At 42.1% G+C, this 1,153,433-nt stretch overlaps 1 protein-coding gene across 2 annotated transcripts; it reads right to left on the reverse strand.

Annotated features, from left to right (window-relative positions):
- Positions 1 to 127,467: 127,467 nt before the first annotated feature.
- On the reverse strand, positions 127,468 to 616,262 carry NLGN4X (neuroligin 4 X-linked). Of its 2 annotated transcripts, XM_073565961.1 has the most exons (7): positions 615,875 to 616,262; positions 410,238 to 410,993; positions 342,262 to 342,321; positions 326,847 to 326,999; positions 256,879 to 257,064; positions 187,261 to 188,050; positions 127,468 to 130,782 (listed from the first exon to the last, which is right to left on the reverse strand). In XM_073565961.1, the coding sequence occupies exons 2-7, from the start codon at positions 410,707 to 410,709 to the stop codon at positions 129,942 to 129,944; spliced, it is 2,502 nt and encodes an 833-aa protein (XP_073422062.1). In that variant the 5' UTR covers positions 410,710 to 410,993; positions 615,875 to 616,262; the 3' UTR covers positions 127,468 to 129,941. The 2 variants fall into 2 exon arrangements, with proteins under 2 accessions (XP_073422062.1, XP_073422063.1); XM_073565962.1 differs by lacking the exon at positions 342,262 to 342,321.
- Positions 616,263 to 1,153,433: the final 537,171 nt, after the last annotated feature.

Genomic DNA, 1,153,433 nt, shown 5'->3' on the forward strand with positions numbered 1-1,153,433 from the left:
GCGAACAGTACGAGTCTGAGCAAGACTCTGGGACCGACTTTTTTGCTGAGCAGCACCCACTGAGGCTGAAGCTGAATGGGAGACTGCAGAGGATGAAATTGCTTGTGATCCATCCAGCAAAGCGGAAGAATCCCGGCGCCTAACCGTGTCTGAATTCTTCCGTACCCACTGTATAAATGTGCTCCTGCTGTGTACTATGTAGTGCTTGTGATTGACTGTACAGGGACTTGGTCTGATCATACCACTGTTCCTGGGCAAGGGGAAGAAAAAAGTATAGAGGCATTACAGCACGGATTTGCAAGCAATTCTTTGTTAGAAGTAAAAGATTGTTTAAAAATAGACAGAGAAATGTTTTACTTCACAAAAAGAATGAGCTGCAGTCCCATGCTCTAATGACTGCATACTCTATAGCGTCCTCTTAACAACCAGGCAATCCATGCATGTGATGCGCCTGTCAAATATCCGATAACACCTTATCTGAGCAAGCTTGCTCATGACTAACAGCAATCCAAAAGTAACGTTGATCCTGGAAATGGAGCTTTGAGAGGTAGATTAGCAGGAGAGCTATATTTTTTCTGGATTCCTAATCCTCCCTAAATAAGGAAGCCCATAACAAGAGAAAAGTCACATTGGTTGGAGGGTATTGAAGCCAGAATTGTGAGCGAATAGATTTTTCCAAAAGCAGGCAAGATAAAATTGTTGTAAGAGATGCTACCAATAATGCCATTAATCTATCAATAATACCTAAATTATAGGATATGGTATGTATAGTGCTACAATTATACATTTACAGTGAAATGTACAAGATTATGAATCTACCATTGGGATCCACTAAGCATGAGTGGAATACTAGGAGTGGTAAAATTGTTCTAATGAATCTTAACGCATTGCTTGCATGCTATATTTTAATGAATATGTTTCAGACAAACAAATGATTGCTGGCTGATCTTGCTATAAATAAGAGAAAATTGCATTATTTTTATTAGCATTTCCAAGACCCTACCCATTCTGGCAATAATAAAGATTATATTAGTCATTTTACATACATGTATAAATGCAAGATATAATACCAATAAACCACTGCCGACTTACATAATACATCCAAATTGTTAAATGTCACGTCGTGTCTCTCAAGGGCTGTAAGTGAAAGTGCAAAGAAAAAAAAACATTAACACAAGCTTGTTCTTCAAAAGAGGAATTAAAGAGTACATATATTTGTACATTTGTGTGCCATCATCAGATTCCAGCTATTTAACTCCTTATATGTTGTGCACAGCTTTTAAAGTGTTGATAGAGGAATGGGATTGCCTTTGTCAGTCCATGGGTACTCCATGGACTAAACACAGGGTGATAATGGATCTGCATGTTAGTTGAGGCATAGCAGAGGTCTCCATGTCTGTCTGAAGTATCTGCAATTCAAAACATTATGTGAAAGGACATCAAAGGATTTCAAAGGATTTAACAATGTCTCTTTTGATTGAACAATGCAAAATGGTGTAGCAATAGTTCCTTATGACTTTCTTATAGTGAATTCATGATTAAATTTGCTAGAGGTTGCTAAAGTGAACAGTGATATTGCCGGACATCACACATATATGGCCAGCATCAGGGTTTATTTATATAGGGAGTAGGGACATTTATGTGTACAGATTTTTCAGAAGGAAAATACATAGTTCATTGGTATTTTATAACTTTGGGATCTCCTTTATATATTAGTTTTCTTTGCACCCTACGGTGAATTGTTCTTTAACCTGTTCACATATGAATAAATTTTGGCCTTTTTGTGATTTTAAAATTATGATCTTCCCATTTTTACTTCTATTGAATTGTTAATGTTCTCTTTCCCATATATATTTTTTGACCAGTTGTCAGTGCCTACTCATTACATGCATTAGGGGGATTCAAATGCTAAAATTAAATTGTCATCATTCTCAACACTTCCAGTGCGCTACTGATGGTATGGGTAATGTTAAAGGGAATGTTTTATGAGAAATGTACTTACTTTTTCTTAAAAACATGTTTGAATAAAAGTTTTAAACATGTTTAAATAGGTGATGTTACCATCACATATAGCAAATGGTGGACACTGTATTATCTTATGTGCGTCAAAGTTCTAACTATCATTATAATCTTGTCTGTGAAGATAAGGGAGCAGTTGAAAAGGATTCTCTGCAGAACAGGAAGTCTAGAATACAGCTTAATATAGTGGCTAAAGTCAAAGCTGCAAGATTTCCCTCCAGTACCTCATTCATTGGAGAGATTATGGACTGGGAGAGAGATCTTGGATCCCTGCTTGGACTGTCAATGCTGGTTGTCTGTTCAGGACCTTCCATCGCAGGTTTCCTGGGATGCCTGGGGGTCTAGTGGCTCCCCTAGAAAAGGGAGTACTCTCACGATTGCTCAGCTCAGTGAATGATTGCTATGCTGTTCTATAGAAACTGTCTTGCTGACCTGTCGGTGCCTTGATTGACAGCTCTGCTGCCCAATCTGTGACTGGGGTGTGCGGGACTTTGTTGGTGTTTAGTGTTCTGGTAATCACATAGCTACTTAACTGAGCTGTCTGCTCACATTCCCTGCCAGAAATAGTTTGTGTTTATTGGTGAGTGTTAGCCTGATTCTGTTTCTCTGAGTTCTAATCTTCTGCTGCCTGACCCTTTGGACCATGTTCTGACTACCTGTTTGTCTTGTCCTTCAGTTTTTGATCCACTATCTCTTGCTATTGACCATGGACTGATTTGACTTATGCCTTTGTCTTTCCCATTGTTATCTACATACTCTCTCGGTATTGACCCTTGAACATCTGACTCTTCTGCCTCATTGCCTGTCCGTGAGTAGTGACTAGCATCGCAGGTATAATAACAGTAACAATATCTCCCTGAACATAGTTATTAGAGTAAGAAAAAAAAATCCAAAAATATGGTGGTGTTCTCAATTAGGGTAACTGTATAGAAAATAGTTAGTAGTAACTAGAGTTGAGCGACTTTTGCTTTCTTAGGGTCGCGTTTCGTTTCATGAAACCCGACTTTTCCAAAAGTCGGGTCGAGCAAGATCGTCCGATTATAGGGAAAAGTCGGGGTCGTCCCGAAACACGAAACCCAATGTAAGTCAATGGGGAATAAAAGTCGGCAGTGAGAGGAGGACAGGAAACACACCTACAGTGCCCATTTGAATGCCAAAAGCATCAATTCTTCTTACTTAAGCTTGTCAACCTTAATTAACTTCATAATACAAGTTACGCACTGAAAAATGGGGGTTATTTGGCTAAATTTGTGGGGGGGGAGGGCTGGCTGCAGGTTTTCATGTGCCCTGGGCGAAAGAGCGCCCCTTTAACACATAACACAACTCATCATGCTCCGATACGGCAGAGAAATAGCGGTATAGTACAATGAAAAATACCTCACTTTTTACATCTCATGACGAGGCCCATCTATTTCTCCATACAAAATCATTGGTCCCATATAATGTTTGAAACAGTATATGATGAGCTCCACATAATGCTACAGTATATGTTGGTCCCCATGGATGAAGCTCCACTGTCTTATGGGCCCAAATAATGCTCCAAACATAATGGGGCCCATTTCTACTGCTCTAGTGTATAATGGGCCCTGTAAATGCTGCTCCAGTGTCTGATGTCCACCTTTGGAATGTTCCAGTGTATGGTGGGCCCCATCTATCATTCTCCAGAGTATAGTGCTCCCCAAAAATTGCTGTCCCAACATAGAAAACAATCAAATAAGTCTCCTCGCTAGGGAATCCCTGTACTTGTCTGGACAGGTGCTGTAGCTTGCTTAACAGCTCGCCAGCCGTTCTCACACCCAGTATGGATTGCACGTGATTGCAGAAAGGTTAGAAAGGGTACCGTATCCCTGGATAACATGTATGGATAGCGTACACATTCAAAATATATGTCTATACAGCATGAGGCAGGCTCAGACGATGTTAGGCCCAGTATGGATTGCACGTCATTGCACAAAGGTTAGAAGGGGTACCGTATCCCCGGATAACATGTATGGATAGCGTACACATTCAAAATATATGTCTATACAGCATGAGGCAGGCTCAGACGGTGTTAGGCCCAGTATCGATTGCACGTCATTGCACAAAGGTTAGAAGGGGTACTGTATCCCCGGATAACATGTATGGATAGCGTACACATTCAAAATATATGTCTATACAGCATGAGGCAGGCTCAGACGGTGTTAGGCCCAGTATGGATTGCACGTCATTGCACAAAGGTTAGAAGGGGTACCGTATCCCCGGATAACATGTATGGATAGCGTACACATTCAAAATATATGTCTATACAGCATGAGGCAGGCTCAGACGGTGTTAGGCCCAGTATGGATTGCACGTCATTGCACAAAGGTTAGAAGGGGTACCGTATCCCCGGATAACATGTATGGATAGTGTACACATTCAAAATATATGTCTATACAGCATGAGGCAGGCTCAGACGGTGTTAGGCCCAGTATGGATTGCACGTCATTGCACAAAGGTTAGAAGGGGTACCGTATCCCCGGATAACATGTATGGATAGCGTACACATTCAAAATATATGTCTATACAGCATGAGGCAGGCTCAGACGGTGTTAGGCCCAGTATGGATTGCACGTCATTGCACAAAGGTTAGAAGGGGTACCGTATCCCCGGATAACATGTATGGATAGCGTACACATTCAAAATATATGTCTATACAGCATGAGGCAGGCTCAGACGGTGTTAGGCCCAGTATGGATTGCACGTCATTGCACAAAGGTTAGAAGGGGTACCGTATCCCCGGATAACATGTATGGATAGCGTACACATTCAAAATATATGTCTATACAGCATGAGGCAGGCTCAGACGGTGTTAGGCCCAGTATGGATTGCACGTCATTGCACAAAGGTTAGAAGGGGTACCGTATCCCCGGATAACATGTATGGATAGCGTACACATTCAAAATATATGTCTATACAGCATGAGGCAGGCTCAGACGGTGTTAGGCTCAGTATGGATTGCATGTCATTGCACAAAGGTTAGAAGGGGTACCGTATCCCCGGGTAACATGTATGGATAGCGTACACATTCAAAATATATGTCTATACAGCATGAGGCAGGCTCAGACGGTGTTAGGCCCAGTATGGATTGCACGTCACTGCACAAAGGTTAGAAGGGGTAGCGTATCCCCGGATAACATGTATGGATAGCGTACACATTCAAAATATATGTCTATACAGCATAAGGCAGGCTCAGACGGTGTTAGGCCCAGTATGGATTGCACGTCATTGCACAAAGGTTAGAAGGGGTACCGTATCCCCGGATAACATGTATGGATAGCGTACACATTCAAAATATATGTCTATACAGCATGAGGCAGGCTCAGACGGTGTTAGGCCCAGTATGGATTGCACGTCATTGCACAAAGGTTAGAAGGGGTACCGTATCCCCGGATAACATGTATGGATAGCGTACACATTCAAAATATATGTCTATACAGCATGAGGCAGGCTCAGACGGTGTTAGGCCCAGTATGGATTGCACGTCATTGCACAAAGGTTAGAAGGGGTACCGTATCCCCGGATAACATGTATGGATAGCGTACACATTCAAAATATATGTCTATACAGCATGAGGCAGGCTCAGACGGTGTTAGGCCCAGTATGGATTGCACGTCATTGCACAAAGGTTAGAAGGGGTACCGTATCCCCGGATAACATGTATGGATAGCGTACACATTCAAAATATATGTCTATACAGCATGAGGCAGGCTCAGACGGTGTTAGGCCCAGTATGGATTGCACGTCATTGCACAAAGGTTAGAAGGGGTACCGTATCCCCGGATAACATGTATGGATAGCGTACACATTCAAAATATATGTCTATACAGCATGAGGCAGGCTCAGACGGTGTTAGACCCAGTATGGATTGCACGTCATTGCACAAAGGTTAGAAGGGGTACCGTATCCCCGGATAACATGTATGGATAGCGTACACATTCAAAATATATGTCTATACAGCATGAGGCAGGCTCAGACGGTGTTAGGCCCAGTATGGATTGCACGTCATTGCACAAAGGTTAGAAGGGGTACCGTATCCCCGGATAACATGTATGGATAGCGTACACATTCAAAATATATGTCTATACAGCATGAGGCAGGCTCAGACGGTGTTAGGCCCAGTATGGATTGCACGTCATTGCACAAAGGTTAGAAGGGGTACCGTATCCCCGGATAACATGTATGGATAGCGTACACATTCAAAATATATGTCTATACAGCATGAGGCAGGCTCAGACGGTGTTAGGCCCAGTATGGATTGCACGTCATTGCACAAAGGTTAGAAGGGGTACCGTATCCCCGGATAACATGTATGGATAGCGTACACATTCAAAATATATGTCTATACAGCATGAGGCAGGCTCAGACGGTGTTAGGCCCAGTATGGATTGCACGTCATTGCACAAAGGTTAGAAGGGGTACCGTATCCCCGGATAACATGTATGGATAGCGTACACATTCAAAATATATGTCTATACAGCATGAGGCAGGCTCAGACGGTGTTAGGCCCAGTATGGATTGCACGTCATTGCACAAAGGTTAGAAGGGGTACCGTATCCCCGGATAACATGTATGGATAGCGTACACATTCAAAATATATGTCTATACAGCATGAGGCAGGCTCAGACGGTGTTAGACCCAGTATGGATTGCACGTCATTGCACAAAGGTTAGAAGGGGTACCGTATCCCCGGATAACATGTATGGATAGCGTACACATTCAAAATATATGTCTATACAGCATGAGGCAGGCTCAGACGGTGTAAGGCCCAGTATGGATTGCACGTCATTGCACAAAGGTTAGAAGGGGTACCGTATCCCCGGATAACATGTATGGATAGCGTACACATTCAAAATATATGTCTATACAGCATGAGGCAGGCTCAGACGGTGTTAGGCCCAGTATGGATTGCACGTCATTGCACAAATGTTAGAAAGGGTACCGTATCCCCGGATAACATGTATGGATAGCGTACACATTCAAAATATATGTCTCAGGAGGCAGGCTCAGACGGTGTCAGGCACAGTATGGATTTGACGGCCCAGATTACACAGCGGAGGAGCAGGGAGAGGTAAAGATTGCAAATGCTGGGGCCCTGGCCAAGCAAGGGGGGCCCACTCGTGGGCGTCGGTACTGGCACTGGGCCCCTCATAGTACAGCGTTGTGTCTGACGGCGGGTGTGCACCACCACCGTCAGAGACACTTGATTGCACTATGAGGGACCCTGTGCCAGTGCCCGCGCCCAAGAGTCGGCCTACCCACCTGTCCAGGGCAACGGCACTCGCACGGTGTCGTGCGCTAGGTGGTGACCCCGGCCAAGGGGGGGGAGGCAGCACAGTTAGGGAGTTTTAGAAAGTGGCATATGTTGATGTTGGACATTCAACTGATGCAAAAGGCGAAATAGGTGAAGTACCAGGAAGAGGTGGACCAAAGCAAGCGATTTTTCTGTCACCCTATGTGTCATCAGGGGAAGGTGGGACAAAATCCTTGGAAACCCATGCGTGGTTCATTTTAATGAAGGTTAGATCATCCACATTTTGGGTTGACAGACGGGTCCTTTTTTCTGTCAGGATTGATCCAGCTGCACTGAAGACTCTTTCCGATACCACACTTGCAGCTGGGCAAGCGAGCTCCTGTAAGGTATATTGGGCCAATTCAGGCCAGGTGTCCAGTTTAGCGGCCCAATAGTCAAAGGGGAATGACCTGTGTGGGAGAACATCGATATGGGAGGAAAAGTAGTTTGTAACCATAGTTGACAACTGCTGTCTCCTGTCACTTTCCATCGATGCAGTATTACCAGTTGTATGAGCGGTATTTGAAAAATCAGTCCACAACATTGTCATGAAACCCCTGTCTCCAACGCCACTTCTGCTGTGTGCACCACGAACACCTCTGCCAAGCTGCCCCCGGCCCGTACGGCTCGTGTGAGAACCATCACCGCTGCTGTGTGCTGGGAATGTCTCAAGCAACCGATTTACCAGAGTTGCTTGTTTATTAGCCAATATTAGGTCAAGGTTCTCCTTTGGCATGATGTTTTGTAATTTGCCTTTATAGCGTGGATCCAGGATGCTGGCCAACCAGTAGTCGTCATCGTTCATCATTTTGGCAATGCGGCGGTCCCTTTTTAGGATCCGCAAGGCATAATCTGACATGTGGGCCAATGTTCCCGGTGTCAATGATGCACTGCGAGTGCTGGGTGGAGGAGCACTTTCTGGCAAATCCACATCCCTCCAGTCACGCACAAACCCTGTACCAGACCTTGCCACGCCAACATTTTCACTTGCCCCACAAGATGCATCCTCCTCCCCTAAGTAATCATCCCCATCATCCTCCTCCTCCTCCTCCTCTTCTTCCTCCACCTCGTCCAGGAGAGGTCCCTGAGCAGACAATGGCTGAATGTCATCAAGGATTCCCTCCTCCTCTTCCTCCTCATCAACATTGGCTGCAGACGCCTGCTCCTTAAGGTGCGTCAAAGTTTGCATGAGCAGACGCATAAGTGGGATGCTCATGCTTAGGATGGCGTCGTCTGCGCTTACCAGCCGTGTGCATTCCTCAAAACACTGAAGGACTTTACAAAGGTCTTTCAGCTTCGACCACTGCACGCCTGTCAACTCCATGTCTGCTCTCAAAGTGCCTGGCCGTGTATCCTCCCACAAATGCATTATGGCCTGCCTCTGCTCGCACAGCCGCTCCACCATGTGCAGGGTGGAGTTCCACCTTGTTGCAATGTCGATAATGAGGCGGTGGTTGGGAAGGTGGAGCAATCGCTGCAGCTTCTGCATACGAACGGAGTGTACAGGCGACCGGCGGATGTGCGCGCACAGTCTTCGCACCTTCTGGAGCAGGGCTGTTAACTCCGGATAATTTTTGAGGAAGCACTGCACCACCAGGTTCAAGGTGTGAGCCAAGCAAGGTATGTGGCTGAGTTTTGAAAGGGCTATGGCTGCCACAAAATTACGGCCGTTATCACTAACTACCTTGCCTGCCTCAAGATGTACACTGCCCAGCCATGACTCAGTTTGTCGCTTCAAGTACTCGGCCAGCACCTCGGCGGTGTGTCTGTCGCCCAAACACATCATCTGCAACACAGCCTGCTGACGCTTTCCACTAGCTGCTCGATAGGGGGACACATCGTGTGCAACAGTGGCAGCTGCAGATGGAGTGCTCGTACGACTGCGCTCTGTGGACGAGCTGTCGCTTCTGGTGGAGGAGGAGGAGGAGGAGGGTCGAACGCCTACAGCCAACTGTTTCCTATACCGTGGGCTAGGCAGCACTGTCCCACCACCGCTGTCCCCTGTGGACCCTGCATCCACCACATTAACCCAGTGCGCAGTGATGGACACGTAACGGCCCTGGCCATGCCGACTGGACCATGCATCAGTTGTGAGGTGCACCTTTCCGCTCACTGACTGCTTGAGTGCATGGACAATGCGGTCTTTCACATGATGGAGGAGGGCTGGGATGGCTTTGCGAGAGAAGAAGTGGCGACTGGGTAGGTCATAGCGTGGTACTGCATAGGCCATGAGTTCGCGGAAAGCTGTGCTTTCCACCAACCGAAAGGGCATCATCTCAAACGAGATTAGTTTGGCAATGTGGGCGTTCAAACCCAGTGTACGCGGATGAGAGACTGAGTACTTTCTTGACCTACTCATAGTGTCTGGGAGGGTGAGCTGGACTTGAGAGCTGCATATGGTGGAAGTAGCGGTGGACAGGGCGGACTGAGAGAGGGTTGATGATGGTGATGGAGTTGGTGTTCTTTCTGATGGCCTAGAATCAGTCTTTCGTTGATATAACAGTGGGATTCCCTGACTGCTGTGGCCTTGCAACGACACCTCAACATTTGCTGCTGTGCTAACCGGTGGGCTTACAGTGGGGGAAACAATGTAGCGTTGCTGACTACCTTCGTTGTGATCAGTTGCACATGTGGCACTTGAGGTTTGGTGTTGTGTCCACGCTTGCAAGTGCATGCTGGTTAAATGTCTAAGCATGCAACTGGTATTCAAATTTTTCAGATTTTTCCCTCGGCTAAAGGTCTTTGCGCACTTCTTACAGATAACCTTGGCCTGATCATGAGGATTTTGTTCAAAAAAGTGCCACACTGCACTCTTCCTACTTTGGCAGACTTTTGCGTCCTACCACGCTGTGATCTTTTGACCCTCTGGACAAGCTGTCCAGCAACTCTTTTGATGTTTGGAACCTGTCTTTGGAGTGCTCTGGGCCTGCCAGATAACAGCTGTTGCGATGTCGATGTCTGCTGTGGATGCTCCTCATCTGAGCTATTGGAAGCAGCACCCTCTTCCCCCAATGGATGCCAATCTGGGTCAACAACTGGGTCATCCATCACCTCCTCTTCTATGTCATGTGCACCTTCCTCTGTGTCACCGTGTATGGTGGTATAGTGTGCGGGAAGGGGCACCTGAGTCTCATCAGGGTCAAAATCTGGCTCTGTACACTGCAAGGACAATGTAGTGCTCTGAGTGAATGTACCAGCAGAATCATCCATCAGCGGCTGTGCATCAGTGCACTCCATGTCAGATTCATCTTGGCCTGGGTAATTCACCATTTGACTTGATAATCCAGGCATGGTATGTGAAAACAGCTCCATGGAGTAATCAGTAGTATGGCCTGCGTCATCCTTCAATCTTGGTTGGGGTGAAGGACACAAGGAAAGGTGTGGTTCATGAACATGAGCCTCCAATGACGACTCAGTGCTTTTACTTTTTACAACTGAAGAAGAGGAGGCGATAGAGCTGGAGGCTCAGTCAGCAATGTAAGACAAAACTTTTTCCTGATGCTCTGCCTTTAAAAGCAGTTTGCCAACTCCTAGAAAACTAAGCGTTCGAGTCCATATGTAGGCAGATGATGACGCAGGGTCAGCACCTCCTGCATTCGGTCCTATTTTGCTCTTGCCACTACCATCAGATCCACCACCAACACCATAATTACCAGCTGCCAACCCCCGCCCAATTCCACGGCCTCTTCCACCAGCCTTCCTCATTTTTGGTAGAAATGTAGACAAAATCCAACAAACTATATAGTAATGTAAAACAAGGTACAAGGTGTCTATAGGACAGGGGAGTTTTAGAATTTCTGCACACACTTGTGGACAGTGGACACTTGTGGATTGTGTGCGGCCCACTGATATCTGAGCGCTATGTGACACGCTCGATGGCACAGCTGCCTGTGACCAAAGTGACGAGAGGATAATGGAGATTTTGAATCTCTGCGTACACTTGTGGACAGTGGACACTTGTGGATTGTGTGCGGCCCACTGATATCTGAGCGCTATGTGACACGCTCGATGGCATAGCTGCCTGTGACCAAAGTGACGAGAGGATAATGGAGATTTTGAATCTCTGCGTACACTTTTGGACACTGGACACTTGTGGATTGTGTGCGGCCCACTGATATCTGAGCGCTATGTGACACGCTCGATGGCAAAGCTGCCTGTGACCAAAGTGACGAGAGGATAATGGAGATTTTGAATCTCTGCGTACACTTGTGGACAGTGGACACTTGTGGATTGTGTGCGGCCCACTGATATCTGAGCGCTATGTGACACGCTCGATGGCACAGCTGCCTGTGACCAAAGTGACGAGAGGATAATGGAGATTTTGAATCTCTGCGTACACTTTTGGACACTGGACACTTGTGGATTGTGTGCGGCCCACTGATATCTGAGCGCTATGTGACACGCTCGATGGCACAGCTGCCTGTGACCAAAGTGACGAGAGGATAATGGAGATTTTGAATCTCTGCGTACACTTGTGGACAGTGGACACTTGTGGATTGTGTGCGGCCCACTGATATCTGAGTGCTATGTGACACGCTCGATGGCACAGCTGCCTGTGACCAAAGTGACGAGAGGATAATGGAGATTTTGAATCTCTGCGTACACTTTTGGACAGTGGACACTTGTGGAATGTGTGCGGCCCACTGATATCTGAGCGCTATGTGACACGCTCGATGGCACAGCTGCCTGTGACCAAAGTGACGAGAGGATAATGGAGATTTTGAATCTCTGCGTACACTTGTGGACAGTGGACACTTGTGGATTGTGTGCGGCCCACTGATATCTGAGCGCTATGTGACACGCTCGATGGCACAGCTGCCTGTGACCAAAGTGACGAGAGGATAATGGAGATTTTGAATCTCTGCGTACACTTTTGGACACTGGACACTTGTGGATTGTGTGCGGCCCACTGATATCTGAGCGCTATGTGACACGCTCGATGGCACAGCTGCCTGTGACCAAAGTGACGAGAGGATAATGGAGATTTTGAATCTCTGCGTACACTTGTGGACAGTGGACACTTGTGGATTGTGTGCGGCCCACTGATATCTGAGCGCTATGTGACACGCTCGATGGCACAGCTGCCTGTGACCAAAGTGACGAGAGGATAATGGAGATTTTGAATCTCTGCGTACACTTTTGGACAGTGGACACTTGTGGATTGTGTGCGGCCCACTGATATCTGAGCGCTATGTGACACGCTTGATGGCACAGCTGCCTGTGACCAAAGTGACGAGAGGATAATGGAGATTTTGAATCTCTGCGTACACTTGTGGACACTGGACACTAGTGGATTGTGTGCGGCCCACTGATATCTGAGCGCTATGTGACACGCTCGATGGCACAGCTGCCTGTGACCAATGTGATGAGAGGATAATGGAGATTTTGAATCTCTGCGTACACTTGTGGACAGTGGACACTTGTGGATTGTGTGCAGCCCACTGATATCTGAGCGCTATGTGACACGCTCGATGGCACAGCTGCCTGTGACCAAAGTGAAGAGAGGATAATGGAGATTTTGAATCTCTGCGTACACTTGTGGACAGTGGACACTTGTGGATTGTGTGCGGCCCACTGATATCTGAGCGCTATGTGACACGCTCGATGGCACAGCTGCCTGTGACCAAAGTGACGAGAGGATAATGGAGATTTTGAATCTCTGCGTACACTTTTGGACACTGGACACTTGTGGATTGTGTGCGGTCCACTGATATCTGAGCGCTATGTGACACGCTCGATGGCACAGCTGCCTGTGACCAAAGTGACGACAGGATAATGGAGATTTTGAATCTCTGCGTACACTTTTGGACACTGGACACTTGTGGATTGTGTGCGGCCCACTGATATCTGAGCGCTATGTGACACGCTCGATGGCACAGCTGCCTGTGACCAAAGTGACGAGAGGATAATGGAGATTTTGAATCTCTGCGTACACTTGTGGACAGTGGACAATTGTGGATTGTGTGCGGCCCACTGATATCTGAGCGCTATGTGACACGCTCGATGGCACAGCTGCCTGTGACCAAAGTGACGAGAGGATAATGGAGATTTTGAATCTCTGCGTACACTTTTGGAAACTGGACACTGGTGGATTGTGTGCGGCCCACTGATATCTGAGCGCTATGTGACACGATCGATGGCACAGCTGCCTGTGACCAAAGTGACGAGAGGATAATGGAGATTTTGAATCTCTGCGTACAATTGTGGACAGTGGACACTTGTGGATTGTGTGCGGCCCACTGATATCTGAGCGCTATGTGACACGCTCGATGGCACAGCTGCCTGTGACCAAAGTGACGAGAGGATAATGGAGATTTTGAATCTCTGCTTACACTTTTGGACACTGGACACTTGTGGATTGTGTGCGGCCCACTGATATCTGAGCGCTATGTGACACGCTCGATGGCACAGCTGCCTGTGACCAAAGTGACGAGAGGATAATGGAGATTTTGAATCTCTGCGTACACTTGTGGACAGTGGACACTTGTGGATTGTGTGCGGCCCACTGATATCTGAGCGCTATGTGACACGCTCGATGGCACAGCTGCCTGTGACCAAAGTGACGAGAGGATAATGGAGATTTTGAATCTCTGCGTACACTTTTGGACACTGGACACTTGTGGATTGTGTGCTGCCCACTGATATCTGAGCGCTATGTGACACGCTCAATGGCACAGCTGCCTGTGACCAAAGTGACAAGAGGATAATGGAGATTTTGAATCTCTGCGTACACTTGTGGACAGTGGACACTTGTGGATTGTGTGCGGCCCACTGATATCTGAGTGCTATGTGACATGCTCGATGGCACAGCTGCCTGTGACCAAAGTGACGAGAGGATAATGGAGATTTTGAATCTCTGCGTACATTTTTGTACACTGGACACTTGTGGATTGTGTGCGGCACATTGATATCTGAGCGCTATGTGACACGCTCGATGGCACAGCTGCCTGTGACCAAAGTGACGAGAGGATAATGGAGATTTTGAATCTCTGCGTACACTTGTGGACACTGGACACTTGTGGATTGTGTGCGGCCCACTGATATCTGAGCGCTATGTGACACGCTCGATGGCACAGCTGCCTGTGACCAAAGTGACGAGAGGATAATGGAGATTTTGAATCTCTGCGTACACTTGTGGACAGTGGACACTTGTGGATTGTGTGCGGCCCACTGATATCTGAGCGCTATGTGACACGCTCGATGGCACAGCTGCCTGTGACCAAAGTGACGAGAGGATAATGGAGATTTTGAATCTCTGCGTACACTTTTGGACACTGGACACTTGTGGATTGTGTGCGGCCCACTGATATCTGAGCGCTATGTGACACGCTCGATGGCACAGCTGCCTGTGACCAAAGTGACGAGAGGATAATGGAGATTTTGAAACTCTGCGTACACTTGTGGACAGTGGACACTTGTGGATTGTGTGCGGCCCACTGATATCTGAGCGCTATGTGACACGCTCGATGGCACAGCTGCCTGTGACCAAAGTGACGAGAGGATAATGGAGATTTTGAATCTCTGCGTACACTTGTGGACACTGGACACTTGTGGATTGTGTGCGGCCCACTGATATCTGAGCGCTATGTGACACGCTCGATGGCACAGCTGCCTGTGACCAAAGTGACGAGAGGATAATGGAGATTTTGAATCTCTGCGTACACTTTTGGACACTGGACACTTGTGGATTGTGTGCGGCCCACTGATATCTGACCACTATGTGACACGCTCGATGGCACAGCTGCCTGTGACCAAAGTGACGAGAGGATAATGGAGATTTTGAATCTCTGCGTACACTTGTGGACAGTGGACACTTGTGGATTGTGTGCGTCCCACTGATATCTGAGCGCTATGTGACACGCTCGATGGCACAGCTGCCTGTGACCAAAGTGACGAGAGGATAATGGAGATTTTGAATCTCTGCGTACACTTGTGGACAGTGGACACTTGTGGATTGTGTGCGGCCCACTGATATCTGAGCGATATGAGACACGCTCGATGGTACAGCTGCCTGTGACCAAAGTGACGAGAGGATAATGGAGATTTTGAATCTATGCGTACACTTGTGGACAGTGGACACTTGTGGATTGTGTGCGGCCCACTGATATCTGAGCGCTATGTGACACGCTCGATGGCACAGCTGCCTGTGACCAAAGTGACGAGAGGATAATGGAGATTTTGAATCTCTGCGTACACTTGTGGACACTGGACACTTGTGGATTGTGTGCGGCCCACTGATATCTGAGCGCTATGTGACACGCTCGATGGCACAGCTGCCTGTGACCAAAGTGACGAGAGGATAGTGGAGATTTTGAATCTCTGCGTACACTTTTGGACACTGGACACTTGTGGATTGTGTGCGGCCCACTGATATCTGAGCGCTATGTGACACGCTCGATGGCACAGCTGCCTGTGACCAAAGTGACAAGAGGATAATGGAGATTTTGAATCTCTGCGTACACTTTTGGACACTGGACACTTGTGGATTGTGTGCGGTCCACCGATATCTGAGCGCTATGTGACACGCTCGATGGCACAGCTGCCTGTGACCAAAGTGACGAGAGGATAATGGAGATTTTGAATCTCTACGTACACTTTTGGACACTGGACACTTGTGGATTGTGTGCGGCCCACTGATATCTGAGCGCTATGTGACACGCTCGATGGCACAGCTGCCTGTGACCAAAGTGACGAGAGGATAATGGAGATTTTGAATCTCTGCGTACACTTGTGGACAGTGGACACTTGTGGATTGTGTGCGGCCCACTGATATCTGAGCGCTATGTGACACGCTCGATGGCACAGCTGCCTGTGACCAAAGTGACGAGAGGATAATGGAAATTTTAAATCTCTGCGTACACTTTTGGACACTGGACACTTGTGGATTGTGTGCAGCCCACTGATATCTGAGCGCTATGTGACACGCTCGATGGCACAGCTGCCTGTGACCAAAGTGACGAGAGGATAATGGAGATTTTGAATCTCTGCGTACACTTTTGGACACTGGACACTTGTGGATTGTGTGCGGCCCACTGATATCTGAGCGCTATGTGACACGCTCGATGGCACAGCTGCCTGTGACCAAAGTGACGAGAGGATAATGGAGATTTTGAATCTCGGCGTACACTTTTGGACACTGGACACTTGTGGATTGTGTGCGGCCCACTGATATCTGAGCGCTATGTGACACGCTCGATGGCACAGCTGCCTGTGACCAAAGTGACGAGAGGATAATGGAGATTTTGAATCTCTGCGTACACTTGTGGACAGTGGACACTTGTGGATTGTGTGCGGCCCACTGATATCTGAGCGCTATGTGACACGCTCGATGGCACAGCTGCCTGTGACCAAAGTGACAAAAGGATAATGGAGATTTTGAATCTCTGCGTACACTTTTGGACACTGGACACTTGTGGATTGTGTGCGGCCCACTGATATATGAGCGCTATGTGACACGCTCGATGGCATAGCTGCCTGTGACCAAAGTGACGAGAGGATAATGGAGATTTTGAATCTCTGCGTACACTTGTGGACAGTGGACACTTGTGGATTGTGTGCGGCCCACTGATATCTGAGCGCTATGTGACACGCTCGATGGCACAGCTGCCTGTGACCAAAGTGACGAGAGGATAATGGAGATTTTGAATCTCTGCGTACACTTGTGGACAGTGGACACTTGTGGATTGTGTGCGGCCCACTGATATCTGAGCGCTATGAGACACGCTCGATGGTACAGCTGCCTGTGACCAAAGTGACGAAAGGATAATGGAGAATTTGAATCTCTGCGTACACTTGTGGACAGTGGACACTTGTGGATTGTGTGCGGCCCACTGATATCTGAGCGCTATGTGACACGCTCGATGGCACAGCTGCCTGTGACCAAAGTGACGACAGGATAATGGAGATTTTGAATCTCTGCGTACACTTTTGGACACTGGACACTTGTGGATTGTGTGCGGCCCACTGATATCTGAGCGCTATGTGACACGCTCGATGGCACAGCTGCCTGTGACCAAAGTGACGAGAGGATAATGGAGATTTTGAATCTCTGCGTACACTTGTGGACAGTGGACAATTGTGGATTGTGTGCGGCCCACTGATATCTGAGCGCTATGTGACACGCTCGATGGCACAGCTGCCTGTGACCAAAGTGACGAGAGGATAATGGAGATTTTGAATCTCTGCGTACACTTTTGGAAACTGGACACTGGTGGATTGTGTGCGGCCCACTGATATCTGAGCGCTATGTGACACGATCGATGGCACAGCTGCCTGTGACCAAAGTGACGAGAGGATAATGGAGATTTTGAATCTCTGCGTACACTTGTGGACAGTGGACACTTGTGGATTGTGTGCGGCCCACTGATATCTGAGCGCTATGTGACACGCTCGATGGCACAGCTGCCTGTGACCAAAGTGACGAGAGGATAATGGAGATTTTGAATCTCTGCTTACACTTTTGGACACTGGACACTTGTGGATTGTGTGCGGCCCACTGATATCTGAGCGCTATGTGACACGCTCGATGGCACAGCTGCCTGTGACCAAAGTGACGAGAGGATAATGGAGATTTTGAATCTCTGCGTACACTTGTGGACAGTGGACACTTGTGGATTGTGTGCGGCCCACTGATATCTGAGCGCTATGTGACACGCTCGATGGCACAGCTGCCTGTGACCAAAGTGACGAGAGGATAATGGAGATTTTGAATCTCTGTGTACACTTTTGGACACTGGACACTTGTGGATTGTGTGCTGCCCACTGATATCTGAGCGCTATGTGACACGCTCAATGGAACAGCTGCCTGTGACCAAAGTGACAAGAGGATAATGGAGATTTTGAATCTCTGCGTACACTTGTGGACAGTGGACACTTGTGGATTGTGTGCGGCCCACTGATATCTGAGTGCTATGTGACATGCTCGATGGCATAGCTGCCTGTGACCAAAGTGACGAGAGGATAATGGAGATTTTGAATCTCTGCGTACATTTTTGTACACTGGACACTTGTGGATTGTGTGCGGCACACTGATATCTGAGCGCTATGTGACACGCTCGATGGCACAGCTGCCTGTGACCAAAGTGACGAGAGGATAATGGAGATTTTGAATCTCTGCGTACACTTGTGGACACTGGACACTTGTGGATTGTGTGCGGCCCACTGATATCTGAGCGCTATGTGACACGCTCGATGGCACAGCTGCCTGTGACCAAAGTGACGAGAGGATAATGGAGATTTTGAATCTCTGCGTACACTTTTGGACACTGGACACTTGTGGATTGTGTGCGGCCCACTGATATCTGACCACTATGTGACACGCTCGATGGCACAGCTGCCTGTGACCAAAGTGACGAGAGGATAATGGAGATTTTGAATCTCTGCGTACACTTGTGGACAGTGGACACTTGTGGATTGTGTGCGTCCCACTGATATCTGAGCGCTATGTGACACGCTCGATGGCACAGCTGCCTGTGACCAAAGTGACGAGAGGATAATGGAGATTTTGAATCTCTGCGTACACTTGTGGACAGTGGACACTTGTGGATTGTGTGCGGCCCACTGATATCTGAGCGCTATGAGACACGCTCGATGGTACAGCTGCCTGTGACCAAAGTGACGAGAGGATAATGGAGATTTTGAATCTATGCGTACACTTGTGGACAGTGGACACTTGTGGATTGTGTGCGGCCCACTGATATCTGAGCGCTATGTGACACGCTCGATGGCACAGCTGCCTGTGACCAAAGTGACGAGAGGATAATGGAGATTTTGAATCTCTGCGTACACTTGTGGACACTGGACACTTGTGGATTGTGTGCGGCCCACTGATATCTGAGCGCTATGTGACACGCTCGATGGCACAGCTGCCTGTGACCAAAGTGACGAGAGGATAGTGGAGATTTTGAATCTCTGCGTACACTTTTGGACACTGGACACTTGTGGATTGTGTGCGGCCCACTGATATCTGAGCGCTATGTGACACGCTCGATGGCACAGCTGCCTGTGACCAAAGTGACGAGAGGATAATGGAGATTTTGAATCTATGCGTACACTTGTGGACAGTGGACACTTGTGGATTGTGTGCGGCCCACTGATATCTGAGCGCTATGTGACACGCTCGATGGCACAGCTGCCTGTGACCAAAGTGACGAGAGGATAATGGAAATTTTAAATCTCTGCGTACACTTTTGGACACTGGACACTTGTGGATTGTGTGCGGCCCACTGATATCTGAGCGCTATGTGACACGCTCGATGGCACAGCTGCCTGTGACCAAAGTGACGAGAGGATAATGGAGATTTTGAATCTCTGCGTACACTTTTGGACACTGGACACTTGTGGATTGTGTGCGGCCCACTGATATCTGAGCGCTATGTGACACGCTCGATGGCACAGCTGCCTGTGACCAAAGTGACGAGAGGATAATGGAGATTTTGAATCTCGGCGTACACTTTTGGACACTGGACACTTGTGGATTGTGTGCGGCCCACTGATATCTGAGCGCTATGTGACACGCTCGATGGCACAGCTGCCTGTGACCAAAGTGACGAGAGGATACTGGAGATTTTGAATCTCTGCGTACACTTGTGGACAGTGGACACTTGTGGATTGTGTGCGGCCCACTGATATCTGAGCGCTATGTGACACGCTCGATGGCACAGCTGCCTGTGACCAAAGTGACGAAAGGATAATGGAGATTTTGAATCTCTGCGTACACTTTTGGACACTGGACACTTGTGGATTGTGTGCGGCCCACTGATATCTGAGCGCTATGTGACACGCTCGATGGCATAGCTGCCTGTGACCAAAGTGACGAGAGGATAATGGAGATTTTGAATCTCTGCGTACACTTGTGGACAGTGGACACTTGTGGATTGTGTGCGGCCCACTGATATCTGAGCGCTATGTGACACGCTCGATGGCACAGCTGCCTGTGACCAAAGTGACGAGAGGATAATGGAGATTTTGAATCTCTGCGTACACTTGTGGACAGTGGACACTTGTGGATTGTGTGCGGCCCACTGATATCTGAGCGCTATGAGACACGCTCGATGGTACAGCTGCCTGTGACCAAAGTGACGAAAGGATAATGGAGAATTTGAATCTCTGCGTACACTTGTGGACAGTGGACACTTGTGGATTGTGTGCGGCCCACTGATATCTGAGCGCTATGTGACACGCTCGATGGCACAGCTGCCTGTGACCAAAGTGACGAGAGGATAATGGAGATTTTGAATCTCTGCGTACACTTTTGGACACTGGACACTTGTGGATTGTGTGCGGCCCACTGATATCTGAGCGCTATGTGACACGCTCGATGGCACAGCTGCCTGTGACCAAAGTGACGAGAGGATAATGGAGATTTTGAATCTCTGCGTACACTTTTGGACAGTGGACACTTGTGGATTGTGTGCGGCCCACTGATATCTGAGCGCTATGTGACACGCTCAATGGCACAGCTGCCTGTGACCAAAGTGACAAGAGGATAATGGAGATTTTGAATCTCTGCGTACACTTGTGGACACTGGACACTTGTGGATTGTGTGCGGTCCACCGATATCTGAGCGCTATGTGACACGCTCGATGGCACAGCTGCCTGTGACCAAAGTGACGACAGGATAATGGAGATTTTGAATCTCTGCGTACACTTGTGGACAGTGGACACTTGTGGATTGTGTGCGGCCCACTGATATCTGAGCGCTATGTGACACGCTCGATGGCACAGCTGCCTGTGACCAAAGTGACGAGAGGATAATGGAGATTTTGAATCTCTGCGTACACTTGTGGACAGTGGACACTTGTGGATTGTGTGCGGCCCACTGATATCTGAGCGCTATGAGACACGCTCGATGGTACAGCTGCCTGTGACCAAAGTGACGAGATGATAATGGAGATTTTGAATCTCTGCGTACACTTGTGGACAGTGGACACTTGTGGATTGTGTGCGGCCCACTGATATCTGAGCGCTATGTGACACGCTCGATGGCACAGCTGCCTGTGACCAAAGTGACGAGAGGATAATGGAGATTTTGAATCTCTGCGTACACTTGTGGACACTGGACACTTGTGGATTGTGTGCGGCCCACTGATATCTGAGCGCTATGTGACACGCTCGATGGCACAGCTGCCTGTGACCAAAGTGACGAGAGGATAATGGAGATTTTGAATCTCTGCGTACACTTTTGGACACTGGACACTTGTGGATTGTGTGCGGCCCACTGATATCTGAGCGCTATGTGACACGCTTGATGGCACAGCTGCCTGTGACCAAAGTGACAAGAGGATAATGGAGATTTTGAATCTCTGCGTACACTTTTGGACACTGGACACTTGTGGATTGTGTGCGGTCCACCGATATCTGAGCGCTATGTGACACGCTCGATGGCACAGCTGCCTGTGATAAAAAATGACGACAGGATATGGAGATTTTGAATCTCTGCGTACACTTTTGGACACTGGACACTTGTGGATTGTGTGCGGCCCACTGATATCTGAGCGCTATGTGACACGCTCGATGGCACAGCTGCCTGTGACCAAAGTGACGAGAGGATAATGGAGATTTTGAATCTCTGCGTACACTTGTGGACAGTGGACACTTGTGGATTGTGTGCGGCCCACTGATATCTGAGCGCTATGTGACACGCTCGATGGCACAGCTGCCTGTGACCAAAGTGACGAGAGGATAATGGAAATTTTGAATCTCTGCGTACACTTTTGGACACTGGACACTTGTGGATTGTGTGCGGCCCACTGATATCTGAGCGCTATGTGACACGCTCGATGGCACAGCTGCCTGTGACCAAAGTGACGAGAGGATAATGGAGATTTTGAATCTCTGCGTACACTTATGGACAGTGGACACTTGTGGATTGTGTGCGGCCCACTGATATCTGAGCGCTATGTGACACGCTCGATGGCACAGCTGCCTGTGACCAAAGTGACGAGAGGATAATGGAGATTTTGAATCTCTGCGTACACTTTTGGACACTGGACACTTGTGGATTGTGTGCGGCCCACTGATATCTGAGCGCTATGTGACACGCTCGATGGCACAGCTGCCTGTGACCAAAGTGACGAGAGGATAATGGAGATTTTGAATCTATGCGTACACTTGTGGACACTGGACACTTGTGGATTGTGTGCGGCCCACTGATATCTGAGCGCTATGTGACACGCTCGATGGCACAGCTGCCTGTGACCAAAGTGACGAGAGGATAATGGAGATTTTGAATCTCTGCGTATACTTTTGGACACTGGACACTTGTGGATTGTGTGCGGCCCACTGATATCTGAGCGCTATGTGACACGCTCGATGGCACAGCTGCTTGTGACCAAAGTGACGAGAGGATAATGGAGATTTTGAATCTCTGCGTACACTTTTGGACACTGGACACTTGTGGATTGTGTGCGGCCCACTGATATCTGAGCGCTATGTGACACGCTCGATGGCACAGCTGCCTGTGACCAAAGTGACGAGAGGATAATGGAGATTTTGAATCTCTGCGTACACTTGTGGACAGTGGACACTTGTGGATTGTGTGCGGCCCACTGATATCTGAGCGCTGTGTGACACGCTCGATGGCACAGCTGCCTGTGACCAAAGTGACGAGAGGATAATGGAGATTTTGAATCTCTGCGTACACTTTTGGACACTGGACACTTGTGGATTGTGTTCGGCCCACTGATATCTGAGCGCTATGTGACACGCTCGATGGCACAGCTGCCTGTGACCAAAGTGACGAGAGGATAATGGAGATTTTGAATCTCTGCGTACACTTGTGGACACTTGTGGATTGTGTGCGGCCCACTGATATCTGAGCGCTATGTGACACGCTCGATGGCACAGCTGCCTGTGACCAAAGTGACGAGAGGATAATGGAGATTTTGAATCTCTGCGTACACTTGTGGACAGTGGACACTTGTGGATTGTGTGCGGCCCACTGATATCTGAGCGCTATGAGACACGCTCGATGGTACAGCTGCCTGTGACCAAAGTGACGAGAGGATAATGGAGATTTTGAATCTCTGCGTACACTTGTGGACAGTGGACACTTGTGGATTGTGTGCGGCCCACTGATATCTGAGCGCTATGTGACACGCTCGATGGCACAGCTGCCTGTGACCAAAGTGACGAGAGGATAATGGAGATTTTGAATCTCTGCGTACACTTGTGGACACTGGACACTTGTGGATTGTGTGCGGCCCACTGATATCTGAGCGCTATGTGACACGCTCGATGGCACAGCTGCCTGTGACCAAAGTGACGAGAGGATAATGGAGATTTTGAATCTCTGCGTACACTTTTGGACACTGGACACTTGTGGATTGTGTGCGGCCCACTGATATCTGAGCGCTATGTGACACGCTCGATGGCACAGCTGCCTGTGACCAAAGTGACGAGAGGATAATGGAGATTTTGAATCTCTGCGTACACTTTTGGACACTGGACACTTGTGGATTGTGTGCGGTCCACCGATATCTGAGCGCTATGTGACACGCTCGATGGCACAGCTGCCTGTGACCAAAGTGACGACAGGATAATGGAGATTTTGAATCTCTGCGTACACTTTTGGACACTGGACACTTGTGGATTGTGTGCGGCCCACTGATATCTGAGCGCTATGTGACACGCTCGATGGCACAGCTGCCTGTGACCAAAGTGACGAGAGGATAATGGAGATTTTGAATCTCTGCGTACACTTGTGGACAGTGGACACTTGTGGATTGTGTGCGGCCCACTGATATCTGAGCGCTATGTGACACGCTCGATGGCACAGCTGCCTGTGACCAAAGTGACGAGAGGATAATGGAGATTTTGAATCTCTGCGTACACTTTTGGACACTGGACACTTGTGGATTGTGTGCGGCCCACTGATATCTGAGCTCTATGTGACACGCTCGATGGCACAGCTGCCTGTGACCAAAGTGACGAGAGGATAATGGAGATTTTGAATCTCTGCGTACACTTGTGGACACTGGACACTTGTGGATTGTGTGCGGCCCACTGATATCTGAGCGCTATGTGACACGCTCGATGGCACATCTGCCTGTGACCAAAGTGACGAGAGGATAATGGAGATTTTGAATCTCTGCGTACACTTTTGGACACTGGACACTTGTGGATTGTGTGCGGCCCACTGATATCTGAGTACTATGTGACACGCTCGATGGCACAGCTGCCTGTGACCAAAGTGACGAGAGGATAATGGAGATTTTGAATCTCTGCGTACACTTGTGGACAGTGGACACTTGTGGATTGTGTGCGGCCCACTGATATTTGAGCGCTATGTGACACGCTCGATGGCACAGCTGCCTGTGACCAAAGTGACGAGAGGATAATGGAGATTTTGAATCTCTGCGTACACTTTTGGACACTGGACACTTGTGGATTGTGTGCGGCCCACTGATATCTGAGCTCTATGTGACACGCTCGATGGCACAGCTGCCTGTGACCAAAGTGACGAGAGGATAATGGAGATTTTGAATCTCTGCGTACACTTGTGGACAGTGGACACTTGTGGATTGTGTGCGGCCCACTGATATCTGAGCGCTATGTGACACGCTTGATGGCACAGCTGCCTGTGACCAAAGTGACGAGAGGATAATGGAGATTTTGAATCTCTGCGTACACTTGTGGACAGTGGACACTTGTGGATTGTGTGCGGCCCACTGATATCTGAGCGCTATGTGACACGCTCGATGGTACAGCTGCCTGTGACCAAAGTGACGAGAGGATAATGGAGATTTTGAATCTCTGCGTACACTTGTGGACAGTGGACACTTGTGGATTGTGTGCGGCCCACTGATATCTGAGCGCTATGTGACACGCTCGATGGCACAGCTGCCTGTGACCAAAGTGACGAGAGGATAATGGAGATTTTGAATCTCTGCGTACACTTTTGGACACTGGACACTTGTGGATTGTGTGCGGCCCACTGATATCTGAGCGCTATGTGACACGCTCGATGGCACAGCTGCCTGTGACCAATGTGACGAGAGGATAATGGAGATTTTGAATCTCTGCGTACACTTGTGGACAGTGGACACTTGTGGATTGTGTGCGGCCCACTGATATCTGAGCGCTATGTGACACGCTCGATGGCACAGCTGCCTGTGACCAAAGTGACGAGAGGATAATGGAGATTTTGAATCTCTGTGTACACTTGTGGACAGTGGACACTTGTGGATTGTTTGCAGCCCACTGATATCTGAGCGCTATGTGACACGCTCGATGGCACAGCTGCCTGTGACCAAAGTGACGAGAGGATAATGGAGATTTTGAATCTCTGCGTACACTTTTGGACACTGGACACGTGTGGATTGTGTGCGGTCCACTGATATCTGAGCGCTATGTGACACGCTCGATGGCACAGCTGCCTGTGACCAAAGTGACGACAGGATAATGGAGATTTTGAATCTCTGCGTACACTTTTGGACACTGGACACTTGTGGATTGTGTGCGGCCCACTGATATCTGAGCGCTATGTGACACGCTCGATGGCACAGCTGCCTGTGACCAAAGTGAAGAGAGGATAATGGAGATTTTGAATCTCTGCGTACACTTGTGGACAGTGGACAATTGTGGATTGTGTGCGGCCCACTGATATCTGAGCGCTATGTGACACGCTCGATGGCACAGCTGCCTGTGACCAAAGTGACGAGAGGATAATGGAGATTTTGAATCTCTGCGTACACTTTTGGACACTGGACACTTGTGGATTGTGTGCGGCCCACTGATATCTGAGCGCTATGTGACACGCTCGATGGCACCGCTGCCTGTTACCAAAGTGACGAGAGGATAATGGAGATTTTGAATCTCTGCGTACACTTGTGGACAGTGGACACTTGTGGATTGTGTGCGGCCCACTGATATCTGAGCGCTATGTGACACGCTCGATGGCACAGCTGCCTGTGACCAAAGTGACGAGAGGATAATGGAGATTTTGAATCTCTGCTTACACTTTTGGACACTGGACACTTGTGGATTGTGTGTGGCCCACTGATATCTGAGCGCTATGTGACACGCTCGATGGCACAGCTGCCTGTGACCAAAGTGACGAGAGGATAATGGATATATTGAATCTCTGCGTACACTTGTGGACAGTGGACACTTGTGGATTGTGTGCGGCCCACTGATATCTGAGCGCTATGTGACACGCTCGATGGCACAGCTGCCTGTGACCAAAGTGACGAGAGGATAATGGAGATTTTGAATCTCTGCGTACACTTTTGGACACTGGACACTTGTGGATTGTGTGCGGCCCACTGATATCTGAGCGCTATGTGACACGCTCGATGGCACAGCTGCCTGTGACCAAAGTGACGAGAGGATAATGGAGATTTTGAATCTCTGCGTACACTTGTGGACAGTGTACACTTGTGGATTGTGTGCGGCCCACTGATATCTGAGCGCTATGTGACACGCTCGATGGCACAGCTGCCTGTGACCAAAGTGACGAGAGGATAATGGAGATTTTGAATCTCTGCGTACACTTTTGGACACAGGACACTTGTGGATTGTGTGCGGCCCACTGATATCTGAGCGCTATGTGACACGCTCAATGGCACAGCTGCCTGTGACCAAAGTGACAAGAGGATAATGGAGATTTTGAATCTCTGCGTACACTTGTGGACAGTGGACACTTGTGGATTGTGTGCGGCCCACTGATATCTGAGTGCTATGTGACACGCTCGATGGCACAGCTGCCTGTGACCAAAGTGACGAGAGGATAATGGAGATTTTGAATCTCTGCGTACATTTTTGTACACTGGACACTTGTGGATTGTGTGCGGCACACTGATATCTGAGCGCTATGTGACACGCTCGATGGCACAGCTGCCTGTGACCAAAGTGACGAGAGGATAATGGAGATTTTGAATCTCTGCGTACACTTGTGGACACTGGACACTTGTGGATTGTGTGCGGCCCACTGATATCTGAGCGCTATGTGACACGCTCGATGGCACAGCTGCCTGTGACCAAAGTGACGAGAGGATAATGGAGATTTTGAATCTCTGCGTACACTTGTGGACAGTGGACACTTGTGGATTGTGTGCGTCCCACTGATATCTGAGCGCTATGTGACACGCTCGATGGCACAGCTGCCTGTGACCAAAATGACGAGAGGATAATGGAGATTTTGAATCTCTGCGTACACTTTTGGACACTGGACACTTGTGGATTGTGTGCGGCCCACTGATATCTGAGCACTATGTGACACGCTCGATGGCACAGCTGCCTGTGACCAAAGTGACGAGAGGATAATGGAGATTTTGAATCTCTGCGTACACTTGTGGACAGTGGACACTTGTGGATTGTGTGCGGCCCACTGATATCTGAGCGCTATGTGACACGCTCGATGGCACAGCTGCCTGTGACCAAAGTGACGAGAGGATAATGGAGATTTTGAATCTCTGCGTACACTTTTGGACACTGGACACTTGTGGATTGTGTGCGGCCCACTGATATCTGAGCGCTATGTGACACGCTCGATGGCACAGCTGCCTGTGACCAAAGTGACGAGAGGATAATGGAGATTTTGAATCTCTGCGTACACTTGTGGACAGTGGACACTTGTGGATTGTGTGCGGCCCACTGATATCTGAGCGCTATGTGACACGCTTGATGGCACAGCTGCCTGTGACCAAAGTGACGAGAGGATAATGGAGATTTTGAATCTCTGCGTACACTTGTGGACAGTGGACACTTGTGGATTGTGTGCGGCCCACTGATATCTGAGCGCTATGTGACACGCTCGATGGTACAGATGCCTGTGACCAAAGTGACGAGAGGATAATGGAGATTTTGAATCTCTGCGTACACTTGTGGACAGTGGACACTTGTGGATTGTGTGCGGCCCACTGATATCTGAGCGCTATGTGACACGCTCGATGGCACAGCTGCCTGTGACCAAAGTGACGAGAGGATAATGGAGATTTTGAATCTCTGCGTACACTTTGGACAGTGGACACTTGTGGATTGTGTGCGACCCACTGATATCTGAGCGCTATGTGACACGCTCGATGGCACAGCTGCCTGTGACCAATGTGACGAGAGGATAATGGAGATTTTGAATCTCTGCGTACACTTGTGGACAGTGGACACTTGTGGATTGTGTGCGGCCCACTGATATCTGAGCGCTATGTGACACGCTCGATGGCACAGCTGCCTGTGACCAAAGTGACGAGAGGATAATGGAGATTTTGAATCTCTGCGTACACTTGTGGACAGTGGACACTTGTGGATTGTGTGCGGCCCACTGATATCTGAGCGCTATGTGACACGCTCGATGGCACAGCTGCCTGTGACCAAAGTGACGAGAGGATAATGGAGATTTTGAATCTCTGCGTACACTTTTGGACACTGGACACTTGTGGATTGTGTGCGGTCCACTGATATCTGAGCGCTATGTGACACGCTCGATGGCACAGCTGCCTGTGACCAAAGTGACGACAGGATAATGGAGATTTTGAATCTCTGCGTACACTTTTGGACACTGGACACTTGTGGATTGTGTGCGGCCCACTGATATCTGAGCGCTATGTGACACGCTCGATGGCACAGCTGCCTGTGACCAAAGTGACGAGAGGATAATGGAGATTTTGAATCTCTGCGTACACTTGTGGACAGTGGACAATTGTGGATTGTGTGCGGCCCACTGATATCTGAGCGCTATGTGACACGCTCGATGGCACAGCTGCCTGTGACCAAAGTGACGAGAGGATAATGGAGATTTTGAATCTCTGCTTACACTTTTGGACACTGGACACTTGTGGATTGTGTGCGGCCCACTGATATCTGAGCGCTATGTGACACGCTCGATGGCACAGCTGCCTGTGACCAAAGTGACGAGAGGATAATGGAGATATTGAATCTCTGCGTACACTTGTGGACACTGGACACTTGTGGATTGTGTGCGGCCCACTGATATCTGAGCGCTATGTGACACGCTCGATGGCACAGCTGCCTGTGACCAAAGTGACGAGAGGATAATGGAGATTTTGAATCTCTGCGTACACTTTTGGACACTGGACACTTGTGGATTGTGTGCGGCCCACTGATATCTGAGCGCTATGTGACACGCTCAATGGCACAGCTGCCTGTGACCAAAGTGACAAGAGGATAATGGAGATTTTGAATCTCTGCGTACACTTGTGGACAGTGGACACTTGTGGATTGTGTGCGGCCCACTGATATCTGAGCGCTATGTGACACGCTTGATGGCACAGCTGCCTGTGACCAAAGTGACGAGAGGATAATGGAGATTTTGAATCTCTGCGTACATTTTTGTACACTGGACACTTGTGGATTGTGTGCGGCACACTGATATCTGAGCGCTATGTGACACGCTCGATGGCACAGCTGCCTGTGACCAAAGTGACGAGAGGATAATGGAGATTTTGAATCTCTGCGTACACTTGTGGACACTGGACACTTGTGGATTGTGTGCGGCCCACTGATATCTGAGCGCTATGTGACACGCTCGATGGCACATCTGCCTGTGACCAAAGTGACGAGAGGATAATGGAGATTTTGAATCTCTGCGTACACTTTTGGACACTGGACACTTGTGGATTGTGTGCGGCCCACTGATATCTGAGCGCTATGTGACACGCTCGATGGCACAGCTGCCTGTGACCAAAGTGACGAGAGGATAATGGAGATTTTGAATCTCTGCGTACACTTTTGGACACTGGACACTTGTGGATTGTGTGCGGCCCACTGATATCTGAGCGCTATGTGACACGCTCGATGGCACAGCTGCCTGAGACCAAAGTGACGAGAGGATAATGGAGATTTAGAATCTCTGCGTACACTTTTGGACACTGGACACTTGTGGATTGTGTGCGGCCCACTGATATCTGAGCGCTATGTGACACGCTCGATGGCACAGCTGCCTGTGACCAAAGTGACGAGAGGATAATGGAGATTTTGAATCTCTGCGTACACTTGTGGACAGTGGACACTTGTGGATTGTGTGCAGCACAGTGATATCTGAGCGCTATGTGACACGCTCGATGGCACAGCTGCCTGTGACCAAAGTGACGAGAGGATAATGGAGATTTTGAATCTCTGCGTACACTTTTGGACACTGGACACTTGTGGATTGTGTGCGGCCCACTGATATCTGAGCACTATGTGACACGCTCGATGGCACAGCTGCCTGTGACCAAAGTGACGAGAGGATAATGGAGATTTTGAATCTCTGCGTACACTTGTGGACAGTGGACACTTGTGGATTGTGTGCGGCCCACTGATATCTGAGCGCTATGTGACACACTCGATGGCACAGCTGCCTGTGACCAAAGTGACGAGAGGATATTGGAGATTTTGAATCTCTGCGTACACTTGTGGACAGTGGACACTTGTGGATTGTGTGCGGCCCACTGATATCTGAGCGCTATGAGACACGCTCGATGGTACAGCTGCCTGTGACCAAAGTGACGAGAGGATAATGGAGATTTTGAATCTCTGCGTACACTTGTGGACAGTGGACACTTGTGGATTGTGTGCGGCCCACTGATATCTGAGCGCTATGTGACACGCTCGATGGCACAGCTGCCTGTGACCAAAGTGACGACAGGATAATGGAGATTTTGAATCTCTGCGTACACTTGTGGACACTGGACACTTGTGGATTGTGTGCGGCCCACTGATATCTGAGCGCTATGTGACACGCTCGATGGCACAGCTGCCTGTGACCAAAGTGACGAGAGGATAATGGAGATTTTGAATCTCTGCGTACACTTTTGGACACTGGACACTTGTGGATTGTGTGCGGCCCACTGATATCTGAGCGCTATGTGACACGCTCGATGGCACAGCTGCCTGTGACCAAAGTGACGAAAGGATAATGGAGATTTTGAATCTCTGCGTACACTTTTGGACACTGGACACTTGTGGATTGTGTGCGGTCCACCGACATCTGAGCGCTATGTGACACGCTCGATGGCACAGCTGCCTGTGACCAAAGTGACGACAGGATAATGGAGATTTTGAATCTCTGCGTACACTTTTGGACACTGGACACTTGTGGATTGTGTGCGGCCCACTGATATCTGAGCGCTATGTGACACGCTCGATGGCACAGCTGCCTGTGACCAAAGTGACGAGAGGATAATGGAGATTTTGAATCTCTGCGTACACTTGTGGACAGTGGACACTTGTGGATTGTGTGCGGCCCACTGATATCTGAGCGCTATGTGACACACTCGATGGCACAGCTGCCTGTGACCAAAGTGACGAGAGGATAATGGAAATTTTGAATCTCTGCGTACACTTTTGGACACTGGACACTTGTGGATTGTGTGCGGCCAACTGATATCTGAGCGCTATGTGACACGCTCGATGGCACAGCTGCCTGTGACCAAAGTGACGAGAGGATAATGGAGATTTTGAATCTCTGCGTACACTTTTGGACACTGGACACTTGTGGATTGTGTGCGGCCCACTGATATCTGAGCGCTATGTGACACGCTCGATGGCACAGCTGCCTGTGACCAAAGTGACGAGAGGATAATGGAGATTTTGAATCTCTGCGTACACTTTTGGACACTGGACACTTGTGGATTGTGTGCGGCCCACTGATATCTGAGCGCTATGTGACACGCTCGATGGCACAGCTGCCTGTGACCAAAGTGACGAGAGGATAATGGAGATTTTGAATCTCTGCGTACACTTGTGGACAGTGGACACTTGTGGATTGTGTGCGGCCCACTGATATCTGAGCGCTATGTGACACGCTCGATGGCACAGCTGCCTGTGACCAAAGTGACGAGAGGATAATGGAGATTTTGAATCTCTGCGTACACTTTTGGACACTGGACACTTGTGGATTGTGTGCGGCCCACTGATATCTGAGCGCTATGTGACACGCTCGATGGCACAGCTGCCTGTGACCAAAGTGACGAGAGGATAATGGAGATTTTGAATCTCTGCGTACACTTGTGGACAGTGGACACTTGTGGATTGTGTGCGGCCCACTGATATCTGAGCGCTATGTGACACGCTCGATGGCACAGCTGCCTGTGACCAAAGTGACGAGAGGATAATGGAGATTTTGAATCTCTGCGTACACTTGTGGACAGTGGACACTTGTGGATTGTGTGCGGCCCACTGATATCTGAGCGCTATGAGACACGCTCGATGGTACAGCTGCCTGTGACCAAAGTGACGAGAGGATAATGGAGATTTTGAATCTCTGCGTACACTTGTGGACAGTGGACACTTGTGGATTGTGTGCGGCCCACTGATATCTGAGCGCTATGTGACACGCTCGATGGCACAGCTGCCTGTGACCAAAGTGACGAGAGGATAATGGAGATTTTGAATCTCTGCGTACACTTGTGGACACTGGACACTTGTGGATTGTGTGCGGCCCACTGATATCTGAGCGCTATGTGACACGCTCGATGGCACAGCTGCCTGTGACCAAAGTGACGAGAGGATAATGGAGATTTTGAATCTCTGCGTACACTTGTGGACAGTGGACACTTGTGGATTGTGTGCGGCCCACTGATATCTGAGCGCTATGTGACACGCTCGATGGCACAGCTGCCTGTGACCAAAGTGACGACAGGATAATGGAGATTTTGAATCTCTGCGTACACTTGTGGACACTGGACACTTGTGGATTGTGTGCGGCCCACTGATATCTGAGCGCTATGAGACACGCTCGATGGTACAGCTGCCTGTGACCAAAGTGACGAGAGGATAATGGAGATTTTGAATCTCTGCGTACACTTGTGGACAGTGGACACTTGTGGATTGTGTGCGGCCCACTGATATCTGAGCGCTATGTGACACGCTCGATGGCACAGCTGCCTGTGACCAAAGTGACGAGAGGATAATGGAGATTTTGAATCTCTGCGTACACTTGTGGACACTGGACACTTGTGGATTGTGTGCGGCCCACTGATATCTGAGCGCTATGTGACACGCTCGATGGCACAGCTGCCTGTGACCAAAGTGACGAGAGGATAATGGAGATTTTGAATCTCTGCGTACACTTGTGGACAGTGGACACTTGTGGATTGTGTGCGGCCCACTGATATCTGAGCGCTATGAGACACGCTCGATGGTACAGCTGCCTGTGACCAAAGTGACGAGAGGATAATGGAGATTTTGAATCACTGCGTACACTTGTGGACAGTGGACACTTGTGGATTGTGTGCGGCCCACTGATATCTGAGCGCTATGTGACACGCTCGATGGCACAGCTGCCTGTGACCAAAGTGACGAGAGGATAATGGAGATTTTGAATCTCTGCGTACACTTGTGGACACTGGACACTTGTGGATTGTGTGCGGCCCACTGATATCTGAGCGCTATGTGACACGCTCGATGGCACAGCTGCCTGTGACCAAAGTGACGAGAGGATAATGGAGATTTTGAATCTCAGCGTACACTTATGGACAGTGGACACTTGTGGATTGTGTGCGGCCCTCTGATATCTGAGCGCTATGTGACACGCTCGATGGCACAGCTGCCTGTGACCAAAGTGACGAGAGGATAATGGAGATTTTGAATCTCTGCGTACACTTTTGGACACTGGACACTTGTGGATTGTGTGCGGCCCACTGATATCTGAGCGCTATGTGACACGCTCGATGGCACAGCTGCCTGTGACCAAAGTGACGAGAGGATAATGGAGATTTTGAATCTCTGCGTACACTTGTGGACACTGGACACTTGTGGATTGTGTGCGGCCCACTGATATCTGAGCGCTATGTGACACGCTCGATGGCACAGCTGCCTGTGACCAAAGTGACGAGAGGATAATGGAGATTTTGAATCTCTGCGTACACTTTTGGACACTGGACACTTGTGGATTGTGTGCGGCCCACTGATATCTGAGCGCTCTGTGACACGCTCGATGGCACAGCTGCCTGTGACCAAAGTGACGAGAGGATAATGGAGATTTTGAATCTCTGCGTACACTTGTGGACAGTGGACACTTGTGGATTGTGTGCGGCCCACTGATATCTGAGCGCTATGTGACACGCTCGATGGCACAGCTGCCTGTGACCAAAGTGACGAGAGGATAATGGAGATTTTGAATCTCTGCGTACACTTGTGGACAGTGGACACTTGTGGATTGTGTGCGGCCCACTGATATCTGAGCGCTATGTGACACGCTCGATGGCACAGCTGCCTGTGACCAAAGTGACAAGAGGATAATGGAGATTTTGAATCTCTGCGTACACTTGTGGACAGTGGACACTTGTGGATTGTGTGCGGCCCACTGATATCTGAGCGCTATGTGACACGCTCGATGGCACAGCTGCCTGTGACCAAAGTGACGAGAGGATAATGGAGATTTTGAATCTCTGCGTACACTTGTGGACAGTGGACACTTGTGGATTGTGTGCGGCACAGTGATATCTGAGCGCTATGAGACACGCTCGATGGTACAGCTGCCTGTGACCAAAGTGACGAGAGGATAATGGAGATTTTGAATCTCTGCGTACACTTGTGGACAGTGGACACTTGTGGATTGTGTGCGGCCCACTGATATCTGAGCGCTATGTGACACGCTCGATGGCACAGCTGCCTGTGACCAAAGTGACGAGAGGATAATGGAGATTTTGAATCTCTGCGTACACTTGTGGACACTGGACACTTGTGGATTGTGTGCGGCCCACTGATATCTGAGCGCTATGTGACACGCTCGATGGCACAGCTGCCTGTGACCAAAGTGACGAGAGGATAATGGAGATTTTGAATCTCTGCGTACACTTTTGGACACTGGACACTTGTGGATTGTGTGCGGTCCACCGATATCTGAGCGCTATGTGACACGCTCGATGGCACAGCTGCCTGTGACCAAAGTGACGACAGGATAAAGGAGATTTTGAATCTCTGCTTACACTTTTGGACACTGGACACTTGTGGATTGTGTGCGGCCCACTGATATCTGAGCGCTATGTGACACGCTCGATGGCACAGCTGCCTGTGACCAAAGTGACGAGAGGATAATGGAGATTTTGAATCTCTGCATACACTTGTGGACAGTGGACACTTGTGGATTGTGTGCGGCCCACTAATATCTGAGCGCTATGTGACACGCTCGATGGCACAGCTGCCTGTGACCAAAGTGACGAGAGGATAATGGAAATTTTGAATCTCTGCGTACACTTTTGGACACTGGACACTTGTGGATTGTGTGCGGCCCACTGATATCTGAGCGCTATGTGACACGCTCGATGGCACAGCTGCCTGTGACCAAAGTGACGAGAGGATAAGGGAGATTGGATTGCTTTTAAAAAAGCAGTTTGCGGAACAGTGGGTAAACAGCAATGCCAGCGTGTCAGGAAGCCTTAAAAGGCAGCCCAACAACCAACACCACTGATACACCACAATATAGCCTCCCCTTGCACTGCACACACAGTGACTTGTGTGTTGTGCAGGCCAAATCGCTAGCAGCAGAAGCAGTTTTTTTGTCTTCTTCCCTGCCTAACGCTCTCCCTACAGAATCAGCAGCAACCTCTCCCTATACTAAGATCGGCAGAAGTAAGATGGCGGTTGGCGTGCACGCCCTTTTATACCCCCTGTGACGCCCACCAAAGCAAGCCAATCACTTGCATGCCCTTCTGAAAGATGGTGGTGACCCGTGCCTATGTCATCACGTTGCCCACAGTGTCCGTGGATCCTGATTGGCTGAAAAAGAGCGCAAAACAAACTTTTGAAACGCGACTTTGGCGCTGCAGAGTAAAGGGGGTTTTACACTAAGCGATATCGGTAACGTCACTGGTTTTGTGACGTTATAGCGATATCGCTAGCGATATCGCTATGTGTGATACTTACCTCCGACCGGCTCCCCGCTGTCCATTGTTGATCGCGCGAGAATGTCCGGCTCCATTTCGCTCGACATCACAGCAGGAAGCCCAGCAGGAAGCTGACGATGAGCGACGCGTGGAGGCGGGCGGGAGGATGTCAGGATCGCTGTGTGTGAAAGGTGAGTATCGTGCACTGCGTCGCTGCTGCATCGCTGTGAGATCTTTCTGTGTGAAAGCTCACTAGCGATCATTTAGCGATGCACCAGAGATCCTGACCGGGTTGGATCGCTAGTTGGATCGCTGGTGCATCGCTAAATGTAAAAGGGCCTTAACAGTGATAACCACTTAGTCACCGTGCTGCCCAAATATTAAGGGAATCATATTTCTAGCAGTAGTAAGGTAGAATCTCTGCTTCTAAACTTTGACTATCTTTCTTTATTTACCAAAGTAGTTTACCTAAACTTCAATTAGGGAGATGAGATCTGAGTAGTTGTATAGTAGTATCAGCAATTATGCCATTGGAAAGCAAATAATTATTGACTGAGAATTCTTCAGAAAGATATTCAGAATTATTCAGTGTTCAAGAGCCGTGTTGCTAAAAATGCGTATGGTCTCATTACACACCACCCCCTGTCATTGCTGTGCCATCTGAGATGCCTGTTTGTAATCTTGAATTTTTAAAGGATTATCCAACAAAAGTTTGCTAGTTTTTAAATAAGCCCTGTGAGTGAGCTGGATCCACTTCTATTTTTCCTCTTGCCTTGGACGCTGTGCAGCAGTTAGGAAGCCAAGCTCCTCGTGCCTGGAATTACATCTCAGGGATGAGATGAAATGTTACCATTTTTTACATATTCAGAATTATACATGGTCATATTAAGCATACAATTTACAAGAGAGCAAAACTGAGGTTCAATTTGATCACTGAATTTATGAAATCTTACTTCCATCTCATAGACATTGACAAAACATCAGTATTCAAATCCAGATTCAAGTACACTTGCAAGAAACAGTGTTGTGATTTTATAGGACAATGACCACACAGGCACTCAAGTAAATCAACTGAAATAAGGATTAAAAGGAAGACCTAGATTTCAAAATGCCAGAGATCTCTCCTTAAATCTATTGACATCCTGTGGTCAAAATAAATCTGTGCATGCAAGGCAAACTAAAATATTGTTAAACTGAAACATATCTACAAGGTGGGCCATTTATTTGAATACACCTGGGTGGGCCATGTATGTGGATACATCTAAATAAAATGGGAATGGTTGGTGTTATCAACTTCCTGTTTGTGTCACATTAGTATATAGGAGGGGGAAAACTTTTTAAGACGGGTGGTGACCATGATGGTCATTTTGAAGTCAACCATTTTGGATCCAACTTTATAAATGGCCCACCCAGGTGTATCCATATAAATGGCCCACCCTTTACAGGGAAAGAAGAGTGCTGGAAACATTTGATGAAGATAATTGCTGAGGGATTTACAGGTTAATAAATTAAATGGTTCGCTTTCCTCTTCTCCGACCACAATAGGAGTAAGAAATGAGCAGTAGAATTGTAAATAGTGTTTGTCCACAGCTGACAAACATAGAACAATCAGGACACTATTTATTAGCAATGTCAAATGTATCTTATGAATGAAGAAAGTTTAACCTTAACAATCAAAACTTTTTGTCACTTAAACCATTTAAATAATTGTTTGTCCTGTCTTTGACATTTTTTATTGCAGCGTAAGCAAAATAGTTTTAGACATTTTTAGGTACACATGGGCCTGACTGTACATTTCCTAATGCCAAAGGCAAAAAAGTAATGGTGCTGTGCATGAGATGGGGTTACATAGAAATTACAGGTATCACAATAAACAAACTAAAAATAACAGACTGATACAGAGCGGATAGTACCCTGCCCTTCTGGGCTTACATTCTACAGGATACAATAGGCTAGGGGGGTTGCAGCAGCTCAGGTGTTGGTGAGGTGGTAGCTTCGGTTGAGGTGAAGAGGCAGCAGGGTTATTGCAGGTCATAGGCTTTCTTGAAGAGGTGGGTTTTCAGGTTCCATCTAAAGGATGCAAATGTGGTTGATAGTCGGACGTGTTGGGGCACAGAATTCCAGAGGATGAGGGAGATTCAGGAGACGTGTTGGAGGCGATTAGGTGAGGAGCAAATAAGTGTGGAGAAGAGAAGGAGGTCTAGGGAGGACTGGAGATTATATGAGGGAAGATATCGGGAGATTAGTTCAGAGATATACGGAAGAGACAGGTTATGGATGGCTTTGTAGGTCAGTATTAATAATTTGAACTGGATACACTGCGAAGACAGAGATTAATTAGTCAGGCAGCAAAGTTAAGGATAGACTGGAAAGGTGTGAGAGTGTTAGCAGGGAGGCCATAGAAAAGAATGTTGCAGTAGTCGAGGTGGGAGATGAGGGCATGCACAAGCATTTTTGTAGATTGAGGTTTGAGGAAAGGTTGGATTCTGGTGATATTTTTGAGCTGGAGGTTTTGAATAACTGTTTGGGGTTGTAGGATAAGGGTTGTGAAGTAGGCCTGTTCAGCAAAGGTGAGGGCAGTTTTGAAAGTGAGTGTTGCCTGTTGGGATGCAGTGAAATGGTGCACCTTCCATCAATGCAATATAAACATGCAATTTAAAAACACAATTCCACCATTACTTTTTATGTTTCAATTTTACTGCCTTATATTTAGTATAAAAATAACAATGGCAAACGCTTTACACAAGAATATCCCTGCATTTCGCCCCATCATTCTTCAGTCAACTCAGACCATTTTCCCTGTCCTTGCTGCTGAAAAACATCTCCACAGTATGAGGCATGTTTCAGTGGGGGATGGTGTATTTTGTGATGAGATGTATTGGTAAGATGCCAAAAACAGCATTTAATTTGTTGGCCATAAAGTTTAATTTTGGTCTGATCTGACCACAGCACCTTTATCCATATATTTGAGGAATCTCCTATGTCTTTTGACAAACTCAGAACAAGCCTTACAAGGCGATGCCGACTTCTATGGAGTGTACAGCTTATTGTGGTTGTATGGACAGATACTACAGTTTCTGCTTGGAAACACTGCAGCTCCTTCAGAGTCACCTTTGGTCTCTGTGCTGCCTCTCTGATTAATGACGTCCTTGCCCGGTCTGAGAGTTTTGGATAGTGATGCTCTCTTGGCAGGTTTGCTCTGGTACCATAATGTTTCCATTTGATGATAATGGATTTGATGGAGCTCCGGGGGCTCATCAGAGATTGAGATATTTTTAATAACCCAACCCTGACTTCTACTTCTCAACAACTTTGTCCTTGACTTATTTGGAGGTCTCCTTGGTCTTCAGTGTGTTGTTTAGTTAATGGTGTCTCTTTCTTAATGGTGTTGCAGCCTCTGTGGCCTTTCAGAAAAGGTGTGTAAATACTGACAGACCATGTGATGCTTAGATTGCAAACAGGTAGACTTCCATTCACTAAGCATGCAACTTATGAAGGTAATTGCCTGCACCAAAATTTTTTAAGTGTGTCATAGTAAAAGGGGTGAATACATATGCACATGACAATTTTTAATTATTTTATCCCATAAATTTAATTTATATCTATATTTTTCTCACTTCACTTTATCAACATAGACTAGTGCTGATGAATCACACACAAATTGGATTACAAAAATATACCCAGGTTATAATTTAAGATAAAAGCAAAAAATCAAAGGGGAAATACTTTTGCAAGTCATTGTGGTGTTTTGAACATTTTGAACCTACATGTGCTTCACAGAACTCTATATCATATTTATATCATATGCATATGATAATGAATATTCTTTTCAAGGTAAAATTTTATTTTAGCCCCAAGTTTGTAATATTCACAATTAGAGTTGAGCGAAATTGGTTGGTCATATTCAAAAGTCGCCGACTTTCGCTGAAGTCGGGTTCCATGAAACAAAACCAGACCATAGCGTGAGGTCGGCCACGAGGTCGGCGACCAGAGCGCCAAAGTCGCGTTTCAAAAGATGCTTCCAGGGCCCTTTTTCATCCAATGATGGAGGATGCACACTGTGGGCAACGCAATGACATAGGCATCGGTCACCACTATCTTTGAGAAGGGCATGCAAGTGATTGGCTGGCTTTGTGTGGCATCACAGGGGCTATAAAAGGGCATGAACACCGATCGCCATCTTACTTATGCCGATCTTAGCATAGGGAGAGCTGCTGCTGATTCTGTAGGGACAGCGTTAGGCAGGGAAGAAGAACCAAAAAAACTGCTTCTCCTGTTAGCGATTTACACTTACAACACAACACTTTGTGTGCAGTGACAGGGGAGGCTCTATTTTTGTGCATCAGCTCTGTTGGTTATTAGGCTGCCTTATAAGTCTCCCTGATAGCTGCATTGCTGTTTGCACACTGCTGTGCAAACTGCTTTTTTAAAAGCAAAAATACTTTTCTTCCTCTTTTCTGGACAGTTACCAAGCGTTTATTTTTCCACCCTTTTGTGTGTGCACTGTGCAGCAGTCCTGCTTATTAGGCTGCCTGCGTCCATACTTGGACTGAGGGCATCATTGTCAGCGTCCTCAAATCTCTAGTGAGATTCAAAATCTCACCAATCCTATAGACACCCTCCACCTTGTCATTCACCATCCAATTTCAGCCTGTTACATTGAGGTATAATCTCTACTGGGCCAGAGACAATAGTTCAGCATCCTCAAATCTCTAGTGAGACCCAAATTCTCACCAATCCTATAGACACCCTCCACCTTGTCATTCACCATCCAATTTCAGCCTGTTACATTGAGGTGTCATCTCTACTGGGCCAGAGACAATAGTTCAGCATCCTCAAATCTCTACTGAGATCCAAATTCTCACCAATCCTATAGACTCCCTCCACCTTGTCATACACCATCCAATTTTAGTCTGTTACATTGAGGTGTAATCTCTCCTGGGCCAGAGATAATAGTTCTGCGTCCTCAAATCTATAGTGAGATTAAAAATCTCACCAATCCTATAGACACCCTCCACCTTGTCATTCACCATCCAATTTCAGTCTGTTACATTGAGGTGTAATCTCTACTGGGCAGAGACAATAGTTCAGCATCCTCAAATCTATAGCGAGATTCAAATTCTCACCAATCCTATAGACACCCTCGACCTTGTCATTCACCATCCAATTTCAGCCTGTTACATTGAGGTGTAATCTCTGCTGGGCCAGAGACAATAGTTCAGCGTACTCAAATCTCTAGTGAGATCCAAATTCTCACTAATCCAATAGACACCCTCCACTTTGTCATTCACCATCTAATTTCAGCCTGTTACATTGATGTGTAATCTCTACTGGGCCAGAGACAATAGTTCAGCGTCCTCAAATCTCTAGTGAGATCCAAATTCTCACCAATCCTATAGACACCCTACACCTTGTCATTCACCATCCTATTTCAGCCTGTTACATTGAGGTATAATCTCTACTGGGCCAGAGACAATAGTTCGGCATCCTCAAATCTATAGTGAGATCCAAATTCTCACCAATCCTATAGACACCATCCACCTTGTCATACACCATCCAATTTCAGTCTGTTACATTGAGGTGTAATCTCTCCTTGGCCAGAGACAATAGTTCTGCATCCTCAAATCTATAGTGAGATTCAAAATCTCACCAATAATATAGACACCCTACACCTTGTCATACACCATCCAATTTCAGCCTGTTACATTGAGGTGTAATCTCTACTGGGTCAGAGACAATAGTTCAGCGTACTCAAATCTCTAGTGAGATCCAAATTCTCACCAATCCTTTAGATACCCTCCACTTTGTCATTCACCATCCTATTTCAGCCTGTTACATTGAGGTGTAATCTCTACTGGGCCAAAGACAATAGTTCGGCATCCTCAAATCTATAGTGAGATCCAAATTCTCACCAATCCTATAGACACCCTCCACCTTGTCATACACCATCCAATTTCAGTCTGTTACATTGAGGTGTAATCTCTCCTTGGCCAGAGACAATAGTTCAGCGTCCTCAAATCTCTACTGAGATTCAAATTCTCACCAACAATATAGACACCCTACACCTTGTCATATACCATCCAATTTCAGCCTGTTACATTGAGGTGTAATCTCTACTGGGTCAGAGACAATAGTTCAGCATACTCAAATCTCTAGTGAGATCCAAATTCTCACCAATCCTTTAGATACCCTCCACTTTGTCATTCACCATCCTATTTCAGCCTGTTACATTGAGGTGTAATCTCTACTGGGCCAGAGACAATAGTTCAGTGTCCTCAAATCTATAGTGAGATTCAAATTATTACCAATCCTATAGACACCCTACACCTTGTCACACACCATCCAATTTCAGCCTGTTACATTGAGGTGTAATCTCTACTGGGTCAGAGACAATAGTCCAGCGTCCTCAAATCTCTAGTGAGATCCACATTCTCACCAATAATATAGACACCCTACACCTTGTCACACACCATCCAATTTCATCCTGCTACATTGAGGTGTAATCTCTACTGGGCCAGAGACAATAGTTCAGCATCCTCATATCTAAAGTGAGATTCAAAATCTCACCAATCCTTTAGATACCCTCCACTTTGTCATTCACCATCCTATTTCAGCCTGTTACATTGAGGTGTAATCTCTACTGGGCAAGAGACAATAGTTCAGTGTCCTCAAATCTATAGTGAGATTCAAATTATCACCAATCCTATAGACACCCTACACCTTGTCGTTCACCATCCAATTTCAGCCTGTTACATTGAGGTGTAATCTCTACTGGGCCAAAGACAATAGTTCGGCATCCTCAAATCTATAGTGAGATCCAAATTCTCACCAATCCTATAGACACCCTCCACCTTGTCATACACCATCCAATTTCAGTCTGTTACATTGAGGTGTAATCTCTCCTTGGCCAGAGACAATAGTTCAGCGTCCTCAAATCTCTACTGAGATTCAAATTCTCACCAACAATATAGACACCCTACACCTTGTCATACACCATCCAATTTCAGCCTGTTACATTGAGGTGTAATCTCTACTGGGTCAGAGACAATAGTTCAGCATACTCAAATCTCTAGTGAGATCCAAATTCTCACCAATCCTTCAGATACCCTCCACTTTGTCATTCACCATCCTATTTCAGCCTGTTACATTGAGGTGTAATCTCTACTGGGCCAGAGACAATAGTTCAGTGTCCTCAAATCTATAGTGTGATTCAAATTATCACCAATCCTATAGACACCCTACACCTTGTCATACACCATCCAATTTCAGCCTGTTACATTGAGGTGTAATCTCTACTGGGTCAGAGACAATAGTCCAGCGTCCTCAAATCTCTAGTGAGATCCACATTCTCACCAATAATATAGACACCCTACACCTTGTCACACACCATCCAATTTCATCCTGCTACATTGAGGTGTAATCTCTACTGGGCCAGAGACAATAGTTCAGCATCCTCATATCTAAAGTGAGATTCAAAATCTCACCAATCCTTTAGATACCCTCCACTTTGTCATTCACCATCCTATTTCAGCCTGTTACATTGAGGTGTAATCTCTACTGGGCAAGAGACAATAGTTCAGTGTCCTCAAATCTATAGTGAGATTCAAATTATCACCAATCCTATAGACACCCTACACCTTGTCGTTCACCATCCAATTTCAGCCTGTTACATTGAGGTGTAATCTCTACTGGGCCAAAGACAATAGTTCGGCATCCTCAAATCTATAGTGAGATCCAAATTCTCACAAATCCTATAGACACCCTACACCTTGTCATACACCATCCAATTTCAGCCTGTTACATTGAGGTGTAATCTCTACTGGGTCAGAGACAATAGTCCAGCGTCCTCAAATCTCTAGTGAGATCCACATTCTCACCAATAATATAGACACCCTACACCTTGTCACACACCATCCAATTTCATCCTGCTACATTGAGGTGTAATCTCTACTGGGCCAGAGACAATAGTTCAGCATCCTCATATCTAAAGTGAGATTCAAAATCTCACCAATCCTTTAGATACCCTCCATTTTGTCATTCACCATCCTATTTCAGCCTGTTACATTGAGGTGTAATCTCTACTGGGCAAGAGACAATAGTTCAGTGTCCTCAAATCTATAGTGAGATTCAAATTATCACCAATCCTATAGACACCCTACACCTTGTCGTTCACCATCCAATTTCAGCCTGTTACATTGAGGTGTAATCTCTACTGGGCCAGAGACAATAGTTCTGCATCCTCAAATCTCTAGTGAGATTCAAGTTCTCACCAATAGTAGATACACCTTCTACCTTCTTTTACAGTACCATATAGCTGGTGGTATTTTGGGTACATTTTCACAAAAATGAGCAAGTATGGTGGAAGACGCCATGGAAGTGGGCGGGGGTTGACAGCTGGTCCCGATGGTGGTGGTGGTGGTGCTGCATCTGTTGGTAGTGGCAAAAGCACAATAGCACCTAAGGCAGGAGGTGTTGAGCCTGCGTCATTCTCTGGCTCCACAAGGCCTTGAAGGCTCTCTTTTCTGGGAGTAGGTAAACCACTTTTAAAGCAGGAGCTTCAGGAACAAGTTTTGGCTTACATTGCAGACACAGCCTCCAGTTCTCTCGCCTCCTCTTCTGAAGTTTCAAAAAATAAAAGCACTGAGTCGTCATTGGAGGCTCCTGGTCAGGAACAACACCTTTCCTTGCATCCTTCACCCCTGCCAAAAGTGAAGGATGTGGCAGGCCACACTACCTATTACTCCATGGAGCTCTTTTCACATACCATGCCTGGGTTAGCAAGTCAAATCGTGAATTACCCAGGCCAAGATGAATCTGGCATGGAGTGCACTAATGCACAGCCACTGCTAGATTTTTCTGCTGGTACATTCACTCAGACCACTACATTGTCCTCGCAGTGAACTGAGGCAGAATCAGACCCTGATGAAACTCAGGTGCCCCTTCCCGCACACTATACCACCTTACACGGTGACACAGAGGAAGGTGCACATGAAATTGAAGAGGAGGTGATGGATGACCCAGTTGTTTACCCAGATTGGCATCCATTGGGGGAAGAGGGTGCCGCTGCCAATAGCTCAGAAGAGGAGGAGGAGGATCCGCAGCAGGCAACGACATTGCAACAGCTGTTATCTGGCAGGACCGTAGCAGTCCAAAAACGTGTTACAAAAACCAAAAGAGTTGCAGGACAGCTTGGCCAGACGGTCAAATTACCACAGCATGCAAGGTCTCAAAATGTCTTCCATAGTAGGAAGAGTGCAGTGTGGCACTTTTTTGAACAAAATCCTAATGATCAGGCAATAGCTATCTGTAAGAAGTGCGCAAAGACCTTTAGCAGAGGGAAAAATCTGAGAAATTTGAATACCAGTTGCATGCTTAGACATTTAACCACCATGCACTTGCAAGCGTGGATGGACTACCAAACCTCACGTACCACATGTGCACCTGCTCCGAGTGAAGGTAGTCAGCAACGCTACATCGCTTCACCCACTGTAAGCCCACCGGTTAGCACACCACCACCAGCAAATGTCGAGGTGTCATCGCAATGGCAAAGCAGTCATGGAATCACAATGTTATTGCTACGAAAGACTGAATCTAAGCCATCAGCAACACCACCATCACCATCACCATCACCAACCCTCACTCAGTCTGCCATGTCCACCGCTAGTTCCACCATATGCAGCTCTCAAGTCCAGCTCACCCTACCAGAGACTCTGAGTAGGACAAGAAAGTACTCATCCTCTCATCTGCGTACACTGGCTTTGAACGCCCACATTGCCAAACTAATCTCGTTAGAGATGATGCCCTACCAGTTGGTTGAAAGCGCAGCTATGACCTACCCAGTCGGCAATTCTTTTCGCGAAAAGCCATCCCAGCCCTCCACGTGCATGTGAAAGACCGCATTGTCCATGCACTCAAAAAATCTGTGAGTGGAAAGGTGCACCTCACAACAGATGCATGGTTCAGTAGGCATGGCCAGGGCCGTTACGTGTCCATCACTGTGCACTGGGTTAATGTGGTGGATGCAGGGTCCACAGGGGACAGCGGTGGTGGGACAGTGTTGCCTAGCCCATGGTATAGGAAACAGTTGGCTGTAGGCATTCGACCCTCCTCCTCCAGAAGCGAAAGCTCGTCCACAGAGCTCAGTTCCACGAGCACTCCATCCGCAGCTGCCAGTGTTTCACATGAGGTGTCCCACTATTGAACAGCTAGTGGTAAGCGTCAGCAGGCTGTGTTGAAGATGATGTGTTTGGGCAACAACAGACACACTGCGGAGGTACTGGCCGACTACTTGTAGCGACAAACTGAGTCATGGCTGGGCAGTCTACATCTTGAGGCAGGCAAGGTAGTTAGTGATAACGGCCAGAATTTTGTGGCAGCCATAGCCCTTTCAAAACTCAGAAACATACCTTGCCTGGCTCACACCTTGAACCTGGTGGTGCAGTGCTTCCTTAATAATTATCCGGAGTTAACACCCCTGCTCCATAAGGTGCGAAGACTGTGCTCACACATCCGCCGGTCACCCGTAGACTCCAGTCATATGCAGAGGCTGCAGCAATTGCTCCACCTTCCCAAGCACCGCCTAATTATCAACGTTGCAACAAGGTGGAACTCCACCCTGCACATGGTTCAGAGGCTGTGTGAACAGAGGCAGGCTGTAATTCATTTGTGGGAGGATACATGGGCAGGCAGTTTGCAGGCAGACATGGAGTTGTCTGGTGTGCAGTGGTCGAAGCTGAAAGACCTCTGTAAAGTCCTTCAGTGTTTTGAGGAATGCACATGGCTGGTAAGCACAGATGAAGCCATCATAAGCATGAGCATCCCACTTATGCGTCTGTTCATGCAAACTTTGACGCACATTAAGGAGCAGGCATCTGCAGCCGAGGAGGAAGAGGAGGAGGGAAGCCTTGATGACAGTCAGCCATTGTCTTCTCCGGAACCTCTCCTGGTTGAGGTGGAGGAAGAAGAGGAAGAGGAGGAGGATGATGGGGATGATTATTTTGAGGAGGAGGATGCTTCTCAGGGGGCAAAAAAAAGTGTTTGCGTGGCAAGGTCAGGTACAGGGTTTGTGCGTGACTGGAGGGATGTTGATTTGCCAGAAAGTGCTCCTCCACCCAGCACTCGCAGTGCATCATTAACACCTGGAACATTGGCCCACATATCTGATTATGCCTTGCAGATCCTAAAAAGGGGCCCCCGCATTGCCAAAATGATGAACGATGACGACTACTGGTTGGCCAGCATCCTGGATCCACGCTATAAAGGCAAATTCCAAAACATCATGCCACAGGAGAACCTACAGCTAATATTGGCTAGCAAACAAGCAACTCTGGTAAACCATTTGTTTGAGGCATTCCCAGCACACAGCGGCGGTGATGTTTTTCCAATGAGCCGTAGGGGGCAACATGGAAGAGGTGTTCGTGGTGCACACAGCTGAAGTGGCGTTGGACACAGGGGTTTCATGACCATGTTGTGGACTGATTTTTCAAGTACCGCTCACACGACTGGTAATACTGCATCGATCGAAAGTGACAGGAGACAGCAGTTGTCAACTATGGTAACAAACTACTTCTCCTCCCATATCGATGATCTCCCTCACCGGTCATTCCCCTTTGACTATTGGGCCAGTAAACTTGACACCTGGCCTGAATTGGCACAATATGCCTTAAAGGAGCACGCTTGCCCTGCTGCTAGTGTGTTATCTGAGCGAGTCTTCAGTGCTGCTGGATCAATCCTGACAGAAAAAAGGACCCGTCTGTCGACCCAAAATGTTGATGATCTAACCTTCATTAAAATGAACCATGCATGGGTTTCAAAGGATTTTGTCCCACCCTCCCCTGCTGACACGTAGGTTGCCAGAAAAATGGCTTGCTTTTGATCTCCTATTCCGCAGACTTCTCCAATTACTCTATTTGCAGCTGCTGAATGTCCAACATCAACATATGCCAATTTTTCCACCTCCCTAACTGGGCTGCCTCCCCCCACAGGGTTGGGGTCACCACCTGGTGCACGCACCCGTGCGAGTGCCATTGCCCTGGACAGGTGGATGGGCACACTCTTTGACAATGGCACTGGCGCGAGGTCCCTCATAGTAGAATCAAGTGTCTCTGATGGTGGAGGTGCACACCTGCTGTCAGACACACCGGCGTACTATGAGGGGCCCTGTGCCAATGCCGTCACCAACGAGTGGGCCCTCCCTGCTTGCTCAGGATCACAGCGCTTGCAAAGTTGAAATACTTACCTCTCCCTGCTCCACTGCCGTGACGTCTTCCGCGTTTCCTGACAGTGACATTCTGGTCAGAGAGCGCGATGACATCACGTCTGTACGCCCTCTGCCTAAACAGTCCAAGTGCAGTGAGATGGAAGATGGGGACGACGAGGAGTCCAGACTAGTACAGGGATTCCCTAGCGAGGAGAGTTATTTAATTGTTTTCAATGTTGGGACAGCTATTTTTGGGGAGCACGATACTCTGGAGAAGGATATATGAGGCCCACCATACATTGGAGCATTCCAAAGGTGGACATCAGACACTGGAGCAGCATTTACAGGGCCCATTATGCACTGGAGCATTATAAATGGGGCCCATTATATATGGAGCATTATTTGGGCCCATAACACAGTGGAGCTTCATCCATGGGGACCAACATATACTGTAGCATTATGTGGAGCTCATCATATACTGTTTCAAACATTATATGGGACAAATGATTCTGTATGGAGAAATATATGTGCCTCATTTCTCTGTATAGCGCACTATGCGGTGGCCATAATATTGTATGGAGTAATATACTGTCCGTTTTTGGAGCTATTGGAGAATTTAAAATGGATATCAGTCATGAGATGTAAGAAGTGAAGTATTTTTCATTGTACTATACTGCTATTTCTCTGCCGTATCAGAGGATCATGAATTGTGGGATGTGTTAAAGGAGCCCATTGACACTCTTTGGCCCTGGGCCCAAGAAAATCTGGAGCCAGCCCTACCCCCCCACAACTTTAGCCAAATAACCACCAGTTTTCAATGCCTAACTATTATTATAAAGTAAATTAAGGTTGACAAGCTTAAGTAATAAGAATTGATGTTTTTGGCATTAAAATGGGCACTGTAGGTGTGTTTCCTCTCCACCACTCCCTGCCAACCTTGGTTCCCCATTGACTTGCATTGGGTTTCGTGTTTCAGTCGGCCTTCGACTTTTCACGATAATCGGCCGATTTCGTTCGACCCGACTTTTGAGAATGTCGGGTTTCATGAAACCCGACTTGACCCGAAAAAAGGCAAAATCGTTCATCTCTATTCACAATGTATAAAATAAGAGAAAATAAACCCTATAATTTATTATGCAATTTCTCCTAAATTGGGTTGATACCCTATATTTGGTCAAAAAACGCTGTTTGGGCTTATGGCAGGATAGAGTGCTATTTGATTCTAGGAGCCTAAATTTGGGTGCAATAGATTGTGAAAAAACCCTCCACAAGTGACCACATTTTTGAAATTAGACTCCTTGATGAATTTATTTAGGAGCGGACTAAACATTTTTAATCCACAGGTGATTCCCGAAACTAAAATTTAGATGTAAAAAAATATATATTTTTTCCCATTAACTACTTTTTAGCACCTAATTTAACCCGTTCACCTCCTTGGACATACCCAGTACATCTTTGAGGGAATAACTTCCTGAGTTTGGATGTACTGAGTACCTCCTGGTAATTTTACATGTACAGAGCGGTGAACGAGTCGCAGCCAGCTCTCACTGCCAGGAGCAGCGACCGCAGCAGTCCCGGCAGTCTAACCCAATAAATGCTGTGATCAATATGCCATCATATTATTATCGTCAGAACCCAATGGTTGCTATGGTGACCTGACATTGTCATGACAACATCTGGGTCATCATATTAGGGCAAGCTTCTTAGGGGCTTGTGTCAGTACAAAACTGAGAGGTAAAAACCATTGCAATCCTAGTGCATTGCATTGGTTTCCAATAGTGATCAGAGGTATGAAAGTTAAAGTCCCACAGTTGGACTAAGTAAAAAAAATGTACTTATACATGTGTATTTTAATGTAAAAAAATTAAAATACAAATATCTGGTATTACTGCTTCCAGAAACAACCCTCTCATAAAAAATGTCACTCTACTGAACCCCTTTAGAGAACACAGTAAAAAAGAATAAAATGCGTGGCTAGAAACAATATATTTTCATAATACCAATGAATAAAAAGTTCAATAAAATGTAATCAAAAAGACAATTGTAACTAAATATAGAATAAATGAAAACATCATCTTGTCCCGCCAAAAGCAAGCTGCCATGAAACTCCATCAGTAGTAAAATAAAAAAGTTATATCTCTCAGAATACAGCGATGCAAAATAATTATTTTTTCAATAAAGTTTTTTGTGAAAAATTGCCAAAAACATAAAAAAAATTAAATATGTGGTATCGCTGTAATTGCACTGAACCAAAGAATAAAGTTGCCTTATCAATTTTACCACATATGGAATAACATAAAAAAACAATTACTGACTTCTAACTTCTAAAAATTGGAATAGAAAGGGATCAAAAAACTTTATGGGCTTGAAAATGGTACCAATAAAAAATATCAACTCATCCCACAAAAACAAGACCTCACATGTCTCTGTTGGCCAAAATAAGGAAAAATTATAACTCTTAAAATATGGCGATGTAAAAAATTGCTTTTGCCATAAAAAGCGTTAAATCTGTGACAGTAGTCAATCATAAAAAACTATATAAATCTAGCATCGTTGTAATCTCTCCAACCCTAATGATAAAGTAATCTAATCACTTATAGCAAATGAGGAAAGGCTTAAAAAATAAATTAAACCAATTCTTCACCTGCTGTTGATCTGTTCATTTTGCCTCCCAAGATCGCAGTTAGGCTCAACACACATTTATCCTGCATTTTGCATAGAGCTCTTACACTGGTTTTTCAGTTTAATTCTCTGAAATCAGACTGAATCCCCGGTGGAAGATTCCCTGCAATGAGTCAGATGAAGGCATTGTGGATGCCATCTGTCCTATGATCTGGTAGTGTTTGTCTTTTTAGACAAAAGTATGCATAAAAGTATGGTTCGGCACAGTTTTGTGGACTTTTGAAATGAAGGATAGTGCTGAACAGAGGCCAGATGGAGTCCAGGGTAACTCTGCTGCCTTATTAGGCCAGGGTCACACTTCCAAGTGTGATGCGAGAAACTCATGCGAGCCTCTCTCATTAGTACCCGGCACTGCCGCCGGCACTCGGGACTGGAGTGTGCGGCTGCATGTATTTCTATGCCGCCACACACTTCGATCCCAAATGCTGGCGGCAGTGCCGGGTGTTGATGCTAGAGACTCGCACGAGTTTCTTGCATCACACTCGCAAGTGTGACAACGGCCTTAAAGTGAATGGATCCATAACTCATAACTCGGAAATTTAGATGGAAACACCAAAGTAAGTGCTCGGCATAGAGCGCAGGATGTGATCACAAATCATACGTAAAATGTTCCCAATAAAATCTTCAACTCAATCCTCAGAAAAAACAAGTCCTCACTCTGGTGCTTCATCTGTTAATGGAAAAAAAGGTGTCTTCTACGTTACTAGTTGTGGAAATGCTCTGGAAAAGCACTATGGCTCCTCGCCCACCAAACGAAATCCAGCTAATTCTGTACTCCCAAATCCAAATGTCTCCCTCCTTTCTTATCTCCAGTGTGCCTAAACCACATTTTGCATCCACATATTTGGCATTTCTGTAGCGAATAGAGCTGGCCTAATTTATAGGTACATGTCTCCAGAAGCACAAGCTGGGCATAACATACTGGGCACTACAATGACTGTTTTCAATTTTTCACTCGGAAACATTCACTGCTGCATGTTTCTGCAAAACACCCCTTGAGTCAAAATCATCACTACTCCTGTATATGAATTCCCAAAGGGGTTTAATTTGCAAAATGGTGTCCCTTGAGGGAGTATTTTGCTCTTCTAGCACTTAGCAGTTCTAAATTTGGAGTCCGCAAACTATTCTAGTAAAGTCTGCGCTCCAGGAGGAAAATAGCTCTCTGTCCCTTACGAGTCTTCTCGCATGGCGAAGCTGCTCTGTATTGCCACATATGGGGTATTTCTACATTAATCTGAAATTGTGGAACATATTTTGGTGCCATTTCTACCAATTTCCCCCATGTGAAAATGTAAAATATATGGGGAAAAACTAAATTTTGATAGTAAAAAATGCAATTATTTTTTCTTCACTGGCCAATGGTAAAAAAATTCTGTGACACACCCGTGTTGTCAAAATGATCAATCAATTCATTGAGAGATATAGCTTGTAAAATGGGGTAATTTATGAGGGTTTTGCTGTTCTGGCACCTCAAGTGCTCTCCCAGTGGGTCATGTCACCTGCATACCATAACAGTAACATCTGCACTATAATATCGCACTTCTTCACTTCTGAGCATTACACTGCTCCTTAAAAGTATTTCCAGATTACTTGTAGGGCATTGGAGCACTCAAGAGAATTTTAACAGCATACTAAGGTCAATTGTTCTCACTAGCTCTTAGAAAAATAAAAAAAATTGAGGCTTAAACATTATTTTAGTGATGAAAATATAATTATTCTTTCTTCACCGCCCAACAGCATAAAATTTTGTGAGGCACATGTGATGTCAATATTATCACTGCATCCCTTTATGAATTAATTGGGGGGTGCAGTTTGTAAAATGCAGTGACATATAAGGGGTTTCTGCTGTTACGGCACGTCTGGGGCTCTGTCAATTTGTCACGACACCCACAAACCATTCCAGCAATCTGAACTCCAATATGTTGCTTCTTCTCCAGTTTTGCACTGTGTCTCAAAAGTAGTTTTTAACCACATGCTGGGTATCGGTGTACTCAGGGGAAATTGCACAACATATTTTAGGGTCCATTTTCTCCTTCTGTACTTGTGAAAATGAAAAAAAAAATGGTTTAAAGAAACATTTTTGAGGGAAAAAAATATTTTTTGATTTACACAGATCAATGTAGTAAAATTCTGTGATGCACCTGTGGTTCAAGGTGCTCACCACAAGTCCAGATAAATTCATTGAGGGCTGTAGTTTCCAAAATGATGCTACATGTTGGGGGGTTTCCTCTGTATAGCCATCAGGGGCTCTACAAATGCAACACAACACCTGCAGACCACTTAATCAAAGTCTGTGTTTTAAAACATCACTTCTTCCTTTCTGAATCCTGTCATGTGCCCAAACAACAATTTTACCACATTTGAGGTATCACAAACTCTGGAGAAATTGCACAACAAATGGTGCTTTTTCCCTTCTGAGCTTTGCACTGTGCCTCAAAAGAAGTTTTCAATGACCTATGGATATCATTGTACTCAGGATAAATTGCACAACACATTTTTTGTTTCATTTTTTTCCTGTTACAATTGAGAAAATAAAAAAGTTAAGGTTAAAAACATTTTTGTGGAAAAAATTGTGATTTTTTTATTTTCACAGCTCTATGTTATAAACTTCTGTAAAGCACCTAGGGGGTCAAGGTGCTCATCACACATCTAGTTTCCTTACTTGAAGGGACTAGTTTCCAAAATGAGGTCAATTTTTGGGGTTTCCACTTTTTAGGAATATCAGGAGCTCCTCAAATGCTACATGGCATCCGCTAATGATACCAGCAAACTTTGAGCTCCAAAAATCAAATGGCTCTCCTTGCTTTCTTAGCCCTGTCAAGTGCCCAAACAGTAGTTTTCCTCACATATGGAGTATACTCAGGAGAAATAGAACAACATACATTGGAGTCCATTTTCACCTGTTAGCCTTGTGAAATGAAAAATAGATTGCTAAAGCAATATTTTAAATATTTTTGTGGGAAAAAAGTGATTTTTTATTTTCACGGTTCTGCGTTTAAGATGCTCACCACACATCTAGATAAGTTCCTTAAGGGGTCAAAAATGGGGTCACTTGTGTTCGTTTTCACTATTTCAGCACATCAGGGGCTCTCCAAATGTGACATGGCGTCCACTCTCAATTCCAGCCAATTTTCTGCTAAAAAAGTCAAACAATGCTCCTTCCTTTCTGAGCCCTGCCACGCGCCCACACAGTAGTTTTCCCCAAAATGTGAGGTATCAACGTTCTCAGAAGAAATTGCATGATCATTTTTGTGGTCCATTTTCTCCTGTTACCATTGTGAAAAAAAAAATGGGGCTAAAAGAACATTTTGTGGAAAAAAATGTGATTTTTTTATTTTCACAACTCAACATTATACATTTTTGTGATGCACCTGTTCAAGGTGCTCACTACATATCTAGGTAAGTCACTTGAGAGATATAGTTTCAAAAATTGGGTCAAATGTATTGGGTTTCCACTGTTTATTCACATCAGGGGCTCTTCAATCACAACATGGCATCCCTTTTGATTTCAGCCAATTTTGCATTCAAAAAGTCAAACAGTGCTCCTTTCCTTACAAGTCCAGCTATGCATCCAAAGAGTACTTTTCCTTGACATATGGAGTATTGGCGTCCTCAGGAGAAATTGCACAATTTTTGATGTCCACTTTCTTTTGTAAACCCTTGTGAAAATAAAATAAATTAAAATTTTGGTGAAAAAAAATATTATTTTGTTTTCTTCCACATTGATTCAGTTCCTGTAAAGCACCTGAAGAGTTAATATACTTCTTGAATGTGGTTTTGAGCATTTTGAGGGGTGCAGTTATTAGAATCTTTTTGAGACCTGACAGCTCCTTAGCTATGAAAAAGTGTTGCTAAGTAATAAGGTTCTTTCACAGCCTCTGTGAAACGGTGTATTGGTGGTCATGAAAGGGTTAAATGCCGTTGTCAGAGATTGACTGCATAATTTAAACATTTAACAGCAGCAATCAGAGTTCAGTTATGCTCTCTGCTGTTTGTCAAAGGCTTGGTCAATTTTAAAGGTGGACCCTATTTTAAAGAAATTTCTTCCTGACCGCCCTTCCATTACATTTTGGAGGGCCAGAAACTTGCATGATATCCTTGTATTTAGCCACTATAGTGGCCATTCAGTACCCACTTTCCTTGACAATGCCCCAGTCAGATTTGGTTGTGTTCCATGCGGCAGGTGCATTGCCTACCCCAACGTTACACGGTGCACCTCTTTTACGAACTTTGATGGCTCTAAAACATTTGATATTAGACAGCGTATAACATGTACCACTAGGTACGCAATGTACCATGCCACCTGTTCATGTGGATTGGTATATATAGGATTAACAACTAGGCAGCTCAAGGTTCGTATTAGAGAACACGTGTTGGGGATACAGGCGGCATCTGCCTGCATGGATACTTCCACCCAGAAAACCTTTCCCAGGCATTTCAGGGAGTTCCATCATTCTAAAGGGTCACTGACTCACTTAATATCAATATAAGCGGTGGGAATCTATCGAAACGCCTGGCCCAATTTGAAACCAGATGGATCTGGACTCTACAGACCACTCATCCCAAAGGGTTAAATGAGATATTTCATTTGTTCCATTTCTTTGACCGCCTGCATGCATCTGTGCGACACCTCGATGCACACATCTTGATTTTAAGTAGTTTTTTATTCCTTTTTCTTCTGTTTTGAATTTTTTTTCTCTCTAGTTTTACCTCTATATTGTATTGCGGATACTGGAGAATGGTTATGGTTCGCATTTCTTTCTTGGGAGGATCTTCTATGGATTCCATATACAGAAATACGAATGCTTTATGTGCTTTACTGCATGCTTCTTCGATGTGAGGGACTATAAAATGGCGGACTTGTATTGGGGTTTCTTTAATCCCTTAATTTTTTCTATACCCCAATGTAATATATATATATATCTATATATATATGTACATTATAGTTATGATTCTGAGGGAATGATTCCTCTTTTTTATATGTATATATGAGTTCATGCCTTTGTTTTCATATATATGAATATCAACAGTGATATATGTTCACATATGATATATGATGTATGATAACTAGTGTTGAGCGATACTTCCAATATCGGGAAATATCGGATTAGATTGGATCGGACCGATACCCCAAAAATATCGGATATCACCGATTCTGATACCGGAAACCAATGCAAGTCAATGGGACACAAATATCGGAATGAAAATAAACCCTTACTTTCCTTGTAGGTTAATTCTACATGAAAGAAAACAGCTAAGAATAATGTAGAATGTATTGGGGGAGGTGGAGGAGACATTAAAGGCATAGAGGTTTAGCCCAATCAAATGGAATAGCAGGAATTATTTTTTTTTTAAGACGTTCGGAGTTACAAAGATATTGACTATGTTAAGCTTTTTTATATTTTGTCAGATATTTATGTTTCACTACTTCCATGCTCTTCACCTTCTTTTTTACTTCTCCCACACTTTCTCCTTCATCATCCTCAGCAGCAGCATATTTTTCATCAACTTCTTCTTCACCTTATTCATCTTCTTCTTCAACTTCTTCCTATTATTCTTTTTTTTACATTCTTTATATTCTTCTTATTCAACTATTATTCTTCTTCATATTCTACTTCTTCATCTTCTTCCTATTCTTCTCCTTCATCATATTCTTATTTGTGACAGTCATTCCTGTAGTTGTTATCTATAAAAGTTTGAAGATTACACCTTCCATTCTGCCTGTCACAAAAGATTTACAACAGGATTTGTCCGCGTTCAGTTTTGCCTGCAGCAGCAGGTATTTTCCAGGGGCACCACGAGGAGTAATGGACTCACCCCCATGCACTGCTTAGTCTTCTTCTGTTTATAATTTAGATAATATGTTTTGCTCTGATTTTTAGTCTTATGCTTAATGTTCTTCTGCTTTTTGTTCTGCAGCTTCTTGTTCTTCTGCTTCTTGGTCTTCTGCCTCTTGTTCTGCTGTATCTTGGTGGTTGTCTTCTTGTTCTTTGTCCTCTTGGTCATCTTCTTCAGGGTCATCTTCTTGGTCTTCTTCGGTGTGGTCTTCAGGGTTGACGTCTTCGGGGTCATCGTCTTCTTCATGGTGGTCTTCAGGGTCGTCGTCTTTAGGGTCGTTGTCAGGGAGATCCAGAGTGATTACCAAAAACCATTTCAAAAAGCTTTAACTTGGAAATGCAGCAGAAGGTACAAGAAGGCTGAAGAACTGCTGAGAACCAGCTGACTGTACTGGAACCTGGATGGGTAGCCGAAGGTACAAGAGCCAATGGAACTACCGAGGACCAGCTGATGGTACTGGAACCCGGTTACTAAGCAGGAGGTACCTGTGCCAGAAAGCACTACCAAGGACCAGCAGACGTTGGTGGAACTCAGATACCGAGAAGGAGGCACCTAAGCCAAAGGCTCTGCCTGGAACCAGCTGATGTTACTGGAACCCAGGGGGACATATTCAAGATTGACTTCCAAAGAACCAGTTAATGGTACTGGAACTCAGATAGGCAGCAGAAGGTACACATGAAAAAAAAAGTTGCAAGGCCGCGAGCCGGCCGGAGTTACCGAAACCCACAGTCCTACAGGGGGAGCTTGTCCTATTGGCATTACGGAACCAGCCCGTATTGCCAGATCCCGCAGCCCACATAGGAAGCACCTAAACTGCAGGCACCATAGTCGGCTAACCCGACCGCAACACGACAGGACAAAGTATTGGAGGCAAAGTGATGTTGACACTACCCGGAAAAAGCTGGCGTGCTGGAACCAGGCTGGGCAGGAGGGAATACCCATGCCAAAGACACTTCTGAGCAGCAACTGGCGGTGTTGGAGCCCAAGGATTACAGTAGAAACAGAATGTTGCCAGAGGCCTAATTGGAGCAAGTTTAATATCTGTAGTAGTGTGAATGTGAACAGAGCAGGCGAAATTGCCGGACACACAGCAGGGGATCAGCTGACGCTACTGAACCCCTATAACACTGGAGCATGTGTTGACTGTGCAGATGGCACTTCTGAGCAGCAACTGGCGGTGTTGGAGCCCAGGGATTACAGTTCAGGTGGTAGAAACATGAACACAACAGGAGACCTGGATACTGTTGCCAACCAATAATTTAATCTGGAAGAGGACTGGCAAATTCCTGCGAGATCCTGGCATTGATCATTTTCAGAAAAGTAAGCCGGTCAATGTTATCGGAGGATAGTCGCATGCGACGGTCTGTTAGTACACCACCTGCAGCACGAAAGATGCGCTCCGATAATATACTAGCAGCAGGGCAAGCCAGCACCTCCAATGCATACTGCAAAGCTCTGGCCATGTATCCAGCTTATAGACCCAAAACTTGAAGGGGGAAGAGCCGTGTGTGAGAACACTGAGAGGGCAAGACATGTAGTCGGTCACCATCTGACAGAAACGTTGCCTCCTGCTGACTGGAGCCGTCTGTGATGGTGTAGACATTTGTGGCAGGGACACAAAACTTTGCCACATTTGGGCCAAATTGGTCTTGCCTTGTGCTGAGGCGCTGCTTCTGCTCCCTCTTTGTGCAGTGCTTCCTCCACTGCCTCGACACACTGAGCTGCTTTGTAAAGCACTAGCAGCACTGCTCTAGGGTGGAATGGAGAACATGATGGCATGCACCAGTGTGTCTTGGTACTCCCGCATTTTACGCTCCCGGTTCAACGGTGTTATGAGGCTTTGTAAGTTGTCCGAGGATCTAGGAGGGAGTACACCCATTAATCAGCCGTGTTGAGAATGTGGGCGATGCGGCGGTTGTTTCTCAGGCACTGCAGCATGAAATCAACCATGTGCTGCAGACTGCCAACTGGCGAAGAAACGCTGTCCCCTGCTTGAGGCGTCATCTCTGCCTGCTCTGCATCACCCCACCCTCGCTCTACATACTGACTGCTAGAGCATTGTGTACCTCCCTCCTCTGGACAGATGTCTTCCTCCTCCACTGACTCCTCATCCTCCTCACAAAGTGTCCCCTGCCTAGGACTTTGTGAGGAACCACATTGCTCAGACTGTCCAGAAGCAGATGGCATTTGTGACTCCTCATCCTCCACCTCTTCCACAATCTCCTCCCTTAGTGCTTGCAGTGTTTTTTCAAGCAGGCAGATAAGGGGGATAGTCATGCTGACTAGTGCATCAGCTGCACTCGCCATCCACGTGGAATCATCGAAGGCACGCAAAATGTGGCAGATGTCCTTCATAGAGGCCCACTCAGTGGTGCTGAAGTGTGAATGGTGCTCAGTGTGACTTGTTTGCACCTGATGCAGCTGGTACTCCATTACTGCTGCCCACACAACCTCTCCAACATATGTAATGTTGAATTCCACCTGGTGGGTAGGTCACATATGATGCGATGTTCCGGAAGGCAAAATCGGCGCTGCAGAGCTGCAATGCGCAATCTTGCCATGCTGGAACGCTGCAAGTGAGTGCACTCTATGCGGACTTTGTGCAGCAGTGCATAAAAATCCGGATAGTCCCTCAAAAAACTCTGCACGAATAAGTTGAGCATGTCAGGATCCTGTTAGCGCCAGCGTGCAGCCTCCGCTGAGCAGGGACTCACCCGCACTGTAGGGGGGCCCGGAGTCAGGTACAGCCGGAAAGTGCAGATACACAGGACCTGTGGACGCTCAAGTTTAGCAAGCAGTCACAGGACCTACGGTCTTGTGACTCAAGGGGGTGGGGCTTAGCATCCTGCTTTCAGAGATGGCAGGACACTATACAGAAATTCTCAGAGTCAGGCAAAACGGAGGTCATACACAGAGATATCAGTAAAGTACCAGAGATGAGACAGAACGGATAGTCAGGGCCAAGCAGAAGCCAAAACGAAACAGACATAGAAGGTACCAAGCAGAATCCAAAGCAATATCCAGAGAACAGACCGAGTCGTACACAGAGAATCAAGCAACCAGAACACAGCACAAACACACTCAGGGGTCACCACACAATGCCAACGGCGAAAGTATGACTGATGGGGGATGGGAGCTTCCTGAGGCTATAAGGAGCTTTCCCAGAACCAATGAGAGGCCACCATAATAGGTCCCAGGTGTGCAGATAAGAGTCTACACTGAGATCAAAACATTAATCCCAGAAGGGCCGGTCACCCAGCACTGGTATCATTACAGAGCACAAGTGCCAGACATGGGATATGAGTGAGGTTGCCTAGGCCCAGAGCTGCCACCAGATTTCGGCCATTGTCACACACTACCATGCCTGGCTAGAGATTCGCTGGCACAAACCACACGTCGCTCTCCTGCTTGATGGCGTCCCAGAGCTCCTGCGCTGTGTGGCTTCGATTCCCCAAAGAAATTAATTTCAATACGGCCTGTTGACGTTTGGCCACGGCTGTGCGCATATCGGTCGTAACAGGTAAGCGTTTATGGGTCCATGTGGAGGAAGACTGTGACGGCTCCTGCAGCGCTGATTCAGAGGAACTGGAGTATGAGGAGGAATCAATGTGCACAGACTGGATTCCTGCAATCCTTGGAGTTGGCAGAACACATACAGTGCCACTCTCAAGATCTGTACCTGGCTCCACAACATTTACCCAATGGGCAGTGAGGGAAAGATATCGTCCCTGTCCGTGGTTACTGGTCCACGCATCGGTGGCCAGGTGGACCTTGCTACTGACGGTGTTTAGTAGCGCATGCTTAATTTTTCCCTCCACATGCTTTTGCAGGGCAGGGACGGCTTGCCTGCTGAAATAAAAGCGGCTGGGAACGTTGTATTGTGGGACTGCCAAAGCCATAAAGTTACGGAAGGTGTCAGTCTCCACCAGCCTGAATGAAAGCATTTCAAGGGACAGTAGTTTTGCAATGCCAGCATTGAGAGCCTGTGCTCGGGGGTGGTTTGCCAAGTATGGGCGCCTTTTCTCCCATGCCTGTGCTACCGATGGCAGTAGACTGGCCTGGGACTGTGAGGATGACAGGGAACGTAGTGCTGTGGGTGGAATGAGACTGTGTCTCTGTACAACAGTGCCAGAGGTTCTTCCATGGCAATCCTGTGAGGAAGCCGAACCAGCTGTGTGTGAGCTGGAGGAAGAGGTTACAACACGAGCTGAAGAGGTGGTAGGTGGTGCTGTAGCTTGGCCTAGGTCTTCAGCGTGTCTTTGTATCTCCACCATGTGCTTGGTCCGCACATGTTTCCACATATTTGTGGTATTGAGGTTGCTGACACTTTTCCCTCTTCTCACTTTCTGATTACACAGCTTGCATTTGGCAAAGCAAATGTCATCTGCAACTGTGTCAAAAAAGGACCAAGCACTGCAAGTCTTGGGAGCGCCCATTTTTGTTTTTGGAAGAGGCATGCTCCTAATGGGTGCCGAAGTGGAGGCTACAGGAAACCGAGTCTGCCCCCTCCCTCTTCCTCCTTTTTTGGCCTTTCGGGGAATCTCTTTCTAAGAGCTGCTCCCACCACCGTCCTGTACCTCACGCCATGATGGTTCAAGGACCTCATCATCTACACTACCCTCTTCAAACGACTGCTTCTCCTGGGTAGTCTCGAAGGCACAGTATGCACCAGAAAGTGGCACCTGAGTCATCATCAGATGCATACTGAGGTGTGCTGACCATAGGCACTGGCCCACCCGCCTCTTCAGATTCAGAGAGACAAAGCTGTTGCGCATCACTGCATACTACCTCTTCTTCAAATTCTCAAATGCTGCTTGGCTGTCCCCCTCTTTCCAAGCCAACAGATTCAGGGAACAGAAGTAGAGATGGCTCCTGTCCAGAGCACTCTGACTGCTTGGGCAATTTGGCACGTGGTGAAGAGACAGATGGGTGATCTTCAGTGCTCTTGACCTGAGAGGATCTGGAACTAATTGAAGTCGATGCGTTAGCTGCCATCCATCCGACAATGGCTTCAATTTGTTCGTCCCGAAGCAGTGGGGTACGGCGAGCTCGTACAAAGCTGCACATAAAGGTCTGTTCCCTGGGAAAACTGGGGGATGCTGAGTCACTGGTGCCCGCAGCAGGCACAGAATCCCCACGTCCTCTCCCTGCAGAAACTCCACGCCCACGACCACGTGCCTTACGCCCTGCCTTCTTCATCTTGGTAGACTGATAAAGATAGGCAGAAAAGTACTAAGGGCTTAGTGTGCTTATTCCTGAACAGCTGCTAACAGGTATAAGAAACACTAATTTTAAAAAGTGTGGACTAGACTTTAATATGAGCTAATGTGGCCTACACAACTGTAAAGTGGAGCCTTTGGTGAACTTTATTAACTTTTTTTTTTCACAAAAAGACACTGGATGTGCCCAAAGATGTAAAACCAATAGTATCACAAACTTTTTGTAGCTATTACAATGCAGGAAGGTAACCTACAATGCAATAGATGAGGCTCGAAAAAATAGGCTAATACTAATCTGGCTGGGGCTGCAGGGCACAAGCCAGCAGAAAGGCTCCTCTATCTACTCCTATATAGTGTATTCAAGCAATCTAGCTGGATATGGATGGAACCACACTTATAGGAGAAATCTGGAAAAATGAGCAGCAGTAATGCAAAAAAGGACAATGTATGAGGCAGTGACGCACGCTGAGCGGACTACAACCGGAGGTGGCTGCAGAACACACTACATTGTGAGCTGCACTCACACACAGAGACCTCGCAGACAGCTGTGAACAGCACTGCAAGGCTGCAGAAAAGCTCCTCTATCTACTCCTATATAGTGTTTTAAAGCAATCTAGCTGGACACGGATGGAACCACACTAATAGGAGAAATCTGGAAAAATGAGCAGCACTAATGCAAAAAAGGACAATGTATGAGGCAGTGATGCACGCTGAGTGGACTACAACCGGAGGTGGCTGCAGAACACACTACATTGTGAGCTGCACTCACACACAGAGACCTCGCAGACAGCCGTGAACAGCGCTGCAAGGCAAAAGAAAGCTTCTCACACAGCAGTTGCTAAAGTAGCCTGGGTAAAGCACAATAAAGCAAATCGCTAGCTCAAACTGTCCCTCAGAGTCAGAACAGCAGCGTCCTGTCCCTAAGTAAATTCACAGCAGAGTGAACCCAAAATGGCGGTGGAGGCGGCTTTTATAGTGCATCCTGATATCAGTTTAAGGCCGGAGTCACACTGGCGAGGAATACGGGTGCGTGAGAGGCGCAAAAAGCACGCATTAGACACGGACCAATGATTCTCTATGGGGTCACTCGCACCAGGCGTATATTTCTCCTCCGTATCCTCCGCTCCGTGCCACTCGCAGCATGCTGCGATTGTCAGCGTACTGCGCCCGTAGCACGCCAATGCAAGTCTATGGGTGCGCAAAAAATACGGATTACACACTGAACACACGTGTGACCTGCGAGCAATACGCAGGTCTTTTGGCTGGTGACCAGGAAATGGGCCAATCCATCATCAGGAAGCGTAGACATGCAAATGAGCTCAAAAAGCGCTCCAGACATCCAGGAAGTCAGCCTCCACGGAGTACAGCAGCAGCATGGCGTCCACTTACATAAATGTGGAGATGCTAATTGTGCTGGTGCAGGAGCGTCCAGAAATATGGGACCCACGCGACGCAAACTATGCGAACCGCACAAGAAAGGAGGTGTCATGGAGGCGCATCTGTCACCAGATGTACTATGACTTCGGTGACAGACCACGTGATGAGCAGCAGAAAATTCGTAAGTGCACCCATAAAAATGTAATAAACGTTAGCGCGCGCTATAAAATGACTCTACAATCAGCCCCCCCCCCTTCCTGGGCATGTAATTTTAGCCTCATGAGGCCGTTACATTAGGATGTGACACGTGGCTTCACACAGCCATAATTAGGGGTTTAGGCCACAAGCTCCTCATCCTCCTAGCCACAAAAATTAGTTTCAGGGGAGCTAATGAGACCCTGGGTATCGGCCCAATTACATATGCCACCATGGGTAGAACGCACACCCCATAAGGCCCAATGCCTAGACTACTGTTTGAAAATGTGACCTCTCAAATATGTGATTTTGACAATCTTTCCTGTCACATTGCAGTGGAAGATGTGATGAAACGGTGGAGAAGCATCCGGGACCAGTACCGCCGGGAACGCCAGCAGCGGTCCAGGAGTGGGGATGCTGGCCATGTCAAGCGGAAATATATATATTATGACCGGCTGAACTTCCTCGCCCCAATTCTGGCTCTGAGACCGTAAGTACATACCTCACACCACATGACACAAAAACATTACACAAATACTTTACAGGGACAAAAATATTGATGTATTTTTGCCTCTGTTCTATTTCATAACAGAACTCAATCCAACCTTACGGATCGAGGAATGGCCTCAGAGGCAGAGCCCGTTATTGATCCTGTAGGGGATGAGGTGGCTGGCCCATCTTCTCCCCCTACAAGAAGGATGTCTGAAGAGGAGGCATCACAAGAGCACACAATGGCTGCCCGACACAACACACCACCAGGACGGTCTGCAGCTGCAACCTCACCCATCCTGGAAGAGATGGGCAACTTGAGCAGCAGCCCAACTGCCCAGATCAGGCCCTCCCCACAGGCTGCTCTAGCAACACGGCGAATAAGAAGAAGGCGCCAGGTCGCCATTCAAGAGAGCAGGACCAATGTGGACACTGGGGTGCTGAATTACTTGTCCAGAGTCACTACAGATGATGGTGAGGAGGCCTATGCACGTAGCCTCACCCTTTATCTCCGTGCCCTTACCCGTGAGGTCAGGCTCCGTATTAGGGGGTGTATTCAGATCCTGCTTGATGCAAGCACCCCCCCAATACCCCATATGAGGTGTTTGAATTTCTGGAGAGGTGGCAGCTGTCACCAAGAAATTTAATGCGCATGAGACCATCCACACAGATGCTTGCTCAAGCAGGGTCTGAACAGCCCCTAATACGTGGGCCAACACCTCAACCCCTTCCTCCCCCTACCCATCCTTCTATTCTGCAGCCCCAAATGTCTTCATCAAGCCAACCCCATCAATATGGCCACTTGTACCCACCGAGTGTTGGAGGCTGGTCCCAACCTGGTTGGGGACGATCTGGCTATCTTGGTGGGTATGAGCCACGGGCCTACCATAGCCAACAAGAAGCCCCTCACCATCATCATTATTACTCTTGCCAGTATCACCAACAGGCCCAGGAGGCTGGACAACAACAACATCATGGGCAACAGTATGGCCCCACACAGGGCGATGTTGGCCACAATGTCCAGCAGCACCCACAGGCTGTTCCTCCCCGTTCCCCTTCCCCTACATATGAGGATTTATGAATCAAAACTTTGGAGATGTCCAGTGACATGTAACTGGTGCTTCTAATCTAGACAAAAAAACAGGTGTTCTCCTTCACCAACATTTAGAACATAATTTAACACTCACATTTGTAAACAATGTTTTCCAAACATATGAAACAATCCATCATGACAGGCAATGCTACCTCACGCCTTTCACACAGATATTACATGTGTGTATAAAAGAGAATATTTAAATGCGCTATACTGTTACCTGAAAGGATGAAAATACACTAATCACTTGTTAATGCATAGGAAAGGTGTGCTTGCCTTTAGTTAAGTAGTCAACTTTGTTATTAGCATTCTCTAGTAAACCAATTTGAGGCGACCAGCATTCTCTATGTCTTAACAAGTGAGTTTTGTATTTTCATCCTTTCCATTATAGCATGCTTAAATATTGTCTGTTCTACAGACAGGTAATATCTGTGTGAAAGATGTGAGGTAGCCTTGCCTGTCATGGTGGAATCTTTCTATGTTTGGCAAACATTATGAGGAAATGTGAGTGTTATCTTATTGACTTTATTTTGGTGATGGAGCTCACCCTTTGTTACCTAATCCAGGTTAATGTAGGCATGCAGCAATGTTGTTATTGCATAATGTTTGTTGCAGTTTTTTTACGTTATGTTAATGTTACATCAAGTTAACGAAGGCCCAAAGGGTCATTTTGGCCATTGCCAAAATTGTGTTATGGCAAAATTATGTTTGCCTTTAAGCAAAACCCAAAAAAAAAGGCAAAACTAAAAATTTGTCTACTCTAGTTAACGTCTCTGTGTGATTTCTCACTATCCCTCACAACATACTAACAGACACCAACCAATGCAAAGAAACACTCATAGAATCATAAAAAGGCTTGAGTAATATATATTTAGACACACTTTGACCAAAAAAAAATTAGAACATAGACACAGCATTCTCTTGCCAAGAAGTAGCCCCCTCAGGTGAGATAAAGTAATTAGTGAATATATCACGCACTTTGAGGCCAGAGAGCGGTCTACGTTGAGGGATGATAGGTGGTCTCACCCTGCGCACATTGTCCGGCCTACGCACAACACCATCAGAGGAGGAGCAATCATGTATCCTGGTGAAGTTATGCAGAACAACACAGGCTTTCACAACTTCATTCACATTTTGCTCACTCAACTGAATGGCAGACTGGAGTACCCGCCATTTGGCACAAAGAATCCCAAAGGAACACTCCACCAGTCGCCTAGCACATGATAGGCGCAAGTTAAAAATTCTGCGCCTGTGGTCAAGGTTGCGCCGGGGATATGGCCTCATGACATTACGTGATAACTGAAAGGCCTCATCTGCCACAAGGACATAAGGGACTGATTGTTCGGGGGAGCCTGGTAGCTGGGGTGGTGGTGGTAGATCCAACTGGTTGGTGCGTAGCCGCCGACCCATTATGGAAGTATTGAAGACTCTAGAGTCTCCCGTCCTTCCATAGGCCCCAATATCAACAATTATAAACTTGTATTGAGGGTCTACCAGAGCCAACAATACAACAGAAAAGTATTGCTTATAATTGAAGAATTGGGACCCTGAGTTCGGCGGCTTACGCACCCAGATATGTTTGCCATCCAGGGCCCCAATACAATTTGGAAACTGGCAGTCCTCCTCAAAGTCCCTTGAAATCCTTAACCAGTCTTCCATCCTGGGCTCGGGTAGGAACACCTGATGGAGTCTTGTCCAGATTTGTGCACATGTAGACCTCACTATGCCTGAAATGGTGGACTTTCCAATGAGAAACTCATGGTGGAGGGCGGCATAAGACAGGCCAGTGGACAGGAAGCTGAAGATGAACAGAAATAGTCCAGGTTAGAATGGCTAAAGTAAAAAAAAATCAGTTACATGCCGACCAAACTTGGTAGGAAATGAGAGAGAACAACACACACATATTTGGTGGCACAATGACTAAGTGATATGCAGTACATATTAGATGTAACATTGTGCTGTGTCAGGTGAAACATATTTTGAGTAAGATGAGGGTATTAAACATTGTCCAAGAAGGCCAAAAAACATAAATTAACACACACATTATGAACATAGAGAATGTGGTTGTGGAGTACATACCGTATTGTGAGTAGAAGTCGCTCCTCTGCAGATATGGCTTGGCGCATCCTAGTGTACTGAAATGTGATCCCAGGGCGCACTGTCTCCAAGAGGCGATCAAATGTGGAAATGCTCATTCGACAGTACTGGTAAAATTTGTCCGGATGCTCACGCAGAGACGAATAGAGGCGGTGAAAATGCCCTCTTGTGAGTCGTTGCCTCAAAAGTGGATGTACCCACATGCGTCTCCTCCTCCGAGGATCCACTATCACAGGATATGGTTGGCCAAAGCGCCGTGACAAAAGCCAGGTAAAGAGAACCTGCTCGGTTGTATTGAATGTCAGACCCTCTGACATGCTGCACAAAGAACACCAACACACCTCGTGAAAGCAAGGTGAGAAATGTACAGAATGTAGGCAGCCACCTGGTTCTGAGTGTCTAAATAGGGTGCAGGCTAATGATTTAAATTGTTTGCAGGCCTCAAAACCGTTAAATGTCCATTTTGCAAGGCTGCGAGAAAATTTAGAGGAGTAGAGGGAAATAATGACTTCACGTGATCTAGACTGTATGCTTCTGCTAATACATCCTAGGAATTGCATTTGCCTTTTTGCTGCTGCATCACACTGTTGACTCATATTCAGTCTGTGATCTATTAGTATACCCAAATCTTTTTCACATCTGCTGTCACTTAGCCCTATTCCTCCCATTCTGTATATGCTTTTTTCATTTTTATTGCCCAGATGTAATACTTTGCATTTCTCCCTGTTAAAAACCATTCTGTTAGTTGCTGCCCACTTCTCCAGTTTATTTATATCTTTTTGAATCCTCTCTCTCTCTTCTCTAGTATAAGCTATCCCTCCTAGCTTTGTGTCATCAGCAAATTTAATCAGTTTACCCTCAATTCCTTCATATAAATTGTTGATAAAGATGTTGAACAATACAGGGTCCAGGACAGAGCCCTGTGGTACCCCACTTGAGACATTCTTCCAACTGGATGTGCAGCCATTTACGACCACTCTTTGGGTCCGATCACTAAGCCAGTTATGAATCCACCTAACAGTTGCCTTATCCATTCCATACTTAGTCATTTTTTCAATAAGGATTGTATGAGAGACTTTGTCAAATGCTTTGCTGAAGTCAAGATATACTATATCTACAGCATTTCCTTGATCCACCCAATCAGTGATTCCGTCATAGAAGAAAATTAAGCTAGTCTGACATGACTTATTAGTTACAAACCCATGCTGACTCTGTTTAATCACTTCATTCTTATCCAGGTACTGACATACATGTTGTTTAATAATTTGTTCAAAGATCTTTCCTGGTATAGAAGTCAGACTCACCGGCCTATAGTTGCCTGGGTCCACCTTCTTCCCCTTTTTGAAGATAGGAACAACATTTGCTCTTCTCCAGTCTTCTGGCACTTCTCCTGTTCTCCAAGAATTTTCAAAGATTATGGAGAGGGGTTCAAAAATTTCTTCTGCTATCTCCTTCAGTACTCTGGGGTGTAATTCATCTGGACCTGGAGACTTGAATTCATTTAGGTTAGCTAAGTTTTTCCTCACTATCTTTCTGTTTTTAGATATCTTGTTTTCTTCTATTCCCTTAATAGGACAGTGAAGAACAGTTGATGTTACATTTCCTTTCTGAGAGAAAACAGATGCAAAATAGGAATTTAAAAGTTCAGCCTTCTCAACATCCTGTCTTACCATTTCATCATTTTCATCCTGTAAAAATCCTATAGCATCTTTGACTTTTCTTTAATTTTGACATATCCCCAATATCCTTTATTATTGCATTTGACATCTCTTGCAAGCCTCAATTCATTTTCAGCTTTAGCTAATCTGATTTGTGCCCTGCAGGTTCTGCAGACAGCATTATATTCTTCTTTAGATATGCCTCCCTCTTTCCATTTTATAAACACTTCTTTCTTCCTTTTTAGCATGTGCTTAAGTTCTGTGTTCATCCATCCTGGTTTCCTTAAATGCTTCCTATTCTTCCCTCTTTTTGGAATTGTTACAACTGTGCTTTGAGAATTTCATTTTTCAAGATTTCCCATCCTTTCTGGACATTTTTGTCTTTAAGGATATCCAGCCATTGGATCCCTCCAATTCTCTTTCTGAATCCCTTAAAATCTGCCTTTCTGAAATCTAACCTTGACGTCTGAGTCTTCACAGATCTTCCTCCTCTAGTTATCCAAAATTCTAAAATAGCATGGTCGCTACCTCCTAGGGTCCCAGCCACTTTTACCTCCTCAACCATTTCCTCCCTGTTTGTAAGGATTAGATCCAAGGTAGCAGTTCCCCTTGTTTTCTTCCCTACCTTTTGGAAGATAAAGTTGTCAGCAAGAGAGGATAAGAATTTCCTTGACCTGTTAGATTTGCCTGAGAGAGATTCCCAACAAATGTCTGGATAGTTGAAATCTCCCATGACAACTATGTCATATTTTTTTGGAGAACTTGGCCATTTAATGCATAAAGAGTTCATCCATATCTTCAGCTTGCACAGGCGGCCTGTAGTAAATGCCTACAATGGTGTCCTTTCCATTATTCTGTCCTTGTATTCTTACCCAAACAGTTTCCACAGATCTCCCAGTCTCTGAAGCTTCAATCTCTGTGCAGATATACACGTTTCTAACATACAATGCGACACCTCCTCCTCGTTTATCAAGTCTGTTTCTTGCAAATAAGTTGTATCCTTCTAGCCTTGTATTCCAATCATGTGTATTGTCCCACCAAGTTTCAGTGATTCCAATGACATCATATTTCTTTTCCTGTGTTAGTAGTTCCAATTCTCCTTGTTTGTTGCCCATGCTTTGTGCATTAGTATAGAAACATTTTAGTTTGTGATTGGTTTCTCTTTCTCCAATATTTTTATTAATTAGATTCTTTTGTCTTTGTTCTTCCTTTCCACTTCTAATAGCAGAGTTCTCAATAGCATTTGTCAGGTGTATGGCTTTTTCTGGTCTTTTGCTTCCCTTCCCATGTTGTTCTAGTTTAAAGCTCTCCTTACAAGTTTAGCAAGGTGACTTCCAAATACATACTTTCCAGTCTTCGTAAGGTGCACCCCATCTCTATCAAGTAGTCCATCGTATAAGTAATTCACTCCGTGATCCAGAAATCCAAATAGTTGCTGACGGCACCATCGACGTAGCCAGTTGTTCACCTGCAGAATCTTATTCCACCTCCTTGTTCCATGGCCATCCACTGGGAGGATGGAAGAGAAGACCACCTGTGCTCCCAGTTCTTTCACTTTCTTGCCTAAGTCTTCAAAGTCTCTGCAGATGGTTTCCAGGTCATTTCTTGCGGTGTCATTTGTCCCCACATGTATTAGCAGGAATGGGTAGTCATCTGTAGGTCTGAAGAGTCCTGATATCCTGTCAGACACATCTTTAATTTTTGCACCTGGAAGACAGCACATTTCTCTTGAAGCTATATCCGGTCTGCAGATAGCGGCCTCTGTTCCTCTCAACAGGGAATCCCCCATGACCACCACTCTCCGTTTCTTCTTCACAACATTTTTCTTTCTCCATCCAGGAGGACTCTGAAGGCGTAAAAGGTTGCTGTTTGTTGGCAAAGTCTTATCCTGATGTATTTCTTCATCGTTTTCCTGCGTGAGAGACTGGTACTGGTTCCTGAGCAGTATGGGTGCTGACTGCCTCCTGATCCTCCTGCTTCTCTGGGTCACATGTCTCCATTCCTCTGTTTCTTCAGGTGCACTTCGAATTTCTTCTCTTTCTGCAGCATTAAGAGATAATTCTGCTCTGTCCAAGAACTCTTCACCTTCCTTAATGATCTTCAACGTAGCTAACCTCTCTTCGAGATTTTGCAACTTTTCCTCCAACAGGGACACAAGCTTGCATTTGTGGCATGTGAAGTTTGGCTTTTCCACTGGTAAGTCTGTGAACATGTAGCAAGAAATGCAGCTCACCAAATGGCTCCTGGCCTCTTCCATATTGAGATTTCTTAAAAACGATGAAAGATGAGCCAAAATTCGCGTGCACTTATCCCAGAAGGCACTGGGAATATGCAAATGATCTCCTCAAGACTCTTCCCCTGGTTTTTGTATGTATGTATGTATGTAAGTATGTGTGTATGTTGTATATATGTAGTATGTATGTAGTCTGTATGAATGTTGCATACATGTAGTATGTACAGTATGTATGTAGTATGTATGTATGTTTTTTTTTTTTTTTACATTCAACACATTAGCCGGATGATGGGACTACTACTGTCCAATCATTGGCTAATGTGTCAATCACTGTCATTGTAGCAGGCATCGCCCGATGGGACTTGTAGTCCCATCGAACGATGCCTGCACACACACAAGACCCCCCCTGCAGGCCCGCACAGACCCCTGGCAGCCGTCACAAGCCCCCGGCAAGCCTGTACAGACCCCCGGCAGCCGGCACAAGCCCCCGACAGGCTCGTACAGACCCCCGGCAGCCGGCACAAGCCCCCGGCAGGCCCGTACAGACCCCCGGCAGCCGGCATAAGCCCCTGGCAGGCCCGTACAGACCCCCGGCAGGCCCGCACAGACCCCGCCCACACACACAGACACGCACAGTGCCGCCCACACACTGCCCACACTCTTCCCCCCTCCCGAACTGGATGTACAAGTAAAGAAAGGTTTTTTTAATTCCGATATTTCTGTCCCATTGACTTGAGTGGGACTTCCGGGATCGGAATCAGCGATACCCGATACTTTTTTGGGTATCAGGCCGATCGAATCCAATCCGATATTTCTCAATATCAGATGGTATCGCTCAACACTAATCATATGCCCTTAAATTTGCCCTACTGTAGTATGGTCGCCGATGTGCTTCGTTACTGCCCATGCGTGCTCCCTCTCCCGTCTGTGCTGGCACTTCACCCCTGTTGGTCACCGCTAGATCACGTGGGGCCCCGCGTTTTTCCGGTGACGTCACATAGGGGGAGGCGGTTCGCTTGGCGGTATGCATGGACCTTGCTTGCGTGGTGATGCGGCGCTTCTGGTATGTGCCATACATAATCAGGCACTTGTGTACTGCCTTATTGTGCCCCCTGAGAAAGGAGCGATTGCACTCTGAAATGTGCATTGGGGCGGGCCCACCTTACCATACCTCTGCAGCCTAAAGGTAATATTACCATCGCCATATATTGTTCTTCTTATGGCATACAATGAAGTCGTCCATTTATGTGAGCACTTGCTCTTTATTGTGCATTGATTCTAGCCTAAGATGTATATTCTAGACTGGCTATTTATTGCTGTGGTGTGGATGGGTGGGGATTGAGCCCGATTTTGATGTGTGATCAATGGGTGGTTGCATTTATCCCCCCTCTTTTCCAATATTTCTGGTTGTTCACTTTTTTATATTTGCAATTTAATAAAGTAAATATTTTATGGGATGCTTTGACTGCATTTTTGTTTGGTACCTAAATGCCAGCTATGTAGGACAGTAAGCATCTGCCGCATGTGGAGTGAATTCAGGTCCTAAGCAGACTCTGCACAGCCAAGAGAAGACTGGTATATTTCAGACTGGGGTGAACACATCCCATTTCAATGAGTCACATCATTACTTGTTTATATCTGCTTGTCGAATAAAGTCATCATAGGTAACTGGTCTTTATAAGTGACTAGACATACTGTAGATTATTGTAAAATAATAAGCAGAATCATGCTAGGACGTTTGAGCACAGTCTGCTATATGGGAAGACTATGTTAGCTCCAGAAGTGTTGTGTGCTCTCTTATGAATTAAATACATTTATTGTCTAATGACTAGAAGATCAAGACACTGGATATTTCCCTGATGATGTGATTTTGAATGTCACTTGATCGCTGTAGCTAATTGTAGGATGTAGAAGTCCTGTTGACTTCCGAATGGAGCAGAAATCACTTCATTCTCCTCCAGAGCAGCCAACTCTGGATCCACTGGGGTATAGGAACATGAGTATGTCACTGTTTGTTATTTTACAATCATTTCTACATATACATTGAGTGAAATAAGTATTGTATATATCACCTATTTTCTAAGTAAATATATTTATAAAGGTGCTATTGACATGAAATGCTCACAAGATGTCAGTAACAACCCAGCCAATCCTCACATGCAAAGAAATAAAACCATAGATGTCCATAAATTAAGTTATATGTAATCATGAGAAATGACACCCTGAAAAAGTAGTGAACACATGAAGAAAGATAGGTAAAAAAAAGCCATCAAGTATCAACATCACTGAGCAGCAGAGGAGACACTTGGTGACAAGGATGTTTGGAGGAGCACAGTGTGTGGCGATGCAGTGGGCAAGAGAGGCATACTTTATATGTGGCTGAAACTCATGATTTGGAGTCAGTGAAAAACAAGAGGTGACAGTGGCTCATTGTGGTCATTATAATGAGACAGTAGATGGAAGGTGCCTTTGCTGGGGATTAAAAAGAGATAATTGGTGGCAGGTGCTCTTGTAGAAATGATGGCAGTAGCTTTCAGTTTGAAAATCATAAGGTTCATATGCTCTGCAAATGACACTAGCGCACCTGCTGGCACCGCCGAGAGTCTTTTAAAGCCAAAGCTCCACCCCAAAAACTCACAATGACATCGCCTGCGTGCCAATCCAGAGCTGCAACATCACCAGAGCAGATCACGTCTGAGCACCAATGAGAAGGTGCCACCTCTCGGACACGCTCAATAAGATTATTTCTGGACTTAAACTCCAGAGCGTCTGTTCATTGCTGAATATCACTGGTTACCTTAGACTTGGTTGGAGAGCCAGCAATAGCCAGATGAACAGCACGAGCCTAGGCAAGATGCTGTGACTGACATCTCTGCTTAGAAGCTGCCGTAGCGGCCAAAGCTGAATGGGGGACTGCAGCGGTAGACAAGCCTTGTGATCTACCCATTGCAGTGGGAGAATCCTGGTGCCTAACAGCATGTTCATGATCTCTATGACCTGCCTTTAAAGATAGTAAGCAAACAACAAAACAAACCTTTGTAGTCAGCTCAGTCCTGAAGAAAAGTCTATTTATATTTTTTAGATGGGATGTAAGGAAACATGGAAAACTGCTTCACACTTCCCTTGCTTCTCTCTCCTTCCTCACCGCATAAGACTAATCATTCTGATGCCCCAGTTTCTGTGTCAGGCTGGAGTCACAATAGTGAGAATTATGGACAAGTGCCAAGCGCAAAAACAACACATTGCACGCAGACAAATGTTAGTCTATGGGGCAGCTCTAATGAGCCGATTTTTTTTCTGCCATATTATATGGGCTGAGAAAATCACAGCATGCTGCGATTGCCAGCTTATTACACTTGTAATACACCAATGCAAGTCTATGGGGGTGAGAAAACTATGGATTACACACGGACCAGATGTGTGACTTGCTAGAAATATGCACCCGTGTCCTTTAACAAAAGCCGGAAATTAATTTTGCGATACAGTAAAATCACACTGACATGTTTAATAAAGAATAGAAAGAAAAGATATAGACACATAGAGTTCTACATAGCATAATATCCGTTAAATCAATTGCCGGCTTCTGTAAAATCATTACAAAACCCGACATGAAAAGACACACAGTTACATTCAGTAAACCATTTCATTTCATTTAGTTTTTATATGTATTTGAATAACAATTAGATTCGTGTATGTGTGTAAAATTTTGGACATGCAGGTATTAAATTAATGGGTAAATTTGTTGAAAAAAATTGCATGGGCTCATGCGGTAATTTTTCCACCAGAGAGGGATAGCCAGTGAGTGAGCGCACACTGTTTTTGGCCCCTCCTGGCTAAAAAAATCTGCCCTCAGCCACCTCAGAAAAGGCGCATTTATAAGATGTGCCTTTTCTGGCACTCAGCCTCTCTATTTCCATTGTCTTTAGAGGTGGCTAATGGTTTAATAATAATGGGTTAACAATGGTCCCTCTCTAGGCTATTAATATCTGCCCTCACTCACTGGCTTTCCCTCTCTGGCAGAGAAATTACTGCAGGAGCAAACACAATTTTTTTCAATGAATATACCCATTAATTTAATACCTACATGTCCAAAATTTTACACACATACACTAATATAATTATTAGTCAAAGACATATAAAAAGCTAAATGAAATGAAATGGTTCACTGGTTGTAAACCATGCGTCATGTCATGTTGGGCTTTGTAATGATTTTACAGAAGCAGGCAATTGATTTAGCAGCTATTATGCTATGTTGAACTCTATGAACTATAATTATATATACTGCTCAAAGAAATAAAGGGAACACAAACAGCTTGTGGCAAATGGAATAGTGTTCCATTTATTTTTTTGAGCAGTATATATATATATATATACTCCCTGACATAAGCTATGTAGCTTATCCATGTTATGCAAATAAAAGCTATAACCTGACATTAAATTCATTCATTGGTTGTATAAATTAGTCTTTGGAAAGCTGAAACCCTCCGAAATGTGGTTTAGGTTAAGAAAATAAATTGGCATCAATACAGAAATATTGATCATTTAATGGACACAGAATGGTCAGATTTTGACAAGACAAAAGTTTTGTCGCCTGGTCATATAATGCACACAATCCTAGTTTACATCCTCACCTGTGCTCAGTAAATGATCGGTTAATTAGTGTGTGTGTATAAAAAAGAAACCCAGCACCCTAAAAGGGGTCAAATTCTGCAGCAGGATGGTGCTCCATCTCATACATCCATCTCTACAACAAAGTTCCTCCAGGCAAAAAAGATCAAGGTGCTCAAAGACTGGCCAACCCAGTCACCAGACATGAACATCATTGAGCATGTTTGGGTTAGGATGAAAGAGGAAGCCTTGAAGACAAAGCCAAAGAATCTAGATGAACTCTGGGAGCCAGGTATGACTGCATTCTTTGCTAATCCTGATGATGTCATTAATAAATTGTATGAATCATTGTTGAACCGCATGGATGCAGTCCTTCAAACTCATGGAAGTCACACAAAATATTAAATATGACTCTAGTAGCACCACAACTTCATTCACCAATGTTATGCAACATAGAATCATAGAATCGTAGAGTTGGAAGGGACCTCCTGGGCCATCTGGTCCAAACCCCTGCTCAAAGCAGGATTCGCTAAATCATCCCAGACAGATGTCTGTCCAGCCTCTGTTTGAAGACTTCCATTGAAGGAGAACTCACCACTTCTCATGGCAGCCTCTTCCACTCACTGATCACCCTAACTGTCAAAAAGTTTTTTCTAATATCTAATCTGTGTCTCCTCCCATTCAGTTTCATCCCATTGCTTCTAGTCTTTCCTTGTGCAAATGAGAATAAAAATGACCCTTCTACAATGTGACACCCCTTGAGATATTTGTAGACAGCTATTAAGACTCCTCTCAGTCTTCTCTTTTGCAAGCTAAGCATTCCCAAATCATGCAACCTTTCCTCATAAGACAGGGTTTGCAGACCGGTCACCATTCTGGTTGCTCTTTTCTGAACTTGCTCCAGTTTGTTGATGTCTTTTTTACAATGTGGCACCCAAAACTAGACACAGTATTCCAGATGAGGTCTGACCAAAGAGGAGTAGAGGGCAATAATGACTTCACGTTATCTAGACTGTATGCTTCTGTTAATACATCCTAGAATTTCATTTGCCTTTTTTGCTGCTGCATCACACTGTTGACTCATATTCAGTCTGTGATCTATTAGTATACCCAAGTCTTTTTCACATGTGCTGTTGCTTAGCCCTATTCCTCCCATTCTGTATATGCTTTTTATATTTTTATTGCCCAAATGTAGAACTTTGCATTTTTCCCTGTTAAAAACCATTCTGTTATTTGCTGCCCACTGCTCCAGTTTATTTATATCTTTTTGAATCCTCTCTCTCTTCTCTAGCATTAGCTGTCCCTCCTAGCTTTGTGTCATCAGCAAATTTAATCAGTTTACCCTCAATTCCTTCATCTAAATCGTTGATAAAGATGTTGAACAATATAGGGCCCAAGACAGAGCCCTGTGGTACCCCACTTGAGACATTCTTCCTACTGGATGTGCAGCCATTTACGACCACTCTTTGGGTCCAATCACTAAGCCAGTCATGAATCCACCTAACAGTTGCCTTGTCCATTCCATACCTAGTCATTTTTTCAATAAGGATTGTGTGAGATACTTTGTCAAATGCTTTGCTGAAGTCAAGATATGCTATATCTACAGCATTTTCCTGATCCACCCAATCTGTGATTCCGTCTTAGAAGGAAATTAAGTTAGTCTGACATGACTTACTAGTTACAAACCCATGCTGACTCTGTTTAATCACTTCATTCTTATCCAGATACTGACATACATGTTGTTTAATAATATGTTCAAAGATCTCTCCTGGTATAGAAGTCAGAGTCACCAGCCTATAGTTGCCTGGGTCCACCTTCTTCCCCTTTTTTAGACAGGAACAACATTTGCTCTTCTCCTGTCTTCTCGGACTTCTCCTGTTCTCCAAGAATTTTCAAAGATTATGGAGAGGGGTTCAAAAATTTCTTCTGCTATCTCCTTCAGTACTCTGGGGTGTAATTCATCTGGACCTGGAGACTTGAATTCATTTAGGTTAGCTAAGTGTTTCCTCACTATCTTTCTGTTTATAGATATCCTGGATTCTTCTATTCCCTTAATAGGACAGGGAAGAACAGTTAATGTTAAATTTCCTTTCTGAGAGAAAACAGATGCAAAATAGGAATTTAAAAGTTCGGCCTTCTCAACATCCTGTCTTACCATTTCATCATTTTCATCCTGTAAAAATCCTATAGCATCTTTGACTTTTCTTTTACTTTTGACATATCCCCAAAATCCTTTATTATTGCTTTTGACGTCTCTTGCAAGCCTCAATTCATTGTCAGCTTTAGATAATCTGATTTATTCCCTGCAGGTCCTGCAGACAGCATTATATTCTTCTTTAGATATGCCTCCCTCTTTCCATTTTATAAACATTTCTTTCTTCCTTTTTAGCATGTGCTTAAGTTCTGTGTTCATCCATCCTGGTTTCCTTAAATGCTTCCTATTCTTCCCTCTTTTTGGAATTGTTAACAATTGTGCTTTGAGAATTTCATTTTTCAAGATTTCCCATCCTTCTTGTCTTTAAGGATATCCAGCCATTGGATCCCTCCAATTCTCTTTCTGAATCCCTTAAAATCTGCCTTTCTGAAATCTAACCTTGACGTCTGAGTCTTCACAGATCTTCCTCCTCTAGTTATCCAAAATTCTAGAATAGCATGGTCGCTCCCTCCTAGGGTCCCAGCCACTTTTACCTCCTCAACCATTTCCTCCCTGTTTGTAAGGATTAGATCCAAGGTAGCAGTTCCCCTTGTTTTCTCCCCTACCTTTTGGAAGATAAAGTTGTCAGCAAGAGAGGATAAGAATTTCCTTGACCTGTTAGTTTTGCCTGAGAGAGATTCCCAACAAATGTCTGGATAGTTGAAATCTCCCATCACAACTATATCATATTTTTTTGGAGAACTTGGCCATTTAATGCATAAAGAGTTCATCCATATCTTCAGCTTGCACAGGCGGCCTGTAGTAAATGCCTACAATGGTGTCCTTTCCATTATTCTGTCCTTGTATTCTTACCCAAACAGTTTCCACAGAACTCCCAGTCTCTGAAGCTTCAATCTCTGTGCAGATATACGCGTTTCTAACATACAATGCGACACCTCCTCCTCGTTTATCAAGTCTGTTTCTTGCAAATAAGTTGTATCCTTCTAGCCTTGTATTCCAATCATGTGTATTGTCCCACCAAGTTTCAGTGATTCCAATGACATCATATTTCTTTTCCTGTGTTAGTAGTTCCAATTCTCCTTGTTTGTTGCCCATGCTTTGTGCATTAGTATAGAAACATTTTAGTTTGTGATTGGTTTCTCTTTCTCCAATATTTTTATTAATTAGATTCTTTTGTCTTTGTTCTTCCTTTCCACTTCTAATAGCAGAGTTCTCAATAGCATTTGTCAGGTGTATGGCTTTTTCTGGTCTTTTGCTTCCCTTCCCATGTTGTTCTAGTTTAAAGCTCTCCTTACAAGTTTAGCAAGGTGACTTCCAAATACATGCTTTCCAGTCTTCGTAAGGTGCACCCCATCTCTATCAAGTAGTCCATCGTATAAGTAATTCACTCCGTGATCCAGAAATCCAAATCGCTGCTGACGGCACCATCGACGTAGCCAGTTGTTCACCTGCAGAATCTTATTCCACCTCCTTGTTCCATGGCCATCCACTGGGAGGATGGAAGAGAAGACCACCTGTGCTCCCAGTTCTTTCACTTTCTTGCCTAAGTCTTCAAAGTCTCTGCAGATGGTTTCCAGGTCATTTCTTGCGGTGTCATTTGTCCCCACATGTAGTAGCAGGAATGGGTAGTCATCTGTAGGTCTGAAGAGTCCTGATATCCTGTCAGACACATCTTTAATTTTTGCACCTGGAAGACAGCACATTTCTCTTGAAGCTATATCCGGTCTACAGATAGCGGCCTCTGTTCCTCTCAACAGGGAATCCCCCATGACCACCACTCTCCGTTTCTTCTTCACAACATTTTTCTTTCTCCATCCAGGAGGACTCTGAAGGCGTAAAAGGTTGCTGTTTGTTGGCAAAGTCTTATCCTGATATATTTCTTCATCGTTTTCCTGCGTGAGAGCCTGATACTGGTTCCTGAGCAGTATGGGTGCTGACTGCCTCCTGATCCTCCTGCTTCTCTGGGTCACATGTCTCCATTCCTCTGTTTCTTCAGGTGCACTTCGAATTTCTTCTCTTTCTGCAGCATGAAGAGATAATTCTGCTCTGTCCAAGAACTCTTCACCTTCCTTAATGATCTTCAACGTAGCTAACCTCTCTTCGAGATTTTGCAACTTTTCCTCCAACAGGGACACAAGCTTGCATTTGTGGCATGTGAAGTTTGGCTTTTCCACTGGTAAGTCTGTGAACATGTAGCAAGAAATGCAGCTCACCAAATGGCTCCTGGCCTCTTCCATATTGAGATTTCTTAAAAGCGATGAAAGATGAGCCAAAATTTGCGTGCACTTATCCCAGAAGGCACTGGGAATAGGCAAATGATCTCCTCAAGACTCTTCCCCTGGTTTTTGTATGTATGTAAGTTTGTATGTAGTATGTATGTATGTTGTATGAATGTTGCATATATGTAGTATGTATGTAGTATGTATGTATGTTTTTTTTTTTTTTTTACATTCAACACATTAGCCGGATGATGGGACTACTACTGTCCAATCATTGCCTAATGTTTCAATCACTGTCATTGTAGCAGGCATCGCCCAATGGGACTTGTAGTCCCATCGAACGATGCCTGCACACACACAAGACCCCCTGCAGGCCCGCACAGACCCCCGGCAGCCGTCACAAGCCCCCCCGGCAGGCCCGTACAGACCCCCGGCAGCCGGCGCAAGCCACCGGCAGGCCCGTACAGACCCCCAGCAGCTGGCACAAGCCCCCGGCAGGCCCGTACAGACCCCCAGCAGCCGACACAAGACCCCGGCAGGCCCATACAGACCCCCGGCAGGCCCGCACAGGCCCCCAGCAGCCGGCAAAAGCCCCCAGCAGCCGGCACAAGCCCCCGGCAGGCCCATACAGACCCTCGGCAGTCCCGCACAGGCCCCCGGCAGCCGGCACAAGCCCCCGGCAGGCCCGTACAGACCCCCGGCAGCCGGCACAAGCCCCCGGCAGGCCGGTACAGACCCCCGGCAGCCGGCACAAGCCACCGGCAGGTCCGTACAGACCCCCGGCAGCTGGCACAAGCCCCCGGCAAGCCCGTACAGACCCCCGGCAGCCGGCACAAGCCCCCGGCAGGCCCGTACAGACCCCCGGTATCCGGCATAAGCCCCCGGCAGGCCCGTACAGACGCCCGGCAGGCCCGCACAGACCCCGCCCACACACACAGACGCGCACAGTGTCCGCCCATGCACTGCGCACACTCTTCCCCCCCTCCCGAACTGGATGTGCAAGTAAAGAAAGGGTTTTTTAATTCCGATATTTCTGTCCCATTGACTTGAATGGGACTTCCGGGATCGGAATCGGCGATACCCGATACTTTTTTGGGTATCGGTCCGATCCAATCCAATCCGATATTTCTCAATATCAGATGGTATCGCTCAACACTAATCATATGCCCTTAAATTTGCCCTACTGTAGTATGGCCGCCGATGTGCTTCATTACTGCCCATGCGTGCTCCCTCTCCCGTCTGTGCTGGCGCTTCACCCCTGTTGGTCACCGCTAGATCACGTGGGGCCCCGCGTGTTTCCGGTGACGTCACATAGGGGGAAGCGGTTCGCTCGGCGGTATGCATGGACCTTGCTTGCGTGGTGATGCGGCGCTTCTGGTATGTGCCATACATAATCAGGCGCTTGTGTACTGCTTTATTGTGCCCCCTGAGGAAGGAGCGATTGCACTCTGAAATGTGAATTGGGGCGGGCCCACCTTACCCTACCTCTGCAGCCTAAAGGGAATATTACCATCGCCATATATTGTTCTTCTTATGGCATACAATGAAGTCATCCATTTATGTGAGCACTTGCTCTTTACTGTGCATTGATTCTAGCCTAAGATGTATATTCTAGACTGGCTATTTATTGCTGCGGTGTGGATGGGTGGGGATTGAGCCCGATTTTGATGTTTGATCAATGGGTGGTTGCATTTATCCCCCTATTATCCAATATTTCTGGTTGTTCACTTTTTTATATTTGCAATTTAATAAAGTAAATATTTTATGGGATGTTTTGACTGCGTTTTTGTTTGGTACCTAAATGCCAGCTATGTAGGACAGTAAACATCTGCCGCATGTGGAGTGAATTCAGGTCCTAAGCAGACTCTGCACAGCCAAGAGAAGACTGGTATATTTTAGACTGGGGTGAACACATCCCATTTCAATGAGACACATCATTACTTGTTTATATCTGCTTGTCGAATAAAGTCATCATAGGTAACTGGTCTTTATAAGTGACTAGACATACTGTAGATTATTTTAAAATAATAAGCAGAATCATGCTAGGACGTTTGAGCACAGTCTGCTATATGGGAGGACTATGTTAGCTCCAGAAGTGTTGTGTGCTCTCTTATGAATTAAATACATTTATTGTCTAATTACTAGAAGATCAAGTCACTGGATATTTCCCTGATGATGTGATTTTGAATGTCACTTGATCGCTGTAGCTAATTGTAGGATGTAGAAGTCCTGTTGACTTCCGAATGGAGTAGAAATCACTTCATTCTCCTCCAGAGCAGCCAACTCTGGATCCACTGGGGTATAGGAACATGAGTATGTCACTGTTTGTTATTTTACAATCATTTCTACATATACATCGAGTGAAATAAGTATTGTATATATCACCTATTTTCTAAGTAAATATATTTCTAAAGGTGCTATTGACATGAAATGCTCACAAGATTTCAGTAACAACCCAGCCAATCCTCACATGCAAATAAATAAAACCATAGATGTCCATAAATTAAGTTATATGTAATAATGAGAAATGACACCCTGAAAAAATATTAAACACATGAAGAAAGATAGGTAAAAAAAGCCATCAAGTATCAACATCACTGAGCAGCAGAGGAGACACTTGGTGACAAGGATGCTTGGAGGAGCACAGTGTGTGGCGATGCAGTGGGCAAGAGAGGGATACTTTATATGTGGCTTAAACTCATGATTTGGAGTCAGTGAAAAACAAGAGGTGACAGTGGCTCATTGTGGACATTATAATGAGACAGTAGATGGAAGGTGCCTTTGCTGGGGATTAAAAAGAGATAATTGGTGGCAGGTGCTCTTGTAGAAATGATGGCAGTAGCTTTCAGTTTGAAAATCATAAGGTTCATATGCTCTGCAAATGACACTAGCGCACCTGCTGGCACCGCCGAGAGTCTTTTAAAGCCAAAGCTCCACCCCAAAAACTCACACTGACATCGCCTGCGTGCCAATCCGGAGCTGCAACATCACCAGAGCAGATCACGTCTGAGCACCAATGAGAAAGTGCCACCTCTCGGACACGCTCAGTAAGATTATTTCTGGACTTAAACTCCAGAGCGTCTGTTCATTGCTGAATATCACTGGTTACCTTAGACTTGGCTGGAGAGCCAGCAATAACCAGACGAACAGCACGAGCCTAGGCAAGATGCTGTGACTGACATCTCTGCTTAGAAGCTGCCGCAGCGGCCAAAGCTGAATGGGGGACTGCAGCGGCAGAGAAGGCTTGTGATCTACCCAATGCAGTGGGAGAATCCTGGTGCCTAACAGCATGTTCATGATCTCTATGACCTGCCTTTAAAGATAGTAAGCAAACAACAAAACAAACCTTTGTAGTCAGCTCAGTCCTGAAGAAAAGTCTATTTATATTTCTTAGCTGGGATGTAAGGAAACATGGAAAACTGCTTCACACTTCCCTTGTTTCTCTCTCCTCCCTCACCGCATAAGACTAATCATTCTGATGCCCCAGTTTCTGTGTTAGGCCGGAGTCACAATAGTGAGAATTATGGACAAGTGCCAAGAGCAAAAACAACACATTGCACGCAGACCAATGTTAGTCTATGGGGCAGCTCTAATGAGCCGATTTTTTTTCTGACATATTATATGGGCTGAGAAAATCACAGCATGCTGCGATTGCCAGCTCATTACACTTGTAATACCCCAATGCCAGTCTATGGGGGTGAGAAAACTATGGATTACACACGGACCAGATGTGTGACTTGCAATTAATTTTGCGATACAGTAAAATCACACTGACATGTTTAATAAAGAATAGAAAGAATAGATATAGACACATAGAGTTCTACACAGCATAATAGCCGTTAAATCAATTGCCGGCTTCTGTAAAATCATTACAAAACCCGACATGAAATGACACATAGTTACATTTAGTAAACCATTTCATTTCATTTAGTTTTTATATGTATTGAAATAACAATTAGATTAGTGTATGTGTGTACAATTTTGGACATGCAGGTATTAAATTAATGGGTAAATTTGTTGAAAAAAATTGCATGTGCTCATGCGGTAATTTTTTCACCAGAGAGGGAAAGCCTGTGAGTGAGGGCACATTGTTTTTGGCCACTCCTGGCTGAAAAAAATTTGCCCTAAGCCACCTCAGAAAAGGCGCATTTATAAGATGTGCCTTTTCTGGCACTCAGCCTCTCTATTTCCATTGTCTTTAGAGGTGGCTCATGGTTTAATAATAATGGGTTAACAATCATAGAATCATAGAATCATAGAATCGTAGAGTTGGAAGGGACCTCCTGGGCCATCTGGTCCAACCCCCTGCTCAAAGCAGGATTCGCTAAATCATCCCAGTCAGATGTCTGTCCAGCCTCTGTTTGAAGACATCCATTGAAGGAGAACTCACCACTTCTCGTGGCAGCTTGTTCCACTCATTGATCACTCTAACTGTCAAAAAGTTTTTTCTAATATCTAATCTGTGTCTCCTCCCATTCAGTTTCATCCCATTGCTTCTAGTCTTTCCTTGTGCAAATGAGAATAAAGATGATCCTTCTACAATGTGACAGCCCTTGAGATATTTGTAGACAGCTATTAAGTCTCCTCTCAGTCTTCTCTTTTGCAAACTAAACAATCCCAAATCCTGCAACCTTTCCTCATAAGACAGGGTTTGCAGACCGGTCACCATTCTGGTTGCTCTTTTCTGAACTTGCTCCAGTTTGTTGATGTCTTTTTTAAAATGTGGTGCCCAAAACTGGACACAATATTCCAGATGAGGTCTGACCAAAGAGGAGTAGAGGGAAATAATGACTTCACGTGATCTAGACTGTATGCTTCTGTTAATACATCCTAGAATTGCATTTGCTTTTTTTGCTGCTGCATCACACTGTTGACTCATATTCAGTTTGTGATCTATTAGTATACCCAAGTCTTTTTCACATGTGCTGTTGCTTAGGCCTATTCCTCCCATTCTGTATATGCTTTTTTCATTTTTATTGCCCAGATGTAATACTTTGCATTTTTCCCTGTTAAAAACCATTCTGTTAGTTGCTGCCCTCTTCTCCAGTTTATTGATATATTTTTGAATCCTCTCTCTCTCTTCTCTAGTATTAGCTATCCCTCCTAGCTTTGTGTCATCAGCAAATTTAATCAGTTTACCCTCAATTCCTTCATCTAAATCGTTGATAAAGATGTTGAACAATACAGGGCCCAGGACAGAGCCCTGTGGTACCCCACTTGAGACATTCTTCCAACTGGATGTGCAGCCAGTTGCCTTGTCCATTCCATACCTAGTCATTTTTTCAATAAGAATTGTGTGAGATACTTTGTCAAATGCTTTGCTGAAGACAAGATATACTATATCTACAGCATTTCCCTGATCCACCCAATCCGGGATTCTGTCATAGAAGGAAATTAAGTTAGTCTGACATGACTTACTAGTTACAAACCCATGCTGACTCTGTTTAATCACTTCATTCTTATCCAGGTACTGACATACATGTTGTTTAATAATTTGTTCAAAGATCTTTCCTGGTATAGAAGTCCGAGTCACCAGCCTATAGTTGCCTGGGTCCACCTTCTTCCCCTTTTTGAAGACAGGAACAACATTTGCTCTTCTCCAGTCTTCTGGGACTTCTCCTGTTCTCCAAGAATTTTCAAAGATTATGGAGAGGGGTTCAAAAATTTCTTCTGCTATCTCCTTCAGTACTCTGGGGTGTAATTCATCTGGACCTGGACACTTGAATTCATTTAGGTTAGCTAAGTTTTTCCTCACTATCTATTTATAAGATGTGCCTTTTCTGGCACTCAGCCTCTCTATTTCCATTGTCTTTAGAGGTGGCTAATGGTTTAATAATAATGGGTTAACAGTGGTCCCTCTCTAGGCTATTAATATCTGCCCTCACTCACTGGCTTTCTCTCTCTGGCAGAGAAATTACTGCAGGAGCAAACACAATTTTTTTCAATGAATATACCCATTAATTTAATACCTACATGTCCAAAATTTTACACACATACACTAATATAATTATAAGTCAAAGACATATAAAAAACTAAATGAAATGAAATGGTTTACTGGTTGTAAACCCTGCGTCATTTTATGTTGGGTTTTCTAATGATTTTACAGAAGCAGGCAATTGATTTAGCAGCTATTATGCTATGTTTCCTCACTATATTTCTGTTTATAGATATCCTGAATTCTTCTATTCCCTTAATAGGACAGTGAAGAACAGTTCATGTTACATTTCCTTTCTGAGAGAAAACAGATGCAAAATAGGAATTTAAAAGTTCGGCCTTCTCAACATCCTGTCTTACCATTTCATCATTTTCATCCTGTAAAAATCCTATATCATCTTTGACTTTTCTTTTACTTTTGACATATCCCCAAAATCCTTTATTATTGCTTTTGACGTCTCTTGCAAGCCTCAATTCATTGTCAGCTTTAGATAATCTGATTTATGCCCTGCAGGTTCTGCAGACAGCATTATATTCTTCTTTAGATATGCCTCCCTCTTTCCATTTTATAAACATTTCTTTCTTCCTTTTTAGCATGTGCTTAAGTTCTGTGTTCATCCATCCTGATTTCCTTAAATGCTTCCTATTCTTCCCTCTTTTTGGAATTGTTAACAATTGTGCTTTGAGAATTTCATTTGTCAAGATTTCCCATCCTTCCTGGACATTTTTGTCTTCCAGCCATTGGATCCCTCCAATTCTCTTTCTGAATCCCTTAAAATCTGCCCTTCTGAAATCTAACCTTGACGTCTGAGTCTTCACAGGTTTTCCTCCTCTAGTTATCCAAAATTCTAAAATAGCATGGTCGCTACCTCCTAGGGTCCCAGCCACTTTTACCTCCTCAACCATTTCCTCTCTGTTTATAAGGATTAGATCCAAGGTAGCAGATCTCCTTGATTTCTCCCCTACCTTTTGGAAGATAAAGTTGTCAGCAAGAGAGGATAAGAAATTCCTTGACCTGTTAGTTTTGCCTGAGAGAGATTCCCAACAAATGTCTGGATAGTTGAAATCTCCCATGACAACTATGTCATATTTTTTGGAGAACTTGGCCATTTGATGCATAAAGAGTTCATCCATATCTTCAGCTTGCATAGGCGGCCTGTAGTAAATGCCTACAATGGTGTCCTTTCCATTATTCTGTCCTTGTATTGTTACCCAAATAGTTTCCACAGAACTCCCAGTCTCTGAAGCTTCAATCTCTGTGCAGATATACGCGTTTCTAACATACAATGCGACACCTCCTCATTTATCAAGTCTGTTTCTTGCAAATAATTTGTATCCTTCTAGCCTTGCATTCCAGTCATGTGCATCGTCCCACCAAGTTTCAGTGATTCCAATGACATCAGATTTCTTTTCCTGTGTTAGTAGTTCCAGTTCTCGAATGTGCTTGCTTTGTGCATTAGTATAGAGACATTTTAGTTTGTGATTGGTTTCTCTTTCTCCAATATTTTTATTATTTAGATTCTTTTGTCTTTGTTCTTCCTTTTCACTTCTAATAGCAGAGTTCTCAATACCATTTGCCAGGTGTATGGCTTTTTCTGTCCTTTTGCTTCCCTTCCCACATTGTTCTAGTTTATAGCTCTCCTGATGAGTGTAGCAAGGCGACTTCCAAATACATGTTTTCCAGTCTTCATAAGGTGCACCCCATCTCTAGCAAGTAGTCCATTGTATAGGTAATTCACTCCATGATCCAGAAATCCACATCCATGCTGACGGCACCATCGACGTAACCAGTTGTTCACCTGCAGAATCTTATTCCACCTCCTTGTTCCATGGCCATCCACTGGAAGGATGGAAGAGAAAACCACCTGCGCTCCCAGTTCTTTCACTTTCATGCCTAAGTTTTCAAAGTCACTGCAGATGGTTTCCAGGTCGTTTCTCGCTGTGTCATTTGTCCCCACATGTATTAGCAGGAATGGGTAGTCATCTGTAGGTCTGAAGAGTCCTGATATCGTGTCAGACACATCTTTAATTTTTGCACCTGGAAGACCTCACATTTCTCTTGAAGTTATATTCGGTCTGCAGATAGCGGCCTCTTTTCCTCTGAACAAGGAATCCCCCATGACCACGACTCTCCATTTCTTCACAACATTTTTCTTTCTCTATCCAGGAGGATTCTGAAGGCATAAAAGGTTGCTGTTTGTGGGCAAAGTCTTATTCTGACGTATTTCTTCATCGCTCTCCTGTGTGAGAGCCTGGTACAGGTTCCTGAGCAGTATGGGTGCTGACTGCCTCCTGATCCTCCTGCTTCTCTGGGTCACATGTCTCCATTCCTCTGTTTCTTCAAGTGCACTTCGAATTTCTTCTCTTTCTGTAACATGAAAAGATAATTCTGCTCTGTCTAAGAACTCTTCACCTTTCTTAATGATCTTCAAAGTAGCTAACCTCTCTTCGAGATTTTGCAACTTTTCCTCCAAAAGGGACACAAGCTTGCATTTGTGGCATGTGAAGTTTGGCTTTTCCACTGGTAAGGCTATTTTCACACTTGCTTTTTTTTGCAGCGCGTTTTTCCCGCAAAAAAACGCATTGAAAAAACGCATACAAAAGCATACAACTGCTGCGATTTTTTCAAGCATTTTTATGAGCATGCATGAAAAAAACGCAGCATTTTTATGCGTTTGTATGCGTTTTTAGTGCGTTTTTACCGCGTTTGCGTTTTTCCAAACATTAGGTGGCCCCTCACACTAACCCAAACCATGACTTTACTAACCCTGACCCTAACCCTAACCCTAACCCTGACCCTAACCCTGACCCTAGCCCTAACGCTAACCCTAACCCTGACCCTAACCCTAACCCTAACCCTTAACCAAACCATACCCTGATCCTAACCCTAACCCTGACCCTGACCCTAACCCTTAACCAAACCATACCCTGATCCTGACCCTAACCCTAACCCTGACCCTAACCCTAACCCTAACCCTTAACCAAACCATACCCTGATCCTAACCCTAACCCTGACCCTGACCCTAACCCTAACCCTTAACCAAACCATACCCTGATCCTAACCCTAACCCTGACCCTAACCCTAACCCTTAACTAAACCATACCCTGATCCTAACCCTAACCCTGACCCTGACCCTAACCCTAACCCTAACCCTAAACCCCCTTAACTAACCCTAACTCTAACCCAAACCCCTAAATTCCATTGTCTAAACTAATGGTAAAAAAAACGCATGTGCAAAAAAACGCATACATAAGCATGCCAATGCGCACATATGCTCACCATAGACTTATAATGGGTGTCTTGCTGTAAAAAACCGCATTGCGCGCGCATGCGTTTTTTTGAGGCAAGTCGGACGCCCAAAAAATGCAACAGGTTGCATTTTGTGCGCCCGAGCGCATACCGCAAAAAAACGCATGCGCGGAAAAACGCGTACAAACGCATGTGTATGCGCACATAAGCGCATCCCATGCAAAGTATAGGAAAAAAAACGCATGCGCTATTTAGCGCTAAAATACCGCTAAAAAAAACGCAAGTGTGAAACCAGCCTAAGTCTGTGAACATGGAGCAAGAAATGTAGCTCACCATATGGCTCCTTGCCTCTTCCATATTGTTATAGTTATAGAGATTTCAAAGTGATGAAAAATGAGCCAAAATTTGGTTTACCGATTTCCTCTTTCAGCTGCAACAGCCAAAATCCAGTGATCGTTGAGCTCGCGGAGACTCTTCACTTATCCCAGAAGGCACTGGGAATATGCAAATGATCTCCTCAGGACTCTTCCCCTAGTTTACCAATTTTCTCTTTTCAGCTGCAACAGCCAAAATCATGTGATCATTGATCTCACAGAGACTCTACACTTAACCCAGAAGGCACTGGGAATATGCAAATGATCTCCTCAGGACTCTTCCTCTGGTTTACCAATTTCCTCCTTTCAGCTGCAGCGGCCAAAATCCAGTGATCGCTGAGCTCACGGAGACTCTTCACTTATCCCAGAAGGCACTGGGAATAAGCAAATGATCTACTCAGGACTCTTCCCCTGGAAAATGCAAAAGCTGTAGGTCAACCAAAAGTTGGGAGACAGTGGGCATACCTCTCAACTTTTGAAGAAGGGAAAGAGGGACAAAGGCTGTGGCACATGCAATGTGCCACAGCAAATTTTAGTCCACACCCCAACCAAACCCATTTAACAACTAGTCACACCCATGTCCACACCCCAACTGCACCAATTTAGCACTGCTGATCACACTGACTGGTACTCAGGGCACAGTGGCTGGCATTATGGGAACATTGGCTGATACTGTGGGCTCACTGACTGGTACAGAGGAAAAGAAAGAAAAGCGAGAGAGAAAAAAGAAAACAGAGAGAGAAAAAAAGAAAGAAGAGAGAGAAAGAACAGAGAGAGAAAGAAAGAAAGAAAGAACAGAGAGAGAAAAAATGAACAGAGAGAAAGAAAGAACAGAGAGAGAAAGACACAACAAAGAAAGAAGGAAAGTACAGAGAGAGAACGGAAGAACAGAGAGAAAGAAAAAAGGGAAAGAAAGAACAGAGAGCAAAAGAAAGAAGGAAACAAAGAAAGAAAGAACAGAGAGAAAGAAAAAGGGGAAAGAAAGAACAAACAGAGAAAGAAAGAACAGAAAAACAGAGAATGAAAGAATGAACAGAGAAAGAAAGAAAGAAAGAACAGAGAGAGAAAGAAAGAACAGAGAGAGAGAAAGGAAGAACAGAGAGCGAGAAAGAGGGGAAAGAAAGAACAGAGAGAAAGAAAGAAAGAAAAAAAAGAAAGAACAGAGAGAGATAGAGAAAGAAAGTGGGGAAAGAAAGAGCAGAGAGAAAGAAAGAAAGAAAGAAAAAAAAGAAAAAACAGAGAGAGAAAGAAAGAAAGAACAGAAAGAACGAACAGCAAGAGAAAGAACGAACAGAGAAAGAAAGAAAGAACAGAGAGAAAGAAAGAGAACAGAGAGAGAAAGGAAGAACAGAGAGCGAAAGAAAGGGGAAAGAAAGAGAACAGAGAGCAAAAGAAAGAACAGAGAGAGATAAAAAGAACACAGAGAGAGAAAGAAAGAAAGGAGAGAGATAAAGAACAGAGAGTGAAAGAATGGGAGAGAGAAAGAAAGGGGGGAAAGAAAGAAAGAACAGAGAGAGAAAGAAAAAGGGAAAAAAGAACATAGAGAAAGAAAGGACAGAGAGAAAGAAAGAAAGAAAGAAAGAACAGAGAGAAATAAGGAAAGAACAAATAGAGAAAGAAAGAACAGAGAGAGAAAGGAAGACCAGAGAGAGAGAAAAAGAGAAGGGAAAGAACAGAGAGGGAAAGTAAGAACAGAAAGGGAGAAAGAAAGAGGGGAAAGAAAGAAAAGAGAGAAAGAAAGAAAGAGCAGAAAGAAAGAACTTAGAGATTGAAAGAAAGAAAGAAAGAAAGAAAGAAAGAGAACAGAGAGGGTAAGAGAAAGAAAGAACATTGAAATACAAAGAAAGAACAGAAAGAAAGAAGAAAGAACAGAGAGAGAGAAAGAAAGAGGGGAAAGAGAGAAAAGAAAGAGAAAGAAACAAAGAATGTAAAAGAAAGAAAGAACAGAGAGAAAGAAAGAACAGAGAGAGAAAGAAAGAATAGAATGAGAAACAAAGAACAGAGAGAAAAAGAACAGAGAGCGAAAGAAAGAACAGAGATAGAAAGAAAGAGGGGACAGGAAAAAGAACAGAGAGAGAGTAAGAAAGAAAGAGGGAAAAGAAAGAAAGAAAGAACAGAGAGAGAAAGAAAGAAAAAACAGAGAGAAAGAATGAAATAGGGAAAATAAAGAGAGCAAAGAAAAAAAGAAAAAAGAAAGAACAGAGATAAAGAAATGGGAAAGAAAGAGAACAGAGAGAGAAACAAAGAGGGGAAAGAAAGAAAGAACACATAGAGAATGAAGAAAGAACAGAGGGAAAGAAAGGGGAAAGAATGAAAGATCAGAGAGAGAGAAAGAAAGAACAGAGAGAAAGAAATAAAGAAAGAAAGAAAGAAAGAAAGAAAGAGGGGAAAAAAGAGGGGAAAAAAGAAAGAACAGAAAGCAAGAAAGAACAGGGAGAGAGAGAAAGAGGGGGAAGAAATAAAGAAAGACCAGAGAGAAAGAAAGAACAGAGAGAGAAAAGGACATATCATGATCCGCTCACATGGCCAGCATCCCCGATTCCAAGTTAATCCTGCTGTCCGTGCTGTCGGAGGAGGACACGGTGATGGATCTCAAGCATTCCCTTTAGTGCCTCCATGGTTCTGTCACAATCTCCTTCCTATATTACCTCATTTCCGGTAAGCTCCTAGGACATCATTTCCAGTGGAGCGTCACGTGTGAGTTTTAAAGTGCTCCTCGGGGCTCCGCTGTGTACTCCTGTGTCCACGGGAAAGGTAAGCTCCCTACCGGGACAGCGGTGCAGACCCTCAAAATTAGGACTGTCCCGTTGGATCTGGGATGGTTGGGAGATATGAATGCTCCACACCATACACCTTGTACACACATGGCTCCGCACACCTCATACACACATGGTTCTGCTTTGTATGCCTTGTACACAAACGGCTCCGCTCCATACACATCGCACACATACAGCTCCACTCAGAACACATGGCTCCAATCTGTAAACCTCATACACACACAGCTCTGCTCTGCTCTGTACACACACGGCTCTGCTCCGTACACGTCCATTTCATACACCCCATACACATGCGGTTCCACTATGTACAGCCCGTACACACACATGGCTCTGTACACTTCATATACACAGGGCTCCGTTCCGTGCACCTCATACACATGCAGCTCCACTCCGTACATCAAGTAAACACATGGCTCAGCTCCATACACCTTGCACACACACGGCTCCGCTCCGCACACCCCATACACACTCTGCTTTGCTCCTTACACCTCACACACACACGGCTCCACTCTGTACACCTCGCACACACACGGCTCTGCTCCGTACACCTCGTACACACATGGCTCCGCTCCATACACCTCGTACACGCACAGCTCTGCTACATGCACCCTGTAAACCCCTCCTGACCCCACACATAAACTTCTCCTCATTCAGCACCATGACAACCAGCAGAGTCCTGCATACACTGAGGCCCTTGATCATGTGACTCCTGACTCCTCCCCTCCTGTGATCTCATCACAGATCCTGTGCGCAAAGAGCAGCCTAGCGATGTAATTGCTGGTTTTTATTAGCAGTAAGGGGCTGCAGTGGGTCTCTCTGGTAGGGCGAGGAATGGATTGGGCCGGTGCATGGGCGGGCGTGGCGGCGTATCTGTGCAGTGCGGGAAAAGTAAACTCCCGCCCGGGACAGCGGGCAGACTGTGAAAATCGGGACCGTCCCGCTGGATCCGGTATGGTTGGGAGGCTTGACAGTGGTATGGGGGCAGTGGAACGACTGGCTTCGGAATGCTATCTTGTGGCATGGGAGCATTGCATTGTGGCAATCTATCTGAAGTTGCTGCAACACCATGGTCCCAAGGAATAAAAATAGTTACACTGTTAACCTACCTGGGTGATAATTACAACCCACAACCTCACATATTCACATTGTGGCTCAGTTTTAAAGTTGAGATCTCAGAGGACCAGCATTTTGCCATTTCCTGATTGAATCCTTATCTGCCCTTGTGGTATAAGCAGTCCTGAGTACAGAGGTAGTAGCATTTGATTTTATATGGTTTTTCTTAATGGAGGAAAGCATTTATAGAGTTTGCAGTTAGAATCAATAGAAAAAAAAATAACTTGAATCACCCTTGTCAAAATAGGTGGTACAAAAATATGATTCTCTTGTATTTTTTATGAAGTAAAACTTATTTATGTTTATACATTTATTATATAGTTTTGTTGCAACATGTGTTTTAAGTTGTTTTTTAACAGCTTATTTTTGTTGCTCTGAGGAACTTTAATTATTTTTTATTAGTATATGTATTGTCATTAAATCCCAGTAAGAAAGGCACCACACCAAAAAAAATCATTGTCAGAGTTGGTGGACCATTTATTCACTTCATATTAAATTTCAGCCTACACAAGGATCTACAGTTTTTGACATTGAAGATTTTTAGTGTGTTCTTTATTTGTAATTATATTTTAATATTAGATGATATTCTTACAAGGATTTACATTCATTTTTAATTCTGTTGCTGTGCTTCAATCAAATTATGCACTTTGGTATAGTTATATCAGAGGACATTTTTACAAGTAAAAAGGAGAGGAATTTGAAAAAAGTTATTACTATACAGCTCTAGAGGTCTTTACAAGGGCTATGACTATTGGAATCTCACTGTCAACCTTTACATATTGTAAGAAGGAAGTCTTTTGCACTACATTTTTTACACTTCAAACACATTTATGTTTCCGAGGTAAAATATTTAGGATCAAATTGTCCACATCATCGTGTTATACATTTGTGCTGGTAAAGTGGGGCATTTGTATAGGTTTTGTATAGGTTAAATGGAACCTTAACCCCTTTCTGACATCAGACGTAATATTCCGTCCATGTGACCTGGGCCAATTTGACCATGGATGGAATATTACGTCATCGCAATCGGCACAGACTGCTCCCGGCACTTTAACCCCTGAAATATTGTGATCAAACAAGATTGCAGCATTCTGGAAGCTTGCACAAGACTGATAACCCCTCTGCCTTTGGATCGGAGACCCCGTGGTGTGATGCGGGGTACCGATCATTGCCATGGTGAGCGGATGTCGTCATCAGAGTCACCAGAGCTAGGAAACTTGTTGTTCGTGTGCAATGCATAATCAGCAAGTCTCCCTGTCAGTGCAGCACTGACAGTTTCTATGGCATGCAGATGCTGCTTCATCTGCATGCTATAGAAGCAATCAGCCTGTAAAAAATGATTGTGCCATAGTGGGACTAATTAAAAAACTTAGGAAAAGTAAAATAAAAATTAAATAATTGTAAAAATATTTAAAAAATTCAAAAATAATAATAAAAAATCAATATACTGTATACTCTATCTCCAAATAAATATTTTAGTGAAAAAATATAAACAATTAAAGTACACTTATTTAGTATTACCTTGTCCGCAATGACCAGACCTATAAAACTGTACCACTAGTTAACCCCATTAGTGAACACCATAAAAAAGGCAAAAAACAATGTTTTATCATCATACTGCTGAACAAAAAGTGGAATAAGAAGCGATCAAAAAGACAAATATAAATAAGCATGGTAACCCTGACAACATCATCTTGTCCCGCAAAAAACGAGCCACGATACAGCTCCATCAGCGGAAAAATAAAAAAGCTAAAGCTCTCAGAATAAAGTGATGAAAAAAACAATTATTTTTTCTATAAAACAGTTTTTATTATATAAAAGCATCAAAACATAAAAAATTAGGTATCGCTGTAATCACACTAACCCAAAGAATAAAACTACCTTATCAATTTTACCACACACGGAACGGTATAACGCCCTTCAAAAAAAGACATTCGTGAATTGCTGGTTTTCGCTCATTCTGTCTCCCAAAAATCTGAATAGAAATTGATAAAAAAAAGTCATGTGCCCAAAAAGTGTATCAATAAAAATGTCAGCTCGTCCATCACATGACTCTGTGGGCCCAGATATAGAAAAATTATAGCTATCAAAATGTGATGATGCAAAAATTATTTTTTTGCAATAAAAGGCATCTTTTAGTTTGTGACGGCCAAACATAAAAATCCGCTATAAGGCCTCTTTCACATGTCCTGATATTTCCAGCATTGGCAATGTCAGTGTCCATGTTTGCAATACATGTGGCACACGTGTGGCAACCCTGTGCCGCATCAGTACCACATGGACGGGCACCAGGGAAAAAGCGTTGCAGTAAGCGCTGTTCCCTGGTGTTGGGTGCTGAAAACGTCTCTCATCATTCTCCCCTGCTCTGCCAGTGATCTGCGTGAGCAAGAGAGAATGATGAGAGTTACAATTAAGTGATGAAAGAGACAGCAGGTGGCAGCTGATGGGACTATTACTCCCATCAGCCTACCCCTGCTGCTGTTAATAACAGTGACAGCAGGAGCTGCCACCTGTGCTATAAATAAATAAATTAAAAAAATGTGTGGGTTCCTCTGTATTTTCTATAACCAGCCAGGAAAATTCACAGCTGGTGGCTGCAATCCTCAGCTGTCAGCTTCAGCAAGGTTTTTTACAAGCAATAGAGGGGTCCCCATGCTGTTTTTTTTATAATTATTTAAAATAATTTAAATAAATGGCTTGGGGTCCCCCCTATTTTTGACAACCAGACTTGCTAAAGCAGACAGCTGGGGCTGGTATTATTACGCTGGAAAGGGGCCATTGATATATGCCCCCAGCATAAAAATAGCAGCCTGCAGATGCCCAGAAAAGGTGCATCTAGTAGATATGCCAATTCTGATGCTTTGCCTGGCTCTTCTCCATTTGCCCTGTAGCAGTGGCAAGTGGGGTAATATTTGTGGAGTTGATGTCACCTTTCTTTCGTCAGGTGACAATAAGTCCACGCCTTAGCAATGGAGAAGCATCTATAAGACACCTATCCATTGTTAATCCTGTAGTTGTATGGTAAATAAAACACAGCCAGAATAAAGTCCTTTATTTGAAAAAAATGACACAGACTCCCATGGTAAAATAAAAAGTTAGGGGGGTTGAAAGATTATTTTTGTGGAAAAAATATGTCTTTTTTATTTTCAATGCTCTACGTTCTAAACTTCTGTGAAGCACTTGGGGGCTCAAAGTGCTCACCACATATCTAGATAAGTTCCTAGGGGGGTCTAGTTTCCAAAATAGTGTCACTTGTGGGGGTTTCCAATGTTTAGGCACATCAGGGGTTCTCCAAACGCAACATGGCATCCGATCTCAATTCCTGCCAATATTGCATTGAAAAAGTCAAATGGCGCTCCTACCTTTCCAAGATCTGCCATGTGCTCAAACAGTGGTTTACCCCCTCATATGGGGTATCAGCATACTCAGAACAAATTGCACAATAATTTTTGGGGTTCAATTTCTCCTGTTACTCTTGTTAAAATAAAAAAAAATGGATCTGAAATAATTTTTCAGTGAGAAAAGTTAAATATTCATTTTTTTAAACATTCCAAAAATTTCTGTGAATCACTAGAAGGGTTAATAAACTTCTTGAATTAAAATTCTGATGCCATCTTTCCTGAGGGAAGATGGCCTCGGTATCCTGGGGTCTGTTGCCACCCTACCGGCCTCCTGATCATTGTGATTGGCTGTTCAATTCTGAACAGCAAATCACAGCCTTTCTCATTGTTTCAGGAAATTGGAGCAGCTGAGACAATGATGCCCCAGGCTAGGATCGTGTATCAATGTACTTGATCCTAAGCCATTGCCTGTCAATGGTATTACCGCACTGTGCCCTGCCAGTACTTGACTGGAAACGAGCTGTAATAGCACTGATCCTAGGCTAGAGCCTAGGAGAGGCCCAGCAGGGACTGCAGGACCTGATTGGTGTGATCAATGCCATTGTCGATCGTGACCGCTCTGTGCCCTGCTGGTGACCTTGCTGTGACTTGCCTAAGATTGGAGCGATGCTCACAGGGCCATCAGTGATTGGTGGGATCAATGTGATCATTCAATCCCACCAATGACAGGTCAAAGCAGCGGTGTGACCGCTCTGTGACCTGTCTCTATCCTGCCTGTGACCTGTCTGACTGCTCTACAGGGGTCCTTACTATAGCTGAGGATTCCTGCAGAGCAGTTACACAGCCAGAGCTTCATCTGTGCTGGGTATTGTGGTGCCACAGCAGCCTGTAACACCACAATCCCTGCTGAAGAAAGAAGACAGAAGAAAGAAAAAGGAAGAGACACTACAACAGTAAGTGTTATCCCTGATCCCTGCTGGATCTCTCTTCATCCACCTCAATCTCCCATCCCCCTTTCCCCCTACCCCTTTCCCCCTCCTTCTACCCCCCTCCACCCCCTTTGCGCCACCTCCATATGCACATTTAGCAGCCACCGAGTGTTGATTGGTGAAGCAGTTCATCACTCGCAGTTCAACACTCGTGCTCACTTTTTTTTCCTCAGCCCCTTTGCGCCATCTCCGTACACACATCCCGCAGCTGCCAAACTTTGATAAGTGACACAGTTCATTTATCAGAGCTTATGCCTGCCGTTTTCCTTTTTTTCATCCTCCTTTGTGCCATCTGACTACAAGCCTAAGTGTTAATCCCTGATCCTTGCCCGATCTCTCTTCATCCACCCCAATCCCACCTTCACCCTTTTTTACTCCCTCCACCCCCCTTTGCGCCGCCTCCATGTGCACATTTAGCAGCTGCCAAATTTTGGTAAGTAATACAATTCACTTATCAGAGCTTGAGCCGGCCGTTTTCCAATTTTCTTTTTCACTGCCCCTTACGCCACCCCCATGCATACATTCAGCAGTTGACAAATTTTGATAAGTGACACAGTTCACTTATCAGAGCTAGGGTCTGCTGTTTTAGACTTTTCTTTTCACAGGTATTTTTTTCTCCCTATTTGCTTTTTTCTTTTAGCTTTTTCTTTCCAGAATGGTTTGCACCAATCACTATCCCCCCACACATACACATAGTTTTCACCCAAGCACCAAATTCACAAAAAAAGGCACCTTCGTCACGTTCGTCCCAACAGCACTATTCATTGGAAGAGGCATATTCTTTCCTTGCCTCCAACACTGAGAGCAAGGGAGAGGATCCCACATTTCTTTACTTTTCCGATTCTTCGCCCTCATCCACTTCCTCTTCGTCCTCCTCATCTTCCTCCTCAGGTCCTGCGGAACTACCATGCAGATGCCCCAGGACAGAAGATAAGGCAGCGCCCGCCATTCCAGAACCTGAACCAGCGCACCTCATTGCGGACCCTGTGTGGACCTAAAATTATGAGCCACTGATTCCTGATTTTGTGGTAGAATCAGGAATCAAGTTTGACACCACTGGCCTCACAGAAATTGACTTCTTCAAAGTCTTTTTCTCTGAGGATTTTGTTAATCTCAAGGTGGAGCAAAGTACCTTGTACACTCGTCAATTTTTGGTGCAAAACCCCGGTTCATCATATTCTGACTTGTCTCCTGTAGACGTTGGTTGAAATGATGCAGTTTTGGGGCCTGGTCCTCCACATGGGGATCCTGAAGAAGCCAGAACTTCAGCAATATTGGAGTGTTGATATTTTATATAGCAATCCAGTGTTCAGAATGGTCATGATCCGTATGCGTTTTGAGGCTATCCACAAATTCCTGCATTATAATGATAATGCACAGTGTCCCGCACGAGGTTACCCCAACTTTGACTGTTCAAAGTTCGGCCAGTCATCAAAAACGTCAGCAAAAAGTTTGCTGAAGTGTACATGCCCCAAAAGGACATCTGCGTGGATAAGTTCTTAATTCATTTTAAGGGAAGGCTCAGATTTTGTCAGTACCTGCTCAGTAAGAGGGCCCGGTATGGAATCTAACTCCACAAACTGTGTAAGAGTACTTCAGGGTACACCCACAGGTTTAGAGTGTATGAAGGAAAGGAGACTAGGATTGAACCCCCTGAGTGTCGTCCTGGGAGTGAGTGGGAAAATTGCGTGGGATTTGGTGCACCCACTGCTGGAAAAAGGTTATCATCTCTACACTGAGAACTTTTATACCAGCGTCCCACTCAACAAATCCCTGTCTGCACGAGATACCGCAGCCTGCGATACTGTCTGCAAAAATCAGAGAGGCCTCCCAAAGACACTACTTGGGCAGATGCACAGAAAAGGTGATAGCAAAAGCCCAATGTAGCCACCACCTGCTGGTGGTGAAGTACAAGGACAAGAGGGATTTCCTTCTCTTGACCACCATACACGGTGATGCCAGCGTCCTCAGCACTGTACAGGGTACCTCTACACAGGTCAGCAAACGACCTGTGTACTGGGTTACAACAAAAACATGGGGGGGCATTGATCTCTCTGATAAACTCCTCCAACTGTACAATGCTTTGAGAAAGGCCAGTGTGTGGTACAAAAAGCTGCCCATGCATATCGTCAAATGACAATGCTCAACGTTTTCCTGCTGTCACGATGTGCACACCACACCGATACTTTGTACCTTCAGTTCCAGGAGGTAGAGGTTAAGGCCCTGATATTTGATATTTCAGGTGAGCATTTTCAGGGGGTGGTCCCACCAACTGGAAGAAAAGGTAAGCTGCAAAAGACGTGCCGAGTGTGTTACAAAAGGGGAATACGCAAGGACATCCTTTATCAATGCAACACCTGCCCCAAAAAATGGCCTGTGTATGAAGGATTGCTTCAAATTGTACCACACTTCAATGCACTACTAATTTACTTTACAGGAAATAGATTAGTTCCAAAGCTTCCTTGGGGGTCTAGTTTCTAAAATGATGTCACTTGTGTTTTTTTACTGTTAGGCACATCAAGGGCTCTGCAAATGGAGCATGATGCCCGCAGACCATTCCACCAAAGTCTGCATTCCAAAACATCACTACTTCGACATGTGCCCAAACAGTCTTTTCCCACATATTGGGTACCAGTGTACTCAGAAGAATTTGGACAACTTTTGGGGGTCTAATTTCTCCTTTTGCCCTAGGGAATTTAAAAATTGTGGACTTAAAGATAACACTGGTCAACAGCATTTTTGGTGCCAAAGATATTTCATCGAATTTAGGGTATTTTTGGGGTGCTGATTCTGAATATGTCATCAGTTTTGCCAGATTGGCTCAAGTTTTTGAGATTTTTGGTATCTTATTTATAGCACTTGTTGGTAAATGCGACGCATCATCTCATTAATTTCTTTGGATTAGTACTTGAACTGAGCAGTTCTCAATATAGTTTTGTGTTAATTAGTGTTCTAAAAGTTTGTTCATAGCTTGATTTTTGCACTAACTTTATGTTGTTGTCTGTTTTCCAGTGAAAAGCATGAACTCATCAAGAAGAAGTTGTCTTAACGATCCAGACTCATTCTGTTACATTTGTGGTGAATACACACTGCCAAAACATAGAAGAAACATAACAGACTTCGTAAAAAAAGTGTATTTTGCCTATTTTGGGGTTATGCTTGGGGACCAAGACAAGTTTTGGGCACCACACATAGTGTGCAAAGCATGTATCGAATTATTACGAAAATGGAGCAAAGGACAAAGAAAAAGCTTCAAATTTGGTGTTCCAATGGTGTGGAGAGAGCCAAAAAATCATCATGATGACTGTTATTTATGGTAAACACAGGTACAGGCACATCTTCACAATGAGGGACAGGCCTTCTTGCAGATTCCATGTTACTCCCATTTTCGTTTCTTATGCTTATTGAATCCTTGCACTTGCACTGCACAGAAATAACAGTCATCATGATGATTTTTTGGCTCTCTCCACACCATTGGAACACCAAATTTGAAGCTTTTTCTTTGTCCTTTGCTCCATTTTCGTAATAATTCGATACATGCTTTGCACACTATGTGTGGTGCCCAAAACTTGTCTTGGTCCCCAAGCATAACCCCAAAATAGGCAAAATACACTTTTTTTACGAAGTCTGTTATGTTTCTTCTATGTTTTGGCAGTGTATATTCACCACAAATGTAACAGAATGAGTCTGGATCGTTAAGACAACTTCTTCATGATGAGTTCATGCTTTTCACTGGAAAACAGACAACAACATAAAGTTAGTGCAAAAATCAAGCTATGAACAAACTTTTAGAACACTAATTAACACAAAACTATATTGAGAACTGCTCAGTTCAAGTACTAATCCAAAGAAATTAATGAGATGATGCGTCGCATTTACCAACAAGTGCTATAAATAAGATACCAAAAATCTCAAAAACTTGAGCCAATCTGGCAAAACTGATGACATATTCAGAATCAGCACCCCAAAAATACCCCAAATTCATTAAAATATTTTGGACACCAGAAAAAAAAATTTTTTTCGTTGACCTGTGTAATTTTTGTGGGCAAAAAACAGGATTTTTTATTTTCACGCCCGGGCATTATAAACTTTAGTGAAACACTTGGGGGTTAAAAGTTCTCACCACATATCTAGATAAGTTCCTTAGGAGGTCTAGTTTCCAAAATGGGGACAGTTGAGGGGGGGTTCTACTGTTTAGGCACATCAGGGGCTCTGAAAAAGGAACATTCGCCCGCAGAAAATTCCATCAATGTCTGCATTTCAAAACATCACAACTTCCCTTCCGAGCCCCGACATGTTGCCAAACAATATTTTTCTCCCATATATGGGGTACCAGTGTACTTAGGACAAATTGGACAACAACTTTTGGCATCCAATTTCTCCTGTTACCCATAGGAAAATAAAAAATTGGGGACTAGAAAATCATTTTTGTGGAAAAATTTTTTTCATGCCCGGGCATTATAAACTTTAGTCAAACACTTGGGGGTTCAAAGTGCTCACCACACATCTAGATAAGTTTCCTGGAGGGTCTAGCTTCCAAAATGTGGTCATTTGTGGGGGGTTTGCACTGTTTAGGCACATCAGGGGCTCATCAAATGTGACATGACGTCCAATCTCAATTCCAGCCAATTTTAGGTTGAAAAAGTCAAACGGCGCTCCTTCCCTTCTGAGCCCTGTTGTGTGCCCAAACAGTGGTTCTCCCCAAATATGGGGTATCAGCGTACTCAGGACAAATTGGACAACAACTTTTGAGGTCGAATATCTCATGTTACCTTTGGGAAAATAAAAAAATTGGGGACAAAAAAGACATTTTTGTAGAAAAATAATTTTTTTTTCACGCCTGGACATTATAAACTTTAGTGAAACACTTGGGGGTTGGAAGTGTTCACCATACATCTAAATAAGCTCCTAAGGGGATCTAGTTTCCAAAATGGGGATACATGTGGGGGTTTAGGCACATCAGGGGCTCGTCAAGCACGACATGGTGTCCAATCTCAATTCCAGGCAACTTTAGGTTGAAAAAGTCAAATGGCGCTCCTTCCTTTTGAGCCCTTCCGTGCGCCCAAACAGTGGTCACCCCACATATGGGGTATCATCGTACTCATGACAAATTGGACAACATTTTTTTGGGGTCCAACTTCTCCTGTTATCCTTGGGAAAAAAAATATTGGGGACTAAGAAAAAGTAAGATTTTTATTTTCATGCCCGGGCATTATTAACTTCTGTGAAGCCCATGGGGGTTCAAAGTGCTCACCACACATCTAGATTAGATCACTAAGGTGTCTAGCTTCCAAAATGGGGTCACTTGTTGGGGGTTTCCTCTGTTTAGGCACATGAGGGGCTCATCAAATGCAACATGGCGTCCGATTTCAATTCTAGTCATTTTTAGTGTGAAAAAGTCAAACGGTGCTCCTTCCCTTCCAAACTCTGCCGTGCTCCCAAACAGTGCCCCCCCATATATTGGGCATCAACGTACTCAGGACAAATTGGACTACAACTTTTGTGGTCCAATTTCTCCTGCTACCCTTGGAAAAATAAAAAAATTGTTGTTAAAAGATCATTTTTGTAACTAAAAAGGTAAATGCTCATTTTTTCCTTCCACATTGCTTCTGCTCTTATGAAACATCCGAAGGGTTAATAAACTTCTTGAATGTTGTTTTGATCAGTTTGGGGGGTTCAGTTTTTAGAATGGTGTCAATATTGGGTATTTTCTGCCATATAATCCCCTAAAAGTGACTTCAAATGTGAAGTGGGCCCTAAAAAAAATGATTTTGTAAATTTTGTTGTAAAAATGAGAAATTGCTGATCAACTTTTAACCCTTATAACTTCCTAACAAAAAAATTGTTTCCAAAATTGTGCTGATGTAAAGTAGACATGTGGGAAATGTTATTTATTAACTATTTTGTGTGACATATTTCTCTGTTTTAAGGGCATAAAAATTCAAAGTTTGAAAATTGCAAAATGTTTCAAATTTTCAATGAATTTCCATTTTTTTCACAACTAAACTCAAGTTATATCAAATAAATTTTACCACTAAAGTTAAGTACAATATGTCACTAGAAAATAATCACATGATCACCAAGATCCATTGACATTTTCCAGAGTTATTACCTCATAAAGAAACAGTGGTAAGAATTGTAAAAATTGGCCCGTTAATTAAGGTGCAAACCACCCTTGGGGGTTAAGGGGTTAAATTATAGCCCTTATAACTTCCTACAAAAATTGGTTCCAAAATTGTGCTGATTTAAAGTAGACATGTGAGAAATGTTATTTACTACCTATTTTGTGCAATATGAACCTCTGATTTAAGGGCATACAAATTAAAAGTTTGAAAATTGCAAAATTTCTCAAATTTTTGCCAAATTTCCATTTTTTTCACAAATAAATGCAAGTCATATCAAAGAATTTTTACCACTGTCATGAAATACAGTATGTCATGAGAAAACTTTGTCAGAATCACCCCGGATCCATGGAAGCGTTCCAGAGTTATTACCTCATAGTGACAGTGGTCAGAATTGAAAAAATTGGCCTGGTCATTAACATGCAAACCACCCTTGGGGTGGTTAAAGCAGGTTAAAGCGGATCTTTCACCAAATGCTTCTAGTTGAACTAGACACCCAATGAAATAGTATTCCCCTCAAAAAAGACATTCAAAATATTTATGATAAAAAATATATTTATTGGTATCACAAAAAAGACAGAGCTGACAATAAAATGAGAAATAATACCAAGACAATTCAATTTACAAAAAGAATTTAATCATGAAAATTTATTTAAAAATAACAGAGGTGTTCAGAGGACAATACATTAAAAAAATCACAAAAAATATATATCACAAAAAATATAAAAATTGCTCATATATCAATGTGTAACCATGTGATAATTAATGGTTTAAGGCATTTCAGATCAATCTAAAAATAGTTGTGCATAATTATATATATATATATATATAATAATTACTGAGTCATGATATCTAAAAGTAAAGTGCATGTGCATGAATACCCACTCAGTAAGAGTAATCAAAGGTGCCTTGTTTCATCAAAGCAGGTAGAGAAATGCGCATTGGAGTGGTGTGTGCAGGGGGCAGAAGTGAACCCCTTTGGCTGGTATGTACTGAAACCAGGCACCTTTGATTGCACATTGCACTTTTTATATACTATTGTTTACTCTTACTAACTGGGTATTCATGCACATACACTTTACTTTTAGGTATCACGACTCAGTAATTATTATATCTCGTGGGAGAGATCCATTTTTGGCGACGCGGGCGCGCCGGCCGCTTCCCATGTGCTGTGCTGGCATAGATACATAGATGATATTTTCTTTTTATGGTATGGATCTGTGCAGCAGCTCGGGAATTTCATGAGGACAATTTAATATCCATTTGACTTATTCTTATGATGCTGCCAAAATTATTTTTCTGGATGTCACCATGAGTGTGGATCACACTGGTCACATCCAGACAGATGTATATCGTAATCCGACATCTGTTAATTCATTGGTTCATACGTCCTCTGCTCACAACCCTACCACCATAGGGGCCGTTCCAGTCAGACAGTTCTTACGGATGAGGCGGATCTGTTCATCGGACGCTAAGTTTGAGGCCCAATCGGCTGACTTGAAGACACGGTTTAAAGCCGTGGGTACTCAAACAGAAGTATTAAAAAAGGTTATTTAAGAGCAAGAGCTACTCCACGCGCCAGTCTCTTGGAATCCCGGAAGAGGAGCCCTCGAAAAACTAACGAGGGACCTACTAGGTTTATTTCTACATTCAGTCATCAATGTGAAGACATGAGGCAGATCCTCACTAAACATTGGCCGATTTTGGACACTGAACCTTCCCTGGGAATGTCTTTGGGACAATACCCTTCAATGACTGCAAGAAGATCTAAAAATCTTAAGGACCTTCTTGTTAAGAGCCACTATCTCCCTGTGTCAGTTAATCCATTTGGCTCTAGGGGCCCCACACCTGGCTCCATACCGTGTGGTCACTGTCTTGCATGCACAAATGTCCTGCGCTGTACTACTTTTAGTTCCCCTGATGGATGGAGACAGTTTGACATCCGCCATCGAATATCATGTAGCAGCACAAATGTGATCTATTATGCTACATGTGGCTGCCCGAAAATCTATATTGGACTCACATCCAGGGAACTTAGGAGACGGGTACGTGAACATGTGCGGGACATTTGTGCATCCAAGATGGTGATGGACACTTACCTTCTTAAAACGTTGCCCCGCCACTTCCGGCAACATCATAGTGGTGAATCCACTTCCTCAAAATTAGAGGTATTGACCAAGTCCATCTAGGTGTGAGAGGTGGCAACTATAAACGAAGACTAGCCCAAGTCGAAGCCAAATGGATCGTTACTTTGGACACTATGACCCCTAGTGGTTTAAATGAATCACTGTCCTTCTCTTTTCTGTAGGAAGGCCCTTGTGCAATACTTATTCTTTGAATACTGATTTTTTGTTTCCTGTACTCCTTCCCTCCTCTTCCCTTTATTGCTCCCTACCCCAGGTGTTGGGGAGTGTTTTTATATTTTTATGTATTATTACTTTTATATGTATTCTATTCTATCTTTTTTCTAGTTCCTTGTTGGATCTTCTTCTCCCTGGATGTATCTTCTACATCTCCATTGGCCGCTTCATCTACTTATGTTGTACATTTCTCACGCATATATATTACTATATGGACACTGTGCTCTGTTCATGGATATGGGACTCCGCATTCTGAAGAGAGTATACCTACATATATGCCTACAATGTTTATATTGTGTGATGTTTTAAATATATGTTCAATGTGATAGCTCTCTATATTCTTATTAGATGTTTCTACCTCCATATGCAATTCTATTTAGCCAGCGTCCATTTTCCACAAACTACCTTGATGCAAACATAATAAAACTTGTTTAATAGTGGCAGTGGTTGTGCGCATGCCCGCTGTTCCTGCTCGTAGCCGGCAATTGGTGGAGTGTCTTCTTGCCTTCCTCTGGGCTCTCGGGGACTTTCCCTCCCCGTCAGCCCGTGGTAATGCGTGACGCTTTCCCCTGCATTGGCTGGCACTTGGAGTGTCCAGTGCGCATGCACCGTCTGAAACCACCACGGTTCGCTCATCGGTAACCATGTGACCAGGTACACGGGGTTTAAGAAGGTCCTGTTTCCCCTTCCCGATATACTTCCCTTGAGAAAGCGTGCTCCCAGACACGCGAAACGCGCGTCAGGTTTTCCCCTACCTGGCCCCGGGTCCACTCAGCCTTGCTTCTATTCCTGGTAAGAAACCGCTCCCATATTTGATTTGTGCACTGATTGCTATAACGTGAACATGGTGGCGTAGGAGGTCTTTACCTTGATGGATGATGAGGTAGCATGTACTGATAACTTACTTGGTTTTTGATATAACTTTTACTAAACCATATGCACTTTATCACCACTTCATGCAATGTGGCTAAGTGATGTTCCTGGGGCTTCCTGTTTTCTACCCTGTGGTGTTGCTTCTCTTATGACTTTATTTATTATGAAGCATTACTCTATTTTATACACATTTGTATTTAACTAATAAAGATGTTTTTTACTCTATCCACACATTTACTCTGCTTTCCTCCTTGCATGCATATATATTGGAGTGAGTGCTCTAGATTCTTTCCTGTTTAGGGGGGCTGTTTTCAGCCCCACCTTTCCTCTGACATTGATAATGTCACTGAGGTCTCTGCATATAATAGTCCCATCATATGCAGCTCTCAAGTCCAGCTCACCCTACCAGAGACTATGAGTAGGACAAGAAAGTACTCATCCTCTCATCCGCGTACACTGGGTTTGAACGCCCACATTGCCAAACTAATCTCATTAGAGATGATGCCCTATCGGTTGGTTGAAAGCACAGCTTTCCGCGAACTCATGGCCTACGCAGTACCACGCTATGACCTACCCAGTCGGCACTTCTTTTCTCGCAAAGCCATCCCAGCCCTCCACCTTCATGTGAAAGACCGCATTTTCCATGCACTCAAGCAATCAGTGAGGGGAAAGATGCACCTCACAACAGATGCATGGTCCAGTAGGCATGGCCAGGGCCGTTACATGTCTATCACTGCACACTGGGTTAATGTGGTGGATGCAGGGTCCACAGGGGACAGCGGCGGTGGGACAGTACTGCCTAACCCATGGTATAGGAAACAGTTGGCTGTAGGCGTTCGACCCTCCTCCTCCTCCAGAAGCGAAAGCTCGTCCACAGAGCGCAGTCGCACGAGCACTCCATCCGCAGCTGCCAGTGTTGCACACTTGGTGTCCCACTATCGAACAGCTAGTGGTAAGCATCAGCAGGCTGTGTTGAAGATGATGTGTTTGGGCGACAGACACACCACGGAGGTACTGGCCGACTACTTGCAGCGACAAACTGAGTCATGGCTGGGCAGTCTACATCTTGAGGCAGGCATGGTAGTTAGTGATAACGGCCAGAATTTTGTGGCAGCCATAGCCCTTTCAAAACTCCGACACATACCTTGCCTGGCTCACACCTTGAACCTGGGGGTGCAGTGCTTCCTCAATAATTATCCGAAGTTAACAGGCCTGCTCCAGAAGGTCCAAAGACTGTGCTTGCACATCCGCCGGTCTCCCGTACACTCCATTCGTATGCAGAAGCTGCAGTAGTTGCTCCAACTTCCCAAGCACCGGCTATTTATCGATGTTGCAACAAGGTGGAACTCCACCCTGCACATGGTTGAGAGGCTGTGCGAACAGAGGCAGGCTGTAATGCATTTGTGGGAGGATACACGGCCAGGCACTTTGAGGGCAGACATGGAGTTGTCGGGTGTGCAGTGGTCGAAGCTGAAAGACCTCTGTAATGTCCTTCATTGTTTGGAGGAATGCACACGACTGGTAAGCGCAGAGGACGCCATCATAAGCATGAGCATCCCACTTATGCGTCTGCTCATGCAAACTTTGACGCACATTAAGGAGCAGGCATCTGCAGCTGAGGAGGATGAGGAAGAGGAGGAGGGAAGCCTTGATGACAGTCAGCCATTGTCTGCTCCGGGACCTCTCCTGGACGAGGTGGAGGAAGAAGAGGAAGAGGAGGAGGAGGAGGATGATGGGAATGATTATTTAGGGGAGGAGGATGCTTCTCGTGGGGCAAGAGAAAATGGCAAGGTCTGGTACAGGGTTTGCGCGTGACTGGAGGGATGTGGATTTGACAGAAAGTGCTCCTCCACCCAGCACTCGCAGTGTATCATTGACACCTGGAACATTGGCCCATATGTCAGATTATGCCTTGCAGATCCTAAAAAGGGACCCCCGCATTGCCAAAATGATGAAAGATGACTACTACTGGTTGGCCAGCATCCTGGATCCACGCTATAAAGGCAAATTCCAAAACATCATGCCTCAGGAGAACCTTGATCTAATATTGGCTAGCAAACAAGCAACTCTGGTAAACCGCTTATTTGAGGCATTCCCAGCACACAGCAGCGGTGATGGTTCTCCAACGAGCCGTAGGGGGCAACATGGAACAGGTGTTCATGGTGCACACATCAGAAGTAGCGTTGGAGACAGGGGTTTCATGACCATATTGTGGACTGATTTTTCAAGTCCCGCTTACATGACTGGTAATACTGCATCGATTGAAAGTGACAGGAGACAGCAGTTGTCAACTATGGTTACAAACTACTTCTCGTCCCATATCAATGTTCTCCCTCACAGGTCATTCTTCTTTGACTATTGGGCCTTTAAACTGGACACCTGGCCTGAATTGAAACAATCTGCCTTACAGGAGCTCGCTTGCCCTGCTGCTAGTGTGCTATCGGAAAGAGTCTTCAGTGCTGCTGGCTCAATCCTGACAGAAAAAAGGACCCGTCTGTTGACCCAAAATGTTGATGATCTAACCTTCATTAACATGAACCATGCATGGGTTTCAAAGGATTTTGTCCCAACTTCCCCTGGTGACACATAGGTTGCCAGAAAAATGGCTTGCTTTTCTCCTCCTCTTCCTCAGACTTCTCCAATTCCTCCATTTGCAGCTGCTGAATGTTCAACATCAACATATGCCATTTTTTAAACCTCCCTATCTGGGCTGCCTCCCCCCGATGGCCGGGGTCACCACATAGTGCACACAACAGTGCGAGTGCCATTGCCCTGGACAGGTGGGTGGACCGACTCTTGAGCGCCGGCACTGGCACAGGGTCCCTCATAGTGCAATCAAGTGTCTCTGATGGTGGTGGTGCACACCCGCCGTCAGACAGACCGGCGTACTATGAGGGGCCCAGTGCCAGTACCGGCGCCCACGAGTGGGCCCCCCTTGCTTGGGCAGGGTCCCAGCATTTGCAATATTTACCTCTCACTGCTCCTCCGCTGTGTAGTCTGGGCTGTCAAATCCTTCCCTGGGACTGCCACTGCAAATTTGGTGAACTGATAGATGATGGTTAAGACGTAGCTATGCCCTGTCCTGCTGGCCAGGCTCTAGCTTCAGATGATCAATGGCTTCCATTTCTTATGGACGTCGACTCACAATGAGATGCAGTGGTGGTTTATCATCAGCTTTCACAGTTTTCCTACTCACAGACGTGTGACTTTCCTGCCCACATTTTTAAATGTGCCCTCTCATGCCAATCCAATAGAATCGCCTACAGCCTGTGGCTTCTGTCTTTTGCACTCCAAAGTTAACTGACAGATCATGATAGGCAGTGAGGACCATGTCTACATCTCTCCCTGTGATCAAAATTTGACGGAGATGAGTAACGGTGATGAGATCAACGGTACTGCGATACATCAACCCTTTGTTCACAAAGAACTGTTTTCGCTGTCTCCACACACAATGTAATTGAGGGTCAGCATCGCCTCTGAGAATTCTCCCGGGAGTTTTTCCCCTGATTAGTAATTCCTAAATTTCTGCAATCACTCGACTTTATGTCTGTACTTTTATCCATCTCATTTCCTCTTGCGGAGAGTCTGGACTGTCTTACTGAGACAGAAATATATATGAAGATTTAAGAATACCCCAACAGTGTATACTGGTGTACGCTTCAAAAACATTTCCTTTTTTTCTACTTTTTAGATTGTTGTCTAATCCATACTGAAGCTGTGAGTGTCTTTGTCGGACTCCGGAAATAAACATGGAGATTTTAAATGTGTAAACTATGCTATATATACCTGTTATCCGGTGATACTGTACCCTTTCTCAACTTTCTGCAATCTTGTCGAATCCATACTGTGTCTGAGACCGTCTGAGTCTGCCTCCTCATTACAGATCAGTGGTGTTTGAATGGATCTGTTGGCCAAGTTCAAATTCTAGCTGTTTTGGGCGGTGTTAGGTCCGTTCGTCGAACTGCAACACTTTGATTAAAATTCGGCTGTTCGAGTTTCCGTTCGAGAACGTTTCGTTAAACAAAAGCGTATCTTTTTTTCATATTAATAATGGTTTTCAATGATAACAGACAGTTTTAGGGCATAGTAGTGGTGTCTGGTAGTCAGCGGTGTAGTACACCTGTGAAGGAGCTACACCGTGTGTGTTTCTAATAATTTTTTATCGCATATTGTCCTGAAAATCCTTTTGGGCCTAGTAACTGTGTCTGCTACTCAGAAGAGGAGCCCACCCGTGAACCGAGCTATGCCGCTTGTTTATGAAAGAACCAGTTTTTGACTGCATTTACACCACTTAATACTTTGGGCCTAGTAACTGTGTATGCTACTCAACAGAGTTGGCCACCCGTGAACCAAGCTATGCTGCCTGTTTATGTAAGAACTGTGTGCTACTCAGCAGAGGAGCCCAGCTGTTAAGCAAGCTACAGCACCTGTGGTTTGAACACTTAATTTTTTCACATTCTTTCTGGAATGCCGTTTAGGACTAATTCCAGAATTGCGGTTGACCTGCACTTCCTGGGAAATGCTTGTTTGCGGGGAAGAATTGTAATCCCAGATCCCCATCATTAACGAGGTTCAGCGTGTTATCCGCACCTGTAAGCGATACACGCTGGTCCTTTCATTGTAGCATGTGTGCAGCCCCGGACATGTAAGGGCATGACAGACCTGTTATTGGCCGATCTCGCATGCCAGAACCTCGCGTGTCCCTTTAGTAAGCTGGACGCGGACTGCGGGGGCATGCCAGAGTCTCGTTCATTAACAGAATTAAGCTTGCAATCTTTGCAGCAATTTTTGTGGATGGCATGGTTGAAGTTGCCCGTGTTGAGTCCAATTAAGCCGCAGGCTCCACTCCTGGTGGTGCCCTTCTGGACATTCCTTTAAGGTTCAGCTTTGCAACCATACTGCCTCCGGAAACCAAACACTTTTCCTGACAGTGACATTCTGGTCAAAGAGCGCGATGACATCACGTCTGTATGCCCTCTGCCTAAACAGTCCAAGTGCAGAGAGATGGAAGATGGGGACGATGAGGAGTCCAGACTAGTACAGGGATTCCCTAGCGAGCAGACTTTTTTAATTGTTTAAAAGATTGGGAGCAATTTTTGGGGAGCATGATACTCTGGAGAATGATATCTGGGGCCCACCATACACTGGAGCATTCCAAAGGTGGACATCAGTCACTGGGGCAGCATTTACAGGGCCCATTATACACTGGAGCATTAGAAATGGGGCCCATTATATATGGAGCATTATTTGGGCCCATAAGACACTGGAGCTTCATCAATGGTGAACAACATATACTGTAGCATTATGTGGAGCTCATCATATACTGTATCGAACATTATATGGGATCAATGATTCTGTATGGAGAAATATATGGGCCTCATTACTCTGTATGGCGCACTATTCGGTGGCCATAATACTGTATGGAGGAATATACTGTCTGTTTTTGGAGTTATTGGAGAATTTAAAATGGATATCAGTCATGTGATGTAAGAATTGAAGCATTTTTCAATGTACTGTACAGCTATTTCTCTGCCGTATCAAAGGATCATGAATTGTGTCATGTGTTAAAGGAGCCCAGTGACACTCTTTGGCCCTGGGCCCACGAAAATCAGGAGCCAGCACTACCCCCCACAACTTTAGCCAAATAACCCCCAGTTTTCATTGCCTAACTATTATCATAAAGTAAATTAAGGTTGACAAGCTTAAGTAATAAGAATTGATGTTTTTGGCATTAAAATGGGCACTGTAGGTGTGTTTCCTGTCCTCTACTCACTGCTGACTTTTCTTCCCCATTGACTTACATTGGGTTTCGTGTTTTAGTCGGCCTTCGAGTTTTCACAATAATCGGCCAATTTCTTTTGACCCGACTTTTGCGAAAGTCGGGTTTCGTGAAACCTGACTCGACCCGAAAAAAGGCAAAGTCGCTCATCTCTAGTGGTTAGCACTGCAGCCTTGCAGTGCTGGGGTCCTGGGTTCAAATCCTACCAAGAACAACATCTGAAAGGAGTTTGTATGTTCTTCTGGTGTTTGCATGGGTTTCCTCCAGGTTCTCCAGTTTCCTCCCACATTCCAAAGACATACTGATGGGGATGCTAGATTGTGAGCCCCATCAGGGGCCCCATCAGTGCCAATAATGTCTGTAAAGCGCTATGGAATTAATGGCCCTATATTAATGAGTAAAATAAATAAATAAATAGTAAAGGAAAAAGAAATCCAAATCAACATGTACCTGTGTGAAAAATTAATTGCCTCCTACTCACAAAAAAACCCATAAATTAACTGTGGTTTATCACATCTTTGGGAAGCAGACTGAGTTTAATTTCCCCACTGACACCCAGACCTTATTACTACCACATCTGTTTTCAATAAAAAAAATCACTAAAATAGGACCTTCCTGCTGCGATCCAAAGAAATTCAGGAACAAAAGAGAAAAGACGTAATTGCGATCTTTCAGTCAGGAAAATGTTATAAAGATATTTCTATGGTTTTTGGACTCCAGCAAACCACAGTAAGAGCCATTACCCATGAAAGGTGAATCTATCGAACAGTGGGGAACAGTCCCAGGAATAGCAGGCTGACCAAAATTCCCTTAAGAGCACGGCAACTACTCAACAAGAGGTCACAAAAGACCCCACAGCAACATCCAAACAACTACAAGCCATATTTGCCTCAGGTATTACAAGTGCTATGACTCCACCATAAGTAAAAGACTTGGAAAAATGACCTGCATGGCAGAGTTCCAAGGCAAAATAACTTCTGAGCAATACGAACATAAAGGCGCCTCTCAGTTGTGCAAGAAAACATCTTGGGTTCTTGATACAGGAAAGATGTATATCTTTGTACGGTGTTATCCAGTGGATAGAAAAACATTCAGGATAGAGAGTCCTCAGTAGTTGATACCTTTTAATGGCTAACTGAAAAGATGGTAATACAATGCAAGCTTTCGAGACTACTCAGGTCTCTTCATCAGGCTAGACTAATACAAAATCTGAAGTCACATATTTATGCACAATACAGCCTAGAAAAAATGCAATAGATAAGACAAGTGACGTGAAGCAGAACTATCAATATGGGAGAGGGAGAAACATAAATGAGAAACATAAATGATTCTTGATGATTCCCAAGACTTCTAGGAGAATACTTTGTGGACTGACGAGACAAAAGTTGAACTTTTTGGAAGGTGTATGTCCCATCATACCAACAGTACAATATTGTGGTGGTAGTGGGATGGTCTTGGCCAGTTTTGCTTCTTTAGGACCTGGAAGACTTGCTGTGGTAAATGGAACCATGAATTCTGCTGTCTACCAAAATATCTTGAAGGATAATGTCCGACCAACTGTTCATGACCTCAAGCTGAAGCACCATTGGGTTATGCAGCAGGACAATGATTCAAAACACACCAGCAAGTCCACCTCTGAATAGCCTAATATAGACAAAATTAAGACTTTAGAGTGGCCCAGTTAAAGTCATCCTGACCTCAATCTGATTGAGATGCTGTGGCATAACCTGCGGCTCATGTATGGAAACCCTCCCTTGTGGCTAGATTACAACAATTCTGCAAAGATTAGTGGGCCAAATTTCCTTCAGCGCATTTTAAAAGACTCATTATCAGTTATCATAAACACTTGATTGCAGTTGTTGCAGTTAAAGGTTACTCAACCAATTATTCAGTTTAGGAGGCAATCATTTTTTCACACAAGGCCCTGTAGGTTTCGGTTTCTTTTTTCCTTAATAATAAAGACCTTCATTTAAAAATTGCATTTTGTGTTTATTTGTGTTATCTTTGTCTAAAACTTAAATTTTTTGTTGATCTGAAACATTTAAGTCTGACAAACATGCAAAATAATTAGAAATCAGGAAGGGGACAAACATTTTTTCTCATCACTGTGTTTCATTGTGCTGACAATGAATGTCAACTTGAATATCCACTTTAGTACAAACCTTTTTATGTCATTGTCAGCACAATTTAGCAAATGTATGTGTTAGGCACAAGAATTCTCCCACTGCATGGGGTAGATCCCAAGCCTTGTCTGCCTCTGCGACCTACCATTCTGCTTCGACCACAGTGGGAGATGCTCAGCATAGATGTTGGTCTCAGTGTCTTGCTCATGCTATCAGCTTGGTTATTGATGGCTCTTCAGCCAAAGCTATAGTAATTAGCAATAGGCAGCGGCGATCAAGCGTTTCAGAGGCTAAGTCCAGAAATCACCCTACTGAACTTACTCGTGAGGTTGAGACCTCTCATTGGTGGTCGGTATTCAGCTGCTCGGGTGACGTGGAGGCTCCGGATTGGTCCACCAGCGAGGTCCTGTCTGACTGGACTTTAACATAAACGTATAAAAGGTTCCCTGGAGTATGCATCGTCACTCTAAGATCATTTGTGGCTGTGTGTGTGTGGATGGAGACTCTGCTGCTCTGTATGAACATCTAGTTTTCCTTAGGCAGGTTTTTCCTTTGGCTTGGCCTAGTGCCTGTCTCAACCACGTGTGCGGTTAGCACGGGTCAGTTATGGGACACAGTCAAACACACATGCTTAAACCCTAGTGTTGTCAACTGGGTATATTCCTCGGCCAATGCATACCTCTCTGAGACGTTATTAGTTTGGTATCTTGCATTCAGTTCACACTGTGTCGAGTTGACACAGTGTGCTTCTTGTCTCCAACTAGGAATTAATCCGCACAGCAATAAAATGCATTCATTGTGCACATGCCTGTGTGAACTGCCACCTAAAAGTGCATGCAGTATAAGAAGTTCTCCATAGACCGGGGTGCCACTCCAAAGCAATAGGCACAACAACTTCACCAAAAAAGAAATACAGATGGCACTCACCGGTTAAAATCTTCTTTATTCTACTTCTTCAAAACATCGGCATAGGGAGGATGGGAGCAGGAGTGGAGATGACGACAGCTGTTTCGCGCTGCAGTGGCGCTTCTCCTGGTTTCACAGTGTGCTTCTTAGTGAGTGCTCGCTGCATGTGTCTGCCATTGTTTACTGGCAGCAGGATAACTGCATCTGGCTCCTCCTCCTACTCTAAGGCCTCCACCTGCAGAAAGCGTGGTCTCTGTGTGCTCACTTATGATGATCGCACCCTGCACATCATTGACTTACATCGCTACAGAGGTCTTTTGGCCTACTGGTTAACAGTTTGATTTGCGATGTTCCAAAGTGGTGGAATTTTACTCTGCACATGTTGCAGTGACTGTGGCAACAGCGATCAGCACTGTTGCAGTATGTCCATTTGCCTAGCCATGGCCAACTGTACACCCTTCTGCACAGTTTTGAAGTGGCTACTAAGATGGTTTGCACTGGCAATGCTGTCATCAGCATCACTATTTGGTCACCTACATGTTGGAGCACACTGAATAGTCTGCTTGAGAAGGTGGTGGTCCCAGAGGAAAGGGTGGAAGCAGAGAAGGATGCATACAGATAAACAATATCTTTAAGTTCTGAACTGTTGACTCACAGGCAGGGGGTAGATTACAGTGATCAAGGGGGCTCATGGTACTTTTCAAACTGTTAGTGAAGGTGTAACAACAGAGGAACAAATGGAGGAGGACAAGGAGTAAGAAGTGATGGATGCACAACAGTCAGCAGATAAAAAGAATACAGATCCCTCTCTGTTTTCTGTTATTGGCTGCAACCTAAAGTGTTACCCTGCCACCAACACATCATGGACATGAACTTAAAGGAAGCACCCGACACATGATCGCCTTCTTGCAGCAAAATGATGCTTGTATTGTTAAGATTACAAATATTGCTGACTAGGCATCATCGCAAAAACATTATTGGCAGCAGTATACTTAGCATAAGCAATTTCTGTGAGTCATTTCACACATTTTTAGACCAGCCTGTGAACCAGCAGAACTGAGTATAGGTCTGACACCTTGTGAATGACTACATACAATGGTGCAGGAGTATCTGCAACTTAATATCAATGACATCAGGGGTAATTTTGACCATTTTGCATTTTGTTCTTCAAAAATTGAAGAGTGACCTGAGCTCACCTTTCATGCCTCAGAGGTTTTGTTATGCCTGGCAGCCAATGTTCTCTTACGTATGTTCAGCGCTGCTGCTGGTTTCCTGATGGATAAGCACTTCTGGCTGTCCCCTGAGGTCTAGATCGCCTAACTTTCATCAAAATGAACAAGTCATGGATCTCCAATAACTTTTTCACCCCAGTCGCAGACTGAGCAGACTAGGGTATGGTCTAGTTTTTTGTGTCATGCATTTTGGAGGCGCTGGTCTGCTCCTATCACCAAAATGTACCTTTCAGGTTATCCCTCAACTACCCTCACTTGTCTTCCCTTCTTTTGAGGTCCATGCCGTCAGACTCTACACCCCCTTCTCCATGCGAGTGGCGGTGGTATATCGTCCTCCCGGCCCCTCCCATCAGTTCCTGGATCATTTTGCCACTTGGCTTCCACATTTTCTCTCCTGTGACATCCCTACCCTCCTCATGGGAGATTTCAACATCCCCATTGCTCTTCCCCTCTCCCCATCTGCTACTCACCTTTTATCTCTAACCTCCTCATTTGGCCTTTTGCAGCTTACTAATTCTCCAACGCATGAAGACGGAAACTCCCTCGACTTGGTCTTCTCTCGGCTTTGTGCAGTGGATGATTTTGCAAACTCCCCTCTCCCGCTCTCTGACCACAATCTTCTTTCATTCTCTATAAAGAACTGCCAGGCTGCTCAGGTCACCCCCACTGTCCAGACTTATAGAAACACACAGGCCATTAACACCCAGAAACTTCTGAAGAACTTGCAGTCTTCATTGGCCCCTATCTCCTCCCACTCATGTCCTGATTCTGCATTGAAGCATTACAATGAAACACTTCAAACTGCCCTGGATGAATTTGCACCCCCTATAAATAGAACACCACAACGCAGATGGCGACAACCCTGGCACACGGTGCAAACACGTTTCCTGCAGCGGTGCTCCAGGTGCGCCGAACGTCTGTGGAGAAAATCCAATCTACACGAAGATTTCATCCATTTTAAGTTTATGCTTAGAACATACAACACTGCCCTTCACCTCTCCAAACAAACCTATTTCAACACCCTCATCATCTCACTGTCTAATAACCCGAAACGTCTCTTTGACACTTTTCATTCTCTACTCAATCCAAGAGTACAGGCCCCAACCACTGAGCTCCGAGCTGACGATCTGGCCAATTACTTCAAAGAAAAAATTGACCAGATCCGACAGGAAATTATCTCCAAATCCCCTCATACCATGCACTGTCCTCCCTCCCCCACTGCATCTAACTCACTCTCTGATTTTGAACCAGTCACAGAAGAAGAAGTAAGCAGGCTCCTTGCATCTTCTCGCCCAACTACTTGCACCAGTGACCCATTTCCGTCACATCTCCTCCAGTCCCTTTCCCCTGCTGTCACCCCTCACCTAACTAAAATATTTAACCTCTCTCTCTCTTCTGGTATTTTTCCCTCCTCATTTAAGCATGCCATCATACATCCACTACTTAAAAAACCATCCCTCGACCAAAATTGTGCCGCTAACTATAGACCTGTCTCTAATCTTCCCTTCATCTCTAAACTCCTGGAACGCCTGGTCCACTCCCGTCTTATCCGCTATCTCTCAGAAAACTCTGTTCTCGACCCTCTCCAATCCGGTTTCCGCTCTTTACACTCCACTGAAACTGCCCTCACTAAAGTCTCTAATGATCTGCTAACAGCTAAATCAAATGGTCATTACTCCATGCTAATTCTCTTGGATCTCTCTGCAGCATTCGACACTGTGGATCATCAGCTCCTCCTCACTATGCTCCGTTCCATTGGCCTCAAGGACACCGTTCTCTCCTGGTTCTCCTCCTATCTCTCCGACCGCTCCTTTACTGTTTCTTTTGCCGGTTCCTCCTCCTCTCACCTTCCCCTTACTGTTGGGGTCCCTCAAGGATCGGTTATAGGCCCCCTCCTCTTCTCCTTGTACACTGCCCCTATTGGTCAAACAATCAGTAGATTTGGTTTCCAGTACCATCTCTATGCTGATGACACCCAATTATACGCTTCTTCTCCTGACATCACGCCAGCCTTTCTAGAAAACACTGGCGATTGTCTAAACGCTGTGTCTAATATCATGTCCTCACTATATCTGAAACTGAACCTATCAAAGACTGAACTCCTTGTGTTTCCTCCCGCTACTAATGTACCTACACCCGACATTGCCATTTCCGTCTGTGGTTCCACTATTACTCCCCAGCAACATGCCCGCTGTCTTGGGGTCATACTTGATTCCGAGCTTTCCTTTGCCCCCCACACTCGATCACTGGCTCGCTCTTGTCATCTGCACCTCAAAAACACTTCTAGAATTCGACCTTTTCTTACTTTTGACTCTGCAAAAACTCTTACTGTTTCTCTTATTCATTCTCGTCTCGACTATTGTAACTCTCTTCTAATCGGTCTCCCTCTTACAAAACTCTCCCCTCTCCAATCTGTCTTGAATGCTGCAGCCAGGATCATATTCCTCACCAATCGTTACACCGGTGCCTCTACCTTGTGCCAGTCATTACACGGGCTACCCATCCACTCCAGAATTCAGTATAAACTTATTACCCTCACCCACAAAGCCCTCCATGGCTCAGCACCACCCTACATCTCCTCCCTTGTTTCAGTATACCACCCTACCCGCGCCCTCCGTTCTGCTGATGACCTGAGGTTAGTATCCTCAATAGTCAGAAACTCCCACTCCCGTCTCCAAGACTTTACACGTGCCGCGCCAATTCTTTGGAATGCACTTCCCAGGTCAATACGATTAGTCCCCAGTCCCCACAATTTTAAGCGTGTCCTGAAAACGCATTTATTCAGACTGGCCTATCGCCTCAACACATTAACCTAACCTATCCCTGTGTGGCAGAGCCAAAAATTTTACCATAACCAGGTTCCCAGCATCATGTTCCCACATGCTTTATGCATCCATTAGCCCTCTGTGTCTGTACTGTTACACACTTAACATTATGGCTGGTCCATACAATCAGGGCAACTGTTACCACCCACCTTTCGTGTCTACCTCTTTCCTCATAGACTGTAAGCTTGCGAGCAGGGCCCTCACTCCTCTTGGTATTTGTTATAATCTACTGTATGTGATTATTGTTATGCTGTAATGTCTATTGTCTGTACAAATCCCCTCTGAAATGTAAAGTGCTGCGGAATATGTCGGCGCTATAAAAATAAAATTTATTATTATTATTATTTTGTCACTGCATCTAGCATTATTGCAGTCTGTGACACCTTTGTGTTGACTTCTATGCCAGCTGTTGCTACTGCTGCTGATGTTACAAACAATTTTTTCAAATGTGGAGACTCCAAGTTGGGTTGTCTGTGGTGGAAGGTGTGTCAGAGGCCTAATATACTGTTTCTACTCTACGGAAATGGATGACACTTTAGTGGTGTGTTTCAATAATTTTTTGAAATATGGAGACTCCTAGTTGGGTCTCCATCTGGTGGGTTGCCTGAAGTGAAAGGGTGTTAAAAGCCTATTATACGGTTTCAACTCTGTGCAAATTGATGCTACTTTGTGACAATAAGTTTTATAAATGTGGAGACTTCAAATTGAGTTGTGGGTTGCCTGTAATGTAAGGTAAGTCAGAGGCCTATTATACTGTTTATACTCTGTGAAAATTGATGATGTTTTAGTGGTGTGTGACAATTATTTTTTTTAAATATCGAGAATCCAAGTTGGATCTTCTTCATGTGTGTTAATTGCAGTATTAAAAGCTGTAAATACTGGCTCAGACCCTGATAGCTCATGCATGGACCATGGCTGACTTATGCTGTGCCATTAGCAAATTTCTATTGTGGGTCCATAGATGCCACTTTTTCATGATGTCTGCCTCTAATTTTAGCTGTTTTAAAGCTTTTATTCTCCCCTTAACGTGTTGTGTATATGTTTGGTTTCGCCTCCCATTGAATTTAGTAGGGTTCGAGAACGCACGTCGAGCAGTTTGGTGAACATGTTCAGCGAACATCGGGACGTTTGCTAAAATGAATTGCACTTTGAAATGTTCATTCATCTCTATTTGTCACCTGATAATACTAAAATATGACTATTAGTGATGAGCGTATACTCGCTACTTGAGATTTCCCAAGCATGCTCAGGTGATCTCCAAGCATTTGGATGTGCTCGAAGATTTATTTCTGTTGCCGTAGCTGCATGATTTGCTGCTGCTAGACAGCCTGAATACATGTGGGGATTTCCTAACAAACATGCAATTCCTGCATATGTTCAGGTTGGCTAGCAGCCACAAATCATGCAGTTACAGAGACACAAGCGAAATCTCCGAGCACATCAAAATACTTGGAGATCACCCGAGCATGCTCGGGAAGTCTCAAGTAAAGAGTATACTCGCTTATCACTAATGACTATGTTTAACAAATTTTAATGTATTGTAACTTTAGGGTCAAATCTCTTCTTCCTCTTCTTTCTTTGTATTTCACTGATTGTCCAATCCCTTTGATAAATAAGGCCCAGTTTTTGACATGTCAATTTATTATACACAGTAAAAAACCAAATGCTGCCACTCCACACTCTACACCAAGAGAACAAGTGGATAGACAAAACACAAGAACCTTAAAATTCTATTAATAAATTGCAATTTTATTAAAAGCGTACTGCTAATGATACAAAAGGGTCTCAGTGAATATAAATAAGAAAAAATCTTACCAAGCGTGTGATGTTCAAGCCATGTTCCTCCACCCCGACACGTGTTTCGCCCACACTTCCTCAGGGGTTTTCATTAGCAGTAGGCATTTGACAATAGATGCTAGCTAATTAGATTGCATGATAGGTGTGATCTACTAGTATATCTAATCTGGTTTTTATAGTGCTTTGCAGTGGTATTTCAATCAGGGCTCCTACACATAAATGAGCAGTTTGTGTTAAACTTATAGGTGTGTTTATAGATGTCCTTTAGCCATGGAGTGTTCCTTTGAATTAATTGAGGCATTCTAAAATATAGTTTTTATTCATTATTGTATATTTAATAAAATTGCAATTTATTAATAGAATTTTATGGTTCTTGTGTTTTGTCTGTCCACTCGTTCTCTTGGTGTAGAGTGTGGAGTGGCAGCATTTGGTTTTTTATAGTTTTATATAGCACAAGCTACTTTTTTGGATCTGGTTTTGGATTTAATTATTATACACAGTGCATATCTGCAAGATCAATATTATATGTAAACAAAGCAAAAACATTACTCCCTCATTTTATATCTATTTCTCCATGGGGAGGGTGATCAATGAGTAGAACAGGCTGCCAAGATAGGTGTTGATTTCTCTTTCAATGGAAGTTTTCAAACAGAGGCTGGACAGACATCTGTCTGGGATGATTTAGTGAATCCTGTTTTGAGCAGGGAGTTGGATCAGATGACCCAGGAGGTCCCATCGAACTCTACCTTTCTATGATTCTATGTCAGAAATGGCATGTTTTCATAGGCAACTTTTGCCTCCAGAGATAGTATTTCTTGAGAAAGATTTATATACAGTATATACAGTATATACAGTGGGGCAAAAAAGTATTTAGTCAGTCAGCAATAGTGCAAGTTCCACCACTTAAAAAGATGAGAGGCATCTGTAATTTACATCATAGGTAGACCTCAACTATGGGAGACAAACTGAGAAAAAAAAATCCAGAAAATCACATTGTCTGTTTTTTTTTTCATTGTATTTGCATATTATGGTGGAAAATAAGTATTTGGTCAGAAACAAGCAATCAAGATTTCTGGCTCTCACAGACCTGTAACTTCTTTAAGAGTCTCCTCTTTCCTCCACTCATTACCTGTAGTAATGGCACCTGTTTAAACTTGTTATCAGTATAAAAAGACACCTGTGCACACCCTCAAACAGTCTGACTCCAAACTCCACTATGGTGAAGACCAAAGAGCTGTCAAAGGACACCAGAAACAAAATTGTAGCCCTGCACCAGGCTGGGAAGACTGAATCTGCAATAGCCAACCAGCTTGGAGTGAAGAAATCAACTGTGGGAGCAATAATTAGAAAATGGAAGACATACAAGACCACTGATAATCTCCCTCGATCTGGTGCTCCACGCAAAATCCCACCCCGTGGGGTCAGAATGATCACAAGAACGGTGAGCAAAAATCCCAGAACCACACGGGGGACATAGTGAATGAACTGCAGAGAGCTGGGACCAATGTAACAAGGCCTACCATAAGTAACACACTACGCCACCATGGACTCAGATCCTGCAGTGCCAGACGTGTCCCACTGCTTAAGCCTGTACATGTCCGGGCCCGTCTGAAGTTTGCTAGAGAGCATTTGGATGATCCAGAGGAGTTTTGGGAGAATGTCCTATGGTCTGATGAAACCAAACTGGAACTGTTTGGTAGAAACACAACTTGTCGTGTTTGGAGGAAAAAGAATACTGAGTTGCATCCATCAAACACCATACCTACTGTAAAGCATGGTGGTGGAAACATCATGCTTTGGGGCTGTTTCTCTGCAAAGGGGCCAGGACGACTGATCCGGGTACATGAAAGAATGAATGGGGCCATGTATCGTGAGATTTTGAGTGCAAACCTCCTTCCATCAGCAAGGGCATTGAATATGAAACGTGGCTGGGTCTTTCAACATGACAATGATCCAAAGCACACCGCCAGGGCAACGAAGGAGTGGCTTCGTAAGAAGCATTTCAAGGTCCTGGAGTGGCCTAGCCAGTCTCCAGATCTCAACCCTATAGAAAACCTTTGGAGGGAGTTGAAAGTCCGTGTTGCCAAGCGAAAAGCCAAAAACATCACTGCTCTAGAGGAGATCTGCATGGAGGAATGGGCCAACATACCAACAACAGTGTGTGGCAACCTTGTGAAGACTTACAGAAAACGTTTGACCTCTGTCATTGCCAACAAAGGATATATCACAAAGTATTGAGATGAAATTTTGTTTCTGACCAAATACTTATTTTCCACCATAATATGCAAATAAAATGAAAAAAAAACAGACAATGTGATTTTCTGGATTTTTTTTTCTCAGTTTGTCTCCCATAGCTGAGGTCTACCTATGATGTAAATTACAGACGCCTCTCATCTTTTTAAGTGGTGGAACTTGCACTATTGCTGACTGACTAAATACTTTTTTGCCCCACTGTATATATATATATATATATATAAAGTCATTTAAACGTTGTTGCAATCGATATCCCACATTAATTGAAGATCCAAAAACAAAATGATGTTGGAATGTTGGAAGAAACAGAGTGAGTGAATCTTATGAAGCAAATATTTTGATTGCTAATATTGCCGAGACAAAATGGTAACTTAGTTAAAAAAATGTTTTATTCCACTCTGCAGCCACTATTTAAATGTGTGTCCTGTTTAACATCAAGAATTTGGGGAATGGTCCTCTTTTAATTAGGAAGGGTACCATAACATTTTTGCGATGCCATATCTTACCTTTTGGATGGTGCTTGTTTGGAGACAAACTCAAAACAGCACCTCATATTATGAATGATCTACTTAGAAGACAAGCATTGGTATAGTACTTTTCTATATTGTACTGGCTAACATAGACCAGATCTCAATCCTATTGACTGCATAGTATTAATCACACTTGTGAAATAAACTGAAGGAGCCATGTGGTGACATTTCTGGAGTTTACCAAAGCAAACTAACAGCTAAGATGCCAAGACTTTGAAAAACTAATTGCTTCAATGAAAGCTTCTTTAATGAAAAATGAATTGGAAGGACATATTGTGTTTCAAGCAGAAATCATTATTTCTAGCCTTGTCATTGTCATGGTATACTTTTTTTCTTCAAGAACATCTGTGTATAGTCAAGATAGTCCATGTGTTTCTAGTCTCAATATATACAGTATCTGTAAGCCTAAATTTTGTTTTGTTTTTAAGCAGGATAGAGTTTATTGCAATGTTGGAAGAGAAAGCAGTAATAGTTACGGTATGTAATATTGTTGTCCAGTTATTTAAATTACTTTTCCTTTGGTCTAATTTCTTCTCTTGTTCAGATACTAAAAATATGTCATAGTCGATATATTTTTTTGTTGTTAATATTTATCCCAGTTAAGCAGAGGCTGTCCACTATAAACTTGTCTCCAGCTTGGCAGTATGTAGTTTTTGTGTAGTCTTTATTTTTTTTCTAAAGCTTTAATTATTTTCTTCAATATCACTCTGTTTCATTCATTTGTTCATAGGATTTTTTTTCATTATAGAATTGTCTTCCATCTTTGGATCCAAAGACATTTACAGAGACCTAAAACACCTTTGGATAAAACCGAATTCTGCGCTTACTACTTCTTGCCCCTTTTGACTTCATAACTTTTAAAAATTCTGCTCTTTCTATGAGTAAGGCTATGTGCACATGTTTCGGAATTGCCACGGAAATTTACGCACAAATTCCGTAATTCCATTCTGCGGGAAATATGCGAGAAAACCACATTTTAATTCCTGCCTATTTTCCACAGAAAAACTAGTGATTTGCAAGTGCAATTAGCTTGCAGAATACTAGCGTTTTCCAAGAGATCTGTAGCATCGCTTGGAAAACTGATTGACAGGTTGGTCACACTCGTCAAACATAGTGTTTGAAGAGTGTGACCAACTTTTTACTATTGAGGCTGCCTATGCAGCATCAGTAGAAAAAGATCTAAGGTTAAAAATAATCCAAAAATAAAAAATTTTGTTTTTCTCACCTTCCGACGTCCCACGCAGTGTTCCTGATCATCGCAATGCTCGCGGCACGTCCCGTTCCCAGTGATGCATTGCGCCAATGACCTTTGATGATTTTACGGTCTCGCGAGACCGCTACGGTATCATGAGACTGCAACGTCATCAAAGGTCATAGGTGCAATGCATCACTGGGAACAGGACCTGCCGGGAGCATCGCTGAGGCCTGGTGACGCTGCGAGGGACGTCGGGAGGTGAGAATATGACAATTTTTTTATTTTAATTCTATTTTTTACAGGGACATGCTGCCCAGAGCCTGGAGGAGAATCTCCTCTCCTCCAGACCGTGGGTGCCTTCCGCAAATGTTCGCTTACTTTTCACATGGTGGGCACAGCCACATGCGGAAAGTAAGCAGAACAATGCATACCTATGTGTGCAGATTCTGCACAAAGAATGAGCATGCCGCGTATTTTTCCGTGATGCAATTCTGCCATGGAAAAATCCGCAGCATTAGCAGAGCATGTGCGGAATGCCATAGGATTGCATGGGATGCTTTTCTTCGTGTTTTTGCGGTAAAATCGCCTTGAAAACACAAAAAAATCTAGCTACGTGTGAACACAGCCTAACTGTACAAAAATCTCGTCTGTGGCTCAGAGAAAGCAGAGCTGTCTTAGGCTGGTTTCACATTAGCGTTAAAACAACGCTGCGCACTGTGTCGGTAAGCCCCGCCCCGATCGGGCTCCCTGCCCACCCCATCCGGGATCACCGCCTACTTTCGCATTTGCATGCGATCGGCGCACCCTATCTTTAGCATAGGGTGCGCAGATCATGCGCTGCCAGTGTGAAAGTAGCGTGCTGCGCACTTGTGACGGTGCGCCGTGCGCGCCGAAATGCAACATGCTGCATTTCGGAACGCACGGCGCACCGTCAAAAGTGCGCAGCACGCTACTTTCACACTGGCAGCGCATGATCTGCGCACCCTATGCTAAAGATAGGGTGCGCCGATCGCATGCAAATGCGAAAGTAGGCGGTGATCCCGGATGGGGCGAGCAGGGAGCCGGATCGGGGCGGGGCTTACTGACGCAGTGCGCAGCGTTGTTTCAACGCTAATGTGAAACCAGCCTTATCCAATCAATTATTAACATAACGGATCTATTTATCCATTTAATAATTTCATGCTCTACTGCTTCTCTTTTCTATAAGTGGTTAAAAGTCAGTAAAAGTAATCACAGCCAAACTATACACTAATGTCTCAGAATAGTTTGCAATCTACCCTAAAATACTTTCCACTAATACCATGTTGATATTTTAAAAGGTTTTACCATCCCATAAACTATCTTTTTACATGTTCCTAGTAAGGTGTAACCTCATATGGATGGGACTGTATCTTTTTATATTTCTGTTTTCATCCCCCCTTAGTCACATGTGATGTACCCTGAAAAATATTCACTTTATTAAAACATAATCATAGGAGGACACGTTTAGAATATATGTATGTAAATGATGTATGAAATCCATGTTTAAAAATGTAAAAGTTGTTTCCTGCTTTTGCAGAAATAAATGTTTATTGAACATATTTAATGAGCAAATATTTGAATTTTTTTTACACAGATGTTTTACATTTGCCCAAATTGTTCCATACATTCATTGAAAAATTGGCAATCACCTTAGAGATTTTATACACAATGTGCTAATATAGTTCTTCAACATCGGCATGAAGAAATTTACTAATACATATTGAGACCTTTGTAGTTAAAGTACTGTATATCCATAAACAAATGTAATACACATTTAAACATTTTCAGTCTTAAAATAATAAATATTACATACTGGATGACAGTATAAATATCACCATTAATCCTAGTGTATTGTAAGGCTTTGTTTACATTGCCATTTTTAGATTTAAATATTAGTTTTTGGTATTTTATGATGGCAAGAATAGCACGGTGTGCAGTTTTTTCTTCGCTTGAAAAATACTGCAATCTTGATGGAAACCTAATGGATTGTAGTACAATTTAATATGGTAAGAACAGTTTGAAAATGGATCTGACATAGCTATCACGGCATTGTTAGGAACAGAAGTAATGGTGCTAACGGGAAGCAAGGCTTAACCTAACTTTCAATTCTAAATTTTAGTCATACACTACATTACTAAAAAATAATATTTTTTTCTAATTTGATCTTTCAACACGGAAAGAAAATAATTTTAGTAGAGCAATAAAAAGAAGGGGTATAATATTGTATGTAAAAGTATTTTCCAATTCTGCATTTAATTTATTTTTTCAAAATAGACCATACTGAAATAGGCTAAAGCCTGATGAATTGTCCCTGTTACTCATTTTGCTCTACAAATCCATAGCCATTATGGTCGTTTTGTACAGCATAGTTGTACAAAGAGAGTTCATTTAAAAATACTTGTAATTTAAATACCTTTTTTTTAATATGGCATCTTATAAAATGTATAATTTTTTTTCTTTCTTCAGATTCCTACTAGCTGAAATTGGAAAGATACGAAAGTACTATTTAACCCCATAGGCTGCTGAGGGTGCATTATGGCTCGATGCAACTTGCATGGATCCTTAACACTATATATTCAAGTACATGAGCCCTTAATACAATACATTACTTGGCTTGTAGAAATAATTTAAGGAAAATGTTAGATTAAAAAAGAGAAAACATAACAGAACATTCCAATAAAATGTTTAGAATTTATTTGAAAATCATTTGGTGGTCTGTCTTTTTAACTTTCAATAGTGTGCATTACTTATGTGACAAGTACATAATCAGTATTAAAAAAAAATAAACCAAAACGAGAAATAAATGTTGACCCACATTTTATATGACAAACATTAGGCATAGTGGCAAAGGCATTGCCTCAGTTAAGACAAATCTGAAACCATGTTGCAGTAATCATTTTCTTATTATTACCAATGATAAACGCAGAGGCAAATAATATGCTCCGTCTGGATTTCTTTTTTTTGTTTGTTTTTAGTAGTTTCACTAATAATATACTCAGATATTTGGATCTTAATGGAAACAACAATTTCAAACATTCTCATATGTATTTATAATTAAATTCATTATCATTGAGCATTTACCAATTTTTCAGAAATTCATAAAACAAGAGCAAAATGTAAAATATTGCTTAAAATAAAGACGAAATAAAATTGTACAGTAAAATTGCACATGCATATCTGTTACCTCAAAGGGGAATTTTGTAGCATATCCAAAATGTCATCTTCAAGTGAGCTTGCATTATTTCCTACAAATGAGTTATATTATAAAATCACATACCTCTTGTTTGAGGACAAGTTATTAAGAAGAAAACCCTTTTTTTTCTTGTTCTGGAGGCAATAAAGATGTTTTTTGACTAATGTATATACACGTAGGTCACAACTAAAAGCACAATCTTTCTAAAAGTTCCTTTTTTAAACTTAAAACAACAATAAAAGATTTTTTTTGTAACTCACAGCTATTTACATTTATACAAATATGCTTTTTTACTTTAAATACAGTTCATGATGGCATTTACCTTCATTGCCAGAGCTATACATTTTTACTCTGCATAGACAGTCCTCTGCTTTAAATAGATTTTCCATGGAGAATAACAGCTTCATAAAAAGCTCAATATACTAACATGTCTGAACAAGAGCCCCTTGTTTCTTTATGGCACATAGAGAACTTGGAAAACAAAAACAAAGCAGTAACGATATTTGTCTGTTCCACAGCAGCTTCTTTCATCATATATGATAGAGAGGAATAAATCCATTTTCTTCTAGGAGATTGCTCAGAATATGAAGTTTCTCTACATTCTTCTAGCAGGGATAAATTCATAAACTTTACCATAAGAGCATTGTACACAATTCACACTTCGACTGATCTGTATGAATATTGGACAATTCCTCAAGAAAGGAATAAGTAAGAAAATAATTCCTTCTTTTCTAATTCTTCACAAGTTTTCTGTTTGTTTTTGTTTTCTCCGGGAGGATGAAAAACATTGCAAAGCTATACTCGGGTGGTGGAATGCCCGTGGGGTAAATTAGTACTATTTTGGCCTCCACTAAAAGTATTAAAGGTATGCAATGGCTGCATCCCTGTTAATGTGTTTGGAATCATTGTTATGGTATTTGGAGTCATGAGAGGGATATCATCAGGTGATCTCCTTAGTGTGAGGGTGTAATCTGGTGGACAGGTTAGCCGTAGAGTATCATGTGCTTGAAGAGCTTCACACTCATGATCATGCTCCAGTTGTTTCATCTGCAAGGACATAATTTCTTCATTTTGAATGTGAGCTATATCATTTGTGGTATTCCTTTGAGGGCTTGGCCGTCTGTGGGTTTCATGACGTCTTTTATCTTTTTTATAATACAAAGCTGCAAAAGCTAAGATATTTAGAAACAAAAGGGATGCTCCAACAGCAATTGTGACACTGAGTTCAGTTGAGTAATCTCTTTTATCTTCAGCAATAATAGTAGTCTCACCCAGGACAGTCTTTTGTGTTTCTTTTGGGTTATTTGCTGGTGTCATTGCAGGACGTTTTGTAGTAGCTCTTGACTTTACAGGAGATCGTCTGGTAACATATGGAAATGATGTCATATCTGGCGGGGGTACTTTTGTCGTTGTAGAAACGTACTGAAATATTTCATTCAGATTGTGTAAATGTGGCACTAGCTCTAACCAAAAAGCCACTTTTGTCGCCCGGTAGTGGTCTTTTACTTTTGGCTTGAGACCAATATGGAGATACTGTTGATCCTTTGGATCATATTTCGTCCAAGCAACTTCTTCAAATCGATTTGGCTTAGTATGAATGAACTTTGTATCTTGAGGGACTGGCTTGTTGGGATCACTAAAAATATAAGGATATAAATTAGGATCTTATAGTAAATGTAATACAACATTAGAGATAATGTGTTGATACTCTCAGCATATCCTTATTAAATCACTTGATATATGTAATTCTATTTAAGAAAAACTGAATAATATACCATAGGTGTGTGAATATACATAAATATACTGTGCTATATAAGGCTAAAAATATATCTAAAATTTGTACAATATGAAGCAAATTACAACCAAATTAATTTTAAAGGTCCCAGATGACAACTAAATAAAACAAACTTCATGTACATGTGAAAAACCATTATTTACAATAATTTCACCATATAAATTATGTTCCAATTTAACTTTTATTATTCTGTTTATTTCAAGAAATGTGTTGTGTATTTTTAAAACTTTTCTTTTTGACACATTCTGGAACTTTATGTGCTTTAGAATTTATCTGAATTCAAGGCACAACACATTCGCTATATAGTGATTGCTGTTTTATTGCCTTAACCATTGCTCTCTTTTTATCTTTTATTCACTATGCCTTCAAATTACAGACGTAAAAGATCATTAATTCTGCAGAATTTAAAAGCTTTGCACCAATTTTTCCCTAGTGGCAGAAAAATAACCTTACAAGTTACTAAATAGAAATAAATAGAAAAAGAAATTATTTACACATTAACATACTGCAAAAATTGCATTTTTACTTGCTTTAGGCTTTAGTTATTATTAGTTAACACAGAATAGGCACAGAAAGAAATAAATCCAGACAAAACACTTGTCAAAATAACATCAATGGGACACTTTGGCCATAGTATAGAGGGCATCAATGCTCTATTCATGTACTATGCTATTAAGACAATGAGTAGGTTGTCATCAGGCTTGGATAAATCTCCTGGCAGATCAGGTAGTCTCTTGGTGAGGCCATGAGTGGCATAATGGTCACAGATGATGTGACCACGACTCCTTAGTGCCAGAACTATATTAAGCTGATATTAAGCTGATTCTCAATCCTTAGATATACATTCAGTTGAGAAGTTTTGTGCAGTAAGGAACCAGTACCTACAAAGCTCTGCAATATCTATACAAGCTGCTGGCCTATCAGAGACCAGCAGCAGCAGGTTTCATAATAGGTGTTGTAATGACAGTGCTGCATTTGTCTGCCTCATGTGAGAGATGGAGAAGAAAGGAGGAGCTGCTTGTTGTGGGAGAAGAGGTGAATGAAAAGGATAGTTTTTTATTATCAGCTATGTAAAGAGCTTCACAGAGGGGGACATTGTACTGTATGGGGATATAGAAGGGAACATTATACTGTATGAGGGACCTTATACAGTACAGGGGTCACAGATGGGGATATTATGCTGTAGGAGAGTAGCAGAAGGAGATAATATACTGTGTTGAGGCCACTGAGAGGGACAATATAATGTATATGGGCAAGAATTGGGAGCATTATACAATATACGCACCACAGATGTGGATGTTATACTTTATGAGAGTCCCAGAGTGGGACATTATACTGTTTGGTGGCCACAGAGGGAGGCATTATATTGTATAGAGGTCACAATGTGAGACATTATACTGTATGGAGGCCACAGAGGGGTGACATTGTATTGGTGCCAGAATTTCAGGATATGATAATGTATAAGCTATGACAATATATTGTATAGTGGCCAGAATAGGGAATATTATACTGTATCGTACTGTACATTCTTTAAAGAAAGGACATTTTCTGTACGGATGTGACAGCAAAGATGCATTTAAAGGATTTGACAGAAGAAAATGACTTACCTATCCAGAGGTTAGGTGACAATATTGATTAGGTCTGACGGCTGGGATCTGCATCAATTGCAGAAAAGGGAACTTTTACACCCATTAGAATGGGGTGGCAGGGCACATGTTTGACTACTGCTATATTCATGGAGTGGTATTCAAGCATCTGACCTGCCATTCTATTTTGAAACAAAGATAAAAGTATTTTATTGGGAAAATAAGTTCCCTGTTTCACTGATCAGTGTTGGTCCTAGCAGTTGGAAGCCCCTCAATTAGTAAGTTATTAACTGCCCTGGGGATTGGTTATATCTTTATTTCACTGAAAACCCTTTAAGAAACCAAGATCTTTTTGTGTCTGTGCCTTTTTTTTTCCTACCATTATTTCAAGACTCTATTCATTTTTCCTTTTATCTCATTGAACTTACAAGATGATAACTGTACTGAAAAATGGGAAAAAAAATTCCAAGTATTGTGAAATTGCAAAAAAAATTACATTTTTCAATAGCTTTTGGAGTTTTGTTTTTGCGCCATTCATTGTGTAAAAAAGATGACTTGGTGACATGATTCTGCAGGTCAGCACAATTATAATGATGCCGAAAGTGTCCATATTTTTTGTTAGGTTAGTGGTGAAAAAGATTTCTGAAATATGTAAAATTAAATTTGCTTCTGTTATCACGTAACTTTTTATTTTTCTGTCCATAGTGCTGCTTGATGAGTTTGTCTTTTGCACACAGCAGATGTTATTGATAGTCTTTTGGGGTATTGAAAACAATTTGTTGGCCACCTATTGCAATTTTCTAGAAGTATGTCAAATGAAAAACCACAATTCTTGCAAATTTTTTTTATGTCAAATAAAATACAGCTTCAATATTTTTATACACTGAAATTTTTGAGAAAATGTCAGGTAAAAGATTTCTATTAACCTTCAGATATACGGTTAATCACAGATGCACTCACATATGACTGCAGCCATACTACAGTAGAATACCCGAATAATTAAAAGCTGGCGACGCTCAGGAGGAATAAAGTTAATTTTCTCCTGGGTGCTGCATTTTCAGTACAACTGCAGTGCATTTTCATAATGGTAGTAACCTGCAGATTGACCCTGTATTTGGAGATTATTAATATTATTCGAACTGACAGATTCTTTTTTTGTGGAAAAATAGGTGATTCGAATTTTTAGATTATACAATTTTTTATATTAATTACAACTATTTTTTATAGTTTAAAATATTTATTCATTTGCTTTCTGAGATAATTTGATTGCTTATACTACCCACGTAAATATTATGGCATCGCAGAATATAGGGCAGTGGCGGTTCTCCAATAGAGCTCTGTATCTACCTGAGCTTCAATGGAGGACAAATTTAGCAGTGACAGGGGCCTTTTCAGACCCCTGGATTCAAAACTGACCCATCACTGGGTAGGTAGTCGATGGTACACATCTTGCCACTTACATAATTTAAATACCACCTCCAGAGATTGACAGCAGCATTTAAGTGTTTAAATTACAGCAATCAAGATGCATTTTGACAGCTGTAGTTACAGGCAGATACCATGTAATGCAGTTGTATGAAGTAGGCTCAGTTTCTGACACTACTTCATATTTGCAACCCACCATTATTGTAAACACAATTATGGTGTGCAAATAGTCACTTTAGAGAGGAAAATCACCTGGATTCTAGTACAATCTACAGTGGTAGTAAAAAAGTACATTAAATATGAATTGAGACCAAAACATTGTAGGGTTACATTAAAAAGCCAATGGTATGTGCACCTCCATACTGATTATGAATTTAATGTTTAATCCCCACCCAGTGTCTACTTTATAGAATATATACAAAAATTGTTTAAATCATCGGTGACTATAAAGAACAGTCATAGGATATTGCCATTGCTACAAGTCAAAAAACAGAAATATTATATTCTAAATATGCAATAGTCAACTGCTAATTCTTCTATTGTTACAGTTGTGCTCAAAAGTTTACATACCCCAGCAGAATTTTTGCTTTCTTGGCCTTTTTTCAGAGAATATGAAAGATAACACCAAAACTTTTTCTCCACTCATGGTTAGTGGTTAGGTGAAGCCATTTATTGTCAAACTACTGTGTTTTCTCTTTTTAAATCTTAATGACAAACCAAAACATCTAAATTACCCTGATGAAAAGTTTACATACCTTGATGATTTTGGCCTGATAACATACACAGGAGTTGACACACATGGGATTGAATGGCTATTAAAGATAACATCCTCACCTGTGACCTGTGACAAATGCCAGGTAAATTGTTCGGGGTATAAAGAAAAACTCACAAATAACATCAGCTGAAATACTGTGAAAAAAGGCCAAAAAAGCAAAAATTCTTCTGTTTAAATTTTTCAGATCTAACAAGTGTCACTTTATGTTTCAATAACTCTGGAATGTTCAATAACTCTGGAATACCCCTGTTATTTAAATATTGTTTTTTCATAACACATTATACTTTACGTTAGTGTTAAATTTAGGTTGATACGTTTTTTGATTATTTATGAAAATTTTGAATGTTTATGCAAATAATCTACAGTAGATAGTTATATCACCCAAAGAGTTAATAAATATAATTTTCAATATGTCTACCTTGTATCAATGATTTGTAAAAATGGCTTTTTACTTTAAGATGCTTGATGGTTTGAAAATGAAGCAGCAATTTTTCATTTTTTTCCCAGGAAATTAACAAATTTATTTTTTAACCCCTTTACTATCATGGGTGTTTTGCACGTTAACTCCCGGGCCAATTTTTACAATTCTGACCACTGTCCCTTTATGAGATAATAACTCTGGAACGCTTCCATGGAGCCCGGTGATTCTGACATTGTTTTCTCGTGACATATTGTACTTCATGTTAGTGGTAAAATTTCATTCATATAACTTGCGTTTATTTGTGAAAAAAATGGAAATTTGGTGAAAATCTTGAAAATTTTGCAATTTTCCAACTTTGAATCTTTATGCTCTTAAATCACAGAGATATGGCACTCCAAAAAGTAACATTTCCCACATGTTTACTTTACATTGGCATAATTTGGGAACCAACATTTTTTTTGTTAGGAAGTTATAAGGGTTAAAAGTTGTCCGTGACCGCCCCTGACACATTGTGCCGGGTGTCAATTGTGATAATCAGCTGACACCCGGCCACGATCAGCTGCACTCACCCCGTGAACACAGCTGATTGCATTAAACGTAATATTCCATCCTTGGGACTTAGGTCCCAGGTCACATGGACGGAATATTACGTCCATTGTAAGAAAGGGGTTAAAGACCTATTCAAATTTGAAGTGACTTTGGGAGGTCTCATACTGAGAGTCCCCAAAAGTTCTATTATATTTAAAACAGCACTGCTCAACATATTCAAAACTGTTTTCAGGTACATTGCTAACTCTTTATATGCTTTGCAGCAAATAACAAAAAGAGGAATGACAAGACTGAAAAATGTCGTTGTTACCACTAAAATGGTGCTAACATCTGAACAGACCACTATAGCTGGCAGACTCTAAGGCCATTACTTAGTATTGGTTCAAATGCATACATCAGGACCACAGAATCATGATCTCAAGGTACAAATGGGACAAAAGAGGAAGCACTCAAGTTCTGTTAACCATCTACATGCTGCTGTCACTATTGACAGCAGGATCTAAGGGGTTACATTTCCATGGTAAGCACCAACATCGATTGTGGCTGATGCAGCTATGTATTAGCTGTGGTGTACAGCTGAGATTTGATGCATTTTCACCTGTCAGGAGATGCTATTTTCTTCTATATGAGGTCAGCAAAAAAATGTACTGCTAGTCGCTAAACATAAAGTACCTAACAAGGCAAATCTACAGCTTTGACCCAACCAACTATAATACAATGTGAGTACTATAATAGCTTTGTTACAAACAGTAAATAAATGACATCAATAACTTTAACCTTTTTCACCTACTTATTAATGATAAACTGTTTTTCCTTTGTTGAAACATATGACATTTCTAACAGAAAATCTTTAGAGCCCAGATGTTTCTGTACTATTCTGAGCTACCAAAGGTCAATGACATTTCAAAATGTTGGTGTGCCAAAGTACACACAAGAGACCAGCACGCAAGAAAAATATTTATAGATTTTTAAGCTTGCTTTGTGGCATAAAATTTTGTCAAGGTTACTAGAGTTAAATATATATATAAAAGAGATACGGTAAAACATTGACAATGTAGGATTAACAGCTTTATAAAAAGCAGGGAACAGGACCAACTGAAGTAGCAAGCATGATTCCAATAAATTTACATAATTGCTTAATTCAAACATTAAAAATATTGATCCATCATATCACAATGATTATTACAAAGTTTAGATTGTTTCATGTTTTCCACTGAGGTTGGGGATTATCTAATCCATGAATCTTGTCACGCTGGCTAGGCTGGGTACACAGTCTCCCTGATCTTCACCCTTAAAGAGTACTTTCACTTTCAGGTAACTTTCAGGTAAAAAGTTGTGTGTACATGAGAAATAAAACTATTTCCGACCATTATGTGACTTGTATTCTGCATTTTTCTCTGTTTCCTCCTTTTTAGGCATTGGCTCTAATTTTCAATTCTATCTTTACTAGTAGGTGAAGAGAAGAGCTGCCATGATGTCTCTCATACACGGCACACACTGAGAGGGTTTCCTGATTTTCTTTTTCTAGGATTTATTCAGCAGCATGGAAGATAAAATATTAACCAAAATGAAGATGGACACAGGAGCGTATCAAAAATTCTTAACAATTTTTTTTATTGAAATTGATAGAAAAGCAAGACAGATAAAAGATAAAACTTGATAAATGTTCGTAAGGGAGAACAGCGGCACCAAAATGCCACGTCCAAACAGGGGTGCACAGTCTATGGGATGAGCAAGAGTCTATAGAAAAAGGGGGAAATCAGGGAGGGTAAGAAGGCTTTCACGAAGAAACTCAATTATACAAAACATTTAATGATAAGAAGCTTTTTTTATTCAGTATGTGATGGTATTCATTATGCAAACTAGGGGGCAGGTCACTGAGGGATCAGTGACCTGTCAGCAGTCTGCATTATGAATATCTTATCAGAGCACCACATATCCCTGCTCCGCCTTAGGACATGAGCATATCATTAACAGAAAACGAAAATTAAGAAACAACGATAAGATGGATGTCATCAAGCCAGGTATCATTTTTTTCAGCATAATGGCACCGACCTGACACTGTGTGTAGGGTACTAGGCACAATCCTGCTGACAGGTTCCCTTTCTTAAAAAAGAAAAGATTGAGATGAATGATACATTCAATAAATATGGAGAATGTGGACAAATTGCTCAGGAACGATTAAAGAAATATAAGATAGTTTACAAAGCTTCCTAAATTTTCAAGCAATTTTTATTAATAAAAAAGTTTGTTTTAAGGACGTTAACCATTTAACCTCTTAAAGACTGGGCAATGTTTCATTTTTGTGTGTTCATTTTTTCTCCTTTTAATCCAAGAGCCATAGCTTTTACATTTTTCCATTTAAATATGCATGTGAGGGCTTGTTTTTTTGTGGGAGGAGTTGTACTTTTGAATGACATCATCCATGTTAGCATGTGATGTACTGAAAAGTAGGAAAAAAATTCTAATTGATCAGAATTCTGTAATTTTTTTTATAGCAATCATCAGTAAAAATGACCTGGCAATAGAATTCTCCAGGTCATTATAATTACAATGTTTGATCACCTCTTATTACATATTTTTGTGTTGTTGAGGTGGCACACCCCTGCAAATGTGGCAAGTCATTTCTATCCCATGCCCATGCACTGTCAATGACAATGTCATAGATTGACAGCAGCATTTGAAAGGTTAACAACTGAGGTTAACAGCTGCTATTCTTAGAGATTACATCATCAATTATCTGCTGTCAAAGCTGTCGGCTAAACGTCCAAGCCTGTATCAGAGATAGGGAGACAGAATATGATGTCATTTGCATGTCATATGTCATTAAGAGGTTAAAGAAGTTATCCTATATGTTAGGGGCCATGTATGGACACTAGGTGTTGGGTTCGGATCCTGAACTTTACTGTTCGGGTTTGCCCATCACTACTGCAGAACAATGCATCCAATTGTTTCATGGAAGATAGAGCTGCTTACCACACTAGTAAAAAGCAAATGACTCCAAGCAAAAAATGTATCTATAAGTTTCCACGGGAATGTCAGTAGTCTCAAATATTAAAATTTGAAGACTATTCTGTTGGCTATATGTATTCAAATTGGCTTTACCTCAGTGTTGTGGTGCAGCTGTGCTGGGATTATGGACAGTTTGATGGTTGGAATAGGTTATAATGTAGGATCTGGGTGTGTTTGTACAAAAAGTGGTAGATCACAGAGATCTTGGAATTCAATAGGCATTGATTTTTTGAGGGATGAGACTTTCAAGAAAAGTAGGCAACTGAATAGAAATAAATGTGGACCTAAGAAAATTAAATGCACTAATAATATTGAATGTCTTCTGGCAAATGTAAGAATTCTTATGAACAGAAAGCATGAATTTGAGACAGCCACAGATGATAATGTGGTAGGCATAACAGAGACCTGGCTGGATTAGAGCATTGACCTGGGCACTACATTTCAAGGATGACACTATGTTCAAGAAGGATTAGTAAAACAAAAATATGATGAGGGGTTTGTATTTTTATGAAATAAAATTTGAGACTTGTACTCAGCGACGACATGGGTGATAGGATGAAATGTGACAGTGTAGAGTTATCAGGAAATAAATCCATAGTGATGGCAATAAGTTTAAACTACTAAGTGTAGTTTTTTGTAAGGCTTCTGACTTGACTGAAGATAAATATTTCAACAATTGGAAAAGGCAGCAAACAATAACATGGTTTATATTATGCGGATTTTAGCAATCCTGGTAAGATAATGAATGAGACATAAAGTCTGCTGTTATGACAAATACTGTAGTTTCTATAAACAATTTAAGACATTAGTCTCTCTTAAATTAAATTAATTATTATTTCTCAAAAATTTCAGATTCTGATGAATTTTACATTTTGGTGAATTGATTCATTCAAATTTAGCAAAATGGTATGCAAAGGCCATCAATTTAATGGATTTTTTGAGGGCTATATATGGGTTAAAATAACATAAAAACGCAGCAAATACTCACTTGTACTAGGCCTTCACCTAACTTCTTAGGTTGGTTTCAGCCTACTTCCTCCTTTCTTCCTCCATGAAGCTCCAGCCATGATCCGCCTACTGCCGCATGTGTCCAGCGTTTCACTGTGTACCTATCTCTAACATTGGGTATGCAGGGACATACATTGTATGCGGATGTGTTCACATGCGGTGATTTGATGTATGCGGCGACCGCATGGAAATACAAAATTTTGCTTCACGGAGGAATAAAGGAGGAAGTTGGCTGCCATCCGCAGCCCTCCTGAACGCTAGTGTGAAACTAGCCTTATACTGAAAACCCATAAAGAGAACAAAGATCCTCCAAGAACAAAATAATGATCTAAAATTATTTATTTTTATTAATGCAAATTAAAAACATAATGATGAAAGAGATGGCAAGACATACTATAAAGAAGATGAAAAACACTGTGCGAGGCGAATAAATCATAAATATATAAAATTATTGTTAAATATAAAGTGCTTAGGAGTATGTAGCCAGTCACCTATTGGAAGCAATGTTAATGTTTTCTATAGCCCCAGCTGTTATAATAATGCGACTAATAATGAGACTGAAGGAAAATCCAGAATTCAATGATTTAGTAACTTGTACTTATAATTTGTCCTGTATTGTAAACAAGTATTTTTCTGCTGAAATGACTAACAAAGTCATTTATGTGTTATGGTATACACAAGAAGGGAAATTATTTTTTTAAATACATAAATATAAATATGCAAAAAAATAAACAAAGCAAAAAATGTCCAAACAAAAAAATCACATCCAAAGCACAGTGTTTAGCCATAACACTAAGGCAAAAAAAATCTTACAATTATTTTGGTGACACTTTATGTTACTAAAATAAATAAAAAATAAGAAAAACAAATATGAATTTCCCTTTTCTTTTTACATTTTGCCAATGATGCTATAAATATATTACATGTACAAAAATTGCATTACAATATAGTAACATAGTAACATAGTTAGTAAGGCTGAAAAAAGACATTAGTTCAATCCAGTTCAGCCTATAAAATTCTGTCAGAATAAATCCCCAGATCAACGTCCTTCTAAAGAACCTAACAATAACTGTAAGATACAATATTGTTACGCTCCAGGAAGACATCCAGGCCTCTCTTGAACCCTTCGACTGAGTTCGCCATCACCACCTCCTCAGGCAGGGAATTCCAGATTCTCACTGCCCTAACAGCAAAGAATCCTCTTCTATGTTGGTGGAAAAACCTTTTCTCCTCCAGATGCAGAGAATTCCCCCTTGTAACCGTCACCTTCCTGGATATAAACAGATCCTCAGAGAGATATTTGTGTTGTCCCCTTATATACTTATACATGGTTATTAGATCGCCCCTCAGTCGTCTTTTTTCTAGACTAAATAATCGTAATTTTGCTAATCTTTCTGGGTATTGCAGTTCCCCCATCCCCTTTATTAATTTTGTTGCCCTCCTTTGTACCCGCTCTCGTTCCATTATATCCTTCCTGAGCACCGGTGCCCAAAACTGTACACAATACTCCATGTGCGGTCTAACCAGAGATTTGTTCAGAGGCAGTATAATGCTCTCATCATGTGTATCCAGACCTCTTTTAATGCACCCCATGATCCTGTTTGCCTTGGCAGCCGCTGCCTGGCACTGGCTGCTTCAGGTAAGTTTATCATTAACTAGGATCCCCAAGTCCTTCTCCATGTCAGATTTACCCAGTGGTTTACCATTCAGTGTGTAATGGTGATATTGATTCCTTCTTCCCATGTGTATAACCTTACATTTATCATCGCTAAACTGCATCTGCCACGTTTTGGCCCAAGTTCCCAACTTATCCAGATCCATCTGTAGCAGAATACTATCTTCTCTTGCATTGACTGCTTTACATAGTTTTGTATCTTCTGCAAATATCAATATTTTACTGTGCAAACCTTCTACCAGATTGTTAAAAAATATGTTGAAGAGAATAGGTCCCAACACTGACCCCTGCGGTACTCCACTGGTCACAGCGACCCAGTTAGAGAATATACCATTTATAACCACCCTCTGCTTTATATCACTAAGCCAGTTACTTACCCATTTACACACATTTTCCCCCAGACCCAGCATTCTCATTTTGTGTACCAACCTCTTGTGTGGCATGGTATCAAACGCTTTGGAAAAATCAAGATATACCACATACAATGACTCACCTTGTTCCAGTGTATAGCTTACCTCTTCATAAAAACTGATTAGATTGGTTTGACAGTAGCGATTCCTCATAGACCCATGCTGATATGGCGTTAAACAGTTATTCTCATTGAGATAATCCAGAATAATATCCCTCAGAAACCCTTCAAATATTTTACCAACAATAGAGGTTAGACTTACTGGCCTATAATTTCCAGATTCACTTTTAGACCCCTTTTTGAATATTGGTACCACATTTGCTATGCGCCAGTCCTGTGGAACAGACCCCGTCGCTATAGAGTCTCTAAATATAAGAAATAATGGTTTGTCTATCACATTACTTAGTTCTCTTAGTACTCGTGGGTGTATGCCATCCGGACCCGGAGATTTATCTATTTTAATCTTATTTAGCCGGTATTGCACATCGTCTTGGGTTAGATTGGTGACCCTTAATATAGGGTTTTCTTTGTCTCTCGGCATTTCACCTAGCATTTCATTTCCAACCGTGAATACCGTGGAGAAGAAGGTGTTTAATATATTAGCTTTTTCCTCATCATCTACAACCATACTTTCCTCACAATTTTTTAATGGGCCTACACTTTCACTTTTGATTCTTTTACTATTGATATAGTTGAAGAACAGCTTGGGATTAGTTTTACTCTCTTTAGCAATGTGCTTCTCTGTTTCCTTTTTGGCAGCTTTAATTATTTTTTTAGATAAAGAATTTTTATCCTTATTGTTTTTTAGAGCTTCAACGGTGCCATCCTGCTTTAGTAGTTTAAATGCTTTCTTTTTACTGTTAATTTCCCCTTACTTTTTTGTTTAGCCACATTGGGTTTTTCCTATTTCTTGTCCTTTTATTCCCACAAGTTGTAAACCGCTTACAGTGCCTATTAACCTCTTCGCGACCGCCCACAGTAGATAAAGGTTGGCGCTTGCTGGGCTTTGTGCAGCGCCGACGTTTATCTACTGTCGGCGGTTTTGTGCCCCCCGGGACCCCCTCATACCTTATAACGCGGGGATCCCGGTGCACAATGCATGCTGGGACCCCCGACGTCATCGAGACCTGATTGGTTCAGGTCCTGATGACGTCGCGTCACAGCAGCCAATGAGAGAGCTCGCTGGGAAAGCTGCTTGTTTCCCGGAGATCTCCCTCATTATAACGCGACTTCTCCTCTGAGCTCATGCTGACAGATGAGCAGAGGTGAAGCAGCGTTACAGTGTGACTAGATCGCTGCCTGGCACAGCTGATCGCTGCCTGGCACAGCTGTGTCAGGCAGCGATCTTGTCATACAGTAACGCTGCTTCACCTCTGCTCATCTGTCAGTGTGAGATCAGAGGAGAAGTGGCGTTACTATGTGCCGGGCAGCGATCTTGTCACATAGTAACGCTGCTTCTCCTCTGATCATCTGCCAGTGTGAGATCAGAGGAGAAGTGGCGTTACTATGAGTCAAAAATACAAAAAATAAAAAACACAAAAATAAAAAAAAGTAAAGAAAAAAAAAGCAGGTAGGCAGGCTAGAGGCTAGGTCTAGGGTTAGGTCTAGGGTTAGGGCTAGGGTTAGGGTTAGGGTTAGGGCTAGGGTTAGGGCTAGGGTTAGGGCTAGGGTTAGGGCTAGGGTTAGGTCTAGGGTTAGGGCTAGGGTTAGGGCTAGAGTTAGGGGTGTGTTGGGGTTAGGGTTGGAATTTGAATTGGGGGTTTCCACTGTTTAGGTACATCAGGGGCTCTGTAAATGCAATATGACGCCCGCAGACCATTCCATCAAAGTCTGCATTTCAGAACGTCACTACTTCCCTTCCGAGCCCCACCGTGTGCCCAAACAGTGGTCCCCCCCACATGTGGGGTACCAGCGTACTCAGGACAAATTGGACAACAACTCTTAGGGTCCAATTTCTCCTGTTACCCTTGTGAAAATAAAAATTGGGAGCTAAAAGATCATTTTTTGTGGAAAAAAAATGATTTTTTTATTTTCACGGCTCTACATTATAAACTTTAGTGAAACACTTGGGGGTTCAAAGTGCTCACCACACATCTAGATAAGTTCCTTGGGGGGGTCTAGTTTCCAAAAAGGGGTCATTTGTGGAGGATTTCCACTGTTTAGGCACATCAGGGGCTCTGCAAACGCGACATGACACCCGCAGACCATTCCATCAAAGTCTGCATTCCAAAACGTCACTACTTCCCTTCCGATCCCCACCGTGTGCCCAAACAGTAGTTTTCTTCCACATATGGGGTACCAGTGTACTCAGGACAAATTGGACAACAACTTTTGGGGTCCAATTTCTCCTGTTACCCTTGTGAAAATAAAAAATTGGGGGCTAAAATATCATGTTTGTGGAACAAAAATGATTTTTTATTTTCATGGCTCTACGTTATAAACTTCTGTGAAGCACTTGGGGGTTCAAAGTGCTCACGACACATCTAGATAAGTTCTTTAAGGGGTCTAGTTTCCAAAATGGGGTCACTTGTGGGGGTTTCCACTGTTTAGGCACATTAGGGGCTCTCCAAATGCGACATGGCGTCCTATCTCAATTCCAGCCAATTCTGCATTGAAAAAGTCAAATGGCACTCCTTCCTTTCTGAGCTCTGCCGTGTGCTCAAACAGTGGTTTAGCCCCACATACGGGGTATCGGCGTATTTGGGAGAAATTGCACAAAAAATTTTATGGTTCATTTTCTGTTTTTACACTTGTGAAAATAAAAAAAATGGTTCTGAAGTAAAATGTTTGTGAAAAAAAGTTAAATGTTTATTTTTTCCTTCCACATTCCATTCATTCATGTGAAACACCTGAAGGGTTAATAAACTTCTTGAATGTGGTTTTGAGTACATTGAGAGGTGCAGTTTTTAGAATGGTGTCACTTTTGGGTATTTTCTGTCATATTGACCCCCCAAACTCACTTCAAATGTGAGGTGGTCCCTAAAAAAAATGGTGTTGTAAATTTTGTTGTAAAAATGAGAAATCGCTGGTCAACTTTTAACCCTTATAACTTCCTAAAAAAAAAAATTATGTTTCCAAAATTGTGCAGATGTAAAGTAGACATGTGGGAAATGTTATTTATTAACTATTTTGTGCAATATCACTCTCTGATTTAAGGGCATAAAAATTAAAAGTTTGAAAATTGCAAAATTTTCAAAATTTTTGCCAAATTTCGATTTTTTTAACATATAAGCGCAGTTCATATCTAAGAAATTTTACCACTATCCTGAAGTACAATATGTCATGAGAAAACAATGTCAGAATCAGCAGGATCCGTTGAAGCGTTCTAGAGTTATGGCCTCATAAAGTGACACTGGTCAGAATTGAAAAAATTGGCCTGGTCACGAAGGCAAAAACAGGCTCAGGCGCGAAAGGGTTAAGGATGTTCTTAAACATTTCCCATTTATTATCTGTATTCTTATTTCTGAGGACATTGTACCAGTCAATCAGATTAAGGGCATCTCTAAGCTGGTCAAACTTTGCCTTCCTAAAGTTCAGTGTTTTTGTGACTCCCTGACATGTCCCCCTAGCGAAAGACAAGTGAAACTGTACAATATTGTGGTCGCTATTTCCTAGATGCCCAACAACCTGCAGATTTGTTATTCTGTCAGGTCTATTAGATAGTATTAAGTCTATAAGTGCTGCTCCTCTGGTTGGATTCTGCACCAATTGTGAAAGATAATTATTCTTGGCTATTAGCAGAAACCTGTTGCCTTTATGGGTTTCGCTGGTCTCTGTTTCCCAGTTAATATCCGGGTAGTTAAACTCCCCCATAACAAGGACCTCATTATGGGTTGCAGCTTCATCTATCTGCCTTAGTAGTAAACTTTCCATGATTTCTGTTATATTTGGGGGTTTGTAACAGACCCTAAAGAGAATTTTGTTACTATTTTTCCCTCCATGTATTTCGACCCATATGGACTCGACATCCTCATTCCCTTCGCTAATATCTTCCCTTAAAGTGGACTTTAGACAAGACTTTACATAAAGACAAACCCCTCCTCCACTCCGATTTTTACGATTCTGCAACTTCATGGACTACCCAAACAAGAAAAAAATCATCTATTAGGGATAAAATCTAGTACTTAGCTTTTCCTAATTTAATAATGCTGCAGTCTGTACTACACTAGCAAAGCTGCATTTTTAACCTTTAAAAAATAAGATAAGTCAAAACAGAAAAATTTGGATTAACAATCGGTGTATCCTTATTTTTATTATAATTATCTTTTTAAGATTATAAAAGGTTAAAGCACTATGTGGTAATATAATTGCAGCTGATATCCAGATGCAAAATAAAATTTACCGTGCAAGCTCAGTATGTATTCATCATACTCAAATTCAACTGTAAAATAGCAACATCAATGTACCTGTTCGGTATATTGATCTTGCATACTTTAATAATAATTACAGAGTGGAAATAAGTATTTAGTCCCTTGCTGATTTGGTAAGTTTACCCACTGACATACATGAACAGTCTATAATTTTAAGCATAGGTTAATTTTAACATTGAGAGATAGAATATCAAAAGTAGAATCCAGAAAATCACATTGTATATATTATATAAATTTGTTTGCATTTTGCAGTGAGAAATAAGTATTTGATCCCTCTGGCAATCAAGACATAATACTTGGTGGCAAAATCCTTGTTGGCAAGCATGCAGTCAGACATTTTTTGTAGCTGATGATGAGGTGTTGTCTTGGCATAATTATTGATGACCTCCCTGATAAACAGATCATTGAGAACAGACTGGCGAGTGTTTGACACGCGGGACCCACACCTATCAGCTGTTTCTACATCTGGCATTGGCTACGAGGTGCAGAATAGCAGAGCTCCATTTAATTTGTTGCAGCTATTGCTGCAAACTATAGCTCAGCTCCTACAATCACAAATAAAAGTTGATCTGTTAGTACAGGGATTGCTACATATTAAATGAAGCTATATTATTGAACTCTATGTGCTGCTTACACCTGACAAATGCTGGAGCGAATAAAAGCTGAACAGTGGGTGTGCAAGGTCCAGCATTGTTCTTTAGGATATTTTATGCATGATTTATTTTATGGCTAAAATGACCTTCAAACTTTATTATTTTAGCCAGTAAGATTATACTTTTACCAAATGACAAAATAGAGATGTAAAGGAGTATATAGTATATGTATGCATGATTATCATACCATTTGTATACACAAGGCAGGTATTTATGTCCCTAAAGTTTGAATGAATGCATATACTGTAATAGGACAATACACTGTATTATACATGAAGATTAGGATAAAATAAATGTATATCCAAAAAAGGGCACTCATGCATGCATGGATTGTTATAAAATCACAATAGCATCGCGTATAGGAAGGGAAGACACAATGGGTATATCTATATATATAAAGCTGAGTGTATGTTTGTGTGTATATGTGTGTATCAAGCCCTGCCCCACATTATGATGTCATAGTGGTTGCCATGGTGATGTTGATGTCATAATGGGTTGCAATGGTGATGGTTATGTTGTAACGGTTGCCATGGTGATGATGATGTCATAATAGGTTGCCATGGCGAAGATGATGTCATAATGGGTATATGGGCACTGAACTATGGGATGGAGGAAGTGTGATGGGTATATGGGCATGGGACTATGGGATGGAGGATATGTATGATGGGTATATGGGCATGGGACTATGGGATGGAGGATGTGTGATGGTATATGGGCACTGGACTATGAGATGGCAGATATGTATGATGGGTATATGGGCACGAGACAATGAGATGGTGGATATGTATGATCGGTATATGGGCACATGTATATGTGTGTGTATCAAGCCCCACCCTGTATTATGATGTCATAATGGTTGCCATGGCGACACTGATGTCATAATGGGTTGCAATGGTGATGGTTATATCATAACGGTTGCCATGGTGACAATGATGTCATAATAGGTTGCCATGGTGAAGATGATGTCATAATGGGTATATGGACATGGAACTATGGGATGGAGGATGTGTGATGGGTATATGGTCACTGGACTATGGGATGGTGGATATGTATGATGGGTATATGGGCACTGGACTATGAGATGGTGGATATGTATGATGGGTATATGGGCACAGGACTATGGGATGGTGGATATGTATGATGAGTATATGGGCATGGGACTATGGGATGGTGGATATGTATGATGGGTATATGGGCACTGGACTGTGGGATGGAGGATATGTATGATGGGTATATGGGCATGGGACTATGGGATGGAGGATAATCATTATAAATTCTTATAACTAGCCACAGTTAGTTACTATGGCTGGGTAACGCCGGGCTCTTCAGCTAGTGCAGCAATAAAACTGTCCACTGATTGGAATTCGCCAGATCCATAAATGTACAGTACATCAAATTAGACGAAAACAGTCTCATTTACAGAATGATTGTAGGTGTACTGTTTTTTTGGCACATGGGCTAGAAAAGATGGAATATACTGTATATAGTGGATGACAACATAGTCCAATAGTGTCCATGTGCAGACATCAACAAGTTAATAGAGCAGTCTTGAATAGCACATAAAAATACACTATCATATACAAAAAGAGCGAGATATAGTGAGTGTTTGTATCAGTAATATACAACTAGCATTAGCTGACTGCGTGAACATATGGTACATCATAAAATGTCAACACTGTTGTGTGGTGTAGAGGAAGTAATAGGTGTCATATATAGGTTTGTACATGGACTATAGAAGTGGGAAATATATAGTAAGTGCCTATGTATTCCAATAGTGTCCATGTCCATGATCACTTATGCAAAACGCTGCAATACTTTAATACTGCAGTCTATTGTATGAGTAATATTATTCTGAACTCTAGACCAGACTTGATACTACTAACATGGAAAACACATTGACCTTCAGTAGACCATGAAACCTATTGGCACCACAATATTGCACATGGAAGGGTAAATGAGTATTAGAAGTGACTGGCTCCAATTTGAAACCATTTGTCAGTGGTATCTAAGACGCACAACAGCAGTGATCGGAGCTAGTGGCAGGTATCCTTACATGCCAGCACTCACGCTAAATAAAGCTGGCTCAGTTCCTATATCAGAGTCCTCTAATATAGTAAATGTGCATTTCCAACATAAATGTTCAGCATATGTCACTAAAGGCTTAACATGTTAACTTAATATAAAATCAGAAATCATATTGTCTCTAAATTAAAATATATGTAAACGACAGAAACTGTAATATCCTATACTAGTCTGCAAAAATAAATAAAAAGCACTTTTACTATTTTTAGTAAAAGAATACATTAAAATAACTTTAAATTTTGAATTTTTAAGCTTCTATAAAGTATAGATGAATATATGCAACCCTCATTTTAAAGCTAAGGAAATACAATGTGCTATAGTGCCACCTAGTGTCTCATCTTGCTATTATTCTACTGCAATAGAATACACAGTATTATCATTATTATTATTATTATTCATCCTTAAAACTTTTCTATTGTGCTGCTTCTACAAAATGCAAATCCATTTGTCTTTCAAACCTTAAACAAGAAGATAATGTTAAATACATAAAAGAATCTTAAATATAAAAATGGTGTAGATTGAAGGCATAGATTATTAAGCTATATTAAGATTAACAATTGAACAAGTGTTTTACTCACTTGTGGACAAGTGTTTTGCTCTCTTGTTCTACTATTTTTACATATACTTAAGTTTATTCTTACAATAACAATATCTGTATACTTTTATTCAATTTAGTTTTTTGGCTTCCAGCATGGATTTTTGTCACTTATGTTTGTTCATAAAGAAGAAGGAACAGCCACACTCAAGATTTTGATTTTTCATATGCAAAAAGATGAATTTATTATAGTCACCATAGCAACAAAAAAAAGTATAACGAGATAATGTTTTGACCCAATTGAGGGTCTTTCTCAAACCTCACTTTCAAGTAGGAGAAATTGAATTAGGAAGTAAGCCAGAGAAAGAGCAGAAGTCCCAATTGGGGCTATAGACTGTACAAGGGGATCAGTCAAGGAAAAGAGGGGACTGAAGTCCCAACAAGGGCTTATATGGCATACAGGGCACATGCCATCTGTGGTGATGGGCTTATATGGAATACAGACGGTGTGTGCCCTGTATTGCATATAAGCGCTTGTTGGGACTTTCCCCTCTTTTCCTTGACTGATACCCTTGTACAGTTCATAGCCCCAATTGGGACTTCTGCTCTAGCTCTGGCTTACTTCCTAATTTAATTTCTCCTACTTAAAAGTGAGGTACCAATGCCTCCAGTTTGTGCCAGTCCTTACACTGGTTACCCATTCACTCCAGAATTCAGTATAAACTTATTACCCTCACTCACAAAGCACTCATGGCTCAGCAGCACCCTACATCTCCTCCCTCATCTCAGCCAACCATCCTATCTGTGCCCTCCGTTCTGCTAATGACCTGAGGTTAAAAATCCACGCTGCGAATCACTGTAGAACCAGCAGGTCAAACACACACATGGTATATCGTATAATACATCTACCATCTATATATAATGCGGATTGTAATCACCTATCACAACGTATAAACCATACCAAAAAAAGGTGATCACAAGGCCAATAATATAGAAAAAAATGACAATGTTATTGTCATAGAAAATACATAAAACCCAATTATTATTATTATTATTTATTGAAGCGCCATTTATTCCATGGCGCTTTACATGTGAGGAGGGGTATACATATTACATACAAGTACAGTAATCTTAAACGATACAAGTCACGACTGGTACAGGATGAGAGAGGACCCTGACCGCGAGGGCTCACAATCTACAAGGGATGGGTGATGATACAGTAGGCAAGGCTAGAGCTGGTCGTGCAATGGTTTGGTGGATCGGTGGTTACTGCAGGTTGTAGGCTTTTCGGAAGAGGTACATCTTCAGGTTATTTTTGAAGGTTTCCATGGTAGGAGAGAGTCTGATATGTTGTGGTAGAGAGTTCCAGAGTAGGGGGGATGCGCGGGAGAAATCTTGTATGCGATTGTGGGAAGAGGTGAGAACAGGAGGAAATCTTGTGAGGATCGAAGGTTTCGTCCAGGTAAGTACCGGGAGACGAGGTCACAGATGTATGGAGGACTCAGGTTGTGGATGGCTTTGTATGTCATGGTTAGGGTTTTGAACTGGAGTCTTTAGGTAATGGGGATCCAGTGCAGGGATTGACAAAGGGGAGAGGCTGGGGAATAGCGGGGGGGACAGGTGGATTAGTCGGGCAGCAGAGTTTAGAATAGATTTGAGGGGTGCGGGAGTGTTAGAGGGGAGGCAACAGAGCAGGAGGTTGGAGTAGTCAAGGCGGGAGATGATGAGGGCATGGACTAGGGTTTTTGCAGATTCTTGGTTGAGGAATGTACAGATCCGTGAAATATTTTTGAGTTGAAGTCGGCAGGAAGTGGAAAGGGCTTGGATATGTGATTTGAAAGAGAGATCAGTGTCAAAGATAACCCCGAGGCAGCAAACTTGTGGGACTGGAGAGAGTGGGCAGCCATTTACTTTAATGGATAGGTCCATTGGGGGGTCACGTGAGATGGGGAAAGATGATTAATTCTGTTTTGTCCATATTAAGTTTTAGAAATCTAGCGGAGAAGGATGAAATAGCAGACAGACATTGGGGGATTCTGTTTAGTAGGGAGGTGATAGCTGGTCCAGAGATGTAGATCTGTGTGTCATCAGCATAGAGGTGATACTGAAAGCCTTGAGATTCTATGAGCTGTCCGTGGCCGAAGGTGTAAATAGAGAAGAGCAGGGGCCCTAGAACTGAACCGTGTGGGACTCCGACGGATAGGAGATGTGGTGAGGAGGTGGTGTGCAAGTGAGAGATGCTGAATGTCCGGTCTGTTAGGTAAGACGCAATCCAAGATAGGGCCAAGTCTGTGATGCCAAAAGATGACAGGGTCTGTAGTAAAAGGGTATGGTCCACTGTGTCAAAGGCAGAGGACAAGTTCAGGAGGAGGAGGACAGAGTAGTGTTGCTTGGCCTTGGTGGCTAGTAGGTCATTGGTGACCTTAGTTAGGGCAGATTCAGTGGAGTGGTGTGGCCGGAAGGCTGATTGTAATCGGTCAAGAAGGGAGCAAGAAGAGAGGAGGGAGGACAGTTCAAAATGGACGTAGTGTTCCAGTAGTTTTGAGGCATAGGGGAGAAGTGATATAGGGCGATAGCTAGATAAAGTGGATGGGTCAAGAGAGGGCTTTTTGAGGATAGGTGTGATTGACGGGATAATTAGGGGAAGAGAATAGAAAAGATACTCACTGGTGCGGTAGTACACAAGCACTTACAAAAAGGGACGTACTCATTCAGGTAAATGTGTATACCAATAGTATATCAGAACATAGTAGTTCAGTATGATGTGGATACAATTCCACTATTAACACATATGGGCACCATTATATAATCATAAATATGCAGACAGATGGGATATACACCACAATCCATCCCCACTGATATATACGCAATAATCCAGCCCCACTGACTGCTCACAGCCTCCCATATTCTCCACATATGCAGGTAATCAGGACATTATCAAATAAGTCAGCACATAATTACCATAAATGTAAGCAGCAGCAGGGGAGCGTGCCACACACCAGGATGAGTGCGTCCGCCACAACGCGTGTTTTGGACCTTCCTTCTTCAAGGGGCCTGAAGAAGGAAGGTCCGAAACACGCGTCGTGGTGGACGTGCTCATCCCGGTGTGTGGCACGCTCCCCTGCTGCTGCTTATATTTAAGCTGAGGTATCTGGGTTTGTTAGGCCCGAAGGGATTCTTGCATACATGGCTCACACCAATATGTATGACATCACCTTGCGACCAAGGCACAAAGATTTTAGCGCTGGTCCGAAGTTGTGACGAGAACCGTACATATGGTGGTGAAGAGCAGTGGAGCCTGAGAGGTGAAGATTAGATTTTTTTTAAATTTTTTAACATATTGATGGCATTTATGACATTTTGCCAATTTTGAATTGAAAGGAATTGCTAAAAAAATATGCATTTTGGAAAATTTGAATAGTTGAAATATTAAATTCCACTCAAATTATTCACTCGTCTGTCTCTAGTGTCAGCCTCTAGGTTGCAACCAACCACCCTATGGTAAGTAAAAATGCAAGCAAATAGAACACCTCTCAATAGCTTATTCCATTAAAAACTGGTGTATTTATTGATCTATGTGCAATTCTGATCCCAACATAACTGGTTTTAATAATAACATCATATTCCATGGTTCTCCATGGTTCCAGTGCTGCAGTTTTTTCCCCTTTACTATTATGTCCTCTTCAATCATTCATAATCATTTTACTTTTGTGGGTATCACTAAATTTATTCAGCATGTATTTGTCCCAATGTATTATGACCTCTTTAAACTTTTTAGCATTAATGCACATATCAGGATTGAGTGGTCTCAACAGCCCTTTTTCTATTTAAGGCCAGCAGACTGACATCTAATATTTACATATAAAACACTTATAAGATATCCCTGGCAATATTAGATGCTAATCAATACTCCAAATCAATAGTAATACCATATAAATAGCATCAAAAATAGGACTACTCTAAAGAACTGTTCTACGCAAAGAATGAGAGAACATACACAACAAAAGGCGTATTTTGAACAATAAAAACACTATATTTTATTAATACATTGAAATCATGACAGTCATACATTAAAAAAGTGCCATTAGTGCATGATGATGAGCCCAAAAGAAAATAAGTGGCACCATCTAGTGGAAAGCAGGAATACTATAAATCAGTAAAAATTGTGAATATTAACAATTATAATCAGAGACATATAATAATTATGCAGTGTCAACAAAAATGTATCATTTTATGCCACTCATTGATTAGCTATAACATACATTAGACAATAATAGTGAATCTCTTAATCTATACTTCCCCAAGTCTACATGTGGTTTGATGATTAGTCAGACTTTCTTGTGATTGGCTGTTTTAGGTAAACTACATATACCAGCTAATCTATGAGTGGCATAATATTTTTTGTTGACACTGCATAATTATTATATGTCTGTGATTATAATTCTTATTATTCACAATTTTTACTGATTTATAGTATTCCTGCCTGCCACTAGATGGTGCCACTTATTTTCTTTTGGGCTCATCAACATGCACTAATGGCACTTTTTTAATGTATGTCTGTCATGAGTTTAATGTATTAATAAAATATTGTAATTTTATTGTTCAAAATATGCCTTTTGTTGTGTATGTTCTCTAATATTTGCATATCTGTACATGTTCTTTCCTCTCTGTGTTTTTGTCTCTATTTCTCTTTGATACTATTGCATGACTACCCTACTCTCATGCACAGCTCACCGATTTTCTTTAAATCTTTCCTTGGCCTTTGTCTGTCACCCCTTTTGATATTTTACATCAGTGTTAGTGATGAGAGAGTATACTCCTTGCTCGGGTTTTCCCGAGCATGCTTGGGTGTCCTCTGAGTATTTTGGCGTGTTCGGAAATTTCGTTTTCGTCATCTAATCTGCATGATTTGTGACTTGTGGACAGGCTGAATACATGTGGGAATTCCCTAACAAACAGGCATTCCACACATGTATTCAAGTTGTCTAGCAGTCGCAAATCATGCAGATGAGATGACGAAAACTAAATCTCCGAGCACGCAAAAATACTCAGAGGACACCTGAGCATGCTCAGAAAAACCCGAGCAACGAGTATACTCACTCATCACTAATCAGTATTTAAAAGCCAAAACCAGGAGTGGGTGAAAAATACAGAAGTGGTGATGGGTTTCGATTATACTTTTCCTCTGATTGTTCCTCTCCTATTTTAGTTTTCAAATACTGATATAAAATATTGACCAATTATTGAACATGTCAGCGTGGCCTAAACCTCTGTCTTTTGCACTTTGTATTTGCATGACAAAGGTTCACTTGCTCTTGAGCTTAAACATTACCACCTGTTCACATGGGCCAAAATATACTCTTTGACATGGAATTTGCTATTGACTGCTTTCCATTTTCCTTGATTTTTTTATATGCATTGACAAAGTCGCTTTCAAAGTACTTGAGAGGTTAATAGGCCATTTCAAGGGCTAGGCTTTTAAGTAAACAGCTAAAGAGCAGGTTGGAAACTGTTCACCATATCTCCTCCCTAGGGTGGGGTTTAGAAGGTAAATAGTCAGCCTTCTGAGTCATTCCGTGTTCGGTGTGCCTGGAGCTGGTAGCTCCAGAGAAGTGTTTTGCATTAAACCGTACTGAACCCGGTTGTTGTATCTAAAGCGGGTGAATCCATATAGGCATATGGACTGTGTACTATACAGTACCTTATCATTTATTTTCCCATTATGCCACATAGGCTGTGTTTGTTTTGTTGAGCGTGCACTGGTTTATGCCTTTATACATTAATAAGAAATCTTTTTCGTATATGTAAATGATTGGACCTTTGTGCACTCTTGGCAAGGTCAAACGCTCAGAGCATTATTCCACTCCTTCAAGTACAATATTAAGTACCTCCTTTTATGTTAATTGACAGCACTTGCTTTGGATCACTGCTTGAATTGACTCCATTGTCGTCTTGTGTGCAGCAAGAAGTTGTTGCAGACAAGAAAAGGGGAAAAGAATCAACCTACACAAACTGATACCATGTATGCTTCCAGTTTCTGCAGTGTCAGTGTATTCAGGGATAAGGATTCAATTCTATCAGCTTCCAAAGCAAACACTGTCAATAAAGGAAGTTGTGTAGCATTATAATTGAGAGGGTTAAACTGTGCATAAAGTCCTTGGCCAAGGCATTTTGAGGTTTTCTAATGTACTGTACATAGCCTAGCACAGTTTCTATTTAAATTGAAATAAGTAAAATCTAGACTAGATGTATGATTTTTATAGGGGCTAGGTCCCCAGTAGGAATGTATAAATGAGCTTTAACAGAGTTACATTCAAAAAATCTTTATTGATTCTCTAAAATATGAATCACTCTGGTTTAATCCCTTTGATTCTTTCATTATTATTCGAAAACATGTTGGATTGAAATGAAATTTCAGGAGTTAATACATTAAGTCTAACAGGACCACATGTTGCTTTGCCAAAGTATTGCAGTGTATTGTAGAAGCTGTCGAATTATATGTCAAATGCAAGACTCTTAAAAAGTATAAAGAGTAAGTAACAAACATTAACCATTATAAAAGTATTTTTCACACTTATTTTGTAAAAAAAAGGATAAATGTTAAAGATTTAAAGCGGTGGTCCAGTTTTCTGATAATTGTCTGCAGTTAGGCTAGTTTCACATTTGCAGATGGAAGGCTGTGGACATCCTCCGTGAAGCCCTGCCCCTGCCACGCCTCCTCCAGTTAGCTCTGCTCATTTCTGCATGTGGCTTCATGCGGCCTGCATACCCTATCTTTAACATTGGGTACACAGGCCGTGCCGCAGCATGCGGATGCCGCCCAAATGCATCATTTTGAGGATGAGGTGCCCACATAAAATTCCAACAGGATGCATTTTACGCGGGTCGCCACACAGTCAAAACGACATATGCGGTGGCATCTGCATACTGCAGCACGGCCTGTGTACCAAAAGGTTAAAGATAGGTTATGAGGTCGCATGAAGATGCATGCAGAAATGGGCGGAGCTAACCTGAGGAGGCACGGTGGGGGGTGGGGCTTCATGGAGGAAGTCCGCAGCCCTCTGTGAAACCAGCCTAAATCTGTGTGGCTGTGGATTTTCCGATATTTAATGGTGACTATCACATTCAGCCAGAATGTGGCCAGAAGTATGCAAACTGAATACTTCAGTTCACAAGATCGATAGGTCTTAAAGAATCCTGATAATGTGTGGTATGCATGTTGTTAGGATTGAGAAGCTTTCAGTCACATAAAGTGACTGCAGACTTTTATGAGAAGACTTGACAACCCATTTCTCACAATTAACATCACTGTGTTATAATGTATAATTTATTATAATTATAGAAACAGAAACACTCTAGGAGAGAAAAGCGCAAAATAGGGTCTTATCCGATGACAGTTCCAAATAATTTATTAGTTTGCACGCACCTAGTTTTCCAAAATTTAAAAGCTCAGTCGACAGCTGCCGCAGACCCACAGGTCAAACCATTTGACCAATTCACATTAGCAGATAAAGGGAGACGTGGATATTACCTGCACTGCTGTAGAAATCCCAATCCCAAGTATGGATATAAAGATATTTTATTCACTATTCTCTCAATGTGTTTCGAAGTTCACATAACTTTTTCCTCAGGAGATGCATCACCTGTACTTGCTAATGAATAGCAAGTATATGTGATGGTAGTCCTGAAGTAATCCGCATGCATGAGAACCAAGATTACACTTTAGTTTTGTAAAAAATAAATAAGCACTAGTGTTGAGGAAAAATTCAAATTTGCTTGTTCATGGAAATGGGAAAATCGATTTGCAGAGAAGTTTTACTCCAAAATTTCAATGTCCATTATCATGCTCTGAGATCTCATAGACTCCAGAGAATAGTACAGATAAGATGTGAAGAATAAATAAGTAATTATGTTTACCTTACCCTTCATCTCCCCATCCCCTCTACTCTTCACCATAACAGTTTGATCCTTGCTGCTTCTTTTTATTGCTGACACAAGTGCTGAGAATGCAGGCCTCTTAACACTTAACTAGGACTTTAAGCTGTAATGAGGGTCATTGTGTTCAGAGCAAGCATGTATAAAGTCACAATATCATGACATTACGTTGTGCATAATGTCCTTACACATGCTTGCTCAGAATCATCCCGACCCTCATCAGAACTTTAAACCAAACTTGTCAGCAGGATTTTGCTATGTAAACTACAGAAATTGTCATGTTGCCGCTTGTGTAATCAGTGGTAGAAGTTTTCAGTTAATGAGATGCCAGTGATTCCGGGCAGAACTGTAAGCAGGGTCTTATCTTCCTGCTTTAAGCCAGATAAACCAAGAATTGGGACAGACTGGTTGTGCTTTGGAGCGGGCCTGTGGGAAGGTCTTTCCTTAGTTTCTATGGCCTAGAGCATGAAGATAAGACTCTGCCTACAGTCCCTCCCTAAAGCATGAGCATATTATTAATTGAAAGCTGATTTTTTTTACCCCAGGTATCATTTTAATCAGTATAACAGTGGTAGCATGACAATGTCCGTAGTTTACTTAGCAAAATCCTGCTGACATGTATCCTTTAATTTCCAGCCTAATGTAAAGAAGGCTAGGGAATCAGCCCTCATGGCAGTGATAAGAAGATGTGGCAAGAACCATATTCGTGACAGCGTGGAAGGCAGGAGTTAGAAAAGAAAGCTATAAGATGAGTATTATTTTCCATTGGTTTTTTAACCTTTACAGCTTAGCAAAATGGTTGGCTAGTGGCCATCAGTTTTTACTGAAAAGCGCAGAAACAAATTACCAAAAATCCATATTTTAGCAAATGTGGAATTTTGAAATATTAGAATAGAATTCAATTCCTCTTGAATATATTCGCTCATCGGCAATAGACACATATTTATAATAAAGTCATAGTTACAAAAGTCATTAGAAGGCTGATCCAGCACTCCTAACGCTTAATGGAGGTAAATACTGCTATCAAGGTCTTTCCAATCCATTCTTATCATTCCACCTGACTAAAGATAATAAGCATGTTAACTGTTGAATGACAATGAAAGTTACTGTGCCATAAGATTTACAAATTTAACAGAGTATACTTGGCAGAAGATCTAATAGGTTATTCTTAGCAGTTACAAGACTTTCCAAGAGGAAGAGAGGAATTTGTCATTCAGCTTTGTTCTATAAACAATTTAATACGTATTTGTAACTTGAATGCTCCTTAAAATCAACAACATTCTATATTAATTAGTCAACTCCAAAAATTGATGTAATGAAGAAAATTAACATCTTTGTGAATATTTCATTATCTTACCTGATAACCACATAGAGGTGTAGAATTCTTTAACACATAACGTCTTAACTATATCATGATTCAGAAAGATACTTTGTTGCTGAAACCTTTAAGTGGACACTTAGCACAAGTAATTGACCATTTCAATCTTTCTGCATCCATATATCTTGCTGCATTATGATATTTGTATCATGTTATGAAAGACTAGATCTATGCATAGCATTTGCAAGAAGGGCAGATCTACCTCGTCTGTCAAGCAATGCCTGCACTGTCACATTTTTATGACTTGTCATTTTTACATGGCAACTATTCGCTTGCTCACTTTATTTACTTGGGAATTGATCTTTCCATATTTAATCAGAGACTTCTAAAATCTATTGGGCAAACCAAGATGAGAGAAATTATATGGTCAGTCCACAAACTCAGTACACATACAATTCTGTTGGTGTACCCTAGAGCCAACAATCGAACAAGGTATATCACTGTGAAGTCGTAGAGTACATCTTCTTATCTGCAAGATTTACAGATGAAACCCCCTGTCACCATTGTGCTGCTGATCTTTTTTAAGCATATAGAAGTACACTGACTGCATTTCAGTCCATATATTAATAGGTGAGAGGCATATTAGCTATATTTAGTGTTTCCGACAATTGTAGCATACCTGTTTAAAGCACAGTCTTGTCTGGGCATTATTCATCTTCACATACATTGTCAGCAAAAAAAAAAACTATACTACTGCAATCAATGGATTGTTAAAAACTAAAATGTAAAGGTTGAGAATTTATTATATTTTTGGAAAACCAGCTTGTGTAAGCATAGTTTTACAACAGCCTAAGAGTCATGGAGCCCCCAGCTGAAAGGCATTTTTGGAAAATCTGTTCTTTATTCCCTTTTGAAAAAGCAAATGCGAAACGCGCGTCAGGGGTGACATGTGGCTTCAGAACATTCGGGGACCATACTAAATGGGTATGCATTAAAGCACTCGCTCTATTTTGCATTATTATTGCTTTTTCAGTGGTTGTTTTGGCTGTGAGTTAGGGCAAGTCCCTGTATATGCATATTGCCACTTCAATCATGTTAACTGATGGCCATAATTGTCTGCAACAATATTGAATACTTATAAGACATTAGATATTGATCTTATTTTCGCGCATGTTCTCATGCTTTTCTTACAATACCCGCCTGATATATGCCCTGGATCTATGTCATAATTACTAGGATAACATGTGAAATACCACTGTGTGGTTTTTAATTGTACTTACGCAAGCGTTCTTTGATATAATAAACAACAATTGTTTATGCATTTTTGTGTAGAGTACTCCTTATTCTTTTTTCTTGGCACTATATTTTGGAGTTTACATTACAAAATTGTTAAATTTATGGGTAAATGAAAAGGTAGAAGTCCATTTGGATTATTGATTTACATATACAGGAATTGTTGATACCCATAATTGTATTGGGAATTTGATTGCTTTATTTAAGCTACACTTAAGCTATGTTCAATAAATATCCTTTTTACCAGACCCAATAAAAACACAATCTATCCCATTAATATGTAAAAGGAATAGTTCCCACTACTGAAACATCTCTTTCCGTGTAGATGGAAATGTTTATCCATGCATCACCGGAACAATCATATAAAATCCTTAGGACCAATATAAAAAGAATGGAAGCCCAGATGCACCTGGGATTAATGTTCCTTTCATTGCTCGAAAAGACTAGCCATTGTTTTAATTATTATTTTACAAATCAACAGTACACATAAAAATAAGAAACTTTGTAATATATCTTATCAGAGAAATTTGCTTTTTCTCCTGCTGGACTGATCAAGTCATTTTCAAAATTCTCAATTCTTGGGTAAAATCTGAAATTCAGTGAAGACAGGCTTTCTCATTACTGAGACAGGAGATGGAACTTGCTACTGATCAGATTCTATACAGAGGGAAGAGAGGAAGAGGCAGGAGCAGGAGGCAGAGCTCCCCTCTCCCACTCCCACTTTTCCCTTGTGCTTAGAATCTTTGTCGGTAATGTAAATGTAAGTCTTTACTGAATACAGGTCTTAACCAGGCAGTGGGGAGGTTTGACCTGAAATGTCTATGTCCGAACCTGGTCAACCTTTATCTGCACTCGCCTTTTCTGGCTCCATGAGAGTGATTCAGAAACGCTTCAGGTACAGTTTGCATTTAATGTGGTCTTGCTTTTAATACATTTAGGAGGCCATAATGGCACAGCGAATATAAAAAACAGTGAGTAAGGACTGCCCCATATGAGAATGCCTTGGCGTGGTGGGGTGGGTCAAAAATTGATCAATTTTTTGCTAAATGTCTCATTTTGAAATACAGTTAGAAATCAATATGTGCATATGCACTTTATGTATTGCGTTCTGACCATAAGCAGTGCTGGCTTCTCCCTTTTTTATCTGAGACAGGAGATGGGACTTGCTACTGATCAGATTCTAAACTGAGGGAAGAGAGGAAGAGGGAGGAGCTGGTGGCAGAGCTCCTCTCTCCCACTCCCACTTTTCCCTTGTGCTTAGAATCTTTGTCGGTAATGTAAACATATGTCTTTACTGAATACAGGTCTTAACCAAGAATTCAGAATTAACAATTTTGAAAATAACAGATCGATCCAGCAGGAGAAAGAAGAATTATCTGATAAGAAAACATATATTGCAAAGTTTCTTATTTTCATGTGTACAATTGAGTTGTGAAATAAAAATTTAAGCGACAGTTACTCATCAACTATTTTTTTCATCATATTCAAAATCTAATCACATACAGTACTAAAAAGGTAAATTTTACCAGAAATAATGCTATTAACCTGCCAATATAGGGTTAGTCTGAAGGTTAATAGAGTTAGTAATCTGTCTTGCACCTGAACGTAGCCAGATGCTAGGGGAGAAAATTAACTTTATTCTCCCCAGCCGCATTCAGATTTCAGTCATTGGGAGTGGTGCAGATGCTGGTTCAGTCATTACTCTGAGAATGCAAAGCAGCATCTGTAACCAAGTCCCTTGCACAGACTGACCGCGAGGGTGCATTTACTGCTGCCGCTCAATACAGAGCAGTAACTGAACCAGTGCTGGTGCCGCCCCGTGACAGAAACCTAATGTTGCCAAGGAGAATAAAATTAATTTCACATTTGGCTATGTGCAGGCACCGGGCAGATTAACAATGCTATTAACCTACAGATTAGTCCAATATCTACAGGTTAATAACTTTTTTCTGGTGACAGGCTCCCTTTAATAGGAAGTTTCAGTTGAGACCTTTTCTACATTCCGATTTTAATCCTACTATATGTCTACTTGAAGATTTTTTATATCTTGCTAACCAAATAAAATCTTTAAAAGATATCAAAATATTCTATGATTATGTTAACTGTATCAATACTCAAACTTTTAGCCTCATGGAATAAAGAATGTGAAGACTTTGATAAAAGTATTCCATAAAAGAATGACTAACAGCTATAATATGGGTTTTCAACTAGGGATCATTATTTAAAAAAAATTACTATTTCTTTCCCTAGGAATTCCTTACCTCTTCACCACTGCTACTCCAGCACTATCATTCCAATTGATTATTCTAGGACTGGAAATACTCACATCTCGATTCCCAGTCTCTTGACTTTGCAGTCATTCAGTGACATGAGTAGTCAGATAACTTTGACACTAGCAGTCATCTGATCACTGACATCACTAATTGATTGCAGGGTCAGGTGACTTGTGATCTAGAAGTTATTACTGCTGATCTAGGTAGAGATCATCAGAGCAGCAGTGCTGAAGTAGCGCAAGGGATTATTTTCATATTAGCTCTTTCCATTATATTGATACTCTCTGAAAATGTTAAAAATTATCTACAGAAACAATTGGAAAGCATACTAAGGCTACGGTCAGAAGGCCATAGATTCTCTCATCCGAGAAAATTGGGCCGATTATGCAAATGATGCTCTGATCAAACTCTGATCAGAATTTGATTCGAGTGTCAAGATAGTGTGATTCGATTCTTTCGGATGTGAGAATCAGAGCACACTGTGAAGAGAACATGGAGAACAAACAGGTCTTCCGAGTGCAGTCCAATGTTTTCTCCGCACATATAGACATGGATGGGTGAGTGACTTCTGATTTCAAAGTGAAATTGCAGCACACTGTGATTTTCTTCACTGACAGATTCTGTCAGTAATAAAAATTGCTTATCAGCACTACCCGAATGAAAAACATAGGAGTGCTATCCGATAAAAAATTGGATAGCAATCGTCAGTTGTGTACGATGGTATGAATGACACCTAAGAGAAATCTTTAGCTGGCACTATGTAACCAAAGGCTTTCCAAGATGAATTGTGTCATACCACCAACATGTTGTAGAAAATGTTACTCCCTAGGTTTATGTTAACATATGTTTTGGGGCCTTAAAGCACTTAGAATCATAGAATGTTAGAGTTGAAAGTGACCTTCAGGGTCATTGTTTCCAACCACCTTCTCAATGCAAGATTTACTAAACCATGTCATGTCTGATATTACATTAAATATACTATTAGATAGCAAAATCCAACCCTTTGGTGCAACTAGCAATGATTAGCTAGGGATTAACATGCTTTCCATTAATGTTTGTGCTCACCTCTTTCATTTTACTACAGCTATTAAAATTTAAATAACTCAGTGTTGGCAATCCACTGCTGTAGCAACAATTTATAATATTACACTTAAAGTCAATACTAGTTATGCCTATTAACAGATGTTTACTCACCATCTTAATGTTAAAAATATTCTTAAGTATATGAAACATTGAATTATTTTTTCCTGTCCTATTACATCCATTTTGAATTGTGAAGCTCACAAACAATACTCCTTTCACTGTCACACGACCTTATATTATTTTAATATACTTAGCCAATGTCCAGAGGTAGTTCATGGTTATTTCTTTTAAGGGGGAGGGGGGAATTGAGTTACTTCTTTAAATTATGACTAACCGGCAAAGTCACAAAAAGAGAATTTAAACATCCTCCCAAAAATTCAAATAACAGCAGAAAAAAATGTAAATATGTTTACCTGCCCAGGCCTTCAAACAAATGCACTAACAGGATGCAATGGACTCATTTAACAAAGTTGTAAGAATGCCGATGAGACAACCAGTCTCAGACTGCCAATCCATGGAGGGGGTAATTGTTGACATATTAATGCACAAAAAAGGTCTTTATGTGGTGCTGTTCACAAACAGGTGATGCAGAGCATCTAGCTTACAGCCTATTGGTGACACCCATACTCTTAGATCAGACAGTCTGCCCAGTGCTATCCAAAATGCATCCCGTGTGAACAGACAACAAAGTTTACAGAGCCAAACTGTCTGTTCACACGGGATGCATTTTGGATAGCACTGGGCAGCCTGCCAGATCTAAGAGTATGGGCGTCAACAATAGGCTGTAAGCCAGATGATCTGCATCACCTGTATGTGAACAGCGCCACATACAGACCTTTTTTTGTGCATTAATATTCCAAGCAACCACCCCCTCCATGGATTGACAGGCTGAGAGTGGTTGTCTCATCGGTATTCTTGCACCTGTGTTAAATGGGTCCACTGCATCCTGTTAGGGCATATGTTTGGAGGCCTGGGCAGATTAGCATCTCTGCCTTTTTTCTGCTGTTATTTGAATTCTTTATATTATGCAATGACTCAGTTTTTTGGGTATACACATGCTTATGGGTCATACAAGCATAACATAATTCTGCTCCCTACTTCTGTATTGCAAAAACAATATTGCCTGAAACAGACACAGTATCTTATTTCTGCCATCTTGTTCCCATATTATATAAAATATGCCTTTTTTGCTAACCCTTTGCAAATGTAGCCATTTTCATTTTTTCCTGCTTTCTGAGAGCCAATTTTTTTTAAGAAAACATAGTATGAGAGCTTATTTTTTCAAGTCAAGTATTGTATTTTAAATATAATGTACTGAAAAACAGGAAAAAGTTCAGAGTGGGGTAAAACTGGAAAAAAATTACACCATTGTTCCTTAGGTTTTGTTTTCTCAATGTTCATATTTCAGTAATAATGACATGTTAAGTTACTTCTAGGAGTCAGTATGGTTATGGTGATACTGTGCTGTATTTTCATCAGATTTTTAAGTTTTACTGCATAAGCTTAACCTCTTAGTGACCGGGCCAAATTTTTAAAATCTGACCAGCGTCACTTGATATGGTAATAACTTTGGAATGCTTCAACAAATCCCAGTGATTTTGAGATTTTTTTGGGGACACATTATATTTTTTGATAATGGTAAATTTAGGTTGATATGTTTTGTGGTTATTTTTAAAAAATATCAGAAATTTGACAAAAGTGTAAAAAAATAGCAATTTTCAAACTTTGAAAGATTATCCCTTTAATTCAGATAGTCATACCTCACAAAAGCATTAAAAAATAACATTTCCCACATGACTGCTTTAAATCGGCTCTAGTGATGAGCAAGCATACTCAGTAATGCTCAGGAACTCGCCAGAGCAACGCTGTACTTGCGGCACTCAGCAAGTGCAGAGCATTTCCGAGATTATTCGGCGGGAATTCGGGTCCCCACCCTGCATGGTTTGTGCTCTTTAGAGCACCAATCAACATGCAAGGATTGTATGCCATGCACTGTAATGTTGCAGCCATGTTGGTTGTGGCATTACAGTGATTGGCTGGCCGCACAGCATTATCAGGTCTATATCAGAACTGGTGCCGCCCTACTCGTCATATTCAGCTCCAGAATCAGACAGTGTAGGGAGACTAGCTGCCTAGATTGGGTCAGATTTGGGTATTTCAAAGTTAGTGTGGGTATACCATAATTGAATACACAAATCCAGCTAAATCAACAGTCCTTCTAAGGACTAATTACGGGGTATATAGACTTCAGTGCTAGGTAGGCAGTGAGTGTATGTTGGTATATTCATATCAGTGCAAGATATGCAGGCACTGTATGTGGGTATATAGATATCACTGCTAGTGAGGCAGGCATTGTATGTGGCATACTTCATTGCATAAATCAAGAGGGACCATTCCATTACTGTCTGCTGCTGCCTATTACATATATTGACCATGTATACATAGCCTCAGGTATCAATGGCAAGAATACTTTTTTTGCATCTTAATCCTGATTATTTTATTCAAAAGCAATCTAGAGCACACTTTTTTTCTCCATTCACTTGTTGACACTACAGAATACAGCCAGATCCTTTTCATATTACAGCGTGAAAATCCAGCTATTTTAAATAGTTTACCCGTCCCAGTGATCACATCTGAGTGTGCAGAAAATTCTGCAATTTTTGTGATACTATAAAAATTTTTTGAAGTGTCTTGTACAACTCTTAAACAGCTACCTCCTATCCCTTCTGAGTGCCTCCTCATCACCTTTGATGTTAAAAGCCTCTATACCTCTATCCGGCATGATCTAGGTATAAAAGCAGTTGGTGACCTCCTTGAGCAGTCTGACCTCACTAGAAATTCTCAACAAATGTGTCTTGATTTTCTATCTCTGATTTTGCACGAGAATTTTTTCCTTTTCGGTGACCAATTCTTCCTACAGATTCAAGGCACCGCAATGGGTGCAAATGTAGCGCCTGCGTACGCTAACATATATATGGACGCCTTCGAACGTGCTTTCATCTATGAAGACGCCCTATTTAGACAGCATAAGATCTGTTGGCTTTGCTTCATAGACGATATTTTTTGTCTATGGACAGGTCCTCATGACACCCTGTCGCCTTCACTCAATACCTCAACTCTATTCGCAATGAACTCCAGTTCACATTGAACTGTAGCTCACCACAAATTTCATTTCTTGACACCTTTGTCATAAGAGAAGCCAGTGGTTACCTCTCCACTGACATCTTTTCAAAGCCCACTGACTCCAACAGATTACTCTGCTATGACAGTTGCCATCCTACTTCCATCAAACATAGCTTGCCCCGCTCACAGTTTAAACGTGTGACACGCATAGTATCAAACCCACAGCTTCTGCCATAACGTCTCGATGAAATGTCAAGAAAATTTTCGGCTCGCCATTACCCTCAAAATCTCCTCAATAAAGAAAAAACTTTGGCTCTCAAACCGGTACCTGAACAATCTGTTTGTCACGTCGCAGCCAGACTCAGGGCCTGCTGTTCCGGCGTCGGCCACTAGGAGGCGCCGGACGTCACTGCCAGACTCAGGGCCTGCAGTTCCGGTCTCGGCCACTCGGGGGCGCCGGACCGTCACATCGCCGTCGGACTCAGGGACGGCTATTCCTGCCTCAGCCACTGGGAGGCGCCGTGGTTCGCTCCAGGGTGAGGGTGGTGGCAGAGAGGGGGCTCCTGCGCAGGCATCTGGTGGGCGCAGGCTCCGCCCCTCTGTCAGTCATGTAGGGCTTACTGCATGTCCATCTGGCCTGGTCCGGGGGCGGTCCTGGTTACATCATCGGGCCGGGAACCTGTGAGGGAGGACCTGATCCCTCAAATACCTGGGGACTGGTCTTGCAAGCCGCCGGATATATTCTTGGTTCCCCTGCGTGTTACTGTGTGAATTGCTATAGTGTATACTCTGACCTCAGCCTGGATTCTTGACCATTCTATTGCCTGCCGTTTTTGTACCTCCGCCTCTCTTCCGACTTTTTGACGCTGACCTTTGCTTGGATTCCTGACTCTCCTTCTGCCTGCTGATTCTGTACCTCGCTGCCCTCCTGGTTTTACTGACCCTGGCCTGGACTTTTGACTCTCCTTCTGTCTGCTGATTACGTGCCTCTGCGGCGCCCTGGTCTCAGACTCCTGCATCCTGACCTTGATTACGGGTTTTAGTTTTGACCCCTTGGTGGCCGTCCTGCTCTGGTCCACTGCTAATCTAGACAGCTACCTCCTGGGCCTTGCTACAATTCCAGATCCCTGTATAGGGGTTAAGGGTCTCGGGGTTACTCGGGGTGCTGTCCCCACTGCAGCCCAGATTCGCAGACGGCCATCACATTATATCTGGCCAAAAAAGAACTTCTTTTTGTGTATATTTCCATCATATATAAAAGCAGTCTCCTGATTTTTTTTTTTCCCTGAGCTGATTACCTGGCCTACACCTGCTCCAGTGCACAGTCTGAAGGAATACTCCCATCTTCCTATACCATCATGCTGCAGCCTGGAGGCTTCAAGGGAAATGCTGAGCATCAGAAATCCACATTCCTGGGACGTCTGCCTCTGGGCAGCTCTGGTCGTGCTGTCCCAGAGGCTCAGGTATTGCCCGCAAATGCGGCTAAACTTTTGTTACCCGTTTCTCTCTTATTTTCAAAGAAATCTTTGTGTGTGAAGGCCTATGTGGATTGTGGTTCCGCAGGCAACTTCATAGATTTTTTGCTTGCAAGGAAACTTGGTGTACCTCTTAATGCCCCTATTCAAACCACGGCGATTAATGGTACATCCATTATCCAGGGTGGAGTGGAATTTGTTACTACAGAGATTGTTATGTCAGTGGGGGCATTACACACAGAACATATGTCATTTTTTTTTATTTCCAATTTATCACATGGAGTTGTGTTAGGTATGCCATGGTTGCGCCAGCATAATCCTATTATTGACTGGCACCAAGGGGATATCGTGCGCTGGAGTCCACAGTGTCAGAATCACTGTATGTCGTTGTCAGTGAACCAAATTAAAATTAAAACACCCTTTATACCATACGCATTCAGGGACTATGAGGACGTCTTTTCCATAGTGGAGTCTGAGAAATTACCACCTCATAGAGAGTATGACTGTCCTATAGACTTGGTTCCAAGTGCTCGTCTCCCTAAGGGGAGAATATTTAACCTCTCTGGTCCTGAGCGTGTAGCCATGAAGGACTACATAGCGGACAGCTTGCAAAAAGGTTTTATTAGACCCTCCACTTCACCTGTAGGGGCTGGGTTTTTCTTTGTAGAAAAAAAAGATGGTGGACTCAGACCGTGTATTGATTATCGTGAGCTGAACGCGATTACTGTGAAAAATCAGTATCCGCTTCCTCTCATCCCTGATCTGTTTAATCAGCTACTAGGAGCCCGTTGGTTCACTAAGCTTGATCTCCGGGGGGCTTACAATCTGGTTCGCATAAGAAATGGGGATGAGTGGAAAACAGCCTTTAACACACCTCTTGGTCATTTTGAGTACCTTGTGATGCCGTTTGGGTTGAGTAACGCGCCCGCCGTGTTCCAACACTTTGTGAATGATATATTCAGGGATATTTGTGGGGTATATGTAGTGGTTTATTTGGATGACATCCTGATTTACTCCGCTGATGTTCTTACACACGTGCAACATGTCCGTTCTGTACTCCAGAGACTTAGAGAACATTCTCTATACGCCAAGTTGGAGAAATGTGTTTTTATGGCTGAGGAGGTACAATTTTTGGGGTACATGATTTCTGCTAAGGGGTTTCGCATGGATCCTGCCAAGATCCGACCTATTAGAGAATGGGTACAACCTAAAACTCTAAAAGCGCTGCAGCGATTCTTGGGATTTACTAATTACTACCGTAAATTCATCAAAGGCTTCTCTGAGATCGCCAAACCGCTCACGGATCTGACCCGGAAGGGGGCTGACGTGGTTAATTGGAAGCCAGAGGCACTTCAGGCATTTTCTGTTTTAAAGGAGTGTTTTTCTGCCAACCCAATATTAATTCAGCCTGATCTAGATCGCCCCTTTGTGGTAGAGGTTGATGCCTCTGAGGTTGGGGTAGGTGCAGTGCTTTCCCAAGGCACTGCCTCTCTCACTCAACTCCGTCCATGTGCCTTCTTTTCCTGAAAATTCTCCCCTACTGAGAAAAATTATGATATAGGGAATCGGGAATTGTTGGCCATAAAGTGGGCCTTCGAAGAATGGCGCCACTTTCTCGAAGGTGCTAAACACAAGGTTACCGTGATCACAGATCACAAGAACCTGACCTACTTGGAGTCAGCTAAAAGACTGAATCCTAGGCAGGCCAGGTGGGCCTTATTTTTCTCAAGGTTTAACTTTGTGATCACGTTTCGTCCAGGGACGAAAAATGTAAGGGCTGATGCCCTCTCTCGAAGTTTCTGCCCCTCACAGGCTGAGGACTCGGAACCAGTCCCAATACTGGCCAATGGGATCGTCGTGTTGGCCGTGTCTCTGGACCTTCTGGAGGAGATCCGTAGATCCTCAGAACAAGTCCCGGACACGACGCCCCCCCAGAAATTGTTCGTTCCGGCCCCGTTGCGTCTACAAGTTATGAAAGAGTCGCATGACTCTGTCCTGGCAGGCCATCCTGGTGTTAATAATACAGCCAGACTAGTGACCAGGAATTTTTGGTGGCCGACGGTGGTTAAGGACTGCAAGGATTACGTACTGGCTTGCGAAACTTGTGCTCGTGCTAAGTCCCCCCATAATCGGCCTGCCGGCTGGCTCCAGTCCTTGCCTGCCCCAGAGAGTCCATGGACCCACATCTCCATGGACTTCATTACTGACCTGCCACCCTCAGAAGGGAAGACATGTATCTGGGTGGTGGTAGACAGGTTCAGTAAGCAGTGCCATTTTGTTCCCCTGTCTGGACTACCTAATGCAGAAACGCTGAGTAAATTGTTCGTTATTCATGTAATACGACTGCATGGCGCCCCGGTGAATATCGTGTCCAACCGAGGAACCCAGTTCGTTTCTAAATTCTGGAGGGCGTTCTGCAAACGGATTGGCGTTGAATTATCCTTCTCCTCCGCTTACCACCCTGAGACCAATGGTCAAACTGAGCGCACTAACCAGGGCCTAGAGCAGTATCTCCGCTGTTATGTTTCGGAACATCAATCTGATTGGGTGGAACATCTCCCGTTAGCCGAATTCGCCCTAAATAACCAATACCAAGAATCCATCAAAACCACCCCGTTCTTCTGTAATCTTGGTTTACACCCACGTTTTGGTTCTTTTTCGGCTAAGATGTCGGACCTCCTGGGGGTAGAGAAATCCATACATCACTTAAGGACCATCTGGTCAGAGGTGAACTCAAACTTGAAAGGCTCCCAAGTCAGACAGGCTTCGGCGGCAAATAAACGGCGGTCCAAGGGGCCGCACCTGGGAGTTGGGGACAAAGTTTGGCTGTCTACCAAGAACATTAAACTTAAGGTACCGTCTGCCAAACTGGGCCCCAGATTTATTGGTCCCTATGAGATTTTGGAGGTAATTAACCCGGTAGCCTTTCGCTTAAAGCTCCCTCAGTCCTTCAAAATACCCAACGTTTTCCACAAATCCCTCCTAAAAACGTACCGCTCCCCAATTCAACCTGTCCAGTCCCCTCCTCCTCCAGTTTTGGTCAAGGGTACTTTGGAGTACGAAGTCCAAGGTATCCTTGATTCCCGTTTAGTGAGAGGGTCCGTGCAATACTTAGTGCATTGGAAGGGCTACGGCCCAGAGGAGAGGTCCTGGGTCCCCGCTGGTGACATCCATGCCAAGGGGTTAATTAGAAGATTTCACCTCCTTCACCCTGACAAACCGGGTTTTGAGGGTCCGGAGGCCCCTCTTAGAAGGGGGGGTACTGTCACGTCGCAGCCAGACTCAGGGCCTGCTGTTCCGGCGTCGGCCACTAGGAGGCACCGGACGTCACTGCCAGACTCAGGGCCTGCAGTTCCGGTCTCGGCCACTCGGGGGCGCCGGACCGTCACGTTGCCGTCGGACTCAGGGACGGCTATTCCTGCCTCAGCCACTGGGAGGCACCGTGGTTCGCTCCAGGGTGAGGGTGGTGGCAGAGAGGGGGCTCCTGCGCAGGCATCTGGTGGGCGCAGGCTCCGCCCCTCTGTCAGTCATGTAGGGCTTACTGCATGTCCATCTGGCCCGGTCCGGGGGCGGTCCTGGTTACATCATCGGGTCGGGAACCTGTGAGGGAGGACCTGATCCCTCAAATACCTGGGGACTGGTCTTGCAAGCCGCCGGATATATTCTTGGTTCCCCTGCGTGTTACTGTGTGAATTGCTATAGTGTATACTCTGACCTCAGCCTGGATTCTTGGCCATTCTATTGCCTGCCGTTTTTGTACCTCCGCCTCTCTTCCGACTTTTTGACGCTGACCTTTGCTTGGATTACTGACTCTCCTTCTGCCTGCTGATTCTGTACCTCGCTGCCCTCCTGGTTTTACTGACCCTGGCCTGGACTTTTGACTCTCCTTCTGTCTGCTGATTACGTGCCTCTGCGGCGCCCTGGTCTCAGACTCCTGCATCCTGACCTTGATTACGGGTTTTAGTTTTGACCCCTTGGTGGCCGTCCTGCTCTGGTCCACTGCTAATCTAGACAGCTACCTCCTGGGCCTTGCTGCAATTCCAGATCCCTGTATAGGGGTTAAGGGTCTCGGGGTTACTCGGGGTGCTATCCCCACTGCAGCCCAGATTCGCAGACGGCCATCACACTGTTCAATCCAAACCTGAACGTATTCCCTTCATCCACACCCACCACCCCATCATGCCTAAAGTCTATAACATCATCCAAAAACACTGGCCAATGTTCGCACGGTCATATCCGCAGGTCGAGGCATTTAAGACTCCACCATTAATGTGCAAAAGAAGACCTCACAATATTCCAGACAGGATCGTTAAAGCCTACTTGGGCAGTTTTACCCGGGTCCCCAGACAAACTTTCCTCAACACTGAGAGAAATGGCACATTTCCCTGTTTGGGATGTGCATGCTGCTCGAATGTTATTAAATCTAGCACTATCACCCACCCACATTCTGGCAAACAGTATACCATAAAAGGTTTCTTCACCTGTGAGTCCAACAGCGTTGTATACGTGGTAAAATGCCCATGTGGTTTACTTTATGTCGGTGAAATGACACAACACATCCGTGACTGTATAGCAAGCCACAAATCGACCATTAGATGCAAAAAGACATGGCTTCCTCTTCCCCATCACTTCTTAGCCACTAACCACTCGGTTTCTCAATTACGCTTCCAAATATTGGAACAGGTCAAAAAACCACGACTGGGTGGTGACCACATTAAACGCCTAAGAGAAAGGGAATCCTTTTGCATTTATACCTTACAGACCTTATTTCCCAAGGGCCTTAACAGGGAACTAGATATGGTTCTTAAATAAGTAATAGCACTGGTTTCTTGCTTGCCTGCTTGTTGTCTGATTCTTTTGCATACGTAAAATGTGAACTTTAAATTCGCAGGTCTGTGTATAGCATGCTGACCTTCGCTTCCTCTGTACACTAACTCTCCCTAATTTTTCAGGCGCCTTGACCCTTACATTTTACACCCATCAGGGTAAGTACTGATATTTTTCTAATCCTATTTTTTTTTTTTTTCATTTGTCCTATTACCATTTCAATTTTTGGTTATTATTATTATTTATTTTATAATTTTTTCTATTTCTTTATTATTTTTATTTTTTTTTCATTTTTTTCTTTGTTTCTTTTCATTCTTTCAATTTCTTCAGCAATTTTTCATTTTTATTTCCCGTTTTTCATTTATCATTATTACTTCAGATTTATTACATTCTATTTTATTTCCTTGTCAATCCCTTTGATCCATTTCATACATTTTTTTACCTCATTCATTAATTCCTTCTTTTTATGTTCTCCTCCCACTCTTCTATTACTTTTGCTCCATCTCCCTACCTCTTCTCCCTCCTTGTGTTGTGCCCTCCTTCACTCCTCTCTCCTCATCCATCTTTCTCCATGGCTCAGCCTGACACTCCTTCCTCTTTCTCTCCCCCCTCCCTTCCCCCAGTGCTACTATGCAGATGCCAGGCACACTTTTGTTTATGTCTTGTCTTCTCCTTGTAGTTTCTACCTTCAGCACACAGTGCAGGCGCCCCCACCTACAGTGCTACAAGCCTTGCTTCAGTACACACCACTGATGTTTCCCACACAGTAGCACACCTCAGACACTCCCACTGACTTCCGGTCTCCAGGCTACTTTAACTCACTGACCACCAGTGCCTGCAAACTACACCACAGACGGCGCTAGCTGCCCCACGCTTCCAGGTATGTCCTGCAGCAGTGCTGCACTGTGAGCTACTTTAGAATGCTTTCATGCTGTTAACTCTTGCATTACCTGTCCCCTCAGCTCAGCTTAGAACCTCTGCCTGGTCCCTGCCAGAATGGATCTTTTTTCAGCCCCTCCTGCACATTCATACTGCCGTGATTGCTTCTTTTTCTCTTGTGCTTTAAGGTCAGTCTCCATGCTTGCACTGCCTGATTATGTTGTATTTATGTGATTTGCTCCATTATGCCGGCCTCGCCGTAACCCAGCTCCACAGCTGCTTCAATCAATATTTACTGGATCTAACTCCAACATCCTATGGGCTAACTGATTGATTTGTACAATTTTGTTCTATAATGATTTTGCACACAACGATCCTGTATATGATGATTTTGTATATTGTGTAAATATGTAATTGTGTAAATATGTATATCTGTTTAAACCTCTACAGAGTTTGTACATTTTTGTGATTATCACTGTATATATCCTAATGTCTATCTTTGTATGTGTCTCTTCTAGTGAGGTTTGAAAAAGACCCGACATAGGGTCAAAACATTACCTCAACGCACTATTCCCCTGTGGTGTCTTCAATAAAAAAAAATTTTTGAATTGAAAATGAAAATTTCCCAGAGTGCAGCTGTTTTCTCTTCACTTTTTGTACAATTTCTTCACACCACTTTTTTCCCAAAAAAATATTTAGCTGCCAAAAAAATATTTAGCTACAGGGCAGATATTTTCCACAGGGTTTTGTCCACTGCACGGATCTCATATCATTGCAGTCAAAATTGTGCCATTTCAGACCTACATAGAATTGTTTTTCAGAGAGATTTGCAAGATTATTCTACAAATAAAGTGTAGAAGTGACAATATCGTAGGCCACAATTCAAATAAAAAAAAAAGAAGCAAGAAGCGAAACGCGCGTAGGGGTCCCGCAGTTCACACCACAGATAGGTTGGTATTTGTTTATACACTTATCATCGACTCTGAGGCATTTATATATCTCTGGCTCTCTTCCCTCCAGTATCTTTTGCTTTTTTCATATTGGCTGACAGTCTTTCTTCCTGCGGTTATCATATTCCTACTTGAGGATTATTTACATATTATATATACTATGTATTATAAATTTTTCTGTGACCGCTTTTTATGCACTATGCACTTTATGGAAGATACTGTGTGCCGCTGCATCTAAGGGATAACTAAGAGGGAGTCTGTGTTTTCATTTGCCTTTGTTTAGATAATACTATTTGTACCATTATCCTAATCTATGTGTGGTAACTGGGTGTCGATGATTCCCTTATTTTGTATTCCCTATACCATTTTTTCTACATATTGTATTTTATTCTATTGAGTATACAGTAATAAAAAAATCTTATATTTTATCTATTGCTCTTGATTCCATTTTTTTCTTTGGTCTGCACAATTCAAATCAGCATCACGATCTTCTTCAATTACCTCGAGCATAACTGAAGAACAACAATGTGGAGAATCTTTTTTAGGAAAATGGAGTGGGGTAGGAGAGGGAAAAAGTGGCGAACAGCCTCCCCACAAATCCATTTCCCCATTCCCTCTGATACGCGCACGAAACTACCACAAGAAGCCGTATAAAAAGATACGATGAGTCTGAAGGTAATCAATCTGTCTGATGTTGTTTTGTCTCCTACACAAATTAAAGTATTAAAGAGGGGTCTTACCTTCTCCCCCTCAGTGAAATTTGATTATTTCACTATGGTTAAAGATGATGAGCTATTTGCGAGAAAATTAGCTTTTAAAAAATATTTCTCTAATCAATCTAAAAACATCTTTCCCACTAATTTAGAACAACAAGCTCTGACAGATTTGGAAGCATTACTAGTGGAACAAACAGATATGGAGGATGCACGATTTCCCACGCATTTGCACGTCAGATCGCAACATTTCCCCCTTCAGGTATTTGTGCAAATATTGATATCTTTATTAAACTGGTTAAGAAAGATTTGTTAGCAATACCAGACAATAAAGCATCATTTAATTTAACATCTGCCGAAAATAAGGCTATTTATGAGCTTAAAAAAATGAGAGATGTTGTCATAAAGCCAGCTGATAAGGGGGGCAATGTTGTGGTCTGGCCATACAGTATGTGTGAACGTGAGGCCTTTAAGCAAATAAATGACAGACAGTGCTATAAAAAATTGGATTCTAACCCACTTAGAATATACAAGGAGGAATTGGATTGTATTTTGCAGAGGGCACAACATGAGGGCATTATTACAGGTAGAATGGTAGAGGGACTTACTACTACATTACCAGTGGTCCCAACCTTCTACCTGACACCAAAAGTTCATAAAGATATGAAGAATCCACCAGGTTTCCCCATCGTCTCAGGGATAAGTGGTCTCAATGAGAGAGTTTGTAGGTTCATCGACTTCTATTTACAATGATGTGTGGAAACCCTGCCTTCGTACATTAGAGATACAACGGATATACTAACACGACTCAATAATATACAACTTGAACATGACATGTTTTTAGTAACGTGCGATGTAGAGTCTCTGTATACGTCGATATGCCACGACCATAGGATCGCGGCATCGAAGTCCTTTTTACATATTACCGATTTGGATGGTGATTTGGTTAATTTCATATTGGAACTATTGGATTACAGTTTGACACATAATTTTTTTACTTTTAATGACAGGTTTTTCCAACAGCTCCAGGGCACAGCTATGGGGGTGACTTGTGTGCCCTCGTACGCTAATCTGTTCCTTGGGCAGTGGGAGAGAGAGACTGTCTACAATATGGAGGACTTTGCTGCCGTCATCTCATGGTCTCGCTATATCGACGATATACTCTTTATATGGCAGGGCTCTGAAACATCGTTAAATTCATTCATAGAGAAACTGAATGAAAACCATCTTAATATAAAACTAACTTTTAAATACAGTAAAAAGAAGGTTGAGTATTTGGATGTAATGTTGGCGGTTGATGAATCTAATTTCATCACAACAGATGTATTTTTTAAGGCTACAGCAACAAACTCTCTCTTGCATGCCGCTACGGCACATCACCCACAGACGGTAAGGGTGATACCGATGAGTCAGTTTTTGTGTATGAAACGCATATGTTCTGATAATGACAAGTTTCAAAAACAGGACCAAACCCTTACTTCCAATTTGAAACAGCGGGGGTATAATCACAAAACGATTAGGGCCAGATATAGGAGGGCTCGACATACACCTAGGAATCAATTGCTGATGCAAAAACAAAAGGCAAAGACATCGGAACAACCAGTGCGCCTTATTACAACCTTTAATTCCAGATGGACAGATATCATGGCTGTATTAAGAAAACATTGGTCAATCCTCAGGGCAGATGAAGATCTATGCAAATTTTTACCAGTTAACACTAGTGTTACATGGAGACGATCTAAAAATTTGAAAGATCTGTTGACACGAAGTCATTATGTGGCCCCACAAAAATCATTTTTTTCAGAAAAAAACAGGTCCCATGTGGGGGAGTTTCCAATGTGGCAACTGCTCAGCAAATAGATACATAGATAGAGCATTTACATTTGACAATAGTGAAGAAACGAGAACATATACTATTACACACCATATCACGTGTACTACGGAAATGGTTGTCTATTATGCCTATTGTCCTTGTAAGCTCATCTACGTTGGAATGATAACTAGACAACTTAGGACAAGAATTCAAGAACATGTGAGGGACATTAAAAATGCAGCAACTGTGGAGGATGAGACCAGCCTGAAAACTATACCCAGGCACTTTCGGGTATGTCACAATAATAACCCAAAATGGTTAAAAGTTAAGGGTATAGACAGAGTACAGTTGGGCATCCGGGGAGGTGACTACAAAAAAGAATTACTTAAAAGAGAAACCAAGTGGATTGTGATGTTGAATACATGTGCCCCTAGAGGCCTGAATGAAACACTGAGCTTCAAGCCCTTTTTATAGTAAGCGCGAATTTTAATTTTATAGTGTTGTTATTAATATGCAGTAGTGTTTTATTTTTAGTAATATCTGCACACTTGGGTCTTTGATCCCCTTTTTCCATGCATATATGCCTACTAACTATCCATTTGTTCTTTTAGAGACATTGACCTATGGACACAAATTATGGGGAATGGTCCTTGAGGAATATCTATTAAAGTCAATTCATGTTATTCATCTTTTGGATCATCCAATATGGAAGAATCTAAGGAAGATTTTGATTTATATTTTTGATGGAATCTATATATATATTAATAGTCTATACATGTCTGTTGCAATATGCTGTAATTAATGAGAATACACATGCCAGTCCTCATGCAAGACTCATATAATAATGTACATGGCTTGTGCTGATATTGCAATGTATATCTAGTGATATGATTGACAATTTAATATATTTTTGACAATTATTTAGTCGAATTTTTGATATTATTTGTCCCTGAGTTTGAGATTCATAGGTCTGGCAATACAGGATTAGCCATATATTTTTTATAGCAATCACTTTTTTGTGGATTTGGATACAAATAACCTTTTACTGGTTAATATGTATTTTGTATGTGATATGTAAGTTATGGTGATTAATATATATATTTCTGGCAATGTTTGTTCTGCCTTCAAAATTTTTGAGTAAGGCACCAGATACTAAATATTTATGTGGGAGAAATCCCCTCTATTCCTATTATACCATTTATGTATGGATTAACAAGTCTCTCAAAGACCGTAGGCTTGAGCGCATACCGTGCATGTGCTGTGTTGTGGTGTGGTGGCCGGTGCTCTAGTGGGAATCGCGTTGCACGGCAACATGCCCGGTCATGTGACCGGATCATGTTGCTGTGTGACGCACGTCCTGAGCGCCGCCTGCCTCGCCACATCACAGCATGGCGGGGACGCGCCGGACACAGCTGCCGGTGATGGGAGACACATGCGGGGAATATTTAAGGGGTTAGACCCTATGTTTACCTACCTCCTGATGAAACTGCCAGTTAACCAGGTGGCAATATGACTGCAGGTAAATAGGTATTGCATTCACAGTGACTTTTTTTACTTTCTATCTGCTCTGATTACAATGGATAGTTACATATACAATTACTGTGTATTGAATGGCATAGATGGTGACTATCCATAAATGTTTTTGCCATTATAACTATTAGGGTGTTATATATGGGACATTGGTCCCTGTTATGTGATATATAGTGAGAACGATACCCTAAAAATCTACTATTGCCTAATGGTCTGGCTTACGTGACCTTTTACAATTGTTTGATATTCACAGCTATGATTAATGAACTATGATAAGGTATTTACAACCCTTAATGTACTCTGTATCTCATTGAGTGGTATTGTGTTGCAATGATATGCATTTTAAATTTTGTATGAATAAAATTGTAGTTTTTGGATCTATATGTTCCCTCGTTGTTTTTCTTTTGGTGCATAGAATTGTTTTTGTTGTGTCTTAGCCTATTTATTGACACAATTTTACTGGCCAAAAAAAAATACAGGCCAGATATTTTAAAGTGTGCTATCTCTGTCACATGCCTCCTCTATCTGTGGGCTACAAATTGTGGCATTTGAGGCCTCAATTCAACTGTTTTTGCTGTGAGTTACCCTAGCTCTTGACACTATTTTGCTGTTAAAAAAAAAAATACAGGCCACATATTTTATAGTGTGGTATTTCTGTCACATGACTCATCTATCTGTGGGCTAAAAATTGTGGCATTTCAGGCCTAATTTGAACTGTTTTTGCTTTGTGCTACCCTAGTTAGTGAAACTATTTTGCTGTAAAAAAAAAAAAATAAAGACACATATTTTACAGTGTAGTATCTCCATCACACGCCTCTTCTATCTGTGGGCTACAAATTGTGGCATTTGAGGCCTTCATTCAACTGTTTTTCCTGTGTCTTTGCCTAGTTACTGACACCAGTTTGCTGGAAAAAATTGTTGCCTAAAGGCCAGATATTTTAAACTGTGGTTTTCCTGCACATGGATCACATATAAGTATGCTCCAAATTCAGCCATTTATAGTGAACATGAAAAATATTGTAGTCCATTTAAACTGGGCAAGGCGCGTGGCAAGGGATGGGGAAGTGGGCGTGATGGTGATGATGCATCCAGAGGACGAGGCCGCAGTCAAGCTGAAATTGGGCCCCAACAAACAGCCATCTTCTCACTTGACCTTCCTGTTCCAATTACTAGGGGACCGCAGCAGTCCACCACTATTGAACTCAAAGCAGTGTCAAAAAGTTGTTGATTGCATAGCGGATAATGCTTCCAGTCACTTTGCCACCATCACCCTGTCTTCCACACAGTCAAGTTTGAGTAGCTGTGAGTTTGGACCGCATATTCCTCACCCTAGTCCTCCTTCCTCCCACCATGCCGAGTGCCCGGAGACAACTGATCCTACACATGGACACTCCAAAGAGCAGTTCACTTTCCCATTTAGAGATTAGGGTCTCTTGCCACGTCCACTTGAAGCGGGGCAAGATGAGATCGCATGTAGCGATGCCAAAACTTTTGAGCAGCCACGGTCACACGAAGGCAATGTTGGGAATGTGTCACAAGAGGTGGTCGATGATGAGACACAATTGCTAGAAAGTCAGGAAGAAGACCAGGGTGCGGAAGTGGAAGACGAAATGGTGGATGATATAGTAACTGACCCAACCTGGCAGGAGGACATGCAGAGCGAGGACAGCAGCACACAGAGGGAGGGAGGCTTAGCACCCCAACAGGCAGGAAGAAGCAGTGTGGTGTCCGCAGACAAAAGATGGGCAACTGTTGGTCGTAACATGAAACACCAACATGACGGAAGTTGGCAGTACAACTGTTAGGTATTCCCGAGTCTGGCTGTTTTTTAAAGACTCTACCGATAACCCCAAACAAGCCCTTTGCACCACCTGCCTTGTCTGCATCAGTAGGGGTAGCAAAACGACCAGCCTGACCACCACCAGCATGATCAGGCACATGACAGCAAAGCACCCAACTTTGTGGGCTGAATCCCAGACTCCAGGAACACTGCGGGTGACACCACTGTTTCTTCCACTTTTATGCATGCAAGCCAATCCCCTGTCCACCGTGCATGCGAAGATGCCTCCTGCCCTGCACCTGTCATTGCCCACACTCAACTAGCATCATCATCAAGCATATCCACGTCCTTGTCTCAGTTCAGCCTTCTGTTGTCCATAACCCAGTCATTGGAACGCAAGCGGAAATACGCAGCAAACACCCCACAGGCCACAGTACTAAATTCACACATTTCTCGTCTGCTTGCAATCTAAATGTTGCCTTTTAGGCTTATGGAGATGGAAGCTTTCTGCAACCTGATGGTGGCGGCCGTCCCAAGGTACAAGCCACTATTTCTGCCAGTGTGCTGTCCCGGCATTACACAAGCACGTGTCCCACAACATTACTTGTGCCCTCAACAATGCTGTTACTGGGAAAGTTCACCTAACCGTGGACACGTGGACAATTGCTCATGGATAGGGAGGGTATATCTCGCTGACGGCACACTGGGTTAACAGTGGAAGCCGGGATCTAGTCGGACCTTGGAATGGAACACGTCCTCCCGACGCCTAGTATTGTGGGCCCTACGTCAATCAGGGTTGTCCCCACAGTCTACAGCTCCTGCACCTCCTCCACCTCGTCAGCCTCCATCTCCAAAGTGAGCACATCAGTCACAACTGGAAGCACTGCAGCACTGCCTCCGCCAATCGGTAACAGGCTGTGCTGAAGCTAATATACTTAGGTGACAAACCTCACAATGCTGAAGAGCTGTGGACAGCTCTGAAAGAGCAGGCAGATCTTTGGCTAACACCACTGAACCTACTACAAGACATGGTCGTGTGTGACAATGGCTGGAACCTGGTGGCAGCTCTGAGGCGAGGCGAGCTCACACACATACCGTGCCTGGCCCATGTGCTTAACCTCATTGTTCAATGGTTTCTCAATAGCTACCTGGAGTTGCAGGATCTTCTTGTGAAAATATGCCGCCTGTGTGCCCATTTTGGAAAGTCAGCCATGTTTCAGCAGCGTTTGCAGCTTCCGGCTCACCGACTGGTGTTTGATGTCCCCATGCACTGGAACTCTACACTGCATATGTGAGACAGGATTTGTGAGCAGAAGAGGGCAGTTGTTGACTACCAACATCAACAAGGCCGGTGGTATTTTGTTCAGACTCCACACATAAGACCACAGGAGTGGACATGGATGTCAGACATATGTACCATCCTACAAAATTTTGAGGAGTCCACCAAGATGGTGAGCAGCATTGACGCCATTATTAGCTTCACCATCCCGCTTCTCTGTATTCTGAAAAGCTCTCTGCTTAAAAAGAAAGAGGATGCTTTGCAGATTGAGCACGATGAGATGGAGCAAGGAACCATACAGGGTGATTACACACAGGCCAGCCTCATGCGTCATCCCAATGTGGATTGGTCAACAATGAGGAAGAGGGGGAAGAACAGTAGCTAGTTTCATGTGCTATAGATGATACTACAAGCACAACTGTCATACTGTCTGTTCAACATGGATGAGGAAGGGGAGGAAAGTATGGTCAGTTTCCCTCTTGGTGAGGACTGGAAAGTCTTGCCTGTTAGCAGTCTGGCACGCATGGCTGACATTATGTTGCACTGGCTTTCCAATGACCCTCGCATTCTCAAAATTTTGTGTAATACTCATTACTGGTTGGTGACACTTCTAGACCCACGCTACAAGAAGAATTTTCAATCTCTTATTCCAGAGGCAGACATGTCTACTAAAATCAGGCAGTACCAGAGGGCGCTTGTTGCGGAATTATTAAAAAAAATTCCCATCTGAAAACACTGGCAGCAGAGGTCACAGTTCGTTGGACAACCAAGCAGTACAGGCGAGAGAGAAACTCCAATATCCAATCCAGAAGAGGCAGGGGAACACTGTCAAAATTCTGGGAGAGTTTACTCAGACCCTCCCATCACACTGGCCCTGAGGCGTGGGGTACTCTCACAAGGAGTGCAAAGCTTTGGAAGATGCTGAGGGAGTATCTTGCTGACCATGCCAACATCCTCCGTGATTCCTCTGTGCCTTTTTTATTATTGGCTATCCAAGCTGGACACGTGGCAGGAACTGGCTCCTTTCGCCTGAGGCACGGGGTACTCTCACAAGGAATGCAAAGTTTTGGAAGATGCTGAGGGAGTATCTTGCTGACCATACCAACATCCTCCATGATTCCTCTGTGCCTTTTAATTATTTGGTATCCAAGCCTGACACATGGCAGGAACTGGCTCCTTACGCCTTGGAGGTCCTGGCCTGCTCTGCCGCTAGCATTTTGTCAGAGCGGGTTTTTAGTGCCGCTGGTGGAATTATAACTGATAAGTGCATCCTCCTGTCAACTGAAAATGCTGACAGGCTGACTCATAAAAATGACCAAGTGCTGGATCGGGCCAGACTTCTGTACACCACTGAATGATAACAGCGAAACATAACCTCAAATCCAGTGTTATTTTTTAGGAGGTTTAATCCCATGCACCTCTTCACACTCACACAAGGGTGTATGCTTCCTGATTTTGACTATTTGCTGGTATCCTCCTCATTCTCATCATCCTCATCAGTCACCACCACTAGATCACCATGGTGACCGTGGTCCTTGATGCAGCAGCCACGTTATTTTGCTAATGGGTGTTTTTTGATTCCCATAAAAAAATTTTAACACATTATGCTGATGTGTACCCCCCAGGGAGAAATGTTTGTCAGTCCATGTATGGGCATTACAACCATAGGAGACCAGTTCCTTTAAATTGGGAAAAGATTTTTAGTAGGCCATCCTCCACGTCTCTTCTGACACCACCACTAGATCATCAGGGTGAACGTGTTCTGTGGTGCAACAGTCCGGTTTATTTTTTTCACAGTTGTTTATGATGCCCGTAAACAAAAGTTACACAGTATGTTGATGTGTACCCCCAAGGGGGAAATGTTTGTCAGCCCATACACTTAGTGTATGGGCATTGCAACCATAGGAGACCATTTCCTTTAAATTGGGAAAAGATTTTTAGCAGGCCCTCCTCCACGTCTCTTCCAAGGGGTATTGGCATGCATCCAAATTTGGAGCAGGCCTTGCATTCACTTCATGGGCAAACATTATGGGAGTAGCAAATTAAGAAAAATGGGAACTTTGGTTTCATGTGGACATCGAGTAAGTTGATTCAAAGGGTTATTGAGGTGCATGTAACTTTGAGGCAGGGCAGGCCTTGCATTCAATGCATAGGCTAATATTATGGAAGCAACAAATTAAGAAAAATGGGAACTTTCTTTTCATGTGACCTTCCAGTACGTTGGTTCAAAGAGTTATTGGGGTGCGTGTAACTTTGGGGCAGGGTAAGCCTTGCATTCAATGCATAGGCTCACATTATGGGAGTAGCTAATTAAGAAAAATGGGAACTTTGGCTTCATGTGGCCATCCAGTACATTGGTTCAAAGAGTTATTGGTGTGCATGCAACTTTTGGGCAGGGCAGGCCTTGCATTCAATACATAGGCTAACATTATGGGAGTAGCTAATTGAGAAAAATGGGAACGTTGGTTTCATGTGGCCATCCAGTACGTTGGTTCAAAGTGTTATTGGGGTGCATGTAACTTTAAGTCAGGTCAGGCCTTGCATTCAATGCATAGGCTAACATTATGGGAGTAGCTAATTAAGAAAAATGGGAACTTTGGTTTTATGTGGCCTTCCAGGACATTGGTTCAAAGGGTTAGTGATGTGCTTGTAATTTTGGGGCAGGGCAGGCCTTGCATTCAAAGCATAGGCTATCAGTATGGCAGTACCAAATAAATAAGAATGGGAACTTTGTTTTCATGTGGCCATCCAGGACATCTGTTCAATGGGTTATTGGTGTGCTTCCAAATTTGGTGCAGGCCTTGCTTTCACTTCATGGGCAAACCTTATTAGAGTACCAAATCACTAATAATGGTAACTTTGGTTTCATGTGGCCATCCAGGACATCTGTTCAATGGGTTATTGAGGTGCATCCAAATTTGGGGTAAGCCTTGCATTCAAAGCATAGGTAATAACAGTACAGACCCACTGTTTAATAATTGGAACAACAATGCGCAGCCAGCTGATGGCTCTCTAAGAATAGTGACGACAAACTGCTGTCCCTTTAAGAAGAATAAAGTCCGCCTGAGGGCCCGCCTCTTTTAACAGTCCCTCCTTCTTAAATAAAACAGGATGAGTCTGATGATGTGTCACACACCACATGGCCAGCTAAGGTTGTAAAATGTAAAAATGACATTTTCCAGTGAATGCATTTGGCTTGGTTGAAAGCAATGTTAAGTTGAAAAACGCATCAAAAACGCTTTGTGTGAACATAGCCCAAGTGGTGGAGGAACATTTTTGTTTTCGGTTATTTATTTGGCCTTACATACAAATCATTACCCTGGAAAGGATGTTCCTTAACATATTTCCCAGGAAAATCAATTTTGGTTTTGTTTTTTTATGTTTTATTGTGCGCCTGGAAAAGTGGCGTAAGACTCTAACGACATTGTTCACAGCAACGACCTGGGAGTCAGAAATGCTTCCAGGGGTGTGCCCCATGATGATCCCATGTCATTTCAGCACTGTTACCATTGATTTCAGATGTTTTCAGTACCTAAAAATACCCCATGGGGGCGTCGTGGCAAAATTGCTCGGGTTTCCCATAGACTTACATTGGGCTCGTTGCTCGGGTAGAGCACCCAAGCATTCCAATTTGCTCGACCCGATCAATGAGCACCTGAGCATTTTAGTGCTTGCCTATCACTAATTAGCACCATTTGCAAAATGTTATTTCATTTTGTTAGCATTTTAGGAGGTTTAAAAATGTAGCAGTACTTTTTCATTTTTTTCATGGAAATTTACAAAATTTATTTTTTTAAGGACCTACCCTGGTTTGACGTGACTTTAGGGGTCACATATATTGGAAAACCCCTAAAAGTGATAACGTTTTAAAAATGACACCCCCTGACAAACTGAAAACTGCTTTCAGGTAGTTTATTAAGCATTTAGGTGCTTTTCAGGAGTTAATACAAAGTGGCTTGATAGGAATGAAAAAATGTATTTTTACCACCTAAATGTCAGTAACTTCTGAACAGGCAACTGTAGCCAACAGACTCTAAGGCCACTATTTGGCCATGAACTGCCATGGCAAACATCAGGACCACACAATTATGATCTCAGGGTGATAAAGAGGGGATAAAGAGGGAACCCCCATATTCTTTTAACCATTTATATGATATAGTTATAATTGACAGCAGCATCTAAGGGAGTAAACAGGTATGGACAGTAAAATCACTGATCGTGGCTGATACAGCAAATAGTCAGCTATAGTGGACAGCCGACAGCTGCTGGATTGTCACATGTATGGGAATGCTATTCTCTTATATCTCAGGTCATTACAATGATGTATTGGCGGCCATTAAGGGATTAAAAAATTAATTTGTGATGCCATTTTCTGAGGGCCATAACTATTTTATTATTCTATCAAATTGTATGCCTACTAATTATTTGCATGGGACAAGCTGTAGTTTTTATTAGTACAGTTTTGGGGTCTATGCAATTTTCTTGTCTCTTTTAGTTTTATTCTGCAGATTTTATTTTTTAGCATCTTTCTTTAGAATTTCTGTTTTGATAAAATGAGTAAGTAGAACTTTATATCTTTACTTCTTTTTTACAATTTTCTAAGTGACATCTAGGGGACTCGAGACAATTTGAATTTCATTGTAGAAGAGACACAGCAGAAATGAGGAGCTACATTAGGCTCCTTGGTGCCGTGATAATACTTTTGGTACCATGACTGCAAAGCAAGAAGTGAGGATGATGGGTCACAAAGAGAACATAATTTGTATTTTACTGCCTAAATTTCATTATCACTATTCACAGTGGCATCGCATTTGTTAAAGTCCTGTGCATCCCATCATGTCATCAAGGGGTAAAAAAGATAAAAAAATAATTAAAATTTATAAAGGCTGACATGTCCTCTGCATCTTTTTAGTAATGTATGAGTAAAATACAATAATAGAAATATTGTACAATATATGATGTATATAGCTTTACTTGTGCTGAGAATCTACATAGACTGCATTGTTAAGTATGTTTGCAATCCAGTTAGTTCTTGAAAACCCTCTTCAGACACTAACTACTGAATTAATCCTCAACCAATAAACCTCCTCTAGTGGTAGTTGCTTTAAAATAAAAGCTTATATTGCAGCTATGGCTCTGTAAAAATTACCAACAATTAAAATCCTTTCAAGCTTGTGCTTACAAGAGTGACAGTAGTCATATGAAAGATGAACTTTGGTCACCATTCTAAATCAATAGGTAACCAGCTATCGATAATTATGAACATTGCATAAATTCTTAGACCATCAGAATAGTTGAAAAATGTTTAGTTACATATTTAAATAAATACTTGATTTTCCTGCTAAACATCTCTAAAATTTACTGAGCAATGACGCTATGACTGTCCATCTAAATTTATTACTGAACTGATATATGTTTGATTATATTTTAACCTTGCATTTTTTTTTACATTATTTAGTGTTTTGCAAACGTGTTAAAACATTATTCTTGCATATTTTTCACATGACAACAAAACAAGTAATAAATAATAAAAGATATTTAAACATACCCAGTTTTGGCGAAGTTTGTCCAGTATGTCATAACCACTGCGCTAAGCATAACATCATTCTTTGAGAAATTGCAGTTGAAAAGTTCTGTAGGACCAATCATTGGAATGCCAAATACATAAGGAACTTCATCACCATGAGCAGAATCAGCCCATGATGGTTTCATTTCACTTTGGCAATGGTGGTAGAATGCATAGAAATATGTTGGAGAGCCATATCGAGCATGTAGATCAGCAGTTGCAACAGCAGGTGCCACCCATTGATGATCTGTAAAAAGTGCAATCAATGTCTTCCTTCGTGTTTCTGGATTTTCTTTATCAGCCCAATCTGTGTACATGAATTTTATTGTTTCCCGAAGTGTATCTTTTCCTTCTGGATATCCATATAAATTGTCAACAAAGTTGGAGACTGAAAAGTCAAAGTCACTTAAAGAGACGCCATCTTCATTATCTACTATGCCATCCACAAATTTTAATCCTTCTCCTTGATTAACTCCAAGCATGATATCATAATTAAGAAATTCTCCTTGTTCCATGAGTATCTGAGGGTCATCTGGAATGACATCACCATCAATGACTGGTCCAAAGGCAATGTGGTATGTAGCTGGTGTGATGGACTGTTGAATGAGTTCTTTGTACTCCTTTTCCCGAAGACAATCAACCAAGTCAATAGTATCCAGCATGTCACAGCCCACTTTATCTGCCAATAACCTAGTATACTTGGCAGGCTGGTAGTTCACTGCCCAGCTGGAGAGAGCTGTACCACTTTGTATGATTGCTTTCTGGAACAAACCTGCAGGTGCAAAATTTGTAAATGCAAATGAAAAATGTAAAAATCATAAAACAAAGCAGCTTTTATGAAGCAGATAATATGTGCACTGTATCTGTACTTTCTAAATTCGACAATAATGCTTAGGATAAGACACAACACTTCTTATCTAACATGATTTAACAAGCTTTAAATATTTAGGATTGCTTCAGCAGATCTTTATATATATAGTGCTGCCGGCACTGACACGATGAACAGCTGATCAGCGTGATGCCGGGTGTCAGACACAGACCTATCAGACATTGATTACCTATAGTGAGGATAGGACATTAATGATAATTTTTTGAACAACCTCTTTAAAATAATAAAATTGAATATATTCAACTAATATAAAAACATGAATTCAATAAAGATCAATATAATAATAGGTCTTAATACATACTGATAGAAAAATATTCAGAATTGAGAGTCCTCAGTGGTTGATACCTTTTAATGGCTAAATGAAAAGATGTTAACACATTGCAAGCTTTCGAGACTACTCAGGTCTCTTCATTAGGCATTGACTACTACAGCATCTGAAGAATCACATATTTATGCACAACACAGCACAGAAAAAATGCAATAGATAAGACAAGTGATGTGAAGCAGAATTATCATTATGGGATAGGGAGAAACATAGATATTGGACTAATTCATAGATAAGGAGTCTGAATGTTTTATTGTCCTCTGATTGGGGTCTCCTAATACATACTGATATTAATTTTCAATCAAATGTTTTAGCTAATGCCATGGTTCTCATTAATGAAAGCTTAGTAATACTTGAGTTATATTATTTTTAACATTATTTACATGTTTTCAATTGTGGACAACTTTTTTGGTATGCCTAAATATTAAGTACACCATTTTAAAGAGTTTAGTAAAACTGCTGAATACAGAAAAGCACCAGACACAAAAGTAACAAACCAAAAACTTGGCAGGAAAATAAAGGATGCAACATTTAATACAATGCCAGAGCATGATTAATGACACAATGTGTTCAGGTTAAAAAAACAAACAAAATAAGATTATCCTGTGAATTGTTAGAAAATAGACTTACCTGTATCCACAATATCAGTGCTCACATAACTTTAATTAACCTTTGAATGCTGAGCTTGATTCTTAAAATTGCTAATTTCAATTTTATTTACTCACAAAGACAGACCAGAAATGCTATTGTCACCAAGCACAAGAAGTCCAAAAATTATCTTCAAAACCCATGATATCACATCTATAACAGTTCAAAATGTTAACAAGAAGTTTTCTACTCATGGAGTGGTCAAGAATCTTTCAAGAAAAAGTGAATTTAAAAATGAAATCTGATAAATTATTTTAAAATTCACGAAGAACTACATAAAAAAATCCAAGGAGTAATGGTTTCTACCGGTACCTGAAGCTACACACTAATTAAAACAGAGCTATATAGGTGAATGTCAAGGAGAACCCGGCTAAAGTAAGGAATAATAAAGGGAGACAAACTTATGCCAAAAGCTAAATAAACATGCCTCAATCTTTTTGATAAAATGTTCTATAAGAAGAAGAAGCCAAACTGGCATTGCATACCAGCATTACATTTATTGACAAAATTAAGTTTACAGAGAAATAGTGCATCCCACCACCAGTGAAACACGGTGGAGGATCTGTAATGTTGTGGGTTAGCTTTGCTATCTATGTGATTAGAGATCTTGAACTTGTTACAGGAATAATGGAATCAAATGTTATCAGAGCAACTTCAAGCAAAATATGCTCCTAGCAAAATTGCAATAATTGGTTCTTACAGCAAGATAATGACAAATCACATATCCAAAAGACTAGAAGAATAGTTAAAAGGAAAAAAAATAGAGTTTTTTTAACTGGACATCAATGAATCCTGTTTTCAATCCAATTAAAAATGTTTGTAAGTAAAGTAAATTTAATATTGGGAAAATATTCCCAAAAAATTGTTTAGTGACTGCCATTGCTGCCAAAGAACTTGCAACTATTACGGATAGTATCTTTAAACTTGTCTATGTCATATATAATGTTTTAATATATTTTTTTCTTTATTTCTTTTTTGAAACAATTGCATTTGTTTAGATAACTTTTTGATGAATGCTATTTGCCTTGCTGTTAAAATATTCTAATGATGCACAATAATTTCTTATGATGTCCATATTTTTCTAAAGGCTTTATTTCAATTGTGCTTCTTATTTGCCTCATTTTATGATTTTTGTCACTTGTTTTCATTTGTGCCTTATTTGTCTATTAATTGCACCTTTGTAAAGTTTATTTTATATGTGTTTTCCTAGTTTTTTTTTTAAGTTTATCTTTGTGGATGGGTTTCAAGTTTTAAGATGTTTTTCAACAAATTTATTAAATGTGGCTTTGAAAAATAGCTACATTTGTGCGCAAATGTCCTCCAAACAACCTCTGGAGTGACTTGTGGATTGCTGAACATTTGGCATAAATGTTTGCCCAATTTAGCGAAACATAAGACTTTTTAATTTAAAGTATCTCAGGAAATGTTAATAGCAAAAATAAAAACATGTTTTTTTATTTTGCAAAGCATTCATAAATGATTTTTACCATTTTAAAGAATTTGGTGAAAAAAGTCTTTCAATAAATACCATACAACAACAAAATAAAAGTGAATTCCGGAAAAATACATATTATGAATGAGCCCCTTTGGCCTTTTTTAATAAAGAAAAATCAAGGATGCTAATAAAGTTGACCACAGCTGTAGTTAATGGTAATTGAAAAGATGGTAGAAAATGCCAATACAGTATACTGTATTTCAATTAGACATAGCTGGTGAGTGAGACAAACACTGTTTTGCCACATAATCAGTTATGGCAATGGTTATATATTGCATTATGCTGTAACAAGTGTCATATAAAATAGATACTGTCCTTAAATGTGCAGAGGTACCAACACTCCTACTGGTGCAAATTGTACAGCATCCATGTGTAGTAATAATAGTAATGTTAATAATAATAACAATAATACACTTGTATACAGTAGTTTTGGTGCCAATGATATCCGAATGGTTTTATGGTGCTAAGAATATGACTGGTTTTGCCAGATTGGCTGTAGTTTCTGAGATATTTAATAGTTAATTAATTACAGTAGAATTCTGGCTTCAAAAAAATCATTTTTATAGCATTTCAAGCCTACATTGGGGGATTGCATTATTTTCATGGATTAATTATCTCAATAGCTAAAATCAATGCAGCAAAAATTAGTGTGATTTTTTTTTAATTCAGCACCCTCAAAATACCCTAAATCTATGAAAAAAACCTTGGCAAGTGAAAAAAAACGAACATTTTTTGTAGACCTGTGTTGTTGTTATTATTATTATTATTATTATTATTATTATTATTATTATTATTATGTTTATACAACATCAACATTTTTTACAGAACTTTAGATTTTAGCGGGTACATGTATAAATATGTACAAATAAAATCAGACATTAAAGAGCAACAAATTACTAAATAGCTCAATCAACAGTAATGGGAGTTTACATAGCAAGAGTTTATAATGTATGCTGTAGGTGCTGAGTTGCAGTTGTCAGCAATGTCGATGAACAGTGAAAGCAGCAGGCCAGTACTGAAGCTGAAAACAGCTAATCAGGGGAAAAGGAGGGTTAGGTGCTGGATACCCACTGATCTGATATTGATGACCTATCCTGACGACAGATCATCTATATAATAAAGTTCTTTAACAATGGCAAAACATTTCTGAGAGGTCAACCGGTAAAGGACAAATATATTCTCTGCCTTTGAAAATACTAAGTAGATAAATTCCAAAATAAATACTCCGTATGAACTTAGCTTCAGACATAAATGATGCAGTATAATTCTACTGACAATGTGATTTTCTAATACATTTTCTTCATACTACATTCTCCAGGGACCATCAGAAATCAGTGCATGACTGAATAGAGATGACAAGGTGCAGGCAAGGGGATAAGCACTGCAAAATTTACATTTTTGTGTAATGATTTTGTTTGTAAATTGCCCGAACAAGGGTCTATGCCTGTAGATGTGTTGTAAGGCTGTCATTTTGTCACCGTCCTACTCCAGAAAATCTTTTGTATAATCCCAAGCTGCCATGCATGCACACTGAGAATCAAGCAGATTGAAAATCAATCACACAGCACCTGCTACCTCTATGCTGTGTAAGTTATTCCTATCAGACATAGGCAGCTGACTCCACAAGTAAGACCGCATGATATACTTACGGACAGGATTTCTAATTTTCACAACTGACAGTACATTAAAAATTGGTAAGTTGTATTATAAAACTCAGCAGAAGAACATTAGAAAAGACAATTACTTATAATTAAGCAACCGGTCGTGAATGTATAATTTATGTAATAAGCTTAAGCAGCAGAGTTTCGTTGAGGTTGGTTGATAGAGATGAGGATCTTGGTCTGCTGAAAATTGACTTTGTGTCAAATTTCTTGAAATACTTATGCCCTGGTCAAGTCATAGAATTTGCAATTTAATTTGTGCAAATTTAGAAAACAAATTGCAGATTGCAAAAAAATAAAAATAAATGACAATTATTGCTGGAAATTGCAAAAATTAAAGAGAGCAGGCTCATGACATTAGGGTTAGCCATATAGGCTTCCCTGTAATCCCATGCATATATAATTTCACATGGTCAAGTGCAGCCAAGCAGGTGGGACTATCACAAGGACTATAAAAGATGAGGCTGGGGAAAGCAGTCACCATTTTAGGATTTTACAGGCTCTGGAAAGGAGATTAGAGCATGTAACTCATTCTTACAGAACATTAAAAATGAGAGTAGTATTTGCTGCCTGTGAATAATAATACAAAAAAAATCAACTGATAGCAATGTGCAGGCCCTACACAGTCAGTATAACTCTGTATTGATTTTCCCATGATGAAATGCAGTACAGTACCTAAACAACAATTTTATTATTATAACCAAGCAACAAGCGCATTTAGCATATAGTGGCCTGAAAAAGTATGGGCATTCCAGGTCTAAATTACTGCTATTGTGAAAAGTTGAAGGGAACCTGTCAGCAGGATTGTGATGAGTTATAGTGATGAGCGAGTATACTCTTTGCTCAGATCTCACCGAGCATGCCCGGGTGGTCTCTGAGTATTTTGGTGTGCTCGAAGATTTAGTTTTTGTCACCTCAGCTTCATGATTTGCGACTAATTCTGCCTCAGTACACTGCGAGGACAATGTAGTGCTCTGAGTGAATGTACCAGCAGAATCATCTATCAGTGGCTGTGCATCAGTGCACTCCATGTCAGATTCATCTTGGCCTGGGTAATTCACGATTTGACTTGATAACCCAGGCATGGTATGTGAAAACAGCTCCATGGAGTAATCTGTAGTGTGGCCTGCCGCATCCTTCAATTTTGGTTGGGGTGAAGGACACAAGGAAAAGTGTGGTTCATGACCATGAGCCCCCAATGACGACTCATTGCCTCTATTTTTTAAAACTTCAGAAGAGGAGGCGATAGAGCTGGAGGCTGAGTCAGCAATGTAAGCCAAAACTTGTTCTTCAAGCTCCGGCTTTAAAAGCGGTTTGCCTACTCCCAGAAAAGGGAGCCTTCGAGGCCTTGTGGAGCCAGACGATGATGCAGGCTCAACACCTCCTGCATTAGGTGCTATTTTGCTTTTGCCACTACCAGCAGATCCAACACCAATACCATCATTATCAGCTGCCAACCCCCGCCCACTTCCACGGCCTCTTCCACCACACTTCCTCATTTTTGGGGAAAATGTACCCAAAAAACACCAACTATATGGTACTGTAAAACAAGGTACAAGGTGTATATAGGAGTGGGGAGAATTGGAATCTCTCTAGACTTCAGGACACAGTTGGATTCTGTCAGGCCCTGTTTATATTACACCGCAATGTGACAGGCAGATTATGAATGGTGTAATAAAGGTGGATAGAGGACTGTGGAGAATTGGATTCTCTCTAGACTTCAGGACACAGTTGGATTCTGTCAGGCCCTTTTTATTTGTCACCGCAAGGTGACAGGCAGATTATGGATGGTGTAAGAAAGGTGGATAGAGGACTGTGGAGAATAGGAATCTCTCTAGACTTCAGGACACAGTTGGATTCTGTCAGGCCCTGTTTATTTTACACCGCAATGTGACAGGCAGATTCTGGATGGTGTAAGGAAGGTGTATAGAGGACAGTGGAGAATTTGAATCTCTCTAGACTTCAGGACACAGTTGGATTATGTCAGGCCCTGTTTATATTACACCACAATGTGACAGGCAGATTCTGGATGGTGTAAGAAAGGTGTATAGAGGACTGTGGAGAATTGGAATCTCTGTAGACTTCAGGACAAAGTTGGATTCTGTCAGGCCCTGTTTATTTTACAACGCAATGTGACAGGCAGATTATGGATGGTGTAATAAAGGTGGATAGAGGACTGTGGAGAATTGGAATCTCTGTAGACTTCAGGACACAGTTGGATTCTGTCAGGCCATGTTTATTTTACACCGCAATGTGACAGGCAGATTATGGATGGTATAATAAAGGCGGATAGAGGACTTTGGAGAATTGGAATCTCTCTACACTTCAGGACGCAGTTGGATTCTGTCAGGCCCTGTGTCTATAACACCGCAATGTGACTGGAAGAAATTGCCTAGTGTATGACAAACTACAAGGTGTATATAGAATTGGGCAGAATTGGAATCTCCCTAGAGTGTAGGTCTGTAAGAACAGACAAACTCCTCGACTTTTCCTTACAGAGTCACACACGTAGATAGCTTCAATTTGGCCGTGATAACAGCCATTACACGGTACTGATAGAGGAGCGTGCACGTACACCACTGTACGGTGTATGTAAAATTGTCAAGCTCCGTGTTTTTGTATACGGACTGACACACGCTGTCTCTCTCTAGTTTTGAATGTAATCAAACAGCAAATATACTAAACTGTTTGAAAAATGGACAAAACTATAAGGTGTAGGCCTGTAAGAACGGACAAACTCCTCGACTTTTCCTTACAGAGTCACACACGTAGATAGCTTCAATTTGACTGTGATAACAGCCGTTACACGGTACTGTGTATGCTCCACCTCTGGACGGTGTGTGAAAAAATGAACGCTCACTACCTCACCAGGACAAAACAATACAATTTGGATTGCTTTTAAAAAAGCAGTTTGAACACCAGTGTGCACACAGCAATGCAGCTAGCCTTAAAATGCAGCCTAATCACCACCAGCGCTGCTGCACAAAAGCAAAAATCTTCACCTTTCACTGCACAGTAACTACAGTGAAAAGCGCTAGCAGCAGAAGCAGTTTTTTTTTCTTTTTGACTTCCTAACGCTCTCCCTACAGAATCAGTAGCTGCAGCAGCTCTCCCTATTCTGAGATCAGCATGAGTAACATGGCAGTCGGCGTCCCTGCCCTTTTATACTCCCTATGACGCCACACAAAGCAAACCAATCACTTGCATGCCCTTCTCCAAGATGGTGGTGACTGCTGCCTATGTCATCACATTGCCCACAGTGTCTGTTCTTCCTGATTGGCAGAAAAAGGGCACTAAAGCATCTTTTGAAATGCGACTTTGGCACTAAAGTCGCCGACCTCGTGGCCGACCTCACGTTAAGGTCGGGTTTCGTTTCATTAAACCCGACTTTGGCGAAAGTCGGCGACTTTTGAATTTTTTTGACCCGTTTTGCTCAACTCTAGCAACGAGTCTACTCGCTCATCACTAGTCATATCATCATCACAATCTGACACACAAAAATATCTAGCCTGGATGTGGCTGGAAGTCCTGGCCTATAGTGAAGATACAGTTTGATGATGTAAAGAACAGAACTGGACGACAAGGTGGTTAAAAAAGTATAAACTGATATTCTCCTTTACCCCATTGCTTGCCATCCCATTCCATCCTTTTCTTTCAATCATTGTGCATCACATCTGCAATACATCCTTCTTCATCCAGACTCACTGCGAGTCATAAAATTGCAATGTTATTATCATTACCATATGACACATAGTAAACTTTGAGGCCAGGATGCAACTAGAAGACTTGGTCAATAGTGAAGAGGCAGCATGCAGTGGTGGAAAAAAGAGAACCTGATGGAGAGCAGTGTTCAGAAGGGAGGTTAGTGGTGAGTATTTTTTAATTTGTTTTTCCTGGCCCTTTTTCAACTTACATATACATCTAGGGTGTGAACAAAGCTACAGAATGTATATAGTTCAAAACCTGGGATTTTTCACATTATTAATACAATTTTAAATCTCATTTAAAAAGATATTTTTCTGAAATCAGAAAAAATGACAATGTATTTGGCAGATTTGTATATGCATATTGGAACAGTTGCTTACCAATATTCTTTCTAAATTTATATTTTAAAGTATTGCATCTATTGATTACATTTAAAAAAATTAATACATTAGTTGTTAATTTCATTTTTTCCTTACATTTATATCAAAGAGCATTAAATAATGGGGAATGAATAACACATTTATAATGTAGCAATGCCATTAACATGTATAATAGTGCTAACATAGAATACATAATATTGATAAGCATCCTTAATTATTACCATGATAATATCTTTATAATACCACCTTATTTAGTGGTATCACCTTTTACAGCAGAATAACTTAAATAAAGTGACCAAATAAAATAAATTTTGTTGGAAAATGGGTTTTGGGGATGTTTGGCAGTTAAATAACACAAATAAGAGAATTTATTCATGCTTTATTAAACATATAATACAATGTCTAGGATTGACTTAGGGCTTGTTGATGTTTCCTTTCAACACTTCCATTTCAACATTTCATAACGAATATGCAATATAAAGCAAATGAGGTCTCTGTTCTCTATCTTATGGTTGTATGTATTGATAAATCCCAGAGTAGTATTGGCTGTAAGATTCCTTGGCGACTGAATCTACACTAGTTTTCGGTACTTGGTAATGATTATGTGATGGAGATTATGGAATTCTGGTCTGTTAGAAGGGCTTTCACATTCTTAAGCGGGAGTCACACATAGCAATCTCGCTAGCGAGATCGCTGCCGAGTCACAACTTTTGTGACACAACAGCGATCTCACCAGTGAGATCGCTGTGTGTGACAGCGACCAGTGACCGGCCCCCCTGCCGGTATCGCTGATCGCTGCAAGAAACCTCTGGATATATTTTTCGTCGCTGGTCTCCCGCTGGCCAGCACGCATCGCTGTGTGTGACAGGCAGGAGACCAGTGATCAGCTGTAAAAAATAATAAAAATAAAAAATATTGTTATTCCCACCTTCCGACGTCCCGCGCAGCCATCCCGCCCCTCTCCACGCTCCCGGTCCCAGTGATCCTTTGCACGAATAATCGCAAGACGTCACGCTGCCGCGAGACCGTGACATTCTTGCGGTCATTCTCGCAAAGGATTACTGGGACCGGAGCATGGAGAGAGGCGGGACGTCGGAAAGTGAGAATAACAATATTTTTTATTTCAATTCTATTTTTTTTACAGGGATATGGCATCAGCGCTAACGAACATAGCGATGCCGGGCGCTTGGCATCGCTGTGCTGATCACTGGTGAAGCAATTTGTTTGACAGCTCACCAGCGATCACATAGCGACTTACAAGCGATCCTGACACGTTGATATCATTGTCGGGATCGCTGGTAAGTCGCTATGTGTGACTCCAGCTTTATTTGTAGTGTGGGATGCATTCAAGGCTTTCTTTAGGAGTATTATATTGAAAGAGATTGAAGTGATAAGTAAAAGATTTAGCTTGCAGGAAAAAATCATCAGGGAGAATGTTCTTACCCAGGGGAATTATTTTCAGAGAATAACTTGAAGGTAAATCAAAAACATGTCAGAGGTACAGAATTAATTAAAAAATGTTTTATTAGGTAAAGGTAAACACAAAGTTTTTTTTTCTCCAGGCAAAGATATTATTATGAGTCTGAGCATACTGGAAAAGTGTTGAAAAATACAATTGAATCCCAAACAATATATACATGATGCAATTAAAGTAATGAGATCAAAAGATTGCATAACAGTACAAGAGGGGGAAATAATTAAGATCGAACGTATTGCTTTTTATTCGAAATTATAAATCTTAGAAACAGAGAAGATAATTTTAGATACTGACATCTTTTTGGAACATATTCCCATTCCTGTCTTTGATTCCGATAGGGTTCTTTTGGAAGAGCCTACCACAGCTCAAGATTTAAGAGCTGCAGTAAAATGTATTTCAGGGAGTTCTTCCCCAGCATTGGATGGCATTCCATTTGAGACATACAGGAGATGTTATCAGTAGCCAATTGAGCCTTTGATGAAAGTTTTTGCTATGTCCTTACAGTGTGCTAGCTTCCACAATATGCGGTTTAGGTTATTAATTAATTGCATCTGAAGAAAGGGAGAGATCTATTTAGATGCCACTATAGTGTTTGATAGGGTGAAATGGATATTCCTGTGTAAAAGTGTTGGAATGGTTTAGATGTGGCCCTAAGTTTAATATATGGATTCAGCTGCTGTATAATGCCCCCCAGACCAGAGTGGGCATTAATGGAGACATTACAGAACTATTCTTATTCTTTAGAGGCAAAAGACAAAGCTACCTTTGCTACCTATTGCTATTTGGCCTTTTTATAAAACCCCTTGCAATTAAATCAGGCAAAACAGTTAGATACGTAAGATTGGCTTTAGGGGAGAGGAGGACAAGATTTTGCTATACGCTGATGATATTCTTTTGTGTTTGAAGAATGCCACTCCTCACATCCTGGAAGAAGCGATGGCAAAAAGTGCATAGGGCACCACAAGATAGTTTATATCTTCACCATAGTACTGGTCTGTGTCAAACACGTTGTAATAACTAGGGTCTGTATTATTTAGGGCTTATAATCACAATAACTTAGAAGTATCTTAACAAATATCCTAACTACTTAGTACTATGTATAATCTAAATTTGGGATACAGCTGCTATTTATTTTTTGCCAAGGTCATATGGGTCAGGTCGTATGTATGTACAGTATTAATGGTATTATTCATCAGTACCTTTGAAATGTGATAATTTGAATTTAATATTGATACCACTCTGTATTGTTCTTGGATATTTGGTGCTTTGCTATGCTTCCTTTGTTTGCAATGTTATCACTCACATTTTATTGTGCATATATATTTTATGTATTCATTAAATAAAAATAAAAAATCATTATTTTATCATATGTGTGGTCATACTTATAGATTGTGTGCCAAACAGACACATAAGTTTAGCTGTGGGGGAGAGGTAGAACAGCTTTTGCAATGCGCTGATGATATTCTTTTGTGATTGAAGAATACCCCTCCTGACTTCCAAAGATTTTTCAGGTTATTGGGGAATTTGGTGTCCATTCTGGCTTGGAAATCAATTGAGGTAAGTCTGAGTTGTTCCCATTGGAGAAGAGTATTAAATACTCTGACGGTGAATTGAGAATTTTGGAGGGCTTCCAATGTGTTGAATAAATATGAATTCAAGTAGATGGGGACGTTGGGAGGTTTCTCGACTTAAATACCTCTCCTTTGATCTTCAAATTGACACATACGATCTCAGTAAATTCACGCCCTACCATAACTTGTTCCTCACAAAGGCAGATAGGATAAGGCCTAAATTAAAGTATGGTAGCAAATGCCTAAGATGTTTGAGTCTACAAGCAGATTTTGTGCACATTTTACAGAAATGACCATAGAATCATAGAATCATAGAATCGTAGAGTTGGAAGGGACCTCCTGGGCCATCTGGTCCAACCCCCTGCTCAAAGCAGGATTCGCTAAATCATCCCAGTCAGATGTCTGTCCAGCCTCTGTTTGAAGATATCCATTGAAGGAGAACTCACCACTTCTCGTGGCAGCTTGTTCCACTCATTGATCACTCTAACTGTCAAAAAGTTTTTTCTAATATCTAATCTGTGTCTCCTCCCATTCAGTTTCATCCCATTGCTTCTAGTCTTTCCTTGTGCAAATGAGAATAAAGTTGATCCTTCTACAATGTGACAGCCCTTTAGATATTTGTAGACAGCTATTAAGTCTCCTCTCAGTCTTCTCTTTTGCAAACTAAACAATCCCAAATCCTGCAACCTTTCCTCATAAGACAGGGTTTGCAGACCGGTCACCATTCTGGTCGCTCTTTTCTGAACTTGCTCCAGTTTGTTGATGTCTTTTTTAAAATGTGGTGCCCAAAACTGGACACAATATTCCAGATGAGGTCTGACCAAAGAGGAGTAGAGGGAAATAATGACTTCACGTGATCTAGACTGTATGCTTCTGTTAATACATCCTAGAATTGCATTTGCTTTTTTTTGCTGCTGCATCACACTGTTGACTCATATTCAGTCTGTGATCTATTAGTATACCCAAGTCTTTTTCACATGTGCTGTTGCTTATGCCTATTCCTCCCATTCTGTATATGCTTTCTTCATTTTTATTGCCCAGATGTAGTACTTTGCATTTTTCCCTGTTAAAAACCATTCTGTTAGTTGCTGCCCACTTCTCCAGTTTATTTATATCTTTTTGAATCCTCTCTCTCTCTTCTCTAGTATTAGCTATCCCTCCTAGCTTTGTGTCATCAGCAAATTTAATCAGCTTACCCTCAATTCCTTCATCTAAATCATTGATACAGATGTTGAACAATACAGGGCCCAGGACAGAGCCCTGTGGTACCCCACTTGAGACATTCTTCCAACTGGATGTGCAGCCATTTACGACCACTCTTTGGGTCCGATCACTAAGCCAGTTATGAATCCACCTAACAGTTGCCTTGTCCATTCCATACTTAGTCATTTTTTCAATAAGGATTGTATGAGATACTTTGTCAAATGCTTTGCTGAAGTCAAGATATACTATATCTACAGCATTTCCTTGATCCACCCAATCAGTGATTCCGTCATAGAAGGAAATTAAGTTAGTCTGACATGACTTACTAGTTACAAACCCATGCTGACTCTGTTTAATCACTTCATTCTTATCCAGGTACTGACATACATGTTGTTTAATAATTTGTTCAAAGATCTTTCCTGGTATAGAAGTCAGACTCACCAGCCTATAGTTGCCTGGGTCCACCTTCTTCCCCTTTTTGAAGATAGGAACAACATTTGCTCTTCTCCAGTCTTCTGGGACTTCTCCTGTTCTCCAAGAATTTTCAAAGATTATGGAGAGGGGTTCAAAAATTTCTTCTGCTATCTCCTTCAGTACTCTGGGGTGTAATTCATCTGGACCTGGAGACTTGAATTCATTTAGGTTAGCTAAGTGTTTCCTCACTATCTTTCTGTTTATAGATATCCTGGATTCTTCTATTCCCTTAATAGGACAGTGAAGAACAGTTGATGTCACATTTCCTTTCTGAGAGAAAACAGATGCAAAATAGGAATTTAAAAGTTCGGCCTTCTCAACATCCTGTCTTACCATTTCATCATTTTCATCCTGTAAAAATCCTATAGCATCTTTGACTTTTCTTTTACTTTTGACATATCCCCAAAATCCTTTATTATTGCTTTTGACATCTCTTGCAAGCCTCAATTCATTGTCAGCTTTAGCTAATCTGATTTGTGCCCTGCAGGTTCTGCAGACAGCATTATATTCTTCTTTAGATATGCCTCCCTCTTTCCATTTTATAGACTTTTTTTCTTCCTTTTTAGCATGTGCTTAAGTTCTGTGTTCATCCATCCTGGCTTCCTTAAAGGCTTCCTATTCTTCCCTCTTTTCGGAATTGTTAACAATTGTGCTTTGAGAATTTCATTTTTCAAGATTTCCCATCCTTCCTGGACATTTTTGTCTTTAAGGATATCCAGCCATTGGATCCCTCCAATTCTCTTTCTGAATCCCTTAAAATCTGCCTTTCTGAAATCTAACCTTGACGTCTGAGTCTTCACAGATCTTCCTCCTCTAGTTATCCAAAATTGTAAAATAGCATGGTCTTAGTTACTACTTGGATGAGACAGTTAGGATTTTGGAGAATACTCTTAAAGAGAACCTGTCACGTGAAAACAATTCTACTAATCTGTAGATATGTGGTTTATCTGCAGGTCAATAACCTTCCGAACCTGCCCATCACCAGCACTTAGAGATTCACTGCTGGGAGAAAAATTAACTTTATTCTCTCCGGCAATGTCTGGCTTTAAGCCACAGTGGTGACGCTGACACAGGTTCTGTCATCAGATTGAATAGAGAGTGGCAGCTTTAACTGCACCCCATGCACTGACTGACAGTTGGCTCTAATGATAAGCATGCTGTCAGTCAGTGCCAGGGTAAGGTTACAGCTGCTGATTTCTATACACAAAATGATGCCTGAAACCACACCAGTGACATTTCTGTGACAGAACGCCGAACGCTGCAGGAGGAATAAAGTAAATTTCCTATTTCCCTTGCCAGGCTCTCGCACATAGAGACCTGCTGCTAGGTCTCTACGTGCGAGAGCTTGGCAAGTTTAGAACTCTACGAACCTACAGATTAGCCCCATACCTGCAGGTTAATAGTGTTTTTTCACATGACAGATTCCCTTTAACCCCTCAACGTCTATGGACATGCACAGTCCGTCATGGTTAGGTGTAATTTACTGCACCAGGAAGGACTGTGCACATCATGCCTTTGAATTGTCACTGCGTGTAAACACACAGTGACAGTTCAGTGCTGACAGCTGTCTATGACAGCTGACAGGTATGGCAAGGGGTGCAGGGACCCTTGCAGTTGGTCCCTGCACCCAGTGCACTATGATATGTCAGTCAATTTGACTGACCAAACACAGCAGCGATCAGGCAGTAGATGCTGAAATTTCAGCATCTCCTGCCAGATCAGTACAGGAGCTCAGCGCTGCAGTGGTTGAGCTTCCTGCACTGACAGCTGGGAGTGGCGTCTGCGCCGCCCCTGGCTGTTAACTCCCTGACTGCTGCAATCGAGTGCGATTGCAGCATTCAGGGGGGAGGCAGAGGGTCGGAGGCTCCCTCTACCTCAGATCCTCGTCCCCGCGATGTAATCACGGGGCCCGATCTCAGCCATGATGACTCGGGGGTTGTCATGACAACCTCCAGGTCATCCAGCTATGGAAAATTCTCCATAGCTGGAGCATTGCAATGTATTATACCATTAATCAAAAGTGAAAGTCCCATAAAAGACTAGGTAAAAAAAATTTTTTCTTTAAATTGTAAAAAATATTAAAAAAGAATAAAAATAACACCAAAATTCCCTTAAAAAACACGCATTTCTTTGTAAAAAAAAACACGTTTGGTATCGCCGCGTCCGTAAAAATCCCATCTATAAAAGTGTCACCCAAGTTAACCCCTTCAGTGAACACCGTAAAAAGCACAAAAAAGAAGCAAAAAAGATGGATATAAATAAACAAGGTACTGCTGAAAATGCCATCCCGCATAAAACAAGCCGCCATACAGCATCATCAGTGAAAAAATAAAACAGTTATAGCTCTCAGAATAAAGTGATGCAAAAATAATTATTTTTTGTATGAAAATTTTTATAGTGTAAAAAACACCAAAACTTAAAAAAGATATAAATGAGGTATCGCTGTAATCGTAGTGACCCAAAGAATAAAACTGCCTTACTAATTGTACCACACGCGGTACGGAGGAAAGAAAAACAATTCCTGAATTGCTGGTTTTTGTTCATTCTGCCTCCTCAAAAATCAGAATAGAAAGCGATCAAAAAATGTTATGTGCCCAAAAATGGTACCAATAAAAGTGTCAGCTCGTCCTGCAAAAAACAAGCCTGCACATGACTCTGTCAACCAAAATATGGAAAAATTATAGCTCTCAAAATGTTTTGTTGCAAAAATTTCTTACAAGAAATTCTTCCAAAAAAAAGCGACTTTTAGTGTGTGACAAAAGCTAAATATGAAAAAAGGATATAAATCTGGCATCGCTGTAATTGCACCGACCTGAAGAATAAAGTCACCTAATCAATAATACCGCATGAGGAGCGGCGTAAAAAATAAAACCAATTCTTCACCTTTTGTTGATTTGTTCATTTTGCCTCCCAAAGGTCGCAGTAAGGCGATCACAGTGATTTACCCCCACATATGGGGAATCAGCGTACTCAGGACAAATTGCACAACAACTTTTGGGGTCCTATTTCTCCTACTACGCTTGTGAAAATTAAAATTTGGGGGCAAAAAGATCATTTTTGTGGAAAAAAATGTGATTTTTTTATTTTCATTGCTCTACATTATAAACTTCTGTCAAGCACTTTTGGGTTCAAAGTGCTCACCACACATCTAGATAAGCTCCTTGGGGGGTCTAGTTTCCAAAATGGGGTCACTTGTGGGGGGTTTCTACTGTTTAGGCACATCAAATGCAACATGATGCACGCACACCATTCCATCAAAGTCTACATTCCAAAACGACGCTCCTTACATTCTGAGGTCTGCCATGCGCCTAAACAGTGGATCCACCCCACATATGGGGTATCACCATACTGAGGACAAATTGCTCATCAACTTTTGGGGTTCAATTTTACCTGTTACCCTTGTTAAAATAAAAATTGGAGGGCAAAAATTCATTTTTGTGGAAAAAAACATTATTTTTTTATTTTCACCGCTATACGTTATAAACTTCTGTGAAGCACCTGGGGGTTCAAAGTCCTCACCACACATCTAGATAAGCTCATTGGGGGGTCTAGTTTCCAAAATAGGGTCACTTTTGGGGGTTTCTACTGTTTAGGCACATTAGTGGCTCTGCAAATACAACATGATGCCCACACACCATTTATTGAAAGTCTACATTCCAAAACAGCGCTCCTTTCTTTCTGAGCTCTGCCATGCGCCCAAACAGTGGATCCACCCCACATATGGGGCATCAGCGTACTTAGGACAAATTGTTAACAATTTCTGGGGTCCAATTTCACCTGTTACCCTTGTGAAAATAAAAATTGGGGGGCAAAAAATTATTCTTGTGAAAAAAAATGATTTTTTTATTTTCATGGCTCTACGTTATAAACTTCAGTGAAGCACTTGGGGGTTCAAAGTGCTCACCACACATCTAGATAAGTTCCTTGGGGGGTTTAGTTTCCAAAATGTGGTCACTTGTGGGGGGTTTCCACTGTTTAGACACATCTGGGGCTTTCCAAACGTGACATGGCGTCCGATCTCAATTCCAGCCAATTTTGTGTTGAAAAGGTCAAACGGCGCTCCTTTCATTCTGACCTTTGCCATGCACCCACACAGTGGTTTACCCCCACATATGGGATATCAGCGTACTCAGGACAAATTACACAATAACTTTTGTGGTCCTGTTACCCTTGCAAAATAAAAATTGGGGATGAAAAGATCATTTTTGTGGAAAAAGTATGATTTTTTTATTTTACAGCTCTACGTTATAACCTTCTGTGAAGCCCTTGGGGGTTCACAGCTCTCACCACACATCTAGATAAGTTCCTTGGGGGGTCTAGTTCCTAAAATGGGGTCACTTGTGGGGGGTTTCCACTGTTTAGGCACATCAGGGGCTCTCCAAACGCGACATGGCGTCCAATCTCAATTCCAACCAAAAAAGTCAAATGGAGCTGCTTCCCTTCCGAGCTCTGCCATGAGCCCAAATAGTGGTTTACCCACCATATGGGGTATCAGTGTACTCAGGACAAATTGCACAATAACTTTTGGGGTCCTGTTACCCTTGGTAAAATAAAAATTGGGGGTGAAGAGATCATTTTTGTGGAATAAATATATTTTTTTAATTTTACGGCTCTACGTTATATCCTTCTATGAATCCCTGGAGGGTTCAAACTGCTCACCACACATTTAGATAATTTCCTTTGGGGGTCTAGTTTCCAAAGTGATGTCACTTGTTGGGGGTTTCCACTGTTTAGGTAGAGAAAGCTTGGGCTAGGGGAAAATGTGTGTAGATATGTAGGTAGCTGGCTTAGTGATAGAAAACAAAGAGTGGTTATTAATTGTGCATACTCAGATTGGGCCAGGGTTACTAGTGGGGTACCACAGGGTTCTGTATTGGGCCCCCTACTATTTAATATATTTATTAATGATCTAGTGGATGGCTTACCCAGTAAAATATCAGTATTTGCAGATGATACAAAACTATGTAAGGTAGTTAACACAAAGGAGGACAGTTTGCAACTACAGACAGATTTGAGTAAATTGGAGAATTGGGCTGAAAAATGGCAAATGAGGTTTAACTCAGATAATTGTAAGGTTATGCACTTGGGAAGGAGAAACAGATGCTACAATTATTTACTAAATGGGAAACTGCTGGGGAAATCAGACATGGAAAAAGACTTAGGCATCTTAGTCAATAAGAAGCTAAATTGGAGTGCCCAGTGTCAGGCAGCTGCCACCAAAGCAAATAGGGTCATGGGATGCATTAGAAGAGGTCTGGGGACACAAGATGAAAACATAATTCTCCCTCTGTACAAATCACTCGTCAGACCACACTTGGAGTTTTGTTGTTCAATTTTGGATGCCGGTGCTCAAGAAAGACATTACTGAACTTGAAAGGGTTCAAAGGCGGGCTACTAAAATGATAAATGGAGTTGGTTCACTACAATACCCAGAAAGGTTATCAAAATTAGGTCTATTTACTCTAGAGAAGAGAAGACAGGGGAGACTTAATATATATGTACAAGTATATCAGAGGGCAATACAGAGATCTCTCCAGTGAACTGTTTGTACCAAGGACTGTGACAAGAACAAGGGGGCATTCTCTTCGTTTGGAGGAAAGACAATTTCTGCACCAGCATAGTAGAGGGTTCTTCATGGTAAGAGCAGTGAGGCTCTGGAATTCTCTTCCTGAGGAAGTGGTGATGGCCAACTCACTGAATGAATTTAAGAAAGGAATGGATGCTTTTCTTGTGAGTAACAGTATAGAAGGTTACGAATAACATAATATTATAGGTAGATGGTTGACCCAGCTTAGGGGAAGGAATTTTTTTCCCTATGGAGAAAATTGGCTTCTACTCTGTGGGTTTTTTGCCTTCCCCAGGATCAACAATTCAGAACAGCTGCACTAAAAATAGGCTGAACTAGATGGACATAAGGTCTTCCTTCAGCATTCAAAACTATGTTACTATGTTACTATGTTACTATCAGTGGATCTCCAAACGCAACATGGCGTCCACTCTCGGTTCCAGCCAATTTGACATTCAAAATCTCAAATGATGCTCTTTCCCTTCTTAGCACTGCCGTGCACCTAAAGATTGGTCTTCCTCCACACATGGGGTATCGGTGTACTCAGGAGAAATTGCATAACAAATTTTGTGGTTCATTTTCTCCTGATACCCTTGGCAAAAAAAAAAAATTGTGTCCAAAGAAAAATTTTAGGGAAAAAAATTAAATGTTTATTTTTTCCTTCCACATTGCTTCAATTCTTGTGAAGTACCTAAAGGGGTAATAAACTTCTTGAATGTGGCTTTGAACACCTTGAGGGGTGCAGTTTTTAGAATGGTGTCATTTTTGGGTATTTTCTGTCATATTGACCCCTCAAAGGGAATTCAAATGTGAGGTGGTCCCTAAAAAAATGATTTTGTAAATTTTGTTGGAAAAATGAGAAATTGCTGGTCAACTTTTTACCCTTATAACTTCCTAACAAAAAAAGTTTGCTGATGTAATGTATACATGTGGGAAACTAGTTTTTGTGACATATCTCTCTTCAAGGGCATTAAAATTAAAAGTTTGAAAATTGCAAAATTTTCAAAATTTTCACCATATTTCCATTTTTTTCATAAATAAATGCAAGTCATATTGAAGAAATTTTACCGCTAACATGAAGTACAATATGTCATGAAAAGCAATCTCAGAATCAGCGGGATCTGTTGAAGCGTTCCAGAGTTATAAGTACATAAAATGACAGTGGTCCAATTTCAAAATTAAGGCCTGGTCCTTAACCTACAAAGTGGCTTGGTCCTTAAGGGGTTAATATCATGATACCTAGGGATGTTGCATCAGTAATTTCTCCCTAGGCTGGAAATGTACAGAGAGTAAAAAAAATAACAAAAATACTCATTACTAAATTACTGTTTATAGCACATTTATTAATCACTAGACATTAGTGAAGGAGCCTCCTGCAGTTAAATAATGATTAGTTGTTGAATAAGTAGCTAGGGAAAAAAAATCTGTTTTAAAAGTAAAGGATATAAAAGTAAAAGACAGCTGGAGAGAAGGAGGGAGTTGTTGAGTGGATTTTATAGAGTTGATGATGTTTACAGAAGAAGGGAATACTTTTTTTTGGGGGGGTGGAAGGCAAGGTGGATAAATGTATATAGCAGTTTTTGTCGGTAATTGTTTTGAATTTTAAACAATGGAAATAAAAAGAATCTATGATCTGATTTGCAAAAAGAAAGTGCTCTACACAATGCTTTTAGAGGACCTATCACTTCTGAGATAAAATCATGAATATTAGAGGATTAGAAAATAATTTTTCTATGCATGTTAATAAACAAAGAGCAGTTAGTGTCACATAAAAATAGGCCTGTCTGTGAAAGGTTGATCAGTTAAATCTCTCACAAGTAAACACAGAGACCCACATGTTGTGCTATAGAAAAGTAAAAAAAAAAGGATTCTGTAAACTCTGTCTAAAATATTTAATGATGCAAACCTATAAATAAATTTGAAGAAATTTGACTTTCCTACAGCCCGAGAATCACACACAGAAAAGGAATTTAAGGAGAATTGGCAATATGATCAGTAATTATGAACTAATATATTTAAATATTAAAAATTATTATATATATCTATTGCTAGAAGGATGAAAATATGGGAACAGTCGCAAATTAAGCTAAAACCAACACACAAGAGATAACACAATGACCATATGTTCCAATATAAAATATAGTATTTATTAAAATCAAATAAAAATCAGGTATTAAAATGGATATCAATAGATACAATCTAATAATTATTTATGCATATATTGATGAAATACACATAAAATCATTGTATAAAGATTATGGGCATACTACCCCTTGCAAGACATACATTCACCAAGCAGTATATGGTGAAAAAATGTGCAAAAACACACAAAAATAGAAAAATATAATAATATTATAATAATATAGTAAAAAAATATAAAATTTTAAAAAATTATTTATATTATTTCTATACCTCTATGAGTTATAAAGTGCACCATTATGATGAAAATATTAATAAAGTGCTGTGCAAAAAAACAGTGCTGGTATAAACTGTGTAAATCAACAAATATAATGTGATACCTTAGTGCCAATAAAATGAATGTCAGTATGCCTAAGCAAATAATACAAGTGAAAAAACAGCGGTGGTATTATAAAGTGATATGTTTGCCTGCTGACCAGGAGAGCAATATATCCTCAACAAAATTAAAGCAATAAATAATGTATAACTTACAAAATGTGCTGTGTGAAATAATCCTGGTCTCCTGGGATAGACGCCCTGCCCCAACGCGCGTTTCGGCGCTAAACCTTTATCAGGGGCCCTGGTCGCTGTGTTGTCTCTTTTGTGTTGGTTACAGCCAGAGAATGAAATTTAGAATTTTGTGATTTGTAACAAAATTTGAGCTTTGCTTTATGCTTTAGAATTAATAAATCTGTTTAAAAGTTGTAAACTAACATCATTTTTAATAACAATTGCTTTCTAATCTCTCATTTTTTCAGAGATTTAACCTCTACAGTATAAAACTTTTTTCAGGCTGGTCCCTGCAGCTAACCCTCGAAACATTTAGCAGCCTTTTAGATTATTTAATGTCTTGTAAAATTGATACAAACAAACTGAATATCTAGCTGGAAGGTTCTGCTGCTAAATCATTTTTTGCACTGTTGTGACATCATAGCTCTTCTGTTCTCATTTTTCCCTCCAGTTACAATGCTAAGTGGATGACTAATTTCCATTTTGTTGCTATTTTCCACCATATTTTCTCTTCCTTTTACTCTCACCCCTCCCCACATTTTCTTTCTTTATGCAGTCATAACCATGTTTCTATTGTTAGACTGTTCTTTACTGTATCTAAGTGCTGAATGAAAAAGAGCAAAATGTGGAGATCATTGTTAAAGTAGCATGGTCAAATATTGTTAAAAAGCAACAGAGGGAAGAAACATAGCTACTTATTACTGGTCTTTTATTAAGGTTTATGAACATAAAAGAAGTTCAGCTTTTCAGGGATTAGTCATACAATGTTCCCCCAAAGCCAATGTCATTAGTCAGAGGGAAAATTAGGGATCTAGCAGACCAAAAGACCTAAAACAACAAAGAATTTTGCTCTTCAGCAAAAAATAAGTAGCTATGATTGTCAGAATATGACAATATGTCTGAGAGCAGTAAAAAGGTTAATATTTTCTACACTTTGATGATATGAAGAAGTGAAGGGGTAAAATATGTATTGGAGGGGTAAAAAGCTGACAAAACAACTAATGTATTGCAAACTGCGTCGCTAGGGTATGGCGCTGAAAACAAGCAGGCAAAAAGACATATATTGAATATATCATATGTACAGGTTTGAAGTAGGGTATATGGAGTCAGCCACTTACTGTACCTGTGATGGTGGCCCCTTCAGGCGTGCAGTGTGTACCGCTTAAGGCAGAGGACTCCATACTCTGGTGTCTACTTCCGGGTATTTAACCCAGTGGGAGCGCCCACTACACCACATCATCGTGGTCACCTGATGCCGTTGCAGGTCGCAATACATTAGCACTATAACAATATATAGCTCATTGAGCAGCATTCAGGTAAAAATAAGGGGAGTCTATATCCTCAACAACTCGTTTACTTTGGATATATACCTTTTAAACAATGTACTACACACCTTATGTGATATAAATTGCACTGTATATGATATGGCCTAATCCTATTTTTCCTTTTCCGCCTAGGAGGACCAAGATATTCAATCCACATATATTATTGGCACTTCCATAGTCTTTTTCGATTTTGTCACAAAACCGCACCTAGTTCTTTGGCGCACTTATATCCTTTTCCAATTCCAGAGGAACTTCACTTCAACATTATTATGCTAATATACGTATGGTTGGTTTCTTTTCCTTAACACCGTGTTTCACATATATCTTCGCAGAAGGGCTATGAGTTACGTGTCTTTGTGAAATAGCCCCTGAATTCCGGGTGTTTTCTATAAATGCTTGTTTGACGTAATCTATTTTATCTCTCTGCCTAAATTTTTCCTTGTGCATCATGTGATACCTAATTGATTTTCTATTTCTTTCATGTTTATCTTTGAACAGTAAATCTTGTGACAATTCTCTGATGAAGGTCCTGTGCTGGACTGAAAACGTTTAGAATACATGTTATCTGGATGCCAATAAAATGGAATTTAATTTTTCACGCATTTGTTATCTGGATGCCAATAAAATGGAATTTAATTTTTCACGCATTTGTTATCTGGATGCCAATAAAATGGAATTTAAATTTTCACGCATTTGAGTGCCAAGTTCATCATTGTTACCTGCTTGTGGTTGTCAGACAGGAATTATATGAGCGATAAGAAGTAGGTTTGTATTGCTGCAGTTAATTATTGTGCAGCATTTTGATGACTCCTGTTACTTAAGAGGCTACTTGGCTACCTGGATTAGGGCCAGAAAGAGCATGTGCTCCAGTGGATGTCAAGTTCTGCATCAATTAGCCTTTCCTCCCCTTTCTCCATCTTAACATCACACACAGTACAGTCCTCAGAAGTGGCATTCCAATTACTCTTCTTTCCCTCAGCATCACAACTCTCCAATCACCCAACTGACTGTAGGGAACCACAGATGGGCAAGACTGCAGAGCTGTTTGCACATTCTATTTCACACTTTAGAGGTATGCTCCAAAGAATCACAGACTCAGGCCTGTTTCACACTTGCTTTTTTTTGCAGCGCGTTTTTCCCGCAAAAAAACGCATTGAAAAAACGCATACAAAAGCATACAACTGCTGCGTTTTTTTCAAGCATTTTTATGAGCATGCATGAAAAAAATGCAGCGTTTTTATGCATTTGTATGCGTTTTTAGTGCGTTTTTACCGCGTTTGCGTTTTTTTCCAACATTAGGTGGCCCCTCACACTAACCCAAACCATGACTTTACTAACCCTAACCCTGACCCTAACCCTAACCCTAACCCTGACCCTAACCCTTAACCAAACCATACTTAACCCTAACCCAAACCCTAAACCCTAACTAACCCTAACCCTGACCCTAACCCTAACCCTAACCCTAACCCTGACCCTAACCCTAACCCTAACCCTGACCCTAACCCTTAACCAAACCATACTTAACCCTAACCCAAACCCTAAACCCTAACTAACCCTAACCCTGACCCTAACCCTAACCCTAACCCTGACCCTAACCCTAACCCTAACCCTAACCCTGACCCTAACCCTTAACCAAACCATACTTAACCCTAACCCAAACCCTAAACCCTAACTAACCCTGACCCTGACCCTAACCCCAACCCTAACCCTGACCCTGACCCTAACCCTAACCCTAAACCCCCTTAACTAACCCTAACTCTAACCAAAACCCCTAAATTCCATGGTTAACAAAAAAAACGCATGTGCAAAAAAACGCATACATAAGCATGCCAATGCGCACATATGCGTACCCATAGACTTATATTGGGTGTCTTGCTGTAAAAAAATGCATTGCGCGCGCATGCGTTTTTTTGAGGCAAGTTGGACGCACAAAAAATGCAACAGGTTGCATTTTGTGCGCCCGAGCGCATACCGCAAAAAAACGCATGCGCGGTAAAACGCGTACAAACGCATGTGTATGTGCACATAAGCGCATCCCATGCAAAGTATAGGGAAAAAAACGCATGCGCTATTTAGCGCTAAATTACCGCGAAAAAAAACGCAAATGTGAAACCAGCCTCAGAAGGAGGAAAGCATCTGCACCCATGGTCAAATTTTTTTTCAGTTTGGATGAAGTAGGGTCCAAGAAGAATCCAGACCCCCATAACCAGATGTTAACTACCCGGAATGGAGGTGATCCTGATGAGACTCAGATGCTTGAGGCCCATGCAGACTGTACTGTGCTGTAAAGGCAGGAGGAGGAGGGTGATATTCAGGGCAAAGAGGGGGAGAATAGCTAGCATGACATTTAGGTTGCAGATCCCAGTTGGTGAGAACATAGAGGCAAACAGCTGAGTAGCTCATCAGGGGAAATGGAGGAGGAAGATGAGTAAGTTATGTTGCAGCTTCCCACATAGACACTGAATGATGAAACCATGATAAGCACTGCATCCTCAGCCACAACTCAGTCTATGGCAAGCAGTGGTTGCAGGTCAACAGTTCCCAAGGGTGGCAAGGGTTGGCTAGTCTAGCCTTTTGGGAGACCACAACTCAGGTTAGCTGCCAACTTTGTAAAAACTACTGAGTGGAGGCAAAAAAATCAATAAATTAACTATTACATGCATGAACCGACACATGCGTGATCAACATTTGTTAGTCTGGGAATTTTACCACCATAAAATGCAGACTAGCAGACCTCATCAACCACTGGCTGCCCCATCAACTACATCTGCTGCTTCTTTCTCCTCCGTCAATTTGGCAAGTTTTCTCTCACAGGTCTCTGTCCGAAAAACCTCCATATGTTTACCCTTTACATTGTAATGAGTGACAGCCATCTGCTGTTACACAAGTGGACATGCCTGCTGTTTTTGATCAATCTCAGACATCAAGCACATCATATCTTTCTCAATCCACCATAACATCCCCACCTGCACCTCACTCACATTACAGCAGTTTGTCGTGTGCACCCTACTCCACCCTTCCTCATCACAGCAACCAGCCCTCATTTGTGCAGGTGTGGTCACATAAATGATTGCTTCCTCATACACATTTCAAAGCTAAGAGCTTTAACTTCATCATCTCCAATCTAGTAATAATAATCTTTCTTTATATAGCGTAAATTTATTCCGCAGTGCTTTACAAGTCAGCAGTTCATATAAAACAGTGATAAGTTGCAAAGTAACACAAAAACGTAACATGTACGGTGAGGTAGTTGTGACACATAGTACAGATGCTTATTTGCAATAATGGTCCAGACATCTTGAGTAAATGGGGGCAGATAAAGATTGGCTAAGATTGTCACCAGCCAATATTTATAGTTTGTTAGGTGCGGTGGAGTTTGTTGGCAAATTATATTCAGAGAAGTAGAGAATGGGCTTTATATAAAAAAAGACTTTGCCTAGGAAATGTGATAGGCAGCCCTAAACCGATGTGCTTTTAGGGAGTGCCTAAAACTGTGTAAGTTGTGGTTAGTCCTAATTTCTTGAAGTAGAAAGGGGAAAAGGTGAGTTACCTAGGTTGGGAGATTGAACAGAGCTGGACAAAGACCAGATCAAGGGTGTTACCGTCTTTGTGTGTCTCAGAGGTTGAAAGTTGTGAGAGGCCAATAAAAGTGGTTAGAGATACAAGCTGGTATGCAGTTGGAGAGGTGGGGCTTTTTATGGGGATGTTGATGTCTTGCAGGGTAAGGGCTGGCAATTCTAAAGACATGAAGTGTAGCAGCCTTTTATGTGGCTTCTGTGCCTGCTGTTGCTACTGCTGCTACTAACAATTTTATGAAATGTGAAGACTACATGTTGGGTCTCCATCTGATAGGCTGCCTGTAGTGAAAAGTGTGTCAGAGCTCTATTATGTTTTTTCTATTCTGTGAAAATGTATAATGTCTGAATTTACAATGTTTCTGATAGCTTACCCCTAGGGTACTATCTTTCTACTTTCCACTGTGATTTATATTGAACTCTTGTGGCACATAAAGACATATATACATTCTCTGCACTATCATTAAGTGTTAACTGACTACCTATCTGTGCTGTCACATATTTTGTGTCTCCATCATTCTCCTGATACTGGTTACTGTCTCTTTCAAGTTATCTTTACTTGATTATTACAATTTTTAATAAAATGTATAGTTTTTATAAGAAGAAAGTTCTATACTTTTTTTGGGTACTTAGGCTCCTGTCTGTCCTTTGACATTGTCTACATTGGATTGGGATTAGTTATGGGTGAGCATTAAAATGCTTGGGTGCTCATTGCTCCGGTCAAGCAAATTGGAAAGCTTGGGTGCTTGACCCGAGCAGCGAGCCCAATGTAAGTCTCTGAGAAGCCCGAGCTTTTCTGTGGTGACTTACCCCCAGAGGTCTTTTTAGGGTATCAAAACATCAGAAATTTATGGGAACAGTGCTGAAATGACATGGGAACTTCATGGGGAAGACCCCTAGAAGCATTTCTGACTCCTAGGTCACTGCTTGTGAACAACGTTGTCAGACTGTTATGCCACTTCTACAGGCGCACACTTAGACATACAAAAATGAAACCAAAATGGATTTTCCTGGAAAATATGTTAAGGAACATCCTTTCCAGGATAATGATTTGTGTGTAAGTCAGAATAAATAACCCCCCAAAAAATGTACCTCCACCACTTGGGTTATGTTTACACGTAGCGTTTTTGATGCGTCTTTCAACTTTAGCATTGCTTTCAACCAATACAAATGCATTCACTGGGAAATGTTATTTTAATATTTAACAACCTTAGCTGACCATGTGGTGTGTGACATATCATCAGACACATCCTGTTTCATTTATGAAGGAGAGACTCTGAAAGTCACAAAGCCTATTTTATAGGGGCATCAGGCGGCATTAATATTCTTAAAGGGCCATCAGCCGGCTATGCTTTGTTGCTCCCATTATTAAACAGTGGGTCTCCTATAATGTTAATGCTTATACAGTGAGTGGCTGGGCTGCCAAAAATTAGGATGCACCCTAATAACCCTTTCACAAGACGTACAGGAGGACCTCATGAAAAATGTTCCCATGAAAAGAAAGTGGGTCTCTCATAGTGTGTACCTATGCATTAAATGCAAGGCCTGCCTTGCCCCAAAGTTAAACACTTCCCAATAACCCTTTGAACCAATGTACTGGATGGCCACATGAAACCAAAGTTCCCATTAGTATTTAATTGGCACTAACACACTCTTTGCCTATGCATTGAATGCAAGGTCCGCCTTGCCACAAAGTTGAATGTACCCCAATAACCCTTTGAACCAACGTAGTGAATGGCCACATGAAACTAAAGTTCCCATTATGCTTATTTTTTAATGCCATAGTTTGCCCTTAAAGTGACTGCAAGGCCTGCCCTGCCACAAACTAACATGAATCCCTATAACACTTGGAACAGACATCCTGGATGGCCACATGAAACCAAAGTTCCCATTATTAGAAATTTTGTTCTGCCACATTGCTTGCCTATGCATTGAATGGGAGGCCCGCCTTGCCACAAAGTTACATGCACCCCAATAACCCTTTGAAGCAATGTACTGTATGGCCACATGAAACCAAAGTTATTTATTATTATAAATTTGGTAGTCCCATACTGTTTGCCAATGCATTTAATGCAAGGCCTGGCCTGCGACAAAGTTTTGCAGTGTTCTTAGATAAAGAAATTGCAGCGGAGAATTTGCAGTGTTGCGGATGAAGAGCCAGCAGTGGAGAGTTGCAGTGTTGAAGCTGAAGAATCTGCTTTGGTGAATTGCAGTGGTGAGGCTAAAGAACACCTGGAAGTGGAGAATTGCAGTGTTGAGGCTGAGGAAACTGCAGTTGAGAATTGCATTGTTGAGGATGAAGAACCTGCAGTGGAGAGCTTCAATGCTGAAGCTGAAGAACCTGCAGTGCAGAATATCATTGTTGATGACGCAGACCCAAAAGTTGAGAGTTGCATGGTTAAAGCAGCTGACCAACTCCCTACAGTTCCCATTATTATGAACTGTGTATCTCATACTGTTTGGCTATGCAGTGAATGCAAGGCCTTCCCCAAATTTGCACACACTTTAATCCCCCTTGGAAGAAATGTGAAGGGGCTCATAAAATTTTTTACCCAAGACAAAGGAGCTGGTCTCTTATGCTTGTAATGCCCATACACTGTGTATGGTCTGACAACCATTTCCCCCTGGGGGATACACATCAACATGCTGTGTAAACTTTTTTTTTTTTTACTTTTCTTTTCCAATAATTTTTATTGAACATTTAAATACAAATAAGAAAGGAGGGGAGTGGGAGGGGGGAAGGGGGAAAAAGGGGGGGAGGAAGGGGGAAGGGTAATAGCAAGGAGAGGACCACAAGGTCTGAACAGGCTCTATATAGTGTCTACATTAAACATATAATCATATAGTCATACAATGATACAAACATGTAATCAGATGGTTTGAAATTAGTTTGGTGCACATTAATAAACTAGTTCAGTGCGTTGGATATGTTCCCAGCCACTTCACCCATTTCTTGGCATATTTGTTGAAATAGTCATGGGTAACAGCAAACCTATGCTCATATGTTTTGTGTAAATTTATTTTATTTATCACGTCAAAGATAGGAGGATCTGGACTTTTCCAGTGGTAGGCAATTTCATTTTTGATGACCAGAAATATATGGATTATAACAGCTCTCATAGAGGGATTTATATTTTCTATTCCTAGGGACAGGAGTGCTAGCTGCGGAGTGAAAATGATTTTGCTCTTGTAAATTTTGTTTATCAACTTGCCAGCTTGGGTCCAAATGTGTTTAATTTTGGGGCACTGCCAAAACATATGAAGCAAGCTCCCATGGCGGCCGCATCCTCTCCAGCAGAGAGGGGAGTTGTTCAGATCTATGTCTGACATTCGTGCAGGGGTGTAATACCATCTTGTAAGTGTTTTGAAGTATGTCTCCTACAGAGACATGGAAATACTAGCCCCATATGAATAGTATATAGCATTTTCCCATTGTTCAGTGGTGTGTGAAGTATTCATTTCTTTATCCCATTTAACCATATATGGCAGCATAGTTATTTCCATATTGTTATTGAACCATTTATATATGTTCTGGTTTCTCCAGAAGATTTTGTGTTAAATATTCCCTAGCAGGTTAATTGTTGCTTCAGTTAAAGAAAAGTCAAAGATGCTATAGGATTTTTACAGATGAATTACACCCCAGAGTACTGAAGGAGATAGCAGAAGAAATTTTTGAACCCCTCTCCATAATCTTTGAAAATTCTTGGAGAACAGGAGAAGTGCCAGAAGACTGGAGAAGAGCAAATGTTGTTCCTATCTTCAAAAAGGGGAAGAAGGTGGACCCAGGCAACTATAGGCCGGTGAGTCTGACTTCTATACCAGGAAAGATCTTTGAACAAATTATTAAACAACATGTATGTCAATACCTGGATAAGAATGAAGTGATTAAACAGAGTCAGCATGGGTTTGTAACTAATAAGTCATGTCAGACTAACTTAATTTCCTTCTATGATGGTATCACTGATTGGGTGGATCAAGGAAATGATGTAGATATAGTATATCTTGACTTCAGCAAAGCATTTGACAAAGTCTCTCATACAATCCTTATTGAAAAAATGACTAAGTATGGAATGGACAAGGCAACTGTTAGGTGGATTCATAACTGGCTTAGTGATCGGACCCAAAGAGTGGTCGTAAATGGCTGCACATCCAATTGGAAGAATGTCTCAAGTGGGGTACCACAGGGCTCTGTCCTGGGCCCTGTATTGTTCAACATCTTTATCAACGATTTAGATGAAGGAATTGAGGGTAAACTGATTAAATTTGCTGATGACACAAAGCTAGGAGGGATAGCTAATACTAGAGAAGAGAGAGAGAGGATTCAAAAAGATTTAAATAAAGTGGAGAAGTGGGCAGCAACTAACAGAATGGTTTTTAACAGGGAGAAATGCAAAGTACTACATCTGGGCAATAAAAATGAAAAAAGCATATATAGAATGGGAGGAATAGGGCTAAGTGACAGCACATGTGAAAAAGACTTGGGTATACTAATAGATCACAGACTGAATATGAGTCAACAGTGTGATGCAGCAGCAAAAAAGGCAAATGCAATTCTAGGATGTATTAACAAAAGCATACAGTCTAGATCACGTGAAGTCATTATTTCCCTCTACTCCTCTTTGGTCAGACCTCATCTGGAATATTGTGTCCAGTTTTGGGCACCACATTTTAAAAAAGACATCAACAAACTGGAGCAAGTTCAGAAAAGAGCGACCAGAATGGTGACCGGTCTGCAAACCCTGTCTTATGAGGAAAGGTTGCAGGATTTGGGAATGTTTAGTTTGCAAAAGAGAAGACTGAGAGGAGACTTAATAGCTGTCTACAAATATCTAAAGGGCTGTCACATTGTAGAAGGATCAACTTTATTCTCATTTGCACAAGGAAAGACTAGAAGCAATGGGATGAAACTGAATGGGAGGAGACACAGATTAGATATTAGAAAAAACTTTTTGACAGTTAGAGTGATCAATGAGTGGAACAGGCTGCCACGAGAATTGGTGAGTTCTCCTTCAATGGAAGTCTTCAAACAGAGGCTGGACAGACATCTGACTGGGATGATTTAGCGAATCCTGCTTTGAGCAGGGGGTTGGACCAGATGGCCCAGGAGGTCCCTTCCAACTCTACGATTCTATGATTCTATGATTCTATTAAAGGTTTACTGCTTAGGAAGTTCTGTATCTGGTCTTTCAGGAGTATAAATTGCATAAATGCGGATGCAGGGAGTTTAAAGTTCTTTTTCAAGTCACTAAAAGTGGTAAATTTAATCCCATTTTGAATGTCTCTGATCCTTTTGATATTATGATCTGGCCAGAAGGGGTAAAGAGCGAGGTTTTGTATTTTTACCGCTAGGGATATTGGGCAATTTAAAAGAAATGTAGTTCTATTCATACCTTTTTTACTTTTAGATAATTGTTTCGAAGCGTATATTGCTGCTTCAAAAATGGGATGATTTAGGGTGTTAAATTTTTTATTGAGCAGGAGTTTGAAGAGAAGTTCTTTCGGGGATCTATGATTATTTATCATGTATTCTAGTTCCAGCCAGGACGGTGTATCATCATCACATAACCAGTAAACACTTTGTTTTATGAGGTTTGTCAGGTAATATGCAGAAATGTTAGGCAACCCCATTCCTCCAAAGGCCTTGTTTTTATATAGCAATTTGGTAGAGGATCTTGCTTTTTTTCTGAACCAGATAAATGAATTGACTGCCGTCTGAATACTAGTGAGGTATGAGGTTGATATTTTAAAGAGAAGAGTCCTAAAAATATATAGTATCTTCGGAAGGATGAAGGTTTTTGTCACCAAATTCCTTCCCCACCATGACAAGTCCCGATTTTCAAAAGAATGGAGATCTCTAGCTATAGAATCAGATAAAATCCTTAAATTGGTGGGCATCAGAATGTTTATGTTCTTAGTAATAGTAATTCCTAAGTATTCAATTTCATTGTCTGTCCAGCTTAACTCTGAGTTTTGGCTTATTTCGTGATTTTGGGATTTATCCATATGGAAATGCAAGTTTTTTGATTTTTTTTCGTTAATTTTAAAAAAAGAGACTTCCGAGAAGGCCTTAAGGGTACTTTGCAATTCTTTGAGGGATTTTTGGGGATTTGTTAGAGCTAAAATCATATCATCAGCAAAAAGGCTGATCTGGAATTCACGGGATGGGGTTTCAATTCCTTTTATTGCCTTATTCTGCCTTATAATTTGTGCCAGGGGTTCAATCACTAGAATAAAGAGAAGTGGTGATAGGGGGCACCCTGTCTAGTCCCATTAGATATCTGAAACAGATTAGAGGAATGGTTATTCAGGTAAATCTTAGCTTTTGGTTTTGTATATAAGGCCATAATTGTTGTTATGAAGTTTTCTGAGAAGCCATATTTCCCAAGCGAATGCCTTAGGTAATCCCAATTTATGAGGTCGAAGGCCTTCTCGGCATCTAGGGTCACTATAACGGTGGGGTTTTTTGAGGATTGGATTAGTTTAATGGAGTTGATTATTCTTCTAGTCCCATCCGTGGCCTGTCGGCCTTTAACAAATCCAATCTGGTCTTTGTCCATTAGGCTGGGAAGAAGATTTTTAATTCTGTTAGATAGGATTTTCGAATATATCTTCAGGTCAGAATTGATGAGTGAAATGGGGTGGTAATTGGTTACTTTCGTTAAGTCAGCATTGGGTTTGGGGATTAGGATAATTATAGATTCTAGCATTTCCTCTGGAAATGTACCAGATGTGGAGGCCTTGTTGAAGATTTTTGAAAGGTGTGAGGATAGGATTTTGTTGAAGGATTTATAATAGTCGTTCCCAAAACCGTCGGGGCCCGGGGATTTAAATAGTTTTAATAGTTTTAATATTCTAATAGTGTCCTAGATCTCTTCCTGGGTAAAGGGCGATGTTAGTGTCTCTAGATTCTCTTGCGTTAATTTAGGTAGGTTAATATTTGATAGGAAATTTTCTATGTCCACGTTTTTAGGTTGAGGAAGTGAAGATTGGAGTTTCAAGTAGTATAGTTCGTGGTAAAATTCCACGAATGTGTTTGCTATATCCTGTGGGTGGGATAGAGGGGTTCCTTAGGTTGATAAAATTTTATTAATTATGTTATTCTGCCTTGCTTGTTTGATTCGGCTCATCATAAAACGTGTTGGCTTATTAAGTGATGAGTACTGTTTGAATTTTAGGTTTTTGATGACCGAATCGTAAGTGGAGAAAAGGATTGTTTTGAGTTCCTGTCTTAGTTTTAGTAATTCTATTTGGATTATTTCAGATGGGTGCGTGCAGGAGAGCTGTTCGCTTTCTTTATCTCTGATTTTAGTTTGGATGGCTTTAATTTTTGATCTATTTGTTTTTTTTTCGTTGGATGAAATTTGAATGATAACTCCCCTGATGACCGCTTTGTGGGCGCACCACAGGGTAAGTGGGTCAATGTTTTCGATATTATTTTCTTTGAAATAGTTTTCCAACGCGGACTTTTTTTTGTCTCGGTGGATGGGGTGACGTAGTATATTTGGATTACATTTCCATAGAGGGGCATTGTTTGTGGGAGGGCCTAGTAGAATGTTGGCACTAAGTGGTGAGTGGTCTGATATAGTCCTTTTTTCAATTGATAGTTTTTGAAATTTCGATAGGGTGAATACATCAGTTAATAGATCAATCCTAGAGGCCGTTTGGTGGGAGTCGGAGTAGTGAGTATATTCAATTGATGTGGAGTTAATACAATGGAATACATCGAACAGTTCATTCTTGTGAAGCCACCCATTCAAAGTGTTTGATCGTGACCTGTTAGGTGAGGATGAATCCATGATGTTATCTGGGACCATGTTGAAGTCCCCAACCATATCAAATCTCCTTTTCTGGTTGTAGCTACTTTCTTTTTTAATTTGTTTAGAAAACTAATCTGTCCATTATTTGGGGTGTAGGTGTTGACGATTGTGCAGGTTTGGTTATTAATGACACAGATCAGGATGTGAAATCTCCCTTTTTCATCTTTATGCTCCTCAATAATTTGAAATGAGAGGCTATTTTTAATAATTGTGATGACCCCCACCTTTTTCTTATTATTATCTGATTTAAAAATGTGTGGGAATTGTTTGTGGGAGAGTACCGGGTGGTTATCTTTTTTAAATTTGGACTCCTGTATGCATATGATGTCTGCTTGAGATTGAGAAATTTCTTTCCATATTGTGAACCTCTTTTGTGGACTGTTTAGTCCTCTGACATTGTAGGATATTATTTTTGTGCTCATGACTATTTGTATGGTGGCGGAAGAAATGTGCATTTGTAAAGCTCAACGGTAGCGTGAACCTGTTTATTAAACTCAATAGAACTATTAAGCTCTAGGAGCCAGTTACCTATTAATTTTAACTAAGAAACCAGTAGTACAAATAAACGATTATAGAATACAATTATCAAATGTCCTCTGAAAGAAGGGCAGCTCACAACTTGTGAGTACTTCTTCTTCCTCTAACTTGGGGGAAAGTTCATGCACATGAGGCCTGAGTGAAACCTCCTATACAGTGTCATAACAGATAATGTAGTATATATAATAAAACATTAGTCTTAACGTAAGCCCTTGGGTGAAGAAAAGTAATGTACAAGGTATTCCTCTTGTCAGCGGTTAGGATATTATGGAGGGGCTTTTTTGTTGGCCCCTAGTGATTCAATGAAGTCGTGTCCCTCCTCTGGGCTGAATATGGGTATTGTTTTCCCCCTGAAGGTGATCAAAAGCTTCAAAGGGAAGCCCCACCTGTAGGCAATGCCTTTATCCCTGAGCAATGTAGTGATCTCCTTGAATGTTTTCCTACTTTCTAAAGTTTCCTTGGAAAGATCTGCATATACCTTTAGATTATTGTAAGGCTCTGGAAACTGTTTCAAGTCTTTCAGGTATTGTAGTATCTTTTCTTTGGTATTATAGAAATGAATTTGCATGATCGTGTCCCTTTGCACCTCTGTCGGGATGCAAGTAGGTCTAGGCAGTCTGTGTATCCTATCTATAATCAGCTCTGCATCTGTGAGTGTGGGGATTGCTTTCTTAAAAAATTTTTTCACATGTTCTGACAGGTTATTTGAGGTTATCTCTTCTGGTATGCCTCTGATTTTTAGGTTATTTCTGCGGTTTCTGTCCTCTATTCCTGCCATTTTTAATATGAGTCTGGACAGTTCTGCTTCTAATTCCTGGGTTTCATTAATTGTTATATCTGTCTTCCCCTCAACGATGTTTATTCTGCTTTCATGTTCATTCAATTTTTTACTAAACATTTCGAAGGTAGACTTGAACATGTCGGCCTGTTTCTCAAAGTTCTTTTCCATGCTCTCATTTATTTTCTTTGCCAGGTCTAACATGAAGGATTCAGCATTAGGGATGTTTGGTCTTGGGATGGTTTCTTCACTAGCGGAGAAGATGTGGCTTAAGTTTTTTTTTAATTTGTTTCTCTCTGGGCTGGGGTTGGGAGATGAGTCGGTAGAGTCCTCTTCCTCTTCAGGATTGTTTTGATGACAATTCGAATATTTTTCTCCCCAATCCCCCAGGTCTTTTCTTTTAGAGGATTGTGACAGGTCCATTTCCTCTGCTGGATAGTTACAGGGGTTAGGAGTTGTTTGTACGGTTTATTGATCTTCTTTTGCTGCCGGTAGTGTCTGTGGTGCTTTAAATAGCTGATCCTCCTTTAGAGATTTATGGGGATTGTTTTGTTTTCTACAGGTTGATTGGGAGAGGTTAGTGTTAGCTGTTACTCTATTGTCATTGTCATTCCTTCTTGGTGATCTGGATCTGAAGGGGCTTTTGACATTTGTAGTTTCAGAGTGGTTAGGGCGATTCCCTTTATGGGAGCTTGGGGTCTTTAGAGTATTGGTTTTTAAATTTGAGCCTCTGTTGCTCATTTTGTATATGAGGGTTCAACTGTTAAAGAGAATGTGGATATATTAGAATGAGAATTGAGTCTTAAACGAGATTTAAAGGTGTAAAACGAGAGTTCCGGTTTGTATAGATAATTGCTCAAGGGTTAAAACCCTAAGTCTGTGTATAAAATAATCCCAAACACCCTTTGTGGCCACACTGCTGCTATTGGTTTATGTTAAATTGGCCTGGGAGTGAATCAGAGACTGTGGCAATTTGGAAGGAATGAGCCTCTTTTCAGGGAGGCCTATGAGCCCCCTAGATATTTATGAGACCAAGGTGTATGCTGCGCCAGTAATCTGGACCCAGGGACGCCTGTCTCTAGGGTTCGCCTTGTGGTACTCGCTGCGTCCAGACACACGTGACCGTGACAGGAGCAATGTGAGAATTGTTGGCAAGAGCCGTGGCACAGTGGGTATTCAGGTCACCTGTGGTGTTGTTTTATTCCTGGCAGAGATAGCTTGAAGAATCAAATTTTATACTGACTGAAAATACAATGGTGTAGTTATTACTTTTCCTTGAGTTTAATCCTATTATATGTTTAAAGAGAGAAAGAAAGGTGGAAAGGGAGTTCCAATGGTTCCTGCGGTTTCAGAGATGACCACTGCAGTGGTAAAGGGCAAGGATAGGAGACCAGTGAGGGTTAAAGGGCAGGAAGGGTTAATTGGAGCTTCCAAGTAGCCTCTCTGCAGTTCTTAGTTCTCCAAGTGGAGGAGGTCTGTTTAGTGCAATGATATCATAGAGACCACAGGCTGAAGTCACCTCTTCTTTGGGGAGGAGGAAGGGAGGGAGAGATCCCTAGTATCCTCAGTGCCCTGGAGCTATTGAGCTGAGGAGTGAAGTGAGTTCAGCAGTCAGTGTTAACTGGATTTGTGGGCGGAGGGATCTACCCTTTCCCTGCTGTGTCTCTCAGCGGCCGGAACTACTTGCTGCACAGCTGCACTATTTTTTATCAGTGCTGCCAGTGGTAAACATGAATAGAGCAGCGGTCCGGAGGGCAAGTGGTATGGCTGTGCCCAGAAGTAGATGCTAGCACTGGTCTGTCTAGGGCCAGGGGAGGAACCCTCACTTAAAAATAGTTATTTTATAGTGTACACAAGGCTGCAGTGTGGCTGAACTTGCAGGCGGAGGGATACCACTTTTCTCTGCTCTAGCTTCTGACGACTGGATCTATTTGCAGCTTGGAAAAGCTATTGCCGCAATCTTTGCAGTTATCAGCCACTTTTGTTTACACCCTGGGAGGGCCCAAAATAACACATGGGGTCACTATAAGTTATAATGTGGCTGACAGGCTATAAGTCATGCCGAGTCACCCTGAAAATGCGGCACAGTGGGGCCAGATCCACCAGGGAGGAAGGGTCCCGGACTTAATAAATGAGTTAATCCCCAGTGTACCTTATTTGTTGTTAGACTGGATGATCCCTTTTTTCAGGAGTGCTGGAGGTATCCGGTGAGGTGGTGTGAGCTGTCCTTGACTCAGGTTGTTTGGTCCAGTATTGGGAGTTCTGTTGCTGCTGGGAGGAATCCTATATATATTGTGGCAGGGCTAATGGTCGTGTAATCGATGGGAGATATGTGTCTCATAAATGGCTTGTCTCTATAATGTAAGGCAGAAGTAAAGCATAACAGATATTGTTATTGTTTTTGTTTGAAGGACCTGTGGTGAGGTCACAGTCAGGTGACCAGTCAGCTGCTGGGAACGTGGGTGTGGCTACAGCCTTATAATGTGGCCTGCTCCTGAACCAAGGAGTTGTGTGTGGGGAGGACTAAACCTCCCATGTGTGCTGAGACTCCTGCTCTGAGTCTACAACTACGGACATTGTGTTATTTTGCCTGAGCTAAAAGGCTATTTGTTTGCTGTTACGTTGCCTTGTGCGTTTATGCCGTGAATAAACTGCAAGCACTGTGGAAGAACCTGTCTCACATTTGTCTCCCGCTGCACCTAAGCGAGCCACATCCCCACAATTGGTGGAGAATGCGGGCAGCGGTCCCAGCAGAGACTTGAGACAGTTGCTGCATGTCCTGGGTGAAGTTTGCAGCGGGGCAACAAGCATTGCCTGGAATCATGGAGGACCTCATGAAACACCTGGTCCAGTCCCAGGCACTGCAGCAGGAAACCAACAAGCTGTTGTTACAGCAGATCCAGCAAAGCCAGCAGGAGCAGCGGCAGCAGTTCCAGCAAAGCCAGCAGGAACAACGGCAGCAGATGCAGCTTCTGGCAACCGCCATCCAGGAGGGCAGGACGAGCGCCCCAACCCCAGGTCGGGCTGATGCCACCGACGTCGAGAAGGCGGTAAGACGCGCATTACAAAAAATGACCCCTGAGGATGATGTGGAGGCCTTCCTGACGGTGTTTGAGAGGGTGGCTGAGAGGGAAAAACTTCAGCCAGAGCGGTGGGCGGAGGTACTGGCCCCTTACCTAACGGGGGAGCCCCAGAAGGCGTACTTTGACCTGACGGTACAAGATGCCAGAGAGTATCCCAAATTAAAAGCGGAAATTCTCGCCCGCTTGGGGGTAACAATGACTACCAGGGCACAGAGAGTGCATCGTTGGGCCTATCACCGGGACAAACCCCCGCGCTCCCAAATGTTTGACCTGTTGCACCTGGTCCAGAAATGGCTGCAGCCAGAGTCGGCTTCCCCTGCACAGATGGTAGAGCGAGTTGTGATGGATCGGTTTGTGCATTCTCTGCCGAGACCTCTACAGACTTGGGTTGCCCAGGGTGATCCCCAAAATGCTGATGAACTGGTTGGGCTGGTCGAGAGATACCAGGGGATGGAAGGTTCCTTGGGGAAGCAGCCCATTCCATATTGGGGGTCCCAGCAGGGGGCGGAGTCACAAAAAGGGGTGGTGCGTCCAAGGTCAAAAGGGGCGGGGGAGGCGGTGCCCAAGGTCCCATCGGGTGTTATTTGCTGGAAGTGTCATGGGCCAGGACATATAGCAGCCCGTTGTCCCCAGACCACCGAGCAGATGGACTGCAGCATGGGACGCCGTAGTTCATACTACGCATATCCAGCTTGCAGTGTGAACTCGCTACCTAACAAGGGGCCACAAGCGTGTCCCGTGAAGGTGAACGGTCGAGCAGTAATGGAGCTTCTGGACTCCGGGAGCTTGATGACCCTTGTGAGGGCCAGTTTTCCTCTAAACATACTCCCGGGTAAAAAGATTGGTGTTCGGTGCATACATGGCGATGCAAAGGACTACCCTATGGCTAGGGTGAAGATTGAAACGGCGCATGGCACCGAGTCGCATGAAGTTGGCGTTGTTCGAGACTTGTTGCATCCCATAATTATTGGCCGGGATTTCTGTCTGTTTTGGGATCTGTGGGGGATGGGTTCTGAGTGTGCTAGCAAGAGCAGGGAACCAATCCACCCCACTGAGGTATCGCCACCACCAGAGGCAGACGAGTTCCCTTTATGTGTCCTTGTTGGGGATGAAGAGGAAGGGTCCCCTGTACCTGACATCCCGGAGTTAGGGGTGGCCGGGGAGAATTTTGGGACTGCCCAACATAGGGACCCCACACTAAGGGAAGCCTTTAACAATGTCACCGTCATTAATGGGGTTGCACAAGAGCCGGGAGCAGACACAAGGTTTCCCCATTTTATGTTGAGTGGGGAATTGTTGTACCGGGTCACGAAAATAAGGGAGGAGGTGGCAGAGCAGTTAATAGTACCAGGCCCCTATAGACGAAAAGTGTTGGACATGGCCCATTCACACATCTTGGGGGGACACCTGGGGGTGGAAAAAACCCAGGAACGGATTGTACAGAGGTTCTATTGGCCTGGGTGTCACCGGGAAATAGTAAACTATTGCAGGTCCTGCCCGACATGTCAGTTAACTGCCCCCACATCTCATTTTCGGAACCCTCTTGTGCCACTGCCCATTATTGAGGTGCCATTTGAGAGAATTGCCATGGACTTGGTCGGTCCCTTAGTTAAATCAGCTCGGGGTCATCAGTATATATTAGTCATCCTGGACTATGCCACACGCTATCCTGAGGCCATTCCCCTGAGAAACTCCTCTGCGAAGAGTATAGTCCGTGAGCTGGTCCATGTGTTTTCCCGGACGGGTTTGCCGAAGGAGATCCTGACCGACCAGGGGACACCTTTTATGAGCAAGGTGATGAGAGAATTGTGCAGAGTCTTGCAAATTTCCCAGCTGAGGACTTCAGTGTACCATCCACAGTCAGATGGCCTTGTTGAGAGGTTTAACAAGACCCTGAAGAGCATGCTGAGAAAAGTCATAGAGGAAGATGGTAGAGACTGGGATTGTCTCTTACCGTATTTACTGTTTTCTGTCCGTGAAGTTCCCCAGGCCTCCACGGGGTTCTCCCCCTTCGAGCTTCTGTACGGCCGGCATCCGCGAGGTCTCCTAGATATAGCCAAGGAAACCTGGGAAGCCGAAGTCACACCCCACAGAAGCGTCATTGAGCATGTGGCACTGATGCAGCAGAGGGTTGCAAAGGTGATGCCCATTGTTAAAGAACATCTCCGCCAGGCACAAGAGGCTCAGGCCAGGGTCTACAACCGGTCAGCCAGAGTGAGGCAGTTCAATCCGGGAGACCGAGTTCTCGTGCTAATCCCGACGGTGGAAAGTAAGTTCTTGGCCAGGGCCATATGAGGTGGTGGAGAAACTGGGAGACGTAAACTACAAGATCCACCAACCCGGAAGACGGAAGCCATACCAGGTTTACCATGTTAACCTTATCAAGCCATGTCAAGATAGAGAGCCAGCGGTAACTCCGTGCTTGCTGGGCAACCTAGAAGGGGAGGTTGGAGCCGTTACCATAGCGGAGACTCTATCGAAGGCCCAGAAGCAGCAGTGCCGGGAGTTACTCCAGAAAAACCGGGACCTGTTCTCAGAGTTGCCGGGGTGCACGAAGGTGGTGGAGCACGAAATTCTGACCGAGCCACATGTGCGGGTGAACGTGAAACCATATCGTATTCCTGAGGCCCGGCGAGAGGTAATCTCCAAGGAGGTGCAGCGTATGTTGAAGCTCGGGGTCATTGAGGAATCCAAGAGCGGCTGGTCGAGCCCGATTGTCCTGGTCCCAAAACCTGATGGTGAATGGAGGTTCTGCAACGATTACCGGAAGCTGAATGAGGTCTCCAAGTTCGACGCTTATCCCATGCCACGCGTTGATGAGCTCATCGAGAGACTTGGACCTGCCAGGTACATAACCACTTTGGATCTGACCAAGGGATATTGGCAGATCCCCATGGCACAGGAAGCCAAGGAGAAGACGGCATTCTCCACACCAGACGGGTGCTTCCAGTATGTCCGGATGCCGTTTGGCCTACAGGGAGCTCCAGCAACCTTCCAGAGGGCGATGGATAGAATCCTTGCACCTCATAAGCTATACGCTGCTGCATACCTGGATGATATCGTCATCTTTACCCCGGACTGGGAGACTCACCTGGAAAAGGTCCAAGCAGTGTTTGACGCTCTAAGAGAGGCAGGGTTTACAATAAACCCAAAGAAGTGTGCCTTGGGGAGAGAAGAAGCCAAGTACCTCGGATATGTAGTGGGGCGTGGCGAGATCAAACTCCAAATCAATAAAGTGGAGGCAATTCAAACATGGCCGAGACCTCTCTCAAAGAAGCAAGTTAAAGCCTTCCTGGGGATTGTGGGATATTACAGGAGGTTTATCCCAAACTTCGCCACAATGGCTGCACCTCTAACTGATCTGCTTAAAGGGACAAAGTCAGTGATGGTCAGCTGGTCCGAAGAAGCAGAGTCAGCCTTCCAAGAAATGAAGGGAGCGCTTTGTAAGCAACCCGTTTTGGTGGCCCCAGACTTTAAACGTGAATTTGTCCTCCAGACAGATGCCTCAGATGTCGGGGTAGGAGCTGTCCTTTCCCAAGAGATACGTGGGGAGGAGCATCCTGTTCTCTACTTGAGTAGGAAGTTGACTTCTTGTGAGAGAAATTACTCAGTTGTAGAGAAGGAGTGTTTGGCCATAAAATGGGCAGTGGACACATTACGGTACTACCTGGTGTGACGGAAGTTTAGGTTAATATCCGACCATGCCCCACTCAGGTGGATGAGGGAAACCAAGGGCAAGAATGCTAGGGTCACCCGCTGGTTCTTAGCCCTACAAGACTTCAGCTTCCATGTAGAGCATAGGGCCGGGAAGCTACATGGGAATGCCGATGCCCTCTCCAGAATCCCTTGCCTGGTAGGTGAAAGTGCCAAGCCCCACGGCTTTAGGCAGAGGGGGAGGTATGTGGCAGGGCTAAGGGTCGTGTAATCGATGGGAGATATGTGTCTCATAAATGGCTTGTCTCTATAATGTAAGGCAGAAGTAAAGCATAACAGATATTGTTATTGTTTTTGTTTGAAGGACCTGTGGTGAGGTCACAGTCAGGTGACCAGTCAGCTGCTGGGAACGTGGGTGTGGCTACAGCCTTATAATGTGGCCTGCTCCTGAACCAAGGAGTTGTGTGTGGGGAGGACTAAACCTCCCATGTGTGCTGAGACTCCTGCTCTGAGTCTACAACTACGGACATTGTGTTATTTTGCCTGAGCTAAAAGGCTATTTGTTTGCTGTTACGTTGCCTTGTGCGTTTATGCCGTGAATAAACTGCAAGCACTGTGGAAGAACCTGTCTCACATTTGTCTCCCGCTGCACCTAAGCGAGCCACATCCCCACAATATATATGATATCTTCTTATTAGAAGGACAGATTAAGAAAAAGCAGATGAATAAATCCTGTGGGGATTCCTAGTGCCAGCAGGGTCCAGATGAGGCCTGTAGCTGTGGTGAAAGTCCTAGGCCTCAGTTTGAGTAATCCAGCATCAAGTGGGATATTTCAATGAAGGATTAGCCAATCTGGTCCATTTTTGGCTCAAAATGGTCCATATCTGTTCCTTGGTGTCATCTAGGTGTGAGGAAAGTGTTCTGGTTAATCTTTCGTTGGGATGGATGTAGCTTTTGAGATTTTCCCTCAGGAGCTCAGTCCTTTAGTGGCTCACATGTGCTGTGTCCAAGGCCACGCCCCCATAAACTTTTCTTTAAGGGCATCATAAACACCCTTTAAAACAATAGTGTGGTTTCCTGCACAGTTGCTGCTGGGAAGGTGCAGGTTTTTAGCAGAAATATGGAGGACAAGTCATTGGATGAAGTGATCAGGAAAATGAGCATGGTGATGGCTGTAAAGGGAACGTACAGGATTAATAACAGTGGGGCTATGGGAGGTATGAGATCCAGGATCTAGCCTACAATGATTAGTCATTTACCCACCACCAATTGCCAGAAAGCATTTGATGCCCGTTAGAAGGTAGGAGTAACAGATATGCATCTGAAGCTCGGCATGAATGATACCCATGAGAAATTGGTTGCCAAAGTCGCACGTGTCCATATAAAAGGTAGAGTGCAAGATGATCATGAGATGCTTAAAGAGGAGTGCACCGGCCGTAACTATCAACTCACCTGTGGCACAAGTTTCTTCAACTTATCCCATACATATTACCAAGAACATCAGAAATTTCACAGCTGAAAACTATTTGTTCAGGTGTAACGAACACTGTTAAGGGAATGCCTATAAACGTAGTTAACCACAAACCTGGGAAACAACAGGTTTCCTCTTTACAAGATATGGATGATGATGGTATTGATGATGACTTGGAACTTTCCCACATCCCCACCAAGAAGATGAAGTTCACAGCTTCCAACACTGTGCAAAAAAGGCCGGGAATGTCTGGAAATTCATTTTCTATTGGGAAAACTTTACCTCTTGCTAAAATGGTACAGAATGATGCATAGACAGCTCCCATGTCTACTTAGCACGAGACTTTGCCAACTTTATTGCACACAAAGTAGGCCAGTTCATCAGTAGGGCCCACGCCAATAGAGCCTGTATTTAGCCCTTTAGAAGGCACAAAAATGACCATTAATAATTTGCATCCAAGAGTCACAGAGGAAGATATCGTGGAGCTTTTCTGTGTATGCAGTGCCTTGAAGCACACCTGCTTGCTGAGTTCCGGAGTTGCAAAGGTTGGGTTTGCAAGAAAGGAAGATGCAGTTGGTGCCTACAAAAATACAACAACAGATACCTAGATGGACAACCAATGAAATGCAAATTTCCTTTGAATGGTAGTGTGATAACATCAGACCAGCCCATACTTCTAAGATTAAGTGACAACACATCATAGAAGGAACGTGAATCTAGAAGAAACACAACCTCCTCATCCAGTGTTGCTTAAAATCCTCCAGCTGAAGTTGATCCTGATAATATCTTAAAAGCACTCTTTAAATCCTCAGGGTCATCAGCAGTCATTCAGCCACCTGCATTTAAGATTAAGCTCAGATGACACAAACACAAATTAGAGACTGTAATAAGAGAGATACATAATTCACATATGGGCCCAGAGATGCCTTTAAAAAAAAACTTTTATTTTTCTTCTTGGTTTTTGTTTAGTGCTGATGATCACCAGCAGGTAGTTGATGTTTGAAGAAGTCTGGCATCAGACATTGGACAATTAATCCTGTTCCCAGCATTGCAGTACAGTTCACCTTCATTGAGGGGCAGTTGCATTATTGCATCAAGAATTCCCGTTGTCCTGTTGCTCTAGTATTCTGATACAGCACGATTGTGGTTCTACTGTTCTGTCAAGGGAGGCTAAATAAATGTTGAATAACGTGTTTAAATTTCTTCAATAATCTTTTTCTACTTAAAAGATAATCTTTGTTGTTTTGTAGGTTTAATTTCTGGATTCCTACAAAATGATCTCAAGACCTTCATATTCCAGTAAATGGGGGGATTACTAAGTGTCCACCGACAGTGTTCTAGACAAATACATTTTTTATGCCTAAGTAATGTTTCACATTGTAAAAATGTCATCCAGAACTGTTCAATCATAGGCAATACTTATTGCCTTGTGGCTGAAGCATGTTGTGATATCTGTAATCTGAATACAAAGAAATGTTGAAGGGAAATAGATCACGCTAATCGTTATCTAAATACTGAGATGTGTACAGAGAAATGCTAGTAGGACACAGATTGTGGTTTTCTATCAACTTCATCTGCATTTAAATTTTTTTATTTAATGCTGGTAATTAAAAAAAATAATTCTAATGTTGGCGGGGCACAGTGAAATGCCATGACTATCTATTTGCTCTTCCTGTACAACCCTATAATTTCTTTAAATTGATATTTATTTGGGCTCCTCATTGGGAGGGTGGGAGACACAAGAAACGATAGGTGAACTCTGCTGAGACCAAAAACACCCCTTTGCAAGCAATAACGTGGCTGTTGCATCACGGAAGATGTTATAGCTAAAAATCTTTGCTCAATTTAAAGGAGTGGGTCTCCTATACTTGTAATGCCCATACACTAACCATACACTAAGTGTATGGGCTGACAAAAATTTCCCCCTGGGGGGTAAATATCAACATAATGTGTTAACATTTTTTTTAATGGCATCAAAAACACCCTTTAACAAAATAACGTGGCTGTTGCATCACGGGCCACGGTCACCATGGTGATCTAGTGGTGCTGGGTGATGAGGATGAGGAGAAGGAGGAGGATGACAACAGCAAATAGGTGAAATCAGGAAGCGTATACTCATGTGTGGGTCTAAAAAGTTACATGGTAATAGTTTCCAAAAAAAAACACTGGATTACAGTTTATGTTTCACTGCTATCATTCGGTGGTGTACATAATTCTAGCCCAATCCTGCCCTTGTTCACTTTTAAAAAAGCCAGTCTGTCAGCATTTTCAGTTGACAGGTTGATGCGCTTATCAGTTAGAATTCCACCAGCGGCACTAAATGTCCACTCTGACAAAACACTAGCAGCAGGACAGGCCAGGACCTCCAAGTCATACAGAGCCAGTTCATGCCACGTGGCCAGCTTGGATACCCAATATTTAAATGCACAGTATCACCAGATACAAAGTATATATAGTATAGTGTAAACATTATGAGGCTGTGTGCACACGCTGTGGATTGTGGTGCGGATTCATCCGTGCGGATTTTGCAAAATTCGCAGGTGAAACCGTAGGTCAAGAGACCTGCGGTTTTACCTGCGGATTGCTCTGCGGTTTTGCCCTGCGGTTTTTCATCTCCTCAATGGAGGAGATGGCAAACCGCAGCAGAATCCGCAGAAAGAATTGACATGTCAATTCTTTCTGCGGATTGAAAACCGCAGATAATCCGCGTGGAAAATTCTGCACCGTCTGCACTGCGGTTTTTGATTCCCATAGGGAATCATGGTACTGTACACCGCAGCAAAAACTGCTGCGGGTCCGCAGCGGCCAAATCCGCTGCAGAACCACAGCAAAATCTGCAGCGTGTGCACACAGCCTGAATCTCCGTATATATTTCAGGAGACAGACACAAACGTTTTCAGGCTCAGTATGGATTACACAAGAATATTAAAAGCTGTAAATGGGTAATGTAACACAAGCGTACAGCTGTATACAGTGTTGGGGTAAACTTAAAGCTCCAAATATATTTCCTGAGTAACAGACAGACGTTCACAGGCTCATTATAAATTACACCAGAATCTAAATAGCAAAAAAGGTTACTGTATCAGAAGCGTAAAGCTGTATACAGTGTTGGCCAAATTTGAAATCTCGGTAAATATTTCCGTAGTCACCCTCAGACGCTCACTCAGTCTGGGTTTGACCATAATAAAAAATGTTGTAAAAAAGGTACTGGATAACAAGATAACAAGTATATATATTATAGGGTACAATTGAAATCTCCGTATACATAGTCCCGTAGTCACTTTCAGATGCTTACTCAGTATGGATTTTACCGTAATACTAAATGTCAAACAAAGGTACTGTTTAACATGATACAAGCTGTATCTAGTATAGGGTAAAAATTGGTATCTCCGATTCACCGTATATATAGAAGGCGTAAACCACACACGCTCATGCACTATGGATGATACCGTAATACAAAATTTTGAACAAAATTACTGTATCAGCACATACCTGCTGTATCCAGTCTAGGGGTAATTGTAAATTTCCATCTATACTTCCGGAGTCAGACACAGACACTCACAGTCTCACTATGTATTACACCAGAATTTAAAAAGTAGAATAAGGGAAAGGTATTTGAAGCGTGCAACAGTATACAGTGTTGTGGTACTTTTAAATCTTTGTATATATTTCAATCTCAGTAAGCCAGTCCAGACTCTCCGCTACTGGAAACTACATGGATACAAGTATAGACGGAAAGTCGAGTGTTAGCAGAAATTTGGGAATTACTCATCGCGGGAAAACCTCCTGGTAGATGTTGCAGAGGCGATGCAGACCCTCAATTACTGTGTCTGTGGAGCCAGCGAAAACGGTTCTTTGTGAAGAAAGGATTGCTTTATCGCAGTAGCATGGATCACATCACCATTACTCATCTCCATCAAATTGTGATCACAGGGAGAGATATAGACATGGGCCTCACTGTCTATCATGATGTGTCTGGTCATTTTGGAGTGCAAAAGACAGAAGCCACAGGCCGTAGGTGATTCTATTGGATTGGCATGAGAGGAGACATTGAAAAATGGTGGCAGGAATGTCACACGTCTGTGACTATCACAACTGTGAAAGGTGATCATAAAGCACCACTGCATCCGCTTGTAAGTTGACGTCCATTACAAATGATAGCCATTGATCATCTGAAAGTAGAGGCCAGCAGGACAGGCCATAGCTACATGTTAACCATCATCGATCAATACACCAAATTTTTAGTGACCATTAGTGTTGAGCATTCCGATACCGCAAGTATCGGGTATCGGCCGATACTTGCTGTATCGGAATTCCGATACCGACTTCCGATATTTTTTCAATATCGGAATTCGGCATCGGAATCGGAAGTTCAAAGTTGATTGACAGACTGACGTCATCATGATGCGCGGTGTGTGCGCATCATGATGCGCCGTCATTTCGGGCCTTCCGGGGGTCTCTGCCGGCCTGCCGGGGGGCTGTGCCGGCCTGCCGGGGGGCTGTGTGGACTGCCCGGGGTCTGTACCGGCCTGCCGGGGGGCTGTGCCGGCCTGCCGGTGGTCTGTGCACCCTGTGGGGGTCTGTACCGGCCTGCCGGGGGGCTGTGCCGGCCTGCCGGTGGTCTGTGCACCCTGTGGGGGTCTGTACCGGCCTGCTGGGGGGCTGTGCCGGCCTGCCGGGGGGCTGTGCACCCTGTGGGGGTCTGTACCGGCCTGCCGGGGGGCTGTGCAGATGTCCGGGGGTCTGTGCAAGCATCGTCCGATGGGACTACAAGTCCCATCGGGCGATGCCTGCTACCATGACAGTGATTGACACATTAGCCAATGATGGGACAGTAGTAGTCCCATCATCCGGCTAATGTGTTAAATGTTTAAAAAAAAAAAATAAAAAAATACTACATACATACTACATGCATGCTACATACATACTACATGCTACATACATACTACATATATACTACATACATACTACATACATGCTACATACATACTACATGCATGCTACATACATACTACATGCTACATACATACTACATGCATGCTACATACATACTACATGCTACATACATACTACATATATACTACATACATACTACATATATACTACATACATACTACATACATGCTACATACATACTGCATGCTACATACATACTACATACATACTACATACATACTACATGCATGCTACATACATACTACATGCATGCTAAATGCATGCTACATACATACTACATGCTACATACATACCACATACATACTACATACATACTACATACTACATATATACTACATGCATGCTACATACATACTACATGCTACATACATACCACATACATACTACATACATGCTACATACTACATACATACTACATACATACTACATGCATGCTACATACATACTACATGCATGCTACATACATACTACATGCTACATACATACCACATACATACTACATACATGCTACATACTACATACATACTACATACATACTACATGCATGCTACATACATACTACATGCATGCTACATACATACTACATGCCACATACATACTACATACATACTACATACATACTACATGCTACATACATACCACATACATACTACATACATGCTACATACTACATACATACTACATACATACTACATGCATGCTACATACATACTACATGCATGCTACATACATACTACATGCCACATACATACCACATAGATACTACATACATACTACATACATACTGCATGCTACATACATACTACATATATACTACATACATACTACATACATGCTACATACATACTACATACATACTACATGCTACATACATACCACATATATACTACATACATACAATACATTCATACAATACATACATAGACATACAGTACATATAACATAGAGTAACATACTTACCAATACTTGTCACATTGTTCCCCAAAGCCATTGTCTTTTCCGGAATAAATATTAACATAACAAACCACAAAAATACTCACCCACGATCCGAAGCAGTCCACGAGTGTGTCCCACGACGATCTTGGGTAGAGAACGGCAGCATCAGATGATGCTGCCGTTCTCTACGGGCTGCAGGAATCCAATGACGGAAGGTAGGTATCCTTCCGCACTGTATTCCTCCGCCACTTAAAAAAAAAAAAGTCCCTAGTCTCACTTTATGCCATTGCTGCGTGGGAAATTCCCACACAGCAATGGCATAAAATGAGACTAGGGACTTTTTTTTTTTTAAGTGGCGGAGGAATACAGTGCGGAAGGATACCTACCTTCCGTCATTGGATTCCTGCAGCCCGTAGAGAACGGCAGCAACAGCTGATGCTGCAGTTCTCTACCCAAGATCGTTGTGGGACACACTTGTGGACTGCTTCGGATCGTGGGTGAGTATTTTTGTGGTTTGTTATGTTAATATTTATTCCGGAAAAGACAATGGCTTCGGGGAACAATGTGACAAGTATTGGTAAGTATGTTACTCTATGTTATATGTACTGTATGTCTATGTATGTATTGTATGAATGTATTGTATGTATGTAGTATATATGTGGTATGTATGTAGCATGTAGTATGTATGTAGTATGTATGTAGCATGCATGTAGCATGCAGTATGTATGTAGCATGCATGTAGTATATATGTAGTATGTATGTAGCATGTAGTATGTAGCATGCATGTAGTATATATGTAGTATGTATGTAGCATGTAGTATGTATGTAGCATGCATGTAGTATATATGTAGTATGTAGCATGTAGTATGTATGTAGCATGCATGTAGTATGTATGTAGCATGCATGTAGTATGTATATGGTATGTATGTAGCATGTAGTATGTATGTAGCATGCATGTAGTATATATGTGTTATGTATGTGGTATGTATGTAGCATGCATGTAGCATGCATGTAGTATGTATGTAGTATGTATGTAGTATATATGTAGTATGTATGTAGCATGTAGTATGTATGTAGCATGCATGTAGTATATATGTAGTATGTATGTAGCATGTAGTATGTATGTAGCATGCATGTAGTATATATGTAGTATGTAGCATGTAGTATGTATGTAGCATGCATGTAGTATATATGTAGTATGTAGCATGTAGTATGTATGTAGCATGCATGTAGTATATATGTTATGTATGTAGCATGTAGCATGCATGTAGTATGCATGTAGTATGTATGTAGTATATATGTGGTATGTATGTAGCATGCAGTATGTATGTAGCATGCATGTAGTATATATGTAGTATGTATGTTGCATGTAGTATTTATGTAGTATGAATGTAGCATGTATGTAGTATGTAGTATGAATGTAGCATGTATGTAGTATGCATGTTGTATGTATGTAGCATGTAATTTTTTTTTTTTTTTACATTTAACACATTAGCCGGATGATGGGACTACTACTGTCCCATCATTGGCTAATGTGTCAATCACTGTCATGGTAGCAGGCATCGCCCGATGGGACTTGTAGTCCCATCGGACGATGCCTGCACAGACCCCCGGAGCCTGCACAGACCACCGGCAGGCCGGCACAGACCACCGGCAGGCCGGCACAGCCCCCCGGCAGGCCGGCACAGCCCCCCAGAGCCTGCACAGCCCCCCGGCAGGCCGGCACAGCCCCCCGGCAGGCCGGCACAGCCCCCCGGAGCCTGCACAGACCACCGGCAGGCCGGCACAGACCACCGGAGCCTGCACAGACCCCCTGGCAGGCCGGCACAGCCCCCCGAAACGCCCGTACAGACCCCAGAGAGGCTGTACAAGGGCAGGAAAGGGTTTTTCTTATTCCGATACCGGAAGTCCCATAGACTTGAATGGGACTTCCGGTATCGGAATTGGCGATACCGATACTTTTTTTAAAGATCGGCCGATACCATCCGATACGATACTTTGAAGTATCGGACGGTATCGCTCAACTCTAGTGACCATCCTTGTGAAGGATTTAACTGGCCAGACTGCACAGTGGTAGAGCAGGGAGAGGTAAGTATTGCAACTTGCAAGTGCTGTGGCCATGACCAAGCAGGGGAGGCACACTCATGGGCGACGATACTGGCACAGGGCCCCTCATAGTACGCTGGTGTGTCTGATGGCGAGTGGGCCCCCCACTGTCAGAGACACTGTATTGTACTATGAGGGCCCCTGTGCCAGTGCCATCGGCCATCAGTGGGCCCATGCACCTGTTCAGAGCAACGGCATTTGCCCGGGTGCGCAAGGTGTTGACCCCAGCCCTTGGGGGGGTGGCCAGCCCAGTTAAGGAGGTTTAAAAAAATGCATATATTGATGTGTAGGCTGGACATTCAGCTGCTGCAAATAGCGGAATTGGGCAAGTCCGAGGAAGAGAAGGATAAAAGTGAGGCAGTTTTCTGGCAACCTATGTGTCATCAGGGGAAGGTGGGACAAAATCCTTTGAAACCCATGCATGGTTCATTTTAATGAAGGTTAGATCATCAACATTTTGGGTCGACAGACGGGTCCTTTTTTCTGTCAGGATTGATCCAGCAGCACTGAAGACTCTTTCAGATAACACAGTAGCAGTAGGGCAAGCAAGCTCCTGTAAGGCATAGTGTGCAAATTCAGGCCAGGTGTCCAGTTTAGAGGTCCAATTGTCAAAGGGGAATGACCTGTGAGGGAGAACATCGATATGGGAGAAGTAGTTTGTAACCATAGTTGACAACTGCCGTCTCCTGTCACTTTTAATCGATGCAGTATTAGCAGTTGTGTGAGCAGTACTTAAGAAATCATTCCACAACATGGTCATTAAACCCCTGTCTCCAACGCCACTACGGCTGTGTGCACCACGAACACCTCTTCCATTTTGCCCACTATGGCTCGTGGGAGAACCAGCACCGCTGCTGTGTGCTGGGAAAGCCTCAAACAAAAGGTTTACCAGAGTTGTTTGTTTGTTAGCCAATATTATCTCTAAGTTCTCCCGTGGCATGATGTTGTGTAATTTGCCTTTGTAGCATGGATCCAGGAGGCTGGCTAGCCAGTAGTCGTCATCCTTCATCATTTTGGCAATGCGGGGGTCCCTTTTTAGGATCTGCAAGGCATAATCGCACATGTTGGCCAATGTTCCAGGTGTCAATAATGCACTGCCACTGCTGGGTGGATTAGCACTTTCTGGAAAATCCACATCCCTACAGTCTCGCACAAATACTGTATCTGACCTTGGAAGGCCAACATTTTCTCTTGCCCCCTGAGAAGCATCCTCCTGCCCAAAATAATCATCCCCCATCCCTCATCCTACTCCTTCTCTTCCTCTTCTTCCTCCACCTTGTCCAGGACAGTTTCCTGACCAGACAATGGCTGACTGTCAGCAAGGCTTCCCTCCTCCTCCTCCACCTGCTCCTCCTCCACTGCAGATGCGAAATCCTTAATGTGCATCAAACTTTGCATGAGCAGACGCATAAGTGGGATGCTCATGCTTATGATGGCGTCGTCTGCGCTTACCAGCCATGTGTGCATTCCTCAAAACACTGAAGGACTTTACAGAGGTCTTTCAGATTTGACCACTGCACACCCGACAATTCCATGTCTTCCCTCAAACTGTCTGGCCGTGTATCCTCCCACAAATGAATTACAGCCTGCCTCTGTTCGCACAGCCTTTCAACCATGTGCAGGGTGGAGTTCCACCTTGTTGCAACGTCTATGATTAGGCGGTGCTTGGGGAGGTGGAGCAATCACTGCAGATTCTGCATACGACTGGAGTGGACGTTTGAGCGACGGATGTGCGAGCACAGTCTTCACACCTTATGGAGCAGGGATGTTAACTCTGGATAATTAATAAGGAAGCGCTGCACCACCAGGTTCAAAGTGTGAGGCGAGGTATCTGTGTGAGCTTTGCACGGGCTATGGATGCCACAAAATTACGGCCATTATCACTAACTACCTTGCCTGACTCAAGATGTAGACTGCCCAGCCATGACTCAGTTTGTCGCTGCAAGTAGTCTGCCAGTACCTCTGCGGTGTGTCTGTTGTCGCCCAAAGAAATTATCTTTAACACAGCCTGTTGACGCTTACCACTAGCTGTTCGATAGTGGGACACCTCGTGTGCAACACTACCAGCTGCGGATGGAGTGCTGTGCGATTGCGCTCTGTGGACGAGCTTTCGCTTATGGAGGAGGAGGGTCGAAAGCCTACAGCCAACTGTTTCCTATACCGTGGGCTAGGCAGCACTGTTCCACCGCCGATGTCCCCTGGGGAGCCTGCATCCACAACATTAACCCAAAGCGCAGTGATGGACACGTAACGGCCCTGGCCATACCTACTGGACCATGCATCTGTTGAGAGGTACACCTTTCCACTCACTGATTGCTTGAGTCCATGGACAATGTGGTCTTTCACATGCAGGTGGAGGGCTGGGATGGCTTTTCGAGAAAAGAAGTGCCGACTGGGACTGCATAGGCTATGAGCTTGCGGAAAGCTTCGCTTTCAACCAAACGGTAGGGCATCATCTCTAATGAGACTTGTTTGGCAATGTAGGCATTCAAACACAGTTTACGCGGATGAGAGGATGAGTACTTTATTGTCCTACTCAGAGTATCTGGTTGGGTGAGCTGGACTGGAGAGCTGCATATGGGGGAAGTAGCGGTGGACCAGACAGAGTGAGAGGGGGTTGGTGATGGTATTGGTGGTGATGGCCTAGATTCAGTGTTGTGTTGCAAAACCATTGTGATTCCCTGAGTGCTTTGACATGGCGACACCTCAACATTTAGTGCTGGTGGTGTGCTTAATGGTGGCAGTGGTCTTACAGTGGGGGAAGCGATGGAGCGTTGCTGGCTACCTTCAGTCAGAGCAGGTGCACATGTGTTACCTGAGGTTTTGTAGTCCGTCCACACTTGCAAGTGCATGTTGATTAAATGTCTTAGCATGCAACTGGTATTCAAATTTCTGAGTCGGCTAAAAGGTCCTTCTGCACTTCTTACAGGTAACCTTTGCCTCATCAGTAGGATTTTGGACAAAGAAGTGCCACACTGCACTCTTCCTACTATGGTATACATTTTCTGTCCTTGCAAGCTGTGCTAAGTTGGCCATCTGGCCAAGCTGTCCAGCAACTCTTTTAGTTTTTGGTCCACGTTTTTGGACAGCTACGGGGCTGCCAGATAACCGCTGCTGTGATGTCAATGCCTGTATTGCCAGCGACACCCTCCTCCCCCAATCGATGCCAATCCGGGACAAGAACTGGGTCATCCATCACCTCCTCTTCAAAGTCATCTGCACCTTCCTCTTTACCTTCCTCTGTGTCACCGTGTAAGGTGGAAGGTGGTATAGTATGCAGAAAGGGGCACCTGAGTTCATCAGGGTCAGATTCTGGCTCAGTAGACTGCAAGGGCAATGTAGTGCTCTGGGTCAATGTACCAGCAGAATCATCTAGCAGTGGCTGTGCATCAGTGCACTCCATGTCAGATTCATCTTGAACTGGGAAATTCAGGATTTGACTGGATAACCCAGGCATGGTATGTGAAAAGAGCTCCATAGAGTAATCTGAAGTGTGGGCTGCTGCATACTTAACTTTTGGTGGCGGTGAAGGACACAAGGAAAGGTGTTTTTCCTGACCAGAACCCTGCACTGACGACTCCGTGCTTGCAGGTTTCAAACGTTCAGAAGAGGAGGCAATAGAGCTGGTGGCTGTTTCACCAATGTACGCCAAAATCTGTTCCTGATGCTCCGGCTTTGATAGCGGTTTTCCTACTCCAAGAAAAGGGAACCTTACAGGCCTTCTTGGGCCAGATGATGACGCAGGCTCAACACCTCCTGCTTTAGCTGCTATTGTGCTTTTGCCAGAACAAGCCGATGCACCACCACCATTATTACCAGCTGGGCCCCCCTGCCCATGTCCACGGCCTCTTCCACCATACTTCCTCATGTTTGGGAAAATGTATCAAAAATACCAGCAGAGAGATGGTCCTGTATGAGGAGCGTCCAGCTGTGTAAGATGTATTAAAAAAATTAAATATACGTATGTATTTTGTTAGTCGATGACGCTCTCCCAGTATGTATTTGATCGTAATCCAGCAAGCAGATATACGGAACTGTATCAGAAGTGTACAGCTGTAATAATTTTTTGTGTAACTAACAATCTCCGTATATGTATTTACGGAGTGTCACACACACATGCTGACTCTGTATAGATGTGACTGTTATACGAACGGCAGATATACAATACTGTTTGAGAATCGGACAGCTCTATACAGTGTCTGTATGGAAAATTGTCAATCTCCGTCTATTTTTATACGGAGTGACACACGCTGTCTCTGTATAGTTTTGACCGTAATCAAACAGCAGATATACGAAACTGTTTGAAAAGCGGACAGTTCTATAAGGTGTAGGTCTGGAAAAATGGAAAATCTCGGTTTGTTTTTCCAGAGTCACACACAGATAGCTTGTATTTGTCCGTGATACCAGCAGGTACACGGTAGTGTGTGAGAAGCGTACACCGCTATACGGTGTCTGTATGGAAAATTGTCAATCTCCGTCTATTTTTATACGGAGGGACACACGCTGTCTCTGTATAGTTTTGACCGTAATCAAACAGCAGATATACAAAACTGTTTGAAAAGTGGACAGCTCTATAAGGTGTAGGTCTGGAAAAATGGAAAATCTCCTCGGCTTGTTTTTCCAGAGTCACACACAGAGAGCTTGTATTTGTCCGTGATGCCAGCCGCTACACGGTAGTGTGTGAGGAGCGTACACCGCTATACGGTGTCTGTATGGAAAAATGTCAATCTCCATCTATTTTTATACGGAGTGACACATGCTGTCTCTGTATAGTTTTGACCGTGATCAAACAGCAGATATGCGAAACTGTTTGAAAAGCGGACAGCTCTATAAGGTGTAGGTCTGGAAAAATGGAAAATCTCCTCGGCTTGTTATTCCAGATTCACACACAGATTGCTTGTATTTGTCTGTGATACCAGCCGGTACACAGTAGTGTGTGAGGAGCGTACACCGCTATACGGTGTGTGAAAAAATGAACGCTCGGTAACTCACCAGAGCAAAATAATAAAATTTGGAGTGCTTTGAAAAAAGCAGTTTGAACAGCAGTGTGCACACGGCAATGCAGCTATCAGGTAGCCTTAAAAGGCAGCCTAATCACCACCAGCACTGCTGCACGCAACAAAAATCCTCCCCTTTCACTGCACACTAACTGTACAGTGAAAAGCGCTATCAGCAGAAGCAATTTTTTTTTCTTCTTCCCTGCTTAATGCTCTCCCTTATTCAGAATCAGCAGCAGCACCTCTCCCTATTTTAAGATCGGCAGAAGTAAGATGGCGGTCGGCGGTCACGGCCATTTATAGCCACTGTGACGCCACACAAAGCCAGCCAATCACTTCAATGCCCTTCTCTAAGGTGGTGGAGGCCGCTGGCCATGTCATCGTGTTGCCCACAGTGTGCGTCCTCCATCATTGGCTGAGAAAAGGCGCTGGAAGCATTATTTGCAACGCGACTTTGGCACTCGGCAACCTCATGGCCGACCTCACGCTATGGTCGGGTTTAGATCGACGAAACCCGACTTTAGCTAAAGTCGGTGATTTTTGAATTTGACTGACCCATTTTGCTCAACTCTAATCATTATCCATTTGTTTCATGAAGGCCATATTTATGAATGTGTCTCTGAACAGCTCAACAATGTACAGTACCACAACTCCAGAGTCTGCTAAATTTATCTGAAGGTCTTTGGCAGTCAAGCGGGTGTTCTGATTTGCCTCTCTAGTAATGTTGAGCATTCCGATACTGCAAATATCGAGTATCGGTCGATATTCGCTGTATCGGAATTCCGATACCGAGTACCGATATTTTTTCAATATCGGATACCGGAATCGGAAGTTCCTATAATGCAATGAGCCACTGTTGTGGCTGTGATTGGCTGCTGAAATGATGTCATCATGATGCGCAGTCTGTGCGCATCATGATGCGCGGTCTGTGCCGACTACGGGGGGTCTGTACGGGCCTGCCGGGGGCCTGTGCCGGCTGTCGGTGGGTATGTTCGGGCCTGCCGGGGGCCTGTGCCGGCTGCCGGGGGTCTGTATGGGCCTGCCAGGGGCTTGTGCCGGCTGTCGGGGGTCTGTACATGCCTGCCGGGGGCCTGTGCCAGCTGTCGGGGGTCTGTGTGGGCCTGCCGGGGGTCTTGTGTGTGCGCAGGCATCGTCTGATGGGATAAGTTCCATCGAGCTATGCCTGCTACAATGACAATGATGGGACAGTAGTAGTCCCATCATCCGGCTAATGTGTTGAATGTGAAAAAAACATACATACTACATACATACTACATATATACAACATTCATACAACATACATACATGCTGCATACTACATACTACATACATACTTCATATATACCACATTCATACAACATACATACATACTACATATATACTACATATATACTACATTCATACAACATGCATACATACATACATACATACATACTACATACTTAATACATACATACAACATACATACAACATGCTACAGACATACAACATACATACTACATACATACTACATACATACTACATACAACATACATACTACATACAATACATTCATACAATACATACATAATTAGAGTTGAGCGATACCATCCGATACTTCAAAGTATCGTATCGGATGGTATCGGCCGATCTTTAAAAAAAGTATCGGTATCGCCGATTCCGATACCGGAAGTCCCATTCAAGTCTATGGGACTTCCGGTATCGGAATAAGAAAAACCCTTTCCTGCCCTTGTACAGCCTCTCTGGGGTCTGTACGGGCCTTTCGGGGGGCTGTGCCGGCCTGCCAGGGGGTCTGTGCAGGCTCCGGTGGTCTGTGCCGGCCTGCCGGTGGTCTGTGCAGGCTCCGGGGGGCTGTGCCGGCCTGCCGGGGGGCTGTGCCGGCCTGCCGGGGGGCTGTGCCGGCCTGCCAGGGGGTCTGTGCAGGCTCCGGTGGTCTGTGCCGGCCTGCCGGTGGTCTGTGCAGGCTCCGGGGGGCTGTGCCGGCCTGCCGGGGGGCTGTGCCGGCCTGCCGGGGGGCTGTGCCGGCCTGCCGGGGGGCTGTGCTGGCCTGCCGGGGGGCTGTGCCGGCCTGCCGGTGGTCTGTGCAGGCTCCGGGGGTCTGTGCAGGCATCGTCCGATGGGACTACAAGTCCCATCTGGCGATGCCTGCTACCATGACAGTGATTGACACATTAGCCAATGATGGGACAGTAGTAGTCCCATCATCCGGCTAATGTGTTAAATGTAAAAAAAAAAAAAAAAAAAAATTACATGCTACATTCATACTACATACTACATACATGCTACATATATACTACATGCATGCTACATATATACTACATGCATGCTACATACATACTACATGATACATACTACATATATACTACATACATGCTACATACATACTACATATATACTACATGCATGCTACATACATACTACATGCTACATGCATGCTACATACATACTACATACATGCTACATATATACTACATACATACTACATATATACTACATGCATGCTACATATATACTACATGCATGCTACATACATACTACATATATACTACATGCATGCTACATACATACTACATGCTACATGCATGCTACATATATACTACATACATGCTACATATATACTACATACATACTACATATATACTACATGCATGCTACATACATGCTACATATATACTACATGCATGCTACATACATACTACATGCTACATGCATGCTACATACATACTACATACATGCTACATATATACTACATACATACTACATATATACTACATACATACCACATACATACTACATGCATGCTACATATATACTACATGCATGCTACATACATACTACATATATACTACATGCATGCTACATACATACTACATACATACTACATGCTACATACATACCACATATATACTACATACATACAATACATTCATACAATACATACATAGACATACAGTACATATAACATAGAGTAACATACTTACCAATACTTGTCACATTGTTCCCCGAAGCCATTGTCGTCTACGGAATAAATATTAACATAACAAACCACAAAAATACTCACCCACGATCCGAAGCAGTCCACGAGTGTGTCCCACGACGATCTTGGGTAGAGAACTGCAGCATCAGCTGATGCTGCCGTTCTCTACGGGCTGCAGGAATCCAATGACGGAAGGTAGGTATCCTTCCGCACTGTATTCCTCCGCCACTTAAAAAAAAAAAAGTCCCTAGTCTCACTTTATGCCATTGCTGTGTGGGAATTTCCCACACAGCAATGGCATAAAGTGAGACTAGGGACTTTTTTTTTTTTAAGTGGCGGAGGAATACAGTGCGGAAGGATACCTACCTTCCGTCATTGGATTCCTGCAGCCCGTAGAGAACGGCAGCATCATCTGATGCTGCAGTTCTCTACCCAAGATCGTCGTGGGACACACTCGTGGACTGCTTCGGATCGTGGGTGAGTATTTTTGTGGTTTGTTATGTTAATATTTATTCCGGAAAGACAATGGCTTCGGGGAACAATGTGACAAGTATTGGTAAGTATGTTACTCTATGTTATATGTACTGTATGTCTATGTATGTATTGTATGAATGTATTGTATGTATGTAGTATATATGTGGTATGTATGTAGCATGTAGTATGTATGTAGTATGTATGTAGCATGCATGTAGCATGTAGTATGTATGTAGCATGCATGTAGTATATATGTAGTATGTATGTAGCATGCATGTAGTATATATGTAGCATGTATGTAGTATGTATGTGGTATGTATGTAGCATGTAGTATATATGTAGCATGCATGTAGTATATATGTAGTATGTATGTAGTATGTATGTAGCATGTATGTAGTATATATGTAGTATGTATGTAGTATATATGTAGCATGTATGTAGTATATATGTAGTATGTATGTAGTATATATGTAGCATGTATGTAGTATGTATGTAGTATGTATGTAGTATATATGTAGCATGTATGTAGTATGTATGTAGTATGTATGTAGTATGTATGTAGTATATATGTAGCATGTATGTAGTATATATGTAGTATGTATGTAGTATGTATGTAGCATGTATGTAGTATATATGTAGTATGTATGTAGTATATATGTAGCATGCATGTAGTATATATGTAGTATGTATGTAGTATATATGTAGCATGTATGTAGTATGTATGTAGCATGCATGTAGCATGTAGTATGTATGTAGCATGCATGTAGTATATATGTAGTATGTATGTAGCATGCATGTAGTATATATGTAGCATGCATGTAGTATGTATGTGGTATGTATGTAGCATGTAGTATATATGTAGCATGCATGTAGTATGTATGTAGTATGTATGTAGCATGCAGTATGTATGTAGTATGTATGTAGTATATATGTAGTATGTATGTAGCATGCATGTAGTATGTATGTAGTATGTATGTAGTATGTATGTAGTATATATGTAGTATGTATGTAGCATGTAGTATGTATGTAGTATTTTTTTTTTTTTTTTTTTTTTTTAACATTTAACACATTAGCCGGATGATGGGACTACTACTGTCCCATCATTGGCTAATGTGTCAATCACTGTCATGGTAGCAGGCATCGCCCGATGGGACTTGTAGTCCCATCGGACGATGCTTGCACAGACCCCCGGACATCAGCACAGCCCCCCGGCAGGCCGGCACAGCCCCCCGGCAGGCCGGTACAGACCCCCACAGGGTGCACAGCCCCCCGGCAGGCCGGCACAGCCCCCCGGCAGGCCGGCAGAGACCCCGGGCAGTCCACACAGCCCCCCGGCAGGCCGGCACAGCCCCCCGGCAGGCCGGCAGAGACCCCCGGAAGGCCCGAAATGACGGCGCATCATGATGCGCACACACCGCGCATCATGATGACGTCAGGCCGTCAATCAACTGAACTTCCGATTCCGATGCCGAATTCCGATATTGAAAAAATATCGGAAGTCGGTATCGGAATTCCGATACAGCAAGTATCGGCCGATACCCGATACTTGCGGTATCGGAATGCTCAACACTATACATAATACATATATAAAACACAACATGAATGCATAGCACATACTACATACATACAACATGCTACAGACATACAACATACATTCAACATACATACTACATACATACTACATACAACATGCATACTACATACAATACATTCATACATTCATACAATACATACATACTACATATATACTACATTCATACAACATACATACATAGTACATACATACTACTTACATACAACATGCTACAGACATACAACATACATACTACATACATACTATATACAACATACATACTACATACAATACATTCATACATTCATACAATACATACATACTACATATAAACTACATTCATACAATATACATACATAGTACATACTACATACATATTACATACATACAACATGCTACAGACATACAACATACATACAACATACATACTACATATATACTACATACAATACATTCCTACATTCATACAATACATACATATAGACATACAGTAAATATTACATAGAGTACATACTCATTATCACTTGTCACTTTGATCCCCGAAGCCAGTGTCATCTATGAAAAAAATTAGAAAAAAACAGACAAGCAATACACTCCCTGATCCGCAGAAATCCACAAGTGTCCCACGACGATCTGCTGCACTGCATCACTGAGAGGTTACTATCGTTCACTGGTCTCACTTTATGGCAAAAGCTACGTGTGAACTTTGTATGTATGTAGTATGTATGTATGTTGCATGCTGTATGAATGTAGTATATATGTAGTATGTATGTAGTATGTGTGTATGTTGTATGAATGTAGTATATATGTAGTATGTATGTATTATGTAGTATGTATGTATGTTGTATGAATGTAGTATATATGTAGTATGTATGTATGTTGTATGAATGTAGTATATATGAAGTATGTATGTAGTATGTATGTTGTATGAATGTTGTATATATGTAGTATGTATGTAGTATGTATATGTATTTTTTTAACATTCAACACATTAGCCGGATGATGGGACTACTACTGTCCCATCATGGGCTAATGTGTCAATCACTGTCATTGTAGCAGGCATAGTCCGATGGGACTTGTAGTCCCATTGGACGATGCCTGCACACAGACACAAAGACCCCCGGCAGCCAGCACAGACCCCCGGCAGTCCGCACAGACCTCCGGCAGCTGGCACAGACCCCCGGCAGGCCCGCACAGACCCCCGACAGCCGGCACAGACCCCCGGCAGGCCCACACAGACCCCCGGCAGGCCCGCACAGACCCCCGGCAGGCCCATACAGACCCCCGGCAAGCCCGCACAGACCCTGCCCACACACACAGACACGCACAGTGTCCGCCCACGCACCGCCCACATTCTTCCCCCCTCCCAAACAGGATGTGCAAGTACAGAAAGGTTTTTTTTTAATTCAGATATTTCTGTCCTATTGACTTGAATGGGACTTCCGGTATCGGAATCGGCGATACCCGATACTTTTTGGGTATCGGCCGATCCAATCCAATCCGATATTTCTCAATATCGGACGGTATCGCTCAACACTACTCTCTAGCAATGCTACGATCAGCTCTCACTGAAATTTAGCTTGGTCTTCCAGATCTTCTCTCGCTTTGTGAGCCACCATTTTCATTTTGAGAGTGCTAGGCAGCTGATTAGAAGAATCCATTGCTACTGGGTTTTGGCACAAGGTTAGATGAGGCTGGATTTTTATGAATCTTCAAAATGTGCATCACCTGGCATTTCCAAACAATAACAATGAACTCGCCATAACCTTAACAGGCAACTGAAGGACCAAAACCTTTTTCAGAGTTATCTGAACACACAAATCTCGACGGTGTCCAAACTTGTATAGGCCTATTTTGCTCTTTACATTTTTTGAAATGAAAAAAAAAATAATTTGTAATTTTTTTGCCTAAAATATAAAATAAATGTATCATCTTCAACTTTAGACCATTTAGAGATCATTTCAACTTCAACTTGCACTGGGGCCTTTTGGACTTTATTAATGCCACTGCGTACAGCCAATGTCATTAAAATGATCTTCACTAAAGCAAAGAGCGAAGAGTCCTTGAAGATCTGGCCATTACAAAACCCTGATTTTAACGTAATCAAGTCTGTCTAGAATTAAATGTGAAGAAAGATTTTTTTGCACAATCCTACATTAACTGAAAATCTCTTGCAAATTCTCCAAAAAGTTTGGAGCAACCTACCTGTCGATTTTCTTCAAAAGCTGTGTGCTAGTGGACCTAGATGAATTTATGCTTTCATGCTATTTTGAAGAAAAATCTGCTCACACCAAGTATTGAATTGATTTATATCTCTATTTCATTCACTTTGCTTTTACAAGGGGCGCCTGAAAAGTTCAAGGCCCACCCATGAAATCTTTTTTGCATGGTCTTGTTTTGCAATGCAATATGTTATTTAGTTAGTTGAATGGTCTCATGAGCAATCTGGATTTATTTTTATTTTTTTTGTTTCCGTAACAGCATTTTAAAGTTGGGTAGCAAGGCTGAAATTTGGAAATGGAGAACTTGGCAAAGTTCACACATCGGCTGTTGCAATGGCTGCAATTCAGTCCCGTGGTTTCCAACTGCTTCAGCACCCACCATATTTCCCTGATTTTGCTCCCTCGGACTATCACCTATTCCCACAGATGAAAAAGCACCTTGGTGGAAGGTGGAATTGCAGCCATTGCAACAGCCGATGTGTGAACTTTGCCAACTTCTCCATTTCCATATTTCAGCCTTGCGACCCAACTTTAACCCCTTAGCGACAGAGCCAGTTTGCAGCTTAATGACCAGGCCAATTTTTACAATTCTCACCACTGTCCATTTATGAGGTTATAACTCTGGAACACTTTAATGGATCCCGCTGATTCTGAGACTTTTTTTTGTGACATATTGTACTTCATGTTAGTGGTAAAATTTCTTCGATAAGTCTTGTGTTTATTTATGAAAAAAACGGAAATCTGGCAAAAATTTTGAAAATTTTGAAATTTTAAAACTTTAAATTCTTATGCCCTTAAATCAGAGAGATGTGTCACAAAAATATCTTAATAAATAACATTTCCCACATGTCTACTTTACATCACCACAATTTTGTAAGCAATTTTTTTTTTGTTAGGAAGTTATAAGGGTTAAAATTTGACCAGCGATTTCTCATTTTTACAACAAAATTAACAAAACCATTTTTTTAGGGACCACATCATATTTAAAGTCATATTGAGGGGTGTATATGACAGAAAATACCCAAAAGTGGCACCATTCTAAAAACTAGACCCCTCAAGGTGCTCAAAACCACATTCAAGAAGTTTATTAACCCTTTAAGTGCTTCACAGGAATTAAAGCAATGTGGAAGGAAAAAATTAACATTTAACTTTTTTTTGCAAAAATTTATTTCAGAACCAATTTTTTTATTTTCACAAGTGTTAAAAGAGAAAATTAACCAGAAAATTTGTTGTACAATTTCTCCTGAATACGACCATACCCCATATGTGGGGGTAAACCACTTTTTCAGCACACGGCAGAGCTTGCAAGGGATGGAGCACCATTTGACTTTTTGAACGCAGAATTGGCTGGAATTGAGATCGGATGCCATGTTGCGTTCGGAGAGCCCTTAATGTGCCTAAACAGTGGAAACCTCCAACAAATGACCCCATTTTGGAAACTAGACCCATTAAGGAACCTATCTAGATGTGTGGTGAGCACTTTGAACCTTCAATTGCTTCACAGATGTTTATAACGTAGAGCTGTGAAAATAAGAAATCCATTTTTTCCGCAAAAATGATCTTTTCACCCCCAAATTTTTATTTTTACAAGGGTAACAGGAGAAATCATACCCCCACAGTTATTGTGCGATTTGTCCTGAGTATACTGATACCCCTTATGTGGGGGAACCACTGTTTGGGCTCATGGGAGAGCTTGGAAGGGAAGGAGTGCCATTTTGGAATGCAGACTTTGATGGAATGGTCTGCGGGCATCATGTTGCGTTTGCAGAGCCCCTGATGGGTCTAAACAGTGGAAACCTCCAACAAGTGACCCCATTTTAGAAACTAGACCCATTAAGGAACTTATCTAGATGTGTGGTGAGCACTTTGAACCTTCAAGTGCTTCACAGAAGTTCATAACGTAGAGCCGTGAAAATAAAAAATCCATTTTTTTCCACAAAAATGATCTTTTCACCCCCAAATTTTTATTTTTACAAGGGTAACATGTTATGATGAGTCACCGAAGGAGGAAAAAACAAAATACTAGCTAAGTCCAGAAAAAACAGAGAGGTTGGCAGCTATCGGATTGCAGACCCCTGAACCTACCCACAACAACTAGCAGTAGCCGTGGGGGGTTCCTACGGTGCCCTAGACCCCTCAATCACAGCCGGAGAACTACATAGCCTAAAGACAGAAAGGGGAAAAACTAAACTGCCCCAGAGCAGACCCCAAAGCAATAGGCAGCCCCCAACATATAATGACGGTGAAGCAAGATGAAAACACTAACACAGATAGAAAGATAGGTTGAGCAAATGATGGGGCCCAAGCTAACTAAATAGGACAGGATAGGAAAGCCGCTGTCTGCCATCCACAAAAACCCTATCCAAAATGTGCCAACCGACTGATAGGAAAAACAGGCCCTGAAGTCGCTAGGCTTCAAAAGACTATATCAGCACTCAGGTATATTCTGAAGACAGAGCAAAAGATCAACAGATCAGAGACAAAAATGGAATTCAGCTCACCCCCGGCCAGGGATGGCAGAACTCCCAAAAAACAAGGCAAAACAAAAACGAAACTGAAGTGTACAAAGCAGAGCAGAAAAACTTAGCTTTGAGACGCAGGAATCAGACTGGTCTCCAAGAATCCAGCAGGATCACCAGCAAGGCAGAAGGGCTTCGGCTGCCTTATATCCAGTCCTCAATTCCAGCCACCCAGTCATCATCTAGCTGCCCAGGTGTTTGGTAATCAGCCTCACTACCTTCCTTCACCAGAGGAGGGAGTTCATCAGACCTCAAGGTGAAGGGAAAAATGAACTCACAACAGTAACAGGAGAAATCATACCCCCACAGTTGTTGTGCGATTTATTTGTCCTGAGTACGCCGATACCCCATATTTGGGGAGGAACCATTGTTTGGGCACATGGGAGAGCTCGGAAGAGAATGAGTGCCATTTAGGAATGCAGACTTTGATGGAATGGTCTGCGGGCGTCATGTTGCGTTTGCATAGCCCCTGATGGGCCTAAACAGTGGAAACCCCCCACAAATGACCCCATTTTGGAAATTAGACCCCCTAAGGAACTTATCTAGATGTGTGGTGAGCACTTTGAACCCCCAAGCGCTTCACAGAAGTTTATAAATGTAGAGCTGTGAAAATAAAAAGTCTTTTTTATTTACACAAAAGTGATTTTTAGACCCAATTTTTAGACCCCCAAAGTTGGTAAATACTGGAAACCCCTCAATTCTTGCTCCAACCCTAACCCCAACACACCCCTAACCCTAATCCCAACCCTAACCTTAATCCCAACCCTAATCCTAATTCTAACCCTAATCCTAGTTCGCCCTAACCCTAATTCTAACCCTAGCACTAACCCGAGCCCTAACCCTAGACCTAGCCCTAACCCTAGCCCAACCCTAACCCTAACCCTAGCCCAACCCTAACCCTAAACCAACCATAACCCTAACCCTAACCCTAGCCCAACCCTAACCCTAACCCTAACCCAAGCCCAACCCTAACCCTAGCCTAACCCTAACCCTAACCCTAGCCCTAACCCTAGCCCAACCCTAACACTAACCCTAGCCCAACCCTAACCCTAGCCCTAGCCCTAAACCTAACCCTAATAGAAAACTGAAAAAAAATATTTTCTTTATTTCGTTATGTTGGCCTAACTAAGGGGGTGATAAACGGGGGGGTTATGTACTATTTTGTTTATTTTGATCACGATGATAGTTTATCATCGTGATCAAAATGAATTAATGGAATCTGCCAGCCGGAGCCGGCAGATTCCTGGCGGGCGCACTGCGCATGTGCCCACCATTTTGCCCGGATCCAAGATGGCGGTGCCCACCGGAGGACGTCGGCGGGTCACAGGACCACCGGGAGGGGACAGAGGACCACGGAGAGGTACCGGGGGGATCGGGGACCCTCTTTCTCTCTCCTCTGATGTGCGATCAAAAAAAGAGAAATTAAATGTAAAATCGCGGCTTTTTTATGTGATCGCAAAAGCGGGGTCAATTCATGTTCTCTGGGGTCTCGGCTACCCCCGGCAGCTGAGACCCTGGAGAAAATCCGACACTGGGGGGCGTTATTCACTTTCTCCACAGCGCCGGAGTTGTGGTTTAAGCACCCTTAATTATCGCCGTTAAAAGGCGTATCGGCAGTTGTAAAGGGGTTAAAATGCTGTAATGGAAACAAAAAAAATCAAAATAAATCCAGATTGCTCATGAGACCATTCAACTAACTAAATAACATATTGCATTGCAAAACAAGACCATGCAAAAAAGATTTCATGGGTGGGCCTCTAACTTTTCAGGCGCCCCTCGTAAATAAAAAAACATGAAGCAACATTTCTATTTTTTAAAGCATTCTTTACTTTGTGGCATCATTTCCACACCTGTCTAAAACTTTTGCACAACCCTGTATACCAAATACATTTTTGGGCCAGGTTTTTACTGATGCTGCCAATCAATGTATACATTACTTTGAATTCATACTTTATTCAATATAAAACATTGTGTGAAAGAAAAAAAATCTTTTGTTTTTAATTTTACAAATCATTTTGTTTTTCAACATTTTGTTTTATATCAGTAGAGGGAATTGTTATCCTCCAGAGCTTACAAAGCCATTCATTATAAACTTTTAATAATATTAAGTGGTACTGTTGAGCTTACAAATAATGTCCTTGTTCAGTAATGAATCACTCACTGAGGGGTTAAATTATAGGGAGCAATGTGTGCCATCCACATATCTTAATAGTACTGCATAGCCACGTGCATGGACTATGCTCCTAATTATGGTTTGGTTAATAATTTATAATTTTTTTCAATAGTGCAGTTTGCCTTTTTTAACTTACAATACAATTTGAATAACATTGACTTCATTTGATAAATTATTATATTTAATAGGATCATTATAATTGAGGGGCTCATATAAAGAAAAAAAAGATTGTTTTCTCTTGTGGTTTGTTTAATATTGTGACTGTTGTCCCCAATCTAAAGTGATATGTTACAAAATGTTGACCAACAATTAGTAAAATTAGAATTATGTGTTTAATAGCATTACCTTCAGAATAATGGGATAAGGTTAATAGGCTTACACAGGATGCTCCAGCCCCAGAGCCAAAAATTGTAACTCTCTTTGGGTCACCTCCAAAAGCTCCAATGTTTTCTTCAATCCATCGTAAAGCTTGTATTTGATCAAGTAAGCCATAGTTCCCTTTTGCTGCTTGGTCTCCTGTACTCAGGAATCCTGTGATAAGAAAAAAAATATACTGCATATCAATAAAGTAATAATGATCATAAAAGTACACTATAATTGTAGAAACAAAATGAAATTGATCACAAATACTTTACACATTTCATACATTGATTTATTGCAACTAAGCACATTTTATAAAAAAATAAACATATAAACAAAAGGATCTTTTTTGGCATCATCTGAATAAGCCTACTTGCTAATGCAAAGATCACTTTTAAGTAGCTCTGTAGGGCACTACAATTCTTCAGCATTTCCAGTGGAAATGACCAACAGCACGTTACTGCTGCCTACGCTCTATTAACTGGACCAAACTATCCTACAAACACAGCACAGTAGAAACATCATTTTTACAGATTACTGCTGAGTACCATTGGTTTCAGACAGTGAACTTAACTCAGTAAAGCTCCATATGTAGTCTCTTAGTAATTAAAAACATATCAGTGAAATTGGTAGAATGATGTTGCCAAGGAAAAAGAAGGCAAATTAGAAAAATAATTAACGATGAGAAGAAAATATGAAAATACACAACTATTGTAGAAAAAGAAACATGGACTATGCATCCAAATCTTAAGTTAACCCCTTCACACCCGAGCCTGTTTTTGCCTTCGTGACCGGGCCAATTTTTTCAATTCTGACCAGTGTCACTTTATGAGGTCATAACTCTAGAACGCTTCAACGGATCCTACTGATTCTGACATTGTTTTCTCATGACATATTGTACTTCATGATGGTGGTAAAATTTTTTAGATATGAGCTGCGCTTATTTGTTAAAAAAATCAAAATTTGGCAAAAATTTAGAAAATTTTGCAATTTTCAAACTTTTAATTTTTATGCCCTTAAATCAGAGAGTGATATCGCACAAAATAGTTAATAAATAACATTTCCCACATGTCTACTTTACATCTGCACAATTTTGGAAACATAATTTTTTTTTTAAGGAAGTTATAAGGGTTAAAAGTTGACCAGCGATTTCTCATTTTTACAACAAAATTTGCAACACCATTTTTTTTAGGGACCACCTCACATTTGCAGTGAGTTTGGGGGGTCAATATGACAGAAAATACCCAAAAGTGACACCATTCTAAAAACTGCACCTCTCAATGTACTCAAAACCACATTCAAGAAGTTTATTAACCCTTCAGGTGCTTCACATGAATGAATGGAATATGGAAGGAAAAAATAAACATTTAACTTTTTTTCACAAACATTTTACTTCAAAACCATTTTTTTTATTTTCACAAGTGTAAAAAGAGAAAATGAACCACAAAATTTTTTTGTGAAATTTCTCCCGAATACGCAGATACCCCGTATGTGGGGCTAAACCACTGTTTGAGCACACGGCAGAGCTCAGAACGGAAGGAGCGCCGTTTGACTTTTTCAATGCAGAATTGGCAGGAATTGAGATCGGATGCCATGTCGCATTTGGAGAGCCCCTGATGTACCTAAACAGTGGAAACCCCCACAAGTGACCCCATTTTGGAAACTACACCCCTTAAAGAACTTATCTAGATGTGTTGTGAACACTTTGAACCCCCAAGTGCTTCACAGAAGTTTATAACGTAGAGCCATGAAAATAAACAATCATTTTTTTTTTCCACAAAATGACCTTTTAGCCCCCAATTTTTATTTTCACAAGGGTAACAGGAGAAATTGGACCCCAAAAGTTGTTGTCCAATTTGTCCTGAGTACGCTGATACCCCGTATGTGGAAGAAAACTACTGTTTGGGCACATGGTGGGGCTCGGAAGGGAAGTAGTGACGTTCTGGAATGCAGACTTTGATGGAATGGTCTGCGGGTGTCATGTGCGTTTGCAGAGCCCCTGATGTACCTAAACAGTGGAAACCCCCCACAAGTGACCCCATTTTGGAAACTAGACCCCCCAATGAACTTATCTAGATGTGTGGTGAGCACTTTGAACCCCCAAGTGTTTCAGTAAAGTTTATAACGTAGAGGCGTGAAAATAAAATAATCATTTTTTTCCACAAAAATGATCTTTTAGCCCCCAATTTTTATTTTCACAAGGGTAACAGGAGAAATTGGACCCTAAGAGTTGTTGTCCAATTTGTCCTGAGTACGCTGGTACCCCATATGTGGGGGAAAACTACTGTTTGGGCTCACGGTGGGGCTCGGAAGGGAAGTAGTGACGTTCTGAAATGCAGACATTGATGGAATGGTCTGCGGGTGTCATATTGCATTTACAGTGCCCCTGATGTACCTAAACAGTGGAAACCCCCAATTCTAATTCCAACCCTAACCCCAACACACCGCTAACCCTAATCTCAGCCCTAACCATAACCCTAACCACAAACCCAACACCAACACACCCATAACCTTAATCCCAGCCCTAGCCCTAACCCTAGCCCTAACCCTAACCCTAACCCTAGCCCTAACCCTAACCCTAGACCTAACCCTAGCCCTAGCCCTAACCCTAACCCTTGCCCTAGCCCTAGCCCTAACCTGTGTACCTGCTTTTTTCTTTTTTTTTTCTTTATTTTTTTTTATTTTTGTGACAAGATCGCTGCGCTGCGATCTGACTCATAGTAACGCCACTTCTCCTCTGATCTCACACTGACAGATGATCAGAGGAGAAGCAGCATTACTATGTGACTAGATCGCTGCCTGGCACACAGTAACGTGACTTCTCCTCTGATCTCACAATGACAGATGATCAGAGGTGAAGCAGCGTTACTGTGTGACAAGATCGCTGCCTGGCACAGCTGTGCCAGGCAGCGATCAGCTGCGCCAGGCAGCGATCTAGTCACACAGTAACGATGCTTCACCTCTGATCATCTGTCAGTGTTAGATCAGAGGAGAAGCCGCGTTACAATGAGGGAGATCGCCGGGAAACAAGCAGCTTTCCCAGCAATCGCTCCCATTGGCTGCTGTGACGCTGACGTCATCAGGACCTGAACCAATCAGGTCTCGATGACGTCATGGGTCCCAGCATGCATTGTGCACCAGGATCCCCGCATTGTAAGGTATGTGGGGGTCCCGGGGGGCACGAAACCGCCGACAGTAGATAAACGTCGGCGCTGCACAAAGCCCAGCAAGCGCCAACGTTTATCTACTGTGGGCGGTCGTGAAGAGGTTAAAGCAAACTCATCAAAATTTTCATCCCCTTATTATATTGCAATCATGATATTACATAGCACTGTATACTTACAATTGCTCATTTTGCCTTTCTACCAAGCTAATTCTTATTTTTTCAATTATGTCTATCACATCACATGATTAAAAACTGACTAGCAAAATCCTTCTAAGCTCTATGTAAAAACAGGAGGTTAATTTTCCCTGCATAAGTTGCCACTGCAAATGTCCCCGGCAGGGGGAGGAGGGAGCAGCTGACTCAGTAGTGGGAAAGGATAAATGCAGGGAAAAGAGACTTCTTGTTTCTACACAGAGCAGGGAAAAGATAAGATTTTACAGGGTACAAAGAAAAAAATAGCAATTGTAAGTATACAGTGCTATGTAACATGATAACTGCAATATGTTAGGAGGATAAAAAAAACTTTGCTGCGAGTGCTTCTTTACGCAAACTTTTTAAAAAGGTTTACTGTTCATACTATATATGTATTGATTTCAAATTTTTGTGATTTCCTATGATTCTTGTGATTTATTATTGGGACCTTTGCTATAGAACACTGACTTCTACAGTTCTCATAAATTGTTATCAAGCCCATTAAAATATTGTTGCTGCTTATTTGTAACAATGTGATTAGGTAAGAATTTTGAAAATTTCTAGGAATTGTTTTCTTGGTTCTTTTTTTAACTGCATTCTATTGATTCAAACATTTATATAAATAGTTTACTGTCACAATTTCTCCAAATTAGCAAAAAGGCAAATTGTAATTAATGAACTAGAGACAAAATATATTGCCATGAAAATAAGCAAAGGTAGGCATAAAATTTTCAAGAAAACATCTATTGTTTTTGCTTTTATATCTAACAGAAAAAACTAAGCCAGAATATGTGAATCTTCCTTTTTTAATCATAACTAATATTTTCATTTATTCTGTTATTTAACCCATATTGCTGTATGTTTCCTTAACTGAACTTAACTTTTCACTTAATCAATTAAGAAAGCAATACAATAAATATTGATGTTGTGGGACTTGATTGTGTAACACATTCTTTTTGTAGTGTATTTGATATACTTTATCCTCTTATGGTATATTTTTTCTAAATTTAAACAAATATCACTTAAATTATTCTTCTTAGCAAATCATAAGTAAAATCTAAATATCAGCAAGTGAATTCCGTAGGCTTTTAAAAGGACAAATGATTAATAGTTAATAATAACAATCAAACATTAATTGTAATGATAGGATATTTACCAATTGCTATTATGATTTTCAAAATCAAATATTTTGCCCATTTTTCATTGTTCTGGCACTTTTTTTTATTAAAATCGCAACTTGATCAAAGGAAAAATCAAAATGTTAAACAAATTCACCCCTATCCCCACTGTTTTCTTGCAGCTGCAAATACTGGTGACTCTGAGAAACAAGTGCTTTCAGTAGACTGGAGAGGGACAGACAAGTAGACATCCATGATTCCTGTACAAGTTCTACCGTATTTATGATTTTCATATATAGAATGTGTACAAGGTGTTATCTATAGGCATGTTCACATATTGGAGCCTTTTCCTCTTTGCAAACCAGTCTAGGATCAAACTAGCAAATGCAAGTCCAAAAAAAATTGAACATCACGAGGAATTGAATTCTAATTCTAGTTGAACCTTAATACTGTATAATATTCCTTTTTGCTTGGTAGGAGAAGCTTAAGAAACTTTCTTGAAAGCAAAACATAAAACTGATGATAAAAATTGACCCACTGACCAAATACTGATAAAAATTTGCTCCAAAACATGTCCGAATGAGACCTTTTTACATTTACATTTTCAAATTCACAATTGGTAAACAAATGAACCCAATACATTTCTTGCTTCTTTCTTTGGTTGCATATTATCTTTTAAACATGATGTTTGAATAAAAATATGGTCCAAGCCAGGTTCATAGAGAAAGAGAAAAATAAAGCAAACAGATAGAGAAAACACAGCAAAAATATATCTATTTACCAATAATAAATTTACAGATTTAACTAGACAAGTGTAATGAGCCTCAAGAATCCAATTAAAATGTAATCATTAAGTACTTGCCATGCAGTCTGCATTGCAGTACATTTATTTAGGTGTTTATTTGTAATTAGTTATTGATTTATACTCAAGCTATCTTATTATAACTTGTAGGGGAATAATTTAATGGAAAACATAGGTCATTGATAACAGTTGCAATTAAATTTTACATTTATTTTTAAAATATATATATTTCAAAAATCCTATTTTATATGTCCATATATAATTAACACATTTTTAAAATGATCATGCATTCATCTTTTAGACCTTAACAAACCAGGCGATTTTTCAGTTTTACTTTTGGTTTTCTTTCCCTTCTCCAAAGAGCTATGACTTTTATATTTATCTGTTGACATTGCCACAGGATGACTTGATTTTTTCAGGACAAGCTGTGGTTTCAAATGACATTATTCATTTTAACATTCAACATACTGAAAAATTGTAAAAGAAATGCATTTCTGCATTTGTTTAGTTGGATTTATTTTAACTATGTGTTAATGACACAATAGAAAGATTCTCAAGGTCAGCATTATTGTCGTGATATCAAACCTGCATGGAATTTTTAATTTAAGTGAATAAAAAAAATTCTAACATGCGCAAAAAAAAAAATGTTTCTGTTGCTTTTTTCCGAGATGAGTAAACTTTTTTTCAAATATTCATATTCTTAAGATGCAATCTTTACATCACTTGTAACATATACAGTACTGCAATACCAAGTAGTGTAAACCATGGTCTCCTTTGAAGCTTAGTCGTGGATCCTGAGCGGCTATGGTATCTCATTGGTTCCTCAAAATCGCATCACAGAGAGTTGATGGAAGCTGATTCACATGAGAACTGAAAATACGCTATTTATATGCCACTGTCAGAAATTAAAAGGGCATCTAAATGGTTAATAGCAGGAGCTAACATTAATATCTATCTGTGACTTTTAAACACAGATGTCTGTTATTTAATTTAGCCAGCATTTCATGAATGTAAGTAGGTACAGATCATGAGCCTGCTACATACTTGGGGCCCATTCAATGATTGATATTTATGGTATGGGGCAGTAAGGGGTTAAAAGATATGTACTTTTCAAATTATAAGGTATACTATATTAGAATCTGTGATTTAGTTTGCTGGATATATTACCGAATTCGTTATTTAAAAAAACATTGTGACATAAAAAGAAGCATTTCTAATTTAGAAATATTCAGCACCTTAGAAAGTTATGCTTTCCTAAATTTATGACACACATATAATATGTGCATACACATTTTTGTTAAATATTTTAGGGTCATGAAATACAACTTCTTTAACGGTAGAACATCATAAACCTGCAAAAATGTTAAAAGATATTATAAAATACATGAAAATTCTGATAAATTAATCATATGTATCATTATTATTGTACATTTTTCCTGAAATATTTTACTCTTTGGCTGACATTTGACAGGTCATATTGACAAACCCTACTATAAAGTGCTAAGGTATCTTTGCTGTTTTTATTTTTTAGCTATTTCATTGTCTATTCTTGTTCCCCCCAGACTTTTTCTATTTAGTCTACAAGTCATATTACTGTATATGGTCTCATTATAATTTTTTAATGTTTTCAACAAACAAAATCACTGAAAAAGCACCCAATAGATACTTAAACTAACTAATGGAAGATACATTGTTTTGAGAATGAAAGTGTTATGTGAAAATTTGGACCCCCCCACAAATTTATAAATATGGGGCTTTTTGGCTTCAACTGCATTTAATTCTTAAAGGTATGTGCACACATGGTGTTTAAGATGCTGGCATACCCATTGAGTTTTTATAGGCAATTATGTTTCCATATAATGATAGTGGTCTTTTTCCTGAGCCATCTGTTTTGTTGTTTTTATTGACACTTGTTTAAGACTGGCATTTCATATGCCAGTCTCAATGAGGGGAGTGCAGGAATAAGAATTGTCAAATTCATTGAGCGGTTCACACCACTTAATGATTTTAACATATTTCATGAGTGGCATGTGCCCCAATTACCTCATCTGTAATGTTACTGTACTATAGTAACTTTTTGGGTGTTAGAAACATAATTTGATGGGTGAATTTAGTCAAGGCCTTGCCTGCCTCAACTCTTGATGAGCTCCATCCATTTTGGTGGAGCTGTCAGAAACAGGTGTGTTAAAGCCAAAAGTCGCTAATATTGTGTTGCACAAAAAAATTGTGATATTTCAGTTTTCTAGCTTAAACATTTTGATGAATTGGGATTAAATATCCAAGCAAAATAAATGATTAATAAGGAGCACTCTGCTCTACAAGCGACATAATTGCCCTGCCTTGTTCTTTTCCTCACACCCCTGTGTTCATTTACTGATGAATCTTCCGCAGCATGCTATTCTCTTTGCCAAAAGGATTCCATACAATTTACCCTGAACAAGATTATTTAGGATCAACAGTGTGTACATTTGAACAAGGTCAATGTAAGACTGAAATGTCACACATTGTACACGCATTTTGGATTATGTAATAAAATTCTCATCTGGTTTCACCACAACTCCTTCTCAACTGCTGATTTTTTTCTAATTCAAGCTAAATATATGTAACAAAAAAAAGTATTTTAAATCCTGGAACATTAGATTAAGTGGCAGAGGAGGTGAGAAGTGGCTACATTTAAATATTTTTTTATATATTTATTTCTAGTATGTCATATGGCTTTTGACAATCTGAAGTTAAGAAATGTTTTCAAAAATGGCATAGCCATCATTTTCTCATTTTCTTTTACAATTAGGTTATGACTGGTGGCCCACCCATAGAAAAAGTAGTATCCATATTTACTTTTAAAGCACTGGTATCCTTCTTGCACAATCATTTTTTTAAAAGGCTTGATTTCGACAGGTTAACAACTGTGGAATAGTCTTTGCATTTTTTCAATTTTGAAATGCATTTTAAGGAATCTTCAGTAACTTATCTCCTGAATTAAACTATGAAATAACTTTGTCATAGAGATGTTTTAATTGTATACAGCTCTGGAAAAAAGTAAGAGGCCATTGCAGTTTTATAAAAATCAGTTTCTCTATATGTCTGACAGCCATTCCATTTCAATGTCAGTTGAATTCCAACCAGAGTAAACCTACTTAATTTTACTTAATGTGCTTCTGATTAGGTGATCACGTGAACCAAATCTTATTTACTGAAGGAAAGTATAAAAAAACCCTGCTGTAATGTTCACAATGCTCTTGCAATAGGACAAGCTGGATGGCAAAACCAGTGCTAGTAATATCCCTAAAACAATAGGAATGAAAAAATAATTTTTAACCATGCCAAAGAAGTTGAAAAGAAATGTCTTGAGTGAGGAAAAGAAGGGCTCAATTCTGGCTTTACTAGCAGAAGGATACAGTGAGTGTCATGTTGCCTCCATCCTTAAAATTTGTAAGACGGCAGTCCATTACAAGAAGGTCAAGCAGCAGACATTGGGAACAACAAATCTACAGACTGGCAGAGGTCAAAAACGACTCTCCAGTGACCGGGATGAAAATCATCTTATTTGAATGTCACTCAGCCACCGCAGGATGAAATCAAGTGACCTACAAAATGAATGGCAAATGGCAGCTGAGGTGAAGTGCACAGCAAGAACAGTACGAAACAGGGTCCTAGAGGCAGGGCTCAAGTCATGTAAAGCTAGAAAAAAGCCTTTCGAGCCAGTCTGAAGTTTGCCAAAGACAATAAGAATTGGACCATAGAGGACTGGAGTAAGGTAATCTCTGATGTGTCTAATTTTCAGCTTTAACCAACACCTGGCCATCTATTGGTTAGACAAAGACCTGGAGAGGCGTACAAGCCACAGTGTCTTGCACCCACTGTGAAATTTGGTGGAGGATCGGTGATGATCTGGGGATGCTTCAGCAAGGCTGGAATTGGGCAGGTTATTCTTTGTGAAGGATGTATGAATCAAGCCGCATACAAAATTATCCTGGAAAAACATTTGAATCCTTCTGCTCAGGAAATGTTTCCCAACTCTGAGGACTGGTTTTTCTAGCAGGAAAATGCGCCATGCCATACAGCTAGGTCAATAAATGTGTGGATGAAGGACCACCATCTCGAATCCTTGGCATGGCCAGCCCAATCTCCAGACATGAATTCCATTGAAAACCTCTGAAATGTATTTAAGAGGAAGATGAATAGTCACAAGCCATCAAACAGAGAACTGCTTAAATTTTAGTACCAGGAGTGGCTCCTGGATACCCGCTGTCTACCTTGGAAACCAGCGTACACGCTGGTTTCCAAGGTAAACATCGGGTATCTAAGAGCCACGCGACTCCTGGATACCCACTGTTTACCTTGGAAACCAGCATGTACGCCGGTTTCCAAGGTAAACAGCGGGTATCCAGGAGCCGCGGCTCCTGGATACTCGATGTTTACATTAGAAACCAGCGTCCAGCATCGCTGATCGCTGGTCTCTCACTGCCACACGCAGCGATGCGCGCTGGCCAGCGGGATGCCAGCGATCGAAAAACAGCCCTGGCCGATGCTGCACGATCAGCGATAACCGGCAGAGGGGGCCGGTCGCTGATCCCCGTCACACACAGCGATCTCGCTGGCGAGATCACTGATGTGTCACAAAATCAGCGATCTCGCTAGCGAGATCGCTGTGTGTGACGGGGCCTTTAGAGATGTCAAAGTGACCTCAAAGTACATGACTATGGGTAAACAAATGGTAACCAGGAGCACATTGACTCTGCTATCTCTCAATTAAATCTAATCAATTAAATCTAATCAATTAAATCTCTATTACTGCTTTTTCTCACACACTGATTTACTTCAATGCTGTCTGTGACCACATACTATAAGCTACAATTTAGTCAGTGTTTTATGGCTATGTCTCCCCATATCTTTGGATAAGCTATATTTTTCTCTGTATTCAAATTCACCACAAATTTCCTGCTGCGGTCGCTGGTTTTGCTTTAATACAGGCTATTGCAGACATTCCTGATTGGCTTGTTATTTCATGTGATGTGATAATTGAAAATCATAATGGAGAGTTCTGCCAGCTGCACCTTAGATCATGTTAAGCTTTGATGCAGAAACCTGTAAAATGGTGGTAGGCTGTTACATCTGTCAAAGGCCACAGCCTCAAAAAAAACTACCTCAGACAGACTTAGCACAAGCCACTACATCTGGCAGATTCCAAAGTAACCCTGACCTTTACCCTTTAACCCCTTAACGTCCAAGGATGGACACAGTCTGTCATAGCAGGATGTCAGTTCCTGCAGTATGAAGGACTATGTCCGTCCTGCATTTAAACTGTCACTGCATGTAAACACGCAGTGACAGTTCCATGCTGACAGCTGTCACAGACAGCTGACAGGCACGGCAAAAAGTGCGGGGACGCAAGCTGTCAGTCTCAGCACCCAGAATGCTGTGATTGGTCAGTCAATCTGACTGACTAATCACAGCATGATCAGGCAGGAGATGCAGAAATTTCAGCATCTACCACCTGGTCAGTGCAGGAGCTCAGCGCTGCGTCCATGCCCGCCCCAGGCTGTTAACCCCATGATTGCTGCAATTTAGCATGATTGCAGCATTCAGGGGGAGGCAGAGGGTCAGGGGCTCCCTCTGCCTTCAGATCAAAGTCATCACAATGTAATTGCAGGACCCGATCTCTGCCATGATGACCAGGGGGTTGTTATGACAACCCCCAGGTAATCCAGCTATGGAAAGCCTCTGAGACCATGCTCACAGCATGGTCTCAGAAGCATTCAGCATAGGCACTGACGAAGCCACTGAGGGTGGCGACACATGTCGGATCTCTGCTCTGCCTAATCTCACTCCACATGGGTCCCTCTACCAGATGAACACCACTGTGCTACTATATACAGGTGGTGTTTCTTAGCTTCTACCATTCACCTCTTGTGCACCCCTATATCACATCATTGGTGCCTAGCCACATGTGCTCCATTTGATTTGTACTTTTTAAGCACTGTTCCTTGTCAAGCTGTTTATGCTATTGTGCTCAGACACACCTGCATATACTTTTTGCACTCTTTGTGGTGTGGTTGTAGGTGGCTGCCAGTATTGTGGCCCAGGTGGAAACTTATCAATTATTATTTATGCTGTTTCTATTTTGGAAATATGTCATATATATGAATAATTGTTGTGTACAGGTATTTTCTAGATGGTATGCTGTTATATGCCCATTAGGTCTCTAGTCATATTTTACTGTTGTGGAGTTTGTCTTAGGTGGTTGGCCATATTATGAGCCCAGTAATTATCGAGTTGTGTCACATGTGTGACCAGTTTTAATGTTTTTAAATGTTTTTTGCATGTTTTTTGTGTCCAATAAACTTCAATATTTAGTATGCTATTTTTCCTGTCTCTGGTGATCCCATTATGTGGCCTGTTTCTTTCTTCTTTGTTTTTCATGACTTAACCAGTACAGGCTTAGGTTTTATCCCATTTAGAGTTGAGCGAAACGGGTCGAAAAAATTCAAAAGTCGCCGACTTTCGCCAAAGTCGGGTTTCATGAAACGAAACCCGACCTTAGCGTGAGGTCGGCCATGAGGTCGGCGACTTTAACGCCAAAGTCACGTTTCAAAAGATGCTTTAGCACCCTTTTTCAGCCAATCAGGAAGAATGGACACTGTGGGCAACGTGATAACATAGGCAGCGGTCACCACCATCTTGGAGAAGGGCATGCAAGTGATTGGCTTGCTTTGTGTGGCGTAAAAGGGGATATAAAAGGGCGGGGACGCCTACCGCCATGTTACTCATGCTGATCTCAGAATAGGGAGAGCTGCTGCAGCTGCTGATTCTGTAGGGAGAGCGTTAGGAAGGCAAAAGGAAAAAAAACTTCTTCTGCTGCTAGCGCTTTTCACTGTAGTTACTGTGCAGTGAAAGGTGAAGATTTTTGCTTTTGTGCAGCAGCGCTGGTGTTGATTAGCCTGCCTTTTAAGGCTAGCTGCATTGCTGTGTGCACACTGGTGTTCAAACTGCTTTTTTAAAAGCAATCCAAACTGTATTGTTTTGTCCTGGTGAGGTAGTGAACGTTCATTTTTTCACACACCGTACAGTGGTGTATGCTCCTCACACAGTACCATGTAATGGCTGTTATCGCGGCCAAATTGAAGCTATCTAAGTGTGTGACTCTGTAAGGAAAAGCTGAGGAGTTTCTCCATTCTTACAGACCTACACCTTATAGTTTTGTCTATTTTTCAAACAGTTTAGTATATTTGCTGTTTGATTACATTCAAAACTAGAGAGAGACAGCGTGTGTCAGTCCATATACAAAAACACGGAGCTTGACAATTTTACATACACCGTACAGCGGTGTACATGCATGCTCCTCTCTCAGTACCATGTAACGGCTGTTATCATGGCCAAATTGAAGCTATCTACGTGTGTGACTCTGTAAGGAAAAGTCGAGGAGTTTGTCCGTTCTTACAGACCTACACCTGATAGTTTTGTCTGTTTTTCAAACAGTTTAGTATATTTGCTGTTTGATTACATTCAAAACTAGAGAGAGACAGCGTGTGTCAGTCTGTATACAAAAACACGGAGCTTTACAATTTTACATACACCGTACAGCGGTGTACGTGCACGCTCCACTCTCAGTACCATGTAACGGCTGTTATCACGGCCAAATTGAAGCTATCTACGTGTGTGACTCTGTAAGGAAAAGTCGAGGAGTTTGTCCGTTCTTAAAGACCTACACCTTATAGTTTTGTCCGTTTTTCAAACAGTTTAGTATATTTGCTGTTTGATTACATTCAAAACTAGAGTGAGACAGCATGTGTCAGTCCGTATACATAAACACGGAGCTTGACAATTTTACATACACCTTACAGTGGTGTACGTGCACGCTCCTCTCTCAGTACCGTGTAACGGCTGTTATCACGGCCTAATTGAAGCTATCTACGTGTGTGACTCTGTAAGGAAAAGTCGAGGAGTTTGTCCATTCTTACAGACCTACACTCTAGCGAGATTCCAATTCTGCCCAATTTTATATACACCTTGTAGTTTGTCATACACTAGGCAATTTCTGCCGGTCACATTGCGGTGTTATAGACACAGGGCCTAACAGAATCCAACTGTGTCCTGAAGTGTAGAGAGATTCCAATTCTCCACAGTCCTCTATCCACCTTTCTTACAACATCCAGAATCTGCCTGTCACATTGCGGTGTAAAATAAACAGGGCCTGACAGAATCCAACTGTGTCCTGAAGTCTACAGAGATTCCAATTCTCCCCACTACTATATACACCTTGTACCTTGTTTTACAGTACCACATAGTTGGTGGTTTTTTTGGGTACATTTTCCCCAAAAATGAGGAAGTGTGGTGGAAGAGTCCGTGGAATTGGGCGAGGGTTGGCAGCTGGTAATGATGGTGTTGGTGGTGGATCTGCTGGTAGTGGCAAAAGCAAAATAGCACCTAATGCAGGAGGTGTTGAGCCTGCATCATCATCTGGCTCCACAAGGCCTCGAAGGCTCCCTTTTCTGGGAGTAGGTAAACCGCTTTTAAAGCCGGAGCTTCAAGAACAAGTTTTAGCTTACATTGCTGACTCAGCCTCCAGCTCTATTGCCTCCTCTTCTGAAGTTTTAAAAAATAAAAGCACTGAATCATCATTGGAGGCTCATGTTCATGAACCACACCTTTCCTTGTGGCCTTCACCCCAACCAAAATTGAAGGATGCGACAGGCCACACTACAGATTACTCCTGTCAGGAACACTGAACTGTACTTGCTCACTGAGCCAGTGAGTGTGTACTGAGTGTCAAGGTCCTGTCAGCGCCGGCATGCAGCCTCCGCTGAGCAGGGACTCACCCGCACTGTAGGGGTACCGGGGTCAGGTACAGCCAGAAAGTACCGATGAACAGGACCTGTGGATGCTGAAGTTTAGCAAGCAGACATGGAACCTACGGTCATGTGACTGCAAGGGGGCGGGGATTAGCATCCTGCTTAGTGAGATGGAAAGACACTATACAGAATAACTCAGAGTCAGAAAAAACGGGGTTCATACACAGAGATAGCCGTAACGTACCAAGGATGAAACAGAGCGGATAGTCAGCCAAGCAGCAGTCAAAACCAAACAGACATAGAAGGTACCAAGCAGAATCCAAAGCAATATCCAGAGAACAGACCGAGTCATACACAGATTATCAAGCAACCAGAACACAGCAAAAACACACTCAGGGGTCACCACACTATGTCAAGGGCAAGAGTATAACTGATAGGGATTGGAGCATCCTGAGGCTATAAGAAGCCTCTCCCAAAGCCAGGGAGAGGCCACAATCATAGCCCCAGGTGTGCAGGTAAGCCTGCATCAGGATCACAACCTTTAACCCCAGAAATGCCTGTCATCTGCACTGGTTCCAGACATTAACCCTATGTGTGCGAGTCAAACTCGCACTGAGATCATGACAACTCCATGGAGCTGTTTTCACATACCATGCCTGGGTTATCAAGTCAAATCGTGAATTACCCAGGCTAAGATGAATCTGACATGGAGTGTACGGATGCACAGCCACTGATAGATGATTCTGCTGGTACATTCACTCAGAGCACTACATTGTCCTCGCAGTGTACTGAGCCAGAATCTGACCCAGATGAAACTCAGGTGCCCCTTCCGCATACTATACCACCATACACGGTGACACAGAGGAAGGTGCACATGACATTGAAGAGGAGGTGACGGATGACCCAGTTGTTGACCCAGATTGGCATCCATTGGGGGAAGAGGGTGCTGCTTCCAATAGCTCAGATGAGGAGGAGGAGCATCCACAGCAGACATCGACATCGCAACAGCTGTTATCTGGCAGGCCCGGAGCACTCCAAAGACAGGTTCCAAAAATCAAAAGAGTTGCTGGACAGCTTGTCCAGAGGGTCAAAATATCACAGCGTGCTAGGCCACAAAATGTCTGCCAAAGTAGGAAGAGTGCAGTATGGCACTTTTTTTGAACAAAATCCTAATGATCAGGCAAAGGTTATCTGTAAGAAGTGCGCAAAGACCTTTAGCCGAGGGAAAAATCTGAGAAATTTGAATACCAGTTGCATGCTAAGACATTTAACCACCATGCACTTGCAAGCATGGTCTGACTTCCAAAGCTCATGTACCACATGTGCTACTGCTCCCAAAGAAGGTAGTGCAATGCTACATTGTTTCCCCCACTGTAAGTCCACCGGTTAGCACACCACCAGCATCAAATGTTGAGTTGTCGTCTCAAGGGCAAATCAGTCAGGGAATCACACTGTTATTGCAACGAAAGACTGAATCTAGGCCATCAGAAAAAACACCAACTTCATCACCATCATCAACTCTCTCTCAGTCCGCCATGTCCACCGCTAGTTCCACCATATGCAGCTCTCAAGTCCAGCTCACCCTACCAGAGACTATGAGTAGGACAAGAAAGTACTCATCCTCTCATCCGCATACGCTGGGTTTGAACTTCCACATTGCCAAACTAATCTCGTTAGAGATGATGCCCTATCGGTTGGTTGAAAGCGCAGCTTTCCGCGAACTCATGGCCTACGCAGTACCACGCTATGACCTACCCAGTCGCCACTTCTTTTCTCGCAAAGCCATCCCAGCCCTCCACCTTCATGTGAAAGACCGCATTGTCCATGGACTCAAGCAATCAGTGAGTGGAAAGGTGCATCTCACAACAGATGCATGGTCCAGTAGGCATGGCCAGGGCCATTACGTGTCCATCAATGCGCACTGGGTTAATGTGGTGAATGCACGGTCCACAGGGGACAGCTGTGATGGCACAGTGCTGCCTAGCCCACGGTATAGGAAACAGTTGGCTGTAGGCGTTCGACCCTCCTCCTCCTCCTCCAGAAGCAAAAGCTCATCCACAGAGCGCAGTCGCACGAGCACTGCATCCGCAGCTGACAGTGGTGCACGCGATGTGTCCCACTATTGATCAGCTAGTGGAAAGCGTCAGCAGGCTGTGTTGCAGATGATGTGTTTGGGCGACAGACACACGGCAGAGGTACTGGCCGACTACTTTCAGCGACAAACTGAATCATGGCTGGGCAGTCTACATCTTGAGGCAGGCAAGGTAGTTAGTGATAACGGCCGGAATTTTGTGGCAGCCATAGCCCTTTCAAAACTCAGACACATACCTTGCTTGGCTCACACCTTGAACCTGGTGGTGCAGTGCTTCCTCACTAATTATCCGGAGTTAACAGGCCTACTCCATAAGGTTCGAAGACTGTGCTCGCACATCCACCGGTCGCCGGTACACTCCAGTCATATGCAGAAGCTGCAGCGATTGCTCCACCTTCCCAAGCACCGCCTAATTATCAATGTTTCAACAAGGTGGAACTCCACCCTGCACATGGTGGAGCGCTGTGCGAACAGAGGCAGGCCGTAATGCATTTGTGGTAGGATACATGGGCAGGCACTTTGAGGGCAGACATGGAGTTGACAAGTGTGCAGTGGTCGAAGCTGAAAGACCTCTGTAAAGTTCTTCAATGTTTTGAGGAATGCACACGGCTGGTAAGCGCAGACGACGACATCTTAAGCATGAGCATCCCACTTATGCATCTGCTCATGCAAGCTTTGACGCACATCAAGGAGCAGGCGTCTGCAGCCAAGGATGATGAGGAAGAGGAGGAGGGAAGCCTTGATGACAGTCAGCCATTATCTGTTCAGGGAACTGTCGTGGACGAGGTGGAGGAAGAAGAGGAGGAGGAGGATGATGATGGTGATGATTATTTAGGGGAGGAGGATGCTTCTTGTGTGGCAAGAGAAAATGTTGGCGTGGCAAAGTCTGGTACTGGGTTTGTGCGTGACTGGAGGGATGTGGATTTGCCTGAAAGTGCTCCTCCACCCAGCACTCGCAGTGCATCATTGACACCGGGAACATTGGCCCACATGGCAGTTTATGCCTTGCAGATCCTAAAAAGGGACCCCTGCATTGCTAAAATAATTAACGATGATGACTACTGGTTGACCAACATCCTGGATCCACACTATAAAGGCAAATTCCAAAACATCATGCCACAGGAGAACCTTGACCCAATATTGGCTAACAAACAAGCAACTCTGGTAAACCGGTTGGTTGAGGCATTCCCAGCACACAGCAGCGGTGATGGTTGTCACACGAGCCGTAGGGGCCGGGGGCAACTTGGAAGAGGTGTTGGTGGTGTACACATCAGATGTGGCGTTGGAGACAGGGGTTTCATGACCATGTTGTGGACTGATTTTTCAAGTCCCACTCACACGACTGGTAATATTGCATCAATTGAAAGTGACAGGAGACAGCACTTGTCAACTATGGTTACAAACTACTTTTCCTCCCATATCGATGTTCTCCCTCACAGGTCATTCCCATTTGACTATTGGGCAGCTAAACTGGACACCTGGCCTGAATTGGCACAATATGCTTTACAGGAGCTCACTTGCCCAGCTGCAAGTGTGCTATCGGAAAGAGTCTTCAGTGCTGCTGGATTAATCCTGACAGAAAAAAGGACCTGTCTGTTGACCCAAAATGTGGATGATCTAACCTTCATTAAAATGAACCATGCATGGGTTTCCAAGGATTTTGTCACACCTTACCCTGATGACACATAGGTTGACAGAAAAATGGCTTTCTTTGGTCCGCCTCTTCCTGGGACTTTTACCAATTTCGCCTTTAGCAGCAGGTGAATGTCCCACATCAATATATGCCATTTTGAAAAACCTCCCTAACTGGGCTGCCTCCTCCCCCCATAGCTGGGATCACCACCTAGCGCACGCAACCATGCGAGTGCCGTTGCCCTGGACAGGTGGGTGGGCCGACTCTTGGGCACGGGCACTGGCACAGGGTCCCTCATAGTGCAATCAAGTGTCTCTGACGGTGGGGATGCACACCCGCTGTCAGACACACCGTCGTACTATGAGGGGCCCAGTGCCAGTACCGACGCCCACGAGTGGGCCCCCTTGCTTGGGCAGGGCCCCAGCATTTGCAATCTTTACCTCTCCCTGCTCCTCCGCTGTGTAGTCTGAGCTGTCAAATCCTTCACTGGGACTGCCACTACAAATTTGGTGAGCTGATAGAAGATGATGGTTAAGACGTAGCTATGCCCTGTCCCGCTGGCCGGGATCTAGCTTCAGATGATAAATGGCTTCCATTTCTTATTGATGTCGACTCACAATGAGATGCAGTGGTGGTTTCTCATCAGCTTTCACAGTTTTCCTACCCACAGACGTGTGACATTCCAGCGCACATTTATAAATGTGCCCTCTCATGCCAATACAAATGAATCACCTACGGCCTGTGGCTTCTGTCTTTTGCACTCCAAAGTTACGTGACAGAACATGATAGGCAGTGAGCACCATGTTTACATCTCTCCCTGTTATCAAAATTATATGGATATGAGTAATGGCGATGGGATCAACGGTATTGCGATACAGCAACACTTTCTTCACAAAGAAAGGTTTTCGCTGTCTCCACACACTAATTAATTGAGGGTTTGCATCGCCTCTGAGAATTGTGACGGAAGTTTATCCCGTGAATAGGAATTCCTAGATTTCTGCAATCACTAGAATTTATGTCAGTAATTGTATGCATCTCATTTCCTATTGCGGAGAGTCTGGACTGTCTTACTGAGACAGAAATATATATGAAGATTTAAAAATACCACCAAAAGTGTATACTGGTGTAAGCTTCAAATACATTTCCTTTTTTCTACTTTTTAGATTGTTGTCTAATCCATACTGAGAACATGGAGATTTTAAATATTTAAACTATGCTATATATACCTGCTATCTGGTGATAATGTACCTTTTCTCAACTTTGTACAAGCTGGTCAAATCCATACTGGGCCTGAGACCGTCTGAACCTGCCTCCTGATCTATAGACATAGGTTTTTAATGTGTAAACTGTGCTATACATACCTGTAATCTGGTGATACGTTACCCTTTCTCACGTTTGTCCAATCACATCTAATCCGTACTGGGCCTGAGACCGTCTGAGCCTGCCTCCTGATATATAGACCTACGTTTTTAATGTGTAAACTATACTATACATACCTGTTATCCTGTGATACGGTACCCTTTCTCACCTTTGTCCAATCAAGTCTTATCCATACAGGGCCTGAGACCGTCTGAGCCTGCCTCCTGTTATATAGACATAGGTTTTTAATGTGTAAACTATGCTATACATACCTGTTATCCAGTGATATGGTACCCTTTCTCACCTTTGTCCAATCACGTCTAATCCATACTGGGCCTGAGACAGCCTCCTGTTATATAGACCTGCATTTTTAATGTGTAAACTATGCTACACATACCTGTTATCAAGTGATACTGTACCCTTTCTCACCTTTGTCCAATCACGTCTAATCCATACTGGGCCTGAGACCGTCTGAGCCTGCCTCCTGATATATAGACATAGGTTTTTAATGTGTAAACTATGCTACATATATATGTGTTACCCAGTGAAACTGTACCCTTTATCAACTTTCTAGAATCTTGTCGAATCCATACTGGGCCTGAGAACGGCTGCCGAATGTCACGGCCACGCGTGTCTGTACGCAGATGTTTCCGCAAGGCGAATCCATAACACACGTGACCCTGGATACAGCGCCTCCAGTGGGGCGAATTTAAATAATAAAATGTGCAGATGGATACACCATCTCCACCTGGCGAATTTAGGTATTACACGTTAATATAAATTCTGGAAACTCCGCCTCCAGTACGGCGAATTTAAATAATAAGGGGGACCTGGGAAACATTAACAATGGTGGGCCCTGCGATAGGGAATACAAAAGTGGAGACCTCCTGAGCTCCCCTGAGCCAGTGTCCCTGCACTCCTAACGTTCCCTATGCCGGTTCCGCACCGGGCGCCGCACGCGTACCTCAAAGCCCTTGCTCGCCCTGACCCTAAACCCTCACTAGTGAATTGGTCGGTGCAGAAACTAATCCCACCACTGCACTAATAACACACATGAGGGAAAGAGACAATACAGGGGGACACCACTTAGCTTTATGCTCTGTGCTTATGCTCCTGCAACAGAGCCCTCCACCTGCGTGCGTCTTCTCCTCCACCCGGATCCATCACCATAACAGGATCCTTCACCATAGTGCAGCCTTGGAGCAGAGTCCACCACCAGTTGCTGCTGCTTAGTAACAGAGTCCCAAGGATGAGTTCAGCTTCTGCCACAAAGTCAAGCATGCTTGAGTCCAGCTCAGCAGCCAAGTCCCACATGGTGAGTGCCACTCTCCATAGTAGCCACTCCACCAGTCCATGCAGACACTTCCTGCTGACACCATCACTGTGACCCCACCACGCCATGCCAGCCCTTCGTCCAGACACCATAGCTGACACACGTCCCCCCTGACTAAGCTGCACAGGACTCTTCCTCAGCTCCATCCTTCCACCAGGCTCCCACCCACTCAGAATCACTGAAAGAATGAATCAATGAAGGAATATCACCAGCAGTGATTGCACACCCTGAGACTCATTTATAGAGCCCCACCCCTGAATCATAATTACAGAGAACTTTAAACTGAAAACCTAAGGTGCGATACCACTAATCACCACCGGGGACAGTCAAGTCACCTTGGCAACTTGCCAAAAGGAAAAAAAGTTCACTCTGTGCTTTTAAAACTGTCAGATCACTTCAGATCATGACACCGAGCTGTTAAGCAAGCTACAGCAACTGTGGTTTGGACACGTAATTTTTTGCATTTTTTCAGGAATGCCGGTTAGGCCTAATTCAGGAATTGCGGTTGACCTGCACTTACTGGGAAATCATCGTTCGCGGGGAATAATTGGAATCACATATCCCCATCACTAACGGTGTTCAGCGGGTTATCTGCACCTGTAAGCGACAAAAGCTGGTCCTTTGAGTGCAGCGCGCATGCAGCCCCGGACATGTAACGCCATGATAGACCATGATAGTGCCAGAGCCTCGCGTATCCCTCTAGTAAGCTTGACGCGCACCACGGGGGCATGCCGGAGTCTCGTTCGTTAACGGAATAAAGCTGACAAATTGCTAGCACAACTACAAACGGACATACCACACCACACACACAATCGACAAAGCTTTCAATATGTGCATCTTTTCTTGAGGTGGCATGGTTGTGGTTTCCCGGGTGGAGTCCAAATAAGCCACAGGCTCCACTCCTGGTGGTGCCCTTTTGGACATTCCTTTAAGGTTCAGCTTTGCAATCATACTGCCCCCCGGAAAGCAAACACTTTGCCTGCATGGATGCTGTTTGGAGGTTCGTGGGAATAACGCCGCCCGATCGCCTGTTGGCATAATTTATTGGTGGGAAGTCTGACGGTATATGATCGTGTTAGATTTCAGAATTTTTTTTTTGGTTGGTATTCTACATTTTTATTCCAGCCTGTCTTGACTTCATAAAGGAATGACAAGCCTATATCTGTGTCTCCTCCACCTCCTCCTTTTACTCCTCCACCTCTTTTCTAAATGTAGTTGCCCTTTTCCATATGTAATTTTTGTCTTCTGAGCATTTTCTCTGCTTTGGGACACCTTTTACTGTGTTTTGTAATTGTTTTCTATGTGTTTGTGTGTGTTTGTGTTTGCCTGCCATTGTTTTCAATGGGGTTCGATGAACATTCAACGAACTTGCCTCCTGTGTGACAAACCAAAACACTAGTGTGGTGGCTCAACACTACTCCTGATATATAGACGTACATTGTTAATGTTTAAACTATGCTATATATACCTGCTATCTGATGATACTGTACACTTTGTCTACTTTTTATATTCTGGTCTAATCCATACTGAGCCTGTGAGCATCTCTGTGTGACTGATGGAATATATATGGAGATTGACAATTAACCTTTGACTGAATAGAGCTGTACATTTCTGATACAGTGCCATATATCTGATGTTATTTTGTGTCTATTTTGTGCAAAATGTTGAAGTTTGGTGGAAAAGGCCGCGGACGTGGGCGCGAGGGGGCAGCTGGTGATGATGGTGGTGGTGGTGCATCTGCTGGTAGTGGCAAAAGCACAATAGCAGCTAAGGCAGGAGGTGTTGAGCCTGCGTCATGGTCTGGCTTCGGAACACCTGGAATGATACCTTTTCTGGGAGTAGGTTAACCGCTTTTAAAGGCAGAGCATGAGGAACAGGTTTTGGCTTACATTGCCGAAACAGACTCCATCAAATATGCCTGCCTCTTCTGAAGATTCAAAAAATGCAAGCACTGAGTGGTCAAGTGCTGGCTCCTGGTCAGGAAGAACCCCTTTCCTTGTGTCCTGCACCCCCACCCAAACTGAATGAGTCAGCAGGCCACACTTCACATTAGTCCTTGTAGCTCTTTCTATCATACCATGCCTGGGTTATCAAGTCAAATTGTGAATTCCCCAGTCCAAGATGAATCTGACATGGAGTGTGGGTGGCCAGCCAGGGCAGTGGGGTTAATCGGTACCGGGCCGGTGTCTCACAGGGATGTGTCACGGTGGTGGTGACCCATTCCGTGGCCCTGGGCGTCCATGCAAAGGGGTGAATTACATTTATAGCTGAATGATACGTGATGCCTCCTCTGGTTTCTGATTAGATTGACCAGCGCTGCAGTGTCGCTTCTGTGGGACAGATGTTGTGGTGCAGCTAAGATGTAGAAGACCTGCACAGGTAGGGCCGTAGTTGCAGGGCAGATGAAAGAGTTGGGAGATGGTGTGCAGTGCAGGATGTAGCTGAGCCGTGTGCCAGGCGCAGGAGAAGGATGACAGACACAGTCGTGCAGTTCCTTTACCTGTACTTGGTAGGTGCTGTCCAGGACCCAGAGTACAGATGGAGAAGGAGTTGGTCAGCCTGGAAGCCAATTTGGTTTTCTCTCTCTGCAGATAGGGAGTGTGACCTCTGTTCTAGCGATTATCTGAGGTACTCGCAGTGCTCTGAGTTCAATAAAGTTCCCCCTGTTGACTATCTTTTGGAACTTTCTCGTATGGCTGGCAGCTGTAGCCTTTTCCTTCTGGCTCCCACACGTCGATGCTGGGGCCTCCGAGCCTCAGTTGGGTACAGAGCATTTGCAGCTGCTACTTCCTCCGGATTCCGCTGCAGGAACGTCAGTGTCCCTACAAACTCGGAGACCAGAATCCGGACCATGTGCTCCAGTTAGGAGTGAGCCTTAACTCTGCTCATCCTCCAGCTCCCCTTCTCACGTCCACACACTTCCCCTTCCCTGCACAGAATGGCCTAACTTACCTCCTCCCGACCACAGAGAGCAGCTCCTCAGCAGTCATGTTCAGAGGTCTCCCTGCTGGCGTGGAGTGGGAAATGTGTTGTGTGTTGGTTTAACTGCTAGAGAGATCCTTCGTTGCTCCCAAGCATGACATCACACTCCCTAGGAGGAAGGTAATGCCACTGTGGCGACCGTACTCCTGGGGACGCCACAAGTGCACTGATGCCCAGCCACTGCTAGATGATTCTGCTGGTACATTGAGCCAGACCACTACATTCCCCTCACACTCTACACAGCCAGAATCTGACCCAGAGGAAGCTCAGGTTCCCCTTCCCGCATACTATACCACCTTACACGGTGACAAAGAGGAAGGTGCAGATGAAAGTGCAGGTTTCTTGAGCAGGTGGGGGGCATACTCATGGGTGACGGCACTGGCACAGGGCCCCTCATAGTACGCAAAAGTGTCTCTGCCGGTGGGAGGGCAAAAGTGTTTCTGCCAGTACCCCCAACCCGCCGTCAGGCACACCGCCACTCACCGCCATACTATTAGAGGGGCCCTGTGCCACTGCCATTGCCAACGAGTGGGCCCCCCCTGCTTGCTCAGGATCACAGCACTTGCAAAGTTGAAATACTTACCTCTCCCTGCTCCACCGTCATGACGTCTTCCTCGTTTCCTGTCAGTGATAGTCTGATCAGAGAGCGCAATGACATCACGTCTGTACGCCCTCTGCCTAAACAGCCAAGTGCAGTGACATGGACGATGGGGACGATGAGGAGTCCAGACTAGTACAGGGATTCCATAGCGAGGAGACTTATTTAATTGTTTTCAATGTTGGGACAGCAATTTTTGGGGACCACTATACTCTGGAGAATGGTATATGGGGCCCACCATACACTGGAGCATTCCAAAGGTGGACATCAGACACTGGAGCAGCATTTACAGGGCACATTATACACTATAGCATTAGAAATGGGGCCCATTATGTATGGAGCATTATTTGGGCCCATAAAACAGTGGAGCTTCATCCATGGGGAACAACATATACTGTAGCATTATGTGGAGCTCATCATATACTGTTTCAAACGTTATATGGGACCAATGATTCTGTATGGAGAAATATATGGGACTCATTACTCTGTATAGCGCCCTATGCGGTGGCCATAATATTGTATGGAGTAATATACTGTCCGTTTTTGGAGCTATTAAAAATTGATATCAGTCATGAGATGTAAAAAGTGAAGTATTTTTCATTGTACTATGCCACTATTTCTCTGTGGTATCGGAGCATCATGAGTTGTGGTATGTGTTAAAGGGGCGCTCTTTGGCCCAGGGCTCATGAAAACCTGGAGCCAGCCCTACCCCCCCACAAATTTAGCCAAATAACCCCCATTTTTCAGTGCGTAACTAGTATTATGAAGTAAATTAAGGTTAAAAAGCTTCAGTAATCAGAATTGATGTTTTTGGCATTCAAAAGGGCACTGTAGGTGTGTTTCCTGTCCTCCACTCCCTGCCGACTTTGCTTCCCCATTGACTTGCATTGGGTTTCGTGTTTCAGTCGGACTTCGACTTTTCACGATAATCGGCCGATTTCGTTTGACCCGACTTTTGCGAAAGTCGGGTTTCATGATACCTGACTCGACCAGAAAAAGGCAAAGTCGCTCATCTCTAATCCCATTAGAATACTATGTGGTGCCCCCGTAACAGTATTTGTTCACATATGGGGTATTAGCATACTCAGGACAAATTGCCCAATAACTTTTGGGGTCCTGTCACCCTTGGGAAAATAAAAATTGGGCATGAAAAGATCATTTTTGTGGAAAAAATATGATTTTTTAATATTATGGCTCTACTTTATAAACTTCTGTGAAGCCCTTGGGGGTTCAAAGTGCTCACCACACATTTAGATAAGTTCCCTGGGGGGTCTAGTTTCCAAAATGGGGTCACTTATGGGGAGTTTCCACTGGTTAGGTACATCAGAGGCTCTCCAAATGCGACATGGCGTTCGCTCTTGATTCCAGCCAATTTGACATTCAAAACCTCAAATGATGCTCCTTCCCTTCTGTGCATTGCCATGGGCCTAAAGATTGATCTTCCTCCAAACATGGGGTATCGCTGAACTCAGGAGAAATTGCACAACAAATATTGTAGTTCATTTTCTCCTGAGGCCCTTGACAAAATAAAAAAATTGTGTCCAAAGAAAAGTTTTTGGGAAAAAAAGTAAAATGTTCATTTTTTCCTTCCACATTGCTTCAATTCTTGTGAAGTACCTAAAGGGTTAATAAACTTATTGAATGTGGTTTTGAACACCTTGAGGTGCGCAGTTTTTAGAATGGTGTTACTTTTTGGTATCTTCTGTTATATTGACCCCCAAAAAACTCACTTCAAATATGATGTGGTCCCTAAAAAAATGATTTTGTAAATTTTGTTGGAAAAATGAGAAATCGCTGGTCAACTTTTAACCCTTATATCTAGGGATGAACGAGTATACTCGTTAGGATTCGGTACTTGGCGAGTAATGCGGTACTCACGGTACTCGAGTCCTGGTGAGTAATTCACTACTCGCCTCACAATATTCGGCACAGCCCGCACAGTCCCCGCACTGTCCCCTCACAGTCCCTGCACAGCGCAGCACAGTCCCCGCACAGCCCAGCACAGTTCCCTCACAGTCCCCGCACAGTCCCCACACAGCCCAGAACAGTCCCCGCACAGTACCTGCAAAGCCCAGCTCAGTCCCGCACAGTACCTGCACAGCCCAGCACAGTCCTGCACAGGCCAGCACAATACCACACAGCCCAGCATAGTCCCCGCACAGTACCTGTAAAGCCCAGCACAGTCCCACACAGTACCTGCAAAGCCCAGCACAGTCCCGCACAGTACCTGCACAGCCCAGCACAGTCCCGCACAGGCCAGCACAGTCCCACACAGCCCGGCATAGTCCCTGCACAGTACCTGCAAAGCCCAGCACAGTCCCGCACAGTACCGGCAAAGCCCAGCACAGACCTGCACAGTACCTGCAAAGCCCAGCACAGTCCCACACAGGCCAGCACAGTCCCACACAGCCCGGCATAGTCCCCGCAAGTAACTGCAAAGCTCAGCACAGTCCCGCACAGGCCAGCAAAGTCCCACACAGCCCGACATAGTCCCCGCACAGTACCTGCAGTGCCCAGCACAGTCCTGCACTGCCCGGCAAAGTCCCGCACAGGCCAGCACAGTCCCACACAGCCCGGCATAGTCCCCACACAGTACCTCCAAAGCCCAGCACAGTCTCACACAGCCTGGCACAGGCCCCGCACAGTACTTGCAAAGCCCAGCACTGCCCGGCACAGTCTTCGCCCAGGCCAGTACAGTCCCGCACAGCCCGGCACAGTCTTCGCACAGGCCAGCACAGTCCCGCACAGCCGGGCACAGTCTTCACACAGGCCAGCAAAGTCCCGCACAGCCCGACACAGTCTTCTTACAGGCTAGCACAGTCCCGCACAGCCTGGCAAAGTCTTCACACAGGCCAGCACAGTCCCACACAGCCCGGCACAGTCTTTGCACAGTCCCTGCCCAGCCCAGCACACACACAGCCCATTAATCGCATTTACCATAGACACATTGGACTCGCTACTCATTACGAGAACCCGAGTATTAGGGAGTCCGAATACTACACTACTCGCTCATCCCTACTTATAACATCCTGACAAAAAAATGTGTTTCCAAAATTGTGCTGATGTAAAGTTGACATGAGGGAAATGTTATTTATTAACTATTTTGTGTGACATCACTTTGATTTAAGGGTACAAAAATTAAAAGTTTGGAAATTGCTAAATTTTCAAAATTTTTGACAAATTTCCATTATTTTCATAAATAAATGTAAGTTATATCAAATAAATTTTACCACTAACATGAAGTACAGTATGTCACGAAAAAACAGTCTCAGAATCAATGGGATCCGTTAAAGCGTTCCAGAGTTATAACCACATAAAATTACAGTGGTCAGATTTCAAAATTAAGGCCTGGTCATTAACCTACAAAGTGGCTTGGTCCTTAAGGGGTCAACCCCTAAACAGTGATATAGTCTTACAACGAGGTCCAATATTGCTCCCACACAAAGTCTGCCATCTGGAAGAGCGAACCAGAGGCAGGAAGAGTGGTCAAGCAGAGTCAAAGCAGTGAAGTCATATCAAGGACAACATTTTAAGAAAACTGGGTGGTCAAAATTGCTGTCAGAACATGGAAAATGCAAAACAAAACACAGGAGCCAACAGAAAGTCTAGATCTAGCTGATCACTAACAACTGTCAGCTAGAGACTGCCTGTTGGAGTTTATATAGAAGGGAGCCCTATGACTCCCAAAAAAGAGCTAATTACCTACCAGCTTACTGCAGCAAAACAAGCAAAAGGAAGAGCTAGTCTCAACAATTTAAAAGCTAAACACCCACATGCTGCAGGCATCCAGCACTAAAAATAGTCTTAGTGCAGTGCTGCTTAACGACCAGGCAGGGGTTCAAGCAGTATATTTAGATATGGATGTCACACAGGCCATTTCACTGTAGGCTAAGTACACCGTAGATTATCCAAATTTTGCAGGTTCAGTGAATTCCTCAAAACTTGTCATGAATTTAATTTGCATTGAGTCATTTAACTTATCTCATATTTGTATGATTTCAAGCACTTGAAAATAAAAAATACAGCTGTTGACAAAACAAATAAATATTGATGGTGTTAGATGACATTTTTTCCAGTGTTAACAGCAATTTTCACCAGTGGTTAACCAATCTACGATTACTCAACTACAGCAAAAATATAGTTAATATTTTGAAAATGCTTTTCAAAAAATGATAAACAAAGAGGTGGGCATGGTTTTTTTCCTCTTGTAAATAAGATATCCTCTTTCTTAGCATGCCCGTGATGTCGAATCTTCTCATTGGTGGTTGGACGTCAGCTGCTCTGCTTGTGTGGCAGCTCTGGATTGTTCCGTGGGCAAGGTCCCGTCTGTCTGGCCGTGAGTATAAAGGGTCCTCAGTGGCCTATCATTTATGGTAGGTGTGTGTGAGTGTATACACTACCTTTCTGTTTGCACATGTGTGTGTGTTTAGTTGTCCACTCGTATAGGTCTCCGGTATGCCGAACGGGGCTAGGAGTGAGCTCAAAGTGGATCTGGGATTCTGTTGGCTCCAATCTTTGCTAATCCCATGAACCCTCCAACTCAGGTTGATGACCCTGTAGAACTTATGGATATCTCCCAGGCGTAATCTAACACCCGCTCAGTTATTCCTCAATTGACCTGTTTTGCCTGCAGGCAAATTGGTCATTATGCTTATAAATGTCCCAAGAGTCACAGCGTCCAGTGGTTTTAACGAGAAGCTCACTGGTTTGGGTTGATGTGTCCTCGAAATTGGCCTTTGGGGCACATATTTGTACATAGAGATTTCTCTCTAGTATTTAAAGGACCTCCGTGTGGTTGAAGCGAAGGAGGGCTTCGGCCGTGGAGCAAAAGTACATCCATGCCCCCCAGCTTGTGGTGACTTTCAGGTCTGGCAATCATCGCCAGAGGGGGATGTTAGGGAGGGGATAATGTTAGGTGCCAGGATTTTCTCACTGTACGGGATGGATCCCAAGTAGTGTTGACCATTCCGATACCGCAAGTATCGGGTATCGGCCGATACTTGCTGTATCGGAATTCCGATACCGACTTCCGATATTTTTTCAATATCGGAATTCGGCATCGGAATCGGAAGTTCAAAGTTGATTGACAGCCTGACGTCATCATGATGCGCGGTGTGTGCGCATCATGATGCGCCGTCATTTCGGACCTTCCGGGGGTCTCTGCCGGCCTGCCGGGGGGCTGTGTGGACTGCCCGGGGTCTGTACCGGCCTGCCGGGGGGCTGTGCCGGCCTGCCGGTGGTCTGTGCACCCTGTGGGGGTCTGTACCGGCCTGCCGGGGGGCTGTGCCGGCCTGCCGGTGGTCTGTGCACCCTGTGGGGGTCTGTACCGGCCTGCCGGGGGGCTGTGCCGGCCTGCCGGTGGTCTGTGCACCCTGTGGGGGTCTGTACCGGCCTGCCGGGGGGCTGTGCCGGCCTGCCGGGGGGCTGTGCTGATGTCCGGGGGTCTGTGCAAGCATCGTCCGATGGGACTACAAGTCCCATCTGGCGATGCCTGCTACCATGACAGTGATTGACACATTAGCCAATGATGGGACAGTAGTAGTCCCATCATCCGGCTAATGTGTTAAATGTTAAAAAAAAAAAAAAAAAAAATACTACATACATACTACATACATACTACATGCATGCTACATACATACTACATGCTACATACATACTACATGCTACATACATACTACATATATACTACATGCATGCTACATACATACTACATGCTACATACATACTACATATATACTACATGCATGCTACATACATACTACATGCTACATACATACTACATGCTACATACATACTACATTTATACTACATGCATGCTACATACATACTACATGCTACATACATACTACATGCTACATACATACTACATACATACTACATGCATGTTACATACATACTACATGCTACATACATACTACATGCTACATACATACTACATATATACTACATGCATGCTACATACATACTACATGCTACATACATACTACATATATACTACATGCATGCTACATACATACTACATGCTACATACATACTACATGCTACATACATACTACATATATACTACATACATACTACATACATGCTACATACATACTACATACATACTACATGCATGCTACATACATACTACATACATACTACATACATGCTACATACATACTACATGCTACATACATACTACATATATACTACATGCATGCTACATATATACTACATGCATGCTACATACATACTGCATGCTACATGCATACTACATACATACTACATACATACTACATGCTACATACATACCACATATATACTACATACATGCTACATGCTACATACATACTACATACATACTACATACATGCTACATGCTACATACATACTACATATATACTACATGCATGCTACATACATACTACATATATACTACATGCATGCTACATACATACTGCATGCTACATGCATGCTACATACATACTACATACATACTACATGCTACATACATACCACATATATACTACATACATACAATACATTCATACAATACATACATAGACATACAGTACATATAACATAGAGTAACATACTTACCAATACTTGTCACATTGTTCCCCGAAGCCATTGTCTTTTCCGGAATAAATATTAACATAACAAACCACAAAAATACTCACCCACGATCCGAAGCAGTCCACGAGTGTGTCCCACGACGATCTTGGGTAGAGAACTGCAGCATCAGATGATGCTGCCGTTCTCTACGGGCTGCAGGAATCCAATGACGGAAGGTAGGTATCCTTACGCACTGTATTCCTCCGCCACTTAAAAAAAAAAAAGTCCCTAGTCTCACTTTATGCCATTGCTGCGTGGGAAATTCCCACACAGCAATGGCATAAAGTGAGACTAGGGACTTTTTTTTTTTTTTAAGTGGCGGAGGAATACAGTGCGGAAGGATACCTACCTTCCGTCATTGGATTCCTACAGCCCGTAGAGAACGGCAGCATCAGTTGATGCTGCAGTTCTCTACCCAAGATCGTCGTGGGACACACTCGTGGACTGCTTCGGATCGTGGGTGAGTATTTTTGTGGTTTGTTATGTTAATATTTATTCCGGAAAAGACAATGGCTTCGGGGAACAATGTGACAAGTATTGGTAAGTATGTTACTCTATGTTATATGTACTGTATGTCTATGTATGTATTGTATGAATGTATTGTATGTATGTAGTATATATGTGGTATGTATGTAGCATGTAGTATGCATGTAGCATGCAGTATGTATGTAGCATGCATGTAGTATATATGTAGTATGTATGTGGTATGTATGTAGCATGTAGTATGTATGTAGTATGTATGTAGCATGCATGTAGTATATATGTAGTATGTATGTAGCATGTAGTATGTATGTAGCATGCATGTAGTATATATGTAGTATGTATGTAGCATGTAGTATGTATGTAGCATGCATGTAGTATGTGTGTAGCATGCATGTAGTATGTATGTGGTATGTATGTAGCATGTAGTATGTATGTAGCATGCATGTAGTATATATGTGTTATGTATGTAGCATGTAGCATGCATGTAGCATGCATGTAGTATATATGTAGTATGTATGTAGCATGTAGTATGTATGTAGCATGCATGTAGTATATATGTAGTATGTATGTAGCATGTAGTATGTATGTAGCATGCATGTAGTATATATGTAGTATGTAGCATGTAGTATGTATGTAGCATGCATGTAGTATGTATGTAGCATGCATGTAGTATGTATGTGGTATGTATGTAGCATGTAGTATGTATGTAGCATGCATGTAGTATATATGTGTTATGTATGTAGCATGCATGTAGTATGTATGTAGTATGTATGTGGTATGTATGTAGCATGCATGTAGTATGTATGTAGTATATATGTAGTATGTATGTTGCATGTAGTATTTATGTAGTATGAATGTAGCATGTATGTAGTATGTAGTATGAATGTAGCATGTATGTAGTATGCATGTTGTATGTATGTAGCATGTATGTAGCATGTAATTTTTTATTTTTTTTTTTTTACATTCAACACATTAGCCGGATGATGGGACTACTACTGTCCCATCATTGGCTAATGTGTCAATCACTGTCATGGTAGCAGGCATCGCCCGATGGGACTTGTAGTCCCATCGGACGATGCCTGCACAGACCCCCGAAGCCTGCACAGACCACCGGCAGGCCGGCACAGCCCCCCGGCAGGCTGGCACAGCCCCCTGGAGCCTGCACAGACCACCGGCAGGCCGGCACAGCCCCCCGGCAGGCCGGCACAGCCCACCGGAGCCTGCACAGACCACCGGCAGGCCGGCACAGCCCCCCGGCAGGCCGGCACAGACCACCGGAGCCTGCACAGACCCCCTGGCAGGCCGGCACAGCCCCCCCGAAAGGCCCGTACAGACCCCAGAGAGGCTGTACAAGGCAAAAACAGGGTTTTTCTTATTCCGATACCGGAAGTCCCATAGACTTGAATGGGACTTCCGGTATCGGAATCGGCGATACCGATACTTTTTTTAAAGATCGGCCGATCCATTCCGATCAGATACTTTGAAGTATCGGACGGTATCGCTCAACTCTAATCCCAAGCCTTGTCTGGCCCTGTGATCTCCCATTCAGGTCCAGCCTCTGAGACTGGTGCTCAGCACAAGCATTGATCCAGGTGTCTTGCTCAGGTTCATGCCATACATTTGGTTACTGCTGACTCTCCAGCTAATCCTTTAGTAACCAGTGGCATACAGGTGCAGCCTTGTGCCCCCTGGAGGCTAAGTCCAGAGATCGCTTTACTGAGCATGCCCATGATGTGACATCTTCTCATTGGTGGTCGGACATCAGCTGCTCTGGTTGTGTGGCAGCTCCAGATTGATCTGTGGGCAAGGTCCTGTCTGTCTTGCCATGAGTATAAAGGGTCTTCAGTGGTGCACACCTGTGCGCTAGTATCATTTATGGTTGGTGTGTGTGAGTGGATACGCTACCACTCTGTTTGCATGTGTGTGTGTTTAGTTACCTCTTGATTTTAAGCTAGTTAGGGCCTTTTGTACCTGCTTGGCTTAGCATCTGTTTCGCACATGTGTGCAATTAGCACAGTGGACGTACATGGCAAGTTCCAACCATAGAGCTGTGTTCCCCTGTAAAGTCACCAGGGTTTCTAGTTAGCGTCAGTTTTTGTATTTTTCTTGTGACTCAGCATCTGTTTCGGCCATGTGTGCGATTGGCATGGGTCTATTACAGAGCAAGCGCTACCTTTTAGCTCAACCTCTCTTTGAAGCTAACAGAACCGAGTGTTGTGCGTTCTGTTCATACTGTGTGGAGTTTACGCAGTCCTATTTAGGAGTTTGCTCGCTGTCTTTAGTTTATCATTGTTCACATTAGCTGCAGTTTTATATCTCTGCACGGTGGATGGCCTAGTTTGGCCTTGGCCAGAATATACCCCAGGTATAATCTGGCCTAGGCCACTTTAACCCCACGCATATTCTGGGCAGGGGTTAATCTGGCCTGTTACACCAGGGTTGTGATTGCACTTTATTATTTATTTTATTTAGTGGGATCCGCCAACCCTAGCAGGGGGTGCTTCTTTGGTGTAACTTTTTCTTTTTAACTAGAGCAAAAAAATGTCCAATGGTTACAAACTTCTCCTGACTCCAATGTTGTCCTGACTGCAGTAGGTTGCTGAATAGTGACATTTTTACTTACTACTATTCTGTATTCTTAAATTAGGAGCAAGGTAATAGAGAAGACAAAGCAAACATAATTAGTTAGCCATAAGTTTCTCTATAATTGAACAGAATGTCTGCATAGGAGCAAAATTTCACTTACTTCATATATTTTTCTAAAGTTCTCCACTATATTCATGTTTGAAGATAAAATGCTGAATAATTCATTTACTGGCTTGTTAGAAATGTAATACTAGGTCAAATATTACTTTACATTCTCTTTAATAATTAATCATTGCCACAAAAAGACTTCATCAGGTCGAGCCTATATTAAACATTTTGCCCAATCACAGCATTGTGCTGCTTTATAATCCCAGCTCAGTTTTCTGCATCTATTTTTGCACTTCTCTGTTATCAGTTCAAGGTGTAAAAGAAAAGCTGAACATGATGAACAAGTTAGAGTAAAAATCACAGAGTAAAAAACATATTATTAACTCTTTCTCTACCTTTAAATTGATCTGTCATATTCCAAGTAGCCAAATGATGCTAAAAGATTGTGGCATTTGTCTAAAAGTACTGCACAAACAATACAGATACAGCAGATACAGAAAGAATACAGTAGTTTCCTAATTTTCCTAATTAAAAGTCCAGTATTTTCATGCAGTGAATACTTCCCCTTCCTTTTATTAGGTGATAGAAAAGCTGTTATGCACCTAGCCATACTAAACAGCTTGTGTGGAGCAGGGTTAAGAAGGTGTAAGCAGAGGGGGTGCACTCCTCCATATACAGCAAACTATACCCACTATCCAGCTGCCATATATTTAGTGCTGTTTTGTACGGATCTGTATTTTTAATATTCTGTTAGTACAGAGGACTATATATTAAGCTGTTAAATCTAAGGAAACAGGCATTAACCCCTGCCCTACCCTAGACAAGAAAAAATAAACTACAGTACTAAGCCCTCCATTAATTTACTCCACAGCAAAACAGTCATTATAACCTTTGATAATCTAGACCATCATGGAAGCAACCATTAAAATCTCCACTATCCTACACCATCAGGAAAATGTGTATTAACCCTTCCACTATTGCAATAATAACCCAACTATCACAATGTTTTTTGTGTCCTTTGGTCCAGCTTGCAGCCTCCATTTACTGAAATGCAGTTAGGAAATTAATTTAACCTCCTCAAGATGCTGTAAATGGAGATCATGGTGGTTAAGCAAGAACAGGAGCTTCTAAAATAACTATGAAAGCTAGCCCATCTAACACCAATCAACAGCAATAGTATTGTTGCCAGGTATATTGCAACTGTGTCATATAAGTGACTGACAGGAGGAGGGAGCTTGATTTTTCACACTACCGGCACCCTTATGAAGCGACTGTGAGGTGCTAATGTTTGCCTTGACAATCAGAGGTCAGATGACATAATCCATGTCTTTGCAAATATTATGACCTATTAGGCCCTACCATAAGACTCCAGGTCATCTAACTCTAACAGCAGATATAATAATAAGTTCTGATATGCTGCAACGATACACAATTACATTTTACCAAAATTCAGCCTATTGAAAGTTCATGTGTCATAGTGGGACTAAGTAAAAATATAAATTAAGGCTAAGTTCCATTTTTAAAAAATCAAAAGTAAATAAAAATCCCAAACAATTTTTTGCCAAAAAGAAGAATAACACAACCCGGAGAGGATCGCTGGTGCATCGCTAAATGGTCGTTAGTGAGCTGCCACACAGACAGATCTCACCAGCGATGTAGCGATGCTCGGCGGTCGTACTTACCTTACAGACGAAGCGATGACCACCGTCTACCGCCCGCATCCATAGCTCGCTCGTCGGCGCCAGCAGGAAGCCAAAGACGAGAAATGGACGTGGACGATCTCGCGCGATTAGCGATAGCCAAGGGGGGAGCCGGTTGGAGGTAAGTATCACATGTAGCGATATCGCTGGCGATATTGCTGCTGCATCACAAAATCGGTGAAACTTTAGCGATATCGCTAGCGATATCGCTATGTGTAAAGCACCCTCAAGTCCAAAGCTAGCTGTAGGTGCCTGGGACTTTTTTCCAATTCATTAAAAAGAAGATTTGTGAGGTCAGATACTGACATTGGATGAAATATTCTGGCTTTCAAGACAACTTTTAATTCTACCAAAAAGTGTTTGGTTAATGTGGAGGTGAGGGCTATTTACGAGTCAGTCTGGTTATTACACCCCAAACACACCCAACCATGTCTTTAGGATCCTGCTTTGTGAACTGGAGCAAAAATATGACCTTTCCCAAACTCTTTGCACATAATTGGAAATATAAATTGTCTGATATATTTTGGTATGCTGAAGCATTAAGATTTCCCTTTACTGGACTAAGGAACCTAGGCCAACCGCTCAAAAACACCATCGCATGATTTCTCCTCAACTAAACTCTACCACAGTTGCCACAGTGCAGTCAGGTAATGTTGTCATGGTCTTCACCAAGACCTGACTCATCCATCAGACTACCAGAAAGAAAAGCTTAATTTGCTACTCTACAGAACTGATTTCCATTGCTCCAAAGTCAAGTGGCAGTGTGCTTTATGCCATTGTATCTGATTCTTGGCTTGGTGCTTGATGACAAAACACTTGCATGCAGATTCTTGTACAGGGAAATCCATGTTCTGAAGCTCCCATCTCATAATTTTTCTCCTGATGTTAATGCTGGAAAAGGTTTGGAACTCAGTAGTTTTGGAAACTTTGATATTTGTTTGTACTAATTGCCTCAGCAAATGGCTACCCCTCTCAATACATTTGTGTGATCTGCCACCTATTGACTAAGTTGATTTAGTTGCTAACGTGTTATGGATGAGTCACCGAAGGAGGAAAAACAAAAATAATAGCTAAGTCCAGAAAACCAGAGAAGTTGGAAGCTATCGGATTGCAGACCCCTGAACCTATCCACAACAACTAGCAGTAGCCATGGGGGGTTCCTACAGTGCCCTAGACCCCTCGATCACAGCCGGAGAACTAAATTAGCCTAAAGACAGAAAGGGAAAATCTAAACTGCCCCAGAGCAGACCCCAAAGCAATAGGCAGCCCCCCAACATATAATGACTGTGAAGCAAGATGAAAAACACTAACACAGATAGAAAGATAGGTTGAGCAAATGATGGGGCCCAAGCTAACTAAATAGGACAGGATAGAAAAGCTGCTGTCTGCAATCCACAAGAAACCCTATTCAAAAATGAACCAACAGACTGATAGGAAAAACAGGCCCTGAAGTCGCTAGGCTTCAAAAAGACTATATCAGCACTCAGGTATATTCTGAAGACAGAGCCAGAGATCAACAGATCAGAGACAAAAATGGAATTCAGCTCACCCCCGGCCGGGGATGGCTGAACTCCAAAAAACAAGGCAAACAAAACCAGAACTAAAGTGTACAAAAGGCAGAGCAAAATTTAGCTTTGAGAAGCAGAAATCAGACTGGTCTCCAAGAATCCAGCAGGAAAATCACCGGCAAGGCAGCAGGGCTTCGGCTGCCTTATATCCAGTCATCAGTTCCTGTGACCCAGTCATCATCTACCTGCTCAGGTATTTGGTAATCAGCCTCACTACCTTCCTTCGCCAGAAGAGGGAGTTCATCAGACCTCATTGGTGAAGGGAAAAATGAACTCACAACATAAAGATTTCCATTTTTCATTCATAAATCAGCTGTCCTGGCTCAGCACTATTTTCTCGTTCAGCTGGACATGAAGCCTATGCTATCTTTAGGCTATGATCACACTACCGATGATTCTCTCTCTTGAGAGAGAGAATGGGATTGATTATGGTAATGAAACTCTGGTAAAACTCTGAACCAAGTTTGAGCTGAATGTCAGTTTACTGTGGTCCAATTCTCATGTATGAACGAATCGCATAACAGGTTGCCACGTGCCCCATCCTGTGTGACACGGCCCGCAGGCCTGTAACTGAAACAACAGGATGCGGCACGTTTAATTGTCCTGTGTGACATGGCCCGCAGGCCGGTAACTAATACAAGACACAGGGAAAAGGGAAACAGTTACAATGGTGGGCCCTGCGATAGGGAAAGGGGACGTGGAGACCTCCTGCACTCCCCTGAGTCAGTGTCCCTAATGCTCCTAACGTTCCCTATGCCGGTTCCGCACCGGGCGCCGACCAGGAACCTGTAGCCCTGGCACACCCTACACCTATCCCTTGCTAGGGAGCTGGGTGGCGCAGGCACTGGCCCCACCACTGCACTAACACCAACATGAGGAAAAGTGACAAACAGGGAAACACTTAGCTTTGCTCTGATGCACTTGCTCCTGGCAACAGAGTCCAACACCTGAGTGCATCTTCCTCCAACCGTATCCACACCTGGGTGCAGCTTTACAGCAACAGCGTCCAGCACTGAGTGCCGCCGTGGAGCAACAGAGTCCAGCACCTGAATGCAGCTGTCCAGCTACAGAGTCCAACACCTGAGTGCAACTTTCCAGTAACAGAGTCCAGCAAACTGAGTGCAGCTCTACACCATAGCTGCCACTCCACCAAGTTTTGCAAGAATTCTTCACTGACACCATAGCTGCCACTCCACCATGCTTTACACAAACTCCTAGATGACACCATAGCTGCCCTGAACTCTCTTCCAGCTCCCTCCTTCACCCAGGCTGGTAGGAAAAGACCAATAATAATAATAATATCATAAAACATCAGTGAGCACAACTGACACACCTTTATTGAGTAAACGCACCTGTTAGTGATTCCCGGGCAATTACACTAACCACCACTGGGGGCAAACTAGAACTAAAAACACCAGTGCAATGACCATACTGGCCAACGGGCAAAATTATCTCTAAGAAAAGAAAACATCAAGTGCAAAAACACTTGTGGCCACCGGGGCAACCAAACCAAACCTGAGCTAAAAAAGGTTACCAGTGCTTTTATCTGTCATGATCCAGCATGGATCATGACACAGGTGCAGAGAAAATGGGGAACTTAATATCTCCTTTGTCTGTGTCGGCGTAAATAAGACAGCACTTGGATGACATCCGAGTGTAGTCTGATGTTTTAAATGCACCCATAGACTTGAATGGGTGCGTATGATCTGATTTGTGGAGCCACAGCATGCTGTGATTTTTTCCACAGACCAATTCATTGATCCGACTGCTATCTGATAAAACATCACATAGCACTATTTTGAATTATACGCTCCTGTATTTAACATTCTAAACCTATATATAAGGTTTGCACAAATAATATTTCGAGAATTCTTTATTGTGTACTTGAAAGTACATTAGTGGGAGTAAATAGCTATTGTTACAGTCCCGCTCATTTAAGCAGTTTGCTTTGTTTGATGAAACAAGATTGCATTCTCTATGACAAATTGTCAGTTTTAATAGATATCACAGGGAATGAAATAAGTGGAAGGCATTTTGTCATTTCTCATTATATAACCTAAAATAAAACACTGCTTATTTAATTTTGTCATTGCTAGTCTATGTGATTACCCTGAATTCTAAAAAGAAAATGCAATTTCTGAAAAAAAAGCTTAGAAACTAAGAATATGTAAACACATAGAATTTTTACATCATTTTTTATGCAACTAAGCTGCATTTTCCAATACCAGAAAAAGCTATGAAATTCAGAAATCTCATGCATACGCTTTTCCTGTTTCTGACTGAATTTGAGAACTGTTAAGCGCCATGGAATAAATGTAGCTGTAATAACAAATAATACCGTATATACTTGTGTGTAAGCCAAGTTTTTCAGCACATTTTTTTGCTTAAAAAAACTCCCCTCGGCTTATACATGAGTCACGGTCCCATTTACTTCTTCTCCACTGAAGTGTGGGTGTTTCCCGGACTCTCCTAGCCATCTGCACGAAGCCTCTGTCCGTGTTCCCGTGACTGCTTTCAGGGCCAGCAGTCAGTGTTAGCATCGGGGCATATGCCAGGGTCCTGAGCAGGTGGGGAAACTGGCACGCAATGGGGGCCAGGTGCCTGTGCCATTTCTTGCTCAGACCCCCGGTATTTGTGATATTCACCTCTCCCCATACCACCGCTGCTATGTCTTTTGCGTCCTCTTAATAAAAGTATGAGTTTTCATGGAAAACACAAAATTGTCTGGGTGACTCCAAACTTTTGAATGGTTGCGTATACATATGAGATTAGATATTTATTTTATGGGGCTTTGCGTGTAAAATTTGCATGTGAAAGTGAGTGTGGCTATGTGGAGTAGGCGGGGCTTTGTGGAGTGGATGTGGCTTGATACACCTACACACACATACATACATACACTCAGTTTTATATATATATAGATTAAGATAAAATTCTGATAGCTGTGTTTTAAGGGGTAACATTTCTTCTTTTGGAGAGTGACAAGCCAAGTCTTGCATGTCAGAGTGAGGAGACTTATAAGCCATGCATGCTTTACACTGATTAGAGGCAACAACCTGAAACATTTCATTTGCAAATTTAGATTCTAGTTTGGCTTTTAACCTAACTCATATTGCAAGGCTCATTATTGAGTTGATATTGACACTTAGGATCACTGCTTCCAATAGGTTGTTATAGAGTTCTAGTCCTCTCCAATTCTGAAGAGATAATTTGCATATTTTATATTTTATACATGCCCTGCTTGATATAAAACAATATACAGGGTGGGCCATTTATATGGATATACCTGGGTGGGCCATTTATATAGATACACCTGGGTGGGCTGACTTCAAAATGGCTGCCATGGTCACCATCCGTCTTGAAAAGTTTTCCCCCTCCTATATACTAGTTTGTCACAAACAGGAAGTTGATATCACCAACCATTCCCATTTAATTTAGGTGGCCCACCCAGGTCTATCCTTATAAATTGCCCACCCTGTATATTGAAAAAAATTAAAAAAAATTAAAAAACCCACAAAAGTTAAAATCACTACCATTTTGCCCCATTAAAATAAAACAATTAAATACACACTTAGTATGGCTGCGTTCAGAAAAGTCCAATCTATCAAAATTAAAAAATAAATTATTCCAAATAGTAAATGGCGTAATGAGAAAAAAAAATCAAAACATCAGCATTACGCTTTTTTGGCTGCCATAACATTGCAATAAAATACAATAAGAAGTGATCAAAACATCATAGCCACCTCAAAATAGTATCAATAGAAATGTCTGCTGTCAGTGATTGACTGCAGCATTTAACATGTTAACAGCTGACGGGTGGATCACAATTCCGACCGTGGCTGTTATGCGCACATGACAGGTGATCAAATCAACAGTCATGTGCCTCAGCGCCAGAGCCTGCATCAAATACATCCAAGACTATAAAGGGGTTAAAGTAGAGATGGCAAACCCGAAGAGAAATGTTCGGCATACATAACAGTCACCTTTCGAGCATGGATGCTGAAAATTGATTTTCTGATATGTTCCAGTGCAGTGTTACGGGTAAGTCCATGGTGGTGCACAGGAGAGACAATTTCTTTTCTTTTCTTAGCACTTTCGAGACACAGCAATGGACCTGGGGCAAGTATTGAAAGCTAAGTTTCTTTTCTTAGAGCTAATCTAAATCAAATCAATACATGATGTGACCACATTTATGTTCAAAACAGCATCAAAACAGGAAGATACTTATCCATCATACAGTACCATTAGGAAAGTGTCTCATTGGGTGCAAATCTGCCCTGCTGTCCATCAACCTCATCCAATAGAAAAGCAGTTTTCTTATATGAGGTTTTGAAATGGACAAGATGGACGGACAGGTCTGTTCACATGTTCCTCCACCAGCAGCCATTTTGTATACAAGAGATCTGTGCAGTCTGTGAAGAAAGATGCATTAACAATAGCCTTTTACGAAGCAGTTATGCCTATATAATAGTAAGTGTCACAATATCATGTTCTCCACACACCTGATAAAATAAATATAATGTGGCCAACCCTATTATCTCATTCTGCAGCTAGCAATAGACAGTGTCATACCACTGTATCTTCCTCATCCAAGAGAATATAGCAAATTATGCTAATCACATTATGTTCAAACTCTGATCAGAGTTTCATTGTGTGATCTAATTTTCTCAAATGTGGATAAGATGGAAAAAATCCACATTTGAGAAAATTAGATCACACAATGAAACTCTGATCAGAGTTTGAACATAATGTGATTAGCATAATTTGCCCTATTCTCTTGGATGAGGAAGATACAGTGGTATGACATTGTCTATTGCTAGCTGCAGAATGAGATAATAGGGTTGGCCACATTATATTTATTTTATCAGGTGTGTGGAGAACATGATATTGTGACACTTACTATTATATAGGCATAACTGCTTCGTAAAAGGCTTTTGTTAATGCATCTTTCTTCACAGACTGCACAGATCTCTTGTATATAAAATGGCTGCTGGTGGAGGAACATGTGACCAGACCTGTCCGTCCATCTTGTCCATTTCAAAACCTCATATCAGAGTGTGGTGCAGTTTTCATGGACTGACACAATGGAGAAGATGTAGTCCATGAATACTGCACCACTCTCTGATGTCAAACAAGTGTGATACCAGATACAAATTGAGCATGCTGCAATTTCTTCCTGGGACAAAATATGTCCAAGGAAAAAATCAGACATGTGCACTGTCATATAGAATAACGTTGGTCCGAGTGAGATCCCATATTTTGCCAGATCACACTCGAAAATATGGTCATCTGCATGAGCATTAATACAGTGGCTATTGGAGGGAAAAGGTGCAAAATTTAAAGAAGGAGTCCTGGAAGTGATGATATGGCCTTCTCATAATTGAGATCTCAACATCTTCAAAGTCTGTCTGAGATTACATAAAGAGACAAAAGGATTTCACAAATCATCATCCACCAAAGATCTGTGGTTAATTCTACAATCTGGACTGCAGCAAGGATACATATTAGTAGGATAATTAAACCTAACTTTTATTGTATAATCAAAGAAAAATATTAAAATACTCATGTGCTTATTAAAATACTCATGTGCTTCCTCTCACCTATGTTGGGACTCATAGTAATTGAGATTCCGAAAGACAATATATTTAGGCTAATTGTACATGGTCAGGCCATCCGTAGGAGTGAAAACCCTATGTCCCAACAGAGGTGGCACTAGCTAGCCAGTTGGGCCTGGACAGGTCAGACAGTAACCCATATATCTCGTCAATGTAATCAGCACATGTGGGATGAAAGTGGCTTGGTTTATAAGGCATTTTAATAGGTTCATAATACAAAACCAGTCACAGAAATGGTGCATATGTAAGCTGTTTGTCCAACCCATTGGGTTTTGCATTTGGTCTCAGTTTTTAGTAGGTTTTTATTAAAAATATGCAACATTTCTGTGACTCATTTTGTGTTATTAACCCATTTCAATTGCCCTGCCTTATAAACAAAGCCACTTTCACCCCACATGTGCTGATTACATCGATTACCCTAAATATATTGTCTGTTGGTTTCTTTGATTATACATTAAAAATTATGTTTTATTATCCTACCAATGTTTATCCTTAATGCTATCTACCTTAGGCCGGGATCACACGTGAGAAACTTGGATGAGTCTCGCATGACAATACACAGCACTGCTGCCGGCACTTGGGAGCGGAATGTGCTGCTGCATGTATTTCTATGCAGCCACATGCTCTGCTCCCGAGTGCCGGCTGCAGTGCCGGGTATTGACGTGCGAGACTTGTCCCAGTTTCTCGCAAGTCTGTCCCCGGTCATACTGATAGAATCATCCTTGCTGTATTGTAGCTCTACAATCTCACTGCAGGGCTCCTTCAAAAAACGGTGTGGAAGTATGTAAAGAGAAGTTGATGCCATGATGCTGTGTTCAATACAAAGGGTGTGGACACCAAATGTTGATTAGTTTTAGATTTCTCTTTAATTAATTCAATTTGTATTTGATAATTGATAAAAATAAACTATCAATACTTTAACTTTTGAAAACATTCTCATGGCTAATGATTTATCCACACTAGCCTAAAACATTCCAACATTACTGTATATTACTGAAGAGCTGATGACACAGTGCAGAAGAGAGAAGCTTATGGTTATACAGGTCACACAGCGTGATCCTCCTTGAGGCTGAGAGGAGGATATCAACACTGAAAAACCTGAACACAAGTGATATGCCTCCCCGTGTTTGGATAAAAGCTATGTAGAAAGCTGTATGGCTCAGAATGCAGAGCGGACAGGGCAAATAGATAAATTAGTAAGCAGAGATTTTTTTAGGCCACTTAGTTGAAAATTTTTACAAAACTAAAACCAAATGGCAAATAAAGATATTTTTAAATTTCAACAACTTTCCATGCTGGACATAATTAGCATACAAATTATGCTCTTATCTGTGGCATTTAACCCCTTAAGGGCCAAGCCACTTTGTAAGTTAATGACCAGGCCTTAATTTTGAAATCTGACCACTGTCACTTTAGGTGTTTATAACTCTGGAACGCTTCAACGTATTCCACTGATTCTGAGAATCTTTTTTCGTGACATATTGTGCTTTATTATAGTAGTAAAATTTCTCAATATTTCTTGTGTTTATTTGTGAAAAAATGTAAATTTGGCAAAAATTTAGAAAATGTCACAATTTTCAAACTTTTAATTTTTATGTCCTTAAATCAGAGCACTATGTCACACAAAATAGTTAATAAATAACATTTTCCACATGTCTACTTTACATCAGCACAATTTTTGAAACATAATTTTTTGTCAGGAAGTCATAAGGGTTAAAATTTGAACAGCTATTTCTCATTTTTTCAACAAAATTTACAAATCCTTTTTTTAGGGACCACATCACATTTGAAGTCACTTTGAGGAGTCAATATTACAGAAAATACTCAAAAGTGAAACCATTCTAAAAATTGTACCTCTCAAGGTGCTCAAAACCGTATTCATAAGTTTATTAACCCTTCAGATGCGTCACAAGAATTGAGGCATTGTGGAATGAAAAATTAAAATTTAACTTTTTTTCACAAAATTTTTTACTTCAGACACAATTTTTAAAACTTTGTCAAGGGTATAAGAGAAAATAAACCATAATTTTTGCTGTGCAATTTCTCCTGAGTATACCGATACCCCATGTGTGGAGGAAGACCACTCTTTAGGCGCAAGGCAGGGCTTGGAGTACCATTTGAGGTTTTGAGTGTAAAATTGAATGGAATCGAGAGCGGAAGCCATGTTGCGTTTGGAGAGCCCCTGATATACCAAAGCAGTGCAAACTCCCCATAAGTGACCCTATTTTGGAAACTAGACCCCCATGGAACTTATCTGGCTGTGCAGTGAGCAATTTGATCCCCCAAGTGCTTCACAGAAGTTAATAACGTACAGCCATGAAAATAAAAATCATATTTTTTCCACAAAAATAATATTTTTGCCCCCAATTTTTTGTTTTCTCAAGGGTAACAGGAAAAATTGGACCATAAAAGTTGTTGTGCAATTTGTCCTGAGTATGCTGATACCCCATATGTGGGGGTAAACCACTGTTTGGGCACATGGCAGAGCTCGGAAGGGAAGGAGTGCTGTTTTACTTTTTTAATGCAAAATTGGCTGGAATTCAGAAAGGACACCATGTTGCATTTGGAGAGTCCCTGATGTGCCTAAACAATGGAAACGCCCCACAATTGACACCATTTTGGAAACTAGAGCGCCGTGGATCTTATCTAGATGTGTGGTGAGCACGTTGAACCCCCAAGTGCTTCACAGAAGTTTATAACGTAGAGCTGTGAAAATAAAAAATCATATTTTTTCCACAAAAATGATCTTTTTGCACACAATGTTTTATTTTCCCAAGGGTAACAGAAGAAATTGGACCCCAAAAGTTGTTGTGCAATTTGTCCTGAGTATGCCGATATCCTATATGTGGAGGTAAACCACTGTGATCACCTTACTGCGATCTTTGGGAGGCAGAATGAACAAATACACAAAAGGTGAAGAATTGTTTTTTTTACACCGTTCCTCGTGCGATATAAGTGATTAGGCGACTTTATTATTCGGGTTGATGCGATTACAGCGATACCAGATTTATATTGTTTTATATGTTTAGCTTCTGTCACACGCTGAAAGACGCTGTTTTTCTCCGTTCCGCGTGTGGTAAAATTTTTAAGGCAGCTTTATTCTTCGAGTCACTACTATTACAGCGATACCTCATTTATGTCTTTTTTATGTTTTGGCGCTTTTACACAATGAAAACTTTTATGGAAAAATATATTATTTTATCATTGCTTTATTCTGAGAGCTATAACTTTTTTATTTTTCCGCTGATGGAGCTGTATGGTGGCTTGTTTTTTGAAGGACAAGATGGCGTTTTCAGTTAGACTATATTTATTTACATTTGTCTTTTAGATCACGCTTTATTCCACTTTTTCCAAGCGGTATGATGATAACGCATAATTTGCTACTTTTTTGTACTTTTTTACGCCGTTCACTGAAGGAGTTAACTAGTGTGACATTTTTGCAGATCGGATTTTTACGGACACGGCGATACCAGACGTGTAATTTTTTTTGTTTTTTTACATAAAAATGTGTATTTATTAGTAGATTATTTATTATTGTTAATATTTTTTTATATTTTTTGACATATTTTTTTAAAAAGTTTTCTTTTTTACCTAGTCCTTTTATGAGACTTTCACTTTTTTCACTTTGGTTGTACGTATAATGCATTGTAATGCTCCAGCATTACAATGCATTATACCTATGCTGAAAGCTTCTGACACCATGCTGTGAGCATGTTATCAGATGCTTTCTGTAGCTTGATGACCCGGGGGTCTTCATGACTAACCGATCACAGCGATCTGGGTTCGGTGGACGACAGCATGGGTCCCTGCACCCGTTGCGATGCCTCTCAGCTGTCACAAACAGATGTCAGCACTGAACTACCACTGCATGTTTACATGCAGTGGTAGTTTAAATGCATGACGGACACCGTCCATCCTGGTGCAGGAACTTACACCTGGCCAGGATAGCCTGTGTCCATCCATGGACATTAAGGGGTTAGGAAGATCATGCCTGAAAAAATTAAAGTCAGAATAAAATTGGGCTAAAATTACATTATATTCTTGAGAATATACTGTTTGTTTGATATTTGAATGTTACAGATCTGTAAATGTATTAATCTGAACCATTCTAACTTTCTTAAAGAAAAGCTCTTGTCAAAACTAAAGCGTTGATAATACATATATAGCCAAAAAACTTGGTGCACTTCTTATGTTTTCTTGTTCCCCTATTCCCTAATTCCCTAATTCTGCAGTCCAGTTTTCTGCTTCACAAAATAACTATTGTCGTCTCAGACTATGCAATTGAGATTACTGTTACAATCGTGTCTCTCGCCCTGTTCTGTCGATTTTGGGCTGAGATGTCCTTTATTATTCTCTGTGTGTTCCTCTTGACCATATTGCAGTATAGTTATCATTTGGTAACCTAAGCTATATGTAATTGCAATTTTCCATTACTATTCAGAATGATGCTCTTTTTCAATTAGGTACATACTATGTAAATTATGTAGTAACTGCAATTTAAATAAAAAAGTGTTAAAATTTATGAGAGATGTTTCATTAATGATGTAAGTAAATTGTTATGCGAAAGACAGTGAAATGCATGGGAGAAACATCCCAGGTTAAAAAATGCCCAATGCAGGTGTCACGCTGACCCGTCCTGTGTGAAACGACCCGCAGGCCGGTAACTGTAAACAACAAGACGCGGCACGTGATAGTCTTGTGTGACACGGCCCGCAGGCTGGTAACTAAAACAGCAAGACAAGGGGAAGGGAAAACAGTTACAACGGTGGGCCCTGTGATAGGGAAAGGGGACGTGGAGACCTGCTCCACGCCCCTGAGTCAGTGTCCCTAACGCTCCTAACGTTCCCTATGCCGGTTCCGCAACGGGCGCCGCTCAGGATACCTGTCGCCCTAGCACACCCTACACCTATCCCTTGCTAGGGAGCTGGGTGGCGCAGGCACTGGCCCCACCGCTGTACTAATACACACAAAGGAAAAACACAAACAGGGGAACACCACTTAGCTTTACTCTGTTGCACTTGCTCCTGGCAACAGAGTCCACCACCAGAATGCAGACCTTAAACGTTGCGACCAAACTCTGTCAGAGCTGCAAGGAAATCCCCTATGACTCCTTCCACACCAGGGCTAAGACAGTGCTGCAAGGAACATTCTCCAGCTCCTTCCTCCACCAAGGATGGTTGAAATGAATACTATCACCAAAGCTAATTGCCACACCTGTGGCTCTTTTTTAGCAGAGCCAGCAATCACACCTGCATTATAAATGTGCACTTAACTAAAGAAACAGAGTGCAATGACACTCACCAACAACGGGGGCAAACTTAGAACAAACGACACCACAGTGCAATAATCCAAATGGCCACTGGGGGCAAAAACATATCTAAGCACAGCTTGAGAAAAAAAAAGGTTACCTGTGCGTTTATCTGTCCTGATCCAGCATGGATCATGACAGTACCCTCCCCTTAATGAGGGGCCTCTGGACCCTCAAAACCGCTCCCCATCAGGGAACCACCTACAGCAGAGATGCCCAGACCCAGAGTTCACCCCAGCAACTACCTACATGTCAGGTTGATTACAAACTTGCCCGCTGGTATTGGCAACGTTCCTAGAGTCACCACACATCTTCAAAGCGCTGACCTGGGGAACGAGTTGTGTATGTGTATGAGCTGGTAACACTCCACAACACACTTCCACTGGATGTTTTTTGGTGGCCACCCATACACGCTCGTTCACACACAGGTCCGGACCTGAACGTTTATTGCCACTCGTACATTTGTCACCATTTGGAGAACTCTTTCTGGGATTGACAACAGAGGCGTCCACCTGTGTCACCACACTCACTCCCCCGCACTTCACCAAGGGGTACACCACCCTCCAACCCCTTCCACTACAAGGTCTGCGCCTCCCAGGGTTGGCCAATGGCGAGGGTTGAGACTTGCCCCTACTCTCCTGCAGCACATCTGCTGCCATCACCAGAGAGGAAGGGGTCCATTGAAGAGAGACGGCAGAGACAGTAGTTCCTAGACAGCAGCCCTCACACGAGTGCCCCCAGCTGACCACTTCCCTCGCCCGACAATCTATTACCGGGTTGTGTCTTTTCAGCCAAGGGAGGCCTAAAACAATAGGTACTGGCATTCCCTCCAAGACGTAGCATGGCAAGGACTCCTCATGATGTCCTATACGCAGATAGATATTCTCCTTGGTCAAGCTCCCCTGGCTCAGTGGAACAGAGTTTATGGCCTGGATGCTTATAGGCTGGGCTAGTGTCCTACACCTCAGACCATGAGTCTGGACAAAGCGAGCATCCACCAGACTGACTCCTGCTCTGCTGTCCACAAGCACTGGTATCACCTCCGGTACCCCGCCAGCCAAGACCTCAGCTGACATGGTACCTTGGGAGGGCAAAATGGAGGAAATGTATACTCCCTGGTCACCTCCCTCCAAGCGACCAGAGTAATGCGTCTTCTCAGATGGCACAGATAATTTGGCACGCAATGGGCAAGCCTTCAGGACATAACCAGTCTGCCCACAGTACAAACATGCCGACACCACTCCCCGAACCGTAGGCAGCTCCGAATACAAACTAGCTACACTACTTGCATAGGTTCATCTGGAGACTTGGCATGAACTGGGCAGGCTTTAATAAAAGAGCCAGGCTTCCCACAGGAAAAGCATACCTCCCCACCATGGCGAGCCGCAGACACCCCCTTTTTTGTCTCAACAACACCAGGCTGTCTGGATTCCTCCATCCGCATTGGTGGATCCTCCTCCCTAGCGAGGACATCAGGGGGCACTTTTTGTATATGTCTTTCCCTGAGGCGTCTACCCACCCGGATGGCAAGGGACATGGTGGCCTCCAGCGACCTGGGAGTGGCGTACTGCACCAGAGTATCCTGCAACTTTGGAGGCAAACCCTGCACAAATTGACTCCTAAGTGTAAGGTCATTCCACTGAGTGTTAGTGGCCCATCTCCTAAACTCTGAGCAGAACTCCTCAGCAACCCGGGCTCCCTGTTTACACCTACGGATCCGAGATTCCGCCATGGCGACGCCATCAGGATCCCCATACACAAGCGCCAAAGCCGCAAAAAACTCGTCCACGGACTCTAATGATGGAGAATCATCTGGTAGGGAGAAGGCCCAGGATTGGGGATCCCCTTTAAGAAGGGACATAATGATTCCCACCCATTGCTCTTCACTCCCTGATGAACGAGGGCGCAGCCTGAAATACAATTTACAGGCTTGCTGGAATACCAAGAATTGATCTCTCCCTTCAGAAAATCTGTCAAGGAGGGATATCTTCGGTTCTGGCTGAGCCTGTCTCTGAACCAAGCCCCCAAAGCCCACCAACTGCTGCGATTGCTGCACCAACTCACCGCGAAGCCCCCTAATCTCCTTAGTAAGGGTCTGCAGTATTTGGGCAAAGGTCAGAACTGGGTCCATGGCTCAGCAGAAAAAAAAAGTTATGAGTTTGTGATAATAGCACGCTGACCCGTCCTGTGTGACGCGACCCGCAGGTCGGTAACTGTAAACAACAAGACGCGGCACGTGATACAGTCCTGTGTGACACGGCCCACAGGCCGGTAACTAAAACAACAAGGCAAGGGGAAGGGAAAACAGTTACAATGGTGGGCCCTGCGATAGGGAAAGGGGACGTGGAGACCTCCTGCACGCCCCTGAGTCAGTGTCCCTAACGCTCCTAATGTTCCCTATGCCGGTTCTGCACCGGGCGCCGCTCAGGATACCTGTCACCCTAGCACGCCCTACACCTATCCCTTGCTAGGGAGCTGGGTGGCGCAGGCACTGGCCCCACCACTGTACTAATACACACGAAGGAAAAACACAAACAGGGGAACACCACTTAGCTTTACTCTGTTGCACTTGCTCCTAGAAACAGAGTCCACCACCAGAATGCAGCTCTCCTCCTGAAACACTGCCACCAAGCTCTGTCAGAGCTGCAAGGAAATCTCCTATGACTCCTTCCACACCAGGGCTAAGACAGTGCTGCAAGGAACATTCTCCAGCTCCTTCCTCCACCAAGGATGGGTGAAATGAATACTATCACCAATGCTAATTGCCACACCTGTGACTCTTTTAAGGCAGAGCCAGCAATCACACCAGCATTATAAATGTGCACTTAGCTAAAGAAACAGTGCAATGACGCTCACCACCACTGGGGGCAAACTTAGAACAAATGACACCACAGTGCAATAATCCGAATGGCCACTGGGGGAAAAAACATCTCTAAGCACACCTTGAGAAAAAAAAGGTTACCTGTGCTTTTATCTGTCCTGATCCAGCATGGATCATGACAGCAGGATGCAGCTAAGTAGTTGCTAAGATGCTGATTAAAAGGGGCTGCATACCTTATGTCCTTTTAGAAAATGTGCACTGGCTTGGGATATGTCTGGGTCAGTGAGTAAAGTCAGATCAGCACCATAAGAACCTCCACACACTTTTGTACCTGTAAAGAAAATATAGCTAGCAAGTGTAGAAAATTAACACTCTTTGTAAATGTGTTCCATGCCAGACATGACAGAGGGACAAATGAGCAAGTACAAAGGCTTAGTCTGTACTGTAGTTAAATAGTTAACATGGTTGAAAAAAAGACAAAAGTCCATGGGAAAGAATAATATGAAGGGGTATATTGACAACAATAAAGCATTATCCAGTCTGCTCCAAAAGAGATAATCTTTCTTTCTCAATCATAATTGTACAGTAAGTCCACTTGACTAAACATTCAGAAGAGAATTTTACACATTTATTTATTTATGTATGTAAATTTCAGAGATGAGTGGATCTGGCAAAATTCAAGTTTGCCAAATTTGGAAGATGGGATTGCATTAAAGTTATTCTCTAAGAATTGAATGTTCCCTATTTATGTGATAACATACTGCCTTCAGGCCAACTGTCCTCTCATCCAGTCCTCAGGTCCTTTCTTTTTGAATACACATAACGGTGTAGAATTAGGCTTCCATCTACAATCAGGCCTCGGAGGTCAGAGTTTGTTATGACATCACAATGGTAAAATGCGCTGCGACATCCAAGGCCGATTGTCTTCAAGATAGAACTCGGCTTTTGGCTGCTACCAGGCCTTGGAGGTTATGGCACCGATATGATGCACCTATGAGGTCTGGTCACAGATGGAAGTCCTGTTCTCGAGAGAAGCCAGTATGTCACTGTGTGAAGAGGAGGTCCTGAAGATTTGACAGAATGGATGATGCAACAAGTGAATAGTGAAGTGAGTATTATGCTTTTTTGTTTTCTAAACTTTAGATAGCCTTCTAAAGTTCATCAAAATGCATTAAACTGAGTTTAGTTTTGTCATATTATAAATCCTTCTATCAGCTATCTTACATTAATAGCACTCTCACATCTGCTATACTGCTCCTCCCCAACACTGCCTGTCTGGAGATATGTCAGTTATCACATAGGACAATTTGCAAGTGCTCTGCAGTGAGATGAGAGCAGAATTTCATGACATCTCACACAGGAGTAACCCAGAACAGCCTGCTCCGGTGTGAGATGTAATCACAGCCTTCTCTCACTGCAGAGAGATTACAAGTTGCTTGAGAAAATCAGACATACTTGTGATTACATCTCACACCCTGGGAAACCAGTATGTTGCTGCCCATATATGATAGGTCAATGTCAAGAGCGGATACATCATTAGTGCAACCTGTGCAGCTATATAGGGGCCCAAGAGGTAAAAGGGCCAATTTCTACCTTAAAATAAGCAAACAACTTCACTTACAGAAACAAAAAGAGGCCCATATACTGTTCTTGCAAAAGGGCCCTCTTTTGTCTGTGCCTGCCACTGGTCAGTATCTAACATGGAGAAGTACCTGACCCTATCTGATAACACCCATTTGGACTTAAAGGTTATCTGTCATCCATTTTTTTACCTATAAGCTGCCAGCACCGCCATCAGGGGCTTATCTACAGCATTACAGAATGCTGTAGATAAGCCCCCGATGTACCCTGAAAGATAAGAAAAAGGAGTTATATTATACTCACCCACAGGTGATCTGGGTCCGGTTCGGGTCCGGAGGGAGTCGCGGTCTGGTCCGGCGCCTCCCGTCTTGTAGCGATGATGTCTTCTTCTTTCCTGACCATCGCGGCCCCGATGCAGGCACACTGCTCTGCCCTGTTGAAGGCAGAGCAGAGTACTGCAGTGCGCAGGCGCTGGACCTCATTGCTACAAGATGGGAGGCACCAGACCGGACCGCGACTCCCTCCGGACCCGGACTGCCCCTGGGGGAAAATAATATAACTCCTTTTTCTTCTCTTTCAGGGTACATAGCATTCTGTAATGCTGTAGATAAGCCCCTGATGGTGGTGCTGGCAGCTTATAGGCAAAAAATGGGTGACAGATTCCATTTAACAAGAGATAACTAATTTCACGCCAAATACTTTGATTGCTGATATCTCCTCAATGGAGATGTGGAAAAAACAAGCTTTTATTCTGCTTTGCAACCACAATTACATTGTGTGTCTAATTAAATATGAAAAGATCCTCTTAAAATCAAATGTAATAATGTAATATGTTGTCTCAAAATTAAACTTGTGTTTGTATGGAAGGAAATATATTATGAATATATGTCACAGTTCCACCCCTCAGTACGTCTTGGATGCAGTTACTGACAGCTCGGCCATACAGTCTGGTATAGGGGTGTGCTGAAGCTGTCAGTACTTTGACAACTTGGCCATCCTATCTGGTACAGGGGCGTGCTAAGCTGTCAATGTGTTGATTGACAGCTCAAATATCCAATCTGAGGCTGTGAGGCGTCGGCTATCTCCATGTGTTCATTATTCCAATTAATTGCCATGCTTCTTAACTGAGCTGTGTCTTCCAGAACTCTATCAGATGTACATTCAGCTTGTGAGGTTTGTGCTTTCCTATGCCTTGAGTTCTGTATGCTTGATCTGCTGCCTGACCTTGGTCTTCGTTCTGACCATCCACCTGTTTAACTCCTTCAGCTCTGATCCATTATCCTCCCGATACTCTGACCTCGGAACATTACCTGACTACGCTTTTGTCTATTACTTGTTTTGAAAATGAAATGTTTACTAAGCAGAGAAGTATGGTAATGGTATCATAGTTTATTAGTGCTGCTATTATTATGATTATTATTAGTAGAAGTAGTAGTAGTAGAAGTAGTAGTAGATTTTTTTAGACAGTATAGGGCTCCTAAAAGTGTATTGCTCCTTTAAAAATATCATAATAGTAAAATTTGTCAGAGCCAGGTTAGATAAGTAGGATAAGTAGATTTAAAGATAATTTCTTCACCTAACTCTTAGGGTACCGTTACACTTAGTGATGCACCAGCGATCCCGACAACGATATGGATCGCTGGTGCATCGCTAAGTGGTCACTAGTGAGCTGCCACACAGGCAGATCTCACCAGTGACATAGCAGGGGTCGGGGGTCGTTACTTACCTGTCAGACGCAGCGATCCTGATGTCCTCCCGCCCGCGTCCACACGTCGCTCGTCGGCGCCACAGGAAGCCCAGCAGGAAGCGCCCAACAAGAAATGATCCAGGACGTTCTCGCGTGACCTGTGATGAGCAGCGGGGGAGCCGGTCGTAGGTAAGTATCAGACATAGCGATATCGCTAGCAATATCACTGCTACGTCACAAAATCGGTGACGTTACAGCGATATTGCTAGCGATATCGCTATGTGTAACGGGGGCTTTACATCAGTAATTAGTGCTATTGTAATTGGATTATTCCTTAGAGCAAAAGACTTTAATGAGGTTGATGGTATTTAGGAATAGTAGTCAATAAAGAGCTTTTTTATGCTCTGATTTTTTTTCTTCTCTTTTTCTATTCTCTCCATTCATATTTAATATAATAGGACACATGCATGTTTTCAAGATTTAATGACACATAAACTCTGTAAATAATAAAATAAGAAACTATTAACCTCCCCAGTAGTGGTTGCCCAACAAAGATTATTCCAAGATAAAGGTATATAATAATCCTCATGTCCTCAAAGGAAGCCAAGGTAACCTTTAAGCAACTAAAGGTGTTTCTCACATTAGCTGAACAACTGAATATGAACATGGTGCACATGGCAGGATTGAAAAAAGGAAGTAACTAATGTGGAAAAAAGAACAATGCTAGCCTTCTGTGGTTTGCTAAAGATAACATTGACAAGCCACAAGCCTATTAGAGCTATATTTAGTGGACAGATTACGTCAAAATAAAGCATTATAATAAGAATGATAAATAAATAAGAAGACTTATGTGTGATTGACAGAAAAACACTGCATTATAGTAAAAAAAGCCCACACCATCTGTGAAACACAATGGAGGTGGTATGCTGGTTTGTGCCTATTTTTCTACATCTTGGCAAGGAATCTAGATTTGCAGCAAAATGTTAAACAAAGCACATAATTAGGTTGGAACGGAGGCTCAGTGGTTAGTATTGCAGTGCTGGGGTCCTGAGTTCAAATCCCAACAAGGACAACATCTGCAGTACGTTCTCCCCATGTTTGCGTGGGTTTCCTCCCACATTCTAAAGACATACAGTGCCAATAATGTCTGTAAAGTGCTGTGGAATTAATGGCGCTATAAAAATGAGTAAAACAAATGAATAATTTGTTCTATGGAAAAAGTGTTAAATTACCACTTCAACGTTTTTTCTTTTTTGCTTCAGCGTTGGAGTGTTGCCATTAATCTAAATTTCCTATCCCTAGTATTATACTATGCCAGTCACTGTCTTCAGTTGTTCCCCTCATCTTGTCACCACAACTTCTGACCAAACTTTATTAATTTAAAATATGTGAAAAATCCTGTAAAGCAATTATAAAGAGATGGGCTAGCCTGAACAGTGAAGTTTGGGGTCCATACTGAACACCTAGTATTTGTGTACACACCATGAACATGGACTTCTCTAGGAAGTCTGTGTTACTGTTTGAGTTCAGCACCCTGAACATGCATCTGTTTGACGGCATGAGAAACAATGGTGGCTCTGATCATCATGCTGTCCAATGATAGCGTGAGCCAGCACCTGTGATAGGTGGTAAAATGGTTACCGCTGGTCACAGGTGTCACCTGATGAGAGAGTACTACTCCCATCAGCCGACAACTGCTATCGCTATGAGCGAGAGCAGGTAAAGCTCATGTGAGTATTCAACAGCCAGCACCTTTGCTATAAAATAATTTTTAAAAAATGACTTGTGGTCTCTTCTATTTTTGATAACCAGTAGAGATGTGTGAACCCCTGGATGTTTTGGTCCAGTGGGATCGGTCAAACAATTAAAAAAGTTTGGTTTGTTTACCACAACAATACCCTAAACTTAACCAGAACTCGGATCCGATTCAGATGAATGGAGAGCCCGAACATCCATTGATTGCCACGGTAAGATTATTACGGGCAGTCAGAAAGCTTCGGTTCCCATGCTGTCAGATGACAGCATGAGCCAGCAGCTGTGACCGGAGGTAAAACGTTTACCTCCAGTCACAGAGGTATGAGCTGATGAGAGAGTACTACTCCCATGAGCCTATACCTGCTGCCATAAATAACAGCCAGAACAGGCACCGCTGATGGGTACATTCATCAGCCAATGCCTGCGTAATAAATAAATAAAAAGTGACATGTGGTCTTTCTATTTTTGATAACCAGTATGGCAAAACTAACAGCTGCGGGCTGAAACTTTCAGCTGTCAGCATTATCATGGATGGCTCTCAAGAAAAGAGGGGTCTCCACGCCATTTGTTTTAATTATTTAAATAAATTATTTAAAAAATGGTGTGGGGTATTTCCCTTTCTAGTTTACATTTGTGTTTCATGATAACAACATACCCACATATTTTTTTCTAAGCCATGGATGGAAAAGGCACATATTGATCAGTTCTCCAGCCATCCAGACATGAGGAGGCTGTTTATGTTCACCAATGTTGGTCTCTATATTATTATGGAGTGGCTTAGTGCTATAGTAGCTGGTACTGCAGTCTTAACCAATCATTGATACGATAACTGAGCATTCTCAGTAGGTTTGTTTAAAAGTACCATCCACATATTGAAGTCAACTCATAGATTTATTTTGTTATTCATATTTTTTCAGTGTTGTTTACATAAAGTTTTCACTCAAACAGACTAGGACTTCAACATATATTTATGAAATATTGGTAATTTAATTATATTGCTTTATAACATGTTTGCTATAAGAATTGTATTTATTGTTGCATAATTACAGTATAGTTGTTTTGATTGGTTGCAAGGGGTTTAAATAGGAGGGGTGTGCACTTCTGTATTAGTTGACAAAGATGCAGACCTATACTAGGAGTCAAAACGTTGCTGCTGTTTCTGTGTTTTTGATGCTATAACAAAAAAACTTGATCATTATTGGATGCTGAAGCCACCTTCTTTTACTTGAATTCAATTTATGGACAGTACAGAAAACAGTAGATGAGGTTGATGATGGGGCTGATGACAATAATATGACACAACTTGCATGTGTGGACTGATAACCAGAGAGATGATTACAAGGTGACAGGGAGAGTTTTTGCCTTGCCCGTCTTGCTGGTCAGTTGCTTCTACAACGTGACCAGATGATGCTATTTTATGTGCTTTCTAATAGAAAAGGTTCCTAGTTGATGTGTGCCAGTATGTACTGTATAAAGCCTTGTTCATGGGGTGACGACACTACTGACGCCAACACCCATGAGAAATGGCAAAATTGACCTATGCAGCATCGATAATTAAGCTCCGTTGATCATTGCTCGTCATGACTCATGGGTGATGACATTACTAAGGTCATCGATTGTGAGACATGACTGTGAGAACAATGCTGCTTAAGTTGCAGAAGAGAATCACTGGGCATCGTGGGAACCCACAATTTTTAATAAGTGGCTAAATCAGGGAATGTGTGGGGTAATCTTTATTCAAAAAAACTTTTTTCCCTGTGTGTATATATTTTTATTTTTAAATACGGAGATAGTAAAAGTGATGTGTAATATATATGCCTCTCCATTACTAACCCTTGGGCTTGATGCCAGCTGACATTAAATAGCTGACAACATCCCCCAAGCTATAACCCTGATTGCCACAACATCAGGTCAATAGGAAGAGCCATGGCTAAGTGCAAGAATTGGTGCATCTAATGGATTTTCCATTTCTGGAGTATCTGATGGCTGGTCTTATTAGGCTGGGAAGGGGCCAAAAACCATGGACCTTCCAGCCTATTAATTTCAGCCCCCAGCTGTCTGCTTTGTCTTAGCTGGATATTAAAAATAGGGGTGATTTCACATTTTTTATATTAGGGTACCCCCAGTTACAATTTATTTTAATATTTTTGGTTAAGTAGATTAATTCCTCCTGATGAAAAAGAGTGACATGACAACAAATGTAAGGAGGTTAAAATGTGGCATCAAAATTCTGAAGCAGCCAAAAGTATGGTTGTGAGACGTAAGATTGCTAAATAGAATAGAGTATTAAAAATTCTATGCAAAAATAAATGGCATGTACTGTTTTGAAATTCTAATTTTTTTAAATCCTTTTATCCCCTCTCAACATATTAACATAATACTGAATGCTATAAAATCCATTAGGATTGTTGTGGTGCTTATGGTTGTTAAGTTGCACTAAATAGTTATGCATCTATTCTATTTTTAAAGTGTATCCACAATTTGACAAAAAAATGTGCAATAACTATTCAAATTTTACAAAAATGTGCAGTCACCAAAATGTGGATATTTGTAATTTGCTTGTGTGAGGATTTGGCAAAATGGACACCATTTTTAGGAATGGCAAAAGGGTCAACCAAAAAGCTATAAGATCAAAAAAGGCTTATACTTACCTTACCACTCACCTCTCTTGCTCCTTAGCTGCTCACCATCACAGTCCGGTCCTTTTTGCACCTCATGGTCACCATCATGAGCAATGAATATCTGTTGTTACATTAATAATGCTGTGAACTTTTTTGCACCTACACAGAATTCTCTCAGGCCTCATAGGAGCTAGAAGTCCCAACCTAGCATGAGAGGGATTTCAGGTCTCATGGTGGAAAACAGAATATGCAATATGGACTGGATGAATGACAGTGAAGCGCAGAGGGACCATAGAGGTAAGTGTAAAGTGAATATAAGGATTTTTTGCATTCTATAATTAGTTCTCTCTTTTGTTTACTTTCTAGAGGAACCTGAGTGCATGATAAGGGACATTACAATTTCAGAGAATAGTTTATCTACAAATTGAATTTCTTGGGAAAATACACACAAACATATAGATTTGAATTTTGACAGATGCACTCATCATTTACCATAACCATAAAATACTATGTTGCTAAGTAGTTACATGTAAGTTTATGTCTAGGATGGGACATGTGGCAATGTAGCGTTGTTATTGGTTGTGCGATTGCTAAATTGGACTATCAAAATACCCATACTGGCAACAGGCTTTTTTATTCATTTGTTATGTATGGGTATAATATTGGACTATTTAAAGGACGACTGCAAAATATATATATGTATTTGGTTTCCACATTTTTTGTAACAAAATTAGGATAATAGTTTGCTATCCTTGTTTAGCAGTACATCAAGAATATTAAAAAAGTCTATTATAGGGCATTATAGTGCTGCTGCATTGCAGTATATCACATATCAAGCAATTCACAGTCACTATGATTCTGCAGGTCCTGCACCTCCCTGTTATTTCAACCTTTGCATTATTATTCACAGACTACCACTCCCATTTTCAATGCTCTTCAGCAGTGGGGTAGTACACTACAATCACACTTATGTCTTTCTATCACTATCAATACATAGTAACATAGTTTTGGAGACTGAAGGAAGACCTTATGTCTATCTAGTTCAGCCTATTTTTAGTGCAACTGTTCTGCATTGTTGATCCTGGGGAAGGCAAAATACCCACAGAGTAGAAGTCAATTTTCTCCATAGGGAAAAAAATTCCTTCCCCTAAGTTTGGTCAACCATCTACCTATAATATTCTGTTATTCGTAACCTTCTAAACTGTTACTCACAAGAAAATGATGATGATAATGACTAGTGCATTTCCCCCTTTTATCCCAAGGCCTTGAAATTCTAAAATGGTTTCTGCTATGCTGCCTTTATCTTTGATAGCCTTAGTGATAGTATTCTTTAATTAGCTGCTCTAGACCACGTCATGTGATAGCTGCAAGGCATTATGGGGAAGAACGCTTGGCAGTGCAATACAATACTCATTTGTGTGAAATATCACTGGTCATTCTTTTTTGTGATTCAGCTGAATCGACTGACAAATTGTTTGACATCGCCAGGATCGGCAAAGTTCAGAAAGTCTATTTGCAATGAATCGATTCTCTTATCTCTAAGCACATCATTTTTGAAAAATGCATAATAAAACCAACAAACCATATATTTTATAAGTTGACTAGTCTGATCACATTGAATGGTGGGTATTACATTTATGTTTTCGGTATATTTTTTATCTACACTACAGCTTTAAACATACATATTAAGTAGAAACCATGCTGGTGGTTTTCTGATTGTTGACTGTCTAGTCTGGAAATGTTGTTAACAGCTTAGATCGATGAACACATTGGAATTAGACCCAAGAGTATTTTGTTTAATATTTGATGCAGCTCTGTATGTTTAGCCTATCACAAAGTCAAAAGAGTGGTTTATCACTTACTCTGTGCTGTGTGTTTACATCCCTGTGGGAGTATTAAATTGCGGACCCAGCAAGTATTCCATTTCAAACACAGCATGCAATATAAAACCAAATTGGCCCTCATAAGGTTTCCCTTATTTTCTTCTTTTATAAATGTGATATGAGACTGCTCATTAAAGTGTCTTCTAATCAATGCTCTGCGTCATGCGCAGTACTATTATAGAAATAAATCTCACTGTGATAAATTACTTAACAATGAGTCTCTACTTTTCTCTAGATGAAAGTCATTAGTTTCGATTAAGATACACAATGGAGAGGATAGAAAGTGATAATTTGTCCCAGTCACTAACTTTTACCTGTAGGCATTTTCAAAGAATCCAATTACATCCATCAATTCAAGATTTAATGCTCATTCCATGCTGACACCCTCTTAAGTGACATTTTATAAATAGTGATAATGCAGAAATTCCCAATAATATTTTTCCTTTTCAAATCTTTTACACTGGGAAATTCTAAAATGTAAACAGCGCTAAATATAAAGGACTTTCTTCTGATAATAAAAGTCTAGGAAAAAACACCGTGTGCACGACTGTAGTGGTTCCAAGTTAGGTTCCCAAACCATATGTGATAAAATGAAAACCTGGCACTCAACTTAATGCTTAGTGAGTCGATTTATTGTAGTACCAGAAAACGTTTCGGTCGATATTGACCTTCATCAGTTACGTGCTAGTATGATTGAGCATAGTTTAAAGGAGGGCGCTTATTATGAGTTTCACTGGAAAGCCCGAAAAATCAGAGTGCTGCTGTAATGCAGAATAATCTTAATGAGAGGCAGTGTAAGCGCAGCCTGGTCCTCCTGGACGCAGGTAAACACCGCTAAAGATGAGTGAGAACTAAAATGCTTGGATACTCACTACTAAGGCTAGTTTCACACTAGCGTTCTCGGGCACAGCACAGGGCCACCGCTTAGCTCTGCCCCGGCAACGCCCCCTCAGGTCAGATCCTCCTAGGATTGCATGATGCTGCATGCAATCAGCGTACCGTATATTTAGCATTGGGGATGCTGACCATGCGCTGGTTGTGTGCTGGTATGATTTTGCTGGCGCTGTGCCCTTTTGGAGCTGAACCCAGTGCACAAAAATGTGCTGTGTTGCATTTTTGTGCGCTGGGTGCAGCGCCAGCAAAATCATACCAGTGCACGACCTGCACATGGTGAGCGTACCCAGTGCTAAATATACAGTACGCTGATCGCATGCAGCATCATGCGATCCTAGGAGGAGCTGACTGGAGGGGGCGTGGCCGGGGGAAGAGCTAAGTGGCGGCCCCGCGCTGTGCCCGAGAACGCTAGTATGAAATTATCCTAATGCTTGGAAGTTTGTTTCCAATAACAAGTATAATGGGAGTCAATGACAAATCCGAGCATTTTTCTGGCAGACCCTACAAGGAGGTCTGGGGGGTAGTGGAAATATTTAAATGGATGGAAAAAGGACTGAATAGAATGAAAACAGATTGGGGAAGACCCCTGTAAGCATGTCTTACTCCCAGATCGCTGCTGAGAACAATAGTGTCCCACCTTTACTCCACTATAAGGACTGACAATAAAACATTCAAAATCGACGAGAAATTGGAGTTTACTGGAAAAAATTGTTAAGGAACATTCTTTCCTGGGTAATGACTGGTACATAAGGCAAAATTTAAAGAGCATTTAAAAAAAATAATTTAAGTAAACTGAAACTGAATTGTGAGGGTGTCATGAAATTGGCCCAGGCCTTTGACAGTGAACACCTTCCTCTGCTTTACCTGGTGTGTGTCTCCCTCACCTCTCCTTCTTGGTTGGGCAAGGAAGCTTGCCCCCTGACACTAGTATTGTCTGATGGGAGTTTTACAACATATTTTCCACAATAGCCTTCTGGTATAGTACAGATTTTTTTTATAGCATCAAGAGATTTCAACACATTATACAGGCGATCATGCTGCAGCGCAGGTGCCGCATGCATGATGGCGACGCCAGCACCTACGCAGTAGCATCAATGAGATCGCTGATAGCTGCTACTGCACAGGTGCAGCTGGCACCATTTTGAGACACATTTTCTTCTTTATTGCATCAAGTAAAAGCATAAAATGCACATTATACGTGCGATCCTGCAGCAGCACAGGCACCACCACTGACTGCTCCTGCTGAAGAAAATTTTTTTTTAGAATATATTATATTCAATATGTAAAATAGGGGGCAGATTACTGAGGGATCATTGACCTGTCAGAAGCCATACAGATGAATAGCTAAGCACAGGCACAGCACCACATAAAGCCCCACATTGCATCATAAAGAAGTCGGAAGTGCTGAGCACACCTCTACTTGCTTGCCGGAAAAGATTGATGGAATGATTGATGGAAAAGATTGATGAATCAAGGTGCAGCGGAAATCTGTGTAAGCATGCAGAGACTAATAAGTACTACAGATGGAGTCAGTGTTAGAGGGACTCAGGAGCAATGTCCTGCAGATATAGGCTTTCTACATCTGGGGGGGATGTCCTGTTTATGAAGGTTGTATTTAGGTGCTGAAAAGTGATGTATTGAAAATGAAGACTGTATACAGGGTCTGAGGCATGCTTTACTGCAAATGAAGCTTGTATAAAGAGCTGAAAAGTGATGTATTCAGGTGCTAGGGAGTGAAGTCCTTCATATAAAGGCTGTATTCAGGGGCTAAGAAGCTATGTACTACAGATGAAGGCTTTAAACAGGGGCTGATGATCCTGTACTGCAGATTGAGGCTGTATATAGGGTCTGAGCAGTGATGTCCTGCATATGCAGTTTGTATAAATAGAGGCTGTACACAGGGGCTAAAAAGAGATGTCCTGCACATAAAAGCTATGTGCAGGGGCTGAGGAGCAATTTACTGCAGATGAAGGCTGTATACAGTGTCTGATGATCATGTTCTACAGATTCAGGCTGTATACAGAGGCTGAGAAGCATGTACTGCAGATGGAGACTATATAGAAGGGGTGAGGTGTTTGTACTGAATATGAAGGCAGTAAACAGGGGCTGAGGAGTGATGTCTTGCTTTTGAAAGTTATATACGGGGCTGAGGATCAATTGTTGCAGTTGAAGGCTGTATAAAGGTGCTGTGGATTGATGTCCTGCAGATGAAGGGTGTATACAGGAACTTAGGAGTATTTTCTGCATATGTAGGCTGTATACAGGTGCTGAGGAACGATGCACAGCAGGATGGGGCTCTATATGGAGGAGCTGAGGAGTGATGTCCTGCACATAAAAGCTGTATACAAAGACTAAAGAGAAATGTACTGCATACAGAGACTGTATAGAGGGGCTGAGGAGGAGTGATCTATTACAGATGGAGGCTTTATACAGAAGCAGACGAGTGATCTCCTGTATATGAATTATGTATACTGGAATTGAGGAGCAATTTACTGCACATGGATGCAGTATAAATGAGCTGAGGAGCAATGTACAGTATATGGAAGCTGCATACAGTGGTTGAGGAGTAATGTACTACATAATGAGGCTTTACATCAAGGCTGAGGAGCATGTACTGCACAATTAGGATGTATACAGGAATTGAAAAATGACTGTAGGCAGAGTCTTATATTCCTGCTCTAAGTCAGAGAAACCATGGAAAGACTTGCCCACAGGCCTGGTCCGAAGCACAAACAGTCTGTGTTTCTCTGTTTCTATGATGAGGAACATGTTTGTGCTTTGGGGAGGTCTGTGAGCAGATCTTTTCTTGGTTTCTCTGGTTTAGAGCAGGAAGATAGAACTTTGCCTACAGTCCCACCCTGGAGCACGGGCATATCATTAACTGAAAACTTCTAACACTGATTACACAAGAACCACAAGATGTATTTCTTCATCCAAAGTATCATTTAATCAGTTTAACATTGCCAACCTGACAATTCCTGTAATTTACTTCGCAAAATCCTGCTGACTGATTTGCTTTTAATCGTAACATCTTTCTAAGTAAAATGAGAAATCAAGCACAAATTGCATGGTTATTGTTTGTAGCTGAATTATTGTACTGAAACTGTGCAGACATTAACAATAATTAAACCATTTGTGATTAAATTCCAACCAAGTGCTACATGAGGCCCAAGATTGAAGTTTTGCCATGCTACTTATGGACCAGTGCCTTTGGATTGCCACCCAGCCCAAAAATTGCTAGCCATAACCTGCATGGAACTGATCTGTCACAGCGATCTGTGATGTGACAGATCAGCGATCTGTCACATGACAGTTATGTCCCCCCTGGGACATTGTAATAGTGTAAAAAAAAAAAAAAGTGTAAAAATAATTTTAAAAAAATCGCTAAATAAATTAAAAAAAAAATATTCCCCAATAAATTCATTTTTTGGAAATAAAAAAAAACAATAAAAGTACACATATTTGGTATCGCCGCATCCGTAACAACCCACCCTATAAAACTGTCCCATTAGTTAACCCCTTAAGCGAACCCCTTAAAAAATAAAAATAAAAAACAAAGCAAAAAATAATGATTTATTATCATACCGCCGAACAAAAAGTGCAATAACGCGCGATCAAAAAGATGCATATAAATATCTATGGTACCGCTGAAAACGTCATCTTGTCCCGCAAAAAATGAGCCATCATACAGCAACATCAGTGAAAAAATAAAAAAAGTTATAGCTTGCAGAATAAAGCAATGCAATAATAATTATTTTTTATATAAAATTGTTTTCATTGCATAAAAGCGCCAAAACATAAAAAAAGACATAAATGAGGTATCGCTGTAACCGTACTGACCCAAAGAAGAAAACCGCTTTATCAATTTTATCGCACATGGAATGGCGCAAACGCACCACTCAAAAGAAATTCCTGAAACCCTGGTTTTTGTAAATTCTGCGTCCCAAAAAACTAAATAAAAAGCGATAAAAAAGTCACATACCCGAACATGGTACAAATAAAAACGTCAACTCGTCTCGCAAAAAATAAGACCTCACATGACTCGGTGGGTCAAAATATGGAAAAATTATAGCTCTCAATATGTGGTGATGCAAAAACTATTTTTACAATAAAAAGCGTCTTTTAGCGTGTGACAGCTGCCAAATATAAATACCACCATAAATAGTAAATCAAACCCCCCGTTATCACCCCCTTAGTTAGGGAAAAATAATAAAATTAAAAAAATGTATTTATTTCCATTTTCCCATTAGGGTTAGGGCTAGGGCTAGGGTTAGTGCTAGGGTTAGGGCTAGGGTTAGGGTTAGGGCTAGAGTTAGGGCTAGGGGTGTATTGGGGTTAGGGTTGGTGTTAGAATTGGGGGTTTCCACTATTTGTGCACATCAGGTGCTCTCCAAACGCAACATGGCATCTGATCTTAATTCCAGCCAATTCTGCGTTGAAAAAGTCAACTGGTGCTCCTTCCCTTCCAAGCTCTGCCATGCACCCAAACAGTGTTTTACCCCCTCATATGGGGTATCAGCCTACTCAGGACAATTTGCAAAACAACTTTTGGGGTCCTATTTCTCCTGTTGCCCTTAGGAAAATAAAAAATTGGGAGCAAAAATATCATTTTTGTGGAAAAAAAATATGATTTTTTTATTTTCACGCCTGGGCGTTTTTAACTTCTGTGAATCACTTGGGGGTTCAAAGTTCTCACCACACATCTAGATAAGTTCCTTGGGGGGTCAAGTTTCCAAAGTGGGGTCATTTGTGGGGGGATTCCACTGTTTTGGTACATCAGGGGCTTTGCAAACGCGACATGGTGTCCGATCTCAATTCCAGCCAAAAAAGTCAAATGGCGCTGCTTCCCTTCCGAGCTCTGCCATGCGCCCAAATAGTGGTTTACCCCCACATGTGGGGTATCAGCGTACTCAGGACAAATTGCACAATAACTTTTAGGGTTCTGTTACCCTTGGGAAAATAAAAATTGGGGTAAAAAGATCATTTTGTGGAAAAAATATGATTTTTTAATTGTACCGCTGTATGTTATAAACTTCTGTGAAGCCCTTGTGGGTTCAAAGTTCTCACCACATATCTAGATAAGTTCCTTGGGGGGTCTAGTTTCCAAAATGGGGTCACTTGTGGGGGTTTCCACTGTTTAGGTACATCAGGGGCTCTCCAAACGTGACATGGCGTCCGATCTGAATTCCAGCCAATTTTGCATTGTAAAAGTCAAACGACGCTCCTTCCCTTCTGAGCTCTGCCATGCGCCGAAACAGTGGTTCCCCCCACATATCAGGTATCAGCGTACTCAGAACAAATTGCACAATAATTTTTGCAGTCCAATTTCTCCTGTTACCCTTGGTAAAATAAAAAAAATTGAACCTGAAGTATTTTTTTTGTGAAAAAAGTTAAATGTTCATTTTTTAAAATATTCAAAAAATTCCTGTGAAGCACCTGAAGGGTTAATTAACTCCTTGAATGCGGTTTTGAGCACCTTGAGGGGTGCAGTTTTTAGCATGGTGTCACTTTTGGGTATTTTCTATCATATAGACCCTTCAAAGTGACTTCAAATGTGATGTGGTCCGTAAAAATAAAATGGTGTTGCAAAAATGAGAAATCGCTGGTCAAATTTTAACCCTTATAACTTCCTAACAAAAAAAAATTTAGTTCCAAAATTGTGCTGATGTAAAGTAAACATGTGGGAAATGTTACTTACTAAGTTTTTTGTGTGCCATATCTCTGTGATTTTGGGGCATAAAAATTCAAAGTTGGAAAATTGCGAAATTTTCAACATTTTCACCAAATTTCCATTTATTTCACAAATAAACACAAGTTATATGAATGAAATTTTACCACTAACATGAAGTACAATATGTCATGAGAAAACAGTGTCAGAATTACCGGGATACATGGAAGAGTTCCAGAGTTATGGCCTCATAAAAGGACAGTGGTCAGAATTGTAAAAATTGGCCCGGGAGTTAACGTGCAAACCACCCTTCGTAGTGAAGGGGTTAAACATACCTTGGCTTTCATTGTTAGTCCCATACACGATAAATGGGGTGGATGTCGAGCAAGGGGGGGGGTTGGACACCCAACGATCAATAAGTTATTATATTGTTGATTGGGAGTAATTTAATAATTTAAGAATAAAACTTTTAGTTATATTTTCTGCTTGTGTATGTTTTCTATGTTACTATAGTGCTGATAAATTTATGGTTGTAAGTATTTTGGCTTGTGGAAGCACAATGATGCCTGCCTAGGGTCAAATTATATATCCATGCAAGCAAAATATAAGCATGTAGACATAGCTTGTTTAGTTTTCAATCCTCTTTAAAATGCACATGATGCTCTAACCCAGTGCATGATGAACTCTCCCAAGAAGCACGCAAAACTATTTTCTCCTAAAATAAATTATTCTTAATGGTAGAATATACATAAACTAGAAATGTCTTTCCATAAATTTGTCTACAGAGTGTATATGTGTGTTTGAGATTAATAATTAGATTGTAGGCCCTAGCATTATTTTTGTAATCAGCTGACTGAATCACAGTTTTAAATTTACTAATTTAAATTAAATTAGGTTAAAAAAAGTTTAATGAAATACCTTGTGAAATAGAATAATTTATTATTCAATTTGCATGAATCACCTAATCTATCATTGTCTATTTCAAAGCTGAAGTAAGAAATGCAGCAGCCATTTTTTAGTGATTGAGGAAAAGAGGGTGTCACAATTCACAGCGTTTAGCTATAAGGTTTGGTAAAGAAAACAATAAACACTAAACAAACTATTCTGACACAGTATTAAAAAATATAAGTGCTTGATGAAAAGAGAATAATACAAACGTAATTGATAAGGAGCGAAAACATTTAACTCTGTGATCGATTAACAAGGTATGTATGTCATAAACAGTACTGAATTTTTTGCATACCTGTTATTTTTGTCTAATTTGAAATATATCAATACCAATAGCATCAATATGAATACCATAAACATCAATACTGAGGCCTATCAAAAATGTTATTTTTTTTGTAGAATTGTCTCCAGAATTCCAACAGTTATTATCCATTTAAAAAATATACATATTTTTAGGTCACGTTAACTTTACCAAGGTTGTGTTTGCATTAAAGAGTATAAAAGGGTTGGAAACAGTTCTAGGACACCTCAGGGTGCCATACTCATCTTTTCCAACTAATTGGAGTCTTTGGATTACTTTCAATTCACAGGAGATAATAACATCCTGGGAAAATTCGGCAAAGCTGGCAAGTTCAAATTTCAAAAGATCCCCCTCTCTCTAGTATATGTACAAAATTTATGCCAATGAAAACTACAAGTTATCTGAAAAAAACATGTTAGAGCTTGATATTGGTTTGACATATCTCCAGATGAGTAGCACACAATGAATAGTCTTGAATAATGTCATATTGGCTCTGTTGGTAGATGATTGTACTACATGTGTCTATTTGGGGCCACTTATTAGTCTTGTAATACTTATCCGCCTGACTAGGGTTTCACTAACATATTGCAAAAATTTATTGAATTTAAATTGTGAGAAATTGTACTTAACAAAGTTTTAGTTTTGGCTACAGGGATGTAACCACTTAAAAAAAATACTCAGCCCTTAAACTAGGTTGGCTTTTAAGCGGTAAATAACACTCGTATGGAAGAACAAATTGAGAATTGACTGGAACATCTGTCCATTGCATACTTTAAAAATCAAGATGTTAGAACATTTATACAATTCCAATTAACTTTTACTAAGAATAGTATTTTACATAAAGGCACTCACTGTTATTTGTAAGGGTACATTTAAATGGGTTCGTAAGGATAAAGCAGACAGATACAGGATTGCATCACTGCAGTGGCAGAGACACAAAAATAAAGCCCTTAGGTAAACCCAAAATTTAACTGCAATACTCCTGCAAATGTAATAAAAGTTTTGTCAAAATAGTATTAAGTGTTTTCTGATGTTAAATTCCTCATCAAAAATATATGCATTTACCTAAGGTTTGGTCACAATGAAGTCATTGTGTGATTTTCTGCTACACTTTTGTCATTTGTACTCAGTTTGGTGCTGAACTAGGAAAAAACTTAATTTGGCAAAATTTATTCCATTTGAATATGTTAGCTCTCTTATTAGCCAATTGTCATTATGTTTAGTACAACTTGTCAACAACTTGAATTAAAGGCTACCGCTGTTGTATGTAGACTGTAGTACAGTCTTATACAGTTCATTGCAAAAAAATGATGCCCGTAAAGCTTTTAACAGGCATTTTCCAATTCTTATATTTATGGTGTGATTAATATTGTGTTCACTTTTAGCTATACTTTTTGTCTTATTAAATGCAGAGAACCCAAAATGAACCTTTCATTCTGGAATGTTGAAGTCAAGAGCTCCAAAGAATTGTATTTGTCATGCTGCTTGTCGTGAGGTTTTATGGAACAATTCAAGGACATATTTCCCTTGTCATTCAAGTATTGAGAAATATTCTAACAACTTACCATTTTGAACTAGTTATTGAAAAATGGACTGAGACACAAGAGCAAGTTTACCTTCATGACTATTGTTCTTTGTGTAAACTTATACATTAAGTGAAAGATTAAATGTATTTTGTAGAATCCTTACAAAAAAAATCAGCATTCATTTTAGAGGACAAAAAGAATTATCAGAAAAGATGAGAGTATAATAATGGTCGACTTACCAAGAATACCTAATCTGTAGTTGACTGTAATGACAATGACATTTCCATGACTTGCAAGAATACTCCCATCAATCATGTTTCCAGTACCCTCCATGTAGGAACCTCCGTGGATGTAAACCATAACTGGTTTCTTATTATTTGGATCATGGATATCTAGAAGAAAATGTAAGTAAGGATCACATAGTTCAAAAATTGCAATTTCCTATATTTTTGTAATGTTATTAACACCCAGCTTCAGTTTTCAGTAATGCTTCATAAATGCCATTTTATTTGTCATTTACAGTTTTTTACCGCTGCAGTAAATTTGCTTTTCAATTGTTAAAAAAGGAAAATATTCAAAATACCATGTACCTCCTTTAATCATGTGTCCACAATGTGTAACAATAAAATAGGAAGGTTTAGCTCTCTTCTACTTCTGGTCTTCTACTTCTGGTTTCGGCCTACAAATACTGCATCAGTTGTTATTCATGTATGCAGTCGCTCATTCTAGAATACAGTAATGTTTTTTCTCTTGAAGGTATACTTTATATCTTGCTGTAACCCTTGAGAGCACCATAACATTTTTATGAAAACCACCTAAGGCTACATCCATACATTCAGGCAATAAGTCCTACTGCTGTCCACTTTCATTTCTTGGGCGGGACACTGACCCACAGAGTTTCATTGAGCCATACAAACAGTTTTATATATGGGTCCATATTTTCAGTTATTGATACTCAGAGTATCTAATATTCTAATCAGTTTTGAGTCACAGATGCAACTACGAAGATATATACTTAGTTACACTTTTTTCTCATCCATTTTTCACTGAAGTAGATAGACAACTTTTTTTCATCCATTGACATTTTCTTATATATTAGTTAAAATTTCTGAAACTAATGTTGAATTCTGAAGAACTGTGCGCAGTATTAGTACGGCACATGTCGCAAAAGGATTAATATTTTTTTTATGAAATTTGTTAATATATTTTAAATGTATAGTTTTAATATAATCAAATACAGTAGAAAATTACAAACTGAGAGCAGATAGTGTTGAAGGGGTTGTCCTAGTGGAAAACATTTTTTAATGTCACTAATATACATAGTAAATTTTAAAAAGTATACATATTGGGAGGCGTACAGAGAAATCATAAGGCTCTGTAGGAAGAGGCCATATTTGATCCCCCTCATCTTCCCCAAAAAATGTTTAGCATAATAATGGCAATAAAGAGCAGTCTCAGACTTAAAAGCACCTATTAACTTTGAAACACAGAGAAAGGCACATGTTTTGAGGCACGCACACAGAAATAGTACCCCTCTTAGTATTCTTATCCACTGCTAAAACCCATTCATAGATCCCATAGAGAATGATGCCCCCTAAAAATGTCCTTACACAATATGATTCCTCTCAGTAAATTCCCTTGCAGAATTTAGACCCACAGAGCCCTCACGCATAGTATGATGACCCTACAGCAAGTCCTATCAGTAAAATCCCCTCAAATCTCCCTACAGTATAAAGCCCCTACAGTCCCTCCACATAGTATGACAATCCCTTAGCACACTATACAGCACTGTATGTTGGCCACCACAGTTCACTCACACAGTATGATGGATCACACAGTCTCCACCTACAAAGTATGATGGGAATCACAGCCTATCACATAGTATAATGGGGTCCACAGTTTCTCCATGGCCCCCACCACCAGCCACGATACAATATGATGGCCCACTATACAACATGAAGGACCCCATAACTCCTTATACAGTATGATTTCCCCAACAGCCCCTAATACAGCATTATAGCTGGACAGCACACTGTACAGTATAACGGCCCTTCTCAATGTCCTCACACAATATGATGGATTTAACAGATCCCCACACAATAGATGCACAAACAGTTCCCCACACCATGTATGTTGGTCCCCACAGTCCCTCAAACAATGTATGATGGCCTCCCAATTTGCCATTACACCATCTTTGATGGCCCCCACAACTCTCCACACAGCAAGATAGACCTCACAGCTTTCTACATATAATATGATGCACTACGGTATCTTCCTGTTGATTGACAAATTTAAAAAATTTATAACCCTGTTCCCCATCTGGTCTCATCAGTGTTGTTTGAATACCGCTCCCTGTTTCATCATCCAACCTGTGTTTGAGCTTTGAGTTTTAACATAGCAGGCACAAGATGCTGAGGCTCAGAGCCAAAGGCTTCCTGTTCCATCATTGAATTTATCTGCATTTTAAGAAATGCCTGGCTTGGTTTGTCACTATGAAGTGAACATCACAATGTGTATCTCACCGGCCAGTGTCACTTCTCCGTTCCAAGTTCTTTTTCCCCTGGAGATCTTGTGACATTGTATATGTCACATGAGCACTGCAGTCTATCAGCCCCAACTGTGGTTGCAGCCATCACAATTCTGCTGAAGGACTAAAGAGCACATGTGGCATACAAAAATGCTACACAATTTCTGGGTGACAGAGTGCTAAAAGCAGAGAAGCAACACTGATACATTAGGTAAGTGTGCCTTTTTTACCCTGCACAATAGGAAATTAAAAAGTGTTGTCTCTGGTGTAGCACAGCTGACTATTTTGTGTCTGATATAGCAGAATTGACTACAATGTGCTGGGTTTGGTGTGGTATAGCAAAATTGAGTGTGCTTTGTTGGGTTGGCAGCTAGAGATGAAAAACTGTGACAGGAAAATAGAGAATTTAACTTGGATGAATGGATGGTTTGGAATAAAAATATAGCATTATTGAAACCATTTTGCAGATGAAGACACAAACAAAAGTGAGAAGTAAAGCTTGCAGAAAATTCAGAAACCAGAGACTAACAATGAAGGAAAGAGGGTAGGAAGGAGATGGATAATTAACGCAGTCTGCTAAACTAGTGACATGCCGTACCTTCGGCATAAAGATGTAAACAAGCAAAGCTGCAGATAGAAAGTGAAAATGTGGAAAAAAAACAGTGTATGGTAAGTAGGGTAGCAAGCCCGGCCTGTCAATCTACACTACATGCCAGATGCCTGCTGGCTATCGGTACACTGGGCCTCTTGGGCCATTCATGCATAGACCAGGGACAGTCCCACGGGCCACATGCAGCCTGCCAAGGGGTTTGCTGCAGCCCTCAGAGCTGTCCACGAGATGCCAGCTATCTACTTCCTACGTTTAAATGTATTTGCTTCTGTCAGATGCAAATACATTTCAACACTGTGGTGCCAGGAGAGAGGCAGGGTAGAGCAGCACTCATCAGCCCATGCCCCAACATGTAGCAGTATCATGAGGATAGCACCCTGCTGACATAATCACACTTCTGCAAGTGCAGAGGAGCAGGAACCACGCTGGCAGTGGTAAAGTTTTATCATTGTGGTTTGGGGGGCAATAGTGAAATGGGGCACAGTTTTCTAGAGGCAGTGTGGTAGGATAGAGGCTACTTTATCCAGAGGGGCAGTGTGCATGTGTGTGAGGATATTTCCAGATGGGCAGTGAGTGTGGTTAAGGGGATAATTTACATAGGTGCAATGTATGTGTGGTAGAATATTTTTCAGAAGGGCAGTAAGTGTGAGGGAAGATATTATGCAGAAGGGCAGTGTGTCTGTGTGGGATATTTTACAGAAGGGCAGCATGTGTGTTTGGACATTTTTCAAAGGGATCGTGTGTGTGGATATTTTGCAGAGAGATAGTATATGTGTATGTGTAAGGAGGTGTTGGGGACAATCGATTACTCCTGCTCCCCTTCCCTGATGTGGTCCCCCCATGCAGTGATCTGACAATGAGTCATGCTTTAATGTATGTGTCGTGTTTGTATTGTACTGTAATGTGTACTATATGTATTACTGTACTGTATGATGCTTGTAGCTTAGGGTTAGTACAGGGTTAAGTTAGTGGGCTGGCCAGCAGCCTCCAAAGGGACTGGAATTCCTTGTCTGTGAGCAGAGCACAGGCACGATTGGCCATGGCCAGACATGCTCCCTTGTTGGGAGCATACCATACCTCACGGAAGGAACAGAGCTGCCAGTGGACTATCAGGCAGGAGGCACAAGGACTGTGTGTGCCTCACAAGAGACTTTTCAATCCTGGTAGCCGACTGGGAGTCATTGCCTTTTTTTCTGCAGCCGTTGCTGTGAATAGGGACAGTTCAGTAATTGTTACCTTTTCTTCTCTACCTCACCCTCATTAAGCAAGCTGCCACTGTTGGGCCTTAAAGAGTGTGATGAGTGATGCATCCATTCCAGTATGGAGAGCAGCCATATATCTGAGGCAACCAACTGTGACTTGGGGCTGGGACAAGAACTGTCTATTCATGTGCAAGGTGCCAGGGTGCTCACTGACTGTGCCTTAGCGGACTCGCCCACGACTACCACCCTGTGCCACCTTGTTACATTTGGCATAATCGGCAGGATTGAGCCCAGCAGCCTTGAAACTCAAAGACTGAAAGAGAAGGATCCTGGGCCTACGACCGGGACGGGAGCAGCTAATATGGTGTTCCTGGCACCTTTCCCAATTGGAACTGGACGTGGGACTAACAGAGACTGTGAAATTCTGATGGAGAAAACTCCTGAGCCTTGTGAATTACTGACTGCTGTGAAAGAGTTAAATATGGCAGCTGACAGTGATTTTGAGATGCTGACTGCCATGAAAGAGTTAAAGATGGCGGCTGACAGTGACTTTAAGATGGCGCTGAACACTGGCAAGAAGACAGCTAGTGGCACAAAAATGAAGGAGGGTGCTGCCTTTCATGGGGGTCCTGAAATAAATTTAGCACCAAAGGTAAGAAGGCCGCATCCCTCTTTGCAGTATGCCCACCCTAAATGGGTGCCGGCGAAGAAGAACAATCTCCCACTCCAATAGCAGAATCTGGAGAAATGGGTGGAGCAGCAGGAAGTGACTCCACCCACGAACGAGAGGAGCCTGGCAAAGAGTTACTACCTGCTAATGGACGAGGTGCCATTGATGGACGTGATGGAGATGCGCAGCACACCTTTCCGCGGTGGCATTGGTTATCAGGACTGGAGACAATCCATGGCCTGGGCAGAGATGGGCCTGCACTTCAAGGCATGGTGGTCGGAAGAGTTCGAGGAATGGCATCCTTTCTGGCGGCCGGAGAAGCGGCTGGTGAGAGCAAGGAACCCGCAGAACTAGAGGAGCCGGAACTGGAAGGAGCTCAGAGGACATTAGAAGCTGTACTGAGGCGAATCATTACAGCTGCAATCACTGGTCCCCACGGCCACACCGGATGACTGGCACCGGATGCAATGGTGGTGAGTAGGAAGTTTCCGTCTGAGTGACCTACTTCCCCAACTGCTGCCCCTGCACATCCTGTTGCCCTGCTACAGTCTCCATCCACAACACCTCTCCGCCATCGTTCCTGGCCGCGATAGCACCTGTATCCTCCCGGCCTGCGCCTGTTCCGGCTGACACCAGTGGCGCATATGTGGAGGAGCCCTGGGTGCCCACTTCTACAGAGGCTCGGTGGAGCTGGGGAGTGATCCAGGAGAAGAAGCAGTGAGAATGTCACATTGTGCAGGAGTTACAGCACTCCAGCGGAGGAAACATGTCAGGCTGGATGACCAGCGGAGTGATCCAGTACTTTGACCCCTCAAGGGGCTATGGCTTTATTTTGGAGGATGACACCTGGTAGCAGGTGTATGTAAATGCCGGATCTATTCCTTGCAAGGGTCCCATACAGGAGTGGGACCAAGTAGCATTTATAAAAAATCGGGACCCCAAGGGCCATATTCGGTGGCCGTACAAATGGTCTCTACCCCTGAAGAACAAAGGGAGCATGCAGCCCGCTGTGACATGCGACTGTTGCAATGGTCGCAGCTCCAGGCAGAAGGAAGTGGCGCCTGGACCATGTGAGGTGGATGCAAATACAGCATCAGAGCCGGAAGCTCTGGGGCCATGGGACCGCTGCTGAATGAAGACTGGAGACTCCTCCTCCAGCGGATCCTCATCCCACACCTACCTAGTAGTGTAGTGTCGGAAGGCAGCCCATTACAGTAACCCGTGGCCTCTTTAAGAAAAATGTGTGTGCTGTGCTGGTTGCACCTGTTAAAGAAAAGGGACTGTTCCATGTCCCTCAGAGAGCAGTAAGCCCTGTATGATGCCAAAGGGGAAGAGTCTTGAGGAGATCATTTGCATATTCCCAGTGCCTTCTGGGATAAGTGAAGAGTCTCCGCGAGCTCAATGATCACTGGGCTTTGGCCGTTGCAGCTGAAAAGAGGAAATCGGAAAACCAGGGGAAGAGTCTTGAGGAGATCATTTGCATATTCCCAGTGCCTTCTGGGATAAGTGAAGAGTCTCCGCGAGCTCAACGATCACTGGGTTTTGGCCGTGGCAGCTGAAAAGAGGAAATCGGAAAACCAGGGGAAGAGTCTTGAGGAGATCATTTGCATATTCCCAGTGCCTTCTGGGATAAGTGAAGAGTCTCCGCGAGCTCAACGATCACTGGGTTTTGGCCGTGGGGGGATATTTAGCAGAGGGGCAGTTTGTGGGGGATATTTTGCAGGGGCAGTGTATGTGTGGATGTGGGAGATATTTGCCAGAGGGCAGTGAGTATGAGGGGGATATTTTGCAAAGGAGCAGGGTAGTAGGAATATTTTGCAGAAGGGCAATGTGGGGGGATATTATGGATGCAGAGGTGTAGTGTAGGGGGACAGCATGAGAGATTAATATTTATGGGGCAGTGTAATGATGCTTTCATTTTTAAGGGTACCTTGTTGGGATGTGCTGCTAAAGGTGGAGGAAAGGGAAGTTAGGAGAGACAAGCTCTGGGCGTGAAATCTCATCATATTGTCTGTGCTACATGGAGACAAAAGGCATTGGAATGACTTCAGAGAAGATGTACCTCTAAGGTTCATAGCTGTAAATGTTTATATGTTATTCTGCGTGTGTCTCATCAGTACTGTAGTTTCTGTATTGTCCGCAATCTGATGGTGTGGTAACAGCAATTCCCAGCATCTCCTTACCATTGTTAAAGACGTACTGGGAGTTGTAAGTTCATGTGACACAGTTGTATATGGGGCTAACCTGATATTGCAATTGATCATGGAACTAAACTTGGTAATTCATACACGTTCTGATGGTCGTTCTGGCGATGCATTATTGTGCTGACAGTGCTTCTGATGCTGAATTCATGTACTGACAGTCGATCTGGAACTGCGTTCATGTGCGGACAGTGAGTTTGTCCCTGAATCCATGTACTGATTGTATTTGTGGCACTACATTCATGTACTGACTGTGGTTCTGGGGCTGCCTTCATATGCTTATTGTGGTTCTGAAGCTGCATTGATGTGCTGATGGTGGTTGTGATATTGCACACATGTAGCAATTGAAAATATACTTCATGGCTATAAGAAAAGGAGAAAAAAGGATCGACCAGCTGGATATGGATAAAAAATTTCAACTTTATTTCATATCATTAAAATGAGTCCAGACAGGTTAAGAACAAGAAGACATTTTGGGGCGTTTCTGTCCGAAGCCCTTAGTCATAGAATTATTTTATGACTAAGTGCTTCGGCCAGAAATGCATCAGAATGTCTTCTTGTTCTTAACCTGTCTGGACTCATTTTAACGATATGAAATAAAGAAGTTTTTGTTATCCATATCCAGCTGGTTGATCCTTCGTTCTCCTTTTTTTTGCATATATACAGTGGTTAGATGGACTTTGGATCCCAGCTGCAACATTGGAGGCTATCTACTATTCACCCGGTGAGGCTAATTTTCCTTTTGTTTTTTGTTTTCACTTCATGGCTATGTTGATAACCCTTGATGTCCCTTCCAACTCTAAGGGGTTCTTCACACTAAGCGAGATCTCTAGCGAGATCGCTGATGAGTCACCAATTTTGTGACATAACAGCAATCTCGCTGTGTGTGGCACGCATCAGCGACCAGCCCCCCCGCCGGGTATCGCTGATCGTGCAGGAATGTCCTTGGCCATTGTTTGATCGTTGGTCTCCCGCTGGCCAGCACGCATCGCGTGGCAGCAGGAGAACAACGATCAGCAAGCTCCCAGCGCTGTAAGCAGACGCTGAGAGCTGGTATCCAAGGTGAACAGCGGGTAACTAAGCGCCGTGCGCGCTTAGTTACCGCTGTGTACCTTGGATACCAGCGTACTCGCTCTGGAAGCTGGTATCCAATGTAAACAGCGGGTAACTTAAAAATCCTCAAAACTTCAAGTTTTGACATTATGACATTTGCTTTTTGCTATTGTTGTGGCAAAAATGCACTGTGTGAATGAAGTCTACAAATGTTGTTCACTTCTGCACATAAATAGGTTAGTAGTGCTTGTAAAGTCATGTTTACACTTACCAACAAGTACACGTGAAAAAGAGGCATATCCTATTCTGAGTAAAAAGACAGGTAAACTATACCTGTTGAAAGTGCAAACTTCCTACCAGGTATGTGTAGGTGTAACGTCACTAGTGCTGCTTACCTCCCAATTCAGAATTGCCAGACAAACCCATTATCAGAGTGGTGGGTGGTGTAACAAAGAAAATTATGCCATGGGATTGTTACACTTTATTTTTGAGATCAGGTAAAGGCTATATTGTATATGGGCTGGTGGGTTTAATGTAGCAGTGCTTTTTTATTAGTGCAAATCTGGCCCTTATTTATAAGCACTAAGCAACATGGGTAATAGTAATTTTTTATATAATTTTAAGATATTTTTTTGCCATAACAGTAAACCTTTTTAATGAGTGGTCAATTTGTTAGTTTTTGCTTCTTTCTTTTCAGCAGCCATAGCATTTCTTTCCTCCGATTTGGCTGTATGAAGCTTTGTTTCGTGCGGAACAAATTTTATTATTGTATAGCTTTGTTTTGTTGAACAAATGCTGTGTGATTTATATAATTTTTTTCGGAATGTAAGTACAGAAAGCAGCAAATGTTAGTTTTTTTTTATTTACATATTTTACAAAAAAAACTTGTTTAATGGATTTTCTAGGTTATTTTTGTAGAAGAGAATTTTTACTGTTTATTCTTTTTTTATTTTTTAGCAGATGGTCTATTTGTTTATTTTTTTAAGTAATTTGTCCTTTTAATTTCAAATATTTCATTTTTTAACTTCATTGACCGTTTTAGTTTTGCAAGTAGGATATTAATAGTGGCCCCAGTAATAGGAAAAATCAACCTAGTTGAGTGACAAAGTTCAAAGTTAACATGGGTCTGATAGAACTCAGCAGATCAGAGAAAATGTGTCCCATATATTTAAAGGGAACCTGTCACCATGAAAATGCCATCCAATCTGCAGGCACCAAGTTATAGAGTATGGGTCTTGGTTATTATAGGGCCAAATATGACAACTGTGCTAATTATTATAAAAGGGGAATGCTTCATATATGTCTATTTAAAACATATGTTTTTATTACGTAGGATTCTTAATCCTGGAAAGAAAAACATTAAAATACATTAAATTATATATTCACACTCTTAAGAAGCAAACTAATAATAAAAAATGAGACAAGGCAGTATATACATTATATATATATATATATATATATACATGTGGTCAAAATTGTTGGTACCCCATGTTTAGTGACAGAAAAATCCACAATGGTGACAGAAAAAGCTTGAATCTGACAAAAGTAATAATAAATAAAAAAATCTATGAAAATGAACAAATGAAAGTCAGACATTGCTTTTCAACCATATAATTTTAAAAAAAATAAACTCATGAACTATGCCTTGATAGAAATGAAGATACCCCTGAAAATAATGTGACAAAAGGGACATGTTAAATTAAAGTATATCCACTAATTAGCATCACAAGTTTCTACAATCTTGGAATCAGTGAGTGGGCCTGAATAGAGGTGTACAGATACTGTTTGGTGACATGGTGTGTATCATACTCAACATGGACCAGAGGAAGCGAAGGAAAGAGTTGTCTCAGAAGATTAGAAAGAAAATTATAGACAAACATGTTAAAGGTAAAAGTTATAAGACCATCCCCAAGCAGTTTGATGTTCCTGTGACTACAGTTGCACATATTATATATGAATGAATCTAATGAAAATGTAGAGTCCCTGTGGGTAGAGATAAGGGGAGGGGGGAAAAATAATAAATTACTGATAGGGGTTTGTTATAAGTCTCCAAAAATATTGGAAGCAACAGAGAATATCCTCATAAAGCAAATAGATGAAGCTGCGACTCAAGGAGAAGTCATTATTATGGGGGACTTCAACTACCCTGAAATACATTGGGGAACCGAAACCTGCAGTTCCAGCAAAGGTAATAGGTTTTTCACTACTATGAGAGACAATTACCTTTCACAACTGGTTCAGGATCCAACAAGAGGGGGAGCACTGCTAGACCTAATATTAACCAACAGGCCAGACCGCATATCAAATATAAGGGTTGAGGGTCACTTGGGTAATAGTGATCACAAATTAATAAGTTTTCATGTATCCTTTAATAAGATGTGTAGTAGAGGGGTAACAAGGACACTAAACTTCAGGAAGGCAAATTTCCAACTGATGAGAGATGATCTTGGTGCAATTAAATGGGACGATATCCTGAGACATAAAAATACACAAAGAAAATGGGAGACGTTTATTAGCATCCTGAATAGGACCTGTGCACAATATATACCATATGGGAATAAACATGCTAGAAATAGGAGGAAACCACTATGGCTAATTAGAGCTGTAAGGGGAGCAATAAGAGATAAAAATAAAGCATTTAGAGAATTAAAGCAAGTAGGTAGTGATGAGGCATTAAATAAATACAGAAGATTAAATAAATTCTGTAAAAAGCAAATCAAGACAGCAAAGATTGAGACAGAGAGACTCATTGCCAGAGAAAGTAAAAATAATCCCAAAATATTCTTTAACTACATAAATAGTAAGAAGCTAAAAAATGATAGTGTTGGTCCCCTTAAAAATAGTCTGGGTGAAATGGTGGATGAGGATGAGGAAAAAGCCAATATGCTTAATGACTTTTTTTCAACAGTATTTACACAAGAAAATCCCATGACGGATAACATGATCAGGGATAAAAATTCTCCGTTAAATGTCACCTGCTTAACCCAGCAGGAAGTAAGGCGGCGTCTAAAAATCACTAAAATTGACAAATCCCCAGGCCCGGATGGGATACACCCCCGAGTACTGCAGGAATTAAGCACAGTCATAGATAGACCATTATTTTTAATCTTTAAAGATTCCATAATAACAGGGTCTGTACCACAGGACTGGCGCATAGCAAATGTGGTGCCAATATTCAAAAAGGGGACAAAAACTGAACTTGGAAATTATAGGCCAGTAAGTTTAACCTCAACTGTGGGTAAAATCCTGGAGGGTTTTCTAAGAGATACTATACTGGAGTATCTGGAGAAGAATAACCTTATGACCCAATATCAACATGGGTTTACAAGGGACCGTTCCTGTCAGACTAATCTGATAAGCTTTTATGAAGAGGTAAGTTCCGGTCTGGACCAAGGGAATGCAGTGGACGTGGTGTACATGGACTTTTCAAAAGCTTTTGATATGGTGCCACACAAAAGGTTGATACATAAAATGAGAACAATGGGGATAGGGGAAAATATGTGTAGGTGGGTTAAGAGCTGGCTCAGGGATAGGAAACAAAGAGTGGTTATTAATGGAGCACACTCGGACTGGGTCACGGTTAGCAGTGGTGTACCACAGGGGTCAGTTTTGGGCCCGCTTCTTTTTAACATATTTATTAATGACCTTGTAGGGGGCATAGAGAGTAGAATTTCAATATTTGCAGATGACACTAAACTCTGCAGGGTAATCAATACAGAGGAGGACAATTTTATATTACAGGAGGATTTATGTAAACTAGAAGCTTGGGCTGATAAATGGCAAATGAGCTTTAATGGGGATAAATGTAAGGTCATGCACTTGGGTAGAATGAACAAGATGTATAATTATGTGCTTAATTGTAAAACACTGGGCAAAACAGTCACTGAAAAAGACCTGGGTGTATGGGTGGACGACAAACTCACATTTAGGGGCCAGTGTCAGGCAGCTGCTGCAAAGGCAAATAAAATAATGGGATGTATTAAAAGAGGCATAGATGCTCATGAGGAGAACATAATTTTACCTCTATATAAGTCACTAGTGCAACCACACTTAGAATACTGTGTACAGTTCTGGTCTCCGGTGTATAAGAAAGACATAGCTGAACTGGAGCGGGTGCAGAGAAGAGCGACCAAGGTTATTAGGGAACTAGGGGGTCTGCAATACCAAGACAGGTTATTACACTTGGGGTTATTTAGTTTGGAGAATCGAAGGCTTAGGGGTGATTTTATTACAATGTATAAATATATGCGGGAACAATACCAAGACCTTTCTAATGATCTTTTTACTCTTAGACCTGTGACGGGGACAAGGGGGCATCCTCTACGTCTGGAGGAAAGAAGGTTTAAGCATACTCACAGATGCGGATTCTTTACTGTAAGAGCAGTGAGACTATGGAACTCTCTGCCATATGATGTTGTAATGAGTGATTCCCTGCTAAAATTTAAGAAGGGACTGGATGCCTTTCTTGAAAAGTATAATATTACAGGGTATATACACTAGTTTCCTTAATATTGCGTTGATCCAGGGAGCTAGTCTGATTGCCGTATGTGGAGTCGGGAAGGAATTTTTTTCCCCAATGTGAAGCTTACTGTTTGCCACATGGGTTTTTTTTTGCCTTCCTCTGGATCAACATGTTAGGGCAAGTTAGGATAGGATATGGGTTGAACTAGATGGACTTAAAGTCTCCCTTCAACCTTAATAACTATGTAACTATGTAATATTATTCAGAAATTTAAGCTCCATGTGACTGTAGCCAACCTCCCTGGATGTGGCCACAGGAGGAAAATTGATGACAAATCAAAGAGACGGATGATATGATTAGTAACAGAAGAGCCCAGAAAAACTTCTAAACAGATTAAAGATGAACTTCAAGCTCAAGGAACATCAGTGTCAGATCGCACCATCCGTCATTGTATGAGCCAAAGTGGACTTCATGACCAAGGAGGACACCCTTGTTAAAAAAAATCATAAAAAAGCCAGACTAGAATTTGCCAAACTACATGTTGACAAGTCACAAAGCGTCTGCGAGAATGTCCTATGGATAGATGATACAAAAATTTACACTTTTTGGCAACACACATCGGCTGTATGTTCACAGACAGAAAAATGAAGCATATCAAGAATAGAACACTGTCCCTACTGTTAAACATGGGTGAGGCTCTGTTATGTTCTGGGGATGCTTTGCTGCATCTGACACAGGGTGTCTAGAATCTGTGCAGGGTACCATGACATCTCAAGACTATCAAGGAATTCTAGAGAGAAATGTGCTGCACAGTGTCAGAAAGCTTGGTCTTAGTTGCAGGTCATGGGTCTTGCAATAGGATAATGACCAAAAGCACACAACAAAAAATACTTGAGAATGGCACTGGACTATTCTGAAGTGGCCTTCTAGGAGCCCTGTCCTAAATCCTATTGAGCATCTTTGGAAAGAGCTCAAACATGCCATGTGGAATAGGCAACCTTCAAACATGAAACAACAGGGCGGCACAGTGGCTCAGTGGTTAGCACTGCAGCCTTGCAGACTGGAGTGCTGGGTTCTAATCCCACCCAGGACAACATCTGCAAGGCGTTTGTATGTTCTCCCTGTGTTTCTGTGGGTTTCCTCCCACATTCCAAAGACATTTAGATTGTGAACCCATCGTGGACAGTGATGATCACATGTGCAAACTGCAAAGCACTGTGGATTATGTTAGCGCTATATAAAAATAAAGATCAATATTATTAACTGGAGCAGTTTGCTTCTGAAGAGTGGGCTAAAATACCTTTTGAGAGGTGCAGAAGTCTCATAGAAAGTTTCAGGAATCATTTGATTGCAGTAATTGCCTCAAAAGGTTGTACAACAAAATATTAAGTTAATGGTACCATCATTTCTGGTCAGACCTATCTCATGAGTTTTATTTTTTTTTAATTCTGTGGAAGCATGGTTGAAAAGCAATGCCTGAATTTCATTTGTTCAGTTTCATAGAATTTTGATTTTTTTTTTACTTTTGTCAGATTCAAGTTACTTCTGTGACCATTGTGGGTTTTTCTGTCATTAAACAAGGGGTACCAACAATTTTGACCATGTGTGTGTATATATATATATATATATATATATATGTATATATATATATATATATATATACTGTATATATACATATATGTTTATATTTATTTTAATTACCGTATTTTGTGGATTATAAAACTCACCAGATTTTAAGATGCACCCCAAAATTTAAGGAGAAAAATAGGAGAAAAAACTTTTTTTAATAAAGTGGTGGTGCCTCTTATAATCCGTGTGTCTTATTGCTTGCGGGTGAAAATGGCTGCGGTGCTCTCTGGTGTGGGGGCTCCGCTGCTCCCCTAATATCCATTACTGTGATTCAGTGGCCTCCATGAAAATGGCTGCTGGGGCGGTGCATGCTCAGATTGAGATCTCGGCAACGAGATCTCAGGTGCCGAGATCTCATCTCCCGAGATCTCGGGATGAGATATCATAGCCGAGATCTCAATTGGATCAAGTGCCGCCCCCGGTGGCCATTTTCCCAGAGGCCACCGCATTGCAGTAATGTATATGCGGGGTGCTCCAGCCTTTCATAAAACACCGACGGAGCCCCCCTGCACCACAGAGCATTGCAGCCATTTTCACCCAAAGTGGTGCATATCGCAACAACCCCTCATCCCACCTTGCAGCCTGCATCAATACGTTACTCTTTCCTCCTCCAGCAGCGACCCTGCTCCACTATAGCCAATAAGGTATAAGTGCATTATAAGATGCACCCCCATTTTCCCCACAAATTTGGGGGAAAAAAAGTGAGTCTTATAATCCAAAAAATATGGTATATAAAGATTAATATTCAAAGATTTTAATATAATAAAATATAGATAATGTAAAATTAAATAATGAAACCATTTTGCATAATTCAATTTTATGTGAAATCTTGGAAGAACCTTTTATACTTTACTCATTTTTAATCAAATATTGAAGGCATCATATATGCTGTAACACCACAGTTAGCATATCTAAATAATACAAATTGATGAAGGATTAAAATTTTGAATAACTGACAAAATATATTAATGTTGCTTTAGTGGCATCAAATGTTTTGGCAGTTTTCCTTTAACTTAGATGATTAGTACAAATTTACAGAATATACATTTGTCTAACACCTAGAACATCACTAGAACTATGAATTATATTTGAGCCAATGTGATCTTATGAATTTTGAATATTCGAAAAACAACAAAAAAAGATAGAGTAGCAACCACTTCTTGAAAGAAATAAAATTGAGATTCATTTCTCGATAAAGAAGATAAAAATATGAAGAAAATATGCCACAAGAAAAAATAGCTTATGGAATAAAAAAGAAAAATATTCATGCATCATTTTGAGCTTGAATATAAAAAAATACCTTCATCTTCACCACGGTCATTATTGGCTATATCATCTGCTTGTTTCTTTGTGTTGGCTCCTGAGGGTTACAGCAAGAAGAATAAAAGAAAAAAGATAATTCAAACATAGGTGGCTTTTAAAAAATAAAATAAAAATTTGAAAAAGTGGAAAAAAAAATAAATTTAGATTAAAAAAATTGTATACAAACTTGTAACAAGTTGTTACATTGTATGCAAACATATAAATGAAAAATGTGAAAAAAATGTCATTTATTTGCAATGAAAAGAAAATGGAATGGTTCTTGCTTTACATTAGTAGGTTAATTTGCATATCTCCTATATGTAAAAAAAAATGCAAAAAAAAAGTTCAAGAGATGTAAAAATTGAAGAAAATATATTGAAATAGATGACAGAAAATGTTTCAAACTCTGGAAAATTGAAAAATTACCTACAAAACAATTTACACATTAGCCATCTTAAAAAAAAGCAAACAAAAAATGTATACATATGAAATTTGAAATATTGAAATATCATATTGTGTAACAAAACTTGAAATATGAAATTATCATGTACAACAGGTTTTTGGGCAACAGACTATTTATTTTGGTGAAAATGTTCCCATTAATGTAAAATTAAAGTAATTAGTAGATTGTAAAGTAACAGCACTTACCGTATATACACTGACGAGCAAAAGTGTAACAATTTTTCAACTTTTGATTTTTGGGCTCCATATTTCACCATCTGCTACTGCTTTGAACATGGGGCTTGCATCATTTTATAGACCATCATTTTAGCTATCTCATACATAAATTTGACTTGCAACTATTTAGCATAAGATTAGTTATGCAGATTAGTGACATGTCACAGCATTGTCATTGCTATGTTCTTGTTGGTGGGAAAATCTTTTTCTTCCTGTATGCTACAAATTTCAACCAGTTCTCACATTCTCTAATAGCTCAGTGTGTTATTAGGCTGATTTCCAAGTGAAAGGTTACTTGTTTGAATCGAGGAGCAGCCATGAATAAGATTTCCCAAGAAAATTACTTTCCCAATTGAACGCTTGTTAGTAGAGTTGAAGAAAAAACTGTATACATACCCAAATGAGTCAACCAGAATACACCAACTTTTGGACCATGTAGAAGAGACTTGGAATCAGATTTCAGTCAAGACATGTTTGAATCTGATTGAGAGAATGCCCAGAAGAATTCAAGAATATTTAGAATTGAGAGTGCTCAGTGGTTGATACCTTTTAATGGCTACCTGAAAAGATGGTAACAAATTGCAAGCTTTCAAGGCTACTAAGGTCTCTTCATTAAAAGAGGATTATCAATTCTTAATATTCCTCTATCTACTGGCTAACATGGTACAAAGATATACATCTTTCCTGTATCAGAAGAATTCAGGCAGTGTTGAAAGCGAAAGGTGAATTTACAAAATAATGAAAATTAAATTTTAGATTTTTAGGAGTAACAACGCAGTGACATGACAAGAATCTCCATAACTAATCATATGCTAAATAGTTGCAAATCAAATTTATGCATGAGATAACCAAGATGATTGTCTATAAAATTATGGTAGCCTTACATTCGAATAAGTAGTGAATGGTGAGATATGGAGCCTGAGAGTCAAAAGTTCAAATTACTATTACCCTTGTCAGTGTACTACAATTGTATCATGAACTAATAGAAGCACAGAATAATTGCTACCAGAGCCAGAAAAAATTTTCATGAAAATTATTCCCATCAGTTAGAATTAAATATAGAAAAAAATTAATATAACTTTAACATACAGTATATTAGTATGTCTACAAATATGTTGAAGTTGTCAAAATTGAAAAAAAATGAAGAGTCTTGATGAAAGAGGTAAACACTTTAGCCATCTTTTATACCTGTATATTTAGAGAATACTGTACCTGGAAAGACTGCAGTATTGACAACTCGTCGCTGGCAATCAGTTTTATCAATGTCATACAATGATGGAAAAGATTTGCATATGTTTGTAGCAAAAGTAAATAAAAATGTAATTGCCAAATCTCAATGTAGGTCTTATTGCAAAAATAATGTTTAAGATAATGTCATTTGAAACATATGGCATGGATGCAACTGAAAATTTTCTTTGACTGTCAGACAACACTTACAGTTTCATGCAGAAAACTGCAAATTTCAAGTGTTCTTTCAAAGATGTTGATTCTGCAGAGGACCTTACTTGTAATTTAAATGTAGGTAGATTTTCTTCTGCCAATGTTAGACAATGAGTTAATACATACTGTACCAATTTCACCAAAGTATAAAGCATTCCAGGTATGCAAAGGTGTGGATGAGGAAAAAAAATAATTACAAGATTGGTGAAGCAGAGACTCTGGGATATTGTATGCAGCATTGCTCACACGGCTGTGTCATGTCGATTATGAAAGTGAGACTATGATCAATCGCTTATACGAGTTTCTTCAGAGTGTCAGCTTAGTGTGATCTGATTCACTTGATAAGAGAATCAGAAAACACTGTGAGAAGATGGAGAACAAAATTAACCCATCTTCTCTATTCTGTGAGTCTGCAGAAATCGGTCTGCACTCAAAAGTCATCCGAATACACTCCGGTGTCTTCCACACGCCCAGAGGCTTGAATGGGTGGGTGCCATCTGATTTGTGCTGCATATCACAGCATGCTGAGATTTTTTTCTCATGTTGGATCAATATGCGAAAAATCATAGATCTGCATTGCACCATGGAATAACATTGGTCTGAGTACTTTCAGATAAAACATAGGATAGCATTCATTCAATGTATACCCTCATGTGAGTGAGCAAGTCCTTAAAGTCTTACTTGAACTTTGGACTCTTCTTTACTTACATAAAAAATTTCTAATCACCAAGGTCATACTGTAAATCGCATGCATCTTGTTACCATGATGGCTTGTACAAGGACAATTTGGAGATGTATTTAACCCCTTAACATCCAATGATGGGCGGAGTCCATCATTGGATGCCTCCCCCTGTTTGACGCTGGCTCCAGCGATGAGCCCGCACCTTTTCCAGCACATGACAGCTGATCTGATGAGCTGACATGTGCCCCTAACAGCCATGGTTGGAATCATGATTTACCCACAGCTGATAACATGTTTAATGCCGCTGTGAAACTCTGACAGCTGCATTAACATGCACGAGCAGGAAACAAGTCATTACCTCCTCCCATCAGCGTCCGTGAGATATGATCGCGGGTCGCTGATGGGTTGACAATACAATCCAAGGGTCAGCAGGTAACCCCTGTGGTTGTCATAGCCGGATAGCTATGAGAACCACCCAGCGGTCAGCACAAGTGAGCAAATCTGCTACATATTGAAGGGCTGCTGCCCTTCTCTATGTAGCACAAGCAATTGGATGATCACAGTTCCTAGTCTCCCATGGGGGCTATTGAAGCAAGTAAAAAGTAAGAAAAAAATGTTTTTAAAAATATTAGAAAAATAAAATATAAAAGGTAAAATGTCCCCTCTTTCGCCCCATTCAAAATAAAACAATTAAAAAAAATCAAATATACACATATTTGATATCGCCATGTTCACAATAGCGCAATCTATCAATGTATAAAAAGATTTAATTCAATTGATAAATGGTCTAGAGAGAAAATAAATCAAAACACCAGAATTATGTTTTTTTGTTCACTGCAACATTTCAATAAAATGCAATAACGGGCGATGAAAAGATTGTATGCACACCCAAATGTTTAAATAAAAACATCAGATCAATGTGCAAAAAACAAGCCTCATCAAGCCCCAAATCTTGAAAAATGTAGACACTACGGGTCTCGGAAAATAGCAACTTTTTTAACAAAGCTTGGAATTTCTTTCACCACTTAAGTAAAAAAGAACCTAGAGATATTTGGTGTCTGTGGACTTGTAATGACCTGGAGAATCATAATGGCAGGTCAGTTTTGGCATTTAGTGAACATGGTAAAAAAAATTGAAAAAAAATTTGTGGAATTGCACTTTTTTTGCAATTTCACAGCATTTTGAATTTTTTTTTACTGTTTTCCAGTACATGATATAGTAAAATCAATGGTGCTATTCAAAAGTACAACTCGGCCCACAAAAACAAGCCTTTACATTGCCATATTGATGGAAAAATAAAAAAGTTATGACCATGGGAAGAAGGGCAGCAAAAAATGGAAATGCAAAATCGGAAATACAACTGGTTCTTAAGGGGTTAAACTTAAAAAATATTTGTTTATTTAAAAATAGGGAAAGATAACTGAAAAAGAAACCCTTTGAGATTTTTTGATAACAAAAATATGTATTCCTGTTTTTTTAGACTAAAAATTAAATGTTTGTCAGTCACCTGTAGTTTCTTTAATTTAATAGCTGAAGGTACTTTGCAATTGAAAAATGTACTGATGCAAATTCCTTTGAAAACAATGCAGTCATCCACAACTAATTGAAATAGAACTGTTATCTCATATCCCCTTCTGTGTAACCACTTTACATATTAAGCAGAAATAAACATGAGAATTTTTTTCTTTCTTTTTAAGGTATTAGCTTGGACCATGATGAATAGAGTTTGAGGAAGAAAATTTCTCAAAACTAACCACTGAGATGTTGTTAAATGAACTTTTCTAAAATTAAATTTGTGCTCATTGCTCCTTGGAAAAAAATCATTTCAGAGATTAGAAATCTCCTATTAATTCTAGTTTCTTTTCATACTGTTCTTCAGAAATTTGCCATAAGCTTGTGCCAACTCTAAATCTTTTGCACTTTAAATAAACAAAGCTTTTAAGCCAACCTGTACCATTTTCAGAATGCAAATTTCAAAGAAGTAAAACCAGCTTATTAATGTTTAGCTGAGAGTGACTAAGTAGATTTTATTCCACTCTGTACAGCTGATAACCCATTGTTTTCCATGCTAGTATTAAGCCCCTGTCCCACACAGCGATCTCTCTAGCGAGATCGCTGCTGAGTCACAAGTTATGTGACGCAACAGCGATCTCACCAGCGAGATCGCTCTGTGTGACACCTATCAGCGACCGGCCCTCTGCCGGTATCACTGATCGTTGTGGAAAGCCCTGGACATTTTTTTGATCATTGGTCTCCCACTGGCCAGCACGCATCACTGTGTGTGGCAGGCAGGAGACCAGCGATCAGTGAGCAGGAGCTGGTAACCAAAGTAAAGAGTGGGTTTCTAAGCGCCGCGCGGTGCTTAGAAACCCGCTGTGTACCTTAGTTACCAACGCGTTGGTGCAGGGAGTTGGTAACCAAGGTAAACAGCAGGTTTATAAGCACCGTGCAGCGCTTAGAAACCCGCTGTTTACCTTGGTTACCAGCTCCCTGCACAAGCATGCTGGTAACTAGGTACACAACGACGTGCGCGCTCGTCGTCGCTGGTGCTGATCGCTGGTGAAGCTGCCTGTTTGGCAGCTCACCAGCGATCATGTAGCAACACACCACCAATCCTGACAAGTTCATATCATTGTCGGGATCAATGGTTAATCGCTATGTGTGACAGGGCCCTTACAGCGGGTGCAAATGGGACAGCATTCAGTGGAGCATTGTCATTAATGGACATTTTGAAATATCTACTACTTTTTTGCCTTCTCTTTTTCATTTTTTCACTTACTTGCTATTTTTCATACTCATAAGGGAAAATTTATCAACTAGTTTGCACCAAAATCTGCTATAAAACTTTGAAATGTTTTGAACAATGCATAGCCTTGAAAGAATGTTGTGACTCTTTGCTTTTTCAATCCAGCTCCTCCAAAGTTTTAATGAACGGGCAGAATTAAGGGAGAGAGTTGACACCAAGCAAAGCCCCCCAAAAATTATCATAAATGACATAATTAAATAGGCATAATTTAAAGAAAAATCTAGTGCAGTCAATGACTGAAGTATATTTCTGATTCTGGTTTACAACACCTGAAAATTACCTAAAATTAATTAAAAAGTGGAAATTAATGATGAGCAAGCATGCTTGGATATCGTGTTATCCAAGCATGCTCTGGATCTTGGGCATGCACGAATAATATATTTGAGTACCCGTAGCTGCATATTTCGAGGCTGTTAAACAGCCACAACACATGTGGGGAATGTGATTGCCTGTTTGTTAGCCAATCTCAGTATGTGTTGCGGCAGTCTAACAGCTAACATGATATCCAAGCATGCTAGCTTAACACTAGTGGAATTATCATCATAAATGTAATGCTTCTTACTCTAGCACACCCTGAATCAAGATAGACTTTCAAAATAATAGCATTGATTAATTGGTACCTCAGCATTTATACACTACTGATAATTCTGTTTTACTATGTTTTCAGTTACTGCTTGAGAGTCCTCAGTGGTTGATACCTTTCAATGTCTAACTGAAAAGATGGTAAAAAAAATTGCAAGCTTTGAGACTACTCAGGTCTCTTTATCAGGATGACTAATACAACATGCTAACACAGTACAGAGATATATATCTTTCCTAAATCATGATTTTTTCAACATTATTTACAAGTGCATTTTCCACTTTGATAATATTGGAGCAGGTGTAAAGTTTATAATCTGAGCAGGTTCTTACTACATTTTAAATTGGAGGTCAACCTAAATTTCAATCCTTATTGTCTTTTTTTATCCTTGTGCACTTGTAGGCAATTGCATACTGAAAGTCTGAAAGTACTATCAACACTAAAATTTTGCTCTTTCATCAGTATGATATTTAAAATAAAATATTTGCTTAACTATTCAAATAATTAAAAAATGTATAGTTTTGAAATCTAAAATATACCTAATCATACATTTTCTTCATTGGATTTTTTGTCTATTTAATTGTATCGATGGAGCATAAGTAGAGATGAGCAAATTATTTTGATACAAATCAAATTTGTGTTGAATTTTTAGAAATTACCTGAATCTTGCAAATTTGAACACTTCATTATTTGATTCACATGCATTGCCTAAGATAGCACCACCATTTTTTTACATTAGAGAAGATTTCATCAACCAGAGAAACATCACATAGCGTTGAGCTCTGTACTCCTGCTCCTAGCTTTGCAGCTATTACATTACATGGTGTAGCACAGTCAATCAGGAGAGACTAATATAGCAATTATAAAAGCAGAGACAAGAAAGGTACCAGCCTCTTTGTGATTTTTTTTATAGTGAAAAGGCATCAGAGATCATATCTTAGCAATAGAAATAGAAAGATGAAGTCATAAAACACAATAATCTTTGCAGAGAGTTTGGAAGAGAACAGCAGTGAAGAAAAGTTACCCTACATTTGCACAATAATTATACACATGAATTGAGATCAGTTTAAAATTATTAAGGATGTGTTTTCATGAAAGAGCTTAAAATGAGTTGGATTCCATCCTAGGAGAGCTCAGAATTTTATACCATCCCTCTGCTGTCTGCTTTAGCTTGCCTGGTTGTCAGAAATTGAGGGATCCATTTTTTAAATTAATTAAATAAATAATTAAAAATAGCATGGGGACCACTCTATTCTTCATAGCCAACCTTGCTAAAGCTGACAGCTTAGAGTTGCAGAACACAGCTGACTGATTTGCCTGGCTGTTTATCAAATATACAGGGGAACTCATGTATTTTTTTTATTATTTTTTTATAGCCTAGGTGCTGGCTGATGAATACTCCCATCAGCCGCACCTGCTTTCATTGTTATTATTAGTTCCATCTGCAGATGCCTGTGAAAAAAGTACATTTTTTTACCTTCATTCACAGCTGCCAGCTCACGCTATCATCTAAGAGTGTGGGAGCTGCGTCACTCTTACCAGTGGTAATGATCTTACCACTGATCAAAAGCAGTGTTTGCCATCCTGTCAAACAGAAAACAACGTGGCAAATGCTGGATGTTCAGGCTCCCTGTCCGAGTTTGGGTTTGTGTACTGTTCTGCTACCAGAACAAAACTTTTTTTAATTATCCTGCCGTATCCACCAGACCCGAACATCCATGGATTCGCTCATTACTAGTCATAAGTTGATTGGCTGCAGAACACAATTTTGGAAAAACTTGGTATTGCAGGAAAATTAGAAATTTAAAAGATTTGTTCATGTCTAAACATAGATAATTGCGTAATAATCTGAAAAACAATATCACAAACAATTTGTATATTAATTCAATAAATACATTCATGTTTCAGCTGAAAATCATAATTCTATTTGAACTGTTGACTAAATATATTCAAATTACAGCATTATTTTCTGTCTATGAAACTATATAAAATATTGGTATTTGAAAAGATGAGCAATGTTGCATCACCTCTATTTTTTTTCAAGTAGACAACAAGGATATCAAAAATGCAAGGCATTAAAGGCACAAAAACTTTTTTGGATAGTCAAACACTTAGGAATAAATGAATGTACATATGCTTAACCTGCATCAGATGGTCAAACAATAACTTTTTAGGCAAGGAGTAGAGCAATCAAAATAGAAGCCAAAAGCAATGGATAGAGAATAAATGTACCACTAGGGGTCAGTAGAATAATAGCAGGAGTGGTAGTATGAAACATAGCTTTCAATATTAAATATAAAATAAATATCCCAAAAAGGCTTACCAGACTAAAGTGCAATACAGTGCAATGCCAAACAAACAAGATTTAACATATAAAACTGTATTTGACCAACAAATAGAATCAATAAATCCTGGCAGTGTTAGACTGGCAATAATTCAATCATAAATGTCCTAATGAAAGTCAATACACATATGATAAATGATAGCAACAGGTATAGTGTGTTTTATGACCCAAAGGTCAATCCCAATAGAATAAACATATAAACAACCATCAGTGTATACAATGATTTGAAAAACTCGCCGAGTCAGGAGTATGGGACTACCAAGTTCATGTAGTGATGACCGGGGATTAATTTGAATAGGGGTGTGCTACTCCCAATGTAACATGTAAAAAATAATAAAAAATCCTTAAACTCATCTTATAGCTCACCTCTTTGACCCCTTCACTCCTCACTGTCATCCATTAGGCTCTCACTGCATCTTTTTTTATCGCTGCCATGAGAGTTTAAATTACCAAATGTGCTGGGGCTTCTGCCCCTGATAAGGTCTGGGAAAGTCCTGTGCAAGTGGGCAAAAGGGCACAAAGTCCGGACATCACTACCTGAGCCATGACCAGAATATTTCCAGGCCTCAAAAGAGACTGATGTCCCTGCCTATATAATATAATTTAGTCAACTATAGCTTAATTGGGGAATGGTGTTACAGAACCCCCCAGCACCCCTATTAGGAGATGCATGTATGATAGGTGCAATGTAAGATGCATACCCCTAATGCAGCAACCAACCGGCTGCGACCCCTGGGCAGAGGTAAATGAGATATCCCACTTCTGACCTCCCCCCACCTTTGCAAATCCCACGGTAAATGATCGGGGGTCGCCGCCACCTGCGGCTATTGTAATGTACGTCTGGTGTCTTAGTTGGAGCCCGTTATCTACTACTAGCCCACCACATATTGATTACTGCAGTGGAGTTTAGCCCTACAACCTCTAGACTTCACCATCCTCTACAAACCTGGCAAACAAAATGGTAACGCCGATGGACTAAGTCGACAAACAGAATTTGTACCAACTAAATAGACTTTGGTCATCCCCAAGTCGATGTGTTAAGGATCAGACTGTGTATGCCGATTGCGTTGCTGAAAAGGGGAGCCGTGCTACAGAACCCCGCAGCACCCCGAATATGAGATGCATGTATGATAGGTGCAATGTGAGATGCATACTCCTAATGCAGCAACCGACCGGCTGCGACCCCTGGGCAGAGGTAAACGAGATATCCCACTTCTGACCTCCCCCCACCTTTGTAAATCCCACAGTAAATGATCGGGGATCACCGGCCACATGCGGATATTGTAATGTACGTCTGGCGTCTTAATTGGAGCCTGTTACTACTACTAGCCTGCCACATATTGATTGTCCTGTCCTCAGTATGTATATATATTCTGAGACAGGTGAGTAAAATGTTGTCACACTGGAAATACGCGGAGAAGCAGTGATCTTTTATATGTTCCCATGTTACAAAGCCTTTCGAGCCAGCATCATTCATCTAGAAGTGAGGAAAAGCAGAGTGGACCTCCTGAAACATGGGGTGGTAATTTAAGAGGTATTTAAGCACAGAAGACCCCGTTACATATGGTATTAGTGGAAGTTTCAAAGTACTTTAAATGGGGGAAGTGGCTGTGATACAGAGGCTTAAAAGTTAAATTGCCAGAAAAACTAATGATCTCCCATATGTATTATTTAGTCTCTCAACTCTGATCTGGGGAGACTACAGTCATGGCCAAAAGTTTTGAGAATGACACAAATATTAATTTTTACAAAGTCTACTGCTTCATTTTTTCTAATGGCAATTTGCATATACTCCAGAATGTTATAAAGAGTGATCAGCTTAACAGCAATTACTTGCAAAGTCAATATTTGCCTAGAAAATTAACTTTATCCCCCAAAACACATTTCAACATCATTGCAGCCCTGCCTTAAAAGGACCAGCTAACATCGTTTCAGTGATTGCTCCATTAACTCAGGTGTGGGTGTTGATGAGGACAGGGCTGGAGATCGATCTGTCATGATTAAGTAAGAATGACACCACTGGACACTTTAAAAGGAGGCTGGTGCTTGGCATCATTGTTTCTCTTCTGTTAACCATGGTTATCTCTAAAGAAACACGTGCAGTCATCATTGCACTGCACAAAAATGGCCTAACAGGGAAGAGTATCGCAGCTAGAAAGATTGCACCTCAGTCAACAATCTATCGCATCATCAAGAACTTCAAGGAGAGAGGTTCCCTTGTTGCCAAAAAGGCTCCAGGGCGCCCAAGAAAGACCAGCAAGCGCCAGGACCGTTTCTGAAAAGTGTTTCAGCTGCGGGATCGGGCTACCAGCAGTGCAGAGCTTGCTCAGGAATGGCAGCAGGCAGGTGTGAGTGCATCTGCACGCACTGTGAGGCGGAGACTCTTGGAGCAAGGCCTGGTCTCAAGGAGGGCAGCAAAGAAGCCACTTCTCTCCAGGAAAAAAATCATGGACAGACTGATATTCTGCAAGAGGTACAGGGAGTGGACTGCTGAGGACTGGGGTAAAGTCATTTTCTCTGATGAATCCCCTTTTCGATTGTTTGGGACATCTGGAAAATGGCTTATTCGGAGAAGACCAGGTGAGCGCTACCATCAGTCTTGTCTCATGCCAACTGTCAAGCATCCTGAAACCATTCATGTGTGGGGTTGCTTCTCAGCCAAGGGAATGGGCTCTCTCTCAGTCTTGCCTAAAAACACAGCCATGAATAAAGAATGGTACCAGAATGTCCTCCAAGAGCAGCTTCTCCCAACCGTCCAAGAGCACTTTGGTGATCAACAATGCCTTTTTCAACATGATGGAGCACCTTGCCATAAAGCAAAGGTGATAACTAAATGGCTCAGCGAACAAAACATAGAGATTTTGGGACCATGGCCTGGAAACTCCCCAGATCTTAATCCCATTGAGAACTTGTGGTCAATCATCAAGAGACGGGTGGACAAACAAAAACCTTCAAATTCAGACAAAATAAAAGCATTGATTTTGCAAGAATGGACTGCTATCAGTCAGGATTTGATCCAGAAGATGATTAAGAGCATGCCAGGGAGAATTGCTGAGGTCCTGAAGAAGAAGGGTCAACACTGCAAATATTGACTTGCTGCATTAACTCATTCTAACTGTCAATATAACCTTTTGCTACTCATAATATGATTGCAATTATATTTCTGTATGTGATAAAAACATCTGACAAACACACATAAAAACCAGAGGCCAGCAGATGATGTGAAAATATAATATTTGTGTCATTCTCAAAACTTTTGGCCATGACTGTAGGCATGTCAACTAATGGCATGGCTGTGATTGGCTGCTGAAATGATGTCATGATGCACTATAAAAGCTGCCGCCGCCATTTAGGGTTCACTCTGCTGTGAATTCAGTTAGGGACAAGCTGTTGTTCAAGACTCTGAAAGACAGTTAGAGATAGTGATTTGCTATATAATATTGTGCTTTACCCAGGCTACATTATCAATCACTGTAGCTTTCTTTTGAATTGCAGCGCTGTTCACAGCTGTCTGGCAGGTCTGTGTGATTGCAGCTCACGCTGTAGTGTGTCCTGCAGCCACCTCTGGTTGTAGGCCACTCAGCATGCGTCACTGCCTCATACACATTTATTTTTGTTTTATTGCTGCTCATTTTTCATTAATTCTCCTATTAGTGTGCATCCATCCGTATCCATCTACATTGGTTGCAAACACTATAGGAGTAGACAGCGGAGTCTTTCTGCAGCCTTTCAGTGCTAGTGCCCAGTTCTCTGCACTGTTCACGGCTGTCTGTGAGGTCTCTGTGTGTGAGTGCAGCTCACGTTGTAGTGTGTTCTGCAGCCACCTCTGGTTGTAGTCGGTTCAGCGCGCGTTACTGCCTCATACATAGTCCTTTTTTGTTTTATTGCAGCTCATTTTTCCTGATTTTTTTTCTCCTATTAGTGTGCTTCCATCCGTATCCACCTACATTGGTTGGTTGCAAACACTATATAGGAGTAGATAGAGGAGCCTTTTTTCTGGCTTGTGCCCTGCAGCCGCAGCCAGATTAGTATTAGCCTATTTTTTGGAGCCTCATCTATTGCATTGTAGGTTACCTTCCTGCATTGTAATAGCTCCAAAAAGATGTGATACTATCGCTTTCACATCTTTGGTCACATCCTTTTTGCTTTTTTAAAAAAAAAAACACGTAAATAAAGTTCACCAAACACTCCACTTGACAGTTGTGTAGGCCACATTAGCTCATATTAAAGTGTAGTCCACACACTTTATAAAATTAGTGTTTCTTATACCTGTTAGCAGCTGTTCAGGAATAAGCACACTAAGCCCCCCTTTGTACTTTTCTGCCTATCTTTATCAGTCTACCAAGATGAAGAAGACAGGGAGTAAGGCACGTGGTCGTGGGCATGGAGTTTCAGCAGGGAGAGGATGTGGGGATTCTGTGCCTGCTGCAGGCACCAGTGAGTCAGCATCCCCCAGTTTTACCAGGCAACAGTCCTTTATGCGCAGCTTTGTAGGACCTCGCCGTACCCAACTGCAGCGGGACGAACAAATTGAAGCCATTGTCGGATGGATGGCAGCTAATGCATCGACTTCAATTACTTCCACATCCTCTCAGGGCCAGAGCACTGAAGAGCAACCATCTGTCTCTTCACCACCTGCCAAATTACCCAGGCAGTCAGAGAGTCCTGGACAGGAGCCATCTCTACTTCTGTTCTCTGAATCTCTTGGCTTGAAAACATGGGGCCAGCCAAGCAGCATTCTAGAATGCGAAGAAGAGGGAGTATGCAGTGATACGCAACTGCTTTGTCCCTCTGAATCTGAAGAGGCGGGTGGGCCAGTGCCTATGGTCAGCACACCTCAGTACGCATGAGATGATGAGACTCAGGTGCCACTTTCTGGTGCGTACTATGCTGGCGAGACTACCCAGGAGAATCAGGTGTTTGAAGAGGGGAGTGTAGATGATGAGGTCCTTGACCCATCATGGCGTGAGGAACAGGAAGGTGGTGGGAGCAGCTCTGAGGAAGAGATTCTCCGTATGGCCAAAACAGGAGGGAGAGGGAGGGGGCAGACATGGTTGCCTGTAGCCTCCACTTCAGCACCTGTTAGGAGCATTCCTCTTCCAAAACCCAAAATGGGCGCTCCCAGGACTTGCAGTGCATGGTCCTTTTCTGACACAGATGCAGATGACATTTGCTTTGTCAAATGCAATTAAAACAGTGAGGGTGATAACCTGGATAAATTTAATAATTAATAAAGAAATATAATAAAGTATAATAAAATACAAATTGGAACCACCCCTCTGAAACAGTGGATGGCAGACCATCCGGGAAAAGTGACTATGCACACTGAATATGGGGGAAAAAACCGGCAAGGTGACAAATGGATGTAAATAGAATATATGCAACACCACGCAAAAATAATTAAAATACCCTTTATTAAAATATGGGTGTACACATTAGACAATTAAAAAGAAAGGCATCACAACTGTATACATGGTATAATAATGTGATATGCTATAGCATAGAGCTTAATAAATAACCATGTAAAAACAGGCTCAATAATAAAGAGGTAATAGTTGTATATTTGTATGGAAACCCCCAAAGAATTCAATAAAGTGGTAAAGAGAAAAGGAAAATAAAAATAATTAAAAAAAGGTGAAAAATAATAAAAAATGAAAAATATTTAATAATGCCCAAATGATGTGACAAAAAATGTCAATGCATGACAAAAATATGTGAAAAAACAAGTGCACAATGGATAAAAAATGCCAAAATGTGTCCAACAAAGACCACACTGGATGCGTGGAAACCACAAAGTGAGGATCAGGGAATGGAACAACTACCTGATGAGCCGTAATTGGTGCCTGTAACGCGCGTGCAAAATTTTGTGGCTGTAGCTGCAACGGTGCAGATGCCAATCCTGGACATACACACATACATGCAAACATACACACACACACACACACACATTGAGCTTTAGATATTAGACTAGCTGAAGAGCACGGCATTGCCTGGGCATAGTAACCAACTGTGGTTAGTTATAACAAATTATAATGATTATATTGCACAAAAAAAATGTGCATCTCATCCTATCCTGTGTGATACTGACTGCTGAGCCGTGTATCTAATCCTATTCTGTGTGATACTGTCTGCTGAGCCGTGTATGTAATACTATTCTGTGTGATACTGTGTGCTGAGCTGCGTATCTAATCCTATCCTGTGTGATACTGTATGCTGAGCCATGTATCTATATCTATCCTGTGTGATACTGACTGCTGAGCAGTGTATTTAATCCTATTCTGTCTGATACTGACTGCTGAGCCGTGTATCTAATCCTATCCTGTGTGATACTGACTGCTGAGCTGTGTATCTAATCCTATCCTGTGTGATACTGCCTGCTGAACCATGTGTCTAAACCTCTCCTGTGTGATACTGACTGCTGAGCTGTGTTTCTAATCCTATCCTGTGTGATACTGACTGCTGAGCCATGTATATAATCCTATCCTGTGTGATACTGGGCTCCCCCTGCAGTCTGTGTCAGAAGGTGGTCTGTGTTGGCACGGTAACAAATTGTGATATTTCCAGCTTTACAGGATGACGATAACACAATAGAAATGATAAGAATAATAGGCCTCAGTTACCACAACTGTCTACAAAGAAAACTGTTGCTGATAGCAACTAATCACAGCTCATTTTTCATCTTTTAAACAGCTCTAGGACAGCGTGGCGAGTTTTGAGTGGCGACTTTTGTGTTTCAACTTTTATGTGGCGAGGTTGGTGCATGTGTGGTGAAATGTGTGCTGAGGGTGGTATATGTGTTGAAGCACGTGGTAGTGTGTGGCGCATTTTGTGTGTGTGTTCATATCCCTGTGTGTGGTGAGTATCCCATGTCAGGGCCCCACCTTAGCAACTGTACGGTATATACTCTTTGGCGCCATCGCTCTCATTCTTTAAGTCCCCCTTGTTCACATCTGGCAGCTGTGATTTTGCCTCCAACACTTTTCCTTTCACTTTTTCCCCATGTAGATAGGGGTAAAATTGTTTGGTGAATTGGAACGCGTGGGGTTAAACTTTCAGCTCACAACATAGCCAATGACGCTCTCAGGGTCCAGACATGTGACTGTGCCAAATATTGTGGCTGTAGCTGCGACGGTGCAGATGCCAATCCCGGACATACATACATACATACATACACACCAACATTGAGCTTTATATATTACATATACATATATATATATATATACATATATATTTATATATATATATATATATATATATTAAAAAATATTTTTTATAATACCATTGCTTACATTTTAAAATATAAGAATTACATATAAAATAGATATTCTATTAAAAATCATACTGAACAGTTCAAGCAAACTACAAATATATATTGCATAGTTGTAGATGCTCTACCAGGCTTTATCATGCAAAAGTGTGCAAAAAAGTTATAGGTATCGTTACTGAGCTATCAGAAAGCTAGACAGGATTATCCTAACTTAAAAAAGCTGATTCCTTTACTCAGTACAGCACCAATGCATCATAATGAAGATACTGTAAGTAGTGTTGAGCATTCCGGTACCGCAAGTATCGGGTATCGGCCGATACTTGCTGTATCGGAATTCCGATACCGACTTCCGATATTTTTTCAATATCGGAATTCGGCATCGGAATCGGAAGTTCAGTTGATTGACGGCCTGACGTCATCATGATGCGCGGTGTGTGCGCATCATGATGCGCCGTCATTTCGGGCCTTCCGGGGGTCTCTGCCGGCCTGCCGGGCGGCTGTGCCGGCCTGCCGGGGGGCTGTGTGGACTGCCCGGGGTCTCTGCCGGCCTGCCGGGGGGCTGTGCCGGCCTGCCGGTGGTCTGTGCACCCTGTGGGGGTCTGTACCGGCCTGCCGGGGGGCTGTGCCGGCCTGCCGGGGGGCTGTGCTGATGTCCGGGGGTCTGTGCAAGCATCGTCCGATGGGACTACAAGTCCCATCGGGCGATGCCTGCTACCATGACAGTGATTGACACATTAGCCAATGATGGGACAGTAGTAGTCCCATCATCCGGCTAATGTGTTAAATGTTAAAAAAAAAAATAAAAAAAAAAATACTACATACATACTACATGCATGCTACATACATACTACATGCTACATACATACTACATATATACTACATACATACTACATACATGCTACATACATACTACATGCATGCTACATACATACTACATATATACTACATACATACTACATACATGCTACATACATACTGCATGCTACATACATACTACATACATACTACATACATACTACATATATACTACATGCATGCTACATACATACTACATGCTACATACATACTACATATATACTACATACATACTACATACATGCTACATACATACTGCATGCTACATACATACTACATGCTACATACATACCACATACATACTACATACATACTACATGCTACATACATACTACATATATACTACATGCATGCTACATACATACCACATGCTACATACATACCACATACATACTACATACATGCTACATATATACTACATGCATGCTACATACATACTACATGCTACATGCATGCTACATACATACTACATACATACTACATGCTACATACATACCACATATATACTACATACATACAATACATTCATACAATACATACATAGACATACAGTACATATAACATAGAGTAACATACTTACCAATACTTGTCACATTGTTCCCCGAAGCCATTGTCTTTCCGGAATAAATATTAACATAACAAACCACAAAAATACTCACCCACGATCCGAAGCAGTCCACGAGTGTGTCCCACGACGATCTTGGGTAGAGAACTGCAGCATCAGATGATGCTGCCGTTCTCTACGGGCTGCAGGAATCCAATGACGGAAGGTAGGTATCCTTCCGCACTGTATTCCTCCGCCACTTAAAAAAAAAAAAAGTCCCTAGTCTCACTTTATGCCATTGCTGCGTGGGAATTTCCCACACAGCAATGGCATAAAGTGAGACTAGGGACTTTTTTTTTTTTTAAGTGGCGGAGGAATACAGTGCGGAAGGATACCTACCTTCCGTCATTGGATTCCTGCAGCCCGTAGAGAACGGCAGCATCATCTGATGCTGCCGTTCTCTACCCAAGATCGTCGTGGGACACACTCGTGGACTGCTTCGGATCGTGGGTGAGTATTTTTGTGGTTTGTTATGTTAATATTTATTCCGGAAAGACAATGGCTTCGGGGAACAATGTGACAAGTATTGGTAAGTATGTTACTCTATGTTATATGTACTGTATGTCTATGTATGTATTGTATGAATGTATTGTATGTATGTAGTATATATGTAGTATGTATGTAGCATGTAGTATGTATGTAGCATGCATGTAGTATATATGTAGTATGTATGTAGCATGTAGTATGTATGTAGCATGCATGTAGTATGTATGTAGCATGCATGTAGTATGTATATGGTATGTATGTAGCATGCAGTATGTATGTAGCATGCATGCAGTATATATGTGTTATGTATGTGGTATGCATGTAGCATGCATGTAGCATGCATGTAGCATGCATGTAGTATGTATGTAGTATGTATGTAGTATATATGTAGTATGTATGTAGCATGTAGTATGTATGTAGTATGTATGTAGCATGCATGTAGCATGCAGTATGTATGTAGCATGCATGTAGTATATATGTAGTATGTATGTAGCATGTAGTATGTAGCATGCATGTAGTATATATGTAGTATGTAGCATGTAGTATGTATGTAGCATGCATGTAGTATATATGTGTTATGTATGTAGCATGTAGCATGCATGTAGCATGCATGTAGTATGTATGTAGTATATATGTGGTATGTATGTAGCATGCAGTATGTATGTAGCATGCATGTAGTATATATGTAGTATGTATGTTGCATGTAGTATGAATGTAGCATGTATGTAGTATGTAGTATGAATGTAGCATGTATGTAGTATGCATGTTGTATGTATGTAGCATGTAATTTTTTTTTTTTTTTTTACATTTAACACATTAGCCGGATGATGGGACTACTACTGTCCCATCATTGGCTAATGTGTCAATCACTGTCATGGTAGCAGGCATCGCCCGATGGGACTTGTAGTCCCATCGGACGATGCCTGCACAGACCCCCGGAGCCTGCACAGACCACCGGCAGGCCGGCACAGCCCCCCCGGCAGGCCGGCACAGCCCCCCGGCAGGCCGGCACAGCCCCCCGGCAGGCCGGCACAGCCCCCCGGCAGGCCGGCACAGCCCCCCGGAGCCTGCACAGACCACCGGCAGGCCGGCACAGACCACCGGAGCCTGCACAGACCCCCTGGCAGGCCGGCACAGCCCCCCGAAAGGCCCGTACAGACCCCAGAGAGGCTGTACAAGGGCAGGAAAGGGTTTTTCTTATTCCGATACCGGAAGTCCCATAGACTTGAATGGGACTTCCGGTATCGGAATCGGCGATACCGATACTTTTTTTAAAGATCGGCCGATACCATCCGATACGATACTTTGAAGTATCGGACGGTATCGCTCAACTCTAACTGTAAGTCATCCAATCATGCTTTTTCCCAAGACAAGATAGTATCCTTTCACAAGTCAGTAACAAGTTGTCGTACATGAGAGATTAAATGTTCTACATACTAGTGCCCCTTAATTTGTAGAAGACCCATTGATTTTAAAAAAAATTACGGTTACTGAAAATTTCAAATGTCAAATAGCTAATTGAAGTTTTCTAAAGTTTAGCCAAGCCATTCTTATGACCAGAAATCTTGTGATAGGATTGACCATCACCTAGTGGTTTAAGCTACATTTGTGATTAAATTAATGTTGGCAAATATAGTACCGTTACATCACAACTGAAATGAAACAAGTAAAAAAAATTCACAATATGTAGCTATGCTGTAAAAGTTGCCAGTAATTCTTTCTGGAAGGTATCAATAGTATTACCTAAAAGAAAAGTCTGACATAGATTGTCCTCTATTAGTCTACTACTATTACAGGTCTAGCTGTTAGGCAGGCGACTCTGTTACATATTTTTAATGAGGTGACAAAACTACTTAATGATAGGTCCTTGTTAGTATTTTTTTCTTATGTTAACCTTATCTAAATTAAGATCATCCCCAAAAATATACAACAACTACAAAAGAATTGCTATCATAGTTTGTCCCTCCATATTGATTTAGTGTTAAGAACATCAAAGTGGAATGTAGAATAAAAATGAAATACATTGTCAGCAGAAATATGTCAATTTATTAAAGTGAATTATAACTGAATTTTATAGTAATCAGCATTCTGGAGAATCCGGATTTTTTTGTTATTCGCAATAAATGAATTTAGCAGAATGACAGCCGTCTACCTTCTTCTTGAAGAGTAGAGGGCTGAAAATATATAAAAAAAAACATATTTGCCTCACTACTCACCTTTTAGGCTACCTCATTGCTCCCTGCCCACTTCCCACTCCTCCAGGCTTCCGTTGCACTGCATCTTCACTCTGGAGTTGTCACTGGGGCATGAATTAACAATGTATGCTCTGTAGCCTACGGCTGGAAGCTTAATGCTGGATTGAGACCTGAGTTCCCGCCGAGTAATCCTGGAAATGCTCAGTGCTCGCCGAGTACAGCGAGTACAGTGATACTCAGGTGAGCACCGAGTAGTGGTGAACACGTTTGCTCATCACTAGTTCTTATCTATTTATAGATTCTATAAAGATAGTTAGATAGATAGATAGATAGAAATGAGATAGATGTTTATTCTTTTTTATATAATATTCTAAGAATGAGCAATATTGCTTTCACCTAAATTAGGTTTCAATGCTTTCAGCTAATGGTAATCTACAGAATTATGCATTACTACAGATATATTGATTGCTTAAACTGAGAAAAAGGCAAATGGCACCAGTAAAAAATGTAATCCGCACCTGAAGATGATCGATCCTTTACTTAGAGATATAGTGGTTCTTCAAATCTTGTGCGGTGCTCAGCGCAGAAAAAACAAGTGTCTAAACTATGTTTTAGAAAAAGTGCGGCAGTCACCAAGCTGAAAAATATTCATAAGTCCTTTATTCTACACCAAGGGGCAAGGAAAACAAATTTGACATGAAGGTTACAGAGGCATGTGGAGAGAGACAGAATAGAATATGGCTGTTTCACTTACCTGGACCCATTGAAGGGTTGGTATGTGAAATGTCTGTAGTCCATTCTGTCTCTGTCCACATGCCTCTGTAACTTGCATGACAAATTTATTGTCCATGTCCCATGGTGTAGAATAAATGACTTATGAATATTTTTCAACTTGGTGAGAGCCGCACTTTTTCTAAAATATATTTTAGACATATGGATTGCCTTGGCAGATATTTAATTTGTCAACAGATAAAAGATCATCTTATACAAAAAATATTTTTGATTATAAAATATATCATTATTCTATTGTAAATGACGGAACATTGACTTTATAGTAATACAAACATTGCTTATGCAAAAAAATTGATATATCAAAATTAAAGTATTTCTGTGAGATTATGTATTAATTGTATTGCATATGAGTAACAGGATAGAGTGATAAATATAGTAATCAAGGATCTTATCTTTCACATCATTTAGAGAAATTCCAAGTCAATAAGGTGTTAAAAAAATTATTTTATATTCAGTTTTTCTGGGACTAATAAATAACAACGAAAGAGAAAAGCCAGCTCACCATGAATTGATTTCAGGTGCAAGGAACTCCGTCCTGTTCAGATGTGGAAATCCAATAGAAAAAAGCAGCAATGTTCAAGCTTGAACAAAGATCACGTATGTGATTGAAATGTGTTTCTTTGCCATCATTTCTTGCCATTGGATCTGTCCCAGAGCAGTAATGTTTTTACTGAATATTTTTCAATAAAGGATTTTGAATTTTTAAGGAGCTGGAACATTGTTGCTTTTTTCAACTAAGAAATAATGCACATATAGTGGCTCTGTTTTCTGTGGAACCATATTAACCCTCTGGCAGGCGCACCTCTGGCACTGTCGAGTTTAAGCGCAGTGCACTTGACAGGCACAGGTAAGAAAACCATCTATAATATCTAATTGTCTCATTTTCAGGATGCTAAATGCAATCAGTGACCTTCAAAGGGATGTATTAAAAGAGAATACATAAAATCAGATGCCCCACAGTCTTCATGACGTAACTTAATAAATATTAAAATTAGGAAAAAAATATTGGTAATGCACTTAGTTGCTACATGATTACTATTCACCCAGATTCAGAGAAAACATGTTAAGCAGAAGAAACACTATAACACTAAGAGAAGCAAGGCAGGCAGATCACATAGTGACTTTTTTCCATTCATAATTTTCATCCTTCTGCCACCAATTTCAATGGTGTAGGTTGTGCATCTACATGTTTTGGAAGGTGGGAGAGGTGGGGATTTTTCTCAATCAGTTTTGGGATAAATTATTTTCAGCAAGACTTGCAGGCTAGAAGGGATTCCACTCGTCTTCAGATTTCTTCTGTGTAGCTCTCCACTCCCCAGTTCAGTAGCCAATATTTTAGGGTAAATTCTTCTATGCAGTGGCTCCAGTTGATTGCTGAGGTAAATCACTTGTGAGTTGATGCCACCCACATTCAACTTCGTGAAGAAGCAGACCATTGGCCAGGGCTTGGTTTTTCGGCTAGCGCTGTAAGTGGCTTCTTGCTCCACTTGGTCATTTCATCTTTGCCCAACTGATAGGTAGCATCTGTAATTTGCTTATGTGTATCAGTCTCTTCTCCATCCTGCTTTGTTCCTGAATCACTTTTACATTCTTCCACCTCATCTTGAGATGAAATTTCACTCTCTTCCCCTACATCTTCACTCAGTGTGGGGTCTCACTCATCATCATTTAACACAGATTCTTCATTTCTTCAACATGAAGGGGGATAGACAAATCATAAATTTTACTGGCTATTTCAGCAGAAAATCTGAAGCAAGAGAGAGATTTTGTGTTAGGACACAATGTTCCTTAAATATATAAACTTGGCACACACAAGAGGATTCCAATGCAAAAGGTGATTTAATAAAGTACAGTACATACATTAAGATGTTTCGGTCTGTATGACCTTCATCAATGTACTGAAAATCAAAATAAAAAATTCGACATAAGTATAAGAAAGTAAGTATTTACACAATATAAGAGTTATCTGGGTACAAGATATAGTACAAATAATGTCAAAAGACATCGACCACATTATAGCACAATGTATATTGTAAAACTGGAGAATCCAAGCAATAGCAGAGATCAAGATTACAAATAAAGAAAGAGACACATACCCATATATTGTACTGTGAGCTCTTAGTGATTGGGCATAAACACGGACTAAGGGGAAGATAGGTCAGATATGATAAGCAAAATAAGGCATGATCAGTGTTAGTGATTGGTCCAAAATATAGACAAACTGCATACCATTAGTAAATGAGGAGGCACCTGGGTCCGTCTCTCTGCAGAGAATAATAGCACCATTTTGCCAGAAGGCAACTAAAGTGACACCAGATGATAAAGAATACTGGTATAAGGAGGAAGAGTGCCCGTTCTATCTTACCATTAATCAGTGAGCGTTCTGTGTGCCAGCTGGGATGCGGAATCTGCCACAAGTCCTGAGCGCTGGACAGTGAGAGAGCGGCAGTGTTTATATCCGTGACCAAGATGGCGGCTGGGTGGAAGTGCATCACCGGAAGTAAGCCGGCGTGTGCTCCAGCGTCGCCATTATGTGTTCCACATGCTGGGGGAGGATGGGAAAAAAGGGGTGTGAACATTCCACATCTGTGATGGTGCGTGCCTGCAATATAACGAATGGGTCAATTTATATAGGAGTGCGGTGTGATGAATCTGATAGCAAAAGTTCTGAACATCATATTCCTTATTTAACCCCTTAGGTGCCAGGGTATTAAGTTCATAAATCCAATATGCCTCTGTTCTTTTAAGCAAATGAATATGGTTACCACCCCTGCGTGGAAGGTGGACTTTCTCTACAACTTGCAATTTTAGTTGCGCAATTGTATGACCAGCAGAGAGGAAATGATAAGGGATCAGAAGAAGCATATCAGGTGAAAAATATGCTTTTTCCAATCCCTTATCATTTTGTCACTGCTGAATATGATGTTCAGTAATTCCTTTTATCATGATACTAATATAATTCTGTCATTATCAGGTTTGTGATTTACTATGCTCTATTGTTATTTTCTTCATGATACTAATTGTATTCATCTCTATTACAGAATCAACAGCATTGAAATCTGTGAATCACCACTTCCTGAGCACTGAAATCCACTATCCTCATTCTGACACCATGGCACTGTCTGCATCCATGCCTTGTTAGAATTTTGCTATCAGATTCATCACACCACACTCCTATATGAATTGGCACATTCATTATCTTGCAGGCACACACCATGACAGATGTGAAATGTTCATGTCCCCTTTTTTTCCCATCCTCCCCCAGCGTGTGGAACGCATAATGGTGACGCTGGAGCGCATGCTGGCTTACCTCCAGCGATGCACTTCCACCCAGCTGCCATCTTGGTCATGGATATAAACACTACTGCTCTCTCACTGTCCAGCGCTCAGGACTTGCGGCAGATACCGCATCCCAGCTGGCACACAGAACGCTCACTGATTAACGGTAAGATAGAACGGGCACTCTCCCTCCTTATACCAATATTCATTACCATCTGGCATCAGTTTAGTTACCTTCTGGTAAAATGGTACTATTATTCTTGACAGAGAGACGGACCCAGGTGCCTCCTCATTTATTACTGGTATGTAGTATGTCTATATTTTGGACCAGTCACTAACACTGATCACGGCTTATTTTGCTTATCATACCTGACCCATCTTCCCCTTAGGCCTTGTTTATGCCCAATCACTAAGAGCTCACAGTAGAATATAGGGGTATGTGCCTCTTTCTTTATTTGTAATCTTGATCTCTGCTATGGCTTGGATTCTCCAGTTTTACAATATGCATTGTGCTATAATGTGGTCGATGTCTTGTGACATTATTTGTACTATATCTTGTACCAAGATAACTCTTATATTGTGTAAATACTTGCTTTGTTATACTTATGTCGAATTTTTTATTTTAATTTTCAGTACATTGATGAAGGTCATGCAGACTGAAACGTCTTTATGTATGTGCTGTACTTTATTAAATCACCTTTTGCATTGGAATCCACTTGTGTGTGCCAAGTTTATGCATTGACTTTCACGGATTGGGATCCTACTTGTGCACCAGTTCCATAGGGTTGTGCCAACGGTTTTGTCTAACAATGTTCCTTAAAGACCTTCTTCTTTTTTTCTAAGAAAGCCCCTTATTTCCACAAACTTTGCATTATTCAGTCATAAAACAACTAAATAAACAATTGTGATGAATAAAAAGAGAAAATGCAAAACTTCGAATGCAAGACGAGTTCAGGTGCAGTGAGCTTAAGAAGCCTCCAAGGTCAGATCTGTTCTCCAGAAGGTCTGCTGTAACAGTATGAGATCAGGTTTTAAACAGCATGTAAAGACAGGAAATAACTGGGAGGTTGGAGAGTTTATGAAAATTTGGAGAGGAGAGAGAAACAAAACTAATTGAGCTTTGCCTGTCAGGTCAGCTGTGCCTGATGGAGGTTTAACTTAAGCCTTCCATAGAGGTGCAAGTAAGGAAATCACCAGTGTAATTGAATATAAGGAAAGGTTGCAGCAGCGGGCTGCTATTCTCAAGGAGATTACATAGCTATCAAATAAGTGAAAGTATAGGTTTTTGCAATATTAATTGCCATAGTCCAAAGCAAAGCCTTCAACTGAAATCAGGATTCAGCAACCATAAATCCGTAAAACTGTACACAGTAACCTGTCATTTAATGACTTTTTTTTACATTTCATAGAGGCTTTCATCTTTTATTCAAGATTAAATGATTTACTCTGTAAAGGAAAAAACAAAACCATCTGAAATTTTCATTGATATTTTAACCCCTTCATTCCCTATGACATTCTATTGGGTGGAATTTATCACAAACTGCTATATTGTTAGGGCAATCAATTTGTGTAGGCTCCAAAGCTGAGCCTTTGCTTGAAGGAGCTAATTTAGCTTCTACATACAGCTAACACCTAGATACAACTGCCAGGTTCGGTTATAGGGAGCAAATACCCCTTCTGACGACTGGGGGTGACACTATAGGGTCCATTTGGGGCCTGTCCTTGTAAGGGCAGGAGTAATACCTGGGCACGACAGGGGGGATAGGGAAAACTGCACACCTGTAACCCTTTAACCTCCTTTTCCACACACTGTCTTGTGCTGCTATATGGACCCGAATACCCGGCAGGGGACCTCTGAAAAATACGCCGGGGCGTGTATGTCCATGAGTAATGGTGAGACCGAACCATTTTTTAAATGAGCACTGATACGCACGAGCACTATTATGTCTGTTTATCTGTTATTTATGTGATGTCTCAGGTTTTAATGAATTATTAAAGGTTGTGTTTTATTTTGAATGGGAATCGTCCAAGCTACTGACATTTAACCCCCGAGGGTTGTACATGTGGCATTAAGCATTCTTTGCCACAGCTGATCTTGCCCAGGTTTGGTTATAGCACTGATCCAGACAGTTTAACCCTTTAGGTGCCACAGTCAAATGCCACCATCACATATAGATCTTTGATAAAGGGAGGGGACGCCAATGGTTCTTATGGCAACAATAAGTCTAATACCTGCTTATGGTTCTACCAGCTACACAAGACAATTAGGTCCTGCTAGCAGAAGGGTCTAATAGACTTCATGTGAAAGAAAAAATACACTGAAAAAATATTTTTGCAGTGTATCATACCAGCAATAAAACTATTAAATGGTTAAGTCTCACAGCTGGGTTGAATAAAAATGAAAAGGAAAATGCTTTAGAAAAATAATTTAAAAAATCCATGAATATATGATTTTTTGCTTTAAAGCTTTTTTTATTGCTGTAAAAAAAAACTATGTATGTTTGGTATTGCCATGTTCATAGTGAGAGCAACTATAAAACTAACGTAATTTAATGCCCATATTAAAAAAATGAAACAAGGGAAGTATGCTGATATTTTGTCTCCTTGCATCAAAAACTTTGATATAAAGAGATAAAAAAGTTATGTAAACACATGTATACCATTAAAATCTACAGTTTCTTGCACAAATTATATGCCCTTAAATAGCTGTGTCTAAGAAAAACAAAAAAAAACTGTTTCTTTCAATATGGTGATGCATAAAACCATTATTTTTTGATAAATAAGATTTTATTGTGAAAAAATAGTGAGACTGAGAATTACAAAACATATTTGGGATCATCATGTTCGTAATGACCCAAATTATAAAATGAGCATGTTATTCATCATGGCCAATAAGCTCCATAAAAAAGACACAAAAGTAAATCCAAAACTGTTGTTTCTGTCTCTTTGCCATCCAAAAAATCTAAAGTAAAAATTATGTAAAAATTATATTATTTCGAGTGTAATTCCTAGTGATGGGTTTGGGTTCATGGATGTTTGGGCCGCTGGATTTGAAAAAACAGTAACACAGACTTCAGGGAGAAGTGCGCTTTCGTGGTCTGCTCACAGACACTAGGTGTTCGGTACGGACCCAGAACTTTATGGTTTGGATTCTTCCATCCATAATAGCAACCCAAACTATAACTTTATCATGTTGTTTATTCTGCCTGCTGATTTTTTTGCCATTTATTCACCATTCTAAAGTCACATATGCTCCAAAATACTACCAATAAAAACTACATCTCATCCTGAAAAATCCTCATAGAGTTGTGTTATCAGAAAAATGAAATAAGTTATGGCTCCCACGATAAGGTGACACAAAAATGCATTTTTTTTTTACAAAGTATTTTTATTGTGCAAAAATAGTAAACCATACATAAAATAATATAAATTTTACATTGCATTAGTAAAGCTACCGTATATACTCGTGAATAAGCCGACCTGTGTACAAGCCGACCCCCTAATTTTGCCACAAAAAACTGGGAAAACTTATTGACTCGAGTATAAGCTGAGGGTGGAAAATGCAGCAGCTACTGGTAAATTTCAAAAATAAAAATAGATACTAATAAAAGTAAACTGGTGGCCCCAAAGATGCTCCATATTAATATACGCCCCATAAAATTCAGCACAAAGGTTATTAGTGGCCCATAACATGCTCCATGTTAATATATATGCCCCATATAATGCTGCTCATAGGTTATTGGTGGCCCATAACATGCTCCATGTTAATATATATGCTCCATATAATGCTGCTGGTGCTGCTGCTATAAAAAAAGACATACTCACCTCTCATCAGCTGCCCGCTGTTCCTCAGCGTTTCCGGCTCTCTGCAGGACTTGGTGAGAGGTGAATATGGCATGGCTGGCTCCCCCTCCCTCAGTTCTACTCACCCTCCCGGTGTCTGCATATCCGGCTCTGCTACATCTCAGTCCCGGCTGTCTACATTTCCCTTCCTGTGTTCTTCCTGTGCGGTCACATGGTACCGCTCATTAAAGTCATGAATATGTGGCTCCACCCCTATTGGAAGAAGACAGGAAGGGAGATGCAGACAGCCGGGACTGAGATGTAGCAGAGCCGGATATACAGACACCGGGAGGATGAGTATCATGTCTCCCGCTCTCCCACCCTCGCTGGCTTTCAGGTGTATGACTCATGTATAAGCCAAAAGGGTCTTTTTCAGCCCAAAAAAGGGGCTGAAAAACTTGGCTTATACACGAGTATATACGGTAATTTGCAGAATAAAGTTAGTATGTCACTTACAGAGCACAGTTAGTGCTATAAAAAATTATATTATTTAGCAAAAAATAAATTTTTCCCTTTTTGCCAGAAGGCAAGCATTAATGTCTTGAAGATACTTTATTGGTCAAAATGTTTACTGCACCACTTGAAAAATTCCAGGAATACAGTTTCCAAAATTGGGTCACTTCTGGGGATGTTTCATTGTACTAATACTTCAAAGTCTCTGCCAATGTATTATGAAAGGTAAATCTTTCCAGATATAGCCAAATGGCACCCCTTCCATTCTGAGCCCTACCATTGGCCAAAACAATAGTGTACAGCCACATAGAGTGTATTACTATAATCAGGAAAAATTGTGAAATAAATTTTGTAATAATTTACTTCTTACAAAAGTTACCAATTTTGTGCTAAACTACATAATATTTTAACAATTGTAATTTTCATTTTCATAGGTCAATGGTAAAGGAATCTTGAAATGCCTCTGAAGTAAAATTGTTCCAATGATTAATTCCTTGAGGGTTGCAGTTTACAAAATCAAGTTACAGCTCAAGCCTTCTACTTAATTATACCTCATGGGTTCTATAAATGTGATAAGGTTCCCAAAAAACCAATGTAGAAAAATTTGATCTTCAGAAGCAAAATGGAACTACAACTCTTCCCATCCTTGCTATATGGCCAACAGTAGTGTACAACAATATATAGAATATAGTTTTATTTTGGAACAATTAATAATTAATTTTAACTTCTGTTTAAATCAGAAATATTTTATTGAAAAAAACTGCATTACATTTTCCAAAATGTAACAAAGCGTAATCACTAACAAAGAAATACAATAATACTTAAGGCATTATCTTTATTGCACAATTTGAAATTTGCATATATTTTGTGTGAACACTGTGAAACAAACCTATTGTGGAACTCAAAATACAAAATAACACTATTTTGTATTTTACGACAAAATAAAAATTTCAATTTCCCCTCCCCTACATTCCATTAGTGTACAGTATGTTTTTGTTCAAGAGTCAAATGCCACTACTGCCAGTTTTAATTTAGATACATCCTAAATGCACTGAAAACAAATAATTGTAACTGCTAGTTCTAAACTTTCATATGTGACTTAATTATAAGGTTATTTTACTGTTAAAAAATAGGCAAAACTCACCAGGCTAGGCCAACATGGTGATTTTGGCAAAGACAAAGGATACACTGACATTTGCAGTGTGGCAGCTACATTGCATCACAAAACAAGTGAATGAATTTGCATTGCAACTGCTGAGGTACTAAACAAATGACAAGCAAAATGAAAAAAAAATGCAAAGTTGTTATGTAGCCCCTGCCTAAAGTTATTCGTCATTTTATTATTTATTATAAATATGTTCGGAACATGGTATTGTAGCACTTAATAAAATATAGGATTCCACAATTTCACTCTTTCATTGAAAAAAGTAGACAGCAACTTTATTAAGATAGTCAATTTTCCTTTTTTAGGCTAGTTTCACACTAGCGTTTATTCCACGCAGCGCACGGCACCACTAAGCCCCGCCCCCTGCCGGCTCCCTGCCCGCCCCATCCGGTCATCGCCGCCTACTATCGCACATGGACACATGCGATCTGCGCACCCTATCTTTAGCATAGGGTGCGCACATCGTGTGCTGGCTGTGCGCTAGTAGGATTTTGGCATGCGCTGCGCACTTTTGAAGGTGCGCCCGTGTGCGCCGAACGCAGCATGTTGCATTTCGGCGCGCTCGGTGCACCTTCAAAAGTGCGCAGCGCACGCCAAAATCCTACTAGCACATGGCCAGCGCACGATCTGCGCACCCTATGCTAAAGATAGGGGGCGCAGATTACATGCATCCATGTGCGATAGTAGGCGGTGATGATCGGATGGGGCGGGGAGGGAGGCGGCAGGGGCGGGGTTTAGCGGCACCATGCGCTGCGTGGAATAAACGCTAGTGTGAAACTAGCCTAATATTTGCATAAGTTTCTCCCCTTTTTCCAAAAGCCATAATATATATTTTTGTGTCGACATAACTGGATGTCTTGCTTTCAGCAGAATGAGTTGTAGTTTTGAACTGAATAATCTATTTTACCAAGTAAAGTACTGTAAAATTGGAAAAACATCCTGAGTGGCACCATTATTTTTGTATGTTTGTTTTTATGGTAAAAGTGACATGTAAGCATGACTCTTCAAATCAGTACAATTATGGCAATATCAACATGCATAGATTTTGGTAAAGTAAAGAAACTATTTCCAAACCCTGTATCAATTGTATTTTCCAGTGGATGGACCATTTGAGGGTTTGTTTTTTTTGCAGCAAGCTGATTTCTTTGTTGATACCAGTCTGAGGTACATAATTTCTTATTGCATTTTTTAGGGAGATAAATCAAAATTTCATTGTTTTGATATTTTACAGTGTTTAAAAAATGCTAATAGCTATTAGTGATGAGTGAGTATACTCGTTGCTCGGGTTTTCCCCAAGCATAATCGGGTGTCCTCCAAGTATTTTGGCGTGCTCAGAGATTTAGCCTTTGTCGACTCAGCTGCATAATTTGCGGCTGCTAGACAGCCTGAGTACATGTGGGAATTCCCTAACAAACATGCAACCTGTATTCAAGCTGTCCAGCAGCCGCAAATCATGCAGCTATGTCGACACAAACTAAATCTCAGAGCATGCCAAAATACTCGAAGGACACAATAACACAGTAGTTTATAGTGTAAATTGAGAACTTCTTTGAAGCTCTGCCAGAGGTTAAGCTTCACAAGAGTAAAAATATGGTAGTGCCACTTGCAGCCATAGTAATTCATCAGTGCTAGTGGTAGCTGATGCGTGTGTGCTTTTACATCCACTCCATGCAAATACAAAAGTGCTTAACAGCAGAGATCAGAGTTCTGCCCTGGACACTGCTGTTAGAGACAGATGCCAGCTATATTAGATAGTCGACATCTACCTTATGAGTATGAAGACCAGCTTCTGAGTCCCCTCTCAACACAGTGACCCCAGTGCTAATGTACTTGTACATATTTTGCATGTTTTGTTCTATGCGTTAATAAATGTATGTCGAATTGTTGATTGGCAGAGAATGAGTATATGCATGTTTTAATTATGTGACAAAAATGATAAAAATATAGTATATAGCTGCTGACAGAATGACTATTGTGGTTTAGTCAAAGAAACCATACAAATACATGCTTTAATTAACTATTTTATACCTAACATTCCTCATTTTATTCATTATAGAGCTCTTTGAGGCATAATTTTGTGTTTTAGCATAGGACAAATTAAAACGTTAAATTGGACCACAGTAAGATGCAATACATACAAATTAAAGCTATACATCTCAGTGGGATAGTTTTATTGTATCTTAATGTGAGGAAGCAAGGCAATATAGCTATCATAATGAGTAATTCCTGGAAAATTTGCAGCAGTTTATCTGTTTGGCTATACTGCAGGGATTTTGTATATTTGAAAGGGAAGGTGGGAATTGAATCATAGAACATTTTCAATAAATGTATGCCACTTCCAAGACTACAGAGGAAATGTACTAAAGGCATTGTTTTATTCATGTTTTATATTTTGCTGTTTGTCAAGGCTTCGAAACTGGAATAGCGGTTTCTGTGCTACTAAAGTTTATACGACTGCCTAAGATCACTGTGCAGAGTCAGTCAGTTCCAAAAAATGTAGAAAAAAGCAATCTCATCTCCAAAACTGGGTACCTGCAAGCCATGTTCTTACCATTGGTGGTGGTTTCATATCAATTATTAAAAATGTATCACCCACTATATACTATGGTTATGTGGCATATTGGACAACCCGCGATGATGCCAGAAAGTAGTTAGTACTGTTTTAGAAAAGGTATTACATAGAATGATGAAGTTACTATTTTTGAAACTAACAGTCTGTAAGGAAACAATTTTATTGATAACTAATTGTTAAAGCTGAAGCAGAATCTGTACAACACACAACTCATTACATAGCCATTCCTGATCAACAACTGCTGAATGCATTCCTATAGAAGTTCACTTTACAGTTTGAAAAGAACCAATATTTCTTAATATATATTTAATGAAAATGTATGAAAAAGATATTTACTTATGGATTTACATTTCAGTTAATATGTAAAATTGACAGATAGGACAAAATAACTGAAAACATCAATCTGCATAACCATTCACCCCCTAAAGTCAGTACTTTGTAGAGCCTTTTTTGTGACAATTACAGCTGCAAGTCACTTTAGATAAGTCAGTGTCAGCTTTCCACATCTTGCCACTTGGATTTTTGCCCATTTCTCAAAGCAAACTGTTCTAGCTCCTTCAAGTTAGATGGTTTCCTCTGTTGAAGAGAAAATTTCAAGTCTGATCACAGAATCTCAATTAGATTAAGTTCTAGGCTTTGACTAGGCCACTCCAAAAGATGTACACATTTTGCCTTAAACAAATTGAGTGTTGCTCTAGCAGTAGTATTATTTGGGTCATTGTCTTGTTGGAAGGTAAACCTCCATCCCAGTCTCAAATCACTGACAGACTGAGACTGAAACAGGTTTTGCTCAAAAATAACACTGTATTTTGCACAATCCTTCTTTCCCTCGCCTTGGACCATTTTCACTGTCTCTGCTGCTCAAAAACACTTCTACAGCATGATGCTGCCAACACCATGCTTCACTGTGAGGATGGTGTTCTTGGGGTAATAAGACGTGTTGGTTTGGAGGCAGACAAAGAGTTTACTTTGGCTACCAAAATATTCAAAGTTTGGTCTCATTTGACCACCTTCCTCCATACATTTGGGGAGTCTCTTACATGACTTTTAGCAAACTCAAATTGAGCCTTACAATTTTTGTGCGTAAATGAAGGTTTTTCTCTGCCAATACTTGCAAAAAAGTTAATAAAAGTAGCGGTCACTAGGGAGCGCCGGGAAGGCAGTGAATGAGATATATTAGATGGGTGGTCCAATGCAGCTCCAGCCATAAACCTCCAATGGAGGATGATAAGCTAGGACAATGAGAGTGTATGGTCAGAGGAGCACTAAGGACACAAGGACAAAGCAAAATTTTCTTTAGCCCACAACACATTTCGACGGCAGTCCGTCTTCATCAGGTGGCAGTTTATTAATTAAAAGACAGGAAGGGGTATATATGCCACAAGCGACCAATCAGTGGTCAAGACAATTGAGCACATGATTAAAAAGTCACATGACAAAATGAAATTACAGGAAAAAGCAACAAGTGGAAGGAAACGTTTAAAAAATGCATAATTAAAATACCTAAAACAGTATTAAAAAATTAAAGTAAGAACATATGTGTTATAATAAAAAGAATGCGTATATAATATATTAAAAGAAGCAAATAAAAGAATAGATAAAATTATCTCATCACTTTTTCAAGTTAGGTTCAGTCCCTCTGGTGCCAGTGTGCCCAACTTAAATATCAAAAAACTTTCCCGATTAATTAGGCTGTTATAGGTGTCAGGTACAGTATCCAGTATGTAATCAATAATTATTAATTTGAGCGATTTGGGATCTTTCTGGTGCCTATTTAAAAAATGATTGGATAGGCTGTGCAAAACATAGCCATTCCGAATGTTCTGCCGGTGTTTGTTAAGCAGCGCGTGCATGGTCTGTATGGTGTGGCCTATGTATTGGAACCCACAACTGCATTCTAATTGGTACACAGCATAGAATGATTGGCAGTTGACAAAATTATTGATTTTAGAGCAGATACCTGTAGTATTGGATCTAAATCTTTTAGCACCGTTAACAATAGAAGAGCAGCAAAGACATTTTGCAGTTTTACAAGCGAAACAACCTGGATTCTTAACTGGTTGAATTCTGGAATTATACGAGGGGTGCAGGATTGTATTGCTCAGTGTGACAAGATTACGCAGGGTCTGACTTCTTCTGAATACCGTTCTAGCCCGAGTGGGAACATGACCCAAAAGTATGGATGTTAGGCATCGGGTTCCTGCCTCTGCACAGCAGAAATCCCGAACCTTGCCATCTGAAGTCTCCCATTCCTCTCCAGCTGCAGAGGAGCCTGCTCAGCAAAGACGTCGCTCTCGGTGTCTTGCTCAGTCTACTACTGTTGGCTTGGTTACAGCTGCTAATCAGGGTTCAGCTGTAGTAATCTGCAATAGCCAGCAACGAGCAGCTCCTGGGACTAAGTCCTTCTTTCGGTCCACTGAGCATGCCCACGGGAAGTCCTCTCATTGGAGGTCTGAAGTCACATGGTCAGGTCCTATTGCTGCTCCCATTGGACCACTAAGAAGGTCCTGGAAGGATGCTGCTATAAAAGAGGCGCATGGCCGCACTGCCATGTGCATAGCATAGACTCAAATACTTATGGAGTGTATGATGATGGATGCATGTATCTGGTGACTGAATCCTTATGAAACCCCTACCCTTGATTGTGTCTGTTGTTAGGATTTAGCGGTTAGGGTCAGCGCCTGTCAGTGGATAGTGTATACATCACAGTGCAGACCAGTGCGCAACCTGTGCACTTATCTGGCCCAATCCTGGGCGATTAGTGGCATCCGCCTGAGCGGCACTGTGCACATGCCAAGCACTGGCTGTCTAGACGGACTCCAGTCCTGCGGTCTAAGCCTGTGACCTTACGCTATGCGCTTCCTCTACCAAGTCCTGTGGAGTTAACAGGCTCCGGCGTTTCTTTCAGTGGCTCTGTGAAGTAACAGAGTTCGATCCTGTGCACACCGGGTCAGTGGTTAACCCGCCAGTGTTCACTTAGTACTTCGCCATTACTAAGCTGCAATTTTTCATCTCTGCACGGTGGACCCCGGGTTGCGATCGCACTTCATTATATTTTATACTTAGTGCGATCCGCAACACTAACATAGGGTCACCCTCAAGAATGAATCAATACCTCATCAGGAGTTTTTTTATTTTCACATGTGATTGATTATATGTGGGCAAAAAACTCCATTTGCCAAAATCAAAAGTGGATAGACCATTGGTATTTTTGTTTTTTTTATCTTATCTACACAGTCTTTCTGGGAAAAAGTTTTGGTTTTTTGAAATACATCCTGCACTAGTTTTTTTGGGTAACTTTTGTTTTGAAAACGATGTTTCAAAATGTTTGATTCAGTGTTAAAATCAGAAGAATCCCTACTACAATTCTTCCTAATCCTCCAATATTGCCCATATGGGATATTGAGGATCCACTTGGGGAGGTGGCCGCTGTTGAAATCTAAATAACTATTTACAGCTACATTTTTAAAATGAGTTGATGTTTAAAAAACCTGCAGCATCCACATGAAAAACAAGATCCAAAAATTGGATTGACCTATTTGACACATTGGCAGTAAAGGACAACCCCCAGGAATTCAAGTTTAAGCTGTGGACAAACTCCAATGCTTCTGTCTCAGTACCAGTCCAAATTATGAACAAGTCATCAATGAAACAACGGTAAAGGGATATTCTACTGGTTGCCAGGTCCAACTGCACGATGAAGATGGATTCAAACGCCCCCATAAACAGATCTGCATTACTGAGTGCAAATTTCTTTCCCATCGTGCAGCCTTTGACCAGGGCGGTAAAAAGAATGCTCAAAGGTGAAGACATTGTTAAGTACAAAGCTGATAGCCTTCTTGTAATGGTAATATAAAATATGATGTGAGATTCTCTTGATTATCACATTGCAGAATCTGCTATTCTCACACTGAACTCTGCTATGCCCAGCTGTGAGGAATTTGACCCCCATTCCTCTTCTTAGCCTGTCAGCTGCAGCTCTGTATTCTCTCACTAGCAGCCTGTAACATGAGACCACTGGCTTCCTGCCTCATGGCAGGGGGTCCCTTTTGTCTTTTCTACAATGTGCAGCTGCTTTCATAGACAATACTGGGGATCTAATCATTTGGTCATAAAACGCAGTACATTTATGGTAAAAACACGGAAACTACATTTCTGCGATGTGCGCCGACCCAGCTTCCTAGCCCATGTTTTTGACGGTCCAAGCTGATGATACTATGTGCGTTTCTATATGAGGTACCCTCAGCAAGATATGACTATTATCAGTGTTCAGAACCAAAATTGCAACTTAGAGACAGGGGGAGGACCCGGGTAACTCAGCACCTTCAGTGATGTCACAAGCCCAAAGCTATAAGGTATTGTCCCCTAAACCTTCATTCATTCTAGCCTGGGATGCCGTGCCAGTAAGATCTCAAATGAGTGGTGACGTGTGGCTCCTCCCCGCAAGGTTCTGCCTGAAATGATCTAAGCAATATGTAAGTTATCTTTGCTTTTAAATCAATTTTATTTGCAATTGTATTGTACACATTTTATTTGTCTCATTTTGTAAGCCTTTTTATCATCTTTAAACACTGCCCATCTTTTGGGAATAAACTATAAAATTTATTAGATCTGCCTCCTTGCTCTGTGACAAATTCATGTGCCTATAAGCTAATTACGCTACTGATTTGGGGCTTCTTCGAACCTCTTTATTAATTTTAAATATTAATCAGAGAAATCGCAAGCTGGTGGCAGTGAAGTGTGCTCTGGGAAGGCGAGCTAGCTGGCAGTGACAGAAAGGGGTTTTATAAGCTGATTGCGTGGCTGTGGCCAAAGCATTTATAATTCCCTCACTGCAGCGGCCTAATGGCCATTGCACAGCAAGTAGCTTATCTAGTGACTAATTATCCTAGGTGTAGTTCCCTGACTGACCTGAGGGTAAGGGGGCGCTGGAGAGCTGCACATTCCAAAGTGGAACTGGAAAGTGGGATATACATAAATCACAACAGCTTGTAACATATTGTGGCGGTGGTGGGATAACTAAAATAAACCCCTCTGTGGTAAATTGTTAGGGCAGGACTAGCTTGCTGTTTTTTATCACATGGTGCCAGCGGTGGTATAGCTAAGATAATCCCCCTGTGCCTGTGATAGCCGTGTGCGGCCAAAGGTCACGCATCCCCGATCATGACATATTGGTGTCAGCGGTGGGATTGTGACAATTCTTAAGAAAGTCCTTTTGTGGTGGGGCAACTGGTCATCTGCTGAGAGAAAATGGTTGATTGCCTTCCTGTCCCGAAAGTATTTTGCTGTGTTCCGGGACATAGTTCACTGGCGCATGTGCATTAATGCTTTTCGGCTTTGCCCGCAGTTGGGCAGAGCATACTGTATGTGCGCGAGTCAAGATTGCAATGTGCATGTGCGTAATATGGAGGACAGCTACAGAAATTCCCAGAAATATTGTGGACAGCGGCCAAAGAGGGGTGGACGAAAGAACCCAAAACACCGCCCAGCGGACCAGACCAAAATCATTTATATAGACCGCCAAAATGAGGAGACAGATTCCCTTTAAGGTATTATTTTTCCATCCTATGTTTATTAAAACATTTCACAGCAAATATTCATGCAAAACCTGCATTGCAATATTCACTGGAGTTCGCAAAAATCAATTAGCGAAAACTAAATAAAGTAGCTTGGTAACCTTTCTTTGAATATTAATAGGACAATTTACACATGAATATTCAGTTAAACAAATTGAAATGGTACCGCTTGACTTGTTAAACTTACTAATTCAGTTCATGAAATTATTGACATTAAAATGATCATCTTAATCAATATGTAGGTGATGAGTCTAAGATGTCATTCCCCATAATTAAATACTTTCTGTGAAACTATTACCAGCAAATGAGAAACAACTTCTATAGACTAATAATTACATGACAATGTAAATTTTCAATAATTTAAATTACAATTGATTAGACTTTTGAATACAGTGCATAATGTTTAAAAAATAACCCCTTTACTAATAAAAGCTTATGAATTGTTCTTGATATCTAACTAAAAGCCCAGTACATAGTTAACTAAATTCAGCCAAAACCATAAATACCAGCAAGATCTGACACTATTTCCATGTGTATGGGTTTCTTCTGCCCTTTCCACTACAGAGATGATGTCAGGGGAGCTAAGGGTTGGAAAGTTTAAATGTCATTGTTCATCTCTTTTGCCCTCTACTTTCCACTTTTAAAACACATGAATTTTTGGCCGACCTAACAGTCATATGGATGACGAAGTAAGGAAAAATAACTGTTGGCTGAGCGATTGTTCTCTCAAAAACGATCTAACTGCATATTTGGGCCTTTACACACTGCCAACTCCTAATATTATTATGTTTGCTTATTTAGTGCCATCTAGTGCATTATAGACAACATCATCACTATCTCTATTGGGGCTCTAAATCTAAATTTCCTTTCATTATGTCTTTAGAGTGTTGGAGGAAACCCATGCACACACAAGAATAGCATGCAAACTCCTGGTTAATGTTGTCCTTGGACGGATTTGAATATGGAACCCCAACACTGGAAGGCTGCAGTAAGCAACAATGAAAAGAGGCCATCTAGTTGTCAAAGAATTCAAAGAAAAAATGTAGTTTACATGCATGTATGCCAGTAGTAAAAAATGTATTCAATACATCAGCCCTTGGCAAACAAACTTGAGATCCAGTCAAGGATCTATCAAATGGTAACCATTTGAATGTTACATTTATAAGGACCCCACTCGTTTTATGATATTATTTATATCAGTCATAATTAAATTAAGAATTAGAAAAAGGTAGTCATTAAAAATAATAGTATCCAAATGTGATATTTAGTAGGAAATTGAGTTCAGATACAATTTTTCCAGCATTTTTTGAATGGTTATATGAGGAGCTCTGTGCTTATTGCACAAATGTAATTTTAATCACCATTTAGAAAATATACTGAGATAATTTCAGCTATGCTATATATTTTTTAACACCTACAAAATAAAATCCTAAATGTCTTTCATTATTGAAATGAAGAAACAGTGTATCGTTATGTCAAAAATTTGAAGTATATATTTATCCTAAATTAAATACAGGACTCTTAAAGAAATTGTCTTGCTACTAAAATAATCATTACAGAATTTCCAAAATGATCAAGAAATAAAAGTAAGAATACTGTTAGTAATACCCTTTTACTCCCATTTTGTTGCTATCTGATCCCCCACTAGTGTCTACTTCCTGATGTATTGATAAAATTGTATTACTATGATATGGCTGTTATAGCCAATTTCTGATTCCAGAGGTTATCTGTTACAACCAGAATTTGTCTGGCAATTAGCAAGACAACCCCTATAAAAGAGTAATTGTGCAGGGGGTGACCACAGACCATTTCTCTGTTCTCATCATCCTTGTCTATTGTTTTGGTCACTTGTGCATTCTGTCATTGCTCTCACCCCTAAAGGTGCTGTACAGTAGCATGAGGAACTGTCTAAAACCAACAGAACTTGCTCAGGTAGTGTAGCTTATTCAGGATAGCACATCAATGCAAGCTGTGGCAATAAGAGTAGGGGTGTATGTCAGCACAGTGTGCAGAGCATGGATCAGTTATCAGTAGACAGATCAGTAGACCAGCAGACACTGAAGGGGCCATAGAAGGTCAGCAACCCAGAAGTAGGACCGGTATCTTCTACTTTGTGCAAGGAGGAACAGAATGAGCAGTGCCAGAGCCCTGCAAAATGACCTCCAACAGGCTACTAACATCCATGTGTCCGCTCAAATTGTCAGAAACAGACTCCTTAACATCCACAAGCGGGTGTTGTACTTACAGCCCAACACCATGCAGGCTGATTGCCATTTACCAGAGAACATCACGATTGGCCAATTCGGCATTGTGCTCTTCATGGAAGAGAGAATCTTCACACTGAGCATGTGACAGGTGTGACAGGGTTTGGAAACACCATGGTGAACAATCTGCTGCCTGCAGCATCCTCCATGACCGATTTGGCAGTGGATCAGTAATGGTGTGGGGAGCCCATGCGCTAGCCAGAGGTATCCTGACTGCCATTAGATACCAGGATAAAATCCTCAGACCTTTTGCGAGACCATTTGCAGGTGCAGTGGGCCTTGGGTTCCTTCTGATATATGACAATGCTAGGCCTCTAGCAGTTCCTGCATGATAAATGGATTGAAGCTATTGACTTGCCTGTCCATTTCCCAGACCAAAATCCAATCCAGCACATCTGGGACATTATATCTCATTACATTTACCAACACTGCATTGTACCATAGACTGTCCAGGAATTGACTGATGCTTTAATCAAGGTTTGGGATGAGATCCCTCAGAAGAACATCCGCTGACTTATAAGGAGCATGCCCAGTAGTTGTACGGAAAATATACAAGCACGTGGAGGCCACACACATCATTTCCTTGTATTGATGCATTTCCACTGATGTTTTAGTAGCCTGTAATTTGATTTCCACTTTGATTTTAAATATCATTCCAAGCCCAGGCCTGTATGGGATATTTATTTTTATTAACATTGATAATTTTTTGTTATTTTTGTTCTAAACTAATTCCACTATATAATGAATAAATATTTACAACTTCAATATTTAATTCAGTGATAAGATGTGGAGTTTTAGTGCTCCCTTTATATTTTGAGCAATGTATTTATCATAGGGCTGTATACATTTGATTGCAACCATGCCTGCCTCACAGTGGTTACAACTTAGCTCACATGATCCGTTAATTTATTGATTTGCAAATTTATGCAATTTTTTTGTTCAGCGCATTTACCAAAATTGAGTTTTATGCAGAAAGGTAAAGATATTTTAAATACCTTTATTTATAATTGTATGCTTTAGATAATCCAGAATACACAAAATTAAAAAAAAATATTTAAGGGTTATAACAACATTTTTTCTTAATTAATGTTATTTATTTTATGAATAGCTATATATTTACTATGTTCCCCTCTTTACACTGAAAATATATCTTATTTGGAGCCTCATGTAAAAGACTACACTATAGATCTTTGCAATGTGGACCTATAATATTGCAACCATAAACTTAAAGAGCTCATGTTTAATCTCAGCTTGCCTTTACTTTTATAGGTAAAAATAACTGTATGCATCATTATCATTATTCAGATATTTATTTCCCCTAGAAGTATGATATTTACATATAAAGTGTCATAGGAAGACATATAGAAGCTCAAAGAAGGAGGGGCAAGGTTAAAAATGGCTGATTATTAGAACAATGTTTTATTACAATGAATTAGTAGTTTAGTAGATTAAAGTGTAGTTGGTAAAATAATTGCAACAACATACAATGTATTGTAACATCTTAAATAAATCGGATAAGTTTAATTTATTAAATGTATGCATTGAGCATATTGTACTTCCTTTTAGTTTGTCCAATGAATATAGATATTCCACAGGCACTCACTTTTATTTCCTCTGCCAGAGGTGATTCGGAAGGGCAGAGTGCACTACAGTTAGACCATTATTTAAGATGAGAAGACATTGCTAATTAATTCTTGGCATGCATACGCTTGCTCTTTAGCTAAATGACTACTTTTCAGAGCTTGATTTTCTTTCCTGTCTAAGAGAGCATAAAGGAGGTTATTTTATCCAATGGAGTCATAAAATTTAGCTGCATACATGAGATGTACATTACCTGATAGGGCTATAAAACAAATCAAGGTGATTTTGTGATCTTGAAGCAAAATTGTTAAGCCAAGTTTCTACAAATTTATTAAAACAAAGTTTTCTTTCTTTCTGGAGCGGGGATAATAATCAGTCAGCAATTGCTTTGCTCCCTTATTTTTTCATAAAAAAGAGATTCAAATGAGAAAGGTCAGGGATTAAGCATAGATTAACATTTTGCATCCTTTTCAATCTCCTACTTCCTTTGTTGATAAACACCATAAACCTTGTCCTTGACAATAATTTCTACGTATTTACTGTATACATAGAATTTCAATGTTCCGACTATGCGTAAATGTATGAAGACAGATTCTATAGAGCATAATTAAATGAAATTACCGTATTTTTCGCTTTATAAGACGCTCCGGATTATAAGACGCACCCCAAATTTTGAGGAGAAAAATAGGAAAAAAACTTTATTTTTAATAAAATGGTGGTGCATCTTATAATCCATGCGTCTTATTGCTTTCCAGGGGTGGTGATGGAGGAGGCCGGAGTGGAACATTGCTGCTGGGATGAGGGGGTGTTTTGATGTGCAGCGTGCCGCTGCCGGTGTCTGTTACTGCCGCCGCCCTCTGTCCCCTGATGCTTGTCACCACCGCCACGCTCTGTCCCCCGGTGCCTGCTTGCCACCACCGCCGCACTCTGTCCCCCAGTGCTTGCCACCACCGCCACGCTGTCCCCCGGTGCCTGCTTGCCACCACCGCCGCGCTCTCCCCCGGTTCTTACCGCCACCACCGCGCTCTGTCCCCCCGGTGTTTGCCGCCATCGCCACGCTCTGTCCCGTTCTGAGGGTACTTGCCGCGGCACTCTGTGCCCTGATGCTGCCGCTGCGCTGTCCGCCACCGCCGCGCTCCTGTCCCCCGGTGGTTTCTTCCACCCCACCGCCGCCGCCGCGCTCTGTCCCGTTCAGCGTGGGGGGGTCTCTGTCGCTCCATGCCTGCTTTCTTCCTGGAAAATGGCCGCCGCGCATGCGCAGACGGACATCTCGGCACTGAAATCTCGGGAGATGAGATTTCAGCGCTGAAATCTCATCTCCCGAGATTTCAGTGCCGAGATGTCCGTCTGCGCATGCGCGGCGGCCATTTTCCAGGAAGAAAGCAGGCATGGAGCGACAGAGACCCCCCCACGCTGAACGGGACAGAGCGCGGCGGCGGCGGTGGGGCGGAAGAAACCACCGGGGGACAGGAGCGCGGCGGTGGCGGACAGCGCAGCGGCAGCATCAGGGCACAGAGTGCCGCGGCAAGTACCCTCAGTGGCAGCGCAAATGTATATCCTCTTTGTAAGACGCACCCCCTTTTTCCCCTCAATTTTGGGGGAAAAAAAGTGCGTCTTACAAAGCGGAAAATACGGTAGATGAAAAAACTCCTCACATTTATTAATAATTCTATCATTAATGTTTTTAATCACATCATCTATATCAGATGTCACGAGTTAAAATGGCTGGCCATCAAAAAAAAATCCAAAGACATTGTTTTAAAATTTAACATTTTAGGAAGAACACTGCTTTATTTGACAATTTTGTCACATATTAGTAATACGATCATGCTTTCTAAATGATAAAGAAAATACTGTATATTTATTCCAAGAACTATGGCAATAAAGCAATAATTCAATGTTCTAGAACAGGATTCCCCAACTCCAGTCCTCTAGGCCCACAGCAGATCATGCTTTCAGGATTTCCTTTCTATTGCACAGGTGATGCAATTATCACCTGAGCAATACTAAGGAAATCCTGAAAACATGATCTGTTGGTGGCCCTTGAGGACTAGAGTTGGGGAACCCTGTTCTAGAATATATCATGGCAACTAGGAGATATGAGCAAATTGTTTAGATGAAAATCAAATTTATGTCAAAGTTTATGAAATGCGCAGTTTACAGTGAATTGAAGAATTTGAAATTCAGTTTGTGCAAGTCACCAAAAAATTGCATACCACCATCTTACATATTGGAGAAGATTGCATGAGCCCCAGAAGGCTTTAATGACCTTGGATGCGACCGTGCAGGCAACCACATAAAACTTGCAGCTATCGCATGGTACAAAACAATACATCAAGAGGGACTATCATAGCATATAAAAGCAGAGGCAGGGAATGCAGCAGCCATTTAAGCATCATTTAAGAAACAGAGGGAACATCAGAGTTCATAGATCAGCAACAGAGATAAGAGGCTAAAGCCCTAAAACCTACAACAAAATCTCCAGACAGTAATGTGTTTTCCATTTGCACCACTAAAGAAGATGTGTGTTGTAGCCTGGGAATAATGCAGAGATTCAAAAGATAGGGGGAGAGTGAAATAAGAGGATCTAGCAGAAGTTCAGACTCAGTGAATAATTACTTTTATAGTATATTCACATTGCTATAATTTGTCTTGCTGACTTTGAATTACAATTACACATTATTACTGAACATTACTTTTTACAAAAAAAATAAATTAATATCAGTCAGAAATGTTGTGCTTACTTATTACAAGTGACTGTAGCGAGATTTTACGTTTTCTGTGCAATCTTTTGTATGCAAGTTTCCTCTTCAGACAGGAAGAGGACTAGAGCTCTAGTGCTACCCATTGGAAATAGCAATCCTAAAAGTCAAAATTGACACTTTAAGCATTAAAGGATCATTTTGGACTTTTAAGATTGCTACTTTAGGATTGCTACTGTTTCATTACAGTTCTAGTCCTCTTCCTTTCTGAAGAGGAAACTTGCATATATAATTTCACAGAGGAGCATGCATGGCTTATACTGTAAATCTCCTTATTCTGGCAAGCCAGATTTGGCATGTCACACTCCACAGGGAGAAACGTTATCCTCTAGATCACAATCATTTTTTGTGACAGAGGAATAATTAAATACCAACGTTCCTTATATAAGGCCAAATTCACACACTCAGTATTTGGTCAGTGTTTTATATCAGTGTTTGTAAGCCAAAACCAGAAAAATGCAGAAGTGGTGACGTGTTTCTATTATACTTTTCCTCTGATTGTTCCACTCCTGATTTTGGCTTAGAAATACTGATGTAAAATACTGACCAAATACTGAATGTGTGAACGTGGCCTAGCATTGACTAATATGTGTATCCCAATCAATGCTTTTTATTTATTTCTATTGTACTAATCACATTTTACATCAATAGCCACCACATCAATACAGCACAGTTTCTCAAATGTTGACTTTTTAAATGTTTACCTTGGTAGCATTTTCTATTTTTGCCATTTTTGGGAAGGAGATGGAATTTTATTAAAAAAAAACTAGAAAATAGTTGAAAATTACTATGCATGTTTGTTTTTAACCCCTTAACTGTTGGAGTTTTTCCAATTTTTTGTTTTCGTAGTACTACCAATCGCAGGTCATAAATGGTCTATTTTGCCTCCAGCAAGAGTAATAATGGGAAGGAATTAGAGGGCATTATGGAATATAGGACATATCTCATTTAAAGCAGGATGATGTTACATTTGATAGCAGCGCTGTCAGTATTCTGCAATGATCACAAATTCTTGCTATTTTTCCCTAAGTAAGACCCCTACAAAATGAAATTATATGAGCTAAATAATAAGTAAGCAGGAATAAGGAAATAAGACTGAACTGATTAATATTATTTACCTTTATACAGTTGTGGCCAAAAGTATTGACACCCCTGAAATTCTGTCAGATAATACTCAGTTTCTTCCTGAAAATGATTGCAAACAGAAATTCTTTGGTATTATTATCTTCATTTAATTTGTCTTAAATGAAAAAACACAAAAAGAATTGTCCTAAAGCTAAATTGGATATAATTCCACAACAAACATAAAAAAGAGGGTGGACAAAAGTATTGGCACTGTTCGAAAAATCATGTGATGCTTCTCTAATTTGTGTAATTAACAGCACCTGTAACTTACCTGTGGCACCTAACAGGTGTTGGCAATAACTAAATCACACTTGCAGCCAGTTGACATGGATTAAAGTTGACTCAACCTCTGTCCTGTGTCCTTGTGTGTACCACATTGAGCATGGAGAAAAGAAAGAAGACCAAAGAACTGTCTGAGGACTTGAGAAACCAAATTGTGAGGAAGCATGAGCAATCTCAAGGCTACAAGTCCATCTCCAAAGACGTTAATGTTCCTGTGTCTACCGTGCACAGTGTCATCAAGAAGTTTAAAGCCCATGGCACTGTGGCTAACCTCCCTAGATGTGGACGGAAAAGAAAAATTGACAAGAGATTTTAACGCAAGATTGTGCGGATGTTGGATAAAGAACCTCGACTAACATCCAAACAAGTTCAAGCTGCCCTGCAGTCCGAGGGTACAACAGTGTCAACCCATACTATCTGTTGGCATCTGAGTGAAAAGGGACTGTATGGTAGGAGACCCAGGAAGACCCCACTTCTTACCCCGAGATATAAAAAAGCCAGGCTGGAGTTTGCCAAAACTTACCTGAAAAAGCCTAAAGCGTTTTGGAAGAATATTCTCTGGTCAGATGAGACAAAAGTAGAGCTTTTTGGGCAAAGGCATCAACATAGAATTTACAAGAGAAAAAAAGAGGCATTCAATGAAAAGAACATGGTCCCTACAGTCAAACATGGCAGAGGTTCCCTGATGTTTTGGGGTTGCTTTCCTGCCTCTGGCACTGGACTGCTTGACCGTGTGCATGGCATTATGAAGTCTGAAGACTACCAACAAATTTTGCAGCATAATGTAGGGCCCAGTGTGAGAAAGCTGGGTCTCCCTCAGAGGTTATGGGTCTTCCAGCAGGACAATGACCCAAAACACACTTCAAAAAGCACTAGAAAATGGTTTGAGAGAAAGCACTGGAGACTTCAAAGGTGGCCAGCAATGAGTCCAGACCTGAATCCCATAGAATACCTGTGGAGAGATCTAAAAATGGCAGTTTGGAGAAGTCACCCTTCAAATATCAGGGACCTGGAGCAGTTTGCCAAAGAAGAATCGTCTAAAATTCCAGCAGAGCATTGTAAGAAGCTCATTGATGGTTACCGGAAGCGGATGGTCGCAGTTATTTTGGCTAAAGGTTGTGCAAATAAGTATTAGGCTGAGGGTGCCAATACTTTTGTCTGGCCCATTTTTGGAGTTTTGTGTGAAATGATCAATGTTTTGCTTTTTGCTTCATTCTCTTTTGTGTTTTTTCATTTAAGACAAATTAAAAGAAGATAATAATACCAAAGAATTTGTGTTTGCAATCATTTTCAGGAAGAAACTGAGTATTATCTGACAGAATTGCAGGGGTGTCAATACTTTTGGCCACAACTGTAATACAGTATTCCAAAGGATAAAACTCTGCTCTGGGAATCAAGCTCTAAAACACACATGATAAAGGCTTTTAAATTAAATAAACATTAATTACAATCTTTAAAATATGTACTGTATATATTCTGAAAAATTCATGTCACTTACTATGACATAAAATCAACAAAACCAAGCAATCAAGTTCAAAGTGTTGACTGACTGATTTTCTAAACAGAGATTTACTTGTGTTCTTTAAAAAAAAACTCTTTTCAATTGAGATGGTGGATCAGAAATGAGTGACATTGATGAAGTGAATGCTGTGTTTCTTTTTTGTGTCCCCTCTTGTCCTCCCAACTATCGGCAATGCTTCCTAAGCAAAAGAATGCAAATAAGCCATATCAAGAATGAACAGGACCATCTCTGTAGTGTGACCTATAGTTAATCACTCTGTAATAAATCATTGTCTGATCCATTAAAGTGATTTAAAAAATGGCAAGGAATAACAGCTAAATTGGAGAAAGCCTGGTTTCCCTAATATCCCAAGTCATGTTTAATGACTGATTTACATACAGTACATTTTTATGTATTTTAAATTAAACTACACTGCATAAGAGTATAAAACAATTGTTCAACAATCTGCAAAAAAATATGCTTATTGAAAAGTTATCATTCCCTTTCATATTTATTTTATTTGTTGTCTCATTTTGCATCAGTTATAACTTGTAAATATGCCCATACCTCTTTTTAGAAAACTTCAAGATATTTACAGTGGGTACCGAAAGTATTCGGACCCATTTAAATTTTTCACTCTTTGATTCATTGCAGCCATTTGGTAAACTGAAAAAAAGTTAGTTTTTCCTCATTAATGTACAATCTGCACCCTATCTTGACTGAAAAAAACAGAAATGTAGAAATGTTTGCAAATGTATTAAAAATTAAAAGCTGAAATATCACATAGTCATAAGTATTCATACCCTTTGATCAGTAAGGAGTAGAAGCACCCTTTTGAGCTAGTACAGCAATGAGTCTTCTTGGGAATGATGCAACAAGTTTTTCACACCTGGATTGGGGATCCTCTGCCATTCTTCCTTGCAGATCCTCTCCTGTTCCATCTGGTTAGATGGTGAGCGTTGGTGGACAGCCATTTTCAGGTCTCTCCAGAGATGCTCAATTGGGTTTAGGTCAGGGCTCTGGCTGGGCCAGTCAAGAATGGTCACAGAGTTTTTCTGAAGCCACTCCTTTGTTATTTTAGCTGTATGCTTAGGGTCATTGTCTTGATGGAAGGTGAAGCTTCGGCCAAGTCTGAGGTCCAGAGCACTCTGGAAGAGGTTTTCATTCAGGATATCTCTGTACTTGGCTGCATTCATGTTTCCTTCAATTGCAACCAGTCATCATGTCCCTGCAGTTGAACAAGACCACCATAGCATGATGCTGCCACCACTATGTTTCAATGTTGAGATTGTATTAGGCAGGTGATGAGCAGTGCCTGATTTTCTCCACAGTTGCCTCTTAGAATTATCACCCAAAATTTCTATCTTTGTCTCATCAGACCAGGGAATATTATTTCTCACAGTCTGGGAGTCCTTCATGTGATTTTTAGCAAACTATGAGGGTGTTCATATGTCTGCCACTGAGGAGAGGCTTCCATTGGGCCACTCTGCCATAAAGGCCCGACTGGTGGAGGGCTGCAGTGATAGTTATCTTTGAGAAACAATCTCCCATCTTCCTACTGCATCTGTGGAGCTCAGCCACAGTGATCTTGGGGTTCTTCTTTACCTCTCACCAAGGCTCTTCTCAGTCAATTGCCCAGATTTGCTGGACAGCCAGGTCTAGGAAGACTGCTGGTCATCCCAAACTTCTTCCATTTAAGAATTATGAAGGCCACGGTGCTCTTTGGAAAACTGAGTACTGCAGAAAATCTTTTGTAACCTTGGCCAGATGTGTGCCTTGCCTCAATTCTGTCTCTGAGTTCCTTGGCCAGTTCCTTTGACATGATGATTCTCATGTGGTCTGACATGCACTGTGAGCTGTGAAGTCTTTTATAAATAGGTGTGTGCCTTTACATACCAAGTTCTATCAGTTTAATTAAACACAACTGGACTCCAATGAAGGAGTAGAACCATCTCAAGGAAGATCATAAGGAAATGGACAGCATATGACTTAAATATGAGTGTCTGAGCAAAGGGTCTGAATACATATGACATACACATTCAGTTTTTCTTTTTTAAGAAATTTGCAATAATGAGAAAAAATGACCTTATTTCAACTTACCAAATGGCTGCAATGAAACAAAGAGTGAAAAATTTAAAGTGATCTGAATACTTTCCATACCCACTGTGGATTATTTGGTTGTCTAGTATAACCAGCCAGTTTGAGTTTCCCAAAATTGTCACAATAATGTTCAAATTCTGAGACTATGATGGCGACATAAGAAGCTATATAATATTCTGCTACATTTCTGAATGTTTGACATGGCCTTAGAGGAAGCCACACACCGTTGGCGACATGCATTGGGCACGCCGGGCTTCTTTTTGCCCTGTCAGATGCAATGACTGCCTTCTAATCCAGGTTATTATCTTCCCTTTTGGCGCACACCACTGGTATCCTTAATGTTCTTTATAACTGCATCTGTTCAGTATATCTTTGGTCCCTTGCCTTTCTCTTCAACAGTATCCTGCAGGGATATGGAATCATCACATTTGATTCTACATTATTCACCTTACTAGTGTGATTTTGATTTTAATATTTCTGTCGTTTATGCTTAGTGTGCCTCATGTATTGAATAGATTTACTAATATCTTTTGTATGCTTTTCCTGGGTTATATTTATTGCATTTGTTTCATTTTACAGTGGACATTTTCTTATTGGGTCGTCTGACACATGTGACTAGCTGATTGTGCTGATCACAGTTCTGAAGTCTTGTTTCTTGAACGGGATTAAGCAAAACAGCAGAAATGTATGCCATGGCAATCAAGCGGTCACAAAAGCTGTGCTTGCACAATCGCCGTCAGCTTAAGTCATAACCGAAACACGGCTGTCACTGCCAGGAGTGGTGTCCGCACCACACTGGGCCATTTAACCCCCTAAATACCATGATTACAGCATTTAGAATGCAGAGAGAGGGAGCGGGTTCCCTCTCCCTTCATATCGGTGCCTCCTAACATGATCGCGAGTGTCCGATTGTTGCAATAGTAACACAAGTTCATTATAAGAACCTGCGGGTCAGCCACATATGGCAAGCCTGTTAGACCATGCTCAGAGCATGATCCAAGTGGCTTCTGTCAGTGCAGCACTGACAGGTATAATGCATTGAAGTGCTGGTGCATTACATTTCACTATATCACCAGAGTATTAAAAGAAAAAGTTTCATAGAGGAACGAGATTAAAAAAATAAGCAAAAATATAAAAGAAAACAAAATAAACAAAAAATGAAAAAATGAATTAAAACAATATATATACACTCACTGGCCACTTTATTAGGTACACCTGTCCAACTGTGTGTTAAGACTTAATTTCTAATCAGCCAATCACATGGCGGCAACTCAGTGCATTTAGGCATGTAGACATGGTCAAGACAATCTCCTGCAGTTCAAACCGAGCATCAGTATGGGGAAGAAAGGTGATTTGAGTGCCTTTGAACGTGGCATGATTGTTGGTGCCAGAAGGGCTGGTCTGAGTATTTCAGAAACTGCTGATCTACTGGGATTTTCACGCACAACCATCTCTAGGGTTTACAGAGAATGGTCCGAAAAAGAAAAAAAATCCAGTGAGCGGCAGTTCTGTGGCCGGAAATGCCTTGTTGATGCCAGAGGTCAGAGGAGAATGGGCAGACTGGTTCGAGCTGATAGAAAGGCAACAGTGACTCAAATTGCCACCCGTTACAACCAAGGTAGGCAGAAGAGCATCTCTGAACGCACAGTGCGTCGAACTTTGAGGCAGATGGGCTACAGCAGCAGAAGACCACACTGGGTACCACTCCTCTCAGCTAAGAACAGGCATCTGATGGCTACTTTCAGCAGGATAATGCGCCATGTCATAAAGCTCGAATCATCTCAGATTGGTTTCTTGAACATGACAATGAGTTCACTGTACTCAAATGGCCTCCTCAGTCACCAGATCTCAATCCAATAGAGCATCTTTGGGATGTGGTGGAACGGGAGATTCGCATCAGGGATGTGCAGCCGACAAATCTGCGCCAACTGTGTGATGCCATCATGTCAATATGGTCCAAAATCTCTGAGGAATGCTTCCAGCACCTTGTTGAATCTCTGCCACGAAGAATTGAGGCAGTTCTGAAGGCAAAAGGGGGTCCAACCCGTTACTAGCATGGTGTACCTAATAAAGTGGCCAGTGAGTGTATATATATATACATATATATATACTGTATATATATATATATATATATATATATATATATATATATATATATACAGTGGGGCAAAAAAGTATTTAGTCAGTCAGCAATAGTGCAAGTTCCACCACTTAAAAAGATGAGAGGCGTCTGTAATTTACATCATAGGTAGACCTCAACTATGGGAGACAAACTGAAAAAAAAAAATCCAGAAAATCACATTGTCTGTTTTTTTTTCATTTTATTTGCATATTATGGTGGAAAATAAGTATTTGGTCAGAAACAAGCAATCAAGATTTCTGGCTCTCACAGACCTGTAACTTCTTCTTTAAGAGTCTCCTCTTTCCTCCACTCATTACCTGTAGTAATGGCACCTGTTTAAACTTGTTATTAGTATAAAAAGACACCTGTGCACACCCTCAAACAGTCTGACTCCAAACTCCAATATGGTGAACACCAAAGAGCTGTCAAAGGACACCAGAAACAAAATTGTAGCCCTGCACCAGGCTGGGAAGACTGAATCTGCAATAGCCAACCAGCTTGGAGTGAAGAAATCAACTGTGGGAGCAATAATTAGAAAATGGAAGACATACAAGACCACTGATAATCTCCCTCGATCTGGTGCTCCACGCAAAATCCCACCCCGTGGGGTCAGAATGATCACAAGAACGGTGAACAAAAATCCCAGAACCACGCGGGGGGACCTAGTGAATGAACTGCAGAGAGCTGGGACCAATGTAACAAGGCCTACCATAAGTAACACACTACGCCACCATGGACTCAGATCCTGCAGTGCCAGACGTGTCCCACTGCTTAAGCCTGTACATGTCCGGGCCCGTCTGAAGTTTGCTAGAGAGCATTTGGATGATCCAGAGGAGTTTTGGGAGAATGTCCTATGGTCTGATGAAACCAAATTGGAACTGTTTGGTAGAAACACAACTTGTCGTGTTTGGAGGAAAAAGAATACTGAGTTGCATCCATCAAACACCATACCTACTGTAAAGCATGGTGGTGGAAACATCATGCTTTGGGGCTGTTTCTCTGCAAAGGGGCCAGGACGACTGATCCGGGTACATGAAAGAATGAATGGGGCCATGTATCGTGAGATTTTGAGGGCAAACCTCCTTCTATCAGCAAGGGCATTGAAGATGAAACGTGGCTGGGTCTTTCAACATGACAATGATCCAAAGCAAACCGCCAGGGCAACGAAGGAGTGGCTTCGTAAGAAGCATTTCAAGGTCCTGGAGTGGCCTAGCCAGTCTCCACATCTCAACCCTATAGAAAACCTTTGGAGGGAGTTGAAAGTCCGTGTTGCCAAGCGAAAAGCCAAAAACATCACTGCTCTAGAGGAGATCTGCATGGAGGAATGGGCCAACATACCAACAACAGTGTGTGGCAACCTTGTGAAGACTTACAGAAAACGTTTGACCTCTGTCATTGCCAACAAAGGATATATCACAAAGTATTGAGATGAAATTTTGTTTCTGACCAAATACTTATTTTCCACCATAATATGCAAATAAAATGAAAAAAAAACAGACAATGTGATTTTCTGGATTTTTTTTCTCAGTTTGTCTCCCATAGTTGAGGTCTACCTATGATGTAAATTACAGACGCCTCTCATCTTTTTAAGTGGTGGAACTAGCACTATTGCTGACTGACTAAATACTTTTTTGCCCCACTGTATATATATATATATATATATATATGGTATTGCTGCATCCAGAATGGTTTATTCTACAAAACTGTCACCCTTACAGTGGAATCTGTAAAGAAAAATAATTAAAAAAACCTGGCAAAAAGCTTACACATATTTTATAAAAAAATATGGAATTAAACGCAATAATCAAAAACCGAAAAAAAAACAATTTCTTAATTGCTGTTTTATGTTATTTTATCCTCACAAAAAATCATAATGGAAAGCTATATTACATGTGCTCAAAAATGGTGTTAATAAGGAAGTTGACTTGTCTTTCAAAAAAACAAGCCTTCACATGACTCTGTCGCCAGACATAATGAATTATTGCTCTCAAAATATGTTGACACAAAAACTTTAATTTGCAAAAGAAAGCATCCTTCGATGTGTGATAACAGCCAAACATAAAAAAACAATAAAAGTCTGGTAACGCTGTAATTGAACCAACATGAAGAATGAAGCCATCTAAAGACTTTATGGAAAGAGGAATAGCGTAAAAACTAAATAAAACCAATTCTTGACCTGCCATTGATTTGTTCATTCTGTCTCCCAAACATCACAATAAAGCTTGTCTCACATTTATCCTATGCTCTACAGTGAGTGCTTACACTGTAAATCTCTGAAATAGGTTATTCATACAGAACCCCTGTGGAAAATTCCCTAAAGTGAAGCAGATGAAGACAGTGTGGGTGCCATCTGTCCAATGGTCCATCTATTTAAGTGTGTATAAAAGCACCTTCAGCCACAGTTTTGTGCACCTCTGAAAAGGACACTGCTGAACAGAGGCCAGATGAAGTCAATAGTAACTCTGCTACCTCATTATAATGAACTGACTTATAATGGGTTTGATCTGAACCATAGCATTCAGAGATTTATATAAAAACACAGATGTAAGTGCTCAGCATAGAGCACAGGATATATGCAATAAAAATATTATGTAAAATGTTACCAATGTTACTCAGTTCCATCATCTGTCAATGGAAATATAGGGGGCTTCTGCATCACTAGACTTATAAATGCTCTGGAAAAGCATTATGGCTCATCTCAAAGCAAAATTCTGTGTTCCCTAATTCAAATGCCCCTCTTCCTTCTGAGCCCCATATTGTGCCTAAATCACATTTAGTGTCCACATTTTTGGAATTTCTGTAGCGATAGAAGACCACTTAATTTACAGGTGTGTGTCTCCAGAAGCATGAGCTGGGCATAGTGTATAGGCACTACAATATACTGGGCACTAAACTGGCTTATATGTAATTTTTACCTGGCAACATCCACTGTTGCTTGTTTTTGCAAAACACCCAAGGAGTTAAAGTTGTCACTACACCTGTAGATATATTCCTAGATAGGTCACTTTAGAGAGGATTCTGATCATCTAGTACTTATAGGCTATGTATACAGAGTCCGCAAACTATTCTATGGCAATATGTTCTCAAAGAGTCAGATGTCCCTCCTTCTCTCCCAAGTATCGCCATGTGGCTAAGCAGCATGGTACATCAACATATGGGGTATTGTCACGTTCAGCAGAAATTATGTGACAAATCTTGCTGCAATTTTTGCATATTTCCTGGTGTGAAAAGATAAAATTTGGAGCTAAAAAATGTAATTTTTTTTCTTCACTGACTAATGGTATAAAGTGCTGTGACACACCTGTGCTGTCAATCTGATCACTGCACCCTGAGATTAATTTATTTAGAGGTGTAGTTTGTTAATTGGAATCACTTATGGGCATGTTTTGCTGATCTGGCACCTCAAGGCCTCTTCAGTGGGTTGCGGCACCTGCAAACCATATACAACAAAATCTTCACTATATTATCATGCTCCTTCCCTTTTGAGCTTTCCGCTATGCCTGAAAAGTATTTCCTGATTACAAGTAGGGCATAGGCACACTCAGGAAAAAAATTTCACAGCAAACTGAAAGGTTCCTTTTTTTCCATTACAACTTAAAAGCTTGGGGCTAAAACAACATTTTTGTAGTAAAAATGTAATTATTTTTTCTTCACTGCCTAATGGTTTAAAATTCTGGAAGGCATGTTGCATCAACATGCTCAATGCACCCTTAAATAAATTCATTGGGGGTGTAGATTATAAAATTGATTCACCTATGGAGGGGTTCTGCTGTTCTAGCACATCAGAGGCACTGCTAATGTGATTTGGCACCCTCAAACTATTCCAGAAAAAAATTAATTCCCTTATGAGCTTTGCACTGTGCCTCAAAAGTAGTTTGAGCCACATATGGTGTACTCAGTGGAAAATGCATAACAAATTGTACCACTCATTATCTCCTCCTTCTGTCACCTCACCAGGCAAGTAGGAAGAGCCAGGCAAAATGCCAGAATTGTGACGTGTAAAGGATACTCATTTTCTGGCCCTGCTGCAGGTTGCTATTTTTAGGCTGAGGAGTGCTAATATCCAAAGCACCGTCCAAGTCTGAGAATACCAGACACAAGTTGTCTTCTTTAGCTTGGCTTGTTATAAAAAATAAGGGGAATCCTAGGCAATTTTTCTAAATGATTTACAAAAATAATGTAAAAAAACCAGCATTGGGACTCTTCTCTTTTTGTTAACCAGACAAGATAAAGCTGTAAAGCTGACAGCTGAGGGCTGCAGCCCCCAGCTATCAGTTTTACTTGCACTGGTTATAAAGATTATGAGAGACAGCTGCGGGCTGATATTAATAGGCTGGGAAGGGGTCAAGGATATTGGCCCCCTCCAAGACTAAAAATACCAGCCTTCAGCCACCCAGAAATGGAGCATACAATAGATGTGCCAAATCTGGCACTTAGCCTTGGCTCTTCCACTTGCCTTGGTGGGATAGCAAGTGATGTAATAGCATTGGGTTGATGTCAGATTTGCAATGTCAGTTGACATCAAGCCGAGAGATTAGTAATGGAGAGGCATCCATAAGACATCCCCACTACTAACATCATAGTCAAAAGTAATAAAGACACACAGAAAAAAGTCTTTTAATTGAACAAAGCACACAGAAAAAAATTAATTGAAAGAAACACTCCCCCATAATGACCCTCTTGTACCCATTTATTAATGTAATAATAACATTTAAAAATCATAGTATTCTCCACCTGTTGGCCGGTAATTCATATGTCCAACAATGTTTTCCAACTCTGCTACATCTGGATGCATTGCTGAGAGGTTGGATGATGTAACCGCTCAGCCTTGCATTCAGGGTACACATGAGAATGTGGCTGCTTATGACTGGCAGTGACGTTATTAAGGTTACCGTCGGTCACACACAGCCACATTCTCACACTCAGCTCAGTGTTTCTTTAATGCAGGGCTGAGCATTCACATGATGCCACCGCTCAGCAATGCATCTAGATATAGCAGAGTTCAAGCATATTCTTGGACATATGGATTATCGGCAGACAGATGAGGAATACTGTGCTTTTTATTTTTACATTAATAAATGGTTAAAAGAGAGTCAAGTTGTGTTTATTTCAGTTATTGCTCTTTTTTTCTGTGTGTTTATTTCACACAATTTTCCTTTGCCTGTGACTTTATTTTTTTACTATGGGGTTAGTAATGGGGGTGTGTGATAAAGGCATCTCCATTACTAATCCATGAGCTTGATGTCAGCAAACATAAAACAGCTGACATCAACCCCAAAACTATTAACTCACTTGCTACTACTCCAAGAGAAGGAAGATGGGAAGAACCAGAATTGGAGAATCCAATAGATGCACCTTTTCTGGGGTGGATGTGGGCTGCTTTTTTAGGCTGAGAAGAGCCAATATCCATGGCCTCTTCCCATTCTGGTAATACCAGCCCCGAGATGTCTGCTTTAGCTTGGCTGACTGACAAAAACAGGGTGGGACCACACTCTGTTTCCTAAATTATTTTTTAAATAATTTTAAAAAATGGTAGGAACCTCTCTATTGTATTTTTGATAACCATACAAGATAAAGCTGGCAGCTGGGGTATGCAGCTCGTAGTTTTCGGTTTTTCCTGCCCTGGTTATCAAAAATAGATGAGACCCCACACTTTTATTTTTTTTTTACACAGTGGCTGGCCGATCACAGCCATGCCAATACTTGACATGGCTGTGATGAGCAGGAAGTGCCCAAGCAGAAAAGCTTGTTGATACGCTGCACTCCAGACTTTCAACAATCTATGTTCAAGCTGTCGAACCCAAACAGTCACATAGACTTCCGGGAGACATCAGTGTTCAGGATCTGTGCATGAACACTAGGTGTATGGTACGGACCCCAAATTTTATCATTTGGGTTCACCCATCTATAGTAATCAATATTAATATTTATTGCTAGTCTAGTGCCAACATATTTTGTGGTGCTTTACAGACATTTTCATTACTGTCTAGGTTGGGATTCACAATCTAAATTCCTCATAAGCATGTCTTTGGAGTGTGAAAGGAGACATTAATAACCTAGAGAAACCTATATGACCACTGGAAGAGCATACAAACTGTATGCAGATGTTGATCAAGACCCCGAACTGTAAAGCAACAGTGCTAACCACCAAGCAACTGCGCTACGGAGATAAATGATACATAAACTAATAGTCAAATAAAGGAAATTGCCAACCCCCTTGAAAATTGATGTATAATAAAGAATAAAACTATAGTGGCACATGAAGGTTTTGGCACCCCTTGTCAAAATTACTGTTATTGTGAACAGTTAACAGTTAAACAAGTTGAAGATGAAATGATCTCTAAAACTCCTAAAGTTAAATATGACACACTTTGTTTCTCCTGCATATATATATATATATATAATATATATATATATAGAGAGAGAGAGAGAGAGAGTGAGAGAGAGAGAGTCATTTTTTACATTTTAAAAATTACAAAAAGAAAAATGGACTGATGTAAAAATTTGGGCACCCTTGGAGTTTTGTGTTCTCAGATAACTTTGACCAAGGTTTCAGACTTTAATTAGCCTGCTAAGGTTAACGCTTGTTCGCTGTTATCTTTAGGAAAGGCCAGGTGATGCAAATTTACACATGAAAATCCACAATAGACAACATCAAAAGGTTCAAGTTGAAACTTTTACAATGGCCCTCACAGTCCCCTGTTCTGAACATAATTGAAAATCTGCAGCTATGCCTCAAATTAGAGATGCATGCAAGACAACCCAGGAGTCACGCAGAAATGGAAGAATTTTTCAAGGAAGAATGGATGTTATAGTGTAGTGCTTAAACAGCACAACCACCACAGTGGAAGACTGGGATTCAAATCCCAGCTCTGCCCTGATGGAAATAAGACAAGACTACTAACACTATAGTGCCTACCTCAATAAACATGAGTGTCCCGAACAAAGAGAGTTATGCTGGCTTGGACATCACCCGGATTAACAAGGTCCACATCAATCTGATGATAAATAAGCTACTTTCCGCATACATAGAAAAGGCAAGAGAACCTGGATCTGATAAAATGCTACTATAACTGCAGAGCGAGAGAATATATGAAGAAACTCTGGAAGGATACAAGACCTGCATGTCCACAACTAGTCACCCAACATTTAAAGATATTATCAACTGCACTGCAGATCCACCCCACATGAAGACCTGGAAGAACAGCATTTGCCTCCTTAGAAAAAAAGGCTAGAGACAAAGATCAAGGGGACACAAATGGAAGTTAGCCAACTAACAGAAAACAGAAGGGTGTAAAGGCTAATCTGGCCTGAATCCTTAGAGACTGCTAAACAAAGGCTCGCAGGAAGACTAGGGAGAAACATTAGATAAGCTGAGGCCAAGAAGATAAATGCTCTGTTCTCCAAAGAACCATTGATGATTGTACTCCCAACTACAGGCAGCAACTCCACCAATAGCAGAGACTGAACAATACTGGAGGAACAGTGCAATGTCGTCTCAAGATCTGAGAATGAAACACAGAAACCACCGAGAACCAGTCACCATTACAGAAGCATACATCCAGCAGTTGGTCAAGAACATGAAGAGCTGGACATCACCTGGCCCAGACGTGATCCACACCTACTAAAGAAATTAACAGCGGTACATGAATGCATGGCAAAGCAGATGAACCAACTGCTAGAAGCAGGCCACAACCAAACTTGGCTAACTCTAGGAAGAACAGTGCTGATCATAAACTATCCTCACAAAGGAACAGTTCCATCCAACTATCACCAAATAACCTGCTCAAGACTCAAGATCCAGACAGACCAATCTCAGCAAAGCCTGGATTGGATTGACTACAGGAAATCCCATGACTCAATGCTACACACATGGATCTGTGAATGCTTGCCTCTCCACAATGTCAACAGGAAATTAAGAAACTTCCTTGGAAATGCAATGGGGCTATGGAGACCAACATTGGAAGTCAACTCAAGACAACTAGCACAAGTGATCATTAAATGTGGCTTATACCAAGATGATGCACTATACCCATTGCTGTTCTGCATAGGCTTGAACCCCCTCAGACATAGAGTCTGGCTATGGATACAAGTTCAAAAGTGGAAGCACCATCAGCCAACTCCTCTACATGGATGATGCGAAAAACGAACAAGACATCAATTCACTGATCAACTTGACAAGGATCTACAGCCAAGATATTGGGATATCCTTCAGTCTGGAGAATTGCAGCAGGTTGGTAATAAAGAGAAGCAAGGTAGTCAAGACTGATGGAGTGGAATTACCAGCAGGGCACATAGCAGATGTACAGATATGTTACAAGTACCTCGGCATCCCACACAGATATAGTAACCATGATGAGGAGGTAAGGAAAGCGGAAACATCCAAATACCATCACAGGGTAAGACAGGTCCTGAAGAGCCAGATTAATGGGAAGAATAAAATCCATCCCATCAATATATATACCCTGCCAGATATCAGATACTCTGCTGGCGTTGTGTGCTGGCAAAAAGAAGAGATGGAAGCTGCAGATATGAAGACAGGAAATAGGAAAAGGATATATATATATACTGTATATATATATATATATATATATATATATATATATATATATATACATAGCACAATACTAATCATGTTACTTCACGTGAGAAAATGTTACACAAGTATTTTAGTTACAGTGCATTAGTTAAACCATTTTAAACCATTTGTTCTCAATTTAAAAAGAAATGGAAAATCCCTTTTACATGTGTTTTTAACATCAATTTAAGCTGTTTAAGTACGTTATAGTGAACTGGACACCTGATAATTTGAGAGATTAAATTCAAAATAAATATGTCTTTACTTTTTTCATAAAATATAAAGAAATTAATACTTTGACAAATCACCTTAATTTCTATTGGTAATAAGTGGCACAAAAATGTAGATTATTTTTAAATAAAACAATACAAATAAGAGAATGCTACATATTTTGATTCTGTATATAGAGCAGGGTCCACTTGAAAACATGATGCAAATCAATCTCATTTAAAATCAACAATTTGTCCAAACTGCAGAGAACAAAAATGTTCAGCCAAAATTAAATGTAATACTTGTTATGGTAATTAAATTGCATCCCAAATAGATTTTCAAAATAGTACACAAGTGTGAATTAGGGCATGACTAATGACATAACATGAAAATGCTGCCACTGCGGTGTCATGAGGAATCTTGTCACCGTAATATGTACAGCACAATGTATGAACATATAACAATGATGGACACTTGTTACAAGTAGCCCTTGATAGTGTCTTTATAGAGATTCTTTACAAAATGTAGTTGCATAATTCTAATATGGATATTTTATGATATTAAAGGACGTAATGCAAATGCTTTGCAACCTGATTTAATTCATAAAGCTCCTGACTTACTGTGAAACCGTAAACCCTCTGCAAAGTACAGAGCTGTAGTAATGCAACCGCAGCCTCCTGAAGGGTCCTGTTTTATCTAATTACTATATGATATATACAGTGCTTTTTCTATCTGAATCCATATAAGTCTATTAGAAAATAGTGACATGATGTTTGACAAAAGCAATTAGTAAATATGAAATACATTGCAATAAGGCTTGTGCAGACGGCTATAAAAAAACATCAGATCACTCCTGGACCAATGTTAGTCTATGTGGCCATGCGCAAGTCTGACTTTTCCTTCAGACAGAGTTTGTCAGAGGATTTTGAAGTTTGATTCATTATTCAGATGACACTCGGCCATGCAAGTCAGTGAGTGCGTGGGAAACATTGGGCTCCACTCGCATGATATCTGAGTGTAGTCTGACTGACACAATGGAGAAGATTGAGTCATTTTTTCTCCATCTTCTCCTCATCCAAGAGAATCAGATCACACTATTATCACACTCCGATCAAACTCTGATTAGCGTCATCTATATAGTCAGCTGGGAGAATCTACCACCATCTGCTTGAGCCCAAAAAGAGCACAAAATGGGTGCACACAGGAAATCTTATGTGTAAGGTCTTAACTAATAACTTATTAGTTTTGGTTAAGTTTTGTAACTGGAACTTCTTTGAATCTAACTAAAATATAACACTTGATATTAAAATGTCCATAATAATTTCCAAAATGGTATTCCTGTAAAAAGCTTGCCTGCATGACAAAATAAGATAAGAATTCCTAAATTAGGTCATGCATCAGTTATCATCATTTATTTACATTACGGTCAGTTGAAGATTTTGTGGAACATAAAGTATACAACCAAATGAAATTTACAGCAAAAGCATGGCCGGCTCATTGGAAATCTGTTTTCAGATTTGTATTTCAAAAGAATTGCTAACTTGAATTTAACTCATTGAGTCACATTCAGACCTTTGACATGAAAAGCAAATTTCATGGTCTGTCTCCATAACAACCAAGCTTCTTCTGTCAGAGAACTGTCATGTAAGGATATATAATGTGTTTAATCAGATGGTATGGACAACACTTGCCAGCCTCTGCTTCCCCCTTGCTGTTTTATTGTTCTTATCTTGGGTTTGTAAACAGAAAACTGTCACTTTTCCTTTTCAATTATATGATGGCACTATAGCCTGCCATTCATGGAGAATGTCATGGCCAGATACAGAGGAATGCTTTCACTGTTGCTAATGGTAATAAAGAGAATGTGAGAATACCAGAATACAGAATTAAACATTTTTCTGGAGATACGCTACATTTGTTATTAGATTTTAAATGCAATAAACCTATTTTTGCAAAATGTTTATTAGCTGCCAAGTAGAACAAAATGTGTCCATGACTACTGAATTATCTGTCAGTCTGCCTGTTTACAGTATAGTGCAAACATGTTGAACAGATGTGGAAAAAATGCTGCAAAGTAAGAATCACTTTAAAAATAGAATTGTTAATAATTTATTTGTCGTCAATTAACAAAAAGTGAATGAACAAAAGAGAAATCTAAACCATAGCAATATTTGGGCTGTTCCTCTTCATCCTTTGCCTTCAAAACCGCATCAATTCTTCTATGTAGGGTTGCACAAAGTCAATGAATTTTAAGTCTGTAGCCAGGTGTATAAATAACTCATTATTCCAAACAAGTGAAATGATCCTTATTATCATAACTTGAAGCACGGTCATTGACTGAAGCAAACAGAGCTGTTTTAAAGGCTTAAAACTGAGTGAGGAACAGTCAAAAGATGAGGTTGTTAAAGTCAGATTAATGTCACAGGTCATACACCATGGCAAGACTGAGCATAGCAATAAAATACTAATTAGTTATACTGTAAGGGCAAAGTCTCTCCCAAAGATCTCAAAGCAGACTGCAATTTCAAGTTTATTTGAAGAAGCAAGAAATGAGCAATGTCAAGGACCGTTGACACAGTGGTCAGCTAAGGCCTGGATCACACTTCCATTTTTGTAAATCCGTCAAAATCCGTTCGTTTCCGTTAAAAAACGGATCCGCCATTTTTTTGGAGGATCCGTTTTTTAGTCCCATAGACTTCCATTAGTGGCTACCGCGGATCCGTCAGAAAAACGGATCCGTTTGCATCCGTTTGCGGCAAAATGGAAACAAATCTGTTTTTTCACACTCTGGCAGATGCAGGCGGATGCAAAAAAACGGATGCGTGAAACAGGCCTAAGAAAACTTAATGCAGCAGGGCGAAGACACATGATGCTTCAATTCCTTCGAAATCAGGAGATGTCCAGAATTACATCAGACCTGACATCAACCAAACAGGCCCAGCATACCCATCCACTGACTGAATGCAAATTTATTCTACAGCAGGACTACAACCCCAAACATACAGTCAATGTCATCAAGAACTATCTTCAAAGAAGAACAAGGAGTCCTGAAATTTATTATATTATTCCCACAGAACCCTGAACTCAACATCATTGGGTCTGTCTGGCATTGCATGATGAGAAAGAAGGCTGTGAGTCAGCCTACATCTACAAACATTCTGTGTTTAATTCTCCAAGACATTTAGAACAACCTTCCTGCCAAGTTCCTTCATTCACTGTGTGCAGGTGTAACTAGAAGAATTCATACAGTTTTTAAGGAAATGGGTGGTCACCAGAAAAATTGATTTGATTTAGATTTCTCTTTAGTTCATTCACTGCTTATTTTTCTATTCCTATACAATAGGAACCATGGCTATATGTCCTGTAAGCTTTGCCCCTTTGCACCCATTTTTTAAGACTTCAGTGCTATTTCATTATAATTATACATATATATATATATGGTATATGTTCTATTATTTCTAAACACTGATTTTCGGTGATTCCTTTGTATCCCTGTTCATACTGCACCCACACAAGCTAAAGATACACCATTTGTAAGGTAAACTTGCACCCTTCAGCAAGAAAATAGCCAAACAAACCACACATTCACGATTTGATCACAAAATACAGTTTAAACATTAATTTTCATAAACCTGCAATAAGGCAAAATGACCTGCAGGTGGCACCACAGTACCCCAAAGCACACTGCCAACACATTTGTAAATATGCACTGCTTTTTCACTCATTACTTCACCCCACACACACATGATACTCCATTGGAAAGGTAAACTTGCTCCCTTCAGCAGGAAAACAGCCAAACAAACAAATATTCATGATTTTATCACTAAATACAGTTTAAACATTCATTTTCATAAACCTGCAGAAAGACACAATGACCTGCAGGTGGCACCTCAACCATAAAACATTTTTTGCCACTATTTATTAAAACAATTTATTGTATTACCAATCTACATGTATAAATACCTGTCTGTGTTCATCAGCACATGAAATACATTTACATTTGACCAGCTTGGTTTTTCTGAAATTGCCTGTGCCCCCAATGACCAATGTGTGAAAATTTTGCAGGGGCCAAGCTAGTATACATATAGTTTTATAGATATACAGTTCTGAACAATGATCTTAGACAGGTGTACATGCTTTCCCTGACCCATAGAGTTTAATTGAAACTCTAGAAAATTGATTCATGTGTCCAGTCCCAGAGATTCAGATCATGTCCTATTTTATTTGTTTTACAGATCAGATGTAGCCTTTAAACTCTATAGAGATTCAGGTAAATATGAAATGAGATACAAAATACAGACTCTGCACTTCAGTGTTCTCTCCGAGTTTCACCTTTTTACCTGATCTATTGCTAATATTATACTGGTACAAAAATTCCATACAAACTACCTACTTCAGATAAAAAAATAGATGAAAAAAAGCTTAAAACAACCACAATAAATGCAACTAAGATGTCACATTTGATTTTTTTTTCTTACCCTCATACTGAAGTTGCATTCAAGTTTTGGCATTTCTATACTTTTCTTATGTTTGGCACCCAAATTGGGCACAGAAACTTTAGACTTACAGCTCATAAACATGGGCATATTAGGGCTCTGTAGAAACCACTAAGCTGTAACATGAAAGGTCTGTTAGGCATTGTTGCATCCTCTATTAATCTAAGAAAATAAACTGTTCTATGGAGGTATTTTCTTCAGGAGGAGGGAAAAGTATTGCAAAAAACAGTTCTGTAAAGTAACAGTCTTGATTAGAGAAAATCTGAAAAAAAATGCTGAATCATTCAAATTTTTATTAAATAATATTTGTTGAGAATTGAATGTAAATGATTATGCTCTAGGGCAATGTTTCCCACCCAAACTTCAGTTCTTACAGCTCACCAAAAGTTCATATTTTCAGGATTTCCTTAGTATTGAACTCATGATGGAATTATTATCAAGGAACTAGAATTTGCTAGAGGTTCTCTCACCTGTGAAATACTAAGTAAATCATGAAAACATGATCTGTTAGAGGCTGTGAGGACTGAACTTTAGGAAAAACTGCTGTAAGTTCTTTACAGAACCGAGAGAATAATAAGAATAAAGAAAAAAGTATATAAATTGAATACCTGTACAACAACTGTACTATGGTCTAGTTATCTTCTTTGGTCTGGCTCTCTTTGGGCCATCTTTGGCACCTTCCAGTGAGTTGCTTCCTTTGTTGTCTTTTGAAGTCTGCCATCTTAAATACCTCCCATTTCAACCTATTGCAATACCTGTTCAGAACAGGAATTGCCGCGGCTAAATGCACAAAAGATGGTTTGACACTTACTGACTCCAAAAATGGCCCAGTGATGACCGAACCAGAGAAAACATCAAAAGCAGAGCTGCACCAGTTGACGAGTGTAGGCTGTGTGAGCATACTTTTTAAATCCCTTCCTGATACTGTCTATTACAGAAAAATTGCATTAGTTCCAACATAAGATAGAAAAGTATATAATTCAGGTGAATATGAACTTTTTTTGTAAAATTCAATGCCAATTTCAATTCACCTTGAAGCTATATGCTTATGTTTAGGATGCACCATAATGTGACATATGAAGTTTCAATGATGCCATTATTCAGACATGCAAAAACTTAATGTGCTGTTTATATTTCAAAGTGAGGCTCTAATCTGTTGTTAGAGATGTACTTGCAGCTACATAGATATATCATTGCAACATTTGAAAAAAGTAAACAAATTAATTGAAAGGAAAAATAATACTAATAATTCTAAAAATCCCTATAAATGACCATATCAGTACAACTGCAGAATGATTGGATTTGTCACTTATATTGCTTATTCTGAAAACAAATATCACAAGATTAGATATATCTGTATTGCATATTTAAACATTTAGTTCCTTTGTGTATGAAGTCCACTGTGACCTTGATGGCAAAGCCACATGGTTTTTATGATGATGTATCAGACAGGTAAAAATTATAATTTTAACTGAAGTTATCATATCTAAAATTGATCATTTGTATGACTAAATATATAAAAAATGGGCAACTCAAAACATTATTAGAACTTACAAGAAACTGAGTTCAAACAAGCCCAACCACTTGAGATACAATATTACACACAAAGAAAAAGGTTTTACCGTTCAAAAAGTCTCTTTTATTTTAATAAATACATGTGTACTATAAAAGGCAGACATACAAATATGAGTATATGTAAGGTGGTAGATCCAAGGCACAGACCACCCAATACATGGCGGCTAAAGTCACATTAGAAGGGTCTCCATCAGAAGGTGATTGATGTAAGAATAGGTACATGCAGGAACAATGCTTCCCAAATTCCAACAGATCAGTAGTAAATAAAATATGTCCTATCACTAACACACGTGAATGGATAGGGAAACATGAAAAAAGCAATTGCTCATACATCTGTTAGGCTTCATAGCCTCCTATTTTTCCAAATTTCCTCACTCAAATCTGTGGACAATACCATTAACATGACACCGCTAACATTGCCTTACCCATGAGGGCGGTCGGATGGTCCTGCCTGTGCCCTGATGCGTTTCACTATAGGGCTTCCTCGGGGGGCTGTGTGACCGATATTATGGCCAGTTGGGCTATTTATACTCTCCACGGCATTTAAAATGTGCGCGGCCATTTTAACCATGTCCTGCCGTGTCATTTCCGGCTAACCCGGAAGCCGCACCACATCACAGTACCCATGGCAACAATAGATGCGCGCATCCACCTTGACCGGCGCATGCACGGTCGACATCTGTGTCCCGCAACATCATTTCCGGCTATCCCGCAAGCCGCACCACGTCACAGCACCCATGGTCACCATGGATTCCCGACGCATGCCGGCTCCGTATGGATGCCTTCCACAGCACTGCAGGCCAGTCAGCCGTGCAAGTGCACGGTCTTCCCACCAACATGAAGAACAACTCTAGCTTCAGCAATGTCATGTTCTAAACAGCAAAAATAGAATGCTAATTACATTTCCATGGGGTAAAAATTATAGTAGTAAAGAAACAAAACTTTCATGTGATTTTAAAGTAGTAGTAAAATACATAATTGAAAAACAAAGTAACAGCACCAGTCCACACAAATATTTTGTGTAGCTAAAGAGAACAGGCTGTAAACATATAAATTAGGATTTAAGGTAAAACCACAGAATAGCATATGTTATCCTCAGGATAGATTAGGTTAAAACTCTTCAATCCATACTAACCATTAGAAATAAAAAGTATTCCTAATGTACCAGTGACAGTCACAAGTTTGGACCTAGACAAAAATTCAAAGAGATCACATTATTTCATGCCAGACAGTACCAACCACAATCCATCCAATAATTTTGGGTGTCTGATATTCACTGATCACACATTACTGCTCAATAATGCATTTTCAAACCCTCACCAAAAAAAAAAAACTTTGGTAAGTCGCAAGAAAAAGTTTAGAAACATTTTAACACAATTATATACATTTCAATTAATAGCTTACTAGCTCTAGATTTTATGGCATAATCTGAGTAGAAAAATACAGGCTTTTTCTTATAAATACATAAGATGGCTAAAGTGACCTTTTCTTTCAATTTGAGCCTGAGGTTCAATATAAAATTAAATTGTTATATACAGAAACAGTGATGAAAAGGAATAATCAACAAAACATATTTTTCATTTTGGTTTCCAAGCATATTAAAACTGTCTTCATCAGAAGTAACCATGTAGCTGGTTACAGTGTGCACCATCCGTGATCATGGTAAAAATGCAATGACATCATTTGTCATTTTATGAGAGTGATGCAGTAGATTAATATCTAGGTCATTGAAATTTTTAACATTTTGTGCGCAGGACTTACCATCTTCAGTTGGCACATAGATATTTAAATATAAGCAATCTTCACTTTGAACCTGCACATAACTTGCAACTGTATCTATATTGGCAGTAAACCATGCAGGCAGCATATCATTTAGCAAAGACCTCTCATCCAAGTATTGTGGGCACACTGCAGCAAACTGGGTGGCATTTCGGATATCAGTCCATGATGAAGGTGGCTCAGGTGGTTGGAAGCGTCTCTCTCCAGTTGGTGGTGCAGCATAGGGCACTCCAAAATATTGCTCTACGGGTCCCAAAATTTCTATGGACAATGATGTTCTTGTGCCACGTATCTTACCGTAGTTCGTGAGTACAATTGGATGCTGTGCTTGGCCATCAATTACTGTAAATCTTACAGCAAATGCTGTTATCCATAGTAGTAAGTTTGATTTTACTATGACACAGACAGGAGTGAAGATCAAAGGCAACCATAGTAATCCCTTTGGTCTCGACATTGTTTACATCAACATCAGCAAAGGTGAGATCTCCCAGGCAGAGAGGACTACAGCAAAAAAAAGACTTCAGCCAGGATAAAATGATTCCACTGTATGAAAAGCCACAGGAATTATTGCCTTATTTGCATAATTGCCATTTGTAAGATCCAGATTGCTGATTTTGTAAAGCCCATTCCATGAGAGTAAAATAATCACAAGGATGCTATTCCAAATATTGATGTCAGTTTATATGCCTCATTCAGTCTCTGCATATTCTACCAAGGATCCCGCTGCTGAAAGCCAATCTAATAAAAAAGAGAGACATTGTTAGTACAATTAAAAAGTGTTCTATACATATGCATGATAGAATTAATGTATGTTCATACACAGTTTTTTAATTGTCATTAATGGGTTGTTCTATCATCTTAAAAGGGTAATATTGAAAAGTCCTTGCATTTACCAGCAACTCTGCAATTTTCTTACTATTATAATTATCTCTGTTCTTACGACCTAAGACAAACATCCTCTGCAATGTGAACCTCATACTCGTGTCTCCAGGACTTCTCTAGTGCTGCACCAGTTTTCTGGTTAATCTCAGATAATGTGATTAATTCCCAGTATCCACACTTTCAAATATGCTCTAAAATACATAGACTGCCATGTAACCTCGCTAATTTAACTGACTATTCCTTGTTCTGCCTTTCATGAACTCAATAGCACTTTGTATCTGTAATTGTACAGGCGTTGACTGGTGGCAGGGTCATGCAGTGTTACTTGAATGCTCCGATTTATTATATTGATGGCTGGACCGTTCATGACAAGCACTTTATTTTTTCCTTTAATATCCCCCCTTTCTCCTCATAGAATGTGAGCTTGCGAGCAGGGTCTTCACTCTTCTTGCTGTCTGTTGAATTATGTGTAATGTCTTTATTGTCTATACAAGTGCCTTTTGCAATATAAAGTTCTGCAGACTATTTGGCACTATAAAAATATAAATTGCTATTATTATTTTTAGTCTTATTTTTTACTCATTGCCTAGGTTACTAGATACCGCTGCAAGCTATTAGCGGTGGTACCTGAGGCAACAAGTGCAGTGCTTAAAGATCTTTGCTATAGAGCTAGCAACTGCTTCTCTGAATCAGGCCAGAATGCTGGATTTAATGCAATTGTGTTATATCATACTAAAGAGGCAAAGAAATATAGTTTAATGACAGAAACCCCTTTTTTTATAACGGACATTTACAGCTTTTTGTCACTATGCTTTAGTCTGTAGCATTGCCTACGTATAAGTAGATGTGTAAGCTCACTATAAGTTCACTACACAAATCTAAATTATAAATGTAAAAAGAGGATAATATAAATGAGGCGTATTCCAGAACAATAATGTTAATGGTGAATTATTTCCAGATACTTTGCGTAACTTTCTGAAGTTTAGTCAGCGTAAACCCTAAATTAGTTGTTCTATTTTTTTGTACAATTAACTATTAAAATCAGATAAAAAAAGCAATAGTAAAGTAGCAACAGTACTAGTTATTAAACCAATGTGACAAATCTAGGTCAGTGCATATTTATTATTTTCCTTTCTTTGTTCCACCATTAGATTGGCTTTCAAAATTAAAGAATTCACCATAACATAGTCAGTCATGATCACACAGAACAACCTTTGCAATTGTGTGCCTTTTTAAGGTAGTAAACAATTATTGTATATTCTGAAGAAAATGTGTTAAAATAAATTGAAGAATACATAGGTTGTTACTCTTTTAGTTACAGTAAAGTTCATGAAGACAAGGAAGTCTACAGTGGGGAAAATAAGTAATTGTTACACTGATGATTTTGCAGGTTTTCCTAGATACAATGAATGAAGAGGTCTGTAATTTTATTGTAGGTGCACTTTAACTGTGAGAGACAAAATCTTTAAAAAAAAATCCAGAAAATCACATTGTATGATTTTTAAATAGTTAATTTGCATTTTATTTTTTGACTGAAATAAGTATTTGATGCAATAGAAAAATAGAACTTAATATTTGGTACAGAAACCATTGTTTTCAATTACATAGGTCAGACGTTTCTGGCAGTTCTTGACCAAGTTTACACACACTTTTGCACACTCCTCCATACAGATCTTCTCCAGATCTTTCAGCTTTCAGGACTGTTGCTTGGCAACATTGAGTTTCAGCTCCCTCCAAAAATGTTCTAATGGGTTCAGCTCTGGAGACTGGCTAGGCCCCTCCAGGACCTTGAAATACCTCTTACGAGTCACTCATTAGTTGGACTGGCTGTGTATTTTGGGTTATTATCCTGCTGGAAGACCCATCCATGACCCATCTCCAATGCTCCTACTGAGGGAAGTAGGTTGTCCAAAATCTCATGATACAGAACCCCATCCATTCTCCCTTCAAAATGGTGCAGTCATCTTATTCTCTTTTCAGAAAGCACCCTTGAAAGTTTGATGTTTCCACCACCATGCTTCACAGTTGGGATGGTGTTCTTGAGGTTGTACACATCCTTCTTCTTCCTTAAACAAGGCAAGTGGAATTGATGGCAAAAAGTTCTATTTTGGTCCATCATCTGACCACAAGACCTTCTCCCTTTCTTCCTCTGGATCATCTAGATGGTCATTGACAAGTTTCAAATGGTCTTGGACATGTGCTGACATGAGCAGGGAGACCTTGCTTGCCCTGCAGGATTTTAATCCATTAATATGTAGTGTGATGCTATTGGTAATATTTGAGACTGTTGTCCTCCTGTATAGTTCTTGACATTTGCCAGAACCAACCTAACCAACAAGGCGAGACCTTTCATGGAGTCCTAGACTGAGGAAGATTGACAGTCACATTGTGTTTTTTACATTTTATAATTGTGCAAACAGTGATTGTCTTCTCACCAAGGTACTTGCCTATTGTCCTGTAGCTTATCCTAGCCTTGTGCAGGTCTTCAATTTTGTCCCTAGTGTCCTTAGACAGTTCTTTAGTATTTGTCATGGTGGAGAGGTTGAAGTGTGGTTGATTGTGTGGACAGGTGTCTTTTATATAGGTATCAAGTTCAAACAGGTGCATCAATATAGGTATTGCGTGCAGAATAAAAGGACTTCATAAAGAAAAACTAACAGGCCTGTAAGAGCCAGAATTCTTTCTGGTTAATAGGTGATAACATACTTATTTCATGCAATAAAATGCAATCAAATTATTTAAAGATCATACAATTTGATTTTATATTTTATATTTTTAGATTCTGACGCTCACATTTGAAGTGTACCTATGATAAAAATTATTGAACTCTCCATTCTTTGTGGGTGGTTAAACTTGCAAAATTGGCAGTGTATCAAATACTTATTTTCCCAACGGTATATCTATTATTAAATAATTACAGATTTTAAAATATTTTGCCTTTTTAATATGCATTTCATTTGATTACAAAAAGATATCAATAATAGGCTTATTCATTTAAAAAAATCCAATGATCTGTAATATTAATTCTTACTAATAAAATAACCACATGCAATAATATCAGTGTCTTTAAATAAAGACATGATTTCTTCTTCTAAAATGACACACAGCACAAAATAATTTTTAGGCAAAAGAACTTCTTGGACCTTATAATAGAAAGTGCAATGTACAAAAGCCAGTATGTAAATTTTACTAAAAAACAGATAGCCCAGACAGTTAAATGCAATTGCCAAACACATTAACAGAGAGTTTTGACTATTTTTTTTAATTCTATGGCCTTTATTAATAACAAAGGGGCATCTTCTTTGTCAATAGGAAGATGGTTCCATCATATTTATAAATAAAAAATTAAACATATCTGGTAGTGCTGCATCCTATATGTAAAATCTATCAAATTATAAAACTAGTTAACATGTACAGTATATTATAAAATATTAAAACATAAATGCATATTGCATTTTTTGGGGCACCAATGTTTCCTAAAAATATGAAGGTCTCAGAAAAGGACAGCACAAACTTATTTTTTATTGTTACAAATCTCCACATTTTGTTTACCACTTAAGTAAAAATAATCTATCCAAGTTTGATATTGTACTGGCCTGGAGAGTCCTGTTTACATGTCATTTTTTACCATGCAAAGAACACTATAAAAGCTAAATTTCAAAAAGCAATGGCAGAATTGCATTTTTTTTCACCATTTCATTCCATTTGGAATTTCCACATTTTTATCACATCATATTGCAAAATCAGGGGTTTCTTTCAAAGCTACAACTCATATTGAAAACAAAAACCTCATATGGCTATGTTAACATAAGAATAAAAAGTTATGCCTCTTGGCAAAGAAATAGAAAACAGTAAAGGCCAAAAATGAAAGATTGCCAATGCCTCATAAAGTTAAACAAGTTTGAGACTGGTCTGGGCATCTTTCTTGAAGGTAATAATTTCACAAGTTGTGAGTACTAGATTATTGGAAATGAGTAAAATTGTGTATATTTGAAAATTTAGCAACCAGCTACAACTTGCCTACCTTGGACACATTGTACAAAGAAAGCAATCAATGGAGAAGGACATCATGCACTGAAGGATAGAAGAAGCAAGGTGAAGAGGAAGACCAGTAACCCGAAGGCATGATATTATCAAGATAATGGTGGAGAAGACACTGGTCGACCTTTCTAGCCTTGCATAAAATTGATTTTTCTACACAACGTTCATCCATAAAGTCACCATGGCTTGAGATAGAGCTGAAGAGAATGAAATAATAATAATAATAAAAAATGTGCTAATTTAATGTTTTTACCTTTCTTTAATTCAGTGCTCAAGGATGTGCCTTTTCTCAACCCTATACAAGTTATCTAAAAATATTCCTTGTTTTGTATATACACTGCTCAAAAAAGTAAAGGGAACACTAAATTACCACATCCTAGATATCACTGAATGAAATATTGCAGCTGCAAATCTTGATTCATTACATAGTGGAATGTGTGGAGTACAATAAAACATAAAAACGATCAATGAAAATCCAAGTTAATATCCCATGGAGGTCTGTATTTGGGATGATACGCTAAGTCAAAGTGTAAAATCAAATTACAGGCTGATCCAATTTCAGAGGAATGCCTCATGACAAGGAAATGATGCTCAGTAGTGTGTGTGGCCTTCACGTGTTTATTACCTCCCTACAATGCCTGGGCATGGTCCTAATGAGGCAGCAGACGTTCCCTTGAGGGATCTCCTCCCAGACCTGGATTAAAGCATCAGTCAACTCCTAAACAGTCTGTGGTGCAACGTGGCATTGGTGGATGGAACGAGGCATGATCTCCCAGATGTGCTCAATTGAATTTAAGTGTTGGAAACAGGCAGGCTAGTCCATAACATTAATGCCTTCATCATGCAGGAACTCCGGACACACTTTAGCAACATGAGGCCTAGCATTGTCAGAAATCACAGGTAACCCAGGACTCACCTTCATATGGTCTCACAAAGGGTCTGAAAATCTCATCCCTGGACCTAATGGCAGTCAGAGGACCTCTGGCACGTGCTTCCCCACAGCATTACTTACCCACTTCCAAACCGGTCATGATTTTTCAGGCAGCATCATGTTCTCCACGGTGTGTCCAGACTCTGTCACATTTGTCACATGTGCTCAGTGTGAACATGCTCTCATCCATGAAGAGCACAGGGCACCAATGTTGAATCTGCCAATCTTGGTGTTCTCTGTCAAATGTCAATCACCCTGCACAGTCTTGGGTTGTGAGCTCAACACCCACTTGTGGATGTTGGGCCCTCATACCACCCTTATAGTGTCTTTTTCTGACAGTTTGAGCAGACACATTGATGTAAGTAGCCTGCTAGAGGTAATTTTGCAGGGCTCTGGCACTGCTACTCCTGTTCCCACTTGCACAAAGGAACAAGTAGCAGTCCTGCTGCTGCGTTCTTGACCTCCTATGGCCCCCTCCATGTCTCCTGGTGTACTGGCCTGTCTCCTGGTATCTGATCCATGCTATAGACACTGTGCTGACAGACACAGCTACTCTTCTTGCCACAGCTTGCATTGATGTGACATCCTGGATGAACTGCACTAAATGAGTAACTTCTGTGGGTTGTAGACACCGCCTCATACTACTGTACAGTACCTCTAAAGGTGAAAGCAATGATAAAATGAAAAAGTGACTAAGTCAACAAGGATGAAAATCCAAAAAGGATGAGAACAGAGAAATGGTCTGTGGTCACCCCCTGCAGAACCACTCCTTTATAGGAGTTGTCTTGTCATTTCTATCTGATGTCTGCTCCATTTGCACAATAGCGGAATAAATTGATTCACAATTGTTGTTGCTTCATAACTAGACAGGTTGATTTCACAGAAGTATGGTTGACTTGGAATTACACTGTGTTGTTTAACTAACATAGTAACATAGTTAGTAAGGCCGAAAAAAGACATTAGTCCATCCAGTTCAGCCTATAAAATTGTGTCAGAATAAATCCCCAGGTCTACGTCCTTCTAAAGAACCTAACAATAACTGTAAGATACAATATTGTTACGCTCCAGGAAGACATCCAGGCCTCTCTTGAACCCTTCGACTGAGTTCGTCATCACCACCTCCTCTGGCAGGGAATTCCAGATTCTCACTGCCCTAACAGTAAAGAATCCTCTTCTATGTTGGTGGAAAAACCTTTTCTCCTCCAGACGCAGAGAATGCCCCCTTGTGACCGTCACCTTCCTTGGTATAAACAGATCCACGGAGAGATATTTGTATTGTCCCCTTATATACTTATACATGGTTATTAGATCGCCCCCTTCGTTGTCTTTTTTCTAGACTAAATAAACTGTACCCTTTATTTTTTTGAGCAGTGTATTTTGACATGAGGAGACAAGATTTATGCTTCAAAACATTTTTAATGAATAAACAGTAGCAAACACTTGAAAATTGTTTGAGGAACTGAAAAATAATATTTGCCACTCATTTGGAAACTTTGAGACACTGACAACTGGTAATCAGTATAAAGGATCTGATGTTTCTCCAGTGGCTGAGGAGCAGTTTTGTTCTCTTGCAGTTGCATGCAGCATTTACTGGTCATATCACTGATAGCTTGATTTGAACGTCAGCAAGATCAATGAAGATAAATGATGCACTTGAATAGAGCAAGTCCTATTATTTAACCAATTTAAACAGGCCTTTAGCTGCAAATGGTTGGTAAGAGTATCCTAAAAGTTCAAGTTTTCAGATGTTAATTTTATGTTATATTAAATACTTTACTTTATGTTTCATGTAAAATAATTATTTCATGAAAAATATATCACTTATTTAAAATTTTACTGATTTATAAGTGCTAGAAATAACTGTACAATGCGAGGAAAGCAGTGCAATCTCTTTTAGATAACAAACAAAACATAAAACACAACTAAAGTGGAGGTTTGCCTGATGATTTTAATAATGACAGTGCAGATCAGGTAACTCATGTGCACAAATTAATGTCAACATGATGGATGCTCTACAGCAAGATAACTGCAGTTCACATTTGTCATAGATTATGTCAGTTGCTTCCCTCAGTCAAGCATTATCCTCCTTATGTATGCAGCGAAAGGTAGGGTACCGTGTGCTCATTTATTTGTTGTTACCCATTTGTTGCAAAGCATAGATTAAAAGCAGGTATCCTTGTCATGACTTCTTTTTAGTGTATACCAACTTCCAAGTAAAGTTGTATATTTTCATATCAATATCAGTAGCTTTATCTGCCAAAATCACCAATTACAGTACCCGACTTTAAAAAACAGTCAGAAGTAATAGCACATGAGAAATCAAGATGTTTGATGTGCTTCCAGATAATTACACATTGAGGAAAGCTAATAGTTAAATTTTAAAGTGAAATTACACCTTTAAAAGTCAGAAAAACCTAGCATTTTGTAAGCAATTTTTTTAACATCATATTCATCACTTGCTGCTTAAGATAAAATTTCTAATATATTAATACAGTCATAATAATATGGTTACAGGAATTTATAATATGCATGCGTTTATTATGTAGAATATGTATATATGTATTACAAATCACAAATCATGTTTGCACTAAATAATCACATTTAGTTATTTTCCTTACATTTTATTTTTTCATTTTATTTGGGGGAGGGGAACCTGAGGAGTAGAACAAACAGAGGAAAAGTATAAAAGAAACCCATCACCACGTCTGTATTTTTCACTCCTGCTTTTGGCTTACAAATACTGATGTAAAATACTGACCAAATACCGAACGTGTGACTGTGGCCTTATGATTAGTGAACAATATCATATCAGTGGAGTATCAATTCTTGACACAATTATTGAAAGCTTCCATTAGGCAAAATATCTAGGATATCCAGTGTGTGTCAAGTGTCACCACTTGATATGTTAGTGATATAATAATCTAAAGGTAAGCCATAAATAGTATCATGGGCACTTATTAATGCAGATATTTTTGTTCAATTTTATTTCATTTTTGAATTTTTAAAGCTATAATTTTATCTGCATTAGTTTTAACATTCATTAAAAATGTTAGGTATATCAGTAAATGTTCTGTATTTAATGAAAAAATCAACAGAAATCCTTCTATTATTTGCATTATATTTTCATGGCATTAACAATGTGGCATTGATTACACGATAGCTTTATTCTCTGGGTCATTGCAATTGCAGATAAAAAAATTATAATTTTGTATTTATGGGGTTGGGGGTTGTACCGAAAAAAAAAATGAGTTGTTTCTCTGCCCATACATTAAAAACTCATTATTTACTGCAGACATATAACACAAAAAAGGTGAATAAATAACTCGAAAGGGATATATTTACAAATCTGAATGAAAAGGAGAGAACCCCATATTGAAATCCCACTCTAACAAGTCCCATGGCTACACTTATGTGGTGAAACATGTTGGGGGATGTGTTCTATAAACTGTATGTCCTATTCTACCAAATAGTGTTAATGCCCTGGGGTGTCATCATCCAAAACATTAGTAGTTATCCTTACAACCAAATACATAAGGCTGATTTGGGAAAACAGCTCATTTTATTACACCCCATATGTATTTTAGATGTACTAATAAAAGCTGCCGTAAGTTTTATGGCTTGTTAGAGAGATATGTGAATAGGGGGTTCTCCTCTCTTTGGTAAGATAAGAATTCATCTAGCCTGTGATTAATTGCAATATATTAAGAGGATACTATCTTTGATTAGAGTGGTTCTTTAACTCCTTGATTTTACCATGTTGGGTACTCGAAAATGGGAAAAAATGCCAAGTGCGGTGTAATTGCAGAAAAAGGGCAATTCCACAACTGTTTTTTGGATTTTTTTTCCATGTTCAAATGCTAAAATTGACCTGCCACTAAGATTCTACAGGACATTATGAGTTTGAAGGTGACAATCATGTATAGATAGTTTTTTTAAAAAAAGTTTCATTTTCCGAGACCCGTTTTAATGATACCATTTTGGTGTGGCGACCAAAAAATGTAATTCTGGCATTTTTACATTTTGTTTCTCTGTGCCATTTATCGATCAGATTAATTCTTTTATAGCTTGATAGATCAGGAGATTCTGAATGCGGTGATACCAAATATGTGCATATATATTTTTTTGTTTTATTTTGAATGGAGCAAATGGGGGTGATTTGTTATATATTTTTTAAACATTTTTAAAAGCTTTTTTTTACTTTTCACTTGCTTCAATAGTGTCCATTGGAGACTTGAAGCTGCAATAATTCAATCACATGTGCTACAAACAGGTGAGGATCAGATCAATCAGAAATGCTCACTTGGTATGAGCACTGACCACTGGGTGGTGCTCATAGCAATCTGGCAAAGAAAAAAACAGAGGTCTTCTGCAGACTCCTGGTTGTTGTGTCAAACCATCGACGACCTGCAGTCATGTTACATAGGCACCAAAGGGTGGGATTAGTGAAGCGCTTCTGGCGCCATCGCATTAAATGTCGCTGTCACAGATTGACAGTGACATTTAACAAGTTAACAGCACTTCCACTTGTGGCTGTTAAGGGCACATGTCAGCTGTTCAAAACAGCTGACATGTGCCACGAAAGATATGGGCTCAGAGCCGGAGCCCACATCAAAGGAAGAGACACGACATGCGCAGTACATGTACATATACTGCACATGTCATGAAGGGGTTAAAAAATTCTGGACCATATGATGATGTCATGTGTTTGGAAGCTTCTGATAGGTATTTTGGTAATATCTGAGTTCATTAAAGACACATCTGTGGATGTATTTTAATGTGCACCTGAAACACACTGCCTCATTGTGTTACATCATGGGAAAGTCTCAAGAATTCAGCCAATATATCATTAAGAGAATTGTGGACTTGCACAAGCTTGACTCATCCTTTGTTATAATTTCAAGATACCTGAAGGTGCCTCGTTCATCTGTACAAAAAATTATACGCAAGTACAAATAAGATAGGAATGTTCAGCCATCATACCTCTCAGGAAGAAGATGGGTTCTATGACCCAGACATAAACATGCTTTGGTCTGGCATGTGCATGTCAAGCCAAGGACAAAATCAAAAGACCTTGTGAAGATGATGGTGGAAGCTGGTAAGATTGTGTCAATATCCACAGTGAAACGAGAACTGTGTCAACATGGGCTGAATGGCCACTCTGCCAGGAAAAAGTCATTACTCCAAAAGAAACATAAAAAAAGCCAGATTAATGTTTGCAAATACATACAGGAACAAAGAACTTAATTTTTGGAGACATGTCATGTGGTTTAACTTTTTAGGCATAATGACCATCATTACTTTTGGAGGAAGAAGGGAGAAGTATGGAAGTCTAAGAATACCATCCAAAGTTTGAAAGACGGGGTGGCAGCATCATGTTATTGGGTTGCTTTGCTGCTTACTAGATGGCATCATGAGAAAAAATGATTATTGGGCAATAATGAAGCAACATCTCAAGACATCAGCCAGGAAGTTAAATCTTGGGCGGAAATGGGTATTCCAAATGGACAATGTCCCCAAGCATCTTACCAAAATGTTAACAAAGTGGCTTAAGGATAACAAAGTCAAAGTTTTGGAGTTGCCATCACAAAGCCTTGATTTCAATCCTATTGAAAATGTATGCACAAAGATGAAAAGGCAGGTGCGAGCAAGGCGACCTACAAACCTGGATCAGTCACACCATTTTTGTCAGGAGTAATGGGCCCAAATTCTGACCAACTATTGTGACAAGAATGTGGAAGGATATTTCAAATGTTTGACCCAGGTCATTCAGTTTAAGGGCAATGGTACTAAATACTAATGAAATGTATGTAAATTTTTGACTTTGAAGTCAGTGATAAAATGCCTTAAAATATTCTCTATCTTTCTCATTATTCTGACTTTTGGCTAATATTACCATATATACTCGTGTATAAGCCGAGATTTTCAGCTCATTATTTTGGGCTGAAAGTCCCCCTCTCGGCTTATGCACGAGTCATATACCTGGGGATCGGCGGGGGAGGGGGAGCGGGGTTGTCAGAAATCATACTCGCCCTCTGCAGCCCCCTGCTTGTTCCATGTTCTCGGCACTGCTCTTGCTTCCTGCTTCAGCGGTCACGTGGTACCGCTCATTAAACTAATGAATATGTGCATATTTAATGAGCTGTACCATGTGACCGCTGAAGCAGGTAGAGAGCAGCAGGAAGAGAGCAGCAGCTTGCTGAGAACATGGAACATGCAGGGGGGCTGCACTGCAGAGACAAGCGCCAGGACCGGGTGAGTGTGAACGGGGGTCGCTCTGCTGTCTTGCGTCCTATGCAGTGACATTCTGGTAAGAGGGCGCGATCGCACCCTCTGCCTGCACAGTCACTGGAGAGCCGGCAACACTGATGAGCAGGGGGCAGCGGCAGAGGTGAGCATACAGTTTTTTTTTTTGGTAATGGAAGCAGCGGCAGCAGCAATATGATGAGGCCACTCACTGTGCAGCAAAACTGGGGCCACACACTGTGCAGATAACTGGGGCCACTCACTGTGCATGATAACTTGGGCCACTCTCTGTGCAGGATAACTGGGGACACTCACTGTGCAACATTATCTGGGGCCACTCACTGTGCAGATAACTGGGGACACTCACTGTGCAGCAAAACTGGGGCCACTCATTGTGCAGCATTATCTGGAGCCACTCACTGTGCAGCATTATCTGGGGCCACTCACTTTGCAGCATTATCTGGGGCCACACACTGTGCAGCAAAACTGGGGCCACTCACTGTGCAGCATTATCTGGGGCCACTCACTGTGTACCCTCGGCTTATACGCGAGTCAATAAGTTTTCCCAGTTTTTTGTGACAAAATTAGGGGGTCGGCTTATACACGGGTCGGCTTATACACGAGTATATATGGTAATAATTATGGTAATCCTAAGTGATCTAAAACTGGAAAGGTTTATTCTGACTACATGTCAGATATTAAGAAAAACAAGCATATGTGTCCTTTTATAATTGAAACTTCTGGTTTCAATTGTACTTGTGAGCAATTTTCCGAAATATAGAAGCAACAAAGAAAATGAAATTTAATTCTATCTTGCGCCATGCTTGCATGTAAACATTGTATACTATTTGGCCAGGAGAAGTGCCCTTTTTTTCAGTTCCTCCCATTTGTTCTTTTGGGCTTGGTCTTGTGTTCTCTTATGTTATATGAATCCTATAATGTAGAGTATATCTAGAATCTTTGCTGAAGATCAAAAGAAGATGTTGGGAAGGGTTTAGTGATGACTAGATATCTCCATGGCAAAGCAATATTGAATTTAAATTTGCTTGAAGGCTGTGACACAAAATAAAATTTTCATTGCTTCTATATTGATAAATGAAAATATAAGTCTGGGTAAGCTTGCTTATATGTGTTCTATATATCATTTTGATGTCAAAGGCTAAACCATTCTGACACTCTTCCTTTTCTTGATGTATTGAATTTATGTCAAGTTTAATGTTAAGCAATTTTATTAATCTTCATGCGGTTTACAATTAGGTCAAAGATAGTGGATGTCCATTGGAAAATATTCCACTTGGCCTATGAACTTTTGTTAACTATTTTATTATACTTTTGTCTGCAATTTAAAATAACTGTTAATTAGAATTTAAAGTTTAAAGAAAATATAAAAATGTATAAAGTAAAATGCTGGTAAAATCTTTTATTTAAATTAGTTGAATATTTGTTCATAAACATAATTACTTGCTTATCCTGGATTCTTTTCACATGGTTAGCTTATAATCTAAAGTGTAATGTGCTATCATACAGATCCTGGCAACTATACATTAAGACAAGGTTATATTGCAAAGCCTTTAAATTATCTGCCATTGTGAATTATCCTGAAAACATGTGTGAACTATTTATAGCTCAGCCTATAGACGTCTATTAAACGGGTGATACCAAAATACACTGATCAGTAGACTTGAGCGAAACAGGTCGGTCAGATTCAAAAGTCGCCGACTTTTCCCAAAGTCGGGTTTCATGAAACAAAACCTGACCACAGTGTGAAGTTGGCCATGCAGTCGGCGACCTAAGCGCCAAAGTAGGGATTCGCCGATTGCTTGCACGTGACTTTTTTCAGCCAATGAAAGAAGCAGAGCGTAGCGTAGCTGGAGTGGGAGAGAGAGAGAGGGAGAGAGAGAAGAGAGAGAAGAGAGAGAGAGATTTCACCGCCTCTAGGGTTAAAATTCATGCCAGGTGTGTTTACAGTCCTCCACTCACTGCCGACTTTTCTCCCCTTTGACTTGCATTGGGTTTCGTGTTTCACGACGTTTCCCGACTTTTCCCTATAGTGGGCCGATTTCGCTTGACTCGACTTTTGAGAAAGTCGGGTTTCATGAAACCTGACTCGACCCTAAAAAGTCAAAGTCGCTCATCTCTACTGATCAGCTATAAACATCCTACCATAAAAGTGAATAGCATTGGTTAACTCTTTACAATAGCACTTGTCAAAGGTTAGACTATATTAGGCATAAAATACAAAGTCAGGTCCTGTAGTTTATGTGTTGGGACTTAAATAAGAAAAATTGGCAAGTACAAAAAGTGAGCAGTTTTGATAATGGCCAAATTGTGATTGCTATGTGACTGGATCAATAGATGTCCAAAACAGCTGGTATTTAGGGATAATTCTGTTATGGAAAATAGAATGCACAATGAACAGCAGAGTAAATCATTTGCACGCTCAAGGATCACAGGTCTGCTTAAGGAGAGAAGATTAGTCTGGCCTTTTAAATACAAGAATTTGAAAAAAATAATGTTGCTGTTATACCAGAGTGTCAGAAAACACAGTGTATCAAAGCTTGCTGTGTATGGGGCTGCATAACATCAGACAAGAGAAAGTGCTTATCCTGACTTATAGCCACCATTAAAGGTTCATCAAAAGCCCCTACAACAAGCACAAGACCATCTGAACAAGACGATGGAGAAATTAAAAAGGGTGCCCTGGTCTGTTGAATAACATTTTCTTTTACCTCATATGAATAGCTGTGTGTGTGGAGATAACATCAGTATGTACTATTGGAAAAAGTAAAGATAATGGATGATGTGTAATGCTGTGAGCATCACACTTAGCTTTTACCATTTTCATGAATGCTACTTTCACATTTAACAGCAACTCTAAAGTTTCTGAAGATGGAGTTCTCTCCTTCAAAATAAAAGTATTCATTGCTAAAATTAAATTTTACACTGAAAAAATAGCAAAGTTTAAGGCATTACCTACGCTCCAAATACCCCACATCTCTGTTTCAGTGAATAAATGAAATAACCATAACCTACAAGACTTAAAGGGATTGCCCTGCCTTGGGATGAATGTCTGTAGTCAATATATGTGACTACAATCCTTGGAATCCCTACAGCAAGTGAACCGCATTCTGCAAGAACTATGCGGTGTAGGCGGTGACATAAGGTGGTAACATGACCGCAAGTATGTGTTTTCCATCCATGAGGTCATATGAAGACTAGGTGTGTTTGCTATCTTTCAATTTACTTCTACTTCTAATTGAAATGTAGCTGAAAGTTTGAAAACTCTATATTTGCAGTTATGCAATTGCTCACTTTCGCTGCTGACATCAGAGAATTCTGATATCAAAGAGATAGCACGCTGTAAGAACTCAGAAGTCTGCAGTTACATAGGGTGATTGCAGACTTTCATCCCAAACCTTGATATCCCCTTAAAAGGATCTGCTATTACATCTTGGTCCTAGATATCAGAAACCTTTTTTGTAGTCTAAGAATGAATGTATTTTGGTGCCATGAAGGGGACCTAAACAATATTAGGCTTATCAATGTAGCTATTTCAGCTTTATGAAGTTTATGAAGTTTATGAGCTACAAAAAAAAGTTTATGAACTACAAAAAAAACTATTATAAAGAATAAAAACTTACAAATCTTTAGGGTTTTTACATATACTGTAGTTTGCTTCTCACAAAATTATAATGTCATCAAAAAGTTCATTTATTTTAGTTCTTAAATTTAAAAAGTCAAACTCATATATTATATAGTCATTACAAACAGAGTGATCTATTTCAAGTGTTTATTTATGTTAATGTTGATGATTATGGCTTACAGACAATGAAAACCCAAAATTCATTATGTCAGTAATTAAAACCCGAAGTGTTGGCCTACTGAATTGTATGTTCAGTAATCGCACTCAATACTTTGTTGAGACACATTTTTCATCAATTACTGCATCAATGCGGTGTGGCATGGAGGCGATCATCCTTTGGCACTGCTGAGGTGTTATGGAAGCCCAGGTTGCTTTGATAGCAGCCTTCAGCTCATCTGCATTGTTGGGTCTGGTGTTTCTCATCTTCCTCTTAACAATACCCCATACTGGCCAATCAACACAGTGATACTAATGTTTTTAAACCAGGTATTGGTACTTTTGGCAGTGTGGACAGGTGCCAATTGCTGCTGGAGAATGAAATCTCCATCTCCAAAAAGCTTGCTGGCAAAGGGAAGCATGAAAATGTACTGGTAGACTGCTGCGCTGACTTTGGTCTTGATAAAACATAGTGGACCTACACCAGCAGATAACATGGCTCCCCACACCATCACTAATTGTGGAAACTTCACACTAGACTTCAAGCAGCTGGGATTTTGTGCCTCTCCACTCTTCCTTCAGAATCTGTGACCTTTATTTACAATTGAAATGCAAATTTTACTTTTATCTGAAAACAACACATTGGACCACTGACCAGCAGTCCAGGAAAGACGCTTCTGGCATTGTTATTTGTCATGAGTGGCTTGACACAAGGAATACAACACTTGCAGCCCTTATCCTGGATATGTCTGTGTGTGGTAACTCTTGAAGCAATAACTCCAGCAGCAGTGCACTTCTTGTGAATCTTCCCCCAATTTTTGAATGGCCTTTTCTTAACAATCCTTTCAAGGCTTTGGTTATTCCGTTTGCTTGTGCACCTATTTCTACCACACTTTTTCCTTCCACTCAACGTTCCATTAATATGCTTGGATACAGCACTTTGTGAACAGTCAGCTTCTTTAGCAATGAGGTTTTGTGACTTACTCTCCTTGTGGAGTGTGTCAGTCAGTGTCTGCCTTCTGGACATCTGTCAAGTCAGCAGTCTACACCATGATTGTGGAACCTGCTGAAACAGACCAAGTGACTTTTTTAGATGCTTAGGAAGCCTTTGAAGGTATTTTTTTGTTAATTATTCTAATTTACTGAGATAATGACATTTGGGCCTTCATTGGCTGTAAGCCATAATCATCAACATAAACAGAAATAAACACTTTAAATAGATCACTCAGAAGAGAACCACCTGCGTGTACATATATATGTATATATATATATATACTGCTCAAAAAAATAAAGGAAACACTGTTCCATTTGCTTCAAGCTGTTTGTGTTCCCTTCATTTCTTTCAGCAGTATATATATATATATATATATATATATATATCAATAATCTACTATATAATTGTCTAATTCTGTCTGTCTGTCTGTCTTTAATGGAAATCCCCCCTCGCTGATTGGTCGCGGCAGTTAGGCTGCGACCAATCAGCGACAGTTGCTTAGTCGTTGTGGCAACACGGCCACATTGCTTATTGTACAGGAACATTACAGCCATTAAAGGCATCACTGCTGCATTGCTCATTATGCAGGCACAGTCCTGTATGTATTCTGGAGTACAATACATTAGGTAATTAGGTAACAGTAGAACAGTGAATGCAGCTCTGGGTGTAACTTGCGTACAATACATTAGGTGACAGCAGGAAAGTGAATGCAGCTCTGAGTGTAACTGGAGTATAATACATTAGGTAAGATCTGAACAGTGACTGCAGCTCTGGGTGTAACTGGAGTACAATACATAGGTAAGATCTGAACAGTGACTGCAGATCTGGGTGTAACTGGATTACACTACATTAGGTAACAGCAGAAAAGTGACTGCAGCTCTGGGTGTAACTGGAGTACAATGCATTAGGTAACAGCAGAACAATGACTGCAGCTCTGGGTGTAACTTGAGTACAATACATTTGGTAAGATCTGAACAATGACTGCAGCTCTGGTTGTAACAGGAGTATAATACATTAGGTAAGAGCAGAGGGGTGACTGCAGCTCTGGGTGTAACTGGACTACAATACATTAGGTAACAGCAGAAAAGTGACAGCAGCTCTGGGTTTAACAGGAGTATAATACACTAGATGGTGGCCTGATTCTATCACATCGGGTATTCTAGAGACTCTGTTAAAATAAAAAATAGTTATATACTCACCTTCTGATGACCCCCGGACTCAGTCCCTCCTCTCACCACGCTCCCGGCATCTTCCGGTCCCAGTAATCCTTAGTGAGAAGGGCTGGAGATGACATCACTCTCGCGAGAGCGCGACGTCATCAGCGGTGTTTCGCGCTAAGCATTACTGGGACCGGAAGATGCCGGGAGCATGGTGAGAGGAGAGAAAGAGTCCGGGGGCCGTCGGGAGGTGAGTATATCACTATTTTAACAGAGACTCTAGAATACCCGATGCGATAGAATCGGGCCATCATCTAGTAAAATATAAATATGGTAATACCTTTCCTTTATAATCATCTACAGCTAATCATAGCTGTTTTTATGTTTTTTATGTGTTGTGTCAATTTATTAGACTCGAAATATTATCTAGGCCTAAGATTCTAACCAATAAAAAATTGCAGCTCTACTGTGCTCACAGTGTTGACTAAGACATCTATCACTGTAGTTCAGCTACTTCTGCTGTGACCTTCAAACTTACTATATAACTCAAAATGTTCAACAGTAAAGATACTAGCTTCCGTTTCTCCAGCAGTCCTTTATATCATTTTCAAAGCTGTTCTCTGCAGTACTATATCTTCCAGAAAGAGAGCTTGTATCTCACTGCAAGGTTATCAGTTCATTATCATCAGTTTCAGCATTAGTCATTAGTAAAACATCAAGTGCGGTTCAGGGACCGAAACAAAACAAAGACTTATTACATTAGGGATACTCGGTTATTTCACTTCGCTCTCGAAAGTAGACAGCAACATAACTCTTTCTAATTTGCAATGGACCAATGCTGTACTTAGATTTCCTGCTATAATAGAAATATTTATCAGGAGCCATATAATGGCATTGTGTAGAATGATTACTGTTCAGATTATTTAGAGTGCTCCATCTGTTTTCACAGCACATTCAAAGATGCATGTGGACATCTATCATTTTCACAGATGGTGCAATGAATCCGGTGCTTCTCACATGCTAATCTCACTGTAGATCATGTTGTAGAGGAACATTTATTTCACATATATCACATTACATTTCACTATATAGGCAAGGTAAAGATAGATAGATAAATATCTAGCTATTGATATCTATCTATGTATGCATCTATCTCATTTTGCAATATCATTAGCTTATATGTTTTATACTTTATAGCTAAATATTTCTAAGTTACTCTGATACATTGTATAAGTGATGACATACATCTTTAGGGCAACATTAGGCCTGACATCAAGAAGGACAGCAGAAGCAATATTAAAGTATAGATAACTTGAGAAAACACATAATTTGCAAGAAAGTCTTATCCAGATTCTACAGAACCGGGACACGTGCTCACCTTATGGGTCATGTGTGGCACAATCACTATTCACGAGAAAAGAACAACTGCTGCAGTATACACAAAAGTAGGGATACCAAGGGAAATGGATCTAAACTGGGCTACTGGAATCCAAAGAACATGAACCAGGAACCAAGATTGAGAAATAGTAATTTATTGTCAATGCGTTGATTCCTTCCTCAGGACAACCATATGCCCAATGAAAGGTAGAATGCAAGATAAATGCATAAAAATTAAAAAAATGGTGCCAAAGAAACAGGGAGGGGGAAACAATCACATGCATTATGCTTAAGTTTTACATTCATTTAAAACATACATTTTTATTGACTAAAGTACAATCAATTTGTTGTTATTTTTATTATGAAAATTAATAAAGAAAAATAGCAGGAAAAAGAAGAACATAAAAAAGAAGTTAATGAGATGAAAAGAAAAAATGTGTGCTTATATTAATAAAAATGGATAGATTTGAATTTTTTTGATGATACAGTATGTTTCATTTAGTAGGTCTGTATAGCATTGAAAGCTATCTCCAAAGTAGGAAATACTAGTTTTGAGTCTGTTATCTCAGAAAAAGAAAACGTATGTATGAAATTCACATAAAAATAGTGACTAGTGTATCTTTATAAAAAGAGACATCTAAAAAAAGCTAAAAATAAGAAAAATGAAAAAGTATGTGGTTTGACAAAAAAGAAAAGATAACATTTTATTAATATATTAAATGGTTACTGTAAATTAATATGCATAATGGTAAAATTATAACAATGAAGTGCAAAGATATTGTCAAGTTAACCACTTTACTCCTGAGGGTGGTTTGCATGTTAATGGCCAGGCCTATTTTTGCAATTCTGACCACTGACCCTTTATGAGGTAATAACTCTCGAGTACTTCAATGGTTCCTTGTGATTCTGAGAAAATATTTTCATGACGTATTGTACTTCATGATAGTGGTAAAATTTCTTTGATATGACTTGCATTTATTTGTGAAAAAAAGGAAATTTGGCAAAAATTTGGCGAAAATTTCGCAATATTCCAAATTTAAATTTTCATGCCCTTAAATCACAGAAATATGTCACACAAAATACTTAATAAGTAACATTTCCCACATGTCTACTTTACACCAGCACAATTTTGGAACCAAAATTTTTTTTGTTGGTAAGTTATAAGGGTTAAAATTTTAACACCAATTTCTCACGTATGTACTTTTTGGGTGCATAGCAGAGCTCAGAAGGGAAAGAGCACTGTGATGAATCGCACAGGGGTAGAGGGTGGTGTCAACTTCGCTCACCTCGGGGGAGGGGAGACAAGGACCCAACAGGGATCGGCTCTCTGGCACCACCACTTGCCCCAGGTCAGTCAAGGAACTGCACCGAGGGCAAATAGTCACCAGAAAGGCTTCCCTTATAGGTAAGAGTTATTGAGGAGCTTCCAGTGACAGGTGATATACATTACCAGTCCAGGCTGAGGATATATATATATAAACCTCCCAACTGTCACTGCCAGAATTCCTCACTAAAACAGTATGGCTTGCTGCCATCAGTTCCTCGTTCGAAATAAGCCCAGTCCATCAGCAGGCTTATATCAGGTCAGAAACCAACCCAGGTAGTGTATAATAACCAACGGAGCATGCGGACATGGGGATTAGTGTATGAAGATAAAGTAGAAGCCCAAGATTAATTTTATATTTAATCTCCAAAAGGCACCCTAGAACTATACAGGCATATACACTCACTGGCCACTTTATTAGGTACACCATGCTAGTAACGGGTTGGACCCCCTTTTGCCTTCAGAACTGCCTCAATTCTTCGTGGCAGAGATTCAACAAGGTGCTGGAAGCATTCCTCAGAGATTTTGGACCATATTGACATGATGGCATCACACAGTTGGCGCAGATTTGTCGGCTGCACATCCCTGATGCGAATCTCCCGTTCCACCACATCCCAAAGATGCTCTATTGGATTGAGATCTGGTGACTGAGGAGGCCATTTGAGTACAGTGAACTCATTGTCATATTCAAGAAACCAATCTGAGATGATTCGAGCTTTATGACATGGCGCATTATCCTGCTGAAAGTAGCCATCAGATGCCTGTTCTTAGCTGAGAGGAGTGGTACCCAGTGTGGTCTTCTGCTGCTGTAGCCCATCTGCCTCAAAGTTCGACGCACTGTGCGTTCAGAGATGCTCTTCTGCCTACCTTGGTTGTAACGGGTGGCAATTTGAGTCACTGTTGCCTTTCTATCAGCTCGAACCAGTATGCCCATTCTCCTCTGACCTCTGGCATCAACAAGGCATTTCCGGCCACAGAACTGCCGCTCACTGGATTTTTTTTCTTTTTCGGACCATTCTCTGTAAACCCTAGAGATGGTTGTGCGTGAAAATCCCAGTAGATCAGCAGTTTCTGAAATACTCAGACCAGCCCTTCTGGCACCAACAATCATGCCACGTTCAAAGGCACTCAAATCACCTTTCTTCCCCATACTGATGCTCGGTTTGAACTGCAGGAGATTGTCTTGACCATGTCTACATGCCTAAATGCACTGAGTTGCCGCCATGTGATTGGCTGATTAGAAATTAAGTCTTAACACACAGTTGGACAGGTGTACCTAATAAAGTGGCCAGTGAGTGTATTTGACTCCTTCCCCACCATCCTGTAGCATGTAAGCCTGAAAGGGCAGGGTCCTCTCTCCCCTCTGTATCAGTCTGTCATTGTTAGTTTGTTTACTGTAAGTGATATCTGTAATTTGTATGTAACCCCTTCTTATGTACAGCACCATGGAATCAATGGTGCTATATAAATAAATAATAATAATAATATATTTTCAGAACAATATACAGGTATACAGTCAAGAGTGTAGCACAATGATAGGGTACAGATAGGTTGCAATTAACGTGTTATGCAGCATGTGACCACAGGGAGGCACTGATGGATCTCAAGTCCAAATCTTAGATACGGTGTTATGAATGAGTCACCGAGGAAGAAAAATAAAAACAAGCTAAGCCACAGAAAACCAGAGAGGTTGGTAACTAAGCTGATTGCAGACCCCTGATCCTATCCACACAACTAGCAGTAGCCGTGGAGCGTACCTACAATGATCCTAGATGCCTCGTCACAGCCGGAGAACTAAATAAGCCTAAAGCAAGAAAAGGGGAAATCTAAACTGCCCCAGAGCAGACCCCAAAGCAATAGACAGCCCCCAAACATGTATTGTCGGTGAGACAAAATGAAAACACAAACACAGACAGAAAAATAGGCTGAGCAAAGGATGGGCCCACACTAGCTAGAGAGGACAGGAAAGGAAAGATACTGTCTGCAATCATGCACAAAACCCTGCCAAAAAATGTCCAACACTTTCTGATAACAAAAACCCTGAAGTCGCTAGACTTCAATTCCCTATATCAGCACTCTGGTATATTCTGAAGACAGAGCAAAAAGAGACCAATCTGATCAGGGACAAAAAGCAAACTGCATAAACAGACATAAGAATGGAAATTCAGCACAGCCCCAGCAGGGGCTGGCTGACCACAAAAACTGAGTAAACCAGACCAAATCTCATGTGAAAAAATAGCAGAGCACAATTAGCTTGAGGAGGCAGGAACAGAGCTGGATACCAGAACCTCAGGGCAGGAAAAAATCACCAGCACAAAATTAGGGAGTCGGCTGTCTTAAATCCAGTCAGAGACTCCTGATGTCCACTCACAGTCCTCCTCCTCAGGTGGCAGGTCTCTGTCATTTAGATAAGCTTCATTACCTACTGTCACCACTAGAGGGAGGAGAACTCACGACTCCTCTATCAACACAGCCAGCTCCACCACCCTCACCAGAAGCCAGAGGTAAACCAGAAAATGACTTCACAACATATGGGCTTTCCTGGCCACGTCTGCTAACGGATCTCCCGCCAGTAGAAAACTAAGCTTAAAATGAGAAGCTGACTCTTATCTCCTAGGCTGCTCCCTCCCACACTATGGGCCCATCCCTGGGCTGGTCTGCCTTCCTCCTCCCATATCTGAGAGTATGAGTTTTCAGGCAGAGCCATGGATTGCCCATAACTTTCCGCCCCAAGCTCTGAATGGAACGTCAGTGGTGCCACTTGATTCTGCTCGATTATATCTATGCAGTGAGACAAAATATGCCTACCATATATAATTCCTGGTAGCTATGCTTCATAACTCCATAACACAGAGGTCTACAGTTGGCTGCCAGGCATGGGCATGTGGGGAAGGAATGCCAGTTTGGAGAATGTGCTTGGCTATGCTCAGAGATATTGCACTCTGTAATTATAGGTCATTTTCCAGATTCAATAGCTCAGAGCCTTGCTGTGACCTGTGGTGCTTGAGTTAGACAAAGGAATCCAGTTTGGGTGTAGCTACACTAGGACTCATACCCTTGTGCTAATTGCTTGTCACTGAGCTTCAAAGGGCTTGTTTCTGGAGTTTAATGAAAGAAAAACAATGATCCTGTGGAATCCCAAGGGTGGGGGGCACATTCCAGGAGGGATATCTCCGTCATCCCTCACAAGCACCGTTTTACTTTTTCAATGCAAAATTGGCTGGAATTGAGATCGGACGCCATGTCACATTTGGAGAGCCCCTGATGTGCCTAAACAGTGGAAACCCCGCACAAGTAAAACCACTTTGGAAACTAGATCTCCAAAATAACTTATCTAGATGTGTCGTGAGCATTTTGAATCCCCAGTACTTCATAAAAGTTTATAACGTAGAGCCGAAAAATAAAAAAAAATCTTGTTTTTACACAAAAATATTTTTGCCCCCAATTTTTTATTTTCCCAAGGGTAACATGAGAAATTGGACCTAAAAAGTTTTTATGCAATTTGTCCTGAGTATGCTGATACCCTATATGTGGGGGTACACTGCTGTTTAAGGGCATGGCAGCTCGGAAGGGAAGGAACGCGGTTTTATTTTTTCAGTGCAAAATTGCCTGGAATTAAGATCGGACACCATGTCGCATTTGGAGAGCCCCTGATGTGCCTAGACAGTGGAAAACCCCCACAAGTGACACCATTTTGGAAAGTAGACCCCTAAGGAACTTATCCAGATGTGTGGTGAGCACTTTGAACTCCCAAGTGCTTCACAGAAGTTTATAGCATAGATCCTTAAAGATAAAAAAATTATATTTATTCCTCAAAAATGATCTTTTTGCCCCCATTTTTTATTTTCCCAAGGTTAACAGGAGAAATTGGACTCCAAAAGTTGTTGTGCAAAGGGGAATACTACTTTTGAGGCACAGTGCAAAGCTCAGAAGGGAAGAGGCGTCATATTGGAGTTCAGATTTTGCTGGAATGGTTTGAGGAAGCCATGTCACATTGGCAGAGCCCCTGAGGTGCCAGAACAACAGAAACCACCTATATGTGAACTCATTTTACAAGCTACACTCCCCAGTGAATTCATCTAGGTGTGCAGTGGTCATATTAACACCACATATGTCTCCCAAAATTTTATACCACTGAGCGCTGAAGAAAGAATAAATTACATTTTTACCACTAAAATGTTGTTTTAGCCCCAAGTTTTTATTTTTTCTATGGGCTAATGGAAAAATTTTTACAAGCTGGGGTCCATATTTTCAACAGTGTGCCAATACCCTACATGAAATGGGGAAAAAATTTTCAGGCACAGTGCAAAGCTCAGAAGGCAAGAAGCACCATATTTTACTGATATGGTTTGCAGGTGTCATGACCCACTGGGAGAGCCCATGAGGTGCCAGAACAGCAGTACCCCATATAAGTGACCCCATTTTACCAACTACACTTCTCAATGAATTCATCTAGGTGTGCAGTGATGATATTTCAACCATGAGTGTGTCACACAATTTGCAACCATTGGGCAATGAAGACAAAATTACGTCATTTTTACCGCCAAAATTTTGTTTCAGCCAAAGATTTTACATTTTCAAACAAGAAATAGGTGAAAGTTGCATCAAAATTTATCCCACATTTTCTACTGAACATGACAATACCCCATATGTGGCTGTACAGTGCTACTTAGCCATATGGAAACACTTGGGAGGAACTGAGTGCTATTTGCCTATTCAAGTGAATGGGTCTCTGAACATGTCAGTGTGTTTCCACGGACTTTGCGTTTGTGGGCAAAACACGCTATGTCCATTTTTTAATGTCAGCATGGGCCATAAAACATCTCCCACATGTGTATACACATAACACACATAGATGTCATCCATGTGATATGCATTGGTGCTATTTTTTAAAATGATTTAAATAAATAATTTTAACCCCTTCCGAACCCATTACGCCTATGTAGGCATCATGGTATAAATCACCCTCCTGCGGGTCAGGTGATCATGGTCAATTAAAGGTCACCCGACCCGCAGGCACAGGACCATTTGTGCTTCACCGCAGGGGGGTGGCTTAGCCCCCCGTGGCTACGATCACTCTGATTGGCTGGTGAAAGTGAAACAGCCAATCAGAGCGATAGTAATATTTCATCAATGAAATTTGATAAAATATTACAATTCAGCCATGGCCGATGCTGCAGTAGCATCGAACATGGCTGGAGACCGCAATCAGACCCCCCCCACACTGGCTGGCGGAGGCGATCGGCCGTCGCCGTCACGATCTGCTCCCCCTTTCCTCCTCTCCCCCCCACAGCCCGATCACCTCCCCTCCCCCCGGTACCCTCCAAGTCCCGCTCTGGCTCCCGGTGTCCCGCCGTCCCGCATCATGGGCGCCACCATCTGGGAAAATGGAGGGTGCATGCACAGTGCGCCCGCAGGAATCTGCCGGCTGCAGATCCATTCATTTATTTTGAACACTGTGATAAACTCTCACAGTGATCAAATTAAAAAGTAAATAAACCCCCCTTTATCACCCCCATAGGTAGGGACAAATAATAAAATAAAGAAAATATTTTTATTTTTCCTTTAGGGTTAGAATTAGGGTTGTTAGGAATCTGGGTTCTATAATGCCTATGCGGGAATCCAGATTCAGTTGGAGTGGTCCGACAAGGCACTGATCCCTGTTTTTTGGAGAGGATTAGCGGGGCATGTTAAGGATGCTCTTTCCACTAGAGAGATCCCTACCTCTCTGGAGGAGCTAATTTCTATCTCCTCCCGTATCGATCTCTGCTTTTCGGAGCGCGGTTAGGAGTGAGCTCACTCCAAGTGGAGAGGTACCCCGGCTCCCAACCTTTTTGAACCTCTGGAGCTGCCCGAGCCAGAGGTTCTACCTCCCGAGCCCATGGAAGTGTCTCGCGCCATTTCAGAGACATCTCCGGCTGACGGGTCCATATGCGATTGCCACCACCTACACGCTGTTTCCCAGGAGGACAGCCCCCCGCTATCATCTGACTGTGAGTCGGTAGGCGAGACTTTTGTTCCCCCTCGCCAGCGACCTAAAATTCTCGCGTGGGCACACGCGCCCAATGCGGACGGCCACCGTGGCTATATGCAGACCACGAAGTCTCTGGCTGGATCATATTGGTCGCCGCACAGGGCTCGGGATGTAAAGAAATTTATTCGGGCATACGCCCTATGTGCTCGGGATAGTCTTCCCGAACGGAGTGTGGCTACACCCGTCGCTACACGGCGGCCATCTCCTAAAACTCCCATTGTCTCCCAGGTATCCTGAGACCTGGCAATCTGGCCTCTCCTGATACCGTCCGTGTGTCCCGATTTTTGGTTTCACCTACCGGGACATCAGGCTCGCCTTTTGACGAGTCTGAGACCTGTACCTCTGTCGGGCACAGGTTGGTGGACCGGAGGGTTCAGGGAGGAGGGGGCCCTAGGAGGGGGGGTAATGTTAGGAATCTGGGTTCTATAATGCCTATGCGGGAATCCAGATTCACATATTTGTCTCCAGAGGCTAAGTCCTTTGTCCCAGCTTCTGAGCATGCTCACGGGACTAGCTCTCATTGGAGTTCAGGAGTCAGGTGCTCAGGTCCTGCTCCTGATTTGATTGGTTATGCTCAGGACTCTGGAGATTTCCATCAGGTCCCGTACGCTATAAAAAGTGTGCATGGCCGCTATGCCAGGCGCTAGTATTTTCATACTGCTGCTGTATGTATGGTGATGGATGCTTGGACTGGTGGATGACTTATTATGAAACCCCTTCCCTCTGATATTACGTTTGTGTGAGTGATTGGGCAGCCACCAGTAGCAGCGCTAGCGCCAGCGCGCTCCAGCCATACTTTTTGCAGCAGCTAAGCGTCCTGCATTGCTCCAGCGTTCTTGCAGCGCCTTGTTTGCGGCTCTGTTCACGCCGCCCTGCAGTTGCAGCTTATTTCTGCGTCTGCGGTTGTGACGCCAGCACACCTGTTACCACGGTAGGTGTCGGATGTAGTGTCATCCTAACTACTCCGGTTTTTGCCTACCGCATGTGTGCTGCTGAGTACCTGTGTTGCTAACAGGCTCAGCGTTACTTTCTATTTTTTCCTGGAGCAGCTCTGTGCACTTAACAGAGACTGCTAGTTTGCACCTGGGTGATATAGAACCCCGGGCACATTACCGCCACAGTGCTCTGTGTCTTCTAGCTGCGGTTTTTCCATCTGCCGCACGGTGGACTCCGGGCGGCGAACATGTTTATTTATATTTTTTTAAGTGTGTTCCGCCGCCGTAACAAGGGTTAGGGTTGGAATTAGGGTCAGGGTTAGAAATGGGGTTAGGATTAGAAATAGGGTTAGGTTTAGAATTAGGGTTAGGGTTGTAATTAGGGTTAGGGTTAGAATTAGGGTTGTAATTAGGGTTAGGGTTGGAATTAGGGCTAAGATTAGGTTTAGGGGTGGGTTGGGGTTAGGGTTGGAGTTAGAATTGAGGGGTTTTGACTATTTAGACACATCAAGGGGTCTCCAAGCGCAGCATGGTGCCACCATTTATTCCAGCCAATTTTGCAGTTCAAAAAGTCAAACAGTGCTCCCTCCATTCCGAGCCCTGACATGTGCCCAAACAGTGGTTTACCCCCATATATGGGGTATCAGCGTACTCAGGAAAAATTGCACAACAACTTTGGGGGTCGAATTTTTCCTGTTACCCTTGGAAAAATAAAAAATTGGGGGATAAAAAATTATTTTTGTGGAAACAAATGATTTTTTATTTTCACGGCTCTGCGTTATAAAATTCTGTGAAGCACTTGGGGGTTGAAAGTGCTCACCACACATCTAGATAAGTTCCGTGGGGGGTTTAGTTTCCAAATGAGGTCACTTGTGGGGGCTTTCTGCTGTTTATGCACATCAGGGGCTCTGCAAACATAATATGACACCCGTAGACCGTTCCATCAAGTTGGCATTTCCAAACGTCACTACTTCCCTTCAGACCCCCGAAGTTTGCCCAAACAGTGGTTTCCCCCACATATGGTGTAGCAAAGTACTCAGGACAAACTGGACAACAACTTTTGGGGTCCATATTATCCTGTTACCCTTAGGAAAATAAAAAATAGCAGGCTAAAAAAATCATTTTTGAGGAAAAAGAATGATTTTTTTATTTTCATGGCTCAGCGTTTATAAACTTCTGTGAAGCACTTGGGGGTTCAAAGTGCTCACTACACATCTAGATAAGTTCCTTGGGGGTTCTAGTTTGCAAAATGGTGTCACTTGTGGGGGATTTCTACTGTTTAAGCACATTAGTGGCTCTGCAAATGCAACATGACGCCCACAGAACATTCCATCAAAGTCAGCATTCCAAAATGGGGCTCCTTCCCTCCTGAGCTCTCCCATGCTCCCAAACAGTGGTTACCCCCCACATATGTGGTATCGGTGTACTCAGGACAAATTACACAAGTTTTCTTGTGAAAATAAAAAATAGTGGGCTAAAAAAATCATTTTTGAAGAAAAAATTATTTTTTATTTTCACTGCTCTGAGTTATAAACTTCTGAGAAGCACTTGGGAGTTCAAAGTGCTCATCACCTAGATCATTTCCTTCGGGGTTTAGTTTCCAAAATGGGGTCACTTTTGGGGGAGCTCCAATGTTTAGGCACACAGGGGCTCTCCAAACGCGACATGGTGTCAGCTAATGATTGGAGCTAATTTTCCATTCAAAAAGTCAAATGGCGCTCCTTTCCTTCCAGGCCCTGCCGTGCGTCCAAATAGTGGTTTATGACCACATATGAGGTATTGATGTACTCAGGAGAAATTGCCCAGCAAATTTTAGGATCCATTTTATCCTGTTGCCCATGTGAAAATGAAAAAACTGAGGTTAAAAATTTTTTTTGTGAAAAAAGTACTTATTTTACGGATCAATTTGTGAAGCACCTGGGGGTTCAAAGTGCTCACTATACATCTAGATAAGTTCCTTGGAAAGTCTAGTTTCCAAAATGGGGTCACTTGTGGGGGAGCTCCAATGTTTAGGCACACAGGGACTCTCCAAATGCGACATGGCAACCGCTAAATATTCCAGCATATTTTCCATTCAAAAAGTTAAATGGCGCTCCTTCCCTTCTGAGCCCTGCCATGCGCCCAAACAGTGGTTTATGACCACATATGAGATATCATTGTACTCAGGAGAAATTGCCCAACAAATTTTAGGATCCATTTTATCCTGTTACCCATGTGAAAATGAAAAAATTGATGCTAAATTAAAATTTTTGTTGGAAAAATTAAAATATCTATTTTGAACCTTCCACGTTGCTTTAGTTCCGGTGAAGCACCTGAAGGGTTAATAATCTTCTTGAAAGTAGTTTTGAGTAGCTTGCGGGGTGTAGTTTTTAGAATGGTGTCACTTTTGGGTATTTTCTGCCATATTGACACCTCAAAGTGACTTCAAATGTGAGGTGGTCCCTAAAAAAATGATTTTGGAAATCTTGTTGTGAAAATGAGAAATCGCTGGTCAACTTTTATCCCTTATAACATCCTACCAAAAAAAGTTGTTTCCAAATTTGTGCTAATGTAAAGTAGACATGTGGGAAATGTTATTTATTAACTATTTTGTGTCACAAATCTCTCTGGTATAACAGAATGAAAATTCAAAATTTGAAAATTGCAAAATTTTCACCAAATTTCCTTTTTTTCATAAATACATGCAAAAATTATCGACCTAAATTTACCACTAACATGAACCCCAATATGCCACAAAAAACAGTCTCGGAATCGCTAGGATGCGTTGAAGCGTTCCTGAGTTATTACCTCATAAAGGGACACTGGTCAGAATTGCAAAAAATGGCAAGGTCATTAAGGTCAAAATAGGCTGGGTCATGAAGGGGTTAAAAAACAGAGTTGGGTCCCATCATTTTTGACAACCAGCCTTGCTAATGCTCACAGCTGGGGACTGGTATTCTCTGGCTGGTAAGGGGCCATAGATATTGACCCCCCAGCCTAAAAATAGCAGCACGCAGCTGCCCAGAAAAGACACATCAATTTGATACGCCAATTCTGGCATTCTGTCCGGCTCTTCCCACTTGCCCTGTAGCAGTGGCAAGTGGGGTTCATATTTGTGGGGTTGATGTCACGTTTGTATTGTCAGGTAACATCAAGCCCCGAGGTTGGTAATGAAGAGGCGTCAATAAGACACCTATCCATGACTAGCCCCATAGCCATATAGTATAAAAGCCCACACACGAAGAACAAAATCCTTTAATTGAAAAAATTACACAGACTCATTTAATAATCTTAATTAAACCATACTTATAGCCATTTTTTAAATTATTTATTTAAATAATTTAAAAGAAAACAGCTTGGGGACCTCTCTATTCTTGATAACCAGCCTTGCTGAAGCTAATAGCTGAGGGTTGCAGCTACCCGCTGTGAGTTTTGGCTGTCTGGCTATAGAAAACACAGGGGAACCCAAGCCCTTTTTTCATTTATTTATTTATAGCGCAGGAGGTGGCTGATGAATATCCCCATCAGCGGCTCCTGCTGTCACTGTTATTAGCAGCAGTAAAGGTAGGCTGATGGGAGTAATAGTCCCATCAGCCACCGCCTGCTCTCTTTTATCACTTAAATGTAACTCTCATCATTCTACCCTGCTCGCATTGATCGCTGGCAGAGCAGGGGAGAATAATGAGAGTCGTGTTCAGCACCCGGGGCTAGGGAACAGCGCTTGCTGTAACACTTCTTCCCTGCCACCCGTCCATGTGGTACTGATGCAGCACACGCATGCCACATGTGTGTCACAAGTATTAAACACACAGACACTTACATCTCTGGTACCAGAAATATCAGGATATGTGAAAGATGCCTTATAGTGGATTTTTATGTTTGGTCTGCTGTGACACACTAAAAGTCGCTTTTTATTGCAAAAAAAGGTTTTGCATCATCACATTTTCAGAGCTATAATTTTTCCAAATTTTGTCCCACAGTCATGTGAGGCCTTGTTTTTTTGCTGGACGAATTGACATTTTAATTAGCACCATTTTAGGGCACATGACAGTTTTTGATCACTTTCTATTCCGATTTTTGAGAGACAGAATGAACATAAACCAGCAATTCATGAATTTCTTTTGGGGGGTGTTCATACTGTTCCATGTGTGGTAAAATTGACTAAACAGTTTTATTCTTAGGGTCAGTATGATTACAGCACTACCTAATTTATATATTTTTTATGTTTTGGCACATTTATACAATAAAAACTATTTTATAAAAAAATAATTATTTTTCCAACGCTTTATTCTGAGAGCTGTATCTTTTTAAAGCTGTATGGTGGCTTGTTTTTTGCGGGAAAAGGTGACATTTTCAGCTGTACCATGTTTATTTATATCTGATGTCTTTTTGATCACGTGTTATTCCACTTTTTGTTCGGCAGTATGATGATAAAGCATTGCTTTTTGGCATGTTTTTTATTTTTTTAGGTGTTCACTAAAGGCGCTAACTAGTTTGGCAGTTTTTTAGGTTGGGTCATTGAGGAAGCAGCAATATCAAATATGTACTTTTATTGTTTAGATTTTTTTTCATTCAACTATTTATTTAGTGTTAGAATGTGTATTGATTTTTTTATATATATTTTTGATTTTTAAAAAAATATTTTTACAATTATTTTTTTTTTTTTTTACTTTTTTCTAAATTTTTTACTTAGTCCCACTATGGGACAATCATTTTTTTGCAGGCTGATCGCTTTTATAGCATGCAGATGATACAGCATCTGCATGCCAGTGAAGCTGTCAGCACTTCACTGACAGACAGACATGCAGATCATGCACGGTGCATGATCAGCAAGTTTGCTAGGCCTGATGACCTGGATGTCGTCTTGATGACATCAGGTCACCAAGCCAACGATCGGGACCCAGTGTCATGTGGTGGGGCCTCCAATCCAAAGGCAGAGGGGCTGTCAGCCCACTTACGGCTTCCGGAATGATTTAATCGTATTTGATCTCAGCATTTTGGGGGTTAATGTGTCTGGAGCAGTCTATTGCCGGATGTCAGCAGTCAGAATCAGCTGACATCCGGCGGTGATCTCCGGCGCACCCCCTGTGTATGCAGCGATCGCAATGATGTAATATTCCGTACCTGGTCAAATAGGCCCAGGTCCCATTGGTGGTCAGTTGTCAGTGGCTCAGGTCCCATGGGGAGTCCGGATTGGCCAACGAGTAAGGTCCTTTCTGACTGGCCTAGTCTATAAAAGTATCTCTGAGGGGCCCGTCGGCATGCTATGATTACATTCGTCTTGCGTTGTGTGTGCTTGGGGCTTTGGCACTGCCTTAATGGCCTGTGAGTGAGTGCTGCGAGTGGATGCATTAGTTGACCCTAGTGAGGCAGGTTTCCCTCTACTCAAGGCACGGCTAGGCACCGTGGCATGTATCAGTTATTACTCAGGGCACAGTTAGGTCACTTGCTGGTGCACGCAACTCCTAAGTTCACAGGGCACAGCCAGCCCACACTCTGCGGCACGCACCTATTAGCACGTGTATTACTTAGAGCACAGTTCCCCACATGCTTAGACACATTCCTTATTACCGCTCTGTGGAATAGCAGGGCAGGTTCTTTATGTTCTGTGCACACTGCGTGATGTTTAATGCAGTGTGCTTAGCCTTAGGTGCTCTGTAGCTTTATACCGCTCTGTGTAGCTATGGAGTGCAGTACCTTTGCATTCCATAGACACTGTGTGCAGTTAACCCAGCGTGCGCTTTGTGAACGCTTACAGTGCAGCGCCGCCATTGTTCACACTAGCTGCAGTTTTACATCTCTGCACGGTGAACCCCTGGTTGCGAACCCACTATTTTATCACATTTTATTTAGTGCGTTCCGCCAACCCTAACACCTAGCAGGCTAAAAACAAAAAAGAATGCTCCAAGAATCCTTCAACACACAGAGAATAAAATAGTAGAGTATTTAAATATAAAATGATCATGTGTCTCTGCTGTAATTTATAACTTCTTCATAAGGAGTTTTCCTCCTTAAATGCTAGTAAATCCTTTCCTATACAAGGTTTTAAACTTCGTCAAATCAGCCATGTCATTTACATGATAGAGTGACCCCACAGGAAACAATATGTGGAAAGAACAATGCAACCTAAAAGACTAAATACCCAATGATCAAATATTACAAAAGTTTTTTTTACAATGTGGTTTATCACTTCACTGTGCATGGGTACATAATAAAAATTATAAAGTTTTATATATTAATCTGAATGAAAATTTACTTAATAATGTCAATAACCATTTACCATAGCAGATCAGAAAGAAAATCTTTTAGATCTATAAATTAAACATACCCAAACCTATTCGCTAGAGCGAAGTCTCCAATAACTTTAATAAAATTTCCTTTCCCATTGTTTGCTAATGCTGAATATATACTTTTTTTAGTCATTTGGGATTTTTTTTTATTAAATATACTTTTTTGATCCACTAGAGCAAACAGACACCATTTCATTGTGCATTAATATAAGGGTTTTAATTATTTTTATTCTGCGAAATAAAAAAAACTCTAATTGTTGTCCTCATTTGCTGGTGCTGTGCATTAAGTTCAGTTTCTCAGTTAATGAATTGAGCTAATTCTTTTGTATAGCGTTAGTCCCTTTTTATATATCTTTATATATCTCCTTTTTGTTATATTTTTAATACATTTTTTAGACTTTTCTGTGACTTTATTTCTGTTTGATTGACTAGTTGTTCCCGACTTCATCTCTATATTTTTGTCACTGTTTCTCAAGCACCTAGCTATTCCTTTAATTGGTTGCACTTCAATTACCTCTCTTTGCATATCCCCAGAAACAGCCAGAAGGGGATATCCTTTCTCACAGGCTGACCTACATTCGCAAGATAACGCATCTGAGGAAAAACACTGGTCTATGTTTTCTCTCCCTCTTTTAAATTTAGCTTCAGTCTTGCACATAAAGCTTAATCTCATTTTCTATACAATACTAAGATTTTAATCTCTCTCCTCTATTTAATCCACAGAGTATTTATTTTTATTATATCTTTACACTTTATTGTTACAGTATAGTTTCATCTTTATACATATTAATCTATAGTATACATACACAGTGGGAAAAAAAGTATTTAGTCATCCACCAATTGTGCAATTTCTCCCATTTAAAAAGATGAGAGAGGTCTTTGGTCTTCACCATAGTGGATTTTGGAGTGTGACTGTGATTGTGGAAAGGTGACTTTTTTGCTGATAACAAGTTCATACAAGTGCCATTACTACAGGAAATGAGTGGAGGAGAGAGGAGCCTACAGGTCTGTGAGAGCCAGAAATCTTGCATGTTTTTAGGTGACCAAATACTTATTTTCCACCATAGTTTGCAAAATAAATCTTGCCAAATCAGACAAGGTGATTTTCTGGATTTGTTTTCTCATTTGGCTCATAGTTATGGTCTACCTATGATGTCAATTACAGACCTCTCTCATCTTTTTAAGTGGGAGAACTTGCACAATTGGTGGCTGACTAAATACTTTTTTTCCCACTGCACTGTAATATATTAATACTATGTAATATTGGCTTTTTTGTTAAAACACACCCTGCCACCTTTATATGTATACACATACTTTTTTTGCTTCTTTAATGGAAATCTCTTTATATAAAAACACTAGTCACCAATTTTTTTGTTTTTAAAGAGAATTTCATGAATAATATTTATTTTCCTGAGATAACAGACTCACGAGAAATATTTTCTTCAAAAGTTTTCCAACTTTGGAGATAGCTCTCTATCCTAGACAGACATATTTAATCCATCAATACCATCAAATAAAAAGAGTTAAAATCCATCAATTTTTATTGATACATACTGTACCACTCTGTCTACAGCACATGTGTGCATTTGTCTTCTTTCAGAGTCTGAGTTTCTTATGTGTTATTTCGCTTGGCTTAGCATTTCTCTCGTTCATGTGTGCAGTTAGGACAGCTCAGTTGCAGAGCAAGCCCAACCTATGTGCGGTACTTCTCTGTGAAGTCAACAGGGTTTTGCACCTAGCGTTATTTGAGTTGTTTCTTTTGACTTAGCATCTGTTTCGTTCTAGTGTGCCGTTAGCACAGTTCAGTTACAGAGCAAGCTCAACCCTTTTGCACTACCTCTCTCTGAAGTTAACAGAGCTGAGTATTCGTTCATGTTCATACTGTGTGGAGTTAACACAATCTGACTAAGGTGAATGCTTGCTGCTTCATTCTGCCATTGTTCACACTAGCAGCAGGTATACAATTCTGCATGGTGGACCCCAGGTTGTGATAATTTTTTATTTTATTTAGTGCAATCCGCTAACCCTATCACATACACTAACACATTTTTTCCTTATCTTCTCAATAAACTTTTTTGTTTTTTCTTTTCATGCTCTTTTTCTTTAATAATTTTCATCATAAAAATTATTTTATTCAATAACCATGTATGTTTTAAATTAATGCAAAACTGAAGTATAACCGATGTGATTGTTTCCCCCTCCCACTTCCTTTTGCAACTTTTTTTGAATTTTTATGCATCTGTCTTGCATTCTACTTGTAATTTTGTATGTGGTTGTCCTGAGGAAGGAGTCAGATTGCTTTTGAAACACGTTGACATTAAATCACTATTTCTTTATCTTGGTTCGAAGATCACATTCTTTGGATTCCAGCAGCACAGAATAGATCCACTTCCCTTGATATAGATAACATGGAGTAGATGCCCTACTGAGCATGAGTAATTGGCATTTGTGGCAGCAGAGCAGCGGAGATAACAGACAACAAACAGGCAGGCACATAGTCCATCTTTGATCAATGCCTAATCATCCTTGCAAAAATGCAAGGTTTTCCATGCTTCTGGCAGATAATCTGGTCTATTTGGGTGTGATAAACCCACCAGCCAAGCTGAATACTCTAAAGCCCCCTTTACATTTAGCGATGCACCAGTGATCCCGACAACGATAAGACCCGGTCAGGTTCGCTGGTGTATCACTAAATGGTCGCTAGTGAGCTGCCAAACAGGCAGATCTCCCAGCGACGTAGCGACGCAGCAGCGGTCGTTACTTACCTTTCAGACGCGGCGATGATGACGTCCTCCCGCTCGTGTCCACGCGTCGCTTGTCGGCGCCAGCAGGAAGCCCAGCAGGAAGCAGCCGACGAGTAATGGACATGGACGATCTCGCACGATCAGCGATAGCCAGCGGGGGAGCCATTCGGAGGTAAGTATCACACTTAGCGATATCGCTAGCAATATCGCTGCTGCATCACAAAATCGGTAAAGCCCCCTTAACTGACATTACACTGAAGGTTGGTCATGACATTGGTTTTATCTTCTGACCCAGAATATCATGGTTTTTGGGGCTTATGGTATCTTCCTGAGAAAGGACACAGTGTAGATACAATTGAACCTGACTGTTCAGCTTCTACATCTTTGCTGAAGTTTTGTGCAATGGCAGATTAAACATCTGATTCATCATGTGAAATACATTGTTGTTGTTGATGCACTGGCTAAGTTTTGCTATCTTAACACTGGTAAAAGTGAGGGAGCATTGCTGATGGCAGAGTGTAGTTGTCAGGAATCTGTCCTGTGTTAGATTTGCAGACCAGATAAAACAGATTATTGTAGTGAAACCTCCACCAGGGGGAGCTGGTGAGGGAAGAGAGGTTACACACTAAAAGTTGCAGACACTGAGCAGTAGCACAGGTGTGACAGGTAACTAGAGAGAATGGTCAGACAAGCTGAGTCAGAAACTAGCAGGAGCAGACGTACCAGAAGGAGCAGCAATACACATAGTCAAAATACCAAGCCGAGGGCAGAAAGCCAAAACATGAGCACAGTGTCCAGAAACAAGAGGCGAAATACGTGGTTGGGGTACAAGCCGGGAAGTCAAATGCCAGAGAGGAAACATAGGAGCAGAGACGAATACCAAGAAATGGGGTCAGAGATCAGTCCGGGTCATGCACGTGGATACTAGTCAGAGGCAGGAGGATCACCAAGGCACAAGGGTCAGAGGCTCTAAACTGCAAGCTTGAGCTATCTCTAACACTGGTCAGCAGGCTGTGAAACTGAAATAGCCCAGCTAGCTCCAGAACGAGGCTGAGGAGCTTAACCCCCACATGACCAGTCCAGAGTGAAGACAGCAGAAAATAAACTCTGGACTCGACCATGACAATTATACTATTAATAACCAAATATAGTCTCACTTTTAGAAGCTGTAAAAAAATTCCCCCTTTTTCTTTTGCAGTGAGGGTGTAAAAATATGACTAACCAATAGTCATTCCCTTGCTCTCTGGTAAGAATATAAAATTATTATCATAGAATTATAAAATCAAAGAATGTTAGCGATGGAATGGATCTCAATGGTCATTGGGTCCAACCCCCTCCTCAATGCACGATTCACTAAACCATCTCAGACAGATGTCTGTTCAGCCTCTGTTTGAAGACTTCCATTGATGGAGAACCCACCACCTCTTGTGGCAGCCTGTTCTACTCATTGATCACCCTCACTGTCAAAAGCTTTTTATAATATCTAATCTGTATCTTTTCCCTTTCAATTTTATTCCATTGCTTCTCATGTTTTCATGTGCAAATGAGACTGATGATTTCTGTACATCTACTGGGACATCCCTTCAGATTTTTGTCCACAGCTATAAAGCCTAGTCTTTGCTTTCTTTTTTGCAAGCTAAACATTCCCAAAACCTTGTACCATTCATTATAGGACATACTTTGCAGTCCACCTAATATCCTGGTAGCTCTTCTCTAAGCTTCCTAAAGTTTTTCAATGTCTTCTTTAAAATATGGTGCCCAGAACTGGACACCGTATACCAGATGAGGCTTGACCAAGGCGGAGTAGAGTAGAGGGGGATAATTACATCACATGGTCTAGACTCTATGCTTCTCTTAATACATCCTAGAACTGTGTTTGCCTTTTTTGCTGCTGCATCACACTGTTGACTCATGTGCAGTCTGTGAACTATTAGTATACAAAGTCTTTTTCAAATGTGCTGTTGCTTAGGTCTATTCCTCCCATTCTATATATGTAATTTTTGTGCTTCTTGCCAATATGTAAACATCACAAGCCTTATACTGTTGCACCTACTAACAAATTTTGTCAGTAAGCAACAGTGCTTCAATAAGCAAAATGCATCCCTCATCAGTTGCCAGTAGCAAATCTCAAAGTAACCCATGTTTTAGCTTGGCTGCTGCTTTACATAGTTCATCACCACTTTAAACTGAATGTACAGACACTCCAACATATACAGAGACCAAATGCAGCAGGTTGTGGCATCACAAATCCAGCAGTGTTCTGGCAAATCATTCTGATTTTGCAAAGGGAAGAGGGTTTAACTTGCCATGTGAGAACTGTTGAATTGAGCTAACACTTTCTTGGCCACAGCCACTAACTTTTTTATGCATGTATATTTCTCTTTCAAATAATTTTTATTGAAATTTCAATTTTAAAGGGGAAGAGGGAGGATACAGAAAGGAAAAGGGGAAATAAAATTTAGAGAGCTCCGCTCTACTTTTCAACTTTGGTCATGATCATACCGTAACAAATACTTACATATTTCAGATTATTAACATATTAAATAATAGGTATAATGAAAGGCAGGCTTATCGAAATTACCGTATTTTTCGGACTATAAGATGCACAGGACCATAAGACGCACCCCAATTTTCAGTAGGAAAATAGGGAAAAAAAAATAATGTGTCAAATGGGGGTCCGTCTTAAAGGCCGAATTCAGCTTACCTGGGAAGGGATCCGGCACAGGTGGAGAAGTAGTCACAGGGGTCATTCAGTGGTCCAGGCTCGTGCAATGGTGGCTCTGTGCTGGGGCAGGTTGGTTGTGCTGGGGCAGCTGCGCTGGGGTAGGGGCAGCTGTGCTGGGGCTGGGGCAGCTGTGCTGAGGCAGGGGCAGCTGTGCTGGGGCAGGGGCAGCTGTGCTGGGGCAGGGGCAGCAGTGCTGGGGCAGCAGTGCTGGGGCTGGGGCAGCAGTGCTGAGGCAGGGGCAGCTGTGCTGGGGCTGGGGCAGCTGTGCTGAGGCCGGGGCAGCTGTGCTGGGGCCGGGGCAGCAGTGCTGGGGCAGGGGCAGCAGTGCTGGGGCAGCTGTGCTGAGGCAGGGGCAGCTGTGCTGGGGCTGGGGCAGGTGGGCTCTGCGGTGGTGGCAGCGGGCAGCGCTCTGAGGTGCGGTGGTGGCAGCGGGCTGTGCTACGGTGCAGGGGCGGCGGCTCCGCCGGCATTTCTTCGCAGCCCGGAGGCCCCCGCAATTCCCTTGCTGGCCGCTGCCATGTTGCTGTGGCCTCCGGGAGCATGGTTGCCGGAAAGATGGCCGCCGGTCCGGGGACGGCGCATGCGCGGGATCAGATCTCGTCCCGAGATCTCGGGGGATGAGATTCAAATCTCGGCAACAAGATCTCGTCCCCCGAGATCTAGGGACGAGATCTGAAGCTGCGCATGCGCCGTCCCCGGACCGGCGGCCATACTCCCGGCGTCCATGCTCCCGTAGGCCACCGCAACATGGCGGCAGCCAGCAAGGGAAGTGCAGAGGCCTCCGGGCTGCGAAGAAATGCCAGCAGAGCCGCCGCCCCTGCACCGGAGCACAGCCCGCTGCCACCACCGCACCGCAGAGCGCCGCCCACTGCCACCACCTCACCGCAGAGCCCCGCCCTCTGCCACCAGCCACCAGGTTACTACCGTGTATTGTGACCATAAGACGCACCCCCCACTTTCCCCCAAAATTTTGGGGGAAAAAAGTGCGTCTGTTGGTCAGAAAAATAATTCCACACTTCCCACTTCAAGTAATATTTGTTTAATGTACCTAAGTGGAAAGCTATTTTCTCTTCCAGCCAACTATGTGTACATAAGAGATCTATAATATCAGCAAGTTTAGGCACAGCAGGTTTTTTCCACCATTTAGCGATGCTATTTTTAACCGTCAAGAGGATTTGTACAATCACAAATTTAATAGATGAGTTGACATTCTCTAAGTCGAAGGACAAAAGCGCCGTTCGTGGTGTAATCTCAATAGGGGTCTGAGATAATGAGGCCACGTGAAGTTTAACATGCATCCATAGACCTCTCAATTTTGGGCAACACCAGAATATATGATACAGGTTTCCAGGCTGAAGGAAGCCCCTCCAACATAAAGGCGAAATGTCTGTGCCAATATGCGCCAAACGCGTAGGCGTATAATACCAATGAAACATAACCTTTAAATAGGTCTCATGCAAGCTCATCAACACAGTGGATCTATATGAGAGTTTGATCGCATGTGCCAACTGATCCAACTGTATGGACGAGTTGAGGTCTGTCTTCCACCTGGTCATGTGATCAATTTTTGAAAATTCGGTATCCCCATTAAAACAAAGGTAAATGTTTTTAAGAGACCATTTGGTTTTTAGAGTGGGGTTACCCACTAGTGCAGCAATGAGGTTCAAATTGGAAACTTTATTGCAAAGAAGTTTTTGAATATTATCTTTCAGCATCAAGTATGGCATAAACTCTACAAAAGGAAGATTGAATTTGTCATTGAGCTGAGAGAAAGAGAGAATATGGCAACCATCCCATAGATCACCAACCCGTGTAACTTTTGAGTCATACCATACTTTTGATAGTGAAAATTTAAAGAGAGTCGAAACAAATGTGAGGGGGAGAGATTTTAAAATAGCTAGTTTGTCATCATTTTTTTTAGTTTAGCATATTTCCTCCAGGCATCGAAAATGTCATCAAAAATCGGATGACCATGTGATCTTGATGTACTTTCTATTATAAATTTGAATAAAATGTCCCTTAAGGGTGTATATTCATTATGAGCCAATTCTAAGTCTAACCATGAAGGACATTCCTCTTCCTTAAACCAATGGTTACTATGCCTGATAAGAGTCACTTGATAGTAGGCCCATACTGTAGGTTTGTCAAGGCCACGCCTCCATTATTTTTACTTCTGTACAAAACATTACGTGCTATCCGGGGTTTTTTATTTTGCCAAATAAATGAATTTATCAGATTTTGCAGCTTAATTATCAGTTTCAGGTGAATCTTCAACAGGATTGTTCAGAAAACACATAAAATCTTGGGTAAGATCAAAGACTTTATCACTAGTACCCTTCCGAACAATGTTAGTTCCAAAAGGCCGAAGTGGTCAAAATCCTTGGAAATAGTTTTGGTGAGAACTTCAATATTGGACGACACAATGGTTTGGACATCGTTTGTAATATTGATGCCTAAGTATGTCAAGCACCTCTTTTCTAACTGAAACTCAGTCCGGTCCAAAATGTCTTCAATATCTTCACGTGTTAAACCCAAAGGTAGAATTTTAGATTTAGAGTTATTAATTTTAAAAAAAGAAATGGAAGATAACTGTTCTAAAATTATTTTTAGGGCCTCCACAGATTCAACCCGGTTTGTGAGTGACAGAAATAGATCATCGGCAAAAAGATTAATTTTATGAGAGCGAGTTTTAGTTTGAATTCCTGATATTGAAACAGAAGTCCTAATGGCTTCAGCAAGAGGTTCAATGGCAATTGCGAAAAGTAAAGGGGATAAGGGACATCCTTGCCTGGTGCCATTGGTGATAGTGAAAGGTTTCGAAAGATTATTGTTTAGGTATACTCTAGCAGTAGGTTCTTCATATAATGAAAAAATACTGGATATAAACTTATTATCAAAACCAAACCTGGACAATGTACCTTGGAGATATAGTCAATTTACACTATCGAACGCCTTTTCAGCATCAAGGGATAGAAACAAAGAGGGAGCATTAGAGGATTTTATCATGTTTAGGATATTAATTATTCTCCTAGTGCCATCAGATGCTTGTCTGCCTACTATAAATCCCACTTGATCATCTTGAATCAATTTCGGTAAGATGGTTTTAAGTCTATCTGCTAGGATCTTAGCGTAGATCTTAACGTCACTATTGAGCAAGGAAATGGGCCTAAAATTTTCTACCTTGTCGCGTTCGCCTTTCCCTTTAGGTATTACTATTACTGTAGCTTCTAACATATTTTTGGGAAAGTATCCTCTAGTCGAGACTTGGCCAAAAAGAGATTGCAAATGTGGGGTCAATAGGATAGAAAACGATTGATAGTATTCGTTAATGAAGCAATCAAGGCCTGGAGATTTCAATGGTTTAAGATGACAACTAGTGTTAGTTATTTCTTCCTTACTGATAGGGCGATTAAGAGAGTCTAGTTCCAAATGATCGATTTGCGGAAGATTCAGACCCGAGAGGAAAGAATCAATAGATAACTGGCTTGGGGCAGGATTTGAGTAATCAAGGTTTAAGTTGTATAGTTTTTTGAAGTAGTTAGAAAAGACATTCACAATGTCCTGTGGATGAGTTTTCGTGACCCCCGATGAGGATTGAATTTGAGATATTCTTTTATGAATACGTTCTTGTTTGAGCTTGTTCATCATATATTTAGTTGGACGGTTTTTGGATGAGTAAGAGGCAAGTTTGGAGGCTCTGAGAGCCGAGTCATACTCATTCAAAATCTGAGCACTAAGCTCTTGTCTCAGTTTCAGAATTTCCATGTGGATAGCGTGGGATGGAGTATCTAATTTAGACTGCTGATCCTCTTTCACCTTAATGTTTTCTTGTAGACTAATAATCTTTTCTCTGATCTCCTTTTTATGCCTCGAGGAAAGTTGTATAAGGCAACGCCTAATAACCGCCTTGTGGGCTTGCCAAAGGGTGAATGGATCTATGTCATTGATAGAGTTTTCTTTGAAATAATTTTGTATGCAGTCCTCTAAAGCTTTCCTATATTTGGGGATTTTGAGTACGGTAAGGTTTGTTTTCCATAAAAATGTATTATTAACTTAGGGACCAACTGCAAATTTAGCAATCAGTGGGGTATGGTCAGAAAAGGATTTATTAAGAATTTCCACCTTTTTGAATTTGGGTAGGAAGAATATATTGGTCAGAAATAGGTCTATCCTAGATGAGGAGCCATGGACATCAGAGTAGCAGGTATACTCACGGGAGGATGAGTTTAGACATCTAAAGGTATCAATTAACTCATTCCTGAGTAACCATTTGCCCAAGGTTGAGGCCGATATGCATGCAGAGGAGGAAGAATCAATATGTTTATCTGGCACCATATTAAAGTCACCCAATATCACCAGTTCGCCCTGTTTGATCTTGTTGAGTTTTTTTAATGACCTTGTCGAAAAAGGGAAACTGTTTAGTGTTTGGTGCATAAATGTTAGCGATAGTGAATGTTGTGCCATTAAGTTTGCATAACAGAATGTGATATCTTCCCCTTGGGTCAACTACTTCACTGATGTACTGAAATGGTATTTTGTTACTGATAATGATAATGACTCCATCTTTTCTCTTGTCCCCAAGTGCTTCAAAAGAATGAGTGTAATGTTTATGTTGAAATAGTGGGTGGTTATTTTTGATAAATCTCACCTCCTGAAGACATACAATGTCAGCCTGGTATAATTTTATTTCTATCCATTTTATTTCTATCTTACATTATGTGACAAAATAATAATTTCCATCTGTAACTGCCTTAGACTTAAACAAAGGCCAAAGTCTAGAAGTACTTATAGAATAATAACCTAACAAGAACAAGACAAACAAGAAAAATACAAAGCAAAGTTAGAACTATGGAGTTCTCCTGGAAGAAACCTGCCTAGGTTTCTCTCCTTAGTTTGGGGTAGAAACATGTGACGAAGGTCCTACGCGACCAGCCATTTCTCTTTTAAAATAAAGTAAATTGACGTTAATTTTATAAAATAGAGGTTAAGTATTGGAAACCTCAGATGTGAGCTAAATTGTAAATCATACATTTTCTTTATACTCTCTTTGAATAAATGTAAGAAAATCTTGTCCCTCATTTGGGTTTTGTAGTAATACATTCTTCCCCTTGAACCACACAATTAATTTGGTGGGGAAACCCCACCTGTAAGATATTTCCAAATCTCTTAATTTGGCGGTGACTTCATTGAACGACCGTCTAGCCTTTACGGTGTTTCTGGAGAAGTCTAAGAACACTTTAATGTTTTCATAGGGGGCTGGAAAAGCGCTTCTGTTCCGTATGAATTTTAAGATCCCTTCCTTAGTTTCGTAGAAAAGTAGGTGCAGAATGACGTCTCTGGGCTTATCTGGAGGGATGCCCTTAGGGCATGGGAGTCTGTGAATCCTATCTATAGTTAACTGGACATCTGAAAGAGAAGGAATTGCTTTTTTAAAGAGAGATTTGGCATATCCCGCAAGATCATCTTGAATTATAGTCTCCGGATCCCTCTAAGTTTTAGGTTGTTTCGACGACTCCTAGCTTCAATGTCTGTCATCTTTTGTTTCATATACAAAACCTCCTCCTTCAGAGCCAAATTCTGTTGCATGAGAGTTTCTCTGCTAGTCTCCACTTTTGTAATTCTGCCCTCGTTTATTTCAAATCTGTTAGAGAATTTGTCACTCACTTCTTGAATGAGGTTCCTCGGGGCCTCGAAACCTAAAGTAATTGAGTCTTTGAGTGCCTTGCAAAAGTTGGCTAGTACCCCTTCCGACACCTGTTTGTCAGAAGAGAGAAATGTCTCGTAGTTGACTAAATCAAGAGAAGGTGTACTTATGGATGTGACCCCTGTGTAACCCTTTTTGGGGAGAGGTTGGCTTGAACTACCATTACTAGAGAGTTCATCTGAGGTGCTATCTGAGTCTAACGCAGATGCCCCTTTTCCACGGTGTCCCCCCTCTAAAGTCTTCCTTTTATTTGGCTGTGACATATCCATCTCATTTAGCCTATCATCTGTTTTATTAGACCAAGTAGATTGTTGTGATAATTCATGGAAGTCAGTGAATTGGTTTCTCTGAGGCTGCTTCCCCTGCACCGATTTCCCATGGCATGCATTGGAAGTAGTTGAGGAAGATCTGTTTCTCTCCTCTGCTCTGTCTACCGGGGACCTGGATTTAATAGGACTGGCCGAATCTGTGGTTTCTTTCACAGATCTAGGTTTAGTGGAGTTCCAATCCCACTGGGGCCTATTAGAGAGCCCTTTGTTTCTGGAATTTCCCGACGCCATGTTATGACTTGATATCAAAGCGTTAAGGAACCACTAATCAGTGAAGTATGCTTACAGTAGTATAGTCAGAGACCAGCCTTGTCATTAATGACAGTATGTGGTGTAACTCTAGAGGGTGTGCCCAGAGGTCTAGACAGTGAAGGGTTGCGCCTTCTTCTATTTTTTGCAAAGTGAAGACCCAAACATTCACCCTCAAGTTTTAATCACAACCTCTACACTAGCGTTTATAGCGGGGTTTGATTATACCCCCTATTTCGCTCAGTGTGGGCAACAGGTTGTGTTTAATTTTTTCAATGGGTATCTCTATATATGTTGTACTTTTCAATATGCTTTATAGAGTGGTATCACAGTTAATAGTATTATGTAACTATAAAGTATGTCTCACTTATATATTATTGGTGTTTCAAAGGTGTTTCGGCAAAGTATTTTGCAGTTGCAAAAATTCACACCCCCGTATAATAAAGCACTCTAAGAAATGTCAGCAAAGATTTTTTCACTGTGCAGAGGAAGAATAGGAAGGCGCTATATCTAAAGTGCGTGTGAGTAGTGCCACAGTAGTATCAGGGACTAATGCACCTTGCACTGTTAAATGGCAAGTAATTCACCCCCAATAAGTAATAATATGCAGATCAAGTTTCAGTAATAAGGGGTATCCTCCTCGTTTTAGAAGACCAAAGTCTGGCGTGCTGCTGAGGAATAGCGAAAATTCTCCTAATAAGCAGTAATGTGCCTGTAAAACTCCAGTTGCAAAAATTCACCCCCCCATAAAATAGAACACCCAAAGATCCTTAAACTTTGCAGAGGAGTAATAGGAAGGTGCTATATCCAAGGTGCTTGCAAGTGAGGCCTCAATAGTATCAGGGGCCAATACACAATGAGTGGTTATATAGCAAGTAATTCACCCCCAATAAGTAATAATAGTCAGGTCAAGTTTCAATAGTAAGGGGTTTCCTCCTCTCTTTTAGAAGAGCAAAGTCTAGCATGCTGCTGAGGAATAGCAAGATTTCTCTTAATAAGCAGTAATGTGCCTATGAATCTCCAGTTGCAAAAATCCACACCCAACTCAGAATAAAATAGAACGGAAAGGGACACTAAAAAGAAGTAAAAATAGTCACCTGTAGAATAGGGAGATTTAAGCCTTTTGCTTAGCCCAGCAGGGCTATTGGATAGGTTTAAAATAGCAGCTTTTGCCACATAGCGGCTTTTCCTGAAGTCTCCAGCATCACTGCAGCTCCTGTATCTTTCTGCTGTTCTCTGTCTCCGTTATCTTCCCTCTGTCTTCACCTCTTCTTTCTTCTATCTGCCTCTGTCGTCCTCTTCTCACAGCTTCTCGCGTCTGTCCTGTCAGCTGTTTTCTTCCATCAGCTCCGTCAGAACACCTCCTCCTCCCCGCCTCTTAATTACCTCAGAGCGCCGGTCTTCCCGCCATTTTACTTAGCAGCGGTGCCTCTATTCCTCGCTCTGCTGATGGCCGCAATGGTGTTTCTTCGCCTCTTCTCGACGTCGGATTAGCCAGACACCTCCGGGTATTTCAGTCACAGACCTCTAGATGAGATTCTCCGCAACTCTGTCACTCCAGCTAGATGCGGCACTGCTCCGAGTCCCTGACTGACACAGGAACGACACTGAGGAGGGACTCCCGGACTCCCAGGTATTTTGTCGCCACCAGCTGCTGCGCTCAACCCCTCACTGTTTCTTCTCCTGAGGTCCCGGTCTTACAGGCACAGCGGCAATAGTCAGGTACATTTTTCCACAGTTCAAATTTCACGGGTTACCTCAGAGTGAAGGGACTCCCGGACTCCTAACCCTCTGTCAGGCGCAATATAGATTCTCCTCAGTTCATGCGCAATGTGCCTGACAAGCACAGGTCAGAAAACCACCTATAGTAGCTACATATTTCAATTTCAGGACTATAGAAGTAGTCAGTGACCTTCATAGGAATGTATTAAAAGAGATTACACTAAATCAGATGCAAAAAAAACATTTATTAACCATAAACTTATTAAAACTAAAAGTACCACTTTTCGGTAGTACCGCCAAATAGGCTCCAGTTATCTTTACTTAACTATTGCTTAAATATAAAATTATGGAAAAAAACTTAAAGGATATTGCACTTAGATGTTACTTAATTATTTTCTGCTCATCTTCAGTGGTTTCAATTGCAGCAGAAGCAGCACAGGTACACTTAGAAAAGCAAGGCTGGCAGACGAAAGTTGCATGGGAAAGGCAGATTGATTCTTTACATATTTTGCAGTCATATTTAGAAAGCCTTCTGAAACCAGATACAAATGAGCAGGTAGTACAACTGCGTCTTTTAGAAGGTGGTAGAGTGGGTGTTTGTTCTGGAACGTCCTTGGGACGATATCTCTTCAACCGGTGTTGCGGGGCAAGGGGCATTCCAACCGTCTTTGTACTTCTTAGGCTTAGCTCTCCACTCACCAGTTCATTAGCCAATTGTTTTAGGTACATTCTTCTGCGCATTTGTTTAAGTTCATTACCGAGGTAAATTACTTGTGAGTTGATGCCACCCACATTCAGCATTGTAAAGAAGATTACCATCGGCCAGCGTTTGGTATTTCGACTTACATTGAAATTGCCACACATTTGGTCAGCAGTGTCAATGCCGCTTTTGGTCAAATTATAAAAAGTTATGATTTCTGGTTTCCTTAGCTCCCCAGACTCTGGATCAATGGTGTAATCATTATGTAATGAAGAGACCAAAATCACATTTTTCCTCTCGCGTGGGATGTAAGAAACTAAAATCTTTCCATTACTGAACCCAAACATAGTGCTATACTGTTGTTTGCCTTTTGTATATAGAAAATCTGGCGGCAACTGCCTTTTGTTTTTTCTAACAGTTCCCACATATGACAGCTTTTTCGTTTTTAAAAAATCAATCAGATCAAAGTCAGTAAACCAGTTGTCAGCAGTGATATTTCGACCAGATCCAAACATTGGCTCAGCAATTCTCTTTACCACATCACTAGGCTTGTTGCTCACATTGAAAGGACCTGGTGGCTGTCTTCCACAATAAACTTCCATGTCATAGTGTACATCATCCTTGCATCAACCATGGCAAAAATTTTAATTCCATATTTGTTTGGCTTTGATGGTATATATTGCCGAAAACCACATCTTCCACGGAAACCTGGAAGCATCTCATCAATAGTGAGGTTTTGCCCCGGGCAATAGCTTTTTTGACAATTCATAATAAATTGTTGAAATATGTCCCGAATTGGTGCAAGCCGGTCATAACCTTTTCGTTCTGTCCGGGTACTTCGATCATCGAAACGGAGGCAACGGATCAGGACTTTGAATCGTTTCAGATTCATCACAAGGCTGAATTTTTCGATGCCATCACCGTCTGTCCCCCACAGCTCCTCCAAACTTTGCCTATTTGCTCTGAAAGCACCAGCTAGGTATAACAAGCCAATAAATGCCTTGAGTTCAATCACATCAGTGTTTTTGATGTCCCTCTCTCTGGAGAATTGCTCTTTGATTGTGTCAATATACTGGTTAGTGAACCGAACAATAGTTTCCAACATGCTATCTGTAATTAGATTACTCCAACATTCCACTGCAGTTTTAGCTTTTCTAGCACTTCCAATAACTCCAGGAAGGTGTGTAATAATATTGTGGGATTCTCTGCGCTGTTTGTTCTTGGGTGCCTTTTTGTTCCACTTTGTATTTTTATCTTTGCCCAAATAATAAGCTAGATCTGTGTCTGTTTCCTCTGTATCCGTGTCATCACCATCCTGCTCTGTTCCAGAATCAGTGTTACATTCTGCTACCTCATCTTCAGATGAAATGTCACTAGATTCCTCTAAATCCTCAGTTACTGCTGGTTCTTCCTCATCATCTTCTAACAAAAAAATCTTCATTTCTTCTAAATGAAGGGGTTTAGATGAATCATACTGTTTTCTGGCCATTGCAGCAGAAAATCTGAAGCAAGAGAGAAAGAGTATGTGTTAGGGCGCAATGTGCCTTAGAAGGCACCCTCCTTTTGTCTAAGAAAACAGTACTTATGTACACTAACTTAGCATTAATCCTTCATAAAACAAGCTAAATACACAATCGTGATGAATAAAAAAAGAAAATACTAACCTTTCAATTTGTGTTGAAATCAGGCGCAATGTGCATGAGAAGCCAAAGTGTTGATATCTGCTCACTAGAAGGTCTGCTGAGTCACTGTGATATCAGGTTTCACAGAGCCTGTAGAGTCAGGAGATAACTAGGAGGGGTGGGGTTTTCTGATAAGTGGGCAAGGAGAGAGAAGTGAAACTAATTACTGTGTGCCTGTCAGATCTATTGCGCCTGACGGAGGGCTAAGGATGGTTTCCCGCCAAAGCCGCTCTATGGTCCCCGCAACTTCCAGACAGCTGCGATTTGAAAACTATAAGGTCCACAATTAGGCAAATGGTATCAAAGTGTTCCAAAATGGATGTAGATAATATTAGAGCCAAATTATTCCATTTGCTTGAGATTTTCTCTGCTTCTCTGGCTGGTCACGCAGGATCTCAGAGCTCACACAGCCGCCACCTTGCTGAGCTTAAGCCACGCCCCTATGCATGTATAGTTCTAATAGAAATGTTCCACAAATAAATTCAGAAAGTGTGCTATGCAGGGAGCAGGAGCTACCTTTCCCAACCAGAATGATCCAAGCAGTATTGCTCAGGTCAATTCCCAGTTGTTTGTGGGGCATGAACAAGAGAGGATGAGAGAAAATTTCTAGATAAATTCACATCCCAAAAGCTAGCACCTGCAACAGACTACTGTAGTCGGGTCTAATATTGAACTATTTTTACAGTACAAGTGTCCAAAATATATATTTGTATTACAACATGCTAATCATGTGAGGTAAACAATTGGGTTTACATTTCTATAAGTGTATAACAATTATTAGGGGCATGTGTGATAAAACTACTGAATTTTAGTGTTATGACATTCCTCATGCAAAGACATGATGATGTTTATATGGCGTTACAATTATGTCAATTATAATTCTGTTACCATGTAAATTGTGGCACTAAATGGCTACTCTTTAATCACTCTATATTGCATTTATAAATGGACTAAAAAAACTGCAATTTTTGCATTGCTTTATTTCTTATTATCACAATGTTTATCTGGAAAAGCAAATAATCTGTCCATTCTAACTTTAAGGCTGTGTTCACACACAGCGTTTTTTTAGCGGTTTTTACCGCGGTTTTCACTATAAAACCGCTATAAAACCGCTAAAAATAAGGTGCACAGTAATTTCTATGCATTTTGCACTTTTTGTGCACATTGATGCGTTTTTTACCGTGAAAAAACCGCATCGCGGTAAAAACCGCAGCATGCACATTAATTTTGCGTTTTTTTCCGCGGTTTAGGCTAAGTGCACATGTTGCAGAAAATTTCTGCACAAAAACCTGAATCCCTTCCCAGAAACCGCATCTATTTTTCCGCGGCGGTTTTTGTGCATTTTTTGCGCGGTTTTGATGCGTTTTTTACCGCAGCGGTTTCTAAAAGCATGGGAGAAGCCTAAACCGCGGAAAAAAACGCAAAATTAATGTGCATGCTGCGGTTTTTACTACGATGCGGTTTTTTTCACGGTAAAAAACGCATCAATGTGCACAAAAAGTGCAAAATGCATAGAAATGACTGTGCACCTTATTTTTAGCGGTTTTATAGTGAAAACCGCGGTAAAAACCGATAAAAAAAGGCTGTGTGTGAACACAGCCTTAGGCTTCTCCCATGCTTTTAGAAACCGCTGCGGTAAAAAACGCATCAAAAACGCACAAAAACCGCCGCGGAAAAATAGGTGCGGTTTCTGGGAAGGGATTCAGGTTTTTGTGCAGAAATTTTCTTGCAACGTGTGCACTTAGCCTAAGTCATGGTTTACCAGTTATGCTAGCTTTGCAACTGTTTGTTATAAAACCTGAAAGGTCTTTTTTTTTCACTTTTTATTTGATCACATTTTTGCACTTGAATATGCAATCCTTTGATTGATTCTATGAAACTTTACAAAGCATTATATCTGTATTGCAATTTTATTCTGTCACTACCATGGAACCTTCATGGCCCTGCCTCTGGCTGACTCGTATACATGGCACATTAGGGAGCAAAGTTTAACGCCTTTTGTCAGACTTTCTGGTGCCATGGAATCCCATTAATACCTCTCCATATTGTCATGGAAGCGGCGATAGGGTGACATAATAAACCCTTTACCTCTGCTTAAACAGATAGATGTTACCGTCCACTTTTGGATTTAAAGGGTTAAACCATTTTGGACACAGTTTTCTCCAATACCTGCTATTAAAACAAGATATGTTCTGTATAATATAGCTGGCACTTGTGCACAATCAGGCATGCAAGCTCTATTGCTCACTCCATTAATGTGTCATACATAGCCCTTCCAATTGTAAAGTGATGGCCTCTCCTAAAGGGAAGCTGTCAGCAGATTTATGCTGCCCTACTCTTAAACAGCATGAAATAGAATCTGTCTGCATGATTGCAGCCAGGTAGCTTTAACTCTTAAGGTACTGTCACACTAAACGATATCACTAGCAATATCGCTATAACTTGTGACGTTATAGCGATATTGCTAGCGATATCGCTATGTCTGATACTTACCTACGACCTGCTCCCCTGCTGGTTATCGCTGATCGTGCGAGAACGTCCTGGACTGTTTCTCGTCGTCAGTTTCCTGCGGCACTTCCTGTGGAGAGACGAGCGACGAGCCTGGAGCTGGGCGGGAGGACGCAAGATCGCCTAGTGTGACAGGTAAGTAGCGACCCCCGTCCCCAGCGATCTCGCTGGTGAGATCTGCCTGTGTGGCAGCTCACTAGCGACCACTTAGCGATGAACCAGCGATCCTGACCGCGTCATATCGCTGGTCGGGATCGCTGGTACATCGCTAAGTGTGACAGTACCTTTATACACTGCTGCTTTTCAGAAGAAAATATTCTTTGAAAGTTAGACTGGGAGTATGTTTTGCAGCTGACTTGTCAAAATTCCTTTGACTTTCAGCCAACTAGAAAAAGTCAGGGAGAAGCTGTCCTGGACCTGGTCATCCAAAATGACTTTTGTAAGCATGCTTACTCTGACACAACACAGTATTTCACAGTAAAACATGCCTGTCTGCAATCATGCAGCCAGAATCTGAATTACGTTTAAAGAAAAAAATTAACGGATCCTCGATGGGTGTGGTCCACGGAAAGGACCATGCGCCAGTTCTCAGGTTAGACAATAATAGAAGAGAAAATGAAGGGGACTCCAGCTACTGGAAAGCATGCTATCTAAAACAACATATTTTATTGAAATGCTCTAAAAATTGAAAGGGTAAAAATGGAAACCCTTGGCCTATGCAGTCCGATCATTAAAAAACTCTGAATCACTGTGATAAAGAGCTTTTTAGTGCTCAAAATACGTAGGCCAAGTATTTTTATTTTTAACCTTTCTATTTTTGAAGCATATCAGTAAAAAATGTTTTTATACTGTAGTTAACTTTTTTTGCAGTAGCTGGATTCCCCTTTGCTTTTTCCTTCTGATTCATGCTGCCCATGGTTCGGGCAACATGTGTCTGATTACAGGTTTCTTTCCCTGATGTCATCATTTTATAATACTATAAAAGTCAATTGAAATGAACAATAACTGAGACCTTATCAAAGTTATGCACAGCAATTACAATGCAATGCTCTAAGACATGATCTAAAGTCCAAAATAAATTAACTTTATTTTTGCTTCATTGTTTGCAACTTCCCTGGTAAGTGATCTTGTCTGATGACTGGGACAGATAAGCTGGTATTTCTGCTTGTTCTTCTGCACTGCTGAGATCATTTGTACCTTCTCTTCTAATAAAAAATGTGGCATTTAAATGAGACAGCGTGTCTGCGACTATTGTCTTTTCAGTCTTTTTATGTAAGTAATGGTTGTTATCTTCTTGTTAAGTGCATAATATCAAACTGATGTAAGCCATTAGGTTTGCCATTAAAATCATATCATCTTTTAAAACTCAAGTTTTGTCTGCAATGTCGCATTATCTCACCAGATGTATAAAGCAAAAGGTGAATTAAATGGAAGACAAAAATAAACTTGTGATGCTCATTGTACTCTGCAATATTATTCACTTCTCAATGCAGTTCTCAATGTAGTCTATTGTCAGTTGCCATAGATTTTCAGTGTGATCTATACAAAAGAAGGGCAAAAACATTGCAACTTTTATTCTTAGAGCAAGGTAGTCACAAGAATGCGATAAGAAAAAAAAGATTGGCTTGTCCACAGGATGACTTGTACATAGGATAAATGTTATTATTAATGAAGTGAATGGGGATTGATCTACAATAACAAACACTGCTCATGGACAAATGGGTTCTGCTTTTTAAAACAAAACTCTGTTTAGCTTTTGAATTTAGACTCTGCCCTTATCTTTTTTTATCTTGAAATTCTTTTGCCTAGGACAAACTTAGAAATGCCTTTCCATCCTAACATATCCCTATTTTTGTATATTTTATTCTTTCTTTCGTCCTCCTTAATATAGTTACCCTATGTTTTTATTAATAATAATAATAATAATAGATTTCCCCATTTTTCATGTCCATTACCCCTTAATCACTGCTGATATGCCCTTTAACGGCGGCAGTTAAGGGTACTTTTTAACAACGCTGAGAAATAAGGGTATAGCGCTCCCCAGCATTGAAAAATCTCTGGGGTCTCAGCTAGACCCTGGAGAACATGATTAGGGCAGGTTTTTATGGTCCCCTCTCATGTGATCACCGTTATTCACAAAAAAAGTTAAAATTAAAGTCTTTGTTCCTTGATATGATCAAGCATATCAGAGAAGACAGAAATTAGGTCCTCTGAGCCCCCCGATATCTGTTCCATGTACGGACCCTCCTACTCCATCTCCCGGCCCTCTGTGTCATTATCCTGGAAAAAATGGCAGGCACATGCACATCCACAGAGTACCTTGCAACAATAGGAAATTTTTACCATTGGTTCCTTTTGATCACTGTCATAGACTCTGTCACAGTGACTGAAATAAAAAAATTGTAAATCAAATCCCCGTTTGTCACCCTCTTAGAGAAAAATATAAAATACAAAAATTGCTATTTTTTCCATTCTTTGCAGTTAGGGTTGTGTTATGTTTAGGATTGGTGTTACGGTTGTGGTTAGAGTTGTGTTACGGTTAGGGTTGGAGTTACAGTTAGGGTTGTGTTAGAGTTAAGCTTGGGGTTAGGGTTGTGTTAGGGTTGGAGTTAAAATTTGGGTTTTTCAAAAGTCAAAAAAAGATGGTGATATGATGGCTAGTGTTGAGCACATGTCCTTGCTACTCGAGTTTACATCGGGTGCTCGGGTATGCAAGGAGAATCGCAGTTCCCCACACTTTTTTTTGGGGGTAGCTAACAACCGCGAAACATGCTGGGCAGGGACTAGAGTATGTTGCTTTAGCACCCACGATATTTGGTGCATACCCGAGCACCTGATGTAAACTGGAATAGCGAGCATTTGTGCTCAATACTAATGACTAGAGATGAGTGAATATTTCAATGCTCGGTTCGGCTCACAATAGCCGAATTTGCAATATTCGCCGATTTAATCATCGATTAAATCACCGAATATAGCGGAACATGCACAGCAGAAAAGCCAGTGTTTCCCAAACTGTTTGACAGCATGGGAAACACTGGCGTAGCGCTTCTGATCGGCGCTGAAACCATCCCCACCAGACATAGAGCCACTATTTCCATGCTGTCAAAAGACAGCGTGAGCGCTCAGCTGTGATCGGAGGTATGAAGCTTACCTCCGGTCACTGGTGTCAGCTGAGGGGACAGCCATTCCCATCATCTGACACCTGCTGCCGCTAATAATACTGACAGCAGAAGCGGATGATGGGGGTATTCATCAGCCACTCTTACACTTTAAATAAATAGCAAGGATGGTTATCAACAATAGAGGGGTCCCTATGCTGTTTTTTATTTATTTAAATTATTTAAATAAATAATGTAAAAAACACGTTATAGGGTCCCCCCATTTTTGACAACCAGCCTTGCTAAAGCTGATAGCTGGGGCCTGGTATTCTCAGGCTGGTAAGAGGCCATGGAAACTGACCCCCCCAGCCAAAAAATAGCAGCTTGCAGCAGCCCATAAAAGGCACATATACTAGATGCACAAATTCTGGCATTTTGCCCAGCTCTTCCCACTTGCCCTAATATTTGTGGGGTTGATGTCATCTTTATATAGTCAGGTAACATCAAGCCCCAAGGTTAGTATTGGAGAGGTGGTTATAAGACACATATCCATTACTAATCCTAAAGTTATATGGTAAATAAAGACACAACCAAAATAAAGTTCTTTAACTGAAAAAATGACGCATACTCCTTTAATAATCTAAATTAAACCTTACTTACGATCTCATCTAATTCAATTGATACCCTTGTTCTCCTGTAATAAAACTAAAATAAAAACACAACATACCATACCTGTATGTCGTTCTGTCCAACGCCACAATTTATGTCTGAGGGAGAAATAGTTTTCAACATGGACAGTGTCAAGATGCGACCATCCAAGCTGAAAACCACTGACGACTGAACTGCTGCTAGCGCAACCTCAGTGACTAGCAGTGACATCACTGAGGCTGCGTTCCCAGCCTGGCTGAACTGCAGTGACCTTGGTGAGATCCCCGCTAGAACTGTGAGATAGTTGCATAGTGCATAGGCGATTTCATCACTGTTGAAATTCATTGCAGTGAAATTCTCCCAGTGAACTCGCCTCTGCACCATGCGTTCAGTTAAACTCTATTGCTGTGCTGGTCTGCACGGTAATAGTTAAAATCTGCCAGCCAATCAGAGGTTGGCAGTTGATGTCAGCGTGCACTTCGCTGGCTTTTATTTTATTTTTTGAGGATACTGTTTTAAATGAGGGGGCAGTCCTGTTACTGTGCAGAGCGACACTATGTCGCCTTTTTTCTTCATCTCGTGTAGTGTAGAAGTTGGGAAAAAATAAGTAATATGTTCTGCAAGTGGAGCTGTGGATAACTGTGTTATTTCCTGCAGAGACAAGCCCTGGCTAAAAGAAGTAGTGGTGGTCTGTGCTATATAAAGATGAAAAGTGAAGATGAAGGACTTCACGTTACTGGTGAGTCAGTGTGTGACTTGCACACAGACACTATACACTGTATACAATATACAGAGGTCCTGTTTGCAATGTCACCAGTGAACACCGTATTACCTTTACACTGACACTGTATTATTATTATTATTATTATTTATTGTTATAGCGCCATTTATTCCATGGCGCTTTACATGTAAGGAGGAGTATACATAAAAACAAGTACAATAATCTTAAACAATACAAGTCATAACTGGTACAGGAGGAGAGAGGACCCTGCCCGCGAGGGCTCACAATCTTCAAGGGATGGGTGATAATACAGTAGGCGAGGGTAGAGCTGGTCATGCAGCGGTTTGGTCGATCGGTGGTTACTGCAGGTTGTAGGCTTGTCGGAAGAGGTGGGTCTTCAGGCTCTTTTTGAAGGTTTCAATGGTAGGTGAGAGTCTGATATGTTGTGGTAGAGAGTTCCAGAGTAGGGGTGATGCGCGAGAGAAATCTTGTATGCGATTGTGGGAAGAGGAGATAAGAGGGGAGTAGAGAAGGAGATCTTGTGAGGATCGGAGGTTGCGTGCGGGAAAGTACCGGGAGACGAGGTCACAGATGTATGGAGGAGACAGGTTGTGGATGGCTTTGTATGTCATGGTTAGGGTTTTGTAATGGAGTCTCTGGGCAATTGGGAGTCAGTGAAGGGATTGACAGAGGGGAGAAGCTGGGGAATAGCGGGGGGACAGGTGGATTAGTCGGGCAGCAGAGTTTAGAATAGATTGGAGGGGTGCGAGAGTGTTTGAGGGGAGGCCACAGAGCATGAGGTTGCAGTAGTCAAGGCGAGAGATGATGAGGGCATGGACTACGGTTTTTGCAGATTCTTGGGTGAGGAATGAACGGATTCGTGAAATATTTTTGAGTTGAAGTCGGCAGGAAGTGGAAAGGGCTTGGATATGTGCTTTGAAGGAGAGATCAGTGTCAATGATTACTCCGAGACCGTGAGCTTGTGGGACTGGGGAGAGTGGGCAGTCATTTACTGTAATTGATAGGTTCATAGGGGGGGTCACGTGAGATGGGGGAAAGATGATGAATTCTGTTTTGTCCATGTTGAGTTTCAGAAATCTAGCAGAGAAGAAGGATGAAATAGTGGACAGACATTGAAGGATTCTGTTTAGTAGGGAGGTGATATCTGGTCCAGAGATGTAGATCTGTGTGTCATCAGCGTAAAGATGATACTGAAAGCCATGAGATTCTATGAGCTGTCCCAGGCCAAAGGTGTAAATAGAGAACAGCAGGGGCCCAAGGACTGAACCTTGTAGGACTCCGACAGATAGGGGGCGAGGTGAGGAGGTGGTGTGTGAGTGGGAGACGCTGAATGTCCGGTCTGTTAGGTATGATGAGATCCAGGATAGGGCCAAGTCTGTGATGCCGAGGGATGAGAGGGTCTGTAATAATAGGGAATGGTCCACTGTGTCAAAGGCAGCCGACAGGTCCAGGAGGAGGAGGACAGAGTAGTGTCGCTTGCTCTTGGCGGTTAAGAGGTCATTGGTGACCTTAGTAAGGGCAGTTTCAGTGGAGTGGTGTGACCGGAAGCCAGATTGTAAGCGGTCGAAGAGGGAGCAAGAAGAGAGATGGGAGGACAGTTCAAGGTAGACGTGTTGTTCCAGTAGCTTGGAGGCGTAGGGGAGAAGTGATATAGGGCGATAGCTAGATACAGAGGATGGGTCAAGAGAGGGCTTTTTGAGGATAGGTGTGATGGAGGCATGTTTAAAGCTTGAGGGGAAAACACCAGTTGTTAGTGATAGGTTGAAGAGATGGGTTAGGGTTGGCATGAAGACTGTGGTGAGGTTTGGTATGAAGTGATTCCTGTGTTAATTCCTGTGTTAATTGTCACTGGTGATCACTATATTACCTGTACACTGACGCTATATACAGAGCTCCTGTGCATAATGTCACTGGTGAACACTGTATTACCTGTACACTATACACTATATATAAAGTTCCTGTGTATAATGTCACTGGAGATCACTGTATTACCTGTACACTGACAGTATATACAAATCTTCTATGCATAATGTCACCGGTGATCACTGTATTACCTGTACACTGACACTATATGCAGAGCCCCTGTGTATAATATCACTAGTGATCACTGTATTACCTGTACACAGGCACTGCATACTACGTACTGATCTCCTGTGCATAATGGCACTTATGGTCATAGTATTGTGTTTTTTGTTAATGATCAGTATTGTAGTATTCAGTCACTATGTGGTTGTAATATGTTGTCCAGACATGATGTGGCGGTATTTGTTCCTTGTATTTGCTATTATTTGGTCACTATGTGGTTGTAATATGTGGTCTGGTCATGGTGTGGTGGTATTTTTCCTTGTATGTGCTATTATTCGGTCACTGCATGGTGGTAATTTGTGGTCTGGTCATGTTGTGTTGGTATTTCTTCCTTGCATGTGGTGTTATAGGTCACCATGTGGTGGTAATATGTGATCTGGACATGGTGCAATGGTATTTGTCCCTTATATGTGATATTATTCAGCCACTTTGGTGGTAATATGTGGTCTGGACATGGTGTGGCGGTATTTGTTTCTTGTATGTGGTATTATATGGGTCACTATGTGGTGGTAATATGGTGTCTGGTAGTTGTGCAGTGGTATTTGTCCATTGTATGTGATATTATTGGTCATTTTAAAAATTGAAAAATAAATGAAAATATACCTAAATTGTATTGCATATTTTAACAAATGTCTAATATTTTAGAGTAGAGTAGGACTTGGCCAAAAGAGTCTACCTTGTCGTGGTGACAGATTAAAAAAAAATCTTTAGGACAAAACAAAAGCTGCTGACTATGTGTGATCTGGTTATGGGAACTGTTAATGTGTGATTGGAGAGAAGTGGAGATTTTCCAAGAGAGAACGGTGGGACTGTGGACAGTTTGAAGGTTGGAGGCAGGGCTGGGGTGGCGCCTGGGTGGAGTCTCAAGGGCGCCCAAAAATTTTGTCAGTATGGGGCAACAAAATTCCTAGTGGCAGCCCTGACCATACTTCATATACTAATGTGGGCTACTAGCATCACTGATATCAAAGCGTTACTAGAAAATAATATCAAAACATTTGACAGGCATTTAGTACTAGTGTTACAGCCATATCTTTAACATTTTTATTCTTCAGTTTGGCTCAGCACTTTTTTGTATTTGAAAGTGGCTTGGGACCTACAAGGCATATCTTTAAAAAGGAGGGGTAAGTAAGAATATGTTTCCACTTGTATTAAATAAATATTGTTTTTTAATATTATTTTTTCAAGTATATTTTATAGCAATTATAGCAAGTGAACATTTCTGCTACATATAGCAGGGCTGAAGCGATAGGATAATAGCAGCTATTAGTCTCCCATGGAGACTATTGAAGCAAATGTAAAGTAGAAAAAGTTTTCAAAAATATTACAAAAATATATAAAATACCCCTTTTTGCCCCATTCAAAATAAAACAATTAAAAAAATACACACATTTGGTATCCCCGTGTTCAGAATCATCTGATCTATCAATATATAAAAAGAATTAGTCCAATCAGTAAAATTCATAATGAGAAAAAAGCCAAAACTAAAACGCAATAACGGGCAATCAAAACATCGTTGCTACTCTAAATGGAGTATATAAAAATGTCAGCTCTGCGCACAAAAAATCAACCTTTACTCAGCCCCAGATCACAAAAAATGGAGACGCTACAGGACTCGTTAAGGGACGCAGATTTTTTTAAACAAACGTTGAATTTTTTTTACCACTTAAATAAAAAAAACATATAAACATATAAATGTTTGACGTCAATGAACTCGTAGTGACCTGGAGAATCATAATGGTAGGTCAGTTTTTTGGTGTGCTTTGGTAAAAAAAATAAAATAAAAAATTGTGGAATTGCACACTTTTTTTTTGCAATTTCACCGCACTTGGAATTTTTTTCCCATTTCCCAATACACTATATGGTAAAACAAATGGTGTTGTTCAAAATTACAACTCGTACTGCAAAAAACAAGCCCTCATATGGCCATATTGATGGAAAAAAAGTTATGGGTCTGGGAAGCAGGGTAAGAAGGGGAGCAAGACACAGGAGCACAAAAATGAAAAATGACCCGGAGGTGAAGGGCTTATAGAAACTCACAATGTAAATTATTTCAAAATCGCTAATATGAAATAAAAATCTATAAATACACAATATAAGTATATTATGCAATATAAAACAATATTTTCCTTGCTTTAAAAAAAAAATACTTGTTCCATCGACATAGCTTTTGATTTTATGAGCATCATACATATCTTTTAATTTAAAAGCCTGCAGGTGATTTTCTGGATTTGTTTTCTTATTTTGACTCTCAGAGTTGTGGTCTACTTATGATGTCAGTAACAGGCCTCTCTCATCTTTTTAAGTGTGAAAACTTGCATAATTGATGGCTGACTAAATACTTTTTTAACCACTGTAGGGGGCACAATTGCATCATTGTGACTACTGCAGAATTTAGTAGGGGCTGAAGTGTTAACCAAGGATGATTTACTGCAACACCACTGCTTTATTAAACTACATCTACATCCTTATGATACTGATGTAATTGAATATAACAGGCAGTGGTGCTGTAGGAAATCATCCTTGTTCCCTGCCTCACCACTCTGGTTATAATGAAAAAATATAAATGTCTATAGCCTCTATAGGTGTCCTTCGACAGATCTTTGGTCTTCACCATAGTGGAATTTGGAGTGTGACTGCTTGGGGTTGTGGACAGGTTTCTGTTATACTGATAACAAGTTCAAACAGGTGCATTACTACAGGTAATGAGTGGAGGACAGAGGAGCCTCTTAAAGAATAAGTTACAGGTCTGTGAGAGTCAGAAATCTTGCATGCTTTTAGGTGACCAAATATTTATTTTCCATCACAATTTGCAAAATAAATCTTGCCAGATCAGACAAGGTGATTTTCTGTATTTGTTTTCTCATTTTGATTCTCATAGTTGTGGTCTACCTATAATGTCAATTACAGGCCTCTCTCATCTTTTTTAAGTCTGAGAACTTGCACAATTGGTGGCTGACTAAATACTTTTTTCCCCACTGTATATCATTCATCTGGAGCCCGACCAAGAAGGCAAATACAGAACTTGGAAGCAGCACCACATAGGAGCAAGAAGGCACAAGGGAGCCTTTTTAAAGCTGAGTGGAGAAAATGGGGTGCTGCAAGGGAATTGAGAGTCAGAGAGCTACATTCCTTTCTTTTTGAATAGGGAATATCAATTGTGGCCAATTATTTTATATTTTTAATGGGAGTAAGATGCACAGAAACAGATTACTTTATGTTTTTTAAGGGCTAGGGCTCACAGCACTGGCTAATTATCATTAATGGGGTGCACAGTCCTGACTACAAATTTATATGTGTAATGTAGAGGAAGCTTGCATAACGGTACTTAATTATTGTCATTTATATTTTTTTAATTGGGAAAACTAATCTATCGCTAACTAATCTATTGTTAAAAGGCTGGTGTACAGTGGTTAATTACAAACCTATAGGCACGTCTGTATTCTCTGTGATGCATTTTTTATTTATTCAGACACTACATATGTGTGAGGAAACAGAGATGTCTGTGAGTAATTTGTATTTGTTTATGGGGTTTACAGTGCAAATATACAGTATATTATGGGGTCTTATGGAAAGGGTCATATGTACTATTTGGGAGTCAAATGCCAGTTTGTGCAATTAGAAAAGAATCAAAATTGTGTGACTTGCTAGGCATTTTTTCCTTGTTCTGTCAGTCAATCTCAGAAGTCCCTCTCAAATTTAGTTATCTGCAAAATCCTTACCTTGTTCCTATAATATGTACTGTATGATATACAGTATAAGCAGCTGTTACTATATTTTGCACCCGTCTTCTCACAGCTTGTCACCACATATGTATATGTGTCCTCCACTTTTTGCCTTGCAATTGCAACTTCCATTAATAAAATTAACTATTTTTTATATCCCTCTGGACTATTACTTGACAATTTTTTGTCCTTGCGCATGTATCCCATAATGAGTTGTCCATTTGAATGTGTGTTTATATTGATATGACTGGCATATTGATGTATAACCTTGATTTACCTACATTGAATCCACCATGCTTCTTTTTTGTATGAGTTATATAAACTGCATACTACTGCACATGTAGAGTATTAGAGGTAGCTGGCATTTAACAGACAATGTATTTCTGTGTCTAAAAAGTAGAATTACAACGATGTACAGTGAAGCATCTCTACAAACTGCATGTGACTGTTCATCAAGTGTTCTCATCAAGTGACCTAGCAAAAGACGACCCATCAGTCCATGACCCTGTTATATCACCAGTGGGGCCCACTCTTTTTGAGTCATCTTAGTCCCAAAGCAACCTTAATCCCCCTCTTTTTGGTTAGACTCAGGTGCTCTTCTCCCTTGAGTTCCCATTATAGAGCGCTTTCTCCTGTTGATACCATATCAAATGTGTTTTTTATGGGAGTATACATGTGTTAATCATGAAAATGTTCAGATTTTTCAGCAGTACAAGCACAAATATCATAATGGACCATGAGTACTCTCAGTCATTCATTAATGATCAAACAGTAGAGAAAAGTTGGTTATTTCTGCACTGCTGGTTCTGTATTCTCAATAAAGAGAAGGTGATCAATTATAGCATCCTCTAATCCATCACTAGTTTATTGGATAAGACCCTATTACACCTATGTTGTCCTCCTTGTTTCTCTATCTCATTTAAGATAATTTTTTTAGTTGAAACTGAATAGACGTAGTGGCATGGAACTTGACATTCAAGTTTTTTTTCATGGAAATGTAGGTAGCTCCAAGAATGATTTAAATGAACTGAAAAAAGCACTATGGCATTGAGTTTTGTTACTATGTGCTGTTCTATTCTCAATAAAGATCCAATATGTGGTTTCAAAGTGTTGTGGTTCTCCTGTGGATCAAGTATACTAAATTTAGAACAAGTTGAAAAAAAAGCCAGAAGTTTTGAAAAAACATATTGGACCGACCGGCTGTACAGATTTACCTACTTTTCTCTATTACTGTTGGTGTTGCAGCAGCTGGTACAACAACTTTACAAAAAGCTAATTTTTGTTGTAGGTCATACATACACCCAACGTTTCTAGGGACAAGGTGATTAACTATAGCATCCTCTAATCCTTCACTAATGTATCGGATAAGACCCTATTACACCTATGTTGTCCCCTCTGTTTCTCTATTTCATTTAAGATACATTTTTTAGTTGAAACTGCATAGACGTAGTGGCAAGGAACTTGACATTCAAGTTTTTTTCATGGAAACGTAGGCAGCTTCAAGTGTGATTTAAATGAACTGGAAAAAAAACACTATGGCATTGAGTTTTGTTATTATGTGGTGTTCTATGAAAGCTAACTTTCGTAGAATCTCTAATGTTAGATTGGTCACTTTTCTTTATAAGATTATTAGTAGATGTTGATTATAGTGTTCCTTTTTATTTTTAGATAGTACAGAAGGAAGTGGGTGAAAACAGTTTTGAGAAATAGAAGAATGAATGACGTTAGACAATTTATAAAAAGAAGCAAGTGTTCTGGAAATGTAATAAATGGCAAATGAATCAGTAATGCTTTAGTAATGTGTTTGTTGAGTTCTGCATCACGTAGGCATTTTATTTCTTTTGAATGGCAGAGCTAAAAACAAGCATGAAGTTGTATGCTTAGGGGAGGAAATGAAGAGAACACTTTATTTTTCAATATGCATACTCCACAGTCGTGTGTATGGAAATGGAAAATAATGAAATCTGGTATTTTTAATGTATCTAGCTTATACAAACAGCTGCACATAATTTCAAACTTAGCAGTGTGATATATGCTGAGCCACATATAATGGCCATTCATTCATTTACCGTATATACTCGAATATAAGCTGAGATTTTCAGCCCATTTTTTTGGGCTGAAAGTCCCCCTCTCGGCTTATATTCGAGTCATATACACCGGGGGGTCGGAGGGGGAGGGGGGTGGGGGTGTCAGGTCATACTTACCCATCCTGATGCTGTCTCTTGAGCCCCCAGCTTCTCTGCGCTCTCTCTTCCTGCCTTCAGCGGTCACGTGGTACCGCTCATTAAAACTCATGAATATGCGCATATTCATGAGTTTTAATGAGCGGTATCACAAGACCGCTGAATGCAGGAAGAGAGAGCGTGGAGAAGCTGGGGACTCAAGCGACAGCGTCAGGACGGGTAAGTATAGCGATACTCACCTGTCCTGCGTCCATGGCTGCTTGCTGCTGTCTGTCATCGGTCAGTGACTTCAGACAGCAGAGGGCGCGGTGACGTGATTAGTGCATGCCGCACCCCCTGCAGTCTGAACGTCACTGACCGATGATGTGGCAGATAGCGGTGAGCAGCCATGGATGCAGGACAGGTGAGTATCTGACACCCAGCGACGGAGAGGTGAGTATGTAATTTTTTTTATTTTTACATGCAGCAGCAGCACATGGGGGAATAATCTAAGGAGCTTCTTATGAGGGCAGTATATGGGGTAACAATCTATGGAGCTTCTTATGGGGGCAGCATAAGGGGGAACAATATGGAGCTTCTTATGGGGGCAGCATATGGGGGAATAATCTATGGAGCTTCTTATGGGGGCAGAATATGGGGGAACAATATGGAGCTTCTTATGGGGGCAGCATATGGGGGAATAATCTATGGAGCTTCTTATGGGGCAGAATATGGGGGAACAATATGGAGCTTCTTATGGGGGCAGAATATGGGGGAACAATATGGAGCTTCTTATGGGGGCAGCATATGGGGGAACAATCTATGGAGCTTCTTATGGGGGCAGCATATGGGGGAATAATCTATGGAACTTCTTATGGGGGCAGTATATGGGGGAAACAATCTATGGAGCTTCTTATGGGGGCAGCATATGGGGGAATAATCTATGGAGCTTCTTCTGGGGACACCATATGGGGGAATAATCTCTGGAGCATTTCTCACCCTAGGCTTATACTCGAGTCAATACGTTTTCCCAGTTTTTGTGGCAAAATTAGGGGGGTCGGCTTATACTCGGGTCGGCTTATACTCGAGTATATACGATACATACATTCAGTGGTGTCACGTGCAGAATTTTTAGACAAACACTTTTTTCCTACATGAAATATTAGCTTATGAGTCCATTAGAAAAAAATGCAGTAAAGCAGCTACGCACTATTATATGGCATGTAAGGTAATGACCTAATAAAGACATAAAGCGAGTTTTCTACATTGAACAATACATACAGTAGTAATAGTCCTATGTACAGTTCTTAGCCTTGTACTTTTCCTTGTGGGTTCACGCTTGTTGGGTTATATGTATAAATTCCTATATAAATTATAGCCAATGAAAAAGATTTTAAAACATGAAGTAGGACTGCTAACACTAAATATTAGAATTAACCCTAAAGAGAGTGCTTATGCATGAATTATCCAAATTCAAGACATACAATAAAGCAAGAGAATAGCAAGGATTGCAAAATTGATTAATTAACCAAATGGATTGTTCCCTTTAAATATCTATCTATATGTGTATCTTAGAATAAATGTACTTGATGTAAGATTTTGATTTAATTAGATTTTAATTATATGTATGCAATAAAAAATTGTCAAAAAAATAAAACAATAATATATATTTCATTGTCTGTAACTATATTAGAGAAAAAAATTGTTAGACTAGTGATCAAGTAAAGTAGCTAATGGTTGAAGCAATTTTATTGAGCAGTGCAATTGTTATATAGTCTGTATTCTTCACAGTGGTATTCCATAAAATTGTGCAGGCAGAGAGGCTTAACAGAAATTCCTTTAATGTAACAAAGGGACTCTAACTTGAAGAAATGACCGCAGCAAAAATCATTATCATTTCTAACTATAGATTCAGCTTCAAATCTTTAAAACATTGTCGCAACGTGATGATTGTTTCATGATAGTCAAATTAGAAAATGAACACAAATCCAAATATATCATAGTTGTCCCCTAACATTTCTCATTTCATTCTTTACAAGGTGCACTCATTTTTGCGTCTATACTAAATGAATTATTGTCCTTTTGCATCTCAAGGAAATAAAGCAAAATATCTATAAAAAAAGTCTTCAAAGCAAAATATGGCCTCATATATGGAAGTGCTATTAAAGTAATTTTAAGGCCAGTAGGGATTGTACGACACAAGTATGCAAGGTATAACTAAAAATATAAATAGTCAGCTCACCCTGAGAAATGAATCCAGATGAATCCCATTGAAGAGATCACGTTGTGGCCAGGTGACTGGTGAGTATGCAAAGAACAAAAGATCCATTTTCTAGTATGGAAATTCATAAAAATATAGGCTTTATTTATATTATTAAAATAACATATGAAGGCAACACTGGGGCAAACCAGATATGGGTGTGACTGGGGATTTGGGGAACAAAAGGGACATATGATGAAAGCAAGTGCATTTTGACCACTCTGTATGTTCTTAGGCAAAGGGTCTAAGAACTCAAAGAGCATTCCAAACACGTTTGGTTTTTGTTATGTCTTTTCCCCCATATTCCCCATCACACCCATATCTGGTGAGCCACAGTGTTGACTTTGTATAGTTTTTTTTTAATTTTTTAAATACAGCCTATATTTTTCTTTTATATTGACTGGAAGTTGGATATTTTTTGTCCTTGAATAATCTGTAACTAAACTACAGCTGAGCTACTTACTCTACACTGATAGAAATAAAAATCAGTGGTGTTAATAAAGCATGATTAAGTTGACGCAAGCAATGTGTGTTTAAATGAACCTAACCATTCGGACTCTCTTCTAAAATTGTACATAAAGTCAATGAGTCATAAGGAAATTGCACATGGAGACCAGTGTATCAAAAATATTGATGCTAAATAAAAAAATAATAAAACTAAACAATAATTCATTTAGTTTAGAATTTAGTTGTACATTGCAAATATCTATTAACCCCCAAAAATTGAAAAATAGCTTCAGCTGAGTATCATTTTCAAGACAACATTTTTAAAGTTAGATATTTATTAAATCAAAAGTACAAGGATATATAGTGAAACAAGTCCGTATACAGACAAATTTCTATACTTATACATTGTTGGACCTTTCCAATATCCACTGTACATGTACAGCAGTGTATGTCAGGTGTGCATACATGGATCAGGCTCAGGAGCAGAGCAACTCTATACATAATGGGTGCCTCTGTGTTATATAGCTGACACCTGCCTCTAATATCAACAATCAGAGCCACTTATGGTCAATGCTTTTCAACTACTTTATGCAGTGATCTGGAGGTAAGTTTACTTGCCCAAATTGTTGGGTGCCGATGGGTTACAAAGGCAGCAAAGAGCCTACCAATCATCCTAGTAGCTGCCATCTTGACTGCACTTCATATAGCATTGTTATTTGCAACATACACAGCAATATTAAAGTACTGCAGCATAAGTGTAGCAAAAAAACTCTAAAAGTGCAATCATCCCCACTTCAAGTTTTCCAATCAGTAAACAATAAGCATACTTGGCTTCACTGAAGTCAAAATATAAAATTAATTAATTTAAGTAAATTTTGTAAAGGGAAATCAAAAGAATAGTGGGATTTTTTGCCACATTTTCTCCCCACAAAAAAGATCAAAAAGTCTTATCCTAAAATAGAAATATTAAAAACAATCAGCTTCTCCAGGATGAGAAAAAACCAAGCCTTCTTACAGCTTCATCAATATGGATAGTTACATAGGTTGAAAAAGACCTAGGCCGACAAATTGAACCTTCCTCCAACAATTGTACATTTTGTCACTAATCTACCTATAACTTATAATGTTATGTGTATTGAGGAAATCATCCAGCCCTTTTTAAAAGCTGTTATAGTGTCTGCCATTACTACCTCTTGTGGTAGGGCACTCCACAGTCTGACTCCTGAAGAACTCTTTCCAATTTAGCTAAAAAGAAAATAAAAACTTTGAGACACAAATGGCGACACAAAACACAATATTTCACTAAGCTATGAATTTGTTAAAGCAGGTGTATACATGTGTACAGTATATATATATATATATATATATATATATATAATGTGTGTGTGTAAACTTCCCACATTATTCTGAACTCAAGAATTAAATTACCAGGTTATTTTTACTGCATATTGAAAGTGGTAAAAACAAAATCTAGAAAATGATGGCAGACTTTTCTTCCCATATCTCCCACTTACATTATTTTTTAAATTTTTCAGAACATTATTGGTAAAGTGAATAATTTTTATTAAAAACTGCAACTTGTCCTGCAATAAACAAATCCTTACTGTCTATGTCTAAATGGAAAAATATATATATACTGCTATTGGAAAAAAAACAGAAAAGGAAAATTGGAGCAATCAAGAAGGTGTTAATAAAAAATTATATTCTTTATTTTACATATAGTGTGAAGTATTACACTGTACTTTACATATGTTTAAGTCTTATGTCAGTTATTAACAGGTTAAGGTGGTTAACATCAGTAATATGGTGCAAATATAATTTTACAGGCTTATTTTGCACATCTGTTTGCTTTCAATTGTAAATGTAGGCACAAAATGTTCTCAATTTTATGCCATGAAATTGAGACATTCTCCCTTTACACCCTTTCCAACATCGGGCGTAATAGTAGGCTGATGTCAGACTCCCACACATTGATGTTGGCTCCAGTGGGGTGCCTACATCTTTTCTGGGACATGTCAGCTGTTTTGAACAGCTGACATGTGCCCGCAATAGCAGCAAGTGGAATGGCAATTCACCCATGGCTATTAACCAGTTAAATGCCGGGTTGCGGCAGCTTCTAGTCTCCCATGGAGACTACTTAAACATGCCAAAAGTAAAAAGAAAATGTTTTTAAAAATATACAAAAATAAAAAAATAAAAGTTCAAATCACCCCCCTTTCGCCCCATTCAAGATAAAACAATAAAAATAAAATAAAACATACACATATTTGGTCTCACCCGATCTGTCAATAACAAAAATTAACCTGATCGCTAAACGGTGTAGGGAGAAAAAAAGTAAAAATGCCAGAATTACATTTTTTTGGTTGCGATGACACTACATTAAAATGCAATAATGGGCGATCAAAAGATCAGATATGCACCAAAATGGTATCAATAAAAACGTCAGCTCAGCACACAAAAATAAGCCCTCACCCAACACGAGATCATGAAAAATGGAGACGCTATGGGTATCGGAAAATGGAATTTTTTTTCCACTTAGATAAAAAAGAAACTGTCAGGAACACTGCACTGCACTTGCTCACTGAGCCAGTACGCGTGTCCTGAGTACAAAGACTGTGCACAAAGATACCTGCGGAGCGGGGTCTCAGTGGTGACAATGCATGCTCCAAGCTCACAGGACCTGAAGCATGTGACTGCTGGGGGCGTGGCCTCAGCGCCACAGAGCCAGGAGCTGCAGGGAAACTCCTAGAAAGGTAACTACTGGACAATGTAACCAAGGGGCATAGACAGAGACAGAAACCAGATCAAGCCTGGTGAAAGCACAAGATAGCAATACAGTACCAAAGGGTTAGACAGAATGGATAGTCAGGACATGGCAATAGATTAGAAAACCAGAACGGGCAATAGACAGTACAATAGGGACAAACTGTAACGGAGTAACGATAGCCAAGCCAGGAGGTCAGAACTGGAAAAGACAATAGTGCCAAAACGAGAAACGGAGTACAGAGTGAGGGAACGGACCGGGTCATACACGGGAAGCAAACAAGCAATGCACAATACACGCACACCAGGGGTCAGACACACCAGAACAACAGTATAGCTGACAGAGAACCCTGGTAAAGAGTGAGTATAAATACCCCTCCCAGATCCAGAAAGAGGCCATGAACACTTAACCCTGAGAGTGCAGGGCAAGAACCCTGTTCAAACCATGACAGTACCCCCCTCTTAATGGCGGGCCACTGGACCCCCAGACTTGTCTGGGTATCTGGAGTAGAAAGCCCGCACCAGACAATCGGCATGCACCGAACTGGCCGGAACCCATGACCGATCCTCCAGAAAGTACCCCTTTCAGTGTATCAGATACTGGAGTCTCCGGCGCACCCATCGGGAGTCGACAATGCGCCCTACTTCATACTCCTGCTGCCCCTCTACCAGCATGGGTGGAGCATTTGATGAGGGATCCTCTCTCACCGTCCCCACAGGCTTTAACAGGGACCTGTGGAAGACATCAGAAATTTTAAAGGAGGTGGGCAGCTGCAGTCGGTAGACTACTGGGTTAACAACCTCCACACCTTTGTATGGGCCAATAAACTTGGGGCCTAGTTTTATAGATGGTATCTTAAGCTTGATATTGCGGGTGGATAGCCACACCTTCTCCCCTACTGCAAATGCTGGACCTGACCCCCTCCTCCTCCTGTCAGCAAACCGCTTATAGTTTTCCTGGGCCTTGGAAATATTCCTCTGAACCTCCCTCCAAAGAATTCCAAGATGTTGTGTCGCACCCTCAGCTCCAGGACAACCTGAATCCATGCGGGAAAACTCTCCAACATGTGGGTTAAACCCATAGTTGATCTGAAAGGGAGACTTCCCAGTAGATTGACTCACACGACCATTGAATGCAAACTCTGCCATGGGCAATACCTCACACCAGTCCTCCTGCCTGGAAGAGGCCAAGCATCTCAGAATCTGCTCCAATGATTGGTTCGTGTGCTCCGTCTGTCCATTAGACTCTGGGTGGTAGGCAGAGGAGAAGGATAACGAAATCCCCAGCTTTTTGCAAAAAGCCCTCCAGAACCTAGCTACAAACTTTACCCCTCTGTCTGACACCACATTCATAGGCACTCCATGCAACCGAATTATATGCTGCATAAATAAATGGGCCAGAGTTTCAGCAGATGGCAATGCAGGGAGAAGTACAAAGTGGGCGTGTTTTGAAAACCTATCCACCACCACCCATTTCACCGAGTTGCCCCTGGAAGGAGGAAGATTTGTGATAAAATCCATGGACAAATGTGTCCATGGTCTATCCGGAATTGGCAAAGGCACCAACTCCCCAGCCGGCCGGAGCTGAGAACTTTTAGAATGAGCACACACCCCACATGCAGTCACAAACTTATTAATATCTGTTACCATAGAGGGCCACCAGAAACCCATCGCAATTGTCCCCTGGGTAGCTGCCATCCCAGGATGAGCACTCAACATAGAATCGTGAAATTCCTGCATAAGTCCGAGACGGAAACGTTCCAGTACAAACAATTTACCCGGGGGTTTACCACCCGGAGCCCAAGCCTGGACCTCCAAAATCTCTCTCTGTAACTCAGATGAGATTTCGGCCACCACTAGTCCTGGCTGAAGAATGGAGGAGGGAGGTTCTGGAGGGGACACCGAATCAAAGCTTCGGGATAAGGCATCAGCCTTGATGTTTTTAGATCCCGGGTGGAATGTGATGGTAAACTGAAATCGAGAAAAAAAAGTGCCCACCGAGCCTGTCGGGGGGTCAATCTCTTAGCAGACTCAATATAGGCCAAATTTTTGTGATCAGTGATGACTATAATGGGATGAATAGCCCCCTCCAGGAAATGCCTCCATTCTTCAAAAGCCATCTTTACCGCCAACAACTCTCTATTGCCGACATCGTAATTTCTCTCGGCAGAGGAAAATTTTTTAGAGAAGAAGGCGCAAGGCCTCAGATTAGTAAGGGTAGGAGGGCCCTGAGACAAAACTGCCCCCACCCCTACTTCTGAGGCGTCAACCTCCACGATAAAAGGTCTTGACGGGTCGGGTTGTACCAATACAGGGGCTGAAGAAAACCACTTTTTTAATGTCATGAAAGAATTTTTTGCAACTACAGACCAATTTTTTACATCAGCTCCCTTGAGAGTGAGGTCCGTTAGAGGCTTTACCACCTGTGGGAAGCCCTTAATAAATTTCCTATAAAAGTTAGTAAAGCCTAAAAATCGCTGCAACCCTTTCAAGTCATGAGGCTGCACCCAATCTGTAACAGCCTGGACCTTCTAAGGATCCATGCGGAACCCCTCCCCTGACACAATCAACCCCAGAAAGGATACTTCTTGCATGAAAAATGAGCATTTTTCCAACTTGCTCTCTGCTTCACACCTGACTGCACTTAGTTGTTCATATATTGCATAGCTCAAGTCTGCATAGGCTTCAGTCTGCAGTGTGATTCCTATAAGTGTGTCCTAGAAGTGTGAAGATAAATTTTTGAATTAAAACCAGAAGGATGTATACAGACTGTGCCCTGCTACCTGCCACCATCACACTCTAACAAGCATCTCTATTCTTCCGACAGGTATGTTCATCCACCCAGCTCTCCTTCTCTCCTGCTGTCTGTCTATGAAGAGCACATAGTACATCACCCAGCTTTGCACATAGACTTGCCTCTGCACCTAGCATTCACATGGTATGTTCATCCACCCAGCTCTCCTGCTGTCTGTCTATGAAGAGCACGTAGTACATCACCCAGCTTCGCACATAAACTTGCCTCTGCACCTAGCATTCACATGGTATGTTCATCCACCCAGCTCTCCTGCTCTCCTGCTGTCTGTCTATGAAGAGCATATAGTACATCACCCAGCTTTGCACATAGACTTGCCTCTGCACCTAGCATTCACATGGTATGTTCATCCACCCAGCTCTCCTGCTCTCCTGCTGTCTGTCTATGAAGAGTCCATAGTACATCACCCAGCTTTGCACATAGGCTTGCCTCTGCACCTAGCATTCACATGGTATGTTCATCAACACAGCTCTCCTGCTCTCCTGCTGTCTGTCTATGAAGAGCACATAGTACATCACCCAGCTTTGCACACAGACTTACCTCTGCACCTAGCATTCACATGGTATGCCTTTCAGCTAACCCCAGCTTACCCCAGTGTTATTTATGACCTTGTTTACTCTGGCTTGATCATATGCATCTGGTCCACTCTTAATTGTCTGATCAAGATGAGCAGAGACCGCTCCTCTCTGCTTCACACCTGACTGCACTTAGTTGTTCATATATTGCATAGCTCAAGTCTGCATAGACTTCAGTCTGCAGTGTCATTCCTATAAGTGTGTCCTAGAAGTGTGAAGATAAATTTTAGAATTAAAACCAGAATTGAACCAGAAGGGAACTGAAGGTAACTGTACACAGTCACTGTAAACAATGTTTCTGTTTGTTTTCACTTTCACCCTATAATCCTTCACTTTCTGCTAATTCCCCTAATCCCTACTCCTAGTAAGGAACTGTTCATCTCTTCTTCAATCCTCCCCATCCACCTCACCTCCTCCTCAAAACTGTTCCTTAACATACAATCCTCTGTCTCCAAACACAGACAGCCCCCTCATGCCCTCTCCTGCTCCCACCTGCTAATACTTTCTCTGCTCCTTCTCACTGCTGGTGATATCTCTCCAAATCCTGGTCCTCCTCACCACATTCCCACAGTCATTTCTACCTCCCATCCACGCTCTATCACAGCCTTCTGTAACCACTCCATCCTTATACCCATTCACCCAGCCCCCGCTTCCCCAGTCCCACTAACAGGAGCTCTGTGGAACGCTCGCTCTGTCGCTCGCTTTTTGTTACTACCAAACTTTCCTTCCTCGCCATCACCGAAACCTGACTCACCCCTTCTGACACAGCCTCTCCTGTTGCACTTTCATATGGTGGCTTCCACCTTTCTCACACACCCCGCCCCAGCAGCAAACATGGCGGAGGAGTTGGTTTTCTCCTGTCAGATACCTGCTCCTTCACCCCAATCCCACTGCCACCCTCTGTTACTGTTACCCTCCCTTCCTTTGAGGTGCACTCTGTGCGCATCTACTCCCCATCCAACCTCCAACTGGCTGTCATCTACCGCCCCCAGGGCCAGCCACCACCTTCTTTGACCACTTCACCACCTGGCTACTTCATTTCCTTTCCGCAGACATCCCTACTATCATCATGGGCGACTTCAACATCCCCATTGACACTTCCCTCTCAACTGCCACTAAACTTCTATCTCTCACTTCCTCCTTCGGCCTCACTCAATGGTCTTCTACAGCCACCCACAAAGATGGCCACACACTGAACCTCATCTTTACCCGCCTCTGCTCCCTATCCAACCTCTCTAACTCACCTCTTCCTCTCTCTGACCACAACCTTCTCACATTCTCTTCCCTCTCCACTCCATGTCTACAGTCCCCACCCCACAAACTTTCACACCCTCGCAGAAATCTTAAAAACACCTTGACCTACACTCATTCTCTGAATCCCTCCTCCCTCTCACAGATATATGTTCCTTACACAATGCGGATGACGCTGCTGCTCTATACAACACCACAATAGCTGCAGCTTTGGAATCTGCTGCCCCACTTACACATACCAAAGCTCGCAAAATCAACAGACAGCCCTGGCACACCAGCCTGACCAAAGAACTGAGGCGTGCTTCCAGGGCTGCTGAACGCAGATGGAAAAGATCCCACTCCAATGAGCACTTCATCGCATTCAAACAGTCCCTCACTACTTTCAAGACCACACTCGCCACAGCTAAACAAACCTACTTCTCATCTCTCATATCCTCCCTGTCTCACAACCCTAAACAGTTATTCAACACCTTCAATTCTCTCCTCCATCCCCCAGCACCTCCTCCCTCCCCACTCATCTCAGCTGAAGACTTTGCCTCATTCTTCAAGCAGAGGATTGATAACATCGGAGACAGTTTTGGTCAACAACCCCCAGAGCCCTTCCTCCCGACTTCCCAGCCCTCCACCTCCAAAACCAACTTCTCCACCATTACAGAAGCTCGACTCTACTCTCAAGATCACATCTCACCACCTGTGCACTTGACCCGATCCCATCCCACTTCATCCCAAACCTCACCACAGTCTTCATCCCAACCCTAACCCATCTCTTCAACCTATCACTAACAACTGGTGTATTCTCCTCAAGCTTTAAACATGCCTCCATCACACCTATCCTCAAAAAGCCCTCTCTTGACCCATCCTCTGTATCTAGCTATCGCCCTATATCACTTCTCCCCTATGCCTCCAAGCTACTGGAACAACACGTCTACCTTGAACTGTCCTGCCATCTCTCTTCTTGCTCCCTCTTTGACCGCTTACAATCTGGCTTCCGGTCACACCACTCCACTGAAACTGCCCTTACTAAGGTCACCAATGGCCTCTTAACTGCCAAGAGCAAGCGACACTACTCTGTCCTCCTCCTCCTGGACCTGTCGGCTGCCTTTGACACAGTGGACCATTCCCTATTATTACAGACCCTCTCATCCCTTGGCATCACAGACTTGGCCATATCCTGGATCTCATCATACCTAACAGACCGGACATTCACCGTCTCCCACTCACACACCACCTCCTCACCTCGCCCCTATCTGTCGGAGTCCCACAAGGTTCAGTCATAGGACCCCTGCTCTTCTCCATTTACACCTTTGGCCTGGGACAGCTCATAGAACCTCAAGGCTTTCAGTATCATCTCTTTGCTGACAACACACAGATCTACATCTCTGAACCAGATATCACCTCCCTACTAACCAGAATCCCTCAATGTCTGTCCACTATTTCAACCTTCTTCTCCACTAGATTTCTGAAACTTAACATGGACAAAACAGAATTCATCATATTTCCCCCATCTTATGTGACCCCCCAACGAACCTATCCATTAAAGTAAATGGCTGCCCACTCTCCCCAGTCCCACAAGCTCGCTGCCTCAGGGTAATCCTTGACGCTGATCTCTCCTTCAAACCACATATCCAAGCCCTTTCCACTTCCTGCCGACTTCAACTCAAAAATATTTCACAAATCCATTCTTTCCTCAACCAAAAATCTACAAAAACCCTAGTCCATGCCCTCATTATCTCTCGTCTTGACTACTGCAACCTCCTGCTCTGTGGCCTCCCCTCGAGCACTCTCGCACCCCTCCAGTCTATTCTAAACTCTGCTGCCCGACTAATCCACCTGTCCCCCGCTATTCCCCAGCTTCTCCCCTCTGTCAATCCCTTCACTGGCTCCCCATTGCCCAGAGACTCCAGTACAAAACCCTAACCATGACATGCAAAGCCATCCACAACCTGTCTCCTCCATACATCTGTGACCTCGTCTCCCGGTACTTTCCTGCACGCAACCTCTGATCATCACAAGATCTCCTTCTCTACTCCCCTCTTATCTCCTCTTCCCACAATCGCATACAAGATTTCTCTCGCGCATCACCCCTACTCTAGAACTCTCTACCACAACATACTGTATAAGACTCTCACCTACCATCGAAACCTTCAAAAAGAGCCTGAAGACCCACCTCTTCCGACAAGCCTATAACCTGCAGTAACCACCGATCGACCAAACCTTGCACGACCAGCTCTACCCTCGCCTACTGTATTCTCATCCATCCCTTGTAGATTGTGAGCATTCGCGGGCAGGGTCCTCTCTCCTCCTGTACCAGCTATGACTTGTATTGTTTAAGATTATTGTACTTGTTTTTATTATGTATACCCCCTCCTCACATGTAAAGCGCCATGGAATAAATGGCGCTATAGCAATAAATAATAATAAATAATAATAATAACTTGGCATACAAATGATTCTCCCTCAGTCTCAGGAGAACCATCCGCAAATGGTGCAAGTGAGATTCACTGTCCACCGAGTACACCAGAATGTCATCCAAATAGATGACCACAAAACGACCAATTAAATCAGAGAAAATTACATTAATAAAATTCTGAAAACAGCAGGAGCGTTGGTGAGACCAAAGTGCATAACCAAGTTTTCGAACAGTCCTTCAGTCGTCAGGAATGCTGTTTTCCATTCGTCCCCTTCCCGGACTCTTATAGGGTTGTATGCCCCACGTAAATCCAGTTTAGAGAGCCACTTGGCCCCGGTGAGTTGGTTACATAGATCAGGAATTAGGGGGAGAGGGTATGTATTTTTCACAGTAATTTTGTTTAATTCCCGAAAGCCGAGGCACGGCCCCAAACTGCCATCTTTTTTCTTAACAAAAAAGAAGCCCGCCGCCACAGGGGAAACAGAAAGCTTAATATGCCCTTTGCGGAGACTCTCGGAAATGTACTCCTTCATGGCTAGACGTTCGTGCCCAGACAAATTGAACAGGTGAGCCTTGGGTAACTTGGCTCCAGGGACTAGATTAATTGCACAATCAAAGGGTCTATGCGGTGGTTGCACCTCAGCCTCACTTTCAGAAAATACGTCTTCAAAGTCTTTCAGGTACTCCGGAATACCTTCCAGATCGACAGACAACACTGACACAGATTTTACTGGGGTGACAAGAGTTGTCAAATTACAACATAGACCGTTAGCCATGCAACCCCACTGAATGATCTCCCCCGTGACCCAGTCAATAGTAGGATTATGACATTGAAGCCAAGGCATACCCAGTACCAGTCCAGCCGGCAGATTATTTAGAACAAAACACCTTATTTTTTCCACGTGAGAGGAACCCACTTTCAGCGAAAAGGTATCAGTCATTAAACAAATTCCCTCCTGGGTGATAGGAGAAGAAACAATTGCCACAATTTTAACAGGATCTTTTAACCTGACTGTCCCTATCTTATGAAAAGTCACAACTTTGGCATCGATCAGATTAATAGAAGAACCACAGTCAACAAAGGCGGTAGTCCCGACCGGACCGCCTGTAAGTTCTACTTCCACTGGAAGTAGAATTTTAGTAAGTGAGGAAAAGGGTACCTGGGAGTCTGGGCAACTTCCTCGATTGTTACCCAGACTCTGTCATTTTCCTGACGGCTTCACTGAAGAAGGGCAAGAAGGACAGTTCCTTCTCCAATGTCCAGCGGATACAAAGTAAAAGCACAATTGGTTGTTTCTACGGCGTCTCCTCTCTTTTTCCTCCAATGACGTGGCACCAACCTCCATGGGCTCAGGACTAGAATCAGAGTCTCTCAGATTGGAGAATAAAGGGGTCTCTTGCAGCATGACCCCTCTTGCCCGCAGCCTACGGTCCATGCGGACTGCCAGGATCATAGCGTCCTCCAAAGAATCCGGTGGAGGATGAAGGGCTAGGGCATCTTTCAAACGTTCGGACAGGCCTCTACAGAACAAACCCCAGAGGGCAGCATCATCCAAGGAGACCTCTGCTGCCCAGCATCTGAACTCAGAGCAGAATCATTCAGCAGAGTGCCTCCCCTGTGTCACACTCATCAACATATCCTCTGCCAGACGCAATCTATCAGGCTCATCATAAATGTGCCCCAGAGCCTCAAAGAAGAAATTCACAGACATATGTTCAGGAGCAGAGGAAGAGAGAGAAAAAGCCCATGCCTGTGGAGCCCCCCGAAGTAGGGAATTGATGACCCCTACCCTCTGGAACTCATCCCCAGAGGAGCGGGGCCTCAGAGGAAAAAAAAAGCTTGCATCCTTCTCTGAGCGACCTGAACTCCTTTTTATCCCCTGAGAAAAGGTCTGGCAATTTGACCGGAGATTCGGGGATGCCAATGATATGTCTCTATCCCCAGCACTAGGAGCCCCTGCAGCAACAGCCCCCTGCACAGTATCCACCAATTGTTGCTGGGTATGGGCCATCGTGCGTTGTTCCACATTAAGTTTGTGGAACATTTGGGTCAGGTGCTTGACCTGATCAGCCAAAGCTTGTATGGGATCCATGAGGATAACACTTTTTTTTTCCTTCAGAGGAAGAAAAAAAACTGAAATGGTCAGCTATAATGTCAGGAACACCGCACTGCACTTGCTCACTGAGCCGGTGCACGTGTCCTGAGTACAAAGACTGTGCACAAAGATACCTGCGGAGCGGGGTCTCAGTGGTGACAATGCATGCTCCAAGCTCACAGGACCTGAAACATGTGACTGCTGGGGGCGTGGCCTCAGTGCCAAAGAACCAGGATCTGCAGGGAAACTCCTAGAAAGGTAACTACTGAACAATGTAACCAAGGGGCATAGACAGAGACAGAAACGAGATCATGCCGGGTCAAAGCACAAGGTCGCAATACAGTACCAAAGGGTTAGACAGAATGGATAGTCAGGACGTAGCAATAGATCAGAAAACCAGAACGGGCAATAGATGGTACAATAGGGACAAACTGTAACGGAGTAACGATAGCCAAGCCAGGAGGTCAGAACCGGAAAAGACAATAGTGCCAAAATGAGAAACGGAGTACAGAGTGAGCGAATGGACCGGGTCATACACGGGAAGCAAACAAGCAATGCAGAATACACGCACACCGGGGTCAGACACAGCAGAACAACAGTATAGCTGACAGAGAACCCTGGTAAAGAGTGAGTATAAATACCCCTCCCAGATCCAGAAAGAGGCCACGCACACTTAACCCTGTGAGTGCAGGGCAAGAACCCTGTTCAAACCATGACAGAAACTAAACATGTTTGGTGTCTTTGAACTCATAATGAACTGTAGAATCATAATGGCAGGTCAGTTTTAGCATTTAGTGAACCTAGTTAAAAAGCCAAACAAAAAACAACTGTGGAATTGCACTTTTTTGCAATTTCACTGCAGTTGGAATTTTTTCCCTGTCTTCTAATACACAACATGGTAAAACCAATGGTGTCATTCAAAAGTACAACTCGTCCTGCCCACAAAAACAAGCCCCCACAAGGACATATTGATGGAAAAATAAAAAAAAGCTATGGCTCTGGGAAGGAGGGGCGCAGAAAATAAAAACACAAAACCGGAAAAAAGCTCCTGGAGTTAAGGGGTTAAAGATCTAACTCATAGTAACACAATTTAGTGTTTGTTCATCTACAGGACTGTAAAATAATAATAATGATAATAATAATAACAAATTTTATTTCTATAGCGCCGACATAGCACTTTACATTTCAGACAGTAGACATTACAGCATAACAATAATCACATAGATCATAACAGATACCAAGAGGATTGAGGGTTTTGCTCGCATGCTTACAATCTATGAGGAAAACAGGGAGACATGAAAGGTGGGTGGCAACAGTTGCCCTGTTTGCATGGACAAGCCATAATGTTAAGTGTGTAACAATACAGACACAGAGGGCTAATGGATGCATAAAGCATATGGGAACATGATGCGGGAAACCAGGTTATGGTAAAAACTTTTGGCTGTGCCACACATGGATAGATTAGGTTAATGTGTTGAGGCGGTAGGCCAGTCTGAATAAATGAGTTTTCTGGGCACGCTTAAAATTGTGGGGATTGGGGACTAATCGTATTGACCTGGGAATTGCATTCCAAAGAATTGGCGCAGCACGTGTATAGTCTTGGAGATGGGAGTGGGAGGTTCTGATTATCGTGGATGCTAACCTCAGGTCATCAGCAGAATGGAGGGCTTGGGTAGGATGGTATGCTGAAACAATGGAGGAGATGTAGGGTGGTGCTGAGCCATGAAGAGCTTTGTGGGTGAGGGTAACAAGTTTGTACTGGATTCTGGAGTGGATGGGTAGCCAGTGTAATGACTGGCACAAGGTAGAGGCATCGGTGTAACGATTGGCGAGGAATATGATCCTGGCAGCAGCATTCAAGACAGATTGGAGGGGGGAGAGTTTGGTAAGAGGGAGACCGATTAGAAGAGAGTTACAATAGTTGAGACGAGAATGAATAAGAGAAACAGTAAGAGTTTTTGCGGAGTCAAAAGTAAGAAAAGGTCGAATTCTAGAAATGTTTTTGAGGTGCAGATAACAAGAGCGAGCCAGTGATCGGATGTTGGGGACAAAGGAAAGCTCGGAGTCAAGTATGACCCCAGGACAGCGGGCATGTTGTTGGGGAGTAATAGTGAAACCACACACGGAAATGGCAATGTCGGGTATAGGTACATTAGTAGTGGGAGGAAACACAAGGAGTTAAGTCTTTGACAGGTTCAGTTTCAGATATAGTGAGGACATGATGTTAGACACAGCGTTTAGACAATCGCTGGTGATTTCTAGAAAGGCAGGCGTGATGTCAGGAGAAGAAGCATATAATTGGGTATCATCAGCATAGAGATTGTACTGGAAACCAAATCTACTGATTGCTTGACCAATAGGGGCAGTATACAAAGAGAAGAGGAGGGGGCCTAGGACTGATCCTTGAGGAACCCCAACAGCATGGGGAAGATGAGAGGAGGAGCCAGCAAAAGATTCAGTAAAGGAGCGGTCTGAGAGATAGGAGGAGAACAAGGAGAGAATGGTGTCCTTGAGGCCAATGGAACGGAGCATAGTGAGGAGGAGCTGATTATCCACAGTGTCGAATGCTGCAGAGAGATCCAAGAGAATTAGCATGGAGTAGTGACCATTAGATTTAGCTGTTAGTAGATCATTAGAGACTTTAGTGAGGGCAGTTTCAGTAGAATGTAAAGAGCGGAAACCGGATTGGAGAGGGTCGAGAAGAGAGTTATCGAAGAGATAGCGGATAAGACGGGAGTGGACCAGGCGTTCCAGGAGTTTAGAGATGAAGGGAAGATTAGAGACAGGTCTATAGTTAGCGGCACAGTTTTGGTCGAGGGATGGTTTTTTAAGTAGTGGATGTATGATAGCATGCTTAAATGAGGAGGGAAAGATGCCAGAAGAGGGAGATAGGTTAAATATTTTAGTTAGGTGAGGGGTGACAGCAGGGGAAAGGGACTGGAGTAGATGTGACGGAAATGGGTCACTGGTGCAAGTGGTTGGGCGAGAAGATGCAAGGAGCCTGCTTACTTCTTCTTCTGTGACTGGTTCAAAATCAGAGCGTGAGCTAGATGCAGTGGGGGAGGGAGGACAGTGCATGGTATGAGGTGATTGAGAGATAAGTTCCTGTCGGATCTGGTCAATTTTTTCTTTGAAATAATTGGCCAGATCGTCAGGTCGAAGCTCCGTGGTTGGGGCCTGTACTCTTGGGTTAAGTGGAGAATGAAAAGTGTCAAAGAGACGTTTAGGGTTATTGGACAGTGAGGTGATGAGGGTGTTGAAATAGGTTTGTTTTGAGAGGTGAAGGGCAATGTTGTATGTTCTCCACAGACGTTCGGCGCACCTGGAGCACCACTGCAGGAAACGTGTTTCCAGGGTGTGCCAGGGCTGTCTCTGTCTGTGTTGTGGAGTTCTATGTATAGGAGGTGCAAATTCATCCAGGGTACGTTGAAGTGTTTCATTGTAATGCTTCAATGCAGAATCAGGACATGAGAGGGAGGAGATAGGGGCCAATGAAGACTGCAAGTTCTTCAGAAGTTTCCGGGTGTTAATGGCCTGTATGTTTCTATAAATATGGACAGTGGGGGTGACCTGAGCAGCCTGGCAGTTCTTGATAGAGAATGAAAGAAGGTTGTGGTCAGAGAGCGCGAGAGGGGAGTTTGCAAAATCATCCACTGCACAAAGCCGAGAGAAGACCAAGTCGAGCGAGTTAGCAGATGGGGAGAGGGGAAGAGCAATGGGGATGTTGAAATCGCCCATGATGAGGATAGGGATGTCGCAGAAGAGAAAATGTGGAAGCCAAGTGGCAAAATGATCCAGGAACTGATGGGAGGGGCCGGGAGGACGATATATTACGGCCACTCACATGGAGAAGGGGGTGTAGAGTCTGACGGCATGGACCTCAAAAGAAGGGAAGACAAGTGAGGGTACTTAAGGGATAACCTGAAAGGTACATTTTGGTGATAAGAGCAGACCAACGCCTCCACCTGCTGTATTGTCTGATCTTGGGGTATGAGAGAAGTGTAGTCCACCATATGAAAGAGCAGCAGCAGCGGTAGTGTCTGACTGCTGGATCCAGGTTTCAGTAAGAGCCAGATGGTTAAGAGAATTAGAAAGGAAAAAGTCATGAATGAAGGAGAATTTGTTACACACTGAGCGAGAATTCCAAAGGGCATAATTAAGAGAGGCAGATGGCAGGCAGGGAATATTAATACGAATAGAGGGGTTTCTGAGTGTAGCAGTTGGGGGGTTTGACTTTCTATAGCATGGGGGACCAGGGTTGGGAGCAATGTCTCCTGCGACTAGGAGGAGGATAGAAAGAGTGAGCAGATGGTTAAGTGATTTGTGAGAGCGTCTCTAATGTTGAATGGTGGGACTGAATGGATCTGTGCTGTGTAGCAATGTGAAAACCGCGTGAGTAGTGTTGAGCATTCCGATACCGCAAATATCGGATATCGGCCGATATTGGCGGTATTGGAATTCCGATACTGAGTTCTGATACTTTTTGCATATCGAATACCGGAATCGGAAGTTCCCATAATGCTATGAGCCAGTTTGATTTTATTCAGCCAATGAGGAATCCTCAGAAGTGTGGGCACATCCTGTTAGGCATGTAGGCATGTTAACTAATGGCATGGCTGTGATTGGCTGCTGAAATGATGTCATGATGCACTATAAAAGCCGCCGCCATTTAGGGTTCACTCTGCTGTGAATTCAGTTAGGGACAGGCTGCTGTTCAAGACTTTGAGGGACAGTTAGAGATAGCGAATTGCTATGTAATATTGTGCTTTACCCAGGCTACATTATCAATCACTGTAGCTTTCTTTTGCCTTGCAGTGCTGTTCACAGCTGTCTGCAAGGTCTGTGTGAGTGCAGCTCACGCTGTAGTGTGTCCTGCACCACCTATGGTTGTAGGCTGCTCAGCGTGCGTCACTGCCTCATACATATTTATTTTTGTTTTATTGCTGCTCATTTTTTCATTAATTCTCCTATTAGTGTGCATCCATCCGTATCCATCTACATTGGTTGAAAACACTATAGGAGTAGACAGCGGAGCCTTTCTGGAGCCTTTCAGTGCTAGTGCCCAGTTCTCTGCACTGTTCATGGCTGTCTGTGAGGTCTCTGTGTGTGAGTGCATCTCACGTTGTAGTGTGTTCTGCAGCCACCTCTGGTTGTAGTCCGCTCAGCTTGCGTCACTGCCTCATACATAGTTCTTTTCTGGTTTTATTACAGCTCATTTTTCCTGATTTTTTTCTCCTATTAGTGTGCTTCCATCCGTATCCATCTACATTGGTTGGTTGCAAACACTATATAGGAGTAGATAGAGGAGCCTTTTTTCTGGCTTGTGCCCTGCAGCCGCAGCCAGATTAGTATTAGCCTATTTTTTGGAGCCTCATCTATTGCATTGTAGGTTACCTTCCTGCATTGTAATAGCTCCAAAAAGTTTGTGATACTATCGCTTTCACATCTTTGGTCACATCCTTTTTGTTTTTTTGAAAAAGAAACACGTAAATAAAGTTCACCAAACACTTGACAGTTGTGTAGGCCACATTAGCTCATATTAAAGTGTAGTCCACAGACTTTATAAAATTAGTGTTATTATTATTATTATTTATTATAGCGCCATTTATTTCATGGCACTTTACATGTGAGGAGGGGTATACATAATACATACAAGTACAGTCATCTTAAACAATACAAGTCACGACTGGTACAGGATGAGAGAGGACCCTGATTGCGAGGGCTCACAATCTACAACGGGATGGGTGAGGATACAGTAGGTGAGGGTAGAGCTGGTCGTGCAGCGGTTTGGTGGATCGGTGGTTACTGCAAGTTGTAGGCTTGTTGGAAGAGGCAGGTAGTGTTTCTTGTACCTGTTAGCAGCTGTTCAGGAATAAGCACACTAAGCCCCCCTTTGTACTTTTCTGCCTATCTTTATCAGTCTACCAAGATGAAGAAGGCAGGGAGTAAGGCACGTGGTCGTGGGCGTGGAGTTGCAGCAGGGACAGGACGTGGGGATTCTGTGCCTGCTGCGGGCACCAGTGACTCAGCATCCCCCAGTTTTACCAGGCAACAGTCCTTTATGCGCAGCTTTGTAGGACCTCGCCGTACCCCACTAATGCGGGACGAACAAATTGAAGCCATTGTCGGATGGATGGCAGCTAACGCATCGACTTCAATGACTTCCACAACCTCTCAGGGCCAGAGCACTGAAGAGCAACCATCTATCTCTTCACCACCTGCCAAATTGCCCGGGCAGTCAGAGAGCCCTGGACAGGAGCCATCTCTACTTCTGTTCTCTGAATCTCTTGGCTTGGAAACAGGGGGCCAGCCAAGCAGCATTCTAGAATGTGAAGAAGAGGGAGTATGCAGTGATGCGCAACTTCTTTGTCCCTCTGAATATGAAGAGGCGGGTGAGCCAGTGCCTATGGTCAGCACACCTCAGTACGCATCAGATGATGAGACTCAGGTGCCACTTTCTGGTGCATACTGTGCTGGCGAGACTACCCAGGAGAAGCAGGTGTTTGAAGAGGGGAGTGTAGATGATGAGGTCCTTGACCCATCATGGCGTGAGGAACAGGAAGGTGGTGGGAGCAGCTCTGAGGAAGAGATTCCCTGAACGGCCAAAACAGGAGGGAGAGGGAGGGGGCAGACTTGGTTGCCTGTAGCCTCCACTTCGGCACCCGTTAGGAGCATTCCTCTTCCAAAACCCAAAACGGGTGCTCCCAGGACTTGCAGTGCGTGGTCCTTTTTTGACACAGTTGCAGATGACATTTGCTTTGTCAAATGCAAGCTGTGTAATCATAAAGTCAAAAGAGTGAAAAGTGTCAGCAACCTCAATACCACAAATATGTGGAAACATGTGCGGACCAAGCACGTGGTGGAGTTACAAAGACACACTGAAGACGTAGGACAACCTACAGCACCACCTACCACCTCTTCAGCTCGTGTTGGGGCCTCTTCCTCCAGCTCAAACACAGCTGGTTCGGCTTCCTCACAGGATCGCCATGGAAGAACCTCTGGCACTGTTGTCCAGAGACCCAGTGACATTCCACCCACACCACCACGTTCCCTGTCATCCTCACACTCCCAGACTACTCTACAGCCATTGGTAGCACAGGCATGGGAGAAAAGGCGGCCATACTTGGCAAACCATCCCCGAGCACAGGCTCTGAATGCTGGCATTGCAAAACTACTGGCCCTTGAAATGCTCTCATTCAGCTTGGTGGAGACTGACAACTTCCGTAAATTCATGGCATTGGCAGTCTCACAATACACCATGCCCAGCCGCTTTTATTTCAGCAGACACGCCGTTCCTGCCCTGCAAAAGCATGTGGAGGGAAAAATTAAACATGCGCTACTAAACGCCGTCAGTAGCAAGGTCCACCTGACCACCGATGCGTGGACCAGTAACCATGGACAGGGATGATACCTTTCCCTCACTGCCCATTGGGTCAATGTTGTCGAGCCCTGTACAGATCTTGATAGTGGCGCTGTACATGTTCTGCCAACTCCAAGGATTGCAGGAATCCAGTCTGTATACATTGACTTCTCCTCATACTCCAGTTCCTCTGAATCAGTGCTGCAGGAGCCACCACGGTCTACCCCCACATGGGCCCGTGAACGCTTACCCGATATGAGCACAGTCGTGGCCAAACATCAACAGGCCGTACTGAAATTAATTTCTTTGGGGAATCGAAGCCACACAGTGCATGAGCTCTGGAATGCCATCAAGCAGGAGAGCGACGTGTGGTTTGTGCCAGCGAATCTCCAGCCAGGCTTGGTAGTGTGTGACAATTGCCATAATCTGGTGGCAGCTCTGGGCCTAGGCAACCTCACTCACATCCCATGTCTGGCACATGTGCTCAACTTGGTTGTGCAGAGCTTTCTGAGGGACTATCCAGATCTTGCTGCACTGCTGCACAAGGTCTGCATAGAGTGCGCTCACTTGCGACATTCCAGCATGGTAAGATCGCACATTGCAACTATGCAGCGATGATTCCGCCTTTTCGGAACATCGCATCATATGTGACCTACCCACCAGGTTGAATTCAACATTACATATGTTGGAGCGGTTGTGTAAGCAGCAGGCAGCAGTATTGGAGTACCAGCTGCATCAGGCGCAAACAAGTCGCACTGTGCGTCGGTCACACTTCAGCACCACTGAGTAGGCCTCTATGAAGGACATCTGCCACGTTTTGAGTGCCTTCGATGATTCCACGTGGATGGCGAGTGCAGATGATGCACTAGTCAGCATGACTGTCCCCCTTATCTGCCTGATTCAAAAACCACTGCAAGCACTAAGTGAGGAGGTTTTGGAAGAGGTGGAGGGTGAGGAGTCACAAATGCCATCTGCTTCTGGACAGTCTGCGCAACGTGGTTCCTCACAAAGGCCTAGGCAGAAGACACTTTGTGAGGAGGATGAGGAGTCAATGGAGGAGGAAGACATCTCTCCAGAGAAGGGAGGTACACAATGCTCTAGTAGTCAGTATGTAGAGCGAGGTTGGGGTGATGCAGAGCAGGCAGAGATGATGCCTCAAGCAGGGGACAGCGTTTCTTGGGCAGTTGGCAGTCTGCAGCACATGATTGATTTCATGCTGCAGTGCCTGAGATACGACCGCCGCATCGCCCACATTCTCAATACGGCTGATTATTGGGTGTACACACTCCTAGATCCTCTCTACTGGGACAACTTACAAAGCCTCATAACACCATTGAACCGGGAGCGTAAAATGCGGGAGTACCAAGACACACTGGTGCATTCCATCATGTTCTCCATTCCACCCGAGAGCAGTGCTGCTAGTGCTTTACAAAGCAGCTCTGTGTGTCGAGGCAGTGGAGGAAGCTCTACACAAAGAGGGAGCAGAGGGAGCACCTCAGCACAAGGCAAGACCAGTATGGCCCAAATGTGGCAAAGTTTTGTGTGCCCGCCACAAATGTCTACACCATCACAGACGGCTCCAGTCAGCAGGAGGCAACGTTTCTGTCAGATGGTGACAGACTACATGTCTTGCCCTCTCAGTGAACTCCAAGACGGCTCTTCCCCCTTCAAGTTTTGGGTCTCTAAGCTGGATACATGGCCAGAGCTTAGCCAATATGCATTGGAGGTGCTGGCTTTCCCTGCTGCTAGTGTATTATCGGAACGCGCCTTTAGTGCCGCAGGTGGTGTACTAACAGACCGTTGCATGTGACTATCCTCTGATAACGTTGACCGGCTTACTTTTCTGAAAATGAACAAGGCCTGGAACTCGCCGGAATTTGCCAGTCCTCTTCCAAAATATATAATTGGTTGGCAACAGTATCCAGGTCTCCTGTTGTGTTCATGTTTCTACCACCTGAACTGTAATCCCTGGGCTCCAACACCGCCAGTTGTTGATTAGAAGAGCCGTCTGCACAGAGAAAAACACATGCTCCAGTGTTAGTGGGGTTCAGTAACACCATCTGCTCCCCTGCTGTGTGTTCGGCAATATCTCCTGCTCCCTCCACATTCATCCCAACATCAGATATTAAACTTGCTCCAATTCGGCCTTAGCCTACTCCATGAATGACCCTGGGATCTAACACCGCTAGTTGTTGCTCAGAAGTGCCGTCTGCACAGAGAAAACACATGCTCCGGTGTTAGTGGGGTTCAGTAGCACCAGCTGCTCCCCTGCTGCGTGTCAGGCAATATCACCTGCTCCCTCCACATTCAAACTACATCAGATATAAAACGTGCTCCAATTAGGCCTCAGTCTAAACCCTGATTGAACCTAGGCTCCAACACTGCCAGTTTTTGCTCAGAAGTCCCGTCTGCACAGAGAAAAACAATAGCTCCTGTGTTAGTGGGATTCAGTAATGCCAGCTGCTCCCCTGCTGTGTGTGTCCGGCAAAGTCTCCTGCTACCTCCACATTCAAACTACATCAGATATAAAACTTGCTCCAATTATGCCTCAGCCTAAACCATGATTGAACGTGGGCTCCAACACCGCCAGTTGTTGCTCAGAAGTGCCGTCTGCACAGATAAAAACACTAGTTCCTGTGTTAGTGGGGTTCAGTAGCGCCAGCTGCTCCCCTGCTGTGTGTCCGGCAAAGTCTCCTGCTGCCTCCACATTCAAACTACATCAGATATAAAACTTGCTCCAATTAGGCCTCAGCCTAAACCCTGATTGTACCTGGGCTCCAACACCACCAGTTGTTGCTCAGAAGTGCCATTTGCACAGACAAAAACACTAGCTCCTGTGTTAGTGGGGTTCAGTAAAGCCAGCTGCTCCCCTGCTGTGTGTCCGGCAATGTCTACTGCTGCCTCCACATTCACACTACTGCTGATTTCAAACTTGCTCCAATTAGGCCTCTGTCTCCACTCTATCTCTAGTATTTACCCCGGCCTCCAACACCGCCAGTTGCTGCTCAGAAGTGCCATCTGCACAATCAACACTTGTTCCTGTGTTACTGGGGTTCAGTAACGTCAGCTGATCCCTGATGTGTGTCCGGCAATGTCTCCTGCTCTGTCCACATTCACACTACTAGAGCACTGGAGAGCACCTGATATACCTAAACAGTGGAAACTCCACACAAGTGACACCGTTTTGGAAACAGACCATCCAAGGAATCTATCTTGATGTGTGGTGAGCACTTTGAACCACCAAGTGCTTCACAGAAGTTTATAATGTAGAGCCGTAAAAATAACAAATCATATTTTATTCGCAAAAATGATATTTCGCCCCCAATTTTTTACTTTTCCAAGGGTAACAGGAGAAATAAGACCCCAAAAGTTGTTGTGCAATTTTGGTCTGAGTATGCTGATACCCTGTATGTGAGGGTATATCACTGTTTGGGCACATGGCAGAGCACAGAAGGGAAGGAGCGCCGTTTGACTTTTCAATGCAAAAATTGGCTGGAATTGAGATCAGACACCATGTCGCGTTTGGAGAGCCCCTGATGTGCCTAAACAGTGGAAACTCCTCAATTCTAGCTCTAACCCTAACCCCAACACACTCCTAACTCTAATTCCAACCCTAACCATAACCCTAACCACAAACCTAACCTTAACACACCCCTAACCCTAATCCCAACACTAACCCGAATCCCAACCCTAACCCTAATCCTAGCTGTAGCCCCAACCCTAACATTAGCCCCAACCCTAACCCTAACTTTAGGCCCAACCAAAACCCTAATTTTAGCCCTAACCTTAACCCTAACTTTAGTCCCAACCCCAACCTTAACCATAACCTTAACCCTAACCTTAACCCCAACCCTAACCCTAACCCTAATGAGAAAATGAAAATAAATACATTTTTTGAATTGTGTTAGTTTCCCTAATGAAGGGTGAGGTAAAGAGTGGTTTGATTTACTATTTATAGTGGGTTTTTATAGAGGGTTTTTATATCTGGTAGCTGTCGCACACTAAAAGACTTTTTATTGCAAAAAATAGTTTTTGCATCAGCACATTTTGAGAGCTATAATTTTTCCATATTTTGGCCCACAGAGTCATGTGAGGTCTTGTTTTTTGCGAGATGAGTTAACGTTTTTTATTGGTACGATTTTTAACTAAGGGGGTGATAACAGGGGTTTGATTTACTATTTATGGCGGTTTTTATGTTTGGCGGCTGTCGCACGCTAAATGACGCTTTTTATTGTAAAAATAGTTTTTGCATCACCACATATTGAGAGCTATAATTTTTCCGTATTTTGACACACCGAGTCATGTGCGATCTTATTCTTTGCGGGACGAGTTGACGTTTTTATTGGTACCATTTTCGGGCACATGACATTTTTGATCGCTTTTTATTCCGATTTATGGGAAGCAGAATGAACAAAAACCATCGATTCATGAATTTCTTTTGGGGATCTTTATACCATTCTGCATGTGGTAAAATTGATAAAGCAGTTTTATTCTTCAGGTTAGTGCGATTACAGTGATACCTCATTTATATCTTTCTTTATGTTTTGGAGCTTTTATACAATAAAAATTATTTTATATAAAAAATAATTATTTTTACATTGCTTTATTCTGAGAGCTATAACCTTTTTATTGCACAGCAAATGAAGGAGCATGGTGCAAAAATGCAGAGGCCAGTCCCTAGGCATTAAGTTAGCTGCTTCTGTGCATTGTGGTTGACCTCTAGCTTTTTCTCTGTCCAGGTTGCCACTTCCTCATACTCCGCTTTGATTGATATGTTACATGAGTGCCATTGGGTGATTGCTATTCCTATGACACAAAAATTGGAGGAATGGAAATGGGTACTGTTCAATCTCTGTAAGGGCACTGTCACACATAGCGACTCACCAGCGAGCCTGACAATAATATCAACGTGTCAGGATCGCTGGTGAGTCGCTACATGATCGCTGGTGAGCTGTCAAACAGACAGCTTCACCAGCGATCAGGACCAGCGACGCTGAGCGAGCGGCGTCGCTGTTTACTTTAGCTACCAGCGCGCTGATGCAGGGAGCTGGTAACTAAGGTACACATCGAGTTTCTAAGGGATGTGCATCACTTAGAAACCCGATGTGTACCTTAGTTACCAGCTCTCTGCCTCAGCGAGCTGGTGACTAAGTTACACATCGGGTTTCTAAGCACAGTGCTTAGAAACCCTGCGTTTACCTTAATTACCAGCTGATCGCTGGTCTCCTGCCTGTAACACGCAGCGATGCGTGCTGGCCAGCGGGAAACCAGCGACCAAAAAAATGTCCAGGGCTTTACAACAGTGATCAGCGATACCGGCAGGGAGGCCGGTCGCTGATCGCTGTCACACACAGCGATCTCGCTGGTGAGATCGCTGTTACGTCACAAAACTTGTGACTCAGCAGCGATCTCGCTAGCGAGATCGCTATGTGTGACGGGGCCCTAAGACTTGTGCTGTCAGTCTTGAAGAGGGTAAATCAGATAAGTCATTAAACTATTTGATAAGGGATGTAATATCTCCCTGACTGCCATCTGAATAAATGTAGTGGCAGCTGGGTCTGAGGGAGAAAGCGTTTTGGCCATGTCCTAACACCATTGAGGATTGCTGGATGCTTCACTGTCCATGCTCCCTCCTCTTCCTCAACTTCCTTCTCATCCGCCTCCTCATCTGGTCAATGTAAAACCTGCGCAACCAACTTCAGCACAGCCAGGTGGAAAATACAGCAGGGAGTTTTAATAATTATATATTTGTAAAAAAAATCCCACACCCCACAGAAGCTGTGGATGGGGATGGGGATCCAATAACAGATTTGTGTTGTTGGTGTCGATAAACCTTAAGCCCAGCCTGGGGAGTGTGTGATAAAATTTTACAACAGCTCTGGGCCTAACCGATTTGAAGAACATCCCTTGCCTGCTGCATGTGCTGATTTTGGTGATGCAGAGCTTCTTTAAAAATTACACAAAGTCAGAGCTGCTGTTGAATGTGCAGGCTTTTGTCATTCTCACCCTGCTGCTACACGCCTGTCTGTGCTACAGGTTTACTTGTGTGTTTCTAATCACCGCCTTTTATGCAACATTCCCACAAGGTGAAACTTCACCTTGCACATACTGTAGAGAGCGTGCGAGCTGCTGCAGGTGATACTGGAGTTTGAGCTGTAGCACGTACGACTGAGTCACTCTGCAGAACAAGACTATTTCACAACCAACAAGTGGGCCTACATGCAGGACATGTGTCCTGTGTTCCACTGCTTCGAGTACTACGCAACCATGATCAGCATTACTATTTCACTTCTATGCCTCCTAGAAAAAAACCTTCAGTCCATGATGGATGAGTTGGTAGCACAAGAGTTAGAGTAGGAGAAACAGAGAATATTCACATCATTATCAGGCAAGGCTTCCACACATGTCATGGAGGATGCGTTCCTGTACTCACAGTGGCCAGGCACACAAATGTTCAGCCATGGGACAGTTTTTATAGGATGACAAGGATGATGAAGAACCATGTTCACAACAGGGTGGTACTTAAAGTAGCTCACGGGCATCACTGGATCATGGCTGGAGAGATATAGACGATACAGAGGATCCATACAATAGAAAAAAAATAAAAGTAAGGAAATAAGCCTCACAATTTGATGAATAGATGGTTGCCTCTCAAAAGTGCAGCCAGGATCCAAGTCCATTCACCATTAGAAAATTTAAGGCAAAAAAAGGGAAAAGGGGTCCATAGGCTGAATATGAATAAAATTCAATTTTTATTTCAATCCATTAAAAAGGAAAGGTGTTGTCCAGAAAGGTTTAAAAATAATACAAAATTCGAATGCATTTCTGGCCGTATCCCTTAGTCGTAGAATATAACAATGTTAGACAACAAAAGTAATGTACAGAGGTTTTACCCCTTATGATGTCATGGTATGATTAACATTATGCAAAGTGGTTATAACTGACAAAAAAGGTGAATGCAAAGCAAACATCACTAAAGCTGTATGACTGACATGATACACATCACACTGAGTACAGCTTGTCCTTGGAACTGGGCAGCCTGCCAGACAAGAGAAAATGCATGCTGCTCTGCCTGTGCAATGACCAACAAGTTGCCCCGATTGTTACCAGTGCTGATTACTGAGTGGCCAACCTGATGGATCCCCTCTATAAGGACAAAATACCATTCTTTCTTCCATCACTAGAGCAAGATCTGAAAATGCGGGAATAAAAGTGCACACTAATAGACGCACTACTGACTATGTCCTCAAATAATAGTGGGTCTCAGTGCAAGCACAAGGCAGAGGAGGATAAAGTAAAAAACAAACCTATGGCACTGCCACCACCTTAGAAGGAATGGTTAGCATTGCAGAAATGTGAAAACCCTTAATCAGAAATCCAATACCTCCATCTGATATGGTCCCTATTTTGATACAGTACAAACAGATATTTTTTGTCACAATACAAACAGAGGCTTTTTGGCAAAGTACCCACAGGCTTTTTGGTAAAGTAGAAACCAAGGCTTTTGGCACAGTACAAACAGAGGCTTTTTGGCACAGAGCGCTTTATGGTAAAGTACAAATAAAGAATTTTTGGCATAGTACACACAGAGGCTTTTTGGTACAGTACTCGCAGATGCTTTTTGTCCCAGAAATGTGAAAAAGACGGCTGAATACTTTTTTTTATTAGACACACCACTCACTAAAATAAGGCTGCAGAGTAGAATTTTTTTTTTTTTTTAAAACTGCTCATATTGACACAGCCGTAGAATAAAATATTTTTTTTCTGCCCAAAAATGGGAAAGAGATGGCTGCATGGTGCAAAAATTTTTAGATACACTCCTCACAAAACGACAGCTGCAGAGTAAAAAAAAATTGGAAACACTAATTATATAGACATAGTGGAACAATAAAATAATTTTTTCATCATATAAATGGCTGCCTAGTAAAGTTTAATGCAATTTTTTTTAGAAACACTGCTCGTATAGACACAGCGGTAGATATAGAAAAAAATTTGGGCCCACAAATGAGAAAGAGATAGCTGCATGGTACAAATATTTTTAGATGCACGGTTCATAAAAACATATTTGCAGAGTAGAACATTTTTAAGAAAAACAGTTCGTATAGACACAGCAGTACAATAAAATATGGGAAAGAGATGGTTAGCAGAGTAGAATTTTATTTTAGAGACACTACTCCCAAAAACACTTCAACAATGTATACAAATATTTTAGAAAAACTACTTGTATAGACTCATAAAATAAAGTACTCATAAACACACTCAGACGGGAGAACATATTCCTGGCATAATAAATTACACCTAGATGCCTCCACTGAAGTGTTGGACCTAAATATAGATCAGTCGCTAACAGCAACTATGAAAAAGGGGGGGGTGGTGGAAACCACTCAGAAACGACCACAGATCCGATATAAAAAATATATATCTTTATTGGGACATACAAACAGATCCTAGACAAAACAGTGCTAAGTGCACAGATTTAATCCACGCACCATGGAAAATACCGCAGGCCTCCCTAGAGCATACAGATGATATAGTCCAATAAGGACATAAAACTCTCCTCACCAAAATACATAAACCATAGGGGCACTCTATTCCCTCTAACTGATTCATTGATCAACCAGTCCTAATAGTATAATATATACACATATCTATATAAAATCAAAATAGATATAAGCAAAACATGGATGTGTATATACATAAACGCTGAATAAGGCAATGATGTAACATGGACATGTTGTCAAAAAGGCCGCTATAATAATGGCTAAAGGATATCACTATCAACATACGGTAGTCCATCCTTATACGGTTACTCGTATAAGGATGGACTACAAGGCCAGAGAAATTACCTGGCTGGGACAGGTAGACCAGGTCTTTGGCAGTGATGGTGCTTGCAGTCAGCCGGTTGGTGATCATGGATTCGAAAGTCTTTGTGATTCAATACAGACTCTACTTTTACGACGTACCAGGATCTGGTGGAGCCGTGCATTTTTACAGAAATATATTGCACGTAAAATGATTCCTAGAGGCCTTAGGATAAGAGTAACACCTACATTTGTGGTTGAGGATCAGTCTTTTATAAATGAGTGGGAGGAGGCATGCAACATTTGCTCTGGGAGTCTGATGCAGTTATTAATTGGGCTGAATACAAGGCTGATTAATGAGTTGGACAAAAAAATTGATTCCACCTTGTCCGAGCTGCGTGGAAATGGGTCAGAAGATCGTATCAAGGTATTTGAGAACGAATTGGAAAAGACGATTGATAATGCAGTCAAAAAAATCAGTGATTCACAGACCTCCAAAATTAATCGAGATACAAAGGACTATCAGTCCAATGGCGTATACCATTGGAGAAAAGCACCCATGAATGGGCGCCAGATGGTACGGGCTGTTTCTAACCAGTCCATATCTTCATTGAGTAGTCAATCAGACATATCAGCTTCCTCAATGACAACTCGATCAGGAAGTAACAATAAACGGGTTAGGAATCACGATTACCATCCCTATAAGCGCTACAGGACTCGGTTTCGTGAGAAGGACTATGATGCGAACAAGGTAATTAATCTAAGCCAACATACACTATCGGACCTTGATTGTTCATTATTGTATAAGGGTTTATCATTTTCTCCATCCTCTGGTCCGGATATTTTTTCCATAGTGAAAGATTTACATGTTTTTGCACGTTCCTTATTATTTAAACGTTTTTTCTTTAATAATGATACACATAAACTTTTTCCTACAGAAGATGAACAGACCGCGCTAAGAATTTTGGAGGAGTTGTCTGAGGAGCATACCACAATTGAAGGAGGTAAGATACCTCCTTCGATTAGGCCGCGTTCTAGACGGTTTCCCCCACTGTCCAATTGTGGTCCAATAGACCTATTTGTCAAAGTGGTGTCTAAGGAACTATCGGCGATGCCACGATTTATCCACAATGATAATCTGAATAGGGAAGAGCGTGTCAGGCTTAAATATCTACGTGGTCTCTCTGATGTGGTGATCAAACCGGCGGACAAGGGGGGTAACATAGTGATATGGCCGAATTCTATGTATGAAAAGGAGGCATTTCGCCAGCTACTGAATAACACTTGCTATAAGAAACTCACGTTTAACCCCTTGTCCGCCTTTGATACCCAACTCAGAGGGATCATATCTAGAGCTATTGAGGCAGAAATTATCACGAGGGAGTTGGGATCGGCCTTAGTGGTTAATGAGCCTACAGTAGCGATGTTTTATTTGCTCCCTAAAATCCATAAGGATATACAATGTCCACCAGGTAGGCCGATAGTTTCAGGCCGGGGCAACTATCTTGAACATGTAGGCCGATGGATCGACTCAGTATTACAACCATTTGTGGAGGCTTTGCCATCTTTTCTTAAAGATACTAACCAGTTATTGAGGAAGGTTGATGGGCTCTCTCTAGATAGAGATGCGATACTGGTGACGGCTGACGTAGAGTCACTGTATACTAGTATCCGACATGCCGATGGTTTAAGAGCAGTGGAATTTTTTCTAGGTACTTCTAGTTTGCCGACGGGTCTTAAACAATTCACTTTAGAGATTTTGGAATTTGCGTTAACGCACAATTTTTTTACTTTTAAGGGGTCCTTTTTCCTACAGACCCAGGGGACAGCCATGGGAGCGGCTTATGCGCCCTCTTATGCGAATCTGTTCCTGGGTCTGTGGGAGAGGGACCTCTTCCAGTCGGATCTGCACGCATCTGTGGACCGCGTCCTGTCATGGACGCGGTACATAGATGACGTGTTTTTGATCTGGCAGGGTTCTGAATGTCTATTGGAGCATTTTTTTCAGCAGTTGAATGACAACACATTGAACATCAGGCTTACCTTTGTTCACGATGTGAACAAGATTGAATTCTTGGATGTTATTTTGAGGAGGGATGGCCGAGATATGATCCAGACAAATATTTTTAGAAAACCAACCTCCACGAACTCCCTGTTGCATGCCTCCTCCTCTCATCCTAACCATATGATTAGTGCTGTGCCGATAGGACAATTCCTTCGTCTAAGGCGTATTTGTTCGACTGATTCTGATTATGAACAACAGGCTGATGATCTAATACAGCGTTTTAGAGAAAGGGGCTATAGCCATAGATCTATTAAAAAAGCGTATAATCGTGCAAAACATAGTACGCGTAATGCCTTATTGTATAAGAATGAGGACATTGCATCTAAATCGGATCAATTAAGATTTATAACTACTTTTCATTCTCAATCGGATAGAGTAAGTAAGATCTTGGAGAAGTCTTGGCCTATTTTGTTAACTGATCCCACAATAGCCAAGATATTATCAAACAAACCTAGAATAGCGTATCGAAGGGCAAAGAATCTACGAGGGCATTTAATCAAAAGTCATTATGAGACTAATCCACCATTGACATTTTTACGTGGTGGTGCCCAACGCTATGGGTGTTTCTCGTGTGGTCAATGTGTGGCCTGTGTTAACATTGATCGAAGTGAGACCTTCACGGATTCATCTGGCTCCAAAGTGTATAAAATTAAAAAGAGGATTACCTGCCTATCAAAATGTGTGATATATTATGCCACCTGCTCGTGCTCCCTGATCTATGTAGGATTGACTACACGTCAGTTAAAGGTTAGGGTCAGGGAGCACGTCTTAGGTATACAGGCTGCGGCAAGTGAAAATGATATATCAGTGCTTAAGACTATACCTAAGCACTTTAAATTATATCACCAGTGTGATGGTAGGACCCTCAGAGTTAGAGGGATTGATTTATTGGATCCTGGTATCAGGGGAGGTAGAGTATCACAACGCTTGGCTCAAATTGAGGCAAGATGGATATGGACCCTAAATACGGTCCAGCCTAATGGACTTAATGAATCCTTAAATTTTACATTGTTTCTATGATCACCTCCTGGCTGTATTGTTAAGTGCATTGAATTGCTTCCGCGTGTACGTGGTTGTTTTTAATTTAAATTGTTGTTCTTATTGATGTTTTACTCATTATTCTTTCAAATACATTTTTACTTTAGGCCACGTATTTAATATTCATTCCAGCATTGGGTCATGTATTGGAGAACATTCTTAGCTGAATTTGAAGTCTGGGCGCTTGTCCAATATAGCATGGGACATTGTATACCATCATATCAAGACTGTACATCGTGGAGTCATATCGGGTGAACCATTGGATCTCAAGTAGTTTATCTGTGTGGACATGGCTATTTATCATGCATTATTCACTGTGCGGTATCCACAATCCATGGAACAATTTGTCCTATGTGCCATCTAATGTGTCATGAACCAATGAGTTTGGATATATATATCACATGATAATCTATGTATGGTTTGTGGTATTACCGGTTTTATTGTTTACAATATGAAAGGTATACCTATGTTGTAATGCGGGAGATGTCTGTGTCCAAATTTGTATATCATGATTTTCCACGATGTTATTGGATAATATGCTCTAGACTTCATATTAATATGCAATGGTGTTTCTCATGTTCTATGCTATTAATTGTGCCCATGGTATGCGATTATTCTATTTTTCTATTTCATTTATGTTTTTTTCTTTTTTGTATTGAATCCATGTGTGGCCAAATGGGGAGGATGGTTGACCCGTACGCATGCGCGTTGTGACCTGGGGCCGCGACGCGGCTTCTGGCGTCTCCTCCGGTATGTTGCCATGGCGTCCTTGACGCCGGGTACGTGCTGGTGACGCCGGCGCCGCTCCGCGTCCCTGGTTTCCATAACGGCGGATGCGTCATTTCCGGTTGACGCCTCCTCATTTCCGGTCACGGCCCTTTTTTAGCGTCCTGGCTCTGCTGTTTGTTACGCCCCCTGACGAAGGACGAGCTTCCGAAACGCGCGTCGGGGTACACGCACGGTCTCCCCTGAGACTTCTCTCTCACCATCGGTCATTTTGGTAATAATTACTGATTGTTTTGCTGCCTTCCATTTTTGAGTATGGTAGCAATCGTCACCACACAATGGTTATAGAGGGTGAGGGTTTGAGAGATTTTCTCTCAAACGTTTTTTGTATTTCCCCGCTAAGGCTTTTATATAATATATATAATGGTTATAATGAGGATGTTACACCACCATTTGGTGTTATATGTTGATAGTGATATCCTTTAGCCATTATTATAGCGGCCTTTTTGACAACATGTCCATGTTACATCATTGCCTTATTCAGCGTTTATGTATATACACATCCATGTTTTGCTTATATCTATTTTGATTTTATATAGATATGTGTATATATTATACTATTAGGACTGGTTGATCAATGAATCAGTTAGAGGGAATAGAGTGCCCCTATGGTTTATGTATTTTGGTGAGGAGAGTTTTATGTTCTTATTGGACTATATCATCTGTATGCTCTAGGGAGGCCTGCGGTATTTTCCATGGTGCGTGGATTAAATCTGTGCACTTAGCACTGTTTTGTCTAGGATCTGTTTGTATGGCCCAATAAAGATATATATTTTTTATATCGGATCTGTGGTCGTTTCTGAGTGGTTTCCACCACCCCCCCTTTTTTTTTGTATAGACTCAGAAGTACAGTAAAATGATTTGTTTGACCTATAAATGGCAACGAAAAGGCTGCTGCTGAGATCTATTTATTTGCCACACTACTGGAAAAGATGCAGCAATATATAAAGTGTATTTATTTGTCATAAAAATGGAAGCTATATGGCTGATGCTTATTATTTATTTCCCAGGCTGCTAAAAGACACACAGCGGTCCTGAAAAACTATTTGGCATAGAAATGACAGCTTGATGGCTGATGCCAATTATTTATTTCCCTGAGTATTAAGAACACACAGTAGTCCTGAAAAATTAGTTTTTTGGCCTAATAATGGCAATGAGATGGCTGATGCCAATTATTTAATTGCAACACTACTAAAAACACACCACAGTCCTGAAAAAACTATTTTTGGCCTATAAATGGCAACCAGATGGCTGATGCCAATTATTTATGTCCCTGTCTACTAAAAAGCACACAGTGATCCAGAAAAAATATTTATTTGGCCTCGAATTGGCAATGAGACATCTGATGCCAATTATTTATTTCTCTGACTACAAGAAATCACACAGCAGCTTAAAGGAAGAGTACTCTTGCAAGTGGGGTGGGTACAGAGTACACACAGCGGCTTAAAGGAAGAGTACTCCCACAGGCTGGACAGTACTCCCACAGGTGGCTTAAAGGAAAAGTACTCCCAAAGGCAGAGGTGCATAGTTTACACAGCAGCTTATAGCACAGTACTAGCACAATATTACTACAGATATGGGTTGTAGAGTACACACAGCAGATTTTGTGCTGAGTGTATAGTCAGAATCAGTCCCTCACTCCAACTGCATCCTGACACTACACTAATAAGAGTAGAATTGCGGTGGCACTCATGATGTGGCCTTTATACATTCTGGGTTATGTGATGCGCCGGCCAATCACAGCCATGCCAGTACATAATTTTTATCATTGCCTTATTTCAAACTTGCGTTAACAATGTCAGAAAATAATTCCACAACTTTTAAAATAAACAAGGTTAATATATACAGTGGGGCAAAAAAGTATTTAGTCAGTCAGCAATAGTGCAAGTTCCACCACTTAAAAAGATGAGAGGCGTCTGTAATTTACATCATAGGTAGACCTCAACTATGGGAGACAAACTGAGAAAAAAAAATCCAGAAAATCACATTGTCTGTTTTTTTTTCATTTGATTTGCATATTATGGTGGAAAATAAGTATTTGGTCAGAAACAAAATTTCATCTCAATACTTTGTGATATATCCTTTGTTGGCAATGACAGAGGTCAAACGTTTTCTGTAAGTCTTCACAAGGTTGCCACACACTGTTGTTGGTATGTTGGCCCATTCCTCCATGCAGATCTCCTCTAGAGCAGTGATGTTTTTGGCTTTTCGCTTGGCAACACGGACTTTCAACTCCCTCCAAAGGTTTTCTATAGGGTTGAGATCTGGAGACTGGCTAGGCCACTCCAGGACCTTGAAATGCTTCTTACGAAGCCACTCCTTCATTGCCCTGGCGGTGTGTTTTGGATCATTGTCATGTTGAAAGACCCAGCCACGTTTCATCTGCAATGCCCTTGCTGATGGAAGGAGGTTTGCACTCAAAATCTCACGATACATGGCCCCATTCATTCTTTCATGTACCCGGATCAGTCGTCCTGGCCCTTTTGCAGAGAAACAGCCCCAAAGCATGATGTTTCCACCACCATGCTTTACAGTAGGTATGGTGTTTGATGGATGCAACTCAGTATTCTTTTTCCTCCAAACACGACAAGTTGTGTTTCTACCAAACAGTTCCAGTTTGGTTTCATCAGACCATAGGACATTCTCCCAAAACTCCTCTGGATCATCCAAATGCTCTCTAGCAAACTTCAGACGGGCCCGGACATGTACAGGCTTAAGCAGTGGGACATGTCTGGCACTGCAGGATCTGAGTCCATGGTGGCGTAGTGTGTTACTTATGGTAGGCCTTGTTACATTGGTCCCAGCTCTCTGCAGGTCATTCACTAGGTCCCCCCACGTGGTTCTGGGATTTTTGCTCACCGTTCTTGTGATCATTCTGACCCCACGGGGTGGGATTTTGCGTGGAGCACCAGATCGAGGGAGATTATCAGTGGTCTTGTATGTCTTCCATTTTCTAATTATTGCTCCCACAGTTGATTTCTTCACTCCAAGCTGATTGGCTATTGCAGATTCAGTCTTCCCAGCCTGGTGCAGGGCTACAATTTTGTTTCTGGTGTCCTTTGACAGCTCTTTGGTCTTCACCATAGTGGAGCTTGGAGTCAGACTGTTTGAGGGTGTGCACAGGTGTCTTTTTATACTGATAACAAGTTTAAACAGGTGCCATTACTACAGGTAATGAGTGGAGGAAAGAGGAGACTCTTAAAGAAGAAGTTACAGGTCTGTGAGAGCCAGAAATCTTGTTTGCTTGTTTCTGACCAAATACTTATTTTCCACCATAATATGCAAATCAAATGAAAAAAAAACAGACAATGTGATTTTCTGGATTTTTTTTTCTCAGTTTGTCTCCCATAGTTGAGGTCTACCTATGATGTAAATTACAGACGCCTCTCATCTTTTTAAGTGGTGGAACTTGCACTATTGCTGACTGACTAAATACTTTTTTGCCCCACTGTATGTATTAACTGAATATGAATATGATTAGCTGTATTACAAAGATAAATGGGTGTCACACTGATAAAAAGGTACAGAAAGGCATGAAAAAGTGATACTTCACATTATTCCTCCTCTCTAGTCTGGCCCTTCGTTTGTCCCCATTGGTTTCTACTTCCTGATCCCTCTTAGTACAAAAGAAATGCCTGTTTATCCAATCACTGATCACTTTGGCTGTCACATTGTAACACATGGCAATTGTGCTGTGATATCTATTTTCTACGGTGTACAGGTCAAAGTGTGTGTCATGAGGAACAGACAGAGAGAAAGACAGGAGCTGGCTGCTGCTCAGTGACTTGTGGGGATCGCAGGCCACACTAGCAGTGTCAAAGAACTGTAGAAGTAAGAGACAGGCTGTGACTGCTCCTAGGAGTTGGCAGCCAGACAGAATGACCAGGCACAGAAAGAATCTGTGTACTGGGCAGCAATACCCAGAGTCCCAGGGTACATTATCTGTGACTGCAAGTATTCAGAGATTGTTTGAGTTATTACCATTGTGGCTCATTGCCCCTGTTCTAACCAATTCAGTTAAAGAAACTTTGAAGATACATACACAATTTTGTTTATTGCCTCTATTACTGTAACTGTTCCTAAGCTCAACTAACAGATCGTTGCTAAGAACAAATTCAATCTCAGTATCATTGTCATCTATCCATCTGCATCTCACAAACATCATTTTAGGCAAGGAGTAAAGATTGGCAGAAAATCTAACAACATTGGAATGACAGCAGTAGGGGGATGTACCACAGTTTATTCTTTAATTGTTTAACCTATTTTATGTCAGTCATTTACCCCTTTTGATTTTGTCAGCATTATTATTATTAAATTATTATAGCTAATAATAATGATTAAATGAGAACAGATAAACAGTAGGGAACTCCTTTTATCATTGTCTTCAAGCAGATTGTGTGACATAGAGAAAGAGAAAAGGCCTTCTACTATTTTACTTTTTGAGTCATGGCATGGAAGTGGTCATTCATATGCTTTCACGTTCTTCTCTTTAGAAGATATGGAAAGGCTGAATAAGCTGTAACCAGTGAGGTCCACAATATCCTATAGGTATGTGATAAATGTTTCTCATGGGAAAACATGAGAACTCCCTAATAATTATGTTTTACAAGATGAAGGACTCCTTGGGAAAACCAGTAGATGACTGTCATAGACCTTAATTTTCTGCACCAGATATAGTGGTGTAATTTACTGCTTTACTGGGGTCTCCAGATCACAACTGTTGGATGGATTTGAAAGTCCATGTTGCACAGTGACAGGCCCAAAACATCACTCCTATAGAGGAGATCTGCATGGAGGAATCGGCCAACATACCACCAACAGTGTGTGCCAACCTTGCGAAGACTTACAGAAAACCTTTGACCTCTGTCATTGCCAACAAAGGATATATAACAAAATATTGAGATGAACTTTTGTTACCAACCAAATGCTTATTTTCCACCATAATTTGCAAAATAAATCTTGCCAAATCAGACAAAGTGATTTTCTCGATTTGTTTTCTCATTTTGACTTTCATAGTGATGGTCTGCCTATGATGTCAATTACAGGCGTCGTTTATCTTTTTAACTTGCAGAATTAGTGGCTGACTAAATACTTTTTCCTCACTGTATTATACCTGAATACCAAGTTTTAAAATAGCATAGGTAAACTCACATACAAGCTTGTATAGGGGGAGCAACATGGATTAGTATCAAAGTTCAAGCATAATTATATACCAGACAGCCCTAAACAAACAATATAAGACATAAGAAATACATGATATGAAAGCAATAAATATCACCCATGGAATACCCTGTAATGTATTAGCCCAAACACCCAATGCGTATTGCTGTACAGCACAGCTTCACCAGGGAAGTACTGGGATCTGTCGGTATGTGGACCGTCCATCAAAGTGTAGTATGGAGCCATACTGCACATTGATGGACACGCTACATGTCAGTGGATTACTGTACAGACATCCTTGATAAAATCCTCAAGCCGAAACATTGGATTAAATTGTCTGTATTTCTATATGGTCGGTGAATTCATGAATAATTCTTCAGATATTCATTTACTGTCTCATCTTCTGTGCTGAAGGTTGCCTACTATATATAAATGTAAATATATACAGCTCTGGCAAAAATTATGAGACCACTGGAAAATTTTCATTTTGTCTGATTTTCTCTTTATAGGCATATTTTTTTAGTAAAATGTTAATTGCTCTTCTATTCTATAAACTACTGACGACACGTCTTCAAATTTCCAAGCATTAAATTTTGAATTTATTTTCAGAAAATGAGAAATGGTCAAAATAACAAAGTAATGCAGTGCTTGCAAACGTCAAATAATGCTAAGAAAACAAGTTTGTAATCATTTAGAAACAGCAATGTTTTAACTCAGGAAGAGTTCAGAAATCAATATTTTGTGGAATAACCATGATTTTTAATCACAGCTTTCATGTATCTAGGCATGCTTGCCACCAGTCTTTCACACTGCTTTTGGGTGACCTCATGCCACTCCCGGTACAAAAATTTAAGCAGTTATTCTTTCTTTCATGGCTTGTGACTATCCATCTTCCTATTGGTTACATTCCAGAGGTTTTCAATGGGGTTCAGGTCTGGAGATAGGGCTGGCCATGCCAGGGATTTGATGTGGTGGTCCATCATCCACACATTGATTGATCTAGCTGTGTGGCATGGCACATTGTCCTTCTGGAAAAAACAGTCCTCACAAATGGGGAACATTGCCTGAGCAGAAGGAATCAACAGTTTTTCCAGGCTAACCTTTTATGCGACTTGATTCATACGTGCTTCGCAAAGATTGACCTGCTCAATTCCAGCCTTGTTGGAGCATCCCCAGATCATCACCAATCCTCCAACAAATTTAACAGTGGGCGCAAGACACTGTGGCTTGAATGCCTCTCCAGGTCTCCGTTTAACCATTAGACGACCAGGTGTTGGGCAAAGCTGAAAATTAGACTCATCAGTGAAGATTACCTTACTCCAGTCCTCTATGGTCCAATCCATATGGTCTTTGCAAACTTCAGTCTGGCTCTCCTTTGCTTCTCATTGATGAAAAGCTTTTTTCTAGCTTTACATGACTTGAGCCCTACCTCTAGGAGCCCGTTATGACCTGTTCTTGCCATGCACTTCACCCGAGCTGCCATTTGCCATTCCTTTTGTAGGTCACTTGATGTCATCCTGTGGATGCTGATTGACATTTGAATAAGATGACGGTAATCCCGGTCAATGGAGATTCGTTTTTACCCTCTGCCGGTCTGTTGCTTTGTTGTCCCCAATGTCTGCTGCTTGACCTTGTTGTAAAGGACTGCCATCTTAGAAATTGTAAGGATGGAGGCAGCATTACGCTCACTGTATCCCTCTGCTAGTAAATCAAGAATTGAGCCCTTTTTTCCTCATTTAAAATTTTTTTTTTCAACTCCTTTTTTCATGGTTAAAAATTATTTTTTCATTCCTATTACTTTTGGGATATTACTAGCACTTGTTTTGCCATTCTGCTTGTCCTATTGCAAGAGGTTTGTGAACATCACCACAGGTTTTTTATACTTTCTCTTGTTAAATAAGATTTGGTTCAGGTGATCACTTAATCAGAGCACATTAAGTAGAATCAGGTGTACTCTGGTTGTAATTGAACTGACATAGAATGGCTGATTTTTATAAAACTGTGCAGTGGTCTCTTAGCTTTTGCCAGAGCTGTGCACACACACACACATACATACATATATATATACATACACTGGCTTAGTTCTTCTGTTATGATTTTATTTCAGTGAAGAACTAATTTCAGTAATGAAAGAACAGTAAATCAAGAAAAAGAAAATGTATAAAATTAATTAATGCAATTTAAATAAACAATTCCATATTCATGCCTTCTACATATTTATGAAATACTAGCTGAAGAGCCTGGCGCTGCCCGGGCATAGTAACTAACTGTGGTTAGTTATAACAAATTATAATTATCCTCCATCCCATAGTCCCATGCCAATATACCCATCACACATATCCTTTATCCCATAGTCCCGTGCCCATATACCCATCATACATATCCTCCATCCCATAGTCCCGTGCCCATATACCCATAATACATATCCTCCATCCCATAGTCCTGTGCCCATATACCCATCATACATATTCTCCATCCCATAGTCCAGTGCCCATATACCCATCATACATATTCGCCATCCCATAGTCCCATGCCCATATTCCCATCATACATATCCTCCATCCCATAGTCCCATGCCCATGTACCCATTATATATATTCTCCATCCCATAGTCCCATGCCCATATACCCATCATACATATTCGTCATCCCATAGTCGAGTGCCCATATACCCATCACACATCCTTCATGTCATAGTTCCATGCCCATATACCCATCATACATATCCTCCATCCCATAGTCCCTTGTCCATATACCCATCTTACATATCCGCCATCCCATAGTTCCGTGCCCATATACCCGTCATACATATCCGCCATCCCATAGTCCCGTGCCCATATACCCATCATACATATCCTCCATCCCATAGTCCAGTGCCCATATACCCATCACACATCCTCCATGCCATAGTCCCGTGCCCATATACCCGTCATAAATATTCTCCATCCCATAGTCCCGTGCCCATATACCCATCATACATATCCTCCATCCCACAGTCCAGTGCCCATATACCCATCACACATCCTCCATCCCATAGTCAACCATTATGACATCATAATGAGCGGCGGGGCTTGATGACATCAGCGTTGCCATGGCAACCATTGTGACATCATAATGAGGGGCGGGGCTTGATACGCACACACTGTTTCCCCAGTATGCAAATAGGGGCATTATGGCATCATAATGAGGGGCGGGGCTTGACGCGCACACACTTTTTCCCCAGTATGTAGACAGGGGCAAAATTGTTTGGTGAATTGGAACGCGCGGGGTTAAAATTTCTCCTCACAACATAGCTTAGGACGCTCTCGGGGTCCAGACGTGCGACTGTGCCAAATTTTATGGCTGTAGCTGCGACGGTGCGGATGCCTATCCCGGACATACACACACACACACATACACACATACATACACACATACATACACACTTTGAGCTTTATATATTAGATTTTTTGTACTAAGGTTAATTTCAACTTTTGCTGTGGCAATGCACGTAAAACTAATTTGTAATATTTTTATTTTTATGGCAATTTAAATAAATACGCTAAAAACAATCTACAATTAAATACAATTTTACTGTATAATAAAATGAATAAGAAATTAACTAATGTGCCAGGAAAATAAATACGACAGAGAGAGCAGCATTCATACTGCTAATGTAAAAGGAATTCCTGAGATGCATAAAGACAGAAACAAAATGTGTTACAGTTAAAATGAGAACAAAGCAGCAATTTTTAATATGCCAGCACAGTGAGGGGTGAAAAATGAGTAAAGCACAGCTAGAATGAAGACACAGTGAAAGAGTACATGGAGGTTAAGTGACTTTCTTTTACCCGAGGTCTTGCATAACAAGATTTTGTTGCATTCTCCGCTGATGAGAACATTTCTGTTGAATAGGTCTCACAGTATGTAACTAGCGAGTTGCAAACCAGAGCTTTAATTGCAACCATTGGTTTAACAACCAAATGCAATCATTAAGCATTAGTCATTTGCAAATAAGAAGTTAGTTGTTTACCCTACAAGTTTGAGTTTAGAAACATCTGTAGAGTGGATTAGTCAAAATGACATTAATGATATCTCAAAACTGTATTATTTTATTTGTAAATGTTAAATAAAATGGAAGTTAGTTAAAAAAGTACTTTAATGGCCTACTTGGTCAAAATTTAGTACATACTAGGGAAACACTGTACATATGGTTTTCACAAGATAAAATGATGAATCTTACGAATAAAAATAATTCACCAAAGATTGGCTATATGAAGTTTGTTAATGGTCATTTTATGGCTTGTTTGGAATTACTATAACACTTCTATGTACACTGGCTGATCACTAATACAATTGTTCCGTGGTCATAGAAATCAACTTTTAGGCAACAATTGCCCTGTTTAATGAGTATTATATGCTGCATAGAATAATCAAAGTTTGATTGCCAGACTGCTAAATTTTAAATAACGTATTAATCATGTGTGTAAAGCACTGCATTTCACCTGAAGAGGGAATATGATCTCACATAAAGATGATATGATTCAGTTAAAGGGGTTGTCTGGGCTTTTCACATAATCTCAGTACATATCTGGGCTGCAGAATTATGACAATAAGTAATTTACTTTCTGTCACTAGTTTGCACGGTTTTCTAGATATTCTGAACAGAACGTCCAAGGGGGGGTGTTATGGCATTGAAATGAGAACTGGTCGTAACCTCCTACTCTACTCCAAACATGCCCTCTATAGCAACAACCCCACCCTCCATAGCTACAGGCCCTCCCCGTCCACATGAAGAAGCCCTCATCACACAGTAACAAATCCTCCCCCTCTAGCAGCCTCACTGCAGAGAGCAGACCACCCAGCTGTTCCTCCCCCAGACACACGCTGAACAGTGATCTATGGAAAGTGAAACTAGTGAGGAGGGAAAATCGTCCTGTATTCTGGGCCACTCCATGATTACAATACATAACTCATTATCAGTAGTTCCTTCCCTCACTGTCCCAGGCTACTGGCAGCAGTGAGAACAGACTGTGTGATGGCTAGTGATGGGGGTCTGCAGCTTCTAATCTGCACAGGGGATGGCAGTCACTGATGTAATCTGTTGTGTGACAAAGCCTCTGCTGTGTGAATGAGACAGCTCTGTGTCACTGATGTCTTCACACAGCAGCAGATTTGGTGCAGTGTATGTGTGAGCACTGGGTCTCTAATGACACAAATACTGATGGGAGCAGCCTGTCCCAGAATAGATTCGTAGATTCTCTCCTCCAAGAGAATTGGCCCAATTATACAAATGACATTGTAATCAAACTCTAACCACAGTTTGATCTGAGTTTCAACACAGTGTTATCTAATTCTATCAGCTGAGAGAATCTGTAGACACTGGGAAGATGGAGAACAAAATTTTGCCATCTTCTCCATTGTGTCAGTGCATGGAAATCAGATTTCTATGGACTCATTGACTTGCAAGGCCGAGTGTGATCTGCATATCAGATCAAACTCATACATATAGCGAGTCTGTCTAAGCTAAAAATTAGACACATGAATGACTCCATAGACTAACATTGATCCACGTTTGATCCAATGTTTAAGTCAGTGTTCTGCACAGAACAGTCTGCACAATTGCAAATCGTAGAAATGGACAATTTTTTTCAAGTGGAATTAAATTCTACTTAAATTTTACAAATGTACGCATTATGGAAAATACAGATTTCTAGAATTTTGCTCAGTGAAAATTCAGAAAAGTAAGGCGCCACCTGACTCCACCATTTTGTTAAACATTAGAGGGCCATTAGGGATTAAAAAACAAATTACCTAATTGTTCACCTCTCCAGTACACTTCTCCCTGCTCAGTGTATTGTCCTATGCATTTCTGGTATGTTGCATTGATTCACTGGAGTGCAATGTGAATGCTCTCAGGTCTACTTGCAGATTGAACTTGCAGCCTAAAGTGAACATCAGGACAGAGATGCAAAGCAATAGAGACATGAAGGAACAAACAGTGGGAAGTGGGCATTGAGCAGAGAAGAAATCCAGAAAAGAGAGCGGTGAGGTTTTTTTTATTTTTAGCCTTTTGCTGTCCAGCACTATTTATCTCTATTTTACTAACATAGATGTCTGCCTAATAATATGACCTTATATTTCATAAAATAAAAATATATATGCTGTCTGGTGTGTCTCAGAATTTCTCAATGACCAATATACAAATGAAAGGCACTTTATGACGCATTTTGACATTTTGATTTAGATTCATCTGCTCCGCTCTTTCCTTTGTACAAAGGAAATGTAATGTCATTAAATGACCACTTTATCTGCATATATTCATTAACATTGTGCTTGCAAGCAGCACTGTAAGCTGTCAGCTGCTTTCTACTTAAGGTACTGTCACACTTAGCGATGTACCAGCGATCCCGACCAGCGATATGACGCGGTCAGGATCGCTGGTACATCGCTAAGTGGTCGCTAGTGAGATGCCACACAGGCAGATCTCACCAGCGACATCGCTGGGGATGGGGATCGCTACTTATCTGTCACACCAGGCGATCCTGCGTCCTCCCACCCGGCTCCACGCGTCGCTCGTCCTCACAGCAGGAAGCGCCGCAGGAAGCTGACGACGAGAAACAGTCCTGAACGTTCTCGCACGATCAGCGATAACCAGTGGGGGAGCCGGTCATAGGTAAGTATCAGACACAGCGATATCGCTAGCAATATCGCTGCTACGTCACTAGTTATAGTGATATTGCTAGCGATATCTCTTAGTGTGACATACCCTTTACTGTAGTAAAATGATGGATATATTTCCTATGCTCTACTAGGTTTCATTCATATGTTACCCTTTGATAATAGATTACAGTACATTTCACATATAGTATTGTTGCAGTTAAATACAATTTATATGTAGCCAAAAGGTATTTGGGTTCAGCATATTACAGTATATAGTGAATATATACTCTTATTTGTTATTCTTTGCAGTCTATAGAGACATTATCATCGCTGTCTCCACAGGGGCTGGCAATCAAAATTCCTTATCAGTAAGGGGCCTGTCACACATAGCGAGATCGCTAGCGAGATCGCTGATTTTGTGATGCAACAGCGATCATGCCAGCGGTCTTGCTGTGTGTGGCACGCATCAGCGACCGCACCCCCAAGCGGGTATCGCTGATCATGCAGGAATGTCCTGGGCTACTGTTTGATCGCTGGTCTCCCACTGGCCAGCACGCATCGCTGAGTGTGGCAGCGGGAGACCAACAATCAGCGAGCTCCCAGCGCTGTAAGCAGACGCTGAGAGCTGGTATCCAGGGTAAATATCAGGTAGCTAAGCGTGCGCGGTGCATAGTTACCCACTGTGTACCTTGGATGCCAGCATGCTCGCGCTGTGAGCTGGTATCCAAGGTAAACAGTGGGTAACTAAGTGCCGTGCACGCTTAGTTACCCAATATTTACCTTGGATACCAGCTCTCAGCGCGAGCATGCTGGTATCCAAGGTACACAGCGGGTAACTAAGTTACGTGCATGCTTAGTTACCCGCTATTTACCTTGTATACCAGTGTCCTCGATGGTCCTGATCGCTGGCGTGTCTGCCTGTTTGGCAGCTTACCAGCGATCATGTAGCGATGCACCAGCGATCCTGACAAGGTCGTATCGTTGTCCGGACCGCTGGTGCATCGTTTGGTGTGACGGGACCCTTAGTCTTTGGAGTTTAAATATTATTTATTTTCTTGCTATTCATGATTCCTCAATTTGTTTGTGGTTAATAGATTTTTAACATCATCTATAACATTAACTGCAACTTAGAATTTTCTTCATATATGAACACAAGCATGGCAATTAATGTAAATAGGTGTCACTGATATTGTCATGCTATTATTTGTAAGCCTGGCTTTGGCTAATAATAAGGGGCAATTACACAAATTTTGGTGAACAGCCTGACCAATGAAATGTCGGGTTCCTAAATGGGAAGATGAAAGTAAATGTAGCAAAACTTAACCCTCTGTGATGCATTTGATAATTGGGATGACTTTCTCTAACATGACAACAGCCATTGAGAATTGTTGCATTATAGCTTGTATACATAGCTACTTTATCGTAGCAATACTGTAAACAGACATGATCCTCCATTGAAAGATTCAGTGCAAGTGACTTCTCTGAACAGGCCCAAAAGACACCCTGTTTTTCACCCTGCCACTTCTATACATGAACCTACTCTTCTTCAAAGATGCCACTCATTGAAGGTTACATAAACAGAGTAGGTGGTGATGAAACAAGTTAAAGGAAAGAATGTCAGTAAGCCATATCATAAGAAGAGAATGAAACATCAACAGAATCATATCTAGGAAAATTAGAGGAGTAACCAAGAGGTTAATGAGAAGGGCAATTAAGGTACAGAAACTAGTTTACAGCACAAATGATCCATCTGATAATATGTTCACCTGGATCAGAGTACAAAGAAATATCTTGCAAGTGATGGAAAACAAACAGAAACTTTGCTTAACAGTCCTGGTGATGAAGGCAACGTGCCGAAATGCGCGTTGGGGAGGATGCCATCCAGGAGAGCGAGATCCTTCTACATCTGTAAGCACTAAAGCATTACCTCGGATACTATACCTTTGACTTGATCTTTGATACTTATATGTGATCTCTTCTCTGTCCAGTACTATTGCTGATTCAATATGCCTATATATCAGATTATAAACTATCCCTATCTACAGTACGTGTTTATGCTGATATCTCTTTGTATAGGCTTTTTATACTGGAGTTACCCTTGTTCCTATCCTTTACACTTTACAACTAAGTATTTTATCATTGACAATTATTAACTCCTTGTATGCACTTTATAGTCTTGGTTGTCTATTTTCCACTAAGTATTATTTATGAATTATTTACTAATTGATAACTTTGTGTCACATTGTGATTGGCACTTTCTTTGCCCTGATTACATCTCAGTATTAACTGTGTGTGCCCTTGTTTTTAATTAATTTTTTGTACACATTGATTTGCTGTTCCCATCATAATTCCTGTATATAATTACAATTAATAAATATTATATTGTTATCATAGTATTTTGTAGACTTTATATTTGGCTTTCTTTCTTTGCCTTAGTCCTGGTGATTTGCATGATCGCTATAGTCACATATACCGTATTTTGTGGATTATAAGACGCACCCCAAATTTTGAGGAGAAAACTAGGAAAAAATCCTCTTTTTTTACTGAAATGGTAGTGCCTTTTATAATCCATGCGTGTTATTGCTTACTGGGGGTGGTGGCTGCGGTGTAGTGGAGTCCCAGGGTCACTGCTGGAGGAGGCAAGAGTGGCGCGTGATGCAGACCGCAGGCAGGGATGAGGGAATTTTCTGACGTGCTCCGCTGCGGGTGAAAATGTCTGCGGTGATCTGTGATGACAGTGCCAGAACAGTGATAAGTTTAAAACAGTTCTCTATTATACAATATTGGCATAACTTTTGTCTTCATAAAAGATACACAGGAAAAGCTTGTTGAGGAAAACATTCCTCTTGTCGGCTGTTTGGCCTTAGTAGGGCTTGAAATGTATCATTATTTCACATGTTCATATAAATAATAAATTGGTCATCTGCTTGGATAAACATTTTACAAGGAAATGACAGTTGCGTGAAGTAAATGTTATTGCTTTCTATATTTATACCTCAAGTCAATATTTTTCTTTTTACTTGAGGCCTTTTGCATCAATGCATTAGGTCAAAAGAAATATTTTTCTAAGCCATTTATCCTTAAAGCTATTTTTCCCATTTTGTATTATATTCACCCATTATACCATTTTCAGTCAGTACAAAACATTATAATGCTTTTTCCCTTTGGAAAGCTCAATAAAAAAATGCAGCTTGACATAGTATATGTGAAATAACATTCTGTAGTATATAGAAAACTAAAGTGTATGTCATATTTCAGCATTATATGAAATAAACGCATAGGCATTGGGTCAAGATATTTCTTCTTATGAGCTGACTTATTTTGTGCACATACCTGTGCAATTTCCATGCACAGAGCCCCTAGCGTGCTGCAAAGTTACAAATCATCATCACAATTTTAGTGGCGTGTTAACTAGTCTGAGCGATCTGCCAGGAGTATATGTGTTCCAACTTCCAACCTTAGAATACAGAACAATATAAATAATACATATTTAAGACAGTTGGATATTCATTAATGAATTTATGTTTAGTCTTCAAAAATGTATCTAAAAGATGTAACTTTATTAATTATTGTTAAAAGCAATACATTACTATAGCGGAGGGCATTGCACAAAAGAATGTTCATGATAAACGTATCTATAATGCATATTATATAAGTAATGGTGTTATTTTCTCTAATAATTGAAGGGATGGTCTGTATTTAGAGGATATAGTCAAATATGCTGTAATAAAGATTGCTGTATAAGTGTATCTGACAAGTGGGTAAATAAATAAATATATAAATAATAAATGATACAACAAATATAAATTGTATTTATCAAATTACACACTCACAACCAATTAGAGAAATCAACAAAGAAGTATGAACACTAGGACATCAATGTACGTTTCGCCTTTGGCTTTGTCAAGGAGAAATGCAGAACATTATGGTAATCCACATTAAACTACACACAAAGACATACTGTTATCTATTGGTTTTGCGCTTATCTATTAATGAATATTAAATGGCTGACTTGCTAATAAACAGTCAAATACAGGATTTTATTATTAAGAGAGTAATTATTAAAAGTAAGTAAAAGATATTAACAAAATGCAAAATTCAAAGTAAGACAAAAACTGAAAAGCTATAATTTTTCTTTATTCTAAAACTTGAAAATCATCATTTCTAATGGGTAATGTATAAAAGCTTCATAAAGGGTTTGAATAATTAGCAGAGTTTAGCAAAAAGATATGAAGGACCCTAGTCCTGTAGCCACAGCAGGAGTATATAGCATCCCGACCAAAACCCTATGAATGTTCTCTTAACCGCTAGCATCCCTGATCTCTCTTCTGATTGGTAGGCTTGGTGTGACATTATGTATAACTCACACTTCAAGGATAGTGTCACATCAGGCCTGCTTAACCTGAAGGGACAACATAGGAGGTTCGAAGGACTCTCGTCCAATGGCCACAGACTCTCAACATGGCTACTAGACCAGAGTGCTGTGAATGTTTTTGCTCAAGACATCTAAAGGTAACATCCTCACCTGTGACCTGTTTGCTTGTAATCAGTGTGTTTGCATAAACGCTGAGTGAGTTTCTGGGATCCAGACAGACTCTTGTATCTTTCATCCATCCACTGACATTTCTGGATTGTGAGTCATGGGGAAAGCACAAGAATTGTCAATAGATCTATGGGAAAAGGTAGTTGAACTGTATAAAACAGGAAAGGGAAGCAAAAAGATATCCAAGGAATTTATAATGCTAGTCAGCTATGTTAAAACTGTGATTAACAAATGGAAAATAAGGGACTCTGTAAATACAAAACCACGGTCAGATAGACCAACAAAAATGTCATCCACAACCGCCAGGAAAATTGTTCAGGATGCAAAGAAAAACCCACAAATAATATCAGCTGAAAGACTCGACTCTCTGAAAACTAGCGGTGTGGTTGTCTCAAGATGTGCAATAAGAAGGCATTTGAAGAAAAACGGGCTGCATGGTCGAGTCGGTAGAAGGATGCCATTACTGCGCAAATTCCACAAAGTAACTTACCTACAAAACAGCACAGAGACAAGTCTCATTACTTCTGGAACAAGGTTATTTGTAGTGATAAGACCAAAGTTGAACTTTTTGCCACAACCAGAAACGTCACATTTGGAGAGAGGTCAACAAGGCCTATGATGAAAGGAACACAATTCCTACTGAAAAGCATGGAGGTGGATGGCTGATGTTTGAGGATGTGTGAGCTACAAAGGTACAGGAAACTTCATCAAAGTTGAAGGAAAGATGAATGCAGCACGCTATCAGCAAATACTGGAAGCAAATTTGCAATCACCAGCCCTGAAGCTGCGCATGAGACGTACTTGGAGGTACCAACATAAAATGATAAAAACTAAAAGGCCAAGTCGACCTATCATTGGCTACAGCAAAACAAAGTGAAGGTTCTGGAGTGGACAGCTCAGTCTCCCGGCCTCAATACTGAGCCATTCAGGAGACATCTCAAGTGCGCAGTTCATGCTAGACAGCCCAGGAATTTACAGGAGCTAGAGGCTTTTTGCCAAAAGAGTGGGAAGCTTCACCATCTGAGAAAATAAAGAACCTCATTCACAACTGCCACAAAAGACTTCAAGATGTCATTTATGTCAGAGGGGGCAATGCACGGTATTAAGAAATGGGATATGCAAACTTTTGATCAGAGTCATTTGAATGTTTTGGGTTGTCATTATGATTTAAAAAAGAAAACACAGTAGTTTGACAATATATCACTTCACCCAATGACTTCTTGGCCTTCTGAAAAAAGGCCAAGAAAGCAAAAATTCTGCCGGGGTATGTAAACTTTTAAAGAACTGTAGATTAGATTGTTAACTTTTAAAATTAGCAAGATTTCTATGCAAAATGGTTTCTGCTCTTTATCACGGTAACAGAGAAACAGATGTGTTGTGTCTTATAGAATATTATATAGTGGAAACGCATATAGTTTGCCACCATTTATCCAGTGAATAACTAACTGATGAAGGTTAAATAACTAAAATAAAAACACACACATACCCTGGGTCCAGTGACTACAGTCTGCCACTGTTCTGGTCTCCGTGTTTTGTCTGTAGTGGTGACCTCACATAGAGAGCATGCATCATGGCTGTAGCAAACCACTGAATCAGAAACCATGCCGAGGTAAGTGGCACAAGCCTCTGAACTCAGTGATTGGCTACAGTGGTGATATATGCTGTCAATGTAACATATCCAAAAGAACGCAATCAGAACAATGAGACAGGAGTAGCATTTGACAACCAATGTTGGACCTAGGGAGGGTGAGAACCTGTTTTGTTACTCAGAAAACCCCGAAAACTAGAGTATATATTTAAAGGGAATCTGTCAGCAGGGCTTTGCTATGTAATCTGAGAGTGCCATAATGTAAAAGCCGAGCCATTGATTTCAGCCATATGTCACTTTCTGGACTGTGTTTTACTTTTTGAATACAGTGTTTTATCAGAAGGAGATTAGCACTAGAGGACAAGCTCTCATGCCTTCTAGTCCAACCACACCTCCTGCACTGATTAGCAGCTCTCTTTAGTTATACAATGTATGCAGAAAGATGACAATCAATGGTGTGGGTGGGGTTATACACAGCTCAGCAAATGAGCTCTGCTAGATCTGCAGCAGAGAAAACTGTGATTCTATCTAAACTAAGTGGTACATCCCTGGAATCATGGTCTCTGCCCTTAGATTATGCTGCTGTCAGATTACATAACAAAATCCTGCTGACAGATTCCCTTTAAATATAACAAAAAATAACAAAAGAGTAATTCTTTTTTTAATTAATTACATTTTTATTAACATTGCCCTTCACAAACATATTAGAAGATTGACAGACACTAACAGAGAAACTATAGTTAAAAATATTTGACATGTTGGAAACACATAGAAAAGTACTGTCCCTGACTCGAGGCCCTATCACAGGAACAAGATCAGCTCCACCAAAACTTCTAATCCTTCAAAGAACAAAGGAGCAATAGCTCTCAGAGCAAAAAGAAATACTGTATGTAAAGTGAAATGGGACAATGAGTTATGGCAAAGTGCAAAAAATCTTTATTAGTCAAAACTCACTTACATAAATTAGACAGGCATATAGCCCAATTGCAAAAAACAAGATAAGTATTTAAAATTGGGGGGAAAGAAGACCAGGTGTCACTACACTCAAGAGACGTCCAAAATAACATGCAATGATCACAGATAAAACTTAAACTGTGAACAAAACACTGTGTGTATATTTAACTCCACGGAGAGAAGTGTAACTACACAGAGAAAAGTATCAAAAAGAAATTTGCCCCAGTCAAATGGAATAAACATCATATAAGCCTATGCCACAAATCACATGCCACAAATGCAAGCTTTTGTCCCTGTTGGAGGAAAAGTTGCAAAATCTCGAAGAGAGGTTAGCTACATTGAAAATCATTAAGGAAGGTGAAGATTTCTTAGACAGAGCAGAATTATCTCTTCATGTTACAGAAAGAGAAGAAATTCGAAGTGCACCTGAAGAAACAGAGGAATGGAAAAATGTGACCCAGAGAAGCAAGAGGATCGGGAGGCAGTCAGCACCCATACTGCTAAGGAACCAGTACCAGGCTCTTACACAGGAGAACGATGAAGAAATACATCAGGATCAGACTTTGCCCACAAACAGCAACCTTGTACGCCCTCAGAGTCGTCCTGGATGGAGAAAGAAAAATGTTGTGAAGAAGAAACGGAGAGTGGTGGCCATGAGGAATTCCCTGTTGAGAGGAACAGAGGCCACTATCTGCAGACCGGATATAACCTCAAGAGAAATGTGCTGTCTTCCAGGTGCAAAAATTAAAGATGTGTCTGACAGGATATCAGGACTCTTCAGACCTACAGATGACTACCCATTCCCGCTAATACATGTGGGGACAAATGATCAAGCAAGAAATGACCTGGAAACCATCTGCAGAGACTTTGAAAATTTAGGTAAGAAAGTGAAAGAACAATTCACACATAACATATGAACTATTGGCTAGAACAGCAAACTCTGATAGTGGATGTCAAAGAGTGCAAATACAAGCAATTAATGAGTACATTTCCAAATGGAATAAACACTTTGGTACATTAGTCGTAGGTCTCAGAAAGAATAAATTTTGATATAATACAGTGCAATTTCAAAGTACTGCAGTTAGCTATCTAAAACACTGAAAGAAATTGGGGTAATAGAGTACCTGCTCTTAACTTGTGGCAGTGTATACTAGATATTTACTGTCTTCCATATTGTACTGTACCTTTGTATGTATGGTACTCACAAAGTACTAAACTTTAGCACAAGAAAACTTTTCATTTCTCAAACAACTTGCCTATAAACATATACTTCCTCTTTTAAGGTTCGCACTTTCAAGTAATGTTCTAAAGGTTTTAAGTAGAGTTGAGCGCCTTTGGTCGGATCGGGTTTCGTGAGCAGATGACATTCATCCACTCAATGCCAACTTTTATTCCCCATTGACTTGCATTGGGGTCGGGTTTCGGACGAATCTCCGACTTTTTTTTGCCCTAGTCGGACCAGTTTCATCTGACTCAAATTTTGCTTCATTCGGGTTTCAGGAAACCCGATCCGACCAAAGTCGCTCAACTCTAGTTTTAAGCATTATCTGACAGCTTTCATACTTTTTCTCTCTTAACCAAACAACCAAGTTTATGAAAAGCAAAATTTGATGGACATGTACACACACAAACAAAACACATGCAAATATATATGTATGTACATGGAGAGGCTAAATCTGACTGACATGTATTTACAGTATGTATATACTGTGGTGTAGTAACCACTATGTCCGCTAGGGCGTTGTGTGGAGGTTCCAAGAGAAAGGATGAGTGGCAGAATCCCGAAGGATGGTTGTGTATCTCAAAGTGGGTGGCTTTGAGATGGAGACTTAGTTATGTGTATTGATCAGCAATGATAGTGCTGAGGTGTTATTTCAAAGTATAAGGGAGAAGTATCCAGGTAACACGAGAGTTGGGCGCGTCGGTTACCTACAAACCCACCCAGGGGTGTGTCTGAAATCACCTGTAGTAAAAGACTATGAGTGTGGAAGGTCCTGCAGAGATGGAGCTTCCTCCCAGACAGCACGTGTGAAGTGGCTGGGAGCAATGGCAATGTGTGCCTGAGAGTTCCCTGGAGGGAACGAACGTGTGCGGAATGCTGCAGCCGCATGAGGAGCCCTGTCGTGGGTGAGATAATTGTGAGGCTAAGTGAGCCTGCGTACTGGACATTGATAATAAGAGTGAAGCATTATAATGGATGCTATGCTGGTAATGCTATTAAGTGAAATTTCTGTTGCTGTTGTGGTTTATGAGGCGTGAATAAACCGCAAGGACTGTATGATTTGTTGGAAAATCCGTACTGGAGCTGGTTTTTGTTCGCTGCAAGCGAGAATCCCCTAAGTAAATGACAGCGCTACCTCACAATACATATACATTATATATATATACACTCACTGGCCACTTTATTAGGTACACCATGCTAGTAATGGGTTGGACCCCCTTTTGCCTTCAGAACTGCCTCAGTTCTTCGTGGCAGAGATTCAACAAGGTGCTGGAAGCATTCCTCAGAGATTTTGGACCATATTGACATGATGGCATCACACAGTTGGTGCAGATTTGTCGGCTGCACATCCCTGATGCGAATCTCCCGTTCCACCACATCCCAAAGATGCTCTATTGGATTGAGATCTGGTGACTGAGGAGGCCATTTGAGTACAGTGAACTCATTGTCATGTTCAAGAAACCAATCTGAGATGATTCGAGCTTTATGACATGGCGCATTAACCTGCTGAAAGTAGCCATCAGATGCCTGTTCTTAGCTGAGAGGAGTGGTACCCAGTGTGGTCTTCTGCTGCTGTAGCCCATCTGCCTCAAAGTTCGACGCACTGTGCGTTCAGAGATGCTCTTCTGCCTACCTTGGTTGTAACGGGTGGCAATTTGAGTCACCGTTGCCTTTCTATCAGCTCGAACCAGTATGCCCATTCTCCTCTGACCTCTGGCATCAACAAGGCATTTCCGGCCACAGAACTGCCACTCACTGGATTTTTTTTCTTTTTCGGACCATTCTCTGTAAACCCTAGAGATGGTTGTGCGTGAAAATCCCAGTAGATCAGCAGTTTCTGAAATACTCAGACCAGCCCTTCTGGCACCAACAATCTTGCCACGTTCAAAGGCACTCAAATCACCTTTCTTCCCCATACTGATGCTCGGTTTGAACTGCAGGAGATTGTCTTGACCATGTCTACATGCCTAAATGCACTGAGTTGCCGCCATGTGATTGGCTGATTAGAAATTAAGTCTTAACACACAGTTGGACAGGTGTACCTAATAAAGTGGCCAGTGAGTGTATATATGTGTATATATATATATATATATATATATATGTATGTATGTATATATAGATATTTATATAGATATATAAATACACAGAGTTATGTGGAAATTATTTTTCCCTTTCTTGATTTTCCATTCTTTTTCATGGTTGTCCCACTTAAATGTTTCAGATCAAAAAAACAAATTTAAATATTAGACAAAAATAACACATGTAAACACAAAATGCAGTTTTTAAATGAAGGTCTTTATAATAAGTGAAAAATAAATCCAAACCTATAGTACCCTGTGTGAAAAATTGATTGCCCCCTTAAACCTAATACCTGGATGATCCACTTTCAGCAGCACAACTGTAATCAAGCATTTGGGAAACTAGCAATGAGTCTTTTGCAACACTCTAGAGGAATTTTGGCTATTATTGCAGAATTTTTGTAATTCAGCCACATTGGTGGGTTTCCTAGCATGAACCTCCTTTATAAGGTCATACCACAGCATCTCAATCAGATTAAGATCAGTACTTTGTCTATGCCACTCCAAAGTCCTCATTTTGCTTTTCTTAATCCATTCAGAGGTGGACTTTCTGGTGTGTTTTGGATCACTGCTCTAGTGCATAAACCAAGAGCGCTTCAGCTTGAGGTCACAAACAGATGGCCGGACATTCTCCTTCAAGATTTTTTTTGGCAGACATCAAAATTAATGGTTCCATTTACCAGAGTACTTTAAGTCTTCCAGGTCCAGAAGCAGCAAAATAGCCCCAGACCATTACTACAATATTTTACTGTTGGTATGATGTTCCTTTTCTGAAATGCTGTGTTACTTCTACGCCAGATATAATGGGACATACTGCTAGGTGCTGGGAGTCTCTCACTGCACGGGATGGATCTCAAGCCTTGTCTGGTGCTGTGGTCTCCCATCCAGGCTTGGCCGCTGGGATGACTGTCAGTGCAGACTTTGGCCACAGTGCCTTGCCCAAGTTTGTGCTGCAGGTGTAGTTACTGCTGGCCCTCCAGCTAAGCCTATGGTGACTACTAGTTTACACTTGCAGTGCTATGCTAAGTCCAGATTTCATCCTACTGAGCATGTCCATGATATGGTGCTTTCCCATTGGTGCTCGGACATCAGGTGATCTGGTGATGCGGCATCCTTTTGAGGATCCGCAAGGCATAATCGCTCATGTGGGCCATTGTTGCAGGTGTAAATACTGCACTGCCACTGCTGGGTGGAGGAGCACGTTCTGGCAAATCCACATCCCTACAGTCACGCACAAACACTGTACCTGACCTTGGAACGCCAACATTTTCTCTTGCCCCCTGAGAAGCATCCTCCTGCCCAAAATAATCATCCCCCTATTCCTACTCCTCCTCCTCTTCCTCTTCTTCCTCCACCTCGTCCAGGACAGGTCCCTGGCCAGACAATGGCTGACTGTCATCAAGGCTTCCCTCCTCCTCCCCCTCCGCTGCAGACACTTGATCCTTAATGTGCGTCAAACTTTGCATGAGCAGGCGCATAAGTTGGATGCTCTTGCTTATGATGGCGTTGTCTGCGCTTAGCAGCCATGTGCATTCCTCAAAACACTGAAGGACTTTAAAGGGGTCTTTCAGTTTTGACCACTGCACACCCGACAATTCCATGTCTTCCCTCAAACTGCCTGCCCGTGTATCCTCCCACAAATGTATTACAGCCTGCCTCTGTTCGCACAGCCTCTCAACCATGTGCAGGGTGGAGTTCCACCTTGTTGCAATGTCTATGATTAGGCAGTGCTTGGGGAGGTGGAGCAATTGCTGCAGCTTCTGCATACGAGTGGAGTGGATGTTTGAGTGACGGATGTGCGAGAACAGTCTTTGCACCTTATATAGCAGGGATGTTAACTCCAGATAATTATTAAGGAAGCACTGCACCACCAGGTTCAAAGTGTGTGCCAGGCAAGGTATGTGTGTGAGTTTTGCATGGGCTATGGCTGCCACAAAATTACTGCCGTTATCACTGACTACCTTGCCTGCCTCAAGATGTAGACTGCCCAGCCATGACTCACTTTGTCGCTGCAAGTAGTCGGCCAGTACCTCCGCAGTGTGTCTGTTGTCGCCCAAAGACATCTTCTTTAACACAGCCTGCTGATGCTTACCACTATCTGTTTGATAGTGGGACACCTTGTGTGCAACACTGCCAGTTGCGGATGGACTGCTCTGTGGATGAGCTTTTGCTGATGGAGGAGGAGGGTCAAAAGCCTACAGCCAACTGTTTCCTATACCATGGACTAGGCAGCACTCTTCCACCACTGCTGTCCCCTGTGGAGCCTGCATCCACCACATTAACCTAGTGCGCAGTGATGGACACATAATGGCCCTGGACATGCCTACTGGTCCATGCATCTTTTGTGAGGTGCACCTTTCCACTCACTGACTGTTTTAGTGCATGGACAATGCAGTCTTTCACATGCTGGTGGAGGGCAGGGATGGCTTTTTGAGAAAAGAAGTGCCGACTGGGTAGGTCATAGCGTGGGACAGCGTAGGCCATGAGCTCGTGGAAAGCTTCGCTTTCAACCAAACGGTAGTGCATCATCTCTAATGAGATTAGTTTGACAATGTAGGTGTTCAAACTAATTGTACGCGGATGAGAGGATGAGTATTTCTTCATCTACTCTGAGTGTCTGGTAGGGTGAGCAGGACTGGAGAGCTGCATATGGGGGAAGTAGCGGTGGACTGGATGGAGTGAGAGGGGGTTGGTTATGGTATTGTGGTGATGGCCTAGATTCAGTGTTGTGTTGCAAAACCATTGTGATTCCCTGAGTGCTTTGGCCTTGCGACACCTCCACATTTAGTGCTGATGGTGTGCTTAATGGTGGCGGTGGTCTTACAGTGGGGGAAGCGATGGAGCGTTGCTGGCTACCTTCAGTCAGAGCAGGTTCACATGTGCTACCTGAGGTTTTGTAGTCTGTCCATGCATGCAAGTGCATGTTGATTAAATGTCTAAGCATGCAACTGGTATTCAAGTTTCTGAGTTGTTTACCTCGGCTAAAGGTCCTTCTGCACTTCTTACAGGTAAACTTTGCTTCATCAGTAGGATTTTGGACAAAGAAGTGCCACACTGCACTCTTCCTACTATGGTATACATTTTCTGGCCTGGCACACTGTGCTAAGTTGACAGTCTGGCCAAGCTGTCCTGCAACCCTTTTATTTTTTGTCCACGTTTTTGGACAGCTACGGGCCTGTCAGATAACCGCTGCTGTGATGTCAATGCCTGCTGCGGATCCTTCTCCTTATCTGAACTATTGCCAGCGCCACCCTCCTCCCCAATTGATGCCAATCCGGGTCAAGAACTGGGTCATCCATCACATCCACTTCAAAGTCATCTGCACCTTCCTCTTTACCTTCCTCTGTGTCACCGTGTAAGGTGGTATAGTAGGCAGGAAGGGGGAGGTACTGTTGTGAGTTCATTTTCCCCTTCACTACTGAGGCCCGAGGAACTCCCTCTTCTGGTGAAGAAAGGTAGTGAGCCTGATTGTCAAACACCTGGGGCTGATGATGATGACTGGCTGAGTGGAGTTAATGACTGGATATAAGGCTGCCGACGCCCTTCTGGCCTGCGGGTGATTTCTCTTTGGACTTCTAGGAAACCAGTCTGATTCCTGCTCATCTAAAGCTAAGATTTCTGCTTTGCCTTTTTGCATTAGTGTTTTGTTTTCCTTGCTTTTCTGGATTCTGCCATTCCCTGCTGGGGTGAGCTGAATCTCCTTTTGCCTGTTGCTCTGCCTTCAGAATATTCCTGAGTACTGACATAGCCTTTTTGAAGCCTAGCGTCTTCAGGGCCTTTTTTACTGTCAGTTTGTTGGCTCTTATTTTCATAGGGTTTTTTCATGGATTGCAGACAGCAGCCTTCCTGTCCTTTCCTATCTAAGCTAGCTTGGGCCCCATCTTTGCTCAGTCTATCTTTCTGTCTGTGTTTTGTTCTTTCTTCTTGCTTCACCGTCATTATATGTGGGGGGCTGCCTTTTGCTTTGGGGTCTGCTCTGGGGCAGTTTAGATTTCCCTTTCTGTCTTTAGGCTATGTAGTCCTCCGGCTGTGATCGAGGGGCCTAGGGCATCGTAGGAGCCCCCCACGGCTACTGCTAGTTGTGTTGATAGGTTCAGGGGTCTGCAATCCGATAGCTGCCAACTTCTCTGGTTTTCTGGACTTAGCTAGCATTTCTATTTTTGCCTCCTATGGTGACTCAATCATAACAGAATCACCCGCCATACCGCAGATCCTAGGGTACTCAATTGCAGGAAAGAATTGTATAAAAAAAAAAAAAGTGTGTATATTTTTTCCTCTATATCTCTGAGGCCGTAGGGGGAATTTTTTTTTCTCTCAATGGAGATAAAGCAATTGTCTGATTGTGTGGAGCAGCTCGCTGCGGAAGTGCGGGGAATTTCCGCCTACCTTGCTCATTCACATGCTGCTGAACCAAAGATTCCTACACCTGATGTATTTTTTGGGGATCGGTCTAAATTTTTGAATTTCAAAAATAATTGTAAATTATTTTTTGCCTTGAAGCCTAACTCGTCAGGGAGCTCTGCGCATCAGGTTAAAATTGTCATCTCTTTGCTGCGTGGCGACCCCCAGGATTGGGCGTTTTCTTTGAAATCAGATGATCCTATTCTGACTAATGTGAACGCATTTTTTTCAGGCCTTGGGGTTGTTGTATGATGAACCGAATGCCATTGATCAGGCTGAAAAGACCCTGCTGGCATTGAACCAGGGTCGTGATTCTGCAGAATTGTACTGTCAAAAATTCCGAAAGTGGGCAGTACTTACTACCTGGAATGATAATGCCTTGGCTGCTCTCTTTCGGAAGGGGTTGTCAGAAGCCGTAAAAGATACTATGGTGGGATTTCCTGTTCCCTCTGGTCTTGACGATTCTATGTCTTTAGCCATTCAGGTTGATCGGCGTTTGCGCGAACGCAGAGCTGCACGAGAGGTGTTGCCACCTGTTGAACAGATGTCTGAACCTATGCAATGTGATAGAGTTTTTTCCAGAGAGCAGCGTCAGGAGTTCAGAAGGCGTAATAAGTTGTGTTTTTTCTGTGGAGATGCCTCACATATTATTTCTGTCTGTCCTAAACGCGAGAAACGCCTTGCACACACGTTTTCTGTTGGTGGTGTTCAACCTAAGTTTCTTCTGGCTATTACTCTGATCTGCTCCCTGTCCACATTTTCCGCCAAGGCTTTTGTGGACTCGGGAGCAGCTCTAAACCGAATGGACTTGGATTTTGCTAAACGTTGTGGATTTCCGATGACACCTCTGCAGACGCCTATCCCTTTGAGGGGGATTGATGCTACTCCTTTGGCTAAAAATAAACCTCAGTTTTGGACCCAGGTGGTAATGCGGGTCGCCCCAGACCATCAAGAAAATTGCAGGTTTTTGGTGTTACATAATCTGCATGATACTATTGTTCTGGGGTTTCCCTGGTTACAAATTCAAAATCCAGTTTTGGATTGGAAATCTGTGTCTGTGGTGAGTTGGGGTTGTCGGTGTGCCTTTAGTGAGGCTCCGGTGTTTTCCACCTCTCCTCAGTCGCATGATGTTCCTGATTATTTGGTGGACTTTTATGATGTATTTAGTGAGAATGAGTCTGCGTCTCTGCCTCCTCATAGGAGTTATGACTGTGCAATTGAACTGAGCCTGGGGTGTAAATTTCCCAAGGGTCGGCTCTTCAATTTATCTGTACCCGAGCACGAGGCTATGCGATCCTATATTAAGGAGGCGTTGGAGAAGGGTCATATTAGACCATCCTCGTCACCCTTAGGTGCTGGGGTTTTTTTTGTAGCCAAAAAGGATGGATCATTAAGACCTTGTATTGATTATCGTGCTCTCAACAAAATTACTGTTAAATATCAGTATCTGTTACCTCTATTCTCCAGAGTTAAAGGTGCTTTGCTGGTTTACCAAGCTTGACCTCAGGGGGCGTATAATCTTATTCGCATTAAGCATGGGGATGAATGGAAGACGGCGTTTAATACTCCGGAGGGACATTTTGAGTGCCTGGTGATGCCTTTTGGGCTCACTAATGCCCCTTCTGTCTTCCAGTGCTTCATGAACGATATTTTCCGAGATTTTGTCGATAAATTTTTGATTATCTATCTGGATGATATTTTGATCTTCTCCAAGGATTGGGATTCTCATGTGGAACATATTCAGACTGTGTTCCGGATCTTGAGGGAGAATTCCCTGTATGTCAAAGGATCTAAATGCCTTTTTGGAGTACAGAGGATTTCTTTTTTGGGATTTATTTTGTCCCCGTCAACTATTGAAATGGACCCGGCCAAGGTACAGGCCATTTACGATTGGGTTCAGCCCACTTCTTTGAAGGCCCTCCAGAAGTTTTTGGGTTTTGCTAATTTTTATCGGAAATTTATAGCAAAATTTTCTAGTATTGCCAAGCCATTGACTGATTTGACTAAGAAGGGTGCTGATGTGTTAAATTGGTCTCCGGAGGCTGTTTCTTCCTTTCAGGAGCTGAAGCGAAGATTCACCTCCGCCCCGGTTTTGCGGCAACCTGATGTCTCACTTCCGTTCCAGGTAGAGGTGGATGCTTCTGAGATTGGTGCAGGAGCTGTTTTGTCCCAAAAGGATCCTGTAACATCTAAAATGAATCCCTGTGCTTTCTTTTCCCAAAAGTTCTCTCCATCTGAACGTAACTATGATGTGGGGAATCGGGAACTGTTAGCCATGAAATGGGCATTTGAGGAGTGGAGACATTGGTTGGAGGGAGCTAAGCATCAAGTCGTGGTCCTCACTGACCACAAGAATTTGATTTACCTAGAGTCGGCTAAGCGCTTGAACCCTAGACAAGCTAGATGGGCCTTGTTTTTTACACGTTTTGATTTTGTGGTTTCTTTTCTTCCTGGAACTAAGAATGTCAAGGCTGACGCCCTCTCTAGGAGCTTCTTTGCTGATTCTCCTGTGGTGACCAAGCCCGCTACCATCTTAGGCGAAGGGGTAGTTCTTTCTGCCATCTCGCCCGATTTGAGACGTGCTCTGGAAGAGTTCCAGGAGGACAAACCTGAGCGTTGTCCCAGTGGAAAGTTGTAAGTTCCTGACCAGTGGAAGAAGAGAGTGATGTCTGAAGTTCATTGCTCTGCTTTGGCTGGTCATCCAGGTATTTTTGGTACTAGAGATCTGGTGAGTTGGTCTTTTTGGTCGCCCTCCTTGTCTCGTGATGTCAGGAATTTTGTGCAGTCCTGTGGGACGTGCTCCCGGTCTAAATCGTGTTCTCGCTCTAGTGGGTTGTTGATGCCTTTGCCTGTCCCCAAGAGGCCATGGACCCATATTTCAATGGATTTCATCTCTGATATGCCTGTCTCTCAAAGGATGACTGTTATTTGGGTGATTTGTGATAGGTTCTCTAAGATGGTTCATCTTGTACCACTCCCTAAGTTGCAGTCTTCCTCTGAATTGGTTCCCCTGTTTTTAGAACAGGTGGTTCGCTTGCACGGGATTCCTGAGAACATTGTATCTGACAGAGGAGTCCAGTTTGTGTCTAGATTTTGGAGAACTTTCTGTTCCAAGCTGGGAATTCAGTTGTCCTTCTCCTCTGCTTTTCACCCTCAGACCAATGGGCAGACAGAGAGAACAAACCAGACCTTGGAGTCATATTTGAGATGTTTTATTTCTGCTGATCAGGATGATTGGGTTTCATTTTTGCCCTTGGCCGAATTTGCTTTAAATAATAGAGCTAGTTCTGCCACTTTGATGTCACCTTTTTTTGTAACTTTGGGTTTCATCCTCGATTTTCTTCAGGGCAGGTGGAGCCCTCTGCCTGCCCAGGTGTTGACACTGTGGTGGAGAGAATGCACCAGATCTGGGACCAAGTGGTGGATAAGTTCTCTCTCTCCCAGGAAAAGGCCCAGCGGTTTTCCAACCGACATAGGACCATTGGTCCCCAGTTTAAGGTTGGTGATATGGTGTGGTTATCATCAAAAAATATTGCTATGAAGGTGGCTTCTCCTAAGTTTAAGCCTAGATTTATTGGACCTTACAAGATTTTGGAGATTATTAATCCGGTCTCTTTTCGTTTGGCTCTTCCTGTCACATTTAAAATCCATAATGTGTTCCATAAATCTTTGTTGAAGAGGTTTGTTGAACCTGTTGTTCCGGGGGTTGCACCTCCAGACCCTGTATTGGTTGAAGGTAACATGGAATATGAGGTAGAGAAAGTACTGGATTCCCGTCTGGCTAGACGGAGACTCCAGTATTTGGTTAAGTGGAAGGGTTATGGTCAGGAGGATAATTCCTGGGTCTCTGCCTCTGATATTCATGCCAAAAGATTGGTGCCTGCCTTTCATCGGGCTCACCCTGATCGCCCTGGTGGCGTGGTTGAGGGTTCGGTGACCCCTCCTCAAGGGGGAGGTACTGTTGTGAGTTCATTTTCCCCTTCACTACTGAGGCCCGAGGAACTCCCTCTTCTGGTGAAGAAAGGTAGTGAGCCTGATTGTCAAACACCTGGGGCTGATGATGATGACTGGCTGAGTGGAGTTAATGACTGGATATAAGACTGCCGACGCCCTTCTGGCCTGCGGGTGATTTCTCTTTGGACTTCTAGGAAACCAGTCTGATTCCTGCTCATCTAAAGCTAAGATTTCTGCTTTGCCTTTTTGCATTAGTGTTTTGTTTTCCTTGCTTTTCTGGATTCTGCCATTCCCTGCTGGGGTGAGCTGAATCTCCTTTTGCCTGTTGCTCTGTCTTCAGAATATTCCTGAGTACTGACATAGCCTTTTTGAAGCCTAGCGTCTTCAGGGCCTTTTTTACTGTCAGTTTGTTGGCTCTTATTTTCATAGGGTTTTTTCACGGATTGCAGACAGCAGCCTTCCTGTCCTTTCCTATCTAAGCTAGCTTGGGCCCCATCTTTGCTCAGTCTATCTTTCTGTCTGTGTTTTGTTCTTTCTTCTTGCTTCACCGTCATTATATGTGGGGGGCTGCCTTTTGCTTTGGGGTCTGCTCTGGGGCAGTTTAGATTTCCCTTTCTGTCTTTAGGCTATGTAGTCCTCCGGCTGTGATCGAGGGGCCTAGGGCATCATAGGAGCCCCCCACGGCTACACGGCTACTGCTAGTTGTGTTGATAGGTTCAGGGGTCTGGAATCCGATAGCTGCCAACTTCTCTGGTTTTCTGGACTTAGCTAGCATTTCTATTTTTGCCTCCTACGGTGACTCAATCATAACAGGCACCTGAGTTTCATCAGGGTCAGATTCTGGCTCAGTAGACTGCGAGGGCAATGTAGTGCTCTGGGTCAATGTACCAGCAGAATCATCTAGCAGTGGCTGTGCATCAGTGCACTCCATGTCAGATTCATCTTGGACTGTGGAATTCAGGATTTGACTGAATATCTCAGGCATGGTATGGGAAAAGCGCTCCATAGAGTAATCTGAAGTGTGGGCTGCCGCATCCTTAACTTTTGGAGGGGGGTGAAGGACACAAGGAAAAGTGTTTTTCCTGAACAGAACCCTGCACTGATGACTCCATGCTTGCAGGTTTTGAACGTTCAGAAGAGGAGGCAATAGAGCTGGTGGCTGTTTTGGCAATGTATGCCAAAACCTGTTCCTGATGCTCCGGCTTTAAAAGCGGTTTTCCTACTCCAAGAAAAGGGAAACTTACAGGCCTTCTTGGGCCAGACGATGACGCAGGCTCAACACCTCCTACCGTAGCTGCTATTGTGCTCTTGCCAGAACCAGCCTATGCACCACCACCATCAGTACCAGCTGCGCCCCCCTTCCCATGTCCGCAGCCTCTTCCACCATACTTCCTCATGTTTGGGAAAATGTACCAAAAACACCACTCAAAAACAAAAAGCCAGCTCACCGACTTCCATAGGAACACGGAACACCATCCTGTAGTGGTCAATTTAATGAAGAGAAGAAAGAAGAAATCCAGCTCCATACAAACTCAATTTTCCAAATTTATTCCAGCAGAGATAATAGAAAGGTCAGCTCCAGGACTGCATCAGCTCACACAGGAGTGACATATGCGACGTGTTTCGATCGCTATGTGCGATCTTTATCAAAGCTACCATATCAAAATCACACACAGGTTAAAAAGAAACAAGGACCAATCATGAGTCTAATACATGTCACATGACCAGAAGGTCTTGTTCTAATAGTGCAATTGACCGAACAACGGAATCATAAAAATTACAACGTTATAATATAGAAAAATGTATAAGACAAAACCATATAATTATAAAAACACCATTGATGTAAAATGTGTACAATTTTGTCAAACACCAATACGATTACGTTGTATATCAATGAATCATGTGACCACAGGATTTCTTCTTAATAACACATACACCAATTAGCGGAATCACATGTGATTCACAGGATTCATGAAAAAATATACGGTGAAAAAAACAAAAAAAATAAAAAACATTATTCATATAGAGAATACTTTGAAATTTTAATAATGCAACATGATTTCATTCTTTTTATTTAATCCATCAGGAAATCTGGTTCCCTACCTAATACAATGCATCTGTAGTGCACACAATACACTACTGAAACATTTTGCTTCTCACATATCATGATTAAACCTTCACAGTAGATATCACTAAATAAACAGAGACTTGATCCATTTTTCTAATGGGTATATAAACAATGGACAGATAGACCTTAGTGTGTGGCCAATCATTGATCCCTTGATAGACGCAACTCCAGGGATTTGCATACATAAACACTGGCATTTACATACTAACTCCCTCCTGCAGTGTGTGCTCTCTCTGACTCCTGGCTCCTTGAGTATCCATAGAGATGCGTCCAGCCAGCTGCTTGTTCCACCCTCCCATCCTAACGCATTGGATGGAGGTTTAGACCTGCGTCCTGAGACGCCAATCTATGCTGACGTCACCTCCGGCTTGTGGGTGGGGAGCACCACATCTATGCTGCTGCCACCACTTATTAAAGCACATATAAAAAGACCATTTTCCTCTTATACCCTTCACACAAGGAACCCCCCCAGGAAGAAGCTAATGCGAAACATGCATCGGGGGCCATTGCAGCATTCTCAGGTTGTGTACACTAGTCCTATTTACCTAATTTGCACTAGGCTACTACCCTCACTATGTGTTTTTACCTTCAATAACATTGTGCTGCTAAAACTTATGTGATATGCTGCTAACTATTCTCACTATAAAACCTTTTTTAAAAGGCACTTGACCTATATTTGATTCATTTACAGCTGATACATATATTTTTTGCACTTTATGCACTGTTAGCACCTTGTGACACCTCTTTTTCTTTTTGGAATTGTTTGGGATTGTTATCTCTTTTATTGCTTACTGTTAGTGTTATTATGCTGCTAATACATATGATATGCTGTTAACTATCCTTACTATAAGGGTACCGTCACATTTAGCGATGCACCAGCAATCCCCACCACGATATGACCCGGTCAGGATCGCTGGTGCATCGATAAATGGTCGCTAGTGAGCTGCCAAACAGGCAGATCTCACCAGCGATGCAGCAGCGGTCGGCGGTCGCTACTTACCTGTCAGATGCGGCGATCCTGATGTCCTCCTGCCCGCGTCCACGCGTCGCTCGTCGGTGCCAGCAGGAAGTGGCTGACAATAATCGGCCCAGGACAGTCTCGCACGATTAGCGATAGACAGCGGGGGAGCCGGTCAGAGATAAGTATCACACTTAGCGATATCGCTAGCAATATCGCTGCTGCGTCACAAAATCGGTGACGCTTAAGCGAGATCGCTAGCGATCTCGCTTAGTGTGATGGGGCCTTAAGACCTTTTACCTTTATTTAATTTATTTTCAGTGGACATATCCATTTGCACTATATGAACTGAAAACACTTTGTTATGTCTGCTTTTTCTCAAATAGATTTTTTACATTTATCATATACAATCCACACAGTGGTTGGCCAAAGAAGCTAACTGCAACAGATAAAAAAAAATCTTGTTTTCTTCAATTTAAATTCAGAAAATGTCCATCAGTGCCATTACTTTAGAGCTGGCTGCAACCAGTGGGACTGAGAAACACCCATGTACTTTTTAGAGAAGTCTTGAGAGAAATGGCCTTTATGGAAAAATTAGTCCAAAATGCCATGACTTTTACATTGTGACAATGTCAAAAGAATCAACAACACATGAAAAGATAGGAATTAAGGTGCTTAAAAATGGCAGATGATGCTCTGAAAACTATTTTGCCTGTAATGATTTTTGTTCCCTAAAGGCCCGGAAAGCAATAAAAAAATTAGTATAGTACAATAGTTAGTATCTGCAGGCAATGATGAAGCTTAGTGGAAGTTCTGTGAAAGAACAGAACTTCAGTTCAGCAAATGGAGTTGGGGATTTGGTCAAGATTAATAGTGTCCTCAATTCTGAGGAATACAGACAGATGATTGTCCAATATGCAATATCATCAGGGAGGAATCTGATTGGGTATAAATTTATTCTGTAACAGGACAACTATCCCCAACATATTGCAAAGGTCATGCAGAATTCTCTTCAATATAAAGAACAAGATATGATGGAAGTGATGATTTATCCTCTGTGTGAATAAAGGCAACTTCATCTCTGTTTCCCGTGATTTGCTGCTAAGGTTTTCATTTGTAAATAGTAACCCGTAAACATGATTCTCTAGTTCAATACGAATATGACAATGCCGTAAAAAGAAAAAAAGATTTAGTTTTTTTTTTGTAAACTGTAACACTTATTTTTTCAGTGGAGCTCCGTGAGGTCTTGTTTTTTCAATAGTGACCTGATTTTTCATTCCAAATTGAGGAACATTTAAATTTTTATTTAACTATATTAGAGAGGTGAGTCAACAGAAATAAACACAACTCTGTTGTGTTATTTTTTATTTCTCTTTACTATATGGTTAATCTTATATTTTGATAGGCCATACTTTTACAGGATCATTGCTCCCAAATAAGTTATTTTTTTTTATTTTTAACTATTCAGATTGAGTTGATTTGAATGTATTTATGTAAATATATTTTAATTTTTTTTTATCATTCGTTAGTCTTCTTAGAGGACTTGTAAGTCTTGTAGAAAACTTGGCACTCAGGTAAATGTGAGCAGATAATTTTATTTTGTGCAGGCAATCCCAAAACAATAAAACATTTTGGTCCTACAAATACATTCATCAGCCTGACAGATTGCAGTGTACACAGGTTTACAGGCAGAAACGAATGCTCAGGATATGCAGCAAATGTGGCAGCATGTGTTGAATATCCTGAGTATTTGTTTCTGCCTGTAATCATGTGCACACTGCAAGCTGTCCGACTGATGAAGGTCTTTGTAGGACAGAAACGTTTCATTGTTCTTGCATTGCCTGCACAAAATCTGCTCACAACATTTACCAGAGTGTCAAGTTTTCTAAAAGATTTACATTGGATGGGATTCTACTTGGACACCATCCACAGGAGTGCCGTAATTACCTTTATTTGTTCTTAGGGGACTTGAACACAATATTGTGTGATTACTTATATTACATGTTAAAATACATAGGTAAAATCTTAGCCTTTTAAAAAGCTCAACCCATGGCAGCAGTAAAGATCTTCAAACGCAAGATTTTAATGCACCTAACATAAATACACATGGTGAAATCTAAATTGTCAGACTGCACAAAATTTGTATTAACATAGTCATGTAGAATGTCATCTGACAAATTATGGATTGATACATCTGTACACATTCAGAAGCAATAACAGTACAGAAATATATCACTAAAACCATCTTCAGTACAGACATACTGCACTAAAATCATCATCAGTACATGAATGTAGAACTAAAACCATCATCAGTACATAAAAACAGCACCATAATCTTCATTAGTACATGGATACAGCACTAGGACCATTATCAACACATTATTGTGCCATAAGAGCCAGCAGTGGCACATGAAAACACCAGAATCATCATTCATCAGGACATGAACATATCACCAGAATCACCATCAGATCAATCCACAAGTAGATCACATAACCATTATTACATGAAGAGATCACCAGAGCCATCATTATTATATAAATAAAGATTTACAACTATCATCAGTGCATTAATAAATTACCAGAATCCTTATTAGTTCCTGGAATACATCATGAGAATCATCATCAGTACATGAGTAGTTCACCAGAACCACCTTCAGTACATAAATACATCGTCAGAATAACCAGCAGTGCATGAATAGATCACCAGAACAATCATCAGTACATAAATAAAGCAACAGAACCACCATCAGTACTTGAATACATCACCAGAATTATCATCAGTACATGAAGAGATCATCAGAATTATCATCATTTCATGGACACAGACCCACCATCAATACCTTAATACATCACTAGAAATATCCTCTGGTCGGACATCATGATGACTTTTCATAGCTACCACTCATCTCTGCATACTTCTCTCTTCTTTGGCCTTATACAAGTAGTCCTAAGACTGTGCCTTTAAAAATAGCTAAAATGTATCATAATTACAAGATTATCTTGCCTTTTCCACTGAGAACATTCTTAAATATAGTAGTCTTAAGTTAATGGTCCCTGTATAAAATTATTTGCCTAGCCTCTGCCCTCCAAAAAAATAATTTCCCATTACCGTGGTACCTAATTGAAATATGACATCCTAATCTATTGTACATTGCTTCCAAACTGTTCATTCTTGTGAATTAAAATCACCACACTGTTCATTCTTATAAACTGTGGCTTTCACACTTCACATTGTCCTCTCTCCACTGAGAGAAAAGAAAGGGAGAGTAAAGGGGGTTTTACACATAGCGATATCGCTAGCAATATCACTAAAATGTCACTGGTTTTGTGACGTTATAGTGATATTGCTAGCGATATCGCTATGTGTGATACTTACCTCCGACCAGCTCCCCCGCTGTCCGTCACTGATCGCGCGAGATCGGGCTGCTCCATTTCTCGTCGTCTGCTTCCTGCTGGGCTTCCTGCTGTGTGAGACGAGCGACGCTGGACACGAGCGGGAGGACGTCTGGATCGCTGTGTGTGAAAGGTGAGTATCGTCCACTGTGTCGCTGCTGCATCGCTGTGAGATCTTCCTGTGTGGAAGCTCACTAGCGATCATTTAGTGATGCACCAGCGATCCTGACCGGGTCGTATCGCTTGTCGGATCGCTGGTGCATCGCTAAATGTAAAAGGGCCTTAAGAGGGAAAAGTCATATATACAACAAAAAAAGGTTAAACATATTTTTTTATAGATGAAAAGTAGCACTTAATATATTTCTATATTTATATTTAAAGACTACACTGAAACTATTATGACATGTTTTGGTTTACAGTATCTCTATTTTATTAACATGTACACTTTTTCTAATTCAGCACTATATCTTAACAATACATTTTGCTAGGTAAAGTCTGCAACCATGGCATCTGTGCAGGAATCTCCTCCCAGAGTATATCTTTTATTGTGGTTTATTGCATCTCTAGTGGCTTTTGTACCAAACTCTTCTCTGTATAACCAAAGAAAAAGAGATTAGCAGTTAGAAACAGCATTACAAAGCTGATTGCTAAAAGTATGTCTTTTTTCCATTATTCCAAGGAGTCATTTATTAAACTCAGTTGAAATCACTTAGAAGAGACATTTTTGGAAACAGTAATGTTACGTAATTTCCTTTCAATGCTTTTAAGAACAACATATTTTATTTGGATTGCAAACTGGTTATAGTAATTGCGCAATGTGGTTACAGCACGTACCATATGTATTTTTGATATAAAAAAAATCATGGCTTATTTTCTGCAAAATATTGTATTGTCGACAGTTGAAAAATATAGAGGGAAGGGGTTTATTGAAATTATAACTAATGATTTCAATGGGCACTACTTGTATGAAAGCATGTTATTTATTTCCTTATCCTAAAATAACTGATGCATGAAAAATCCATGATGATTCCATTGCTCTTGACCAATTAGCTCCTGGACAGTAAGAGGCTAAATTACTGTTCTGGGGAATACAATTCTCATCAGTTGATCTCATCACTTCTTTTCCACTACTGCCTAGATAGATATAATGTATTATGGCACACTACTCAGCTTTATCTAAAAATTATATATAATCAGCCATCAGTACTTGATTTTGGAAAGAATGGCACATTAGTCGTAGGACTGAGTGCTTTTTAGTTTAGAAAAATGTTTATATCAGTTTTTTTTTCAATGTTATGTGCATAGCATTCTTGTGGCATTTCTCCCATTTTATTTACTATTTTTTATCTGATTTTTACAATAAAGCAGCACGTACTGAGAATCAAATTTTTCGAGTATTTTTTTATTGGCATATCTATAGGACCACACCAAAAAAAACACATTCTTTTTTCACATTTAGCATTGAAATGCATGCTTAAATGTTTCAAAATGTAAAGCACAGCCAAAACACAATAAAGAAATGCTATGAAAAAAATATTTGAAATGCATGACATTTTCAAAAAGTGTTGAAACACACTGTAAAATGACTTAGTATTTATGAAGAAAGGCTAAAGGATCAAATTCCATTTCGATGTTGTGATCTTCAGTTAGCTCCATTACCAAGTTAACACACATTAACCCCTTCACTACCAAGGGTGGTTTGCACGTTAACTACCGGGCCAATTTTTACAATTCTGACCACTGTCCCTTTATGAGGTCATAACTCTGGAACGCTTCCATGGATCCCGGTGATTCTGATATTGTTTACTCGTGACATATTGTACTTCATGTTAGTGGTAAAATTGCATTCAAATAACTTGCGTTTATTTGTGAAAAAAATGGAAATTTGGCGAAAATTTTGAAAATTTCGCAATTTTCCAACTTTGAATTTTTATGCCCTTAAATCACAGCGATACGGCACACAAAAAACTTAATACATAACATTTCCCACATGTTTACTTTACATGAGCACAATTTTGGAACCAAAATTTTTTTTTGTTAGGAAGTTATAAGGGTTAAAAATTGACCAGCGATTTCTCATTTTTGCAACACCATTTTATTTTTAGGGACCACTTCACATTTGAAGCCACTTTGAGGGGTCTATATGATAGAAAATACCCAAAAGTGACACCATTCTAAAAAATGCACCCCTTAAGGTGCTTAAAACCACATTCAAGAAGTTTATTAACCCTTTAGGTGCGTCACAGGAATTTTTTGAATATTAAAAAAAAAAAATGAACATTTAACTTTTTTTCACAAAAAAAATACTTCAGGTTCAATTTTCTTTATTTTACCAAGGGTAACAGGAGAAATTGGACTGAAAAAGTTATTGTGCAATTTGTCCTGAGTACGCTGATACCTGATATGTGGGGGGGAACCACTGTTTCGGCGCATGGCAGACCTCAGTAGGGAAGGAGCGCCGTTTGACTTTTTCAATGCAAAATTGGCTGGAATTCAGATCGGACGTCATGCCGCGTTTGGAGAGCCCCTGATGTACCTAAACAGTGGAAACCCCCCAAGTGACCCCATTTTGGAAACTAGACCCCCCAAGGAACTTATCTAGATATGTGGTGAGAACTTTGAACCCACAAGGGCTTCACAGAAGTTTATAACGTACAGCGGTACAATTAAAAAATCATATTTTTTCCACAAAAATGATCTTTTCACCCCCAATTTTTATTTTTCCAAGGGTAACAGGACCCTAAAAGTTATTGTGCAATTTGTCCTGAGTACGCTGATACCCCATATGTGGGTGTAAATGACTATTTGGGCGCATAGCAGAGCTCGGAAGGGAAGCAGCGCCATTTGACGTTTTTGGCTAGAATTGAGATCGGACACCATGTCACGATTGGAAAACCCCTGATGTACCAAAACACTAGAAACCCCCCACAAATGACACCATTTTGGAAACTAGACCCCCCCAAGGAACTTATCTAGATGTGTGGTGAGCACTTTGAACCCCCCAGTGCTTCACTGAAGTTTATAACGTACAGCAGTACAATTAAAAAATCATATTTTTTCCACAAAAATGATCTTTTCACCCTCAATTCTTATTTTTCCAAAAGTAACAGGACCCTAAAAGTTATTGTGCAATTTGTCCTGAGTACGCTGATACCCCACATGTGGGTGTAAACCACTATTTGGGCGCATGGCAGAGCTCGGAAGGGAAGCAGCGCCATTTGACGTTTTTGGCTGGAATTGAGATCGGACACTATGTCGCGTTAGGAAAGCCCCTGATGTACCAAAACAGTAGAAACCCCCCACAAATGACACCATTTTGGAAACTAGACCCCCTAAGGAACTTATCTAGATGTGTGGTGAGCACATTGAACCCCCCAGTGCTTCACTGAAGTTTATAACGTCCGGGCGTGAAAATAAAAAAATCGTATTTTTTCCACAAACATCATCTTTTAGTCCCCATTTTTTTATTTTCCCAAGGGTAACAGGAGAAATTGGACCCCAAAAGTTGTTGTCCAATTTGTCCTGAGTACGCTGACACCCCATATGTGGGAGAAAACTACTGTATGGACACACGTCAGGGCTCGGAAGGGAAGTAGTGACGTTTTGGAATGCAGACTTTGATGGAATGGTCTGTGGGTGTCATGTTGCCTTTGGAGAGCCCCTAATGTACCTAAACAGTGAAAACCCCCCACAAATGATCCCATTTTGGAAACTAGACCCCCTGAGGAACTTATCTAGATGTGTGGTGAGCACTTTGAACCCCCAAGGGCTTCACAGAAGTTTATAATGCCCAGGCATGAAAATAAAAAAATCGTATTTTTTCCACAAACATGATCAATTAGTCCCCAATTTTTTTATTTTCCTAAGGGTAACAGGAGAAATTGGACCCCAAAAGTTGTTTTCCAATTTGTCCTGAGTACGCTGATACCTCATATGTGGGAGAAAACTACTGTATGGGCACACATCAGGGCTCGGAAGGGAAGTAGTGACGTTTTGGAATGCAGACTTTGATGGCATGGTCTGCGGGTGTCATGTTGCTTTTGGAGAGCCCCTGATGTACCTAAACAGTGGAAACTCCCCACAAGTGACCCCATTTTGGAAACTAGACCCCCACGGAACTTATCTAGATGTGTGGTGAGCACTTTGAACCCCCCAGTGCTTCACAGAAGTTTATAACGACCGGGCGTGAAAATAAAAATATCGTATTTTTTCAACAAACATCATCTGTTAGTCCCCAATTTTTTTATTTTCCCAAGGGTAACAGGAGAAATTGGACCCCAAAAGTTGTTGTCCAATTTGTCCTGAGTACGCTGATACCTCATATGTGGGAGAAAACTACTGTTTGGGCACACGTCGGGGCTCGGAAGGGAAGTAGTGACGTTTTGGAATGCAGACTTTGATGGATTGGTCTGCAGGTGTCATGTGCGTTTGGAGAGCCCCTGATGTACCTAAAATATTGAAACTCCCCACAAGTGACCCCATTTTGGAAACTAGACCCCCCATGGAGCTTATCTAGATGTGTGGAGAGCACTTTGAACCCCCAAGTGCTTCACAGAAGTTTATAACGCCTGGGCGTGAAAATAAAAAAAACATTTTTTTCCGCAAAATTATATTTTTGCCCCCAATTTTTTATTTTCCTAAGGGTAACAGGAGAAATTGGACCCCAAAAGTTGTTTTGTAATTTGTCCTGAGTAGGCTGATACCCTACATGTGGGGGTAAAACACTGTTTGGGCGCATGGCAGAGCTTGGAAGGGAAGGAGCACCATTTGACTTTTTCAACGCAGAATTGGCTGGAATTGAGATCAGACGCCATGTTGCCTTTGGAGAGCACCTGATGTGCCCAAACAGTGGAAACCCCCCAATTATAACTCCAACCCTAACCTCAACACACCCCTAACCCTAATCTGAGCCCTAGCCCTAACCCTAGCCCTAACCCTAGCCCTAACCCTAACCCTAGCCCTAGCCCTAGCCCTAACCCTAGCCCTACCCTAACCCTAACCCTAGCGGGAAAATGGAAATAAATACATTTTCTTTTAGTTTTATTATTTTTCCCTAACTAAGGGGGTGATAACGGGGGGTTTGATTTACTATTTATGGCGGTTTTTATGTTTGGCGGCTGTCACACGCTAAAAGACGCTTTTTATTGTAAAAGTAGTTTTTGCATCACCACATATTGAGAGCTATAATTTTTCCGTATTTTGACCCACTGAGTCATGTGAGGTCTTATTTTTTGCGGGACGAGTTGACGTTTTTATTGGTACCATTTTCGGGCACGTGACATCTTTTGATCGCTTTTTATTCCGATTTTTGGGACGCAGAATGAACAAAAACCAGCATTTCATGAATTTCTTTTGGGGGGGTGCGTTTACACCGTTCCGCGTGCGGTAAAATTGATAAAGCGGTTTTATTCTTCGGGTCAGTACGGTTACAGCGATACCTCATTTAGGTCGTTTTTTTATGTTTTGTCGGTTTTTTGCAATGAAAACAATTTTATATAAAAAATAATTATTTTTGTATCGCTTTATTCTGCGAGCTATAACTTTTTTATTTTTTTGCAGATGACGCTGTATGGTGGCTCGTTTTTTGCAGGACAAGTTGACGTTTTCAGCGGTACCATGGATATTTATATGTGTCTGTTTGATCGCGCGTTATTGCACTTTTTGTTCGGTGGTATGATAATAAATCATTATTTTTTGCTTCGTTTTTTATTTTTATTTTTTAAGGGGTTCGCTAAAGGGGTTAACTAATGGGACAGTTTTATAGGGCAGGTCATTACGGACGCGGAGATACCAAATATGTGTACTTTTATTGTTTTTGGTTTTTTTTATTTTGAAAAAATGGATTTATTGGGGAATATTTTTTTTTTTTTTTACTAATTTATTTAGCGATTTTTTTTTAAATTATTTTTAACACTTTTTTTTTTTTTTTTACTTTATTACCTTGTCCCAGGTGGGACATCACTGTCCTGTGACAGATCGCTGATCTGTCACATCACAGATCACTGTGACAGATCAGCGATCTGTCACAGGCACTGCTGCAGACTTCCTCATGCCTGCGCTTTGCAGGCACTGAGGAAGCCAGCTTCCTCAGGCCCCCGAAGGCCCCCGTCGCCATCTTGGATTCGGGGGCCTGGAGGAAAGGAGCCCCCCGCAGCAGCGCTGCACATTGCGCTGCTGTAGGGGGCTCAGGGAAGCACGGAGGGAGCCCCCTCCCTGCCGATGCTTCCCTTTAACCCCCAGTACACCGCGATCGCGTTTGATCGTGGTGTGCAAGGGGTTAACGTGTCGGGGGCGGTCCGTGACCACCCCTGACACATTGTGCCGGGTGTCAGCTATGATAATTAGCTGACACCCGGCCGCGATCAGCAGCGCTCACCAAGTGGGCGCCGCTGATCATGGTGACGTAATATTCCGTCCATGGTAATTAGGTCCATGGTCACATGGACGGAATGTTACGTCAATTGTAGGTAAGGGGTTAAAGACATTTCCTATCTCTAGAGTCAACAAACGTACAATAGTCCAGACTGACATTGTATGGGGTTGATTAAGGTACTGTCACACTTAGCGATGTACCAGCAATCCCGACCAGTGATATGACGCGGTCAGGATCGCTGGTACATCGCTAAGTGGTCACTAGTGAGCTGCCACACAGGCAGATCTCACCAGTGACATCGCTGGGGACGGGGGTCGCTACTTACCTGTCACACTAGGCGATCCTGCGTCCTCCCGCCCGGCTCCACACTCGTCGCTCGTCTCTCCACAGGAAGCGCCGCAGGAAGCTGACGACGAGAAACGGTCCAGGACGTTCTCGTGCGATCAGCGATTACCAGTGGGGAGCCGGTCATAGGTAAGTATCACACACAGCGATATCGCTAGCAATATCGCTATAACGTCACAAGTTATAGCGATATTGCTAGCAATATCGCTTCATTAGTGTGACAGGCCCTTTAGTGAATACAACTGCAGTAACTTTGATTGAGTTAATAAATAAATAAATAATAGTCATTTATTTTAGCCTTTAACATTTTGTGCCCATCGAAACACTAGGAAATGGTTCCATGTTCCTGAACTTATTTGCATTTAATCTAAAATTATAATTGGTAAAGCTTTTGAGATGACACATGTGGGAATAGCTGGAGAATAACTCAGAAGTAGTAGAAAGTCTTTTAATAAGTGGCACTAATCCTATCTCAAATATGAAGATATTAAAGCGATTTAAAATTGCACTGCGGATGATTAAAAGTGAAACTAGCCACCTTTTAAAATAAATCAAAAGATTAAAGGATTCCAATTATTGAGTGTTACATTCCTGCAAAAACCTATGTGTGTATGTGCATGCGAGGGTATGTGCGTTTATTTGTGAAAGACATTTTTTTTGTAATAGAGAAAAAACAGAATTTAGCTTGATTTCTTTTTTTTTCATTACTTGTACTGCTATTAATATCATTCTTGAGTTGTAAAATGTAGTTAGAAGATGCTGCTGCTTTTTAACAATTTCCATCCGAACTGTTCAGTCTCAGATATGATAAATAAAAGCTGAGAAACAATAGATTTAATTGATAGCAAACACCATCTGCTACATATAAAATTAATGCACCACATTTTGGACTCAACTATGTGAATTCCTCATTTTTGGAAACCACTATTTGCTGGTACGCCCCAGTAATTTAATATGCAATAATGGTATCAAATGTATCATTGTACGAGCATAGGCGCAGCTTGAAGTCTAATGTGTGTGTGTGTGCACCATTTGTGAGGTGAAAATGTAGAAAAGAAGTTGGGATCACCAAATAAATAATACAAATACTTTATTTTCATACAAGAGCAATTAATGGCATGCAATTAAAAGCAATTAAAAAGCTGAAATCCTATATAATAATACATCCGGAGTGTCCATAATGGGACTAACACTTCTCCAATGTCCAAAGAACAGGGAAACTCACTTAAAGAATATGTCAGAGCACAGAATGCTACTAACACAGGATAAAACCATGAAAATATTTTTCAGAGAAAGTTCACCACAGGTAAATGCTTAATAAATAATAAATAACTGAAGATGAATATATGGATTTGTATTCACATTTGTGAAATGAAGAAGAAATGTAAAGAAGACTTTACTTGGTATACAATATGTTATCTACTGTTAGGCACCGGGATTCTCCCTCTGCACAGGATGAATCCCAAGACTTATCTTCTCCTGTGATCCCCCATTCAGTCTCAACCACAGTGGATGCTGCTCAACAGAGACATCAGTCTCAGCGCCTTGGTTAGACTCAGGCTGTGCTCATGGTTACTGCTGCCTCTGCAGGTTCAGCTATGGTAACTGACAATAGACAGCAGCAGGCACTCATTCCTGAGACGAGTCCAGGATTCACTCTACTGAGCATGCTCGTGAGGCGGCGACCTCTCATTGGTGGTCGTTCGTCAGCTGCAGCTGTTCAGGTCCTGTGCTGACTCCGGCTTGGCCCGCGAGCAAGGTCCTGTCTGATTGGCACAGTCTATGAAAGGATCTTTGGAGCGCCCATCCATGCACTAAGATCATTCATATTTGCTCTGTGTGATGGTGGGTCAGTTACCACCCTGCATGCACATGTGCCGCTAATAGCACTATGAGTGTGTTTAAAGACAGGCAGTATAGGGTGGGAACTCCCGCTTGAACTTAGCATCTGCACCGGGCACCCTCAGGCGTGAGCTCAAAAGTCACCATGCAGCAGAGCAGGTTCAATCACCAGCGTAGTGGGGGGTGAGCTATAGGAACCCCACTAGCATCATTTCCACTCTGCTCCTGTGATGTCTAACAAGGCATAGCTTAGAGTGCTCTCAGTTGCCATACTGCTCTGTGGAGTAACAGAGTCAGGCGCTTTGCACTCTGTTCACACGGAGTGATGTTTAACTCGGTGTGTTTATGGTGCTTACTCGCGGCTACGCTCCACCATTGTTTTCTAGGTGCAGTTTTTCTATCACTGCATGGTGGACCCCGGGTTGTGATTGTACCTTCTCAGAATTTATATTTGGTGCGATCCACAAACCCTAACATCTACAAACATAGTTAATGTATCAGCTCAAAAAAATATATGTGACAGGCCTGTCTTCCTCATTGATTTTCTTCCTTATTTTTGGACCTCACGTGACCAACACTGTACCATCATTTCCAGCAGCCATTAAGGTAAGTGATGAACTCTTCTGATTATTAGTAATGGGTTCATCACATCTGTCAAATTTTGCTCCAGACAGGTGGAGGCACTATATCCAGTAACCTGACCACAGCACTTCATGTAAAATTGGGATCTAGATCTGGACCAGAGCCACGGAGTCATGGAAAAACATAAGCTTGAAGGCATGATGAATTTTTTTTATGATGGAATGGAAGCTGTCCATGACATTTGGCTATGCACGAAAACACAAAAAAGGTATTGAACTTCAAATTCAACTTTTTCAGTGACTACTAATCAGACTACTAAGAACAAGACACTCATTATGACAGAACCGTTAACCTATTTTCTGTCCATTATATTCTTAGTTTTTAGCCTTTTACACTTTCTGTTTGTCTTCAGCCGTAAGAGAGAAATAGAAAAGTCTGATATGAAGATAACAAATTATTAAGTCTACAAATAAAGGCAATTCTGAACTCCTAGGCTATGTTCATTTTTGAAGCATTTTTTTCTGCTAAAATCAGCTTTCTCACCAGTAAAAACGCTGTATTGAAAACACAGATTTCGCTGATCTTTTGCTTCTTTCTAGGGTGCATTTTTGCTGCATTATTAAGCTGAAGTTTTTTTGTGTGAATTATACGTATGATTTGCTTACAATACGTGTTTATTAATGTTAGTTTTATTCACCAAAAATTTAGCAAAATACACTGCAACAACTCGGCAAAACTTGTGTGTTGCATATTTTCCAAAAAACGCTGCAAAAGCGCTGAAAGAATTGACATTACAAATTTAAAATATAAGAAATACTTTACAATACAGTACTATATCATTGCATGGTTACATTCTATAATGCAAGCCATATAATGCAATTAACATGCTGCTATGTGAAACCACCAAAATACACACATTTATGCTTTTTGAACAAGATAGATCCCTAGCTAGACAGATAGATCTCTAGATAGAAAGATAGATCTGTAGATAGGTCTCTAGCTAGATAAATATTTAGATAGCTAGATAGATAGATTTATAGATAGATATGGGATAGATAGATAGATAGATAGATAATGTACAGTATATAGACATACAGTATGGCTTCTTTTTTATCAATTTACGGAAGTGACATTTTCCTGTATAATGAAATGAACTATTTGATTTTAATCCATATATAATTAAATTGGATGAATATGTCAGTACATTTAGTCCAATAAAAGTTCGTTTTGTTTACAACTTTGCAGGGGAAGAAATAATTAGCAGCACATTACAGTATTTTCCATCTAGCTTCAATTAGTACCAACAGTGAATCTATGCAAAGCAAGTATTAGCACAGTTATCATTCCACTTGCAGTGAATATGTGGGTGGGGAAAACAAGAAAAAAATTATCCAATTAAATATATTAATATTTATTTTATAGATTTGCTGAATTCTTCCTTTCTACATGTTTCAATGGATATAAGTAACCTCTTTATTCTAGGATTTTAGTTTGGGGCAATGCAGAATTTTTAACTTTATTGCAACTTTTTAAATCATTAAAATCTATGTCAGAAATTTAAAGATTCTGAGAGTAATATACAGTTGGATCTGCTAAGGTGTTCAAAGCAGTACTCCAGCATTGTGTGCATGGAAAATAATCATTCTTTATTCAGAATGAAAGATACTTAGGTCCTGTGCTATCAAGAAATATTAAGACGGGCGATCATGATGGTTTTATAATTATATTATAAAATAAGAACCTTTCTTGCAACTAATAAAAATCAAAATCAGTACTGACCACAGTATTTAACAAGTTAAATAGCCAGCATTGAAAAATTCTGTAATCTCAGTTTTTAATGCGGGAATGCTGTTGTTAATCAGAATGGTATTCCCTTAAGAAACAGTTCCTGTACTGGTACAATTAAAGCACCATACATACAAATCCATTTTTAAGAGCATTCTCCCTTTAGTGGGCAAGAAGAGAGGTTAATTATACAGGGAAGTCAATATACCAGTTAGTGTGCTTGTTAACCCCTTCATAACATCTACCATATATATGACGCATGTCTGAAGAATGTGTATGGAGTGAGCTCACAAAGCAACCTGACAGGTGATGGCTTAATATTACAGCCAGGATGTGCCACTAACAATCATGGGTGGAGTGAAGCCCATGATTGCTAACTTGTTAAATGCTGCTGTCAATCTCTAACAGCGGCATATGACATGCACTGACATGCATGCTTGTCAGTACTTCCACCCATTGGCGAGCCAGTAACATGATCACGGGTTGCTAATAGGTTGTCAAGACAGCCGAGGGTCAGCTAATGACCCCATGCTTGTCATTACGGAACTCCTTTGGAATCCTGCTTGTAGCTTTAAAGGAGACTGTGATTTCTGCTATATCCAGCAATGCTGAGGCTCAACTATATATAGTACAAGCTATAGGATGATCGGATCTTCAAGCCCCCTAAGGGGCGTAACAAAATCAGTAAATAGTAAAAACAGTTTTAAAAAACAAAAAAAAATAAAAAGTTCAAATCAGTTTCCCCTTTTAAAAATAAAGATATTAAAAAATACACGTCGTGTTAGGGTTAGCGGATCGCACTAAATAAAATATAATAATGATGTGCAATCGCTACCTGGGGTCCACCGTGCAGAGATGTAAAATTGCTGCTATAGAGTAATGGCAGAACACACGGCCAGCATACACACAGCACGACTGCATTAACTCCACACAGTGTGAAACAGAACCCACAGCACACAGCTCTGTTAACTTTAGAGCAAAGAAGCTAAGGGTTGAGCTCGCTCTGTAATTGACCCGTGATAATGGCACATGTGGCAAAAAAGACGCAAAGTTATAAGCAAAATGCTACACTGATGCTAGTAAACTAAAACAAAACCCTGGAGACTCACAGGGGAGTATAAAGGCTCTGTGGTTGGACTTGCTCTTTAGAGCACACATGACCGGATACAGATGCTAGAAGCCAAGTGGCAAGCAAAAACCCTATCTCTCTCAAAGCTGATAGAGAGCACCAACTCACACACACGTGCAGTCAGAGTGGTAGCATATCCACTCAAACACACCAAACATGAATGACACTAGCATGCCTGCGGGCATCGCCGAGACCCTTTTAAAGCCAAAGCTTCACCCCAAACACTCAAACTGAAATCACCTGTGGGTCAATCCAGAGCTGCCTCATCACCAGAACAGATTGCGTCCGAGCACCAATGAGAAGGTGCCACCTCACAGACATGCTCAATATGGTGATTTCTGGACTTGGGTTCCAGACATCCGATTGCCACTGCCTATCGCTGGTTACTATAGATATGGCTGGAGAGCCAGCAGTAACCAGACTAATAGCATGAGCCTGGGCAAGACTCTGGATCAAATGTCTCTGCTGAGCAGCTCCCACAGTGGCCAAAGCTGATTGAGGGATCGCAGGGGCAGACAAGGTTTGGGATCTACCCTGTGCAGAAGGGGAATCCCGGTGCCTAACATGTGGTATCGCTGTGTTAAGAAAAATGACCTATCAAAATATAAAAACAATTAACCCAATCGGTAAACATCGCAAACAGAAAAAATTCCAGAACAAAAAAATAAGTATTTTTGATCACCGTAGTTCCCCCCAAAAATCTGTAACAAGCGATCAAAAAGTCACATCTATCCCAAAATAGTACTAATCAAAACATAGTCTTGACGTGCAAAAAGAGGCCATCACGCAACTCCGTCAGATGAAAAATAAAAACGTTCTGGGTCTCGGAAAATAGCGACACAGCTCCAAAATTATTTTTTTTGCAAGCTTCAGATTTTTTTTAACCACTAAAATAATAAAAAAAACTGTATATGCAAATTGCCTCTTCAGAGAGAAAGAGGACTTTTACTCTACAGCGCCACCTATTGGTAGTAGCGATCCTACAAGTCACAGTCAACCCTTTAACGAGTCTTGTAATATGACTTAGGATAAAAGCCAAATCAGAATCTCAATTTGCAGACACGGTGTTTCGAGCTATTGGCTCTCGTCAGTGCAAAGTATGAGATCTGATTTGGCTATGTGAGAGGCAATTCTCTCTTTCTCTCTGAAGAGGCAATTTGCATATAAAATTTCCCAGAGGAGCTTTGCACGGCGAATAAGCCTCCTTACCTTGACAAAGCCAGAGCTGGTATGTCACTCTCCACAAGGAGAAACCTTACCCCTTAGACCTCAGTCCAGAGCCTCCCACATAGCCAAATCAGATCTCATACTTTGCACTGACGAGAGCCAATAGCTCGAAACACCGTGTCTGCAAATTGAGATTCTGACTTGGCTTTTATCCTAAGTCATATTACAAGACTCGTTAAAGGGTTGATTGTGACTTGTAGGATCGCTACTACCAATAGGTGGCGCTGTAGAGTAAAAGTCCTCTTTCTCTCTGTAGAGGCAATTTGCATATAAAATTTCCCAGAGGAGCATTGCACGGCAAATAAGCCTCCTTACCTTGACAAGCCAGAGCTGGTATGTCACTCACCACAAGGAGAAACCTTACCCCTTAAAAAAACTGGACATGTTTAGAATTGTGGTCTACAAGAAGAAGGAGCAACTTGGCAAGTGAGCACTTTGGGCTGGAGGCTGCTGCTGGGTGGCACACCACAATCAATCAGACATTGATGACCTATCCTATGGATAGATCATCATTGTAAAAGTAGTGGACAACCTCTTTAAGTTTATTAATAATAAAATATACATTGTCGAAGCTTTCCTTCAATTGCACAGAATTCCCTAAAGGAACTACAGCATACTTGCTGCCAGTTGCCCGAGATTCAGACATTTTAAGATGAATCAATGAAGTGTGTCCACTAGAGTTGAGCGATACCGTCCGATACTTCAAAGTATCGTATCGGATGGTATCGGCCGATCTTTAAAAAAAGTATCGGTATCGCCGATTCCGATACCGGAAGTCCCATTCAAGTCTATGGGACTTCCGGTATCGGAATAAGAAAAACCCTTTCCTGCCCTTGTACAGCCTCTCTGGGGTCTGTACGGGCCTTTCGGGGGGCTGTGCCGGCCTGCCAGGGGGTCTGTGCAGGCTCCGGTGGTCTGTGCCGGCCTGCCGGTGGTCTGTGCAGGCTCCGGGGGTCTGTGCAGGCATCGTCCGATGGGACTACAAGTCCCATCGGGCGATGCCTGCTACCATGACAGTGATTGACACATTAGCCAATGATGGGACAGTAGTAGTCCCATCATCCGGCTAATGTGTTAAATGTAAAAAAAAAAAAAAAATACATGCTACATACATACAACATGCATACTACATACATGCTACATTCATACTACATACTACATACATGCTACATTCATACTACATAAATACTACATGCAACATACATACTACATATATACTACATGCATGCTACATACATACTACATGCTACATACATACCACATATATACTACATACATACTACATGCATGCTACATGCTACATACATAACACATATATACTACATGCATGCTACATACATACTACATACTACATATATACTACATGCTACATACATACTGCATGCTACATGCATGCTACATACATACTACATACATACTACATATATACTACATGCATGCTACATACATACTACATGCTACATACATACTACATATATACTACATGCATGCTACATACATACTACATGCTACATACATACCACATATATACTACATACATACTACATGCATGCTACATGCATGCTACATGCTACATACATAACACATATATACTACATGCATGCTACATACATACTACATACTACATATATACTACATGCTACATACATACTGCATGCTACATGCATGCTACATACATACTACATATATACTACATGCATGCTACATACATACTACATGCTACATACATACTACATATATACTACATGCATGCTACATACATACTACATGCTACATACATACTACATATATACTACATGCATGCTACATACTACATATATACTACATGCATGCTACATACATACTACATGCTACATACATACCACATATATACTACATACATACAATACATTCATACAATACATACATAGACATACAGTACATATAACATAGAGTAACATACTTACCAATTCTTGTCACATTGTTCCCCGAAGCCATTGTCTTTTCCGGGATAAATATTAACATAACAAACCACAAAAATACTCACCCACGATCCGAAGCAGTCCACGAGTGTGTCCCACGACGATTTTGGGTAGAGAACTGCAGCATCAGATGATGCTGCCGTTCTCTACGGGCTGCAGGAATCCAATGACGGAAGGTAGGTATCCTTCCGCACTGTATTCCTCCGCCACTTAAAAAAAAAAAGTCCCTAGTCTCACTTTATGCCATTGCTGTGTGGGAAATTGAAATTGAGAAAGGTATGGAAGGAATTCCTTTTTTCTTCTTTTCCACCATAGAAAAACATTTCTAATTAATCTAATGACACCAAAATCATCCACCAAAGGTCATGCAAAGGGGTCAAAGTATAGTGCAATTGAAAGCTTACGGAGTCAGTGTTTGTGAGAAAACTGTACGTGATGGAATTTTTTCGATTTTTTTTCTGAGTTCAGCAATCAAAAGCGTATAAAAATCACCTCTTACTTTTAAAACAATTTTACCCTTACAAACCAGTGTTATCTTGCATCAATTTCTTGTAAGTATCAGACAAATTGAAAAAAGCTAGTTGGGATATGCCCATATTATAATTTAATAGCTAAAATCTTTTTACAAGGAGATATGAATCAATTACTTAGTGATTGATTTGGGCACAAATAGTATAGCCTCCTTTCTCTCTATTTGGCAGCTCATACATCGGCTTTTAAAATACATGTACAAAACACTAAGCACAGGACAAAAATAAAAAAATAAACTTCTTGAAAAATATGGCTTTTGAACTCACAAACTAAAATCTGAACATATCTACTTGTAGTATACAGAGTAAATAGCAATACATGGGAAATTCAATGTCTTAGGTCCAAATTACAAAATTCAAAAATTGAAAACAAATATCTATGTATGAACAGAATAATAATGGTAAAAAATTAAAAAATGCTAATTATATTTTCAGCACCACAAAAATGTTTTTAGAATAATTAAATTATAACATGCATGTAAAATGTCAAAAAAAGTTAAAAATATTTAGTAAAGTGAAATAGTTATTTAAATATAATGATATATGAAGATACACAGAAAGACATCTGGAAGATACAAAGAAATAGACATGTTTTCCCCAGGCAAGCTCTCATTTGTAAAAATAAATCTGTTGACAGACATAAAATATTCCTTTCCATGCCAAACCTAAAATTTGTACAGTGAAATGAAAATTAAACTCACTAATTTTATAAAGAAGAATGAGGGAGAAAAGAAATGAACGTAAAGTAAATCAACAGCCAAAGAAGATTATGCGACATACATAACAATCATTCAAAACAAGTCGATCAAAAATGAAAGACAAAATATTTGATTTCCTTTTTTATCTTTGTATTCTTAGTAATCTTTACCTTATTTAGACGAATGTGTCATTTTGCTCCCTGTAAATCATTGAGTTCCTGTATGATAAATCCACAAAACTTGTGTATGAAGGACCTTCTATAATTGTGCACTTAACACATCAGCCTAAACCGAAGCTTCAATGTGTGTGTCTGTGTGTGATGGGGGAAGGGGGGGGACGGTACAACAATTCCTTCATTTACAAGTCTAAATACTATGTAAGGTGTGCTTATATTTTAATAATTGGCAAAATAATCATGCTTTCTTTTAAGGGTCTTATGATTCTAAGAAAAACTATATATATATATATATATATATATATAATTCTCTCTATGGTTCCCTATCTAGTCAATATTAATACATATGGATATGTGTAGCTAATATTAAAAAAGCTTTCACAAAGTAAGAAAACTTCTATTTTTCATTTATTCCAGACCAAAAGGATGATGGGCAAAACTTATTTTAGAACCTTGTAGGATTGCGCTACATAGGATTTAATCATTATAGAAATTTAATTATAATATAGTGCTTAAATAGAAAAAGCTACACATGCCTTTTCCTTTACTGAATGTTATATTACAGGGGAAAATTGTGTACATATTCTGATATGTATAACTAGCTATGAACCCGTTCTATGCCCGGGTGGCGAGCATTTTTATTGGTATATGATCTCCCATCCTGGTATGTGCTGCCCTCCTCCTATCCTGCTATGCATGGTACCCCTCATCCCTATCCTGGTATGCATGGTACCCTCACCCCCACCCCCAATCCTGGTATGCATGGCACCCCATTCCTCATCCTGGTATGCATGGTCCCCTAACCCCCAATCCTGGTATGCATGGTCCCCTCACCCCTCTTTTTGTGGTATGCATGGTCCCCTCACCCTCCTTTCGTGGTATGCATGGTCGTGCTTGCACAGTCTATAAAGGCTTCAGACAGAGTGACACTTACAGCGTTATATTATAGGTAGCCAAAGCCAGTTATGCCCCATTAGGTCTGAACCACTCATTTCCAAAAAGCAATCACAAGCTTCCTGTAGATGGCAAAAAAGCCAAGATCATAGAAGACATTGAAAAGAACAAGTCAAAGAAATGAGGTTCTCAGTAGAGACATAGTGGAAGATTCTTGAACTTGCCATTATTATTTAATCATTGGTTGTTTCTCTGCTTTTACCCCTGTCAAGTGCAAGAATTAAGTGGATGCAATGATAGAAAAGCAACATCCTAACTTGCCTCTGGATGGTTTTGCTTGGCATTTTTAAGGTCAACTATTTATTCATCAAGTTTGATATTTTTCCCAACATTGCCAGTGGTACAATTATCTGATTTACGTAGATAACACTCTGAGGTTTCCTAGTATGCTGCGGTAACACTGTAACAGATTGAGAGTAAAGAGTCAGTCTTTGCTAATGACACCAAACTATATAGGACACTAAAATCTAATCTTGACAGTAGAATTTTTGCAAAACGATCTGGATAAGATGTCTAAATGGGCAAACACTTGGCAAATGAGGTTTAAGAGAGATAAATGTAAAGAAATGCACCTAGGAAGGAATAATTATATTGTTACAAAAACATTAAATGGGAATATACTCAGGACTACAGACCAGGGGAAGGCCTTGGCCATTCTGGTTAAAAGTAAGCGGAGCAGTAGTACTCAATGTTAAGCAGCTGCAAAGCCAAACAAGATTTTAAAGTGTATAAAAAGAGAGATAAAATCATAGATTCACAATGTATTGTTACCCCTTTATAAATCACTTGTAAATCCACATCTAGAATATGGGATCCAGTTTTTGGCTCCACATTTAGGAAAGGACATACAGAAATTAGAGTCAGTTCAAAGGCGGGCAACTAGATTATTACAAGGGATGCAAGGCCTCTCATCTGATGAGAGGCTGGAAAAGTTGGACTTGTTTAGCTTAGAAAAAAAAACACCTTAGAGGGGATCTAATTTTCTTGTATAAATATATGTGTGGTCAGTACAAAGGACTGGTGCATGACTTATTCCTTCCACAAATCATACTAAGGACCAGGGGGCATTTAGCATGGGTGGAAGAAGGGCGATTCTGGCAGTTAAATAGGAAATGGTTCTTTACAGTTAGATCAATCAGAATGTGAAATGCCCTACCACAAGAAGTAGTAATGACAGACAATGTAACAGCTTTAAAGCAGGGTTGGATGATTTCCTCAATGCAAATAACATTGCAGGTTATAATTACTTTAGTGACAAAATGAACAATTGGTGGAGCAAGGTTGAATTTGATGGACCTAGGTCTTTTCTCAATCTACATTCCCTATCAATGTGCTTTTAGAGTTTAAGAGGAAACTCATAATAATACAGGGTATATATATATATATATATATATATATATATATAAGATATATATATATATATCTTGCAGATAAGATTTTAATCAAGGAACCAGGTGCTGCAAGACATCAGAGCTAACCACTGAGCACCACACTGCACATAAATCTCAACTACTTTGCTGAAACTGTAAGATGCAGCTTTTTTTTGCGCAAGAAAACTATGCAGCATCAAAAGTTCACCAAAAACCCATTGTGAAACATAAAGGGGTTTGTTCAGTCTTAAACAACAAGTGTTCAGTAAATCTTCGTGACTGCAGACTTGTGAATTTTCGCAGAGCATGCACTGGGCTGTGAGGATTCTCCAATGTAATCACTAGGAATGGTGGTCACATAACAGCAAGTATTTGCAAGTATATGCATGCACGCAGACAGAAACCGACTAGATTGTTTCTGGCCTTGCACAATACACGTACATTGGGCAAGGCCTTGACTATCTAGTGAGATTTTGGCCAGGAGTATGCATACTAAGCATATTGAAAACTTACTGTCACATAACCACTGTTCCTGATGCTGACATTGGAGAATCCTCACAGCAAGCAATGCATGCTCTGTTAGGATTCACAAGTCTGCAGTCACATTTAGTGCCTGCAGACTTGTCATTGCAGACAAGACAGATCTTTTAGCCTAATAGTTATAGTTAGTGTTGAGCATTCCGATACCGCAAGTATCGGGTATCGGCCGATACTTGCTGTATCGGAATTCCGATACCGACTTCCGATATTTTTTCAATATCGGAATTCGGCATCGGAATCGGAAGTTCAAAGTTGATTGACAGCCTGACGTCATCATGATGCGCGGTGTGTGCGCATCATGATGCGCCGTCATTTCGGGCCTTCCGGGGGTCTCTGCCGGCCTGCCGGGGGGCTGTGTGGACTGCCCGGGGTCTGTACCGGCCTGCCGGGGGGCTGTGCCGGCCTGCCGGTGGTCTGTGCACCCTGTGGGGGTCTGTACCGGCCTGCCGGGGGGCTGTGCCGGCCTGCCGGTGGTCTGTGCACCCTGTGGGGGTCTGTACCGGCCTGCCGGGGGGCTGTGCCGGCCTGCCGGGGGGCTGTGCTGATGTCCGGGGGTCTGTGCAAGCATCGTCCGATGGGACTACAAGTCCCATCTGGCGATGCCTGCTACCATGACAGTGATTGACACATTAGCCAATGATGGGACAGTAGTAGTCCCATCATCCGGCTAATGTGTTAAATGTAAAAAAAAAAAAAAAAATACTACATACATACTACATACATACTACATGCATGCTACATGCATGCTACATACATACTACATGCATGCTACATACATACTACATGCTACATACATACTACATATATACTACATGCATGCTACATACATACTACATGCTACATACATACTACATATATGCTACATGCATGCTACATACATACTACTTGCTACATACATACTACATATATACTACATGCATGCTACATACATACTACATGCTACATACATACTACATGCTACATACATACTACATGCTACATACATACTACATATATACTACATACATACTACATATATACTACATACATACTACATATATACTACATACATACTACATATATACTACATACATACTACATACATGCTACATACATACTGCATGCTACATACATACTACATACATACTACATACATACTACATACATACTACATGCATGCTACATACATACTACATACATACATACTACATGCATGCTACATACATACTACATGCATGCTACATACATACTACATGCTACATACATACCACATACATACTACATACATACTACATACATACTACATGCTACATACATACTACATATATACTACATGCATGCTACATACATACTACATGCTACATACATACCACATACATACTACATACATGCAACATGCTACATACATACTACATATATACTACATGCATGCTACATACATACTACATATATACTACATGCATGCTACATACATACTGCATGCTACATGCATGCTACATACATACTACATACATACTACATGCTACATACATACCACATATATACTACATACATACAATACATTCATACAATACATACATAGACATACAGTACATATAACATAGAGTAACATACTTACCAATACTTGTCACATTGTTCCCCGAAGCCATTGTCTTTTCCGGAATAAATATTAACATAACAAACCACAAAAATACTCACCCACGATCCGCAGCAGTCCACGAGTGTGTCCCACGACGATCTTGGGTAGAGAACTGCATCATCTGATGCTGCAGTTCTCTACCCAAGATCGTCGTGGGACACACTCGTGGACTGCTTCGGATCGTGGGTGAGTATTTTTGTGGTTTGTTATGTTAATATTTATTCCGGAAAAGACAATGGCTTCGGGGAACAATGTGACAAGAATTGGTAAGTATGTTACTCTATGTTATATGTACTGTATGTCTATGTATGTATTGTATGAATGTATTGTATGTATGTAGTATATATGTGATATGTATGTAGCATGTAGTATGTATGTAGTATGTATGTAGCATGCATGTAGCATGCAGTATGTATGTAGCATGCATGTAGTATATATGTAGTATGTATGTAGCATGCATGTAGTATATATGTAGTATGTATGTAGCATGTTGCATGTATGTAGTATGTATGTGGTATGTATGTAGCATGTAGTATGTATGTAGCATGCATGTAGTATATATGTAGTATGTATGTAGCATGTAGTATGTATGTAGTATGTATGTGGTATGTATGTAGCATGTAGTATGTATGTAGCATGCATGTAGTATATATGTAGTATGTATGTAGCATGTAGTATGTATGTAGTATGTATGTGGTATGTATGTAGCATGTAGCATGCATGTAGCATGCATGTAGTATGTATGTAGCATGCATGTAGTATGTATGTAGTATGTATGTAGTATGTATGTAGCATGTAGTATGTATGTAGCATGCATGTAGCATGCATGTACTATGTATGTAGCATGCATGTAGTATGTATGTAGTATGTATGTAGTATGTATGTAGCATGCATGTAGCATGCATGTAGTATGTATGTTGTATGTATGTAGCATGCAGTATGTATGTAGCATGCATGTAGTATGTATGTAGTATGTATGTAGTATGTATGTAGCATGCAGTATGTATGTAGCATGTATGTAGCATGTATGTAGTATGTATGTAGTATATATGTAGTATGTATGTAGCATGTAGTATGTATGTAGCATGTAGTATGTATGTAGCATGTAGTATGTATGTAGCATGCATGTAGTATATATGTAGTATGTATGTAGCATGTAGTATGTATGTAGCATGCATGTAGTATGTATGTAGCATGTAGTATGTATGTAGCATGCATGTAGTATGTATGTAGTATGTATGTAGTATTTTTTTTTTTTTTTTTAACATTTAACACATTAGCCAGATGATGGGACTACTACTGTCCCATCATTGGCTAATGTGTCAATCACTGTCATGGTAGCAGGCATCGCCCGATGGGACTTGTAGTCCCATCGGACGATGCCTGCACAGACCCCCAAAGCCTGCACAGACCACCGGCAGGCCGGCACAGCCCCCCGGCAGGCCGGCACAGCCCACCGGAGCCTGCACAGACCACCGGCAGGCCGGCACAGCCCCCCGGCAGGCCGGCACAGCCCCCCGGAGCCTGCACAGACCACCGGCAGGCCGGCACAGCCCCCCGGCAGGCCGGCACAGCCCACCGGAGCCTGCACAGACCACCGGCAGGCCGGCACAGCCCCCCGGCAGGCCGGCACAGACCACCGGAGCCTGCACAGACCCCCTGGCAGGCCGGCACAGCCCCCCGAAAGGCCCGTACAGACCCCAGAGAGGCTGTACAAGGCAAAAACAGGGTTTTTCTTATTCCGATACCGGAAGTCCCATAGACTTGAATGGGACTTCCGGTATCGGAATCGGCGATACCGATACTTTTTTTAAAGATCGGCCGATCCATTCCGATCCGATACTTTGAAGTATCGGACGGTATCGCTCAACTCTAGTTATAGTACACAAGTGTGTCTTCTCTACCAGGAAGTTATAAACATCAAAAGTGTTAACGTTTACAGGATTACAGTTCAAACCAAGGTAGTCCTGCATATGATGGAAGATAAAATAGCTAAAATGCATTACGTATGAAAAATGTTGCAAGCATTGCTCTAGGCAGTATATTTGTATGGGACTGAGATGTCAGATACCACATATGAAGCCACATTAGGTTGTTGAAAAACATGATAATGCAAAAAGATATAGCACAACATGAAGAATATTCCTTACCATAGTGATGCAAAACAGATATAACGAGGAATGAAAAATGCCAATCACAATGAAGAATAAAAGCACAGTGAGTAGCGGTGTTAAGGCTCTGGTGAGTTATAATACACAGTGCCTCTCACCAGAGCCGTCATATGTCCAAAAGGCTACTAATTATGCTTTTCATCTACATTCTCATCACCTCCTGCCAATCGGTAAGGACAATTCTTCATGTCTTGTTATATCTGCTTTGCATTGCTATGCTTTCCAACTACCTAGTGTAATGAAATATGTGGTATCTGACATCCCAGTCCCATGCAAATGCACTGCCTAGATCCAATTTATATGCCATTAATACATTTTAGCTACTTTATCTTCCATCATATGCAGGTCTCACTTGGTTATAAATTTAATCCTGTTTGCATTACCCCTCCTGATGTTTAGAACTTCTTGGTAGAGGAGACACTTGTGTACTATTATTATTAGACTGGAGAATAGCAATTATTTTATAGTATTACAGATGCAATTGTACTGTGCCTATGAGAGACTCATAAATCTGCCTTTGCTATACCATAATTCTCCTATGGGTGAAACATTGCTTGAGTATCCTTTATTTGATATGCATTGCATGCTCTACATGAATATTAAGCTTAACTCTACAGAATATATTATGTAACGTCTACCAGCTTTGTGCAGATATATATATATATTGTGAGGTAGTGCTGTCACTCAGTTAGGGGATCCTCACTAGGCAGCGAATTAAACACATCCGGCACCGGGTTTTCATGAAGCATAACACAGTCCATGTGGTTTATTCCTCCATCATAAACCCACAGCAGCAATATAAACTTCACATTACAGCATAGCGTCCATTATAAATTCACTCTGGTTATCCTTATATCACACAGGTTAAGCAAATGTACATTACACAGGCTCTTCAGCCTCAGCGTTATCTCACCCACGTCAGGGTCACTCATGGTTCCTTCACCATCATGCGGCAGACGTCCTTTCCCTTCAGGGAACTCTCAGGCACGTGCAGCCATTAACACAGCGTTCACTGCTGTCAGAAGGCAGCCCCATCTCACTCAGATGGGACCTTCCACACTGGACCAACCAGGTCCCAGCATTCACCACAGGTGACCTACCCTGGCCACATTATATGGTCCATAGCCATGCCCACCGGGTCACATGACTATGACCTCATCACAGGTCCTTCAGCCACTCACACGCTTTACAACAGTGTTCTTTAAACACACCCCCTGGGAGGGTTTGTAGGTAACTAGTTACCTGGAGACTTCACCCTGACACATTGAAACAAAACCTCAGCCAAATCACTGCTGATCAACACATAAGTCTCCATCTCAGGGCCACCCACGTTGAGATACATAACGGTCCTTCCATATTCTGCCACTTATCCTCTCTCGGGACATCCACACAGCACCCCCTAGCGGACACAGTGGTTACTACACCACAATATATATATTAAATGGGGTAAAAATGTATTTTATACACTACCAATTTTGCAAGTTTTCCCACCTACAAAGAATGGAGAGGTATTTCATTTTTATAATAGGTACACTTCAACTGTGAGACAGAATCGAAAAATAATCCCAAAAATCACATTTTATGATTTTTACATATTTAATTAGCATTTTTTTGGCATGAAATATGTGTTTGATACAATAGAAAAAAACAGAACATAACATTTGGTATAGAAATCTTTGTTTGCGTTTACAGAGGTCAGACGTTTCCTGTAATTATTTACCAAATTTGCTCAGACTGCAGCAGGGATTTTGGCCAACACCTCCAAGCAGATCTTCTCCAGATATTTTAGGTTTCAGGGCTGTCAATGGGCAACATTGAGTTTCAGCTCCCTCCAAATATTTTATATTGGGTTCAGGTCTGAAGAATGTCTAGGCCACTCCTGGACCTTGAAATGCTTCTTATGCTAGAGTCACACTAGAGAGAAATATGGATGAGTGCTATGCAAGAAAAAATTGCACAGCACTCGGACCAATGTTAATCTATGGGCCAGCTCCCATCATCCGTTTTTTTCTTGCCCGTATTATACGAGCAAGAGAAATCGCAGCATGCTGCAATTTCCACCGTTTCTCGAACGAGACTCGCCAATGCAAGTCTATGGGGTAGTGAAACCTCCACCAGGGGGAGCTGGTGAGGGAAGAGAAGTTATACACTAAGAGCAGCAACCCTGAGCAACAGCACAGGTGCCACAGGTAACGAGAGAGAATAGTCAGACGAACCGAGTCAGAAACTAACAGGAGCAGACGTACCAGAAGGAGCAGCAATACACGTAGTCAAAATACCAAAGCCGAGAGTCAGAAAGCCAGAACATGAGCACAGGGTCCAAAACGTGAGACGAAATACGTGGTCGGGGTACAAGCCAGGGAGTCAGATGCCAGAGAGGGAACGTAACAGCAGAAACAAATACCAAGAGACGGGGTCAGAAATCAGTCTGGGTCATACACGTGAATATCAGTCCAAGGCAGGAGGATCACCAGGGTACAAGGGTCAGGCTGTGAGGGATTGAAATAGCCCAGCTAGCTCCAGAACGAGGCTGAGGAGATTAACCCCCGCATGACCAGTCCGGAGTGAAGACAGCAGAAGATAAACTCCGGACTGGACCATGACAGTACCCCCCTCTCAATGGGGGGCCACTGGACCCCCAGGCTTCCCTGGATGACGAGCATGAAAGGCCCGGACCAACCGATCTGCATGGACCGAACGCGCCGGCACCCATGACCGATCCTCAGGACCGTATCCTTTCCAATGGACCAAGTACTGAAGTGAACGACAGAGCATACGAGAATCCACCACCTGTTCCATCTTGTACTCGGTCTGCCCATCTACCATAACAGGCGGCGGGTGCGAAGGAGACTCATCAGAGGAAGGCACCGATGGCTTCAGAAGCGCTTTATGGAACACATTAGGAATCCGTAATGACGGAGGCAACCGCAGGCGAAAGACCACAGGATTAATCACCTCTAAAATCTCATACGGACCAATAAACTTGGGACCCAACTTAGCAGAGGGAATTCTCAGCCTTATGTTTTTGGTGGATAACCATACCTTATCCCCCACCTGATAAGTCGGCCCCACCGAGCATCGTTTATCTGCAAAAAACTTATATTTGCCCTGAGCCTCCCCAATGTTTCTCTGAACTTCCCTTCAAACCTCCTCCAACCGCAAAAAGGCTGAATCTAGTCTGGAGAATTCACCAAAATGAGGGTGAAACCCATAGTTGCAGAAGAAAGGAGAAGTACCAGTAGACTAATTGACACGATTATTGAAGGCGAATTCCGCCATAGGTATCATAGAGCACCAATCATCCTGTCTGGATGTGACAAGACACCGCAGGATCTGCTCTAAAGACTGATTGGTCCTTTCAGTCTGACCATTGGTCTCGGGATGGTAGGCCGATGAAAAGGTCAGACTGATGCCCAGCCTTTTACAAAAAGCTCTCCAGAATTTTGACACGAATTGCACCCCTCTATCAGACACCACACTGACACACCATGCAACCGAATCACATGCTCAATGAATAGCTTAGATAGAGTCTCAGCATTAGGAAGGCCCGTTAAGGGTACAAAATGTGCTTGTTTACTGAACCTATCCACAACTACCCAGATCACGGTTTTGCCATTAGAGGGTGGGAGATCGGTGATAAAATCCATGGACAGGTGAGTCCACAGTCTATCCGGAATTGGCAGTGGCACCAATTCCCCGGCCGGCCGGTTGTGGGAGGCTTTAGCGCGGGCACAAGTTTCACAGGAGGACACAAAACCAGTGACGTCAGAAGTCAACGAGGGCCACCAGAACAGCCTAGTGATGGCTTTACGAGTGGCCGAGATTCCTGGATGTCCACTCAGAGCCGAGTCGTGGAACTCCCGAAGCACCCTTAACTGATACTGGACAGGCACAAAGAGCTTATTTTCAGGTATGGATGGGGGAGCTAGAGATTGGGCCTCACGAATCTCCTGCTCCAATCTCTGGGACACCAAGGCCACCACCACCCCGCGCTGAAGAATGGAGGAAGGAGGCTCCGGAGGCGATACAGGATCTAGGCTGCGAGACAAGGCATCCGCCTTCACATTCTTGGAACCTGGTCTGAAAGTGATGGAAAACTGAAATAGGGAAAAAAAAGTGACCACCTTGCCTGTCTCGGAGTCAGACGTTTGGCGGATTCGATGTAAGACAGATTCTTGTGATCTGTAATGACAGTGATACGATGGACAGCCCCCTCCAAAAAATGCCTCCATTCTTCAAAAGCCAATTTAATGGTCAACAACTCTCGGTTACCCACATCATAATTCCTTTCAGCAGAGGAAAATTTTTTAGAAAAGAAGGCACAGGGTCTTAAGTTAGTTAATGTGGTGGGCCCCTGGGACAACACAGCCCCCACTCCCACCTCAGAGGCATCCACTTCTACGATGAATGGTTTAGACAAGTCAGGTTGCACCAGTACCAGAGCAGTCATGAAACGTTCTTTTAACAAAGAAAACGCCGCAACAGCTGGAGCTGACCAGTTTTTAAGATCCTCTCCCTTTTGGGTGAGATCAGTGAGGGGTTTGACCACTTGAGAGAACCCTTTGATGAATTTTCTGTAATAATTTGCGAAACCCAGAAATCGCTGAAGACCCTTGAGATCTCTGGGTTGCACCCAATCCAAAATGGCCTGTACCTTCCTAGGGTCCATACGAAACCCCTCAGCGGACAGGATGACCCCTAGAAAGGACACTTCTTGAGTAAAAAATGAACACTTCTCCAATTTGGCAAAGAGTGAGTTCTCCCTGAGCCTCTGGAGAACCGCATGAAGATGACCCATATGACTTTGTCTATCAGAAGAATATATAAGTATATCGTCAAGATAAACAACTACAAAATGTCCAATAAAATCAGAAAAAACATGGTTAATGAAATTCTGGAATACCGCTGGTGCGGTAGTCAAACCGAAGGGCATAACCAAATTTTCAAACAGACCCTCAGAGGTGAGAAACGCAGTTTTCCATTCATCTCCCTCCCGCATACGGATGAGACTGTATGCTCCCCTGAGGTCCAACTTAGAGAACCACCTGGCCCCCGACAATTGATTGTACAAATCAGGTATCAGTGGGAGAGGGTAGGTGTTTCTTATGGTTGTTTTATTCAGTTCTCGAAAATCGAGGCATGGGCGTAAACCACCATCCTTCTTTTTTACAAAAAAGAATCCCACTGCCACGGGAGAGACAGATGGCCGTATATGCCCTTTACGGAGGCTCTCAGAGATATACTCCTTCATAGCAGCCCGCTCAGGGCCGGAGAGATTGTACAGCCGGGCTTTGGGCAATTTGGCACCGGGAACAAGATCCACTGCACAATCGAATGGGCGGTGTGGTGGTAGAACCTCAGCCTCCTTTTCGGAGAACACATCCTTAAAACCCTTTAGGTACTCCGGAATACCCTCCAGGTTGACGGATGACATAGACACAGTAGCAAGACAATTTTCAGAACACCCAGGTCCCCATTTAACAATATCCCGGGACCCCCAGTCAATAACTGGGTTATGCCGTTGCAACCAGGGAAACCCTAACACCAGGCCAGCAGGGAGGTTATCCAAAACAAAGCATGACATGCACTCCTGGTGTAGGGCCCCCACCCTGAGGGTAAATTCTTTAGAACTGAAATGGAGACCATCCTTAGTGAGAGGTGTAGAATCAATAGCCACAATTTTTAAGGGAGTCTCCAACCTAACTGTCCCTAATCTACAGCGAGCAACCAGCTTAGAGTCAATCAGGTTCAGAGATGACCCACAGTCTACAAAAGCCGAAGTATGGAAAAAGCCGTTCTCAACACCAAGTTCCACCTTTAGCAGTACTCTTGAAAAGGAAGAAAAAGGTACCTGAGAGTCTGGGTGACCTCCACGATTATCACCCAGACTCAGCCGCTTGTTAGTCGGAGGACAGGAGGGGCAGTCTTTTTTCCAATGTCCGGGATCTCCGCAGTAAAAACACAATTTTCCATCACGTCGCCGTCTCCTCTCTTTCTCCTGGGGGTTGGTGGCTCCCACCTCCATAGGTTCAGATGGAAGCAAAACATCAGGGTTAGCAGGGAAAAATGGAACCCCTCGCTGAGTAACACCTCTCTCCCGCAGTCTCCGATCAATACGGATAGCCTGAGTCATAGCCTCCTCCAATGAACTGGGAGGTGGATGGAGAGCCAGAGCGTCCTTCAAGCAATCCGACAGTCCCTTCCTGAACAGACATCTCAGTGCAGAGTCGTCCCAGGACACCTCAGTGGACCATCGACGGAATTCGTAGCTGTACCATTCGGCTGAGTGCTTCCCTTGCCCCAGACCCAAAATAGTGTCCTCTGCCACCCTAACACGGTCCGGTTCGTCATAGATAAGTCCTATGGCCTCAAAGAACCTATCTACCGACATCCGTTCAGGGGCAGTAGGGGGCAATGAAAAAGCCCAGGATTGGGGACCCTCCCTAAGTAAGGAGATAACAATCCCCACCCGCTGAGTCTCATCCCCAGACGATCGGGGTCTAAGAGAAAACCATAATTTACAACTCTCCTTGAATATATGAAATTTATCTTTTTCACCAGAAAATGTGTCAGGAAGTTTAACTGAGGGTTCAGGAGAGTGCAAAATAACATCTACAGAGTCACCTGGTGGACAAACAATATGAGAGGTGTTTCCCTGCATGGTCTTAATAGTCTCAGTCAGTTCTTTCTGTAAGTGGGTCTGAGACATGACAAGGGACTGATGATTCACAGAAAAGTCCTGCGCCATCTGTGTCAAACTGGACACTTGATCTGCCAAGTTATGCAGCAGATCCATGGCCAGAGGAAAAAAAAAGCAAAATCCCGTTTAAATGTGTGGTTAGTGATAATGTAGTGAAACCTCCACCAGGGGGAGCTGGTGAGGGAAGAGAGGTTATACACTAAGAGCAGCAACCCTGAGCAACAGCACAGGTGCCACAGGTAACGAGAGAGAATAGTCAGACGAACCGAGTCAGAAACTAACAGGAGCAGACGTACCAGAAGGAGCAGCAATACACGTAGTCAAAATACCAAAGCCGAGAGTCAGAAAGCCAGAACATGAGCACAGGGTCCAAAACGTGAGACGAAATACGTGGTCGGGGTACAAGCCAGGGAGTCAGATGCCAGAGAGGGAACGTAACAGCAGAAATAAAAACCAAGAGACGGGGTCAGAAATCAGTCTGGGTCATACACGTGAATATCAGTCCAAGGCAGGAGGATCACCAGGGTACAAGGGTCAGCGGCTCTAAACTGCAAGCTTGAGCTATCACTAACACTGGTCAGCAGGCTGTGAGGGATTGAAATAGCCCAGCTAGCTCCAGAACGAGGCTGAGGAGATTAACCCCCGCATGACCAGTCCGGAGTGAAGACAGCAGAAGATAAACTCCGGACTGGACCATGACATATGGGGGCCAGAAAAAAATGGATTACACATGCGCATGACTTGCGAGAAATACTGTACATACCAGTGTCCTTTAGAAAAGTTGGCAATTCAGTGCGCTCTACTGTAAAATCACACTGACAAGTTAAATTAGAATAGATAGAATACATGTATACACATAGTATAGATATATATATATGTCAGTGACATATATATATATATATATATATATATATATATAGTATATATATTTATATATTGTGAGGTAGCGCTGTCATTTAAGTAGGGGATCACTCGCTTGGCAGCCACGAAATCAGATCCGGCACAGGTTTTCCATAAACACAGAACGGTCCATGCAGTTTATTAAACATAATAAACCATGACCAGCAATATAGAAACGGCATAGCATCCATGACAGAGCTTCACTCTGTTAGCAGTGTCCAATATGCTGGCCTTTCAGCCTCACAGTTATATCTCACCCCGTCAGGGTTCTCTCATGGCTGCTTCTCCATACTTCAGACATTCATTCCCTCCAGGGAACTCTCAGGCACTTGCAGCCATTACTCACAGCGTCCACACGTGCTGTCAGGCAGGAAGCCCCATCTCAGCGGGACCTTCCACACTGGACCAACCGGGTCCAAGCATTCACTCCCATGTGACCTACCCTGGCCACATTATATGGTCCATAGCCACGCCCACTGGGTCACATGACTCTGACCTCATCACAGGTCCTTCAAACCTTTACATACTCTTTACAATAGTGCTTTAAACACACCCCCTGTGTGGGTTTGCAGGTAACCAGGTCCGCCCATCTCTCTAGTTACCAGGAGACTTCTCCCTTACACATTGAAACAACATCTCAGCAGTATCACTGCTGATCAACACATAAGTCTCCATCCCAAAGCCACCCACTTTGAGATACATAACGACCATTCAGTAGTATTCTGCCATTCATCCTTTCTCCTGGGACATCCACACAGCACCACCTAGCGGACGCAGTGGTTACTACACCACTATATATATATATATATAGTTGGTGATATCAGCTTCTTGTTTGTGGCACATTAGTATGTGGGAGGGGGGGAAACTTTTCAAGATGGGTGGTGACCATGGTGGCCATTTTGAAGTCAGTCATTCTGGATCCAACACTTTTTATTTTTTTTCAATGGGAAGATGATCATGTGACACATTAAACTTATTGAGAATTTCACAAGAATGGTGTGCTTGACTTTAATGTAGCTTTATTCTTTCATGAGTTATTTACAAGTTTATGACCGCTTATAAAAATGTATTCAAAGTGCTGCCCATTGTGTTGGATTGTCAATGCAACCCTCTTCAGAAGAAATGCTAACACAGGCTTCCAATATCCATTGTTTCAGATGCTGCACATCTCCTATCTTCACAGCTTAGACAATTGCATTCACATGACCCTAAAGATAAAAGTCTAAGGGGCTCAGATCGGGAGACCTTGGTGGCCATTCAACTGACCCACGATGACAAAGCCACTTTCCAGGAAACTGTTCATGTAGGAATGCTCGGACCTGACACCCATAATCGATGGTATTATGTGGTATATGGGGTTCAAAGATAGTGGGGCCATTCTTCATCAATGGAAACCTCAATGCCACTGGATATATGAAATTGCTACATGATGATGTGTAGCCCTCTTTATTCACTGAAGATGGCACATTCCCTGAGTTTTTCCAGCAAGATGGTGCACCACCACATTATGGGTGTCAGGTTCGGGCATTCCTACAAGGAATCTGACCCCCTTAGACTAGCATTTATTCTGTGGTGCTGTCATCAGTGTGTCAAGAGTGGGAGAAGAGGGTTGTATTGACAATCCAACACAATGACAGCACTTTGAACACATTTTATAAGTGGTCATAAACTTGTAAATAACTCATGAAAGAACAAAGTTACATTAAAACCAAGCACACCATTGTTTTTCTTGTGAAATTCCCAATATGTTTGATGTGTCACATGACCCTCTTCCCATTACAAAAAACAAAGTTGTATCAAAAATGGCTGACTTCAAAATGGCCACCATGGTCACCACCCATCTTGAAAAGTGTCCCCCCTCCCATATAGTAATGTGCCACTAACAGGAAGTTGATATCACCAACCATTTTCATTTTATTTAGGTGTATCCATATAATTGGTCCACCATGTAGAGAGAATAGGTTAAAATTCAATTGTCGGCATCTGTAAAATCATTACAGAACCTGACAGGATATGAGACATGGTTTTCATATAGTAAACCATTGCATATCTGTTATTTTTATATGTCCCTCACTAAAAATATTAGCAGTGTATGTGTGTTAAATTTTGGAGCTGCAGGTGGTAAATTTCTCACCGCGGGTCAGGCAGGGAGTCTGCGCAGCCTCAGTGACTACCGCTGATGTCAGTGAGGCTGTGCACACTCCTTGCTTGACCTGAGGTGAACTCACCAGTGTGGGAAAATGTTCAGAAACATTCCCACGCTAATAAGTTCATGTCTGGTCAGGTGGAGAGGCTGCGCAGGCAGAGACATAAGCACTGACCACTTTTGTAAGCATTTGCATATTTAATCCCATTGCAGTTTTTGCACATTAATTTTTTTGCACTTGTCTGCACATATCATCTCCTCAGATGTATTAATACATTTTTCAGTTGTCCTATAAATGTGCTGTTTTCATCATTAACCATGTAATCATCACTTTTTTGGGGTACCATTGCTCTGTGATCCACCATATACTGCACTTTCAAAAAAATTTCAAGGGTGGTTTTTTGATCACGGAACTTTTCATGATACAATACATGGTTTCATATATTTAAGTATTACAAATGGTATAACTTTGTCTAAATACTTTTTGTGCACACCTTCATTATTATTATTCTTGGCATATTGTGTCTCTTTATATGCATACTCCATTTTGTTCCATTGCTTGGATTTTTTTAACATTTTTAATACATTTAAAATAAATATCTGATTCTTAATTGACCCTATTTTGCGATATATCGTCTTTTTCCTCAGTTATATTCTGTGTTTGTGCATTTCATTGCCTATTTTAATGTAGCCCATCCCAGCCTTGTGCAGCTCTTAAATTTTGCCCCTGGTGTCCTTAGACAGCTCTTTGGTCTTGACTAGAGTTGAGCGAAACGGGTCAGTCAAATTCAAAAGTTGCCGAATTTTGCTAATGTTGGGATTCGCCAAGCGAAACCAGACCATAGCATGAGGTCGGCCATGTGGTCGCCGACCCGAGCTCCAAAGTCGGATTTCCCAGAATGCTTGCACGTGACTTTTTTCAGCCACTGAGCAAGGACGTACACTGTGGAGAGAGAGAGTTTTTGCGCACTTTAAAAAAGCGGTGCGGCGTGTAGGTGTGTTTACTGTCCTCCACTCCCTGCCGACTTTGCTTCCCCTTGCATTGGGTTTCGACTTGCATTGGGTTTCATGTTTCAGTCGGACCTTCGACTTTTCACGATAGTCGGCCAATTTCGTTCGACTCAACTTTTGAGAAAGTCGGGTTTCATGAATCCCGACTTGACCCTAAAAAAGGCAAAGTTGCTCATCTCTAGTCTTGACCATTGTGGACCCTATCCACAATGACAAGCACAAAGCAAAACAGGTAAAATTGACTTAAAATATATGTAAATTAAATTAAAGTGCTAATGAAAAACAGGAGAAAAACAGCAAACACTAGAAATCAAATGAAAAAGTGAATCAGGACATATGTAGAGATGTATGGGTGTGTTTCAGTGGTATAATATTGCTATAGTAAAATGCTGTTATTGGTAATATTGACCTTGTTAAAGTAAGCTTTGTACAATAATAGCAATATCTTTTAAATAATATAATATACTGTATGTACATTGCATAGTGATATTGTTTGGTAATTGTATGACTGAATTACTTAAAGAGGATTTGTCACTTTCTGAAAAAAAAGAGTCAAATACACTGCGAAAGTCCCTGGACTCCATTGATTCTACTGCTTTTTACTGTTTTGCTCTACATCACTCTATTGCTTTTATAGTCAATGTTTGAAATTCTTGCTTTGGTAGCATGTAGTGATGAGCGAACGTGCTCAGATAATGTTAAATGAGTATATTCGGGTGTTGTCCAAGTATCTTGGAGGTACTAAGATAATATATTCGAGTCTCTGAAGCTGCATGTTTTGCAGTGGTAGACAGTCTCAACACATGGGGAGATTGCCTAACAAACAGGCAATCCCTGCATATGTTGTGGCTGCCTACCACTGTAAAACATGTAGCCACAGGGACTCAAATATATTATCTGAGCACACCCAAGATACTCGGATAATACCAGATCATGCCCGGTTAGCACGCTCATCACTATTAGCTAATTTCCTCACAGAATTTGCAAAACAGAGCTTGGGAGCTATGTGGGAAACACATAACCTAAATTATATTAATTAACATACATGCTATTTTGATTTTTTGTAGTGTAGGACACAATGATGCTTCCATGAACGCATATGAGTGTATATATTTAGAGTGCGTTTAGCGTAACCCTTTCAAATAATCATGCAAAGTGTAATTAGGAAAAAAGGAGATTGTTAAAAAAAATACTTCTTACATTATTATTTTACTACTATTTTGTTTAAGCTTTTAAATTATGTGGTTGTTTGTAAAGTTTCATAATTAGAGTTGAGCGACTTCGGTCGGATCAGGTTTCAAGAAACAAAATTTGAGTCGGATGAAACTGGTCCGACTAGGGCAAAAAAGTCAGAGTTTCGTCCGAAACCCGACCCCAATGCAAGTCAATGGGGAATAAAAGTCGGCATTGAATGGATGAATGTCATCCGCTCAATGCCATCTTTTATTCCCCATTGACTTGCATTGGGGTAGGGTTTCGGACGAAACTCCGACTTTTTTTGCCCTATTTGGACCAGTTTCATCTGACTAAAATTTTGTTTCATGAAACCCGATCTGACCAAAGTCTCTCAACTCTATTCATAATATGTAACTTTAACATTTTGCATGTTGTTACTCTACATTTCTTTTTTTCAGGATTTAATCAAATGTTGAGCTTTCTTATGAATGAGCTGCAGGCCAATGTTATTTATGTTTATGCACTGATTTTCTTAATTAGTAATTTGTCTTCCTACAAAAGTTCAGCTGAAAGGAAATGCAAATGTTCTAACATCTTTCATGGAAGTTTATTATTACACGGTCAATGGGGTAAATCTTCCCTTTAGATACATTTAAATTCAATGAATTCCTTTCAAATTTGTTTAGGTTGGGATGAAAAAAACATAGTTATATTATTTATATTAATAAAAGCAATTTAGAAAGTAATTTATATTTTGCTTAGTTAAAAAATTGACATTGATGGCTAAAAAATAAAATCACAAGCAAGGAATTTCATTAATAATGGTCAATTGCCTTTAAGAGTTTTTAAGGGGTTTTAGAGTTTTATGGAGTCATACAGTCTCCACATTTGACAATGACAGCCAATTACTGCCCACAGTATTGACGTGACGAGCTTACGAATGTCACCACTGCAGCTAGTAATTAACTTAGGTAGTCATGTGTCAATATAACAGGTCATCACTGGAGTGGTGAGGGACCAAGGAATCTTTGACATTTGCTTAGGGTTTGAAAAGTGCCACATGGGCGAATTTTTAGCTTTAACTTGAAATGATTGATTTGAATTGATGCAAAGTAGATTTATGTAAATTTTTTAGGAATTTGCTAGACCGTGCAAATTCAAACCATTTGCAATTTAATTCACATAAATCCACTAAAATGTCAGCTAACATTTTTCATACTGCAAAAGATTTCATCAGCGAAAGGAGGCTAGCATGAGCTTGGGCAAGTCCAGACTGGCTTTTCCATAATGCCTTGCAACTATCAGATCAGATGGTATAGCACAGCCAATCAAGAGGAACTAAAATAGCCGATAAAAAAATCCTACATACATAGAATAGTATTTTTTTTTTAGGCAATTGTAGCACTTGTGATTCATTGTAAATCAAATTGCCACTAATTTTTTTATTTCTGGAATAAATTTTCCTGCTCTCTACTGCTTTTTCTTCTAAAAACTTTTATAAAAAAAAAATTAAAATCTTTTGCATCAAAATTCTATCTAAAGTATTACTCTACAAACCAAAGGCAAAACCTTTCTTTTAGGAAACTAGTGATAATCATTTTTTTTTAATCTAAGCTTGTCAAAAGCAATTCAATATACTTCCAAAGTTGCGTATACTTGAAAGCCTTGTCATTGGGGTTATTTATTTTAATGATCATTGAACATCATTTTAAAGAAATTAATGATCCATTTTATTTCTGCCTTTATTACAGTAGTAGAAAATAATACCCCACTAGAAATAATCTTATTAAGGTATATGACAAAACTCTGGCCTGTAGCAGAATTTTTTTTAAATTAATTGGCTAATATGTAATAACCCTTTAACCAATGATCTGAAAAAGAACCTACAGCACATTGCCTTGATGTATTGAGAGTTATTATTTTCCCATTGTAACATCCAGCTGAGAGAATAAATAGGATTCATGTTAAGCTTTATGCAACATCTGCTATGAAAATAAACTTATCTAAAGCAATTGGATTTATTAACAATTCCATTAAATTAAACTTAGAGATGTGGTCCAGCATCTAAATTGAATTTTCTAATTATCTATCTTTACACTCTAAAGCCCCCGTTACACACTGCGATATCGCTAGTGATATTGCTGTAAAGTCACCGATTTTGTGACATAGCAGCTATATTGCTAGCGATATCGCTACATGTGATACTTACCTCCGACTGGCTCCCCCGCTGGTTATCGCTGGTCGCACGAGAAGGTCCTGGACCATTTCTCATCGTCAGCTTCCTGCGGCGCTTCCTGCTGTGACGACGAGCGACGCGTGGACGTGAGTGGGAGGACGTCAGGATCGCCGCGTCTGACAGGAAAGTAGCGAATCCCGACCCCTGCGATGTCGCTGGTGAGATTTGCCTGTGTGGCAGCTCACTAGCAACCACTTAGCGATGCACCAGCGATCCATATCGTTGTCGGGATCGCTGGTGCATCGCTATGTGTAACGATACCCTAACCACTTTTGCAATTTGCTTTATTGCACAACACCTTACGATTTTCCCTATCTATCTAATGCCTATATGTGTGGGAAGCAGAGGTTACTCACTGCTTCTATTTCTCCCCTATTATGATGTCTTCTTTCACAGAGGCTACAGAGGTGGCGGAGACAGAAGCAAAGTGCTAGCTCTGCACTCATGTCTGCCACAGCATCAATGACCCATGAGCCAGGTAATCTTCAGGGGGCAGCAGCAACTGCATCCCTAGCCTCCTATGATATCATGTTTGATACTCCTCTCAAACAAAATGTCACAGGAAGTACAGTAAAAATGACACTTAGAGACTAGGTAGAAAAGGAAAGATGTTGGGTATTGTCTAATAAAACTCATTATAAGTGATTAGGATGCAAAGATAAATATTTGGAAAATATATTTCCAGTGCCCTACCACTACTTATAACAACAATAATTATAACCTTCATGAACAAATCTGTTATTTTTGAGCATAAACATATTTATTAAACATATTAACATATCATAAGGGTTTTGACATATTCCTTAAAGGGGTTGTCCAGTCAAAACCGATAAGCCTGCAGGCACTCGGTGTGACAGCAGATTTATGAATCCCCACAGTGCACAGGTTTCAGACCCGGGAACGGATGGTATTTATGAGCTGTACATACCCCAGGCCAATGAACATGGCCTCACTCCATATAGGGTGAAGGGAAGAACTATTTGATCCCTTGCTGATTTTGTAAGTTTGCCCACTAAAAAAGACATGAACAGTATATAATTTTTAGGGTAGGTTAATTTTAACATTGAGAGGTAGAATATAAAAAATAGAATCCAGAAAATCACATTGTATAAATTATATAAATTTATTTGCATTTTGCAATGAGAAGTATTTGATCGCTCTGGCAAACAAGACTGAATACTTGGTGGCAAAGCCCTTGTTGGCAAGTACAGCAGTCAGACATGTTTTGTAATTGATGATGAGGTCTGCGCACATGTCAGGAGGGATTTTGGTCCACTCCTCTTTGCAGATCATCTTTAAATCACTAAGATTTTGAGGTTGTCACTTGGCAACTCAGAGCTTTAACTCCCTCCATAAGCTTTCTATGGGATTAAGGTCTGGAGACTGCCTTGGCCACTCCATTAACTTAATGTACTTCTTTTTGAGCCATTGAGATCATTAACAAGTATCACCCATGTACTTTTAGGCTGATCTCTCATTTTCCTCATGAACAAGGATTCCCCATGAGGTGAGATTTTGCATGGTGCCCTAGATCGATGTCGATTGACAGTCATTTTGTATTTCTTCAATTTTCTTGCTATTGCACCAATAGTTGTCTGCTTCTCACACAGCATCTTACTAATGGATTTGCAGCCCTTTCCAGCTTTGTGCAGGTCTATGATCATGTCCCTTATAAAGCTCTTTGGTCTTGCCCATGTTGTAGAGGTTAGAGTCTGAATGATTAATTGAGTCTGTGGACAGGAGATTTTTTTTGTAAAGGTGACTATGTAAGACAGCTGTCTTTAATGCAGGTAATGGGTTGATTATGAGCATGTAACTGGTCTGTAAGAACCCAAACTCTTAATGATTGGTAGAGGAAACCCTTAAAATTATAGACTGTTCATCCTTTGTCAGTGGGCAAACTTACAAAATCAGCAAGGAATCAAATAATTATTTCCTTCACTGTACTTTTAATGAACCGAGGCCATGCCCTGACCTGTAAAGCAGACAGTTAGGGGAAGTGTTAGACTAGAGGAAATGGCTTCACTCCATTCAAGTGTATGGAGAGCGAGGCCATGCCCATTGGAAGGGGGTATGTATAACTCATGCATGCTCTCTGTTTCCAAGTATGTAACCCTGCAGCGCACAATACAGTACCACAGAATGACTGCAGACTTAAGAGTTTTGACTGGATAACCCCTCTAAATGTAAAATACTTTTGCACTTTCTAACCATTTGTATCCATGATACTGGTACATAGCATAAACCAAAACAAGTAAATATAAAGGAAACTAATTCCTAGTGCAAGAGTGCACATAAGATATAGGTTCTGAGCCATATGCCAAGGGGAGGCCTAAGATCAGATTTTTCAAATCCTTTTTCATTATCTGGTTAATTATAGGTTTTCTGTTTCTTTCTGAACAAACATTGTACATAAAGAAGAAAATTGCCCACAGGTTATATTGTAATTTTGTTTAGAAGGTGATAGCTGAGAAGTAATGCATGTATGAGAACGTAAATATGAGTGGAAGTGCACAAATAGGCCAAAGGGAGCATTTTAGTTTTTGCAATTTACATTACCATATCTATGTTAACCTAAATATATACAGTACTATTGCATTTTGTTGTGTTCGACCGTCAATAATCAGGTCCTTTGAATTAATACAGAATAATTCTATACTAAAACTGTTTTAGAAACATGAAAGAAAGTCTTTATAAAGCTACATCAGAGTCTATGAGATGACTCGCACAGAAGCTTTTGAACTCAATAGGGTGTTTCTGTATCAAGTGCACCAATTAGCACTATTGCTAACATAATGGATACTCCCCAATGGGAATTCTAAGAAAAACCCATGTAATAGAATCAAACATTTCATTCCTTTGTACACAGCAGTACTAATGTAACACTTTCAAGACAAATGATTCCTATCTCAACATTGATATCTTCTGTTGTTCAAAATTGTGAAAATTTGTTTATTCCACTATTGAAAGTGATATAAAAATACAGATGATTCCAATACAGAGGATTGCAACTGCAGGTTTCACAGCTAAACATAGTTGTTTGCAATTATTTTACATCAATCTTATACAAATAGGAAATTTTCAGTTTTGCCCTTAATTTTGAGTTTAAAAAAATCTGCATCCTTCTGTAGAAGAATTAACATTGCATAAATACTATAATAAAATATTTTTGCATTTTGCTCAGTGTTATGCTCTGGCAATATAGATAACTAGACAGAAAATAAGAAATTTAAAAGCAGTGCCATGGAATAAGTGAGCAGCAAGTCGTGGGGCTATGACATAAAACCCTTTATAATAGAAACTACAGAAAAAGTAGCACTCTTAATTTTATAGTGTATTAATGTTTCAGCTCCCAAAAATCAGTCAGTTTTTTCATGGATGGTTGAAAACAGCTCATTATATTATTGGGAATTGAAGCATTGTGTAAGATATGAGTTAACAAGGTACCCCACTTTTTCATAGCTAAGAAAAGTAAGTAGGCAAAATGGCAGACAGACAGACAAACAGAGAGACTGACAAGCATGGCGGCAGACAGTCAGGTAGACAGATATTTTTCAAATTGAAAGATATTAGTCATCAGTGAACATGGGCAATTCTGAATGGTAAAGTTCAGGATCCTTATCAGACACCTAGTGTCCATGCACGGACCCTGAACACAGACTTCTCCTGAAAGCCCGTGTTACTGTCTGGAGTCGGCAGCCCAAACAAAGCTTGTTGAAAGTCTGCAGCAAAGCCTACCAACAAGTTTTCCTGTGTGGTCACTTCTGGCTCAATCACAACCATGTCAATCAGTGGCATAGCTGTGATTAGTCAGCGCAATATGTAAAAAAAAATAAAAAAATGTAAAAAAGACATGAGGTCCCCTCTAGTGTAGATAACCAGTGCAGGTAAAGCTGACAGATGTGTCTGCAGCCTCTCGCTGTCAGTTTTATCTTGGTTGGATATCAAAAATAGAGGAATTCCATGCAGTTTTTTTAAATTATTTAGATAAATACAATGAGCTGAGTGTGAGAACATGGCTGCATGTGACCAGCGGAAACATTAGTAATGTCACAACCAGTCACGCTCAGCTCAGTGTATCCTGGATCATGCCACCGTTCAGCAATACATCCATATATAAAGAGCATGTCATGGGATGTATGGATTATTGGTGCACAGGTGAGGAAAACAGTTTTTTTTTCATTTTACATGAATAAATGGGTAAAAAGGAGTCTGTGTGTTTACTTCAATTAATGGGGGAGGAGCTGGGCAAAGCCCCAGAATTGTCTCATGTAATGGATGCATTTTTCTGGGGCAGATGTGTGCAGCTATTTTTAGGCTGAAGATGGCCATTATCCATGGCCCCTTTCTAGTCTGAGAATACCAGCTCCAAGCTATCTGCTTAAACTTGACTAGTTATCAAAAAATGGTGGGATCCTACACCTTTTTTTAACTATTTATTTAAATATTTTATAAAAATAGCGTGGGGTCACCTTTATTTTTGATAACCAGCCAAGATAAAGTTGATAGCTGTTAGATTTACCTGTGCTGGTTATCAACAATAGAGAGGACCCCACACCATTTTTTCCTTTATTTACTCACTCAATAAATAAATGTACAGTGAGCTACACACATACTGCAATAATTATCCCACTGACATATTTATTACTATGGACAGGCGACGGCTGCAGAATACTCTCATCAGCCTCGCTTGATCTCGCTGATAGCAGTAGTTGTGTGACAGCAACAGAACTGCAGTGCTCTGACCATCAGTAATGTGAAAGGTTACCGCCAATCAAATCCACTGTTTCCCATGCTGTCACACAGATGTCACACAGGTTCAGGTTCGAATTCGGGTACCATTCTGCTACCTAAACCCAAATTTTTTTAAGTTTAGGCAAACCCGATGGACTTAAACATCCACGGGTCTGCCCAACACTAGTCAGCAGATTTCAAAATGTAACTGCATAATTATATAGATCAATTAGACCATTTAAATGCCTGGCAATTTTGTTTTTTTAAATCAGTGCCATAATTCTTTTGTTTTTTTGTCGACAATGCTCTCTCAGTGTTGGCTTATTTTTCTGTGGGATGGGTTATAGTTTTGAATGATACTATTCATTTTGTCATGCAATGTACTAGAAAAAGAAAAGAATTTCCAAGCTGAATGAAATATTTTTAAAAAATGTAATTCCACTGTGAGGAACGAGGGAGAATCCATTTTGGTTTATAAGTTCGGGACTAGAGTTGAGTGACTTTGGTCTGATTGGGTTTCATGAAACAAAATTTGTTTCAGATGAAACTGGTCCGACTAGGGCAAAAAAAGTCAGAGTTTCGTCCGAAACCCGACCCCAATGCAAGTCAATGGGGAATAAAAGTCGGCATTGAGTGGATGAATGTCAATGCTGACTTTTATTTCCTATTGACTGCCCTAGTCGGACCAGTTTCATCTGAAACAAATTTTGTTTCATGAAACCCAATCCGGCCAAAGTCGCTCAACTCTATTCGGGACCTCTTCATCCACTCCTGGAATGTGCCCCGACCTTTGCGTCCTCAAGCCATAAAAGGCAATGCAATGTTTTGTTTAATTAAAAGAGCTAGGAAGAAACTCTTTGAAGCTCAGGCGACTAGCAATTAGCACCAAAGTGTGAGCGCTCTGCAGCTTCACAGCAAATTAGATTTATTTGTGTTACTGAAGCACATGGAGACAGCGTGTATAACAAGTCACATCAAGCTCTGAGGTATTGAATCTGGAAAATGACCTACTGTATAATAACAGAATGCTATATCTCTGAGACTAGCCGAGCACATTACCAGAATCAGCATTTCTTTCTCCACGTGCCTATATTGTTTAGCCACCTCCAGAACCCTGCATTATGGAGTTATAAAGCATACAGGAATTACATATGGCAGAAATATTTGGTCTTTATGAGGAGAAAAAATCCAGCAGAATCCAGTGGCATCGCTGCCATTTCATTCAGAGCTTCGGGCGGAAAGTTATGAATCTCCACGGTTCTAGGTAGAAAATCTAGCTCTCTGATGAGGGAGGGCAGAGGCTTAACAAGCCCAGGGATGGGAGCAAAGTGTGGGAGGGAACAGCCTGGGAGATATAAAGCAGTCCCTCAATTTGGACTAGATTTTCTAATGGCAGGATATGTTCGATGACTCAGCTAGGAAAGCCTGTAACTAAGATTTGGACCTGTGATCCATCAGCGCCTCCCTGTGCTCACATGCTACATAACATGGTAATTGCAACCTATCTATACCCTATCTTTGTATTTCACTTGTGACTGTATACCTGTATATTGTTCTTGTAAATATATACCTGTATATTTCTAGTGCGCCTTTTTGGTGATTAAATATAAAATTAATCTCGGGCTGCTTTTTTATCTCAATTCACGAATCCTCACGCATGCACGTTCGGTTGGTCAATTGTATGCTACCCGAGTTGGTTTCTGACCCTATTTAAGCCTGTTGTTGGATTGGGCTTATATCGAACAAGGAAATGGTGGCAGAATACCGTATTGTTTTAGTGAGGAACTCTGGCAGTGATGGTCGGGAGGCTTATATATATATCCCCAGCCTGGACTGATGGTATATATCCCCCCTCACTGGGAGTGCCTCACTAACTCGTACCTATAAGGAAAGCCTTTCCGGCAACTATTTGCCCTTGGTGCAGTTCCTTAACTAACCTGGGGCAAGTGGTGGCACGAGAGAGCCAATCCCTGCTGGGTCCTTCCCTCCCCTTCCCCGAGGTGAGCGAAGTCGACGCCCCCTTCCTCTGTGAGATCCCTCAAATCCACCATATTTTTTGTTTTGTTTTAGTTTTACTGCTTTAATTCTATTTTAAAAATGCCAAAGAAATATTATTCTTCAGGTCTAAATATAAATACATGCATGTTAAAAAAGTTTAAAAATATTTTACTTTTCTTCTTAATTCTCTTATGGGATTTCAAACTGCAATTGTGTCATCCCTTATAACTTACTGAATATTTTGTTCTCCTATAAAGCTCACCCGCTGTTTAGCTTCAAAATGGTAACAAAATAGCAGCAATGAGAGCCTTCAGCATTCAAAGTAACTCATAGGTACCCTGTGATCGCATCTAGTAACTCGTAAGATTCGATTATCTTTAATTTTTCCACTTATCTCTAGTTTTAACAATATTAACAATTTAGTCATTTAGTTGTTAGGATACAGTCAAAACATTATTCTCTAAAATTGGAATCACATCCACTTTTACATAATTCGCTGATTAAAACATACAGTACATCTCAATAGATGAACTTCACAGAAATCCCACCATGTTTAAATGTATAATGTAATTTTTTCTGTCCCAAGAAAGTAGTAAAATGAACAATCATCTTCCAGTGGGAAACAGATTTAAGCCTTGGTTTCTCCCCTGGAAAAAATGAATGCAATATGTGAAACCTCACATATGCTATCATATCGTGACTTGGAAATGTGAAAAGGAAAAAAGGTACTTGCATATAAATTTAGAAGTCCTGGTGTGCCTTAAAACCATTCTGCGCAGTCATGACCTCTTTCACCTCTTGCACTTACAATAAATCCTACTTCTTTGGATTAGAAAAGATTTTATACAATCTATTTATATTTCTGAATAATTGTCATATGCCAGCTAATAGAAAACTGTAGCTACAAAGACTTTGCATTTCCTTGCATGAACATTTTCATTCCAAATTCATGGAAATGCTGAACTAATTAGTTAAAAGAAAAGTATAGTGAGAAAATTATCAGTTGTGTAAATCATATTCTTGTGATACAGATATTTTTATGAAGATTGTAATATGGAAAAAAATACTGCCAACTTTTTTCATATCACAAATCTTTATTAAAAAAAACATAGATTATAAATCTTGCAATTTTCACAGTGGCCACTGAGGCTATTCTACAATCATATTTTGAGGACTTTGAGCTTTATGGACCATTTAGGCAGAGTTTTCAGCAAAGCTTGTTATTATCAAGGGGAAAATTACAAGGATTGCAACATTGCTTTAAAAAGCTAACAACATAGGATCCACCAATCACAATAGGCAATTCCAGAGCTGACCTTGTGCCCCCTCCCTTCAAAAATACTTTTGCAGAAGTTCATTACACAACTATCACAAAATATAAACTGGGGTTTATTTATTGACTCTATGTTTCCAGAAACAACAGATTTCTAGTGGCTAGTCATTTTACACAAGTAAACACAAAATGCAGTTTTTAAATGAAGGTCTTTATTATTAAGGGAATGTTGTTCATTCATCCTGGTCTCTTTAAATGCTTCCAATTCTTCCTTATTTTTAAGATTGTTACTGATTTTGCAGTGAGAATTTCAATTAGCGAAATCTCCCATCCTTCTTGGACATTTCTGTCCTTTAGAACATCCAGCCATTGGACCTTTGCTATGCTCTTTCTGAGTCCATTAAAATCTGACTTTCTAAAGTCAAACTTTAAAGACTGAGCTCTTGCTGTTCTTTATCCTTTTATAATCCAATATTTGAGGATGGCATGATTGCTGCCCCCTAAATTTCTAGTCATCTTTACTTCCTCAACCATTTCCTCCCTGTAGGTATTGGTCTCGTCACACACAGCGAGATCACTAGCGAGATCGCTGATTTTGTGACACATCAGTGATTTCTCCAGCGATATCACTGTGTGTGACATCCATCAGCGACCGGTCCCTCTGCCGGGTATCGCTGATCGTGCAGGATCGTCCTGGGCCATTTTTTGATCATTGGTCTCCCGCTGGCCAGCACGTATCGCTGCGTGTGGCAGCGGAAGACCAACGATCAGTGACGCTGCATGGTGGTATCTAGGGTTAACAGTGGGTAACTAAGAGCCACGTGACTCTTGGATACCCACTGTTTACCCTAGATACCAGCTTGCTCACTGGTCCTGATTGCTGGTGAGTCTATCTATGTGACAGGTCACCAGCAATCAGCCTAACTATGTCCCAGCGATCCCATCCATGTCAGATCATTGGTGGGATCGTTGGAACATTGTTGTGTGTAACGGGGCCTTAAAAATTAGGTACAAGATAGCATCTCTCTCTTCTACCTTTTGAAAGATAAAGTTGTCACTAAGAGAAGAAAAACATTTTCTGGACCCATTACTTTTGCCTGAGAGAGATTCCCAACAAATATCTGGACAATTAAATTCTCTCATGATCACTATGTCATACTTTTTTGAGAACAGAGAAAACTGATGTAAAAATAGTTCATTCATATCTTCAGTCTTTTCAAGTGACCTATAGTAAAAGCCTACAATGTTTTCTTCTTCTCTCCTTGTATTCTTACCCAAACAGTTTCTACAGAGCTACCAGTCTCTGAAGCTTGGATCTCTGTGGAGATATACATTTTCCTAACATACAAAGCTACATCTCTTCCCCTCTTGTTAATCCAAGTTATAGCCTTGAAGGTTTGTATTCCAATCATGTGTATGATCCTGTCAAGTTTAAGTGATGTCTATGAGATCGCTATTCTTGTGTTACCAGCTCCAACTCATTTGTTTCCCATGCTCTGTGCATTTGTACAGACATTTAATTTTGCATTCAATATCTCTTGCACCTCTAATTTCATTCAGAGTTTGGTGTTTTTGTTCTTTATTTCCACTTCTAGTTGTAGGGTTCCTAAAAGAATTAATTAGCTGCATATTTTTCCCCTGGTCGTATATTTCCATTCCCATATTGCTCTACTTTAAAGCTATTCTGATGACTGTAGCAAGGCATTTACCAAATATGTGTTTTCCTGTTTTCGTAAGATGCAACCCATCTCTAGCAAATAGTCCACTATATAGGTAATTCACTCCATGGTCATGACGCTCAAAAAGTTGCTCAGTGCCCAATCGACATAACCAGTTGTTCACCTGTAGAATCCTGTTCAATCTCCTTGATCTATGTCCTTCCACTGAGAGGATAGATGATACTGATGATAGCTTCCTTTTAAATAAAGTAGACAAACTTCTCTAACAAGAGGAACTAGCATCACTAACCAAAAACAAATTTTCCTCCTTCCAAAGTGTATGGATACCTGCTCATACCTGTCTAACATATTTGTCTTTAGTGACATCTCTACTTCCTCAAAGAATTATAGTAAAGTTTTAATCACAAAAATATGAATGAATATACTGTGACATATACAGTATATGGTCAATTACCCCATAATCATCAGCAATTATTTTCATTTTTCCTCCCTTTCATTTTTCATTTGTTTACCTCTATTTATATATTCAAATTGTCTCCTCAAATAAAAGGACTTTATTGCCAACTATTGGAAGCAGCATTTCTAAAAGTCAATATTGACCCTTTAAAAATCCTTGCCACATGACTTACAATAAAACCAAACCAGAGTCTCAATTTGCAGACATGTTTCAGGGAGTTTCCCCTGGTTAGTGCAAAGCATGAGATCTGATTTCACTGTATCAGAGGCCTCTGACTGGGGTCTAAGAGGTAATGTTTCTCTGTGGAGATTGACATGCCTAACACATCATTGATTATAGGCCATGAAATGTTTCTCTGTGAAATTAAATATGCAAATTGCCTCTTCAGAGCAGAAGAAGACTTGAACTCTATATAATGGGTGGCTCTAGACATTATGTCCTCTTCCTCTCTTATGAGGCAAGTTACATATTTCATTTTCAAGAGTAGCATTGCATGGTCTAAAGTCTTCCTACACTGTCATGTAAGGCATAAGGCATGTCACTCTCCACAAGGAGGAGAAAAGTTACTCTCTAAACGCAAATCAGAGGCCTCTCATACTGTCAAATCAGTCCTCCTGAATTGCACTGAGGAGGTGCAACATACTAATACTTGTGTTTGTAATTGAGAGTCTGGTTTGGCTTTTTTCCAAAGTCATGAGACAAGGTTTAAGGGTCAGTACTAACTTTCAATTTATATGATGCCATTTTTAATTTATATGAACTAATAAATTGGGAATGGACACCACCAACATAACATATGTTCCAATGCATACAATATTTAGTGATGACAACTTGGCATACATGGTAGTAGGGTAATCATAAGAAATTCTGCTCAATTTAGCTAGCTCATGCAATTAGCTACAGTTCATTTTCCCAATCAATCAATAGACTATGAATTACATTTTTATGGACTTATTTTATAGTATTTTATGTATTTCTTTTACCAAAATGTTGCTAAAAATATAACTAAAAAAATCATTCTTTTAGTGCCAGATTAGGCACTTTTCTGGAAAATAGGTGGAACTTAGCTGGAGGTGTTGTCTAGCACAACCCAGCAGATTCATTATAATTTACACCAAAAAGAGAAATAAATATTAGAAATGTACTTATGAATGGTGTATATTGCTAACTCTAGTGCACCAGGCATCCTGAAATATGCACCTTTCAATTTGGAGTATCTTATTTTAGCATATATTTGATCAAGACCGGCATATAAAATGACAGTCTTCATAAAACTCCCCACCTGGCAGTGTGCTCAATCTCTGGTGAATACTGAGTAGAATAATGTAGCAGTATCTAAGCTGCCATTTATGATTATGTCTCTTTATCTCTGTAAAAGGGTGTTAAATAGATAATTATATTCAATCTTCTATCTCAAATTTGAATGTAGAGTATAAAAATAACAAACACTTAAGACCTCCATACATAATAGATTAAAGTCAGTCAAGCATGAAATCATCTAGAACCCAAAAATCATGGCACAGAATATTGTTCTAGACAAGGTTGTCTGGAAGTGGTTTACTCTACTCTCATCTCTAACAGTTCCAACCAGCAAACTGCTGAATCTGTAAAATTATTCCACTGCTTACCAAAACTGTATGGTCTCCGATGTTGCTATGTGAGTCAGCTTTTCATCTGCAGTATTGGATACATTAGAAGTGTGCTCTAGGACTCCTGCTCAGTTTTATTGCAGTGCATACAAGCTCCATAGAAAGGCTGATAAACTTTCCGTATTTGTGGCCACTGCTGCTAGACTGAAGCAGTGATCGGTAACACAGACAAGGAGTAAGAACCAATAAAGAACAAAATTGCATTTATCTGGAGAACTGTGCAAAAAATATACAAATTAGAGTGTTGCTTGTTTTCACATTGGATAATTACACCCATCTTTAAAGATAGAAGTAACCCTTTGCAGCAACTGTCTTATGAAAACATACAGCAATCACTTGATTTGGTTACTGCATGTCAAGCGCCTGCCACTCTTTTGAACCTAAAACAGCAGCAAAAAATGTAATATCTTTTCAGTCAGTTATTCTTCCAAATTTATACAGCTCTGCTTACAAAAACAGAGAAAAAATGTGAAAAAATCCAAATACTTTAGCTTGTAACTTTTTACATTCATAAATACTGAGCTTAATTCCATTTGGACAAGAAACAAACATAATGTTTATATAACTTTCTTATCCAATATTTCAGGCATCACTTAGCCTGACATTCAAACATATGAATAAACTGAAGCTCTAGATCCAAAAATAAGTTTTGCCACGGTCCCTACATACCACCGATCATTTATAACACTTCTGTGTTCTTGTGCCACAAAGAAGACTTTGAGTCCTCTCAGGCATCAGGGATGCAAACTTACCTCTTGTTTCAACTAGTTTATTCTATTTCCTTTGACATATAATTGGGACAGAATCTGAATAGGTTTTCCCCATGGAAACATCAAGAAAGCACTCCTTAAAGGGGTTGTTCAAACTTGGGATGAAGGTCTGCAGTCACAGTAGTTCAAACTTGGGATGAAGGTCTGCAGTCACAGTATGTGAATGCAGTATTCTGAATCCTAGAATTGGTCATCACTTGACAGCATATATGTGACTTGCAAACTTCTACTTATATGCAAAATAGATTCATTTATCTTCTCGTAAAAAATACTTTTATTGAGTGAGGATGGCAGGTGACCACAAATATACAAATCACATACCTGTGGTCATGTGACTGCCTGCTCGTATCGGCAGTGCTGGAGAATTATGAGCTGTCAGGATTCATTAATTTGCAATCACTTAAAGTGTTTAAATACTTCCTATTCTCATCATCCAATGAACAAATATATTAATTCATTTTACGTGAGACTAAAGCCCCCGTTACACACGGCGAGATCGCTAGCGATATCGCTGAAGCGACAACGATTTTGTGACGCAACAGCGACATCGCTAGCGATCTCGCTAAGTGTGACACGCGGAAATGACCGGCTCCCTGCTGCGATGTCGCTGATCGTGCGCGAACGTTCAGGATCATTTTTTGATCGCTGGCGTCACGCTGACCAGCATGCATCGCTGTGTTTGACGCCCCTTATCAACGACGAGCGACCTTGTTGGCGACTCCGAACTAATATAGATAGCGCTGAAGGACGCCTATTCAAAGTCTGAATCGCTATTATAGACAGTGTGTGACACGGTACCAACGATCGCCGTGGTCATTAGTGACATCGCTGATCGCTGATGCATCGTTATGAAGCTCGGCCTGTATGACTGCTTACTAGCAATGCACAAACGATCTTAGCCAGATCGTATCATTATCGGAATCGTTGGTGAGTCGCTACGTGCAACGGTACCCTAATAATAATAGAATTATTTTTCAGAGTAGTAAAATTTGAATGATTGTCATATCCATCTTTTTTTCCTAGATATTGATTGGAAAAATAAAATGTTTTTAACAGACGGTATGTAAAATTATATGAAGAATTTAAAAAAGAACTTTTTTTAGATCTGGCAGAACACTTACTTGGCAAAAGAAAATGCAAACACATTAAGCATCGTGTCTTGATTAGCATTTATGATTATAGAGCATGCACAAAATCCTTTGATAACCTATTCATCTTATGAGCTGCTCTTTAATGCCAAGAAATGGGAGAAAAGGTTATTGAATCCACAAACTTTTTCATAACATTTTTTAAGTATGCTTGTGTCTAATGGTAATATCAATTTATACTAAAAACAAATATAATTGAAATCTTACAGTTAAGTATATGACATGGAAGGCAAAATTCAACAAGTACTATGGCAACTCACAATATACAGTATTACATACTTCGATTTCTTACTTACCAAGCCAATTCCAGCTACATGTAGGAGCCTATTCAACACACCATCAATATAACAGATGTGCCTATATTTGTCAGGCTGTGCAAAAATTCACCTCATCCTCAATAAAAAAATCTTTATTCTTCATGTGTTAAATCTGTGGCCTTTAATGTGACAAGATTGTGAAGCTTCTTTAATGTAAATATACAGTATTTATATATATTTTAAATTATTTGCTGCATTGAAAAGGAAATCAAAATTGACTTTTTAATGTATAGAGATAAGTTAATTTATTTTAGGAGAATTGAATTCTACAAAAATCCATACTCTCCAGAATGCAACCTTTATATCATTTCAATCCTTGTGATTTCGGCAAAATAGCAGCAAGCTAGCTGCCATTTTGTTGTGCCATAGAGGGCCTACAAAAGGTTAAAAAATGAAATAAATAATTCTTAACACAACTCAAAACTCCAGCCACCTCTTCCTTTTCTGATTTTTCTCTCCTGTATGGTCCTATGAGCCTTCTCTTACAGATACTGTGCGCTGCATAGTCATGCTAGGCCCTGCACAAACCTATGCAGTGTCATCCCGTATCTAGTCACAGGCAGAAGTCCTAGACTAGTGTAAAGTTGTAATTCATGGCAGCAGTAATAAGGTGAGCTGAAGATCATACATGAACAGGGATGAGGTGAGTTTTTGTTTTTATTTTCTACATTTTATATTTATTATGACCTGGGTTCTCTGTATACCCAACAAGATACATTCAATTCGCTGAAAACAAATTCATCGCAAATTTCCTGATAAGATCCGAGCAGTTTGCAAATTCAAATCTCATCAGATCAGCTCATCTCTACTAATTTAGAAGGCTACATTGGTAAAGTCTAATTTTGAGAATGAAAATGGTCTAAAGTAAGCTTAAATAAATTTATAGCATTGGTGAAAGATTCCTATTTCTTAACATGTATTATGCAAAATTTTATTTTAAGCTAACTGAATGGATGGAATTGATTTGAATAGATTTTTGTGTTGAATGCGTCAGATTTCTAGTAATTAAATTCTCTTAAGAGTATAAAGGATTTTTAGGCACCCTGTAAATCCTTTCACTTCATGAAATTAGTGTTTGATCCAAAGCAAAGTCATTGTGAATCTCCTCACATGTATGTATATGTATATATACACACAGTATATTGGACATAGATGAGCAAATTAATCTACAGGATCAAGGTCCAGGAGCCAAGTCAGTTTTCATTGGCCTCTGAAGTCTTATGAACCGCCTCCTGCCTGCCAGATTTTCCAGCTACTCTTTTGATTTATGGGGCTAGTGCTATATTACTGTTGTGTTGTGCTGCATGCATTCTGCTGCAAAAGGCCTACTACTGTACTTAGAAGAAACCTCAAGGATGCCGACTTGAAGGAGATGGCTCATCTCACATCTAGCGGCCATACAAAACTGTTGTGGCCACTGGATGGATGAATTTTTTATCATCTCTTCTATCTTCAATCTTTTGTAATTTAAGGTCTTATTTATAATGCAGTTTTAAAATCACCTTGAGTACAGACATGCAGGATTAAATGAGTTATTTTAATTTGTGAATTTCTCAGTTTCTTTATGCTCAGTGTTAAATAACCTAAACATGTACCTACATTTGTTAACAAGTAGATTACACATGACCTTTTTGGCTTTGCTATGATGGGATAAGGTTGAAACCGTTCAGTTCACATTGTCTTTGTTAACTGTATAAAAATGTTGGACCAAATAACGCAAGAGAATGCATAATATTGTATTACTTATGTTGTATTTGTTTTCATTTAATACTGTAGGTCTTCAACATTCTTAGTATTTTGAGCATATTTTGCAGCAAGAAATTGTGTCAAGATAGAATTTCCTTGAAAACATAACTATGGGTTATGGATTCTGTTGATCTGAATGTAATTCTATTGTTCATTTGCTTCCTAAATTCAAAATTAATCAGCTACATAATCTTAATAAAACATGCTTTAGTAAATTAAAGCTGTAGAATCTCTGCAATCCTTGAACATTGTGGGTTATGTTGTTGCTTCTGACAAAAGAACTAACAGTACACAACTCCTGGCTGCTGTAGGTCCAGGGAGTACCTCATCTACTATCTATCTCTGTGTAACCCCCTTCAAACTCTCTAGATTATATATAGATGCAAGAAGGGGAGAAGGTTAGAAACACCAGAAAAAGCAGTAGAAAAGAGTCATGGACCCAAACATGTAAGATCATGTATAGATTTTTGGGCACCCTGTAAATCCTTTCACTTCATGAAATTAGTGTTTGATCCAAAGCAAAGTCATTGTGAATCTCATTGTGGCTATTGACTTCCATAAGAAAAGCCATAGCAAATTCTGTACCAGGATGAAAAAGGGAACAGATCATATACAGGTTGTACAACAATATAAGGGAACCATGCACAGAATATGCAGAGGAAGAAAGTTCACATATTCTGCAACAGTAAGAGAAGAGAAAACAAACTAGGAAAATGGACACACATATTCCTCAGCATCATGATGGTAGAGTAACTTGAAAGTAGTATTGGAGCTTTACTGAGACTTGAGAGCAAAAGCCATAACTTTGACAGGTACAGGGAATGCCGTCATACTCTTGACCTAGGGACTGGCCCAAAATGTCTCTTTGGCCCACACCAGTACTATTAAAGATTTGTGGGGCCACTGTTTGTAATATTATATTGGGGCCCACAAGTTTCATGTTATGCCACTGCAGAGAGCGATTGAATTTAGCAGCAATACCTATACAATCAGAACTTACTTCCAAAAAGTATTACGGGGGGTGTCGGGGCTATATGAGATAAGTCTGAAGCTAAGAGCATATTGTAAACTATATATAAGGATTTAGTCACTAATGTCTGTAAAAACAATTTCCTTGTAAAAGGCATCCATAGCTTTTAAAATTTCACCAGTACGGTAATTGGATTATCAATAGGTTCTGGCAAAATTGATTTGAAATACAAACAGCATACTAATATCTATAGCCTTATTTAAATAATGTCAGTGAATGTTATGAGAGCTAAGTAAACATCTGTAAAAAGTAGATGTTTTATCATCCGTATCAATATGCACCCCTCTTTATTTCTAGTGAATGCTTTTCTTTGTGACAAGGTATATAAGACAAGATGACCAGTTATCTGAGACCTTTCCATCCATTACCCCACTATATTTAGGAATGTAAATTTTATTTTATATTGTATGAAAACATATCATTTTTGACTCTTTGGTCCTATTGATATATTTCTAAATTGTAAAATTAATAAAAGTTGTGCTAAACATTTAAAATGAAAAAAAAAATAGTAAGACAAGTAGATTTGGGTGATATATTATATTTCGATTGTATTTTTTATTGAACTCGCTTATATAGCACCATTAATTTCTGTATTGCTTTACAGACATCATAATCTAAAAAGAAAATACCATACCTTTAAATATACAGTAAATAAATGTAAAATAAGCTGTAATTTGGCTTTGATTTCTAAAGTCAAGCCTTATGAGTCGACTTTGTACTTTAATACAATACATTACTGAATAAACAACAGTTGACAATTGTATGACCCTTGTTAATTACAGTATTTAAATATGGTATAAAGCTCCACTGAATCCTCAAGAGTATTACAGTAGCTTGGTACATGGAAACAAGATTCTTCTGCAGGTTAAATATTGTGCATATATTTGCATCTATTGGCCTTTTTTACAGAATATGTCTTGTTCTGCATGACCTATCATTAGCTATTCACCCTGTACATAAGGATATTTCAGAGGACAATGTGGAACACAGCTGTGTAAATAACAGACATTAGTACAATGGAGAACAGACGTGTAGTGTATTATGGTACTTTAAGAAATTTGTAACCACAATGTGAGTCTCTAATCCTCCGAGTCTATGGTGTTTACCATAGTTATATCATTTCCAGTGCTGAAAGCAATCACAAATCCATCAAGCTCAATCTTTTTCAGACCTGGCTGTTAATAAAGAAAAAACAAAATATACCTTTGGGGCCAACTGTATCCAATTCAGCTACAAGGTGGAAAAAAAATAAATTAAATAGTATTCTGCATTATCTGAACATCAGTAACATTTTGTTCCCAATCTTTATCTACTTGACATCACTAGACAGAATGTGGTGATGTCTATGACTCATCATTAGGGTCGTATTTAAGATCTGTTGAAAAAACGGATAGCATTGAGACCAATGCTATTCAATGGGGCAGTGCAGATGAAAAATTTGTTTCACTAGCTAAATCTGCATGTGAAAAAAACTTGAAGCATGCACAATTTTCCTCCAAAAATTGGATGAGACCATTCAAGTTTATGAGTGTAAAAAAAAATTGGATGTCATACGAAGCCACAATATATCATCCAATTTTTATGGATACAATGAAATTATGTAACATAGGAAACTATAAATGGCCTTGGAAATGATTAATTAAAACATGGATTGCATACTGTCGTGTGACACTATCCTAAGTTGTAGTCCATGTGTCAGAACTGAAGAGAATGGTAAATTTGTCACAAAGGGAGTTAGCGATGTTAATCAGAAAGACTATAATGAGTGAAAAATACCTCCCCAGCTGTGCCTTACCAATAACCTTGGGGCTTCTCACTTCTTTGAGAAGAAATGCATCATACTAATGATGCTAACTTGTGCTTTGCATTCTGAAATAAATGCCTGTCATCTGTTGTGGTAGAATATTCTAGAATTTGTCTTCCAGAACTGTAAACAAACCTTTCCCTTATGGATTTGTGAATTGGACTTTTCCACTAAAATGTATTATGATCATTATCATCATAGTTTCCATGGGAAAAAGAAAATGTTTTCTTAAATTATTATTGTCTAAAATTAATTTATTAAAAGTTTGTTCATACTAGATGTGATTAATGAATGTTTACATTTTCTGCAGCTTCGCATATAAGCTTTATTATATTTTAAGTTGAAGAAGCAACTTACTGGTAAATTTAACAAAACTAGGGCAGAAGTCATTTTAAGTTTAAAAAATAACTGTATACAAAACTCATTAAGTGATGAAAAGACAAGCTATGTGTGATACTTAACTCTGACCGGCTCCCCTGCTGGTTATCGCTGATTGCGCGAGAACGGCCTGGGCCATTTCTCGTCGTCAGCTTCCTGCTGGGCTTCCTGCTGTGGTGACGAGCGACACGTGGATGCAGGCGGGAGGACGTCAGGATCGCCGCGTCTGACAGGTAAGTAGCGACAGCCGACCGCTGCTATGTCGCTGGTGAGATCTGCCTGTTTGGCAGCTCACTAGCGACCACTTAGCGATGCACCAGCGATCCTGACCGGGTCATATCGTTGTCGGGATCGCTGGTGCATCGCTAAGTGTGACAGTACCTTCACTCTAGGGTATACACTTGTTAATATGGAGCCCAAGAGTTTGGTAAGAGAGAGGATAATGAGATCACTGCTACAAGACAGAAACATTTTGGAGGCATTGCTAAAGAAAAAAGGTCAATAGTGTCCATTGCTTTATAATTCTCTAGTAGCTTCTGACTTTTTGCTGATCAATCAGTACCACTTGAGGGGAATTTATCCTACTAATGAGAAATCAATGTTTTTCTTTATTATTCTAAATATGCTGAAATATGCTGAAAATAACCCATTTCCAGGTAGGTTTTTGTTTGTACTTTATGTCTTTAGGTCACTTAATGACTTTTGAATACAGTATATTTTATTAGGTTAAAATTATTTATTGCCCCAGTGTTGTTAAATTTACATACAAGTGCCAAATTCTAGAAAACTCTGATATAACACTTATAGAAATTATTAAAAGGCGTAAACAGGTTTCAAATAAATCTGCCTTGTTTCATAAGATGTTGTCTTTTTGAGCCCTTCATCCCTAAAACCTTCTAGCGGAGAATATCTTCGAACTATGAAAAGGTTAAAGTGGTGTCATATGGCTTCAAGTGTGAGCTCCTACAGGTTCCTAGAAAGGAGCCGCAGAGTTTTCACTTCCTCAGCACTGATTTCTATCTCTTTGCTCAATAATACATTTTGCACAGTGAAACAGGAAACTAAGTGATTTACATTTGACAGCAAATCAGCTAATTTGCTTTTACTTTTATTTACAAATTGTGTTGTTCAAAAATTGCAATACAAAGTCTTCAATTGCACCAAAATGGATTCCATTTCAGGATATAATGCGTTCTACATTTGCAGGAATGATTATAACCTTCAAAACCTCTTAAACTTAATTATATGTAGTGTTATCACTTAACCAGGTAAGTCAATCAGATGCAATTACCTCAACATGCATTATAAATGGTTTCATGATATCTACATGGATTTCATAAGTTAAGTCGTTTATAAGTAATTAATTCCAACACTCCTGTAATAATACCACATGCTGTGATTCAAATCACTTTACTGCCTTGTTGCATATTGTAGAAATATACTTCTTTGAAAAATAATGCCTTAATGAAAATAATATAGGTTATGAATAATTAAAGGAATCATTGCATTTCAATATAGCTTTATGTTTATTTTGAAAATTCATTGAACTTCATAAGTTAAAAAAAATTATAATTATTTGTGTATTCTATTATCAACTTAATTTGATATTTTCTCCATAAAAGTATTTGCTGTAGATTACCACAAAGGGGAATGATGACAAGAAATTCTGATTTAAAAAGGGTTGAAACAACTTGGAAATTCAGGGCCTGTGCATAGGTCAGGTGACAACTTGCTGATCAATTTAGGGGTTAGAGTGCTAAGATCATTACCAATCCCAAGAACAGGGTTGTGAATTTCCAAAAGGTTGGGTCACAACCTGCTGAACTGTTACAACACCTTTCAATAAATGGGTTAGTTTCTTGTAGGGTTGAATGTTAACACATTTCAAGCCCCTTCTAATTAACTATGTAGCATCTAATTTAGAATATAATTTACTATATAATTTATAAGAGCAGCTAACTAAAAATGCAACCCCCTAATCTACTGTCTTCTTCCCAATCAACAAGTAGACTGTAAGTCTGCGAGAGTAGGGCCCTATACCCTCTGTGCCAGTCTGTCATTATTAGTTTTTTTTTCAAGTAATTTACTTGCATTTGGCATGTAAACATCTTTTTCACACTTATGGAGTCAATGGTGCTGTAAAAATAATATACTGTGTATATTTATATATATATATATATATATATATATACAGTCATATGTTAAAGTTTGGGCACCCCTATTAATGTTAACCTTTTTTCTTTATAACAATTTTGGTTTTTGCAACAGCTATTTCAGTTTCAAATATCTAATAACTGATGGACTCAGTTATATTTCTGGATTCAAATGAGGTTTATTGTACTAACAGAAAATGTGCAATCTGCATTTAAACAAAATTTGACCGGTGCAAAAGTAAGGGCACCCTTATCATTTTCTAGATTTGAACACTCCTAACTACTTTTTACTGACTTCCTGAAGCACTAAATTGGTTTTGTAACCTCATTGAGCTTTGAACTTCATAGCCAGGTGTATCAAATCATGAGAAAAGGTATTTAAGGTGGCCACTTGCAAGTAGTTCTCCTATTTGATTCTCCTATGAAGAGTGGCATCATGGGCTCCTCAAAACAACTCTCAAATGGTCTGAAAACAAAGATTATTCAACATAGCTTTTCAGGGGAAGGATACAAAAAGCTGTCTCAGAGATTTAACCTGTCAGTTTCCACTGTGAGGAACATAGTAAGGAAATGGAAGAACACAGGTACAGTTCTTGTTAAGCCCAGAAGTGGCAGGCCAAGAAAAATATCAGAAAGGTAGAGAAGAAGAATGGTGAGAACAGTCAAGGACAATCCACAGACCACCTCCAAAGTCCTGCAGCATCATCTTGCTGCAGATGGTGTCACTGTACATCGGTCAACAATACAGCGCAGTTTGCACAAGGAGAAGCTGTATGGGAGAGTGATGCGAAAGAAGCCATTTCTGCATGCACGCCACAAACAGAGTCGCCTGAGGTATGCAAAAGCACATTTGGACAAGCCAGTTACATTTTGGAAGAAGGTCGGTCCTGTGGACTGATGAAACAAAGATTGAGTTGTTTGGTCGTACAAAAAGGCGTTATGCATGTAGGCTAAAAAACACAGCATTCCAAGAAAAACACTTGCTACCCACAGTAAAGTTTGGTGGAGGTTCCATCATACTTTGGGGCTGTGTGGCCAATGCCAGCACAGGGAATCTTGTTAAAGTTGAGGGTCGCATGGATTCAACTCAGTATCAGCAGATTCTTGACAATAATGTGCAAGAATCAGTGATGAAGTTGAAGTTAAGCAGGGGATGGATATTTCAGCAAGACAATGATCCAAAACACCGCTCCAAATCTACTCAGGCATTCATGCAGAGGAACAATTACAATGTTCTGGAATGGCCATCCCAGTCCCCAGACCTGAATATCATTGAACAACTGTGGGATGATTTGAAGCGGGCTGTCCATGCTCGGCGACCATCATACTTAACTGAACTGGAATTGTCTTGTAAACAGGAATGGTCACAAATACCTTCATCCAGGAACTCATTAATAGCTACAGGAAGTGACTAGAGGCTGTTATTTTTGCAAAAGGAGGATCTATGAAATATTAATGTCACTTTTATGTTGAGGTGCCCATACTTTTGCACCGGTCAAATTTTGTTAAAATGCAGATTGCACTTTTTCTGTTAGTACAATAAACCTCATTTGAATCCAGAAATATAACTGAGTCCATCAGTTATTAGATATATGAAACTGAAATAGCTGTTGCAAAAACCAAAATTGTTAAAAAGAAAAAAAGGTTAACATTAATAGGGGTGCCCAAACTTTAACATATGACTGTATATATTTATTTATACATTTCATAATGGGGCCTGATTCAGGTGTGTGTATTGCAGCTCTACAACCTGGACCTTCTTTGCTTTTCTTAAAACAAACTTAGATCCGCAAAGTATCCATTAATAACCTAAGACTGGTTGCAAATGTACATTGGCAGTATTAGAAACTATAATTTTATTTCAGAATATCTTTTGACTGTGCAAAATTAGTATTCTTCAGGATTTGGGCAGAAATCCTTGCCAAAGTATAATAGGAAGTGAAGGCAGTAGCCATTTTGAATAAACCTTGCAAATGCTCAGTTGTAATATTTAGACTCCTCTATTTTCCGCTCTCACAGCCTCACAACAATTGACTGCTCCCAGTCATGTGGCACACATTTGTGTGCATGGCTTAGATTAAATTTCTAAATTGGGTATAAACAGTCAGTACACAGTGGAAAATCTGAAAAACAGCCAGTATATCATCACTATGCAATGGGTTTTAAGCAATAAGTAACATTCAGTTGGCATCTTCTATATTATTAGCCATGACACATAACACAATACATTCTTTTTTTCTATAAGTGAAATATTATGAACATATATTTATTAGGGACATATCAAAGTTGGTAAAAAAGTAATGTAGGCCTTAGTTTGAAAGATCACATTGATACAAATGTATAACTATGTCTTTAGTGACTTATCTGGAAATATTTTAATGTTTTAATGACCACAATTATGAGCATAGCTTTCAAAAAAATGAAAACTCCGGAAATAGGTTAGTAGCCATCATCTTGGAGCAATGATTGAACATACCATTTTCTGGGTAAAATGTAAATCTGATGTACAAGTCTTTAAAAAGTTTATATACATTGAAACATTGCTTTTTCTTTCATTGAAACATCTTTTAGACAAGAAAATAAAGTGTAAATGTGCCTAGTGATAGGCATTGTTACAAGTTTACATATGACAGATCCTACATAATGGTTGAGACATCTAAATTGCACCATGAAGTTGTGATTGTATCATCTTTTGCTAAACCATTTTATTGTCATGGGAATAAAATGCTGGGGACCACCCACTCAGACACTGAAACTCAACTGATGCTTAAGAATTTATATGGGTTCTCTTGATGTGTGTCTCTCTAGGAGAACCAGAATAAGCTTTTAACAAGATGGTATAGAACATTGAAGCTTCTTTTAGCATATATAAGCTTTCAACTTGCAATATTTTCTGGAAATGTTGCAACAGGTTGGGAGTTATCTACATATACAGTCATGGCCAAAAGTATTGACACCCCTGCAATTCTGTCAGATAATACTCAGTTTCTTCCTGAAAATGATTGCAAACACAAATTCTTTGGTATTATTATCTTCATTTAATTTGTCTTAAATAAAAAAACACAAAAAGAATTGTCCTAAAGCCAAATTGGATATAATTCCACACCAAACATAACAAAGAGGGTGGGCAAAAGTATTGGCGCTGTTCGAAAAATCATGTGATGCTTCTCTAATTTGTGTAATTAACAGCACCTATAACTTACCTGTGGCACCTAACAGGTGTTGGCAATAACTAAATCACACTTGCAGCCAGTTGACATGGATTAAAGTTGACTCAACCTCTGTCTTGTGTCCTTGTGTGTACCACATTGAGCATGGAGAAAAGAAAGAAGACCGAAGAACTGTCTGAGGACTTGAGAAACCAAATTGTGGGGAAGCATGAGCAATCTTAAGGCTACAAGTCCATCTCCAAAGACCTGAATGTTCCTGTGTCTACCGTGCGCAGTGTCATCAAGAAGTTTAAAGCCCATGGCACTGTGTCTAACCTCCCTAGATGTGGCCGGAATAGAAAAATTGACAAGAGATTTCAACGCAAGATTGTGCGGATGTTGGATAAAGAACCTCCACTAACATCCAAACAAGTTCAAGCTGCCCTGCAGTCCGAGGGTACAACGGTGTCAACCCGTACTATCCGTTGGCATCTGAATGAAAAGGGACTGTATGGTAGGAGACCCAGGAAGACTCCACTTCTTACCCCGAGACTAAAAAAAGCCAGGCTGGAGTTTGCCAAAACTTACCTAAAAAAGCCTAAAACATTTTGGAAGAATGTTCTTTGGTCAGATGAGACAAAAGTAGAGCTTTTAGGGCAAAAGCATCAACATAGAATTTACAGGAGAAAAAAGAGGCATTCAAAGAAAAGTACATGGTCCCTACAGTCAAACATGGCGGAGGTTCCCTGATGTTTTGGGGTTGCTTTGCTGCCTCTGGCACTGGACTGCTTGACCGTGTGCATGGCATTATGAAGTCAGAAGACTACCAACAAATTTTGCAGCATAATTTAGGGCCCAGTGTGAGAAAGCTGGGTCTACCTCAGAGGTCATGGGTCTTCCAGCAGGACAATAACCCAAAGCACACTTGAAAAAGCACTAGAAAATGGTTTGAGAGAAAGCACTGGAGACTTCTAAGGTGGCCAGCAATGAGTCCAGACCTGAATCCCATAGAACACCTGTGGAGAGATCTAAAAATGGCAGTTTGGAGAAGGCACCCTTCAGATATCAGGGACCTGGAGTAGTTTGCCAAAGAAGAATGGTCTAAAATTCCAGCAGAGCATTGTAAGAAACTCATTGATGGTTACCGGAAGCGGTTGGTCGCAGTTATTTTGGCTAAAGGTTGTGCAACCAAGTATTAGGCTGAGGGTGCCAATACTTTTGTCCGGCCCATTTTTGGAGTTTTGTGTGAAATGATCAATGTTTTGCTTTTTGCTTCATTCTCTTTTGCGTTTTTTCATTTAAGACAAATTAAATGAAGATAATAATACCAAAGAATTTGTGTTTGCAATCATTTTCAGGAAGAAACTGAATATTATCTGACAGAATTGCAGGGGTGTCAATACTTTTGGCCATGACTGTACAGTGGAATATCATACATAAATATCCCTGATTTACATTATTCTTGAAAAGTGTGAAAGGGCCATTACTAAAGGAAGATTGCCTCTTTAAGTTACATCAGTCATTATCTTTCTTTACAGACTCTCAAAGGGATTAAAATAATTAATAAATACCAGATAGTTGTCAGTTGAATAATCAGTAAGCCAGCAGCTATTAATCTCTGGTCCCCCAAGATTCCTCTGGCAGTAGCCAATCTCTCAGAGAACAAAAGAATTAGCCATTGGAAACCCAATAGGATAGATCCTTCTCTCCCCTCATATAATTTATGGTGGCCTTTAGATAATAATAAAAGAATTACCAAAACCTATCAACATAATTTATATCTGTGTCAAAATTTCAAATTTAAATTTATTATTTTCAATCTTATCTCACAGTTAAAAAGGAGATAATATCTACCGGATACATTTACTAGGTGGGCAGATTAATAGAATACCATGTTCCTGTAAGTATGGTTTCATGGTTGTCCAACACTGTGCAAGTTTGTCCCTATTCACACAAAAATATGTCAAGCAGGCTAAAGCCAATCTTAACGCCTACTCTTAAGGTTCAATGTAATTTTTTTTATTAATTCCATATTTAATTTTGTACATTATTACTGCTATTTTTTCTAATTTATGATGCTCAGGGTATATGATTCCTTTATAAACTCTTAACATAAAGAATTGTACCCACGCCTTTATTTATTGATTCTGGGGTGTTTCCATCTGGGATGTTTATGGCATAATGGCAATTTTCTGAGTTCCCAAATAAATCAATGGAGAAAGCTGCCCATGTTTGGTCACCTCTCCATTCCTGCCAGACTATGCCTGGGCCCTGTTCTCCAGTTAGATTGTTGTCCTTTCTAAACCCTTGGCTAAAAAAAACTAATAAACTAATAATAAGTTACTATCTACTTATTGGTGATGTCACATATTGCATCACTTTACGTGACACAACTTGCTGTATGTTATGGATATCTAGCTGTATGTTAAAAGGAGGAAAAAAATTGACAATAATAGAGGGCCATGTATGCATACAAACAAGGTCATTATTATACCATTGATAAAGGTATAAATGTAGTAATAAAAAGTGGAAATATATACAAACAAAAAGAAAAATGAGAAAAAAGCAAAAAAATTATACATATTGTTTAATACACCATAGGTTTTGAAATATTGTTTAATAAACTATAGCTTTTGAAAATATTTCCATGTGTGTGTACGTGTGTCTGTGTATATATGTGTGTCTATGTCTGTTTGTGTGTCTCTGTCCATATGTGTGTCTGGGTCTGTATGTGTGTCTTGGTCTGTATGTGTGTCTGTGTCTGTATATGTGTCTGGGTCTCTATGTGTATCTGGGTCTGTATGTGTGTCTGTGTATGTATGTGTGTCTGGGTCTGTATGTGTGTCTGGGTCTGTATGTGTGTCTGGGTCTGTATGTGTGTCTGTGTCTGTATGTGTGTCTGTGTGTATATGTGTGTCTATGTCTGTTTGTGTGTCTCTGTCCATATGTGTGTCTCTGTCCGTATGTGTGTCTGGGTCTGTATGTGTGTCTGGGTCTGTATGTATGTCTGGGTCTGTAGGTGTGTCTGTGCATGTATGTGTGTCTGGGTCTGTATGTGTGTCTGGGTCTGTATGTGTGTCTGGGTCTGTATGTGTGTCTAGGTCTGTATGTGTGTCTGGGTCTGTATGTGTGTCTGGGTATGTATGTGTGTCTGTGTGTGTAAGTTATGTTTAAAAAAATACAATAAACATTAATAATGACGTATTACAAGAGAGCATGACATAGGTGCATGACCTGTAAATGTATATCCAAGTGATATCAAGCATAGGCTTGGAAATTGTTTTATCATGAATGACAAGCATGGTTTGTATTAATAAGAACTCAGGAATAGTAGTACAGCAAACAAAATGAGAACTATTAAAAGGTGACAGAGCTGAGTACATAACCCTGTCAAATGTGGGGATCGAAATGGCTCAGAGCATAAATGCTTTACAAACATTGCATGAGTGCACCTGAGCTGAGCTGTGACATAGAAGTGCTGCTGTTTGAAATGAGAGCTCCATATTGATCTGTGTGGCTTATTGCCAGTTACAAGCTTACAGCTAGCCTTTTATTAGAAGACCCTCCTGATAGGACATCTAGACTTGTAACCTAGAGCAACAAGTCTTCTCATTTTTAATTAAATAAAGAAAAAGCCACATTCAAAAATGACAGAGCAATCTGTTTGTTGGCTGACTGAAGAACTCCATTGTCTTCTCTGTGTTTCCAGGTGACTCTGTCACTATGAATGACTATGGAACATGGAAAGAAGATTGTTCTTCTTAAAAGCCAAAGGGGTTATATTGGGAAACTGTCAAAAACAGCAGTGCGAGTACTATGTTAAGTATGCAGAATCTACTTAGTCAATTAGTACAGCACTAAACTATTAAAATGTTTCCTCATAAGGTTTGTGTTGAATGTTTTCAATTAAGTACCCTCAATTAAACCCAACTACCCTACAATTCAGAGACACACCGATTATACCCCTGCTGCCTTCAACAAACGAGTGCCAAAACCTTAATTAAATTTAGTCAAAGTAGGAACCGATATACTGTAAATAATGATCAATGACTTGGGATCCATATTTCTAGAATTAATATTTTATACATTTTAAAATACAGGTATATAGAGTACTTTAAATAACCTTCATTACTTGCATTCACTTTCACTAAGCAATTGTAATCACAAGAAAGTTTAAAATAATTTTTAAGGAAATTGGTTCTAAAAAGAAGATAGCATGTGTATAATGGGATTAATCATTTGCTTAGCTTTGGTGTCATTCAATATACATTTTTCACATTACAATTTAATATAATCTTATTCTAAAAAATGCCTGAAAAAATACTGTAAATAAAATAATCACTTTTTTAGTTGTAAAAGATCTTTAAGGATTTTTATTTTTTATAGAAAATCATTCCTTATGTACTATATATGAAAAATCTGTGTTTTCATGCTCCATCATAGCATAGGTATCATAGCATACCTGTATAAAGTGTGCGAGTAATACCAGTAATAAAGGTCACATTCTGAAGGACAAAAATGTTACTACAGGGTCTTATGGCGTACAGTACAGCAATTGTTTCCAAGTCACTGCAAATACTGACATATTTTACCATACAGGGAAAAAAAGCAGATGTCTTTGACAATTATTTATTGAATTCCATTTGCATTTCTTGTAAGATTGATGTCCTGAACTTTAAGACTAATGGGAAATGCTGTAGAAGTGTGTTGGGAATAGCTGTCAATAATTTCATTGCAATAACATAATACCCTGGAATCCTAAGAACAGATTTCTAATTAGCTAAGTCAACACCTAATCATTCAGCAGATGACTGGATGTTCTAAGCAAGGGTGCACAAATATCTGAAAGATTTTAAAAACACATCTTAAAATGAGTATTTACTCAACGAAGGATTAGCATTTTTCCAATTTCTTTTTGTTTTAGAAATGTTCACGGACTCCATTTCCTTTAAAACGATCCTTAAAATTAGGATCAGAGCAATAAGATATGCTATCCATGTTTCAGCCGTTCAGTTCGTTTTTTTTTTCCAGTCGGCCTCTACCAGATTCGTGTATATGACTAGGAAGGCCACAATTGAATAATAGACGTCAAGAAACAGATATTGGACTTTACATATATAATAAATGACTCTCTCCAAGACCCTTTACTGCATATACATCAAACTATATCCTTCAAATAAGTGACCACTACAGACTATGGTGAAAAAGAAGTGTACATACTACCACCTTGTGGATTATTCTACAAAGAACAGATGTTCTTCCTTTCAGCTGCACAAGCTCCTGTTTGAGTTCGGGGATATAGAGAGCTTCAAATTAAGCACTGATATGGAAATAAATGTTTGCTAAAATATAAAAATACAAATTATTATAATTATCCACATTAGATGCAATTAATAATAGATCTGCCTTAACGCTAGGTGACAGAAAATTAATTGATCCGTAATATATGTAGCCCAAATTGCTTGGACTTATCTTTTCTTATAGGAATTAATTGTAGATTAATCTTGAAGCTCATATGGATTATTATAATCACTATTTGATCTCACTATGCTAATGTGACTTAAACAGCAATGCAGGGAAAGCTACAGAGAACTTTCGTAGAATAGGTATATTAGAAAGGTCCAGAAAGGATTGACCTCGGCTGAAGATGGTTTACTGTCACAATATGTGACAAATCCAAATAGAGAAGGTTGAGTAATGTCAATTTTCACAGTGGGTGGTTAATTACTGTCAGTGAAACCCATGATTTAGCTTCATATAATACTCGTCAAATGCCATTTTGTGAGTCACAAGGTCCATATGGCAAAAAATTTTCCAACAAGTAGCTGCAATGATCAATTGTAGATGCAAATAGGTACCCAAACAGAAAGAATAACAAAACAATCATCTCAAATATCCATTCCTTTCACAGAGACCAGAAATCCATGTCCTTCTCTTTGTTGGTAAATGCTTCCCCTTTATTTCTGTAAGTGACAAGGATCAATACAGCCATACCTGACTTCAAGCAAGGAAAAAAATTGCTTAAGAGTCTCAGAAGATCTTTCATACGAAATCTGAAGGGTCAAACATAACAGTATATGAAGGTGCTCCAGCCTGAGGTATTAACGTAATATGCTTCCCTTTGCTTTCAAAAGAAATCTATAAAGAAGGTGGTTGGTCGTTCCCACAAATTACGGAGTTACAGATATAAAAATTGTTGAAAACACTGTAATATTCTCACTTTTAATTTGGAATTCAGAATATCCTTTCACGAGTTCTTCAAATTGGGAAAACTCAGGATGACTAGTTCATTAGCCACTTACTAGATACCACTGCATGAAAGGTGGCAGAGAACCTCAAAGTCTCCTCTTCTTCTCTTTATAGTGTCATCAACACACACAGGCTTATATCTGCAAAACCAGATCAGCCATGGAGCTTTAAACAAGGTGGAGGGAGGTGTAGGGGATGGGGGGGATTTACCCATCATAGGTGGGGGTGGGGTAACCAATAGGTAGGTGATAATCAAGTTATGAGACAGAACTGCAATCTCCAATTTGACAGCCTGCACAATATCAGAAGTGATGTGAGTGCAAAATGAGCCGAATGCCTTAATGCACCAGAATTTGGCTATACATTATAGACCAGTAGCATAATTCGTCTTTATTTTTATTCCAGCGGATTGAAAAGCACGTTCTGTTCCATTATGCATTACACATGCAGAATGCCAAGCAATGTGTTGCAATAAGCAAGGTGCAGTCTAGCAATAAAATAACCAGCATACAATAGATTCCTTGCCCAAGCTTCTGATTGCAGAATAATACTTGTAATAATTCCATCCAGGATATTTAATCAAATCAAACAGCTAAATTGAATAACAGGAACCAGACTATGACAGGAACATAGTAATAAAAAAAAATCCCTGGAACTGCAACCTCATATAAGTCAAAGTGTATCAAATGATCAGATATAGTATCTCTGCTGCTACAGGATATGGCAACAATAAGAGCTGTTTCCTTTGGTTAACCAATATGTCAAATCCTTAGAAATGTATCTCCCTTCAGCCATCTAAGGAGAATGCTTCATTGTAATTCTGATTTAATATCTGCTCATCTTTCATTGTATATATGAGACTGATCGGCTACTTTGTATACACCACACACAATCATAGGCTTTTTTTTTCCAAGAGGCTACTGCAGCAAAATGATCATTACTGCCCAGAACACACATACTGTATATGAATAGGGGCACTGTGTGGAAGAGCACAAGGGAAAAGTATTGACTTGCAGCCATAAGGGAAAAGTAGTCACATAAAGGACTGCAGTAAAGCTTGAAATCATAGACATTGCTTAACTAGCATACAAAATGCATGTAAAAGTCAGCCCAGCACCTTACCTTGACAAAGCAGAGAGGCAGCTCAAGCACACAACATCTTCTGCTCAGCCAAATCCTGCAAAAAATGCAAATCCTGATCAAATGGCTCGATGCAAAGCAGGTCCCTTTTCACATCTGCAAATACATAGAGATATTTGTGGCAATCCAAGGCGGTCTTGCAGTCCAAAGGAATGTGAGAAGCTGAAAACAAAAGGCTGCCTTGACTGGAGGAGAAAAGCAGGAGCTGTATAGTGGTTCAGCATGAAAATTCATTACAATCAGTGTGAGCAGTGGAGGTTTTGCTAGTAAAGAGCTCTGATTGCCTATGCAGAGATGGAGAGAGACTGAGCTGCAAGAAAAAGAGAGATTGAGGAGGGAGAGAGGACCAGGCTGTACCAGTCAGTTCTCCCTCAGCTATTGGAGCAAACTGAATGAAATTTACAAAGCCAGCAGCCAATAGATTGCTGCAGCCTGCATCATCACTACAGAAACCATATCTACATCTACAACCTAATGCAAGGAGCTGCTAATTCTAGTGCAATTCAAATGGAACACAATCATCACCGTTGTTTGTGTCAAGAGGTAGTGTGTATGGTGCCTGGGGGCATATGGCAGCGTAGGCCTAGGGAAACTTACCTAGAGATTTCTTTTTGTGCTTAAACAAGTGGAAATTTGATGAAGGTGAAATAATATGTTTGCCATAGAAACCTATGTTAATACATATAAACTTCGCTCAATACGAACATCGTAACGGTAATGGAGACTGCATCGCCTTTAATGAATATATAAACCACAAATGTGCATGAATGCAACAGAAAACAGTGATAATGAAGTTTCACATTGATTGGAATCTTTTTCATTGATTAATATGACTGAAAGACAGCAAAATGCTATACAATCTAATAGTGTTAATGTGTTGTATTATCAAAATGTTAATAAAAATATTGGGAAAGAAAATAATTAAAATAGCAAAATATTCGGGCTCAAGTGTAGGTATGGTGTCTTAATTGTGCAATCCAAATCTTAATTTGTGACATTTTGGTCGACTTTGACCTTTATCCAACATTCACATAAACTTATGGACACAAGGATTAAGGAGAAAATGATTTTGTAAGAAAACTTGTTTGGTGTGATAAACATGGAATCAGTTTCTCTCCTATTCAGCTGACTGATGAAGGTCATGTTTTGACTGAAAAGTCTCTAATTTTTGTCTGGATATTTCTACAATAAAATAGCTTCCATGTTGATCACACCAAACTGGTGACAAGTTTTCTTACACACTGCTGACAGATTTGAATCCCACTTGTGAACCACCCCAGCCAGAAGTGCCATGTCAATCTTTCTAAAGTGAAAATGAGTCGGCACTAAGAGAAACGCCACCTAATTTGCTTGGAAAGTAGGTTGTCTTTCTTTTTGTGCTGCCTCATTTCTTCCTTAAGGTACTGTCACACTTAGCGATGCACCAGCGATCCCGACCAGCGATATGACTCGGTCAGGATCGCTGGTGCATCGCTAAGTGGTCGCTAGTGAGCTGCCACACAAGCAGATCTCACCAGTGACATAGCAGTGGTTGGGGGTCGCTACTTACCTATCGAGGCGATCCTGACGTCCTCCCGCCCGCGTCCACGCGTTGCTTGTCGGCGCCACAGGAAGCCCAGCAGGAAGCTGACGACGAGAAACAGTCCAGGACATTCTCGCGCCATCAGCGATAACCAGCTGGGAGCTGGTCGGAGGTAAGTATCAGACATAGCGATATCGCTAGCAATATCGCTATAACGTCACAAAAACCAGTGACGTTATAGTGATATTGCTAGCGATATCGCTTAGTGTGACAGGCCCTTTTATCCCTGTTGTCATACAGTATATTCATGTGCATGTCTGATAAAGGTGAAAGTCGACCAAAACATTACAAAGATATGCACACTGTTCTTTTGACCACCAAATAAAAATAATCTTTTTGCCCCATACTGACCTTTGGTAAATGAGGGAATGAAGGGAAAGTTTTCAGCTCATCAGTACTATATGCCCCTTGCTGGGTAAGTAGATCACACGGAGTCATCTCAGTCTTGAACGTCAGCCATGGATAGGAAAAAAGAAGAAAGAGGGATCCTCCAGCAATGAAACCAGTAAAACCAGCATAAAAATGTGGAAACTTTGCTAGAACTTTTGAAAAGATATAAAAACTGAACACCAACTGACACCTAGATAGACTAACCAGGTGTCGGTTGGTGTTCAGTTTTTATGTCTTCGCAAAAGTTCTAATAAAGTTTCTACATTTTTATACCGGTTTTACTGGTTTCATCTCTCTAGGTATCCCCTTTCTTTTTCATACCTACCATTGAGTGCCTGATATTTTGCTATTTTAAATTGATGGAGTGGAATCCTATCCGATCAGCAACATCTACCAAGGAGTGCCATATTTCCTCAGTATAAAATGACAAGGTATCCGACATAAAATGGGGACACAAAATTATCACCTAAGGCCACGTTAACATCATGTTTTACATAAGTATTTGTAAGCCAAAACCAGTAGAGGAACAGTCAGAGGAAAAGTATAATAGAAACAGTCAAAACGTCTGTATTTTTCACCCACTCCCGATTTTTGGCTTCAAAATACTGATGTAAAATGCTGAATGTGTACACGTGGCCTAATACTGTATGTATACAGGAGAAAGGTTGAACTTGATGGACCTGAGTCTTTTTTCAACTTACGCAATTATATATAGTATATTATATTAGTGGTTTCCAGGCTCAAATATAAATAATGTATTGCAATAGTGCACAGTAAATAAATGCACACAAATCATTGATACATACTTAGCTGTGCTGGTCGTGTGTCACCCGTCCTAATGCGTTTTTCGCACTTCTTTGTCAGGAGGCATGTCAGGGAGGGGGAAGGCATCTAATTAAATACTTTGGTGATACAATCAGAGTGGGAAGTCAAATATTTGTGGCTAATGTATACCACCTATGGTAATGGCACATGCTACATCATTTCTCCCCGGGATCACTGATTTTTTGTATCCAAACAGTGAAATGCATGGTGCTGCATGGCTGCCTCAAGAAATGTAATGTCTTAAGCCCCCTGTCACACATAGCGATCTCACTAGCGAGATCGCTTCTGAGTCACAAGTTTTGTGACGCAACAGCGATCTCACTAGCGAGATCGCTGTGTGTGACACTTACCAGCGACTGGCCCCCCTGCCGGTTATCGCTGATCGTCCTGGAATGGCCAGGACATTTTTTTGATCGCTGGTCTGCTGCTGGCCAGCACGCATTGCTGCATGTGACAGGCGGGAGACCAGCGATCAGCGAGCAGGAGCTGGTAACTAAGGTAAACAGAGGTTTTCTAAGCGACGCGCAGCACTTAGAAACCCGATGTGTTTCCCTTATTACCAGCTCCCTGCACCAGCGTGCTGGTAACTAAGGTACACAGTGGGTAACTAAGCGGCGTGCATCACTTGTTACCCGTGTGTCGCTGGTGCTAATCACTGGTGAAGCTGCCTGTTTGGCAGCTCACCAGCGATCATGTAGTGACACACCATCGATCCTGACAAAGTCATATCGTTGTCGGGATCACTGGTGCGTCGCTATGTGTGACGTGCCCTTAGATTTGCTTAGAATAAATATTTATATTTTTTTATTGTAAGCCGATTGCTTATTAAAACCTAGATTGGGGACTTGTATGGTCAAGAGCACCTATATCGGCATCTTGTGTCACATACTGTATAAAGAAAACCAGTACAAGATCCTTCATTTCTGGTATTACACACCTGAATTCTTACATAGGCTGGACACATCTTTCTCTCAACTCTGCTGGACGTGCAACCTTTTGGGAGGATCGATCGTTCACATATTCTGGGATTGCTCACTGATTTGCCCATATTGGAAGCAGGTACAGGGATTGATAGGCCCGGTTTTGGATTTGGCATTGCCTCTGGACCCCCAGTTTTTTCTCCTTAACATTTTCCCACCTTCCCTAACAAAAAACTACTAGGCTCCTCTTACACATCTTGATGGCTGCCGGATGTTTGGTGGCGTCCCATTGGAAACAAACTTCTCCCATCTACACTTGATTTATATTTCAGAATTAAAGATGTTAGAAATTTTCAATACCATGCAGCTCTGCATAATTACATGATTGATAGATTTGATTCTATCTCGTTTCATTGGGACTCTTTTTGGACCTCAATAAACACATGAACCCGTTTCTCTAGACTTTATAGCCAATCCTAGTCTCCCCTTTCTGATTTTCAGATACCTGCCCTTGTTAATGTCCTGTTTTGTGTCTGTTTGGTTGGTCCTCAACTTTTCAGTGTAGCGATTCATGTATACAATGGTTGAACATTCTGCTTTTATATCATTTGTTATAATGCCACCTAATATAATGTTGGCAACATCCTACTTAGCTCACTGATTTGACACTTTAATGTTTGACACTGTTTTCTATAAGAGAATGTTGATATTCATGTTATATATTAATCACTTTGGAAATGTTTATTTTCAATAAAAAATGGCAATTAAAAAAACCCTAATCATTATAAACAATGCTTGCACTATTTGAAAAAGTTGGCAGATACATATATATTTAGGATTGCATGAAAGTATTAAAGTGTACAGTACAACAATATATTAGGGTATTGGTCAATTAACCCCTTCCCGACATCCGACGGTATATCCCGTCCATGGGACCTGGGCCCCTATGCCCATGGACGGGATAGTACGTCAGGCGCGATCAGCGGCGCCCACGTGGTGAGCGCCGCTGATCGCGGCCGGGTGTCAGCTGATTATCACAGCTGACACCCGGCACAATGTGTCAGGGGCGGTGACGGACCGCCCCCGACACGTTAACCCCTTGCACACCGCGATCAAACATGATCGCGGTGTACCGGGAGTTAAAGGGAAGCATCGGCAGGCAGGGGGCTCCCTCCGTGCTTCCCTGAGCCCCCCACGGCAGCGCAATGTGCAGCGCTGCTGCGGGGGACTCCTTTCCTCCAGGCCCCCGAATCCAAGATGGCGACGGGGGCCTTCGGGGGCCTGAGGAAGCTGGCTTCCTCAGTGTCTGCAAAGCGCAGGCATGAGGAAGCCTTCTGCAGTGCCTGTGTCAGATTGCTGATCTGTCACAGTGATCTGTGATGTGACAGATCAGCGATCTGTCACAGGACAGTGATGTCCCACCTGGGACTATTTAATAAAGTAAAAAAAAAATAAAAAAAGTGTAAAAATAATTAAAAAAAAAATCGCCAAATAAATTAGAAAAAAAAAAAAAATATTCCCCCAATAAATCCATTTTTTGGAAATAATAAAAAAAAAAACAATAAAAGTACACATATTAGGTATCGCCGCGTCCGTAACGACCCACCCTATAAAACTGTTCCATTAGTTAACCCTTTTAGCGAACCCCTTAAAAAATAAAAATAAAAAACGAAGCAAAAAATAATGATTTATTATCATACCGCCAAACAAAAAGTGTAATAACGCGCGATCAAAGACGCATATAAATATCCATGGTACCGCTGAAAACGTCATCTTGTCCCACAAAAAACGAGCCACCACACAGCATCATCAGCGAAAAAATAAAAAAGCTATAGCTCGCAGAATAAAGCGATGCAAAAATAATTATTTTTTATGTAAAATAGTTTTCATTGCATAAAACCGCCAAAAACATAAAAAAACGACCTAAATGAGGTATCGCTGTAACTGTACTGACCCGAAGAATAAAACCGCTTTATCAATTTTACCGCACGCGGAACGGTGTAAACGCACCCCCCCAAAAGAAATTCATGAAACGCTGGTTTTTGTTCATTCTGCATCCCAAAAATAGGAATAAAAAGCGATCAAAAAATGTCACGTGCCCGAAAATGGTACCAATAAAAACGTCAACTCGTCCCGCAAAAAATAAGACCTCACATGACTCGGTGGGTCAAAACACGGAAAAATTATAGCTCTCAAAATGTGGTGATGCAAAAACTATTTTACAATAAAAAGCGTCTTTTAGCGTGCGACAGCCGCCAAACATAAAAACCGCCATAAATAGTAAATCAAACCCCCCGATATCACCCCCTTAGGTAGGGAAAAATAATAAAATTAAAAAAAAAAAAAGTATTTATCTCCATTTTCCCGTTAGGGTAAGGCTGTGTGCACACGCTGTGGATTAGCTGCGGATTCATCCGCGCGGATTTTGTAAAATCCGCAGGTGAAACCGCAGGTCAAAAGACCTGCGGTTTTACCTGCGGATTGCTCTGCGGTTTTGTCCTGCGGTTTTTCATCTCCTCAATAGAGGAGATGGCAAACCGCAGGAGAATCCGCAGAAAGAATTGACATGTCAATTCTTTCTGCGGATTGAAAACCGCAGATAATCCACGCGGAAAATTCCGCACCGTCTGCACTGCGGTTTTTGATTCCCATAGGGAATCATGGTACTGTACACCGCAGCAGAAACTGCTGCGGGTCCGCAGCAGCCAAAACCGCTGCGGAACTGCAGCAAAATCCGCAGCGTGTGCACACAGCCTTAGAGTTAGGGCTAGGGTTAGGGCTAGGGTTAGGGCTAGGGTTAGGGTTAGGGCTAGGGTTAGGGCTCAGATTAGGGTTAGGGGTGTGTTGGGGTTAGGGTTGGAGTTATAATTGGGGGTTTCCACTGTTTGGGCACATCAGGGGCTCTCCAAATGCAACATGGCGTCTGATCTCAATTCCAGCCAATTCTGAGTTGAAAAAGTCAAATGGTGCTCCTTCCCTTTCAAGCTCTGCCATGCGCCCAAACAGTGTTTTACCCCCACATGTAGGGTATCAGCCTACTCAGGACAAATTGCAAAACAATTTTTGGGTCCAATTTCTCCTGTTACCCTTAGGAAAATAAAAAATTGGGGGCAAAAATATCATTTTTGTGGAAAAAAATGATTTTTTTATTTTCACGTCCGAGTGTTATAAACTTCTGTGAAGCACTTGGGGGTTCAAAGTGCTCACCACACATCTAGATAAGTTCCGTGGGGGGTCTAGTGTCCAAAATGGGGTCACTTGTGGGGAGTTTCAATAGTTTAGGTACATCAGGGGCTCTCCAAACGCACATGACACCCGCAGACCATTCCATCAAAGTCTGCATTCCAAAACGTCACTGCTTCCCTTCCGAGCCCCGACATGTGTCCATACAGTAGTTTTCTCCCACATATGGGGTGTCAGCGTACTCAGGCCAAATTGGACAACAACTTTTGGGGGTCCAATTTCTCCTGTTACCCTTGGGAAAATGAAAAAATTGGGGACTAATTGATCATGTTTCTGGAAAAAATACGATTTTTTAATTTTCATGCCCTGGCATTATAAACTTAAGTGAAGCCCTTGGGGGTTCAAAGTGCTCACCTCACATCTAGATAAGTTCCTTAGTGGGTCTAGTTTTCAAAATGGGGTCATTTGTGGGGGGTTTCCACTGTTTAGGTACATTAGGGGCTCTCCAAAGGCAACATGACACCCGCAGACCATTCCATCAAAGTCTGCATTCCAAAACGTCACTACTTCCCTTCCGAGCCCCGACGTGTGCCCATACAGTAGTTTTCTCCCACATATGGGGTATCAGCATACTCAGGACAAATTGGACAACAACTTTTGGGGTCCAATTTCTCCTGGTACCCTTGGGAAAATAAAAAAATGGTGACTAAAAGATCATGTTTGTGGAAAAAATACGAATTTTTTATTTTCACGCCCGGGCATTATAAACTTCTGTGAAGCACTGGGGGGTTCAAAGTGCTCACCACACATCTAGATAAGTTCCTTGGGGGGTCTAGTTTACAAAATGGTGTCATTTGTGGGGGGTTTCCACTGTTTAGGTATATTAGGGGCTCTCCAAAGGCAACATGACACCCGCAGACCATTCCATCAAAGTCTGCATTCCAAAACGTCACTACTTCCCTTCCGAGCCCCGACGTGTGCCCATACAGTAGTTTTCTCCCACATATGGGGTATCAGCATACTCAGCACAAATTGGACAACAACTTTTGGGGTCCAATTTCTCCTGGTACCCTTGGGAAAATAAAAAAATGGTGACTAAAAGATCATGTTTGTGGAAAAAATAAGAATTTTTTATTTTCACGCCCGGGCGTTATAAACTTCTGTGAAGCACTGGGGGGTTCAAAGTGCTCACCACACATCTCGATAAGTTCCTTGGGGGGTCTAGTTTACAAAATGGTGTCATTTGTGGGGGGTTTCCACTGTTTAGGTACTTTAGGGGCTCTCCAAAGGCAACATGACACCCGCAGACCATTCCATCAAAGTCTGCATTCCAAAACGTCACTACTTCCCTTCCAAGCCCCGACGTGTGCCCATACAGTAGTTTTCTCCCACATATGGGGTATCAGCATACTAAGGACAAATTGGACAACAACTTTTGGGGTCCAATTTCTCCTGTTACCCTTGGGAAAATAAAAAAATGGTGACTAAAAGATCATGTTTGTGGAAAAAATACGAATTATTTATTTTCACGCCCGGGCATTATAAACTTCTGTGAAGCACTGGGGGGGTCAAAGTGCTCACCACACATCTAGATAAGTTCCTTAGGGGGTCTAGTTTCCAAAATGGTGTCATTTGTGGGGGGTTTCCACTGTTTTGGTACATCAGGAGTTTTCCAAACGCGACATGGTGTCCGATCTCAATTCCAGCCAAAAACGTCAAATGGCGCTGCTTCCCTTCCGAGCTCTGCCATGCGCCCAAATAGTGGTTTACCCCCACATGTGGGGTATCAGCGTACTCAGAACAAATTGCACAATAACTTTTATGGTCCTGTTACCCTTGGAAAAATAAGAATTGAGGGTGAAAAGATCATTTTTGTGGAAAAAATATGATTTTTTAATTGTATGGCTTTATGTTATAAACTTCTGTGAAGCCCATGGGGGTTCAAAGTTCTCACCACACATCTAGATAAGTTCCTTAGGGGGTCTAGTTTCCAAAATGGTGTCATTTGTGGGGGATTTCCACTGTTTTGGTACATCAGGGGTTTTCCAAACGCGACATGGTGTCCGATCTCAATTCCAGCCAAAAACGTCAAATGGCGCTGCTTCCCTTCCGAGCTCTGCTATGCGCCCAAATAGTGGTTTACCCCCACATGTGGGGTATCAGCGTACTCAAGACAAATTGCACAATAACTTTTAGGGTCCTGTTACCCTTGGAGAAATAAGAATTGAGGGTGAAAAGATCATTTTTGTGGAAAAAATATGATTTTTTAATTGTACGGCTTTATGTTATAAACTTCTGTGAAGCCCATAGGGGTTCAAAGTTCTCACCACACATCTAGATAAGTTCCTTAGGGGGTCTAGTTTCCAAAATGGTGTCATTTGTGGGGGGTTTCCACTGTTTTGGTACATCAGGGGTTTTCCAAACGCGACATGGTGTCCGATCTCAATTCCAGCCAAAAACGTCAAATGGCACTGCTTCCCTTCCGAGCTCTGCCATGCGCCCAAAGAGAGGTTTACCCCCACCTGTGGGGTATCAGCGTACTCAGGACAAATTGCACAATAACTTTTAGGGTCCTGTTACCCTTGGGAAAATAAAAATTGGGGTGAAAAGATCATTTTTGTGGAAAAAATATGATTTTTTAATTGTACCGCTGTACGTTATAAACTTCTGTAAAGCCCTTGTGGGTTCAAAGTTCTCACCACATATCTAGATAAGTTCCTTGGGGGGTCTAGTTTCCAAAATGGGGTCACTTGTAGGGGGTTTCCACTGTTTAGGTACATCAGGGACTCTCCAAACGTGACATGGCGTCCAATCTGAATTCCAGCCAATTTTGCATTGAAAAAGTCAAACGGCGCTCCTTCCATTCTGAGCTCTGCCATGCACCGAAACAGTGGTTCCCCCCCACATATCAGGTATCTGCGTACTCAGGACAAATTGCACAATAACTTTTGCAGTCCAATTTCTCCTGTTACCCTTGGTAAAATAAAAAAAATTGAACCTGAAGTATTTTGTTTATGAAAAAATGTTAGATGTTCATTTTTTTTTTAAATATTCAAAAAAATTCCTGTGACGCACCTAAAGGGTTAATAAACTTCTTGAATGTGGTTTTGAGCACTTTAAGGGGTGCAGTTTTTAGAATGGTGTCACTTTTGGGTATTTTCTATCATATAGACCCCTCAAAGTGGCTTCAAATGTGATGTGGTCCTAAAAATAAAATGGTGTTGTAAAAATGAGAAATCGCTGGTCAAATTTTAACCCTTATAACTTCCTAACAAAAAAAAATTTTGGTTCCAAAATTGTGCTGATGTAAAGTAAACATGTGGGAAATGTTAGATATCAAGTTTTTTGTGTGCCGTATCTCTGTGATTTAAGGGCATAAAAATTCAAAGTTGGAAAATTGCGAAATTTTTAAAATTTTCGCCAAATTTCCGTTTTTCTCACAAATAAATGCAAGTTATTTGAATGAAATTTTACCACTAACATGAAGTACAATATGTCACGAGAAAACAATGTCAGAATCACCGGGATCCATGGAAGCGTTCCAGAGTTATGACCTCATAAAGGTACAGTGGTCAGAATTGTAAAAATTGGCCCGGTCATGAACGTGCAAACCACCCTTGGGGGTGAAGGGGTTAAACATGCTTGTAGAAACAATAGAAGATCATGACAGAAATTCCAGCTAAGGGTCTAAAGGATTTTTTTGTACTGCTATAGGATTAGACATGTTTTGTGCTTGTTCCCCAAAAGATGATATTCAATGAAATGCGCAGTGCTAAGGAACCTGGAAGTAGTGTAACAACAGGGCATGCAAAAAACACTTTTAGGCTCTGTGCACACGGGGCGAATTCTGCTGTGGATCCGCAGCAGATTTGGCCCTGCGGAGTCGCAGCAGAACTGCAGGTGATGTACAGTACCATTATTTGCTTTGTAAAAAAAAAAACGCTGTGCACATGCTGCGGATTTTTCCGTGCGGATTTCGTGTGGAATAAAAAAAGCAGCATGTCACTTCTTTTGTGCGGTTTTGCTGCAGTTTTCCATCTGCTCCATTCTACAAATCCACAGGTGGAAAACTGCAGTGGAAAACCGCACAAAAATGGCAGTAAAACCGCCCAAACAATGTACTAAATCCGCAGGAAAAATGCAGGTCATTTGACCTGCGGATTTTTTAAAATAATCCGAGGGAGGATCCACACCGTGTGCACATAGCCTTATAACTGTGTGTCATAGTCCAAGGTCATGATGCTAACAAGTGTTTAGGCCAAAGCACATCAGGAGATGTCGTGTGCTGTGCTGTATATAATGACCTGACTATTATCGCTGCCTCAGTGTCTGCGCAAGATCTCAAAGACAAATGACACCAAGGGTAAGGTAAGTAAATGTATGTTCTTTCAGGTATATTTAGCATGCTATTAATTTGAAAACCTGGACCAAGGATTGATTTATTCTGGCTAAAGACTTTGATATGCAGTTGGAGATAAGTGGAAAAATGTGAATCAAATTTGTGTCAAAGTTTAAAGAATTCACTGGCGCTAGTATATTCAAACAATTGGAAATTTGCTTTGTGTGAATTGGCTAAAATTTTCAATGCCATTTGACAGAATGCATTTGACTGTCAGAGAAGGGTCATATTACCTCAGCACAGCCACGTAAGCTTCCACATAATGCTTTACAGATAATGCATCTCAAGAAAAAGCACAGCCAATCTGGATAGACTATCAAAGGTTGTATAAAAGCAGAGGCAAGGAATGCAGCTGCTACTGTATTTTGTGGTGAATCTAGAGAGTGAGTGGACATTACAGCAAACAGCTTAATTACGACTATAGCTAGAGAAAGTCATAAAACAATGATCAAATTCTACAGGCAATGTGCTGTAATGGTGGTGAAGAAGATTAGAGCACAATGTATGAAGAAGAGAAAATAATCCCGAAATTAAACTGAGGTGGAGACGGAGAGAGATTGGAGACGTGGAAGTTCTTGATTACATTCATTATAATGCTGTTGCTTTTCAATTACATATTATTTTATTTTGTTTGCCTATATTGTTGAAGGAAAATGGTAACTCTTAGCTCCCTCACAAATTTTGGGTGTCACAAACTACTGACATTATAACACCTATTATATTAGTCTAATTTGATGTACATGCACACCGCAACACTCTTCTCACTGTTTTTTTTGTTTTTCGGTCTTACCACAATGAATTTAGCATTTCTTATTCAGTTCTAGGAAAATTTTGCTAAAACTTTAAAAGGCAAAAATACAGACATTTACCTACTTGTCCGTCCATCTCACAACAGTTTTTTTGCATACCTGTTCTATGAAAAAAAATATAGAGTTATTCTCAGTCTCAGTCAGAGTTTGATCCAAGTGTCAGTGCACTGTGCTTAGATTTTCTTGCATGGGAGAATCGCAGTACAGGTGTGGAGATGACAGGGAAAGTTATTTCTCCATCTTTTCCAATGCCTGTGTCCGCAGTAATCACATTGCACTTGCATGACATCCGAGTGCAGTCCGATGTTTCACACGCATTCACAGACTTGTATGGGTGCATGTGAGTCGAGTGTCGCAGCCGTTCGCAGCATGCTGCAATTTCTTTCTCATGCTGAATCGGCATGAGGAAAAATCACAGATCTGCACTGCCCCATAAAACAAGACTTGTCAGACTATTTTGGACCATTCTTATTTTGAAAACTGCTCCGCATCACTCATATTTGAAGCATACCTTCTCCCAACAGAAATTTTAAGATTTAGATCCAGACTAAATGCTGGCCACTTCAGAATTCTCCAGCGATATACAGTATTTCTATCCATTTCTGAGTGCTTCTTCAATATGTTTGGGATAATTGTTCTGCTGAAAGACCCATAACCTAGGATGCTAACCCAGTTTTCTGATTGTAGGCATTACATTGCGACCCAAGATACTTTGGTAATATTCAGATTTGATGATGCCTTGCACACAGTCAAGGTACCTAGTCCAAGAGGCCGCAAAACAAGCCCAAAGCATATTTGATCCTACACCATATTTGACTGTAGGTACTATGCTCTTTTTTTGTTGGACTCATTCCATTTTTGGTAAACAATAGAAAGATCTGCTCTACCAAAAAGCTCTACCTTGATCTAATATGCCCCAAGACACTATTTCAGAAGGATTTTGGGTTACTCATGTACATTTTGGCAAACTGCAGTCTAGCTTTTTTTATTTTTCTGTGTCAGCAGTGGTGTCCTCCTGGTCTCCTGCCATAGTGTTTCATTTCATTCAAATGTCAATGGATAGTTTACACTGGCACTGCTGCACCCTTAGCCTGCAGGACCACTTAAATTTCTTTGGAACTTGATTGTGGCTGCATATCCACCATCTGGACAATCTTTTATCAATTTTTCCAAAGTCAGAAGCCAGGAGGGTACATCATAAACAGAAGGAAGAGACAAAAGCGTAGTCAGGTAATGTTCTGAGGTCAGAGGTCTATCCTTGATGTAAGATTATGGGTAGATGATGGGAGGCTGCACACTGAAGTGTTTCAGAAGCCTTCTGCTACAAATTCCGTTACTCTATAATAGTGCACATCCGGAATACATAAAAAATTCATTACCGTACAGTAAATTTTTGAGACTAAAGAGAATAAATAGTATAAAAGAAGGTTTTGAAAAGCAAGTACAGGATTTGTATAGAATATTCAAAGATAGGGGAAACCCTGATTCTGTTTTAGATTCATCGCAGGCACATGCAGCTAATTGCACTATTTCCAGAGAAATGGTCAGAAATAAAAAGAAAAATAGATTCACTTTTGGTTTTAAATTTGGCCCGATGGATAAATTCATTAGGTCTTCCATCTCAAAGAATTGGCACATTCTTGAAAAGGATAGAGACCTCACAGATATGATCAATAGGGGTCCTCTTTTTGCATGTCACCGCAGTACAAATTTAAGGGACTTGTTGGTGCATAATAGGTCAGAGAAAATGATGAACATTGGTTGCAGGATAATATCCCTAAAGGAAATTATAAATGTAGGAATTGCCCCTTTTGTCCATTTAAATTGACTGGGAATACTTTACGCATATGTCCCAGCCAGCATTATGTTCGGGATTTCATCTCCTGTAAAACCAATTTTGTTGTATATATTATCTTTTGCCCTCGTGGCTTTTTTTACGTTGGTAAGACTGTCCGCCCACTATACGTTCAGTTTTAGGGAGCACTTTAACTCAATCACAACTGGCAAAGGAGTTCCTCGCCTTATCAGACATGTTAGGTAATGCCATTGTAGTAATGCTGAAATTCTGAGGTTTGCAGGTTTTGAGAAGGTTAAATTTTCCAGCAAGGGAGGTAACCACTGCAGAATGTTACTTGTCAAAGAAGCTAGATTGATTTTGCGTTCTAATGCTACAGGTTCCCAGGGCTTGAATGAAAAAATAGACATGTCTGTCTTTTTGTAATGTAGATGCTCTTTTTGTATATTCATTTGTTTTCTGAGTGTTTTTAATTTATGTTTTTATGAATGGATTGTTCAGACTAACAGGTCGGTGTACATTGCATTGTGGATATAGGTGGGTAGCACCTTAGCCTGCAGGTTGATAGGTGTCTACCTCCTGCAATCCTGTGCAGGACCCGTTGAAGCACTGAAGTGCGAAACAGCTGTGGTCCGTACCTTGCACTTGTCTCCCGTGCCTGAGCCGCACAGAGTTTAATAAAGCAAGTTAAAACCGCATTGGTGAGTGCCATCCATCATTTTCATTGGTCATTGTGTGATTTATGTATCAACCCTGCCAGTATCACTGCATGGTGTCTCATCTCCCATCTTACTCACCACTCTGGGCCATGCTGTGAATTCTGTATTCTGCCGGCTCCTTACTGTGGGCCTCATGTTCTTATTTGCTGCATACTTCCTGGCTGTGTAGTTAGGGGGCGGCGCCGTCTCTCCCTGACTCTCTTATAGAGACAGCGTGCACCTTCATAAAGTGTCCCCAGCCAATTGCCAAGAGGCCTCAGATACTTAAGGCATCCCTGCCCATAGAAGGATGCCTGAGCAACTAGTTCCCTCAGTCAGTGTCTTGCTACTGAAGTGCCAGGTCCTGTCCTGTTTCCACCTTCTCTGTGGGCTGCATATCCACACTTGTTTCTGTGCTTTGAGTGTCTTGTTCCTTGCCTTCCTGAGGGCTTCACACTCGGTCTTGAATACTACATTCTGTCCCTGTTCTTGACCCTGACCTTGTCTGAACTCAGTCCTAACCTGTACCTGTTTGTATCCTTGTCTGTAGCTTCCTTTCCCTGCTGTGTGTATCCTTGTGTTTACTCTGTCTGCCTTGCTCTCGCTCCGCACCGTGCGGTTCTGCTTTGCTTTCGCTCCACACCTTGCGGTTCTGCTTTGCTTTTGCTCTACACCTTGCGGTTCTGCTTTGCTCTCACTCTACAATCCTGCAGTTCTGCTCTTGCTCTGCAATCCTGTGGTTCTGCTCTTTCTCCGCAATCCTGCGGTTCTGCTCTTGCTCTGCAATTTTGTGGTCCAGCTCTGCTTCCATTCCGCATCCTGCGGGTCTTTATCCCTCTGATCTGAACTGTTCCCTAACAGTTTCTGCCCTTCCTGTCTGGACTATTTCCTAACAGTTCCTGTCTGAACTGACTCCTACCTGTTCCCACACGCTATTCATACCTGTCTGTGTACCTGTCCTTCCTGAATCAGTTCCAGCTCCTCCGATCTGAACAGATCCCTACCTGTTCACATATATCCCCCCATTCTGAACAGGCCCCTACCTGTTTCCATATACCTGCCCATGTTCCTGTCCCTTCTGAGTCAGTACCTGTCCCTCCTGTCCTGCCAGAGTGCCAGCCTTTCCAGCCAGAGTGCCAGCCATGCCTGCCTGTCCTGCCAGAGTGCCAGCCGTGCCCGCCTGAGTACCAGTCATGCCCATCTGTATTTGCCCGCACCTGCTATCAGTGTTCAGTCCCTCAGTGGGATCAGCTGCCACAGCCAGACATCCCACGCTTGCGCCAACCAGTAAGGGCGCAAGCATTATAAATTAATCACATCAAGCTGCTTGTCTATTGCAGATTCAGTCTTCACAGCCTGGTGCAGGGCTACAATTTTTTTTCAGGTGTCCTTCGACAGCTCTTTGGTGTTCACCATAGTGGAGTTTGGAATGTGACTGTTTGAGGTTGTGGACAGGTGTCTTTTATACTGATAACAAGTTCAAACAGGTACCATTATTACAGGTAATGAGAGGAGGACAGAGGAGCCTCTTAAAGAAGAAGTTACAGGTCTGTGAGGGCCAGAAATCTTGCATGTTTTTAGGTGACCAAATACTTATTTTCTACCATAATTTGTAAAATAAATCTTGCCAAATCAGACAAGGTGATTTTCTGGATTTTTTTTTCTCATTTTGACTTTCATAGTTGTGGTCTACCTATGATGTCAATTACAGGCCTCTCTCATCTTTTTAAGTAGAAGAATTTGCACAATTGGTGACTGACTAAATAATTTTCCCACCACTGTTTTGGTGAAATTGAAAAAAAAAAGTGCAATTCCGCAATTTTTTTTTGTGGACGATGTTTATTTACCATGTTCAGTAAATCCTAAATTGGCCTTCCAATATGATTATCTAGGTCAGTTTGAGTGTGCAGATACTAAACATAGAACAACATATCCCACACATAATTAAATATGAGGTACACGAAGAGATCCAGCATATATAATAATTTATTGCTCCAATTAAATTCTACAAAATCAAATAAAATGAAAGACAGAAATGCCATATAGAGGACACCCAGCAAAATAAAAAATAAGAATGAAGGTGTATAAGCCAGGGAAAAGAGTAGATGGCTACTCAATGGTTAACAGTACAGTGACTCGCTTAAGTTACACAGTCCACTCACTATATGTGAGAACTCAAGATGACAGAATGAATGCAGCATTAAAAAAGAAATTGCTATAACAAAAGATAATAATCACAATCAACAACAACAGACAGGTAAAACTGAAGAAATCCAGCCAAGGAAGCTTTACATCCATGATGCTATCAATGAAACAACTGGTTCATTGCATTAGTGTCTGCCCAGTATTCAGCCATTGTCAAACCATGTGAAAAATTCTAATTACTAATTTACCACCAGCTTCTTCAGCAACCAAAAAAACGCAATTCGAAAATTTTGATTATTTTTTCTCATTGCGCCAGTTACTGATTGGATTAGCTTACTTTATATTTTGATAGATATTTTTTGAAAGCAGCAGTGCCAAATGTGTGAATTTTTTTACAGTTTTTTACAGTTTTTTGAAAACTTTAGCAAGCAGATCACTTAAATTGCAATTCATTAATTCCATTGGTTCAGAAGTTTACATGAACCAATAGGTTTGAAATTTCCAGATACAATGTCTTGGTTTTAGAACTCTGTGATAAGTTGATTGACATCATTACAATTAATTGGGGTGCACATGCAGCAAAATGTTAAAGCCTACTTGCCTCTTGATATTATCACTCTTAGTTTACATTCACATGACAGTATTTTGGTCAGTATTTGCAAGCCAACCAGGAGTGGAACAATTATCAAAAAAGTATGATAGAAACACGTCACCACTTCTGCGTTTTTGACCACTTCTGGTTTTAGCGTACAAATACTGGTGTGAAATACTGAACGTAATACTAAATGCAGCTTTAGGGTAATATCGCCTGAGATTCATACAGAAAGCAGGCTTTTTTCTCACCAGTCATCTGCGTGCAGTCCGTATACAATCTCTCTTTTTATTCAGTTATTAATTATTTACAAGATTTTTTAACGTTTTGTACGTTACAGAATTGCAATGTAACCAATACAATTTTTCTATACTATTGCCTAATATGGCATCTGATTTTTTCACTCATCCATAGAATTGAATTGCCAAATATCATCTGATTACAGAAAAAACTAGTGCATGCCGCAATTTTCTTTATATGCACCTTTGTCTGCTCTGCCTCATTCAAATAACATTGGCTTAAATGCTACCCATTTATTTTTCAAACAGCACTAGGACTGAAAATTTGGTCATGTGAACTAGCACATATAATGGCCACTCATTTAAAGCATCATTTACACTGGAGCTAATTAAAATAATAAGTCTCCTGATGTCCCTTGCTAAATAGTGATGAGCGAGTATACTTGTTGCTTGTGTTTTCCCGAGCATGCTCGGGTGCCCTCTGAGTATTTGGGCGAGCTCGGAGATTTAGTTTGTGTCGACGCAGCTGCATGATTTATGGCTGCTGGACAGCCTGAATACGTGTGGGGATTTGCTAACAAACAAGCATTCCTCACATGTATTCAGGCTGGCTGGAAGCCATAAATCATGCAGCTACTTCGAGACAAACTAAATCTCCGAGCATGCCAAAATATTCCAAGACCACCCGAGCATGCTCGGAGAAACCCGAGTAACGAGTATACTCACTCTTCACTATTGCTAAATGAACAAATGAAATGTGTTCAGGCTGTAAGTCAGTAATCAAATATTAATATTATGAAACCAATACAAGTGAGTCTTGTATTAATAGTTTTAGTTAGCAAAACATGTTTGAATTAACAATGAGTGGGGGAGAAAGGAATCATTTATCTATCACACCATAGAGGAAGCATTGGAGGTAGATGTGACTGACCACACCCAGTGCTCCTGCATCACCTTCAAAGCAAGGGTGTCACACTGATACCACTTCTAATTTTTGCAATGTATTATGAATGGTCATTGACTCATTGCGCATTGTTTGTGTTGGAGAAATGCATTGGCTAGGGGTTATGTGAGCTGGGCTGTGCTGTTCCTGTATCATTGTGATGTGCAGGGGGTCCCTAGATATGCAATGTGACTGGCTGAGCACAGAGTATGTCACTGGTGCAAGCAACATTGTGATTTGTGAGAGGAGGGTGCGAGGGAGGGAAAATGGAGGAGTGCGATCCGGTGGTCATGACTACAGAAAAACCCAAGATGACACTCATGCATGACTGTATATACATTATGAATTGATTGTGACATGTTCATGTCTCATGTATGTACAGCTGTAATTCACTAAGTTGGTAGCATTATGAGGAAGGAAAATTATGCAGCGATATTAAAGCAGCATCTAAAGACATTTAAAAACATCAGCTATTAAAATAAATGTGTCTTCCAAATGGACAGTGACCAAAATAATATTTCTATGACAAAAGAATACTTCTCCAGCTTGGAAACATAAAAACTTCATCTTTATTCTTGATTCATTAAAATTTTAATAGTGTAGACACATATGGAGATCCCAATAGACTACTGACCGACAAGTTTCGACTGTGAAGTCTTCAATTATGGTTCTGTGTGCCTACACTATGCCAATTTTAATGAAGAATAAACATGAAGTTTTTATTTTTCCACACTGGTATATACCTTTCTCATTCTCTCTCATTATCTATCCTAGCCATATGCACATTGGCACTTTGAATGATTATACCCTTGTCTGGTTATATTGCACTTGGCACTTTGTTTTAAAGTCACATGTTGTTGCTATTGGAAAAGTGCTATATATTCCATTTTTTCTTATTTAATATTTTGCAATAGTTATATTGTCTTTTTTGGCACTTGGCACTTTATATTAAGATGATAATTTTTTGAATTTTTGGAAATTCACATTTTGTTTACATCAAATATATTTTTCTTTTTCTCAGGGTGTTTATCACTATTATATCTTTACGTATCTATATGAGAAAGATTTTTTCTATATCGTGATTATTTATATATAGGTATATATATATATGTATTTTTGGGATTAACGACTTGCCAGCCTGCTATGTCTTTGGTATTTTTCTATTTTTTATTTTAATTATTATTATTCATTTTACACGGAGGACACGGTTGTATACTATTGTTACCCTATTTAAATAAAGGTATACTTTTATAATAAAGATATTGTTTCTTTTATTATTATCCGGAATTTCTGTATTCAGATTATAATATGACACTTCTTTATTGACCAAAATTCGAACACTGTCTTGTTGGTTTTTCACTTCTCCCCTATGCCTCAAAACTACTGGAACAACACATCCATCTTGAACTATCCTCCCACCTCTCTTCTTGCTCCCTCCTTGACCACTTGCAATCCAGCTTCTGGCCACACCACTCCACTGAAACTGCCCTAACTAAGGTCACCAATGACCTACTAGCCACCAAGGCCAAGCGACACTACTCTGTCCTCCTCCTCCTTCACCTGTCCTCTGCCTTTGACACAGTGGACCATTCCCTATTACTACAGACCCTCTCATCTCTTGGTATCACAGACTTGGCCCTATCTTGGATTGTGTCATACCTAGAAGACCAGACATTCAGCGTCTCCCATTCGCACACCACCTCCTCACAACGCCCCCTACCCGTCGGAGTCCCGTAAGGTTCAGTCCTAGAGCCCCTGCTCTTCTCCGTTTACACCTTCGGCCTCGGACAGCTCACAGAATCTCAAGGCTTTCAGCATCATCTCTATGCTGATGACACACAGATCTACATCTCTGGACCAGATATCACCTCCCTACTAAACAGAATCCCTCAATGTCTCTCTGCTATTTCATCATTCTTCTCCGCTAGATTTCTAAAACTTAATATGGACAAAACAGAATTAATCATCTTTCACCCATCTCGCGTGACCCCCCCAATGGACCTATCCATTAAAGTAAACTGCTGCCCACTCTCTCCAGTCCCACAAGCTCGCTGCCTCGAGGTTTTCCTTGACACTGATCTCTCTTTCAAACCACATATCCAAGCCCTTTCCGCTTCCTGCCGACTTCAACTCAAAAATATTTCACGGATCTGTACATTCCTCAACCAAGAATCTGCAAAAACCCTAGTCCATGCCCTCATCAACTCCCACCTTGACTACTGCAATCTCCTGCTCTGTGGCCTCCCCTCTAACACTCACACCCCTCCAATCTATTCTTAACTCTGCTGCCCGACTAATCCACCTGTCCCCCTGCTATTCCCCAGCCTCTCCCCTCTGTCAATCCCTGCACTGGCTCCCCATTACCCAAAGACTCGAGTTCAAAACCCTAACCATGACATACAAGCCATCCACAACCTGAGTCCTCCGTACATCTGTGACCTAGTGCACAAAACCTCCGATCCTCACAAGATAGAATCATAGAATCATAGAATCATAGAATCGTAGAGTTGGAAGGGACCTCCTGGGCCATCTGGTCCAACCCCCTGCTCAAAGCAGGATTCGCTAAATCATCCCAGTTAGATGTCTGTCCAGCCTCTGTTTGAAGACTTCCATTGAAGGAGAACTCACCACTTCTCGTGGCAGCCTGTTCCACTCATTGATCACTCTAACTGTCAAAAAGTTTTTTCTAATATCTAATCTGTGTCTCCTCCCATTCAGCTTCATCCCATTGCTTCTAGTCTTTCCTTGTGCAAATGAGAATAAAGTTGATCCTTCTACAATGTGACAGCCCTTTAGATATTTGTAGACAGCTATTAAGTCTCCTCTCAGTCTTCTCTTTTGCAAACTAAACATTCCCAAATCCTGCAACCTTTCCTCATAAGACAGGGTTTGCAGACCGGTCACCATTCTGGTCGCTCTTTTCTGAACTTGCTCCAGTTTGTTGATGTCTTTTTTAAAATGTGGTGCCCAAAACTGGACACAATATTCCAGATGAGGTCTGACCAAAGAGGAGTAGAGGGAAATAATTACTTCACGTGATCTAGACTGTATGCTTCTGTTAATACATCCTAGAATTGCATTTGCTTTTTTTGCTGCTGCATCACACTGTTGACTCATATTCAGTCTGTGATCTATTAGTATACCCAAGTCTTTTTCACATGTGCTGTCACTTAGCCCTATTCCTCCCATTCTATATATGCTTTTTTCATTTTTATTGCCCAGATGTAGTACTTTGCATTTCTCCCTGTTAAAAACCATTCTGTTAGTTGCTGCCCACTTCTCCAGTTTATTTAAATCTTTTTGAATCCTCTCTCTCTCTTCTCTAGTATTAGCTATCCCTCCTAGCTTTGTGTCATCAGCAAATTTAATCAGTTTACCCTCAATTCCTTCATCTAAATCGTTGATAAAGATGTTGAACAATACAGGGCTCAGGACAGAGCCCTGTGGTACCCAACTTGAGACATTCTTCCAACTGGATGTGCAGCCATTTACGACCACTCTTTGGGTCCGATCACTAAGCCAGTTATGAATCCACCTAACAGTTGCCTTGTCCATTCCATACTTAATCATTTTTTCAATAAGGATTGTATGAGAGACTTTGTCAAATGCTTTGCTGAAGTCAAGATATACTATATCTACAGCATTTCCTTGATCCACCCAATCAGTAATACCGTCATAGAAGGAAATTAAATTAGTCTGACATGACTTATTAGTTACAAACCCATGCTGACTCTGTTTAATCACTTCATTCTTATCCAGGTATTGACATACATGTTGTTTAATAATTTGTTCAAAGATCTTTCCTGGTATAGAAGTCAGACTCACCGGCCTATAGTTGCCTGGGTCCACCTTCTTCCCCTTTTTGAAGATAGGAACAACATTTGCTCTTCTCCAGTCTTCTGGCACTTCTCCTGTTCTCCAAGAATTTTCAAAGATTATGGAGAGGGGTTCAAAAATTTCTTCTGCTATCTCCTTCAGTACTCTGGGGTGTAATTCATCTGGACCTGGAGACTTGAATTCATTTAGGTTAGCTAAGTGTTTCCTCACTATCTTTCTGTTTATAGATATCCTGGATTCTTCTATTCCCTTAATAGGACAGTGAATAACAGTTGATGTTACATTTCCTTTCTGAGAGAAAACAGATGCAAAATAGGAATTTAAAAGTTCAGCCTTCTCAACATCCTGTCTTACCATTTCATCATTTTCATCCTGTAAAAATCCTATAGCATCTTTGACTTTTCTTTTACTTTTGACATATCCCCCAAATCCTTTATTATTGCTTTTGACATCTCTTGCAAGCCTCAATTCATTTTCAGCTTTAGCTAATCTGATTTGTGCCCTGCAGGTTCTGCAGACAGCATTATATTCTTCTTTAGATATGCCTCCCTCTTTCCATTTTATAAACATTTTTTTCTTCCTTTTTAGCATGTGCTTAAGTTCTGTGTTCATCCATCCTGGTTTCCTTAAATGCTTCCTATTCTTCTGTCTTTTCGGAATTGTTAACAACTGTGCTTTGAGAATTTCATTTTTCAAGATTTCCCATCCTTCCTGGACATTTTTGTCTTTAAGGATATCCAGCCATTGGATCCCTCCAATTCTCTTTCTGAATCCCTTAAAATCTGCCTTTCTGAAATCTAACCTTGACGTCTGAGTCTTCACAGGTCTTCCGCCTCTAGTTATCCAAAATTCTAAAATAGCATGGTCGCTACCTCCTAGGGTCCCAGCCACTTTTACCTCCTCAACCATTTCCTCCCTGTTTATAAGGATTAGATCCAAGGTAGCAGTTCCCCTTGTTTTCTCCTTTACCTTTTGGAAGATAAAGTTGTCAGCAAGAGAGGATAAGAATTTCCTTGACCTGTTAGTTTTGCCTGAGAGAGATTCCCAACAAATGTCTGGATAGTTGAAATCTCCCATGACAACTATGTCATATTTTTTGGAGAACTTGGCCATTTGATGCATAAAGAGTTCATCCATATCTTCAGCTTGCACAGGCGGCCTGTAGTAAATATGAAGAGAGAAGGAAGATCCGGCACTGGAGACTTGATAAAATCCCTGAAAAGTTTTATTCACATAATTTCATAATAAAACCATAAAGGGGAAAACAGACCCCCACGCCTGATGCGTTTCGAACCTTACACCAGGTTCTTCCTCAGAGACATGAAACAAAACAGTTCACAAAATGATTATAAACATTCCTAATCAGCAGAGGGACTCCACACATGTTTATAAACAAAGAGGCAGACAGCTAAGCCCTCAAATCACAGGTGGAGTCACTCCCTTGCAAGAAGAAAGAGAAAAAAAAAAAAAAGTAAAGACCTAAACAACAATGGACAAGACATAGAATATATAAAAACATGTGCAATACACACGTATAAATGCATAAATACATAGCAACTTTCAAAAAAAAAAAAAAAATCTCAGCACTCAATAGAAATACATAAGATCATTTCTATAATTTAAACCTTGCGGATATCGTGCATCAAGCGCAAGTATCCAGAAGGCTTCCCGACAGTGTAGTAAATGTTCCCAGTCACCCCCTCTGGGGGGTTTCAATACCCGTTCTATTCCCTTAACTTTAAGACTGCATAAATTACCCTTGTGTATTTCAAGGAAATGTTTCGACAAGCCAGACACATTCCTACGACTGGACATAGACTCTGGATTAGAAGCGGTGATGTGCTCACTTAGTCTCCTCTTCAGGCTTCGTGTAGTACAGCCAATGTAATATAAACTGCACAATGTGCACTCTGCCATGTACACTAAGTGTGTGGTGTTACAATTCATGTAGGTTTTAATTTTGTAGGTTTGTTGTGTACTAAAATTAACAAATTTATCTGTAATATCCATATAGCGGCACAAAGCACACAATTTTTCACCACACTTATAATTGCCCAAGTAATTTAACCACGTAGGTTTAGTGCAATCAGACAAATACAGTGAGGGGGACAAAAAATGACTCAAATTTTTAGCTCTCTTTGGAACACACCTATGTCCACCAGCCAATATCTGCGATAAGACTAGATCTTGATGCAGTAAGGGAAGATGTTTATTTATGATTTTAGTAACACCCTTGTAATCTGAACTGAAAGCGGTAGAAAAAGTGGGAATATTTTTATATTGATTAGTGTGTACCACGTCATTCTGCAATAAACTACTCCTAGTTTTGTTATCCACTTTCTTAATAGCCCTATTTAACATCCAGTTCTTATAACCCCTTTTTGATAGTCTGGTGCAAATTTTACGATGCTCAGATTCATAAAGAGCGTCATTAGAGCATGATCTTTTGGCACGGATTAATTCACCCAACGGTAAATTTCGTATCACATGTGGCGGGTGACAACTATCCGCATGCAATATGGCATTACCACTGGTATCTTTTCTATATAGGGAAGTATATATATTCCCCATTTTGACATCTCCCATAATTTTAACATCCAGATATGTGGCACAAATGCCATGTATTTCGTGGGTGAATTTAATATTCAAAGAATTAGTCCCAATGTACTCAAAAAACTTAAGCATGCCAGGAGAGGGAGATACATCACAACGATCAAACCACAATAGGATCACGTCATCAATGTATCTCACCCACCACAATACATTGTCTAAATAGGGATTATCCATAGTATATATATATATATTTGTTCTCCCAAAAGGACATATATAAGTTGGCCAGAGTAGGAGAAAATTTTGACCCCATCGGGCAGCCACACACCTGAAGATAGTACTTAGTGTCAAATTTGAAAAAATTATTGTTCAAAAGATGTTGTAACGCCATAATGATAAATTTTTTAAGATCAGAACTGAAATTACTTTCTTCAGTCAAAATGGTGGAAACAGCAGATAATGCCAAATCATGAGGTATACATGAATATAGAGCAACAACATCACATGTTATCCATGTGTGGTGAGGCCCCCATGCAACCTCCTGAAGTGCCTGCAGAAGCTGTTTGGTGTCTCTAATGTGACCTGGTGTTTTCAAAACCAAAGGTTGTAATTTTCTATCTATCCACTTGGAGAGTTTTTCATTAACCCCTCCAATACCGGCCACTATGGGCCTGAAAGGTGGAGGAAACACGCCTTTATGAATTTTGGGTAAGGCGTGAAATACAGGACACACTGGTTTATCCACATATAAAAAATCAGCCATGCGCTTGTCCAATACTCCCAAAGCAAGACCTTCCTGCCAAATCACAGATAAACCCTGCTGAATACAGCTTGTAGGATCATTGTTGAGAGGATGATATGTATTAATATCAGATAACATGGATAAAATTTCATTGCGATATAATAGTGAGTCTAGAATCACCACTGACCCCCCTTTGTCTGATTGGCGGACCACTATATGTTGGTTCTTACTTAGTAAATGAAGCGCATGCTGCTCAATTGCAGATAAATTCATACAAAACTGCACATCTGTAGTAAATGCCTACAAGGGTGTCCTTTCCATTGTTCTGTCCTTGTATTCTTACCCAAACAGTTTCCACAGAACTCCCAGTCTCTGAAGCTTCAATCTCTGTGCAGATATACGCATTTCTAACATACAATGCGACACCCCCTCCTCGTTTATCAAGTCTGTTTCTTGCAAATAAGTTGTATCCTTCTAGTCTTGTATTCCAATCATGTGTATTGTCCCACCAAGTTTCAGTGATTCCAATTACATCATATTTCTTTTCCTGTGTTAGTAGTTCCAATTCTCCTTGTTTGTTGCCCATGCTTTGTGCATTAGTATAGAAACATTTTAGTTTGTGATTGGTTTCTCCTTCTCCAATATTTTTATTAATTAGATTCTTTCATCTTTGTTCTTCCTTTCCACTTCTAATAGCAGAGTTCTCAATAGCATTTGTCAGGTGTATGGCTTTTTCTGGTCTTTTGCTTCCCTTCCCATGTTGTTCTAGTTTAAAGCTCTCCTTACAAGTGTAGCAAGGCGACTTCCAAATACCTGCTTTCCAGTCTTCGTAAGGTGCACCCCATCTCTAGCAAGTAGTCCATCGTATAAGTAGTTCACTCCGTGATCCAGAAATCCAAATCGTTGCTGACGGCACCATCGACGTAGCCAGTTGTTCACCTGCAGAATCTTATTCCACCTCCTTGTTCCATGGCCATCCACTGGGAGGATGGAAAAGAAGACCACCTGTGCTCCCAGTTCTTTCACTTTCTTGCCTAAGTCTTCAAAGTCTCTGCAGATGGTTTCCAGGTCGTTTCTTGCGGTGTCATTTGTCCCCACATGTAGTAGCAGGAATGGGTAGTCATCTGTAGGTCTGAAGAGTCCTGATATCCTGTCAGACACATCTTTAATTTTTGCACCTGGAAGACAGCACATTTCTCTTGAAGTTATATCCGGTCTGCAGATAGCAGCCTCTGTTCCTCTCAACAGGGAATCCCCCATGACCACCACTCTCCATTTCTTCTTCACAACATTTTTCTTTCTCCATCCAGGAGGACTCTGAAGGCGTACAAGGTTGCTGTTCGTTGGCAAAGTCTGATCCTGATGTATTTCTTCATCGTTTTCCTGCGTGAGAGCCTGGTACTGGTTTCTGAGCAGTATGGGTGCTGACTGCCTCCTGATCCTCCTGCTTCTCTGGGTCACATGTCTCCATTCCTCTGTTTCTTCAGGTGCACTTCGAATTTCTTCTCTTTCTGTAACATGAAGAGATAATTCTGCTCTGTCCAAGAACTCTTCACCTTCCTTAACCCCTTAACTACAAATGACGTAATATTCCGTCCATGTGACCATGGACCTAATTACCATGGACGGAATATTACGTCATCGCGATCAGCGGCGCCCACGTGGTGAGCGCCGCTGATCGCGGCCGAGTGTCAGCTAATTATCATAGCTGACACCCTGCACAATGTGTCAGGGGCGGTCACGGACTGCCCCGACACGTTAACCCCTTGCACACCGCGATCAAACACGATCACGGTGTACCGGGGGTTAAAGGGAAGCATCGGCAGGGAGGGGGCTCCCTCCGTGCTTCCCTGAGCCCCCCACGGCAGCGCAATGTGCAGTGCTGCTGCGGGGGGCTCCTTTCCTGCAGGTCCCCGGATCCAAGATGGCGACGGGGACCTCCGGGGGCCTGCAGGAAGCTGGCTTCCTCAGTGCCTGCAAAGCGCAGGCATGAGGAAGCCTGTGCAGTGCCTGTGACAGATCGCTGATCTGTCACAGTGATCTGTGATGTGACAGATCAGCGATCTGTCACAGGACAGTGATGTCCCCCCTGGGACATTGTAATAAAGTAAAAAAAAAAAAAAAAAAAAGTGTAAAAATAATTAAAAAAAATCGCCAAATAAAAAAAAAAAAAAAAAATATTCCCCAATAAATTCATTTTTTGGAAATAAAAAAAAAACAAAACAATAAAAGTACACATATTTGGTATCGCCGCGTCCGTAACAACCCTCCCTATAAAACTGTCCCAATAGTTAACCCCTTAAGTGAACCCCTTAAAAAATAAAAATAAAAAACAAAGCAAAAAATAATGATTTATTATCATACCGCCGAACAAAAAGTGCAATAACGCGCGATCAAAAAGACGCATATAAATATCCATGGTACCGCTGAAAACGTCATCTTGTCCCGCAAAAAACGAGCCACCATACAGCATCATCAGCAAAAAAATAAAAAAGTTATAGCTCGCAGAATAAAGTGATGCAAAAATAATTTTTTATATAAAATTGTTTTCATTGCATAAAAGCGCCAAAACATAAAAAAGACCTAAATGAGTTATCGCTGTAACCGTACTGACCCGAAGAATAAAACCGCCTTATAAATTTTACCGCACCCGGAACGCCGTAAACGCACCACCCAAAAGAAATTCATGAAACGCTGGTTTTTGTAAATTCTGCGTCCCAAAAACGAAATAAAAAGTGATCAAAAAATGTCACATGCCCGAACATGATACCAATAAAAGCGTCAACTCGTCCCGCAAAAAATAAGACCTCACGTGACTCGGTGGGTCAAAATATGGAAAAATTATAGCTCTCAATATGTGGTGATGCAAAAACTATTTTTACAATAAAAAGCGTTTTTTAGCGTGCGACAGCTGTCAAACATAAAAACCGCCATAAATAGTAAATCAAACCCCCCGTTATCACCCCCTTAGTTAGGGAAAAATAATAAAATTAAAAAAATGTATTTATTTCCATTTTCCCATTAGGGTTAGGGCTAGGGTTAGGGTTAGGGCTAGGGTTAGGGTTAGGGCTAGGGTTAGGGTTAGAATTGGGGGTTTCCACTCTTTGCGCACATCAGGTGCTCTCCAAACGCAACATGGCATCTGATCTCAATTCCAGCCAATTCTGCGTTGAAAAAGTCAAATGGTGCTCCTTCCCTTCCAAGCTCTGCCATGCACCCAAACAGTGTTTTACCCCCTCATATGGGGTATCAGCCTACTAAGGACAATTTGCAAAACAACTTTTGGGGTCCTATTTCTCCTGCTGCCCTTAGGAAAATAAAAATTTTGGGGCAAAAATATCATTTTTGTGGAAAAAAAAAATGTTTGTTATTTTCACGCCTGGGCGTTATAAACTTCTGTGAAGCACTTGGGGGTTCAAAGTTCTCACCACACATCTAGATAAGTTCCTTGGGGGGTCTAGGTTCCAAAATGGGGTCATTTGTGGGGGGTTTCCACTGTTTTGGTACATCAGGGGTTTTCCAAACGCGACATGGTGTCTGATCTCAATTCCAGCCAAAAAAGTCAAATGGCGCTGCTTGCCTTCCGAGCTCTGCCATGTGCCCAAATAGTCATTTACACCCACATATGGGGTATCAGCGTACTCAGGACAAATTGCACAATAACTTTTAGGGTCCTGTTACCCTTGGGAAATAAAAATTGGGGGTGAAAAGATCATTTTGTGGAAAAAATATGATTTTTTAATTGTACCGCTGTACATTATAAACTTCTGTGAAGCCCTTGTGGGTTCAAAGTTCTCACCACATATCTAGATAAGTTCCTTAGGGGGTCTAATTTCAAAAATGGGGTCACTTGTGGGGGGTTTCCACTGTTTAGGTACATCAGGGGCTCTCCAAACGCGACATGGCGTTCGATCAGAATTCCAGCCAATTTTGCATTGAAAAAGTCAAACGGCGCTCCTTCCCTTCTGAGCTCTGCCATGCGCCGAAACAGTGGTTCCCCCCCACATATCAGGTATCAGCGTGCTCAGGACAAATTGCACAATAATTTTTGAAGTCCAATTTCTCCTGTTACACTTGGTAAAATAAAAAAAATTGAACCTGAAGTAATTATTTTTGTGAAAAAAAGTTAAATGTTAATTTTTTTTAAATATTCAAAAAATTCCTGTGACGCACCTGAAGGGTTAATAAACTCCTTGAATGTGGTTTTAAGCACCTTAAGGGGTGCATTTTTTAGAATGGTGTCACTTTTGGGTATTTTCTTTCATATAGACCCCTCAAAGTGGCTTCAAATGTGATGTGGTCCGTAAAAATAAAATGGTGTTGCAAAAATGAGAGATCGCTGGTCAACTTTTAACCCTTATATCTTACTAACAAATAAAAATTTTGGTTCCAAAATTGTGCTGATGTAAAGGAAACATGTGGGAAATGTTACTTATTAACATTTTTGTGTGCCATATCTCTGTGATTTAAGGGCATAAAAATTCAAAGTTGGAAAATTGCGGAATTTTCAAAATTTTCGCCAAATTTCCATTTTTCTCATAAATAAACGCAAGTTATATGAATTAAATTTTACCACTAACATGAAGTACAATATGTCACGAGAAAACAATGTCAGAATCACCGGGATCCACGGAAGCATTTCAGAGTTATGACCTCATAAAGGGACAGTGGTCAGAATTGTAAAAATTGGCCCGGTAGTTAACGTGCAAACCACCCTTGGTAGTGAAGGGGTTAATGATCTTCAACGTAGCTAACCTCTCTTCGAGATTTTGCAACTTTTCCTCAAACAGGGTCACAAGCTTGCATTTGTGGCATGTGAAGTTTGGCTTTTCCACTGGTAAATCTGTGAACATGTAGCAAGAAATGCAGCTCACCAAATGGCTCCTGGCCTCTTCCATCTTGAGATTTCTTAAAAACGATGAAAGATGAGCCAAAATATCGGCGCGCAGTTTTTCCGATTTCCTCTTTTCAGCTGCAACGGCCAAAACCCAGTGATTGTTGAGCTCGCGGAGACTCTTCACTTATCCCTGAAGGCACTGGGAATATGCAAATGATCTCCTCAAGACTCTTCCCCTGGTTTTCCGATTTCCTCTTTTCAGCTGCAACGGCCAAAACCCAGTGATCGTTGAGCTCGTGGAGACTCTTCACTTATCCCAGAAGGCACTGGGAATATGCAAATGATCTCCTCAAGACTCTTCCCCTGGTTTTCCGATTTCCTCTTTTCAGCTGCAACGGCCAAAACCCAGTGATCGTTGAGCTCGCGGAGACTCTTCACTTATCTCAGAAGGCAGATCTCCTTCTGTACTCCCTTCTTATCTCCTCTTCCCACAATCGCATACAAAATTTTTCCCACGCATCCCCTCTACTCTGGAACTCTCTACCACAACATATCAGACTCTCGCCTACCATGGAAACCTTCAGAAAGAACTTGAAGACCTATCTCTTCTGACAAGCCTACAACTTGCAGTAACCACCGATCCACCAAACCGTTGCAAGACCAGCTCTACCCTCGCCTACTGTATTCTCACCCATCCCGTTGTAGATTGTGAGCCCTCGCGGGCAGGGTCCTCTCTCATCCTGTACCAGTCATGAGTTGTATTGTTTAAGATTACTGTACTTGTATGTATTATGTATACCCCTCCTCACATGTAAAGCGCCATGGAATAAATGGCGCTATAATAATAAATAATAATAATGTTTCTTAATATCTGCAAAGGTTTTACCATATTTTGTGCGTCAAAATACGCAGGCCCAGACAGATTTCCAATGAGTCAGTGATCATTTGCATTAGGCCACATGCAGCATTTCTTTTTGATGAGCTCTTTTTTATTAGACTATTTTCTTAGAAACTGGTGCCCGTGGGCTGGAGTAATGTCCGGTAGGTGCTATATTCAGAAGAAGCCGCCTGAGCCCTCTAAGAAGAGTGCTCAATCAGGATAATTACAGTACCCTCCTTTCTTGCCATTCCAATGTAGCCATATGTCTGGAAATAAGATGTTTATAGCAGTGGTTACATAAATGTGTAAAAAAATGTAGATAATAAGTGGACAGCTAGCTGATGTTGGCACAGTTATGATTTACATGAAAAGCATGTTTCATACTTCATCTAAAGTATATGCCAACCTTATGATGCGGGAGTTGATACTGCATATGGGTTGGTGGAGATTTTGTTGCAGGGTAGCTATTTTTCACATGCAATTACATGTTTAATTAAAAAAAGGCACATTTAAGGCATCAAACAGCCAGTATAGACAAGATAGAGCGGATTCGTAAAATAAACAGTTAGAGCAAGGCAGGTATCAGCAACTTTAGAGACGCAGGCTACAGATTTACAATATACATTGAAGAAGTTGATGCAAAATCAATATTCTGTCCCAGAAAAGTTGCGGTCCTTAAAGAGTGTCAGACTTTTTTCTCATTTTTTGTGTTGAAGGCCAATGATCTGGTGACCTGTGTTTAATGTGAGCATATTTTCTACCACTAAATATTGACATTTGCTGTTTCTTCAAATTTTAGCTACGCTGCCTGCACCTGTCTTTTTTCTGGTCCAATTGTATGGTGAAGGGCATTTATGATTGCTTAAAATAATTTCATATGCAAATTATTACTTAATACAATAACATAAAAAAATCATGGATGGGAGAATCTTATGAAATTTGAATTTGATGGCTTCGGTAAATTTTCCTCAAAATTTTTATATTCAGTGAATAAATTTGAATCAGTTAATAATGTAAAGCTTTTAAATCTTCTAAAAAATGGGTTAAAGGAAAGATAGAGAACCCTGCTGACCATAACAACTTACACTTTACAAGATGAGAAAGAGAGAGGACCCTGCTGATCATAAAAGTTTGTACTTAGTAGGCAAGAGAGAAAGAGATACTTCAGAGACCCTAATAATCATAATGGCTTGTACACAGCAATTGACTCTGGAGATGGAACATGACTCTGCTCCAAAAACTAATCTCTGCTATCAATCGCTGTACTCAGATGACCCTGGTACTGATCATCCTTGTGCAACATATGATAATTAGCGATGAGCGAGTATACTCGTTACTCGAGATTTCCCGAGCATGCTCGGGTGATCTCTGAGTATTTGGATGTGCTCGGAGATTTAGTTTCTGTAGCCACAGCTGCAGGATTTGCAGCTGCTAGCCAGCCTGAATACATGTGTGGAATGCCTGTTTGTTAGGAAATCCTCACATGTATTCAGGCTGGCTAGCGGCCGCAAATCATGCAGCTACGGCGACAGAAACTAAATCTACGAGCACATCCAAATACTCGGAGACCACTCGAGCTTGCTCGTGAAATCTCGTGTAATGAGTGTACTTGCTCATCACTAATGATAATTCATAAGATGTCATAGCTGCAGAGCATAATGCAGGAGTCAGACTGGCAAAGCAAAATCATATTAACCCTCTCTCTGATGCTTCAGTAGTGGGTAGTGTTGAGCATTCCGATACCGCAAATATCGGGTATCGGCCGATATTCGCGGTATCGGAATTCCGATACTGAGTTCCGATACTTTTTGCATATCGAATACCAGAATCGGAAGTTCCCATAAAGCTATGAGCCAGTTTGATTTGATTCAGCCAATGACAATCCTCAGAAGTGTGGGCACATCCTGTTAGGCATGTAGGCATGTTAACTAATGGCATGACTGTGATTGGCTGCTGAAATGATGTCATGATGCACTATAAAAGCCGCCGCTGCTACCATTTCGGGTTCACTCTGCTGTGAATTCAGTTAGGGACAGGCTGCTGTTCAAGACTCTGAAGGACAGTTAGAGATAGCGATTTTCAAAATAATATTGTGCTTTACCCAGGCTACATTATCAATCAGTGTAGCTTTCTTTTGCCTTGCAGCGCTGTTCACAGCTGTCTGCAAGGTCTGTGTGAGTGCAGCTCACGCTGTGTAGTGTGTCCTGCAGTCAGGTCTGGTTGTAGGCCGCTCAGCGTGCGTCACTGCCTCATGCATATTTTTCTTTTATTGCAGCTCATTTTTCATTAATTCTGCTATTAGTGTGCATCCATCTGTATCCATATACATTGGTAGCAAACACTATAGGAGTAGACAGCGGAGCCTTTTTGCAGCCTTTTAATGCTAGTGCCCAGTTATCTGCACTGTTCACGGCTGTCTGAGAGGTCTCTGTGTGTGAGTGCAGCTCACACTGTAGTGTGTCCTGCAGCCACATCTGGTTGTAGGCCACTCAGCGTGCGTTACTGCCTCACACATATTTTTCTTTTATTGCAGCTCATTTTTCATTAATTAGTGTGCATCCATCCGTATCCATATACATTGGTTGGTTGCAAATACTATATAGGAGTAGATAGAGGAGCTTTTTTTCTGGCTTGTGCCCTGCAGCCGCAGCCAGATTAGCATTACCCTATTTTTTGGAGCCTCATCTTTTGCATTGTAGGCTCCAAAAAGATTGTGATACTATCGCTTTCACATCTTTGGTCACATCCTTTTTTTTTTTTTTTTTTTTAAAACAAAATAAAGTTCACCAAACATTCCACTTGACAGTTGTGTAGGCCACATTAGCTCATATTAAAGTGTAGTCCACACACTTTATAAAATTAGTGTTTTTTATACCTGTTAGCAGCTGTTCAGGAATGAGCACATTAAGCACCCCTTTGTACTTTTCTGCCTATCTTTATCAGTTGACCAAGATGATGAAGGCAGGGAGTAAGGCACGTGGTCATGGGTGTGGAGTTGCAGCAGGGAGAGGACGTGGGGATTCAGCAGGGAGAGGACGTGGGGATTCTGTGCTTGCTGCGGGCACCAGTGAGTCAGCATCCCCCCCATTTTACCAGGCAACAGTCCTTTATGCGCAGCTTTGTAGGACCTCGCCATACCCCACTGCTTTGGGAGGAACAAATTGAAGCCGTTGTCAGATGGATGGCAGCTAACGCATCGACTTCAATGACTTCCACATCCTCTCAGGGCCAGAGCACTGAAGAGCAACCATCTGTCTCTTCACCATCTGCCAAAGTGTCCAGGCAGCAGAGAGCCCTGTACAGGAGCCATCTCAGTCTCTACTTCTGTTCTCTGAATCTGTTGGCTTTGAAGAGGGGGCCAGCCAAGCAGCATTCAAGAATGTGAAGTAGAGGAAGTATGCAGTGATGAGCAACTGCTTTGTCCCTCTGAATCTGAAGAGGCGGGTGGGTCAGTGCCTATGGTCAGCACACCTCAGTACGCATCAGATGATGAGACTAAGGTGCCACTTTCTGGTGCGTACGGTGCTGCCGAGACTACCCAGGAGAAGCAGGTGTTTGGAGAGGGGAGTGTAGATGATGATGTCCTTGACCCATCATGGCATGAGGAACAGGAAGGTGGTGAGAGCAGCGCTGAGGAAGAGATTCCCAGAACCGCCAAAACAGGAGGGAGAGGGAGGGGGCAGACTTGGTTGCCTGTAGCCTCCACTTCGGCACCCATCAGGAGCATTCCTCTTCCAAAAGCCAAAACGGGCGCTCCCAAGACTTGCAGTGCGTGGTCCTTTTTTGACACAGTTGCAGATGACATTTGCTTTGTCAAATGCAAGCTGTGTCACCAGAAAGTCAAAAGAGTGAAAAGTGTCAGCAACCTCAATACCACAAATATGTGGAAATATGTGCGGACCAAGCACATGGTGGAGTTACAAAGACACACTGAAGACGTAGGTCAACCTACAGAACCACCTACCACATCTTCAGCTCATGTTGTAGCCTCTTCCTCCAGCGCACACACAGCTGGTTCGGCTTCCTCACAGGATCGCTATGGAAGAGCCTCTGGCACTGTTGTCCAGAGACCCAGTGACATTCCACCCACAGCACCACGTTCCCATTCATCCTCACACTCCCAGGCCACTCTACAGCCATCGGTAGCACAGGCATGGGAGAAAAGGCGGCCATACTCGGCAAACCATCCCCGAACACAGGCTCTGAATGCTGGCATTGCCAAACTACTGGCCCTTGAAATGCTCTCATTCAGGCTGGTGGAGACAGACACCTTCCGGAACTTCATGGCATTGGCAGTCCCACAATACACCGTGCCCAGCCGCTTTTATTTCAGCAGGCAAGCCGTCCCTGCCCTGCAAAAGCATGTGGAGGGAAAAATTAAACATGCACTACTAAACACCGTCAGTAGCAAGGTCCACCTGACCACCGATGCGTGGACCAGTAACCATGGACAGGGACGATACCTTTCCCTTACTGCCCATTGGGTCAATGTTGTGGAGCCGGGTACAGATCTTGAGAGTGGCGCTGTACATGTTCTGCCAACTCCAAGGATTGCAGGAATCCAGACTGTACACATTGACTCCTCCTCATACTCCAGTTCCTCAGAATCAGCGCTGCAGGAGCCTGTTACGACCGATATGAGCACAGCTGTGGCCAATCATCAACAGGCCATACTGAAATTAATTTCTTTGGGGAATCGAAGCCACACAGCGCTGGAGCTCTGGAATGCCATCAAGCAGGAGAGCGACGTGTGGTTTGTGCCAGCGAATCTCCAGCCAGGCTCGGTAGTGTGTGACAATGGCCGATATCTGGTGGCAGCTCTGGGCCTAGGCAACCTCACACGCATCCCATGTCTCGCTCATGTGCTCAACTTGGTCGTGCAGAGCTTTCTGAGGGACTATCCAGATCTTGTTGCACTGCTGCACAAGGTCCGCAAAGAGTGCGCTCACTTGTGGCGTTCCAGCATGGCAAGATTGTGCTTTGCAGCTATGCAGCACCACTTGCGCCTTCTGGAACATCACATCATATGTGACCTACCCACCAGGTGGAATTCAACGTTACATATGTTGGAGCGGTTGTGTGAGCAGCAGGCAGCAGTAATGGAGTACCAGCTGCATCAGGCACAAACAAGTCGCACTGTGCGCCGGTCACCCTTCAGCACCACTGAGTGGGCCTCTATGAAGGACATCTGCCTCGTTTTGCATGCCTTTGATGATTCCACGCGGATGGCGAGTGCAGATGATGCACTAGTCAGCATGACTGTCCCCCTTATCTGCCTGCTTCAAAAAACACTGCAAGCACTAAGGGAGGAGGTTTTGGAAGAGGTGGAGGATGAGGAGTCTCAAATGCCATCTGCTTCTGGACAGTCTGCGCTACATGGTTCCTCACAAAGGCCTAGGCAGGGGACACTTTGTGAGGAGGATGAGGAGGAGTCAATGGAGGACGATGGCATCTCTCCAGAGGAGGGAGGTACACAATGCTCTAGTCAGTATGTACAGCGAGGGTGGGGTGATGCAGAGCAGGCAGAGATGACTCCTCAAGCAGGGGACAGCGTTTCTTTGGCAGTTGGGAGTCTGCAGCACATGGTTGATTTCATGCTGCACTGCCTGAGAAACGACCGCCGCATCGCCCACATTCTCAACACGGCTGATTATTGGGTGTACACCCTCCTAGATAGATCCTCGCTACCGGGACAACTTACAAAGCCTTATAACACTGTTGAACCGGGAGCGTAAAATTCGGAAGTACCAAGAGACACTGGTGCATTCCATCATGTTCTCCATTCCACCCGAGAGCAGTGCTGCTAGTGCTTTTCAAAGCAGCTCAGTGCGTCGAAGAAGTAGAGGAAGCTCTGCACAAAGAGGGAGCAGAGGCAGCGCCTCAGCACAAGGCAAGACCAGTATGGCCCAAATGTGGCAAAGTTTTGTGTGCCCGCCACAAATGTCTACACCATCACAGACGGCTCCAGTCAGCAGGAGGCAACGTTTCCGTCAGATGGTGACAGACTACATGTCTTGCCCTGTCAGTGTACTCCCAGATGGCTCTTCCCCCTTCAAGTTTTGGGTCTCTAAGCTGGATACATGGCCAGAGCTTAGCCAGTATGCATTGGAGGTGCTGGCTTGCCCTGCTGCTAGTGTATTATCGGAACGCGTCTTTAGTGCCGCAGGTGGTGTACTAACAGACCGTCGCACGCGACTATCCTCCGATAATGTTAACCGGCTTACTTTTCTGAAAATGAACAAGGCCTGGATCTCGCCAGAATTTGCCAGTCCTCTTCCAGAATAAATAATTGGTTGTCAATAGTATCCAGGTCTGCTGTTGTATTCATGTTTCTACCACCTGAATTGTAATCCCTGGGCTCCAACACCGCCAGTTGTTGCTCAGAAGTGCCGTCTGCACAGAGAAAAACACATGCTCCAGTGTTAGTGGGGTTCAGTAACGCTAGCTGCTCCCCTGCTGTGTGGATGGCAATGTCTCCTGCTGCCTCCACATTCAGACTATTACTGATTTTTAACCGTGCTCTAATTAGGCCTCTGGCTCCACTGTCTCTAGTATTTACCCTGGCCTCCAACACCACCAGCTGCTGCTCAAAAGTGCGGTCTGCACAATCAACACTTGTTCCTGTGTTACTGGGGTTCAGTCACGTCAGTTGATCCCCTGATGTGTGTCCGGCAATGTCTCCTGCTCTGTCCACATTCCCACTACTAGTGGGAATGTGGACAGTAGTAGTAGAATGTAGTAGAATGTGGACTAGTAGTGGGAATGTGGACAGAGCAGGAGACGTTGCCGGACACACATCAGGTGATCAACTGACGTGACTGAACCCCAGTAACACAGGAATAAGTGTTGACTGTGCAGACCACACTTTTGAGCAGCAACTGGCGGTGTTGGAGGCCAAGGTAAATACTAGAGACAGTGGAGCCAGAGGCCTAATTGGAGCACGGTTAAAATCAGTAGTAGTCTATAACCGATATTAAACTTGCTGCAATTAGGCCTCAGCCTACACCCTGATTGACCCTGGGCTCCAACATCGCCAGTTGCTGCTCGGAAGTTTCTTTGGCACGGGTACTCCCTCCTGCCCAGCCTGGTTTCAGCACGCCAGCTGTTTCCAGGAAGTGTCAATGTCACTTTGTCACCAATACGTTGTCCTGTTGTGTTGCGGTCGGATTAGCCGAGTCTATGGTGCCTGCAGTTTAGGTGCTTCCTATGTGGGCTGCGGGTTCTGGTAATAAAGGCTGGTTTCGCAGTGCCAATAGGACAAGCACCCCCTGTAAGGACTGTGGGTTTCGGTAACTACGGCTGGCTCACGGCCTTGCAATTTTGTTTTTCATGGGTACCTTCTGCTACCCATCCGGCTTCCAGTACCGTCAGCTGATTCTCGCCAGGGCCTTTGACTTAGGTGCCGCCTTCTCGGTATCCGAGTTCCAGCAACGTCTGCTGGTCCTTGGTAGTGCTTTCTAGCACAGGTACCTCCTGCTTAGTAACCGTGTTCCAGCACCGTCAGCTGGTCCACGGTTGTGCCATTGGCTCTTGTTCCTTCTGCTGCCCCTCCGGGTTCCAGCACCGTCAACTGATTCTCGGCAGTGTCTTTGGCACGGGTACTCCCTCCTGCCCAGCCTGGTTTCAGCACGCCTGCTGTTTCCGGGTAGTATCAACATCACTTTGCCACCAACTCATTGTCCTGTCGTGCTGCGGTCGGGTTAGCCGAGTCTATGGTGCCTGCAGTTTAGGTGCTTCCTATGTGGGCTGCGGGTTCTGGTAATAAAGGCTGGTTTCGAAGTGCCAATAGGACAAGCACCCCCTGTAAGGACTGTGGGTTTCGGTAACTGCGGCTGGATCGCGGCCTTGCAACTTTGTTTTTCATGGGTACCTTCTGCTACCCATCCGGGTTCCAGTACCGTCAGCTGATTCTCGCCAGTGCCTTTGGCTTAGGTGCCTCCTTCTCGGTATCCGAGTTCCAGCAACGTCTGCTGGTCCTTGGTAGTGCTTTCTAGCACAGGTGCCTCCTGCTTAGTAACTGTGTTCCAGCACCGTCAGCTGGTCCACGGTTGTGCCATTGGCTTTTGTTCCTTCTGCTGCCCCTTCGGGTTCCAGCACCGTCAGCTGGTCCTCGCTAGTTCCATTTGCTTTTGCAGATTCTGCTACCCATCCGGGTTCCAGCACCATCAGCTGGTTCTCGGCAGTGCCTTTGGCTGAGGTGCCTCCTTCTCGGTATCTGAGTTCCAGCAACTTCTGCTGGTCCTTGGTAGTGCTTTCTAGCACAGGTACCTCCTGCTTAGAAACTGTGTTCCAGCACCATCAGCTGGTCCTCGGTAGTGCCATTGGCTCTTGTTCCTTCTGCTGCCCCTCCAGGTTCCAGCACCGTCAGCTGATTCTCGGCATTGTCTTTGTCACGGGTACTCCCTCCTGCTCAGCCTGGTTTCAGCACGCCTGCTGTTTCCGGGTAGTGTCAAAGTAACTTTGCCACCAACTCGTTGTCCTGTCATGCTGCGGTCGGGTTAGCTGAGTCTATGGTGCCTGCAGTTTAGGTGCTTCCTATGTGGGCTGTGGGTTCTGGTAATAAAGGCTGGTTCCACAGTGCCAATCGGACAAGCACCCCCTGTAAGGACTGTGGGTTTCGGTAACTGTAGCCGGCTTGCTGCCTTGCAACTTTTTTTTTCATGGGTACCTTCTGCTACCCATCCGGGTTCCAGTACCATCAGCTGGTTTTCGCCAGTGCCCTTGGCTTAAGTGCCTCCTTTTCGGCATCTGAGTTCCAGCAACGTCTGCTGGTCCTTGGTAGTGCTTTCTAGCACAGGTACCTCCTGCTTAGTAGCCGTGTTCCAGCACCGTCAGCTGGTCCTCGGTAGTGCCATTGGCTCTTGTTCCTTCTGCTGCCCCTCCGGGTTCCAGCACCATCAGCTGGTTCTCGGCAGAGCCTTTGGCTGAGATGGCTCCTTCTCGGTATCTGAGTTCCAGCAATGTCTGCTGGTCCTTGGTAGTGCTTTCTAGGACAGGTACCTCCTGCTTAGTAATCGTGCTCCTGCACTGTCAGCTGGTCCACGGTTGTGCCATTGTTCCTTCTGCTGCCCCTCCGGGCTCCAGCACCGTCAGCTGGTCCTCGCTAGTTCCATTTGCTCTTGCAGCTTCTGCTACCCATCCGGGTTCCAGCACCATCAGCTGGTTCTCTGCAGTGCCTTTGGCTGAGGTGCCTCCTTCTTGGTATCCGAGTTCCAAGAAGCAGAAGACCAAGAAGCTGCAGAACAAAAAGCAGAACAACATTAAGCATAAGACTAAAAATCAGAGCAAAAGATATTATCTAAAGTATAAGCAGAAGAAGACTAAGCAGTGCATGGGGGTGAGCCGTTCCTCCTCGTGGTGCCCCTGGAAAATGCCTGCTGCTGCAGGCCAAACTGAACGCGGACAAATCCTGTTGTAAATCTTTTGTGACAGGCAGAAAGGAACGTGTAATATTGAAACTTTGATAGATAACAACTACAGGAATGCCTGTCACAAATAAGAATATGATGAAGAAGAAGAATAGGAAGAAGATGAAGATGTAAAATATGAAGAAGAAGAATAGTTGAATAAGAAGAATATGAATAATGTAAAAAAAGAATAATAGGAAGAAGGTGAAGAAGAAGAAGATGAATAAGGTGAAGAAGAAGTTGATGAAAAAGATGCTGCTGCTGCTGCTGAGGATCATGAAGGAGAAAGTGTGGGAGAAGTAATAAAGAAGGTGAAGAGCATGGAAGTAGTGAAACATACATATCTGGCAAAATATAAAAAATGTTAACATAGTCAATATCTTTGTAACTCCGAACGTCTTAAAAGAAAAAAATAATTCCTGCTATTCCATTTGATTGGGCTAAACCTCTATGCCTTTAATGTCTCCTCCACCTCCCCCAATACATTATACATTATTCTTAGTTGTTTTTCTTCATGTAGAATTAACCTACAAAGAAAGAAAGGGTTTTTTTTAATTCCGTTATTTCTGTCCCATTGACTTGAATGGGACTTCCGGTATCGGAATCGGCGATACCCGATACTTTTTGGGTATCGGCCGATCCAATCCGATCCAATATTTCTCAATATCAGATGGTATCGCTCAACACTAGTAGTGGGAAATGGTCAAGATGTTTTTCTTTCTTTGAACTGCAAATTGATGCTCAAAATGTTTCAGCTTGAACTTGATTCACTCATCTCTAGTGTAAACTCTAAAAAGACATTAGCATTTTGACTGTAATGACTATATTGCTACTAAGTTGTTACTATGTTGTTATTAGCCATAGCACAGACATGTCTGAACATCCACCAGCTTTGGGTAGTCAGGAAGAAATACCTAGCTATCGCCAGCCACTCTGAAGATGACAACACATCATCATACAAGTTTCTGTTGCAACCCTGAAGAGACCCACATTGGCAGAGCACGATTTTCTATGGGGCTAGTGTTACTTACCTATTCCAGCCTGGATGTTCTCCCTTTCAGTTGGTTAACTACAGCGACATCATTACTCAAGGCTTTTCAAGACCATCTCAGATGCAAATGTGTCTCTAAGTATTCAATAAGCTTTGGATTTTGTGCTTTGCACTTTGTCTGACCAAGTATTTTCCTCAGGTAGATATAATCTAAGTTTATTTGTTTTTTTTTTTAAATCTGCATTTACTTACTGGCTCAGAAGAACTGCTAACCATTAGTCTACTGTAAAGCCCCTGTCTCACATAGCGAGATGGCTAGCGAGATCGCTGATGTGTCACTGATTTTGTGATGCAACAGCGATCTCGCCAGCGATCTCGCTACATGTGACACATAGCGAAGACAGGCCCCCCTGCTTGATATCACTGATTGTGCTTGAATGTCCTGGGCCATATTTTCATCATCGGAGTCCCACTAGCCAGCATGCATCGCTGTGTTGATGCCGACAAGCTACCTCGTTGGCGACGCAGAACTCAGGGACGTAGGCTGGAATAATTCAGAATAGCTGCTGTGTGACAATGCACCAGCGATCCTTACCAAGTAGTATCGTTGTTGGGATCGCTGGTGCGTCATTGAAGAAATCTGCCTGTTTGGCAGCTTACTAGCGATGCACCAGCGATCCCTACCAGGTCGTATCATTGTCGGGATCACTGGTGCGCCGCTATGTGAAACGGGACCCTAAGCGTAAACTCTTCTCTGGAGTTGTTCACACTACATTTCCATATAGGTTCTCAGTGGCACTAAAATTAAGCCCTAGTATTTGAAAGCACATGGGCCCCTGCTGTCTCCGATTTCTCCAGCACGAATCTCTGTTACAAATACTTTCTTGTTTGGAGTGAATTAAAATATAGTACAACACCTATATTACCACAAAATACCACTATATAAAATGAAATAACACTGCTATGCCATGACAACAACATAGTGACAGAATATTGTCATCATGCTGATTAGTAAAAGGATTTTACACTCCTGTATAAATTTATGCCAAGTCGTGCCTGTTGAATCCTAATCATGTGAAGTATGTACACACACTTAGGTTTTGACGTTGCCATTTCCAGTATTTTATTTTCCATTTGCCCAGACTGCCATGTCTATTTCAGACATACATAACTTGACTCTGTGGAATGTAAGACACAAACTTTTTTGGCTTGTCGCTTTTCCGGCACATTCCTGAAATTCTCCCCCTTTTACTCAAAACATTTAGCTTTAAACAGTGCCTCAGACATTAATAATGCACTCTCTGTGTCCTGCACAGTAACAGTACTCTAATTTTGTTCCCCCTACAATAAAGGTGCCCTCACTGCGTCTCTAAACAGTAATAATGCTTTCCTTGTACTTCTTCATAGTGATAATGTTCCATTGTTTCATCTTGAACTTTAAGTCTTTTAGAGATCATTTCATCTTCAACTTGCTTAACTGTTCACAATAACAGTAATTTTGATCAAGGGTGCTGAAATTTGTACATGACAGTGTGTATGCGTATATATACTGTATATATATATATATATATATATATATATATATAAACACAGTGTCGGCCCCAGCGTCATGCTCAGGCTAGTGCTGTCAGATTGGTTGCTGCTGCCACCTCTGGTTCAACTATAACAACCCGCACTAGTCAGCAGCGAGCAGCTCTGGGGACTAAGTCCTTCTTGAAGCCTATTGAGCATGCCCGTGGGATGACCTCTCATTGGAGGTCGGAGGTCACATGCTCAGGTCCTCAAGCAACTCAGGATAAGGTTAAGGAAGGCTGCGGTTAGAAAAGGTTCACACGGCAGCACGTCCGTGCGCTAGTATAGACAATGTGGAGAGAGTGTTGTATGCACGTATGAATGTTTCTGGTGACTGACTCCTTATGAATCCACTTTCTTTGATACGCATGTGTTGATCAGCCTTGCCTGGTAGTACCTTGGCTGATGCAGGCAGGAGGCAGAGTCAGGGCTTAGCTTCTGCGCCAAGTAGTGGCTTTGCTTGTATGCCACTGTGTACTTGGGCTACACTCCACAGTAGCCTGAGTCTATTAGGGGAGTTCACAGTTGCGATGCCGTGCACCTAGTGGGTCTAAAGAGGCTCTTACCCTGCGTCCTTGGGGTAGAGTCTTGTGACCTTACACTAGAGCAGACTCAGCTGTGCCCTGTGTCAGTTAACAGGGTACAGTATTCATGTTATGCGGTACCGAGGCTCTGTGAAGCAACAGAGTCCGTCGCTACTACATACGGGGTGGCGTTTAGCCCATCTGTGTCCAGTGCGAAACCGCCACTTAGTGTCCGCCATTACTTAGGAGCAGGTTCCATCTCTGCACGGAGGACTCTGGGTTGTGAATGCACCTTATTATTATATTTTATTTGGTGCATTCCGCCAACCATAACAATAGTGACTTACAAATTGCATTATTTCTGATTGGAATTGTTCTCTTTTTCATATTTTCCATTTTGCTCAGAATGACATGGCAACATTTTACAGCAGCAAATCATCTACTGTATAGAATTTGTTAAAAAAATACACATTTAATTTCCCAACCCACATAAATTCCCTATCCTTTTTGTACCTGCAGCATGCAACTATGACCCCAAAACTTTAAAAATTTTTGATTATTATTATTTACTGTCACGCTATAGTACTGCGGATTACTGCAGAGTAACACAATCTCCACTAGAAGGCAGCAGAGTGGAGAATGAGTGTAAAATCCTGCAATGAAGCAGACCCGCAGAAATACAGTGAAGCCACCACTAGGTGGCAGCAGAATACTCAGGGAGCCGAGTCATTACCAAAGAGTAATGCAGTACAAAGGGGAAATCCAAAATGCAGCGTCAGACGCAAGCAAAAGGTCAGTGCTGGTAAATAGCTGAGCTAACATATGGGAGAGATAGAATCAGGTCAGGGACGAGCTAAAGTCAAATACCGAGGAATCCAGGCACACAAGGAACAAAGGAGCAGAGTCAGGTAGGAGGAAGGTCAACAGACACGGACTGGGTCAGATGAATGCAGCAGAACAAATCAGGAACTCACCAGAGCCAGTTACACATGTCGAAAGTAAGCAATATAACTGACACTGTACACAGGTTGTACCACAGAGATATAGCAGAATGGACACAGGAACAAGGCAGGGAAAATTAACCCCAGACCTGACCAGACCGGGAAAGGAGAGACAAAACAAAAACCCGGACTAGATCATGACAGTTACCCCTTCCACTCAAAAAATCGTACACAGTGTGCAAAATGTAAATTGCTTCTAAAAAATAATGTTATCCCTTAAAAAGTAATATTGCTTCACTTTTCTACAAGGAAATTAATAAAGACACAGAGTATGATGGCCCTCCATGGTTCACTATGTACAGCATACTAGCCCCATAGCTTTTGATATACACCCCTTTATATACAGTAATATGTACCCACCCACAGCTCCACTTACACAATAAGATATCTCTACAGCTACCTTTGCACCGTATGAGTTTCCCACAGCTCCCTATATAAAGCATGAAACACCACAGACCCATATGAACAGTATGATGTCACCACATCCACCCATACCTAGCATGATGTCTACCACAGTCACTAAATGTGCTATATAATAATAATCATCTTTATTTATATAGCGCCAACATATTTCGCAGCGCTTTACAGTTTAACAGTTTCAAAACACAAGTCATAAGTAACAACGTTAACAATACAATGATTAAAGCAAAATAAGATGACCCTGCTCGTGAGAGCTTACAATCTACAATGAGGTGGGGGAGATACAAAGTACAGGTGTGTATAATGGTCCTATAGCCCCCTATATGCATAGTTTGATGGCCTCTACAATACATTTCTCCGCACAAGATACGATGTCATCACAGCTTTCCCCTTTAGACACCAAGGGTCTATGATTGTTGTTTTTGTCATGCAACTGGTGATGTGGGGTTTCCTATACCCCAGTGTTTAGAAATCTCTTATTTTTACAGAAAATGCAAAGATGCAAAGAAAATGCAAAGATCACGCTTGACATTTTTTGCCTGAGAGCAAGTGCACGAACAAACAGAAACTCAGTTATAAATTTGTCCAAAAATAAATAAGTTTTCAAAATTTGAAAATGTGTAAAAAGAATTACATGAGTTGTGATGTGGGGTTCAGCAAGGCCAAGACAGCACTTAACGACAGCTAGCATTGTTATGAGTGGCCAGAAGAGAGAGGCCTTGACGACATCCTGTTGACAAGGAAATGGATGAAAGCTAGTGAGACATGTATCCTCATACCAGCATTTTTCAATGAATGGCAGCCGAACAAAAATTCCCTGGGGTGAGGCAAACCCCTCCTCACCAGTTTAGGGTTAATAAAGCATAAATATACTCACCCAAATCTGCTTGCCACTTTCCACTGCTGTCTCCATCTTCTCTTGTAACTTGTATAAAAGTGGACTGATGCATTTTGCACGATTGTTGTGATGTCATCGCACCATTTGATGGCCACTGTGGGCCAGCAGCTTCTTGCAAAGTACAGACTGGAAGCAGGTTGTGGCCAGACTGAGTAAGTGTTGGAGCTCTCTAATTTGCTACAGCTGTTAACCATATCCACGTCCTGATGGTGCCAACACTGTTAGGAGTGTTGCTGATCAATGCTGGACCGGGTCATCTGGCATTTCCAAGTATTGCTAGCTGGCTGGTTTACCCCTGCTTCTACAGTTTTCATATAACCCTACACTCTTGATATCTATTGGTGTTACCTTTTCTGCTTGTCCATCTGCCATCCTGCATGTCCTTCTCTCTAAGTCATTAATGATCCATACGCTATCAGGCAGTTCTGCATGTTGCTCCATCACCTTCAGTTCATGTTGTTCACAATGACCTACAGCTCAGAGAACCCACCTAATCAGATGTGCATTCAAAAGAACCCATGAATTCTCAACATGCCTCAGCATCAAGACCATTGCCATTGAATATGGAAGACTTTACTGGCTATGCATCTTGCTGTGAGCCATTGACTCTCTGCCCCAATACTTGCTCAGACAGGTAACATGCTGCTTCCAGCTTGCGCTTTTCAAGAGGCTGACACCTCGCAGTGTTCAACAAGTGGTGCAATAATATCACAATAATCTTGATTGTGCCATCTGCACCAGTCCACTGTTATACAAGTAAAAAGTGAAGATGGAGGCATCAGTGGAGGGGGAATCCGTTTTAGGTGAGTATATGTGTGCTTCAAAAAAAATGTTGTTATAGGGCCTGGATGTCTGAAGAGGGAAGCTGTGGTGACATTATGCCTTGTATTATAATTATTACTATTATTATTTATTTATATAGCACCATTGATTCCATGGTGCTGTAGTTGAAAAGTGGCTACATATAGAGTTGAGCAAAATGGGTCGAAAAAATTCAAAAGTCGCCGACTTTTGGCAAAGTCGGGTGTCATGAAACGAAACCCGACCCTAGGATGAGGTCGGCCACGAGGTCGGCGACTTACGCGCCAAAGTCGCTTTTCAAAAGTTTGTTTTGCGCTCTTTTTCAGCCAATCAGGATCCACGGACACTGTGGGCAACGTGATGACATAGGCACGGGTCACCACCATCTTTCAGAAGGGCATGCAAGTGATTGGCTTGCTTTGGGGGGCGTCACAGGGGGTATAAAAGGGCGTGCACGCCGACCGCCATGTTACTCATGCTGATCTCAGAATAGGGAGAGCTGCTGCTGCTGATGATTTTGTAGGGAGAGCGTTAGGCAGGGAAGAAGACACCAAAAACTGCTTCTGCTTCTAGCGATTTTGCCTGTACAACACACCAGTCACTGTGCAGTGCAAGCGGAGGCTATATAGTGGTGTATCAGTGGTGTTGGTTGTTGGGCTGCCTTCTAAAGCTTCCTGACATTCCTGCATTGCTGTTTACCCACTGCTCCGCAAACTGCTTTTTTAAAAGCAATCCGAATTTTTTTTTTGTCCTGCTGAGAAGAAGAAAAAAAAACTGCTTCTGCTGCTAGCGATTTTGCCTGTACAACACACCAGTCACTGTGCAGTGCAAGGGGAGGCTATATAGTGGTGTATCAGTGGTGTTTGATGTTGGGCTGCCTTCTAAGGCTTCCTGACATTCCTGCATTGCTGTTTACCCACTGCTCCGCAAACTGCTTTTTTAAAAGCAATCACAATTTTTTTTTTTTTGTCCTGCTGAGGTACTGAGCATGCATTTTTTCACACCATACAGCGGTGTACGCTCCTCACACAGTACCGTGTAACGGCTGTTATCACAGCCACAGTGAAGCTATCAGTGAGTCACTCTGTGAGAATAAGTCGAGGACATGTTCCGTTCTTACAGTACTTGTACTTCAAAGTACTTGTTCTCACCCACAAAGCTCTCCACAGTGCGGCACCCCCTTACATCTCTTCTCTCATTTCTGTCTATTGGCCTAGCCGATCGCTGCGCTCTGCAAATGACTTTCGACTAACCTCTGCACTAATCCGTACCTCCCACTCCCGACTCCAAGACTTCTCCCGTGCTGCTCCTATCCTCTGGAATGCTCTACCTCAAGAAATCAGGACTATCCACAATTTGCATAGTTTTAGGCACTCCCTCAAAACACACCTGTTCAGAGCGGCCTATCACATTCACTAATCAAAGTCATTCTCTGTGTAAGTGTGCGTGCGTAGCCCATTCACTATCTCCATCCATCCTTCACTCCTGCAAGATGGCTGGACCTTCATTGTAAATACACCATTGTAAATACACACCTGTACTCTGTATCTCCCTCACCTCATTGTAGATTGTACGCTCTCACGAGCAGGGTCGTCTTATTTTGCTTTAATTATTGCATTGTTAGCGTTGTTACTTATGACTTGTGTTTTGAAACTGTTAAACTGTAAAGCGCTGCGGAATATGTTGGCGCTATATAAATAAAGATTATTATTATTATTATTATTATTACAGACCTGCACTCTAGGGAGATTCCAATTCTGCCCAATTCTACATACACCTTGTAGTTTGTGATACACTAGCCAATTTCTGCCTGTGACAGAGCGCTCAGATACTCAGTGGGCCTCACACAATCCATAAGTGTCCAGTGTCCACAAGTGTGTGCAGAAATTAAAAATCTCCCTTATCCTCTAGTCACTTTGGTCACAGCTCTGACATCGAGCCTGTGACAGAGCGCTCAGATACTCAGTGGGCCTCACACAATCCATAAGTGTCCAGTGTCCACAAGTGTGTGCAGAAATTCAAAATCTCCCTTATCCTCTAGTCACTTTGGTCACAGCTCTGCCATCAAGCCTGTGACAGAGCGCTCAGATACTCAGTGGGCCTCACACAATCCATAAGTGTCCAGTGTCCACAAGTGTGTGCAGAAATTCAAAATCTCCCTTATCCTCTAGTCACTTTGGTCACAGCTCTGCCATCGAGCCTGTGACAGAGCGCTCAGATACTCAGTGGGCCTCACACAATCCATAAGTGTCCAGTGTCCACAAGTGTCTGCAGAAATTCAAAATCTCCCCTGTCCTATAGACACCTTGTACCTTGTTTTACATTACTATATAGTTTGTTGGATTTTGTCTACATTTCTACCAAAAATGAGGAAGGCTGGTGGAAGAGGCCGTGGAATTGGGCGGGGGTTGGCAGCTGGTAATGATGGTGTTGGTGGTGGATCTGATGGTAGTGGCAAGAGCAAAATAGGACCGAATGCAGGAGGTGTTGAGCCTGCATCATCGTCTGGCTACATAAGGCCTCGAACGCTTAGTTTTCTAGGAGTTGGCAAACCGCTTTTAAAGCCAGAGCATCAGGAAAAAGTTTTGTCTTACATTGCTGACTCAGCCTCCAGCTCTATCGCCTCCTCTTCTTCAGTTGTAAAAAGTAAAAGCACTGAGTCGTCATTGGAGGCTCATGTTCATGAACCACACCTTTCCTTGTGTCCTTCACCCCAACCAAGATTGAAGGATGACGCAGGCCATACTACTGATTACTCCATGGAGCTGTTTTCACATACCATGCCTGGATTATCAAGTCAAATGGTGAATTACCCAGGCCAAGATGAATCTGACATGGAGTGCACTGATGCACAGCCGCTGATGGATGATTCTGCTGGTACATTCACTCAGAGCACTACATTGTCCTCGCAGTGTACAGAGCCAGATTCTGACCCTGATGAGACTCAGGTGCCCCTTCCCGCACACTATACCACCATACACGGTGACACAGAGGAAGGTGCACATGGCATAGAAGAGGAGGTGATGGATGACCCAGTTGTTGACCAGATTGGCATCCATTGGGGGAAGAGGGTGCTGCTTCCAATAGCTCAGATGAGGAGCATCCACAGCAGACATCGACATCGCAACAGCTGTTATCTGGCAGGCCCGGAGCACTCCAAAGACAGGTTCCAAACATCAAAAGATTTGCTGTACAGCTTGTCCAGAGGGTCAAAAGATCACAGCGTGCTAGGCCGCAAAATGTCTGCCAAAGTAGGAAGAGTGCAGTGTGGCACTTTTTTGAACAAAATCCTCATGATCAGGCCAAGGTTATCTGTAAGAAGTGCGCAAAGACCTTTAGCCGAGGGAAAAATCTGAAAAATTTGAATACCAGTTGCATGCTTAGACATTTAACCAGCATGCACTTGCAAGCGTGGACACAACACCAAACCTCAAGTGCCACATGTGCAACTGATCACAACGAAGGTAGTCAGCAACGCTACATTGTTTCCCCCACTGTAAGCCCACCGGTTAGCACAGCAGCAAATGTTGAGGTGTCGTTGCAATGCCACAGCAGTCAGGGAATCCCACTGTTATATCAACGAAAGACTGATTCTAGGCCATCAGAAAGAACACCAACTCTATCACCATCATCAACCCTCTCTCAGTCCACCCTGTCCACCGCTACTTCCACCATATGCAGCTCTCAAGTCCAGCTCACCCTCCCAGACACTATGAGTAGGTCAAGAAAGTACTCAGTCTCTCATCCGCGTACACTGGGTTTGAACGCCCACATTGCCAAACTAATCTCGTTTGAGATGATGCTCTTTCGGTTGGTGGAAAGCGCAGCTTTCCGCGAACTCATGGCCGATGCAGTACCATGCTATGACCTACCCAGTCGCCACTTCTTCTCTCGCAAAGCCATCCCAGCCCTCCACCATCATGTGAAAGACCGCATTGTCCATGCACTCAAGCAGTCAGTGAGCGGAAAGGTGCACCTCACAACTGATGCATGGTCCAGTCGGCATGGCCAGGGCCGTTATGTGTCCATCACTGCGCACTGGGTTAATGTGGTGGATGCAGGGTCCACAGGGGACAGCGGTGGTGGGACAGTGCTGCCTAGCCCACGGTATAGGAAACAGTTGGCTGTAGGCGTTCGACCCTCCTCCTCCTCCGCCTCCTCCAGAAGCGAAAGCTCGTCCACAGAGCGCAGTCGTACGAGCACTCCATCTGCAGCTGCCACTGTTGCACACGATGTGTTTGGGCAACAGACACACCGCCGAGGTACTGGCCGAGTACTTGAAGCGACAAACTGAGTCATGGCTGGGCAGTGTACATCTTGAGGCAGGCAAGGTAGTTAGTGATAACGGCCGTAATTTTGTGGCAGCCATAGCCCTTTCAAAACTCAGCCACATACCTTGCTTGGCTCACACCTTGAACCTGGTGGTGCAGTGCCTCCTCAAAAATTATCCGGAGTTAACAGCCCTGCTCCAGAAGGTTCGAAGACTGTGCGCGCACATCCGCCGGTCGCCTGTACACTCCGTTCGTATGCAGAAGCTGCAGCGATTGCTCCACCTTCCCAACCACCGCCTCATTATCGACATTGCAACAAGGTGGAACTCCACCCTGCACATGGTGGAGCGGCTGTGCGAGCAGAGGCAGGCCATAATGCATTTGTGGGAGGATACATGGCCAGGCACTTTGAGAGCAGACATGGAGTTGACAGGTGTGCAGTGGTCAAAGCTGAAAGACCTCTGTAAAGTCCTTCAGTGTTTTGAGGAATGCACACGGCTGGTAAGCGCAGACGATGCCATCCTAAGCATGAGCATCCCACTTATGCGTCTGCTCATGCAAACTTTGATGCACCTTAAGGAGCAGGCGTCTGCAGCCAATGTTGATGAGGAGGAAGAGGAGGAGGGAATCCTTGATGACATTCAGCCATTGTCTGCTCAGGGACCTCTCCTGGACGAGGTGGAGGAAGAAGAGGAGGAGGAGGATGATGATGGGGATGATTACTTAGAGGAGGAGGATGCATCTCGTGGGGCAAGTGAAAATGTTGGCGTGGCAAGGTCTGGTACAGGGTTTGTGCGTGACTGGAGGGATGTGGATTTGCCAGAAAGTGCTCCTCCAACCAGCACTCGCAGTGCATCATTGACACCGGGAACATTGGCCCACATGCCAGATTATGCCTTGCAGATCCTAAAAAGGGACCCCGCATTGCCAAAATGATGAACGATGACGACTACTGGTTGGCCAGCATCCTGGATCCACGCTATAAAGGCAAATTACAAAACATCATGCCACAGGAGAACCTTGACCTAATATTGGCTAATAAACAAGCAACTCTGGTAAATCGGTTGCTTGAGGCATTCCCAGCACACAGCAGCGGTGATGGTTCTCACACGAGCCGTACGGGCCGGGGGCAGCTTGGCAGAGGTGTTCGTGGTGCACACAGCAGAAGTGGCGTTGGAGACAGGGGTTTCATGACAATGTTGTGGACTGATTTTTCAAATACCGCTCACACAACTGGTAATACTGCATCGATGGAAAGTGACAGGAGACAGCAGTTGTCAACTATGGTTACAAACTACTTTTCCTCCCATATCGATGTTCTCCCACACAGGTCATTCCCCTTTGACTATTGGGCCGCTAAACTGGACACCTGGCCTGAATTGGCCCAATATGCCTTACAGGAGCTCCCTTGCCCAGCTGCAAGTGTGCTATTGGAAAGAGTCTTCAGTGCAGCTGGATCAATCCTGACAGAAAAAAGGACCCGTCTGTCAACCCAAAATGTGGATGATCAAACCTTCATTAAAATGAACCACCCATGGGTTTCCAAGGATTTTGTCCCACCTTCCCCTGATGACACATAGGGTGACAGAAAAATGGCTTGCTTTGGTCCACCTCTTCCTGGGACTTCACCTATTTCGCCTTTTGCATCAGCTGAATGTCCAACATCAACATATGCCACTTTCTAAAACTCCCTAACTGTGCTGCCTCCCCCCCATGGCCGGGGTCACCACCTAGCGCACGACACCGTGCGAGTGCCGTTGCCCTGGACAGGTGGGTAGGCCGACTCTTGGGCGCGGGCACTGGCACAGGGTCCTTCATAGTGCAATCAAGTGTCTCTGATGGTGGTGGTGCACACCCGCCGTCAGACACACCACTGTACTATGAGGGGCCCAGTGCCAGTACCGACGCCCACGAGTGGGCCCCCCTTGCTTGGGCAGGGCCCCAGCATTTGCAATCTTTACCTCTCCCTGCTCCTCCGCTGTGTAATCTGGGCCGTCAAATCCATACTGTGCCTGACACCGTCTGAGCCTGCCTCCTGATGTATAGACATATATTTTGAATGTGTACGCTATCCATACATGTTATCCGGGGATACGGTACCCTTTCTAACCTTTGTGCAATCACGTGCAATCCATACTGGGCCTAACACCGTCTGAGCCTGCCTCCTGATGTATAGACATATATTTTGAATGTGTACACTATGCTATCCATACATGTTATCAGGGGATACGGTACCCTTTCTAACCTTTGTGCAATCACGTGCAATCCATACTGGGCCTAACACCATCTGAGCCTGCCTCCTGATGTATAGACATATATTTTGAATGTGTACACTATGCTATCCATACATGTTATCCGGGGATACGGTACCCTTTCTAACCTTTGTGCAATCACGTGCAATCCATACTGTGCCTGACACCATCTGAGCCTGCCTCCTGATGTATAGACATATATTTTGAATGTGTACGCTATCCATACATGTTATCTGGGGATACGGTACTCTTTCTCACCTTTGTGCAATCACGTGTAATCCATACTGGGCGTGAGAACGGCTGGCGAGCTGTTAAGCAAGCTACAGCACCTGTGGTTTGCACACGTAAGTTTTTAATTTTTTCAGGAATGACGGTTAGGCCTAATTCCGGAACTGCGGTCGACCTGCACTTACTGGGAAATCATCGTTCGCGGGTATTAATTGTAATCAGTGATCCCCATCACTAACGTTGTTCAGCGGGTTATCTGCACCTGTAAGCGACAAACGCTGGCCTTTTCAGTGTAGCGCACATGCAGCCACGGACATGTAAGGGCATGACACACCAGTTATTGGCCAATCTCATGTGCCAGAGCCTCACGTGTCCCTCTAGTAAGCCGGACTCGGACCGCGGGGCATGACGGAGTCTCGTTCGTTAACGGAATTAAGCTTGCAATGTGTGCATCTGTTCTGTAGCTGGCATGGTTGAGGTTTCCCAGGTGGAGTCGAATTTAACCGTAGGCTCCACTCTTGGTGGTGCCCTTCTGGACATTCCTTTAAGGTTCAGCTTTGCTACCATACTGCCCACGTAAAACAAACACTTTGCCTTCATGAACGCTGTTTGGAGGGTCATGACTCGTGGGAATAACGCCGCCCAATCAGTTAACCTGCTAGAGAGATCCTTCGTTGCTCCCAAGCATGACATCACACTCCCTGGGAGGAAGGTAATGCCACTGTGGCGACCGTACTCCTGGGGGCGACACAAGTGCACCGATGCCCAGCCACTGCTCAATGAATCTGCTGGTACATTGACCCAGACCACTACATTCCCCTCGCACGCTACACGGCCTGAATCTGACCCTGATGAAACTCAGGTTACCCTTCCCATATACAGTTCCATCTTACACGGTGACAAAGAGGAAGCTGTAGATGAAAGTGCAGGTTCGGCCCACCCGCCATCAGACACACCACTGTACTATCAGGGGCCCTGTGCCAGTGCCATCGCCAACGAGTGGGCCCCCCCTGCTTGCTCAGGATCACAGCAGTTGCAAGGTTGAAATACTGTGCAGTGAGATGGAAGATGGGGACGACGAGGAGTCCAGACTAGTACAGGGATTCCCTAGCGAGGAGACTTATTTGATTGTTTTCAATGTTGGGACAGCAATTTTTGGGGAGCACTATACTCTGGAGAATGATAGATGGGGCCCACCATACACTGGAACATTCCAAAGGTGGACATCAGACACTGGAGCAGCATTTACAGGGCCCATTATACACTAGAGCATTAGAAATGGGGCCCATTATGTTTGGAGCATTATTTGGGCCCATAAGACAGTGGAGCTTCATCCATGGGGACCAACATATACTGTAGCATTATGTGGAGCTCATCATATACTGTTTCAAACATTATATGGGACCAATGATTCTGTATGGAGAAATAGATGGGCCTTGTCATGAGATGTAAAAAGTGAAGTATTTTTCATTGTACTATACCGCTATTTCTCTGCCGTATCGGAGCATGATGAGTTGTGGTATGTGTTAAAGGAGCGCTCTTTCGCCCAGGGCACATGAAAACCTGGAGTCAGCCCTCCCCCCCACAACTTTAGCCAAATAACCCCCATTTTTCAGTGCGTAACTTGTATTATGAAGTTAATTAAGGTTGACAAGCTTAAGTAAGAAGAATTGATGCTTTTGGCATTCAAATGGGCACTGTAGGTGTGTTTCCTGTCCTCCTCTCACTGCCGACTTTTATTCCCCATTGACTTACATTGGGTTTCGTGTTTCGGGACAACCCCGACTTTTCCCTATAATCGGACGATCTTGCTTGACCCGACTTTTGGCAAAGTTGGGTTTCACGAAACGAAACTCGACCCTAAAAAACCAAAAGTCGCTCAACTCTAGCTACATACAAATTACAGATATCACTTACAGAAATCAAACTAACAATGACAGACTGATACAGAGGGGAGAGGACCCTGCCCTTGCAGGCTTACATTCTAAAAAAATGGTGGGGAAGGAGACAGTAGTTAGGGGGGTTGCAGCAGCTCCAGTGATGGTGAGGCAGTAGCTACGGTAGTGGTGAGGAGGCAGCAGGGTCATTGGAGACAGTAAGATTTCTTGAAGAGGTGGGTTTTCAGGTTCCGTCTGAATGGGGAAATGTACTGCAGGGGGCCATCATACTATGTATAGAAGGTTATGGGGTCATTTTACTCTTTATTGGGGGCTATAGGACCAAAATATAGTGTAAGTAGTCAGTAGCCAAAAGATAAAATATTTGTGAAAAAAGATTAGATAAAATAGGATGATTTTTTTAATAGAAATATTTGGTAAACAAATAGTTTTGGCTCAGTTGATATCATCGTAAAAGAATAGGCTCAACACTATTAAAAGCATGAATTGCCGGCAGAAGTCTTTTATCCTGCTTACTAGTCAGCTAAAATGCTGCACTGGGCAATGAGAATAAATGAACGGTCCTTCATTTGAAGAAACAAAATGTCATCCAAGGCGCATCAATCCAAAAGATTAGTGTAGAAAACTATCCTTTGTTGTACAGTCTGAAACATAATGCATTTTGGAGCTGCTTGTTGCTTTTTTCAAATGGCAAGACAATCTTTTGAATCGTTTGAACTGACTTGTCATTTGAAAAAAGAGGAAGCCGTTCCGAAATGTGTTATGTTTTAGACTGTACAGTATAATTTTTTTCAGTACTAATCTTGTGGATCAATGCATATTGGTTGTCGCCTCGTTCCTACAACTGAAGAAACATTCATTTTTTCCAGGCTATGTGTAACCTCTCAGCTCACGCTGTTACACCTGTGGCTCATCATCAGCTGCCAGTGTCCAAATTCTTATCCAGGATATTCTTTAGGCTGGAGTTACATTTTCTCATGCAGTGATGCTCAGTAACAGTAAAACTCTGTCAGAGTTTCAGCTGCGTGTCTGTGCACTCTTCTCAGATTCTCGGGTATGATAGAACCGCAGCACAGACGTGGAGGACACGGAGAAAGTAATTTCTCCATCTCCTACGTTGCTGACGTCCCCTCTAATTACATTGGAGTGCAGTCCTATGTGCCAAATGCACCCATAGACTTGTATGGGTGGATGCTATCTGATTCTCTGATGTATTGCAGTATGCTGTGATTGTTTTCTGATACAGAATCAGCATGAAAAAATATCCACGGATCTGCACTGTCCCATAGTATAACAGTGGGCCAAGTGCTGTCCGATAAAACATCGGAGAGCACTCAACCGTGTTATATGGCAGTGTGAGCGACCCCTTATGGGGAACAGCACTACATCACTACATTTGACTATTCATGTCTGTTTTGATTGAAATCCTACGGCGTTTGGAGTCTTTGTGATCAAGTGCACAGTTCACTATGAACTTTGTCCCACCAGTTTTCGGATCGGTCGAAAGTGGTTACTACCATTTTGATAGCGGAAAGATGTTATGCATTATAACTAACAGTGAGATGATATGACATCCAGTTTAGTACCATACTGAAGGACTCAATCTATAATATGGTGAACAGGATCATTCTTGCATAAATTATTCCAAACTGAAAGCCAAACAAGCACTTTCAGTCCCTAGGTAAAGGAGGAGGGATGGCTTTGGGGTTAATTTTATCTTCCACTAAAGACAAATTACTCATGCCTATATTTATTTCCTTCAGTTTGCTGTAGCTGTGTGATCTGACTCAAAGTCAGATTACAGGATCACCAGTGGAGTCAAACTGTGGGACTCGGCCCTCTCAGTTACAACCAATCAGAACAGAAATGCCCACCATTGTGAACATTAACAATTCTGTTTCATTTCCATGTGAGCAGGAATATTATACCATTTACAGACAAATGTAGTTCCAATTGGAAATTTCCATCAGCCGCCCTCTTCTCACAAAAATATTAAGAGATTTTGCTAGCTATTGTATCTGTCTCAAAATATATGCTGCACATAACACACATTTTTCTGAAAACAATATATTTGAGATAAGAAAATATTCGACCAAACATGAAACCTTAAGAAAAATATTAAGCAAAATATAAGACTATGAGACTACTTGAAGGGAATCTGTCACCCCGTTTTTGCTCTATGAGCTGCAGCCACCGCCATCAGGGGCTTATCTACAGCATTTGGTAATGCTGTAGATAAGCCCCCAATGTAACCTGAAAGATAAGAAAAACGAGTTAGATTATACTCATTCAGGTGTCCGGTCCGATGGGTGTCGCTGTCTGGTCCGATGCCTCCCATCTTCTAGCGGACATCCTCCTTCTTACTTCTGCCGCGGCTCCTGCGCAGGTGTACTTTATCTGCCCTGTTGAGGGCAGAGTAAAGTACTGCAGTGCGCAGGTGCCGGGAAAGGTCAGAGAGGTACGGCGTCTGCACACTGCAGTACTTTACTCTGCCCTCAATAGGACAGATAAAGTACGCTTGCGCAGGAGCCGTGGCAGAAGTAAGAAGGAGGATGTCATCGCTAGAAGATGGGAGGCGCCAGACCGCGACACCAACCGCACCCGACTGAGCCCCCCATTGAGTATAATATAACTTGTTTTTCTTATCTTTCAGGTTTCATCGGGGGCTTATCTACAGCATTACAGAATGCTGTAGATAAGCCCCTGATGGCGGTGGCCACACCTCATAGAGCAAAAATAGGGTGACACAGTCACTTTAATACTAAAAAAATAGAATATAGAGGAATATATTAACCCTTCTGTATAAGTATCCCCCTTTTGTAAATGGTATAACCTTTACCACATGGTTAGATGGCATCCACTCATGGGCATCTATCTCATGGGTCTATTACCCATAAGGGCACTTCCTACCTGCTTCACTCATCCAACTTTAGTGTGGACAGACACTCCCCATCAGCAGTGGTTTTCTGGGGTTTATAATACACTAAGGATAATGTTGTACTGGAAATCATTAAAGCAACCACTTTAACATGAAATCATTTGAGATCAGGAAACACAATGAAAATATGATGATAATATATAATTAAGTAAGGCATGCACATTAAATTTGAGAACGCATAAATGTCACTGTAAGGTCCAACAAAGGCTTGATTATTTGATGCATACAACCTCATTTATATGCAGTGATTCTCAACCCTTTTCCATATTTTTGTGCTCTAAATATTTTGTTTGTCTGCTGCATTATGGAAATTAACATGATGTGGTGTTAGTGCATTTTACATTGCTCCTTGCATTATGGGTTTCATATCTGATGTTGTCATGGAGACTAATTTAGCTAAAAGCCAGCAGGTAGAAATTGTTTTAAAGAATATCTTTAGGCGGTAATTTGCCTTTATATAATGTACCAAAAGCAGTAAACATTCTGTTTATATACTGAAAAATGCTAACTTATTGCTGACATTTTGCTGAAACGGTCATACATTATATATTGCTGGAGACTGATTGACAGCTTTCTACCTATACTACTGTATACACATGGAGAGAACTGTCAATCACTGTTGGTTTATGCATGAATATCAGGGAGAGGACTTCAGTATTTTATGTAATAAATGTGGGTTTTTATCAAGACAATTACAACGAGTTAGTTAAGTGGCACAGAGCTGGAAGCAGGGTTCTGTCACTACTTTATGGTGTCCTTAGGTAAGGTGGTATAAACCTTATGACAGATTTCCTTTAGCCCTCTTTAGGGTCATTGATAGTGGCAGAAATAAAGTTTCACAAACTACTGCAGATTCACCATGGCCTCTAATCCGTGGGTCGGTTGTTGTTCTCTAAGCAGTATGGCTGTTACTAGGGTCTTAGGCTCACTGCCTGGTGCCTATTATAATCATCTAAGGCACTTTATTTAAAGGTGGTGCCAGGATATATGGTGCTCGCCTTCTTATTTCAATGGTGGGAGTATACATACAGTGCAGGGGGGTCACTGTGGGGGGCATCATACCATGGAGGCCAAATAATATTTATGAGGAAGCTCTGGGGATATCATGCAGTGAGAACTAGTGCTGTATGGGAGACATATTGAGTTACGGCTGTGGGGGCAATATATAGTGTTGGGGGCTGTAGCGTTATCATATAGTATTGCAACACAATACATGTTGGGGGCACTGTGACTGTATTATATGGTGTTGGAGGCACTGGGGAGTCATCGTACTATGCAAGTGGGGAGTACCGTAGGGGCAGATTGTGTGGGAAATTTACTGTGTGCGGATCATATTGAGTGATGGGGGGATTTTAGAAGGCATCAATCTTCTATGGGACTATTTAAGGAATATTATAGTGGGTGAGAAGAATAAGAGGATTCAGTAGGGCAGAATTATGGTGTATGTGCTGCAGTACATGTTCCTTTATCTGTCTTTAAAAGTTAGGAAATATACCTTCTGTGATTGTGCCTAAGAAACATGACCCAGTCTAGTCCACAAAATATTTTTTTAGGCTGAGCCCAATTAGGAATTTTACTTTTGGACTCCAATGTTTTCTATGTATTTCTCAGGCTAACATCTAGCTAAAACAGCAGGGATCAGAAATAACAGATTCTGACCATTTAGATACTACTGTAAATTCCACCCATGGTGGCCTTATGCAAGAGTTTCTGGGTCAAAGCCTTTTTGTACCCTTTCTTTGATCTGTAAATACTCACAAGAGATGAGATTAAAACAATCCAAACAGTTTATTGTACATGGGTTAAAAGGTATTAAAATCAGGGGATATAGCAAGGAACAGTTATAAAAAGGATATCTCACAAACACAGTAGATATACAATCCTCTTAGTGGTAAAAGATGTGCTTGGCAGCCAGTCTAGGTGTTCTGATGCCACAGGGCAATGGGAGGTACAACAGTACAGCAATCACACATACCACATTCCCCAAATCTGCCTATGCCTCTGACCCTCAGTTAAGGATGCCACTTCCCTTTTAAATGTCAGCAAACACACTCCTAACTAATAAAACATAGCCTAATTATGGCTACAACAATGCCAGTAACATAATCCCACGATTGTTGGCGCACATACAGGAACCATTGGTGCACTTTAATATCACACCCAAAACAAAATCCCTTCAGCAACAATTCCCTTATTAACTCCTCAGCAGTGGAACCACAAGTCCCAGTAATAGATACTCACTCCTTTATGTAGTAGGTTTGCGGTCACACAGGGATCCAGCTATGGCTGCAGGGTTCATATGCCAAAGACACAAGGGATGGATTGTAGACTCCTTCCCTTACTTAAGCTAGGCGGAGATGGATAGCTCCTGGTAAACTGATTGGTCTCTGAATGTGGTTCGGCTGCAGGATTATTGTCATTCCACAAACATTGAGCGGCCAGACTATTAGGGGTACTTCACAATAAGCGAGATCACTAGCGAGATCGCTGATGCATCACCGATTTTTTGATGCAACAGCGATCTCGCCAGCAATCTCGCTGTGTGTGGCACGCATCAGTGACCGGGCCCCCCCACCGGGTATCGCTGATCATGCAGGAACATCCTGGGCCATTTTTTGATCGTTGGTCTTCTGCTGGCAAGCACGCATTGCTGCATGTGGCAGCGGGAGACCAATGATCAGCGAGCTCCCAGCGCTGTAAGCAGATACTTGGAGCTGGTATCCAGGGTAAATAGCGGGTAACTAAGCACACGCGTCGCTTAGTTACCCACTGTGTACCCTGGATACCAGCGTGCTCGTGCTGGGAGCCGGTATCCAAGGTAAACAGCGGGTAACTAAGCGCCACAAGCACTTAGTTACCCGCTGTTTACCCTGGATACCAGCTCCCAGCGTGAGCATACTGGTATCCAGGGTAAACAGCGGGTAACTAAGCAACGCGCGCGGTTAGTTGCCCGCTATTTACCCTGGATACCAGAGTCCTCGCTGGTCCCGATCGCTGGTGAGTCTTCCTGTTTGACAGCTCACCAGTGATCATGTAGCGATGTACCAGTGATTCTGACCAGGTCATATATTTGTTCGGATCACTGGTGTGTCGTTTAGTGTAATGGGACCCTTAGTTCTCACTCTGTGTCTAACATGGGGAATTGCACCCATTGCTCTGTCTGTTAATAGCTCCATTCTTCTTCTCCAATCTGCTCTGTAAATCGGTCCCTTCATCTGCTACTCCTTCTCTCTTTTGATGCAGAGAGGAGCAATGTTAGTGTCATGCACACACTGTAGTAAACACTGAGTAAGGGAACTAGCTTTGAATAAACTGCACAAACCCCTCCTGGTTCCTGTACATATTAAAGTTTCCGGTAATGCAGGCAGCTTCAGCACAACTTGCATAACTCCTGCAGGTAACATTAAACATGATCACTCACAACTGACTTAATAAAAGTCTGTCAAGTGGGTAACTTACAGTGAAGTAAATAATTATTTGATCCTTTGCTGATTTTGTAAATTATATAAATGTATTTGCATTTTGCAGTGAGAAATAAGTATTTGATTCCTCTGGCAAACAAGATTTAATATTTGGTGGCAAAACCCTTGTTGGCAAGCACAGCTGTCAGACTTTTTTGTATTTGATGATGAGTTTTCACATATGTCAGAAGGAATTTTGGTCCATTCCTCTTTGCAGATCATCTCTAAATCATTAAGATTTTGAGGCTGTCGCTTGCCAAAGTGGAGGTCCAATTCCCTCCCTAAGTTTTCTATGGGAGACTAGCTAGTCCACTCCAAGACCTTAATGTGCTTCTTATTCTTCTTATTATTCAACAGTTACCATCTAAGACTCACAAATAATCAATGCTATTGTACATGGAGAGTTTACACGGATCCTGACCGTGTCATCATTGGCAATAGACTTACAGACAAGGATTATGGCAGGCACCCCATTAAATGGCATTCAATCATGTCAAAAGTAAATCCAGACATGATCTTCTGTATAAATTTAAAAACTGCTGCACTGGTTCGCAATATGAATGCAATCCTATCACTTCCTTTACACAATGCAGTCCCAAGTTCATACAGATTTTTTTTAAAAATCTTCCCATTATTAACCAGGATGATACCCTTTGGAAAATTGCACTGTATGCACTTTTGCAATGGACAGGAAAAAAAATATTTTTTTTCTACCATATGGTTTGAAGCTCAGCTTAGAATCTTTAATCAATTGTGATTCCCACCATGTGATTTATTGTATGGGATGCTGTTTTTATAATGTCAGATACACTGGTTGCACAATCAGGAAGCTCAGAAAGTGAATTGCATAGCATAAAAATACTGTTAGCAACAAGATTTATTTTATATTTATTAATTCATTCAACTCTCATTATATTTCACTCACCTGGAGGTATCTGCTACTATTATTTTTATTACACCTGCTACATTTTGGGATTGGATTTTGGAGATGGGATTACCCTTTTAATGTCTGCTGCAATGAATGTCTGTGTAATCCCAGCAGCAGCAGTAGTTTCTGTACACATATGTCTCACTGCAGGTATAACATTAAAAAAATCCAAAGGCAATTCGAATTGTAAGTATTTTTGCTCCCCGTGGGTGCAACCAATTTTTAAGTACAAAAATGTTTTGCTGTCTCTTTTTTTACTGTGCTCCAACGGCTAAAGCTTTTTGTTTTTAGAGCTTTAGCTGTATGAGCTCTTTGGAATTACTTAAATCTAGTTTTTCAAGCTGGTTGCCATTATAATTATGATGTCATGTTACTGAATACAATTCAAAAATTCAGAAGAGTCCAGGATGTCTTTAGTGTAAGATTTAACATCACAAGTTATGGTCATTTGAAGTCTCATGGATTTATTCTGATTGAGATCAAGTCAAAATGGAGTATTTCATGTTTTTCCAACAACATGAAATGTTTCACTATAGCAAGATACCTTGCCATAATGAGAAGCAAACTGTAAAGGAATCATCAGCTAACAGAAACAATTTGTAATGACAAATATTTTACTGGTAGAACAAAATTGACTGGTGAGTTGCATTAACAACACTGGAGAATTTTAAAGAAATATTTCTATTTCAGTAATTTATTTTTATGGGTCAGAAGTGGCAAGATAAAGGAAAACAGGTGAGTGGGCTGTACTGTGCTGTTTTCCCAAGTAATAGCTCCAGAAACAGTGTGTTACAGTGAGCTAAATTCTTTCTGTCACTCAGCAGTTAAAATAACAACATAGCTTGCTGTTTAATGCCTAAGGCAGAAGTACATATTTATGTACTGGAAAAAAAAGGTGCCGGTGTCATCAATGTTTTGGATCTTCGCTTAAAGTCTATGTGCTATATCTGTGGAAACCACGGGCAGAATACGTACGTGAGAAAAAGACACATGAAAAAGGCCGGAGGATATGTGGACATGACGCTCCATTCAGGCGGATTCCATCTAAAAAAGTACTAAAATTAATTAACATATACAGAGAAATGTCATAGCAACTTCCTCCACATACAGGTGCTTCTCACAAAATTAGAATATCATCAACAAGTTAATTTATTTCAGTTCTTCAATACAAAAATTGAAACTCATATATTATGCAGAGTCATTACAGAGTGCTCTATTTAAAGTATTTATTGATGTTAATGTTGATGATTATGGCTTACAGCCAAGTAAAACACAGAAGTCATTATCTCAGTTAGTTGGAATAATTAGCAAAAAATACTTGCAAAGGCTTTGTAAGTATTTAAAAGGTCTCTTAGTCTGTTTATGTAGGCTCCACAATCATGGGGAAGACTGCTGACTTGACAGATTTTCAGAAGGCAGTCATTGACACACTCCACAAGGAAGGTAAGCCACAAAAGGAGACTGCTAAAGAAGCTGGCTGTTCACAGTGCTCTACTCAACCAAGCATATTATTGGAAAGTAAAGTGGAAAGAAAATGTGTGGTAGAAAAAGGTGAACAAGCAACCGGGATAACTGCAGCCTTGAAAAGATTGTTAAGAAAAGGCCATTCAAAGATTTGTGGGAGATTCAAAAGAAGAGGACTGCTGCTGGAGTCATTGCTTCAAGAGCCACCACACACAGACGTATCTAGGACATGGGCTTCAAGTGTTGCATTCCTTGTGTCAAGCCTCTCATGACCAATAAACAATGCCAGAAGCGTCTTACCTGGACCAAGGAGAAAAAGAACTGGACTGTTGCTCAGTGGTCCAAGGTGTTTTCTTCAGATGAAAGTAAATTTTGCAATTCATTTCGAAATTAAGGTTCCAGAGTCTAGAGGAAGAGCAGAGAGCCATAAAAACCAAGCTGCTTGAGATCTAGTGTGATGGTTCCACAATCAGTGATGGTTTGGGGAGTCATGTCATCTGCTGGTGTAGGTCCACTGTGTTTTATCAAGACCAAAGTCAGCGCAGCCATCTACCAGGAAATTTTAGAGCACTTCATGCTTCCCTCTGCCGACAAGCTGTTTGAAGATGAAAATTTCATTTTCCAGCAGGACTTGCACCTGTCCACACTGCCAAAAGTACCAATACGTGGGCTTCCATAACACCTCTGCACTGCCACAAGCTGATCACCTCCATGCCACGCTGCATTGATGCAATAATTGATGCAAAAGGAGCTCTGATCAAGTATTGAGTGCATTTACTGAACATACATTTCAGTAGGCCAACATTTCAGATTTTAAAATCATTTTTCAAGCTGGTGTTATAAAATATTCTAATTTACTGAGATAATGACTTTTGGGTTTTCATTGGCTGTAAGCCATAATCAACAACATTAACAAAAATAAACACTTGAAAGAGATCACTCTCTTTGAAATGACTCTATACTGTATAATATATGAGTTTCACTTTTTGTGTTGAAGAACTGAAATAAATTATTTTTTGATGATATTATAATTTAGTGAGAAGCACCTGTATGTTACATCTTATAGCACTATTTTAAGAGCTTCAAGCTTCTTAAGCCGCAAACCAGCTAAAATAAGTCACTTTACCATTCTTAAGGCAGCTTCTGCTTGGAAGCTGCGGCTGTTTTCTATTCTACACAATTTTTTTTTAAAAAAGCTGCCACGAAAGATACATAAGACAAGAGAGAAGGAGCTTCAGGAAAAACATCTGTTTCTAATGCTATGCCAGTATACTGGGATCTACAAGATGCTGTAGGTTATGTACACACTCAGAGTTTTTGGAATGGACAGCGAGCAGGACATCCAAGTTTTTTAGGAATTTTGAGTTTTAAAATACTTTCACTCTATACTACTAAGCCACCTGAAGAATGAGCACTCTGGTGGTGCTGTTCATTTTATTTAATGCACAACAAGCCAGGGCTGATCATATGTCATCTGCTTCCTCTCATCTTTATAGTCTCCATGCAGTAAGCTCCCTAATTTACTTTTCATGAAACAACACATTTGATGGCCTACATACAACATGACAGTATCTCTACCCTATTGCTTATATTATGCATTATATTCCATCTTATCAGGGCATACTGTAATCTACTCTATATCTATTTATTATAAGTACTTCATGGTGGAAATTGATCACCATTTTCTTCTTTTTCTTAATCTCTTTTTTTTTTATCATTTTTTATGTTTGTTACGTTTTTCATTCCTCATATTTGGCACCGCCTATACTCAACTCCAGTCCTGGTGCCATTCTAGCAGTCTTAGCACTCATGTTCCCGGGGATCACAAGCAGTGCTCACTCAGTCACCACAGGAGTCACTGCCTCCTTCAGACGCATAAGTAATCAAGAGGAAGTGAGTGGCCTGCCGCAGCTCCCTCTTCCGCCTGATTACTTATGTGTTCGAAGGAGGAGATAGTGACGCCAGCTGTAATTGGGTACAGGGCTCACTTGTCATAACAACTGCTTGTGAGTCCTCAATGTTATTTTTGTAGTAGACAACCCTTTTAAAGGGGTTCTTTTACGGTACTTTTTCAGGTGGAAAAAGACAACATGTGCAAATACAGTAAAGGAAATAATTTTTTGATCCCTTGCAGATTTTGTAAGTTTGCCCACTGACAAACACATGAACAGTCTATAATTTTAAGGGTAGGTTAATTTTAACATTGAGAGATAAAACATGAAAAATAAAATCCAGAAAGTTATAATGCATAAATTAAATAAATTTACTTGCATTTTCAAGTGAGAAATAAGTATTTTATCCCTCTGGCAAACAAGACTTAATACTTGGTGGCAAAACCCTTGTTGGCAAGCACAGCAGTCATTTTTTGTAGCTAATGATGATGTTTTGCGCACATGTCAGGAGGAATTTTGGTCCATTCCTCTTTGCAGATCATCACTAAATCATTAAGATTTTGAGGCTGTCATTTGGCAACTCGGAGATTCAACTTCCTCCATAAGTTTTCTATGTGATTAAGGTCTGGAGACTGGCTAGGCCACACCATGACATTAATGTGCCTCTTTTTGAGCTACTCCTTTGTTGCCTTTGCTGTATGTTTTGGGTCATTGTCTTGCTGGAAGACCCAGCAATGACCCATTTTTGATATCCTGGTGGAGGGAAGGAGGTTGTCACTCAGGTTTTAATGGTCAATGGCTCCATCCATTCTCCCATTGATGCACTGAAGTAGTCCTGTGCCCTTAGGAGAGAAACACTCCCAAAACATAATGTTTCCACCTCCATGCTTGAGAGTGGGGATGGTATTTTTTGCGTCATAGGCCCCATTTCTCTTCTCCAAACACGGTGAGTTCAGTTAATGTCAAAAAGCTCAATTTTTGACTCATCTGATTAAGCACCTTCACCCAATCACTCACAGAGTCATGCAGGAGTTCATTAGCAAACTTCAGATGGGCCTGCACATGTACCTTCTTGAGCAGGGGGACCTTGTAGCCACTGCAGGATTTTAAAACTTTATTTTGTAATGTGTTACCAATGGTTTTCTTACTGACTGTCGTCCCAGCTGCCTTGAGAGCATTAAAAAGTTTCCCCTTGTAATTTAAGGCTGATCTCTCATTTTCCAAGTGATTAAGGATACCCCATGCGGTGAGATTTGCATGGTGCCCCAGATCGATGTCGATTAATAGTCATTTTGTATTTCTCCCATTTTCTTACTATTGCATCAACAGTTATCTCCTTCTCACCCAGCTTCTTACTTATAGTTTTGTAGCCCATTCCAGTTTTGTGCAGGTCTATAATCTTGTCCCTGATATCCTTAAAAAGCTATTCAGACTTTCCCATGTTGTAGAGGTTAAGGCCCCGTCTCGCATAGCGAGATAGCTGAAGCGTCACCGATTTTGTGACGCAGCAGTGATCTCGCCAGCGATCTCGCTACATGTGACACATAGCGGTGACCAGCCCCCCCCATGGATATCGCTGATCGTGCTCGAATGTCCTGGGCCCTTTTTCATCTTCGGTGTCCCTCTGGCCAGCATGCATTGCTGTGTGTTTAACGCTGATAAGCGACCTCGTTGGCAACGCAGAACTCAGGGACGCAGGCATGAGTCGTCAGAAAAGCTGTTGTGTGACAAGGTACCAACGACCGCCAAGGTCATTATACGGATCACCTTTGGATTGCATCGTCATTGAAGAGATCTGCCTGTTTGGCAGCTTACTAGCGACCATGTAGGGACGCACCAGCGATCCTTACAAGGTCATATCATTGTCGGGATTGCTGGTGCTTCAGTATGTGAAACGGGACCCTTAGGGTCAGACTTATTAATTGAGTCTGTGAACAGGAGTCTTTTATAAAGGTGACTATATAAGACAGCTGTTTTTAATGCAGGTAACGTCTAACTGATCTGTAAGAGCCAGAACTCTTAATGGTTGGTATGGGATCAAATACTTATTTCTCACTACAAAATTCAAATACATTTATATAATTTATACAATGTGATTTTTCTGGATTTTATTTTTGATATTCTATCTTTCAATGTAAAAATTAAGCTACCCTTAAAATTATAGACTGTTCATGTCTTTGCCAGTGTGCAAACTTACAAAATCAGCAAGGGATCAAATAATTATTTCCTTTACTGTAGGTGTGGATTACATGCATTTTTAATGCATTTTTGCTGTGAAAATGCACTAAAAACGCAATTGTGTTTTTTGCTGTCAATTTTTCACATATACAGTAATATACTGTATGTCTCTGGGGAAAATCCAAACAGAAAACTTAGCGTACCGGCAAGAAAGATTGATGTGCAGTGAATTTGTAAAATGCACAGGTAAGTTTGCAAAGCATTTTAAAGAATAAGGGTACCGTTACACTTAGCGATGCACCAGCGATCCCGACCACGATATGACCCGGTCAGGATCGCTGGTGCATCGCTAAGTGGTCGCTCGTGAGCTGCCACACAGGCAGATCTCACCAGCGACATAGCAGTGGTCGGGAGTCGCTACTTACCTGTCAGACGAGGCGATCCTGACGTCCTCCCGCCCACATTCACACGTCGCTAGTCGCCACAGCAGGAAGCCCAGCAGGAAGTGGCGAAGGAGAAACGGCCCAGGACGTTCTCGCGCGATCAGCGATAATCAGCGGGGGAGCCGGTCGGAGGTAAGTATCACACATAGCGATATCGCTAGCAATATCGCTGCTGCGTCACAAAACTAGTGATGTTATAGCGATATTGCTAGCGATATCGCTTAGTGTAACGGGCCTTTAACAGTAGGCAAGAGATTGCTATAAATTCAAGCCACTTTCCTAGAACTGTAAGATGCTGAATTCTTTACACAGCAAGGACATTCAGCGTTAAAAACGCACCAAAATATATATATAGCCTAACTTTCTCATGATAAGCTTTTGGTGCAAATTATGCACATTAGGTTACTTGCATTTTTTTACGTGCAATGTTTGTCTCTTGCTGGAATGCCTTGTTTTAAATAATGCAGCTGTTCTTTTGTTGCTTCCTGTCCTGCTACTTGCCTGTGACAAAGCTTTCTTGATTGAGTCATGTATAGTATATATGTGTGATGTCTTTCTGCAAGAGAAACACACTGAAATCATCTGTGACTATGAGTAAAATCCACATGGAAAACTCAGAATACCCGCAAGAAGAGTTGAAATTTTGTGGATTTCAAACATGCACCTCAGATCAGTTTACATTGAGTTAAAAAGAACTCCAGTGGGCATGTGATTTCTATACTGTATTTCTATTAATGCCCCTGTTTGTGAATTATACAGTATACATTACTAAAGATCACTGTTAGGGTTGTTGCCTAAATAGATTTTAAAAAACACCTGGTGAAAATAAGAACGTGCATGTCACTTCTTTAAGGGTATGTTCACAAATCAACTATTTCAAGCAGATTTCACCTTTATTCAGCCAGAATAAGTGTTCAATAAACAATTAAATATCATGAAGCAAGTTTTTTTTTTACTTCTCTTAAACACTTTAGGTTTTGAAAGTAGTGAAGCTGCTAAAAAGATGTACCCTGAGTTGACCATTATGTAGACAGTTTCTTGGAAGTCAAAACTATTTTTTAAAAAATTGAAAAAAATGTTGCGTACAACTTTCAACCAGTCTATCATTCAATTTTCCTGAACTGCACATTTACTATAAGAAGCATAGAACACCAAAAAAAATGCAAATATGTAAACTAAATGAAATAATTTTCTGTTTTTAAAACTCAGTAAAACGACTCTGTGTGCAAGTAGCCTTAGGCCGGGGTCACACTTGCGAGTGTGATGCGAGAAACTCCCGCGAGTTTCTCACATCAATATCAGGCACTGCTGCCAAGTATTGATTTGAGAGACTTGTGCGAGTTTCTTGCATCACACTCGCAAGTGTGACCCTAGCCTTAGGGTATGTTCACAGTATATCAATTTTAGACAGCATTGGAGCTGGTCCGCTCAAAATAGTGGTACAAAAGTGCTATAAAGTTGATCAAAAGTAAGATCCTATTAATTTGTATAGGAAAATGGGTTGATGTGCATATGTTCAGGCTCTTCAATGTCTATATTTAACACTTCAGCACTTCATGTGTTAGAAGAGGCCAAGTTTTTAAATGAAATAATGCACATTCTTCGCTCAGTACTTTATAATAGAAACCAATCGGAAGTCCCAAAAAAGGTAAGAGGATGCCTAGGTGTCCTTTTAAGTGTTTTGTCAGTATTTTTGTTTTAAAAAAATCACTAGTGTTCTCTTCAATTATTAATAAATTTAAAAAGTAAAAAGTCTGGAAAATGGCAGTAAATCGTCACCAAAAAAATACCAGGAAAAAATTAACACCTTAATGTCTATGGATGTGCAGAGTCCGTCATGGCAGGAGGTAACTTCCCGCACCATGACGGACTCTGCACGTCCTGCCTTTGAACTGTCACTGCGTTTCAGTTCAGTGCCGACAGCTGTCTATGACAGCTGAGAGGCACAGCAAGAGCGGCAGGGACCCTTGCACTCGGTCCCTGCACCCACAGCGCTGTGATTGGTCCGTCAATGTGACAGACCAAACACAGCAGCGATGAGCAGGAGAAGCTGAAATTTGAGCCTCTCCTGCCCTATATCAGTGTAGGAGCTCAGCGGTGCAGTGGCTGAGTGTCCTGCACTGACAGCTAGGAGCTGAGCTCCCCTGGCTGTTAACCCCCTCACTGCTGCGATCGAGCGTGATCGCAGTGTTCAGAGGGGGAGGCAGAGGGTAGGGGGCCCCCTCTGCCTCAGGTCGGCGTCCCCGCGATGTAATCGTGGGGCCCGACCTGTGCCATGATGGCCTGAAGGTGTCATGACAACCTCCGGGTCATTTACCTACTGAAAGCTGGTGAGACCATGCTCACAGCAAGGTGTCACCAGCTTTCAGCATTGGTATAATGCATTACAATGCTGGAGCATTGCAATGTATTATGCCTAAAGTCAAAGTGAAAGTGAAAGTCCCATAAAGGGACAATGTAAAAAAACGTAAAAAAAATATTAAAAAATAATTAAAAAATTCCCTAAAAAATCCACTAAAAATTACACATTTTTATGTAAAAAAAGTAAAATAAACAAAAACATACACATGTTTGGTATCGCCACATCCGTAAAAATCCCATCTATAAAAGTGTCACCCTAGTTAAACACTACAGTGAGCGTCATAAAAAAAACACAAAAAAGTAGCAAATTATACTTTTTCCAAGCAGTATTATCATACCGCTTGGAAAAAGTGCAATAACACACGATCAAAAAACGGATATAAATAAACATGGTACTGCTGAAAATGTCATCTTGTCCCACAAAAAACGAGCTGCCATACAGCATCATAAGTGAAAAAATAAAAAAGTTATAGCTCGTAGAATAAAGTGATGCAAAAATATTTTTTCTGTAAAAGTTTTTATCGTGTAAAAAAACACCAAAACATAAAAAAACATATAAATGAGGTATCGCTGTAATCGTAGTGACCCGAAGAATAAAGCTGCCTTACTAATTTTACCACATGCGGAACGGAGGGGAAAAAAAAGCATTCCTAAATTGCTGGTTTTTGTTCATTAAAAAATGAACAGAAAACTCAGAATAGAAAGCGATCAAAAAACGTTGGTACCAATAATAACGTCAGCTCTTTCCGCAAAAATCAAGCCTGCACATGACTCTGTCTGCCAAAATATGGAAAAATTATAGCTCATTAAAGAACATTTTTGTGGAAAAAAATATGAATTTTTAATTTTCACAGCTCTGTGTTTTAAACTTCTGTGAAGCACTTGGGGGTTCAAAGTGCTCACCACACATCTAGATAAGCTTCATGGGGGGGTCTAGTTTCCAAAATGGGGTCACTTGTGGGGGATTTCTACTGTTTTGGCACATCAGGGGTTCTGCAAATGCAACATGATGCCCGTAGAACATTCCATCAAAGTCTGCATTCCAAAACGGTGCTCGTTCCCTTCTGAGCTCAGCCATGCACCCAAACAGTGGATCCACCCCACATATAGGGTATCAGCGCACTCAGAACAAATTGCAACACAACTGTTGGGGTCCTATTTCTCCTGTTACCCTTGGGAAAATAAAAATTTGGGGGCAAAAGATCATTTTTGTGGAAAAAAAGATTTTTTTATTTTCTCAGCTCTACGTTATAAACTTCTGTGAAGCACTTTGGGGTGCAAAGTGCTCAACACACATCTAGATAAGCTCCTTGGGGGGTCTAGTTTCCAAAATTGGGTAACTTGTGGAGGGTTTCCACTGTTTAGGCACATCAGAGGCTCTCCAAATGCGACATGGCTTCTGATCTCAATTCCAGCCAAAAAAGTCAAATGGCACTCGTTCCCTTCCGAGATCTGCCATGCACCCAAATAGTAATTTACCCCCACATATGGGGTATCAGCGTACTCAAGACAATTTGCACAATAACTTTTGGGGTCCTGTTTCCCTTGAGAAAATAAAAATTGGGGTGAAAAGATCATTTTTGTGGAAAAAATATGATTTTTTATTTTTACGGCTCTACGTTATAACCTTCTGTGAAGTCCTTGGGGGTTCAAAGTGCTCAAAACACATTTAGATAAGTTCCTTGGGGGGTCTAGTTTCCAAAATGGGGTCTCTTATTGGGGGGTTTCCACTGTTTAGATACATCAGGGGCTCTCCAAATGTGACATAGTGTCTGCTCTTGTTTCCAGCCAATTTAACATTCAAAATCTCAAATGATGCTTCTTCCCTTCTGAGTACTGCCATGCGCCTAAAGATTGGTCTTCCTCCACACATGGGGTATCGGTGTACTCAGGAGAAATTGCACAACAAATATTGTAATTCATTTTCTCCTGATAACCTTGACAAAATAAAAAAAAATTGTGTCTTTGATTTAAGGGCTTAAAAATTAAAATTTTGAAAATTGCTACATTTTAAAATTTTTTGCCATATTTCCATTTTTTTTCATAAATAGACGCAAGTCATATCAAAGAAATTTTACCACTAGCATGAAGTACAATATGTCACAAAAAAACATTGTCAGAATCAGCGGGATCCGTTGAAGGTTTCCAGAGTTATAACCATATAAAGTGACAGTAGTCCAATTTCAAAATTAAGGCCTGGTCTTTAACCTACAAAATGGCTTGGTCGTTAAGGGGTTAAAAGCACTGAAGGAACTACCAGCAACCCTAAAAAAGATGCATTAGCTGTACAAAATATCGCTAAAATCTGCTGCCAGAAAAATTGACATTTTTGACAACTCCACTCCTTATATTTTAGAGCTAGCTAAATCTGCTAGCAAATCAGCGGATCCACACTTTCTGTTGGCTTCCTTGCATGTGTAATGTGAGAACCTCGCATCTATACCTGGCACTGCTGCCGGCACTCGGGACCGGAGTGTTCAGCTGCATAGAAATACATGCAGCCGCACACTCCGGTCCCGAGTGCCGGTGGCAGTGCCGGGTATTGATGTGAGAGACTCACATGAGTTTCTCGTATTATACATTTAAAGAATATTAAAATGAACATGCAACTTTCAACCAGTCTATCATTCAATTTTCCTGAACTGCAAATTTACTATAAGAAGCATAGAACAACAAAAAAATGCAAATATGTAAACTAAATGAAATAATTTTCTGACAGCCAATTACATTTAGAAGTAAATCTGTTGTGAGTAGAGATGGACAAACCTGAACAGTAAAGAAAAGTATACACGCTATATGTTTCTTTGTTATGGCTCTCTGTATGGAAAAGTTCAGTCTGTTTAACTTTCCTATGCAATTGTGAACAACTGAACACATTGTATGTTGCTATATTCTGGTCATACGGAGGCCAAAGAAACAGTATTATCGACTACTTCTCACCAGCGACATTCTAAAGGGGGTTTTACACATAGCGATAATGCTAGCGATATCGCTATAACGTCACCGATTTTGTGACGTTATAGCGATATTGCTAGCGATATCGCTATGTGTGATACTTACCTCCGACTGGCTCCCCCGCTGTCCATCACTGATCGCGCGAGAATGTCCAGTTCCATTTCTCGTCGTCAGCTTCCTGCTGGGGCTTCCTGCTGTGACGACGAGCGACGTGTGGAGGCGGGCAGGAGGACGCCAGGATCGCTGTGTGTGAAAGGTGAGTATTGTGCGCTGAGTCGCTGCTGCATCGCTGTGAGATCTTCCTGTGTGACAGCTCACTAGCGATCATTTAGCGATGCACCAGTGATCCTGACCGAGTCGGATCGCTGGTGCATCGCTAAATGTAAAAGAGCCTTAAGAGTGAATCCAAACAGAGGCAAGAGTGCATGATAAGCATAAACAGTATGTTAATGATTCGAAATAAAAACTTGTCTTGATTTGCATGATCTAACAGAGAAGAACAATATTTAATCATTAGCCAAACCCTGCAACATGACTATCATGAGATTAAATTTTTATTATTGCTGTACAATGTATTTTCACTGAAATGGTAAAAGGTCGAAATTGAAAAAATATGTACCATATTTATGAAACACACAAGAATGGAGTACATGTGATGCATTTTGTTACATTGCTCATTCTTTAACAGCTTGATATTCCATTCTAAGTCCTATCTTTAAGATAATAAATTATACAAACAATTGAGTAGACCACATTGTTTTAAATATTTGAGGATAAAGAGCCACAGGAATGCAAACATTACCATGGGGAGAAATCAAATACAAGCAGAGAAATCATTTCAAAACTACATTGCATACACTTGCAATGGAAATTCAAGGAAATTGATTTTCATCTAAGGAGTAAACTACTCCTTCAGTTAAGAATTTATCAGCTTGTCTGGCAACAAAACACAGCAGGCTGATTTTCCAATGATTTATATATGTGTCAAAAGTGTGTTACCAAATAATGAAGTCACCTAAAGCACTAGAGATTCATAAAACTTAGTTGTTTTTGTTACAAGCATTTAAAAAAAAAAAAATAAAAAGCATGTGTAAAGGTAGCTTTAGGAAGACATACTTCACAATGCATTTGAAAAGACTAGCGCAATCTCAAAATTGGACAGACTTGGCACAAGCCACTCCATCTAGCATAACAAAAAGAAATCCTAAACTTTTCGGGTTATACAGGACTCTGAACATACAGCAGGGACCTTTGTGGATAGGGACCCTTATGTTGCATCCATAAAGTAGCTACTGGCCAGAGGACCAAGTCTCTGGTAAGAGTAGTCAAACTAGTTGGGTCAGTAAATGGAGGGACAACAACAGAGACAGATTCAAGAGACCAAAAGGTCTGCACAATAGCTTAGGTCATATACAAGGAGGTCAGCCAAAAAGAAAAGTCAAAGTAGATGGGATAAAAGTCAGTAATATGGAAAAAACAGGTCAGGATCCTGCTGGGTCAGTGACAGGAAATAAGCACATAATCAGCAATAGATATGCACACAGTACAAGAAAAACAATACATTAACTGGCAACTCCCACCAGACTGCAAGGAGTTTAAATAGAGTGTGGTACAGCCACTTAGGCTACAGGAGGGAGATGATTACACTTGCTGAGTAGCTGGACAGCACACATGCTCTTTGGCTGGACAGCAGCACATGTAGCAGCCAGATCAGTATTCTAAGGCTAGTTTCACACTAGCGTATGGCAGAGCTACAAAGGACTGCGAACGTCCTCTGTGAAGCTCCACCCATGGCCACACCTCCTCTGGTCAGCTCCGCCTACATTGGCATGCAGCCTGCGTACCCTATCTTTAGAGGCATCCGCATACATCAGCATGGCCTGCGTACCTAATGTTCAAGGTAGGGTACGCAGGCCGCATGCCGACAATGGCGGAGCTGACCGAAGGAGGTGTGTCTGTGGGCGGAGCTTCACAGAGGAAGTCCGCAGCCCTCCGCAGCTCGGCCATATGCTAGTGTGAAACTAGACTTAGTTGAACAATACCTGCACCACACAATGAGACAAGTAATGCTGCCTCCTCAAACACTGCCTGAAGAATGAATACAGCAGAATCAAGCAATGATATAACACCATTTTAGCTTATAAATGGTAACACTGAAAGGGGTATTAACAACTAGAAAAATGTTGTTTTATATTCCACTAACATTCATGAATTATTTGAAGCCATATAATACAGGTCATAATACAATATGAATTCAAATGATCATTAATACTTTTTAAAAAGAAAAAAAAAATCGAAAATATCCTACAATGATAATCAATATTGTAAGCCTAAATGCTTTTTCTATGTAGTTTATACATAGGCTTTCCAGTTCAAATGCTAATGCAAAGCTCTATAAGCAGATGGGAAGTGTTAGTCATTTGAAGCAAAATATACAATTTCAATGTTAAATTATTGTGGAAAAGAGCTCATCAGTGTTGCCAATGCCCACTTATAAAACATGAGACTCTCTAATTGGCACAGTTTACTATGCTCTCAACCAATGCATGAGAAATACACCATGGTGAGACACAGCATGTATGTTCCATTAATGTAAGAAATATTCAAAAGTGTGGGGTCAATGCATACATTTTATAGAAAATGCTATTGATGTTACTTCCAGAAATATTAAAATGTTAATCAAACTTGAAAATATTCTCACTTTGAAAATTAACTCTTTCACTTATTAAACACAGCTAATTCTCACTGTGGAAAATCAAGGCTCTGCCATTAAAATTGGTTTGATAGTATCAAAATAGGAAGTACAAATTTTTTTTTGTGTAAAATAAAAAAAAAAATCAGTATAGAATCCAAGCCTGAAAACATTTTACTGCATGTAACTATGAGTAAACAATATTAGACTGATTCTTTAAGTTTTATATGTCAGAATTTTTGCATAAGACGCCTAACGTTTTGAGATTTTTGATGTTATGATTTCAGTTTGGCTAGCTCCCCCAAAGTGGGTGGAAATGTGGCGTAACAGGTATCATGGCATTGCCCACCTACTGTATGTAGTTAATGTTTTGCTGTGGTATTCCTTACTTCAGAAATCTATCTCCAGTTTTCTTGTGAGGCACATGGAGGTGCTCACCAATTGTGTGACATTTCTAATTCATTCCTCTTACACCATCATGCCTCTTCACTGAGACTGGCATGTACAATGCAAGTCTTAATGAACCAGGGCATACGTTTTTGTGTTGATCATTAAATTACAAAATACAAATAAAATGCCAAATGAATAAGTGTGACCACCCTTTGCGTTCAAACAGCATATAAGTCTTAATTCTTTTTTGTACACTTGCACACAGTTTTTGAAGGAACTAAGTACAGTTTTGTGGATTTAGTCTTTTGCAAATCTATTTGTTTCTTCATGCAGTCTTAGACTCAATGATTTTAAAGCTAGCTCTATTTAGAGACCATCTGGGCCGGCTTTAGGTTTTCATGGGCCCATGGCTAAAGAGTCTCAGTGAGACCCTTTAACAAATAACACAATTCACGATGCACAGATACGGCAGGGAAATATAGGTATAGTACGGTATAGTATAGTACGGTATAGCACAATGCTAAAGATTTCACTTACTTCTAACATTACATGAGTGATATTTATTATAAATTCTGCAATAGCTTAGAAACCGGAGAGTACAGTCCTCCATACAGTATTATGGATACCACATAGTGCTCTATACAGAATAATTAGCTCCATATATTGCTCCATACAGTATTATGGGCATCACTTAGTGCTCCAAACAGAATAAGGAACCCCATATATTGCTCCATTCAGTATTATGGGCACCATATAGTGCTCCACACAAAATAATGAGCCCCATATATTGCTCCATACAGTATTATAGGCACCACATAGTGTTCGATGCAGTATAATGAACCACATACTGTATATTGCTCCATACAGTATAATGAGCACCATATATTGCTCCATACATAATGGGCACCATATATTGCTCAATATTTTAATATAATACTCTGAGGATAGGGAATATAAAGAGAACAATGCCGCACGGGATCTAAGTGCAGTATTAAAAATGGCACAAATGAAATCACAAAGCTTGTGCGCTCACCAGATTATAGATGGAAAAAACAGCATATTGACCCTGGGGGGATTGCAACCAAGGTCCTGGTTACTTGGTCTGCTGCATGGCTCCTGGTCCATGAAGCGATCCTCAATCGTCCGTAGGGGAAGGTAGGAAAGATGCAAAAAACAGTCTGGTGCAGGCGATCACAAAGAATATATCATGTGCTAAACAATGCGTTGTTTTTACTTGGTATATGTAGAATAAAAACTTTTTTAATCAAGCCATTTTAGTACATGATATATTTTTGGGAGCGCCGGCACATATATACATATAAAGTATATATATATATATATATATATATAGGGCCCTATATAATGCTTCATACAGTATATGATGTGCTCCATACAGTATAATGAGCCCCATATATTACTCCTTACAGTATGTAATGAGCCCTATACTGTATAATGCTCCAGTATATGAGGGGCTTCATATATTACTCCAAACAGAATGGGCCCCATATAATGCTCCATATATGACGGGCACCATAAGATGCTCCATATATAATGGGCCCCATGTGGTGCTCCAGTATATTATGGGCCCCATATGATGCTCCAGTATATGATGGGCCCATATGATGCTCCATACATAATGGGCCTCATATGATGCCCCACATATAATGGGCCCTATATGATGATTCATATATAATAGGCCCCATATGATGCTCCTGTATATGATGGGCCTCATATACTGCTCCATATATTATGGGCTCCATAAAATGCTACAGTATTTGATGAACCCAATATATTGCTCCAAACATAAAAAAAAGATTGTAATACTCACCTCTCTTCACTGGCCACTGCCCTGCTCTGGACACCTCAGCATCGGCATGTTCTGGCTATCTGCACTGTGACTGTCCAGGCCGAGGTCGCACACTAGTTTCGTCATGCCATATGCCATATGACATATGACCTGAAGGTCATGCCATATGACCTGAAACATCACAGTCAGAAGACTCTGAAGGCGCCACAGCGCAGGAACGGGGCAAAGTAAGAATTGCAAGTGCCGGGGCCCAGAACAAGCAGGGGGCCCACTCGTGGGTGCCTGCCCTGGGAAAGGTACAGGGCCCTCATAGCACACCGTTGTCTTCAACGGCGAGTGGACCCCCAGCCTGCTCAGGGCCCCAGCAGTTGCCCGAGTGCACTACTTGCAGACGCTGGCCCTGGAGACCATATTATCAATTCCAGGACTTTTTGCTTCACTTTACACTGAAACTAGTTCTTAATAAATTTCAAGCTAATGAAATGGCTCCCTGGTGTTATTGCATTATCAATAAGTGTTTCTCAGCATTGAGGATCTGTAAAGAAATGGGCAAAGTGTATCATTGTGTAGGGTGATGTGATGCATAGTAGCTGGACCTCCCTAGTCTTTATTTTTGGTACAATAACAGCTCAGCAATATGGTGACATGGTTATTGTACCAGAGGTGCGTCCATTTCTCCAAAGGGTCTCAGGAGCCAATTTTCAGAACAGCAGTGCCAGACTCCATTTTTCTTAGTCTACTCTGTGCAGCTTCCATGGCTTAAATATGCTTCCATGGTCTGCTGGGTGTCTGGACCTCTCTCCCATCGAGCATACCTGGGATGTCACTAGTTAACATTTGCAAAGGGAGCTGCAAGCTATTGATTATTTCCATGGTCAAGTGCATTCGTTGTGACAATGTGACAGAACAGTCCCCCAAAGCATGTAAGCACGTATATTTCTGGCACTCCTATTCAATACTGAATAAAACAAAAAGTTGAAATAATGCTTCATAACTCCACAATTTTCCTGCTTGGTGTTGCAATTTCAATATAACGGAGTGTATGTAAATATAAACATTACATATTAAACAGAAAATCAGTTCATTAAACTCTAAAAAAGTTTTATGGCTATTAAATGTTTGCATAAATTTATTCTGAGTAGAGTTGAGCGACTTTTGGTTTTTTAGGGTCGCGTTTCGTTTCGTGAAACCCGACTTTTCCAAAAGTCGGGTCGAGCAAGATCGTCCGATTATAGGGAAAAGTCGGGGTCGTCCCGAAACACGAAACCCAATGTAAGTCAATGGGGAATAAAAGTCGGCAGTGAGAGGAGGACAGGAAACACACCTACAGTGCCCATTTGAATGCCAAAAGCATCAATTCTTCTTACTTAAGCTTGTCAACCTTAATTAACTTCATAATATAAGTTACGCACTGAAAAATGGGGGTTATTTGGCTAAAGTTGTGGGGGGGGAGGGCTGGCTGCAGGTTTTCATGTGCCCTGGGCGAAAGAGCGCCCCTTTAACACATACCACAACTCATCACGCTCCGATACGGCAGATAAATAGCGGTATAGTACAATGAAAAATACCTCACTTTTTACATCTCATGACGAGGCCCATCTATTTCTCCATACAGAATCATTGGTCCCATATAATGTTTGAAACAGTATATGATGCGCTCCACATAATGCTACAGTATATGTTGGTCCCCATGGATGAAGCTCCACTGTCTTATGGGCCCAAATAATGCTCCAAACATAATGGGCCCCATTTCTAATGCTCTAGTGTATAATGGGCCCTGTAAATGCTGCTCCAGTGTCTGATGTCCACCTTTGGAATGTTCCGGTGTATGGTGGGCCCCATCTATCATTCTCCAGAGTATAGTGCTCCCCAAAAATTGCTGTCCCAACATTGAAAACAATCAAATAAGTCTCCTCGCTAGGGAATCCCTGTACTTGTCTGGACAGGTGCTGTAGCTTGCTTAACAGCTCGCCAGCCGTTCTCACGCCCAGTATGGATTGCACGTGATTGCACAAAGGTTAGAAAGGGTACCGTATCCCTGGATAACATGTATGGATAGCGTACACATTCAAAATATATGTCTCAGGAGGCAGGCTCAGACGGTGTCAGGCCCAGTATGGATTGCACGTGATTGCACAAAGGTTAGAAAGGGTACCGTATCCCTGGATAACATGTATGGATAGCGTACACATTCAAAATATATGTCTCAGGAGGAAGGCTCAGACAGTGTCAGGCACAGTATGGATTGCACGTGATTGCACAAAGGTTAGAAAGGGTACCGTATCCCCGGATAACATGGATGGATAGCGTACACATTCAAAATATATGTCTCAGGAGGCAGGCTCAGACGGTGTTAGGCCCAGTATGGATTGCACGTGATTGCACAAAGGTTAGAAAGGGTACCGTATCCCCGGATAACATGTATGGATAGCGTACACATTCAAAATATATGTCTCAGGAGGCAGGCTCAGACGGTGTTAGGCCCAGTATGGATTGCACGTGATTGCACAAAGGTTAGAAAGGGTACCATATCCCCGGATAACATGTATGGATAGCGTACACATTCAAAATATATGTCTCAGGAGGCAGGCTCAGACGGTGTTAGGCCCAGTATGGATTGCACGTGATTGCACAAAGGTTAGAAAGGGTACCGTATCCCCGGATAACATGTATGGATAGCGTACACATTCAAAATATGTCTCAGGAGGCAAGCTCAGACGGTGTTAGGCCCAGTATGGATTGCACGTGATTGCACAAAGGTTAGAAAGGGTACCGTATCCCCGGATAACATGTATTGATAGCGTACACATTCAAAATATATGTCTCAGGAGGCAGGCTCAGACGGTGTCAGGCACAGTATGGATTTGACGGCCCAGATTACACAGCGGAGGAGCAGGGAGAGGTAAAGATTGCAAATGCTGGGGCCCTGCCCAAGCAAGGGGGGCCCACTCGTGGGCGTCGGTACTGGCACTGGGCCCCTCATAGTACAGCGGTGTGTCTGACGGCGGGTGTGCACCACCACCGTCAGAGACATTTGATTGCACTACGAGGGACCCTGTGCCAGTGCCCGCGCCCAAGAGTCGGCCAACCCACCTGTCCAGGGCAACGGCACTCGCACGGTGTCGTGCGCTAGGTGGTGACCCCGGCCATGGGGGGGGAGGCAGCACAGTTAGGGAGTTTTAAAAAGTGGCATATGTTGATGTTGGACATTCAGCTGATGCAAAAGGCAAAATAGGTGAAGTACCAGGAAGAGGTGGACCAAAGCAAGCCATTTTTCTGTCACCCTATGTGTCATCAGGGGAAGGTGGGACAAAATCCTTGGAAACCCATGCGTGGTTCATTTTAATGAAGGTTTTTTCTGTCAGGATTGATCCAGCTGCACTGAAGACTCTTTCCGATAGCACACTTGCAGCTGGGCAAGCGAGCTCCTGTAAGGCATATTGGGCCAATTCAGGCCAGGTGTCCAGTTTAGCGGCCCAATAGTCAAAGGGGAATGACCTGTGTGGGAGAACATCGATATGGGAGGAAAAGTAGTTTGTAACCATAGTTGACAACTGCTGTCTCCTGTCACTTTCCATCGATGCAGTATTACCAGTTGTGTGAGCGGTATTTGAAAAATCAGTCCACAACATTGTCATGAAACCCCTGTCTCCAACGCCACTTCTGCTGTGTGCACCACGAACACCTCTGCCAAGCTGCCCCCGGCCCGTACGGCTCGTGTGAGAACCATAACCGCTGCTGTGTGCTGGGAATGCCTCAAGCAACCGATTTACCAGAGTTGCTTGTTTATTAGCCAATATTAGGTCAAGGTTCTCCTGTGGCATGATGTTTTGTAATTTGCCTTTATAGCGTGGATCCAGGATGCTGGCCAACCAGTAGTCGTCATCGTTCATCATTTTGGCAATGCGGGGGTCCCTTTTTAGGATCCGCAAGGCATAATCTGACATGTGGGCCAATGTTCCCGGTGTCAATGATGCACTGCGAGTGCTGGGTGGAGGAGCACTTTCTGGCAAATCCACATCCCTCCAGTCACGCACAAACCCTGTACCAGACCTTGCCACGCCAACATTTTCACTTGCCCCACGAGATGCATCCTCCTCCCCTAAGTAATCATCCCCATCATCCTCCTCCTCCTCCTCTTCTTCCTCCACCTCGTCCAGGAGAGGTCCCTGAGCAGACAATGGCTGAATGTCATCAAGGATTCCCTCCTCCTCTTCCTCCTCATCAACATTGGCTGCAGACGCCTGCTCCTTAAGGTGCGTCAAAGTTTGCATGAGCAGACGCATAAGTGGGATGCTCATGCTTAGGATGGCGTCGTCTGCGCTTACCAGCCGTTTGCATTCCTCAAAACACTGAAGGACTTTACAAAGGTCTTTCAGCTTCGACCACTGCACGCCTGTCAACTCCATGTCTGCTCTCAAAGTGCCTGGCCGTGTATCCTCCCACAAATGCATTATGGCCTGCCTCTGCTCGCACAGCCGCTCCACCATGTGCAGGGTGGAGTTCCACCTTGTTGCAATGTCGATAATGAGGCGGTGGTTGGGAAGGTGGAGCAATCGCTGCAGCTTCTGCATACGAACGGAGTGTACAGGCGACCGGCGGATGTGCGCGCACAGTCTTCGCACCTTCTGGAGCAGGGCTGTTAACTCCGGATAATTTTTGAGGAAGCACTGCACCACCAGGTTCAAGGTGTGAGCCAAGCAAGGTATGTGGCTGAGTTTTGAAAGGGCTATGGCTGCCACAAAATTACGCCCGTTATCACTAACTACCTTGCCTGCCTCAAGATGTACACTGCCCAGCCATGACTCAGTTTGTCGCTTCAAGTACTCGGCCAGCACCTCGGCGGTGTGTCTGTCGCCCAAACACATCATCTGCAACACAGCCTGCTGATGCTTTCCACTAGCTGCTCGATAGGGGGACACATTGTGTGCAACAGTGGCAGCTGCAGATGGAGTGCTCGTACGACTGCGCTCTGTGGACGAGCTTTCGCTTCTGGAGGAGGAGGAGGAGGGTCGAACGCCTACAGCCAACTGTTTCCTATACCGTGGGCTAGGCAGCACTGTCCCACCACCGCTGTCCCCTGTGGACCCTGCATCCACCACATTAACCCAGTGCGCAGTGATGGACACGTAACGGCCCTGGCCATGCCGACTGGACCATGCATCAGTTGTGAGGTGCACCTTTCCGCTCACTGACTGCTTGAGTGCATGGACAATGCGGTCTTTCACATGATGGTGGAGGGCTGGGATGGCTTTGCGAGAGAAGAAGTGGCGACTGGGTAGGTCATAGCGTGGTACTGCATAGGCCATGAGTTCGCGGAAAGCTGTGCTTTCCACCAACCAAAAGGGCATCATCTCAAACGAGATTAGTTTGGCAATGTGGGCGTTCAAACCCAGTGTACGCGGATGAGAGACTGAGTACTTTCTTGACCTACTCATAGTGTCTGGGAGGGTGAGCTGGACTTGAGAGCTGCATATGGTGGAAGTAGCGGTGGACAGGGCGGACTGAGAGAGGGTTGATGATGGTGATGGAGTTGGTGTTCTTTCTGATGGCCTAGAATCAGTCTTTCGTTGATATAACAGTGGGATTCTCTGACTGCTGTGGCCTTGCAACGACACCTCAACATTTGCTGCTGTGCTAACCGGTGTGCTTACAGTGGGGGAAACAATGTAGCGTTGCTGACTACCTTCGTTGTGATCAGTTGCACATGTGGCACTTGAGGTTTGGTGTTGTGTCCACGCTTGCAAGTGCATGCTGGTTAAATGTCTAAGCATGCAACTGGTATTCAAATTTTTCAGATTTTTCCCTCGGCTAAAGGTCTTTGCGCACTTCTTACAGATAACCTTGGCCTGATCATGAAGATTTTGTTCAAAAAAGTGCCACACTGCACTCTTCTTACTTTGGCAGACATTTTGCGGCCTAGCACGCTGTGATCTTTTGACCCTCTGGACAAGCTGTCCAGCAACTCTTTTGATGTTTGGAACCTGTCTTTGGAGTGCTCCGGGCCTGCCAGATAACAGCTGTTGCGATGTCGATGTCTGCTGTGGATGCTCCTCATCTGAGCTATTGGAAGCAGCACCCTCTTCCCCCAATGGATGCCAATCTGGGTCAACAACTGGGTCATCCATCACCTCCTCTTCTATGTCATGTGCACCTTTCTCTGTGTCACCGTGTATGGTGGTATAGTGTGCGGGAAGGGGCACCTGAGTCTCATCAGGGTCAAAATCTGGCTCTGTACACTGCGAGGACAATGTAGTGCTCTGAGTGAATGTACCAGCAGAATCATCCATCAGCGGCTGTGCATCAGTGCACTCCATGTCAGATTCATCTTGGCCTGGGTAATTCACCATTTGACTTGATAATCCAGGCATGGTATGTGAAAACAGCTCCATGGAGTAATCAGTAGTATGGCCTGCGTCATCCTTCAATCTTGGTTGGGGTGAAGGACACAAGGAAAGGTGTGGTTCATGAACATGAGCCTCCAATGACGACTCAGTGCTTTTACTTTTTACAACTGAAGAAGAGGAGGCGATAGAGCTGGAGGCTGAGTCAGCAATGTAAGACAAAACTTTTTCCTGATGCTCTGCCTTTAAAAGCGGTTTGCCAACTCCTAGAAAACTAAGCGTTCGAGGCCTTATGTAGACAGACGATGACGCAGGGTCAGCACCTCCTGCATTCGGTCCTATTTTGCTCTTGCCACTACCATCAGATCCACCACCAACACCATCATTACCAGCTGCCAACCCCCGCCCAATTCCACGGCCTCTTCCACCAGCCTTCCTCATTTTTGGTAGAAATGTAGACAAAATCCAACAAACTATATAGTAATGTAAAACAAGGTACAAGGTGTCTATAGGACAGGGGAGATTTAGAATTTCTGCACACACTTGTGGACAGTGGACACTTTTGGATTGTGTGAGGCCCACTGATATCTGAGCGCTATGTGACACGCTCAATGGCACAGCTGCCTGTGACCAAAGTGACGAGAGGATAATGGAGATTTTGAATCTCTGCGCACACTTTTGGACACTGGACACTTGTGGATTGTGTGAGGCCCACTGATATCTGAGCGCTATGTGACACGCTCGATGGCACAGCTGCCTGTGACCAAAGTGACGAGAGGATAATGGAGATTTTGAATCTCTGCGCACACTTTTGGACACTGGACACTTGTGGATTGTGTGAGGCCCACTGATATCTGAGCGCTATGTGACACGCTCGATGGCACAGCTGCCTGTGACCAAAGTGACGAGAGGATAATGGAGATTTTGAATCTCTGCGCACACTTTTGGACACTGGACACTTGTGGATTGTGTGAGTCCCACAGATATCTGAGCGCTATGTGACACGCTCGATGGCACAGCTGCCTGTGACCAAAGTGACGAGAGGATAATGGAGAATTTGAATCTCTGCGCACACTTTTGGACACTGGACACTTGTGGATTGTGTGAGGCCCACTGATATCTGAGCGCTATGTGACACGCTCGATGGCACAGCTGCCTGTGACCAAAGTGACGAGAGGATAATGGAGATTTTGAATCTCTGCGCACACTTTTGGACACTGGACACTTGTGGATTGTGTGAGGCCCACTGATATCTGAGCGCTATGTGACACGCTCGATGGCACAGCTGCCTGTGACCAAAGTGACGAGAGGATAATGGAGATTTTGAATCTCTGCGCACACTTTTGGACACTGGACACTTGTGGATTGTGTGAGGCCCACTGATATCTGAGCGCTATGTGACACGCTCGATGGCACAGCTGCCTGTGACCAAAGTGACGAGAGGATAATGGAGATTTTGAATCTCTGCGCACACTTTTGGACACTGGACACTTGTGGATTGTGTGAGGCCCACTGATATCTGAGCGCTATGTGACAGGCTCGATGGCACAGCTGCCTGTGACCAAAGTGACGAGAGGATAATGGAGATTTTGAATCTCTGCGCATACTTTTGGACACTGGACACTTGTGGATTGTGTGAGGCCCACTGATATCTGAGCGCTATGTGACACGCTCGATGGCACAGCTGCCTGTGACCAAAGTGACGAGAGGATAATGGAGATTTTGAATCTCTGCGCACACTTTTGGACACTGGACACTTGTGGATTGTGTGAGGCCCACTGATATCTGAGCGCTATGTGACACGCTCGATGGCACAGCTGCCTGTGACCAAAGTGACGAGAGGATAATGGAGATTTTGAATCTCTGCGCACACTTTTGGACACTGGACACTTGTGGATTGTGTGAGGCCCACTGATATCTGAGCACTATGTGACACGCTCGATGGCACAGCTGCCTGTGACCAAAGTGACGAGAGGATAATGGAGATTTTGAATCTCTGCGCACACTTTTGGACACTGGACACTTGTGGATTGTGTGAGGCCCACTGATATCTGAGCGCTATGTGACAGGCTCGATGGCACAGCTGCCTGTGACCAAAGTGACGAGAGGATAATGGAGATTTTGAATCTCTGCGCACACTTTTGGACACTGGACACTTGTGGATTGTGTGAGGCCCACTGATATCTGAGCGCTATGTGACACGCTCGATGGCACAGCTGCCTGTGACCAAAGTGACGAGAGGATAATGGAGATTTTGAATCTCTGCGCACACTTTTGGACACTGGACACTTGTGGATTGTGTGAGGCCCACTGATATCTGAGCGCTATGTGACACGCTCGATGGCACAGCTGCCTGTGACCAAAGTGACGAGAGGATAATGGAGATTTTGAATCTCTGCGCACACTTTTGGACACTGGACACTTGTGGATTGTGTGAGGCCCACTGATATCTGAGCGCTATGTGACACGCTCGATGGCACAGCTGCCTGTGACCAAAGTGACGAGAGGATAATGGAGATTTTGAATCTCTGCGCACACTTTTGGACACTGGACACTTGTGGATTGTGTGAGGCCCACTGATATCTGAGCGCTATGTGACACGCTCGATGGCACAGCTGCCTGTGACCAAAGTGACGAGAGGATAATGGAGATTTTGAATCTCTGCGCTGTCGGGATCCCTCAGAGTACCTCTTTCACCTGAAGGACCGATGTTCTTGGGTGTGAGACACCATATGTCTCTAATTGATTGCTCCGTCGAGAAGAATAACACAGACTTACGCTGTATTGTACAACTCGGGAAGCCTGCTGAGACGCCTCTGGCTTATCAGTTAGGTTTCCATTCTTTATAGCAAAGAAGTTAAACATTTACAGACATGCGTAGTATAAAACAATTTCACAACTGGTTTCAACAAGACAGAGGAAGCCACGTAGGCTGAAAAACAGGAATTCATCTGTTATCTGGTTTTAGTTCTCAAGGGAACAGGTAAGATGAGTCTAAACAAGAAAATACAACATAGACAGAACTCAATTTAACTCCTTCAGTTCCTATCAGTTCCCCCTTTGACATCTTCATTCTTCACAATCTGGAACACTGGATCCTGTAATGACAGCTGATAGTGTCCTATTCACCAGGTACTATCCCAGGCCGACGGGTTGCCCGAGGGAGACAGATATCTTCTTTTACCCTCTCCATCCCCCAGTTACTAAGGCCACGTCTGTCATCGCAAGAGTACGCTCCTTCATGTCAGAAATGAGATGTCAACCTAAGACTTAAAGGAAACAATTATCAACTTTGGTAAGGGTTCTGTCATTAATTCATCTTTCTCATCTGTTTCTGTATCTTTTCTTACACACAGTTAAACACCAAAAAACGAATTTTAAAAATACATATATTACGAAAAGACAAACAAAGATACGTAGTAGGCTTAATATAATTCCAGCTATCCAACCCCCTATACCTTTAAACCAATTGGCTGGATTCAAAAAGGAGAAGGTATCTGACCACCAACTATCTTTATTGCGATCATTGTCTTTATCTTACTGATCTCTGAGTCTTTGAACATCCTCTAATTTTAGTTTTAATCTTAAAGTTTTGTCAGGATCTATATAATGACAGCAAGCGGGTCCGATGACTTGACACATACCTCCTTGTGCTGCAGTTAAATAATCTAATACTATGGTATGCTGATCAGTGACTATGATAAGCTGATTTTGAACAGCAACAGTGGTGTTCAGTATATCCAATATATCCCATATTTGTTCATCTAAATAATCTGTAGCTCTAACTAATTTATCCCACATTTGAGTGATCATAGGGTAGATAAAAATAGAGCTAACAATTTTATTGGCCACACTCATCTGCACTATGTGTGGTCTTCCAGAGAGGCGAGGTGTATTATCAGCAGCTCTTTTGTACAACGTGTGTTTAGGTATGCTCTGAGTACTCAACTGGTCATTCGGAATAACAAAGGTAGCTGGAGTCAAACGACCCAGAATACAAGCACCTTTTACCCCTACTGGCAACCATTTATATGCATTGTCTCCACATACCCAGTACATGTCACTAGGTAGGTCCCATAGGGCTGAATGTTGTAGTACCAGTCTATGAACTAAATCTATGAACGCAGATGCATTCTGGAGCATGCACCAAGGTGAAAATTGTTTTAAAGGACTACAATAACCTGCATCAGGGTTTCCACAAGGGGAGGTTCCCTTCTTATATTCCAAGGACTCGTTACAAGGCATATTACCAGGAATATTAATACAAGTTTCGTTAGTGCCCTGGGGAAATAAATTGGAGTACTCCCATGACATATTATGTAACTTTCTTTCTAGCAACATTGGTTTGAAGGCATCAGTAGAATGGGAAGTTACATTAAAGCTAACTTGTAAACCATACGTTGGAACTTGTCCCAAGTAGGTTAACCGGGTTCTATTCCTAGGTACCCAAGCCCCCCCTTATATGCCAGATATTGAAGGTGAGTACTACTTCCTGAAAGGTTACCTTGCCACCAGGGATATCCTACCCATCCCACAATGGGTATACCAACCGTTGTGTTCCATAACTTCACATTATTTGTGGCATTATTAGCAAGTGTATCAGAACAACTGGTCCAGGCAAATAATTCCTTGGGTGGCACAGGAATAACAAGGAACGGAATACTGGTGGCTGATACTGGTGAATGTGTGCAGATCCAGCAATCTGCTGGAGACTGAGTGTCATTTGACCAATCATTCAGTAATTTTTTATGATGTTGTATAAACTTATTATTCAAGGACATTGGAGAATTTAGACTGTCCCACGCAGCTACCATTATTACAGATAATGCAACAAAACCAAACCAAAACATTATGCACTCTTATGCTTTGTTAACTCCTGTGGCTAGTTTGCAATGCGATGCGTGGATCCAGGTTGGTCGTCCTTCCAACTTAACAGAAGTAGGCGTTGTTAGGAGTACTTGGTAAGGTCCTTGATATCGGGGTTCAAGGGCCGTTCTGGAGTGTTTCTTGACATATACGTAATCACCGGGTTGTAGACAGTGAGTTCCTTCCACACTATCTGGATCTGGAATGGAAGAGAAAACTAGAGAATGCATTTGAGTTAAATGCTTTTGCAACTGGATTACATAACTTGTCAAATTATCCACATTGAGTGTTAAGACCTGTGGGTAGTACAACCCTGTGTTTGGTGGTCTTCCAAACAATATCTCGAAGGGTGACAGTTTAGTTTTCCCCGTGGGTGTGTACCTTACTGAGAATAATGCTAACGGAAGACACTCTGGCCATGGTCTATGGGTCTGTTCCATGGTTTTCTGTATTTTTAATTTTAATGTCCCATTCATTCTTTCTACCTTCCCTGAACTCTGTGGGTGATAGGGTGTATGAAATGTTTGTTCTACACCTATCATTTGCATTACATTTTGCATTACCTCAGCAGTGAAATGTGTGCCTCTGTCTGATTCAATTGTTTCAGGAACACCGAATCGTGGTACTAGTTCCATCACTAGTTTCTTTGCAGTGGCTCGAGCTGTAGCCGTTTTCACCGGGTAGGCCTCTGGCCATCCAGAGAACATGTCAACACACACCAGAACATATTCATATGGTCCACTTCTGGGGAGTTGAATGTAGTCGATCTGTAGTCTCTGGAAGGGATATAACGGCCTAGGACTGTGTTTCCGTGGAGTTTTCACTACCTGTCCGGGATTGTGTGCTAGGCATATGGGACAGGAGATACAGTGTAGCTGCGCCACCTTCCCAAACCCAGGGGCAATCCAAACCTTCGTGACTAGGCGTGTCATTCCATTGGCGGACATGTGAGTTGGAAGGTGAACTGCTTCTGCCATCCTTGGGTACAAAACCCTAGGCAAGCAGTACTTCTGATCTTTCTTCCACATTCCGTTCGTCTTCTCAGCTCCCATCTTTTCCCAAGTTTCCTTGTCCGTCTGAGCGGAGTCTTCTTGGAACCTTTGTAAGTCTGTAAACAATTCTGATGCATCCTTGTGCACTATGTTTACTTTTTCTGGAGTCCCCAAGGCAGCTTGCTTCGCCGCCTGGTCTGCTTTTTCGTTGCCTTTTGCTTCCATGTTGTCTTTTCTGGTGTGTGCTGGCACCCTCATAACGGCCACCCCCTGTGTCTGGGCCACATTCTCGAGGATGTCTCTGATCAGTGTGGCATGTTTTATGGGTGTTCCTGCTGCTGTCATGAAACCCCTTGTGCGCCACAAAACCCCAAAATCATGTACTATCCCAAAGGTATATCTTGAGTCAGTGTAGATATTTGCTGTTTGTCCTTTGGAAAGTTTTAATGCCTCATTCAGAGCTGTCAGCTCAGCCTCTTGTGCGGACATGTGGGGTGGAAGTGCCTTTGCTACAATAGTCTCATGTGGTGACACTACCGCATATCCTGTGTGGAATTTTCCACTTTCATCGGCATATCTGCTGCCATCCACAAAAAATATAAAGTCTGGATTTGACAATGGTGTGTCTGTGACATTGGGCAAGCCAACAACTTCTTGCTGCATCAGTTCTATGCAATCATGTTCAACCTCGTGTGGGGGCTCAAAAGAAAGCGATAATGTGTTCTCATCTATATCCCCCCTTTCAGAATCTGCAATTGGCAACAATGTAGCCAGATTCAGATTCTGAGTTTTAGTAAACGTAACATTAGGAGGCATAAGCAAGGCACATTGCAATCTGAGTTGTCTTGCCATAGAAATATGTTTAGCAGAAACCTGATTCAGGATACCGTATATATCATGTGTGGTACAGATAGTTAGTGGGTTATCCAGTACAATATCAGAAACTTTGTCAAGTAGCAATGCGATTGCAGAGACTGCTCTAACACAGGATGGTGTTCCCTGTGCTACAGAGTCTAGTTTGGCAGAATAGTATGCAAGGGGTCTATTCTTTTTGTCATGTTTCTGTGTCAAAATGCCAGTAGCATGCCCTCTAATTTCAGCGGCCATCAGTTGAAAGGGTATATCATAGTTAGGTATACCTAATGCTGGGGCTGACACTATGGCCTTCTTCAGATACTGGAATGAGTCTCGTGCAATGTCAGTCAGTTGAAAAGGTATTGTGTTGATGCAATCATACAGTGGCTGCATATGTTCACTAGCATGTATGACCCATTGGGGGCAAGACGAAACTAAACCCAAAAATGCTCTCAACTGCTTGTGGGTTGTCGGTTCCTTCATTTGTTGTACAATTGTAATTCTGTCATTGGTTAAGTGTCGGGTACCGTGTGATAGACAATGTCCTAAGAATACGACTTTTGGTTGGCAAAACTGTAACTTTTCTCTGTTGACCTTACATCCATTGTCTGATAAAAACATCAGTAGTGAAAGTGTATGGATTCTACAGTTAGCCTCATCAGGTGCACAAAGCAACAGGTCATCCACATATTGTAAGAGCACTACATCAGGTGGGTGTGGCCAGCCGGCCAACACAGATTGCAATGCCTGCGTGTACAGTGTGGGTGAATGCTGCATGCCCTGTGGCAGTCTGGTCCAGGCATATTGTTTGCCCTTAAATGTAAAAGCGAACAGATGCCAACAGCTTTTGTGGAGGGGCACTGAGAAAAATGCGTTTGACAAATCAATCACTGAAAAACATTTCGATTGACTAGGGATTTTTGACAATAGCGTGTGTGGGTTAGCTACTACTGGTGTCAAAGGAACAAGGACCTTATTTATCTCTCTCAGATCATGTACCATGCGATATTTCGGGGCATCACCTGGTCCTCCTTTCTTTTTGACAGGAAACAATGGCGTATTAGCTTGTGATTTAATTGACACCAATGCTCCATTGTTTACAAGATCAGTGACTTGTGCCTCAATAGCAGCCTCTTGTTGGGCACTGATAGGGTACTGCCGCAGCTGTGGCAATCTTGTGTCTGCGGGCACCTCTACCACAACTGGGGATACGGGAAGTAAGCCAATATCCGCATTCCCTTTTGCCCATAAGGTATCAGGTAATTTGTCTAGGGCTGAGTCCCATGGTTGTGATGTGGTGTCATCATGATTTTGTGACTCGAGAGCTTGAATTATCATGCAAGCCTCAATAGCATCCCCTTCCTCATCTGGAATGGTAAGGTGTACTGTACCATCTTCAGTAAATTTGATATCTGCCTGCAGTTTCTTTAGTACATCTACTCCCAATAGGCAAATTGGTGCTTTTTTGACAAACAAAAATTTATTCAGAAACATTTTAGGTCCTACTTTAACTGGCAGAAGTTTGCTAAAAGGGATTAAGCTAGATTGTCCACTAAATCCTGAAACAAAGGTCGAGTTTTCTGAAAGGAGATCTGGAGTTATTACTTTGTCATTAACCACTGAAGAGGTTGCTCCGGTATCTACTAGAAAGGGTACCTTTTTTCCATTTACTTTGATTTTAACTACTGGTTCCCTAGAATCAAGTTGCATTCTAACTGCACCTAGTCAGTTAGTAGGTTCCTCCCTCCTAGGCTGAGATTCTCTATCCGCTTTTCGTTTACGGCAATCTCTCTGGAAATGACCTGGCTTTTTACAGTAATGACATGTAAAAGTTCTCCTCCTAACCTCATTGATTGGATGTCCTTGGTTGTCAAATTGGGTCTCCGCTACTCTTGTTTTGGCCGGTGGTGCATTCTTCCTTTCCTGCAAATCTAATTCAATGCCCATAGCTTTTTGTCTTAATCCATGGACATCAGGTACTGATCTCCAATCAGGCGTGCTTATTTTCAGGGGATCTCGTATTTCTTTGAGCAACCCTTCCATAAAGGCTTTTGCCAATAGTCGTGATACCCCCTCATTATTTGTATCAAGACCCTCATCTTGGAACGCCGTTTCCAATATCCGAAAGAAATCGGTCACTGACTGTCCCGGTTTCTGCGGTATGGCTGTCATGTTACCTCTCTGTCTCTGCTTCGTCTGCATAAAATTTTCAAGGGCAGTTAAAAAGGGCTCTCTCGAAGCCTGAGTTCGAGGATTACCTTCTTGATCATTATCAGCGGGTCTATTTGGTCCAACAATCTGTGAAAACTCCCCTTGGGTAGTTATTGGTAGTTTTAATCTGCATAAGTCTTCCCCATCCAACCAGGTCCCTCTGTGTACAGTCAGTACTTGTCTTATGTACCGGGCAAACCCCATAGGAAAGGTAGTGGGATCTGGAGCATTAGACAATAATGCCATACATTCTGGAGCGGACCATGGAGTATAATGGGTAGTCTGAATCTGTCTGGTGCGGGTAACACCCTGTTCATCTGTTTCCCTGAAAGGGCGTGTTTGGGTCCTAACGGGGGCTAATCTGCTAGGGTGATGGTAACGGGGTGCTCCACAGGCTAGACACGTCTCTCTCCAGTCTGGATTTTGTAGACCACAATTATTACAAGTCCATCCTAGATTGCCATTGCTAGGTAATGGTGATTGTACATCACTGCACAGTCCGGTGGGCAGTGATATAACCGGTGCTGCAGGTGGGGTTGTTATACGGGCTGGGGCAGGATATGGTGGTGGTTCCTGCTTCTCTGACACAGGGCTAAATTCTTTGGGACGAATCCATCGTTTTTTCTCATTATATGCCCAGTTCTCTCGCTTAGCAACCTGTGATACTTTAATGCATGCCTCCACTTGTTCCCCCCACTCATTGTCTGCAATTCTTCCTGATTTTATGTCTTTAATCTCCTTCCACTTTTCTTCATCTAGAGCTTCTTTACCTTTTAACTTAAACTCTCTTAATACTGCTTTTAGGTCCTTTGCTGCACTACTTCCACATCTGTCCTTTATTATCTCACTTAACAATTTTCCTTCTACCACTGTTTTCCCCTGACTGTTTCCCATTTTCTTGTCCCGTATCACTTATCCCTTCTGTTAGTCCCCTGCCTTAGGTGGTGTATTGGGTAAGCTCAAGACTCAGCTCTACTATACCTCGTTACCTTCTTCCTAAGGTGCTAACAGACAGAATGGAGTTTCTGTTCCTCTTTGTATTATATGTTTCGTATACTTATACGCTATATACACTGCAAACAGAAGCACTCCCACGATACACAGGGATGTGAACAGGACATCCATTCACTGGGTTTCTTCAGTCATATCTTGTCACAGGCTTATATTGTTATCCTGTGCTCATTCAATCACACTCTTATCTGTCACAAGGTTTATTCGTAAAGGGTGTTGATTTAAGCTTAGGCGGTGACCTCCCCGAAAGGACGCTGTCACATGACCCAGTTAGGCAATATCACCACTCTTTGAACGAATACCTGCTGTGCAGCTTATTTTCTACTTTCCACAATCCTCCAACTCAGAGCAGCCACTCAACAACCTCCCTGATTCCTAACACGGAATCTTCTATTGTGGAAAACTTGTCCGTCTGGGCTTTGTAATATGAACTGTTCACCTAGCCTTATATTCCGTAATGTCTGACTTCTCAACGTATTACTCAATGGGATATGTGTATTCAATGCTAACAGTATCCACCACTGATCTCCCTTTTTGGCATAATGAAACTTTCTTATATTGGTGTCTGGGGTTGTTCCTGCAAATGTCCAATCACCATACCCGTTATGATTTGCATCAGTTCTTCTCCTGAAGATAGCAGTACACAGACAGAATCTGCAATGACCTCTCATTCGAGCAAAAATTACATATGCGTATCACACCCGATTTCCTCAGAGTTCTTATATAGACCTGATCCTACGGCCCCCTCCTCTACTAGATTCCCCTTTATACGGACCTTAGTTACAATGATAGATTATGAAGAGTAGAGAAGAGAAGAATTGATCTCTTACCTGGCCAGGTGTTTAGGTCTGCTGTTCACAATTTCATCAGTAACTGGAATGGTCTGTAGATCGGGTAGTCTTGGAGAGGTGCCTATATCAGGTCCCTGTTTCGGGCATCAGGAAACTGTCGGGATCCCTCAGAGTACCTCTTTCACCTGAAGGACCGATGTTCTTGGGTGTGAGACACCATATGTCTCTAATTGATTGCCCCGTCGAGAAGAATAACACAGACTTACGCTGTATTGTACAACTCGGGAAGCCTGCTGAGACGCCTCTGGCTTATCAGTTAGGTTTCCATTCTAGGAAACTGTCGGGATCCCTCAGAGTACCTCTTTCACCTGAAGGACCAATGTTCTTGGGTGTGAGACACCATATGTCTCTAATTGATTGCTCCGTCGAGAAGAATAACACAGACTTACGCTGTATTGTACAACTCGGGAAGCCTGCTGAGACGCCTCTGGCTTATCAGTTAGGTTTCCATTCTTTATAGCAAAGAAGTTAAACATTTACAGACATGCGTAGTATAAAACAATTTCACAACTGGTTTCAACAAGACAGAGGAAGCCACGTAGGCTGAAAAACAGGAATTCATCTGTTATCTGGTTTTAGTTCTCAAGGGAACAGGTAAGATGAGTCTAAACAAGAAAATACAACATAGACAGAACTCAATTTAACTCCTTCAGTTCCTATCAGCGCACACTTTTGGACACTGGACACTTGTGGATTGTGTGAGGCCCACTGATATCTGAGCGCTATGTGACAGGCTCGATGGCACAGCTGCCTGTGACCAAAGTGACGAGAGGATAATGGAGATTTTGAATCTCTGCGCACACTTTTGGACACTGGACACTTGTGGATTGTGTGAGGCCCACTGATATCTGAGCGCTATGTGACACGCTCGATGGCACAGCTGCCTGTGACCAAAGTGACGAGAGGATAATGGAGATTTTGAATCTCTGCGCACACTTTTGGACACTGGACACTTGTGGATTGTGTGAGGCCCACTGATATCTGAGCGCTATGTGACACGCTCGATGGCACAGCTGCCTGTGACCAAAGTGACGAGAGGATAATGGAGATTTTGAATCTCTGCGCACACTTTTGGACACTGGACACTTGTGGATTGTGTGAGGCCCACTGATATCTGAGCGCTATGTGACACGCTCGATGGCACAGCTGCCTGTGACCAAAGTGATGAGAGGATAATGGAGATTTTGAATCTCTGCGCACACTTTTGGACACTGGACACTTGTGGATTGTGTGAGGCCCACTGATATCTGAGCGCTATGTGACACGCTCGATGGCACAGCTGCCTGTGACCAAAGTGACGAGAGGATAATGGAGATTTTGAATCTCTGCGCTGTCGGGATCCCTCAGAGTACCTCTTTCACCTGAAGGACCGATGTTCTTGGGTGTGAGACACCATATGTCTCTAATTGATTGCTCCGTCGAGAAGAATAACACAGACTTACGCTGTATTGTACAACTCGGGAAGCCTGCTGAGACGCCTCTGGCTTATCAGTTAGGTTTCCATTCTTTATAGCAAAGAAGTTAAACATTTACAGACATGCATAGTATAAAACAATTTCACAACTGGTTTCAACAAGACAGAGGAAGCCACGTAGGCTGAAAAACAGGAATTCATCTGTTATCTGGTTTTAGTTCTCAAGGGAACAGGTAAGATGAGTCTAAACAAGAAAATACAACATAGACAGAACTCAATTTAACTCCTTCAGTTCCTATCAGTTCCCCCTTTGACATCTTCATTCTTCACAATCTGGAACACTGGATCCTGTAATGACAGCTGATAGTGTCCTATTCACCAGGTACTATCCCAGGCCGACGGGTTGCCCGAGGGAGACAGATATCTTCTTTTACCCTCTCCATCCCCCAGTTACTAAGGCCACGTCTGTCATCGCAAGAGTACGCTCCTTCATGTCAGAAATGAGATGTCAACCTAAGACTTAAAGGAAACAATTATCAACTTTGGTAAGGGTTCTGTCATTAATTCATCTTTCTCATCTGTTTCTGTATCTTTTCTTACACACAGTTAAACACCAAAAAACGAATTTTAAAAATACATATATTACGAAAAGCCAAACAAAGATACGTAGTAGGCTTAATATAATTCCAGCTATCCAACCCCCTATACCTTTAAACCAATTGGCTGGATTCAAAAAGGAGAAGGTATCTGACCACCAACTATCTTTATTGCGATCGTTGTCTTTATCATACTGATCTCTGAGTCTTTGAACATCCTCTAATTTTAGTTTTAATCTTAAAGTTTTGTCAGGATCTATATAATGACAGCAAGCGGGTCCGATGACTTGACACATACCTCCTTGTGCTGCAGTTAAATAATCTAATACTATGGTATGCTGATCAGTGACTATGATAAGCTGATTTTGAACAGCAACAGTGGTGTTCAGTATATCCAATATATCCCATATTTGTTCATCTAAATAATCTGTAGCTCTAACTAATTTATCCCACATTTGAGTGATCATAGGGTAGATAAAAATAGAGCTAACAATTTTATTGGCCACACTCATCTGCACTATGTGTGGTCTTCCAGAGAGGCGAGGTGTATTATCAGCAGCTCTTTTGTACAACGTGTGTTTAGGTATGCTCTGAGTACTCAACTGGTCATTCGGAATAACAAAGGTAGCTGGAGTCAAACGACCCAGAGTACAAGCACCTTTTACCCCTACTGGCAACCATTTATATGCATTGTCTCCACATACCCAGTACATGTCACTAGGTAGGTCCCATAGGGCTGAATGTTGTAGTACCAGTCTATGAACTAAATCTATGAACGCAGATGCATTCTGGAGCATGCACCAAGGTGAAAATTGTCCTAAAGGACTACAATAACCTGCATCAGGGTTTCCACAAGGGGAGGTTCCCTTCTTATATTCCAAGGACTCGTTACAAGGCATATTACCAGGAATATTAATACAAGTTTCGTTAGTGCCCTGGGGAAATAAATTGGAGTACTCCCATGACATATTATGTAACTTTCTTTCTAGCAACATTGGTTTGAAGGCATCAGTAGAATGGGAAGTTACATTAAAGCTAACTTGTAAACCATACGTTGGAACTTGTCCCAAGTAGGTTAACCAGGTTCTATTCCTAGGTACCCAAGCCCCCCCTTATATGCCAGATATTGAAGGTGAGTACTACTTCCTGAAAGGTTACCTTGCCACCAGGGATATCCTACCCATCCCACAATGGGTATACCAACCGTTGTGTTCCATAACTTCACATTATTTGTGGCATTATTAGCAAGTGTATCAGAACAACTGGTCCAGGCAAATAATTCCTTGGGTGGCACAGGAATAACAAGGAACGGAATACTGGTGGCTGATACTGGTGAATGTGTGCAGATCCAGCAATCTGCTGGAGACTGAGTGTCATTTGACCAATCATTCAGTAATTTTTTATGATGTTGTATAAACTTATTATTCAAGGACATTGGAGAATTTAGACTGTCCCACGCAGCTACCATTATTACAGATAATGCAACAAAACCAAACCAAAACATTATGCACTCTTATGCTTTGTTAACTCCTGTGGCTAGTTTGCAATGCGATGCGTGGATCCAGGTTGGTCGTCCTTCCAACTTAACAGAAGTAGGCGTTGTTAGGAGTACTTGGTAAGGTCCTTGATATCGGGGTTCAAGGGTCGTTCTGGAGTGTTTCTTGACATATACGTAATCACCGGGTTGTAGACAGTGAGTTCCTTCCACACTATCTGGATCTGGAATGGAAGAGAAAACTAGAGAATGCATTTGAGTTAAATGCTTTTGCAACTGGATTACATAACTTGTCAAATTATCCACATTGAGTGTTAAGACCTGTGGGTAGTACAACCCTGTGTTTGGTGGTCTTCCAAACAATATCTCGAAGGGTGACAGTTTAGTTTTCCCCGTGGGTGTGTACCTTACTGAGAATAATGCTAACGGAAGACACTCTGGCCATGGTCTATGGGTCTGTTCCATGGTTTTCTGTATTTTTAATTTTAATGTCCCATTCATTCTTTCTACCTTCCCTGAACTCTGTGGGTGATAGGGTGTATGAAATGTTTGTTCTACACCTATCATTTGCATTACATTTTGCATTACCTCAGCAGTGAAATGTGTGCCTCTGTCTGATTCAATTGTTTCAGGAACACCGAATCGTGGTACTAGTTCCATCACTAGTTTCTTTGCAGTGGCTCGAGCTGTAGCCGTTTTCACCGGGTAGGCCTCTGGCCATCCAGAGAACATGTCAACACACACCAGAACATATTCATATGGTCCACTTCTGGGGAGTTGAATGTAGTCGATCTGTAGTCTCTGGAAGGGATATAACGGCCTAGGACTGTGTTTCCGTGGAGTTTTCACTACCTGTCCGGGATTGTGTGCTAGGCATATGGGACAGGAGATACAGTGTAGCTGCGCCACCTTCCCAAACCCAGGGGCAATCCAAACCTTCGTGACTAGGCGTGTCATTCCATTGGCGGACATGTGAGTTGGAAGGTGAACTGCTTCTGCCATCCTTGGGTACAAAACCCTAGGCAAGCAGTACTTCTGATCTTTCTTCCACATTCCGTTCGTCTTCTCAGCTCCCATCTTTTCCCAAGTTTCCTTGTCCGTCTGAGCGGAGTCTTCTTGGAACCTTTGTAAGTCTGTAAACAATTCTGATGCATCCTTGTGCACTATGTTTACTTTTTCTGGAGTCCCCAAGGCAGCTTGCTTCGCCGCCTGGTCTGCTTTTTCGTTGCCTTTTGCTTCCATGTTGTCTTTTCTGGTGTGTGCTGGCACCCTCATAACGGCCACCCCCTGTGTCTGGGCCACATTCTCGAGGATGTCTCTGATCAGTGTGGCATGTTTTATGGGTGTTCCTGCTGCTGTCATGAAACCCCTTGTGCGCCACAAAACCCCAAAATCATGTACTATCCCAAAGGTATATCTTGAGTCAGTGTAGATATTTGCTGTTTGTCCTTTGGAAAGTTTTAATGCCTCATTCAGAGCTGTCAGCTCAGCCTCTTGTGCGGACATGTGGGGTGGAAGTGCCTTTGCTACAATAGTCTCATGTGGTGACACTACCGCATATCCTGTGTGGAATTTTCCACTTTCATCGGCATATCTGCTGCCATCCACAAAAAATATAAAGTCTGGATTTGACAATGGTGTGTCTGTGACATTGGGCAAGCCAACAACTTCTTGCTGCATCAGTTCTATGCAATCATGTTCAACCTCGTGTGGGGGCTCAAAAGAAAGCGATAATGTGTTCTCATCTATATCCCCCCTTTCAGAATCTGCAATTGGCAACAATGTAGCCAGATTCAGATTCTGAGTTTTAGTAAATGTAACATTAGGAGGCATAAGCAAGGCACATTGCAATCTGAGTTGTCTTGCCATAGAAATATGTTTAGCAGAAACCTGATTCAGGATACCGTATATATCATGTGTGGTACAGACAGTTAGTGAGTTATCCAGTACAATATCAGAAACTTTGTCAAGTAGCAATGCGATTGCAGAGACTGCTCTAACACAGGATGGTGTTCCCTGTGCTACAGAGTCTAGTTTGGCAGAATAGTATGCAAGGGGTCTATTCTTTTTGTCATGTTTCTGTGTCAAAATGCCAGTAGCATGCCCTCTAATTTCAGCGGCCATCAGTTGAAAGGGTATATCATAGTTAGGTATACCTAATGCTGGGGCTGACACTATGGCCTTCTTCAGATACTGGAATGAGTCTCGTGCAATGTCAGTCAGTTGAAAAGGTATTGTGTTGATGCAATCATACAGTGGCTGCATATGTTCACTAGCATGTATGACCCATTGGCGGCAAGACGAAACTAAACCCAAAAATGCTCTCAACTGCTTGTGGGTTGTCGGTTCCTTCATTTGTTGTACAATTGTAATTCTGTCATTGGTTAAGTGTCGGGTACCGTGTGATAGACAATGTCCTAAGAATACGACTTTTGGTTGGCAAAACTGTAACTTTTCTCTGTTGACCTTACATCCATTGTCTGATAAAAACATCAGTAGTGAAAGTGTATGGATTCTACAGTTAGCCTCATCAGGTGCACAAAGCAACAGGTCATCCACATATTGTAAGAGCACTACATCAGGTGGGTGTGGCCAGCCGGCCAACACAGATTGCAATGCCTGCGTGTACAGTGTGGGTGAATGCTGCATGCCCTGTGGCAGTCTGGTCCAGGCATATTGTTTGCCCTTAAATGTAAAAGCGAACAGATGCCAACAGCTTTTGTGGAGGGGCACTGAGAAAAATGCGTTTGACAAATCAATCACTGAAAAACATTTCGATTGACTAGGGATTTTTGACAATAGCGTGTGTGGGTTAGCTACTACTGGTGTCAAAGGAACAAGGACCTTATTTATCTCTCTCAGATCATGTACCATGCGATATTTCGGGGCATCACCTGGTCCTCCTTTCTTTTTGACAGGAAACAATGGCGTATTAGCTTGTGATTTAATTGACACCAATGCTCCATTGTTTACAAGATCAGTGACTTGTGCCTCAATAGCAGCCTCTTGTTGGGTACTGATAGGGTACTGCCGCAGCTGTGGCAATCTTGTGTCTGCGGGCACCTCTACCACAACTGGGGATACGGGAAGTAAGCCAATATCCGCATTCCCTTTTGCCCATAAGGTATCAGGTAATTTGTCTAGGGCTGAGTCCCATGGTTGTGATGTGGTGTCATCATGATTTTGTGACTCGAGAGCTTGAATTATCATGCAAGCCTCAATAGCATCCCCTTCCTCATCTGGAATGGTAAGGTGTACTGTACCATCTTCAGTAAATTTGATATCTGCCTGCAGTTTCTTTAGTACATCTACTCCCAATAGGCAAATTGGTGCTTTTTTGACAAACAAAAATTTATTCAGAAACATTTTAGGTCCTACTTTAACTGGCAGAAGTTTGCTAAAAGGGATTAAGCTAGATTGTCCACTAAATCCTGAAACAAAGGTCGAGTTTTCTGAAAGGAGATCTGGAGTTATTACTTTGTCATTAACCACTGAAGAGGTTGCTCCGGTATCTACTAGAAAGGGTACCTTTTTTCCATTTACTTTGATTTTAACTACTGGTTCCCTAGAATCAAGTTGCATTCTAACTGCACCTAGTCAGTTAGTAGGTTCCTCCCTCCTAGGCTGAGATTCTCTATCCGCTTTTCGTTTACGGCAATCTCTCTGGAAATGACCTGGCTTTTTACAGTAATGACATGTAAAAGTTCTCCTCCTAACCTCATTGATTGGATGTCCTTGGTTGTCAAATTGGGTCTCCGCTACTCTTGTTTTGGCCGGTGGTGCATTCTTCCTTTCCTGCAAATCTAATTCAATGCCCATAGCTTTTTGTCTTAATCCATGGACATCAGGTACTGATCTCCATTCAGGCGTGCTTATTTTCAGGGGATCTCGTATTTCTTTGAGCAACCCTTCCATAAAGGCTTTTGCCAATAGTCGTGATACCCCCTCATTATTTGTATCAAGACCCTCATCTTGGAACGCCGTTTCCAATATCCGAAAGAAATCGGTCACTGACTGTCCCGGTTTCTGCGGTATGGCTGTCATGTTACCTCTCTGTCTCTGCTTCGTCTGCATAAAATTTTCAAGGGCAGTTAAAAAGGGCTCTCTCGAAGCCTGAGTTCGAGGATTACCTTCTTGATCATTATCAGCGGGTCTATTTGGTCCAACAATCTGTGAAAACTCCCCTTGGGTAGTTATTGGTAGTTTTAATCTGCATAAGTCTTCCCCATCCAACCAGGTCCCTCTGTGTACAGTCAGTACTTGTCTTATGTACCGGGCAAACCCCATAGGAAAGGTAGTGGGATCTGGAGCATTAGACAATAATGCCATACATTCTGGAGCGGACCATGGAGTATAATGGGTAGTCTGAATCTGTCTGGTGCGGGTAACACCCTGTTCATCTGTTTCCCTGAAAGGGCGTGTTTGGGTCCTAACGGGGGCTAATCTGCTAGGGTGATGGTAACGGGGTGCTCCACAGGCTAGACACGTCTCTCTCCAGTCTGGATTTTGTAGACCACAATTATTACAAGTCCATCCTAGATTGCCATTGCTAGGTAATGGTGATTGTACATCACTGCACAGTCCGGTGGGCAGTGATATAACCGGTGCTGCAGGTGGGGTTGTTATACGGGCTGGGGCAGGATATGGTGGTGGTTCCTGCTTCTCTGACACAGGGCTAAATTCTTTGGGACGAATCCATCGTTTTGTTTTCTCATTATATGCCCAGTTCTCTCGCTTAGCAACCTGTGATACTTTAATGCATGCCTCCACTTGTTCCCCCCACTCATTGTCTGCAATTCTTCCTGATTTTATGTCTTTAATCTCCTTCCACTTTTCTTCATCTAGAGCTTCTTTACCTTTTAACTTAAACTCTCTTAATACTGCTTTTAGGTCCTTTGCTGCACTACTTCCACATCTGTCCTTTATTATCTCACTTAACAATTTTCCTTCTACCACTGTTTTCCCCTGACTGTTTCCCATTTTCTTGTCCCGTATCACTTATCCCTTCTGTTAGTCCCCTGCCTTAGGTGGTGTATTGGGTAAGCTCAAGACTCAGCTCTACTATACCTCGTTACCTTCTTCCTAAGGTGCTAACAGACAGAATGGAGTTTCTGTTCCTCTTTGTATTATATGTTTCGTATACTTATACGCTATATACACTGCAAACAGAAGCACTCCCACGATACACAGGGATGTGAACAGGACATCCATTCACTGGGTTTCTTCAGTCATATCTTGTCACAGGCTTATATTGTTATCCTGTGCTCATTCAATCACACTCTTATCTGTCACAAGGTTTATTCGTAAAGGGTGTTGATTTAAGCTTAGGCGGTGACCTCCCCGAAAGGACGCTGTCACATGACCCAGTTAGGCAATATCACCACTCTTTGAACGAATACCTGCTGTGCAGCTTATTTTCTACTTTCCACAATCCTCCAACTCAGAGCAGCCACTCAACAACCTCCCTGATTCCTAACACGGAATCTTCTATTGTGGAAAACTTGTCCGTCTGGGCTTTGTAATATGAACTGTTCACCTAGCCTTATATTCCGTAATGTCTGACTTCTCAACGTATTACTCAATGGGATATGTGTATTCAATGCTAACAGTATCCACCACTGATCTCCCTTTTTGGCATAATGAAACTTTCTTATATTGGTGTCTGGGGTTGTTCCTGCAAATGTCCAATCACCATACCCGTTATGATTTGCATCAGTTCTTCTCCTGAAGATAGCAGTACACAGACAGAATCTGCAATGACCTCTCATTCGAGCAAAAATTACATATGCGTATCACACCCGATTTCCTCAGAGTTCTTATATAGACCTGATCCTACGGCCCCCTCCTCTACTAGATTCCCCTTTATACGGACCTTAGTTACAATGATAGATTATGAAGAGTAGAGAAGAGAAGAATTGATCTCTTACCTGGCCAGGTGTTTAGGTCTGCTGTTCACAATTTCATCAGTAACTGGAATGGTCTGTAGATCGGGTAGTCTTGGAGAGGTGCCTATATCAGGTCCCTGTTTTGGGCATCAGGAAACTGTCGGGATCCCTCAGAGTACCTCTTTCACCTGAAGGACCGATGTTCTTGGGTGTGAGACACCATATGTCTCTAATTGATTGCCCCGTCGAGAAGAATAACACAGACTTACGCTGTATTGTACAACTCGGGAAGCCTGCTGAGACGCCTCTGGCTTATCAGTTAGGTTTCCATTCTAGGAAACTGTCGGGATCCCTCAGAGTACCTCTTTCACCTGAAGGACCAATGTTCTTGGGTGTGAGACACCATATGTCTCTAATTGATTGCTCCGTCGAGAAGAATAACACAGACTTACGCTGTATTGTACAACTCGGGAAGCCTGCTGAGACGCCTCTGGCTTATCAGTTAGGTTTCCATTCTTTATAGCAAAGAAGTTAAACATTTACAGACATGCGTAGTATAAAACAATTTCACAACTGGTTTCAACAAGACAGAGGAAGCCACGTAGGCTGAAAAACAGGAATTCATCTGTTATCTGGTTTTAGTTCTCAAGGGAACAGGTAAGATGAGTCTAAACAAGAAAATACAACATAGACAGAACTCAATTTAACTCCTTCAGTTCCTATCAGCGCACACTTTTGGACACTGGACACTTGTGGATTGTGTGAGGCCCACTGATATCTGAGCGCTATGTGACACGCTCGATGGCACAGCTGCCTGTGACCAAAGTGACGAGAGGATAATGGAGATTTTGAATCTCTGTGCACACTTTTGGACACTGGACACTTGTGGATTGTGTGAGGCCCACTGATATCTGAGCGCTATGTGACACGCTCGATGGCACACCTGCCTGTGACCAAAGTGACGAGAGGATAATGGAGATTTTGAATCTCTGCGCACACTTTTGGACACTGGACACTTGTGGATTGTGTGAGGCCCACTGATATCTGAGCGCTATGTGACAGGCTCGATGGCACAGCTGCCTGTGACCAAAGTGACGAGAGGATAATGGAGATTTTGAATCTCTGCGCACACTTTTGGACACTGGACACTTGTGGATTGTGTGAGGCCCACTGATATCTGAGCGCTATGTGACACGCTCGATGGCACAGCTGCCTGTGACCAAAGTGACGAGAGGATAATGGAGATTTTGAATCTCTGCGCACACTTTTGGACACTGGACACTTTTGGATTGTGTGAGGCCCACTGATATCTGAGCGCTATGTGACACGCTCGATGGCACAGCTGTGACAAAAGTGACTAGAGGATAAGGGAGATTGGATTGCTTTTAAAAAAGCAGTTTGCGGAGCAGTGGGTAAACAGCAATTCCAGCGTGTCAGGAAGCCTTAAAAGGCAGCCCAACAACCAACACCACTGATACACCACTATATAGCCTCCCCTTGCACTGCACACACAGTGACTTGTGTGTTGTGCAGGCCAAATCGCTAGCAGCAGAAGCAGTTTTTTTGTCTTCTTCCCTGCCTAACGCTCTCCCTACAGAATCAGCAGCAACCTCTCCCTATACTAAGATCGGCAGAAGTAAGATGGCGGTCGGCGTGCACGCCCTTTTATACCCCCTGTGAGGCCCACCAAAGCAAGCCAATCACTTGCATGCCCTTCTGAAAGATGGTGGTGACCCGTGCCTAGGTCATCACATTGCCCACAGTGTCCATGGATCCTGATTGGCTGAAAAAGAGCGTAAAACAAACTTTTGAAACGCGACTTTGGCGCGTAAGTCGCCAACCTCGTGGCCGACCTCATCCTAGGGTCGGGTTTCGTTTCATGAAACCCGACTTTGCCAAAAGTCGGTGACTTTTGAATTTTTTCGACCCGTTTCGCTCAACTCTAATTCTGAGTACTGCACTCTTGTTTTTTATTTCCATAAATCTTATTTGTAGAAGTTTTAGGACATTACATATGAAATTATATAGTAAACAGACTTAGCTTTTATATATACTGTCTTTGTACTGTCTATATACTGCAGGCGAAATAAGTATTGAACAATTTAGTAGTGATGGGAGACCCCTAACAATTAAATTTGGGGTCTGAACCGAACACCTACTGTTCAGGAATGAACCCAGAAAATGGACTTCACCAGAAAGTCCTTGTTACTGTTCAGGTTCGACACCCAGGAGCCAGGTGTTTCTTGCACTTTCATCTGCAAAACAGTGCAATAAACATCCGGGGCTTCATTTGTTTATACAAACACACTTGTTCCCTTGTCATCCTCCCCTTGTCTGTTCTCCCCTTGTCTGTCACTCATTTAGGAGCAGTGGTTTTGCATATAGTATTAACAATGCATATTACGGTTTTATTCATAAATGCCTATGGTTTGAACTCACCAGGTAAAAAAATCCATCTTTTGGAAGAATATTTGCAAAGAAATTGCTGATGTAATTTGTGTTAAAAAATGAACTTGTTGGCACAGGATAATGCTCGTCTAAATAACTCAAGATATCCACATCAGTTCTTTGCACTCAACAAGACTAAAAGAGCTGGAGTGGCTATTTTATAAGAGACTCAATATCTTTTAGATTGTATGACACTACTAGTGATTTGGAGGTGCATTTTATTTTCCTTGATTGTTCTTTAAATAACACTCAACACACGACTGTATTTTTTATGGCCCAAGTGTGCATCAGTTTTCATTATCAGTCAAACGCTTAAGAGAGTTCAGGTGTTCTCTAAAGGGTTTAAAATTGTCTGTGGGAATTTCAACCTCCCCATGTCTGCCGTCTTAGATTGCTCAAACAGATGTACCTATAGGGGAGAGATGAAATCTCTTGTTTCAGAATATAACATGATATTTGGAGATATCTCCACAGCTCCGAGGGGAACTATTCTCACTTCTCCTCTAGATTTAATTCCTATAGCAGCATAGACTTTATTCTTGATGATTGAACTTTAGGTTGTGCACTTGAAGCAAAGATAGGTGCCATCTCGTGGTCTGACCATGCTCCTGTCTCAATCACCATATCTGATAGTGATTCTTTGGTCAAAGCTAATAGGTGGTGATTAAATGATTTTTTACTAACCAACAAACAGAACATTGAGTTAATAGAGACCAAGTTAAAAGACTTCTTTGACATAAATGATAATACCTCCATACCTCCACCTCAGACAAAGTGGTTTGGTCAGCCCACAAGGCATATATGAGAGGTGAAGTTGCCACGCTGAAAACGCTGTACAGCATAAATTGCTGTTATAGCACACAATCTCTGCAAGAAACGCACAAACCAGAGTACTCACTGTTGTGTGTACTATCTGTTGTCCGTCCCTCACTGGAGGCCATTGGATGGAGAAAAAGGCCTGTCTTCAATGCAGGGAGTGTCCTCCCATTAGCATGTGAAAATCCCCTAAGCAAATAGCCACAGGATGCGGCGGACAGTCTCGGCTGATGGCGCTGCCGTAGAGTAGCGTGGCGTGGCGAGCGGGGGGCATGGTGAAGCAGTGACGTCACCAGTCCGAACTGTGCTAACCCATGCCAAGGTTTTCTTTCATTCCATTATATAAACTTTTTTTTTAATTGTTTTCTTTCTTATATAGAGAAAATTGAAATACTATACATACTGAATTTCTTACTGAATGACAATACTATACTAAATTTTAAAAATTCATGGGACAAATAAATACCATTACACAGACTTTTAATGAAGTGGGATACATTTTGTGTAAAATCAAAACTGTTTTTGTATTAGATTAAAATTAAAAAAATGAAGTGTTCCCCAAAATGTTTGTAATAGTACTGCAATGATGAATCTAAGCTAGTGCACCATTGTTGCTCTTCTACAGCTTTTTAGTCCACATTAAATGAAAATCATACCAGTTTTATTACATCTTAAAAGCTATCATATTGGCAGTCTTGTAAAACATGTGCTAAAACCCCAAAGTGTTTCAGAGCTCTTGTTCACAGCACGCCGATAACAGGAGCTCTGTGGAACTTGAAACACATTGGAATTTTTGCACTTGTTTCACAAAACTGTCAATATGGTGGCTTTTAAGAAAATGTAATATAGTTGCCATGGCTTTAATCCAAACCGCAGGATTTGTATTTAATGTTTTCACGTTACTACACCTTTGTTGCTTAAGAAAAAAAAATTAAAATGACACAGAAACATACTTTTTCTCATTGGTTTCATTTATTGGTCAACAAAGACATGCTGATAGGGAATTTAGATTGTGAGCCCCATTGGGGACAGCGATGATAATGTCTGTAAAGTGTTGTGGAATTAATGGTGCTATATAAATGAGTACAATAAATAAAATAAATGAACAAAAGAAAGATAAAAATATCCTTCATCAACAGTGTTCTTCAAATTTTAAGGTGTATGCAAAGGGGTTATTTGTGACTTTGCTTATTTTTTGTTATGGAGCTAAAGCTAGTTTCACACTAGCGTATGGAGGAGCTGCGGAGGGCTGTAAGCTTCTTCCGTGATGCTCTGCCCCCAGCCAAGCCTCCTTTGTTCTATCGGCATGCGGCCTGCGAACTCTATATTTAGCATTTGGTATGCAGGCCGTGCCGATGAATGTGGATGCCGCCACATGCGTCTTTTTGACAGTGCGGCGACCTGCGCCAAACGCAAATATGTGTATGGTTGATATTTTTTATTGTGTTATTTTGAAAGGGGGGGTGATTTGTACTTTTTTTGTATTTTTTATATTTTTAAAAACAATTTTTTTACTTTTTGCATGCTTCAATAGTCTACATTCTGCCACAACCCAATCGGCTCTGAAACATAGAAGCAATGATCAGATCGCCTCTATATAGCAGAATTACTCACTTGCGCCGACCTCCGGGTGGTGCTCACAGCAAGCCGGCACTGACAGTCATAAATGTCTCAAGGAGACCTCTGAGTGTCATGCTAATGAACCGGTGACCTGCAATCACGTGACAGGGTCACGGGCGGGCGGGTTTCCGGCCCAATGAACAGAAGCAGAACTTTAATGCCGCTGTCAGCATTTGACAGTGGCATTTATCAGGGTAATAGCCGCGGTGGAACGCGATTTCACCCTTGGCTATTTCAGTCACATGTCAGTTGTTCGAAGCAGTTGACATTTCCCGGGAAAGATGTGAGCTCAGCGCCGGAGCCCACATCAAATTGAGTTAGTCCGACGTCGGCATACTGTTACACCTGATGTCAGAAAAGGGTTAAATAAGAGAAATTCATGGGCGTTCTAAACACTTCTGAAATTTATGAAAACACATTTTGAAAGATTGTATATTTGTACACAATTCTTAAGATATACTGAGCTATTTAAACTGTCTTGCTAAGAAATGCTAAATGTTGTACCCACAATTTACTTAATAATGATAATACAATGATGTTTTTCAACATAAAGCTAAAAATGTAAATTTGAAAGTCTGTAAAAGATTATACTTTAATTAGGATTCCGAAATGAACCTTTTTTGAAACGATCAATATACGGGAGATTGCAATGTCATGGTGCATGCCAAGAAATAGATAAATTCATCTTTTAAAGAAAAAAAATTCAATCTGTTATAATTTCTTAGAAATGTACAATAGATAATTTGTCTCTTCTTCATGTCAATCAGTCTTGGTCAAGGACATAAGAAGCATACCATACACTATAATGATGTGTTAAGAGATTTAATAAGATAAAAGTTACCATTCAAGTATCCTAAATAGCTGATTATACAAAAATTTAATTCAGAAAGAAAGAAATACTGCAGAAAATAATATTTCAGAAGCTGGCAAACTTTGCCTATAAGTGCAATTATCATAATAAAGAGTCTACTCAAATTATGTTACATTAAGGAAACATTCTGTAATCCCTCTGGAATAAAAAGAGAAGTTAAAAAGTTACAATATTTAAATCCATGAAATATTTTGTAAAGTACTGCAATATGGTCATTTAAAAGAAGACACATGAAAATGATACTGTGAATATAGTATACTCACATGGACAAAATTGTTGGCACCCTTCTGTTATAGCAGAAGGCATACAAAAAGTATATTCCATAAATGTCTGATAGGTACAAATTCTACTTTCAGAACTCTACTACCTTAAAATTAGCACTCTAATGGGTGCCACAACAGTACCCAGACACAAAACTGAACACATGAATGGGAAGTCCGAACATCCAGTGTTTGTCATGCTGTTATGTGCAAAACAGCACGGCAAACACCGCTTATGATCGGCGGTAAACTCATCACCGCCGGTTAGACAGCCAAGGTTCCCACACTGTCAAAAAGCAGCGTGAGCATGCAACTGTGATCAGAGATGTAAAATTTACCTCTGGTCACAGGTGTCAGCTGATGGGACTACTGCTTCCATCAGCTGATGCCTGCTGCTAATAACAGTGAAAGCAGAAATGGCTGATTGGAGTATTCATCAGCCGGCACCTGCACTGTAAATAAATAACTAATAAAAAGCAGCGTGGTTTACCCTGTATTTTTAATAACAAGTCAGGCAAAATTCACATCTGGGCACTGCAACCTTCAGCTGTTAGCTTTAGCAAGTCAGGTTATCAAGAATGGAGGAGTTGCTACGCCATATTTTTTAATTATTTAAATAAAAAATTTAAAAAATGGCATAAGGTCCCCCCATTTTTGACAACCATCCAAACTAAATCAGACAGCTGGGGGCTGGTATTCTCAGGCTGTTAAGGGGCCGTGGATATTTGCCCCAGCCTAAAAATAGTAGACAGCTCATTCACCAATGGTTCTCAGCATGGACAGTCACATCTTGGCACCGTCCAGGTTGAAAACTGCTTATCTCCCAAACATGGATTTTGGCATGGGGCAGAACAATGGACAGATGAGGGATTTTGTTGTTTTTTTATTTTTGATTTATTGCAGGAGATGAGGATTTCAGTGGAACTAAGTGTTAGTTGAGTCCAACTGTGCTTGTTATTTTTAAAATAAAAAGTAAAAGTATTTTGTTCAATTTAAAATAAAAAGACTTTATTATGGCAGTGTCTTTACCATATAACTATAGGATTAGTAATGGAAGGTTGTTTTATAGATACCTCTCCATTACTAAACTGTGGGCATAATTTTACCTGACATTACAAAGGTGACATCAACCCCACAAATTTGAACCCCACTTGCCACCACTACAGAGCAAGTGGGAGGAGCTGGGTAATGTGCTAGAATTATCACATCTAATAGATGCGGTTTTCTGGAAGGCTGTACACTGCTATTTTTAGCATGGAGCCAATATCCAATAGCCCTTTTCTAGCCTGAGAATGCCAGCCATCAGCCAGCTGTCTGCTTTAGCTTGGTTGGTTGTCAAAAACACAGCATGGGGACGCCTCTATTCTTGATAACCAGCCTTGCTAAAAATGACAGTTGAAGGTTGCACCCCCCAGCTGTGAGTGTTGTCAAAAATACAGGGGAGCACACACTGTTTTTTTTTATTATTTATTTACAGTACAGGCGCCGGCTGATGAATACTCCCCTCAGCCGATTGTGCTCTCAATGTTATTAGTATCAGTAGGTGTCAGCAAATGAGAGCAGTAGTCCTTTCAGCCAACATCAATAGCTGGAGGGTAACTTTAAACCTTCGATCATAGCTGCAGGCTTACGCTGTGATTTGACATCTGGGAACATGCTGTCTGACTGGGGGTGATTTTACCGCCAATCAGAAGCAGTGTTTGCCACACTGTCATGCACATGACAGCGCGACAAACACCCGGTGTTCGGGGGTTGAACTTGAGCAGTGACACGGACTTCATGTAAAGTACGTGCTTGGTGTTCTTGCCTCAAAAGTAGTTGTTTGGTATGGATGACAAACTTTACTATTCAGATTTGCCCATCTCTTTTCATCTAAAAAAATTGCATATTCCACTGAAATGTCTCAAAATTAGAGCAAAAAAATTGTGTACATAATATCACTCCAGGTTAAATTTTTGTAAAAATATAGAAACGTTTATAAAATTCTCAGTTGGTTAACAAGCTTAAAACAGGTGGAAGCCCCAGACCTGGCCCACTTTGATAAACATAAAAACATAAGTGAACATACTGTATAAAAAAAAAACTTTACAAAAGATGCAAATTAAAACAAAAGAATAAGGCATAAATATGAACTAGGCTAAAAAAATAAACCAGGCAAAAAAGTTACAAAATTGTAGCACAAATATTTTTGTCTTACCCCACTTTGTAAAATTAAATAATCCTTAAAATGATAGTCATTTGCAATTAACAGTTTAAGAGAACTGAAAAACTAGCTAAAATGCTGTTATTTGCACACCATTTTTGAAGCATAAAATATGAGAACTATGCTTAAGACACAAAGGCTAAATGAGCATGCTGTAATTACAGAAACCATGCAATTTGCTTTTTAAGTCACAGTGACTTTTATACGCTTTCAAAAGCATTTCAGTAATAAAGAATTATAACTGTTCATTTCTTGCTGCTCAGAACAATGATGGGGTTTTATAATAAAAATAATCTTATTATATCCTATATTTATGACATGAAAAGAACTTTTATTTTTCAATAAAAAGAAAAAGCAAAACCTCAAAATTACCTAAAATACAAGATACAAAAAAATACTGATAAAAACAATTTTTTTTTAAGTTTTAACAATTTTGTTTGGATAATTGTAGGTTAACTTAACCACACTAAATATATACAGTACATCATTCTCAGATGCAACATCTGACATTTGTTATAAGGCTTTAAAATCCCTTCTAAATAGGCTTGTAACATGTTTAACTGAAAATGCTCACTTTCCATATCGGTATGAAGTAACAGGTAGATATCAACATACATACACTGCTCAAAAAATAAAGGGAACACTTAAACCACACAATGTAATTCCAAGTCAATCACATTTTTGTGAAATCAAATTGTCCAGATATGAAGCAACACCGACTGTGAATCAATTTCTCTTGCTGTTGTGCAAATGGAACAGACAACAGGTGGAAATAATGCAATGAGCAAGATAACTCCTATAAAGGAGTGGTTTTGCAGGTGGCAACCACAGGCTATTTCTCTGCTTTCATAATTTTTAGCTGTTGTTTTGGTTACTTTTGCATTTTGTCATTGTTCTCACCCCTAGAGGTAATGTACATTAGCATGCAGCAGTGTTTACAACCCAGAGAAGTTGCTCAGGTAGTGCAACTCATCCAGGATAGCACATCAATGCAAGCTGTGGCAAAATGGGTGGCTATGTCTGTCAGCACAGTGTCCAGAGCATGGAGAAGACACCAGGAGATGTGGAGGGGGTTGTAGGAGGGCAACAACTCAGCAGCAGGACTGCTACCTCCTCTTTTGAGAAACAAAACTAATTGAGATAGGCAGATCAGATCAGCTGTACCTGATGAAGTGTTATGTATAATCATGGTAATGTGAAGAAATTTATGGATGATATAGTGCATAGATGGGTTTGTGCAGATAAAGGCATGCATAGCAAGGTTTCTGTTACATGCAATCATCAGATTAAGAGAACAGCTTCTAAAATACCATTAGAAAGAAGCAAGCAGGTATTTAAAGCTGTTGGTCCCTCTGTAGTCTTGCAAACCTCAAGGTGTAGGATCCTCCAGAGGCTTGCAGTTGTGTAAAAACCTACTATTCAGCCAGCTCTAAATGTTGCTCACAGGTAGGGATGAGTGAGCATGCTCGTCCCAACTCATTACTTGCTGGAGTATTAGTATGCTCGGGATGCTTGTTACTCAGCGAGTATTTTTCATGCTCGAAAGGGAGTGCAAGTCCCTGCTCCGCATGTTTGGCGCTTTATGAACCAATGAACATCTGAGGATTGCATGCCAGTCACAATAATGGCAAAACCAGGGGAGGAGTCCTGAGGAGATAATTTGCATATTCCCAGTGCATTCTGGGATAAGTGAAGAATCTCCGCGAGCTCAAAGAATGAATTTTGGCCATTGCAGCTGAAAGGAGGACATCGGTAAACCACATGCCTACCAGTGTGCGAATTTTGGCACGTCTTTCACTGCTTTCTTATATCATTAACAATAAGAACATGAAAGAGGCCTGGAACCATTTGGTGAGCTGAATTTCTTGCTACATGTTCACAGACTTACCAGTGGAAAAGCAAAACTTCACATGCCAGAAATGCAAGCTTGTGTCCCTATTGGAGGAAAAGTTGCAAAATCTAGAAGATAGGTTAGCTACATTGAATATCATTAAGGAAGGCGAAGGGTTCTTAGACAGAGCAGAATTAGCTCTTCATTTTACAGAGAAGAAATTAAAAGTGCACCTGAAGTAACAGAGGAATGGAAGCATGTGACCCAGAGTAGCAGGAGGATTGGAAGGCAGTCAGCAAACATACTGTTCAGGAATCAGTACCAGGCTCTCACACAGAATGATAAAGAAATACATCAAGAAAAGACTTTTCCCACAAAGAACAACCTTTTACGCCCCCAGAGTCCTCGTGGATGGAGAAAGAAAATTTTTGTTCAGAAGAAACAGAGAGTTGTGGTCATGGGGCATTCCCTGTTGAGAGGAACAGAGGCTGCTCTCTGCAGACCGGATATAACCTCAAGAGAAATGTGCTGTCTTCCAGGTGCAAAAATTAAAGATGAGTCTGACAGGATGTCAGGACTCTTCAGACCTACAGATGACTACCCATTCCTGCTAATACATATGGGGACAAATGACACCACAAGAAAGGACCCGGAAACAATTTGCAGTGACTGTGAAAACTTAGGTAACAAAGTGAAAAAACTGGGAGCGCAGATGGTCTTCTCATCCATCCTCCCAATGGATGGCCATGGAACAAGGAGGTGGAATAAGATTCTTCAGGTGAACAACTGGCTACAGTGGGGAAAAAAAGTATTTAGTCAGTCAGCAATAGTGCAAGTTCCACCACTTAAAAAGATGAGAGGCGTCTGTAATTTACATCATAGGTAGACCTCAACTATGGGAGACAAACTGAGAAAAAAAAATCCAGAAAATCACATTGTCTGTTTTTTTTTCATTTTATTTACATATTATGGTGGAAAATAAGTATTTGGTCAGAAACAAAATTTCATCTCAATACTTTGTGATATATCCTTTGTTGGCAATGACAGAGGTCAAACGTTTTCTGTAAGTCTTCACAAGGTTGCCACACACTGTTGTTGGTATGTTGGCCCATTCCTCCATGCAGATCTCCTCTAGAGCAGTGATGTTTTTGGCTTTTCGCTTGGCAACACGGACTTTCAACTCCCTCCAAAGGTTTTCTATAGGGTTGAGATCTGGAGACTGGCTAGGCCACTCCAGGACCTTGAAATGCTTCTTACGAAGCCACTCCTTCGTTGCCCTGGCGGTGTGCTTTGGATCATTGTCATGTTGAAAGACCCAGCCACGTTTCATCTTCAATGCCCTTGCTGATGGAAGGAGGTTTGCACTCAAAATCTCACGATACATGGCCCCATTCATTCTTTCATGTACCCGGATCAGTCATCCTGGCCCCTTTGCAGAGAAACAGCCCCAAAGCATGATGTTTCCACCACCATGCTTTACAGTAGGTATGGTGTTTGATGGATGCAACTCAGTATTCTTTTTCCTCCAAACACGACAAGTTGTGTTTCTACCAAACAGTTCCAGTTTGGTTTCATCAGACCATAGGACATTCTCCCAAAACTCCTCTGGATCATCCAAATGCTCTCTAGCAAACTTCAGACGGGCCCGGACATGTACAGGCTTAAGCAGTGGGACACGTCTGGCACTGCAGGATTTGAGTCCATGGTGGCGTAGTGTGTTACTTATGGTAGGCCTTGTTACATTGGTCCCAGCTCTCTGCAGTTCATTCACTAGGTCCCCCCGCGTGGTTCTGGGACTTTTGCTCACCGTTCTTGTGATCATTCTGACCCCACGGGGTGGGATTTTGCGTGGAGCACCAGATCGAGGGAGATTATCAGTGGTCTTGTATGTCTTCCATTTTCTAATTATTGCTCCCACAGTTGATTTCTTCACTCCAAGCTGGTTGGCTATTGCAGATTCAGTCTTCCCTGCCTGGTGCAGGGCTACAATTTTGTTTCTGGTGTCCTTTGACAGCTCTTTGGTCTTCACCATAGTGGAGTTTGGAGTCAGACTGTTTGAGGGTGTGCACAGGTGTCTTTTTATACTGATAACAAGTTTAAACAGGTGCCATTACTACAGGTAATGAGTGGAGGAAAGAGGAGACTCTTAAAGAAGAAGTTACAGGTCTGTGAGAGCCAGAAATCTTGATTGCTTGTTTCTGACCAAATACTTATTTTCCACCATAATATGCAAATAAAATGAAAAAAAAAAACAGACAATGTGATTTTCTGGATTTTTTTTTCTCAGTTTGTCTCCCATAGTTGAGGTCTACCTATGATGTAAATTACAGACGCCTCTCATCTTTTTAAGTGGTGGAACTTGCACTATTGCTGACTGACTAAATACTTTTTTTCCCCCACTGTATGTCAATGGTGCCATCTGCAAGGATTTGGATTTCTGGATCACGGAGTGAATTGCCTATATGATGGACTACTTGCTAGATATGGGGTGCACCTTACAAAGACTGGAAAACATCAGGAGAGCTTTAAACTAGAACAATGCAGGAAGGGAAGCAAAGGCCAGAAAAAAAAGCCATACATCTAACAAATACTATTGAGAACTCTGCTATTAGAAGTGGAAAGGAAGAACAAAGACAAAAAAATCTAAATAATAAAAATATTGGAGAAAGAGAAACCAATCACAAACTAAAATGTTTCTATACAAATGCACAAAGCATGGGCAACAAACAAGGAGAACTGGAACTACTAATGCAGGAAAAGAAATATGATGCCATTGGAATAACTGAAACTTGGTGGGACGATACACATGATTGGAATACAAGGCTTGAAGGAAACAACTTATTTCTGAGAAAAAGACTTGATAAAAGAGGAGGAGGTATTGCATTGTATGTTAGAAAAGAGTATATCTGCACAGAGATCTAAGCTTCAGAGACTGGGATTCTGTGTTTGGGTAAGAATATAAGGAGAGAACAATGGAAAGGACACCATGTAGGCATTTTCTACAGGCCGCCTGTGCAAGCTGTAGGTATGGATAAACTCTTTATGCATCAAATGGCCAAGTTCTCAAAAAAATATGACATAGTGGTTATGGAAGATTTAAATTATCCAGACATTTGTTGTGATTCTCTCTCAGGCAAAGCTAACAGGTCAGGCAGATTCTTATCCCCTCTTGCTGACAACTTTATCTTCCAAAAGGTAGGAGAGAAAACAAGGGGATCTGCTACCTTGGATCTAATCCTTATAAACAGTGAGAAAATGGTTGAGGAGGTAAGAGTGGCTGGGACCCTAGGAGGTAGAGACTTAGCTATTTTAGAATTTTGGATAACTAGAGGAGGAAGACCTGTGAAGACTCAAACTTCAAGGTTAGATATCAGAAAGGCAGATTTTAAGGGTCTAAGATATAGAATCAGAGGGATCTAGTGGCTGGATATCCTTACAGACAAAAATGTCCAGGAAGGATGGGAAATTTTGAAAAATGAGATTCTCAAAGCACAATCGTTAACAATTCTGAAAAGAGAAAGCATTTAAGGAAACCAGGATGGATGAACACAGAACTTTAACACGTGCTAAAAAGGAAGAAAGAAATGTTTATCCAAAGGAAAGAGGAAGGCATATCTAATGAAGAATATAATGCTGCATGCAGAACCTGCAGGGGACACATCAGATTATCTAAAGCTGCCAATGAATTAAGGCTTGCAAGAGACATCAAAAGCAGTAAAAAAGGATTTTGGGAATATATCAAAAGATAAAGAAAAGTCAAAGATGCTACAGTATTTTTACAAGATGAAAATGAAGAAATGGTAAGAAAGGATGTTGAGAAGGCCGAACTTTTAAATTCCTATTTTGCATCAACTGATCTTCACTTTCCTATGAAAGGAAAAGAAGAATCCAGGCTATCTGTAAACAGAAAGATAGTGAGGGGATACTTAGCTATCGTAAATGAATTCAAGTCTTCAGGTCCAGATGAATTACACCCCAGAGTACTGAAGGAGATAGCAGAGGATATTTTTGAACCACTCTCCATATCTTTGAAAAGGTTGTGAAAAGGTTGTGAGTTGGATAGCGGATAATACTTCCAGTTTCTTAACCACCACCACCAGCAACCTGTCTTCAACATGGTCAAGTAACAGTTGCTGTCAATCGGGACTGCATATTCCTTACCCTGATCCTCCTTCTCCCACCATGCTGAGTGCTCTGAGAAAACTGATCCCACACTCGTACACTCCAAAGAGCTGTTCAGTTTTCCATTTGGAGATTCGTGCCTTTCGCCCGGTCCACTTGAAGTGGGGCAAGATGATATTCCATGTAGCAATGCACAAATCTTTGAGCAGCCACGGTCACAAGAGGTGGATGATGATGAGACACAATTTCTGGATAGTCAGGAGGATGCCCAGGGTGGGGAAGTGGAAAATGAGGTGTTGGATGATGTAGTAACAGACCCAACCTGGCAGGAGGACACACACTGTGAGCACAGCAGCACACAGGGTGAGGTAGGTGTCGCACCACTTCAGGCAGCAATAAGCAGTGTGGTGGCTGCAGACAGAAGGTGTGCAATCATTCCCCATAACACCAACCTGACAGAAGTTCCCATTCCAACTGTTCGGTCTTCCCAAGTCTGATTATTTTTTAAAGACTCTGCCTATAACCCCAAACAGACCATTTGCAACACCTGTCATGCCAGCATCAGAAGGGGTAGCAAAACTACTAGCCTTACCACCACCAGCATGATCAGGCACATGGCAGTAAAGCATCCGACCTTATTGGCCCAACCCTAGGCCCCAGGAACAGTATCTGTGGGTGACACCACTGCTTCTTCCACTGTGAAGATGCCTCCTGCCCTGCACCTATCGTTGCCCACAGTCAAATACCATCATCATCATCATCAAGTAAGTCAACTTCCTTGTCCCAGTGCAGCCTTCAGTTGTCCATACCCAAGTCATTGGTATGCAAACGTAAATACACAGCCAACGCCCCACAGGCCACAATTCTCATATTTCTTGTCTGCTTGCTGTTGAAATTTTGCCTTTTAGGCTCGTGGAGACTGAAGCTTTCTGCAACCTGACGGCGGCGGCTGTCCAAAGGTACTAGGTCCCCAGCTGCCACTATTTCTCTCTCTGTGCTGTCCCGGCATTACACAAGCACATGTTCCACAACATTACCAGTGTCCTCCACTATGGAGTTACTGGGAAAGTACACCTATCCATGGACACATGGACAAGTGCTTGTGGCCAGGGATGTTACATCTTGATGACTGCACACTGGGTTAACATAGTGGAAGCCAGGACCCAGTCAGACCTTGGGATGGAACACGTCCTCCCGATGCCAAGGATTGTGGGCCTTACATCAATCAGGGTTACCCCCACTGTGTACACCTCCTGCACCTCCTCCTCTTCAGCCTTCATGTCCGAAAGGAGCACATCAGTCACAAGCTGGAAGCACTGCAGCACTGAAAAAGCAAAGTGGCAACAGGCTGTGCTGAAGCTAATTTGCTTAGGTGACAAACCGCACAATGCTGAAGAGTTGCTAACAGCTCTGAAAGAGTAGGCAGATTTGTGGCTGACACCACTGAATCTCCAGCCAGGCATGGTTATGTGTGACAAAGGCAGGAACTTCTTGGCAGCTCTGAGGCGAGGCAAACTGATACACGGGCCATGCCTGGCCCATGTGCTGAACCTCGTTGTTCAACGTTTTCTATAAAGCTATCTGGAGCTGCCAGATCTGATGGTTAAAGTATGCCGCCTGTGAGCTCATTTTAGGAATTTAGCTACAGCTTCAGCCTCCCTTGCCGTGCTTCAGCAGCGATTGCAGATTCTGGCTCACCAACTGGTGTGTGACGTCCCCACACATTGGAACTCTATACTCCATATGTTGGAAAGGATTTGTGTGCAGAAGCGGGCAGTTGTTGAATACCAGCATCAACAAGGCCATCGTGTTTCAAGTTTGACACCACACATAAGACCTCAGGAGTGGACAAAGATGTAAGACAAATGTAGCAACCTCCAGAACTTTAATGAGTCCAGCAGGATGGTGAGCAGCTATGACGCCATAATTAGCATCACTATCCCGCTCATCTGCATTCTGAGAAGCTCTCTGCTCTCAATGAAAGAACATGCATTGCAGTCGGAGCACTAGGACATGAATCAAGGAACCATACAGGGTGATTACACACAGCTCAACCTCATGTCATCCCAACGTGGATTGGTTGACAATGAGGAAGAGGAGGAGGAACAGGAGCTACTTTCATGCGTTATAGATGGGACTACAACCACAACTGTCAGGGGGGAGCACTTGATGAAGGAGCACATCTGACATGCAAAACCATTGTTTTTTTCTGGCCCCTATAACAATGTAATAATTGTCTTTTCATATTATGGAGTCCTTTTTTTAAGTATAATAGCGCAATTGTACATAGCACCTTTCACTTTATATGAAGGTCATTATTATATTTCCTTTTAGCAGCATATCATTCTACTGTGCTGGAAGTATATAGATGAATTGGTGCCTTGCTCAATAATAATTAGGAGTCTCATTGCACACAGCACTTTATTTTGCACTGACGGCACTTTTTCAGCTGTGCAATATTACTTTTTGCTTACTCCACCTGTTCTAATACATAAGAATGTGGTATTTTGTAGTGTGTCATTTGTGAATTATTTTGCAACACGCACTTTCTATTTTATATTTTGTCCTATTTACTGTATTTTTCGGACTATACGACGCACCGGACCATAAGACGCACCCCAATTTTCAGAAGGAAAATAGGGAAAAAAATAATAATGTGTCAAATGGGGGTCCGTCTTACAGTCTGAATTCAGCTTACCTGGGAAGGGATCCGGCACAGGTGGAGGAGTAGTCACAGGGGTCATTCAGTGGTCCAGGCTCGTGCGGTGACGGCAGGTTGGTTGTGCTGGAGCAGCTGGGCTGTACTGGGGCAGCTGGGCTGTGCTGGAGCAGGTGGGCTGGGCTGTGCTGGGGCAGGTGGGCTGTACTGGGGCAGCTGTGCTGGGGCAGCTGTGCTGGGGCAGCTGGGCTGTGCTGGGGCTGGGGCAGCTGGGCTGTGATTGGGCTGGGCCAGCTGTGCTGGGCGGTAGCAGCTGGGCTGGGGCAGCTGTGCTGGGGCTGGGGCAGCTGGGCTGGGGCAGCTGGGCTGTGCTGGGGCTGGGGCAGCTGTGCTGGGGCAGCTGGTTGTGCTGGGGCAGCTGGTTGTGCTGGGGCAGCTGTGCTGGGACTGGGGCAGCTGGACTGGGGCAGCTGTGCTGTGCTGGGGCAGCTATGCTGCGGCAGCTGTGCTGGGCTGGGGCAGCTGGGCTGTGCTGGGGCAGCTGGGTTGAGCTGGGGCAGCTGTGCTGGGGCTGGGGCAGCTGGGCTGTGCTGGGGCTGGGGCAGGTGGGCTCTGTGGGGTGAGGGTGGCGGCTCTCTGTGCTCCAGTGCAGGGGCAGCTTGCTGGCCGCCACCATGTTGCGGCAGCCTCCGTGAACATGGATGCCGAGAAGATGGCCGCTGGTCTGGGTACGGCGCATGCGCAGGTTCAGATCTCATCCCGAGATCTCGGGGGATGAGATCTCATTGCCGAGATTTGAATCTCATCCCCCGAGATCTCGGGACGAGATCTGAACCTGCGCATGCGCCGTCCCCGGACCGGTGGCCATCTTCCTGGCGTCCATGTTCCCGGAGGCCACCGCAACATGGCGGCAGCCAGCAAGGGATGTGCGGGGGCCTCCGGGCTTGGAGGAAATGCCGGCGGAGCCGCCGCCCCTGCACCAGAGCACAGAGAGACACTAACCCTGCACCGGAGCACAGCCCGCTGCCACCACCGCACTACAGAGCCCCGCGGCACCCGCACCAGCATCGGAGGTTAGTAAATTGCGACCATAAGGCGCACCCCCCTCTTTCCCCAAAAATTTTTGGGTAAAAAAGTGCGTCTTATGGTCCGAAAAATATGGTATATCACAAATTGTGTACACTATATACACCTCTGCATATTGGTCTTTTTATTTGTCACTGATTGCTTTTACATTCTCTGCTTGGGATTCATGTAATTTAGCTTTGTAAATTGATAAATATTGTTATTGTGCACTGTATGGGTACACAGGAAAAATATATATTTTAAATCCTTAATATTTTTGGGTCAATTTAATTATTATATATTTGGACATTGGTATAGTATTATATTATTCTGCTGTGGTTGTTTGTGCATGCGGTGTTATTATTTTCCCCATCTATTAATAAAGGTATTTTAATCTTACTTTGGTTGTCCTATTTTTATATTTTATCTTATATATTTTTTTTCATTGATCCAGTTCTTTTTACATTAGGTTATAAAGCGTCAGTGATGTAAACCTTGAAGCTTTGATCCAGCATGCTATTTGTTGAAAGGTGTGAATGAGCTGTTGTCAATCTTTGACAGCGGCATTTAACACAATTGCACTGGAAGTGCATCAATAATCCCGCCCATCAGTGCCCATGTCAAATGACCACGTATTGCCAATGGATTGCCGTGACAACCTGGGATCCAGAGCAGACGTCTGTGGTTGTCATTGCCTGACAGCTATGAGCACTGCACAATGGTTAGTGCTCATAGCAAGTGAGCATTTCTGCTACTTAAAGCAGGGCTGAAGCCCTGCTCTGCGCAGCACAAGAGATTGAATGATTGCACCTTCCAGTCTCCCATGGAGACTATTGAAGCAAGTACGAAAAAAAATTATTTTAAAAATATAAAAAAAATAAATAAATACAATTTCACATCACCCCCCCATTCACCCCATTCAAAATAAACCAATATAAAAATACACATATTTGGTATTGCCGAGTTCAGAATCGCCATATCAATATATAAAAAGAATTCATCTGATCGGTAAACGGCGTAATGAGAAAAAAAATCAAAATGTCAGAATTACTTTTTTTGGCCTCAACATTGCATTCAAATGAAATAAAGGGTGATTAAAAGATCGTATGTACTCCAAAATGGTATCAATGAAAACTTCAGCTCGGCACACAAAAATAAGCCCTAACCCAGCCCCATATGATGAAAAATGGAGACGCTACAGGTCTCTGAAAATGGCAAACTGGTAATGACCTGGAAAATCATAATAGCAGGGCAGTTTTAGCATTTTGTGAATATGGTTAAAAAACTGGAAAAAAAATTGTGTAATTGCAGTTTGTTGCAATTTCACAGCACTTTGTTTTTTTCCAATTTTCCAGTACACTGTTTGGCAAAACCAATGGTGTCAATCAAAAGTACAACTCGTCTTACAAAAAAACAAGCCCTCACATGGCCGAAAAATAAAAAACAATTGGCTCTGGAATGAAAATTCAGAAACGGAAATACCGAAAGTGGTTAAGGGATTGAGGAATAGCAATAAAACATTAAAAATCGGCGCGATATTGGAGTTTACAAAAAAAAGTTAAGAAACATTATTTCCTGTATAATGACTTGCATAAGGCAAAAGGATTTTTGAAAATAGTTATAATTTAAGTATACCAAAATAGAAATTTTTGTGACAAACTTGAAAATTTAGTGTAATTTATGAAGAAAGAAAGTCCAAACATAAGAGGGAGTCAGACACCATATATTAGACCTAAAAGAGGGTTTCATACACATTCTGCTCAAATTGTCATGTACTTGTAATTCTAGACTCAAAAAGGCTATGTACTAAATGCAAAGCCAGCCAAAAATTGCAAGCAGGGTCATCCATTCACCCTTGAAGGTAACAACTGGAGGACTCATTCAAATATTGTGAACAAGGTGTAGTTGTGGTACTCCTACAATCATAAAGACTCTGCACATAGGTGCAAAGCCTGCAAAAAATGACAAGAAGGGTAACAAAACACCCTTTCAGACAACTATAGAGCCTTATTCAAAGAAGTTCAGCTGTGGTACTTCTACACTCATACTGGTTCTGCACGCAGTGCAAAGCCAGACAAAAATTACAAGCAGGGTCATCCATACACCCTGGTAGGCAACAAATGGAGAGCCTCATTCAAATATTAAAGATTAAAAACACTATATGTACAGTTGTCATCTGGTGGTGTGGAAAAGTCAATGCTAATACAGGCTTTGCTCATTTTTATGAGAGTCAGCCTATGACCATTTTCTGTTGACAGGAGAAAGTGCCTGTCTGTTATGATCCCACTGGTGACGCAAAAAAAACACTCAGACAAGATGCTAGTGGCAGGGCAGAACAATATGTCCAAGGTGTTACGGTTGCAGTAGCAAAGAGGAGTATAGGCAACCCGGAAGGGGACCCTCTGGGTCACACCTACAGAGCCCCTGAAGGCTAGTGCCCAGGTGAGGACCACCCCTATACAGGGAGTGTTAGGGGCATACCCCCAGGGGATAGAACCGCAACAGCCAGAACCAAAGGGGCAAATATAAAGTAGATATGACAAGCTCAAACCCCAACTTAGGTGCTCTGGGAAAAAACAAGACTAAAGTATAGGAGTAACCCCGGCACACTAATAACATGAAAGTAAAGTCTTCTCAACGACAGTCTTTAATTGTTGTGATTTTATTGATTGTGAAAAAAAGGGTGGTGTTACAATCCAACGTTTCAGCTCTACATCTCGAGCTTTCATCAGGGATATGACTACAATATATACAATAAAAGAACAAAAATCAATAAATAAACTTTATAAAGTATTATAAAACCAAAAATCTAGTGATAGCTGATACATAAGGTGGGGACAGTGTCATACATCCTTTGTGAAGGTGTGTATGGATCTATAATGATGTGAGGCCAGTGAGTATGTATTGTGGTGTGATACGGTGAACATGTGAGAGGTTGAACAGAGGAATAGAGTGAAGGTGTAAGGAGTTGAAAAGCATGAATGTGTAGGTAGTGTTGAGAGAGGGCATTAGGGGACAGTGAAGTGGAGTGGGAATAAAGGTGAGGTCATCTAAGGAGGCAGTGTGTAAGGGGTGCTCTTGGAAATGTTAAGGCATAAGGTATAAATACCTAGATCCTTGGTTTTTAGGTGTGTGTATAAGTGGTATAGGTTTGCCTTTGTAATCCAGCTGCTGGAACGGTACCTATAGTAACCACTGAGAAAGGGTATAGGTTAAGGAATAGCAAGGTATATAGAAAGAAAAGATATAAAAGAAAGTTTTAGGGGTCACATACCGATGTGTAGGGACAGCACGTGACTCCCGTCCTAAGGACAAAAAAGCAGGTCAATAAGCTGAGATGGAGAAAGGAAACCCAGTCTATGAAGACTGTAGGGCACCATTACCTTGTGTCCTAAATCTAGTCAGGTGTGGAGGAGGCCGGAAGTGCATGTGGCTTAGTGCAGTGATGTTAAATACTGTCAAGCACTTCCTGATTGGGTGGGGAAGGGGCGGGAATGGGGGGAAGGGCCATCGCCATCTTAGTGAGGTCAAAAAATGTCTGAATGAATGTACTGAGCATGTGCAGGGCGGGGATAGAGAATGAGCATGTTTTGACTTGACAGGAAGTGATGGTGGCAGTCGCCATCTTGGTGAAGTCAAAAAATGTCAGAATGAATGTACTGAGCATGTGCAGGGCGGGGATAGAGAATGAACATGTTTTGACTTGACAGGAAGTGATGTTGGCAGTCGCCATCTTGGTGAGGTCAAAAATGTCAGAATGAATGTACTGAGCATGTGCGAGCCATCCAGGAAGTGAAGTAAAAAAGGGAGGGTTGTGAGGAAATGTCACATGCATACAGGCGGCCATTTTAACGGTGGGACTGTGCTGAATTCATGCACGGTGATAATTTCAGTGCTGGTTGTGCCTATCAGGTTTCAGAGAAACTTCCTTTTCCTGCCTAAAAACAAAGAAAGGTAATTAGAGCAAGGTTTACATACAAAGAGTAAAATGGCGTTCATATTAACACACTTATGTCAGAAATATCTCCTATAAACCAAAAAACGTTGTGTAGGAAAAGAACTTATTTGGTAGTGATTTTAAACTCCTGATGAAAAACAAAAACTAATTCACTATGAAGTGAAATTTAGAAGGGATTAATAATACATTTCAGATTCTCTATTGAGACCGTGTGGATGGAGGGTATTTAGGTGATATATCCAATACGCTTCACGCTCTTTGAGCGTTTGGATTCTATTACCCCCTCTTCTGGGTACAGGGATTTGTTCGATAACCTGAAATTTCAGTTGGCTTACAGAGTGTCTATTTTCCACAAAATGGGCAGGAATTGGTAAAAGTGTGTTCTCACACCGGATGGTTGATTTATGTTTGGAAATGCGGTCTTTCACATGCTGGGTGGTTTCCCCAACGTATCCTAGGCCGCATGGGCATTTGATTAAATAGACGACAAAATTTGAGTTGCAGGTAAAATAGCCATTGATCTTGTACCGTTTGCCGGACCTCGGATGGGTGAATGAATCGCCTTTACTAACATTCGTGCATTGTGCGCAACCCAAACAAGGGAAGGTTCCGTTGCGCACAGTGCTAAATGTCTTCTGCCTGAATGTCTTGAAGTGGGAGCCCACTTCGGCTCTAACCAAAGTGTTTTTTAGGTTCTGAGTCCGCTTATGGCAGATGAGAGGAGGATTTTGGAAATTTTCAATCCCCGGGTAAGCCTTTTCTAGTAGGGGCCAGTGTTCAAGGACTGCTTTTTTGATCAGAGGAGAGAACGGGTGATAGGTGTTGATGAACTTAACCCTATTCTCTACATCACAGTCACGTTGGGTAATTCTGGTTTGTTGTTCAGCGTTAATTTTGGGGTATCCTCTTGTTTGAAACTTTTCAGTCATCTCGTCATGTCTCATTTGCCTGATATCAGGTGTTGAGACTATGAGGTCAATTCTGTCATGTTGGGATTTAGGTAGAGCTATCTTCACGTGTCTTGGGTGACAACTGGACCAGTGTAGTAGACTATTACGGTCTGTAGGTTTGACGTAAAGGTCACTTGTAAGGGTGCCAGAGTCAGTTTTAGAGATCATGGTGTCAAGGAAACTGACAGACTGTGTGTTGGAATGTGAGGTAAAGGTTAGGTTCGGTATACTCTGGTTGAGGTCATGTACAAAATCTGTGAGGCTATTGGTGTCACCTGTCCATACACAAAAGATGTCGTCTATGTATCTGAGCCAGGTAAGAGCATGTTTTCTGACCTTTACGTCAAACCTACAGACCGTAATAGTCTACTACACTGGTCCAGTTGTCACCCAAGACACGTGAAGATAGCTCTACCTAAATCCCAACATGACAGAATTGACCGCATAGTCTCAACACCTGATATCAGGCAAATGAGACATGACGAGATGACTGAAAAGTTTCAAACAAGAGGATACCCCAAAATTAACGCTGAACAACAAACCAGAATTACCCAACGTGACTGTGATGTAGAGAATAGGGTTAAGTTCATCAACACCTATCACCCGTTCTCTCCTCTGATCAAAAAAGCAGTCCTTGAACACTGGCCCCTACTAGAAAAGGCTTACCCGGGGATTGAAAATTTCCAAAATCCTCCTCTCATCTGCCATAAGCGGGCTCAGAACCTAAAAAACACTTTGGTTAGAGCCGACGTGGGCTCCCACTTCAAGACATTCAGGCAGAAGACATTTAGCACTGTGCGCAACGGAACCTTCCCTTGTTTGGGTTGCGCACAATGCACGAATGTTAGTAAAGGCGATTCATTCACCCATCCGAGGTCCGGCAAACGGTACAAGATCAATGGCTATTTTACCTGCAACTCAAATTTTGTCGTCTATTTAATCAAATGCCCATGCGGCCTAGGATACGTTGGGGAAACCACCCAGCATGTGAAAGACCGCATTTCCAAACATAAATCAACCATCCGGTGTGAGAACACACTTTTACCAATTCCTGCCCATTTTGTGGAAAATAGACACTCTGTAAGCCAACTGAAATTTCAGGTTATCGAACAAATCCCTGTACCCAGACGAGGGGGTAATAGAATCCAAACACTCAAAGAGCGTGAAGCGTATTGGATATATCACCTAAATACCCTCCATCCACACGGTCTCAATAGAGAATCTGAAATGTATTATTAATCCCTTCTAAATTTCACTTCATAGTGAATTAGTTTTGTTTTTCATTAGGAGTTTAAAATCACTACCAAATAAGTTCTTTTCCTACACAACGTTTTTTGGTTTATAGGAGATATTTCTGACATAAGTGTGTTAATATGAACGCCATTTTACTCTTTGTATGTAAACCTTGCTCTAATTACCTTTCTTTGTTTTTAGGCAGGAAAAGGAAGTTTCTCTGAAACCTGATAGGCACAACCAGCACTGAAATTATCACCGTGCATGAATTCAGCACTGTCCCACCGTTAAAATGGCTGCCTGTATGCATGTGATATTTCCTCACAACCCTCCCTTTTTTACTTCACTTCCTGGATGGCTCGCACCTGCTCAGTACATTCATTCTGACATTTTTGACCTCACCAAGATGGCGACTGCCAACATCACTTCCTGTCAAGTCAAAACATGTTCATTCTCTATCCCCGCCCTGCACATGCTCAGTACATTCATTCTGACATTTTTTGACTTCACCAAGATGGCGACTGCCACCATCACTTCCTGTCAAGTCAAAACATGCTCATTCTCTATCCCCGCCCTGCACATGCTCAGTACATTCATTCAGACATTTTTTGACCTCACTAAGATGGCGATGGCCCTTCCCCCCATTCCCGCCCCTTCCCCACCCAATCAGGAAGTGCTTGACAGTATTTAACATCACTGCTAGAGTTGAGCGATACCGTCCGATACTTCAAAGTATCGTATCGGATGGTATCGGCCGATCTTTAAAAAAAGTATCGGTATCGCCGATTCCGATACCGGAAGTCCCATTCAAGTCTATGGGACTTCCGGTATCGGAATAAGAAAAACCCTTTCCTGCCCTTGTACAGCCTCTCTGGGGTCTGTACGGGCCTTTCGGGGGGCTGTGCCGGCCTGCCAGGGGGTCTGTGCAGGCTCCGGTGGTCTGTGCCGGCCTGCCGGTGGTCTGTGCAGGCTCCGGGGGGCTGTGCCGGCCTGCCGGGGGCTGTGCCGGCCTGCCGGGGGGCTGTGCTGGCCTGCCGGGGGGCTGTGCAGGCTCCGGGGGGCTGTGCCGGCCTGCCGGGGGCTGTGCCGGCCTGCCGGTGGTCTGTGCAGGCTCCGGGGGTCTGTGCAGGCATCGTCCGATGGGACTACAAGTCCCATCGGGCGATGCCTGCTACCATGACAGTGATTGACACATTAGCCAATGATGGGACAGTAGTAGTCCCATCATCCGGCTAATGTGTTAAATGTAAAAAAAAAAAAAAAATTACATGCTACATACATACAACATGCATACTACATACATGCTACATTCATACTACATACTACATACATGCTACATTCATACTACATAAATACTACATGCAACATACATACTACATATATACTACATGCATGCTACATACATACTGCATGCTACATACAAACCACATATATACTACATACATACTACATGCATGCTACATGCATGCTACATACATAACACATATATACTACATGCATGCTACATACATACTACATGCTACATACTACATATATACTACATGCATGCTACATACTACATGCTACATACATACTACATATATACTACATGCATGCTACATACATACTGCATGCTACATGCATGCTACATACATACTACATACATACTACATGCTACATACTACATATATACTACATACATACTACATACATACTACATGCATGCTACATGCATGCTACATACATACCACATACATAACACATATATACTACATGCATGCTACATACATACTACATGCTACATACATACCACATACATACTACATACATGCTACATATATACTACATGCATGCTACATACATACTACATATATACTACATGCATGCTACATACATACTACATGCTACATGCATGCTACATACATACTACATACATACTACATGCTACATACATACCACATATATACTACATACATACAATACATTCATACAATACATACATATACATACAGTACATATAACATAGAGTAACATACTTACCAATACTTGTCACATTGTTCCCCGAAGCCATTGTCTTTTCCGGAATAAATATTAACATAACAAACCACAAAAATACTCACCCACGATCCGAAGCAGTCCACGAGTGTGTCCCACGACGATCTTGGGTAGAGAACTGCAGCATCAGCTGTTGCTGCCATTCTCTACGGGCTGCAGGAATCCGATGACGGAAGGTAGGTATCCTTCCGCACTGTATTCCTCCGCCACTTAAAAAAAAAAAAAGTCCCTAGTCTCACTTTATGCCATTGCTGTGTGGGAAATTCCCACGCAGCAATGGCATAAAGTGAGACTAGGGACTTTTTTTTTTTAAGTGGCGGAGGAATACAGTGCGGAAGGATACCTACCTTCCGTCATTGGATTCCTGCAGCCCGTAGAGAACGGCAGCATCATCTGATGCTGCAGTTCTCTACCCAAGATCGTCATGGGACACACTCGTGGACTGCTTCGGATCGTGGGTGAGTATTTTTGTGGTTTGTTATGTTAATATTTATTCCGGAAAAGACAATGGCTTCGGGGAACAATGTGACAAGTATTGGTAAGTATGTTACTCTATGTTATATGTACTGTATGTCTATGTATGTATTGTATGAATGTATTGTATGTATGTAGTATATATGTGGTATGTATGTAGCATGTAGTATGTATGTAGTATGTATGTAGCATGCATATAGCATGTAGTATGTATGTAGCATGCATGTAGTATATATGTAGTATGTATGTAGCATGCATGTAGTATATATGTAGCATGTATGTAGTATGTATGTGGTATGTATGTAGCATGTAGTATGTATGTAGCATGCATGTAGTATATATGTAGTATGTATGTAGCATGTAGTATGTATGTAGTATGTATGTAGTATGTATGTGGTATGTATGTAGCATGTAGTATGTATGTAGCATGCATGTAGTATATATGTAGTATGTATGTAGCATGTAGTATGTATGTAGTATGTATGTAGTATGTATGTGGTATGTATGTAGCATGTAGTATGTATGTAGCATGCATGTAGTATATATGTAGTATGTAGTATGTATGTAGTATGTATGTGGTATGTATGTAGCATGTAGTATGTATGTAGCATGCATGTAGCATGCATGTAGTATGTATGTAGCATGCATGTAGTATGTATGTAGCATGCATGTAGTATGTATGTAGTATGTATGTAGTATGTATGTAGCATGCAGTATGTATGTAGCATGTATGTAGTATGTATGTAGTATATATGTAGTATGTATGTAGCATGTAGTATGTATGTAGCATGCATGTAGTATATATGTAGCATGCATGTAGTATGTATGTAGTATGTATGTAGCATGCAGTATGTATGTAGCATGTATGTAGTATATATGTAGTATGTATGTAGCATGCATGTAGTATGTATGTAGCATGTAGTATGTATGTAGCATGCATGTAGTATGTATGTAGCATGTATGTAGTATGTATGTAGTATATATGTAGTATGTATGTAGCATGTAGTATGTATGTAGCATGCATGTAGTATGTATGTAGTATTTTTTTTTTTTTTTTTTTTTTAACATTTAACACATTAGCCGGATGATGGGACTACTACTGTCCCATCATTGGCTAATGTGTCAATCACTGTCATGGTAGCAGGCATCGCCCGATGGGACTTGTAGTCCCATCGGACGATGCTTGCACAGACCCCCGGACATCAGCACAGCCCCCCGGCAGGCCGGCACAGCCCCCCGGCAGGCCGGTACAGACCCCCACAGGGTGCACAGACCACCGGCAGGCCGGCACAGCCCCCCGGCAGGCCGGTACAGAACCCGGGCAGTCCACACAGCCCCCCGGCAGGCCGGCACAGCCCCCCGGCAGGCCGGCAGAGACCCCCGGAAGGCCCGAAATGATGGCGCATCATGATGCGCACACACCGCGCATCATGATGACGTCAGGCCGTCAATCAACTGAACTTCCGATTCCGATGCCGAATTCCGATATTGAAAAAATATCGGAAGTCGGTATCGGAATTCCGATACAGCAAGTATCGGCCGATACCCGATACTTGCGGTATCGGAATGCTCAACACTAATCACTGCACTAAGCCACATGCACTTCCGGCTTCCTCCACACCTGACTAGATTTAGGACACAAGGTAATGGTGCCCTACAGTCTTCATAGACTGGGTTTCCTTTCTCCATCTCAGCTTATTGACCTGCTTTTTTGTCCTTAGGACGGGAGTCACGTGCTGACCCTACACATCGGTATGTGACCCCTAAAACTTTCTTTTATATCTTTTCTTTCTATATACCTTGCTATTCCTTAACCTATACCCTTTCTCAGTGGTTACTATAGGTACCGTTCCAGCAGCTGGATTACAAAGGCAAACCTATACCACTTATACACACACCTCAAAACCAAGGATCTAGGTATTTATACCTTATGCCTTAACATTTCCAAGAGCACCCCTTACACACTGCCTCCTTAGATGACCTCACCTTTATTCCCACTCCACTTCACTGTCCCCTAATGCCCTCTCTCAACACTACCTACACATTCATGCTTTTCAACTCCTTACACCTTCACTCTATTCCTCTGTTCAACCTCTCACATGTTCACTGTATCACACCACAATACATACTCACTGGCCTCACATCATTATAGATCCATACACACCTTCACAAAGGATGTATGACACTGTCCCCACCTTATGTATCACCTATCACTAGATTTTTGGTTTTATAATACTTTATAAAGTTTATTTATTGATTTTTGTTCTTTTATTGTATATATTGTAGTCATATCCCTGATGAAAGCTCGAGATGTAGAGCTGAAACGTTGGATTGTAACACCACCCTTTTTTGGATTGTAACACCACCCTTTTTTTCACAATCAATAAAATCACAACAATTAAAGACTGTCGTTGAGAAGACTTTACTTTCATGTTATTAGTGTGCTGGGGTTACTCCTATACTTTAGTCTTGTTTTTTTCCCAGAGCACCTAAGTTGGGGTTTGAGCCTGTCATATCTACTTTATATTTGCCCCTTTGGTTCTGGCTGTTGCGGTTCTATCCCCTGGGGGTATGCCCCTAACACTCCCTGTATAGGGGTGGTCCTCACCTGGGCACTAGCCTTCAGGGGCTCTGTAGGTGTGACCCAGAGGGTCCCCTTCCGGGTTGCCTATACTCCTCTTTGCTACTGCAACCGTAACACCTTGGACATATTGTTCTGCCCTGCCACTAGCATCTTGTCTGAGTGTTTTTTTTGCGTCACCAGTGGGATCATAACAGACAGGCGCTTTCTCCTGTCAACAGAAAATGGTCATAGGCTGACTCTCATAAAAATGAGCAAAGCCTGTATTAGCATTGACTTTTCCACACCACCAGATGACAACTGTACATATAGTTTTTTTAATCTTTAATATTTGAATGAGGCCCTCCATTTGTTGCCTACCAGGGTGTATGGATGACCCTGCTTGTAATTTTTGTCTGGCTTTGCACTGCGTGCAGAACCAGTATGAGTGTAGAAGTACCAAAGCTGAACTTCTTTGAATAAGGCTCTATAGTTGTCTGAAAGGGTGTTTTGTTACCCTTCTTGTCATTTTCCTATTCCTCTGTTCAACCTCTCACATGTTCACCGTATCACACCACAATACATACTCACTGGCCTCACATCATTATAGATCCATACACACCTTCACAAAGGATGTATGACACTGTCCCCACCTTATGTATCGCCTATCACTAGATTTTTGGTTTTATAATACTTTATAAAGTTTATTTATTGATTTTTGTTCTTTTATTGTATATATTGTAGTCATATCCCTGATGAAAGCTCGAGATGTAGAGCTGAAACGTTGGATTGTAACACCACCCCTTTTTTTCACAATCAATAAAATCACAACAATTAAAGACTGTCGTTGAGAAGACTTTACTTTCATGTTATTAGTGTGCCGGGGTTATTCCTATACTTTAGAACCAAAGGGGCGACTGGGCTTTAGACAGGAGAGGAGGCACAGGCGAATCCGTACAGGGAAACACATAGAGCATGGAGAATAGCCTGTGCGCAGGACTGGAGCGCAGCGGGTGGCAAAACAGGAGGCTGCAATAAAGAGGAAGCACAAATATAACACAAAGCGGGAGGCAAGGCAGACAAGCAGGGAAGGTCAGAGGAACAGACGAGAAGATGGAAGGAGCAGGTCAGGGAAGGTATATGGACCAAAGGAGGACACGGTATGGATGGAGAGCAGAGGGAGAGCTGTCAGAGACAGCGCAGGCAGAGGCAAGGGAAGCTGAGGATACAGAACACAGAGCAGGCTGAGGCAAGGAACTAAAGACTAGGAACCCAGCGCAAACAGAGGAAGGCAAGAGGGGCCTGTAACACAGAGAATGCTGCTATGAAACAGCGTCACTGCATTCATAGAACAGGCGTCTTACCAATCCAGACGCCGAGCATAAGTAGCGATGGGTGCCGCCATGTTGGAGGCGAGGCCAGCGTGTCATACTAACCAGGGGGCTGCGCACCAGGAGGAAGGCAGCGTGTGAGTGCCTGATGCCGAGGGAGCCGGAGGCCGGGCACGGGGATGTGCCAGAGAGCAGGAACGCGCCAGGAGGTGCGCGCAGCAAGGTAGGTGGAGCCCGGGGCCGTAACACAAGGCATAGAGGGACAGCTCATGCCAGGTGTCCAGCTTTGAGACTCAATTAGTTGAAGGTCAGAGAGGAATTAGATAAGCCAAGAATTGCTTAACCATCTTTAAAAACTAATTCCTCCATGTCAAAAATACCAAGTCATGCGGGCATGGAAGCTGGGAGGGTGTCAAGAAATTTGGCCAAAGCCTTTGACAGTGTACTCTTGCCTCTGCTGTACCCGGTGTGCATCTCCCTCACCTCTCTTCCTCGGTTGGGCTAAGGAAGCTTGCTCCTTGCTGCTAGCGATGTCTGATGGGAATTTTTAAACATGTTTTCCACAATGGCATCATTTTAGTATACCTTTCCTCTTCAGGAGTGAGAGATGCTAGGTTGTTCCTGTAGCGAGGGTCTAGCAGGGGGAATAACCAGTGCTCTTTTTTGGCCAAGATGAATAAAATGTGAGCATCACGGGGAAAGCAGCAGTACATACAGTCAGCCATATGTCCCAAGCTCCATGCAGCCAAAAATTCTCTATCTCCACCATGATGGTGACTCTCCATCTCCTTTTTGTCCTCCCTCTCTTCCTCCTCATTCCCCTCCTAAGTGCATTCACATAGGAGAGATGGGAAAAAGCTTGTGGAGGTACTAGACTGTTGTGCTAGCAATCAGCTCCTGTTCCTCCAGGTCCTCAGCCTCCACCTCCTCATTATTACCCAATCTGCGCTGAGCCTGGGTTGGGTAGTATCTCACTGTCTCATGTCTTCCTCCATCACCACCTAGTCCACAAGCACAGCTTCATGTTTAGTTGTGAGTAGCGAATAATTAAGTAGGGACAGAACCGGCATCGTTGCACTGATTATGACATCATCCCTACTCACCTTCTTTGTGGAGTCTTCAAAGTCTTGGAGAACCCCACAAATGTCAGACATCCATGCTCACTCTTCAGTTGTTATGTGCAGAGGCTGACCTGAATACCAACAGGTGTGTTCAAGCTGGTATTCAAAAATTGTACTCTGCTGCTCACAAAGCTTTGCCAGCATTTGCAGTGTGGAGTTCCACTGCATTGTTACGTCGCACACCAGTTGGTGAGCTGGCACTTGCGTGCACTGATGCAACAGTGCTAGATCAGCAGCAGCTGTAGCTGTCTTGTGGAAATGGGAGTTTACCTGGAGTACCTTAACCAGAAGTTCTGGCACATCTGGGTAGTTTTCAGAAACCGCTCAACCATGAAATGTAACACATGGACCAAGCATGGTATGTGTGTGAGCTTGCCAAGCTTCACAGCCACCACCAGGTTATGGACATTATCACACATGACCATGCTTGGTTGTAGGTTCACAACGAGAGCCACAGATCTGTCTGGTCTGTTATTCCTTTCAATTACTCTGTTGCTGTTTGTCATCTCCTAGACAAATTAGCTTCAGTAGAGCCTGTTGCCACTGTGCTGCAGAGTTTTCAGCTGATGTCAATGACATGCTCTGAGATAACAAATCGAAAGTAGAAGATGATGAGGAGCAGGAGGGGGCAGCAGGAATTGGTGTATGAAACCCTTATGGAAATAGGGCCAGCAATCCCCAGTTTCAATAGCACATGTGCCGTGCCAGGGTAGGACTGAGCTATGGCCTTCACAATGTTTACCCAGTGGATTGATTAGGGCAGGGGTGCTATTGCTGGACATGTGTTGGTGCAAGGCAGGGACGCCAGATCAGGAGAAATAGTGGGGACCGAGTACCGAGGGAAAGCTGCCGCCATGAATTGTCCACAAGCCTAAATGGCAACATTTTCACAGCAAATAGCCTGGAAAGGTGCCTGTTTAGCATGTGGGTGGGTGGCTGAGAACTTTCTTTTTCATTCCAAGGCCTGAGGCAGGGACAGAAATTCTGGCTGGGATGAAGATTTGGAAGTGCCCAATGATGTTGCCTCAGAATGGTAGTGCTATCACCAGCTGGCAAAGATTGTGGACCCAGGCATTCGGCCCACTGAGCCGGGTGCTTCGATGACATGTGCCTGACCATGCTAGTGGTGGTTAGGCTCTTAATAGTCTGGCCCCTACTAATCTTGGCATGAACCAGGTTGCAAATAACCATTCTGTTTGTCTCAGAAATGTCGTTAAAAATGAACCAGACTCAGGAGCACCTAACTCTTTGATGGAGAAATTCATGAGTATCGGTGCTCTGCAGAACATCTGCCTGCCTTCTAGATTTGCTCACCCCACTGGCTCTTCCTGCCTATTTTAGTGCTGCTGATTTATCCTCCTCAGCATTGCTGGCTTCTTTCTGTATGCCTGATTCTCAGTTTGGGTCAGTGAATTTGTCATCCACCACCTTATCTTCCACTGCCACACTCTGGTCCTCCTGATTTGCTGACTTAAGAACAACCTGACTGATTGACAACTATGTCTTATTATCATCTACCTCCATAGACAAAATTTGCCATTCGCCACCGTCATGTTCATGCAAAGTTTTGTGCGTCAATGAACAGTATGTCCTCCTGGCGCTCTTTGATCATGCAGGGTGAAGGGCCACAATCAAGAATTGATCTTGTAAAGAGCCCTCAAAGTGTATTAGTTTGGGATCAATAGTCTCCTGAGACTTGGCATGATAGGAGGAAGGAGTATCAGTTTGAGGATTAAGTGATTCAGACTCTGGGCTGGTGAGACTGGACAGTGTGGAAGATCGGGTGGCGCTGGCAAGTACGCTGGAAACATTATCTGTTATCCAACCGACCAACTGTTCACACTGATATGGCTTCAGAAGTGGGGTCTCGTGCTGCTAAAGAGAAATTAATATTCACTGTATTCCATGCCCATGTGCATGGAGGGCAACGAATATTAATTTCTCTTTAATGGCATCCTGGCGTGATTGGCCCCCCATCCCGGTCGTGGTATGATTGGTTCCAGCTTTTTCTTATTCTGGTATGATTGGAACAATCAATAAGCATTAAAAAAAATTACACTTACCTTGCCCATGCTCCCTTGCAGCGTCATGCTCCGATGCCAGCAACTGCTTAATGCTTGTAAGCAGCGCATGGCATGGACCTCATGCGCTTCTTGCAAGCCACAGGGTAGCTTCTGGAACACTCAATGCTCTGCATGCTGGGACTGTGTGAATGCAAATCCGTGAGTTATTCATTGCACTCTAGTGAGCACAGTGTCAGCCGGAGCCTTCCTGCTGTTGCAGGCAGTCATGTGTGCCGATACTTACAGAAAGAAAAATGAAAATTCACCCAAATCCATGAATATTCATTTCTTTTAAGTATTGGCATAAGTGACTACCAGCAGCTCACTGCTCTCTGAGCACACAGTCCTGGCATGCAAAGCATTGAGTATTTCGGCAGCTGCCATTTGGCTTGCAAGCAGCGCATGACGTCCCTGCCATGCGCTGCTTAAAAGCATTAAGCAGTTGCTGGCATCGGAGCAGGACGCTACGAGGGAGCACTGCAAAGGTAAGTATAATGGTTTGTTTGTTAATATTTTCTGATGGGGCCATGCATACCAGGATGAGGATGGGGGCCAATCATACCAGGATAAGGATGGGACCATGCATACTAGGATTGGGATGGGGCCAATCATACCAGGGTAAGGATGGTACCATGCATACCAAGATAGGGTCATGCATACTAGGACGAGATGGGGCCCTGCATATCAGGATAGGGATGAGGGTGATCAATCCTGCCAGGATAGGGATGAGGGCAATCATTACTGCCAGGATAGGGATGAGGGGGACCATTCAGGCCAAGATAGGGATAAGGGGGCAGGCATACCAGTCTAGGAATGAGGAGGAGTGTACACCAGGGTGGGGATGAGGGCCTTGCACACCAGGAAAGGGATGAGGGAGCCATGCATATCAGGGTAGGGATGAGGGGGGCCATGCATACCAGGGTAGGGTTGAGGGGGGCCATGCAAGCCATGGTAGGGATGAGGGGGTGTTAGCACCACACCGGATTCCTGCTCTGACAGGCAGGGTCTCCGGCATGTCACTTCACTTACCTGCGCTTTGTTCGGTTTTTCCCTTCCGCATCCTCTGCATGCTTCCAGCTGAGCTTTTAGTCAGGCCTCCAGCCATGTCCTTAGAGCACATGTGCTCGTGCTCCTGCCCTCTTAAAGGGCCAGCGCGTGAACTTGCTATTTCCTCCCCAGCCAATGGCTGTGGGGCATTATGTATATATTGCTTCCTCCTCATTAGGGAGGTGCCTGAGCAACCTTCCTGTTCTGCAGTCTAAGTTGTGTAAGGTTGTGTACTAGTCCCAGCTGCACTCTGGTGCAGATCTTGCCTGGTCTCACTTTATGGCAAAAGCTGCGTGGGAACTTTTTCACACAGCAATGCCAAAAGTGAGACTAGGGACTATTTTTTTATACAGTGGCGGAGGAATACAGTGCGGAAGGATACCTACCTCCCGTCATTGGATTCCTGGAGCCCCATTGAGAGTGGTCACATCAGCTGATGCTGCTGTTCGCCACGGGAAATTGTCGTGGGACACTCGTGGATTTCTGCGGATCAGGGAGTATATGGCTTGATTGTTATTATCATATTTTTTCATAGATGACACTGGCTTCGGGGAACAATGTGACAAGTATTGGTGAGTATGTACTCTATGTTATATATATTGTATGTCTATATGTATGTATTGTATTTATGTATGAATGTATTGTATGTAGTATGTATGTATTGTATGTATGTTGTGTGTAGTATGTATGTTGTATGTCTGTAGCATGTTGTATGTATGTAGTATGTAGTATGTATGTATGTTGTATGAATGTAGTATGTATGTATTGTATGAATGTATGCATGTTGTATGTAGTATGTTGTATGTATGTAGTATGTATGTATGTATGTTGAATGAATGTAGTATGTATGTATTGTATGAATGTATGCATGTTGTATGTAGTATGTTGTATGTCTGTAGCATGTTGTATGTATGTAGTATGTATGTATGTATGTATGTTGAATGAATGTAGTATATATGTATGTAGTATGTATGTATGTATGTTGTATGAATGTAATATATGCAGTATGAATATAGTATGTATGTTGTATGTATGTTGTATGTCTGTAGCATGTTGTATGTAGTAAGTATGTAGTATGTATGTATGTTGTATGAATGTAGTATATATGTAGTATATATGTAGTATGTATGTAGTATGTATGTTGTATGAATGTAGTATGTATGTAGTATGTATGTATGTTGTATGAATGTAGTATATATGTAGTATGTATGTAGTATGCATGTATGTTGTATGAATGTAGTATATATGTATGTAGTATGTATGTATGTATGTTGTATGAATGTACTATATATGTAACATGAATGTAGTATGTATGTTGTATGTATGTTGTCTGTATGTAGTAAGTATGTAGTATGTATGTATGTTGTATGAATGTAGTATATATGTAGTATGTATGTATGTTGTATGAATGTAGTATATATGTAGTATGAATGTAGTATATATGTAGTATGTATGTAGTATGTATTTATGTTGTATGAATGTAGTATATATGTATGTATGCTGTATGAATGTAGTATATATGTAGTATGAATGCTGTATGTTGTATGTCTGTAGCATGTTGTATGTATGTTGTATGTATGTAGTAAGTATGTAGTATGTATTTATGTATGTATGTTGTTTGAATGTAGTATATGTCAGGAGCCCAGCACTGCACTTGCTCACTGAGCCAGTGCGGGTGTCCTGAGTACAAAAACAGTGCTCAAAGATACCTGTGGAGCAGGGTAGCAGCGGTAATGATGCGTGCTTCAGAGTATCAGGACCTGAAGCACATGACTGCTGGGGGAGTGGCCTAAGCTCCACAGATCTAGGAGCTGCAGGGAAACTCCTAGAAAGGTAACTACAGGACAATGTTACCAAGGGGCATAGACAGAGACAGAAACCAGATGAAGCCAGGGTCAAAGCACAAGATAGCAATACCGTACCAAAGGGTTAGACAGAATGGATAGTCAGGACATAGCAATAGGTCAGAAAATCAGAACAGGCAATAGACGGTACAATAGGGACAAACTGTAATGGAGTAACGATAGCCAAGCCAGGAGGTCAGAACCGGAGAAGACAATAGTACCAAAGTGAGAGACAGAGTACAGAGTGAGGGAACAGGCCGGGTCATACATGGGAAGCAAACAAGCAATGCAGAAAACAGGCACACCAGGGGTCAGACACACCAGAACAACAGTATACCTGACAAAGAACCCTGGTAAAGAGTGAGTATAAATACCCCTCCCAGATCCAGAAAGAGGCCACGAACACTTATCCCTGTGAGTGCAGGGCAAGAACCCTGTTCAAACCATGACAGTATATATGTAGTATGTATGTATGTATGCATGTTGTATGCATGTAGTATGTATGTAGTATGTATGTTGTATGAATGTAGCATATATGTATGTAGTATGTATGTTGTATGAATGTAGTATTTATGTAATATGAATGTAGTATGTATGTTGTATGTCTGTAGCATGTTGTATGTATGTAGTAAGTATGTAGTATGTATGTATGTTGCATGAATGTAGTATATTTGTAGTATGTATGTATGTATGTTGTATGAATGTAGTATATATATTTTTTTTACATTCAACACATTAGCCGGATGATGGGACTACTACTGTCCCATCATTGGCTAATGTGTCAATCACTGTCATTGTAGCAGGCATCGCCCGATGGGACTTGTAGTCCCATCGGACGATGCCTGCACACACACAGGACCCCCAGCCGGCCCGCACAGACCCCCGGCAGCCGGCACAAGCCCCCGGCAGGCCCGTACAAACCCCCGGCAGCCGGCACAAGCCCCCGGCAGGCCCATACAGACCCCCGGCAGCCGGCACAACCCCCCGGCAGGCCCGTACAGAACCCCAGCAGCCAGCACAAGCCCCCGGCAGGCCCGTACAGACCCCCGTCAGCCGGCACAAGCCCCCGGCAGGCCCGTACAGACCCCCGTCAGCCGGCACAAGCCCCCGGCAGGCCCGTACAGACCCCCGGCAGGCCCGCACAGACCCCGCTCACACAGACACGTACAGTGTCCACCCACACACCGCCCACATTCTTTCCCCCTCCCAAATTGGATGTGCAAGTAAAGAAAGGGGTTTTTTTCATTCCGATATTTCTGTCCCATTGACTTGAATGGGACTTTCGGAATCGGCGATACCCAATACTTTTTTTGTATCGGGCCAATCCAATCCGATCCGATATTTCTCTATATCGGATGGTATCGCTCAACACTACTCTCAAATTCTCTTGAAATATTTTCAGGAACATAGAACTTATTGTGGCTTTGTAAAGTAAAAGGATCTGCATTTTCTTTTTTAAATATATACAATTTATTGAATAGATGTTTTAAAAGCAAACAAACTGATTCTGATGAAAAGACTTCACAGTCAGATTTCATGCATAAAATTTTGTAATATCTTGAATATGAGTAGCATAATTCATATTTAATGTCTCACCATAACATACTAATCGTTATTGCTTTTAACAGCAGGATACTCAGTGTTGTTAAAGGTTTCATTTATAAGAATATAGCAAACATTTGCTTTTATGAAATTAATATTTAAATATATAAAGTTCCTTTTATTTTCCATTTTTATTATTTTATATCTTAAATTTTTGTGTTTTTTTTTGTAATGATGTCAAAATGTAATTTCCAAGGCAAAGGTTTTGTTTTGTGTATCTAACGTATGTTATATTTTAGGTCTCTATACAGTTGTGGCCAAAAGTATTGACACCCCTGCAATTCTGTCAGATAATACTCAGTTTCTTCCTGAAAATGATTGCAAACACAAATTCGTATTATTATCTTCATTTAATTTGTCTTAAATGAAAAAACACAAAAAGAATTGTCCTAAAGCCAAATTGGATATAATTCCACACCAAACATAAAAAAGAGGGTGGACAAAAGTATTGGCACTGTTCAAAAAATCATGTTGTGATGCTTCTCTTATTTGTGTAATTAACAGCACCTGTAACTTACCTGTGGCACCTAACAGGTGTTGGCAATAACTAAATCACACTTACAGCCAGTTGACATGGATTAAAGTTGGCTCAACCTCTGTCCTGTGTCCTTGTGTGTACCACATTGAGCATGGAGAAAAGAAAGAAGACCAAAGAACTGTCTGAGGACTTGAGAAACCAAATTGTGAGGAAGCATGAGCAATCTCAAGGCTACAAGTCCATCTCAAAAGACCTGAATGTTCCTGTGTCTACCGTGCGCAGTGTCATCAAGAAGTTTAAAGGACATGGCACTGTGGCTAACCTCACTAGATGTGGACGGAAAAGAAAAATTGACAAGAGATTTCAATGCAAGATTGTGCGGATGTTGGATAAAGAACCTCGACTAACATCCAAACAAGTTCAAGCTGCCCTGCAGTCCGAGGGTACAACAGTGTCAACCCGTACTATCCGTTGACGTCTGAATGAAATGGTACTGTATGGTAGGAGACCCAGGAAGACCCCACTTCTTACCCCGAGACATAAAAAAGCCAGGCTGGAGTTTGCCAAAACTTACCTGAAAAGGCCTAAAACGTTTTGGAAGAATGTTCTCTGGTCAGATGAGACAAAAGTAGAGCTTTTTGGTCAAAGGCATCAACATAGAGTTTACAGGAGAAAAAAAGAGGCATTCAAAGAAAAGAAAACGGTCCCTACAGTCAAACATGGTGGAGGTTCCCTGATGTTTTGGGGTTCCTTTGCTGCCTCTGGCACTGGACTGCTTGACCGTGTGCATGGCATTATGAAGTCTGAAGACTACCAACAAATTTTGCAGCATAATGTAGGGCCCAGTGTGAGAAAGCTGGGTCTCCCTTAGAGGCCATGGGTCTTCCAGCAGGACAATGACCCAAAACACACGTCAAAAAGCATTAGAAAATGGTTTAAGAGAAAGCACTGGAGACTTCTAAGGTGGCCAGCAATGAGTCCAGACCTGAATCCCGTAGAACACCTGTGGAGAGATCTAAAAACGGCAGTTTGGAGAAGGCACCCTTCAAATATCAGGGACCTGGAGCAGTTTGCCAAAGAAGAATGGTCTAAAATTCCAGCAGAGCATTGTAAGAGACTCATTGATGGTTACCGGAAGCGGTTGGTCGCAGTTATTTTGGCTAAAGGTTGTGCAACCAAGTATTAGGCTGAGGGTGCCAATACTTTTGTCTGGCCCATTTTTGGAGTTTTGTGTGAAATGATCAATGTTTTGCTTTTTGCTTCATTCTCTTTTGTGTTTTTTCATTTAAGACAAATTAAATGAAGTTAATAATACCAAAGAATTTGGGTTTGCAATCATTTTCAGGAAGAAGCTGGGTATTATCTGACAGAATTGCAAGGGTGTCAATACTTTTGGACACAACTGTATTTTTATATGGATTATAAACATAATATAAAAATTACAATTTTTCAATTTGTTAATTAGTACATTCTTTGTGTATGCATTTGATGCCTTATAATTTTCTGCCAACTTGCGACCTGTTGTCCTGATATTTCAGTATAAAAGAAGCTTTGTGAATTTTTAAATAAATTCTATCTCCCTTGTGTTTCCTGTTTCTTCTCTCCTATTCTTGAAGTAACTGTCCAGCCAGATGCAGTATACTAAAGCTACTTAAGGCAATAGAATTACATCGAAGGTTCTAGTCAGTATTAAAGCTGACTCATCTGAAATGAAAGACTGAAAAAATGTACAAAAGATCAAACTCATCTGAAAGTTAGGATTATTTTCTTTTGGATTGGTTTCTATCATTTTATACTTCAGCCCATTTTTCATGTCTAATGACTAATATTGTCACTCAGGTTCTTTCAGTTTTATTGTGTAAACCATAAAAATAATATCACTGAAGTGATGGTGCACAATTAAAGCGTGTATTCTTTTCTTTTGCTTTTGATCCATTGAGAAATGCCAAGATTAAGTGTGTAAAAACAATGAAAACCATGCACTCAATGTGAAGAGCTCACTTACATTTACACATTTAAAAACACTTGGAATAAATAATTTACATTTCAAGTTAAGACAGTGTAAAAGGAATTATTGGTAGTGATGAGCAAATCTGTTCAATGTGAACTGAATTTGTTTAAGATTTTACAAAAATGTGAATTTTCCAGAATTTTTCTCATCAACATACCGTATATGCTCAAGTATAAGCCAAGATTTTCAGGTCATTTTTTAAGGCTGAAAGTGCCCCTCTTGGCTTATGCTCGAGTCATATTCCAGGGGGTTGTCGGAGGAGCGTGGGTGTCAGATCATACTCATACCCTCCTGGCATGGTCTCTGCAGCCCCTGGTTCTCCCATGGTCTTATGTGCATATTCATGACTTTATTGAGCGGTACCACGTGACCGCTGAACACTGGAAGAGATGCGGTGCCAGAGACCATGAGAGAAGCAGGGGCTGCAGAGATGCGCCAGGAGGTGAGTATGATGGAGAGGATGGGGGGAGCCATGCTATATTGAACTGTCCCCGTTCCACCGCCGCACGCCGCTCTGTTCTCCGCATCCTCTGGCCATGACGTTCAGGTCAGAGGACACGATGATGTGGTTAGTGCACGCCCTCTGCCTGAATAGTCACTGACAGAGGACCTGGAAGATAGAAAGGTGCATGATGATGGAACGGGGACAAGTAAATATTGCAGGTGCTGGGGCCCTGAGCCAGCGCTGACACCAGCACCTGGCCCCCAGAAATGAGAAATGAGTATGTCATTTTTTTTATTCACAGCAGCAGCATATGGGGCCTATTCTATGGGGCATCTTATGCGGCCATAACCTTTATGGAGCATCTTATGGGGCCATAACCTTTATGGAGCATCATATGGGGCCATAACCTTTATGGAGCAGCATAGGGGACATATTATTCTATGGAGCATCTTACGGGGTCATAACCTTTATGGAGCAGCATATGGGGCCATTATTTACCTTTTTGCAGCAATATATGGGGCGTATTTTATATGGAGTATCCTATGGGACCATCATGAACTGTATGGAGCATTATATGGGTCTCCTGATTCAATATGGATATTCAAAAACACTTACAGTTGTGGCCAAAAGTATTGACACCCCTGCAATTCTGTCAGATAATACTCAGCTTCTTCCTGAAAATGATTGCAAACATAAATTCTTTGGTATTATTATCTTCATTTAATTTGTCTTAAATGAAAAAACACAAAAGAGAATGAAGCAAAAAGCAAAACATTGATCATTTCACACAAAACTCCAAAAATCGGCCAGACAAAAGTATTGGCACCCTCAGCCTAATACTTGGTTGCACAACCTTCAGCCAAAATAACTGCGACCAACTGCTTCCGGTAACCATCGATGAGTTTCTTACAATGCTCTGCTGGAATTTTAGACCATTCTTCTTTGGCAAACTGCTCCAGGTCCCTGATATTTGAAGGGTGCCTTCTCCAAACTGCCATTTTTAGATCTCTCCACAGGTGTTCTATGGGATTCAGGTCTGGACTCATTGCTGGCCACCTTAGAAGTCTCCAGTGCTTTCTCTCAAACCATTTTCTAGTGCTTTTTGAAGTGTTTTTCGGGTCATTGTCCTGCTGGAAGACCCATGACCTCTGAGGGAGACCCAGCTTTCTCACACTGGGCCCTACATTATGCTGCAAAATTTATTGGTAGTCTTCTGACTTCACAATGCCATGCACATGGTCATGCAGTCCAGTGCCAGAGGCAACAAAGCAACCCAAAAACATCAGGGAACCTCTGCCATGTTTGACTGTAGGGACCGTGTTCTTTTCTTTGAATGCCTCTTTTTTTCGCCTGTAAACTCTATGTTGATGCCTTTGCCCAAAAAGAACATTCTTCCAAAACATTTTAGGCTTTTTCAGGTAAGTTTTGCTAAACTCCAGCCTGGCTTTTTTATGTCTCGAGGTAAGAAGTGGGGTCTTCCTGGGTCTCCTACCATACAGTCCCTTTTCATTCAGACGCCGACGGATAGTACGGGTTGCCACTGTTGTACCCTTGGACTGCAGGGCAGCTTGAACTTGCTTGGATGTTAGTCGAGGTTCTTTATCCAACATGCGCACAATCTTGCATTGAAATCTCTTGTCAATTTTTCTTTTCAGTCCACATCTAGGCAGTGCCATGGGCTTTAAACTTCTTGATGACACTGCGCCCGGTAGACACAGGAACATACAGGTCTTTGGAGATGGACTTGTAGCCTTGAGATTGCTCATGCTTCCTCACAATTTGGTTTCTCAAGTCCTCAGACAGTTCTTTGGTCTTCTTTCTTTTCTCCATGCTCAATGTGGTACACACAAGGACACAGGATAGAGGTTGAGTCAACTTTAATCCATGTCAACTGGCTGCAAGTGTGATTTAGTTATTGGTGCCACAGGTAAGTTACAGGTGCTGTTAATTACACAAATAAGAGAAGCATCACATGATTTTTCAAACAGTGCCAATACTTTTGTCCACCCTCTTTTTTATGTTTGGTGTGGAATTATATCCAGTTTGGCTTTAGGACAATTCTTGTTCTGTTTTTTCATTTAAGACAAATTAAATGAAGATAATAATACCAAAGAATTTGTGCTTGCAATCATTTTCAGGAAGAAACTGAGTATTATCTGACAGAATTGCAGGGGTGTCAATACTTTGGGCCACAACTGTATCCTACTGATCCTTACTTTTATTGGTTTCTATTTTTATTTTTGAAATTTACCAGTGGCTGCTGCATTTTCCACCCTAAGCTTATATTCTATCAATAAGTTTTCCCAGCTTTCTGTGGCAAAATTAGGGGCCCTTGGCTTATACTCGGGTCGGCTAATACTTGAGTATATATGGTAATAAAGAAAAAATATGTCACTTCTTACCTTTCCCGTCACTGCAGGCTCAGCATACTTTGTTAATGTAATGGTATGATGATGTCTAAGACCTTCTAGTCATTTGAAGCTCTGGCGCTGACAGATGTTTATGGAAGTAGATGCGACACAAAGAGAACCGAAGGGTAAGCATCATCATCAGGACAAACTATGAGGTGAGTATTTTTTTCCACCATGGAGACCCTACAGCATAATAAGGATCTTCATTTAGCACTGAATAGTTGAGCAACATGCCTAATTAAAATCTTGGCTGATTTTCTCATCCATAACATTTGGTATGAAAAGTAGAAGTTTGCAACATTTAGTGATTAGTAGTAAGCAATTGTATTCATTACTATTCGCATGGATAGTTCATGTTACTTGCTACATTGCGAGTATTTTGTGTCCACGCCTCGCTATACTCAGATGTCCTGCTATGCAGTTTTGGTGTCTCCTTTGCAGCCACTAAACATGCTGGGCTTCTTATCCAATCACAGTAATGCCACAGACATCTTGGTTGTGGTATTACTGTGATTGGCTGGCTGCCCAGCATCATAGGGTCTATTTAAGCCCTGCCGTCGCCATTTTGAGCACATTTCATCCGGAACCTGCATTTTACTAGCATAGGGAGAGATCACTCAGCTGCTAGGGAGAGTCTTTAGGCCTCTTGATAACACTAAAGCCCTTTTCAGTGCTATCTGCAGTGTATACTAGGTCAGTGTAGAGTAGGGAAAGAGATACTCGAGCAGAGACAGTTTAAAGGAGCCGGTCATTGGCTACATAATACCACCAAAAAATAGCTATTTTCAGAGCTGAAGATACACATTAAAGTCAGAGTGTCACGGTCACGCGCGGCTTCAAAAGAGTCAAGATGTGACTTTGTTATGTCAGCTAGAATATAAGCATTTAATTACCATACATTGCATGATAGAGCATCAATTCCCTGGTCCATAAAACATTAACTCCTACAACCCACTCATCCTCCAAGAATCAGAACATAGTCTTTTTTTAAAGAAAATGCTGTATTTTGGAGAAAAGGGCATCCATAAATGTAAAATGGAGGGAAGCAAAAAAGTTGAAAAACATGAGGTAAAAATAGGGTTTTATTGTTCACATAGTATTCACTGCTCATAGTACAAAAAAAGATACTAGTGCATACAGAGGCATGTAAAAGATTTGCTAACCCTGGTCAAAATTACTGTCATTGTGAACAGTTGAACAAGTTGAAGATTAAATGATCTCTAAAAGATTTAAAGTTAAAGACGACACATTTCCTTTGTATTTTAGGATAAAAAATATATATATAATAGTAAATTTTTTCATATTTTACATTTTAAAAATTATAAAACCAAAAATGGACAGATGCAAAGGGGCATCCTTGGAGATTTATGTGCTCAGATAACTAAGGATAACAAAGGATTCAGGACTTAATTAGCCTACTAGTGTTATGGCTTGTTCACTATCAATGTAAGGAAAGGCCAAGTACTGCAAATTACCCAGCTTTTAAAAACTCAGCCTTTTCTAACCTTATGCCAAAAAACAGCAGTCATGGGTTCTTTTAAGCAGCTGCCTAGCACTCTGAAAATAAAAATGGTGGAGGCTCATAAAGCAGGAGAAGTCTATAGAAAGATAGCAAAGCATTTTCAAATTGCCCTTGCCCCAGTTCGAACTGTAATTAAGAAATTCATTTAAGAGCAACATTGGGGTAAAAGATAAGGTCTGGAAGACTAAGCAAAGTTTCACTGAGAGCTGCTTGTAAAATTGCTAGAGAGTAGAAATAAGCGAACTTGTTCGGAAAATGTCCCCCAATCTCAAATTCGGCATGATCTTTGCACATTTGGATTCGTGTTGAAGTTCTTGAGCTTTTTCCCTAAAAATCTGCAAAAGTCAGGCAAAGTTTGGTAAATTATCAAGTTCAATAAGGACTTCAGTAGCAAAATGGGCTGCAAAATGTCCCACACATGTGCACACTGTTGACACACAGATAACATTCATATCATTCATGCGTCTTCAGTGCGACATGTACCAATGCTTGGTAATCAGTGGTACTGTTCATGCTGTTCCCCAGCGCCGGGTGATGAAGACAGTTCAAATCACTTTCCCCTGCTCGCTTTGCAATCAGTGCTAGCAGGGGACAACATAGAGAGTTGCATTCAGTTGTTAACAGAGAGAGCAGGTGGCAGCTGCCGCCTATGCTATAAATAAATAGATATTTTTTAAATGATGTGGGTTTCCACTGTATTTTTGATAACCAGCCAGGCAAACCAAACAGCTGCGAGCTTCAACCCTCAGCTGTCATCTTCAGAAAGACTGGCTATCAAGAATACAGGGGTTCCCATGCCGTGTTTTTTAATTATTTAAATAAATAAGAATAAACAGCCAAGCTAAAAAATATAGCTGGGGGCTGGCATTTTCATGCTGAAAATAGCCCACAGCCACCCCAGAAAAGGAGCATCTGTTAGATGCTCCAATTCTGTTGTTTTGTCTGGTTCTTCCCACTTTCCCTTTGGCAGTATCAAGTAGGGTTCATATTTGTGGCGTTTATGTCAACTTTTTATTGTCCGGTGATATCAAGCTCATGGGTTAGTAAGGAAGAGGCGTCTATAAACACACACCCAGTATAATGTCCATTAATTGAAAGAATTACAAAGATGCCTTTAATTAATCTAAATTAAACCATAGTCAAATCATATCCCTGTCCACAGAAGTCATGGTTTCCTGTAGCAGAATTAAAATAATAAACAACAATATTCCTCACCTGTCCACCAAGAAGATAATAATTCATTTGTCTCACAATAGGTCTAGCTCTCCTACATCTAGATGGCAGGCTGGATTGTTGCATGATCTGATTATACAGCCTCCCTTCCAGCAGAAACACTGATCAGTGTGTGCTATTACTTTTCTGTGTCTCGTGGTGAACTCCTATGACCTGACGGATGTCACCACGAGGGTGAGAAAGTTCTCATATTCATGATGCCGTCAGTGAATTGAATTAAATATTATCTTTACAGGGGAGGAATATTGCTCTTTAGTATTTTAATTCTGTTACAGGAGACATTGGTTTCTGTGGACTGGATGATGATGTGAGAATGGATTAATTTATGTTCATTAAACGAGTCTGTGTAATTTTCTTTCAATTAAAAGTCTTTATTCTGGGTGTGTGCTTTTTTATTCAAAATGGCAATGGGGTTAGCAACTTATAGATTCCTCACTATTACTAACCTCTGAGCTTGATGTTACCTGACAATACAAAGGTGACATCAACCCACCAACTATCACCCCATTTGACACCACACCAGAGCAAGTGGGAAGCGTGAGGCTAAGTGCCAGATTCTGGAGCAGCTGAGAGCTGATATTTTAAGTCTGGGAGGGGGCCAATATTCATGGCCCCTTCCTAGGATATTAACATCAGTCCACAGTTGTCTGTCTATCCTTTGCTGATTATTAAATATAGGTGGACCATATGTTAGTTTTTTGGGGGTCCCCCATTTTAATAACCAGGAAAGATTATACAGTTGTGAGCTGATATTTGTAGCCTGGGAAGCTTTATGAATATTGCCTCTTTCCCAGAATATTAACATCAGCCCCCTGCCATCAGCTTTCTCTCTCCTGAATATGAAGATTATGCGGGACACCCACATATTTTTTTTCAACTACTTTTTTTATTGTCAGCAAGAGAAGGGAAGGTTACCTGAGTTGCAAGTTCTAGTGCCGGACTGATGAACGCCTGTGAGTCTTGAACGCGACACTCCAGCATTCAACAGTACAGCACTGGAGCTACCATGAGACACGGTGGCTTGAAATCAGGAGACCTGTCAGGTTACCTGAGTTCATAACCACCAAGTCTCCTGGCATCTCCGAGGCCTGGAAATCTCATATGAAAGATTGAGGGATATTTTAATGTTACTGTAATTTACCTTGGATGTGTATTTTACTATACAAGTTAATAAAAAAACAGAGCGGGGTCCTCTATAATTTTCATAAATCGCTGAGGAAAATCCGATGGCTGGGGGCTGATTTCAATATTATGGGAAACACAATTTTCATAAAGGTTCCAAGGAAATCAATATCAGCTCTCAGGTATATACTTAGCCTTTCCTGCTTATTAATTTAATTTATTTATGTAAATAATTTAAAATACAGCATGCGGGCTCCTCTATGTTTGATAACTATCCTTGCTAATTATGACAGCTGAGAGTTGCAACCCGCAGCTCTCATTTTTGTCTGGCTGGTTATCAAAAATACATGGGAACCAAAGGCAATTTTTTTTATATTATTTATAGTACAATTGATGAGTCAATTGATGCCATGTTTCCTTGTGTCTGCCCTTAGTTTGAGCTGTTTGGGCAGCTTTTTGCCCCCTGAAGGTGTTGACTATTCTATATATATTTTGTGTTTACCTCCCTTTGAATTCAATGGGGTTTGGATTTGTTCATCGAACCTTTTGCTGAATATGTTCATCAAACATCAGGATGTGTGCTGAGCCAAACCAAACCTTGAAAGGTTCTCTCATCACTACTAGAGAGGCAAATCATAACTCCTGCTTGACTGCAAAAGACCTTCAGAAAGATGTAACTGACTCTGAGTTGTGGTACATTGTTCTACTTTTCAGAGAGAACTGCAGAAGTATGGCCTTCATAGATGAGTCATCAGATGAAAACTTCTCCTATGTTCCCACCACAAAATTCAGCATCAAAAGTATACAAATGGACATCTAAATAAGCCTGATGCATTTTGGAAAGAAGTCCTTGGATAGGTGAGGATAAAATAGAACTCTTTGGCCACAATGGTCAATAGTATGAGTGGAGGAATGGATGAAAAAAGGGCACATAATTTCCATAAAAAGAACATCTCTCCAATCAATAAGCATGGGGTGGATCAATCATGCTTTGGGGTTATGTTGCAGCCAATAAAACTGGGAACATTTCTTGGTTAGTGGGAAGAGTGGATTTAATGAAATTTCAACAAATTCTTGATGGAAACATAACATCATCTGTAAAAAAGTTGAAGCTGAAAAGAGGATGGACTCAAATGGATAATGATCGTAAACACACATCAAAATCCATAACAGACTACATCAAAAACCACAAGCTGAACGTTTTACAATGGCCCTCACAGTGCCTTCATCTGAATATAGTTGAAAATCTGTGGCTAAACCTCAAAGTAGAAGTGCATGTAAGACGACCCAAGAATCTCATAGAACTTGAAGAATGTATGAATATCTCTCAAACAAGAAAAGAAAGACTTTTGGCTGTCTACAAAATGGATTTACAAGCTGTGATACTTTCAAAAAGGGGTGCTACTAAGTACTAACCATGCAGGGTGCCCAAGCTTTTGCATTTGTCCATTTTCCTTTCACTAATTTTTAAAATGTAAAAAAGATGAAAATATGTAAATTATTTTCTTAAAATACAAAGGAAATGTGTCATCTTTTACGTTAGTCTTTTCAGGGATCATTTAATTTCAGCTTGCATAACTGTTCAGAATAGCAATAATTTTGACCAGGGGTGCCCAAACTTTTACATGCCACTGTATGTTTATGCAGGAAAACTAATTGTTTCAATAAATTCAATAAAGGCTTTTTACTATAATAATAACACGATAGATAACTATTTCAACACATGATTTGGAAAAGAATAAATTCACACAATTAAGAAAAAAATAAGTGATTAATTAAGCTGGGTATTATTCATTTGCAGTAGTTTACTATCTGCATGCTTTTCAGCCTGAAATTACCTCAAGGTGTGAACTATGATTTCCTTGCACAATATGAATATCCTGAAAGAATATTTGCTAAAATATTTTTTTATGTAATCTTAGGACTACTGCAGAAAACCTAAATTTATTAAACTCATCTAAAATAAATGGTCTTAAAATTGGTTATGCTTTTTATAAAGCTTTAACAACCGTAATATGATGGTCAAGATGGTCACGAAGACCATACGTAATTGCTGTTGCATTGCTTACAACAGATTTGAAGTTCAATTTCACTGTATTTCATTTGCAGTAAAGAAACTAAAGAAGTAATGGCTTGTTATCAAGTAGGCTTTCAAAAATGTAGCCCTATTTTGTGAGCTGATTCATGCTTTTATAACCTCAGGAGCAAAAGCTTCCAATCAGCAGTACAGTCTGTCACTGCAAAACATGGTGTGTGGCCAGATGTGTGGCTGGTGCCACTGTGCTGTGGCAGAAGCTAAAATGTAGAGAATTATAACGGAGCAGGTCTGGAGACATCTGGAAGTGTAGGGTCCATCATAGCAGAAACAGTACTGCAGTGATAATGATATGATGAACAAGGAGAATATGCCCAACATATTTTGGGCCATTGGCGCTTGCACTAGCAGACGAGTGTAAAAATGCACTGATCTATGCATGGTACATTTTGACAAATGGAAGGTTTTACACACTTGCGGTGGATTATGTTGTCAGCTTGGATGCGACAAAGCCACTAGTCGCGCTGCATGCCCTCTCTGACAATACATTGGAGGCTAACAAAAAAGCTGAGACATTTATTGACACTGTTTCAATCTATTGATCAAGAAATCTGTAGGATTAAAGCTCAGGGTGCTTTCCCGAGAAAAGACAGCATCTAAGCATGACTGAACTTCCTCACGCAGCGAGTGGATGCCGTAAGTGAGGTCACCGGTGTTGATCAGCTTTGAACTCCAGTGAACTTTGCAGCTCAGCGCTACACACTGCAAGAGAGAATAAAAATATTTTCACCAGAAGGAACTCATCTAACTTGAAGAAGTTGGAGCAATTTTGCCTTGATGAATGGGAAAAAATCCCAGTAGCAAGATGTGGAAATCTCATAGAGACTTATTCAAAGTGACTTTTAGCTGTAATTGCCGCAAAAATGAGGTACTACAAAGTGAATTTAGGGGGGTGAATAGTTAGGCACATTGAAGTTTTCTGTTATTTTGTCCTAATTTTTGTTTGGTTTTGAAAAATGTCAAGGGTGTGAATAATTTTGCATGCCATTGTGTATATATATATACAGTGGGTAAGGAAAGTATTCAGAACTCTAAATTTTTCTCTCTTTGCTTTATTGCAGCCATTTGGTAAATTCAAAAAAGCTAGCACAACCATCAGTCTTCTTGGGAATGATGCAACAAGCTTTTCACACCTGGATTTGGGGATCTTCTGCCTTTCTTCCTTGCAGATCCTCTCCAATTCCATCAGGTTGTAACAATGAAGCAAAGAGTGAAAAATTTAAAGGAGTCTGAATACTTTCCATACCCACTGTGTGTGTATATATATATATATATATATATATATATTATATATATATATATATATATATATTATATATACAGTGCCTACAAGTAGTATTCAACCCCCTGCAGATTTAGCAGGTTTACACATTCGGAATTAACTTGGCATTGTGACATTTGGACTGTAGATCAGCCTGGAAGTGTGAAATGCACTGCAGCAAAAAAGAATGTTATTTCTTTGTTTAATTTTTTTTTAAATTGTGAAAAGTTTATTCAGAGGGTCATTTGTTATTCAACCCCTCAAACCACCAGAATTCTGTTTGGTTCCCCTAAAGTATTAAGAAGTATTTCAGGCACAAAGAACAATGAGCTTCACATGTTTGGATTAATTATCTCTTTTTCCAGCCTTTTCTGACTATTTAAGACCCTCCCCAAACTTGTGAACAGCACTCATACATGGTCAACATGGGAAAGACAAAGGAGCATTCCAAGGCCATCAGAGACAAGATCGTGGAGGGTCACAAGGCTGGCAAGGGGTACAAAACCCTTTCCAAGGAGTTGGGCCTACCTGTCTCCACTGTTGGGAGCATCATCCGGAAGTGGAAGGCTTATGGAACTACTGTTAGCCTTCCACAGCCTGGACAGCCTTTGAAAGTTTCCTCCCGTGCCGAGGCCAGGCTTGTCCGAAGAGTCAAGGCTAACCCAAGGACAACAAGGAAGGAGCTCCGGGAAGATCTCATGGCAGTGGGGACATTGGTTTCAGTCAATACCATAAGTAACGTACTCCACCGCAATGGTCTCCGTTCCAGACGAGCCCGTAAGGTACCTTTACTTTCAAAGCGTCATGTCAAGGCTCGTCTACAGTTTGCTCATGATCACTTGGAGGACTCTGAGACAGACTGGTTCAAGGTTCTCTGGTCTGATGAGACCAAGATCGAGATCTTTGGTGCCAACCACACACGTGACGTTTGGAGACTGGATGGCACTGCATACGACCCCAAGAATACCATCCCTACAGTCAAGCATGGTGGTGGCAGCATCATGCTGTGGGGCTGTTTCTCAGCCAAGGGGCCTGGCCATCTGGTCCGCATCCATGGGAAGATGGATAGCACGGCCTACCTGGAGATTTTGGCCAAGAACCTCCGCTCCTCCATCAAGGATCTTAAGATGGGTCGTCATTTCATCTTCCAACAAGACAACGACCCAAAGCACACAGCCAAGAAAACCAAGGCCTGGTTCAAGAGGCAAAAAATCAAGGTGTTGGAGTGGCCTAGTCAGTCTCCTGACCTTAACCCAATTGAAAACTTGTGGAAGGAGCTCAAGATTAAAGTCCACATGAGACACCCAAAGAACCTAGATAACTTGGAGAAGATCTGCATGGAGGAGTGGGCCAAGATAACTCCAGAGACCTGTGCCGGCCTGATCAGGTCTTATTAAAGAAGATTATTAGCTGTAATTGCAAACAAGGGTTATTCCACAAAAAATTAAACCTAGGGGTTGAATAATAATTGACCCACACTTTTATGTTTAAAATTTATTAAAATTTAACTGAGCAACATAACTTTTTGGTTTGTAAGATTTATGCATCTGTTAATAAATCCTGCTCTTGTGTGAAGTTTGAAGGCTCTAACTTATTTGCATCTTATCAAACCTGCTAAATCTGTAGGGGGTTGAATACTACTTGTAGGCACTGTATATATATATATATATATATATATACAGGGGTTGGACAAAATAATGGAAACACCTAACGTTTTGGCATCATAATCTTCGAACATGTCATAAACATGCAGACCGTGACATATGGTAATGTTTTGTAGTTGATTATTTGTGATATGTGTATGTAAATTAACTGTTTGTTTTGCAGAATTGTAAGAACATTGATGAAAACCTGATACCATTGGCAGACCTCTCGGATTTTCAAAGAGGCCAAATTGTTGGTGCTCGTATGGCAGGCGCTAGTGTAACAGAAAGTGCCCGAATGCTTGGCGTGTCAAGAGGTGCTGTCTCCAAAGTAATGACTGCATTTGAAAGAGAACGAAAAAAGTCCGCAGCAAAGCACAGGTCAAGCCGAACGTCGAAGTTGACTGAGAGAGACCGTCGGACTCTAAAGCAAATTGTGAGAGAGGATCGCAAGACCACGGCTCCAAAAATCACTGCTGAGCTCAATGAACACCTACAGATCCCAGTTTCCACAAAAACTTTGTCGGGAGCTGCACAAATCTGGATTCCACGGAAGAGCTGCAATTTGAAAACCGCTGCTCTCAATGACAAATGTTTCCAAGCATTTAGACTGGTGTAGAAACCTCCAGAATTGGTCCCTCGAGCAGTGGAAACATGTGATATTCTCAGACAAATCATCGTTTATCCTATTTCCGACCTCTGGCCGAGTGTACATTTGGAGACAGCCGAAAGAAGCATTCCATCCAGACTGACTTCTCCCAATCGTAGAACATGGCGGAGGTTCTGTGATGATCTGGGGTGCTATTTCATGGAGATCCACCGGGCCAATGATGTCCCTTCATGGAAGAATTAACAACCACGATTATTTAGGCATTTTGGGCGACCAAGTGCATCATATGGTTCAAGTACTTTTCCTGGAGGGGAACACCATTTTTCAGGATGATAATGCACCAATTCATACAGCTAGAATCATTAAAGCATGGCACGAGGAACATTGTAATGAAGTTGAGCATCTCATCTGGCCCCCACAATCCCCAGACCTCAACATTATTGAGCATTTATGGTCGATTTTAGAGATTCAAGTTAGACGTCGATTTCCGCCGCCATCGTCACTCAAAGAACTGGAGGGTGTTTTAATTGAAGAATGGGCTACAATTCCTTTTGGAAACAATTCACACCTTGAATGAATCCATACCTCAGAGAATTGAGGCTATAATTGCCGCAAAAGGTGGACCTACACCATATTAAAACATTAATCTGCCTTTTTAATGTTTCTTTTCGAGTAATGGCTTCTTCCTGGCAGAGTGGCCTTTCAGTCCAAGTTGATACAGTTCTCATTTCACTGTGGATACTGACACAGTCTTTCCAGCTCCCACCATCATCTTCACAAGGTCCTTTGCCTTTGTCCTTGGGTTGTCATGCACGTTCCAAAGCATGTTCATCTCTGAGACACAGAAACCGTCTAATTCCTGAGTGGTATGATGACTGGACATTCCCATCTTGTTTGCACTTGCGTATAATTGTTTGTACAAATGAACAAGGCACTTTCAGGTATCTTGAAATTGTACCCAAGGATGAGCCATACTGTGAAAGTCCACACATTCTTTTCCTGATATCTTGGGTGATTTCTTAAAACTTTCCCATGATACTACACAAGAAGCAGTGTGTTTCAGGTGTGCATTAAAATACATCCACAGGTTTGTCTCTAATGAACTCAGATGTTGCCAAAAAAACTATTAGAAGCTTCCAAACACATTTTATCATATAGGCAGTCCAGAATTGTTTAATAGCATAATCATCTTAGTGTATGTAAATTTATGACTTTGCAGTAAGTAATAGAAATGTCTTAAAACATTATCTCTCTCATTATTCTGGCATTTGGCAAATATTAATAATTTTGGTAATCCTAATTGTCCGAAAACGGGAAAGGTTTATTCTGATATCATGTCAGATAGTGAGAAAAACATTCATACAGTATGTGTATTTTTATACATTGTATGTAAACTTCTGGTCTCAGCTGTAGCTATCTATATAGTCTTATAGTCATGTTGTTATTGCCTTTTTAGCAGAATTGGAGGGATATGATGTATTCTGAAGTAAGAGGTCTACCCCAAAACATTGCAGGTTTGTCTATATGCCAGTCTCTCTGAGCAGTAACCGTAGCTCGCTGCATGCACACAGCTAATTCATGAATTGTTTTACTGCTTTGTATTACTGATCAGTGGAAAAAGTTATGCAATACAGCTTGTAAGTATATCAACTACTATCCTTTTCCATGTATTAACCCCTTCAGGACCTTGGACGTGTAGGTACGTCCAAGGTCATTTATTGTATTTGATGTGGGCTCTACATGTTTGGCATCTGCATACTCATACTAAACTTGAGAATCACATTGGCAGGTGAGTTTTTACATGTGGTGAACATGGCAAATGAAAGCCCAAAAAGCAATTGTGCAATTGAATTTTTTTTTTTACAATTTCACCTCACTTGGATTTTTCCCCCAATTTTCCAGTGCACTCTTTGGCAAAATCAATGGTGTCAGTGAAATGTACAACTTGTCCAGCAAAAAACAAGCCGTCATACCGCCATACTGATAGAAAAACAAAAAAAGTCATGGGAAGAAGGGGAGCAAACAACGAAAAAGCAAAAATGGAAAATCACAAGGAGGTGAAGCGGTTAAGATTTGGATATATTCAACGTTTCATCCATGGATTGTTTTCCTTATTGATTATTAATTGCTATATGCTATATATATTTTATTGATGAGGTAAAATAACATAAGCTATATCCTATTTGTAGCTGTACATGTGAGTTTGTTTGGAGAGATTCACTCAATCACATGTGATGTTGACTTAGGTGGAGAAACCAATTAAGCCCATAGTTAATATTCGACTAATTTTCCCACTGTTATGTTATTCCAATGATATCAAAGTAACCTATGCTCCAATTTGGCTACTACATAATATAGGCTGTCAATGCTGCTTATACAGATGATTCAACATAAGCCGTAATGAATTGCAGCAGGTTGCAGTGTTGAAAATAGAGTGGTGTTCTAGAAGGCCATTCTGTTTTTTGCAAAGCCAAGAAGGTGTGTTTTGCAACAAAATAATGATTTGAATGAGCTATCACTTTCCTGGCCATAACCATTATCCTCCCCAAGTGAGTCTGCTTCTTAAAGAAATGTTGCAGTATTAAATACAGGATATCAACCATGTAAGCACCATGGGTTACTTAGCCCGACCATAAGGCAGTCAGTCAAATCATAGCTGCAATTTACATAGAGCAAGCCAGCATGAAAGATGATTCGTGATTCACAGCAGCAACTCATTCACTGCAAGGTTTTTGCCTCAAAAGTTTTCACGCTATAAAAGCTCTTGGAAACGCTTTATCTTGCATGAGGGAAATGAGTGAGGTTGGTATGTGTAAATAATCAACATTGCACCCTTTGGCTGGTGGGGATGGGATCATCAGTAAGATCTGGAAGTGTACAAATCATAACTGCTCCATGTCACGGTCACGTGTGTCTGGACGCAGCGAGTACCGCAAGGCGAACCCATGTGACGCACGCGACCCTGGATACACTGCCTCCAGTGGGGCAAATTTAAATAATAAACACGTGCAGCTGGAAACACCGCCTCCAACTTGCGAATTTAGACATTACACGTATATACAAGTCTGGAAACCCCGCCTCCAGTAAGGCGAATTTAAACAATAAGGGAAACCTGGGAAACATTAACAATGGTGGGCCCTGTGATAGGTAATAGGGGAGTGGAGACCTCCTGAGCTCCCCTGAGCCAGTGTCCCTGCACTCCTAACGTTCCCTATGCCGGTTCCGCACCGGGCGCGCAACAGGAACCTAAAAACCCTAGCTCGTCCTGACCTAAACCCCGAATTGGTCGGTGCAGAAACTAATCCCACCACTGCACTAAAACACAAATGAGGAAAAATGACAATATAGGGGAAACACCACTTAGCTTTGCTCTGTTGCGTACGCTCCTAGCAACAGAGCCCACCACCTGTGTGCATCTTCTCCTCCACCTGGATCATCACCATAACTGGATCCTTCACCATAGTGCAGCCTTGGAGCAGAGTCCACCACCAATTGCCGAAGTCCAGTAACAGAGTCCCAAAGATGAGTTCAGCTCTTGCCCAAAAAGTCAAGCATGCTTGAGTCCAGCTCTCAGCAGCCAAGTCCCGCATGCTGAGTGCAACTCTCTACATAGTCGTCACTCCACCAAGTCATGCAAGCACTTCCTGCCAACACCATAAACTGTGACTCCACCAAGCCATGCCAGCCCTTCTTGCAGACCACCTAGCTGCCACTCGTCCCCTCTGGCTGAGCTGCACAGGACTCATGTTCAGCTCCTTCATTCACCCAGGCTTCCTTGTGAATGACTAACACACAATCAATATCACCAACCATCAATGCACACACCTGGCTCTCTTTTATAGAGCCTAACACCTGATTTGTAATTAAGTGCACATTAAACCAAAGAAACTAAAGTGCACTACCACTCACCACCACCGGGACAACGTAGAATAAATGACACCACGTGTAATAATTCTAATGGCCACCGGGGGCAATCACATCACTTTGGCACCTAGCCAAAGGGAAAAAAGTTCACTTATCCATTTAAACTATCAGATCCACGCTGGATCATGACACTCCCACAAGCTAAGGCTTCAAAACTTTTTCCAGCTGTGGTTTTGTATAGAGATCAGCGAATATTTCAATGTTTGGTTCGGATCATGATCTCCAAATTTGCAATATCAGCCAAACATCAACAAATGGCATTCATCCCAATGGGAGGCACCTGGATAAAGACCTCTGTATCATTTCAAGTCAATGACCAGTGGTGCAAACGGCGGAAATGAGCACACAGCTTTTGTGCTTTCTTAAGCAGCTCACCCAGGCCAGGATAGTAGCAGAGATAACTCTGTACCACCAGGTTGAGGATGTGAACCATGCAAGGCACATGTGTGAGGTTGCATTGCTGTAGGGCTGCCACCAGGTTCGCACCATTATCGGACATGACCTTCCCTGGATGCAGGTTCAGTGAAGACAGCCATTGATCAAACTCAGGCTAGAGAGCTGTCCACAACTCTTCAGCTGTATGACTGCGATCTCCAAGGCATATCAATTTTAATACTGCCTGATTGTGGTGAGTCCTAGCTACGCAGTAAGGAAGTGGTGGGGATTTGCTCTGCACTTTTGGAATGCGTGTTTCATTAAAGCAGAGGTTGAGGGTGCAGGAGGAGGCCCTAGAGGAGATAGAGGAGGCAGAAGCAATGGAGGAAGTGTTAAATGTAGAGGTTTGTCCTGCAAGCCATGGGGATTCAAAGACTTGTGTAGCAGCACCTGTCCCCACAGGCACCAGAGTCACCCAGTGCCCAATCAGTGAGATGTAATGCCCTTGGCCATGATTATTTGTCCCAGTGTCTGTGGTGAAATGCATCTTGCAGACAGAGATTTAGTCAAGGAGCTGGTGATATTGTCTGCAACATGCTGGAGTCGTGCAGGCACAGCTCTCTTTGAAAAGTAATGGCGACTTGGTACTGGGGGACTGCAACGGCCATCAGCTTTCAGAAACCGTCTGTATCTACCATGCGGAAAGGCAGCATTTCCGTGGCCAACAGACTGGAGATGGTGGAGTTCAACCTCTTAGCTTTGTCATGCTTAGGAGGAAGAAATCTTTTACATGACCACAACTGCGGAACCGTGGGCTGGCTGCAGTGCTGAGGGAGGGCGGAGTATGTAGAACTGGACAAACTGCTGGATCATGAGAGAGGTGCAGGCGGAGATGTTACGGTGGAATGAGAATCTTGTGGCGTGCTCGTTCTCTGAGATCAGGTGAAAACAGTAGGCATGTTGGCTTCCGTTACAGCTGATGGAGGGTTCTCAGCGTGGCTGGAGCGGGTCAAGAACCCGAGGGTCTGCGGTTGAAGACCTGCATCTGAATAGTTGGCACGGTAACAGAGGAGGAGGAAGAAGAAGCAGATGCAAATGATTGGGTGGCTGATAGTTGTTGAGGTTTGAATTTTTGCCCAGTGGGATTGCCAATGTAAAGCACGTTGATTGCTCATGTGAAGATTCATACATGTAGTAGTCAAATTATTGCACTTTTTACCTCGATTCAGTTTTTTTCAGTGCCCTCGATTCAGTTTTTTTTCAAAGTTGGCAGATTACATGAGTTGGCTCATTCTTTGCAGTGTCAAAAAAGGCCCAGGCTAGGCAATCCTTGCCACATCTGTGAGCTGCAGACCTGTGGATGCTGCTGGTCACAGCCACAGTTGTGACTGAGGATGCATTGCTCGTCGTGGCTTCATCACTATGTGTCTGCGACGTACGGTGCAATGGAACCTCCTCGTCTTCTTCCTCAGATGACCTACTCAGCTGGGTGCCTCTATGTTCACGCCAACTTAGTTCTATCACCGCATCATAATCATCCTGTGTGTTCTCACATTCCTCTCCCCTTGGAGTCACCCTCATCATCTTCTTGCCCTAACAAATATCTGAGTCTCATCAGGATCATCTCCCCTCTAGGGGCTAATGTCTGATCATTAGGGTCAGGATGCTGCTCGGACTCTGCTTTGTCCTACCCTGGATCCAAGCTAAAAAATGTTTAGGTATTTCCTCCTCTTGCCTCTGTGAAGCTTTTGAGTACACTTCTCATGACCATGGCTTAGAATGTGCGAACAGCTCTTCAGACTCACCCATCTGTGGTGCCGTACTGTCAGTTGTACGGTTGGAGAGTTGGGACATGGGGGAAGCAAGGGAAATTTGTGTGCCACCTTTGTGGACTATACTGGGTGTGAAGTTGAGGTGGATGAAGAGGAAGAGTGGCCACTTGAAGCTGCACTTGCCATCCACTCGAGTACATACTCTTTCTGGGCATCATCGAAAAGGTATACCACTGTGCATCTACCAAAGAAAGTTAGTGGAGTAGCCTGTCCAATAACAGAAGATGTCAGTTGTCTTTCCATAGGATATGACGTTTCTTCACTAGTGCTTTCACAAACATTACCGCCTACCTCACGTACACCTTGAACACCAAGCCTAATTCCCCTTCCACTCACTTTTTACCAGGCTTGTTGCTCAGATAATGTTGTAGGAACACAGTAATAGCAACAAAAAATTAGATTTTAAACTCTGCACCACCTCTGCAAACAGCTGACTTTCAACTACAGTAAATTGCAAATTGAAATATGGCATGCTGTATCGTGCTAGTCACAGAAAAAAGAATTGATTGAGTGTGGATGCGGCCTGTATGACAAAGAATTTATGCTACAAACAGTTTTGAAAGTCAGGTCCCCTATTGTATGACACTAAGAATAGAAGATTTTTTTGTGGCCTCAGGATCAGGCCTCTATAACACATTAGATGCGGCAAACTATTTGAAAGTCAGGTCCCCTACTGTATGGCTCTAGGAACAGAAGGATTTTTTTGTGGCCTCTTTAACAGCCCTCTATAGCACACTATATGCTACAAACTATTTAAAAGTCAGGTCCCCTACTGTATGACACTAAGAACAGAATAATTTTTTGTGGCCTCTGTATCAGGCCTCTATAACACATTAGATGCTACAAACTACTTAAACGTCAAGTCCTCTACTGTATGACAATAAGAACAGAAGGTTTTTTTTTGTAGCTTATGGATCAGGACTCTATAACACACTAAGTGCTACAAACTATTTGAAAGTCAGGTCTCCTAGTGTATTACATTAGGAACAGAATGATTTTTTGTGGCCTCTGGATCAGGCCTCTACAGCTTAATTTTAACCCAACAAGTGTGGCACGGTGGGTTGTCTAACTTTTTGCAACTGAAAAATTATTTTTTTAATGTGCCTTAGGTCTCCAGTTTCATATCACAACAGCACAAAATGACAAGGTGGTTTACAGCAGGCTGTTTCACATTTAGCTACTGAAAAAAATTAAGGACGGGGTCTGACTTGCGAGAAACTCGCACGAGTTTCATACGTCAATACCCAACACTGCCACCAGCACTTGGGACCGGAGAGTACAAATGCATAGAAATACTGTACATTCAGCTGAATGCTCCGATCTGAGTGGTGGTGGCAGTGCCGAGTATTGACGTGTGAGTCTCGTGCAAGTTTCTCGCAAGTCTGACCCCGGCCTAATTAGAATGCTATGCTCATACATGGAGCACAATAGAAGCAGTGCACAACACACTTGTAGGACATGTGCCCTGCTGGCTTTGTCTGTAGACCTCAGTAATGGCCAAAAAAATGCTGGAAGGTAAATTTAACAGCCACACTGGAGAGTAGCTAGCTACACTATCTTACTGATATTCAACTGCCTAGCTAACTAGCTAAGATCTTGCTGCTAACAGTGCCAGCATCAGGAGCAGTCTCCCTTCACTGTTACAGTGTCAAAATGGTGCTAAAACAAGATGTCCGCTATTTATATGGAGAGGGACATGTGATTTCAGCAGCCAATGACACAAGCTGTTGATTGGCTGGCTGCAATGTGCACACATAAATTTAGGGAAACAAATGACTGCTTACAAGAATGCCATTCCTCTGAGCACTGTAAACCCTCTCCCCTCATCAAGCACGAGCCAAATGCTCATTATCATTGCTAAAGTGCTGAAAATCCTTTTATGGCGACGCAAATATTTTCCCGCACTTTTACCGAATGTTACTGATTTTTTTCGGATTTTGTTTGTGTTTGCGATCATGTATCCGAATGTGCCATATTTGTACTGAATGTATGCTTGGTGATCATTTTCTGAACAAATTCGCTCATTACAAGTGGTGCATCATTGCCACTGCACACTTTCACCCAGTGGGCAATAAAACTCATGTATTGTTCCTGCCCATAGTTGCTGCTCCAGGTGTTTATAGTGCGGTGAACTTTGGATCTTAAACATGAGTCGAGACATCAACTTACTTTCTCCTGCATGTGAGACCAGGGAGTGGACATGACTTTCTGTGAGAAATACAGTTGACTACGTATCTTCAAGCAAGGCTGAGGGCAAAATATCATTTCTCAAAAGGTAGCTGACTCCACAAGGCAGTATGCCAATGATTGCAGCACTTGCAGTTGAGTGTTATGTTTTCAGTCCTGTGTCAAAGAAATGGTTAATCCTAGTTCTCTAAACTCTAGAAAAGTAACTGAAAAACAACTTGTACCCCATGACACCATTTTAATTGTTATCATCTGTCTACGTGGTTAGATAATTCTGCCAAGTAGTCAGTTCCAAATTCCCCTCTTATTCTCAGAATGTCAAGGCCAAATAGTTATCTGGCCTAAAGTACTAACGGAAATGGTTCCATGAATTGTTAAACTGACATAAGGGAAATGCCATAAATCCCACGTACTCTAATTAAATATATCTTCTAAAACATAATATACTTTGACATTTCTGTTATATAACTATTGTTTTTGCCAAGTTATCCACCATTTTGAATTGTTACACAACATTACGGAAGTATCCATATTTGTTCATTTCCGCTTTCTGGTTTACTATAAAAGATCTACCCTGACCCTCCCAATAAAGGAGATTAACTTGAAAGACAAGCAAGCTGTGTCTCTCTTTTTATTTCTCCACTCCTAGGATCCTAGGTAAGAGAAGCTCTAAGTGAGCTTTACCCGAGGTTGGTGACTAGAAAAGAAATCCCGCCGCTGACACCTGCAGATAACTGGAACATACACCTGTTTCCTCCACACACAATCAAGAATAGTTATTTGTCTATGTGATGGAGAAGGAGAAGAAATCGGATAATTCAGCAGGCACCACAGCAATGTTATTGAGTGCACAAGTGCACACTGCATAGTAGAAAATTCTGAAACAAAAAAACGAGAAAATGACAAACTATGGAAAAAAAATTGTCAAAAACTCAATAGGAAAATCATCATTATTATTGAAAAGTTAGAAAAAAATATGCGTGGTAAACACATAACACAAACAAAGCTAAAAACAATTTAAAATGCAGAAAACAATGTGATAAATATTAAACAGTGTCGGAGCAGAGTAAGATATTAGACACCCCCACAGGAAAATGTATAATAATACTTTAAACCACTGATCGAAAAGGAGTGTTCGAGAACAAACACAAAGCCAGTATGGAGTCATGTGTGAATTTTAGCATGCTTTTTCTTCAATATGACAAATAATAATAGATAAAGAGATGCAAATCTATTTATAATGCAGCTTTCCAAGTATCTATCAGATTCAGGTTGCAAAGAGGTCAAGAATATAGTAAGCAGCATATACATATGCTATTCCTGAAATATAATAAGTCACAAGATGGTAGTCACAAAATAATGTGTAACACAGCATCAGATACACATATAAAAATGCCAATAGAAGGAAAAAGAGAAGCACTTGGAGACAAAAAAAATTGAAATAGAAGACAAACCCGTGATATGAAATAGAAAAATTCATACGAGGAAAGAAACAGCCTCAAGCATACTTTCAAAACCTGGCTGCTTCAGGCTGAAGAGGAGAATGAGGTGGCATACTCGGAGTACTACTAACATAGGCAATGACAGATTGCAGAGTCATTAACACAGATTTGCATTAGAATTAAGCACTTTATCTGCCATGTCTTCTGAGTACAAAGGTTTACTGTTAATTTCTTCTAGGTAATCAGCTGGAAGAATTTGCTCCGGTGTGGCATCTTCCTTAACTCCCTGGATTGCTGTGGGTTAGGGGATTAAAATGCAGAAAAGAACATGTATCATTGAAGAAATGAACAGTCCATTATCTACAATAGTAAGTATTTTGACAGTAGAGAAAGTGGACTGAGCAAGATGCTGACTCAAGCTGATTTTGTCACTGTCAGAGGCCACATCTTCCTTCTGTAACTGAGATGGCTGATATCACATAAATTTCAATACTGCTTCTTTCCCACTGTTACACATGCCAGAGAAAAAGTAGGCCAATTGTGTCCTGCATTTTGCACTGCTATTGCAGAATGTTTGCTGCCGGTAACAATGGCCTTTTAGTAATGCCATGAACATAGTCTTAACATAAACACAGTCCTCCTTTTAATGTAAGGGTACCGTTACACCTAGCGATGTACCAGCGATCCCGACCAGCGATATGATGCGGTCAGGATCGCTGGTACATCGCTAGGTGGTCGCTAGTGAGCTGCCACACAGGCAGATCTCACCAGCGAAATCGCTGGGGACGGGGATCGCTACTTACCTGTCAGACGTGGCGATCCTGCGTCCTCCTGCCCGGCTCCACGTGTCGCTCATCGGTGCCACAGGAAGCACCGCAGGAAGTGACCAACGAGGAATGGTCCAGGAGCTTCTCGCACGATCAGCGATAACCAGCGGGGGAGCCGGTCGGAGGTAAGTATCACATGCAGCGACATCGCTAGCAATGTCACAAAATCGGTGACTTTACAGCGATATTGCTAGCGATATCGCAGTGTGTAACGGGGGCTTAACATTAAGGGTATGTGCACACGATCAGTAATTGGCAGCGCTTTGGACGCAGCACATGTCTGCTGTATTCAAAGCACTGTTGGCTATTGAACACATGTAAATCTGCATGTGCTCATTGAACCATGCGGATTCACTGTGTCCAATACATTGTACAGGTGAAATTTGTCTTGGGAAGGCTCGTGTCTCTGCAAAATAAATAGACATGATGTCTGGAAAGATATGCCTTATGTCCATCTCCACGGGTGAGCAGCAGGCATCTGTGGATATATAGTGAACATGGGATTTCTTGAAATTCCATCCACTATGCTGTAACAGCTGAACGCTGCGGGTTGTACGCTGCGCAAGTATGCAGCATCCAGCCCGCATCATTTACTTATCATGTGCACATACCCTAACAGGTCTAATGCCTTGCGTTACCTATCTATTCGAGAGTATTAGAGCACTAATAAGAAAATTAAAAGTTGATGTACCATAGTGAAACTAAGTAAAACAGCAAAAAAATAAAAAGTTAAAATAGATTGTAAAAATATAATAAAGAACACAAAAATCACAGAAAAATGTTTAGCCAACAAAAATGATTTTTTTTGTGTAAACAAAAATAAACAAAAAAGTATACAGGATGGGCCATTTTTATTGATACACCTAAATTAAATGGAAATGGTTGGTGATATCAATTTCCTGTTTGCAGCACATTAGTATATGGGAGGGGGAAACTTTTCAAGTTGGGTGGTGACCATGGCAGCCATTTTGGAGTCGGCCATTTTGGATTCAACTTTATTTTTTTCCAATGGGAAGAGGGTCATGTGACACATCAAACTTATTGAAAATTTCACCAGAAAAACAATGGTTTGCTTGGTTTTAACGTAACTTTATTCTTTCATGAGTTATTTATAAGTTTATGACCACTTATAAAATGTGTTCAAAGTGCTGCCCATTGTGTTGGATTGTCAATGCAACCCTCTTCTCCCACTATTGACACACTGATAGCAACACCACAGAAGAAATGCTAGTCAAAGGGGGTCAGATTCCTCTTAGAAATGTTTGGACCTGATACCCATAATGTGGTAGTGCACCATCTTGCTGGAAAAACTCAAGGAACATGCCATCTTCAGTGCATAAAGAGTGCAACACATCATTATGTAGCAATTTGAGATATCCAGTGGAATTGAGGTTTCCATGCATGAAGAATACCACACCATACCATCAATTATGGGTGTCAGGTCCAAACATTCCTACATGAACAGTTTCCTGAAAAGTGGATTGGTCGTCGTGGGCCAGTTGAATGGCCACCAAGGTCTCCCAATCTGCCCCCCTAAGACTTTTATCTTTGGGGTCATCTGAAGGAAATTGTCTATGCTGCGAAGATACGAGATGTGCAGCATCTGAAACAATGGATACTGGATGCCTGTGCTAGCATTTCTTCTGCGGTGAGGTGAAACTGCTGCTATTCTGAACAATGACAAACTAAAAACAGTGAGTGAACTCCTGGGCTGCGTTAACTTCACACAGTATGAACAGAACGCACAATACATAGCTCTGTTAGCTTCACAGAGAGGTTGAGTTAAAGGGTTGCGCTCACTCTGTAACTGACCCGTGCCAATTGCACACGTGGCTGAAACAGATGCTGAGTCACAAATAAAGTACAAAAAATGACGCCAACTACAAACCCTGTAGACTTCACAGGGGAGCAAAGCTCTTTGGTTGGAACTTGCCTTGTACATCCACTGTGCTAACCGCACACATGTAGGAAACGTGCTAAGCCAAGCAGGTACAAAAAGCCCTAACTGGCTAAAACTCAGGAGGTAACAAAACAAACACTCGTGCATACAGAGTGGTAGCTTATCCACTCACTCACACCAATGATAAATGATACTAGCGCACAGGTGTGCGCCTCTGAGAGCCTTTTGTACATTAGACTCAAGTCCAGATGGACAGGACCTTGCCTGTGGGCCAATCCGGAGCTGCCACATCACCAGAGCAGCTGACATCTGACTTCCAATAGGAAGACGTCACAGCACGGACATTCTCAGTACAGTGATCTCTGGACCTAGCCTCCAGAGGGCAAGGCTGCACCTGTATGCCACTGATTGCTAAAGGCTTAGCTGGAGAGTCAGCAGTAACCAAAGGCATGGCATGAACCTGAGCAAGACACCTGGACTGAACAGCAGTCTCAGCAGCAGGACCCGAATGGGAGACCACAGGGCAAGACAAGGCTTGGTATCCATCCCTTGCAGTGGGAAAATCCCGGTGCCTAACAGGTGCATCTCACAAAATTAGAATATCATCAAAAAGTTAATTTATTTCAGTTCTTCAGTGCAAAAAGTGAAACTCATATATTATATAGAGTTATTACAAACAGAGTGGTCTATTTCAAGTGTTTATTTCTGTTAATGTTGATGATTATGGGTTATAGCCAAGGAAAACCCAAAAGTCATTATCTCGGTAAATTAGAATACTTTATAACATCAGCAAGAAAAAATTATTTTAAAATCTGAAATGTTGGCCTACTGAAATGTATGTTCAGTAGATACACTCAATACTTGGTCAGGGCTCCTTTGGCATCAATTGCTGCATCAATGCATCGTGGCATGGAGGCCATCAGTCTGTGTCACTGCTGAGGTGTTATGGAAGCTCAGGTTGCTTTGATGGCAGCTTTCAGCTTGTCTGCATTGTTGGGACTTGTGTCTCTTATCTTCTTCTTGACAATACCCAATAGATTCTCTATGGGGTTAAGGTCAGACAAGTTTGCTCGTCAATCAAGCACAGTGATACTTTTGTTTTTAAACCAGTTATTGGTACTTTTGGCAGTGTGGACAAATGCCAAGTCCTGTTGGAGAATGAAATCTCCATCTCCAAAAAGTTTGTCAGCAGAGGAAACATGAAGTGCTCTAAAATTTCCTTTTAGTCGGCTGCGCTGACTTTGGTCTTGATAGAACACAGTGGACCTACACCAGCAGATGACAGCTTCCCAAATCATTACTGGTTGTGGAAACTTCACACTAGACCTCAAGCTGCTTGGATTGTCTGTCTCTCCACTCTTCCTCCAGACTCTGGGACCTTGATTTCCATGGTCTAGTGTGAAGTATCCACAATCATTGATGGTTTCTGGAACAATGTCATCTGCTGGTTTAGGTACACTGTGTTTTATCAAGACCAAAGTCAGCACAGCCATCTACCAGTAGATTTGAGAGCACTTCATGCTTTCCTCTGCCGACAAGCTTATTGGAGATGAAAATTTCATTCTCCAGCAGGACTTGGCACCTGTCCACACTGCCAAAAGTACCAATTTCTGGTTCAAAAACAACAGTATCATTGTGCTTGATTGGGGGGAAAACTCATCTGACCATAACCCCATTGAGAATCTATGGGGTATTGTCAAGAAGAAGATGAGGGACACCAGACCCAACAATGCAGAAAAGATGAAGGCTGCTCTCAAAGCAAATTGGGCTTTCATAATACCTCAGCAGTGCCACAGACTGATTGTCTTCATGCCACGCCGCATTGATGCAGTAATTGAGGCATCAATGTATTGAATGCATTTACTGAACATACATTTTAGTAGGCCAACATTTCGGATTTTAAAATCATTTTTTCAAGCTGGTATTATGAAGTATTCTAATTTACTGAGACAATGACTTGGGTTTTCATTGGCTGTAAGCCATAATGATCAACATTAACAGAAATAAACACTTGAAATAGATCACTCTATTTGTAATGACTACGGTATATAATATATACATTTCACTTTTTGTTTTGAAGGACTGAAATAAATTAACTTTTTGACAATATTTTAATTTTGTGAGATGCACCTGTGTTTAGTATTGCCATGTGTAGAACAAACAAATTCATAAAACTGTCACAATATTTAACCTCTGAAGTCAACATAGTAAAAAAAAATAAATAAAAACAAGCAAACATGATATTGCTGCACAGAAAGAATAAATTGTGGTTAAAACTTATATGTAAAGAAAAATGATTGGAAATGCCATTTTGTTCCACATTATTCAAGCCCACCCATTGTTAGGGCTGGCGGAATGCACCAAGTAATATAAAGATGGTAATAAGCTGCGTTCGCAGCCCAGGGTCCACCATGCAGAGATGTTAACTGCTGCTCAGTAATGGCGGACACTAAATGGCAGTATCGCATTGGACACACGTGGGTTAAACGCCACCCAGTATGTAGTAGCAAAGGGCTCTGTTGCTTCACAGGGCCACGGTACCACATAACACAGATTCCTTACCCCGTTAAGTGTCACAGGGCACAGCTGAGTCTGCACTAGTGTGCGGTCACAAGACTCTGCCCCAAGGACACTGGGTAAGAGCCTCTCTAGACAAACAAGGCGCATGGCGCCGCACCTGCGAACGCCACTAATAGATACTGGCTACTGTGAAGTGCAAAATGCACAGTGGTGTACAGGCAAGCCACTACTAAGCACTGAAGCTAGTCCCTGACTATGCCTCCTACCTGAACTATCAGCCTAGACACTAACTGGCAAGGCTGATCAACACATGCATACCAAGTGTATGGGTTATATAATGAGTAATTCACCAGAGACATTCATACGTGCATACAACACTCACTCCACATTGTCTATACTAGCGCACGGCCGTGCCTTCCACCGCAGCCTTCCAGGACCTTGCTGATGGCCCAATCTGAGCTGCTTGAGGACCTGAGCATGTGACTTCTGACCACTAATGAGCAGTAGTGTTGAGCATTCCGATACCGCAAGTATCGGGTATCGGCCGATACTTGCTGTATCGGAATTCCGATACCGACTTCCGATATTTTTTCAATATCGGAATTCGGCATCGGAATCGGAAGTTCAGTTGATTGACGGCCTGACGTCATCATGATGCGCGGTGTGTGCGCATCATGATGCGCCGTCATTTCGGGCCTTCCGGGGGTCTCTGCCGGCCTGCCGGGGGGCTGTGCCGGCCTGCCGGGGGGCTGTGTGGACTGCCCGGGGTCTGTACCGGACTGCCGGGGGGCTGTGCCGGCCTGCCGGTGGTCTGTGCACCCTGTGGGGGTCTGTACCGGCCTGCCGGGGGGCTGTGCCGGCCTGCCGGGGGGCTGTGCTGATGTCCGGGGGTCTGTGCAAGCATCGTCCGATGGGACTACAAGTCCCATCGGGCGATGCCTGCTACCATGACAGTGATTGACACATTAGCCAATGATGGGACAGTAGTAGTCCCATCATCCGGCTAATGTGTTAAATGTTAAAAAAAAAAATAAAAAAAAAAAAAAAAATACTACATACATACTACATGCATGCTACATACATACTACATGCATGCTACATACATACTACATATATACTACATACATGCTACATACATGCTACATACATACTGCATGCTACATACATACTACATACATACTACATGCATGCTACATACATACTACATATATACTACATACATACTACATACATGCTACATACATACTGCATGCTACATACATACATACTACATACATACTACATGCATGCTACATACATACTACATATATACTACATACATGCTGCATGCTACATACATACTACATACATACTACATACATGCTACATGCATGCTACATACATACTACATATATACTACATGCATGCTACATACATACTACATGCTACATACATACTACATATATACTACATACATACTACATACATGCTACATACATACTGCATGCTACATACATACTACATACATACTACATGCATGCTACATACATACTACATATATACTACATACATACTACATACATGCTACATACATACTGCATGCTACATACATACATACTACATACATACTACATGCATGCTACATACATACTACATATATACTACATACATGCTGCATGCTACATACATACTACATACATACTACATACATGCTACATGCATGCTACATACATACTACATATATACTACATGCATGCTACATACATACTACATGCTACATACATACTACATATATACTACATACATACTACATACATGCTACATACATACTGCATGCTACATACATGCTACATGCATACTACATACATACTACATACATACTACATGCATGCTACATACATACTACATGCATGCTACATACATACTACATGCATGCTACATACATACCACATACATACTACATGCTACATACATACCACATATATACTACATACATACAATACATTCATACAATACATACATAGACATACAGTACATATAACATAGAGTAACATACTTACCAATACTTGTCACATTGTTCCCCGAAGCCATTGTCTATTCTGGGATAAATATTAACATAACAAACCACAAAAATACTCACCCACGATCCGAAGCAGTCCACGAGTGTGTCCCACGACGATCTTGGGTAGAGAACTGCAGCATCAGATGATGCTGCCGTTCTCTACGGGCTGCAGGAATCCAATGATGGAAGGTAGGTATCCTTCCGCACTGTATTCCTCCGCCACTTAAAAAAAAAAAGTCCCTAGTCTCACTTTATGCCATTGCTGTGTGGGAATTTCCCACACAGCAATGGCATAAAGTGAGACTAGGGACTTTTTTTTTTAAGTGGCGGAGGAATACAGTGCGGAAGGATACCTACCTTCCGTCATTGGATTCCTGCAGCCCGTAGAGAACGGCAGCATCATCTGATGCTGCAGTTCTCTACCCAAGATCGTCGTGGGACACACTCGTGGACTGCTTCGGATCGTGGGTGAGTATTTTTGTGGTTTGTTATGTTAATATTTATCCCGGAAAAGACAATGGCTTCGGGGAACAATGTGACAAGTATTGGTAAGTATGTTACTCTATGTTATATGTACTGTATGTCTATGTATGTATTGTATGAATGTATTGTATGTATGTAGTATATATGTGGTATGTATGTAGTATGTATGTATGTAGCATGCATGTAGTATGTATGTAGCATGCATGTAGTATGTATGTAGTATGTATGTAGTATGTATGTAGTATGTATGTAGTATATATGTAGTATGTAGTATGAATGTAGTATGTATGTAGCATGTAGTATGTAGCATGCATGTAGTATATATGTAGTATGTATGTAGCATGTAGTATGTAGCATGCATGTAGTATATATGTAGTATGTATGTAGCATGTAGTATGTATGTAGCATGCATGTAGTATATATGTAGTATGTATGTAGCATGTAGTATGTATGTAGCATGCATGTAGTATATATGTAGTATGTAGCATGTAGTATGTATGTAGCATGCATGTAGTATGTAGCATGTAGTATGTATGTAGCATGCATGTAGTATATATGTAGTATGTATGTAGTATGTATGTAGCATGCATGTAGTATATATGTAGTATGTAGCATGTAGTATGTATGTAGCATGCATGTAGTATATATGTAGTATGTATGTAGTATGTATGTAGCATGCATGTAGTATATATGTAGTATGTAGCATGTAGTATGTATGTAGCATGCATGTAGTATGTAGCATGTAGTATGTATGTAGCATGCATGTAGTATATATGTAGTATGTATGTAGCATGTATGTAGTATGTAGTATGAATGTAGCATGTATGTAGTATGCATGTTGTATGTATGTAGCATGTAATTTTTTTTTTTTTTTTTTTACATTTAACACATTAGCCGGATGATGGGACTACTACTGTCCCATCATTGGCTAATGTGTCAATCACTGTCATGGTAGCAGGCATCGCCCGATGGGACTTGTAGTCCCATCGGACGATGCCTGCACAGACCCCCGGAGCCTGCACAGACCACCGGCAGGCCGGCACAGCCCCCCGGCAGGCCGGCACAGCCCCCCGGAGCCTGCACAGCCCCCCGGCAGGCCGGCACAGCCCCCCGGCAGGCCGGCACAGCCCCCCGGCAGGCCGGCACAGCCCCCCGGAGCCTGCACAGACCACCGGCAGGCCGGCACAGACCACCGGAGCCTGCACAGACCCCCTGGCAGGCCGGCACAGCCCCCCGAAAGGCCCGTACAGACCCCAGAGAGGCTGTACAAGGGCAGGAAAGGGTTTTTCTTATTCCGATACCGGAAGTCCCATAGACTTGAATGGGACTTCCGGTATCGGAATCGGCGATACCGATACTTTTTTTAAAGATCGGCCGATACCATCCGATACGATACTTTGAAGTATCGGACGGTATCGCTCAACTCTAATGAGCAGTCATCTCACGGCATGTTCAGAAGGAGAAGAGCAGGACTTAGTCCTAGGAGCATCTGCTCGCTGCTGACTAGTGCTGGATGCTATAGCTGAACCTGGGGCAGCAGCAACCAGATGCATAGCATTAGTCTGAGAAGATGCTGGGACTGACGTCTCTGCTGAGACCGCACAGGACATGGCTTGAGATTCCCCCTGTGCAGTGGTGGGAACTTGACGCCTAACACCCATTGCTTTGTCAGAGGAAAAAAAATAAAAACTTATAGCTTTCAGAATTTGGCAACATATAGACACATTGTTTTCTGAAAAGCTGTTAACAGTGTTCAAAAGTAACAATCATTAAAAGCCTTTATAAATGTAATAACTCTGTAATCATTCAGATAAAAAAAAAATAAAGATGTCCTATCGCTTTTACTGAGCGGTGAACAACATAAAAAAAGGAAAACAATTCTTCAGCTACTATTTTTTGTTTATTATGCCTCCCAAAAATATGATTAGAAAGCAGTAAAAAAAATTATGTTTCCCAAAATGGTACCAACAAGAATTTTAATTCATATTACAAAAATCCAGCACTTATAAAGCTATGCTCTTGCTTTTTGCTCTGTTGGTAGAAAAATGAAAAAGTTAGAGCCCTGAAAAGATGGATATGAAAAAAAATGTTGGTTAAAACAAAAAATTTGACCCACATGAGTTCAGTATTTGGTGAGCTTTTACATCAGCATTGGCAAGCCAAAACCAGGAGTGCAACAATGAGAGGAGAAGTGTGAGGCTATCTGCCCACAGTAGTGTTTTAAACCTGACACAAAACCGGGCTCCTTCCCAGAAAACGCACGTTTTTTACCGTGCTTTTTTTGCGCGTTTTCTACGCGTTTTTGCTTAAAAAAACACGCAATTTTGATGCGTTTTTTTCCGCACATCTTCTGGACCATAGGAAATAGCTAAAAATTAATGAACATGCTGTGTTTTTAGCCGCTAATCGTTTCCTTAGCAGTAAAAAGCACATCCATTGGCACAAAAAGGCCAAAAAGCATTAAAATGATTGGGAAGCTTCTTTTAAGCGTTTTTGAAGCGGTTTGACCTCTAAAAATGCTTAAAAAATGCTACTGTGGGCACACAGCCTAATAGAAACCTGTCACCACTTTTGTAGTTATCACCCACTCCTGGTTTTGGCTTACAGATACTGTGGTAAAAAACTCAACAAATACTCAACGTATTAACATGGCTTTAGTGTGTGAAAGTAACAAAATGCTAAAAAAAAATATATAAATCTGTTACCTCTGTAATTCTACTGACTCGAAGAATAAGGTTGACTTATTTCTTATATCACAAGGTGAGCTGTTTAAAAAAAAATAAACAAAACAATTCTTGAACTTTCACAATTCTTGAACTTTCACATAGTTATTCTACTTCTTAAAAATTCAGAAAAGGGCTCAGTTCACATTTATATTGCGCTCTATGCTGATCATTTACATTGTGGTTTATGTAAAAATCTTCTATAAATGATTCAAACATAACCCTCTATGGTACCATTCACTTTAGACTCCATCTGGCCCCTTTATCAGTAGAGTTTTCTTTTCAGGCATGTACAAAAGCTCAGTCGACAACACTTTTTTGCATCACAAAAATGTACTCCACCGGCACAGAAGCCTCCTAATATCCAAAGTCTATCCATCTTCATCATTACAGTGAATGGGTGAATGGGTCTGTATGAATCACATATTTTGCAGGTCTATATATGAGCCCCGATGTAAGTGTATGGTGTCAAGTACAGGATAATTGTGACTCGAGCCTTAAATTAGGTCTCAATAGTTATGTATTCCAAAATTGTACAAATAAAAGCTTTAATTCAACTCACAAAAAATGAGGTCCATTCCGATCCATCATGTATCAAATGGAAATATTACAGGTTTCCACTTTATTGGTAGCTCAAAGGCTCTGGAAAAACAAAAGATCTCCTTTCAAAAAAAAAATCCAGCGAAATCTGCTATTATAAATCTTAATGCCCCTTTTCTTTTGAGCCCCATAGTGGTATATTTTTCATTATTGCTATGGTGAAGGATGCTCACTAAACAATTTGGCTATTGAATGTCTCCAGAAACACTGGGCAAAATGTATTGAGAGCTAAAATAGCATATTTGCAATTTTCACTCTACTACACCAACTGCTTATATATGGAAACCACCAATGGAATAAAAGTAATCACTACATTTTTATATCAATTACTAAGTGGGAGCTATTTCTAAAAGGGAGTCACTTGAGGGAGCATATCTAATATTGTGGCATTCAGGGCTCTGCAGTTGGCGCTCACAAACTATTATAGGGAAATCTGTAGAACAAAATGCAAATAGCTCTCCTTGGTTTTGTGTCCTGCCATTTGCCTAGACAATATTTTCTGACCACACATGGGGTAGGTTATTAACTTTTGTGAATCCCCTGTGAGTACAAAGTGGATACTACACTGGAGATGAATTTCTTAAGATGTTTAGTTTTCTAAATAAGGTCACTTTCTGTGTTTTTTTCTCTTTTTTATCAGGGGAACTTTAAATGCAACTTGGCTTAAGTAAACATTATGAAGCTTCTTTGAAATACGATATGTGGTTGAGCTTCAAAGAAGACCGTGATTTTTTCTAAACTATATTATATTTAAAGAGACCCTGATATGCAAGAGCTCTGATATGCCTCTTACTGAATCAGAAGTATGTGGCTCCAAAATTCCCCCTCTTAAAGACCAGAATGAACAATGCTGGTCTTGAATATTCAGGGCATATGTATCTCAGATGACTTGTCAGAGGCAGGTTCTCAACAACTTCTTCTTGCACCTTACTGACAGTTCTCTCATATGGTTAGACACTTGTCAGTCATAAGTAGCAGGGCAATAAGAAGCTGGGGATCCACTTTGAACTAGTCATTCGAGATTCATACTGCTTGGCTAACTTTTAAAGCACAAATTCTTTTAAAGAGAATGTCAGGTCCCATAAAACTGATACAGTTGTGGCCAAAAGTATTGACACACCTGCAATTCTGTCAGATAATACTCAGTTTCTTCCTGAAAATGATTGCAATCACAAATTCTTTGGTATTATTATCTTCATTTAATTTGTCATAAATGAAAAAAACACAAAAAGAATTGTCCTAAAGCCAAATTGGATATAATTCCACACCAAACATAAAAAAGAGGGTGGACAAAAATCATGTAATGCTTCTCTAATTTGTGTAATTAACAGCACCTGTAACTTACCTGTGGCACCTAACAGGTGTTGGCAATAACTAAATCACACTTGCAGCCAGTTGACATGGATTAAAGTTGACTCAACTTCTGTCCTGTGTCCTTGTGTGTACCACATTGAGCACGGAGAAAAGAAAGAAGACCAAAGAACTGTCTGAGGACTTGAGAAACCAACTTGTGAAGAAGCATGAGCAATCTCAAGGCTACAAGTCCATCTCCAAAGACCTGAATGTTTCTGTGTCTACCGTGCGTAGTGTCATCAAGAAGTTTAAAGCCCATGGCACTGTGGCTAACCTCCCTAGATGTGGACGGAAAAGAAAAATTGAAAAGAGATTTCAATGCAAGATTGTGCGGATGTTCGATAAAGAACCTCAACTAACATCCAAACAAGTTCAAGCTGCCCTGCAGTCCGAGGGTACAACAGTGTCAACCCGTACTATCCGTCGGCGTCTGAATGAAAAGGGACTGTATGGTAGGAGATCCAGGAGGACCCCACTTCTTACCCCGAGACATAAAAAAGCCAGGCTGGAGTTTGCCAAAACGTACCTGAAAAAGCCTAAAATGTTTTGGAAGAATGTTCTCTGGTCAGATGAGACAAAAGTAGAGCTTTTTGATCAAAGGCATCAACATAGAGTTTACAGGTGAAAAAAAGAGGCATTCAAAGAAAGGAACACGGTCCCTACAGTCAAACATGGCGGAGGTTCCCTGATGTTTTGGGGTTGCTTTGCTGCCTCTGGCACTGGACTGCTTGACCGTGTGCATGGCATTATGAAGTCTGAAGACTACCAACAAATTTTGCAGCATAATGTAGGGCCCAGTGTGAGAAAGCTGGGTCTCCCTCAGAGGTCATGGGTCTTCCAGCAGGACAGTGACCCAAAACACACTCCAAAAAGCACTAGAAAATGGTTTGAGAGAAAGCACTGGAGACTTCTAAGGTGGCCAGCAATGAGTCCAGACCTGAATCCCGTAGAACACCTGTGGAGAGATCTAAAAATGGCAGTTTGGAGAAGGCACCCTTCAAATATCAGGGACCTGGAACAGTTTTCCAAAGAAGAATGGTCTAAAATTCCAGCAGAGCATTGTAAGAAACTCATTGATGGTTACCGGAAGCGGTTGGTCGCAGTTATTTTGGCTAAAGGTTGTTCAACCAAGTATTAGGCTGAGGGTGCCAATACTTTTGTCTGGTCCATTTTTGGAGTTTTGTGTCAAATGATCAATGCTTTGCTTTTTGCTTCATTCTCTTTTGTGTTTTTTCATTTAAGCCAAATTAAATGAAGATAATAATGCCAAAGAATTTGGGTTTGCAATCATTTTCAGGAAGAAACTGAGTATTATCTGAAGGAATTGCAGGGGTGTCAATACTTTTAGCCACAACTGTATCCTGCAGATAATTTATAGAGTTTACCTGCAGCTTAATAACATTATGAAGGGGCCCAGCCGCAGTACTGAAAGGGGAGTAATTACCATCACCATTCACAGTACTGTAAGCAGCAGCTAAAACCACTCCTCAATGACTGACAGACATCTTTGTATTGATGCTGTACAGAGCCGGCTGTCAAATATCGCCGGGGTACGCTTACAGCTGATGCTCTCAGAACTGTGAGCAGTGAATGCAACTGCTCCGGGCACGCCTGCATGACTGAAAGCCGGCATCTCCTGGGAGAGATGAAATTAATTTTGACTCTGGTGTCACACTTTCGGTACTGCGGCTGGACGCCATCAAAGTGCTTTTAACCTGCAAACTAATTGTAAATAGGCAGATTAATAGCGTCATAGGTAGTGTTGAGCATTCCGATACCGCAAGTATCGGGTATCGGCCGATACTTGCTGTATCGGAATTCCGATACCGACTTCCGATATTTTTTCAATATCGGAAGTCGGCATCGGAATCGGAAGTTCAAAGTTGATTGACAGCCTGACGTCATCATGATGCGCGGTGTGTGCGCATCATGATGCGCCTTCATTTCGGGCCTTCCGGGGGTCTCTGCCGGCCTGCCGGGGGGCTGTGCCGGCCTGCCGGGGGGCTGTGTGGACTGCCCGGGGTCTGTACCGGCCTGCCGGTGGTCTGTGCACCCTGTGGGGGTCTGTACCGGCCTGCCGGGGGGCTGTGCCGGCCTGCCGGTGGTCTGTGCACCCTGTGGGGGTCTGTACCGGCCTGCCGGGGGGCTGTGCCGGCCTGCCGGGGGGCTGTGCTGATGTCCGGGGGTCTGTGCAAGCATCGTCCGATGGGACTACAAGTCCCATCTGGCGATGCCTGCTACCATGACAGTGATTGACACATTAGCCAATGATGGGACAGTAGTAGTCCCATCATCCGGCTAATGTGTTAAATGTTAAAAAAAAAATACTACATACATACTACATGCATGCTACATACATACTACATGCTACATACATACTACATACATACTACATACATACTACATACATACCACATATATACTACATACATAACACATATATACTACATACATACTACATACATAACACATATATACTACATACATACTACATACATACTACATACATACTACATACATACTACATATATACTACATGCATGCTACATACATACTACATGCTACATACATACTACATACATACTACATGCATGCTACATACATACTACATGCTACATACATACTACATATATACTACATGCATGCTACATACATACTACATGCTACATACATACTACATATATACTACATACATGCTACATACATACTACATGCATGCTACATACATACTACATGCTACATACATACTACATATATACTACATGCATGCTACATACATACTACATGCTACATACATACTACATATATACTACATACATACTACATACATACTACATGCATGCTACATACATACTACATGCTACATACATACTACATATATACTACATGCATGCTACATACATACTACATGCTACATACATACTACATATATACTACATACATACTACATACATACTACATGCATGCTACATACATACTACATGCTACATACATACTACATATATACTACATGCATGCTACATACATACTACATGCTACATACATACTACATATATACTACATGCATGCTACATACATACTGCATGCTACATGCATGCTACATACATACTACATACATACTACATGCTACATACATACCACATATATACTACATACATACTACATACAATACATTCATACAATACATACATAGACATACAGTACATATAACATAGAGTAACATACTTACCAATACTTGTCACATTGTTCCCCGAAGCCATTGTCTTTTACGGAATAAATATTAACATAACAAACCACAAAAATACTCACCCACGATCCGAAGCAGTCCACGAGTGTGTCCCACGACGATCTTGGGTAGAGAACTGCAGCATCAGCTGTTGCTGCCGTTCTCTACGGGCTGCAGGAATCCAATGACGGAAGGTAGGTATCCTTCCGCACTGTATTCCTCCGCCACTTAAAAAAAAAAAGTCCCTAGTCTCACTTTATGCCATTGCTGCGTGGGAATTTCCGGTATCGGAATGGGACTTCCGGTATCGGAATCGGCGATACCGATACTTTTTTTTAAGATCGGCCGATCCATTCCGATCCGATACTTTGAAGTATCGGACGGTATCGCTCAACTCTAGTCATAGGACATGACAAGGTTCCCTTTAAAATAATAATTACACAATCAAGTCTGATTCATGCTGTCCTTAGGTTGATCAGAATGAATCAAATGAAAGGCTTCTTTTACACTCAAGGACATAACTATAGGATGGGGGAGCACTGGTTTTCATTTCAGGTATTTGTTGCTAGTAAGACATCAAAGGCCGGTGCCACATGTAGGGACATCGGAATTATGTTGGCACTTGGAAGATGTAGTATCCTGTTCCAAAATGGACTTTTGGAACTAAAAGCCATAATCCATAATAATACATAAAAAAATGCCATTTATGTCATTTCTAAGATATTCAGAAAGGAATTAAAATGATGTCAGTCTTTAGAGACTTAGGAAACAATGTTCCTATGCAATGTCCAAATAACAAAATTACAGTTTTATTGTCTAGTTGCTAAATATTTCTTGACTTTTTTTTTCATGACCCTAGTGCTTAAATACAGCCGCACAGTGATAAAATACATCTTTATCTTGAGGATAAATCAGAAAAGCAGCAGAACTTAAATCAATAAACATCTCACCCAGTAGCATTTTGTTTATTGATTTGCAATTGTAGCTCAAATTATCAAAGCATTATGACTACTAGGAAGTTTCATTATGCAGTTGCATTGCTTGCAGCATTTTGTGTACAATTTGCTGTATAAGCTTTACCACTGCCAAACAGACATATAGTTAAATCTTGCAGAGAATGACAAAAATTCTTTACAAAATATCTTCAAAGAGTACCTGACATTGAAAAGAAAGCTTTTATTGCATGTACAAATTCTGAACAAAGTTTTGCTATCTTATACGTACAAATTAAGCTTCTTTATTATATAATGAAAATATATACAAATTATGTTTGTTGAGTTTCAGCAATGTCTTATAGGACTAGCTATTTACCTGTCCTTAGCCTGGTTTCACACTAGCAATATATCGTGCAGCGCATCGTGCGCTATCGGTCGCACGCTCAATGGTCCCCTATCTTTAAAATGGCGGGCGCAGTGTCTAGCGATTGCACGCGTGGCTCAGCGTTTCAGTGCGCTGCGCATTTAACAAGTGTGCGACCAGATGCGCCGGACGCTACATCTTGCATTTTTTGTTCTCCCAACCTCGTTAAAAATGCGCATGCGCACGCAATGAGCAAAAAAATAGCATTAGAGTCTATGGGGGCGCTGACGTGCGCATTGTAGTGCGCATGTCAGCGCTTTGCAAGCGCGCGTGATTTCAGAGGAAACAATGTCTAGACACTTGTTAAATCCACCCCCTAAACAAGCAACATTGTTTTGGTGGAGGGGACATAACGAAGGGCTTTGTAGTACCAGATCATCACTCTCCAGACAGACTGCAAGACAAAACAACACCCACCCAGCCAGCGAGAATCCATTATAGTTTGGAGAATACAGCACTGTAATGTGAGTATAAACCAATGTATGTGAGCCTTTTATTTTAAAAAATATATAATGTACTAATGTTTTTTTTTTCCTCAGCAGTCTTCTGGATCAGAATATTCTCCTACCAGGCAAGAATTGGCAGACCCAGAGCGTGAGGTGAATATTGTGCTGCCTTTGTGTAAGTATACCTGCCTCTACAAATGGGTAATTATTTCTGTTCTTTTTCAGATCTCAGCATCGGACCAGCCAAGTGAGCCGGAACAGTGTCCACAAGGCACGGCGGGAAGGAGACACACTGTAAGTATCCTTTTTTTTGTTTTTTTGCCTATTAATGTTTTGTTCCTGTTTTTCTGGCATGCTTTTCTCCCTTTTTTCATCTATATCATTCTCCACAACTACAAAGATTCTAAATGTATTTCTTTTCTAGGTTCCACAACGGGATGAAGACATGTATCTCGACAATGAGCAAATCATCAGCCTTGTCCAGGAGCGTGTCCCGTTGTGGGACAGCCGTGACCACCAGTTCAAAGACATTGTGGTGACCCAGCAGCTCTGGAATGAAGTGGCCGCAGTGTTAATGGAGGGCTGGGACAGCGCCTCTGAAACTGTCAAAAAGGCATTCAGTAAGTATTTCTCTGTTGTGCGATGCTGCATTGACTCTTGTTCCTGATGATACAGTACATGTGTGTTAATTGAAAGATATATACTTGCAGTAAACACACAAGTGTCCTCAGGTTCAATAGTGTACACATTGTGTATTGTCATGCTGAATATTTCATGCTTCACTCTTGTTCCTGAGGATACATTTGTGTTTATTGCAAGATATATACTTGCAGTAAACACACAAGTATCCTCAGGTTCAATAGTGTGCGCATTGTGTATTGTCATGCTGTATATTTCATGCTTCACTCTTGTTCCTGTGGATACATGTGTGTTTACTGCAAGATATATACTAGATATGTCCTCTAGTTCAACAGTGTATGCATTGTGTATTCAATTTGTTGGGATGCCGCCTTGACTGTTTGTCAAGTTCACTCCGGTGTGTGTTGATACAGATGTTACAATCTGTGCATTGTATAATATAATTTTCTTTTTTTTTTGCCATTTTCTCAACAGTGGACAAAGTCCGCACACGTTGGCGCTCGATGAAGGACCGCTTCAACACTGATATTTGTGCTGAGGGACAGGTTCGCAGTGGCTCAGCGGCAAGGAGAAGAACCAAGTACTGCTATCATCACGCATTGGAATTCTTATGTCCAGTCCTTGCCACCAGAGCGTAAGTTTTTTTTTGTGTTTTATTGAACCTAATTGTTCATTTTCTATTCCACAGCTGATCCATCTTGAAAATGCTTGATACTGATGTTTAGCTTTTGTTTCCACAGCACCTGGAGCAGCACCCTGCAACCTGTCCTGGGAGCAGTTCTTCATCGATCGACCTTGGACCCGTCCCAGCCATCCGACAGCCAGGAAGCAAGTTGCAGGTCAGCAACACAGACAGCTGGTGAAAAGGAAGCTGGTCAATCAGGTGTTCCCCTGTACTAGGTCTTTGTCACTGGTTATGCGGACACTACCCACCAGTGGCAGAGGGCCTTGGACAGGCCTGTCTTGCCCGAGTTCATACACTTGAGCGAGGCCTTTCATGCCAGCCTCAAGACGCTGTCCGAAAGAGTGGAAAGTGGATTTTCACTAATGGAACGTGGTTTTAACTACATGGAACAACTCTTCCACTCTTCCGCACAGCGCCTTGATCGGCTGGAGGCCGACCACAATAGACCAGCGCACCATTTCTTTAGTAAAATTGAACGGGGCATGGAGGATCACCTTAGTCCTGAGCAACAGCTGACTGTGTTACACGCCTCCAACACTGCTTACTTGCAGGTTATGCAGCAGAATCAGTACGTGCAGCAGTCAGTGTTGTCATTCCCACCTGTGCTACCACTGACTTGCTTCACCACAGTACCGACTTTTGCTGCATATCAGTGCACGGCCACATGCATTCCTAGTCAAGCCGGACACCACAATACAACACAATTGCTGAGTGCTGCTAGACACTCCACCACCGCCACCACCATGTCATGCTCTGTTCCAGTCTGGAGTCCCAGTACTGCCACGGTGACATCAGCTTGCCGCACAAGCGCAAAATCATCTTGGGCCACAGCAACCTCTTCTCCTGTTCGGAGCACAGAGAGATCATCATCTCCGAATCGGAGCACCGCCACTTCTCAACTGTATGAGAGCACCACCACAACTCACCATTCAAGGACCACCGCCACCACCCCTCTTCAGAGGAGCACCACCACCACCCCTCTTCAGAGGAGCACCGGCACCACATCTCTTCATAGGATTACCACCACCACTTCGCCTCCTCATAGCACTGCCACCACTCATCAGCGGAGCACCGCCACCACTTCGCCTCCTCATAGCACTGTCACCACTCATCAGAGGAGCACTGCCACCACTTCGCCTCCTCATAGCACCGCCACCACTCCTCATCAGAGGAGCACTGCCAACACTTTGCCTGATAGGAGCACTGCCACCATTTCTCCTACTAGAAGCATCGTGCACAATTCACCTTCGATGAGCAACGACACCACAATCTCTCCTCCAAGAGCACTGCCAGCACCACCACAGAGCACCCTAGGGGAGACCCACATTCCTTATTTTTTCTGCACGATCATGGTCCACCAGCTCTATGCGTTCAAGTAATGTAAGGCGGTCACACGGTGCTAGTCGGTCCAGGCTGGTGACTCCTGCCCCAAAGAAGACCAAGAAACAAAAGACTTTGTTAGTCAGGCCCCCCTATCCTTCTGATGCTTCTCAACCTGCCTCCTTTTCCATGCCTGAACTCCCTTCCCCCACAAATTTAGTTGCCCCTTCACCTAGAACCCCTTCCTCAATTTCCAGCCGTTCCTCCTCTCTCCACACCCCTAAAGTATCCCATTCTTCCCACAAACCTCCTGCAAAGGGAAAATAATTTTTTTATTTTGTAACTTAAAAAATAAAAGTTTAATATTTTTTTTTCAAAAAAGGTTTGGTTAATGTGTCTTTTGCCGCATTCACACACTGCGCTGTACAGTTTGCTTTTTTGGGAACACATAGCTCCAGTAATGACAAATGCTTTGTGTGTCAATCTTGGAGATGTGTTGTCAAAACAACAAATCTATATGACTTGCAATTTCCAAATCCCCTCAGTGTCTTTTCTCAGGTAATATCGCAAAGACTGAATAGAGTATGGTGTTGAGTGCAAGGCCTATCTATTGTTAACTTGCCTTGTATCCTTAACAATTAATATGGTGTTTTTAACATCATTTAACTGTTTCGAATGCAATCCCAGGTTATTATAGATAGACCTTGTAAATAACCCCATCCTCTATTCCAGGGTTCCCCAACTCCAGTCCTCAAGGCCCACCAACAGATCTTGTTTTCAGGATTTCCTTAGTATTGCACAGGTGAATTATCACCTGAGCAATACTAAGGAAATCCTGAAAACACGATCTGCTGGTGGGCCTTGAGGACTGGAGTTGGGGACCCCTGCTCTATTCAGTGTGTGTTTATAAAGTGAGGAGATTATGTGGAAAATACACGCCATATGTTCAGTAACCTGGCCATGTATCAGAATTTTAAATTAAAAAACACAGAGCATAGTACAGGTATAAACACAGGTGTTTTATTAACATACAACCAAAAACAAATTGCTTTACACCATTTGCTCTTGCCATGCCACCCGTCCTACATCAGAGTTGAAGTAGGCCGCAAATTGGTCCCTCATTTGCCCTACTTCAATGGATGACCTGAGAGGGTGCTGGTTAAATTCTGGCAAGGGGTTAGGAGCGTCTTAATCGAGTTCAAAATGCGGGTGCTCTCTAACCATCACAAAATTGTGTAGTACAACACAGGCCTTCACCACCTCATCCACGGTTTCCAGTTTAAGGTAAATGGCTGTGCCGAGAATGCACCATCTGGACACAAGTATACCAAAGGCACACTACAGTTCTTCTTGCCCTGATCAGCCTGTAATTAAAAATCCGTTTGGTGTGGTCCAAGTCCCGGCTGGAGTAGGGTTTGAGGTTTTGGCACATCTGGAATGCCTCATCCCCAACCATTACAAAGGGCTGTGGCAGACCTTCGGTGTTGGGAAGAGGCCGTGGCATGGGAAGATTGAACTGGTTGCCATGCAACCTCCGGCCCATGTCAGAGTTCTTAAAAGCCTGGGAGTCATTTCCACAGCCAAATGCCCCAATGTCAACTGCAACAAACTTACAGTCTGCTTCAGAAATGGCCATGAGTACTGTAGAGAAGTACTTCTTACAGTTGTAGTACTCTGATCCAGTTCTCTTGGGTTTTATAATCCTGATGTGTTTCCCATCCGCCGCACCCAAACAGTTAGGAAAATTGCACAGTCCAGAATCTTTCTAGATTTTCAATCCAGTTTTCCACGGTGGGCAGGGGCATAAATTCTGGACAGAGAACGTCCCACAAAGCCCGGCAGGTGTCCGCAACTATTCCAGACAAGGTGGATATTCCTAGCGGAACTGGAAGTGCAGTGAAGAGAGTGTCTATCCAGTAGCCAGGAATCTGTGACACAAAGAAACAACCAAAATTAATATTTGTGTATATGTATTTTTACCACAACCAAAAACACACAAAAAAGGGCATACCAATGTATAAAAATGCATCTTTTTCTTTAATAAATGGTAGAAAAATAATGCTGCAGCCCAAGTACATGTCAGTTCAAGAATTCTGCCAACATAGAATAGTACATCAGAGAACAAAAATAATTAGGCAGGCATTGGTTTTGCAATACTACGTACCGTAATGTGACCAGGAGACGTTCCTCAGGAGGAATCACATGACTGAGCTGTGTGTCCTGTCTCCAGATGACATCTTGTACACGACCAAGCAAATCCCTGAAGCTTTGTTGGGACATCCATGTGTAATCAGTAAATTTATCCGGGTTTGCCTGTAGCTCGCTGTAAAGGGTGCGGTACGCTCCATGGCGCTCTCCCGGAGTTCAACAATTAGATGAATCCACAAACGCCGCCGCTGCCATCTTCGCTGTCTCTCTCTCCCTTTGTTCATGGCAAGCAACTGCATAAGCCTGAGCCATCCTGATGTCCAGATCCAAGATGAAGTGAAAACTCTTCTAGCTCAGATCCATGTCGTCTAGAAAAAAAAAAAGCGAATGTGAAGAATAGCTGTAAACAGGGTCTATATAAAGAATTCAAATAACACACGCCCACTGCTGTCCAAATGGTGGAGTCTGTTGCACTAATTGGTCAAGGATTATTACTCATGTGATTGTGACACTATGCGCAATAAAAACGCAAACGCATGAAAAACGCTTTAAAATGCATACAGACGCTGTGTTTTTTTGCCTTAATGCGTACAATGAGGTGAGAAAAAAGCAGAGTTTACAAGCATTTGTAAGTGTTTTTGTCATGTGTTTGATGTGCGCAACAAAAACGCAGTGCAATAAAACGCTAGTGTGAAACTAGCCTTAGTTGCTACCTACCTGCCTATTGTGCACGGCACAAAGTGGTCACAGACTTCCACTGATGTCATGTGGACTGCCGTTTCTCTTCCCGCTGACAGGACTACTGGTGTCATGCTGATTGACCGCCGGCTCCCTGCGGTCTAATTGGTGGGAGCCAGCTGACCACTTACTCATAGATGTTGACAGCTAAAGGGAATTCTTTTGCATTTTAATTCTTGAGGCCTGATTATTTTCTGTTTTTTTATCAAAGGAGTTTTCTGACTTAGCTCACTTCTACATCAAGAAGCGACTGGGGCTGTAGATATCCCATATGTTAATTTTACCAATTATAGTCTGAAACTTTGATCAAAGTTTTCTGAACACACAAACCTCCATGAATGATTAACTTTATTCCTTTTTTAATTCATTTCATCTTCAACTTACTTAGCTGTTCAAAAAAACAGGAATTTTGACCAGTGGGGCTCAAATGTTTACATGCCACAGATAAAAAACAACTTGTACAGATTTTTGTATTGTTTCTGTTTGTTAATTAATTGTAGGGGCAATTTTACTACCTACAGTATATTGTGAGCATTTTTAAAATCAAACCTAGATTTATTTAGGACAATCTATCAAAAAATATTGACTTGTATAAGGATCTACCAATATTTCTTTATGATTCTCTTTAAGCAAAGGTGCACAACCTTCAACCCAAGGGCCTCATGTTGTCCATTAACCTATTCTGTGTGGACCCCAACCATAAAGTCACAGAAATGATTATCTGTGTGTGCCTTTTTACATGAAGTTTCCATAACTAAAGAAGGGTGGCACACAGTCATTTCTGTGGCACACAATAGAGATGAGTGGATCAGGTATAATTCAAATTTGCTTGTTCTCACTTTTTCCCAGAGAAATTTGATTCACTGAGAAGTTATTCTCTGCAAATATAATGTCCCTTTTTATACTCTGTGGACTGTCCAGAATCCACAGCGTAATAACCATAATATATATGTAAAAAGTATATACCAAATATACTCAGGTATAAGCCGAGTTTTTCAGCATATTTTTTGTGCTGAAAATGCCCCCCTCGGCTTATACACAAGTTGATTGTCCCAGAGGGCCAGCCGGGGAGAGGGAGTGGCAAAACAGGGGGTAAAAGAGGCAGGAGCCGGCAGCTGTGGCTACAGCCTGTGCCGCTGCTAAAGAGAAATGAATAGTCAAAAAGACATCACTCTCACCCTCCAGCTTGCCCTGCATTTTGTTGGTCCTGATGCCCTCGCAGCATCTCGTTGTTGCTGGCTTCTGGCAGCACTTCCTGTGCTGAGCAGTCACATGGTACCGCTCAATAATGTAATGAATATTATACATGTGTCTCCACTCCCATAGGTGTGGAGTGCATATTCCATTTCTTTAGTAAAATTGAACGGGGCATGGAGGATCACCTTAGTCCTGAGCAACAGCTGACTGTGTTACACGCCTCCAACACTGCTTACTTGCAGGTTATGCAGCAGAATCAGTACGTGCAGCAGTCAGTGTTGTCATTCCCACCTGTGCTACCACTGACTTGCTTCACCACAGTACCGACTTTTGCTGCATATCAGTGCACGGCCACATGCATTCCTAGTCAAGCCGGACACCACAATACAACACAATTGCTGAGTGCTGCTAGACACTCCACCACCGCCACCACCATGTCATGCTCTGTTCCAGTCTGGAGTCCCAGTACTGCCACGGTGACATCAGCTTGCCGCACAAGCGCAAAATCATCTTGGGCCACAGCAACCTCTTCTCCTGTTCGGAGCACAGAGAGATCATCATCTCCGAATCGGAGCACCGCCACTTCTCAACTGTATGAGAGCACCACCACAACTCACCATTCAAGGACCACCGCCACCACCCCTCTTCAGAGGAGCACCACCACCACCCCTCTTCAGAGGAGCACCGGCACCACATCTCTTCATAGGATTACCACCACCACTTCGCCTCCTCATAGCACTGCCACCACTCATCAGCGGAGCACCGCCACCACTTCGCCTCCTCATAGCACTGTCACCACTCATCAGAGGAGCACTGCCACCACTTCGCCTCCTCATAGCACCGCCACCACTCCTCATCAGAGGAGCACTGCCAACACTTTGCCTGATAGGAGCACTGCCACCATTTCTCCTACTAGAAGCATCGTGCACAATTCACCTTCGATGAGCAACGACACCACAATCTCTCCTCCAAGAGCACTGCCAGCACCACCACAGAGCACCCTAGGGGAGACCCACATTCCTTATTTTTTCTGCACGATCATGGTCCACCAGCTCTATGCGTTCAAGTAATGTAAGGCGGTCACACGGTGCTAGTCGGTCCAGGCTGGTGACTCCTGCCCCAAAGAAGACCAAGAAACAAAAGACTTTGTTAGTCAGGCCCCCCTATCCTTCTGATGCTTCTCAACCTGCCTCCTTTTCCATGCCTGAACTCCCTTCCCCCACAAATTTAGTTGCCCCTTCACCTAGAACCCCTTCCTCAATTTCCAGCCGTTCCTCCTCTCTCCACACCCCTAAAGTATCCCATTCTTCCCACAAACCTCCTGCAAAGGGAAAATAATTTTTTTATTTTGTAACTTAAAAAATAAAAGTTTAATATTTTTTTTTCAAAAAAGGTTTGGTTAATGTGTCTTTTGCCGCATTCACACACTGCGCTGTACAGTTTGCTTTTTTGGGAACACATAGCTCCAGTAATGACAAATGCTTTGTGTGTCAATCTTGGAGATGTGTTGTCAAAACAACAAATCTATATGACTTGCAATTTCCAAATCCCCTCAGTGTCTTTTCTCAGGTAATATCGCAAAGACTGAATAGAGTATGGTGTTGAGTGCAAGGCCTATCTATTGTTAACTTGCCTTGTATCCTTAACAATTAATATGGTGTTTTTAACATCATTTAACTGTTTCGAATGCAATCCCAGGTTATTATAGATAGACCTTGTAAATAACCCCATCCTCTATTCCAGGGTTCCCCAACTCCAGTCCTCAAGGCCCACCAACAGATCTTGTTTTCAGGATTTCCTTAGTATTGCACAGGTGAATTATCACCTGAGCAATACTAAGGAAATCCTGAAAACACGATCTGCTGGTGGGCCTTGAGGACTGGAGTTGGGGACCCCTGCTCTATTCAGTGTGTGTTTATAAAGTGAGGAGATTATGTGGAAAATACACGCCATATGTTCAGTAACCTGGCCATGTATCAGAATTTTAAATTAAAAAACACAGAGCATAGTACAGGTATAAACACAGGTGTTTTATTAACATACAACCAAAAACAAATTGCTTTACACCATTTGCTCTTGCCATGCCACCCGTCCTACATCAGAGTTGAAGTAGGCCGCAAATTGGTCCCTCATTTGCCCTACTTCAATGGATGACCTGAGAGGGTGCTGGTTAAATTCTGGCAAGGGGTTAGGAGCGTCTTAATCGAGTTCAAAATGCGGGTGCTCTCTAACCATCACAAAATTGTGTAGTACAACACAGGCCTTCACCACCTCATCCACGGTTTCCAGTTTAAGGTAAATGGCTGTGCCGAGAATGCACCATCTGGACACAAGTATACCAAAGGCACACTACAGTTCTTCTTGCCCTGATCAGCCTGTAATTAAAAATCCGTTTGGTGTGGTCCAAGTCCCGGCTGGAGTAGGGTTTGAGGTTTTGGCACATCTGGAATGCCTCATCCCCAACCATTACAAAGGGCTGTGGCAGACCTTCGGTGTTGGGAAGAGGCCGTGGCATGGGAAGATTGAACTGGTTGCCATGCAACCTCCGGCCCATGTCAGAGTTCTTAAAAGCCTGGGAGTCATTTCCACAGCCAAATGCCCCAATGTCAACTGCAACAAACTTACAGTCTGCTTCAGAAATGGCCATGAGTACTGTAGAGAAGTACTTCTTACAGTTGTAGTACTCTGATCCAGTTCTCTTGGGTTTTATAATCCTGATGTGTTTCCCATCCGCCGCACCCAAACAGTTAGGAAAATTGCACAGTCCAGAATCTTTCTAGATTTTCAATCCAGTTTTCCACGGTGGGCAGGGGCATAAATTCTGGACAGAGAACGTCCCACAAAGCCCGGCAGGTGTCCGCAACTATTCCAGACAAGGTGGATATTCCTAGCGGAACTGGAAGTGCAGTGAAGAGAGTGTCTATCCAGTAGCCAGGAATCTGTGACACAAAGAAACAACCAAAATTAATATTTGTGTATATGTATTTTTACCACAACCAAAAACACACAAAAAAGGGCATACCAATGTATAAAAATGCATCTTTTTCTTTAATAAATGGTAGAAAAATAATGCTGCAGCCCAAGTACATGTCAGTTCAAGAATTCTGCCAACATAGAATAGTACATCAGAGAACAAAAATAATTAGGCAGGCATTGGTTTTGCAATACTACGTACCGTAATGTGACCAGGAGACGTTCCTCAGGAGGAATCACATGACTGAGCTGTGTGTCCTGTCTCCAGATGACATCTTGTACACGACCAAGCAAATCCCTGAAGCTTTGTTGGGACATCCATGTGTAATCAGTAAATTTATCCGGGTTTGCCTGTAGCTCGCTGTAAAGGGTGCGGTACGCTCCATGGCGCTCTCCCGGAGTTCAACAATTAGATGAATCCACAAACGCCGCCGCTGCCATCTTCGCTGTCTCTCTCTCCCTTTGTTCATGGCAAGCAACTGCATAAGCCTGAGCCATCCTGATGTCCAGATCCAAGATGAAGTGAAAACTCTTCTAGCTCAGATCCATGTCGTCTAGAAAAAAAAAAAGCGAATGTGAAGAATAGCTGTAAACAGGGTCTATATAAAGAATTCAAATAACACACGCCCACTGCTGTCCAAATGGTGGAGTCTGTTGCACTAATTGGTCAAGGATTATTACTCATGTGATTGTGACACTATGCGCAATAAAAACGCAAACGCATGAAAAACGCTTTAAAATGCATACAGACGCTGTGTTTTTTTGCCTTAATGCGTACAATGAGGTGAGAAAAAAGCAGAGTTTACAAGCATTTGTAAGTGTTTTTGTCATGTGTTTGATGTGCGCAACAAAAACGCAGTGCAATAAAACGCTAGTGTGAAACTAGCCTTAGTTGCTACCTACCTGCCTATTGTGCACGGCACAAAGTGGTCACAGACTTCCACTGATGTCATGTGGACTGCCGTTTCTCTTCCCGCTGACAGGACTACTGGTGTCATGCTGATTGACCGCCGGCTCCCTGCGGTCTAATTGGTGGGAGCCAGCTGACCACTTACTCATAGATGTTGACAGCTAAAGGGAATTCTTTTGCATTTTAATTCTTGAGGCCTGATTATTTTCTGTTTTTTTATCAAAGGAGTTTTCTGACTTAGCTCACTTCTACATCAAGAAGCGACTGGGGCTGTAGATATCCCATATGTTAATTTTACCAATTATAGTCTGAAACTTTGATCAAAGTTTTCTGAACACACAAACCTCCATGAATGATTAACTTTATTCCTTTTTTAATTCATTTCATCTTCAACTTACTTAGCTGTTCAAAAAAACAGGAATTTTGACCAGTGGGGCTCAAATGTTTACATGCCACAGATAAAAAACAACTTGTACAGATTTTTGTATTGTTTCTGTTTGTTAATTAATTGTAGGGGCAATTTTACTACCTACAGTATATTGTGAGCATTTTTAAAATCAAACCTAGATTTATTTAGGACAATCTATCAAAAAATATTGACTTGTATAAGGATCTACCAATATTTCTTTATGATTCTCTTTAAGCAAAGGTGCACAACCTTCAACCCAAGGGCCTCATGTTGTCCATTAACCTATTCTGTGTGGACCCCAACCATAAAGTCACAGAAATGATTATCTGTGTGTGCCTTTTTACATGAAGTTTCCATAACTAAAGAAGGGTGGCACACAGTCATTTCTGTGGCACACAATAGAGATGAGTGGATCAGGTATAATTCAAATTTGCTTGTTCTCACTTTTTCCCAGAGAAATTTGATTCACTGAGAAGTTATTCTCTGCAAATATAATGTCCCTTTTTATACTCTGTGGACTGTCCAGAATCCACAGCGTAATAACCATAATATATATGTAAAAAGTATATACCAAATATACTCAGGTATAAGCCGAGTTTTTCAGCATATTTTTTGTGCTGAAAATGCCCCCCTCGGCTTATACACAAGTTGATTGTCCCAGAGGGCCAGCCGGGGAGAGGGAGTGGCAAAACAGGGGGTAAAAGAGGCAGGAGCCGGCAGCTGTGGCTACAGCCTGTGCCGCTGCTAAAGAGAAATGAATAGTCAAAAAGACATCACTCTCACCCTCCAGCTTGCCCTGCATTTTGTTGGTCCTGATGCCCTCGCAGCATCTCGTTGTTGCTGGCTTCTGGCAGCACTTCCTGTGCTGAGCAGTCACATGGTACCGCTCAATAATGTAATGAATATTATACATGTGTCTCCACTCCCATAGGTGTGGAGTGCATATTCATTACCTTAATGAGCGTTGCCACATGATTGGTCAGCACAGGAAGAGCTGCTGGGAGCGAGAACGAGGTGCTGCCGAGGGTACGCAGGAAGGCGAGTAGGATGTTCTTTTTTTGTAATAGACAGCATGAATAGAAGGATAGGAGGGGGGAGCCATGCATACTAGGACAGCTACAGGGGTAGCCATGCATAGCAGTACAGAATGGGGAGCCACACATACCAGGACAGCTATGGGGGAGTCATGCATACCAGGACAGCTACTGGGGGATCCATGCATACCAGGACAGTGACGGGGGAGCAACGCAAACCAGGAAAGCTATGAGGGGAGCCACACATACAAGAATAGGATGGGGGAGCCATGCATACCAGGACATGACTGGGGAGCCATGAATACCTGGACAGGGATAAGGGGACAATGCATACCTCGCTTATACATGGTGAATAAGCTTACCCAGTTTTCTGTGGCAAAATTAGGTGCCTAGGCTTATACTTGGGTTGGCTTATACTCGAGTATATACGGTACTTATAGTCACTTAATTGCTCAACTCTTCGGCCTCTCCTCTACTCACATTCAACCATATGGTACTCGCTACATCATTCGATCCCCTGCTGCTTACATCAGAATCATTGACTCTCTCACACTGCACAAGACTACCAGGAGTCATCGCCCATGGGGGGTTCTGTGCAGGCACGGGGATGTCTATGGCACATGTCATTAAGCCGTTAACCTCCTGCTGACCCACATAATAAAGTTAACTTATTATTTATGCAGCATATAAAAAGTGGAAAATAGTGATGCATCAAAAAAGAACAGAACTGCTGTTTTTTCTAATTCTAGTCATAAACAGTTAATAACAGTTCATTAATATTTTATATACACACCAAAATATTTCCACTGACAAATACAATTCATTCCAAAAGAAATAAGCCCTCATATAGCTACTTCAAGAAAAAAATAAAAATAACATTGAGTCTGGAATTTGGCAGTGAAAAAAAACAGCTTTTAATAAGGAGTCACATGGCCAGGAACACATGGGGTCTACAGGCAACAGTATGTGTGTGCATATGACAATGATAGAATAATAATATGGTGCTACATTACCGGTGCTCCAGTCACAAGCAAAAAATCCTGAATAAAGGCACTGTAGCTCAGTCAACCATAAGTTCAATCTGTACAAAACACTGTTAAAACACCTCTAAATAGATAGAGATTAAATCCATAATGTGTAATACAAGCAGTCCCTCAGGTGGCAAAGGAAAAATGCACAGTTAACAGCCCATAAATAAATGAATACAAAGTGCCTAATGGCAATGAGGTGCGGCAAACCCATCGCATGTTTCGTGTTGGCTTCTTCGGGAGAGTATGCACATGTATTGTTGCCTGCAGACCCCATGTGTTTTCCTGTGACACTCCATGACTCTTCTCCTTATTTTTTACTCTGTTGTTAAATTATTTTTTTCTATTAAAATCTGTTGTTTAACCGTATGCACTAGTTCTCTCCTTACTTCCGTTTTCTTTTTGGGACCCTCTATGGTATAATAAGCTGCAATACTTCTATACTACAGCATATCAGCAATGTCAATTATATACTGCTGTCATTATAACTTTAGCCATAGCTCCTGTGGCCACCCAATTACCATAACAAACATGTGCGGCATTGTGTGAGAAGGGTTTCGTGATCATAATGTACGTTTATGTTAAAATCAATTACCATCCTGAAGCAGAAATTGCTACTTAGCATTACTATTTAATTTTAAGTAATTTTAGTCTGCAGCATGTACTGTACATTCAAACGTTCAGTACTTGGTCAGTATTTTACATCAGTATTTGAAAGCCAAAACCTGGAGTGGAACAATAGAGGAAATGTATAATAGAAACACGCCACCACTTCTGCATATTCGGCGTGCTGCACTATGATGCTTTTGTATGTCATCATTATGGCCCCTAGCCATTAGTCTACACTAGTCTAGCTGACAAACATTCATATTATGTTATTTGTGGCAAATGCCACAATTTGTATAATCAAAATTTCCTCGCTGTGTGTGGCAGCGGGAGAGCAACGATCAGCTACGCTGGGAGCTGGTATCCAATGTAAACAGCGGGTATCTAAGTGCCGCATGGCTCTTAGATACCCACTGTTTACCCTTCAAACCAGCGTACATGCTGGTTTCCAAGGTAAACAGCGGGTAACTAAGAGTCGCGTGGCTCTTAGTTACCCGCTGTTTACATTGGATACCAGCTCCCAGCGTAGCTGATCGTTGCTCTCCCGCTGCCACACACAGCGATGAGTGCTGGCCAGCGGGAGACAAACGATCAAACAACGGCCCAGGATGCGTGCACACACAGCGAGATCACTAGCGAGATTGCTGTGGCGTCACAAAATCAGCGATCTCGCTAGCGATCTCGCTGTGTGTGACGGGGCCTTAAGGATAGTAACAGAGCTAGTTGACTGATCAATTGACCCACAGTAGAACATGTTATAATAGTACAGAAGCAGTCAGCATTGTTACATGCATGAGTTATCAGGGTCTGTACCAGAATTTATAGCTTAAAATTGAAGTTTCAACTGAGAAGGGGTGGGTATGGGAGCAGTGTAAGCCTTTTTTTGATGGGAGCTCTGATAACTCATGCAACAGTTAAATTATTTTCCAGCCACACTCAGGTGGCACAAACATCAGTTTCATAGACCCCTACTGATAGAAAAAGGATAGTAACCCAGGTAGTTCACTGATCAATTGACACACAGTAGAACATTTTATAATGGCACAGATGCAGTAAGCCATGGGACATGAATGAGTTAACAAGGTCTGCACCTGCATTTTGAGCTCTGAATTGATGTTTCAATTAACACGTGGTGGGTAAGGGAGGGGTGTAAGCCTTTTTTTGCTGGGAACCCTGATAACTTATGCAACAGATCATTTTTTTCCCCAGGCACACTCTGGTGGCACAAATATCAATTTCATAGACTACGGTTTGTAGAAAAATGTTAGGATAGTAAAACAGGTAGTTGACTGATCAATTGACCCACAGTAGAACATTTTATAATGGCACAGAAGTAGATAGCCATGGGCCATGCATGAGGTATCAGGGTCTAGGCCAGCATTTAGAGCTTTGAATTGAAGTTTTTATTAAGAAGAAGCGGGTTAAGGAAGTGGAGTAAGCCTTTGCTGGGAGCCTTATAACTCATACAACAGCTCAATTTTTAATCCCAGCCACACTCAGGTGTCACAAACATTAGTTTAATAGACTACTATTGGTAAAAAATGTAAGGATAGTAACACAAGTAGTTGACTGAATGTAAGTGTCTGGCAAAATTTGGTCTTGCACCATGGATCTTGCAGAGTGGCAACCCAGTAGTCAGAACTATTTGTAACTATAAGAATATGGGCTTAATGTTGAAGATAGTACAGAAAGAATGTGCTCATATGTCGGGCTCTTCCATGAGGACCAATTCAATGGTATGCTGGTGGTGGGGTAACACTTAAAGTTGCTTTCTCTGTCCACTCCTGCCAACCATGGACAAGACAAGGTTGATCACTATCCTCTTCTTCTCCTGACTAGTGCATCACCTCTTCTTCCTTGTTCTCCTCCATTTGTTCCTTGGCTTCTGCACCTTCACTAACAGTTTGTCTTGTGACATGAGCAAACCGCAATCCCTGTAATTCAACCTCCCATGGTACCCACCTGTGCGAAGACAAAACGGAACTTGCAGATATTGTTATCCCTTCTGCATCCTCCTCTGCTTCCACCTCTTCCTCTGGGAAAACCTCTTCCTCCCGCAGACTATTCAAAGTGTGCTCTAGCATGTAGATGGCTGGAATAGTGATGGTGATGATGGCATCATCAGCGCTCCAAACAAAGCAAAGCCAATAACAGTCCGAAATGGCAAATATTTCTCATCTAAATGTACAATATAAAGCAGCAAATGAGATAAAATATAACTTTTAATATACTAATTAAAACAATACCAAAAATAATGTGACCCACAAATGAGTTATAAAAAATGCAGAATAATTGGGTGATCCTCAGAGGATATTTGAAAACACCCAAAAGCATCACATTAGGGATATAGAATGTAGCTGTTAGACAGACAACAACCTATATGATGGATACAGCATGAAAAATAGCACAATACTATAGCCAATCGCACATGTATGCACATGTATAATTTTTGAGACCAGGGGCTCATAGCCCCAAATACGAGATTTCAAAGTAGGAACGAGATTTCAAAAAAGGAACAATCTTACCAGTTAAAGCAGACGGTCAGGAGTCATCAGGGATACTCTGTATACCTACAGGAAGGTAGTGATGGGAAGGCAATACCCTGTCAATTCCCTTACATGCTAACCATTAACTGATCCCCAAGCTCCTGCCCTTACAAGGGCAGTCCACAGCTAGCCCTATATTGCACATGCCCTGCACTTTCCCTATAAGGAGCGTCCCAACGCGTTTCATCCAAGTAACTCTTCAGGGGACTAACTTGTTTAAAGTGCCATAGTGCTATAGCTAAGAGAAATACATCCTCCCGCTCTCTATACTATCTGCTGTCTCACCATCTTAGTTGCCATTTTGAAACTTCAAAACTGTGCAGATTGGTGCAGAGGTCCTTCATCTGTGTCCACTCCGCAAGTTTGATTTTCACCATATTCATACTGCATTGGCCCAGGCTTTGCAAAAGGACATACTGCACCAAGGCTCATCCCTGGTAACACAGTCATTGCAACTTGTACAGAGTGGAATTCTACCGTGTCGGCCCTTCAAAACTCAAACTATTAACCAGTAGGCCGAAAGACCTCTGTAGGGACACAAGTTGATGACCTCTTGGGTGTGATCGTCGGAAGTGAGCGCATAGTGAATGTGCTTTCAGCAACAGCGAATCCAGGCCGGGAGAGTGGTGGGGAAATTGCTGTACCAATAGACTGAGATTGATCATGAGCCATGCAAGACAAGTGTGTGAGGATGCCCCAACGTGGGGCCGCCACCAAGGTTTGCACCGCTATCGCACATGGCCTTCCCTAGCTCCATGTGCAGTGGAGACAATCATTGCTCTAACTCTTAAACAGTGTGACTGCAATATCCAAGGCATATTAATATAACCCCTTTATAACCTTGAGTGTTTTAAGTTTCTATTTTATGCTCTCCTTTTTCAAAGAGCCATAACTTTTTTTAATTATCTATCAATTTGGCCATGATGGGGCTTGTCTATTGTGGGACAAGTTGTACTTTTCAAATAAGGAAAGTTTTCCAGCGAGCGTTGGAGAAACAGTAGTAGACGTTTTTGCAAAAAAACATCTTAATATTTAATGAATGAAAAGCTTTACATAGTGTGACAAAAAATTTACCCCTCACTTCCCCTAAAACTACGTGTTTCGGTGGATGCCTTTTTTATCTTGCTGTACTTTTGAACGACATCATTGAGTTTGCCATAAAGTGTACAGGAAAAGAGGAAATGAATTCAAAGTGCAGAGAAATTGCAAAAATGTGCAATTCCCCAATTATTTATTATTTTGCTTTTTACCATGTTCACTACATGCTAAAACTGATCTGCCATTATGATTCTCCAGGTCATTACAAATGTATTGATACCAAACATGTATAGTTTCTTTTTTTATTTTAGTTGTGAAAAAATCCAAAGGAGCAGACTCTCTGCGCTGTTACACTGATAAAATGGCACCAGCAAAACAAGATGTCTGCTTTTTATTTGGAGAGGGACATGTGACTTTGCCAGCCAGTCACAGAAGCCCTTGTGTCATGATGTTGTGGATGTTTTTTGCGCCCTTATTGGCTACTAGAATGTACACACATTAGGTTATAAAAAAAAAAATTACACCTCCCCTCATAAAACACATTTCCCACCCATCATACAGCAATACTATCCTAGACAAAGTCAAAACAAAAGCAATAGTGGAAATGAAATGATTTACCAATTAGAATGTACTACGTTTCTGCCAAATTTGAGATTGGCGAATGTTTTCTGAACAAGTTTACACATACAGTCATGGCCAAAAGTATTGACACCCCTGAAATTCTGTCAGATAATATTCAGTTTCTTCCTGAAAATGTTTGCAAACACAAATTCTTTGGTATTATTATCTTCATTTAATTTGTCTTAAATGAAAAAACACAAAAGAGAATGAAGCAAAAAGCAAAACATTGATCATTTCACACAAAACTCCAAAAATGGGCCGGACAAAAGTATTGGCACCCTCAGCCTAATACTTGGTTGCACAACCTTTAGCCAAAATAACTGCGACCAACCGCTTCCGGTAACCATGAATGAGTTTCTTACAATGCTCTGCTGGAATTTTAGACCATTCTTCTTTGGCAAACTACTCCAGGTCCCTGATATTTGAAGGGTGCCTTCTCCAAAGTGCCATTTTTAGATCTCTCCACAGGTGTTCTATGGGATTCAGGTCTGGACTCATTGCTGGCCACCTTAGAAGTCTCCAGTGCTTTCTCTCAAACCATTTTCTAGTGCTTTTTGAAGTGTGTTTTGGGTTATTGTCCTGCTGGAAGACCCATGACCTCTGAGGTAGACCCAGCTTTCTCACACTGGGCCCTAAATTATGCTGCAAAATTTGTTGGTAGTCTTCTGACTTCATAATGCCATGCACACGGTCAAGCAGTCCAGTGCCAGAGGCAGCAAAGCAACCCCAAAACATCAGGGAACCTCCGCCATGTTTGACTGTAGGGACCGTTTACTTTTCTTTGAATGCCTCTTTTTTCTCCTGTAAACTCTATGTTGATGCTTTTGCCCTAAAAGCTCTACTTTTGTCTCATCTGACCAAAGAACATTCTTCCAAAATGTTTTAGGCTTTTTCAGGTAAGTTTTGACAAACTCCAGCCTGGCTTTTTTATGTCTCGGGGTAAGAAGTGGAGTCTTCCTGAGTCTCCTACCATACAGTCCCTTTTCATTCAGATGCCGACGGATAGTACGGGTTGACACCGTTGTACCCTCGGACTGCAGGGCAGCTTGAACTTGTTTGGATGTTAGTGGAGGTTCTTTATCCAACATCCGCACAATCTTGCGTTGAAATCTCTTGTCAATTTTTCTTTTCCGTCCACATCTAGGGAGGTTAGCCACAGTGCCATGGGCTTTAAACTTCTTGATGACACTGCGCACGGTAGACACAGGAACATTCAGGTCTTTGGAGATGGACTTGTAGCCTTGAGATTGCTCATGCTTCCTCACAATTTGGTTTCTCAAGTCCTCAGACAGTTCTTTGGTCTTCTTTCTTTTCTCCATGCTCAATGTGGTACACACAAGGACACAGGACAGAGGTTGAGTCAACTTTAATCCATGTCAACTGGCTGCAAGTGTGATTTAGTTATTGCCAACATCTGTTAGGTGCCACAGGTAAGTAACAGGTGCTGTTAATTACACAAATTAGAGAAGCATCACATGATTTTTCGCACAGTGCCAATACTTTTGTCCACCCTCTTTTTTATGTTTGGTGTGGAATTATATCCAATTTGGCTTTAGGACAATTCTTTTTGTGTTTCTTCATTTAAGACAAATTAAATGAAGATAATAATACCAAAGAATTTGTGTTTGCAATCATTTTCAGGAAGAAACTGAGTATTATCTGACAGAATTGCAGGGGTGTCAATACTTTTGGCCATGACTGTATCTACTTATGATACCAGCAAGAAAAAAGTGATTTAAAAATAAAAATAACAAACCTAAGATCTAGGGTTCATCACTAGACTTCTATTTATTAACAGGAATATTTTCTATGATCTAGTCCTTTCTATGAGGACCTGTTCTCAATAATGTGCTGGAAATATATAATCAGGTTGCACAGTGTTACATTAGGGATAATTACAAGAAAATGATCGTTGAAGCATTTCTTCACCAAGCATTACACTAGGATTCCCTGAGACAGGGCGGTGAGAAATAGAGTATTACCTGTACTGTACAGTAAATGTTGCTTTTAAACTTGCTGTATGTTGAAGTTCAAGGTATTAAAATAATTGAGCCGCTGTAATGGTTGAACTTGATTTGCCTATGTCTTTTTTCAACGTATGTAACTACAATATATGCAGCATTAAGAGGCCTTATAACTTGATCTAAAACATGCATTATGAAGCATCTATTATTAAGTTCTGGTACATAGGATTGTTTTGTCCCAGTAATGCAAATTGCACATGTGTGGTATATTATCAAATGGGCTACAAAGTAGCAAGTTATACTTTGGTATTTTATCTGCAATAGATTGCAGTCATCTAAAACTTTTTGCAGTTGTGTAATTGTCTTTTTTTTTTTTGCTTCACGTTTGAGTATTCAGACTTCACTTATCGGTAATTGGAGCGTGTGCACTCCAAAATAGAAATATAGAACTAGGGTCTGATTTACCAAAGTGTTTTTGCCAGAAAACTGGCACAAAACACTTGTAAAAATTTTTGGTGCAAAGCGGCAACTTTGGCATTTTTATGGCAGTTTAAAGCATCTATGCTAAAATGGTTGGAACAGGGTATGAATCAGAGCGTGGAATGGCTATGTGCGCAATTCAAGTTCAGCAAAAGGGATGGCTATTGTTATGCCAGTCTGACAGGATTAACATTCCATTAAAGGGGTTGTCCGCTACTGGACACATGAGCCCTGCACCTAATCAGCGTTGGCGCCACTGTCCCTGCCTTTGGACGTATTCGTAATCAATAAGAAGTGAGCAGCCAGCAGCAATCCTCACTTCCTCTTGGTTACATATACAGTACATCCAAAGGTGGGGACAATGACGACAGTGCTGATCAGGCGCAGGACTCACAAGTCATAACTGCATGTGAGCCCCGGGAATGCAGGTACCGACATTGCTGGAACAGTACTGACATAGGAGGCAAGTACAGATGTTTTTATTTTCATGGGTGCAGATATTCAGATCGAGAAGGGGTTGTCCTAGTAGTGGATATTCCCTTTAATGAGATGCAAAAAATTAATTAACGGCAGATGCCTGTTAATGAATTCAGCGTATCTTATCTTTGCCTGCTGCTCATTAAGATTGCTGTACAAAATGCTAATTTTAATGAACTGGCCTCATCATTTCTTTAAAGCGAATTTGTCACCTACTTTTTCGCCATCAGGAGCTTATCTACAGCATTCTGTAATGCTGTAGATAAGCCCCCGATGTAACCTGAAAGATAAGAAAAACTAGTTATATTATACTCACCGGGGGGCGGTCCAGTCCCGGTCTGGGTCCGATGGGTGTCGCGGTCCAGGTCCAGGGCCTCCCATCTTCCAGCAAAGACATACTCTTCTTTGCTTCCTGTCCCGGCTCCGGCACAGGTGTACTGCTCTGCCCTGTTGAGGGCAGAGCAGAGTACTGCAGTGCGCAGGTGCCGGTAAAGGTCAGAGAGGTCCGGCGCCTGCGCACTGCCTGCGCTGGAGCCACGAAGGGAAGCAAAAAAGAGGACATCATTGCTAGAAGATTGGAGGCACCAGACACAGCCCGTGACACCCATCGGACCCAGACCGGACCGCCCCCCGGTGAGTATAATATAACTCATTTTTCTTATCTTTCAGGTTACATTGGGGGCTTATCTACAGCATTACAGAATGCTGTAGATGAGCCCCTGATGGCGGTGGCCGCATCTTATATGAGAAAAAATAGATGACATATTCACTTTAATGAGCTTTTGTGGAAGGAAAACATTGATGGTCTATATATGTATGATGGATATTAAAAGAGTAAATTTAAGGTTCCCATCAGAACTTGACCAATTGGCAGAATTTATAAGCTTTTTCACTTTCAGAGGCACAGCAGTACCTTTTGTTTCTACAGGTATAGCGGCTGGTCTACATTTCCTGTACTGCAGCACAAGCCCTTTTCCAAGGGTCAATCACAGATAAATCACACATTTATAAGTTATTCTAAGAATATCATATCTGCTGAATAATTGTACTTCATTAGTGCATGATACAGTAAGGAAGGACAATATTTAACATGTCATAGTAAATTCACACTTGAGTCTACTTTTTCTATAGCAAAGTGAATCTTCTTTGACTTTGAGACATTTTTATTTGGGTAACTTTATTGAACTTCACTGATTTGTTTACTCAAAGAAGCATCTTGCTTTATCATAATTGAATTGAAAAATGTTATCCTAGACCTGCAGTTCTCAATTGCTATACAAATCTGTTGCTAAGAACATGTGATATATCATGGGTTATTTAGATGAAGGATTTCACAATTGTTCTGCATTGTGTTTGGGAGGTGAAAAATTGTCTGAACACAAATGCCATCTAAGAGATTCAATGAATCTGGTATATGTGGCAATGGAGAAACAGAGAACTGAATAAAAGCACAATTTCATTCACTGAATAACAGATACAAAGAAATTGTTCAGCTTATTTTTCCACTCTGAAAACTTGACACTCACATTAACATTGGAGCTGATGATGACTAGCCATAGCATTGAAGCTGATGACATAGACTTCACCACCACAGTGTTCAAATCCAAATAATCTGTACACTATCTAGAGTCATCTGGAAGGTGTCATTAGTCTGTAGATAGAGCTCTGCTTCATAGTTGTTAAAATATCTCTAGAAAAATAATGGGCTTTTCTGGCCAATGTGTTGTCCTTTTCAAAGGTTTGCTCACGTTATTGTACATAGGCAAGTCTGTAGTTTATAAGGACAAAATATAATTATATTCAACTTAAATGTTATATTCTGATCTATCATGTAGATAGTAATATGAGTGGGGCCCCAAATGCTAACATATTGCACAACACAAAGAAACATTTGGTTGCATTTACATGCACTGAGTTCAGGCCGTTGAATGAGCGCGATCAACAATATCGAAGTAGTTTTACTCTTGTTTACCGGCCTCTTCACAGGATGACAAAGAGCGAGCACAGAATGATCACTAGGAGTTAGGCACATCATGTTATCACCAGCACATCTACAGTTTGCATCGGGCGATATGCTGCTGAGAACAAATATACAAATAATTTTTTTTCAGGCATAAACATTACAATCCTATCACCCAATGAATGAGCAACCTTTTGCTCGTTCATTGGTGATGTTGACACCTACGAAGTCTCATCTGTGCTGCCAGGATTTATAAATGTGGATGCTACATACACAGTATGTGAAACAAACACTGTATGTTACATACATACATACTGTATGTATATACATATATCACACACAGGTGTACACCGAGCACATACACACAGATGTATACAAAGAGCAGATGCATTCATAAACAGTGAACATACATACAGATATATGCTTTGAGAAGCACATATTTTCTCCTGACATATTGTACTTTATGACAGCAGAGAAATGTATTCAATATGACTTGCATTTTTTGTGAAAAAAACGAAAATTTGGAGAAAATTTTGAAAATTTCGCAATTTTCCAACTTTTAATTTTTATGCCCTTAAATGAGAGTCATATAGCACAAAATAGTTAAAATAACATTTCCCACATGTCTACTTTACATTAGCACAATTTTAGAACCAAAATTTTTTTGTTAGGAAGTTATAAGGGTTAAAAGTTGACCAGCAATTTCTCATTTTGTCAACTTTTTTACAAAACCATTTTTTTAGAGACTACATCACATCTGAAGTCACTTTGAGGGGTCAATATGACAGAAAGTGCCCCAAATTGACACCATTCTGAAAGCTGCACCCCTCAAGGTGCTCAAAACCACATTCAAGAAGTTTAGTAACCCTTCAGGTGCTACAAAAATTTTTGGAATGTTTTTTAAAAAAATGAACATTTAACTTTTTTTCACAAAAAAATTACTTCAGATCCAATTTGTTTTATTTTACCAAGGGTAGTAGGAGAAATTGGACCCCAAAAGTTGTACAATTTGTCCTGAGTACGCTGATAACACAATATGTGGGGGTAAACCACTGTTTAGGCGCACGGCAGAGCTTGGAAGGGAAGGAATGCTGTTTGACTTTTCAATGCAAAATTGGCTGTTATTGAGATCGGACACCATGTCATGTATGGAGAGCCCCTGATGTGCCTAAACAGTGGAAACCCCCCAATGCTAGCTCCAACCCTAACCCCAACACACCCCTAATGCTAATCCCAACCCAAACCATAACCCTAATGGGAAAATGTAAATAAATACATTTTTTTAATTTTATTATTTTTCCCTAACCAAGGGGGTGATAAAGGTGGGTTTGAGTTACTATTTACAGTGGGTTTTTATAGCGGTTTTTTATGTTTGGCAGCTGTCACACACTGAAAGATGCTCTTTATTGAACAAAATAGTTTTTGCATCACCACATTTTGAGAGCTATAATTTTTTCCATATTTTGGCCCTCAGAGTCATGTGAGGTCTTATTTTTTGCAAACCGAGTTGACGCTTTTATTGGTAACATTTTCGGGCACATGACTTTTTGATCGCTTTTTATTCCAATTTTTTTGAGGCAGAATGAACAAAAACCAGAAATTCATGAATTTCTTTTGGGGGTTGTAAATACTGTTATGCGTGTGGTAAAATAGATAAAGCAGTTTTATTCTTTGGGTCAGTATGATTACAGTGATAGCTGATTTATATCACTTTTTATGTTTTGGCGCTTTTATACAATAAAAACTATTTTATTATTAAAATACCTATTAATTATTTTTGCATCTCTTTTGTCAGGAACACCGCACTGCACTTGCTCACTGAGCCAGTGCGCGTGTCCTGAGTACAAAAACAGTGCTCAAAGATACCTGTGGAGCAGGGCAGCAGTGATGATGATGCGTGCTTCAGACTATCAGGACTTGAAGCACGTGACTGCTGGGGGCGTGACCTAAGCCACAGAGCTAAGAGCTGCAGAGAAACTCCTAGAAAGGTAACTACTGGACAAGTTACCAAGGGGCATAGACCGGGACGTAAACCAGATCAAGCCGGGTCAAAGCACGAGATAGCAGGACAGTACCAAAGGGTTAGACAGAGCGAATAGTCAGGACGTAGCAATAGATCAGAAAACCAAAATGGGCAATGGACGGTACAATAGGGACAAACTGTAATAGAGTAGCAATAGCCAAGCCAGGAGGTCAGAACTGGAGAAGACAATAGTGCCAAATTGAGAGACAGAGTACAGAGTGAATGGACAGACCGGGTCATAGACAGGAATGGAGCAAGCAATGCAGTATACACGCACACCGGGGGAGTTAGACCCACAGACAGAATAACAGTATAGCTGACAGGGAATCCGAGTCTGGAGTGAGTATTAATACCCCTCCCAGATCCAAAGAGAGGCTGGCAAAAGTTAACCCTGTGAGAACAGGACATTAACCATGTCCTAACCATGACAGTACCCCCCTCTTAATGGGGGCAACTGGACCCCCAGGTTTCTCAGGGTATCTGGCATGAAAAGCCCGCACCAGTCGATCAGCGTGCATCGAACTGGCCGGAACCCATGACCGATCCTCAACGGAATTTCCCTTCCAATGAATAATGTACGGAAGTCTCCGACGCACCCACCGTGAATCAATGATGCGCCCTACCCCGTACTCCAGTTGACCGTCTACCAACACTGGTGGAGCCACAGATAAGGGATCTTCTCTAACTGACCCCACAGGTTTTAATAGGGACCTGTGGAAGGCGTTAGATATTTTGAAGGAGGTGGGCAACTGTAATCTATATGCCACCGGGTTGATCAACTCTACAATCTTATATGGGCCAATGAATTTTGGGCCCAACTTCTTAGAGGGTATTTTAAGTTTGATGTTACAGGTGGACAACCAGACTTTTTCCCCCACTGTTAACGCAGGACCCAACCCACTCCTCTTGTCCGCAAAATGTTTGTACTTCTTCTGGGCTTTGGAGATGTTCCCCTGCACCTCCCTCCAGAGGGTTTTTAACTGTTGTACCATCCCCTTGGCACCAGGGTAATCCGAATCCATACAGGAAAATTCCCCAAACTGCGGAACAAACCCATAATTGACCTGAAATGGAGACTTTCCAGTAGACTGATTAATACGACAGTTGAATGCAAATTCTGCCATGGGCAATACCTCACACCAGTTTTCCTGTCTGGAGGAGGCCAGGCATCTCAGAATCTGCTCCAACTACTGGTTGGTGCGTTCAGTCTGTCCATTGGATTCCGGGGGGATAGGCAGAGGAGAATGACAATGTGACCCCCAACTTCATACAGAGCGCTCTCCAAAACCTGGCCACAAATTGCACACCCCTGTCCGACACCACGGGCACTCCATGCAATCGAACAATGTGATGTATAAACAAGCGGGCCAAGGATTCAGCAGATGGTAGCGCAGGTAATGGCCCAAAGTGGGCTTGCTTAGAAAATCTATCAACCACTACCCATACCACTGAGTTGCCCTTGGAAGATGGAAGATTAGTGACAAAGTCCATGGACAGGTGTGTCCATGGTTTATCCAGAATTGGCAAAGGCACCAATTCCCAAGCCGGCCGGACCTGAGAGCTTTTAGAGCGCGCACACACCCCACAAGTATTTACAAACCTTTTTATATCAGTACCCATAGAGGGCCACCAAAAACTTCTAGCTACTGCCCCCCCGGGCAGCTGCAATACCAGGGTGTGTACTTAACACAGAAGCATGAAATTCTTGAATGAGTGTGAGACGGAATTGTTTGGGTGCAAAAAATTTACCTGGGGGTTTATTCCTGGGAGCTTGTGCTTCCAGAATCTCTCTGTAACTAGTAGTGAGAATGTGGACAGATCAGGAGTCATTGCTGGACACACATCAGGTGATCAGCTGAGGTTTCTGAACCTCAGTAAAACAGGAACAAATGTTGATTGTGCAGATGGCACTTCTGAGCAGCAACTGGCGGTGTTGGAGGCCAGGGTAAATACTAGAGACAGAGTGGAGCCAGAGGCCTAATTGGAGCATGTTTAAAATCAGTAGTAGTCTACAACAGATATTAAACTTGATGAAATTAGGCCTCAGCCTACACCCTGATTGACCCTGGGCTCCAACATCACCAGTTGCTGCTCAGAAGTGCCATCTCCACAGTCAACATATGCTCCAGTGTCATTGGGGTTCAGAAATGTCATCTGATCTCTAGCTGTGTGTCCGGCAATTTCTCCTGCTCTGTCCACACTCACACAACTACAGATTTTAAACTTGCTCCAATTAGGCCTCTGTCTCCACTCTGTTTGTAGTATTTTCCCTGGGTTCCAGCACCGCCAGCTGTTTCCCAGCATTGTCTTTGGCACAGGTACTCCCTCCAGCCCAACCTGGTTCCAGCACGCCCGCTGTTTCCAGATAATGTCAATGTCACTTTTCCACCAATACGTTGTCCTGTCGTGTTGCCGTCGGGTTAGCCGAGTCTATGGTGCCTGCAGTTTATGGGCTTCTTATGTGGGCTGCGGGATCTGGCAACAAAGGCTGGTTCCGTAGTGGACAAGTACCCCCTGTAGGACTGTGGGTTTCGGTAACTGCCTTGCAACTTTGTTTTTCATGGGTACCTTCTGCTACCCATCTGGGTTCCAGTACCGTCAGCTGGTTCTCGGCAGTGCCTTTGGCTTAGGTGCCTCCTTCACAGTATCCGAGTTCCAGCAACATCTGCTGGTCCTTGGTAGTGCTTTCTAACACAGGTACTTCCTGCTTAGTAACCAGGTTCCAGCACCGTCAGCTGGTCCTCGGTAGTTCCATTGGCTCTTGCAGCTTCTGTTACCCATCCGGGTTCCAGCACCGTCAGCTGGTTCTCGGCAGTGTCTTTGGCACAGGTACTCCCTCCTGCCCAGCCTGGTTCCAGCAGGCCTGCTGTTTCCGGGTAGTGTCAACGTCACTTTGCCACCAATACGTTGTCCTGTCGTGTTGCGGTCGGGTTAGCCGAGTCTATGGTGCCTGCAGTTTATGGGCTTCCTATGTGGGCTGCGGGATCTGGCAACAAAGGCTGGTTCCATAGTGCCAATAGGACAAGCACCCCCTGTAGGACTGTGGGTTTCGGGTACTGCAGCCAGCTCACGGCTTTGCAAATTTGTTTTTCATGGGTACCTTCTGCTACCCATCCGGTTTCCAGTACCGTCAGCTGGTTCTCAACAGTGAGTTTGACTTAGGTGCCTCCTTCTCGGTATCCAAGTTCCAGCAACGTCTGCTGGTCCTTGGTAGTGCTTTCTAGACCAGGTACCTCCTGCTTAGTAACCAGGTTACAGCACCGTCAGCTGGTCCTCGGTAGTGCCATTGGCTCTTGTTCCTTCTGCTGCCCCTCCGGGTTCCAGCACCGTCAGCTGGTCCTCGCTAGTTCCATTGGCTCTTGCAGCTTCTGTTACCCATCCGGGTTCCAGCACCGTCAGCTGGTTCTCGGCAGTGTCTTTTGCACAGGTACTCCCTCCTGCCCAGCCTGGTTCCAGCACACCTGCTGTTTCCCGGTAGTGTCAATGTCACTTTGAAACCAATATGTTGTCCTGTCATGTTGCGGTCGGTTTAGCCGAGTCTATGGTGTCTGCAGTTTATGGGCTTCCTATGTGGGCTGCGGGATCTGGCAACAAAGGCTGGTTCCATAGTGCCAATAGGACAAGCACCCCCTGGAGGACTGTGGGTTTCGGTAACTGCGGCCGGTTCGCGGCCTTGCATTTTTGTTTTTCATGGGTATCTTCCGTCAGCTGGTTATCGGCAGTGCCTTTGGCTTAGGTGCCTCCTTCTCGGTATCTGAGTTTCAGCAACGTCTACTGGTCCTTGGTAGTGCTTTCTAGCACAGGTACCTAATGCTTAGTAACCAGGTTCCAGCACCGTCAGCTGGAACCTTGGTAGTGCCATTGGCTCTTGTTCCTTCTGCTACCCATCCGGGTTCCAGTACCGTCAGCTGGTTCTCGGCAGTTCCTCAGCCTTTTTGTACCTTCTGCTACATTTCCAAGTTCAAGCTTTTGGAAATGGTTTTTGGTTATCACTCTGGATCTCCCTGACAACGACCCTGAAGATGACGACCCTGAAAACCACCCTGAAGAAGATGACGACAATGAAAACGATGACCCTGAAGGCGACGACCCGGAAGACCACCCCGAAGAAGACCAAAAAGATGACCCTGAAGAAGTTGATAAAGAGGACATAGAATATGAAGGCAACCACCAAGATACAGAACAACAAGAGACAGAAGATCGAAAAGCAGAAGACCAAGAAGCAGAAGAACAAACAGCAGAAGAACATTAAGCAAAAGACTAAAAATCAGAGCAAAAGATATTATCTAAATTATAAGCAGAAGAAGACTAAGCAGTGTATGGGGGTGAGTCCGTTCCTCCTCGTGGTGCCCCTGGAAAATGCCTGCTGCTGCAGGCCAAACTGAATGCGGACAAATCCTGTTGTAAATCTTTTGTGACAGGCAGAACGGAAGGTGTAATCTTCAAAATTTTATGGATAACAACTACAGGAATGCCTGTCACAAATAAGAATATGATGAAGAAGAAGAATAGGAAGAAGATGAAGAAGTAGAATATGAAGAAGAATAATAGTTGAATAAGAAGAATTTGAAGAATGTAAAAAAAAGAATAATAGGAAGAAGGTGAAGAAGAAGAAGATGAGTAAGGTGAAGAAGAAGTTGATGAAAAAGATGATGCTGCTGCTGAGGATCATGAAGGAGAAAGTGTGGGAGAAGTAAAAAAGAAGGTGAAGAGCATGGAAGTAGTGAAACATACATATCTGACAAAATATAAAAAAGGTTAACATAGTCAATATCTTTGTAACTCCAAACATCTTTAAAAAAAAAATATTCCTGCTATTCCATTTGACTGGGCTAAACCTCCATGCCTTTAATGTCTCCTTATCCTCCCCCAAGACATTCTACATTTTTATTAGTTGTTTTTCTTCATGTAGAATTAACCTACAAGGAAAGAAAGGGGTTTTTTTTAATTCCGATATTTCTGTCCCATTGACTTGCATTGGTTTCCGGTATCGGAATCGGCAATATCCGATACTTTTTAGGTATCGGTCCGATCCGATATTTCACGATATCGGATGGTATCGCTCAACACTAGTGATGACCGTAATGGGATGAGTGGCCCCCTCCAAAAAATGCCTCCATTCTTCGAAGGCCAATTTAACCGCTAACAATTCCCTGTTATCTGTTTACCGACATCATAGTTTCTCTCGGCCGAAGAGAACTTCTTAGAGAAAAAGGCACAGGGTTTGAGGTTAGTCAGGGTAGAGGGGCCCTGTGACAATACTGCCCTCACCCCCACCTCCGAAGCGACGACCACGATGATAAAAGGTCTTGATGAATCGGGTTGTACCAACACAGGGGCTGTGGTAAAACACTTATTTAATGTAAGGAAGGAATTTATGGCCAAAGGCCAAATATGACCCTTACGAAGGCTCTCTTTGATGTACTCTTTCATAGCTTGGCGCTCAGGCCCGGACAAATTAAAAAAACGAGCATTGGGTAATTTGGCTCCAGGTACTAAATCGATAGCACAATGAAATGGTCTATGTGGTGGGAGTGCCTCAGCCTCGTTTTTGGAAAACACGTCTTCAAAGTCTCTCAAGTACTCCGGAATACCCTCCAGACCGACAGACGACACAGATACAGATCTTATCGGATTGACAAAAAGGAACCGGGTTACAACACAGACCATTATCATTACATCCCCATCGGAGGATCTCCCCCTTCACCCAATCAATGAGAGGATTGTGGCGTTGCAACCATGGCATCTCCAATACCAGTCCTGCATCAGATTATTCATAATGAAACAACTTAACTTTTCCACATGAGTGGAACCCATTTTCATAGAAAAAACTTCAGACATAAAGCAAATTCCATCCTGGGTAAGAGGGGATGAATCCACTGCCACAATTTTAACAGGGTCTTTTAACCTGACTGTCCCTATCTTATTAAGAGTCACAACTTGGGCATCAATCAGATTAATGGAGGAACCACAGTCAACAAAGGCAGTGGTCATAACAGGACCGCCAGCAAATTCCAATTCAACCTGGAGCACCATCTTTGCACATGAAAAAAAATGTACCTGGGAGTCTGGACAACCTCCTCGATTGTTGCCCAGACTCAGTCGTTTCTCTGATAGTTTCTCTGAAGAAGGGCAGGAGGGGCAATTCCTTTTCCAATATCCAGAGGCTCCACAGTAAGAGCATAGTAGATTGTCTCTACGGTGCCTTCTCTCTTTCTCCTTAACCGAGACTGACCCAACCTCCATGGGCTCAGATACAGGTGCAGTGTCACACAATTTGGGGTACAAGGGAGACTCTTGTTGTATCATTCCTCTTGCACGGAGTCTCCGGTCCATACGGACCGCCTGCATCATGGCATCCTTCAGGGTATCAGGGGGAGGATGTAATGCCAGAGCGTCCTGCAGACGGTCAGACAGGCCCCTGTGGAACAACCCCCGCAGGGCGGAGTCATTCCAGCATACTTCGGCGGTCCAACATCTAAACTCTGAGCAGAACCATTCAGCAGAGTGCCTCCCCTGTGTCACACTTATCACCATATCCTCTGCCAGGTGCACACTATCAGGCTCATCATAAATGTGCCCCAGAGCCTCAAAGAAAAAATTCACAGACATACATTCAGGAGCAGAGGAAGAGAGAGAGAAATCCCATGCCTATGGAGCCCCCCGAAGTAGAGAAATGATGACCCCCACCATCTGGAACTCATCCCCGGAGCAGCGAGGCCTCAGAGAAAAAAAAAGCTTGCATCCGTCTCTGAACGACCTGAACTCCCTTTTATCCCCTGAGAAAGGGTCTGGCAATTTGACCGGAGATTTGGGGGATGCCAATGACACATCTCTATCCCCAGCACCAGCAACTCCTGCAGCGACAGCCCCCTGCACAGTATCCACCAACTGTTGCTGGGTATGGGCCATCGTGCGCTGTTACACATTAAGCTTGTGGAACATTTGGGTCAGGTGCTTGACCTGATCAGCCAAAGCCTGTATGGGATCCATGAGGATAGCACACATTTTTTTTTTCCTTCTAAGGAAAAAAAAACTGAAATGGTCAGCTACTGTATAATTTCAGGAACACCGCTCTGCACTTGCTCACTGAGCCAGTGTGCATGTCCTGAGTACAAAAACAGTGCTCAAAGATACCTGTGGAGCGGGGCAGCAGCGGTGATGATGCGTGCTTCAGACTATCAGGACCTGAAGCACGTGACTGCTGGGGGCGTGACCTAAGCTCCACAGAGCTAGGAGCTGCAGGGAAACTCCTAGAAAGGTAACTACGGGACAAGTTACCAAGGGGCATAGACCGGGACGTAAACCAGATCAAGCCGGGTCAAAGCACAAGATAGCAGGACAGTTCCAAAGGGTTAGACAGAGAGAATAGTCAGGACGTAGCAATAGATCAGAAAACCAGAATGGGCAATGGACGGTACAATAGGGACAAACTGCAATGTAGTAACAATAGCCAAGCCAGGAGGTCAGAACCGGAGAAGACATAGTACCAAAACGAGAGACAGAGTACAGAGTGAGGGGACAGACAGGGTCATACATGGGAATCAAACAAGCAATGCAGTATACACGCACACCAGGGGGGTCAGACACACAGCCAGAATAACAGTATAGCTGACAGGGAATCCTAGTCTGGAGTGAGTATTAATACCCCTCCCAGATCCAAAGAGAGGCTGGCAAAAGTTAACAATGTGAGAACAGGACATTATCCATGTGCTAACCATGACAGCTTTATTCTGTGAGCTATAATTTTTTAGTTTTTCCTTGATGACACTGCATGGTGGCTTGCTTTTTGTGGGACAAGATGACATTTTCAGCGGTCACAAGTTTATATCCGTCTTTTTGATCGCATGTTATTCCACTTTTTGTTGCTGTATGATGATAAACCATGGTTTTTTGCCTCGGTATTTATTTATTTTTTTATGTTGTTCACTAAAGGGGTTAACTAGTGGGACAGGTTTATAGGTCAGGTTGTTACGGACACGGCGATGCAAAATATGTGTACTTTTAATGTTTTATTATTTACATAAATATATGTATTTATTGGTAAAATATTTATTCAATTTTTTTTTCTTTATTTGGGAATTTTTAAAAAATTTTTGCACAGTCACACGTCTGGACCGCAAGAGCGTCATAGGCTATGTTGTGAGGCGAAATTTTAACCCTGTGCATTCCAATTCACCAAACAATTTTGCCTATTATTCTTATCATTTCTATGGTGTTATCGTCCTTCTGTAAAGCTGGAAATAACACAATTTATTACCATGCAAACACAAGCTACTCTCTGACACAGACTGCAGGGGGAGCCCAGTATCACACAGGATAGGATTAGATACACGGCTCAGCAGTCAGTATCACACAGGATAGGATTAGATACACAGCTCAGCAGTCAGTATCACACATGATAGGAATAGATACATGGCTCAGCAGACAGTATCACACAGGATAGGATTAGATACACAGCTCAGCACAAAGTATCACACAGAATAGGATTAGATACATGGCTCAGCAGTTAGTATCACACAGGATAGGATTAGATACATGGCTCAGCAGTCAGTATCACACAGGATAGGATTAGATACAGGGCTGAGCAGTCAGTAACACACATAATAGGATTAGGTACATGGCTCAGCAGTCAGTATCACACAGGATAGGGTTAGATACATGGCTTAGCAGATGGTATCACACAGGATAGGGTTAGATACACTGCTCGGCAGTCAGTATCACACAGGATAGGATTGGATACATGGCTGAGTAGTCTGTAAAACACAATAGGATTAGATACACAGCTCAGCAGAAAGTATCACACAGGAGAGGATTAGGTACACAGCTCAGCAGACATTATCACACAGGATAGGGTTAGATACACAGCTCAGAAGCAGGATGTGCCAAAGGAGAGGACATTTTCATTCCAAGAATTCCACTCATTCCATCTGATTTGTTTTTTTATTTTAAACGCCTCCAGTTTCCAGTTCAACTGCTATTTGCAATGTCCATTAACAATGCTCAGGGACAATACTTGAAAGTAGTAGGGATCGATTTAAGTAGTAGGGATCGATTTGCAATCTCCATGCTTTTCTCATGGTCAGCTTTATGTGATCTGTTCAAGAGTTGGAACTGCCAAAAATCTGTTCATCTTTGCACCAAAAGGAAAAACCAAAAATGTTGTTTATCAAAAGGCTCTTGAATGAATTGAAAATAAAATACTATCAATACTTGGGTAATCGTTTAGTTAATTTGTGTTGCAAATCTGTAGTGTTGAATATATGATGTGAAATGTTTTTATGTGCAATATAATCATTATAATTTGTTATAACTAACCACAGTTGGTTACTATGCCCAGGCAACGCCGGGCTATTCAGCTAGTTACTATATAAAGTCATATTGCTGATGTGACACTTTGCATAGCACTCCTCAATGCAGGACCCTGAAGGACTTCATGACCATCTTGGAGCCGGGGGGTCGCCATGGAGACCACAGGTACAACGTAATCGCATCGCGTTGTTCTGGTGGGAGAGCGCAGGCTGCGCAATTGTTCTGTATGCCTCTGTCACTACTGACAGCGGCATCAGAGGGGTTAAATGCCCACAATCAGCGCTAGCACCGATCGTGGGCATTGCTGCAGGGTGTCAACTGCCACATGCAGCTGACACCCACACCCGATCACCGCGGCGCTCAGCGTGAGGACACGGTGATCACTGCGCCGTAGCAGAATTGCTGCAGGCGGAAATGCAGTTCCCACAGAGCAGTACTAGTATGGCGAGGGTCGGAAAGGGGTTAATATACAATCTGCGCCCCCATCTTGATTGAAAAAAACCCAGAAATGTAGAAATTTTTGCAAATTTATTAAAAAAGAAATACTGAAATATCACATGATCATAAGCATTCAGACCCTTTGCTCAAAATTGAGTAGAATCACCCTTTTGAGCTAGTGCAGACATGAGTATTCTGAGGAATGATGGAACAAGTTTTTCACACCTGGATTTGGGGATCCTCTGACATTTTTCCTTGCAGATCCTCTCCAGTTCCTTCAGGTTGGATGGTGAACGTTGGTGGACAGCCATGTGTCAGGTCTCTCCAGTTATGTTCATTTGGGTTTAGGTCAGGGCTCTGGCTGGACCAGTCAAGAATTGTTCTGAAGCAACTCCTTTGTTATTTCGCTGTGTTTTAGAGTCATTTTCTTGTTGGAAGGTGAACCTTTGGCCAAGTCAGAGGTCCAGAGCACTCTGGAAGAGGTTTTCATCCAGGATATCCCTATACTTGGCCACATTCATGCTTCCTTAAATTGCAACCAGTTTTCCTGTACCTGCAGCTGAAAAACACCCCAATAGCATAATGCTCCCACCACCATGTTTCACTGTTGGGTTGTATTGGGCAGGTGATGAGCAGTGCCTGGTTTTCTGCACACATACCTCTTAGAATTATCACCAAAAAGTTCTATCTTTTTCTTATCAGACCAGAGAATCTTATTTCTCATAGTCTGGGAGTCCTTCATGTGTTTTTTAGCAAACTGTATGCGGGCTTTCATATGTCTTGCACTGAGGAGAGGCTACTGTCGGGCCACTCTGCCATAAAGGCCTAACTGGTGGAGGGCTGCAGTGATAGTTGACTTTGTGGAACTTTCTCCCATCTCCCTACTGAATCTGTGGAGCTCAGTCACAGTGATCTTGGGGTTCTTCTTTACCTCTGTCACCAAGTCTCTTTTCCCACGATTGCTCAGTTTGACTGCATGGCCAGATCTAGTCTTCCTAGATCTGGTGGTCCCAAACTTTTTCCATTTAAGGATTATGGAGGCCACTGTGCTCTTAGGAACTTTGAGTACTGCAGAAATTCTTTTATAACCTTGGCCAGAAATGTGCCTTGCCACAATTCTGTTCCTGAGCTTGTTGGCTAGTTCCCTTGACCTCATGGTTCTCATTTGGTCAGACATGCACTGTGAGCTGTGTGGTCTTATATAGACTATATATTATATATGTGCCTTTACAAATCAAGTCCTATCAGTTTAATTAAACACAGCTGGATGCCAATGAAAGAGTAGAACCATCTCAGGGAGGATCACAAGAAAATGGACAGCATGTGGCTTAAATATGAGTGACTGAGAAAAGGGTCTGAATACTTATGACCATGTGATATTTCAGTTTTTCTTTTTTAATAAATTTGCAAAAATTTCTACATTTCTGTTTTTTTCAGTCAAGATGGGGTGGCAGAGTGTACATTAATGAGAAAAAATGAACTTTTTTGAATTTACCAAATGGCTGAAATGAAACAGAGTGAAAAATTTAAAGGGTTCTGAATACTTTCTGTACCCATAGTACATACAGAAACAACAGAAACATGCATACAGTGGGGAAAAAAGTATTTCCTGAGCCACCAATTGTTAAAGTTCTCCCACTTGAGAAGATGAAAGAGGCCTGTAATTGACATCATAGGTAGACCACAAATATGAGAGTCAAAATGAGAAAACAAATCCAGTAAATCACCTTGTCTGATTTTGCTAGATTTATTTTGAGATTTGAGATTTATTGTGAGAGATCAGAGCGGTTTCGGTGAGACATCAGAAACTGACTCCGTGAAACATTCAATAGCCAACTTGGCAAATGGCAACTATTCATAGCTATATAGCTGTTTAAGTCAGTGGGCTTATTGCTCTGATTGCTCACATTATGACAAAGAGGCTGATGTCCTTATCAACAAATTCCTAAACATAGGTTATAATCACCAATACCTAGTGAAAATAAAAGAGGATGTAGAAGAAATCCCTCGTAACAACCTCCTCCATAAGGACACATCAAAAAATGGATCCCAATTGGATAGTATGGACCAAATTACAATCCAAACCATTACACAGTAAAACTCTAATACCCATATTTTGAGAAAAATAGTCAAAAAGCATTGGGAATTACTAAAGGAGAATAAAGTAATTTGGGATAAAATATCAGACCATCCTAAGTTCACCTTCAAAATAGCTAGGAATTTGCGTAACATTATTGCCCCTACAGTACGAAACCCTCAAATGTCATCTAATCTGCTTGGTCCTTTTCAGCAACATCTGCAATTATTCTTTCCCTGCAAGAAATGTAAAATGTGTAAGACACTCCATTTTACAAACAAAGATTTGTGATGTCAAGCAATAATGTACAGTTCCCTATTACTGATTTTGTCACATGTACTACACAAGGGGTCATTTATGTTGTAGAATACCTTGCAAAAAATGTATATAGGGAGAACTAAATGCCCCTTAAATAGGAGAATCAGTGAACACCTCCGTAATATTAGAAATAAAATGATGAACATCTTTCTAAACATTTTTCCACAACACATAATGGGTCCCCACAAGGCATAAAGATATTGGGAATTAGAGTAGTACATAAGCACTGGCGTAATGGAGATTTTATTAAGCAGATGTCCAGAGAAGAAACTTGATGAATATTTGAATTGGACACTTTAAAACGAAGGGGACTAAATAATGAAGTGGAACTTTTTGCATTTGATTAATTCATATGACGAGCCAAGGGTATTTAAACCATCATTACAGTAAAGGAGCCATCCCTGACGAAGGAATCAGTTATATTCGGAAATGCATAAGAATATAGGCTCTTACCGCTCTCTGTACCGCACCTGGGTAAGCCACGTGACCGCCTAATCATGTGCTGCTGATGTCACGAAGGTCCTGTGTACCAGGAAGTGTCTACTGCTTCATCGACACATGTGCCTGCAGCTCTCACATAGTGAGCATCTGTTACCGGCCGGAACAGCTCTCTGCTACATATGCCCCTAAAGCTGCCAACGGACTATCAATCAGTGCAATAAGCTAAGTGCAGTAATTTATTCTACCTTATTCCCTGGAGATGTGCTTCACCTTGCTGTATTAACTATCAAAAGTATTGTGAGTTGAAGAATCAAAGTTACTTTTATATTGATGGACTAGTTTTTACTATATTTATTAATTCAGCTTTATTCTCTGGCTCCTCTAATTGAAGAAAGTGGACTACTCCTTGGCTGTGCTATTAAGCCCTTATTCATTACCTATGTGATATTCTATCCTCATAAAAAGGTATCCATTTATTCCTTGTATGTGTCTATATTTTTAAGATCATAACTGATTTGGTATTAATATATAAGCTGTTAGTTGCATTATTAATCAGAATTGGCACTTTATACTTATAGCGCAGGTATATTTAATATTTTAATTTTTTATCTCTATATCCTCAAGTGGTTTGGATTTTGACTTGCAGCTATTCCTAAGTGCCATCACTAGTGCTGCTATTTCCATTTTTATATTTTTTTGTCTTTTAAGGATAGGCATACTTACCAGTCCCCTTTTAATTCTTTTAAATGTTTGCAAAGTATAGGACCTGTGGTCACATGATCAAGATTTCACAAAAAGTCCTAAAGTTCTTCAGAGTACAAGACCTGTGGTGACATTAGGTTCACATGATGGTCCTTCACCAGCCTTAACAACAGAAATTAGATTGATAATGCACAGCTATTATCAATTTAATTTATAAATGCTGGGAGGCCGTAGAGGACTGTGGGCCCTGGGCAATGGCTCAGTTTTAACAACCTAAGGCCTCTTTCACACTTCAGTTTTTTACAATCAGTCACAATCCACCAGGTTTTGAAAAAAACGGATCCTCAATTTACTTTTGAGGATCCGTTTTTTTTCCCCATTGACTTCCATTAATGGCGGATTGTGACGGATTGCTGTCCGTTGCATCCGTTTTTTTTGAGGATCCGCCAAAAGTTGCTGTCCGTCACCATCCTCAAAGATTTCAAAACGGAGCTTGCAACGTTTTTTCCTCTGGCAGATCCTCCAGACACTGATTTAACCCGAAATTCTTTCGGGTTGCCGGACAAAAAAAAAAATCTCTCTGCATGAGTAAGTATTGCTTTATCTATTTTTGAAAACTGGGGCTGCATAATAATTTGATTTTAGTTCTATTGACTTGTTTTTACCTCTTCTTTAAATTCTTATCAGATCAGTTATGTAAGGGTAACAAATTTTAAAGCACCACTCCATTTTTTTATTGCAGGGCTGACAATGTGCTACTAATATAAGGTCCCTGACCCTAATCATATGTTTACCAGTCACAGTCTTTATCTTTTATCAGCGCTACTCTGGTCAGTCTTCAGCTGTTTGTGACCTGCCAGATTGCTCCAGTGATTGCTGGGGCTAGCTGGAGGTCACTTTTCAATGCGTGTTTATGAAAGCCAGAATTAGGGGCCCGTCACACATAGTGAGATCGCTAGCGAGATCGCTGATTTTGTGATGCATCAGCGATCTCGCTGTGTGTGGCATGCATAAGCGATCGCCCCCCCGGGTATTGGTGATTGTGCAGGAATGTCCTGAGCCATTTTTTGATCGTTGGTCTCCCGCTGGCCAGCAGGGATTGCTGCGTGTGGCAGCGGGACACCAGCGATCATCGCGCTCCCAGCGCTGTAAGCAGATGCAACTAAGCGACGCGCGCACTTAGTTACCCGCTATTTACCTTGGACACCAGTGTCCTCGCTGGTCCTGATCGCTGGTGTGTCTGCCTGTTTGGCAGCTCACCAGTGATCATGTAGCGATGCACCAGCGATCCTGACAAGGACGTATCATTGTTGGGATCGCTGGTGCATCGTTTGGTGTGACGGGACCTTAAAGGGAATCTGTTACCCTTTTTTTGCCCTATTAGCTGCCGGCATAGACATCGGGGGCTTATCTACAGCATTCTGTAATGCTGTAGATAAGCCCCCGATGTAACCTGAAAGAGAAAAAAAACACGTTATATTATACTCACCGAGGTGGGCGGTCTGGTCCGATGGGTGTTACGGTCCGGTCCGACGCCTCCCTTCTTCATGCGATGATGTCCTCTTCTCCCGTGCTGAAATGGCTTCGGCGCAGGCACATTGCTCTGCTCTGTTGAGGGCAGAGCAGGATTCTGCAGTGCGCAGGCTCCAGACCTCTCCCGACACCTGCGCACTGCAGGACTCTGCTCTGCCCTCAACAGGGCAGAGCAGTGCGCATGCGCCGAAGCATTACAGGATGGGAGAAGAGCACATCTTCGCATGAAGAAGGGAGGCGCCGGACAGGACGGCGACATCCATTGGATCGGACCGCCCACCTCGGTGAGTATAATATAACGTGTTTTTCTTCTCTTTCAGGTTACATCGGAGGCTTATCTACAGCATTACAGAATGCTGTAGATAAGCCCCCGATGTCTATGCCGGCAGCTGAAAGGCCAAGAAAAGGGTGACAGATTCCCTTTAAGGCTCTGGTAGACTTGCATTGAGAGTTTGTAACAATTACCTCTGACTTTCAGAAGTCACAAGATTGCGCCGCCGGGCTGGGAAGAGCTGAAGACGGCAGGTGGTGAGTATGATATTGTGTACAGGGACCTTAAGGTTTTAGCACCATGCAAGTGCTGCAAAAAAATTACTGGAGTGGTGCATTAAGCACAAATTATTTCTTCAATTAAACAAAACAGCAGAAAAATATTGATTTTTTTGGATAATAGCATCAGTTTCAAAAAGAGTGACTCAGAAGTGAATTCTTCATCGACACTGCACTGCTGGATAGAATTGTGTATTAATATATATCATCCAGAAGGTTGGAACTGTTCATGCAATATTCTGCTATTACTTTGGTGTGTCTTTATATAGATTTATTTTATGTTATTTATAAAGCTGGACATCAAGTTATTATATTGATCTGATGATCATGAAAATAGGTATAAATCAAATGCACATGTAGAAAAGGGAAATATAATAAATTTGCAGATTCATTCAGTTTTGTACACATTTTAATTGACATACTGTTATACAAGAAAAAAAACTCTTAAGATACAATGATTGCCCTGAAACATAAAACCTATTCTATAGCTTGTACCTAGGAGAATAGTTGTGAAACAGAATGATTCTGACAATCCATTAATCACCTATCACAGATCAAAACTTTGATGGCTCCCAATAGACTCATCTGGAAAAGAAAGAGTATTGCATTATAATTTAATATTTTTAACAATATTTTATATCATTTTGTTATTTAAAGGAAACCTGACAGCTAGTATATGTTTCCCCATGCACAAGCACATATACCAGATGCCGGCTGAAAGATTTCAGCCATACTGTTTTAGCTCTAAAATGCTGTGAAATTTGAGTTAAAAACAGTTTAATAGGGTTCAATTTGCAAAATAGACAAGACCCCTGCAATGAGAGACCTGTTACTCTAGGGAAGCGGGTGATGAGAAGCAATCGGGGACCCGCCTGGCAAACTAGTCACATGTGAGGATTGATCCCAGGTGGCTATTAATCTATGTTTTAGCTGTCAGGTTTCTTTGCTTGATTTTTAGAAATATAAAAAACTTTATTAGCGGGGTTGTGCCCTAACATACACATTGCTGTTAAAAGCTTATAAACAGGTATAAATGTTCATAAAAAATGTTAAAAAGTGAATAACTTGAATAATAAACTCTTTTTTCTATGTTCTCTGGTTCGCTTGTGTCCACTTCATGTGTAGTGAATAGGAGAGATTGTGGGAGGGATTACAAGAAGACCCATGTGACAGCAGCAGCTTCTCCTTCATTGACTCAGCTGCCAAATCACTGCCTTTCTAGTCACCTTCTCTAATATAGTCGTCAAATAGTCACCCTCTCCAGCTTCACAGTAATCCACTTTTTTGGTTTTTGTGCCAATTATGTCATCTCTGAAATACACTACCCTGTCTAACTTTTAGTCATCATTTGCTTGAATATGACATATTATGCACACACTCCTTTCTCGTGTCACACACTAAGCACTGAGTTGAGACTCCTGTCCCAAGGTGCAAACATTGCAGGTCTGTTTACCACTTGATTTACCATGTGGTGAAGATTTTAAAATCTGCAGCATGTCAGTTGTGGTAGTGAATAGGAGTGAGTGTGTTCTGTGATACTCTGATATTACTCGAGTATCTGGGTGCTTGGATGTGTTCGGCACTCGATGAGCATTGTCTGGTGCTTGGATATAATGCGCAAATCCCCACCCTGCATGTTTGTTGCCTCTTACACAACCAAAAAACATGCAGGGATTGCCTGACAATGACGTAGCCATCTTGGTAGTGGCATTACTGTGAATGGCAGGACGCATTACCTAATCAGAGGTTATAGAAGGGCAGGCGCACCTGCTCTCAGCACACTGACACCATTGCACAGCCCAGGGACAGTTCACATTGGAGAGAGAAAGTGTTTGTCCAGGACTGTGTGTGCACAGTTGAACTTTTCATAGGCCTCTAGTGTTGATACTGGTGCTGATGCTGTACCATCATACTTACAGTCCTTCTAAGGGTTGGCTGTCAGTATCAGACAAATTCTGAATTTAGCCTAGGTACAGTTGTAGGAGCAGGGAAAGTGGTAGAATAAAGACAAGGCAGAGCTTCACAGTCCATTGAAAAATATAGAGCAGCTGCATGTGACCACATTTTTTTTTGCTTATGAAAAAATGTACTATAATCTCACCCATACAGAAATACGTGATTTGTGGTACATTTATGTGTAATATAACACTTCAAAAAAAGCATACAAAATGTGGCTGGATTCAATTACTCATCCATAGAGTATTGCATGCTTTCTGTTACATTTTGGTGGTATATAAAACTGGTATATAATTTTTTGTTGATTAAATTAGTCATTCATAGACTTTAATGCACTGCTTAGTGTTACATTATGGTGGTATATAAAACTGAAAAAAGTCCAAAAATTTTATGGATGTAATGATTTATCCATACGCTATAACACGGTTCTCGTTATATTACGGTGCAATATAAAACTTGAAAAACCCTTCCAAAACTTTTTATGGATTCAATGATTCGTCCATGCACTGCAGCACAGTTCTTGTTACATTTCGGTGCTATGTAACTTAACTATATAACTTAAAAAAATTATTCCAAAACTTTATTTATGCCCTGCTACAAGTGTAAACATTTGAAAAAGAAGAGAAAAAAGGAGTCCCAGGTGATATAAGTTTAAAATAGAGTATACATTTTATTCAAAAGAACAAACTCACAGGTAAAAATCACACAATAACATAGTATATATAATGATCCAAGACAATACAGACAGGAAGGGAAACAACACTACATGAATGCCAGTGTCATATGTAGAAAGCCATAGCCGAGTGGCCAATAGACATGCATAATGCTAGTAGCTGTATGGGAAAAATCCCTAAGTAACTGCACTAAATGAGGCTTACCAAAGTTATAAAGACATCAGAGAGGTGATCCCAAGGCCAAATGTCAAGAGGTGTAAGCAGAGGAGGATATGGAAAAGATAACAATATCTGTATGTTCCGGACTGTCATTGCACAGGCGGGTGCCATGTGAGGGTGGATTAGAGTGATCGAGGGGGTTCTCATTGTACCAGACCAGCTGTTATTGAGGTTGCTGGAGCCAAGAAACAAAATGGAGGAGGACGAGGAGGAAGAGGTAATGGATGGGCAACAGTTAGGAAATGAAGAGAATAAAGGATCCCCTCTCTATTTTCCCTAGTTTTCATGAGGGGACGGAGAAAGCAACCTTGAGTGTTATCTCACCATCAAGATATCATGAACTTGGACCTCATGGAGGCGCCCAACACATGCTGCACGATGCCCATATTCTTAGTGTTAGATATAGATCCACACTACAAGAGTAACTTTTGCCAGATGCTTCCCCCTGGAAAGGGACATGCGCATGCTGAAATTCGCTTGTAGACAATCTTAAAAGTGGTTTCCCAAAGACAGCAGTGAGGCACACATTGTGCATAGCAGTTCTTGACTTCCACCTTTGGGAACATCAAGGCATCATCACAAAAATATGATTAGCAGCAGCAGTGCAAGTGGCATAAGCAATTTCTGTGAGTCATTTCACACATTTTTTTAGACCAGTCCGTGCAGAACAGAGTTCGAGTCTGACATGTTGTCAATGAATGGAGAGGATGATGCAGTAGTATCTCGGGCTTAATTTCAATGCCATAAGGGGGAATTTAGATCCTTTTGCATTTTGGTATTCAAAAATGGATGAGGGGCCTGTGTTTACTTGTCACGCCTCAGAGGTTTTGTCATGCCCGTCAGTCAGCGTTCTCTCAGAATGTGTCTTCAGCGCTGATGATGGTGGCCTGATGGAAAAGCACATCCGGCTGTCCCCTGAAAGTGTAGACTTCCTAACTTTCATTAAAATTAACAAGTCATGGATCTCCAATGACTTTTGCACCCCAGTCACAGACTGGGCATACTATTGCTTAGTCTTTGAAATGTGGAGGCTCCAAGTTGAGTCTCCATCTGGTGTGTTGCCTGTACTGCAAGGTGTGTCAGAGGCCTATTATACTGTTTCTAATCTGTGGAAATTGATGCCACTTTAGTGGTGTATAACAATAATTTTTTGAAATTTAGAGACTCCAAGTTGGGTCTCCATCTGATGGGTTGCCTGCAGTGGAAGGTGTGTCAGAGGCCTATTATACTGATTCTACTCTGTGGAAATTGATGTGACTTTAGTGGTGCGTGACAATAATTTTTTGAAATGTGGAGACACCAGTTTTCAGTTTCCATCTGGTTGTTTGCCTGTAGTGAAAGGTATGTCAGAGGAATATTATACTGTTTCTACTTTGTGGAAATGGATGCCACTTTACTGGTGTGTTACAATAATTTTTTGAAATGTGGAGACTCCAAGTTGGGTATCCATATGGTGGGTTGCCTGTCGTGGAAGATGTGTTAGAGGCCTATTATACTGTTTCTACACTGTGAAAATGGATGCCACTGTACTTGTGTGTGACAATTAATTTTTGAAATGTGGAGAATCCAAGTTGGATCTCCTTCATGTGTGTTGCCTGTAGCAGTAGAGCCCCCAGATTGGCAGCCTGCACTTACTTTTACTAAGCTATCTGTGTTACTATCATTAATTTTTTTGTAAATTTGTGGTCTACCAAGCTGATATTTGAGCCACCTGAGTGTATCTGGGGAAAAAAAAATTGAGCTGTTGCATGAGATATCAGATCTCCCAGAATAGAAGGCTTAAGGCCCCGTCACACATAGCGACTCACCAGCGATCCCGACAACGATATCAACGTGTCAGGATCGCTGGTGAGTTGCTACATGATCGCTGGTGAGCTGACAATCAGACAGCTTCACTAGCGATCAGCACCAGCGACGCCGAGCACGCGGCGTCGCTGTGTACTTTAATTAACAGTGAGCTGATGCAGGGAGCTGGTAACTAAGGTACACATCGGGTTTCTAAGTGCCGCACGTCCCTTAGATACCCAATGTGTACCTTAGTTACCAGCTGATCGCTGGTCTCCCGCCTGTCACACGCAGCGATGCGTGCTGGCCAGTGGGAGACCAGCGATCAAAGAAATGTCCAGGGCTTTCCAAGAGCGATCAGCAATACCGGCAGGGGGGCCGGTCGCTGATCGCTGTCACACACAGTGATCTTGCTGGTGAGATCACTGTTGTGTCACAAAAGTTGTGACTCAGCAGCGATCTCCCTAGCGAGATCGCTATGTGTGACGGGCCCTTACACTGCTCCCTTAACCATCAGATCTTAATTGAAACTTCAATTTAAAGCTTTAAATGCTGGCCTATGACTGACTGCTGCTGTGCCATTAGCAAATTTCTACTGAGGGTCAAATGAACCAGCATTTCAAGGAGTCTGCTCCTACTTTTAGCTGTTTTGGAAGCTTTTTGTCACCCCTTAAGGGTTTGTGTATACTTTTGGTTTTGCCTCTCGTTGAATATAATGTTGTTCGGGTACATTTGTCAAGCTGCTCTTCAAACATGTTCAGTGAACATTGGGACGTTTGCCAAACCGAATTGAACCTTGGAAGGTTCACTAATCTCTGCTAATGAATGCCCCATATTGCAATATTCTTTAAGAAATCAATTATCAAAAGCAGCAGAAACTTTACTGTAGGGTTCAGTTTGCATAAAATCTGTAAACCTGGCATGCCTCATATTTCTTGTGATTTGTGGTAGTCACAATTTTTATGTTATTGTTGTGAGTCCAATAAATATCTTTTCAAGGCAGTTTACTGTTGTGGTGGGATACTATTGGTACTATGTTGTTTGCAGACTATACTACAGTAAATAGAAGAATTTATTTCCAAATCAAATAAAATGCCTTCAGAATTAATATGAATGATAAGCAGATGACTTTAGCATAACTTCCTTTGAAAATGCTTTAGGAAAAAAATTTGCAAATTTTTCTTTTCTAAGACCATCTACATTTGCATTGCTTCCTTGAATTTATCTATAGAAGCAATTTAAAGAGTCATGCGATTATACAAAATAAATGTGCAATATTTTTTCACAGCAAATTTTAGAAATGATCCAAGTTCTATAGTTCAGCTTTTCATTTTCTGCAAGTTAAATTATGGCTTTATATGATCAAACTTAATAAAACTCTCGCTCTCCAAAATGCAAACACAGCTTACTTTGTCTCAAATGGTGAGGGTCAGCTATAATTTGTTCTTAAGTTTGCATCAATATTTACATTTTCACCCGATCAGTGATCTTTTGGTTGAAAGTGTTAATTTTTCTAAATTTATATCTAATGTGGGTGGGGACATAAATCAGCTACTTTGCCTTTTCTGAATTCTTTGTGTGAAGAATTCAGTATGAGCTCTATTTAAAAGATGAATGCAAGCAATTCTGTGTTTTCTCAAGTGTAACTGTCAAAATGTCTGTATGTGCAAAATTAGAGATGCATCACTATAAATTAGGATGGCTAACAAGGTCTTAAATTAATATTATTTATGGAATTATTTCTAAAGAAAATTGCAATATGCAAATCAAAGGTCAGTAAATATCTAGAGGCTAATAAAAATATGTACAGTGAGGAAAGTCTGTATATTTTGCTAATGATTTTATTTCCTAGCAGAGTTCCAATAATAATAATATTATATTTTACTGGGTCATTGGTTAGCCATTTTGCTTTGCAGAACTTGATTAGAATTGCATCAATTAAACTTTTTCCAAAAAGTGATGTTTTTACTTTGCTTGTATGGGTTTCCTCCCACACTCTAAAGATATACTGATAAGGAATTTAGATTGTGAGCCCCAATGAAGTTATTGATAAAATTGCTCTGTGCAATATGATTGCACTATATTAGCAATTATAATATATAAACATAAATTCATATGTTCTTTTTATGATTTTTTTTACAAAAACTTTTTAGATTTATTAAATAAATGAGTTCTACATTACATGTGGATTATCTACATAAGGTTTACACAGAAAGGTTACGGAAATTACAGTTGTGGCCAAAAGTATTGACACCCCTACAATTTTGTCAGATAATACTCAGTTTCTTCCTGAAAATGATTGCAAACACAAATTCTTTGGTATTATTATCTTCAATTAATTTGTCTTAAGTGAAAAAACACAAAAAGAATTGTCCTAAACCCAAATTGGATATAATTCCACACCAAACATAAAAAAGAGGGTGGACAAAAGTATTGGCACTGTTCGAAAAATCATGTGATGCTTCTCTAATTTGTGTAATTAACAGCACCTGAAACTTACCTGTGGCACCTAACAGGTATTGGCAATAAATAATTCACACTTGCAGCCAGTTGACATGGATTAAAGTTGACTCAACCTCTGTCCTGTGTCATTGTGTGTACCACATTGAGCATTAAGAAAAGAAAGAAGACCAGAGAACTGTCTGAGGACTTGAGAAACCAAATTGTGAGGAAGCATGAGCAATCTCAAGGCTACAAGTCCATATCCAAAGACCTGAATGTTTCTGTGTCTACCGTGCGCAGTGTTATCAAGAAGTTTAAATCCCATGGCACTGTGGCTAGCCTCCCTAGATGTGGATGGACAAGAAAAATTGACAAGAGATTTCAACGCTAGATTGTGCGGATGTTGGATAAAGAACCTCGACTAACATCCAAACAAGTTCAAGCTGCCCTGCAGTACGAGGGTACAACAGTGTCAACCCGTACTATCCGTCGGCGTCTGAATGAAAAGGGACTGTATGGTAGGAGACCCAGGAAGACCCCACTTCTTACCCCGAGACATAAAAAATCCAGGCTGGAGTTTGCCAACACACCTGAAAAAGCCTAAAACGTTTTGGAAGAATGTTCTCTGGTCAGATGAGACAAAAGTAGAGCTTTTTGGACAAAGGCATCAACATAGAGTTTACAGGAGAAAAAAAGAGACATTCAATGAAAAGAACATGGTCCCTACAGTTAAACATGGCGGAGGTTCCCTGATGTTTTGGGGTTGCTTTGCTGCCTCTGTCACCGGACTGCTTGACCATGTGCATGGCATTATGAAGTCTGAAGACTACCAACAAATTTTGCAGCATAATGTAGGGCCCAGTGTGAGAAAGCTGGGTCTCCCTCAGAGGTCATGGGTCTTCCAGCAGGACAATGACCCAAAACACACTTCATAAAGCACTAGAAAATGGTTTGAGAGAAAGCACTGGAGACTTCTAAGGTGGCCAGCAATGAGTCCAGACCTGAATCCCGTAGAACACCTGTGGAGAGATCTAAAAATGGCAGTTTGGAGAAGGCACCCTTTTAATATCAGGGACCTGGAGCAGTTTGCCAAAGAAGAATGGTCTAAAATTCCAGCAGAGGATTGTTCGAAACTCATTGATGGTTAAAGGAAACGGTTGGTCGCAGTTATTTTGGCTATAGGTTGTGCAACCAAGTATTAGGCTGAGGGTGCCAATACTTTTGTCTGGCCCATTTTTGGAGTTTTGTGTGAAATGATGATTGTTTTGCTTTTTGCTTCATTCTCTTTTGTGTTTTTTAATTTAAGACAAATTAAATGAAGATAATAATACCAAAGAATTTGTGTTTGCAATCATATTCAGGAAGAAACTGAGTATTATCTGACAAAATTGCAGGGATGTTAATACTTTTGGCCACAACTGTACATAGTCTACTTAATCTAAATGTATGTGCTGTTATCATACAAAATCCTGGAAAGAATATGAAAGTGAAAAACTGACTTCTGAATGAGGCTTAAGGCTTAGTCAGAGGTGTACCTATTGTGGTAGCAGATGGTGCAACCAAGAATGAGCCCATGTGGAAAAGGAGCCTGCCAACGCAAATTCACATTCACATTCAGGTCAAATGTATTGCGGTGCAGAGACCCGTCGATTGTCTGTATTGCAATACACAATGATGACAGAGTGATGCATGGCAGTGATGTCATGCGCTGCCCGTGCTGGCTTGCGGAATCAGCTGTTGACTCCTGAATTTAGCAAGGTAAGAATAATTGTTTGTTTCTTTTTAATATGTGCTGGAGAAGGGGTCCAGGATGGGGTCATTATATCAGAATGGGGACTTTATATTAGAATGGTGGCATTATACTAGGATGAGGATATTAAACCCGAAGGGGGCATTACACAAGGATGGGGCATTATACCAGATGAGGACATTATACCAGAATGAAGCCAAAATAGGCAGATTGCTACAAGAAGGAGCCAGTATGGGATGCATTATTAGATTGGGGGCAGACACATATGTCTTTATAGGATCTAGACCCCTACAAGGGCCCATACATCTGACCTACATGCAGTTGGGGGCCCAGGTCCTAATTTTACACTGGGGTCCAACAGACTCTAGCCACGAAAACCAATGATTGCAAAAATTGTCAACATGACAAATGATAAAAATCTGATAAAACACACTGATGAAATTCAGTCTGTTTTTTTTCACATGAGAAAGTATGAAATAGGTTTAAGAAGGGGTTGTTGAATTAAAAATATCACTTTATTAACAGCACCTTCTTTTACAGCTTATAGAAAGAGAAGTAGCAAATATTTTTATTCATGTGCTATGAAACTTTTTTATCTTATGTATATTTTTCTTATAAGTGGCAAAATTATAAAGCTGTATTAGGTTACAGCACCATGACAAGGTTGTAACATTCAGTCGAAGGCAATACTTATGGATGAATGAGTGTCCAAGTTTTTGATATCACTAAGATGTTAGTAACAAACACGTGCACTCATTATCTGCTCTACCCTTTCACCGTATATATGCGATTTGTACCATGGGATCATACCCTTATAGGGAAGCTTTTTTCTGAAAATTACCATTTGTTTCAATCAGGTGTTTGTGTTACTGTATATTTTAAAAAAAATACAATTATTTTATTCATATTAAGGATTTTATGAAAAAATAAGATTAGTAATCTTGCAATTTTCACTGGCTACTAGGGCTTATTAGACTCATATTTTCTGTACTTTTAGATAAGATTTTAGAGTAGATCCAAATTATGAGAGGAAGGATACAATGGTTAATGGTCTGCTATGCCAGGTGGGGATCTCTTGAAAATCCAGAGGCTGGGCTTCAAAATGAGACCCTGTCCTTTACTATATAAAGCAATACATACGTTTGCTGTAAATAATACTAGTAATCAAAAGATTACAGATTTAAGTCACTTGTGGAGACTTCCAAATACACCAAAAAGAAAAAAAAAGTTTGAGAAACAAAGTAAAAAAAAATTGCATAAAAGTTTGAAACACCCTACTTTTCCCCCATTAAAAATAAAGATATTAAAAAAAATAAACACATTTGTTACCACCAAATAAAAAAAGTCCAATCTATGAAATTAGTTGTTTAATGCAATCAGTAAACTCTGGAAAGAGAATTGCATTTTTTTGATGGCCCTAGCGCAGCAAAAAAATGAAGTAATGATAAAACTGTTTTCCTATCTCTAAATTATATAAATAAAAAGGTCAGCTTTCTCTACAACCTCACAGTTCTATTAACTGAAAATGTTAGGGTCTCTTAAAATTGTGACACAATCAAAATACTACAATAATTTAAAAAAAACCTGGAAAATAATGGTATTACCATAATTGGACAGACGTGGACAGTCATAATGCCAGGTTATTTTTCCACAGAATGTATGCAGTAAAGACAGCTCCCAAAACAATATCAGATTTCCATTAATTTTGGCAATCTTACCACAGTTGAAATTTTGTTCATATTTTCCAGTACATTTTATATATTAAAATTACATCCAGTGCTGCAAAAAATAAGCGCTCATCTGTCAATGTGAAGAGAAAAATTAAAAAGTTATGACCTTTGGATGAAGGAGAGGAAAAAATAAGACTGGAAACTGACCATGTTGGGAAGAGGATAGAATATTTGCGGTATTTTTCGGATTATAAAACGCTCTGGATTATAGGACACACCCTAAATATTGAAGAAAAAAATAGGATTTTTTTTAAAAAATAAAACGGTGGTGCTTCTTATTATCCATGCATCTTATTGCTTACCGGGTGTGGTGGCTGCGGTGAAGCAGGGTCTCAGGGTTGCTGCTGAAGGAGGCAGGAGTGGGGTGATGCTGTAGGCCGCAGGCTGGGATGATGGAGTGTCTGATGTGCAGTGCGCCGCTGCAGGTGTCTGATGCTGTGGGTGCCCGGTGGTGCTGCAGGTGTGTCTGGTGGTGCTGCGGGGGTCTCCGGCGGTGCTGCTGCGGGGGTCACTGGTACTGTGGGGGGGCTCTGTGGACATTTTGTGAAAGGCCAGAGCCCCCGCAGTTCCGTGGACTCTGGGAAAATGGCCACCGGGGGGCATCTCGACATCAAAATTTCAGAGCTAAAATCTCATCTCCTGAGATCTTGATGCCAAGGTCTCCATCTGCACATGGGTCGCCCCTCGGCGGCCATTTTCCTGGAGTCCACCGCCCAGGAAACCATGGAACTACGGGGGCTCTGGCCTTTCACAAAATGTCAGCAGAGCTCCCCGCACCACCGGAGACCCCAGCAGCACCGCTAGTCACCCTAGCAGCACTGCCTGACACCCCCTCATCCCAACCTGCAGCAACAGTATCAGTAAGGTATATAAGCATTATAAGATGCACCCCCATTTTCCCCCAAATTTGGGGGAATAAATTGCATCTTATAATCCGTAAAATACTGTAATTTATTTATTTCACTTTACTTTCTTATATACAGTGGGGCAAAAAAGTAATTAGTCAGTCAGCAATAGTGCAAGTTCCACCACTTAAAAAGATGAGAGGCGTCTGTAATTTACATCATAGGTAGACCTCAACTATGGGAGACAAACTGAGAAAAAAAAATCCAGAAAATCACATTGTCTGTTTATTTTTCATTTTATTTGCATATTATGGTGGAAAATAAGTATTTGGTCAGAAACAAAATTTCATCTCAATACTTTGTGATATACCCTTTGTTGGCAATGACAGAGGTCAAACGTTTTCTGTAAGTCTTCACAAGGTTGCCACACACTGTTGTTGGTATGTTGGCCCATTCCTCCATGCAGATCTCCTCTAGAGCAGTGATGTTTTTGGCTTTTCGCTTGGCAACACGGACTTTCATCTCCCTCCAAAGGTTTTCTATAGGGTTGAGATCTGGAGACTGGCTAGGCCACTCCAGGACCTTGAAATGCTTCTTACGAAGCCACTCCTTCGTTGCCCTGGCGGTGTGCTTTGGATCATTGTCATGTTGAAAGACCCAGCCACGTTTCATCATCAATGCCCTTGCTGATGGAAGGAGGTTTGCACTCAAAATCTCACGATACATGGCCCCATTCATTCTTTCATGTACCCGGATCAGTCGTCCTGGCCCCTTTGCAGAGAAACAGCCCCAAAGCATGATGTTTCCACCACCATGCTTTACAGTAGGTATGGTGCTTGATGGATGCAACCCAGTATTCTTTTTCCTCCAAACACGACAAGTTGTGTTTCTACCAAACAGTTCCAGTTTGGTTTCATCAGACCATAGGACATTCTCCCAAAACTCCTCTGGATCATCCAAATGCTCTCTAGCAAACTTCAGATGGGCCCGGACATGTACAGGCTTAAGCAGTGGGACACGTCTGGCACTGCAGGATCTGAGTCCATGGTGGCGTAGTGTGTTACTTATGGTAGGCCTTGTTACATTGGTCCCAGCTCTCTGCAGTTCATTCACTAGGTCCCCCCGTGTGGTTCTGGGATTTTTGCTCACCGTTCTTGTGATCATTCTGACCCCACGGGGTGGGATTTTGCGTGGAGCACCAGATCGAGGGAGATTATCAGTGGTCTTGTATTTCTTCCATTTTCTAATTATTGCTCCCACAGTTGATTTCTTCACTCCAAGCTGGTTGGCTATTGCAGATTCAGTCTTCCCTGCCTGGTGCAGGGCTACAATTTTGTTTCTGGTGTCCTTTGACAGCTCTTTGGTCTTCACCATAGTGGAGTTTGGAGTCAGACTGTTTGAGGGTGTGCACAGGTGTCTTTTTATACTGATAACAAGTTTAAACAGGTGCCATTACTACAGGTAATGAGTGGAGGAAAGAGGAGACTCTTAAAGAAGAAGTTACAGGTCTGCGAGAGCCAGAAATCTTGATTGCTTGTTTCTGACCAAATACTTATTTTCCACCATAATAAGCAAATAAAATGAAAAAAAAACAGACAATGTGATTTTCTGGATTTTTTTTTCTCAGTTTGTCTCCCATAGTTGAGGTCTACCTATGATGTAAATTACAGACGCCTCTCATCTTTTTAAGTGGTGGAACTTGCACTATTGCTGACTGACTAAATACTTTTTTGCCCCACTGTAGAACTACTAATTCCACAGCATTTTAGAGATAATAATTTTATAATTTTTGTCTCTCTTAGGGTTTACCATTAGCGATGAATGAACTCTAACTGTAAAGTTTGGGGTTACTATTGGATATTTAGTGTACGTTGCTGAACTGAAAACATGGGAAGAGAAAGAGAGAAAGTGACTCTATGCTACCTTTGGCAGGCCACTAGCCCTTACAATTGCCATTATATAGCACCAAAATTTGGGTCCCACTGACATCTATGGGGTTCTGGTTCGGGTTCAAATTCAGGTACTGTTCTGGTACCTGAACCAAACTTTGCACTAAAGTTTGTTGAACCCAACCATCCATGGGTCTGCTCATCCCTACTTGAAATCTAAATTCACAATCAGTATTTGTTTAAATTGTGAGAAGAAACCAGAGAAGTGAAGGAAATCCCATGCAAAAACTAGCTGAACATCCTTGCAGATGTTATCCTTGGTGGGATTTAAACCCAGGACCCCAGTGCTACAAAGCAACAGTGCTAACCATTGAGCCACCATGCTGCCCACCATTAAGTTATTTGTGTAAAAGGATTAGATTCCTTAATAGCATATGTAGAGTACTCCTGTCTGCCAGCCTGAAGCAGCATGGAACAGGGTTCGTCCCACCAAACACCCAATCTCCTTTTACCATGGGCATAATGCTTCTCAGACAACACAGGGTGAGGGAAAAACAGTATGACAACATATGATTGAACCACAAAACAGGCAAATAACATATAGAACAGCACCAGCAAAATAGCCAAGATGGTGCAAAACTAGAGTCTCACTTTTCCGCTGTGTTGCCAGGATAAGAGCAGCTGAGAATTCAGACCTTCCAGGGCCGACTACCACCACATGTGACATGCAGAGAGAAGAGGTAATGACAAGCTTAGTAAGCTGAAAGTCCATTGAGGTACAAGTCCAGGTGACCAGAGGGTCACAACTTGGTTTCTCCGAGCATCTCCATGGAGCCAGGTGACCAGTGAATCCAAATCCTGACTACCTTAAACATATCAATGTGTTCAGTGATGGTCAATGGAGCAGATCTTTATATTTTTAGCTGGGACAGTGGTTTCCTAAGCTGGCATCCTGTAGAATGTCAAATCTGTGTCCCTCATGATGGAGCCATGATCTGGCAGCTATCTTGTAGAGTATTCCTGGCTGTGGTTTCACAAAGAATATCTGGTTCTTAGGATCTCTCAATCTCTTATTACAGAGGCATGTCCCATTTATATAGTTCACAACTGTTGTCCTTCAAGCCATCATCCAGAGGTCTATAAGAAGATTTAATTAGATTTACTTGACTACTTAATCAATTTGTACAGTTTTTACTCCTCTGCTTTGCAAGTCATCAAGCCACAGGACCCACACAATGGTAAATCAATGTTTCATGATTCATCTGCTCAGGGTGTCTGGGACTCTGTGCTGGACAGCTCTGGTATCCTATCCTGTGCTGGGGCATGCTGAGCTGTCATTGCTTTGATTGACAGCTAAGTTGACCTGTCTGACAGGAAGGTGCAGAGACTTCCACAGGTGCTCCATATTCTTGGTAATTGCCCTGTTATTTAGTTGAGCTGTCTGGCCTGATGATTTCCATTCAAAAGCTTGTTCTATGCTGATGCTATAAGCTGGTGCTCTCTGTTGTGTTCACCTGTACCCTGTGCTGTAAGTTCTAATATTCTGCTGCTGACCTTTGGACCGTGTTCAGACTACCGTTTGTCATTGGCCCTTTGCATCTGATATGCCGTTGCTGACCTTTGAACCATGTTCAGACTACCCATTTGTTATTGCCCCTTTGCATCTGATATTCTGTTGCTGACCTTTGGATAGTGTTCAGACTACCTGTTTGTTATTGCCCCTTTGCTTATCCACTGTTTCTCTAGCATTATGACCCTGGCATGTGACCTGACTTGCAACTTCGCATTTTTCCTTGGTTTACTATAAGATCTTTTGGTATTGACCCCAGAACATCTGACTGTGCTTATTCATGGCTTACCCGTGTGTTGTGACTAGCATCACATTTTGACTGGCCATAAAAGTACTTTTTTTCTTCCCTTCACTAATGGATCCTATTCGTGCACTCTGTGATAAGGTGGCGAATCTGACCCTGATGGTTCAGGATCTCGCAAGGGAACACCAGAAACTATAATCTACACAGTCCCAGCTGCAGGTTCAGTTTTCTAGAACTATGGATGCTTCCCAAAGCTCTTCACCATCGACTGTAGTAATGACTCCTTTACCTTCTGATGTGCAGTTGGTCTCCTGAATCAGTAATTACACTTCCTGACAAATTCTTGGGGGATAAGGATCAGTTTAGGGTGTTTAGGGGGAACTGCAAGCTATTTTTTACCTTGGAACCCCGGTCTTCAGGAGATGAGTCACAGCGGGTGGTAATAATCATGTCACTATTGCAAGGGGTCCTCAGACTTGGACATTCTCTTTGTCTCCACTAGCTCCAGAATGGTATTCAGTAGATTCCTTTTTTTATGCCTTAGGGATGATCTATGATGAACCTGACAGAACCCAGATCGCAGAAGCTAAGATCATGAACCTGACACAGGGGGGCCGCACCGCAGAGCACTATAGCTCTGAGTTCCGGCAATGGTCCTCTGAGGTTTTGTGGAATGATGCATGTTATGAATGAGTCACCGAGGAGGAAAAAACAAAAAGCAAGCTGAGCCCAAAAAACCAGAGAGGTTGGTAACTAGCGGATTGCAGACCCCTGATCCTATACACACAACTAGCAGTAGCCATGGAGCGTGCCTACGGTGGTCCTAGACGCCTCGTCACGGCTGGAGAACTAAATAAGCCTAAAGAAAGAAAGGGAAAATCTAAACTGCCCCAGAGCAGACCCCAAAGCAATAGACAGCCCCCAACATGTATTATCGGTGAAGCAAGATGAAAACACAAACACAGATAGAAAGATAGGCTGAACAAACGATGGGACCCTCACTAACTAGAAAGGACAGGAAAGAAAAGCTGCTGTCTGCAATCACGCAAAAAACCCTGCCAAAAAATGTTCAACACGTCTGATAGAAAAAGGCCCTGAAGTCACTAGACTTCAATTCCCTATATCAGCACTCAGGTATATTCTGAAGACAGAGCAAAAAAGATCAACTGATCAGAGACAAAATGGGGATTCAGCCCAGTCCCAGCCAGGGCTGGCTGAACACAAAAACTAAGTAAACCAGACGAAAACTCATGAAAAATAGCAGAGAATACTTACCTTTAAGAAGGCAGGAACCAAACTGGAAACCGGATGCCACAGTCAGGAGAAATCACCAGCAAGAAACTAGGGAGTCGGCTGCCTTAAATCCAATCAGAAATTCCTGATGTCCAATCACAGTCCTCTTCCTCAGGTGGCCGGTCTCTGCCATTTAGATCAGCTTCATTACCTCCCTTCACCAACTGAGGGAGTCCAGATAGAGAACTCACTACTCCTCTGTCAGCACAGTCAGCTCCATAACCCTCACCAGAAGCCAGAGGCAAACCCGAAAATGAGCTCACAACAGATGCAGCTCTCAAGTATCAATTTCACCATGGCCTTTCTGATATTCTAAAGGACAAGCTGGCTTTGCATACTCCCCTCTGTTCCCTGGGGGAGGCCATGACTCAGGCCATTCGAATGAATTGCCGAATTCGTGAGAGATGTGGTGAATGACAGGGGGCTTCAGTCGTCCTGCCCAAGTCTGTTCACTTGCCTTAGATGGAACCAATGGAGGTTGGAACAGCCTGCTCTCGGGTCATGGACTTTTCCTTTATTGTGGTTGTGCTGGACAATTCCTCAAAGACTGCTCCATTCGCATGCAAGCCGTCGGGAAACGTCTAAGTCTGGGTGATATTCGGGTAGGTCACCTAGACTTTCAGGTACCCTTTTACCCCTCAGATAAAGTATTGCTGAGCATTGAATTTTGCTTTCAGAACCTGTGGTTACCTACTCTTGCTTTCATTGACTGTGGCTCTGCTGCCAATTTCATTGATTCATGACTGGTGGCTAAATTAGGATTAGGGACAGTTAGATTGGAAAGACCTATTCAAATTGTCACCATTGACAGGAAGCCATTACTTCAGAACTAAGTCCAGCTGGTAACGATCAAATTCACACTTAGAGTTGGAACTCTTCACTCTGAGTCCATGTCCTGCTATGTGTTGGATAATTTACCTGCTGGGTTGGTATTGGGATTTTCTTGGCTACAAATCCATAATCCTGTTATTGATTGGTGTCAGAAGGATATTGTTAAATGGAATTCCTACTGTCATAAGAAATGTCTTTCCTCTGTACAAATTTGCTTCGCTAATCTGGAGGGTCTGCCGACTTACCTGAAATACTTAGGAGATGTGTTCTTGGAGAAAGAGGCTGAGATATTACTGCCTTATAGTCCTTACGATTGTGCTATAACTTTTATTCATCATGTCAAATTGTGCAAAGCTTGGCTGTGTAATTTGTCGGGACCTGAATGGAACGCTATGAAGGAATATATTAATGAAAGTTTACGGAAGTGTCATATCCATCCTACCTCTTTGCCTGTAGCTGTGGGGTTCTTTTTTGTGAAAAAGGAAGATGGTGGCCTCTGTCCTTGCCTCGATTTCCATGAAATAAAAAAATTACAGTTAAGAAAACTTACTCGCTTCCACTTATCCCCAACCTATATAATCAGTTTACTGGGGTTAAATGGTTTTCTAAGCTTGACCTTAGAGGGGCATATAATCAGAGAGGGTGATGAGTTGAAAATGGCATTTTTAACATTGTAGGGTTTATTTAAAAATCTTATCATGCCCATTGGGTTAACCAATGCACCTGCAGTAGGGTGACCAGATCTCATATGGGGGGGGAAATGTCAGAATCTTGTTCGTCTGGACCCCACAAAACGATTCCCCTTTCCAGATATTGAGAGAGCCAAAATTTGAGCTCGATCAAACGACGTTAACCCGTGCCGCTCGTCGCTCAAAGTTTGAAAAAATCCAAATTGAGGTATTTTAAGATTTAGGTATTTTGCATAGTCTGTTAGACTATAAAGAATGTGACAACAACATTGCAGAAATAGCCCTGACCAAATTTTCGAACCATTTGTGGTATTTGAATGCAGAGTTGGTGGGATTATCATTTTTTGATCCCACCATTACAGACAATGAAAAGTTGTTAATGGCTAATAAATTGCTCAGTAGCACAGATGAACCATCAGAGCACGCTAACCTACATGAGTTGATAATTTTACATAGTTATCTAATCTATTCTAGAGCTTTTGTTAAAGTAGTTTTTGAAATGTCAGAATATAATGCTCGGCATTTGCTTACAACTTGCAGGACATATTGCTTTTGTTCTTCATCTTTTGTCAGAAGGTCGTTAAAGTCGGTTACTTCCTACCTCTTTTAATTTTTCTTTCCTAACTTTTGGATTTACAACCCTAGCGTGCTCTGATGGTTCATCTGTGCTACTGAGCAATATATTAGCCATTAACAACTTTTCATTGTCTGTAATGGTGGGATCAAAAAACGATAATCCCACCAACTCTGCATTCAGATACCACAAATGGTTCAAAAATTTGGTCAGGGCTATTTCTGCAATGTTGTTGTCACATTCTTTATAGTCTAACAGACTATGCAAAATACCTAAATCTTAAAATACCTCAATTTGGATTTTTTCAAACTTTGAGCGACGAGCGGCAGGGGTTAACGTCGTTTGATCGAGCTCAAATTTTGGCTATCTCAATATCTGGAAAGGGGAATCGTTTTGTGGGGTCCAGACGGACAAAATTCCGACATCGATTTTTTGCGGTCACCCAGTCTTTCAGAACTTTATGAATGACATTTTTACTGATATGATTGGAAGGTTTATTGTGGTATACCTGGATGACATTCTAATTTTTTCACCTGATCTGAATTCTCACTATGAGCACGTTCGATTTGTTTTACAGAAACTAAGAGAAAATTATTTGCTAAATTGGAGAAATGTACTTTTTCTGTTCAGGGAATATCGTTCCTGGGGTACAGTGTGTCTGCTGAAGGGTTTAAAATGGACCCTGGGAATGTGCAGATAATAATTTATTGGGTTAAACCTCGTGATCTGAAAGCATTGCAATGATTCTTAGGGTTCGCAAATTACTACAGAAAGTTTATTAAGGGTTTTTCTCAGATAGTGAAACCCCTTACTGACCTCACACGAAAGGGGGCGAATCTTAAGGTTTGGTCGTTGGATGCTGTTAGCACCTTTAATAAATTAAAGGAGTGCTTCATGTCTGCTCCAGTTTTGATTCAAACTGATCTCTAGAAACCGTTCATCGTAGAGGTGGATGGCTCCAAAGTTGGGGTAGGAGCTGTTTTGTCTCAAAGGTTCCAAAACTCTGACCAACTTGCATCCGTGTGCATTTTTCTCCAGGAAATTTTCATCTGCTGAAAGAAATTATGATGTGAGGAATCACGAGTTGCCATTTTTTGGAGGGAGCTTTTCATCCTGTTACTGTGGTGGCAGATCATAAAAATTTAGCCTATACTGAATCTTCTAAATGTTTAACCCCTAGACAGGCCAGACGGTCCTTATTTTTTGCTAGATTCAATTTTTCCATCACGTTCAGACCGGGGTCTAAGAATGTTAGTATTGATGCTTTGTCACGCAGCCTTGATTCTGTTTCTCCTCCAGGACCTCCATCCTCCTTTCTTCCTCTAGAAATTGTGATTTTTATGGTATTCTTGAAATTGGAAGCCAAACTTTGTGAGGTCCAGTTGTTAGCCCCATCCTCTACTTCTGAATTTAAATTATTTGTGCCTGTGTATCCTAGATTACTTCTATTGCAGGAATATCATGACTCCATCTTTACTGGTCACTGGGAGTCACTGCTACACAGAAAGCTGTTGCTAGACTCTTTTGGTGGCCATCCATGCTTAACGAGGTTCAGGAATTTGTGTCCACATGTGAGATTTGCGCACGCGCTAAAGTCTGTCATAACTGGCCAGCTGGGGAATTGGCTCCATTGCCTATTCCAGAAAGACCATGGACTCATTTATCCATGGACTTCATTACAGATTGGCCTTTATCTCGTGGAAAAACAGTTATTTTGGTGGTGGTTGACTGATTTAGTAAACAAACTCACTTTGTTCCATTATCAGGGTTACCTAATGCTGAAACACTGTCCAGGTTATTTATCAATCATGTGGTGAGATTGCATGGCATTCCTTTAAACATTGTATCTAAATTCTGAAGGGAATTTTGCAGTAAGTTGGGGAATGATCTGTCTTTTTCATCTGCTTATCACCCTGAGACAAATGGTCAGAGAGGACGAATCAATCGCTAGAACAAATTTAAAGATGTATTGTGGCTGCTTAGCAGGAGGACTGGTCCTCATTTTTGCCTCTTGCTGAGTTCGCCTTTAACAGTCTGGTCAATCAGTCCATTGGAACCTCTCCATTCTTTTGTAATTATGGTTTTCATCCTCATTTTGGTGTATTCCCTAGGATGACTTCTGTATGCCCTGGAGTGGAGGTGGACCATTCAGAAACTTGGGGATGTTTGAGGGGAGGTTCAGAGGAATATTGGGGTGGCTCAGTTTCGGCAAAAATGTAAGGCCGATAGGAAACGTACAGTAGGTTTCACTTTCAAAGTTGAGGATAAAGTTTTTTTTATCGTCCAAGAATATTAGGTTAAAAGTACCTTCGGCAAAGTTGGGCACAAAATTAATTGGCCTGTATGAGATTTTGGAGGTAATATATCTTGTTGCCTTTAGATTAAAGCTTCCATAGTCTCTTCATGTCCACAATGTTTTTCACAAATCCCTGTTAAATATGTTTGTCCTGTCTGTGTAGTCTGTCTCTTTCCCTCCTCCTTCGGTCTCTGCTAATGAAGGTTTGGAGTATGAGGTGCAGAGAATTGTGGATTCCCGGAGGGTCCATAATTCCCTCCAATATCTGGTTCACTGGAGGGGATATGGACCCAAGGAGAGATCCTGGGTTCCAGCTCATTCGGTGAAAGCTGATCATTTGCTCAAAGTTTTTCACCGTAGGTTTCCTAGGAAATCTGGGGGTGCAGTGGCCACCCTTGAAGAGTGGATACTGTTATGATTCCTCTGCTCAGAGTGTCTGGCACTCTGTGACAGCTCTGGCATCCTATCCTGTGCTGGGGCGTACTGAGCTGTTGGTGCTTTGACTGACAGCCCAGTTGACCTATCTGTCTGGAAAGTGCAGAGACTTCCACAGGTGCTCCATATTCTTGGTAATTGCCCTGTTATTTAGGTGAGTTGTCTGGCCCAGATCAATGCCAGTCAAAAGCTTGTTCTAAGCTGATGCTCTCTTTTGTTTTCGCCTGTACCCTGTGCTGTAAGTTTTGATATTCTGCTGCTGACCTTTGGACCGTGTTCAGACTACTCATTTGTCATTGCCCCTTTGCATCTACTATTCTGCTGCTTACCTTTGGATCTTGTCCAGACTACCCGTTTGTCATTGCCCCTTTGCATCTGATATTCCATTGCTGACCTTTGGACCGTGTTCAGACTACCCATTTGTAATTTCCCTTTTTCTTATCCACTGTTTTTCTGGCATTCTGACCCTGGCATGTGACCTGACTTGTGACTTCATATTTTCCCTAGGTTTACTACATGATCTTTTGGTTTTGACCCCGAAACTTCTGACTGCGCTTATTCACGGCCTAGCTGTGGGTTGTGACTAGCATCACACAATTAGTTAAGCAAACACACATTGTTCAATGAACCTGCATCACTGTTTTTCAAAGATATCAGACAATGAGCTGTAGGAGCTGATACAAGAGGCAAACATCATCAATTCAAAAATATGAAAAATCAGTGTTTAATACAACAATGTATGGTTCTTGACCAAATGAAGAACAAATGCATAATCAATAGTCAACATATAGATAACAGTCTATGCCTCCTGGATTACTGAGTTTACGTCTGGAAAACTAAGATTAAATACTGTGTCATCACAGTATATTTTGTCACTGTGAAGGTGATATGGAAATAAAGCAATTTTGAAATTTTTACTTTTCTACTTCTGCATACTTGCCATTCTTTTTGCAAATTTAGTTGTGATATTCAAATTTTTTGCATTACTCCCATTGTTAAAATGTTTACTTTGAAATGATTTACCTGAGAGCTACTTTACGTTTTTTGTTTTAATTACCTTTTTAAACTTAATATAACATTTTATTTATTTTAATCTCGCTAAGTAGTTTATCTTTAACTAGCATACAATCTCTTTCTACTACTAGTTTATGCATATTTATTCATATTTATTCATGCTTGTTAAATTCACATTAAATTCACACTCATATAGATTATAAATTAAGATATAATTTTTAAAATGAAAACAACACTTAAATGTCATCTGACAAACATGGTATCAGCTTGAAAAATCTACACATATTTATTTTTTCCTTGAATGTCAATAATAAATTTTAGCTCCTGCTTTGCATATGAAATCTCCACTGGCAAAAATATCCAACATACTTCAAGAATTACAACTTACATAAAGCAAGACATAAACATTACTATTGTTAGGGCTAAGAAACATATTGGAATAAATTGTGAAGCAAAGTATAACACATTATAATTCTAATTTTAGTTAATCCTATTGCCACAATGTAAAGCACATGGACGAGATGTTTAATGTGGACCTGCCACTAGGGCAAATGTAATCAAATTTTGATCACCTTGATTATCCTGTTTTTGTTTTATATCAGCCAAGCAATTCTACAGATGTGGTCCTTTTTATTCAGTGCTAATTTTTATTGTTTTTGCAAAGGTAACATTGCCTGAAACCAGGGGTGGGCTGGGCCGGGGGGCAGGGAGGCAAATTCCCCCAAGGGATCTCCCCCAGCAGCAGTACAGGCTCAGCTGCCTGCTGCATAATGTCCATACAGACATGGTGGTGCAGTCATGTCTGCTATACTGTGCTGCAGTTGGGCCAACATGCTGAAACATTTACAGTAGTACAGCAAACATGGTCATGTGCATCACCGTCTGTCTCATATGCTTCAAACCATGGATTCTGCGGCATCAGCAAACTCGTGCTGGCAGGGCAATTGTGTCATTGTCTCATGCCGCTCTGCAGGCCAGAAGAGAAGATGGAGGTTGTGGTGCCAGGAATCAGGATGAGGTGAGTATAAACTTCATTATTCTTTATATAAACAGGCTGTTGGGCCATTATTCTTTCAATATAGTGAGAACTGGTGCCATCATATTATCATATAATATATATATATGTACACTGTGTATATACTGTGTGTATATATGTGTATATATATATATATATATATATATATACACAGGGTGGGCCATTTATATGCATACAAATCAAAAAGAAAAAGATAGAATGGCACTAAGAAACAGTCTACTTACTGGTGGAGTGGGTGGACTCTGAGTCAGTGACACTTTGCAGGGTGAAAGCATGGTAATGAAGGTGCTTACTTGAAAAAGCACACATGAGGCAATCCAAAAAATAAGAAAAAAGCAGCACATTCCGTTTACCGTATCATAAAAAACCTAAGTCCTTTATTTTAGAAAAGCATACATGGACAAGGTTTGTGAGGGCAGGATAAGTGCAGGCACGCAGACAAGAAACAGGACTAGGGTCATTTTGCATTAAACACTCTTCCACGGGTCTATCTGGACCTGTGGAAGCATGTTTTACGCAAAACCGCCATAGTCCTGTTTCTTGTCTGCATGTCTGCACTTATTCTGCCCTCACAAACCTTGTCCATGTATGTATTTGTATGGATACATCTGGGTGGACTATTTATAAAGTTGGATCCAAAATGGTCGACTTCAAAATGGCCGCCATGGTCACCACCCATCTTGAAAAGTTTTTCCCCTCCCATATACTAATGTGCCACAAACAGGAAGTTGATATCACTAACCATTTCCATTTTATTTAGGTGTATCCATATACATGGCCCACCCAGGTGTATGCTGTGCTCTGGATTGCTTCTGAATAAAATAATCAGGATTAAGATGCCAAAAAATTATTCCTGGCCACTGATACCTGGGGCTATGTATATATGATCAATATGTAATAGGCAGCAGCAGACTGTAATGTAATGCACCCTCTTGATGTATGCAATAAAGTATGCCACATACAATGCCTGCCTGATTAGCAGTGATATGTATATACCCACATACACTCCCTGCCTACCTATCAAAGAAATCTATATACCCTGTAATTAGTCCTTAGAAGGACTGTTGATTTAGCTAGATTTGTGTAGTCAATTATGGTATACCCACAGTAACTGATACCCCACCTATTCTGTCCCTATCGCTGCAGCATCTCTCCCTACACTGGTGATTCCGGAGCTGACTGGGACAAGCAGGGCAGTGCCAGGTCTGATATAGACCTGATGACACTGTGCGGCCAGCCAATCACTGTAATTCCACAACCCACATGGCTGCGGCATTACAGTGCATGGCAGACAATCACCACGAGTAAAGCAATGCTCGGGTGAGCACCAAGCATTACCAAGTATGCTAGCTCATCACTACTGTCCACAAATGTTCACCATCCAACCTGATGGAATTGGAGAGGATCTGCAAGGAAGAATCGCAGAGGATACCCAAATGCAGGTGTGAAAAACTTGCTGCATCATTCCCATGAAGGCTTATGGCTGTACTAGCTTAATAGGGTGCTTCTACTCAATACTGAGCAAAGGGTCAGAATACTTATGACCATGTGATATTTCAGTTTTTCTTTTTTTATGAATTTTCAAAAATTTCTACATTTCTGTTTTTTCCAATCAAGATGGGGTAAAAAGTGTACATTAATGAGAAAAAATGAACTTTTTTGAAATTACCAAATGGCTGCAATGAAACAAAAAGTAAAAAATTTAAAGGGGTCTGAATACTTTCTGTACCCACTGTATATGGGGATGACATGGGCCATACTATGTAAGTGAGCAGTGGGGGCCATCATACTATATACAGTATATTTGGAGCAGTGGGAACCTTCATACTATATATAGGGGCAGTGGGGATCATCATACTATATATATGGACATTGAGGCCAATTATACTATATATAGGGGACAGTGGCGACTAGTGATGAGCAAATTCGATTGGAAAATTATTGCCAAACATAAATTCGGCATGAATATGGCACATTCGGATTCATAATCGGAAACACAAGCAAAATTTTATAAAATTGGTAAAAATTGGTCATATTTCGTAAAAGTGTGGGAAATTTTGCATTGCCACAAAAATATTAGCAACGATAATGGTGGTGTATCATGAGCGTTTGGCACATGTTTGATGAGGGGAGGGGGTTTTCAGATTCCAGAGGTGCGACATTCTTGTAAGCACAGCACAGCAGTCACTTTTTTTCCTCTAACTTTATGTGTGCACATTGCTAATAGGAAAAACCCAAAATGTTCTGACACAGCGGCTTGTGTCATTGTCTGCTGAAATCACATGTGCCTCTCTATATAAATAGTGGACATCTTGTTTTAGCTTAATTTTGACACTGTAACAGAGCTGAGTGGCTCCTCATGCAGCCACTGTTAACAGCAAGATTTTGGCTAGTTAGTTAGGCGGTTGTATATCAGTCAGATAGTGTACAGTAGCTAGAAAGTGTTGAATGTGGCTGTAAAATTTGTCTTCCTTTTTTTGGGAGGGGGGCATTACTGAGGTTCACAGACAAAGCCAGCAGGGCACATGTCCTACAAGTGTGTAGTGCACTGCTTCTATTGTGCTCCATGCACAAATATAGCATTCTAAATAATATTTTTTCACTAGCTAAGTGTGAGAAAACCTACTGTATCCCACATTTTAACTAGTTAGCCAGGTGGTTGTATATCAGTTAGCTACTGGAGGTAGCTAGTATCCAGTTTGGCTGTTAAATTTACATTACAGAATTTTTTTTCTTTTTTGGCCATACTGAGGTCTACAAAGAAAGCCAGCAGGGCACATCAGAGCCCTGATCCAGAGGCCACAAACATTCTTCTGTTATTAGCATCATTCAGTAAGGAACTTGACTTAAGCAATAGTTTGTAGCCTCTAGTGTGTTTAAAGGTCTGATCCATAGACCACAAAAAATTTCTCTGTTATTAGCGTCATACAGTAAGGGACCTGACTTTAATATACACTGCTCAAAAAAATAAAGGGAACACTCAAATAACCCATCCTAGATCTAAATGAATGAAATATTCTCATTGAATACTTTGTTCTGTACAGTTGAATGTGCTGTCAACATAATAACACAGAAATCATCAATGGAAATTTTTGAACCAAGTCAAAATGAAAATCAAACAAGGCAAAATTAAAGTGGAAACAAGTCAAAACGATGCTCAGTATTATGTGTTTCCTCCACATGCCTGTATGATCTCCCTACAACCCCTGGGCATGCTCCTGCTGAGGTTGCGAATGTTCTCCTGAGGGATCTCCTCCCAGACCTGGACTAAATCATCCGTCAACTCCTGGACAGCCTGTGGTGCAAAGTGACGTTGATGGATGGAGCGAGACAAGCTGTCCCAGATGTGCTCAATCGGATTCAGGTTTGGGGAACAGGCAGGCCAGTCCATATCTTCAATGGCTTCATCTTGCAGGAACTGCTGACACACTCCAGCCACATGAGGTCTGGCATTGTCCTGCATTAGGAGGAACCCAGGGCCAACCGCACCAGCATATGGTCTCACAAGGGGTCTGAGGATCTCATCTCGGTACCTAATGGCAGTCAGGCTACCTCTGGTGAGCACATGGAGGGCTGTGTGACCCTCCAAAGAAATGCCACCCCACACCATTACTGACCCACTGCCAAACCGGTCATGCTGAAGGATGTTGCAGGCAGCAGGTTCACACTCAGCACATGTGACAGACGTGACAGAGTCTATAGATGCCATGGAGAGTGAACTGCTGCCTGCAACATGCTTCAGTATGACCGGTTTGGCAGTGGGTCAGTTAGCACATAAATAAGTACATCTTCTGAGGAGACAGGTTAAAGAAAGCTGAGGTTCAAGTTAATCGTTTCCCATAACACAATTCTGTGTAGTGTCCAGAGGAATGGCATGTAAGGGTGTCATCCAAAAAGGAAGTCCATTCTAAAGCCCATGCACAAAAAAGCCTGCCTACAATTTTCCAGTTGCAGTGCTCAAAAATATGAAGGCTACTGGAACATTATATTCTGGAGTGATGAGCACAAGATAAATGGTTTTGGAATTTGATACTATATTATGTCACAATTTTTAGAAGTAAAAAGAAGAATGCATGGTACTGACAGTGAGACATTGTGGTAGCAGTGTCCTTTTGTGGAGCTGAATGATTCTGTTGTAGCTGAGCCACATTTTATTGATGGCATTATGAATTCACAGATATATTGCTCTTTATTGAAAGAGAAGCTACTACCATAATTCCATAACCTTGGTAAATGTGCGATTTTGTGACATGACATTGATCCAAAACATACATCCAAAGCTACCGTTCCATTTTTGTCGAAGAGCCAGGGTGAAAGTAATTCAGTGTCAAAGTATGTAAATCAAAAATCATGTAGATCATACAATATTCCAAATGTAGATGTTTTCGATGTGGGGTGTGTTCAGTTTTGTGTCAGCTAAATTGAGTAAAACTAGAAATTTTGAAATAAAGCTTTATTATTAACATTACTTTCATGTTATAGAGCTAAAAAAATTCTGTAAAACTCATTATTAACAACATTTTGGAAATTGCTCTTGTGTTCAGTGAGATAATGATTAACATCTTACTTTTGAAAGGGGGTGTATTGATTCATGCTCAGCATTGTATGTGTGCCTCCTTACAATGAAAGTCAGTCATGGTCAAATAAAATGAACTATACTTCATTTACATACCCTTTGCTAACATGCTCCTTGATCATCCTCCTAAAGGGCCCTTCACACTAAGCGAGATCGCTAGCGATAACCCTAAAGCATCACCGATTTTGTGACGTAGCAACGATATTGCTAGCGATATCGCTATGTGTGATACTTACCTCCGACCGGCTCCCCCGCTGGTTATCGCTGATCGCGCGAGAATGTCCTGGGCCGTTTCTCGTCGGCCACTTCCTGCTGGGCTTCCTGCTGGCGCCGACGAGTGACGCGTGGACGCGGGCGGGAGGACGTCTTCATCGCCGCATCTGACAAGTAAGTAATGACCGCCAACCGCTGCTATGTCGCTGGTGAGATCTGCCTGTTTGGCAGCTCACTAGCGACCATTTAGCGATGCACCAGCGATCCTGACCGGGTCGTATTGTTGTCGGGATCGCTGGTGCATCGCTAAATGTGACGGTACTTTAAGTGTCAATCTTCACACGATTTTTGGCAGTTTAAAATCTCTAGTGTATGTGCAATTTTCAAGATCCTTTAAGAAATCAATTACTAGCAGCAGCAGGAACTTCCTAGAGGGGCCCATTTCCCATATAAATCTGTAAATCTGGCTTGCCTCATATTACAGATGATTTGTGGCATTCACAATCATTATTTTATTCTTGCGAGTACAATAAATATCCTTTTAAGTATTCTACAGTTTACTGCTGTGGTGGGACACTATTGCGAGTGTTCTGTTTACAGATTAACGCAGCCTAATCAGTAGTTCCATCCAAAGTGAAAGAAATCGATTGCCTTCAGAATTGTAATTTTACCCTCAGATTTAATCAAGTTTGTCTTTGACTTCTATTGTAATCTGGGTGCAACATGTTTTACAAACAAATATTGTTAAGTAATAATGTACAGAATAAGCAGATCAGATTATGATTTCCTAACTGCTCAATGAAAATATATTTAAAAATAAAATTCTAAAATGTTCTTTCATAAGATTGTTTGTTTTTTCAGTGTTTCCATGAACTTGCCCAAAGAAACAATGAAGAGAGGAAAACGATTCTGACAAATAATTGTGCAATGTTTCTCCACAGCAGATTTACAAATTCCTCTAGTTACAATAAATCAGGAGCTGTGTTTACCAACAAAACAGCAGAGGTGGACTTTTACTCTAATTACATCGGTGAGTTGAGCCAAGCTCTAAAGACATGCTTTCAATTTCTGCAAGTAAAATAATGGCTTCTCCAACGGAATGACAAGGTGTGATAATTTAGCCCACAATGTTTTACTGCCATAGAGTAAAGAACAGACCTCTGTGGTCAGTCGCGCTACCGTACCTCAAGAAATTATTGATCATGACCATATTTACAATGCTAGGAGAACAAGCTGGGCTATTTATGGTAGGATGCTAAAGAGGAAATTATCGCCACAGGGCTGATCACAATCTGCAATATTTGATAACAAAAAAGGCAATTATCTGTGATTAAATTACACTAATGCCTTACATTAAGTTATTTGGATTATATTGAAGTAATCAATACTCTAAGTCTGTTTTATTTCAATTAAAATAATTGTTTCATTTAGAACATACACTGCTAGTTTAAATTTGCCTAGTGTACAAAATTGTTTCCCAGGATGATGCTGATATATTTAGCAATTAATTGAACACTATGTAAGGAAGTGTTGTAGCATCTTTTATCATTAGCAATATACATATTTTTTCTTTATAGAAATATATCGAAAGAAAGTGTTGGCCTTTGACCCCAACATGGCTCTCAACTCATAGAAGGAGCTGTGACAGACTCACATAAGACTTAGTAATTTTGCAACCAGTTTACCTCAAAATATCAAGTTAGCCTACTGGCATTAGGCACTGAGTCAGGGCACAAGCTTTATGGATACACAGTAAAATTGTCAGAGTTGTTGCTTGTTACATGTCTACTTTGAAAACTGAGTTTGCTAGTTAGATTTCTAAAAATACGTATCTAAATTGACAGTTAAATTCTGTATTTTTTGAGCTTTACAGTTGCATGGTTTAAAAGAGATAGACTCTTTCGCTGTTGCATCAAGGTGATGATGGGAGATTTTAACTATCCAGATATTTGTTTGGAATCTCTCTCAGGCAAAAATACTCGGTCCAAAAAAGTCATATCTTCTCTTGCTGACAGCTTTATCTTTCAAAAGGTAGAAGAGAGAACAAGAGGATCTTCAATCTTGGATCTAATTCTTACCAACAGAGAGAAAATGGTTGAGTATGTAAAGGTGGCTGAGAATATAGAAGTCAGCGATCATGCTATCCTCAAATTTTGGATTACAAGAGGAAGGAAGATCAGTGCGGACTCAGACGTTAACCCCTTTCTGCCATCAGATGTACTATCCCATCCATGGGACCCGGGCCCCTATGCCCATGGACGGGATAGTACGTCTAGCACGATCAGCTGTGCTCACGGGGGGGAGTGCAGCTGATCGTGGCCGGGTGTCAGCTGATTATCACCCGGCAAAGCGCAGGCATGAGGAAGTCTAATTCTATGCCTGTGACAGATCGCTGATCTGTCACAGTTATCTGTGATGTGACAGATCAGCGATCTGTCACATGACAGCTATGTCCCCCCTGGAACAATGTAATAAAGTTTAAAAAAAGAAAGTGTAAAAATAATTTTAAAAAAATCGTGAAATAAATAAAAAAAAAATATTCCCTAATAAACTCATTTTTTGGAAATAAAAAAACACTAGAAGTACACATATTTGCTATCGCCGCGTCCATAACGACCTGTCCAATAAAACTGTCCCATTATTTAACCCCTTTAGCCAACCCCTTAAAAAATAAAAATAAAAAACAAAGCAAAAAATAATGATTTATCATCATACCGCCGAACAAAATGTGCAATAACGCGCGATCAAAAAGATGCATATACATATCCATGATACTGCTGAAAACGTCATCTTGTTCTGCAAAAAACGAGCCACCATACAGCATCATCAGTGAAAAAATAAAAAAGTTATAGCTCGCAGAATAAAGCGATGCAAAAATAATTATTTTTGATATAAAATTGTTTTTATTGCATAAAAGCACCAAAACATAAAAAAAGACATAAATGAGGTATCGCTGTAGCCGTACTGACCCGAAGAATAAAACCGCCTTATCAATTTTACCGCATGTGGAACGGTGTAAACACACCCCGCAAAAGAAATTCTTGAAATGCTGGTTTTTGTTCATTCTGCGTCCCAAAAATCGAAATAAAAAGCGATCAAAAAAGTCACGTGCCCGAAAATGGTACCAATAAAAACGTCAACTTGTCCCGCAAAAAATAAGACCTCACATGACTCTGTGGGTCAAAATACGGAAAAATTATAAGTCTCAAAATGTGGTGATGCAAAAACTATTTTTACAATAAAAAGCATCTTTTAGCGTGCGACAGCTGCCAAAAATAAAAACCCGCCATAAATAGTAAATCAAACCCCCTGTTATCACCCCCTTAGTTAGGGAAAAATAATAAAATTAAAAAAAATGTATTTATTTCCATTTTCCCATTAGGGTTAGGGCTAGGTTTATGGCTAGGGCTAGAGTTATGGCTAGGGCTAGAGCTAGGGTTAGGGGTGTGTTGGGGTTGGAGATAGAATTGGGGATTTCCACTCTTTGGGCACATCAGGTGCTCTCCAAATGCAACATGGCGTCTGATCTCAATTCCAGCCAATTCTGCGTTGAAAAAGACAAATGGTGCTCCTTCCCTTTCAAGCTCTGCCATGCGCCCAAACAGTGTTTTACCCCCACATGTAGGGTATCAGCCTACTCAGGACAAATTTCAAAACAACTTTTGTGGTCCAGTTTCTCCTGTTACCCTTAGGAAAATAAAAAATTGGGGGCAAAAATATCATTTTTGTGGAAAAAAATATGATTTTTTTATTTTCACGCCCGGGTGTTATAAACTTCTGTGAATCACTTGGGGGTTCAAAATGCTCACCACACATCTAGATAAGTTCCGCAGGGGGTCTAGTTTAAAAATGGGGTCACTTGTGGGGAGCTTCAACAGTTTAGGCACATCAGAGGCTCTCCAAACGCGACATGACACCCGCAAACCATTTCATCAAAGTCTGCATTCCAAAACGTCACTACTTCCCTTCCGAGCCCCAAAGTGTGCACATACAGTAGTTTTCTCCCACATATCGGGTATCAGCATACTCAGGACAAATTGGACAACAACTGTTGGGGTCCAATTTCTCCTGTTACTCTTGATAAAATAAAAAATTGGGGACTAAAAGATCATGTTTGTGGAAAAAATATGATTTTTTTATTTTCACGCCCTGGCGTTATAAACTTCTGTGAAGCACTGGGGGGTTCAAAGTGCTCACCACACATCTAGATAAGTTCCTAAGGGGATCTAGTTTCCAAAATGGGGCCACATGTGGGGGGTTTCCACTGTTTAGGTACATCAGGAGCTCTCCAAAGGCAACATGACACCAGCAGACCATTCCATCAAAGTCTGCATTCCAAAACGTCACTACTTCCCTTCCGAGCCCCGACATGTGCCCATACAGTAGTTTTCTCCCACATATGGGGTATCAGGGTACTCAGGACAAATTGGACAACAATTTTTGGGGTCCAATTTCTCCTGTTACCCTTGGGAAAATAAAAAAATTGGGGACTAAAAGATCATGTTTGTGGAAAAAATATGACTTTTTTTATTTTCATGCCTGGGCGTTATAAGCTTCTATGAGGCACTGGTGGGTTTAAAGTGCTCACCACACATCTAGATAAGTTCCTTAGGGGGTCTAGTTTCCAAAATGGTGTCATTTGTGGGGGGTTTCCACTGTTTAGGCACATCAGGGGCTTTCCAAATGCGGCATGGCATCCAATCCCAATTCCAGCCAAAAAAGTCAAATGGTGCTGCTTCCCTTCCGAGCTCTGTCATGCGCCCAAATAGTGGTTTACCCCCACATAAGGGGTATCAGCATACTCAGGACAAATTGCACAATAACTGTTGTGGTCCTGTTACCCTTGGAAAAATAAAAATTGAGTGTGAAAAGATCATTTTTGTGGAAAAAATGTGATTTTTTAATTGTACGGCTGTACGTTATAAACTTCTGTGAAGCCCTTGGGGTTCAAATTTCTCACCACACATCTAGTTTCCAAAATGGGGTCACTTATGGAGGGTTTCCACTGTTTAGGTACATCAGGGGCTCTCCAAACGTGACATGGCGTCCGATCTGAATTCCAGCAAATTTGCATTGAAAAAGTCAAACGGCGCTCCTTCCCTTCTTAGCTCTGCCATGCGCTGATACAGTGGTTCCTCCCCACATATCAGGTATCTGCGTACTCAGGACAAATTGCACAATAACTTTTGCAGTCTAATTTCTTCTGTTACCCTTGGTAAAATAAAAAAAATTGGACCTGAAGTAATTTTTTTTGTGAAAAAAATTCCTGTGAGGCACCTGAAGGGTTAATAAACTTCTTGAATGTGGTTTTGAGCACCTTGAGGGGTGCAGTTTTTAGAATGTTGTCACTTTTGGGGATTTTCTATCATATAGACCCCTTAAAGTGACTTCAAATGTGATGTAGTCCCTAAAAATAAAATGGTGTTGCAAAAATGAGAATGCGCTGGTTAACTTTTAACCCTTATAACTTCATAACAAAAAAAGGTGGTTCCAAAATAGTGCTTATGTAAAGTAAACATGTGGGAAATGTTACTTATTAAGTTTTTTGTGTGCTATATCTCTGTGATTTATGGGCATAAAAATTAAAAGTTGCAAAATTGCAAAATTTTCAAAATTTTTGCCAAATTTCTGTTTTTTTCACAAATAAACGCAAGTTATTTGAATGAAATTTTACCACTAGCATGAAGTACAATATGTCATGAGAAAACTTTGTCAGAATCACCAGCATCCATGGAAACGTTTCAGAGTTATTACCTCATAAAGGGACAGTGGTCAGAATTGTAAAAATTGTCCCAGTCATGAACGTGCAAACCACCCTTGGGGGTAAAGGGGTTAAGTTTGGACTTCAGAAAGGCAGATTTTAATGGACTCAGAAAGAGGGTAGGAACAGTCCAATGGCTGGATGTTCTAAAGGACAGAAATGTCCAAGAAGGATGGGAGATTTTGCTAAATTAAATTCTCACCACACAATTCTGAAAAGAAGGAAGCATTTAAAGAGACAAGGTTGATGAACACATAACTTAATCACTTGTTAAAAAGAAAAAAAGAAATGTATATCAAATGAAAAGAGAGGGGCATATCTAAAGAAGAATGTAATGCTGTTTGCACAGAATGTAGGACAAGAGTCAGAAGAGCTAAAGCAAGTAATAAAGTAAAGCTTGCAAGACAGACCAAAAGCAGCAAAAAAGGATTTTGGAGGTGTGTCAAAAGCAAAAGGAAAGTGTGCTGCTATTCACTTTTCACAGCCAAGCTGTGAGTCAGAGTGGTCAAGGAGTCCAAGGTCAGAAGCCAGGAGGGTTCGTCATAAACAGAATGAAGTGTCACGGAGTGACTGGCCCAGTGTGACACGACACAAAGAATGGTCGGTAACCAAAAAATACAGCAACTCAACGCTGATGGAATAGGGGAGAGGAAGGCCCTGACAATAGGGAACCAGGGACGGTCACCTCTTGAGCTCCAACCTGAGCCTGTCTCTGCTCTCTCTTATCAACCTATGCAGGTCCTAACCCCTGCCGAAGTCAGGATACCTCATCCCTAAACTGTCACCTCAATCTGCCCTTGCTATTGCACTGGCTGGCTTAGGACGCTAGCCTAGCCACCACTGCTAAGAAACACAAGGGGAGGGGAACAGGGGAACAGACACAGAAAGGATGAGGTAACAAAAGTACAGCACTTAGCTTAAGCACCGCTACAAACTCCGCACCACAGATAGCACAGCAACATAGAGCTGCTCCAGCTTGGTTGGTCTCCTGAAAGGACCTGCTTCACCAACAGTCATCTGATGCATCAGGTGACCTTTGGAAGACAGGCGGGAGTGGTCACCACAGACGTTAGCAAGCCCAGCAGCAATACAATTACAACAGCAGGCCACTGGGGGAAAAACTGAGATTAACCCCCGATAGCCTGAAACAAAAAAAGTTTTAATATTAAATGCCAAATCTGCCACAGATCCAAAAATGGATCGTAACATGAAGAGACAAAGGCATAGACAGGTAACATTCCAAGGCCAGAGTACTAGGAGGATAATGGATCGGAGCTGAAGGGATTAAACAAGCAGACAGAACAAAGTTCAAGGTCAGGCAACAGATCAAGCATACAGAACTCAAGTAACAGGAAAACAAAAGCCTCACAAGCTGAATGTAGGTCTGGCAGAGTTCTGGGAGACACAGCTCAGTTAAGAAGCATGGCAATTAACTGGAATAATGAACACATGGAGACAGTCAATGCTTCACAGTCTCAGATTGGATAGTTGAGCTGTCAATCAACACATTGGCAGCTCAGCATGCCCCTTGTAATAGACTGGATGGCCGAGCTGTCAGTAACTGCATCCCAGACAGAATTGGAACCATGGCAGAAAGTCAAAGATGCTAAAGAATTTTTACAGAATGATAAGGGTGAGGTGGTCAAAAATGATGTTGAGAGGGACAAATTTATTATTATAATTATTATTTTGTATCTGTGTTCCCAAAGCAAGCGAATGTAACATCATCTGATCTTCATGGTGCCATCGAAGGAATAAAATAATCCAATTTATCCATAAACAGAGAGATGGTGAGCAATCACTTAGCTAATTTAATTGAATTTAAATCTCCTAGTCCAGATGAATTACATCCTAGGGTACTGTAAGAGTTAGCAGAGGAAATTGCAGAACCACTACCCAGAATCTTTGAAAAAACCTGGAAAACAGGAGAAATCCCTGAAGATTGGAGAAGGACAAATATCCCTATCTTCAATCAAGGAAAGAAGATAGTACAAGGAAATAACAGGTCAGTGAGCCTTACTTCTATGCCAGGAAATATATTTGAAAAAATTGTTAAAGAGCATGTACAGTTCTGGCCAAAAGTATTGACACCCCTGCAATTCTGTGAGATAATACTCAGTTTCTTCCTGAAAATGATTGCAAACACAAATTCTTTGGTATTATTATCTTCATTTAATTTGTCTTAAATGAAAAACACAAAAAGAATTGTCCTAAAGCCAAATTGGATATAATTCCACACCAAACATAAAAAAGAGGGTGGACAAAAGTATTGGCACTGTTCGAAAAATCATGTGATGCTTCTCTAATTTGTGTAATTAACAGCACCTGTAACTTACCTGTGGCACCTAACAGGTGTTGGCAATAACTAAATCACACTTGAAGCCAGTTGACATGGATTAAAGTTGACTCAACCTCTGTCCTGTGTCCTTGTGTGTACCACATTGAGCATGGAGAAAAGAAAGAAGACCAAAGAACTGTCTAAGGACTTGAGAAACCAAATTGTGAGGAAGCATGAGCAATCTCAAGGCTACAAGTCCATCTCCAAAGACCTGAATGTTCCTGTGTCTACCATGCGCAGTGTCATCAAGAAGTTTAAAGCCCACGGCACTGTGGCTAACCTCCCTAGATGTGGATGGAAAAGAAAAATTGACAAGAGATTTCATGCAAGATTGTGCGGATGTTGGATAAAGAACCTCGACTAACATCCAAACCAGTTCAAGCTGCCCTGCAGTCCGAGGGTACAACAGTGTCAACCCGTACTATCCGTCGGCGTCTGAATGAAAAGGGACTGTATGGTAGGAAACCCAGGAAGACCCCACTTCTTACCCCGAGACAAAAAAAGCCAGGCTGGAGTTGGCCAAAACTTACCTGAAAAGCCTAAAACATTTTAGAAGAATGTTCTCTGGTCAGATGAGACAAAAGTAGAGCATTTTGGGCAAAGGCATCAACATAGAGTTTACAGGAGAAAAAAAGAGGCATTCAATGAAAAAAACACGGTCCCTACAGTCAAACATGGCGGAGGTTCCCTGATGTTTTGGGGTTGCTTTGCTGCCTCTCGCACTGGACTGCTTGACCGTGTGCATGGCATTATTAAGTCTGAAGACTACCAACAAATTTTTCAGCATAATGTAGGGCCCAGTGTGAGAAAGCTGGGTCTCCCTCAGAGGTCATGTGTCTTCTAGCAGGACAATGACCCAAAACACACTTCAAAAAGCATTGGAAAATGGTTTGAGAGAAAGCACTGGAGACTTCTAAGGTGGCCAGCAATGAGTCCAGACCTGAATCCCATAGAACACCTGTGGAGAGATCTAAAAATGGCAGTTTGGAGAAGGCACCCTTCAAATATCAGGGACCTGGAGCAGTTTGCCAAAGAAGAATGGTCTAAAATTCCAGCAGAGCATTGTAAGAAACTCATTGATGGTTACCGGAAGCGGTTGGTCGCAGTTATTTTGGCTAAAGGTTGTGCAAACAAGTATTAGGCTGAGGGTGCCAATACTTTTGTCTGGCCCATTTTTGGAGTTTTGTGTGAAATGATCAATGTTTTGCTTTTTGCTTCATTCTCTTTTGTGTTTTTTTCATTTAAGACGAATTAATTGAAGATAATAATACCAAAGAATTTGTGTTTGCAATCATTTTCAGGAGGAAACAGAGTATTATCTGACAGAATTGCAGGGGTGTCAATACTTTTGGCCATAACTGTATGTAAATACTTGATTAAGAATACAGTAATTAACCAGAAAGCAGCATGGGTTTGTAGCAAACAAGTCATGCCAAACTAATCTAATTTCCTTTCATGATGGAATCACTGACTGGGTGGATCAGTGAAATGTGATAGATATAGTGTATCTCAACTTTAGCAAAGCATTTGATTGTACTCAAAGAGTGGTAATAAATGGTTGCACATCCAATTGGAAAAGTGTTTCAAGTGAGGTACCAAAAGGCTCTGTCTAGGCCCCAGTGTTGTTCAATATTTTATAAATGATCTAGATAACGGAACTGAAGGTAGACTAATCAAATTTTCAAACAATGAAAAGCTAGGAAGGATGGCTTGCACTAGAGAAGATAGAAAGGAGTCACAAGGATCTAGATATGCTTGAACAATGAACAGTGACTAATAGAATTGTATTTAACTGGGAGAAATTAAAGATTCTACTTCTGGGCAAGAAAAATAAAAATTACATCAATAGAATTGGAGGAATAGAACTAAGAAACAGCACATGTGAAAAATTCTTGGGTATACTAAAAGAGCATAGACTGCACATGAGTCAAAAGTGTGATGCAGCACCAAAAAAGGCAAACACAGTTCTAGGATGTATTAAATGCAACATAGAGTCTAGATCACATTAAGTAATTATACTTATCTACTCCTCCTTGATCAGGCCTCATCTGGAATACTGTGTCCATATACTGGGCACTACATTTTAGAAAAGACATTAAAAAACAGGAGCAAGTTCAGAGAAGAGCTACCAGGATGTTGAGCAGACTGCAAAGTATGTGCTACGTGGAACGGTTAAAGGATCTGGGAATGTTTAGCTTGCAAACTTGTAATGTCCCATTATATTTGGCATACCAAATAATCCTGAAGGAGAATTTCCGGCAATCTTTTCGTGACTTTAAGCTGAAGCTTTTTTGTGTAATTCAGCAGGACAATGATCCATAACATCCCAGCAAGTCCACCTCTGAATGGCTTAGTAAAAAATAATTAAAACTTTGGAGTGGCCTAGACAAAGTCCGGACCTTAATCCGATTGAGTGCTTTGGCATGACCTTAAAAAGTGGTTCATGCTTGGAAACCCTTCAATGTGGCTGAATTATAACAACTTTGAACAGATGAATGGGCCTACATTCCTCCATAGCATTGTAAAAGATTAATTGCCAGTTATTACAAACTCTTGATTGTAGTTGTTGCTGCTAAGGGTGGCCCAACCAGTTATGTTTAGGGGGCAATTACTTTTTCACAAAGGGCCCTGTAGGATTAGGTTTCTTTTTCCCTTAATAATAAAGATCTTCAATCAAAAACTGCATTATGAGTTTACTTGTGTTATCTTTGTCTAATATTTAAATTTGTTTGGTGATCTGAAAAATTTAAGTGTGACAATAATGCAAAACAATAGATCATCAAGAAGGGGGCAAACAACTTATCACACAACTGAATATACCATATTTTTCAGACGATGTCAGACTCCCCCTGCTCGGCGTCGGAGCCTGCACATTTCTGGGGAGCATGACAGCTGATTTATATAGCTGACATGTGTCTGAAACAGCTGAGGGTGGAATCGCCATCCACCCATGGCTGTTAACTAGTTAAATGCCACTGTCAATTTACCAGAAGCGCGTTGTGAATCCCACCCACCAGTAACCTCGTCACATGATCACAGGTCACAGATGGGTCAGCATGACAGCCAGAGTTCTGCCCCATGGTTGGTGTTCATAACAAGTGAGCATTTTGGCTGTATACAGGCAATCTGTTCATCACCTGTGAGTAGCAAAGGTGATCAAAGTATTGCAGCTTCAAGTCTCCCATGATGACTAGAATAAAATATCATATCATCCCCCGTTCACCCCATTCAAATTAAAGCAAAAAGGCCCCTATGCCCATGGACGGGATAGTACATCTAGCGCGATCAGCGGCGCCCACGTGGTGAGCGCCGCTGATGGCGGCCAGGTGTCAGCTGATTATCACAGCTGGCACATGGCACAATGTGTCAGGGGCAGTCACGGACCGCCCCCAACACGTTAACCCCTTGCACACCGCGATCAAACATGATCGCGGTGTACCGGGAGTTAAAGGGAAGCATCGGCAGGCAGGGGGCTCCCTCCCTGCTTCCCTGAGCCCCCCACAGCAGTGCAATGTGCAGCGCTGCTGGGGGGAGCTCTTTCTTTCTTTCTTTGCCCCTGAATCCAAGATGGCGACGGGGGCCTTCGGGGGCCTGCAGGGAGCTGGCTTCCTCAGTGCCTGCAAAGCGCAGGCATGAGGAAGTCTGCAGTAGTGCCTGTGACAGATCGTTGATCTGTCACAGTGATCTGTGATGTGACAGATCAGCGATCTGTCACAGGACAGTGATGTCCCACCTGGGACTATGTAATAAAGTTAAAAAAAATTAAAAAAAGTGTTAAAATAATTTTAAAAAAATCGCCAAATAAATTAGAAAAAAAAAAAATATTCCCCCAATAAATCCATTTTTTGGAAATAAAAAAAACAATAAAAGTACACATATTAGGTATCGCCGCATCCGTAATGACCCGCCCTATAAAACTGTCCCATTAGTTAACCCCTTTAGCGAACCCCTTAAAAAATAAAAATAAAAAACAAAGCAAAAAATAATGATTTTTCATCATACCGCCGAACAAAATGTGCAATAACGCGCGATCAAAAAGATGCATATAAATATCCATGATACTGCTGAAAACGTCATCTTGTTCTGCAAAAAACGAGCCACCATACAGCATCATCAGTGAAAAAATAAAAAAGTTATAGTTCGCAGAATAAAGCGATGTAAAAATAATTATTTTTTATATAAAATAGTTTTCATTGCATAAAACCACCAAAACATAAAAAAAAGACCTAAATGAGGTATTGCTGTAACCGTACTGACCCGAAGAATAAAACCACTTTATCAATTTTACCGCACGCGGAACGGTTTAAACGCACCCCCCCAAAAGAAATTCATGAAACGCTGGTTTTTGTTCATTCTGCGTCCCAAAAATCGGAATAAAAAGCGATCAAAAAAGTCACGTGCCCGAAAATGGTACCAATAAAAACATCAAATCGTTCTGCAAAAAATAAGACCTCACATGACTCGGTGGGTCAAAATACGGAAAAATTATAGCTCTCAATATGTGGTGATGCAAAAACAATTTTTACAGTAAAAAGCGTCTTTTAGCGTGCGACAGCTGCCAAACATAAAAACCGCCATAAATAGTAAATCAAACCCCCCGTTATCACCCCCTTAGTTAGGGAAAAATAATAAAATAAAAAAATGTATGTATTTCCATTTTCCCATTAGGGTTAGGTCTAGGGTTAGGTCCAGGGCTAAGGTTAGGGTTAGGGTTGGGGCTAGGGCTAGGGTTAGGGTTAGGGCTAGGGTTAGGGCTAGGGTTAGGGCTAGGGTTAGGGTTAGGGCTAGGGTTAGAGCTGAGATTAGGGTTAGGGGTGTGTTGGGGTTCGGGTTGGAGTTAGAATTGGGGGTTTCCACTGTTTGGGCACATCAGAGGCTCTCCAAATGCAACATGGCATCTGATCTCAATTCCAGCCAATTCTGAGTTGAAAAAGTCAAATGGTGCTCCTTCCCTTCCAAGCTCTGCCATGCGCCCAAACAGTGTTTTACCCCCACATGTAGGGTATCAGCCTACTCAGGACAAATTGCAAAATAACTTTTGGGGTCCAATTTCTCCTGTTACCCTTGGGAAAATAAAAAATTGGGGGCAAAAATATCATTTTTGTGGAAAAAAATGATTTTTTTATTTTCACGTCCGAGCGTTATAAACTTCTGTGAAGCACTTGGGGGTTCAAAGTGCTCACCACACATCTAGATAAGTTCCATGGGGGAGTCTAGTGTCCAAAATGGGGTCACTTGTGGGGAGTTTCAATAGTTTAGGTACATAAGGGACTCTCCAAACGCACATGACACCCGCAGACCATTCCATCAAAGTCTGCATTCCAAAACGTCACTACTTCCCTTCCGAGCCCCGACGTGCACCCATACAATAGTTTTCTCCCACATATGGGGTATCAGTGTACTCAGGACAAATTGGACAACAACTTTTGGGGACCATTTTCTCCTGTTACCCTTGGGAAAATGAAAAAATTGGGGACTAATTGATCATGTTTGTGGAAAAAATATGATTTTTTTATTTTCATGCCCGGGCATTATAAACTTCTGTGAAGCCCTTGGGGGTTCAAAGTGCTCACGACACATCTAGAAAAGTTCCTTAGGGGGTCTAGTTTCCAAAATGGGGTCATTTGTGGGGGTTTCCACTGTTTAGGTACATTAGGGGCTTTCCAAAGGCAACATGACACCCGCAGACCATTCCATCAAAGTCTGCATTCCAAAATGTCACTACTTCCCTTCCGAGCCCCGACGTGTGTCCATACAGTAGTTTTCTCCCACATATGGGGTGTCAGCATACTCAGGACAAATTGGACAACAACTTTTGGGGTTCAATTTCTCCTGTTACCCTTGGGAAAATAAAAAAATTGGGGACTAATTGATCATGTTTGTGGAAAAATACGATTTTTTTATTTTCATGCCCTGGCTTTATAAACTTCTGTGAAGCCCTTGGGGGTTCAAAGTGCTCACCTCACATCTAGATAAGTTCCTTAGGGGTCTAGTTTTCAAAATGGGGTCATTTGTGGGGGGTTTCCACTGTTTAGGTACATTAGGGGCTCTCCAAAGGCAACATGACACCCGCAGACCATTCCATCAAAGTCTGCATTCTAAAACGTCACTACTTCCATTCCGAGCCCCGACGTGTGCCCATACAGTAGTTTTCTCCCACATATGGGGTATCAGCATACTCAGGACAAATTGGACAACAACTTTTGGGGTCCAATTTCTCCTGGTACCCTTGAGAAAATAAAAAAATTGTGACTAAAAGATCATGTTAGTGGAAAAAATTTGAATTTATTATTTTCACGCCCGGGCGTTATAAACTTCTGTGAAGCACTGGGGGATTCAATGTGCTCAACACACATCTAGATAAGTTCTTTGGGGGGTCTAGTTTACAAAATGGTGTCATTTGTGCTGGGTTTCCACTGTTTTTGGTATATCAGGGGTTTTCCAATCGCGACATGGTGTCCGATCTCAATTCCAGCCAAAAACGTCAAATGGCGCTGCTTCCCTTCCGAGCTCTGCCATGCGCCCAAATAGTGGTTTACCCCCACATTTGGGGTATCAGCGTACTCAGGACAAATTGCACAATAACGTTTAGGGTCCTGTTACCCTTGGGAAAATAAAAATTGGGGGTGAAAAGATCATTTTTGTGGAAAAAATATGATTTTTTAATTGTACCGCTGTACGTTATAAACTTCTGTGAAGCCCTTGTGGGTTCAAAGTTCTCACCACATATCTAGACAAGTTCCTTAAGGGGTCTAGTTTCCAAAATGGTGTCATTTGTGGGGGGTTTCCACTGTTTTGGTACATCAGGGGTTTTCCAATCGCGACATGGTGTCCGATCTCAATTCCAGCCAAAAACGTCAAATGGCACTGCTTCCCTTCCGAGCTCTGCCATGCGCCCAAATAGTGGTTTACCCCCACATGTGGGGTATCAGCGTACTCAGGACAAATTGCACAATAACTTTTAGGGTCCTGTTACCCTAGGGAAAATAAAAATCGGGGCAAAAAGATCATTTTTGTGGAAAAAATATGATTTTTTATTTGTACCGCTGTACGTTATAAACTTCTGTGAAGCCCTTGTGGGTTCAAAGTTCTCACCACATATCTAGATAAGTTCCTTGGGGGGTCTAGTTTCCAAAATGGGGTCAGTTGTAGGGGGTTTCCACTGTTTAGGTACATCAGGGACTCTTCAAACGTGACATGGCGTCCGATCTGAATTCCAGCCAATTTTGCATTGAAAAAGTCAAACGGCGCTCCTTCCATTCTGAGCTCTGCCATGCGCCGAAACAGTTGTTCCCCCCACTTATCAAGTATCAGCGTACTCAGGACAAATTGCACAATTCAAAAAAATTCCTGTGACGCACCTAAAGGGTTAATAAACTTCTTGAATGTGGTTTTGAGCACCTTAAGGGGTGCAGTTTTTAGAATGGTGTCACTTTTGGGCATTTTCTATCATATAGACCCCTCAAAGTGGGTTCAAATGTGATGTGGTCCGCAAAAATATAATGGTGTTGCAAAAATGAGAAATCGCTGGTCAATTTTTAACCCTTATAACTTCCTAACAAAAAAAATTTTGGTTCCAAAATAGTGCTGATGTAAAGTAAACATGTGGGAAATGTTCGTTATCAAGTTTTTTGTGTGCCGTATCTCTGTGATTTAAGGGCATAAAAATTCAAAGTTGGAAAATTGCAAAATTTTCAAAATTTTCGCCAAATTTCCGTTTTTCTCACAAATAAACGCAAGTTATTTGAATGAAATTTTAGCACTATCATGAAGAACAATATGTCACGATAAAGCAATGTCAGAATCACCGGGATCCATGGAAGCATTCCAGAGTTATGACCTCATAAAGGGACAATGGTCAGAATTGTAAAAATTGGCCCGTCATGAACGTGCAAACCACCCTTGGGGGTGATGGGGTTGATTAACCTGATTGCTAAATGGGATAATGAGAAAAAAATTCAAAGCGTCAGAATTATGATTTTTTGATCGCCTCTACATTACAAAAAATGTACTAACAGGCCATGAAAAGATTGTATCTATACCAAAATGATATCTACAATAATGTCAGCTCGGCTTACAAAAAATAAGCCCTCACCCAGCCCCAGATCACAAAAAATGAAGATGCCACACTTCTTGGAAAATGGAGCCTTTTTTTCTTTGGAATTTTTTGTTCACCAGTTAAATAAAAAAGAACCTAGATATGTTTGGTGTCATTGAACTCATAATAACCTGCAGAATCATAATGGCAGGTGAGTTTTAGCATTTAGTGAACATGGTAAAAAAAATGTGGAATTGCATTTTTTTGGCAATTTCACCACACTTGGAATTTTTTTCCATTTTTACAGTACATGATATGTTAAAACCAGTGGTGATGTTCAAAAGTATAACTTGTCCCACAAAAAACAAGCCCTAATGTGGCCATATTGACCAAAAAAATAAGGAAGTTATGGCTCTGGATAGAAGGGGAGCAAAAAATAATAATGCAAAACCAGAAATACCTCTAGTTGTGAAGTGGTTAATGCTTCAGCTGTATACAGACACTTTGTACACACTCAAGGGGGATTTGTCTGCACCCAAATTTAAAAGGATTGGAAAAGTAACTAAGCATTTTATGGGGGAAGTTATAGAAGAAAAATTCTCCATAGAGAATCCTACTGGATATTTGTTTTAAATGCCAAAACCCTGTGTTGCTTAAAAACTAGACAAGACCTCATCTTACGGAAAGTATTCAGACCCCTTTAAATGTTTCACTCTTTGTATCATTGCAGCCATTTGATAATTTCAAAAAGTTCATTTTTTTCTCATTAATGTACACTCTGCCCCACATCGTGATGAAAAAAAAACAAATGTAGAAATTTTTGCAAATGTATTAAAAAATAAAAAAATGAAATATCACATGGTCATAAGTATTCAGACCCTTTGCTCAGACATTCATATTTAAGTCACATGATGTCCATTTCTTTGTTATCCTAGTTGAGATGATTCTACTCATTCTTTGGAGTCCAGCTGTGTTTAATTAAACTGATAGGACTTGATTTGGAAAGGCATACACCTGTCTATATAAGACCTCACAGCTCACAGTGCATGTCAGAACAAATGAGAATCATGAGGTCAAAGGAACTGGTCAAGGAGCTCAGAGACAGGATTGTTACAAAGCACAGATCTCACCAAGATTACAGAAGAATTTCTGCTGTACTCAAGGTTCCTAAGAACACAGTGGCCTCCATAATCCTTAAATGGATGTTTGGAACCACAAGAAGTCTTCCTAGACCTGGCTATGTAGCCAAACTGAGCAATCATGGGAGAAGAGCCTTGGTGAAAGAGGTAAAGAAGAACCCCAAGATCACTGTGGCTGAGCTACACAGATGCAGTAGGGAGATGGGAGAAAGTTCCACAAAGTCAACTATCACTGCAGCCCTCCACCAGTTGGGTGTTTATGGCAGAGTGGCCCGATGGAAGCCTCTCCTCAGTGCAAGACATATGAAAGGAAAGCCTTCATAGAGATTGCTAAAAAACACATGAAGAACTCCCATACTATGAGAAATAAGATTCTCTGTTCTGATGAGAAACGTAGAACTTATTGGTGGCAATTCTAAGCAGTATGTGTGGAGAAAACCAGGCACTGCTCATCACCTCCCAATAGAATCCCAAAAGTGAAATATGTTGGTGGCAGCATCATGCTATGGGGTGTTTTTCAGCTGCAGGGGCAGGACGACTGGTTGTCACTGAAGGAAACATGAATGCGGCCAATACAGAGATATCCTGGATGAAAACCTCTTCCAGAGTGATCTGGACCTCAGACTTTGCCAAAGGTTCACCTTCTAACAAGACAATGACCCTAAGCACACAGCTAAAATACCAAAGGAGTGGCTTCAGAATATCTCTGTAACCATTCTTGATTGGTCCATCAAGAAGCCTGACCTAAACCCAATTGAACATCTATGGACCTGAAAATTGCTGTCCACCAACATTCACTATCAAACCTGACAGAACTGGAGAGGATCTGCAGAGGATACCCAAATCCAGGTGTGAAAAACTTGTTGAATCATTCCCAAGAAGACTCATGGTTGTACTAGCTCAAAAGGCTGCTTCTACTCAATACTGAGCAAAGGGTCTGAATACTTATGACCATGTGATATTTCAGTGTTTCTTTTTTAATAAATTTGCAAAAGTTTCTACATTTCTGTTTTTTTAGTCAAGATGGGGTGCAGAGTGTACATTAATAAGAAACAAATGAATTTTTTTGAATTCACCAAATCGATGCAATGAAACAAAGAGTGAAAAATATAAAAAGGTCTGAATATTTTCCGTACCCACTGTAACTGACATGTGATGGTTTTTTGTGTTTTTTTTATTAGGGAGTTTCCTAGAAAAGGAAGGGTGGTTAATGATTAACAAGTCTAGATTTGAAATGTTAAACTACTACTCAAAAAGGCTGAATATTGTCAAAAATTCAAAGGATATTTTAGTTCTTTATTTATTTTTTTCTATCCGAAAAGATTTCAGATCATTTTTCTATTAAATTGTACATATAATGTGAGTCCTGAAATAAAGAAAAAGTTCTGAAGTGATTCTTCTTGATGTAATTTTTTAACATTGCAAAAACCTGGCATTGTAACAGGAGTTTGTAGTCGTTTTATACCCACTGTAGATAAAATTAAGCTGGTCCATTTCAATTTATTTTAGAGTTTAGTCTGTATATTTATTGTACTAAAATATCCAGGACGTAACATCGGCTCTATTATTATTGGCATTAGTTGGCTTTCAGTCTTCTGATTTCTTTCCATAAATAATGAGAATTATTTCTTGCCATGATACACAATAACAGAAAAGCAATAACATCAACTAAAACAAGGTTTTCAAGGAAGTAATTTATGCTCTATCACAGCGATTTTTAACTCTAGTCCTAAATAGTGTTGAGCATTCCGATACCGCAAGTATCGGGTATCGGCCGATACTTGCTGTATCGGAATTCCGATACCGACTTCCGATATTTTTTCAATATCGGAAGTCGGCATCGGAATCGGAAGTTCAAAGTTGATTGACAGCCGAAATGACGTCATCATGATGCGCGGTGTGTGCGCATCATGATGCGCCGTCATTTCGGGCCTTCCGGGGGTCTCTGCCGGCCTGCCGGGGGGCTGTGTGGACTGCCCGGGGTCTGTACCGGCCTGCCGGGGGGCTGTGCCGGCCTGCCGGTGGTCTGTGCACCCTGTGGGGGTCTGTACCGGCCTGCCGGTGGTCTGTGCACCCTGTGGGGGTCTGTACCGGCCTGCCGGGGGGCTGTGCCGGCCTGCCGGGGGGCTGTGCTGATGTCCGGGGGTCTGTGCAAGCATCGTCCGATGGGACTATAAGTCCCATCTGGCGATGCCTGCTACCATGACAGTGATTGACACATTAGCCAATGATGGGACAGTAGTAGTCCCATCATCCGGCTAATGTGTTAAATGTTAAAAAAAAAAAAAAAAATACTACATACATACCACATACATACTACATGCTACATACATACTACATATATACTACATGCATGCTACATACATACTACATGCTACATACATACTACATATATACTACATGCATGCTACATACATACTACATGCTACATACATACTACATATATACTACATACATACTACATACATACTACATACATGATACATACATACTGCATGCTACATACATACTACATACATGCTACATACATACCACATATATACTACATACATACTACATGCATGCTACATACATACCACATACATACTACATACATACTACATACATACTACATGCATGCTACATACATAACACATATATACTACATGCATGCTACATACATACTACATGCTACATACATACCACATACATACTACATACATACTACATGCGTGCTACATACATACTACATGCTACATACATACTACATATATACTACATGCATGCTACATACATACTACATGCTACATACATACTACATATATACTACATACATACTACATGCATGCTACATACATACTACATGCTACATACATACCACATACATACTACATACATACTACATGCTACATACATACTACATATATACTACATGCTTGCTACATACATACTGCATGCTACATGCATGCTACATACATACTACATACATACTACATGCTACATACATACCACATATATACTACATACATACTACATACAATACATTCATACAATACATACATAGACATACAGTACATATAACATAGAGTAACATACTTACCAATACTTGTCACATTGTTCCCCGAAGCCATTGTCTTTTACGGAATAAATATTAACATAACAAACCACAAAAATACTCACCCACGATCCGAAGCAGTCCACGAGTGTGTCCCACGACGATCTTGGGTAGAGAACTGCAGCATCAGCTGATGCTGCCGTTCTCTACGGGCTGCAGGAATCCAATGACGGAAGGTAGGTATCCTTCCGCACTGTATTCCTCCGCCACTTAAAAAAAATTCCCACACAGCAATGGCATAAAGTGAGACTAGGGACTTTTTTTTTTTAAGTGGCGGAGGAATACAGTGCGGAAGGATACCTACCTTCCGTCATTGGATTCCTGCAGCCCGTAGAGAACGGCAGCATCAGCTGATGCTGCAGTTCTCTACCCAAGATCGTCGTGGGACACACTCGTGGACTGCTTCGGATCGTGGGTGAGTATTTTTGTGGTTTGTTATGTTAATATTTATTCCGTAAAAGACAATGGCTTCGGGGAACAATGTGACAAGTATTGGTAAGTATGTTACTCTATGTTATATGTACTGTATGTCTATGTATGTATTGTATGAATGTATTGTATGTAGTATGTATGTAGTATATATGTGGTATGTATGTAGCATGTAGTATGTATGTAGGATGTATGTAGCATGCATGTAGCATGCAGTATGTATGTAGCATGCATGTAGTATATATGTAGTATGTATGTGGTATGTATGTAGCATGTAGTATGTATGTAGCATGCATGTAGTATGTATGTAGTATGTATGTAGCATGCATGTAGTATATATGTAGTATGTATGTAGCATGTAGTATGTATGTAGCATGCATGTAGTATATATGTAGTATGTATGCAGCATGTAGTATGTATGTAGCATGCATGTAGTATGTATGTAGTATGTATGTAGTATGTATGTGGTATGTATGTAGCATGTAGTATGTATGTAGCATGCATGTAGTATATATGTGTTATGTATGTAGCATGTAGCATGCATGTAGCATGCATGTAGTATGTATGTAGTATGTATGTGGTATGTATGTAGCATGTAGCATGCATGTAGTATGTATGTAGTATATATGTGGTATGTATGTAGCATGTAGTATGTATGTAGCATGCAGTATGTATGTAGCATGCATGTAGTATATATGTAGTATGTATGTAGCATATATGTAGTATGTATGTAGCATGTAGTATGTATGTAGCATGCAGTATGTATGTAGCATGCATGTAGTATATATGTAGTATGTATGTAGCATATATGTAGTATGTATGTAGCATGTAGTATATATGTAGTATGCATGTTGCATGCATGTAGTATACTGTATATGTAGTATGTATGTTGCATGTAGTATATATGTAGTATGCATGTTGCATGCATGTAGTATATATGTAGTATGTATGTTGCATGTAGTATATATGTAGTATGAATGTAGCATGTATGTAGTATGTAGTATGAATGTAGCATGTATGTAGTATGCATGTTGCATGTATGTAGCATGTATGTAGCATGTAATTTTTTTTTTTATTTTTTTTTTATTTTTTTTTACATTCAACACATTAGCCGGATGATGGGACTACTACTGTCCCATCATTGGCTAATGTGTCAATCACTGTCATGGTAGCAGGCATCGCCCGATGGGACTTGTAGTCCCATCGGGCGATGCCTGCACAGACCCCCGAAGCCTGCACAGACCACCGGCAGGCCGGCACAGCCCCCCGGCAGGCCGGCACAGCCCACCGGAGCCTGCACAGACCACCGGCAGGCCGGCACAGCCCCCCGGCAGGCCGGCACAGCCCACCGGACACCGGAGCCTGCACAGACCACCGGCAGGCCGGCACAGTCCCCCGGCAGGCCGGCACAGCCCACCGGAGCCTGCACAGACCACCGGCAGGCCGGCACAGCCCCCCGGCAGGCCGGCACAGACCACCGGAGCCTGCACAGACCCCCTGGCAGGCCGGCACAGCCCCCCGAAAGGCCCGTACAGACCCCAGAGAGGCTGTACAAGGCAAAAACAGGGTTTTTCTTATTCCGATACCGGAAGTCCCATAGACTTGAATGGGACTTCCGGTATCGGAATCGGCGATACCGATACTTTTTTTTAAGATCGGCCGATCCATTCCGATCCGATACTTTAAAGTATCGGACGGTATCGCTCAACTCTAGTCCTAAAGTAACCCAAAAGGGTTGTGCCGTAAGGATTTCTTAAAGCATGTAAGTGAACCTATAGCTACTGTTGAAGCATTGAGATTAATGAAGTTATCTCTGAAGGATTAAGGAAATCTTCAATTCATGACCTCTATGTACAATTTCAATCCATTTTTATGTTGCCAATACCGAAGAGTACAGATGATCTCTCAAACATTCCAAAAGGACTATTAAGGAAAGATACTTAATTTTTTTATGAAGGAAAATATTTCATTTGTTCCTTATACAGTATATAGATGAAATGAGCGAATATTTCAATATTCTGTTTGGATTATGTTCACTGAATTTGCAATATTCACCGTTTAATTTATGGAATATTCACTGAACATAGCCAAACCCAATTCAGCTCAATGGGAGGCAAAAACAAACGCATGCACAACACCTTATAATGGCCCCATATGCTGCCAAAACACATCAAATGAGGGACAGACACCAGGAAAGTGGCAATAATTCACCCACAGTACAGATTTTAGCATGGCACTGCAGCAATCAGCCAGGCATAAGGTATTGGGGTCTGGAACAGCATTTTCAGCTTTCCATTGAATATCACAGTAAGACAAGGTTGGGTGAGGGATCAGTCTAGGGCCAATTAGCTGGGAGCCTTGATACCACATGCAACACCTCTACCTGCTTTCATGCTGAGACACACTCATGTGACACAAATATCAGTTTTGTAGACTACCATTGTCATAAAAATTTAAGGATAGTATCATGGGTATTTGAGTAGTCCAAGGAAATGGAGACCTGATGGTCTTGGTGGCCTACTGCTGCAGGCAACACGCATGAAGGAGATCCAACCAGGAGTCAGCACATTTACAAAACTTAGTGGCAGACACCAACAAAGTGTCATCACTTGCAATAAAGTAGAATTAGTATAGCGGGTACTGACACCTCTTCCACTACAGCCAACCAAGCAGATAGGGATTGTAATGGGCAAGGTGGTGGAATCACTGTTTCATAATCCTCTGAAAGCCTGGAAGGGGCATAACTAGGTGGCCTACCAAATCCCTACTCCGATAGGTGGCAGCAGGTGAAAACTGCAACCCAAGAAGGTACAAAGAGGTGGCACCAGGTGCTACTCCATGCCTGACCTACAGAATGTGGCAGATTTACCCCCTACAGCACGTAAGCTGCTAAGGCTGAAAGGAGGTATGAAAAATGCAGTCAGGCACTGTAGGGACCATGGGTGCAGATGGGAGCGGCTGAGGAACAGAAAAATACTGGCAGGTGCGGGCTGGACCAGGTGTTAGACAGATGGATGCTGGCAGGTGCGATCTGGAAAAGCTGATGGACAGAAGAGCACATACAGGTATGAGCAAACGGGCACAGACAGGTAAGAGCAGATGGGTACAGGGTAAACAAGCAGACAGGCAGACCTGGGTAACCTAACAACTAGCAAGTATGCAAGGCAAACTAACAATGTAACTTAGGCACCTCCATATTGGAGGAGAAGCCTTAAATAGAAGGTGTCACCCAGCTATAGGTTGGGAATACCTTAGGTTGTCATGGGCAGTCCCTTTAAGAGGAAGGGAGTGCATAATTGCACCCTCTAAGAATAGTTCCCGGTCCTACAACTGAACCTTGGTGGACACCAACACATAGGGGGTGAGATGAAGGGCTGGTTTGTGAATGGGAGACACTGAATGCACTGTCTGTTAGGGACGAGGAGATCCAACAAAGGGCCAAGTCTGTAATGTCAACAGATCAGAAAGTCTACAGTAAGAGGGAATAGTTCACTGTGTAAAAGACAGAAGCCAGCTAGAGGAGAAGGAGGAGGACAGACTCGTGTCACTTTCATTTGGCGATTAGTAGATTATTGGTGACTTTAGTAAGGGCAGGTTCAGTGGAATGGTGCAGCATGAATTCAGATTGTATGCGGTCAAAGAGGGAGCAAAAGGAGAGGTGGGAGGACATTTCAAAATGAACATGTTGTTGCAATAGTTTGGTGGCATGACGTAGGGGACAATTAATATGGGGCGATAGGTAGACACAGAAGATGGGTCAAGGGTGGGCTTTTTGAGGATGGGTGTGATCGAGGTATGTTTCAATCAGGATGGAATACACCAGTTGTTAGTGACGCTTCAAGAGGTGGGTTATGCTTCTGATGAAGACTGATAAAGTTTGGAATGAGGTGGGATGCTATTGTGTCAAGTTCACAGGTGGTGAGGCAAAGTATTCAGCTGAAATGAAAGGATGTGGAACTGGTGGACGCAGGAAATAATTGAAGGTACTAAATAGCTCTTTTGGGTTGTGAGACAGGTATGATATGAGGGATGAGAAGTTGGCTTGTTTTGCTGCAGTCTGAATTTGCACAGCATTTTTACATCTTCTTTTATTGGATGGGCAACTCTGTTCCCTTTCTTTGGCAGCCGTACAATGATACGCTTTGTGAGGGCCGGAAAGAGCATGTGCTCCAGTAAGTAAGCACTGCCTCAAGTGGCCTCTGCTCCTCTTCCTCCACCTTAACATCACACACAGTACTGTACAGTCCTCAGTGGTGGCATCCCAATTAACCTTTTTTTCCCCCACATCACAACTCTCCAAGTACTCAACTGACTATTGGGAACCACAGATGACTGAGTCTGCAGATTTCTTCGCAAATTGTATGCCATGGGCATAGGAAGTGTACTCTAAAGATTCACAGAGTCAAGAAGAGAAAATAATCTGCACCAATGGCCAAATTTTTTCTCACTTTCATCCATGGCCAGACAACATTTTGTCCGAGCATAAAACAAACTTGCGTCAACATACGTTAACCTCATTGGGTGAAGGTAATCCATTTGTGACGATACGCAGTTATTTGAGGAGATCGTGGACTGTACTGTGCTGTCAAGGCAGGAAGAGAAGGAGGGTGATTCTCAGAGTGAGGAGTGGGAAAACAGAGAGCCTGATGATGAGGTAGTATATCACACTTGGTGTAAACCCAGAGGCATGCAGCTGAGTAGCTCAGCAGAGGAGGAGGAAGAAGACGAAGAGGGTAAGTAGATAAAGAGTTATGCAACCACGACAACCAATACATCCTGCGGCCTAACTCTGGCAGTGGACATCAGCATTTAAGGTTCTGCAGTTGGCTATCTTGAGTCTTTGTTCAGACTGGCAAAAATCTAAAAAATCATGTTCGCTGTCAGTTTATAAAAAAAAGACATAGGAGAGCAGAAAAAAAGTAAATAATTTCAGTACTACATGCATGAACTGGCACATGCGCGATCAACATGCATTAATCTGGGAATGTAATTGTGCTAAATTGCAGACTAGCGGGTCTCGCCAACCACCGTTCGCCCCATCAACCAAATCTTCCGATTCTTCCTCCTCCCTCACCATGGCAAGTGTTGTCACACAAGCCAAAGAAACTCCACCTGTTTACCCCCTACAGTTGTGATGATTGACAGCCTGTCAGCTTATACGGAATTGAACATGCCTGCTGTTTTTGACTGATCTTACATACCAAGCACACCCTATCTTATGCAATCCACCGTATCATCCCCACCTGCACCTTTCTCACAGTCCAGCAGCTTGTAGTGTTCACTCAACTCCATCCTGTGTTGGCACAGCAGCAAACCCTCGTTTGTGCAGTTGTGCTCATGTAAAAGATTATTTACTCCTACACATGGCAAAGTTAACAGCTTGAATTTCTCCATCTTCAATCTATTAATAATAATAACTAGAGTTGAGCGAAACGGGTTGGTCAAATTCAAAAAACGCTGACTAGCTAAAGTCGGGTTTCGCCGATCGAAACCCGACCATAGCGTGAGTCGCCAATCAGAGTGCCAAAGTTGCATTTCAAATAATGCTTACAGCGCCTTTTCTCAGCCAATTAAAGTTTACGCACACTGTGGGCAACGCGGTGACATAAGCAGCGGTGACCACCATCTTAGAGAAGGGCACTGAAGTGATTGGCTGGCTTTGTGTGGTGTCACAGTGGGTATAAAAGTCTGTGACCGCCAACCGCCATCTTACTTCTGCCGATCTTAGAATAGGGAGAAGTGCTGCTGCTGACTCTGAATAAGGGAGAGCGTTAGGCAGGTAAGACAAAAAAACTGCTTCTGCTGATAGCGCTTTTTACTGTACAGTTAGTGTGCAGTGAAAGGGGAGGATTTTTGCTTTTGTGCAGCAGTGCTGGTGGTGATTAGGCTGCCTTTTAAGGCTACCTGCTAGCTGCATTGCTGTGTGCACACTGCTGTTCAAACTGCTTTTTTAAAAGCACTCCAACTTTTATTATTTTGTCCTGGTGAGTTACTGAGCATTCATTTTTTCACACACCGTATAGCGGTGTACGCTCCTCACACAGTACCATGTACCGGCTGGTATCATGGACAAATAGAAGCTATCTGGGTGTGACTCTGGAAAAAAAAGCAGAGGAGTTTTTCCGTTTTTCCAGACCTACACATTAGAGTGCTGTCCGCTTTTCAAACAGTTTCGTATATCTGCTGTTTGATAACGGTCAAAACTAGGCAGAGACAGCATGTGTCAGTCCCTATACAAATAGACGGAGATTGACAATTTTCCATACAGACACCGTATAGTGGTGTACGCTCCTCACACACTACCGTGTACCGCCTTGTATCACGGACAACAAGAAGCTATCTGTGTGTGACTCTGGAAAAAAAAGCAGAGGAGTTTTCCATTTTTCCAGACCTACACGTTAGAGTGCTGTCCGCTTTTCAAACAGTTTCGTATATCTGCTGTTTGATAACGGTCAAAACTAGGCAGAGACAGTGTGTGTCAGTCCCTTTACAAATAGACGGAGATTGACAATTTTCCATACAGACACCGTATAGTGGTGTACGCTCTTCACACACTACCGTGTACCACCTTGTATCACGGACAAATAGAAGCTATCTGTGTGTGACTCTGGAAAAAAAAGCTGAGGAGTTTTTCCTTTTTTCCAGACCTACACCTTAGAGTGCTGTCTGCTTTTCAAACAGTTTCGTATATCTGCTGTTTGATAATGGTCAAAACTAGACAGAGACAGTGTGTGTCAGTCCCTATACAAATAGACGGAGATTGACAATTTTCCATACAGACACCGTATAGCGGTGTACGCTCCTCACACACTACCGTGTACCACCTTGTATCACGGACAAATAGAAGCTATCTGTGTGTGACTCTGGAAAAAAAGCAGAGAAGTTTTTCCATTTTTCCAGACCTACACCTTAGAGTGATGTCCGCTTTTCAAACAGTTTCGTATGTTTGCTGTTTGATTGCGATCAAAACTAGACAGAGACAGCGTGTGTCAGTCCCTATACAAATAGACGGAGATTGACAACTTTTTCATACACACACCATATAGAGCTGTCCGATTCTCAAACAGTATTGCATATCTGCCGTTCGCATTACAGTCACATCTTTACAGAGTCAGCGTGTGTGTGACTTTCCGTAAATACATATATGGAGGTTGTTAGTTACACAAAAAACGTATACAGCTGTACAGTTCTGATACAGTTCTGTATATCTGCTTGTTGGATTACGGTCCAATACATACTTTGAGAGCGTCTGTGAATAGCAAAATATATACATAGATTGAATTTTTTTAATACACCTTACACAGCTGGACGCTCCTCATACAGTACTATCTCGCTGCTGGTATTTTTGGTACATTTTCCCAAACATGAGGAAGTAAGGTGGAAATGTCCGCGGATGTGGCCAGGGGGGGCACAGCTTGTACTGATGGTGGTGGTGCATCTGCTGGTTCTGGCAAAAGCACAATAGCAGCTAAGACAGGAGTTGTTGAGCCTGCGTCATCGTCTTGCCCAAGAAGACCTGTAAGGTTGCCTTTTCTTGGAGTAGGAAAACCACTTTTAAAGCTGGAGCATCAGGAGCAGGTTTTGGCGTACATTGCCGAAACAGCCACCAGCTCCATTGCCTCCTCTTCTGAACGTTCGAAACCTGCAAGCACAGAGTCATCAGTGCAGGGTTCGGGTCAGGAAGAACACCTTTACTTGTGTCCTTCACCCCCACCAAAAGTTAAGGATGCGGCAGCCCACACTTCAGATTACTCTATGGAGCGCTTTTCACATACCATGCCTGGGTTATCCAGTCAAATCCAGAATTCCCCAGTCCAAGATGAATCTGACATGGAGTGCACTGATGCACAGCCACTGCTAGATGATTCTGCTGGTACATCGACCAAGAGCACTACATTGCCCTCACAGTCTATTGAGCCAGAATCTGACCCTGATGAAACTCAGGTGCCCCTTCCCGCATACTATACCACCTTACACGGTGACACAAAGGAAGGTAAAGAGGAAGGTGCAGATGACTTTGAAGAGGATGTTGTTATGAGCTCATTTTCTGCTCCACCAGTTGAGAGTTCTCCTTCCATTCTCCCTCTGGTGGTGACAGGAGGTAGTGAGGTTGGTTTAAATGGTAGTGATCAGCCACCTGATGAGGAGGATAACGATTGGATTTCTGGAGTATCAGACTGGATATAAGACAGCTGATGCCCTTTCCTGGTGCTGGTGATTCAGTCTGCTTCTCAGGTCTTGGTCTTTAGCTCTCTTCCAGTCTTCTCAAGTTAAGTTTGTTTTTTGCTAATGTTCACACTTGCGCTTGTTGGTCAATTGAGTTTCTTATGTGGTCAGCTTGCCCCTGCCGGGGCTATGCTGAACTTCCACTCCTATTTATCTGTATTTGCCAATTTGCCTGTTTGTCCCTTAATAGATTGGCCTTTTTTTGCTCTGTTTCAGAATATTTTAGAGTGCTGATATAGTGGGAGAAGTCTAGTGACTTCAGGGTTAATTTTGCTATCAGACGTGTTGGAAATGATTTTGGTAGGGTTTTTTGGCAGATTGCAGACAGTGGCTTTCCTTTCCTGTCCTTTCTAGTTAGTCGGGCCCCATCGTTTGCTCAGCCTATTTTCCTGCCTTTGTTTGTGTTTTCATCTTGCTTCACCGTCAATACTAGAGTTGAGCGACTTTTGGTTTTTTAGGGTCGAGTTTCGTTTCGTGAAACCCGACTTTTCCAAAAGTCGGGTCGAGCAAGATCGGCCGATTATAGGGAAAAGTCGGGGTCGTCCTGAAACCCGAAACCCAATGTAAGTCAATGGTGAATAAAAGTCGGCAGTGAGAGGAGGACAGGAAACACACCTACAGTGCCCATTTGAATGCCAAAAGCATCAATTCTTCTTACTTAAGCTTGTCAACCTTAACTAACTTCATAATACAAGTTACGCACTGAAAAATGGGGGTTATTTGGCTAAAGTTGTGGGGGGGTAGGGCTGGCTCCAGGTTTTCATGTGCCCTGGGCGAAAGAGCACCCCTTTAACACATACCACAACTCATCATGCTCCGATACGGCAGAGAAATAGCGGTATAGTACAATGAAAAATACTTCACTTTTTACATCTCATGACGAGGCCCATCTATTTCTCCATACAGAATCATTGGTCCCATATAATGTTTGAAACAGTATATGATGAGCTCCACATAATGCTACAGTATATGTTGGTCCCCATGGATGAAGCTCCACTGTCTTATGGGCCCAAATAATGCTCCAAACATAATGGGCCCCATTTCTAATGTTCTAGTGTATAATGGGCCCTGTAAATGCTGCTCCAGTGTCTGATGTCCACCTTTGGAATGTTCCAGTGTATGGTGGGCCCCATCTATCATTCTCCAGAGTATAGTGCTCCCCAAAAATTGCTGTCCCAACATTGAAAACAATCAAATAAGTCTCCTCGCTAGGGAATCCCTGTACTAGTCTGGACTCCTCGTCGTCCCCATCTTCCATCTCACTGCACAGTATTTCAACCTTGCAAGTGCTGTGATCCTGAGCAAGCAGGGGGGGCCCACTCGTTGGTGACGGCACTGGCACAGGGCCCCTGATAGTACAGTGGTGTGTCTGATAGCGGGTGGGCCGAACCTGCACTTTCATCTGCAGCTTCCTCTTTGTCACCGTGTAAGATGGAACTGTATATGGGAAGGGTAACCTGAGTTTCATCAGGGTCAGAATCAGGCCATGTAGCGTGCGAGGGGAATGTAGTGGTCTGGGTCAATGTACCAGCAGATTCATCGAGCAGTGGTTGGGCATCAGTGCACTTGTGTGGCCCCCAGGAGTACGGTCGTCACAGTGGCATTACCTTCCTCCTAGGGAGTGTGATGACATGCTTGGGAGCAACGAAGGATCTCTCTAGCATGTTAACTGATTTGGCGGCGTTATTCCCACGAGTCATGACCCTCCAAACAGCGTTCATGAAGGCAAAGTGTTTATTTTACGTGGGCAGTATGGTTGCAAAGCTGAACCTTAAAGGAATGTCCAGAAGGGCACCACCAGGAGTGGAGCCTATGGTTAATATCGATTCCACCTGGGAAACCTCAACCATGCCAGCTACAGAAAAGATGCACACATTGCAAGCTTAATTCCGTTAACAAACGAGACTCCGTCATGCCCCGCGGTCCGAGTCTGGCTTACTAGAGGGACACGTGAGGCTCTGGCACATGAGATTGGCCAATAACTGGTGTGTCATGCCCTTACATGTCCGTGGCTGCATGTGCGCTACACTGAAAAGGCCAGCGTTTGTCGCTTACAGGTGCAGATAACCCGCTGAACAACGTTAGTGATGGGGATCACTGATTACAATTATTACCCGCGAACGATGATTTCCCAGTAAGTGCAGGTCAACCGCAGTTCCGGAATTAGGCCTAACCGTCATTCCTGAAAAAATGAAAAACTTACGTGTGCAAACCACAGGTGCTGTAGCTTGCTTAACAGCTCGCCAGCCGTTCTCACGCCCAGTATGGATTGCACGTGATTGCACAAAGGTGAGAAAGGGTACCGTATCCCCGGATAACATGTATGGATAGTGTACACATTCAAAATATATGTCTATACATCAGGAGGCAGGCTCAGACGGTGTCAGGCACAGTATGGATTTGACGGCCCAGACTACACAGCGGAGGAGCAGGGAGAGGTAAAGATTGCAAATGCTGGGGCCCTGCCCAAGCAAGGGGGGCCCACTCGTGGGCGTCGGTACTGCCACTGGGCCCCTCATAGTACGGCGGTGTGTCTGACGGCGGGTGTGCACCACCACCATCAGAGACACTTGATTGCACTATGAGGGACCCTGTGCCAGTGCCCGCGCCCAAGAGTCAGCCTACCCACCTGTCCAGGGCAACGGCACTCGCACGGTGTCGTGCGCTAGGTGGTGACCCCGGCCATGGGGGGGAGGCAGCACAGTTAGGGAGTTTTAGAAAGTGGCATATGTTGATGTTGGACATTCAGCTGATGCAAAAGGCGAAATAGGTCAAGTCCCAGGAAGAGGTGGACCAAAGCAAGCCATTTTTCTGTCACCCTATGTGTCATCAGGGGAAGGTAGGACAAAATCCTTAGAAACCCATGCATGGTTCATTTTAATGAAGGTTAGATCATCCACATTTTGGGTTGACAGACGGGTCCTTTTTTCTGTCAGGATTGATCCAGCTGCACTGAAGACTCTTTCCGATAGCACACTTGCAGCTGGGCAAGCGAGCTCCTGTAAGGCATATTGTGCCAATTCAGGCCAGGTGTCCAGTTTAGCGGCCCATTAGTCAAAGGGGAATGACCTGTGTGGGAGAACATCGATATGGGAGGAAAAGTAGTTTGTAACCATAGTTGACAACTGCTGTCTCCTGTCACTTTCCATCGATGCAGTATTACCAGTTGTGTGAGCGGTACTTGAAAAATCAGTCCACAACATTGTCATGAAACCCCTGTCTCCAATGCCACTTCTGCTGTGTGCACCATGAACACCTCTGCCAAGCTGCCCCCAGCCCGTACGGCTCATGTGAGAACCATCACCGCTGCTGTGTGCTAGGAATGCCTCAAGCAACCGATTTACCAGAGTTGCTTGTTTATTAGCCAATATTAGGTCAAGGTTCTCCTGTGGCATGATGTTTTGTAATTTGCCTTTATAGCGTGGATCCAGGATGCTGGCCAACCAGTAGTCGTCATCGTTCATCATTTTGGCAATGCGGGGGTCCCTTTTTAGGATCTGCAAGGCATAATCTGACATCTGGGCCAATGTTCCCGGTGTCAATGATGCACTGCGAGTGCTGGTTGGAGGAGCACTTTCTGGCAAATCCACAACCCTCCAGTCACGCACAAACCCTGTACCAGACCTTGCCACGCCAACATTTTCACTTGCCCCACGAGATGCATCCTCCTCCCCTAAGTAATCATCCCCATCATCATCCTCCTCCTCCTCTTCTTCCTCCACCTCGTCCAGGAGAGGTCCCTGAGCAGACAATGGCTGAATGTCATCAAGGATTCCCTCCTCCTCTTCCTCCTCATCAACATTGGCTGCAGACGCCTGCTCCTTAAGGTGCGTCAAAGTTTGCATGAGCAGACGCATAAGTGGGATGCTCATGCTTAGGATGGCGTCGTCTGCGCTTACCAGCCGTGTGCATTCCTCAAAACACTGAAGGACTTTACAGAGGTCTTTCAGCTTTGACCACTGCACACCTGTCAACTCCATGTCTGCTCTCAAAGTGCCTGGCCATGTATCCTCCCACAAATGCATTATGGCCTGCCTCTGCTCGCACAGCCGCTCCACCATGTGCAGGGTAGAGTTCCACCTTGTTGCAATGTCGATAATGAGGCGGTGGTTGGGAAGGTGGAGCAATCGCTGCAGCTTCTGCATACGAACGGAGTGTACAGGCGACCGGCGGATGTGCGCGCACAGTCTTCGCACCTTCTGGAACAGGGCTGTTAACTCCGGATAATTTTTGAGGAAGCACTGCACCACCAGGTTCAAGGTGTGAGCCAAGCAAGGTATGTGGCTGAGTTTTGAAAGGGCTATGGCTGCCACAAAATTAGGGCTGTTATCACTAACTACCTTGCCTGCCTCAAGATGTACACTGCCCAGCCATGACTCAGTTTGTCGCTTCAAGTACTCGGCCAGCATCTCGGCGGTGTGTCTGTCGCCCAAACACATCATCTGCAACACAGCCTGCTGTCGCTTTCCACTAGCTGCTCGATAGGGGGGACACCTCGTGTACAACAATGGCAACTGCAGATGGAGTGCTCGTACGACTGCGCTCTGTGGACGAGCTTTCGCTTCTGGAGGAGGAGGAGGAGGAGGAGGGTCGAACGCCTACAGCCAACTGTTTCCTATACCGTGGGCTAGGCAGCACTGTCCCACCACCGCTGTCCCCTGTGGACCCTGCATCCACCACATTAACCCAGTGCGCAGTGATGGACACGTAACGGCCCTGGCCATGCCGACTGGACCATGCATCAATTGTGAGGTGCACCTTTCCACTCACTGACTGCTTGAGTGCATGGACAATGCGGTCTTTTACATGATGGTGGAGGGCTGGGATGGCTTTGCGAGAGAAGAAGTGGCGACTGGGTAGGTCATAGCGTGGTACTGCATAGGCCATGAGTTCGCGGAAAGCTGCGCTTTCCACCAACCGATAGGGCATCATCTCAAACGAGATTAGTTTGGCAATGTGGGCGTTCAAACCCAGTGTACGCGGATGAGAGACTGAGTACTTTCTTGACCTACTCATAGTGTCTGGGAGGGTGAGCTGGACTTGAGAGCTGCATATGGTGGAAGTAGCAGTGCACAGGGCGGACTGAGAGAGGGTTGATGATGGTGATGGAGTTGGTGTTCTTTCTGATGGCCTAGATTCAGTATTTCGTTGATATAACAGTGGGATTCCCTGACTGCTGTGGCCTTGCAACGACACCTCAACATTTGCTGCTGTGCTAACTGGTGGGCTTACAGTGGGGGAAACAATGTAGCGTTGCTGACTACCTTCTTTGTGATCAGTTGCACATGTGGTACTTGAGGTTTGGTGTTGTGTCCACGCTTGCAAGTGCATGGTGGTTAAATGTCTAAGCATGCAACTGGTATTCAATTTTTTCAGATTTTTCCCTCGGCTAAAGGTCTTTGCGCACTTCTTACAGATAACCTTGGCCTGATCATGAGGATTTTGTTCAAAAAAGTGCCACACTGCACTCTTCCTACTTTGGCAGACATTTTGCGGCCTAGCACGCTGTGATCTTTTGACCCTCTGGACAAGCTGTCCAGCAACTCTTTTGATTTTTGGAACCTGTCTTTGGAGTGCTCCGGGCCTGCCAGATAACAGCTGTTGCGATGTCGATGTCTGCTGTGGATGCTCCTCATCTGAGCTATTGGAAGCAGCACCCTCTTCCTCCAATGGATGCCAATCTGGGTCAACAACTGGGTCATCCATCACCTCCTCTTCAATGTCATGTGCACCTTCCTCTGTGTCACCGTGTATGGTGGTATAGTGTGCGGGAAGGGGCACCTGAGTCTTCTCAGGGTCAGAATCTGGCACTGTACACTGCGAGGACAATGTAGTGCTCTGAGTGAATGTACCAGCAGAATCATCTATCAGCGGCTGTGCATCAGTGCACTCCATGTCAGATTCATCTTGGCCTGGGTAATTCACCATTTCACTTGATAATCCAGGCATGGTATGTGAAAACAGCTCCATGGTCCTATTTTGCTCTTGCCACTACCATCAGATCCACCACCAACACCATCATTACCAGCTGCCAACCCCCGCCCAATTCCACGGCCTCTTCCACCAGCCTTCCTCATTTTTTGTAGAAATGTAGACAAAATCCAACAAACTATATAGTAATGTAAAACAAGGTACAAGGTGTCTATAGGACAGGGGAGATTTTGAATTTCTGCACACACTTGTGGACACTGGACGCTTATGGATTGTGTGAGGCCCACTGAATATCACAGCGCTATGTCACAGACTCGATGGCACAGGTGTGAAAAAAGTGACTACAGGATAAGGGAGATTTTGAATTTCTGCACACACTAGTGGACACTGGACACTTTTGGATTGTGTGAGGCCCACTGAATATCAGAGCGCTATGTCACAGGCTCGATGGCACAGGTGTGAAAAAAGTGACTACAGGATCACAGAGATTTTGAATTTCTGCACACACTAGTGGACACTGGACACTTTTGGATTGTGTGAGGCCCACTGAATATCAGAGCGCTATGTCACAGGCTCGATGGCACAGGTGTGAAAAAAGTGACTACAGGATAAGGGAGATTTTGAATTTCTGCACACACTAGTTTACACTGGACACTTTTGGATTGTGTGAGACCCACTGAATATCAGAGCGCTATGTCACAGGCTCGATGGCACAGGTGTGAAAAAAGTGACTACAGGTTCACAGAGATTTTGAATTTCTGCACACACTAGTGGACACTGGACACTTTTGGATTGTGTGAGGCCCACTGAATATCAGAGTGCTATGTCACAGGCTCGATGGCACAGGTGTGAAAAAAGTGACTACAGGATAAGGGAGATTTTGAATTTCTGCACACACTAGTGGACACTGGACACTTTTGGATTGTGTGAGGCCCACTGAATATCAGAGCGCTATGTCACAGGCTCGATGGCACAGGTGTGAAAAAAGTGACTACAGGATCACAGAGATTTTGAATTTCTGCACACACTTGTGGACACTGGACACTTATGGATTGTGTGAGGCCCACTGAATATCACAGCGCTATGTCACAGGCTCGATGGCACAGGTGTGAAAAAAGTGACTACAGGATAAGGGAGATTTTGAATTTCTGCACACACTAGTGGACACTGGACACTTTCGGATTGTGTGAGGCCCACTGAATATCAGAGCGCTATGTCACAGGCAGAAATTGGCTAGTGTATCACAAACTACAAGGTGTATGTAGAATTGGGCAGAATAGGAATCTCCCTAGAGTGTAGGTCTGTAAGAACGGAACAAGTCCTCCACTTATCCTTCCACAGTGACACACAGATAGCTTCACTGTGGCCGTGATAACAGCCGTTACACAGTACTGAGAGGAGCGTGCACGTACACGGCTGTCCGGTGTACGTAACATTGTCAAGCTCCGTGTTTTTTAAGTATACGGACTGACATACGCTGTCTCTCTATAGTTTTGAATGTGATCAAACAGCAAATATATTAACTGTTTGAAAGCTAGACAAAACTAGTAGGTGCAGGTCTGTAAGAACGGAACATGTCCTCGAGTTATTCTCACAGAGTGACACACAGATAGCTTCACTGTGGCCGTGATAACAGCCGTTACACGGTACTGAGAGGAGCGTGCACGTACATGGCTGTCCGGTGTACGTAAAATTGTCAAGCTCCGTGTTTTTTAAGTATACGTACTGACACACGCTGTCTCTCTATAGTTTTGAATGTGATCAAACAGCAAATATATTTAACTGTTTGAAAGCTAGACAAAACTAGTAGGTGCAGGTCTGTAAGAGCGGAACATGTCCTCCAGTTATTCTCACAGAGTGACACACAGATAGCTTCATTGTGGCTGTGATAACAGCCGTTACACGGTACTGTGTGAAGAGCGTACACCGCTGTATGGTGTGAAAAAATGCACACTCAGTACCTCAGCAGGACAAAAAAAAAATTGGGATTGCTTTTAAAAAAGCAGTTTGCAGAGCAGTGGGTAAACAGCAATGCAGCTGTCAGGAAGCCTTAGAAGGCAGCCTAACAACCAACACCGCTGATCCACCACAATATAGCCTCCCCTTGCACTGCACACACAGTGACTGGTGTGTTGTACAGGCAAAATCGCTAGCAGCAGAAGCAGTTTTTTTTTCTTCTTCCCTGCCTAACGCTCTCCCTACAGAATCGCAGCAGCAACCTCTCCCTATGCTAAGATCGGCAGAAGTAAGATGGCGGTCGGCATGCACGCCCTTTTATAACCCCTGTGATGCCCACCAAAGCAAGCCAATCACTTGCGTGCCCTTCTGAAAGATGGTGGTGACCCCTGCCTATGTCATCACGTTGCCCACAGTGTCCGTGGATCCTGATTGGCTGAAAAAGAGCGCAAAACAAACTTTTGAAACGCAACTTTGGCGCGTAAGTCGCCGACCTCGTGGCCGACCTCATCCTAGGGTCGGCTTTCGTTTCATGAAACCCGACTTTGCCAAAAGTCGGTGACTTTTGAAATTTTTTCGACCCGTTTCGCTCAACTCTAGTCAATACATGTTGGGGCTGTCTTTCCTTTGAGGTCTGCTCTGGGGCAGTTAGTTTTCCTCTTTTCCTGCTTTAGGCTTATGTAGCTCTCCGGTTGTGACGAGGCGTCTAGGGCAATCGTAGGAACGCTCCACGACTGCTGCTAGTTGTGTGGTTAAGATCAGGGATCTGCAATCTGCATAGTTACCAACCTCTCTGGTTTTCTGAGACTCAGCTTGTTGCTTTTTTTCCTCCTCGGTGACCCATTCATAACAGAATCACTAGCTATGCCGCAGATTCCAGGGTACTCAAAAGCAGAAGGAACTATAGAAAGAAAAAAAAAAGGGAAAAAAGTGTCAGAATTTTTTTTTTTAAATGTATATTTTTTCCTCTTTTTCTCTGAGGCCGTAGGAGGATTTTTTTTTTCTTAATGGAGATTAAGCAACTGTCTGATCGTGTGAAGCAACTTGCTGCTGAAGTACAGGGAATTTCCACCTACCTTATTCAGTCACATGCTGCTGAACCCAAGATTCCTACTCCTGATGTGTTTTCTGGGGATCGGTCTAAATTTCTGAATTTTAAGAATAATTGTAAATTATTTCTTGCTTTGAAGCCTAACTCATCGGGGAGCTCTGTGCAGCAGGTTAAAATTATCATCTCCTTGCTGCGCGGCGATCCCAAGGATTGGGCTTTTTCTCTGACACCTGAAAATCCTATTCTGACCAATGTGGATGCATTTTTTCAGGCCTTGTGGTTGTTGTATGATTAACCTAATGCCGTTAATCAAGCTGAGAGAACCCTGTTGGCATTAGACCAGGGTCAGGATCCTGCAGAGTTGTACTGTCAAAAATTCTGAAAGTGGGCGGTCCTTACTACATGGAATGATAGTGCATTGGCAGCTCTCTTTCGGAAAGGTTTGTCAGATACCATAAAAGATGTTATGGTGGGATTTCCTGTTCCTTCTGGTCTGGATGGCTCTATGTCATTAGCCATTCAAGTTGATCGGCATTTACGTGAGCGTAAAACTTCAAGGGAGGCGCTGCCACCTAAATGTCTGAACCTATGTAATGTGATGGGGTTTTGTCTAGGGCGCAACGTCGGGAGTTTAGAAGGCGTAATAAGCTGTGTTTTTTTTGTGGAGATGCCTTTCATACTATTTCTGTCTGCCCTAAACAAGAGAAATGGTTTGCACACACATTTGATGTGGTCAGTATACAACCTAAGTTCCTTTTGGCAATTACTCTGATCTGCTCCTTGTCCACATTTTCCACTTAGGCTTTTGTGGATTCAGGAGCAGCTCTGAATCTGATGGATTTGGACTTTGCTAAACATTGTGGTTTGTCCATGACGCCTCTGCAGACGCCTATTCCTTTGAGGGGTATTGATGCCATTGCTTTGGCGGAGAATAAACCTCAGTTTTGGACCCAGGTGATAATGCGAGTTGCCCCAGACCACCAAGAAAATTGTAAATTTTTGGTGCTGCATAATTTGCACGATACTATTGTTCTGGGGTTCCCCTGGTTGCAAACTCATAACCCAGTTTGGGATTAGAAATCTGTGTCTGTAGTGAGTTGGGGTTATCAGTGTGTTCTTAGGGACGCTCCTGTTTTCTCCACCTCTCCTCAGTCTCATCATATTCCTGATTATCTGGCTAATTTCTCTGATATATTTAGTGAGAGCAAGTCTGCGTCTTTGCCTCCTCATAGGAGTTATGACTGTGCAATTGACTTGATGCCTGGGTGTAAATTTCCCAAGGGTCAGCTTTTCAACTTATCTGTACCCGAACATGATGCTATGTGATCCTATATTAAGGAGTAATTGGAGAAGGGTCATATTAGACCATCCTCGTCACCTTTAGGTGCTGGGGTTTTTTCGTGGCCAAGAAAGAAGGTTCATTAAGACCGTGTATTGATTATCGTTCCCTTAACAAGATGATGGTTAAATATCAGTCTCCGTTACCTCTGATGTCTGATTTATTCTCCAGAGTTAAGAGTGCCTGCTGGTTTACTAAGCTTGACCTCAGGGGAGCGTATAATCTTATTTGCATCAAGCACGGAGATGAATGGAAGACGGCGTTTAATACTCCGGAGGGACATTTTGAGTACCTGGTGATGCCTTTTGGGCTCTCTAATGCCCCTTCTGTCTTCCAGTCCTTTATGAATGATATTTTCTGGGACTTTGCGGATAAGTTTTTGATCATCTATCTGGATGATATTTTGATCTTTTCTAGTGATTGGGATTCCCATGTGGAACATGTCCGGACTGTGTTCCTGATTTTGAGGGGGAATTCCCTGTTTGTTAAGGGATCGAAGTGGCTCTTTGGTGTACAAAGGATTTCATTTTTTGAATTTATCTTGTCTCCATCGACTATTGAAATGGACCCGGCCAAGGTACAGGCCATTTATGATTGGGTTCAGCCTACTTCTTTGAAGGCTCTCCAGAAGTTTTTGGGTTTTTCTAATTTCTATCGTAAATTTATAGGTAATTTTTCTAGTATTGTCAAACCTCTGACTGATTTGACCAAGAAGGTAGCTGATGTGCTGAATTGGTCTCCTGAGGCTGTCTCAGCATTTCAGGAGCTTAAGCGGAGATTTACTTCAGCTCCAGTTTTATGGCAACCTGATGTCTCACTTCCATTTCAAGTGGAGGTAGACGCTTCTGAGATTGGTGCAGGAGCTGTTTTGTCCCAAAAAGACCCTGTGACTTCTAAGATGAATCCTTGTGCCTTCTTTTCTCAAAGTTCTCACCATCTGAACGCAACTATGACATGGGGAATCGGGAATTGTTCGCCATGAAATGGGCATTTGAGGTGTGGAGACATTGGTTGGAGGGAGCTAGACATCAATTTGTGGTCCTCACCGATCACAAGAATCTGATTTATCTGGAGTCGGCCAAACGCTTGAATCCTAGACAGGCTAGATGGGCTTTGTTTTTCACGCGTTTTAATTTTGTGGTCTCTTTTCCTCCGGGCACTAAGAATGTTAAGGCAGACGCCCTTTCTAGGAGTTTCTTTGCTGATTCTCTTAATGTGACCGAGCCTACTACGATCCTAGGTGAGGGGGTAGTTCTTTCTGCCATTTCGCCTGATTTGAGACGCGCCCTGGAGGAATTTCAGGAGGATAAACCCGAGCGTTGCCCTATGGGAAGATTGTATGTTCCTGACCAGTGGAGAGAGTGATGTCTGAAGTCCATTGCTCCGCATTGGCTGGTCATCCGGGTATTTTTGGTACCAGAGATTTGGTGAGTCGGTTGTTTTGGTGGCCTGCCTTATCTCGTGATGTCAGGAATTTTGTACATTCCTGTGGGACTTGTTCTCGGTCTAAACCCTGTTCTCATTCTAGTGGGCTGCTGATGCCCCTGCCGGTTCCCAAGAGGCCATGGACCCATATCTCAATGGATTTTATTTCTGATCTTCCTGTCTCTCAGAGAATGACTGTTATCTGGGAGATTTGTGATAGATTTTTGAAGATGGTCCATCTTGTACCACTCCCAAAGTTGCCATCTTCCGCTGAATTGGTACCCTTGTTTTTAAAACAGGTGGTTCGGTTACACGGGATTCCTGAGAACATTGTGTCCGATAGAGGGGTCCAGTTTGTTTCCAGATTCTGGAAAGCCTTTTGTTCCAATCTGGGAATTCAGTTATCCTTCTCCTCCGCGTTTCATCCCCAGACCAATGGGCAGACTGAGAGAACAAACCAGACCCTGGAGTCTTATTTAAGATGTTTTATTTCTGCTGATCAAGATGATTGGGTCTCATTTTTGCCCTTGGCCGAATTTGCGCTGAACAATAGAGCTAGTTCTGCCTCTTTGATGTCACCCTTTTTCTGTAATTTTGGGTTTCACCCTCGATTCTCTTCAGGGCAAGTGGAATCTTCGTCCTGCCCAGGTGTGGACACTGTGGTTGTGAGAATGCAGCAGATATGGGAACAAGTGGTGGATAAGTTGTCACTCTCTCAGGAAAAGGCCCAGCATTTTTCCAACCGGCATAGGACCATTGGTCCCCGGTATAAAGTGGGTGATATGGTTTGGTTGTCGTCTAAGAATATTCCTATGAAGGTTGCATCTCCAAAATTTAAGCCCAGATTTATTGGACCTTATAAGATTTTGGAGATTCTTAATCCTGTTTCTTTTCGACTGGCTCTTCCAGTTACGTTCAAAATCCATAACGTATTTCACAAGTCACTGTTGAAGAGGTTTGTTGAGCCAGTAGTTCCTGTGGCGGCACCTCCTGACCCTGTATTGGTTAAAGGCAATGTGGAATATGAGGTAGAGAAAATATTGGATTCTCGTTTTGTTAGACGGAGACTCCAGTATTTGGTCAAATGGAAGGGTTATGGCCAGGAGGATGTATTGGGGGAGGTGGAGGATACATTAAAGCCATAGAGGTTTAGCCCAATCAAATGGAATTGCAGGAATTAATTTTTTCTTTTAAGACGTTCGGAGTTACAAAGATTTTGACTATGTTAACATTTTTTATATTTTGTCAGATATGTATGTTTCACTCTTTCCGTGCTCTTCACCTTCTTTTTTACTTCTCCCACATTTTCTCCTTCATGATCCTCAGCAGCAGCAGCATTTTTTTCATCAACTTCTTCTTCATCTTATTCATCTTCTTTTTCTTCACCTTCTTCCTATTATTCTTTTTTTTTACATTCTTCATATCCTTCTTATTCAACTATTATTCTTCTTCATATTCTACTTCTTCATCTTCATCCTATTCTTCTTCATCATATTCTTATTTGTGACAGGCATTCCTGTAGTTGTTATCTGTAAAAGTTTGAAGATTACACCTTCCGTTCTGCCTGTCACAAAAGATTTACAACAGGATTTGTCCGCGTTCAGTTTGGCCTGCATTTTCCAGGGGCACCACGAGGAGGAACGGACTCACCCCCATACACTGCTTAGTCTTCTTCTGCTTATTCTTTAGATAATATGTTTTGCTCTGATTTTTAGTCTTATGCTTAATGTTCTTCTGCTTTTTGTTCTTTTGCTTTTTGTTCTTCTGCTTCTTGGTCTTCTGTCTCTTGTTGTTCTGTAACTTGGTGGTTGTCTTTATGTTCTTTGTCCTCTTGGTCATCTTCTTCAGGGTCATCTTTTTGGTCTTCTTCGGGGTGGTGTTCCGGGTCATCGTATTCAGGGTCATCGTTTTCGTGGTGGTCGTCGTCTTCTTCGGGGTGGTCTTCAGGGTCGTCGTCTTCAGGGTTGTCGTCAGGGAGATCCAGAATGATAATAAACAAAAAATATTTCCAAAAGCTTGAACTTGGAAATGTAGCAAAAGGTACAAGAAGGCTGAGGAACTGCCGAGAACCAGCTGATGGTGCAGGAACCCGGATGGGTAGCCGAAGCTGCAAGAGCCAATGGAACTAGCGAGGACCAGCTGACGGTGCTGGAACCCTGAAGGGCAGCAGAAGGAACAAGAGCCAATGGCACTACCGAGGACCAGCTGACGGTGCTGGAACCCGGTTACTAAGCAGGAGGTACCTGTGCTAGAAAGCACTACCAAGGACCAGCAGATGTTGCTGGAACTCGGATACCGAGAAGGAGGCACCTAAGCCAAAGGCACTACCGAAAACAAGCTGACGGTGCTGGAACCTGGATGTGTAGTAGAAGCTCCAAGAGCCAATGGAACTAGCGAGGACCAGCTGACAGTGCTGGAACACGGAGGGGCAGCAGAAGGAACAAGAGCCAATGGCACTACCGAAGACCAGCTGATGTTGCTGGAACACGGTTACTAAGCAGGAGGTACCTGTGCTAGAAAGCACTACCAAGGACCAGCAGACGTTGCTGGAACTCGGATACCGAGAAGGAGGCACCTAGGCCAAAGGCTCTGCCTGGAACCAGCTGAGGGTGCTGGAACCCGGAGGGGTAGCAGAAGGTACCCATGAAAAACAAAGTTGCAAGGCCGCGAGCCGGCCGCAGTTACCGAAACCCACAGTCCTTACAGGGGGTGCTTGTCCTATTGGCACTACAGAATCAGCCTTTATTACCAGAACCCGCAGCCCACATAGGAAGCACCTAAACTGCATGCACCATAGACTCGGCTAACCCGACCGCAACACGACAGGACAACATTTTGGTGGCAAAGTGACGTTGACACTACCCGGAAACAGCAGGCGTGCTGGAACCAGGCTGGGCAGGAGGGAGTACCCGTGCCAAAGACACTTCTGAGCAGCATCTGGCGATGTTGGAGCCCAGGGTCAATCAGGGTGTGGGAATGTGGACAGAGCAGGAGACATTGCCGGACACACATCAGGGGTCAGCTGACGTTACTGAACCCCAGTAACATAGGAACAAGTGTTAATTGTGCAGATGCCACTTCTGAGCAGCAACTGGTGGTGTTGGAGGCCAGGGGAAATACTAGAGACAGAGTGGAGCCAGAGGCCTAATTGGAGCAACTTTGAAATCAGTAGTAGTGTGAATGTGGAGGCAGCAGTAGATATTGCCGGACACACAGCAGGGGAGCAGCTGGCGTTACTGAACCCCACTAACACTGGAGCATGTGTTTTTCTCTGTGCAGACGGCACTTCTGAGCAACAATTGGCGGTGTTGGAGCCCAGGGATTACAGTTCAGGTGGTAGAAACATGAACACAACAGGAGACCTGGATACTGTTGCCAACCAATTATTTATTCTGGAAGAGGACTGGCAAATTCTGGGGAGATCCAGGCCTTGCTCATTTTCACAAAAGTAAGCCTGTCATCGTTATCGGAGGATAGTCGAGTGCGACGGTCTGTTAGAACACCACCTGCGGCACTAAAGACGCGTTCCGATAATACACTAGCAGCAGGGCAAGCCAGCACCGCCAATGCATACTGGCTAAGCTCTGACCATGTATCCAGCTTAGAGACCCAAAACTTGAAGGGGGAAGAGCCGTCTGGGAGTACACTGACAGGGCAAGACATGTAGTCTGTCACCATCTGACAGAAACGTTGCCTCCTGCTGACTGGAGCCATCTGTGATGGTGTAGACATTTGTGGCGGGCACACAAAACTTTGCCACATTCAGGCCATACTGGTCTTGCCTTCTGCTGAGGTGCTGCCTCTGCTCCCTCTTTATGCAGAGCTTCCTCCACTGCCTCGACACACAGAGCTGCTTTGTAAAGCACTAGCAGCACTGCTCTCGGGTGGAATGGAGAACATGATGGAATGCACCAGTGTCTCTTGGTACTCCCGCATTTTACGCTCCCGATTCAACGGTGTTATGAAGCTTTGCAAGTTGTCCCGATAGCGAGGATCTAGGAGGGTGTACACCCAATAATCAGCCGTGTGGAGAATGTGGGCAATGCGGCGGTCGTTTCTCAGGCACTGCAGCATGAAATCAACCATGTGCTGCAGACTCCCAACTGCCCAAGAAACGCTGTCCCCTGCTTGACGCGTCATCTCTGCCTGCTCTGCATCACCCCACCCTCGCTGTACATACTGATTAGAGCATTGTGTACCTCCCTCCTCTGGAGAGATGTCTTCCTCCTCCATTGACTCCTCCTCATCCTCCTCACAAAATGTCCCATGCCTAGGCCTTTGTGAGGAACCACGTAGCACAGACTGTCCAGAAGCAGATGGCATTTGTGACTCCTCATCCTCCACCTATTCCAAAACCTCCTCCCTTACTGCTTGCAGTGTTTTTTGAAGCAGGCAGATAAGGGGTACAGTCATGCTGACTAGTGCATCATCTGCACTCGCCATCCATGTGGAATCATCGAAGGCATGCAAAACGTGGCAGATGTCCTTCATAGAGGCCCACTCAGTGGTGCTGAAGAGTGACTGGCGCACAGTGCGACTTGCTTGCGCCTGATGCAGCTGGTACTCCATTAATGCTGCATGCTGCTCACACAGCCACTCCAACATATGTAACGTTGAATTCCACCTGGTGGGTAGGTCACATATGATGCGATGTTCCGGAAGGCGTAATCGGCGCTGCAGAGCTGCAATGCGCGATCTTGCCATGCTGGAACGCCACAAGTGAGCGCACTCTATGCGGACCTTGTGCAGCAGTGTATCAAGATCCGGATAGTCCCTCAGAAAGCTCTGCACGACCAAGTTGAGCACATGTGCCAGACATGGTATGTGAGTGAGGCTGCCGGCCATTGTCACACACTACCAAGCCTGGCTGGAGATTCGCTGGCACAAACCACACATCGCTCTCTTGCTTGATGGCATTCCAGAGCTCCTGCGCTGTGTGACTTTGATTCCCCAAAGAAATTTATTTCAGTAAGGCCTGTTGACGTTTGGCCACGGCTGTGCTCATATCGGTCGTAACAAGCTCCTGCAGCGCGGACTTAGAGGAACTGGAGTATGAGGAGGAGTCAATGTGTACAGACTGGATTCTAGCAATCCTTGGAGTTGGCAGAACACGAACAGCGCCACTCTCAAGATCTGTACCCGGCTCCACAACATTGACCCAATGGGCAGTGAGGGAAAGGTATCGTCCCTGTCCATGGTTACTGGTCCATGCATCGGTGGTCAGGTGGACCTTGCTACTGACAGCATTTAGTAGCGCATGTTTAATTTTTCCCTCCACATGCTTTTGCAGGGCTGGGACAGCTTGCCTGCTGAAATAAAAGCGGCTGGGCACGGTGTATTGTGGGACTGCCAATGCCATGAAGTTCCGGAAGGTGTCTGTCTCCACAAGCCTGAATGAGAGCATTTCAAGAGCCAGTAGTTTGGCATTGCCAGCATTCAGAGCCTGTGTTCGGGGATGGTTTGCCGAGTATGGCCACCTTTTCTCCCATGGCTGTAGAGTGGCCTGGGAGTGTGAGGATGAATGGGAACGTGGTGCTGTGGGTGGAATGTCACTGGGTCTCTGGACAACAGTGCCAGAGGTTCTTCCATGGCGATCCTGTGATGGGTCAAGGACCTCATCATCTACACTCCCCTCTTCAAACACCTGCTTCTCCTGGGTAGTCTCGCCAGCACCGTACACACCAGAAAGTGGCACCTGAGTCTCATCATCTGATGCGTACTGAGGTGTGCTGACCATAGGCACTAGCCCACCCGCCTCTTCAGATTCAGAGGGACAAAGCAGTTGCGCATCACTGCACTCTCCCTCTTCACATTCTTGAATGCTGCTTGGCTGGCCCCCTCTTTCCAAGCCAACAGATTCAGAGAACAAAAGTATAGACTGAGATGGCTCCTGTACAGGGCTCTCTGACTGCCTGGGCAATTTAGCAGGTGGTGAAGAGACAGATGGTTGCTCTTCAGTGCTCTGGCCCTGAGAGGATGTGGAAGTCATTGAAGTCGATGCGTTAGCTGCCATCCATCCGACAACAGCTTCAATTTGCTCGTCCCAACAGCAGTGGGGTACGGCGAGGTCCTACAAAGCTGCGCATAAAGGACTGTTGCCTGGTGAAACTGGGGGATGCTGACTCACTGGTGCCCGCAGCAGGCACAGAATCCTCACGTCCTCTCCCTGCTGAATCCCCATGTCCTCTCCCTGCTGAAACTCCATGCCCACGACCACGTGCCTTACTCCCTGTACTCCCTGCCTTCTTCATCTTGGTAGACTGATAAAGATAGGCAGAAAAGTACAAAGGGGGGTTTAGTGTACTTATTCCTGAACAGCTGCTAACAGGTATAAGAAACACTAATTTTATAAAGTGTGTGGACTACACTTTAATATCAGCTAATGTGGCCTACACAACTGTCAAGTGGAGTGTTTGGTGAACTTTATTTTGTTTTTTTTTTCAAAAAAACAAAAAGGATGTGACCAAGGATGTGAAAGCGATAGTATCACAAACTTTTTGGAGCTATTACAATGCAGGAAGGTAACCTACAATGCAATAGATGAGGCTCCAAAAAATAGGGTAATACTAATCTGGCTGCGGCTGCAGGGCACAAGCCAGAAAAAAAGCTCCTCTATCTACTCCTATATAGTGTTTGCAACCAACCAATGTATATGGATACGGATAGATGCACACTAATAGGAGAATTAATGAAAAATGAGCTGCAATAAAAGAAAAATATGTGTGAGTGACGCACGCTGAGTGGCCTACAACCAGACGTGGCTGCAGGAGACACTACAGCGTGAGCTGCACTCATACACAGAGACCTCTCAGACAGACGTGAACAGTGCAGATAACTGGGCACTAGCACTGAAAGGCTGCAGAAAGGCTCCACTGTCTACTCCTATAGTGTTTGCAACCAATGTATATGGATACGGATGGATGCACACCAATAGGAGAATCAATGAAAAATGAGCAGCAATAAAAGAAAAATATGTATGAGGCAGTGACGCACGCTGAGTGGCCTACAACCAGACGTGGCTGCAGGACACATTACACAGCATGAGCTGCACTCACACAGACCTTGCAGACAGCTGTGAACAGCGCTGGAAGGCAAAGAAAGCTACACTGATTGATAATGTAGCCTGGGTAAAGCACAATATTATTATGAAAATCGCTATCTCTAACTGTCCCTCAGAGTTTTGAACAGCAGCCTGTCCCTAACTGAATTCACAGCAGAGTGAACCTGAAATGGCGGCGGCGGCGGCTTTTATACTGCATCATGGCATCATTTCAGCAGCCAATCACAGCCATGCCATAGTTAAGATGCCTACATGCCTAACAGGATGTGCCCACACTTCTGAGGATTGTCATTGGCTGAATCAAATCAAACTAGCTCATAGCATTATGGGAACTTCTGATTCCGGTATTCGATATGCAAAAAGTATCGGAACTCAGTATCGGAATTCCGATACCGCGAATATCGGCCGATACCCGATATTTGCAGTATCAGAATGCTCAACACTAGTATTGATTATTGTAATTTTGTTATAATCATATTTATTATCTTATATTTATCACGTTATTTATATTTGCATAATATTATTGTAATTTCACTTTTTGCACATTACACACTTTAATTGATTTGAGCCGGTATATGATTCAGTGGTGGACCGATATTGATGTCTAATATTGTGTGTCCATGGATAGGTGCGCATGACTATGCCTTGTGTGATCTGGAGCATCGCTGCTGGCATCCTATTTGGCACATTTTGATTATGTGTCATGGTGGAGGCCTGGGAGCAATGTTATTTCCGGCTCACATGTCACAGTAACATGCGCCGTATTGATATCCTGGAGCAACTATGTTCAATGCATATATCGGCAGTGAATAAAAGGCGTAGCGCTGTTATGTCCATGATATGTGGCGTGCGGGCCACTGTTGCCATGGCGATTTGTTATACCTATGTATACCGTGCTGTATGCTAGGAGTGATGTCACTTCCTGTTCAGTCACTGCCTATGATATGGGCTGTTTACTGCTGCCATGGTAATGGCTGTGCGAGTATGTGCGCCGCTATGAATGTTGGGAATTATGTCACTTCCGGATCTGGCGCTGTGTTTGATGCATACTGATGTTGGTTGTTTATAGTTGCCTTGGTAATGATTCAGCGGCGACATGTGCCGCATTGGATTCTGGGAGTGATCTCACTTCCGGTTTGGGCGCTGTTTGTGACGGGCGCCGCTATCAGATGTAAAATGGGTACAGCTGTGGGGGGTATGTATATATAGTTGAAACACACAGTATGAGCACAGCCCCCTGAGGAAGCCCACATGAAATGCGCATTGGGGCTGCTTTGCGTGTGGTATATTTGGACTCATTTGGGTAAGAACTTTCCTCTTTGATTGTATTATGGCACCTTAATTATTTGGAGCTAATTGGTCTATTTATAGGTGATCACCAACAATGCACAAATTTATATAGGTTAGTCTCCTATTTTAAGTGGCCATATATGAATTGGGACAAAATTTTGTGCAATATTTACAGACAATCTAATTTGGATTTTTCTATACCCAGTCCCTATATGAACTATATATACCACATTGCCACTGTTCATGTCCTTTTTATTTTTTATTTTTGAATAATGTGTTATTTTTGAACAATGTGTTGTCATAATAACATTTTTTATGATGTAATATTAATAAAATGTGGTACTTTTTGACATTCTATACAGTTCTTTGTACTCTTTTTCATAGTAGAAAGAGTGCAGTGTGGCACTTCTTTGTCCAAAATCCTACTGATGAGGCAAAGGTTACCTGTAAGAAGTGCGGAAGGACCTTTAGCCGAGGTAAACAACTCAGAAATTTGAATACCAGTTGCATGCTTAGACATTTAATCAACATGCACTTGCAAGCGTGGACGGACAACAAAACCTCAGGTAGCACGTATGTACCTGCTCCGACTGAAGGTAGCCAGCAATGCTATAGATCAGGATACAAATCCAGCTCACCAGATACGGCATTCCAACATCGGAGCACGAGACCGCTGTGTCAAAGCGCACAATCCAAGGCAATGAGAAAAAACTTTGTCCAGCTCCACGATGTAGTGAAAAATATTCTTTATTCACTCAATAGAACTGAGTAGGACAAGAAAGTACTCATCCTCTCATCTGCGTACACTTTGTTTGAACGCCTACATTGCCAAACTAATCTCATTAGAGATGATGCCCTACTGTTTGGTTGAAAGCGAAGCATTCTGCAAGCTCATGGCCTATGCTGTCCCACGCTATGATCTACCCAATCGGCACTTCTTTTCTCGAAAAGCCATCCCTGCCCTCCACCGGCATGTGAAAGACTGCATTGTCCATGCACTAAAACAGTCAGTGAGTGGAAAGGTGCACCTCACAACAGATGCATTGACCAGTAGGCATGTCCAGGGCCATTACATGTCCATCACTGCACACTGGGTTAATGTGGTGGATGCAGGCTCCACTGGGGACAACAGCGGTGGAACAGTGCTGCTTAGCCCATGTATAGGAAACAGTTGGCTGAAGGTTTTTGCTCCTCCTCCTCCTCCTCTATCAGCAAAAGCTTGTCCACAGAGCGCAGTCGCACAAGCACTCCATTTGCAGCTGGCAGTGTTGCACATGAGATGTCCCACTATCGAACAGCTAGTGGTAATCGTCAGCAGGCTGTGTTAAAGATGATGTCTTTGGGCGGCAGCAGACACACTGCGGAGGTACTGGCCGACTACTTGCAGTGACAAACAGAGTCATTGCTGGGCAGTCTACATCTTGAGGCAGGCAAGGTAGTCAGTGGTAACGGCCGTAATTTTGTGGCAGCTATAGCCCGTGCAAAACTCACACACATACCTTGCTTGGCTCACTGTTATGAATGAGTCACCGTAGGAGGCAGAAGCAGAAATACAAGCTAAGTCCAGAAAACCAGAGAAGTTGGCAACTATCAGATTGCAGACCCCTGAACCTATCAACACAACTAGCAGTAGCCGTGGGGGGTTCCTACGATGCCCTAGACCTCTCGATCACAGCCGGAGAATTGCATAGGCCTAAAGAAAGAAAGGGGAAATCTAAACTGCCCCAGAGCAGACGCCAAAGCAATAGGCAGCCCCCAACATATAATGACGGTGAAGCAAGATGAAAATACTAGCACAGACAGAAAGATAGACTGAGCAAAGACGGGGCCCAAAACTACCTAGATAGGAAAGGACAGGAAGGCTGCTGTCTGCAATCTGCCAAAACCCTATCAAAGACATAAGCCAACAAGCTGATATGAAAAAGGCCCTGAAGCAGCTAGGCTTCAAAAACTAAATCAGCACTCAAGTATTTTCAGAAGACAGAGCTAAATGAATTCAGCACACCCCTGCAGGGAATGGCAGAAATCCAGAAAAACAAAGCAAAACAAAGTCAAAGCACCAAAGCAAAAGGCCGAGCAGCAAACGTAGCTTTAGAGGAGCAGGAATTCAGACTGGTCTCCAAGGATCCCACAGAGAAATCACCCGCAGGGCAGAAGGGCGTCGGCAGCCTTATATCCAGTCAGCAACTCCACTCAGCCAGTCATCATCATCAGCCTCAGGTGTTTGATAATCAGGCTCACTACCTTTCTTTACCAGAAGAGGGAGTTCCTCGGGCCTCAGTAATGAAGGGGAAAATGAACTCACAACAGCTCACACTTTCAACCTGGTGGTGCAGTGCTTCCTTAATAATTACCTGGAGTTAACATCCCTGCTCCATAAGGTGTGAAGACTGTGCTCGCACATCCATCGCTCAAATGTCCACTCCACTCTTATGCAGAAACTGCAGCGATTGCTCCACCTCCCCAAGCACAGCCTAATCATAGATGATGCAACAAGGTGGAACTCCACCCTGCATATGGTTGACAGGCTGTGTGAACAGAGGCAGGCTGTAATGCATTTGTGGGAGGATACATGGGCAGGCAGTTTGAGGGAAGACATGGAATTGTCGGGTGTGCAGTGGTCAAAGCTGAAAGACCTCTGTAAAGTCCTTCAGTGTTTTGAGGAATGCACATGGATGGTAAGTGCAGACAACGCAATCATAAGCATTAGCTTCCCACTTATGTGTCTGCTCATGCAAAGTTTGACGCACATTAAGGATCAGGCGTCCGCAGCAGAGGAGGAGGAGGGAAGCCTTGATGACAGTCAGCCATTGTCTGGTCAAGGAACTGTCCTGGACGAGGTGGAGGAAGAAGAGGAAGAGGAGGAGGATGAGAAGGATGATTATTTTGGGCAGAAGGATGCTTCTCTGGGGGCAAGAGAAAATGTTGGCGTTCCAAGGTCAGGTATAATGTTTGTGCATGACTGTAGGGATGTGGATTTGCCAGAAAGTGCTCCTCCACCCACCACAGGCAGTGCATCATTGACACCTGGAACATCGGCCCACATGTGCGATTATGCCTTGCGGATCTTAAAAAGGGACCCCCGCATTGCCAAAATGATGAGAGATGACGACTACTGGCTGGCCAGCATCCTCGATCCACGCTACAAAGGCAAATTACACAACATCATGCCACAGGAGAACCTAGAGATAATATTGGCTAACAAACAAGCAACTCTGGTAAACAGGTTGTTTGAGGCTTTCCCAGCACATAGCAGCGGTGCTGGTTCTCCCACGAGCCGTAGTGGGCACAATGGAGGAGGTGTTCGTGGTGCACGCAGCCGAAGTGGCATTGGAGAAAGGGGTTTAATGACCATGTTTTGGAATGATTTCTCAAGTACCGCTCACACGACTGCTAATACTGCATCGATTAAAAGTGTCAGGAGACAGAAGTTGTCAACTATGGTTACAAGCTAATTCTCCTCCCATATCGATCTTCTCCCTCACAAGTCATTCCCCTTTGACTATTGGGCCTCTAAACTGGATGCCTGGCCTGAATTGGCACAATATGCCTTACAGGGGCTCGCTTGCCCTGCTGCTAGTGTGTTATTTGAAAGAGTCTTCAGTGCTGCTGGATCAATCCTGACAGAAAAAAGGACCCGTCTGTCTACCCAAAATGTTGATGATCTAACCTTCATTAAAATGAACCATGCATGGGTTTCAAAGGATTTTGTCCCACCTTCCCCTGATGACATATAGGTTGCCAGAAAACAGCCTCGCTTTTGTCCTCCTCTTCCTTGGACTTGCCCAATTCCGCCCTTTGCAGCAGCTGAATGTCCAGCCAACACATCAACATATGCCATTTTTTAAACCTCCCTTATTGGGCTGCCCCCCCAAAGCCTGGGGTCAACACCTGGCACACCCGGGCAAGTGCTGTTGCTCTGAACAGGTGGATGGGCCCACAGATGGCTGACGGCACTGGCACAGGGCACCTCATTGTACAATACAGTGTCTCGGTTGGTGGGGGGGCCCAATCGCTGTCAGACACACCAGCATACTATGAGGGGCCCTGTGCCAGTACCATTGACCACAAGAGTGCCCCCCTGCTTGGTCATGGCCACAGCACTTGCAAGTTGCAATACTTACTTCTCCCTGCTCCACCGCTGTGTAGTCTGGGCAGTTAAATCCTTCACAGGGACGGACACTAGAAAATTGGTGTATTGATCGATGATGGTTAAGATGTTGCTATGCCTTGTCCTGCTGGCCTCTACCTTCAGATGATCAATGGCTACCATTTGTAATGGATGTCAACTTACAAGCAGATGCAGTGGTGCTTTATGATTACCTTTCACAGTTGTGATAGTCACAGACGTGTGACATTCCTGCCACCATTTTTCAATGTCTCCTCTCATGCCAATCTAATAGAATCGCCTACGGTCTGTGGCTTCTGTCTTTGGCTCTCCAAAATGACCAGAAACATCATGATAGGCAGTGAGGACCATGTCTACATCTCTCCCTGTGATCACAGTTTGATGGAGATGAGTAGCGGTGATGTGTTCCACGTTACTGCGGTAAAGCAATCCTTTCTTCACAAAGAACCATTTTCACTGTCTCTACAGACATAGTAATTGAGGGTCTGCATCGCCTCTGCAAAATCTACTGGGAGGTTTTCCCGTGATGAGTAATTCCCAAATTTCTGCTAACACTTGACTTTCCGTCTGTACTTGTATCCATGAGTTTCCAGTAGCGGAGAGTCTGGACTGGCTTACTGAGATTGAAAGATATATGAAGATGTAAAAGTACCACAACACTGTATACTGTTGTACGCTTCTACTACCTTTCCCTTTTTCTATTTGTTAAATTCTGGTGTAATACATACTGAGCCTGTGATTGTGTCTGACTCCGGAAGTATAGATGGAAATTTACAATTACCCCTAGACTGGATACACCTGGTATGTGCTGATACAGTACCTTTGTTCCAAATTTAGTATTACGGTATCATCCATAGTGAGTTAGAGTGTTTGGTTTACGCCTTCTATATATACGGTGAATTGGAGATACCAATTTTTACCCTATACTAGATACTTCTGGTATCTTGTTATACACTACCTTTGCTCGACATTTAGTATTACGGTCAAATCCATACTGAGTAAGCATCTGAGACTGACTATGGGACTATGTATATAGAGATTTCAGTTGTACCCTATAATATATACTTGCTATCTTGTTATCCATTACCTTTTTTACAACATTTTTTATTATGGTCAAACCCAGACTGAGTGAGCGTCTGAGGGTGACTCCGGAAATATATACCGAGATTTCAAATTTGCCCAACACTGTATACAGCTGTACGCTTGTGTTACATTACCCATTTACAGCTTTTCATATTCTTGTGTAATCCATACTGGGCCTGAGAGCATTTGTGTCTGCCTCCTGAAATGTATATGGAAATTCAGAATGTTTACACTATACTATATATACCTTGTATCTGGTGATACTGTACCTTTTTCACCTTTTTATTTTATTGGGTAATCCATACTGAGCCTGTGAGCGTCTGTGTATGACTCATGAAATATATACGGAGATTTACTGTTATCCCTAGACTGTATAGAGCTGTACACTTCTGATACAGTACCATATATCTGCTGGTATTTTGGGTCAATTTTCTAAATCATGAGGAAGTATGGTGGAAGAGGGCGTGGACATGGGCATGGGGGGCCACCTGGTACTGATGGTGGTGGTGGTGCATCTGCTGGTAGTGCCAAAAAACAATAGCAGCTAAGGCAGGAGGTGTTGAGCCTGCATCATGGTGTAGCTCTGGAAGGCCTTTAAGGCTCCCTTTTCTGGGAGTAGGTAGACTGCTTTTAAAGCCAGAGCATCAGGAACTGTTTTTGGCTTACATTGCTGAAACAGCCTCCAGCTCTATTGCCTCCTCTTCTGAATTTTAAAAAAATGCAAGCACTGAGTCGTAAGTGCAGGCTTCTGGTCAGGAGCAACCACTTTCCTTGTGTCCTTCACCCACACCAAAAGTGAAGGATGCAGCAGCACACACTTCAGATTACTCCATGGAGCTCTTTTCACATACCATGCCTGGGTTAATTAAAACTGAGGCTCATCATATACTGGAGCATTCAAAATGGGGGACATCTGACACTGGAGCATCATCCATGAGGCCCATCATATACTGGAGCATTCCAAATGGGGCAGATCAGACACTGGAGCTGCATCTATGGGACACATGATACACTGGAGCATTAGAAATGGGGTCCATTATATATGGAGCATTATTAGGGCCCATAAGACACTGGAGCATCATCCATGAGGCCCATCATATACTGGAGCATTCCAAATGGGGGACATCAGACACTGGAGCAGCATTTACGGGGCCCATTAGACACTGGAGCATTAGAAATGGAGCCCATTATATATGGAGCATTATTAGGGCCCATCATACACTGGAGCATCATCCATGAGGCCCATCATATACTGGAGCATTCCAAATGGGGCAGATCAGACACTGGAACAGCATCTATGGGGCACATGATACACTGGAGCATTAGAAATAAGGCCTATTATATATGGAGCATTATTAGGGCCCATAAGACACTGGAGCATCATCCATGAGGCCCATCATATACTGGAGCATTCCAGATTGGGGGCAACAGACACTGGAACAGCATTTACAGGGCCCATTATACACTGGAGCATTAGAAATGGAGCCCATTATATGTGGAGCATTATTTTGGCCCATAACACACTGGAGCATCGTCCATGGGGACCATCATATACTGTAGCATATTGTGGAGCTCATCATATACTGTATGGAACATTATATGTGGCCAATTATTCTGTATGGAGAAATATATGGGGCTCATGATTCTGTATGGCGCACAATGTAGTGGCCATAATACTGTATGGAGTAATATACTGTCCTTTTTTTGAGATATTGTACAATTTAAAATAGATCAGTCATGTCATGTAAGCAGTGAAGTATTTGTCATTGTGCTATACCTATATTTCTGTGCCGTATCGGAGCATCATGAGTTGTGGTATGTGTTAAAGGGGCGCACTGACACTCTTTGGCCCAGGGCACACGAAAACCTGGAGCCAGCACTACACCCCACAACTTTAGCCTAATAACCCCCTGTTTTCAATGCATAACTATTATTATGAAGTAAATTAAGGTTGACAAGCTTCAGTAATAAGAATTGATGTTTTTGGCATTGAAATGGGCACTGTAGGTGTGTTTACTGTCCTCCACTCCCTGCTGACTTTGCTTCCCCATTGACTTGCATTGGGTTTCGTGTTTCAGTCGGTCTAAAAAAGGCAAAGTCGCTCATCTCTAATAATAACCTTTATTTATATATCACAAGCACATTATGCATAGCTTTACGAGTCAGCAGTTCATATAAAACAGTCAAAAGTTACCGATAATCAAACAATTCAAGCAAATATAATGACTAATATAAATTAGCTTGCAGAAGAGAAGACTGAGAGGAGACAATAGCTGTCTACAAATATCTCAAGGGCTGTCACATTGTAGAAGGATCATCTTTTTTCTCATTTGCACAAGGAAAGACTAGAAGCAATGGGATGAAACTGAATTGGAGGAGACACAGATTTGATAATAGAAAAAACTTTTTGACAATTAGAGTGATCAATGATTGGAACAGGCTTCAATAGAAGTCTTCAAACAGAGGCTGGACAGACATCTGTCTGGGATGAATTAGCAAATCCTGCTTTTGAGCAGAGGGTTGGACCAGATGGTCCAGGAGGTCACTTCCAACTCTATGATTCTATGATTCTACCCTGCTCTTCATAGCTTACAATCTACAATGAGGTGGGGGTGACACCAATTACAGGTGCTTATTTATAATGATGGTACAACAATCTTGAGGAAATGGCGGGTAGATAAAGGCTGCATGAGCCTTAAGGGTACAGTTGAGTTTGATGGTGAATTATGTTCAGAGAAGTAGAAAATAAGTTATATTTATATAAAAAGCACTTTGATTAGGGAACATGATAGGCAGCCCTAAACAGATGTGTTTTTAGGGAGCGCTTAAAAATTTCTAAATTGTGGTTATACTCCTAATTTCATTGGGGACAAAGGGTAAGAGTTGAGCCATCTAGGTAGAAGATTGAACTGAGCCAGGCAAAGTCCAGATCAGGGGTGTTACCATCTTTGTGTGTCTCAGAGTTTGAAAGTTATGAGAGGCCACGATAATTGGCTAGATATAGAAGCTGGGATGCAGTTGGAGAGGTGAAGCAGTTGAAGTCTCCCAGGATAAGGGTTGTCAATCCTGAGGACAGCAAGTGTGGCCGCAAGGCATAAAAATGGTCAAAGAAGTGAGTGGGTGAGGCCTGGTGGCCGGTATATGACTGCTACTCTGAGTGAGAGGGGATGGAACACCCTGAAGGTGTAAATCTCAAAAGAAGAATGGCGTTCAATCGACCTGCATTTATTTATAGGGTTAAAAACAGGATTGTTGTTGGCCGTGAGGAGTGTAGGGTTATCGTTGAGTTAACAGTGATCGGTAAGTGGGATTTATGCATATTCCATGTGTTGTAATCTGGACGTGGATAAGCAGTGTGCTCACTATTGCTTTTCTGAGAAATAATTATTGTGAACAGTCCGTGGCCTCCATGGATGATTTGTCGCCCAATCGTGTCATTGTCTGGATAATAGGGGCCAGCTGAGAGCTCTTCGCCACTAAGATAACAGAGCTTGTTTCTGTATGACTCATGGCCTGTGATCTCTGTGATTATTGCATGACCACTCCAAACTGTTGGTGACGAAAACGCAGCCTTTCGGCCTTATGGATGCAGATGGTTTCCGAAAGCTGATAGATTGTTGCAGTCCCTCCAATACCAGTTGCCCAGTCACCATTACTTCTCTAAGAAATATGTGCCTGCGATACAGCAACAAGTTGCAGACATCACTAGTTCCCTGAAAAATTCTACATTTGCCAAGGTGCATTTCAACAATGACACCTGGACAAGCAATCATGGACAGGGGAGTTATAGCTAGATGACTGGGCACTGGGTGACTCTGATGGCTTTAGGGGCAGTCCTGGAAGGGCTGCTCCACAAGTCTTACAATTCCCAAGTCTTGCAGGGTGCTTGGGGATGGAGAAATATACTACTACACACCATAAGGTGGATAACTAAACTACTAGACAACAGGGGTTGGAGAACTAACCTACTAAACAGCTAGTATTGTAGAACTAAACCACTACACACAATAAGATGGATAACTAAACTACTAGACAACAGGAGTTGAAGAACTAAACTACTAAACAGCTATGATTGCAGAACTAGCAAATACACACCAGAACTTGGACAACTAAACTACTAGACAACAGAGGTTGGAGAACTAAACAGCTTGAGTTGGAAAACTAAACTAATACACACCAGGGAATGGAGACTTAAAGCACTAGACAGCAAGGTGTTACTAGACACCAAGTCTTGGAATCCCCAGGGCTTGTGGAGCAAACATCTATATCTAATAATTCCTCCAGTGCTTATGCCTCCTCCACCTCTTTTAGGGCCTGCACCTGTGCCCTCAACCTCTGCCTTAATGAAACAGACATTACAGCACTGCAGATGGAATCCCCCCCATCTCTGTACTGCGCAGTCACGGCTCACAGCAAACAGGCAGTGTTTAAATTAATATGCCTTGGAGATCACAGTCATACAGATCAACAGTTGTGGACAGCAATCCATCCTGAGGTTGAGCAATGGCTGCCTACACTCAACCTGGAGCCTTGGAAGATTGTGTATGTTAATGGTGCACACCTGGTTTTGGCCCTACATTGGGCCAACCTTACGTATGTGCCTTGCATTGGCCACATCCTCAACCTGATGGTACAGCAATTCCTACACCACTGTCCCAGCATGGATGTGCTGCTGTAGAAAGCTGTCGTTGTGTGATCACCTTCACCATTCCACTTAAGTTGGTATAGATATCTTTTGAACTACGGGTTAACTGATTGATATGCAAAGTGCCCACACTTTGAAATTCAAATCTGCACATGTAGCAGCGACTGTGGCAGCAGTGCCGAGACCAGGTGCTGTATGACATTTTGTATAGCCTGGCACATTGCAGTCTGGACATGGTGCAGTTCACACTTGCATAACGGACACAGATGAAGGACCTCTGCACCCTTCTGCATCTTTTCGAAATGGCTACTTAGATGGTTATCAGTAATGATGCCATCATCAGAATCAGTATTACTGTCATCTAAATGCTGGACCATACTTTTAATAGTTTGGGTGAGGAGGTGATGGTGGTCCTGAGGGAAGACAAGGAAGCAGAGGAGAATGCCTTTGGGGTTACCAATATCTCTAAGTTCATGTCTGTCATCTCACAGGCAGTTGCCATGGGAGGATCAAATGGAGGAGGAATACATGGAGAAGGACCATGAAAAGGAAAAGATGGAAGAGGTGATGGACGGACACCAGTTAGGAGATGAAGAGGATAATATTTCCCCATCTGTTGTCCATGGTTGCCACAAGGAGATGAAGAAAGAAAGCTTGAGTGTTATCTCATCACCAACACACTGTGGAGTTGAACCTCATGAAAGAGACCGACCCATGTGCACCTTCTTGTAGCACTATCTGCAACATTATTGTTACCCATATAGTTATGATTCAAAAGTAGTGCTGACTTCTGGGTGCCAGTGTGTTCTATCTATGATACGAAAGTACAGTTTGCCAGTTGCCCCCCTCTGAAAAAGGGATGCACTCATTCTGCAATATCAAAATATGCTTGAAGACAATCTTGACAGTGGTTCTCCCCAAGACAGCAGTGACGCACACAGTTTGCATCACAGTGATAGGCTTCCAACCAAATAAACATTGAATAATCAGCACAAAAACATTAGCAGCCTTGCAGCGCTGGAGTCCTGTGTTCCAACCACACCAAGGACGGCATCTGCAAAGAGTTTTTATATTCTAACCGCGTATGTAAGGGTTTCCATCCAGTACTTATTTTTCTACCCACACTCCAAAGACATATAGATAGTAAATTTCAATTGTGAGTCCCAATGGTGACAGTAGCAGTAATGACTGTAAAATGAATGCTGAATTATTGATGCTATATACCTAAGTGATAAAAAAAAATTGAAATTAATGCCAAACTCAGATGACACAAATATCAGTTCATAGATTACTATTGTCAGAAAAATGTAAGAATACTAACACTGGTAGTTGACTCAATGAAGGTGGAGGACAGCCGGTCTTGGAGGCCTACTGACACAGGCAACACACATTGAGGAGGCTCTACCAGGAGTCTCCACATTTCCAAAAATGTATTGGTAGACACCAACAAAGTGACATCAATTTCACTACAGTAGAAATAGTATAATAGGTACTGACAAATCTTCCAATACAGCCAACCCAGCATATGGACACCCAACCAGGATTGTTCACATTTCCCAAAAATAGTGCCAGACACCAATAAATTGGCCTCAATTTTACCACCTACCCCATGTAGCCCTCGAACACCGAGCCTATTCCCCCTTCCAGCACGACTTTGCTTTTTCCCAGTGATGTTGCTCAGATAGTGTGCTATGAGCATAGTATTAACCCCTTCACGACCTATGACGCCTACGTAGGCGTCATGAAAAGCAGTGCCCAAATGACCTATGACGCCTACGTAGGCGTCATGCTATAAATAGCCCCCCTGCGGGTCGGGTGACCGGGGTCACTGAAAGGTCACCCGACCCGCACACAAAGGACCCTTCAGAGTTAACACCTGGGGGTGTGGCTTAGCCCCCACGTGCCTACGATCGCTCTGATTGGCTGTTAAAAGTGAAACTGCCAATCAGAGCGATTGTAATATTTCACCAATGAAAATTGGTGAAATATTACAATCCAGCCATGGCCGATGCTGAAATAGCATCGGACATGGCTGGACACCGAGACCCGACCCCCCCCACACCGACTGACGGCACCGATCGGCTGCCGCCACCTTCTGACGGCACCGATCGGCAGCCGCCGTCATGATCTGCCCCCCCGCCTTCTCTCCGCCCCCCCAGCCCTCCGATCATCCCCCTCACCCTCCGATCACCCCCTCACCCTCCTTTGTGCCTCCGATCTCCCGCTATCCGTCCTGGTGTCCTGCCGTCCAGCGTCATGGGCGCCGCCATCTTGCAAGATGGCGGGCGCATGCGCAGTGCGCCGAATCGAATCTGCAACGCTGCAGATTCATTCATTTATTTTGATCACTATGATAAACTTTCATAGTGATCAAAATAAATAAAAAGTAAATCACCACCCCCTTTATCACCCCCATAGGTAGGGACAAATAATAAATTTTTTTTTTTTTTTTCCATTAGGGTTAGGTCCAGGGCTAGGGTTAGGGCTAGGGTTAGGGTTGGACTAAGGGTTAGGGTTGGACTAGGGGTTAGGGTTGGACTAGGGGTTAGGGTTGGACTAGGGGTTAGGGTTGGACTAAGGGTTAGGGTTGGACTAAGGGTTAGGGTTGGACTAAGGGTTAGGGTTGAATTTAGGGTTAGGGTTGAATTTAGGGTTAGGGTTGGAATTGGGATTAGGGTTGGGGTTGGGATTACGGTTAGGCTTGTGGTTAGGGTTAGAGTTGGGATTTCGTTAGGGGTGTGTTGGGATTAGGGTTGTGGTTAGGGTTTTGATTAGGGTTGGGATTAGGGTTAGGGGTGTGTTGGCGTTAGGGTTGGAGATACAATTGAGGGGTTTCCACTGTTTAGGCACATCAGGGGCTCTCCAAACGCGACATGGAGCCACCATTTATTCCAGCCAATTTTGCGTTCAAAAAGTCAAACGGTGCTCCCTCCATTTCGAGCCCCGACGTGTGCCCAATCAGTGGTGTACCCCCACTTATGGGGTATCAGGGTACTCAGGAAAAATTGCACAACAACTTTAGGGGTCTAATTTCTCCTGTTACCCTTGGGAAAATAAAAAAATGGGGGCCAAAATAATTATTTTTGTGGAAAAAAAAGATTTTTTATTTTCACGGTTCTGCGTTATAAACTTCTGTGAAGCACTTGGGGGTTCAACGTGCTCACCACACATCTAGATAAGTTCCTTGGGGGGTCTAGTTTCCAAAATGGGGTCACTTGTGGGGGGTTTCCACTGTTTAGGTACATCAGGGGCTCTGCAAACGTAACATGACGCCCACAGACCATTCCATCAAGTCGGCATTTCAAAACGTCACTACTTCCATTCCGAGCCCCAACGTGTCCCCGAACAGTGGTCCCCCCCCATATATGGGGTACCAGCGTACTCAGGACAAACTGGACAACAACTTTTGGGGTCCAATTTATCCTGTTACCCTTGTGAAAATAAAAAATAGTGGGCTAAAAATCACTTTTTGAGGAAAAAAAAATATTTTTTTATTTTCACAGCTCTGCGTTATAAACTTCTGTGAAACACTTGGGGGTTCAACGTGCTCACCACACATCTAGATAAGTTCCTTGGGGGGTCTAGTTTCCAAAATGGGGTCACTTGTGGGGGGTTTCCACTGTTTAGGTACATCAGGGGCTCTGCAAACGTAACATGACGCCCACAGACCATTCCATCAAGTCGGCATTTCAAAGCGTCACTACTTCCCTTCCGAGCCCCAACGTGTGCCCAAACAGTGGTCCCCCCCATATTTGGGGTACCAGCGTACTCAGGACAACCTGGACAACAACTTTTGGGGTCCAATTTATCCTGTTACCCTTGTGAAAATAAAAAATAGTGGGCTAAAAATCACTTTTTGAGGAAAAAAAAATATTTTTTTATTTTCACAGCTCTGCGTTATAAACTTCTGTGAAGCACTTGGGGGTTCAAAGTGCTGACCTCACATCTAGATTAGTTCCTTAGGTGATATAGTTTCCAAAATGGGGTCACTTGTGGGGGGTTTCCACTGTTTAGGTACATCAGGGGCTCTGCAAATGTAGCATGACGCCCACAGACCATTCCATCAAGTCTTCATTTCAAAGCGTCACTACTTCCCTTCCGAGCCCCAACGTGTGCCCAAACAGTGGTCCCCCCCACTTATGGGGTACCAGCGTACTCAGGACACACTGGACAACAACTTTTGGGGTCCAATTTATCCTGTTACCCTTGTGAAAATAAAAAATAGTGGACTAAAAATAATTTTTTGAGGAAAAAAAAATATTTTTTTATTTTCACGGCTCTGCGTTATAAACTTCTGTGAAGCACTTGGGGGTTCAACGTGCTCACCACACATCTATATTAGTTTCTTGGGTGATCTAGTTTCCAAAATGGGGTCATTTGTGGGGGGTTTCCACTGTTTAGGTACATCAGGGGCTCTGCAAACATAACATGACGCCCACAGACCATTCCATCAAGTCGGCATTTCAAAACGTCACTACTTCCCTTCTGAGCCCCAACGTGTGCCCAAACAGTGGTCCCCCCCACATATGTGGTACCAGCGTACTCAGGACAAGCTGGACAACAACTTTTGGGGTCCAATTTATCCTGTTACCTTTGTGAAAATAAAAAATAGCAGGCTAAAAATTTATTTTTTGAGGGAAAAAAAATATTTTTATTTTAACGGCTCTGCGTTATAAACTTCTGTGTAGCACCTGGGGGTTCAAAGTGCTCACTATGCATCTAGATAAGTTCCTTAGGGGGTCTAGTTTCCAAAATGGGGTCATTTGTGGGGGAGCTCCAAAGTTTACGCACACAGGGGCTCTGCAAACACAACATGGTGTCCGCTAACGATTGGAGCTAATTTTCCATTCAAAAAGTCAAATGACGCTCCTTCCCTTCTGAGTCATGCCGTGCGCTCAAACAGTGGTTTTCCCCCACATATGGGGTACCAGTGTACTCAGGACAAACTGGACAACAACTTTTGGGGTCCAATTTATCCTGTTACCCTTGGAAAAATAAAAAATAGCGGGCTAAAAAATCATTTTTGAGGAAAAAAAATTATTTTTTTATTTTCACTGCTCTGCGTTATAAACTTCTGTGAAGCACTTGGGGGTTCAAAGTGCTCACCACACATCTAGATAAGTTCCTTCGGGGGTCTAGTTTCCAAAATGGGGTCACTTGTGGGGGAGCTCCAATATTTAGGCACACAGGGGCTCTCCAAATGCGACATGGTGTCCGCTAACGATTGGAGCTAATTTTCCAATCAAAAAGTCACATGGCGCTCCTTCCCTTCCGGGCCTTGCGGTGCGCCCAAACAGTGGTTTATGACCACATATGAGATATTGATGTACTCAGGAGAAATTGCCCAACAAATTTTAGGATCCATTTTATCCTGTTGCCCATGTGAAAATGAAAAAACTGAGGCCAAATAAAATTTTTGTGAAAAAAAAAGTACTTTTTTTTTTTACAGATCAATTTGTGAAGCACCTGGGGGTTCAAAGTGCATACTATGCATCTAGATAAGTTCTTTGGAGGGTCTAGTTTCCAAAATGGGCTCACTTGTGGGGGAGCTCCAATGTTTAGGCACACAGGTACTCTTAAAACAAGACATGGCAACCGCTAAACATTCAAGCATATTTTACATTCAAAAAGTAAAATGGCGCTCCTTGCCTTCTGAGCCCTGCCGTGCGCCCAAACAGTGGTTTATGACCACATATGAGGTATCAGTGTACTCAGGAGAAATTGCCCAACAAATTTTAGGATACATTTTATCCTGTTACCCATGTGAAAATGAAAAAACTGATGCTAAAATAAAATTTTGGTTGGAAAAATTAAAATGTCCATTTTTTCATTCCATGTTGCTTTAGTTCCTGTGAAGCACCTGAAGGGTTAATAATCTTCTTGAATATAGTTTTGAGTAGCTTGAGGGGTGCAGTTTTTAGAATGGTGACACTTTTGGGTATTTTCTGCCATATAGACCCCTCAAAGTGACTTCAAATATGATGTGGTCCCTAAAAAAAATGGTTTTGTAAATTTTGTTGTAAAAATGAGAAATTGCTGGTCAACTTTTAACCCTTATAACTTCCTAACGAAAAAAAATGTTGTTTCCAAAATTCTGCTGATGTAAAGTAGACATGTGGGAAATGTTATTTATTAACTATTTTGTGTCACATAACTCTCTGGTTTAACAGAATAAAAATTCAAAATTTGAAAATTGCAAAATTTTCAAAATTTTTGCCAAATTTCCATTTTTTTCACAAATAAACGCAAAAATTATTGACCTAAATATACCACTATCATGAAGCCCAATATGTCACGAAAAAACAATCTCGGAATCGCTAGGATGCGTTGAAGCGTTCCTGAGTTATTACCTCATAAAGGGACATTGGTCAGAATTGCAAAAAATGGCCAGGTCATTAAGGTCAAAATAGGCTGGGTCATGAAGGGGTTAACAACTAAAACTTATATTTTTAGCTCTGCACCACTTCTGCACAGCTGAATTTCAATGTCAATAAATGAGAAGGTGAAATATGGTGTGCTTAATCAAGCTAGTCACAGAAAAAAAAATTGTCTGGATGAGGCCTGTATGACAAAGAAGATGTGCTCCAAACAATTTAAAACTGAAATCTCCCCTACTGTTTGACTTTAGTAACAGAATAATTTTGGGTGGCCTGTCGATAAGGCCTGTATAAGATTGAGTGGATGCATATCTAAAGCTAGATATAAAAGATGCCTGTGAGAAATTGGACACCAAAGATTCACATAATCTAGAAGATAGGCTTCAAAAAGTTTCAAAGTTAGATGTTCCCTACTGTATGATGTTAGTAATAGAAGGATTTTTTGAACCTATCGATAAGGCCTGTAAAAGAATGAGTAGATGCTCCAAAAATTTAAAAGTGAGATGTCCCCTACTGTGTGACGTTAGTAACAGAAGATTTTTTTCACATTTAGCTAGTGAAAAATTATTATTTAGAATGCTTTACTTGTGCATGGAGCACAATAGAAGCAGTGCACTATACACTTGTAGGACATGTGCCATGCTGGCTTTGTCAGTGCACCTCAGTAATACCCCCCCAAAAAAAAAATTCCAGAAGGTACATTTAACAGCCACACTCACTTTCTTTGTGGACCTCAGTATGGCCAACAAAAAAAAGCGCTGGGAGGTATATTTAGCAGCCACACTGGACACTAGCTACCTACAGTATCTGACTGATATACAACCACCTCTCTAAGTTGCTGAAATGTAGATACAGCAGGCTTTTTCACATTTAGCTAGTGAAAAAATATTATTTAGAATGCTATACTTGTGCATGGAGCACAATAGAAGCATTGCACAACACACTTGTAGGACATGTGCCATGCTGGCTATGTCAGTGAACCTCAGTAATGCCCCCCCAAAAAAATTCCAGAAGGTACATTTAATACCCACACTGGACACTAGCTGACTGATATACAACCACCTTACTAACTAGCTAAAATCTTGCTGTTAACAGTAGCAGCATCAGGGGCAGCCTCTCTGCGCTGTTACAGTGCCAAAATTGCGCTAAAACAAGATGTATGCTATTTATATGGAGAGGGACATGTGATTTCAGCAGCCAATGTCACAAGCCATTGTGTCAGGACATTGTAGTTGTTTCCTACACCCTGATTGGCTACACACTTAAAGTTAGGGAAAAAATTACTGCTGTGCTGTGCTTACAACAATGCCACGTCTCGGGGCTCTGAAAACCCCCTCCCCTCATCAAACAAATGCTCATGATACTCTACCATTATCATTGCTAAAGTGCTGAAAATATTTTTGTGTCAACATAAATATTTTCCCACACTTTTACCAAATGTTACCGATTTTTACAGATTTTATAAAATTTTGCTGGGGTTTCTAATCACAACTACAAAAAAAAGAGTATAATACCTAGTGAAATATTGTAAACTGGCAGAATATTACATTGTTATTATATGTTTGCATTATACCTGAATCCTTCATTTTTTTACATTTTCTAACACATCATATTAAACATTTTTGCAATCAATTTCACCTGCTTGCATATTTTTTCCCAGGATATTTGATTTGTGGACATATTATTCTCCATGAATTTAACTCCTTAGCGACAGAGCCAGTTTGCAGCTTAATGACCAGGCCAATTTTTACAATTCAGACCACTGTCCCTTTATGAGGTTATAACTCTGAAACGCTTTAATGGATCCCGTTGATTCTAAGATTGTTTTTTCGTGACATATTGTACTTCATGTTAGTGGTAAAATTTCTTCGATAAGTCTTGTGTTTATTTATGAAAAAAGCGGAAATATGGCGAAAATTTAGAACATTTTGCAATTTTAAAACTTTAAATTTTTATGCCCTTAAATCAGAAAGATGTGTCACACAAATTTCTTAATAAATAACATTTCCCACATGTCTACTTTACATCAGCACAATTTTGGAAGCAAAATTTTTTTTGTTAGGAAGTTATAAGGGTTAAAATTTGACCAGCGATTTCTCATTTTTACAACAAAATTTACAAAACCATTTTTTTTAGGGACCACAGCATATTTAAAGTCATTTTGAGGGGTGTACATGACAGAAAATACCCAAAAGTGGCACCATTCTAAACACTAGACCCCTCAAGGTGCTCAAAATCACATTCAAGAAGTTTATTAACCTTTTAAGTGCTTCACAGGAACTAAAGCAATGTGGAAGGAAAAAATTAACATTTAACTTTTTTTGCAAAAAATTTACTTCAGAACCAATTTTTTTTATTTTCACAAGTGTTAAAAGAGAAAATCAACCACAAAATTTGTTGTACAATTTCTCCTGAATACGCCGATACCCCATATGTGGGGGTAAACCACTTTTTCAGCACACGGCAGAGCTCGCAAGGGATGGAGCACCGTTTGACTTTTTCAACGCAGAATTGGCTGGAATTGAGATCGGATGCCATGTTGCGTTCGGAGAGCCCTTAATGTGCCTAAACAGTGGAAAACTCCAACAAGTGACCCCATTTTGGAAACTAGACCCATTAAGGAACTTATCTAGATGTGTGGTGAGCACTTTGAAACTTCAAGTGCTTCACAGAAGTTTATAACGTAGAGCCGTGAAAATAAGAAATCTATTTTTTTCCACAAAAATGATATTTTCTCCCCCAAATTTTTATTTTTACAAGGGTAACAGGAGAAATCATACCCCCACAGTTGTTGTGCAATTTGTCCTGAGTACGCTGATACCCCATATGTGGGGGGAACCACTGTTTGGGCGCATGGGAGAGCTTGGAAGGGAAGGAGTGCCATTTTGGAATGCAGACTTTAATTGAATGGTCTGCGGGCATCATGTTGCGTTTGCAGAGCCCCTGATGGGCCTAAACAGTGGAAACCCCCCACAAGTGACCCCATTTTGGAAATTAGACCCCCTAAGGAACTTATCTAGATGTGTGGTGAGCACTTTGAACCCCCAAGCGCTTCACAAAAGTTTATAAATGCAGAGCCGTGAAAATAAAAAGTCTTTTTTATTTCCACAAAATTGATTTTTTAGACCCCAATTTTTAGACCCCCAAAGTTGGTAAATAGTGGAAACCTCTCAATTCTTGCTCCAACCCTAACCCCAACACACCCCTAACCCTAATCCCAACCCTAACCCTAATCACAACCCTAACCCTAATCCCAACCCTAATCCCTAATCCTAATTCTAACCCTAATCCTAGTTCGCCCTAACCCTAATTCTAACCCTAGCCGTGACCCGAGCCCTAACCCTAGCCCTAACCCTAGCCCTAACCCTAACCCTAGCCTAACCCTAACCCTAGCCCTAACCCTAACCCTAACCCTAGCCTAACCCTACCCCAACCCTAACCCTAGCCCAACCATAACCCTAGCCCAACCCTAACCCTAGCCCAACCCTAACCCTAACCCTAGCCCAACCCTAACCCTAGCCCAACCCTAACCCTAGCCTAACCCTAACCCTAACCCTAGCCCTAACCCTAACCCTAGCCCTAACCCTACCCCAACCCTAGCCCTAACCCTAGTCCAACCCTAACCCTAATGGAAAACTGAAAAAAAAATATTTTCTTTATTTCATTATATTTACCTATATAAGGGGGTGATAAACGGGGGGGTTATGTACTATTTTTTTTATTTTGATCACTATGATCATTTATCATAGTGATCAAAATAATGAATGGAATCTGCCAGCCGGAGCCGGCAGATTCCTGGCGGGCGCACTGCGCATGCGCCCACCATTTTCAAGATGGCAGCGCCCATCGGAGGATGCCGGCGTGACATGGGACCACCGGGAGGGGACGGAGGGCCACGGAGAGGTACCGGGGGGGATCGGGGACCCTATTTCTCTCTCCTCTGATGTGCGATCAGATCAGAGGAGAGAGAAATTAAATGTAAAATCGCGGCTTTTCTTTTTTTGAGGTCGCCGTTATAGGGTTAATAACAGCGATCGCAAAACGGGGTCAGTAAAAACCGACCGATTCATGTTCTCTGGGGTCTCGGCTACCCCTGGCAGCCGAGACCCCGGAGAAAGTCCGACACTGGGGGGCGCTATTCACTTAAATCACAGCGCCGTGAATTAACGGTGCTGTGGCTTTAGTACCCTTAACTACCGCCGTTAAAAGGCGTATCGGCGGTCGTTAAGGGGTTAATGTCCATTATAATGCCCTGTAGTTTCTTCAGATCTTAGAACATAATAAATTTAGCATGCAAAAAATCTCCTTAGCTGTCAGCTTTATCATGGCTGGTTATAAAGAATAGAATGGTCTCCATACAATTTTTTTAAATGATTTAAAGCCCCACTCATTTTTTGGCAACTAGTCAAGCTAAAGCAGAAAGTTGGGGGCTAGTATTCTCAGGCTGGTAAGGGGTCATGGATATTGGACTGCTCCCAGTCTAAAAATAGCAGCCAGCAGCCATCCCCAAAAACCCCAAACGTTAATAATGGAGAAGTGTCTATAAGACACTTCTCCATTAATAACTCAATATTAAGTTTTGAAGTAAACATAGAACAAGAATAAAGTCCTTTAGTTGAAATAGATGAAGCAGACTCATTTTATTTGAAATAAAAATTAAATCAAATTTATACTCACCTTACACTCGTTACATTTAAACTGTTATCACCTGTAAAAAACCCAGAAAATAATAAATATCAAAAATTCTCATCTTTTGCCTAATTCACCAATGCCATGTCCTCTGTAAAAAAAGAAAAATAATAAACCACCATATGCCTCACCTGTCCAAAGTACAGCTAATCCATACTGTCACATAAATCGGATGATTTGGAGAGCAGTAACTTTGGTGACTGCTCTTCCCGTCATCTGGATTACACTGACAGTAGCATAATAGCTCCTGTAGTACACAGCACTGAGCTACTGTGAGAAAATTCACAGTTGAGTCATACTCTGGCACTGTGCATGTGCTCCCAACACCACGCATTGCTGGCCTCACTTCTATTAGGGTTTCTTCCACCTACTATAGCATTTCCTCCACCCCCTCTCCTGCTCCTCTTCATCTTCCATCTACGGTATCTCAGAGCACATCGTCCACATCAGCCAGAAGCTGGAAGCTCTCCAGCACTGCCTCAGTAATGTCATCCGCTCAATGCCGACTTTTATTCTCCATTGACATGCATTGGGGTCGGGTTTCGGACGAAACTTCAACTTTTTTTGCCCTAATCGGACCAGTTTCATCTGCAACAAATTTTGTTTCATGAAACCCGATCCGACTAAAGTCGCTCAACTCTACTTATAACAATGTAATTGATCTGAACTGAAGCACAAAACAAGCAGACTTATCAGTTATATCGCATGGTGAATGTTGTAAAAAAATGACAACAAAAGAAATTCTTGAATTGCTGTTGCATGATTCTTTCTGCCACCCATTAATCATGATAAGGCTCGATGTACATCAGTTCCATCCTCTTTGCTGACCACTTACATTGTGGTTATCTTCTAAATCTCTGAAATACATGATTCAGAGAAAACTCCAATGAAGCATTCACTATAATGAGGCAGATGAAATCACTTTAGACTCGATCTGGTCTATTTTCTATCTGTGTCCATTTTTTTTCCATGCAGTAAAGCACACTGAACCACTGTTTTGTGCACCACTGAAAACATGAATCAAAGGCTGGACTAAGTACAGAGTAATTTTGCCTGCCTCGTTTTATTGAATTGATATATATTTAAATATTTCAGATTTTTCAATATAGAGCAGAGGATAAATGTGAATCAAGCCATAAAGGGAACATATTAGCAGGATTGTACAGAGTAACCTACAGACAGTGTCAGGTTGCACAGTTATACTGATTAAATTGATTACTGGGATGACTAAATCCATCTTGTGGTTGTTGTTTTATCTTTATTTGTAGTTTTCAGATAATGAGATTCTCATGCTTTTGGGTGGACCTGTGGGGGTCTTTATGTGGTGGTTTGCTTACATATTCATCTGCTTATGACAGGTTGTTGGTCTCTCAGTGACCTGCCCTCTATTTTTGATACTGCATATTTTATTGGTGTGAAAAAAAATTACATTCATCATGAAGGCGCTGGAGCCTGCTCTGTAGCATGATCGAATATATAATATCCATACATTAATTTTATTTAGTGATATAAATTTCTTCAGGAAAAAAATATTTCTCAAAATGGTGCCATTTTGCTATAGAAAAGAAAAATTGTCTCCACCAAGATGGCGCCTGCGCAGTAGCATCTATCAAGTTGTGAATTATGCTACTGTACAAGAGCTGCCAAAGCCATTTTGAATTTTTTTTTCTGAAGAAATTTATGTAATTAAATAAAATTAATATATGGATATTGTAGATCTGATCATGCTACAGCACAAGCACCTTCATGATGAGTGTATTTTAATTTGTTTTTATTTCAAAACAATAAGCATGTAAAATAGGGGACAGGTCACTGAGGAATCAATGACCTGTCATAAGCCATATAGATGACTATGTAACCAGAGCACCATATAAAACCCGCCCCAAAGCACCAGAAACTGAAAACTACAAATAAAGCTTAAACAAGAATCACAAGGCAGATTTCATCAACCAAGGTTAAATTATAATCAGTATAACAGCACCAACACTGTCTGTAGGTTACTCAGTACAATCCTGCTGACAGGTTCCATTTAACAGTGAATCAAGATGTTATGTACCCCAAAATGCTACCAATAAAAACTTTAACTCAACTGTGAAAAACACCTGTAATGGTCTATTTAAAGGGAATCTGTCACCCATATTTAGTGATATCATGTAAAGATATCACTAAATTGTGCGTCCCATAAGGATTCTAGTAGGGCTTTTGACTCCCCCCGATCCCGCACCTTTGATGCATAAATACCTTTTTAGCTTGTTGGGGATGCATGCAAATTGCTGCGGTCTGGTCCGATGGGCGTGGATTAGTGGTCTTCTCGCTCCCACCTCCTTGGCTTGCTTCACGTAATCTTCGTCTGTGAATACCACAGGGCCGGTATTTTCCAGCGCGCTCTATGCCCCGGAAGTGTGTCCTGCATGTGAAGACTTCCGGGGCATAGACCGCGCTCAAAAATACCGTCGCTTGCGCAGTATTGATTTTATGCTTTGCCCACAGTTGGGCAAAGCATACTGCGCAGACGCTGGGGGCCTTTACATTGAACAAGCGCGGAAAAAAACGGCATCTGTGGTATTCACAGACGAAGATTACGTGAAGCAAGCCGAGGAGGTGGGGGGAGAAGACTACTAAGCCACGCCCATGGGACCGGACGGCGGCGATTTGCATGCATCCCCAACGAGCTAAAAAAGGTATTTATGCCTCAAAGGTGCGGGGTCGGGGGGGAGTCAAAAGCCCTACTAGAATCATTATGGGACGCACAATTTAGTGATATCTTTACATGATATCACTAAATATGGGTGACAGATTCCCTTTAATAAGGTCTCCACCTATTTTTTCAGTACAATTCCATCAACATTGGATTTATTTCAATCTGCATATCTTAATGCACCATTGAGGGACGAAATATCTGCTTTATACACAATTTTGTATTACAAGGGTTAGAAATTTATTATTTATTGCATGCATTGCTGAATTTGCATTTTCAAGGAATGGCTGAAGGCGGCAGCTGCTGTGTATAATACAAAGGGCAGGGAACTTAAACTAGTAGTACCACTACAGGGCTGACACAAAAAGAACAAAACACGGAAATGCTCATTTACATTTTTAGGAATTTCTTAAACCTGACAAGTTACTCATTAAATCTCATTGAATTACTTTTTTTAAGAGGGACAACCACTGAATGTCAATAGAGTAAATGGAGCACACATTTTTTTATTGAAATCTAATCCAACAATTGTAGAATGTCTTTTTGTTTCGATGGTTAAGATAAGTGAACATTAAGAGATACAGTACATTTAATAACATTGACACAAGTCACATCAACTGCCTAATTTAGATTGACATTGAAATGTCAGTTTTAATAAATGTGGCTTGAAGTGTCCTAAATTTAAGCATCTTTTACTTTCTTTTGCTACACTTCCATTTTTTTGTTAATGGAAGCCCACCTACGCATGAAATTAGTCAATTGTTTTGCAGATTTCACAGTCCATAGAGTAACATTATGGAATTAGTGCATTATTATTTTATTCACTAATAGCAAATCCCAAATCTGGTGACCAACCACATGCCAGATGTTTTATGACTTAGTCAAAACTATGAATAGGTGAGCTGTTTCCTCTCCTCAAACTGAAAATTCACATGTGGCTGTAATTAATAAAAAATAAAAATGTGATTTTTTTCTTCCAATACATGGAAAAGTCCACCTCCGATCAGATTCATAATTTTATGAGCAGAACGAGAACAATGCTTTATCTTTTTTTTTTATTTTATCTTTCACTTTTACATTTTTTTTCTTTCAGACATGCTAATAAACTATTGGTTTAACAGTGGCAAAAACCAATAAAGATCAGTAAAGATACAAAAAGTGTAATGATACATATGTCACTGCAACAGTAATTTAAAATTACGTGACGTAAATGTAAGATCCATGTGACATTAACTTGGATGTGCATATTTGCCATGTTTTAGCTGTGTAATATTGATTGATCCATACTGGACATTAGACAATGAGAAATTGGCCAGATCTGCAATTATTGGGATAAATTGTGAAATGAGAAATGTAATTGGTTCTCGTGTCAAAACAAGAGATTCAGAGATCTCAGACATCTCGAATTACAGGCTAGCCCTTGGGCTTCTAAAGAGTTGTCAAACAGCCTAAGAAACAATTACCCTGTGTAGTGTCGCTAATTTTTTCATTGGATTGTTAGGTTTCAATTCTATTTATTTGTCAGTCTTCCTATGGTAATAGACTTTGAAACAGAGAGTTCATGCTGCTTGCCTGCCCTTGTACTCTCCTTTTAATCTTCATTGCTGTCACTAAGTAATCCAACCAATTTACTCTCCAGTTACCACCAGCTTCCTTAAAATGGTTGAATGAATTGAATAGAAAAGTGACAAATTTAGTGAAATTCATCCTTGATGAGCCGTGTAGGTCATTTTCTGTAAAGTCAATATTTCCAATTGGATGTCGGAGCTATTTATATGGCATTAAGATAAAATGTATTCATGGATAAATATATATCATTAGATTTGTTCATATAAATAAATTCCTTATACCTGAAATCGAAACAGACATGCATGCATTGGTTATTCACTTCGTTCTGCATTCTTCACATTCCCTGTCAAATAATAGAAAAACAAATGTATCAGAATCATGTTGCAGCTAACATGTGATGAGTAGTAACAATTAGAGGCCATAATAGCAATCAAAGATGCATTACTATGTACCCTGCCAAATTCTCTATATCGTTCCATAGTTTAATTATTCAGCCTCTGGAAGAACATTATAATACAGCATATTATAAATAAAAAGGGCTTCTGTAGTTTTCTCTACATTTCTATCATTTGCTTGCAGCTCTGCTCCACTTTAATGACCTCTCACAGAAAGAAGCATTTAGACCTGCTGGGACTTCCCCTTCGCATTAAAAATGAGAAATAATGCAAATTGCTCTTCACATATCTGAATACAGATTGTAACTGGCTACCTTGCTCATATAAATCTGCTGCAGCTGTAATTGACACAATGGGGCCGATTCAAAGTTTTTAAGCCACAAAGTGCCATCAGAGTTTGCAAAAGTTGCAAAAAATTTTGCACACTGCGGAGTTGATTTAAAAAAAATCTGTGGCTCTTTTATATTTATGCCAATCAAAATGAGCAGAGCTGGGAAGAGACGGTGCAAGATGAGGTGTCTGCATGCTAGCCCATTTGATTCATGCAAACTGACAGCTTTTTTATGCCAGAAATGCTACTCCAGTCTTCTACTGGAGTAGCATTTCTGGTGTAGCATACAGTGGTGTATTCTACTCTGAAGAGACACTGAATACATTAGGTAGCACATTCCTTTAATCCTTTATTATACAACTTATTCTTTTCCCTTGGTATACAGTACACCTTTTATTTAGTAAACAGTTTTCAGACAATGAAGAGCTGAGTTTTTGGGAGCGACACACATAACTCCTATCAGCCCCTCACGTCAAATACGTAACAGTAGAGAATGCAACACTATGTCTTCTACAATGCTACTTAGATTGCACTAATACAGATACTGGTTCAGCAGGTTTGCTACAATTTTTCTGTTATTTATTGTCCTTTTTGTTTTCTACCCTATAGTATTTCCTTATACTTTTCTTACACAAAAAAGGCCATTTTTTATTTAAAATAGTTGTCCTGACCTCAAATCACCAAATCACAAAAAAATAGCCATGTGCAGTGCATTGCAGTAGATGTTAGTGGTCTTATTTATGGACATCTAAGCTACTGCAATACCCTGAACATGGGGTAAGCAACATAGTGAATAAGAAGAACTATACTACATTTCTATTTGGAAGTAGAGTGGCTTGCAAAACTATTCACCCCCTTGTTATTTACCTATTTTGTTACATTGCAACCTGCGTTTAAATTTTTTTGTAATCCGATTTATGTGTGATGTATCAGCACTAAATAGCACCATGAATACCAAGGAGATCTCCAAACAAGTCAGGAACAAAGTTGTTTAGAAGTACAAGTCAGTGTTGGATTTTAAAAAATATCCCAATTTCAGGTGATTCCACCATAGCACCATCAAATAAATTATCATCCAATAAAAGGAACATGGTACCACAACAAAACTACTAAGAGAGGGTCGCCCACTGAAACTCTCAGCACAGGCAAAGAGGGCATTAATTAAAGAGGCAGCACAGAGACTCACCAGATGTATTGAGGAAGTTCCTGTGGTCAGATGAGACCAAAATCAAACTTTTTGTTCACCAAGTTAAATGCTATGTCTGGTGCCAAACCAACACAGCTCATCACCCCAAGAATACCATCCCCACAGTGAAGCATGGTGGTGTCAGCATCATGCTGTGGGGATGTTTTTCAGCAGCAGGAACATGGAAAATGGTCCGAGTTGAGGGAAGGTGGATGATGTGAAATAAAGGAATATTCTTGAGCAAAACCTGTTTCAGTCAATCAGTGACATGAGACTGAAATGAAGGTTCACCTTCCAAAAAGACAATGACACAGAAGCATACTGCTAAAGCAACACTTATGTGTGGCTTAAGGGGAAATGTGTAAATGTTTTGAAATGGCCTAGTCAAAGCAAAGACCTTAATCCAATTGATAATCTGTGGTCAGACTTGAAGAATGGTGTTCCTAACTTGAAGGAGCTGGGCAGTTTTACCTAGAGGAATGGGCAAATATCCTAGCTGCAAGATGTATAAAGCTCATAGAGACTTAACCAAAGTGACTTGCTGCTGTAATTGCCACCAAAGGAGTCTCTTCAAAGTACTGACTTTAGAGCAGTGAATAGTTATGCGCACTGACGTTTTCAATTACTTTGCTCTATTTGTTGTTTGCTTCACAGTTAAAAGAAAACAAAATGTTCATAGTCTCATCTGAATTTTATAAAACTTGCAAGAAGCAAAATAAACATAAACCCTACTGCAACCAATAAGTAAAACTAAAAAAATGCATTTAAATAACCCAGGGTACTTAGTAATATATTTTTTGATTAAAAATAGCATAAAAGGCATCCCACCATTGACAAGGTGACCCTGAGTGGGACAGTCCTATGATGTCTAATATTAAAAACCTTGCCTTGTGTCAGAGTTGACCTCAATGTGTGAATAAGGGCAGACATAAGAACCGGGTCCCGATCTGTGGACACCAGTCAAAGGATGCCTTTAAATGTTATTTCCAGCTCAGAAAAGAGGGAGGCCACACCCTGGCTTGCACAGAATGCAAAAATACAAAGAAGAAAACACAAAAATTGAGCTTGATTTAAGTTGGTATACATGCAGCACATAAAAGCATTGTCATGGATTGAACAGGGTTATTGCCCTGCACTCACAGGGTTAAGTGTTCGTGGCCTCTTTCTGGATCTGGGAGCGGTATTTATACTCACTCTTTACCAGGGTTCTCTGTCAGCTATACTGTTGTTCTGGTGTATCTGACCCCTGGTGTGCGTGTATTCTGCGTTGCTTGCTTGCTTCTCGTGTATGACCCGGTCTGTTCCCTCACTCTGTACTCCGTCTCTCATTTTGGTACTACTGTCTTTTCTGGTTATGACCTCCTGGCTTGGCTATCACTACTCCATTACAGTTTGTCCCTATTGTACCGTCTATTGCCCGTTCTGGTTTTCTGATCTATTGCTACGTCCTGACAATCCATTCTGTCTAACCCTTTGGTACTGTATTGCTATCTTGTGCTTTGACCCCAGCTTCTTCTGGTTTCTGTCTCTGTCAATGCCCCTTGGTAACATTGTCCTGTAGTTACCTTTCTGTTGTGAGTTCATTTTCCCCTTCGTCACTGAGGTCTGGTGAACTCCCTATTCTGGTAAGGGAAGGTAATGAACCTGATTATCAGGCACCTGAGCCTAATGAGGATGACTGGCTGAGTGGAGTCACGGACTGGATATAAGGCTGCCGACGCCCCTCTGCCCGGCAGGTGATTTCTCTGTGGACTTCTAGGACACCAGTCTGATTCCTGCTCCTCTAAAGCTAAGTTTTCTGCTTTGCCTGTCAGCATTTGTGTTTTGTTTTTGTTTTCCTTGCTTTTCTGGATTCTGCCATTCCCTGCTGGGGTGAGCTGAATCTCCTTTTGCCTGTTGCTCTGTCTTCAGAATATTGCTGAGTACTGACATAGCTTTTTTGAAGCCTAGCATCTTCAGGGCCTTTTTCACTGTCAGTCTGTTGGCTCTTATTTTCATAGGGTTTTTCACGGATTGCAGACCGCAGCCTTCCTGTCCTTACCTATCTAGTTAGCTTGGGCCCCGTCTTTGCTCAGTCTATCTTTCTGTCTGTGTTAGTGTTTTCATCTTGCTTCACCGTCATTATATGTTGGGGGCTGCCTATTGCTTTGGGGTCTGCTCTGGGGCAGTTTAGATTTCCCCTTTCTTTCTTTAGGCCTATTTAATTCTCCGGCTGTGATCGAGGGGTCTAGGGCATCGTAGGAACCCCCCACGGCTACTGTTAGTTGTGTGGATAGGATCAGGGGTCTGCAATCCGATAGCTGCCAACCTCTCTGGTTTTCTGGACTTAGCTAGCATTTCTGTTTTTGCCTCCTACGGTGACTCAATCATAACAGAATCACCCGCCGGGCAGAGGGGCGTCGGCAGCCTTATATCCAGTCCGTGACTCCACTCAGCCAGTCATCCTCATTAGGCTCAGGTGCCTGATAATCAGGCTCATTACCTTCAATTACCAGAATAGGGAGTTCACCAGACCTCAGTGATGAAGGGGAAAATGAACTCACAACAGTAAAGCAATTGTCTGATCGTGTGGAGCAGCTCGCTGCAGAAGTGCGGGGAATTTCCGCCTACCTTGCTCGTTCACATGCTGTTGAACCAAAGATCCCTACACCTGATGTATTTTTTGGGGATCGATCTAAATTTTTGAGTTTCAAAAATAATTGTAAATTATTTTTTGCCTTGAAGCCTAATTCGTCAGGGAGCTCCGCGCAGCAGGTTAAAATTGTCATCTCTTTGCTGCGTGGCGATCCCCAGGATTGGGCGTTTTCTTTGAAACCAGATGATCCTATTCTGACTAATGTGAACGCATTCTTTCAAGCTTTGGGGTTGTTGTATGACGAACCTAATGCTATTGATCAGGCTGAAAAGACCCTATTGGCATTGAACCAGGGTCGAGATTCTGCAGAGTTGTACTGTCAAAAGTTCCGAAAGTGGGCGGTCCTTACTACCTGGAATGATAATGCCTTGGCTGCTCTCTTTCAGAAGGGTTTGTCAGAAGCCGTAAAAGATACTATGGTGGGATTTTCTGTTCCCTCTGGTCTGGACGATTCTATGTCATTAGCCATTCAGGTTGATCGGCGTTTACATGAACGCAGGATTGCACGAGAGGTGTTGCCACCGGTTTAACAGACGTCTGAACCTATGCAATGTGATAGAGTTTTGTCTAAGGCGCAACGTCAGGAGTTCAGAAGGCGTAATAAGCTGTGTTTTTTCTGTGGAGATGCCTCGCATATTATTTCTGTTTGTCCTAAACGAGAGAAACGCTTTGCACACACGTTTTCTGTTGGTGGTGTTCAACCCAAGTTTCTTCTGGCAATTACTCTGATCTGCTCCCTGTCCACATTTTCCACCAAGGCTTTTGTGGATTCGGGAGCAGCGCTAAACCTAATGGACTTGGATTTTGCTAAACATTGTGGATTTCCGATGACACTTCTGCAGACGCCTATCCCTTTGAGGGGGATCGATGCTACTCCTTTGGCTAAAAATAAACCTCAGTTTTGGACCCAGGTGGTCATGTGGGTCTCCCCAGACCATCAAGAAAATTGCAGATTTTTGGTGTTGCATGGTCTGCATGATGCCGTTGTTCTGGGGTTTCCCTGGTTGCAAATTCATAATCCAGTTTTGGATTGGAAATCTGTGCCTGTGGTGAGTTGGGGTTGTCGGTGTGCCTTTAGTGAGGCTCCGGTGTTTTCCACCTCTCCTCAGGCGCATGATGTTCCTGACTATTTGGCGGACTTTTATGATGTATTTAGTGAGAATGAGTCTGCATCCTTGCCTCCTCATAGGAGTTATGACTGTGCAATTGAACTAAGCCCGGGGTGTAAATTTCCCAAGGGTCGGCTCTTCAATTTATCTGTACCCGAGCACGAGGCTATGTGGTCCTATATTAAGGAGGCGTTGGAGAAGGGTCATATTAGACCATCCTCTTCACCCTTAGGTGCCGGTTTTTTTTTGTGGCCAAAAAGGATGGTTCTTTAAGGCCTTGTATTGATTATCGTGCCCTCAATAAAATTACTATTAAATATCAGTATCCGTTACCCCTGATTTCGGATCTATTCTCTAGAGTTAGAGGTGCTTGCTGGTTTACCAAGCTTGACCTCAGGGGGGCGTATAATCTTATCCGCATTAAGCAGGGGGATGAATGGAAGACGGCGCTTAATACTCCGGAGGGACATTTTGAGTACCTGGTGATGACTTTTGGGCTCACTAATGCCCCTTCTGTCTTCCAGTGCTTCATGAACGATATTTTCCGAGACTTTGTCGATAAATTTTTGATTATCTATCTGGATGATATTTTGATCTTCTCCAAGGATTGGGATTCTCATGTGGAACATATTCGGACTGTGTTCCGGATCTTGAGGGAGAATTCCCTGTATGTCAAAGGATCGAAATGCCTTTTTGGAGTACAGAGGATTTCATTTTTGGGATTTATTTTGTCTCCGTCAACTGTTGAAATAGACCCGGCCAAGGTACAGGCCATTTATGATTGAGCTCAGCCCACTTCTTTGAAGGCCCTCCAGAAGTTTTTGGGGTTTGCTAATTTTTATCGGAAATTTATAGCAAAATTTTCTAGTATTGCCAAGCCATTGACTGATCTGACTAAGAAGGGTGCTGATGTGTTGAATTGGTCTCCGGAGGCTGTTGCTTCCTTTCAGGAGCTGAAGCGAAGATTTACCTCCGCCCCGGTTTTGCGGCAACCTGATGTCTCACTCCCGTTCCAGGTAGAGGTGGATGCTTCTGAGATTGGTGCAGGAGCTGTTTTGTCCCAAAAGGATCCTGTAACATCTAAAATGAATCCCTGTGCTTTCTTTTCCCAAAAGTTCTCTCCATCTGAACGTAACTATGATGTGGGGAATCGGGAACTGTTGGCCATGAAATGGGCATTTGAGGAGTGGAGACATTGGTTGGAGGGAGCTAGACATCAAGTTGTGGTCCTCACTGACCACAAGAATTTGATTTACCTAGAGTCAGCTAAACGCTTGAACCCTAGACAGGCTAGGTGGGTCTTGTTTTTTACACGTTTTGATTTTGTGGTCTCTTTTCTTCCTGGAACTAAGAATGTCAAGGCAGACGCCCTCTCTAGGAGTTTCTTTGCTGATTCTCCTGTGGTGACCAAGCCTGCTACCATATTAGGCGAAGGGGTAGTTCTTTCTGCCATCTCGCCCGATTTGAGACTTGCTCTGCAAGAGTTCCAGGAGGACAAACCTGAGCATTGCCCCAGTGGAAAGTTGTATGTTCCTGACCAGTGGAAGAAGAGAGTGATGTCTGAAGTTCATTGCTCTGCATTGGCTGGTCATCCAGGTATTTTTGGTACTAGAGATCTGGTGAGTCGCTCTTTTTTCTGGCCCACCTTGTCTCATGATGTCTGGAATTTTGTGCAGTCCTGTGGGACTTGCTCCCGGTCTAAATCTTGTTCTCGCTCAAGTGGGTTGTTGATGCCTTTGCCGGTCCCCAGGAGGCCATGGACCCATATTTCAATGGATTTCATCTCTGATATGCCGGTCTCTCAAAGAATGACTGTTATTTGGGTGATTTGTGATAGGTTCTCTAAGATGGTTCATCTTGTACCACTCCCTAAGTTGCCATCTTCCTTTGAGTTGGTGCCCCTGTTTTTGCAACAGGTGGTTCGCTTACACGGGATTCCTGAGAACATTGTATCTGACAGAGGAGTTCAGTTTGTGTCTAGATTTTGGAGGACCTTCTGTTCCAAGCTGGGAATTCAGTTGTCCTTCTCCTCTGCTTTTCACCCTCAGACCAATGGGCAGACAGAGAGAACAAACCAGACCTTGGAGTCATATTTGAGATGTTTTATTTCCGCTGATCAGGATGATTGGGTTTCATTTTTGCCCTTGGCCGAATTTGCTTTAAATAATAGAGCTAGTTCTGCCACTTTGATGTCACCTTTTTTTTGTAACTTTGGGTTTCATCCTCGATTTTCTTCAGGACAGGTGGAGCCTTCTGCCTGCCCAGGTGTTGACACTGTGGTAGAGAGAATGCACCAGATCTGGGACCAAGTGGTGGATAAGTTATCTCTCTCCCAGGAAAAGGCCCAGCGGTTTTCCAATTGACATAGGACCATTGGTCCCCAGTTTAAGATTGGTGATATGGTGTGGTTATCATCAAAAAATATTGCTATGAAGGTGGCTTCTCCTAAGTTTAAGCCTAGATTTATTGGACCTTACAAGATTTTGGAGATTATTAATCCGGTCTCTTTTCGTTTGGCTCTTCCTGTCACATTTAAAATAAATAATGTGTTCCATAAGTCCTTGTTGAAGAGGTTTGATGAACCAGTTGTTCCTGGGGTGGCACCTCCAGACCCTGTATTGGTTGAAGGTAACATGGAATATGAGGTAGAGAAAATGCTGGATTCCCATCTGGCTAGACAGAGACTCCAGTATTTGGTTAAGTGGAAGGGTTATGGTCAGGAGGATAATTCCTGGATCTCTGATCCTGATATTCATGCCAAAAGATTGGTGCATGCCTTTCATCGGGCTCACCCTGATCGCCCTGGTGGCGTGGTTGAGGGTTCGGTGACCCCTCCTCAAGGGGGAGGTACTGTTGTGAGTTCATTTTCCCCTTCGTCACTGAGGTCTGGTGAACTCCCTATTCTGGTAAGGGAAGGTAATGAGCCTGATTATCAGGCACCTGAGCCTAATGAGGATGACTGGCTGAGTGGAGTCACGGACTGGATATAAGGCTGCCGACGCCCCTCTGCCCTGCTGGTGATTTCTCTGTGGACTTCTAGGACACCAGTCTGATTCCTGCTCCTCTAAAGCTAAGTTTTCTGCTTTGTCTGTCAGCATTTGTGTTTTGTTTTTGTTTTCCTTGCTTTTCTGGATTCTGCCATTCCTTGCTGGGGTGAGCTGAATCTCCTTTTGCCTGTTGCTCTGTCTTCAGAATATTCCTGAGTACTGACATAGCTTTTCTGAAGCCTATCGTCTTCAGGGCCTTTTTCACTGTCAGTCTGTTGGCTCTTATTTTCATAGGGTTTTTCACGGATTGCAGACAGCAGCCTTCCTTTCCTTTCCTATCTAGTTAGCTTGGGCCCCGTCTTTGCTCAGTCTATCTTTCTGTCTGTGTTAGTGTTTTCATCTTGCTTCACCGTCATTATATGTTGGGGGCTGCCTATTGCTTTGGGGTCTGCTCTAGGGCAGTTTAGATTTCCCCTTTCTTTCTTTAGGCCTATTTAATTCTCCGGCTGTGATCGAGGGGTCTAGGGCATCGTAGGAACCCCCCACAGCTACTGTTAGTTGTGTGGATAGGATCAGGGGTCTGCAATCCGATAGCTGCCAACCTCTCTGGTTTTCTGGACTTAGCTAGCATTTCTGTTTTTGCCTCCTATGGTGACTCAATCATAGCACCTTTCTAAGAGTTTCCCTGCAGCTCCTAGCTCTGTGGAGCTTAGGCCTCCAGCAGTCACGTGCTTCAGGTCCTGATATTCTGAAGCACGCATCATCACTGCTGCTGCCCTGCTCCACAGGTATCTTTGAGCACTGCTTTTGTACTCAGGAACACACACTGGCTCAGTGAGCAAGTGCAGTGTGGGGTTCCTGACATTATAGGGACCGTCAGGTTAAAAGATCCTGCTAAAATCGTGGCAATTGTTTCTTCTCCTATCACCCAGGAGGGAATTTGTTTCATGACTGATACCTTTTCTCTGAAAGTGGGTTCCACTCACGTGGAAAAATGAAGGTGTTTTGTTTGAAATAATCTGCCGACTGGACTGGTACTTGGTATGCCTTGGCTTCAACGTCGCAATCCTACTATTGACTGGGTCACGGGGAAGATCATTCAGTGGGGTTGTATGGCTAACGGTCTATGTTGTAACTTGACAATTCTTGTCACCCCAGTAAAATCTGTGTCAGTGTTGTCTGTCGATCTGGAAGGTATTCCGGAGTACCTGAAAGATTTTGAAGACGTATGTTCTGAAAGTGAGGCTGAGGCGCTACCACCACATAGACCCTTTGATTGTGCCATTAATCTAGTCCCTGGAGCCAAGTTACCCAAGGCTTGCCTGTTCAATATGTCCGGGCCCGAACGTCTAGCCATGAAGGAGTTCATTACCGAGAGTTTCCGCAAAGGGCATATTAGGCCTTCCGTTTCACCTGTGGCGGTGGGCTTCTTTTTTGTTAAAAAACAAGATGGTGGTTTGCGGCCGTGCCTCGACTTTCAGGAATTAAACAAAATTACTGTAAAAAATACATACCCTCTCCCCCTAATTCCTGATCTATGTAACCAATTCACTGGGGCCAAGTGGTTCTCTAAACTGGATTTACGTGGGGCATATAACCTTATAAGAGTCCGGGAAGGGGACGAATGGAAAACAGCATTCCTGATGACTGAAGGGCTGTTTGAAAACTTGGTTATGCCCTTTGGTCTCACCAATGCTCCGGCTGTTTTTCAGAATTTTATTAATGCAATTTTCTCTGATTTAATTGGTCGTTTTGTGTTTATCTATTTGGACGACATTCTGGTGTACCCGGTGGACAGTCAATCTCACTTGCACCATTTGCGGATGGTTCTCAAGAGACTGTTCTCATTTGTAAGCCAAGTTGGGAAAATGCTCATTTTTCATGCAAGAAGTATCCTTTCTGGGGTTGATTGTGTTAGGGGAGGGGCTCCCCATGGATCCTAAGAAGGTCCAGGCTGTTACAGATTGGGTGCAGCCTCATGACTTGAAAGGGTTGCAGCGATTTTTGGGCTTTGCCAACTTTTATAGGAAATTCATTAAGGGCTTCTCGCAGGTGGTAAAACCTCTAAAGGACCTCACTCTCAAGGGAGCTGATGTAAAAAATTGGACTGTAGCTGCAAAAAATTCTTTCATGACATTAAAAAAAGTGCTTTTCTTCAGCCCCTGTATTGGTACAAGCCGACCCGTCAAGACCTTTTGTCGTGAAGGTTGATGCTCCGGAAGCAGGGGTGGGAGCAGTTTTGTCTTAGGGCCCTCCTACCCTTACTAATCTGAGGCCCTGCGCCTTCTTCTCTAAAAAATTTTCCTCTGCCGAGAGAAATTACGATGTCGGCAATAGAGAGTTATTGGCGGTAAAGTTGGCTTTTGAAGAATGGAGGCATTTCCTGGAGGGGGCTGTTCATCCCATTACAGTCATCACTGATCACAAAAATTTGGCCTATATCGAGTCTGCCAAGAGATTGACCCCCAGACAGGCTCGGTGGGCGCTTTTTTTTTCTCGATTTCAGTTTACCATCACATTCCACCCAGGATCTAAAAACATCAAGGCTGATGCCTTATCCCGAAGCTTTGATTCGGTGTCCCCTCCAGAACCTCCCTCCTCCATTCTTCAGCCAGGAGTAGTGGTGGCCGAAATCTCATCTGAGTTACAGAGAGGAATTTTGAAGGCCCAGGCTAGGGCTCCGGGTGGTAAACCACAGGGTAAATTGTTTGTACCGGAACGTTTCTGTCTCGGACTTATGCAGGAATTTCACGATTCTATGTTGAATGCTCACCCTGGGATTGCAGCTACCCGGAGGGCAATTGCGAGGGGTTTCTGGTGGCCCTTTATGGTAACAGATAATAAATAGTTTGTGACTGCATGTGGGGTGTGCGCTCGTTCTAAAAGTTCTCAGGTCTGGCCGGCCGGGGAGTTGGTGCATTTGCCAATTCCGGATAGACCATGGACACATTTGTCCATGGATTTTTTCACAAATCTTCCTCCTTCCAGGGGCAACTCGGTGATATGGGTGGTGGTGGATAGGTATTCAAAACAAGCCCATTTTGCACCTCTCCCTGCATTACCATCTGCTGAAACCCTGGCCCAATTATTTATGCAGCATATAATTCGGTTGCATGGAGTGCCTATGAATGTGGTGTCAGACAGAGGGGTACAGTTTGTGGCCAGGTTCTGGAGGGCTTTTTTGCAAAAAGCTGGGGATTTTGTTGTCCTTCTCCTCTGCCTACCACCCAGAGTCTAATGGACAGACGGAGCGCACGAACCAATCGTTGGAGCAGATTCTGAGATGCTTGGCCTCTTCCAGGCAGTAGGACTGGTGTGAGGTATTGCCCATGGCAGAGTTTGCATTCAACGGTCGTGTGAGTCAATCTACTGGGAAGTCTCCCTTTCAGATCAACTATGGGTTTAACCCACATTTTGGAGAGTTTTCCCGCATGGATTCAGGTTGTCCTGGAGCTGAGGGTGCGACACAACGTCTTAGAATTCTATGGAGGGAGGTTCAGATGAATATTTCCAAGGCCCAGGAAAACTATAAGCGGTTTGCTGACAGGAGGAGGGGGCCAGGTCCAGCATTTGTAGTAGGGGAGAATGTGTGGCTATCCACCTGCAATATCAAGCTTAAGATACCATTTATAAAGCTGGGCCCCAAGTTTATTGGCCCATGCAAAGTTGTGGAGGTTGTTAACCCAGTAGCCTACCGACTGCAGCTGCCCACCTCCTTTAAAATTTCTGATGTCTTCCACAGGTCCCTGTTAAAGCCTGTGGGGACGGTGAGAGCGGATCCCTCATCAAATGCTCCGCCAGTGCTGGTAGAGGGGCAGCTGGAGAATGAAGTAGGGCACATTGTTGACTCCCGGTGGGTGCGCCGGAGACTCCAGTATCTGATACACTGGAAGGGGTACTCTCTGGAGGATCGGTCATAGGTTCCGGCCAGTTCGGTGCATGCTGATCGTCTGGTGCGGGCTTTCCATGCCAGATACCCAGACAAGCCTGTGGGTCCAGTGGCCCCCCGTTAAGAGGGGGGTACTGTCATGGTTTGAACAGGGTTCTTGCCCTGCACTCACAGGGTTAAGTGTTCATGGCCTCTTTTTGGATCTGGGAGGGGTATTTATACTCACTCTTTACCAGGGTTCTCTGTCAGCTATACTGTTGTTCTGATGTGTCTGACCCCTGGTGTGCGTGTATTCTGCGTTGCTTGTTTGCTTCCCATGTATGACCTGGTCTGTTCCCTCACTCTGTACTCTGTCTCTCGTTTTGGTACTACTGTCTTTTCTGGTTCTGACCTCCTGGCTTGGCTATCGTTACTCCGTTACAATTTGTCCCTATTGTACCGTCTATTGCCCATTCTGGTTTTCTGATCTATTGCTACGTCCTGACTATACATTCTGTCTAACCCTTTGGTACTGTATTGCTATCTTGTGCTTTGACCCTGGCTTCATCTGGTTTCTGTCTCTGTCTATGCCCCTTGGTAACATTGTCATGTAGTTACCTTTCTAAGAGTTTTCCTGCAGCTCCTAGCTCTGTGGAGCTTAGACCACGCCCCCAGCAGTCACATGCTTCAGGTCCTGATACTCTGAAGCATGCATCGTCACTGCTGCTGTCCTGCTCCACAGGTATGTTTGAGCACTGTTTTTGTACTCAGGACACACACACACTGGCTCAATGAGCAAATGCAGTGCGGGGTTCCTGACAAGCATGTTCACTTTGGCCATAAAGCATACAAAATCTACAAGAAGCAAAATAAACATAAACCCTACTGTAACTAAATATGTAAAAAGCAAAAATGCATTTAAATAACACAGGGTTGTTAGTAATACTGTTTTTGATCAAAAATAGCATAAAAGCCATCCCACCATCGACAAGGTGACCCTTATCAGGATATTCATACGCTGTCTAATATTTAAAACCTCACAATATGTCAGAGTTAACCTCAATGTGTGAATAAGGGCAGACAAAAGGACAGGTCCCGACCGGTGGACACCAGTCTAGGGAACCCTTTAAATGTTATTTCCAGCTCAGGAGACAGGGAACTTTGCATGAAAATATCTTCATGATCTCGAAGACTTTTGAGAGTGTACTCTGTGGACTGGGGATGCAAAAGTTTAACTTTTTGGAAGATGTATGTCCAATTTCATCTGGCATAAAAATAGCACAGTATTTCAGAAAAAGAACATACAACAGTAAAATATGGTATTGGTAGTGTGATGGTCTGGGGCTGTTTTGACCTGGAAGACTTGCTGTGGTAAATGGAACCACGAATTATGCTGTCCTTCAAAAAAATGCTGAAGGAGAATGTCTGGCCCACTATTCGTGACCTCAAGCTGAAGCACCCTTGGGTTATGCAGCAGGACAATGATTCAAAACACACCAGCAAATGCACCACCTCTGAATAGCTTAAGAAAAATAAAATTAAGACTTTGGAGTGGCCTAGCCAAAGTCCTGACCTTAATCCAACTGAGATGCTGTATTATGAACTTATAAAGGTGGTTCATACTTAGAAACCCTCCAATATAGCTGAATTACAGCAATTCTGCAAAGCTGTGTGGGCCAAAAATCCTCCAGTGCATTGTAAAAGACTTATTGCCAGTAGAGTTGAGCGATACCGTCCGATACTTCAAAGTATCGGATCGGAATGGATCGGCCGATCTTTAAAAAAAGTATTGGTATCGCCGATTTCGATACCGGAAGTCCCATTCAAGTCTATGGGACTTCCGGTATCGGAATAAGAAAAACCCTGTTTTTGCCTTGTACAGCCTCTCTGGGGTCTGTACGGGCCTTTCGGGGGGCTGTGCCGGCCTGCCAGGGGGTCTGTGCAGGCTCCGGTGGTCTGTGCCGGCCTGCCGGGGGGCTGAGCCGGCCTGCCGGTGGTCTGTGCAGGCTCCGGTGGGCTGTGCCGGCCTGCCGGGGGGCTGTGCTGGCCTGCCGGGGGGCTGTGCAGGCTCCGGGGGGCTGTGCCGGCCTGCCGGGGGGCTGTGCCGGCCTGCCGGTGGGCTGTGCAGGCTCCGGGGGGCTGTGCCGGCCTGCCGGGGGGCTGTGCCGGCCTGCCGGTGGTCTGTGCAGCCTTCGGGGGTCTGTGCAGGCATCGTCCGATGGGACTACAAGTCCCATCTGGCGATGCCTGCTACCATGACAGTGATTGACACATTAGCCAATGATGGGACAGTAGTAGTCCCATCATCCGGCTAATGTGTTGAATGTAAAAAAAAAAAAAAAAAAAAATTACATGCTACATACATACAACATGCATACTACATACTACATACATGCTACATTCATACTACATACATGCTACATTCATACTACATAAATACTACATGCAACATACATACTACATACATACTACATATATACTACATGCATGCTACATACATACTGCATGCTACATACATACTACATGCTACATACATACCACATATATACTACATACATACTACATGCATGCTACATACATACTACATACATACTACATGCATGCTACATACATACTACATACATACTACATACATACTACATGCATGCTACATACATACTACATACATACTACATGCATGCTACATACATACTACATGCTACATACATACCACATACATACTACATGCATGCTACATACATACTACATGCTACATACTACATATATACTACATGCATGCTACATACATACTACATGCTACATACATACTACATATATACTACATGCATGCTACATACATACTACATGCTACATACATACTACATATATACTACATGCATGCTACATACATACTACATGCTACATACATACTACATATATACTACATGCATGCTACATACATACTACATGCTACATACATACTACATATATACTACATGCATGCTACATACATACTACATGCTACATACATACTACATATATACTACATGCATGCTACATACTACATGCTACATACATACTACATATATACTACATGCATGCTACATACATACTACATACATACTACATGCATGCTACATACATACTACATGCTAAATACATACCACATACATACCACATATATACTACATGCATGCTACATACATACTACATGCTACATACATACTACATATATACTACATGCATTCTACATACATACTACATGCTACATACATACTACATATATGCTACATATATACTACATGCATGCTACATACATACTGCATGCTACATGCATGCTACATACATACTACATACATACTACATGCATGCTACATACATACTACATGCTACATACATACCACATACATACTACATATATACTACATGCATGCTACATACATACTGCATGCTACATGCATGCTACATACATACTACATACATACTACATGCTACATACATACCACATATATACTACATACATACAATACATTCATACAATACATACATAGACATACAGTACATATAACATAGAGTAACATACTTACCAATACTTGTCACATTGTTCCCCGAAGCCATTGTCTTTTCCGGAATAAATATTAACATAACAAACCACAAAAATACTCACCCACAATCCGAAGCAGTCCACGAGTGTGTCCCACGACGATCTTGGGTAGAGAATGGCAGCATCAGATGATGCTGCCGTTCTCTACGGGCTGCAGGAATCCAATGACGGAAGGTAGGTATCCTTCCGCACTGTATTCCTCCGCCACTTAAAAAAAAAAAAAGTCCCTAGTCTCACTTTATGCCATTGCTGTGTGGGAATTTCCCACGCAGCAATGGCATAAAGTGAGACTAGGGACTTTTTTTTTTTTTAAGTGGCGGAGGAATACAGTGCGGAAGGATACCTACCTTCCATCATTGGATTCCTGCAGCCCGTAGAGAACGGCAGCATCATCTGATGCTGCAGTTCTCTACCCAAGATCGTCGTGGGACACACTCGTGGACTGCTTCGGATCGTGGGTGAGTATTTTTGTGGTTTGTTATGTTAATATTTATTCCGGAAAAGACAATGGCTTCGGGGAACAATGTGACAAGTATTGGTAAGTATGTTACTCTATGTTATATGTACTGTATGTCTATGTATGTATTGTATGAATGTATTGTATGTATGTAGTATACACTCACTGGCCACTTTATTAGGTACACCATGCTAGTAAGGGGTTGGACCCCCTTTTGCCTTCAGAACTGCCTCAATTCTTCGTGGCAGAGATTCAACAAGGTGCTGGAAGCATTCCTCAGAGATTTTGGACCATATTGACATGATGGCATCACACAGTTGGCGCAGATTTGTCGGCTGCACATCCCTGATGCGAATCTCCCGTTCCACCACATCCCAAAGATGCTCTATTGGATTGAGATCTGGTGACTGAGGAGGCCATTTGAGTACAGTAAACTCATTGTCATGTTCAAGAAACCAATCTGAGATGATTCGAGCTTTATGACATGGCGCATTATCCTGCTGAAAGTAGCCATCAGATGTTGGGTACATTGTGGTCATAAAGGGATGGACATGGTCAGCAACAATACTCAGGTAGGCTGTGGCGTTGCAACGATGCTCAATTGGTACCAAGGGGCCCAAAGAGTGCCCAGAAAAAATTCCCCACACCATGACACCACCACCACCAGCCTGAACCGTTGATACAAGGCAGGATGGATCCATGCTTTCATGTTGTTTACGCCAAATTCTGACCCTACCATCCGAATGTCGCAGCAGAAATCGAGACTCATCAGACCAGGCAACGTTTTTCCAATCTTCTACTCTCCAATTTCGATGAGCTTGTGCAAATTGTAGCCTCAGTTTCCTGTTCTTAGCTGAGAGGAGTGGTACCCAGTGTGGTCTTCTGCTGCTGTAGCCCATCTGCCTCAAAGTTCGACGCACTGTGCGTTCAGAGATGCTCTTCTGCCTACCTTGGTTGTAACGGGTGGCAATTTGAGTCACTGTTGCCTTTCTATCAGCTCGAACCAGTCTGCCCATTCTCCTCTGACCTCTGGCATCAACATGGCATTTCCGGCCACAGAACTGCCGCTCACTGGATTTTTTTTCTTTTTCGGACCATTCTCTGTAAACCCTAGAGATGGTTGTGCGTGAAAATCCCAGTAGATCAGCAGTTTCTGAAATTCTCAGACCAGCCCTTCTGGCACCAACAATCATGCCACGTTCAAAGGCACTCAAATCACCTTTCTTCCCCATACTGATGCTCGGTTTGAACTGCAGGAGATTGTCTTGACCATGTCTACATGCCTAAATGCACTGAGTTGCCGCCATGTGATTGGCTGATTAGAAATTAAGTCTTAACACACAGTTGGACAGGTGTACCTAATAAAGTGGCCAGTGAGTGTATATGTGGTATGTATGTAGCATGTAGTATGTATGTAGTATGTATGTAGCATGCATGTAGCATGCAGTATGTATGTAGCATGCATGTAGTATATATGTAGTATGTATGTGGTATGTATGTAGCATGTAGTATGTATGTAGCATGCATGTAGTATGTATGTAGTATGTATGTAGCATGCAGTATGTATGTAGCATGTATGTAGTATGTATGTAGTATATATGTAGTATGTATGTAGCATGTAGTATGTATGTAGCATGCATGTAGTATGTATGTAGTATGTATGTAGTATTTTTTTTTTTTTTTTTTAACATTTAACACATTAGCCGGATGATGGGACTACTACTGTCCCATCATTGGCTAATGTGTCAATCACTGTCATGGTAGCAGGCATCGCCAGATGGGACTTGTTGTCCCATCGGACGATGCTTGCACAGACCCCCGGACATCAGCACAGCCCCCCGGCAGGCCGGTACAGACCCCCACAGGGTGCACAGACCACCGGCAGGCCGGCACAGCCCCCCGGCAGGCCGGTACAGACCCCCACAGGGTGCACAGACCACCGGCAGGCCGGCACAGCCCCCCGGCAGGCCGGTACAGACCCCCACAGGGTGCACAGACCACCGGCAGGCCGGCACAGCCCCCCGGCAGGCCGGTACAGACCCCGGGCAGTCCACACAGCCCCCCGGCAGGCCGGCAGAGACCCCCGGAAGGCCCGAAATGACGGCGCATCATGATGCGCACACACCGCGCATCATGATGACGTCAGGCTGTCAATCAACTTTGAACTTCCGATTCCGATGCCGAATTCCGATATTGAAAAAATATCGGAAGTCGGTATCTGAATTCCGATACAGCAAGTATCGGCCGATACCCGATACTTGCGGTATCGGAATGCTCAACACTAATTGCCAGTTATTGCAAATGCTTGATCACAGTTGCTGCAGCAAAGGTGGTCCAACCAGTTATTGGGTTTAGGTGGCAATCACTACTCCATGGGAGGTTTATGGCCTCCCTGAGCTCGCCTTAGGACTCCAGCATTACGGTTTGTAGGTTTATTTTTATTTTTCCCTTAATAATAAATACCTCCTCTTAAAAATGGCATTTTGTGTTAACTTATGTTAGCTTTGTCTAATGTTTTTTTTTGTTGATCTGAAACATTTAAGTCTAGCAAACACGCAAAAGCATAGGAAATCAGGAAGGGGCAAACACTTTTTCACACAACTGTAGTTTCCCATTTGCTGGGTATCCATTCTGAACCCTGTCCTGCTCTGACCTTTTTCACATTGATGTCACTTTGAAACATTTTAAAGTTTTAATATTAGATAATATATAAAAAAAATCTACTAAGTGACCTACATTATTTATTTGCACTATTGTTTTTACTTATTTACTTTCAGCATGGTATATGTTTATTTTGTTTCTGTCTTGGGTTTTATTTTATTTTGTGTTATATTAGGTCCAGGGGAAATCACATTACATATATGTCAAACCTGCTATACTGTGTCATCTCTCATATATCATCTAATTTAGGTTAGAAAAATCATCTACTCTGACAAAGGAAAAGGCAATATGTAAAAAATGAAAGAGGAAAGAGCTTCATATGTGGATCAATGTGAATAGCCCAGGAACAAAGATCATATAAATAGTGCTCACCTGTGCTGGTTGTGCCCTCAGCTGGAAGCTAATAGAGGAAATGAAAGAATAGGAAAATATCTGCATTATGGTTTAAGGGCTACAGTATAATGGAGGCGACAAGATGATCCTGGAATAGAGATGGTCGAACAGGAATGGTAAAGCTCAGGGTCCGTACTGGATACCTAGTGTCCGTGCATGGACCCCGAAAAGGGCTTGTCCAGGAAGTCCGTGTTACTGTTCGGGTTTGGCAGCCTGAGCAAAGTTTGTTGAAAAGCTGCAGCGCAGTCAATCAGCAAGCTTTTCCTATATGAGCACTTCTGGCCCCATCACAGCCAAGCTAAGAATTGGCATGGCTGTGAGTGACCAACACACCATGTAAAAAAGATGTACTGTCCCCTCTAGTTTTGATAGCAAGTGCAGACAAAACAAACAGCTGCAGGCTGCAGCCCTCATCTGCCTGGTTTGTCTTGGCTGGTTAACAAAAATAGAGGGGTCCCATCGCCTTTTAAAAAAAATTATTTAAATAAATAATGAAAAAAAATATTTTGTTCTCCATGTTTGATAACCTGCTAAGCTAAAGCAAACAGCTGGGGGCATGTATTCTCAGGTTGGGAAGGTTCATGGATATTTGGCCCTCCCCTGCCTAAAAATAGCCCCATGAGGCCATCCCAGAAAAGGCGCATCCATTAGATGCGCCATTTATTGCACATTGGCCAGCTCTTCCTTCTTTCCCTGGTGCATTAGCAAGTGGGGTAAAATTTTAGGCTTGATGATAGCTGTGCAATGTCCATTAACATCAAGCCCAGAGGTTAGTAATGGGGTACTATTTATCAGACTTTTCCATTACTAACCCCAAAGTAAAAAGTGAAAAAAAACACACAGAAAAGTATCTTTATTTGAAAAAACTCCCCAACAATATCCCTCTTTCCTATTTTTCTTCATCTAGTCTATGGAGCTCTGTTCAGAGAACTGTGGTTTGCAAGAACCCAGCTTCTGTGAACTGAAGTAATGTCATTAAGGTTAGCTCTATTCACAGTGGCCAGTTCTCACGATGGTCACGTGAGTGCCGGATTGCCGATTGGTAGACTTGTGTTCACTCATTAGTCTGGCACTCACACTTATCCTGTGAGAACTGGCAACTGTGAACTGAGGTTGCCTTCCTGATGCCACCACAGTTCACAGCAGCTGAGTGAGCAGTAGCTCCTGCTCCAATCTATGGAGTAGCATTCTCTGAATAGAGCGCCATAGACTGGATGAAGAAGACTGGGATCATCATGGGACCTCCCATTGGTGTGTATTTTATTTATTATTATTTGTTTTTTATATGCAGTTAGGTTCATATATATTTGGATATATTTGGACAGAGACAACATTTTTCTAATTTTGGTTCTAGACATTACCACAATGAATTTTAAACAAAACAATTCAGATGCAGTTGAAGTTCAGACTTTCAGCTTTCATTTGAGGGTATTCACATTAAAATTGGATGAAGGGTTTAGGAGTTTCAGCTCCTTAACATGTGCCACCCTGTTTTTAAAGGGACCAAAAGTAATTGGACAGATTAAATAATTGTAAATAAAATGTTCATTTCTAGTACTTGGTTGAAAACCCTTTGTTGGCAATGACTGCCTGAAGTCTTGAACTCATGTACATCACCAGACGCTGTGTTTCCTACTTTTTGATGCTCTGCCAGGCCTTCACTGCAGTGGTTTTCAGTTGCTGTTTGTGTGTGAGCCTTTCTGTCTGAAGTTTAGTCTTTAACAAGTGAAATGCATGCTCAATTGGGTTGAGATCAGGTGACTGACTTGGCCACTCAAGAATATTCCACTTCTTTGCTTTAATAAACTCCTGGGTTGCTTTGGCTTAATGTTTTGGGTCATTGTCCATCTGTAGTATGAAACAACGACCAATCAGTTTGGTTGCATTTGGCTGGATCTGAGCACACAGTATGGCTCTGAATACCTCAGAATTCATTTGGCTGCTTCTGTTCTGTGTCACATCATCAATAAACACTAGTGACCCAGTGCCACTGGCAGCCATGCATGCTCAAGCCATCACACTGCCTCCGCCGTGTTTTACAGATGATGCCTTAGCCATACTTTTCTCTTTCCATCATTCTGGTAGAGGTTGATCTTGGTTTCATCTGTCCAAAGAATGTTCTTCCAGAACTGTGCTGGCTTTTTTAGATTTTTTTTAGCAAAGTCCAGTCTAGCCTTTTTATTCTTAATGCTTATGAGTGGCTTGCACCATGCAGTGAACCCTCTGTATTTAGTTTCATGCAGTCTTCTCTTTATGGTAGATTTGGATATTGATATGCCTACCTCCTGGAGAGTGTTGTTCACCTGGTTGGCTGTTGTGAAGAGGTTTCTCTTCACCATGGAAATTATTCTGCGATCATCCACCACTGCTGTCTTCCGTGGGCGCCCAGGTCTTTTTGCATTGATGAGTTCACCAGTGCTTTCTTTCTCAGGATGTACCAAACTGTAGATTTTGCCACTCCTAATGTTGTAGCATTTTCTCAGATGGGTTTTTTCTGTTTTTGCAGCTTAAGGATGGCTTGTTTCACCTGCATGGAGAGCTCCTTTGACCGCATGTTTCCTTCACAGCAAAACCTTCCAAATGCAAGCACCACACCTCAAATCAACTCCAGGCCTTTTATCTGCTTAATTGAGAATGACATAATGAAGGGATTGCCCACACCTGTCCATGAAATAGTCTTGGAGTCAATTGTCCAATTACTTTTGGTCCCTTTAAAAACAGGCTGGCACATGTTAAGGAGCTGAAACTCCTAAACCCTTCATCCAATTTTAATGTGGATACCTTCAAACTGAAAGTCTGAACTTCAACTGCATCTGCATTGTTTTGTTTAAAATTCATTGTGGTAATGTCTAGAACCAAAATTAGAAAAGCGTTGTCTCTGTCCAAATATATATGGACCTAAGTGTAAATGAGGGAAATTGCTGGGGAGTTTTTTCTTCAAATGAAATTTTTTTCTGTGTTTTTTGAAATAACTATTTTTTCAGTTTTTTCTCTCTTTGCTTACTGGATTAATGATGGGGGGGTCTAAAAGATGCTGCTCCATTATTAACCTATGTGCTTGATGTCAGTGGACATGAAACAGCTGACAATAACCTCAAAATATTACCCTGCTTGCCAACATACCAGTGCAAGCAGGAAGAGACGAGACTAAACAACCTATTTGGCACTTATAATATAATATTTATTATGATGTTGGGACCCAAATTTATTGGCCCATACAAGATTGTAGAGGTGATCAACCCTGGTGGCCTACAGATTACAGTTGTCCACCTTCTTCAAAATATCTAACGTCTTCCACAGGTCCCTATTAAAACCTGTGGGGATAGTTAGAGAAGAGCCCTCATCCGTTGTTCCACCAGAATTGGTAAAGGGTCAACTAGAGTACGAGGTAGGGTGCATCAATGATTCACGGTGGGTGCGCCGGAGACTTCAGCACCTTATTCATTGGAAGAGATATTCCGTTGAGGATTGGTCATGGGTTCCAGCCAGTTTGGGGCTCGCTGATTGACTGGTAAAGGATTTTCGTGCCAGATATCCTGAGAAGCCTGGGGTTTCAGTGACCCCCCCCGTTAAGGGGGGTACTGTCATAGTATAGTACATGGTTAATGTCCTGCTCTCTCAGGGATAATTTTTGCTGGCCTCCCTTTGGATCTGGAGGGGTATTTATACTCACTCCAGACTAGGATTCCCTGTCAGCTATACTGTTGTTCTGACTGTGTGTCTGACCCCCTGGTGTGCATATATACTGCATTGTTTGTTTGCTTCCCGTGTATGACCTGGTCTGTCCGCTCACTCTGTTCTCTGTCTCACGTTTTGGTACTATTGACTTCTCCGGTTCTGACATCCTGGCTTGGCTATTGTTACTCCGTTACAGTTTGTCCCTATTGTACCGTCTATTGCCCATTCTGGTTTACTGATCTCTCACTACGTCCTGACTATCCATTCTGTCTAATCCTTTAGTACTGTTGTGCTATCTCGTCCTTTGACCCCAGCCTGATCTAGTTTACATCCCTGTCTATGCACCTTGGTAACTTTGCCCTGTAGTTGCCCTTCTAGGAGTTTTCCTTCAGCTCCTAGCTCTCTGAATCTTAGGCTACACCCCCACCAGTCACGTGCTTCAGGTCCTGTTAGTCTGGAGCATGCATCTTCACCACTGCTGCCCCGCTCCACAGGTATCTTTGAGCACAGTATTTTGTACTCAGGACATACGCACTGGCTCAGTGAGCAAGTGCAGTGTGTTGTTCCTGACAATACGGTAATCATCCTCCCTCCCACTCTGTGGATGCTCACACAAAACCAGTCCATTATAACTTTAAATTAACCCTCTTATCATATAAGCAAAAATATTCTGGTTGTACATCACTGACCGCAGTATGCGCAGTAGCACATATCCCCCTTCATACACTGTGCCAGTTCCAGTTCATTTAATCTTCTAATCTTCAACTTGCTTAACTGTTCACAATAACAGTCATTTTGACCAGGCATGCCCAAGCTTTTACATGCCACTATACATGCATACAGTACATGTATCAGAAAATATTAGAGTGCATCATCACTGACTTTTCTTTTATCACCCTATCATCATTATCTCAGATGTGTAAAAATGAGCAAATATGCAACATTAAAAAAAATCCTCTTTGTTTCTCATGACAAAAGAATCTAATTTTGCAAAGTATAAGTCATTGCCAATGTGTCTAGCCATGTCGGCGGTGGCCTTTCTCCTAGGTAAAGAGCGTGCACTTGCACACATTTTGCAATACTGTTTACTAGCTCTGCTTTGAAGCTGTCTATATAGTTAGATCTGGTTAAATTCAGTTCAGTCTCTTTAATAAATTGTACCACTGACAACCCACAAAAAAACAATCCCTCATTCATCTATATTGGTGAAAAAAAAACTATGCCTCTTGCAATTTGACAATGAAAAACTGAAAAACTGCAAAAAAGAAAAATAGAATAAAAAGGACCAGTACAAAATATGCATTAGTAGTATTCGTAGTTAAATAAATAGATACATGCAATTTTTTAAACATTTGACTATAAGTAATGTAGGCATAGCTTGATGATTCAAAAATATTATCAAGTTTGCTTTAAATGATATAAAATGGCACAGAAGCAAATCTTGCCATAAAAGTGTTTTTGAAGTAAAAATATTATTTCTCTCCACAATGATTTTCCATTTCAGTTATGCTGTGAACACTGTCATTTAGAACTACAATGGAATGTTGATTTGTGAAAAAGGACTGGAATATTTATTTCAATTTTTGCTTACCTTTAAATTCTATTTACGTGAATTTAACAGGGTTTTTTTTTTTGCACTGCATGCTAACTATTTTTTCTTTATTTCAAGTATATTTCCATTATTATATCATGGTAGTCTTTTATTCAGTAAAGGCCTCATTCATTTGTCTCTGTATAAAACATGAAAAAATGGTACTGTGTCATCAGTGTTTTGAATCAGTGTGTCATCAGTGTTTGGTCCGTGTGTTCATTTTTACCATCAGTGTGTCATCAATGTTTTTCATGGATGGATAAAAAAATCACAAATCTTCTGCTAGCCATAAAAATGTTAAATGCAAACAGCACACAAATGCTCATTGATGCCATTTGTGCATCGTACATGTTTTTCATGGACTCATAGACTTCCTTTATGCCAGAAAAAATAAGATGTTTCAGCTCATTTTGCTGAAACACATGGTCCATAAAAATCACAAACACGTGAATAGCACCGAAGATTAAAATGTGTACATGTTGTATCCTTGAAAAAAATGAATACAACACATACTTGCAATACAGACGTGTGAATGAGGCTTTACATTTTAAGCCTACTTAGTTTAACTTATATTTTATAAATAGCTTCATTGTTTTTATAGTCCATCACATATCCTACTTTTTTATTACACATGATTTAGCACTTTCCTATGTCTGATGAAAAGTGAAAATCACTGGTCCTAGACCGCTCATTAAAGTCAGTCAGATTTTGGCTAGCATTAGATGTCTATTGGGGCCTATAAACTATTCCACAAAAGAAGATGTCTGAAATGAGAATAATTGGGCAGTATAAATTAAAATATCCAATTCTTTTGCATGTGGGATAAGGGAGAGATAATCCAACCAACGTTGGGTTCAACAATTGACAGCTATCTAAAGTAAACGGGAGACTAAAGTGTATGGAGGACCTTTAAAATGTATCTAGAGATAAGCAAACATTGTGCAATTATTTCCACCTATGAAATGAAATCATAAAAATGGAATGCCAATTTTTCATCAGACTATTGATAAATATTTGAGAGCAAATAGACAAAGAGATATTTTGCATCCAGATACTGCAATTCTACCTGTTACAATATCAATTAAATTAACGCCTGGGAATACATTTTATCATATTATGGAAACAGTGAGCTCTCTTAATCTTATTAAAGAAAAGTTATCACACTTGCAATTAATGCACAGTATCAAATGTTTTTATGGTTGGGGGAATATGATATTTTCACCACAGGCTGTACTATCTACATTTGACATGAATAAAAGCAGAGATGTCTAAGGACTATCTCTTAGAAAGAATTGAGCCATTTAAATTCCACAAATGCATTTTATTCATTCTAATTTTACTATTTTCTGTAGTTGATGTTTTAACTGCACAAAATAATTTGTATTCTGTACCTCACTGTGTACATTATAAGGATTTTGGCTCTATGCTGTGTTTAGCAACTTGATTTATTTGCATACTTCACACTCTTGGGAAAGTACAGTGTGAGCCATTTATATGGCTACACTTAAATAAAATGGGAATGGTTGGTGATATCAACTTCCTTTTTGTGGAATATTAGTATATGGGAGGGGTGATGACCATGGAAGCCATTTTGAAGTCGGACATTTTGGATCCAACTTTTTTCAATGGGAAGAAGGTCATGTGACACATCAAACTTATTTAGAGTTTCACAAGAAAAACAATGGTGTGCTTGGTTTTAACATAGTGCTGTCCATTGTGTTGGATTGTCAATGCAACCCTCTTCTCCCACTCTTGACACACTGATAGAAAACTGATGCAGCACAAGAGAAGTGTTTGAGATTGGAGTGGGAGGGTTGGATTTTTGAGGGTGTTAGTGTTAGGTCATTAATAGAATAGAGAGCACGGGTAGACTGATAGAAATGAGGGAGGAGATGTAGGGTGGTGGGGAACTGCAGAGAGCTTTGTGGGTGAGAGTGATAAGTTTACTTTGTACTCTGTATTGGACTGCCTACATGTGGATTGATTGTCACTAGGTGGAAGCAACAGTGTAGTGGTTGGACAGAAATATGATCCTGGCTGCTGCATTCAGGATGAATTGGAGAGAAGATACTTTAGAAAGAGGGAAACTGATAAAAGAGTTGCAATAGTCAAATATGCACAACAGTAAGAAATTTAGAAGAGCCAAAGGAAAGAAAAGATCGATTTCTGGAGTAGTTTTTCAAGTGCAGGGGGTATGAGAGTGTGAGTGATCAGATGTAAGGAATTGAAGAAAGATCAGAGTCAAACATGACTGAAGACAGCAAGCATTCACCTTGGGAGGTATGGTAGAATCAGATACATAAATGTCAGTATTGGGTTCAGGTTTTTAGTGGAGGGAGAAATCACAATGAGTTCAGTTTCAGATTAATCAAATCATTTCTAATGTGCAGCACAAACCAGCAAGCAGCAATACATGTTAATCTAAGAGCATCATGACATTTTGATTCTTCACTTGAAGTACACTTTAATATTTTGAAAACTGTAATAAGTCTATACGGTGATTTTCTTGTTGTATTAAATCCATTAGTTATGCTTTTATTTATTTATTTTTTATTTTCTCATTGTTTTACTTATTTCAGAACAAGATGGTGGACAATGTTTCAGGATGTTCTTTCCCAAAATTATAGCAGTGGAAAGCAAGAAATTTGACCATACCTTACACTTAAATATGGGCTCTGAATAATTGTTAGGATTTTCAGTCCTATAGCATTGTTATAAACACATGAAATTTGAAAAAATAAAAAAAAATAAAATAGCAAAATTCAGTATGATTACCATGATATATGTTCTCACACAAAAATTAATTTGGTAAGTTATTCAGTATTAGAATCTGCTGAGATTAAAGTTGAATCTTGCTTTCTTTAAAGTACTTTTCAATTTCACATCCCTTTGCCACTACTACTGTTAGGACAGCCTGATCTTTGTGACATTTTAATACTGAAGGTTAACAATGTAGTATCGTCTAGTGAAGTTTTTAGTATGTTCTTCTTTTACGGATTTAGAATCTGTAAAACTTTCTGTAAAGTTTACAGAAATAGAAGATGTGAAATTTACGTTTGCTAAAATTTTGATTAGGACTAGGGATAAAGACAATTTATCACTTTTTTGATGAACTATCAAAGTGTTATTATATTAAAATAAAATACTTTTTTAATGGTTTAATGAACATATAAGAAACTTTATCTGCGTATCAGGGTTGTCAACTCTCCAGAAATTCCAGGACAGTCTTTTAAAAATAAGCACTTTTTTGCTCTATGCGTAAACAAAAATTTAAGGTGTCCATGATTATTTTGAAACTGAAGAAACTTCTACAGGTTATTTTTATGGTAACATTCAATATTTTATAGCTTGCTGTGAACGCAGCTGATTTTTCAAATCAGAATTAGGGGCTGTAGACATGTATAACTTACAATCATAATGATTTATTATGATTTCACAATATCTGGAGAAAACATTGTCCAGCCTAGATTTTTTGATAAGCTGTCTGAAAAAAAGTCAAATTGTCAACCCTGATGTATAAGTGGCATTTACTACCCACTGCTAAAATAAAAGCTCAAAATTCCCAGGTCTTTTAAGCTCGTCAATTGTGAATGGCCAGTCTGTGTACTTCCTGTTCAGGTAGTCCAGACAGATCGGCAGGGGACTTAAGTTGAGCACCAGAAAAGCTCCACTTGAATATAATTATTTTATTTGTAGAGTATGCTGGGTTAAGTTTTAAAAAACAAAAAGTGGTGTACCACCCTTTTAATTACATACATAGTAGTTCTATGTTGTAGTGTCAGACACTGAATCCTAAATCTCTTTTACATTGTGCAGTGATCTTCCTTTCTTTCTAGAAGCTGTAGTCAAAAGCATTTTAAAAATTTAAGGAATGATAAAGATAGTCTGGGAGTTTACAAATTATCATCTCATTTTTTTTTATTTTGTGATTTTGGACTACTTTATTACATTGGCTAAATTAACATATGAAAAAAGAAAGATCCAGCTCACCGGTATAAACATCTTGTAAATCGGAGCATGGTGCCGCCGTGTCATGGCGTGAAGCAATTCCGCTGAGTAGATTGTCCAGCTCAACAATGAAGTGAAAAAATAAATTCTTTATTCACTTAAAACATTATCAAATAGAGGATAAAAACATCAGCATGGATAGTGCAGAGCATTGCGTTATCAACGCGCTACTGGTGTCCAAGCACCCTTAAGGCCCCATTACACATAACGATGTCCCAGCGATCCCACCATTGATCCAACATGGAAGGGGTTAACTGGGACATCGTTAGGCTCATCGTTGGTGAGCTGTCACATAGACAGCCCCTCCAGCGATCAGGACAAGCGAGCAAGCTGGTTTCCAATGGAATCAGTGGGTATCCAAGAGCCGCACAGCCCTTGGATACCCACTGTTTACCCTGGAAACCAGTGTGCACGCTGGTTTCCAAGGTAAACAGTGGGTAACTAAGAGCCGCATGGCTCTTAGATACCCGATGTTTACATTGGAAACCAGCGTCTAGCGTCGCTGATCGCTGGTCTCTTGCTGCCACATACAGTGATGCGTGCTGGCCAGTGGGAGACCAATGATCAAAATTGGCAAAGGACGATGGAGAGTGATCAGCGATACCAGGCAGGGGGGCCGGTCGCTGATGCTTGTAACACACAGCGATCTCACTGGCGAGATCGCTGTGGCGTCACAAAATCAGCGAACTCGCTGGCGAGATCGCTGTGTGTGATGGGGCCCTAAAAGCCCTGTCACACATAGCAATCTCGCTAGCGAGATCGCTGCTGACTCACAACTTTTGTGACACAACAGCGATCTCACCAGCGAGATCGCTGTGTGTGAGAGCGATCAGCAACCGGCCCCCCTGCCGGTATCGCTGATCGCTGCAAGAAACCTCTGGACATTTTTTTCGTCGCTGATCTCCCGCTGGCCAGCACGCATCGCTGCGTGTGACAGGCGGGAGACCACCGATCAGCTGTAAAATAATAAAAAATAAAAAATATTGTTTTATTCTCACCTTTCGATGTCCCGCGCAGCATTCCCGCCTCTCTCCACGTTCCGGTCCCAGTAATACTTTGCAAGAATGACCGCGAGACTTCGCGATCCCGTGAGAACGGACGTCATTGCGGTAATTCTCGCAAAGGATTACTGGGACCGGAGCGTGGAGAGAGGCGGGAAGACTGCATGGGACATCGGAAGGTGAGAATAAAACAATATTTTTTATTTTAATACTATTTTTGACATGGATCCATGGCATCAGCGCTAACGAACTCAGCGATGCCGCGCGCTCGGCATCGCTGTGCTAATCGCTGGTGAAGCTGTCTGTTTGACAGCTCAACAGCGATCACATAGCGACTTACCAGTGATCCTGACACGTTGATATCGTTGTCGGGATCGCTGGTAAGTCGCTATGTGTGACTCCAGCTTTAGTCATGATAACCAGCATTTCTTTGTGAAACACTTTTATGCTGAAATCCGGTTGGCACCCTGGTGAAATAATTGACTAACATAATTAACACAAAGTAATAACAGATGAAGATATGCAAATAGATTAAAATAACAAAAGATGAACACAATTTCACCATGACATATAGGCAGCAATGGAATAATAAATTTTACATGTATAATTATTGCTATAAACAAATTTATAGACATAAACAGTATAAGTAAAAGTATTTTAAAGTAGTATAATAGCTCGACAAAATGCAAATCAATGAGTATAATACAATGTATGTCACCTATAGCACCAATAATAATTATTTCCAGAACGAAAACATCAGTACATTTATGTAATGAATATTGCAAAGAAAGATAAATCAATTGTTCACTGTATTAATCTGGATTATTAAATGTTTATAAATTAATAGGAAAATATGTAGGATTTCATAGAGAGAAGGGATATTGAATTGGTTTTCATTCACGCATGCCAGAAAAACGACATGAAATATGCAGTTATCGAAAAATTTAGCATATATTTAACACCAAGGGAAAAACCAAAGCATAAATGCATTATATACATATAGAGTATAGAAAGCTACATACTCATATATTTACTGCAATGCTAATAGACACACGATTTTTTTCATTTATTAGACAAAAACTTAGCAGAAAACCAAAATAACTGCCATTAATGTTACTATAAGTCGTGTTTATAATGCAAGAGCAGTAAATGCGGACTCACCAATTTAAAGCCTAATTTAAGGCAAAAAAGCTGACAGCAAAAAAATAAAAACCCCAAAGAATAAAACTGCTTTATCAATTTTACCACATGTAGAATGGTATAAAAGCTCCCCAAAAGAAATTCATGAATTGCTGGTTTTCGTTCTTTCTGCCTCTCAAAAATTGGAATAAAAAGCGATAAAAAAGTCATGTGCCCGAAAATGGTACCAATAAAAACTTCAACTTGTCAACCAAAAATAAGACATCACATGACTCTGTGGGTCAAAATATGGAAAAATTATAGCTCTCAAAATGTGGTGATACAAAACCTATTTTTTGCAATAAAAAGCATCTTTTAGTGAGTGACAGCCACCAAACATAAAAAAGGCTATCAAAATCTGATACAAATAGTAAATCAAACCCCCCTTTATCACCCCCTTAGTTAGGGAAAAATAATAAAATAAAAAAAGTATTTCTTTCCATTTTTCCATTAGGGTTAGGGTTGAGGTTAGGGTTGGGGCTAACGTTAGGGTTAGGGATGGGGTTAAAGTTAGGGCTGGGGCTAAAGTTAGGGTTAGGGTTGGGGCTAAAGTTAGGTTTAGGGTTGGGGCTAAAGTTAGGTTTAGGGTTGGGGCTAAAGTTAGGGTTAAGGTTGAGGCTAAAGTTAGGGTTAGGGTTAAGGCTAAAGTTAGGCTTAGGGTTGGGATTAGGGTTAGGGTTATGGTTAATGTTGGGAATAGGGTTAGGAGTGTGTGGGGGTTAGGGTTGGAGTTAGAATTGAGGGGTTTCTACTGTTTAGGCACATCATGGGCTCTCTAAACACAACATACATCTGATCTCAATTCCAGCCAATTCTGCGTTGAAAAAGTCAAACAGTACTCCTTCCCTTCTGAGCTCTGCCATGCGCCAAAACAGTGGTTTACCCCCACATATGAGGTTTCACCATACTCAGGATAAGTTGCAAAACTTTTGGGTTCCAATTTCTCCTGTTACTCTTGGGAAAATTAAAAATTGGGGGTGAAAAGATCATTTTTGTGAAAAAAATAAGATTTTTTATTTTTACGGCTTTACATTATAAACTTCTGTGAAGCACTTTGGGGTTCAAAGTGCTCACCACACATCTAGATTAGTTCCTTTAGGGGTCTACTTTCCAAAATGGTGTCAATTGTGGGGGGTTTCCACTGTTTAGGCACATCAGGGGCTCTCCAAATGCGACATGGCGTCTGATCTCAATTCTAGAAAATTTTGCGTTGAAAAGTTATTTGGCGCTCATTCCCTTCCAAGCTTTGCAATGCGCCAAAATAGTGGTTTACATGCATATATAGGGTATTTGAGTGTTAGGGCTGGTGGAACGCACCAAGTTATAAAATAATAGTAGGTGCGTTCGCAGCCCCGGGTCCACCGTGCAGAGGTGGTACACTGCTGCTAAGTAATGACGGAAGAATTAAGCGGTGTGAAACCAGTCAAATGTGGGTTACGTCACCCAATGTGAACAGGGCAAACTCTGTTACTGCGCAGAGCCGCACCACCACTGAAAGTAGATGCCGGAGCCTGTTAACTCACAGAGCTCGGCCAAAAGAGCGCACAGTGTACGGCCACAGAACTCTACCCCAAGGACAGGGGGTTAGAGTCCTTCTAGGCCCACTGAACGCGCGGTGTCGCTGCGCGAGTGCCGCTATAGACACTGGCTATGGAGCATGTGCACTGAGGCGGGCCAAGTCCCTGGTGAGGCCAGATGCCTGACTCAACCTCAGACCTACCTACGCCTAAGCCTGGGCGCTAGCAAGCTAGGCTGCACAACACATGTGTACCAAGGGTAGGAGTTTCTTAATGAGTCATTCACCAGAGACATTCATACGTGCATACATCACTCACTCCCATAGTCTGTAAATGCAGTCTATACTCGCGCATGGGCGATCGGCCATGCGAACCTTTTATAGCCATGGATGTCCGGGACCTCCCTGGCTTCTTGGATGGGCCAATCCGAACACAAGCAGGACCTGTGCACGTGACCCTCAATCTCCAATGGGAGATCACTCCACGGGCATGCTCAGTGGCCCGACATGAGGACTTAGTCCCTGGAGAATCTCGCTGCTGAGCAGCATGCATTGTCATAGCTGTGCCAGAGGTGGCAGCAGCAAGCAAACACACGGAGTTGGCCTGGGCAGAGCGCCGGGACCGACAAATCTGCTGAGCAGGCTCCACTGCGGCCGAAGAATGGGAAACCACTGGGTGCAAGGCTCTGGATTCCTGCTGTGCAGTGGCAGGAACCTGACGCCTAACACTGAGCACCTTGTTGAGTGCAGTTTTTAGAAGAGTGTCACTTTTGGGTATTTTCTATCATATAGACCCCTCAAAATGACGTCAAATGTGATGTGGTCCCTAAAACAAATGAGAAATCACTGGTCAACTTTTAACCCTTATATCTTCTTAACAAAAACATTTGGCTCCAAAATCATGCTGATGTAAAGTAGACATGTGGGAAATGTTATTTATTAACTATTTTTGTGACATATTTCTTTGTTTCAAGGGCATGAAAATTCAAAGTTGGAAAATTGCAAAATTTTCAAAATTTTCACCAGATTTCCATTTTTTTCACAAATAAACACAAGTCATATCAAATAAATTTTACAACTATAATATTATAATATAGTACAACATGTCTCGTAAAAACAATGTTAGAATCACCATGATCCATGGAAGCGTTCCAGAGTTATGACCTCATAAAGCGACAGTGGTCAAAATTGTAAAAATTGGCCTGGTCATTAACATGCAAACCACCCTTGGGGTTAAAGGGGCTAATCTGTAAAGCAAAGGACACATTTTAATTTTTAATTACTGCTCAAATAGAAACCAGAAACAAAGGGGAACTAATTGGCTAAATAGTATTAATCAATCTATGTGATAAAAAATGCTATATTATAGAAAAGCAGTTTTTATAATGTATTTAATAAAGATGATGATATCAAACTGATGCTGTTTAGCCAGAACAAGCAGCAGATATATCATGTCAGTCAGTTCATAGCGGATTTAGAGACACAGGTGCATCGAGGGGCGGTAGCATGCAAGAAAATTCTATTTAGCCTGGTTGATTTACTATATGTATAATTTATAGTGATGAGCGAACGTGTTCGCGACTACTCATTACTCGCCCGAGTATTACTGTACTCAGTGTACTCGGCGAGCACTGAGTTTTTCCGGGATTACTCGGCGGGAACTTGGGTATCTACCCAGCATTTTTGGTGGACTTTAAAGACCCAATCATGCAGCAGGGATTGTCTGCCAGGATATGAAATACCGCAGCCATCTTAGTTGTGGTCATACAGTGATTGGCTGGCCGCACAGCCTCATCAGGGGTATAAGAGACCAGGCGCCACCCTGCAGTTGTGGATTGAGAGAGTGTAGGGAGAGCTGCTGCCTTGATAGGATCTGAATTGGGGATTTCTTAGTTAGTGTGGGGTCTACCATCCTAAATACTCACATCCAGCTAAACCAACAGTCCTTCTAAGGACTAATTCCAGAGTATATAGGCTCCAGTGTTAGGTAGGCAGGGCAGTATACGTCTCTATATACACATCAGTGCAAGACCTGCAGGCACTGTATGTGTGTATATACTGTAGATCATTGCATACATCAAGAGGGTCCATTCCCTTCCTGTGTTCTGATGCTGCTGCTGCGACCTGTGGCATATGCTAGCCATATATAGCTAGTCCCAGGTGTAATTAGAATACAGGCCACACATTTTTTGGTGTGGTATCTCCATGCCAGCTCATATCTGTGCGTGCTAAAAGTTTGGCCAGTTTACGGCTGATTACTTTTTTTGCCTGACTGTCACTTTTGGTTAAATACAGTAGTATTTAGCAAAAAAAATATAGGCCACACAGTTTTTGGTGTGGTATCTCCATGACAGTTCATATCTGTGTGTGCTCAAAGTTTGGCCAGTTTACGGTTGTTTTATTTATTTTTTTTGCCAGGCTGTCACTTTTGGTTGAATACAGCGATATTTAGCCCCCCAAAAATTACAGGCCACACATTTTTGGTGTTGTATCTCCTTGCCAGCTCATATCTGTGCATGCTCAAAATTTGGTCAGTTTACGGCTCTTTTCTTTTTTTTGCCTTGCTGTCACTTTTGGTTAAATACAGCAGAATTTAGCCCCCCACAAATAAATACAGGCCTCACATTATTTGGTGTGGTATCTTTTTGCCAGCTCATATCTGTGCGTGCTCAAAGTTTGGCCAGTTTAAGGCTCTTTTCTTTTTTTTGCCTTGCTGTCACTTTTGGTTAAATAGAGCAGTATTTTAGCCAAAAAAAAAATACAGGCCACACAGTTTTTGGTGTGGTATCTCCATGACAGTTCATATCTGTGTGTGCTCAAAGTTTGGCCAGTTTACGGTTGTTTTATTTATTTTTTTTGCCAGGCTGTCACTTTTGGTTGAATACAGCGATATTTAGCCCCCCAAAAATTACAGGCCACACATTTTTGGTGTTGTATCTCCTTGCCAGCTCATATCTGTGCATGCTCAAAATTTGGTCAGTTTACGGCTCTTTTCTTTTTTTTGCCTTGCTGTCACTTTTGGTTAAATACAGCAGAATTTAGCCCCCCACAAATAAATACAGGCCTCACATTATTTGGTGTGGTATCTTTTTGCCAGCTCATATCTGTGCGTGCTCAAAGTTTGGCCAGTTTAAGGCTCTTTTCTTTTTTTTGCCTTGCTGTCACTTTTGGTTAAATAGAGCAGTATTTTAGCCAAAAAAAAAATACAGGCCACACAGTTTTTGGTGTGGTATCTCCATGACAGTTCATATCTGTGTGTGCTCAAAGTTTGGCCAGTTTACGGTTGTTTTATTTATTTTTTTTGCCAGGCTGTCACTTTTGGTTGAATACAGCGATATTTAGCCCCCCAAAAATTACAGGCCACACATTTTTGGTGTGGTATCTCCATGTCAGCTTATATCTGAGCATGCTCAAAGTTTGGCCAGTTTATGGCTGTTTTCTTTTTTTTGCCTGGCTGTCACTTTTGGTTAAATACAGCAGTATTTAGCCCCCACAAAAATACAGACCACACATTTTCTGGTGTGGTATCTCCGTGTCAGCTCACATCTGTGCATGCTCAAAGTTTGGCCAGTTTACAGATTTTTTTTATCTTTGCCTGGCTGTCACTTTTGGTTAAATACAGCAGTATTTAGCCAAAAAAAATTAAAATAATACAGGCCACACATTTTTTGGTGTGGTATCTCTGTTCCGGCGCATATCTGTGCGTGCTCAAAGTTTGGCCAGTTTATGGCTGTTTTCTTTTTTTTTGCCTAGCTGTCACTTTTGGCTAAATACAGCAGTATTTAGCCCCCCCCAAAAAAATACAAGCCACACATTTTTTGATGTGGTAACTCCGTGTCAGCTCATATCTGTGCATGCTCAAAGTTTGGCCAGTTTATGGCGGTTTTCTTTTTTGTCCTGGGTGAAACTGTACTTATGTACAGCACTATTTAGCCAAAAAAAAAAAAAAAAAATAATACAGTCTGTTATCTCAGGCAGAGGCCTGGTGTATTTGTGGTGGAAAAATGTTTGCTTTGCAGGCATACTTTGGATAGTTCTGTCTACTAGCCTTGATCTACTCATTATTTTGTGTTTTCAAAAGTGAACACAGAATCTCCCAAAAAATTAATACAGTCTGTTATCTCAGGCTTAGGCCTGGTGTATCTGTGGTGGAAAAATCTTCGCTTTGCAGACATACTGATCACATATAATTTTTCTCCAAATGAATCCATTTGTATTGAGCTTTTAAAATATTTCAGTAGACCATTTAAAATGGGCAAGGCAAGGGGCAAGGGATGGAGAAGTGGATGTGATGCTGATGGTGCATGCAGAGGACGGGGCCATGGCAAAGCTGAAAGTGGGTCACAGCAAATACTGACATCTTTGCGCTCGACCTTCTTGTGCCAGTTTCTAGGGGACCGCACCACACCACTATTGAAGCCAGAGCAGTGTGAAATGGTTGTTGGTTGGATAGCGGATAATGCTTCCAGTCACTTAGCACCACCCCCACCACCATGTCTTCCAGATGGTCAAGTCTGAGTTGCCATAAGTGTGGACCGGATATTACTTACCCTGATCTTCCTTCCTCCCACCATGCTGAGTGCCCTGAGACAATTGATCCCACATTCGGACACTCCAAAGAAATGTTCAGTTTTCCATTTGGAGTTTCGTGCCTCTCGCCCACTCCACTTGAAGCTGGGCAAGATGATATTCCATGTAGCGATGCACAAATCTTTGAGCCACGGTCACAAGAGGTGGATGATGATGAGACACAATTGCCGGAAAGTCAGGAAGAGGAGCAGGAGGTGGTGGATGACATAGTGACTGACCCAACCTGGCAGGAGGACATGCAGAGTGAGGACAGCAGCACACATGGGGAAGGAGACATATCATTCAAACAAGCAGGAAGAAGCAGTGTGGTGGCCGCAGACAGAAGGCGTGTATCCGTTCCCCATAACACCAACAGGACGGAAGTTGCCATTCCAACTGTTAGATCTTCCCGAATCTGGTTATTTTTTAAAGACTCTGCCGATAACCTCAAACAGGCCATTTGCAGCACTTGCCATGCCCGCATCAGCAGGGTTAGCAAAACTACCAGCCTGACCACCACCAGCATGATTAGGCACATGGCAGCAAAGCACCTAACTTTTTGGGCCGAACCCTAGGCTCCAGGAACATTGTCTGCAGGTGACAACACTGCTTCTTCCACTGTTTTGTGTACAAGCCAATCGCCAGTTCACCGTGCCTGTGAAGATGCCTCGGGCCCCGCACCTGTTGTTGCCCATAGTCAACCAGCACCATCATCAAGCAGGTCCACATCCTTGTCCCAGCCCAGCCTTCAGTTGTCTATACCCCAATCATTGGAACGCAAGTGGAAATACACAGCCAAGGCCACAGTACATAATTTGTACATTTCTCGTCTGCTTGCACTTGAAATGTTGCCTTTCAGGCTCATTGAGACGGAAGCTTTCCACAACCTGATGGCGGTGGCTGTCCAAAGGTACTCGGCCCCCAGTTGCCATTATTTCAACCATTGTGCCGTACCGGCATTACACCAGCATGTGTTCCACAACATTACCCGTGCCCGCAATCATGCATTTACTGGGAAAGTCCACCTAGCCACGGACATGAGGACAAGTGCTTGTGGTCAAGGATGGTACGTCTCACTGATGGCACACTGGGTTAACATAGTGGAAGCCAGAACCCAGTCAGACCTTGGGAAGGAACACATCCTCCCCACGCTGAGGATTGTGGGCCCTATGTCAATCAGGGTTTTCCCTACAGTCTACAGCTCCTGCACCTCCTCCTCCTCTTCAGCCTCCATCTCTGAATTGAACACATCAGTCAGAAGCTGGAAGCACTGCAGCACTGCCCCAGCCAAGTGGCAACAGGCTGTGCTGAAGCTAATCTGCATAGGTGACAAACCACACAATATAGAACAGTTGAAGACAGTGCTGAAAGAGCAGTCAAATATTTGGATGACACCGCTGAACCTACAGCCAGGCATGGTCATGTGTGACAATGGACAGAACTTGGTGGGAAATATGCAAAAGCATGTAAATCAACAGCCGCGGAGACACCATCACATGTTTGTCAATGCAAGCAATGACTAGCCAGGTCTTTCCCCAGGAAGGAACAACCACGGGAAGGGCAGTCTCCAATGAAGGAAACCACCTATGCCAAAACATGGTATCCACAGACAGCTGTTTCGGCTGTTTCGGCTGTTGATTTACATGCTTTTGCATATTTCCCATAAGGGATGGGGGCATTGCTCTAGATCACTGCGTTGAGAAACATGTGATGGTGTCTCCGCAGTGTTGGATGTTGATCTCCATGAGGTCACTCATCCTTATGTTCATAGCCTTTCACTAGGCATTGCTCCTACTAGCCAGTTTCCTACTCCACACTGATGAGGGACAATACCCCGAAACAGCTGTCTGTGGATGGATACCATGTTTTGGCATAGATGGTTTCCTTCATTGGAGACTGCCCTTCCCGTGGTTGTTCCTTCCCGGGGAAAGACCTGGCTAGTCATTGCTTGCGTTGAGAAACATGTGATGGTGTCTCCGCGGCTGTTGATTTACATGCTTTTGCATATTTCCCATAAGGGATGGGGGCATTGCTCTAGATCACTGCATTGAGAAACATGTGATGGTGTCTCCGCAGTGTTGGATGTTGATCTCCATGAGGTCACTCATCCTTATGTTCATAGCCTTTCACTAGGCATTGCTCCTACTAGCCAGTTTCCTACTCCACACTGATGAGGGGCAATACCCCGAAACAGCTGTCTGTGGATGGATACCATGTTTTGGCATAGGTGGTTTCCTTCATTGGAGACTGCCCTTCCCGTGGTTGTTCCTTCTCGGGGAAAGACCTGGCTAGTCATTGCTTGCGTTGAGAAACATGTGATGGTGTCTCCGCGGCTGTTGATTTACATGCTTTTGCATATTTCCCATAAGGGATGGGGGCATTGCTCTAGATCACTGCGTTGAGAAACATGTGATGGTGTCTCCGCAGTGTTGGATGTTGATCTCCATGAGGTCACTCATCCTTATGTCCTGTTGGTGAGGACACAGAAGTCTTGCCTGTTAGCAGTCTGGCACGCATGGCTGACTTTTATGTTGTGCTGCATTTCCCATGACCCTCATATTATAAAAATTTTTGGTGACACTCATTACTGGTTTGTGACACTTCTAGACCCACACTACAAGGAAAACTTTCAATCTCTTCTTCCAGAGGCAGACAGGTGTACAAAAATGTTGTTGTACCAGAGTGCCCTTGTAGCGGATTTACAGAAAAAATTCCCATATGAGAACGCTGGCAGCAGATGTCAGAGTTTGTTGTACAACCAAGGAGTCCAAGTGAGAGAGACAGAAATACAATCCAGCTCAGGCAGGGGAACAATAGCAAAGTTCTGGGACAGTTTTCTCAGACCCTCCAATCATGATCCCACATAGGCAAGGGGTGCTGTCCCAATAAGTGCATTGTTTGGGAAGATGGTGAGGGAGTACCTTGCAGATCGTACAAACATCCGCTGGGATTCCTCTGTGCCTGTCTGTGGTCTGTCAGAGCAGGTTTTTAGTTCCGCTGGTGGAATTATAACATATAAGTGCATCCGCCTGTCAACTGACAATGTTGACAGGCTGACTCTTATAAAAATGAACAAGGATTGGGCAAGACCTCTTTCACCCACCAATTGAAAACAGCGAAACATAACCTCAAATACATTGTCTTTTTTGTGAAGGTGTATTCTCATGCACCTCTTCACAACTACACAAGGCTATCCTGATTTGGTCTGTTTGGTGTTATCCTCCTATTTTATTATGAATGGGTCACCGAGGAGGATGGCAGGAACAGGCTAAGCCACCAGAAAACCAGAGAAGTTGGTAACTAAGCAGATTGCAGACCCCTCATCCTATCCACACAATTAGCAGTAGCTGTGGAGCGTACCTACGATGCCCTAGACGCCTCGGCCCAGACGGAGAGTTAACTAAGCCTAAAGCAAGAAAGGTGAAATCTAAACTGCCCCGGAGCAGACCCCAAAAGGAATAGATAGCCCCCAAGCATATATTGTCGGTGAGACAAGATGAAACACAAACGCAGGCAGAAAAATAGACTAAGCAAATGATGGGACCAAAACTGACTAGATAGGATAGGAAAGGAAAGACACTGTCTGCAATCACGCAAAAAACCCTGAAAAATCCAACACGCCTGATGTACAAAAAACACTGAAGTCACATGACTTCGCCCCCACTATATCAGCACTCCGGTATGAACTGGAAGCAAAGCAAAAGAGACCAATATAACAGGGGACTGAACAAACTGACACAGGATGTAACATATGGAGCGGTGGTCCATTACAGCCCCCAGAGGAGCAAGTTGAACCCGTACAACAATCAGAGAGAGACAAAACCAGATCAGATGCAAAGGATTAGCAAATTAACCACTTAGCTGAACAATGCATGATCAGGGCAGAAGACATCAGACCTCAGAATGCACAGGAAAGCAATCACCAGCAAGGATTGAAGGAAGTCAGAAGACTTAAATACTCCAATCAGTAACCCCTGATCTCCAATCATCATCATCAGGTGGCAGACCTCTGTCAATCTGGCCAGCTCCACTAACTCCAGTAACCACCGGAGGGAGCAGGGGGAGCTTTGGCTCAGAAGTCTGAGCCAGGGAATTCACAACACTTCTCTTTATCCTCATCCTCATCATCCACAACCAGTAGAACACCAGGGTGAGCGTATTCCGTGATGCAAAAGTCGCTCAATTTTTGGCAAGGATGTTTTTATGATGCCCGATACTAATTTGAAACCAAAACAAATGTTACTCCACCAGGAGGAACCGTCATAAAACTGAGATGTACATATATTCTTCCCAATTATTCTTATATTTACCATTTTTCCTATCTGTGGAACATCCTCTTATGACTTAGTGTATACCTCTCCAATATAAAAATAGTGAAATCTTATTATATTATATATTTTTAAAAAATGTACCCCCATGTTGAAATGTTTGTCAGCCTATGCACTCCGTGTATGGGCGTTACAAGTCTATGAGACAGGCTCCTTTACATTGGGCCTAGTTTTTACTGACACCTTCATCAATGTCTCCTCATTCTCTGCCACTAGATCACCAGGGTTAATGTGTTCTGTGCTGCTACAGGCAGTCCAATTTTTGGCAAGGGTGTCTATGATGCCCATAGTATATTTTTTAAAAATGTACTCCCCATGGGGAAATGTTTGTCAGCCCATGCACTCTGTGTATGGGTGTTACAAGTCTAAGAGACACGCTCCTTTACATTGAGCCTAGTTTTTAATGAGGCCTTCATCAATATCTCCTCATTGTCCATCACAAGAGCACCAGGGTGAACGTATCCCATGATGCAAAAGTCACTCAATTTTTGACAAGGGTGTTTTTATGATGCTCTTTACTAATTTTAAACCAATACAAATGTTACTCCCCCAGGGGAAATCTCATAAAAATGAGATGTACATATATTCTTCCCATTTAGTCTTATATTTTATATTTTTCTTATCTGTGGAACATCCTCTTATGACCTAGTGTACACCTCTCCAATATAAAAATAGTGAAATCCTATTATACTATATTTTTATCCCTTTCTCTGTGCTGTTACTAGTGACAAACATATCTTGTTGAAAACATTGTGGCTTCATATTTATGAACCTGTGCTCGCCGCTCCCTTTTGTTATTTTCTTTCATAGATGGATTCACATTTTTTATTTATTTGCTTGATTTCAGTATGATTTATCACTATGTCTCCTTATTCTCCACCACTAGATCACCAGGGTTAACGGGTTCTGTGCTGCTACAACCAGTCCAATTATTGGCAAGGGTGTCTCTGATGCCCATAAAATATTTTTAACAATTTTACACCCCCAGGGGGAATGTTTGTCAGCCCATGCACTTAGTGTATGGGCATTCCAAGTCTAGGAGACCCGCTCCATTAAATTGGGCATAGTTTTTAATCAAGCCTTCCTCCACGTCTCATCATCCGCCACCACTAGATAACCAGCGTTAAAGTGTTACTACAGCCATTGTCAAAATCCTAACAAGGGTGGGTGTTTTTGCTGGGCATTAAGCACTTGATATGGAAAAGGTTGAGATGTACCCCACAAGGGAACATATTTGCCAGCCAACACATTTAGTGTATGGGCACTACAAGTCTAGGAGACCCGCTCCTTTATAATGGGACATTTTTTGGGGATTGGCGTTATTGGGGTGCATATGAATTGGTAGCAGGGCAGGCCTTGCAGTCAATGCATAAAAAACAGAATGGGAGTAAGAAATGAATAATGTGAAGTGTATTTTCCTGTGCCCATGCAGTACCTGGGTTCAAAGGCTTATTGGGGTGCATATGACTTGGAAGCAGGGCAGGCCTCACAGTCAATTCATAAGAAAACAGAATGGGAGTGAAAAATGAATAATGTGAAGTGGATTTTCCTGTGTCCATCCACTATGTGGGTTCAAAGGCTTATTGGGGTGCATATGACTTGATAGCAGGGCACGCCTTGCATTCAATGCAACATTTTTTTTGGAAGCTCTCCTGGACATCTCGTGAAAGGGGTATTGGGGTGCGTCGTAATTCTTGGCAGCCCATCCACTCTCTGCATAGGCTATAACAGTTTAGGAGACCCACTGTTTAATAATGGCCCTTTAAGCAGATTAATGCTGCCTGATGCCCCTGTAAAAAAATAGAGAAATAAACCAACAAAGTAATTTTGATGCATTAAAAAATTATACAGAGAAAAATAAAATGTTTAAAATTAAAAATCAAGGCAGCAAAGATTGAGAAAGAAAGACTCTTTACCAAAGAAAGTAAGTACATTCCAAAAATATTATTCAACTATAAAAAAAATAAGAGACTCAAAAATGACCATGTTGATCGTATAAAAAATAATATATGTGCAGTGGTAAATGAGATTGTCGAAAAGGACATCTTACAGTATTGACCCCATTTCTGACATATGATATTCAGTTACGTAAAATGTCGACACTTTGACTTTTGATGCAGGCTCAGAAACTGAGCCCTCTTCTTTGCCGATAGATGATGGCTGTATTATTCAGACATCATCTGCCTCTAACAGTTGCACATGGAGTGAAATTTCGTAAGTCACTGTTAACCTGTTAAATGCCATATATAAAAATTCAACTCACACCCTTTTTCCCCTTTAAAATTTAGAAATAAAAATGAATATACATATATAGCATCTCTAAATTTATAAATGTTTGATTTATCAAAATATAACATGAACTAACCCAATCAGAAAATTGCTTAATGAGAAAAAAGTCAAGCTGCACCTTTTTCTGCCTCTGCAACAGCGCAAAAAATGCAGTGTAAGGTGATAAAACTTTGTATCCATCCCAAAACAGTATTAATAAAAAAAATCTGCTCAGGGCACAAATAAGCAAACCCTCACAAAGTTCCTTTTTACCAAAATGTATAATGTTATTGCTTTCTGGAAATGGTTACACAAGCAAAACATGACAAAATGTTGGTATTGCTTGTAAAGAAAGTGAGTCCAGCTTCAATCCATAAAATCGAATCCTTTATTTCATGATTAAAAAAGATATGACAACACTATAATAACCTAAAGCATGGTCATAATTCGGTGTTCGAGTTTAAGAACGCAGTTGTCATTCGAAACATGACCGGTTTCACCTCCCTGCACCCCTTATCCCCAATCATGCCTATGCATAGGCATATTGTAGTGTTGCCATATTTATTTTAGTAAGGAAATAACAGATTTGATTTTATGGATATTGAAGCTGTACTTCCTTCCTTCACAATTAAATTAAAAAAATATTACGAACAACATTATTATATACAAATTGATCTCATGTTAATTTTTGAATAATAATAAAACATAATATAACATTGTGACAATTACACAAAGGAGACCACCAAAGGATTTAATTGGATAAATAATTTAAATACAGACGATTACATTATATAGTAAACTATTACTGACCACTAGAAAACATTATTTTTATGCATAAGCACTAAGGAAGGAGACTATGAATATCGCTGAGTAAAGTTTATAAATAATCAGCCTAATGTTCTACAAAATAAATGACAATTATCAGTTACTAAACTGTAGATATGCGTGAACCTTTCATGGTTCGGTTTGGATTAGTGAACGTCCCGATGTTCACCAAACATGAGCGTCGAATGTTTTGACAAACATACCAAAACCCCATTGGCTTAAAAAGGAGGCAAAATTGCATAGACAACACCTTCAGGGGTGCAAAAATCTGCCAAAATAACTAAAATTAGGGGAAGACACCAGGAAAAGTGGCATCAATTAACTCATCAACCGCTAGCACAGTGAGAAAAAGACTCATGGTGAAGCGCTGATCTTACCGTGGTCTCCCCAGTTCAGGGGCCTAGCTGGGAACACAGCCTCAGTGATCAGTGGAAACCTCGATGATGCCACTGCTAGTCACTGTCAACATTTGAATGAAATGAAATGGAGAACCCCACTGCTGACATAGAAACATAAAAAAAATAGACTGCAGTTTGCCAAAATGTATATGAGTAGGCAAAAATCCTTCTAAGAAAGCATTTTGTGGAGATGTGAGACAAAGATAGAGCTTTTTGATAAAGCACATCATTTTACTGTTTATCAAATACAGAATGTGGCCTACAAATAAAAGGACACAGTACCTACAGTCAAATATTGTGGAGGTTCAAATATGTTTTGGGATTGTTTCCCTGCCTCTGGCGCTGAGTGCCTTGACTGTGTGCAAGGCATGATAGAATATGAAGATTACCAAAGCATTTTGGGTCGCAATATAGTACCCAGTGTCAGAAAGCTGCATTTGCGCTCCCCTAGGTCATGGATCCTCTGGCAGGACAGTGACCCCAAACAAACTTCAAGAAGCACCCAAAAATGAATGAAAATAAAGCACTGGACAGTTCTGGGGTAGCAAGCAATGAGTCCAGATCTAAATCCAATTAAACATCTGTGGATAAATCTTAACATTGCTGATGGGAGAAGGCACCCTTCAAATATTTCTTCCCCAATTTTAAGGGTGCCAACTCTTTCGGCTGTGAATATAGATTGAAAGCATGTGAACAGGTTTCTCTTACATTGTGATGTCTTTATTGTTTGTACATGTCCCTACTTCATTGTAAGGTGCTGCAAAATTTGTTGGTGCTATATAAATAAAATTATTAGTATTATTATTATAATCTCTTACCCTAATGCATTCACATAGTGTTATCAAGTAGTCAGCAGTAGTTTACAATATATTGTAATATTGTACTGTTGCACTGTAGAAATTTATACTATTTATCTTATACAACCCCTTGGTGGTTTCCTTTGTGTAATTCTCCTATATTTTCTTATGCTGTTTTTATTATATAAAAAAAGATGAGATCAATTTGTATATAATTTTTTTTTCAAATTTTTTTTTTAGATTAGTACCTAGCAGAAAGAGCAACACTGCCTTAAGCACTAAATTGGACAAATTTCCAGGTCCAGATGGCATGCACGCCTGAATTGTGAAGGTATAAAATATGATAGACAGGCAATCATTTTAATATTTCATGTTTCCATAATGATAGGGTTTACTTTACAAGTCTGTCACAAAGCAAATGTGGAGCAAATATTCACAAAGAGGTTAAAAAGTGAGTCTGGAATCTATAGACTAGTAAATTTAACCTCTATTGTAAGCAAAATCTTTGAATGTTTTCTAAGATGTTATCCTGGAGTTTGTCAACATAAGTAACCTCATACTGTAGCTCAACATCAGCATGGGATTATGAATAATAATTACTGTTAAGCTAATTTGTTCAGCAAAATGGCTTTAAGTTTGGAGTAGGGTTGTGTATGTTGATTATGTGGATTTTTAAAGGTATATAATAAGGTGCCACATAAAAATTGGTAAAACTGATATAATGAAAATAATAGAATTAGTGGCAGATACATGTAAATGGGTAAATATCTTATCTTGATCATTTACAGGAAACAGATGGTGGTTATTAATGGAACTCATGGATCAAAGTAAACAAGTTAACAGAGGGGTCAGGATTGTGACCTTATACTTATAAGCTATTTATTCATAACCTTACTGAGGGCATAACGAGAATTTCAATATTTGCAGCTTTTCTATCATTTGAAAGATAATCAGCACAGAGGTGTATAACTTAATATTACAAATAGATTTCTGTCATCTAGAAGCTTTGCCCAAAAAATGGCAATTGAAGATTGTTGTGGATAAATGTAAGGTCATGAACATGGGAAGTAAAAGAAAATGTGCTATTATGCAGGGAAAAGTAAAACACTGGGAAAAACAGTCACTGAAAAAGTCTTGCGTGTATTTGGGATATCAAACTCAACTTTAGTCTCCACTGCCAGGTAAATGCTGCAAAAGTGAGTAAAATCATTGGATGCATAAACCGAGTTGTTCTCTACTAGGACAACCTTCTCATGATCTGCGTATTTGCCCTCATGAAAATAAAAAAGCTTATATCCACTTCCCATGCTGATGGCAATCCAGTGATGTTGGCACCTGGGTACACAGGGCTGGCACATGGCTGTTATGACACGTGAGCCCTGTGCCCTATCAACACTAGCATCACCTTCGAATGTATATGTAATCAAGAGGTAGTGAGAGCTGCGGCTGGCTGCTCACTGCTTCTTGACTACTTACAGTATTCGTCCGTAGGCAGAGACAGTGACGCCAGTGCTGATTGAATATTACCTCATAAAATGACACTGGTCAGTATTGTAAAATTTGGCCTAGTCATCAAGATGAAAACAGACATGAGGGCTGAAGGAGCTAAAATCCTAGTGTTAGAAAAGCTCTTCTCAATCTGAATCTTTGCCAATGTGACAACCCCTTCTCAATCTGAATCTTTGCCCATGTGAAAATCAATAAAGCTTTCACTCACCTCCCATGCCTAACGGGCAGTTGTAATGACACGTGAGCCCTGGGGGTGCTGCCATCACCATATAAAGTTGTAAAGAAAAAGACATCCATCTTGTTGTTGCTACAGCATGTTGTCACTACATTGGGCTCGGCTCTCACTCTTTCTGAGCAACAGCTGAATTAGTGTCTTTGGGAGGCCTCTTTCATTTTGCGGACAGTACCGGAGGCTGCAGCAGCTCATGCAGACAGAGGGACTTGAAGAATGGGATGCTGGTATAAAAGTTATCTACACTACATAGAGTTGAGAACCTGGATCCAGCAGCGGGTGCACCAATTCCCACACAATTGTCCAACTCACTCCCAAGACATGGGGGCATTCATGGGGTTCAATACGGGTGTCCCTGGCTTGATAAAATCTAAACCTGTGGGTGTAACCTGAGGTACTCTCACACAGTTTGTAGCAAGGACAGGTATTGCTGAAATTTGAGCCTCTCCTTGAAATTGATTAGGAACTCATGCATGCAAATGTCTATTTGTGGCATGTACACCTCACCAAACTAGTTGCTGAAGTGATCAGTGACCAGCCGAACTTTGAAAAGTCAGTCAAAGTTGAGGTAATCTTGTGGAAGACATTGCGCATTATCATTATAATGCAAACATTTGTGGATTGTCTTAAATCATTTATGGGTCATAGCCATGCAGACCACTGGAGAGTTATACAAAACGTCAACACTCCAATACTGCGGAAGCTCTGGCTTCTTCACTAACTTCATGTCAAGGACCCGGAACCAAAACATCATAATTTCTACTGTGTCTACAAAAGTCCAGTAAGAAAATGATGAAGCACAGTTTTGCCCCAAAAATTGCTCAGCCTAAAAATTTATTTTAGTAACCATTGGATGTACAAAATGTATGTCTATGAAAAATGTCTATTTCTCTGAGGCCAGTGGTATCAAATTGGATTCCTGATTGCGTCACAAAATCAGGAATCAGTGACTCATAATCTTCAGGGTGTGTGGTCGATACAGGGTCTATAATGGTGGGTGCTGGTTCATTTTCTGTCCTGTGACATCTGCGTGGCCGTTACGCATCTTTGAGGAAGAGGAGGAGGATGAAAAATAAAGGAAGGTGACATCCTCTCCCTCACTGTCAGTGTCAGAGGCAAGGAAAGCATATGCCTACTCTGCTGAATACCATGTTTGAGACGAGGGGAACGACATTCTTTCAAGTATGCAGTATTTGCTTTTGTACCAAATTTTACACAGTTGTGTGTGTGTGAGTGCTTGGTGTAAACTTTTTTTTATTTAGAACAGACGTAGGATGCAAGCACAGATGTGATTCTTTTTTTCCACTCTTAAACTAACTCAATTCAGTAAAAAATACTGTAGTAGATGACACCTACTACAGTATATTTTACTGTCCCTAATCTACATTATTTTTTTATTCTCTTTTCACAAAAATATACCCCAATAACCAGAGGTTGATCATTGATGTGCGTCATTGATCAGCGCACAATGGCTGTAGGATGCGCACAATGATTCTTTTTTTCCGCTCTTACACTAAATCAATTCAGTAAAAAATACTGTAGAAGCTGACATTTACTACAATATATTTTACTGTCCGTAATCTACATTCTTTGTTTATTCTCTTTTCACAAGATAAAAAAAACAACAACCGGAGGCTGATCACTAATGTGTATCAGTGATCAGCGTTTGACAGCTGTAGGACAGACTCACAGGTGATTCTTTTTTTCCGTTCTGACACTACTTCAATTCAGTGAAAAATGCTGTAGTATATGATGATTACTATGGTATATTTTTACTGTCCCTAATCTATTCCTATCAACTAATCTAAATGATTTTTTATTCGATTCTTTATTCCCCAGAAAAAAAACAAAACAACCGGAGGCCGATCAGTGATGTTCATCACCAACCAGTGCTCGATGGCTGTAGGACACAAGCACAGATGTGGTACAAAATGGGTATAAAAAATAGATATTATAAAAAGTCCATGCCAAAAACAAGCAATTTATCAGTGGTGCATGTCTGATTCTTGGCTAAGCGGCTGTAGAACACACACGAAGTGTTGCAAAGGGGTGGGGGTAGAAAAAATAGTTAAGGAAAAGAAAAGTCGAGGAAAAAATGAGAATGTGTGCAGATCTGTGATTTGCATAACTGATCAACGCTTGGCAGCTGCAGGATGCACAAAAGAGAAAAACTGTCTAAAATCAAGAAATCAAGTACTGATCAGCGATCAAGTTCTATTCAGCGCTCGGGGGTTAAAGAGGAGGTGGACAGGTGGGACAGAGTGAAAAAGGGGAGAAATGGGGAAAGTGAGGAGAGGAGGATTGAAGTGGATTAAGAAAGATCAGGCAGGGACCAGGAACTCGTCTCTCTTCTTTCTTCATCTTTCAGAAGCAGCAGGAGCACAGGCAGCAGCAAGAACTGTGCACCACAAGGCCCAGCACAGTGCACAGAGCAACAAAGTGACCACCCTGCACTAATTCACAGCTAGAATGAGGAAGTACAGAGCGGTCACTGACAGATCACACCACATGTGTGTGCTCTAATTGGGGCTTTCGATGTATTTGTCAATTGCACCAATCAGATCATGCCCTGGTGATTCTGGTGTTGCTATGCTCCAGCCTATGATCGGTGCTCTAACAGTACCCATCATAGGTTGGAAATCAGTGTGTCAGGCATTCTGATTGACTGAAACACTGAAAAACACTGCGATTGGCTGATCAGAATTGAACAGCTAATCACAGTGATTGTAGTTGGGGGGGTCGCCATCCCCTGGGACGACGACTTCATGTGGCCTGCTGCAGGATGGCAGCAGAAATTTGATACGATTACTTTGCCTGTGGTAGCTGTGCCATATTAAGGATATCAATCAATCAATCAATCAAATTTATTATCGCCAAGTACATATTACATATATACAAGGAATTCTTTGTGGCAAAGAGGCAACATAATATATAACAACAGATACAACAAGTAACATCTAACAAGACAGATACAGTATATAGTCTACACATGACGATTTAATTGTTGAACAGAGAGTGGATAGAAGCTGTTCATATGGCGGTTGGTGCTGCATTTGAGGACTCTGAAGCGACGTCCTGAAGGGAGTAGTTGGAATGAGGAGTGTCCCGGGTGAGAGGGATCGGATGAAATTTTCAATGCGTGGGATCGAATACTCTTATCATAAAGATCCTGGATTTTAGGCAGGGGGGAACCTATAATTCTCTCTGCTGTTCTGAAAGTCCTTTGTAAGCGGAGTTTGTCATGCGCAGTGGCTCCCCCATACCAGACTATCAGAGAGGAACAAATCACAGATCTGATGACAGCATTAAAGAATAAGATCAGCAGATTCTTAGACAAATCATATCTTTTCAGCTGACGCAGGAAGAACATCCTCTGTTGTGCTTTTTTTATTACAGCATCCACGTTTTTCCCCCATTTAAGATCATGAGAGATGATAACACCAAGGAATTTGGTTTCTGTGACCCTAAGAACCACTTCGTCATGGATGTAGATTGGAAGTATCTCATGTTGATCTTTCCTAAAATCCACAACCATCTCAGCAGTTTTTTTAGTGTTGAGTACAAGATTATTGGCTTTACACCAGTCACATATTCTTTTCACCTCACTCCAATACAAGTCTTCAGCATTTCCCCTGATGAGACCAATCAGTGTCATATCATCGGCAAATTTCAAGATTTTTACTGAGTCTGCTGAAGAGATGCAATCATTCGTATAGAGAGAAAACAGTAACGGGGACAAAACACACCCTTGAGGTGCCCCGATGTTTGTGACCAAGGTGTCCGAAGTGAATGGTCCAACTTTTACACTCTGTATCCTGGCTGTCAGGAAGTTATAAATCCACAAGCATAAGTTGAGAGGGACTCCAAGAGCTATCATTTTCTTACGAAGTAAATTCGGATCAATGGTATTGAACGCTGAGCTAAAGTCCATGAATAGAATTCGGACATATCAGTGCAGTTCATCTGTATGATCCAAAATGTACTTCAGTGCCAGATTGACAGTGTCATTTGCCGAATGATTCTCCTTATAGGCAAACTGAAGCGGGTCCCATAGCTTCTGTGTGAATTTTATCAGGTGGGACATCATAATTCTTTCGAAGACTTTCATAGCTACAGATGTGAGTGCTACTGGTGTATAGTCGTTCAACTCAGAGGATCCCACTTTCTTGGGGACAGGGATAATTGTGGAACTTTTCCAACACTGAGGTACAACGCACTCTTTCAGTGACACATTGTATATATTTGTCAGTATAGGGGCAAGCTGGGTAGCACATACTTTCAGACACATTGGAGATACACCATCAGGGCCAGGTGCCCTCTTGACCTTAAGTCCCTTCAGGATGTGTTTCACCTCTGCCTCGGAGATCACTACTTGGGTGTTGCACAATGAATGATCTTCATATGAACAGACTGAGGAGCTTAGAGATGAATAGCCACTGTGTGTAAAGCTTGCCTCAAATCTGCAGTAGAATTCTTTTAACTCTGCTGCCAGACTTCTGCTGGGGTTCACTATAGTGGGGTGGCATTTATAATTGGTGACCTCTCTTAATCCTCTCCATGCAGATCTAGTATCTTTTGATGAGAACCTTATATGACATATCTATACGTTCCAGGTCGATAAGTACCATCCGAACTTGACATATGGATACGTCCAATGTGGAGAAGGGGTTAATAGAGACGTAGATGCTCATGACAAGAACAAAGTTCTGCCTTTATATACTGTAAGTCACTAGTCTTAGGGGAAGGAATTTTTTGCCCTATGGAGAAAATTGGCTTCTACTCTGTGGGTTTTTTGCCTTCACCAGGATCAACAATGCAGAACAGTTGAACTAAAAATAGGCTGAACTAGATGGACATGAGGTCTTCCTTCAGCCTTCAAAACTATGTTACAAAACTAAAACTATGTTAGTCAAACCACACTTGGAATACTGTGTACAGTTTGGGCTCCAGTGTATAAAAAAGAAAAGAAAAAAGCGACTCGGAAAATCAGCATAAGAGTTGACAATTCTTTTTTGTGCCAGGAGTAATGCTATGGAACTCTTTATTACAGCATGTTGTAAAGGTTCATTCATTAATTAAATGTAGGGTGGCTTAGATGCCTTTCGTGGTAAATGTAATATTACAGGTCATGGGTATTAAATGCCACGATGGGACATTGATTCATGGAACTACTTCAATCTGATTGCCATATGTATAGTCATTAGGTATTTAGTATCTGCCTAATGGGATTTTTTTTCCTCCCCTGAATCAGTATATCAGATTATAGGTTGAACTTAATGGACTTGTTTCCTCTTTTAATCTTAAACTTTGAAACTATTAAATAAGTCAGCAGAACAAATCCTATATAAGCTTTCAATTTTGACAAATAGGACAATATTTGTCTCTGTTTTGTAGGAGATTTAGGGCCCTTTCATGTTGGTAGTCATTACAGTGACTGCACATAATTGTTGCCTTAACCATTGGAAAAAAAAAAATCAAACAATCTCTCATGTGCAGAGGCATATCTAAGGAGGGCAGCTGGGGCATGTGTAGCCGGCAGGAGGGGTGCAGTCGGGCTGCTTAATGCAGTGGTCCGCATTGTCTCCCTGGCAGCTGCATTCTGCTGCCCCCAGACTGGCAGCTGGCAATTATCTGAGCCAGCTGACAGCCAAAATAGAGAAACTGCAGCACGTCGGCACCCAGTGTTCAATGGTACTCTAACAGATGCAAGTACAATTGAAGCTCTGACTGCCAGGTCAGAACAACACCAGCAGTATGATCATATCATATGATCATGCTGATGACATCACTCACCGGCCCTGCAGAGGCGCAGAAGGGTGGTAAGTGCTCCATGTGTATTTAGTGTGTGTAATTGCTGTGTGTGGGGGGTACTTATTATGTGTGAGGGGAGTATTTACTATGTGTGGGGGTAATTACTGTGTGTTGGGGTATTTACTGTGTGCGTGGAGGGGTATCTACTGTGTATGTGTGGTGGAGTACATACTGTGTGTGTGTGAGGGGGTATTTAATATGTGTATGTGTCCATGTGGGGTATTTACTGTGTGTGAAAGGTATTTACTGTGTGGGGAGATTTACCGTGATGAGATTTTTAGTGAAACGGGGCTGGGTGAGATTAGCTGGTGTTTTGTAAGGGTTCCAAGGATTGTAATGAATAAGAAAATGCTCACACAAGAATTGAATTTGCTTAAATTGATTTACTTCATAAATGATAAGATTAAATAATAAACAGTATAAATTATAAATACATATGCATCAATCAGAAACAAGTATTATTTATACGTTACATTATTCAGATAGAATCCACCACTGATCCTCCAGGAAGCAAAAGAGCGAGAAGCACATGTCTCCTAGTTCTTTTTGTCCAGCTAAAAGAGGTGTGTCCAGCCCCACTGTGTGGGGTATGATGTCACAAGTCTATTGTCCATTGGTTAAAAGCACATCCCCTCAATTCTGAATGAAACCTGTTTTACCAGCACATGGCAGAATACAGGAAGCTGAAGGAGGGGCTTCTGAGCACATGTGGGGGAATTATATATTGATATACTGTATATATATTTGTAAAATAATTAATTGGAGTGTTGAAACCATTAAAATTCACTCATACTATATGCGGGGTATTATTTGAGGACACAAATTTGGGGAGCAATGAAGTGACAGGTGCAGACACAATATGGGGCGCAGAAGAAATTTGAAGACACAACATGGGGAGGAAGGTATGAGATGGGGCATGTATGGGGAAGGGTGCAGACACTGTATGGTGAGTGGGGTTATGGGTGAAGACACAGTATGAGTAGCAAGAGGAAAATGTATGAGGACACAGTATTGGGGATGATGGGATGGGAACAGAAACAGTTTGAGGAGTTGGAGGGATGTTTAAAGAGGCAGTATGGAAAGTGAGAGGGTAAATATATGAGGAGGGAGGGGGAAACATGTGAGGAGACAGTATAGGGGGAAAAAAGGTGTGAGTGGGCACAGAATAAAGACTGAGTAGTGTGGGGATGTAGCATGAGGCAACGGTGCAAGGGCACAGCCAGGAGGTGATGAGATAACAGTGTAAAGAGGGGGCCCCGTATGAAAAAGAGGGGATGAGAAAACTCATGGAGTGTGGACAAGATGAAGAAATAAAAGAAAGAGAACGACACCAAAGACAATGTAATATAGAAGATACCTAGATGTAAATGTTTTTTGTGATACTAACTCTCATTTTTTTATTTATGTAAGGAGCATTAAAGGGGTTTTCCAAGTTTTTGATGAGCCTGCAGTCATTCTATGTTACTGCAGACTTCTGAATTCTTACAGTGCACGCTGCATGCTGTCAAGATTCTCTGGTGCTGGTGATTTGCATACATGTTGTCACCTGCTGACTAGACATGCGTGGCCTCACTCAATGAAAATGAATTCAGAGAGTCCAGGCACGTCTAGTCAGAATGAGGCCAGAAGTATCCAAATCACATACTTGTGAGAATCCTAAGGGCTCATTCTCACTTGCGAGAGACTCGCACGATTCTCATGCGAGTCTCTTGCATGAAAACCTGGCACTGTTGCCGGCACTGGGACCGGAGTGTTTGGCTGCATAGAAATACATTTAGCTGCACACTCCAATCCCAGTGCCAGCGTCAGTGTTAGGTTTTCATGCGAGATACTCACATGAGAATCGTGCGAGTCTCTTGCAAGTGAGTATGAACCCTAAAAGAGTGCAGTATATGCACTGTGAAAATTCAGAAGCCTGTAGCCACCTATAGTGACTGCAGATTTTAATCTCAGACCTGTTTGTACCCTTTAATTATAAAATGAAGCCCTGCAGCCAATCCTAACAGTGTCTAATATCCTCACTAATATCCTCACTGTCAGGATTCAACTCATATGCGATTTTCATACTTACGCTTTTACGTGACAATTAGCTTCTCTTCCCGCTTCTCTCAGTTTTTTCTTGAAGCGGGAATTAGTGAGAGCAGCTCATTGGCATGTGACTAAGTGTGCAAATCACCTATGTGCTTGAGTTGGGGGGAAGGGAGCCAAACTGATTTCTTGCCCAGGGTGCCAAAAACCTAGAAACAACCCTGCTACTATGTATGCATAGAGAAAGCACAATAAGCATAAGATATCTTATATATAGCAAACAGAGGAGATGTCAACCCTGTCATAAAAGGCAAGGTAGTCTGAGTGATGATTTAAAGTAAAGGCCCTGTCTCACATAACGAGATTGCTGTAATGTCACCGATTTTGTGACGCAACAGCGATCTCACCTGCGATCTCGCTACATGTGACACATAGCCGCGACCGGCCCCCCCGCTGGATATCGCTGATCGTGCTCAAATGTCCCAGGGCATTTTCTGATCATTGGTGTCCCGCTGGCCAGCAAGCATCGCTGTGTTTGCCGCCGACGAGCGACCTCAGAACTCAGGGATGCAGGCGTGAGTCGTCAGAGTAGCTGCTATGTGACAAGGTACCAACGACCACCGAGGTCGTTATACAGTATGGATCGCCGGATCGTTGCTGCGTCATTGAATAGATCTGTCTGTTTGACAGCTTACTAGTGACCATTTATCGATGCACCAGCGATCCTTACCAGGTCGTATTGTTGTCGGGATCGCTGGTGCGTCGCTTAGTGTAACGTTGCCCTAAGCCTGTAGAGATAAAATTTAGTCACTACAGAAAAGAGAACAAACATTGACCACTGTGAGGTGAAGACCATGAAGCAGAAAAAAAAGAAATTATGACCCTATAGTACTAAAAGTAATACAAAAAGACAGACCACTCTAGGATGGAGACCATGACTCAGAAAATGGAAAAAGAAAAAATGAAGAGCGATGGATAATAGCAGCAGAACGAGTACAACATATAGCCACATCTAACAGGAGGTGAAGGATAAATGTAGAGTCTTCTTAATTGATAGCAGTTTTAACCCCTTAGCGATCTGCATCGTACTAGTACTGTGCAGGTAGCTTCTCTCCCTTTGATGTGGGCTACGGTGGTGAGGCCACATCTTTCGCAGCACAAATCAGCTGTTTTTAACAGCTAACATGTGCCCGGATCATCCACGGCTGGAATCACAATCCACCCATGGCTATTAACCCGTTAAATGCTGCTGTGAAACAATGACACGTGATCGCTGGTCACTGGTGGGTTGGCATGACAACCAGAGATTTCCTGGAGACCTCTAAGGTTGTCACTACTGGCTTGCTGTGAACGCCACCAGGTGGTCGCCTGTATGTAGCAGTGACGATCGGGTTATGGCAGCTTCTAGTCTCTCATGGAGATTATTGAAGCATGTCAAAAGTAAAAAAAGTTTTCAAAAATATTAAAAAATAAAAAATATAAAAGTTTATATCACCTCCCTTTCGCCCCATTCAAAATAAAACAATAAAAAAATCAAACATAAACATATGTGGTATCGCCGCATTCAGAATCACCCGTGTTCAGAATCTACTAAAGAAAAGAATAACCTGATCACGTATCGAGAAATAAGTCAAAATGCCAGAATTACGGTTTTTTGGTTGCCATTAAATGCAATAATGGGTGATAAAAATATCATATCTGCACCAAAATGATATCAATAAAATGATCAACTGGACATGTAAAAAATAAGCCCTCACCCAACCCAAGATTGCGAATAATGGAGACGCTACGGGTCTCATAAAATGACATAATTTTTTTTTTAGCAAACTTTGGATTTTTTTTCACCACTTAAATAAAGAAACACCTTTACATGTTTGGTGTCTATGAACTCGTAATTACCTGGAGAATCATAATGGCAGGTTAGTTTCAGCATTTGGTGAACATGGTAAAAAAAAATTTAAAAAAAACATTGTGGAATTGCACTTTTTATTGCAATTTCACCACACTTGGAATTTTTTCCCATTTGTGAGTACATGGTATGGAAAAACTAATGCTGTCATTCAAAAGTACAGCTTGTCCTGCAAAAAACAAGCTCTCACATGGCTATATTGACAGAAAAATAAAAAAGTTACGGCTCTGTGAAAAAGGGGAGCGAAAATCAGAAAGACAAAAATGAAAAAGGGCAAGGTCTCAAAGGGGTTAAACTTCCTGACCATACAGAACTTGTGCCTTCAACATGTAGACAAAACACCAAGTTTTGGTAGTTTGGGCAATCAAGTTTCTTTGTCTCTTTGTCTCCAGAAAGGGACATGCACTTTCGAAATTTGAAGTACTTACCATGTCCAGGTATTTTAGTAACATATATAATCTACCTACATTGTGCTAGATACTGTAGTTAATAAATATAATATAACTGTGGATCTCAATGACGGAATAAGGGACTCTGATGACTTTTTGCAAATTTTATAGAAGTTATAAAAAACAGGCAATTGAAAGCTCATCTTTCTTTATGCATCTATCACATTTCAATGTAGCAATGACGGATGAGCTATTCTTTTTTCTAGATCTTGAATAGAGACAGCCCTATACATTATCAGACATCTCTCTATTAGGTATGCCTAGATAAAATCAATGATGATTGCATCACCAAGTGAAACAGGGGTCAATGTTTTTTAATAGGTGAGGACTAGAGATGAGCGAATATGTTCGAAAACGATTGCCAAGCATAAATTCGGCACACATATGGTACATTCAGATTTGTGATCAGTAACATGAGCATTTTTCTTAAAATCTCAAAAAGTTGGTAACATTTGGTAAAAGATAGAATAAAAGCCAGCAATTCATCTGCCACGTTCAGTAAAATCATTGCGTGACAGGTTATTTCTTTATACACCGTATTGAGCAGTCCGATTGTCAAACAGTATCGGATATCTGCTGTTCTTATTACTGTCACATCTACACAGTCAGCGTGTGTGTGTGTGTGTGACACTCCATAAATACATATACGGACATATCCATTTCTTTATACACCATATTGAGCAGTCCAATTGTCAAACAGTATTGGATATCTGGTGCTCTTAGTTATTACGGTCACATCTCCACAGAGTCAGCGTGTGTGTGACACTCCGTAAATACATATACGGACATTTCCATTTCTCCATACACCGTATTGACTGCTCTCCGATTATCAAACAGTATCAGATATCTGGTGTTCTTAGTTATTACTGTCACATCTCCACAGAGTCAGTGTGTGTGTTTGACACTCCGTAAATACATAAACAGACATTTTCATTTCTCCATACACCATATTGACTGCAGTCCGATTATCGAACAGTATTGGATATCTGGTGTTCTTATTATGGTCAGTGCACATCTGTACAGAGTCAGTGTGTGTGACTCTCTGTAAAGACATATATGGAGATTGACATTTTCACCAACAACGTATACAGCTGTACACTTCTGATACAGTACCGTATATCTGCTTGTTGGATTACAAATACATACTGGGTGAGCGTCTGTGACTCCCAAAATATACACGGAGATTTCACTTTTTACATACACCTTACACAGCTGTACGCTCCTCATACAGTACCATTTCTCTGATGGTATTTTTGGTACATTTTCCCAAACATGAGGAAGTCTGGTGGAAGAGACTGTGGACATGGGCAGGGGGCGCAGCTGGTACTGATGGTGGTGGTGGTGCATCTGCTGGTATTGCCAAAAGCACAATAGCAGCTAAGGCAGGAGGTGTTGAGCCTGCGTCATCGTCTGGCACAAGAAGGCCTTTAAGGTTCCCTTTTCTGGGAGTAGGTAAACCGCTTTTAAAGCCGGAGCATCAGGAACAGGTTTTGGCTTACATTGCCGGAACAGCCTCCAGCTCTATTGCCTCCTCTTCTGAAGTTACAAAAACTGCAAGCACAGTCATCGGTGCAGGCCTCTGGTCAGGAACAACACCTTTCGTTGTGTCCTTCACCCCCACCAAAAGTGAAGGATGCTGCAGCACACACTTCTGATTACTCCATGGAGCTCTTTTCACATACCATTCCTGGGTTATCAAGTCAAATCTTGAATTCCCCAGTCCAAGATAAATCTGACATGGAGTGCACTGATGTACAGCCACTGCTAGATGAATTTGCTGGTACATTCACCGACAGCACTACATTGCCCTCGCAGTCTACTGAGCCCAAATCAGACCCTGATGAAACTCAGGTGCCCCTTCCCGCATACTATACCACCTTACACGGTGACACAGAGGAAGGTAAAGAGGAAGGTGCAGATGACATTGAAGACGAGGTCATGGATGACCCAGTTGTTGACCCGGATTGGCATCCATTGAGGGAAGAGGGTGCTAGTGACAATAGGTCAGAACAGGAGAAGGATCTGCAGCAGGCATCGTCATCGCAGCAGCGGTTATCCGTCAGGCCCGTAGCTGTCAAAAAACTTGGCAAGAAAATTAAAAGAAAAAACACAAAAATTGAGCTTGGTATGAGTTGGTATACATGCAGCATATAAATGCATGTTCACATGGCCATAAAGCATACAAAATCTACAAAAGACAAAATGAAAAAACCCTGCTATAATTAAATAAGTAAAAAGCAAAAGTGCATTTAAATCATACAGAGTTCTTAGTAATACTGTATTTGATCAAAAATAGCATAAAAGCCGTCCCACCATCGACAAGGTGACTCTGTGGTCGGGGCGGTCCTACATGGTCTAGTATTAATAACCTTATCATGTGTCAAAGTTGACGTCTGTGTGATTTAAATGCACTTTTTTTTTCAGTTTGTCTTTTGTAGGTTTTGCATGCTTTATGGCCATGTGAACATGCATTTATATGCTGCATGTATACCAACTCATGCCAAGCATTTATATGCTGCATGTATACCAACTCATACCAAGCTCAATTTTTGTGTTTTTTCTTTGTATTTTTGCATTCTGTGCAACCTGGGGTGTGGCCTCCCTCTCCTGAGCTGGAAATTGTATTTAAAGGCTTCCCCTGACTGGTGTCCACTGGTTGGGAACCGGTCCTTGTCTGCCCTTATTCACACAGACGTCAACTTTGACACATGATAAGGTTTTTAATACTAGACAGTGTAGGACCGCCCTGACCACAGAGTCACCTTGTCGATGGTGGGACGGCTTTTATGCTATGTTTGATCAAATACAGTATTACTAAGAACTCTGTATGATTTAAATGCACTTTTGCTTTTTACTTATTTAATTATAGCAGGGTTTTTTCATTTTGTCTTTTATAGGTTTTGTAAGAAAAATAAAAGAGTTGCAGGACAGCTTGGTCAGATGGTCAAATTAGCACAGCGTGCAAGCCCTGAAAATTTGTACCATAGTAGGAAGAGTGCAGTGTGGCACTTTTTTGAACAAAATCCTACTGATGACGCAAAGGTTATCTGTAAGAAGTGCCGAAGGACCTTTAGCAGAGGGAAAAATCTAAGAAATTTGACTACCAGTTGCAATGCTTAGACATTTAGCCAACATGCACTTGCAGGCGTGGATGGACTACAAAAGCTCAGGTAGCACATGTGCACCTGCTCCAACTGAAGTTAGCCGGCGACGCTTCATCGCTTCCCCCACTGTAAGTCCACCGCTAAGCACACCACCATCAAGAAATGTTGAGGTGTCATCGCTATGCAAAACCAGTCAGGCAATCAAAATATTTTCGTGAGGAAACACTGAATCTAGGCCATCAACACCCTCACCATCACCAACCCCTTCTCAGTCCATCATGTCCAATGCTAGTTCTTATATGCGGCTCTCAAGTCCAGCTCACTCTACCAGTCACTCTGAGTAGGACAAGATAATACTCATCCTCTCATCCGCGTACACTGGCTTTGAATGCCTACATTGCCAAACGGATCTCATTAGAGATGATGCCTTTCCGTTTGGTAGAAAGCAAAGCTTTCTGATAGCTCATGGCCTACGCTGTCCCACGCTATGACCTACCCAGTCGGCACTTCATTTCTCGTAAAGCCATCCCTGCCCTCCACCGGCATGTGAAAGACCGCATTGTCCATGCACTCAAGCAATCAGTGAGTGGAAAGGTGCACCTCACAACAGATGCATGGTCCAGTAGGCATGGCCAGGGCCGTTATGTGTCCATCACTGCGCACTGGGTTAATGTGGTGGATGCAGGGTCCGCAGGGAACAGTGGCGGTGGAACAGTGCTGCCTAGCCCATGGTATAGTAAACAGTTGACTGTAGGCATTCGACCCTCCTCCTCCTCCAGAAGCGAAAGCTCGTCAACAGAGCGCAGTCGCGCGAGCACTCCATCCACATCTGTCAGTGTTGCAAGCGAGGTGTCCCACTATCGAACAGCTAGTGGTAAGTGGCAGCAGGCTGTTTTAAAAATGATGTCTTTGGGTGACAGCAGATACACCACGGAGGTACTTGTCGTCTACTTGCATCGACACACTGAGTCATGGCTGGGCATTCTACATCTTGAGCCAGGCAAGGTAGTCAGTGATAATGGGGGAAATTTTGTAGCAGCCATAGCCCTTTCAAAACTCACACACATACCTTGCCTGGCTCAAACCTTGAACCTGGTGGTGCAGTGCCTCCATAATAATAATCCGGAGTTAACAGCCCTGCTCCATAAGGTGCAAAGACTGTGCTCGCACATCCGTCGCTCAAACGTCCACTCCAGTCGTATGAGCGATCACTCAACCTCCCCAAGCACCGCCTAATCATAGACATTGCTACAAGATGGAACTCCACCATGCACATGGTTGAGAGGCTGTGTGAATAGAGGCAGGCTGTAATGCATTTGTGGGAGGATACATGGGCAGGCAGTTTGAGGGCAGACATGGAACTGTCGGGTGTGCAGTGGTCAAAGCTGAAAGACTTCTGTAAAGTCCTTTAGTGTTTTGAGGAATACACATGGCTGGTAAGCGCAGATGATGCCATCCTAAGCATGAGCATACCACTTATGCGTCTGCTCATGCAAACTTTGACGCACATCAAGGATCAGGCATCTGCAGCTGAGGAGCAACAGGAAGAGGAGGAGGGAAGCCTTGATGACAGTCAGCCATTGTCTGGTCAGGGAACTGTCCTGGATGAGGTGGAGGAAGAAGAGGAGGAGGATGAGGGGGATGATTATTTTGGGGAGGAAGATGCTTCTCAGGGGGAAAGAGAACATGTGGGCATGCCAAGGTCAGGTACAGGGTTTGTGCGTGATTGGAGGGATGTGGATTTGCCAGAAAGTGCTCCTCCACCCACCACAGGCAGTGCAGCATTGACACCTGGAACATTGGCCCACATGTGTGACTATGCCTTGCGGATTCTAAAAAGGGACCCCCACATTGCTAAAATGATGTGGGATGATGACTACTGGTTGGCCAGCATCCTCGATCCACGCTATAAAGTCAAATTACACAACATCATGCCACAGGAGAACCTAGAGCCAATATTGGCTAATAAACAAGCAACTCTGGTAAACAGGTTGTTTGAGGCATTCCCAGCACACAGCAGCGGAGCTGTTTCTCCCACGACCCGTAGTGGGCAAAATGGAAGAGGTGTTCATGGTGCACACAGCCAAACTGGTGTTGGAGACAGGGGTTTCCTGACCATGTGGTGGTCTGATTTCTCAAGTCCCGCGCACATGACAGCTAATACAGAATCGATTGCAAGTGACAGGAGACAGCAGTTGTCAACTATGGTTACAAACTACTTCTCCTCCCTTATCGAGGTTCTCCCTCACAGGTCATTCCCCTTTGATTATTGGGCCCCAAAACTGGACACATGGCCTGAATTGGCACAATATGCCTTACAGGAGCTTGCTTGCCCTGCTGGTAGTGTACTGTCTGAAAGAGTCTTCAGTGCTGCTGGATCAATCCTGACAGAAAAAAGGACCCGTCTGTCGACCCGAAATGTTGATGATCTAACCTTCATTAAAATGAACCATGCACAGGTTTCAAAAGATTTTGTCCCACCCTCCCCTGATAACACATATGTTACCAGAAAAAACGCTTGCTTTTGTCCTCCTCTTCCTCTGACTTCTCCAATTCCTCCATTTGCATCAGCTGAAAGTCCAGCCTACACATCAACATATGCCATTTTTTAAACCACCCGAAATGGGCTGCCCCCCCACCCCAGGCCCAGGGTCAACACCTGCCGCACCCGGGCAAGTGCTGTTTCCCTGATCAGGTGTATGCCCCTACCCTTTGGGTGACGGGACTGGCACAGGGCCTCTCACAGTACAATAAAGTGTCTCTGACGGTGGGGGGGGCCCAGGCACCATCAGACACACTGGCGTACTATGAGGGGCCCTGTGCCAGTACCGGCGCCCATGATTGGGTCCCCCCTGCTTGCTCAGGAACACAGCACTTGCAATACTTACTTCTCCATGCTCCACCGCTGTGTAGTCAGGCCAGTTAAATCTGTTACAGGGACAGCCACTACAAATTTGGTGTACACATCCATGATTGTTAAGATGTAGCTATGTCCTGTGCTGCTGGCCTCTACCTTCAGATTACCAATGGCTACCATTTGTAATGGACGTCAACTCCCAATCGGATGCAGTGGTGCTTTTTGATCACCTTTCACATTTTTCATAGTCACAGACGTGTGAAAATCCTGCCACCATTTTTCAATGTCTTCTCTCATGGCAATTCAATAGAATCCCCTACGACCTGTGGCTTGTGTGTTTTGCATTCCAAAGTGACCAGACAGATCATGATAGGCAGTGAGGACCATGTCTACAGCTCTCCCTGTGATCACAGTTTGATGGAGACGAGTTACTGTGATGGGATCGACGCTACTGCGATACAGAAACTCTTTCTTCACTAATTTGCGTTTTAGCTGTATCCACAATTAAAGTTAATGAGGGTCAGCATCGCCTCTGCGAATTCTCCCGGTAGGTTTTCCGGTGATTATTAATTCAAAAACATCTAAAATCATTCGACTTTACGTCTGTACTTTTATCTATCTACCTTCCTCTAGCGGAGAGTCTGGACTGACAGACTGATACTGAAATATAAATGAAGATTTCAAAGTACTCCAACACTGTATACTGGTGTACGTTTCGAATACATTTCCCTTTTTCTCATTTTTATATTCTGGTGTAATCCATACTGAGCCTGTGAGAGTTTTTTGTCTTACTCTGGTAAAATATAAGGAGATTTAAAATGACACCAACACTGTATGCAGCTGAACGATTGTAAAATATTACCCTTTTTCAAGTTTTTATATTCTTGTGTATTCCATACTGAGCCTGTGAGAGGCTGTGTTACTCTTGAAATATATATGTAGGTAGCCAAATGACCCCAACACTGTATACAGCAGTACGCTTGGGATCCATTCCCCTTTTACTGCTTTTTCTATTGTTGTGTAATCCATACTGGGCCTCAGAGCGTCTGTGTCTGCCTCCTGAAATAAATACGGAGATTTTGAATGTTGAAACGATACTATACATACCTTGGATCTGGTGATACTGTACCCTTTTTCGACATTTTAGATTGTTGTCGAATCCATACTGGCCATGACAGTGTCTGTGTCTGCCTCCTCAAATACAGTGGGGAAAAAAAGTATTTAGTCAGTCAGCAATAGTGCAAGTTCCACCACTTAAAAAGATGAGAGGCGTCTGTAATTTACATCATAGGTAGACCTCAACTATGGGAGACAAACTGAGAAAAAAAAATCCAGAAAATCACATTGTCTGTTTTTTTTTCATTTTATTTGCATATTATGGTGGAAAATAAGTATTTGGTCAGAAACAAAATTTCATCTCAATACTTTGTGATATATCCTTTGTTGGCAATGACAGAGGTCAAACGTTTTCTGTAAGTCTTCACAAGGTTGCCACACACTGTTGTTGGTATGTTGGCCCATTCCTCCATGCAGATCTCCTCTAGAGCAGTGATGTTTTTGGCTTTTCGCTTGGCAACACGGACTTTCAACTCCCTCCAAAGGTTTTCTATAGAGTTGAGATCTGGAGACTGGCTAGGCCACTCCAGGACCTTGAAATGCTTCTTACGAAGCCACTCCTTCGTTGCCCTGGCAGTGTGCTTTGGATCATTGTCATGTTGAAAGACCCAGCCACGTTTCATCTTCAATGCCCTTGCTGATGGAAGGAGGTTTGCACTCAAAATCTCACGATACATGGCCCCATTCATTCTTTCATGTACCCGGATCAGTTGTCCTGGCCCCTTTGCAGAGAAACAGCCCCAAAGCATGATGTTTCCACCACCATGCTTTACAGTAGGTATGGTGTTTGATGGATGCAACTCAGTATTCTTTTTCCTCCAAACACGACAAGTTGTGTTTCTACCAAACAGTTCCAGTTTGGTTTCATCAGACCATAGGACATTCTCCCAAAACTCCTCTGGATCATCCAAATGCTCTCTAGCAAACTTCAGACGGGCCCGGACATGTACAGGCTTAAGCAGTGGGACACGTCTGGCACTGCAGGATCTGAGTCCATGGTGGAGTAGTGTGTTACTTATGGTAGGCCTTGTTACATTGGTCCCAGCTCTCTGCAGTTCATTCACTAGGTCCCCCCGCGTGGTTCTGGGATTTTTGCTCACCGTTCTTGTGATCATTCTGACCCCACGGGGTGGGATTTTGCGTGGAGCACCAGATCGAGGGAGATTATCAGTGGTCTTGTATGTCTTCCATTTTCTAATTATTGCTCCCACAGTTGATTTCTTCACTCCAAGCTGGTTGGCTATTGCAGATTCAGTCTTCCCAGCCTGGTGCAGGGCTACAATTTTGTTTCTGGTGTCCTTTGACAGCTCTTTGGTCTTCACCATAGTGGAGTTTGGAGTCAGACTGTTTGAGGGTGTGCACAGGTGTCTTTTTATACTGATAACAAGTTTAAACAGGTGCCATTACTACAGGTAATGAGTGGAGGAAAGAGGAGACTCTTAAAGAAGAAGTTACAGGTCTGTGAGAGCCAGAAATCTTGATTGCTTGTTTCTGACCAAATACTTATTTTTCACCATAATATGCAAATAAAATGAAAAAAAAAACAGACAATGTGATTTTCTGGATTTTTTTTTCTCAGTTTGTCTCCCATAGTTGAGGTCTACCTATGATGTAAATTACAGACGCCTCTCATCTTTTTAAGTGGTGGAACTTGCACTATTGCTGACTGACTAAATACTTTTTTTCCCCACTGTACGTAGATTTATAATGTTGAAACTATACAATATATTCCTGTTATCTGGTGTTAAAATGAAATGCCACGCAGGGCTGGGGGTTACTCAGTACCAGGCCTTTCAGGCTCTTTTAAGGGGGAAGTATGTCACGGTGGTGATTGGGACCCGGTCTGTGGCCCTGGGTGTCCAATAAAGAAGATGACAGTTCAGATGAGGGGGAAGATGTTATGATAATTAATTTGGAAAAGGGGGATCGTGACACCACCCGTGGTACTCGGCTAGGGTAGTCGACGCTGCAATGCAGATCCTCTGGGCTGGTGTTAAAGCAGCCAAGATGATGAAGCTCTCCACGGGCAGAGCTGTATCCCAGGGCAGTTGAGATGGTGTTTGTGAGCCATTCATGGTGATGATGAGTGTAACGTGTGTACCAGGCGAGTTGTAAAAGCCGCTAAGGGCACAGTTGGGTGCAGTTTCTGAGTTTTTCCTGTAAAGTTTTGTGCACAAAATGACCTGATTGGTCACCCTGTGCCAGTGCCGTCGCCCACAAGTGGGCCCCCCATGCTTGCTCAGAGCCACAGCACTTGCAATACTTACCTCTCCCTGCTCCACCGCTGTGACGTCTTCCGCCTTTCCTGACAGTGACATACAGGATACAGAGCGTGATGACATCACATCTGTTTGCCCTCTACTGAAACAGTACAAGTGCAGAGAGCTTTAAAATGGCAATGCTGAGGAGTCCAGAGTAAAGCAGTGCCCAGCGAGGAGAGGTATTTAATTTTTTTAAATGTTGGGAGCAATTTTTGGGGAGCAATATACACTGGAGAATGATATATGGGGCCCATCATACACTGGAGCATCATCCATTTGGCCCATCATATACTGGAGCATTTCAAATGGGGGACATCAGACACTGGAGCAGCATTATACACTGAGACCCATTATACACTGGAGCATTAGAAATGGGGCCCATTATATATGGAGCATTATTTGGGTCCATAAGACACTGGAGCATCATCCATGGGGACCAACATATACTGTAGCATTATGTGGAACTCATCATATACTGTATGGAACATTATATGGGACCAATTATTCTGTATGGAGAAATATATGGGTCTCATTATTCTATAGGGCACACTAGGTGGTGGCCATAATACTGTATGGAGTAATATACTGTCCGGTTTTTGAGCTACTGTAGAATTTAAAATAGATATCAGTCATGTCATGTAAGCAGTGAAGTATTTTTCATTGTACTATACCTATATTTCTGTGCCGTATCGGAGCATTATGAATTGTGGTATGTGTTAAAAAGGCGCACTGACACTCTTTGGCCCAGGGCACACGAAAACCTGGCGCCAGCCCAACCCTCCACAACTTTAGCCAAATAACCCCCAGATTTCAATGCGTAACTATTATTATAAAGTAAATTAAAGTTGCCAAGTTTAAGTAATGAGAATTGATGTCATTGGCATTGAAATGGGCACTGTAGGTGTGTTTACTGTCCTCCATTCCCTGCCAACTTTGCTTCCCCATTGACTTGCATTGGGTTTCATGTTTCGGTCGGACCCCGACTTTTCCCTATAGTCGGCCGATTTCGTTCAACCCGACTTTGGCGAAAGTCGGGTTTCATGAAACCCGACTCGACCCGAAAAAAGGAAAAGTGGCTCATCTCTACTCGCAACACTTACTGTGCTGGAGGAAATAACACTCTGCATTTTATATCACTGAGGCCATTAGGCGTAGTGAAACATACTGTATCTCCCCTCTATTACATTACCAGTGCCTCTGTCACACAGGAAATATGCCAAGTTAATAACCAAAATCTTGGAATTATGTCAGTTAAAACCCAGCGAGTCCACCACTGGGCATATGTCTGTGACAAAGATCCTCGCTCACAGATGTTTGACTTGCTACATTTAGTCCAGAAGGTGTTGCAACTAGAAACTTTTACTACTGCCCAGATGGTCGAGCGTGTGGTAATGGACAGATTCATCTACTCTCTTCTCAATCTGGTGAAGACCTGGGTTGTCCAGGGTGACCCTCGGAATGCTGACAACCTGATTGACCTGGAAGAGAGGTACCAGGTTGTCAAGAAATCCTTACTGAAACAAAACATCACCACTGGAATACCCATTGAATCCCTGTACTTGAATGCCCAAAAAGGGCAGGTCTAGAGCCACAAACAGGAGACATCTAAACTCCACTGAGGTTCCCCAAAGACTGCTGTTAAGGACATGGTCTGCTGGCAATGTCACAATCCTGGACATGTAGCCGCCCAGTGTCTTATGTCCCCTGAACCGACTGACTGCAATCTAGGATGGCATTTTTCCTATTATGCATATCTTACCTGCAGTGCGGACTGTCAAACTAGCGTGGGGCCGCAGGTGTGTGCATTGTTGGTTAACAGTGTACTGGTACTTGGACTTTTGGACCCGGGAAGTCTGGTGACCCGATCAATGCTACACTTCCCAACCAGTTGATCCCTGACAAATTTTAAGGGTGTTCGCTTCATACACAGAGACGCCTAGGAATACTTGGTGGCCAGAATAACCATGGGAACAGACTGTGGTACCAAGTCCCATGAGTTCGGAGTAGTCAAGAATTGATGCATCCAGTTACATTGGAGTGGGATTTTTCCTTATTCTGGGACTTATAGCAAAAGGGAATGTACCAAGTGTCACAGACAAAAGCATGACCCCTCACTAAGAGACACCATCAAAATCAAAGGTGGATGAGATTCCCCTGTGTGTCCTTGCCAGCGAGGAGGATGAAGCGGTGATGAAGAGATCACCCGCCCTGAGTTGAACGAGTCCGGAGAGAACTTTGGGACTGCTCAAATTAGAGACCTTACCTTAAAGGGGGTGTTTGATAATGTTAATGTCTGTAATGGGGTTGAACAAGAGCTGGAGCCACAAGGCACTAGGCTTCCAAACTTTCCACTCAATGAGGAGTTGCTGTATTGCGCTACTGAACTGGGGTGAGGGGAAATCATGGAGCAGGTGTTGGTTCCAGGTCCCTATTGATGGAGATTTTTAAAGATGACCCATTCGCACGTTTTGGGGGGGACATCTGGGTGTACAAAAAAAACTCAGGAGAGGATAATGTGGTTCTATTGGCCTGGATGCAACTGGGAGACCCTAAATTATTTTAGAACCTGCTCCACCTGTCAGGTAACAGCTCCCTCTTCCCATTTCCAAAGTCCATTAGTCTCTTTACCTGTTATAGAGGTCCCATTTGAGAGAATTGCAATGGACCTAGTAGGTCCCCTAGTTAAATCTGCAAAAGGACATCAATACATTCTGGTGTCATGGACTATGTGACCTGTTACCCAGAGTTGGTACCACTGAAGAACTTACCATAAATAAAAAAAATGCACCATGATGGAGAAGGAGGTCAAGTACTTAGGATTGTAGTTGAGTGAATTTGTTCTGATTCAGTTCCGAATATGATCAGCTTCGAATATTGTTTCTGCAGTATTCTTCGAACACAGCTGAATGTCATTAGAGTCAATGGGAGCAGAATTTAACGAAAATGTTTGGAACCGATCATCAAACATACATTCGGCACAAATAAGGTTTGAATAAGACATGAGTATGGCAAATTCAGCTTCGAGGACCAAATCTGAACAAATTCGTTCAACTCTACTTAGGATACATTATCGGGGGAGACTAAATCAAGCCACACGTAAACAAGGTCGAGGCAATCCAGAAGTGGAAGCCACTGCTTTCCAAGAAGCAGGTGAGAGCATTTCTTGGTATGGTGGGATATTACCAGCGGTTTATCTCAAATTACACCATGATTGCGGCATCACTGATGGATCTCCTTAAAGGCACCAAATTATCGATGGCCAAATGGATTGCTGAAACAGAAATAGAATTCCAAGAGCTGAAACTGGCTTTCATGCTCATGCCCTGACTGGTAGGAGTGAGCCAGGGGGTTGTGGCCCCACTGTGCAAAAAAACAGACTACACTGGAAGGGGCGTGACTAGGACAGCTACCTTGATGTTCACTGGAGCCTCTGATGGTGAGGTCAGGCTTGTGCAGCAGGTAGCTTCCAGGTGCCATTTCAGGGTGGTGTCTGGCTGTGGCTGCTGATCCCACTCGGGGAAACAGAACACTAGGACAGGTGGGGGCGGCAGGCAGGACTGGCAGATGAACACGGCTGAGACACAGGCAGGCGGGCATGGCTGAGACATTGGCAGGCAGGCATGGCTGAGACACAGGCAGGCAGGATCAGCAAAGACACAGTGGCAGGGACTAACTCGAAAGGAACAGAGTCATGGGCAGGGAGGAGTGGTGCATGGAATAGGTAAGGACCTGTTCACACAGGAGGTGCAGGTACTGGTATGGGATGGATGGAAATATAGATGAGTATGAAGTAACAAGTTTGGACCTGTACACACTGGAGGAGAACCACAAGGCTGCAGAGAGAAACTGCAGTTAGCAACAAGAGGTTCTGCAGCAGCAGAACCTGAAGAAAGCAGAACTGCAGGCATACGGAGCACAGGAAGAGCCTCAAGAGTAAGGAGCACAGGCAGAGCCGCAAGAGTACGGGGCAAGCAGAGCCGCAAGAGTGCGGAGCACAGGCAGAACTGCAAGAGTGCAGAGTACAGGCAGAGCCGCAAGAGTGCAGAGCATAAGCAGAGCTGCAAAGGTGCAGAGCACAAGCAGAGCTGCAAGAGTGCAGATCACAAGCAGAGCCTCAAAAGTGCAGAGCACAGGCAGAGCCACAAGAGTGTGGAGCACAGGCAGAGCTGCAAGAGTGCGGAGCACAAGCAGATGGAGAGGACACAAGGAAAGACACAGCAGGAAAAGGAGCCACAGACAAGGAGACTGAGAGACAGAGGTAGGACAGTTCAGTCAAGATAATGATATGAGACAAGGTACAGGAAAAAAGACACAGGGACTAGATATACTGCCTCCTGGAGGGCAGAGAAGACAAGTGCGAGACAAGGCAAGGAGCAAAAGCACAGTGACCAGGATGTACTGCCTCCTGGAGGGCGTACAGGACAGATACAAGGCAAGTCTAGGAACAATAGCACAGAGACCACGATTTTCTGCCTCCTGAAGGGCAAGCAGACAGGTATAAGGCAAAGCTAGGAATCAAGCCTCCAGAGAAGGCGAAACACAGGACAGGACCTGGCAACTCAGTAGCAAGACTCTAACTGAGTTAAGACATTGCACAGGCAGCTTTCACTGGGTGGAGCTGCCCTAAATACTGATTAGCCAGGGACACATTAGGCAGGTGCACACTGATTCCATAAGAACCAGAGAGTTCTGGCACCACCCCCCTATGCATTCAGCCAGGATGCATGCAGAGAGCAGGCAGGAGGAAAGAGGCATACAGAATGGAGCCGGCAGAAGACAGAACCCACAGCATGGTCTGGAGTAGTGGGTAAGTTGGTGTGTAAGGCAGGTGGGGACGGGAAGCCATGCAGTGAAGCTGGCAGGGTCGTTACACTGGCCCTATATAAACAGCTGGTTCTGGTTACACCGGACTTCAATAGAGAATTTGTGATCCAGATGGATGCTTCTGAAGTCAGGTTGGGTGCTGAGCTCTCTAAAGAGATAAATAGTGAAAACCATCCCATCCTGTATCGAAATAGGAAGCTCTCTTCCTGCAAAAAAATTATGCCATTATTGAGAAAGAACCATACAATGCGCCATTAATACGCTGAAGTATTACCTACTGGGTGGTAGGTTTAAGATAGTGTCGGACCATGCACCTTTGAGATGGGTAAGAGAAAAGAAGGGTAAGAATGCTTGGATGACTAGGTGATTCTTAGGCCTCCAGTACATTATTTTCCATATAGAACATAGACCCAGGAAGTTGTCATTCATTCAAAATAAAAAGTGTCACGGTCACGTGTGTCTGGACGCAGCGAGTACCGCAAGGCGAACCCATGACACGCCTGACCCTGGATACACCGCCTCCAGTAGGGCGAATTTAAATAATAAAATGTGCAGCTGGATACACCGCCTCCAACTGGCGAATTTAGGTAATACACGTTATATATGCAGTAGTCTGGAAACCCCGCCTCCAGTAAGGCGAATTTAAATAATAAAGGGGAAACCTGGGTAACAATAACAATGGTGGGCCCTGCGATAGGGAATAGGGACGTGGAGACCTCCTGTACTCCCCTGAGCCAGTGTCCCTGCACTCCTAAAGTTCCCTATGCCGGTTCCGCACCGGGCGACGCACGCGTACCTCAAACCCTGACTCACCCTGCACCTAAACCCTCACTAGGGAATTGGTCGGTGCGGAAACTAATCCCACCACTGCACTAAACACACATAAGGGAAAATGACAATACAGGGGGAACAACACTTAGCTTTGCTCTGTTGCGTGCACTCCTAGCAACAGAGCTCACCACCTGCGTGCATCTTCTCCTCCAACCAGATCCATCACCATAACCGGATCCATTACCCTAGTGCAGCCTTGGAGCAGAGTCCACCACCAGTTGCAGCTGCCCAGTAAACAGAGTCCCAAAGACGACTCAAGCTTCTGCCAAAAAGTCCAGCATGCTCGAGTCCAACTTTTCTGCCAAGAAGTCAAGCATGCTTGAGTCCAGCTTTCAGCAACCAAGTCCAGCATGCTGAGTGCAACTCTCACCATAGTCACCACTCCACCAAGCCATGCAAGCACTTCCTGCTGACACCATAAACTGCAACTCCACCACGCCATGCCAGCCCTTCTTGCAGACACCAATGTTGAACTCCACCAATCCATGCCAGCACTCCCTGCAGACTCCATAGCTGACTCAACCCCTCTGGCTGGGCTGCCCAGGACTCTCATTCAGCTCCTTCATCACCCAGGCTTGCTTCCCAAATGACAAACTATCAATATCACCAACGATCATCAAGCACACCTGAAACTCTTTTATAGAGCCTCACACCTGATTTGTAATACGTGCACATTAAAACTAAAGTCTAATACCACTCACCACCACCGGGGCAACTTAGAACAAACGACACCACGTGTAATAATTTTAATGGCCACCGGGGGCAATCAACCCACTTTGGCACCAAGCCAAAGGGAAAAAAGTTCACTTTGTCCATTTACTTGTCAGATCAACCTTGGATCATGACAAAAAGGAAGTAAGTTAATGACACCTAATATACTAGCTTGCAAAGTTGCTATACACAAGTTCATGACTGGTAACAAAAATCTGGAAACAATGGTAGTGTGACCATGTGGTGTACTGTATCTAAATAAGACAATTAAAACAGGTATTCCAAAATATAGAGAGACCTTTTATAATAAAATTGAAGAAAATAAAAAGACAACATGCGCTTACAAAATCATATGTGACCAAAAAATCAAGCAAGCACGTGCAACTGTCTACTGTAGTCAGATGGCGTGTACACGTCTAATATTAGTCTAATTTGAGCAATAAAGAGGTATAAAAAAATTATGCAAAACAATACATACACTTTAGTAGGTGAACACTTTAGTTTAAACTGCAGGATTATGCAATTTTTTCCTCTTTTAAAAAATAGTATAAAAAGAATTAAAAGTTATCGTGCAAATAGGATCGGACCAGAAATTATAAGTAAAATTATTTTCCAATAGCAAGCACATTTAAATGGCAGCTGTGTTCATGTGGCATGTGTGTATGTCTAATATTTCATTATTGGAGCAATGAAGTGGGCTCAAAAAATTATTGAAGCTGATGACATTATGGAATATATGGCACATTATACATTATTTCTGTAACAGCAGGATGATGTTAACACTAACTGAGACACGTTAGTTTGAGTAATTGTTCTGCAAATAGGGGTATGTCTGATCACGAGTGTTTAGGAGGGATAATTTTTGGACTCTTCTTGAAAAGTATGTCCATATACTAGATTATTAAATGGTCACTTTAGTTACCATCCGATTATCATAATATTCTATCATGAGATCACTCTGACATTACTAAGACTGTGTTTCTGTAAAATGAAAGCAATCATCAAAAATTACCTTATGCATAAATCAAGTTTTAATGTTAAGTGATTTTTATTTATTTTGACATATGATAATCTGTATTAAAAATAAAAGACAATTTTTACATTGTCCACTGGTGCATTTTTAGACTCTCTCTGTCTGTTATTTGAAGATATAAACCATGTAAATAGCCACAATTATGTTTTGAATTTAACTGTTCAATGAGCCTATGCAAAAGCCATTGTGAATAGCAGGGGCAGCACCAAGTTTGAAATTGCCTACTGTAATTGATGGATCCTTTAAAAGCTGTAGATAAAAGTGTAACATAGCATTATAATGCTGCCTCTTGTTATATTGATATTAAACAGAGAAAAAAAATATTTTTGCTAGAAAAATTGACTATTGTCATATATACTGTAGAACTCGGTTTGTGTCATGCCCGAGGGTATCGACCAGGTCCTTCTAGGGGTCCACTGGTTGCGGTATCACTCTCCCCATATAGAGTTGTCCTCGGTGAGAATTCTTGGTTGGAGTAAATCATGTGAGGGTAGATGTGAGGGAGTGCGTCCAAGTTACCTCCACCGAGGTCCCCGCAGATCTTTCCTCGCTCCCCACATACTATTGACAGTATGCAGACGTGTTCTCCAAAAACTCAGCGGAAACCCTTCCACCGCATCGACCCTATGACTGTCCTATTGACCTCTTGCCGGGTGCTGAGCCTCCCCAGGGTCGAGTCTACCCCTTGTCTCTCCCGGATACAGAGGCCATGTCTCAATACATCATGGAGAATCTGGCAAGAGGATTCGTTAGGAAGTCAGTGTTACCCGCACGGGGCGGGATTCTTCTTCATCCAGAAGAAGAATAGAGAACTGCGTCCCTGCATTGATTACAGGGGTTTTAACGCCATCATCATTAAGAACAAGTATCATCTGACCCTGATATCGGAACTGTTCAAAAGATTACGGGGAGCAACAGTTTTCACCAAATTAGATCTGTGGGGGGCCTATAACATGATACGTATCTGTGAGGGGGATGAATGGAAGACAGCATTTAGAACCAGCCATTATGAGTATCTGGTCATGCCTTTTGGTCTTTATAATGCTCCAGCTGTCTTCCAGGACTTGGTCAATGATATTTTTTGGGATATGCTCTTCACCTTGGTGGTTGTCTATCTCGATGACATCCTCATCTTCTATCCAGATTTGGACTCCCACCAGAGAGAGGTTGGCAAAGTCTTCACCCACTTACGAGCTAACTCCCTCTATGCCAAGTAGGAGAAGTTCCTGTTTGAGCAGGAGTCCTATATAATCTCTGCCCAGGGTTTGGCTATGGATCATGCCAAATTGCAGGCGGTAATGGACTGGCAAAAACCCCATTTCCTTAAAGCGGTTCAGCAATTTTTGGGGTTCGTAAACTACTATCGCCAGTTCATTCCCCACTTCTCCACCTTGGTGGCTCCCTTGGTCGCCATCACCAAGAATTAATCCAGTCCCAAGGTGCGGTCAGAACAGGTCTCCAAGGCCTTCGCCTCCATCAAAACTCATTTTACCAGCGCTCCCATTCTACATCGTCCCGATGTGGACAAACCCTTTATCTTGGAGGTGGATGTCTCTTCCGTGGGTGCTGGTGCGGTTCTCTTGCAGAAGGACGCTCAAGGTTGGAAGCAACCCTGCTTCTTTTTCTCCAAGACCTTCTCGCCGGCAGAGAGGAACTATTCCATTGGGGACAGGGAGTTGCTGGCAATGAAGTTAGCCTTCTCGGAGTGGAGACATCTCCTGGAGAGGGCCCAGTTCCCCTTCCAGGTATATACCGACCACAAAAACCTGGTGTACCTGCAGATGGCCCAGCGGCTAAATTCTAGAAAGGCCAGATGGTCGCGTTTCTTCTCCGGGTTCCACTTCACCCTTCATTTTCTGTCTGGTGAGAAGAACGTCCAGGCCGATGCTCTCTCTCACTCCGTAGTGTCATCGGAGGAGACAGAGCCTCGGCTGATCGTCCCATCCGAGAGCCTGAGGACCGTGGCTCCGGTCACCCTAGAGTCAGTTCCCCTGGGCAAGACTTTTTCCTGCCCGTCTGTGACCAAAGGTTCTCTCTTGGGCTCACGTGTCCAGGTGGGTGGACACTTTGTGACAAAGCGAACAACTGAGCTCTTGACGAGAACGTATTGGTGGCCGCATATGGCTCGGGATGTCGAAGACTACATTCAGGCGTGCGTTTCCAGCACCCAGTATAGGTCCTCTCGGCAACAGCCCGCTGGGCTACTTTATCCCCTGCCGGTGCTGGACAGGCCCTGGGAGATGGTTGGCATGGACTTCCTGGTGGGTCTGCCCAAGTCTAGTGGCATCACGGTTATTTGGGTTGCCACAGACCATTTCTCTAAAATGGTGCACCTGGTGCCCTGGTGCCCCTCTCGCTGCTAACTTCTGCATGGGGTCTGGCAGCACTGTTCATTATGCAATTATGCATATCTTTTGCCTACACGGCATGCCGGACAAGATAGTCAGTGACCGAGGTCCCCGGTTTGCATCTTGGTTCTGGAGAGAGCTCTGTAGTTTCCTCAGCATTGAGCTAAATCTCTCCTTGGCCTATCATCCTGAGACGAACGGGTTGGTAGAGAGGGCCAACCAGACCTTGGTCACATATCTAAGACATTTTGTCTCGGCAAGGCAGGATGACTGGGCATCCTTGCTACCATGGGTGTAGTTTGCTTTGAACACTGCTATGGCTGATTCCACCGGCCAGATCCCATTCCTCCTTAATTACGGCCAGCATCCGCATGTCCCTGTGCCCATGCCTGTGTCATCCACCGACTCTAGGGTGGCAGACTGGGCAGTAGAGACACGTGATATTTGGGACCGCACCCAGGATGCCATATAGGCCTCTAAGGAGAGAATGAGGGTCTCCGCGGACAAACACCGGCGCCCTGCTCTGACCTTCGCCCCTGATGACTTAGTGTGGCTGTCCACTCGTAAAATGAGGCTGCGGGTTGAGTCCAGGAAGTTCACGCCTCACTACATAGCTCGTTTCAAGGTCCTCGAACAGGTTAGCCCTGTGGTCTACCAGTTGGCCCTTCCTCCACACCTGGGTATCACCGATACCTTCCACGTGTCCCTCCTTAAGCCCATCCACATGTCCCGGTTTTGCCAGTCATCTGCCGGGACATCGGGCTTGTTCTCGGACGAGTTCAAGGTGAATGCCATTGTGGGGTGCAGTATGATACATGGAAAAAAGTATAATCTGGTGGATTGGAAGGGTCATGGCCCAGAGTATTGGACCTGGGAAGTACATCCATGCTCTGCTACTTGTTGTGGGTTTTGAGCGTAGCGAGGCTCAGGGGGAGGGGGCCCTAGGAAGGGGGTAATGTTAGGCATCGAGTTTCCCCCACTGCACAGGGGGAATCTCAATCCATGTCCTCTGCGGTCTCCCATTCCTCTGAGGCCACAGAGATTCCTGCTCAGCAGAGACGTCGGTCCCAGCATCTTGCCCAGGCTGATGCTAGGCATCTGGTTGCTCCTTCAGGCTCTGCTATAACAACATGCTTGAGTCAGCAGCAAGCAGACACTCAGCAGAGACTAATTCCTGTCTTTTGCCTACTGAGCATGCCCATGGGTCTCATTGGAGGTCGGAGGTCACATGCGCAGGTCCCATTCCTGATTGATCCACTGGGAAGGTCCTGGAAGGATGCAGCTATAAAAGAGTCACATGGCCACTTGTGTGTGTAGATGGATGCATGAGACTGGTGACTGATGCATTATGATCCCCTCCCTTTGGTTGTGTATGGTATAGGGGTTACTGAGTCAGAGTCAGCGCCAGAAGTGCCTTAGTCTATGTGCCACAGAGCATCCCGCTCTCCACACGAGTGTTAGCGGCACACAGTGCCATCCAGCACATGGCACCTTTGCACCGCTTAGCAGCAGCGTTCCTTATAGCGGCGCTGTGCACTAGTTAAGCGCTTTCCTCCCTGCTCTGGGAGGTTAGTGGCATCCACCAGAGCATTGCAATGCACACTAGGTGCAATTAGTATTAACCTATTCTCTTACTGGCAATGCAGCAGCGGCGCCAAGCACTAGCGGTCTAGAGGGACTCTAGCCCTGTGTCTCTGGGGCAGATTTCTGTGACTGTTAGCTAGTGCTCACTCAGCCGAGCTCTGTGAGTAATAACAGGCTTCGGCAGTTGTTTTAGCAGCTCTGTGCACACCGGGTCAGCGGATACCCCGTCGGTGTTCACTTAGTTCTCCGCCATTACCGAGCAGCAGTTTTACCATCTCTACATGGTGGACCCCGGGCTGCGAACGCACCTTATACCAACTTTATTATTCAGTGGCTGTTACAGGCAGATCCTGGCTGTGTGTCAATGCCATTATCTGCAGGGTATGGGTCAGGCTCTTCCATATATGTGCGGTGGATGTTGGTAAAAGGGAAAGAGATTGATAAAAATTGCAAACAGTCCTAGGAGACCTTAGGGTTTTATACACATTTATTCAGGGCAATTGGAATTAGCCGCAAATCAAATTATTTTTGACAAAGTCACTAAACCTTCTGAATTTGAGTTTCAAAGGAATTTATCATTTCTAATATTAAATTACAGTATAATATTACATATTTGAACACATAATTTTTTATTCTAATTTGCTTTAGTGCAACATTTTTTTACTTTACATGAGCAAACTGATCAAGCTTGTAGAGTCAGAAAGCACTTAGCTGTATTGTCAAAACATAATGCCGTTCAGTAAATGCTTAAATTTCTTAGCAGCATTGGAACTTTAAAGTAGTATGATATAAGAGAGAGGTAGACAAAAGACAGTCTCATTTTGTTTGCAGATCAATAAACCCAGTTAATGCACACTAGTATCCACTAAACACAGGATAGCAGTGAAATGAAACTTTATTGACTTCTACATACTTACTCCCATGTAAAATATCCTTTGCTTAGTGCTTTCTATAACTGAATGAATAGCACTTGAATTGTATTATACTAACATTGCACAAGGAAAGTCAGACTTTTAAATAATGAAACTTGAGGTGAAAGTAAAATAATGAAAATGTTATCCTGCTGAAAGATGATTCCAATGAAAAAAATATAAAGAATTTAATTGTGTGTCATCTTGATATATCTGTTGATAATACCAAATAGGGTTTGTGATCTGATAGGCTGATTGTGCACCAACATGGTACACTATGGGTTTAATTGCATCCAATAAATTTAGTTAAATGGCCACTGAAGGATTATTATGGATGCTAATGGAATGTTTCCACAGTCAAGGACCTAACAAAGGTCCACCAGACCTTTTACAGGTGTCAGTTCTTTACATTGTAGCAGGTACATGAACTTATAGATTGACTTTAAATATACAATATTGGAGTCAAGTATCCAGTTTTTTTCTAACTGATGAAGAAATGCTACCTTTATCTTGTTTAATATTTCTTTACATGAAAATTAATTAGACTAGAAAGAAATTAGTCTCTTTTGAACTTTCCTTATTAATATAACAATATACACCATCATGCTTACAGATATGTGTATTGGCAATAGTGACATATTAAGATACATACTGTTTTTGAAAAGCTAAATTCCATATATGATGCTTTGAAGAAGACTGAAGATTGTTCTAGCATAATAATGGCTGTGATGTGTAAAGTTGTCTACAACGTTTATTTTTTATATTTCGAAGACCTTACTGACTTGGGTGTGATCCACTAAATGGAGCGAAATAGATATCTCATACAGTATATCTATTATCAGGAAAAGGACAGGCAGGTTTTCAATTAATTTTTCCATTAAAATGAGAATATTAGAATAAGCCTGACTGTCCCATGCAAACTACATTCGTTTTTCTACTAAACAACCTAAACAAGTATAACTATTGTAGAATACAAAAAGATAAATATTAACTCCTTAGTGACCTGGCCAAATTTTTGAAATCTGACCAGTGTTCGTTTATGTGGCAATAACTCTGGAACATTTCAACACATCCCAATGATTTTGAGACTGTTATTTTCGGGACATGTTGTACTTTATGACAATGGTAAATTTATGTCTACCGTATATACATGAGTATAAGCAGATGTTTTCAGACCATTTTTTAAGGCTGAAAGTTCCCCTCTTGGCTTATACTCGAGACATATACCAGGGGGTCGGCAGGGGAGGGGGAGTGTGGCTGTCAGATTATACTCATTCCCTCCTGGCACAGTCTCTGCAGACCCTGCTTCTCAGATCATCTCCGATGCTGCAGCTCTTCCTGTGTTAAGAGGTCATGTTGTACTGCTCATTAAAGTAATGAATATGAAAATATTCATTACTTTAATGAGCGGTACCACATGACCGTTGAACAATGGAAGGAGTGCCAGCCTCAGAGAAGCAAGCAGTGCAGAGACAGCACCAGGAGGGCGTGAATATGACAGGGAGGCATGCAATATTCCCCTGTCCCCGTTCCACTGACGTGCTGGTCTGTCTTCTGCGTCCTCTGGCTGTGATGTTCAAGTCAGAGGGCATGATGATGTGGTTAGTTTGCACCTTCTGCCTGATCAGTTACTGACAGAGGACCCGGAAGACAGAGTGGTGCATGGTGGCGGAATGGGAACAGTTAAATATCACAGGTGTAGGGGCCATGAGCCATCAGCGACACTGGCATCTAGCTCCCATAGCGCACCGATGTCCCTGCCAGCTCAGGACACCAGCACCTGGCCCCAATTGACGAGAGATGAGTATGTCATTTTTTTATTCACAGCAGCAGCATATGGGTCATATATATCTATGGGGCATCTTATGGGGCCATAACCATTATGGAGCAGCCTATGGGGTCTATTCTATGGAGCATCTTATGAGGCCATAACCTTTATGGAGCATTTTATGGGGCCATAATCTTTATGGAGCATGTTATGGGGCCATAACCTTTATGAAGCAGCATATGGGGCATATTATTCTATGGAGCATGTTATGGGGTCATAACCTTTATGGAGCAGCATATGGGGCATATTATTCTATGGAGCATCTTATGGGGCCATAACCTTTATGGAGCAGCATATGGGACATATTACTCTACGGAGCATCTTATGGGGCCATTATTTACCTTTGTGCAACATTATATGGGGCGTATTTTGTATGGGGCTAAGAAGGTTTAAAAATGTAGCAGTAATTTTTAATTTTTTCAAGGAAATTTACAAAACTTATTTTTTTGAAGACCTATTCAGGTTTGAAGAGACGTTTGGGTCCTAGATATTGGAAAACCTCCAAGTGGTACCATTTTAACAACATCACCCCTCGACATATTGAAAACTGCTGTCAGGTAGTTTATTAACCCTTCAGGTGATGTTAAAAAATGAATGTAAAGTGGCATGACAGGAATGAGAAAATGTATTTTTACCACTTAAATGTCGCTGACTTCTGAACTGGTCACTGTAGCCAGCAGTCTTTAAGGCCGTTATTTGACCATGAATTGCGACAGCAAACATCAGGACCACACAATCATGATCTCATGGTGCCAATGGAGTTAGAGAGGGAGCACCCACACTAAGTTAACCATTTATATGATGTAGTCACTCTTGACAGCAGCATCTAAGGGGTTATACAGATATGGACAGTCTCCTTTTCAACCAGGTGATTTTCTATTTTGCACATTTGTCTTTTCCTCTCTTTCTCACAAGAGAAAAGTTTTCACTGCTAAGTCGACATGGCTCTGTGGGGGCTTGTTTTTTTTTGCAAAATGAGCTATAGGTTTTAGTGACACGAATAATACAGGAAAATGGTAAAAAAAAAATCCAAATGCTGTATGGCTAGCTTCAGACTAGTGTTTTGGCCCGCAGCGCACGGCCGCCGCTAAGCCCCTCCCCCTGCCGTGCCCCCTCTGGTCATCTCCTCCTAGTGTCGCACATCGCTGCATGCGATCTGCACACCCTATCTTTAGCATAGCGTGTGCAGACCGTGCGCTGGCCGTGCACTAGTAGGATTTTGCATGTGCTGCGCCCTTTTAACAGTGCGCCGATGTGCACCGAATGCACCATGTTGCATTTTGGTGCGCTCGGAGCACCGTCAAAAGGGCACAGCGCACTCAAAATCCTAATAGATCACAGCCAGCACGCGGTCTGCACACCCTATGCTAAAGATAGGGTGTGCAGATCGCATGCGGCAATGTGCGACACTAGGAGGAAATGACCGGAGGGGGCGTGGCAGGGGGCGGGGCTTAGCTGCGGCCATGCGCTGCGGGCCAAAATGCTAGTCTGAAGCTAGCCTAAGATTGCCAATTAGTTTTTTGTATTTATGATGTTCATGACTGTATACCTCTATTCCATAGATTAGTAATGTTACAGCAAGTCCAAATGTGTTTTTTTAAGTGGTGAAAAAAACTTGTAACAAAAATTTGATTTGCGCCATCATTTTCCGAGATAATTTTTTTTATCAGTCGAGCTGAGTGAGAGCTTATTGTTTGCATGGAAAGTCATTGTTTTTACTGATACCATTTTGAGGTAGACACAACATTGTACTTGGCTTTTATAGCATTTTTAGAGAGGGAAAACTGCAATTGTAACATTTATGGCATTAACATTTTCAGTTTATTCTCTTTATGGCAATAATTGTATTTATTGATAGATCAAAATTTGACAAAACGCAACTATATAAAATATGATTTTTTATATCTTAATATTTTATGGTGAAAAGTTATGAATTAGAATTTTTTTATTATTCTGTTCGTTTTCAAAATATATTTTGATTTCATTTTTAATCCCCTTCTAGGACTTGACCATTTCATTATACACTCCTCAAAAAATAAAGGTAACACTAAAATACCACATCCTAGATATCACTGAATGAAATATTTCAGTTGCAAATCTTTATTCATCACATAGTGAAATGTGTTGAGAACAAAAAAAACATAAAAATTGATCAATGTAAATCAAAATTAATATCTCATGGAGGTCTGGATTTGGAATGATACTCAAAATCTAAGTGGAAAATCAAATTTCATGCTAGCCCTACTAGAGTGGAAATGTCTCAAGACAGGGAAATAATGCTTAGTAGTGTGTGTGACCTCCACGTGCTTGTATGACCTCCCTACAAAGGCTGGGTATGCTTGTGATGAGGTAAAAGATATTCACCTGATAGATCTCCTTTCAGACCTGCATTAAAGCATCAATCAACTCCTGGACAGTCTGTGGTGCAATATGGCATTGGTGGATGGAATAAGACATGATATTCCAGATGTGCTCGACTGGAATCATGTCTTGGGAATGGACTGGCCAGTCCATAGCATTAATTCCTTCATCATGCAGGAACTGCTGACACACTTCATCCACATAAGGCCTAGTATTGTTATTCATCACAATGGATCTGAGCATCTGATCCCGGCACCTTTTGGCATTCAGGGTATCTCTGGCTAGCACATGGAGGGCTGTGCGGCCCTCCAAAGAAATGCCTAACCACACCATTACTGTTCCACTGCCAAACCTGTAATTCTGGAGGATTTTGAAGGCAGCAAATCATTCTCCACGGCATCTCCAGTCTCCGTCACATGAGCTCACGCTGAACTTGCTCTCATCCATGAAGAGCACAGGGCGCCAATGTCGAATCTGCCAATCTCGGTGTTTTCTGGCAAATGCCAATCGTCCTACATGATATTAGGCTATAAGCCCAACACCCTCTTTTGGATGTCGGGTCCTCATACCACCCTCATTATGATAGCATGAGCAGACATATGTATGTTAGTGGCCTGCAGGAGGTTATTTTGCAGGGTTCTGGAACTGTTTCTCCTTGCACAAAGGAGGTAACATCATAATGCTGCAACTGAGCTGAGTGACTTGCCATATATTCCAAAACATCACCTGCTTCCTCCCTACACTATACTTACTGAAAGCAAAAGAGGAAAATTGCAACTGTGGCACCCCAGGAGTCCGGTTGCCACAATGGCATTGCCTCTCTCACAGGGAGTAATGTCATGCCTGGAAGCAAGGAGAGGTCCCCTTACCAGGCGTCAGTAGGAAAGAAGTCAAGCAAAACCTGGAAAGTGTGCTTGATTTCTCATTTTACATAGAAAGATGTTACGATTTAAAGCAAATCAGTCAGCAGGATTTTGCTAAGTAAATTACAGGAATTGTCAGGTTGGCAATGTTAAACTGATTAAATGATTAAATGATACCAGGAATGAAGAATTACATCTTGTGGATCTTGTGTAATCAGGGTTAGAAGCTTTCAGTTAATGATATACCCGTGCTCTAGGGTGGGACTGTAGGTCAAGTTGTATCTTCCTGCTCTAAACCAGAGAAACAAAGAAAAGATCTGCCCACAGGCCTCCCCAAAGCACAAACATGTTCCTCATCATAGAAACAGAGAAACACAGACTGTTTGTGCTTCGGGCCAGGCCTGTGGGCAGGTCTTTCCATGGTTTCTCTGGTTTCTCTGGCTTAGAGCAGGAATATAAGACTCTGCCTACAGTCATTTTTCAATTCTTGTATACAGCCTAATTGTGCAGTACATGCTCCTCATCCCTGATATAAAGCCTCACTATGTAGTACATCACTCCTCAACCACTGTATGCAGTCTCCATATACTGTACTGGACATTGCACCTCAGCTCATTTATACTGCATCCATGTGTAGTAAATTGCTACTCCATTCCAGTATACATAATTCATATACAGGACATCGTTTGTCTGCCTCTGTATAAAGCCTCCATCTGTAATAGATCACTCCTCCTCAGCCCCTTTATACAGTCTCTGTATGCAGTACATTTCTCTTTAGTCTTTGTATACAGCCTTTATGTGCAGAACATTGCTCCTCAGCTCCTCCATATAGAGCCCCATCCTGCAGTGCATCATTCCTCAGCACCTGTATACACCCAACATATGCAGAAAATACTCCTCAGTTCCAGTATACAGCCTTCATCTGCAGGACATCAATCCACAGCACCTTTATATAGCCTTCAACTGCAACAATTGATCCTCAACCCCTGTATATAGCCTTCATAAGCAAGACATCACTCTTCAGCCCCTGTTTACTGCCTTCATATTCAGTACAAACACCTCACCCCTTCTATATAGTCTCCATCTACAGTAGATACTTCTCAGCCTCTGTATACAGCCTGAATCTGCAGAACATGATCATCAGACCCTGTGTACAGCCTTCTTCTGCAGTAAATTGCTCCTCAGCCCCTGCACATAGCTTTTATGTGCAGGACATCTTTTTTTAGCCCCCATGTACAGCCTCTATTTATGCAACCTGCATATGCAGGACATCCCTGCTCAGACCCTATATACAGCCTCAAGCTGCAGTACAGGATCATCAGTCCCTGTTTAAAGCCATCATCTGTAGTACGTAGCTTCTTAGCCCCTGAATACAGCCTTTACTGTATATGAAGGACTTCACTCCTTAGCATCAATGTGAGCCTTGGCAAGAAGGGTAGCTGTGTCTGTCAGCACAGTGTCCAGAGCATGGAGTAGATACCATGAGACAGGCCAATATACCAGAAGACATGGAGGGGACCATAGGAGGGCAACAAGGTTCACGGGAACCAAATACTTATCTGTCTGCTGCTTGATCCTAGTCAACAACTCCTACATATTGTTGGATTTGTTCCACAAACAGTGGCGTTTAAGAACAGCCTGATGTCGTTTCTCCCTGGCTGCGCAGAAGTTGGTGTGCAGGTCTTCCTGTGACTGGATGAGGAGGCGGTGAAGGAAGCAGACTAGGAGGAGGCAATCTGGCCTGATAAATGTCCAATCAACCTAGGTGGTGATATGACATGAGGTAGAACGCCTTCTGCTTTTGTCCCAACTGCCACTACATGTACCTAGAGGGCAGTTATGGAGATGTAACGTACCTGGCTGTGCTTATTTGCCGTGCCTGCTGTTCCGTGTATCAGTGGATATGTGTACCTTGCCAATGATTGCGTTGCGCAGTGCACACCTGATTCGGTCTGCAACATGTTTGTGCAGGGCAGGGAAGGCCCTACTTAAAAAGCAGTGGCAGCTGGGAACAACATACTGCAGGACAGCCACCGCCATCACCACCATGAAAACTGTGCATCTCCACCTGCTTGAATGGCTACTAACAAGTAGTTGGATATCAGTGCACTTAGTCTCCTCCACTTCTGGGACAGGGCCAAGTGGATGGGTTGCAGAACCAAAATCAGTGGAGTTATCAAAAAGCAGAAGATACTGCTGCATTACTTGGGGGTCATACTGCTTGGCTGATTTGCAAGGGGGTGAAGTGGAAACCAGATGACCATGATCCTCAGGTGCCAACTGTGCACTTGCTGTAGTGAACTGGGTGGAAGATAATGAGGGAAATGGAGCCACTCTCAGCGTTCCAATCTAACACCTTTTCAACATCTGTTGCTTGCGTGCACGAGGGGAAGGTTTTGTATTTGAGCACAATGTAGCAAATACAGAATGCATCAGCTACACCACTATATCCTTCAGCAGCTACAATATTACCACCACAGCCACATCCATTATTTGATGCTCTCCTTATTTTTGGATGTGTTTTTCTGCACAATATTTGCAAAGAGATGGAGGAAGAGCTGATTTATTTATTTACAACAGTACTAGAAAACACACATCAGTCCAGAAACTTTATTTCTTTAGCCTAGGAATAATAATGAGACAGCTAATGAAAATTATTTATTTTCCAGACTGCTAGAAAACACATATCGGGTTAGAAAAAATGTTTCTTTGGCCTAGAATGGCAACGAGAAGGGCTGATGCCAACTATTTTTTTCGCAGACTGGTAAAAAACAAACACCGGTCCAGAAAATATATTTCTTTGGCCTATGAATGCAATGAGATGGCTCATGCCAATTAATTATTTCTCAGACTTCTATAAAGCACACACCAGTTTAGAAAAAAATATTTATTTGGCCTAGAAATGGCAATGAGACTGCTGATGCAAATTATTTATTTCCCAATTTCCCAGACAAATAGAAAGCGCACACTGGTCCATAAAAAATATGTCTTTGGCCTAGAAATGGCAAAAATACAGCTGATACCAATTAATTATTTAACAGACTACTAGAAAGCACACAGCAGCTTAAAGGCACAGTACAGTACTTCCACAGGCAGGAGTAGAGTACACAAAGCTGCTTAAAAGCACAGTACTCTCACAGTTGGAGAACATACAGTACACAGTTGCATAAAAGCACAGTACTCCCACAGGTGGGGGAGCAGAGTACATACAGCATCTTAAAGGAACAGTACTTCCAAAAGTGATATGGGGCAGAGTACACACATCGGCTTAAAGGCACAGTACTCCAACTAGTGGGGGGCAGAGTATGCAGCTGCTTAAGGGCACATTACTCACACAGGTTGAGGATGCAGAAAGAAAATAGCAGAACAAAGGCAGATATGGGTTTTAGAGTGCATACAGCAGCATTTCAGCACAGTACTCCCACAGATATGGGTTGCAGACTACACAGAGCAGCTTTTGCACATTATTCCCACAGGTATTGGTTGCAAAGTACACACAGTGGCTTTTTGCAGAGTTCACAGCCAGAATCTGTCCCTCACTCCAGCTGCATCCTATCCATACACTAATAAGAGCAGAATAGTGGCAGCATCTGTGATCCGGCCTTTACACAGGCCGAGTCACATGGTACACTGGCCAGTCATAGCCATGTCAATACTTGACATGGCTGTGATGCCTCTGGAAGTGTCCACATCCTATAAGCTTGTTGATTAGCTGTCCTGCAGCATTTCAACAAACTTTATTCTGCATCAGAATGTGAATAGTAAACTGGTTCTTTGTAGTTCGGGTCCCCTCATACTGTCTGGATTATTTATCTAATTTAGTGCTTTCTCTTTCTATCTCTATTACAGAATTGTATGCTCTAATGGTCTGTCACCATTATAAAATCAGTCTAAAGAAGCTTTTGCATTCTTTGCTTAAGATTTTGTAAATGCTAAGATAGTCCCTCTTGATAGTTTTTTCAGGATTAAAATCAGGCAGTTTTTATACACGTGTAAACTTGACCTAAGTTTAGATTACAACTGCTGCTTCTATTCTATCCTGAAAGTATAAAGAAGATTTTGTGCCTTCCATCAAAAACTAAGACACTAGCCTTTTGCTTTGGGGGGGAAATTAATATAGTTATAAAATACAGGCAAACACAAAATAACACACATACAAGTATTTGGTTTAAGTTATTTAATAACTGTACCGTGTAATAATTATTGGTGTATAACATGTCAATATTACTATTGCTCATTATAACTATAAAAGTATTATAAAGTATCAGTGACACTGACAGAACATAGAAAGAAAATGGAAAAAAAATAGTGTGTGATTATTCAGGTTCTTTAAATAAAAAGACTAATAAAGCTATTGAGTTACTGACATTAAGAAAATAAAGAAGAAGGTGATTATATTACTAACAAGTTAAAACTAGATCAATACAAATAGTGACAACAATGATTGATAAGGCAAGAGAGGTCAGCGGTATGTGCCAATACAAGGTATTCATCCTTAGTTTAACTTCTGCATATTTATGAAGTCTTGAAATGAATACTAAAACCATGTTGCAGCTTAACTTGAAATACAAGCAGAACAAATATATATTTAAACTGTATTTTATATTTATTTTTTTCACCTTTGGATATTCCTACTTAAGATTTATAATGTGTGTGAAAGTATGAAAAAAAATACATAAATTTAACCCCTTTCCAACGTCGTCCTTAATAATACATCCCTGTGCCCTGGTACTTATTGACACGGGATGGATTATTTTGTACACGCAATCGTGTGTGCACACAGGCTGTGCTCGCCATCATCTCCGGGTGTCAGCTCATTTTGACAGCTGACACCTGGCACTTTAACACCCTAAATGCTGCATTTGAACTTGATCACAGCATTCCGGGAACAGGCATATGGAACACAGTACCTCTGCCCTTGGATCAAAGAGACCAAAGGGTCTTGATCATTGACATGTTGACCCAATATCATCATGGCAACATCCGGGTCCCCAGAGCATGGTCATCAACTTTATCTCTAAGTGCAGAGCTGACAGTTTGCATAGCATAGGGATGCTGCTGCATCCATATGCTATGCAAGTGTTAGGAGTCTGATTTCTCCCTTCCCTATGGTGAGATCTAGACCCTTACATGCTGCAGTCTCCTGCATTTCATCTGCAGTAGAGGAGATTGCAGAGGAGAGTGCCTTGCGGCAACTCTCTCTAGAGGCTAAGCCCTCTGTTCCCTCCACTGAGCATGCTCATGGGACGAGATCCCATTGGAGTTCGGAAGTCACATGCTCAGGTCCTGTGTCTTATCCTATTGGCTTCTCCTGGAGCCTTGGAGATTTCCGGAAGGTCCCGTTTGGTATAAAAAGCGCTCATGGCTTTCCCGCCATGCGCTAGTATTTCATACTTGCTGCTGTATGTAAGATGATGGTTGATGGTAGGTCTAGACGAGTAGTCCTGCTGTTTAAGGCTACTCCAGTGACCGCGAATACCGCGACTGTATCGCTGTGAGTCTGTGACTCTGAGCAGACTCAGCGGCTAATTTAAGTTTATTAGCCTGCAGCTCTGTGAGTATAACAGAGCTTGCTTTTGTGCACTGGGTGTCGTTTAACCCTTGTGCACATTACCGCCTTAGTGCTCTGCCTCTCTAGCAGCGGTTTTTCCATCCAGTGCACGGTGGACCCTGGGCGGCGAAGGCATGTTACTTATTTTATATTTAGTGTCTTCCGCCACTCCTAACATAATACTAGCGCCCGGGTCTGGTTGAGATGGCAGATGAGCAGCAACTGGTGCAGTGTGTGCGACAGCTCGAGGCTCGCTTGGCCACCCTTGAGAGGTCTTTCGCAGCTGCGCAGGCCACAGATGCTGCTGTTCAGGCACTCACAGATGCCGTAGGGCGTATGTCCATGTCCTCCCTTGTGCCGACAGCTACCCGCCTCCTGTTGCCTGAAAAATTCTCTGGGGATGGCGCCTCTTGCAGGGGTTTCATCAGCCAGTGCTCTATACACCTGGAGCTGATGGCTGTGCAATTCCCTACAGAGCGGGCTAAGGTGGCCTTCATTATCTCCCTACTGTCGGGCAAGGCTCTGGAATGGGCTACGCCTCTATGGGAACGTGGTGACCTCGAGATTCGGACTGCAGCCAACTTGCTAACAGCCATCAAGCAAGTATTTCTCGGTCCTCGGGTCACGCACGATACGTCTCTGCAGCTGCTCGCCCTTACTCAGGAGTCGCTCTCGGTTAGCCAGTATGCCGTCCGTTTTCGGACACTGGCGTCCGAGTTGGAATGGTCCGACAGAGCGCTTATCCCCATTTTTTGGCGAGGTCTCACAGAGCAAGTGAAGGATGACCTCTCCACTAGAGAGATCCCCACCAGTTTGGAGGAGCTAATCTCCGTCTCCTCACGTATCGACCTCCGTTTTTCGGAGCGTGGTATGGAGTGGGCTCACTCCAAGCGAAGAGCTGTCTCAGCTCCTAAATTTTTTGCACCTCCTGAGCTGTTTGAGCCAGAGGTTATACTTCCTGAGCCCATGGAGGTGTCTCGTACCGATCTCAACACAGACTCTGATCAGGAATCTATTTGCGGTTGTCACCATGTATGTGCGGTTTCTCCGGAAGCCAGCTCCCCGCAATGGTCAGAGTCTGAACCGGTCACTGAGACTTTTGTCCCTCCTCATCTTAGGGCTCAAGTTCTTGCATGGGCGCATGCCTTCCATGCGCCTCAACATCGAGGTTATATGCAAATCTCAAAGCTCTTGGTCAGAGCGTATTGGTGGCCTCATAGAGCTCGGGATATTAAAAAAATTACCCAGGCTTGCACTTCATGTACCCAGGTTAACCTTCCTAAGCGGAGAGTAGTGACGTTCGCTGATTCACGGCGGCGTTCAGTTGCTTCGCCAGCTCCTGCCATCTCCCAGGTGTCTCTTTTGAAACCTGGTGACCTTGCTTCCACTGATGCCTTCCAGGTGTCCCGGTTTACTGTAACACCTACCAGGACATCAAGCTCACCTTTGGGTGAGTTTGAGCCCAGGTTGATGGTTTGGAAGGCTCAGGAAGGAGGCGGCCCTAGGAGGGGGGGTAATGTTAGGAGTCTGATTTCTCCCTTCCCTATGGTGAGATCTAGACCCTTACATGCTGCAGTCTCCTGCATTTCATCTCCAGTAGAGGAGATTGCAGAGGAGAGTGCCTTGCGGCAACTCTCTCCAGAGGCTAAGTCCTCTGTTCCCTCCACTGAGCATGCTCATGGGACGAGCTCCCATTGGAGTTCGGGAGTCACATGCTCAGGTCCTGTGTCTAATCCTATTGGCTCCTCCTGGAGCCTTGGAGATTTTCGGAAGGTCCCGTTTGGAATAAAAAGCGCGCATGGCTGTTCCGCCATGCACTAGTATTTCATACTTGCTGCTGTATGTAAGATGATAGATGCTTGGACTGGTGACTGACTTATTAAGAAACCCCTTCCCTCTGATAATATGATTGTGTGAGTGTTTGGGTACAGCCAGTAGCAGCGCTAGCGCCAGCGCGCATATGCTCCATCTTGCTCAGCAGCTTAGGGTCTGCATTGCGCCAGCATTATTGCAGTGCCTTGCCAGCAGCTCAGTGATTGCCGCGCTGCAGTTGCAACTTTACTCTGCAATCGCGGTTGCGACGCTTTGCAGTGGTTGATGGTAGGTCTAAACGGAGTAGTCCTGCTGTTTAAGGCTACTCCTGTGACCGCGAATACCACGACTGTATCGCTGTGAGTCTGTGACTCTGAACAGACTCAGCGGCTAATTTAATTTTATTAGCCTGCAGCTCTGTGAGTATAACAGAGCTTGCTTTTGTGCACTGGGTGTCGTTTAACCCTTGTGCACATTACCGCCTTAGTGCTCTGCCTCTCTAGCAGCGGTTTTTCCATCCACCGCACGGTGGACCCCGGGTGGCGAAGGCACTTTATTTATTTTTTATTTAGTGTCTTCCGCCACTCCTAACAACAAGTGATCAGCCTTCAAAAAATGATAGTCCCATAGTGGGACAAAGTAAAGTATGGTAATAAAAAAATCAAAAGATATTGTACCCATAAAAAATATTTGTATGAAAAAAATATAAAAACAATAAAAGTTCACATATTTGCTATCCCTGTGTCCATGTTATATTAAAAACGTCAGCTTGGTGCACAAAAAATAAGTCCCCACCCAACCCAAGATCATGAAAAATGGAGACACTATGGGTATCAGAAAATGGCACAATTTTTTTTAACAAACTTTGGAATTTTTTTTCACCACTTAGATAAAAAAGAACCTAAACATGTTTGGTGTCTATGAACTCGTAATGACCTGGAGAATCGTAATGGCATGTCAGTTTTATCATTTAGTAAACCTAGTAAAAAAGCACAACAAAAAAGAAGAGTGGGATTCCACTTTTTTTGCAATTTCATCGCACTTGGAATTTTTTCCTGTTTTCACGTACATGACATGGTAACACAAAGATGTGCCTATGAAATATAGTAGATATTTTTTATATATATACTTTATTATATATATATATATATGTATATATATATTATAGATTTATTATATGGGGCTTTGCGTGTGGAGTGAGTGTGGCTATATGGAGTGGGCGTAGCTTGATACACATACATACATATACTCAGTTTTATATAAATATAACAGGATCTTCTGTACTTACTGTACAAAGTCTCCTGTCCCAGCTGTGAAGTCCTGTATGCAGTATGAGAATTCCCTATGTGCAATTGAGAGAACAGGGTGCACCTCCAATCATAAAAGAGATGAAAGAAAATGTAGATGTCAGGGTGCCACACCATGTATGGGTGTAAGGTATGAGCTGAAGAGAAAGAGACTATAGCAAAAATGTTGTGCAAAGCTGATGCAATACAGTACAAAAATACAGCTTTATTATATACCAATGACATACATAAGTGAAACTTTGAAACATCTAAAAACATGTATGTAACATGGTAATCATCCAACACTCCTGAATGATGTATATATGGGACAAAATGCAACGACGAAGCTGTCTTGCACAGCGATACGGGTGGGATTTTCCAACATACCCCTGTGACATGTGACTGACTGCCTATTTGAATTTGATTATGGCTCCTTCCTTATGAGCTACCCAGGTAGCTATTATTAATTATATCTCCCCCTCCATGAGCCTTCTTTCTCCCTTTCTTTTTTTTCTCTTTCCCTTACTTTCATTAGAGCTATTGGTATGTTGCAGTTGGTGTCTTTATTTAAAGACACACATAATTTTTTTTTTAATTTTCCTAATTTCTTTTGTTTTGGACATCCATATCATGCAATGTTTTCAGGTTTTCTATTAGGTGATTATATAGATTTAGCCATAAGGGAATGAGTATTATGGTTAATCACCAGTGTATTTAGCTCTCAGAGGGGGATGTTATGCATTTGTTGTGTTATCAAATAATGGTTGTGGAGCTTTATAGCATTATTGCCTTATACACATGTCATTATTAATGGGGGTGTGTTTGGATTACCATGCTGTATCTTTGTTTTAGATGTTTTTAATGTTGTTGTTTGTCCTGGGTTTTTTGTAATAAAATATTTTGTATACATTACATTATATCAGGTGTGCTGGTGTGCATTTTTTTAGTCTTTTTTCTCCTTGTTTTGCAGCCAAAATGTGCACAACGCGAGGGTCACAGGAAAGGCAGTGGAACATAAAGTTTGCCATGTTAGCTAGATTGCCAACAGCCAAGACTTCCCTGTCCCCACCAAGAGGACGACTGTTCATGTTGTCCTCCTCATCCACTTCCTTGTCCTCATCCTCATCCTCCCTCTCCTCCACATATTCAGGCCATCCACACTGAACAAATGGGATGACGGTGATGTGAGTACTACCATCTATAGGCAGAAACACAGATAGTGTTTCTCCACCTCCTTCTCCTCCTCAATATCACCTATTCTGCATTGAGAAGATGAGGCTGGGTTGTGCAGCATCACCCAGTATAAATTCTAGGTCCATCTCAACTTGCTTCACCTGCAAAGCTTCCTATTTAAGAGCAGCGAGCATTTCAGGAGACAGAGAAGTGAAATGGTGACACTGATTATGGCGTCATCACCACTCACTATCTTGGTCAAGACCCCAAAGTTTAGGAGAACAGCACAGATTTCAACATTCCATGCTCATTCTTGAGCTCTTATGTGTGAAGGCTGACCATAATGCCGTCAAGCATGGTGTAGCTGGTATTCATCTACTGCCCCTGCTGCTCACAAAGCCTTGCCAACATGTTGTATGTAATGCTGAATTCCAAATCGTGATGACATTGCACACCTGTCAGTGAGCTGAAAGTTGGAAATGCTGCTGCAGCACTGCCAAGGTGATGGCAGCTGTAGCTGACTTGAGGAAATGGGCACAAACAGCATATTTTCTCAAGTAACTAGGGCAGATCTGTGTTAGTTTTGAGAAACCGCTGAACCACTAAGCTGAGCACATGGGCCAAGCATGGAACATGTGCGAGGTTTCCAAGATTCATAGCTGTCACCAATTATAGCTATTGTCACACACGACCATACCTGGTTGTAAGTTTAGGCATGAGAACCACAGATCAGTTTCAAAAACTTTCCGGTAGTGTGCTTTTTGTCATCTAAGCAGATTAGCTACAACAGAGCCTGTTGCTGCTTGGCCGAGGCACTGATGCAATGCTTCTAGCTTGCGACTTATGTTGACGCTTCTGAGGCGGACAGTGAGAAGGCGCAGGAGGTGCTGGAACTGCTCTAAAAGTTAGGGGCAACCCTGATTAAATTGTGTTGTTTGTTCACATGGTATGCATTTGGATAGCGCTGGGCAGCCTGCCTGATCCAATAGTGTGGATGTCACTAATAGGCTGTTAACCTGGATGCTGTGCATTACCATTGCATGAACAGTGCTGCATACAAGTCTCTATTGTGCAATAACAAACTAAGCAACCACCCCTCCATGTATTGGTAGGCCATGAGTGGTTGCTCCATCAGTATTTTTGCACCTGTGTTATTTCCATCTTAACTTCATGGGTCTGCTGCATCCTGAGAGTGCATTTGTTTGGAGGCCTTGGCAGGTAAACATCATTGCCTTCTTTATGCTGTTTTACAAATTTTTGGATGATTTTTAGTCATCTTTTAGTTGCTTTGTTGCTTATTGATAAGACTCACAAACACGGGTTGCGAGCTTGCATATATTGGCCAGAATATAGACTAATACCTCACATATTTTTATATGTATTTTTCTGCACTTTATATTTCATAGTACAGCTACACCCATTTGGCCTAGCAAACTGTAGTGTCTGTTCACATGGGATGCATTTGGATAGCGCGAGGCAGCCCACCTGATCTAACAGTGTGGGCATCACTAATAGGCTGTTAACCTGGAACAGCGCAGCATACAAGTCTCTATTGTGTAACAACGTACTAAGCAACCACCCCCTCCATGGATTGGTAGACCGTGAGTGGCTGTTTCACCGGTATTTTTGCACCTGTGTTACTGCCATCTTAACTTCATGGGTCTACTGCATCCTGAGAGTGCATTTGTCTGGATGTCTTGGCAGGTAAACATCACTGCCTTCTTTCTGCTGTTTATCAACTCTGATTAAACCAGGACCCGCTATCCTCGGTGTGAGTAGAAGATGTCATGTCCCTGGGTGCGACTGGGTCCTGGCTTTCACAATGTTTACCCAGTATGTCATCAAGGAAATATAGTGTTCATGGCAATAAGCACTTGTCCAGCTGTCTGTGGTTAAGTGGACCTTCCCAGTAATTGTGTTGGTCAGGGCATGGCTGATGTTATGGTATATGTGTTTGTGTAAGGAGAAGATGGTACTCATGGACAAATAGTGGCGGCTGGAGACATAGTACCGAGGAACGGCCGCTGCCATAAGGTTGTGGAAAGCTTCTGTCTCCACAAGCCTAAAAAGCAACATTTCCAGGGCAAGTAGTTTGGAAATGTGTCCATTTAATATTTTGACAGGTGGGTAGGTGGCAGCTTATTTATGCTTGTGTTCCAAGGACCGATGTAGGTATAACTGAACAAGGACATGGATGTGGTTGCTGACGGTGGTGGCAATTTTGCAATGACAAGTGCAGGGTGGGGGTCATCTTTACCTAAATCATGGACAGAAGTAAATAAAAATAAACTTACAGAGGTTACATTCATGTTATGTGGTTGGGAACATGTATACAAACAATATTTATGCGCCCCCATGCAATTTTGATGGATATTAGATTATATACTCGTGTACTATATCACCAAAAAAAGGAAGTGCTATACAATATGTAAAATGTATCAAAAACTGTATTCACTTTCTCAAATACAAATTGGTAAAATCACCATTAGCATAGTATTGACAACAGATGGACTTCTTACATGGCAGTATCAATATAGCAATGCTATTTCTAACCAAACAAGATTTTTTTAGTTTTGAGGCACAACTAGGGCATGATAACTGCCATATAAAATTTCACTGCTGAATAAAATTGCAGTATTACAATCGCAGGAAAATGTGCACACCTCAGATGGACTGGTTACACTGGAGGAGCTATATAGCGATGCTATTGAGATCCAGCCATGTCTGGTTGTATGATTTTGAAGAACAACTGCTGCATTAAAAATGATGTATGATATTTCCCTGCTCAGAACAATTTACAGGATGAAGAGCAAAAATAATATTATTAACCCTGAGAAGGGGCTTGGTATGAGATGCAGGCTGCAGCATAAAGGATGTGCAATTCACTGTATCCTGTTCTACACAATCCCTTCAGCACAATCTCTCCCTAATTGCTGCTAATTAGAGTTGAGCGACTTTTGGTTTTGTAGGGTCGCGTTTCGTTTCGTGAAACCCGACTTTTCCAAAAGTCGGGTCGAGCAAGATCGTCCGATTATAGGGAAAAGTCGGGGTCGTCCCGAAACACGAAACCCAATGTAAGTCAATGGGGAATAAAAGTTGGCAGTGAGAGGAGGACAGGAAACACACCAACAGTGCCCATTTGAATGCCAAAAGCATCAATTCTTCTTACTTAAGCTTGTCAACCTTAATTAACTTCATAATACAAGTTACGCACTGAAAAATGGGGGTTATTTGGCTACAAACTGTGGGGGGGAGGGCTGGCTCCAGGTTTTCATGTGCCCTGGGCGAAAGAGCGCCCCTTTAACACATACCACATATCTCAGGAGGCAGGCTCAGACGGTGTTAGGCCCAGTATAGATTGCACATGATTGCACAAAGGTTAGAAAGGGTACCGTATCCCCGGATAACATGTATGGATAGCGTACAAATTCAAAATATATGTCTCAGGAGGCAGGCTCAGACGGTGTTAGGCCCAGTATGGATTGCACGTGATTGCACAAAGGTTAGAAAGGGTACCGTATCCCCAGATAACATGTATGGATAGCGTACACATTCAAAATATATGTCTCAGGAGGCAGGCTCAGACGGTGTTAGGCCCAGTATGGATTGCACGTGATTGCACAAAGGTTAGAAAGGGTACCGTATCCCCGGATAACATGTATGGATAGCGTATACATTCAAAATATATGTCTATACATCAGGAGGCAGGCTCAGATGGTGTCAGGCACAGTATGGATTTGACGGCCCAGATTACACAGCAGAGGAGCAGGGAGAGGTAAAGATTGCAAATGCTGGGGCCCTGCCCAAGCAAGGGGGGCCCACTCGTGGGCGTCGGTACTGGCACTGGGCCCCTCATAGTACAGCGGTGTGTCTGACGGCGGGTGTGCACCACCACCGTCAGAGACACTTGATTGCACTATGAGGGACCCTGTGCCAGTGCCCGCGCCCAAGAGTCGGCCTACCCACCTGTCCAGGGCAACGGCACTCGCACGGTGTCGTGCGCTAGGTGGTGACCCCGGCCATGGGGGGGAGGCAGCACAGTTAGGGAGTTTTAGAAAGTGGCATATGTTGATGTTGGACATTCAGCTGATGCAAAAGGCGAAATAGGTGAAGTACCAGGAAGAGGTGGACCAAAGCAAGCCATTTTTCTGTCACCCTATGTGTCATCAGGGGAAGGTGGGACAAAATCCTTGGAAACCCATGCGTGGTTCATTTTAATGAAGGTTAGATCATCCACATTTTGGGTTGACAGACGGGTCCTTTTTTCTGTCAGGATTGATCCAGCTGAACTGAAGACTCTTTCCGATAGCACACTTGCAGCTGGGCAAGCGAGCTCCTGTAAGGCATATTGGGCCAATTCAGGCCAGGTGTCCAGTTTAGCGGCCCAATAGTCAAAGGGGAATGACCTGTGTGGGAGAACATCGATATGGGAGGAAAAGTAGTTTGTAACCATAGTTGACAACTGCTGTCTCCTGTCACTTTCCATCGATGCAGTATTACCAGTTGTGTGAGCGGTATTTGAAAAATCAGTCCACAACATTGTCATGAAACCCCTGTCTCCAACGCCACTTCTGCTGTGTGCACCACGAACAACTCTGCCAAGCTGCCCCCATGAGAACCATCACCGCTGCTGTGTGCTGGGAATGCCTCAAGCAAACGATTTACCAGAGTTGCTTGTTTATTAGCCAATATTAGGTCAAGGTTCTCCTGTGGCATGATGTTTTGTAATTTGCCTTTATAGCGTGGATCCAGGATGCTGGCCAACCAGTAGTCGTCATCGTTCATCATTTTGGCAATGCGGGGGTCCCTTTTTAGGATCTGCAAGGCATAATCTGACATGTGGGCCAATGTTCCCGGTGTCAATGATACACTGCGAGTGCTGGGTGGAGGAGCACTTTCTGGCAAATCCACATCCCTCCAGTCACGCACAAACCCTGTACCAGACCTTGCCACGCCAACATTTTCACTTGCCCCACGAGATGCATCCTCCTCCCCTAAGTAATCATCCCCATCATCATCCTCCTCCTCCTCTTCTTCCTCCACCTCATCCAGGAGAGGTCCCTGAGCAGACAATGGCTGAATGTCATCAAGTATTCCCTCCTCCTCTTCCTCCTCATCAACATTGGCTGCAGACGCCTGCTTCTTAAGGTGCGTCAAAGTTTGCATGAGCAGACGCATAAGTGAGATGCTCATGCTTAGGATGGCGTCGTCTGCGCTTACCAGCCGTGTGCATTCCTCAAAACACTGAAGGACTTTACAAAGGTCTTTCAGCTTCGACCACTGCACACCTGTCAACTCCATGTCTGCTCTCAAAGTGCCTGGCCGTGTATCCTCCCACAAATGCATTATGGCCTGCCTCTGCTCGCACAGCCGCTCCACCATGTGCAGGGTGGAGTTCCACCTTGTTGCAATGTCGATAATGAGGCGGTGGTTGGGAAGGTGGAGCAATCGCTGCAGCTTCTGCATACGAACGGAGTGTACAGGCGACCGGCGGATGTGCGCGCACAGTCTTCGCACCTTCTGGAGCAGGGCTGTTAACTCCGGATAATTTTTGAGGAAGCACTGCACCACCAGGTTCAAGGTGTGAGCCAAGCAAGGTATGTGGCTGAGTTTTGAAAGGGCTATGGCTGCCACAAAATTACGGCTGTTATCACTAACTACCTTGCCTGCCTCAAGATGTACACTGCCCAGCCATGACTCAGTTTGTCGCTTCAAGTACTCGGCCAGCACCTCGGCAGTGTGTCTGTCGCCCAAACACATCATCTGCAACACAGCCTGCTGACGCTTTCCACTAGCTGCTCGATAGGGGGACACATCGTGTGCAACAGTGGCAGCTGCAGATGGAGTGCTCGTACGACTGCGCTCTGTGGACGAGCTTTCGCTTCAGGAGGAGGAGGAGGAGGAGGGTCGAACGCCTACAGCCAACTGTTTCCTATACCGTGGGCTAGGCAGCACTGTCCCACCACTGCTGTGCCCTGTGGACCCTGCATCCACCACATTAACCCAGTGCGCAGTGATGGACACGTAACGGCCCTGGCCATGCCGACTGGACCATGCATCAGTTGTGAGGTGCACCATTCCGCTCACTGACTGCTTGAGTGCATGGACAATGCGGTCTTTCACTTGATGGTGGAGGGCTGGGATGGCTTTGCGAGAGAAGAAGTGGCGACTGGGTAGGTCATAGCGTGGTACTGCATAGGCCATGAGTTCGCGGAAAGCTGTGCTTTCCACCAACCGAAAGGGCATCATCTCAAACGAGATTAGTTTGGCAATGTGGGCGTTCAAACCCAGTGTACGCGGATGAGAGACTGAGTACTTTCTTGACCTACTCATAGTGTCTGGGAGGGTGAGCTGGACTTGAGAGCTGCATATGGTGGAAGTAGCGGTGGACAGGGCGGACTGAGAGAGGGTTGATGATGGTAATGGAGTTGGTGTTCTTTCTGATGGCCTAGAATCAGTCTTTCGTTGATATAACAGTGGGATTCCCTGACTGCTGTGGTCTTGCAACGACACCTCAACATTTGCTGCTGTGCTAACCGGTGGGCTTACAGTGGGGGAAACAATGTAGCTTTGCTGACTACCTTCGTTGTGATCAGTTGCACATGTGGCACTTGAGGTTTGGTGTTGTGTCCATGCTTGCAAGTGCATGCTGGTTAAATGTCTAAGCATGCAACTGGTATTCAAATTTTTCAGATTTTTCCCTCGGCTAAAGGTCTTTGCGCACTTCTTACAGATAACCTTGGCCTGATCATGAGGATTTTGTTCAAAAAAGTGCCACACTGCACTCTTCCTACTTTGGCAGACATTTTGCGGCCTAGCACGCTGTGATCTTTTGACCCTCTGGACAAGCTGTCCAGCAACTCTTTTAATGTTTGGAACCTGTCTTTGGAGTGCTCCGGGACTGCCAGATAACAGCTGTTGCGATGTCGATGTCTGCTGTGGATGCTCCTCATCTGAGCTATTGGAAGCAGCACCCTCTTGCCCCAATGGATGCCAATCTGGGTCAACAACTGGGTCATCCATCACCTCCTCTTCTATGTCATGTGCACCTTCCTCTGTGTCACCGTGTATGGTGGTATAGTGTGCGGGAAGGGGCACCTGAGTCTCATCAGGGTCAGAATCTGGCTCTGTACACTGCGAGGATAATGTAGTGCTCTGAGTGAATGTACCAGCAGAATCATCCATCAGCGGCTGTGCATCAGTGCACTCCATGTCAGATTCATCTTGGCATGGGTAATTCACCATTTCACTTGATAATCCAGGCATGGTATGTGAAAACAGCTCCATGGAGTAATCAGTAGTATGGCCTGCGTCATCCTTCAATCTTGGTTGGGGTGAAGGACACAAGGAAAGGTGTGGTTCATGAACATGAGCCTCCAATGACGACTCAGTGCTTTTACTTTTTACAACTTCAGAAGAGGAGGCGATAGAGCTGGAGGCTGAGTCAGCAATGTAAGACAAAACTTTTTCCTGATGCTCTGGCTTTAAAAGCGGTTTGCCAACTCCTAGAAAAATAAGCGTTCGAGGCCTTATGTAGACAGACGATGACGCAGGGTCAGCACCTCCTGCATTCGGTCCTATTTTGCTCTTGCCACTACCATCAGATCCACCACCAACACCATCATTACCAGCTGCCAACCCCCGCCAATTCCACGGCCTCTTCCACCAGCCTTCCTCATTTTTGGTAGAAATGTAGACAAAATCCAACAAACTATATAGTAATGTAAAACAAGGTACAAGGTGTCTATAGGACAGGGGAGATTTTGAATTTCTGCAGACACTTGTGGACACTGGACACTTTTGGATTGTGTGAGGCCCACTGATATCTGAGCGCTATGTGACAGGCTCGATGGCACAGCTGTGACCAAAGTGACTAGAGGATAAGGGAGATTTTGAATCTCTGCACACACTTTTGGACACTGGACACTTTTGGATTGTGTGAGGCCCAATGAATATCTGAGCGCTATGTGACAGGCTCGATGGCACAGCTGTGACAAAAGTGACTAGAGGATAAGGGAGATTTTGAATCTCTGCACACACTTTTGGACACTGGACACTTTTGGATTGTGTGAGGCCCACTGATATCTGAGCGCTATGTGACAGGCTCGATGGCACAGCTGTGACCAAAGTGACTAGAGGATAAGGGAGATTTTGAATCTCTGCACACACTTTTGGACACTGGACACTTTTGGATTGTGTGAGGCCCAATGAATATCTGAGCGCTATGTGACTGGCTCGATGGCACAGCTGTGACCAAAGTGACTAGAGGATAAGGGAGATTTTGAATCTCTGCACACACTTTTGGACACTAGATGGACACTTTTGGATTGTGTGAGGCCCACTGATATCTGAGCGCTATGTCACAGGCTCGATGGCACAGCTGTGACCAAAGTGACTAGAGGATAAGGGAGAATTTGAATCTCTGCACACACTTTTGGACACTGGACACTTTTGGATTGTGTGAGGCCCACTGATATATGAGCGCTATGTGACAGGCTCGATGGCACAGCTGTGACCAAAGTGACTAGAGGATAAGGGAGATTTTGAATCTCTGCACACACTTTTGGACACTGGACACTTTTGGATTGTGTGAGGCCCAATGAATATCTGAGCGCTATGTGACAGGCTCGATGGCACAGCTGTGACAAAAGTGACTAGAGGATAAGGGAGATTTTGAATCTCTGCACACACTTTTGGACACTGGATGGACACTTTTGGATTGTGTGAGGCCCACTGATATCTGAGCGCTATGTGACAGGCTCGATGGCACAGCTGTGACCAAAGTGACTAGAGGATAAGGGAGATTTTGAATCTCTGCACACACTTTTGGACACTGGACACTTTTGGATTGTGTGAGGCCCACTGATATCTGAGCGCTATGTGACAGGCTCGATGGCACAGCTGTGACCAAAGTGACTAGAGGATAAGGGAGATTTTGAATCTCTGCACACACTTTTGGACACTGGATGGACACTTTTGGATTGTGTGAGGCCCACTGATATCTGAGCGCTATGTGACAGGCTCGATGGCACAGCTGTGACCAAAGTGACTAGAGGATAAGGGAGATTTTGAATCTCTGCACACACTTTTGGACACTGGACACTTTTGGATTGTGTGAGGCCCAATGAATATCTGAGCATTATGTGACAGGCTCGATGGCACAGCTGTGACAAAAGTGACTAGAGGATAAGGGAGATTGGATTGCTTTTAAAAAAGCAGTTTGCGGAGCAGTGGGTAAACAGCAATGCAGGAATGTCAGGAAGCCTTAGAAAGCAGCCCAACAACCAACACCACTGATACACCACTATATAGCCTCCCCTTGCACTGCACACACAGTGACTGGTGTGTTGTGCAGGCCAAATTGCTAGCAGCAGAAGCAGTTTTTTTGTCTTCTCAGCAGGACAAAAAATAAAAATTGGGATTGCTTTTAAAAAAGCAGTTTGCGGAGCAGTGGGTAAACAGCAATGCAGGAATGTCAGGAAGCCTTAGAAGGCAGCCCAACAACCAACACCACTGATACACCACTATATAGCCTCCCCTTGCACTGCACACACAGTGACTGGTGTGTTGTGCAGGCCAAATCGCTAGCAGCAGAAGCAGTTTTTTTGTCTTCTTCCCTGCCTAACGCTCTCCCTACAGAATCAGCAGCAACCTCTCCCTATACTAAGATCGGCAGAAGTAAGATGGCGGTCGGCGTGCACGCCCTTTTATACCCCCTGTGACGCCCACCAAAGCAAGCCAATCACTTGCATGCCCTTCTGAAAGATGGTGGTGACCCGTGCCTATGTCATCACGTTGCCCACAGTGTCCGTGGATCCTGATTGGCTGAAAAAGAGCGCAAAACAAACTTTTGAAACGCGACTTTGGCGCGTAAGTCGCCGACCTCGTGGCCGACCTCATCCTAGGGTCGGGTTTCGTTTCATGAAATCCGACTTTGCCAAAAGTCGGCGACTTTTGAATTTTTTCGACTCGTTTCGCTCAACTCTACTGCTAATAGCAGTAATACTATTGATTATAATTAGCAGTTAGAATGGCTGTTGTTATACTTAAAAGAAATGTAAATGTGGTTGAATCCCTGCCTAATATGCTACAATTCTGTCCTTCTTTCAGCAGCATGTCTGCCTGCTCTGCCTTTTTCTGTGGTACAGTGTGACGAGAATAGCACCACAGGACTTATATAGACCTGATTACTTTATGCGGCCAGCCAATCACAATGATGCCACAACCAAAATGACTACGGCATTACAGTGCCTGGCATGCAATCCATACATTTACAGTCATATGTTAAAGTTTGGGCACACCTATTAATGTTAACCTTTTCTCTTTATAACAATTTTGTTTTTTGTAACAGCTTCATATATGTAATAACTGATGGACTCGGTTATATTTCTGGATTCAAATGAGGTTTATTGTACTAACAGAAAATGTGCAATCTGCATTTAAACAAAATTTGACCAGTGCAAAAGTATGGGCACCTCAACATAAAAGTGACATTAATATTTTGTAGATCCTCCTTTTGCAAAAATAACAGTCTCTAGTCGCTTCCTGTAGCTATTAATGACAGCGTGAATCAAACCAGTTTTAACTGCTTTGAACAGGTGTGAGTGCCTGTTCAAAGTAGTTAAAACTGGTTTGAATTACTGACTGGTAACCAACTTAAGATTTTACTTAAAAAAATGCTTTGTCCCAATTAATTTGCATCAACATTTGAATGAAATAAAACACCAGGCAGGAAATCCATGAGGAATCTACTACTGTCACAGAGACATAAAAAATTAGACTGCAGTTTGCCAAAATGTACGTAAGTCAAAATTCTTCTCGGAAAACATCTTGTTGACAGATGAGATCAATATAGAGCTTTCTGACAAAGCACATCATTCCACTGTTTGCCGAAAACAGAATGAGGCCCACAAAGGAAATTGCTCAGTACCTACAATCAAATATGTTGGAGATGCAAAGATATTTTGGGGTTGTTTTGTTGCCTTTGATGCTTTGATTATGTGAAAGGCATCATGAAATCTGAGGATAACTAAAGGATTTTGGAGTGCAATGTAGTGGCTATTTATCAGGAAGCTGGGTTTGCATGCTAGATCATGGCTCTTCCAGCAGGACAATGATCCCAAACATACCAATAGAGAGCTCTGAAGTAGCCAGCAATGAGTCAGGATCTAAATCCCATTGAACATTTGTGGAGAGATCTTAAAATTACTGTTGGGAGAAAGCATCCTTCAAATATGAAAGAACTGGAGCACTTTGCAAAAGAATGGTGGTAGAATATTCCAGTTGAGAGGTGTAAGAAGCTTGTTGATGGTTATAGGAAGCAATTGACTGCAGTCATTTATTTCAAAGGGAATGCAGCCAAATATTAAGTTGAGGGTGCCAACAATTTTGCAGGACCATTTTGAGGGTTTTGTGTGACATTATATCCAATTTGGCTTTTTTCTCTTCATCTGTTGTTTTCCTTTTTTCTGTATTTTTGTGTTGTTCCAATGCACACAAAGGAAATAAACGTGTATAACTAAACATGTGTAATTGCAATAATTTTCTGTGAGAAGTACTTCATTTTCTGGAACAATTTCAAGGGTGCCAACACTTTTGGCCATGCCTATGCAGGTCTTTATAAGGCAATATATGCCCAATAGAAAACCCCTGATTGCAAAGCTCATTGCTAAGTAACCGCTGTAGAATATTTAATAGTTGCCCACATGTACTTTCACTGTATAAATAAAATGTAAAACTATGGTTTCCCATTAACACATTGAATAAAAGAACAATGCACAATGTTATTGATGTTGATTTGATCCATAAACTTTCTATTTAACAGGATAGTGAAAGAATAGCCCCTTTTAAAAATTCACCAAATAAAATGAAGAACCATGAAATAGTATAAAAGAACATTTTTAATCTTGAAACTGATGTACTCCATATACTTGATTGTTTCAGTTGCATATTTGGTTCTCAGAAAATCCAAATAAAATAGAAAGGAAAATGAGTAATGTGCAGTTACAGCTTCTCAATGTGCAAAATAGAAGTTCTGCTTGAAATCTATTCTGTATTTCAATTTCCAGAAAGATGTGTCACAACCTGTTCAGGCAAAAAGCATACAAGTCTCTAAATCAATGGGATTTCATTCAAAGCAACAAATTTCTGCAAATAATATTTTGCTTAATTCACAGGAAGCCAAAGGTATGACTAAATGATTATTGCACAATTATTTGAGATAAATTGCATTGCTATTTGACATGTCACAACTGCAATATACGGAATGTAAAATGAACATGTTCCAGCAACTGAAGATGTGCATCAGCATTTTACAAGTATAAAAAATAAATATTTCATAGCTCTATCTCTATTATATATATTTTTAAATTTAAAGACAAAATCTTAATTATATTTTATCAAAAAGGGCACGTCTGTTTTCTTATGCCTTTGTTAAGCAATTGGATATCAAAAAGGGTTCCCCCTACTCTATCATGATAAAAACTAGAAAGATCAAAGACAAAGGTCTACTTTGTTTGTTGTCCCCCTTGGCTCCGTCTCACTTCAGCTAAATGCTAATAGAATTCCCTTAAAAGGGTTCTTCACTACTTGGATTGCCTCTTCACATTTAGTATAACCCCCATGTAAAATAATAACACTTTGAACTTAGGTTTTTGATCTTATGCAAGCCCTTCAGCTTCTTCACGTTCACTTCTTTTGGATAAAACTGGCATCACTCACTTTCTCTGGATTACATTTTTTGCTTAAAGAAATGAGAATAAGATTAAAGCTAATTGGTTGATGGGAGATATGGCACTGACAATACTAAAATGTAGCCCACACCAGTGGTGGGTATAAGATGTTACTATTTTCCATGAAAAACATAGTGATTTACAGAAAGGTTTCCGAGTATTGGACAACCCCTTTAATATCTATCTCAGTTACTGCAGTAGCAGCAAGGAGATCAATGTATCTGTGAATCCAGTAATGGAATGAGATAAAACATCTACTAGAAAGCAGCAGTCTCTCACTGTTCCTCCCTTCAAAATAGATTTTAATTGGCGGCTGTAATTTAATCTCTCAGTAAGCTTTTGGTACTTCTTTTTTTAAGTCAGATCCTTTTTTGTGTTAGCGAAGTTATTAACACCAGTTTGCTGGTAAAAATAGTTACCTACAGGCCAGCTATTTCAAACTGTGGATTGTCCATCACACTGATCACATATAAGTTCGCTCCAAATTCAGCCATTTGTAGTGAACGTGGAAAATATTTTCCTCCATTTAAAATGGGCAAGGCACGTGGCAAGGGACAGGGAACTCGATGTAATGGTGATGGTGCATGCAGAGGCCGAGCCCAAGGCAGTGGCCGTGAGCAAGTTGAAATTGTGCCTCAACAAACACCCACATCTTCTTGCCTGACCTTCCTGTCCAAATTACTAGGGGACCATAGCACACCACTAGTGAACAGAGTTGAGCGACTTTGGTCGGATCGGGTTTGAGTCGGATGAAACTGGTCCGACTAAGGCAAAAAAAGTCGGAGTTTCATCCGAAACCCGACCCCAAAGCAAGTCAATGGGGAATAAAAGTCAGCATTGAGTGAATGACTTTTTTTGCCTTAGTCGCACCAGTTTCATCTGACTCAAATTTTGTTTCATTCGAGTTTCACAAAACCCGATCCGACCAAAGTCGCTCAACTCTACTAGTGAACCCAGAGCAGTGTCAAAATGTTGTTGGTTGTATAATGGATAATGCTTCCAGTCACTTTTCACCACCACCCTGTCTTCCACACGGTCAAGTCTCAGCAGCTGTGAATCTGGAGCACATTTTCCTCACCCATATACTCCTTCCTCCCACCATAGCATGTGCCCAGAGACAACTGATCCCACATTTGGACACTCTGAAGAGCTTTTCACTTTTCCATTCATAGATTTGGAACTCTCGCCCGGGCCACTTGAATCAGGGCAAGAGGAGAATGCATGTAGCAATGTCAAAATATTTGAGCAGCCACGGTCACATGAAGGCGACAGCGGGAAAGTGTCACAAAAGGTGGACGATGATGAGACACAATTGGCAGAAAGCCAAGAGGAGGACCAGGGTGTGGAAGTGGAAGACAAGGTGGTGGATGATACAGTAACTGACCCAAGCTGGTTGGAGGACATACAGAGTGAGGACAGCATAAGACAGAGGAGTGAGGCATTTTACCCCAACAGGCAGGAATTAGCAGTGTGGTGACCGCACACAGAAAGCGGGCAACCGTTCCTCGTAACACCAACATGACGGAAGTTGACAGTCCAACTGTTAGGTCTTCCCAAGTCTGGTTGTTTTTTAAAGTCTATGCCATTTGCACCACCTACCAGGCCAGCATCAGCCGGGGTAGCAAAACTTCCAACCTAACCACCACCGGCATGATCAGACACATGGCAGCAAAGCACCCAACTTTGCGGGCCAAAGCCTAGGGTCCAGGAACAGTGTCTGCGGGTGACACCACTGCTTCTTCTGCTGTTGTGTGTGCATGCTAATCCCCTGTCCACGGTGCCTGCGAAGATGCCTCCTGCCCTGCACCAGTTGTTGCACACACTCAACTAGCACCATCAGCAAGCACGTCCACATCCTTGTCGAAACGCAGTTTTCAGTGGAACATAACCCAGTCATTGGAATGCAAGTGCAAATACACAGCCAATGCCCCACAGGACACACTACTAAATTCACACATTTTGCGACTGCTTGCACTCAAAATGATACCTTTTTGGCTCGTGGAGATGGAAACTTTCTGCAATCTGATGGCTATATCTCCCAGTGTGCTGTCCCTGCATTACACAAGCACGTGTCCCACAACATTAGCAGTGCCCTCAACAATGCAGTTACTGGGAAAGTCCACCTAAACAAGGACATGTGGACAAGTGCTTGTTGGCAGAGATGGTAGATCTCACTGACAGCAAACTGGGTTAACATAGTGAAAGCCGGGACCCAGTCGGATCTTGGATGGAACACGTCCTCCCAATGCTGAGGATTGTGGGCCCTAGGTCAATCAGGGTTGCCCTCACAGTTTACAGCTCCTGCACCTCACCCTCCTCCTCTTCAGCCTCCATCTCCAAAGTGACCACATCATTCACAAGCTGGAAGCACTGCAGCACTGCCTCAGCCAAGCGGCAACAGGCTGTGCTGAAGGTAATATGCTTAGGTGACAAACCGCACAATGCTAAAGAGTTGTGGACAGCTCTGAAAAAGCAGGCAGATCTGTAGCTGACATCTCTGATTCTACAGCCAGGCATGGTAGTGTGTGACAATGGCCAGAACCTGGTGGTGGCTCTGAGGCGAGGCGAGCTCTCACAAGAAACATGCCTGGCCCATGTGTTTAACATCATGGTTCCACGATTTCTCAAAACCTACCAGAAGCAGCCAGGTATGCTTGTCAAAGTATGCTGCCTGTGTGCCCATTTTAGAAAGTCAGCTACAGCTTCCACCGCCATTTCCGTGTTTCAGCAGTGTTTGCAGCTTCCGGCTCACCGATTGGTGTGTGATGTCCCCATGCATTGGAACTCTACACTGCAGATGTTGGAAAGGATTTGTGAGCAAAAGAGGGCAGTTGTTGACTACCAACATCAACAAGTTCGTCAACACATAAAATCTCAGGAGATAGATGTCGGACATGCAGTATGTACCATCCTCCAAAACTTTGAGGACTCCACCAAGATGGTGAGCAGCAAAGACGCCATAAATTGGCACCACCATCCCGCTTCTCTGTGTTCTGAAATGCTCTTTGCTCACAATCAAAGAGGATGCATTGCAGGCGGAGCAGAATAAGATGAAGCAAGGAACCATATAGGGTGATTACACACAGCCCAGCCTCATCTCATCCAAATGTGGATTGGGTGACAATGAGGAAGAGGAGGAGGAAGAATAGGAGCGACTTTCCTGCACTATAGACAATAATACCTGCACAACTGTCAAACTGTCTCTTTAGTGTGTATGGCCTGAGGACAGGGAGGAGGAGGAGGAAGTGAAGGAGGAGGAGGGCATGGTCCGTCATCTTCTTGGTGAGGACACGAAAGTCTTGCTTATTAGCAGTCTGGTACACCTGGCTGAGTTTATGTTAAGCTGCCTTTCCTGTTACCCTCACTTTCTCAAAATATTGGGTGACAGTCATTACTGGTTGGTGACACTAGTAGGCCCACGCTACAAGGAGAACTTTCTATTTCTTACTCCCGAAGCAGACAGGTCTACTAAAATTGGGCAGTAACAGAAGGCCCTTGTTGCAAAATTATTTAAAAGATTCCAAACTCAAAACACTGGTAACGGAGGTCACAGTTCGTTGGACAACCAAGGAGTACAGGTGAGAGAGACACAACTCCAATCCAGCAGATACAGGGGAACACTGTCAAAGTTATGTGAGAGTTTTCTCAGACCCTCCAATCGCATAGACCCTGAGGCACTGGTTACTCTCACAAGAAGTGCAAAGTTGGGAAGATACTGAGGGAGTGCCTTGATGACTGTACCAATGTCCTCTGTGATTCCTCTGTGCCTTATAATTATTGGGTATCCAAGCTGGAAACGTGGCATGAACTGGCTCTCTCTGCCTTAGCGGTCCTGGCCTGCCCTGCTGCTAGCGTTTTGTCAGAGCAGGTTTTTAGTGGAATTATAACTTACAAGCACATCCGTCTGTCTACTGAAAATGCTGACAGGCTGACTCTTATCAAAATCAACAAAGGCTGGTTTGGGCAAGACTTTTCAACACCAATGAATGATAGCAGACTAAGATAAACTCAATTTCAGTGTCTTTTTTTGGGTGGTCTTCTATTCCCATGCACCTCTTTACACCCACAAATGGGTATACGCTTCCTGACTTTGGCTATTTGCTGTTGTCCTCCTCCTTCTCCTCATCCTCATCCTCCAGCATGGTATCAACAGGGTGATCTTGGTCCAGGATGCAACACCCACATTATTTTTTTAAAGGGTGTTTATGATGTCTGTAAAAACAATTTGTTAGGCGCTGTGATTCTCCCACTTCACGGGATGGATCTCAAGCCTTTTCTGGTCCTGTGGTCTCCCATTCAGGCTCAGCCACTAGGATGACTGCTCAGCACATACTTCAGTCACAGTGCCTTGCCCAGGCTCATGCTGCATGTATAGTTACTACTGGCCCTCCAGCTAAGCCTCTAGTGACAACTAGTTTACACATGCAGTGCTGTGCTCTGGAGCCTAAGTCCAGATTTCACACTACTGAGCATGTCCATGATATGGCACCTTCCCATTGGTGCTCGGACGTCAGCTGCTCTGGTGATTTGGCAACTTCAGATTGATCCACAGGCAAGGTCCTGTCTGTCTGGACTTGAGCAAGGTATTTAAAGCTCTCAATGTTCCACGCCTGTGTGCTAGTATCATGTGTGTTTGGTGTGCTGGTGGCTACTTTACCATCCTGTGTGCAAGTGTGCCGTTAATAGCACTGTGAGTGTTTGTTTAGACAGACAGTGTAGGGTGGGAATTCTCACTTGAATTTAGCATCTGCATCGGGCTTCCTCAGGTGTGATTGCTAAAGCACACTGTGTGTAAGAGCAAGTTCAACCACCAGCTGTCAGAGACACCGCACTGCACTTGCTCATAGAGCCAGTGCGCGTGTCCTGAGTACAGAAGCAGTGCTGAAAGTTACCTGTGGAGCAGGGCAGCAGAGGTGACAATGCATGCTTCAGGCTAATAGTGTCAGGGTCCAGTCAGCGCTGGAAAGTAAAGAGGGATAGGACCTGCGGACACTGAAACTGAATAGTCTGCATGGGACCTATGGTCATGTGACTGCAAGGGGGCGGGGCTTAGCATCCTGTATTCAGATAGGACAGGGCACCCTACAACAACTCAGAGTCAGGCAAAACAGAGGTCACCGCAGTACGGGCAAACGAGGTACAGGAGGGACAAACAGACGGGTAGTCAGACAGAGCCAAAGGTCATACACAAGAGGGCGACGTGGTACCAAGGGGACGAGCAGAGAGAAATCGGGTCACAAGCAGAGAGTCATACACGAGAGGTAGCGCAGTACAAGAGGGTCAGGCAGAACTCGTAACAGGGACAGAACCAGATCACAACCGAACAAGCAAGCAAGATATCAGGCACAAGGCACACGTATACAAGAGGTCACTTAACTCAGCCGAGGGCAGGAGTATAACTGACACCGGACCCAGGTCCAGTGAGCACTAAATAGCCTCCTGCTGCCAGAGAGAGGCAGCACAATTAACCCATAGTCTAACCAGGACGGGTCAAAGCGAAATCCCGTCCTGGATCATGACACCAGCTTAGTCTTCCTGGGGGTTAAGTTATAGGGACCCAAATAATTATTTTTCTATACGCCTGTGCAGTCTAACAGGGTACAGTCTTTTTTGCTTTGCTTCATAGTACCGCTCTGTGGTGTAACAGAGCTTGTTACTTTGTGCTCTGTGCACACTCAGTGACATTTATCTCAGTGCGCTTTAAGTGTTTTCTCACAGCCTTGCTCTGCCATTGTGCTAGCTGTGCCTTCTCCATCTCCGCACGGTGGACCCCGGGTTGCGAACACACCTAATTATAATTTCTTATTTGGTGCATTCCGCCAATTCTAACAGTATACTAGTTCCAGGTTCGGGCTAGCAATGGCGGATGATCAGCGTCCTCAGTGGTAAATCCAGCATCTTGAGAGCAGGTGACCACTCTCGAGCGGGTGTCTACAGCTGTGGATCTTGCCTCATTGGTAGCACAAGCAACCACTGAAGCCACTACTAAGGTTACTGCGGTGGTTCCTGCTTCCTCAGTGCCACATTTTTTGCTTCCCAAAAAATTTTCTGGGGACAGCGAGGCTTGTAGAGGGTTTGTAAATCAGTGCTCAATCCATCTGGAGTTACTGGCTTCATTATTTACAGCAGAGCATGCCAAGGTGGGATTTATTATTTCCCTTTTGTCAGGCAGGGCGTTGGAGTGGGCAGCGCCATTATGGGAATGAGATGATCACTTGATCCTTAGAACCACTTGTTTTTTGAGGGCCCTGAAAGAGGTTTTTTTGGGGCCACAAGTAACCCATGATACCGCTCTGCAGCTCTTGGTTTTAACTCAAGGTTTTTTTTTTGGTTAACCAGTTTGCCATTCTGTTCTATACTCTGGCTACCATGTTGGAGTGGCCTGATAAAGTTTTAATACCTATCTTCTAATGAGGATAAGCAAATTATGTCAGGGATGCTTTGACCACTAGAGAGAATCCAACTACCCTGGAGGAATTAATATCTCTGGCCACCCGCATAGATCTGCGGCATGTTGAGCATGGTTTGGAGCGAGTCCATACTAAACCCCGGGTTCAGTTGGCTCCGAATTTTGCCAATCCTATGTGTACTCCAACGCTGGTTGAAAGCCCTGTAGAACCCATGGACATCTCTCTAGCGGAGCCAGTCTCCTGCTCTGTACATCCGCAGTCAACTTGTTTGCCTGTCGGCAAGTCAGTCACTTTTCCAATACATGTACCAAGCATAAGAAAGAGTCATAGCCTCAAGTGGCCTTGGGGAAAGGTTCACTAGTTCCTGTTAAAGTGTCACCCAAGCTGGCTTTTGGGGTTTCTCTGATGTTTGGTTCGGTCACTCTCACTGCAAAGGCTTGCGTGGACTCCAGGACTGATGGCAATTTCATGTCTGCTACCTTTGCCCAACGGCGCGCTATCCTATTAGTACTGCTACCTAAGCTGATGTCTTTTTGGGTAGCTAATGGGTCCATTTTGCCAACCCCAATTTCCCATCAAACTCTGTTTCCCTTGCTCTCACCATGTGTCCAAAGCATCAGGAGATAATCTCCTTCCTAGTTATCTCTGAAGGTATGGATGAGGTACTTCTGGGGTAACCTTGGCTGCGGCCTCACTCCCCCCAGATTGATTGGGCAACAGGGAGCATACAAAAATGGGGTAGCTTCTGTGAGAGCCTGTGTTTAAAAGCCCATATACCCCCAGGCAAGTTCATCATGCCATCTAGAACTTCAGCTGATCTGCAAAAACACTTCCATGCCTCCCATCGTAAGGTGGCTTCTGAGAGTGGCAAACGTTGCCAGGGAGGGGGTGATAGAGGGGGGTAATGTTCGGCGCTGGGATTCTCCCTCTGCATGGGGTGGATCTCGAGCCTTGTATGGTGCTGTGCTGGGTTTCTCCTTCACCGCACGGTAGACCCCGAGTTGCGAACGCACCTTATTATAATTTTTTATTTGGTGCGTTCTGCCAATCCTAACACATGTATTCCTGTATGCCTAACAGGGGTAAATGTTTGTCAGACCATACACTTAGTGCATGGGCATTACAAGTATAGGAGACCCACTCCTTTCTAATGGGAACATTTTTTTATGAGGCCCTCCTCCAAGTCTCTTCCAAGGGGCATTGTAGTGCCTTCAAATTTTTGGCAGCCTGTGAATTCACTGCATAGGCAAACAATATGGGAGACCCACTTCCTAATAATGGGAACTTTTTTTCCATGAGGCGCTCCTGTACATCTCGTCAAAGGGGTATTGGGGTGCCTCCAAATTTTTGGCAGCCCTTGCATTCACTGCATAGGCAAACACTGTGGGAGACCCAATTCCTAATAATGGGAACGTTTTTTCATGAGACCCTCCTGTAATTCTCGACAAAGGGGTATTGGGGTGCATTCCCATTTTTGGCAGCCCTTGCATTCTCTGCATAGGCAAACACTGTGGGAGACCCACTTCCTAATAATGGGAAAATTTTTCCATGAGGCCCTCCTGTACGTCTCGTCAAAGGGATATTGGGGTGCGTCCAAATTTTTGGCAGCCTTTCCATTCACTGCATAGGCAAACACTATGGGAGATTCACTTCCTAATAATAAGAACATTTTTTCATGAGGTCCTCATGTACGTCTTGTCAAAGGGGTATTTGGGTACATCCAAATTTTTGGCAGCCCTTGCATTTAATGCATAGGCAAACACTATAGGAGACACAAAACCAGGGGAAGAGTCTTGAGGAGATCATTTGCATATTCCCAGTGCCTTCTGGGATAAGTGAAGAGTCTCCGCGAGCTCAACGATCACTGGGTTTTGGCCGTTGCAGCTGAAAAGAGGAAATCGGAAAACCAGGGGAAGAGTCTTGAGGAGATCATTTGCATATTCCCAGTGCCTTCTGGGATAAGTGAAGAGTCTCCGCGAGCTCAACGATCACTGGGTTTTGGCCGTTGCAGCTGAAAAGAGGAAATCGGAAAACCAGGGGAAGAGTCTTGAGGAGATCATTTGCATATTCCCAGTGCCTTCTGGGATAAGTGAAGAGTCTCCGCGAGCTCGACGTTCACTGGGTTTTGGCCGTTGCAGCTGAAAAGAGGAAATCGGAAAACCAGGGGAAGAGTCTTGAGGAGATCATTTGCATATTCCCAGTGCCTTCTGGGATAAGTGAAGAGTCTCCGCGAGCTCAACGATCACTGGGTTTTGGCCGTTGCAGCTGAAAAGAGGAAATTGGAAAACCAGGGGAAGAGTCTTGAGGAGATCATTTGCATATTCCCAGTGCCTTCTGGGATAAGTGGAAAAGAGGAAATCGGAAAAACCGTGCGCCTATCGGCGCGCGAATTTGGGCTCATCCTTCATCGTTTTTAAGAAATCTCAAGATGGAAGAGGCCAGGAGCCATTTGGTGAGCTGCATTTCTTGCTACATGTTCACAGACTTACCAGTGGAAAAGCCAAACTTCACATGCCACAAATGCAAGCTTGTGTCCCTGTTGGAGGAAAAGTTGCAAAATCTCGAAGAGAGGTTAGCTACGTTGAAGATCATTAAGGAAGGTGAAGAGTTCTTGGACAGAGCAGAATTATCTCTTCATGTTACAGAAAGAGAAGAAATTCGAAGTGCACCTGAAGAAACAGAGGAATGGAGACATGTGACCCAGAGAAGCAGGAGGATCAGGAGGCAGTCAGCACCCATACTGCTCAGAAACCAGTACCAGGCTCTCACGCAGGAAAACAATGAAGAAATACATCAGGATAAGACTTTGCCAACAAGCAGCAACCTTGTACGCCTTCAGAGTCCTCCTGGATGGAGAAAGAAAAATGTTGTGAAGAAGAAACGGAGAGTGGTGGTCATGGGGGATTCCCTGTTGAGAGGAACAGAGGCCGCTATCTGCAGACCGGATATAACTTCAAGAGAAATGTGTTGTCTTCCAGGTGCAAAAATTAAAGATGTGTCTGACAGGATATCAGGACTCTTCAGACCTACAGATGACTACCCATTCCTGCTACTACATGTGGGGACAAATGACACTGCAAGAAACGACCTGGAAACCATCTGCAGAGACTTTGAAGACTTAGGCAAGAAAGTGAAAGAACTGGGAGCGCAGGTGGTCTTCTCTTCCATCCTCCCAGTGGATGGCCATGGAACAAGGAGGTGGAATGAGATTCTGCAGGTGAACAACTGGCTACGTCGATGGTGCCGTCAGCAACGATTTGGATTTCTGGATCACGGAGTGAACTACTTATACGATGGACTACTTGCTAGAGATGGGGTGCACCTTACGAAGACTGGAAAGCATGTATTTGGAAATCGCCTTGCTACACTTGTAAGGAGAGCTTTAAACTAGAACAACATGGGAAGGGAAGCAAAAGACCAGAAAAAGCCATACACCTGACAAATGCTATTGAGAACTCTGCTATTAGAAGTGGAAAGGAAGAACAAAGACGAAAGAATCTAATTAATAAAAATATTGGAGAAAGAGAAACCAATCACAAACTAAAATGTTTCTATACTAATGCACAAAGCATGGGCAACAAACAAGGAGAATTGGAACTACTAACACAGGAAAAGAAATATGATGTCATTGGAATCACTGAAACTTGGTGGGACAATACACATGATTGGAATACAAGACTAGAAGGATACAACTTATTTGCAAGAAACAGACTTGATAAACGAGGAGGGGGTGTCGCATTGTATGTTAGAAACGCGTATATCTGCACAGAGATTGAAGCTTCAGAGACTGGGAGTTCTGTGGAAACTGTTTGGGTAAGAATACAAGGACAGAACAATGGAAAGGACACCATTGTAGGCATTTACTACAGGCCGCCTGTGCAAGCTGAAGATATGGATGAACTCTTTATGCATCAAATGGCCAAGTTCTCCAAAAAATATGACATAGTTGTCATGGGAGATTTCAACTATCCAGACATTTGTTGGGAATCTCTCTCAGGCAAAACTAACAGGTCAAGGAAATTCTTATCCTCTCTTGCTGACAACTTTATCTTCCAAAAGGTAAGGGAGAAAACAAGGGGAACTGCTACCTTGGATCTAATCCTTATAAACAGGGAGGAAATGGTTGAGGAGGTAAAAGTGGCTGGGACCCTAGGAGGTAGCGACCATGCTATTTTAGAATTTTGGATAACTAGAGGCGGAAGACCTGTGAAGACTCAGACGTCAAGGTTAGATTTCAGAAAGGCAGATTTTAAGGGATTCAGAAAGAGAATTGGAGGGATCCAATGGCTGGATATCCTTAAAGACAAAAATGTCCAGGAAGGATGGGAAATCTTGAAAAATGAAATTCTCAAAGCACAGTTGTTAACAATTCCGAAAAGAGGGAAGAATAGGAAGCAGTTAAGGAAACCAGGATGGATGAACACAGAACTTAAGCACATGCTAAAAAGGAAGAAAAAAATGTTTATAAAATGGAAAGAGGGAGGCATATCTAAAGAAGAATATAATGCTGTCTGCAGAACCTGCAGGGCACAAATCAGATTAGCTAAAGCTGAAAATGAATTGAGGCTTGCAAGAGATGTCAAAAGCAATAATAAAGGATTTTGGGGATATGTCAAAAGTAAAAGAAAAGTCAAAGATGCTATAGGATTTTTACAGGATGAAAATGATGAAATGGTAAGACAGGATGTTGAGAAGGCTGAACTTTTAAATTCCTATTTTGCATCTGTTTTCTCTCAGAAAGGAAATGTAACATCAACTGTTATTCACTGTCCTATTAAGGGAATAGAAGAATCCAGGATATCTATAAACAGAAAGATAGTGAGGAAACACTTAGCTAGCCTAAATGAATTCAAGTCTCCAGGTCCAGATGAATTACACCCCAGAGTACTGAAGGAGATAGCAGAAGAAATTTTTGAACCCCTCTCTATAATCTTTGAAAATTCTTGGAGAACAGGAGAAGTGCCAGAAGACTGGAGAAGAGCAAATGTTGTTCCTATCTTCAAAAAGGGGAAGAAGGTGGACCCAGGTAACTATAGGCCGGTGAGTCTGACTTCTATACCAGGAAAGATCTTTGAACAAATTATTAAACAACATGTATGTCAATACCTGGATAAGAATGAAGTGATTAAACAGAGTCAGCATGGGTTTGTAACTAATAAGTCATGTCAGACTAACTTAATTTCCTTCTATGACGGTATCACTGATTGGGTGGATCAAGGAAATGCTGTAGATATAGTATATCTTGACTTCAGCAAAGCATTTGACAAAGTCTCTCATACAATCCTTATTGAAAAAATGATTAAGTATGGAATGGACAAGGCAACTGTTAGGTGGATTCATAACTGGCTTAGTGATCGGACCCAAAGAGTGGTCGTAAATGGCTGCACATCCAGTTGGAAGAATGTCTCAAGTGGGGTACCACAGGGCTCTGTCCTGGGCCCTGTATTGTTCAACATCTTTATCAACGATTTAGATGAAGGAATTGAGGGTAAACTGATTAAATTTGCTGATGACACAAAGCTAGGAGGGATAGCTAATACTAGAGAAGAGAGAGAGAGGATTCAAAAAGATTTAAATAAACTGGAGAAGTGGGCAGCAACTAACAGAATGGTTTTTAACAGGGAGAAATGCAAAGTACTACATCTGGGCAATAAAAATGGAAAAAGCATATATAGAATGGGAGGAATAGGGCTAAGTGACAGCACATGTGAAAAAGACTTGGGTATACTAATAGATCACAGACTGAATATGAGTCAACAGTGTGATGCAGCAGCAAAAAAGGCAAATGCAATTCTAGGATGTATTAACAGAAGCATACAGTCTAGATCACGTGAAGTCATTATTTCCCTCTACTCCTCTTTGGTCAGACCTCATCTGGAATATTGTGTCCAATTTTGGGCACCACATTTTAAAAAAGACATCAACAAACTGGAGCAAGTTCAGAAAAGAGCGACCAGAATGGTGACCGGTCTGCAAACCCTGTCTTATGAGGAAAGGTTGCAGGATTTGGGAATGTTTAGTTTGCAAAAGAGAAGACTGAGAGGAGACTTAATAGCTGTCTACAAATATCTAAAGGGCTGTCACATTGTAGAAGGATCAACTTTATTCTCATTTGCACAAGGAAAGACTAGAAGCAATGGGATGAAACTGAATGGGAGGAGACACAGATTAGATATTAGAAAAAACTTTTTGACAGTTAGAGTGATCAATGAGTGGAACAGGCTGCCACGAGAAGTGGTGAGTTCTCCTTCAATGGAAGTCTTCAAACAGAGGCTGGACAGACATCTGACTGGGATGATTTAGCGAATCCTGCTTTGAGCAGGGGGTTGGACCAGATGGCCCAGGAGGTCCCTTCCAACTCTACAATTCTATGATTCTATTCCTAATAATGGAAACATTGTTTTCAAGAGGCCCTCCTGTACGTCTCTTCAAAGGAGTATTGGGGTGCATCCAGATTTTGGGCAGCCCTGCACGCACTGCATAGGCAAACACTATGAGAGACCCACTTCCGAATAATGGGAGCATTTTTTCATGAGTCCCTCCTTTACATCTTGTCAAAGGGGTATTGTGGTGCATCCAAATTTTTGGCAGCCTTTGCATTCACTGTATAGACAACCACTATGGTAGACCCACTTCCTAATAATGGGAACATTTTTTCATGAGGCCCTCCTCTACATCTCTTCAAAGGGGCATTGGTGTGTCTCCAAATTTTTGGCAGCCCTTGCATTCACTGCATAGGCAAACAGTATGGGAGAAACACTTCCTAATAATGGGAACATTGTTTTCAGGAGGCCCTCCTGTACGTCTTCTCAAAGGGATATTGGGGTGCGTTCACATTTTGGGCAGCCCAGCCACTCACTGCATACGCAATAACAGGATAGGAGACCCTCTTTTTAATAATGGGAACAACAAAGCATAGCCGGCTGATGGCTGTCTAAGAATAGTGAGGGCCGACTGCTGGCCCTTTAAGAATAGTAAATGCCACCTGATGGCCCTACAAAAATAGGCTTTGTGACTTTCAGAGTCCCTCCTTCACAAATGAAACAGGATGTGTCTTATGATGCGTCACACACCACATGGCCAGATAAGGCTATAGGCCCACGTAGCGTTTTAAAACGCACACTAAAAACCGGACTCTTTCCCAGAAATTGCGCAGTTTTTTCCGCGCGATTTCACCGCAATTTTACTGCGATTCTATTCGTGATTTTGCCGCGATTTTCTCAAGTACTTTCCAAGCGATTTGAAGCATCGCTTGGAAAGTGATTGACAGGTTGGTCACACTCATCAAACATAGTGTTTGACAAGTGTGAGCAACTTTTTACTATTGAGGCTGCCTATGCGGCATCAATAGTAAAAGATAAAATGTTAAAAATAATAAAAAAAAATAAAAAATCGGGGTATATTTACCTTCCGACGTCCCGCTCTGCCATCCCAGGCCACAGCGTTCCCAGTAAGGCATTACTGGGAACGCTTAGGCCGGGAATGCAGCGCAGGACATCGGAAGGTAAATATACCTCGATTTTTTATTTTTTATTCTTTTTTTACAGGGGTATGGTACCCAGGGCCTGGAGGACAGTCTCCTCTCCTCTACACCGTGGGTACCAACCGCATATGAGACGCTTAACTTCCCGCATGGTGGGCATAGCCACAAGCGGGAAGTAAGCGATTCCCATGCATTCCTATGGGTGCGGAATCGCAGCAATTCTTTGCGATTCCGCACAAAAGAATGAGCATGCTGTGATTTTTTCCGCAATGCGTTTCCGCCGCGGAAAAAAGCGCAGCATTAGCACAGCATGTGCGGAATGCCATAGGAATGCATGGGGGTGTTTTGCACACGATTTTTAAACGTTTTCGCTGCGTTTTCCCGCCGAAAATCGCAGCAAAAACGCTTAAAAATCGCATCGTGGGCACATAGCCTAAGGTTGTAAAATGTTAAAGTGACATTTCCTAGTGAATGGATTTGTCACGGTTGAAAGCAATGCTAAAGTTCGAAAATGAATCAAAAACGCTACGTGTGAACATAGCCCCAAGGTGTGGAGGAGAATTTTTGTTTTTGGTTAATTTTTTTGCCTCATATACAAGTCATTACCCTAGAAAGGATGTTCCTTAACATATTTCCCAGGAAAATCCATTTTGGTTTCATTTTTGTATGTTTTATTGTGAGTCTGTAAAAGTGGCGAAAGACTCTGACAACATTATTCACAGCAGTGACCTGGGAGTCAGAAAAGCTTCCAGCGGTCATCCCCATTCTGTTCCCATGTCATTTGAGCACTGTTCCCTTCGATTTCCACAATTTCTAGTCCCTCTGCAGACCGCTCAAGTTTCCCATAGACTTACATTGGGTTCGTTGCTTGGGTCGAGCACCTGAGCATTCCAATTTGCTCAACCCGAACAATGTGCAGATGAGCATTTAGTGCTAGCCCATCACTATACTGACAACAACTGTTACTGGCAGACCTACTTGACTCCTTTTCTTTGTCAGCTGCAGAGTGGTTTGCCTTATAGATAAGGCTCAGAAAGAACATGTGCTTGAGTAGATGACAAGCTAAGCATCGAGTGGCCTCTCCTCATCTTCCTCCACCATAACATCGCACACAGTACAATTCTCAGAGGTTTCAACCCAATCATCCTTATTTCCCTCTGCGTCAAACATTTCCAAATGCCAAACTGACTATGGGGAAACTCAGATGGACCATTCTGAAGAGCTGTTCACATATTGTATTCTATGTGCATCAGAGGTTTGCTCCGAAGAATCACAGAATCCAGAGGAGGAAAGCATCTGCATCAATGGAAATATTTTTTTCATTTTGGATCTGGGTATGGATGAAGTAGAGTCCAAGCAAAATCCAGACCCTCATCACCAGACATTAACCACCAAGGGTGGAGGTGATACTGATGAGACTCAGATATCAGAGGCGTATGCGGACAGTAGATGTGACTGCTGCTTTTGTGTCACATAGCACACATCTTTCTCAATCCAACATAACATCTCCACCTGCACCTCACTCACAGTCCAGCAGTATGTCCTGTTCTCCATACTCTGCCCTCTCTCAGCACAACAGCTAGCTCTTGGTCTGACAGTTGTTGCCACGCAAAAGAATGTTTCCTCATACACATGGCAAAGCTAAGAGTTTGAACTCCATCATCTGCAATCTGTTGGCCATGGAAATGCTGCCTTTCTGCCTGGTGGATACAGACGATTTCTGAAAGTTGATGGCTAAATCTGCCTTGGTGCGCAGAAATCTGCCTGGGTGCATTTCACCACTGACACCAGGAAGAGCAAATATGGGAAGGGTGTAACGTTAGACTGATAGGGCCCTGGGTTACTCTGGTGACTATGGGGGCAGGTGGTCAAAGGGCTGCTCCACAAGTCTTTGAATCCCAAAGGCTTGTGAGACAAACCTCTGTATCTAACAATTCCTCCACTGTTTTTGCCACGTCTACCACCTCTAGGGCCTCCACCTGTGCCCTTAACTGATCTTTTGTGGAACAGGTAGTTGCCATGAGAGGGTAGCTTACAGCAATCAATGGGGGCTCATGGTACCAGACAAACTGTAAGTAAAGTTGCAGGAGCCGAGGAACAAATTAAAGAGGACAAGGTGATGGATGCGCAACAGCCAGGAGATAAAGAGGATAATAATATGCTCTCTGTTGTCCATGTTTGGTGGGAGAAGATGGAAGAACCTTAAGGTTTACTCTTCCACCAGCACACCATGGACTTGGACCTCATGGAACCACCTTCTTGCACTATCTTCAACACGATGCCAATATTCTTAGGGTTAGAAATAGACAACAAGGTTGCCACTCTGTCAAATCCATGGTACAAGAGTAAGTTTAGACAGATTCTTTGCCCCCTGGAAAGGGATGTGTGCAAGCTGGAGTATCAAAATACACTTTTACACAATCTTGAGAATGGTTTTCCTCATGACAGCAATCAGGCACACAATATGCATCCCAGTTACAGACTTTCTTCCTGGAAACATCAAGGCTTCTTCGCCACAACATGAACAGCAGCAGCATTGTAAGAGGCATAACCAATTTCTATGAGTTGTTTAACACATTTTTTTTAGACCAGCCCATGCACCAACAGAACAGAGGACAAGTCTGATACGCTCGGGATTTGTAAATCCCACGAGACTTTGACTTACACCAAACGCCTCTCTGTATGCTGTGACAGCGCTTGTAAATAGTGCTATGGTTACCCGCCTGGTTGAACTGCGCATGCACGGGATATTCAAGTCCCAAGAGATGTTGACTTCTATCTAATGTTCGCCTCTCATGCTGTGACCGCACCTGTGCACTAGATCTGTACCCTGCAACATCATGTCCACCTCTCTGTGTTTCTGCACGCTACTAGCTGCCACCTGGTAAGGATTTATCTATGATTATTTTTTATTTAAATAGCTGCACTACCAAGCAACACCAGCACTCACCTTGAGAAAGACACCTGTGGTGTCGGAACGCGTGGGTCTCTGTATCCCGCTTTGGCTGCTGGCACCTTGTACAGACGTTGGGGCGACTTTGACGGGACCATTTGACAGCTTGCTCCTTGGTGATGTATCGCACTCCATTCTGGGGTGTGTAATCATTGCACACTATTAGCGCCTTCACTTGGAGCTGTAGTGGGCCTTCTAATAGTGACTTACCTTGTGAGGAGCTATATCTGTTACCCTTATTATTTTACCTTTTTTCATCAGGTATTTACCAAACACTGCAGGGCTCTTATCAGGGACTGTTTATTGTTATTCCCTGGTGTTTGCTATGCATTTAGTGCAATCTATTATTATAGGGTTTCAATAACATGTCCAGTCATCTTGTATTGTTTTTCTTTATTGTCCGCACTTTATAGTCTGTATTTCATGGAGCTTTATTAGCAACTTGATTGTCTTATATTAGTGTCTTTTACACTCTGCAGCCAGCGGCTTACATGTTGTCCAGATTGTTTTAATTGTTTTTAATGTGTGGTGTTTTTTTGTTGCTTCTGTGCAATTAATAAAATTTATACTTTCATATAATTGTTCCATGCGTGGTGATCCCACATATATGCATAGTCTTTTTTCTCCTTTTGTCTATTGATTCAGTTTACTTGCATGTGGTGATCCCTGCATTAGTATACTTCTTCAGGTATAGTTGGATTGTGCCCACTCACTTGATTTTTATCAAGTCTGATACGCTGTTAAAGACTGGTCAGGATGGTGCAGGAGTAACTGGAGTTCAATATCAATGCCATTGGGGGTATGGACACTTTCACATTTTGGTCTTCAAAAATGGAAGAGTGGCATGAGATCGCCTGTCACGCCTTGGAGGTTTTATCATGCCCAGCAGCCAGTGTTCTCTCAGAACGTGTCTTCAGTGCTGCTGGTGGTGTCCTGATGGATAAGAGCATCCTCAAAGTGTTGACCACCTAACTTTCATTAAAATGAAAAAGTCATGGTTCTCCATTGACTTTTGCACCTTAGTCACAAATTGGGCACACCAGGTGAAGGTGTAGTTTTTAGTGTCATGTATTGATCTCTTGTTATTTCAGTCTGTGTCATTTTGTGGTGTCTCCTATGCCTGCTGTTACTACTGTTGTTGATGTTACAAACAATTTTTTGAAATGCGCAAACACCAACTTAGGTCTCCATATGGTGCGTTGCATCTAGTAGAAGATGTAACAGAGGCCTATTATACTGTTTCTACTCTGTGAAAATTAAAGACACTTTTGTGCTGTGTGCCAAATATTTTTTGAAATATAGAGACTTCAAGTTGTGTCTCCATCTAGATGCTTGCCTGCAGTAGAAGGTGTATCAGAAGCCTAATAAAATATTTCTACTCTGTGGAAACTGATGCCACTTTTGTGCTGTGTGGCAATTATTTTTTTGAAATGTGGAGACTTCATGTTCTGTCTCAATCTGATGGGTTACCCATGTAAATAGGTCTGCCAGACAGGCAGACCTGCACTTGATTTCAGTCAGCTTCCTGTGTTACTTTCCTTAAAACTTTCCACCAGTATTACTGTATGAAACTAATGTTTGTGCCATCTGAGATTGGATGGAATAATAAAGCAAAAATTGAATGTGTTGCATGAGGTGTAAGGTCTCCAAGCCAAGAAGGCTTAAGGTATTGTCACACTTAGCAATGCACCAGCGATCCTGACAACGATATGGATCACTGATGCATCGCTAAGTGGTCACTAGTGAGCTGCCACACAGGCAGATCTCACCAGCGGCATAGCAGCGGTCAGGGGTTGCTACTTACCTGTCAGACGAGGTGATCCTGACGTCCTCCCGCCCGCGTCCACGCGTCGTTCGTTGGCGCCACAGGAAGTCCAGCAGGAAGCTAACGACGAGAAACGGCCCAGGTTGTTCTCGCATGATCAGGAATTATCAGCGGGGGAGCCGGTCGGAGGTAAGTATCACACATAGCGATATCGCTAGCAATATCGCTGCTGCGTCACAAAACCAGTGACGTTACAGCGATATTGCTAGCGATATCGCTTAGTGTGATGGGGCCTTTACACCACTCCCATAACCACCAGGTCCTCATTAAAACTTTAATTTCAAGCTGTGAATGCTGGGCCAGACTCTGATACCTCATGCATGGGACATGGCTGACTGTGCCATTATAAGATGTTCTAATTTGGATCAATTAATCAGTCAACTACATCTGTTACTATTTTTACATTTTTCTATCGATAGTAGTCTATAAAGCTGATGTTTGTGCAATCTGAGTGTGGATGGAATAAAAAATAAATACAATTGGAAGTGTTGCATAACGTGTGAGGTCTTCAAGCTAAGAACCCTTACATCACTCCCTTAACCACCAGATCAAAATTAAAACTTCAATTCCAAGCTGTAAAGGCTGGGGCAGTCCATGATACCTTATGCATGGGCCATGGCTGACTGGTTCTGTGCCATTATAGCAGGTTCTACTGTGGGTCAATTGATCAGTCAACTACCTTTGTTACTATTCTTATATTTTTCTATCAATGGTAGTCTTTAAATCTAATGTTTGTGCCATCTGAATGTGGCTGGAATAAAAAAAATAAAATTGCAGGTGTTGCATGAGGTGTAAGGTCTTCCAGCTAAGAAGGCTTACACTGCTCCCTTAACCACTAGTTACTAGTTGAACTTCAATTACAAGCTGATATCCAAGAAGTATAATTTCTCCTTGTGGAGAATAACATGCTAAGCATGTCGAGATGAGGAGACTTAAAGCCACAATGCTCCTCTGGGAAATATGCTAATTATGCGAATTGTCTCTTCAGAGAGGAAGAGGACTAGAACTCTAGTGCCACCTATTGGAAGTAGCAATCCTAAAAGTCAATGTCATTCCTTGCATAATTAGCATATTTCCCAGAGGAGCATTGTGGCTTTAAGTCTCCTCATCTCGACATGCTTAGCATGTCATTCTCTGCAAGGAGAAATGAAACTTCATGGATATCGGTCAGACGCCTCTCTCACAGCCAAACCAGATTTCACACTTTGCACTGATGAGGGGCAGTACCCCGAAACACAGTGTCTGCAAATTGAGATTATGGCTTGGCTGTTATCTTAAGTCATGTATCAAGGCTCGTTAAAGGGTCGACATTAACTTTTAGAATTGCTACTTCCAATAGGTGGCACTAGAGTTCCAGTCCTCTTCCTCTCTGAAGAGACAATTTGCATAATTAGCAATAACAAGCTGTAAATGCTGGGACAGGCCCTGATACCTCATGCATGGCTCATGACTGGCTGCTGTGCCATTTGCAAATTTCTACTGTGGGTCAATTGATGTACTTTTTCATGGTGTATGCCCCTAATTTTAGCTGTATGGGAAGCTTTTTGTTACTCCTTAAGATGTTGTTTATGCATTTGGTTTTGCTTCCCATTGAGTCTAATGGAGAGCGGGTACGTTCATTTGGCATACTGTTTGGCAAACGGAGGTCCGTTCAGCGAATCCAAACCAAACTGAACCTTGAAAGGTTCGCGCATCTCTACCTATCACCATAAAAAGGATAAATTAGTCAATCAGTAGAAAAATGCAGAAGCAAGGTTTAGAATTTATAAGGCCATAATCCCTAACTAGATGCCTGTATTACACCATACCAACTGCCACACCTCACCTTATAAGAACTGCAGATAATAGCAGTATTAGTGTAGAATATAGAAGGAATTTGAACCAACTCTGAAAAGATATTTCCTTGTACGTGGCAGCAACAAACTGTAGGAAAGAAAGTAATACTGACAGATTTTATGAACTTCTGAGTACAGATCACCATAAAAAAAAATAATCGGTCAATGAGTGTATGGAAAAAGCAGCAACAAGGCTCAGAAATTAGAAGGCAATAATCCCTGACTAAATGCCTGTCATACACTATACCTACTGCCAAACTTTACCCTACATGATTTGCAGATAAGTTTATTGTAAAACATAGAAGGGATTTGAACTGGCCCTGAAAAGTTATGTTCTTATATGTGGCAGCAACAAACTCTGGATGAACTCAAGTAACACTAGCAGCGTTGATACGTAAAAAGCATGAATTGGTCAATAAGTGCATGGAAAAAAGTATCATCAAGGCTTAGAATTTTTAATGCAATAATCCCTAACTAGAAGTCTGTCATACGCTATACCTAAAGCCACACCTCGCCCTACACAAATTGCAGATAAGAGCATTATTGATGTAAAATATAGAAAGGATTTTTCCAATCCTGAAAAGATATATTCTTGTGCGTTGGAGCAACAAACTCTGGAGGAACGCAAGTAAAACTGCAGCTTTGTTAAATTTCTGAGTATAAATCACTATGAAAAACATGGATTGGTCAGTGAGTGCATTGAGAAAAGCAGCAGCAAAGTATAGAAACTATAAGGCATTAATCATGGACTATATGCCTGTCATATGTTATACCTACTAACACACCTTACTATAGAAAAATTGCAGATAAGAGTGGTATAATTGTAGAATATTGAAGGGATTTGAACTGCCCTTGAATAAATATTTTCTTCTACGTGGCAGCAAAAAACACTGGATTTGAGTTTATGTTATGCTTCTGCCATCCTGTCAGTAGTATTTAGATGATGAAACATTAGTGGCAAGACAGGCCATGACCTCCAAGGCGAAAAGAGACAGTACATGACACTTGTCTAGCTCTCGGTGGATGCCGCCGGTACTCCTTCAGCAGCTTCCAAGCTTTTTCATCCTTGTCAGAGCATCCCAGGCATCAGGGCATAGGCGATGGGAGGGTCTGAGAAAGTTGCCCTAGACCTTTGAGAGTATTCCACAGTCTTTGATGCATCTGGTGTTTGTCTTCCTCATCTCCCCTCCTTGGATGTCCAAGGAACTTTGACCTCTGCCTCCAGCGTTGTAAGATGGAAATTTTTTTAAATAATTCTTCAACTAGGGCCTTCAAAATTTTATTAGAACTCTTAGCCACGGGAAGAAGAGATGTAAAGTTCTCCTTGTAAGCATGGGTGTAAAAGGGTGACATACTAGTAATTAGTGTTGGCCAAAAGACTTATGACACAAGGGTCACAAGGATAGGCAGTGGAACATAAACTCAGCTATGTGTGCCAGACTACCAACAGCCAAAACTTCCCTGTCCCCATCATGAGGCTGACTGTCCATTTTGTCCTCCCTATCTTACTCTTTGTCCTCCTTCTCATCCTCCCTATGCTCCTCGTCTTCAGGCCATGCCTGCTAAACAGACGGGATGAAGGTGGTGTGGGTTGTACCATCTTTAGTGCTGGCAACCAGCTCCTGTTCCTCCTCCTGTTCTTTATTACCCAATCCACATTGAGAAGATGAGATGAGGCTAAGCTGAGCTGTGTAGCATGACCCAGTATAGTCTCTTGCTCAACTTTCTCCACCTGCAAAGCCTCCTCTTTAATTGTGAGCAGTGAGCATTTCAATAGACAGAGAAATGGCATTTTGATGCTGATTATTGCATCATTTCTGCTCACCAAGTTTTGGAGAACCGCACAACATTCCATGTCTGTTCATCAGCTCTTATGTGCGAAGGCTGACCGGAACTCCAGTGGGCATGGTGTAGCTGATATTCAACTACTGCCCTCTGCTGCCTACAAAGCCTTGCCAATATATGTAACATTGAGCTCTAACGTGTAGTGATATCGCACTTCAGTCAGTGAGTAGGAAGTTGCAAATGCTGCTGGAGCACAGCCAATGCAGCAATAGCTGTAGCTGACTCGCAGAAATGGTCACACATGCGACATACTTTTATAAGTAACTCAGGCAAATCTAGGTATATTTTGAGAATCCACTGAACTACTAAATTGAGCACATGGGATAGGCAGTGTGCGAGATTGCCATGCTTCATAGCCGCTGCCACCAGGTTACGACCATTGTTACACATGATCATGCCTGATTGTAGGTTCAGGGCCACAGTTCAGTCTGGTCTGATAGGACTTTCAACAACACAACTGCAGTGTGCGGTTTTTCAACCAAGCAGATTAGCTTAGAGCCTGTTGCCGCTTTGCTGAGGCAGTGATGCAGTGCTTCTAGCTTGCAAATGATATTGTTTTGGAGATGGAGGTTTAAGAGGAGGAGAAGGAGGTGCAGGAACTGCTGTAGAAGGTGGGGAAAAACCTTGTCTGAACTAGGGTCCACAATCCTCAGTGTCTGTAGAAAATGTTTAATTCCAGGGTTGGACTGGGTCAAGGCTTCCACGATGTTCACTCAGTGTGCCATCAGGGAAATATATTGGCCTTTACAATGCGCAAGCGCACAAACCAATGTTATCTGTGCTATTCACAGATGAAGATTACGTGCAGCAAGCCGAGGAGGGGGGGAAGAAGGTGACTAAGCCACGCCCATCGGACAGGACCTCGGCAATTTGCATACATCCCCAACAAGATAAAAAAGTTATTTATACTTCAAAGGTGCAGGATTGGGGGAGTCAAAAGCCCTATTACTGTAGAATCCTTATGGGACGCGCAATTGGGTGATATCTTTACATGATATCACTAAATATGGGTGACAGATTCCCTGTAAGGAAATTTATTCTGGCTGTGTCTTTATTACAATAAAGCTATGGTGTTAGAAATGGGGGTGTCTTACAGATACTTTCCATTACTAAATTTTGGACTTGATGTCAGCTGACATTACAATGCTATTAACTCATTACCCATCTTGCCACTGCACCAGGGCAAGTGGGAAGAGAGGAAGCTAAGATCCATAATTGGCAAATCTCATGGATGTGTCATTTATGTGGTGACTGAGAGCTGATGTTCTTAGTCTGGGAGGGGGCAAATATCCAAGGCCCTTTCATAGGACATTAATTTTAGCCCACAGCAGTCTATTTAAACTTTGTTGGTTATTAAATATAGGGGAGACTCCACATTATTTTTTTGGGGGGTCTCTCCTATAAAAACCAATAAAGGCTAAGCAAGCAGCTGTGAGCTGATATTATTAGCCTGGGAACCTTTATGACTATTGGGCCATTCCCAGAATATTAACATCAGCCCCAAGCTGATAGCTTGCCCTCTTCTGGTGACCCCACATATTTTTTCCATTTATTTATATTAGCAAGAAATAAATGAAAAAAACGGTTGTTGGTTCCCTCCTATTTTTAATACCAATCTAAGGGAGAGCAGACAGTTGAGGTCTGCAGCCCCCAGCTGTCTGCTTTCCCTTGGTAGGTTATCAAAAATGGGTCCATCCATCTCAACTTATGTCATCCATCCATCCAGTCCTTGAACAGTTAAAAAGTTTGGGTTGGGTATCAGAGCAGTACCCAAACCCGGACCCCATTCACATGAATTGGGGGTCCGAACATCCATCTTTTTCCACGCTGTCAACTACAAGCTGTAAATAATTAAACTCCAAGCTGTTAGCTTTATCATGGCTGCTTATCAAGAATATTGAGTTCCCCACTACATTTATTTTAAATTATTTAAATAGATAATTTAAACAATGGCGTGGGTTCCCAACATTTTTTACAACCAGCCTAGCTAAAATAGCCAGCTGGAAACTGGTATTCTCAGGCTGGTAAGGGGCTATGGATATTGCCCCCAGCCTTAAAATTGCAGCCTGCTGCTGCCTCAGTGAGTTCATGGCAGCGCTGTACACTCTGTTCAGTGTGTTCCGTCTGGCATGGAGAGTGTCTGATGTGACTGCTCTCCAAACCGTCCGGTTCATCATGGGACATATAAGCATTATCTTATCGTTGCACAGATGAGGAATATGGTGTTTTATTATTTTTTTACTATTAAAAATTAATTAATAAATAATTAATTAATCTTTCCACCCTCTTCTACTATTAATTAATATATAATATTTAATAGTTATAATAATTATTAGTAGAAGAGGGTGGAGAGATTTTATTTAAAATAAAGGAGTCTGTGTGTTAATTTCAAGTAAAGAACTTTATTTTTGTTATGTCTTTATTATAATCTGACCATAGGGTTAGTAATGGAGAGGCATCTAAAAGATGCCTCTCCATTACTAACTTGTGGGCCTGACGTCAGCAGACATTAAGAAGCTGTCATCAACTCCACAACTATTACCCCATTTTCCACCACATCCTGCAAGTGGAAAGAGCCATGCAAAGTGCTAGAATTGGTGCATTGAATAGATGTGCGGCTGCGGATTTTAGTCTGAGGGGGAAATATCCATGCCCCTTACCAGTCTGAGAATACCAGTCCCATCTGTCTGCTTTATCTTGGCTGGTTGTCAAAAATGGAGGGGAACTTAAGCCATTTTTTAAATTATTTATTTAGATAATTAAAATAAGCTGTGTGGGGGCTCTTCTGTTTTTGATAACAAGCCAAGATATGGGTAGCCCGCAGCTATCAGTTTTGCCTCAACTGGTTGTCAAAAATACAGGAGACCACATGCCATTTTTTCATTTATTGCACAGGCACTGGCTAGTGAATATTGACATCATTGAACACTTGTTCTTGATGTAGTACTCTCATCAGCCAATGCCTGTGACTGGCTGTAACCTTTTTACCACTGGTTACAGTATCTGGCTCACATGCTGTCATCTGTGTTACAGCGTGGGAACTTCAACAAACTTACCACCTATCAGAGTCGGTGTTTTCTGCCCTGTCACACAGAAGACAGCATAAGAAACACCCTATGTTTCTGGAGAAGTCAGTGTTTGGGGTCCATGCAAGGACATTGTTTATTCGGTAAAGACCCTGAACTCTACCATTCGAGTTCGCCCATCACTAATGGAGATGCTATTCTCCCTAAATTTGATTTCCCTTCTTATAATTTGGGATTATTATACATTAGGATCTCTTCAGACCCCATAGCATAATAAATATAAGATGTAAAAAAAGAAAAAAATTCATAAACTCACCCTCCACTCACCTCTTCGACCTTTCCATGCCCACTATCCGGTCCTTCATGCCTCCATAGCATTTTATCTTATCCCTGGTGATCGTTCTAGACTAAGGCCATAGGGCATGCGCAAATAAATCCAGGGTCTGCTCATGACTGGAGTTCTAAAGTGAAACCTGGGCCAGAGATGCAGCATGATAGAGGTGCAGAAGACCAGAAAACAGGCAGGGAGCAGTGATGGCATCTGAAGAGAGTTGAGCAATTTAGGTATATTTTCTTTTTCCTTTTTAGAAATCCATCAGGACTATAGTTGAAAAAACGTATTTGACTTCCCAGCGTGCAATACTACAGCATTTTTTAAATGGTTGGTCTGGCCCAAGTTGAAGTCCCACTTTTCTTTTAGGGTACCGTTACACTTAGCAATGCACCAGTGATCCCGACAACGATATGGCGAGGTCAGAATCGCTGGTACATCGCTAAGTGGTCGCTAGTGAGCTGCCAAACAGGCAGCTCTCACCAGCAACATAGCGGGGGTCATGGGTCGCTACTTACCTGTCAGACGTGGCAATCCTGGCGTCCTCCCGCCGGCGTCCACGCCTCACTCGTCGGCGCCACAGGAAGCGCAGCAGGAAGTGGCCGACGAGAAATGATCCAGGACCTTCTCGCGCGACCAACGATAATCAGCGGAGGAGCCGGTCGGAGGTAAGTATCACATGCAGCGATATCGCTAGCAATATCGCTGCAACGTCACAAAATCGGTGACTTTACAGCAATATTGCTAGCGATATCGCAGTGTGTAACGGGGGCTTTATGCTTGTAGTAATATGACAGACATAAGTGCAGGAACGGAGAGACAAGACCCTCACAACTTTCTTCAATCTGTCTCCATGTCTCTGCAGCTGCAGATGGATTACAATTAACAACATGCTGTGGACAAATGTCACAGATTTAACGCAACAAAGATCAGCCAGGAGACCGCAGAATCAGATTTCTCCTACTCCTGCACTTGACCTTCTTATTAAATGGTGCAAATTTATTTGGGCAGTGCAGGGGTTAATTGCTGTTTTTAGCTTTTGCTGCATGGCTGGAAGTTATTGTTGGTAATTATTGGAGAAAGGCGTTTGGTGCATTTATCTGTTACTGTTGCTAGGTTTTGAGTGTGTGATAATTCCCTTTCTTCTGCTACTTTGGTTTTACCCCATCCTCCACTCCCCGATGCATACCTCTGTTGCTAATATGTTTATATTTGTATGTTTAGTATTTTTCGTTAACCCTGTCCATATTACCTTTTTAGTCTGGTTGGTGTGTTACAGTATAAGGTTGGAGTCAGACATAATGTATAAAAATACGGTCTGCATTTTATGGTGGTGATACACAGAAATGTACCCTTAACAGTGATCCATATGCCATCTGTTGGCAAGGTGTTGCTGTGTTTTTTTGTGCATCTAAGCATCCGTATGGCATCCGTATGCCGAGATTTTCTCGCCAGCTTGCAAAATGGACATATAATTGAGCCCAATGACAGGTTAAATCACAAATGAAAGAATAGATATATAGACATAGAATACATATATATATATACACTATATGTATGTGAGACACATATATATATTTATATTTCATAGAGTTCTACATAGCAGAATAGCTGCTTAATCAATTGCTGGCTTCTGTAAAATCAATACAAAACCCGACATGAAATGACACATGGTTTACATACAGTGTGTAAAATTTGGGACATGTAGGTGTTAAATTAAGGGGTTAATTCGCTGAAAAAAATTGCATGGACTCCCGCTGTAATTTCTCCACCAGAAAGAAAAATCCAGTGAGTGAGGTCAGATATTAATAGCCTAGAGAGGGGCCCTTGTTCTTGCCACTCCTTGCTAAAAAAAATCTGCCCCAAGTGTTAGGGTTGCGGATCGCACTAAATATAAAATAAAGGAAGTGCAATCGCAATCAGGAGTCAAACGTGCAGAGATGGTAAACTGTTGCTCGGTAATGACGGAGTGCTAACTGAACACCGGCGGGTTAACCACTGACCTGATGTGTACAGGAAAAAACTCTCTTACTTCACAGAGTCGCTGGCACAAATGCCAGAGACTGTTAACTCCACAGGACTTGGCAAAGGGAGCACTAGTGTAGAGTCTCAGGACTCTGCCCAAGGAACACAGGGTTAGAGTCCCTCTTGACTCACTAGCTTGCGGCACCGCAACTGCAATGCCAGAAAAAAAGAACTTAAGTAAACCGCTACTGGAGCATGCAGCACTGACCTGGCAGATGGCACTAACCAGCCTAGCTTAAAGCAGGAAAGCACACTATCTGCGCACGGTGCCACTCTGGCAGACGCTGCAGTATATGCGGTAACATGGTGCCTTGTGCTGAATGGCACACTCTTCTGCTAGCATGTGTGAGGAGCTGGGAGCACTACGGCGCTAGGCAGTGCCACAACTCGGTGCTGACTCTGACTCTAAACCCTAACTCATGCACAACCAAGGGAGGAAATCATAATGAGTCATTCACTTATCTCAAGCATCCATCAACATACACACACTTAGCCATTAAAGTCTATACTAGCGCATGGCCGAGCGGCCATGTGACTCTTTTACAGCAGCATCCTTCCGGGACATTCCTGATGGTCCAATCGGAACAGACTCGGGACCTGAGCATGTGACCCCTGAACTCCAATGGGAAGTTAAGCAACGCAGGCAAGGAGGAAGGGCAGGCAAGGAGGAAGCGTAGGCAAGGAGGAAGCCTTGTGCAGTGCCTGTGACAGATCGCTAATCTGTCACAGTGGTCTGTGATGTGACAGATCAGCAATCTGTCACATGACAGGTATGTCCCCCCTGGGACAATGTAATAAAGTTTAAAAAAAAAAAGTGTAAAAATAATTTTAAAAAAATCGCTAAATAAATTAAAAAAAAATATTCCCTAATAAATTCATTTTTTGGAAATAAAAACAATAAAAGTACACATATTTGGTATTGCCGCGTCCGTAACGACCCGCCCTATAAAACTGTCCCATTAGTTAACCCCTTTAGTGAAACCCTTAAAAACTAAAAATAAAAACGAAGCAAAAAATAATGATTTATTATCATACCACTGAACAAAAAGTGCAATAACGCGCGATCAAAAAGACGCATATAAATATGCATGGTACCGCTGAAAACATCATCTTGTCCCGTAAAAAACAAGCTGCCATACAGCATCATCAGCAAAAACATAAAAAAGTTATAGCTCGCAGAATAAAGCGATGCAAAAATAATTATTTTTTATATAAAATTGTTTTATAAAAGCGCCAAAACATAAAAAAGACCTAAATGAGGTATCGCTGTAACTGTACTGACCCGAAGAATAAAAGTGCTTTATCAATTTCACTGCAGGCGGAACGGTGTACACCCACCCCCCAAAAGAAATTCATGAAGAGCTGGTTTTTGTTCATTCTGCGTCCCAAAAATCGGAATAAAAAGCGATCAAAAGATGTCACGTGCCCGAATATGATACTAATAAAAACGCCAACTCGTCCCTCAAAAAATAAGACGTCACATGACTCTGTGCATCAAAATATGGAAAAATTATAGCTCTCAATATGTGGTGATGCAAAAACTATTTTTACAATAAAAAGCATCTTTTAGAGTGCGACAGCTGCCAAAAATAAAAACCCGCTATAAATAGTAAATCAAACCCCCGTTATCACCCCCTTAGTTAGATGCTCTCCAAAGGCAATATGGCATCTGATCTCAATTCAAGCCAATTCTGCTTTGAAAGTCAAATGGTGCTCCTTCTAGATGTGATGGCTTCAAATGTGATGTGGTCCGTAAAAATAAAATGGTGTTGCAAAAATGAGAAATCGCTGGTCAACTTTTAACCCTTATAACTTCCTAACAAAAAAAAATTGGTTCCAAAATTGTGCTGATGTAAAGTAAACATGTGGGAAATGTTACTTATTAAGTTTTTTGTGCGCTGTATCTCTGTGATAAAAATTCAAAGTTGGAAAATTGTGAAATTTTCAAAATTTTTGCCAAATTTCCATTTTTTTCACAAATAAACACAAGTTTTTTGAATGAAATTTTACCACTAACATGAAGTACAATATGTCTCGAGAAAATAATGTCAGAATCACTGGGATCCATGGAAGCGTTTCAGAGTTATTACCTCATAAAGGGACAGTGGTCAGAATTGTAAAAATTGGCCCAGTCATGAATGTGCAAACCACCCTTGGGGGTTAAAGGTTTAATAAAGGAGAGGTGTCAATAGCACACCTATCCATTATTAATCCTATAGTAGTAAAGGGTTAAAAAAGAGACACATCTTAATTAAAAAGTCTTTTAATGAAAGAATCACACCAAGTTTTCAACAACATTTATTAATCTGCTAATCCAAAAAAAGCCATGGTTCTGGAAAAAAAATAAAATAAAAAACAACCATATACATACCTCTCCGCTATTCAATCAGGTCCCCCACTGCAATCCATCAGAAGGGGTTAACTGGTTTACAACAGGGACCGGTGCTAATGCAACCGGCCCCGCTGTAAACCACTGCAGAATGAATGAATTCATCTCTGAACAGCCTCCCCAGCTGATCAGTGATGAACTAATAAGTGTGAGAAAGTTTCTGAACTTTTTCCCACGCTCATTAGTTCACCTCCTGTCAGCCATGGACTCAGTGCAGCCTCACTGATGTCAGCAGTAATGATATAATTGATCATTCAGACAATCATCTCTTCAATCTAAAAGAATGTTAATGTATATGACTAACTTTCAGTATATACTGTATACATAGTATAAATTTGAGGTATAAATAAATTAATTAAGCACTTTTTTATCATTTCTACTTTGGAAGATCAGTTAGCATGTTTACAAAATTTTAAATCTATGTATTTTCTTAAACATTTTTAAATAACTTACTGTATAGGTTTGGCAAATTATCATTTAACATTTATTGTAGCTTTATTAGCCTATGACATTTATCATTATCTCTCTTTGGCTTTTTCATAATTTGTAATCCGTGAAATGTTAATTGACATACCAATTAAAAGCAAACATCTGTCTAAATGGAAATAGTATGTTAGTGATATATTTGTCATTTAGATCAATGCATGCATTCAACACAATTAAATGCAATTAGCATGCCATATTATATAGTTATATATTATATTCATGGTACAAAGATATTTATATATATAAACTAAAAATAGAATATTAGGATACATTACATTAAATACTTGTGATCAATTCAAGAATTTATGCTTTAATGAGTATTGTTGATTAAGAAAGCAATTTTACATGTATCCTCTGGCAGCAGCTGACCGTGAATGTCCTGCTTGTTAGAGCCTCTGTGGTCAGCAGTTATTACTCAGGAGGCCACTGTGTAAATGCTTTTTTGCCCTGTAACTCTCCTGCAGGGGAAAAATAAGTGCATTATTTCGCCAAGTTTTTTGTCCTTTGCCAGCAGCTGATTGCAAAAGTCCAACTTCTTTGCACTTCCATTATCAATTAATTTGTTATTATTATTATTATTATTAAGGTATTAAAACATTTGGAATTCCTGTAAAATACCTAATACAATCAGTTAATGTACAGTACATTGCTTTGAATGTCTTTTGGTGGCTCTTCAGACAATAGCCATGCTGAGTATGGCACTATACTGAAAATATTAAAAAGGGGTCCCACATGGGAATGTCAATATTTTAGTTCAAGCTTCACCTATAAGCACAAATACCTTGAGATAATACCACCCTGATGAGTCTTTGAAAATGATTGCAGTAACTAAATATTGTCTGTTTTCCTTACTTCTTTCTACAGTATATAACATAACTGTGACTTAACAGAGGTCGTGACTTGACAGCCAAATGTTACATAATGATCTCTAATTCTAAAAAACTAAAAATATTTTTTATAAAGATGTATATTTTTTGGTAGAGTCTTTTATATATATTGTTATTATGATTCGGCTGCTAACATATGGTAAGATATACCATATACAATAAAAATAAATAAAAAAGTATTTCCTTCCTCCAGGTTGCTACTTCACCTTTTAACAGCTGGTATTTCAGTTTTTCTATAAGTTAAACTGTAATATAGTCAGTGTATGATCTTGAAAGCTGTTTAAAGATAAATTGATGTTATAATGTAGTTGGCTATATTCTTTTAGCCATTCATAGTAAATAAAAAAAAAAATAACAACACTTTATTTCTCCCTTGGTGCCAATTTGATCATTCAACTCTTTAATGCTGCTAAGTAGAGTTGAGCGACTTTGGTCGGATCGGGTTTAATGAAACAAAATTTGTTTCAGATGAAACTGGTCCGACTAGGGCAAAAAAAGTCGGAGTTTCGTCCGAAACCCGACCCCAATGCAAGTCAATGGGAAATAAAAGTCGGCATCGAGCGGATGACATTCATCCACTCAATGCCGACTTTTATTCCCGATTGACTTGCATTGTGGTTGGGTTTCGGACGAAACTCCGACTTTTTTTGCCCTAGTCGGACCAGTTTCATCTGAAACAAATTCTGTTTCATAAAACTAAAGTCTGACTAAAGTCGCTCAACTCTACTGCCAAGCAGATAAACCCATGGAATCTCAGATGTTGGATCTACAGTTTTCACTGCAAACTTACTTAAAATTTGTGACTTCTTTGATCCCCATGGGAGAGCTACCTATGAACACCTTCTGCCACTGACTAGCCTAACCTTTGACCTTCTTGACTTACCCTTCAGGCTCTATGCACTAATGTTTAAGTCCGTCTCTTTGCACTTTTGTTTCCTTTTCTTTACTCTTTTAGCATTAGTTTATTTTTAACTATTAAGGACAATCAGCTTCAAATTTTCATGGTTTTCCCAGTAACTATCCCTTTCTGATGAATTAGCCTTCATAATGTGTACAAAATAGTCAGTTTCTGACTAGAGATCTTGCCTTCCAGGGACATCTCTGGGTTTCTGTAATCGAGAACATCTTTGTTTGTGATCTTAGCTGTGCATGAGATTTGACAAAGTTTTCTCCATCTCCAACTCAAAGGCATCAATTTTTCTTCTGTCTGCTTTTGTGAGTGTCCATATCTCACAAACATATTTTTCACAACTGGAAAATAAAAGTCCTTCTCTATCACTGCCAGCAGGGTCATAGCACCTGGATATCTTTAATTGCTGATTTTTTTTATATATTTTTTAACTCAACACTTGAATCATCAACCTCTATATGAAAATCCAGCTTCTTCACAATTACATCCGTATTGAGGCTGAAAAGAAAAGTATCGAGAACACACCCTTATCTTGTGCCCTTTTTTAGCCTTGAACCATTCTGTATCTTCATACCTGGTTCACGCTGTAGATCATTGACCATCATAAAGTGACTGGCTTAACCTAATCAGATGCTCCTTTACTCCTTTATTAAGGGCCTGTCACACTAAGAGATATCGCTAGCAATATCGCTATAACTAGTGACGTTATAGCGATATTGCTAGCGATATCGCTATGTCTGATACTTACCTACAACCCGCTCCCCCGCTGGTTATCGCTGATCGCGCGAGAACGTTCAGGACTGTTTTTCAGCGTCAGCTTCCTGCGGCGCTTCCTGCTGTGACGACGAGCGACGCGTGGAGCCGGACGGGAGGACGCAGGATCGCCTGGTGTGATAGGTAAGTAGCGACCCCCGTCCCCAGCGATGTCGCTAGTGAGATCTGCCTGTGTGGCAGCTCACTAGCGACCACTTAGCGATGTACCAGCGATCCTGACCGCGTCATATCGCTGGTCGGGATCGCTGGTACATCGCTAAGTGTGACAGTACCTTAATTCAGTGCTTTTCAAAGTTTATCATGCTCAACAGTTAAAAGTCTTGGTCTAATCAGTGAAGGACAAGTTGAGCTCCTTCTGGTGCTTCCTCATCTTTTGTGTCTTATCTATATCTTATCTAAGGATGTTATAGAGGCAGGAATTACAGAAGTAGGTTCTTGAGCATGCACAGAAAGATGAGCAGCGGTTAATGGAAATTTTTTAAAAAATCCACAATTCTAAAATCTAAAACAAAATACTGTGAGATATGGAGACTGTGCATGTATTGCCAAGAAAGAAAGGTACAGTGGTACTGTCTGTTAAAAATGAAAAATGTGAAGGATGATAGCATAGCAGAAGCTGTAAATAGTTGATAAATTTAATAGGATAGAAATTTAAAGAACGCTTGCGCATAAATTTCTGTATCAAATAATTATTCTGCTACATGATTGTTTTATGTTTTTTTTTAATCATATAATCATGAATTAGATTAATTTATTGGAAAAATATGTTTTAATTGGTGTTTTTGTTTCATAGATTCATTTTGACAAGCCATAGTTAGTTACAAAGGGGCAACATCCTCTTTGTTCCGCCACGTCTATTCCATGGCTAGCATTGACAGAGAAAGATGAAAGGCTTCTCTCCTGATCCTGTCCACACAGAAACTGTGTCAATGTAGTGTTAATGATATACCGTTGTAGCACATCGCTGTGTGAAATCTTACTCATTCCAGTGCTGTACAATTATGGAGCTACATGCCAACAGATTTAATGTAGATTTCAGGGGAAAAAAATAATTATGAATATACGACCAGGGACATAACTAGAATGAATGCAGGAGGTTACGGTCGCCAAACAATTCTATGAAATACCTGTGATAATTGCTGATGTTGTTGTAGAGGTGACTTTTTTTTTATTATATTTAATGGGCCTTATGAAAATTAAAGAGGGAGTATATCTCCCTGGACTGTCTCTATGAACCAAAGTCAAGAGTATCTCTGATAAGAAAAAAAGTTGAACAGAATTAAATAAATGAAAGACTGTCATTCCCTACGTGAACAGTTTTTATTCAAGATGCTGCATGCATCCAGTTAAAAGCAAACAGCAAACGTAATGTTTCTATGAATGTGCCTATGAAATTAATGTTGCTTGAATATAATGGATTTGTGTCCAGTTTAATTGTTTTCTCAGCAAAATTGTTTGACATTGGGGAACTCTTTTTTAAATAACACTTTTGGAAAATTGTTTTTATAACATTCCATTATTACACTGCAGAGAACACTATTTTTGCATAGACAGCATGTCTTTTCTTTAAATGCGTCTGGACATTTTCAAGTACATTCTGATTTCTATTGATTGCATCTGTGCTTTTTGGATAATTATAAATGTTAACAAGTAGAAGACAAAAGGAAACACAGAAAGCACTGATGATGCAAAATATTTATACTTTAACAATATGGTACTTCTCCGCTGCATTGGCAGATAACTACTGAAATGTGACTTGTAATTAACAAGAGGAAAAGTAATTTTGTTGCAGCATGTTTTCACATCAGCAGTTAAATAATGTCATAAATGATATATTTTTTTTTTCGATTTCTCTTTTTTTAATTAAACACTTTGCCAAGTGGTTGATCACTAGGAAGACGAGTCCTTTTTACATGAAGTGGTCCCAATTATGAAATATAAATGCTGACCTCTAGCACCAGAACAGTTTCAACTATGTTCTTGAGCATGCTATCTGACCTGAACTCAACAGCCTCATATACTGCATGCTTGGAGTGCTACTGAGTTCTGTTAAGGAGATCCGTTGCAAATCTGGACACTCCAGTCCATGCTATGAACTTAAACTTCAGATACGTGACATTGGGATTACTCATCAGGTGCTCATATGTTTACCCATTTTAACATTTATTCCTGAAAACATTTAGGAGAGAGCTGTGTTTCATTAATGATTTTTCAAACCTGTGAAACTGGGAAATGTTGGGATATTTACTTTTTATTACTATTATCAGCCCCCAACTGAGATAATGTCTATAAGAATATACTGCACTCAACAGCTTCATCTGCATTTACTATGCTCAAGTTTTAATGCACTGAAATACACAGAGATATCTCCACCATTACATATTCTTGAATTTGGATAATGACTCTAATTTCTTACATAATGAATCCCATATATTATTGGAACATGATGGCAAAACAGTGACATGCATGAACTTTCATTACTACAACATGGTGTCCACAAATGAACACATACATTGTGTATGCCAATCTCAATGAAGTGGCTTCTTACTAGAATACAATGCACCTAGATTTTTAAGACAAACACAGTACTTCATAAATTTTGTGCATACAGTGAAGAGCAAAAGGGTAATAATATTTTAAACTTTTGACTTTCAGGCTCCATATCTCATTATCTACTTCTGCTTTGAACTTAATTTTATAGACAATCATCTTGGATATCTCGTACTTAAATTTGACTTGAAATGATTTAGCATATGATTAGTTATGCAGATGCTTGTCATGTCACTGAATTGTTGCTGTTTTTCTCCTAAAGATATAAATTTTATTTTTTATTATTTTGTTAGTATTTTGTAAGTCCACCTTTTGGCTTTCAACACTGCCTGAATCCTTCTGGGCATACTCTTGATCAAATTCAAGCATGTGTTGACCGAAATTTTATCTCAGGTCTCTTCTATATGTTCACAAAGTTGGTGCCAATTGGTCGATTCAATTGGATATGTATAGTTTTTTCTTGAATTCTACCCACAAGTGTTTGATTAGGTTGATGTCTGGGGACTGTGGAGAGCCATTCAAGCACCTCTACTTCATTGTCACTGAACCATTTATTCGCCAATCTCAAAGTAGTCTTCATGTTGATTTACTGTGGGAACACTATGTCGTCATTTTCATACCCATAGTACTTGAGTGTAAGCAGTAACTCATCTTGTAGGATACTCACATATAGACCACCATCGATCCTGGTCATGTATATAATGCCTTTGGCTGTGAAACAACCTCATATCATCAGGCTTCCTCCATCAAATTTGACATTTCCTTTCATTTCTCAATCTGTTAGCCCCTTTTTCCCATGTTTCTTCCAGACCCATTTCCGCCCATCAGAGCCCAGTTTATTGAATTTCATGTAATCGCTCCAAATCACCTGCTTCAAGTCTTTAAATGTCCATGTTTCATACTTGATTGCAAAATCAAACCAACACTTCTTCTAACAATATTGAAGTTGAGGCTTCTTTTCCTTTTTTCAGGCCACCATTCCTGACTTGTGTAATGTGCATCACACGTTTCTTACTTTGACATCTGTGGTCTCACTATTATGAAGCATGCGACCCACCTCCACTGCCACATTCATTGCGCCAAAACCGGAAGACCTTGGGAAGAGCCGACTATTTGACTCCAATATTTTGCATGGTTGTCCACATTTTGGCTTCTGAATGGATGAACAGACTTTATTTTGTATTCTTCCAAATGTCATGGCACTCACATGATGCAGTTTGGCAATTTTCTTTGCCAAGATAGTGCTATTGATGAGCAGGATGGTGGCTGCTTCTCTCTTTTTGGGAAATTGTCTTCAGAGATGAGCGAACTTGTTCGGAAAACATTCGCCAATCTCAAATTTGGAACGAATGTCACAGATTCAGATTTGTGTTCCGTTCCACACGCATTTTTACTCAAAGTTTGCAAAATTTAGTCACATTTCAATAAATCATAGTATTTTCACTAATGCCTTTGTTATTACTTGATATTACTTTGCCTAGGATAGTGGTGCTGAATGATGAGCGTGGGAGATGAGGGGACGTGTTTGATGAGGGGAGGGGGTGTGATGTGATTAGAGGAGAGGCACGCTCTTTTTTGTTTTCCTCCTTAACTTTATGCAAGTTGATTCCAGCTGCCAATCAGGGAGCAGAAACCATCCACAACGTCATGACACAAAGTCTGTGATTGGCTGCCGAAGTCACATGTCCTTGGCCATATACAGTGGGGAAAAAAGTATTTAGTCAGCCACCAATTGTGTAAGTTATGCCACTTTAAAAAAATGAGAGAGGGCTGTAATTGACATCATAGGCAGACCACAACTATGAGAGTCAAAATGAGAAAACAAATCCAGAAAATCACCTTGTCTAATTTGTCAAGATTTATTTTGTTGTGGACAGGTGTCTTTTATACTGAAAACAAGTTCAAACAGGTGCCATTACTACCGGTAATGAGTCAGGGATAGAGAAGGCTCTTAATGAAAAAGTATCAGGTCTTTGAGAGCCAGAAATCTTGCATGTTTTTAGGTGACCAAATACTTAATTTCCACCATAATTTGCAAAATAAATCTTGCCAAATCAGACAAGGTGATTTTCTGGATTTGCTTTCTCATTTTGACTCTCATAGTTGTGGTCTACGTGTGATGTCAATTACAGGCCTCTCTCATCTTTTTAAGTGGTAGAACTTGCACAATTGGTGGCTGACTAAATACTTGTTTTCCCAACTGTAAAAGTGGACATCTTGTTTTTCCTGCACAAGTTCTCAGTGTCACAGTGTAGAGAAGGCTCTCCTGAAAGTGTTGCAAGTGAACTTGTCAGTTAGCTAAGATCCTGCACTGTGTGAAATTGATCTTACCTCATAGATTGTGCAAAAACTGTGAGGCAGTCTCAAGAGGCCCCATTTGCTAATCCAAATAGTTTGTTATAAAACTGTGTTTCAGTGAAAAATTAGAAAGCCCAATTTCCACTTAAAAATCATTAGGTCTTGTACTGGGATGCAGCTAGGAGACCCAACTATGTAAACAAATTATTTGTGATAAAACTTTTTTTGCTACAAATTGGAAGGCCAGATTTCCACTTGAACATCGTTAGTGTGCATGTACTGCACTGTTATAATCATCTAAGAAAATAAATAGTGATTACTCATTTAGTGACAGGTGACTGACAGCTGTGGGCCTAAGGTTGTGAAACAGCATGTTACAAGAGTGGAAGGATACATGCAACATGAGTTGGAAAAAGTGAGGTTATGATGGAAGGGGAATAGGCTTGGTGTCCGACGTTTACCTGGGTTAGGTGTTAGTCTTAATGAAAGCTCAACTGAATAAACACCGTCTTGTCCTATCTAAAGACCATTGATGACATATGTTACTGGATGGGTACTAGACTCTCTTTCTTTGGCAGCCTCACAGTGGTACACATTTTAGATGAGGCTCAAAAAGATCATATGCTCCAGTGGATGGCAAGCACTACACCAAGTTGCCTCTCCTCTTCCTCCACCTTGACTTCACACACAGTACAATACAGTACAGTCCTTGGAGGTGGCAACATAATCACCCTTGCTTTCCCCAGCATCACAAATTTCCAAGCGCCCAACTGACTTTAGGGAAACACAGATGGGCCATTCTGCAGAGCTGTTCACATATTGTAGTCCATGGTCACCAGACGTCTGCTATGAACAATCACAGAATTAAGAGAAGGAAAGCATCTGCACTGATGCCCAAAATTTTTCATGTTGGATCCGGGGCCTGACAAAGTAGGGTCTGAGCAGAATCCAGACCCTCATCATCAGACATTAACCACCAAGGGTGGAGGTTATCCTGCTGAGTCTCAGATACCAGAAGTGCACGCGGATTGTACTGTGGTGTCAGGGCAGGAAGAGGAGGAGGGTGACTCTCAGGATGAGGAATGTGAGAACAGAGAGGATTACGATGAGGTTGTAGATCCCTCTTCGTGTGAACCATAAGGTACGCATCTGAGTAGCTCAGCAGAGAAGGTTGAGGAGAAGGAAGATGAGGAGGTTATGATGCAGCTTCCAACACAGACATGAAATGATGCATCCATGACAAGCACAGCATCCTCAGCCCCAACTCTGGCTGTGGCCAGAACCGGTCGTGAGTGTTCAATTAGCAGAGGCAGCAAGGGTTACCTAGCCTGGGCCTTTTTTGAGACCACAAAGGATTACACAACTCACGTTATCTGCCAAATTTGAAAAAAAACCCTCAGTAGAGGCAAAAATTGCAATAATTTGACAACTGCATTCATGAACTGGCACATGCGCGATTAACATGACTTAGTCTGATAATTTCACTGCGCTAAAATGAAGACTAGTGGACCTCGCCAAACACCAGCTATTGACATCTGCTGCTTCTTCCTTCTTTGTCACCCTGCCGAGTCTTCCCACACAGGTCTACAGCCACAGAAACTCTACTTGTTTACCCTTTACAATTGGGGTAAGTGAGAGCCCTTCAGCGGTTATGGAAGAAGACATCACTGCTGTTTTTGTGCCTCCTAGCAAAACACATATTTCCCAATCCACCAAAATATCTCCACGTGCACCTCATTCACAGTCCAGCAGTTTGTCCTGCTTTACTCCCTCCACCCTCTCTCAGCAAAGCAGCCAGCCCTCGGTACTGCAGTTTTGTTCACGTAAAAGAAAGTTTCCTCCTACACATGCCAAAGCTAAGAAGTTGAACTCCACTATCTACAATCTGCTGACAACGAAAATGCTGCCGTTCTGCCTGGTGGATATAGACAGTTTCAGAAAGTTGATGGCATTCGCAATCCCCCAGTACCAGTTGCCCAGTCATCATTGTTTCTCTAAAAAAGCTGTACCTACACTACACAAGCATATCGCAGACAACATCACCTGTTCCCTGAAAAAAAAAAAATTTCTGCCAGGGTACATTTCGCCACAGACACGTAGATGAGCAAACTTGGGCAGGGGCATTATATTTCACTGACTGGGCATTGGGTGACTCTGGTGGCTGTGGGGGGAAAGTGGTCATAAGGCTGCTCCACAAGTCTTATAATCCCCAAGACTTGCAGGACATGCAGGACAGACCCTCTGTTTCTAACAGTCCCTCCAATGTTTCTGGCTCTTCCACCTCCTCTAGGGCCTCCACCTGTGCCCTCAACCTCTCCTTTAATCAAACACATGTTCCAACAATTCAGATAAAATCCCTCCACCTCCAAACTGTGCAGCCATGGCTCACCGCAATCAGGCAGTGTTCAAATTATAATGCCTTGGAGATAGGGGTAACATAGCTCAATAGTTGTGGACAGTTATCCAGGCTGAGTTAGAGCAATGGCTGTCTCCACTGAATCTGGAGCAATGGAAGGCTGTATGCAATAATGGTGTAAAATATGGTGGTGGACCTATGCCGGGAAGTCCTCACACACTTACCTTGCTTGGCACACATCCTAAACCTGGTGGTAGAGCAATTTCTCTGCCACTATCCTGACCTGGATGCGCTTCTGCAGAAATCACAGTCGCTGTGTGCTCACTTCCACCGATCGCACCCCACAGGTCATCAATTTGCATAACTACAGAGGTCTTTTGGCCTACTGGTTAACCATTTGATTTGAAATGTTGCAACACATTGGAATGCTACTCTGCACATGTTGCAGTGATGGGATGAATAGGATAATGGTCCCTTCTCTGCTGTGGTTGGAGGGAGGGGATGAAGAAAGCAACCTTAATTATTACCTCACCACCCCCACAACATGGACTTAGACATCATGGAAGCGCCCGACACATGAGCATCTTCTTGATGATCTTCAGCATAATGCCTGTATTCTTAGGGTTAAAAATAGTGCTGACTACTGGGTAACCACTCTGTTAGATACACGGTACAAGAGTAAATTAAGCCAGATACTTCCCCCCATAAAAAGTTACTCATGCATGCTGGAGTACTAAACATGCTTGTAGGCAATCTTAAAAGAGGTCTTCCCCAAGACAGCAGGGAGGCACATAGTGTGCATCTCAGTTTTAGACGTCCAATACTGGTAACTAGTGATGAGCGAGTATACTCATTATTCGAGATTTCCCGAGCATGCTCTGATGATCTCTGAGTATTCAGATGTGCTCGGAGATTTCATTTCTTTCACCGTAGCTGCATGATTTGCTGCTGCTAGACAGGCTGAACACAAGTGGGTATTTCCTAACAAACAGGCAATCCCCACATGTATTCAGGCTGGCTAGCAGTTGCAAATCATGCAGCTACAGTGACAGAAACTAAATCACTTGGATATTGCCCAAGCATGCTCGGGAAATCTCGAGTAACGAGTATACTCTCTCATCACTATCAGTAACGTTAAAGTGTCATCGCAAAACATTAGCAACAGCAGTGAAAGTGGCATAAGCAATTTGACTGGCCTGTGCACCAGCAGAAAAGAGTGCAAGTCTGACAAGGTGTGAACGACTGGAGAGGATGGTGTATGAGTATCTGGAGATCAATATCAATGCCATTAGAGGGGTATGGACTTTATTGCACTTTGGTCTTCAAAAATGGAAGAATGGCATGAGATCGCCTTTCACATATTGGAGATATTGTCATGCCCGGCAAAGAGCGTTCTCTCAGAACGTGATATCAGCGCTGCTGGTGATGTCCTGACTAGTGTTGAGCCATACCGTTCGATACCCAAAAATATCGTATCGGATGGTATCGCCCGATACGAAAAAAATATCGGGTATCGCCGATTCCGATACCGGAAGTCCCATTCAAGTCAATGGGACTTCCGGTATTGGAATTAAAAAAAGCCCTTTATTTCCTTGTTGGCTAATTCTACATAATTGAAAACAAATAAGAATCATGTAGAATGTATTGTGGGAGGTGGAGGAGACATTAAAGGCATAGTGGTTTATTCAAATCACATGACATAGCATTAATTCCAATTTTTTTTTCAAGACGTTCGGAGTTAAAAAGATATTGACTATGTTAACTTTTTTATATTTTGTCAGATATGTATGTTTCACAACTTCCATGCTCTTCACCTTCTTTTGTACTTCTCCCACACTTTCTCCTTCATGATCCGCAGCAGTAGCATTTTTTTTATCAACTTTTTCTTCACCTTATTCATCTTCTTCTTCTTCACCTTCTTCCCATTATTTTTTTTTTCCATTCTTCATATTCTTCTTACTCAGCTATTATTAATTTTCATATGCTATTTCTTCATCTTCTTCCTATTCTTCTTTTTCTTCATTTTCTTATGGTGACAGGCATTCCTGTAGTACTTATCTATAAAAGTTATAAGATGACACCTTACGTTCTGCCTGTCACAAAAGATTTACAACAGGATTTGTCCGCGTTCAGTTTGGCCTGCAGCAGCAGGCATTTTCCAGGGGCACCACGAGGAGGAACAGACTCACCCCCATTTACTGCTTAGTCTTCTTCTGCTTATAATTTTGATTTCTTCTATGCTGATTTTTAGTCTTATGCTTAATGTTCTTCTGCTTTCTGTTCTTCTGCTTTTGCTTCTTCTGCTTCTTGTTCTTCTGTCTTTTGTTCTGTATCTTGGTGGTTGTCTTCATGTTCTTTGTCCTCTTGGTCATATTATTTAGGGTCATATTTCTGGTCTTCTTTGGTGTGGTCTTCAGGGTCGTCGTCATCAGGGTCGTCGTCATGGAGATCAATAAGGATTACCAAAGACAATTTCAAAAAGCTTGATCTTGGAAATGTAGCAGAAGGTACAAGAAGGCTGAGAAACTGGCGAGAACCAGCTGACAGTACTGGAACCCGTAGTGGCAGCAGAAGGAACAAGAGCCAATGGCACTACCGAGGACCAACTGACGGTGCTGGACCACGGTTACTAAGCAGAAGGTACCTGTGCTAAAAAGCACTACCAAGGACCAGCTGACGATGCTGGACCTCGGATACCGAGATGGAGGCACCTAGGCCAAAGGCTGTGGCGAGAAACAGCAGACAGTGCTGGCACCCGGATGGGTAGCAGAAGGAACAAAGAGCCAATGGCACTACCGAGGACCAACTGACGGTGCTGGATCACGGTTACTAAGCAGAAGGTACCTGTGCTAAAAAGCACTACCAAGGACCAGCTGACGGTGCTGGACCTCGGATACCGAGATGGAGGCACCTAGGCAAAAGGCTGTGGCGAGAACCAGCAGACAGTGCTGGCACCCGGATGGGTAGCAGAAGGTACCCATTCAAAGCAAAGTAGCCAGGCCGCAAGCCGGCCGCAGTTACCGAAACCCACAGTCCTACAGGGGGTCCATGTCCCATTGGCACTACGGATCCAGCCTTCAGTGCCAGTTCCCGCAGCCCACATAGGAGTCACCTAAACTGCAGGCACCGTAGAGTCGGCTAACCCGGCCGCAAGATGACAGGACAACGGATTGGTGGCATAGTGACCTTGACACTACCCGGAAACAGCAGGCGTGCTGAAAACAGGCTGGGCAACAGGGAGTACCCGTGCCAAAGACACTGCCGAGAACCAGCTGACGGTGCTGGAACCCAGATGGGTAGCAAAAGCTACAAGAGCCAATGGCACTACCGAGGAACAGCTGACGGTGCTGGACCACGGTTACTAGGTACCTGTGCTAGAAAGCACTACCAAGGACCAGCTGACGGTGCTGGACCTCGGATACCGAGATGGAGGCACCTAGGCCAAAGGCTGTGGCGAGAACCAGCAGACAGTGCTGGCACCCGGATGGGTAGCAGAAGGAACAAGAGCCAATGGCACTACCGAGGACCAACTGACGGTGCTGGACCACGGTTACTAAGCAGAAGGTACCTCTGCTAAAAAGCACTACCAAGGACCAGCTGACGGTGCTGGACCTCGGATACCGAGATGGATGCACCTAGGCCAAAGGCTGTGGCGAGAAACAGCAGACAGTGCTGGCACCCGGATGGGTAGCAGAAGGAACAAGAGCCAATGGCACTACCGAGGACCAACTGACGGTGCTGGACAACGGTTACTAAGCAGAAGGTACCTGTGCTAAAAAGCACTACCAAGGACCAGCTGATGGTGCTGGACCTCGGATACCGAGATGGAGGCACCTAGGCCAAAGGCTGTGGCGAGAACCAGCAGACAGTGCTGGCACCCGGATGGGTAGCACAAGGTACCCATTCAAAGCAAAGTAGCCAGGCCGCAAGCCGGCCGCAGTTACCGAAACCCACAGTCCTACAGGGGGTCCATGTCCAATTGGCACTACGGATCCAGCCTTCAGTGCCAGTTCCCGCAGCCCACATAGGAGTCACCTAAACTGCAGGCACCATAGAGTCGGCTAACCCGGCCGCAAGACGACAGGACAACGGATTGGTGGCATAGTGACCTTGACACTACCCGGAAACAGCAGGCGTGCTGAAAACAGGCTGGGCAACAGGGAGTACCCATGCCAAAGACTCTGCCGAGAACCAGCTGACGGTGCTGGAACCCAGATGGGTAGCAAAAGCTACAAGAGCCAATGGCACTACCGAGGAACAGCTGACGGTGCTGGACCACGGTTACTAGGTACCTGTGCTAGAAAGCACTACCAAGGAACAGCTGACGGTGCTGGACTTCGGATACCGAGGTGGAGGCACCTAGGCCAAAGGCTCTGGCGAGAACCAGCAGACAGTGCTGGAACCCAGGTGGGTAGCAGAAGGTACCCATTCAAAGCAAAGTAGCCAGGCCGCAAGCCGGCCGCAGTTACCGAAACCCACAGTCCTACAGGGGGTCCATGTCCCATTGGCACTACGGATCCAGCCTTCAGTGCCATTTCCCGCAGCCCACATAGGAGTCACCTAAACTGCAGGCACCGTAGAGTCGGCTAACCCGGCCGCAAGACGACAGGACAACGGATTGGTGGCATAGTGACCTTGACACTACCCGGAAACAGCAGGCGTGCTGAAAACAGGCTGGGCAACAGGGAGTACCCGTGCCAAAGACACTGCCGAGCACCAACTAGCGTTGTTGGAGCCCAGGGACAATCATGGTGCAGGCCGAGGCCTACTTGGTGGCATTTTTTGATTGTTTGTAGGCTACAACAGACTGTCAACGTGCTCCAATTAGGCATCTGTCTCCACTCTGTTTCCAGGATTTCACGTGAACACCAACACCGCCAGTTTATGCGTACAGCAGCCGTCTGCCCAATCCACACGTGTTCCTGTGTTACTGGGGTTCTGTAATGTCAGCAGATCCCCTGATGTGTGTCTGCCACTGTCTCCTGCTCTGTCCACATTCCCACCGCTTGCAGTGGGAAGGTAGACAGCGCAGGAGACAGTGGCGGACACATATTGGGGGATCTGCTGACGTTACAGAACCCCAGGAACACGTGTGGAATGCGCGGATGGCAACTGTGAGCAGGAACTGGCGGTGTTGGAGGTCAGGGGAAATACTAGAGACAGAGTGGAGACAGAGGCCAAATCAGAGAATGTTTAAATCTGAAGTAGTTACAATTTGGAGGCAGCAGCACTTTGCCCTCCACACAGCAGGGGATCAGCTGACGTTACTGCCCCCACTTTCACATGAACAAGTGTGTTTTTCTGTGTGGACTGCACTTCCGAGCACCAACTAGCGTTGTTGGAACCCAGGGACAATCAGGGTGCAGGCCGAGGCCTACTAGGAGCCAGGTGTAAAGCTGAGGTATTTTGACTTTGGAGGGAGCAGGACACTTTGCCCTCCACACAGCAGGGGATCAGCTGACGTTACTGACCCCCACTTTCACATGAACAAGTGTGTTTTTCTGTGTGGACAGCACTTCCGAGCACCAACTAGCGTTGTTGGAACCCAGGGACAATCAGGGTGCAGGCCGAGGCCTACTAGGAGCCAGGTGTAAAGCTGAGGTATTTTGACTTTGGAGAGAGCAGGACACTTTGCCCTCCACACAGCAGGGAATCAGCCGACGTTACCGACCCCCACTTTCACATGAACAATTGTTTTTTTCTGTGTGGACAGCACTTCCGAGGAACAACTGACGATGTTGGAGCCCAGGGATAGTCATTTTGTAGGCTGAGGCCTACTTGGAGGCAGTTTAAGATAAGACGTTGTTTGAATTTGGAGGCAGCAGCAGTTTGCCCTCCACACAGCAGGGGATCAGCTGACGTTACCAAACCCCACTTTCACATGAACGAGTGTGTTTTTCTGTGTGGACAGCACTTCCGAGCACCAACTAGCGTTGTTGGAGCCCAGGGAGAACCAGGGTGCAGGCCGAGGCCTACTTGGTGGCAGTTTTAGATTGTTTGTAGGCTTCAACAGATTGTCAACGTGCTCCAATTAGGCATCTGTCTCCACTCTGTTTCCAGGATTTCACGTGACCACCAACACCGCCAGTTTATGCGTACAGCAGCCGTCTGCCCAATCCACACGTGTTCCTGTGTTACTGGGGTTCTGTAATGTCATCAGATCCCCTGATGTGTGTCTGCCACTGTCTCCTGCTCTGTCCACATTCCCACCGCTTGCAGTGGGAAGGTGGACAGCGCAGGAGACAGTGGCGGACACATATTGGGGGATCTGCTGACGTTAGAGAACCCCAGTAACACAGGAACACGTGTGGAATGAGTGGACGGCAACTGTGAGCAGGAACTGGCGGTGTTGGAGGTCAGGGGAAATACTACAGACAGAGTGGAGACAGAGGCCAAATCAGAGAATGTTTAAATCTGAAGTAGTTACAATTTGGAGGCAGCAGCACTTTGCCCTCCACACAGCAGGGGACCAGCTGACGTTACTGACCCCCACTTTCACATGAACAAGTGTGTTTTTCTGTGTGGACAGCACTTCCGAGCACCAACTAGCGTTGTTGGAGCCCAGGAACAATCAGGGTGCAGGCCGAGGCCTACTAGGAGCCAGGTGTAAAGCTGAGGTATTTTGACTTTGGAGGGAGCAGGACACTTTACCCTCCACACAGCAGGGGATCAGCTGACGTTACTGACCCCCACTTTCACATGAACAAGTGTGTTTTTCTGTGTGGACAGCACTTCCGAGCAAAAACTGACGATGTTGGAGCCCAGGGATAGTCATTTTGTAGGCTGAGGCCTACTTGGAGCCAGGTGTAAATCTGAGGTTGTTTGACTGTGGAAGGAGCAGGACACTTTGCCGTACACACAGCAGGGGATCAGCTGACGTTACCGAACCCCACTTACACATGAGCGAGTGTTCTGTCTGTGCGGACAGCACTTCTGAGCCCAACTGGCGGTGTCGGAGCCCAGGGAAAATCAGGTAGTAGGCCGAGGCCTACTTGGAGCCAGGTGTAAATCTGAGGTTGTTTGACTGTGGAGGGAGCAGGACACTTTGCCATACACACAGCAGGGGATCAGCTAACGTTACCGAACCCCACTTACACATGAGCGAGTGTTTTGTCTGTGCGGACAGCACTTCTGAGCACCAACTGGCGGTGTCGGAGCCCAGGGAAAATCAGGTAGTAGGCCGAGGCCTACTTAGAGCCAGGTGTAAATCTGGGGTTGTTTGACTGTGGAGGGAGCAGGACACTTTGCCATACACACAGCAGGGGATCAGCTGACGTTACCGAACCCCACTTACACATGAGCGAGTGTTTTGTCTGTGCGGACAGCACTTCTGAGCACCAACTGGCGTTGTCGGAGCCCAGGGAAAATCAGGTAGTAGGCCGAGGCCTACTTGGAGCCAGGTGTAAATCTGAGGTTGTTTGACTGTGGAGGGAGCAGGACACTTTGCCATACACACAGCAGGGGATCAGCTGACGTTACCGAACCCCACTTACACATGAGCGAGTGTTTTGTCTGTGCGGACAGCACTTCTGAGCACCAACTGGCGGTGTCAGAGCCCAGGGAAAATCAGGTAGTAGGCCGAGGCCTACTTGGAGCCAGGTGTAAATCTGAGGTTGTTTGACTGTGGAGGGAGCAGGACACTTTGCCATACACACAGCAGGGGATCAGCTGAAGTTACCGAACCCCACTTACACATGAGCGAGTGTTTTGTCTGTGCGGACAGCACTTCTGAGCACCAACTGGCGGTGTCGGAGCCCAGGGAAAATCAGGTAGTAGGCCGAGGCCTACTTGGAGCCAGGTGTAAATCTGAGGTTGTTTGACTGTGGAGGGAGCAGGACACTTTGCCATACACACAGCAGGGGATCAGCTGACGTTACCGAACCCCACTTACACATGAGCGAGTGTTTTGTCTGTGCGGACAGCACTTCTGAGCACCAACTGGCGTTGTCGGAGCCCAGGGAAAATCAGGTGTAGGCCGAGGCCTACTTGGTGGCAGTTTGCGATTGTTTCTAGACTACTACTAACTGTCAACGTACTCCAATTAGGCCTCTGTCTTCACTCTGTTTCGAGTATTTCCTCTGGCTTCCAACCACGCCAGTTGCTGCTCTGAAATGCCGTCTGCACAACCCACACTTGTTCCTGTGTTACTGGGGTTCTGTAACAGCAGCTTCTCCCTAGAGGTGAGTCAGGCAATGTCTCCTACTCTGTCCACATTTCCACTACAAGTAGTGGGAATGTAGACAAAGCAGGAGACATTGCCATGCTCACCTCTGGAGATGAGCAGATGTTACAGGACCCAGGTAACACAGGAACAAGTGTGGATTGTGCAGACGACACTTGAGAGCAGAAACAGGTGGTGTTGTAGGCCGGAGGAAATACTCAAAACAGGGTGGAGACAGAGGACAAATCAGAGAACATATTAAATCAGAGGTAGTCAGAAGTTGTAGGCAGCAGGAGAGTTTGCCGTACACACAGCAGGGGATCAGCTGACGTTACCGAACCGCACTTACACATGAGCGAGTGTTTTGTCTGTGTGGACAGCACTTCTGAGCAACAATGGGCTTTGCTGTAGCCCAGGAAATAAAGTTCAGGTCATAGAAACATAAACACAACAGGAGACCTGGATCCTGTTGCCAGCCAATTATTTATTCTGGAAGAGGACTGGCAAATTCAGGTGAGATCCAGGCCTTGTTCATTTTCAGAAAAGTAAGCCGGTCAACATTATCAGCGGATAGTCGCGTGCGACAGTCTGTTACCACACCACCTGCAGCACTAAAGACACGTTCCGATAATACACTGGCAGCAGGGCAAGCCAGCACCTCCAATGCATACTGGCTAAGCTCTGGCCATGTATCCAGCTTAGAGACCCAATACTTGAACGGGGAAGAGCCGTCTGGGAGAACACTAACAGGGCACGACAAGTAGTCTGTCACCATCTGACGGAAACGTTGCCTCCTGCTGACTGGAGCCATCTGTGATGGTGTAGCCGTTTGTGGCGGTCCCACAAAACTTTTCCACATTTGGGCCATACTGGCCTTGCCTTGTCCTGCGGCACTGCCTCTGCTACCTCTTTGTGCAGAGCTTCCTCCACTGCCTATACCCACATGGCTGCTTTGAAAAGCACTACCAGCAACACTTGCGGGGGGAATGGAGAACATGATGGCCTGCACAAGTGTTTCTTGGTACTCCCGCATTTTTCGCTCCCGGTTCAACTGTGGTATGAGGCTTTGTAAATTGTCCTGGTAGCGAGGATCTAGGAGGGTGTACACCCAATAATCAGCCGTGTGGAGAATGTTGGCAATGCGGCGGCCATTTAACAAGCACTGCAGCATGAAATCAACCATGTGCTGCAGACGGCCAACTGGACCGGAAACGCTGTCCCCAGCTTGAGGCAGCATCTCTGCCTGCTCAGCATCACCCCACCCTCGCTGTACACACTGACTACTAGAGCCTTGTGTACCTCCCTCCTCTGGAGAGATGTGTTCCTCCTCCTCCATTGACTCCTCGTCATCCTCCTCACTAAGTGTCCCCTGCCTGGGCCTTTGTATGGAAGCACGTTGCGCAGACTTGCCAGAAGCAGATGGCATTTCTGACTGCTCATCCTCGACCTCTTCAAAAACCTCCTCACTTAGTGCTTGTAAGGTTTTTTGAAGCAGACAGATGAGGGGGACAGTCATGCTGATTAGTGCATCATCTGCACTGGCCATCCGCGTGGAGTCATCGAAGGCACGCAAAACTTGGCAGATGTCCCTCATAGTGGCCCACTCAGTGGTGGTGAAGTGTGTCCGGCGCACAGTGCGACTTGTTTGCGCCTGATGCAGCTGGTACTCCATTACTGCTGCCTGCTGCTCACACAACCGCTCCAACATATGTAACGTTGAATTCCACCTGGTGGGGAGGTCACATATGATCTGATGTTCTGGCAGGCGGAATCAGCGTTGCAGAGATGCAATGCGCGATCTTGCCATGCTGGAACGCCGCAAGTGAGCACACTCTAGGCGAACCTTGTGCAGCAGTGCATCAAGATCCGGATAGTCCCTCAGAAAGCTCTGCACGACCAAATTGAGCACGTGTGCCAGACATGGTATGTGAGTGAGGTTGCCTAGGCCCAGAGCTGCCACTAGATTTCGGCCATTGTCACTCACTACCAAACCTGGCTGGAGATTCGCTGGCACAAACCACACATCGCTCTCCTGCTTGATGGCATTCCAGAGCTCCTGTGCTGTGTGGCTCCGATTCCCCAAAGAAATTAATTTAAGGATGGCCTGTTGACGTTTGGCCACACCTGTGCTCATATCTGGCCTAACAGGCTCACGCAGTGCTGATTCCGAGGAACTAGAGTAGGAGGAGGACTCAATATGTACAGACTGCATTCCTGCAATCCTTGGAGTTGGCAGAATACGTACAGAGCCACTCTCCAGATCTGTACCCGGCTCCACAACATTGACCCAATGGGCAGTGAGGGAAAGGTATCGTCCCTGTCCATGGCTACTGGTCCACGCATCGGTGGTCAGGTGGACCTTGCTACTGACGGCATTTAGTAGCGCATTTTTAATTTTTCCCTCCACATGCTTTTGCAGGGCAGGGACGGCTTGCCTGCTGAAATAAAAGCGGCTGGGCACATTGTATTGTGGAACTACCAATGACATAAAGTTCCGGAAGGTGTCAGTCTCCACCAGCCTGAATGACAGCATCTCAAGGGCCAGTAGTTTGGCAATGCCGGCATTCAGAGCCAGTGCTCGGGGATGGTTTGCCGAGTATGGCCGCTTTTTCTCCCATGCCTGTGCTACCGATTGCTGGTGAGTGGCCTGGGAGTGTGCTGATGACTGCGAATGTGGTTCAGTGGGTGGAATTTCACTGGGTCTCTGGACAACAGTGGCAGTGGTTCTTCCATGGCGTTCCAGTGAGGAAGCCGAACCAGCTGTGTGAGAGCTGGAGGAAGAGGCCCCAACACGAGCTGAAGAGGTGGTAGGTGCTGCTGAAGGTTGGCCTACATCTTCAGTGTGTCTGTGTAACTCCACCTCGTGCTTGGTACGCACATGTTTCCACATATTTGTGGTATTGAGGTTGCTCACATTTTTCCCTCGTTTCACTTTCTGATGACATAGCTTGCATTTGACAAATCAAATGTCATCTGCAACTGTGTCAAAAAAAGACCACGCACTGCAAGTCCTGGGAGCGCCCATTTTGTGTTTTGGAAGAGGATTGCTCCTCACGGGTGCCAAAGTGGAGGCTACAGGCAACCAAGTCTGCCCCTGCCCTCTCCCTCCTCTTTTGGCTGCTCGGGGAATCTCTTCCTCAGAGCTGCTCCCACCACCTTTCTGTGGCTGACGCCATGATGGGTCAAGGACCTCATCATCTCCACTCCCCTCTTCAAGCACCGGCTGGTCCTGGGTTGTCTCGCCAGCACCGTACGCACCAGAAATTGGCAACTGAGTCTCATCATCATCAGATGAGCACTGAGGTGTGCTGACAATAGGCACTGGCCCACCCGCCTCTTCAGATTCAGAGGGACAAAGCAGTTGCGCATCACTGCATACTCCCTCTTCTTCACGCTCTAGAATGCTGCTTGGCTGGCCACCTCTTTCCAAGCCAACAGATTCTGAGAACAGAAGTAAAGATTGAGATGGCTCCTGTCCAGGGCTCTCAGACTGCCTGGGCAATTTGGCAGGTGGTGAAGAGACAGATGGTTGCTCTTCAGTGCTCTGGCCTTGGGAGGATGCGGAAGTCATTGAAGTGGATGTGTTAGCTGCCATCCATCCGACAACGGCTTCAATTTGTTTGTCACGCAGCAGTGGGGTACGGCGAGGTCCTACAAAGCTGTGCATGAAGGACTGTTGCCTGGTAAAAGTGGGGGATGCCGGGTCACTGGTGGCCGCAGCAGACACCGAATCCCCACGTCCTCTCCCTGCTGAATCCCCCCGTCCTCTCCCTGCTGAAACTCCACGGCCACGACCACGTGCCTTCTTCATCTTGGTAGACTGATAGATAGGCAGAAAAGTAAAAAAGGGGTGGCTTAGTGTTCTTATTCCTGAACACCTGCTAACCAGTATAAGAAACACTAATTTGGCTAAGAGTGTGTGTACTACACTTTAATATGATTTAATGTGGCCTAGACAACTGTAAAGTGGAGTGTTTGGTGAACTTTATTTCCTTTTTTTGGGGGGGGAAAGAAAAGGATGTGACCAAAGTTTGAAAGCTATAGTATCACAAACTTTTTGGAGCGATTACAATGCAGGAAGCTAACCTACAATGCAATTGATGAGGCTCCAAAAAATAGGGTGATACTAGTCTGGCTGGCCCTGAAGGGCACAAGCCAGCAAAAAGGCTCCTCTATCTAATCCTATATAGTGTTTGCAACCAACCAATGACAATGGATGCGGTTGGAAGCACACTAATATAGGAGCAAAAATCTGGCTAAATTAACTGCAAAAAAAGGACTATGTATGAGGCAGTGACGCACGCTGAGCGGACTACAGCTAGCGGTGGCTGTAGAACACACTGCAACGTGAGCTGCACTCACACACAGAGAGACCTATCAGACAGCCAAAAACAGTGCAGAGAAATGGGCTATAGCGCTGAAAGGCTGCTGAAAGGCTCCTCTGTCCACTCCTTTAGTGTTTGCAACCAACGTATATGGATACATATGGAAGCACACTATACAGGAGAAAAAAAAGCAGCAATAAAAGAAAAATGTGTATGAGGCAGAGACACACGCTGGGCGGCCTACAAGCAGACGTGCCTGCAGGACACACTACACAGCGTGGGTCTGCACTCACACAGCCCTTGCAGACAGCTATTAAAACAGCGCTGCTGGGTTACAAAAATGCTACAGTGGTGGATTATGTAGCCTGGGGTAGAGCAATAGATATTTTGGATGATCGCTATTTCTAACTGTCCCTCACAGTCTTCAACAGCAGCCTGTCCCTAACTGAATTCACAGCAGAGTGACCAGAAATGGCGGCTGCAGCGGTTTTTATAGTGCATCATGACATCATTTCAGCAGCCAATCACAGCCATGCCAGTAGTTAACATGCCTACATGCCTAACAGGATGTGCCCACACTTCTGAGGATCCCCATTGGCTGAATCAAATCGAGCGGGCTCCTAGCATTATGGGAACTTCCGATTCCGGTATTCAATATGAAAAAAGTATCGGAACTAAGTATCGGAATTCCGATACAGCTAATATCGGCCGATACCCGATACTTGCGGTATCGGAATGCTCAACACTAGTCCTGACAGATAAGCACATCTGGCTGTCCCCTGAAAGTGTAGCCCTCCTAACTTTCATCAAAGTGAACAAGTCATGGATCTTCAATGACTTTTGCACCCCAGTAGCAGACTGGGCAGACAAAGCGATGGTGTCATTTTTAGTGTCATGCACTGATCTCACGTTATTGCAGTCTGTTCCATATTTTTGTGGATTCTGTGCCTGCTGTTGCTATTGCTGCTGATGCTAGAAACATTTTTTTGAAATGTGGAGACTTCAAGTTGTGTCTCCATTGGTGGGTTTTCTGTAGTGGAAGGTGTGTCAGTGGTCCATTATACTGTTTCTACTCTGTTGAAATTGATGCCACTTTAGTGGTGTGACAATTATTTTTTGAAATGTGGAAAATCCAAGTTTGGTCTCCTTCATGTGTGTTTCCTGTAGAAATAGGACTTCCAGACAGGCAGGCCTGCACTTACGTTCACTCAACTACCTGTGTTACTTACCTTATATTTTCCTACTAATAGTAATGTCTGAAACTGATGTTTGTGTCACCTGAATGTGGCTGGGAAAAAATATTAGAAATATTAGAGCTGTTGAGGTATCAGGGCTCCTGGATCCACCAGGTCCTTACTGAAACTTCAATTCCAAACTGTAAATGCTGGGCCAGACCCTGATACCTTATGCATGGCCCCATGTCTGACTGCTTCTGTGCGAATATAAAATGTTCTACTGTGGGTCAATTGATTAGTCAACAACCTGTGTTACTTTTCTTACATTTTTCTACCAATATTACTGCATTAAACTGATGTGTAAACGTTCGGCAAATTGAAGAGAAGAGAACAAAACCTGGAAAGGTTCTCTCATCTCTAATTGTCTTCATGTCTGCTCATCGATTTGAACCAATGACCTTTTACTTGGGAATCAACCTAATAATACACTTAGCTATGAGGGAATTTGACAACAGGTTGTATTTTGTAGTATTCAAGAACAGGTTGTATTTTGCAGTATTCATGAACAAAAATATTTATCCTCCACCAGGAGCAAAACAGTAACAATGCAGTGATAAGAGAAGAATATGCATAACTAATCATATGCTAAATAGTTTCAAATAAAATCTATGCATGAGATAGCCAAGATGATTGTCTATAAAATCTTGGTATTTTCATGATCAAAGCAGTAGAGGATGGTGAAATATGGAGCCTAAAATTCAAAAGTTCAAAACATTGTGTCCCTTTTGCTCTTTACTGTATGATAACCTGATGTGTGCCACCATTAGAAATGTAATACTATCATGGAATAATTTTTATGAATTTGAAAAGCGGATGTAGCTATGCTCTGCCCCACCCATTCTATGCCCTTTTGGCTTAGCTGGTTGAGACTTCATGTAAATGCCAACTGTCCTAATATTTTTATGTAACTTTGATTTATTAAGGTGTTTATTGCCAGAATTCTGTTTGACGTATCTGACATCTGTAATTCCTGATGCATTTAAAATAAGAGTGCAGGATCTCATCATCATGTGAGTCATACTGCAGATGCCAAAAAATAGTGCTGCATTGTGATTCTAAACCTTAATTTGTCCCTTTCTTTTGTACATATCCAAAGGGAGTGGGAAGTAGTGAGGTCACCCATAGCTGTGCCAAACGACCTCTTCAGCAAATGTATGTATGTATGTATGTATGTATGTATAAACACACACATATACAGTCAAGGCCAAAAGTGCTGGCACCCTTGAAATTTTTCCAGCAAATGAAGTATTTCTCCCAGAAAATTATTGCAATTAGACATATTTTGTTATGCACAAGTTTATTTTCTTTGTGTCTATTGTATGTAAAAGCAACAGAGAAAGAGAAGCAAATTGAACATAATTTCACACAATACCCCAAAAATGGGCAGAACAAAACTGTTGGCACCTTTCCAAAATTTTTGGTAAACAAGATTGTTGCAAACATGTGAAATATGTGATGCTTGTTCAAACTCACCTGTGGCAAATAACAGATATGAGCAATATGAAAATCACACCTGAAATCAGATAAAAAGGAGAAACTCACTCTATCAAATTAAGCATGGAGAACAGAAAAAGGAGACGAGGACTGTTTGAAGACTTGAGCATCAAAATTATTGAAAAATATAAACAATTTCAATGTTTTTTGGGGTGCAAGAAGTTATCTTTAACAAGTATAAAAGTAATCAGTGCAGAGAGCTGACACATGGTTCTATTTTTATTTCATTATTTATAATTATTATTATTATTAATATTAATATTAGTTGCACCATGGAACAGTTTTCATGTGCGGCTGAAAAGCAGTTTGACAACAGAATGAAAAAGAATTCTTTTAAGGGTATTGTTTCACATACAGTATAAGAAAAGGGAAAAATACTTATTCAATGGAAATGGTTTTGATGATTAAAATTTTTTTAGCAATGAGTGATGTGCAATATAGCAGAGAAATAAGCATCATGGGCAATTACAGTTTATCAACCTTAGTAACGATGTATTTGTGAACATTGAACAAAAACATCTAGCCTTGACTGTGCTCTGTAAACTCCATCAACTGCAAAAATCTCAGTGATAGTTTTCTATAATGTTTCCTTCTGCAATCCAGTCTGTTTACCTCACAAATTATTTCCTAGAACTGACATATTTGTATCCATCTTTCATCTGGGAGCAGGGCAAAGCATATAATGGTTTTCTGTCTATAAATATGAACAAATGTGTCCAAACACACTAAAAGCAAATTAGTGTTTTAAAACTGCTCCACGATCTATGCAGCCAGACCCTGCTTCTGCTTCTGGATATGAAAGTTATTTGAATTAGATTTAACTGAGCCTCAAGAAACCAATACAGATGTAGCACATGTCATGTAAGTGAAAGGCATGCACTATATCTGGACACATCCTGATTGACTATCAAAATCAGAGGATACAGCTTCTCAATAAGGCCCGGATTCAGATGAGCATATGAAAAATTGTCTGATTTCCTTCCATATCTCCATCCATGTGCCATCCGTGCCTTTGCATTTTACAACTTTGTGACATTCATGTGACATACAATATGCTGGCATCCATATCAATACATCAACATGTACAGTACAGACCAAAAGTTTGGACACACCTTCTCATTCAAAGAGTTTTCTTTATTTTCATGACTATGAAAATTGTAGATTCACTCTGAAGGCATCAAAACTTTGAATTAACACACGTGGAATTATATAATTAACAAAAAAGTGTGAAACAACTGAAAATACTGTATGTCTTATATTCTAGGTTCTTCAAAGTAGCCACCTTTTGCTTTGATTACTGCTTTGCACACTCTTGGCATTCTCTTGATGAGCTTCAAGAGGTAGTCACTGGAAATGGTTTTCACATCACAGGTGTGCCCTGTCAGGTTTAATAAGTGGGATTTCTTGCCTTATAAATGGGGTTGGGACCATCAGTTGTGTTGTGCAGAAGTCTGGTGGATACACAGCTGATAGTCCTACTGAATAGGCTGTTAGAATTTGTATTATGGCAAGAAAAAAGCAGCTAAGTAAAGAAAAACGAGTGGCCATCATTACTTTAAGAAATGAAGGTCAGTCAGTCAGAAAAATTGGGAAAACTTTGAAAATGTCCTGAAGTGCAGTTGCAAAATCCATCAAGCGCTATAAAGAAACTGACTCACATGAGGACCGTCCCAGGAAAGGAAGACCAAGAGTCACCTCTGCTGCGGAGGTTAAGTTCATCCAAGTCCCCAGCCTCAGAAATCTCAGGTTAAAAGCAGCTCAGATTAGAGACCAGGTCAATGCCACACAGAGTTCTAGCAGCAGACACATCTCTACTACAACTGTTAAGAGGAGAATAGGCAGTTAGAATAGGGACCCGTTCAATGCGATCATCTTGACGTTGGTGAATGGGCTCACATCTTTTGGCCAAATTTTGTGCTATGTATCTCATATGTTTTTCTAAATTACAAAAGCCATTATGCTATTCGTACTTCATATATTTCATATTTGATATGCCTTAATGCAATTGAGTTATACCAAAAAAGACCAGACAATTGCACGAAAGATATTGAAGAAGTATTACCTGAGCATGCTCACACATCAGCCAAATGTAAATATATAGTTAAATGCTCAGAATATAATCATATACAACAAAAACATCCTGAAGAAAAATAGAGGCTCGAAATGATTTCAAAAGTAATACAACATTTATTAAACATTGACAATGTGACAAACAAAATGTCGGGGTATGCACACACAGAAGGCAGGGAGTGGGAGAGGGGAAAAAGGGGGAGAAAATCATCCAGAGTAAGAATACAAGATGGCAGGTTCGCAATAGTACAATATCCAAGATAATAGAAATACGTATAATATATGAAATATCACAATAGTCGTTTATGCATTCATGCGAACCAGTAAGTTATAAACATAAACTGGACATAAGAAAAATGGGGGAAGCAATCATCTGAGCCCGCCAGAGAAAACACATCAGAGATGTACAAATTAGTAAAAATACCAATCTAATACAGATAAAGGTCCATTGCTGTTAAACTTCCTATGTCTGGATAGGGGTGTGTGATGGCTACGTTCTAATCTGCGTAGTTTAGGGCAAGATACTAGCACAAATATCGCACCAAGTGCATATAGGTACATTACCTTCAGTCATGGTGCGGTATGAATGTGTGACGGGGACAAATGGCGCTTCCTAGGGCCTTGACGCGTGTTTCACCATCTTTGTGGTTTCATCAGGAGGCGTTCACACTAGGCAGTTAGAATAGGGACCCGTTCAATGCGATCATCTTGACGTTGGTCAATGGGCTCACATCTTCTGGCCAAATTTTGTGCTATGTATCTCATATGTTTTTCTAAATTACAAAAGCCATTATGCTATTCGTACTTCATATATTTCATATTTGATATGCCTTAATGCAATTGAGTGCAGCCATTTCCTTATTTTGATATGTAAGCTGTTTTTTGGTATGCACCTATTCAGACTAGTTCTAGATGTGCCGTCAGTTTTTTGTCATTTGTATGTTAGCTTTCTGACTGAGCACTCCGCCCTTCACCATGCTGTGATTTTAATTACATCTAATCACATTTTGGTTCCTATCTTCCTATAAATACAGGCTTTACCATGTTATTAGCCAGAGGTTAGTTCACACTAGGCAGTTAGAATAGGGACCCGTTCAATGAGATCACCTTGACGTTGGTGAATGGGCTCACATCTTTTGGCCAAATTTTGCGCTTAGTATCTCATATGTTTTTTCTAAATTACAAAAGCCATTATGCTATTCGTACTTCATATATTTCATATTTGATAAGTTCTACAATTTTCATAGTCATGAAAATAAAGAAAACTCTTTGAATGAGGTGTGTCCAAACTTTTGGTCTGTACTGTACATTATCAGATGCAGTTTCCTATTTTAATAATTGCCATATATCTGTAAAAAATTATATGCAATGCAAATGTTCTCTTTGTGATACAATGTTTTTGCGCACACCCCATAAACTTGGATGGGTATGATATATGGAAGAGTAAGTGCATGCAACAATTTATTTTTACATGGACATTCTCTCCAAGTGAAAAAAAGCTATATTATATATAGCCCTAATAAATTACACTGGTTGCACTGCTGTCTAATTTTTACTCGGACCGAATATGTTGACTTAATACTGTATGTTCATCATAATGAGCCCTAATGCAATAAAGATAATTATTAAGCATGTAGAAAAATATTGTTTGCCATTTGTCAGCATTGCTTTGAATTAATATTGGCCCATATAAAAAGCACCTCTCGATGGCACTTGCCACATGACATGAGTTGCTCAATTTCTTCCAATTATTTTCTGGAGGCCAAACTATATATTTCTAAACTATTGAACTCTGTTTTACCATAAGACGTATAGATTAATGTTGATGTCTGAGACAGTGAAAGCTAACAACAGATTTAGTCAATATTTTAGAGGGAACATTTCACCGGGGAAAATACTATTTATCTTTAGTTCTAGAGATAATCTACAGGTAAATAGTGCTACAATGCTGCCCGGTCACCTTAGTAAAAGTCAGGTTACCAGGAGAAAATGAACTTTTTTCCTCCTGGGAGCCACTGATTTTTAGTCATGGTTGTTAGGGTTGTGGATCGCACTAAATATAAAATATATCGCTACCCGGGGTCCACCGTGCAGAGATGGAAAACTGCTGCTTAGTAAAGGCGGAGTAGTAAGTGAACACCGGCGGGTTACCCACTGACCCGGTGTGCACTGGGGCGAACTCTGTTACTCCACTGAGTAACACCAGAGCCTGTTAACACCAATAAATTAGCAGAAGGAGCGCATAGCATAAGGTCACAGGACTTGGCATTTTGACCGCAGGACTGGAGTCCGTCTAGACCGCTAGCGCTCGGCGCCACGACTGCGGTGCCAGCAAGAGTCACTATAATAGTTAACGCATGCAAGTGTGCACAGTGCTGCTGTCACTTGCTGCGGGTTCAATAGTACCCAGCAGTGGGTGCACAATCGGACGCTAGTCTGCGAGTGCTAGGAGAACAGTGGTGGAAGCATAGCCACCTGTTGGCGCTGACTCAATTACCCTAACTCATGCATATCAAAGGAGGGGGTAATTTAATGAGTCATTCACCAGATTTATGCATCCATCATCACACATACCAAAAACATTATGTGTCTATACTAGCGCATGGCCGAGCGGCCATGCAAACCTTTTATAGCAGCATCCTTCTGGGATCTTCCTAGTGGTCGAATGGGAGCAGCAATAGGACCTGAGCACGTGACCTCAGAGCTCCAATGAGAGGACTTCCCATGTGCATGCTCAGTGGGCCGAAATAAGGACTTAGTCCCAAGAGCTGCTCGCTGCTGGCTATTGCAGGTTACCATAGCTGAACCCTGTTTGGCAGAAGTGACCAATCCAACAGAAGTAGACTGAGCAAGATGCTGGGAATGACGTCTCTGCTGAGCAGGCTCCTCTGCGGCTGGAGAGGAATGGGAGACCGCAGAAAGCAAGGCCCGGATTCCTGCTGTGCAGAGGCAGGAACCCAACGCCTAACAATGGTGGCATGTAGTAAGCGGCTAAAGGCATAACTCACAGGACCTCTCATTATACTATGAGCAATGGCTCTATGCATACCCAATTTGATAGCTCGCTCTACACAGAGGAACTGCAGACTGGATGACTATGACTGAAAGTCAGTGGTCAAGGGAGAAAATAAGTTGATTTCACATCATGTTAATAGTTTGACAGCCAATTAGTGAGTTAAGTGGGTCTGAAGGGGGGTTCATCAACACTGGCAGAGCCACTGAGCTCACTGATTGGCTGCCACATTGTCAAATCGGCTCTGCCTCAGTCAATGCCAGACACCAAAAGTTGCAAGGAAGAATCACTGATGGACTCAAGGAAGGTGAGCTGAGCACAGCGCTTATTTATTCTTTCATAACAAACTGCAACTAGTTTAGAAACTTAATTGAAAGGGAACAACTGCTATAAACTTCAGCTCAGGCACTCTCAGTCTTAAGGTACAAGATCCCACAAGAACTACGGTTTCCTTACTGTCAAACAAAAATAAAGGAAAATCCCTCACCTACAAAAAGAAATAGCTTTCCAGTTAAGATTTTGGTCATGAATTTCGAGTAACACGGATTCAGCCAATTCCAATGGGGCGTTTAGTAAGGAAATAAAACTATGACATTACTTATATGATCATTCTCATAGGAATATTTTTGACTCTGTTCTTCACTATACGAAACCATTGAAGGATGTTAAAAGTGAGTTGGAATAATACTGAAATGGTAGCAGATAGAGAATTTTTAGACATCAATTTATTATTTTAAATGCAATGAGATTTTCAATAATTATGCAGATGTTATCAATTATTATATGTGTTATAAATCTTATGATAACTGCTTTTATGGAATAGATTTTTATAATTCAGTGAGAGAGGGGAGTAATGATTTCAGTTACGGAGGGTGCAAAAACAACTAAGCTCATGTGAGTGTGGGGCCCCACGACACCAGCGCCTATTTCAGCTGGATGTGCATCTGTTGCAGCACAAAGACCCGCCGGTAACTTGCATTGCAATACATGGTGCTGTCTAATCAGAGGCCAGCAGCGGACATTGGCAGGTGGTACATTGAGGTGATGTCATACATCGCCCATAGGAGGCACGCCGATGTCAGCTACTGGCCTCTGCTCAGCTACAGAAGAGGATGCGGCATGGCGTTGGAGTGGCGTAAAGTGGCAAGATTATTTTTACATGCTTGATAACTGCTGCAGAAAGAGGGACATATATGCCAAGAAGGAACCCAGGATGGAGGACATATATACCAGGAAGGGGACCAGAATATGAGACATACAGTCTATACCAGGATGGTGGGCTTATATGCCAGGATGGAGGTCATATATACCAGGAAGGGGCCCTGGTTGGGGGAAATATGTACTAAGACTAGGATGAAGGACATATATACCAGGAAGGGACACAGAATGGGGGACATATATATCAGGATGGGGGACATATATGCCTGGAAGAGGTTCAGGATGAGTTGACATATAAACCAGTAAGGGGCCCAATATTGGAAACATATATACCTGGAAGGGGCCCAGGATGGGAAACATTAGTAAAGGTTGTGGGACATTACTGCATAATGGGGGTTCAACATGCATGTCCTTATAGGATTTAAAACCCTACAAGGGCGCTTACATCTGACCATTCAACTCTAGTTACGCCACTCTTAATATATATATCTGTAATTGACTATTCTGGTTATATAGGGCAAAGTAATGTCATGCTATGGCCAATTCTTTGTTCATTTTTATTGCTTTCTATTGGCTGTATAATATTTAAGGCATTATGTGGATCAACTTATTATAATAATTTATTCAAGTAATGAAAATAAGGCCTAAAAAGAATTGATTTTAGGAAAGTGTAAGGTCAAAGAAGTATATAATTGCCAAAGGAATTTAACAGTATTTCTACCACTAGATTTGCTGCCAAACACAAGTATACTAGACTACACTTTTACCTTAAATAGACCAAATACTCTTGATTTAGTGATAACATGTGCATTAATCCAAAATATGTTAATAAAAAAGAATTTTGAATAAAAAAAGTTCAAACAAAAGAGTTGTCTACAAAAATCTAATGCTTAATATTTACAATAGAACTAACAAAATAATGTAGTGAAACAAAGGATATCTGCATCATGCAATAAAGCATGATTGGCAGAGAGTTTCACAATGAAAATAGTAATGGGAGAGCCAGGCAATGTGTACTTACCCTGTCAGCACTTTTTAAAGAAGATGGATTAGCCCTTGCACAGTGTTTCTGGCAGCCCGATTAGTCTATTGCTTGTGTTAGCCTTTTAATTTATAAAAAGTCAAACAAACAAACCCCACAGGATGACATTCATCCTTTTCTGTTGTGACATGATTCACAAGCAAAGCATTTGTGTGGACAGCAGGAGAGTGGTGAAATGCGGGAAATTCAATGCCCATAATAATGCGTCTTTCTTAGAAAGGCTGTTAATTTGTTTAACATGTTTTCAAATAGCACACACACTCTCGGTGCATGTATAAATATATATGCATGGCATACTGAAGCCTTCGTGATAACCAATAGGCCACATTCTCCCATATTGGATAAATCTAGTGCTGTGGTTAATAAAAGCTTATGCCAGTGATGTCCATGGATAAAGTAGATGACAATAGCTTCACCTTTCCCTATACATTTACCTAATTATATTTTTGAATGTATAAAGCATTTAAATCACTAGATTTATTTGTTTAGGTGTATCACTCCTTAATAAGTGGTAGTTGAAAAAAAATCAGAAGTGGGCTTTTATAATATTCCTATTTCTCGTACTACTGGAATTTGACTGAGCTGAAGTCAACTTACTGAGTAGTGACTCTGCAAGAAATTTTGTGACTAGTCTCTTCACTGTAAGCTTGAGATGACAACTAGAGTTGAACGAATTTGTCCGTATTCGGTGGCTAAATCTGAATTTGCCATATTTGTGCCATATGGGTACCCTATTCGTGCCAAATGTATGTTAGATGATCAGTTCCGATCATATTGTGTTATTTTTACTCCCATTGACTCTAATGACATTCGGCTTTGTTCAAAGAATATCGCGAAAACAACATTTGCTGCTGATTGTAATCAGAGCTGAATCCGACCAAATTCACTCAAATCTAATAACAACCAAAGACGAAAGAAAGATAACAGGGCTGGACAATACAGGGCAAGTCTCAAGAACCCTGCTGCAGACTTACAGCTGGAGTCTGTGCACATGTTATAGAAGGACCACCGGGGGAGTGGCAGGAGGTGGAGCCAGAGGCAGAGTAGCGGTGGTGACTGGCAAAGCAGGAGAGTAGTATAAACCTGTAGAAGTCAAGCTGGGAGGTCGATAAAGTGTCAAAGGGTGAGATGCTAAGAGTGGTCAGGGCACAGCAAAAAGGTGGGGTGGCCGGAGATAGCGGTGCAGTACAAAGGGGCAGACTGGTGGGAAGTTAGAGTACCAAGCCGAAGGTCAGAGCCAGAAACAGACAATAAGTACAGAGTCACAAGGCAAGCACAGATCGAGAAAACAGACCCGGTCATACACAAAAAAGCAGACTAAACAGTATGCAAGCACACCAGGGGGTCAGACACACAGCCAAGACAGATTTATCACTGACAAGGATCCCCAGTCAAAGGCGGGTAAATATTGCCCTCTGCAAACCAAAAGGAGGCAATACAAAATTAACCCTGAGAGGACAGGGAAGGAACCCTGTACACAACATGACAACAAACACTTTTTACCTTTTATAGCCACTCCTTTTCCACCATATTTGCTTATAGACTGCAAGTTCCCAAACAGGACATCATCTTCTTGTTTGAATCGAAGAATTTACTGCATGTGTTACTCTGTAATGTCTGACGTCCAAAAAAATTATATTGTGAAAGATATAAGTTATTACTTTTATGCACAAAAGAACAAAAGTAATCTAAAAGTAATACCTTTACTGGCTAACCAGAAAAAAATATTTTTGCTATTTTTCAAAGCCACGAGGCTCCTTTGTCCTCTTTCAGGAGACATGTAAACACAGGGAGAACATGCAAGCTCTTTGCACTTGTTGTCATTGATGGGATTTGTACCTTGAATTCCAGTGCTGCAAGAGCTAACCCATGAGCCATGGGGCTGCCATAATTTATGGCAATATTTTTTCCTCAGAAATTGGTTAATATCTTCAAATTCATTATAGATCTTTGGTAAAATAGTGAGCCCCCAAATGAATCCCTCTAGTGTTGTAACTGAAGCTATACTCATTCACTCACTCATTTACTCCCTCACTCATTCTTGCAATCTCATTTATGTCTTTATACAGTCATATGTAAAAGTTTGAGCACCCCTATTAATGTTAACCTTTTTTCTTTATAACAATTTTGGTTTTTGCAACAGCTATTTCAGTTTCATATATCTAGTAACTGATGGACTCAGTTATATTTCTGGATTCAAATGAGGTTTATTGTACTAACAGAAAATGTGCAATCTGCATTTTAACAAAATTTGACCGGTGCAAAAGTATGGACACCCTTATCATTTTCTTGATTTGAACACTCCTAACTACTTTTTACTGACTTCCTGAAGCACTAAATTGGTTTTGTAACCTCATTGAGCTTTGAACTTCATAGCCAGGTGTATCAAATCATGAGAAAAGGTATTTAAGGTGGCCACTTGCAAGTAGTTCTCCTATTTGATTCTCCTATGAAGAGTGGCATCATGGGCTCCTCAAAACAACTCTCAAATGATCTGAAAACAAAGATTATTCAACATAGCTTTTCAGGGGAAAGATACAAAAAGTTGTCTCAGAGATTTAACCTGTCAGTTTCCACTGTGAGGAACATAGTAAGGAAATGGAAGAACACAGGTACAGTTCTTGTTAAGCCCAGATGTGGCAGGCCAAGAAAAATATCAGAAAGGCAGAGAAGAAGAATGGTGAGAACAGTCAAGGACAATCCACAGGCCACCTCCAAAGACCTGCAGCATCATCTTGCTGCAGATGGTGTCACTGTGCATCGGTCAACAATACAGCGCACTTTGCACAAGGAGAAGCTGTATGGGAGAGTGATGCGAAAGAATCCGTTTCTGCAAGCACGCCACAAACAGAGTCACCTGAGGTATGCAAAAGCACATTTGGACAAGCCAGTAACATTTTGGAAGAAGGTCCTGTGGACTGATGAAACAAAGATTGAGTTGTTTGGTCATACAAAAAGGCGTTATGCATGAAGGCTAAAAAACACAGCATTCCAAGAAAAACACTTGCTAACCACAGTAAAATTTGGTGGCGGTTCCATCATGCTTTGGGGCTGTGTGGCCAATGCCGGCACCGGGAATCTTGTTAAAGTTGAGGGTCACATGGATTCAACTCAGTATCAGCAGATTCTTGACAATAATGTGCAAGAATAAATGAGGAAGTTGAAGTTTCGCAGGGGATGGATATTTCAGCAAGACAATAATCCAAAACACTGCTCCAAATCTACTCAGGCATTCATGCAGAGGAACAATTACAATGTTCTGGAATGGCCATCCCAGTCCCCAGACCTGAATATCATTGAACATCTGTGGGATGATTTGAAGCGGGCTGTCCATGCTCGGCGACCATCAAACTTAACTCAACTGGAATTGTTTTGTAAACAGGAATGGTCACAAATACCTTCATCCAGGATCCAGGAACTCATTAATTGCTACAGGAAGTGACTAGAGGCTGTTATTTTTGCAAAAGGAGGATCTACAAAATATTAATGTCACTTTTATGTTGAGGTGCCCATACTTTTACACCGGTCAAATTTTGTTTAAATGCAGATTGCACATTTTCTGTTAGTACAATAAACCTCATTTGAATCCAGAAATATAGCTGAGTCCATCAGTTATTAGATATATGAAACTGAAATAGCTGTTGCAAAAACCAAATTTGTTATAAAGAAAAAGAGGTTAACATTAATAGGGGTGCCCAAACTTTAACATATGACTGTACCTCATTACTGAGATAGATGTGTGATCATACCTCTAGCGATTCATGTCATACTCCTAAAAATTCATGTGCAATTGATATGTCAAAAGAAGAAAAACTTATGCATGTACTTTAGTTAACTTGTATCATTAAAAAAATTGAAATAATAAAAAATAATACATGGCAATGCGCTTTCAGTAATAGATGAATGCTGCACACTTTTCTTTAAAATTATGCCACTTAATTAAAATATTTGCCAGTAGACATTTAAACTTTTGCTTCTTTGTTCTTTTGCATATCAACTATGGCCTTTTTCTCTACAACTCTACCCTATAAGAGAACCATCGCAGACTTGTCTTTCTGACATTGTCATTGTCATTCGGTATTGGTATTTCACTAAACAAGCTGCTGCAAAGGTTGGATTTGTAAGGCATTTATTTTCATACTTTAGACTTTGAAATTTGCCTTCTATTTTCAAGACAGTGCTGAAGATTTTTGTATGAAATCTTGAGTTACTTGGTATTGTGACGCATGGAGTAGACTTTATTCTGTAGGACAACGATAGACTAATATGTTTCTTAAAAACAGATTATATTCTGACTAGAGTTGAGCGACTTTTGGTTTTTTAGGGTCGCGTTTCGTTTCGTGAAACCCGACTTTTCCAAAAGTCGGGTCGAGCAAGATCGTCCGATTATAGGGAAAAGTCGGGGTCGTCCCGAAACACGAAACCCAATGTAAGTCAATGGGGAATAAAAGTCGGCAGTGAGAGGAGGACAGGAAACACACCTACAGTGCCCATTTGAATGCCAAAAGCATCAATCCTTCTTTCTTAAGCTTGTCAACCTTAATTAACTTCATAATACAAGTTACGCACTGAAAAATGGGGGTTATTTGGCTACAAACTGTGGGGGGGGAGGGCTGGCTGCAGGTTTTCATGTGCCCTGGGCGAAAGAGCGCCCCTTTAACACATACCACAACTCATCATGCTCCGATACGGCAGAGAAATAGCGGTATAGTACAATGAAAAATACCTCACTTTTTACATCTCATGACGAGGCCCATCTATTTCTCCATACAGAATCATTGGTCCCATATAATGTTTGAAACAGTATATGATGAGCTCCACATAATGCTACAGTATATGTTGGTCCCCATGGATGAAGCTCCACTGTCTTATGGGCCCAAATAATGCTCCAAACATAATGGGCCCCATTTCTAATGCTCTAGTGTATAATGGGCCCTGTAAATGCTGCTCCAGTGTCTGATGTCCACCTTTGGAATGTTCCAGTGTATGGTGGGCCCCATCTATCATTCTCCAGAGTATAGTGCTCCCCAAAAATTGCTGTCCCAACATTGAAAACAATCAAATAAGTCTCCTCGCTAGGGAATCCCTGTACTTGTCTGGACAGGTGCTGTAGCTTGCTTAACAGCTCGCCAGCCGTTCTCACGCCCAGTATGGATTACACGTGATTGCACAAAGGTGAGAAAGGGTACCGTATCCCCAGATAACATGTATGGATAGCGTACACATTCACAATATATGTCTCAGGAGGCAGGCTCAGACGGTGTTAGGCCCAGTATGGGTTGCACGTGATTGCACAAAGGTTAGAAAGGGTACCGTATCCCCGGATAACATGTATGGATAGCGTACACATTCAAAATATATGTCTATACAGCATGAGGCAGGCTCAGACGGTGTTAGGCCCAGTATGGATTGCACGTGATTGCACAAAGGTTAGAAAGGGTACCGTATCCCTGGATAACATGTATGGATAGCGTACACATTCAAAATATATGTCTATACAGCATGAGGCAGGCTCAGACGGTGTTAGGCCCAGTATGGATTGCACGTGATTGCACAAAGGTTAGAAAGGGTACCGTATCCCTGGATAACATGTATGGATAGCGTACACATTCAAAATATATGTCTATACAGCATGAGGCAGGCTCAGACGGTGTTAGGCCCAGTATGGATTGCACGTGATTGCACAAAGGTTAGAAAGGGTACCGTATCCCTGGATAACATGTATGGATAGCGTACACATTCAAAATATATGTCTCAGGAGGCAGGCTCAGACGGTGTTAGGCCCAGTATGGATTGCACGTGATTGCACAAAGGTTAGAAAGGGTACCGTATCCCTGGATAACATGTATGGATAGCGTACACATTCAAAATATATGTCTCAGGAGGCAGGCTCAGACGGTGTTAGGCCAAGTATGGATTGCACGTGATTGCTCAAAGGTTAGAAAGGGTACCGTATCCCCGGATAACATGTATGGATAGCGTACACATTCAAAATATATGTCTATACAGCATGAGGCAGGCTCAGACGGTGTTAGGCCCAGTATGGATTGCACGTGATTGCACAAAGGTTAGAAAGGGTACCGTATCCCTGGATAACATGTATGGATAGCGTACACATTCAAAATATATGTCTCAGGAGGCAGGCTCAGACGGTGTTAGGCCCAGTATGGATTGCACGTGATTGCACAAAGGTTAGAAAGGGTACCGTATCCCTGGATAACATGTATGGATAGCGTACACATTCAAAATATATGTCTCAGGAGGCAGGCTCAGACGGTGTTAGGCCCAGTATGGATTGCACGTGATTGCACAAAGGTTAGAAAGGGTACCGTATCCCCGGATAACATGTATGGATAGCGTACACATTCAAAATATATGTCTATACAGCATGAGGCAGGCTCAGATGGTGTTAGGCCCAGTATGGATTGCACGTGATTGCACAAAGGTTAGAAAGGGTACCGTATCCCTGGATAACATGTATGGATAGCGTACACATTCAAAATATATGTCTATACAGCATGAGGCAGGCTCAGACGGTGTTAGGCCCAGTATGGATTGCACGTGATTGCACAAAGGTTAGAAAGGGTACCGTATCCCTGGATAACATGTATGGATAGCGTACACATTCAAAATATATGTCTCAGGAGGCAGGCTCAGACGGTGTTAGGCCCAGTATGGATTGCACGTGATTGCACAAAGGTTAGAAAGGGTACCGTATCCCTGGATAACATGTATGGATAGCGTACACATTCAAAATATATGTCTATACAGCATGAGGCAGGCTCCGACAGTGTTAGGCCCAGTATGGATTGCACAAAGGTTAGAAAGGGTACCGTATCCCTGGATAACATGTATGGATAGCGTACACATTCAAAATATATGTCTCAGGAGGCAGGCTCAGACGGTGTTAGGCCCAGTATGGATTGCACGTGATTGCACAAAGGTTAGAAAGGGTACCGTATCCCTGGATAACATGTATGGATAGCGTACACATTCAAAATATATGTCTCAGGAGGCAGGCGCAGACGGTGTTAGGCCCAGTATGGATTGCACGTGATTGCACAAAGGTTAGAAAGGGTACCGTATCCCTGCATAACATGTATGGATAGCGTACACATTCAAAATATATGTCTCAGGAGGCAGGCTCAGACGGTGTTAGGCCCAGTATGGATTGCACGTGATTGCACAAAGGTTAGAAAGGGTACCGTATCCCCGGATAACATGTATGGATAGCGTACACATTCAAAATATATGTCTATACAGCATGAGGCAGGCTCAGACGGTGTTAGGCCCAGTATGGATTGCACGTGATTGCACAAAGGTTAGAAAGGGTACCGTATCCCTGGATAACATGTATGGATAGCGTACACATTCAAAATATATGTCTATACAGCATGAGGCAGGCTCAGATAGTGTTAGGCCCAGTATGGATTGCACGTGATTGCACAAAGGTTAGAAAGGGTACCGTATCCCTGGATAACATGTATGGATAGCGTACACATTCAAAATATATGTCTCAGGAGGCAGGCTCAGACGGTGTTAGGCCCAGTATGGATTGCACGTGATTGCACAAAGGTCAGAAAGGGTACCGTATCCCCGGATAACATGTATGGATAGCATACACATTCAAAATATATGTCTATACAGCATGAGGCAGGCTCAGACGGTGTTAGGCCCAGTATGGATTGCACGTGATTGCACAAAGGTTAGAAAGGGTACCGTATCCCTGGATAACATGTATGAATAGCGTACACATTCAAAATATATGTCTCAGGAGGCAGGCTCAGACGGTGTCAGGCACAGTATGGATTTGACGGCCCAGATTACACAGCGGAGGAGCAGGGAGAGGTAAAGATTGCAAATGCTGGGGCCCTGCCCAAGCAAGGGGGGCCCACTCGTGGGCGTCGGTACTGGCACTGGGCCCCTCATAGTACAGCGGTGTGTCTGACGGCGGGTGTGCACCACCACCGTCAGAGACACTTGATTGCACTATGAGGGACCCTGTGCCAGTGCCCGTGCCCAAGAGTCGGCCTACCCACCTGTCCAGGGCAACGGCACTCGCACGGTGTCGTGCGGTAGGTGGTGACCCCGGCCATGGGGGGGGAGGCAGCACAGTTAGGGAGTTTTAGAAAGTGGCATATGTTGATGTTGGACATTCAGCTGATGCAAAAGGCAAAATAGGTGAAGTACCAGGAAGATGTGGACCAAAGCAAGCCATTTTTCTGTCACCCTATGTGTCATCAGGGGAAGGTGGGACAAAATCCTTGGAAACCCATGCGTGGTTCATTTTAATGAAGGTTAGATCATCCACATTTTGGGTTGACAGACGGGTCCTTTTTTCTGTCAGGATTGATCCAGCTGCACTGAAGACTCTTTCCGATAGCACACTAGCAGCTGGGCAAGCGAGCTCCTGTAAGGCATATTGGGCCAATTCAGGCCAGGTGTCCAGTTTAGCGGCCCAATAGTCAAAGGGGAATGACCTGTGTGGGAGAACATCGATATGGGAGGAAAAGTAGTTTGTTACCATAGTTGACAACTGCTGTCTCCTGTCACTTTCCATCGATGCAGTATTACCAGTTGTGTGAGCGGTATTTGAAAAATCAGTCCACAACATTGTCATGAAACCCCTGTCTCCAACGCCACTTCTGCTGTGTGCACCACGAACACCTCTGCCAAGCTGCCCCCCTCCCGTACGGATCGTGTGAGAACCATCACCGCTGCTGTGTGCTGGGAATGCCTCAAGCAACCGATTTACCAGAGTTGCTTGTTTATTAGCCAATGTTAGGTCAAGGTTCTCCTGTGGCATGATGTTTTGTAATTTGCCTTTATAGCGTGGATCCAGGATGCTGGCCAACCAGTAGTCGTCATCGTTCATCATTTTGGCAATGCGGGGGTCCCTTTTTAGGATCCGCAAGGCATAATCTGACATGTGGGCCAATGTTCCCGGTGTCAATGATGCACTGCGAGTGCTGGGTGGAGGAGCACTTTCTGGCAAATCCACATCCCTCCAGTCACGCACAAACCCTGTACCAGACCTTGCCACGCCAACATTTTCACTTGCCCCACGAGATGCATCCTCCTCCCCTAAGTAATCATCCCCATCATCCTCCTCCTCCTCCTCTTCTTCCTCCACCTCGTCCAGGAGAGGTCCCTGAGCAGACAATGGCTGAATGTCATCAAGGATTCCCTCCTCCTCTTCCTCCTCATCAACATTGGCTGCAGACGCCTGCTCCTTAAGGTGCGTCAAAGTTTGCATGAGCAGACGAATAAGTGGGATGCTCATGCTTAGGATGGCGTCGTCTGCGCTTACCAGCCGTGTGCATTCCTCAAAACACTGAAGGACTTTACAAAGGTCTTTCAGCTTCGACCACTGCACACCTGTCAACTCCATGTCTGCTCTCAAAGTGCCTGGCCGTGTATCCTCCCACAAATGCATTATGGCCTGCCTCTGCTCGCACAGCCGCTCCACCATGTGCAGGGTGGAGTTCCACCTTGTTGCAATGTCGATAATGAGGCGGTGGTTGGGAAGGTGGAGCAATCGCTGCAGCTTCTGCATACGAGCGGAGTGTACAGGCGACCGGCGGATGTGCACGCACAGTCTTCGCACCTTCTGGAGCAGGGCTGTTAACTCCGGATAATTTTTGAGGAAGCACTGCACCACCAGGTTCAAGGTGTGAGCCAAGCAAGGTATGTGGCTGAGTTTTGAAAGGGCTATGGCTGCCACAAAATTACGGCCGTTATCACTAACTACCTTGCCTGCCTCAAGATGTACACTGCCCAGCCATGACTCAGTTTGTCGCTTCAAGTACTCGGCCAGCACCTCGGCGGTGTGTCTGTCGCCCAAACACATCATCTGCAACACAGTCTGCTGACGCTTTCCACTAGCTGCTCGATAGGGGAACACATCGTGTGCAACTGTGGCAGCTGCAGATGGAGTGCTCGTACGACTGCGCTCTGTGGACGAGCTTTCGCTTCTGGAGGAGGTGGAGGAGGAGGAGGGTCGAACGCCTACAGCCAACTGTTTCCTATACCGTGGGCTAGGCAGCACTGTCCCACCACCGCTGTCCCCTGTGGACCCTGCATCCACCACATTAACCCAGTGCGCAGTGATGGACACGTAACGGCCCTGGCCATGCCGACTGGACCATGCATCAGTTGTGAGGTGCACCTTTCCGCTCACTGACTGCTTGAGTGCATGGACAATGCGGTCTTTCACATGATGGTGGAGGGCTGGGATGGCTTTGCGAGAGAAGAAGTGGCGATTGGGTAGGTCATAGCGTGGTACTGCATAGGCCATGAGTTCGCGGAAAGCTGTGCTTTCCACCAACCGAAAGGGCATCATCTCAAACGAGATTAGTTTGGCAATGTGGGCGTTCAAACCCAGTGTACGCGGATGAGAGACTGAGTACTTTCTTGACCTACTCATAGTGTCTGGGAGGGTGAGCTGGACTTGAGAGCTGCATATGGTGGAAGTAGCGGTGGACAGGGCGGACTGAGAGAGGGTTGATGATGGTGATGGAGTTGGTGTTCTTTCTGATGGCCTAGAATCAGTATTTCGTTGATATAACAGTGGGATTCCCTGACTGCTGTGGTCTTGCAACGACACCTCAACATTTGCTGCTGTGCTAACCGGTGGGCTTACAGTGGGGGAAACAATGTAGCGTTGCTGACTACCTTCGTTGTGATCAGTTGCACATGTGGCACTTGAGGTTTGGTGTTGTGTCCACGCTTGCAAGTGCATGCTGGTTAAATGTCTAAGCATGCAACTGGTATTCAAATTTTTCAGATTTTTCCCTCGGCTAAAGGTCTTTGCGCACTTCTTACAGATAACCTTGGCCTGATCATGAGGATTTTGTTCAAAAAAGTGCCACACTGCACTCTTCCTACTTTGGCAGACATTTTGCGGCCTAGCACGCTGTGATCTTTTGACCCTCTGGACAAGCTGTCCAGCAACTCTTTTGATGTTTGGAACCTGTCTTTGGAGTGCTCCGGGCCTGCCAGATAACAGCTGTTGCGATGTCGATGTCTGCTGTGGATGCTCCTCATCTGAGCTATTGGAAGCAGCACCCTCTTCCCCCAATGGATGCCAATCTGGGTCAACAACTGGGTCATCCATCACCTCCTCTTCTAGGTCATGTGCACCTTCCTCTGTGTCACCGTGTATGGTAGTATAGTGTGCGGGAAGGGGCACCTGAGTCTCATCAGGGTCAGAATCTGGCTCTGTACACTGCGAGGACAATGTAGTGCTCTGAGTGAATGTACCAGCAGAATCATCCATCAGCGGCTGTGCATCAGTGCACTCCATGTCAGATTCATCTTGGCCTGGGTAATTCACCATTTGACTTCATAATCCAGGCATGGTATGTGAAAACAGCTCCATGGAGTAATCAGTAGTATGGCCTGCGTCATCCTTCAATCTTGGTTGGGGTGAAGGACACAAGGAAAGGTGTGGTTCATGAACATGAGCCTCCAATGACGACTCAGTGCTTTTACTTTTTACAACTGAAGAAGAGGAGGCGATAGAGCTGGAGGCTGAGTCAGCAATGTAAGACAAAACTTTTTCCTGATGCTCTGGCTTTAAAAGCGGTTTGCCAACTCCTAGAAAACTAAGCGTTCGAGGCCTTATGTAGCCAGACGATGACGCAGGGTCAGCACCTCCTGCATTCGGTCCTATTTTGCTCTTGCCACTACCATCAGATCCACCACCAACACCATCATTACCAGCTGCCAACCCCCGCCCAATTCCACGGCCTCTTCCACCAGCCTTCCTCATTTTTGGTAGAAATGTAGACAAAATCCAACAAACTAAATAGTAATGTAAAACAAGGTACAAGGTGTCTATAGGGCAGGGGAGATTTTGAATTTCTGCACACACTTGTGGACAGTGGACACTTTTGGATTGTGTGAGGCCCACTGATATCTGAGCGCTATGTGACAGGCTCGATGGCACTGCTGTGACAAAAGTGACTAGAGGATAAGGGAGATTTTGAATATCTGCACACACTTTTGGACACTGGACACTTTTGGATTGGGTGAGGCCCACTGATATCTGAGCGCTATGTGACAGGCTCGATGGCACTGCTGTGACAAAAGTGACTAGAGGATAAGGGAGATTTTGAATATTTGCACACACTTTTGGACACTGGACACTTTTGGATTGTGTGAGGCCCACTGATATCTGAGCGCTATGTGACAGGCTCGATGGCACTGCTGTGACAAAAGTGACTAGAGGATAAGGGAGATTTTGAATATCTGCACACACTTTTGGACACTGGACACTTTTGGATTGGGTGAGGCCCACTGATATCTGAGCGCTATGTGACAGGCTCGATGGCACAGCTGTGACAAAAGTGACTAGAGGATAAGGGAGATTGGATTGCTTTTAAAAAAGCAGTTTGCGGAGCAGTGGGTAAACAGCAATGCCAGCCTGTCAGGAAGCCTTAGAAGGCAGCCCAACAACCAACACCACTGATACACCACTATATAGCCTCCCCTTGCACTGCACACACAGTGACTGGTGTGTTGTGCAGGCCAAATTGCTAGCAGCAGAAGCAGTTTTTTTTTCTTCTCAGCAGGACAAAAAAAAAAATTGGGATTGCTTTTAAAAAAGCAGTTTGCGGAGCAGTGGGTAAACAGCAATGCCAGCCTGTCAGGAAGCCTTAAAAGGCAGCCCAACAACCAACACCACTGATACACCACTATATAGCCTCCCCTTGCACTGCACACACAGTGACTGGTGTGTTGTGCAGGCCAAATCGCTAGCAGCAGAAGCAGTTTTTTTGTCTTCTTCCCTGCCTAACGCTCTCCCTACAGAATCAGCAGCAACCTCTCCCTGTACTAAGATCGGCAGAAGTAAGATGGCGGTCGGCGTGCACGCCCTTTTATACCCCCTGTGACGCCCACCAAAGCAAGCCAATCACTTGCATGCCCTTCTGAAAGATGGTGGTGACCCGTGCCTATGTCATCACGTTGCCCACAGTGTCCGTGGATCCTGATTGGCTGAAAAAGAGCGCAAAACAAACTTTTGAAACGCGACTTTGGCGCGTAAGTCGCCGACCTCGTGGCCGACCTCATCCTAGGGTCGGGTTTCGTTTCATGAAACCCGACTTTGCCAAAAGTCGGTGACTTTTGAATTTTTTAGACCCGTTTCGCTCAACTCTAATTCTGACCACTTTTTGAGCAGGACTTGAAATGTCAGTAAATTAACAACCCTTCAAGGACAATATATTTGCTTTATTAAGCAAAATATTGGATTGGTTTGGCTTTTATCATAAGTAGAGTTGAGCGATACCGTCTGATACTTCATAGTATCGGATCGGAATGGATCGGCCGATCTAAAAAAAAAGTATCGGTATCGCCGATTCCGATACCGGAAGTCCCATTCAAGTCTATGGGACTTCCGGTATCGGAATAAGAAAAATCCTGTTTTTCCCTTGTACAGCCTCTCTGGGGTCTGTACGGGCCTTTCGGGGGGCTGTGCCAGCCTGCCGGGGGGTCTGTGCAGGCTCCGGTGGTCTGTGCCGGCCTGCCGGGGGGCTGTGCCGGCCTGCCGGGGGGCTGTGCAGGCTCCGGGGGGCTGTGCCGGCCTGCCGGGGGGCTGTGCAGGCTCCGGGGGGCTGTGCAGGCATCGTCCGATGGGACTACAAGTCCCATCGGGCGATGCCTGCTACCATGACAGTGATTGACACATTAGCCAATGATGGGACAGTAGTAGTCCCATCATCCGGCTAATGTGTTGAATGTAAAAAAAAAAAAAAAAAAAATTACATGCTACATACATACAACATGCATACTACATACATGCTACATTCATACTACATACATGCTACATTCATACTACATATATACTACATGCAACATACATACTACATATACAGTATACTACATGCATGCAACATGCATACTACATATATACTACATGCATGCTACATACATACTACATACATACTACATATATGCTACATACATACTACATGCTACATACATACTACATATATACTACATGCATGCTACATACATACTACATACATACTACATATATGCTACATACATACTACATACATACTACATGCTACATACATACCACATATATACTACATACATACTACATACAATACATTCATACAATACATACATAGACATACAGTACATATAACATAGAGTAACATACTTACCAATACTTGTCACATTGCTCCCCGAAGCCATTGTCTTTTACGGAATAAATATTAACATAACAAACCACAAAAATACTCACCCACGATCCGAAGCAGTCCACGAGTGTGTCCCACGACGATCTTGGGTAGAGAACTGCAGCATCAGCTGTTGCTGCCGTTCTCTACGGGCTGCAGGAATCCAATGACGGAAGGTAGGTATCCATCCGCACTGTATTCCTCCGCCACTTAAAAAAAAAAGTCCCTAGTCTCACTTTATGCCATTGCTGTGTGGGAAATTCCCACGCAGCAATGGCATAAAGTGAGACTAGGGACTTTTTTTTTTTAAGTGGCGGAGGAATACAGTGCGGAAGGATACCTACCTTCCGTCACTGGATTCCTGCAGCCCATAGAGAACGGCAGCAACAGCTGATGCTGCAGTTCTCTACCCAAGATCGTCGTGGGACACACTCGTGGACTGCTTCGGATCGTGGGTGAGTATTTTTGTGGTTTGTTATGTTAATATTTATTCCGTAAAAGACAATGGCTTTGGGGAACAATGTGACAAGTATTGGTAAGTATGTTACTCTATGTTATATGTACTGTATGTCTATGTATGTATTGTATGAATGTATTGTATGTAGTATGTATGTAGTATATATGTGGTATGTATGTAGCATGTAGTATGTATGTAGTATGTATGTAGCATGCATGTAGCATGCAGTATGTATGTAGCATGCATGTAGTATATATGTAGTATGTATGTAGCATGTAGTATGTATGTAGCATGCATGTATTATATATGTAGTATGTATGTAGCATGTAGTATGTATGTAGCATGCATGTAGTATGTATGTAGTATGTATGTAGTATATATGTAGTATGTATGTAGCATGTAGGTAGCATGCATGTAGTATGTATGTAGTATGCATGTAGTATATATGTAGTATGTAGCATGTAGTATGTATGTAGCATGCATGTAGTATATATGTAGTATGTATGTAGCATGTAGTATGTATGTAGCATGCATGTAGTATGTATGTAGTATGTATGTAGCATGCATGTAGTATATATGTAGTATGTATGTAGTATATATGTAGTATGTAGCATGTAGTATGTATGTAGTATGTATGTAGTATGTATGTAGCATGTAGTATGTATGTAGCATGCATGTAGTATGTATGTAGTATTTTTTTTTTTTTTTTTTTTTAACATTTAACACATTAGCCGGATGATGGGACTACTACTGTCCCATCATTGGCTAATGTGTCAATCACTGTCATGGTAGCAGGCATCGCCAGATGGGACTTGTAGTCCCATCGGACGATGCTTGCACAGACCCCCGGACATCAGCACAGCCCCCCGGCAGGCCGGTACAGACCCCCACAGGGTGCACAGACCACCGGCAGGCCGGCACAGCCCCCCGGCAGGCCGGTACAGACCCCCACAGGGTGCACAGACCACCGGCAGGCCGGCACAGCCCCCCCGGCAGGCCGGTACAGACCCCGGGCAGTCCACACAGCCCCCCGGCAGGCCGGCACAGCCCCCCGGCAGGCCGGCAGAGACCCCCGGAAGGCCCGAAATGACGGCGCATCATGATGCGCACACACCGCGCATCATGATGACGTCAGGCTATCAATCAACTTTGAACTTCCGATTCCGATGCCGACTTCCGATATTGAAAAAATATCGGAAGTCGGTATCGGAATTCCGATACAGCAAGTATCGGCCGATACCCGATACTTGCGGTATCGGAATGCTCATCACTAATCATAAGTCATACGGCAAGATTCGATAAAGGGGTGATATTGATTTTGATTCACATATTTAATTTTCCAGACGAGCATGCATGGCCTTAAAGTCTTCTCATACTGGCAATGCAGACCTGGCTTGTCAATCTCCACAAGGAGAAACCTTTCACCTTAGATCCTGGTTTGAATTGTACAAATACTATCATGAAAGATTTTCTAAAAAGTAAAAGCACCTAAAATGATAGGTACCTATCATTTATTTTTTATTTATTTTAAACGTGTTAATCTTCTGTCAATTTATGGGGTTTAGGTCCTGGCTGAGACCACAGCAATCACACAAAACAATGCTGTGATGTGCTCCCTTCTGGAGCAGCACTCACTTCTCCATACTCTACTCTCTGGATATGCTATATGTTTTATATTGCATGAGTTGAGTTCTGCTGCTTGTAGTATTCAGTACATCAGACCAGTGGTTTGAGTGATCTGTAGTCATCACAGGACCTGTACCTCCACAAGATGGTATCATGCATCTGAAAAGTATATGAAATATACATTTTAATGGCAAGTTCCCTTTAATATATTGGTGAGGGATTTATTAACATCACATTTTTCAGGCGTGTGAGTGTAATTTTCTTTTTTTCTTTTGAAGATATACTCTATTCTGTTATTGACTAAAGACAGGGCCAATTCTGGCTTTTTTGCTGTCTGAGGCAAAAATTACACTGGCGTCCAAAGCAATATGGTCAATCATAAAAGGTCAGTACAGACCAGCCTCATGTTTACACCCCTCTCCTGAATTCTGCACTCTCAGGGCAAGTGCAGATCATGTCTGAAATAACACTTTAAAAATGCAGAAAAAAATGAACCAATGCACTGTTAGGTTAAAGCTGCTTGCAATCACTGGCGTACCACCAAAGGCTGCAGGCCACGTGGCTGCTATGGGGCCTGTGGGAGGCATGCTTCCAGCTCTTCCACTGGGCCCCAACCCATCATCGCATTTTAAGCTATACAGGGATCCTGGATGCTGATAGAGTTGAAAGCAATGAGGGAGCATCAGCTGACGCTTCCTCCTCCATCATTCTTCCTTAGCGTCTGACGTCTCAGTGGACGAGTGTGAAGACAACAATCCATGGCACCTGCTGCACTGAGAATGCTTGATGAAGAGACATGAACAGCAGGATGAGGCCTTCTTCACATATCCGTTTTTTATTTTAAGGACTGCAAATCCGGACATATGGACACCCATTGTATTCAATGGTGGTGCGCACATGTCAGGTTTTTCACACAGACTGTGTGCCCATGTGAAAAACCTGCAGACAAGTCAATATTTTTTCGCAGTATGGAAAAAATGCGTGCTACATACATGCACACTGATGACACATGGATGACATCAGGAGGGACATAGCTGCTGCTGAATACAACTCCCACAACTGTCTCCTGGTCATGCTGATCTCACCTAGGATCAGTCCGAACTGTACTGCTTTTCCCAGGCTCCAGTACATGACACACAGAGGGCACACAAATGTAAAATTTGAACACACGGACAGCTATGGGGAGTGCAGTATACAGAATGGAAGACTTTGGGGAGTGTAATATACTGTATAGAGGACTGTGGGGAGTTCATTATATGGTATGGAGGACTAAAGAGGGTGCAGCATATTGTATGGAGGACTATTGGGAGTGCAGTGTAAGGAAAGCAGGACTACAGGGATTGCAGTATACTTTATGGAGGACTATGAGTAGTGCAGTATACTGTATGGAGGACTATGGGTAGTGCAAAATACTGTATAGAGGACTATGTTTGGTGCATTGTATTATAGAGGACTATGGGAAGGGCATTACACTGTATGGAGGACTTAGGGGAGTACATTACACTATATGGAGGACTATGAAGTGCATTATACTATGTGGCGCACTATGGGGCGCCTTATACTATATAGAAGGCAGTGTGGGTCAGAGTATACTATATGGAAGGCTATGTGGTGGCCATTATAATATTTTGAGAGTTACGTGGAGGTCATTATAATATTTGCAGGTATATATGGAAGCTTTTAGACTTGATGGAGGACTAAGCGAGGGTGATTATACTTTATGCAAACAGTTAGACAGTATAAAGGTTTGTGTAGGGTCAAAGATATTGTGTTGAGGATTGTGTATGTGTATCCCTCTGTTTGGAGGGATACTGTGGGCTATTATACAGTGTGGAGAGGTGTGAAACCACTGTACTGTAAATTGGCCTATTACACTGCATGTGGGATGTATAAGGGTCACAGTTGGAGGATCATACTGTGTTAGGGTGACCATTCTTTGCCGGGTGAGTTAAGGTGGAGTACAGTAGGGTCATCATATTGTGCATGTGGAGGTTTTTTGGAGGAATTCTATCTGGAGGTATTCATATAGTGATTGTGGGGCACTTTTGTTGTAATTATACTTTACTGGTGCAATGAAAGGGGAATCTATGGTTTCAGTAGGAGAAAAATTAGTTTGAAAAGGTTGCAAAATTGTGACATATGCTCTTCTGTGACCGCGCTGAATATTAATTTTTTTTTTTTTGGGGGGGGGTCAGTTAGAACATCTGCTATGGAGCCCCATGACATAGGTATATGCCTGCTTGAAATGTATGTGAACTGCCATAATGAGCTTTATTTAGCAACGGTAGGTTTTCAAAAATTTGAAGCGTTTAGAAAAAATTACCAGTGCATTTTTTTGGCATTTTCCGATTGGAAGACCCTCACAATTAATATATAAAATATCTAAAAAAAAGGTGCTTCAGGAAAAAACTTCAAGCCTTTTCCTGATGGATTATTTCCTGAAAAAACAATATGGGCAGAATGGTGTCTAAAGGACATTCTATAGACGTAGCCTTATTCTGCAAGCAGTTACAGCCTTGCCTCTGCAGCATCAGAGGTGCTCATAAGATGCATAGATTACTGGATCCAGCCTGCTTTACTGCATCACTTGCAAGATGTATAAGCAAATATCTTGTTAGTACTGCACTAATTGGCTATGAAACCAATTATCACTAATACAATGCAGAAGAATCTGATAACCAAGGAAATAAGTATTGAATGAAAAAATTAAAACCCTGCAATTCTTGAGAACAGACAGATTAGTTCATAATAACAGGTACATAGGTTTTATTAGTAATTTGTAATTGTAAGCTTCTTAGATGAGGACACATCATTTTTAAATATGCAACTGAGGTGAGTAATCCATTTACATATCATGAAATGATGACATGTGCAGAACATGCCAGGATTACTGACTTGTGGAGTAGAGGGAGCAAGGGGCTTATTAGGAAGGAAATTATCCCATATAGTGTAGATTATGTCAGGTTTACTGTCTGGCATGAGGGTGGCACGGGTTCTTAAAGACCTTTGACATGTAGGTACATCAAAGGTTGTGTCCCTGCCTTTGATGTTAGCTCCGTCATTATGCCTGCATCCTTCCCTGCACAAGACTGCTAATCTGATCAGCTGCCATGTGACTCTAACAGCTGTGGGTGGGCCCGACATACACCCGCGGCTGATAACCAGTTAAATGCTGCTGTTAATCACTGACAGTGGCATTTAACACTTGGAAGGGAATGGAAAATGTTATTGTTACATCTTTGTCTTCTTTCTCGCTTATTACTGGTACTGCTACACATTCATGTGTAATACCATTTTTGTGAGTCACAAAGGTACTGCTACACTATTTTGTGTATTACCTTAAAAGATAAAAATGTAATATATGTTCATGTGCTGTTATGTGGAAAGTTAGGGAAAGCATAGTTTTTAGGATTGGCCACTAGATGGGGGCATTTTAGTGTCCACAGTTCTTACATAAGGTATAATGTAAGTATATGGTTAATAATAGGAGGGGCTCCTGTGTGGTAAGGTAGTGCATAGTGAGAGTACAGGAGAGAGGGCTAGGGACGCCTGAATCATCCACACGGGCTTTAGGCCCAGGACGTCACAGCAGTCACGCAACTAGAAGAAGAGTGAACCTCAGCCACCCACAGCTACGACACCTGAAAGCAGCGGGCTAGTACAGGTTGGAAGATTCAGTATGTGGCAACTCAATGTCTGGGCAGAAACCCTTAGAACTGGGGCAAAACGGTCAAGGGACCCCACGGAAGCAGTGAGAATGTATAGTAAGAAAGTGGTACAAAGGCAGAAGGCAGAACAGAAGGGCGGTGCTCTCTTCCAGTGGCTTTAAATCCTGGAGATTAATGATCTTGAGTATGGGGCAAAACAGACCGAGGGAACTATACCCATAGTAGAGCTGCGCAGAGAAAATGCTGAGGACCCATCAGGGACGGTCTGACCTGGGCCTGTGCTTTGTGATCATGAGAGTATTGCAGGGAAAGAAAAGGAACAATGTTTTGTAAAGCCCATTGTAAAGAATGTGAAGTGTCTGGATGTGCTGTGTAGCTGAACCAGTAAAGATGTTATTGTTGAAGTTGATTTGGACTGTGTCTCAATTAATTTAAATCCGCCTGGAGAGGGTTCCCCGCGACTTATGTAACATCCTGAAGGAGCCTGACCGGGAGACACCCATATGCTGGTCCAGTGGACATTACATTTCTGTGAGGGGAGGCCAGGAAACTAGAGCTCAGGTGTCCACGGCTATGTCTACGGTCGTGGCACAACCTTACACACGCACCATTCGAAAGCACATTATGAGTCCTGTCCGTCCATCAGCGTACCTGTCATGTGATCGAGGGGTGACAATAGGTGGTCATGACAGCTGGGGATCTGCAGAAGACCCCTGTGCCTGTCATTATGATACTCCTGTGAATGACAGGATGGCGTTCATAGGAGATTGTGATTTCTGATACAAATAGAAGTGCCGGAGCACTGCTATGTGTAACATAGGCAATCAGATATTTGTAGGTTCAAGTGATGACAGCAAAAAGTAAAAAAACAGAAGTTTAAAAATTATTAAAAAAATAAAAGAATTCAAAAGTTCAAATTATCCCCCCTTTGCCTCATTGAAAATAAAACAATTAAAAAATAAATATATTTTTTCTTGCTGTGCTCAGATATTCGGTCTATCAAGCTATAAAGTAAATTAAATCGATTGTTTAACCGCGTAATGTGAAAAAAAACACTTTAAACCATTGCATCTACCCCAAAATTGTATCAATAAAAATGTCAGCTTGTGGTGCAAAAAATAAGTCCTCAATTAGCCCCAGATCACGAAAAATGTAGACACTAAGGACCTCGAAAAATGTTGACATAAGCAAATTTGTTTCTTCTTACAAATTTCAGATTTTTTTTGACCGCTTAAATAAAAAAAAAAACATATGCACATTTGGTATCTGTGCACTGACCTGATAATTCATATTGCCAGGTAAGTTTTAGCTTTTAGTGAGCATGGTAAAAACAAACAAAAAGAACAATTCTTTATTGCAATGTCACCGCACCTGGAATTGTTTTCCCATTTTCCAGTACTAAAAATCAATGGTGTCATTCAAAAGTACAACTCGTCCCACAAAGAAAAAAAAACATGCCTTCATATGGTTATATTGATGGAAAAATTAAAAAAATAATGGTGCTGAGGAGCAAGCAACAAAAATAAAATTAAAAAAAAAAAAAATGGAAAGTCCCAAGATTGTGAAGGGGTTAATATGAATTTATTACATGTAATGCAGATTATGGCATTCTGGAACAATCTTAACTTCATGTAATAATCTCAATCTGCTCTATATGTAATAATCAGATAATAAGACCCACCTTTCAGACAGGATTACTGTCTGGTGGGATTAGGGTGGCGGAGGGCTTATTATTAGATTACTACATGTAAAAAGATCATCATAAGTGCTGTCATCATCCCAGAAAGTAATTCTAGCATAATCTGTACAACCTGTAATAATCTTATAATTATCAGATTGTCAGTATCGCTGTCTAGAGCATGGGGGTCACAAGGAGTTTAGTATGGGATTATTAACTGTATTGCAGATTATGCCAGGCTACACGTAATAGAATCATACTAAACCTCCTGCCACCCCCTTCTCCCCACCACACAGTAATCCTGGCATATGTCATAAGTAGGATCACTTCTACATAGCATAATACATAATTCATAGACTAATATGAAAAAACTCTATCCCCCTTCCCTCTCAATAGCAATTTTAAACCAAAGATCAAGCCTTCAAATCCTACTTGTGTAGTGCTTAAAACCTAGAAAAATATAATCAGCAAATACCCTGCAGTAAGTAAACAAATAAATAAATAGTAATAATACATGTAAATAACATAGGGTACTTAGTTCACATTATTTTGATCAACAGAGCATAATAGCCATCCCATGGCCACAATCAGGATGGTCCCTAACTGTAGTATTTCACCTCACTATGTGCTGCAAAAAAGACAGGGGCAGAGCAGGATCTAGACCTGACTGTTTCACACCTGTCCACACCCCCATATGTACGAAGTATAAGGAACTGAAGCAAAGCTGAAAATATGAGTCAGCACAACTATTGGTATAATTGCAATTTGTAGGCGCACATTCTCACTGTGGCCATTAACAAACAAAATTTTAAAAACAATACCCTGTAGTAAGGAAATAAAATAAATATATATATATATTTCAATTTGGTTGTGCAGCACTTAGCAATTAGTGCCAGAAACCTCTCCTCGACATCTCAGTCAATGAAGACAGCAGGCATTTTGCCATCTCTTATCACACTTCTCAAAGTGCCGAATGAGCCTTGATGCTCAGCTTGCCTCATCGTGTCACACTGTGGGTGACTCTTGAAGGTTGAGAGGCCCAGATCTCTGACATTACTGGTTTTGTGACGTTATAGCGATATTGCTAGTGATCTCTGACCAAGAGCACCCACTGACCGCCCCAATGTCTCCACATACCCCTTTTTAAATCACTTGTGAGGTCGCATTTAAAATATGGGATCCAGTTTTGGGTTCCAAATTTGTAAAAGGATTTTCAGAAATAAGTCAAATCAAAGGTGGGCAACTAGATTATTACAAGGGATTGAAAGCCACGAATATGATGAGAGGTTGGAAAAATTGGGCTCGTTTAGCTTAAAAAAATGCATAAGAGGAGGTCTAATTTACATATATAAACATACGTGTGGTCAGTACAAAGAACAGACACATGACTTATTTCTTCTGAAGACCATGCTAAGGACCAGGGGGCATACATTACAGGTGGAAGAAAGGCGATTCCATCAGCTAAATAGCAAACAGTTCTTTACAGCTAGAGCAGTGAATATGTGGAGTGCTCTATCACAAGAGGTAGTAATGGCAGAAATATATAGCTTTTAAAAAAGGGCTGGATGATTTTCTCTGTACACATAACATTGTGGGTTATAGCTAATTTGGTGACAAAATGTATAATTGTTGGGTAAGGGTTGATCTTGATGGACCTAGATCTTTTTACAACATATGTAATTAGGTAACTACTGTATATATAATAGAAATCTGGGCAGAGAAAAGTTAAAGCTGATCAGCCTTGTAGTTGAAAATTATTTTGGGAACCAAAGATGATTAGTGAGTTAGAAACCTGATGTGTACCTTAGTTACCAGCGCCAGCTCTCTGATCGCTGGTCTCCCGCCTGCCACATGCAGCGATGCGTGCTGGCCAGCGGGAGACCAGAGATCAAAAAAATGTCCTGGCCATTCCAGGACCATCAGCAATACCCGGGAGGGGGGCCGGTCGCTGGTAAGTGTCACACACAGTAATCTCACTGGTGACATCGCTGTTGCGTCACAAATCTTGTGACTCAGCAGCGATCTCGCTAGCGAGATCGCTGTGTGTAACGGGGAGTTTAGAGTAAGGGTTTGACACCTTCCATTGCTCATTATACTTGAGGCATGACTTCACATTAGCATTAGTTAAGTATGCAAACAAATCTCGAAGAAGAGGAGTGGCTTATTACATAAATAGTTCTGGGTTGTATCCTGGTCACAAACGGAGCGCAAGGAAGGGGGAGGATGAATTAAAATCTTCTTTTTATTAGTGCATGATCCACTCACCCTCCCCCTTCCTTGCGCTCCGTTTGTGACCAGGATACAACCCAGAACTGTCACCGCTTCCTCTCATGAGGTACCTGGCTGGAGCTGCATTTCTAAATAACGTACGGCTAGCGCTCCTATTTCTTGACGTCTCCACGCTCTCTGAATTATCTTTATTGCATAAATAGACATGTAGGTGTTGCTATTATTATTATTTATTATTATAGCGCAATTTATTCCACGGTGCTTTACATGTGTAAAGTGCTGTACATAATAATAATAATAATATTAAAAAATGAAAAAAAAATACAAGTACAAAAATCATGAACAATGCAAGTCACCGACTAGGGCTCACAGCCTTCAAGGGATGGGTGAGGATAAATTAGGTGAGAGTAAAGCTGGTAATGTAGCTATATGGGGAAAAAGTGTTAGTGCAGGTTTCAGATTTGTCAGAATAGGTAGGTTTTCAGTTTCCTTTTAAAGTTTTCCATGGTAGGTTAAAGTCTGATATGTTGGGGTAGAATTCCAGAGTAGAAGAGATGCATGGGAAAAATCTTGTATGCAATTGTGGGAAGAGGCGATAAGGGGAAAATAGAGAAGTAGATCTTGTAAGTATTGAAGGTTGAGTGCAGATAAGTACCAGGAGACTAGGTCACAAGTATATGGACAGCACGGTGGCTCAGTGGTTAGCGCTGCAGCCTTGCAGCGCTGGGGTCCTAGGTTCGAATCCCACCAAGGACAACATCTGCAAGGAGTTTGTATGTTCTCCCCGTGTTTGCGTGGGTTTCCTCCGGGTACTCTGGTTTCCTCCCACACTCCAAAGACATACTGATAGGGAATTTAGATTGTGAGCCCCCATCGGGGACAGTGATGAAAAAAAAATGTGGCAAAACTGTAAAGCGCTGCGGAATATGTTAGCGCTATATAAAAATAAAGATTATTATTTATTATTATATGGAGGAGACAGGTTGTGGATGGCTTTGCATACCGTGATTGTGGTTTTGAACTGGAGTCTCTGAGCAATGGGGAGCCAGTGAAATGATTGCCAGAGATGAGAGGCTGGAGAATAGCGGGGGGACAGGTGGATTAGTTGAGCATCAGAGTTTAAGATAGATTATAGGGGTGCAAGTGTGTTAGAAGGAAGGCCACAGAGCAGGAGGGCATGATCTAGTGTTTTTGCAGATTCTTGATTAAGGAATGCGCTGATCAGGGAAATATTTTTGAGTTGGAATTGGCAGGAAGTGGAAAGGGCTTGGATATGTGGTTTGAAGGAGAGATCAGTGTCAAGGATTACCCTATGGCAGTAAGCTTGAGGCACTGGGGAGAGTGAGCAACCATAGACTTTGATGGGTAGGTTTGTTGGGGTAGAGTTAGATGGGGGAAAGATAACTAGTTCTGTTTTGTCCATGTCAAGCTTTAGAAATATAGCAGAGAAGAAGGATGAGATAGTAGACAGACATTGTGGGATTATGGTTAGTAAGGAGGTGATATCGGATCCAGAGAAGTAGATCTGTGTGTCATCAGCATAGAAATGATATTGCAAGCCATGGGACTCTTTTAGTTGTCCCAGGCCATAGGTGTAGATGGAGAAGAGCAGGGGTCCTACATCTGTACATTGCGGGACACCAACAGATATGGAGTGAGATGAGGAGGTGGTGTGTGAGTGGGAGATGCTGAAAGTCCGGTCTGTTGGGTATGAAAAGATCCAGGATATGGCCAGGTCTGTGATGCCAAGAAATGAGAGAATCTGTAGTAAGAGCGAATGGTCCATTGTGTCGAAGGCAGAGGACAGGTTCAGGATGAGAAGGACAGAGCAGTGTCGCTTGGATTATTACAATTCAACTGGGGACTGATAGTTAAAAGGAGAATAAAAGAGGAGCTGAGGTTAAAAGTTCAGTGTGTGTGTGTGAGGAAGGAGACATATGTAAAAAGCTTGCAACTTTATAGAAAAGTGTTAGTTTGCATCCTAGACATGGCCAAAACATGTTTAATGCCCTGGAAAGTGGAGGAGACAGAAAGGAGAGCTCAACTGCATGGTGTCTGGGGTCAGAAGCCTTTGAGTTTGGGGGAACTCTGAGACAGCAGGTTGAAGTAGAGCTGGGGCCAGGTATATAAAAGTTAAATGATGTTTAAAGTTTGTGTTATATCAATTTGTTGGGTCTTTCCATCTATCTGCATTTGAAAACAGTATATGGAGTTAAAAACTGGAAATGTTCACTGTGATATCGATAAAGTAGGCAGGCAAGACACTTTTATTTATTTCTTAAGATTGACTAATTACTAATGTAGATTGATTCACATTGCTTTAGATTCATTTAAAATCATCTAATGTTTTTAGTTAGTAAGTTAGGCAATTAGAGAACTATTGATCATTACTGACGACAACTTGGATGCAATTATCTTACTTAATTTGTGGGGGTAGGAATGCACAGTAACTGCATTTCACATAAGATATATGAAACTAAATTCTTTATTCAGAAACAATGCGTGCAGTGAATTACATTGTTAGGTTACAAATGGAAAGAAAATTGCAATAATTAACAGCAGAGAATGGCATTAAATAATAATGACGTTGAAAATTTAGATGTGAACAACTTTGTGGACAAATTATATTATATCTAAGAAATTGTTGAAGTATTAGCAGTAGAAAAAGCCATTAGACAAGAGCTACACTGTAACTTGTCATATTTCAGTTTCACCATAATATTGCAATGTCACATTGTTACATCACAACTAATGGTTGCTAATGTGGTAGTAAAGCCAAAGGAGAATGAGTGATTACCATGACACAATTCAATGTACAATGCAGAACAATGGCATGTGCAGGTGTCATCCATGAAGGAAGCCTCTTCTAAAACCCATTCACAAGAAAAGCCCACCTACAATTTGTAGTCCATGCACAAAAATATGAAGACTATTGATTTAAAACACACTTCTAAGGCCACTGTTGCTTTTCTGAAGATGAACAGGATGAAAGTGATTCAGTAGCCAAGTATGTCTCCTAATCTGACTGTAATCAAACAACTATGGGGTATTCTGAAGAGTCAAATTGAGTATCCCTGTCAATCCGGCACCCAGGCTTTAAATGATGTTGTTCTTGAAGAATGGAATAAAAAAGATAATGCAATATGTCACCAACTTGTTCATTCCATCCCTAGAAGACAGGGTAATGTCCTTAAAAATCATGATGGTTAAATAAAAAATAGATATAGTTGTTTTTGATGTGTAGCATGTTCTTTTTTGCATTAACTAATTTGAGTAAAACTGAAGTTTTGTAATTACAATTGTATTATTAACCTTACTTTTATGTTATGGTTAAAATAAATGTTCTATGAAACTTCATCTTGTCACAATTTAAAAAAAAACTATTCTGTTCAGTGACATATTGATAAAGTCTCACTTTTCATTGCCTGTATAGTGTAAATATTGTATTTAATCACAGTATAGACATCCTGATGGAGCTTCTGCTCCTTCTCTGGTTTATAAAAAGCATCTCCCTCTACGAAGCCCATGCCCTATGATTGATCTGCTATATGTTCATCTGGTGAGGTGGTGGATTATGCAGCAAAAAGTAGAGCATATGAATTAATGAGGACGAAATCAGCAAGGTTTGCAAGTCAGCAGATGGGCAAAAAAATCTGGAAGCACTAGTTGATTCTGCAGGGAAGTCACACACAAAAACACCAAAAATGTACATGCAAATTAAAAGTTAATGGAGGAATTAGTTACCAGCACCAATATATGTAATTAGGGATGAGCAGACCAGTGGAAGTTCAGAGTAGGCAAGTCAGGCCTAACTTGAGTCCAAAGTTCAGTTCGGGTACACAAACTTGACCCTGGAACCAAACCACATATAATTCAATGGGGACTCAAACTTTGGAGCTGTAAAATGACTGTAAATGGGTTGTAGAAAGGGCTAAGGGGCTGCAAAAGAAAGCAAAATGCAATAAAAGCAGAAAAAATGCCCTGCAAACAAATGTGGATCAAAAAATGACTTAAAATAACATAGAATGAAAAAGTAATAATATTGAACGAGGAGGCAGAGATCCAAGTGGAAGAGTGCAGCATTGCCTGTACTTGTTAATAAATAAATTTAAAAAATGACTTGGGGTTCCCCCTATTTCCATAGCCATTTATGGAAAGCAGACAGCTGTGATCTGGATTTATTATGCTGGGAAGGGGCCAATATCCATTGACCATCTCAGCCTATTAATATTAACCCGCAGCTTTCTGCTTTGCCTTTGCTGGTTATTAAAAATGGGAGGACCCTAAAAAAATGATGTGGTGTCTCCCCTATTTTAAATAATCAGCTAAGTCAAAGCAGACAGCTGCGGGGCTTATATTAATAGGCTTGGAAGTTCCCTGGATATTGGGTCTTTCCCAGCCTAATAAGACCAGCCCTTGGCTGCCCCCGAAATGGCTCATCCATTAGATTTGACAATTCTGGCACTCAGAGTCTCAGCTCTTCTCAATTGCCGTGGTGTGACAATCATGGTGATAGTTTTGGAGTTGATGTCAGCTGTGTAATGTCTATTGACATCAAGCCCAGATGTCAGGATTTGGACCTAGCAGCTCCTTTAAACCAGTCAGCAGCTTTTCCTTCTGAGCTATTCAGCTCACTGGACAGTTCATTGCTTATCCCAATGCTTGTACCTATGTTGTTGCTGATGTCTCCTCCCTGAGTTTCCTGTTGGTTACCACCTTGAGTTCCTGATTGGCTCACTCTGATTGCACACCCTATTTAAACCTGGCCTTGCTCTCAGTTCCTTGGGTGATTATTAAACTGCCTGCCTTTAGTCAAGCTTCCATCCACTTGCTATTCTTTCAAATGACACTGCTGCTCCTGGTAAATGACCTCTGGCTTCCTTGATTACAATTCCTGATTATTCCTTCAAACTACATTGCTGTTCCTGTTTATCAACTCCTTCCATACTATGCTATCTGCCTGGTGCTCCCCTTAGTGGTTGCAATATCACTACTACAACCAGGTCAGTCAGTAACTCCAGGGGTTAGTAATGGAGAGGCATCTATCAGACACCTGCATTACTAATTCCAAAGTCAAAAGCAAAATACAGACACACCAGAGTCCTTAATTTAAAAAAATCACTCCCAGACATTTTCCCTCTTTCCCACATTTATTTAAAAAGAAAGAATTCACAGGGTAATCCAAATGGAGGTACCACCACGATCCCTGTCTTCTTCATCCAGTCCATGGAGCCCTGTTCAGAGAACTAAGCTCCATACACTGGAGCTGCAGCCATCTCTGGGCTTCAAACTATATTCTGCAAGACCCAGCCTTAGTGAACTGAGGTGACATCAATAAGGCAAGACATCATGAGAGCCAAAAAGCTGAGAGGTGGCATCACAGCTGATATCAACCCTAAAACTAATTACTGCGATTGCCACCTCACTAGGTGAATTGGGAAGAGCCAAGGATGGGAGCCAAAATTAACACATCTAATGGATGCACCATTTGTGGGGCATCCAAGTGCTGGTATTTTTAGACTGGGAAAGGTCCAATATCCATAGTCCTTCCAAGCCTAGTAATATCAGCCCCCAGCTGTCTGCTCTGCCTTAGCTGACTTTTAAAAATTGTGGGAAACACACACTTTTTTTAGGGTACCCCCATTTTTGATAAGCAGGAAAGGCAAAGCAGACTGCTGCATGCTGAAATTTAAAAGGCTGGAAAGGTTCATGAGTATTGGCACCTTCAAAGCATAATAAGACCAGCTCACAGCTGTCTGCTTTCTCTTGGCTTGTTATAAAACAGGGGGACCTAACATTTCATATTTAAATTATTTATTTCACAACATCAGGCTAGGTCACATGCGGCACTGGCCAGTCACAGCCATGCTAATACTTGGCGTGGCTGTGATGGAGCCGGAAGTGCCCATAGCCTTAAAGCTTGTTAATTTTCTGTGCTGCAGCCTTTCAACAAGCTTTTTTAGGCTGCTAAACCAGAACAGTAACACTGATGTACTGTAAGAAATTCATGTTTGGGGTTCGGTACCGAACTCAGGTGTTCGGTACGGACTGCAAACATTACAATTCGGGTTCACTCATCTCTATATGCAATAAATAACATGTATCATAATTATGATAAATTGAAGTGACTTATTGGAAAATTAGTAACTTGCTTGCAGATTTGGGGTACACAAGTAAATAGCAAAAATGTATTGGTAAACTGGTAAGTTGTTTGCAGGGATGTGTTACTTTTATAGTAGAGACTAAGTTATGAACAGCACAAAGTACAGTTGCAAGATATTGTTCTGAAATTTAGATTGCGGAAAGGTAGGTGTAAACTACACCTAAATAATATGGAATAAATTTATAAATAATGCTGTTTGTAGAATGGAAGTTAGGAGATCAAGAGAAGATAATTACATACCTAGCTAGAGTTGACTCAAGTGGAAAGTAAGGAAAACTTTATCTTTACATCATGACATCATGCCGGATTTTCTTTTGTTTTCCAGCAAGCACTATTGAATTAGCACAGAGTGAGACAGCCATAGTAGAAGGAAACTAATCCTGTCACTACCGCCAGGACAAGTGAATCACAGTACCTTCCCTTTTAGGACTACTTCCAGAACAGTCCATAGGAGAAGAAATAGGATACTTGATATTAAACTTCCTGGGTAAAATAGGCACACTAATGTGTTTTCTTGAAATACAGCATCTCTCTTTTTGAACATATCTCTTTTAGCATGGCACATCAGAAAATGGCAAAACTAAAAAATAAATGTCTTTATCATGTAGTTCACAGATATAAGCTTCAGAAGTGTCTAAAAGAAAATAAAATACATTTTCAATTAAAGTAAAATAAATGCTATTTGTGCATAGTGACCAACTAAAATAACAATGACACTCATATCCACTTATAAAGGAAATATCCAGGTCCATTTATTGTTTATAACATTAGTTACATGTAGGTTTGTTTTATGACCTGCTGATATCTCAGTTGGTTTCATCATTGAAAGCTAGCAGTTCCATTGCTATTTTATTTGGTTACTCTGCACGAATACAACTCAGTTCGCTTGATTTTTTTGATGTTTCTAGTGGATTGGAATTTACTATTATATGGTAGTTGCAAAATTATTAATAGTAGTAGAATTGTGGATCTAATATTTCTGTTTAAAGTAATTATCAGCCATCTGGGTAATCTCAAAAACACAGATGAATTAATGATAATCATAGGCTCCATCATGTCTATAATGGAGAACTGTGGTAACCCTAAGTCTATCCCCCATTTTACACACAGCGTCTGAAGTTTCCTTGATGGCTTTAAACTTGGGATCTTTCAGCTAAAGTAAATTTGTATGGGTTTCCATATGGCATTTTTTGGGAGGAGATTTGGAAAATGCTTTACTGTGAATGGCTCAAGAATCTTTAGCTTTCTTCATCGTCTTCTCTTTCGCAAATTGACAAAACAAATGCATGCTGACATTTTGCATAAGATCTCAACAGGTACAGAAGGCTCGCATGACATCAGGCACAGTGGTGTGGGCTTCCCAATAATGCCTTGCATCTAACACATCATATCGTATAACGCAACAATTGGAAAAGTGTTATGATTCCACCACACGGCGGGGGAAGAGGGTGCCACTGAGCTCCACCCACCACTGACCCTACCTACTTGCCGGTCCCACCCTAGCCGGTGGGCGACAACTGGGCGGCGGTCCCTACCTTAGCGTAAGTGCAGGGAGCTACAGTGAGGGTAAACCGAGGGTGGAATGAGTGCAGGACAACCTAAGGGAGACAAGCAGCAGCAAGGAGGACTCCTAGAGTGAAACTAAAGAGTGAATGAACCTGAAGGGTAAAACCACGAAACCCCAAGCTAACACAAAAAATACTAAGGTTTCAGCAAAGACCAAAGCGGAAAGCTGGAGTCCCAGAGGTACTCAACGAAAGAGAGACCGGGAGGCTGTCAGAGGTTGTACCGGACAGCGCTGGAGGGAAAACAGGAATCCGTACCACAGAAGAATCACCGGCAAGGAGTGAGAGCCCTGTGGAGAGCTAAATAGGAAAAAGGCGGGACATAAGCACAGGAAACAGTGAAGCAGCCAATCACCGGAACGGAGGAAGAACAATGAACGAAAAAGAACTAGTTGATCAGAAACTGTATATTAAGAATGGTTGTGTGGCACAGCAAGTAAGGCAGCGAGACTTGCTGTGGAACACAGACTAGACCCCGGTACGAATCCTGACATTACCCCCTCCTTTATGAGGGGCCCCTGGACCCTCACACAGGGAAGGCTTCTCTGGAAAATTGATATGGAACCTCTTACATAACCTGGGAGCATGAACCTCAGAATGAGACACCCACGACCTCTCCTCAGGGCCATACCCCTTCCAGTCCACCAGGTACTGCAGGACCCCACGAACTTTCCTGGAATCCAAGATCTTTTTTACCTCAAACTCGGGGTGACCAAGTACAACAACAGGAGCAGGAGGTGTGTCATCCGGACAAACTGGAGGTACATAAGGTTTTAGGAGAGAGACATGGAATACCTTATGCACTCTCATCGCCTGGGGGAGATCCAATTTGACAGAAACAGAGTTGATTATCTGAGATATTTTAAAAGGACCAATGTACCGGGGAGCCAGTTTACCAGAGGGGACTCTTAGTTTTAGATTTTTAGTAGAAAGCCACACTTTCTGCCCAACTTCAAAGGAAGGACTTCTCCTCCTTTTCATATTAGCAAAGTGGCATTGTGACTCATGAGCCTTTTTGATGTTGCTTTGGACTTGCTCCCAAACTGACCGCAGATCAGAGGAAACAATCTCTACCTCAGGATTGTCCGAGGGCTCCTCAGAGAAAGAGCTGGATTTAGGGTGAAATCCCATGTTGCAGAAGAAGGGAGATATCCCTGTGGAAGAGTTCACCCTATTATTTATGGCAAACTCTGCCAGGGCAATAAAAGATGCCCAGGTCTCTTGCTTATCAGCCACATAGCAACGTAAGAATTGTTCAAGGGCTTGATTGGCCCGTTCTGTCTGCCCATTGGTCTCCAGGTGAAAGGCCGATGAGAAAGCAAGGGAAACGCCAATTTTACTACAGAAAGCTCTCCAGAATTTGGAGACAAATTGGGTACCCCTATCTGACACAATATTAGAAGGAATTCCATGCAGCCGCACCACATGATTTAGAAACAAGGGGACCAATTGCTTGGTGGATGGCAATTTGGGTAAAGGAATAAAGTGCGCCATCTTACTAAAGCGATCCACCACAACCCACAAGGTAGTCATTCCCAGGGAGGAAGGTAAATCAGTAACAAAGTCCATGGAAAGATGGGTCCATGGCTTGGAGGGAACAGGTAGAGGACATAGTTCACCCAAAGGCCGTGAGCGGTTAACCTTAGACCGGGCACAAATGTCACACGCCTTGACATAGGCCGTGGCATCCCGGCGTAAAGTCGGCCACCAAAAATTTCTGGAGATTGACTCCATAGTACCAGAGATACCAGGGTGACCTGAAAGAGGAGAGTTGTGGTGTTCATTCAGCAGTCTCAAACGCAAATGACAGGGAACGAACCATTTATTATCAGGAGAGCCGGACGGAGACAACTGTTGCAATTGCTTAACTTCAGCAAACAAATCAGAGGAATTAGCAGCCAAAAATACTTTATCAGGTAAAATGGGAACAGGTGGGATGTTTGACGGTTGTTCAGGCAAGAAGCTTCTAGATAGCGCGTCTGCTCTGGCGTTTTTGCAGCCGGGTCTGAAAGAAATCACAAAATTAAAACGTGAAAAGAACAACGCCCACCTTGCCTGTCTTGGATTAAGCCGTTTGGCCGTCTTGAGATATTCCAGATTCTTATGGTCAGTGAGGACAGTAACAGGTTGTTTGGCCCCCTCCAGGAAATGTCGCCATTCCTCAAAGGCCAATTTTATAGCGAGCAGTTCCCTATTCCCAATATCATAATTTTTTTCAGCTGGGGAAAACTTCTTTGAGAAGAACACACAGGGTTTCAAATGAGTCAAAGACGAAGTCCCCTGTGAAAGTACTGCCCCTACCCCTGCCTCCGAGGCGTCAACCTCAACAATAAAGGGTCTCTCCTGATCGGGCTGGGTAAGAACAGGAGCAGTGGCAAAGCTCTCCTTAAGAAACGTGAAGGCATCCACCGCATCTTTACTCCAGTTTACCAAGTCGGAACCTTTCACAGTAAGATCTGTGAGAGGTTTCACCACAATGGAGAAGTTCTATATAAACTTGCGGTAAAAATTGGCAAACCCCAGAAATCTTTGAAGAGCTTTCAAAGATGCAGGACGAGCCCAATTAAGAACCGCTTTTACCTTCTCCGGCTCCATTGTGATGGCCTGGGGTGTCAAAATATGACCCAAAAAAGATAGACTTTGGACCCCGAAAATACACTTTTCTTGCTTGGCGAAAAGTTGGTTATTGCGGAGTACCTGGAGAACATCCCTTACATGATTTAAATGTGAGTCCCAGTCAGGAGAGAACACCAAAATATCATCCAGATAGACAATTACATAGCGGCCAATAGCATGTTGGAAAATATCATTGGTGAAATTTTTAAAAATCGCCGGAGCATTGCACAGCCCAAAGGGCATAACTAGACACTCGAAGTGGCCCTCGGGGGTATTGAAGGCGGTCTTCCACTCGTCGCCAGCCTTTACACGAATGAGATTATACGCCCCCCTCAGGTCCAACTTCGAGAACCATCGAGCCCCCTGAACCTGGTTAAACAGGTCCAGAATCAATGGTAGAGGATATTGGTTACGGACAGTTATTTCATTAAGACCTCGGTAGTCTACACACGGCCTAAGTCCTCCATCCTTTTTACTGACAAAAAAGAAACCTGCGGCCAGAGGTGAGGTGGACGGACGGATATGCCCCTTTCTTAGAGCCTCTTGTACATATTCACGTAAAGCTTCTCTTTCAGGAGGTGATAAATTATATAGGCGTCCCTTAGGGAATTTACAATTGGGAACCAAGTTGATAGTACAGTCATAGGAGCGATGAGGTGGCAACCGCTCAGACTCCTTCATAGAAAAGACATCTGCGAATTGGCCCAAAAGATTCTGAAGAGAAGCTTGTACGGAGACGATACCACAAACGTGTGTTAACAAGCATTTCTGTGAACAATCTGCACCCCACTTCTCCAATTCACCAGAAACCCAGTTAATGTTGGGGTTATGGAGCTGGAGCCATGGAAGCCCCAGTATGACACTAGTTGGGAGGTCATGCATAACCAAAAATGACAGCTGTTCCACATGCAGTACACCAACCTGAAATGATAGCAATGGAGTACAGAGACTAATCTCCCCATTTGCTAGTGGGGTGTTATCAATACCAACTAATTTAGTGGGGTGAGCGAGTGGAATTAAAGAAATTCCCAATGAGACAGCAAACTCATAACACATAAAATTAGCAGTAGCCCCTGAATCAATCATGGCAACTCCTTCCCCCTTAGAGGAGGTGAAAGCAATAGAAATTGGCACTAAGAGTCTCTTAGAACTTAAAGGAATTACCTGTCCACCCACAGACCTAGGTGGTGTATTCCGAGAAGATTCCTGTGGAGTGCAAGGGCGCCGTGGGCAATCCTTTATCAAGTGCCAAGGATCTCCGCAGTAAAAACAGGTTCCAAGTGCGTGGCGTGGACGGCAAGGACTAGGATCTGTGGTCGTTTGCATGGCTCCCAATTCCATAGGTTCGGCAGCTGGCAGATTCGGAACAGCCGGAGTGACCCTAGAGAAAACGGAAACTTGTGCCGCTGCCTGCTCCGATCTCCTCGCCCTTAACCTGCAATCTATTCTGACCATTAAAGCCATCAGCTCCTCCAGAGACTGGGGCAGAGTGTAGTGTACCAATTCATCCTTTAGGGCTGGTGAAAGGCCCCGCTGAAATTGATTCCGAAGTGCGGGATCATTCCAACGGGTAGCTAAGCTCCATCTACGAAACTGGGTGCAATAAACCTCTACCTCCTGATCACCCTGGGTCAGGGAGGTAAGGTTTGCCTCAGCCAGAGCGACTTGGTCAGGCTCATCATAAATATTCCCTAAGGCTTGAAAGAAGTTGTCTACAGAATCACGGAGATTTGAATCTGGCAGCAGAGAGAAGGCCCACTCTTGGGGTCCCTCCCGTAAGCGAGAGATTATGATATGGACTCTTTGAGCTGGGGGGCCAGAAGAAATAGGTCGTAATTGAAAATATAATTTACAATTTTCTCTAAAAGAAGCAAATTGGCTTCTATCTCCGAAAAATGGCTCGGGTAAGTTAACTCTAGGCTCAGAATTAGTTGTCCCTGCAACGGCAGCTGCTTGAATTTGCTCCTGACGCTGGACCTGCGCAGCAAGATCTTGCACCAGCTGAGTAAGACCCTGCATTTGATTGACTAAAGAGGTCATAGCGTCCATAGGGAAGGCCGGTGATTCTGTTATGATTCCACCACACGGCGGGGGAAGAGGGTGCCACTGAGCTCCACCCACCACTGACCCTACCTGCTTGCCGGTCCCACCCTAGCCGGTGGGCGACAACTGGGCGGCGGTCCCTACCTTAGCATAAGTGCAGGGAGCTACAGTGAGGGTAAACCGAGGGTGGAATGAGTGCAGGACAACCTAAGGGAGACAAGCAGCAGCAAGGAGGACTCCTAGAGTGAAACTAAAGAGTGAATGAACCTGAAAGGTAAAACCACGAAACCCCAAGCTAACACAAAAAATACTAAGGTTTCAGCAAAGACCAAAGCGGAAAGCTGGAGTCCCAGAGGTACTCAACGAAAGAGAGACCGGGAGGCTGTCAGAGGTTGTACCGGACAGCGCTGGAGGGAAGACAGGAATCCGTACCACAGAAGAATCACCGGCAAGGAGTGAGAGCCCTGTGGAGAGCTAAATAGGAAAAAGGCAGGACATAAGCACAGGAAACAGTGAAGCAGCCAATCACCGGAACGGAGGAAGAACAATGAACGAAAAAGAACTAGTTGATCAGAAACTGTATATTAAGAATGGTTGTGTGGCACAGCAAGTAAGGCAGCGAGACTTGCTGTGGAACACAGACTAGACCCCGGTACGAATCCTGACAAAAAGACTATCTTAGCCAGTATAAATGCTAATGCAGGGAATGCAGCTGCCATTTTGGAGAGATTGAGGATAGTAAACAGGTGTCAAAGTTCATAGATCAGCAAGAAAAGGAATAGAAAACCATAAAATGCTGGACAAGAAAATGAGTGTTGCAGTCTGCAAACAATGAAGGAATTCAATTGATAATGGGAGAAAGATAGAAATAGGAGATGTTCCAGCAGTAACATAGTAACATAGTATTTAAGGTTGAAGGGAGACTTTAAGGCCATCTAGTTCAACACATAGCCTAACATGTTGATCCAGAGGAAGGCAAAAAAAAACCCATGTGGCAAACATTATGCTCCACATTGGGGAAAAAAATTCCTTCCCGACTCCACATACGGCAATCAGACTAGTTCTCTGGATTAACACCCTATCAAGGAATTTAGTATATAAAACCTGTAACATTATACTTTTCAAGAAAAGCATCCAGTCCCTTCTTAAATTTCAGTAGGGAATCACTCATTACAACATCATATGGCAGAGAGTTCCATAGTCTCACTGCTCTTACAGTAAAGAATCCGCGTCTGTGATTATGCTTAAACCTTCTTTCCTCCAGACATAGAGGATGCCCCCTTGTCCCCGTCTCAGGTCTAAGAGTAAAAAGATCATTAGAAAGGTCTTTGTATTGTCCCCGCATATATTTATACATTGTAATAAGATCACCCCTAAGCCTTCGATTTCCCAAACTAAATAACCCCAAGTGTAATAACCCGTCTTGGTATTGCAGACCCCCCAGTTCCCTAATATCCTTGGTCGCTCTTCTCTGCACCCGCTCCAGTTCAGCTATGTCTTTCTTATACACCGGAGACCAGAACTGTACACAGTATTCTAAGTGTGGTCGCACTAGTGACTTATATAGAGGTAAAATTATGTTCTCCTCATGAGCATCTATGCCTCTTTTAATGCATCCCATTATTTTATTTGCCCTTGCAGCAGCTGCCTGACACTACTAAGAGTGCCCTATACTACTATGGGGTGCATTATACTGCTATGGGGTGGGGTATCATACTGCCAGGGGGTGCATTATACTGCTATGGGGCTGCATTATACTGCTATGGGGTTGCATTATACTGCTATACGGGTTCATTATACTATTGGCTGTGTCATAGAAAATATTAAAAATCCATGAGGTCCCTCATCTCCTTTCCTTCTTTTTCTTTCATGTAGTAGAGCTAAAGTCAGTGTAATTGGTAAGTGATACAGTGTAGCTGGCTGAAATTCAATTACAATTACATATATTTTTTTAATTCATAATTTACTAGAAAGTATCAACAAGCCATATAAAAAAATTTTTTGAAATTAGTGTCAGTAAAGCCGCCGTTACACACTGCGATTTCACTAGCAATATCGCTGTAAAGTCACCGATTTTGTGACGTAGCAGCGATATTGCTAGCGATATCGCTACATGTGATACTTACCTCCGGCCGGCTCCCCAGATGGTTATCGCTGGTCGCGCGAGAAGGTCCTGGACCATTGACGCGGGCGGGAGGATGTCAGGATCGCCACGTCTGACAGGTAAGTAGCGACCCCTGACCCCTGTGATGTCGCTGGTGAGATCTGCCTGTGTGGCAGCTCACTAGCGACCACTTAGCGATGCACCAGCGATCCATATCGTTGTCGGGATTGCTGGTGCATCGCTATATGTAATGGTACCCTAAGAGATGGTGTGCCTCCTAGTAACAACCAACTATTTTCAGTTTTTGCAGTTCTTGCACAAACCTTTGTGAGTAGGATGGGATATGGGTTTGTATGTTTGTTTTTAAATAGAAAAGAAAAATCCTAACATCCAGATATTTAACTGTGACTGTCTTATACACTTTGTGAAAGTCTCATTTAATTGTGCATGTCTATTATTGCACATGCTTTGCTAGTCTAATTTGACAATCATACCTGCCACACTGATCTACTGCCACATTTTGATTTCTGTACATTTATATACCTACCTAGCGTTTCTTATCATGTCCTTTTTAACAAGGGTTGAATATTTGGAGTTGCAAAGATTGTTCATAGTTAATTATAGTGTTACTTTACTGTAACAGAAATTGTGGTGATGGATAGAGCACTGCAAAAGAAGAAACATCCATGCCACAGTTAAGAATGTGGGAGCCACAGCAGAAGCACCACCACTAATAGCATCAGCCAGGCAGTATTACTCCATAAACTAGGCCAGTATTGGCCTTTTTGATTTTGTGAGGCTTATCACTAGTGGGGAAACAAAGCATAATGATGTTAATTCTGACACAAAACAGTTAGTTTGAGTTAGTATTCTGCAAGGCCATGTGCACACGTTGCAAATTCTGCTGCGGATCCGCAGCGTATTTGGCCCTGCGGATCCGTAGCAGATTTTGCTGCATTGTACAGTACCATTGTGTTCAATGGAAATTAAAAAATGCAGTGCACATGCTGCTGATTTTTCCATGTGGATTTGCTGCGGTTTCAAATGCATAGCTTATCAATTCTTTGTGTGGAATCCACAGCGGTTTTACACCTGCTCCATTG

Source organism: Dendrobates tinctorius, unplaced genomic scaffold, assembly GCF_039654945.1.
Source record: "Dendrobates tinctorius isolate UK_male_01 unplaced genomic scaffold, ASM3965494v1 ptg000016l, whole genome shotgun sequence".
Classification (NCBI taxonomy): Eukaryota; Metazoa; Chordata; class Amphibia; order Anura; family Dendrobatidae; genus Dendrobates; species Dendrobates tinctorius.

Coding starts and splice junctions, on each gene's coding strand:
- NLGN4X (XM_073565961.1), bottom strand. CDS start 410,709: ATGTCGAGACCAAAGGGATTACTATGGTTGCCTTTGATCTTCACTCCT. Junction 342,322..410,237: donor CTATGTGCCAACTGAAGATG/GTAAGTCCTGCG, acceptor TGTAACCCTCAG/GAGCCAACACAAAGAAACAA. Junction 327,000..342,261: donor TGACCGTGGTGAAGATGAAG/GTATTTTTTTAT, acceptor ATTTTCTTCTAG/ATATCCATGATCCAAATAAT.